General features: G+C 47.5%; 9 protein-coding genes and 7 long non-coding RNA genes across 48 annotated transcripts; 8 read left to right on the forward strand and 8 right to left on the reverse strand.

The window, feature by feature from the left end:
* Window positions 1–50,826: 50,826 nt before the first annotated feature.
* On the reverse strand, window positions 50,827–53,655 carry LOC139074914 (uncharacterized). Its single transcript, XR_011524902.1, has 3 exons — window positions 53,450–53,655; window positions 52,122–52,225; window positions 50,827–51,069 (listed from the first exon to the last, which is right to left on the reverse strand). It is a non-coding gene; the product is annotated as an uncharacterized lncRNA (long non-coding RNA).
* A 4,017-nt stretch (window positions 53,656–57,672) lies between these two features.
* Window positions 57,673–161,176, forward strand: CPPED1 (calcineurin like phosphoesterase domain containing 1). Of its 6 annotated transcripts, none has more exons than XR_011524903.1 (5): window positions 57,728–57,997; window positions 78,504–78,722; window positions 131,402–131,824; window positions 152,948–153,504; window positions 153,671–154,531. XR_011524903.1 is itself a non-coding variant. In XM_070568527.1 (5 exons), the coding sequence occupies exons 1-5, from the start codon at window positions 57,928–57,930 to the stop codon at window positions 159,165–159,167; spliced, it is 1,104 nt and encodes a 367-aa protein (XP_070424628.1). In that variant the 5' UTR covers window positions 57,732–57,927; the 3' UTR covers window positions 159,168–161,176. The 6 variants fall into 6 exon arrangements, 5 of the variants coding, with proteins under 5 accessions (XP_008516249.2, XP_070424630.1, XP_070424628.1 ...); XM_070568527.1 differs by lacking the exons at window positions 152,948–153,504; window positions 153,671–154,531 and adding exons at window positions 121,410–121,571; window positions 158,938–161,176 and having other exon boundaries at window positions 57,732–57,997; XM_070568528.1 differs by adding an exon at window positions 121,410–121,571 and having other exon boundaries at window positions 57,732–57,997; window positions 152,948–156,515.
* Window positions 146,294–736,378, reverse strand: SNX29 (sorting nexin 29). 9 transcript variants are annotated; one of them, XM_070568523.1, is made up of 22 exons: window positions 736,239–736,317; window positions 719,166–719,230; window positions 716,700–716,752; window positions 715,449–715,544; window positions 695,115–695,239; window positions 676,713–676,893; window positions 675,065–675,135; window positions 673,604–673,852; window positions 671,214–671,589; window positions 665,645–665,763; window positions 659,093–659,168; window positions 657,271–657,353; window positions 614,436–614,499; window positions 612,132–612,260; window positions 551,070–551,152; window positions 487,089–487,195; window positions 418,873–418,989; window positions 387,712–387,767; window positions 383,385–383,466; window positions 327,701–327,841; window positions 287,191–287,330; window positions 231,515–237,364 (listed from the first exon to the last, which is right to left on the reverse strand). In XM_070568523.1, exons 6-22 carry the CDS (start codon window positions 676,739–676,741, stop codon window positions 237,235–237,237), a joined length of 2,052 nt encoding a protein of 683 aa, XP_070424624.1. In that variant the 5' UTR covers window positions 676,742–676,893; window positions 695,115–695,239; window positions 715,449–715,544; window positions 716,700–716,752; window positions 719,166–719,230; window positions 736,239–736,317; the 3' UTR covers window positions 231,515–237,234. The 9 variants fall into 9 exon arrangements, with proteins under 9 accessions (XP_070424620.1, XP_070424619.1, XP_070424624.1 ...); XM_070568519.1 differs by lacking the exons at window positions 231,515–237,364; window positions 715,449–715,544 and adding an exon at window positions 146,294–146,515 and having other exon boundaries at window positions 736,239–736,366; XM_070568518.1 differs by lacking the exons at window positions 231,515–237,364; window positions 715,449–715,544 and adding an exon at window positions 176,834–177,121 and having other exon boundaries at window positions 736,239–736,366.
* On the forward strand, window positions 489,909–491,911 carry LOC139074915 (uncharacterized). Its single transcript, XR_011524904.1, has 2 exons — window positions 489,909–490,166; window positions 491,547–491,911. It is a non-coding gene; the product is annotated as an uncharacterized lncRNA (long non-coding RNA).
* A 3,353-nt stretch (window positions 736,379–739,731) lies between the features above and the next one.
* On the reverse strand, window positions 739,732–743,490 carry TNFRSF17 (TNF receptor superfamily member 17). The gene is made up of 3 exons (XM_070568532.1): window positions 742,729–743,490; window positions 742,237–742,368; window positions 739,732–740,508 (listed from the first exon to the last, which is right to left on the reverse strand). The coding sequence occupies exons 1-3, from the start codon at window positions 742,844–742,846 to the stop codon at window positions 740,231–740,233; spliced, it is 528 nt and encodes a 175-aa protein (XP_070424633.1). The 5' UTR covers window positions 742,847–743,490; the 3' UTR covers window positions 739,732–740,230.
* Window positions 743,491–765,181: 21,691 nt separating this feature from the next.
* Window positions 765,182–767,892, reverse strand: LOC139074916 (uncharacterized). The gene is made up of 2 exons (XR_011524905.1): window positions 766,746–767,892; window positions 765,182–765,593 (listed from the first exon to the last, which is right to left on the reverse strand). It is a non-coding gene; the product is annotated as an uncharacterized lncRNA (long non-coding RNA).
* Window positions 767,893–811,287: 43,395 nt separating this feature from the next.
* On the forward strand, window positions 811,288–845,314 carry GSPT1 (G1 to S phase transition 1). Of its 6 annotated transcripts, none has more exons than XM_008529522.2 (15): window positions 811,288–811,425; window positions 823,597–823,641; window positions 823,747–823,800; window positions 824,556–824,783; window positions 825,850–825,883; window positions 827,954–828,031; window positions 829,178–829,358; window positions 830,181–830,335; window positions 830,504–830,644; window positions 832,810–832,903; window positions 833,767–833,847; window positions 837,715–837,888; window positions 838,755–838,844; window positions 838,999–839,167; window positions 840,657–845,314. In XM_008529522.2, the coding sequence occupies exons 3-15, from the start codon at window positions 823,779–823,781 to the stop codon at window positions 840,707–840,709; spliced, it is 1,500 nt and encodes a 499-aa protein (XP_008527744.1). In that variant the 5' UTR covers window positions 811,288–811,425; window positions 823,597–823,641; window positions 823,747–823,778; the 3' UTR covers window positions 840,710–845,314. The 6 variants fall into 6 exon arrangements, with proteins under 6 accessions (XP_008527744.1, XP_008527745.1, XP_070422824.1 ...); XM_008529523.2 differs by having other exon boundaries at window positions 823,759–823,800; XM_070566723.1 differs by lacking the exon at window positions 811,288–811,425 and adding an exon at window positions 811,690–812,100.
* Window positions 814,672–853,422, reverse strand: LOC139074760 (uncharacterized). The gene is made up of 4 exons (XR_011524499.1): window positions 853,023–853,422; window positions 818,656–818,773; window positions 817,131–817,209; window positions 814,672–815,700 (listed from the first exon to the last, which is right to left on the reverse strand). It is a non-coding gene; the product is annotated as an uncharacterized lncRNA (long non-coding RNA).
* On the forward strand, window positions 852,698–866,232 carry RSL1D1 (ribosomal L1 domain containing 1). The gene is given in 10 exon segments (XM_008529521.2): window positions 852,698–853,668; window positions 854,364–854,503; window positions 856,102–856,240; window positions 856,760–856,908; window positions 856,999–857,100; window positions 859,460–859,553; window positions 859,638–859,763; window positions 861,633–861,932; window positions 864,017–864,310; window positions 864,312–866,232. Coding segments are annotated over 10 exon segments (1,632 nt in total). The 5' UTR covers window positions 852,698–853,569; the 3' UTR covers window positions 864,501–866,232.
* A 25,199-nt stretch (window positions 866,233–891,431) lies between these two features.
* Window positions 891,432–924,919, forward strand: ZC3H7A (zinc finger CCCH-type containing 7A). Of its 3 annotated transcripts, none has more exons than XM_070566728.1 (23): window positions 891,432–891,654; window positions 901,825–901,926; window positions 903,049–903,088; window positions 904,660–904,857; window positions 905,827–905,985; window positions 906,215–906,295; window positions 906,388–906,426; window positions 907,089–907,122; window positions 907,604–907,887; window positions 909,293–909,497; window positions 910,585–910,649; window positions 911,189–911,375; window positions 912,396–912,557; window positions 913,205–913,401; window positions 913,679–913,779; window positions 914,506–914,687; window positions 915,364–915,440; window positions 916,067–916,200; window positions 916,608–916,713; window positions 919,298–919,406; window positions 920,928–921,061; window positions 922,754–922,917; window positions 924,001–924,919. In XM_070566728.1, exons 2-23 carry the CDS (start codon window positions 901,859–901,861, stop codon window positions 924,188–924,190), a joined length of 2,916 nt encoding a protein of 971 aa, XP_070422829.1. In that variant the 5' UTR covers window positions 891,432–891,654; window positions 901,825–901,858; the 3' UTR covers window positions 924,191–924,919. The 3 variants fall into 3 exon arrangements, with proteins under 3 accessions (XP_070422829.1, XP_070422830.1, XP_070422831.1); XM_070566729.1 differs by lacking the exon at window positions 891,432–891,654 and adding an exon at window positions 891,736–892,094; XM_070566730.1 differs by lacking the exon at window positions 891,432–891,654 and adding an exon at window positions 891,877–892,028.
* LOC139074761 (uncharacterized) lies at window positions 924,612–928,082 on the reverse strand. The gene is made up of 2 exons (XR_011524501.1): window positions 927,727–928,082; window positions 924,612–926,872 (listed from the first exon to the last, which is right to left on the reverse strand). It is a non-coding gene; the product is annotated as an uncharacterized lncRNA (long non-coding RNA).
* Window positions 928,083–928,262: 180 nt separating this feature from the next.
* TXNDC11 (thioredoxin domain containing 11) lies at window positions 928,263–983,484 on the forward strand. Of its 5 annotated transcripts, XM_070566733.1 has the most exons (13): window positions 928,263–928,630; window positions 933,372–933,588; window positions 937,252–937,349; window positions 940,760–940,889; window positions 949,703–949,796; window positions 964,865–964,977; window positions 967,100–967,300; window positions 972,303–973,095; window positions 975,315–975,457; window positions 975,788–975,897; window positions 978,255–978,335; window positions 982,496–982,610; window positions 982,736–983,484. In XM_070566733.1, exons 1-12 carry the CDS (start codon window positions 928,383–928,385, stop codon window positions 982,602–982,604), a joined length of 2,337 nt encoding a protein of 778 aa, XP_070422834.1. In that variant the 5' UTR covers window positions 928,263–928,382; the 3' UTR covers window positions 982,605–982,610; window positions 982,736–983,484. The 5 variants fall into 5 exon arrangements, with proteins under 5 accessions (XP_070422834.1, XP_070422833.1, XP_070422835.1 ...); XM_070566732.1 differs by lacking the exon at window positions 982,496–982,610 and having other exon boundaries at window positions 928,265–928,630; XM_070566734.1 differs by lacking the exons at window positions 928,263–928,630; window positions 982,496–982,610 and adding an exon at window positions 931,068–931,405.
* Window positions 983,422–993,759, reverse strand: SNN (stannin). Its single transcript, XM_070566737.1, has 2 exons — window positions 993,620–993,759; window positions 983,422–986,571 (listed from the first exon to the last, which is right to left on the reverse strand). Exon 2 carries the CDS (start codon window positions 986,482–986,484, stop codon window positions 986,221–986,223), a length of 264 nt encoding a protein of 87 aa, XP_070422838.1. The 5' UTR covers window positions 986,485–986,571; window positions 993,620–993,759; the 3' UTR covers window positions 983,422–986,220.
* Window positions 993,760–1,031,404: 37,645 nt separating this feature from the next.
* Window positions 1,031,405–1,034,995, reverse strand: LOC139074762 (uncharacterized). Its single transcript, XR_011524503.1, has 2 exons — window positions 1,034,660–1,034,995; window positions 1,031,405–1,031,721 (listed from the first exon to the last, which is right to left on the reverse strand). It is a non-coding gene; the product is annotated as an uncharacterized lncRNA (long non-coding RNA).
* On the forward strand, window positions 1,033,627–1,050,043 carry LOC139074763 (uncharacterized). The gene is made up of 2 exons (XR_011524504.1): window positions 1,033,627–1,033,936; window positions 1,048,955–1,050,043. It is a non-coding gene; the product is annotated as an uncharacterized lncRNA (long non-coding RNA).
* A 5,684-nt stretch (window positions 1,050,044–1,055,727) lies between these two features.
* On the forward strand, window positions 1,055,728–1,091,546 carry LITAF (lipopolysaccharide induced TNF factor). 9 transcript variants are annotated; one of them, XM_070566744.1, is made up of 5 exons: window positions 1,080,073–1,080,245; window positions 1,080,871–1,080,976; window positions 1,083,994–1,084,218; window positions 1,086,720–1,086,876; window positions 1,089,950–1,091,546. In XM_070566744.1, exons 2-5 carry the CDS (start codon window positions 1,080,967–1,080,969, stop codon window positions 1,090,056–1,090,058), a joined length of 501 nt encoding a protein of 166 aa, XP_070422845.1. In that variant the 5' UTR covers window positions 1,080,073–1,080,245; window positions 1,080,871–1,080,966; the 3' UTR covers window positions 1,090,059–1,091,546. The 9 variants fall into 9 exon arrangements, with proteins under 9 accessions (XP_070422843.1, XP_070422840.1, XP_070422847.1 ...); XM_070566743.1 differs by having other exon boundaries at window positions 1,080,227–1,080,615; XM_070566742.1 differs by lacking the exons at window positions 1,080,073–1,080,245; window positions 1,080,871–1,080,976 and adding an exon at window positions 1,055,728–1,056,381.
* Window positions 1,091,547–1,108,266: the final 16,720 nt, after the last annotated feature.

The following is a 1,108,266-nucleotide window of genomic DNA, read 5'->3' on the forward strand; positions in this document are numbered from 1 at the left end:
AATGACAACTGAAAGGTCAAGGTATAGGGCGTTACTCCGGTCTCTGATGCATATCCAGTAAAACAAAAGACTATCAGGTACTAAGACCAGATGCCTCCCCCACTCGGAGACGAGCTCCCTATATAACTGGCCTGTAGTCTTTGTTCTGTAAGATGGTTCTTTCAGACATTAGTCAGCCATCTTCCCCCTTGCTAGCAAGCTGTAATAAAGCCCTTTCTCTCCTACCACCCTGCCTCTTGACTATTGGTGTGTCTTGCAGTGAGCAGACGACCTCCCATTGGGTGTAACAAAGTGGGTCTAAAGTATGGTTCCCCGAGACTGGAGGTAGTATGTGAGTGATTTTGGGGGGAACCTCAACAAGAATTTTTTAAAATAGTTTTATATTATTTTCAAAGTGTGTCAGAAAAAAATAATGACACATCAAACGCATGGCTTCATGGGCATGACTGTTGTAGGTGTTGTTAATTTTTTTACGTCCATTGATTTAAAGTCAATTTAAGAAAAATAAATAAATGAAAGCATTTGTAAGAAAAGACAAATAAAGAAAAGAATATGAAGTGACTGGTCCTGAAAACCAAAGTTTAGGAACGTGGGCTTTTCTATCAGAACAGGGTTTCCCAACTTCAGCCCGATGGATGTTTTGGAGTGGATAATTCTTTGTCGTGGGGCTGTCCTATGCACCGTAGGGCGTTTAGCAGCATCCCTGACTTCGACTCATTAGATGCCAGTAGTACCTCCCGGTTTTTACAACCGAAAACTCGACAGCCAGACATTGCCAAATGTCCCCTGGAGGGCAAAATTGATAGAAAATCACCGAGTCATGCCTATGTTTAAAGGCTGGCTCTTTCTCACAGGAGGTTTATGACCTCAGACAAGTCCCTTAACCTCTCTAAGCCTGAGTTTTCTCATCTGTAACATGGGGATAAGAGTGGTCGGTGGCTCTCCCCAGGAATGTTACAGACACTCCAGACCTTGTGTAGAGTGCTTAGCACAGTGAAGGGAACCATGGCAGTGTCACTCATAAAGGGTCACTCATTACAGTAAAACTGAAAAGCCTACAAATTGTCAGGCATTGCACTGAGTGCTGGGGAGACAGAGGAGTGGAATAAGATCCTTGCTCTCCAGGATCCTAAAATCTCCAGGAAGAGAGAGAATGTAGACACAAGGCAGGCCTCCTGGGCACACAATCTGCGTAGTCTTGTAGAACCTCATGCTCAGGAGGGCCCTTGCTTGGTTTTATGATCTGCAACTGCCTTCTTGAAATTCTAAATGATGTTTGAATCATGTAGCTGTTCCTGCAAATAGGAGATGCAACTCCAGCAGAAGTAGAGATCAAGCTTATGGGAACTTAGAAGAGGATGTGTAGCTCTGCCTACCCAAGTAAGGAGGGCTTCTGGGAGGTGGTGACGTTTTAGCAGTCCTGAGTTAAATGCATGTAAGCTTTCTCGGAAACATAACAGGAAGAATTTTGGTAGACTCCCTTTAAAAGTAGCTCTCAGGTGCTAGTCCACAGAACAATACTAATTTGTGTTGAAGTTTTTACTGGTCCGCAGAAAATGGAGGCAAAGTAAAGCTGATGAAATAAGTCTTCAATAAACACCTCTTTTAATTGTCCTATATTCTATTTGTATTACAACTCACTTTCTAAAGTAACGTTGGAGTTAGTAGATGTTAGTCTTAAATGTATCATGGCTTCTCGTGTGTGTGGTTCTTTTAAAATATTTCTTACTGGAGAAAAATTGGCAAACCTAGCCTCCCCAATTTGGGGTCATTTTACCAGGGATGAAATCCCAACGTTTAGGATGACCAATTTAAGCAGCTCACAGTAGCTTTTGTTCATGAGTAAAGTGGTAGGTTGAAGCAATTATCTGAATAATTTAAGTCCCTCCAACAGTACTGCAAAGCCAAGATAGGTTTTGGGGTCACATGTTTTCCAGCTAGGTACACTGGTTAAAATAACCATGTGCATCCCCAGGAATCAGCCAAGACTAGATGAAAACCCCACAGCTGTTTTCTCCCTGAACCCTGGCTCTTTGCTCAGACAAATGTCTGTAAATACAGATTGTATCAGCTAGTTTTGGCCATGCAACAAATCATCCCAAAATTTAGTGGCTTAAAACAACTATTTATTTAACTAGCTGTTCTGTGGGTTGACATCTTATGTGGCATCAACAGGATGGTTCTTCTGGTCTTGACTGGACTCACTCATGCATTTGCTGTTAACTGCCGGGTCACCAGGGTGCTGGTTGGTCTGGGCCAGCCTTCAGCTAGGACAGCTCCTCTCTACCCCATGAAATTTCTCAAATGCCATCAGGCTAGCCCAGGGTTCTTCACATAGTGCCTGGGCAGGGTTCCTAGAAATTGAGAGAAAGCATGCAAGCCCTCTTGAGACCCAGGATTAGAACAGACACATTGACTTCTGTTGGGGCAAAGCAGGCCATAAAGCCAGTCTGTATTCAAGGAGTAGCAATGTAGATGTCTTCTCTTGCTGGGAAGAGCTGCAAAATCACATTGAAAGGGGGCATGAAGACAGGGATGCGTGAATGACTGTAGCCATTTTTTATACCAACTGTCTCAGTCCTTTTGGGCTGCTATAACAGAATACCATAGACTGGGGGGTTTATAAACAACAGAAATTTATTTCTCACAGTTCTAGAGGCTGGGAAGTCCGAGACCAAGGCACGAGCATGGTCACACTCTGGTGACAGTCCTCTTCCTGGTTCATAGCCCGCGCCTTTTCATGTGTCCTCACATGGTGGAAGGGGCAAAGGAGCTCTCTGGGGTCTCTCTCATAAGAACGCTGATGCCATTCATGAGGGCTCCACCCTCACGACCTAAGCACCTCCCTCAGGCTCCACATTCTAACGCCATCACGTTGGGCATTAGAATGAAAATCTCCATATCACCAAGTCTGCCCAGCCAACAATGTTCAAGGAGAAACTTATACACATGAATTGTACTGCAACCAAAGAAGCAACAGCCATATCGACCTATAAAAGATGTGTTTTCACCTACATATTCAGAACAACCCTTGGGCATTTGAAAGTTCACTGCACCGATATCCAGCCACATGTCCAAACCAGTAAACTGGGTGGTCTCTGATGCCATCCTTGTCTCCACTTCCCTAGCCTATCAGACACCAAGTTCTGTCAATTGTCCGTCCAAATGAATATCAAATCCTTCTTTTCCTTTCCCCCCCATGTTACCGCTTCAGTTCAGCCCTCATCCTTTCTCACAGTGACAATCACACTTCCCCCTAGTTTCACATAACCCGCATGTCCTCAGCCTGAATCCAATTGCCTGTCATTCACTTAACAAGCCTTTACTGAAGGTTCACTTTGTGCCAAGTGCTGTACTATGGGTGCAGAATATAACAGGAAATAAGATAGAGCCTGTAGTTTGCTAAAGAAAAGAAACAAGAAAACAAATTTATTAGTCGGGATAGGTCACCTGCTATAATACACAACCCCGAAATCTCAGTGGTTGAGCACAGTAAGTGATGACTTAGGAATCCGAATCTCTCCCATCATGTAGCTCTGCCATCCTGAAATCATATCCTTCTAGCCGTATGGATACCATGTGGAGCCATGTACAGCCATGTGGATACCATGTGGAGCTAGGTGGAGCCATGTGGAAGCCATGTGGAGCCATGTGGAGCCATGTGGATACCATGTGGATACCATGTGGGCACCATGTGGAGCCATGTGGATACCATGTGGAGCCATGTGGAGCCATGTGGAAGCCATGTGGACACCATGTGGATACCATGTGGAGCCACGTGGAGCCATGTGGATACCATGTGGAGCCATGTGGATACCATGTGGAGCCATGTGGATACCATGTGGACACCATGTGGAGCCATGTGGAGCCATGTGGACACCATGTGGATACCATGTGGAGCCATGTGGATACCATGTGGAGCCATGTGGATACCATGTGGAGCCATGTGGAAGAAAGAGCAGAAGGATGGAATGAGGCAATTTATGGCCATGCCTAGAAGTGACATACATTACCCCCACCATGTTCCATTAGCTGATCTCAGTCACGTGGTCCCAACTTAAACACAAAGGAGGCTGGGAAATACGGTGTTCCGATGTGTTCAGAGGAGGAAAGAATCCGTGAGTCTGTAACCAGTCTTTGCCTCAACGGACAATTATAATACATGCAATGGATGCCATGATTGGAAAAGCACAGCCTCCTTTGGGAGCCACGGGAGGGTTTGATACATTTAATATATCTCGAGATTCAAGGAGGTAGGAGGGTGGGCTGAATAATGGCCCCAAAAGAGATCCGAGCCCTAATTTCTGGGACCTGAAACCTAGTGCCAGGCAAAAGGGACATTGCAGACGCGATTAAGTTAAGGATCTTGAGATGGGGAAATTACCCTGGATTATGCACATGGGCCCTAAATGTAATCACAAGCGTTGTTATAAGATGGAGGCAGAGGGAGATTTGACAACAGAAGAGGAAAAGGAGATGTGGTGACAGAAGCAGACATTGGAGTGACGCTCTTTGGAGATGGAGAAAGAGTCCACAAGCCCGCGAAGCTGAAAAAGGCAAGGAACAGATTCTCCCCTGGAGCCTCCAGAAGAAATCAGTCCTGCTGACACCTTGATTTTAGCCCATTAAGACCCAGTCTGGACTTCTGCCTTCCGGAAGTGTAAGAGAATAAACATTTTTTGTTTTAAGGCACCAAGTTGTGGTAATTTATTACAACAGCCAGGGGAAACTAACACAGGGAGTAATGCTTACATGGAGTTCCAGATAAGGATCACTCATGAGTGAGCTTGGCAAAAAGACAGGAGGGCAGGGAGGGGATGGAGGTTAAGGCTGAGAGGTAGCCAAGTCCAGATCAAACGGGAATTGGGAGGGAGTTTCAATTTTAACCTGAGGGCACTGGGGAGGCCTTGAAGCAAGGGTGAGCTGACCAAGATTTGCATTTTTGAAGGATGACCCTGCCTGCTCTGTGTAGAATGAACCAGGGCAATCAATGCTGGAGGTAGAACACAGTCAGTTGCTTTATTCCAGGAGATGGGTAAAAAGACAATAATCCGGGGTAGCGGCAGAGACTAATTCAATATGTCGGTGGACTCAACAGGACTTGGTAACGGACTGGCTGGGCTCCAACTGTTGGCCAAGGACAAAAGGAACATCCACTCCATCGTCAACATCAGCTGCACCAACTCTGATAGTCAGTGGTACCTACAGAGGCCACACCCAGCTTAGCCACCTATCCAGGACAGAGACACAACAGGGAGGCCAGAAGCAACAGGGAAGGTGCCTGTGAACCCGAGCTGCTACCCCTTGGATGTCCTCTTCCAAGCCCTGTAGTTTACCAGGGCCACCACGCCCTTTGTCATTTGAGTAAAATAGTTCCAACACCATCCCCATACAGTGAGAAACCCAGCATCAACCCCACCTCCACCCTACCCCATGATCAAGGGGTTTATATTTCTCCTAATTTCTTCTGACTTTGATTTCCTGCTTCTGCTTCTACAGATACACAGATGTGCATTCCGCAGGGGCGCCCAACCAATGGGTCAGCTGGGGCTGAAATCCAGCCTGCACTGTACCAGCCAAGTCGTGCAATCTTGGTGTACGTAGAAAATGATTAGATGTTTGGCATGGCCAGAACTTGGAGCATTTGAGCAGAAAAGACTGGAAATGAAGGTTAAGGAAGGAGTCGAAGAGTTTCACTGCCTGGCAAGGAGCTCAGACTGTCTCCTATAGTTGATGGTACCTTGTCAAAAAATGTTAAGTAAAGAGAGGTGCGTTCGGATTTACATCTTATGTTGATCACTTTGCCGCCTAATCTGGTCCTCATCACCCATCTGGGACAGAGAAAAAGCCAACCAATCTGGACTGAGAACCTATCTACTGGAGTCCTGTGGGAGATCCCCGTCTGCCTCCAAGCACAGGGAGGAGCAAGAAGAGCTGGGAAGCAGAAAGAGAAAATGGTCCAATTTCAGAGAGAAGCAGAACAGAGACACAAAGAGACGACTACATTGTTGATGGCTCGCTGGATCCTGAGATTTGTGGGTTCTGTGTGATACTCCTGAATCTCCCAATAAATTCCTTCTACCTTCCTCCTCTTTTTACCTAAGTTAGCTCAAGTTGACTCCTGTTGCAACTCTAACCAAGATATTCTGTCTCCAGTTTCTCCACTCAGGCCTCCATCACATCAGAACAAGATGTTACATTTTGGTTCTCTCCTCCATGATTCCAGGAGTCAGCCAGATAGAGGAGAGGGCAGGGAAGGGCAGGGGAGAGGAGAAGAGGGAAGGGCAGAAGAGAAGAGAGGAGGGGAGAGGAGGCAGGGTAGGAAGAGGCGTAAAGAGCAGAAGAGAGGAGAGGCATACCCCATACACACACAAAGACATATGTGTTCTTTGTGGCATTGTTTGTAATAGCAAAGGATTGAAAACAACCTCCATGGGTGAGAGACTGGCTCTGACCGATGATCTCACTGAGAGATCTCTCCATTAGTGAGATATCGGCTGAAAAAATAATTTTTTTTTAAAGATTGGCACCTGAGCTAACATCTGTTGCCAATCTTCCTTTTTCTTCTTCTTCTTCTCCCCAAAGCCCCCCAGTACACAGTTGTATATTCTAGTTACAGGTCCTTCTGGCTCTGCTATATGGGACGCTGCCTCAACATGGCTTGACAAGTGGTGATGGGTCTACACCCAGCATCCAAATCAGTGAAATCCCGGGCCGCCAAAGCAGAGCACGTGAACTTAACCACTCAGTCAGGGGGCCAGCCCTCTGGCTAAATAATTTAAGTACTTCCATATCAAAATACTATATAGCAGTTAAAAAGAATGAGCAGATAAAAAAAATCTGGAACTCAGTTTAATCATTACTGCCTTACTGATCCCCAAGCTGTATTTTATACATATATATCTGTCTATATGTATATGTAGACACACAGACACATACATCCTCTGTGTGTGTGTGTGTGTATCAAACAAGCTTTAAGATATAGCATAAAAAAAAAAAAAACCAGTGGTGTAATGGTTAAGTTCATGCACTCAGCTTTGGCAGCCCAGGGTTCACAGATTTGGATTCTGGGCTCGGACCTACACACCGCTCATCAAGCCATGCTGTGGCAGCAACCCACATACAAAATAGAGGAAGACTGGCACAGATGTTAGCTCAGGGCCAATCTTCCTCAAGCAAAAAGAGGAAGATTGGAAACAGATGTTAGCTCAAGGCCGATGGTCCTCACGAAAACAAAAACAAAAACAAAAACAAAACAAAGAAAACCACTTGTTAACAATAATATACAGACTGTTTTGGGATAGATCGACTAGAAGCAGTGGTGGCCCGTGGGGACAGTAACTAAAGAGGAGGGAGAATTACTTTTCTCTTCATACTTCTGTGTACTGTTTTTTTAACCATCTGTATGCTTTAATTATTCAAGGAAAGTAGTTGATTAAAGCATTGGAAAAGAAAAGAAAAAGAAGAGGAAGGGATGAAGGGTAGATGAAAAGGAAAAGGGAAAGAGACTTCAAACAGTTCAACAACCACCACCTGCTGAGTTCCACTCCCCACTCCTCTGTGATGGATCCTTGACCTTGACCAAATCATTTCCTGTCCTTAGGCTTTGGTTTTTTCATCTGGAAAAGAGGTCAGCAGAATTCGATGCTCTCTAAGGTCCCAACTCCAAAAACGCTCTGCACTATTCACTGACAGAGCTAATTGCTCAGGCAGAGCTTTCTTTCAAATTAAAGCAGCAATTCTCCTGGCTTCCCACAGCAGCACACGATGATACCATCATAATGGGAAATGGCTTTTTCTTTATTAGAGTCATCTTTGGAATCCAGCACATTAAAGGGCATAAAATGAATCCTAAATAACATATTTGCAAATCATGTAGAATAAGGATGATTTTTCATAAGAGGCACATTTGGGTGCCTGACCAGCCCTTGGTCCTCTTCAGAGAAAAGTCTCTGCTCTCCCATCCTCGATAGCCTGGCCAGAGATAGACCCAGATGCCTGACCCAAAAGGATCCAAGCAATTATAATACAGCCCAAAAGCCAATTGGATTTCCCCTCAAGAACTTGAACTCAAACACAAAGACTGGGGGAGGATGAAAGCGAAGAGCCCCATTATATTAATGCTTAGGAACTAGATTGAAAGTTGCACAAGGGCAGGGATTGTGAAAGTCTTGTTCATTGTTGCATGCCCGGTGCCGCCACCGTTCTGGCACATCATGGGTGCTCAATACGTCTTACCCATAAGAAAAAAATAATCACTAGAGGGAAGGTTCATAGACTCTTACGGCTGCACCCAGCTGTACACTGGTACCACCAGATCCTTTCCTTTTAGAAAACTCAATTTCCAGGTTTTCTTGGGATTTTGATCTTTCTTTAAAAATCCACTTACACCTAGGCTAATTTGAACAGCTTTTGGGTTCTTTCATCCAAAAGAGCCCTAAGAGAGGTATTTTTTTTTTCCTGGAAATACAAATCAATTTTTTCCCGAGATCACTTTCTTTTAATTAAATATTTTCAAAATTTATAGTAACATGTTCTGTGGTTCAATTTAATTCAGCAAACAATTGAGCAGGAACCATGGGACAGCTGAAAGATGACTAGGGCAATGTCGCAGCCATCAGAAAGTTCACATTCAGGTGGGAAAGATGGGCACGTGGTTAAGTCGTTCTGATGGGTCATCCGAGAAAGGAAATTCTAACAATGCGCTATGGGTATAAATGGGAGGAACAGATTAGTATCAGGGAAGACTTCAAAGAGGAGGTGATGCTGAAGATGGGCTTTGAAGAATGAGTAGTGTGTCCCAGGTAAAGGATATTCTGGTCAGAGAGAACACTTTGAATATAAGCCTGGAGCCAAGGACCATTGGTAGGTAGTGAGGCTGAGATGGGCTACATGGCAGAATGAAGTAGAAGACTAGGCTGGAAGGGTAAGAAGAGGGAACCGCATTGTCTTTACCAAGACCCCAGCACAGTTTTAAATTATCCAGACCAATAGGGATTCTTAAAAAGGAGTAGCACGTTTGGCAAGACTCTGGGTGTTTAAAAGAATATCTGAAGTCCTAAAAACTCTACAATACAAATGAAGAAAGATGATCAGAACTCTAATCTCAGTGATGTCACTTTTCCCACTCAAAATTTGTATCGTTCCTCCCAAAACATCCAATGAGCAGTGGAGGCTCACTTAGCACCATACAAAGGTAGTTAAATGATTATCTTCTTGAGGTGATGAAAATGTCCTGGAGCTAGACAGAGGGGATGGTTGCCCAATACTGTGAATGTTCTAAAAGGCAAGGAATTATGCACCTTAAAATGGCTGGGGGGGAAATAACTCAATCTTCACCTTGGGAAAGGTTATATTCTAAGACAGATTATACTGATAGGCATGAGTCTTGGTGGGTGAATGCTACGTTTTATGCATAGTGGCCAATTCAATAAATATGACAATATATATATAGACATCCATTTTTTTAAGATTAAAATAATTGAGGAAATGGGCCCTGAATCCCATTGGTGAGAGTATAATTAGTATCACCATTTAGAGGAGAGGTGGTGAGGTGAGAATTTGACTCCATCTTTTAAAATGTTTAATGCGTGAACCTTCGACTCAACCATCTTCCTTCAAGGGGCTATCCTTGTGCACAAGATACTTGTATCCTTGTGTACAATACGGCAGACAAGAAAGTCTGTTGTAACATTGTAATAGTGAAAAAGTGGAAACAAGTCAAACGTCCATCAATAGGGTAACTGGCTAAATAAATAGAAGAAGAAGAAATAAATAGGATAAACCACCGAACGCGGTCACCTCTAGACAGTGCTACTTAAGAGAGAGATTTTTCTATTTCGTTTTTTCGTGTCTCATTTGATGTCTTGTGACCTGCCTTACTTTTGTGATTTTAATAAATCCATAAGTTCTCTTTAATCAAACACGGCTTTAATGAGTCCGACGCAAAATTGGTGTATTCTTCCACTTAGAATGACTCACTTGATTGAATGGAACGATGTGAAGAAAAAAAACAAAGTCTGTGCCTATTTTACGTACATTTTGGGCACAAAAAATTATTCAGAGCTGGGCATGTTTGAAAGATGGCAATCTGAAGGATGCTTCCTAATCTTGCATTCTGAGATTAGATCAGGGCCGTGTCATAAAACCAATGTCTGTCATCCACTAGTTGTTCATTGGTGAATTCATAAAATGCGTTAAATTTATTACATTTGCAAGTGAGGAACAAAATCTGTGTTATTGGATCAGGCACCGTGGTGCTCCGCCCAGACTCCCTTGGGTTCCTTTGACTATGTTTTGTGTCCCTCTCCTGCTTTGATGGGCTTCTGCTTCTGTTGTCATGCACAAGGAAGTCTGTAGCGTAAGACGACTGTCTCAGGCTCCTGGAGCAAAGTTGCTTGGATGTTCCGAACCGGAAGTGCTCAGAGGTTATATCCCTCTGAAGAGCCTTTGTTCAATGACTTATGAGTGTAGGAGTATGAAATTCCAACTCTCTGGCTTCTGCTCAGAACAAGCTCTGAGGGATAGCTTACACTCCAGAGTCCCCTGCGGGATCAGGCTGGAGTCACCCTCTGTGGACCTTTGCCTGAAATCAAGCTTTTACTTGGCTTCTTTTCCTTCCCCTGTGGGTTTCTCCTGCAAGTGCTTCCTTAATAAATCATTTGCACGTGAATCCTCATCTCAGCGTCTTCTGCAGACTCAGTCTCAGGCAATCATTCTCATAAGCTCAAACTCAAAACCAGAAACAAAAAGCACAAACGTCATTGACCCAAGAGCAGCTTCAGAAAAGTCCAGTTCCAAGATTTCACCAAACAGAAGGATTCAAATCATGGCTGATGTAAGGACAGTCTCTCACATCTTCTACCCTAGCATTTACTGCTCAGACTCTGTAGCCAGCTAATGATTCTGTCTATTGAGAGATGCATTATCTTCTCTCGCCCACATATATAAGACCAGTAGGTTTCATTTAAGAAATTAAGTTCTCCTAATTACATGTGTCCTTGGAATTATTAACATCTGGAAAGTTAATGAAAACTTTGTGGATTCTTTCATTTCTTGCATCTTTCTGTCCTTGCCAAAAGAATGGAATTGCTGTTCTACTTCAATCCAAAGTCATTTTGCAAGTCTAAGAGGAGAGATCTTATTTCTCTTTTGGGGGAGGTCACCAGGTTGTTCTGGAGATTAAAGGAGGCAGGCACAGAACTAATCCAGGTTCTCATGGTAGGCACCTAATCAGTTAGTCACCTTCCCACATTCTGAAGCTGCAGCCTATGAAGATATTCTAATTCTGTGATTGCCAAAGTGTGGTCCTCTGTCAGAATCACCTGGAGTGCTGACCAGATGCAGATTTCTGGGCTCCATCCTTCTGAATCAGAATCTCGGGGCAAGACAGAGAAATCAGGATCTTGTAAAACCTTCTGTGTGAATTTTAAGCATTCTAATGTTTAGAAATCACTATCTCTGATTCAGTGATTTCCAACTAGAATGATCGTGAGAATACGAGTGTGTTAACAAGTATGGTTTTGTTTGAAAATGACAGAAACTCACGTGAAACTAACTTAAGCTAAAGAAAAAAAGAATTGGGAGGATTTATTCACAAAACTAAAAAGTCTAAGTTTAGGTTTAGGCCTGGCTAGATCCAGGGTCTCAAATGCTGCCTTCAAGATTCTCTCTTTCCTCCATCTCCCAGTTCTCTTATCTCTCCATTTGGCTTCATTCATGAGTTTCCCATGTGCTGAAATGATAGCCACCAGCAGCACTGTTCTTACCCTGTCTTTAGGTTAGTGATCCTCAAAGATAGGAGCATGTCTCTTTCCTGGTGGTTTCGGCAAAAGTCTCTGGGAAATAACTGATTGGTCTAGCTTTGGTCACATGCCCATCTTTTAACCAATCAGTAGACAGAAGGATATAGTGCTCTGACAGGTGAGATCTGAGTCATGTGTCCATCCCTCTGGTGGAGATGTCTTGTTGACTCCACCTAAGCCACACAAGCAGCTTCCCCCAAGAAAGAAATGTCCTGTTGCCAGAAGAGATCTCATGTTCACTAGAACCAGAATCTATGCTCTTTAAAGTCCTCCAGATGATTCTGCTGATCACCCACATTTGGGGACCGGAGTCTGGCTGGTCTCATGGATCAGCAGGAAAATGCCTCCTACCAATAGTGAGTGACTGTCATGTATGTCTGTTCTGTTTTCAGTGCCAATATGGCTAAATGTATGAATGTGTGTCTGTAAGAGTGTCTGCTTTTAAGGTAGCCTTTTTTTTTAACCTGTAACGAACCAGGGTAGTTGCAGTAAGCTCCAGAGGTGCACTTACCTTAAAATGACTCAGAAAATCTCAAAACCACTGATCTGGCATCACTGGAGAGTTCAAATCTTGCCTCTCCTGTCCAGGGAGACGCAGAAGTGATGGACTAAAATGGGACACTGGTCCCTCTGGTTCAGCTGGGGATAAATCTTCTATAAACCATGTTAGCCAGAGAATGTAGGTCTGAACTGTCACCACCTAACAGAGCAAAAACGTTGGCATTAGAAGGAGCTTCGGAAAAATGTGTTCTGCTTATCCTCCAGGGAGACAACAGGTTAGCGTAACATCTACCAAGCAGATGTCCTGACGGGAACAGGAACCGGATGGCAGACTTGTTGAAACGGGAAAATCCAATTGTAATATAGAGGATTTCTTGATGAAAAAGTGTTATACTTCAGTTGGCACAGTTAGAGTTCTCCCTTGATATTTGTCAATGAAGGAGAATCTTTTTCTTGAACTGGAAAAAAAAAATCCAATCCATCTGTAGGTGCTTGTTGATATCAACGCTGGGGAGGGCGGGAAGAAGAAATACCCATGAAATATACCTGGTGTCATCTTGTGCAACTAGCTTGCCCAGAATCGTGATGTTCCTGTGGCTGGAGGAAAAAAAAAAAAAATTGAGGCAAGATCCGAAAGGACTTGTAGTCTAATTTGGAAAGTTCATCAAGATGTTGGGAGAAGAAGTGGGGAAAATTGCTGAGAGAAGGTTCTGATGGTGTCGTTTGTGGCCAGTTCGCTTGCATCAGCACGTCATATGTAAAGAGCAGAGCACCATCTCATTTTAATAACATGCTTAACTGCCTTCACATACACAGGAGAGCATGGTGATAGCCAATTAAAAAAAATTTAATCTCAAATGCAGGGACAGCAAGCCAATCTTTTTTAGACCAGACGGCTAGAAGAAATCTGTAGTTCTTGACACAGTATCTGAGCCACCAAAATAGCGTTGTGACAAAGAGAACGATGGTTCGGTATCAAAACCATTTGGGGAGGGATGTGACAGGGGAGGATGCTTAAAAGAGGACAACTTGGCATCTTATGGGGAAGTGTGGGGGACAGCAGGAAATCAACGCGCGCGCGCGCGCGCGCGTGTGTGTGTGTGTGTGTGTGTGTATCAGCTCCACCCACACACTTCATTCACCTAACAGCAAACTGGCCTCTTTAGTGGTGGTTTTATGAATTTCATCTTGTGCAAGATTTAAACCCTCACCAGATGGGGTTGTTATCCTGACTCGCTTTGGTTTGCCCTTACTGCTTTTAAAGTTGCCCATGCCGTATAAGAATGCCATTCCTTGATGGATGTTAACGAAACCTGGTGTGGTGGTCATTTCACGATATAAGTATGTCAAGTCATTATGCTGTACACCTTAAACTCACAGTGTGGGAGGTCAAGTATATCTCAATAAAACTAGGGAAAAAAATGCCCTTCTTCTCTCTTACAAATAGAATTGGATATTCATTAATCGTTTATTTAAAAATATCTTTTAAGGGTCTAGTGTATGCTATGCACAGTATTAGGCACTGACGATACAGCAATATAAAAAACAGACAAAAATTCTTATCCCCATGAAGCTTATCTTCTCGAAGGACATGTCCAATATGGCAGCCATGAGCCACACGAGCTATTGAGAACTTGAAAAGTAGCTAGTCCAAATTGAGATGTGCCGTGAGTACAAATACAGGATTTTGAAGGCTTTGTATTGGAAAAAGAGTGTAAAGTATGTTGATTTTTCATATTGACTATATATTGAAATGATCTCTCGGATATTATTGGGTCAAGTAAAATATGTTATTAAAATTAATTTCACCTGTTTCTTTTTACTTTTCTGGCGTAGCTACTTATTTCTATCGAACAGCGCTGTTCTAGAGCAATGGTTCTCAAATGGGGGGTGATTTTGCCCCCTCTCCCAGGGGACATTAGGAAAACATAAACAAATTTTCCTTTTATAGCTCTGACTGTGTCATCACTTTAGAAGTCCGAACTTGCAGGACCAATCTTATGAGGTTCTCAGGTACCTCGCCTTGGAATTCTTGGAGCTGCCCCCAGGTGGTGTCTAGATTTCTCTGCACAGTTTAAACGGCTGAGATTGCTACACACCCAGACTTGAGTCGCATTATGGAGCCTACAGTTCTATGTGGGGTGTGTGCATGTGTGTGTTTTAAACAAATCTTCTTGAGGAAGAAAGTGCGACAGCAAAATAAATCACTGATTATAAACAAATGTGATACAACATTTTGAGCAAGACAGAGTTACAAAAATGCCTTGGCATGTAAATCAAACCATCATTCTGTTACACCTTGAACGTATACAATGATGTAAGTCAATTATTTCTCAATAAAACTGGGGAGAAAAATTGCCTTGGGATATGGTAGAATTTTCCTCTCCTGACATTTTGTCCTGTTCCTACTTTATTTCATCTAATGTGATCAAAATTTCTTTTTTTATCTTTTGATTATGGAATAGGTATATATAAGAATAGAGCAAAAATTATGAATATACTATGTAACAAATAGTAAGTAAATATCCATGTAACAATCACCTAGGTGAAGAATAGAAAATTTCCAACACTCCAGGAGCCCCCGAGCTTATTTCCCCATCACGCCCCCATCTCCCTGTTGGAGGAGGTCATCAAGCGGACGAGAGGATGTGACCGGTGGTTGACCCCGGGAGCCGGGCCCAGGCAATTGGAGATTTCTCACCCCCTCCACAGTCCTTGGAATGTACACTCTGCCCACTGTTCCCACAGTGGGAGCTGTTCCAAGGACACAGCCTTGAGAGAGGAAGGTGTTGTAGAGACCATCTGGATGGTACACGTGACTGAACCCCATTAAGGCATCTATACAAACTGTGAAGATTCTGGGGGGGAGGGAGGGGGGTGTGGAGATCCACTCGTCTTGCAGTCGCGCAAGTCAAGTCTTGTATGTCAGTTCCCTTGTTTGTTACACCTGCCACCTACCAATCTGGAATGGTCTGCCTCTTCCTTTGGTCTCTCCTTGCCCTCTGTGTACTGGGCCAGTTTTCGAACCAACACTTACCCTAGGATTTTGAGGTACACCTTTCTTGCCTTCCTTTGTAGTTTTACAATATAGATGTAACGCTCAACAATATAGTTCCGTTTTGCCTATTTTTGAACTTTATATAAACGAAGTCATACTGTATGTATTCTGTCGTATCTTGCTTCTGTTGCTCAGTATTAGGCTCTTTAGACTCATCCTCATAGTTGCCCATAGCTCCACTATGATCATTTTCACTGCTGTGTAGTATTCCATGAATGTACTATATTCATATTCCATACTATACTATATTCTATACTATATTCATATTCCTACTATATTCATATAGAATATATACTATATTCATGGAATATACTTCATGGAATAATTTCCTGTAATAATGTAGTATTACATGAATACAGAATGTATTTATCCAGTCTGTGGATGACTGTTTAGTCTTTTTCCACTTTGAGCCTATCTTCAGCAATGCTCCTATGAACATTCTAGAACATGAATGTTGAGCTCATGGGCACAGTTTTCTCTAGGGTACGTCCCCACCAAATTTTAATTGACAAATCCCTGCAGAATCTAACTCTGCATCTAAGTCTAAGGCTGAATAAAAGCAACTCTTCTGAATCTCTTATTAGAGCCACAAACCTTCCAGAATGCACCTAAACCTCCCTTCTAGTTCCAGGTTTTTGCATTCAGTGCTATTTGAGATCAAAGCCCCAGGGGCTCTCTCCTTAACGTTTCCCATTCTTCCCCCTCTCTTTGCATAAAGGAGGAGAGGAGCCTACTGTTTCACATAGATTCTTGCACTTCACATTGCTCACCAGAGTGATTTAGTTAAAAGGAAAATGTGACCCATGTTTGAAACCTTTCATTGATTCTCTGTTACCCTCAGGATAAAGTCCCAAATCCTTACTTAGCATCAGAGCCCTCTGTGAGCTCCCCAGTCTGATCTCCAGCCACACAGTCCTACACTTCCCTTTTTGAACAATGGCAAATGGCTTACAGTTCCCACTCCATCCATGATTTTTCATACTCCCATGCCTTCAGCCTTGCTGTTCCCTGCCTGGAACAACTTTCCCAAATCTTGTTTTTTGCATAAACTCCCACCCCTCCTTTAAGACACAATTCAAATATCATCTCCTTCAGGAAACCCTATTTCTCGCCACTCCCCCATCCTTGGCCAGGCTGGGTGTCCTTTGCTTGTACCCCCATGTCACCACCAGGCACTTTTCTCTGTACTAATGTGCATTACTCTGTATTATAATTGTCAGTCCCCCTCCCTGTTGTGTGGAGGGCTCCCTGAGATGAGGGACCCTTTCTCATTTATCTTTGTATTTTCGGCATTAAACACAATGCCAGACACTTGGTATAATAGTTAATATTATGGATCATCTTGGCTGGATCACAGGGTGCCCAGATAATAAACATTATTTCTGAGTGTGTCTGTGAGGGTGTTTCTGGATGAGATCAGATTCTGAATTCATAGACTGAGTAAAGCAGACTACCCTCCCCAGTGTGGGTGGGCCTCATCTAATCAGTTGAAGGCCTGAATAGAACAAAAAGGCAGAGGCAGGGAGAGTCACTCTCTCTCTCTCCCCGACTTCTACAGCTAAGATATTGGTCTTCTCCTGCCCTCAGACCAGGACTTAACCATAGGTGCTCTTCATTCTCAGGCCTTCAGGCTTGGACTGGAACTACATCAATGGCTTTCGTGGGGCTCCCCTTCTCAGCCTCCATGATAAAGTGAGTCAGTTTCTTTTCATAAATCTCTTTATATATATATATATATATATATATATATGTATATATGTATATGTATATATGTATATATATCGATCCTATTGGTTCTGTTTCTTTGGGGAACCCTGACTAATATACTTGGTAAGTGCTAACTAAATGTTCGTTGAGCTGAACTGAAATTGGCACTTGAACTTGAACTTGGCTTAGACTGGAAGAGCCTGCACGGTGCCACGCTCAGGGGTCCCATTCACTGTGTTGCAAGTGACTGTGTTACAAATGGCCTCTCCGAGGGTGTGCAGTATGGAAGCCCTACTAACCTCCGCCCCAGTCCTCTTGCTATTGCTGTTGTCTAATCAAGAAAAAATTTTCTCCATGTGACCCACTTCTCTTCCTGATTTTTATCCTCCAAAACCTAGAGTTACTATCTACAGTTAATCAAAATCAAACATTTTAGAACCACCTAATACCGCTCTGGTAAGTAACTATATCCTTAAATGAGTGTTTCCTTCTTAATGCAAATTGACTCCCAGCCAAGAACATATATTTTCAACAGACCATGGCTTGGTATCTATACAGATACACAGGTTATCCTTAATAATTCAGGACTTGTCTGTACCTCAGGGTCATCTTTCAGAAAATAAACGAATCAACTTACAACGCTCTAAATAAAGTGCAGGATGTCAGTTTAAAATTTAACTAGTTGAACAGAAACGTCCTAGAAGATTCTCTTTTCAAATATTTGCTGTGTTTAATTTTTCTTTTATGCCTGTGCCCTAAAAGTCAAAGGCAAGGTATGAAGTCGAGTTAGTTCAAGATTTCAGCTAGTTGGGTATATGAAAACAAAAATTTTCTTATAATCTGTAGAGAAAAATGCGGAAGGGAGAAGTCATATCTGTAGGATGTTCTTTGCTCCTCCCATGCCTGTGGCAGACATCACTAATTGATTCCAGCACTGATTTCCTCTGAGGCTGTCAGGGACTCAACAGCCCAATCAGAATTGATCCAACAGGTGAAATATATTTGCTATTTCAGATTGAAAAGTACCCGGGGCCAGCCCTGTGGTCCAGTGGTTAAATTTGCGCGCTCTGCTTCGGCAACCCAGAAGCAGAGGTTTCTTCGTTGGTTTGGATCCTGGGCACGGACACAGCACCGCTCATCAAGCCACGCTGAGGTGGCATCCCACATGCCACAACTAGAAGGACCCACAACTAAAAAATACATATACAACTGTGTACTGGGGGGCTTTGGGGAGAAAAAGGAAAAAAAAAAGAAGGTATCAAGACATTTTTAGGCAAAGGGTCATCTCTTGATTGTCTAAATTGGATAAGAGTATATTTTAGTCGATACTAAGGGTGGTCCTAACATCCTGACTGTCCATATGAAACTGAAATATTTTCCTCCCATGTTGGTCCCGACTTCTCCCTGAAGGTCTTCCTGGTTTCTCCAGCCTACGCTGGTTTTTCTCTTCTCTTGTTCTTAATGGTCCTTAGAATTTGTGCCAGATAGTCTAGCATCCAATGAGATTGCCAAGTTCCTTGAAAGCAGGGACAGCATCTCACCTTGTGGTAGACATGGCAGAATGCTGAGCACATGCAGCCTTCTTAGATGCTCGCTCAAGCATTCCCTCTTTGGACGGTTGATACACAAAGACAGGAAAGGGAAGGGCTTACCCTCTCAATAAGTTTCAACGACAAAATATCTAAATAAAAAATTTAGGTGAGAGATTAAACTAAGACCACAACAAAATATTTCCCCTCCCCTTCCAAGTCTAACATCTTCAAACTGTTTATAGTCAAATGGTGGAGGGAAATCAATTCAGAGACCACACACCGCCCAAAATTCAGAAGATGTTCTGTTAAAGCTGGGTTTAATAATTTAGGATTTCAAATAACCTTTCCACACCTCGTGTCCGACGAGATTATTAATGCTGGCTCTTTGTAATGCTCTGAATTTAAAATTCAGCTGCAGCCCTTTCCCGGAACACTCTCTTCTGTCAATGAAACTGCTTGCTCTTTTTGAGGTTTGCTTGTTCGCTCACCATTTGTTCAAGAGGTTCTCTCGTCTGAAATTCTTTTTCTCTTCTATCGCCACATGTCCTTTTCCTGCCTGGCCTTCAGGGACTCCCTTTGCCATAAGCCCTCTCCTGACTCCCCTATGGAATGGTGAGGCTCTCCCTCCAGATGTCCGTGGCACACTTTCTGCACCACACTTAGGGTCTGGACCCCACAGTGCACAAGAGCGTGGGCTTAGAGTCTGGCAGACACCTGATCAGAATCAAAGCTCCTATATTCTTTAGGGCTCAGTTTCTTCATCTATAAAATGGACATAAAAATAGAACCAACCTCCCAGAGTTCCTATGAGGACGAAGTAAAATACTGAGTGCAAAGCACTTCACAGCCAGGCACATAGTAAGTGCTTACTTAAATGTTACTTATCATTATGATCATGCAATCTGATATTGGTTTATAATGTCAATATCTGGCCTTACATATTACAGACTTTTATGTTTAAGAATATGTTATCTTCCCTAGTGAACGTGAAACATCTCAAGGACATTGGTGACTTAATCTTCCACACCCATATCAGTTAGCTTCTGCTGGGTAACAAACCACCCCAAAACTTAGTGGCTGAAAATAATGCCACGTATTTAGTTTAGCAGTTCTTAAACTTTAGCATGCATCACAGTTACATGAAGGGCTCGTTTAAAAAAGTCATTCAGCCTTGCTTCTAGAGTTTGTGATTCAGTAGTTCTAAGGTGAGCCTGAAAAGGTGCATTTCTAACAGGCTCCCAGGTGATGCTGATGCTGCTGGGCTGGAGAAAACACTGAGAATCACTGAGTTAGCTTGTGATTCTGTGGTTGGTATTTTGGGCTGGGCTCAGCTGGGCGGTTCTTCCGGTCTCGCCTGTGCTCACTCAGGCATCCGTGGTCGGCTGCCGGTCAGCCACACAGCTCTGTCTCTGGGGGTTGGCTGGCGGCCGGCTAAGCTCACATGTGTGTCTGGGCCACATGTCTCTTATGCCTTGGCTAAGCAGCATAGGACTGCTCCCATGAGGTTCGCAGTGTTCCAAGAGAAAGCAGACGCAGCAATGCCTCCTGAGGTCTTGACTGGCGCTCTGTCACTTTTGCCACATTCGATTGATTGCTCTAAGCACACCATAAGGCCAGCCCAGATTCAAGGGGCGGGGCCATAGCCTCCACCTCCAGATGGGAGAAGTACAAATTCACATTGCAAAGGGGTGTAGCTAAAGAGAATGGAGTAGTGTGAGGCCATGTTTGCAATCCACCACACCGCCGCTGAGTCTAATACCTAACTGGTGCATGGGAAACACTCTTGGAATGAGTAAATGATTCTCCCAGCCACTGAGTTTTAAAATTTTGCCAATGGTATCAATTTATTTGTGCATTGCAATCCAGCATAGCACGCTTAGGGGACTGCTGATGAGGGCTGATCTCCCACTTACTGCCTGTGTGATCTTTACCTCTGAGCCTCAAGGTTTTCATGAATAAAATGGAGGTTGTAATGCTCATCTCACAGAGTTGGGGTAATTCGAGAAGCAGAACAACTTAATTGCTCTACACCTCAAGTTTCCTCATCTCAAAAATGGGCGCAAATCATCTCCACCTCACACGGCTTGGGGGGGGACTCAAATGAGATGGTGTGTGCAAAGGGCTTGCCTTATAAAGAACTCACAATTATTCCTAATCGGATCACATTGCTTAGCACTCAGTAAATGCTGAGTCCATCATAGCACTCTGGCTGTAGAAATCCCAGCTTCTGTTCAATTTGCTACCCAAAGAGCTGCCCTGAATTCCTCCAGGTCAAGAACTCCAGGTACATGGATGCTGCCCAAGGTGCCAGGCAGCACTGAAAATCTATACCAGCAAGCAGCCCCGCCAGCCCCGCCAGATAACCTGTGGGGTCCCACAGTTCTCGGCAGCTGGACGCCTCTGCCCACTTCTCTCTCTCATCGAGCCCACAGCTCCATGGCCTCCACTTGCAAAGCGAAAGTAGGTCACCTGGCTATTTCAGATTTTAGAAGCAGGCGAGATACAAGAGAAAGGAATGGAGTGGGTGGAGCCAATAGCCAGGGATAAGAGGTGGAGAGCTGGAGAATTCAAAGATCTTTTGTAACTTTCTGAGATAAGGAAGGAAGAAGGGAGGGAGCGAGGGAAGGAGCAAGGAAAGAAGAAAGATGGAGAGAGGGTGGAAGGAGTCTGGCAGGCAGCTGGTGATTTGCAGGCAGCGGGGCAGACAGTCTCCGAGAACCTCTGAGACCGGAGGCTGGAGATGCTAAGTGAGCAATCTTATCTGCAGCCCATTTAATTGCCTGGGGAAGCCAGGGCAATGGAGGAGGCCACATGCCCTGCTAAAGCTTTCAGAGTGGTCCCTGGGGCTTACTCCCTCCAGGTGACTCCCATTTAGGCCAGTGTTAATGGGTCCCCTGCCGAGAAACCCTTGTCAGACAGTGCAGTTAAAAGGGCCTCATTCAAATAATCGTCATCAGAACCAAAAAGGCCCCCGGGCTGGGAAGGTGAGCTCAGGCTGCCCTTGCAGGCAAGCCTGGAGCGAGGCAGCTCGCAGCCGGCAGCCCCGGCTCTGCTTGCCTTTCTCCAGGGGACAGCAGGGCTGTGCAGATTCAGGGTTGCACTGTGCATAATGCTCACCTCGGAGCAGGGCGCCTAGTACAAACCCAAGATCAGATTTCAGATCATGATAGCAGGCAGGAGGGAGGAAATGTGAAGAATCTAGAATCTCCCCCCAGGGAGGCTGGAGGCATGTAAGCTTGGTTCACTTACTGTGTACCAGGGGCTACTGCAGGTGCTGGGGATGCTGTGCTGAGTGAAACGGGCAAGGCCCTGCCCTCAGGGAGCTGAGGTTCCAAGGAGGGGTGACAGAGCTCCGGAAACTGACAGGTAATTAACAGGATCTCAGAGAGGGAAGAGAATAAATAGGATGAAGTCCTAATGATTGGCTGGGAGTGGGGGCCACGAGGAAGAGCCGTGTCAGAATGATCAAGAAAGGCTTCCCTAAAGATAAGACCCGTGAGCCAAAACCTCAATGTTAGGAGGAAGCAAAGATCTGAGGAAAAGGGAGTCTGGGGTGGAGGGAAGAGCAGGCAAAAGGCCTGAGTTTGGAACCAGCTCAGCATGTTAGCAGGACAGAAAGAAGGTCAGTGTGATGAGCACACAGTGAGTTATAGGACATAAATCAGAGAAGTTGGTCCTTGTGGCGGTCAGCCTCCAAAATAGCCCCCAGCAAACTTAGGAGACTGAGTCAAGCTCCCCAGCTCACATGGGGGGTAAGGACTTGAGCCTGATCCCATGAACGGACCAGATTTCTCAAAACTGCAAGCAGCCCAACTGTCCGCACCACCCCACTGTTCCTGAATCTCCAGCCTCACTGCGCCTGCAAAGGGGACTCTGGTTCTTAATTTGTGTCCATGGAACGTGCTGATTTCCTCCAGGTGCAAGGACCTTCCGCATATTTCTGACTATTTAACCACATATTTTAATCCATGTCTTTCCCCCCCACCCAATTTATTTACTAATGAAACTGTTCAAATGAGTCCAACTTGCATCAGGTCTCGCCTTCAAGGCGCTTTACAACAAGCTTCGAGAAGGTCCCTAGGGAATGCTCTTTCTGGTGGGGCTCAGTTTGGGGGTGAATGGAGGATCATTTCCTCATACTCCCTAAAGAATGAGTCAGGCTGCCCCCAAAAGGATCAGGGCAAGGGCTCTGATTGAGTGGCAGGCAGGACTCAGGGTCCATGACCCCATGTGTGCCCGCACCACGACAGGCAGGAGGAGGGAGCATGGTGTAACAAACAGCCCAAAGAACCCAGCATAGAAGAAGACAGCCCAGGTTCTATAGCCAGCTGGGTCTTTCACAAGCTGTGCGACTGGGGGCAAGTTAGTTGACCTCTCAGAGCCTGTGACTCTTCAGTTGTGAAATTTGTTTCCTGAATTTCACTTTCTAAGGACTATGAAGGGGATTGGACGAGTTAATTAATGCATCTCAGAATACCAATGACAGTGCACAGTGGGTGCAGCGAGGGCGCTGACCACCTGGTTCACGTCCTGGGTCTTCTCTTTGCTACTTTGATGACTTTTCACCAAGGACGTAACTTCTCTGGGCCTCAGTTTTCTCATCTGTGTTACGAAGGAAATGACAGCACCTACCTCATGAGATTGCTCTCAAAATGCAATGAGATGGTAGAATGGTGTTTAGAACACATTAAGCGCACAAGAAATGCTAGCTATTGTTATTTTAATGTGCTAGAGTTCCTGAGACACAGTCAGCATGAGATAAATAGCAGGAGCCATTTGTAGAAACAGCCAATCAACACACAGCTAATGTCAACCTTAACGTTCCTGGGACAGATGCTGTCCCCTGAGTTCTCTTGAGGGCCACCTCCACTCTGAACCATTAGGCGTGGATTGAGTGCAGCCGTTCTTACACTTGAGCGTGCATTACCATCCCTTGATGCTTGTTAAAGCGCAGATTGCTGGGCCTCACTCCTAGGGTTTCTGATTCAGTGGGTCTAGAGTAGAGGCCTGATAACTCATGTTTGTAACAAGTCCCAGGTGAAGCTGATGCCGCTGTTCTGGAAGCACACTTTGAACCATCGATTTAATAGTGTAACTCTCCGGGAGCCATCTCCTTGTCAAGCTCTGGCCGCACGTGCCACCCATGAACCATGATCCCATCTCACTGCCCCATACAGCCCTTTCAATATGGCGGGCTAACTGGAAAGGGGCCACCAGAATTCCTTCTCGCATCCTCTCCTCTGATGCTGAATGCCACCCTCTCGCCTTGCAGTCACCAGACAGCCATGGAATTTATCTAAAAAGACCAAGCTCCTCCCTACATCCCTGATCTGAAAAACAGACTTTTCCAGCAATACTTTATCAGCTTCTCTGCCTCTGTCTAGTTCTGGTTCAGAAAGGGTTAAGGAGTTTTTTGTTTCGGTGGACCCCAAATGTGAAGGGGTAGCAGTTCTGCTGCTTCCAACCCTCAAATTAAATCAGTCTCTCTAGGGAAAGGTGCGACTAGAAAGATTCATTGAAAAAAAACTCCCTTGATTCTGAATTTCATTAGCTGTGTTAATATTGTGACCAAAATTAATTTTAGACCAAAGTCAAAACCAGTTTTGTCTATTTTCCTTAAAAATATATTTTACCTTCGGAAACTTGGCAAATAGGAAAATGCAATTCACTGCTAAATGAGCCTTGCTAATTTGCAGTGTTATCTTTAGAGAAGTGGTGAGGAAAAAAAGAAAGAACACACAGAGAATTATAGAGAAAAATTTGGAGAAGGAAAAAAATGAGACTGGCACAAACGAAAAAATAACACTGCAGACCTAAAGGAATGGTTGGAAAATATTTTTGGTAAAAGGCCAGATAGTAAATATTTTCAGTTTTGCGGGCCATGGAGTTTCTGTTGCAACTATTGAGCTCCTTCCTTGTTTTGTGAAAGCAGTCTGAGATGATATGCAAATGAGTGCATGTGAATAGGTCCCAATAAAACTTTACTTAAGGAATGTGAAATTTGAATTTCATATAATTTTTATGCACCACCCATGTTATTTGTCTTTGCGTTTTTTCCCAACTATTTAAAATGCAAAAACCACTCTTAGCTTATGGATTGTACAAAAAGAGATGGTAACTGAATTTGGTCCACAAGTCGTAGCTTGTGACCCCTGACCTCCAGAGAACAGTCACTTCTAAGCATCACGTCTGCTTTCAAAATGCTATCGCTACTTTAGGGAAATATTAGACAGGCGTGTTTTTCTCTTACCTGCATGATAGCGGTCATTAATTGGTTAAACAATCCCCTGGGCTGCTGGGGGAAAGAGATGGTTAAAGAGATGTGGGCGGCGGAAATATGACGGAATCTATCCGTCTGCCCAGTGCGAAATTTCTTTTCAGTCCCAATACCAGTTAGGTAATGGCAAATAAAGGATGTCTCAATCCCTTCTTCTGGCATTTTGTCATTTGACGTTTCAATGCCAAGTAAACGTCTCCTTAGTCCAAGTGATTTCATTTCTAGGACTTTCCCCCATAGATGTAAGCAAAAATATTTGTATGAGGATGTTCCTGGTGACATTGTCATACAGAAAAACTGGATGTAACCTAAATATCCACATTCAGCCACTACTTAAGAAATTCATGGAACATCCATACCACGGGGTAGTACGCAGCAGTTTAAAAGAATGAGGTCAGTTTTTATAAACTGATGTGGGTCAATGTCCAAGATGTATTGTTAAGGAAAAAAAAGTAAGATGCAGAGTAGTATGTTTGGTATTATCCCTATATTTACATATTTGAATATGTATAGTAAAAAATGCTAGGAGGGAAAAATCCCATAAATAGCAATTATCTTAGGGAAATGAAGCTAAAAGATGAAGACAGCGATGGGCTCTAACATTTTATCTTAAACATTTCTGTATTCCAAATTTTTTGCAACCAATTTTGGGTTTTTTTACGTTATATGATGGTTAATTATTTTATGCATCAACTTGACTTGGACGTGGGGGGTCCAGATGTCTGGTCAAACATAACTTCCGGATGTGTCCATGAGGATGCTTCCAGAGGATGTTAGCATTTGAATCGGTGGACTGAGTGAAGCGGCTCGCTCTCCCCAATGTGGGTGGCCATCATCCAATGGGTTGAGGGTCCGAAGAGAACAAAAGGGCAGGAGAAAGGGGACTCATTCTGCCTGACTGAGCTGGGATATCATCTCCTCCTGCCTTTGGGACTCCTGGTTCTCGGGCCCTCAGACTCAGAATGGATCCCTCACCACCGACTCTCCAGTTCTCAGGCCTTTGAACTACACCGCTGGCTTCCCTGGTCTCCAGCTCATAGACGGCAGATCGGGGGACTTCTCAGCCTCCATAATGGCGTGAGCCAATTCCTCCTTATCATAAACCCCATTCTAGATCAAGGTCTGGATTTATGTATCTAGAGAGAGAGGTGTCTAGATCTGTCTGTCTATATATCTCCTATTGGTTCTGCTTCTCTGGAGAACCCCTAATACACTTTGGTAATAAAAAATTAATTTAAAAAAATGTCCCTCTCTTCACAAGAGGGATGGAATCAGGGAAGGGCTAACCCAGAACCTGCATAATTTTGCTCAAAGTTATTTGTTGAAATAAAGAATGAAAGAATTGGAGTAGTTATTTTTTCTTTACTTTTCCATCCAGTCAATATACAGTTCTAGAATAGGGTTATTGGGTACACTGTACAAATGCATTTATTCTTTCAGTCCACATTTACTATACAAACACTCTGTGTTAAGCATTGGATTCTAATTTAATGAGATTTATGTGACTTTGAAGGACGTTTTTTAAAGAGTTGTTTTGAAAGCTGTTTGAAAGTTTTGGAAGTTATAGTATAACATGCACATATCAGGATTCAGAGTTTTATTATTTTATAGATATCCTTCATGGCAGTTAGGAAAGCAGGCCGTAATAACCATAAGAGCTAGGTGGTACCGTCTTAGTTTTAAGTTTTAAAATGGAGGTTTCATTGTGTCACTTTCACAAGGTCACACAATTAATAAGTGTTAGATTTGAATGTAGATGTGTGACTTCAAAGACTATGCTCCTTCTACTAACGGCAGAGACCAAGATCCTTTCTCCCTTTTTGACACGGTAATAAAATCCGCAATTTTCCCCTGGGCTCATAGCCACCCAGAATAAAGTTTAAACATCCTAACCTCCGCGGAAATTAGGTATGGCCATGAAACTGAATTCCAGGAGTGAGAGGAAGTAATCTATAGTGGCTTCTAGGAAACCTTCCTAGGACATAGTTACCACGGACCTTTTGCCTTTTCTTCCTTCCTTTCTTCTTCTTGCTGGCTGGAGCACCAGCAGCCATCTTGGACAATGAAGTAAAAGTCATGTATTGAGTATAGAAAGATCATAAGTTCCAGAGAACTATGGAGCTACCACACCAGCCTCAGTCTCCCTGCCTCTAGACTTCATTTATAAAAAAAAGAAATACATTTCTATTGTTTAAGTCAATGTCATTAGGGTTTTATTGCAGCTGACCTTAATCTTATTATGCTATTATAATACAATGCCTTCCAATCTGTCATCACTTTGGGGGAAGAAGTCCTGAACTACTATCAATAACAATTTCACCTCAAAAGATCTAGGGGGAATCAGGTCGCATAAGGCAACAGCCATGAATAGACAGCTTGTTCAAAGGGAAAGCATAATGGAATTCTTTCTGAAACAATTGGTGTTGATCTCTGTTTTGGGTAAACATTGAGATTCAGTGCTCACCAAAATCAATATTGACTTCGCCTTCACTTTGCTCAACATTCATGCCCAAGGCAATATACTAAGATGGAATGTGGGTGAGAGAGGTCAAGAGAACATTCTCCACCTCCTTCTGCATAAGCACAGTGCATGGGCTAGTTCTTAACAAACCTGTTAAGAAATACCAGAATTGAAGCCAAGTAAATAGTTTTGGATTATAAATGTACTGAGGACACACACAAAATGTCTTTTATGAACATTATTTTAAATGTATCATATTTATATAGTACTTGCTTAAAACCGTATTTTCTCAAGGACTATATTTCATCAAGGACATTTCGAAAAACATTGTTTTGTCCATTTTAGATAAACTTATACCCAGGAATTTTTAAAGTAAGACAAACTTAGAAAAACAAGAAAAAAGCTGAAGCTTAAAGCCTTTCTACCTCATTCAAAATACTAAAAAAGTACCCTACATGGCATTTAGAAAATAGAGATATAATACTCTAACGTAAATGGACAGTCCCTACTAAAATGTTTTAAAGGAAGAGACAGCATGTCATTATTATTGCTTTTGTGCTGATTTTTTAAATTATATTTTCATTACCATGTTTTTGTGCTACAAGAAATAGCAGTCTGAAATATGAAATTAACATTTAACTTTGAAATTTCCTTTTAAAAAATTAAATAAAAAGATTTATAAAAACCAATAACTATCTACTTTAAGCTCTACATTCATTTCTTAAGCACGAGTCTTCTAGCAATTCCTAATTAGTGATAGCCTCCAAATGGGCTATTTTGGCTTAATTTTATCTCAGGTTTTTTTCCTTTACGATACTTGTTAATTTGCAATGTATCTATGGGAAAGAAGAGTGATTTTTCACAAACAGCTGAAAGAATAGAACCGTGTTATGGGACTAGGTATTTCAATGTAACCTGAGACTAGATCTAAATACGAGATCACATTATAGCTGTTCAATCAATTTTTGTCATAACGGCTCTTGAAAAGTTATGCTGCTTTTGGATGATCACTTTTTTTTTTTGGATAGCAATGTTTTTGCCCCAAAACACATTAAATAAAAATGCTATAAGAACTGAGAGTTTGACACTGTGGTTTCAGGCAAAGACACACTCTCCAATTTACCCAACACGACTGTTTCAAGTTAGAAAGTATCAAGTGGAACAAATTTGAATTGCAAGATATGTTTGGATGAAGCCAAAAGATTTCGCGTGCGTATACACACCAAGAGAAAGGGACAAAGAGGCAGCGTCTTCTGTAGTGCTCCAGTGTGTTTTGTAATGTACTGTTTCCATGAGCACTCTCATTTTAGGCTTGTTCTGTCCTAAAGGTGTTTATCTGAGCACTGCTGTTCCATTTTTTGTGCGGTTTGAGTGCAAAATAGCCAACCCACCAGTCCCCAAATGGTTCAGAAATTACTGGAGAAAGTGATGCAGAAAGAAAAATGCACTGTTCAAAGAATGATTAACTTCTACTCCTCCACAGTTGTCTTACCTTTCTCCTTTGGCAAGTGCAATAAACCTTCTTTGCATTGTATCTTCTGTACAAACTATATTTACGTAATTTCCATCTTTTATTTATTACATATATATGTAAATTTCCTTACATTGATCTATTTTTCCTTTTGCAAATTGTGAGAACACTTTGGGTTCAGATGGAATGCATCATAATTTTCCCGTTAAAAGTAATGGATGGGGCTGGCTCCGTGGCCTAGCGGTTAAGTTCGCGCGCTCCGCTGCGGTGGCCCAGGGTTCAGATCCTGAGCACGGACATGGCACCGCTCATCAGGCCACGTTGAGGCAGTGTCCCACATCCCACAACTAGAAGGACCTGCAACTAAGATATACAACTGTGTACGGGGTGGGGGGGAGGTTGGGAAATAAAGCAGGAAAAAAAATACTTTTTTAAAAAGTAAAGGAAAATTTTTTTTCCATTTAATGGGATTTACTTAGCAGCAAAGTTTTCAGAAATGAATTAAAATCATTAAACAAGAGAAAGGTGGATAGATTCCTCCCCATGCAGAAATAGGACAACAAATAGTCTTTCTCACTCACTTTCTCTCTTTCTTACTTTCTCCCCATGTGTTTGACAGACTCTTAACATGCACCCCAAGATTTTCTGCCCTTCTGGTATAAATTTCCCTGTATAATCCCCAGGAGTACCAAGATGGTAGATATTATTGCTGTGATTACATTGTCACACGGCACAGTTGACCTTAGGATAAAGAGATTGCCCCAGTGGGACTGATCTAATCACACAAGTCTTTCAAAAGCAGAGAGTTTTCTCTGGCTGGTCATAGAAAGCAAAGTATGAGAAGGATTCAATTTGAGGGAGATTCTTGGTTGCTGAGAAGAAGCTGGCCACATGATAAGAACCTGAGGTGAGCCTTTAGAAGCTGAGAATGGTCCAAGGCCAACAACTACCAAGACAATAGGAACCTCAGTCCTACAACCACAAGGACATGAATTCTGCCAATGATCCAAGGGAGCTTGGAAGTGGAACTTTCCCTGGTCAAACCTCCAGATTAGGATGTGGCCCAATGGACACCTTGATTTCAACCTTATGGCTTCCTTAGCAGAGAATCCAGCTACACTGTGCCAGACTTCTGACCCACAGAACTGTGAACAAGTAAAAGAGCGTTGTATTAAGCTGCTAAGTTTACGGTAATTTGTTACACAGGAATAGAAAACTAAGATACCCCATATCAGTCAGGATAGACCAAGTTATATCACAGTTTAAGGAAACATTTTCAAAACCACAGAATCATAAAACAACCAAGGTTTGTTCACACAAATATCTGATGTGGGTCATTTGAAGGGTTCCTCTCAAAATAGTCCAAGGATGCTGGAAGCTCCTTTTTAGGAGGTGTTTCCATGATTGCTAAGAGAAGAGCACAGCAAGGGGGTTTTACAGCAGCTAGGCAGTGACTCATGTCCCTTCTGCCCGCAACCCATTGACCAGAACTAGTCATATGGCCTTGCTCAACGTTAAGAAGGCTGATAAATATGATTCCCTTATACTGGCAAACAATAGTCATTTCCACCACCACCTTCTGAGTCTGCTGTCCTCCTTTCTCCCCCTACTTCCACATGTTAGCAGATTCTACCAACATGTGGGGCTGGTTTGAAAAGCACATCCATTCAGAGGTCTCAGACAGGATGAGTCAAGCCCACACGCATATTCAGTCAAGCTTCACACTATTCTTTAACATTTTTAATTCGTTGCCAATATTTAAAAAATTAGAACTTTTCCCATAAAAATCTGAATCTAAGTCTTCTCTCAAAACATTGGGAAGATCTTGCACTGATCTATTTCAAAGAATGAAGTGGAGCTATATGGTCTGACCTCGAGTGTGTTCTAAACAGTGTTGTTACACGAGAAAAAATCAAATAAAACTTTTTTATAGTATGTCTCTACATACTTATGCATAAACGAAGTTCTAGAAGAATATATACACCTAACCATAAATTGTAGTTACCTGTTGGAAGTGGAGTGAGGTGGGGGTATTCCATGGCAGCCAGAATTTAAATGACGAGTTTTATCTGGCTATGAAAATTCACCAAGTTTGCTTTCCATCTTAGCAGAGATGAGAACAAGTTTATGCCCTAAACTGAGAGAAAGTCTCACTACCATTTATTTTTAAGATGTTTTATTTTCTTAAACACAGCAGAATAAAATGTCAATGCACTGGTGCCCTCACATAACCATTTTTATGAATTCTCCATTCTACTTTTACAAGAAAAGGGCAAACAACAAGAAAATGCTTAGGCAGGAATTAAAAAAAAAAAAACCTGAAGGTATTTTACAAGCCAATACAAATTCATTTTCACTTGTAGTCCCTGTTTAGCACTACATCCAATTGATGGTAGTCATAAGACTGATCTTGACACACTGAGAGAGCATGAATCATCAAAGAGAGATCTAACTGTGATTTGCTCTGTGGTGGATAGCTATGTGTTGTGTCTGCTTGGAATAAACTTCCATCCTCTGAAATGACTGATCTCCCTATCGGTCAAGGACTTTTGTCACTTTTGGCTACTCATAAGTTATCCCCTTCTTTCCAACACTCCAATTTCTTTTTGGAAATTTATTCCTCACCCATTGTATTCAGAATCAGTGGCTGCTAAATCCAGGTATATGCCCTCTTATGGAAGGTGGAACAATGACACCCCTCCCCCAAAAATGTCCACGCCCTGATCCTCAGAACCCGTGACTACGTTATGGAATATGGCAAAGGGAATTACAGTTTCAGACGGCATTAAGGTTGAGAATCAGCCAACTTTAAAATAGGGAGATTATCCTTGATCGTGGGAAAGGGAGACAGTGTCATCATAAGCGTGCTGCAGAATGGAAGAGGGAGGTAGAAGAGGAGAGTCAGAGGGAGATGTGGGAAGCAAAAGAACATTCAGAGAGAGATGCAGCATTGAAGACGGAGGCAGAGAGCCGTGAGCCAAGGAAAGCAGGTGGCCTCTAGAAATTGTGAAAACCAAGGAGACGGATTCTCCCTCAGAAAAGAATGCAGCCCTATTAACATCTTGATTTCAGCCCAGTGACACCTATGTCAGCCTTCAGATCTCCAGAACTATCCCATAACAGATTTGTGTGGTTTTAAGCTGCTAAGTTTGTTACAGCAGCAATGGACACTAACACACTCTGTTGCTGCTGGAGAAGCCAGGGCAGTCTTTCTGGCAGAACCTGCTTCTGTCCCCCTCGAATGGAAACTCAGCAGCATCTCCGCTTTCTCCCAGTTTGATTCAAATTTTCCTTCTTTTTGTGACTCTCCAGTTTCCTTTTAATAAATGTATCCTTTTGTTTAAGCTGATTGGAGTGGTGTTCCCGTCACTTGCAATGAAGGGTCCTGATCGTATTTGCTAAATCAGGGAGAAGACTACTTTTCAATAGATTTTTCATTTCCAAGGATTATGATAAAAGGAACTGAAGTATTTATTAACCTGTAGGTAACAGTTAATGATAGTAGTTACAATTCACTATAGGTAACCAAGAATTGAATGGATGAAACTTGTTTTTGTAGGATGGCCTTGTTAGCCCATTATTTCCCCAAAAAAGAGAAAGAATAAGGACAGGACAGTGGGGTGGAGAAGTCTGGGCTCTGGAGCCATGCAGATCAGAGTTCAAATCCCATTTATTCTGCTTGCACACTGTGTGACCTTGGATGTAAGATGTCCATCCACTTGGCCTCCAGTTTTCCACATGGTGTTTTGAGCTCTGTGTTTCTGACTCCCATCTCCTGTTTCTCAATTTGCTCCTGGGAACCTTATCTATTGCTCCCTTAAGACTATAAAAGTTTGAACATTTTCGAGTCTCAATTTCCTTCTCTGAGAAATATGGATGATGCCACACAGATTTGGAAGATTAAATGAAATAATCCATGTACACAAATGATACAGTTCCTGGCACATAGTAAGTACTCAATAAATGCTAGCTGACAACATAAAACCAAGGACAAATGAACCTCCTTGAGCTTCAGGTTTCTCATTTATAAAATGAGATAGGCATCTTTCTCATGCATACCGATAGAATTTTTAAAAATGGAGTATTTAAAGGGCTTGTCCGGCACAAAAATCGTCCCTTCAGCTTTCCTCTTCTCAGAGAAAGATGTTCAAAGCAGCGTCAACATGAGTTGGTTCTTTTCTTCCCTTTGGCCTAATAGCATTGTCATTCTGTTTCTGAGAAGATGGCAATCCCTGAGTTGGGGCTATGCTCCATTCTGATGCTGTGTGCTAAGTGCGTGATCAACTAGACCTGGTTAGCCCCATCTATAGCCGAGGGATCTGAGGCAATGAGCATTTTCTGATCTTTCCAGAACAGCAACTCCTCAGAACTGCTCTATTCCCACAGCCCTCAAAAAGTAGACCAGCCGCCTGTTCATATGTCTGGATTAACTGAGGGAGGAGTGAGGGAGGAGGTAAGTCCCCTGTTTACCAATCACTTTTTTGCTGAAATTCATTTAAGCCAGAAGTAGGCAATTAAGGGCAAGATGATTTAAAAGAAAAAACAAAAGATTCCCCGTTAAGATATACATATACTTTTAAAAAGCAGTTTTTCTGCGTTAATGCCATTTTTGCTGGCACATAAGCCATGCGGGTATATAAGACATTTATATCTCAATTCTACATTACATTTTTTGGGGAAAAATATAAATATGTTTTTCATTGTACATATGTACTGAAAGTGATTTTAAAGTAATTTTCGTTGGAGGGAACACATTCCTTTTGGGTGATTTCAGTACATTTTGCTCGGTATTAAAATCTAATAGAAAATTATGAGCTCTAGACGTGCAATAATATTGTGCTAACCCAGAAAAAAAGATATAAAATCAGCTAGAAGAAATATTTTGATATCAATGATTAATGTTCCATAGCAAAGTTAGAGTAATCATAAATTTAAATCTAATATATTAAGGAATTAACCTTACTTTACCTCTGATAAGCTGTGTGGTCTGTGGCTTATTGTTTGTGTTATGAAATCTCTCTTTAGGTCTACGTGTGCTGTGGTGCTTTGCAGTGTGGAGTTCTGCCACTAGGGGCAGCATCATCTATTATTTTACTTCCATTGCTGGGTAATTCAGGTGTACACTTTGCGTGTGTAGGAAAAATACGGTAGCTTGCTTTGCGACTCTGGGAAATCACTCCTCTTTGGGCCTCAGTTTTCTCAGGAAAGATCTGGACTAGATGAGCTCTGAGGTCCTGATGGTTAAAATTCCACGGCTCAAGGATTATTCTTTTTGCTGTTATTAAGATGGAGTTGTCGAGAGGAGAACTGAGTCATCGTTGCAGGTAGGACATTGCTTTCACTCTAGGACTTAGACCAAGTCAACTCTTTTCACTGGTTCTTAGTTTTCTTAATTTGAAGTGAGATGAAGTTCATGTTTCCCAAATGCTAGTTCCTCTTGCTGCACCCCAATACTAGCTTCTGGTCGAGTAGGTTTGGCAAGGCAGGGCAAAGAGAGTTGAATGGGCTTCTTTCTATAGAACTTCACAGTGTCTTTTAAGTAATAATGTGATTGACTACTGAGGTACTGGGAGTTCAAAGATTGATTAGATGATAACGACAATTGTATTAGTTTCCTACAAACGAGGTGGCTTTAAAACACAGAGATTTGTTGTCTCATGGTCCTAGAGGCTAGAAGTCCGAAATCAAGGTGTCAGCAAGACCATGCTCCCTCTGAATGCTCTAAGGAAGAATCCTTCCTTGCCTCTTTTAGTTTCTAGTGGTTTCTGGCAATCCTTGGTATTCCTTAGCTTGTGGCAACGTGATTCCAATCTCTGTCTTGCTCTTCACATGGCCTTCTTTCCCATGTTACTCCTCTGTGTCTCTATTTTCAAACCTCCCTCTTTCTCTTGTAAAGACACCAGTCAGTGGATTAGGGCCCAGCTTAATCAAGTAAGATCCCATTTTAACTTGATTAGATCTGCAAAGATCCTATTTCCAGATGAGATCACATTCAAAGGTACTGGGAGTTAGGACTTGAATATATCTTTTGGAGTGACACAATTCCACCCACCGCAGAGCATCTTCTAGCCTCTCAAAAATTTATGTCCTTCCCATGGGCAAAATATATTCACCCTGTCCCAATATCCCCAAAAGTCTTAACCTATTCCAGGATCAACTCTAAGTCAAAAATTTCAATACAAAGATCAACTCAAAAACTCCCAAATCTTATCATCCAAATCAGGTATGGGTGAGATCTAGCCTGAGGCAAAAGTCTTCTCCATATGTGGAGCTGTGAGCCTAGAAAACAAGTTGTCTGTATCTAACATACAATGGTGGGACTGACATAGGATAGACATTCTCAATCTCCTTCCCGTAGGAAGAAAGTAGAAGGAATAGCGCAGTCATTTGTCCCAAGCAAGTTTGAAACTCAACAGGAAAAATTCCATTAAGTTTTGAATCCTGAGAATATTCCTCAGTGGTTTGATGCTCTGTCTTCTGGGCCCTAAGAACCCTGATATCCTCAGGGCTACCTTTGGAGTCATTCTTCTTTTTTCTTGAAGGGTAACATATTTGCAACTGAGTACCTCTATCAGCTTGTGTCCCGCCTGTGGAATTTTGGAAGTGCAACAGCCTTCCTTCATTTCATGCTGTCCCTGTCCCTTTTAGTCCAGGCTGGGAAAGTTTGTGTTGGTAGAACATTCTCAAAAACCTCATCGGTCTCTTGTGCAATTTACAGGTCTCACACCATCAGACAAGAGGGCCTTCCACAGATCCCTTCTGGGTAATCCCATCTCTCTTCCTGACTTCTGCTGAGATGACTGATTATATCCATTAGTCAAACATCTAATCTCTTTAGCAAATGGGTAGCTGGCCACACTCTCTGGACATTGTCTCCAGAGCATGCTTTAGCATCTTTTGAAATACAGATGGGCTGAGAATTTTCTAAATCATCAAGTTATGGCTCCTTTTTGCTTAATAATTCCTTCCTTAATTTATCTCTTTCTTCTCACATTTTACTATAAACAGCAAGAAGAAACCAGGCCACGCCTTTAACACTTTGTTTGGAAATCTCCTCAGCTAAATTCCAAGCTCATCACTTACAACTTCTACTTTCCACCCAACGCTAGAACCAAATTCAGGTGAGTTTTCTGCCACTTTATGACAAGGATCACTTTTCCTCCAGTGTCCAATAATTTTCTTGGTTTCCTCACTACCTTTTGAGGCCCCACCAAAAGCACCTTTAATATTCATAGTTATACTACATACTGTTCATGATAATATATGGATTCTCTAAGACAATAGAAGCTTTCATTACCATCCTCTTCACTTCCTCCTGAGCCCTCACCACTATCTCCCTTAGTGTCCAGATTTTCTACCAGGAGGCTCTTCAAGTCAATCTAGGCTTTTTTTTATCAAGTATCTCAAAATTCTTCCAGCCTCTATCATTACTCCATTTCAAAGCCACTTCAACATTTTTAGGTTTTGTTGCAGCAGTACTCAGCTTTCCAGTATCAAATACAGTGTGAGTTTTCTAGGTTTGCCATAACAAATTACCACCAACCAAATGGCTTATAACAAGGGAAGTTTATTTTTGCACATTTCTGAGGCTAGAAGTCTGATATCAAGGTGTTGGCAGGGTGATACTCGCTCTGAAGGCTCTAAGAAGGAATTCTCCCTTGCCTCCTCCGGCTTCTAGTGGTTGCTGACGATCCTTGGCTTGTGACAGCGTAACTCCCATCTCTGCCTCCATCTTCAAATGGCCTTCTTCCCTCTGTATCTGCTCTGTGTCTCTGTCTCAAAATATCCCTCTTATAAAGACACAAATTAGTAGATCAGGGCCTACCCTAATCCAATATGACTTCATCTTAACTCAATTATCTCTGCAAGACCCCATTTCAAATAAGGTTACTATAGTCATAGGTACTAGGGGTTAAGACTTGAGCATATTATCTGGGGGGACACAATTCAACCCACCACGATGATGATGATTGGGAGAAGAAGGAGAATAAGAGAAAGAAGATGATAAAGAAGATAAGACAAAAAATGAGCACTTATTAAGTGCCATGTAGTATGCTAAGCGCGCTTTGCCTGAATTATTTCGTACAGTCCCTTAGAAGCCCCATAATAAAAGTACCATACTCTTATTATCCTTATTTTTCGACCAAACCAATGTGGGCTCTGAGAGGTTAAAACTGTTGCCCAAGATAGAATGAGTTTGAGATTCACCCCCGTTTTGATGGGACCCTGAGCCTATGCTCCTAACCACAATGCTATCTTGCTTCTTACAATACTACACTCCACCCTTGAGGATTTCAAAGTCTGGTGAAAGCATCTTCTTCTTAAATTTTACGTTCAGAAAATGATAAACCAATTTTTGCCCAAAGTGGGACATGTACCGCTGGTAGTACACGTGTTGATTTTAGGTGATACGCAGAATCAGGCCACATAGGGGAGACAGTATTCCCTTAAAAAACAAACAAACAAAACACCTTTTTATTTTGAAATAATTGTGGGCTCACAGGAAGTCGCTGCAAAAGCTCTTTATCCAGCTTCCCCCAATGGTGGCATCTTATGTAACTGCAGCGAGTTACCAGAATCAAGAAATTGACATTGGTACGATATTGTTATCTAGGCTACAAACCCTATTCTGACTTCACCAGTTTTCACTTGTATGTACATGTGTGTGTGTAGCTCTATGCAATTTTATCCCGTGCATAGCTTCGTGTAACCACCACCACGATCCTGATTCAGAACAGATCACCACAAAGGCACCCTCTTATGGGTATTCCCTTTTCAATTCACTTCATGACTTCAGGGAGAACGTCTCCACCTGCAGTCACTATTTCTTTAACACCTAACGCTTTCCTCTCTCCCTCTTGATCAGAGACATCACAGATCCCAGCCTTAGAGTCTTCAGCAGACAAAACTGTCAAACAAGCATTGTTATTATTTTATTTTCCCCTCTAATTTTACATGTCTATTTGTGGCAGGACATACTGGCTTCCTGGGACCATGAGGAGTGACATAAAATTGTTTTCTTTTAAACAAAGATATTTAAGTAACAAAAGTGAGTTACAGTAAAGAAAGCGAGGAAGTAAATAGTAATACAGGTGGCATGCAGACAGGGCAAAGAAAGTGAGAGAAGATGGTAGGCGTGTGCTTAAAGTTTGCAGAACATTGGGCTAAGAAAACTTTGACCCTAACTCAGATGCAGAGGTGTTTTATGACATCCAACAGGAAGAAGAAAACTCAGGCGTTGTCCCTGGAAATGCATAGCAGGCCCATTAAAACTGGAAATTAAAGGAGTGTGTTTTTTATTCTGGCATTTCAAGGCCTTTTTGTGAAAGGAGATTTCAATTTGGCTGGTCACTCACACGAGTGAGTCATCCAGCCAAGCTTTGTATTCTTCGTGTCATTAAATATTGCTGCCGCAGGGGTGGGTGGCACACGAGGGCTAGGACAAGGCAGCAGCTTTATTCGGAAAGTCTGGCAGTCCTCTGACAAAGGCTCCTGATCTGAAAGGAAGTGGTGTCACCAAAGGGCAGATCTGCAGTTTTCTTCAATGAGCTAGGAGGGAAATGGGGACGAAACTCATCGCATCTGTCCCCAGAAGAACCAAACGTGCATTGAAGCCATTGCTGCAGAGGTGAGGCTGAGAGGCAATCAACGCGAGGGGCTAATAGAGATGGTTCCGCTAAGTGTTTAGCTCATTATTTCAGCTTTCGTGTCTCTTATTGTTAGAGTAATTCACAGAATATATTACGGCGCTTTCAGATAAATGGTCTAAACCCACGCTAAGTGAATCAGAAAAATCAATTAATTTGTAAAACCGTACTGCTGGAAATAATGTTAGGTCCGTCCTTTTCTGGGCAGTGGATTTTTCAAGGTGATTTGGCTGGTGATCCTTGAAGTTGCAAGTTGTGTATCAAATAATAGAGTTGGTTTGTTTGCTTCCGTCATTCATTCCGTCAATATTTATTGAGCCCCCTACAATGTGTGAGACACAGTTCCAGGCACTAAAGATATAGGAATTGAATAATGCAAGTTCTTACCTTCTTAGAGCTTACATTTCTCGGAGGGGGGAGGCAGAGTAAACAGATGAACACATCAAGCCATGCCACATAGTGATATGTACTATGGAAACAAACACACGAAGATATGGCAGAAGAGGGCAGGGAAATGAAGGCCCCTCTGCGGGGAGAATAGTCTGAGTGATGACTCAGTAAGCACTTATTGAACACCTACTATGTGCTGGGCATTCTGTGGGTGGTGGGGGGAGGAGTAGAGGGAATAAAAAGATTTATTGGGCATCCACTTTCTGGGCAAGGTATAAATCATAAAAACAATGATTATAAAGGTTCAGATACAGCATTTTCCCCAATATCCCTCCAAGATGGGTGTTATTCCCATTTTACAGTGAAGATTTGGGGATTCAGAAAATTTTAATTACTCTTCGTAGCAGAAAAGTTCCAGCACTGAGAATCTAGCTCAGGTCTGTTTGGTTCTAAAGCTGTTTCACTCATACCATGTTCCCTTCTCTGTACAGACAGAATTGGAGAAGGGACCAATGAATTCAAGACTCTTGGTGCCACCATACATGCCCAGAAAGATCATCACCTGTCAAATATAGACTAAGACACAAGGTCCTCCTAACCTGATTTCATTTCACCAGTGAATCAGAAGGCATTTAGGGTCTTATGGGACTTGGGTCAGCATTCTGAACCTCAATTATTATTAATGATAGATACATGGAAGTATTGACAAACAAAAAGTGGTGAATATGCTTTTGAATAACAGAAATTTTGACTCATAAAAATAGAAAAAAGAAGTTGAGCACTTTGCAGATATCAACCCAGGCCTCTTTCCTGCATTCCAGATGCATCTATCCAACTGCCTACTAACATCTCCACGTGGATGTCCAGCAGGCATTGCAAACTCGACACGCCCCAAACTGAACTCCTTATCTTTTCCCAGTAGACTGCTTCTCCCCTGGTTGTTCCCATCTCATGTCCTAACACTGCCAGTAGCTCAGGACAAAATCTCAGAAGTATCCTTGCTTCTCTCGGCATCCAAGCTCTCAGAAAGTCCTGCTGACTTTATTCTCGACACACATTCAGAGTCCAACCACTTCTATCTATTTCCACCTTTCATGTGCTGTCCTGAGACATCATCGGCTCTCGCCTGGATTACTGCAATAGCCTCTAGACATGATTCAAGGCTTCTCTCCTCCCCTCTGGTCAATTCTCAGCACAGTAGACAGAATGATCCGTTAAAAGTGTAAGTCGGATCATGTCACAACTCTGCTCCATATCTGGCAGTGGTTCCCCATTTCACTCAAAGTAAAACCAAATCTCTTTCAATGGCATAAAAGGACTCGATGTGATGTTCTCCCCACAGCTCTCGGACTGCCTCTCCCACTGTTCTCCTCTTGTCCACCTGCTCTTGGAACGTTGGTCTCCTCGCTGCTCCTTAATGTTCCAGGCACCCCTTCCACCTCCTGGGAGCCATTGCCCTAGTTTTTCTCTCTACCGGGACACTCTTCCCACCAGACATCTTCTTGGCTAACTTCTTCACCTCCTTCAGATCTTTGCTGAAATTTTGCTTTCTCAATAAGAGCCATACCGACCACCTACGTAATAATGCAAACTGCCTTCTCTCTGCCCTGGCATGTTCAGTCCCTTTTGCCCTGTTCGACTTTGAGTTTTTTCCATAGCATAAATATCATCTTCTATCACACTATATCATCTACCTATTATATGTGTTGTCTGAATTCCCCTCCCAGGATGTAAGCTCCCTGAGGATAGATATCTTTGTTTTATTCATTCATGTATCCCAAGCACCCAAAGTGTAATGCCTGGCACAAAGCAGACAAGCAATAAATATTTGTGGAACAAATGAACGAGACACCTCCCCTGCCCATCAACCTGACTTCGAGTTCCCCATATTTATTTGTTGAACTGAGAAAGCCTGTAACAGTGCTGTATGCTGAGTGAAAGAATAGGATTTCATTCTTCCAGTTCATCTGCTCTGCTGATCACATGCATGCTAGGCATCCTGAATGTCACACCAACAACGCTGGGAGCTGGAAATAGAGTAAATCTGAGCAGTTAAAAATTCACAGCTTGTCTGGGGCATTCTGCAATGTGGGCAGCAGCTGGTTTGTCCCACAGGCAAACCCTCCAGGATAGGACAGCCGTAGCCCACATCATTTCAGAGGAGTTCTGATTTGGTTAGAAGACCTGACGACACGTCGCCTTTTGCATCTTTTTTTTATTCCCTTTCCAGAGAGGAAGACTGAGCACTTTAGTGTCTAAGCTCCTGTTATAACAGGGTCTATCCACCACTGCATGCTGGAGTGAACAACATAACAGTGAGAGAGAGAACTGCTACCTACCGTGCAGGTAAGAGGGAATAGGATGAGATGCACAAGGAAACAGGTCTCTTTTGTGGATATCACAGTCTGTCCCTACGTTATCATTGAGGGGGAGGGAGGCAGGGAAGTCGGACAGATGCAGAGATGGGGTAGAAATGGTAGTGGGAACCTGAGGGGAGAAGATATGAACCATTGTCTTGGAGAGAAGGAAAGAAACTCACAAGGGAAGCCCCATCGGTGTACCCTGCTGGGCTCCAGGCCAATTCAGGTGTGAAGTCACGTATGTAAAGTGTCCATTGTAACAACTTTGTTTCAAAACAAAGAAATACATCAATGCCTAGAAAATAAAACTAAAGAAAATAAAGCAAAATGCTAGCTACTAAAAGAAATAGTCTGTCCACCAGTGTTAACTGAGCTTTTTCATGCCTGGCTTGATTTTGCCTGGTTCCTCAGATGGCCTGGAGGAGGAATAGTTGGTGATGGGCGATTCAGATCCCCTTACTCCCTATGTGTCAAACAACCATTGATGCCAGGACAATCTATAGAAGAGAATCATGCCAACATGCCTCGACAGCCTTGAACATGCCCAAACTCAGATCCAATAATATTACTGTGGAGTCTCTATCTTGAAGAAATAATGCCTAACTACCCTAAAAGCTTCAAAAAAAATAGATGCTAACTATAAAACCATTGCATGGATAATAGCAAAAAATTGGAACTTGTTCCTGTGTCCAATCGTAGGAGAACAAAGTAAACCAGGGTGCATCTGCCAGTGCACCTGTGACACACAGGGCTCAAAATATACATATATTGACATTTATTATAGCCTTGTTTTTCAGCAAGAGACAAACTGGGAATAACCTAAATATTCATAAACAGAAGTATGGTTAAATAAATTGTGGTACGTCCATACAACACAATAATAGGCAACTGTTAGGAGTAGTGATGTCAACATATATGTACAAACATGGAAATATATCCATGTAAATAAACTCCATTGAGGTTAGGCTTTTCTTTTTCTGTTTTGTTCACTGATATAGCAGCAATACCTAGAAAAGTACTAAGACATAGTGAATGCTCAATATACAACTTTTAAATAATAAACATATTTCTTAGCAAAAGAAAAAGGCTATGAAAGAATATATGCCTTACAGTCAATTTGCGTATGTGTGTATGTGTATACGTGTTTGTACTTCTACGTATATACACACCCATATATTACTTTACTAGTAAGGATAGGATAGGTTATATTGCTGTAACAGACAATCCCTAAATGAAACAATCTGTGTTATTTCTCCCTTACTCTACTTGTCAATCATGAGTTGTCTGGGAGCTCTGCTCTGCGTCACTTCTCTCTGGCTGATGAAGCAGCTACTAACTGGAACATTCATTGTCAATTGTCATGGCAGAGGGAGCAAAAGCCCTGAATGGTCTTATAGAGATAACTAAATACCCACGACTCATTGGCCAGCACTAGTCACGTGGTCTAACCAAAACAGAAACTAGCCAGCGAGTGCAACCCTCCTATTCACCTGAAAGAAGGAGAACTAGAAATATTTGGCAAACAACACGAGTGACTGCTACAAACACCATACTGGAAGACACACATGGAATTGTTAAAAATAGTTACAACTGAGGAAGAATTTGAGGAGCAAGGGGTTAATTTTTAATTTTTATTTTGTATACTTCCATATCTTTGGACACTTTGTAATTAATTTATTCTATAGTGAAATATTTTTAGACGTGGGTATAAATTTTTAAAATAGACATTAATATAATGAAATATTCTGCAGTCCTAGAAAAGTTTAGGAATTATTTTTATAACATGGAGACATTTTTATGCTATGATGTTAAGTGGAAAAGGTAAGATAAAGCATCTTTATATAGTATCATTTCAATTGTCTGAAGAAATGCTTAGAGAAAGAACACTAGGAAGAAATATGCCAAAATATTATTAGTACTTTATTTAGGTATATTTGAGTGATGAGATTATGCCTGTTTTCTTCTTCTTCTTTTCCTTAATATTTCTTTAGACTCTGCAAATTTTCCACAATGATTAAATGTTGCTATTATAAAAAGAAAAAATATAAACTTAAAAAAAGGCTTATCTCCAGGGAAATCATGGCCTAATATGTCAACTTTAACTCTTAAAACATAAGTGGACAAGTATGCCCATAACCATAACTTTTCAGGAAAAAAAATCAGTAATAAGTGGACATTTTTCTTTCTCAGAAATTGAGTTTTATAAAGCCTCCCTTAAGTTTTATAAAACTCTTGGAAATAGGGATGGGTTTATAGCCCAAATAGTTCCTCTCTTTTAATATCAAATGGGGAAAAAAACTGGCTTTTATAGGGACTACTTTCCACTGTTGTTCTAAAGTAAGATTTCTACAAAACTTCAAATAACAACCCAAAAAATGAGTTTTCCATTTTGCCAAAATAGATTGCTGTTTTCAACTGGTCTTGATGAAAATACTCCGAAAGAATGTTCGTACCCTACTTCTTTCATACATGGAGTTGTAGCTCGGTTTCACATAATGTTGAATCAGAGAATTTTAAAGCTGGAAGGGCTCTGAGAAATACCACATAGATTGAAACGGAAGCTCAAAGAGACCGGAGATAATATCAGCTGGCGTTTATCAGGCACTAGGCCTTTGCGAAGCACCCACACAATAGGATTTAACGCTCCTGGAACTATTAGGATTTGAGGCCAGATAATTCTTTGCTGGGGGCACCGTCCTGTGCATTATAGGATGTTCAGCAGCATCCCCGGACTCTACCCACTGGATGCCAGGAGCATCTCCCCTCAGTTATGACAACCCAGATGTCTCCGGATATTGCCAAATATCTGTTTGATGATGTTTGGGAACTACCGCCATGTGACCTTTTAAAAATTCCCTCATGACAAAGGAGACATTATGACGCCCGTTTTCCAGAGGCGGAAGGACCTCGCTTCTAGTCACAGAGCCAATAAGTGACAGAACCAAGACTCGAGTCTGGCTCTCCATGCCTCGACGTGATAGGAATGTGAACTACCAAGGAGTAAACACTTATGCATAAGGTCAGGCATCGTGCTAAGCTTAGACTTTACTTGCATACCCGCGTGGCATCCTCATATCAACCCTACGAAGGGGAATCGCTCATTATTCCTGTTTTTCGCAGGAGCAAAGTGAGGCTTAGCAACGGTATATAACTTGGTCAAGGTCACATAGCTAGAAAGCTGCAAGGCTGAACCAGAATCTGGCTCTGTTTGACTTCACAATTCACACTCTTCACCTGCAGCCTGAGGCTTGATGATACCGCACTGGTTGCCAAGGGAAGCTGGGAGAGCTGAGGCCATATGATTTGCTCATACAATTAAAAGGAAGCCCTGCTGTAATTGAACTCATTGGACATTCATTCATTCATTCTTTCATTCACTGCAGATACCCAAACACTGGGGTGGCAGTATAGCATAGACTAAAGAGCACAGTCTCGAATCTTGTTCTGCTAATTACTAGATGTATGACCTTGGGCAGGTTGCTTAACTTCTCTGAGCCTCAAGCCTCCTTTCCCTCATCTGTAAAATTGGGATAAGTACCTATTTTTAGGATTATTATGAAGAGAGAATGACACCATGCAAGGGAAACGCAGAACATAGTCTAAAACGCGCTACGTGATCGATAAAGTTTTTTAATAAATGTGATTATTGCTGTTGTTACCTTCCAGAAGGAATTGAGCTGGCTAGGTTCTGAATGCATGCAGAGTTGAATAACATGAAAACAGCCAAAGAAAAATCATCATGCAAGGAAAATACAATTGGAATGCCAAAGCAATCCCGGAGCTGTCTAACATGCTAGCTTTTACCTGCTGTTCCGTAAGTTAGCTTTTGAAAAAAAAAATTCACATCAATCCATGTTCATCATTAAAATTTTTAAAAAAGATTTTGACGTTGTGTTGGCAAATGCAATGAGATATTCTTACAACGCAACTGTACTCAAAAGAAATTAAAATACATCTCCAATTTTCAAGATTTCTTATCATTTTGCCTGTTTCCACTTTGAGGATTTGGGGGCGAAAAAGAAAACAACTTCTGTTGCTAGGAACATTTCAATAAATGAAGCTATTTCTCTGCCCACAAAGATGCCCTCATGAACCAGTTCCCCTGTTCTCCCCCAAAACCAAATTACACACAGATGTATGGCTAAGTCTGAAGACGTTTATTAAGGCAAGTCATTTCAATTCTGAATTTAGTTACAGATTCAAGACACCAAATGTGAGGGAAAAAAGATTGGATGAATAATATAAATTCTTCCTCCCAGGAAAGCTTTGCTTTATCTGGTTTGAATCTAATCATCTGCCCAGTTTGTATTTATGCATATGCAAATTGGGCGGATATTCTAAAAATCATGAGAAGGCTAGATCTAATATCTAGGGGTCATGATTTAGCCTTGGACGTCTTGTGGTCATTAGTCAACTTTCTAAAGTTGCCTCTAAATAAAATCCATGGAACTAGTTAATTCACGCCCTGTGGATGGAGCTTTCAGCTTCCCACTTGGGAGACTAAATTTAAAAGGATAGTACCTTTGGAAAAATACTAGAGTCCATATTAGAATAACCAGATTAATCTTGCTGAGATGTAATCAGGTTAATCTGGCTGGGAAGGCAGCAGAGCATTGTGGTTAACTATGGGGAGCTTTAGAGTTTGAAAGGACTGACTTCAAGTCCTAGTTCTGCTTTTAATTGCTGTGGCAGGCAATTAAAAGATTCCCATGTCTAATGAATCTCCTGCAATAAATCCCCTCTGTTGTAGACACTTGGAGAGCCCTGTTTCCTGGTTGGACCCTGACTGACACAATGATGTTAGAAAGAAGAGGAGAACCAGTGGCACAAAACAAGTCACATAAATACTCAGATGACACAAAGATATTTTGAGATGGGATAATATCATTCATTGTCAATCAAAAAGGGGAGAAAAAGCTAGAGCCCTCAGAAATTACCCAAGGATCAGTCAGAAAGTCAATGTAAGGTCAATGACTGGTGACCCAAAAGCTTCCATCATGGGTTATCTTTCTCAGCTCTGTTACTCTACACGCACAATGTGCACCAGTTACTTCCCTGTTTTCTTTCACCCTCAACCCTTGGTGGTTTATGTTCTGTCCTTAAGGACTGCTCTTTCTTGAAAATGAATGATTTGTTCAAGTGGTTCTAGATTTCTAGGAATTGATGGGAAACACCTTACTCTATAGAACTTTGGAGAAGTTATTTAAACTTACAGAACCTCAATTCCCTCATTTGTGAAATGGGAAAATTATAGTTCCAACTTATTCGGTTGCTGTGAGGATGAAATGAGCACTTGTAGATGTTGAATCAGTCAGTTATTGCATTGTACCTATGCTCCCTGGAACCTATCTGACATCTACTCCTTCTATAGAATTCTTTTGTCTCCATCCCCAGGCACTATCTCCATCCATCTAAACTCTCCTTTTCCATCTCCTTTATTGACTTTCATCTTTCTCCTTGACCATCCTTAACCATGGATGAATATCCTTTGCCCTTGATTCTTTCTTTTATTTTTATTTTTTGCTGAGGAAGATTAGCCCTGAGCTAACATCTGTGCCCATCTTCCTCCGCTTTGTATGTGGGTCACCACCACAGCATGGCTGACGAGTGGTACAGGTCTGCGCCCAGGATCTAAACCTGTGAACCCAGGCCACTGAAACAGAGTGTACTAAACTTGACCACTACACCACAGGGCTGGCCCCTGCCCTTGATTGTTTACTCTTCTTTTTCTACATTTATACCCGTGATGAAGCTCAAGGGTTTAACCATCACCTCTACTCCCAAATCTATACCCCTAATTCTGACTTCTCACTGGACTTGTATTTCCAGCTGAATACGGAGGTAAAACACAGACTAACTGAACTGAAAGCGACTTTGGAGAATATCTAATCCAGGAGTCTCAAACTCAACTCCTAGAGGGGACCGGGCAGGTAACTGGAATGTGTGGAGCAGGCTGGGTATAGACGACAAATGGCAAGTGGTATTTGGCCCCAGTGTCAGGAAGACAATAGGGCATGGTGGAGGCTATGGGAAAACTGGGAAACATGTCCATGTCCAGTCTAAAGGACACAGCTGACACTTGGCTTTAGCCAACTGCTGGAAGCAGAAATCTGGGCCTTTGTGTGAAATCTCCCAATTGTGAAATATGGGTAGCTAATTGAAATGTAAAACCATTTGTCTAACAAACAAACCACATCTGCCACCAGTTTGCCTACTCTGGTCTAATGCAGTGCCCTCAGTTTTTAAAAGATCAAGTGACTGGGGCCCAGAAGGGTTATGTGATGGATGCATTGCTAACATCTGGCACAGCCATAGCCAGAATCCAGGTTTCCTTACTCCGAATTCCGCTTGTTCGAAAACTAACTCATTATCCTTTTCTTCTTCCCCAAACTGGCTCTCCCTGTTTCTAAGAGCAGACTCAATTTTCCTGCTATTTTCTCAGGCTAGAAACCCAAGCCTTTGATTCCTGTCTTAGAGTCCCCATGTTCATTCTGGCACCAGGTCCTCTCTTTCGTAGCATCTCTCTCTTTCATTTTTTCTTTTCCATTCTGACTGCCAGAACCTTACACCTAGCCAGGTCAGGTTTCAATTGCTCTCTTCATGTGCAGTTCCTTCCAACCAGAGCCTTGGTCTGTCTGTCTTAAAATGACTCCTCTGGCTGGCATTCAATGTCCTTCTTAATCTGTCCCCAGCTAACAAGTCTTTTTTCCCACCTACAGATGTATTTCCTCTCTTGTCTCTTCACATAGTTTGTTACCCACACTTACCTGTAGGGGGAGCTCAAAATCCTCCTCTCGTTCCTCCAGTTGCCTTTGTTTACCAAAGATAATTGGCCCACATCATGGGACGAAGCTTTAGCACAAAATCAGAAGTTCTGATTCCTTCTCTTGAAGGCGTCCTGGCCAGCTTCATCTATTATTAATACAAATAATAATGACAGTCATGACAGGTACCATAGTTGAGAGCTGACCATGAACAAGTCAAGGTGTTTTTCCTGCAATGCTTGACTTAATTCTCCCGAAAACTCTATGGAGTATTCTGCTTTGAAGACGAGGACACTGGCTCAGAGAGGCAGGGGACTTGCCTGAGGTCACAGGGCCAGGAAGCAGTGGAGCTGAGATGCTACCCAGGTCTGTCTTTCCAGAGCCCAAGTTCTCAATCCTCACGCGATGCTTTCCTGCAGCCCTGGTGTAAATTCTCGTGGCGGGACCCGTGTCTGACTTCTTTGCAGCCTTCAAACTGCCTCGGTTTTCTCATCTGTCAAATGGCAATGATACAAATCTGTACTGGTGTCCAGGGCTGGCACAACAAAGTACCGTGAACTCAGTGGCTTAAAACAGCAGAAATAGATCCTCTGTCAGCTCTGGAGGCCGGAAGTCCGAAATCAAGGTTTCAGCAGGGCCCTCCCCCTTAGAAGGCGCTGGGGAAGAACCCTTCCTCGCTGCTCTCCCAGCTTCCGGTGGGTGCCGGCCATCCTTAGTGTTCCTTGGCTTGTAGCTGTATCACTCTAATGTCTGCCTCTGTCACCACATGGCCTTCTTCTCTGCCTATCTCTGTCCTCTCCTCTTCTTATGGGGTCACCAGTCATTGGATTTAGGGCCCACCCTAATCTAGCGTGACCACATACTAACTTGATTACGTCAGCAAAGACCCTATTTCCAAATAAAGTCACACTCACAGGTCCCAGTGGACATAAATTTTGGGAGGACAGTATTCAACCCAGTGTACAACCTTTCAGGATTGTGGTGAAACTGAATGGGACCCCGTACTGAAAGGCACATCTCTCAGTGCCCAGTGACTTGGCAAATGTTACCGCACGTCTCTCATCACACCTGCAGCCAGAGGCTGTAATGTTCACTTGCTGATGCCCCGACGCAGGTCCTTGGCCTCATCGTAGAGTCTAGACAGGCAGTTCTGCACCCGAGCTGCAAGTCAGAATCACCTGGGGCATTTTTAAGACCAATGCTCAGGTCTCACCCAAGACTTATCCAATTGTAAACTCCTGGGTGAAGTCTGGGAATGGGAATGCTTGCAAAGCTCCCGGGGTGATTGATTGCAATGTGCAGCCAGGGTTGAGAACCACTCGTTGAGATTAATGTGGTCAGAGTCCCAAGAGAGAAAAGCCAGTATCGTGCAGTTGGAGTGCCTCTGGAAACAGCCCTTATTTCCAGAAGATTAGCTCAATAGAAAACCGGGCTTGTGCTTTGGGAAGATAGAAACCAGTGAGACTTGTCACATTCAGAGTTGTGTGTAGTCCTTCCATCTTGTGGGAAACAAAGCGTTGTTATGATGTTAGCAAACACAGGGTTGGCTTTCCATCAAACAGCGTCCAGCAGGGCAAGGAGAGAAAAACAAAACAAAAGCAGAGGAAGGACCACATGTGTCTACAGTGTTTTCCAATGAAATCAATGACTTTCAATTTGGTCCTGAGCCCCCCGTGGCAGAAATATCATGCAGAGAGGACCAGGAACCAACTGCCACTACTGTGCATGGACACGATGAACGAAAGAAGAGCACGATGCAAGAGGCAGGCTTCAAGGATGTAGAATTTTGTGGTTGTCGTCATTAACTGCGAACAGATCCAGTGCCGATGCACATGGAGAAACTGAATGGAATTTGAAATCTTCCCTCAGGACTCTCAACACTAGTAAGTTTAATTGAGAAGCAAATTCAATTCAATTCAACACATATTCAGTGAGGGCTTCCTATATGTCAGGTCCTATGGACGCCTGGCATATTCCAGTGGATATATTAGATAGAAGCCTTGGCGAATAAGCTTCTTGGAAGAAGCTTAAATTGTACACTCAATGCACAATTGAATTGGGAAGATTGAAGCTTTTTTTCTTTTTTTTTTTCCAGAAGATTAGCCTTGAGCTAACATCTGCCGCCAATCCTCCTCTTTTTTTTTTTTTTTTTTGCTGAGGAAGACTGGCCCTGAGCTAACATCCATGCCCATCTTCCTCTACTTTATATGTGGGACGCCTACCACAGCATGGCTTGCCAAGCGGTGCCATGTCCGCACCCGGGATCCGAACTGGCGAACCCCAGGCTGCTGAAGCAGAATGTGCACACCTAACTGCTGCACCACCGGGCCAGCCCCAGGATTGAAGCTTTAAGGAGAATCTTTAGCCTTGTTGAGAAAGGGAGAAAAGGATTTTTCAGAACCCAAAGTGAGTAACTGCAACATATTTAAATGCTTCGGGAGGCTGAGCTCACTCTTCAGATAAAGAAAATGAAGATTGGGGCTGGCCCAGAGGGGTAGTGGTTAAGTTTTCGTGTTCCGCTTTGGAGGCCCCAGGTTCGCAGGTTTGGATCCCAGGTGCGGCCCTAGCACCACTCTTCAAGCCATGCTGTGGCAGCATCCTGCATAAAACAGAGGAAGATTGGCAACAGACGTTAGCTCAAGGCCAATCTTCCTTGCAAAAAAGAAAGAAAGAAAAAGAAAACGAAGATTGGAAAGTAAGAATGAGCCCCTCCAATCATGCCAGAAGGTTTTTTACAAGGGGTGTTCAGCAATGTAGGGGAGATAGGAAAGAAAATAAATGGGGGAACAGAAGCCTAAGTGAGGAAATTAAATTCAAGTTTCGAGATGAAAAAGAATTGGCGTAATTAGTATTATCTGGTTCCAAGGCCAAGAACTTTATTATGGTAGTTAGGGGTACCTTGGCTGTTTGGCTCTGCCTGCCAATCACGTGCCACTGGGCAGAAGAACAGAAGTCACAGACGGGTCATCAGCTACCTGCTGCTGATTGAGTTTCTAAAGCAGTCCAGTAGAAATTTCCGCAACGATGGCAATGTTCCACATCTGTGCTGTCCAATATGGTAGCCACCAGCCGGATAAAATACGCACGTCCAGTTAAACTTGAATATTAGATAAACAGCAAATGGTTTTTTCGTATAAGTATGTTAGGATATACTTTATCTGAAATGCAAATTTAACTGTGTGTCCTGTATTTTTTTCTCCCTGACTCTGGTCCCCCGAGCCACACGTGGCTATTGAGCGCTTGAAAGGCGACTAGTGTGACTGAGAAACTGTCGTTTAAATTTTATTTCGTTTTGATTAATTGAAGTAGCACAGATGGCTAGTAGCAACTGTGCTGGTCAGCTTGATTGAACGAAATGGGGCTCGTGAACGGACGTCCCCCAGCGTGAGATTTCGTGGGGATGGTTTTGAACTCAAATTCTCCATTCCAGCTTTTGAATGTCAAGGAAGCCCTCCCTGCCTCAGTGTGCTGCCTCGCTGGGAGGTCTTAAGAGGCTTATCTGAAATAATGACAACCACAGGAACAACAAGCAATTTATTGAGCAATTATTATGTGCCGTGATACCCACTTTGAATATTCTATGTCACTGAGTCTTGCCACCAACTCTGGGTACGCATGATTATCCCCACCCTATGGGTGAGGGAAACAAAGCTCAGAGAGGTTAAGTAACTTGTCTAAGGGCACAGAGCTCGCAATTGGAATAAGCGAGCTTAAATTCAGGTCGCGTGACTGACCAGGCTAGCCTCTAAATGATTATGTGCTACGGGCCCAAGTTTTCAAAGTCAAGACTTGAGAAATTCTTAAAGCCAAATGGTAGGCAACATGAAGACTGACATAGGTCTAAAGAGTCCCAAATAGGCATGGAAACTGACCACGAGAGGCAGAAAGAGGGCGGAAAGAGGAACCCTGGCTTTGCCGCTTTGGGTAAACGGTGGGACGACTCCAGGCAAGTTACTTAGCTGCCTTGAGGCTCTATGATCTTGTTTGTAAAATGAGGTGAAACTTCACTGTGTTTTGGGCATAAAAGGAGAGAATGTGCCTGAAAGCCTTGGCAGACACTCATAAAGAATAATTATATATGCTAACATGCATAATAGTTATATTTTATTTCTAATAATGAAAGCAAAATTTGTAAGCCATACAACTCACCTAAGAGAGTGGCAGTGGTGTCTGAGAAGTCTCAAGGACATGCTTTAACTTTCGTGTTGGAGGACATAGGTGTACCTGGAACATTCCAGAAATTTCTCTAACATCTTGAAAAGGGAGAAAAAAATTGTGAAAGTCTTGTTAATACCAAGCCTGTGACAACAGCAGCAAAGTCAGTAAGTTTTTTCAAAAAACACTCATTTGGGGGGTCTGAAGTACGCATGGCATTTTGACCTGGTCAAAGCTATTTATTTTCAGTTTTTAAAAAATGATCAGGGGGCCGGCCCGGTGGTTCAGCAATTAAGTGCGCACATTCCGATTCTCAGTGGTCCAGGGTTTGCCGGTTTGGATCCCGGGTGCGGACATGGCACCACTTGTCAAGCCATGCTGTGGTAGGTGTCCCACATATAAAGTAGAGGAAGATGGGCACAGATGTTAGCTCAGGATCAGTCTTCCTCAGCAAAAAGAGGAGGATTGGCAGTAGATATTAGCTCAGAGCTAATCTTCCTCAAAAAGAAAAAACAAAGATCAAATGTGTAAAACTAATATCCTCAGGGACTTGACTTACCTCGACCACATCCCATCCCCTAGTCCACATTCCTGAGTCCCACCTAAAGAGGTTCAGGGCAGGACTGGCTCAGGGGAGGGGCAGCTGGTGCTCATATTGCTTAGGAATTAACTTGTGCTTTCATATTTCCATATACCACAAAGGTGCTGCGGCAGGATACCATTCTGCATTCCAGAGTAATATACCAATTTGAATTATGAGCTCAACCTTGGGACTCTAACACTTCCAAAGAAGACCTCTGATAGCCTATATTAGTCAGGTTTCTCCAAAGGAACAGCTACAATAGGATGTGTAGACAGCTAGAAAGAGATTTATTTTAAGGAACTGGCTCATGCAATTAGGAAGGCTGGCCAGTCCAAAATCTGCCAAGTGGACCAGCAGGCTGGAGACCCAGGAAGAGCCAATGCTGCAGTTCAAATCCAAAGGACACCTGCTGGCTGAATTCCCTCTTGCTTGGGGGAGGTCATCTTTGCGTCTATCAGACCTTCAACTGATTGGACGAGGCCCACCCACATTATGGACTTTCGTGAAAGTCCACTGATTTAAACGTAAATCTCATCCAAAAAAAAATCCTCACCGAAACATCCAGAGTGTTTGACCAAGTATCTGGGTGCCGGGGGCCAGCCAAGTTGACGCATAAAATTAACCATCACTCAGTCTAACTAGGAAGGACTATGCCCATTGAAGTCAAGTCCAAGCACTTTCTCTAAATGAGGCCTCAGGTGCTTGGGCCAAGTCTACTGGCTCCAATCTGTAAACTAACCTGGCTCTTAATCCGAACACCCTTTGTCGTCTGGTTTCACACAAAGCTGGGCAGACGGGAAATGAGGGAAGAGGTAGAGAAACGGGAGGACTTGCTGGAGGCAGACGCCAGAAACAGCGAGAAGGGCTGGCTCCCAGCCTGCTGGTGAGGAGGCAGAGATCCCTAAGGAGCAGCCGGAACTCTAAACGCTCCGCTGCCCAGGGCCTGTGAGCGTCAGCACAAATTGTTCTGCCTGCGTCGGGCGGGGGGGGGGGGGGGGGGGGGGGGGGAGGCGAGGCCATAATACCGCCCAGGGCAACGACCGATGTTCTTAAAAATACACCCACATCGCTAAATAAGAGCATGTTTGGATTAGTTGTTGCAAGGGGTAAGATGGAAGAAAAAGGGCTTTTTTATTATTATTATTATTGAGTTCATAATAGTTTACATTGATGTGAGATTTCAGTTGTACGTTATTTCTTATCTGTCACCACATAGGTGCTCCCCTTCAGCCCCTGTGCACCTCCCCCCAACCCGACCCCCTTCTCCTGGTAAACACTGAACTGTTTTCTTTGTCCATGTGTTTGTTTATATTCCACATATGAGTGAAATCATCTGGTGTTTGTCTTTCTCAGAGTGGCTTATTTCGTTTAGCATAATTCCCTCCAGGTCCTTCCATGTTATTGCAAATGGGATGAATTTGTCTCTTTTTCTGGCTGAGTAGTATTCCATTGTGTATATATACCACATCTTTGTTATCCAATCATCAGCCGAAGGGTACTTGGGTTGCTTCCATGTCTTGGCTATTGTGAATAGTGCTGAGAAAAAGGGCTTTTTTAAAGGAGGGGGAGGGGGCATGATAATCACTAGTCGAGATGCTCTCCCCTCCCATCCCTCACTTGTGCATGGGGAATGTAGAAGATTATCCATTGGCTCTTTTTTTTAAATTAGCCATTCTCCTTTTCTCAGGGCAATGGTGTCCAGATCTTGTTTTAAGAGCACTATGCTCTCCATCCTCAGGTGTGTGGTTGGATGACACCGATACGACTCCTTCTCCAGGGGCGGCCCTATAGCTTAAGTCAGTCTAAACATGCCATTTACCCTTCTGACTTTGCTTCAGAGAGGAGCATGTATCCAAACTGGCATGGCGGTGAGGCAAAGGGATGTTTGCTGGAGCTTCTGAGAAATACAGACTTCCTCCTTCTCCCCACTAGGTGGGGTCTTATGAGGGTGTGGTCTGGAACCGTTGTAGCCATTCTGCTTCCGTGAAGGGGGAGCCTGGAGCTTCTAAGTGATGAGAGGGAGTCCTCTCTGTGGAGACTGAAGATAAAGCCAAATACAAAAGGCAGGGAGGATAGGGGGAGAGAAGTTGGCTTCTTTAACATCCTATGGACAGCTGGATCAAACCTCACCTGAAGCTGCCTGAGAATTTTAATTTATATATGCCAATGGATTTCTTTTTTCTGATTAAACCAGTTTGAATTGACTTTTAGTTATTTGCTATGAAATGCCACCTGGCTGATATAATAGGTGACACCTGAACAGAATCTTGAAAGAGGAATAGAATTTTGACTAGAAAAGAATAAGTTGATGGGTATCCCAACAACAACAATATTAACAATATCAACTACAGCAAAAATGTATCAAGCACTTAGTATGATCCAGAAACTCTGTCTGGAGCTTCATCAACTCCTTACAAAAACCAGACAAGGTTGGTGCTATGATTATCTCATTTTAGATGAAGAAGCTGGAGCTCAGAAAGATCAAGTGACGTCCCGAAGTTCACACAGTTGGGAAGTGGACTGAACAGCTAAGCCTGCTGCCCAGGAAGATGCTCTTTTTGTGCTGCTTGTCTGCCAAGCAGAGAGCTGAAAAGAAGAGTATGTAGGTTGAAAGAGCCCAGTCAGTGGAGAGTGGAACACTGACCTGCACAGTGATGAGGAGAGGATGGGGCAGGCAATGAGGCGAAGAAGTTGCTGGACCAGTGGTAGACGGGGTGTAGTCACAGCCATTACTATCACCCAGTAGCACCCGTGTAGTTCTGAAGTTCCTATCATGGCCAATAGAGCTATGCCCAACCACTGCCCGGGTTCAAAATGGGGTTATCTTGCCAAAATAGTCATAATCCATTTATTTATTCATGCAACAGCCACTTGAGTCTATGCCTCAAACACCCTGCTTGATGAACAACACAGTCAAGGTAGCTGCCCTCATGGACCTCCCGGTTGCATTGAGAAAGATAACAGGAAACAAACAGTTACACATGTAAACATAATTACCAGCAGCACAAAGGGCGGTGCAGGTCAAGAACAGAGGCCTGTAAACAGAATGAGGGAGACCCAGTTCAGACCTGAAGAGTATGAGCAAGTGTGAGGGGAAGGCTCCTCCAGGGAAGTGTGATTTCAACAGAGGCCTTGAGATTTATTTATTTATTTATTTTTGAGGAAGATTAGCCCTGAGCTAACATCTGCTGCCAATCTTCCCTTTTTTGCTGAGGACGACTGGTTCTGAGCTAACATTTGTGCCCATCCTCCTCTACTTTATATGTGAGATGCCTACCACAGCGTGGCTTGACAAGCGGTGCCACGTCCACACCCAGATCCGAACCAGCGAACCCCAGGCAGCTGAAGTAGAACCTGTGAACTTAACTTAACGCTGCGCCACCGGGCTGGCCACTCAACAGGGGCCTTGATATTTAAATGAGCACAAACATTCTAAGCAGAAGGAACTGCACATACGAAGAGCGAAATGGATTGGCACATTTAAGGAACTGGAAAAAGACTGCGGCTGGAAAGTTAGTGGGTGAGAGGTCAGCGAGGCCTGGAACTTGCAGGGCCTTGAGGCCACCATCAGGACTTTGGATTCTCATTTACTGATTCCCTCCTCGAACGTTTCCTGATAGCCCTCTGCTGGGCCCTGCCTTATGCAGGCAATGGGGATAGAATGATCAGCAACAATGCTAATAATAACGGCTAATATTCCTTGAGAACTTACCATTTGCAGTAAGACCTATTGGTTTAAGCAATTTGATGCACCAACTCTTTTTTTTTTAAAATTTTTTTAATGTTTCCTTTTTCTCCCAAAGGCCCCCCAGGTACATGGTTGTGTATTTTTAGTTGTGGGTCCTTCTAGTTGTGGCATGTGGGACGCCGCCTCAGCGTGGCTTGACGAGCAGTGCCATGTCCACACCCAGGATTCGAACTGGCGAAACCCTGGGCCACCAAAGCAGAGTGCGAGAACTTAACCACTCGGCCAGGGCCCGGCCCCTGATGCACCAACTCATTTAAGCAACTCTATGACCTAGATACTGCTATTGTTCCCATTAAACAGATAGGAAACTGACACATGGAGAAATGAAGTCATTTTCAAGATCGTACCACCAGCAATTAGTAACAGGCAGTCTGACTCCAGAACTCCAAGGCACTTAGGTTCATAACCACTGTGATTTCCTGCCTCTTGCCTAAGATTAGAGGATAGCGATCCTGGTCATTTTAGCTACCCAAACAGGGTCCAGATGTAGGCAGCTAGTTAAAAAGAGAATTTCCCAAATTTGGCAGATCATAAGAACTCCTGGGGGAGTTAAAAACAGACCTGCAGATTTAGATTCAGTAGGTCCACCCTGAAATTTGTATTTTGAGCAAGCTAGACAAATGCCAGTTTAATAGTTCTGTGCAACAGCTTTTTGCTGGACAGATCCTAGATTGGGGGGGTTGCAGCTTCCCTCTAGAAGTGTGTCACCTTGTGCAAACTGCTCCACCTCTCTGAGCATCAGTTTCCCCATCTGACAAATGTGGCTGATGACGGCACCATCTTCTAGGGCTGTGGTGTGGATTAAGTGAGCTGCATGCAAAACTTAGAGGGGTGTGTGATGCTTAGTGAGGGATAATGATAATAATGGAATGACGGTGATTCTGGCTGGGAAGCTGCAAAGCCTGGGGATCAAGTGTCACAGATCACAGCTGTGGTTTAGAAGACTGTCCTGAGACAGGGTCTGGTCCTTTTGGCCTCAAGGTAGGGTTCCCAGCTAAAATCCAGGCCCCCAGTTAAAGTGGAATTTCAGATAACGAAAAAAAAAAAAATTTTTTTTAGCATAAGTATATCCCATATATTGCATGGGATATACTTATCTTAAACCATCAGACGTTGCCTATCTGAAATTCCTGTTTAACAGGGCATCCTGGACGCTCACTGGTAACCCTGGCAACCCCACTTTTAGGGGAGGGCTGCCCCAGCCCTGCACCCTCTGCGCGCGCACGTGGCTCCAGAGCGGGGCCTGCACTCGCCAGGCGTCCCAGTCGATCCCAGAGGGGCCGCTCCCGCGGCCGCCCCGGCCAGGCAGCACTAGCGGCGCCCCGAGCGGTCGACCCCACCCGCCCCACCCCGCCCCGAGCAGAGGGCGCCGCGCCGAGCGGGGTAGACCGGGCCGGACGGTTGGGCTGCGTGGACTCGCGCTCCTCCTTCCCACGCAGGGTCCCCTGGCGAGGCCAGACTCGCTCGCCATGTCGACTGCGGAGGCTAGGGGTGTTTTCCACAGAGCCCGGGGCAGGACCCTGGACGCGTTTCCCTCAGGTACCGCCGGCCCCGCGCCCGGGGAGGGGATGACTTCAGGGCTGCGGAACCTTCCTCCCGCCGGGGGAACCTGGGCTGCTTGCGCGCGCCTCCCGCCGGACCCCTTCAGGGCCTGCACCCGGGGCTGGGGACCACGATAGCGGCCGTACCGCCCGCGCGCGGGGCTCCCTGGGGGCGCCGTGGAGCGGAGTGTCCCGCGGGGCATCCCGCCCTGGAGCCTCGCCGGCTGGACCCAACTTCCCTGAGAGGAGAGAGGAAGGCAGCACAGCCTGGTTCATAGCAGCGTGGGCCCTGCAATTAGCCTCGGCTGCCACGTCCCCTCCCCCTCCGCCTTGGACACGTGGCTCTGCAAGGCTTGGCCTCAGTTTCCCCATCTGTAAAACGGGCATCTCAGCAGTGAGGTGCTGATGGCTCTCAATGCGCGGGCGGTGCGTGTTAGGGCGGTTGTTTGTATTGTGCTCATTCACCGCGATGTGTTATATACTCCATAATCACGGTTATTTACTACAATGAGTCATCCACCCTTTAGGACAAGAGAGGGAGGGCAGCCTGGAGGCAGGTGAGGGTTTAGCGCTTGGACTTTGGATTTAGATAATCGGCCTTGCTGTAAAAATGGGTTTGTTCATACTTACCTCATGGGGAAGCCTCAAGAGATTAAAAGGATTGCTGTAACCCAGCGTCCGGCCAAGGCCAGGTGCCGAGCGCGTGTTAGTCCTACAGCAGCGAGTCAAGAGGAAGTTTGTGCCTGGTTCTTTGACCCCGTCTGTGGCTCTCTGCTGCCTGGAGTCGAATTCCCTCCCAGGCTTTCACCAGCTTGGTCACCTCCGTGAGGTCGCCTCGGATGCCCTGCGGGATCTGGCCTGTGCTCACCTTTCTTGCTTCATGCTTGCCGTTCTTTCCCTTGCCCGGTTCTCCTGCCCCGGTGGTTTTCTGGAACTGCATTTGAGAGAGCCAGAGGCTTGCCCTCCCCAGGGCCTTGGCACTTCTCTGCTCCCGCAGCTGTTAGCCGTGCTGCTGGGTCTGGCTCTTTCCCGTCCTTCACACCTCACGTAAAGTTCAGTTCCCTCCTCGGACAGCTGCTCTCTCTGGCTGCCCTGTATCAAGTAGGTTTCTCCGGTCATTGTCTCTCCTAAAACCTCCTTCTTTTCCTTCTTTGCAGCTCTGAGTCAGTCGGGGAGTGGCAGGGTTCTGGAAGGGCATGTGGGGCCAGAAATAGAGCTAGCTATGGTGGATCTTGGAAAATGTGGTGCCATCCTCTGCACGTTTTTTTTTTTTGCCCAGCATGATATTTTTCGAGATTTATCCATATTGGTTTATGTAGTTGTAGTTCACTCCTTTTCCCGCAGGGCCATGTTCTGTTCTATGAGTATACATTTTAGATATTCCGTTGCTGGATACGCTGAATGTCTTCCATTTGCCTCTCCAGTCCACTCTCTCCCTTCTGCTCTGTGCTCCAGGAGGTTGACCTGTACGGGTTACAGCCGGTGCCCTCTGGCTTGCCGTTGGATTCAGCCAATGGGCGGTCCCAACCGAAATCAGAGGGAGAAGCAAAAGTCAGGGTATTTATGCCCCCAGTTTACTCCCTGTTGGGTTGCCTTGGGCTGGCTGAATTACTCCCTTGAAGGTCACTGCTTCTTCCAAGATGGCCTTTCTGCTGGGGCCAATCTTCCCAGATTTGGGTAATCACTTCCTCCTCCTTCCTTTCAGATCTAGAAGTGGCAACAGCTCTGCTCTTCTATCTTTGGGCTACTGAACTGGCCTTTATAGTTTCCGTACGCTCAACCCATCCCAAATAATCCCTTAAAGGGTTTTGATTAGTAATGAGTTATTATAATTATTAAATTATCCTAAGTTGAGCATGTCAGTTATGTCCTGCTAGGATCCTGATGGATGCGGTGGACCTTTAGTTGTTTCTGTTTTTCATTCTTGTGATGTGTTCAGTGCTGTTATGAAGATTCTTGGACAAGTCGTCTTGTGGACACGTGGGAAAGTTTCTCTGGGGCGTACACCCGGGAGCGGAGTTCTGGGTCGTGGGGTGTCATCATGCCCAGCTTTACTAGATCTTGTCAGATCACCTTCCAAAGTGCTCGCACCAACATGTGCTCGCACCAACGTACGCTCCCACCAGAAGTGTACGAGAGTTCCCTGTTACTTTACGATCTCTCCTCTCTTCAGTTTGAGAAGTTATTTATTCCGTTCCTGTTGCATTCTCTAGTGTCTTGTGGAGACTAGAAAAAGGAGAGGGGAAGGCAAGCTACACACCCTCCGGGGCTCATAATCCAGGCACAGAACTATGGCCCAGAAAATAATTCTTGGCAACGGGTGGGCTCTGAAGGCGACTAGTGGGAGGAGCCTGGATTTTTAGTATTAGTCCTGGACAGTGACGGGGCCGTTAACTGAAATCAGGTAGCAGGGAGTAGGACAGATTGATGGGGCTAATTTGGGAAGTATTGGCTTTGAGGTACCTTCAGGAAGTCTGAGGAAGTAGAAGGACGCAGAGCACAGCCTGTGTTGGAGGGGTGGGTGCCATCCACAGAGAAGGGAGTAGATGGCATTGCTATAGGAATAACGGCATTGTTAAGAGGAAATGTGTGGAGTAGTGGACACTGTGTGTAACCTTACGCTATGTCAGCGTTTACGGGGAGGCACAAGGAAAAGACACACTGAAGGGCTCAGAGCAGGAAACAGCCAGAAATTTTGGAAGATAAAATCAGGAGCCAACCTTGGCACCATAGCTGGGGAGGGGGGCTGAAGGCAGGGTGGGACACAGGGCCAGAGGTCACAGAGGTCTGCGTGAATCTTAGCACAGCAGAGGATGGCCTGTGATGGTTAGGTGACCTTCAGGAGCACAGTTTCAGTAGAGTTGTAGAGGGAAGCCTGGTGCGGGTGTTGAGCATGTGAAGTCAGCCAGGGTAGGGTTCTGTTTGGAGCCATTTGGTGCTGTGATAGTAGGATTTTCAGGGAGGAGCAATGCTGAAGGAAGGCTGAAGGGTTTGTACTAGTATGGATGATGAAAAGAACCACGGGAGCATCTGACATCCATCAGGAGTTTACAGTGTGCCAGGCGTTGTACTCTGCACTGTATGTGGATTATCTCATGTGACCTTCAAAACAGTCCTATTGAGATAGATACAATTATCTTATTTTTACAGTGGGAATAAAAATCAAGCTCACACAGGCTAGGCAACTTGCCCACGGTCACTGATTGGTCTGAGATTTTTAGGGTTGACAATAAAAAAGGCAGGATAGTTGTTGGAGAGCGATACCCAAGGAGATGGGAAAAGTTGAGATTACGGGGTCTGGAGAGGGGCTGGCCGTGGGAGCAAATGTGCTCTTCCGCCATCTGGTCCTCCTTTTATCCATGTGTCTGCCCAACTGTTTGTCCATCCATCTACCGGCCCACCCATCCACCAGTCTATCCATTGTGTGTCTGTCTCTTTATCTGTCTGTCCATCCATCCATCACTTCATCTGTTTGCCAACTCAGCAAATGTGCTGAGCACTTGCCTTGTCCCAGGCATTGTGCTAGATGCCACAGTGTAGTGATGAGTGAAACCAGGTGTGAGCCTCCACCTCTGGCACATACTCCTTGGAGAGCCTGGCATTAACCTGACAGTCACACAAACCAGTGTAAAGCACACTTACGGCATATGGCTGGGACGCAAGGAGTCGGGTGTCGTGAGAGCCTCTCTTTGGAGCATTTGACCTGATAAGAATTGAGGAGGGCTTCCCTGAGGGAGAGGTGTGTTGTCTGATTGTTGAAGGATGGGCTACAAAGGGAGGGAAGACCAGTGTGGACTGTGGGCAGAGCAAGTATGAAAATCTGTGGTGGGGGGGTTGGGAAAGGTAAGGATGGGGGATGTGGTGTGGGATGAGGCTAGAGAGTGGGAGCCGGGTAATTGAGGAGTTTTGTCTTTCCCTGATAGCATCCAAGGGTTGTAAGTTGCATATGTGAGAAAACAAGACGCATGATCAGATTTCCTTTTGGAAAAGAGTGGTCTGGCTGCAGCAGTGACAACAAAAGAATTTTTACTTAGGAGGAACGTGGGGTACAATCGGATTGGAAGCTGGAGCTCCAGAACTTGTCTTGAAGCAACATTTCCACTACACCATGTTGTTTACTTTGAATTTGTTTATTTGTAGCAGCTGGAGGTATATGTCGTGGTGGGGGGGGCTTCAGTGGGGATTATGGGGGTGCTGAGGTGTCAAAGCTTCCCAGCCCATTAGAACTGCCACAGGGCTGCCAGGGGGACCAGAGAAAAAGAGAGTGATTCCGCTGGACGAGAATGGGCGGGATGGGGAGAGACTTAGAAGATAAAACAGTAGGTTTTAACTGGGCTGAGACAGGAAGAGGGACGTTGACCCTGGACTTCTAGCTCCAACCAGATGTGGAAGTCGGCCCGTGATTGGCATCCTCTGTGGGCGAGCGGCCAGCGGGCCATGCTCCGTGTGGGTCATTAGTGCAGGGCTTTTAGAGGCCCAGCCTTGGAGGGTTGAGCAAAGAACCCATAGTATTGTGGGGTCACTTCTTTAGGTGCTGGACCCCTAGTCTACCCTCAGGCTGCCTCTGTCTCTGTCACTGACTTTACACTGGGTCCTAGTTCCCTCTTAGCGTTGCAGCCGACTTTCAGACATACTCCTGGAGGATCCAGTGCCAGTCCAGGGAAGGAACTGGCTTTTCCCCTTCTCTTGCCAAAATACACACCGCCTGTCAAAGAGGTTCGGTTAACTCAAGCGATCGAGCCTACAACCACAACCTGCTGACCAGCACACTCGCTACTAGAAGGCCCCCCAGCTGGTTGAAGTTTGTTTCTCAAGTGAAGGTGGCAAGAGAAGGAAAGAGGCCTCTCTTAGTCCATTCGGGCTGCTGTAACAAAGCATCACCACCCGGTGGCTTATGGACCACAGGAGTTTGTGTCTCACAGCCCTGGAGGCTGGAGGTCCGTGATCCAGGCACCGGCAGATGTGGTGTCTGGGAGGACCCCTTCCTGGGTCATAGACGGCCGTCTTCTTGCCGTGTCTTCACATGGCGGCAGAGGGAGTTGGCTCTCTGGAATCTGTTTTATAAGGGCACTAAGCCCTCGTAACGTCATCACCCCTCAAAGGCCTCGCCTCCGAATACCGTCACATGAGGAGTTGGGTTTCAACATAGGAATTTTGGGGAGACACAAACATTCAGTTGATGGCAAGAGCTTTAAGACTGTTCCCCGCCCCACCCCCCATGCCCCCGTGATTATATGAGTAACAGTGTTCTCATCCCCTTCTTCCACTGTTGTATGTGAAGCTTGGCTTCAGTCGGCCATTCCCTGTTAACGTAATCTGCCAGGCTCTGTTGACGGATGTTTATAAAGTAAATTGTCCGTGTCTCACTTGAGAAGACTTACATTCCTCAAGCATGTTCAAATATTCATTGTGATTAGGCAAATTGATAATTATATTTCCTTGACACATATCCTAATTAAGATTGCTTTCTCCTAAGAAATAATTGTCTTTCTGAAAAGTTTGCGACATCCATTTTGAAGAATTTCTCCAAGGGAGAAATATCAAGATAAAACATGTTTAAAAAATTTCCTATATTTAATTGTTTTCAGGTCCTAATCTATGTTTCCAGTTCATTTTACCAGTGGAAATTTTTCCCCCTTGGAGAACAGGGCTCTTCAATGGTTTTCTTAAAAAGATTGTTTCCCTAGACATTTTAAACCTCTGCAGCTGTTTCAGAGCAGCTGTCTGTACTTGCCGATGATGGCTATTTCTTGGTCCCTTCTGGAAACCCTCCCACGTGGCAGAGAATGAATGGCGTCTTCATAAAAAATAACTCACTATATCTCTTCCAGCTCTCACCTAAGAACTTTTCTGGAAATAGTAATGTTTATCCAAGTCTGAATGGGGTTGAAAATATTGTGGTTTAGAAAATTCTAACAGGTCAATGAAGAAAATGAAATGAATGCTTTTAATTGTGCCTACCTTTTTGTCCAAACCAGTTCTCTCTTAATTGAGAAGGCCTCCTATGGCTAAAAGAGGAATTTTGATGATTTCTCCCTTCCTCATTATTTATCATCAGTCAAAATTAGGGTGTAAAAAGTTCCCATTATAGCATTTCCGAGACAAATGAAATTTTACTTCGAATGCCTTTATATGTTTGCTTTTCTGTTTTTTAATAACTTCATTGAGATACCATAACATTCACTCATTGTAAGTTTACAATTCAATGGTTTTTAATAAATTTACAGAGTGCTGCAGCATCACAATTTTAGAACATCTCAGTCTCCCAAAAAAAGAAACTTTGTGTCCATTTGCAGTCTCTTCCTGTTTTCCACTCTCAGCACAGGCAACTACTAATTTACCTCCATAGCTTTGCCTTTTCTGGACGTTTTGTATAAATGGAATCATGTAATCTGTGTCTTTTTGTGACTAGCTTCTTTCTCTTAGCATAGTCTTTTCAAGAGTCACCCATGTTGTAGCGTGTATTGGCACTTGGTTGGGTTTTACTGAACAGTATTTACCCCATCGTGTGGATAACCACATTTGTTTACCCATTCATCCATTGATGAATATTTGGACAGTTTTTGGACATTGGTAGACATTCCCTCTTTGGTCACTGTCTATTACGAACCCAGCTGCTATGAACTTGCACGTACAGGTCCTTGTATGGACATAGGTCTTGTTTCTCTTAGGTAGATACGTAGGGGTGGAATTGCTGGGTCACAGAAGGAACTATGTTTAACATTTTAAGAAACCGCCAAACTGTTTTCCACAGCAGCCGCACCATTTTACAGCCCCAGCAGCAATGTATATGGGTTCAAATTTCCCCACATCCTGGACAACACTTGTTATTGTCTGTCTTTTTGATTGTAACCAACCAAATGGGTGTGAATTGGTATCTCATGTGGTTTAGATTTGCATGTCCCTAATGGCTGACGATGTTGAACATCTTTTCATGTGCTTATTAGCTATGTGTATGTCTTTGAAGAATATCTTTTCAGGTCCTTGGCTCTGTTTTTAATTGGATTATTTGTGTTTTTATTATTGAGTTGTAGGAATTCTTTATATATTCTGGGTATAAGTCCCTTGTCAAATATATGATTTGCAAATATTTTCTCTCATTCTGAGGATTGTCCTTTCCCTTCCTTGATGATATCATTTGCAGAACCAGAGTTTTTAGTTCTGAAATCCAAATTATCAAGTGTTTCTTTTATCGTTTGTACTTTTGATGTCATATCTAAAAAGTCTTTGCCTAACCCCAAATCACGAAGATTTACTCTTGTGTTTCCTTCTAAGAGTTTAAGTTTACTTAGTTTAAGCTCTTTCATTTAGGTCTAGGTCCAAATTCAGTTAATTTTTATGAATGATGTTGGGTAAGGGTCTAATTATTAGAAAATTTCCGTTGTCTTTTTTTCTTGTAGTAAAAGCCTGGTAGTTGGTCAGTGAATAGAAAAAAAGAGGAGAATCATAAAAAAAATTGTACATTCTTACTTTTAACATTTCTTTTTAATGCAAACTTAAATGTACATTTCACTTACCAGCCTTTGAGGTCAGGCCAAGGACGTGTCTTGCAGTATGGGTTTACAGATGGGCCTGCCGTGGGCCCTTTCTTGCATAAACAACATCCGTAATGAATCTTTTCCAGTTTGGGGTTTTTCCAGCGGAGTAGTCAGTTAAAAAATCACTTGGAAGGCACTCTGAAGAATTCTTCTAGGTTGATACTTTCCTTTTCTTCGGTTCTTTTGTACTTGTTTCCCCAACACCTAATTCAATAGTATTCGATTTTTACCGGCTTGCCTTTATTGTCTTCCCAAGGCATCCATCTGAGTTTTACTAGAAATGCCCCTTTTTACATTTATCCTTCTCTGGCTTACACATTTCACTAAATTAATGATTTAAAAGTAAGTGCTAGCATAAACAGATTTGGGGACAACTCCCGATGGACACACGGTGAGCAGGCTCCTGGAGAGGCAGGGGCTGAGGTGCACAGAGCATGGGGGCCATCAGCTTGCAGTAGTCGGCGCCTTTGTGGAGGGTGTGGTAAACCCTTCATGTCCATCTAGTGGAGGTCTGATGAGAGAGTGTCGTCTTCACGGAGCCGACTGACTGACAGCTTTGATATTTGTGCAGCATGCGATTTTTAACTTTGCCAAACCCTCCAACAAGGAAGGGGCAGTAACATGGGGCGGGGAACTGGAGAGTCCAGGAGGCCCAGGACTGCGCCAGCCGCTCTTAGAACCAAGTCAGATGTGTAGTCAGACACTCAGGAAATATTTGTTGAGTGAAAGAATGTCCAAACTCCCCATGTACTTTCGTTTAAAAGAAAAAGGGAAAAACCCCTAAGTCGTGCTGATGTCGCAGGCCCTCATTTATAGATGAAGGCAGGGTGTTGGCTAGATCTGTCTTGAGGTGCAGCTGCAATGACGTGTGTGCTTTGACTTCATCTACATGGGGGCACTGTGGCACTTTGGTGATTTCAGGTCCTAGACCAGTAAGTGGAAGGGCCAAGAAGAGAAGACGGCTCCTGGTTCCCGGCCCTTTGGCCTCGCCACCGTGAAGGCACTGGAATAGGGCAGAGCTCTTCATCTTTCCCCCAGTCTGCCCCCACTCGCCTGTTCAACCAGAAGCCTAGGAGTCGTTCCTGACCTCTGCTTCTCCCTCGGCTCTGCGTCCAGGCTGTCCACAGTCCTGTCCATTCAACCCCAGAGCGCACCTTGGTTTTGTCCACCTCTCTCCTTCCCGATTCCTGCCACTGTGACCCCAGCCACTCCATCTCCACCTGGACAGTTCCAGCAGCCTTCTGCATCCACTCTTGCCCCTCCGGTTCACTCCCTGTACAGCATTCAGAGTCACCTTTGAAACAAACATCGAGGCCAGCACCCCTTGACATAGCTTTTCTCTCCCCTCTCTTTTTCTCTCTGTGCTTGCTCATTCTTCGGGTCACAGTTCAAGGAAGCCCATGCTGATTCTCCCACTGTAATTAGGTCCCCTGTCATTCCCCTTCACCCATTCTTCTCCTTTTTGACACTTATTACAGCTTATAGGTGTGTATTTCTTCCAGTGGCTTTGATCTGTCTTCCTGCCTCTAGACAGTAAGTTCCTGGAGGGCAGGAAGCCTGAATCTAGGATGGTCTCTGGCAGTAGAGGACATTCAGTGGCCATTTGTTACGTGAATAAATGAATGAATACACTACCCCTGGATCACATGTGTATATCCACCGAACCCATTGCTTAACACACACTCTGTATTCTCTAGACAAAACAGAACAGAAAGCAAGCTATCGACCTCATCAGGAGGATCCCTTGCAAACCAGGCCGGGTGGCTCTGCAGTTTGCGCATCACTCACAGGCTCCACTGGAGGGATCCTTGTTACCAGGTGGGAGCCCCTCAGGGAGCTGCCTCTGCCCCCTCAAGGGTTGCCTTCTCCCCGCATGCAGGGCCTCTGTTCGCCCAGCCCTGGGCCTGCAGGGCTGCCTGTGCCCAGAGAGGGCGCCGCCTTCCGGTCCTCCCCGATGTGCTGCTTGGGCCAGCAGCCGCCCGCTCTCTGGGCGGGGGAACATGGGGGAAAACGTTGGAGCAAGCCTCCACCCCAAACAGGCAAGCCTCAAAGGGAGGCCTGCTTCTGAAAAGCGAGAGAGCTTCAGGAAATGTGCTTTTCGCCCTTTAGCTCCGGCCAAAGCCAGTGATGCTGAGAGCTGCCTGGCCGAGTTGCCCTGGCCCGTCCGCCTTCTTGCTTCTCTGAAGGGTTCAGATAAAGACTTTGGCAGGCCCTTCACCCCCGAGTGGCGAGTGTGGCAGCCAAACCCTAGCTCAGAAGCTTTGTGTTTCTCTGAAATGCCTTCTGGATGCGTCTAGGCCTAGAAAGGAGAGGATGGGTAAATTCACCTTGGTATTTAGGAAACGCAGTTTGGAGAGACTGAGGATATTGCTGTCACGGTTACTTCTTTTGGGGGAGGAAGGGGTCCTGAAGGACACTGTTTTTTTAACAGCTTCCCATTCCGTTCAATTCACCCTTTTAAAGTGTACAGTCCAGTGGCTTTTAGTCTGTTCCCAGAGTTGTGCAACCTTCACCACAGTTGATTTTAGAACATTTTAACCACCCCAGAAAGAAACCCCGCCCCGCTCAGCTGTCGCCGCCCCCCCCCCCGCCCCCACCCCTCGGCAGCCTCTGGTGAAGGACGCCGTTGACTGCTGTGTTGAGTTCTGGCAGTTTGACAGTTGGGACATTTGGGTTGTTAAACCAGAAAGAGTCCCAAAGTGGTGAAGATTGTTTTGCTACTGGTTTTTTTTAACCACTAAAATAAGCCTAGTCCCCAGAGATGGGGGTATTGCTGCAGACGTTTAGGCTGTGATTCTGTGCAGATTGCCACAGTGAGAAACTGCCAAAATTGCATTTCACTGGCATTTGCTCTTTAGCCAGAAGCCTCCAGGCAGCTGTAACGCTGCCCATCTTTGCCATCTTATAACCAAAGCAGGATCCACAGTAAGTGAAGGAAAAGATGTTCAGACCAAAGCAGGAAGATATATACATATGTGTGTGTGACCAAATATTTTCTGAGCCCCACTTTGTGCTGTGGGGAACCAAGAAATGAGTGAGATTTCGATTGCTCTGCCTCTGCTAAGACAAGGTAGGAGTTACCGTGAGTAACAGTCGTGGGAAGCGAAGCTCACACTTGAACGCTTACTGTGTACCATGTCCAAATGCCTTACGTGTATTAACTCAGTAATTTGTCACAACCACCCTTTTGAGATAGTGCATTATTCTTTTTTGGGCAGGAAGATTGGCCCTGAGCTAAGATCTGCTGCCAATCTTTCTCTTTTTTTCCTCTTCAAACCCCCAGTACATGGTTGTATATCCTAGTTGTCATCCTTCTAGTTTCTCTTTGTGAGCCGCTGCCAAGCATGGCTTGACGAGTGGTGGTAGGTCCGTGCCCAGGATCTAAACCAGTGAACGCCGGGCCACTGAAGTGGAGGATGTGAACCTAACCATTATGCCACTGGGCTGGGCCCAGGTGTGTTATTCTTAACAGATAAAGAAACTGAGGCCAGAGAAGTTAAGGAGCACACATCATGTCACATGTTTGATAAACTGTGGAATTTGAAGCTGGGCACTCAAGCCTTGGAGTCTGGGCTACGCTGGGACCAGGTTAGGGCTTCAGGAGATGGAGGCCCAAAGTGGTACAGGGGCTTCAAGCCCCTCCCCAAGCCCACCTGTCCCAGGATGATGCCTCGCTGCCTTGTATTCACATTTGTCCCTGGTCTCAGGGTGTGATACTTGCCGTGCCCTCTGCCTGGGTGTGTCCCCACAGCTCTCCCCATCCTTGGCTCTCATCCTTCAGATCTCAGCTCCCGTGTTGCCTCCCTGCTCCGTCCACCCAGAGCTCTTCCACGCACCAGCCACCCTGTCTGTGCTCACCCTGATTACTTCTATGATAGTAAGGAATACATTCTGTAATTGACTTAGCGTTGACCTGTCCATTGTCCATCTCCCCACTGTTCTGTAAGGTCTTAAGGAATGGGACCTGTGGCCTTGCTCACAGTTGAATGACCAGAGACCAGCCTGGCACCTGTCATGTAGTGGGTGCTCAGAACAAACATGCCAAATGAGGGATGGAGGCAGAGCCGCTTCTGCTTGCAGGGGAGGGAGGCAGTCTTTGTGGTGGACGTAGCGTTTGAGATGGGCTGGGAAGGATAGAAGGAATCTCAGCAGGAAGAGGTGGTAGAATGAAGAGCATCCCCTGGAGGAAGGGGTGGGAAAGCTTGGGGTGTGTTTGAGAAGCAGATAAGGGTCCATTGGAGGGATCCTGCGGTATTCTTTGTACAGGGTTTCCCAACTTCGGCATTGATATAATGGGCTGGATCATGCTTTGTTGCAGGGCTGCCCTGCATAATGTGGGATGTTTAGCACCATCTCTGACCTCTATCCATTGGATGCCAGAAGTACCCTCCCCCTCCCAGTGTGACATGCAAAAGTATCTCCAGACATTTTCCAAATGTCCCCTGCGGATCAAAATCGCCCCTGGTTTGGAGCCACTGGTCTAGAGGGAACAGTAATCAATATACCTGGAAAAGTTCTGGGCTACATTTTAGCCCCAAGTGCCAGAATGAGCAAGGATCCATTGACATCTTCATTTGTCCCTTCACCAAGTGTTTACTAAATGCCAGGGACCAAATGATACATGCTGACAATGTACTGGGCAAAGAAAGGAAACGTGGGCTCTTCCTCATGGAGATTAGAAGGTAGTGGCCCTTTAGCAAGGGGGTTTGATGATCAGGGTAAGGGTTGTAGGAAGAGTCACAGTGGCGGTGACAGCCTGAGGTGGATCAGAGCAGGGAGCACTGCGTGGTGCTGCCCTGGTGGGCCCGGGTGGCAATGGCGAACGCCTGACCCGACGTGGTGGCCCTGCGAAAGGGAAGGAGGGACTACTGCAGGAGGTGCTGCACACCTGGAAGCCACTCTCCCTGGGACCGAGGTGGCAAAATCAGGGCCATCAGGAGAAGGAGCCAGTCTTGAAGGAAAGACGGTGAATTTGTTTGTGGGAGTGTTGTAAGGTGCTAACAAGACCAGCTGGGAGCTTGGACGTATCCAGAAAAAAAAACATACTGTTTTCTACTCGCTTTTTAGTTGATTCTATGGCTTTCTAGTCAAATGGAGAAATGTGGCCCATGTAGTCCCAACTCGTGTTATTTTGAGTCAAATAAGTTAACAGGGGCCAAAACATTGAACTCTTAAATATCCTCACAGTGCGGTGATGTGGTGGTGTAGTGATGGGAGCCTCGTTAGTCAGACTGCTTAACCAGTATCTTACTGTTTTAACTCTCCTCCGAAAGGCAAAGTAGATTTAGAAAGTGAGACTTTGCTTTATAAGCATTAAATTAAGAAAGCTATCATTGTATTCCACCTTCACTCATTCTAGGTTGCCTTTGAAGTAGCAGGTTTAGCACGTCATGACAGCACAAATTATTACAGTATTAGGCATTAATTAGTGACAGGACTGACTCCCATAGGCCTTTTCCTAGTTGGGTGATGAAAATGATGGTTCGTCTGCTTTTGGGGGTGCATTAGTCGTTGATTAACTGGTCATAGCGAAAGGATCAATGAAATTTCTAATTCTTGTTATATATTAAAAAGTCAGCTTTCATTAACAATTGACAGGTATGCCCAAGAGGTGTAATAAAGATGAGTGAGAGGGAATATATCAGCGGAGACAAATCCGAGAAAACATTTAGTTTGTGATATTGAAAGTGCAAACTGTGAGAGCAGTTGCAGTTTGACATCTGTCTTTCGGGCAGGATATTGGCACGTAAACAGTCTCGTAGGAAGGATTAACGGTAAGGCATTGTGTGGATTTTTACAGGTTTTTAAGATTCTTTTGTGTATACTGTTGCTTTGCACCCAATAATGCTTAAAGAAGATTCACAGGTCTTTCCTGTAATACATGCAAAATCCTGTCTTTTTATCCCTCAATTTTGAAAGATGCTTTCTTTGATAATCTCCATTAGTTAGCTAAAATTTGGAGGTGGCCAGATCTTGTTACTGTCTACACGAGTGAATCAGATTTCTTTCTAGGACCAATATTTCCTGTACCAAAGAGTTTTAAATTAATTTAAAAACTTGATTTAGGCTGTGGTAATAAGTTATGGTAACTCATTGTGGTAACTCAGAGCTTGTTTTCTCTGGCTTGTCATCTGGACGGACTTTGGCACTCCTAGCTGGATAGGTCTTCCCAGTGATCGCACCTGTGTGATCACCTGCCTTGAAATCGGGATGCTGGGCATAATGGGCCTCGTTCTGCCCCTCACCCTTTGTTAGATCTCGATCAAGTTATTGACGATTGACCTTGCCGCGTGTCTCCTTCTGCACCTCTGAGCAAAGTGGGAGAGTTATCATAGATAAGGACTTGTCATCGCAGATGGCTACAGGGGCCAGGTGGTGAGTGGGGCCAGGTGTGGATAGTAGTAAATTGGAGAGCACACACCACTGTAGAGGGGCAGCCACTACTGAGCCCCAGCCAGTCATTGGCGCACTCCGTTTGGGCCTGGTGTGGCCGATTTTCCAAGAGCATCTAGAAATCCAGGTATATATGTGAAACTCATGAATTAAAAATGTTGGCAACAAATTCAAAATTTTATAAACACTGTGTGGGCCAAACAGAACGCAGCTGCTAGCCAGACCGCATCCAGAGACCTCAAGTTTGTAATCTCTGGAGAAGGTCACCAGTTAGCCTCCCACAGATGTTGGATGTTCTGGGACCCAGCCTGTACCGTTGGCAGGGGCTGTGAGCGCTCGGCCTTGCCAGCATTGTCTTTCTGTACGGTCTTCTTGTTTACCAAGATATTCCATTCAAAGGAGACTTTTTGGAGACAAAAACGTCTTTATGGAGGTGGACAACTTGTGGACAGCCCAGGGCACATTCCATCTGGGCTGCGGCTCTCTCCTCCCCAGGCCGGCCTGGCAGCACTGAGATTCCAAACAGTAGAAGCTGCTGCTCCTTCACTGTGTGACCTTGAACTTGAGCTGTGACTAAGGTCCCTAGCCAGGCCTCAGTATTCCCCCGTGGTTAAATGAAAGGGCTGGTTAAAGTAACTCTGAGCATCCCTCCAGCCCTGACCATTTCCACTTCTTCAGTGGGAAAAGGTGGGCTTCTTTAGATCAACTCTTGGCCTCTGTAGGATGGGCTGCAGTAAATGGGCTCTCTCAGCCTGGTATAGGAGGGTCAGATGTAACCTCTGGTTAACTGAGATTAGTGAGGCTAGCCCTGTTTAATGTTATCATCTGGCAGACAGACTTGCAGATGGGCGCGATGATCCTGGCCTCCTGCAATTCCTGGCCTGCCTGATCCCCTGCTCTTGAGTGTGGGCTGGCCTAGCGATTTGATTGTCATGAATAGACCACAGCAAAGAGATGGAATGTCACTGCCATCATTATGTTACATAAGTAACTTCTGTTTGTTAGCTGCCCCTCTGTCTTGCTGGCTCTGATGGAGCAAGTTTCCATGCTGTGAGCTGCCATGTTGGAGAGGCCTGCATGGCAAAGAAATGAGGGTGGCCTCTGGTCCACAGCCGGGAAGGAGCTGGTACCCCCAGTCCCACAGCCCCCAAGGAATCTTGTCAACAGTGCTGTAAGTGAGCTTGGAAGCAGTTCCTGCCCATTGTGAGTCTTCAGATGAGACCCCGGTCTTGGCTGACACTTTGCAGCTTATGAGAGACCCTGAGCAGAGGACCCGGCTGAGCTGTGCCCAGATCCCTTGACCTACAAAAACTGTGAGATAATTGTGGATTGTTTTGGGCCACTACATTTGTGGTAATTTGTTACATAGCAATAGGTAGCTAATACACCATGTCTCTGAATTTGTTAAAAACATGAACATTGAAAAATTCATTTCATGGTGGACATTCTTATTCATAGCCGATTTAGGTGTTTTAGTTAAATGTATGCTTTACGATGTGTTAACACTAAGTGCGCTTTAGGCATCATGCCGAGGTTTATGTCAAATGTTTAAAAGATTAAAGTCTTGTTTTGGTACCATCTGGATCAGAAATGAGATCTTAATTTAATCAATTCACCTTATTCTTTAATTCATTCATTCTACACGTGCTTAATTTATCTCAATTTGACCTTTGTCTTATCAGAGTTACCAATTAGAATCCCTAACTGCATTCTTTCATCCATTTTGGAAGAAAAATAACAGACCTCTCTGTTGTGTGTTTGAAAGCACACATGCTTGCTAATGGGTGCTTTCCTTGTAAGCTGCAAAGTCAGGTAAAATCTAAAGTGTTAGAACTCACGAATTGGTGATGAATTCCTTCATACCTTGTTCAAGTTCTTACCTTGAATCTTGGAATTGTTACCAAAAACCTTGACTTGGTTTTGAAAGGCAATTTAAAGGGTGATGGTTAGATAGTGGGTAAGATCAGGGACTGTTCAGACTCAAATACTTGAGCTGGACACAGACAGGGACCTAAAAGTGAATAGGAAAATGGGCAAAAAACACCACCTCTAGCGACAACCGCAAATCCTCCAAGACGTTATTTCAATTTAGGGAAAGAAAAGTCATTTTGCATCTGCTTCTTGGCAAACTTGCTTAAGCAGTTCTCTGATCAGTTGCAGGCCAGCCCTTCTTAAATTTGGATTTGCATACAGTTCACCTGAGGCTTCGTTACAATGTAGATTCTGACTCACTGTGTCTGCAGTGGGCTCGAGATTCTGCCTTTCCAGCAAGCTCTCAGGTGACGCTGCTGCTGGTCCTCCGGCCACACCTTGAGGACTGAGGTGTATGCCCAGCCCTGCCCTCTCGCAGCCTGCGTCTTGGCTCCTCTCTCGTCATCCTCGCCTTCTACCTCTCCCTCAGCCTCCGTTTCTAGGCAATTCTGTTCCTCAGTTTGGGTTTATCAGGCATTGACCCTTTAACTAAGCAGTTCTTTGACTGGGAAAATAAAAACAAAACCACTGGATTCTTAAGTGTCCTTTTTAATGCAGATTATGTATCTGGGTGCTTTGGGGATGAGCCTCAGTGTAGCCAAACTGCCAGAACAGTGCTTTCGGGGAGTCTAGAGAGAGAAGCTGGCCCATGCCTGGGGCGCAGACACTTGCTCCACCCTGGAAGGGATGGCGTCATAAGCTTTCCCAGGTCTCGTAGATGTCAGGTAACGAACACCTGTACCCTGTCCTCGGGGTCACTCTGGACTTGGATGAAATAATTTAATGCAAGTATTGTTAGGAAGTCACTTTCCTCCTGTAAAAACCTGCCCTGTTGAGGGATGGGGGACGTATATGTTTACGAAAGATTCCTCTCTCCAGAACCAAGCATTGTAAGCCTCAAATAGCTTTAATTCAGCCTTGATTAAAATTAAGACGAGACCAAAGACCACAAGCTTCTGTAGTGGGAACCTTAAGAGGATCCAGGTGCTTTTGAGAATGCAGAGCCCTGAGTCAACAAATTGCCTTTATTACATAGGTAAAGTAGATTGAATATTGATGTGTGAGCTGTCATTCATTTTAGGTCAAATCTATTTATTTTGTACCTTGTCATTATAAAATGGAGATTCTAAGTTTTTACTAAGTACACGTATAATAATGAAAGATTTATTTTAATACCTCCAAGGACTATTGGCTTTTCAAGACGATGACTATTTGTCATAGGAAACTGTATTTGTTAAATCGTTTGCCGTAGAAAACTGTTTAATAATTCTGTTTGTTGTGGAAGATTGATTTATGCTCTAACCTTGGGGTGACGATCACCTCCCTGATCGGCTTCTGATTAATTTATCCAGTTTAAATGGTTCTGCAAACCGCCTCAGAAACAGGGACGTAGCTACAAGCATTCATCAGGGTAAAAAGGTTATTATTCAGATAAATAAATGATGCTAACAACTTGACAACGCAAATCAGAACCTCAGTTTTTTTCGAGACACCAGCCTTCAGCTCTTGAGGAAATCTTGCTGCCTCCTTCCTGACCCTGATCTTTAGTGCCTGACCCATAAGTGTCTGTTACTGTGGAACAAATTACCCTGAAACTGGGCATCTTGAGACAAGAAGACAACAAGCCTCATCTCACAGCTTCTACCAGGGCTTTGCGTGCAGCGTGGCTGGGACCTTCTGCCGCAGGGTCTCACAGCGTTCAGTCAGGGGTCACCCAGGGCCGTGGGCTCATTTGGAAGCTCAACCAGGAAGGGTCCTCTTCGAGGTCACTCACGAGGTGGCCAGCAGGATTCGGCTCCTTTTGGGTTGTTGCATGGAGGGCCCCGGTTCTCCACAGGCTGTTGCCTCAGTTCCTTGCCACGTTGGCCTCTGCATAGGGCTAGTCACAACACGGCAGCCTTTCTCCTCCAGAGCCAGGGCTCCGAGACAGTGTGAGAGCAAGCAAGATGAAAGTCATGGTCTTTTTCTAGCCTAATCTCTCTCTTTTTTTTTAACCACTTTAGTGAGGTGTGATTGACATGTAAAAATTGTATTTATTTAATGTGTACAACTCATTGAGTTTGGGGATAAGTATATACCTGTGAAACATCACTACCGTCAAGGCCATAAGCATATCCATTGCCCCCCAAAGTTTCTTCCTGCCCCCTTTATTATTATTACTGATGTTGTTATTTTTCATGTGTATGGTAAGAACACTTAACATAAGATCTACCCTCGTAGCAAACTTTAAGCGTATAAAACAGCATTCTAACTATAGGTGTTAGGCTGTATGGTAGATCTCCAGAACTTCTTTATCTTGCATAACTGAAACTTGTACCCTTGACCAGCACCTCCAGCCCCTGGCAGCCACCATTCTACTCTGCTTCTATGAGTTTGGCTATTTTAGATTCCACATATAAGTGACATCATACAATATTTGTCTTTCTGTGACTGGCTTATTCCATTTAGCTTGATGCCCTCCAGGTCCCTCGATATTGTGCCAGTGGTGGGATTTCCTTCTTTTTTAAGGCAGAATAATATTCCACTGCAGGTGTCTACCACATTTTCTACATCCATTCATCCATCCATCGATGGACTTTTAGGTTGTTTCTGTATCTTGGTCCCGCCTCATCTCTGAAGGGACATCCCGTCACTATATTCTGCTTGTTAGAAGTAAGTCAGGAGATCCAGCCCACACTCCAGGGGAGGGGATTGCACAAGAAGGTGAGTATCACGATGCAGGATCTTTGGGGCCTCTTGAACTTTCTCTGCCACACGTAATCCGTTGTGGTGCTGAATGGCTGTTCTTAGCAATGAGATGCACACAGCAGGGTTTCGTGCAGTCCTTGTTGTGATTGAGTTCAGGTTGGTTGTGATGTGACTGAGCGGCTAATGTTCTGAGCTGTCAATCAAGAACGAGTGGATTAACATGCATGTACCGTTTGTTTTATCAAGTATATATAGGTAGTTTGTTTGCATGTGTGTCTTTTTCAATTCTGAAAAAGGAATTAAGAAGGAAGGGAGGCCGACAGCCAGAGGTCCACTCTAAGCTGATAGTCAGCTAGGTGTGGTGGGTGGGAGGGTGGCCATGGAATTGAAGAAGGTTACGACTGGCTCCTTCTGGCCAGTTAGATCTTAGCTTAAATGACGTCATCTCAGAGAGAGTCCCTGTGCGCCCAGTTAAAATCAGCCATTGTTCCAGAACGGGCTCGTGGCCCGTAGCACCCTCTGGCTCTGTTCGCCGCTTATTTCCTTGTTTGCGTCTACCCATGAGAGCTCAGCCCCGGGAGAGCAGGGACCTCACCTGTCTTGGTCCACTCGTGTTGTCAGCAGCTCGCCTGGGCCTGGCAAACAGTGGGCTCTCAGTAAATACCTACCAAATAAACGAATGAACCAAACACGTAGACACAATATGATTCCAAGGAGCTTTTTGGAAATTATAGTATTTTCATGACTTCCAAAGGAAGTGCCACTTATTTAGGTAACATGCAAATGCATTAATTTCTTAAAAAGAGGAAAATAGTCTCAAGATGGTGGGGTAGTTTTGTCCCTGCCACTGATGGCTGGTGGGCCATTAGGTAAGTCATGTCACCTCTCTGGGCCTCAGTTTCCTCAGAGGATACACGTGGGGGCTGTAGATTGGGGGTCTTCAGACTGCTTTGTCCCCAGATCCCGGTTGGGCAGAGTAGGCTCCGTGTTTTCAACATTGATCTGCCACATAAGGTTTTGTTTGAAGAAAGGATTCTGTGACCAAAAAAAAAAAAAGTTTGAAATGCGTGGGACTTCTGTGCCCATGTGGCCATTCCGGCTCTGCAGGAGCAGGCACTGGTTACAGTTCTTTTGGTGATGAGGGTAGAGACCTGTGGTCCCCGAAGCTTCGGGCCCGCAGAACCAACAAAAAGGGCAAGCCTGATAATTTTGGTGCATGCGACCTAGCGCCCTTTCTAAGCACCTGAAGAACCCCGTCTCCGTTCCCCTCTTCCCCCTGCCCCCAGCCTCACACCTCACTTATGCCCACATGGTGCTGCCTTTGAAATGTTAGCATCCATTTTTTTTTTCACATTGACTAACTCGTTTCAAGATTTCATTTTTGGCACTGCTTTTCCCACCAGATAGCCGGAGCTTCCAAGCTCCAAGTTTTATAATTAAAATTCTGTCACATCCCCGAAACAGTGCAAATTGTACCATTAAGCCTGGCATCAAAGATTTGGAAGCATTTCACTTAGTGATTTACATATAATACTTCTGGCAGCTTTCAATTTTGGGTATTTTTAATTCTAATTAAAAAACTATTATTGGCCATTAATATCCTCCATACAGCATGCGGTTGTGCCTGTGCGCTCCATTTAGGCCGTCAGGCTTTTAAACAAACAGCTTGGCTGCGTGGCTGCTGCAGCCCACATGGTTTTTCCTGGCCTTGGGGAATCACCAGGTCCCAGGCATAATTAGTATAAATCAAAATCCTCTAGACTATGACAGGAAAATGGTATGTTTGAACAGCAGCTTATTAAAATGACCTACTTAATTTAAGAAAAATATTGTATCCGCTCGCACGGTAACCTGGATGCTATCCCTGACAGATTTTGTAATATTTCTTTTCTCTCTCTCTTTTTTTTTTAAAAGGGAAAGAAAGGGAGTGGAAAGGCCCGTTCTACTTCATCCAAGGGGCAGACCCCCAGTTTGGACTGATGAAGGCCTGGTCCACTGGGGAGTGTGACAGTGGCGGTGATGAGTGGGGACAGGAGACGCGTCTAACTGAGCAAGCTGTCCGGGCCGTCAACAGGCTGAACCCCAAACCCAAATTCTTTGTTCTGTGTGGGGACCTCGTCCATGCCATGCCAGGTAAGACTTGGGGTATCGCTGTGACCTTTCCTCCTCCACCCAGTCATGACTGCATTTGGGCAGAAAAAAATGATTTCTCTTGAAAGATGTCTTTATTCAGTAACGGCTCATTCCTTCATGACTGTTGCAGTATCATCGAACATCAGAAAATGCACACTCATTTTATATTTAGAATTTGGCGAGATTAATCACAGTAATTAAGCAGAGCTACAGTTCTGATGATCTGAGCTTAGTATGAAAAATGGAACAGATTCCCACGTGTCACCTTTCTTCATTTCCAGGGACAAACTTGAACCGCTTGCAGATACTATATTCATAAATGTAATCTTCTCTTCTTGCTTCCCCCCTTCTTATGCTTTTATTTCTTGGGTATTTGTTAGTACGTTTTCAGTTTCAAGTGACAGAAATCTAACTTAAACTAGATTAATTTTTTTTAAAGGTATGTATTGTCTGTGGGACTGTAAAGTCCAGGGGCATATCTGGGCTTCAGGAATGGCTGGATCCAGGGGCACAGAGGTTATTATCAGGACTTGGTCTCTTCATCACTCCGCTGTGCTTTCCTCTGGGTTGAATTCATTCTCATGCAGACGCTCTCTGGGTACTGGCTCCTGGGAGCCCTCTAGGTTTATGTCCTTCTAACAGAGACCATAACAGAAAGAAAGTGCCTTGGTGGCCCAATCGGAGTCCTAGACTGACGTCCTTCCACCATCCAGCTCACATGGTCCCCTGGAGCCAGGTTGCAGGATCAGCTCCACTGCAAGCCGGTGATCAGAACAACAGAATGGTTCCCCTAAAGAAAAGTGGGATACTGGGAATACAAAAACAGATGCCTTCTAGAACTTACTTCCTCCCCATTCTTTTTTTTTTCCTACTCTGATATCCTTCTTTCTCAGGAAGGATAAAGTCCAGCGAGCAAGCATAAGCAAGTGGAAACTGCCCCTGCCCGTTGGGGAGGCAGAGCGGGCGCCCATGGCCACTCTTATCTGTGTCTCAGTCTCTGCGAAGTGGAACATAGATGACCAGAAGACCACTGCAGAAAGTGCTGCGACGGCCATGGGTATTTGTTTTTGGTGAACGTTTCCTTGTAAACCAAGACTGTCGAGTCCTGCTGTGATTTCTAACGCCTCTAGGTGCCGAGGCGCTCTGCAATAGCCCCAGGTGCATTGTCTCCTCCCCATCCAGGCTCGCTTGTCTGGCAGCCCAGCTATCCAGAACAATCCCCGAATGAAGATGTGGCACTTGGAAAAAGGGCTGCCCTGGAATTGCTCTCCCTGAAGTCCAGGCAGTGTAACCGGCAGGGAGAACCTCCGATGTCCCTCATTTTGTTTACTTGTGTTTTACACAAAGTCATGATTGTGGACATGTCCACGTCGTTGACCTCCCGCTGAGTAGAACCCAGTGATGTCGTCCCTGGAGAAGCAGCCTGTCCTGCTATTGGGCCTGCACAAAGGTGGCAAGATGGTGAAGCGGGGAAATAAGGCAGTGGACAAAGACCTGATCTAGGGCTCAGGTGTCCGGGCTGCCAGCCCCACATCTGCCACTGATGCACTGGGTAAACTTGGACAGACCCCTTACCTTCTTAGAGCCTCGGTTTCTGAGCCAAGAGCCCATTGAAGCAGCAACAATTGAAAACTTCGGCAGTCTGGGGTTACACAGCACAGGGACAGATGGCCCTCTACCTCTGTGCTGCTGGTGAGTGTCTGAGCAGGTCGCTGCAGAAACACATTCTCGAGGATGGTCCTGAGTTTCGTGTTGTAGAGAGGTAAAATTGTAGCGCCTGTGAACTTGGCCGCGCTTTGGTGACTCTCGGCCGAGGCTTCCTGGGTGCTGAGACCGTCCAGTGCTGAAGTGGCCAGGCAGTGTCCTGGTTTCCCAAGGAGCTGGGAATCTCAGCAGGACTTGGAGTCTTGGTTTCAAGTAAACCGAGGGAAGGTTCTTAGTTGACAAACAGACTCGTGCTCCTTCCAGATGGTCTGATTTGCAGTTCTCCGTGTCTTTGCAATCATTTGGCCCAAAATGCACTTGTAGCATCAGCTCAGGCTCTCACCCTGGTCCACACCGTGAGCAAACTTCTGCTTTTCTCGGACACTTGAAAATCAGATTCCGAGTTTAACGTTTTTCTGTCCAGTGGTTTCTTTTCTCTGAAAACAGAATAATTACGAGACTCACCAGAATTATATAACATGTTCTTGTAGAAGTTTACCGACTTGTTCTGAGTTATGTTAATGTATTCAGTCATATTTCAAAATAAGATTTAAAATAAAAGCTTTCCATGTGATTTTATTGCCTCTTAAAGTATACTGAACATAAGTAAATTAAAAGATACAGTTTTTATGGCCAACCCTACCAGTTGTTCAGAAGACCTCGTAAATGTGAACTGGCAAACTTTCGAATAGAGATTTTATATTCAGTGCAACCCGAGCAGAATTCCTGCCTGTTCTAAAGAGGGACTGTTGTATGAGGTTGTAACTGAGCCAGCGAAGGGACTGAAACTGTTTTGAATATTGTGGTCTGGGATTAAACAGAACATTTTAAAGCTAGTTACCTTTTTTTAATATGCAACTAGTGTCTATTTAGCCCTTATTTAGCTCATATGCGAAGGCAGACGCTAGAAAAGTAATTATTTGCTTTGACTGCTTAGTGCATGGTTAATTATCTAATGCATATATTAATAGGCAAATAAAATCAGAAAGCATACTTTTAATTCTACCGTAAATAATATCTCGGGCCAAGTAGTTTTAGTTTCAAACTGGAGAAAAAGAACTTTTAAGAGTAATGCTTCTTCTAGTGAAAGTCATAATACACTTTTCCATTATAAATATCCATCATAATATTTGTTCATCCACAAATATTTATTGTGTGCAAAGTAAGTGCTAGCTGCTGTGTATGTAATAGCTGGAAATGAGAGACCGGGGCCTTCCATGGAGCTTAGAGTCTGGGAAGGGAAGCCATTGGTGCCAAGACCTGCAGGAGAAGGCCCAAGAATTATAGGACAAAGTCCATTTAGTTTTGAGACACACGTTTTCATTCTGCATCTTTTTGCTTGCCTTGGTATTTTCTTATTTTATAAAGCGTCTCTATGGGATAAGCAACGTTATCAATAGCAGTTGAAGATTTGTACAAACATTGAGACCATTGATTTTCTTTTTAATTTTATTTTATTGAGGTCATATAGGCTCATAACATTGTGTAAATTTCAGGTGTACGTTACTATATGTCAGTTTCTGTATAGACTGCGTGTTCACCACCAATAGTCTAGTTTGCATCCGTCACCATACACGTGTGCCTCTTTACCCCTTCCACCTCCCCCCAACCTCCTTGTCCTCTGGTAACCACCAATCTGTTCTCCTTGTGTATCTGTTTATCTTCCACACGTAAGTGAAATCACGTGGTCCTTGTCTTTCTCTGTCCAACTTATTTCGGAGACCATTGATTTCCAGTCCTTCGCTGAGCCTAGGGTTGCTTTCTTCAGTCCTCCTGATGCTGAGGCATCAGCCCACTGATCTTGTCCCCAGGAGCCCTGTTAGATTTCAGCAATTATGTGAGAAGCTGACAGATTAGAACGTGATGATACAATTAGAGTGTAAGAGATTCCTTTCGGCCTTTAGAATGGTTTATTATTAACAAGCATCCTAACCAACTGAAACACGCAATGCCGGACTCATTCTCCCCTTGATATGCAGTCTCCTTGAAGAGTTCTTTGTGTGTGACCTCCACTTGGGCAACTGATACATGATTTAGTTTCAGTTGATAATTCAGCCTCAGGAAATCCTCTATTGTGTAAAGTGAGGCAAGCCTGCGTTCACATTAGCCCAATAGATAGGGTACGAGTTGCCTATCGCTGCTATAACAAAGTACTGCAAACTTAGTGGTCTCTTATGGTTCTGGAGGTCGGAAGTTTCAAATGGGTCTGCAGGGCTGCGTTGCTTGTAGAGGTTCCAGCTTCTGGGGGCCCCCCACATTTTTTGGGTGGTGGCCCCTTCCTCCATCTTCAAAGCCAGCAACATAGCATCTTCTCTCCTCTCTGAGCTTTGAGTTCATCCTGTCATATTATCTCTATTACTCTGACCCTCTCATAAACAGCATTTTGATTACATTGGCCTGTTCAGATAACCCAGGATCATCTCTCCATCTCAATATCCTTCAGTTTATCACATCTGCAGATTCCCCTTTTGCCCTGTAAGGTGACACATTCACAGGTTCTGGGGATTGAGATGTGGACATCTTTGGGGGGGCCATTATTCAGCTCACCACAGGTGGCATAGGATGGAATTCAGGGTCTGTTATCTGCCAGGAACTGTGCTGCTTGCTCACTTGCTCATTACAGTCTCGAAAAGGAGTTGTCACGATTATTTCCATTTTAACTGATGGTGGAAGCTGGCTCAGAGCAGTTAAGTTCTTTTCCCAGGGTCTCTCAGCCTGTAAGCGGTGGACTCAGGTCATGCACGCCCCCCTGCAGCCTCACTACTCAAAGGGTGGCTCCCAGAGCAGCAGCCAGGAGCTTGTTTGAAATGTGGGATCTGTGCCCCACCCTGACCCGATGAAACAGAGTCAGCATTTTAACAAGATCCCAGGTGAGTCCTGGGGACAATCAAGTTTGGGGAACACTTAATAGGCTAAAAGGCACAGGGCCCTGCGTTTTTTGCTTTTCCATGTATTATGTAGTTTTTGTGTGTTGGCAAGTAATTTGTGAAAATTCCCTTCAGCTGTTAAAGATAATGGTGTTGAGCAAGAGAGTTGTCATTGCTTTAGACTTAGGATGCTTAGCGTTCAAACGGGAATGCCTGAAGTTTGTAGGTTTTTGTTTTGCTCCCTAAACAACGGTTTGAATAACTAAAGCAGGGTGACCTCTGCTATGCAGGGTTCAAAATGGAACTTGACCGGAATATTCAGAAGAACAGCCACACATGTTTGCTCTGAAGGATTTTGTGTGGAGCGGTGGGGAGAGCTGGAACTGGTTCTTTGACTGGGGTCACGTGCATGCGCGTAATCCCTTCTCTGCCATTGCAAAGCTCCGAAAGCTCTGGAAACTCAGAGTTTTTTCTTAAGTTTGGAACTAACTGAGTTGGCAGCAAAACTGACCTGAGCTGACATGAGGCTATGTCATGTTTATAGTCTTTGTTTAGACTATTTAGCGAGGATATGTGTTTTGCTAGGGAAATATTACTGTGTTCTGTTATGGGGTGCTGCCTGAGACCCAACCTAAGGTGTTATTTGGTCTGTGCTCTATGCCCAGCATTGCTGTTTTAAAGTTTGAAAAACTCCAAATTTCAAACCAGAGCTGGACCAAAGGATTTGGGATATGAACCTATGAATCTGTAATATCGATACTTTTGGATTTACACCTGAAGAAACCTTTCATCACTAGAAGCAGAAGGCTTTTTCCTCTCTCTGATTTAATGTCATTCCCCAAGGTAACATCTACCCACCCATTGCACGGTCACACCATTTTAGTTTCAAAGTTAAAATGATCCCAGGTATCTCATATTTGAATTTTTGGGACCATTTCTGTTGGAACCTAAGTGACTGAATATGAAAATGGAATTGAATTCAGAAATGATTCTGACAAATTGAAGGAGAGGGTGTGTGCACAAAGGTGATGTTTGCCATAGATAAGCGCAGAGTAATCCGTTTAGGTGGAAAGGTAGAGAAGGACTGGGCCTCTGCAGATATGGCTGTAAAAGGGCTGCAGAGTAAAGGAATCAAGAGTGGAGGTTAGGAATGCAGGACGCGATGAGCCTGTAAAGAAGAATTGCTGATAAATGGGATCGCGGTTCTCTGCAAAGACCCAAGTGAGACCTGAAAAGTTCTGTTTCATCTAGTTTGGTAGCTGCTCCCCTTAAATTAGACGTGAAGGACTGTGCCAAGGTCCAGAGAAGGGTGGCTATGGTGAATGACCGTCCTGACTCCTTCCCCACTTGGAGATTTCCAATTCTGTGATGAATGGGTGGAATTGAGAAATAAAGCCATGGAGCGGAGATGGAATGCTTTGGTGTGCTGGGCTTCAGGCAAAGAATAAGCCATTTGTCCTTCGTCGTTCACACAATCCAAGAAGGTTGGTATTCATTTTCCCCCAGCTGGGCGGGCACAAACGCTTGAACATAATTCTGATATAAGACAGACTATGATAAGCAAAGCCTCAGAAGCATAATTTTGAAAATCAAAGCCGGGATTAAGGCTCTGGCCAGGAAAAGGCCTTATCGTGTCCTCCCAACCTCCATAGTTTCCCCTTCCCCCAAGCTTAATTTTAAGTTCCTAAAGCGCAGTGGGTGTGTCTCTGTATATTTTCATCTACAACTCAACACTTTTGGGCATGTGAAAGGAATTCAGTGAATGCAGGTCAAATAAATCACTGTATGTTTTCCATGATCTTTAGCAAGTAGCTAGCATGCGGTAGGCACCTGGTACAAATTTCTGGATTAAATGAATAATCAATTCATTTATTTAACAAATCTCCAATGAGTGTTTCTTCTGCCAGGCACTATTCTAGATGTTTGTGCTACATCAGTGAATAAAACAGACAAAAATCTGTGCTTGACCTAGAAATAAGGAATACGGACGCATGAAAACATGAAGTTCTTTTTTTTGTCATTATAATCTTTTGTAGGATTCAAACTTGGGTAGATAGAGATATTTAATTGTTATTTTATTAGATTTTTATTATACAAGTAATATGTGAATACATTCTCTTTGTAAAGGTTTAAAATCTCTATCTAGAATAAACTGTGTAACCTCCACCCGGGTCCTTCCCTTGGGGTCACTGTAGTTAAAAGTGTGTATGTCAGCAGCCTGGTCTTAGATAAATGTCATCATTCTGTGCACATTGTTCTGTGACTGACTTTTTCCCTCTCCATCTGCCTGGAAAATCCTTTCGTGTCGAGTCATAGGGGTTTATGTCAGATTTTTATAGCTGCACTGCGGTCCATGGATTGGAATCTCGTAACTGGTTTGTCCTCTCTGGTGGTCCTAGCCAGGAGTGACAGTCTCCTCATGTTGGAGATGATCTAAACGATGCTGCTGTTGGGTGTTCTCCAGGTGACTCAGATCGGTTTTTCTTTAGGCTTGAAGTCAAGACGGATCGGCTGGGTTTGGGATCACCTCGAGCCTTTGCCTTCAGTGAACCCCCACCGGTTGGCCACGGAGTTCCCTGGCGGACGTCTCTCAGGACTGACCCGCACCTTGCTTCCTTACCGGTAGTCTCTTTGGTGCAACCAGCCTCTCAGTCCCTGTCATACAGGTGATAAGTGCCAGGATGGCCTACCACACCATGGGTCCTCAGAAAGTTTCCGTTGGACAGAAACCCTTTTGTCCATATTACTGTAGGATTTATTGTTGTGGTTATTGTTGTTTTTAAAAGAAGCTGAGTTAACCCACGTTCATTTCCTCAGCTGTATAATTAGCCATGAGTTTTTATTTCTAAGTGCCTATTCCAAGCTCCAAGAAATGTGAAGGTTTAAAGACAATTTACCATCCAGCCTAACACACAGAAACAGAAAAGGGTGATTATATGTGTGCAAGACAGGGGCACACCTTGGTTGAAATATCGCCGGGCCCTGGAATGGGCCGGGGCTGTCCACCTCAGATCTTCCAGCGTGCCACGTGCCACCGGATGCTGAGCAGTGGTGACCCGGAGCAGTCAGCCAGCCCCGGGGCTCCTTGGCTCCTTCACATCCATTATAAGCCCTGAAAGCATCCAGGCAATCAGCGACAATGCCTCCCTTCTGCTGAGGCTGATTGAAAGTGGTTTGAGCTAATTTATCTAATATTACTAATTAGGGAACTTGGAGCATTACTTGAAAAGCTGTTTCTGATTAGGTGTGTCATCAGCAGCAGCGTGGTTGGGAGCGGTGATGTCTTCCCGCTCCGCCAGCGTTTGCCACCTGGTGTCGTGGCAGACGGGCTGTGCTGGCTGCTGGCTGTGTCAACTCTTTGTTCCAAGTTAGGGCGTCTTAACCTGTTTCGTGCCCCTTTGGCAGATTGGTGAAGCCTCTGACTCTATCTGAGAATAAGGTTTTTAAACGTGTAAAATAAAATGCATGGGATTTCCAAGGAAACCAATTATACTGAAATACAGTTATCAAAATATTTAAAAAATTATTTGATAGAGTAAAATATATGCTTCTTTGCTGAGCTGTTTGCTGATAACACAGTTTAATAAATAGCAGGACTAGTAACTGCCGTAATTTCGAAGTGATGCTCAGCTTAACGATACTGTGGGGGACCTGCAACCACTGTAATGGGATATGAAAAATCCTGGTGATTTCTGTTGGTGACAGAGTCACAGGAGCGTTAATACCTCCGTTTTCTGCCTAACTTCACAATGGAAGGAAATGCTGAATGTCAGAGGGAGGTTACTGGAAATGTAGTTTTCTCCCTCCCAGGTTCGCAGATCCCTGTGGACCCAGATTAAGAGCCCTTATCCACGGGCACATATGGACATACTCTTGTTTGATTAATTGGCGCTGTCTCTTCATAGTCAATATGTGGATATTATCATTGATCAAAGTATAAACTCGTGGCAGAAAGTCTACCTTTAATTAAAGGCCAAAAGGCTTCTTAATTGTAGCTCGGAAAACATTTATGCTTACGTTTGATTATTCAGTGAAAGGAAATGACTGGAACTGACTAACAGGAGCTAGAAAATAGTTGCCTTTTGATTAAGGGAAAAAAACTTCCATATTCCTTCGCTTTGGTTCCCACTGTTTGGATCAAAAGCTAAAAATTGAGAGAGGCTTTTCTTTTTTTTTTTTTTTTTAAAGATTGGCACCTGAGCTAACATCTGTTGCCAGTCTTCTTTTTTTTTCCTTCTTCTTCTTCTCCCCAAAGCCCCCCAGTACATACTTGTATGTTCTGGTTGTGCATGCCTCTGGTTGTGCCATGTGGGATGCTGCCTCAGCATGGCCTGATGAGCGGTGCCGTGTCTACGCCCAGGATCCGAACCGGCAAAACCCTGGGCCACTGAAGCAGAGCATGCGAACTTAACCACTCGGCCTTGGAGAGCCTTTTCTTATTTGTCTGTTTGTTCCCTGAAGCATTTGAGAAGACTTGAACAGAAACACACAATGGAAAAATATAAGTAAGAAGCAAACGATCAGGACCAAAGGAAATATAAGTTTACGTGGGAAGTCAAGACCAGAGGCAGGGGCAGAAGCAAATAGGCAGATCTTAAGGGCAATCGTGGTTGATAAGTTGGAAGTTTAGCCAGAGAGAAAAGAGTGTTATCACAGAAACAAAATCACACCCATATCTAGGAGAGAGACAGCTTTTTTCAAAAATCTCAGATTTGGAAGCAAATTTTTATGAGGATTCCCTTCTGGGCACTGAATAATAGAATGTCCCAAAGGGGGACTTCTAGAGGTAGGTTTCTCAACCGGGTGGGAGGTCCATGGATAGGGTTTGCCAGTGAGCGCCATCAGACTGGGCAGAATCCAGTGTGTTCACCTAGATGCTTTGGGGAGTGGAGTCGGGAGCATTTCTGTAGCTTTCATTAGATCGTTTAAGACTCCGGGACTTAAAAGAAGGATGAGGAACCAGGGAGCAAAAGTCTTTCATGATCTGAGTGCTCCCGTTTTCTCCTCCCATCTGAGGACGCCTTCCTCCATAGCAGACCGTGATTGTAGATGCCACTGGCAAAGAACCTGTGGCACTTTGCTCAGAGACGCTGGACCAGCCCTCTGGGCAGAACAGCTCTGGAGCCCACTTCCACCCTCTGCCCTTGCTTGGGGGTTTTCTGGAGATGGTGGACAGATGCTGCAGATGCTTGCAGAGTGCCCTGGCACACTGATACGGTATAGACAAAACGAGTGTCTTTCTAGCTTGTGCTTGGCTGGTCGGAATATTTACATCTTTCCTTTCATTGTTTTTGCTCTAAACACTCATTTCCTGGAATTGGGACATTTCACCTCCTTGATGGGCCTATTTTCTGCAACTAAATGAAATTCTAGAAAGGAGCATGATCCCCAATTAGTTGACTTATCAGGTAATTGGTCAAGTGATCAGAACGTGAAAGGAAAAAAATAACGAGAGGTTGGAAAACAGAGCACGTTTCATTGCCAAAACTGCTGAGGACACCTATTTTGTAACCACCAGAATTGAGAAACTCACCTGCATGTTTGGCGCTCTTTATTGTTCCCTCCAGTTCCTAAATAGGTATTGGAAAACCGTGGTTGGTTCTTTTCAATATATATTATTCGAGTTGTATAAAAATTTTACTACTCCTTCCTTTATTTGGGTGAAATACTGCTGTCGTAATCCGTAAATATTCTCGTGAAGAAATTTTGTATTGATGTGTAAGGGAGCAACTTTAGAAATTTCTCTTGGATAATATACCTTCCTTAATTTTTTTTTTCAAATACACATTAAAGGATGTTTCATATCATTCCAAAGGCGCCTTTTATGTCAAACAGTTTATTTTATTAATTGCCTCCTGACTAAATTGGCTCATAGTACAGATTCAACAGTGAGTTGCTATGAATGTCTGGGAGCAGACAATGTAATAAGCTCTAGCTGTTAGATGCAAAATTAAATGAATCTTGTCTAATAACATGTATAATTTAAAAACCCGGTAGAACCTGATTAAGCTTGATCTTTTAGCAATGCGGTGGATCAGTACATGAGTTATGTTTATGCTTGCAAAGTTTTAGATCAATGAATTTACATACCCCAATTAGGAAAAGATAATGGAGAGGATTTGAGATGGAAAGAATTACGGCTCCATAAATTCTTTGGGACTAGATGAAAGTAGATGTTTTTAATTGAAGGAATGAATCATTTTCTTAAGTTCCACTTGAGGCTGCTTGTGCCACCATGTCCCCAGTCCTGGTGCTTTCCTGCCCAGCGTCCTCCTGTTCCACTAGTCACTGCCTCTGCCCTTGATTGTTGGCGGCTCAAGTCAGGTAGTTCGACCTTAATTCATTTACTCAGTTGTTTGGCTGATCTGATAACAGCAAATAAGTATGGAGGGTCTGCTTCTGTGCGTGGTACAGCTTAGTGAGAAACAAGCCCAGTGTCTGTCCTCAGAAGCTTCCAGGCTCGTCGGGGGAGGGATGGCAAGCACAAAGCATACAAACGAGAGAAAATGGCAGCGTTGGTGAGGGAGACCATGGTGCGGTGCCCTGATCTGGTGTGGGGCTTAGAGAAGGCTGCCTGGAACCCGGGTGGTATTGGGTGGCCCCTGGGCTGCTCGTGGTCTAAAAGATCAATCCAATCCAGTACCAAAAGGAAGTCGGGAAAAAAAAGTCAGCGTTCCCGCCACCACTGACCTGCTTCTCCTCAGAAAGGAGCACGGCAGTTATTAGTCCTTCATGAAAAGTGACAGGAGATTGTCCGGCCTACGTACACTGGCACGTATAGCGTTTTGTAAAAAGCACAAAGAGGGCAAAAGAGACTTGGCATTTGCGTACGTTCTGTCGTCTTTCCAGAGCAGCACGTGCAGATGTGCGTCGCTCCTTTCAGGGGACGGGATTCCAGGATGCGTTTGAACTGTCCCCGACTGGTAGGCTCTCACGTCGTGTCGGTGTTCGGTCGTGGGCGGTGCTGCAGGCCTCTGCTGCAGCCGCTCCTCTGGGTACGTGTGCAGCTGTTAGGAGCAAGGCTGAGAAGTCAGCTTGCTCGGGTTCGAATCCTGGACCCCGTGTTTACTAGCCAGATAACCTGGGGCAGGGGACCTCCTGTCTCTCTAGCTGAGTTTCCTTATCTGTAAAATGCAGATGATAATGGTACCTGCGTCATAGGCTTCTTAGGAAACTTAAAAAAGTCCTGAGAACACTGTCTGGCATTCAGTGCCATCCAATAACTAGTTTTATTTATTTATTTATTTATTTATTTATTTATTTTTTGAGAAAGATTAGCCCTGCGCTAACATCTGCCGCCAATCCACCTCTTTTTGCTGAGGAAGACTGGCCCTGAGCTAACATCCGTGCCCATCTTCTTCTACTTTATACGTGGGACGCCTACCACAGCAGGGCTCTTGCCAAGCAGTGCCATGTCCTCACCCAGGATCCGAACCGGCGAACCCCAGGCAGCCAAGAAGCGGAACATGCGAACTTAACCGCTATGCCACCGGGGTGGTCCCTACTAGTTTTTTTTAAATAAAAGCTTTATTGAGATTTAATTCTCATCCCGTATAATTCATCCGTTTCAAGTGTACAACTTGATAGTTTTGAGTCTATTCACAGAGTCGTGCAACCAATACCACTATCAATTTTAGAACATTTTCATCAACCGAAAAAGAAGCCTTGGACCCCTCAGCAGCTGCCCCCCATTTCCCTCCAACCCGCTCCTCAGCCCCAGCCCCTGGCGACCACTCGTCCACTTTGTGTCCTTAGGGATTTGCTCGTTCTGGGCATTTCGTATAAAACAAATCGTGTGATACGCGGTCTTTTGTGTCTGGCTTCTTTCTCTGAGCACCGTGTCTTCAAGGTGCATCCGTGATGCAGCTTTCACAGTGCTTCCTTCTTCCTATGTCTGAATAATATTCCACGGTATGGATAGACCACATTTTATTTCTCCGCGTTTACTTTTTGTTGTTATTCTGTGACATGAATTCTTAGAAATAGGTTGTTGAATCAACTGGTAATATTAAGGAAAGTGGAAATTAGCCTTTGGTCCTAATTTATGTTACAAATAATACATTTTAATACTTGTACTCCTTTGCCAACCCCTAGTGGCCCCAAAGATCAAATTTACCAAATTCTTTGTATGCCCCCACCCCAAGAAAGTAAACATAAAAGGGAGGGTGTTTTTAATGTGGAAATTAAGGCCCCAGGGCGCTGAGGAGAAGGGAGGGGACCGGGTGGCCCATCTCCCTGCCTGCAGGCAGACCCATTTGCCATCTCAAGTAGCTGAGAACCTATTTTTTTTTAAGACTCGAACTCTTCATCTTCACAACTCTAATTAAGGATCTTTTGTCTGAAAATTAAGCCCAAATTTTTGGAAAATGAACAGCAGGTTTACTAAGTTTAATTGAGTTGCTGGTATCCGTAGCTGCCTTTTCTTTCTTTTTTAAGTAATTGCCTCAAAACACAGTCCTCCCTGATTCATTCCTTACCGTTAGGTAGACTCAAGTGGCCACCAGAAATGGGGACGAGCTCTTTACTATAAATAGTGGCACTCGTGTTAGGGTCGAGCCACCGAGGTAGCTGTGTTGTTATGAAATAATAGCGTTTTGATCCCTTTTTCCAGATGGGCAGACTGTCAGGTCAGACAGCTTGCCCAGCCCCTCCTGCTCGTGATTCGATGCTGTGGCTGGAGCCAGCTGACTAACTCAGAGCGTGGACCCCTTTTCTTGGACCCTCGGGGAGTTACAGCCGTGCTGGGGTGAATCCTTTTATCTGCTGCCTCCCACGGGCCAAGGCCGTAGGAGAAGTGGGGGAAGACAGTGCTGAAGTGGGAGGCGGTGTTCCCTACTCGAGTTTGCAGACAGCCAGCCCTAGATGCACTTTTGGGTCTAAACCTACAAAATACAAAATGAACTATCTCTCTGTCTGTCTGAGGGTGAAGCCATGCTTCTCTAAGTAGAGACAGGTGATGTTTAGTTGCAATCTGGGCCATCCTGCCAGCCCTGGGCCGCATCCGCATTATCAGGTTTAGGTTAATAGGATGATATTGGCATGGGAATTGCTTCTCTTTGTTTAACAGACCAGGGCAGTAATACTCAAAGATGTCACATTTTAGAATTTCACTTATCGGTAAATTAAAAATGGTCCCCAGAGTCCCTAATCCAGGGATCTCCAAACACTTGGCACACGCTGTGGGAGATTGGCAGCACTTCTGAATAGAAGACAGTTTTTTTATTCTCAATGACCAGGCCTGCAGACAGCCTGCCCAGGGACCACTGGGCCCCCAACAGCACAAAAAGTAGACCATATATTATAGCAGCCCCTAGACTCCACTGAGGATGAATGTGACCATCGTGTCTGAAGTCTTAGCATCCCCCTCTTTTTTTTTTTTGCTGAGGAAGATTTGCCTGAGCTAACATCTGTTGCCAATCTTCCTCTTTTCTTCCTTGAGGAAGATTCTCCTTGAGCTAACATCTGTGCCAATCTTCCTCTATCATTTTGTGTGTGGGTTGCCCCCACAGCATGGCTGCCAACAAGTGGTGCAGGTGTGAGCCCAGGAACTGAACCCAGGCTGCTGAAGCAGAGTGTGCCAAACTTAACCACTAGGCCACAGGGCTGGCCTCCAGCATTGCCATCTTAACCTCTTTGTTCATTCTGAGGCTTGTAAAAATTTCTCTAGCTGTGAAAGGCAAATTCAGCTATCAATTATTTATAAAAGACAGAACAAGTTACTTGCAGTGGACATTTATCCTTCTTCTTGACGTCCCAGTACGCTTGAACCCCACTGTCCCTGCCATGGTTGTGTCTTGGAGGGAGGCATAAACCACAGGCTGTGGCTGAAGCCAGATGCCCTGATGCTCTTTGCAGTTTCCCCCTTGCAGCTAGGATTCAGGCCTGTGACCCAGTCTCGACCACTCAGACCCACCTGAAGCAGATTTTGAATCTTCAGCTCTTGACACAGAGGACGCGGGATCTGTGCTGGTGAGGGGGTTGGCAGCCACATCCACTTTCTAGGGGCAACAGTGGGCAGGTTTCCAGAATTATTAGCATCCGCTATGGCCGTCAGCAGTGTCAGTGGGCAGGCTGGGGTGGGGTCTGTGCCCAGGCCAGTGTTTCTCCCTGGAAGTATATTTGCGTGTGATTTGAGGTGCTGCTTCTGCCCTCTTAGCCTCAAAACCTGGTTCTCCCGCTTTCTTTAAGACCCACAGCTCCCTGATATCCTTTAATGACCTGCTTCTCCGTTTAAACTAGCCAGAATCAGTTTGCAACAAAGAACCTGATCGATGGAAGCTTCCACAACCACTTCTAGCTGCTTCCCGAATTACTACCGCAGGGCCCGATTCCGCTCTGGACTTCTCCCTAGGTACATCTCCTGGTTGGTTGCTCACACCTCAGTTTCGTTGTGTAAAAACCAAACTCGCTCTCTTCTTAGAGCTTCCTTTTTGTTTGGTCTGTCACCGCCCCTCAGTCATAAGGATGTGAACTTTGTGGATTCGTTCTTGAGCCCTCTTTCCTCTCTGCCCAGTCTCCCTGTAGCCTGGACTCCCCTCTGCCATAAGAGGCCCAGACTCTTAGGCCAGGACTTTTGTAACTGTCTCCTGATTGCACTCTCTACCAACAGGGTGGCCCCTCATCCCATTGTCCCTTCCATTGCCCACCTGACCCACCTCCACTGTGTCCCGTGGTCAGCCCTGTCGCTCCTGTGGTGTTCTTATTACAAAATGGCCTCAGTCCTAGTCCCTTCCCTGCGTGTCACCCTGCAGCCTGACTTTGCAGCTCTTCCCATCGGGAGGGGGTGCATGTTTTGCCATGTTCTCTTACCCCTGCGTTTGCAGAGGGGCAGCATGAGGCCGTGATTAAGAGCATAGGCCACAGCGTCCATCTTCCCTGCCTGGTTCAGGTCCCAGCTCCATCCTGTGATGGCCGTGTGACCTTCAGCCGCCTCCTGTAGGAAATGAGGCTAATGATGGTACCTACTTCAGAGGCTTGTTGTGGGGATGAGGCAAGATAATGAACATAAAGGGCTGGCACAAAATAAGCATTGAGTAAGTGGAGGCTGAACCACCCTCCTGCTTCATCATCCTCCATCTTTGTTGTTGCTTTTGTCATTATCATCATTGTCATCATGTCTTCCTTTGAGATTCAGCACCGATTCCTTTCTTCATCTTGAAAACTTCTCCAGAAGTACCAGTTTTTAGTGATTCCTTCTGCTTGTAAACTCAGCGGTCAGTGTACTTATTAATGTGGTGCCGAGCACAGCTATCACCTGCTGCGTTTGTCTCATGCACTCAGTCTGGTTAAGAGTGTAGGTTTTGGAGTCAGAAGATGTGACTCATTAACCCTGTGACTTCGGGCTGGTTGCTTAACTTCTCTGGGCCTCAGACTCTATCAAACATGCGAAATAATAGCTGTGTCAGTGGCGGGTGGGAGGATTAACTGAAGTGGTGACTGGGAGACCTTTCGCGCAGTATCTGGCACCTGATAAGCAGTGAGTAATTGCGGTGACTGTTAGTGGTGCCGCTTCTTGTCTCCCCTCCCAGCTTGGGAACCTCTTGAAGTCAGTTTCTCTGCCATTTATCCTTTTGTATCCCAGAACCTACCGCAGTTTCCGACACATAGGAAGTGCTCAAAGCAGTTAAGCCTGTTGGAGACAGGCAGACCTGAGTTTAAAACTAAGTGTCATTTAGGAGCTGTTTGACGGTGGGCAAGGTCCTAGAGCTCGCTGAGCATCTGCCTCCTTATCCGGCAGCCAGGGGTGAGGGTATCCACGTTCCTGGGTTGTTTGGAGGTTTAAACAAGAGCGTAAATTCCAGGACCCGTGGCAGTCCTAGATAGTGGCCGTCATGGACTGACATCCTGGCTTGTTTCCCTTTATCATTTGACACCGTGCTGGACCGTGGAGTGGTACTGTGTTCCTCTCCCATAGGAAGCAGAAACGTGAGGAATAGAAAGGGGCTTTTCTTTCTTTCTCTGATTCTCCAGCTCTTATTCAGAATATTCCAAAAGGCTGCATGGAAAACAGGAGCAGCGGAAAGAGCCCTCCGAAGAAGAGTGGATATTTGATTCCGTGATTCGCCTGCACGACCCTCACCCTTTCATTGCCCTCTGTTTTGCTCTGTTGTAGAGCGGCTCTAGCTATCTACCAAGTTTATATGGAAACGTGGTCTTTTCAGCCAAATGCTCTGACACGCCACCACCTTGTAAATAATTACAGTGTTTAGTCTGGCACCTGACAGTATGCCGAGAAGACTCGTTATCCTTTTCCAAAAGATTGCCGTTAGGACTGGTTTGGTAGATCATCCAGAAGGAATGGAGCCCGTCGTGGATGTGAATTGTTACTCACTCTTGAGGCCCCTGCTCCCCAGACCCCCCTGTCAAAGAAAGTCAGCGCCTGGAGTGTGCGGCTCTGTCTGTAACATACGACACGCTCAAGGGAAGCCAGTCGGGGCGTTCAGTCATGTGGATTTCTGTTTTCGTTTCCCCTTTTTTTTATTTTTGAATTTGAATCTTTTATTGAGGTATAATTGACATACAACATTGTATTAGTTTCAGGTGTGCAATAATGATTCGATATTTATATACATTGCAAAATGATCACCACAATAACTCTGTCACCATAAACAGTTACGCATTTTTTTTTCTCATGATAAGAATTTTTAAGATCTACTCTCTTAACCACTTTCAAATATGCTGGTATTATTAACCATAATCACCATGCTGTACATTGCATCCCCGTGACTCATTTATGGGTTTTTCTTTTCAGGCGTATTAAGGTCCATCTGTACAGTTCATGCAGGCAGACCCTCCGGGTGGCACACTGTAGTATGTGGGACTCTTAGCATCTGTGGTAATGTTTGTACTTACACTTTGGAGTTCTGTATTACTCCACATTAGGGCAGCCAGCTGGTCTGGTTTGCTGGGAACTGGTTTCAGCACCAAAAATGCTGGCATCCTGGCAAACCCCTCGGTTAGGGGCAGACTGAGATGTTTGGTCACCCTCAATGGGCTATAATACATTTCTCCTATACTCAGATGGTAGTTCGTGAAGATAAACATTTTTCAGGGCCTTGTAACTAAAAATTTTAGAAGTGAGACATGGACAATTGTTGACACATGGATTTGATATAAATGTTCACCATTCTAGGGAAAAATAAACCCATTGGGGACATATTTTGGGAGAGCATCATCGTTGAAGTCTCTAACTTTGATCTCAAGGGTTAAAGCTATTCTGAAAGTTCCCTTAAACACCCTTTAATTGCCTGCTTTTGTCTGATTTCTTATTTTGTTGGCTGGCTTTCCTGGCATTTCTCAAGAGGGTCGCTAACTTGTTAAATACCTCTCTGTCGCTGCTTCCCCTGGAGCAGTTTGCATAGAGCTGCCCACGGGAGGTGTGCTCAGTGGCAGGTCGCACCTCTGACATGCAGCATTTGCCCTCGTGACTCTCCCGTTAGGGCTCTTACTTAAAACCATAGCTGTCTGTGTCCACGGTGTCAGGCAGTGTGGACAGCATGCCTTCCAGTCGCCTGTCCTGTGGACATACCATCGTACCTATTCTAGGTACTGGGCAGCTGAACCAACTTCCGCTTCTCAGAGGCCCCTCGCAGAGCCCCCCAGTGCGCGTTTCAGATATGCCACTTAACCTGGATTCTACCTCACCCTGTCCCAAACTTAGCTTCCAAATTTGCTGAATGTGTCTAGCCGTTTTCACATGATGAAGCAACAGAGAGTGAATTGATCTTATTATATGGATATGAACCTTCTCAAACGTATTTATATCTATTGCAAAAATGATTTAACATCACAGCCAGTAGATACGTGAAGATATATATTGAAAGGCTCGTAAGAGGGTCACCCTGAGAGAATTTCAGCAGTTAATCCGCGAGGTCACTGTGATAGTGGTCATAAAAATGGTGCAGTTCCACTGCCGAAAGACACCCTTCAGAGACGGTTTGACCCCGTTTTTGCCGTCTCACGCCTGAGAGAGAAAGCTGTTCATCTTAGCCTTGAACAGGCCGCCTGCCCTGCAATCCAGAGTGCAGGAGTTTTTCAGTGGGTCTGACCCCCCTCCCACCCTTTTCCTGCTGTACTTTCATATCCTCTTTAATTTGGTCGGCTGTAAGGTCAGAGAAGAGCTGGTGGTCTCCCTCTTGGCCTGTTGCTCTCAGCAATAGAGAAATTCCTGCGAAAATTGGATATTTATAAATAGAATTCAGCAGAAGATCTTAGAGGGTCTCTGTACTTTATCCTTTTGGGAGGCAAAGCCTCAGCTGGCACTGTGCGCTCGTCTCCTTCATCTGCTTAATCAGGTTTGTGTAGATCAGATTTAGAAGTTGTCTCCTCCTCTGCAGCGTGTTCAAGACAACTGCTGTTAGTGTGGAAGGCCCTTCTCCTACGAGGAGGAGTGACCCCCTGCATGCATATGTGTGTGTGCATGTGTGTGTGTGTGTATGTGCCACACAAGATCCAAAACCAACAGGCAGGTGCTTGCGAACGTTGCCTTGGCCTAGAGGGCTTCATTTGGTTTTGGTGGCTTGAAAACATCCTGTCAAGTGATCTAGAGACAGAGCTGGTGTTAAAACCCATATTTCTTATTTCCTTTGTCGTCAGAGTCTGAAACCTCAAATGGGTGGGTCCACAGGCCTCAGGGCACCTGAGTGTGGCTCTCCGTCATTGAGATGCAATTTGAAGACCAAATATCTCTGTTTTCTTCTACCTGGCAAAGCTGTGCCACACAAAGAAATAAAGAATCAGAGCCTAAAAGGACTGGCAGCCAGAGAGGAGAGCGGTAAAGAGCCCCAGTGAGGTCGCGTGCGTTGTAATGAAATCACCAGGATAAACTTCGGTAATGCAGAGCCTCATTCTTGGCTGTTTTGGCTTATTCTTGTCCAGGATCTCCACAGTCCACACTGGAGGAACAGCTGCATTTCCTCTTTTCCTGGATCAGTCGCCAAATAAGGTTCAATTTCTTTCTTTCTTTCTTTTTTTTTTAATAAAGATTGGTGCCTGGGCTAACAACTGTTGCCAATCTTTTTTTTTTTTTCCTGCTTTATCTCCCCAAACCCCCCTATACACAGTTGTATATCTTAGTTGCAGGTCCTTCTAGTTGTGGGATGTGGGACGCCACCTCAACGTGGCCTGACGAGCGGTGCCATATCCGCGCCCAGGATCCTAACCCTGGGCTGCCGCAGCGGAGCGTGCAAACTTAACCACTCGGCCAGGGAGCCGGCCCCAAGGTTGAATTTCTTGAAGGCTAGACTTAGTAGGAGTAACCCAAAAAAAGGGATGGGGGGCTCCCACGGGGAATATGATCCAGGGAAAGAAAGAAAGCACAAGCTTAATGGGGAAAATAGGATGTATGTTCAAATTAGCCCATATAGTTGGGCAGGAGTGCGAGGTGGGCATGGGGGATTCTGGAGAACGTGGGGATTTAGGAGGATCTGGAAGAAAGGTGATTCTGTTGTAAGAAAGAGAAGCCCACTCAAACTAGCTTAGGAAATAAAAAGAGTGACTGGGGGTCGGGGGTATTTGGGACTCAGGAGGATTTCACAGAATCCGGGGGCAGGAGTGCAGGGCGGGGACGTGTGGGGACAGACAGGAAAGGCAGCCGTAGTGACTTCTGCCATCCCCGGGCCCCCGTGGCCTCTCTTCATTGAAGACCAGCTTCCTTGGTTTTGGCGCACATACAGGGTGATCCCCTTCTGCCTTCACGTTATTTCACAGCTCAGCTCTTCAGTGAGATGGGTTGATATCAAAAGGTCCAATTTCAGATCTCAACAGAGACCATGCAGTTGGCTTAGCTGGGGTCAGGTGCCTCCTGACCAGTCAGCCTTTGCCAGGGGCCCGGGTCACATTGTGCCAGCGTGATGGCAGGTGCTCGTCCCCATAAATGTTGGGTTGGGGGTGGGAAGGGGCTTCTACCAGAAGGTATCTACTCAGTTTGTCTGGAGGAGAGAAGAGGGCATTTCAGTTTGTTGCTTAGGATTCTTTGGGTGCAAGCAACAGAAACCAAGTAGCCAATTTAAGGGGAAAAAAGGAATTAATTGAAAGGATAAGAGGTGGTTCACAGGATTAAAGGAAAAGCTGAAAAGGCATATGGAAAGTGGAAGGACCTGACCAGGTCTAGGGGGCTGGAAGCAGAGCTTAATGGGAGATCTTCCCCCAGAACTGCGTCCAGGAGCATCGGCTTCTGCTATTTTTCATCCTTGTGTGGCTCTATTCAAGAATCACTTCCAGGGAGAGGAAAGCTGATGGGCCCTGTACGTGCCCACCCCTTGGCCAGGAAGAGCACGTGATCCTGAGTGACAGTTCCAGTGGAGCCTGTGAACCATTGGGAAAGGTCCTTCTGCAAATCAGAATGGTGGCAGTTACCAGAAAAAGGAGAAGCGCGTGCAGGAGAGGTCAAATCTGCAGATTATGCCACAAAGAGAACCATGGGAAAGGAGAGGGAGGAAAGCCCTGAGGATCGGCAGGAGACAAGACCCGCTGGCTGGGTCAGAAGGGAGGGTCAGGTGGCAGAGGGAGGATGTGCGTGAAGCCAGCTGCCTTTGCTGTGAGGTGACACCCACACCTCCCGGAACCAGCTCCCCACCAACCAGCGTGAAGTCAGGGCTTGCATAAGGAATCCAGCAGCTCTGGAGGGCACTTTTAAGCTCAGCCTGTGTATTTGCTGGGTTCAAAGACTCGTTTTCGTTTAGTTGTTGACGTCCCAACCCCTGCTCCCCACATCTGCAGAGCTCACCTCTGTGCAAAGTACCTACACTGCCAGCCAAGGGCCTTTGTGCCCACGTGAGCTGGGAGCAGCAGTCCTGGTCCAACTAGATGGGTTGGTGGTAAGCAGAGACATGGGGGGAAAAAAACCCTGAAAAAATGGAAATAGAAGCTGTCCTACCAGGGATGAATTTTAATAGATAACTCCCACCGGATCCAAATGTTTTCCTTTGTATTTGCTTACTCCTACAATTTTTGAAAGCACGTCATTGTTAGTGTGTGTATCAGTCTGCTCAGGCTGCTGTAACAAATTACCAGGGACTGAGGGGCTTAAACCACAGAAATGTATTTCTCCCAGGCTGGAAAGTCCCAGATCAAGTGCTGGCAGGTCTGGTGTCTGGTGAGACCCTCTTCCTGCTTTGCAGACAGCCATTTTCTCGTTGTGTCCCCCCGTGGTGCAGAGCAGAGAGAGGAAGCAAGCTTCCTGGGTCTGTTCTTAGAAGGGCACTAAGCCCATTCATGAGGGCTCTACCCTTGTGATCTCATCACCTCGCAAAGAGCCCCCTCCTAATACCGTCTCAGTGGGCGTTAGGATTTCAACCTATGAATTGCAGGGGTCGAGCACAAATGTTCAATCCATAATGACGTGTTAAGAAATCCAGTAATTTTTCAAAGAAATGCTTTTGGTGGTAGATAGAGTAATTGAATAATAAGAAAAAAATTCACACAGTACTGAATTTATGATGGTTTCAGGGACAGGTTGAACCTGCTTAAAAAAATTCATTTTGCTGTCAGTCTTCAGCTTGTAAATCTGAAAGGCAAGAGAGTTGGTATTGCCGCAAAGAGAGAAGAAAAAATATATTTACTTTTCCATACCATTACATACAGTCTTTCCCTGTTTATTCATTTGTTTACTTGCCAGGATAGCCGCAAGTAACTGATTTTCAGAGTTTAATAAATGTGATCTACTCGAAACTGACACAAATTGATTTAGTCCCACCAATCTGAGGACGACTGTGGTTGAACAGAAGGCAGTTGGGGAGAATTAAGTGGGAGCTGTCAAGATTAAACAAAGCTCCCCGGTGTGTGGGGTAGAGTAATAGATAACTGAGGCTTCGGCATCCAGCGTAGCGGCTCACTGCAGCCCCGGCAGCGATTCAGGTACACGCTGATGCTATAAACCAACATCAAGTAGGCTTTTTAAGATCCGAGGGATGTTTCTCACCAAAATCCACTTCCAATCTGTGATGTTCTTTTAATGGACTTTCTTAAAGGAAGGACGGGCCTTTTCATTTTAAAATAGTGCTTTAACCTCTGCTCTATTCCTGTTGCATTTGATTTTATAAGCTAGAGCTGGTTTACTAGGAGAAACTTTTATCTTCAAGGCAAAGTTGTGTTTATCTACTCATTAATTTAGGGTGTAGTGGGAAACGCTTGGACCTGGAGGTCGGACAAAAATGGGTTTGAATTCTGGCACTTCTGTCGGCTAGCCAGGTGACCCTAGGAAGCTTTCTTTTTACTTCCGATTCAGTTTGTTTACTGAGTTGCCTACCAGAGTCATTTCTCATATCACTGAGTCTTCAAAATCTTACTGAGGATCAGGTAGTGGGCTACATTTTTTAAAAGTTTTAACTGTTTCAGCCTTTAAAAAAAATTGAAAAACTGAAGAGCATAAAGAACACCAAAAATATTCTAAAGATGAATATAGTGAATACATATTTATCTACCAGCCAGCATAAGAAGTAAAACATTAACAATACTGTTGAAGCTGCCTGCATGCCAGTTTCAGTTAGGGATTAAGGGTAACAGTGGCATATGTGTATTTTCCTCTCAGGTAATGAGAAGTTTGGAGGTAGGCATTCGTGGGACCCTGGTTTCTCGCTTTGTGCTCCTTCATCTTTAGAGTGTGGCCCTTGTTTCCATGCTTACAAAATGGCTGCTGGAGCTGCAGCCATCACATCTGAGTTCCAGGAAGAAAGAAAGGCCGATGGCGAAAGTGCTTTTCAGGAAGGTCCATCTGTTGACTCCCATTCCAGGGACCAGAATTGTACTGGAAAATGTAGTTATTAGCAGAGACCATTTTTCTGCCATCAAAATGTAGGTTCTGTTAATGAGGAAGAAAAGAAAGGTTATTAGGTAGGCAGCTAGCACTTCTCCCTGAGAGGTAAGCAGCATCCTAAATTACTGTATGTGCATGTATCCCTCAGAAATATATATGCTTATTTTACATGTTTCTAAACTTCGTGTAAATGGTAGATCCTGGAAGTGTTCTTCCACAAGTTGATTTTTTTCTCCTTCAGCTGCCCGTCAGAGTCACCTATGTTCATGTGTGGTGTTCTCGTTCATTTATTTTCCCAGTTGTAGAGTATTCCAGTGTGTGACTGTACCGTAGTCACTTATCCATTATGCTGCTGTTGGGCATAGAAGATGTTTTCAGGTGTTGCTACCGTATTTACTCTCTTCTGCTCCGCTGATCAGTCGATTGATTGATTTTCCTCCTCATTGTGGGTGTTATTTTCCTGCTTCCTTGTACGTCTGGTAATTTTGGTTGGATTCCAGACGTGTGAATTTCACCTGGCTGGATGCTGGTTTTGTCTTCCTGTACATGTCTGTGAGGGGACCTAGGACACGGTTCCTTGGAGACCGCCGGTCCTTTCAGTCTTGCTTTCGTCTGTTACGGAGGACCAGGGCAGAGTTGGGTTAGGACTCCTTTTGCCCCACCAGTAACGCAAACCTCTTCCAGTATTGTGCCCAGTGGCCCGTGGATTCTGAGGTTTCCCTCTCTGACGGTGGGAACAGGAATTATTCTCCGCCCTGTGTGAGCACCCGGGACCGTTCCCGCTAGTCCTTCCGAGGGTTTCTGTCCTTGGCCTCGGGTGGCTTCACTTCTCACTGAAGGGCCGGGGGCACACTCAGCAGATTTCTGGAGCTCCCTGCCCGTGCAGCTCTCCTCGCTCGGTCTCTGCCCTCCAGACTCTTGACATCTTGGTGCCTGGACTCCCAGCCCTGTTTTCTTGCCTCGGAGAGCCTGTGGGCTCTGCCTGGGCCTCCGCGCCCTGCAGCACGGCCTGGAGACTCACGGTGTCTGGCAGATGGAGGGCTCGCCTCCCGTATTTCCTCTCTCGTGTGGCCACTGACTGTCCTGGCCCCTGTTCAGTGTCATGAATGCCGTTGGTTCATGGAGATTGTCCAGCTTTTTAATGGTCCCAGGCAGGAGGGTCAATCCAGTGCGTGTTCCTGCTCCTTGGCTGGGAGCAGGAGTCCTCATTGTGGTCTTAACTTCCTTTTTCTAATTACTGGAGGAGTTCAGCATCTTCTCACATGTCTTCTGACCACGTGGACTTCCTCCTCTCTGAATTGTCTGTTCATCTCGGCCTGTTTTTTCCGTGGAGATATCTTTTTCTTAGTAACTTGGAATAGTTCCTTGTATACTTTACGGGTTAATCTTTTGTCAGCTTATATTGGTTGCTGCTGACTTCTTAGATTTAATTATTTTTTCATTTTTAAAGTTATGTTGTTTTTGATGAACAGAAATTTTAAGGTTTAATATAGTCCAATTTGTCAGTTTCCTTTCTGATCAGTGTATTTTTGTTCTGTTTAAGAAACCATTCTTTATCCTGAAGTCATTAAGATATTCTACTTATGTTTTCTTCTAAAAGCTTAAAAGCTCTTTTCTATTTAGGTCTTTAATTTGTTTGGAATTGATTTTTGTGTGTGGTGGGGATAAGGACCTAATTTTCTAATATTTTTTTCAGTTGGGGTTACCAGCTGCCTCAGCACCATTTAATGAATAGTCTGTGTGCAGAAGAGTTAGCGTAGCTGGCCTGAGACCCGCCTTCTGCAAGGCCACAAGGTGGCCCTTGGCTGGTGTCTGGGAACAGGATTTCGAGAGGGCTCCCGCCGCTCCCAGACCTGATGCGGGGCCTCGCTGCGCCCAGACTGCGTGAACAGTGTGGTTTGTGCTGCACGCCCTCCTTCTGCGGGTCTGGAAGGTTGTGTGCGCCAGGCAGAGGCTGCCTACGAGACCAGCCCCCAGAAAACCGTGGACTCTGGGTCTCCAGCAGGCTTCCTTGATAGACAGCATGTCACACGTGTCATCACAGCTCACTGCTGGAGGAGTTCAGCACGTCCTGTGGGACTTCCCTGGGAGGGGACTCTGGAGGTGGGCACCGGGTTCCAGCACACTTGGCCCCATGCCCATCCCTTTGCCCATCCTGCTCTGGATCATTTTGCTGGATAAATCACAGATGTGAGTACTAAGTTCTGGGTCCTCTGAGTCCTCCTAGCCAGTCATGAAACCTGGAGGTGGTCTTGGGGAACCCCACATGCTGTCCTTTCCTTGCTGATAGTAAATTAGTCCCGAGAAGCGGATATCGGGCAATGTGCTTAACTACTCTTAAACATTCATTTCTTCATCTAAACATCTAAGCCCTCCTCCCTTTCAGGTGCTTTATGTGATGCCTGGCACATACCCTGTATTTCACTCAATAAATGATCATTAATAACCGTAAGAAAGGAACAGGTGGGGCCCACTTGGTGGCGTAGTGGTTAAGTTCGCGCACTCCGCTTTGGTGGCCCAGGGTTCACAGGTTTGGATCCTGGGTGCAGACCTACCACCACTCATCAAGCCGTGCTGTGGCAGCGTCCCACATAAAATAGAGGGAGACTGGCACAGATGTTAGCTCAGCAACAATCTTCCTCAAACAAAAACAGGAAGGTTGGCAACAGATGTTAGCTCAGGACCAATCTTCCTCACAAAAAAAAAGAAGAAAAAGAAACAAACAGGTAAAGTGCTAGGTAGTTAAGAGGAAGATATTAAATATTCAACAGTAAATCTTTCAGGTGAGTATATTTGATGTTTTTGCAGTTAGTGAAATAAATTTTCCCATAACTATTTAAAGTTGGCAATCATAATTTTTTTTTATCATCTTGGAATATTTATAGCTCCTTTAATATCTTTAGTTAGGAATTTTCTACCTTCCTAATTTTGTCTGAGAATTAAAAATCCTGAGGTTATGGGGCTGGCCCTGTAGCTGAGTGGTTAAGTTCACGCGCTCCGCTGCAGGTGGCCCAGTGTTTCGTTGGTTCGAATCCTGGGCGCGGACATGGCACTGCTCATCAAACCACGCTGAGGCGGTGTCCCACATGCCGCAACTAGAAGGACCCACAACAAAGAATATACAACTATGTACTGGGGGGTTTTGGGGAGAAAAAGGGGAAAAAAAAATCTTTAAAGAAAAAAAATCCTGAGGTTATTTAACAGGCTTCACATTCCTGCCTTTGTGTCATGCTATGAACTGAATATCAGTGTTCCCCCAAGATTTGGATGTTGAAATTCTAACCCCCAATGTGATGGTATCAGGAGGGGGCCTTTGGAGGTGACCAGGTCAGGAGCGGGGAGCCCTCATGAATGAGATTAGTGCTCTTATAAAGTTAGTCATGTCTACAGTTATTTGAAATGTCTGTTCTACAAGTATTATGGTCGTTTCTGCATTGTTTCTCTATTCGTGTGTTTATAAGAATGTCTCTATTTTGTCACGTTTTAAATACTGTTGACATTGGCTGTAGATAGGAGGTCAGCACACACACAGTGGTTGGCATCATATACTAGAAATTGTAAGCTGCAGCACAGCTAACTGTGACCCCTCTCGTAAAATGCCAACAGATGTCTTATTTGTCCATTCAGTGCCTTTTATCCCATAGAAATTCACAAGCCCGACCTGCTTTTCGATAGTGATTTTTTCCTGGTGGCTTGTGCGCACAGATCAATAGTGTCCAGCTAATTTCTTCCCCTAATGAGGGGAAGCAAATAATCATGCCCGTTTCAGAAACTGCTCTGAATTGAGCTTAATGCCATAAATCCCATCCGCAGTGAGTGGAGCCCCTTTGTCACTCGTAATGACTGCCATCTCTCTCCACGCGCTTGGGTTCTCTGCAGCTCTTCATAAACAGTTCTGTCTCAATTCACTTATTCTATGAAAAAGCATCCAAAGGAGGATTTATTTTTTCTGCCCGTTTTTTAAAGTCTGGCATAAACCCATACGAAGTGTCTCTGATGCCATTTATGAGGCAGAACGGTTCTTTCTGGTGATTTACCCTCCCGCTGTCCTGCTCCCTGCATTGTAAGTACCATCCAGCTAGTTGGCCTGAAGTTATTGGCGTATTTGGTCCAGTTGAATCCCATTATATTGCTGTGTCAGGCAGTTTTCCTGGGTTAGAAATGGGAGTGTTACCTAGGATCCTGCTGCCTCCTTAGAGCTATTAAGCAAATTAGTTACTAAGCACGTTGAATTTGTGTAGACCCTGACCCTTGTCTACTTGGATCAGGTGAGGAAAGCTGGTGTGTCACTTAGGAAAGTGTTCGGCTGCAATTAACAGGCCCCCCAAGTCTTGGTAGCTTAAACAAACAGGGGTCCACAGTTCAGCAGCCTGGCAGTACCTTTAGGGACTGAGTCTTTCCTTCTTTAAGCACCATCACCCTTAGCATTCTGGCTTTCATCTTCCCGCTTGTTGCCTTGTGGTCTCAAGATGGTTGTGTTGGCCACATGGGTCCCCGTTTATCAGGAAAGCAAACACTTCCCTAGGATTGTGCCCTCTGCCCACACTTCCACCCTTAGCCCACCCCCACCACCAGTGGACTTCTGAGGTCCCATCCGTCAGATCTGGGTCACATGGCCATTCCTGGACTCCAAGGCGTCTTGGAAAACAAGGAAGAAGAATGTGCTTATTATCATAGTTCTTCAGCTGGGCACGGCACAGTGCTGTCCTGAAGAAAATTGGGTTTCTGTTGGAGAGGGAGAAGGGGAAATGGATGCTGGGTGCATGGTTGGCAGTGTTGGCCACAGATAGGTATTCTCAATCTCTCTCTTTCTCTCGTACACCACACCACACCCACAGAGAGATATCATATAACCACCAGAATCCTCTTTGCCAAACTCACTTACGTAGCTTATTTTTCTTACATAATAACAAATCTAAAAGTAGGCACCTCCTGGCATTGAATAAGTTTCTTAACACCTCGCCATCAGTGTCTCTGCCGTGTTCTTGTTACTTTCCTCGTGGTTGCAAGATGGTTGCTATAGCCCAGCCGTCTCCTCCTTGTTAAGAGAAGGAGAGTAGAGGGAGAGTGCCACTGACATCTGACCCTTTTGTCAAGAAAGCAAGTTTCCCTGGAATCCCCCCAGACAATTTCTGCTTGTGTCACTTTGTCGCTTGGTCACTTCTAGCAAGAAAGGAGCCTGGAAACCATGTGTGTAACTTCTCTGGCTTCTATACTAGGGGCGAACAAGGGAGAAAAAGGGAAGAAATGGGAGTTAGGCTAGCCCACCAGTAGTGGTCTGTCCCACCCCTCTTGCCCCAGCATTTATGTGAGCAAGTACTTTGTGTCACTGGACAAGTCGGGAAAGCTCACCTGCTTTGGTTATTTGTTGAGTCATTCATCCATGTCCAGTATGAGCCAGCCTCTGTACTAATAGTCACTCTACACACGTATTTTATTATTCATTCTCATGACAGTTCTGGCAAGGTAGACATTATTACACTTATTCTGCAGTTAGAAACGAAATCTCAGCAAGAGTAAATGACTTGCTTAAGGTTATGCGGCTCTGTAGGGGCAGAACCAAGACTCAGCCCACACTTACCTCCCTGCAGAGCCCCTCGCCTTCCACCACGCTACCCTGCCTCCCAGAACGGTTATAGCTGAGCCTGGGAAAACTCCTGCGTTTGACTTTTCTCTACCAGGGTGCAATGATTATTAGCCTGTGGGAGTTTAGCTTCTCCAGTAAACATATTTTGGCAAAAACAATTTGCTAATAATATTGCAACTGTAATTTGGGGTGATTTTATATTTGGGGTCTAATGAGGTGACGTTCATTTTGTGAGCAGGGTTATAATTCTTAGTACAGAGCCTTGTATGGTAGGCTAGTTAATAAGCATTTACCCAGCAGTTAGTCTGTACTCTTAAGACTAAATAATTTGCATAATCTTTTTCTGTATAAGTAGGTAAGGCCCTTTGCCAGAAGCTTTTGCCCTTTATTTTTGCTGAAAGTCCAGGCATTCTTGTTTCAGAATATATGAAACAATGATCATCTGTATTCATGTCCACAGCTTACAGTAATGCATTTGTGAACGAAAATATTCAGAGACATTTTCATCCCTGTGACATGTTTTTAATAATGCGTGTGGTTTTTTCTGATTATGAAAGTAATGGATGCTCGATTGAAAGAAATTTGGGAGGAGGAAGAAGAATGAGAAAACTCACTCATAATTCTGTACCACCCGGAGGCAATAACTATTAACACGTTGGGCATATTTCTTTCCTAATCTTTAAAAAAATTTTTTTGCATAGCTGAGCTCATACATTATTTGCAGTTTTGTGTGCTGCGATTTTTCTTGTAACAGAAACAAGCCTTGTTATTACAAGCAGCACCGTGAATGGCTGCATAATGTCCCTTCCTTAAGAACACACCATCTTTCATCCTTTTCAAATGCTCGCTAAAATAAAACAATGGTAGAGCACCTTTAAGACAGAAACATTTTCTTGATGGATATGCTTCACGATCTGCCTTTTTTACTCCACAACACTTAGTACCACTTAACATCCTACATGTTTTGCTTATAACTGTACTGGTCGTCTGTCTTTCTCCACTAGAGTAGAAGTGCCGTGAGGGCAAGAATGTTTGTTCCGCTCTCATCTGTGTTCTTATTGCCAGGGCAGAGTAGGTGTTTATACGTATTTGTTAAGCCAGTGGAAGAATACTAAGTGTAAGTCACTCCTCAGTTTTCTCGTGGTCTTCTCTCTGGGTTAGAATTTACTTTGATTCTTTTGAACACAATAGCTGGAAATTTCCGGACAACAAGAGCCCAAATCCAGAGGTTTCTGAGCCTCTTCCTCATCTGTGGACAGTGCTGGGCAATATGTGGATGTGCTGCACGTGGTTTTCAGCCCTCTGCTGATGGGGGTGGTTCTCTGAAGGTCCAAGCCGCCCCAGATGTAGGGACCCGTCACCCTCCCATGCCCAGCTCCCTGTGACAAAGTCAGAGCACAGAAGTCCAGGCAGCCAGCTCTGTCAGGCTCCAAGGGCCCAGGGGATCTTGTTTCTAAGGTGGGAGGTGGTCTGACCCATTTATACCTCCCCTAGGGCTGAAATGATGGCCCCTAATGATATCCAGGCCTAACTCTCTTCCACCCTTTGAGGCAGTTTAATCTAAATATAACTTCTTTCTCACTGGCGTGCGAGGGGACGGGCCCTTTTTAAGTCTCTTGTAGAAACGTGTCATGAGCATGTGAGCACAGCTTCTGGACAGAGAGAGACTTCTCTCAGCATCTTTGCAAACACACCATCTTCCCTTGGTTTGTTTTATTTATGTAACTAACATTTGTATAGGGCTTGCTGTGTGCCAGGCATTGTTCTAAGTGCTTCGCAAAGATGAACTCACTAATCTTCGGAACAATCCTATAAAGCAGGCAGTATAATTATACATATTGTTGCACTGTGTATAATTTATCTTTGGGGAAGAGGCACCTGGATCTTGGTACAAATTGCTTTATAGTCATGGCCTGCTCATCCCGTCATCTCTTTTCTCAAGAGATGAAAAGGGAAAAATAATAATCTTTTCATGGACCGTGTTGTAGGGGCAGATTTTCAGGCCCCTAAAAAGGAGTTGCGCCCAGGGTCTCCCGGACCTCTGCGTACTGGTGACAGCAGCGACTTTGGCCTTCTGGCTGACCCTCCAGACAGTACTCCCCACTTCTTCTTCTCTGCCTGTTGGCAGGGTTCACCCCATTTCCTGTCCTGCGTTTTCCTGCCTTGACTGGTCTCTGGAGTCTGGTGCTGGGCATGGGAGAGCCGTGGAGCAGGAGCTAAGATGGAGGAGCCCTTTGACCTTCGGCCCTGGCTGATCTCTGTTTGCCTTGAGGCTCCCTCTTGCGTTGTGCTCTTCACGGGGTACACGCCGTGATGCGTGACCCGCATTCAGCTTCCACCGCTTTCCTCGTCTGCTCTGTGAGGGGTCTCATGGGAACCCTGCAGACACTTGGGGCGCTTGAACTACATTCTGGGGTTAGACGTTTAAATACCTTCAGGGAGTAGAAAGTGGTTTTTTTAGTTACAAAAATTATTGTGTAATGGTTTATATGGGTTATAGAATTGCTATTTCATAATAAACAAAGATAGTGTTGTGATTTGGAGTTTTGCTTTTTGATTTAGTTATTCATCTTTGTCAGCATGATATACACATGTGGATTAAGGAGTCAAATTGTTGTACACGGAATGTTATGAGCAGCAGCAGCTCACAACCCCTCGCCTGCCTATTGCTCGCTTCCCAGAGGCCATGACCGTCCATGAGTCCACCTGAATTTGTTCATAATCACTTCCATAGTTCTAATTAACATGCTCGTGTTGTTATTTCTGGATCTGCTTACTGTTATTCATTGAATTTGCATCTCCATTAAATCTTTAATTGTGGTTATATCAGTATTCAATATTTATAATAGTTCATCTGTATATATGTTATTTTTAACGTTATTCATAGCTGAGCCATGTAATATGCCTTAAATATTTTTCCTGAAAATTTTGTTTTTTAAGTAAAATTTCTTAGGTTTTTAAATGTACTAATTCAGCCTCAATCTCTTCCAAACATATAAGTGTATAAATTTCCTGTCAAGAAACTTAAAAATATTAGGCATTCTATCAGTTTCAGCTTCTGGAGGAAATTTCTCCCATAGCCTCTTTTCTCTGACTGGTTACTCTAAGCCTACTGACTGCTGTCACCCCGGGATTGCCATTCCCATTCTGGGGACTGGCCTCCTTCACGTCTCTCTCACGTTGGATCCCTGCTTCCTTCCTTTTCAGATGGACCACATCCCGTCGTAGCTTCTGGAGAAGAATTTGTATCTGAAAATATCTCCATTCTGCCCCCACGTTGAAGTGATAGTTTGGTAGTTTGGCTGGGTATAGAATGTTAGGAGAGCCGGCCCTGACGGCCTAGTGGTGAAAGTTCAGCGCTCACCACTTCGGTGGTCTGGGTTCAGTTCCCGGTCATGGAACCACACCACCCGTCTGTCAGTAGCCATGCTGCGGTGGCGGCTCACACAGAAGAACTAGAAGGACTTACAGCTAGGATGTACAGCGATACGCTGGGGCTTTGGGAAGGAAAAAAGAAAAAGAGGAAGATTTGGCAACAGATGTTAGCTCAGAGTGAATCTTTCCCTGCAAAAAAAATAATATATATATCTATATATAAAGGCAGCAATTAATAGAAAAAAAAAGAAAAAGGAACATTGGGTAAGGAGTCATTTTTCTCTCAGGATTCAGAAAGCTTTGCTTCCTTGTCTTTGCTCATTCTGTATTTTAAGATGTTCCGTCCCATTCTGATTCTTGACCCTGGATTCTTGATCCAAAGGATTGTCTCTTTGTACCCAGGATTCTGAAATAACACTGAGGTACCTTGGCGTGAATCTGCTTAATCTGTTAACAGCCATGGCCTTGAGTTCTGAAATCTTTCTGAATTGTTTCATTTCTGATTCTCTCTGACTTTTTCTGTGCTCTCTGGTGGTCATATTCTTCAGGTGTTGGACTTCCTCTGCTGGTCCTCCAATATTCCTTTCTTTTTTCCCATTTTCTTCCTTATTCTACTTTCTGAGATATTTCCTCAACTTATCTTTTAAGCCTTCCACTGAGATTTTCACTTCTTCTACAGTAGTTCTAATTTCCAAGAGCTTTTTTGGTCGTGATTCCCTTAAAAATAGCATCCTGTAATTGTTCGATGGATGCAATATCTTCTTTTCCCTCTCTGAGAATATTCATGATGGTTTTTTTCTTCTCCAGATCGTCTCTGTTTCCTCCCATTTTGATTGTTTTGGTGTGTCTTTTGTGTTGGACACTTCCTCAGGTGTCTAATGATCCGTGGCCGCCTGCTCCAGTTTAAGAGTGCAGGACACGCAGACAGACAAACAGACACACCAACAGTGCAGCACTGGAAAGCTGGTTAGACCCTTTGCATGTGGGAAACTTGTGTCCTGTGGTCTTCACCGTAGGCTGGTGAGGGTTCCCCCTTCTCCAGTATCAGGGCCCTCAGGTCTTTTCCTTTAGGTTCTCAGATGCCCCAGAGTAGACTCTTCCCTCCTCCTGCTGGGGGCCTCCCCTGGCTGCTCTTCTGCTGAGGGCGGATGGAGGGAGAAGTCTGTTCTCAGAATCCGGGTAAAACCGTTCACTTCATCCGCCTGTCTTCACTACGCCCCGAGCTGTACCTGCTGGCTCTGAGAATCCCCGTTTACTCTTTACAAATCTGAAGCCCACTCTGCCAACGTGTGAAAGGCAGCGGTCTGGCTTCATGGAAGGTCAAGCCATCTTTCCCTTTTAGCTCTCTTTCACTCCCATTTCCAAGGATACCTGTCCCCACAAATTCCCGGGCCTTTGGGATATTTGTAATCTAAAGCAGATTTTTTTTTTCATTGGTTTTCTTTACTTTTTTTTAAATTGAGGTTTGACATAAATAAAGTGAAATGCAGTTGATCTGAAGTGAAGAGCTTGAACATGAGACGCCACCCTTACCCGCCACTCAAATCCAGATGTAGAGCATTTGCCACGTGCCGGAAGGCTCCCTCTTGCCTCTTCTCTCTCAGTAACCTTTCTATCGCTACCAGTTGAGTTTGCCTGTTCTTGAACCTCATAAAAATGCAGTCATGTAGTGTGTGCTCTTCTGGCTCATTTTCTTTCTGGCTTTCTGGCTCCGTAACGTCTGAGATTCATCCATGTCCTTGCACGTAGCAGCAGTTAGTTCTCTGTTACTGCTGTGTAGTATCCATCTAATGTTTGTATCACAACTTATTTACTCATCCCACTATTGATGGAGATCTGGGTCATTTCTCTTTTGGGGCTACTGTGAATCGAGCTGTGATAAACATTCTTCATGTCTTTTAATAGACCTGTGCCCTCGTTTCTCTGGGCGTATTCCTGGGAGTGGAGTTGTTGGGTCATTGTGAAGATATGGGTTTAACTTCGGTAAATACTGCCTGAGAGTTTTCCCAAGTGTGGTACCAAGCCAATTGCTTCTTGACTTTTCCACTGCCAGCCGAATATTTAGCTTTCTAAGTCGGCCAGGCCCATTACCACTTGTCCATCTGCTTTATGGTTTCCCAGTTTCTCTGGCTGTTTTCTCCTCTCCTATTTATCATTGTTCTTGAGAATTTACTGTCTTTGCGGTAGGGTTTGTGGACAGAGCAGAGCTAAGTGTGTGCTTTCAATCCACCATCTTTGACTGGAAGCCTCTATTAGGATTTCAGGATGGCTTTTAGCTGTCAGTCTCACCAAATATAATTACCCCGTGTTTTCTCTGAGTCATTTCTGCTTAATGGTTTTATAAAATCAAGGTTTTATTGCTCTCAGCCTTTCACAGCTGAGAATTGTTTTCAGGCATTGTTTTCCGCGTTCTGCATTGCCATCAGAGTGACAAGATAACTCTGATTCCACGTCTTTATCAGATAGAAAGATTAATAAAGAACACAGACTGAAGTGCAGTTTGTGGGATTCTTTCCCTTAAATATTTTTCCTGAGTTTGCAAAACCCTGAGTATACCATTATAGTTAGGATTTTCAAGTTGGTCAGATTATGTTCGAGTCTAGGCCAATCTGAATACCTCAACATTTAACCTTGTAATATCCCAACGTTTAACTCTGTATTATCCCAAGCACGTGTCCTGGGTGTTCCCCTCGCCCCTGGAACTTCCTCACCATTTTGGTTTGGGTACATTAGGACTAGGAGGCACAGTGAAAATCCTCGAGCCTTGAATTGCAAGTCAGATAATGTTTCCCCAGAGAACCAATGGTGTATGTTGACCCCCACCCATCCCCTGGACTCCCTCTGGGCCTTCTTCCCGTGCAGAGATGGTGACAGGCGGGGTGGGGATGGCAACAAGGAGTCCCAGATGCCTTCTTTGCTCACAGTGGTGGTGACCACCCCAGCAGACAAGGTGACAGGCACGCTCAGTGCCCGAGATGGTCCTGAGTTCTCAGCCTCTGGACAACTCATCCATTTACCACCCAGGCCCTTCCCCAGGAGAGCTGACCCTTTGTCCTTTCCTTAAATTCCTCTTTACCCATCCCTCCTGCATCACTGAACCGGCAAGACCGGTTTTCTTCTGCTCTGGTTACAGTTCACTTCATTTGATGTGGTTTTACTCATGAGAATAGTAGTAGCATCAGGAGGGGCCCCAGGCCCCCTGGTCAGCCAGGCGTGTAGTGTGTAAGAACACAGTAACAGGGTTGTCTGGATGCAGGAATGCAGGTGCTTAGCACGTGGTAAGAACTCCATGGATGACAGCTGACATCATATTTATGATTTCTTCTTACAGAGTGAGCTTCTGAGTAACCCAACAGACTTCTGTGCTTCACTTGGCCAAACTCAAACTGTGACCTTGGCTCACCTCACTCTTTCTTTGGGGTCTCAAGAATATAATCAACCTGCAGACCCTTCATCCTTATATCCTCTGCTTCTTCATATATCAGAGCTATGTTATCCTAAAACCACTAATTTAGTACATCTTACTTCTCTTAATGTAACAAATAATATTTCTCAGTTTAGATAGCCACATAATTATGTCTTTACTGACCCTCTAATCAGATGCATTTAATATACTTATTACTTTACATGATACATTTCTCTCTTCTATTAAATTCCCTTATGATTATTGTTACACATGGGTATAAATAGTGGTTAGGTTCCCATGCTAGTTGGCAAGAACATTTTTGAAAGGAAGAAAAGTTACAAAATCTGATAACAATAACAGAAATCTCAGGTGTTTTGCTGGGAGAGTAAAGAGTATGACTGGGGAGAGAAGCTTGGTTGTAACTCTCGTGTAGTTCAATCAGTCCGTTCATCTGGCTGGTGGACTAACGAGGTTTCTGTGAGTTCGCCTGAGACCGAACCACCAGTTACAATGTTATTTCTGTGACAAATCCCAGTTGCCTTCCAAGCAGCCAGGTGATGAACACACTTTTTGCAAAACCGCAAGAAATTCCTAAAGTGAAGACCATCTGAGAGGTTAAAACACTTTTATAATCCTAGTGTCTTTCCCTCTTTTAATAATGCTGGATGCTACAAGGAGGGTAATTTACAAATCAAGAGACCTTTGCAAGTTAATAAATCTGTATTATAATGTTCTTAAGTGCAGAATTATGATGAATTCAGAAACTATAGAGCCTCATCTTTGTTTGAGGAATTGATGTTACTTCATCAGAGTGGAGCGCTTAAGTAAAGGTGGCTTTGATATCCAGTATCTCCCCGACAACTCCAATGACCTCCTGGTACCCTTGGCAGACTTGACAGTTGGTCAGAGGATTTGCTGCTGCATCTTCCCTGTCACCACTATCGGGAGTGCAGGTCTGAAGGATTAAACTGGATACATTCAACAGTGTCCAGAACTCTCCTCTATTCAACACACATCTGGATGTACTTGCTGTAAACCCAGGGGTCAAGTAGTTTATTGTCAGAAGACTGGGGATTATTCGCTCTTTATTGTCACTTAGTGGATGGTTCCCTGAGGGGCGCTGCGAGAATGGTCCTTAGCATCCGGTGGAAGTGTCCTTCCTCCTGACAACTCCAGCATGAGCCTTGTGAGCTTCGCGGGGAAAGGGACCAGGTCCGTCTCATTCATCACACTGTCTGGGCCACCTCGCCCCGTCCACGTTATGTTGTTTCTTTGGTTTTTTTCCCATTAATTGAAAGTAGATCCAGCAAGTTTACTGTTGCTGCTTTATACCTGGGGAAGTTAAGGCGGCACGCAGTTAAGTAAGAGGTGGCGTCATGGTGACAGGACTGTTGTCCCTGTGAAATATGTGTGAAATGCTTGCCTTGGTGCCCTGGCAGATGGAAACACTCACTAATGAGAGACAGTGAGGGGCATGTGTATAACTGATGCCCCGTAAGATGCAGCTGCTTGGTCACAGAGTGGAATTAGAACACCAGGTCTCCCCACCTGGGAACTCCGGTAACTAGCCAGTCCCCACGCCAGTTCTCTGGGGCTGAACCCTGGGTCTCTGCTGCTCAGCTCCGAGCCCTCCTCCCCGTGCCCTCCCCTGTGACTGCCGTCAGCCGTGTTTTGCTCATCTGTAAGTGGCAGTAATGAACAATGGGACTGATGTATGTGAACCCAAAACAGTGTGATACCCCCCTCCCAAACCCTCTCTTTATGCTTTAGCTTTGAAGTAATACACATCCCTTCAAACTCAACATTTGTCAAGAATCGTTATTTTAGAGCTGGCGATGCTGGTGATGGGTAAATGCAGAACTCTATGCTGTTACAAAATGGCAGGGATGCTTCAGCTGGAAAACAAATACCGCCATTCTGTTTCAGGGGTAGTGTTGAAATATGCAAGTTTTGAACTGGGCAGGGTTTTCAGAAGGTGTCTCTTGCCTAAGATGCCACAAGGCCATCCATCGCACCATCCAAGGGGTGATGTGAGGGTCAGATGGGATAAAGTATAAGAAGATGAGATTAAGTTTCTGAAGTTTATGAAGTCTATGAAGATTAGTCTTTGAACTGTTTGTGATTGGGAGAGGTGAGCAGTGTGACAGGCTGGTGACATGCTGCAAAAGCTCATGGCGGTGCTGTGTGAACTGACTGTACAGGGGCACTCTGGAAGCCAGAAGCCATCGGGAGGTTATCACCATCCTCTGGGCATAGGCTGTAACCAAGGAGGGTGAGACTTGGTCTTGCCGGGTCAGTGATGCAGGAGGGATGGGTAAAGAGGAATTTAAGTAGAGGACAAATGGTTGGCTCTCCTGGGGAAAGGCCTGGGTGGTAAATGGACGGGACGTACAGAGCCTGGGGGCTCGGCAGCGTCTCAGGCACTGAGTGTGCCTGCCATCTTGTCCGTCAGTGCAGTTGCCACCACTTGGTGAGTCAAAAAGGTGTCTTTGACTCCTCACTGCCATCCTTGTCCCACCTGTAGCCATCTCTGGGCAGGAAGAAGGCCCCAGCGGGAGCCCGGGGTGTCAGTGGGGGAGGGTCAACATATACCATCCCATCTTTGGCAAGTGTCATTTGACTTGGGCTGCAGTGGCAGCAGGGGAGGCGACACGCACTTGGACGGGTTTGAGGAATGCTTGGGAGGTGGAACCTGCCAGACGTGGTCTTGGGCTGGACGTGGGCACTGAGGGGGAGGGCAGTGATCAGGCAGCACGCCTGGATTTCTGAGTCGGGCAGCTGCGTGGATGGGGGTGCCTTTTCCTCAGGGGCTGGGTGCTTTGCAGAGGAGGGGGCCTGGGCGGAAAAGCACTGAGGAGGAGCGAAGCATGCTGCCAGCCCATCTCCTATTCCCGCCGTAGCAGGCAGAGTTTTCCAGAAAACATTCCTTCTCCCAGAGCAGCAGAGGCTGTAGGTGAGGAAAGCGCAGCTGCTCAGGCCGCGTCCCCCTGTCCTGGCTCATGGGGAGTGCGTTCCTTTCCCGTCGGGCTGCAGTAACAGGATGCCATGCACTGGGTGACTTAAACAGCACAAGTGTGTTGTCTCACAATTTTGGAGGCTAGAAATCTGAGATCAAGTTGCCGGCAGGGTTGGTTTCTTCTGAGGCCTCTCTCCTTGGCTCGTCTTCTCCCTGTGTCCTCACGTGGTCCTCACCCTGTGCATGTCTGTGTCCTGATCTCCTCTTCCCATAAGGACACCAGTCATAGTGGATTAGGGCCCACTTTAAGCTAAAATTCAGACCTCATTTTAACCTAATTGCCTCATTAGAGACCTCTCTTCAAATACAGTTACATTCTGAGGTGCTGGGAGTTAAGGTTTCAATATGAATTTGGGGAAAACAATTCAGCCCATAGCAGGTGGATGCTGCTGCTCATGGCAGCTTCCCAGATTGCAGCAGACCGTAAGGCACACCTTCAATGGCCTACAGACTGGCCACAGCTCTGTTAGGGAAGGAGACTTTAGAAGACAGAGGAAAGATGTGGGGGGAGTGTGTGTGTGTGTAGCTGGATTGTGGCTGAGTGGATAAGCTGCTGCACCTTCTCTTCTTGTCGGAGAGCCTGGACTGACAAGGAAAGATTCTGAGGCTGCCCGGCTGAGAACCCACTACTGAGATCAGGGAAAGAAGGACGAGAGACGGGTGCTTGGCGCATATCCCAATGTCTTCTTGTTAGTTTCTGCACTCAGCTGATCCCACATTAGACCAAAGCCGCACGTATCAAGCATCCTCACTGTGCAAGGAAAATGCTGCTGGAAACTGCTCCTCAGTGCACAGCCCTGCCTCAGGGGGCCGTGGTGAAGGCAGCGTCGGTGTGAAATTCCAGGAACAAGGAAGCCCCTGAGAGCTGGGCAGGCCGTGAGGACTGTGCAGCTCTGAAAGGATCTGGAAAAGTCCGGCAGGAGTCTTGCTGGCAGGAAGTTCTTCCCCGTCGCAGATTGATCCCCCTGCCTCCCAGCACCGGCCTCCACTGGAGACATCATTTGGTTTGTAAGTAACTGCTCCTCGAAGGCCGTATTGATTTTGTTGTTCTTGTCACTGCCGCCTGTATTGAGTGGGAAGTCCACTCTGGATCCCCTGCATGAGTAGAAGCTCCGTTAACAGCCCGTTGCATCACCTGACTGTTTCTCTGCTTACTAAGGTCGTCCCGCTATTTAATTTACATTTGCCTGACAGTGGGTGAGTGTGTCATCATCACTTCTTAACTGAGTCCTTGTTCCTCTAGGAACCAGGGAATAGAGAGGTCTTACTGTCTTTAACTCAGCAACATCCTTTCTTGTCTGTTTGCTACAGAGACAAGAGTTTGCTTGTTTTTATTGAGGAAAAAAACAAGACGAAAAACTTCTTACTAAAATAGTAAATAGGTGCATAGCAGTGTTGAAATCCGTTCGAGGTGTCTGTTGTTTAGACAGCCTCCGCAGAGGAGAGAACATGTTCTGAAGGTCTCAGGTGGGTGGTGTTGATGTAGTTTGCTGGTGGGATTTTGCTGTCACTGTGTGTTGCTGGCTGGGATGGTGGTCACAGGGGAGAGGAGACACACGGGTCCACTGTTGGTTTCTTGTTCTGTCTTTTCTGTAACCAGGTTATCTTGTCCAGTACTTTACGGTAGCTTCCGTTCTCCTTTACCCCCAAAGGGGAAGAAGAAATGTGTATTATCGTGATATTTTGTGCTTGGCAGGTAAGCACTAATTTTCTGCGGTCTCAGCCTGCGCTTCTGGTTGAGGTATCCTTGAAGTGAAGACAGTGGTTATTTTCACTTCAGAAGATGGATCTCTAATCTGGAAAAAAAACCGACAGTAACGCAGACACCTGTGTTCTTGGAAATGAAGTAACCCACCTGGGTTCTCAATAAACAATAAATTGTAGTGCATTAAAAGCCTAAGAAAAGCTACATGGCCAAGAGCTCATCTCATCCTTCCGAGGGTTTTGCCATTGCTGCTGAAAGATTACGGAATATTCCGTGGAGAGCCACCCAGACACATTCTGATGTTTACTTTTAAGCCAGCACGCCCAAAAGAGTTGCACTGCAGAATGAACAAACTGGGCGTGACGTTTTTATCCTAATAACAACATGTCATTTTGTTTAATCGTGTTGAGCTGTGAACGAAGCTTTGCACAGAACGTGTATAAAATCGAAAACGCAAGTTAGTAGCAAAGGTACAGAAAAGAAGTTTCCTTAGGCGAAACAGAGATCCCTGGGAGAGAGTGCTGAGCACACAGAAGCAGAACACCGCTTTGAGGAAGGCTTACGGCATTGAAGCCGAGCCACAGTGGGTGTCTGATTTCAGGTATTGCTGAGAAGAATACGGAAGAGAATCTGACACTCTTGTTTTTTAGGGCAGAGGCTCCCTTCTCCACAGCGGGCAAAGCCACAATGAGAAAGGCCCGGTCCTGCACTGCTCTGATCAGTCTCTCTTGGGTGCCATCCTCTGGGGAGAAAAATGATGCCAGGTGCTCAGCAAACCTTCATCCCCTGAAGACAATGAGCTGTGTGAAGGCATCTGGGCTCTCGTCTGGGCTTGACTGGGATCCTCTTTTGTCCACGTCTAGTGGTGGTCTGATAAAAACATACGTGCGTGCGTGTGCACACAGTGTAATGTATGTGTAATGAACACACGTGTGGTTAGTTACATGTGTTTAATTTTTCAGGTAATATGTGCACATGGGGAAAGGTCAAATCCTGTATATGGGCAGGTGGTGGTAAGTCAGTCGTCTCCCCACCCCACATGCCTGTTTTCCTCCCAGGGACAACCATCAGTTTCTTGTGTATCTTTCCCAGATACATTTCTAAGCATATTTGCATATTTTTTCCTTAGATTTTATTTTCATAATTTTGTTTATGTTTTTAATGGAGAATCTATTTATATGGACCAACGTTCAAAAGTTACAAAAGAATGTATAAAATGTTCCCTCTTAGCCCAGTTTCTCTCCCTAGAGGCAGCACATAATACCAGTTTTTAAGACATCCTTCCAGAGATAGTGTATGCACATGTGCATGTATATTTCTTCTCTTTTCTACATAAAAGGTAACAAATGATGCACAATATATTGATCTTGCTTTTTCCCTTCCTAGAGACAGTCCACCTCACTTTTTGTGGCTGCATAGTGTTTCAGTGTATGGATAGATGATCATTTATTTACCCAGTCTCCTCTGTGTGTTCATTAGGTTGTCTGTCATGATATGCTACAGGACCAGGGGTAGGGTGAAGTGAGGGAGGCATCTAGGGGGCAGAATTTAAGGAGGCACTTGCTCTCAGGGTTGTACAAATGCAGAGCCAGCACTTGCACAAACCTGAGAGTGAGTGCCATCTTAAATTTTGCACTCACCCTCCTCATCCTACTCCCAACCCTGCCCTACTATGCTCTTACAAACAGACAGCAACAAAAAATTCTTGTTTCTACATTAGGCTTTTGCACGTATTGTTGGAAAAATTCCAACAATTGGGGTCAAAGTGTATGTGGGTTTTCAAATGTGAATAAAGGAAATCATTTACACTCCAGCCAACACTACAAGAGGGGACCCATTTCCCCATGCTGTCACCAACAAACTGTATTATCAACACTTCTTGATTGTTGCCAGTTGGATGGGAAACACATCAAGAAAAACATGGTCAAGCTGACTAATTGTTTAAAAGAGATTGAACCTGAAATCATAGTCTTGCATCTCAACGTAGAAACTCGTAATAGTACATAATAGACACTCCCCAAATCTAAGCTCTTTTCATTACTCTGGTACATACTCTCTTCCGGCCCCACTTCCCAAAAGGTGCCGGGTTCTCTTTCTGACCTCTCTGCCTTCCCCTGCCATTCCCTTTGCCTAGGAAAGCTCCTTTCTGTCTTCAGCAGGCCCTAGTTCTTCCTAAGCCTTTTGATGCTCAGTTGGAGGGTTGCTTCTTCTGGGAAAGCTCTCTCACCTCCTAGTAATACTGGGTTGGTTATTCCCACCTTGTGCTTCCGCAGGGCTAGTGCTGCCATCACATAACTTCATAACTCGTGCAATGCCATGTGGTCATCGCCTGTTTCCATGTCTGGGCCCCCTCTGGACTTTGAGCTCCATGAGAACAAAGATAACATCTTACTTATGCTGGTGTGGCCACGATCTGGCACACAGTAGGACAGCAGGTATGTGTTGATTAAATGCCTAGCTGAAGACAAATAATTTCTGTTCTTTTAACCCTGTGGTGACTGGGGCTTTTTAGATTTCGCCTCTGGCTTTGAAAGAGCAGTGACTGTATTTAGAGTTTAACTGTGAAACTCCCATTAACTTTTTATTAGGTTGTATATTTAAAATCTCAAATGGAACCAGAGATTTAGGGGCATAGCCGCTGGTGCCCAAGTTCAGATTTAAAATGGAATCTTAAAGTAAAAAGAGGCAATCATTCTAAATAAGACCTTTTCATGCATCTGACACCCTAGAAGCTCTAGACAGAAATGCATCGTGCTCATTCGTTCCTCTTAGGGGACTTGCCAGTATCAGAGGTGAATCTGCTTATAATTTCCCGGAACTTCTTTGTCCATGAACATTGCATTGTCTCTTGTCAGCATTAGCCTTGGGCAATGTCTTGCATGTACCCAGTGCCCAGTAGCATTTTGTTATTGAATATTCTATCATTATGTATGTGCACGCCTTATAGTAGTACCAAAGATGGCTCTAAAGAAGATAAATATCAGAGAGATGATCACTTTGGGGGGAAAATAATTTATGGAGGACTTTGGCCAACAGTAACAATTCAGACAATGACAAAGCATGTGCATATTTTTCTCTTCTCTGTTTTCTTATTCAAACAGGATAAAGTTTGCAAGTATTTAGATGGTCTCCTTCCTTTCCATTCCTATTATCACAGCCCTGTTCCAGTCCTTATTACCTCTTGGCTAAAAACTGTAAAATCGCCTCTCTGCCAGCGCCTGTCCCCTCATTCACCTCCCTCTAAGCCATCTCATCTTCCTTCGGCAGATGAATCCTCCTGAGGACGCAGTCCTCCTAACATGACATACTTCTCGGAACACGTGCGGGCTCCCACATCCTCACTGCCTCCCTTGCCTGTGCAGTGCTGGCACACAGGTGGTCAGGACATTATTTTCAGAAGTACACGTCACCTTCAGTCTCGGGACATGGGCCACCCCTGCTGGGTTACAGTCCAGTCGCAGAACAGCCAGCATGATTGTGAGTGTGTCTGCAGTGACAGAATCCCAAATAAGCTTTCCTAAAAAGCTATTAACTTCTTGAGTGGTAAACTGTGGTCTTAGTTCTCCTTGACTCCCACTTACCACAAGCTGTTCCTAAAATTTGTAGGGAAGTTCAGAGGACCCAGAACAGCCAGAACAACCTTGAAAAAGAAGAACAAAATTGGAGGACTCACACTTCCTGATTTTAAACTTACTAGAAAGCCACAGTAATCAAAACGGTATGGTACTGGCATAAGGATAGACATATAGATCAATGGAATAGAATTGAGAGTCCAGAATAAACCCTCACATTTATGGTCAGTTGATTTCTAACAAGGTTGCCAAGACAATTCAATGGGGAAAGGATAGTCTTTACAACAAATGGTACAGGAACCACTGGATATCCACTTGCAAAAGACTGGATTTGGCCCCCTACCTCACACCATATACAAAACTTATCTCAAAATGTATCAAAGACCAAATAAAAGCTAAAAGTATAAAACTCTTAGAAGAAAGCATAGGCACACATCTTGATGACCTTGGATTAGACACTGGTTTCTTAGATCTAATACTGAAAGCACAAGTGACAAAAGAGAAAGTAGATGAGTTAGACTTTATCAAACTTGAAAACTTCTGTGCTTCAAAGGACGTTACAAAGAAAGTGAGAAGACCACTCAGGGAACGGGAGAGAATATTTGCAAATCATATGTCTGATAAAGGACTAGTATCCATAATATATAAAGAGCTCTTACAACTCAGGAATGAAAAGCAAATAACCTAATTTGAAAGTGGGCAAAACATTTCTCTAAAGTAGGCAAATGGCCAATAAGCTCTTAAAGAGATGCTTAACATCCTTAGTCATTACGTACATGCAAATGAAAACCACAGCGAGATACCACTGTGTGTCCACTAGGATGGCTATAATCAAAAAGATGGAAAATGACAGGTATTGTCAAGGATGTGGAAACGTTGGGACCCTCATATGTTGCTGGTAGGAATGTAACATGGTGCCTTGGGAGACAGTCTGGCAGTTCCTTAAACAATTAAACATACAGTTACCATGTGACCCAGCAATTTCACTGCTAGGTACATACCCAGGAGAAATGAAAACATGCATCCGTACAAAACCTTGTATGTGGCTGTTTATAGCAGCGTTATTCATAATAGCCAAAAAGTAGACACGACCCGAATGCCCATCACCCAATGAATGGATAAAGAAAATGTGCTATATCTGTACAATAGAATACCATTCAGGAACAAAGGAGTGGAGTACTGATAGAGGCTGCCATATGGATGAACCTTGAAGTTACTCACAAAAGACCACATATTTATGATTCTAGTTATAGGAAATGATAAAAGAATTTTTTAAAAACGCCTTTCTGGTTCTATCTTTTCTTTTCTCCATTTTCTTTCTTTCTGAGAGTGGAGAACTTAACTTATGCATTGGCCTTGTCATTTGTTTTATATCTGTTCCTATTAAAATTATATGTATCCTTATTTACCTAACAAGATCTAATTTTAGTGCATTTTTGATTTCTTAAATGTCTTGTTTTCCTGATTATAAAAGTAATTCATACTCATTATAAAAATTCAAACTTGGCAGGAAATTGAAATGTTTTCTGTCATTCCATTCCTCCACAGATAATTACTATTACTAGTTTGTCCATAGTTTTCTGGAAATTTTATCTCTGAATATACTAACTTGCTGGTCTGTTTTCAACAGAACTATACATACTAGCTCTTATAACTTCTTGTTTTCACTTAGCTTGCCCCAGAAAACCCAGCTCCCCAAGCCTTAGCAGTAAATATTTACTTGCCTGTTTATTGTATATTTATAATACATATTTATACATAAATGTATATTTATATTATACATTCTTACCTGTTTTTTATTCCATAGTAAAGACACACCATCATTTCTCTAATGATGAACTTTTAAGCCATTTCAGATGGTCATATCTTCTCAATTAATGCTACAGTGAACAGCTATGTTTTACACATTTGTGTGTATTTCTTTAGGATAAATTCCTATAAATAGAATTGCCAGGCCACTCGATATAATGAGTTTATTAAATTTTAAATTGACCTTTCCTAATTGCCCCCTGAAAGGAGTTGTAATTTATGATCTTAACTGTTTAGGAGATGCCCTGACTTGACTGTTCTGTTTCCAACCTTCCAGTGAAAACACACACCACTGACTGTGTTTCCAGAGACCTCTTAGGGCTGGCATCGGAAATTCTTGTCTTTGGTGTGTTTTACCCTTAGTACTGGTGGCTTAGTGACGTTTCATCAGTTTGTCCATCTTTCTGCAGTGGATTGTGGCCTCCAAATATCACAAGCAAATTGCCAGGTAGAGGTGAGCTGGATATTCTCCCTACCCATGTGCTGGGGTGTCAGCACGCACGTCTGTGCTGTTTTTCCAGTACAGCCCAGGGCAGCAGCAGCACTGAGAGCCGAGCTCCCTGAGAATGAGGAGAATACAGGGAGATCTGAGATGGCCTACGGTCTAGCTGCTCCCTTCCTCTGCCTTTTCCCTGGGCGGAGTGGGGTGGGAGAGGGTTAGGGTGAAGGGAAAAGAAGCTGAGCACATGTTGCCCACTGGGCACCTAAATGCATGATCTCATTGATCTTACAGCATCTCCATCAAGGAGGTGAGACAGTTTCCATTTTAAGGGCTAGAGAACTGAGCCTCAGAGGGTAGTGTGCCCAAAGGACACCCCTCAAAAGGGCAATCTCACGTCCTCTGAATCAGAGCCCACCTGTGCTTCCACTTGAAGTGCCAACCCCAACACATAAGTAGAATCATATAGTATTTGTCTTTTTGTGACTGGCAAATTGTCCTTAGCATAGTGTCCTCAAGATTCCACATGTTGTAACATATGTTAGAATTTCCTTCCTTTTTAAAGTGGAGTAATATCCCATTGTGTGTATATACCACATTTTGCTTATCCATTCATTCATTGATGGACACTTCGGTTGCCTCCACATTTTAGCTATTGTGAATAATGCTGCTGTGAACATGGGTATACAGATATGTCTTCAAGACCCCACTTTCAGTTCTTTTGAGTATATACCCAAAGTGAAATTGCTGGATCATATGGTGATTCTATTTTTAATTTTTTGAGAAACCATTATACTGTTTTCCGCAGTAGGTGTACCATTTTATATGTCCACAAACAGTGCACGAGTTTTCCAGTTACTCCACAGCCTTCTCAACACCTATTAGTTTCTGCTTCTTTTTTTTTAAATTGTAGCCATTCTAATGAGTATGAGGTGGTATCTCATTGTGGTTTTAATTTGCATTTCCCTGCTGACTAGTGATGTTGAGAGTCTCTTCATGGGTTTTTTGGCCATTTGTATATCCTCTTTGGAGAAATGTCATTTCAAGTCCTCTGACCACTTTTGTATCGGGCTGTTTGTTGGTGTTGAATCTTAGGAGTTCTCTCTATATTCCAGGTATTAATGCCGTATCTGATACATGATCTGCAGATATTTTCTTCTGTTCTGTGGATTTGCCTTTTTACTCTGTTCGTAATGTCTTTTGATGGACAAAAGTTTTTAATTTGTCTATTTTTTCTTTTGTTGACTGTACCAATACATCAAATTTTATATTGAAAAAGAGCTTTTGATTTTTACCTCTAATCTATTTCTTCCCCATTCTTTTCCATGTCAATGAATGACATTACTAACCTCCCATTTGCTCAGATGTCTGGGAATTATATTTGAGTGCTTTTCCTTCTTGTAACCAATACAACAAGGATTCCTATTGTTCTGCCTCCTAAATATCTCTCAAGTCCTTCTATTTGCATCTCCAGTTCTTCACTGGTAGTATATAGAAATACAATTGATTTTTATATATTGACCTTGCATCCAGCAATTAAACCAGTCCCCTCATTAGATCTAGAAGCCTTTTTCCTTTATAGATTCTTTAGGGCTTTCTGTGGACAAAGTCATGTCTTCTGAGAATAGGCAGTTTTATTTCTTCTTTTCCAATCTATATGCTTTTTATTTCTTTTTTCTTGCTTTATTGCACTGGCCAGGACTTCCAGTGTGACGTTGAAGAGAAGTAGTAGAGAAAACATCCTTGCCTGTTCCCAGTCCTAGAGGGAAAGCATGCAGTCTTTCACCATTAAGTATGATGTTAGCTGTAGGCCTTTTGTAGATGGCCTTTGTCAGGTCAAAGATGTTTATTTCTCTTCCAAGTTTGCTAGGAGATTTTATTAATGTATTTTAAGGCTATTCTGAAAACAACAAGATAATAATCTCTGCCTTAATGAATATTGACAGTAATAAGTTACACATTTCATGGTATCACATCATGTTAAAAATTCAAAGTCCATGAATGATAGAAGTAAGTACTTTGTAATTATCCTTATAAAGTGTTTTACTTCCTGGTTTTATTTTAACTTATTGCAATTAAAAATTTTTTTTAAAAATTCTTTAAACACATCACAGCTTCCTATACTCCTGTGCGTCCCGTCCAGAGCTCTCCTCAGTAGGCGGCCTGCGTGTGCTGACATCGGGGTCCCTGTTCTCTTGGTACCCATCCTCAGCAGATGCCCCTCATCTGCCTTGAAGACCCACCCAGATCAATCCTTCTCTTTCCCTCCTTTGAGTCTTGTCTTGTAATTTTTCTTCCTTAGCCAAGGTCTGTTCCCTCCCTTCCTGCCTCCCTTCCTGTGAAGCACAAAGCCCGGCTTGATACATAAGAAGCTCTTGGAAGCTCCACCCTTGGCTAGGTTTCCATTGTTTCTATTCCTGATGCTAGTGAGGTTTGGCTTTGGGCTTTGAGTATTTGACAAAGTATTTGCTTCAGTATTATGACTTTTAGGAAGCTGTGCTAAGATGTGCTATGAGCTATGTTAACGCTAAGGTGTTATTGACATTCTGACCCTAAAGAAATTTTGATATACACAAATGAGAGCTTGTTGAACATAATGCGCATGTTTTTATTAAACTTGGCTTTTTGCAGAATTTACTCCTTCTCTTCTAAATTCTCACCTAAAAATTATTTATATCCCTGGGGAATGTTCTCATTCCTTGGGAAATGATTTATTGATTGCAATATGCATACTGTGGGTCACTGATAGAAAAGGAAGAATTGGTTACATTCGAGCATAGGGGTAGAGGGAAGACAGCTAACCTTTTTGCAGACTTACTTGTACCAAACTCTGGGAATCATTATCTTGGTATAAGTACTCACAGCCGCCCTCTGAGGTCTGGGGATTATCATCCACATTTCACACATGATGAGAGCAAGGCTCAGAGGAACCAAATGACTCGCCCCAGGCCACACGGCTTATAAGGGACAAGAGCCAAGGACCAAGCCCCGGGTGTCATGGACCCCACATCCACACCATGCCTCCACATGAGGAGAAAAGAAAGTTCTGGAAAAGCTGCATGAGAAAGGCTCATCTTTGATTGAGGGGATCCAGGGAAGATGGGCTTCGTGTTTTTTAACAGGTTATTAGAAGATATTGGTGATTTCCCCACAAGTAGCATCCCTCTGAAGCTTGGAAACAAACATGTCATTGCTCTGTGTAGTTCACAGCTCTTCACTGTAGATCGCTTTGTAGACAAAGTCTCCTTTGCAAGTTTTGACTGAACCTTTTTTGGAGGGGCTCATTTTTAACTTGTCTGTGTGTGGTCATCAGCTGCTCGAACATCCCCTAGGTCTGCCTCAGTATGTGAGGCTCGTGATGAAATGCCCTTTGAAAATACACTGCACCCCAGTGTGTTATAAAGTCCTCGTCCTGTGGATCAGCGTGGTTGAGAGGAGTCACCCCAGAAGCTAGGACCCTAGTTTTTGACCACGACATTGTAAGGAGAGGCAGCACTCTGGTTGGAACACCAAGTTCAAATCCCCGACTGGTTGTCAAACTGAGTTAAGACATGGCAGCGCTCAGAACGCTGCCTGGCCCCTAGTAAGTGCTGGGTGAAACTGGCCGTTACTGAGTATCAGAAAATCCCTAAGTCAGCATGAATGGGAAGAAGGGAATCCTGGGGGTGGCTTTGGGGTCTTTTAGAAAACTGGATAAGGGAAGTAGTGATGAATTAGCCTGGTTCACAGAGTGCCTTTGAGAAGGTTTATTGTGTTCAGGGCCATAAAGGATTCGTCCTAAACGCGCAGTCTATTTACAGGGAAAAGAATCGGCCAGCGGGGTCTTGGAGGGGATTATGTAAGTCAACACAGATGCCCACAGTCCGGGATCAGCTAAAGAAACAAGAGCCCCAGAGCCAGCCCAGCCCAGCGAGGGGCAGATGCTGCCTGTCGGCACACTCCTCGCACCGCAAGGCAGAGGCTCCTGTCCCTAGTGCCAGGCGGGCCCTGCTTCTCTCCCCACCTGAGCTCCTGTGGGGGTGCCAGCCTTTCCCAAGCAAATTCCGTGCATCCCAGAGATTGGGATCAGCTGGAAATGCAGCTGCCTGACTGCCTTCCCCTGACTCTTCTTTAAACTGTAGGATGTTGGGGCTAAAGGCACTTTTTTTAAAACTTTTTTTTTTTTGAAATGAAGGTAACAGATAAGCTTGGGAAAAGGGAGGAAGAAAGGAAGGAAGGAACTTTTAAAAAGTAGTTTTAAAGGGTTTTGAACCAAATATGGAAGTTTCCTTCACTTCCTACTCCTGCTTCCCAGATTTAACCAGAGTTAATGTTTTCTTTATATCTTTAGAGAAGTTTATCCATAACTATATGAATCTGTATAAGCCCTTTTTTAATTCATATGTGATTTTTTTACTCCTCCACCTCTTACCTTCTTAATATATATTAAAGATCTTTCCATAGCATCATTATAGAGTTCTCTCTTTCTATTTTTATTTTACTAGGATTAAATATAAAATATTTCAGTGAGATATGGAAATTCTGAACTCTTATGCATCTGACAATGTAGTTGAAGTGAACATGAAACTTGGCAGAATTACAAGGAGAAATGGATTGATCCACAGTTACAATGGCAACTTAACCAAGTCTTTCAGAAACTGATAGAGATCAGTAGGCCAAAAGCAAAGAATAATGACGTAGGAGATTGAATCATACCGTTAACAGGCTTGATTGAGTGGAAATATGAGGAACTCCATATTCAACAATCAGAGAACACGCATTCTTTACAAGCTCACATGGGATATTTAGAAAAACTGGCGTATACTTGGTTATAAAGGAAATCTCGCTCCTGCTAATTTGTAGTCGCAATTTCTGAAATGGTTTTGTCTTTTCCTTCTATTTCTTTCCTTAGTTCTAACAGTTCCTATTTCACATCTGCCTATTTTTAATGACCATCTAGACTGAATTCCTTTATTTCTGCTTCGTGGTCTTCTTTCTTAGCCGTAATTGCCTTGTAAAGACTTCTTTGCTTTCTTTTTAATTCATGATGGAAATGGAATGTCGGGTAGAATTGTCATCTGCTTATGGAAAGCTTTTTCAGGTGAGTTTTCCTTTTCCCGGGGGAAGTTGGCTGCTCTTTTTCTTAGGCTGTCTTTGCATGAAGCTGAGCATATTCCTCAGGACGGACATGGTGCAGGAATTATGTCCCTTCCCTGCTTTGCTTTTCTCAGTAACGCTTAAGAACATCTGATACAGATGGGTGTGCATCTATAATTTCCTTGGCAAATTATCTGACTCCCAAGTTTGGAGGGAAGGATCCGTGTCTCTGGCTCATAGTTCGCTGCAGTAACTAAATCAGTGCCTTACACATAGTTACTGCTTCAGTAAACATTTGATGAATAAATTAGCATAGAGGGGCTCAAAAAAACAGATCTGGAATTGAATTGGTCATTTCAAAATCTATTATTAATTACTGTTGTTAAAGATTGGCACCTGAGCTAACATCTGTTGCCAATCTTTTTTTCCCCCTTCCTCTTCTCCCCAAAGTCCCCCAGTACATGGTTGTATATTCTAGTTGTGAGTGTCTCTGGTTGTGCTATGTGGGACGCCGCCTCAGCATGGCCTGATGAGCGGTGCCATGTCCGCGGCCAGGATCCAAACCGGCAAAACCCTGGGCCAGAGCAGAGCGCGTGAACCCAACCACTGGGCCATGGGGCCAGCCCCCGATTTATGTTTTAGTACATTATTACAGAGAGTATGGAAGCCAGGAATCTGAAGGAAGAGAGTCCCCACATACTTTACAGCTCTTTGTCCAAATAATCATCTTCCTAGTAAATCCCTTGTGCCAGGGGGAACGCACTTAATGTTAAGACATTGGTGCCTGGTTCTCTTACACACTAGTGGAATATAAAATGCCTCTTCCCCCATATGGTGGGGATTTGGCAAGATGCACGTGCCAATTGATTTGGCCATGTGGGTTCTAAAAATTTTTCCTGTAAGGGTATTCGCGCAGTCTGCATGGCCATGTGTATGGTAAGAAAACCTTCAGTAGCCATCAGTTTGGGGCTAGTGTACAAAGCTAGGTCCACACACCACAGGGATGCTCATGATGACCCACTGAGATAGGGCAGAAAAGTTACAACTGTTTATATTTATTTTTCATCTAAATAAAAGATAGAATTAAGCTTCACTAATATTTAGTATTAGAATGACTCTACACCATTACTCAGTCAGCAGTGTTGGGTCACATGTCCACTTAGACATTAATTTCCAAGGCATCCTGAGGGAAAGACAGTTCAACTCAGAGGTTCCCACCTCACTTGTTGATTTGCTTTTAACATATGACTACTTTTTGCAGTTTCCATTGGCCTGGGTGAGTGGATTTCTAGATTATTCTTTCTTATTGTGTGTTGGTAAATGCATAAACAGTCTTGGCCATTTGAGGACATGACCCTTGCTTTTCCAGGGATGCCCTGGCGGAAGGAGCAGACGGAGGACCTGCAGCGGGTGCTCAGGGATGTGGACAGTGAGATCCCACTGGTCTTCGTCAGTGGCAACCACGATGTGGGCAACGTGCCCACCCCAGAGACCATCGAGGAGTTCCAGCAGACTTGGGGAGATGACTATTTCAGCTTCTGGGTCGGGGGCGTCCTGTTCCTTGTCCTCAACTCCCAGTTCTTGTACGATGCCTCCAGGTGCCCTGCCTTGAAGCAGGCCCAGGACCAGTGGCTGGACCAGCAGCTGAGCATCGCAGGGCAGCGGAAGTGCCAGCACGCCATCGTCTTCCAGCACATCCCACTGTTCCTTGAAAGCATCGATGAGGATGACGACTACTTCAACCTCAGCAAGCCTGTTCGGAAGGAGATGGTAGACAAGCTCTCCAAAGCAGGTAGTGGCCCGTGACCCCGGGTGTCTGGGTGGAAGGGTGGTCTGGAGAGGAGGTTTCTAGATCCTTCTGCCCCTTTTCAGCCTGGCAAAGGGGAGAGACAATGGGGCTTTGGACAGCCTGGGTTCTGATCCCAGCTCTGCCACTCACTGGCTGTGTGGCCTTGGCCAAGCTGCCTAGCCCTTCCAAGCCTCAGTTTCCTCATCTGTAGAGAAGGATTAGCTGAAGTAGCTCTTGTATAGGATGGTTGTGAGGATTAAATGAGACGACACCTGTAAGTCATTAAAACAGCCCCTAGGCTACCACACACCTCGTTTCTCCTCCTGGTAGCACCTGCAGTATTCCTTTCTTGAAAAAACGGTATGTTCTCAGCCAATTCCCTGAGTTACCAGTGCCTTGACAGGATTCCAATTTTGACAACTGTTGTGTCTCTTTTTTTGGTCCTAATGCCTCCCTCCAGATCTTTCCAGAGTGTACTTCATCACACTCTTCTAAAATTTAAATATATTCATTTATTTGTTAGGGGATAGGGAGAAGGGGGTGGCCTGATCCAGTAGCAAGCATTCATTTAAAAAAAAAATCCCAACACTCTTCTTTTCATTTTTGAGCATTAAATGTGTTCACATTTACTTGTGAAAAGTACAATAGGCCCTTCTGTGTTTTTGAGACATTTTACAAAAAGCTTGCATAATTGGAGACATTTTCCAACTGCTCCATGGAGATGTGGTTGGAAAACTTCTATTAAGGCCTTTGAAATTTTCTGCCATGCTTGAGTTGGTGCAGAAAACCGTTTTGATGACAAGGAAGTGAAGTGTCAAGATGGCATCAGCACCACCATGGAGACTGTTTTCTAACAGAGAATAATGCCAGAGAGAACATTTAATGCCACCGAAATGATTCTTTTCATATCAAATGTTAAATGATGCAAATGCCATCCCCATGGCTGCTCTTTGTTCCCTGTTCTTGTCAACCCCATTCTTGAGTGGCACGTGGTTCTGCATCTCCCATCATAGGATGGAGCACACGCAGCCCACAAGCACTCCCAGATATTAGACCTATGGATATTTATAAAAAGAGATGCCCTCAGCTCTAACAGGGCATCCTCGGGAGGAGCTTACTGCCCACCCACCAGGAACCCCAGAAGGTGACATTGTATCTGGGATGCACCAGCCACCTCCTGCATCAGGCCTGCAGCCCTGCAAGCTCAGGAAGGATTTGTTGGCACACCCAGAGCTGCTCCGTGTCTTGGAGGTGGGCTCCCCTTGCTCCGGCTCACAGAAAGTGGAATCTACCACCAGAATGCCAATTGGCCGATTTAGGGCAAGACTGAAGTCCTCCCCTCAGCCCCAGCAGCGCAGTCTCTCCCGTCGGCAGAGCACCGTGGGAAGCCAGATTATGATCGGGAGGTTGCTTGCTAAGCAGGAGACAGAAGAGGGGAGGCAGTTTGCTTATTCCACTCCTCATGGCATCAGGCGGTGGAACCCTGATGGATCTGTCTCCAGTAGGGCCTCCTTGCCCATGAAGCCTCGGATATTTCACGTGCCTCTAATTCTACCTCCTTAGTGTCTCTCCAGCCCACCCACCTCTTTAGGCTACCCTTGACTCTCATCAGGGTCGTAGCAACAGCTCTGAGTTGCTCCTGCTGCCCCACTCTTGCTCCATTTTAGTCCATTCTCCACCTAGCAGCCAGAGAGGCATGTGACTCCAGAGCCTCCAACCCTTCTGAGGCCCCCTTCACCCCCAGAATCAGGCCAGCTCCTTGCCCTTCCCCATCTTCTGTGCCTTTTCCATGTCACCTGGCCAACACCTACTCACCTTTGACACCTTGTGTCTGAGGTGCCCCCCGCAGCTCTGCCTCCCCCCGGGTTCTTCCTCAGCTTTCCGTGATCCCAGCGGATTTGTGAGTGTTGACTTGTCTGAGTTCCCCACTAGACTCCCAGCTCCTTGAGCACAGGGACGCTGTTCTAGTCATCTCTGCATTTGGGAGGCCTGGCTCAGGTCTTAGCTCATAGTAAACGCCGCATCGGCATTTGTGGGATGAATGCAGGACTCAAACTCTAACTCAGGCTCCTTCCCTCAGCAGCCGCCTGCCACAGCTCACTTCTTTGTTTAGCACCCGCTGTTTGCCAGGCACAGAGTAGACCAGGTCAGGCTCCCCAGGGAACTCCCGGGCACAGCCTTTCCCTGGTGTGTTCTGAGTGTCAGCACAAGCACACAGCCTCGAAGTCCTTCGGTCTTGGGTAAAGCCACTTGTGTGTCTCCCTGCTCTGATCCACGTGCTGGTTTTTCAGGTTCATGCAGTGGTTGATTTCTCTCTTCCCAAGTGGCCCCCCACTATTCCCACGAGGCACCAAGTTCACGGATAAAAAGGCGTCCTCTTCTTGGCCACTGGCCTTAGGATCTTGACCTAAACCTGTTTAACCAGGGAAAACCAGAGAGATGCATGCCCTTCCTGCAGTCACCTGTCAGTTTCAGTGTCTTGGCTAACCGGGCCCTCTGCTTAACGGCCTTTCAAACACACAACAGACTGCGGGCAACGTCAGGAAGAGCCCGGATCTGGGGTGGACACAGCTCAGGGCCCGGCTGAGTGAGCTGCTTGGTTTGGAAGCCCGGGTAGGTGGGCTCTCGTGGAGAGTGCGTGCGCCCGTGACTCAGTCGTGCAGAAGATTGCTTCCGGTCGTGCCAGTGTAATTTGAACTCCTTTTAGAAAGCCAGAAGTTCAAGTGACATTTTGTAAAATTCGTTAACTTAAAGACCGTGATAGAATTGGGGGTGACGGTGGCAGATGGTATTTAACACTGCCTCCAGCTTTCCCCCGTGGCAATGTTACTCCCTAATACTATTTCAGTCTCATTTATCTCCTTGTGCTAAAATGCCAGTGCTCAAAAATATGTCAAAAGCTCATCAGAATATCAGGGTAGCTTTTAATTATGATAATTGTGTTGTTATAAAATATCCTTTTAAAGAGCACATCCCTCCTTGAACCACCATGGAGGTAAAACCCAGCTTCCTTCCAGCAAGCTTAATGAATAATTCTGAATCATTGTGTGGGATGAATAAATGATTTGATAAAGAACATCAACAATCATCTCACATTGTTGCATTAATTTTTTAAATGGGATGAAGTAAGTGAGGAGGTGGGGTGTTACTATACAATGGGCCACGGTGTCTGCAGGGCTGAGTTCTGGGAATCAAAGCCTGCAGGTTTCCCTAGAAACGGATACATTCTGTTTCTACTTTTGAAGCTCAATAAAAAGCCTTCTTTGTATGACACAGAAATGTTGTCAATAGCCAGTACAAATACACAGTTACCGGGGCAGGACAGAGGCACAGATGTGAAGTGGCCCCGTCATTCTCTGTCTTCTTTTGCTCTGCCGGAGGATAATCAATTTCATCACATCCAAGGGATGTAGAAATTGGTTTTCCCTTAATTCACCTGATCGCTAGTTGGAGTTGCAAAGACAGATAATAGATAATGAAATCTTGGTTGAACCTGACCATCGTCTCCATCCCTCATGTCTTTTTCGGCAAAAAGTTAATATGTGACCTAGTTAATGTGGATTCTAATTTAAAAACTCAATCTTAAAAAACGAAAGTCTAGCTCTTTAACTGACCCTGTTTCTCTTGATGTCTCCATACCTTTTCTTTTTCCCATTCTCAACAGAGAGATTAGAACTGCGTAGTAGAGAGCCCAGAGCAAGTTTGGCAATTATGAAAAATTCCAGTAAGTTGATCTTTCCTGCAAAAGCTAATAAGTAATTTCACAGAATTATAGTTTCATCTCCAGTATTTATGCTTTTTTAATAAAACTGGAGAGAGAGATCTTAGTCCATGCTTTTATGGCTTTTGAATTTCAAAATGTAAAGAACAAAAAGGTTAGGTTTCCACTTTATAGGGAAATAAAACATCAGTTCCCACTCTAATATCTTACTTGCGTTGTATTGAAATTATTTGTTTACGTCCTGATTCCTTTAGGAAATGGGGTCCCACCTTTGTTCACCTCTGTAGGCCCAGCCGCTAGCCAAGACTGTCACAGAGTAGCCCCTAAGTAAATATTGGTTAAATGGAATTGAATTAAACTTGGTTCAAATCTCTTTATCAGTAGAATCATAGGTAATGTCTGTATTACCTATGGATTGGTGTTTACCAACTGACTTTGGGATGGGAAATGTATACATTTTGGGCTATAGTCTGTAGTGATGACTCAGTTCTGCCTTTGTAGCATGAAAGCAGCCACAGATGATACATAAGCGCATTGCACAGCTGTGTTCCAATAAAACTTTATTTACAAAAATATGGGTGGGCATGCAGGTCATGGTTTGCCCACCCTTGGCTTAGAGACGTATTCCCGTTACGGTGTGACACTCTTGCTCTCTACGCAGTGTACATACATCTAATTCCAGGATGCTTCTGGTGACCCCACTCTGACGCCTGCCTGACTCACTCGAGGGTCTCCCCAGATCGAGCCTCAGAGGCCTCATGGAGGGCGTGCCTGGCGAGGCGCATTCCACTGGAGGCCATTGATGTGATGGGGCAGGGTACATGGTGGCACTTAAAATCTAATCCCTGAGTGTTTACTTTAACGTGTGTTAGAAAGAATATAACTAGCTCATCACTTTAAAGAAAAATATTAGGCGAGTAATAGTGCGGCTAGTATGCAAGTGATGCAGAACTTGTGAGGTCGCTCAGGGGTGAAGCGTTCACACCAGTGGGATGGGTGAGGCCATATGACATCACGGGTGAGCAGACAGCCTTTTGGCTTTGGACACACCAGGTTCAAATCATTTGGTCCTCCTTCCCTAGTCAATGGCTTCATGTAAGCTGCGAACAGCTTTCTGCCTTCATGTCCTCACGTGTTGGATGTATTCATCCCAGCCTAATTGGGTTGGTGTGAGAATCAAATAAAGAGAGGCACGTATAAAAGCATGCCTGGCTCGTCATGTGTGCTTGATCAAGGGTTGTATGATGTCAGATGACCCTGGACCGTGTTGTGAGCCCACGGCGGGCAATCTGCTTTGGTTGGGGTCTGGTTTTACCCTGTAGCCACAACGGTGCTTCTCACCCTTGGGGTGCTGCCAGGAGAGGGGGAGGACCTGCTTGCCAGGCTGTACCTCAGAATCTCCAGGTCAGGAGAGGCATGTCGAATTTGGGGATATGCTTGCAGTTTGCTAGCATAACTTTACAAATGGAAAAAGGAAGCAATTAGCAACTCTTTTCACAATACGAACTATAGGAAGTGAAGGTAGACAAAAAACCTCTTGGCTCCTGGGATATGCAGGAAGATAGACTGTGTCTCGGGGAGTCTGAGATTTTTCAGAGTAGACGAGGAATGTTACTTTTAGTTTTATCAAAAGGGGGTATTAGTTTAAAAGATTAGGAAGCGCTAAACTGGATGGAAAATTCCTATGGCATTTAGTGATAGAATTTGACTCTAAATCTGTTTTTTTAAAGTGTATACCTCATCAATTAATGTGTTAAATAAACACACCTTTGAATGCATAATTTCATAGATTTTTCTGAATCTAGCAAATGTGTCCCCAAGACAATGGCAGTGATCTTCTGATGTCCTCTGTTTAAACAACTATCTTAGCGATTCTTTTTTTGACCAACTTTTAAGTGAGAACTCACAGTTTTTTTAAGCATCCGTAGAATCCAGAGTTTGTAGGGGCATAACAGCTTAAGGCATCTTCCTTAATAGATATTTGATCCTGAACTCATTTTTCCCAGGTTTGGTCTGTTTTATGTTTTGATTAATTCACCATAAAACATCACTTTAGTCATTGACGTCTGTGTTTCATTCACTATAAACCTAGAGAAAAGACCAACTGCGGAAGCTACATCTGGTGTGAAGTGATGGATTACGTTTCTCACTTTGGAGGTATCCTTAACAGTTGGGCTAATTAAAGTTAAAATCAAGTCCTGATGGTAAATATTTATAAATCGAGAACCTGGCGTGTTTAAATGTGTGTGCGGGTTCCCGAAGTTAAGTCAACATTTATTCACTCAACAAATAGCATGGGCCCTGTGCTAGGCACTGAGGACAGGAATGAACAAAACTGACTCAGTTCCTTCTCTGTTTTGGAGATCACTCTCAAACTAAAAGTTAAAAATCTTGTTGAAAAATCGCATTGCTCTCTTGCTCCCGAGCCCATTTTAAATTTGGATTATTGACACAAAAGAGGAAAGACAAGAGTTTTTCTTACACGTGTCCTTTACAGGAGGCACTGTCCTACACGCCGTTGAAGTCCGGGTGAGGAGCTCCCTGCAGTCCGGTTGCCCAGGGAGAAGGGCCAGGTCTGGGCTAGGTGCTGCCGCCTTAGCCACGAGCCTCCCACTGGGCCGCCCTGCCTGGGCGGGGCCTCAAGGTCTGCGCTTCTGTATCGCTCAGGGGACCGTAACCTCACTTCCTCCGTGGTACCACCCAAGGGAGATACCTAACAAAACAGTTTTGCTCCTGAAAAAGGCAAAAGATTGACAAGCTTCTGGAGAGCCGTGGCTCACGTTCAGTTTTGTTATTACTCACGTTCTTGTCAGTGGCTGCCTCATTGCCACCACAGCCGCCACAGCAGCCCTACATGGTCTTGGCGTTCTGTCCCTTTTACTGACGAGCAAACTAAGTCCTGGAGGCTGAATCTCCTGTTCAGGTCACAGAGGTGTGAGGCAGGATAGTAAGATGGCAGGGTTTTGTGGGGCTCAGAGGAGGATATCCAACACATTGACATGTGTCTGGCTCCTGGTGAGTGCTCACTAATGGTAGTGCTATTCATATCCATCTTACTGTCATTATTATCTTATAAAAATATTTTAAATGACTTCACATTAGATAAATTGATGTGTAAGGAACATATTTCCTCTTTTTCCATGAGTCCATACCTCTGACCCATTGCTGGGTTGCTGGAGTATTGCCAGAACTGGAACCCAAGTCTTTCTGACCATGTTCTTTTCTTCTACTCCTCTGCCCAGCATGCTGGGGTCCCATGTCCCGGAGAGAGCCCCCTGTTGTGCCACCAAAGGGTGCTAGAAGCCACAGGGTAACCAGCTTCTTCGAGTATCAGTTTTACTCCATAAGCCATTTAAAACACAATTAACATTACATTAATACAATAATAATTAACACATATTAAATACTTTACTACAGGTGCTATTGTCTCATGTTATAGACAAGGAAACCAAGGCACAGAGAGACCAGTCGGCTTGCTCAGCTTCACACAGCTGGGAAGTGGCAGAGCTGGGCTCGGTGCAAGGACTCTGGCCCTAGGGCCTGGCCTCTTACCACCTTGCCGTGCTGTCGGGATAATGAGTAGCGTGCGCAGTGGGCATGGGCGTTGACAGCAGGATGAGAGGAGCCAGGCCAGCTTGAGCTGCGGCAGGTCCCACCTGCTCACCCACCACGTCCACTTTCCACCTGCCCTTCTTAGGGGGCTGCCTCAGGGAAGGAGCTGGTCCAGCCCCCATGGAGGCTTAGAGTGGGGATGTCTGAGGGGGTCTGCTGAGTGAGGGTCCAGGGAGTCCAGTCAGGGCATGAAATTCCCTTCCGGCCTCAGCGAGCAGCAAGTTTTGTTTCGCTGTAGGCCTCTCAGCTCATCCTTTCATCTTGAGTGTGTGAATTGCGCATTCTGCGGACAAAGATGCTGTTTTTGGTGTTTTTCTTGAAACAAGGAAGAATATGTACCCACCCCTACAGACTCTTCAGTCAGCCCCCCAGGGGTACAAATTCAGGTGGGCTCTTATCTGGGGATTATGGGCACCAGAAAAACTCGCTTAAAAACTGAGGACTGTAGCTTGTAGAAAATAGTGATAAAATAAAAGTAAAGGTTGGTTTGAGACATTATCTTCAGAAAAGAGACAAATTATGGCAGTCATCTGTTTCAACTTGTATTTGAGAAAGTGTTCATTGTCATTGCAAATATGTACCAACTCTTAGAGTGAACAAAGAACGAATCAAGTGTCGGCTTGGTTTCCTTGCCCAAATTGTCTAAAATAATTGTTTGACGGCAGCATGTACTTTACATTTGACCCTGGCAGCAGCATCATTGAGGGTCATTTCTGTAAGAGAGAAAAATATTTTCAGGTTCATCAGTTTTCCTAAGGGTCTCTTTCCAAATCTGTCAGTAACCCACTTATTGCCCTTTGTGGAAACTAACGTGTGTGTGTTTACTCTGCCGGAACCTTATATGTTGCCGACTTCCCCAGTAATTCCAGCAGTCCCCCAGTGTCACTTTTGTCGGCTTTATGAAATCCTGCATCTTTAGTATGTTTTGTGATTTAACCCAGAGGTGGCTCTGCCTGGTTGCACCCATTGAGGGGTTTTGAGTTGGGCCTTGGTTTATAAGTAAGTGATTCATTGACGTTTTCTTGTTATTAGAAAGTTCCTTCTTTTCATACAGCTGGGATCATATCATACGAACGTGTTAGAAGCGTAAGATTATGTCATACACAGTATTATCTCCTGTCATTAAAAATGTTCCCCAAACCACAGGTATTTTGTGCTACATGGACACCATGTCCATTGAACTCTTTTGCCATTATTAGACATTTAAGTTGTTTCTACTTTTTCTCTGTAACAAATACTACTGTCATAAACTTCTTTGTGCACAAACAGGCCCAAATCTCTTACGATAAAAAATGCTTGCACATTTTAAACTTTGTGAAACGAGAGCCTGAAATCGGTCTTGATAAGGCCCAATGCGACTGAGGGTCATGTTTTGCTGAAGAGGTTCAGCCTTCTGCTGGAAGAGTGCTGGCGCTCTTGGCGCTGGGACTGGCCCTTTTGCTTCTTGTTACGTTCATCTGTGTATTTGTGAACACCTGTCGCACGTGTTTCCTGCATTTGGAAACCGGAGGAACAAAAATGAGGAAGCATCGGTCCTACCCTCAAAGCACAGGGTCTGGGGGAAAAGTTGGGGAAGGAACTAGAGTATTATAGTCAATGTAGAAATCTAGAGTGGGCACCCCATGAAACTTGAGAGAGTTTTTTTTACTGTTTAAATTCCTCCCTCCATAATTCATATTTGAAATGTGTAGGTATTTGCCGGCTCCTGTTTGATAGGGGTGTGCTTGCCCTTAAGAGCTTTTGAATTGCATGATACCTGTTGCCATGGATGGCCTCCATATCAGGGACATTTTATCCCTCCTACCTTTTTCCTTCCTTTCTTCTTCCTTCATTCTTTCTTTTGCTTCCTTTCTGTACTTTAATTCATAACATCCTGTCATTCAGGCTGTGTCTTCATGAAATCACTCCATCAAGTATTTGCTTTGGGGGCACCCATTCAATTAATTCAGTAGATTTGGGGGTTGCCTACTCTGTGGCAAGCCTAGGTATCATGGCAAAGACCGCTTTCAGAGAAAGAAATCCTTTTTTGGGTGATTGATCCATCAGCCCAGGGAAGCATTGTGGTCAGTGTCCCTGTTTCCTGTCTCGCTGAGGTCACTGACCCTCTGCAAAGGTGTCCATTCCTTATAAAGGTAAAGCCAAGTGCCTCTGATACCACAGGGGGTTGTCAAAGGAGACTTGGGCTATAATCGTATACAAATTACATAATTATATTTTTTGCTTTCTTAAAAACTGTGAAAGCAGATCTTACAAGATGTCAATATTTGTTATCTGTGGGTGGTACGAATATAATTGTTATACTACCTTTTGTACTCATCTAATCCTCTAAGTTTTTCAAAAAATGAAAAAAGAATAATAGAAAGAATCCCTACAAGGAAGTCCAGGTCAGGGGTTGGCAGACTGTTTGCGTAAAGGGCCAGGTAGTAAATATTTTAGGCTTTGTGAGCCAAGAGGCAAAATCCAGGCTATTATCTAGGTGCCTGCATAAACCTGAACATAGCCGTTTACACATGTGAGAAGCATTCTTAGCTCACACGCCTTATAAGCAAACAGACAGCAGGCTGTGGTTTGCCGACCCCTGGTCTAGGGACTCAAGATCGATGACTGCTGACAGTTGTATTTCAGGATAACAGTTACAGAGCCATCAATTCTTTTCAAAAAATTACGCCACTTGTCATTTTCCACACTTCATCTCTCCTAGCCGCAAATGAAAGGCTAAAATCGAGGCGAGGAAAAGATTTTATTTCTTTGTTTTCAGTTGACCACGTTTCAGGTGTTTTAGTAACTCACTCTGCCTTGTGCGTGTTGTCTATTTTTCACTTGAGTTGCCATACAGTCGTGGCCTAAGGTTCCCGAGCCCCCTGCCCCTCCTCTGGGCCGGCACTGCCCTGGATCCAAGCCTCGGGCCTGTTGATGCACGATGCCTGGAAAAGCAAGTTCACAAGCAGTAGGAAGGATGTCCACATCACTGACCAGAAACCCTCCCTTGGAGTCCTCCTGAGCCCCACCCTGTGAGGAACCTTCTGGGGACCTCTTGGAGGGAGGTGAACTCAATTATCCTGTAAGAGCTTCCAAAGGCGGACTTAGCCAGTGGTCAAAAATAGCTTATTGGTCATGCAAAAAAGAGAGTTTCTGTTTTAAAAAGTGTAGGGTAGTATTAGTTCCTTTTGGCTATGCATAACCAGAAACTCTGACCCGCCTGGCTCAGAGAACAAGGAGGTTTATCATTGTGTGCAAACAGAAGGCAGGGAGCAGTGGAGGCTCTCGGCCCGGTGACTCAGGGACCAGGGTCTTGCGTTGATCTTGATTCTGCTCCACGCACACCCTGCCCCGTGAGGCCCTTTCCTTAGGGTGGGCCTTCTCAGGTACACGTAGTTCTGGACATCACATTCAGACTGACAACCCCAGAGGCAGAAAATGAACTTTGTAAAAGAAAGAAAACCTTCCCCAGGACCCCTCAGCTGGGGTCCTCCCACAGCCCTGTTTCCAGACCTGGGCCACAGACCCTTTCCCAGCGTGTAGGTGGCGGTAGGAAGAGAATTGCCACAGCTGCCTCGGTCCTGTTTCTGGGGTAAAGAGCAGGACGTATCCCAGAACAAAATCGGGATTCTTTTAGCAAAGACAAAAAGGAAGGGCATGGATATTGGGAGCAACCAGCATTGTCTTCCAGGACAAGGAAGAAAAACCCCCACGATCACACGTTATTTCAAAAACAGGGCCAAAAAGCACTGTCTCCCGTGTGCAATCGTGCGCCTGTGTTGGGGGGTTAAAGGTTAAACACATCATCTCTGAAACTCACAACAACTTGATGAGGGATCTGTCGTCAACCCCTTTTTGAAATCGAGGAAATGGCTGTTCAGGGAGGTAAAGTTAGCTTGTCATGTGGCCTGTAAGTAACAGACAGGATTCAAAATCAGTGCTCATTCCACTGTCTCTGTCTTCCCCCCTCTTGTGAGTAACATCAGACCTCCTTTTATAAGGAACATGGTAATTCTTTTGTGATACCAGAAAACACCGGAATTATTCTTTTCCTTAGATAATATTGGCAAAGAGGGGAGGTTTGAGTTTCTCCTTCAGGACACCTACTAAAATACAGCTTATGAGTTGCCAGATATTCATGTATTCATTCACTATCCATCCATTTATCCAGCAGTCTTCTATTCTGTTCATTCTGGGCATGGATATTCAGTTAAATAGATTTGGTTTCTGTCCTCATAGACCAGTTGGGGACACCAAGGTGGGAACAGGAAATCACAGGACAAAAGTGGAGGAATGTGCAAAGAACAGGAAGAAGGAGAATCAACCTGGTCCAGCTTGTCCAGGGAGGTTTTCCCAGAGGAGAGGAGTGAGCAGGCTCCTGAAGGATGCAGAACAGAGCTCATCAGGCAGATGTGGGCAGGAAGGGCATTCAAGACGCAGGGCGGAGTACAGGCTGAGGCCAGAGCCACAGAACAGCCCGGCGTCGGGGCTAGAGCATCTTTTCCCTAGCAAATGTCATCTCAACACTGTAAAACATCTTGCTTCCGTGGCTTGCCACCACCTCTGTCTACCTCCCTTGAGTATTTTTGGATGGATTTCCAATTTGATACACGAACATGCCGTCAGTCAAAACAATCTTTTTAATGAACCTCTTGTCCTGACAGCTGTGTTTAAGATAGGGCATGGAAACCGGGTAATGGAAATCTAGAAAATTGTCCGTTCTGGATTGAAACCTTAATGTGTGCCCCGCACTCCATCTCACATGCAAGCCTGCCGTCTTCTTTTAAAATTAAAGGGGAAATTATGCATAGCGAAAAAGATGTCATTTGTGCAAATAAAAAAAGGATCTTCTGATCAGATACTTAGAAAAGGATGAGAGGAAGGTATAATTATTGAGCGCCGCCTGAGTGCGTCACAGGCAGCTTCCAGCCATGTGACTTTGGCTCTGAGTCTCACTTGATCTTCGAAGCCACCCTAGAGGTGGTTGATGTTAGTCCTACCTTCCAACTAGGGGAACTGAGGCTCAGAGAGGTTGAGGGCCTTGCCAGGCTCACACAGCTTGGCGGTGGCAGACTGAGGTTCAAGCCCCGTGTCCCCAGACCCCCACCCCAAACTGCCTTTCTGGCAACCAAATGGTAGGATTGATAAAATACAGCTCTCCCCTTGCATATTCCACACGGGGTTTGAATTTCCAAGTCATCAGGAAGGGAATATTAAAAAGTTGAGCATAGCCTCCCATATAGAAAAGACTAGGGGGCAATGAGTCTGAAGGTTGCAGGAGCATAATTAATGCTTGAGTCCGGGGTGGGCCGCGATGCTCTCCTGCAGCCGTGCTCCCTGGGCTTTGGGAGGACCGCCGGGTACCTCCAGGCCCTGGAGAGGAATGACTTCCTAGCAGCACCGCCCTTTCCCCAGGATCGTGTCCTTTATAACTCTTGGTGGGGTGCGGTGGGTGGGAGAGGAAACGTCCTGTTATAAACAGGAACCGGCCCCTCTCAACTGCCTCCAGGTCTGGGCTCATAACTGGCCAGTGAATCTCATCCCGTGCGCTCTTCTTTGGGGCTTTTGCCACAGAACCACTTCCATCCTGACCACGCTGAAAATGCACAGGCCCTTGGTGTTCTCTGAGCCACTTCTCTGCCATCGAGAATTGTGGTTTCGGCCCTCTCTTCCACCTTCTTGTAGTTTCCATTCAGAGCCTTGAAAAAGGAAGAATATAATTTTTGTTGATTGTTACTGAGGTGAGGCAAGAAAAGTGTAATTTACATGGCTTTTTTTTTTTTTTTTAGGGGAGGAAATTGGGGGGAAAAATCTTAAAAAGAAGAAATCTCTTCTGGTTATAGAGTATGAGTTGGCCTTGGGTGACGGTCATTTCAATTGGTTATTGGGCCATTACTTCCTACGCAAGCAAAACATGAAAAAAAAAAAAGAAAAAGAGAATCCCAAGAGGAGGGTGTGAAACCTTAAGACGAGCCAGGTGTTTCACATCGCGTGGACCAGACATCTGAACAAATGCCCGGGTGACCAGATGTTGGCGTGTTACATAGTGTCCACGAGAGAATGGGAGGCACAAAGCCAGTGTCCAGCAGTGGCCCAGCCCAGGAGCACCTGGTCCCATGGTAATGAGGATGTCAGCAGCATCCTGTGGCTGCTCACGCCCGTCAGTAGAGACTCAGCTCCTGTAGGAGATTCTGCGCCCCTCGCCCCAGGTCAGGTCCCGCCGAGGCAGGGCTGCTTGCGTGGGTGGGAGCTCTGTAACCTGGGACAGTCTCTTCTTGTGCTGATGCTCCTGCAGCGGACAGGGACAGATGGGCGCCTGCCCTGAGGCCCAGCCGCAGACCTGGGCAGAGACTCCTTCCTCCCAGGAGCGCTTGCTGCCCCAGGTCCCCAGGGCTCGAGAAGCTGCACTAACTCTGAGTGTCCCCATGTACCTGAGCAGTCCCTGGACGGCTGAAAGGCTCTGAAACCCACCTGACCTCCCAGTGAAAAGTACAGAATCATCTGACAGCCTAGATTTGATATGCCAGAAACATAGTTTTCAGGATTTTATAGGGTAGCTCTGAGATAGAGATTTCCTGAGTGGAACACGTAAAAGATACAGCGTTGAATGAATGAAAACAAGTTGCAGGCCCACGGATAGCATATTCCATGTTTGTGTAATTATATGTCTGTGTATATATGTGTGTTTCTCTGTTGCTGTCAGTGCCATTGAGTGGATTCCGAGTCCTACCGACCGTGTGACGGCAGAGCGGAACCCTGCCTGGTCTTTCTGCACCGTGCCCTCACCTAGTGCCACGTCAGACAATGCTCCACTGCAATTCACAGGGTTTTTCATGGCCAGTTTTTCTGGAAGTGGGGGGCTAGGTCCTTCTGTGTATTACTATAGACCTCTCTCTAATATCTGTATTATTAGTATACACATTCCAGTTATCTGGACAATACACACTGAACTCCTAAAATGGGAAGAGAGATTCCCCTCCCCCTCCTTTTTTTATGCTCTGTGTTTTTATAACATTTGATTTTATTTTTAGCAAGCATTCCTTTCTTTGTTCTTTTAACGTCTTATTCAGAAATATTGTCAAGCTTACAGAAAAGTTGTAAGTAAAAAGAATACCTGTATACCCTTTGCCCAGATTTAGCTGGCACTTTACCCCAGTTGCTTTATTTTTTTTATTATTTGTGGGAGATATTGCAAATATATATATTTTTCTGATTTGTTTGGGGGTAAGTTGCATGAATCCTGTATATGCGTTTTCGCACTTTGGTCCCGTGATTTTTCTTGGCATTCCTTCTGTATCAATTGATGGAGATCCTCCTCCTCCTTTACAGCTGCAGCGTGCGTACCACAGTTTGTTCAACTGCTCTCCTAGAGCATGCATTACCTTTGAAGGCAAAAGAACAATAAAGATAAGTAGTGGGGGAAAAATGTAGAAACGACTGAAAAGAACAGGCTGAAGCTCTGATAGAAAGTCTTTGTTGTTTTTAAAGTGGGCGGGGCTGTGGGAAGCCAGGTGGCCGCTGGGCCCTGGGGCTGCCCCTCGACTCACACAGGCATAACAGAGGTGTCAGGAGGTCCAGTCGACCTCCTTAGGCAGGGGTCCCTGGAAGCCGAGCCAGAAACGGGGGTTGGAGCACACATGAGGGAGGGTCTTGAGAACAGGGAAGTGAGAACGTAGGACAAGGCAAGGAGCAGAGCTGAGCAAGGTCACCTGCTGAGCTGGGGTCAGACTGCAGCCTGATCCAGCCAGAGCCCCAGAGCACGAATCGCACCATAGACGTGGTCCCGCCTGGAGGCAGGGGGCCAGCCCCTCCAACCCCCGAGGACAGTAATCCATTGTAGAAACGTTGAAGAATGAAAAATAATACATGGAATGCGGCGCGTTCACAGTGCCTGACCCACAGCAGATCTTGAGCAAATGATAGCTCTTGCTATTATGGCCGTTACTCCCTTTTTTCCTTTTTTGTTCTGTAACAGCTTTATTCTCATACCATATAATTCACTTATGGAAAGTATACGATTCAGCGGTGTTCAGTCGATTCACAGAGGTGTGTATCCATCCCCATAGTCGACTTTAGAACATTTTCATGACCCTACAAAGAAACCTTGTGCCCTTTAGCTGTCACTCCCCCATTTCCTTCCAACCCCTTCCTTCCCTCCCTGCCCTAGAAATCTACTTTCTGTCTCTGGATGTTTCTGTCTCTGGATATTCCATATAAATGGACTCATACGGTACATGGTCTGGGAGCTCACCTTTTGCACCCTCATGTTGTTAGGTCGTTGGCCATGCCCCACCAAGAGGAGGTACCCTCTGAGCCAGGCGGCTCTGGTTCAGTCATTCAGGACTCAGGAGAAGGGCAGCTGTGAGCCCTTAGCAGCCAGCCCTCCCAGCCACCGGAGGATGGACGCAGCAGCCTGTAAAGGGACCTGCCCAGGACACGGACGTCCATGGGGGGAATTGTGTGAAATGGCTCCTGTAAGAGTAAGATGATGGGGATTATCCAGCCTGATAAAAGAACAGGAAGGGTGGCCTTACTCAGAGTTTCTGGATAAACAGAAACATATTGTCTGTGGTCCTGGGCAGTCTCCCTTTTAATCTTTGCAAGGCTCCCCCTTGTAAGACCGCCAAGGAATGAAATCTCAGCAACCAAACTCTCACACGCTTGGTGGGAATTTAAATTGGTCATTTTCTGAAGGATAATTTGACAAAGTCTAAGCTATGGGAATATGAAAGACCAAACTTTTCCCCCAAGATCAGGAATAAGGAAAGAGCTGCTTTCACCACTCCTGTTTCACGGTATATTGGCGGTTCTAGCCTTTACAGAAAACGAGACAAAGCATAAAGGTCAGAAAAGAAGAAGTGAAACTGTTCCCGTTTCCAGATGATATGACTGTTTACTTAGAAAATCCCAGGAACCTGTAAAACAGTTACGAGAACTAACAAGTGAATTTAGCAAGGTCTCAGGGTATCAGGTTCATAGACAGAAATCAAGTGTATTCTTAGATACCAGCAGCAAACCACTGTCAAGTGAAATTATAAAAAGAATTCAATTTGTAGTAGCACCACAAAACATAAAATACCTAGGAATAACCAAGGACGTGAAGACCTCTGCCCTGAGAACTACAGAACATTGCTGAGAGTAATCAGAAAAGACCTAAGCGGGTGGGTGGGAAGGTAGACCATGTTCATGGACTGAAAGACTGTTGTTAAGTTGGCATTTTGCCCAAATGACCTATAGGTCAACGTAATACCAATCCATTTTAGAAAGGTTGAAGAGCTAAAAATAGTACCAATCAGAATTCCTGCAGTCTTCCTCTGGATAGAAATCTGCAAGCAGATTCTAAAATTTCTGTGGAAATGGAAGTTACCTATAATAGCCAAACAATTTTGCAAAAGAAGAACAAAATTGAAAGACCTACCTTATTGGACTTCAAGACTAACTGTAAACCTCCAGTGATCAAAACTTTCTGGCATTTGGTATTAAAAGAAACAAATAGATCGGTGGAAGAGAAATAGACCCAAACGTAAATGGTCAGTTTTCACCAAAATTGCTGAGCCAGTTCTGGAAACAACCCCAGTGTACTCAACACTTGATAAACAAATTACAGGCTATCTGTACAATGGAATATTACTTAGCAATAAAAAGGACGAACTGTTGATGCATCAACGTGGATGAATCTTTCAAAATTGTGCCTTCATGATCCTTCCATGAAATGTTTCAAAATCATGCTGAGTGAAAGAAGCCAGACCAAAAAAAGTGGGCACACTGTCTGATTCCGTTTCTGTGAAGTGCAAATTAATGCGTAGGAGCAGAAAGCGAGTCGGTGGCCGCCTGGGACAGGGATGGAGAGAGAGCGACTCTGAAGGAGCGCGAGGAAACTTTGGGGAGTGATAGACGTGTTCATGATCTTGACCTTGGTGATGGCTTCCAGGTTCGTACATATGTTAAAATCGATCAAATATGCTGCTTAGGGTCCTTCAATTATACTTTAAGCTGGACCAAAAGAGGGGAGGTATGCTCAGACTCAGCAGTTCATATTCCTCGTAAAATTTGAAAGCTGTGGACCCTGGCGCTAGCCTTTTTTTGTCTATTTGTATATGTGGGGTAGTTACCATTTTTGCTCTGCGAAAGTGCCTCATTGTATTTGTCATATGGTATTAATAATTCAGGCTTCTATGAAAGAAATATTCAATGCTTTAGTTAATTGATATAATAATAGCTTCCATTTATTAAGTGCCTACCATGTGCCAGGCACAATATAGCTGTTTCTCACAGCAGCAGCTTCACGAGGTAGCTCTTATCATCCCCACTCTACAGATGATGAAACTAAGGCTATTCAGTGAAAAAGTGCCAATGCTGGGACAGGATATCCACGTCTGCCCCACTGCAGAGCTGTGGTGGTCAGGATAGCAGCCGCCAGCCACATGTGGCTGGTCCAGACTGAGGGGAGCTCTACGTATAAAACACACTCTGGATTTTCCAGACTTACTGTGAAAATAAGATTGTAAGATTAGTAATATTTTATATATTGATTACATGTTGAAGTGATAAGATTTTAGATATTGGGTTAAATAAAATACATAACTAAAATTAATTTTACGTGTTACTTTTTATTTTTTTAATGTAGCTACTAGGAAATTTAAAACTACACAAGAGGCTCACATCATATTTCTCTTGAACTGCCTCTTCAGAGCTCTTTCCACTTTACATTGTCTTTAGAAAGGATAAGTAGGAAGTTAACAGCGTATGTTTATATTTATTGAGTGTAAACTGTATGCCGATTAAATTTCAGTTTCTTATTGGTACGTGTATTTACTCTATAAGCCCATTACCTACTTAATTTCAAGCAAAAATTGTCAGCAAACAATTTTTTTAATGTGTCAGATCTGAACGACTATTTTAGATGGAAGGATGTGGACACTCGCAGGTGGACGGAGAGGTCTCTCTGACCCTCAGCATAGATGCTCTTGTTTATCGAATAACTGAGTAATTATTTATGGAATAATTTTGTGTTCATTAAAGCAGTGTTCTCTAAATATACTTACCTCCCCTGGTCAAAATGGCATCCATAGTTTTATAAACTAAACTACAAATTACTCTTGCCTTTGTTCTTGTTTCCTTCATTTGTGAGAAGCTCAGAAACTTCCAGTTTTTGAAGCATTGAGAAATCGTGGCTGAACTTTGATCGCCTGAATGTATTTCTTAGATGTATGCTTTTCCCCCAGTTACTGGGGATGGCCCTCCTCCCGTTTTTGTAAATAAAGCTTTATTGGGTCACAGCCACACCCACGTATTTACATAACCGAACTATGGCTGCTTCCATGCTGCAAAGGAGGAGAATTGAGTTGTTGTGACAGAGACCGTATGGCCTCAAATATTTGCACTCTGGCCCTTTACGGGCAATGTTTGCAGACCCCAGGTTAATTAAGTTACAAGTGATCCTCAAAAGAAGTCCCATGAAGGCTGGCCCCGTGGCCGAGTGGTTAAGTTCGCGTGCTCCGCTGCAGGCGGCCCAGTGTTTAGTTGGTTCGAATCCTGGGCGCGGACATGGCACTGCTCATCAAACCACGCTGAGGCGGCGTCCCACTTGCCACAACTAGAAGGACCCACAACGAAGAATATACAACTATGTACCAGGGGGCTTTGGGGAGAAAAAGGAAAAAAATTAAATCTTTAAAAAAAATAAAGTCCCATGAAAATGTCTTTCACATCCCACTCAAGGTAACGGGAATTTGGTGATGGGAGGGTTTGTATCTGTGAAAGGCTGAAACTGGAAGTGGTGGGATGCTTTGCTGCTTCCCTCGAGAAGGAAGACACAAACCTGAGCCTGGCACTGAAGTCTGTTTCCACTGCAGCCAGGGTGTAGTCCAGCCCGCTGGCCTAGCCTGCCTGCCCTCCAGCTGAGCCAGGACCTGACCTGGAGTGCTGGTACTGCCATCCACTTCCTGGAAAATACACAAGAATTTCTCCCGTGTTGGATGTCATGAGGATTCAGAAGGCTAGAGAGGAAAGTTGGATGCCTGTAGGCGCCAGTCAGAAGGAGCCGATGTTGTCACTGCCTGCTGCTTCCCAGGCACACCTGAGTCCTGGTCTTGGCTCGTGTGCCCATGCCCAGTGGCCTTCATGTTACCTCCAATCTGCAGGTGTTTTGGTTAAGAGTGCTGCCTGAAACCAGACTCCTGCCTTCAGATCCCAGCCCAGCCAGGTACAGGCTGAGTCAGGCAAACCACTAAATGTCTCTATACCCCAATTTTCTCATCTGCAAATCTGGGATAATAACCATGCCTTCTTCAGAGGGAAATTGTGGGGATTAAGTGGCTTAAAAACATGTCAAGTGCTCAGAACAATGTCTGGCAGATAGTGAGCACTCCATCATTATTCCTTATTACTGTTATTATTACAACCACCATAATCACGATCCTGCTTCAGGTCCCAGGGCGGGTGCAAGCAAAGAACGGGAAGAAGCTGAGGATGTGTTTAGGTCAAAGCCTCTCCCTCCAGGAAGCCTTCGTCCTGAGCCTGCAGTGCCATGATCCTTGGAACTGTGTACCCCTTAGCTGGTGATCAGAGCATCCGCTTCTGAGCCAGCCTGATCCAGGTACTAATCCTAGCTGTGTGACCCCGGGCACATTACTTAACCTCTCTGTGTCTCATTCTGTCATCCTTGTAAAAAGGAGGATAATATCTTCCTCGTGGGGAAGCCTCCTTACGAGGCTTAACCGAAAGGATACATGTGGGAAGTGCTCAGCTCAGAGTGAGTGTTCAGTAAATAAGACACTGCTAACCCATTTCTGCGTTTTAGTAGGAAAGCTCTGCATCACTACTGAGCTGTAGACCTTAAGCTCTTGATTGCTGGGAATGGTCGATCTGGGGGCCCATGCCGCTCCAACAGGAGGGGGCTCTGCAAATGTTCGTTGCCTCAAACTGGCTGAAGAAGCAGCTACCTGCCTCGCCCAGAGAAGGTGGAGCCAGCCTTTTCCTTTCTACATGTTTCCTGGCAGTGGCATTGGGAAAGATGCGCGCCAGTGAAATTCCAACGAGACTGAGTCTGCTGGAATCCAGCGTTCCAAATTGGCAGCTCAGAACCCTAACTTAGTTGTGAAGAACAGCTTACTGAACGAGGCAGGTGGGCCTTACCCGCTCCCGTCAGCAGCTGCACCTCCCAGCCCTGCTCCAGAAACATCTGTCTCCCCCTTTGCCTCGGGGTAGGGCCATCCCAGCCTGGCCGCTGGCAGCGATCACGGCTCCAGGCTGCATCTTGGCTGCCTGCTGACTGACTTCTTTACCTGCAGGAGGCCTTATGTATTCCTGCTTTCTGTGTGTTCACACCAACCTCTCTTTTTTTTTTTACCTTCCTTTCCTTTTCTTTCTTTTTCTGTGAGTCACATTTTTTCCTCACCGCTGAGGCAGAATCAATGTGACTAATGATTTACGACACAATTTTCATTGTTATAGCCGGCAGTGTAAAGACGCATGGCATTTTCCTAAACGTATACTCAGCACGATACAAGTAAAAGCTATCCGATTCCAAATTGTTGACGCTTTCCAGGCCTAAGTAATCCTAGGCATTGTGGAAGCCAGGTTTTAATATGAAAATGTACTGGGGGTGCCTCCGGATTTCCTGACTGATTTGATGCAAGTTTCCGGTATTAGAATATTAAATTATAACGGAGATTGCATCCCAATGCTCTGACTGAGTTGAAATGAATTTGAATCAAGACAGCTTAAAAATAGCCTTTATAGTGTCTTGATGACTTGATACCTTAGAAAAATAAATAAGAAGCTAATGGCACGAATTCATCCTGTTGATGCAGGAGCTGTCTCTGCTGGGAATTCTTCTGGCGGTAATTCAAGAAGATGCTTGTCGTCTGCTTACAGCAGTTCATAATTCAAAAACAATCTATATGTAATACTCAATTAAGGAACCAGAGAGGCATGTCGGCCACAGATGACTGATGAGCAGCCCGAATGGCAATTCTGCACAGCTGTTGAAAACACCACCGAGATCAATCCCCCTCAGGGAAACCATGATCTATTAATGCATTCCTTACCTGCATTGAGTCGTGAATCGATGCATCCCCATCAAAAGCTCATAGAAAGCCGAGATGGGTGACGTTTCTTACAAGTCCTCGTGGCCTGTTGGCATGAAAGGGGCAGGATCGTAACTGGGACAAGAACCTGCACGTTGCAGGGCCAGCACATCGTGTGTGTGTGTGTGTGTGTATGTGTGTGTGTCCCACTCCAGCAGTGAGCTGTGGGCCCTGCTGGGAGGCACCCTTGGGCGGGGAGCACCTCCGTGTTCTGGGCGCTCACTACTGGCCTCCTTGCCCCGTTTCCAACCTCTCTGCAGCCATTTGACAGTGTTACCATCGTTCATCTTACAGATGAGGAAATGGAGGCTCACAAAGGGCAGTGCCCTGCCCGAGGTCCCAAAGAGCAGAACCCGAGTCTGCAAGGCCGGTTGAGAGCTCGGGCTCTGACGTCGGGTTTCCAGCTGTGTAACTTTGCCTTCGATCCTTAACTTCCCCAAGCCTCAGCTTCCTCATCTGTGAAATGGAGAGGATTCGAGTCCCCAGGATGTAAGCCCGGTGGGAGGATTTAGCGAGATGATGGCCGAGAAGTCCCCGGTGTCCTGCTGCTGCCCTCCTTCCAAGCCCGTCCCCGTTCCGCCCTGCCTCAGTGTTTGCACTTACTTGAGGCAGGACCAGGACAGCAGAACGAGGGTTCGGAGCTCCTGCACTGCCCACGGGCCGGCAAGTAGACGCGGCAACTCCTGCTGCCAAATACCAGGCGCTTCTGGTTCTGGTTCCAACCCGAGGAGAGGCTCCCTCACTTCGCAGCCCGAGTCTCGTCCCTCGTGTTCTGGTTTTCACTGGGCCAACCAGGACTATCCCAGAGCCTCGAACCTGCCACAGCGGGGAGTTCCTCACATCCGCCTACTTTTGAGACAGACTTCAGCCTCCTGCCCGACCGCCCGTCCCTTTGTAAACTTGCACTTGGTCTTTGCATAGTTTCTCGTTTAGGACTCCAGAATGTCAGGTTCCTAATTGTAACGGGGCAGGGGGATCCCTTTCACCAGAGGGGAGAAGGTTCTGAACACAGCGGCTCTGCTTGGTGACCGTCTCTCGTCTTTATCTCTAGCCCTCTTTAGGCGCCTCTGTTAACGTATGAATCCTCATCCGGACACGTATTTTGTGACTTGGGACATTGACAGTACATAGTGAGTCCTAAGGGACCTGGAACAGGGAGCTGGATGGGACACTCATGTTGCAGAGAAGCCTGGCTGTCCACGGTCCACTGGGATCCGCTCTGAAAATTCCCTGGTCACTCACACAGTCCCCATTAATGCTCCTGTCTCTGCAAATGCCAACAAATACGGTGTGAAATTCAAACATAAATGAGTTTTTACAGCTAATTACAGCTAATGTGAGCTGCTTTCAAAATTGCCACACGTTCCTTCCAGAATAGTAGTTTGCAACTATGAGTTAGGCATCAAGAGCCAACTTTCATAAACATAGTTTTGTACCAAACCAAATAATAATAATGCTATGTGCTTTCTGACGGCTGTTAGCAGCTCCCCGAGCGGCTCTAATAGCACGCACCCCCCTTGGGCTCCGCCGGCACAGGCCACACAGCTAGGAAACCCCAGGAAGGCAGCGGAGGAAGGTCGTTTCCAAGGCCCTCCAGTCAGAGGGTTCCGGAGCTCGTCATCTCCGTTTGTGGCGAGGACCCATCAGGCACCCCACCCTGGTTCCAGCTGCAGCTTTCTAACCACGCGGCTCGGGCCCTGCAGTGGCAGCACGTCCGTCCCTTGTCATCCTTTCCCCTGTCTGTCTGTCACGCCTTCTCTGTGCTGTTCAGGTCACCCTGACGTTTAGTTCGTGGTCACCAGATCGATTCACGGTCACTGATAACATTACTCTGCAGTAATAAGAAAGCAGAAAGCGATGCCCCCTCTCGAGTCCTAGCCCGGCACCCTCCTGGTGAAATCACCGGGGTGGCAGTTTAGTGAACGAGTCCCCCCGACTCAGCTGGGGGGTTCAAACGCGCGCACACCCTCTTCTGCGCATGCTGTCTTTATCTTACAAAAACAGGCTCGCACAACACTTTGTTCCATCTCGCTGTTCATACTTAATAATGTATTTGGTGCCTTTCAACGCCGGTACAAGTAAATCTATTTCTTGTTTTTAATGCACATACTATAATTTATCCAGTCTCCCGTCAACGAACGTTAGGAACAGTGCCTGGGTGAACACTGTGCTGTGTGTGTTTATGCCCACAGGCACAACACACCTACCTCTGCACACTCTTCGCTGGGTATGTCTGGAGGATAAATTTCTACAAAAATCGTGGAGTTGGGTCAAGGGGAATGCACAATAAAGTGTGAGAAGACAGCGCCAAATTACCCCGTGAACGGAGTTGAATCTGTTTGCATCCCAATAACAGTACCTGGAAATAGCTGTTTCTCCCCACCCTGGGCTGTTTGAAGTAGCAAAACCTGGGTCACCTTCCTTCCATCCCTGGCTGTGGACCGCAGCTGGCAGACGGCCATGTCTGCCCATGGGGGGCCTCAGTTCCTGCCCAAAGCATGGCTGTGGTCTGGAGAGCTCTGTTGGGTCTGCAAGTCCTGCTGACCAGAAGCAGCTGCTGTAAACGTCTCGAGCGCGTTTCCTTCACGCCTTTTTGAATCATTGTCAAATGCAGAACAGTTCCATCAGCACAATGATCCCTCCTGCTACCCTCCTATAGCCACACCCATCCTAGCATCCATAGCTACAATTTTGTCATTTTAAGAAAGTTATATAACTGGAATCATACAGTATGAAACTTTTGAGTTTGGCTTGTTTTAATCAGCATAATTTCCTTGATATCCATTCAGGTTGTTCCATGTATCAATAGTTCACTCCTTTTTTATTGCTGAGTAGTATTCCATGGTGTGAGTGTACCCCAGTTTAACCGTTCACCCATCGAAGGACATTTAGGTTGTTTCTGATTTCTTGCTATTTCAAGTAAAGCTGCTGTGCCATCTGTGTACAGATCTTTGAGTGAACATAAATTTTCATTTCTCTGGGATAAAAGTCCAAGACATTTAGGTCATATAGTAAGTGCATGTTACTTTTATAAGAAACTTCCAGACCCTTTTCCAGTGTGGCTACACCACTTTACGTTCCCACTAGCACTGTAAGAGTGATCCAGTTTCTCTGCACCAGAGCCTGCATTCCATTTTAGTAACATTTAAAAAATTTTTGTTTGATCATTTGTTTGTTAGGTTATTGTGATTTTTTTCTCTCTTTGCTGATTGAAAGCCATGTATTCCGTTTCTGTTCTTTTGGAAATTATCTATACTTTTTAAAATAAACTTTTTAATTTTACCACCATCAATACCTCTTAGTCCATCCTTTGGGCTCTTTGAGCTACTTGTTCATATTTCTTACGTCTCTGTGTTGTCATCTGGTTCATTTCCTCAATTCTCCCTTTTAATTCACTACTTTCCTCTCTGATTAGTATCCAGTTAGAATTTACCCCATTTATTTATTTATTTTTTATTTTTATTTTTTTTATTGAGTTAATGATAGGTTACAATCTTGTGAAATTTCAGTTGTACATTAATGTTTGTCATTCGTGTTGTAGGTGCACCACTTCACCCTTTGTGCCCACCCTCCACCCCACCTTTCCCCTGGTATCCACTAAACTGTTCTTAGTCCACATTTTTAAATTCCTCATGTGAGTGGAGTCATACAGAGCTTATCCTTCTCTAACTGGCTTATTTCACTTAACATAATTCCCTCAAGGTCCATCCATGTTATTGCAAATGGAATGATTTTGTTCTGTTTTGCAGCTGAGTAGTATTCCATTGTATATATGTACCACATCTTCTTTATCCAATCATCTGTTGATGGGCACTTAGGTTGCTTCCACGTCTTGGCTGTTGTACATAATGCTGCAATGAACATTGGGGTGCACAGGACTTTTGGGATTGCTGACTTCAAGCTCTTTGGATAAATAGCCAGTAGTGGGATGGCTGGATCGTATGGTAGTTCTATTTTTAATCTTTTGAGGAATCTCCATACTGTTTTCCATAGTGGCTGCACCAGTTTGCATTCCCACCAGCAGTGTATGAGGAGAATTTACCCCATTTATTGTGAGTTGTTTCATTTTCAACTTTGATGGTTATGTCTTTTATGTCCACCATTTCTAAATTTTCATTACCAACTATTCTCGTTCAATTCATGCCTGTTTTTTGTCATAATGTGTTGTTCTTTTCTATACATATTAGTCCTTATTAAAGGACTTTGATATCCTAAACATATGTCAAATATTTCTCAGTGTTCTGTCATGGATTTTGTCTGGAGTGGATTCGTGTTCCTGATTGAAGCGTTTGTAGACTGTCCACTTAGCATGAGATTTCTTCATGGGTGGTGGAATTTTTTATTTCAGGTTCAGTTTGAGTAAAAGGCATTTTTTCTTTTTCTTTTCCTTTCACCTTCTCTCTTGACTGACTTCTCCCTGTCCAGTGGTTCTGGTTACTTCCACCCAGGCGACCCGGCCCCCAGGCCCAGGCCCCGATGCTGTAGGGCCCTCATCCCACAGTCATACTGGGGAAACGTGTTTCATTTCCTGGGCTTGAGCCTGTGTCTCTGCTCCCTTCATAGACCTATCCGTTGCGATAAGCCCTCGCCCAGTGGTGTGCTGGAGACAGCTCCTCCCAGCTCACGAAAACCAATTATTAAATTTTAAGGAATTTTGTGAGCTCGTTATTAATAAACAGCTATTATTAAAAATTAAATTCTACAAAGTCACCATTGCGTTAAAAAGCAAAGGTAATAAATACTCAACTTACCATTTTCTAATTAGCTTGCTAGGTATTGCTATCATCTGTGCTCTTAGGTTGTTCACAGCTTCTGTATCTGTTTGGTGGAGACACCATATAATGGTGAGCTACTGGACAGCTCTTCCCACTTCTGGTTCAATGCCATACGTTGGTAATTTGAAATTGGCCATAAGGAGAATGTTTACACTGTGGAAATTAGTAAACCTTACAAATCAGGCCTCTTTTTTTCCTGAAATGCTTGTTCACACGAGGCCACCACTGCCCCAGCCCCAGGCAGCAGCCACAGTGGTTTTCGGCCGTGTCCTTCCATATTGAGGTACTCGTGTGAGCCCCTCTCAAATGGGGGCCAGGCTTTACTTTCTCATCTCAGAAAGTGCTTTCAGTCTCAGTTATCTGATAGGAGCTCAGGTCCCAGGAACGCTGTAACCCCACTCATTACTCTGCCTCCTGCTTTGTTGCTGGTCCACAGAGCTATTTAATTTGGTTTTGAGGCTCCCTCTGTCCCTTGCTTTCCTTTTTTCTGTTTTATCCATCATGGCTCTGAGTTTGGAGCCGAGGAGTTAGTTACATTACATGTTGAACATGCTGTGCTGTCTTGATTAGAACTCCACAAACGTCCTTTTTTGTAGACATACAACATCCATCATGTGGCTGTTTACGGAGGCCTCCAATGTTTCCTTCAGCCTTCTTCCCCTCTCCCAAAGTCATTCACCGTATCCTCCTCCTCTCTTCTTGTTCCCTAGTACTTTCCATGCTAGTTATGACAAACATGTTAATGATACATTGTATATATGAGTTATCCTTGAAAGGATTCTGGATGTCACATATGCTGCCTTCTTTTTTATCATAGCCTCAATAACATTACGCATTTAGTGTAACAGTGCACTGCTGTTCACGGAAGAAAACATTGGAGCCCCCAGGTTACCTAAATGGAAAGCCTTGGCCTCTGATGTTTTGTCCCCTTCCCTGCAGGTGTCAAAGCTGTGTTCTCGGGCCACTACCACAGGAACGCTGGGGGCATCTACCAGAACCTCGACATGGTGGTGTCGTCTGCCATCGGATGCCAGCTGGGCAAGGACACCCACGGGCTCCGAGTCGTGGTGGTCACCGCGGAGAAGATCGTCCATCGGTACTACAGTTTAGATGAGCTGAGTGAGAAGGGGGTGGAGGATGACCTGATGGATTTGCTGAAGGAAAAGTGATTGCCATTTATGATCTATTCACTTCCACTATTTTTTTATTTTGCCAGAAACAGCAGCTGCAGACAACCACTTATTGAATATAAAAGTGTACCAGGCAGATTTGTGAATTTATGTTCTTTTGCATAAATCAGAGAGCTGGGTCGTATCCTAAATTATATCCAAAATAGAACTGCCCTCCCTTTAAGAACGAGAAGGGGAGGAGTGGAGCCTGGGAATAAAAGAATAAATGATATTGAAACATCTCTGCATGGGTGTTTGAGTGAATTCTCCTAATGCTGTGTTTCTCAGCTCTGCTTTCAAATTGGATTATTCTCTGGTGGCAGATGTCTACCTGTGGACGCCACTCCCAACTTGATGTCCACGTGTGATCTTTGGTGATCCCTGAGCAAACTGCATCTGTTTGCATTAAACTCTGGTCACAGCTCCCACAGTGCTAGGCGAAACAAAGGGCATCTCCTTTCCTTCCGAACAAAACACATGGATGTCTCCCATTACCTGAGCCTGAAGACTGACTTGAACAAGGAGCTGAGGAGCCGTTTGCTGTTAGACTCTGAGACTTCTGCTACTGCTGACGATGCAGTTGACAGGAGTCACAGCTTGAGTTTGCCTTCGTGGTGGCTAGAAAAGTCACCTTTGCACATAAATTGGCCATATATAAAAACGTCATCCAAGAGACGAGAACTAAAGCCATAACGTGCCTCCTCGGCAGCCACTCGGCAGCACATTTTGAGTTTATTCACTTTCGATGCTGCAGTCACTCTGCAGGTTGGTGTTCTCAGGCAATCAGAACGACCCTCCGTTTATGAGACTCTTCACCGTGTCTGCTTTGACAGGAAAAGTGGGAATTGATGCAGAGTTCTCAAAAGAAACAAAGCAGAAATCCCGATGGGGCGAAAACAGTGCTTTCATCCGTGTCATCTAAACTGATGCCGACTTTGATTAAAGGCACAGTGCAGTGTCCCTTCGTGAAAGAGCAAGAGCGTGGATGGTCTGACGTGGGAACGGTGTTGTTCCCCGTAATCTACCTTGCCGCGTCTCCTCCGCAGCTCCCGACCACTGAGCGGTTTCATCCTCGTCGTCTGCAGCAGTTGTCCTGGTGGACAGAGAACCCAGGTGCCCCTCTCCCGCCAAGCAAATTTCACAGCGTAACGCAGGAGCGTTCAGTCATCCTAAAACAACTTTAAAAACAGACGGGTTACAAATGACCTGCAAAGTCCATTAAATTAAAAGACTTCTCTGTTAAAAAGTTTTAGTCAATGTAGCAAAACCATGAGAAATTAAATAGAAAGATAATTGGATATGTAAATTCATAAGGAACAAAAGACAAGAAGTTAATTATACTACAGATTGGTGACACACCATAGCTCATTGTTATGTGGCACAAGAAAATTAAAAATTTTCAAAATTAGAATGCCCTTGTTTCAGTGTTTTGCTGCATTCTTGCTTCGTATTTGTTTTTCTTTAAAACAGGTATGGCTATGAGATCAAAAAGAGGAATTCAGTAGGAGGTGGATCTCGTAAGCCAAGCGTTTGAGGCCTGGGATGTGGTAACGCTTTCAGAACTGGGTACCAGCATCCTGTGCCAGGCTCATGGATGAGATGCGAGGTTCCTCACAGTGGACGATGGAGCCCTCTGTCGTGGGACATGTGCAGCCGACCTGGCACTTGGGTTTGGGGCAAATACAGAGATAATTAAAAGTAATGAGAATGAAACTTACTAAGTCTCCTTGCCCCAAAACCCAGTAAGTAAAAGAATTGATTCAAGACAAGCAAGAGTATGCTAAGAATAGGGAATCATGAAATTCTCACCATGTTTTAAGTAACCAAACAGCAGTATCCCCCAATGGTGAGAGGTTCAGAGAGGTTAGGAAATGATTTGGTAGGTTCTGATAATAGCCAATTACCAATGCATTCACTTATGATTCCTTTTTCCTTAAAAGAAAAAAAGATATTAAAAATGCAAGTGCCTTATAAACCGTGAAAAACAATAAAATACTTGATGATCATAAGTGCTACGGTTTTGAGTGTCTATTATGTGTTAAGTGCTTTGGCTCAGAGAATTGGGGCGACATGGCCAGGGTCACACAGCTCATCAGCGGGGAAGGAAGGATTGAGATGCAAAGGGTCCTGCTGTCCAGCCCGTGCTCCTTAACACTGTCTTCTCTTTCCTGGAAAATGTTCGTCTCAGGTGAGGCTCAGGCCATGGCAACATCAGTGTCTTTGACCATCTTTCCTGGGCAAGAACCCAGTGTTGGCTGGAGGCCCTGGGACTTCATGCCGGGGTTTGCAAAGCCTCAACGAGGCCCAGAGGCCTCTGACTGCAGCAGGTTCCGGGTGGCACAGCCTGTCCAGGGAGCAGCTTGTTCAGACAAAGACACTGCAGGAGATTGGAAAACTGACCTGAGCCATAATGGGCCACAGGACACAGCTCTGCCCACGACAGTCAATGCTCCGTCAGCTGGTGCTTCACTCCTCGTTTTCAGTTCCCACCCCGGGGTGGGGGAAAGGAAACCCACAGCTCTCTCAAGGCAAGGAGTGCCACCTAATGCTTTGCCCTCACTTAGTCATTTTAATTGGGAAAAATAAGAAGCGGCTAAAGGAGGAAGGTTATTTAAAGTGACTTAAAATTGGATTGTCAAGACTCCAAAGAGTGAGTTTGTGGACGGGGGGCCATTGACCATTCACTGTTTACAAGAAATCAGTTTAACTCTAGTCTTCAGTCACATTTCTCCTGAGGTTGGAGAACATGGGGAAAAAAATCTAGTTAACTTGATGGAACCAGCAAACAGACACACCTTTCACAATGTCTTGTGATTTTCAGCATTATGAGATCGTCAGTCCCCAATAGAGAGTGACAAGGCAAGCGCTAGTTAAAGCGCTATTTAAGCCTGAATAATAACACTAGGACCAATTTACCTTATGTTCCCGCGAAAGATACAGATTATGTGTAACTGTTGGAACTATATACGCATAATACAGTTTCATATTATAGTCTATTCTCATGCGAAATCTTTTGAGAAAAGGTAGCAAAAACATCATTTGCATTTACTTGAACTCTTAATACTTATTCCCCAAGTGCTGTTGCCTAAAACAGGTTTGTGCAGCCAGGAAATTAAGTAGCAATATTGTACTGAGCTGGGGGGAAGAAAAGAAGATTTAGGAATAAATTGTCAAGGCAAGCTCTATTAAAAGCTTTCTGTAATAGACATCAGGGATTTCTTGTTCACATAACCTTAGCAGTTTGGGTTGCACATGCAAGAGATAGTACTTGACAGGTAATACTGATTTTCTTATAACTTCATAAAATGCTCTCTTACGCCATTGGAGAGCTCTTAGGAGTGTGCGTGTGTATATATGTATATAAAATAGAGGATTCTTGGAATAATGACTTCAGCATCTTTCTAGAAAAGATTTTACCGACTAAATTCTCTTTTTCCTGTAATGGATTTTTGTTTCCGTTATTTTTTTTAACAGTAGTGACTACTCAGACACACAAGGATATACAGATCGGATGTTCCCTTTAGGTTTTATCCACGTAAATAAAGTTGCTTGAATGTGAACAAGTATAAGATACTTTCCATGAATGTATTCTGATACTTGTCTTTCAAGCAGTAATTTTTCTCATTAAAGTGACTGCGCCTCACCTAGAAGAAAGTCCTCACTCCTTGCTGTAACTCTCCACGCCCTGCTCCCCGTTCCTCCCTCTCCGCCTCGGCTGTAGCACCGTGCCCTTGCGGGCCACTCCACTGCCCTTTGCTCTTGCTGTTTCCTCTAATGGGAACTGGCTTCTTGTCATCATTTTGATCTCAGCTCAAAAGTCACCCTTCAGAGTGGCTTTCCCTCCCCACCCCGTCTGTGGCCGTGCTGTGCATCCCCAGGCATCGCCTCCTCACTGTCTTCGTTATTTTCCTCATAGCACATCACCAAGAACTGTGCTTGTTTCACGCTCTTCATGTGTGTCCCTCACCAGATTGCGAGCTCCAGAACAGCGGTGACCTCATCCGTCTCATTGGCCACTCTGCCTAATGCCCAGCACTGTGCCTGGAGCACAGGGGAGCTGCTCAGTGAATACTTGGCAATGAATGTGGAATAAATACAGGAAGTAAAGATAGGCAGCAATACTAATTATCAATATTAATACTCCAGGCGGAGGAGGAAGGAAGGAAATGAGGCCATGTTCCTAAGCCTTGTGGTAGTTTATGGGGGATTGTCCTTAAAGTTAAGTATTGTCGGGGCCGACCCCATGGTTAAGTTTGTGCACTCTGCTTCGGCGGCCCAGGGTTTCACCAGTTTGGATCCTGGGCACGGACATGGCACTGCTCATCAGGCCACGCTGAGGCAGAGGCACTCACAACTAGAATGTACGACTGTACTGGGGGGCTTTGGGGAGAAGAAGAAGAAGAAAAAAACAAGAAGATTGGCAACAGATGTTAGCTCACGGCCAATCTTTAAAAAAAAAAAGGAAAGTGTTATCAACAGATCAATAAGTAACTAAAAGTTATCTTTGGTTCTTCACTCACACTGAAGAAATTGGGGATAATAACAGAAGTGTCCTTGACTCGTAGTAATTCTAAGCCCAACTCACTGGACAAATGCTGTCCCAGTAACCAAAGCAGGTGAGCCTGGCTAAGAGACTGATCCTAGACTAAAGGTTATAGGGGAATGTGTAAAGAGATGGCTGGAAATCCAAGGATGGAACTCAGAATAAGTGAAAATGCATCTTGGAAGTGCTGCCCGGAAAGGTTATGTGAATTAATGAGAGTCCTGAGAAAATTTAGCAGCCCTAAAAGAGACCTAAGGACATAATGTTAAAATAGACCCTTTAGGGAACATCTTTGTTTCAGCGCAAGAGAAAAGTGGAAGCTGCAAAAGCAGTAAAGGGGAATCTTCTTGAAGAGTTCAGGCTGGTGCACGCTGAACAAACAGGAAAAGGCATCAGCTCCACGTGGAGTTTAGTGGTTTAGGCCCCCACAGACCAGTCCTCCTGCCGAGTTCGAGTCCTGGGCGCGGACATGGCGCTGCTCATCAGACCGCGCTGGGGCGGCGTCCCACATGCCACAACTGGAGGGACCCACAGCTAAGAATATACAACTATGTACCTGGGGGGCTTTGGGGAGAAAAAGGAAAAAAGTAAAATCTTTAAAAAAAAAAGAAATGGGTTTGGAAGCACAGCCTTGGTCATGAGACAAGAATGAAGATGGTGGAAAGGGCGGTGGTGCTGACAGAGTGGATGGACCATGGGTTGATTGATTGTTGAGTGACAGGCATATTCCATTCCCTGCAACTGAGTTTCTCGGAGGTACTCTGTGCTTCCTTGTGGAGCAGGTAAGACTTTCTGGAATTGTGCACACTTCACCCTCGTATGGCCTTTCCCTCCCATTATACATCCATCCCAAAGACGTTTGCCAAGTAGGTACCACACCCTGTGCCAAGCTCCTGCAAACAGAAAGCAGCCTTCAAACTCAATGAGATAATTTAACTATTGATGTTTCCTATGTCCCAGGCAGCCTTCTCTACTCCCTGCTGTCATTCGGAAGTATCGACACCAATAGCATTAATTACCACTTTTGTGATGACAGTTCCCGTATCAACTATTTTTAAGAAGCAACGAACTTCTAAGCCTGCAAGTCCTATACTCCAAATGCCAACTGGACAGCATGACAGTGTCCCAACGACGACTCAGGCACACCATTTCCAAAATCTAATTCATCTCCTTCTAAAAACCCTTTCTCTTCTACTGTTCCCGGGCTTGACAAGCGGCATATCACCTGCTCATTTCCTTGAATCAGCCTCTTAACCCATCTCTCTCCCTCTAGTATGTCCACCCCTTCCAGGCCAATGAGAGAGGAAGGCGGGGAGGAAAAGTTGTCAATGGGACCGAGTCAGCCCATCTGGATTTGAGCCCTGGATCTGTCACTCAATAACTGTAGCCTTGGTCAGGTCATGTCCTGTTTGGGGGACTCAGTTTCCTTATCTATAAAATGGGTACAATATTGTACCTTCCCATAAGGTCTAAATGAGCTTATTCCTTAGTGCGTTAGCATACTGTTAGGTGCAGAATATGCACATGATAGATAATAATAACGATGCTGATCATCATTGAGCATCACCTGTTTGATTCCCTACCCCCACCCCAGCACAGAGCCCAGCAGTGCCTCCTGAGGGGCCCACTGCCCCTCGACTCATGTGTTGAGCCTCCAAATTGGCTCCTTAAAAATGGATTCACATTCTTGAGTTCCTAGGATAACGTCATTGGTGATAATTACAAAAGGCTGTGAGAATGGGCGTGGCAATGGGGGAAGGGAGGAGAGAAGGCAGAGGCAATGAATAGTACAGCAACAGTTGGTATTTTTATCGTTCAGCCTCAAAAAGAAAAAAGAAACTGCCCGCTGGTCAGTAAGGGAGGGGGCAGCTGAGACATGGGGGAAGTCAGCTAAACGGCCAGCCCCTCTTCTGATCACTTCATGTGGATGAGCTCACTGAATGCCAACCAAAAACCTAGCAAAAAAAAAAAAAAGTACTTGTACTACCTTCATCTTACAGATGAGGAAACTGAGGCACAGAGACATTAAGGAACTTGCCCAAGATCACCCAGCTCATAAGTGGCAGAGCTTGGATTCAAACCCAGCCATATGGTTCTGGAACCCGTAAGTCTTGCACTGTGCCAAAGCTCAAAGTAGCCTGCCGGGTCTGGCATGCGGGCAAGCCTCCAGCCTCCCACGGCGGAAGGGGTGGAAACAACACACATGGCCCCCTTAGCTGCACAGGGTCAACCGTGTTATCAAACAGGACCCCTGCCTGACCTCCATCCCCCATGGAGGTCCCTCTGTTCATCTTGGAGCCATAGACCAGAAGGCATCTTCTTTCCATCCTAAAATTTTGTCTCCTCTGACAAATGGAACCAAGTGTATCTATTTAATTATTTAACTATTTTATTTTTTTTCTCTCCAATAAATTCTAGCAATAAACTCGCACGTTCCCCAGAAGATGTCCAGCAGGGAGGTCTCTGGGCCAACCCTACTCACCTACAGAGACTCTGCAGCTCCTGGCACAGAGGAGAAGAAAGTTTCATCAACTTTATTTACTTCTCCCAACATAATTGGCCAGTGGAGTGTAAATGCTGATGTCATGTCTAATTAGCGGTGGCCTCTGGCCTCCCGGTCGAGGTTCCCTGTCTGCCTTGTTTGTGTGGATGGAGCAGTTTCATAGGGAGCGTCTTTATGAGCCAGCTCTCCCTGGGAGATGCTCTAATTATCATTGAAGAAAAGAAGCTTTTTGATGTTCTGTAGACAGTTCAGCAACATCTCCCCAACAAGGCTGATCATTGTGACGCCCTTTCGGTGCATGACGGGCTTTTCTGAAGGTGGTAACACTGGATCCTGAGAAACTAGGAATTAGCAAGTCATCTCTGCTTCTCCCTGTGCTGGAGACCTTGCCCATCTTGGCTCCAGTTCGGTTCTTCAAGAGCTCTAAAGTAATCGTTTGCATTGGGATGGATTTTACGAAGCATCAGAAATTCAGATTAAACTACCAATGCAATCATCGTGCCCCTGGGTACCCTTTATTGTCGTGAAATCAAACCCAGCAGAAAGGAAAACATTTCAACACCTGATGAATTAGAGCGGATACAAATATTAATTGATCATGATAAATTTCACAATACGCTTTTGTTTGAAAAGGAAAAGAGCAGGGCAATCATTTGACTCCCCAGTGGCAGGATTCCTTTGAGCTTTGGAGAGGTAAAGATTTTTAACAAAGTTAATTACGGTCTGAGAACGTGGTCTGGCAACCGTGCTGTCTTCTGGTTTCATGTCATTCAGCTCCAGGAAATCTGTAAGAGGGAAGCCATACGCTATCAGAGGAGCCAGGAGGCGCATTCCAAGTTTCTCAGTCTGTAATCACGTCGCCTTCTCGATCCTTGTCTTTGCCAGCTGCCCCTCCACAGCCCATCCCTGCTACATTCTCTCCACCTCTTCTCTGCCAAAATGTCCCATCGCAGCCCCTGAAGCTCTTTTTTTCTGTTGAACAAGCCCCCTATGTTTTCAGTCTCTTCTGTGAGCTCTGACTAGCCCCACTGCCTCTGACCTCGCTAACCAAGCAGGACCTGGCTTTGCCTACAGCATCTCTGAGTGTAACCTGTCCCCTCCCCAACACGCCACTTAACACAGATCCCGTAAGTGAGACAGTGGGCTCCCAGACAGTGTGTCTTCCAAACCATGCTTCTCCACTGCGTCCGCTCTTTTATGTGTCTGCAAAGGGTCCCTGGACACAATTCCAATGTGTATGTGCATGCGCGCACACTTCCCCACACCAACAAGCAGTTCTTGGACACCACCAGGTGTTGGAGAATTCGGCTTAATTCTGACACTGTCCACCCGGAGACAGAATCAGATTCCGCAAGGAAGGGGCTCAGCCCCACAAGACCGCCACTTCAGATGCCAGTTGCAAGCCCAGATTGTTACCTGTCCTTCTGACGTAATGGCTGTAAATCAGGGGTTCCCAGGACCCTACGTCAGGTTCCATTAATTTGCTAGAATGGCTACAGAACTCAAGAAAACTCATTTACTCACCAGATTACTGATTTATTACCAAAGATATGAAAGGGTACAAATCAACAGTCAGATGAAGAGCTCCACAGGGCGAGGTTCTGAATGAAGTTGCTCCTGTCCTCATGGAGCTTGGCGCCCAGCACCCTGGCACGTGGACACGTTCCGCTTCCCCAGTATGGAAGCTCTCTGAAAAGAGAGCTGTCCTTTTGGATTTATATGGAGGCTTCATTACATAGTCATGACTGACTAAGTCATTGGCCATTGGCGACTGATTCAACCTCAACCTCCCCCTTCTCTCCCCAGAAACCATTTCACCTTTATGGCCCCGAAGCGTTTTCAGGAACTGAGGACAAGAGACCAAATGTTATAACAAAAGATGCCCCCATTGCTCCTATCACTCAGGAAATGCCAAGAATTTGGGGAGCTGTGGGCCAGGCACTGTGGATGAAGGCCACATATATCTGAGAAATACATTTAGGTCCCCTGAATAACCAAATACACAGATTTCTTATAAATCACAATATTGTAGTATCCATTCCGCAAGCTCTTGGGTACCCCCTCTGTGCTGGGGACACACCTCATGGCTCATTCTCATTCGAATCATCTACTGATCTTCTGGCAACTCATCAGTCTTTCATGGAAGGCTTTGGGACCTTATTAACGGTCTTCCTGTCCACCACAAATCTAACCTTCATCCGGGGTGACTTAACGGCCGTCTGAACCACCCACATGCCACTGACATCTGTTGCTTATACCTACACAGCATCCATTGCCCCTTCTGGTTTTACTTTGGGGGGACTCCTCTCCCCAACTTTAGTCTATGTTGTTTAGATGGGGCTGGTCCCGTTCCTGGGCTTTGCCATGGTGGAAGCAGGAGTGCATGTGACATATCAGAGTGCCACGGTTCTGGTGCCAGGGTGCCAAAGAGGGCCACGTGACCCAGGTCAGACCAAGAAGACACAATCCCAGGACTCTTGCTGGAAGTATTGGGAGGAGAGGCTCTCTGTCTGCTGGGGGCCTCACCTAGAGGAGAACATACCTGGGAATAAAACATCATAAAGGAAACTAGAGCAGAGAAATGTTGGGAAGAGAGATAAAGAAATAAAAATAAGGAACCAACATGAGCCCCTGGGTCCAGCCCAACCTGAAGCCAGTGAATGTCTGGCTGCTCAATAAAATGAGCCAACAACTTTCCTTCTTGGCTTAAGACAGTTTTCTGTTTGCAAGCCAAAGGAGGGCTTACTAATGCCCCATCCCACATATTGATCTCAACTCTCATTATCTTCTCCATTCTACCTCTGCAACTTACTCCCCTAAGCCAGAGCAGGAGACTGGGTGAGAGGATTATAGGCACAACAAGGGAGTAATGGACCCTGACTGATCAGGAGACAGCAGAGACTCACGAGAGTTCATTTCTGGTCCAGAAATTCAGGACCAGCCTATTTGGGAGGGATGAGCCGATGCGTTATAGATGCACATTCATGAGGCTCAATTATTCTGCAAATATTTATTGAGCGCGTACTCTTTGCCAGGCCCTCTCCAGGTCCCAGGATACAGCAGTGAATGAGTGAGATGGACTGCCTGCCCTGAATGTCTCTTAAGTCAAGTCCCCTGGCTCGTGTGTCTGATCAAAACCCTCATGTGATTATGCAGCAGTTGGCAAGCAGCCTGCTGGCCCCACTTGAGTATTAAAAAGACAAAAATCCCTGAGTACTTTTATGATGTCATGAGGTGCCACTTCGGTGGCTTTTATTCTGCCAAATAGAAAAGACACTCATATTTTTCAAAACCTATTCCATTTACAGCTTATGAATTGATGCCCCAATTCACGATAGGCTATTTGATAGTGTAACAATATTCCTCTTTATTGACATCTTTCATCTGAAGGGAGCTGGATCAATTATCTGGCACTTGAGTTTCGAGAGATGTCTGGGCATGGAAAGGAAATCTCAGTGTTGTGCTATGAACTGAATGTTTGCGTCACCCCAAAATTCTTATGTTGAAGCCCTAAGCCTCAGTGAGATGGTGTTTGGAGGGGGGTCTTGGGAGGTGATTAGATTTAGATGAGCTCATGAGGGTGGGGCCCCCATGATGGGATTAGTGTCCTCATATGAAGAGGAAGAGACCAGATCACCGTCTCTGTCTCTGCTTCTCTCCCTGCCCTGTGAGGACAGTGAGAAGGCAGCCGTCTACAAACCAGGAAGAGAGCCCTCGCTGGGAAACCAACCCTTCTGGCAGCCTGATCTCAGACTTCCAGCCTCCAGAACTGTGAGGAAATAAATTTCAGTTGCTCTAAGCCAACCAGAACATGGTGTTTTGTTATGACACCCAAGCTGGCCAATACATGCTTGATAAAAAATCCTCCGTGAAAGTAATCCATGAGGTCTAACTGAGACAAAGGTGGGGATCAGGAACAGCACTCTGACGTGGCATCTAGGATGACAGAGGATGAGAGGGTAAGAGAGAGCACCCAGCTCATTCGTTCTCCATCTTGGCTGCTCATGGAGTCATCTGGGGAGATTTTAGAAATACTGATGCCTAGCCTGCATCCCCAAAGACTCTAATCTCAGGGTCAGGGGTGAAACCTGGGCATCAGGGTTTTGTTAAGCTTCCAAGGTGATTCTAATGTGCAGCCATGTTTGGGAACTGCTGTTCTAGGCTAGGGGAGCATTTGGTGCAAATGTCCTGTGACCACAGGGAGCATGGCATGTTTGAGGAGCTGAAAGGCTGGCATGGCTGGAGGACCGAGAGAGAGGGGAAATGCCATGAAGTAGGGATGAGAGGTGGGTAGACACTGGACCACATGGAGCCTTCAAGAACATGTTAGTTACGGATGTTGGTCTTGGAAGGTGTAGGGGGGTGAGTGAGAGTAATACAATCCAATTTACATTTGAAAAGATCACTCCAACTCAGGTTGGAGAATGGATTGGAGGGGAGCCAAGTGCCTGTGGGCCACCATTTTGGAATGGTAGGTCCATGGTCCCAACTATGACAGAGGATGAGGACTTGGACTATAGCAGTGACAACAGCAGGTGGCAGAAACATGGTGAGCCAAGTCAAGAGTTATATGTCACCAATTCCTTTGATCCAATCAAAATAGTTTATTTCACAAATGGGAAACTGAAGCCAGAGAGGTGAAGGGGCTTATTCAAGGTAATTCAATAATAGGAAAAAGCAGAAGGAGAGAGAAACCAAGCTGGCCCTGACCACCCAGGGTTGTGGTCTAAATACTCAAGAAGATCAGAGAAGAAGAGAAAAGAAAAATGATGATTAGGGTATGAAGCTAAGATAAAAGACACAGCTAAAACACACACGCTCCCAAAGGAGACGATCAAGAGGTCACTGCTAAGTGGAAAAATAGATAGTATAATTATAAAGCTGTCTAAAATGCCAGCCAGGGTCAGCCCTGTGACCCGTCCCTCCATGCCTGGCAGGGATGCTGGGGGAGGGCTGCCAGCCTCCCTGACATTCGCCTTCTCGGGAGAGGGTGCTGCCCCATGCCTGCCTCCCTTCTCCGCGGCGGAAGCTGTGGACTCCTCTCCAAGACAGCCGAAGCCTGTTGACAGCCTGTCCCACCTCTGCAGTCACATGGGAAAAGGTTATTTCCGGCATCCCACTTTTAGCCGCACATTAAACAGAAGGGGTCCTTCCCTTTTCCGTTGGTAATGACCCCCTGCCTCCAAAGAGGTGGCTTTTCAATGTCTTTCTCGAGAAAAAGAGACGGTGACTCACATCTCAGAAGCCTGAAATCACTAGTTTCGGGGCAAATGCATGTAGATATGGGTGAGTACTTTCAAGTTAATCCCTCCAGTCAATAGTCACTTGGTTTGTCAGGAAAGGAACAGATGGTAGGAGGTTTTAAAAGGAACCCAGAGACCAGAGACAAATATTTCCACCGCATCCTGGGTTGGACAGATCATTAAGTGGGTACTAAATTCTCCTGAAGGTTTAGGGAAGGACACGTAATTCTGGAAGGTTAGAAAGACTCTCTAAGAAGATCTAGTGTAGCAACGACCAATAAATGGCACGCTTATCATCACCTCCCCTCTCATACCCAAGCCAGACATTAATAATCTATCACAGCACTACTGCCTTCTGAATTCTCCTGGAGACCTGTTCCAGGCATTCCTTGTCAATCGTGGTTATCACCTTAGATCTGCATTGTCTTAAATAGTAAAATTTAAATTAAATTAAATTAAAAATACAGTTCCTCGGTCACACTAGCCACATTTCAGGTGCTCAGTAGCAACATGTGGCTAGTGACTACTGTTTTGGACAGCACAGAATAGAACATTTCAGAAGGTTCCCTTGGACAGTGCTGCCCGAGATCAATGTTTCCCAAATGTTGGGCATTCCTATATCTATGCTTTTTGTCACACTGATTCACTTTTTTAAAGGGTATTTATTTAATAAGGAAATTTTACATTACCAACCGAAACGGAAAGCCAGTATTGCTGGCCATAAAGAGAAGGTGACAGCAAACATAGCCACCCTGAGAGCCAAACAATGTAACTTAATTCTGCTGAGATGCTGCTGCTTCCAGAATTTTCTGGCCCACAAGACTGGAAGTATGGCAGTGTCTGGCTAATGGTTCACCAATATCAATGTTCTCTTTCTCCTTGGTTCGCTGTTAAGCCTTCCTGCCCAACCTCCTTGCTTCTAAGTGAGGCCCCATGGCCGTTTTGACCAATAGATTGCGGGAGGAAGTGACGCATGCCACGTCCGGGCCCAGCTCTAACACCCTCTCAAGCAGACCTCCATGCTGCCTTTGTTCCTCTGCCTGCCAGCTGGATGCAGGGGTATAAGGAAGACTCCAAGGCCTGAGGTTTGGCAGAGCCACTAGACGGATGAAGGTTGGGTGCCAGAGTGACTGAGTGGGGCAAGGAATAAGCCCTTATTGAGTTAAGACAGTAAGACTTTTGGAGTTGTTCGTTATAGCAGCTAGTCTTATCATCCTCATTACTCCACCACGTGTTGGAGGGTTAAAGACATACCAACACCCAGCTGTGGCTTTCTCCTTGGTGTGAGCAGAAAGACTGAAAAAGATCTTGAGATGAAGTAAGTTTCTCGCTAAGTGACTCAATGTTATTTAATGCCAGGTGAGTGTGCCTCCTGAAGTCACGTAACATGTCATGAGAGCTTCTTTTCTGCCCCTCTGGTGGTACCGGCCACTACTGTGGGAAACCTTGCCCGAGAAGAAACCGATTCCCACCCCTTATCCGCTCCCACCTTCTCATTTCCAGAGGGAAGGGAAGGTTTGGGCCCAGGGGAAGAGATGCCCCAAAGCGTTGGCTTCTTAATTGCCAAGTCGGGATCTTAAAGTACAACTCCTGACTCTTGCTCCAGTGGGTTCTTTCATGATCACTGCTGTGTCTCAAGGCCACCCCCCCCTCCCCAATAGAGAGGAGCATCAGTTGTTGAGTAAGGACCTTAGAGGTTGAGCCCTCCTAAGGAAAAGGCTAAATAATTATTTTAGTTGTCTTCCTACGCGATGTGGGCTTTTGGGGAACAGAACATTGTCTAGGGTTAGAAGAAATGTGGCTTTAGCTACTTATTCAGTTGCCTGAGTGTGTCTTGTGATGCCAATGAATTTAAAGGATTACCTTTTATCTCTTCTGGAAGCTACTGATGCTCTTTAGGTAGCTTGTTAAAATGATATGGTAGCCAGTCTTCAAAGATTGCTCCCGGTCCCATGCCTCTCAGTGTCCAGACCCTGCATAGACCCCTCCCCTTGACTTTGGGGTGGTCCTGGGACTCATTTTAACCCAGCGGAAGATGGCAGAAGTGACAGCATGCCAGCTCTGGGTCCAAGCCTTCAGAAGACCTGGCGTCTGCCACTTTTGTGCTTTTGGGATCCAGTCACCAAGGAAAGAAGGCCAAGTCATATGAAAAGACCACAGGAAGAGAGAGAGAAGTCCCAGCCTTCCTGCTGTCCCCTCCAAGGCACCAGGTGTGTGATGAAGCCATCTTGGTCACAAGTGCCATAACCGCCATCTGACAGCAACTGCATGGACCCCAAGTGAGACCAACTGAAGAACCGCCCAGCTGAGCACAGTGACCCCACAGAACTGTGAAAGGAAAATAATAAGTAAATAATGTGAATGCATTTCCTGAGGACAAAAGGGAGGCATAGAGAGGTTCAGTAAGTTCCTTTAAAAACTTAACCGAGATATGAAGGGTGCATTGGTACTAACAGGGAGACCACTCCAGACTGGGGACTAATACATGAAAAGGTCCTAAAGCAGGAAGGGGCATGTCATTCAAGGAATTGAAAGGGGCCACTGAGGGGAGAGTGGCATTTAATAGGCTGACCAGGGTGGCAGCACCCAGAGCTTGTAGAACCTTCTAGATCACATCTGTGATGGGTCTAGGCATGGGCATGTGATTCAGTTCTAGCCAATGAGAGTTAAAGGAAGTCTGGGGGGCTCTGGGGAAAGACGTTCCTCCCTGGTTAAAGGTGAGACGTTCCTCAGAGAAGCCCTTCCTGCCTTCCTGCTGTCAGGCATCAATGAGGTTGTGGTGCTCGTGCAACCTGAGCAGGAAGGTAAAAAAAAAATTGCAGAGAAGCTGTCCCAGAGCCCGTGCTGACATCATCAAGGGGTGAATTAAGCAACTTTGGGACCACCTTCCTCCAGGCTGCTCATCCAAGGGCATAAGAAACGTCCTTGTTGTTTGGGCCACTCTTAGCCAGGCCTTCTGTTATTTGCAGCCCAAAACTGTTGTCCCATTTTTCAGAAGAGAATTGGAGGATTGGCCAGGGGGAAGCTAGTGCCCACGCTCACCCAGGTGGGGTGCCCGACTACCCAGCCAGTGCATCAGCGACCCCTCAGCTCGGAGGAGCCCTGACCCGGAACTTGCTCCAGGGAGACAGAAGGCGCTACGGTGATCGCAGGCGCATGCGTATCTGGTCCCTAAGACTCCAGCATCTCTCGGCCTGCAAATGGGCTGTGTTCGTGATGCCACCCATCACCCATTGTTTCAGTTCTGTGAGCTGTTCCAGCAAATGATCGAATCCAAGGGGCGGGGCGGGGGGAGGAGGGGGGGTTGTGGGAACCTCCGATCTGTAGCCAAGTCGGACAGCAGTTTGGGTGACCTGGGGACCTACTGTTTGTGATTGGCGTCTGAGATGGGGGGCAGTCCCGTGGGACGCAGCCTTTAACCTGTGGGGTCTGCACCACCTCTGGTGGTGTCAGAACTGAACTGTAGGACACCCAGCTGGTGTCACAGAGAATTGCTTGGTGTGGAAGCCCCACACATCTGGCGGCAGAACTGAAGTGTAGTGGTGGAGAGGACAGAAGAAACATGGGAGTGTTTCCTAAGACAGCCCCCTTTTCATCCCAGCTCACTGCTCTGTTCCTCTCTGAACCTCGATTTCCTCATCTATAAAACATGAATCATAGTAGCTATCTCATAGGATTGTAATACAAATTAAAGAAGATAAATGTGGAAGCATTTTGAAAAAAACTATTAAATATTATATATTACCCTTCTCCTGTTAGACTGAGAATTACTTAAGAGCAAAGATCATTTCACCTTTAAAAAATTTTTTAATCCCCAGTTTGTAGCAAAGGATTTGGTGCATATCAGGGTGCTTGATAAATGCCGATGAAATAGCTGATACTTGATGAGCTCTTACTAGGGACTGTCTCATTTAATACTTACTACCCCTTGAGATAGACAGATATTATTATTAACTCATCTTACAGATGAGGAAAGGAAGTCTCAGAGAAGTTGGGTAAGTTTCCCAAGGCCACACAGTAAGTGGTGGAAGCAGGCCTTGAACCTGTTCTCTCTGCCCTCCGAGCTGACCCGCATAACCGTCACATTAGACTGGGATTCAAGGCACAGGAGCCACTTCATAAACCCAGGAGGGGGAGTCAACAGCGCTGTCAGAACAATTGGGCTACACGGAAGCACCGGGAAGAAATCTGGGAGCCGATTTTAAGACCTGTGGTTTGGACTTGAGCATCCCAACCCGCAGGGCGGGGCCTCCGCATTCCACCTGCTCTGCGCAGGAACCTCCACTGCAGTGGGGGCTGGTGACACATGCACCGGGGACCGGCTAGCCCACTCTAATCAGGAGGAGGTGTCAAGACCCATTAGGATCACCTGGAAAGACCATGCCCGGACATGCGTGACACCACACACGCTCCACATCTCTGCCTTCCCGCTCCAGCTAATGTTTCCTTAACATTTACTTATTTATTGGTAGTTTTTTAAAAATTAAAAGGATAATACACCCACATGGTAAACTTTTCAAACAGCACAAGAAGATATACAATAAAAACAGAGCTCTCTTTTGCCCCAGACTTCTGAGGCCAGCTCTCCGCAAGCCATGATTTAACAGTCTCTTGTGCGTCCTTCCAGAAACGTTTTACGCATACACAAACCTGCAAATGATCAGTTATCTCTCATTTTTTATTTATTTTGTTTTGTTTTGGTTTGGTTTTTGTTGTTTCGTGAGGAAGATTGGCCCTGAGCTAACATCTGTGCCAGTCTTCCTCTATTTTATGTGGGATGCTGCCACAGCGTAGCTTGACGTGTGGTGCTAGGTCCACACCCAGGATCCAAACCCACAAACCCCGGGCCGCCGAAGCGGAGCCCAGGAACTTAACCATGGCGCTACCAGGCTGGCCCCCTCTAACTTTTTAAAACACATACATGCAATTTTTTTTCAGTGAATAAGGCATTTTGGACATCTCTTAAAATCACAACATGTATAACTGCTACATTCTTCTCATGGCGGCCCAGTGCTCCAAGACGTGGTTTCCATATCATACTGATGGATATTTACGTTGTGTCCGGTCACCTGTTATTACAAGCAATGCTTCAGTGCGCTCTTTGGAGCATCCCTCTTTGCTCTATGTGCAGAATATCCATGGGAAACCATTTCCTAGTAGTGGAATTGCTGGGTCACTGGCTACACGTATTTTTAATTTCAATAGATATTGCCACCCAATGCAATATCATCAAGTCATTCCTCCCCCAAAATGTGTGAGTCTCTGGGGCTCACACAGTTCACTTCACTTCCTGGTGTATTGTCTGGCCACATGCCCAGCTGTGCAAGCAGTGCGGGTTAGCTAGCGAAGAGACTGAAGAAAAGATCTGGGGACAGCATACGAGACATATAGGTTTATTGGGACTTACATATAGGGAGTGTCCAGTGGCGGCTGGCTGGTTGGAGTTGAGTACCCACTACTGCGGGCAGAGAGGGCGTTGCTTATGTAGGTGGGGGAATAAAGGCTATGTGCATGCCAACAGGGACTGTCCTTCGTACAACCAGCATTCTCAGGAGCAGTAGCTCACATGGAGGGACTCTGTTCCTTCAAGACGTGATGTTCTTTGTGAGATGAGATCCGGGTTGGCCAGGCTCTGAATTGTCACAAATCCCAGATAGTTGGCATCCTGTCCAGAAGGGGGCCAAAAGGACACATGGTTGTTATAGGGCATGTAGGCTGGTGCCCCTACCTATGTGGAGCCACCTTGCCTCATTGAGATTCCACAAACGTCCCCTCGGCCTCTGCCACGTGTCTACCTCTAGGGAGAGCCTCTCATCAGTTAAAACACAAGTTATAAACCAGAACGATGAGGCTGCCTGGCCTTTAAAGATGTTTCCAAAAATGATTTGGACAATATAAATAACGCATACTCAGGTAAGTGATGGGAAAGACCTCCTAATGGGAAAGGGAAATGTTTATGACAATATTAAATGGCAAATGCAGACCGCAAAGAGTCATTCTTAAATTCGGGTCTGCATTCCTGGAAACTAGTTAAAAATACAGACGCCAGGACCCCAGCTCCAGAGATTCTGGCTCAGTACACTCAGGATAGGGCCAGGGCAAAAATCTACATTTTTAGCAAGCTCGCCAAGAGACGCCATGTGCCCATAACATGTTACATATTCACTATAATCTCAAATATGATCAAAGAACAAAAAAAGGCAATTCATCGAGGAGTGAACAGTGCTTGTCTCTGGGTGAGATGAATCTGAGATGAGTTTCTCCTCTGTGCTTTGCTGTGTTTCCCAAATTTTCCTCCTCAGAAAACAAAAGGATGCTCTCAAAATCTAGATGCTCCCCCTTCTCCCTTCCTTCTTTCCTTCCTTCCTAAACTCGGCCCAGATGGAAGGAGGCTAGAGGGAACCCTGGTTACAACACGTGGTCCTGGACCGGATGTTTTCCTCTAAAGAGCATCATCGGAGCAAGTATCAAAACTTGAATCAGGTCCCTGGGCGAGAGGCCTATGGGAGTTCTTTGTTATAATTTTGCAACTTTTCTGGGAATTGGAAACTTGAAAGCTTTCTGGGAGCGTCTCACCATCACCTTGGTGAGATAACAAGGCTTTTCTGCTGCTTGAGTCCTAAAGCATCATAATATGCCTCCGAGCCCTTTAAAAAAAAGCCTAATCTCCAAGGGAAAACAGGATTGAAACAAAAAAACAGCCCACTAATTGGGAAAAAATATTTACAAGCCACTTATCCAACAAAGGCTTAATCTCCATAATATATAAAGAACTCACACAGCTTAACAACAAAAAAACTAACAACCCAATCAAAAAATGGGCAGAGGACATGAACAGACATTTCTCCAAGAAGATATAAGTATGGCCAATAGACACATGAAAAAATGTTCATCATTGCTAATCATAAAGGAAATGCAAATCAAAACTACACTAAGATATCACCTTACACCCGTCAGATTGGCAAAAACATCCAAAACCAAGAGCGACAAATGTTGGAGAGGTTGTGGAGAAAAAGGAACCCTCATACACTGTTGGTGGGAATGCAAACTAGTACAGCCACTATGGAAAACAGTATGGAGATATCTCAAAAAGTTAAAAATAGAAATACCTTATGACCCAGCCATCCCACTACTGGGTATCTATCCTAAGAACCTGAAATAAGAAATCCCAAGAGTCCTTTGCACCCCTATGTTCATCGCAGCATTATTTACAATAGCCAAGACGTGGAACCAACCTAAATGCCCAGAAACTGATGATTGGATAAAGAAGATATGGTATATATACACAATGGAATACTACTCAGCCATAAAAAAGGACAAAATTGGTCCATTCGCAGCAACATGGATGGACCTTGAGGGTATTATGCTAAGTGAAATAAGCCAGACAGAGAAAGACAAACTATATATGACCCCACTCATAGGTGGAAGATGACATATAGACAAGGAGAACTGATCGGTGGTTACCAGGGAAAAGGCAGGGTGGGGGGAGGGCACAAAGGGGGAAGTGGTGTACCCACAACAAGACTAACAATAATGTACAACTGAAATCTCACAAGGCTGTAATCTATCATAATCTTAATAAAAAAAAATGTATGTTTCCAAAGTCAAATTTATATAAGGTAAATTTAAATAAATCTTGCTTCTAACTATGAAAAAAAAAAAAAAAAGCCTAATCTCGGATCGCCCTGGAATACCTTCTAGATAGAAGCCCACGCTGCTTCCGCCATAAAAAAATATTTATCAAAGTCAGGAAATTAACATCGATGTGGTACTATTATCTAATCTATGGATCGATTTCCCCAATAATGTCTTTTACATCAACAACTTTGTTTTTAATTGTATTTTCTCATCCAGGATCCAGTCCAGGATTATCCATTGCCTTTGGTGATCATGTCTCTTTAATCCCCTTTCATCTAGAATGTTCCTCAGCCTTTCGTTGCCTTTCATGACTTTGACATGTTTGCAGAGTACAAGCCAATTATCGTGTAGAATCTTCCTTAGTTTGGGTTCACCTGATGTCTTCTCATTATTAGATTCAGGCGATGCATCTTTGGCAGGAATGTCATGGACTTTCTTGTGGTTTTTCTTTGCATGGGAGACGAGGAGGCCCCGTGTTGATCTGTCCCGTTCTGATGTGATTAACTTTGATCACTCAGTTACGGGGGTGCCTGCCGGTTTTCTCCACTGTAAAGTGGCTACTCTTCCTCTGTAATCAATGAGGAAGATGCGGGGAGTTATTCTAGACCATGTGAATATCCTGTTTCTCATCAAACTTTCACTCTTCAGTTTCAGCTTCCATTGATGAGTCTCACTGAAACAAGCATTATGAAGGTTGCCAAATCTTACCGCATTCTTTGCAGGATTAAAAACAAGAATATATGTCAAGGGACCTTCATCCGCTAGTTATATTTCAAGGGAAACAATGTTATATGTCAGTTATATCTCAATACAGCTGGAAAGAAAGGGAAATATTCCAAGGAGACAATACAAGAGGTGAACAAAGATTTAAGTATAAAGATTATCATGGCAACATTGCTTATAACAGCAAAACATGGGAATAACCTAAGCAAAGCAGTAGCGTCAGTTGATATCAAGCTATATGAGGCAATCAATTAAAATGATGTTTTTGACGAGATTTTCACCATATAAAGCTAAATAATTAAAGGTAAGACGTAAAACTACATTTGGCTCAATGTAATGCAGGATCCTGAATTGGATCCTAGGAAAAAAAAAGACATCAGTGAAAAAGTTGGTGAAATTCAAATAAAGTCTGTAGTTGAGGTAACAGGAGTACACAAATAGTAGTTCTTGGTTTTAATAAATGTACCATGGTATGTAAGATATTAATATGACGGGAACTGGGTCTGGGGTGTCCCAGAACTCTCTATACTGTTTTTGCAACTTTTCTGTAAATCTAAAATTATTCCAAAATAAAAACGCCATTTAAAAAATTGACTTGAGAGTGACGGATATGTTCATTATCTTGATTGTGGCGATGGTTTCATGAGTATATACAAATGTCAAAACACATCAAATCATACACATTAAATATGTGCAATTTGTTGTATGGCAATTATACCTGAATAGAGCTTCCTTTTTTAAAAGAAAAACTGTGTTTGTTAAGCTCCCAATTATGTTAAAATCTATGCATAGAAAAAATACTGGATGGAAATATATCAAAATGTCAATGGGTGTTGGTATCTGTAGCTAGTGGGATTATGAGTGATTGCCATTTTTATTTTTATAATTTGCTGTAGTTTCCAAATTCCCTTATAATGGACGTGCAAGATTTGAGTAGACAGAGGAAACCACTTTTTTTTTTTTTTCTGAGGAAGATCGGGCTGAGCTAACATCTGTAGCCAATTTTGCTCTTTTTGCTTCAGGAAGAATGGCCCTGAGCTAACATCTGTGCCAGTCTTCCTCTATTTTGTATGTGGGATGCTGCCACAGCATGGCTTGATGAGCAGTGTGTAGGTCCATGCCCAGGATCCGAACCCTTGAACCCTGGGCCACCAAAACAGAGCACACAAACTTAACCACTAGACCACCGGGCCGGCCCCAAGGGAACCACTACTTTTAAATGAGATTTGTCATAATAAAACTTTTGCTTCCTTGTCCATAAAGTGGCTCACAGTGAGTAGGAGCTGAGGGCCATTCCCCTCCTTTGCTCATTAAGAGAATTTAAGTAAATAAAACCTGAAGAATGAAGAAAACCCCTCCCAGCCAAGGCCGCTCAGATCCCCAGTAATAGAGCCTGAAAATACACACATTACAATCTAAGATCCCGGAGCAGTGGTCCTCCAACCCTCCTGTGTGTGTGTTCTGGGGGGTTGCTTGTGAAATGCAGATCCCCAGGCCCCGCCAGCAGCAGCCATGACTCGGTGGGTCTGGGGAGGGTCCAGCGAATGTTTCCCGAGCATCTCGGGTGAATCCGACACAGGTGCCAGCGATACCGGCTCTGCCGTGGGGCCCGAGAAGCCCACGGTGAGTCTGCCTGGGGGGCTGGCGAGGCTCAGCCACGTGTGATCATGTTAATAAAGCCCAGGTGCCCCCAGCCCCTCCCAGCTAGGCCTTCCAGGTCTCCCACAGGCCCGGGAGGAGGTCGCTGGGTACCAGGAAGGTGCATGGCCTCCTCCCCTCCTTCCAGGGGAGACATGGGCAGGGCTGGGGCAGCCTCGTGGACCTCAGACAAGTGTCCATGTCCCTAATGACCAGCCTTGGGGCAGGCCTCCGAGGTGTCAGTCAACTCCAGGGGACTCAACTGAGTGGTGGAATTAGGAGAGGGGATCATCTGAGGGAAGCCAAGATGGTGAGGAGGGGCAGAGGCCGCATGGCTGGGGGGACGGAGGCTGGACTGTCTGGGTGACAGGGCAAGATGAGAACCGCTGGCATCTGCGAGGGCTGCAGGGAGAGACAGAATCACAGGAGAGGGCGGAGGGACCAGAAGCCAAGTCCCGGAGGAAAGCTTTGTAGACGGCAAGCGCCACGTTCTGGACACTACTCTTGGAGTGAGAGGATGGATGTGCAGAAAGGACAGCGACGCTCCCGTCCCTTCATCCCCTCCGCTGGCTGTGACCTGATTAGGAAGCGGCCCCAGCTGTGCTGGCAGCCGCCACCACCTCCCAGGTAATCACTCAACCGGAGAGACAGAGTCCTGTGTCGCAGCTCCTGCCACACCTGTCTCCACCTGGCTCCCCTCGTGAAAGGGAATCTTCAGAATGTCACCTTGACAGGGAGGTCCTCCTGGGAGGAACCTGGGGAGAGACTCGACCCCATCCGGGACAGTTTTCCATGGTCTGGTGGGGGCAGCTGATAAGTAACTGACCATTACAACACAGCCTGAATGAGAAGAAGCCTGAAGAAGGGGCCCCAAGCCCAGCCAGGGAGGTCAGGGAGGGCTTCTCAGAGGAGGTGGAAGGTCAAGGGTGTTTGCAGGCTGAGAGAACAGCTTTAGCTGCATGCAGGTGGGGAGTTAGGGGCAGGTGGAGGTAGCAAGAATGCTCGTAGAGCAGGGGTTCTCAAAGTGTGGTCCCCGGACCAGCAACATGAGCATCACCTGGGAGTTTGTTGGAAATGCACATTCTCAGGCCCCGCCCAGACTGGGTGACTCAAACTCTGAGGGTGGGGCACAGCCAGCTGGATTTTAATCAACCCTCCTGGTGATGTGGATGCATGAGCAAGTCTGAGAAGCCCGGTCATATGGTTCTTTGGTGACTGAAAGGTCAGAGCTTACGTTCTCTCACAGGCTCCTCCAGAACAGCAGCAAGTCCAGCTGTCCCAGGCCTGGAGCTGCCCCCATTTGGTGGGCCTCTTAGGGGGAAAAAAAAAATGCAGAGTGATGGATATAAAATCATTTACTGTAGGGTCTTGGAAGGGGCCTTGCAAGTGAGGGAGGCTGACGCTTCACTGGCTTCGTGTTACGTTTGCCTCCAGAGGGACAGCTCTCAGTGTCGGCAGAGGGAAGAAGGAAGCTGGCAGCAGAACATGCAGGACGAGCTGTCCCACTTCCTCCTGCCAAGGTGGCCCGTGGCTTTGCCCCCAGGGAGAAATCCTACACGGCTTCTGTAGACGGCTAGGAAGGTGTCACACTGCTTGCTTATCGTAGGCAGCGGGTCTCGGACTGTGGCGTGCATCACGCTTGTTAAACACAGCTGGCTGCCCACCCCCGACGCTAAGAGTTTTTGATTCTATCAGTCTGGAGTGGGGCCCATGAGTTTGCATCTCCAGCTCCCGGGCAGGCCTGTCTAGACAATTTTCAGGGCCCCTGGTCCAAGTTAAGAATTTCAAGATGGTGACAGCAGAGCAGGAGACAAAGCAGGGACCCTTCTGAGCGCAGGACCCAGCATGGCAACAGAGACTGCGTGGCTATGAAGCTGGTCCTGCCTCCCAGGTGATGCTGATGGGGCGGGGGGGAGGGTTCGCGCTTTGAGAACCACAGCCTTAGAGTGTCCAGAATAAGAGCAGTACCTTTGGAAATGGAGATAGATATTATGAGTTTATTACAACGTATGAAATATTACTTTACAGTTTGTAAAGCATCGTTACCTTTCATCCTCATAACAACTTTTATTAAGGGCCAGGTCTGATGCTAAGCATCGTTTGTGCTTCCCCTCATGAGGTGCGCTCATCAACCCTGAAAGTAGTTGCTGTTATTCCCGCTCTGCAGATGCGAAAACTGAGGTTTTACATAGGAGTGAGCTGGAGCACGTGGTTGGTGGGGTCAGGATCCTAATCCAGGTCTGCCTGATGGCACAGCTCTGGGGATGTCCCACCATAGTGCCGTGGCTCTTGCAACTCATAGGATTGGCTGGGGTCTGGTGGCCAAGGCCAGGACCCAACATGCAGGCCACAGCCTTCCAAGCCACTGCTCCCAGTGTGCACGTGTGGAGCAAGCGGCTTTGTGGCTGGGGATGGTCGCTGCCTAAACACCACCTCGTGACCCCAGCGAGGGTGCAGAGGAGGCCTGGGTCCACCTGAAGCCTCAAAGGCCCAGTGTAGCTGTCAGCACTCTATTTTCTTCCTTATATTACGCAAGCTCAGCTCTGACTCCCAGGTTCCGGGGCTGAGAGGGGACCCCCTCTCCTGACGTCTGTGCAGCCTCCCTGGGGGTCTCCCTGCTTCCCCTGATGGCCCCAAGTTCCCTTTCCCCATGGCAGCCAGATCATCCTTGGAAGATGTGATCAGCGGCTGCTGCTCCCCGCTTAGACTCGAATGGCAGCCGACCGCACTGGAGATGACCTAAACTCTTTGGTGCGGCCAGAGGACCCTCTGATTTTGCCCCCCTGACTGCCTGTCCAGGGCCCAGTCCCTCCTGTGCTCTCGCTCCAGCCACACGTTTTCCTGCAGCTCTGCAGACAGCCGTGCAGGTGCTGCCTCCGGGCCTCCGCGTCAGCAGTCCCTCTGCCGGCATGTTTTCACCCCAGATCTCGTGGCTGACGTTAGTGGTTCAGGTGTCAGCTTTTCAGAGAAGCTGCCTGACTAAGTAATCCGCTATTGAGTCATCCCTTTCTTTCCCTCAGAGGGCTTATTGTGATCTGAAATCACTATGTCATTAATTTGTTGGCTTATCTGTCGGTTTCCTTCCCACTCCAGTTTAAGTGCCAAGGGGGGCAGTGATTTATTTTTTCTTTTTATAGCTGTGTCCCTGGCACCTAAAACAGTGTCTGGCACATAGCAGGTACTCAACTAACATTTTTGGCTTGTAAATGCCTCTCTTTTCTTTCATTGCTCTGATCATAAACCTTGAGGTTGTCCTGGACGTCTCCCTTTCTCTCATATTCCACCGCCAGTCCTTCAGAAATCCTGTTGGCTGTTCCTTCAAAGGGCCTCCCCAGTCTGATCACTTCTCGCCGCCCTGGTCCGAACCACCACTGGGTCTTGCCTGGACTGGTCAGTAGCCTAACTGGGCCCCTTCTGCCTTCCCCTGCAGGCCGTTCTCTGCTGAGCCCTGACAACGTTCAGGACTGGATCATCCTCTGCTGTGGGGGTCGTCCAGTGCGTCCCTGGGCTTCTCCCAACAAGAAACCCCTGACTTGTGACAATGTGTCTTCAGACACTGCCGAATGTCCCCTGGGGGCCTGGTCACCCCTATCTGAGGACAGCAGCCCTTGGAAACATCCTCTTGAAACATGAAGTATGCGATGTCCCTCCTCTGCTCGGAACCCTCCAAAGGCTTCTCTCAGTAGCATCCAGAGCCCTGTGTCTCTGACTTCATCTTCCACCCTCATTCTCTCCCCTTCCAGCCACCATTGCCCTCCTGCTGCTTCTCAAACCCACCAGGCGTCCCCTTCCTCGGATCCTTTCCCCCCTAATTCCCTCTGGAATGTCCTTCTCAGATGTCCCCATGCCCACAGCTCCTCTCCGGCCCTCTGCTCTGTCGTCACCTCGGCAGAAAGACTTTCTTGAATGTTCCATCTCAACTAGCTCCCCTTTTCTTTCTTCCGGGGTGTGAAACCCCTGAAAGAAGAGGCTCTTCTTTCCCCGGCACGTAGTAGGTGCTCAGCGCCTGACTGATGGAGAAACCACACTCCTGGCCGCCCTCCTGGTCCCCCAAGCTTTAGGCATTTTCTGAGAATGGCCTTGTGGGGATGTTCGTAAAGCACTTAGCACGGTGCTGGTACTCATCCCAGGGCTCAGGGGATGGACCTGCATCCTCGTTGCCTGTCAGCTCTCAGCTCCGTCTTCCCGTACAACCCTTGCCTTCCCCCCAAGACAAAAATCAGCCTCTGTTAGAATCTCTCATTATGCCTTTATTTTGTACATAAGTTATAGCTATTTTTGTACAGTATTTGAGCGTCCGTCTCACTGTGTCAGTCAGGATGTGTTGGGCTCTGCTGCAGTGACAGACACTTCATCGCAGTGGCTTCACACACTGAAGCCTAGCCCTCATGGTGCATGAGGACACTCGCTGTCCTCCATGTGGTGGCCCAGGATCTGGGCTGGTTCCACCAGCTCAGTCCATGGCCTGCAAGGAGAGCGGAGGGTCGTGCCTCGGCTCCTAAGAGCTTCAAGAAGGAGAGGACACCCTCGCTGCCGCTTAGCGCTTAGAGGCTGGAACCAATCACAGGGTCCCACCTCACTGCAGAGGCGCTGGGAAATGGCAGGGGAGGAGGCAGCAGGTGGGAACCTGGCATCGGTAATTGTTGGCACTGTCACCCACTGGGCACTGAGCTCCTGGGACTCAGGGTCGTGTCTGTCCTGCTCATTTCTGTGTCCTGTGTGCCTAGCCAGTGCCTGACCCATAGGAGGTGGCCACTAAGTGGTGGTTGCCTGAAGGAATGAGCCTTTGGAGTGAACTCAAGCTTCAGGACGTGGCTTGGTCTCCCGACTCTGCCATTTTCTTTGTCACCTTAGACATGTCTCTGAGCCTCCGCAGTCTGTCTTGGGATCTGGGAAATGCAAATGATGCGCCTAGCCTGTGGGCTGTTAGGAGACTCGGCTGTGAAAATGCACGTGACTGCTTAGCGCAGTGCTGGCACACAGTGGGTGCTCAATAATCCACCCCAACATGCTGGCCTCTGAAGTGGGTCATCATACATAGAGCGCACACAGCAATGACAAGAATGCTTTTGTCTGATGCATTAAGGATTAGACTCAGTTGTGACCACAGACCCCTGAGATGGGCATCAGATATCTCGGAGGTGGAGGCTGAGGCGTGAGGGAACGTCCCCTCCTGGTGGTCTTGCCTTCCGTCACCAGTCACCGGGGGAGAGCACCGAACACAGACTCTACTGTGAAATCCCAGGTGTCCCCCTTCCTGGCTGTTCACTCTTGGGCGAGTGGGTGGTTCTCTGTAAAGTGGTGGGAATGGTAGTTCTTATTTCACGAGTTGCTCTGAGCATTAGTGAGAATGTCCATGCAAAGGGCTGAGCACAGTGCCTGACACACAGTAGGTTCTCACCGGGTGGTTCTCTTTTCCTTTGTACCTCTTGGCCTTGTGATATTCTGGGAAGTAGTGCCCCGGATGGGATCCCAATGCTCCCTCCCACAAGGAGAGTTGGGGGCCCCTGTTGGTGCCTGGGGGAGAGAAGAAAAGGCGTGGGGGAGGGGAGCTTTAACAAACAACAGGGAACAGCGTGGGAAGGGGAGAGAGCATGGGGCTTAACCAGTTAGCTCTGGTCCCAACAATGACATGGCTCTGCTTCTCACTAATAGCATGACCCTAATATGTTACTTTCCCTCTCGGTTTCCTGTCTGTAAACTGGAGGGGTACAGATAAGTGATAAAGAATGGAAGGCATTTGGTACCACGATCTGATCAATGGATGGAACCCATTACCTTTTATTATCATTCTTATTCCCTTGTTTACTATTTAGTACTCAATGTGCTGTTTAAGGACTGGGCTGTGGACATCATGGAAAAAGAGTCACAGAAAGAACAGAAAAGGATAATGGGATGGATCCGTAGGAGGATGGAAGGTACCGGTGTGGGAGGATGGGAGGCATAAGTCCTGAAATATTCATGAATATCGATCAGAGAGCTGCTGTGTCAGGTTTCAGGAGGCTGAGAGAAGGCTGTCTTTACCCGTGGCCAGAATATGGATCCAGACAGGCAGACTTAGTCTAGACCCACGGGGTCCAGGACCGTGGCCACCACCACACGTGGATTCAAACACGTGAAACGTGGCTAGTGGGACAGAGAAAGTGAGGTTTGAATTTTAATCTTAGATTAAATTTTAACACCTGATCCTTAGTGCAGTTCCTGGAAAACTTTTAAGTATGATTGGAACAACTTGGGTACATGAATCTCCTTTTTCAACTGAAAAGTTTATGAAATTTAAAATATAATTCCAAGAAAAATTTAGCATCTGGATTAAGATGCCGTAAGTATAAAATACATGCTGAATATCGAAGAATTAGTACCCCTCCAGAAAAAAGAACGTAAATATCTTGTTAATTTTGTAGCCAGTTAAAATAACACAATATATTGTATTAAATATATGAAGATTAATTTCACCTGTTTACTTTTACGCTAACATGGATCCTGGAAAGTGTTAAATTATGTATACGGTTTGCATATACGGTTTCCTTGCACAGCACTGTTCTAGAGGTTCCACTCTACTTTATTTTTGGCAACATTTAGTATTGCTCATATTTTAAATTTTGGCCAATTTGGTAGCCAAAGATGGTATCTTGTGTGTGTGTGGTTTTTTTCCACTTTTCTTAACTTTCACTGAGATCAGACATTTTCTTGGGCTTATTGGCTTATAATTCTGCAACTGCCTATTTTGCTATCAGAGAATTTGTGTTTTTCACATTGGTCTGTGGAAGCTCTTTCTATATTAAATGTGGTATCTTTTACTTTTGAGGTTTGTTGTTTACCTTTCAATTTTTGCTTACGTTATTCGATGTAAAACCGTTCAAAGTTTTTGCAATCTAGTCTTTTCTTTATGTTCAGGCACCATATTGTTTGGTTTGGGGTTTTTTATGGTTTATTTTTTACTATTCGAATGATTTCAACTGGGCTTTATTTTAGAATGAGGTATGAAGTGAGTACCCAACTGAGAAATTTTGGAGGAAAAACAGCTATTTTAAATGGGTTTTTAATTAATGAGTAGGGCATACTTCATTCTGGTGTGTGTGTTTTTGGTTTTTTTTTTGGGTGGAGACTTATGGTTTTATGTCTTTATAGTTCTTTACAGTTTTGGAGCACTTTTGCTTATATTATCTGCACAAGACTCAAAGGGGTCCAGGACGGTAGATAGGGCATGCCACATTATCACATTCGATGTATACAGAGTCCTAGACTCAGTGATGTCAAACGGCTTGCGCAAAGATCGCCAGTTTAGAAGTGGTGGGACTTGAATGTGAGAATTCTGATTTTGTGACTGGACACATGCTGTGTCACTGGGAACCAGAAGAAATGCTATTTGCTCAGGTGATTAAGTTGATCTCTAGGAACTTGAACAAGCAGAACACTTTACTCCAGAAACTGGTTTACTTGAGTAAAGCGAACACAACCTCACCCATCTCAGAGTCAGGTTCCCTGCGCACATCCATTGCCCTTTTTAGGATTCAAGCAGACATTTCTTAAGGTCCTTTTCAAAACTTTAAATATATTGACCAAGAGTGAGTTATTCTCAATCCTTTCAGAGAACTACATTCTTTACAAACTGGAAGTTTTTTTAAAAAAACTTTATTGAGGTCATAATACTTTATACCATTGTCAAATTTCAGTTGTACGTTATTATTTGTCTGTCACCATATATATGTGCCCCTTTACCCCTTATGCCCACCCCCAACCCCTTTTCCTTATGGTAACCACTAATCTCTTCTCTTTGTCCGTGTGTTTATCTTCCACATATGAGTGAAATTATACAGTGTTTGTCTTTCTCTGTTTGGTTCATTTCAGTTAGCATAATAACCTCAAGCTCCATCCATGTTGTTGCAAATGGGATGATTTTGGTTTTTTCTGGCTGAGCAGTCTTCCATTGTGTATATCTACCACATCTTTACCCAGTCATCAGTTGATGGGCACTTGGGTTGCTTCCACATCTTGCCTATTGTGAATAATGCTGCAGTGAACACAGGGGTGCATAAATCTCTTTGAATTGTTCAAGTTCTCTGGATAAATACCCAGTAGTGGTATAGCTGGGTCGTATGGTATTTCTATTTTTGATTTTTTGAGAAATCTCCATACTGTTTTCCATAGTGGCTGCACCAGTTTGCATTCCCATCAGCAGTGCATGAGGGTTCCCTTCTCTCCACATCCTCTCCAACATTTGCTCTTTTTTGTGTCGGTAATTATAGCCATTCTAACAGGTGTAAGATGATATCTCAATGTAGTTTTGCTTTGCATTTCCCTGATTAATGATGTTTTGAGCATCTTTTTATGTGCCTGTTGGCCATCTGTATATCTTCTTTGGAAAAATGTCTGTCCATATCCTCTGCCCATTTTTTGATTGGGTTGTTTTTTTGTTGTTGATTTGTATGAGTTCTTTATATATTTTGGAGATTAATCCCTTGTTGGATATATGATTTGCAAATATCTTATCCCAGTTGGTGGGTTGCCTTTTCATTTTGTTCCTGGTTTCCTTTGCCTTGCAGAAGCTCTTGAGTCTGATGAAGTCCCATTTGGCCTTTTTTTTTCCTTTGTTTCCCTTGCTCGAGTAAACATGGTATTCAAAAAGATCCTTCTAAGACCGTTGTCAAAAAGGGTACTGCCTATATTTTCCTCTAGGAGATTTATGGTTTCACATCTTACCTTCAAGTCTTTGATCCATTTTGAGTTAATTTTTGCGTATGGCGAAAGATAATGGTCTACTTTCATTCTTTTGCATGTGGCTGTCCAGTTTTCCCAATGCCATTTATTGAAGAGACTTTCCTTTCTCCATTGTATGTTCTTGGCTCCTTTGTCGAAGATTAGCTGTCCATAGATGTGTGGTTATATTTCTGGGCTTTCAATTCTGTTCCTTTGACCTGTGTGTCTGTTTTTGTACCAGTACCATGCTGTTTTGATTACTGTAGCTTTGTAGTACATTTTGAAGTCAGGAATTGTGATGCATCCAGCTTTGTTCTTTTTTTCTCAGGATTGCTTTAGCTGTTAGAGGTCTTTTCTTGCCCCAGATGAATTTTAGGATGCTTTGTTCTATTTCCATGAAGAATGTCATTGGGATTCTGACTGGGATTGCATTGAACCTGTAGTTTGCTTCAGGTAGTGTGGACATTTTAACTATGTTTATTCTTCCGATCCATGTGCATGGACTGTCTTTCCATTTCTTTGTGTCATCATCGATTTCTTTCAATAATGTCTTACAGTTTTCATTGTATAGGTCTTTTACCTCCTTGGTTACATTTATTCCTAGGTATTTTACTCTTTTTGTTGAGACTGTAAATGGGATTGTATTCTTGAGTTCTCTTTCTGTTAGTTCAATATTAGAGTATAGAAATGCAACTGATTTTTGTAAGTTGACTTTTTACCCTGCAACTTTGCTGTAGTTGTTGATTATTTCTAATAGTTTTCTGATGGATTCTTTAGGGTTTTCTACATATAAAGTCATGTCATCTGCAAACAGTCAGAGTTTTCCTTCTTCCTTGCCAGTTTGGATTCCTTTTGTTTCTTTTTCTTGCCTAATTGCTCTGGCCAAAACCTCCAGTAGTATGTTGAATAAGAGTGGCAAGAGTGGGCACAGTTGTCTTACTCCTGTTCTTAGAGGGATGGCTTTTAGTTTTCCATTGTTGAGTATGATGTTGGCTGTGGATTTGTCATATATGGCTTTATTATGTTGAGGTACTTTCCTTCTCTACCCATTTTATTGAGAGTTTTTATCATAAATGAATGTTGGATCTTATCAAATGCTTTCTCTGCATCTATTGAGATGATCATGTGATTTTTATTCCTCATTTTGTTAGTGTGGTGTATCATGTTGATTGATATGCAGATGTTGAACCATCCCTGTGTCCCTGGTATAAATCCCATTTGATCATGGTATATGATCCTTTTAATGTATTGCTGTATTCAGTTTGCCAATATTTTGTTGACAATTTTTGCCTCTATATTCATCAGCGATATTGGCCTGTAATTTTCCTTCTGTGTGTTATCCTCGTCTGGCTTTGGGATCAGGGTGATGTTGGCCTCATAAAATGTGTTAGGAAGTGTTCCATCTTCTTCAATTTTTTGGAATGTTTTGAGAAGGATAGGTATTAAATCTTCTTTTAATGTGTAGTAGAATTCTCCAGAGAAGCCATCTGGTCCTGGGCTTTTATTTTTTGGGAGGTTTTTGATGACTGTTTCAATCTATTTACCTGTGATTGGACTATTCAGATTGTCCATTTCTCTTTGAGCTTTGGGAGGTTGTTTACATCTAAGAATTTATCCATTTCTTCTAGACTGTCCAGTTTGTTGGCATATGATTTTTCACAGTATTCTCTTATACTCCCTTGTAATTCTGTGGCATCTGTTGTAATTTCTCCTCATTTATTTCTAATTTTATTTATTTGAGCCTTCTCTCTTTATTTCTTAGTGAGTCTGGCTAAGGGTTTTTCAATTTCATCTTAAAGGACCAGCTCTTAGTTTCACTGATCCTTTCTACTGTTTATTTTAGTCTCTATTTCCACTCTAATTTTTATTGTTTCCCTGCTTCTGCTGACTTTAGGCTTTTTTCTTCTTTTTCTAGTTCTGTTTGTTATAGTTTAAGACTACTTATTTGAAATTTTTTCTTGTTTGTTAAGGTGGGCCTGTATTGCTGTGAATTTCCCTCTTAGGACCACTTTTGCTGCATCCCATATGAGTTGGTATGGTGTATTTTCATTTTCATTTAGCTCCAGATATTTTTTAATTTCTGATCAATTTGTTGTTCAGTTTCCACATAAACATATTTGTCACTTTCCCAGCTTTTTTCTTGTAGTTGATTTCTAGTTTCATAGCATTATGGTCAGAAAAGATGCTTGATATGATGTCAATCTTAAATTTATTGAGACTTGCCTTGTTTCCCAACATATGGTCTATCTTTGAGAAGCTTCCATGTGCACTTGAGAAGAATTGATTCTTCTGTTTTTGGATGGAGTGTTCTATATGTATCTATTAAGTCCATTTGGTCTAGTTTTTCAGTTAATTCCACTATTTCCTTGTTGACTTTCTGTCTGGATGATCTCTCCATTGATGTACGTGGGGTGTTAAGGTCCCCCACTATTATTGTGTTGCTGTTAATATCTCCTTTTTGGTCTGTTAATAGTCGCTTTATGTACTTTGGTGCTCCTGTGTTAGGTGCATATATATTCATAAGTGTTATGTTCTCTTGGTGGAAAGTCCCTTTTATTATATACTGCCCCTCTTTGTCTCTCATTGCCTTTTTTATCTTGAAGTCTACTTTGTCTGATTCAAGTATGGCAACACCTGATTTCTTTTGTTTGCCATTAGCATAGAGTATCGTCTTCCATCCTTTCACTGTGAGGTTGTGTTTGTCTTTAGAGCTGAGATGTGTTTCCTGGAGGCAGCATATTGTTGGGCCTTGTTCTTTAATCCATCCTGCCACTCTGTCTTTTGATTGGAGAATTCAATCCATTTACATTTAGAGTGATCATTGATATATGAGGGCTTAATACTTCCATTTTCTCTCTTGTTTTCCAGTTGTTCTGTATTCCCCTTGTTTCTCATACTGTGTATTTCAGACTGCCGATTCAGTTTGATGGATCTCTCTGATGGTTTTCTCAGTTTTCTCTTTATCATTTGTGTCTCTGTTCTGATTTTTTGTTTAGTGGTCACTGTGAGGTTTGTTTAAAATATCTCATAGATAGTCCATTTTCTGATAGCCTCTTATCTCCTTAGTCTAAGCAGGTTCCATCCTTTTCCTCTTCCCCATCTAAGTTATTGTTGTCACAACTTATTCTATTTTGTGTTGTTAATCTGTGGTTAAAATGAGGTGATGGTAGTTATTTTTGATGCTTTCCTTTCCTTTATCCTTAACGTTATAATAGTGTTTGCTCACCTGTTCTGACGTACGGCTGCAATTGTCTGATTTTGCCTGCCTATTTATCTCCTTGCTCAAGGCTTTGTAAACCCTTTATCTTTTTTTTCCAGGTATGAGGGGCTTCTTGATCATTTCTTGTGTGCATGTGTGTGTGTGTGGGGGGGGGGGGTCTTGTGATGAACTCCCTCAGCTTTTGTTTACCTGGGAAAGTTGTTATTTCTCCATCATATCTGAAGGATACTTTCACTGGATAGAGTATTCTTGGCTTAAAGATTCATCTTTCAGAATTTTCAATATATCATTCCACTCTCTCCTAGCCTGTAAGGTTTCTGCTGAGAAATCTGCTGAAAGCCTGATGGGGGTTCCTTTGTAGCTTATTTTCTTCTGCCTTGCTGCCCTTAATATTTTTTCTTTGTCATTTATCTTTACCAGTTTTAACAATATATGCCTTGGAGAAGGTCTCTTTACATTGATGTAATTAGGGGTTATACCAGCTTCTTTTACTTGTAATTCCAGCTCCTTCCCCAGGTTTGAGAATTTCTCAGCTATTATTTCTTTCAACAAGCTCTCTGCTCCTTTCTGCCTCTCTTTTTCCTCTGGAATACCTACAATCCTTATGTTGCATTTCCTAATTGAGTTGGATAGTTCTCAGAGAATTTCTTGATTTCTTTTCAGTCTTAGTTTTCTCTCATCCCCTGTCTGAAGCATTTCTATATTTTTGTCTTCTAAATTGCTAACTTTGTCCTCCATATTATCAGCTCTCTTACTTAGGGACTCCAGATTTTTATTTATCTCATTCACTGTGTTTTTCATCTCCAACATCTCTGATTGGTTTTTCTTTATAGTTTCAATCTCTTTTGTGAAGAATTCTCTCTGTTCATTAATTTTATTCCTATTTCATTGAACTGTATTTTTGAGTTTTCTTGTAACTCGTTGAGTTTTTTTTATGATAGCTATTTTGAATTCTCTGTCATTTAGATTGTAAATTTCTGTGCCTTCAGGATTTATTTCTGGGCGCTTGTCATTTGTCTTTTGGTGTGGAGTATTAGTATATCTCCCCATACTACTTGGGGTAAATTTGTGCCTTTGCATAGTGATAGTATCTGGTTGCAGATTCCACCTGTCCCCTATGGGGTGGAGGGTTGGAACTCTGTATTCTGAGCCCCCCACAATCCAAGACAGCTGTGCCTGTCCTTTGGAAGCTATGCTGACAGAGCCCATCTACATTACCCTCTGGCCACGGCTGCTTTACAAACACTATGTGCAGGTGCTCTGGCAGGGGTCCCTTGCTCTGGCCGATTGGCTGACATGGTGTGCCAGGTGGGGGGAAGGGTGCTTTCTTTCACATGCGCAATCTTGGATGTGCTTGCTGTCTGCCTTCCTGGGCTGCTCAGCTTGGTGAATATGCCCCCATGATTGCTTAGCCTCCTCTGTGTGAGCTTTCCCATGAGTGGGGAGGCACTCCAAGAGCAAAGGCGTTCCTACAGAGGACTGCCCCTTCCCCTCTCCTCTCAGAGCTGTGTGCAGTCTCACACCCTAGGTCACTGCCATTGGGGAGGGAGAGGGCATCCCCTTACCTTCTTCCACTGCCTCCCAGAGGGTCCAGCACCTCCATCTTGGGTCCCTGGCTGTGTATGGCTGGGTGGGTCTCTCAAACATCTATTATGTTCTGTGAATGTCCTCTATTGATTTATAAGTGTATTTTTTGTTCTATCTTATGGGAGAGAGCCTAAGGGAAGAACTCACTCTGCCATGATGCTGATGTCACTCAGGACAACATTTTTTTTTTAAAGATTTTATTTTTTCCTTTTTCTCCCCAAAGCCCCCGGTACATAGTTGTATATTCTTCTTTGTGGATTCTTCTAGTTGTGGTATGTGGGACGCTGCCTCAGCGTGGTTTGATGAGCAGTGCCATGTCCACGCCCAGGATTCAAACCAACGAAACACTGGGCCGCCTGCAGTGGAGCGCGCGAACTTAACCACTTGGCCACGGGGCCAGCCCCTCAGGACAACATTTTTAAGAGGAGATTTAAATTACACACTATGGAAATCTCATTTCTAGGTCTCCTGGGTCCCCCTGAGTCCTTCCTAGGATTCCCACAGCCACTGCAGATCACAGCACCAGAGAGGCTGTGGTAGGGTCACCAGAGACTCTTAAGGGCAGGTGACCTGTGAACTGGAGCCCAACATGAATGTTTTTAAAAGGTTGTTAAGACTAAAGTCCTCTGACCACTAGACTAGCAGTGATCCCAGGACTGCCTTCCTTTCTCTCCTCTAGGTGCAGTCTCTGTCATCAGTTTTCAGTGTGACCTTCCAGACCTCTTCCTATGCATTAATGTCCATGCCCTTAGAAACCGTTGTGTGTTTTGATATAAAGAGTATCAAGTTGTAGGTATCATCCTTCAACTTGCTTTCATCACCTCATATCTCAGAGCTAGGTCAGTGTATGTAGATTTCCTTCTTTCTAATTGTCGCACAGTATGTTATAGCAGAGATACATCAAAGTTTTTCTAGCCATCCACCTATTGGTGGGCATTTGGATTTTCTGATCTTGCTGTTATGCACAATGCGAGGAACACTCTACTTCTGGCTTTCTTGGTGACACGGCAAACGCTTTTCCAGGGGAGATCCTGAAAAGTAGAATTGCCCCATCCCAGGGTATGTGCATATTTTGCCACCAAAACGTTCTCCAAAATGGGTACAGCAATTTACCACTGGCAACATGAGAGTACATTCTTAAGGTTTTGTCAGTTAATAGGTAGAAACATTATTTCATTATTTTAATTTGCATTTCCGATTGCTAATAGGACCACACATTTTTTTCATACGATCACTGCTTATTTGTATTTCCTCTTCTGTGAACTGCTTATTCATAACCAATGCCTGTTTTTGTAAAGACCAACATAAAAGAGGATTTTTTTTCTCCTAAAAACAATGTATATACTCTAGATAATAATTATTGTTATATACATTCCAAATACCTTCTGGAATGTTGCTTGCCTCAATTTTATTTGTATTATATTTTGTTATGCCAAACCTTAACATTTTAGTATAGTCAAATTGATTAGTCTATTCTTTAATGGCTTTTAAAACCTTTTATTTGTAAAGGGCTTTAAAACCACTAAGTCATAAACATCTGCTCTTGATACAATATCTTAACAGTTTTGGCTTTTACTAAAATTTATTTTTGTGTGTCATATGACATAGGGATCCAACTTATATTTTTCCTAAATGACAGCCAATTGTCTCAACACAAAGTATTGAAGAGACTTTCTTTTTCTGCTCATATGAAATGCCTCTTTTAATGTATATTAAACTCTTATCTCTTCTTGAGTCTGTATTGTCTTTCATAGATTTATTTGTGTATCCCTGCTCTAGTATCACACAGCTTTGTAATATATCTTTGATATTTGGTGGGACAAATGGACAAGTTTGCCCCTCCCTCTGCACAAAATTGTCCCTGGTTTGCCTTCTAAATTTCAGAATAATTTTGTCAAAATCTATGAATAACCTGTTGGGACTTTGGGACTACATTAAGTTTATACAATAATTTGGGAAGAATTGACTGACATTTTCGAGTCTTTTCATCCATGAGCATGGTATACCACCCCATTTATACAAATTTCTTTTTATTCAGTAAAGATTTGTCATCTCTGTAAAGATCTTATCTCTTATAAAGTTTATTTAAAGTTTTATTGCCATTGTTAATTCTCCTTATTTTTATGTTGGTCTACTATCTGGCCACTTTGCCTTCTTCATGAATGGTTTGTCAACTTGTTCTCTTAGAATTTTCTAACTTGGACTATTATAACATCTGTAAATAATTAGTTTTCTATCTCCCTTTCTAATGTTTATAGTTCTTATTCATTACATAGGCTATAACTTCCAGCACAGTTTTGAAAAGTAACAGCAATAGCATGAATCTTTGTGTTGTCCTTAACTTGAAAAAAAAAAAACAAACTATACTGGGTCCATTTTAAGGCTATTAATCCAGTTCCATTGATTGGAGGGTCAATTCTTATACTAATGTCATGCTGCTCTATTTATTGCAGCTTTATATTGTGTTTTACTATATAAATGGTTTTGTCACCACCAGTCAATATTCTTATTTTTTCTTTAATATTTCCTTCTTCTTCTGATAATATCTTTTTCTCAGCTTTAAGTATGAACAACAGGTTGAGCATAAAACTGTTAGGTCACGGCTTTTCTCTCAATCCTTTAAATTTTGTTCTATTATATTTAGAATCTTTTTTTTTTCCCCCAGAAAAATCTGGCCTGTTGTGGCTAACCTTTTATCTTCCTGGATATCTTTAGAATTTATTTCATCCTCATGATATAAAAACTTTAAGAGCAGTTTTCAGCACCAAATATTTTCCTCAACTGGGTCTTTGTTTGTTCTTTTTAATTTCTTGGGAAAACCATCAGTTTTAAGATTCACTCCCTTTTCTTATCCTCCACGTTCGTTATCTTCTGCTTTGCTATCTGGCCTCTGGCCCTTTCTTCTGCTTTGCAGGACAAATGAATTTTCTAACGTGTGGGTTCTGCTCATCACCTCCAATGTTGATTCCCGGAGCTCTTGAACTGAGGCGCCTCTGCTGTAACAAAGGACTCTTGGGCATGGCTCTATTTAGACAAAAATGGTTTCTTTAAGATCTTTTTTGATGGTAAGAATTTTTAAAAACTCCAATTGAGGACAGCAATGGACTGTATTTCCACCTCTTGTGATTTTGAGTGCTGTGACAGACGTCGTCTGATTTGACTGGCACAGTCCTGCACTGGAGGCATTAGGACCCCTTTTTACAGATGAGGTGAACTAGGCATGTTCTGTTGCTGCTCAAGATGTCACCACTCTTAGGGGAAGGCAGAGCCTGTGCTTCTGAACTCCTGGTCCTTGAATTGGCTGATCACTGAATGACCCAGCCACCTTTCTGAAAGTATTCTGGCCAGGAAACGATTCCACAGGTCTGCTTATAAGAAGCACACACTAGTCCCTGTGGAAGGCAGGATGGCCCAGTGGTACAGGCTCTGGACTCAGTGCCCACAGCGTACCTTGAGCCTCAGGTTCCATATCTGTAAAATGTAAAATGGATAATAGGCCACACCTGTAGGACAGTGGCGATGATCACGATAACCCATGTCCTATAGATTAAGCTGTCTCGCTTCTCCCCTAAATTCAGACGTGGAAGCCTAGCCCTCCATGTGACTGTATTTGGAGATGGAGCCCTAAAGGAGATAATTGAGGTTAAATGAAGTCACAAGTTTGGGACCTAATCTGGTAGAACTAGTGTCATTATAAGAAGAGGAAGAGACACCGGGAGCGTGCACACAAAGATAAGGTCACGTGAGCACAGCGAGAAGGTGGCCATCTACAAGCCAAGGAGAGAGGTCCCATCGGAAGTCACCCCTGCTGGCTCCTCGACCTTGGACTTCCAGCCTCCAGAACTGTGAGAAAATGAGTTTCTGTGGTTTAGGCCACTCAGTCTGTGGTACTTGGTTATGGCAGACACCGTGTAAATCACAATACCCAGCATGCTGTAGGCACTTCATACATTTTGGCAGCTTTTAGTTATTATTATCATAGGTATTGTCATTATTACTGTTGTTGTTCCATAATCTTTTAGGGCAAAAATAGACAAATCACGTTAAGACCATTTACCTCTTTTGCCACTTCTTTCCTTCCTTTCCACTGAGTTTCTCCCATTGAATAACATCCCACATAGATGCGTAAATTATTTTTGATTTTCTTACGTAACTTATATACATTGTTAGAGACTAAGATCATGGTCATGTATAGAGTTTTCTGCCCTGAATTAAGCGAAGTTGGCTGGCCATGAAATGTGAACTACGTTCCTGAGAAAGCTGGGTTTCACACATCACGAGATACGAGTCCACACGGTTAAACATTCGTTAGATTTCAGAATCGGGGTTCTTGCCGATTTCAAGTTGCAAACCGATATTGCACGACCTTGTCAAGCCAGCGTGCGCCCAGGAGGAGAAGCAAACGTGCATGATTGCATCTTCCAGCCCGAGGCACCGTGCTTGTTTTAAGTCTCTTCTTGGGTGGTTTACGCCAAACACAGTGGCTCTGGAGGGTTTCTTGTGAACCGAATGGTGATGCAGCGTGTGGAAAGGAAATGAGCAAGAATCCCGTCTCTCAGTCCTTGAGTTCAAGGGCAGAGGCATCCAGGTGTGTGTCGGGTTAATGAATGATTCACGTCTCCTGGTCTTTACCGTTCTCCCTGGGAGCACGACCAAGGTCTTTCTCTTTCCCTGTCTCTCTCTCTGGCTTGAGTGTGGTTTTCATCTAATGCACAGTTTGCATTGTAATGATCAAATCTCGAGGCTGAAAGAGACTTTAACCTCAAGCATCATCTAATCCGGTGATTTTTGAGAAGAAAGGGAACAGGCAGCAAGCAGCTGCCTGGGTCTGTCACCTCCCATTTCAACCAGAGCAGCCCCTCTTATCAATTTTACAGATTATGCTTTGCTGTGGAGCGCTTAAGTGAGCCGGGGGTCTCCCGGCCCTCTAAGCTCTAAGTAAAGTTGATTGAAACCCCCCTTCCAAAAATTTGGGGAAGTTCAAGCTGCCCTCCAAAATTTCTCCAAATCCCCAGAGCTTTCTTAGTCTCATCATAACCTCTCCTCTGATTTTATGCTTCTATCGAATTCTCGTTTGGGCTGAAGTGGTCAGCAGACAACTTGGGCTACCTGTGTCCCCATCCTGTGCTGGTGGGGCTGCTATCTCCCCGAGGAGCTTTTGTGTCTGCTGCATCCTGAACGCCCAGCAGCCACCTTGCAGGCTTGTCTCAATGGACATCATGAAGCCACTTTACAAACAGGGGAACAGAGGCCAGGACTGGATGAGAGCCAGCGTAGTGTAGTGGGAAGAGAATAGGCTTTTGTGTTCAAATCCTAACTTGACCCCTTCCTGGCTGTGTGATCTTTGGCAATTTCCTTAGCTACTCTGAGCCTCTTTTTTCCTCTTTTTTTTTTTTTTTGGTGAGGAAGATTTGCTCTAAGCTAACATCTGTTGCCAATCTTCCTCTTCTTTTTTGGCTTGAGGAAGATTAGCCCTGAGCTAACATCTGTGCCAACATTCCTCTATTTTGTACATGGGTTGCTGCGACAGCACGGCTTGACGCGTGGTGTAGGTCTGCACCCAGGATTGGAACCTGTGAACCCAGGCCGTCGAAGTGGAGCATGCTGGCCCCAACCACTGTGCCATGGGACTGGCTCTGAGCCTCTTTGTAAATCTGGGAAATGGGACTAAAACTTTCTTCCCTTGAGTTATTCTGAGGACCACGATTAGTAAATGTAAGGCACCTGACAGGAGGTGGACACCAAATTAAGGGTAAATATCATTCTCCTGGCTTCTGTGCAGAATTTGGTCATTTTTTATAGAGAGGAAGAAGAATATAGTCTTCCTATAAAACTAACCCCATTCTTTGGCATCTAATATTCACTCCTGTCCCCATAGCTGGCTTTGAGTAAATCCCTTATGTGGGGGGCGGGGTGTCAAATCCAGCCTGCCCACTGGTTGGTAAAGTTTGACTTGAACACAGCCATGCCCAGGGGTCAGAGGTGAGTAGTTGAAATGAAGATCTAATGTCCCACAATGCCTGAAATGCTTACCACCTGGCCCTTTACCGAGAAAGTTTGCCGACCCCTGCCTTACAGCAACAGTTTCCTCCCGAGCGAGGATTTATGTTGTCGTTGGCTTGTTCGGTCAAAGCTGGAAAATGTTCATGCAATTAACCAAATCAGCCAACAAGGATTCATTGCTATGGGCTCTGTTTGGGGAGGGGGCGTGTGTGGGGGTGGTCACAGACCCATAATGCACAGTCCTGCTCTCAGGAAGCCCTCAGTGCACGCGTGTGGCTAGACAACCCATGCATGAGCCACAGACCAGAACTGGAGTCCAGGCTTGTGCACTGACTAGCTCTGACCCTTTGATCTGTCTGGGCCTCAGTTTCCCCATTTATCAAATAGCCATAATAATAGGATTCATCCTCTTCCCCCATACGATTATTGTAAAGACTAACTGTTATAAAAAAAAAAAAAATGGGGGGGCCAGCCTGGTGGTGTAGCAGTTAAGTTCATGCACTCCGCTTCGGCAGCCTCAAGTTCGCCGGTTCAGATCCCGAGTGCGGACATGGCACTGCTTGGCAAGCCATGCTGTGGTAGGTGTCCCACAGAAAGTAGAGGAAGATGGGCATGGATGTTGGCTCAGGGCCAGTCTTCCTCAGCAAAAAGAGGAGGATTGGAAGTGCATATTAGCTCAGGGCTAAACTTCCTCAAAAAAAGTTAATTTTACAATGTTTGGGATATATGATGATCTCTTGCCTCATTTCTTCTCCCAATTTTGCCTAGAAAATGGTGTCCATCCTTCTTAGAATGATGGGAGGGACCCCTGCCCTGAATCCATTTGTCCTCCAGCCAGCTTCCCCACCTTCCTTCCTTTCCCCCATACATACCGTCTTCTCTAACCAACAGGCTCATTGTTCGATCGTGTCCCCTGCCTGTGCCCTTCCCTTCGCCTCCCAGTGTGGACAGACCACACCAGGCGACCCTGCTCTGTCTGAGAAGGCCCAGGGCTTCTCTCTAGGTGGGGACCACAGAAACTCTGCTAAGGACATTGCCAAGGACATCTGGGTCCCTTCAGCTCCGCCTTCAAGACTGGCCACACTTTTAACTAAATTGGGGTCACCAAGTCCACCTTCCCACCCCAGTCCCTCCCGTTCCCCAGAGCAGCAGAGCAGATGGTGGTCATTTTCTTTCCCTCTCCTGTCTCCCTCCTAATTAACATGCATCTTCGTCCGCTGGGGCGCCTCTCAGCAGATGGTAAATGACAACCGCTGTTCTGTGTCAAATGTCCCTCTGGGGACAGGGGAGGAGCTAGCTGAGGCTTCAAGGAGCACAGAGCAGCTTTTGGACATTTTGGGTAGGATGTGGTGGAGGAAATGTACTGGAAGGGATGTGCCAAGAACCTCAAACAAGACGCCCACATAACTCCTTCATCCCCCCGAGTCCAGGCGAGCAGCTGCCGTGGCTTCCCCTGGAATCACCCATGTGTCTTCTCCTCCGCCAGTGCCCTGGTCTGGGCCGCCATTCCCTCTGCTTGGAGGCTGCGGGAGCCTCTCAGCTGGTCTGCCTGCCTCCACTCTCACCCTCCCGTCACCCCTCCACAGGGCAGGCAGAGTGGGCTTTCAGATGGCAAATGTGAAGAGGCCACACAGTGCCCAACGAATGTCCCCTGCAGGCTCATCTCTGCGCGGGGAGTAGAGTCCAAGACTCTTAATGTGGCCACCACCTACGTCCCAGGCTTGGCGCCTCTCTGTTCTCCACCTGCAGAGCCGAGCGCCCTGTTCCAGCTCCCCTCTCCGTGGGGGTCTCGGTAAAAACCACAGCCCCTTCCTTCGGTGGCTTGAACCTCACGCTCTAGTTCAGCCCCTGCCTCCTCTAGAGAATCTCCTCAATTCCCTCCCTCCCTCCCCCAGGGTTTGGTGAGCCTGTGTTCCCATAGCACCCAGCACCTACCACGGGCCAGGAAAGGTACTGGGTGTGTTAGTTTGCTGTGGCTGTTGTGACAAATTTTGAACTTAGTGACTTAAAGCTACAACTTATCTTTTATTTCTGTAGTTCGGGGTCTGAAATGGGTCTCACTGGGCTAAAATCAAGGTGTTGGCTGGGCCACATTCCTCTGCGGAGGCTCACGGGAGAATCCATTCCTTTGCCTTTTTCTGCTTTTAGAAGCTGCCCGCATCCCTTGGCTTGTGGCCCCTTCCTCCTCCTCCAAAGCAGTAACGTCAAGTAGACTCCCTCTCAGGTGGCATCTCTGTCTCCTCCCACCCTGAAGGATCCTGTGATGACCCTGGGCCCACCCACATAATCCAGGGTAATCTCCCCAGCTCAGATCAGCCGGCTGGCTCCCTTAATTATTCCCCCTTGGCATGTGGCAGAGAATACTCATGCATTCCATGGGTTAGGACGTGGACGTCTTCCATGGCCATTATTCTGTCACAATTTATGGGCCTTCTTAACTTTTGCCAGCCTGGCACATGTAAAATGATGGATCATTATGAATTTAATCTGGATTCATTGGAGGCATATCTGGAGCTTAGAGGCAATGATACCATCCTCTTAAGTGCTATTAATATTGATATTTGGGGGTGTCTTCCTGGTTTGGACCCCAAGTAAGATGGACATATGGGAGGAACGCCAAATTTATGGTTGGTGGCCCTGGGTTTGAATTTGGCTCTGACACTATTAGCTGTGTGACTTTGGACACACCCTTACTCTCTGGGTCTCATTTCTCACCCTACAGAGTGGCTTAAAAAAAACCACCAGGGGCTGGCCAAGTGGCATAGTGGTTAGGTTCATGTGCTCCACTTCAGTGGCCTGGGGTTCGCGGGTTTGGATCCCAGGCACAGACCTAGCACTGCGAGTTAAGCCACACTGTGGCAGTGTCCCACATACAAACTAGAGGAAGATGGGCACAAATGTTAGCTCAGGGCCAATCTTCCTCACACAAAAAAACACAAATAATAAAAAAACAATGACTTTGACTTGACCCAGGGAAGATGGGCAGGATCAGGTTGGGATCTGTGGCGTGAGAATGAGGGCAGATGGCAGAGGGCCCCTGAGCTAAGGCAGCCAGGATCTGAGAACCCAACAAAACGTAGGGCCAGCCTGTCTCTCTCGGTTTGGCTTTACCTTGGTTGCTCTCATTGCAGAGGGATGGGGTTTTGTGATATCAGAGACTGAGCAGTTCGGCAAAACTCATATTACCCACCCAGCAGCCAGCCCTTAGCCGTCAGCCAAAGGTGCATGCCTCGTTGTCTATGCAGGGCGCTTGTTGGAGGTGCGGTTGCAAAGATGCTTGCTCACCACAGCCAAGCCCTGTGGGTGAGACACGGCAAACTGTTTTGGGATGGAAGGCAGTTCTGATTGCTTTCATTACCCCTCGGATGGAAATCCCAGCCCTCTGTAAGGGCTGCTGTGTGTAGTTGGGCAGGTGGCAGACAATTCCGGGATGCCCCTCCATGGGGCAACTGGGAGACGAAACCCAACCTGCCCCGCCTGCCAAGTCTGTGCACGTGCGCGTGGGGCTGCATCTGCCCAGGGAAGGAAACACTTCTTCCCCATGTGCACAAAGGCATGTGACGGCCATTAGGGGCATCACATGAAGGGGTGAGATTCCCCCAGTCTCCAACAGAAATGTAGAAAGCACTATATCTACACAAACAGGGACTCTGAAGCACTGGGGTTCTTCTCATTTTTGGCCACATGTAGCAAGGGACACACAGATATTGACGGGCTTAATGATAACGGGCTCCAATTATAATTCAGCTGTTTCCCTGAATTATAAATGGTATCAATTATAAACGTATAATTATAATTGTAAAATTAGAAATGTATAAATCGTAAATTTATACACTGATGTCCCGGGACTTTAGAGTTCTCCTGAATTCCTTCTATGACAGCCTGACAGGTCAGATTTGTGCCTCTAGAGAAGAATAGGGTTGTGTGAGGGATGGGAGCTTGCATGGGGGGACCCAGCATGACCTGAATGTGACCCCTAAAGTCCCCAGGCAGGACATAGCCTTCCTCACCAACCTCAGCATCCCAACCAGCCCCTCTCCTCCAGGGACCAGTGCAACATGTACTCCAGAAAGCCTGTATTTCAGTCTCGTCTTGATTAGCTTTGTCTACAACCTTCACACATGAACCTGACTTAATTAAATATAAAGTGTGACATCACCTTGCTAGTAGCAAAGCCGTGTCACCCTGGGAAGTGGTGTCGCCATCATTATTAACTGAAATGCATTTATAAGGAGCTCCCCAGTGAGGCCATCAGCGGGAATGTGTGCATCTGCCTTTTCCATCTGGAAAGCGAAAATGATGAATATCGCAAAGACCGCTTGTGAATGTTGGCGGTTACTCTGCATAAAGCATTTAGGAGAGTACCCAGTACACAGTAAGTGCTCAATAAACGTGGGCTGCCGAGATGGTCGGGAGGAGGAGGAGACTAGTCTCTGGCTTTCTCTGCACAAGAAGTGCAGCAGAAGACAACCTGCAACTTAGGACGGGCAGCAGTGTTGTTTTTCAACTTTTAAATCTTTTCAAGATTGAGATATTTACATACAGGAAAATGCATAGATCTTAAGTGTAGAGTTGAATGATAGATGCATACATCTGTATAACCCACACTCTTATCAAGACGCAGAGTGTTTTCACTCCCTGGAAAGATGGCTCACGTCCTTTCCCAGTCAGCCCCACCCGAGCGGCCACCCTTGTTCTGAATTCTTTCGCTGTGGATGGGTTTTGCCCTTTCTAGAACTTCATGTAACAGAACTATACAGTAAGTCTTGTTTTTGAGTCCAGCCTTTTTCATACAGCATGTTTCTGAGGTCCTTCCATGTTGTTATATTTATCCGTAGTCCATTCTTTTGTCGCTGAATAGTATCCCACTGCATGAAGACACCGTTCTCTATTCACCTAGTGTTGAATGTGGGTAGTTCTCAGGTTTGGGCTATTATGAATAAAGTTGCCGTGACCATTCTTGGAAAAGGTTTTTTTTTAAAAAAAATTTTCATGTATTTTGTGAGTGGAATGGCTGGGTCATAGAGAAGGTTTACGTTAAATGTTATGAGAAACTGTCAGACTGTTTGTACCATTTTACTCACTTCCGCTAAGTGTGAGTTGAGTTGCCCCGCATTCTTGCCAACGTGTGGTGTTGACAGCCTTCAATTTTAGCCATTCTGATGGGCGTGTCATTGATTGCAAATTGCATTTCCTTACAACTAATTATATTGAGTCCTTTTTCACGTGTTCATTGGGCATTTCTACATCTTCCTTTGTAAACGCGTCTTCAAGTCTTTCCTAATTTTATTTCATTATTTTTTATTGAGATATAAAACTTATTTATATATTCCAGATACAAATCCTTTGTCAGATATAGGTATTATGATTATTTTTCTCCTAGTCAGTGGCTTTTTATTTTCTTAATGGTGTCTTTTGATGTATAGAATTTTCTGATGAAGTATATTTTCAATATTTTTAAGTTTTTATGATTATTTCTGTGCCTTCTCTGAGAAATCTTTGCCTAGCCCAAGATGGGTAAGATATATTCCTATGTTTTCTAGACTCTTTGTTTTTAGCAGTAACATTAGGCCTTTGATCCATCTCGTTATAATGTCTGTGCATGAAGTAACGTATGGGTCAAAGTTCACTTTTTTCCTATATAGATATCTAGTTGTTCCAGCACCATTTGTTGAAAAGGTTTTCCTTCCCTCATTAAATTATTTTGGCACCTTTTTAAGAAAAGTAATGGATTTCATAACTGTGGATCTGCTGGAAGGCTCTCTCTTCTGTTTCATCGTTCTATTTTTCTGTCAAAGCCATACTTCCTTTCCAAAATTATTTTGGCTATGTTAGGACCTCTGCATCTCCATATAAATTTTACATTCAGCTTTTCAATGTCTACAAAAAAAAAATCTTGCTGAAATTTTTATTGAGATCGCATTAAATCTGTACGTGAATTTGAGAAGAATTGACATCTTAACATTGTATCTTCCAATCCATGAACATAATATATCTCTCCATTTATTTAGATTGTTTTCTCTCAGTGATGTTTTGTCATTTTCAGTGAGGTTTTATATATCTGTTGAAATTCATCCCTAAGTATTTTATAGTTTTAGATGCTATTGTAAATGTTACTTTTAAAATTTCATTTTCCAATTATTTATTGCTGATATAATAAACTGACTCTTTTTTTGTACACTGACCTCATATCTTGCAATGTTGCTAATTTTCTTATTTTAGTAGGGTTTTTTTTTTTTTGTAGGTTCCTTAGGATTTTCTACACATACAATTGCATAATTTATAAATAAATATAGTTTTAGCTCTTCCTTTCTTTTATGCCTTTTATCTTTTTCTTTTTTATTGCATTGGCTAGGACCTCAAGTAACATGTTAAATAGAAATGACCAGAGCAGACATCTTTTCTTTGTTCTCAATCTTAGGGGCAAGCTGTCTTTCACCACAAGTTTGGTATTAGCTATAGGTTTTTTTGTGAATACATTTTATCAGGTTTTCTGGAAGTTTTTATCATAAATACGTGTTGACTGTTTTCAGAGCTTTTTCTGCATCAGTTGAGATAACTATGGTTTTTCTCCTTTATCTTCATGTGGAGAATTGTACTGATTTTCAAATGTTAAACCAACATTGCATTATGGAATCAAACTTCCCATGATTTCTAGATTTGAGTTTTGAATATTTTAAGGATGTTTGTGTATATATCATGAGAGGTGGTGGTGTGTAGTTTCTTTTCCTTCTAAAGTCTTTGCTTAGTTTTGCATTAGAATTATGCTGGCCTCTTAAAATGAGTTGAAAATATTCTCTCCTCCTCTCTTTTGTGAAAGAGTGTGTAGCACTCATATTGTTTGATAAAATTCCTTAAATGTTTGATAAAATTCACCAGTGAAGCTGTTCTCTGGGCCTGGAGTTTTCTTTATGGGGTGCTTTTTCATAAAGAATTCAAATATTTTAATAGATATAAAACTATTCAGATTTTCTATTGGTTCCAGGTCAGTTTTGGTAATTTGTTTCATTCAAGGAATTTATGGATTTTTAAAAAAATTTAGGTTGTCAAATTTATTGAAATAATTGTTCATAAAATTCTCTTATCCTTTTAATGTCTGTAAGATTGTAGCAATGTCCTTTCTTTCATTCCTGGTGTCAAGAATTTATTTTTTCTGTTCCCTTTATATCTTAATCGATCTGGCTAGTGGCGTATCAATTTTATCAACTTTTTCAAAGAATCAACTGTCTTTTTAAATTTTCTCTGTTATGTTTTCTGTTTCACTGACTTACACTCTTTATTGTTTCTTTCTGTCTGCTAGCTTTGGGCTTAATTTACTCTCCTTTTTCTTACTTTTTAAGATAGAGACTTCAATCATTGATTTCACACATTTCTTTTAGAGCTATGCACTTCAATCTAAGCTCGGCTTTAGAATGGAAACCCTGCCCCAATCTTTCGTCTCCTCTGATGCTCCAACCCCACGTATATTAGACTGCGTGATATTCTCCCACATTCACTGAGGCTCTGTTTTCCCTCTCTCTGCTTCAGTTTGGATAATTTCTATTGCTCTGTTTTCAAGTTCATTAATCTTTTTCTATTTTTTAGTGCTGTGTCTAATCTTTTAATTCCATCCAGTGAAAAATCTTCCTTTTAGGTATTTTTCAGTTCCAAAGCTTCCAACTTTTATAGAATATTTCCACTTCTGTATTGAAATTCCCTATTCCCTCATTATGTTCTTGTTTTCCTTTAAATCCTTGAACATATTGATAATAGCCATTTTAAAGTTCTTGTCTGCTAATTCCATCCTCGCTCATTTCTGGATATGTTTCCATTGACTGACTATTCTTTGGCTTATGCTTACATCTTCCTGCTTTTTCATGTGTAGTATATGTTCCACTGTATATTGGACATTATGGATTCTAAGTTGTTGAATGTCTGGATTCTGTCTTAAGAGACTTTTGTTTCAGCAGGCAGTTATGCATTTGTGAATTGACACGATCCTTTAGAAATCCGTTAGCATATATCTAGAGTTGTCTGTATTTTAGGGCTCAGTTAGCCTAATCCTAAGTGTGGCCTCTCCCAGCTCTCTTCTCATGCCCTGTGTGTTCAGTGGGGCCTCTCCACTCTGGTTGGTTGGAACTCAGATGCTTCCCCACCCACGTAGCTCTGGTATTTGTTCAGCTCACAGCTCCCCACTAATTGTTCTTTCCCGGGTGGTTCTTTCCCGAGAAGCTGCTCACGGCCAGTATCATGGAGTATTGACCTTGGCATTGACAGCCTCATGCTCAGCCAAATACTCAAAGGGACCCAATGTGGATTTCTGTATCGCCTTCTCTACCCAGCTCCCTTCTCTCCAGGACCCTGCCCAACAAATTTCATCCACTTCATTTGCTCCAAACCCCGATCTCTACTCCTCCTTGTTCTCTCTGGACTCTCTATCCTTTGCTGTGGTCCACAGTGACTCTCCCGGCAGACAGCTGGGTTCCCCTCGTTTGTTCCCCTTGTCTGAGCCGTACAAAGTTCAAAGGCTGTACAAAGTCTAAGCACAATTATTCCCTATATTTTGCCAGTTTTATAGTTGTTTACTGCGGGAGGGTCACTCAGGTAACAGGTACGTCGTCATAGCTGGAAGTGGAAGAGACAGCAGTGTTTCTACCTCTGAACAAACTGATGAGATAAAGTGCTTGCTGATAAGAGAAATTAAGATAGAGCTGAAACGTTAGCTCACCTCTACTTTGAAGAAGCATGGTGAGGAGACAGGTCCACCTCAGACTGGCCTCCTGGGTCCACTTTTTCTGCTGTTCCCTTCTTGTCCCCATGAAAAAGGCAATGACGGAAAACTGGCTTGGCCACAATTCAGTCCTTATATTGCCCTCTTTTCCCTGAATTCTCTACCTTTCTAAATATATCTTTAACCCTCGAGATAGCCCTGAAAGCTAGGAATGGTATCCCTATTGTACGGATGGAACAACTGAGTTTTGGAGAGAGTGCCAAGCTGGCAGCGGTCACAGCTCCCTGCCCGAGAAGCCCGTGCTCTTTTGCTGCCTCGCATGGAGCTGGCACTGGATGGTTTCATTATCTTCACTGACCTCACGGCTGGAAGAGCCTTCACGGTTGGCCAGTACCACAAGCCCCTGCACAGGAATATTTTGCATGTTCCCGATGGATGACGTCTAACCTCCCCATGAAAACGGTTTGTTGACACAAAGAAAAACCACAGCCGTTAGCACAGCAAAAACGCAGAGGTGACCCTGAGGAGGAGTGACAGCAACTGCTAACATATGTTTAGGGCTAAGTATGTTCCCTAAGAGGTTCTAGACATCGAGGGATCCAGCGGGGAAGGAGACCACCGTCTCTACTCTCAAGGAGTTTAAATTTATTTAGGACCGAAGGCAGGACTTTCTCGTGAAGTCAGTGTCTCCACAGTGTTGGTACACCCTTCAGCTAGATGTCATTTGAGGCAGCTCATGGCTGCCACATGAAACAGTGTCAGATCACGTCATGGGAAGTTATTCCTCCTTCCTGTCCCTTTTAAGTCTGGTCACATCTAGGAGAAAATCTCGCATCTGGCTAATTTGCTTTTAAAACCCCTCTAACACTAATTCCTCCCCACCTCCTCTTTTTTTTTTTTTTTTTAAACAAAGTGAGAGCAGACTTCAGACAACAGATCTTAGGAGTTTGTGATGGGCTTTATTTATTTAAATTAAAAATGTTTAATGACAGGGGTGGCATGGACGCTGACCAATCAGAACAGATGTAGCTTGTCAATAGTTACCTTCTTTCTCTCAAGTGATACTAGCTTTTTCGTTAAAGAGAGTAATACAAAATTTAAAAATATATATATTTAGTAAAAAAATATTGAGTGGCTTTAAAGGAAAATATTACGTAAAAAATGGTGCACGTGGATATAGCATTAGGCAACAGAGGGCTGATAAGGATTTTCTAAAAATAGCTTTATGGAGATATAACTCAAGTACAATTCATTCATTTAAAGTGTATATTTCAATAGTTCTTTGCAGATTCACAAAGATGGTGCAACCATCATCACTATCTAATTTTAGGATATTTTCATCACCCCAAAAAGAAATCTGATGCCAGTTAGCCATCACGCCCCATTCTCCTCGTCCCCCCAGACCCTGCAACCCACCATCTACTTTCCGTCTCTGTGGCTGTGCCTATGCTGGACATTCCGTATAAGTGGAATCATACATTATTTGTCCTTTTGTGTCTGGCTTCTTTCACTTACCATAATGTTTTCAAGGTTCATCCATGTTGTACCATGTTCCTTCTTACGGCCAGCTATTAATCCATTGTATGGATAGACCCCATTTTGTTTATTCATTCCTCAGCTTATGGACATTTAGGTTGTTTCTACTTTTGGGCTCTTATGAATAATGCTGCTAAGTTCATTTGCACACAAATTTTTGTATGAACATATATTTTCAGTTCTCCTGGGTGTATACCTAGGAGTAGAATTGCTGGGTTATATGGTAACTATGTTTAGCCTTTTGAGGACCTGCCAGACTATTTTCCAAGCAGGTGTCCTCTTTCACATTCCCACCAGCAACACCTGAGCATTCCTGTTTCTCCAAATCGTTGCCAACACTTGTTATTGTCTGTCTTTTCTACAGCCATCCTAGTTAAGTGTACCATGGTGTATCATTGTGGTTTCAACTTGTGTTTCTCTGACTAATGATGTTGAGCGTCTTTTCACGTGCTTTTGACCATTTGTCTGTCTACTTTGGAGAAATGGAGAAGGACCTCGAGTTAAGGTATACACGGTGAATGAATTTGTAGTCTGGAAATTCACACTGGATGATAGAATAGAATGCGATGACATCACAAGCAGGATGCTGAGTGCGTCCCACCTTGCCTAGCATATAGTAGCTCCTCAGTTAAGCTTGACTGTCTTCCCTCTCTTCTCTATTAACCTCAGTTGTTTAAAAGGGATTTTCCTTTTTGGAACCAAAATATGCCTTCCTGAAACTTCCACACATCAAATCTCATTCACTCATTAACCAATTCAACAAATATTCTGCAGTTACCAGAGTAAGACCACCCTTTTCTGTCCCTGGGGACAAGCCTTTTGGGTGTCTGAAGCCAGTTGTCATGTTTCACCTTAAGCTTCTCTTCCTTGGGCTAAACACGTGTTAGGTGTCCAATGTTGATTTTAAGACACAAGCTCCAGATCCCACATTATCTGGTGGACCTTTCCTAGATTTTCTCTAGTTTGTCAATATTGGTGTTACTGACTAATTTCAGCTGTAAACAAGAGACTCAGAATAATATCGCCCTAAACAAAACACAGACGGTTCTGCTCTGCAAAGTTGTCAAGGGCCCCAGCTCTTTGTGTCTTGTTGCTCTGCCATCCCAAAGCTATTGCCCTTGTCCACACGCCCAAGATGGTGCCCCCTCATGGCCACAGTTTAGCCAGTAGGAAGGGCAAAAGGGGAGGGCAAGCATCTTTTAAAGAAACTGCACATTTCTCTTCTGCTTACATCCTCTTGGCCAGAACTTAGTCACATGGCTACACAACTGCCAAGAGGCTGGGAAATACAGTCTAAATCCTGGATGGCCATGTGTCCCATAAAAACTCAGACTATTCTGAGATAATAGAAGGAGAGGAGAATGGGTGTCGAGGGACTTCAACAGCGTCTGCCACAGTGGCCTCCAGGAACAAACTGGCTGGCCTTTGGGAAGAAGTCCTTCGACCTCATAATGTGCAAGTGGCCCAGGACACATTTCCTCAGCCCAGCTACATGGTCTAACCAAATTCAGCAGTTTTAGATAGAAAGTTCTAGAAGGGGGTGGAAGAAAAGGCCAAGAATGTACAGATGAAAAGGAAGGATGGGAATGGTCCCCCGATGCCTTTTGCCCTGTTCTCTTGTTCTTGTTTTCAAAGTCCCTCATCGTGATGAATGTGGCTGGTGACAACTGTGAGGGTAATGACGCTCTTAGGACAAAACTTCCTGCTGCTCGGGCTCTGGTTCATTTGCTACGATTGCTCTTCTGGAACCAGTTAGGGAGAATCTTAAAAACTTCAGCTAGCGCAGCAGTTGCCAAGATGGAGTCCACGTGCCAGAGGATGGTTAAGACAGTTCATAGGGAAGAAATACAAATCTAAAGAAAAGTTCTCTTTCTGCAAATCTCATTCTCTTAAGATGTTTCTTTCGGGGGGTCTGTATGAAAATATAAATAGCATATTATTTTAGAACACATCTCATAATTTCTAAGTGAAAAATGAGACCTGCGAGTTCATGCTCAGAAATTTGCAGACAAGAACATTCGGAAGCACTGTGGTGAAGAGAAGTTGGCGTCACATGGTGGCTGTCAACCTAGGGCCCCTTGGAGACCCAGCCTCCTCCTCCTGTCCCCCAGAGCCAGCGCAGCTTCTCACGGAGTCCCTTCCCTAAACTCTGGCCTCAGAGCGTGGAGACACGCTCGTCTGCACAGGGACGCGGGAGCGATGCTGAGTCAGCGGCTTCGGTTCAGGGGGTCAGGAGGAACGGCATCAGGAAGGAGAGCAATCGTCTGGTCTCATCGCGCCATCCAGCACGAATTTGCCTCTCGGCCATCGTAGGTTTTATATCTAAGGGCTATATGGTGTCCTGCTCTGCTTCCTGAGCACATGTGTTCTTGGCCTCTGCTTTTCCCACCTTCCTCAAGTTCGTTTTATTGACAATAATGGCAAGCTGCCTTGAACAAAAAGTCAAGTCTACTTTCAACAGCCAAACACTAGACCTTGGTAAGATGTAGGCAGATGTGAACCTTCCTTTCAAAGAGCCAGATGTAGTTACTGGTGTGTCCCCTACCTTTCAGTGTGATTTTCAATCAGTGCAGGAGGGCACATAAAGTCGCTGTGCACAATGGTCAAGTTCGGTTGTTTTTCCTCTTAGTCTGATAGCTATCTATCCATCCAACAAATGATGACTGAGCACCTGGTCTAGGGTCCAGGAATGGGGAGGATAAACCACTGCCTTGGACGAGTGTACATGCTATGGGTGGGGAGAGGCAGTAACAAATTAATAAGCAAAATATACGGTACGTTGGATGATAACTATGACGGAGCAACACAGGCAGGGCTGTGGGGAAGCAGTGTCCTGTGGAAGGTCATTTACAGTGTTAAATGGGGTGGTTTGGGAAGGCCTCAATGAGAGAGCGACATTCCAGCAAAGACTTCAAGGAAGCTGGGGGCCGAGCTGGGGGCATACGTAAGCTGGAGCTTCTACTGCCCTAGGACAAGAGAGTCTCATGCAGAGGGAACAGCAAGTGCAAAGGCCCCCCGAGAGAGGAGAGTTCCTGCTGTGTTCAAGAAATAGCAAGGAAGCCAGAATAAGCGAGGGGGTGAGTAGAAGGAGGTGAGAGACTTCGCAGGGCCAGGCCGTTGCCAGTCATCAGGAATAAAGCCTGTGGGAGCATTCTCGTGCACGTCTTGTACTGGACACGTGTAATAATTTCTGCTGGGCAGACACCCAGGAGCGGAATTGCTGGATCATGGGGTATACATGTGTTCAGCCTCAGTAGATACGTCATTCTTCCAAAGCGTTTGTACCAATTTGCTCTCCCACCGGCAGGGTATGAGAATTCTATCCTGGCCAATACCTCATATTTCCTGCCTTTTTCGTTCTTGGACTTTGGTGGCTGTGGATTGCTCTCTCCTTTCAGTTTTAATTTGCATTTTCTGATGACTAAGGACATTCAGTACTCTTTCATGTTTATTAGCCACCTGGCTATCCTCTTTATGAAGTGTCTATGCAGGTGTCTTGCTCATTTTTCTATTGGGTTGCCTGTCTTTTTTCTTATTGCCTTGTAGGAGTTCTTTATCTTCTGGATCTGAGTTGTTTGTGCGACATATGAATTGCAAATATCCTCTCCCCCTCTAGAGGTTTGAGGTGATTATTTGCATTAGTTTTCTATTGCTGCCTGAAAAATGATCACACACACTGCAGCCTAGAACAGCACACATGCGTTGGCTCCCTTCGGTAGACTGGGAGTCCAGCACAGTGTGGGTACGTTCTCTGCTCAGGGCATCACAAAGCTAAATCAGGGTGCCGGCAGGGTTGAGTTCTCATCTGGAAGACATGGGGAAAAATCCGCTTCCATGCTCCTTCTTGTCATTGGCAGAATTCAGTCCCTTGTGGCCATAAGACTGAGGTCCCCATTTCCTTGCTGGCTGTCAGTTGGGAGCTGCTCTGTGGTCCTGCCCACATGGCCCCCAGCATCTGCAAAGCCGGCAGCAGTGCATAAAGTCCTTCTCATGCTTTGAATTTCTGGCTGCTTCTGTCTCTCACCTCTAGAGCCAGATTTAAAGGGCTTGTGTGATGCGCTCAGGCCCCCCTGATGATCTCCCTTTTAAGTGATTCAGAGTCAACTGATTAGGAACCTTAATTACATTTCCAAAATCCCTTTTGTCCCCATGTAAGGTGATATAACCACAGGAGTGATATCTCATTACTTCAGAGGTTCCACCCACTCTAGAAGGTCACTGGGGTCATCTTAAATTTCTGCCCACCACATTATTTAAATAGACTGGTCAGAGTGGGCCTTACTGAGAAGGTGACATTTGAGCAAAGACCTGGGGGCAAAGTGTCCTGAGCAGGTATAGCAACTGCACAGGCCTTGAAGTGGGTGCTCGATGCCCCAGGAGGTCAGCGTGGCTGGAGGAATTGAGGCGGCTCGTGGGAGACAAGGCCGGGAGGCCACTAGGGGCTGGATGGTTAGTGCCTTTATAGGCCATTGTTAAGGATTTGGGATTTTACTCTGACAGAGATGAGGAGCAATTAGAGGGATTTAAGAAAAAAAGTAACATTTTCTGGGGGATTTGTTTTCTAAGCTGTTAGGTTGATCACTATCATTATGGGGGCAGGGGTCGGAAGATGGTCAGTTATGAGGCTAATGCAACAATCCAGGTGGGAGGCACAGGTGGCTTGGAACAGGGTGGTAGCCAAGGAGATGGTGAGAAGTAGCTGGATCCTGGATATATTTTGACAGGAATTGCTGATAAGTTGGATGTGTGAGGCATGAAAGAAAGGAAGGACTAAAAGAGAATTCCAGAGTTTCTGGCCTGCTCGTCATACTTACTTAGGGACCCTGAGTGGGGAAAGATTGGGGGGAGCACATTTGAGGGGAAGATCAGGACTTCCATTAGGACGTATTAAGTTTGAGATGTCAAAGAGATAGCAAGTTGGCCAGTGAGCAGGAGAAATCACAAGCCCAGAGTTCAGAGGAACAATATGAATTACACATTTAAATTTGAGAGTCATCAGCATGTGGCTGCTACTTAAAGCCAAGAGGCTGATGACGTCACTAGGAAGTGGAGAGAAGAGGTCTGGGACCCAAGCCCTGGGGAGCTCCACATGAAGAGGTCGGGGAGATGAGGAGGAACCAGAAAAAGAGATGGGACAGGAGAGTCCAGAAAGTAGGAAGGACTCCAGGAGAGCAGGGCGTCCTGTGACCCAAGTGGAGAAAGGGTTGCAAGAAGGAGAGAGTGAGCAGCCACATTGGATGCTGCTAATGGTCAAGTCACATGAGGACCCAGACTTGACCACTGGGTTTCACTGTGTTTAGAGGTCATTGGCCATCTTAACAAAGAGTGGTTTCAGGTCAGTGGCCAGGCAAATGCCAGATCAGAGGGGTTCAAGAGACAGGGGGAGGAGAGGAATGTGGAGAATGCCTATGAGAAGAAAACTGTACCAGTCAGGATAGAATAGGTTATGCTGCGGTAACAAACATCCCCCAAATGTCATTGTCTTCACACAGTAAGAGTTTGTTTCTTGTTCATAATATGTGTTCATTACAGGTCAGCAAGAGGCCTCTGGTCACTGGAGTCAGCCTGTTGCCCAGGCTGGTAGAGGGTCTCTCTCAAGGTGAACTTGCACGATCACCATGGCAGAGGGACGCGAAGGTGAGTCATAACCAGCCTTTTGAGCTTCCACCTGGAATAGACACACATCACTTCCTTTCAGATTTCACAGGCCAAGGCCAGTCACATGGCTATGCCCAACGTCAAAGAGTACCTAGAAGGAACCAGGCATCTCAGTCATCAGCACTAATGAGTACCACCAAAAGCATAGCCTGTAGCTGAACTTTCTTGCAAATCACTTCATTCATTCATTCATTCATTCAACAAACATTGTTGAGGATGCACCACTCAGATACAAGTAAACCGTAAGCTAATTCAGAATAAAGTAGAACATGGCAGTATGTGTGCGGTACTCTTTTGCACAAGATGGCCAGGGAAGGCTTCTCTGGGGAGACGACGTATGACTTGAGAACAGAGGAGGAGAAGGATTCAGAGATGCGAGCTTCTCACTAAGAGGCCAGGATGCGCTGGGCTTGTCTGAGGAAGAGGAGAGGAGGCCACAGTGCAGCGGCACCCCAGGAGCGGGCGGCAAGCGCGGGTCCTGCCAGGTCGTGGGGTCAAGGCCGTCGGCGGGATTCAGGGCCACAGTCGGAGATTGTATTTCAGTCTAAGCCCACAGAGAGAGTTTTAAGCACAGAGATGACATGATCTGATTGTATTTTTGAAACATTATTTGGTCCCATGGGATAACTCAGTGGAAAAAGAGAATGAATTACTGATATACACAACACCATGGATGAGTCTGGAAAAGATTATGCCGAGCAAAAGAAGCCAGATACGAGTCCATACATATGATTCAATTATCTGATGCCCAGGAACAGGCAGACGAATGTACGGGGATAGAAATCAGAGCGGTTGCCTGGCAGGGGTGGGGGTGGGAATTAACTAGAAAAGGGCAGCAGCGAACTTTCTGGGATGAAGGAAACGTTCTCCATCTTGTTTTGCGAGGTGGTTATACTAATGTACATTACACACACGCGACACATACAGATACACACCTACTGTATTTCTGTATAACTTATACGTGTATAGATATCTGCTTTGCGTGCATATATGTTGAAGGGCATGTGTGCTGGCAGGCTGTCAGGGCATCCCAGCGAGGGCTGACGGTGACCTGGAAGAGAGCGGCGGCAGAAGTCGATGGGTTTGGAGAGTGCGTTAGTTTCTTCCCGGAGCTACTGTTACAAATTACCGCAAACTCAGTGGCTGAAAGTAACGGAAATTTATTCTCCAACAATTCTGTAGGCTACAAGTCCTGACTCAAGGTGTTGGCAGGGCCACGCTCCCTCTGCGGGCTCTGGGGAGAGGGCTTCCTGGCCTTGTCCCAGCTCCCGGGGGTGGCCGGCAATGCTTGGCATTCCTTGGCGTGTAGCTTCGTCATCCAATTTCTGCCTCGTCTTCACATGCCTCCTCATCTGTGTGTCCTCTTCTCTTTTTTTTTTTATTGAGATCATAATAGTTTACATCGATGTGAGATTTCAGTTGTACATTATTTCTTGTCCATTACCACATAAGTGCTCCCCTTCACCCCCTGTGCCCACCCCCCTTCCCCTGGTAACCACTGAACTGTTTTCTTTGTCCGTGTATTTGTTTATATTCCACATATGAGTGAAATCATCTGGTGTTTGTCTTTCTCAGACTGGCTTATTTTGCTTAGCATAATTCCATCCACGTCCTTCCATGTTATTGCAAATGGGATGAATTTGTCTTTTTTCTGGCTGAGTAGTATTCCATTGTGTATATACCACATCTTCTTTATCCAATCATCAGTTGATGGGCACTTGGATTGTTTCCACATCTTGGCTATTGTGAATAGTGCTGCAATGAACATAGGGGTGCATATGTTACTTTGGATTGTTGATTTCAAATTGGTTGGGTAGATGCCCAGTAGTGGGATGGCTGGGTCGTATGGTAGTTCTATTTTTAGCTTTTTGAGGAATCTCCATACTGCTTTCCATGGTGGCTGCACCTCCTCTCCTCTTCTTGTAAGGACATTGGTCATTGGATTTAGGATGTGCTAATCCAGGACGACCTCATCTTAATTTAACTAGTTACACCTGCAAAGATCCTATTTCTAAATACGGCCACATTCTGAGGTTCAGGTGGATGTGAATTTTAGGGGGACGCTAATCAACCCAGTACAGATGGATTTCGGAGGGAGAGCAGAAGGGACTTGCTGATGTGTGGAATGTAGTGGGAAGAGGCTGATGGAAAAAGTCAAGTGTGACTCAAGTTTTAGCTTGAACATCTGAGGGGAGGTGCCCTTGACCATGACATGGAGCAAGTAAAGGAGGAGCGAAGCTAGGGGAGGTCTGGGCGTTTCTGTTGGGGGCCTGTTAAATTTGAGATGCCTATTAGACGTTCCCACGGGAGACTATGAATAAATAAACTGGGGTATCATGAGTGTATAGACAGTGTTCAAAGCAATGCATATGATTCTCTGGAGCGAGTGCAGACAGAAAAGAAGAGACCAGCACCCATCCTTGGGTCTCTAACCCTGAGAGGTTAGAATGGAGGAGGAGACACAGAAGAACCAGCACCATTTGTGAACCTTCGAGTACGCAGAAACGGAAATGCAAGTTACAGCAACAGCATTAAAGACAAAGGAGATTTTAAGAATGGCAAGTGCGTTGCAGAGATAAATTAGAATAATTTTCCACATGTTCATGGGACTTGACGAAGCAACCTCCTCAATTTCACCTAGTTCATTTCAAGCAGGACAGGGAAACACTTCCGTTTTGCACAGAATGAAAAAGCTATTGCAATATTCAGCATCAGACAATTTCCTGCCTCTGGTTGATGCAGGCGTCACTTTCCTCCACTTGGCCAGGGTCAGGGAACCACAGAAAGCACCTTCCAAGAGACCCACTCTGATCGGGCACAGAACACACGGAGCCCTCGAAAGATTTCTGCTTCCACGGGACCCCTGTCCTTGGAGACAGTCTCCAGAGCGCAAACTGAGGTCCCATGGTCCCAATGATGTGTTTGGGGCCCAGATGCACCCCGTTGCCTGGTTCAGAGTTCGTAGCTGCCTGGGCAGGGTGTTTAAAGATGAGTGAGCCTTAGAAGACCACCACGTCACCCCCCTTCACAGACCACCTACTTGGAGGCCAGGAATGAGTGGGATGCAGCGAAAAATAAGACTTAAGTCGGAGCCTTTACTCTCCAGGCCGTTACAGTTCAGGGCCAAGGCCTGATCAGCACCTTCCTGGCCAGCGTTTCAGAGCAATCGCATGAAGGACGGTAGATAATTGTGCCTTTTAACCAGGAGAGATGGAGAAGAGCAGTAAGGGTGCATGATCATTTATTCACTTAACTATTCATTTAACAAATATCCACTGAGTATCTACTATGTTCTGGCAATGGGGATGCCATGGGGCATAAAACCAACATGGTCAATTCCCTCTAGAGCTCAGTCTAGCCGTGGTGGCTGCCACTGTAAGTATGCAAAGTTGCAAATAAATATCAAAGTGTTGATACATGTTACAGGGTTTATGAGAGACTGATGGTGAGAGAAGGTAGATCAGGAAGTCGGGGAAGGCTTCTCTGGGAAAGCGATGTTATGTTGGACCCAAAGAATGAGTGAGCGGGGCAGAGAAGGCAGGAAGAGCAGCCTGGGGGGAGGCAGCATGTGCAAAGGGACTGGGGTAGGTGAGGGCTTGGCGCACATGAGTCATGAGAAGATGAGGAAGGTGGGTGCCAGGGGAGTAGTGGAAGGGAAAGGCTCAAGCGTATTTGGAAAAGTGGGCTTGGACCAGAGGATGAAAATAGGACGGAAGGGAGGAGAGGAGGGGGGACATGCAGCAGAGAGGATTCGTGGGGCCATCAGTCGGTCTAGGAACATGGATCACAGCCTTGGAGTGTCCCCAGACTGCAAGCAGGGGCTTTAGAGGCCCCAGGCCCAGGTTTCAGTCCTGGCCTCAGCCCTCACTATCTGGGTGACCTCAGCAAGGCCCCCACCTGTCTGATCACAGGGACTCTGCTGGGCGGACGTGAAGGGATTTGGAGATGATGGCGGTAAAGCACAAGCATGTGCCGGGCACAGTCACTGCTCCGTAACAGAAGCCATTGGCCTCGCCCTAGGCTAAGTTTCTGAAAGGGGTGGGGCAGAGGGCACTCGTCACCCAGGCACTAAAATCCCGACCTCAGTGGCTGCTGCCCCTGAAACTTCAGCGACATCTGACCCAGCCTTGCCATCACGTGCTAGAAAGCCGACAAACCTGAGTGGCAGACGCTTCCCCTCACTCCCCGGGGTCTGGGGCTCTTCCGGCTTTGGTCCTGATGCCCCTTGTTCCACCCTCCATGTAGCCCTGACCCTAGACTCCCTCGTCCGCTTCCCATCGCTCCCTGCATCGGTCCAGCCCATCCAGAGAGTGCTGACTGGACGCCTGCTCTTTGCCGGGTGATTTAACCTGTCTGCTGCACCCGGTGGGTTTCCGGCTTGCCTCTGGCATGCCCTCACCTACAGCCTCCCCTATCACTGGCCGCCCAAGTTCAGGTCCCTGAGACCATCTTCCCCCAGAGTAGGTGGGCATGGGGTGGAGGGTGGAGGTATTGTCTGTGACCACACGGGGAAGAAGTCTTTAATCCAGAGCCTTGTGATGACCGTACAAGGATGCACTGGGGACCCCTTACCCACACAGTGGTCGGACCACCTGGGATCAGAGGCCAGCTCACCCCCATGGCTGAATCTTTCTGGGCTTGATTCTATTTCTGTTAAAGAGAATGATGGTACCTACTGCATGGGGCTGTCGTGAGGGTTAAATGGGACGATGCAAAGAAAGCATTTGCCGGGTGCTGGGCATGGACCATGTGCCTGGAATGTGAATGGAGACCTTGCCCACTGACGAGGCAGTTTAGAGCTGGGGTACGGTGACACGGAATCGGGACGAAAAGGGCTGGAGTCCCTGACCCTCCACCAGCCTTGCTAGCTGTGTCGTCTTGGGCAAGGTGCTTAAACCAACAGAGCCTCGATTTGTTCATCTGTAAAACAGGATTGTTGTGCCCACCTCAGCTATTTGTTGGCAGATTGTATGAAATAATCCATACACGATGCCAAGAACGGTGTCTGGCACATAGTTAGCACCCAAATCTATTACAATTATTGGAGCGAGCTAGATGAATGCCAAGGTCTTTTGACGCCTTGAAGACAGTAAAGCTGGGAGGAAAGAGAGTGTTCGTTTCAAATCTGCAGGCAGACTCGGTTCTTGCTGAATTTTTTCCTACCTCAGATCATGTGCACATGCTGTTCCCTCTTCCTGAAGGCTGTTCCCTTCATTTTTACTAGATCAACTCCTGCTTCCCCTTTGGGTATCAGCTTAAATATTGCCACCTCAGAGAGCTGTTCTCTGTCCTGCTGGCAAAAATCCTCTCTGTGCCGCATCAGGTTAAAGCAAGCACACACTTATGGAGAAGCGTGCCTGGCTCAGGTCTCAGCTGTGTACTAATCCTGCCTCGAACTACAGTTGTCCTGTCCCGGGTCCTGGGGGGCCTCCCACCCAAGGAGCACAGCCTATGGGCATCAAGGCAGCACCTGGCTTTGGGGTGCTGTTCTCCGCCAGGGCACAGCCCTCTGATAAATGGGGCTGCAAGGGGGAGCTCAGGCTCAAGGCCAAATAGGGTCTCCCCACGTCCCCCTGCAAGGCCCCAAGCATCTTACAACCTGGCCCCTGAGCCTGAAGAAGGAATGGAAACACACAGGAACCTTTCCGAGGGCCCCGCTCTGGGAATTGGGGCGCGATGTCTGGGCACATCTGCCCTGTGAGAGGAGGAGGGGAGCGGTGCGCTCCTCCACCCAGTGGCTCCTCTCTGCTGGGCTGGGGAGTCTGAAGTCCCCGATGCAAACATTCTTAGACCCGGCAGCAATGCCACTTACTGCTGTGTAGTTAATTCCCCCCCCCCCCCCCCCCCCCCCGCCTTGGTTTGCTGCTCCATGTGATGATAGTGATCCGCCAGCCTGATAGGGTGTGGTGAGGACAGAATGAGTCATTTCTGCAAAGGACCCGAATCCTGCAGACATTTCAGTGGATGTTAGCCCCTAACACTTCACTTCCGTCAGCACTGCTGTTACCTCTACTGCGCACGTTCTCCAGGGGGGTCCCCAGGTCGGGAGCAGAGGCTGCCCCGGGAGCTTGCTAGAAATGCACATTCTCAGGCTCCATCCAGCCCTCCAGGAGCAGAAGCTGTGGGGGCGGGCCCAGCGGTCTGGGGTGTAACAAGCCCCCGAGGGATGGTATTGGATGCTAAAGTGGGAGGCTCACCCAGGACCCAGACGGAGGGTGGTGAGGTTTTGAGCATCGCTCACGGGAGCCGAGGGCTGACGCCAGCAGGACTGAAGGTGTGAGACCCTATGAAGCCGCTGCACGGAAACATCCCTCCCAGGGGCCAGGAGCAGGGCCCAGGGCTGCCAGGCCTTTGGGGGTCCTGTTCTCACCACCTTTGGTGCCTCTGTCCCCCACAGTAACAGGGAGGACATGGACGTTCCTGAGGCAGACAGTGGCCTCCCTGGACCACAGGCCCAGCTAGTGTCCTGGGTGACAGCTTGTCAGGTGACTCCGGGGGATTACAAATTCAAAAACCTGTGCAAATAGGACTTCCACTGGATTCATCGCTTTGTTCTCTCCCAGAACTCTGATTACATAAAGACAAGGAACACGGAGTGATGGATATCGTGCTTAGGAAGGAGCGAGAGAAAGGAAACAGAACAGGCAGACACGGTGGGCAGATGGATAATGTAGAAGTGAGGACGTTCGCAGAATAACAACGTGGAATGAAGTAAATTCTTCCTCTTTTTTTTTCTCGAAAGGGCACATCTCCGCTGAGCTGTTCATTTCCACATCTCCACAATACCTCGGGCAGAGAGTTGGGAGCAAAGGTGAGGCCCGGACACAGCAGCCCCCCTCCCCCACCTCCAGCATGCTGTGCTCCCATTTATGTCTGCCTTGCAGTGCTGTGTGGCCTTGGGCACATTCCAACACCTCTCTGGGCCTCAGTTTCCTCCTAGAGTTGCTGTGAGGCTCCCAGGAGAGGAAGCATGTGCAGGGGCTTAGCCCAGTGCCTGGCATACAGCAGGTGCTCAATAAATGAGTATAATCGTTGTCATTAGCACCACTGGGAGTCCCGAAACAACAGTCCGTGGGCCCCTGCCTGCCTCAGTCCAGGCCCCAGGCTGGCGCATCATTCATCAAGGCGCACAGAGGCCCAGAAGAACGCACGGCAATGCCTCAATTAAATGAACACACATTTGAAAGAATCCTCAGATCCCAGCTTCTCAAGTGAGGACATGAGGCCCCTTCCTGCCCAGCACTTTCATCATCAAGGACAAGCGTCCATGACAACCCACCTACCCTGCCCCTTCATAGCGGCTTAAGAAGTCCCGTGGAGGAAGGAGTGGGGTGGGAACTGCCACGCTCTGAAGACCTACGACGGACATTACTGCCCATTGTTCCTCCAGAGCGCTGGGCACGGAAGAGGGAATTATGTTCCGCTAGGAAACTCAGGCTCCGGGATGCTCTGAGCTCGTCCACATTCCCCCAGCTGGTGAAAGACAGGAAGAGGAGTCAAACTGGGTCCTTCCCTGGATCCTACCTCCAAACCATGAAAGGACAAGCCTAGCCCGATGGGTCTTTGCAGCCTGAACTCGTCCGTGATGTGTGTCTGCTGAAGAGATGAGAGGCTCAGAGAAGGATGGCAGTGATGCGACCTTTGCATAGTCCGCAGAGGGCCTGGCGCCTCGCTTGTCTGTCACAGCCGCCAGCAGATCAGTGTCCAGGTGTCCCTTCAATGAGTGAGAGGAGAGAGGCTTTGGGGCAGCCAAAGCGTAAGGCCCTACAGCTAGTGAGTGGCAGAGACGAGATGTGAACTCAAGTCCTTGTGGTTCTGAAGCCCTTGCTTTTTTATTTTCAATTTTTTTTTTTTTACTGTGATAAAGTCCACATAACAAAACTTACCATCTTAAGCGTTTTTTTTGAGGAAGATTAGCCCTGAGCTAACTGCTGCCAATCCTCCTCTTTTTGCTGAGGAAGACAGGCCCTGAGCTCACATCCGTGCCCATCTTCCTCTACTTTATATGTGGGATGCCTGCCACAGCATGGTGTGCCAAGCAGTGCCATGTCCACACCCGGGATCCGAACCGGCGAACCCCAGGCCGCTGAAGCTGAACGAGCGAGCTTAACCGCTGCACCACCAGGCCGGCCCCACCATCTTAACCATTTTTGAGTGTATGGTTCAGTGGTATTGAATACATTCACGTTGTTGTGCAACCATCACCTCCATCCATCTCCATTAACTCTTTCATCTTGCGATTAAACCATAACTCCTCGTTCCCCCTCCCCCAGCCCTTGGAAACCACCATTCCACTTTCTGTCTCTACGAATTTGACTACTCTAAGTACCTCAAAAGTGGACTCGTCCAGTCTTTGTCTTTCTGTATTTGGCTTATTTCACTTCGCATAATGTCCTCAAGGTTCGTCCACACTGTAACATATGTCAGAATTTCCTTCCTCTTTAAAGCTGAGTGACATCCACTGTGCGCATATACCACATTGGGCTTATCCCTTCATCTGTCAGTGGGTGCTGGGGTTGCCTCCACATTTTAGTTATCGCAAATAATGCTGCTTTGAACTTGGGTGTACTTATACCTCTTCAAGACCCTGCCATCAGTTCTGTTGGGTATATTCCCAGAAGTGGAATTGCTGGGTCCTATGGTAATTCTTTGTTTCATTTTCTGAGGAACCACCATAGTGGCGGCACCAATTTATAGTCCCAACAAGAGTGCACAAAGGTTCCAATTTCTCCACATCCTCATCAATACTTTGTTCTTTTTGATAGTAGCTACCCTAATGGGTATGAGGTGGTATCTCATTGTAGCTTTGATTTGCTTCTCCCTAGAAGTGATGGTGAGCATCTTTTCATGTCCTTATTGGCCACGTGTATATTTTCATGGGAGAAAAGTCTATTCAAGTCCTTTGCCCATGGTCAAAGAGAGATGATGGGTTTGTTGTTGAGTTTTAGGTGTTCTCTATATTTTCTGAATTTTACCCTCATCAGATATATGATCTGCAAATATTTTCACCCATTCTGTGGGTTACTTTTTTGCTCTGTTGATACTGTCTTGATGTATAGAATTTTTTACTTAAGTCCAATTTGTCTGTTTTTGCTTTTGTTGCCTGTGCCTTTGGTGTTATCTCCAAGAAATCACTGCCAAATTCAATGTCACGAAGGTTTTGCCCTGTTTTCTTCGAAGAGTTTTATAGTTTTAGGTCTTACATTTAGGTCTTTGATTTTTGTAGATGGTGTAAGGTAAGGGTCCAACTCACTCTCGCATATTTAGTTTTCCCACACCATTTGTTGAAAACACATCATTTCCCCACTGAATAGTCTTGGAACCCTTGTCAAAAATCATTTGACCATAACTGTGAGGGTTTATTTCCAGGTCCTCCATTCTGTTCCGTTTGTATGTCTGTCTTTATGCCAGTACCACACTGCTGTGAGGACTGTAGCTTTATAGTAAGTTTTGAAACCAGGAAGGGTGAGTCCTCCAGCTTTGTTCTTATTTTCAAGATTATTTTAGCTATTCAGGTTCCCTTGAGATTCCATATGAATTTCAGGATGGCTTTTTCTAATCCTACAAAAAAAGTCATTGGGATTTTGATAAGGATTGCATTGAATTGGTACGTTGCTTCAGGTAGTATTGACATCTTAACGATATTAAGCCTTCCAATCCATGAACATGGTATGTGTTCCCATTTATTTGTCGTCTTTAATTACTCTCAACAATGTTTTGTAGGTTTCATTGTAAAAGTCTTTCACCTCTTTGGTGAAGTTAATTCCTAAGCATTTTACTCTTTTTGATGCTTTTGTAAGTGGAATTGATTTCATAATTTCCCTTTCAGATTGTTCATTGTTAGTGTATAGAAATGCAACTGACTTTTGTGTGTGGAGTTGGTATCCTGCTACTTATCTGAAATCCTTATATTATCTCTAACAGGTTTCTTGTGGAATCTTTAGGGTTTTCCATATGTAAGTTCCTATCATGTGAACAGAGATAATTTGACTTCTTCCTTTACAATTGGATGCCTTTTCTTTCTTTTTCTTGCCTTAATTGCTCTAGCTAGGACTTCCAGTCCTATGTTGAATAGAAGTGGCAGAAGTGTGGGCATCCTTGTCTTGTTCCTGATCGTAGAGGAAAAACTTTCAGTCTTTCACCATTGAGTATATATGATGTTTGCTGTGGATGTTTCATATATGGCTTTTATTATAGGGAGGTTGTTTCCTTTTTTCCTAGTTTGTTGAGTGTTTTTTTATCATGAAAGGATATTAAATTTTGTCAAATGGTTTTTCTGCATCTTCTAAGGTGTTCAAATTTTTTTTTCCCCTTCATTCTGTTGATGTGGTATATTACATTGCTCAATTTTCATATGTTGAACCATCCTTACGTTTCAGGAATAAATCCCACTTGGTCATGGTATATAAGCCTTTTAATATGCTGCTGAATTGTCTGCTAGTAATTTGTTGAGGAAATGTGCATCAATGTTCATAAGAGATATTGGTCTGTAGATTTCTTTTCTTACAGTGTCTTTGTCTGGCTTTGTATTAGGGCAATGCTGGCCTCATAGAATGAATTAGGAAGTGTTCCCTTCTCTTCAATTTTCTGGAAAAGTTTGAGAATTGGTATTAGTTCTTTTTTTTTTTTAAGATTGACCCTGAGCTAACATCTGTTGCCAATCTTCCATTTTTCTTCTTCTCCCCAAAGCCCTCAGCACATAGTTGTATATTCTAGTTGTAGGTCCTTCTGGTTGTGCTGTGTGGAACGCCGCCTCAGCATGGCTTGATGAGCAGTGCTAGGTGCATGCCCAGGATCTGAACTGGCGAAACCCAGGGCCACCGAAGTGGAGCATGCAAACTTAACGGGGTTAAGTTTAACTTAACTTAACTGGCGGGCCCCAGTATTTGTTCTTTAAATGTTCAACAGAATTCACCAGTGAAGCCATCAGGTCCAGGTCTTTCCTTTGCTGGGAGATTTTTGAGTACTGATTCATTCCCCTTACTAGGTCTAGGTCTGTTCGGATTTTCTATTTCTTTGATTCATTCAGTTTGTAGGCTTTGTGTTTCTAGGAATTTGTCCATTTCATGTAGGTTATCCAATTTGTTGGCATACAATTGTTCACAGCACTCTCCTAATCCTTTTTATTTCTGTAGAATCAGTAACATCCCCATTTTCATTTCTGATTTTAGTAATTTGAGTATTTTCTCTTAGTCTGTCTCACTAAAGGTTTGTTAAATTTTGTTAATCTTTTAAAAGAACCAACTTTGGCGTCCTTAATTTTTTCTATCATTTTTCTATTCTCTATTTTGTTTCTCTCTGCTTTAACTTTTATTATTTTTACCTTCTGCTAACTTAGGGTTTAGTTTCTTCTTCTTTTTCTAGTTCCTTAAGGTATAAGTCTAGGTTGTTGATTTTAGATCTTTGAGTTTTTTAACATAAGCATCTATAGCTATAAATTTCCCCCTTAGCCCTGCTTTTGCTCATCCTATTAAGTATTGGTATGCTGTGTTTCCATTTTCATTTGTCTTAAAGTATGTTCTAATTTCCCTTGTGATTTCTTCTTTCATCCATTGGTTGGTTGAGTGTGTTGTTTAATTTCCATAACAGTTTGTGAATTTTCCAGTTTTCCTTCTGTTATTGATTTCTAACTTCATCCTATTGTGGTTGGAGAAGACACTTTGTATGACATCTCTTTTAAAACCTGTTGAGACTTAACTTGTGGCCCAACAAATGATCTATGCTGGGGAATGTCCCAGTTCCCTCAAGAAGCGTGTTTATGCCACTGTGGGGTGGGGTGTTCTGTGTGTGTCTGTTAAATCTAGTGGGTTTACTGTGTCGTTCGAGTCCTCTGTTCCCTTACTTTTCTCCGTCTGGTGGCTCCATCAATTACTGACGGTGGGGTATTGAAGTCATCAGATAATGCAGAATTGTCTCTTCCTCCTTTCAATTTGGTCAGTTTTTGCTTCCTATGTTTTGATGGTCTAGTGTTAGGTGCGTAAATATTTATAATTGCTATGTCTTCTTGTTGTATTGAATCTTTTATTAACATATAATGTCTATGTCTCTTGTAACCTTTTTAGATCTAAAGTCGAACCTGTCTGATATTGGTATAGCCACTCCTGCTCTCTCTAGGTTACTGTTGGCCTGGAATGTCTTTTTCCGTGCTTTCACCTTCAATCTGTGTCTTTGGACCTAAAGTGAGTCTCCTGTGGAGAGAATATATTTGGGTCATGTGTTTTTTATCCATTCTATCAATCTCTGTCTTGACTGGAGAGTTTAATCCATTTACATTTAAAGTAATTACTGATAAGGAGGGACTTTTGTCATTTGCTCTTTGTTTTCTATATGCCTTAGAGCTCTTCTGCTTAACCTCATTTCCTGCATTCCTGTCGTCTTTTGTGTTTAGCTGATTTTTTTTTCATAGTGAAATGTTTACATTCCTTTCTCATTTCCTTTTGTGTATATTCTATACCTATTTTTTTTTGTGGTTACCGTGGGGGTTACATTTAGCACCCAAAGTTATATAACACTCTGATTTGACTTTACAGCAGCTTAACTTCAGTAACATCCCCAAACCCTGCCCCTTCACAGCTATGACCCCACTCCTCTCAGCTGTTGATGTTACAAAATTATATCTTTATACATTGTGTGCCCCCAAACAAAAACTAATAATTCTTTTCAATGCATTAGTCTTTTCAATTATGTAGAAAACAAAATGTGGAGTTACAAACCAAAGTTACAATAATACTAGCTTTTACAGTAGTTTCTTAGTTGGGCTTGACTAGGCCTGGGTTTTTGCCAAGCAAGTAAGAAAGAGGAGCGAGAGGGTCAAGGACGTCTGGAAGGGAGCGGTGGTCGCCGTGGCTCATGGAACCAATGCTGGGAAAGGGGGGGCTTGGCAAGAATATGTGAGGAGGACAGGGTCTTTACAGATGGCAGCTTGCAAGTCTTGAAGAATTTGAAGAGTTGTTGCAGTGGGGACACTAGAACAATGGGCTGCGAGGACAGCGTGATCAGAGCGGGAAATCTGCAGTCAGGATCCCACAGGTGGCATGCCTGCTGCTGCTTCTGCACTAGCCTAGAAGGGGCACGAGAGGCACAGAGGAAAAGCCTCTGAGGAGGGAGAAGCGAGACATGGGGAGTCAGCCCGAGTGGGGTGGGAGGAGGCTGGGAGCGGGGTGCTGATCACCACGAGTGAGGAGAGGCAGCTCAGAGGTCAGTGGATGGGGCCAAGCCTAGGAAGGTTGTTCGAGGTAGATGGCATGAGCTTCAAAGGAATTGATGTTTTTAAGGAGGCAAAGTGGTTTGAAATAGGGAAATGGAGAATTAGGAGGAATATTGGATTGAAGGAGTAGGCAGAGGAAAGACAGCGTCTACTTGGAGGAGCTCAAGGGAACACAGTCCTTGGGAGATAGCCGTGCGATGGCCGGGAAGCTGAGAGACCTCGCCGAGAAGAGGTTGAGGATATCGGGGAGTTTGTTCAATACATATTAGAGGTGAGGAGGGGAGACTGGGACAGACCAGAGTGTGTGGCCAAGACAGTCCGGGCTGTGCGCACCATGGAAACCATCCCCAGCCTCTCCTCTACCTGGGAGCAGGGGGCGCTCAGGCCAGCACCCCAGCTGCTTCGTTTTTTCCTCTGCTTCAGCCGGCAGGGCCTCCCACAGCACTGGGCTCGGGGTCTGCGGTGCACCCTCCGTGGGCCCGGGTCGGAATCTACTGGGAATCTGACGGTAGGAGTGGACCTCAGCCTGGGCTCTCTGCCATGCTGAGACCTTCCCTCCTCCTCAGTCATCATCCTTAGGTCAAAAGGTAAAGTACTTTGCTATACGGTATGGATTTTTAAACCAATGTAATTTTGGGGGGGTGGGGGGAGATGACAGTGTAGCATTTCTTTCTCCTTCAGGTCACAGCTTAAGCGTCACTTCTGCCAAGAGGACCCCTTGGCCTAGCCTGATTCTCAACGGAGACCACCCCTCATTTGGGGACATGTGGCCCTGTCTGGAGTCATTTCTGGTTGTCCCACTGAAAGGGTTCTCCTGGCCCCTAGTGGGCAGAGCCTCCCACAGGAGCAGCATGACCCAGCCCCGGGGTCAGCAGTGGCGAGGGCCAGGCCCCCCTGCCTACACTGCTTACAGTGGATCCCAGCCCATTACTCTCTCTCTGGGCCCTGCTTACTCCTTTGGGGCACTTACATGCAGATACTCTAAGTATCTGGATGGCTGACTTTAAAAAAAAAAAAACCTTTTTATTGTCCATCTGCCTCACCTGGAACGTGAGTCAAAGATGGCAGGGGTTTTTTCTGTCTTGTTCACTCCCACATGCCCAGCTCCTGGCATGAGGCCTGGTATACAGTAGGTGCTCAATAGCTATCTGTTTGAGTGAATGAATAGGAGCCTGTCATGAGGGGTTTTTTTCTGTATGGATTTTTGATTCTGCATCTCCAAATTATACAGATCTGCCTAACAACTCAAAATGGGATTTTGTTCCACTTCAATTCAAATAAAATCGATGTCGGCCCAATCAAATTCTCTTGTCCAGGATATAAGGGGAAATGGCGAAAGACCTTTCCGGAAGCTTTTATAACGTGAGCATTGAAAGTTCACCCCATCCCCAGCTGTGGCTGAAGAACTGAGACAAAGAGAAACCATGACCTGAGGATCTACTTTATAAAATGTCACCATTTTTATTTTGTCATTGTAAAGAGGTGTATCGCAACCAGAGTGTAACAAAATTACCACAGCTTATTCCAAAAGAAAAGTTTAATACAAGAGATTTTAGAAAATTAAACACATTTGTTTAAAAATCCTATCATGTAAACCTTAACGTAAGAGGGTAGTTAGGATAATACTACTCGTTTCAGAGCGACCCTGCAGACTCTAGGCCTCGTCATATAAGATAGTAGACTCTCGTCGCCTTGTCACCCCTGCTAGATGGCTCCTTGGGACCTAATCGCGGTGACCGGCAGGCCGACGGCCTCTGCGCTGGGATCAGCTCGGCTCCTGTTCAAGACCCCCTCCTCCAGAAGTCACTATCTGATGGGTTAAGCAAAGTGTTCTACCACGTGGCTACGCCAGGGCTGTGAGGCTAAGGCTACAGAGGTAAAGACATTCCTTCCAGGATAAATCCTAGATGATAATAAATCCTAATCAGCTCTCCCAGCCCCTTCCCTCCTGGAAATGCATGATCTCTGTTCTCCAGGCCATTCTGGAGCGGAGGGCAGCTCTGGCTGCAAATGTGCAACCCGCCATTTTGTACCCTTCCGCGGCCTCAATCCCGATTTTTGCAAGGGCATCCCCTGTACCATCTACACCGATGGTGAAAGGAACCGTCAAAGGTGCGTGGCCTCTCCCCTCGCAGTTCATGGAGGCAGGAAGGAGCCCTGATCGGATTCGAGTGGGCGGGGGGGGGGGGGAGATGGTGGTCTGGGCAGGCCGGCTAGTGGGTTTCCATTTGTGATGGGGAAACGTTCATGGGCCATTAGCTGAACCCCTGGACCTCAAAACACTAATGAATCCAGCATGTCCTGCTAGTGGGATGCTCATCCATGCTACAGGCTCAACGATCTTCTTGAAAAATCAGATTATTTTTTTACTTCTCTAAAGAAACTGATTGGGTAGGTAAGGAAGCCCACTCAACGTGGTGGTTAGGATTTAAAGCCAAAAGTAAGGGCTCCTTGACAGAATTTAGAGCTGCCAAGGTCAGGCCCATCTCTGGCGATGCTCGTGGCTGACGGGCAGGTGAGAAAGCCCCGTGATGAAGAGATGAGGTGCATGTCGGTACCTGCGGCATGAGCAGGCAGCTGCTTTGCTCTGAGCACCGAGATCGTCAGTGCTCCACCCTCATTCCTATTGATCCAGGAGCTGAAGATTTATTTTAGAAACATAATCAAGACCACATGTTACGGAAACATGAAAATGAACTTTTTGGCATGGAAATGTTAGATAAAATATACAGCGCTACAATTGTGCGAAATTAGCACAGAAGCCAATCTGAACAGCAAATATTTAATGTTAGCTTTAATGAAACAATGCACAATATTTTGAAAAATGATGTTTGCAAAAGACCTTGCTCAGAAGCAGATGCCTGCCTGCTGGAAGCGCCCTCTGCCTACCAAGTCCCGGCCTGCAGGCTGGGGAGGACGTCTAGCGTGGGCACTGTCCGGAGGGAAAGACCCAGGAAAGGCAAGACCATTGCTGCCTCGGGGTTGAAGCTCAAGCACGAGGTGCGCCCCTCGGCCTGATGCTCCCAGGCAGGGGCAGGTGGGGCCCTCGGCAGGGTCGTCCTCAGGCAGGTCCTGGGGGATACCCTCCCCAGCTCCAGGCTGAAAAGCCAGCCTGTTCTTCTCCAAGAGTTACACACTGAGGCAAGAAGACGCTTCTGGAATGGAGTGCCTCACTGTGCATGACAAAGGCCAGGCAGAGGGATGAAGGGTGGATTCTGGAGCTGCCTGGGAAGGAGGGTGCCTGCTGGGACCCCAGAGCACAGGGCCTGGTCTCCACGTGAGGGGGCCAGCTGACATCTCTGGGCTGTACCCCCATGTGAAGGTGAGCAGGTGGGGTGGGGGCTGAGGCCTGGAACCCTGTGACCTGCTTCTCAGGTGGGCAAATTGTACCGTGCAGAACCAAGAGAAAAAAGGAGGCCACTGGCTTGCCCTGCCACAGAGCCCAGCTTCAGGGTGTTAGGAAATAAGTGGTGTGGCTTTTGATCAACTGGGCTGGGGGGTCTTCATTCCTCTTTCCTGACAATGGGCCGGAAACCTGGGGATTAATGATGGGGCCTGCAGGGCCTGTTGCCTCTGGTGTTAGCTATAGCTGTTATCAATCCTATGGCTGTAAACAGCTTTGATTGCCTCTCTTTTTTAAAGGGACAACACACAACCTGTCACCATGGGAGAATTTCAGCGGTTATCAAAGAACTCATCTTAATAAGCTCTGCACACGGAGCAGAGCCAAGCGCCGTCATCAGACCTGTCCACAAACCCTAGCCCAGCTCCCTCTCCTCTGTTCCTGCCTCTAGCGAGGTCTCACAAGATGGCGTGTGCCTTTATGACTCAATCAGCTGCTCCCTTTGTAAGCAGGAAGCCCCTGCACGTGCCTGGTTACTGGGTGTTAAAGGCTGTCTTCACCGCAGCCCCGCTCTCCACTCTCCGTGATTGCTCACGGTAGCGCGCGCGGCGTGTGCCCAGGAATGGGATTTTCAGGAGCTGGAGCCAGAACTCCGGGCTGACTGCAGGAGCGGCTGGGAGGGCCCACTTCCAGGTGAGGCGTACACCAGCCTTGGACCGCCCTTCCTGGGAGCTCTCCTTTTTCCCTTTAAAGGAAAAGCATCTCTACCCAGCCCTCGTTTTCCTGGGTTTGGTTTCATCTGGGGGAAAAGAAGGAAGAAAGAAATGAGATGATGGCAGAGTGGGACCCTGCTGATGCTCTGTCCTGTTCTTGCTCCGGCAGGCCGTGAGCGGACAGCCTGCCTCTGTTGAGTGGCCTGAGATGGCCTCTTCCAGTACGGGTGTGGTCCTGGAGGCGCAAGGCCCTCGAGCGAGAGCCAGCCCCTTGGTTTCTCTCTGAAGGTGGAGTGCTTCCGTTCCCAGGTGCCAGCTTCGGAGGCAACAAAGAAGTGACTCTAAGGGTCTCTCCGCAGGGTTCTTTGCCTCTGGTGGGTCATGGGGGCCTGAGTGGGGACTCTGGAGGGAGGAGGACTGCCAGCCCTCTGAATTAGATCCGAGTGGAAAGGCAGATGATGACACGTCCTCAGGGGGTGACGTTTTGTGCACCAAATCTCAGCCTGGACCTCCCTGGGCCTGGGCGCTTTGTTCTCTTTTTCCAGGAAGTCTGCCCCAGCTACCAGAGAGCAGGGCAGGAGTATTTTAAGCAGCTGGATGGACTCCATCATTATAGAACATTCTACGTGATTCCAAAGTTAAGGCTTTGAGGAGTTGCCGTAATGTGCATGTCACGAGCGTATCTAACATCAGGGGGGTCGTCTCTTCATTCTGAAGATGATTCCAGGGTTTCTGCATGATCACAAAAAAAGGGAGTGCAAACAGCAACAGTCCTGATGGCTCCCATGTAGCACCCAGGAACGTGCCTTTCCAATCCACATTTGGGGAGAGCAGGACAAGTTTTCCATGAATAATTGGGCAGAGTTTCGCCTTTTTAAACAGGCTGAGTGCGTCCCTGGTTTTCTGAGCATCAGGCTGCTGTAGCTCTGGGTGCCATTTTCTTTGCTCTGTTTTTTTAACTCCGCGTGCAGAATGTCAAGGAAGCTTCCTGGTGGGGTGGTTGGAGAAGGCCAGGCCAGATTCACCCTCAGATGTGGTCAGGGGCCAGAAAAGCCTGGCTCATTGGACCCCTTGCCCCCCACCCCGGGGGCACATGGGAGGTGGGTGGTCCCATCCTGCATCTGATATAAACAAAGAGGAGACATCTCGGGTGCAGCTGCTGCTCTGGGGACGGACGGTGCTGGGCAGTCTGTCGGCTGCATCCCAGACCTCCTTCGAAATGACTGATGTGGAGTAAACCAAACCGGGGAGGCGGGACCCAGGCAGCTGGAGCTTTCAGGCGGTCCCTGATGATGGAGTCGAGGAGGACTGTGTGTCAAAAGCCGCCAGCCACGGTGGCCCAGTTGGCACTGTGGGACTTGGAATTCAGACAGAGCGGACATGTGGCCCCGCTGCCCTTCTGCGACACAGTGTCTCTCAGGTCCTCTAAAGCCCCCTAGCTGCCAGCAGAGCCCCCGGCCACACACAGCCCTGCTTCCATCTGCGGAGGACAGCTGGCTGGCTCTGCTCACCTGGCCGAATGTTCTCTCAGCAGCTCTGCAGGCCGCCTCTGTGTCTGTGCAGAGCTGTGCGTAAATTAAGTTTTTTTCTGGCCAATAGGGGAACACACAGCAGACACGTTCCAGGTGGTTCTTTCCAGAGTTTTCCTCTACATAGGGAGTGCTCACCAAGTTTTAGGCTGAGTTGAAACCGTTCCAGGAAGAGACACGGGTAGACTTCCACTGCCCATCTTCCACGCACACTTAGAGCATCAAACTCCCCGACATCTCTGTCTTCCTCAGCTCAGACTTATTCTTGCATAGGCTATTTCACAACCTCCTGTCTAGTTTCTTAATGATTCCCCCAGAAAATGCGAACTCTCCCTAACTATACTCAGCAGCTAAGGATGGCTCTGCCGGGGGGTGGGGGGTGGGAGACAATTTCATGATTCTGGATGTTAAAACTGGCTGAACGGCTCTGGTCCCACGAGGCGGTCTGACGTGAGAGCACTGGGGCAGGATCCCAGGGTGGCTATCTTCATCCTGCTTCTGCCTTCCCCGGGGCCTGCTCGGAGATGAGGAACGGAGGCGTCAATCTTGGGGGGCACAGGGTCCTGCTCCCAATGAAAGCATGTTGGTGGGCAGAGGGTGTACTGCAAACCTGGGCCTTTCGGGGACGATCATGATCTGTTCAGAGTGGACGCTGTCCGAGTTTGCAGAGAGCCACGCTGGGCTCCATGAGGCCTGGAGCCAGGATGAAAGCCTGACCGCCTGCAGAGCCTCTGCAGTGGCTCCAGAGCCGGGTCCTCCTCTCAACGGTGAGGCTCTTGGCTCGTGAGGCCAAGGCCACCACTTCCTGGACAGCCCAGGGCTCTCCAACACGGGTTACCAGGTTGGCCCGGATGGCTGAGGTCCCACCAAGCCTGACAAGCTGCATTTGGGCCTGGGTGACCTCAGGTTTCCTGCATGGACTGGTCCTTCTAGAAGCCAACCATGGGGAGGTAGGGGAGGGTCTCCCAGAACCACAGTTCAGCATTACGCATGGCTCCTTCACGTGAAGGCCACTGGACTGCCTCCCTGGGGGAGTGATGCCACAGAGCTCCTGCTGGCCACGGTGGTGATGAGCAGGATGTCTAATGACCACTGGTGGAGAATGAAATGGAAAAGAATGAGCGCCCCACCCCCACCCACATGTCTGTAGGTTGTAGCAGGCAATTACATTAAAAAGAAAAAAGAGGGTAACAGTCATTCTAATTCCCATGTGGGAAAGAGTCAAGAGGTGGTTTCTGAGGGAACCTTCTGACCAAATGGAGCATCGAAGCTGTGCATCTCACCCGGGGCTCTGAGCCTGACCCGCACCCACCCCTGGCTGCCGAAGGCAGACCCTGGGAGAGCAGTGCCTGAGTCTGTCCGGTGTGGAGCCACCTTGCTCTCTCAGACCGATAGTTTAATGAGGGTGTCATGTGACCGGCAGGGAAGGTGTGCTCTCCGGGGTTCACCAAGTGGATGTGGTTGTCACTCCAAGGTGTAAGTGGCCAGCTGCCATGGCCAGGTCCGACGCAGAGGGGCCAGGGTGGAGGCAGCTGGCATGGCACATAGGTCTGAGTCTGGGATTCTGTCGAGGTCAGAGGTCACCGCTCTGGGGCTCCACGTTGCGCGTCTCCCTGGGGTGACTGCGGGACAGCTTGGGGAAGCGGGAAGCCACTTTGGGCCGGCTGTTCTTGTTCAGTGGCTCTCCAGGAGGGGTAATGTCACTGCAAGACAGAGCAGGGGAGAATCTGATTAAGTCAGGGGGTCCAGATGGAAAGGGCTACAGGCAGGGAGGTGAGCCGGCTGGGAGAACGCCAGGAGGGGGCTCAGAGGGGACAGCTACTGCCCAGCTTTGACGGGTGAGTGCAGCACGGAGAAATGGGACATCCACCATCTTTCAAAAGCACCCGAGCATAGCCGTAGGCCCAAGCTAGCTTGTGGGGCCACGAGTGCTGGACCCAACTATAAGGCTATGAAACCAGTCATGGTTTTCTTCCCCCCATTTTCATTGATCTCCCAGCAAGGGCGCATTTTAAAGTCAAAGAAAAGTACTTTGGAGAACATTGCATTTAAGGTCATAAGAGCTGTGTAGCACAAATGCAAGATAGGGGTTTCCTGTGGAAGTCATCCCAAGAGAACCATCAAGATGTATGCCAACATCTCATCATAAGAATGTTCATCACAGTGCTGTACGAAAGAGCCACAGAAAGGAAACAACTTGCGAGTCTAACTGGGGGGGATTCCTCACAGTGGTTATAGAACATCCACATGACAGGAGCCGTGAAAGCCAGCGACGCAGGTGAGCATTACTGCCTGGTGAAGACACAGCAGAGAGGGTAGGACTCCCCCCCCCCCCCCCCCATTTATCGAAACCTAGAAGGGTATGTTCACTCGTATGCACCCACGTGTTCCAGGCACTAGGGACAAAACAGCAAAACAAACTCTCCCGGGGCCCATGGAGAGTCATAGTGCACAGAGAGTTCAGGAATGGGACATTCTCAAGATTCAGGGTGCAAAGGCTGCCAGAGCCTCACTGGGCATCAAGCCTGAGGCTGTGGCTAGAAGAGTGGAGGAAGCGCGCGAGGGGCTTTGGGGCCACGGGGCAGCCTGGGAGAAGGGCGCTCGCTGGAGGGCTCTCAGCCGGGGAGACCACGGTCTGGCCGCATTTTGTGAGCCCTGCCTGCCGTACGGAGAGTGGACTGGAGGGGCCAGTGCTCTGGGCCCAGGGAGCATGCACAGATGCCTGGACCGTGGTTGTGACTGCAGAGGCAGTGACCTTCGTCTTATGGCTGCTGGAACAAATCACCATGCCCTTAGTGGCTTAGTACAACAGAAGTAGACTGCCTTGAAGTTCTGGGGGTCAAAATGCGTCCACTGGGGCTCAAGTCAAGGTGTTGGCAGGGCCGGCTGCTCTGGAAGGCTCTTCCCCAGCTTCGAGAGGCTGTCTCCATTCCTTGGCTTGCAGCCCCTTCCTCCATCTTCAAAGCCAGCAATGTAGCATCTTCAAATCTCTCTCTCTTACAAGGACCCTTGTGACCACACTGGGCCCACTGGGATAATCTCCCTTTTTCGAGATCCTTAACTTCCTCACACCTGCAGACTCCCCTTTGCCATGGAAGGGGACACCTTCAAAGGTTCCAGGGTTTAGGCCGTGGACATTTTGGGGGGGTCCTTACTCTGTCTACCACAGACTGAGACTTGAATAGGAAGTAGAACCAACAAGACTTGGTAACTGAACGATAATTATCTCTAAATGGTGAGACTACAGCTGGCAGAAAATATAAAGGGGAAATAAGAAAAAATTTCTACCGTAAATATCTCCCTGGTTGAAAATGCTTTTAAAAATCAAACCTGACAAAGATTAAAGCTAGTTCTCGTGTTCTGAATGTCACTGTGGCATCAGGCTCAGTGCCAGGGCCCTTCCGGACTCTGACAGCACCCGTCTACAGCTGGGCGTGTAGGCTGGGGCCACCACGGCCACCCAGCGCGTGAGTGGCAGACCCAGGCTTGTCCACAGCCGGCTGTCCCGAGCCCGGTCTGGATGAGTTAGGGAATGAGCCAAGTTCAAAGAGAAATGCTCCCCTCCGAGGGGTCCCTGGATAGCCCCCTTCCTCCCCTCATCTCAGGAGTGGCTCCACTTACCGTGATCGATCATCATGCCTTTGCAGGGACGCGGCCACTGGGCTGCGCAGGGAGAGGTCCCTTGTTTCGAGTTCAGGGCGACATCTCAATAAGATAATAAAATGAAAAATTCCTTTACTTATTGCCTTCTCCCTTGGGAGTGAGGGTGCACTCTGCCGTGTGCACGGAGGGAAAGGGAACCCGGGACCCTGAACAGAGCCGGGGCTGCTCCTAGTCGTTTCTGGGCCGCTCTGCCTGCTTCACTGCGAGGCCCTCCTTCAGAACGGCGTTGGGCCGTGGGCCCGAAGCAGACACGTCCCTCTCTTCTGTCGAAACGCCAGCAGTGCCAACAGCCTTTGTCACTGACTCCCCCTTAGAGGATGGGTAGGAGATGCTGGAAAGAATCTTTGCTCTCACGGTGCAGGCGGACTTGGAGGTAAATGTCATTTTAAAGCAACGCCCTCACCGACTGCCTCCCCTCACCCTGGTCAGGATGCAGGGTCCCACTGGCCGCCCCTAAGCCTATGGCTGCTGCCATCACTGCGTATGACATTCGAGGCCAGGATGACCAGAGGCTGTTGGGCCCGGGAGGTTAGTGGCTCTTAGAGGGCGAGCTCAAGTCAGCAGGGCCAGGATGCGCCTCCTTCGTTTTGCTCATCAAACAGCACCTACCAGGTGGAGAGGCAGCGAGCTTGGGGTTTAGGACTGGGGCTCCAAGCCAGGATGCCCCGTTCAGTCCTGGTCCTGCCACCGTGCTGTGCCCCTTGCTGTCTCTGAGCCTCATTTCCTCATCTGCATGGGCGGACAATGCTCAAATGCCCTCACAGTGCTGTGCTCAGGACTCAGGAGCCAACCCCATGGAGAGCCACTAACCAGCTGCATTTCTTTAGGCGAGCCCTCTGTGACCCTTGGCTTCCAGGATAGAATAAAGGCAGGGTTGTTTTGAGCGTTATGTGGATAAAGTGCCTAGAACAATGGCTGGCTAGAATAACCACTCAAAAAAAATGTGAGCTATGTTGCCTGACATCATGCTAGGTATTGAGGGGTACAGGGGTTAATATGAGTTTGAGGATCCCACAGGGCAGACGATTACAGTGAAGTATGGGGGGTGCCCTGATGGGGTAAACACCAGGTGTTCTGAGCAGGGAGCCAGATTTGGTCATCAGGGTGGTCAGGGAGGGCTTCCTGCAGGAGGAGGAGACATGAAGGCTGAGCAGGAGTAAGTTGGATAGTTGGCTGTGAAAAGGGCCACATAGATTTGAAGACCAGCAAGTGTGAAGGCAGAGGGCCCTGTGGTGGAACTGGTGGCCTTGGAGCCTAGCAGACGTGACCCAGCTATGTCACCTTCCTAGTAGGCAGCATTTACCTTGGGGGTGTAGTGAGAAGTCAGTGAGATGATGTCTGTCAAATGCCCCTGCCTGGCACCTGGGGACTCTGTGAGAGGCGCTGCTGTGGCTGAGGTGAGTGCAGGTGGAACACCAGGGGCTTGGTGACAGTCCCTCAGAGCTGGAGCCGGCTTGGGTGTGCCAGGGTCAGGGACAGCTTCATCCTAAAGGCCACGGTGAGCTGTGGCAGTGAGCTGAGCCGTACTGGTGGTTGGGAGGACGTGCTGGGTGGGACTGGGGCCAAGGCTGCGGCAGTAATCCCTGTAAACCCAGGAGGGCGGCAGGTGGAGGCCACTGGGGATGAGGTTAGCTGGGGACAAGCCGAGCGGACGATGTCTGTAGCAGATCCAGCTGGAGCAGGAGGCTCCAGTCATTTGGATGGGGGAACGGATGCAAAGGCAGCCGGGTCAGCAGGTCTGGGTGCGCTGAAGAGCTCAGCTGGGAGTGACTGGCTTCTCTGTATGGCTGAACCACACAAAACTGTTATTTTTGCAGGTCAGAAACCATCTCGTTTCAGAGGCCTGCTGGCCATTTGCATGTCGTCTTTGGAGAGTGTCTATTCAAGACCTCAGTCCATTTTTTAATAGGAGAAATGCAAATCAAAACCATGATGAGACAGCACCTCCCACCTGTCAGGATGGCTGTTATCAAAAAACCCAGACACCCAGTGCTGGCGAGGAAGGGAAGAGCTTGGAGGCCATGCACGCTGTTGGTGGGAATGTAAAATGCCACAGCCGTTACGGAAAATAGTATGAAGGTTCCTCAAAAATGGAACTACCTGAAGATCTAGCCATCCCACTTCTGGCTACTTGTCCAAAAGAACTGAAATGAGGATCTGGAAGGGCGATCAGCAGCACTATTTCCAACAGACAAGTTGTGGAAATAACCTAAATCTTCAGGGATGGGTAAAGAAATATGGTATATACATACAGTGGAATACTGTTCAGCCTTAAAAAAGAAGGAAATTCTGACACAAGTGACAACATGGATGAACGGTGAGGACATTATGCTAAGTGAATTAAACCAGTAATGGAAGGGCAAATATTGGATGATTCCACTTATGTGAGGTATCTAAAATAGTCACACGCGTAGGATCAAAGACTGGAATGAAGATGGTTAGAGGCTGAGGGGAGGTGGGGTGGGGAGTTAGCAATCACCAGATAGAATGTTTCAGGTGAATAAGTCCTGCAGATCTGCACAACATTGTTCCCACGGTCAACGACACGGTAGGATGCACTTAACATGTGTTCAGAGGACAGAGGTAGGTTAAACAAATTAAGGAGTATAATATTGGCAATTTTGTACAGTTTAATAGTGGAATCTGAAGGCACGCCATTGGGGGTATGCGTCAACTGGGAGGAGAAGGGGCTGCGGTGGATGGAGAGAGGCGTGGGGCCTGCTCTGATAGGGAGCAGACCTGGGATGTTCCCTGGGCCTTCCTGCTAGGAGGGAGTGGGGCCCAGGCCATGTGTGCCCCAGGGCTGTGCACGGCAGTGTCCAGGGAAGCGGGAAGGCCTCCCATTGACGAGGACAGGCTTAAATAAGGGCCACTGACTTTTCCGTGAGCCAAGGCTCACTCGAGCCCCTGCTGCAGCCGCAGCCTCCTGTTCCCTCCCACATCTGTGTCCTCAGGATGGAGCGCTCACCTCTCTCAGCCCTCGTTAGCTGCCCACTCCCTGCCTAGAGCGCCAGAGCGACCTAAGGAGGGACAGTGCCGTTTCTCACCCGGCCCCGTTGAGAGAAACCAGGCCATTGAGAAACAAGTTCAGTCTCTTTTCCAGCATGTCTGTGTTTTTATGATAAAGTGGGCTTGGGGCTCTGGGCTGGGCACAAGCAAGGTACAACTACATTCCTGATCCTCCTGACTCTGTTGCAATGTGGGGGCTGTGTCCATCCCAGTTTTGCAGACAAGGAAATGGGAGTCTAGGTGGCAGGAAGAGGCCCATCTCCACCTTAAGAATGGACTTCCAAAGGCTGGGGGTGGTAATGGGCTCAACTCCACATTCAGAGTCAGAAAACGTGGGTTCCTTCATGACCTTGGAAGAAGATCCATAACTTCCCCAAGACTCAGTATTTGCGATCTGTGAAATGGGGATGATACTGGCTCATACATCATTCAACACACATCTACTGAGTCTGCTACAGTTAGGAATAGGTGGGGCTCTTTCAAGGCCCTGAGACAGCTCGAGGAAGAAGGTAAGTGGCAGAAAGTCTGGCACGCTAAATCTTAGGAACTGACTGCAGAGGCATCCGGTACACCAAACTACAACCATACAGTAACTTCCCGAACCTCCCATTCCTCCTGTTCCCAGCACAACTCCTCTGTCTGTCTGACCTGGGGGATGGGGCTGGGAGGCAGCGGAAGGAACCACCCTAGAGACCAGCCTAGTCCTTCTGGAGCAAGATCAGTGTCTTGGATTTGCAGACCAGAGCCCGCCTGGTCTTGATACGGCAGAGGGAGGTCTCGTGTCTTATCAGGGGCCCTAAAAAGCTCCAGAGAGAGGGGAGAGATGGGTATTTGGCAAGGATGTTTGCAGACAGCATGAAGAAAGAAAAGTCAGCGAGCAAACAGGTGGGCGTTCTGGCCTTAGGATTTGTCAGCGAAGAAGGCTGAGGAAATCCTGGACATTCTGGACTGAAGATCAAGCCTGTGAGTGACCTCTGGTTTCCATAGCTGGGGTCAGACCCTGTGCTAGGCTCTGGGGAGAGCAAAATGGGAGATTCAGCTTCTACCTCCCAGTTGCTCAGACCAGGGGTGTGGGTGGGGGTGGGAGGGGAAAACGAATGACCAACTAAAGCCATAGACACACTGGGGGACGTTGCAGGGAGGGGTGGGGGGCGGGGAGGGGCCTGAGCCGAGAAAAGCTCCAGGAGGAGAAAGATGAGTCTGCAGGGCAGTGAATGGGCTAGGAAGGCCACGAGATGATCAGACATGCGTGGTCCCTGAGTTCTACTAATCCACTTCCCAAAGGTGTAGACCCACTCAGCAGATGGTGGGATGATTCAACTTTTTGTTGGCAACAAAACTCGATGCTTTTCAGACTTGGGTAGTGCTCTCCCCATCACTGGGCCTGCTCCACGGACTGGTAATGTCACCAGCTGAAGTAGATTGCTACACCTGCCCAGTGACTCTTGACGTAATATATGTTCCACAATCCAGCCACCACCCGTTTGCACGTCACTGATGTTGACATAATAGTAACGACAAAGGACATGATCTCAGATTAAAAGCCACTTCTGTAAGTGTAGTGCCCTTAGGTTGGGGGAGATCTTGCTACATTTGTTATCCTTTTTCTCACTTGGAGAACATTCTGGAATGGGCTCCAGACCACAAACAGGACTTGGAAAGCCACTGGTCTGGATGACCTTGAAGCTCCTCTGGTGCCCAGGGTCAGTGACGAAGGAAGAGGCCAATTTGGCGGTATGATTCTCAGGATCACAGCATCTTTGTCACGGGAAGTAACCATTGCTGAGGCCCTGGGTTAACCCTGCCCAGAGCTGTGATGAGAACATACAGCAGTGTTTCCGTCTTTATCATCTTTTATGCTTTCGATATTTTTCTCCCATATCTGTATATTCCCCATATAATATTCAAGGTTTTTCTTTAAATACCTTTATTTTGAGGTTACTTTGGTCTATGTAAGACTCTCCATAAACATGGGTTTCATGCAAGTTAAAACATTTTAAAGACTCTTCCTATGTAGCCCCACAGGTTGCTTTGCTGCCCTACACACTGGGTGAACGCTCTCAGAATGCACATTCCTAGCACGTTGGACAAATCGCAAAGGCATCATGCCCCGTGGAAGAAGCCAGGCTCACGGGCTACACCCTGATGCCACTCATATGACGTTCCGGAAAAGGCAAAACTATAGGGACAGGAGACAGAGCAGTGGGTGCCAGGGGTTGACTACAGAGGGACACCAGGGAATTCTGGGGGGTGAAGGGCTTGTTCTGTACCTCGATGGTGGTGGCGGTTACACGACTCCATGCTTTTGTCAAACTCACAAAACTGTATAATAAAAAGGGCAACTTTCACCACATATAAATTATACCTCCATCTCAAGCTTGGCTGGAAAAGGCAGTCTTTTTAAATCTCTGCTTTTTTCAGCATGAATGAGCACCTCTCATCCATTCCGGGTCTCCCAGGAGACAGTGACACCGTCCCCTTCCCTTAGTAGAAACAGCAGGGGCCCTGGACAAAAATCTGCAACCCTATCATTGACCAGCTGGGCGCCCTGGACAGGTCACTGACACTCCTTGGGCTCCGACTCCTCACCCATAAGAGGGGAGCACAGTAAAAAGGCAAGTAACTCAGTTAAAAAAGTGAGCAAAGGATCTGAATAGACATTTTTCCAGGGACGATATACAAATGACCAGGAAGCACATGAAAAAAGATGCTCAACGTTATTAATTATCAGGGAACGCAAATGAAAAGCACCATGAGATAGCACTTCACGCCCACCAGGACGGCTGCTATCGAACACAGATAAGTGTTGGTGAGGACGTGGAGAAATGAGAACTCTCTTACACTGCCGGTGGGAACTTTAAATGGTGCAGCTGCTTTGGAAAACATCTGGCAGTCCCTCAAATGACTGAACAGTTACCATCTGACCCGGCATTCTACTTCTAGGTACATACCTAAGAGAAACGAAAACATAATGGCCAAAAAGTGTAAACACCTCAAATGTCTACCAGTGGAATGGATGAACAAAATGAAGTCTATCACACAAGGAGATATTATTTAGCCATAAAAGGAATAAAGCTCTGATACATGTGAGGGGTGGCAGAATACACCACCCCCAAAACTGCCACTCTGCCACACTATTTTGGGTTAAAGGCACTTGAAAACAGCAAACGTAAGGAAAACACTCTGATCTTCCTTCTTTTTCTTAAAAGCAGGGGATGAAATTCCCATGCGAAAGATGGCCTTCCTGTACCAGAGAGAAAGTAACATTCTTATCATCAAGGACGAGAAAATCCTGTACAAACAGATCTTACTAAAATAATGGTCTTCCTTCAGCCTCCCCACGTAGTTGAGTTACTTTCCCACAATTGCCTCTCTTTGTTCAACCTCATATAAAAGCAGACAGGTTTTGCCACCTCCTTATAGGATTCCTGTGCCACGTAACACTTAGCTAAGTCTGCGGGCTTTCTCCTGTGAATCTGTTTCATGTCAGTTTAATTCTCAGGCCCGGGCGGCAGAGGTAAGATGGTACCTCCTCCGTGCGCTACAGCATGGACGAACCTTGAAAATACTGTGCCGAGGGAAAGACACAGACTGAAAAGTCCACATGCTCCAGGAGTCCACTTGTGTGAAAGTCTCCAGAGAGACAGCGTAAATGTGTGGTTGCTGGGGGAGTAGGGCGAGGGATGGGTTGTTTTCTCTTTTTTTTTTTGAAGTGATGAAGATGAACTAAAATCGACTTTGGTTAGGGTTGTGCAGATGTATGAACGTACTGAAAACTGTTGGTTTGCATACACTTTAAATGGGCAAATTGTATCTCAATAAAGCTTTTTTAAAAAATGGTACCCAAAAAAAGGAGGCAGGATATCACAGGATCTCCTCTGGCAAGGTTTGTGACAAAGCCGAGGGATGGTGTGTCCCAGGCTGGGACAGAGCACGACACCAGAGGCAGGTTAGGAAATGTCCCTCCCCTTCCCCTGCGTCTGAGCTTTGGCTTTGGCCATCTCCAGCATGGCTCACTCTCCCACTGAGAAAACTGTCCCCAGTCCTGAGTCCTGTCCCTTGGATCTGGTGCTGTTGGAGCCATTTCTGGGTCTATGAGGGGCCGGTCTTAGGGACCCAGTCAAACCAATGCACAGGAAACAAGGGAGAAAATGAAGCAGCGGCTTCCTTCCCCAAACCCACGAGATGCCAGCCTCCCTGGGCTGGAGGAACTCCCTGTCACAAAGATGAGGAGCTCTCTGGGGACATGTCTTAACCATGGCTGACACTTTGCACCTGGCGCTCAGCTGGAACCTGGCCCAGGCCCTCAGCTGGGAGGCAGTGGGAGAAACAGCCTCCTGAGAACTGAACCAGGAGACAGTGCCAATGTCCCCATCTTTCCTCCTCCTTCCCTCTCCTGCAGGGACGAGGCAGGGAGCACCCCCACGTCGGGTCCCCCATTCCCGAGATGTCAGCTCGGCATTCCTTTCAGAAGCTCACTGGTCTCATCAATCTCTCCCCTGCTGGCTACCATCAAGGCGCAAAGGCGTCCGTGTCCGTGTAGGTGGGCCCTGCCTGGAGCCCCAGGGGTGGCTGTTCTTTTTAATGAGCTTCTGGGGCACAGCGCCTGGTATCTCGGGCCCCAGCATGTGTGAAATTGATCCGACGGGCTGCACCACTCCTCAGTGAAAATGGCCCCTGGGGGAGATCGGCTTTTCATTTCACTTATAAACTGGCCTTGGAGGGCTGGTCAGTATTCCACCCGCCGGCAGCTGCCTTCCAGATCTTGGAGGGTGGCTTCTCACGGGCCCTGCCTGCCGCTGGGCTGGACTCTGGAACACAGCTGGGACCGAGCCGTATTTTGCTGAAGTTGTGACCACTGTCCTCTGAGACCTGGCTCCCTGATGAACTCTGTGTCTGCAGGACTCTGGAGCACAGTTCCACCTTCAGGATGTACAAACCGTGGGGAAGTCCTGCCCCCTGCATCTCGTGCCCTCAGATCTGCGGGCTGGGAGGGGGTCGTGGGTCAAGGTGCACCAGGTTAAACAGCCTTTGAGTCTGCTGGTAGGCCTGCCTCAGGGCTCAGGCCCCCACGACGGGCCCTGTGGGGATGCACCCCTGCCATGCGCTGCCACTCTGCTAACGTCTGTAGGGTTTCTCTCTGCGAGCCGAGTCTCGAGGATTTGTGGAAAGGGGCGTCTGCAGCATTTCCTCTGCTCCTGTCCCTTGGTTTGTCCTGCCTCCCAAGAGTTTCACCTTCCACACCTGACCCAAAAATGGCTCTGGCAGTACCGAGGCTTCCCTGAATGTAGGACTGCGTCCAGTGCTTCTTTGGATCCCCACAGTTCCTGACCCCAAAAGGCACTCGTTGATTTAATTATGTTTGATGGATTAAAGAAAATCACTGCTTGTCAAATCTGGGCTCAAAATTACACCAATTCACATATAATCTATACTAGCCTTGTGAAGGAGTGCTGTGATGGCCATTTCAGTTTTACAGATGTGGACGTTAAAGGAAAGAGGGTCACTTGCCCGAGGCCCCACAGTGAAGTCAGGAGGGGCGACTGGGCTGGAATGTGCAGCCTGACCCCAGATCCCACAAGCAGACGACACGAGGAGACCTCGCAGTCAGCAAGGGGCCACAAGCGGGCCAGAGACGAGGCTGCTGGTGCTGCTTTCCGAGCAGTACGGGTGACAGCCAGCCAGAGCGACCTCTGGAGCGTGCTTTCAATAGTGCTCTGATAGGTTTGCTGGTAGGTTTCTAACATCTTAGCTTTAATCTTTTCTACTCCAAGCTCCCGACAGGTACTTACTGGTCCATAAGCACAAGTTCAATGGTGGTAAAAAGGGAAAGTAGAAGGCATGTAGAGAATGCTCTTTTCACTAAAAAAAAAAAGTTAAAAAGGAGTGATACAGGCTCATTAAAAAAAAAGGAACGAATACATAAATGTGTGAAGAAGGGACCAGAAATAGCTTCAATCCTGGGGCTGGCCCCGTGGCCGAGTGGTTGAGTTCGCGCGCTCCGCTGCAGGCGGCCCAGTGTTTCGTTAGTTCGAATCCTGGGCGCGGACATGGCACTGCTCATCAGACCACGCTGAGGCAGCGTCCCACATGCCACAACTAGAAGGACCCACAACGAAGAATACACAACTATGTACCGGGGGGCTTTGGGGAGAAAAAGGAAAAAATAAAATCTTAAAAAAAAAAAAAAAAAAAAAAAAAAGAAATAGCTTCAATCCTACCCTTCTTGGATGACCACTGTTAGCATGGCAGTATATATTTTTTCCGGTCATTTTCTATGTGTATTTCTTATAGTGAATCCTTCAAAATGAAAATGGTTACTTACTGGATAAACGTGCTGTGAAATCTGACATTCTTTTAAATCAAGGCATTCTGTTCTTGGGAATGCTACAGATGTTGGCAAGTTGGCCTGGAGAGAGGCTGTTGTGTCACTGGACCAGGTCCTGGTCAGTGGCACTTGCTGGGGGGCAGGGGCAGGGCCCAGCGCCATTATCTTGTCAGTTCTCCCTCCCATCAACCAGGGGACGTGAAAACTCAGTTTTACGTGCGCAAACGCAAGAAGGTACGGCCTAGTGTGGCTTCCAGAGGTGCAGGCACTTGTGTGGGATGTCACCTGCCTCCGATGTGATAGAGCAGGATGCAAGCCCAGGCCTGTCTGACTAGAGCAAGTCCTTCTCATCCTCTGGACGAAGCAGCAGACGATAGGCAGTATTTGCAACAACAACAAAAGGCCTAAAGGGTTCTGGGAAGACTCTGCAATTCTGTGAATGTACTTGCCTCGAGTGAGCCTTTTCATGCTTTCCCCTATCTGTGTGTCTCCTGTATAATCATCTATTTAAGAAATTTCTTGAATGGCTTTTGTGATTAGGTTAGCTTTGTCCTAAGCAAAGTCTCAATCTATTATCACTATCTGAAAAATGGGGCTATGAGATGAAACAAGACAATATGGGGCATGCTGGCTGTCAGTGAGGACTCTGACGGCCGCAGAGGCTGGCGGGGCCTGACGGTGGCCTGCGGGTGGGAGCCTCCTTCAGATGTACAGCTTCTAAAGCTTACCCAGCGGAGCCAGGAGCGATAGGGACAGAGACGAGCCCCAGAGACAAGGAACCTTGTTGTGGGGCTGATGTGGGCCCCCTGAAAGATCCTGAGGTCAGAACCAAGCCGGGGCAATGGGAATGGAGCAGGGATGGGGATAAGGGTACAAGCGTGCTGAAGAGAGCACGTCCCCAGGGCGCGATGACTAATTGGATGGAAAGTGAGAACCAGTTTCACTTGTGTTTGGAGATTAGATTGGGAGTGGCTGAGCTGGAGGGGAAGGTGTAGGAAGTGACAGGTGGCTGGGGGCACCAAAAGTGAAGGCACAGCTTGTGTATCCCTGGGGTAAATTACATTATTGAGAAAAGGAAAGATGCATTTGGTCTGGTTTGCCAGGAAGGATGGCATAAATCCATGAGAACAGTGTGCTGCCTGCTGGTGCACTGAGACATCAGCTCTAATTATTCCATGGCGACAAACCATGCTGGATGGGACTCCGATTGGTACAAATGGCCCTCATGCTGATGGGGCTGCACGGGCACCTGGCTGGGCGTCTCTTCAATTACAGCTCCTCGTTCCCCAAAGTGGGTGTCCCAGGGCTTCCCAAACTGACTCGGGCTGACATTTCAGAAGGTCTACACGTCAGCTAGGTTGGGACTGTCACCTGAAAGGCTCTTCTGAAAAGTGGCTGGATGATGCTTCTGCTCACTCTCTCTAATACCACCCTCCACCAGCTCATCAAGACCCCTACACCCTGAATCCTGCCACTGACCCACTCTCAGCCCTCTTTCCTTCTTACAGGTCAGACCTCATCCCATCTCCATGGTAACCACTGCCCACTCCCTTGAGGTGTTCCCCCCATCACATCACCCAGCCAACCCTGGTTAAACCAAGCAGTAGTTAAGGCCAATCCCTCAGCAGGCCCTGGGGCTGTTCCCTCGGGATTTTCTCAAGAATGTTGCTCTGCACCTGTCCTGCCCTCTCCTGCATACTTCCTTCACTGCAACCATGTTCTGGTATTTCTTATCTTAAAGTTCTCCCTTGGCCTCAAGCCTCTCTGGCCACGTCCATGTTGTCATGGCCACCTTGACCACTCAATAGCATCTGACATGGATGACGATCCTTCCTTTGGCTTCGATGACTCCACCTCTTCTCATGTTCCTCCTGACCTCTAAGTGCTTCTTTGCCACTAAATCACGGTGGGTCCAAGGGCTTGCTTCCCTACTCTTCCCTGTGGGCAGTCCCTAGGTGTAACCTCATCCAGTCAAATGGCTTCACGTATATCCAAATGCCAAAGATTCCCACACTGACAATTCAGCCCTGACTTCCTGCTGGAGCTCCAGAGTCAATGTACCCCACGGGCGTTTTCGCATTTCCGCTTGGATGTTTAGTAGGCATCTCTATCTTGAACGTATCCAAAACGGAAATTCTGATTTTCCCCAAACTTTTGTTCCTTCTCTGGTCTTCTCCACTTTAGTAAATGATGTGACTTCCCACCCCGTTGCTCAAACCAGAACCTGATGTATCATCTTGGTTTCTCCCCTTCCCTCACAATCCATAACTAGTCCATCAATATGCCCTTTGGGTTCCACCTCTAGATCTGTGCCCAGTTCTTCACTTCTCTCCATCCCCACTGTGACCATCTCAGGTCCAGCCGCCATCACTTCTTGCCTGGACTCACAATAGATTCCCAAGTGGGCTCCCTGCTTCCACTCGATTCCTCTACAACTCGCCCAAAGTTATCTCATCATTTCCCAACCTCGATGGCTTCCCACTGCACTCAGAATCAAATCTGCACCGAGGCTACGATTCCAGCCTCACCTCCTCCAGTGTACAGGGGCTGCCAGAATTGCTCCTAGGTCCTCCTTGTGCTGCAGGTCTCAAAAGTCACCTCCAGTCATGTGCTATCATGTCACTCTCTGAAGTGTCACCTTCCCCACTGTATTCCCAGTGCCCAGAAATATATCTGGTACACTCAACCATTTGAGTGAAGTCAAAGTGACCCGCAGATGCCAAGCTTGTCCACATTGGACCTTATCTTCCCGGTCTGCCAGTACCCTGGATGTGCCCAGCTAAGAGGGGGAGGCAGTGTGTTACGCCAGGACACAGGCCTTGGAATCAGAAAGCCCCGGGTGGGATTCCAGACTCTGCGACATACTGGCTGTGTGACTGTGAGAAAGCCATTTAAGGCCTCTAAGGTTGGCTTTGAGAAAACAAGTAATAGTCCATATTCACTCCTCTCCCAGAAAGTGGAGATAATAGTACTTTTATGAGATTGTTAACAAGAAAAGTAACCCCATCAAAGCATCACCCAGATCTGTCCCATCAGCTCAAAGCTACAGTGCTTGTGACAGGATGGGTGCAGTGAGCAAAAAGCAAAGAGAAGCAAAAAGGTGGGATTACGAGTTGGTGTAAAGTGAACAGACTTAACACCAAATGCAAAAATACGTAAAGGAAAAGACTGAGACGCGACTCCCTTGCCCAGGGACAGAGTGGGAGGAGCCGATAACGCAGGGGGTGTCCAGACTGTGTCAAGGGCTCCTGCAAAGCACCTAGGAAGGCTGACAGCCCAACAGACGCGCAGGGAAGGGACACGGTGAGCGCGGCACAGGAGAGATCCACAGGGCTTCCAGGAATTCTGGTGTTTATTGAGGCCTTACTTGGTGCCCAGGAGCAGACAGAGTTCTTGCTCTTAGCAGGTGACCTCCTGGCCCCAGACACCATCATCTCTGGCCTGAATTCCCCCCACCTGCTCTCCCCTGTCCAGGTCTCATCCAGCACTGAGCGATCCAGCTGAAAAAACAAGCCAGGTCGTGGCTCTCTTGCTCCAAACCCTGCAAGTTTCCCAGCCTGTTTTGGAGTAAAATCCTTATAGGACTCTACCCGGCCATCCCTCCTCCTGCCATCACCTCCTCCCACTCCTCCTCTTCCTCACTCCACTCCAGGCTTGAGGCTCCTCAGCAGGCGCTGGGCACACTCCTGCCCCCGGGCCTTTGCAGTTACTGCTCTCTTTGGCCCCAGATCAAGAAAGGCTGTCTGCCCAGTTCTCTCCCTCACCTCCTTCCGGCCTTTCCTCCTCTGTTCTCAGTGCGGCCTGCCTTGCTGCCCCTTCATCCCTACTTCTGTCTGCCCTACTCCGCACATCTGTCATTCCGGATGTTACAGTGAGGCCGGTCTTGTTCATGGCCGTAACCGCCAGCACCCAGAGAGCGTGTGCTCACTGAAGACTGATGGGATGAACGAACGAGCCTTAGAGGGTACACAGCACCTGCAGAGACAGTTATCCTCTCTAGTCGTCAGGACAATGCAAACTGGCAGAAGGTAAACGATGGCTGTTAGCAAGCACTGGTGGGGACGCTGAGGAACGAGCGGGCATGCAGTTGGTAGATGTACAAACTGGTGAAAGCTTCTAGGAAAACTGAGGGAGCTGTGTGTGTGCGCGCGTGTGTGTGCACACATAAATATACGTATCCCAACCCTTTGACTCAGGAACTCCACTTCTAGGCGTCCCTCGTGAACACCTGTGTGTGCAAGGATGTTCAAGGCTGCATAGGTTCTGATCAGGAAGCTTGGAAACAACCTACCTGCCCTGGATAGGAGAGTCAGCAAATACACAACAGCACATTTGTAAAAAGCAGCGCTGTCCTGCCATCACAGAAGATGAAACACACCAGTGTGCACTGACGCAGAAACTTCAAGACACAATTAAGTGGAAACAACAGTTTACAGAACAAACACAGGGTAGGATCCTCTTCTTATTAAAAACTAAACCGCAAATGTAGAGCGTGTGCATGTGCACATAAAAGCGTGTGTAAATGCGGAGACCAGGGGGATGGGGCGAGGGGCCACGGGCACGTTCTGTTCTGTATAATCGCATCGTTTGAACTCATCCACACATCACCCACTTAATAAAAAACAAATAAAGAACAAAACCTCGCACAAAAGAGCCCCTAAGCTGCTTCGTAGAGGTCCCCACGGATCTCTGAGCTCCGCCTGGTGTAAGCCATCCGCAGCGAGACTCAGCTGGCCCGCCGCAGGCTCAACCAGCAGGAGCTTGTCCGCTCTGTTCCTCGGCGACTCGAGCTGCTTATAACCTGTTCACTCTACCACCTTCTCCAGCGAGCTCTGGGGGGACTGTGGCACCCTCCCGGGCACTGAGTTTCCCAGCTGTGTCTGCCTGCTCTCTTGACTTCCCCTTCCTCCGCGGCCTGGGTGGGCTGCTCCAGGCAGCAGGGGTCGTGAAGAATCTCCCTCCGTATTCCCGAGTCCCCGTCCTCTAGCGTGGCCACTGGAAAGAACTGCAGTTGTGTACCAACTAAGGATTCGAAAACCCCCAGGAAGACCCCAGAGCTGTAAGCCAGATGTCCAAGGCCTCCCCAGCCTGCAGACTCAAGGCTGAGCCGGAACTAGGCAGCGGTTCTGAGGGAAGAGAGCTAACGCAGAGAATTATCACCTTGAAGCAGGGTGACGTGGCTTCTTAAGACAAAGTTGATCACATCCCACTCCCCTGATCACAGCCCTTCAGGGGCTGCCTGCTGAGTGAACTCCATTGCTCCTCACAGCCTGCTGACAAGGCCGTGCTCCCTCCACCAGGGAGGCTCCTCAGGCGATGACTAAATCCTTGCTTGCCATGAATTTACATCTTAACTTGGGGAGGTTCCCTCCAATGCGGTGATATAACCCCTCCCCTTGTAAATATCCTTTTTCGGTACATTCCTCCTTTGTAGTAATTTCATCTGTCTGTCTGGTTTTTGCTTTTCTTGTCTCCTCTATGAGACTGCAAGCCCCATGAGGGCAGGACCTGGGGCTGCCCGGTGTGCCCAGCACACACTTGAGGAATGAATGGCCACCTCACCGTCATTCTCCAGCAAGATCCCTGAGGCAAAATGGTGAGCCATCACTCGGATCAAGGCGTCTCGCCTCAACACTTGAATCGTAACAGCTGACAAATACATGGTGCTTGCTGTGTGCCAGCCCCGTCCTCGCCGCTATACATGTATTCACTCATTAAACCCACACAAATGCCAGAGGGGCGGTCCTGTTGGTACCCCCTTTTCCAGATGAGGAAGCTTAGGCACAGAGAGGTTAATTGGCCGAAGGTGAAGAGCCCATAGGTGGTGGAGCTGGTGTTGGGCTCCTGGCAGTCCAAATCCTCCTTAAGCACTCCACTCTCTTCCTCATCTTGGGGTTGCTCCCTTTCCATACAATTTGATCAACAAAAACATCCCCTTCCTGGCTTGCAGTGGCTGAAGCTAAACCATGGATCAGCTTGGAGCAGGGGTTGGCAAACCACGGGGTCTCCCTGTTTTTGTAAATAGTTTCATCGGAACACAGGCCCACCCATTCGGTTCTGTATTGTCTATTGTGCTTTCACGCTGCAATGGCGGAGTTGAGTAGCTACAGAAACCAGGGGCCCCGCAAAGCCGAAAATATTGATCCAATCCCTGACTCACAGCCCCCTCGAGAGAAACAGACCCGGGTCAGGACGTTAAGCAGAGCAGCAGGAGCTGCATTACTGAGCACTTACTCTGCCTGGAAGGGGGTCGACTTGTTGAATCCTCACAGAGGCTCTGTGCGTGTTGGGTATAATGAGCCCACCTTTCAGATGAGAGGCTCAGAAGAGTCAAATGGCTTGTCCCGTGTTGCCCAGCTGGGAATGAGGACCTAGAAGTGTGACTCCAAAGTCTGTGTGATATTCCATGGCACGCAAAGGAAGCCGGGGTCCCTGGTTAGGTGTAAGAGGTGGCAAGGACACAATTACCGAGTCGGCTGCCCTCTCAAAGGAGTTGTCTTACCCAGCCTTCATAATCCACCTGTGAGGTTGGCGGCGCACCCTCCTACTGTTCTGAAGCTCAGAGAGAAGGCAACGGGACCCAGGTGGCACCGTAGGTGGCTGAGTTGATGTTCAGACCCAAGTCTGACTCCAGCACTAGAAGATGTTCTAGCCTTTTTAAAGCACAGTTCTGAACCCTGGAGGTACTTTAGAATCATCTGTGAAACTCAAAAAAATATACCGATGCCCAGGCCCAGCTCCAGAGATCCATGCGACACTGCGCTAGGCAGGGCTTGGCCTCCATATTATTCAGCGGTGTGCCATGGGATCCGACGTGCAAGCTAGGGCTGGGAGCCACAAATTTAAAGCAGCCATACCGTTCGGGGGAAATCCTGCAAATTTAAAGATGATCTAAAAAGAGAACTACTCCATTTATCTCTGAGGCCAAAGGCAGGTTTCTGACAGCTTTGGTTGAATATTTAATAGTGTTGGAACTTTCTGGAGAAACGATTTTAAACCGTTCTTGGAAGAGGGCAGATCTGAGCACAGTCTGAAGGCTCGCTGGTGGGAGAGCCGCATGGATGGTACGGAGGGTTTTCCAATGTTTTCCAGCAGCTGCGTGCCCTTGCTGCATCATTCCAGACCAGCTCAGGCCTCATCCAGGGAGAGAGAAGATGACCACCAGCAGACGCAATGCTCCTCTCCCCTCACCGGGTTGGCCCCTTGCCTGGGAGCACCGATCATTCAGTCGAGAGGAAGAAACACATAAATCTTTCTCCACGGCGCCCCAAGCCTTTCTACCTCTCTGGTTCAGCTGACAATTTATTTCTATTTAAATATAATTGGCAATTCTGAGTTTCTTTCTTGGGAAGAAACCTGTAAGAGAGTGTTATGAAAATACCATTCAAATAAAAAGAAGGCCTGTGTAAAAAAAAAAAAAAAAAGCAGCTCTGTCTTCCCGAAAAAGTTAAAATAAGGCAAAAGATACTCCTTCCTCTGTCTTCCTTATCCAACTCTTCTGCCTCAATATACTTTTTGAGCTAAATTATTTCATTATTTCTTTGAATAGGTAACACAAAAGTGGTGCAAAATTAAAAAGCATGCAGAGGTAAATGTATAAAAAGAATCTCTCATCCCCATCCTCCAGGCAACCACGCTTGTCACTTTTTATTGTGTCTTTCCAGAGCTATCCAGTGCATGGAGAGCATATACACAGGTGTGCGTCTGTATATATATATAAAATATATATATATAGTTTGCTATTTCTAACAATGGAAATTGATGTACTGTGCTGCATCTTGCTTTTTCCCCTTAATGAGGTATCGTGGAGATTTTTCCACATGGCGACATAGAGATCAGCCCAACAGCCTAGGGACTGGCGAACTTCTTTGAAAGGTCCAACAGTAAACAAGTTAGGCTTCACGGCCCTTGGTCTGTCGCAACTACTCAGCTCCGCCCTTGTGGCAGGAGGGCACCCCAGACAGTGTGTGAATAAAGGGGAGCAGCTGTGTTCCAAGAACACTTTATTTACAGAAACAGGCGATGGGCAGGCCTCGGCCCCTGCTCTGCTGACCTTGGGTCTAGTCTAAACTCTCTTTGGCTGTCTCATCACAGTTGTATCCATCCCTGGCTGCACAATCCCAGGGAGGCCTGGCCTGCTGGCCCGACACACAGGGACAGGAACGGGCCCTCCTCCTTCCCCGGCACTTGAATACAAACAGAAGTCAGTCCTTGGTTTATCGCCCAACACATCTCAAGCTAAATGCTGTAACAGATTTTGCTTGGCGACTCCATGGGCCCCCTGAGTAACATCCATGACACCAGAACGCCAGGCCCTGGGACCGCCTGAAGCTGGTTTAAGCAGATTTGTTTTCTTTTCAGGGATGTGTGGGGGGAGTCAAGAGCTCTGAGGCTGCAGAAAGCGTAGGGTAGTGGACACATGGGCATTAGGGCCAGGGGCAGGGCTGAACCTGGCTCCAACCCTTACCAGCTGTGTGCAAGACTCAGAAGACACGCATGCAGAGCATCTTGAGGGGGCCTGGCATGTAGACACTCAACAAACAGTAAATAGCATGATGAATTCGTTACATAAAAGGTCAAAATTCACACACTGCTGTGCTGGGACCAGAAGGGCCCTGAGTTACTTCTTCCCTTGGGGGCCTGGGCTGAGCACGCTGGGCTGGCAAGTTCATGTGGCTCAAGGGAAGAGACTCCAAGCCACCTTTATCGAGAGCCTCCAGGAGCCACCAGACAGAGGTAACTCCCAGAGGGCTCACCCTCAAGGCACACGGGTCAGAGGAGACATCATCTGTCCCCACACTCCCATGTGAGCCAGACAGGGACAATGCTGTCTCACGTGCCACACAGACGCACGTGTTGAGGAGATGGGGCCCAGTCACAAAGAAGGTGACATCTGAATTGGGCCTTGGAAGGTGTGGGATTTCAAAAGGGGATGGCAGAAGGGCGTTCAGGCAGGGGAAAGAGTGGGGTGTTGGTTTCCTACACTACTGCAAGTTACCCAGACTTAGCACCTTAGAACACCACCGATGCATTATCCTAGGGTTCAGAGGTCAGAAGGCCCCAGATGGGTCTCACTGGGCTAAAATCACTATATCAACAGGGCTTCAGTCCTTCTGGAGGCTCTAGGGGAGAAGGTTTTCTTGCCTTTTCTAACTTCTGAAGCTGCCTGCATTCCTTGGCTCATGGCCTCTTCCATCTTCAAAGCCCGCGACGGCCAGGCAAGGCCTCCTCACGCTGCCTCTCTCCTCCACTTCCGAGGACCTCTGTGACTGCACTGGGCCCACCCAGTAAGCCAGGGTCACCTCCCTATCTTAAGGTCAGTTGATTAGCAACCTTAATTCTCCTTTGCCGCATACAGCTTCACAAATTCTGAGGATTAAGACGTGGTCATCTGTAGAGGGACATTCTCTCACCTGCCACAGGTGGGTGATTCAGTTTAGCAGGAACGACCACTCATTCGACACCTTAGCCACAGTCCCACGTGGAACCCTCCCAACGGCCTTGTGAGGCAGCTGTTATGACCCGCGTTTGGCGAGTCAGGGCAGGCTGAGAGAGGGTGAGCAGCCCGTCCAGGCCCCGGAGCTGGGATCTGGTGGAGCTGAGAGGGGGTGAAGGCAGTCTCACAGTGGGGGCTGCTCTCTCCACCACCGGCCGAGACGACCTCTGGGGCTGCCCACCTCGTCAGGACCAACCCTGCATGTTGAGTCTCCGATGGGCTTCCCCGGCTGGCTACATTTCACGTGTTGTCACAATTCAGTGCTGGGGGAATGCAGTGCATCTGTGTGACCCTACTGGGCGGGGACCCTCGGAAACTTGCACCTGGTCTCCCTGGACTTTGGCCCCTGTGCTGGACTGAGGCCCACAGAAGGAGGGCATCCAGCGAGGCTGGGGCAGAGTCAGGGTTAGAAGGCGGGCCCCCAGTTCTCCGGTGGCTCCTTGATCTCATGTTCCCCAAATCTCAGCGCATGTCAAATGGGGCAGTCTACACACCCCTTCCCCAACCCTCTCTCCTCCTCGGCGGAGCCATCACGCCCCAAACCTCCTTGCCACCTGGGAGAGAGAGGCCATTCTTCTAGAGGGTGCTAGGAATAGGAAAACCTAAGGCCAGAACATTCTCCTCAGAGGGAGAAGGGACCTCGGCAGGCAGAGGCTCAGGATGGCACCCACCTCAGGGACTTGGTTCAAGTCTGATGACATCTCGCTGGCACCCAGCCCTACTCTGCATTCCCACCCGCCCTGTCCTCCCTGGGGTAGCAGCTCAGCCCTCTCAGAAACCAAGTCTACCCCAACGTCCTCACTTTGCAGACACCTGCAGGCCATGCACGGCCCACAGTGGGCCTCGATCACCAAGAGAGGGCATGTCAGCCCCTGGTCATCACGTCGATGGGCGCGCTGCGGGAATGACCCTAGGCCTCACGGCTGCAGGTCCCGCCTGATGGTAGCCTGTGAGCACTCTGACCAGCCCGGCGTGGGAAAGCTGCCCGCAGAGCCACGGGGTGCTGGGCCTGAGGCCGTGGAGGAGGATGCTGTGGAAGGCAGCTTCTGCTGGAGAATTCAGGCCTGGCGAGGCGGCTGCCCGCTGCCTCACTCCCACTCACGGAGCTGTCAGCTGGCTGGCCTGGCCCGAGGCCTCAGAGGGACAGATGTGTCATGGGAATAAGACATCTGCTCGAGACAAACCTGGGCAATGGACAGGCCACCTAGTCCTCCCATGGTCGCCTGTAGGCGTTTCTTCAGAACACTCATTGAAGAGAAGAAAACTAACAAACATTGAGCACCTACTGTGTGCCTGGCCCCATGCCTGGCTCTCCACTCATCTTGTCTAACTGAGAAAGTAAGTCGATAGATAGCCAACGGCCTGGCTTCCCATCCCTGCTCTTCCATTTAGAGCCTGACGGACCTCAGCTCGTTGTGCCTTCAATTCTTAGGTGAAGACTGCACAGGTGACTGCCCCAAAGTTGTGGGGGTCAAATGATTGACACACGTTAGGTGCTGAGACCAGGCTCTAACAGGTGGAGGTTAAATGAGTTACCACCACTCCCACCTCCCTTCGAGGGAGGGTGATAAGAAGCCCGTTTTATAGATGAGGACACTGAGGGTCAGAGAGGCCCCCCGGCGAGCAGCAGTGGAACTGAGATTCACACCCAGGTCCATCTGGGTTTCGGGCCTGCACTCCCCTCACTCCTCCCGCCACCTGCCATCTCCCTCATGCTGACAGTTCTCTCCATGCACTGAGTACATGCAGCCAGCAGAACACGGCTCAAGGGAGAACGGCTGCCACCGTGGGTTCAAATCCCGGCCCCCACACCTGCCAAGTGACCTTGGGGGAGTTACTGCAGCAACCTGAGTCTCAGGTTCCTCACTTGAGAAATGAGGATAAAAATGGTAACTCCTTGCACACGCATTTTGAGCAGAAGAACGGAGATGGGAAGCAAGGAGCTGGCCCACACTCAGGGCACGGTGGCTGCTGCTGCTGCGGTCGCCACTCTGGCCAGCGAAGAGGCAGCTGCCACGCTTCAGCAGGGGAGCCCTGAGAACAGCGGGCTTTATGCGTCAGGCGTGAAAGGGGCAGAGTTCTCCCTGCTAGGGTTTCTCTGCCACCTTCCTCGTACATAGAGAGCAGGCATCACAGGCTGCAGCCACGATGCAACTTTTAGTCCTAATACAACACGGCAGCTCTCTTGTACTTCTGGGGGTGCCCCTGTTGCGAGGAGCTGCAGCAGGGGGCAGGGAGGCCTGGCCTCTGGAGCCAATCGATGAGCCTCGACTTGCTCCCCTGTGAAATGGCAAGAGCAGGAGCTACATCATAGGGTTGAGGACGAGAGGAGAAAAGGCACATAAAATGCTTCACCCGGTTTCAGAGGTAGGGGGCTGTCGATAACTGACAGCTACCGTTACGATTGTCCCTACTATTACTGTTTTACAAGAACCACAGATCAGTTTCAGACCCACCTGCTCACCCAGTAGTGGCTGCACAGAGCGCGGTCCTTGAAGAGCACGCTGACGTCACCGCCGGGCTCAGCCACAGAGGCAGCGCTGCATCAACGGCGTCAGCCACAGACAGAGGGAAAGGTCCGCCTGGGATGGCCACACAGCTCATGGCATTAAGTGCCACCTCCATATCACAACTGCTAAGATTCTCCTCCCGGCCCAGACTCTATCCGGAACTCCAGGCTCCCAAAGAGCCCCTCACCGGCTCCACTTGGATGTCTGACAAGCATCTCGGAGGTAACACCCCCATGGCCCCGGAGGTCCCCACTTTTTAAATGGCACCTCTCTTCTTCCAGTTCCTCACGCCAGCAAACTTGGCACCATCCTGCCACCTCTCTTTCCCTCACACCCACATGGACCCCTAGGCAAATCCTGGCCACCCTAAGAATACATCCCAAATCCGACCGCTGCTCCCCACCCCTCCCAGCCTGACCCAGCCATCTCTCCTCACCCGGGTGACCACATCATTCCCCTACCTGGCCTCCCCTGCTTCCTTTCTGGTCTCAATTTATCATTCACAATAGAGCTCTTCCTCTCTGATGGCTTCCGTCTCACTCCAAGTGGCAGCCAGAGTCCTCCCTGGCTATGAGGTCCTATGTGACCTGGCTGTCCTCTTTGCTTCCCTGACCTCATCTCCATGCTCTTCCACCTTGTTCACCTGCTCACGCTATGCTGGCTTCCTTGCTGTTTCTCAAGCAGGCTGAGCATGCTCTGCCTCAGGGCATTTGCACCTGCTGTTTCCTCTGCCTGCCTCAGTCCCTCAGGTCTCCACACTGTGTCAAACCATCCTGGTGGCCTTCCCCAACCATACACAACACATCTCCACCAGATCCCTTCCTTACACAGCCCCTATGATGTCCTTTCCTGTTTTATTTTTCTCCATAGCAACTGCCATCTGACATATATGCATTTACTTCTTCATTTAATCTCTCTCTCCCCCGCTAGCATGTCTATGAGGGCAGGGACTGTGTTTCATTCTGGTGAACTATCAGTATCTGAAATGGTGCCTAGCACACAGTAGGTATTTGTTGGGGGGGTGGAGGATTGGATAGACCAGGGAATTTTCTTCCACACCATCCCTGCTCAGCTCCTCTGTGCCTCCAGGCTGCTCTCCTGGCCCAGCCCTGGCTGAAGCAGCTGCGCTCGTCCCTGGAACTCCCACAGATCCTGGGGAGAACCAAGCCAGCCCGACCTCACCTTTCAGTGTTTAGACTAATTTTAATCTCTTTATTTTTACGTATTTTGAAAGCAACGCTAATCATTTATATTTAGTTTCCTTTAATAAATGTACATGCATAGGAGGTAGCTGCTTAGACATCTCTGTAATTTTCTCATCATGTTTTCCCAGTTTTCTAGTCAAAACAACAGCTTTAATCGCAGCAGTTCTATATGTATTAAGAAATGAAGATTTCTCCCCCTTTGTTCTTTCTAATCGTTTCTAATTATCAATTGATCAATCTAGTATTTATATCCCATTCGTATTCTCGGGGTGAACAAAGGATGGAGAAGGGAAACGAATTCGCAGTGTTGAGGACCTACTGCGCGCCTGGTTGCTTGACGTTTGATGTGGATTAAGGCTGCCCCAGCCAGAGAAGCCCAAGGTGACCTGGCCTACATGCCAAACTATGTGACCCAGTGGACTTTTTTTATGGTATGAATTAGGACTGCCCCAGGGAGAGAAGCCCAGGGCATCCTCACCTGCATGCCGATCTATATGACCAGATTCGTATCTAAAGTTATATGACCGCACAATAACCAGACCCCATCTGCACTGAAATCATTTAATGACTTTTTACATCATCTTTTCTTTTCTCCAGTAAAAATAAGTCACGTACCCATGCCTTATAAAATTAGCCCTAACCCTCAACTTGGGGCAGCAGCAGGAGCTCTGACTGCCTGTGGGTCTTGTCCCCATACACCAGCTCTGCCTGCCCATGGGTCCTGTCCCCATGCCAGCGGAGGCAGCAGCAGGAGCTCTGACCACCCGTGGGTCCTGTCCCCACGCACCAGCTCTGCCTGCCCATGGGTCCTGTCCCCATGCCAGTGGGGGAAGCAGCAAGAGCTCTGACTGCCCGTGGGTCCTGTCCCCACGCACCAGCTCTGCCTGCCCATGGGTCCTGTCCCCATGCCAATGGGGGCAGCAGCAGCTGCTCTGCCTGCCCATGGGCCCTGTCCCCATGCCAGCGGGGACAGCAGAAGGGGCTGCAGCAGGAGCTCTGACTGCCCATGGGCCCTGTCCCCATGCAGAGGCAGCAGCAGGAGCTCTGCCTGCCCATGGGTCCTGTCCCCATGCTATTCCACACTATTCTCTAAATAAAAGAGCACTACTGCCAGATATTGAGAGTCTAAGAAATCTTTCTTTCGACTCCTCGGCTCACCGACCCCGCATCAACGTTCACCACGTCAACACCCACCGCCACGCTGTGAATGCTGGGCTCTGAGCTCCATTTCAGGGATGAAGAAACTTGAGGTGCAGAGGAGAATCTATTGTCCAAGATCCTGCAGCTCAGTGACAGACTGGGAACCCGACCGCAGGACTGTCCCACTGTTTCTAGTCATGTACACTGAGATTGAATATTTGGATGTCAAAAAAAACCACAAAAAGAATACAGTCCCCACCAAAGCACAGGTCCTGCCCTTGTTGTCAAATAAACATCCCACTCCTTGGGCTGCTCAGGCTCCCCCGGGGCTCATCCCTTCCTGCTGTTGCTTCTCTCAGAAGGGACCTGCACCCAAAGGCAGTCACGCCCCCTCTTCTGCCCCCAGGCAGCCCAGGGGAGGTGCGGAGGCCCCTGTGATAAGGGAGGGCGTGCCTGGCACAGCACCACACTGATGGCTGAGCAGGGGCCCCTGCGTCCAGCTGAGGCTGGCAGAGTGGATTCTGGAAGCTGGACGAGGCAGCCAGGCATGGTGGGAGGAGACCTGGCCTCGTGTCTGCAGGACCTGGCTGGCTCGGCCAAGGATGGCCTCTCCCCTGCCCACTGCAGCCTGCACAGAGTGGGCACTCAGTGTCTGATGAGAAGACCAAGCAAAGAGCCCCCAAGCACTCTGTGAAGAAGAGAGAGTTGGTTTTCCAAGGCTGCCCCTGGGTCTCAGGCTAGAATCTGAAGGCCTCCCTGTGAGCCCCGAGGCCCTGCCACTCACCCGCCCTGGACCACAGCTCCCACCCTCCAGCTTCACCCCTCATGGCTCCTCTCCCTCCCTCCCACCCCGTCCTCTTTGGCTGGCTGACTCCCAATCATCCTGACCCCAGCCCAGGCGAGGCTCCTATGTCATGTCTTAGAGCACCTCGCATGGGTCCCTCGTGGCACTTAGAGGTATAACTGAAACCCTTCTCTCGTGAGGGGCTCGCTCTAATGGTGGCAGGGCCAACAGGCCACCCCAGAGTTATCAAGCGCTGGCAGACAGAGGCCTCCACTGACGGCATCTCCAGGGCCCCAGCGGAGCCCCCAGGCGGCCTGGAAGCCTGGAGGCCAGAGACTGCTGCTTTGTCTTTCTAAGGCCCAGCACCGTGCCTGGGGCCTGGGAGGGGCAGGGGAGGCTCAAAGTTTTTTTTTTTTAAATAAAGGAATGACCTCAAGCCAGGAGACTGCAAGTCCCCTTGTCACCCTTGCAACCTTGACAGGGCTGTACTAATATCCGGCAAAACAGACTTTAACCAAAAAAAGGTTACAAGAGACCAAGAAGGACATTATCTATTCACAAAGGTTTCAATAAAACAAGAGGTGGAATTATAAATATTTATGCGCCTAACACTAGACTGTCAAAATGTAGGAAGCAAAAACTGGCCGAATTGAGAGGAGGAGCAGACAGTTCTACAACGATAGCCACCCTCAGTGATGGATGGAGCCGCCAGACAGAAGATAAGAGAACAGAGGACTCAACGACACAGTAAACCCACTAGACCTAACAGACACACACAGAACACTCCACCCCACAGCGGCATAAACACGCTTCTCGAGGGCACTGGGACTTTCTCCAGGACAGATCGTCTGTTCCACAAGTTAAGCCTCAACAGATTAAAGAGATAGCAGACAAAGTGTCTTCTCCAACCACAATAGGATGGAGTTAGAAATCAATAACAGAAGGAAAACTGGGAAACTCATAAGTTGTTATGGAAATTAAATAACACACTCTAACAATGAATGGAGCAAATAAGAAATCAAGGAAAATTGGAAAATACTTCAAGACAAATGAAAATGAAAACACAACATATCAAAACTATGGGATGAGCAAAAGCAGGGCTAAGAGGGAAATTTATAGGTGTGAATCCTTACATTAAAAACTACAAATATCTAAAATCAACACTGTACTTTTACAACTTCAGGACCTAGAAAAAGAACAAACTAAACCCAAAGTCAGCAAGAAGAAGAAAATGATAAAGATTAGAGCAGAGATAAAGTAGAAAAGCAAGAGAGAAAATTAATGAAACAAAAAGGTGGTTCCTTGAAAGGATTAACAAAATTGACAAACTTACTGATTCCACAGAAATAAATAGGATTATAGAGTGCTATGAACAATTATACACCAACAAACTGGATAACCTAGATGAAATGGACAAATTCTTAGAAGCAAAAAACCGACGGAGACTGAATGATTCAAAGAAACAGAAAATCTTCAATCAGTAACCAAAAATCTCCAGACAAAGGAAAGGCCTGGACCTGATAGCTTCACAGACGAATTTTGCCAAACATTTAAAGAACTAGTGCCAATCCTTCTCAAACTTTTCCAAAAAACTGAAGGAGAAGGGAACGCTTCCTAACTCATTCTGTGAGGCCAGCATTACCCTGATACAAAGCCAGACAAAGACACTGAAAGAAAACTATAGACCCATATCCATGATGAACATCAATGCAAAAATCCTCAACAAAATACTAGCAAACCAAATTCAGCAGCCTATTAAAAGGATTACATACCACGACAAAGTGGGATTTATTCTTGGAATGCAAAGATGGTTCAACATATAAAAATTCATCAGCATAATATACCACATCAACAGAATGAAGGAAAAAAAAGATCATCTTCATTGATGCAGAAAAAGTATTTGAGAAAATTCAATCCTCTTTCATGATAAAAACACCGTTGCACCCGTGAATTCCAGAGCACAATCCTGTGCCTGGCCATGTGGCAAGGTCTTTAAATGCATTAGTCTCACTCAATCCTCTTAGCAACCCCATGGGGGAAGAACCACAATTGTGCCCATTTTATTGAGGAGGGAACTGAGGCCAAGTGAGGTTAAGTGACTCGCTCATGTTCACACAGCCATTAAGCAACAGAACTAAGACTTGGACCGTGCTTTGACGTTGTGCCCATGCTCCTGATAATAACTCTAGCAGCACAGGGATGGTGAAAGCATATTTATCACATTTACTGCGGGCCAGGCGCTGCTCTAGGTGCAGTCCTTGCTACAACCCAACAAGGCTTGAGCTACTATCAACTCCATTTCGCAGACAAGGAATCTGACACCAGGAGAGGTGGAGTGACTTGTTCAAGGTCTGACGGCCAGTGAGAGGCTGGGTGTAGGCTGGAACCCAGACCCGGCTCCCAGGCCCACGCTCTTGGCCACTGTCCTAAACTGTCTGCCAAGATGGGAACCAACCTCCCTCTTTAACTTACGGTCTGAATTATAAAGTTGTCCTTCCCTGTACTAACCACCCCCGGGGGCATCGTGGGGAACTGTTTAGTGCAGAGGTTGGCAAGCTTTCTTTAAAAGGCCAGATAGCAAATATTTTAGGCTATAAGAGTCATACAGTCTCTGCAACTACTCAGCTCTGCCACTGCAGTGGGAAAGCAGCTGTAGACAGTACGTAACAGATGGGCATGGCTGTGTTCCAATAAAACTTTATTTGTAAAAACAAGTGGCAAGCCGGATCTGGCCCCCAGGTTACAGTGTGTGGACCCCTAGTCTAGGCAACAGTGGGACCAGTTTTAAACCATCGACTCTCCTTTGTTTGGAGGCTACAGGCCAGGTAAGGGCCACAGTCTGACTCAGAGGATAGAAGAAAACAGCCTGACCTTTGCTTTCTGTATGTATGGATTCCAGAGGAAACAGGCTCCTCAGTCTGTTTCAGACTAGCTTCTCCAAAACTGGCCTGCTGGCAAAGGCCCTCATCGCCTGCTCCGACCGGGAGCGGAACACAGCTCTCTCAGGACACACCGTCAACAGGAGGGCAAGTCTCGCTCAAGGTCGCAGACATCAGAACCAGCAAGGCTGTGTCCTATCAGTCCATGAGCCCTGGCGGGAATAGCCCCGGGGGATGCAGCCAGGCGGAGGAGCTGGGAAGGTGACTGGGCGTCTGGTGTGTGGCAGTGGGTCGCGCCATCTGTGTGCACTGGGAGTCAATGTCAGCCCCTCCTGGGGGAGCTGCAGGTCAGCCATGTTTAAGTAGGTCCACATGGCAAGCCAGATACCCAACAAAACTCTATGGAGCTATTCGAGAGCAGGGCCCATCTCCTTGTCCCCCTCCTTTTTCTAATCATTTTTATTTCTCTGAGGGCTGGCAGAGTCTCTTCACTTAGTAATCCTGATAGGGGAGTGGGAAGAGCATGCCTGGGCCATGGAGTCTCACAGAGCTGGCCATTAAAGTCAGTTCTTCCTAGCTGTGTGAGCTTGGGCAAGTTGTTTAACTTCTCTGCGCCTCCGTTTCCTCACCTGTAAATAATGTGCACAAAGGGTGGGGATGATAATATCTAACTGGCCCACTCACCAGGGCCAAGGACTGTCTACACGCGGCTTGTGGGTTACCTTGTTGGCACTTCAGGATTATTCCCAGAAGAACTGTGTGTTGGGACCCTCCCCACTTCCTGGATTTCTGAGCCTGATCTCTATCCTTGCTGCAGCTACTCCATGGGACTCGTGCAGCTCTGAAATTCTTCAAAACGAATACAAACGGGTTAATTGTCACCTTCCCCTCAGAAGCTGCAGGCATCTCCCTGAGGAGCTCTTCCCAGATTCCCCTGGCATGGGGCCCTGGCATGGTTAAGAGCTTCAGCTCTGGAATGTCAGCTCTGCCGTTTACCGGCTGTGTGACCTGGGGCCAGTCACTTCACCTCTCTGGGCTTCAGCTATTGGAAGGAAGGTAAGTGGAGATAATTAGAGTAATAGCTCTCTCAAAGGCTGTAGTGAGAAATAAATGGGATCTCCCAGGAACGCACTGATCCCAGGGTCTGACACGGAATAATGAACGGTGACTGACGAACAATGCCTGCTGAGCAGATGAACCCCTTAAGGGAATGTCCTGGGACAATGTTGCTGTGCCATGTAATTCCCCACATAAAAGTTCCAAAAGGGCCCCAACCAGGGTATCAGCCTCTTCAGAACAAGCTGAGGCCCAGAAAGGAAGTTTAAAGTCCACCGATGACAGATCCTTCAAGTTGTACCAGACAAGCCCCACGACCCCTCTCCAACAGTCTTTTGACATTTGCTGCCTTGTGACTCTGGGGTCCACCTTCCCCGACCCTGCCTGAATGTCAGGGGACACCCGGCCCCACTGGCCTGGAGGCACTTCTCAGGGAGAGTCTCTGGTGTGTCTCTGCGTGACGCTGAGCCACGCCCTGGGTGTGTTAAGGAACTGGGGTGTCGTGGTTCTCAGCCCCTGGTCGATGTGCACCCTTCCCCTCCCTCCTGCTGTGTGATCTTATAAACGACAAAGCCTTATTTTAAAATCTAGGACTGCGGTCTATTTTCCACAACAGGCTTCAGCAGCCAAACCTGCCCAAAGACCTTTGCCCCTGCTGATGGCGCAACGGGAGTTCCCGTGGCTTTGGACTCTGACAGGTCAGAGTTGGGTCCGGGGGCCAGGGCCTCTGCAGGTAACTCACAGCGTGACCTTGGCGAAGCCCCTTCCCGCCGGTCCCCACCCCCTCACGCGATTGGTTCCTCATCTGTAACAAGAGGGCGCTGGATCCCACCTTTAGGAACCCAGGATGGAGGAACATGCGAGTCCCTGTGGGGTGGAGAGGGGACTCTCATCCTAGACTTCTCTCTCCCCAATATAAAGAGAAGCCTCGAGTCCCCACCCCAGAGGCTGGGAGAAAGCTCTGCAGCAGCACAGACACCCGGGAAATCTGCTCTACAAGGCCAGCCAAGCCCAGGCACCCCCAAGTTCATTAACTCATCCCGGTGGACTAAGACTGCCGTGCCAGACACGGGCTGGAAGCATGTCAAAGAGAGACGACGCCTGCCGGGGCGGGGTAAGGCACACTTCCCACTCCACTGGGAATGACGAGCTGGGACCTGCAGAAGACTCCTGCACGGAAGTGTGGTCTCATGGCTCAGTGGGCGTGGAAGGCTGGGCCGGGCGCATCACAAGGTTCTCGCACAAAAACTTGCCTCAGCAGTTGGCTGTGGCTTTACCGACAGCTGTACACAGAGCCACAGAATGGACATATGTTTGCCCACCCACCTCCTCCTCTTTCAGGGAGCCACCGCCCTCCTTCTAGAACAATCATGTTCAGTTCACGAGTTGAGGAGGCTGAATGCTCCTCCTCCTTGGCCCAGATTTGGCTGATCAAGGCACTTCTTTTCCTGGGCCACAGCCACTGGCTCGTAGAGGAGCTCAGCCTATCAGAATCTTCCCTAGACCGTCTGCTAGAGCTCCTGGGAGAGACTGATGAATGATCTTCCCCAGGACGCTGTCTGGAGCCGGCGAGAAGGATGCTGCTTCCTCAGGACCTGTGTCTACGGGGTCCATAGGGGCCTGCAGCTGCCAGGGGCCAGCTTCCGACCAGACAGAGAAAACCCGCTTGAAAATGAAGCCAGCATGGAGTCTCACTGACATTATCTGAAGCTCTGGATCCAGCAGTGAAGCTGCCACTGTCCTTGGGCTTTAGAGTGACATGAGCTAATAAGTACTTCTCAGCTTTAGGCTAATTCGAAGTGGGTTTCTGGAATTCTGCAAACCAGAGAGTCCCTCATGATACATACTATGCTTCTTGGGCCTTGAGAGGCTCAGATATTTAGCAGTTTGAGCGCCTACCATGGGTCCAGACACCTTGCTAGAGAGATGGCTGGACCTCATTTTACCATTTAGCAAATTTAGTTTTTTAGTTTTTGTTTTTGAGGAAGATTAGCCCTGCGCTAACATTTGCTGCCAATCCTCCTCTTTTTGCTGAGGAAGACTGGCTCTGAGCTAATGTCCGTGCCCATCTTCCTCGATTTTATGTGGGATGCCTACCACAGCATGGTTTGACAAGTAGTGCACAGGTCTACACCCAGGATCCGAACTAGTGAACTCCGGGCTGCCAAAGCAGAACACACAAACGTAACTGCTGTGCCACCGGGCTGGCCCCAAATTTAGTTTTTTAAAAAGGAGTGATGGTATGGTGCTTACATGCATGGGCTTTAGAGTCAGAGAGACCTGGGATGAAGACCTGTCTGGGCCCAAAGTCCACGCTCCCAACATTTAGCTTCAAACAGCACGAGTTTAGGAGTTAGACCCAAGTTCAAACGCCAGCTCGGAAACTTACCAGCTGTGCGATCTCGGGCAAGTCCTCCCATCACTCTAGGCCTCATCTAGAAAGTGGGAATAACCACAGGCCCCACCTCTCAGAGCTGCAGTGAGAGCCTGCAAGAAAATACTTCACCCCAGGCCTGACCCAGCAGGAGCACCAGGCTATGCGGCTGAATCTGAAATGGTGGCTCAATTTAGGGACTGGTCTGGGAGGAGACAATACTGTACGATTTGAGCTACCTGGTGAGTAGGTCTATCTTTGCTATACTAATTTAACAAAAAAAAAGAAACGAAATAGAGAGAAGCAGTGTCCCAAACACAAGCCCTTTTGGATTTACAGACAAGCCAAGTTTCCTTAAATGGATCAAACGTCTTCTCTGGAGAGTTCCCCACTGTGGGGAATCAATGGAAAATAGCTTTTGGTTCATTACAATCAACATCCACTGAGCATCTACCACCTCCCAGCTCTGTGCTTCACGAGGCGGGTGAAGGGGAAGAGGCAGGCTTCCCGCCTCCGGGCATTACAGCGGAGTGGGCGAGAAACACACATCCACAGCTCGAGGCACTGCCGCCGCATGAGATGACGGGAATCAAGACCCACATCGCCACCTGATGGCAGCAGTAATGGGTGTCGGGCCGGCTAAAGGAAGACTGGGTGAAGCCAAGCAGACGTGGCCAAGGTCTGAACTCGGGAGAGAGGGGGCCGTGGAGAGCAGTCTGACAGTCCCTGATGGGGGAGGTGGTTAAAAACTGCATGACAGAGTGGTTACGACCTGTGGCCCTGGAGTCACACAGATCTGGGTCCGAGATCCTGGCCCCACTCACCAAGTATAGATCCCCAGACAAGTTCATTAGCCTCTCTGAGCCTCAGTTTCTTCATCTGTAACATGGCCTAAACATGGTAACTGGTAGAAAGTACTCAGTAAATGCTGACCATCATAATACTCTCCTGTTACTGAGCATTCACTCCCCACCATAATACATGTTACAGAGCATATCCCTGCTTTGCAGGCACAACTATTTGCTGAAGAAGGGTTCCGGACCTGGGTAAGAAGGAGGAAGCTCACTCTGCCCAATGCATCTATAAAACCTGGAGAGAAGGCACGAAGCAGCCATTTGAGGACTCTGGAAAGTAGTGACAACAGGTGGACTGGGAAAGATGACCAGAATTTGAGGTACCATCACACATGGGGTGAGCCTACCATTTTGTCCCTCCAGTTTCCTCCAGCCTGGACTCAAGGCAGCCTGACACCTGAAAGGGGGCAGGGTGTGGACAGAGGGCTCCAGGACAGGCCCCTAGTTCCAGCTTGAAGAGCAGGGAAGGGGGCTCCTAGTGCTCAGAAAGAGTTGAGGACACCCCGTGTTTCTTTTCTCTGTCCTCTCATGCCTCATCTGCAGCAGTCCTCAAGGGCCTAAAACTCTGAGGAGGGTGTGGTAAGATGAATCAAGGGTCCATATCCTAATCCCTGTTACTGACATGACAAAAGGGACCTTGCAGAGGTGATTAATTTAAGGATTTGAGATGAGGAGATTATCCTGGATTACCTGGGCAGGCCCATGGTGATGATCACAACGGTCCTTATGAGGGAGGCAGGAGGTCCCAGTCTCAGAGCAGCTGATAGAAGCAGGGGTTGGAGTAATGCAAGGAAGGGGCCATAAGGTGGACAGCTTCTAGAAGCTACCAAATGGATTCCACCCTGGAGCCTCCAGAAGGAACCAGCCCTGTGGACACCTTGACTTTAGTCCAGTGAGACTAATTTTGGACTTTTCACCTCCAGAACTGTAAGAGAATAAATTCATGTTGTCTTAAGTCACTAAGTTTGGGGTGAGTTTGCTGTAGCAGCCACACAGGGGAAACTAACATAGGGGAAATACTCCTGCTCCATCAGAAGAGCTGTGGTCCCAAGAGGGTGGGACGAACCCTCAGTGCTTCATTCTCTCTGTGCCCCTAAACTTGGCCCTAGACTCGGAGAGAGTCATAGGCAACATGCTAAGCTTGACCCAATCTTCACATCTTACACAAAAGTTAACTCGAAATGAGTCAAAGATCCAAACATAAAATTATAAAACTTTAAGAAGAAAACCTAGGAGAAAATCCTTATGACCTTGGTTTAGGCAAAGAGTTCTTAGACATGACACCAAAAACATGATCCATTATAGAAAAAAATTGAGAAACTGGATTTCATCAAAATTAAAAAGTTTTGCTATGAAAATGAGAAGACAAGCTACAGACTGGGAGAAAATATTTGCCAATTACCCATGTAACAAACGACTTGCATACAGAATATATAAAGAACCATTGAAACTCAAGAGTAAAACAACAAACAACTCAATTTTTAAAAATGGGCACAAGACTTGAACAGACACTTCCCCAAAGAGGATACATTGAAGAAAAACAAGCACATGAAAAGATGCTCAATATCATTAGCCATTAGGGGAATACAGATTAAGACCATGATGAGATCTACTACACAACCTTTTGAAGGGCTAAAAGAAAAAACTGTGACAATACCAAATGCTGGCGAGGGTGCAGAGCGTCTGAAACTCCTGTATGTTGATTATGGCTTCTTGGGTGTTTATCCTAGTTCACACAAAAAGCTGCACATGAATGCTTGTACGAGCTCTATCCAAAACTGTCGACAACTGGAAACAACACAAACATCTTCTGTGAACGGATAAACTGCGGAATAGCCATATAAGGGAGTACTACTCAGCAGTAAATGCATCTCAGAGGAACTGTGCTGAGTGAAGGAGCAGCCTGAAGACGTACTTACGTGGGATTCCATTTAGATGGCGTTCTCGAAAAGACAAAACTATAGTGACAGAGAACAGATCAATGATTGCCAGAGCTTAGGGCCACAGGGAGCGTGTGACCATAAAGGGACAGTACGAGTGAGCTTTTGGGGTGATGGAACTGTTCTATGCCCTGATTGTGATGGTTACTCAAATCTAAATGTGTGTTAAAATTCATGGAACTGGACACCAAGAAAATAAAAAGTCAATTTTTAAAAAAGAAGCTGCTTTTTTTTTTTTTTTTTTTTTTTTACACAGAGTTAAGGCAAGTAGGACTCTGGTCAATATATTAAAGGCACCAGGCCCTTTCCCGGCATACAGTGGAAGGACACTCCTCAGACCCCCACTGTTCATCTATGACAGTTTGGGCTCTCTGCCCTGGTCTTCCTTCCACCTTCTTACTAGTCAAAATATCATTTGACTTAGAATTTCACAGCTATACCCCTCCCCGACTCCCCTTCTCCTTCTACTTAAAATGAGTTATTAATCTGTGGAAATTGCAAAAATGGCCCCAATTATTCACCCCTCCCTGTCTTGTCTTGTGCCTATGACTTTGCAGTGCCCTCCCACTCTGGTCTCTGCCTTAGGGCTTACCTTGGCCAGTAGGATGTTAGCACATATGACATAATCAGAGCTTGGAAAGTGTTGCCATGATTGGCCTTTTCCTGTTCTCACCCTCTGCCCTACATACCCAGGCTAACCTGCTGGTCCCCGTTGCCCCATTATTCCCAGTCAAGGCCATCCTGGACCAGCAGACAGCCAGCTGATCCCCTACATGGAAACAAACGCAGCCGAGAGCAGCTGAGCCTCCTAGCCCATCACCGGATGCACGAGCAATATGTTATTATTATTGAATGCCACCAAGGTGTCATGATTGTTTATTACACAGCATTAATGAGGCAGTAGATAACCAATACATAACCCAATAAAGCAACCATTCTCAGTTATCACCCAGTCATATCATTTAAAAAGTGCAGGGAGAAATATAGAAAGCCATGAAATTCTTTGACCCACTGAGAATAAAGTTATCACCAAGATTGACTACACTTTGGTGGGACAAAATAATTCGGTCTGCAAAGAGCAGTCAACTTCTCGTGTGTTGCAGCCTCGCCAGGATTAGAGAACTTTTATTACTATTAGTTTTTTACTAACTCAAAATTGGATGGAGGTTATTGTGCCAAAAATAACCTAATCTGCTTTCCTTGCTCCAAACTGAATTTTCAGAGCCTCCAATGTTTAAAAATAAAAGACATGAAGTAGGGCAAGAAATTGTAATAATATCGAAGCTGCCGACTCAAAGCATTTTGAGACTAAAGTGAGAGTCTGAATAAAGAAGTGAAATGCGACAGCAGCTAAAATAACTCCCCTTGGAGAAGCTCCTATGAAGTGACGTTTCATTCAAGCCTCTCCACAAGCTTATAAGATCTGTGCCACTGGCTCCATTTTACAGACGGGGACACCGAGGAACAGAGAAGTCAAGTTCACAGGCCCTTAAGCAGTAGAGTTGACACTTGAACCCAGGTCTGTCTGACTCAGTCTTGGTCTTGCAGTCAGATCCCAAACTGCTGCTTGAACCCTGTAAGAAGTTAATAACACAGCCTTGGCTTATCTATTATAATGAAGTCTGACTATCATCACACCAACAGTTACTGGGGTGAAAACAAGATCTGCTCTTTCAGGGGAACCTGGCACTTTGCAGCCTGGTCTCTGGGCTCAGCAATCCAGGGCGTGGCCACGGGGCTGCCATCTTTATGCTAACAAGATTACAGAGCCTCAGCCTCCCAGATCAACTTGACCGATACTGGGAAGAAAGGGGGTGACCATGGCCAGGAGACTCATGGAGAAATCCCTGCTGTCTCCCCGACATCCTTGATGCATGTGCTTGCTGTGTGTTCCTCTGGCCCACGTGCCCTGAGTCCCCGGAACCCAGAAATGAGCTGTGTGTACTCCTCCTAACAATGGAAGCAATCACCGTCATTCCTGCAGCCTCAGCTAAACCAGGCAGTGCTGACTGTGTGCCTGCTGTTAAGTGCTTTGGCACGGTCTTGTTAGATCTCTGAATCAGCCTTCTGAGGTAGTGCCTGTTATGAGTCTCATTTTACAGCTGGGGAAACCAAGGCACAAAGTCCTGAAAGGGTCTAATCCAAGATCACCAAGCTAATAAATGGCATGGCCTCAAGTGAAACCCAGGCCTGCGTGACTGCAGCCCTTTCTCTTAATGACAATGCTGCTCTGCTTGTACCTTTAACGCAGAAGTCATAAAACAGGCTGCATCCCACACATGGACAGAATGGCTTGTTTCCTGTTGCATTAGTAATTTCTCAACCTGCCTTCCCAGAACAAGCTAGTGAGAAAAACATCCACAACTCTGTCACAGCAAGTTCTCATGTGTGAAAAAGAAACACAACAACAAGGAATTCTCTTCTTACTTAGCAGTCCCTGACCAGCTTCACCTTCTGAGTGATGGTTGCCAAGCCAGCGGACTGTGTGCTCAAAGGGGTATGTTCCCAGGGCCAAGGCAGGGCTTCAGTTCTCCCTTCTGGTCCAGTTAAAATGTCCCGGGCACATTATATCAATGAAGGATGAAAGGGGCCATGGCTCATGAGTAAACCATCAAGGAGCGAGTGGATGAGAAGTGAGTGATGAGCAGGTATCTGTGACCACTTTTCTCAACTGGGTCAAAGCCTCGTAGGTTCCTTAACACCCCCCTCAGGCCCATTTCCCAGGCCTTTCTGCAACAATTACTTCGGGAGTTAACCCAAAAGAGGGGTAGATGGGTAGGACCTTGGACAGTACCAACCAGCAGCCCCATAATAGATGTGTGCAAGGAGAGGCCACAGCAGGGACGGGTTTAAAACCAATGGCTGTAGCCCACCCCAGAAGCCCTCCAGAGGAGAGGCAGGGTGGCCAAAGACAAGTGTGACGAAGCCCAGGCTTCCTTTCCTCAGGGCATGGAGAGTCCAACTAAAATCCAGAGCATAGAAAGAGCCAATCATGAAGATACTCAGGAAGGCTCTATTACATGCTTCATTTTGGCAATACGGTGACAAAGATTAGAGGCTGCTGGACCACATAAACTCAGCTTACACTCCCCGGTCCACCACATCCCCACTGCGAAACTATGGCTATGTCAATTCACTGTCAGAGGCTCAGTCTCCTTATGAGAAAAAAGGGAACAATGACACCCATCTCTAAGGTAGATGTGAGGAATTAATGAAAGAAAGGCTCCTGGCCTAATACCTCCTTCTCTCTTTCTTGGTCATGGGACCACAGGGGTTTGCAGCTGGTTATACAAGAGTCAATGACAGACCAGCTTCTTGGGCTGGATCAGGGTTTCTCAATCTTAGCACCAGGAATACCTCAGGTCAGACAATTCTTTGTCGTGGGAGGTTGTGATATGCGTTGTGGATGTTTAGTAGCATGCCTGGCTTCCACCCACTAGATTCTAGTAGCACTTCTGTCTAGCAATTTTGACAACCAAGTGCCTCTGTTCACTGCCCCATCCCTGGGGTTGTGGAGGAAGGCAACATCGCCTCCAGTGGCGCACCATGGGGTCGGAGGCACAAGGAAACCCAGTGGGGTTTAGAGGGGCAGGGGCAGTGAGAGAAAGTAGAAACACCAAAAATTCATAATAGAAAGTCTCGCGGCAGCTGCTCTGCACCAAACCCCTTCAGGTGCACTGTTCCTGTGAACAGAATCTGTTTCTTGAACTTCGCAGGTGAGAAGACCAGACTTCCTCTTCAACCCTAATAGCCTGTGATCAATTCCCCAGAACAACACTGCTGCCCTACAAGAAGCCACGCTCCTTGGTGAGCTGATAGAAAACGACATGATCACAGGCTGTGGTCTTATTTACCATAAACAGGCACTAAGGCCACACAGACAGGAGGCAAAGGAACTGCCACAGAGACGTGGGAAACTCAGGCAGGCGCTCTGCCCAGAAGAGTCAAACCTTTGGCTGGTCACGTGGGGCCCTCTGGGAACACAGTGCCTTGCACAGAGGGAGAGGGCAGGGTCGACGGGCTGCGCTTGCGTGTGGAGCAGAAGCCTACCGCCTGGGGATGGTTCCCATGGACCCGTCCCCCGCCAGGCCCAAACTGTGAAGGGGACCTCAGTCAGAATGCAGGGGCTGCACTGTCTTGAGGGCCTGGTGTCAGAGCTGCCCCGGCCAAGAGCTTGTCCTCATCGTCCCCTGGGACTGAGCAGGTTGCTGCCTGCTTCCACCCTGCACTTCTGTACGTGTTAAACAGGTTCATCGAAGGCAGTCCTCCTTACTCCAGCAGGCTTTGGATATACAATGGGCCATGTGAGGCCCACAGATGTTTTGTTTGGCCCACAAACAAGCTAGCTGCCAACTAATTTAAAAATCAGATTTTCTATCTACATATGGGTTTGTGCCATCTCTTGGAAAAGTCAAAGATCTGGCAACCTGCCGTCCTATATAACAATAATCAACTGGGGAGAGTAGTGGCTGACCCTCTCAGACAGGGTCTATGAGCTCCACTCCACACCCCTCCCTATTGTACACCTTAACTGCTTTATTCACTTCAATGACCTGCCTGGACCCACAGGCCCCTGAGTTGCCATCATCCCCCAGTTGATAGGGGTAAACTTGGGGTGTTTGTTCAGCCTGGAGGCTGGGAAGGTGCCAAGCATCAATAAATAAGATGCTGAAGGATCACCGAAATGAGTCAGGAAGTGACCTCCTACCAGGGCATATCTGTCCCAAGTAGGGGTCAGTCCTGGGGGAGAGCTGCCTCTGCCCCCAATAATACACTTGATTGATAATGACGGGGATAAGACAGGGGAGCTAAGGAACCAGGACAAAGCTGCAGTGGGAAGGAAGGGTTCCGCTGGAATGTACACAAGTCTGTTCACGGTGCCCTTCGAGCTGGGCTGAGACATTAATGCTTTGCCCACATCATGTCCAAATACAGCACCCACACGTCAGGAGAGGGCTGAAGGGTCGGCAAGCCCAAATGGCCTCTGTCTGATCTCCATCCTTCCAAAATCCAAAAGGTCACCGTTCCTGAAAAGGGGTCCACAAGCAGTCACTGCACTGAATCTCCAGGCCGAAGCTTTGGTTGATGCAGAGTCCTCCGCCTCAGAATAAATTGCCCCATTGTGCAAAGCGATGGCAAACAGCCCTCCATGGCCTCAGATGGCTGCCCGCTCCAGAATCCAGTCCCTGCAGGGAGAGGCCTGCCTGTCGGAGGAGGCGCCGGTTTCCAAGCAGGGCTGTGGAGCTGAGCCCTCCCATGGGAGGCCTGACGGGCGGGCTGGCGCTCACGAAGGCGCCGCTTCCCCTTCGCCGCCCTCGATGACTTGTTGGCAGCACTCTCCCCGCAATGAGGGTGACAGGGATGCCACTACAGTTGTGCTGCGCCACCTGCTCCGCGGGTCCTCAGCCAACTTGGCAGCGAAGGAGGAGGACAGCTTGCTATTCTTGGGGCTCTGGGACTAGGTGTTAACTCCGCAGCTCCTTCACGCAGAGGAAGGCTTCTTTAGGAAACAGTCTCCTCTCGCAGCCCTGCCCAGCCTCCTCCCACGTTCCTGCCTCCCGCTCCCTCTGCCCTGCGGCCCCCTCGCCTGCCCAGTCCTCGGCGTCCATCCCTGCCCTCACCCATTCCTGCTCTCCCCCATTTCCCTGGGCACCTTCCTCACCTCCGTGATCACCATTCCCAAGTTTGTATCAGGAAACTGTATCCCTGCGAGTGTTCCCAAGTTCCTGAAAGAGGCGACTCTTTGGGATTTAAGAGCAAGAAGTCAGAATGCCTAGGAGTTCTCGGTCCCCCAACCCTAAATTATTCTTAAAATATTCCCAGTACTATTTATGCATTATTGTGGAAATCTAAAATGATTTGCTTAATAAGAAATATCTAGTTCGGTGGTATTTACAAAGAATTGTAGTAGCCTAGAGTAAATAATCGAACCCTGGGAAACACCAGTTTGGGTACTATTTGGATAATCAGACTTGTGAATCTCCTACCAAGATTGACAGCACCAAACAGAATCAAATGTGGACATCGTCAACATAAGGACTCGTGCTTCAAAACTTATTTCTTGGAATTCCACTCACATCAAGTATACCATGCAGGTAAACTTATTAGTATTTATTTGATTTGCAAGAGTGACTCATTGCTTGAAGCAGATAGAGGCAGGAACATGCACTTCTAACACGGCATTAGCTAAGAGCAGGGCTGACTCATTAGATGGTGGCCCTTGGTCTCCTGTGAGCTCCTGTCCCAGCTCCTGGAAACTCGACCTTCTCCAACTGCGGGTGTCGGCTCTTCCTGCTCTTCCTTTAGCCTCGCTGGCCTGGGTTCCTTCAAACCACGAATGCTGATTGTCGCACTTTAATTTTCACAGGAGAATTAGAATACTTTTTCCCAATTTCTTGACTGATTTTTCTTGAGAATTGGAAAAACGTATGTTTCCTGAGAAATGCGAGGCAGAAATTCCCACTGATGCCAAGCTCAGGCCTGTAAGGGTTTCCCTTCCCGGAGACCAAGATGGAGACTGTCAAGATCTCCCACCCCTGGCCCAGCCGTCCCTTCCGGGCATCCTGACCATGGGGCCAGCGCCCTGTCCTCCGGCCACAGTGGATGACTTGGGGCTGCCTGAACGCAGCTGTTCTGCACACCTAGAAAGAACAGCTCCCCCTTTTATGCCCACCAAAATTCTGCATATCAAATTGGCACAAGACAGTGGGGTTCGTGATATGGGTCAAAATTTTAAAATGCACATGTCCTCTGAGCCAGAATCACCTCTGAAAATCAATCCTCCAGACGTACCTGCCAAAAGGCGTATCTACTGAAATGTTCCTGGCAATGCTGTTTGCGGGAGAAAAATCTGGAAACCTCTTAAATGTTCAAATAGAACAATGGTGAAATAAATTATGAAACAGCCGGGGCAGTGGATACTACGTAGTTTTCAAAAGGAATGAGCCAGCTTTATTAAATTAAAGAGGCAAACCACACACTGTGTCGAGTCTGGCTCTCAAGAATTGACAATTTCTGCAACATTACATAAAAGAACCTGACAGTGATCACAGGGGCGGGGGGAGCTGCACAGAGGGGTGGGGGTGACATTTACTTCATTTTACATCTTTCTGTAGTGTTTCAGTTTTTAAGACCATAAGTTTATCACTTCCTCCAAAACGTCTGCTCCCCAGACTCTGCCTCCCCCGTGCTCCCTTTCTGCTGGTAAAAATAGTTACACGCACCCAGAGCTTACTACGTGCAAGGTGCTGTTCTAACAGCTTGACATACACGTGCTCGCGTAACCCCCACAGCCACCCCGAGGCGGATGCTATTAATATCCCCATTGCACAGATGAAGACATTGAGGCCCGGGAGAGCTTAAGTGACTTGCTTCAGGCCACACAGCTAGTCAGTGGCAGAGCTGGGATGCAAACCAGCGGTCTGACATATAACCAGGCATCCCGCAAATTCCTATTATATGAACGAGAGAAACGCTGCCCTGTAATTTCATGATCTACACATATGGCAGCTCCTGAGGGCTGGGTCCGTGTGTCATCATCTATGTAATACGCCTACCAACCTCCCTGCTCGCCCGGGGCCTGTAAAGAATAGGTGCTCAATAAATATCTATAGTGAGCAACTTTGGACGTCACTATCTCTGCCCAGTCTGGCAGGAGGCCGCACTGTCATCAATGTTCTCTCACACCCGACAGCCAGTCCTCAAATATATCTGGGGTCCAATCGCTCCTCACACTGCCTTGGCCAAGCCACCAACTCTTCCAGCCCGGACCCTATAAAAGCCTCTGGACCTGCCCCTCTCCAGTTCCATTCCCTACCCCACATCCAGAGTGAGGTTTTAAAAACACACCCCAGGTCATGCCACACCCTGCTCCAAACTCTTCAGCGGCTTCCCAACCCACTTAGACTAAATCCCAAAGTCACTGTTCCAGCCTCCAAGGCCCTAGACGATCTGACCCTGGTGACCTCCTCTCCAGTCTTATTTCCCCTGCTCTCTCTGTTCTGGCCATACTGGCCTTATCAGAGATACCAAGCTTGCTCCTGCCTCGGGGCCTTTGCACCTACTACTCTCCCTATCTGAACATCCATCCCCCCAATTCACAGGATCTTCCCTGAGACCATTGGAGTGGAAACACCACCCACGTGACCCTCTAGCCTCTAACTCTGCATGAATTTTCTTCAAAGACCTTTTTCTTTGGCGGGATATGTTTCTTTGTCCATTTTCTATCTCCCCTACTCTGTAGAAGTGGAGGCTATCTTTTTTCTGTTTGGGTCTCTGTTATATCCCCAGTGCTTGCTGAGTACTTACTTAGTAGGTGCTCAATAAACAGTGACCAGATGAAAACGCTATTGCTGAATACAGGCCCCTTGCAGGGGGACCTTCCATGTGTCTACTCAGCAGAGTTTTTATCCCGGAGGTGCACCAGATTCCCCCACTTTTTCTGGAATTCGTAAAAGCCACACCATCCTCTTCTTCCTCTCTCAGTGGAACTGACCTCTCCGCCTTTACCACCAAACAGAAGTGGCGGAAACAGGACATAGTTACCGTGATGGGTGGGATGCCTAGGAGGCAGGAGGACATCTGAATACTAGAGAAGAGGAGCTGTGGTCCTCATCATCTTCAGGAGTGATTCATTATGACCCCTTGGGCGGGAGCCCTGCGGGAGTGGAGGGCCAGCACCCTGGGGACCGCACTTTTGCTGCATCCCTAACAGCAGCCCCAGAAATAGCCAGGCTGGTAGATGGAGGGGATTAAGTGGCATTTTACATGTCATCTCTCCAGGTGACAGGGCAGCGGGTCCCGGGGGAGGGGCCTCTGGGTCATCAGCTACGGAGGAATGGGGCATTTTCCTGCGGGAGAGGCCTGGTCCCTGGAGGGGAACACTGCCATCTGGGCCACAGTGACCTCTCGGGCTCTCTGAAAAGCCAGAGCTCCGCAGGGGCACCTGGTTTCCCCAGGGCAGGCCCTGAGTCACTTTATCTGGACCAGGAGATCCCTGTGGGGGCGGGAGGGAAGAGAAGGCTGACTTTGGGGATGAACAGTCCCGTTTCCTGAGCACCTACCAGGTCCGGAAGGCTCCGAGTCCTGTATCTCAGTGTAGCACGGGGGGTTCTTGCCCCGGCCTGCAGCCTTCTCTCAGAATGACCTTACACAAGTCACTTCAATGTCCTGCGACTCCAATCTTTCACCTGTAGAGCAGGACAGACGGACGGATGGATGGATGGAGGAATGGATGAATAGAAGAGAAATGTCCATGGAGTTTCTGTACGGATTTTCTCCTCCTTGTCTTTCTCACAGGCTCGGTATTAACAGTGGCAAACACAGAGAAGACGCTGTGTTGAGCTCTTGACGACCTCATACCCCCACAGACCAGAGATGCTGACACTTCTTTTCCCATTTTACACAGAAGGAGACTAAGACTCAGAGAGGCTGAATTCTTGCCCAAGATCCTGCCCCTCCTCGGGGGAGAGGGAGAAGAGAGTATCACCAACGCCCAAATCCCCATGCTCTCCATTTGGGTACCAGGGGTCTCAAACTCATCTGCCTTGGAGGGCCAGGCAGCTGATGGAAATCAGTGAAGCAGGCCAAGGGGGAATGCAAGGCGGAGTAGTCAGAAAGGTGAAGCCTGGGGCATCCTCATCTTATCAGAAGTCATTCACATTTATACTTTATCTCAAAACACTGCCCACACCTAACCAGTCTGCCAGTCCGGCCGCACTTGAGATGTCTTGCATAGGACCTGCGTTCCTTTCTGGCAACTGGGTGATGCTGAGGACTGTGGAGCCTGGAAGGTTCGGGCCGGTCCACGAAAGCAACGTGAGTTAACAGATCCTTGGAAGGAGCTGTGTAATTCCTCTTGGCAGTGACTCGCACGGCAAAAGGCGTCAGCTTAGGTTAGACGAGGCCTGGTGGAGCACAGGCTGGGGCATCTCGACCCCAGCGAAACCCCTACTCGCTGGGAGAACACGGCAGCTCTTATTTCAGCAAAAAATATATTTAGCAACTTTAAGAGTAAATGCAGCAGCAGATGGGGGTGGGGAGTGGGGAAATCGGCAACCGCATTTTCTGCTGAAAATCCAGTTGGGAATTTGTACTGTGACTTACATTACTCTAGCTGCCACCCCCGGAACTTTTTCTCTCCCCTCAAGGAGCCACGGAATATGATGCATTTCCCTAGGATCAATTACTCTGCAGAACAGCATTTTAATAACACGCTAAACAACTGCACAGCAAAGCATTTAAGCCTTCAGCGCTTTGCGGTCCAGTTCCGCAGAATGAATTCTTGGATCCAAGCCTCCCTTCATTAACGGCTTTCAGAAGACTACCTGACGTTTCTGTCGGATTCTGCCAACATCTGCCACGTGTCACGTCTCCGTGTCCACCTTTCCCCGAAACACCAAGAGGATGCAAACAACATGGGCTCCCAAAGGAAGCGGGTAGTGGGGGCTGTGGTTCATCTGCTCACCATTTCATGGGGCAGACCGGTCCTCACCTGGGCCGGATCGACACACAGAGCTCAAAATGGAAAAGAAATAGCCTACTTCCTATCGTCCTACTTTCTAATTCAGACTGCTGCTGGCATTAGCAAGGAAGGCAATGAGATGCAGAGAGATTTAGGGAAAAAATTCAACCTGCTGATTCTTCAACTCTCAGATTTGTGCAGATGGCAGAATACTTGGAAGTCATGATGCCCCTTGCAGAACACAGTGAAATACTGACACATTAAACAGAAAAAGCAGGTCCCATCGAATGCTGGACTCCAGGTTGCACAAGCCTGAAAGTTTTAAGGAATATTTATGCATAAAAACATGAGCTAGTTGTACCCTCTAGCTAACTCCCCTGCCTCCTTTCCCTCTCCCGCCCCACATCGGAATGGGACCTTTACTGAAGTCCAGCAGAGGTCTAGCTAGCAGAACATATGAGGGAGCACGGAGCGTGAGCCAAATGCGCCACAGGTAACCGGAGTGTCTGCTCAGCGCATCCGAAGCCTGTGTGGAGAGGCTGCGAGCAGTGGGCAAGAGCCAGGAATGAAAACTCAACTGTCTACCGGGGCCAGGCAGGCAATGCAGGTGGGTATATGAGAAAAACAGCCAAATGCAAACAGCGAATGGCTGGGAAGGTGCAGCTCGGGGTCCAGGAGACAACGGGAGTGGCGCTCAGTGGGGGCAGCGCAGCACTGTTCGTCTGTAGCCAGATGTGGTTGAGGGGAATGGGGGTGGGTATTCGTCTGCCCCAGCTGCGATAACAAAAGACCACAGACCGGGTGACTCAAGCAACAGACATTTATTTCTCACAGTTCTGGAGGCTGGAAGCCCAAGATCAAGGTGCTGGCAGATGCAGTTCCAGGCGAAAACTCTGTCCCTGGCTTGTGGATGGATGGCTGCCTCCTCGCTGTGCCCTCACATGGCAGAGCGTGAGCTCTGGTCTCTCTTCCTCTTCTTAGACGGGCACCAATCCCATCATGGGGGCCGCCCCCCATGACCACAGCTAAATCCAATCATCCCCCAAAGGCCCACCTCCAAACACCATCTCTCTGGGGGTTAGGGCTGCAACATATGAATTTTGAGGGGCACAAACATTCAGTCCATAATCGGGTGTGACCCATCTGATTTTTCAAGAGAAGCTTGATATCTGATTGTTTTTTTCAATCTGATCCCTTCTAATTTTTTGATGGTGGCAACATTTTAATCAAGAAAAACAAATAACAAAACCCCCCTGGACTTGTCAAATAAAACAGGTCAGAGGGTCAGGCTTAATCCACAGGCTGGGGGTTTGTCACACATGCTCCAAAGCATGGGCTATGGCACCAAACAGCCCAGGCTCTGGGGCACCAGGGGACCTCTCCGGGACCTGGAACTTCACGAAATCACCCTCTTGTTGGAAATTTCCACCTCGTGGGCTCCCAGGAAGCCTGGATGAGCTGAAGCAGGTGAAACACTAGCCCATGGCCTATAGCAAGTGCTCCACAAACAAGCAGGGGGACGGGGTGAAGCTGGCCTTTGGACACGAGTCCATTTGCGTTCAGTGGCAGAAAGGGATCTGTAGGGTCCTGAATCAGCATTGGAAAGAACCAAGGAGATCTGTCAAGGTTTATAAGAATGACTATGCTTTTCAGGGTTTATTTTCTTAGTCGAGAGAGACTTTTTTAAAGCTAGCATCTCTTAGGATGAGCTTCTGAGCTGGGATGCAGGCCCGCTGTTTTCTGTGGGCACAGAGACAGAAAGTCATCATGTGGAGGTCACCAGCATGGACCAACTCGGCGGCAGCTCACCTTCCACGAGCCCCAGGTGAAACAACCCACAAGTTCCAACCTGTAATCCCATCTCGCTCAAAAAAGACAACGGAGGAGAGGGCAGCGGAACTGCAACTGTGAGAAAAACCGAAGGAAAAGAGCTGTCTCCCTTCAGCTGGGGTCCAGGCTGACGTTTAGTCAGAAGACGGGTGTCAATATTGTGTCATTTGCAAAACCTCCTAGTGAAAGTCTTTGTACTTTTCAAAGCCCATGAAATTGAACCTTATGTTCTCCATGCTAATTAGGCACAAAGGTTTCTCTCTCAGCTCCAATGAACAGCAACCAGCGTGGCAGAGATGTCACAACACGCTGAGACGCTCGTGTTCACAGGCAATTTTCACAATTCCCATGTTTGGTAAACTCTTGACCAGAGACGCCTGGATGCCCGTGCCAGGCGGAAGGCACCCCAGCTCGTCTGTGTGGGGCAGTGTTTTCTCTTCTTAGACTTGCGGCCAGCAGCCTTTCTCAGCGTCGGGGTCTTAGGACCAACCCTCTAACTCCATTTTCATCAGAGAGTTTAGCCAAAATACACACGACTCGGTAGGAGGTTAATTTCTAACATGCATCACAGGGCAGGGGGCTGCCTTTACAAGAAGAACAGGAAGACTTCTCAGGAGCTATTTGTGGCACTTTCAAAACAGCATGATCAAGGCCCTGGTATCACAAATAGCTGAATAAAAGAAAAACAGTTTTCCATACTACGTATTCTATTTGGAAAAAAAAAAAGGCGTCTTTTGAACACAGGCAGCAAGGTACAATTATATCCTCTCATGAAAGCCCTGAAACAATTAGAAAAACATAAGCAAGCAGCCTGGCTACAATTTCAAAGGCCCTAAGCAGGTAAGTGGGGCAGCCTGTCGATGTCTGTCCGGTTGGAAGTTCATTCAACTTGGAGATGCCAGGAAGTGTGACGCCAAAGGTGTCCCCACGGACAGAAGCAGGAATGAGCCCCGTTCTGAGTCACAGCATCACTGCGCCAATGAAACGGATCTCCAAACCCTAGTGGACCATTTTAGGGAGCTACAGTGAAAGGACACTCATTTTCTCCCTGCAAATCAATGTTTCTCAAACGACGAGTCCCAACCCCATTTCCAGGGATCCACAGGGTTGCTGTGTGGATTTTTACATCTTGTGTTTCCATTATGGTGATGATATTTTAGAAATAGCAGAGTTATGTTCTATAGCATCTCAAGACTGTAAAACCAAGTCCTGCTTCATCATTTCGGTTCCCTAATTCCAAGGATGTAAATGTCTCAGGCTGATAAGAGACTCAGAAGAAGAGAGTGGACTAATCAGAGATTGATGGTGCCTGCCCTAGGGCGCCACGCAATGAGCCCTGAGAAAGGTGGGCGGATGGGCTCAGCAGGCAGACATGCTGGCGAGGCATGTGGCACACGCAAGAGAACCTGCCGCCCACCAATGTGAGCAAAGATCTGGTTTCAGAAAAATGACAGCGTCCACTGCATTGACAGTTTTGAATTGTAATGATTTTGTAAGTGCTTAACATGTAAATGTCTTTAATTTTTTTTACTTTTATAAGAGATATAAGAAGAAATTATACTTAGTTTTAAACTTGTTCATATTTCAGTAATATTAATATGAAAATAATTTAAGTCGGTATCAATGGAAGCCTGTGAGAATTTTTACCTGGGTACATTATCCAAGCTGAAGACACAGAGACCATTTTAGTTCTGGAACACTAATGTGTAGATGTATAGAAAATGCGTCTTTCCTCTGATCAAAATGCACGGAAGTGTGAAACCACGCCGCCCGGAATTTACTGCAAACCAGATCTACAATGCCTGTTTGCAGACCTGCTCTTTCATAAGCCCCGTAGGAACTCCACAACGCTGTGGCCCGAGCCTCCATGTCGGCGCCTCCTACGGCTCCTGAGCCCATGTGGTCCCAGGGTGTCGAGGACAGACGTGTCGTTGCATAATCTCGGAAGAGAGACAGGAGGGCGTGCTGGGCGGGGCACGCGCACGAGCGCGGTACTCACATGAAGAAGGGCACAAGCTGAACCAGCGTCTCTTTCTTGGGGCTGGCGGCAAACTCGGGGACCATCTGGATGACCTTGTTCATGACACTGCGTAGGTAGTTCTGGAGCAGCTTCCTCCGTTCCTCCACGAACTTGGCGTCCTGAGAAAACGGACAGAAAGGTGGGCTCAGGCGTGCTTTCCTCACCCATCCAGAAATGACCCCGGAGAACATATCAGCCATCACCACCCCGACAGCTTACGTTTACTGAGGGAGTGCCACGGGCTTGACACAGGGACGATGCTCACGATATTATCATTATTCAGTGGGGAAAGCAGGTCCATCAAACTACCTACATTGCCTTCCTATGAATGAATGAAGGCTTCGCAACCAGGGCTGCTATTTACTGAGCCCCTGCGATGTGCCACGTGCGGTCCACAGATAGAACAAGGAACACAAATGGTGGAGGTCACGGTCCAGTAGGGGAGACACAAATGGATCCAGTGACCCACAGGTCACCATAGAATTATTAACACACTAAATGCCACTCTTCAGAGAGCGGGCTTAATTTTGCCTTCACAGGAATTTTCTGAAATACAGATAAGTTGCCACTATTTAAGAAAGATTTTATTAACAGACAAAGCCCACCTTCTCTTGACAAACTCAGAGACATGGCAACACAGCCCTGCCCATAGGGCCACGCCAGGCACAGGGGCCCAGGTCTGCACAGTCTCCACCCCCCGTGCTTGGGGGCTCTGTGCTCCGGACCCTCCCCACTCCCACTCCCACCTGCCGGACCCCCGTGTTTGCTTGGGCCTGGGAGGCAGGGCTGGGTTCCCAGCTGTGCATCTTGTGCAGTCACACAGGGTCAGAACTTGGACCTGTGTGATGGTCTGCTGTCCCTATCTTGCAAGGCTTAATACTTCTGGAACAAGGGGCCCCACATGTTCAAGTGGTCCTGGGCCCCACAGATTCTGTAGCCTGTCCTGCTCATACACGTCTGCACTGGGGGCCTTGGCTTATAACAAAGAAGCCCTGGCCAGTGTAGGGGCCGGAAAGGCTTTCCTTGAGGAAGTGATGCTCCTTCTAGACTGAAGGCCAAGTCGGGTAAATAAGGGAACAGCAGAGAGAGGGTGGCAGGAGGAACAAGCCATTCATCCTCACAAGAACAGAAATTTCTCTGATGACTCTCACATGACAAAGGAGGAAATTGTGGCTTAGAGGGGGCTGGGCAGCTTGCCCACAAGGTCCCACAGATGGAACGGGACACTCACCTACATGCTGTCCCCCCGCCTGGTGCCAGCACATAGTCGGCCCCAGACATGGGCTCAGTAACAGTCAGAATGAGGCCACGTGCTCAGAGGCACCTGAGATCATGCCCAGTATGTTCCCTGGTCTCAGAGGACAAGTCTCCACAAGGTCCTGCTAAGGACCTGAGCATGGCAGGGAGGTTCTTTTATTTTCGAGGAAGATTAGCCCTGAGCTAACATCTGCCACCAATCCTCATTTTTGCTGAGGAAGACTGGCCCTGAGCTAACATCCGTGCCTATCTTCCTCTACTTTATATGTGGGATGCCTGCCACAGCACGGCTTAACAAGCGGTGCGTAGGTCCATGCCTGGGATCCAAACCAGGGAATCCTGGGCCACCAAAGCAGAGCATGCGAACTTAACAACTGCATCACTGGGCCGGCCCCTAGGGATTCTTTCTTAAATGTTGCCAGACTTAAAAAATAATAATGCAGGAGGCCTAATGAAATTTGAATTTCAGATAAACAATGAATAATTTTTCAGTAGTCCCAGCTCAATATTCAATAATTCATAATTTTTCAGAATTCAAGTATGTCCCATAGAATAAAACCTTTCCATGTAATATTTGGGACACACTTATACTAAGAAATTATTGTTAATCTGAAATTCAAATTTCACCGGGCAGCCTGCACTTTCTCAGGCAACCCTCCTGCGAGCACAAGGTGGGAGGAACACGGAGCGTGTGCTGCCAGCAGAGGTGCCCGGGACCACTTCAAGGTCACAGCAAGGTCTTCTCGCCCAAAGCCACCCCCTGATGAGCCGCCCCAGCGGGGACCTTCCTCCAGAGGGGTGGAGCACTCACACACTGCCACTGGCCACTCCAACTGCATGGCCAGTGCAGTCCCAGGCCGGTGGCTAAAAGCTCCTGCAGCCCGGCGGGAGGCGCACTGTGTGAAGAGTGGAGGCATCGGCCAGCAGAGCCATCGGGCTCCACTCAACGTCTGAACACCAGGTTCTCCTCTGAGGTCTCCAAGTTTCAGCCCGCCATCAAGCAGCCAGACACCCTCCCCTGGGTTGACACGCTGTCTGAAGTTAATCTGGCCTCGGTGGCCATTTGCAGGAGGAGCCCTCAAGGGCCGCCTGAGAGGCTCTGTGCAGGGCGACAAGGAAGGAGCTCATTGGCCCTGGAAGAACTCGGGGAGACGCCTTCTTTCTTGGAGGGGGGATGCTCAAAACGCTCTAGAGCAACAAGGAGAGACTGGAGATGGTCTCCATGCAGCTTGTGAGGTGGGGCTGGGCTACAGGGTCCTAGCAAGGTGAGGATGCCCAAAATGAAGGTCACAGGATCCCGCCCAGGAGTCAAATCCACCCATTTTCACTTGACTAGTGGCTCCTCTCACCCAGGTCCCAGGGCAACAGTGACTGGCAGAAAGGTTATCACCCTGGAGGAATCCCAAAGCTTTCCCACATACTCATTTCTCGAGATTGCCAGTCCCTGAATATCCTGGGCAGCTCCTGAGAAAATCCAGCACGGCAGCCATCTGAACTTGACATGGAGCAATTTTTCCTGAGCTACTCAGAACAAGCAAGGCTGCACTGGTGGAGACTTTATCCATGCTCTGTGCCCAGAGCTTTCCTTGCGCCACGTCCTTACAACACATCTGAGGACGCGAGCTGAAGCTCAGGAAGAGGAAGGAACTTGCCGGAGGGCGCAGAACCCCGAGGCAGCTGAGCAGGGCCCCAGGTCTTCGGCTGGCTGCAATTAGAGCCACTCTCCATACAGAGGCATTCTTCAATTTACAGAAGAAAAAGCCAGGGGTCCTCTAGACTGCAGGCTTCCCCAAACCAGATTCAGCAGCCAGAATTTCCACTCGCAGGACCGGAAGCCATTTACTGTGTAAAGAGGGGGCAGCCTGTCACCTTGTGCCTGACTGCTGACCTCTGCCCAGGACGCTGCTTCCCTCGGGTCTCAATCTGGTCCTAGAGGTGTCGACACCTCAAGTGGCCGCACGTGACCTGGCAGAATGCAGTGCAGCAGTAAAGATCTCAGAACAATTCATGGAGGGCTCTGGTCTTTCTGGTGACTGCCATTTCATTTTTGTCTTTTTATTATGAAAATTTCAAAATACGGCAAAAAGGAGAGCAAATGATATAATGAATCCCCATAACCCTTTTTATCTAATAAAAGTCTTAACCCTTTCATATTTGCTGCATCATTTTTAAAGTAGGCTTTTTTTTTTTGGTGAGGAAGATTGGCCCTGAGCTAACATCTGTTGCCAATCCTCCACTTTTTTTTCTTCCCCAAAGCCCCAGTACATAGTTGTATAGCCTAGTTGCAAGTCATTCTAGTTCTTCTATGTGGGATGCCACCACAGCATGGCTTCATGAGTGGTGTGTAGGTCCGCACCCAGGATCCGAACTGGCGAACCCAGGGCCACGGAAGTGGAGCACACAAACTTAACCACTTGGCCACAGGGCCGGCCCTGTGCTGCATCATTTTTGTTGTTTGCTAAGGTGTTTTAAACTGGATTACAGTCATCGCATTTCACCCCTACATACTTCAGTGTGTATTTCTAAAATACTAAGAACATTTTTCCTATTTAACCACAATACCATTATCACCTCCACTGAAATGAATGACAATTTGTTGGTGTTATCTCACACCTAGTCTGTATTCAAACCTTTGAGTTTTCAAATGTGCCTACTGCTTCTGGAATTTTTAAAAAGGGGTTGTAGTCCATCCCAGAAGGAAAGTGCAATTCTTCAGCTGGCTGAATGCAACCCCGTCCAGAGCGGATGCCCCTCGGGGATCAGTCTGATTCTGACCTTGTGGTGAGGATGGCGTTGCCTTTTCACCACAAGCCACTAACGGCTTGTATGGCCTAAAAATATTAAAATCAAGATATTTTTGCATAAAATCTAGATTCCTGGCCACCTTGAAAAATGGCCCTCATCAGCTGAAGCAGTGCCACCATCCCACCCCGCCTGCTCCCCTCGGTCCCATCCCCTGCCTGGCCTCTGCGGGACCCCTAATTTATACCACTTGTCCAGACAGTAGGATTGGCTGAGGCCCTACAAACCATCCAAGAGGCTGCCCTGGGAGATGATCACATTACGAGGCGACATTCCTCAGGCAGGCAGAGCGACCTGCACTGCCATTTAGCAGCCCTACGGTCACGTGACTGAACTGCTCGGAGCCTCGGGTTTCTCATGGGGATAGGGATGTTGCCTACCTCCTTCGTGTAACCTAGGCTAAGCACCCGGGAGCCAACATCGCCTGCCAGGCTCTGTGACAGAGGCTGATGGCTCATGCATGTTTAGCCAGGATGCTTCTCCTCAAGGAGTTCCTATGTGCTCAGGGTGAGGACAGGCAGGTGCACGGTGAAGGCCCAGGAGGGGGGCAAGTGCTGTGACGGTGCGATCACAGGTGCTCAGGGACGCCAGCAGGAAGTCTGCATGAGGAAGGCGGAGAGGGTTTCACTCCGAGGAAGCCACCGCTGAAGAGGCTGCTTCAGCATCTCCTGGAGGAAAGGCGTCTGTGCAGTGGTCTAGGTAGGTGTCCCCAGTGCGGGAAGGGCATGCCAGGTGGAGGGAATGGCAAATGCAAAGGCCATCAGCAGAAGGCAGGCCCGCATGGCTGGGCTCGGTGGTTCAAGAGAGACCAGACAGCAGCCGCCACAGGAGTCTCATCATCTACAGCCTTGTAGACTGCAGAAAGAAGGCGACGCGAGGTGGAACACAGGAGGTGCGGGATCTCATAAGCATTTAGAAAGACTGCCACGGGGGAAGTAGGCTGTAGGCAGCCTTAGGCAGAGAGAGCTTTCAAAGGTCTATCGTACTACTTTCCTGCTTGAAATTCTTCAATGGCTCCGCATGAACTCTGTCCACCTCCCAACACGCACAGCTAAACCCTCAGCGTGGTTGACAGGAAGCTTTGAGACGTGGCCCAGCGCGCCCTGACCCCCTCACTTCACATCACCGTACCCCCGACCTCCGCCCACCTCAACGCCATCACCATGTCAGCCCTGGACCTTTTTCTTGTGTCCTACACTGTCTCCTGCTGTCTTCAGACCTTTCCCAGGCTGTTCCCTTGGCTTGGAACGCCTTGCCATTTCGGTCTCTGCTCTTGAGGCCCCACCCTCGAGAGGCTCCTGGACATGCTGGCTAAGGCAGCCCAGGCACGCCCCGGTCCCAGCCCTAGCCCTACCCGTGCTCTCGTTTCTTTACAGCTTTTACTGCTGCCTGGAACGGTCCCACTGGTTTATCGTGCACCTCCTGCTTCCCCACCTCCCCAGTGGATTTTAAGTCCCAGGATGGCAGGGACCTGATCTGTCTGTTCACCCCTGTACCACCAGAGCGTAACACAGTGCTGGAGATCACCAGAGGCCACGTAAATGTCTGTTGCAAGAACGACTAAACGTGGGGGATGGATTCAGGGAGGCAAGGCAGGCCACCAGGGAGAGCGGTGTGGAAGCTGTTGCCAGGTTCAGAGGAGAGGTGGCAAAGACCCCTGACAGGGGAGTAGCATGGAGACAAGAAGGCTGGCCTCAAAACTGCTGCCTGGTTCCGAATTCCCTCTGGGCCGGGAGCAAAGAGCAGAAGACGGGGAAACAAGTGAACGAAGACAGGGAGCTGGTCCTTCAGAGACCCCATTTTGTCACACGGGAGTCCTGGGAGATCAGCATCTGTGTGGGGGCCTGCCCCACCACGTAGGCCCAGCGCCTAAAGGGCCATGGGGTATTTGTGAGTTTTTCAGTTGGGCTCCAGGGGCCACAGCCAAAATGCGGCATTAGAAGTGATGGGACTGGATGGAAGCCCAGCGCATGGCATCTGCCAGACCCCTCTGGTGGCCGCTTAATGAGTCCTCGCTGCCCGTGGCCCTGCTGTCATTTTGTGCGGCATTCCTATCATAATACCATTGTCAATTATGGCTTAGAACTAATAATAGAGAGCTCTGGGAGTTAGTCCTGCTTTAAAAAAGAACACTCAGAACTATTTTAATGGGAGTGTTTTTTTCCCCTCCAGAAAAGGTTAATTTTATTTTGAGCTTCAAGAAGATAAAGACACCATCAAATTAAGAATAGCTATTTTAGAAGCAATGGAATATTGTGAACAAGACGACAAGGTACGGTTCCTAGACCAAATGCGAGGACCCCCGCCCCTGCACTGTCTGACACTTTCTTTTCTGGGTCCTTCCTGATGAGGCACCTTCTCAACCACGTCCTACCTCTCCAAGAGGACCGTCCCCAGGAGGTGCCCCGGGTGTGGGCCACCCAGTGGGCAGAGGTGACTCTGTGTTCCAGAGTCCTTTTCATTTTCATCTAAGGATATCATGGCATTTTATAAAATAAATAGAAGGTCCGGTCCATCAGGAGCAGCAAGCAGCTCAGGGCCTGTCGAGGGACGGCTGCTTCAGAGGCAGCAGATCTGACAATGCGTCACTGGCTAGAGAATTCCAAAACATTGACTCGAGTCCCAAGGAGCCCAGCATTAAGGTCCTCCGGCTATGCCCTCCTGTGCCCCATTCTCATGAGACTGGCTCACCCACCCTGTTTCTTCTTCCTGGGCACAAAGGAAGACAGGATTTCCCAGCATCCCTGCAATGAGATGGGAGCCACGGACTAGGTCTGGCTGATGTGACGTGAGTGGGAGGCAGGCAGCCACGTCCAGGCCTAGCCAGGACAAGTGCCCTGCAACTCTCCCCATTCCCTCTCTTCCTTTCCTCCAGGAGTGGGGAGGCCACATGTGAACATGGCAGAACCAAGGAAGGAGGGCCACCAGAGGCACTCGATCTGCACTGGGCTGTGACATAAATGTGAAATCAACTTCATTGCTGAAAGCCAACGAGTTACCGATTTCTACTACACGCTGTTAGAGGCACTGGGGCTAATTCTGCTGATTCCCACATGGCTCACTCCATGGCTATCTGCGCATGCCTGCCCATGTCCAGGGCAGCGTATGCTGAGTGACTGTACACTGGCACAGAGACGGGGCCCCTGCACTTGGGGAGCTCAGAGTCTACACGGGAAGGAGACCAAAAGCAGGTACAGGAACACACAGTGATTAGCACTATGGCAGAGACGGTGTGGGATGGATGGGAGGAAAGAGGATGCACTCAGCCTGGGAGAAGATGTCTTCAAGGTAACACGTGAAGAATGAGAAGAGGGCAAAAGGAGGCAGGGACCAGTGAGGAGACCGCCGAGGTTACCCAGGCAAGAGATGCCGGTGGCATGCCCTAGGCCGGTGGCTGGGAAGAGAAGTGAATGGATTCGAGTTCTCTTTTAGAACCTAATCCCAGGCGGAACATGCTGATGGGTTGGAGTCGTTCATTCACTCATTCAATGATCCAGTCACATACTAGTTCACTCATTCATTCCAGATATTCCTCGGGGGCTTACCGTGAGCCAGGCGCCAGGAATAAAAAGATAAATAAGACTGGATCCTGCCTTCATAGAGCTTACAGTCGGTGGGGAAAGACGGACAAGTCAGTCATCACCAAACAGTGTGATAAAGCCATGAACACGCATGATTCAGCAGGCACAGGTCTGCTGCGGGGCATGTGGGGGCGCCTTCCCAGGTCATGCGATGTTTAATTATTGTGATTGTAGCAGCAACAGCAGGAGTCGTCGTCACCATCAACGTTTACCGAGCATCTTCTCTGCCACACACCGGGCGAAGCACTCACATGCCTGTTTGATTGAATTTATTTAGTATTCCTGTTTCAGAGAGAGGAAGCCAAGACAGAGAGGGTGAAGCACCAGTGCCCAGACACACAGGCACTGAGGGGCGGGGACAGGAACCGGCCCCGGGAAGCCCGTGCCCTGTATCCACTCTGCTCTAAGAGGGAGAGAAAGATGTCCTGGCCAGGGAAGAGCCTGGAGATGCCGAAGACCACAGCTGGAAGATAACCACAGGGTTTACGATCGGGGGGCACTGGCGGGGGCCTGGAGGGGAAGGCAGGGGCAGACTTGGGAGATCGGTCAGAGAATCTGGACTCTACCCTCAGGGTGACGGGTATTTTAAGCAAGAGAGTGACAATCAGCTATTCCTTCCTTGAGATTACAAAGAGGAGTCCGATGCTTCAGTTCCTCTGTCCAGTGTGGCTGAGCTGGGAGACGCGGAGGCAGCTCCTCTAACCGCAGGCCCCATCCCGTCACCCTCGGACGTGGGGATGAGCGCGCTCCACTGCAAATACTGCAAACCTGTGAACTCCGCTTCATTACAAGGGTAACGCCTGAGCAGCTGTTTCTGGGGAGCCCATTGTGCAATTGCTACTTGGGAGAGCGAGGAGAGAAAATTCCTGTTATGGCCATTCTAAACACTCTTGACAGGGACGTCTCAGAGCAATGAAGAGCAGGGCATGATGGACCCTCGCAGCAGCCTCCCCAACATCACTGAGCCCCCTTATAAGCTTCTGACCAGGCGTCTTCAGCAGAGCTGCACGGAGGGTCTTCACTTGATTAACTCAGGGAAATAATAAACACATGAACTGAGAAAAGGACACTGTTCTAATCTTTACACTGATGATGGGCTCCGAGTGGTCACAAGGGAGGTCCTGATGTTCACATCTGGGCCAAACAGCTGGGAGAGCAACCAGGCTGGTTTAAATAAGTTTCGTTTAACAAGCTTTTCGCTAGGTGGTCACCAGCTGGAAGCCACCGGATGTGAATGAAAGAGGGGAGGAGGGCTTTATTTGGAGTAGTTTGGTAAGCGGGGGGAGAAGAAGGCTGGGACGTCTCTAAGGCACCATTGGTGAGAATTCAGGCCATGAGCCTCTACAGACACCCACGCATTTAGAGCCCAGAGTCGCCGTCCCTCCTGAAGGGACAGGGAAGCAAAGTCCTGCTAAGTACTTTATGCCAGCAGCTCAAGGCCACCGCCATTTACCAAGCAAGCAGTTTGGTAATTGATTGGGAAGGACAGAGAAAGACAAGAAACAGCCCTCGCCCTACGGAGGTCACTGTCTCCTCCCTCTCTGAACAAGCACTGAGTCCACAGGATGTTGCTGAGTTACCCATTCAAGCAAAGATTTATTTGACACCTCCTCTGCCAGGCCCTGTTAGGAGAAGTGAAAAACACCCAGCTCTTGTCCTAAAGGTACTGATGGTCTGTCAGTCACTCACACATTCAAGCAGCCATCAGGCACCACAGATAGAGCTGGCGTGAGCTCTAGGGTGATGTATGCAGCAAACCCTACAAGCTAATGGGCATGAGAAACTGGTACCCAGACATCTCCAGTTATGCACAGAAACCAGGAAAGACCAATTCCTTCATTTCAAGCATGGAATGAAAATATATTCCTGCTCAGCCATCTATGGCCATCTGTGGTTTGACGTGGTTGTGGGGTCACAGGCTGGGAAGCGGGGGACCTGGGTCCTGGTCTCATGCTGCCCCCCACCCTGTGCATGTTCTGGGGAAAGCACGGTCCCCCCTGAGCTCAGTTTCCTGACTTGCTCATGGAGTGGGCAGGTCAAAGGATCCCTTAGCTTCCTTCCTGTGCAGACACATTATGATCCTTGATTTAGTTAAGCCTAATTTAGTTAGTGTAATTCCTCCTTCCATGCCAAGTTTTGAGACTAATTAAAGAAAAATGAGAGAATCCCCTAGGTATTCTCATCCCACATTCTTCTCACCAGCTACAGGGCTTCTTACAGCACAAGAGACAACGTAAATAACCCAGCCACAAAAAGGATGCGACGTAGCTAGTTTGTTAAGGAAAAACGCATAATGGCCTGATATGACCCCAAAATCAATAGAGCAAAGACCTGAAGAATCCTGAATGACCACGGGTCTTCCAATAACCCTGACCTCTGTAGCAGGACCCTCCCTTAGAGAGGAAAAAGCACAAACTCACCCATCAGCTCACTACCTTATTTAACCTTCCATCCGTCAGTGCCTTTTTATTACTTGGCATCCACTCTCCCAGGAGTTACTTTGACAACTTTAAGGTCCTTGCTGTTTTTCCCCGTTGACTTTTCTCCCCATCCTTGGCCCCTCTCCTATTGTGAAGTAAAAAACTGCTGCTATTGGCTTGTGGATAGGAAAAATATAAGGCCATGGGAGAGGAACAAGGAAACGAGCCATCCTCATGACAGCAGCTAACGCTGCGGAGCTCACGGGCAGCACCAGGGCCGCGCTCAGCCCTCCTGGGTGCTGGTGACGGGGTGATGCTGTGATTACCATCATCATCATCCCTTTCACAGCTAAGGACACTGCGGCTCAGAGGCCTTCCGTGCCATGCCCAAAGTCAACACCTAGAAAGTGACGGCGCTGGGGATGGAACCCAGGCTGTCCAACGCCAGAGCCCTTGCTGCTAATCACCCGGCAATATTTTCAATATTTACTTAAAGGAGAAAGAAGATCAACATTTCTTAAAGACACTGACCAGTTTACAGTTCGAGGCACATTTCCAGCTGGGCGCTCATGTAACCCCCCAAACCACCCAGCACCCTGGGCAGTCTCAGTCCCACTGCATGGGCGGGGGCCGGGGGATGGTATGGGACAGAGGACTGAAGAGGTTACTTACCCTTTCCAAGGCCACACAAAAAGTAGAAGGGCCAGAACTCAAATTCTGGACTTTTTGTTCCAGACTCTACCCATCTTTGCACTAAATTGCCCTAAATTGCTGCCCCCTATTTTGCATAGAACACTGTGTGTGGGGAAGGCAAAGAAAATCATGAACCCTGCCTTTCTAATGGGTAACAGGAACTCCCAAGAAACTAAAAACATCCTCACAATAGACGCATAAGGAACGACAGCAAGAATCACCATCATCACTAACATTTGAGTGCTTACTACAGAAAAGTCTAAGTCCTTTGCACCCGTTCCCTGGTTTCATCCTCTACACGACTTTCCCGGGTGGGTTGCTCTACCATTCCCATCTCACAGATGAGGAGTCAGAGGAGCAGGAACAGGAGGAAACTGCTCGAGCTCATGGATCTGCTAAATTACGGAGCTGGGATGTGAACCCGGGTCCTCTGACTCCGTCAACAGCATATGCTAAAGCCCCCACGGGGAATGGCAAGGGCCACCGGAGACTGGTGGCCTCCCCAACCGTGTCTGAATAGGACTTTCCACATGACACACAGGAAGAGTTATGAGTCTGTCAGCAGCCCCGAGGCTGGGTTCTGATGGCCTCTGGGTGAAACGTTGTGGGAAGACAAAGGGTAGACTCAAGAGGACATCACAGACCCAAAAGTCCTCTCCACGCTTCCTTCACGGAAAAGGCCACAGGGCTTAGTGCCAGTACCAAATTCAACCTTGTTCTCCTCCTTGGTCCGGGAGACCCTCCTTCTCCCACTCAAACCATCCCTACTGAGGTTGTGGGCAAGCCCAACAGCTTACAAGATCTTACTCTAAAAATGGGAGGAAGACAGACCAGACCCCCAGGGCTGGGGAGCTCGAGGAGGAGCACAACACATGACAGAGCTTGGAGACTGTGAAACCGCACTCATGTGCTATCAGTGAACTATGCTAAATGTCAAACAGAAAATAAATTCCCTCCCCCCACATCCCCCCCCCCCCCCAATCTCCCATAATGAAGGCATACCACACCAGGCCTTAACTCAAACAGGAAAGAAAGCAAGTCTCTATTTCAGAAAAGGAACAGAAGATCCACACAGGGCTCAAGGTACATTTATTTTCTCCTCCCACATGCTTCTCATAACAATGGTAACAATAATAATACCACGGCCCCCCACTTTATTTCGAGCTTACTATGTGCCAAGCACCATGTGAAGTGTTTACCCGCATTATTTCAACATTCCCCTGCAACAGCCTTATGAAGTAGACACTAACATCCCCATTTTGCAGATGAAGAAACTGAGGCTCCAAGAGATTAAGTGCCTTCTCTAAGAGGAACGGAACTGGGATTTACAGCCACGTCTATCTGAGTTCAGCTCATAATCACGATGCTGTCCTGCCTCTTAGGATCAATGTACTCACAACCATGGGAGACCTACAGCTTTGCTAAAAACAGAAATGAAAAACAAACTAGTCCTGCAGTTCACACAGGGTGAGCCAAATACCATTGTTCTAAAAACTCTCCTCTTGGCCCAGCAACAAGTATTTGTGGCTGGATGAATTCATGTCTTCATGTCAACAGAACCCCGTCTGTGGGAGGGTGGATTGAGTATAGAGGCTTCACAAAAGCCTCCTTTGCTCCAGATGAGTCAGATACGGAGCCTGACCCCCTGAGGGGGGAGCCAGCCTCCTCCGAGCCTGGCCCAGGCTGGCCCTCGGCAGGACACAACTAACGATCTCATGGCAGGAAAGCGGCACCTCTGCCGCAGTTAGAGCTTCTTTTTCCCTGTTAGTGACTTTGCAGCCAAGGGAAACTGCAGGCTGGACAGCTGCGGAGGGGGAGAAAGGTGAGTTCATGCACTTAATGGGAAGAACTCAGAGGGGAAAAAAGACACTGCCCATGTGCAAATATGTCTCTTCTTGGAGCTGTGATCTTCGGTGCCAGGAGGGGCCAGTACGGACAGGGCCAGCTGAGAGGGGGCAGCCACTACTTTAATCCTGGAAACTGTGGCCTTATGGGAAACGGCGTGCCACATCACCTCCATTTTTATGTGAAATCTCAGATTTTAAAATATTGAAAATTGACTATAAAATATTTAAAGACCAGGTGGATCAAACAAAACGCAGCGTGCAGGCCACACAAAGCCACCAATTGGAGACGCCTGATCCAACCAGATGCTCCTTAATCTAGAACACTTTCCCCAGACTCAGGGAAGCCAGGCCTGGGACCCGGGATTCCCTAGGAAAGCAGCATGGTGCGGCCACAAGAGTCACTCAGAGCCCGGCCCAGCTCCAGCGACCACTTAGCTGAGCGGCCGTGAGCAAGCTGCTCCACCTCTCCGGACCTCCATTTCTTCACCTGCGCACTGCGCCTGTTAAGAATGCCTGACTCAGGATTATTGTGTGATAATAATGAGACAATGTGTGCAAAGCACACACCGGGGCTGTCCTTAGCATAGCGGACACTCATACACAGTGACTTCCTTTGTAGAAGCAAGCACAATTCAGGTTCCTTCTGCCTTTAAAACGACCTTATTTTTGAGCAATCCTGCAGTATTTGGTCAAATTAAATACAGCAGACTACATGGCCCAGCAGTTCCGCCCTGAGTATCTAGCCCATAGAAGCTCTCACACTGACCACGGGGTCACACACAAGCAGACCGACTGCAGTGCTGTGGACTGGCGAAGACTCAGGAGCCACTTGGTGGCATTTCTAGGGGAACGGATAAGTGAGATGCGGCAGATGCCTGAAAATATAATAAAGAGTTACAGAAGCAAAGTATAGGTGTACACAGCCACACGAACGGAGCTCCAACAGGATGCTGAATAAGAAAAGTGAAAGAATGAAGACTACGGCACGACACCACGTAAGTAAATTAAAGATACACACAACGACGCAACATATTCCAGAAGGAAACATACAAATTTACAGCTATGAGCCAAACCCATTGGAGCAGCTGCTTGTGGTATCGAGACGAGCAGGAGGCTGACGGGATAAAGGGTGACAAACATAGGGTTTGAGGCTTCAGAGGGACCAGTGTGATCAGTGTATCAGGAGCTGAGGAACAGCATGAACTCACTTTTCTGTATCTGAGGTCCACAAAGGACAATCAGAAAGGGGAGAAGAACTAGTTTCCTGTTTCTACCTAGTGACTGCCAGGACCTCCTCCATGGGACCTAGAGACCCATGTGGGATCAGATGTGGTCTGCCTTGAAAAAGCTCCAAGTCCAACAATTCCAGAGGCCGAGACTGAGCTGCAAGATTCCAACGGGAAATTCAGAGTGCTCTCATGTATTCTACGTTCCAGTCTCCCCCGGGGGCTCCAGGGGGCCCCACCTCACTCCCCTTCCTACTCCTCTATGCAATTGCTTTGGCTGTGCTGGCCCCAGTTCAGCACGGTGATTGCTGGGCTGACAGATGGCACCCACACAGCCATCCCCTCATTATTCACAAGCGAGTTCCCTCATAATGCCCTGGATCATTTCACAGTCTACTGGAAGTGTGATGGTCATATGGGGTCTGGCTTAGAGAGTCCCAAAGGTTTTAACAGCAGCGGCAGCAGGGGCAGCATTATGTAGGACCATCTCTAACTGTCTAAATTGTAGCCTCTACAATCAGTATAAATTCTTAACTGCTGATGCCACAGGCTGAAATGGCTGGATGGGCAAAGAGAGGCATAACGGAGGCAAAGTGTTAACACCAGCCAGCGCGTGCCGAATGCCAGAAACTGAGTGGAGTCACTTAGGAATATTATCTCTAACCCTATGGACGTTCGTGAGATGAAGCTCAAAGAAGTTAAGTGTTGTGGCCAGGATCACACAGCTGAGGGGCAGCAGAGCCAGGACAGAACTGAGTCCAGAGCCCATCTTCCTTCCGCTCTGCCTGTCCATCACGCCCCCAAGGAGGCCCTGCAGGGCTGGACATGGCTGGGAGGAACGAGCAGCCTTCAAGCCAAGGAAGAGAAGGTGGCAAGGCATTTGCATCCCTCCCTAGAGCAAGTGGGGAGATGTAAACACCCCGAAGCCGTTCCCACACTGCCGGGGCCAGGGGCCAGGGGCCAGGGTAAAGGCGGAACGCACAAGACACAGAGCACAGGGATGCTGGCGAAGAAGAGGGTTCCAGCAGGCCACTGCGGTGGGAGAACAGGAGACCGCAGGGCCAGCTCCTCCAGCTCTTTAAGGGCAGCTGCAAATCCGGGTTGTTAGGTGAATCTCTCAGTTCTTAAATCAGTTGGCAGTTTATTCAAATGCTTGAATGTCATGGTGCAGAGCAAACAAAATGTATCTACAGGCCACCCAGAAGCAACAGAAAAAAATTGATAGGTCATCAAAAACAGCCTCTGTAAGACTGGTTCCACCCCACTGTTAGAGTTCATCAAGCTGTGCTACTGAAGCGGGGAGACGGTCCCATGCGGCTGAAGGCCAAGCACCTGTCTACAGGTACAATCCAGACACCCTGGGAAGGGGGGCGCAGCCAGCCCCCCAGAGCAGGGATGGGGCTATACTATGGGGCCATTGCTCTGGACGCCTGCCTTTGATCGTAACTGCTATCGACTTGAACCCCCACCACACCCACCCAGGGCTAGACAGTCACAATACGGCATTGTACTTACTTTAACCCTCAAAAGGATGCTTCTCAGGGAGGTAGGTGGTGTATCTCCCTTTTATAGAGAAGGACGCCGAGACTCAGAGAGGTGAATTCACTTGTCCACAGTCACACCAACTAGTGTCAGAGCTGGAACCTGAAAGCAGGTCCATCCAACTTCTGGGCCCAGCCACTCTGCTGTCTCACATTGTCTGCTTTTGGTTTTGTTTTTACAGGTAAACTTCACAAAACTTCCACTCAGTTCAAAAACCTTGACTGAGTCTCCACCCACGCTGTGCTGGGTACTGGAGGGACAGGCAAGGGACAGGAGCCCTATCTCTTAGGACATTTGAGTGTAACACAAACCGCAACTGTTTTGATGGACAATAATTCTGACATCAAATATTTGGAGTCTTTTTCCACACCAACAACCAATTCTCCAACTCTCCGGACACCAGCTGGGTGCCCACTTATTTAATTCAATCCTGATGCTAATTGTCTGGCGTTAGTGCAGACTGGCAGGTTAAGTGCTCAGTTCCACGAGACTGTCCCCACTTCACACAGCAATGGCAAGTCCCAGCTTGTCACCTGTACTTCTGACCAACTGGAGACAAATTAGGGGTTCCCATGACCCCCTTCTCAGATTCAATAATTCACTAGAATGGCTCACAGAACTCAGGAAAACAGTTTATTTAACTATTACAGGTTTATTATAGACGATACAACTCAGGAGCAGCCAAATGGAAGAGATGCATAGGGAGAGGTATGGATGGGGTGGGGACAACCACGGATCCACGTCCTCTCCGGGTGCACCATCCTCCCAGCACCTCTATGTGTTCACCAGCACAGAAGCTCCAAATCCCATCATTTGGGGTTTTTTTTGTAATAGATGATTCCACTGCACAGGCATGACTAATTAAACCACTGACCTGGGATGCTAACTCAGTCTCCAGCCCTTCTCCCCTCCCCAGAGGTCAGGGGGTAGGGCTGAAAGTTCCAACCCTCTAATCATGCCTTGGTCTTCCTAGAGACCAGGTCCCCCCATAAACCTATCTAGGGGGCCTGGCCATCAGTCATCTCATTAGCACACAAAAAAACACTCCTCACTCCAGAGCGTCTAATAGTCTTAGAAGCTCCTGTGTCTAATAGTCTTAGAAGCTCCTGTGTCACGATCTGGGACTAAGATCACCTACGATAACAAAAGATGCACTTATCACCCCTAACACTGGAAATTACAAGGGTTTTAGGAGCTCTGTACCAGGAACCAGAGACAAAACCAAATATATTTTTCTTCTTATATCACAATATCACAAAACCAAATGGATAAGATGAAGTAGGGTGGATAAATGGATTATTTTAAAGTTCTACTTGGGAACTTTATTTACCCTGGACAAGGTCTCTGGAATTTTCCCACAAGAAGGAAAGTAAAAATTAAACCAGAGTCAAATAAGGACACTTTAGCTATAGTCAAGATATGTCCTGATTAGGGTCTTAGCTTCTTTATCTGTAAAATGAGAGTGGGAGCTATCATCATCTATTTATTCAACCAGTATGATGTGCCAGGCATGTGCTAGGAGCCGGGATACAGTGGTGAGTAAGATGATAGCATAGAAAGGTGGTGCTCACAAAATATCTATATGCTCCACTCCACTTCCCAGTAACCTCTGTAGCGAGGTTGGGATCACATGACTAGCTCTGGCCAATGGGCAGCGAGCAGAAGTGGTACTTACCAGCTCCGGGTGGGGCAGTTCAGGGCCGGGGACTCCCTCCCGTCTCTCTCTGCAGGGGTTGCTGCAGAGACCTGGGAGCACTGCCTCCCCCTCCTCCTGCTTCTCTCAATGCTCCTTCAAATGTGCTCCACCCTTCTCCCCTCTGGCCTCCGAGGACCTGCTGATGGCAGGACAGCTCTTGCCAACCAACCCCACAGCATGGATGGGGCCACTGAGGCACAGACCTGCCTGGAGCCAAGATTGAATCCAGGCTCCCAGAATCCGTGTCCCTGAGAACCAAAGAGGACTTCCGAGCTCATGGAGTTGAGTAGTCTTTGAAGGAGGTTCCTGCAGGGCTCCCCGGACGTGTCTCGGGTGGGGCTGTGTCTGGGAGATAAGGGGAGGCTCTAAGTCAAAAAAGCAGCACCCTTTTGGTCTGTTTAAAGCATTGTGGAGGGTGACGCTGGTGACGATAGCTGCCATTTACTGAGAGCTTACTCAATGCTAGGCCAGGTGTTAAACAGTTTTCGTAAATTGTCTTGCTGACTTCTCACATCCTGGTTGGTGAGCACTATTACTAAACCCATTTTACAGATGAGGAAATTGAGGCACTGAGGTTAAGAACTTCTCCAAGGTCAAACATCCACTGAACAATGGGAACCAGAAGTCCAACCCTGGCCCATCTATTGAACGAAAATAGGCAAATTATATCTCCAACCTGGGCCCTGTGACATTCCCAGTCTACTCGGTGCAGCATGGGAAGGTGGCTCAAGGGCGTGTGGCAGAGACACCAGCTGGCTGACACCCAAATGCATGCTCCCCTTCAAAGGGGCAGACTTGTCTCTGAAAAGCAGTGGTCCAGCCAGAGGCTCCATTTCCCAGCCCCTCTCGCATCCAGGTGAGGCTGAGGGTCTAGTTCTTGCCAATCAAACATAAGGAAGAGTGATGCTTCACTTGCGGGCTGAGGCATTGCAGAAGAGGATGTGTCTTTTTCATACTCTCCCCTCCTCTCTCTGCTCCTGATGAAGAGAGTTCCAAAGTCCTATGAGTCAGCAAAGTAGGCCCAGGGGCCACATCTGGCCCACCATCTGTTTCTGTAGACAAAGTTTTACTGGAACGCGGCCAGACCCATTTGTTTCTGGGTTGCCTAGCTGCTTCTGTGCTACAAGAGAACTGAGTAGTTGCCACTGAGACCACATGGTGTGTAAAGCCAAAATTTTTACCATCAAGGCCTTTACAGAAAAAGTTTGCTGACCCCTGTGTCCCAGGGGATGGTGAAGGCTCAGGATAGAAAGAGCTTGGGCCCACGCATAAGCCACTTGCTGACCACAAACATCAGACAACAGCATTGACAAGGAACAAACCGAGAGTCTGGGGTTTAAATTTGTTGCTGCAGCTAGCTCTACCCCAACTAACACGTGTGGAGAGAGGGCTGAGGAGAGGACTCCATTCTACATGGGTCCCTGGTTGTCCAGACCTGGGACAACAGGGTCAACGCACAAATACCAGCAACTCCCCCCAGCAGTAAAGGTTCCCCTTCTCTGATTACCAATGGCAGCTAATGTGTATGGAGGGCTTGCTCTGTGCCAGGCACCGTGCCGATGTTTTGATCTGGTGCAAAGAACCTGAAGCGGGGAGTCAGACCATATGGGTGTGAATCCTGGCTCTACCGCTTACTAGATCTGTGGGCTTGGAAAAGTTCTTTCAGTCTTATCATCTCTGAAAGAGGGATAAGAGCAGCAGGGGTGGTGCCTGGCACAAAGAGAGCACTTGGTCTGTGTAGCTGCTGCTGTCATTATCATCATCTTTGTCAGATCACGTAATTCTCACAGTAACCTATGGGCATAGTATAGTGATTACCCCACTCACTGATAAGCACACAAAACGTGGTCTCCACTCCCTATTTCATAGCTTTGTCAGACAAACGAATGCAAAGCTGAGTGATGATTAGAAGGAAGATACGTGAGTTGTGTTAAGGATAAGCACCAGGAAAGGGACCTGAGGAATGAGAAGGTTTCAGCTGGGTCTGGTGGGTTGGCTGGGAGGGAGATGGGGTTAGTATAAGTTTTCCAGGCTGGAGATCCGCCCTCCCCAGCTGTCTTCGTTACCACCACTCGCTGAGCAGAGCTGATGTTCTTAACCTGCCCTGTCTCAAGCCCTAGAGGTGCTGCCTTTGCTGAACAAAAGACGCCAAAAAATCACCTCTGTACCCTAAGATGCTGGAGATCTCAGTGATTTCTTTTTATCTCTTCTCTTATGGGGTAATCAAGGGGACAATAGCCTTTTAAACCCTGGGCTATTGCTTCTATATCCCATTAGATGCCTTTACTGAAGCTTTCATTATGAGAATTTATAATAGACAGTTGTTCTTCTTTCTTACTTTTTGCCTGCCCAGCAACCATCCCCCCCATGCCTCTGTTGAGGACTATAATAATCCTTTCAAAGCTCTGCCATCGCCATTATCAGGCTGTGTAGTTAGGGAAAGGCTGCCCCGCCTCCAGCCGCAGGAGCAGACACGTGAGTCAGGTCCAGCTATTGGAATGCTCCATTTGGCCAGAGAGACTGGCTCAAGAATGGGCACGTGAACAAAAGAAGAACAAAACTTGGACTCCAAAATATTACTGAAAGAAATTACAGACAACCTAAATAAATGGGAAAACATCCCACGTTCATAAACGGGAAGACAATATCGTGAAGATGACAATATTCCCCAAATTGATCTAGAGATCCAATGTAATCCCTTATCAAAATCCCAGTTGTTGTTTTTTACATAATTGACAAGCTTATCCTAAAATTCTGATGGAAATTTAAGGGACCTGGAGCAGCCAAACTAATCCTGAAAAATAAAAACAGAGTTGGAGGACTTACACTTTCCAATTCCAAAACTTAATACAAAACCAGTGATCAAGACAGTATGGTACTGGCATAAGAACAGATATTTAGATCAATAGAAAAGAACTGAAAGTCCAAAAATAAGCTCTCACATTTATGGTCGATTGATTTTCCACAAAGATGCTAAGACAATGCAACAGGGAAAGAACAGTCTTTTCAACAAATGGTGCTGGAACGGCTGCACATCCACATGTGAAAGAGTGAACTGACACCTCTTCTTTATACCATACCCAAAATTACCTCCAAGTGAACCACAGAACAAACTGTAAGCACTAAAACTATAAAACTGTTTGGAAAAAACAGGAATAAATCTTTGTGACCCTGTGTTAGGCAAAGCTTTTTTATGTATGACATCAAAAAGCATAAGGAAAAAAAGAAAAAAACAAATACATTGGACTTTATTGATATTAAAAACTTTTGTTCTGCAAAGGACATCATCAAGAAAGTGAAAAGACAACTCACAGAATGAGAGAAAATATTTGTAAATCCTGTATCTGATAAGGGACCTGTATCTAGAATATATAAAGAGCTATTACAACTCAACAACAAAAAGATAAATAACTCAACTTTAAAAGGGGCAAAGGATCTGACTAGGTATTTCTCCAAAGAAGATCTACAAACTGCCAACAAGGACATGAAAAGATGCTCAATATCATTAGTCCCTAGGGAAACACAAATCAAAACCATAATGTGATACCACTTTACACCCAGTAGGGAGGCTGCAATTAAAAAAAACAAACAGATAATAAAAAGTGTTGATAAGAACATGGAGAGGGCTGGCCCTGTGTCCTAGTGGTTACGTTGGCACATTTCGCTTTAGTGGCCTGGGCTTCATGGGTTTGGATCCTGGGCGTGGACCTACACATGGCTCGTCAAGCCATGCTGTGGCAGCATCCCACAGAGAAGAACTAGAATGACTTACAATTAGGATATACAACTATGTTCTGGGGCTTTTGGGAGAAAAAAAAGAATGTGGAAAAGTTATAATCCTTATACGTGGCAGATGGCAATATAAAATGGTGCAGCTTCTTTGAAAAACAGTGCTTCAAAACATTAAACATAGTTACCACATGACCCAGCAATTCCACGCCTAAGTGAAATGAAATGAAACAAAAGGATGAAACGGAAAGGAAAACACGCCCACACAAAAACTTGCACAGAAATGCCCACAGCAGCATTATTCATAACAGCCAAAAAGTGGAAACAACCCAAATGTCCATCAACTGATGAAGTGATAGACAAATATGATACAGCCATACAATGGAACAGTACTTGGCAATAAGAAGGAATGAAGTCTGATATATTCTCCAACACGGCATGAAAACATTATACTTTTGTGAAATCACAGAAGACTACACAGTGTATGATCCCATTTATATGACATGTGCACAACAGGCAAATCTGTAGATATAAAACGTAGATTAAAGCTGTTAAAAAAAAAAAAAAAAAGAATGAGCACATAACCCAGGCTGACCAATGAAATCTAATCCCAGGACTGCTGCTGGAACTTCTGGGAAAAGAAGCTCTCTTTCTTCTGGGGTTGTTTTCTGTATGATATAAGCCCGGAGCTGCCAGAGGCTCTACCTTGGAGAAAGCCTGTCTGAGAAGGAAGCCTGCAGAGCAGAAGGCCAAGGAGAAGAGGAAAAAGGGAAGGTGAGATCCAGTTCTATGGGATCAGGTGAGCCCTGGAGCCAGCTATGCCTGAAGCTGCAATGCATTCCTGCTCTTTGCAACCACATAAATCAAATTCCTCTCATGCCTTTGTCAATGTGGGGGGATTTTTGCTCAGTTCCTCATGGAAATTTTGATTCTTCCTTGGCATCTTCCACTCACTGTTCAGGTCACAGACCCCTCCTTCACTGGGCTTCCCACCCCGGAGCCCCACCCTGCCCTCTCCCAATGCACAGGCTTATCTAAAAATCCTCTCCCTCCTGCTCGCAGCAGACTCCATCAACTCACAGCACTCCTTTTAGCCAAAGACACCTTCCCCACCTGGCCTGCACCTGGAGCAGAGCTCTATAACTCAGCTGCTTAAAAATAAACATGAGCTGTGTTATTTCCAACACGTTTTCCCACCCTATTAATTATTTATCTAGCACCTGCTTCACAAGAAAGCAACTCGGCAGGAAAGGACAAGGGAGAAGATCCGGAAAGAGCGAGGCGGCTGAAAACAGTGGTGGTGGGTGGTGGCCCCCAGCCAGGGCGGGAAGCCTTGCGCTGTGGGGAGAGAAGACCCTGGGATGCAAGAAAGGGGCACAGGCAGGGTCCTCTGTGTGGTTCTGGTGAAGCCTACCACCCCCTTATCAGAATTGTGATTTTAAATTCATGAAACAAGGATCAGAAAGAAAAGCACTTGTATTTCAGCATGTTATCGAAACCATGATAAAGCAATGCGAGTGCTCCATTTCTGAGGCATTAAACAACAAGATGCCGTGGCAGGTCTAAGCACTACTGCAATTCAAAGTAGTGAGGAGATTTAAGGCTCTTTGGAGCCATCTGCAGCAACTGTCACGTGACATGAAAAGCCACATGACTGAATTCTATGGGGTACAAAGCCACAGATACCATGACGACTGTTATGGTTTATGGCTTAAGTTTATGCTTCCATGAACTTCATGGAAAGTGCCATATTTCAGTCTAAATGTCTCTGCCCAGACTCCTCGACTAAGTCCGGTCCTCTCTGTTACAGCTCCCTGCACTGTTCCTACAGAAAAACCTGGCACTATTTGAAAGTATCTTTATTTATGGGTTTATTTGTTTAATGTCTGTCTCTGCTAAACCCTAAGTTCCACAAGGGCAGAGACCACGTCTGTCTTTTCCCACCATCTTCAACACAATCGTTGAGTAACCCTGGATGAATATCACAGAGGAAGAAGAGAAAGCAGCGAGAGGCTGAGCCGGCCTGCTTCTGGGGAGTTCCCTGTTTCAGCCTGCAGGTCGAAACTGGACACAGGCACATCCTGACGTACCAATTTAGCACACAGTGACTCTGCCCACAAACAGATGTGACTCGGAGCCCGACCATCTGACATACTGTGCAGCAATCTTTCCTCCTGGAGGGGAGCAAGGTGAGGACAGGAAGGAGAGGGGAAGAGCCCTGTGGGAAAGGTCCCGCCAGACAGTGAACACAAAAATAACATGCAAGAGTGCTTCTCGAACTTTCCTGAGTACACAACTCACCTGGGGAGCCTGTTAAACATGCAGATTCTGATTCACTAGGACAGGGGTGGGGCCTAAGATTCTGCATTTCTAACAAGCTCTCAGGTAAAGATGATGCTGATGGTCCACAGACCATTATTCAGGTGGCAAGAATAGACATGAGATAGAATTCTAAATCATTCTTTGAGGTCTTATTTGATATCGTTAATATCAAGCTAGATTTTGGCTGGAAAGCCTGGCACCAACTCATGAAAACATTCGCCACTGCCTTCTTGGCTCCTCTGTCTAATAGCACAAAGTTGAGGGCAAAAGAGCCTGCTGAGGTCATAAAGGAGAAGTGGGCTCATCAGACATTCCAGTCTTGACTCTCTAAATACCTCACCATGTAACCTCAAGCAAGTTATTTCCTCTTTCTGGGCCTTTCGTTAGCAGCACCCAATCACTGGTCTGTACATTATCTATGTCAGCATTACCCAAAATTTTTTAAAAACACAGATTGTAGGGCTTCACCACTAGACATTCTAACTCACTAAGTCTGGGGTGGTCTGAGGATGTGAATTTGTTTAAACCCAATGATTCAGATACACATCCAGAGTGGGAACCATCAGACAAATGTCAGCCGAGGTGGAACTGTCCATGGTACTGATCAGTGAGGTGCTAAGTGGCCTAAATACGGACTTAGGGGATCCCTGGGAAGAATAATTTACCACTTTGTTTGAGAATCTGGAAAATATGCAAACATCTGTAGCCCTGTTTGGATACCGGCATTATGGGCCACCCGGTGGTTACCTGGAAGTGAAGCCTAACCCATCGGAAAGGGGGAAATGCTTATGTCCAATTATTTCCAAAATTAATGCACTTGAGGCATCTGCAACAGTCCCCAAAGACATGGTGAAAGGCATGATTTACGGTTCTTCAGACCTGCCTGAAAACGAGTGGTATCACTGAGGGCGAGGCCCCAGATAGCAAAACCATTTCTTATTTGTTGCTCTAGTTTGAAGAATGGCCGCGTGAAACTCCAGTGTGTGCTTTCTGCGGGGATTTCCTGCAGTAAGAGAGAGCAATGAACAGAGGGGAGAAGACAAAAGGTGGAAATGAGGATTAAGCAGAATGCCAGCTCTGCCTGGCGGGCTCATTTTTCTAGCTTCCCAAAAAGATCTATGCACCTGTCCAAAACAAACTACAGATCCATTACCCTGCACACAGAGCCACTGCGAGCACTAAGCAACGAAGGGCAAGCCCAAATGATAGTTCGCCGCTGGCTGAAAACTTACCACCTCTCTATTTTTACCCTTGTTGTTCAAAGGGAGCTGAATAATTTTACTTTGGTTGGGAGTAGTGGGCAGAATTTTTTTAGTTTGCAGGTCAAAGAAATTCCATACCGTTCAGTTCATAACACATCCTACGACCTGGGTAACCTTTCCAGCACAGTTCGAGTTAAGCCTCTTTTACCCAGTTCATGTTATTCAGAGATTCTTAGAAATTACCTATATGTTTGTTTAAGTGTACGTTATCTGTCCTCCCTCCCCCTCCCCAGATTGTCAGCCCTTCTCTGTTTAGCTCCTGCTGTATTCTCAGTGGCTGGCACATAGTAGGAGCTCAAGAAAGATGTATTGAATGGATGGATGAGTGAGTGAATATGTCCCTCTTGATGTGTTTGTAGCCCTCTGGATATTTCTCTGGGCCAGTCTCTCCTACTGCTATTTATCTTTCACACTGCTTCCCCAGGGAGCCGTTTTGTTTTTTTTTAATGCAAAACCATGCTATTTTCTTTGCTTTCAGGATAAACATCCAAACTCCTCAGCTAAGCATGCAAGGTAACTTGTCCCTGCCTGGCTCTTCTGAGTCATCCCCTCACATGCCACATGCCCTGTCACATGCGCCCAGTGTGTGTGTGACATGCCGTTTGCTCAGCAGGCATCGCGGTCCTGAGGAAGTCAAGCTGCTCCATGAACCCGGCCTTCCAAAGTGCCGGTTCCTTTGCCTATAATTCCCCATCTCACTCCACAGCTGGCTCCTGCTCACCCTTCAAGGCTTAGGTCAGGTGTCACGTCTGTTCTGAAGCTTCCCTGATCTCTCTCCCTTGTCCCTGCAGGCTGGTTCCCCTTGTTTTGCGTACTCGCTACCTACGTCCTTTTCTCCTGGTGACAGTGCTATAATCTTCCCCTGGGAAATCAACCTTTTCCCACTCTCAGATCAGGGGGCTGGGATAGGACTGACTTTGCCCCTTGACTCAGGGCTGAGCACATGACCTGGCCAATCACAGTCATTATTATTATTGACCCTGGGGATAGGCACAGGACTCAAGCTGGGCCAGTGAGCATCATCACTGAGACTGGAACTACTGGGGAAGAGACTCATTCTTTCTGCCTGAGCTGCTAAGGTGATAAAGAGAAAACCTAGAGATGTGTGACCATCATTTGCCATGACAGGGGAGCATGCCTGAAAATGCAGCCAGCTCAAGAAAAAAAGCAGGTGGAGACAGAAACAGATAGGCAGACAGACAAGAAGCAAGAGAGTGAGTAAGCAAAGGAGAAAGAGGTTGACAAAGATACTGATGTCTGATGATGTCATTGAGCTCCTGGATCCAGCCATTCCTGAAGTCGGACCTAAACTTCTCAGTTACACAAGCCAATCAATCTTCTTTTTTAATTTAAAAAAATAAAAATTTTCAAAATTTTCAAAATAGTTTGCTTTTGGTTTTGTCACTTGCAGCAGAAAGCATCCTAGATGAAATACTCTCCCCACAGCTCCCACAGAACCCTGATTTAACCTCCCCCATAGCACCTACTGGGGGGTGATTTGCCAATTGCCCTACTAGATTGTGAGCTCCCTGAGGGCAAGAAACACATCTCATTCCCCTCAGTAGCCTGAAGACCTCGTGTGCCATAGATACCGCATAAAGATTTGTGAAACGAAAAATGAAGGCGTATCTATCCAGGAATTAATGAAGCTTTCCATTTACTTTGTTGTACTTCAAGGACCTTTCTGACAAGCACTCTGAGTCTCCTCCGGATCATGGCTGTGGCCAGTCTGCTCCACTCCCTGAATGCTTGTTTGTCAGTTCTCTGTAGTCAGAGGCCCTGGAGATAATGGGAAGGGGCAGGTCCAAGTGTGGTGAAAGCACATGGCCTGGAGTCCTACTACGGTTGTGCTTCTTGCTCACCTGGACTTCACCCAAGGCCAAGGCATCACTGGCCCCCTGTGCTGCCCAGGGGAGGGGGTGGAGCACTGGGACAAAGAATCCTACACATGCAGGGACCCACTAATTTTTCATGCTTCTGAACCTCTGCTGGTGCTTTCCTCCTGACTGAAGGCCCCTCTCTTCCTTCTCGACTTGATTCCTCAAAGCTCAGATGAAAAATCCCCTCCAAGGAGTCTGCCCTGAACTCCCAAGGTGACAAATTCAAAGGCTTTCAGGCACCAGGAAGCGAGAGAAGTAGGTTAGGCTGGCGGCCTGTGGAGCACACGCCCCATCTAAGGGGCAGGCTCCATTCAGCTCCTGCCAACCGCTGCCACAAGAAAGTCCGAGATGGAGAAAGACCAGCCTCCCCTCACTGAGGAGTCTGTGGGCTCGGAGCTGCAAACATGGGCTTATTGTTATTGTCGTCATTATTATCATCATCATTAAACACAAACCATGTCTCGTGTGGCCCTGGAATGTGGCCTATGGGTCACCTGCGGCTTTGCCCACAGCAGTTACAGGACCAGCACACCAGAGTCTAGTCGCCTAGGAGTATGTCTGTCTTTTCTGCAAGACGCCATCTCTGCAGGCTGGACCCACATCTCCAGGTCTGCTAATCACGCTCTCAGTGCTCAACGGCTCTGCACCGACCCGGACCTTAACGGCCCCAGGGGCAGACATTCTGCCCACGCCCTGGCATGGATCTCCCTGCTTACCCCATCAAGCCATCCTCCCCACGGCAGCAATGTCTCCAAAATACAAATCAGATCTTGCCATTCCTCTGCTTAAAATCCTTCAATGGCTCCCCCTACCAACACACACACACACACACCATGTTTAAAGGAGTAAGTAACTATAGTTACAAAATGTGCTAATGCTACAAATAGAAAAAACACAGGGCTAATAAGGCCCAGAATGGAGGGAGATCATTTATTCTGGGCAGGTGGGAAAGGGTTTTCTGAGGAGGGAGAATTTAAGCTGAGACCTGACAGATGAGAAAGATCCAGCCACAGAAGAGTGGGAGATGGCGCCTTCTAGAAAGAATTGTATGTGCAAAGGCCCTGAGGCATGAAAGAGTTTAAGGATTCAAGATCTAAGAGGGAAACACACACAGGTGAGGCAGGAATAACAATTCCTCAGCCACCAGGACACTGGAGGATTAAATGACAGTGTGTAGGCAAAGTCGTTGGCACTGTGCCTGGTAGTTAGTTAGCACTCAATGAACAGCTGCCATTCTTAGTAAGATGGCACTGCCGAAGTAAAGGAGGCCTGGTTTATTTCCTGCTGCTAGGAACGGGACTGCCCGGTTCATAGGGAGAGCTAACAGCCAGTCTCAAAGGTTCCTTTATGATACAAGACAGTTCCATTTCCACAGGCTTATGAGGACCAGGGACTTACCTCCAAAAAGCTTCTAAACTCATTATAAAAGAATTCTGCTTCCCCTCAGAAGGCATAAGAGCTGAGAAGTTGAATGATGAGAAAGTCCCAAGAGGGTAGCTAAGTTTAACGTAGACCTGGAACGGGTAAAGAAGACCGGCTCTCCAAAGAGGCCAGGGCAATGGTACCAGCACTGCCAGGATGCTCCAAGCTCTGGACCCCATCTTGGAGACAGGGGCTGTGTGGTGGGTTTGCTCTGGGTCCAGAGTAAGGGACACAATCTGGGGACTAATGTTCCTTCATGCAGACAACCACTGCTCCAGCCTCTACTGATCCCCGATATCTTGCATCATGCCAGTGTCTCGGGGTACACCGTCTAATGAGAAGCTGTGGCTTCTCTGGAAAGTCAGTCCAGGGAGGAGAGAGGACATTTAGCATATGAAGGAAACGAGGGCCAGGCATGCGGGAAGCTCAGGGAGGAAGCAGAAGTACTGGGTTCTACTGTGAGGGGAGCAAGAGGTTTCTTGGAGGAGGAGACCAGAGTTCTTTTTAAAGGAATGCACAGATGAAGCTTGGCATCCAGAAAACACAAAGAGATCCTAGAAACCAATAAGAAAAAGAGGAAGAGCCCAGTGGAAATATGACCAAAGGACACAAACAGGCAAGAAAGGGCAGAGGAAATCTGAACGACCAAAAATCACGACCAGATCCTCACCCTGGTCAGTGACCAGGCAAGGACGAATGAGAGTCATGATGAGACACCATTTTGTACCCATCGTGTTGGCGAAACATAAACAAACTGTAAGCCCACCGATGCCAAGTGTTGTTGAGAACGTGAAACAACGGGAGCTCTCATCCTCCTGGTTGAGAGTGAAGGATTGGTGCCGCCACCGGGGAGAGCAGTTCGGCGATAGCAGGAGAGGTGAAGACAAGCACGCCCTGAGAGCCAGCAACCCCGCTCACAGGTACGCAACCTGGAGAAACGGAGTCTCGAACACGTGTGCCAGGAGATACTGTCCGGGATGCTCACCGAAAGACGGTTTGAACAGGGGAAAATTACCAACAACCTGACTGCCCACCACAGGGAGAATAAATAGACACATCACTGAACATTCCCACGAGAGAGTATCAGTAAGGATAGCAGTTAAAGTTAATGAATGAGAATGCCATGCCTTCACACGTACAAATCTCAAAAAGGTAATATTGGTGAAAAATACAAGGTGTGAAAAGATCCAGAAAGACTGATATCATTTATGTGAAGTAATAAAAAGAAAATCCTCTCATGAGCATACATAATAAAAGTATAAAATCACAGACAGGAAGGATGCACAACAACTCCACAGAACGGCTCCCTCTGGGGGGGTACGAAGAGGATTCAGCTATAGCTACAATGTTTAATTTCTGACCATTAACATTTATTAAATCTGGATGATGATACTTGTGTGTTCATCATATTTTGCTGCGTATTCTGGGGCACGTTTGAAACATTTTGTAATAAATTTTTAAGAGATTAAAAGCAATATGACAAAATGTGAACAGCTGTTAATTCTCGGTGGCGGGAATACGAGTGCTTACCTTATTCCTTGTATTTTTTCCGCCCTTTAAGAAATCATCTCTGTATGACCACTCCGGGAAACTCTTTGGCAGTGTCTACTCAAGTGGAACACATGCCCAGCCCATGACCCAGCAATTCCATTCCTAAGTGTAGACCCACAGAAATCAGGGCTCATATCCACCAGAAGACATATATGAGAAAGTTAATTATAGCACCATGTGTAACTGAGCCAAATGGGAAGCCACCCAAACACCCACCAACAGTAAAATACAAAAAAATTGTGATATATTCATACAATGGAATCCTACAGAGCAATGGAAAGACAACTGCTACTTGCATAATCAGGGATAAATCTTACAGACGTGATGCTGAGAGAAAGAAGCCAGGTGCAAAGCAGTGCATGCTATATGATCCTAAAATGGGCAAAACCGATCTACGGCGTGAACTAGAAATCAGGAGAGTGGGCACCCTTGCTGAGAAAGTGACAAGAGGAGGCTGGTGTTCTGTTAATGGTATATTTCTTGGTCTCCATGCTGTTTGCACAGGTGTGTTCATTTTCTGAAAATTCATCAAGCTATACACTTAAGATTGGACGTATGTCATACCTCAAGTTGAAAAATAACAAGAAAGGAGGAAAAAAACCCACTGCCATAACAAAGAGGAAAATGAAGAGGGAGCAGAAGAAGAGAGCAGGGAGGAAAGAAGAATCAAGCACGCATATGTCTGAGTTATCACAAATTACGAAAGAATGGAAACCAAATTAGTGAGGCTTCTCCGCAGACTTATATGAAGCCACACGTGAGGGCTTGGGAAATGCGGACACTGCCCTAAGTAAATGACTGACTGCAGCGTCTTAGCGGATGGTCACAGGAGCCTGTGACGGAGGTGCCCTCGCCCCATGTGACAGCTGCGACAATCGAGCGTCACAGGGCCCGGTGAATTGCTGGAGGTCACGCAGCTAGTGCGTGCCAGAGAGAGAATCTGAATTGCGGCCAGTGAGACACCACGGGCAAAACCCTTAACCTCAGGATAGTGCGGCTTCTGAAACTGCAGACAGCCCGTGAAGCTTCGGAGAACAAGGGGAAGGGGTTGACTTCTGGACCCGAGAGACCTGGTAATGGGAGCACAACTAAAATGGCAGTAACTTGAAAATCCAGAAACGTTTTTCTCTAGCTTACAAAAGACGAACAAAGATTGCAATAGGCAGTTCTCAGAAAATGGCAGTACCCGAAGGGAAGGGAGCAACTATTCTGTTAGGCAAGAAGAGAGTAAGCGCAGAGTACTCTTCTAGGTTACGATTTTAATCAGTTGTCCAAAAACGTGAGGGAAAAAACCCAGATATAACATGGCATAAGTGTATTCAGAAGGCCTTTGAGCTAGGAGAAATTAAATAATGACATATAAGTAATTTAACAGCCCCAGAAACATTTTGGACAACTTCATGCCCAACAGAGTCAAGCATCTTATAATTCATGTCAATTTCCAAACCAGTGGGTTCACCGTGGCTGCACGACAGGCCTCAGGCTCAGCCTGAGATGGGGGAGCAGGGGGCGCTGGCCAAGTCTAGTTGGCGAACTGGGGAGGCCGGATCCCAGATGTGTCAAATAACTCATCTTTGTCACCAGGCATGGCTAACACAAAGTCTTTGTTGAGCCTGCTGCAAATGTTTGCAGTGTTGTGTCCACACCCAGTGGGCCGGGAAGGCCTGAGCATCTCTATGGACAATTACCAATGACCTGTAGGCTGAAGTAATGAAGGGAACTGGGGAGAAAGGGAGTTGGTGAGCGGACAACACTGGGGTCACACAACAATTTCTACACAGCTTGAGTCCATTTGTCCATCAAACATGTTTTACTCAGCATCTACTAGGCCCCAGGCACTGTATGAGATGCTGAGAAGACGACGACTCCACAGGCCGGGTTCTGCTGATTCCACCGGGTAAAGGGGGAGAGACAGCTGTGCATCAGGCAGCCGTGACTGAGTAGAAGAAAGGAACCCAGAGGAGGGGCAGCTAACACTTTGAGTTCGGGGAAATCTTCCTGGAGGACGGGGGTTCCTGCAAGGTCAGTGACCCAAGACCACCAAGATGCTTCTCTTGGATTCAACCTCTATGTGTGCTACACACAGAAAACATTCAGGTTGGGAACAGAGCAGCAAATACACTTCTGCTTGCGGGCTCTGGGTTATTTGTTTGTTTTTTTTTTTGCAGGGGAAGATTCACCCTTCGCTAACATCTGTTGCCAATCTTCCTCCTTTTCTCTCCCCATCAAAGCCCCAGTACATAGTTGTGCACAGTTGTAAGTTTTTCTGTTCTTCTATGTGAGCCACCGCCACAGCACCGCTGCTGACAGACCGGTGGTGTGATTTCACATGAGAGAACTGAACCTGGGCCACCAAAGCCTTTAACCACTAGGCCATCAGGGCTGGCTCTGGATTATTTGTTTACAAAGTGACCTTAATTTTTTAAATTGGATTTTAATTTGATATTATGGAAAAGTCCTCCCAAGAAAGCCCCACTTATTAAACACTACATATTTGCATATGTGCGCATATACATATTCCAAGTCTGAGGCTCATCAGCGTCTCTCTCTTGAGACGATTTTTCTGGCAAGATGACTTTAGCAACTGCTCTCCCGGAAAATATCTTAAAAGGCTTTTACTGTATTAAAGAGAAACACAAACGTGTGATGTATAATGAGCCCAATTTCTCTCCTCTTCTTATTTAATGCATTAAGCACCAGGACTATTTACACAGTGGTTGGCAGAGTGTCAAATGAGAAACAAGCTTGACTTTACGGCTTCATTCAGTTGGAGCTTCTTTGCTCTCCCAAATTCTCTCTGGAAAACCTTCACTTCAGGGGATGGTGTCTGAGCTCCCCGTGTCTCCGTTCCAATTTGGGGGGTGAGGGGGAATCCGCACTGTCTTCTGGATCCTCTTTCACACGAGGGTGTTTCTGGCAGGATCCCCCGAGATTCTGCATCTCCACACAGAAACCCGTAGTAGTGCGTGATTCGGTATCACCAGCTCCCAGATTTGGGTAAGGGTTTGTGGGGCTGCTTGACCAAGGGCAGACAGCACTGTGGCGTTAGCAGGAGTCTCACTCAATTCCTGACACCAGCTGCGGGGCCCTGGGCAGGATGCGCAAAGCCTCTGAGCCCAGTATCCTCATTTTTAAGACATTTTTTATGGGGCTTGACAAGAATTGCACGATGAGAAAATACAGAGCCTACGGTGTGCATGACAAGCCTAACACACGCTGGCTGGCATCACCGTACACAGAAACACAGAGTGTGGGGGTTCAGGGTGGACCACCTATGTCGGGCTCGTCCACCGCCCGGGCTCAGAGCCCCAGCATCCTCGATGATGAGGGCACGCTTATGCGTCGCCTTCCATCTCGCTACCAGCCCGCGTGCCCCTTTGTTCAACAAATTCATACACAGCACTTACCGTGTGCAGGCCCTGTTGGGACCACTTTATAGGCGTTACCACCTTAAGTCCTCATAACAACAACAACACTAGGAGGGAAGTGCTGTGACTATCCCTGGTATACAGAAGGGGAAGCTGAGGCACAGAGTGGTCAAATAACCTGCCCAAGGTCACACAGCAAGTGAAGCAGTAGAAACCTTCCTTTCTTTCTTTCTTTTCTTTTTACTCTCATGGTTGGCAAAGTCCTGCTGAATGAGTAAATGCATAAATGAACAAATGAATGACTCTCTCTCCATACACTTAGGTTTCTCAGGAAAGGGTATAAGCCTGGGATGCACTGTGAGGGCAGCAACCCCTAGCTCTAAATGTGGCCCCTAAGTGAGAGGGTGGGGGATGAGGGGTGGATGGTTTGGCAGAAGGGAGCGGCCATCAGAGCCCCCGGCTTCACATGCTCCCTGATTTCTAGACCCCCGAGACTGAGGAGTTGACTTCCGGAGTCAATGGAAGTATCCGCCCACTGGGCGACAGCTCAACGATCTCGGTTCCTCCGTGCTCCAGACTGCTCTGCGGCAGACCTGTGTGGGAGACAGTGAAGGCCAGCATTCTGCAGACCGTCTGCCCGAGCCCACGTATCGGTCAGACACCGCGCAGCGAGATGGCCTTGGACAAGTCACTTCACCTCCCTGTGCCCCATTTTCCTGCTTGCAAAGTGAGATGACAGTGACAGTTCTCTACCCCAGGCAAGGAAAGAGAGGGGAGGGGCAGGCAGAATAATGCCCCTCAAGGATGTCCACGCCCTAATCCCCGGACCTATGGATACGGTACCTTACGTGGCAAAGGGGACTCTGCAGAGGTGACTAAGTTGAGGACACTGAGGTGGGGAGAACAACCTGGGTCATCTGGGTGGGCCCAATCTCATCACACTCCTTGAAAGTCGAGAACCTTCCCCACTGTGGTGGGAGGAAGAATGGCCGGAGAGACGCAGCAGTGAAGACAGAGGAAGGGGCCACTGTAGGAAGCCTCTGGAAGCCAGAAAAAGCAAGGAAACGGATTCTCCCCTAGAGCCTCGAGGAAGAAACAGCCCTACCGACACGCTGACTTCAGCCCAGGGAGCCCCGGGCCGACTGCCGACCACCGAAGCATAAGATAATGAAGGCGTGCTGTGTAAAGCCACTAGGCTTGTGGTCATTTCTCACGGCAGCAATAGGAAGCCAACACAAGATGTGCAGAAGAAACAGGGTGCCAGAAGGAAGAGATACCCCCTGAAGGGACCCTGCCTTCCCACTTGCGGGATTTACCCCTGGGCTCCGGCGGGCCCTGCAAGAATCACCTCCTGCAGAAAGCGGCGCGCCTCCCCACCCCACTCTCCTCCAGAGAAGCTGCACAGGGGACCCTCCGCTAGCTCACAGGACTCCTCAGGGAGAACGGCCTGACTTGTGCTTCTCCCTACAAGACTGTGAACTTCGTGGAGGCAGAGACGGGACTTCAAACCATCTCCGTCCGCCTACACCTACCTGACACCCCTGCACTCTGGACGCGTTTGCCAAATGGAAGAACCGCTCGGCTTCAGCATCCTTCCCGGTGCCACTCACTCCCACCGCTGCATCTGCCCTCCACCAGGGTCCTGCCGACCCCAGGGCTGCCTGTAAATCTGCGCCGCTCAGGCAGCCACCGAGGTGCTTTCCACGGCTCAGTGCGTGCCAGGCAGCTCTTCCACCACACACTGGTGTATGTGTTTTTAATGAGGATTTTAATGCATAATTTCTCCAACAAGTTGAATTATCTGCGGCTCAGGGGAAAGCGATTTGCCTTGCCTTAATGCCAAATGAACTTTCAGAGACCGACTCCATTATCCTAAGCAGGGAAGATAGTCTCTCAATTCTCATTTGCTCACTGAGCAATAACGCAGACTTTTAGGAGCATCATCAAAAACGAATCTTTTACTTAAGCCCTCCTGCCAGCAAAGTCCACTTGGACAAGGAGCTGGTCAGGCCACTCCCTCAGGTCGTTCGAGAGCCATCTTTCCTGTCTCCAAAGACTTGCTGGCCTCTTGCCCATTCTGCAAAAATATTCACTCAAAGCGAAGTGAGAACAACCTTCCAAGTCACCCTGAAAGTTATTCCACTCACTTTTGGAATTTAGATTTTTTGAATTTGTGCCGAGATCTAGTGAAGTGAAGAAGAAAATAAAACGGAAAGTTTTCCCTTTAATTTCTGTTCATTTATTCATTAATTCAGGCCATGAGCATCTCTGGGGCGGCAGGTGCTATTCTAGGAGCTGGGGAGAGAGCAGTGGACAGAAGCAGACCCAGGCCCTGTTCCACGAGCTTCCACGCCAGTGCGGAGACAGATGATGCTCAAGCACACACATCAATCATTTCAGCCAGCGGTATGCGCTAGGAGGAAATTAGAACAGAGTCAGGGACCAGAGAGGGACTGAAGGGCGGCATTAACGAGGGCGGTCAGGAAAGGCCTGGCTCTGGGGAGGGGGAATTTCAGCTGAGACCTGATGAGTTGAAGGAGCTGTCCATGCAGAGACTGGGAAAAGCCATTCCAGGCAGAGGGACGAGCAGGCGCAAAGGCTATGAGGTGAGAACAGCGGGAAGTCTCAGGAGGTCCGTGTGGCTCGGCGTAGAGGGGGAGGGGTGGGGCACAAATAAGAGAGGGAAGGGAGTAGGGGACAGACTGGGGGACACCTCAAAGGCCATAGTAAAGGGCCCTGAATTTAACTGCCATAGGTGCCACTGGTGGGTTTTACGCAACAGTGACATCATCTGATTTATGTCGCACAAACCTCACTGCGGGTACAGTGTGGGAAACGGATTGTAGGCAGCAAGAGTAGACAGGGGCAGCCATTGTAGGTGCCCATGCCAGAGGTGACAGTGGCTTGGGTTAGGATAATCTAAGCAGGGATGGAGGGAAGCAGCTGACCTGGGACTATCTAGAAGGAGAGAGACCACAAGACTCAGCACGAAAAAGTTTCGGATTGGTGGAGCTATGCTCTCTTATTATCTCGATCCTGCTTAGTCGTGCGGCTCAAGAGAGGTGCTCCCCTGTGAGGGTCATGAGGGCTGCTCGTAAAGATGCCAGTCCTCCTCTGGGCACGTGGGAGGAGTGGCCTCCTCTGTCCCAAGGCCGCGTAACCCGCTTTGGCCAATGAAATGAGTGGAATTGACAAGCATCACTTCCGGGCAGAAGCTTAAGAGCCAGTGTCTGATTTGTCTCTGTCCCTTGCCCCTGCTGCCACAGTTGTGGCTACACACAGAGAGGAGCTCCCAGCAGCTGGACCCCTGATGCTACGATGAGCAGAGGTCCCAGCCAACCCATGACGGATGCGGAATATGAGCCCCAAATACATCTTGGTTGGCTGAGGCTGCCAAGATCATGGAGCTGTTTGTTACCTCAGCCTAACCAAGACTGCCTTGACTGATACAAGCAACGTGCCTGGGATATTTCAAAGTTAATGAGTAACTTTATATACAACCATTGTGGCTGCACTCGGCTACAAGGAATAAACTCCATCGAGTGCTGGACTGATATTCAGGAACCCATTTCATCGTGATTTAGACTCAATGTGGGATGTGAAGGCATGGATGTCTCTAGTGAGCTCTCTGCTTATCCCGTGCGTTTAAAATTAAACACACGCACAGCATCCTGAGGCAAAGAAATTCTTCAGTAAAGATAAATCTTGCACTCACAAACTATATGTATGCCAATTTTATCAATTAAAAAAAGTTCAAATTCAGGCTAAGATCACATTTTAATTCTAAAACTGCCAGATAACCAACAATGGTGGCATCACTGGGGAAATACATAGAAATTCAGGCTAGAAAAATACTTATCTGATGAATTTTAAAAAGCTAAATTATGTTTAATATTTCCTTGAATACTGTCCAGGTCCGTGGATTCTGGAGTCAGTCACTGAACAGGTCCAAGGCTTAGAGCAGCAAGGGACACGTACCTCAATCCACCCAAAGATGTCATGTCCGCGTGCCTTAACAGGGTAAGTGGCAAGCGACACGTTCTTGAAGCGATCCACTAAAGAAAACACTCTGACATGGTTCATTTTTCTGGGTCAATTTAGAATGAAGCTCTCTAGAAAAGGTGCCCTCGGGTATCAAAGCAGGCATCTTGAGCTGCTAGGCCCCATGAGGGCCAGTGCAAGCTTGGGCTCTTAAGAGAGTTCATCAGTAGCCTCAGCTGGCTGTTGAAGTCCTGCACGTGGCCCAATCTGCCCTTGAAAATCCGACGGACCCTCAGATCTGTCCTGGGCAGCAGCCAAAGTGTACTTCAGGGGAGTGGGTATGCCCTAGTCAGCCAAACGCGGGGCAGAGAGGGCATCGAAGGACAATCACCAGCCACGGGGAGCGGGGCCAACAATCTAGTAAAGACCCAGCCAACCAGGGCATTTGTACAAGTCAGTCACCACGGGGCCAGGCCCACCAAATGGTGCCTTTAATTCCCAAACTCGTTTATTTGCAAATATGGTTGCACTAGGGGAAGAGGGTGGGGGGAAACACTGTCCTACGGACACAGATGTCACAGGCAAAAGTCTACCGTCCCTGCAAGTCCGCCCCAGGGCTCAGGAGGAGGGGAGGATGCGCAGTCCCTGCTCCTGGCTCAGGAGAGTCTCAGGGCTGCTTCATGATCTTTCTGAACTACTTAACTCAGGAACCGCCCCCCTGCACTTCTCGGGCCGGAGCCCCACCTCACTAACCTGAGCCTCACAGTGTCTGTTCTTGGGATTGGCCGTGTTCTTGGCAGGTTCCTCTCATCTCAAATAAGTTTTGCAACACTCTAAGGCTTGAGGGGATACGACGTGGGGAGGGAGTTGCTTTGGGCTGCAGAGAGAGCATTTAGCAATGTGTGGTCCCCAAAGATGTCCACAACCTAATTCCAGAACCTGAGAGCATCCACCGTACACGGCAAAATGGACCTTGCAGACGTGATTAAGTTAAGGATCTTGCGATAGAAGATTATCGTGCATTACCCGCGTGGGCCCACCGTGATCACAAGGGTCCTCATGAGAGGAAAAGGAGTCAGAGAAGGAGATGGGACTATGTTGGCAGAAGCTGAGGTCACAGTCACATGATGGCTTGGCTCTGAAGACAGAGGAGGCCACAAGCTAAGGAATGCAGGCAGCCTCTAGAAGTTGGAAAAGGCAAGGAAAGGATTCTCCTCTGGAGCCCCCAGGAGGAACCAGCGCTCCCACACTTTGATTTTAGCCCAGTGAGACTGATTTTGGACTTCTGACCTCCAGAACTGTAGATAATAAGTTTGTGTAGTTTTAGATCACTACACATGTGGTGATTTGTCACAGCAGCCATAGGTAGCAGACACACAATGCAAGGCATTTCACAGGGGAATGTCCCCCGTTCAGGCTGGCACTCACTTCCCTTAGTGAGACACAGACAGGCCGAGCTGCCTGAGGACGCCGTCGTGCAGGGGCCGCTTCAGTGGAACGCTCCCTCCAAATGAGAATACCTCATAATAAGGACACGTTGGTTAGGCAGAATTTTGATTTATGACATTTTAAGACATTCTGGATGGAGCCCAAGATTTGTATGAGCCTGCAAGTCATCAGATTAAATCAGAATATAATTTTCCCCCTCTTTTCATAAGAATTATTGTACTCTTCACCATGAACAAATGTAGAATTTCTAAGTCTTCCTTTTTATGGGCTCAACTCCACTTTTCTTCAACAGGAAAAAATGGAACGACAGATTTATTCTGGCCCTGAGACAAACCTGCTTTGTAACTCTCTAAATTAAGATCCAACAGACCCCGACGTGATCAGATTTCTAACCTGGCTTAAACGCAGAAATCTATGACCACGTACACACAGCAGTCAGTCTAGTTTCCCTCTGGAATCCCCATGTGTTGGGAGCGGCTTATGGAAACTCCTGCTCTAGTTTTCCATGGTAAAGATCAAAGGAAATTCCAGCAAGGCGCCTCTGCAGGAGAGAGACTCAGAAATTCATCACCTGTGAAGTCTGCCCCAGGGCTCTGTGAGTATGACAGCGCCCGGTGCCACACTTCCTTGTGCACCAGCAGCCCCCTCCCCCCTAGAGAGCCTGTTGAACCCAGAGCGCTGGGCCCCAGCCCCAGAGCTGATCTTCCAGTGGGTCTGGGGTGGAGCCCGAGACTCTGTATTTCTAACAAGCTCCAGGTGACGCTGATGCTGCTGGTCAGAGGCCACACTTTGAGAAGCACACAGTTGAGGGATCCCTCTGACATAAGGTCGGATTTCTCCCCCATCCTGAAGGGTCATGACCTTACCTCACCTGATTGAACTGTCCCTCCCAAGATAGTTAGTATATTGCAATTGGCGAAGCATCTCCTACTTGACTCCAAGCCAGAGGTTCTCCGGCTTGGCTGCCACTGGCGTCACCTGGGGAGCTTTTAAACCCCTTGGTGCCCAGGCCTCACTCCAGGCCAATTAACTCAGAATCGGGGTGGGGGCGGGCCGGGCTCAGGAGTTTTTAAAGCTCCCCAAGCAATCCAAAGTGCAGCCAGGACGGAGGATTGCTGCTCTAAGCCAAGAGGATGGATGGCAAAATGATGCCACTGGCTGAAGGAGACAGTTCAACAGGGCCCTTCTCCGGGGCTGGGCTCCTGCCCCTGGCACCGTCACATATAACAGGGCTCATAAATGCTTCCTGAGTGAATGAACCCTAATCGAGCAGCAAGCTTACGGAGGGCTGGTGCCTCCTTTCTCAAGGGGACCTGCACGAATATACAGAAGTCAATTATGTCATCATAAATTATGAACCTTTGTGAGGGGAGTAGCTCTAGAACAAAAAAAGCTCCTGTGAGAATCTTCATGGGAAATAGCCCCACATTCATCAGTCCAAATCAATAACAAGACAACCATGAGTGAAAACTAGAAAACACTTATTTGGTCCAGAACAAGGGTCCACAAACTATGACCCATAGGCCAAATCCAGCTGCCACCTATTCTTATTTATTTATGTATTTATTTTTTAAAGATTGGCACTTGAGCTAACATCTGTTGCCAATCTTTTTTTTCCTTCTTACCCCCAAAACCCCCCAGTACATAGTTGTAGACTCTAGTTGTGAGTGCCTTTGGTTGTGCTATGTGGGACGCCACCTCAGCATGGCCTGATGAGTGGTGCCATGCCCACGCCCAGGATCCTAACCAGCGAAACCCCAGGCCGTCGAAGAGGAGGGCGCGAACCCAACCACTCAGCCATGGGGCCAGCCCCTGCTACCTAGTCTTCTTTTTTTTGAGGAAGATTAGCCCTGAGCTAACATCTGCCACCAATCCTCCTCTTTTTGCTGAGGAAGACTGGCCCTGAGCTAACATCCGTGCCCATCTTCCTCTATTTTATATGTGGGACGCCTGCCACAGCATGGTGTGTCAAGCGATGCCATGTCCGCACCCGGGATCCGAACTGGTGAACCCAGGGCCACTGAAGCAGAACGTGCGAACTTAACCGCTGCGCCACCAGGCCAGCCCCTGCCACCTATTCTTATAAATAAAGTTTTCCTGGCACACAGCCACACCCTTTTGTCTCCATACTGTCTGTGGCTGCTCACACTACAAAGGCAGAGTTGAGTATTGTCAACTGAGTATGGTCCACAAAGCCAAACATATTTACTCTCTGGCTCTTACATGACAAATCTGCCCACCCCTGCCCTCAAGAAATAAGAGGATGTACACAAGCAAAACCTAACGTGACTGTCTTTAGGAGGTGGAATCACGGGTGACTGTTTTCTTTTTTTCTGTTTTCTCTCCTATCAGCCAGCTTTTGAGCTGTGTGTTTAAACCCTGAACTGAAGAAGAGGAAGAAGCACCCGCCTCAATGGCGGCGCTAGTGAGCGAGGCGCCTGGCTCCCCGCCGGGACGGTACCTTGTTTCCGATGGCCTTTTTCGGGGGGAAGTTGTAGGCCCTCACTTGAGGGTATTTGTTCTGTAACTTGTGGTGCAAACTCCTGAACTCTGTGTACCGTCGATAGACATTCCACTCGTCATCTTTTATCCGGATGTAAACCTGTCAAGAAAAGGAAAGAGAAAGAAGATGTAAACTTCTCTTAAAACTCCCACTACAGGGCGGGCCCGGTGGTGCAGCGGTTAAGTTCGCACGTTCTGCTTCTCGGCGGCCTGGGGTTCAACGGTTCGGATCCCGGGTGCGGACATGGTACCGCTTGGCACGCCATGCTATAGTTGGCGTCCCACATATAAAGTAGAGGAAGATGGGCACGATGTTAGGTCAGGGCCAGGCTTCCTCAGCAAAAGGAGGAGGATTGGCAGCAGATGTTAGCTCAGGGCTAGTCATCCTCAAAAATAGATAAATAAATCAAAAAACCTCCTATTACAAAGGGGTGGGGTTTTGGCAACACTCCACCCATGAAAACCAGCTCTGTGAGAGCAGGGGCCACATCTGTCTCCCACACCGCTGCCCAGGGCCGAGCTCAGAGCAGGGACTCAGTGGGACTCAGTGAACAAATGGTATGGGAAACACTGGCTTAGTCGGGCAGGGTACAGCGACAACGTGCTGCACTCATTTTCCCAGCAGCAGCAGAGCTCAACAGTCCAGTTAATCCCAGAGATGCATTTCTCATACTTTCGTCACAGGCATGGCATAGCAATGACAGATGATGGTGGGAGTCCTCTCTGGCTATGCATCTCCCCATCTGGAAAATGGAGCTGATTAACAGCACCTCCTCCCAAGGTGGGGTGGAGAACATTCGGACACATAAGCGATGCAGCTGTGACTGGGCCATGCAGACCACCACACAGAGGAGGCGGCCGTCGATGTGGGGAAGGAGGGAGGGGGCCAGAGTCGAGAACAGCCCAAGTGGATGGAAGGTCACGTCCAGATGGGATAAACGCAGCTGAGGCATACAGCTTCTCCATTTTCATCCAGCTGTGCCTCTCAAGAGAACACTCTGGGGTACCAAGTGTAACGGCTGTTTCATGAGCTTTTCCCGGACCCTGACACCTTCCAGGGACACACAGCAACTACAGTGCAAAGGAAAGCAGAAGTGGGAGAGAGATCGATGCATTTTTAAAAATTATACGAGCTAAGAAGAGCCCAGAGAGTAAAGTCTCGGATGATAAATAGCTATTGTAATTGCAATCAGTAAACGTCAATACATATCTTAAAAACCTCTTTGACCATAAAAATAGGCATCTGTGGAGAGAAATTTCCAATGAAATGAGAAGGAGAAACAGAGGCCTATCGAGTTTGTGGGGAGCCCCAAAGCCAAGAGAGACGGCAAATATCTGGATGACAGATGTCACATGATCCCAACTGGCTTGAAGCATGAATCTAATCCAACACAATGAAATTCAAAAAGATCAATGTCGGGTCCCACCACAAAATCCAAAGACCAACACCGTAAGTATAAGATGGGGCAGACACGACACAGCGCAGCAGTGGCCTCTGGACAAAGACTCATGGGTTTTAGTAAATTCAAGCGAAGTGAATAATGTGGGAGAGCCTCCAAAAAAGCCCATGTAATCTCTAGACCTCATTAAAAGGTATATGATAACTTCTAGAATAAAGGAGTTGAAAGTCTTGCTCTATCCTAAATCGGCAGACCATCTTAGTTAGGTTTTGGTTGTCGCCTGTTAAAAGATGAACTGAACTATGTTCAGAAAGGTCCAGATCACTTGCTTCTCAAAGAGTGGTCTGTGGACCAGCAGCATGGGCATCACACGGGAAGATGTTAGAAATGCAGTGTCTCAGGCTCCCCCCAGAGGTGCTGACTCAGAATCTGCATTTTAACAAGAATCCCAATGTGTTCACACACACTTTAAAGTTTGAGAAGCTCTAGGCCCTAGCAGATGACTTACAACTGAATTATCAGAAGAAAGATGAAAGACGTTGGAGGACGGTAACCTGAGAAGCCTCAGGATGAAGTGGGTGGAGATCTCCGAATTCCTGGAAAGGCTGTATGAGGAGGAAAGACCAAGATGACGTGATCCGGGTGGTTCCAGGAAGCAGACTTCCAGCAGATAGAGCCCAGAGGAAGAGCGATTTCAGGAAGCCAAAGCTGCCCCAAGAGGAAAAGATATGTCTCCATAGGTTTCTTGGAGCTGGGTGTCCAAGCCATGGTGTGATGACTGACAGAACTGTTACCACACTTACGCAGGTATTAGATTTCTAGTGGGGAAGTGTTCATTAGACCCCAAAGCATCTGGAAGGGCCTGGCTGGTTACAGAGAAGTGGGAGCTCCGGCTTTCACAGTCTCACGGACTGAGACGTGGTCAATCAGCAAAGAAGTCCAGCAGAGCCCAGGGCACCTTAATGCAGCACGTTTGGGGCATTCTTTGAGTCCTCCCGAGGCACAGCATGTGCTACTTGTCTGCCTTAACATCCATTTCCCCCCAATATTTCTGGGGATAGTAATGTGCTCAGAAAGAAAAAAATTAAACTATATTTTCCTATCTCCCTTGCAGATAAGAGTGGCTAATGAGATGTAAGCAAAAAGCATTATTTGGGGAGTCTAAAGAAAGCTCTCAAGAGAGAGCTGACTTAGCCAACAAGTGCCTTTTTACTCTTCTTGCTGCCTTTTTCTCTTTCTCAAACATAGATGTGATGACTGGAGCTCCAGCAATCATTTTATGATCATGAGGTGACCTTGAGAATGGAAGCAGAAGGACAGAAGGACCATGGGTCTCTGATGACCTTATGAAGCTACCACACCAATTACCACACTATCTACTCAAAGCTTTTTTAACAAAAGAGAAATATTCATCTCTAATTTGTTCAAGATAATGTTTTAGAGGTCTTTGTACTAAAGTTGAATGCAATTCCAATCTGATTCTTCTCAAATGGCCTGTACCTGCTTGCAGTATATTCTTACACAAGCCCAGACACCCCTGGAGGTGGCACGTTCAATCGCTTGTCTGAGCATCATGCCCAAGGCTAATTATCTAGATCAGGGAGGCAAACCATGGCCCGTGGGCCAAATCCAGCCACATTATTCATTTACCTACTGTTTACAGCTGCTTTCACAATACAGTGCAGACTCGAGTGGCTGCAACAGAGACCATAAGGCCTGCAAAGCTGAAAATATTTACTTTCTGGCCCTCTGCAAAAAAACTTTGCCGACCTCTGACCTAGAGATTCACAAAGTCGTCACTATTGGTATTTTTCCACCGTCATATCCAGGCTCTTGCGTGGAGAAGGGCAGTGCTTTCCACATATTGCCAGCCTCCAGGTGGACTGCATGGACCATGTGGGCACAGGAATCCAGTGTTCCAAAGCTTCCCAGCTGATTCTGATGAGTGGGTGCTGTGGTCTGAATGTTTGTGCCCCTCCAAAATTCCCATGTAGAAATGCTAACCCCCAATGAGATGGTATTACAAGGTGGGGCCTCTGGGAGGTAATCAGGTCACGAGGGGGAGCCCTCATGAATGGGACTAGTGCCCTTATAAGAGAGACCCCAGAGGGATCCCTCGCCCCTTCTGCCATGTGAGGACAGTGAGAAGATGGTCGTCTATGAAATAGGTTCTCACTAGACACCTAATCTGCTGGCATCTTGATCTCGGGCTTCCCAGCCTGCAGAACTGAGAGAAATAAATGCTTGTTGTTGATAAGCTGCCCCATCTATAGCAGTTTGTTGCAGCAGCCCGAATGGACTGAGACAGTGGGCAATTTGGGGAACCCTGATGTTAAGCAGACTTCAGTGTCAGACAGACACGCCGCGCCTCCCCTCTGGCTGTGCCTTTCCCATCTGTAAAGTGGGGCTGGTTAACACGACCTCCTCCCAAGGCGGCGTGGAGAACATTCGGGCACACAGCACTGCGGCCGTGGCTGGGATCCTGCAGACCGCCATCTGGACGAGAGGGAAATCGACTTAGGACGGGAAGGAGGTGGCAGAGGTGAGAACAGCCCAGCCAGAGGGAAGGTCACGTCCAGATGGGACAAGCCCAACTGGGGCATAGAGCTTCTTTGTTTTAACCAAGTTGTGACTCCCAAGAGAACAATCCGGGGGTACAAAATATGAGGGCTGTTTCATCAACTTTTGACAGGCCCTAACACCTTCTGGGGACACACAGCAACTACCTCACAAGGCAAAACAGTAGGAGAGAGATCAATGCATTTAAAAAAAAAATTACATGCGTTAAGAACAGCCCAGAGAGTAAAATCTCCAAAGATAAATAGCTGTTGTAACCTGCATCAGTGAATGTCAATACGCATCTTAAAAACCTCTAACATAACAATACAAACAGGCATCAGCCTGATAAATTCTGATTCTACACTTTTCTACATTCTACTCTTCATAACACATTCAGAGGCAATAGCTTCACTCCGTGAAAGCGCTGAGTTCCCTCCTGCTTCTCCGCCAGCCCCTTCTTGGCCTTCCCTGTGGGCACCTCCTCTTCTACTCACACCCCAAAGGCGGGGGTTTCACCTGGGGTCCCCTCTCCCCTATACAGGCATCTACTCTCAGGCCTGCACATTTCATTTTTCGTCAGTGAGCTCCAAATCTGTATCTCTAGTCTGGACCTCTGATAGGAACTCCCGACCCAGACTTGATTTTCCCTAGGCCACCTAAAACTCATGGTGTCTAGATCTGAACCCATGAACCACAGTGCAAACCCGCTCCTCTTCCTCCTCCTCCTGGGACCTCGCTCTCGCAGTTGCCTGAGCCAGAGGTCTGGGCATCAACTTTGACCAGTCCTGTTCTTTACCCTCCACATCCAAGTACCGAAGAACAGGGCTTGCCAAGCCCACGTCCAAAACCTACCTCCAGAGCTACCCACCTTCTGCACGGACCACTACAACAGGCCTCCAGCACCTCTTCTGGCCTCCCGTTGCTCCCCATTCAATTCATTTTCATCTCCCCTATTCGAATCCTTCAATGAGTGCCCGGGAAGGATGCTCACGCCAACAGCTCGCTCTGGAGTAGGTACGTGGGCAGCCACTGTGGGCTCGGAAGGCTCTAGCATCATTGCCATCATCTTACTTCAGGCTCCACTCCTTGCTTTGGCAAACCAGAATGGTGCTAATTTGCCTGCATTTTCTTTAAAATTCTTCAATTTCTTAAATGTTCTTTAAAATTTTTTAAATTCTTTAATTTCTTAAATTCTTGAAAATTTCTTTACAACTAAGATGGTGCCAATTTGTCTGTGTGTCTTTAAAACATTCTAAAAAGTGTCCAGATCCAAGTAAACATCCTGTCCTAGGAACAGCGTCCCTCAGCCTTCCAGCTGTCTCCTAGTTGTCCCCTGCTGTGGGGACAGCAGGCATTCAAGGAGTCAGAACTTCAGAAGGAGGGGATCAGAAAGAACCCCAGAAACCATTAGTTCAACCCTTCCTTTTAGAAGTCACAGGATTGGTGTGACAGATACCCCCTCCCCATCTCATATTCTGCACCTTGAGAAGGTATACCCAGGGTCTGGCTTGGGGGAGCCACCTGGACTGAGGATGTGGGTAAACAGCCCAGAGAAAGGGAACATCGTGAGGACCAGGACAGGGAGGGGAGGAAGATCCCTGCGGTGGAGAGGAGGGGATGTGACAGCACAATAATGGGATCAGTAAGGAGACACAACGCATGGAAGTGGTCAAGAACACAGACTCTGCAGCCAGTCTCCCTGATTCAAATCCCGGCTGTGCTGCGCACGAGCTGTGTGCCCTGAGAAAGTCACTTAAGTTCTCTGTGCCTCCACTTCCTCCTTCGAGAAATGAGGATGACGTGACCTCCCTCGTAAAGTCTCGGGAGGATTAAATGAGTTCACACATGTAATAGGCTTACAACAGGGCCTGGCACCTAGAAGATGCCATAGGAGTGTTTGATAGACAAACAACTAGAAATGTATCCTTTCTGGTTAGGCTGCCACCGGGAAATGACAGATCTGGATTTGGAAGTTCTGATCTTGGTGACCAGCTTTAACGTTAATCCCCTCCAGCGGTTTGACTGATGGAGACTGGGCTGTCGTGAGACATCAAGACACTCACAGCTGCCTCGTGCACGGCAGCAGCATCCCAGAAGTTCGGCGCCTCCACCACCCACCAGTTACGTGATGTTGGGCAAACTGCTTCTTTCTGAGTCTCAGTTTACTCATCTGGGAAATGTTTTTAATCCAAAAAAAAGATGCTTGAAAGCATTCATAAAAATGCCTGGCACTCCAGAAGCGTTTGCTGCTGCTGCTGCTGTTATCATTGTTGTTGTTATCATCATCAAAAGCACTAAATTCTGCAAGTTTAAGCAGCATTGCCACTGAAGCACACACCTGTCTTAGCTTTACGATCTCTACCACAGGCTTTCTGCCCAGTAAAGAACAAGTATGCACTGAGTCACAGATCTGGGGCCTCGAACAAAGTATGCTGCGGGTCATGAAAATTTTTAAACAAAAATACAAATTATAATGCCCTTCCTCTTAAAAGCTCCACAAATACGAACCCCAAAACATATTTCTTTCCCAGGAGCACATGAGAGCAGCTCTGCCGCTGAGACTGGATGGCATGGCCCCTCCCGGCCACCGTGTGTACCCCTGGGAGTGTCCCAGCTTCTTCCAGGCCTCGCTTGCTCGTGTGTAAGATGCGGGGTGGGACTAGAGGGTCTGTGGGTCTGAGTCCTCAGATGATTTGTAAAGCCCAGGTCCTCCACTGGGCCTCCTCCCATCCACGCTCCCCTCCCATGTCACTGTGGAGACCCAGGCGCCCCCGAACTTCAGGCTTGATGTAGCAGCATTTAACACCCAAGGGGAAAGGCAACAGCAGACCCATCCTGCAGCCCTCCTTCTTCAAAGCCCAGTTGTCTGAGAGTCGCCCTGCCAAGCTGGGAGAGCAGCTTCCCGGGAACATCGGGTGGTGAGCACCAACGCTCATGGGGGATCTGGGGGCCGAGAGGGTTCTGGATGCTTCTGTCAAGTTTGGTGACTGGCCACACTCCCGCCTCCGCCAGCATCATTAGACTGAGGCCCTCTCAAAGGTGGAGAGTGGCCCAGGGGCATTTCAGACATCAGCTTCTCTTCTGTTTGGAGGCCATTTGATAATGAGGACAGGGGAGACAGTCCCAGGCCCATGTGGACCGAGCACAGACTCCAGGTCAAGCACCCCTGTTCTCAGTTTCTGCTGTTGTCTGGATGTTGATCAAATCCTATTCTCCCCGGTGAGCAGTCCACGTCATGGAGCTCTGGGAGAAATTCAACAAGAGTGGCGCTGCCCACTGCCAGGCCCAGGAGAGTAAGATGATATTTTTCAGAACTCCAATAAGATATATAAATACTAAACTCACCATTTACGAAGCACCCACTATGTGCTGGGTACCACACCAGGCACTCCACTGGCCTCTCTTTTCATCTTCATGTTCATCTGCAAGGCAGGTGGTATGAGCTGCCCTTCTACAGATGAAGGCACGGGTTCAGAGAGGGTATGTCACTTGCCCGGGGGAGGAGGGGAGATAAAGGATGTGAGCCCAGGTCTGCCTGAAGTCTAAGGCCTGGTGCTTTCTATTACAGCACGCTGCTGCAGTAGCTGAGGCCCCTGAAGTCCCAGGAACGCCAAGCCGGCGGTGCTGGCAGCTGGGAACAGGAGCTGCCACAGCAGGGCCCTTGCTCAACTCCTCTGAGGCCCAAATGCCCCCTTTCTAGGTAGATCACACGTCCTCAGAAGGGTCTCCTTGATACCACGATGCTCCAATTGCACCTTCTCATTTACGCCTCTCCCTTCCAGAATCTAATGCCAATAAAATCGCCCGGAGTCACCTGAACCGTCCATCCTCAACAGCAATGCTTTTAGCATCCAAAATTTGGAAACTTTCTATGCAAATTAAGTTGTCCTTGAATTATACTTAACCAAATTGTGCACTTATTTCACTGAAGAACTGAAAGAGCTTATGCCCAAAATTGTTGGGTTTTTTTTTTTTTTCACTTTAAAGGGCTCCCCCTTCTAAATTAAGTTTGATAGGCCCCAATTCCTTCTGCCTGAGCCATAAAGATAATAATTCCTTGGAGAAATAAAAAGAGTTGACCTCTTCCAGCAAAACCAAGTTCCCTTTTAAAACAAGCAATAAAAAGCCACTTTAAGTCCAATCTCCTTGACTCAGCAAAAGACAAATAAAATAGGAGGGTAATATCTGTAATCAGGAATCAGGGCAAACCTTCGTTTCTGTTTTAAGAGAAAGTTCGAATCTTGAGGTTTCTTTTCCACTGGGAAGAATTACCCCAGGAATGCCTGTAATAACACTGGGGTCAGGAGAGGTTAAGGGTGGGGGGAGGGCAAAAGCCTCAGCCCATCAACAAACTGAATCTAGAACAGACTGTTGTGTAGACAGGGCTCCTGGAAATGCTTTCATTTAGAAGATTAAGACCAGCTGCCAGAGGCTTCACATCTGCTCCCTGGAGCCCCTCCCGGGGCAACAGCACCCACCCGCTCTGCTGCACGCCCTCTCCGAGCCTTCTTTCACTTGCTTTTAAACTTCATCTAAACGGCCTCACACAGCATGTGCTCCTTGTGCCTGGTTTCTTTGGCCTCATATTCTGTTTGTCAGATGTCTCCATGTTGCTATGTATAGCACTCATTTGTTCTTGTTCTTTGCTGCATAGTATTCCACCATATGAATATGCCACAATTTATCTACCCATTCTGATGGGGAGGGCATTTTGGTTGTTTCCAGCTGGGGCTGTTACAGGTGAGGCAGCTATGGGCATTCATGTGCATGGTTTCTGCACTCAGTCCTTTTGGGATCATAGATCTAAATGTGAAAGGTCAAACCACAAAGCTACCAGGAGAAAATACAGGAGAATATCTTCATGCCCTTGGGGGTAGGCAAGGGTTCTTACACAGAGCACAAAAGGGCAAAGAGCCTTGTGGGTGCTGGAAATGCCCTTTCTCTCTCTCTGGGCAGTGGTTACATAGGTATATACAGAAGTAAAAAATTGACCTAGAAACTCAAGATGTATGCATCTGATGATGTTTATATTAAACCTAAATTTAAAAGCAAAAGCAAACAAAAGCCCTGCCTTCACTATCACCAGGAGAGTGAGCTTTGATCCTAATTTATGGTCTTAGGACATCTAACTAGACCACAGTGGGTGAGCATCCATGTGCACCTGACATGCAGTCAGAGGTTAGCATTGAGAGGGGTCCAGAGACTGGACTCTGGCCTCAAGCAGACGTGGGTGCAGGTTCCAGCTCCACCTGTGGCTAATCAAGTGATCCTGGGTAAGTTAATTCACCTCTTTAAGCCTCAACTCTCCACTTGGGAAATGAGGAGAGTACTGGTAGCCAATTCTTAAGGGGAGGATGAGAACAGAGTGATTCTGTGCAGGACAACACTCTTCATATCTGTTAACACAGCTAATCGTCAAGTGCTGGATGTTCCAGGTAAAATTTATCTTCAAAACATACATATCTATATAGATCTCTATGTCTATGTAATACATCTATCTATATGTACCTATATGCAGAGAGAGGGAGGCGAAGGGAGGGAGAGAGAGAGGAAAAGGGGAGAGGGAGAATGAAGATTTAAAAAGCTTGTCTTAAGTGGGCTCAAGCCCCAGATCTGCTGTAAGGGTCTGCCAAGTGCATGCACAGGCTTTCCAGCCAACAGCATGGGGGGTCTTGGGCACGCCTGAGACCTATCCTGCAAAAGGCAGAATGACACGGTGCAAGGGCATGGGTTGCGCAGGGAGGAAGCCTGGGTTCAAATCCCAGCTCGTCCCTTTGCTGGCTGTGACCCTGGGCGGGCGGCGGGGTGTACTCCACCTCAAGACTCAGCTTCTCAATCTGTAAAATGGGGACAATATCAGTCTTGTTGGGCGGTTGTGAGATGCCGTGCCTGGCAGGCAGTAAGCAATGGCAGCTGTTAATACTGTAACCCCATCACCTTCGTCATCATCTGCCTTTGTGTACATGAACTTCCCCATTACAGAATTAGGGGTAATTATAGGATGTGCAATCATGAAATTAAAGCAGGTAATTACCATGCCTAATTAATTGTCAAATGCTAGGCAGACGAGGAAACACAAACATAATGAACAGCCTGTGGGTTGGGCACTTAAGCATCCCCTTTGCTTCCAAAAACCTGTCAACAGAAACAGCAGAGTTCAGTCACTGACCTTCTGGGGTGGGGTTTTCAAGTACTAAAACAAAACCTGGGAAGCCTCATGGGCTTCTGACTGGGAACGAGCTGGGTACCCCTCTTCGCTGGCTGCAGGCCGGCCCAGCATCTATACAGCCTCTGCCACACAAGCACCATGTGTCCGGCCCGAGTGCTATTTTAGGAGGGGACATCACAGGAGATGCTTGATGGATGCTATAAACCTCGGTAAGGCTCAGACCCTACAGGGAGACCTGCTGATGTGAATGCAGCAAGAACTCTGAAATCAACGCTCATTACACACAGCTCGTTTGGAAACAAAACATCAGGCTGCCCCTGCTTTCCTTAGCATAGATCAAATGCACCCCTCTCCGCTTCAAACTTCAGGAGACTTTTTAATGATCGGGCTGCCTCCACCTCAGAGCCAGACACTTTTTTATGCCTGTTGCTACAAGTCAAGAGTGAAAGATACATCTTCACCAAAGCCCTGCCATTTTATACGCCTTAGAAGAGAGACTCGGAGCCCAAAATGAGTGAGGAGCAGAACCAGAACTGGGCCTTAAGTTGATGCGACACCCAAGGCCCACGCAGCAGTGTCTCCATCTCCGAGAAAAACAAGTGCTATAAACTCGAAACCCCGATGTCCTTTCTGTGGATTGTTAAACGCAGAGACAGCCAGATGACATTAGGATAACAAAGATTCCTTTAAAAATGGCTTTAGGTTCCTAATTCATTTTGCTTCCTAATATCCAAGGAGTGAAATGATTTGTGTTTTGGTTGGCGGCCTGTGTTAATGTATCCTCACAAAACTTTCCTTTTAATGAAATGGCTTCATGTGTTATTAACTATAAGTGTCCTCATTGCTAGAAGAAAATGCCTGAATTACTGTGCGACCACACTGATGGAGTGATATTATTGCAGCCAAATGCTGAGAATAAGATGGATAACTTAGCGGGAGAAAAACGACTTTTCAGTTCACTGGGTTATGCAAATGAGGCAGACTAGGAAAGGCAGAAACACGTTATTTACTAGGCAGTGCCAGCACGACGCCGCATTCTTTTTAAAGAAGGATACGGAATGAGCGGTGTAGACGTGGAATAGACCGCCTGGTCTCTGCTACACCCGAACGGCGACACCACAATTGACCCAGGCTGACAGCAGGCTCCTTGTTGCCGGGGGAGGGTCATGGGGCACGGCACACACTGTGTTCATGACACTCCAGCCAAGCCTCCTGTCTCGGGACATTTGATGCCAATTCCACACTTCTGAAGCACGTGGCCGGCAGCGCCCAAAGACCCACCTTCCCACCAGACTGCACCTGACTGGTTTCGGAGGCGACAGCTGCTGGACCCTGGGGTCAGGGAACTGCTCTTCCTTCAAGACCCTGCTCAGGCCAGGTCTCTTCTTTCTCCCATCTTTGCTGGTGCCCGAGCAGAACTGGGTGTTCCATCCTCTGGGAAACCATTGGGGCCTCCTACGCACCAAGCTCAGGGCTGGCCCTGTGGTACCATGGAGAACAAAACCAGGCGTAATCCCTGCCCTCCTGGAGCCCACAGGTGGAAGGGAAGAGAGCCGACCTTATGCAAATCACCACACACAGGAGAGTGTCATTCCACGTGGAGATGAGGCTACAAGGAAGAGGGCACAGTTCTCGCCGCTGTGCTCGGCCTGGAATGGGGTTAGGTTCGCCGAGCAGGGGTGTTGTGACCTGAGACAAAACAATGTGTCAGAGTGGACCAGTCATGGAGGGGACACAGCTCTGGGCAAAGGGCAGGGTGAATTCAGAGGCCAGCGGATGGCAAGAGAAGCGTGGAGCAGGAGGGAACCGAAAGGCGGCCAGGGCGGTGGCACAGGAGAACAAGAGGCATGCGAGAGGACGCTGGGGGGTGGGCAGAGCCGAGTGTCACATGTCATAGGATGATAAAAGGGGTGGAGTGTCAGGGCTTTTGCCATTGCTGTTGAATACTTGTCCCTTCACTCCCTTACGCTTCCGGATCAACTGTCGCTGCTGTCCCCCAGCACAACCACCATCTGGCCCCATAGGTATTCACTTCTCTACCTGCTAACTGTCTGGCCCTCTCAACCGGAGGATGAGCCCCACGAGATCTGGTTGGTTTCGTCCTCTGCCCCAGCACAAAGGAGGCACTCAATACGCATTCACTGACATACATTTTGTAAAAGAATGGAAGGAATGGATGGACGGATGGACAGGTCGGGGCGGACACAGGTGCTTTGCTTTGCTTTGCTTGTTGATGGGCCTCACCCCTCAGTCCCACAAAGGCAGGAGGTCCCCTTCGTGCCTGTGTGTATGCTTGACGGCTGCGTGTCTACCACATGACCCAGGGGCTCCCAGAACACCGGAGTGTCATCTGCCGTTGAGCCGGCATGGAGGGGGCATCACGAGAGCACGGACCTCTGCTTCAGGGGTACAAACGAGTGCTCTTTCACTCACTTCTGGGTTACCTGATGGGGAACACAGATGCGATGCTCTAGGGGAGAGGAAACTTTTTTTTTTAACACACCAGTCCAGGAAGCAGGGTTAGCCCGTTGACTTTTATCTGCCATCTATCCTACTGGGGCTGAGCCATGGGTCCAACACAGAGCTAGTCAGAAGGGAAGCAAAGACTGAAGCCCAGGCCCGCTGAGCCCAGGGCCCATGTCCTCCTGTCACCACACAATGCCTCCTCACCAAGACCATGGGAAGCTAGCAGTGAAGACAGGGACTCTGGTCCCCCTGACTCAAAGAGCTCCTGCCCTGGGGCCTAGCCTTTGCTAGTCTATGACTCGGTAAGTCAGGGCAGGAGCATTTCCGATGAAGGTCAGATGCAGATGGACTCTCACAGAAGACTCACGGGGAGTCTCCACTTCATGCCCACCTGCTAAATTAACGGACCTTGCAATCCCCTCAGGCCCACCAAGGACACCCCTGCTCTGCCAGACGCCCACTGCAGCCCCCTCAGTCCCAGCCACTGCTAATAGCTTTGGCCAGAGAATTAGGGAGGAGATCGGCGTGATATTGCCACGCTCTGGGATTCACGGTTGCTGACCCTGGGCTCCAGGTAGAACCCTTCCCTGGGGGGCTGCAGTCTGGCCCTTTCAAGGGAGTTGGAGACCAGAAGTAAGGCACGGAGCCACCCTTCAGAGACCCCTGAAGACAGCCTGATCTTGAGGGTCTCTGCATCTGAGTGCTGCCACAGAGTAGCCACAACTGAGAGCTTGCCCCCATATTGCATTTCTCTGCTAGGTTCCCTACGCTGTCGGCAGAGTTCTATTAAAAATCCTAGCCTGGTTTTGGTTGCACTGAGGGAACATGAGGAACAGGCCCAGCTGCCATATTTGGGTTTGAAAAGCAAAGCAAAGAAAGCACTGTATCCCCTTCCCCACCCCAAGCCAGAGCGACGAAGGTTACCAGTAGGCAGCTGTGCCCAGAAGCCCAGTGGCCTAACGAGGGTCATCTTTAGCATGGATAGCCACATCAGGGGCCACGGAGAAAGTCAGAAGGGGCAGGTCCCTGAGTGCACGTGAGACAGTCCCTGGAGCATTCAGAAATAGCTGGAGCCATTTTGATGGGAGCTAATTTCCGGCAATCAAGCTGCTGGGGGCACCAATGATCATATTTGGGAATTTTAGAAGGAAATATGACCTCATCCTGCAGTCGCATGTTGCAGAATGGACGCCTGAGTCATGCACATCATACCCCCTCAGCCGTGTGCATTGCAAAAGACATCCACCTGCCAAAAACTGGTCCCTCTTTTTTTTTTTTTGAGGAAGATTAGCCCTGAGCTAACATCTGCTGCCAATCCTCCTCTTTTTGCTGAGGAAGACTGGCCCTGAGCTCACATCCGTGCCCATCTTCCTCTACTTTATATGTGGGATGCCTACCACAGCATGGCTTGCCAAGCAATGTGTAGGTCCGCACCCTAGATCCGAATCGGTGAACCCTGGGCCACCGAAGTGGAACACGTGCACTTAACCACTGTGCCACCAGGCTGGCCCCTGGTTCCTCTCTTTGTAGCACTGAAACTACTACAGATAGTCTCAGATGGTCTGGGAAGTAGGCCAGTCTTCTGGGTCTTTCTTCACAGATAAATACCAGCCAAGTCTTCCTGGAGTAGGAGGGAGGGGGAAGCGGAAGCTGGACATTTGTTTATTCCAACATATTTAATTTAGGTTTATGAAATAATTTATGATCTATTGATAAGTAGGATTCCAATCACACGTGCATGCGTGTGCCATTACATCCCCCAAAATAAGACTCTGCAGGAGTCAAATCAAGACATTCACAGTGGTTATTTCTCAATGTGGGTAGATTTTTATTATCTTTATGGTTTCCTGGGTTTTCAAATTTCCATACTCTACTGAATACTGACTTTGGTGACAGAAAAATTAAACGATACTTTTCAGGTGAGACTTGTGGTGGGCTCTGTGAAGACAATGACTAGCTAACCTCCTCTTGTCTCTCCAGACACAATGGGACGTGTGTTAAGACAGAGATATGTGACATGCGTGGCCACAGATGAAAATGAAAGGAATATCTCTGTCATTTAGGAACAAAGAAACCTCCATGAGTGAATGGGGTGGGCAAGCAGAGCCGACCGGGGCCACAGGTTCAGGGATGAGAATCCCTGGGCCGGGGACATCACAGCCCTGCCCAAGGCAGGGGACCTAGCTGGGCAGCCTGTGCAAAGCCACAGCAGGGGCTGAGAATGTCTGCAGTGTTGATCTCCATACAGGCCTGAATTCTTTCAACATAACGAAATTTAAAGGCAAACCCTCTTGGAAGATCTGATGTTCCAAATAGTTTTTCAGCCCCTAAGAGCTGGGATGATGCTGTGATAGACGGGAAGTTACTTTTCCCTCTGCATCCTCAGAGCCAAGGCCTTTGAGGGAGCTGCTGGTGTGGGAGACAAGCTGTAGACACAGAGCAAGCTCCTCTGCCTCGGAGAGAAGGGCCGTGGTGGGAACTCGCTCTCTGACCGTAACATTCTACCTGAGTGGGAGCCCGAACCTGCCTCTAGATCTAATCACAGTAATAAAAGCAGCAAAACCACCTCTGACCACGTCCTTTGAGGCTGAGCTGCGCCTCTGCAGGGATCTGATCTACTTCAGTCCACCCAGTGTGTCCCGAGCACCTGCCAAGCCCCAGGACGTGTGCCAGCTGCAAGGATGCAGACAGAGGTGGAGTGACAGTGTGGGGCAGTGATTACAGCACAGTCTGGGGACAGGGGCTGCCTGGGTTCAGATCCTGGCTTCGCATCCTTATTAGCTGTGTAACCTTAAGTAATGTACTAAACCTCTCCGAGTGCGTTCATTTCTTAATGTAAAATGAGGGCAATTTTAGCACCTTCCAGGATTACGTTTAAGATCAACCACTTCGCTTGGCATGTAAATATTTAACAAAAGTTAGCTATTATTAGCAAAAGCTATATGCCTGCTCTAAAGAAGCTCACACATTGGTGAGGCAGACAGATAAACAGAGAAAAACTACAGTCCAGTGGAGTTAGCGTTATGACAGAGAGGAGCACGGGAGGCCAGGAGACAAGGAGAAGCATCCTGGAATGCAGTGTGGAAGCTATCGAGGAAGGCTTCCTGGAGGAGGTGATGTTTGAGCAAAGCCTTGAAAGATGAGGAGGAGCTGGCCCGAGCGAGAAGGGGAGGTGGGAGGAGAGCAGGCCAGGCCAAAGCTACAAGAGGAGTTTTCTTCTTTGCTTAATTACATCAAGACTTTTCCAAATCAAACGTTCTTGAGAATAGGAAATGAGTAAGAACAAAATGGTATGAAAAGCATTTGGCATCTGTACAAGTAGTACATTCAACTCTGAAGGCACCAAAGAAATGACTACCCCCCCAAAAGACGGTTTCAAGGCTTCCCCTTCTGAACAAAGAGTGTCAGACACACCAGGACTATTCAACTGCATTCGGCCTCTAGAGACGTGGGCTGTGCGAGCAAGTCTCACTCAGGCGAGCAGCTCTTGTGCAAACGAACGGGCAAGGAGGCAATAAGTCCACGAGGATGGCCATTAGCAGGCCGCTTTTGATTGATGAAGAATGGCCCTCTTCCTCCACAGCTGCTGACTGTGCTTTTGGGAACTGGTAGCTTCTCCCGATGTCTAGAATTCGATCCACGCCAGGCTCTGCTGCATCTCACCACGCTTCTGCCCTGGGCAGGTCAGGCCCCACTGGGAACCGGACGCCTCTCTCCTGGAGAGAAACCCTGTGGGCTAGCCTAATGCTGTCCCTGGTCCTTCTCTTCCTAGTCACGGACTCGCTGATCGCCAAGAAGAAAAACCACTTCATGCTGGCCTTGGGGAAATGGAGGCTTACAGAAGGACACGAGCATATCTCAGAGCACTACGGACGGGAAGGGCTGCTGGACCGGGAGCTGTGCAGAAGCAGGGCAGTTAGCCGTGCGTCCCTACACTCTGCTGCTCTTTTCACACGCCTACTTGTTTCTGCTCTCTCTCCACAGGCTTGCTTTCTCTACTTTTTAACTCAAGATCCAAACACGGCACCCTTCAAACCCAGCCCCACATACATTCAGACTGACCCAGATAATGCTCATCCAACCCCAAACGTTCCAGGAGGGCATCTCCGTGGTGAGTACTGGCTGCTTCCCTCTGCCCGGCATCCACGCCCCTCCTTCTGGCAGCAGCATCTCAGCTCTCCTCTGCGGACCCACTCTCGACCCAGCCCCAGTCTCTGTGCTCCCTGTGGATCCCACTACCTGCTCCGACCCTAGAGGCCAGCATGAGATCTCGGTCTGGCCGACCAAAGCCCTGCATGCACCATAGGAAGGGCACTGGGCCCAAGCCAGGCCAATCAGGAGCTTGGCTCCTGGGAAGAGGTGGGAAAGAGGTGAGGGGTTTTCTAGTTATACTGGCCTATGAGGACACAAACTCAGAGGTGCTGGTGACACGTCAAGGAGGAGAACCCAGAGAATAAAGTCACAACAGGGGAAGCAGGATGGAGAGAGAGAAGGAGGGGAAGACAGAGAAGAAGGATGAGGGGGAGGGAGAGAAGGGGAAGGAGGGAGAGTGACTGAGCCCCTGGATCAAGCCACACTTGAACGTTTTAGTTAGAGAAGCCAACAAATTCTATTTTGTTTAAGCCAGTTTAAGTTAACATTTTTGCCACTTGTAATCAAAAGAGCTTCGATCAGGGGAGGTCTGGTGGCATAGTGGTTAAGTTCACGAGCTCTGCTTGGGCAGACCAGGGTTTGCAGGTTCAGATCTCGGGTGTGGACATACCCACTGCTCATCAAGCCATCCTGTGGTAGCATCCCACATATGAAATAGAGGAAGATTGGCAACAACAGATGTTAACTCATGGCCAATCTTCCTCACCAAAAAAAAAAAAAAAAAAAAAGAACTCAGACCAAAAGAGAATGGGATTAAGCCAGTACCTGGATAGTTTTGCCCTGGGTGGGTGTTCACTCTGGGCCAATCAGCTATGGCAGGCAACTGCCTTTGTGCATCTGTGCAGTGTGTATATGGGAGGAGGGGCCAATTCTCAGAGAAGCAGGAGACTGAGAAAGCACTGCCAAGGATACCCCTCCTCAGGGCCCTTTAACTTATTCTACAACAAGGCAAAGCTTCTTCTGGAACCCTCAGCAGTGACTCTGGCAACTGTGGGCTCAGACAACCTTGGAGCCAACACCAAGAGTACAAGTACTTCCCTCCTCACCCTAGGAACAGGACAATGATGACTTTCTAACAGAAAAATGTGGATAATAAATAAAGGACTCTCCAATTAGAACTGATCCTTAATCAAAGAGCTACAAATTCCCAGGCAGTCACGAAACAAGACCACACAGTATTTCGATGGGCACGCCAAGACCAGACTTTTCTTCCTCCTGTGCATTCGTTCAAAGTCTCTGTCTGGGTTTCTTCAGAACGCCTCAGCGTCTTTGTCTTGGCATTATGGAAACCCATCCCCCACCGAAATGCATTTAGGAGGCTTTAGTTAAATAAAGCCAAAAAGATGGTGGCAAGCTTGGGCAGCCATGCTACAAGCTGCCGGCTTAGCTCCACGCAGGCTCATGGAGGCAGCTGGGCAGGTATGCCCCCCACAGGCCTGAAAGTTTCTTCACGTGTGATCGAGAGCCCCAGGTGACGCCTTGGAAGCTCTCCCAGGCGTCCAGGGCACCCCAGATGCATGCTCTTTCTCTGGAGCTGCGGACCTGTGCTTATGGTCTGTAATCTTTCTCTTTGAGAAGCATCCAATTTAAGAATCTTTGCAGTAATCTTTTCAGAGCCATGAAAACCACACAGAACAATGGAACATTTCAGCGTGAGAGGAGAACTCAGCACCTCTCTCCAACGTGCGCTTAAAGAGAGACCGGCCACGAGGAAGAGCCCCTGGAACTCCCCACACAACCGAATGCTGCCTGCCTGCAGACCACAAACACCGCAATGGGCTAATTTGCTCCGAGCACTCATCCCTCCCTCGATGACGCCCATAAGACACTTTTTTTTTTTAAGTTCCTGACGTTCAAGATGGGGCTGGGATGAACATTTGGGAATACCGGGACATACTGCCACTTGGCAAGGGGAAAAGGCCCTGCCTGGTGATGGCAGAGGAGTTGTCACAATCAACTCTGGCAGCCTGATTCAAACACTCCTGTGGTACCAAGACACACAAAGCATTTTCTCTAGGCCCGTGGCAGAGACGATGAAGGTCCCCGGCCTTCAGGAGCTCATACGCAGGGGGAACTCCTGAGCCACTCGTCTCCCTGCCATGTCCCCCTGGAGGCCACTACTGCTTGTGGAATCCTCCCACCTTTCTCGGGTCACAGACCCCCTGAAAAAACTCACAAAGCCTGTGGATTCTTCCCTAAGACAATTACAGTCCCCCCCCCCAACCAGGTGCACGCCCGCGCGCACACATACACAGGTGCACACGCTTTTACAGGTCATCTCACAGCATCCAAGCAGGTCCCGAGGCCCATCCCGCTGCACAGCGAGGAGGCCGTGACTGGCCAGGTCTGAGAACCGGAAGTCCCAAGGTTCCCAGCCTGAACACTCCGCGCCTCAGTGCCCCTGTGGGCCAGCGCTCAGCGGCACTCACACGTCCACCCTCATTCACTCCTTGTGTCACCCCTCAGGGTCAGTGTCACATCTTGGGGGGAGCAGCCTCCGAGAGCTGAGGGGGCGCTTCAGGCTCCAAAAGGGCTCAAGTAAGAACCCACAGCTGCATGAAGACACGTACAGCCCCGCTTCTAGGAAACTCACTCCCAGATCCTAGCTGCGCCCCCAGCCCTCCCGGCTTGTGGTGGCCGACAGGACGACAGAGGGTGAGGCGGACAGAAGGCCTGGGACCTAATCCCAGCTGGGCACTCGGCAGCCCGGGGCCATCTAGCAGCTGAACACTGTAGACGGCTCCTCACCAGCTCCTCCTGAGACTCAGCCAAGATCTGGGTCTGAGCCCACAGCAGCGGACCGACCAGCTTTCTCTGAAGGACAAGCTGTGCAACCCACAAATCTGGGACCTGCTGACCCAAGCCAATAGACGTGGGCAAAACAATGGCCTCAACGGCCCTGGGGGAGGGCCTGCTTTTAGGGCCCAGGGCCACTAGCCTGTGTGTCACTGGTGGCAATGCCAACAGCAGCAATGCTAATAGAGGCCCAATCCCTCATCTACCACCCGCCATCCACAGCTCCCAAATCCAAAAAGCTCTGAAAACCAGAAGGTTCTACGAAGGTTAAGTGCAAACTCATTTGGTGGCAAAACTTGACTGAGCCAAAATGAAGGTGGTTGTAGGCTTGACTCATCCCTCTTAGCGTGAATGCTCCTGTTTCACTGCAGAAATGTCCACGGGTTTGATTACAGGGGGCCGCCCCAAACACACTGACCACGACCTTATTCCTTCCTAAAATCCCAAAAGAAAGGAAATGTGAAAACATCTATCTTATATTGTGTTGACCTCAAGAGTTTTGAGTAAGGGGTTATGGACCCTTATAAAAGAGTCCATTTAGATGAAGTTGAACTTTATGTTTAAGATCAGCCTGGAGGCAAAAAACTAGCTTGGTCAAAATTACCACCCGGAAATCTCTTAAATTGCCCATAAAGTCCAGTAAACTTGGTTTGGTATATAACCCCAAACGGTAATTTGGCGACAGAAATGTACAATGCGCGCAGTATTGTATAATACATAAGGGCTACAGGCAAAATGTAATTTTATAAGATTTTTAATTATGGAAAAGAGGCCGATCTTTAAACACTGCACTCCGGGGGAAATTTTACAACCAAGACGGAGAAAAGGGCCAGCAGATAGTCTCCTCTCTCATGCTTCTTTGAGGGACCTGAGGAGAAATGGTAGGGTGGCAACATATTTAAATTTTTCTCTGCTTTTCCTTTGCCTACGGGGCTTCGTTGAACTCCCGGCCCCAGTTCACCCTCCACTCGCCCCCGTCAGTCACCCGCCATGTGGCTCTGCAGTCCCTCCTCCTGGAGGCAGACTGCTTCTTTGACTTTGGGCTTGGCCATGTCCCTTGCTCTGGCCAACAGAAAATTAGCAAGTAACTCAGGCAGAGGCTTGGAAAGCACCTGCATGGCTCTGCCTTCACCAGGAGGACGAGTCCCGGTTAATGTGCTGGTCCCAGAAGGATGAGATGTGGGGAGTGGACCGACTGCAGCTGGGAGCCAAGCCCAGCCTAGATCAAGCAAACCCCAAACAATCCGCAGACATATGAGCAAGGATGAAGAACTTCTCAGCCACTGAGTTTGGGGGTTGTTTGTTCCACCACATTACTGTGGCCATAGCTGACTGCCACACTTGGCTCGAATAGGTGAAACTGAGCAAGCCGAATGCACAGGGAACTCTCCACTGAGCACTTGCGATGTGGTCATTGTTTTTCACTGCACTGATTCCACACATCTTATTTAATCATCCCAAGCACTTTACAGACTGGGAAACTAAGGCTCAGAGGGGTTACACGACTTGCTCAAACTCACACAGCCAGAAAGTTGCAGAGCAGAGAGTCTGCCTCGTCTGTCTGACCTTCCGAGCCTGAGCCTTTTAGCTGCTGTCTTGCACTATCTTTCCTCCAGCCTCCATTGTGTTGGCTGTGAAAGAGGAACAAGGGGATGAGCTCTATTTGTCACCATGGGACTCTGGGCTGGAAGGAGGAGAAATGACAACTAACATTAATTTTGTGAGTTTCTGAGCTATGCTAATGACTAGAGAAAAGACGTGAGAACTAATGCTAATTATGATAACAGCTACTACCATGTACTGAGCAATGACCGTGGACCAGGCCTGGTGCTAAGCACTCTGCTGTGTACTGCATTTAGTCCTCATAAAAACGCCAAGAGGAAGGCACTACTGTTGTCCCTATTTTACAGATGAATAAACTGAGGCTCAGAGAGCCAGATGTGACGGCAAAAACCAAGATGGTTAAACAACTACAGTCAACTTAAAAATCTTCAAATGTCCCTCCCCACTCCCGCTCTTAGTTTTCAAGCATCCTTTTTAGCTACCAAACCTTTTTTCAAGCCAAATCCTATGTGTAGACCTGATGCACATAAGAGATGAAGGCAGAGCCGCTGTGGTTAAGCCTGGAGGGGTCAGGGCCCTGCCTCTCCCGTGCTACCCTGGGTGGAGCTGAGGCACCTCAGTGGAGCGCTCGGTCACCACAAACCCAAATCTGAAAGCCCCGGATGGGAAGATCAAGTCCACACTCCCTGACAAAGCACCTGAGGCCCCTCCCGCTCTCCACCCTGCCTGCCGGGCAGCACCCTCCCCTCTCACATTCTGCCCTGCAGCGCAGGCTGCATCCATGCGAGCTGTCCACGTGACCCCTGAGTGCTCCCTCACCTCCACTCCCTGTGGTCCTTGTCGGTGCCCCGCCCTCTGCCTGCAACACCTCTCCCTCTGCAGTCTGCCCAGCAAAACCTCATACATTTCTCTTGGCTCACTCAACTCCTGCTACCCCTCCCCGATCCCACCCCCAGGTAAAAGTGACCTGTTGGTGGCTACCTGACAGCAGGCAATGGATGATGCCTTTGACAGGCAGGACCGAGGTCTGCATATGTGCGTGAACCCCACCTCCCCGCCTCTGCACAAATAGACTTTGTAGGGAAGATACTCGACATTCACAGCACTGAAAACAGGCAAGTCAGAAGGGTAGCATATGAGAGAGAAAGAGGTAGGTACCTAGACCCAAAATCCAGGGAGGGAAGGGACAAGGAACACTGGCCACTGAGGAGGAAAGAGGACTTCTGGGTGCCAGGGCACTGAGAGCCAGAGAGGCGGCAGGCAGCCACAGCCACCCAGAGGTCCGTTACAGACACGGCCGGCCTTGGCCAAATCGGCTTCCATTGCTCGGCCTGTGGCTGACCAGGAATGGAGGAGGTTCCCAATTAAAAGGCCTTTGACAGGGGTAGACCCAGGGTCCAGGAGGCCCAGCCCAGAATATCAGAGCTGTGGGTGCTTTAGAAAACTCCAGATGGATGCCAATGTCTGACTGGCGCCCTCTGGTGTGGTCAAGGGGGCCTTGGAGCTGGCTGACAGGCACAGGTCTTCTAGAAGGGAGAAGGAACTCTTGTCAGCATGGATGAAGGCAGCTCTCTCCCTCCTCACCCCTTCTCCATGCCACAGCCAGAGCAACAGGGCCACAGCACAAATCAAAGTCCTATAATGGCTTTCTGTGGCACATGTGATGTACCCAGGGCCACACAGCCACTAAGGACTTAGAACAAGGATGGCAGATCTGCTAAGCTTAGAGCTGCCTGCCTACTCAGGTCCATTAGTAGCGGCTGCCTGGGACAGGTAGTGGCTGTGTGGAGGAGGACTCTGAGGATGGGTCAGAGCTCACAGCCTCAGAAAGACTGTGATCGATTAGTCATGTCTGCCATGGACAGGGTAATGGGGAGTGGTGGGGAGCACCATGGATTGAACTTTCCTGTTTCACAGACTCCTGGTGGCCAGTCTATTGGTGGAAATGCTGCATTTGTACCCTGGTATCCACGCCTGCAAAGAAGGTGGGAGATGGAGGCACACACACAGCCATGAGGTCAGAGAGCCCAGTCTTGCTGCTGGGAATCCTTTCTGCTTCTAGGGCCCCTGTGCCTTGAGAAAGTGGGTGCTCAGCAACTCACCAGAATGAAGGCCACCTCCAAGCCCTAAATCATGCCTCTCACTAACAAACAGCCTCAAAAGTAACAAAAGAAGAGACAGCCACAGTCAGAACAAGGGGGAATTTTATTTTAAAACCCAGCTTTAAAGGACAGAGCCACGATCTCGGATGGGAGCAGAGGTGGCAGCTCCTGTCCTGGAGCGCAGTGGCTGCCAACACCCTCACCACCTGGCCCCTTTCCTCACTCCCACAGGCCCATGTGACTGACACTCAGCGGGGTCCAGAAGTCACATGGCCAGGCCACCTCGTCCTTACACCCCAGTCCCCCAGCTGGTGCCCCTCCTCTCACACCATCCAGGCCAAACTCAGCTCAGGTGCCCTCTCCTCCTAGAAGCAGCCCCAGCCCCCCTCGACCTTTCCTGCCTCCCAGCTGGCTCAGGAGACTCTCCTCTGAGCTCTGGTACTTTCATCACCACCACCCAGGGGACACCTGCCTTTGGTCTCCGGCACACAGCGCCCACCACTTGATAGCTACCGTCTGAGAACATACTCAGAGCCAAGTGTTGCACTAAGTATTTTCACAGCTTCTCAGTCTCAGCCCTATTGACATTTTGGACCAGATCATTCTTTGTTGTGGAGGCTTCCTGTACACTGTAGGATGTTTAGCAGCGTCCCTGGCCTCTACTCACTAGATGCCAGTAGCGGCCCCCAGCTGTGACAACCAAAAATGCCTCCAGGCATGCCAAATGTCCCCTTCAGGGCAAAATCACTCCTGGTTGAGAATCCATGAAGGACATTATCTCAGAGAAGTCCACCAACTTGCCTAGAGTCACACAGCTAGTACTTGTGCTAAACACCTTACAGCTGTTTTTTTATCTCATTTAAGCTTCACAACAATCTGATGGAGTGGGTACAGCTGCCCCAATCTACAGATGACAAAACTGAAGTTCAGAGAGGCTCGATAACTTTCCCAAAGTCAAACAGCTGGGAACTGGGTAAAGCTGCTGGTGCACGGTCAGATACATTATTCCCTTATTTCAGGACAGGCAAAGTGCAAGGTGCCCAGCAACCCCATTGGCTTAAACCATCTGTTTCTTGAAGCAGTGCAACCCCTGCGTGGTGGCCTGCCATATTCACCTGAGTGCCGAAAGGCTGCTGCACGGGCATCTTCTGTTGGCAAATAAAACAGGGATGGTCATGAGCCAACCCGCACGCTGACCCACCACCAGATTGTTAAATAACGGGTTACAGGAGGTGGCTACCATTCAGTGATGAGTTACTAACACTCCTAACCTGAGCGTTCCTTTCACCCAGCACCGAGAAGACTGCTGTCAAAGGAAATGAAATCTATACCCCGTGGGGCTGGCGGGGAAGCTGAGTTTCTGTTCCATGCATCTCCATCCTCTCACAGAGCCCTGGAGCTGTGTTATCTCAAGTTTGGGGGCCATGGGGAGAGGATTGTTCAATAAATACAAATAGCAGTAAGTGCTTCTGGAGCTCTTCTATTCAAGGAGAAAAGTGCCTGCTGGCTGGGCAGTACATGGACCTTCTCCCTCGCTTCTGGAAGGGGACCATTCTGTTTTAGATCATGGGCCCAGCCCTGTTACTCCCAGGACTGGGCCCCGCCATGACTGCCAGTACGGTTCCACTCAGTTCTCTCACTGGGCAAATGAACGTACAGAGTCTGGCTGATTGTCCCTCCTCATGTTCTGGGTTTGTTCCCTCTTCATTCCTGGGCTCAGTCCTTCATCAACTCTTGCCGGAACCCCCAGATGGCCCATCAACCCCTCCTTCCCCACTGCCACAACGACTGGCCTAAACCACCAATTATACAGTGTCACTTCCTCTTGGAAACACTTCACAGGCTCCTCATCACATTCCGGGTAACAGCCAAGCTCCTCGGCACAGCAGACAAAGCCCACTTCGCCAGCCTGTACTGGACATGAGTTCCTTTGGGCCACCTGCTATAAATGGCGCCCTCTTTGGTTACTGTGGCATGCTTTGGATGACATCTATGACCCAGGCCTAAGCCAATCAGCTCATTCCCTCATTCCGTTGGCCACAACGATTGGTTCAAGAATGGGCACATGATTTCCTACGATTTGGTAAGACTTTTGCTGGGATTCATGGGAAAGAGATTCTTACTCTTTTCTCACTGACTTGACGTCAAGTTGATCATATTTAAAGCTGCCTCAGGTGACTTTCGCCAAAGAGAAGAAAGCCTGCCTGAGAATATGCCCAGAGAAAACAGAACAGGGAGATGGTGAGAGCAGGTGGATCTCATTTGAGCCCCTGATCAACCTGTGCCTGAAGCCAGTCCTACCCAGAGACTATTCACTGACAGAGAGTAATAAATGCCCCTTTTGCTTAAGCCAGTTTGGGCTGAATTTTCTGCTGTTTCTAAGTGAAAGTGCCAGATACAAACCTCATTATCCACTTTGCACTACATGATCTAACTGAACCCGCCAACTTCAAGCTCCCCACATGTGCCTTGTTCCCTGTCCTTGCTATGCCTTCCTTCAGCTTGTGCCCTCTACCTGTCCCCACCCTGCCTTCTTTGCCTGACAAAGTCCTACTCATTTTGCGAGGCTTGCCTCGAACATTTTCTCCTTGGAACACCCTTCCCTGGTCTCTCCTCCTGCGCCCAACTGTACCCAACTTCCACGTTCCCATGGTGCTCCACGCCAACCTCTATCACTGTCCGTCCCCTCGCCACCTGCTGCCGTGCCTGTCACCTCTGTCCTTCCAATGAGACTGAGTACTACCTGAGGGTAAGGAGGCGTGTCTCCTCATCTCTCTGCCTCCAGGTTGGGACACCACATCCAGCAGTAAGTGCGTCACTCGGAAAACGTTTTTTGAAACGGAACTGAGTCTTGCTCCATTGGAAACCTCCCAGGCAGCCAGCAACCACTCGAATGACCAATCACTGGGAGTCAAACTGGTCCCTCTGGGGACACTGAATGTGGAAACCAAAGCAAATCACTACTGTCTAAAAGGCAAAGGAAGACGCTTCATCAGAAGTGAGACACTGGATAGGGTTGGACGCAAGGGGTTACTATTCAAAGCACCCCATCAGAACGGCTCGTTGTGTTGGAAAAAGACAGAAAGACATGACTGTGAACCAGACACTTGATGGAAAGTCTCAGCTGTGTCTCGGGCCCTGGGCAACCACTTCTAGAATTAGCACTGTGGACCGAGGTCCGAATGAACGAGATGAGGTCCTAAGATGGGGTCAGGCTTTTCCAGGCAACAATGCAGGCTAGAGAATTATCTGGAAAAAATTACCTGCTCTCTTCCCATCATCAGCTCAGAACCTTGAGTATTTTGCCAGAGGCAGGGCTGCGCATAAATGCAAGATGTCACAGTGAAAGACCTTTACAAGTCAAATGGGATCACTGGCTGGTGGCTTAAAAAAAAAACTTCCCAATTGCCTTGAACAATTTAAATAATCTGCACTTTGAGAAACAGACATTCAGCAACAACTGCAGGTATATGTATATATCATGAGGATCATGTGAAAACAGTGTCAAACGCTCAGCTGGTGTCTGCTGCGGTCACCATCATCTCTGGCTGAGACGGGGATTTCAGCAAAAGGAATCGGGGCAGCTCGCTGGAGTTGGGGTGGGAGGGGGTACAGTCAGCAGGAAATGCACAGCCTTTGAAGTAGACACACTGGATTCAAGCCTTGGTTTGGTCACTCACAAGCTGTGTGGCCTTGATCAGCTTGCTCAATGTCTCTGAAGCTCAAGCTTATCTCTAAAATGGAGATGATGTTATTACTGCTGCTGCCCGACAGAACTGTTTTGAGGCAAAGGTATCAGATATTCACAGTGACCAGCACAACTCAGGAATACTGTCTTCCTCATTCTCATCTCTCCTGAGACCCGGTTTTTGGCTTCCTTGGGCTCCATGAGGGTGGTCTCAGCTAGCATCATCGGATTTGGGAAGGTTTTGATCTCTTAGGTGACCCGAGAGGGGCAGGATGCAGGGGAGGGGAGGGCGCTGTGAGCGGCAGGGCTATTTACACTTTTGTGCAGTAAAACGAAGCACTCTAATTAGTGACATCACAAAAACAACCTCAGGAATGAGCTCTGAAAAATAACGCACGAGCCGACAGTCTTGTCTGGTAACCTCCATTTCAGCTCAGGCCGGGGAATTTCCAAACTGCATCCAATTAGGCCTCCTGGCCAACTGGTTTCTATGACTCTGCCACAACAAGAAGGGAAAATTGATTTTGCTTTAAGAGTGAGGAGAGCAGCCTGCCAGTTTATACCGTTTCCTTCCCACTTACGACGTCTCTGCCTTGCCATGCGGTTCCTCTGGACTTCTGTTTTCACAGCTAAAAAATAAGGTTTGAGAGGAGGAAAAAATTGATCCATAAAGTATTGATTGAGAGCCTTCGGGGTATCAGGGACCGGGCTGGACACCAAGGAAATGTTCCTTTTTGATTTTTAGAATTCCACTAATGACAAATACCCACTAATGTGCACTTCTGTCCATTTAGAGGAAAAGGCAAAGTGGAAAGGTAGCTGACACGCATGCTGACATCTGTGGGCCTTCTTCAACTACCCGAACGCCTTCGGAATCACAGCTTTTATTTGAAGGGAAGGGCTGGTCTGCGATATTTATTTAGAATATTTATATCCTGCTCTATTAAAATAAAGACGGTAAGGTGGCTTGTAGGGATACACTTAATGAAGCAGGATTTAATAAATAGCAGGCATTTCATACTAAAAGCTTAGTACACTTCAGGACATATTCTAAGTGCTTTCCATAGGTTAACTCATGCAATGCTCACAACCCGAGTCACAGAGAGGTGAACTCACGTGTCCACAAAAATGGAAGCCGACACCAGCGGTGCCCCTCCCAGCATTGTCCCAGGCAGAGGGAGTTTCTGCCAGCAGATTTTAGGCCGTGCAGACTGCACTGCAAGCCCCTCCCCGCTGTGAGATGGAACATCCATCTTAGCCTGGTGCCCTCAATGTGGAACTCATCTAATGGTGCCTGGGTCTCGAATACACAGCATCCTTGTAACTAGAATCTAACTTCCTGGACGCTCTGCCAGATTTTCCATGAAGGCCAAGGATGGGAGTCTTTTGCTCATTAGCATATACTCAGCACCTAACAGTGATTAGCATATTTACTGAATGAAAGGAATGCACTGATTGCACACATGTGCACAAACATACACACACACACAAACTGCAGTGTTTCAGTTCCTGTGGCAATAATAGCAGGAGGCGTTTTACTTGTTCCTTATTTCATTTTTTTGATGTTTTACTTTTCTTCCCAATAAGCCTACTCTTCGTTCCTACGGTCACAGCAGCCTGATTTTGCTTTAACGGTCCCGTCCCTTAACCTTACTTTGAGCCACGCTACTACTATGTCTCCAGAAAGGGAAAAGCAGAGCTCTTTGAGAAGTCCCGGGAAGCTCCACTGCCATGAACCCTTGTAAGGAATCTCCTCCCAGGGCCAGCTTTCTCAAACGAAAACATTTACTGCTAGCTCCTATTTTGAGAAATGTTCTTGACAAGCTCTTCCGACTCTCTTCACCGCTCATCGAGCACACAATGGGTGCCTCTTGCAGTGCTAGATCAATCCTGAATTACCTATTCAATTAAAGGAGGTTAATGCACTAAATACGCCGCCAGATGATAAAGAACAATTACTGCCTGTGCTGTGCTTTTAAGATTTGAAGCGCAGAAGCTAAAGGAGCTTCTTTGTCTTAAAATGAATGGAACCAGAAGCTGCTGTTTCAACCGCACATCCCAGGGCTGCAGCAAGGCACACGCGTACGCTGGAGCTCAGCCGCGTGGGTGTGCACGCAGCCCTCCCCGACACATGCGTTTCCTAGCTGGGTATCCTGGGGAAGCCGCTTAGCTTAGCCTCTCAACGTTCCATTTCCCCATCTGTAGAATGGACATAGTGCCTCCCTTCCTCAGGGTGTCCTGACACTGGAATTGGTTAACATTCCTGAAGCACTTAGTACAAGGGCCTGGCACACGGTACGGGCCACACAGAGGGTCAGCCACTTTTATCAGTGACACCTACTCATCGTGAGGGTTGGGGGGGGCTGACGAACTGCAGAGAGAGTTTCTGGACCGCCTGTGTGCTGAGGCCACATCTCCGCAGTGAAAAAGCTGAGCTTAGGTTCAGCCAGGAAGAATTTCATCTTAGTCAACTATTTACTATGAATGAGTTTTTCACCCATTCGTTCAGCCAGGCAGTCATCTAACGTCTCCCAGGTACTCAGCACCTACTGTGTCTGTGCCACGAGAGAGATGGGGACCTCGGGTAAAAGAGCCACTGTCCTCAAGGAGCTCTCGTCTGATGGGGAGACATTCACAGCAACAGACCATGTGCACACAGCGTGAACAGCGCAAAACGGAGGAAGCCTCCGTGAATGAGAGTCCCGAAGAAACGTCTGGAACAGGGGCGGCAAACGCTTTTGGTAAAGGGCCAGACAGTAGATATTTTAGGCTTTGAGAATTCACAGGCTCTGTCGCAGACTCAGCTCCAGCACTGCAGAATAAGGCAGCATGGATGACACGTAAGCACCTCCCTTGGTCCAGAGCCCTCCCTGAGCCTAGCACACCCCTTTCACCCCGGCCCCTGGCTAACTCTGACTCAGCCATCAGGTCTCAGCTCCAGCGTTGCCTCTTCTGACTTTAATACGCTCTCACACATCTGCAGTCCTCGCTGCTCTGAATGGCCCTCTCGCTCTCTAACTGCACGTGCATTATGGCAACCACTTGTTCAGTGACTAACTCTTGCCTCTCATGAAAGTTCCAGAGTTCCATGAGAACAGGAACCGCCTTCCCTCTCCACTGTCACCTGTCACCTAGCACAGCACTGCCACATTCAGCAAGTCTGTGTTGAATGGAGGCCCGAATCTGTGCTGCCCCCTTCTCCTGGCAGCCCCGGGGTATTCTCAGGGGCTGCTTGGGCCTAGGTGGAGATCAGACGATCCTTTAAAAGACAGAGTTGGTCAGAGCAAAGGGGCCCTCAAGAGAGTGAGAGGGGTTAATAGAAGCAGAGAGGCAAACCGGGTGTAACGAGGAGGGGAGAGCCCAGAATCCACTGAGCTTATAAACCAGGGGAAAGGGTCCCAAAGACAGCGGATGCCTCAGCTGGAAACTGGGTAGGGACTGGCAGGTCCACTGTGAACTGCCTGCTCCCGAGGCCTCGCAGGCCCGGTGGCTGCCTGGATGTCCCCTGATGCCACTGAGCAGGTAAGAATGAGGACAGCCCGGAGGCCCCGGGAGCCAGCCCAAAAGGCAAATCCTGAAGCTGCTCGGAAAGGTCAACAGTAAACTCTTCATCACCCAGCAGCCTCGAGCTGAGTCTGTTGTGTGTCCATAAGGCCACGGCTCTGCACGTGCCCCCACGTGGGGGTGAGGAGGCCGTGCCAGGCAGAGCTGGGCCAGCAGTGAGCGAATCCACTGCCGGAGCCCTGGGCTTCAGAGAGCTGCGCTGAGCCCAGCGTGAATGTGCGAGTGGCAGCCCTGTGCCGGGAGAGGAGTGCCCCAAAGAGGCTCCGAGGCCAGCCCTGTTCACTGACGGTTTCAGTGAGAAACAAGGGCCGGCAGCCAAAGCACCTGTGTGGGCATCCTCCCACAAGGGGAAGGCAGAGGGAGACAAACGTCCCAGAGCCCTCGGGTCCTGGGGCCGGCAGGGAGGGGGCCAGGGAGACATGGAAGGAAGGGGATGAGCTAACCAGCAGTGCAGGGGTACGGAGACGTCGCCCGAACTGCCAGCCCCATCCTTCCCCTCAGTTCCTTTGCCAGTCTACTTCAGACATGTGGCCAAGGCTCAGCTCAGGGACAGCTGTCCTCCACGAAGGGCCGGCAGAGGCACCCACTTCTGCACTGCCACCGCCAGGGGCTGTTCCCTCTTCATACCTGACCCATCACATCACAACGGCCTGAAAATGTGACGCTCTCCCTACAAGACTGGGGACAGCGCGGCAGGGCCCGGGCCGCATCCACCCCATGCCTCACACAGAGTGCAGAACTGGCCCGTGCCGGTACTCGGAGGCTAAAGAGAACAAATGAATGAGTGAATAAATGGAGAGAGAGCAGGAAAGGAAGAAAAGAGAAAGGAAGACTAGCAGGGAGGGAGGAAGAAATATATCACATTTGTTTTGGCTACGGTGAAACAATACAGGACTCCAGTAACATATTACAAAAAATTAGCAAGTTTTTAAGGACAAGCTGTCTGTCTGTCTGTCTGTGTCCCATTCTAAGCTGGCACACAAACGGTCTTTCAGAATCTCAGGCCTAATACCTTCCTTCCATATACTCAGAGATGCCATCCTAGCCTAACCCTCAAGTTCACACACAAGGGAAGCGAAGCCCAGAGAAGTAAAGAGCACAGTCAAGGTCACCAAGGCAGAAAGCACCTTGGGGTGATGGCCAGGTCACCACAGGCCAGGGGCCAGGAACACCAGAGGGCTTCCAGGCACAAGGGCAGCTCAGAGAGGCCCCCTCAGCCATCCTGAATCCTGAGCCAGGACAGCACCTGAGCAGTCGGGGATGTGAACGCCTGTCTGAGCAACGCAAGCATCTTCCTGAAATGGCATCTGGCAAGGAGGCGAGCAGCCAGGTGCCTACTCCCCACTCTGCCAGGCAGCGGCACACCTCACACTCGGAGATGTCACGCGTAGTGCTGATGCCAAGCTGTCACGTCTCCTTGTACTAAAAACGGTAGTTTGTTCCTTCCCCTCTCTCCGAATAGCAACGTCTGTCTGGGAGCTCCTCAGCCCACTGCCTCCTGTTGACAGCCTGACACCCAGGTCCAGGCCGGAGGTGTGGCCCTCACCCGTGCCAGCACCACTCATGCTGGCTTGAGCAGAGCATGGTGGCACTCTTGGGCAGTTCCCAGAAAACAACTTCAAGCCCTCTGCAAAATCAACCTCGAGAGATGGCTGCCTCTCAACAGAAAACTCCTGGGGTGGCGTACGGACCTCAGTGAGTGCCATGGACCCCTCTCTCACCTGAGGCTAGCAGCCGCCCCACGAGCGGGGCAGATCTGAAACCCAGTGCCAGAGGCGATGACATGAGTGCCCTCACCATGTGGTGGCCGGTTCCATGCAGGAAGCCCCAGGATCAGGTGACAGGAGCAACCTGAGCTCCCTCCACTATTCCAGCCGGGGCCTCAGGGGAGCAAAGTAAGAGAAACCCACAGCTGAGGACCCAGACGGTGCTCCCGGACGCAGCCGCGAGGAAGAACTGTGCTCATGGAGGCCGGGTATGTGTCTAAGCTCGTGTTCTCTAACCTGCGTTCTGAAACAGCTGTGTCACAGGAGAGGCCTACAGGTACCCGTAAAAATGGAAGGACAAAGCCACACCCAGGTCTCTCCGGCAGGTTCCCAGAGCCTCTGCCAGGCTTCCTGCAGCAACAGTTTCCAAGAGGTGACGCGAGAAGGGCAGCTCCCTAATTTACTTCGTCAAGTAACTTACTTGACCGTCTCCTTGCTGGTCCTCAGTTTAATATATGGGATCTTTCCCTAAGCTAGAGAGAGTTCAGAATTTTAAGACACAGATGTAAGGCAGAACGCTTTCCTGCAAAGTCCCTTTGTTCTTGATACTGGGTGACACCAGGTGAGTCACACCAGGTGTTATCTGAGCTGATCCCTCATAGCAGAGAGGCCGGCGTGGGTGTGCTCTCTAACAGCCGCACAACTGCGAAAGTCCAAGCGCAGATCCGGTTCCTCTGACCCACCCTGGGCCCGAGGAAGGGCCGATGGGTCCCAAGTCACGCTCTGAAGAGAACCTGGTTGCAGCCTCTCCCCCTTAAAGGGACTGCCCCCCCGCCATCTGCTTCTTATACCTAAGAGGATTGACAGCACACACTGAGGGATGGCTCCTTCTCTTGGGGACCACAAGGAGCTGACTTTATTCTCCAACAGCGATGTCACAAAGCGACAGCAAGGAGGAATGTCCCCTGGCACAATGGCAATGTGAAGCTTGGAGAACATCCTGTGCCAGCTCTCCCTTCCAGGTTAATGCCACTGTTCTCATGGGACCAGAGCAAATGGAGCCCCCTACCCCCTGCCCCCTGCTTTCTTGGGTCAGGGCAGCAGGTTCTGTGATACAGACACAGGCAGCAAAGTCACCGGGTGAAGGGCCAAGAAAGCACCCTACACTCCAAGGGGCTGTTCAAGGTCCCCAGCACTTGGCAGGACTGGCTCCATGGGGGTCATCCCAAGGCTTGGCGTGGGGGGCACTTCTGGGCAGACTGCTCTAGCTCTGAGATGGGGCACGAAAGGAAGAAGGGACAAGAGCAGCAACGGTGCCCCTCCTGTCCCCGCTCCTACCTACCGCCTCCCGCCACCAAACACCCTGCCCACAGTTCTCAGGGGACGGGCTGTTCCAGCACCAGCACTCCGACCTTAGGGCTCACTGACCCCCTACTCCCTACTTTGGGCCAACAGAGAAACAAAAACAGTTCCTGAGAGTTCATTACGTTGCAGACGCTTGCTTAACACTTGATATTATCTTATGAAGTTGTTTCTCTTATCATCCCCATTTTACAGAGAGGGAAACCGAGGCCTGGAGAGGTCAAGGAAGCTGCCCAAGGCCACAGAGGAGAAGTCAGCGGGATAGGACTTGAAACCAAGTGTTTGACTCCAGGGCCCACACTCTTGCTGCTCAAGGATCTCAAAGGACGTGAGCTAACCGGCGCCTGGTAAACTCGTCCACCACCCTTGGCCTAGGGGAGGACGTCAGGAGGTGTTAAAAAGGATGCCAACGTGAGGACCTCAAAAGCGGGGAGTGGGCAGCGACTCTGGCCGGTGAGTCAAGCAGAGGAGACAAACATCAGTGATGAGGATGGCCACAGCTGGAATAAGAGTCCAGTGGGGGTGGGGTTGCTAAATTTCAGTCCTGGGATCTAGAAACGTTTCTACGCAAAGACCAGAAAGTTGAACAGGCCCTTTGATCTCTACAATTCTCATTATCTTCCTATTAGAAGACATTAAAGGGCATATTCCAATTAGTGGACATTAAAGCAGAGAAGGAGGCTCATTATGTAGACTATTATTTCCCCTCAAGACACCTCTCCCTTTTTTTTTAAACTGATAAAAGCTGCCCAGAATTGTGGCTAACCAAGATGTGACAACTGTAATTAGCCGTGGCGGGAGCAGACCTCCGCAGTGGTCCTAAAGGAGCGGGGTGAACACGCTTTGAAGAGCATGGTCGGTCCTGCCCGCTTGGCGCCTCCTCCCCTCAACCACCTCAGCCCATTCCACGGTGTCCTCGTCCACCGCCACAGAACCTGCCCCCACCCACACCCTTGCCCCAGGACACGGCCCCAAGTCTGGCCAATCCTACCACCCCGCGCCCTGTGTTCAGGGGCTGGCCAGGTCCATCCAAGGGGAGCGCCCCCAACGCCCTTCCCTAAGAGTAATGTGCAGTCACGACACTGGAGGGAGTTCCCTGCCCACAGGCCTTGCCCACTTGGAAGAACGCAGATCACGCAGGAAGCGCGAGGAGAGAGCCGCAGGGCGCCGAGGAGGCGGTGAGGCCGGGTTCCAGGCATGAAAGGGTCGGGCTCCGGCCCCCACTCCGCCCTGTGAACTTCCGGGGTACTCCTCCAGCTGCGGAGGCTAAGAGCTCTCTGGCCCACCTTGGTTTATTTTCTTTACACTTAAACTAACCAAGTTCCGGTCATTGGCAAGTGAAGGATCCACACTAAGACTGCCCTGTACTCGACTTCATAGTTAAGAGAGGGGCCGACCCTGGGCCTCTGACTGGTGAGCTGCAGCCGTGAGAACGCAACGCTGCTTCCGATGCGTGTTATTTCATGGCTGGCTCCTGCTTCGAGCCGGTCCCTCCACTCGGGTGCCCTGCCCACCTGTCGCTGCCTGATCTCCCTGCCACCAGCCCACGCGTATCTTCTCCAAAGGTGTGTTTTGACTGAACACCCCTCCCACCCCCACCCAGCCTGAGCTAAGTGCCCAAACCCTGGACTTCTGTAGTCTGGGTTTCACCCCTCACTCACCACAGGGCATTACAATGACAGCATTTACCTAAAAAATGCATCTCTCTCCTCCCCCAGACCATAAGGTTCCCTGAGGACAAGGGTCAGGCTCAGAAGACAAAGACGAACAAAGAGCTGTAAGTAACACAACCCTATCTGTTGAACTTGTGAATGGGGAGGAGATTCCCTCAGCTGTCAATAAGCCCATGGACTCACTCCCATGCTGGCGACCAATGAGGAAAGGCCTTCCGTAAGCCCCCTCTGATGCAGCCTCTCCCGGAAGATGCCCCAGGCCCCTCCACGGCAGCACCCAGTCTGCTCGCGGCCCAGCACTAACTGCTGAATCAAACCACGGGGCTTGCTGACGCGTTTATTAAGCCTCTGCCCTAGAAGGTTTGCTCCCTGTGACAGGGATCTCCCCCATTAGGCTCATTCGTATATCCCCAGGGCATAGAATAAAGTCTGGCAGAGAAGGTGTTCAATAAATATTTTGTTGGCGGGCTCCTTGGTTGGTTGAAATGAATGAATGAATGAACGAACAAACCACCCAACTTCCAGAAAGGAGCTTGTGAGCTCTCCCTACGCTGTGAGTATTACCTGATCTCAGGTTCTAGCTAAGGTTTAGGTAACAGCTCAGAAGACACTGGGGGCAAGAGCACCATCCCTTTATTCTCAACACTCTGAAGCGGAAAATGTTTACTTCGTTATTTCTTTGTTCGACTCAGGGAGAAAACAAGATGGTACTTTATATAACACAGATGCACCCATTTTCTAAAACTTCTTGCAAAAGGTCAAATTTTTTTAAGGGGAATGAGTATTTCACTTTCTGACATGTTCCATCAAAGCTGAGTTTTTTCGTTACACCACAGAGCTGGAGAGCATCATTCATATGCTGTGGATCAATAATGGCAACGCAAGAAGAGAAGACTCCAGCCCTCAAGAACGAAACAGCAAGAAGAATTTAACACTCTCCTCCTCCCCAGCCCCCAAGGCTCAGGGAGCTGGGGTGATGTCTCAGGGTCTGCACTGACATGAACTTGCATCGGGGGCCTGGCCATTCCTCCAGCACCCCCTTCTCCCAGCCATCCTCCAGTCTGCTGTCATCTCTGGGCCTGGGAGCACGCTGGACCCTCTGCCTCTCCCACCCAGCTGGCTCATCCCAACTCAGCATTAAAGACTGGATCCGGCATCACTTCCTCCTGGAGGCTTCTATGACCTCCCGCCACCACTTGCAAACAGAGTGAGGTGTCTCTCCTTATTCTCCCACAGCAGCTTCTGTAGGGCTCACTGATCACACTGGTAAGAATAATGAGAATGATAGAAGTAATAATAATAGCGGCCATCACGTACTTAGTAGGAACCAGGTACAGTCTGGCACTATATGAAGTGCATACATATAATCTCATCTTATTAATTTCAGTTAATCCTCATAACCCCTCTGTGAGCTTTGCACAAATGAATAAACTGAGGCTCAGAGGTGTTACAGAACTTGCCCAAGGTCACAGATCTCTCAGGGCAGAGCGGAGATGCAAACTCAGGAATGACCCGATTCCAAAGTCGGTGTGTCTGACTTCAAGTCATTGCCGATCAGGTCTCCCGTTCCTTGCAGCTGGCAGCACACCGAATTATGTGAGTGCCCCTTGAGGCCGGGTACTTCCCAGTCCTTGTCCTAAAGTTCACAGCGACCCTGCAAGCTGGGTGATGCTGCCCCCACTGTGCAGCTGGAGAACGTAAGGCGCGGGCAGTTTAATAAGTTGCCTGTGGTCACAGAGCAAGAAAACAGCAGGGTCAGGTTGGAACTTGCACCCATCTACTGCACAAGTCTACGCCCTTTCTACTATACCACACTGCCGCCCCTCCTCCACATGGACCTATTTGGAAAAAGAATCTGAAGTATAGAATAAGGCCTGAAAGATAACGTGGTTCTCTGCAATTCCTTAGGATAGTGAGAAATTGGAAAAAACCTAAATGTTGAACAACGGGGATTGTTAAATTAATCAAACAAGGAGGTCATTAGACCTAGGGCGTTCCACTGCCTTGGATAACCTAGAAAAGCAAACTACAACCTAAGCCAGATTCAATCCGTGGAAATGCCTCAAGGTTGAGAACAATCCATCACAAACAGCCAACCAGCCTTTCCCAAATAATGCAACTGCTTAAGCTACAGCCAGTCAAATCATTTCCTTGCTTTGTGTCCGTGTCTTCTCTATAAAAACTTTGCCCCTAGCTATTGTCAGTGGAGGGCTCCTAACCAGTTCTGTTTGGCATGACCCAATTCGAATCAATGTTTGCTCAAATAAACTTAAAATTTTAATATGTCTCTGTTTATCTCTTAACAGAACGATCAAAGAAATTTTATCACTATGGAAAAATATTACATAGCTGTGAAAGACGATTTTGACATAAAGTGTAGAGTAACACAGGAGAAAAATTATGTTAAATTAAAAAGAAAGACACAAAAGCTCATATATGGAATGATTCCATCTAGAGAAAAAACGCAGAGAAAAGACTAGAAGGAGATGTTAATTGCAATTGTATCTATGTAGTGGGACCATGATTCATTTGTTTTCCTTCTAACTTTCCTTTATTTTCCAAATTTTCTATAATGAGCATGTACTACTTTTAGTATTTTTGAAGTTTTTTTTTTTTTTTTTTTTTTTTTAAAGAAACTGGCTATTATCAACAAGGGCTGACTTGTAGCTTATTTTAATCCTTGCAATGGACGCCATTCTGAATTCTGATTAAGGGTAATTCAAGCTTTTCAAATGTCCAAATTGTCTCTGTTCATTTTTTGAGGCGAATAATTGCATTTTATACTAAACTTATTTGCGGCTCAAATACGGCTCAAAACCTTGTTTTGATTACTTGTTTAGGGAAAGAGTCACACTCGAAAATGCATAAGAATCACATTTGCATGATGGGTGATGAGGCAGGGAATTACAGTTGGGAGAAAAAAAGGAATGAAAAAAAAAAAACCGTGAATAATCAACGGCATGCACTGAATCTGAAGCCGCTGCCGCCTTCACGTCCATCCCATCCCGCATCCTTAAAGGCAAAGGCGCATCTGGTCCGTGGGGCTGCTGCAGGGAGCTGTACTTGACATAACTGCCAAATGGGAGGCCATTTCATCGGATTATCTTCAGCCACTGTTCTGGGAGTTTGTCCTCAGGACGGTTCTCCTTTCTCCCACTGAGACAGCAGGCTGCTTTCTGATCCTCCCCAGTCTCAACATCATTTTCAGAGAGACACATTGGGCTCTGCGTCAACAGAAGCCAGCATAGAGAACCCTGAGGCTTGAGGTCAGCAAGACACCACGGAGGACACGGCACTTGCACCCTCCTCCTGGGTTTGGACTTTCCTGATCACAGACGCGGGTCCTCGGCAGATTCATTAACGTGGAGCGGCTCCAAGGACGGTCTCTGCTTTGGGTCACTATCTTTTGATTAGCCACCAGCTATCAAGTGAACAGAGCGTTACAGAGTCAAGAGCAATCCCTGTAGCCAAAATATAATTGTCCTTTTATTTATCATTTTCTTGTTTGTTTCCCCCATTATTATTTGTCACAGAGAAATACCCAGTTTTGAAGTAAAGATAGAAAATAGGTAAGGAAAATAAAAACATATAAAATTTTGGAGCCAGCCCCGAGGCCTAGCAGTTAAGTCCAGCACGCTCCAATTCAACAACACAGGTTCAGCTCCCAGGCGCAGACCTACACCACTGATCAGCAGCCAGGCTGTGACGGAGACCCACGTACAAAATAGAGGGAGACTGGTACAGATGTTAGCTTAGGTCAGATCTTCCTCAAGCAAAAAGAGGAAGACTGGCAATAGAGATTAGCTCAGGGCAAATCTTCCTCAGCAAAAAACAAAAACCAACAAAGAAAACCCATACAAAAATCTCCTCATCTCACCATCCAGAGAAAACCATTTTTGGTTCATATCAGAGGCTGCAAAACTGGCAGTCCATTCAGGTTAAAAATTTTAATAACTTGCCAACATACAAAAGTAGGAGATTTTAACATGTAAATCCAGATTTCCATTTAAAATAAAAAGCCTTAAAGATTGGGGGACACACAGCCCCAATTCCTGCATAGTGACAATTGGTCAGTGCTGAGAAGTAGCTGATCTGAGTCACTTCCTGCCTGGACTCTGCAGACATCTGGGTTTGCTAGCTGGTTTAGACCTTTCCACTTTATTTTCCTATGCTAAGGTACACATTTTACAATTTTGTGGCTATTTTTTTAAATGGGACTAAACTATATATTCTATTTAGCTACCTATTTTTACCATATATAAGAAATAACCATCTGAGCTGACTTATTAGATCTACATTTCCTTTTTTTTTTCATTTTTCTTTGTTTTTTGAGGAAGAGTAGCCCTGAGCTAACATCTGCTGCCAACCCCCCTCTTTTTCCTGAGGAAGACTGGCCCTGAGCTAGCATCCATGTCCATCTTCCTCTACTTTATATGTGGGACGCCTACCACAGCATGGCTTGCCAAGCGGTGCCACGTCCACACCCTGGAACCAAACCGGTAAACCCTGGGCGCCAAAGTAGAACATGCAAACTTAACTGCTGTGCCACTGGGCCGGCCCCTACATTACCATTTTTAATGGCTACATGTTACTAATCTATCCTTTCTGATATTTCCATGATGAGCAAGCATTACTTTTTGAGGCATACTGTGTTACTACACTAGCAGATATTCCAGCTCCACTCTCCTCAGGGCCCCTCCCTGGGAGAGGATTATTCTTCCTGGTCTGTTACCATCAGGCTTCTTGTGGAAGTGAAACATGTCACTTCTGAGCAGAAGCTTTCAGAACCAACCATGGTCTGCCATCTTCTCTTATCCCTCTGCCATGAGAACAGGATGCCCTAGCTCAGGGCTGCTGCTTTGTTTTGGATCCTGGCATAGAGAACCTGGAGCATAACCACAGCTGACCCACGATGGATGTGTAGCAAAAAGGGGAAACAGATATGTAATAAACTTAATGTGGCAAGCTGCTGAGATTTGGGGATTGTTTGTTACAACAGCATAGCTTAGCCTCAGCTGACTGATATACTAAAGTACTAAAATATGTTTTAAAATGACTAAAAAACTAAATAAAACCATTTAAAAAGGTCTTGGCTAGTGCCCAAACCTGGCTCTGTAGGTCTTGGCAGGACGTGGCTGGGGACAGTGGCTCTATGCGCTTGCTGGCACCAGTACAGGATGGTGCAGATTGGCCTTGCAGAAAACACACCAAGTTCCCCAGTTATCTGCATCAGTGGTGCTCGGGGGTAGAAAAAAGCAGTAAAAAACCCACGTAGCTTTAAGCAGCAAGATGCTCACAATATGAAAGGAACTTAGAAATGAAGGTTGACTGGAGGGAGAACAGATCCCCGCACCTGTAGGGTCTGGGCACCCCAGGACACATGCTCTTTGAGGGGAAGAACCGGCCCGGGCCTCCCCAGGATCTACACAGGGCTAGTGTGACTGTCCCTCTGTCTCTGTCTCTCTCTCCTGTCTCTGTCTGCCTCTCTCTTCACGGCCCCATCCCTCTTCCATTTTCCATTTTTCTCTCCCCTTCTGTTAACCATTTGTGTCAACGAAATAGAGTGGACTTCATCTAACTGAAACTGTGCAAGGGGGCCGCCTGTGCAACTGAGGCTCCTGGTCCTGCTCCTCCTCCATGCACTCTGTGGTCTCAGAGCCAAAATGACTTGCTGCTCCCTTGACTAAATAGTAAATATATAGGTGATAATCTGGAGGCTGGAGTCCTCAAAGGGGACTCTGTGACCTTACGACATCCGCTGAGCCAATGAGGATCTACAGTTTCGATCTTTGGCGACACCCGGCTTTGATCCAGGTTACCCCTCTCTCCTGGCCCACCACTTCACCCTGAGCCCGCTAACCTAGGTGGCCCACATCAGCCATACCTCACCACCAGGCCCCCAGAGGACTGTTTCTTTCCTGTTTTGTTTGTTTTAATGGTAAAAACACTTATTTTCAGTCTTAGCCGGCTGGACTCAGTTTAGATGATCCCAATTTTCTTGGCAAAATCCAAGGCATCGTAGTCAGGAACAGTCGAACATGCGCCTTCTCTCTCCATCAGTCTGATCGGGGTGTTGACGTTGTCTACGTCAATGTCACAAAGCTCCTTCACCGCCTGTTTGTTCTGGTGCTGTTGGCCCTGACATCCACAACAAACACAGCGTGTTGCAGTCTCTACCTTCATGGCTGACTCTGTGGTCAGGGGGAACTTGATGACGGCACAGTGAACAAGCGTGTTCTCCTGTTAACCACCATCAGCATCTCCAACAGCACGGATTCGTCTTAGCTGCTTTTGTTTTTAGATAAGTGCAATCACCTGGTGAGTTGTGTTGTCTGTGCACCTAGCTTCTCTCATTCAACCCTGTTTGTGACATTCATCCACATTGGAGTATACAGTGACAGATCTTCATTCTCCTTGCTGTCCAGCGCTCTGCTGTGTGAATACACCACACTTTATCCAACCTTCTGTGGATGGGCATGTCATGGGTGTTATTTTGCACTTATTTACATGGTTGATTAATATTGTTTTTCCCTCACTAGACTATAACTCCACGATGACAAGAACCTGGTCTACACTTTCTCATTACTGTAACCCAACCTTTAACACAGTGCTTGATCCATAACAGAAGAGGGAAGGAGAAAGGCAGGGAGGGAGGGAGGGAGTGGGTGTTACAAGAACGCCCAAAGATAGCACTCCACTCCCAAATCCAAGGTCTGTTTCAACAATCAAGTTAAATAATTTGCCGATTCCTGCTTACTGCATATTTCACATGAAATTAAGCCCCTAGGTTCTTATATGATTCCGGCCGCTTATTGCCAATAAAGATATTCAGATGTAATTAGTAATAATTTGCAGGTACCAGAAGTCTGGCTCTCAAAATAGGCTGCTTACCAAGATTCTAACTGCCTGGAGAGGGGTCCTAAGACAGAATATTATCGTCTTCATGTTATCAGCACACTCGAGAGATGAAATCATTCACAACTCAATTCTCTCTTCAGTTTTCTTTATAAATTATGCACTGGCAGAAAAAAACAAGCCAACTCCTCCCCCTGAAGCAAAATGGTGGAACAAAACACGGTGGAGAAGACAAGCTGATGAGGGGCTGCCTGGCCGGGGCCTCCAGCCCTGGCGGTACCCACACCCTGACCCCCACACTCCGCTTTGAGGGGCTCTTCCTTTTACTTCTGACAGAGGTGGACAAGAGGAAGTCACTGCACGGCCACAAGGAAACAGCAATTGGCCTCTGGAACCTGAAATGTCCGTGTCGCGCGTATAAAAGTGAGTCTTTCAGTCACACTGTGAGGCTCTAACTGCGACACGTGCAGGGAGAGGCCACCTGTGGTCCTGCTTCTCTCTGACCGACCAGGTCAAAGACCATCTCAGAACTTCCCTTCATGAAGCTCCCATCCTACAGTGAAAAGCATGAACGGCCCGGTCACGAGGCCCTTGCCCACCTCAGTAGCTTCATCTTTGGCCCACAGGCCTTGAGTCTTCACGCAAATATTTTTTTCCCCACTGCATGTATACGTATGTTTGCCTGTTCATTCATTTAATAAATATTTATCAACAAGCACTGGCCTGGCGCCACGATACAGCAGAAAAATAAGACAGCGCCCGCGGAGAAAGTGTGTGAGACAATCAACAAGCAAGCACATAAACAAATTAAAGGTAAGCGCTGCAGTCTGACAAGATGCATGTCTATTAAGGAAGAGACATATGTCTATTAAGCATCTACCGCCTGCCAGGGGCTGTGCTTGGCACTTTCCTTCCATATCTCACTTAACTCTCAAGCCGACCCCAGACATGAGTGGTCAGGAGCTCCAGGTTACAGATGAGGAACACATCTGGTAAATACATACTGCTGGTAAATAACAGAGGTGGGCTTTGCATGCTCACCCCCAAGACTCCAAAGGCCAAGCTGTCTAAAAAACAGACAGAAGCCAAGCCAGCCACGCTATTTTTCATGAAAAGAGCTAGAAATCCACAGTGATGGTGCTACTGCTAAAGCCAAGGGGCTGGAGATTCAAAGTGGCCTCCCTTGCCATTTTAGGAAGTCCAGGCAGAGGTCTAGTCTGCAAGAGAGGACAAACCAAGGTCGCAAGGGAGGCCCGGGGACTAAATGGGGCTTTCAGTTCCCCAGGCTCTGCGAGGCCCTTGACCCTGCATTCTTGAAAACCAGCTGTAATGTGTAGAAAGTTTTCTCTCAACAGGGAAAAGATTCCTGGATCCTTCTTGATATGACTTCCCTTAACACAGACGGAGGATTCAAAGAAAACGTGGACCTTTTCTTATTCCTGCAGCCATAATCAGAACTTCCCCACCAGAGCGTTGTGTGAGTTTAAGGAGATAAAACAGAGAGAGAACTTGGCGCAATGTCCAGCACACGGAAAGCGCTCACAGCTGCTGCCATCATCAACCATCTCCATCAACCATCCCCATCCCCGTCAACGATCACCATCCTCCTCATTCCCATCCACCACCACCACCATCATCATCTTCATTTCACATTCTCTCTCTTTTCACTCTTAGGGAAACTCAGTTAAGAAAGATACCGAGGGGCCGGCCTGGTGGCGCAGCACTTAAGTGCCCACGTTCCACTTCTCGGCCACCCGGGGTTCGCCAGTTTGGATCCTGGGTGCAGACATGGCACCGCTTGGCAAAAACCATGCTGTGGTAGGCGTCCCACGTATAAAGGAGAGGAAGATGGGCATGGATGTGAGCTCAGGGCCAGTCTTCCTCAGGAAAAAGAGGAGGATTGGCAGTAGTTAGCTCAGGGCTAAATCGTCCTCAAAAAAAAAAAAAAAGAGGCCAAACTTTTCTGTTTAAGAACAGAGCTGGAAAGTCATCTAAACCTAAGTTTGCAGCTCATCCCTGCTTCTCACTAGCTGTGTTACCTTGGGCAGGGCACTGCACCTTTCTGACTTCAGTTTACCCATCTCTAAACAGATGAATATACCTCCCCCTCACAGGGTGGTGGCAGGAATCGGAACCACGTATATGAAAGGCTCTATAAATATCAGTGCTTACTATTCACAGGGGCCTGGTATATCCGTTTCCCACGTCCTTTCTTCATACATAGATTCATGCAAAAACGGGCAGGGTTGGGGCCAACTTTGTTACACAACTGAGAGACCTCCACAGTCCCGCATGTAGCTTCCTCTAAATCACATGCTGCAAAATGCAGCTTATTTCCCTTTCCACGGCTTCTGGTAACCGGGGTGTTAGAACTTGTTTCCCTCAGTCCGCCCTGGCTCTCTGCTCCCACCTGCCTGCTGTCGGCTGAGCCACGGCGGACAGCAGCATGGCACCCCGGAGGCGAGACCCCCTCCCCAGCTCCACTGCGCCTGTGACAGTCACCATGCCGTCCTTCAAGACTTCCTGAGGCCTCAGTCAGCACAGTCCACATTTTTCACGTCCTCCTCTCCATCGGCCCCTGGAAAGCAGCCTCCACACGGCCGCCAACCTGAGCTGCTCCCTCCGCTCTAGACAGCCAGAGCAGTCTGACAGCATTTCACTCTGTCGGCAAGTCTGGCAAGGAGCTGGAATTCACAGTCTCTAGGATGAGTCTGCCGGCGGCACAAGGAGATAACCTTTAAAGGTTGCACTCAAAATGCTTTTCTGAATCTGGAAGGGGTTGGAAAAAAGATCCAAAGCTTAAAGCACCAGCCCCACCCTTTCTATTCATTATGAGACCAAGCCTTCTCAAAGCCCAGCTCGGAGGGGAAAAAACCCTCTACAACAGCCCTGATGGTATAAGTGCATCAGTTCAGAGGAACGCTTACGAAGGGGATGCAAAAGCCCTGCCGACACCAGCACAATTCAAGTTCTGAAGGTCGTCAGAGAGCTCACCAAGATCGGAGAGGCACCTACTCACCAACGCCACAGAGTGGGTTTTTTAAACACAGAAATAAAATAATTATTCTTGTACCACAGGCCTTGGACAAACATTCATCATAATAGCTGACACCCGAGCATCTGCCTAAGCACTCACAAACTGTTTCTATATCCTGCCTCCCTTCCACCTCGGGGGGAACAGAGTGGGTGAGCAGCATCACCAGCATCAGATGAGGAAACTGCAGCCCAGCATCACCCAGTTCAGGTCTTCTCGTCTCAACTGAACCCACAGCAGGGGAGGGGTGGGGCGGGCAGGCACTGTGTCTGAGCACAAAATCAACCGGCATGAAGGATCCGGTAACATGGGCTCCGGTTCCCTGCGGGAGAGGAACAGATTTCTAAGGCTGTGGACTGCTGTCTATGAGTGCATACGTGTGGGTGTGAGACTCACATCACACATGTCTTTTAACTCTTGCGCACACATGCGTGCCCAAGGAGGCACATGTTTGTTTGGTTGAGCAAATGATGACAGTGGCTGCATTCCCAGGGTCTTCTCCGTCCAGCGAGTGGCCCAGGCACCGTGCTCAGAGCTTTAGAGATGTGCTTTCATTCAATGTTCACAGGAAGCCTATGAAGGAAGTAGTAGCCCCAGTTTACAGTGAGAAAACTGTGACCTTGACAGAACAGAGATTCTGTCATAAAAGGTCATCCAACTAGGAACTAAGTGGCAGATCTGGGACTTAAACTTGGATCGATCCGGAGTCCACATCTGAATCACCATCTCGGGTACCCACAAGTCCTGATAGACTTACACCTCAGATGCATCACCTGCTCGCCCCTCCAGGGCCACTTCGCGTGAGCAAACCACCGTTCTCTCTCCCTGGACTCCCACAATAGTGACTCAGTGGGTAGGTGGGCAGGCAGACAGGCTCCCCTAGAAGGCCTGAAGGATGCACCTGGCTGCAGCGCCCTGCGCTCTCTCCTGCTTCTCCCACCCCGGCTCCACCCCAGCCACACCGGCCTCCTAGTTTCTCTAGTGCACGAAGCTCTTTCCTACCTCGGGGCTCTGTACACGCCCTCCATTCCCTCTGCCTGCAACGCTCCTCTTCTGTTTACTTAGTCAAATCTGAATCATTTTCAGGAATGACATGTCCTCAAAGAACCCCTTTCTTACCCCCCACTGGAACTGGGCCCCTTCATAACCTCTGGAACCCTGCTTAGTATCTCTTCATAGAACAGACACAGTTTGTAACCATGTATTTATCTCAATATTATTTGCATATTAACATGTTTAAAGTCTCTCCTCTGATAGGACTGCCAGCTCCAATGTGGGGCGTGGATCATGTCTGTAACGTCCGCTGAGGTGCCCCCAGGACCCAGCACGGTGCCAGACTCATGGAGGAGCTCACTGAATCCTTATGGTCTGACCTTCATAAAGGCCCTCCTGCTGGAGCAGGTGCTGGGACGGGGGCCCGGAGTGTATAAAGGTGAATGTGGGAAAGTTTGGGGATTAAAGCTGGAGATCCGGGCCACCGTTGACCACCGAACTCCAGGGAAACTACAGCACTGCTGTACCATAAGACAGTGCAGTACCTGGGGCAGGTGAAACCCCAAGCCAGCGCCGGGATGGTTACAAGCAATGAGGAATGTCGTTTGAATGAGTGAGGAAACTGAGGCAGCGCTGAACCTGCATGACAAGCAGAAGGATCCAGGAGGACCCGGGAGCTTAGGGAAGAGCTTCGCAACAAACCCAAAGCAGGAGCTCTGATGAGTTGGAGGAGTGGAGTTAAGAGTAGGAATCAAGATGGCAGACCAGGGGCCTTCCACTAGAATGGTTCATTCACTCAGTCAGTCAGTCATCAAATATGTAATGAGCTTGCCTCCCCTGTTCTGGGCACTGGGAATACAGCAGTGAACGAAATGACACACAGCTGTGCCTTCATGGAGCTGAACTTCCACTGGGTAAGCAGTGGTGTCTGGGGGAACGGCACCTTAGGAGTTGCAGGTCATAGCCTGCAAGAGGTACCGCTGTGGGCCCGGGTCTAGACTGCAGGGGCCAGGTCCAGGCTGGGGATACAAACGGGGCAGCCATGGCCATGCTGACTGCGCGAGAACCTCGGCGAGAACCTAGGCCTCTGACTTTGCTGAGCCATCATGGTGTGGAAGGAGCAGCTGTGGCAGACCCCCCGGTCTGGGGCCCCCTGGTTTAGGAGCAAGTCTTTAGTCCGTGGCCCTAACTCTGCCGGCTGCAAAGAGCCCAGAGGGAGCTCACTCTGCGAAGTATAAGGCTTGGGGTCAGTCAGCATATTGGTGCTCCCTGCAGTTGGGTCTGCCTCAAGACAGATGGGTACCTGTGTATCCGCTTTTCACGCCGTGACAGTAAAATGAGCAATGACAGAAATGGGCTAAGGCTCCTGTTTGCCCACATAGACCAAGAAGATCTGAGAGTCAGCAAAGTTTTCACAAACTTATAAACTTAGAAAGAGGCCTCAGAGATCATCTGGTCTCTCCCGCAAGGGACAGGAGTCAAATGTGGCTGGGGGGTCAAGGTTAGTACCTGATAAGACCACCCTGCCTTTGAATAGCCCTCCACGTTCCATCTTTCTTACATCAAGTAGTTGATGATCAAGACTGTGTCTCTATCATTTACAACCATGTCCCCAGCACCTGGCCCACCGCGGGATGGCTGGTTAGACACACAACTCAACAGATGGTCGGAGAGATCAACAGATGAGCCAAACACACTTCTCGCCAACTTTCACCCACTGGTCTCCATTCTCTCCTCTGGAGGCGGCTGGGAGTCCAGGCGAAAACCCCAGTCTTGGGGTGGGGGGACCCGCAGTGAGTCTGGCTCTGGCCCGTTTGAGCTGTGTGACCTTGGACAAGTTACTAGCCATTCTAAGCATCTCTTTTTCCCTCTAAAATGGAAAGAAGGCCTACAAGATCTCAGGGCTGTTGCAACAACGCAATGAAATAAGGCAGAGTACTTCAGCAGATCAACCAAGAAGCTCCCGGCTTCCCAAGGTGTGGAGGCCAGGAGACAAAGGAACGAGCGCTCAGCAACTCTCAACGTTGACAGACAAGCCAGAAACTGCAGTGCAAAGGTTACTATGCAAAGGACACTTACAAACAGATAGGAGAGTGCTGAACAATAGCACAGAACGGAGGAAGGACACAAACAGGCAATTCACCAAAAAAAGAAAACATAAACGGCAAATTACAGCACAGACGTTTGCTCAACCTCACAAATAATATGGAAAATGCAAGTTCAAACATAACGAAATGTAATTTTTTCCTCTATCAGAAGGGTAACACGTAAAAGATTGCTAATACCCAATGTTGACAAGGACATGGGGACAAAGTATTCTTTTACCTTGGTGATGCGAGTGAAAATTGGTTGTCTTTTGGGAGAGCAATTTGGTTGGACCTATTAAAATGAAAAAATGTATATACTCTTGACCTCAGCAAATCCACTTCTAGCTATCTATCCCAAAGAAATACCCACAACGTGTATAAAGAGGTCTATACAAGGACAATCTGGCAGCTTTGTTTGCAACGGCCAGGAAATGAAAACAACCTAAATAGCCATCATCAGAATAGTTATATAAGGAGCGGCTCCCGCATACGAGGGAACACTGCAGCTTAAGAGAGTAAGGGAGAGAGAGGTCTCTGTACTGAGGAGAAAGGCATGTATCATATGGTCCCATTCACGTCCAAACAAAACCCTAAGAGCATTCAAGGGATGCCCGCAGAGAGGTAATGCTCAACCCGGAGCAGTTATGTCCCCAGGGATATCTGGCAATGCTCGGAGACATCTTGGGTTGCACAATCGAGGAGAGGGCGTGGGTGCTACCGGGTAGAGACCAGGAATGCTGCTCAACATCCTACAATGCACAGGTGAGCCCCCACAACAAAGAATTATCTGACCCAAAATGCCAGTTGTGCTGCAGTGGAGAAACCTTGGTATAGAGATACATAAATGTCACTCTGGGAAAACTCTCCCGGGAGGCAGAGAGGGTGGCGGTGCCGTGGGATCACGCGCAGGCACCCTGGAGAGGCTGGCGAACAATGCCACTGGTGCAATTCACCGCTTGGTAAGTAACAACAGTACTTACATTCAAAACAAGATTACCTCCAGTGCCAACTATGCCAGCCCCCGCTGCCACAGCTATAATGTACCGGGGCCTGGGTATGAACTCCTTCAGGCTTCAGGGAGTCTCATCTGGAAAGTTAACTCTGACACTAGATTTTATGTTCTGCGCACTGGACTCCCCATGGGGAGAGTGCGCCCCTCGGCACAGAGCCTCCATGGCCTTGCATGTCAGTTGCTTGAATGGGGTCCCACCCCCTCACCAGACCCAGACACCTTGAGGACAAAGGAATCTTGCTCCTTGCAGCCCCCAAGGCAGCTGAAGTGCAGGCCTTGATCCAGTAGATGCTGAAGGCAGGCTTTCTGAACACACGAACGTGCAGAAAGACCTTCAATGAAGTGGGGAAACTGTGTTTACGTTTACTTCCAGATTTAACTGCTGATCACAAGTCGAGCGCTTCTTGCGTCACTAAGGGCAGTATTCGCACAGCAGCTGTGTGCCAGGCACCGTGCTGAACACTTTACCCGTCATCATATGTTGTCACTCTGCAGGGCAAGTGGCGTTCCAGCCTCCCAGCCGCACCTCTCTCCAGCCGTTATCACAGGACCATGTTTCCTTGACAGCCTCTGTCTCCCCCACTAGACTGCCAGGTCCGGTTGTGCTCACCTCCGGCTCTGCAGGGTTTAGCACACACCTGGCATTTAGTAGGCCTTCAATAAACAGCTCTGGGATGAATAAAGGAATTAGACTGTGAGAGGGAAAAAAAAAGTTCTTCCTGTTTGGGAAGATAAATGCAGCAACAGAGAGTAATAGTGACACGCACGTCCGACGGGAGGGAAACGAGCTTTTTTATTTTCTGCTTTTTGTTTTTGCCTATATCAGGCTCTCCCAGAAGCCTTGAGTAACCCAAGAACAGCTGGAGGTTAATGTGCTGTAATCCTCAGAGGTGCAGAGGTGCTTGACTTTGTGGGATGGAAAGTTCTCGAGGAAGGAGAGAGCAAAAACAAAAGCAAATGCTCCCAGGGTTTCGCTTAGCATGCAGCACAGAAGCCAACACTGGCTGGAATGAAACTCAAACATCAAACAGTCCACAGCTGCCTCTGCCGCCCGCCTGGACACAACAGGAGTGGCCTGTTGTGTCTGGTGGAAGGACCAGACGTGAATAAAAGAGAGCCGCCAGCCCTACAACTCGTCCTTGCTTCCCCCCAATCTGAAACAGTACCTGCTAGGGTAGGGCCTTCCTAGAGCTCACCGCGGTTGCAGCTGCCCTTCCCACTTCTGCACTTGGCTCAAGCATTCCATCCTTCTCTACTTAATGAATTCCTCTCTCTCCGCAGAGCTACACACTAAGCAAGCATAAAGACAGAGCTGCAGGTGAAAGAACACTGGAGAGCCCGAGGGGTAAGCCATCTCAGGAAAGAGGATGAAAAGGAAGAGCTGAGAAGCCTCCAAACCACCCGCAGCCCCATGCAGCCCACCTAGACTCTGTGATCCATTATTCACAGGACACGTAACGGGTTTTCCCTGAGTCACACGTACAAATATGCTCCACCAGAATAAACCTTGAAAATAACTGCCGCAAGGGCGACAAGATTTCCTTTGGGGAGGGGACCTCAAATTCTGCACGAGTCTTCCTGGGGCACCACCCTTCCTCTAAGCCACAGCCTGTGGCCTCTAGGAAAGGGGACTTATTCCAGAAGGAAAATTCCTTGCTGAAACACAGCAGCCTTCTTTACCGAGGAGACCTAATTAGTTATGCTGTGCAAATGGAACATTGCATGGAAGCCAGTGTTTCTGGTGGCTAAATTCAAAGGCTGAAATTAATCCCACGTAGAGGGCTGATTCCAGCTGTACTTACCGTCACAGTACTTTTCAAAGGGAGAGACCTAAGGCTCAGAAAATAAGTGTATTGATGTAGTATTTCATACCAACTGACTGGCTGTACTATTTGCTTAAGAAAAAAAATAAGTAGGTTGTTTTAAGATCTAACATACCTTTGTAAACAACACAGTAGGAGAGTAAGATGGTGGACCTCAAACTTGTTTGGAAGTCTGGGTATTTGGGGAATAAGATCAAACATTTGCAAAGATATAAACCAGGAACCAATTGATTAACAGCAAATTTAACTATGTCATGTGGAAGTGACAGAAAATCAAACCCACAAACACTGCTGTGTATTAACAGAGAGAAAAATGAAGCAAGACCAGTTAGTGGATTGAGTTGTGGGTTTTTTTCCCCACTTTATTTGTTGCCATTTAATTATTTTGCCTTTGGCTAGTGTCTGCTGACAGCCAAGCATTAGCAGGGGCCAGAAGTATAAGAAACATTCATGGACAAAAAACCGAAATTGGGAAGGTTCTGGACATCACTTTGACTTTTGTTACCATTTCTTCCTTTGAGCGCTGGCACACACCTCAGCTCCCATCTCAGGACACGGGAGCACAGCGCGGCAACCACAGCGTTCTGAGGTCCACACTTCGTTCAATAACCTGCATTTAGCCCTGTCGGGGGACAGCACAGCTTCCCAGAATCCTCTGTGTGAAAGAGAACTCCAGACCTCTTCCACAGCGCAAGTGCCGAGCGCCCCGTAACCACGGGCAGCAGGTGGGTGCTGGGTGCCTGCGGCATTAGGCTCATTTCGAAGCCTCGGGGCAGGCTCTCGGGAGCCTGACATTGCCCAGACGAGAGGTTCTGAGGGAGCATCCTGAAACTCGCCTACGGCCAGAGCAGCCCCCGCAAACCTGCACCTAGGTTAACAATTCTACAAAGCAGACCCGCCTCAACCTGCCTCTTGGATTTGCAGGGCCCAGATGCTGTGTATTCAGAGCAGGGAGCCTGAGCAGCTCCACAGAAAATTCCTGGCTCGGCTGCAGGGGGCCCCTGGCCTACAGTCTCGGGGATGCAGGTGGCCGTCCACGCTGGCAAGATCTTGGTCAGGCTGGGCCGACCCTTCAGACTGAAGGCAACGGCCTCATGCGCCCCTTGGAATTTTAAAGAGCTGGACTCCACCCTCAGTCACGGAATCTCTGCAAACCGGTACCCCGTCAGAAAATGCTATTTGGGCTGAAAAATCACGTTACTGAATGAGAGGCTTCTCTGTGCCTTTGTCTTCTCATCTATAAAGTGGGGATTACATGAGTTTCTTACCTCACAGGGTTGGTGTGAGCACTGAAGGGGCTGTTTTCTGTAACGCAGACAGACCACTGAGAGGCGGCTAGTGTAACTATTATTACTGTTTGATCCCAATCTATCCATTCCTTCCGATCAGCGTTTGCCAAATATTATTCATTCACCCAGCACCATCCTAAGCTTCTTGCTGTTTTCACTATTGTGTATTCAGTATTTTTCTTTAAGCTGACTTTCTTTCTACTTAAATTTATTTTAAAGGGAACTGTATGTCACCGTGGTGAATGGAAAAACAGAATTCTGTGCCATAACTAGAAGGCAAATGTGAAAACAAAACAGCGTCATTAATTAAACTCAAGTCCGCTGCCTGCCCGAGGCGCTGATCCTGAGCCTTCCTCTGCCTCTGCTGAAGAGAAGGAGCAGAGGCATGAAGGGCACAGGGGCGACACACAGAGACTTTCTCCTCCAGGAAATCACAGGCGATGACAGAGCTGAGAAGGCAGTGCCTTCTTCCTGCAGAATTCGTTATTTAATGTCTAGCCTGTCTCTCCAAAACCTTCCTGAGTGCACACATCATTCTTCCGCCACTGGGAGAGACTGTGCTAGATCATTACTACCCACTAGAACTTTCTGTGACGGTGGAGATGTTCTCTATGTGCATTGTCCAATATGGGAGCCACTAGCAACACGGGGCTATTAAGCACTTGAAATGTGGCTAGTGTGCCAGAGGAACTGAATTTTTAATTTTATTCCATTTTAATTAATTTAAAATTGAGTGGCCACACGTGGCCAGTGCGTTTTTTTGGCCACGAAGGCTATTGAGAGAATTGCACGTGCTGATCCTTTCGTCCTGGCTCTCCAAAAGAACTCACGTTCACTTTGAGCTTATGCCCTTGGCTTCCTTTGAGGGAGATCTTATGAAACCTGACTGCGATTTGTCTTGGGATGTAATAGGGGGTTATCTACTATATCCTTCATTATTGCTTAATCCAAAGCCTTTGGTGGAAATTTCTTTGGAGCTCCCTTTGAGAAACGGACATATTTTCTTCTCATTAGCAATGGAATTATCCAAAATCACCAACTTCCATTCTCACATTGGCTGCCAGGAAGCCCAAAGGAAACTCACAAAGCACTAAGAGCAAACCACGTAGGAGCTCATGACAGATGAACATAATTTCCACTGTTTCCTTAATGAAACTCTCTCAGTTTACATTTTCTCTGACTCTGATGCTTTATTTTTTCTATTTCACCATTCTTTTCCATGAGTTTCTTTAGAAATCATCTATTTTGTGGAATTAGATAGAATGCATTTTCTTTAACTAAGAAAAATAATGTCCAATGGTACCAATATATTAACTGAGTCACCTTCTATCCAATGTCATTTATTATGACAGGCTCTATGAATTCGGGTCACATCCTCCATGCACTGGCTGGACTGTGCCTAGAAAAGCTCTGAAAACAATGAAGGATGGAGCGAGAGTAGCGTGAGTAGCGTGAATGCCGTTGTGCCCACTGTGGAAACAACCTCCCAGGCAATGGCATATTTGCTGTGTCCATCTCATTTCATAACTGACTTTCAGAAGCTAAAGTCTGCCAAGTTGCTTCCTGGGGTGAGGGGGGAAACAGTCAAAAATGAAAGGTCAGGGGAAGCTCTCACGTGAGATCACACTTCAATTTCGCTCTAAAATAAAGCTGTCTGCTTCACTTTCTTCATCCTCCAGGCAACAGCTCCCAGCTTTCTGATGACCGCAAGGCAGAACTTGAAGGACACTCAGATAAATAGGGTGTTTTTTTTTTTTTTTTTTTGGTTTGGGATAAAAAGAGAAAGAAAGAGAAGAGGATATTTGGAAATCTGTCATATCTAATTCTCTTTTCAAGCCAGAGCTGAGAGCATCATAACGCTCGGATTCTCTCTCACTTATGAAAGTGCCACTGTTGTCGCCCAGATGAGCAAGTAAACGGCAGTGACTTTCTGGAGGCAGCTTCCCAGCCAAACTCTAGCTCATCGGTCCCTAAGATTTTAGGTAAGATGCGTGTATCGTACAAACCCATTCCTCTGTGACACACGCCTGCCACCAGTCCTGCCATCAAAGACCAAACACAGTGATCATTTTGGAAGATGAGAAATGAATACTAAGTGTCTACTGGGCACCACATGTTTCTAATCCTGACAGCAGCTTTGCAAGGTAAGTATTATTATTATTATTTCCATTTTATTGATGGGGAAACTGAGATTTACCTAAGGTCACAAAATTCAAACCAGGCTTCTGTTTATAAGTTCAGGGTTGTTTTTTCAACACCCAGTTGCTGGCGGAAATTCCCCACTAAGAAAAATGGTGACAAAACTCAAGGCTGTCACAGAGCTCAAGGGGAATAAGAACAAAACCTAACGAAGCTGTCGTGATGCAAGAAGACAGCAAAATCAGGAAGCAGCCAAGAGTCAGAGTGGAAAACAAAGCAGGCCCAGCACCAGCGAACACCAAAGGGTCCAGGGCAAGAAACAGGAAGAGAAAGAAGAAAGACGAAAGGAGGATGAGTAGGCAGGGCTGGAAGAGGCATCAGGAAATCAGAGAAAAGATGGGAAACTGGGGTCGCAGCTGTTGGGGAAAAATCACCTTCAAGGCCAAGGTCCCACGGTCCCCAACACTCAGTCCCCAACCAGGGGGTGGCCAGCTCTGGAGCAGAGGAGTAGAGGAGACGTCTGCAGTTTTTGTTGGTCAACTATGTGCTGCTCTCTTTCGGGAAAAGAGTTGCCTGGTTTTTATTTGGGGAGCCACCTCTTCTTCTCTCTGACACATGGTTGGATGAGGTCAACTCCAACCCCTGTGCCAGCAGCGGTCACATGATCTGAACCTGGCCAATCACAGAAGTCCATCACCCAACGCTAAGGGTTAGGGATGGGCGCGTGATCCGAGGCAGACCAGTCAGAGATGCCCGGGACTTGGCTGAAGCCATCCAGACAGCCTGAGAGCCTGGTGCTGCTGAGAGCCACCGCATCAACCCACAGAGAGCGCCAGCCTGAAAAGGACACCTAAGCAGAGAAAGGGGGAGGTGGCAGCAGACTCCTCACCACAGGTCCAGTCACGCCTGAGACCAGACCCAAGCCTGGACTTCTCAGTTGCAACACGAGCCAACAAATCCCATTTCGGCTCAAGCAGTCGGAGCTGAGATTCTGCAGGCATCACACTAAGAGGCCTGACTGGCACGAGAAACTCACCCTGCTCCCTCACCTCTCCCCTCAGGGAGGCTGGGCAGCTGGAAGGCTGGCCTTGGGAGGCTGTGGCTGCCGAAGTACAACGCTCCATCAATAAGAGGCAGAAGTGCCATACTGTGACAAATGGGTGTCAGTTCCACCCCAGTGATGTTCTTCTAACTGAGAACCAGGCGCTTACCTGATACACATGGAATGCGTTCGTTGCTTTGCCCCGGAGAAACACTGATGGGATCCAGACGTTGATCAGTGCCCGGTTTGATCTGACCAAGAGAAAAATCAAAACTGGTCATTTCAACTTACCAAAAAAGTGAGGAAGCTATTTTCTCCTCTAAGAGGCACTACGCACAAACAATTTATGACAACATTCATTGTACTTAATGGTCAGCCAAAGGACCAGATTACTCTCATCACTGAGTTCCTCAAGTTTTTAAGGGACTTAGTTTAAAAGATATATATACATAGGGCCAGCCCTGGTGGCCTAGTGGTTAAGTTCAGCATGCTCCACTTTGGCACCCTGGGTCCGGTTCGTGGGCTTGGACCTACACCGCTCTGTTAGCAGCCATGCTGTGCTGGCAACCCACATACTAAAAAAGAGAGGAAGATTGGCATGGATGCGAGCTGAGGGCAAATCTTCCTCAGCAAAAAAAATACACATAAATATACATGTTTTACTTACATTAAGTTTGTGTTCTGGAACGAGAAAGAACTGCCCTTGGTGCTTGCTAACTGAGGGACTGGGGCCATGCTCCATCTGGACCTCTGTTTGCTCATCTGAACAAGGGGACAGTAAGTGGGAGCCCCTGATGAAGCTGGGGAGGGTCAAGTTCAGTGACACGCACAGGGTCTCTGGAGCACTCAGAGGAGTACCCCGCCTCCTCAGTGCCCCCACCTTAGACCCTGAGCCCACTTTAAGACTGGACTCCACCAAAGAGCTCACAGACCAATACCCATGGCTACTGGGGTTGGGGAGGGGAAGACAGGAAACGACAAGCTGGGACGCCAGGCAGCCAGCACAAATACGGCTTTCAACTTTTCCAAAAACACTGGGTGTACGGCTCTAATAAAGATTTACATTCGAATCCAAAATCACTTACTGAGTGATTTACCTACAACATGCTTCATGTTGCATTATCTCAGTTAATCCTCATATCAGCTACTCAGGGGTTTTTCAAGGGTTATTTGGGTTCTGTGACAGTTTCGCCTGATGTGATGACTTTAAACTTATGAGTCGCCCGGGATACACACCCACCACCACACTTCCAATCATGCTGAGCTGACAAGGTGACTGTCGCTGAAACTTCAACATTAGACGTAACAGCCATCAAAACAACACCGCACAGTTCTGGAAGGGCTGGGGATTCCGGCCCCTGCTTCTACTTAGAGGTGTTCCGGGGCTAAAGGCTTTTTCCAGAGCGCTCCTTCTCTCTAAGAGCAGCTCATAAAAATCTGCCAGCTTCCTATGCTTGGAACACAGTTTGAGACACTGAGGACAGAAGATTCCATGACTCAATAGTCTCGCAACCTCTAGAGTAAAGCACATTTTATTTTCACAGAGAAACGATTCTCTCCTGAAGCAATGTTCCTTCTAAGCTCCGAGCTGAGATGCTGACCTCCTCCATGGGGCAAAATAAGCCCTATTGATCACTTCCTCAGGGCTCCAAGTACAAATTGCAATTCTGAGCCACCAAATTGGTTTGTCTATCTAATGACATTCCTCCTTTAAAGGTTCCAAAACTGTACTAGCGCTGCCTAGGGTGCTTCCCTTTTATTTCTCTTGCGGGGGGTGGGGGGGGGGGGAGGCAGATGCAGAAGTGTAACCGACACTCCGGTTTTCGTAACCTTTCCAGATGGTGAGGGCTGAGCAGCCTCCCACAGCTACAGTGAGTTCACCCAGACTGGGGCAGGCGTTGCTCCCGTTCAGAGCATTTACCACACTGTATTGGAATTGAGTGTTTACACGACCATCTCCCTCCCAGCTATTAGCGCATTTGTTCATTCTTCTGTTTCTTCACTCAAGCATTAAGCAAGTATTTATCGAGAACCTACTATGTGCCAGACACCACTCTAGGTTCTGGAGACAGAGCAATGAAGAAAGCAGATGTGGTCCCTGCCCTCATGGAGTGTGCAGTTTAACATGGAAAGAGACAAATCCCCGTAAAATCATTCCACTGTGGCCGAAGAAGATACTTTGTATGAGTTCCATCTTTTCAAATTTACTGAGGCTTGTTTTGTGGCTTAATAAATGGCCCCTCCTGGAGAATGTTCCATGTGCGCTTGAGAAGAATGTGTGTGTCTTCTGCTACTGTTTGGTGGAGTGTTCTGTATGTCTCTTAGATCCATGGTGTTAGTGTTTATAACTGGTTTATAGCATTGTTCAAGTCTTCTTTTCCTTATTGATCTTCTCTCTAGTTGTTCTTTCCGTCACTGAAAGTGGGGCATTGAAGTCTCCAACTATTGTTATATAACTATTTTTCTATTCTATCCAGTTTTTACAATGTATATTTTGGAGCTCTGTCGTGGGGTACATGTATGTTTGTAATTATCACATAGGAATTATTTAATTACCACTGTTTTCAGCGCCACCAAAGAATACTGGCTCTAAGGAGAGTGACCGTGGGCTGAGGGGGGCGGGGGACTGCTTCTCTGAGGAAGCAATGTTTGAGCTGGGCTTTGAGGAATGCTGAGAGCTAGTCAAGTTGGGGAGGGGAGGTCGAGGCTGAGAAAGGGCTTCAGGCAGAGGGATTAGCGCTTGTGAAGGGCTCAGAGTCTAGATCAAGACTGCCAGGGTTTGAATCCTGGCTCGAACCTGTCATCTGTAGTTGATGAGCATGTCAGAGGGTTGTTGTAGGGACTGAGTGAGGTAGAACAAAGCCTGGCACAGAGAAATGCTGTATGAGGGTAGGTTAAAGCGATACAATAATGATCCTGAGGAGCGAGGACCAAGTGAGTTAGAGGAGCCGAATGGGCCAGGGTGGCTGGTGTGCAGGGAGGGGACACAGCGGGGCTGGGATGAAGCCAGAGGTCAGCAAGCGCCTTCTTTGTGAGCTACATGAAGGGTTTTGGTCTCCATCTCGAGCAAGGAAAGGGCGCTTCCTTCCGGCTTTAGCGGAGATGAGCAAACTGGTGGGAGGAGGCTGCGAATCTCTGGAGGAGAGTTGATGTGGTTGGACCAGGCAGAGGCTGTCCGAGGGCAGGGACTGTGGCTTATTCATCCCCGCATCAAGGACCTGACATGGCACCTCCCCCAGCAAGTGCTGGATAAATTCTTGCTTTAATAACGAGTCCCCTCCCCTCACACTGACTCGTCTCTGGCATCCTCTCCACTGCTTCCACCTCTCTTCCCAGCTGGTCCCTACGCTTGGCCTCCATCAGGTGGCCACTCCACCTTCCTCTTCGTGCTGGACTCCCCACTCACAGGCCCACGGAGGCAAACTCACTGTTGACTTTTATCCCTTCACCTCTTGCCCACCTGGACCTCCTCACCCTACCAACCCTACACCCGCCTCCCCCACAGCCACCAGGCACCAAGTGCCCTCTTGACCCCCTCCAAAGATTTCATAGTCCCACTCTAGTTGCCACCACAGCCTTGCAAGGCTGGTATTGTGACTTCACCTGAAGAATGAGGAAACTCAGGCCCAGTGAGGTTAAGTGGCTTGCCCAAGGTCACACCACTGCGAGTCCTGCAGCAGAGACGTCAACATAGGTCAGCCTGGTTCTGACAAAATTCTCTCTCTGACATCCTGCCCTCTCTTTCTAGAAGCAGGCTTTCCCTGGATGACACCTTCTCTTGGGGAGGCTGACATTCCTCCCTCACAACCAAATGAGAGAGGAGGGAGGTTCGGCCTGGCCTTAACACAGGACTCTGTCCACGCTCTCTACCAGCCCAAGAGGATTATCTGTCCTAAACCAAGGCAACTTGGGCAAAAATAACCAGTCTGCAGACCAACTAAATTCCTCCAGGGTTATCATCAGAGGCACCAGATAGAGTTAAATCCAATCAAAAACCAGACCAATGTACGGAACTATTGTTTCCAATAACCCAGGAGTTGTAAACCCAAATTCTAACAGGAGACACAGAGACAATGAAACGAGCGAGGTGGGCCAGAGTCAGGCGATAGGGAGAAGTGGGGACTGTGGTAAGCTGGAGAGCATTTGCCCTGCAAGAAGGAGGCAGCTGCTGCTGAGCTCCAGCTGACTGTGCTCTTGCAGGGATTTGAGTCTTGTTTTAAAGAAAATAGAGAAATTTACATTTTTATGTGATATCTTCCAACTCACAAATGTCAGCCAAAAAATAAATTGTTTTTCAATACCCAAGGCGGAAGATAAAACACACCTGAAGGCCAGACTCAGGCTGCGGGTGAACTCCCCACCTCTACAATAACCAAATCAGCCTGCGCAGATTTAAACAATGATTTCTGTCCCTTCCTGTGGTCTTCTGGGACACAAGCCAAATACCAGAGTCCTATTTCTAAAGGGCCCCTCAGGAGCAGACGCTGTGGACTTACATTTCAAAATCCGACAAACTCTGGTCTTCAGATGTTTGACTCAAATCTCCAGGCACCTGTCATGAGGAGAGGGAGGAGGGAGAGAGAGAAGATGCATCGTGGTTACCATGGTTTGCATAATCAGGGAAGGATTCTGCCTCTCGGTGATCTCTGAGCACTTCCTGTTCAGAATGAGGTGAAAAAGCAGTTACTGGAAAACAATAAGAGATTTTGTGGAAGGATGGCTAGAGATGGTGTTACGGTGATAAAAATATGCCACCACGAGAGATCTCAATTATCTTCAGGGAAGGACCGTTAATCCTATCAGATAATCATGGGCATGGATAAAAGCATGTAAATTGGGAGCTATAAAGACCTAATTAGGGTCTGAGACGCAAAGTATCAAATGTACAGTGGAAAAAATACCCATCGTCACCATGATGAACATCACACGCACAGACACACCTAGTATGTAAACACAAAAGGTCCATGTCTGCCCCCAAACGGCTCTATCCTTTTCCCTCATAAGGTACAAGTGATTTAAGGCAAGAGAACATGATTTCCTCTTCTGACTCAGAAGGGCAGATGAGAACAAGACAGGGTGAAAGAAATGAAACTGCCTGGCATGCTGGCAATTATTATGTAAAGCAAAGAGCAAAATGGCCAGCGCCAGTAGATGCTCGATAAATAGTGACATTGTCATGCCCAGAGAATGAGCTTCCTCTTGTAATCTGATCCAATACGAGCTGGCCAGAATCTAAGAGTGTGGATCAAAACTAAGAGGAACCAACTGGAACACAGAGGGTGGGGCGCAGTGAGGGAGAGAGAACATTATTTCACACTTGGCACCTGTCAGAGCTTCTATGCTATCCACTATCTTAACCAACCTTGGGAAGAACCCTGGGGGTGGGCATTAGCCCCCCACTTTATAGATGAGGAAACTGAGGCTCAAGGAGGCTGTAGAATTTGTCCCAGGTCATACATGTAGGAGACAAACCCAAGTCTGTCCAATTTCAAAGGCTTTTCTACCACAAACCCTTAACAAACAAGAAAAGCCAGCTGAAAGGTGAAAGGAGAGGGTGAGACTTGAAGAACTTCTGCCTTTGCAGAGGGATGGAAGACACTATTAGAAGGTCTTTGGAAGCAGATAAACGCAGTGGTTACAGAGCCCGTGTCCTTGGGCCATGCAGCTCAGGATCAGATCCCAGCTCCACTTCTTCCTGACTGTGTGGCCATGAGCAAATCATTGCCTTCTCTGTGTCGCATGGTCCGCCTCTGCAAAATGGGTGCACAGTAGTAACACTCTCAGGGTCGTTCTGAGGACAAAACGAGTTAACACCCGCAGAGTATGGGGGACCGTGCCTGGCAGGCGAAGGTTCTCAACACTTGACTGTGCCCTGGAATAACAATGTGACAATTACTGAGAAGAGCGGTATCTTCTGTTATCCTTGACACTGGCCATAAAATCTGTCCTGCCAACCCAAGGGGTGTCTGTCTCCCCATACACGGCAGCCCAGAGGGAGAATGACCCAACCTGAGCCCTTTACAGGCTGTGGAGCCCAGCAATTCAACTGGCCTCCAGGCAGCAGACTTTGCAAAGAAGCCGCTATTGAGAGATTCCTTCCAACCCAACCAGGAGAAAGCTGCCTAGCGGCTTGAGAGAGCCGCACTTTCAAAAGACCAGGAACTCACTGCCTGGGCTCGGTGCAGCTCTGCTGCTACCATGACCAACGCATTCCTGGGGGCTGCTGGGAGGAGAGGCGGCGTAATCTATTAGGGGAGCCAGGAGGCCGCGTGCACCAAGATCCCTCAAAACAGCCTCATCCTTTGACCCAGAAATCTCACTCCCAGAATCCACCCAGAGGAAACAAAGACACCGACCAAACTTCACATCAAAGATCACTTCTACTGCTTAGACAAGTGAAAACACAAACAAGCAAGTAAGCAAGCAAAAAGTCCAACTGTAGAGGAATGAGTCAAGAAATTATGGCATGTCCGTGTGAGATAGCCGGGTTAAAAAAAATGGGTCACACACACACTCGTGAGGGTGCAAGCACAAAAATAACGCTGGAAAACTATGTAAGAAAATAGTAACAGTGGCTATTATCGATAATAGATTAGGAGTGAGACTGGGGAGGAAAAGCAGCTTATTTTTCATTTGCTATCTGTCCATAAGATTTTTTTTAAAATGTATTTTTTGAAGGAATTGCTTTAAAAAAGTTTAAACGTGCTTTTGAAGAATGAGATCACTTTCCATGTGCTGTTCTAAAAAGATCCCCAAGACAGATCGTCAAGTGAAAGCAAAAGCTGGGTGCAGGTGGTGGGTCTCTACACTACCTTGTGCGCAAAAATGCAGAATTAAGTATATCAAATTGTATTTGTTTGCTGTTGCATCAAGAAGCCATGGCAGTGAAATGCAAGACACCAATAAAAAGGGGACTTTGTGGGAACTGGGGCCAGGGGCCCGGGCAGCTGGTGCATGGCATTGGGAGCAAGGCCATAGAGTGAACAGGCTTTTATATCATTTGAATTTTGAAATAACATACTACCAATTAGAAATTTAAATAAAATTTATTATCCCATCAAAAAGGGCACACCTCCTGCCAGCCCCTCTCTCCCCTTGGTGCTTCCGCTTGGAACCCACGGGAGCAGCCGGGACTCGAGCACCTTCTCTGGTGGGGCCGGAAGGTGGCTCTGGGCCCCTCTTCTGAGCTTCCTCCTCGACACCTGAGTCTGGGGAAGGTTCTTCAGACACGAGGTGACGATCAGGTAAGCAGATCGGAGGAGGGACTCAGCCGATGCAGAGACCAGCTGCACCATTCTGCCCATCTTTCCACGGCCTTTAAACGCAGCCTTATTTCAGACTGGAAGTGAACAGAGCTCATGCCCAGGGAACCTCATTCGCCAGAGAGAAGCTTCTGACTGTGTCCACCCCACAAAATGGAAGGGAAGGGTGAGCCCAGGACCCAAGTAAAAGACAAGGTAGGGGTTTTGAGGACAGGCATCACTTTATAATAAGAACAAAGAATTTCTTCAAAAACGATTGTTTCTTAGAAGAAGGCATTTTCTTGACAGATAGGTTTCCCCTCAGGGATGCTGATTTTTCGGGAACATTTTGGACAATGAATGTAAGTAGCTGTGATTTCTGAAATCCTTCCAGCTTTGGAGCTTTTCTTCTAATTCTGCGGCATTATTGGCATCAGCAAGCCAGGAGATACTTATGTGTCTGCACGAGTTCCGGGGAGGCTGGCTGAAACAAAGAATCTGTGAACTTCTGACCTCTGCGGAACGTATCTTGAAGGTCAGGCCAGGCTCTACAGCAAATGCACGATGATAATTGATGGCTAAACTTATCAGCAGCTTAAAATTTTGTCTTTTCAGGTTCTCTACCTAGACTGGTGCTGGATAGCATCTGAGGTTTACAGGAACCATCAAGCAAGCTGGTTTTACTTCATATTTAGAAGTAAAAAAACGTGAGGGGCAGATATTCTGTCAACTTTCTGATGATACTGGCCACCATCATCCCTCATGCCCTCTGGAAGCCCCAGGGAATCTTGGAGGACACATCTCTGGGATGTCGCCCTCTCTTTGGTTCACCCTCAACACGAGGCGTAAATAAGTGATGAGCAGCATGGCTGTCTTCCTGCTTCTCCCTGACCCTACAGAGAAGGCGGCTCCCCATCCGGCCTGTGGTCTGGGGGAGCAGGTGGCAGTGCTGGCTGCATGGAAAGGCAGAGCCCATCACCGGAGAAATAAAGCAGCTAAGGTTGCTGGGTCCTCCTGGAGCAAACCCCTGAGGTGCTGTGCACACAAGGACTGGAGTGACAGACGAAACCCACAGAGGATCAGCCTCTGGGCTACATAAGCAAAGAAGCTTCGACAAACTCTCCTGACCCAGGATTTCCTGGGTTGCTCAGGGGCTGGGGAGCAGGGACAGGCCAGCCAACAGCAGCCCCCTCGCAATGCCAACAGGCCAGCGTGGGACTCGGACACCGGCTCACCCAGCCACTCTGAGTGCAAATCCCTCAAATCTGGGAAAAGGGTTCAGATACCAGAGGTTCTGACAAAAAAGAATGACAAATGGGTTGAATAAATGGGTATTCAAATAGGGAGGAAGGGAGGGAGGGATGAAAGAAAGAGGAACGAAGGAAGGGAGGGAAACTATACTTCCACACTGAAACAGCAATCACTGTTTAAACTCTTTTGTAGCAAGTTGGAAGTCTTCGTGCATGACAAGGTAAGTTAGTTTGGAGATGAGGGGAACCAAAGGAGGAGAATCACGTTCTCTGTCTTCTAATTACAGGGCTCTCAGATTCACGGCTCAAATGGCAAAAAGGCAGACATTACAGCAAAACAAATGTCTGTCGCAGTCGTGAAATGACGCCCATAACTAATGTCCCAGAGTCACTTTCCCATTCACCCTCTTTTCAAATGGCCTTCCCTTAAGCAATTAGCCTCCACTTTGCACTGTCGAAAATGACAACTTCTTCCCATCCTACCAACACCTCTGCTTTCTCATCTCATTTTTAAATAAGGAACAAAATGTGACATGGCACAGCTCTGTCTTCCAGGTTGGTGGCCAAGCCAGAGGACAGACAGGCCCAGGCCTGCTGCTTTGAGCATAAAGCGGGGCTTTCCTCACCTCCAGGAGGCAGTTGGCCAGGTCTGGAGCACTTTCAGGGTTCTGGGTTTATCTGTTTGTTAGCTTGTTCTTTTGTTTCACATATATACAAGGAGAGGCATCATATCCACGTGTGGTTTCAGATCAGGAGGTCAAAGACTCTCTTTTGGGAGTAAAGAACTGGCAAATGGGAGCTTTAGTGAGTTTTCATTCTATCCCTTGGGTAGCCCTGAAGCCTACACATATGGATACGATCACACTTCTATGAATATGTTTTTGATGTATCTGTTTTTCCCAAGAGACTATGAAGGTCTCGAGGACAATATTCTCAGAGCCCAAGACAGTGTTCAGGCACACAGTGATTGCTCAATGAATGTCCCCATCGATGGACAGATGTATGGATGTACAAATGGATAGACAGGTGAATGGATGGCTGGAAGATGAAAGGGAAGGGGCCTGAGAAAATTATCTAATTTATTAAGAACAGACATCTAGTTTCTTTGCAAGTAATGAAAATACATGGACAACATATGTACTACCACGTATACAAGGACATTCACTGCAACACCATTTATGGCAATAAACGCCTGGAAACAAGTAATGAAATGGTTACATAAAATACTGGAACAGTCAGAGCCAGACTGTACAACTACTAAAAGAACAGCATAGATCACCTCTGCCCACAGGGAATGACCTCTGAGATACAATGTCAAACGACAAACGCAAGACACTAAACCACGTGTCAGGTAAGCTACCATTTTCATGAAGAAGTTGGGAGACAGAAGTACCTATATGCTTGGATCTGCATTAACCATTTCTAGAAAGACACAAGAAACTGCCAACTGTGGACGCCCTTGAGGGAAGGGCACTGAGAAACAAGGGTCAGACGCAAAAGGAAGATTTATTTTTACTGTAAAACTTTATACCTTATAAACCTTTACCATGCACATGAATTGTCACCCTTCCAGAAATAAACGTAACAACCTTGAAATCTTAAATTAAAAGAGAAAAGTATTATATCTATGATGGGGGGAAAAACAGGACAGAGACTGCCTCTGAGAGAGTGGTGAGGGGAGCGACTGGCAAGGGGCTTGAAGGAACATTCTGGCATGATGGTAAAGGTCTGTATCTTGATAGGCATTTGGGCTGCACGGGTATATGCACTTGCCAAAATTCACAGAGCATACAATTAAGATGTGGGCATTTCACTGTATGTAAACCTAATCACAAAAGAAAAAAAAAAAATTTTGAACTGCGGTCAATAACATGCACACTGAAGTATTTTGGAAGAAATAGGCACTAACACCTGGAATTTAGTTTGAAAGTCATCAAAAAAAAGGATGAATCGATGGGTATATAAAGGGAGGGATGAATGAGAAGATGATAAAGCAAGTATAGTAAAATGTTAAGGGTACACTCCAGGTGGTGGATATACAGGTGTTCACTGTGAAATTCTTTCATATAACTGTTTTAAAATGTTCCAATAGAATGTTGGAAAAAAGTTTTGATCAATCATGTAGAAGAACGACTGAATTATCTTTCCATTCTCTGCATAGAAAATATGATTATCACTGTCTTATAAAGAGGCTATCAGATTAGACAATTTAAAAATGTAGGAGAAAAAGTATTGTACTAGTGTGCCGGATGGTTAATTAATAAAACTATTGTGTTTTTCTGGATTCTGGGATACTGGCAGTATTATCAGCTCTTTAAAAATGACAACATGTCGTGATCTCTTTCCTCATTCTAAATACTTTAATTTTTAAGAAAGGACTGGATTGGGACTCAGGTGGGCTGGGATCGAGCTCTGACTTAGCTGTGTGGTCTGGAAAAGGCCACTGTACCTCTCTGGGCCTCCCCTTCCTCCTGTAAAATGGGGCAATAGAAGCAGCCCTGGTGGGGTTGTTGTGAGGCTTCAAGAGGATCCTGAGAGAGCCACCCCTGCCCAGAGCCTGGCAGAGAACAGGTGCTTGCTAACTGGCAGTGACTCATTACTCATGAAAGAGTTCAAGGGTGTTGGATACAACAGACAGGCAGTTTGGGGCTCAGCTGCCCTCATTCATGAGTGAAGGGCCAACCGCTCCATTGCACAGATGCACACACTCTCCAGTTATTCAGACGTTTAGTCCACAAATTCATGCTAAGTTCTTCCTATGGGCTAGACACTCTAGGTACCAGGGAGGCGGCAGTGAACAGAAGAGATGAAGCCCTGGGGCTCACAGAGCACACAACCCATCAGAGGAGACAGTCTTTAAACAACCGATCAACACAATTAATTACCCAATTACAGCGCAAAAGGTCCATGGAGAAGAACCAGGATAACCATGGCCTCTGGGAGGGGGATGAGGGAAAGCGGCTTGGAGGGAGGGTGGATGGAGCTGAGGCTGAAGCACGAAGGAAAACAGCAGGACTCTGGTCTTGGTTCAAATGGTGGGAAGCCACGGAAAGGAGTTAAGCAAGGGAGAGACGGCGCAAGCTCACATTTTACCAAGTCACTCTGGCTGCAGAGCAGAGATTGGGAGGCAGGCCAGAGGGAAGAGCCAGGAGGCTGCTGCACATGCGTGCATGCGCGCACGCATGCACACACACACACACACACACACACACACACACAGCCGCACGCATGCACCATCACAACTGTGCCCATCACCTTTTTATCAACAGATCTTTTTAAGGCTTACATGTAAGAAAAGTACAAATCAACAACTGTCTACAGTTTCTCTAGGCTTAAATTACTAATATAAAGCTATTCTTAAGAATTTTCAGCCAATCTCTAGCAAAAGACTTAGGCTTATAACAATAGCTGAAAGCATTCAACTAATGCAAACTTGCTGCTGCTACAGATGAGGAAACTGAGGCCTGAGGAGTGAAGTAACCACCTCACGGGGGCTGGGTCTGCTGGCTGCAGGCTTCTGCTGCCTTGCACCCCATCAGGGGTTCTGACCTGCTCCTGAAAGGTCCCCAGGGTTTCTGGTACTGCATCGAGAGCTTAGTGGCCAGAAGCCCCTTCCCCCCCCCGCCCCCCCCCCACGCCAGTGCCCTTCTCCAGCAAGAGCAGGCTCTACTTTGATCCATTTCCCATATGGAGTTTCCAAGGAAAAGCTCCTCTTAAAGAATGGTCATATGAGCACCATTTATTTAAAAAGAAAAATAGTTTAAAAAATACTGAATGAAATGCCTCAATCACTCTCATTTCATCCTTAACTCCCATTGAACAGCCAGAGAAACTGAGGCACAGAGCAACCAGAAGATACCAAAGAAAGGCCGGGTTGTGCAAACTCTAGAATCCAAAGCTGCTCTCGCTAGTACTGTAGCATAATTGGAGAGTGAATGCAGGATTTCCTTAGACACACTGCAAACACAACTAAAACTGTCACTGAGAAACCAGCCAGGGTGCATTTAATCACATTAAATGGCACCAGGATGTGTAAGCAGCAGGTCTGAGGATCTCATTGAAGACAGGAGCAGACCTGGGTACCTCCGGGTTGACCTGCTGGAGACATCAGAATGCAGGGACAACAGAAGGCACCTGCCACGTCTGTCACCCCAAATGCTGTCACCTTGCAAACGGAACACCCCACCTGAGCCTGCGAGGGTAGGCGTGTCACTGGGGAAAACCCCCCAGGGCAGACTATGCCTCATTCATTTTTGCGCTTCCAGTCCCTAAACCCAGCACCTCCCCATATTCTAAGTCAGGGGTTGGCAAGCTATGGCCCAAAGGCCAAATCCAGCCTGATTTTGTAACCAGTCTGTTTTGTTTTCGCTGGAACACAGTGAGTCTTGTATGACATTTGTGTATCATCTACAGCTGCTTTCACACTGTCTCAGTAAAGTTGACTAATTGTGACAGAGATAGTATGACCCACAACACGTAAAATGGGCATTTATGGAACAAGTTTGCCAACTCCTGCTCTAACTGATGGCTGAACAGATTGTAGAAAACTTATCAGTCACTTCAGGGAAACACTTCATTCTTCTTGGTGGGGAGGAATGAATGTTTGAGTTTCATGGCTTCAGGAAATGAGTTTCAGTGGCTTGAAAATAAAGTGAGGCCCCAGGTCATGATGGAGGGGAATAAGAAACACATTTACGGATCCAGGCATTTATTTACATTCATTCATGAAATCCTTGGAGCAACCTTTTAGTAGGAGTATTTACCTGTCCCCTCTTCTTATTATAAGAGGCTCAGAGAGGCTACGTGATGTGTCCACGGACCCAGCAAGAAGTCAAAGCCAGGTTTGGCTGAATCCCAAGCTGTGTTCTTTCTACTACACCTGGTGCCAAACACCCCAGGCTCATCTCTGAAGGAAGGAAGGAATCCGTAAAGATGGGCAGATGACTCCAAAAGGCAGCATCTCCGAAAAGCGGCTTCTTGTAACGGGAAATGAAGACACTGGGGCGATCGGAGGCTGTGTACGCCTGGGCCGTTTGCTGCTAACCACACGTCTGGGCTGTATTTTTGCCACTACAAGTGCAGTGATTACAGCTGCAGAGGAGCAGGCACTGCTAATGTGCCAACAGAGCGGGAGTCTGGAATGCTTCCCCCCTAGGACTCTTACCAGAGATTTAATTTCTACCACTTAACGAGCAAGAGAGCCACCTCCTGCAGGCTGCTGCCAGCGCCTGGGGTGGGTGGAGGGGTGTTTTTCTCAAGAAGCTCTTTATTGGTTAGTTTTGGCTGCTGACGTCCTAAGGTCAGGCAGACCCGGGCCTCACCACTTATCAGCCATGAAACCTTGCACCTCGGTTTCCTCGTCTATGAAATGGGGCCAGCGCCCGCCCACCATGACCTCTGCAAGGTCACGTTGGTAAACGCCAGCACACCCGCCCTGTTATTACGTCTCACCCTCTGGTCCCACACCCTTCCTCTCAGCTGCCTGCACCGAAAAGACAACAGGAAGGGGCACGCCGACGGCTCCCGACCTTCAGCAGTCTCCCTTCAGCTCACTTGTGATCAGAACCCATCTTCCACTACTGGGAATGCACCGTCTCTTGCAATCTCTCCCGGGGACCTCCCAAGGCCCGCTCGCCAGCTATTCAGAGCAGAGCCGCACTGGCCCCACCAGGGAGAATGGGACAGTAGAGTAAGCTGTCAGCTCTCTCCTGGCCCCCATGTTTTCTAGACCTGTTCAGTCGTGCCCAGAGGAACAAAGGGAACTGTCGTTGCCCAACCTCCCTCGCCATCGGGGCTAAGGCCCCGAGACTGAACCGCTGACTTGGCTTCTCGATGGTGGGAATAGAAACCCAGGTGTTACTTTCCACTCGCTCTGGCCTCCCCGCTGGAACAGAGGTCTTTTATTTTCTTCTCACCCTTCAACTCTTTTCTTGTTAACACTCAGCTCACATTTGCATCTGCCACGTGTTAGGAGGGATCTATCCCAGGCCGAAAATGGATCCCTGGATTTTCTGTTCCCTGTGTTTTCAAGGTTTTGTGTTTTTTTTAGCAGCCCAATTTTCTTGAATGACATTTTGCCAAGGACCCCAATGTCAGCAGCAGCACCACAGCTGCTTCAGGGAACAGCGATCTGGCGGCCGGTGGGCTGGGGACTGAGTCAGGGGCAGAGCAGAAGCCACGAAAGCACGGAGTGGAGAGCCAGCCACCCGGATTCAAGTCCCGGGTTTCCTCTTCCTAGCAGAGTGAGCTTGGCAAGAGTCTCAACTTCTCTGGGCCTCCACTTCCTTTTGTGTAAATGTAATTCCATCGTCTCCCTCATGGGTTGTTGCGAGGAGGAAATGAGACAGCTGTGGAAAGCGTGTAGAGGAGCACCTGAAACGCCAGGGCTCAGTGCAGCCACAGCTGATGATCCAGAGATGGCACGGGCATGCTAAGGCCCAGGGGGAGTCGTAGAGGTCCCAGGGGCTGATAAGAACGACCTTGGTCGTGGTTCTAGGATTCAGGAATATACATGGACCAGGAAGTACTAGCCTGGGGAGTCTGGGTGAGGAGTGAGGACTTGTTAATGCCCAGAGAGACCCACTGTGCAGCCCGTCCCACCGCAGAGCTCTGCCACTGATGAGTACACCTGGCCCAGCTGGGGTGGCCCCTGCATGGATGCAGCAAGGCCAGGTATGTTGGGCTGGGTTTGGAGACAGATCTTATGCTTCCAGAAGGTCTGGCGTACCTCTCACTCCTCATACCCACAGCTGGTGAGAGGCTGGCAAGGCTTGGATCCAGGAAACTGCACATCCATCAGTCCTGGAGAACATTGTCCATCTTGCTGCCATGCCTCCCAACACATGTGAGTTGCAGATCTGGGAGTGGAACCAGGCAGTGTGGGGTCCAGAGTCTATACTGGGCTATAACACCATCTCCAAAGAGCATGGCTGTGGGGTTAGCCAGGGCTGGGCTTGCACTGACTTTGCTACCCCAAAAGGCACTGGACTTCTCCAAGCCTCACGTCTCTCAGTTACAAAGTGGGCAAATAATTCTTCCCTGCTGTGCTTATTGCAGCCAGCCTGGTGGTCCAGTGGTTAAGATTCGGTGCTCTCACTGCCGCAGCCCCCGGTTTGTGACCCAGTGAGGGAACCACACCGCCCATCTGTGGGTTGTCATACTGTTTGCTGGGATGCTGAAAGCTATGCCACCAGTATTTCAAATACCTGCTGGGTCACCCACGGTGGATCGATTTCACTGGAACTTCCACACTAAGACAGACTAGCAAGAAGGACCTGGCCACCCACTTCTGAAGAAAATGGCCATGAAAACCCTGTAAATAGCGACAGAGCATTGTCTGATGTAGCGCCGGAAGGCGGCACAAAAAGACTGGGCAAGAGCCCACTCTGCTGTACACGGGGTCACGAGGAGTTGAAACCACCTCGACGGCACGAACAATAACAACAAGGCTTGGTAATGGATTAAGTGAAAGAATGAAAATACAGAGTCTGGTATATTGCATCCCAGCGCCTGGCCCAGGGGAGGACTCAGGAAGCACTTCCTGAAGGAATGAATGAGGTAGCTTCAGGGTGTTATTCACCGTAGGGAGGGCACGTCAGAAGCCTGGGGGTAGGGGATGGCTGGAAGAATGTTCTTCAATGATGACCGTGATGACTACAGGTACAAATCATTCCTAAATTCACTCAACAACCAGATCCACTCTGCTATCAACTCTTGGAAATGCAAGATGGGTGCGAGGATGGATGGGTAAATAAATTCCACAGAACAGTTCAGACAGTCGATTAGCCTGAGGAGTCCATTCTGTAAGAGTAGAAGATTATGGCACTGATAGCGGAGAGTAAGAAGGAAGTCTCAGAGCTGAGCTCTCTGTCCTCAAACACTAAAAAGGTACATTTTGGAACCTGTCCCCTGGACAACTTGCTCTGTGATTTTCAACACTGAAGACTAGCAGTAACCCCGAAACAGCGCCTTCCGGAAATACACGGAAAAGTTAACAGCCCTGCCCCACACACACCCCAGTGCCTCCCACAACCAGCTAAACAATGGCCTCATCACCACCAGGCAGCTCCCACTTGCTGGCATTGATGACTTAGGAAGCCAATCACCAAACCCCTCAATTAGAGCCCTGAACCGTTCCCCACAGAGATCACACACAAGAAGCAGTCCTGCCAGAGAGAAATGTGCCTAATTTCCAATCTGTCTTCTATCAATAAGCAATAAATGATGAAGTTTTGCTAATTAAAAATGCCAGGCACAGTGCATTTTACATCTGTTTTATAATCACAGCTCCCAAAGTACAATGTTCCCCAGACCCCCTTTGAAACGGATGACTTTTTGAGACAACGTTTCTGGAGTTGAGTCAAAGCAGTGAGGGGGCACAGTCCTAGACCCACAGCCTGGCTGTTTCCAACGTGCTGAGTGGCAGCAGGCAAGTCATTTCTCTGCTCTGAGCTTCTGTTTCTTCCCCAAGGAAAGGAGGAAGCAGGATAAAGGGGTGGACCGTGGCTGCTCGCTGCCCAACATCCAGTCCCCTCCTGGGAAATCGTCCCACAGGAGATCTGTGTGGAATGAGCCCCAGGCCTTGAGGCCAGAGTGAGCAGTAAACAACTTAGGTCAATCAGCATATCCTGCCCTCGAGGCCATGGTGACTGCTTCAAGACTGGTCAACAAACTGAGCTGGTTCCATGAGGGTGAACCTTGGGGATCCTGCTGGCCATGTTGGACAGTCTTCTTCTCTCTCTTAACCACAGCTGGGAGGAGCAGCAGCCTGGGACCACTGCTCACCTAGCTCTGAACTCCTGAGTTATTTAACGCAACAAATTCCCTGGATAGAAACTAGACTTTTGGTGGTGAACACGATGTACTGTACACAGAAGTTGAAACATAATGACATCCACCTGAAAATTTATATAATGCTATAAACCAATGTTACCTCAATTTAAAAAATTACTCAAAAGAAAATATCCCTGCTTTGCCAAGGCCAGTTTGGCTTGGGTTCTCTTTTTCTGTCACTGAAGTCATGCTAACTAATATGGGAACAGTGATCCCCTCCAGCTCGGGCATTTATTTTATTGGATTCGCTAAGTTTTCCTAGGAAGGCCAAGCTCTGAAAATGAAAACTCAAAGAAATCCCTCAACCCTTGCTGCCAAGGAGATTGTGAGCGATTTAAGGACACAGACCACATCAGTCGTGTCTTTGATCCCCAGGTCAAAGCACAGAACCTGGAACTCTGGAAGCTGAGAGACTCAACACACACAGACTGAATGAACAGATCGGTAAGACAAAGGTCTGTGAACTGTGGGCCCCTGGATAAGCTTTACTTCTCTAATCAGCATCGTGACCATGGCCACCACAGCCACCACCAGCACCACTGTGCAGGGAGCACTAACTGGGTGCCAGGCACTAGACGCTTCGCATGTGTCATCTGACTGAATCCATAACCACCCTGGAAGGCAAGTAAGGTACCATGTCTGGAAGTCATCAGGGCCACGCACAAAGAACTCTGCTCTTCCCAGGAGCCTGGTAAGACTGCACCTCCCGCCCTCCTGCAGTGAGTGTGTCCATGGGACTGGCTTTGCCAGTGAAACAGGAGCAGGGATGTGCATGTCTGGGTGGCCACTTTGAGAGTATGTGGGCCCTCCTGTCCCTCCACCACAGACTGGGTCTGGGTGTGAGGAGGATGACGAGATGCAGGAGGGGCCCAGCCAACCCATGAAAGGTAAGTAGCAGGAATGAGACAGAAACCTGTGTTTTCTGTAATAACATCTCTTATTTACAAAATATATTAAAAAGGGAAATCAATCTAGCAAATAGAAAACCAATTTCACTTGCTATATACAGAAAGCCAACTGAGTCCAATGAAAGCAAAAGTTTATTCAATTCGAAGTGTCCGTGCTCCTTGACCCAGCCGTGTCAGAACCACCTGAGGCAGCAGGCTCGGGAGAGATGCTCCTTCAGCTGGTGTGGGGTCAAGCCCTGGTGTCTGGACGTCTAGATGCCAAGGCTGACCAGCACCCTAAGCCTGAGGCCCACACTCGCTTTGTCAAGGAGTCTGAGAGCATCATAGACATGCTGGCACTGACCTGAGACCATATCAGCACTGCTGAAGGAAAATTGAGAAGAGAACAACTTTCCCTCCCAACAGGGTTCATGTTATTAACCCCTGACTCTTGGACCACCTGAAATCACCTGCCTATCAGCAGGGCTGGACACCTCAACGTCAGGAAACACGGATCCGAGGACTGGGCAGAGGCATCTCTCCAAGCAATCCTCCAAATACAGAGATTCTGAGCAACAGATACTTGTAGGTTACGGGCTCTGGCGAGGGCCTGGATTCCATCTCCATAGCTCAGCCCACCTGGGCATCTCCTCCACCACACTGCAGACTGTGAAGGCCCAGGGGACAGTCCAAGGCCTGTTGTCTGCATCGCCAGTGCCCAGGTCAACACCCAGAACACACAGGAAGCTGATATGCATTCAGTGAGTAAATAAACAAGATGTCATCCACATGGATCCTGGGGGATGGGCAAGATTCAGACCACCGTCCAGGGGGAGAAGAGATACTACAGATGGGGGCCCAGGGCAGAGGGGGCACGTCTTCTCCAGACAGTCCTTGCTCATTCACCTAGAGCTTCTCCAATTAAGCTCTGGCTTATTCCAATAGCCACGCTGACAGCACAGGTTCTCTCTGTGACTGATGGATAATTTCATACCCAAATTGGAAACCACTTACATTGAGACAGCAGGAAAATCAGGGGCAGGAGACATATGATAGCTCCTTATACATGACAGCAAATAAAAAATGAAAACAGCAAGGTTGATCATCTCATGACAAATAAATTCATGGTCTCATTGGTGTGTAGAATGTTTAGTGTAAGTCAAATTCACCAAGTATTTTCTGGACATCCATAGCCAGGATGCTATGTTGAGAAGTGGGAACTAATATTCATTCACCCCTTCAATAAATATTTAATACTCTCCACCAGGTACTGAGGACACAGCCAAGCATAAAATGAACAAAGGGGAAGACGGCAAATAGGCAACTCTTTGCCAAGGAGTGATAAGTGCTATGAAGGAAAATAAAGCGGGGCGGGGGGGGGGGGGTGCCATTTTACTCAGGGTTATGGTAGGTGATATGTGACCCTGACTTTAGATGAGTTAGAGGCATCGTCTCATTTAATTCATTCCTCATACCACTCTCTTTGGTGGTCACGACAAGTCCCATTTAAAGATGGGGACATGAGGACTCTGAAAAAGACAGACCTTCCAGCTCCACACTTACTAGTCATGAGGACTTGGGGATGTTGTCTAGCTTACTTGTGCCTTAGTTTCCTCATCTCTAAAATGGACACAGGAGCACCTCCACTGCGAGCTTGCTACTACATGTAAAACACTCGGGAAAGGATTTGGTGTATAAAAAGTGATCAATAAATGTTACCTGCTGTTGTAGGCAGGAGTGCAAATGCCAATCCTCAGTTTGAGGACTTCATTATCTGATGGAGAAGCCAACAGATACACCCATGAAACTAGTGGATGGTAACATCCATGAACAAACCATGTTGATTTATACCACCACTCCCCCTACCTGACAGGCCCATCTTCCTGACCAACTTCTACTCATCCTTCAAAACCCAAGTCAAACAGTTCCTATCTAGCAATTCCACTTCTGGGAATATATCCAAAGGAAATGAAAACATTAACCCAAAAAGATATGCGCATCCCCATGTTCACAGCAACATCATTTACAATAGCCAAGACATGGAAACAACCTAAGAATCCATCAATGAATGAATGGATAAGAAGTTGTGGTATATATATACAATGGAATATTATTCAGCCACAAAAGTGAGGAAATCCAACCATTTGTGATGATATGGATGGACCTTGAAGGCATTATGCTAAGTGGAGGAAGTCAGACAAAGAAAGACAAAGACTGTATGATCTCATTTATGTGTGGGATCTTAAAAAACAAAAACAAAAAACACCAACCTCATGGAAAAAGAGATCAGACTTGTGGTTATCAGAGGTGGTGGTCGGAGGTGAGGGGGGAATTAGAGGAAGGTAGTCAAAAGGCACAAACTTCCAGTTAGGAGATAAATAAGTGCTGGGGATGTAATATACAACACAATGACTATAGCTAGCACCGCTGGATGCTATACAGGGAAGCTGTTAAAAGAGCAAATCCTAAGAGTTCTCACCACAAGGAGAAAAAAATTTTTTTTCTTTTCTTTCTTCCTTTCTTTTTATTGTATCTATATGAGATGATAGATGTTAGCTGAACCTACTGTGGTAACCATTTATAATATATGTAAATCAAATTGTATCATGCTGTATGCCTTAAACTTATACAGTGAATGTATGTTAATAATTTCTCAATAAAACCAGGAAAAAAAACATTCCCTCTCTGAAGACTTCCATGACAATCCCAGCAGTTAATTAACCCACCATTGTGCCACCTTTACACCTGATTCTACACAATTCTATGTCTTATTTGTTTGTTCATTTATTCATTCAACAAATTTGCATCAAGAGTCTACCATCTGCCAGACCCTCATCTTACTCCATTGCAGTTACGTGCTAACATGTTTCTGTGTGTCTTCTACTGGACAACAAATTTCTGTCCAGCAGCAGAAAAATTTAACTGGGAGATGGGCAAGATAAACAAAATGAATTAATAAATAAATAAACTAAGGACAACATAAAAGTAGATAAATGGGTGGTCCAGAAAGCAAAAAGGATTACAGGAATTCAGAGGAAGTTACAAATAAAACCAACTCAGCATTGACAGGGCCACTAAGGGCTTTCTCGAAGAATGAGCTGGACTTGGAAAGATAAGGGAAGATCTGGAAGAGGGGGAGGGAAGGAGAAGCTAGCACGTACTCATGAATGGAGAACGCAAAGTCTCAGCCAGATGAATAGCATATTATGTTAAAAATAGGTAAGTGTATGCATATATGCCTTGCACATATCTGTATGCAAATGCATAAAAAAGGTCTGGAAGGGCACATGCCAAACTCTCCATGGTAAGGGTCTCTGGGGAAGGGACATTTGTATTTTGTACTCTATATGGTTGTATATTACTTAATTTCTTTCAAAAATACATTATTATATTGGATAACCTAGAGGAAATGGATAAATTCTTGGACTCCTACAATCTCCCAAAGCTCACTCAAGAAGAGGCAGACAATTTGAACAGACCAATCACAAGGAAAGAGATTGAAACAGCAATCAAAAACATCCCAAAGAATAAAACCCCAGGACCAGATGGCTTTCCTGGGGAATTCTACCAAACTTTCAGAGAGGATTTAATACCTATCCTTTTCAAGCTATTCCAAAAAATTAGGGAAGATGGAACACTTCCTAACACATTCTTTGAGGCCAACATCACGCTGATACCAAAAACTGACAAGGACACCACGAAAAAAGAGAACTACAGGCCAATATCACTGATGAACATAGATGCAAAAATTCTAAACAAAATTTTGGCAACCAGAATTCAGCAACTCATCAAAAGGATCATACATCCTGATCAGGTGGGATTCATACCAGGGACACAGGGATGGTTCAACATGCGCAAATCAATCAACGTGATACACCACATCAACAAACTGGGGAATAAAAACCACATGATCATCTCAATAGATGCAGAGAAGGCATTTGACAAGATCCAACAGCCATTTATGATAAAAACTCTGAACAAAATGGGCATAGAAGGAAACCACCTCAACATAATAAAGGCCATATACGACAAACCCATAGCCAACATCACACTCAATGGGCAAAAACTGAACGCCATCCCCCTGAAAACAGGAACGAGACAAGGCTGCCCTCTATCACCACTCCTATTTAACACAGTACTGGAGGCCCTGGCCAGAGCAATCAGGCAAGATAAAGGAATAAAAGGAATCCAAATAGGGAGGGAAGAAGTGAAACTCTCGCTGTTTGCAGACGACATGATCTAATATACAGAAAACCCCAAAGAATCCATTGGAAAACTCTTAGAAGTAATCAACAACTACAGCAAAGTTGCAGGGTACAAAATCAATTTGCATAAATCAGTAGCATTTCTATACTCCAACAACGAACTAACAGAAAAAGAACTCAAGAACACAATACCATTCACAATCACAACAAAAAGAATAAAATACCTTGGGGTAAATTTAACTAAGGAAGCGAAGGACCTATATAATGAAAATTACAAGGCCTTTCTGAGAGAATTGGATGACGACATAAGGAGATGGAAAGACATTCCATGTACATGGATTGGAAGAATAAACATAGTTAAAATGTCCATTCTACCTAAAGCAATCTACAGATTCAACACCACCCCAATCAGAATCCCAATGACATTCTTTACAGAATTAGAACAAAGAATCCTAAAATTCATATGGGGCAACAAAAGACCCTGAATTTCTAAAGCAATCCTGAGAAAAAAGAACAAAATGGGAGGCATCACAATCCCTGACTTCAAAACATACTACAAAGCTACAGTAATCAAAACAGCATGGTACTGGTACAAAAACAGGTGCACAGATCAATGGAACAAAATTGAAAGCCCAGAAATAAAACCACACATCTATGGACAGCTTATCTTCGACAAAGGAGCTGAGGGCATACAATGGAGAAAAGAAAGTCTTTTCAACAAATGGTCCTGGGAAAACTGGAAAGCCACATGTAAAAGAATGAAAATTAACCATTCTTTTTCACCATTCACCAAAATAAACTCAAAATGGATCAAAGACCTAAAGGTGAGACCTGAAACCATAAGGCTTCTGGAAGAAAACGTAGGCAGTACACTCTTTGACATCAGTATTAAAAGGATCTTTTCGGACATCATGCCTTCTCAGAGAAGGGAAACAATACAAAGAATAAACAAATGGGACTTCATCAGACTAAAGAGCTTCTTCAAGGCAAATGAAAACAGGACTGAAACGAAAAAACAACCCACTAACTGGGAAAAAATATTTGCAAGTCATATATCTGACAAAGGCTTAATATCCTTAATATATAAAGAACTCTCGCAACTCAACCACAAAACATCAAACAACCCAATCAAAAAATGGGCAGGAGACATGAACAGACATTTCTCCAAAGAAGATATACGGATGGCCAATAGGCACATGAAAAGATGCTCATCATCGCTGATCATCAGGGAAATGCAAATCAAAACTACACTAAGATATCTCCTTACACCCGTTAGAATGACAAAAATATATAAAACTAATAGCAACAAATGTTGGAGAGGTTGCAGAGAAAAAGGAACCCTCATACACTGCTGGTGGGAATGCAAACTGGTGCAGCCACTATGGAAAACAGTATGGAGATTCCTCAAAAAACTAAAAATAGAACTACCATACGATCCAGCCATCCCACTACTGGGTATTTATCCAAAGAGCCTGAAGTCAGCAATCCCAAAAGTCCTGTGCACCCCAATGTTTATTGCAGCACTGTTTACAATAGCCAAGACGTGGAAGCAACCTAAGTGCCCATCAACAGACGAATGGATAAAGAAGATGTGGTACATATATACAATGGAATACTACTCAGCTGCAAAACAGAACAAAATCATTCCATTTGCAATAACATGGATGGACCTTGAGAGAATTATGTTAAGTGAAATAAGCCAGCAAGAGAAGGATAATCTGTGTATGACTCCACTCATATGAGGAATTTAAAACTATGGACCAAGAACAGTTTAGTGGATACCAGGGGAAAGGTGGGGTGGAGGGTGGGCACAAAGGGTGAAGTGGTGCACCTACAACATGACTGACAAACACTAATGTACAATTGAAATTTCACAAGATTGTAACCTATCAATAACTCAATAAAAAAAAAAACAGCTCTTATTGTTACTGGAGGCTTATATAAACCCATTCACGGAAATGGGGAAAGCTTCCAGAACAAACTGCAGGATCCCTTTGATGCCCACATGCCACTTAATTAAAACTGCTCACTTCTCAACTCAGCGGCCCTAAGTTAATGATGGGCCAGGAGAGGAGGAAGCAGAGATGGGCCTTGACTTTTGAAAAAGATTATAAAAATTAGGAAGAAATCTGAAAGAATATAGAAAGTCACATGCAATTGGTGAAGAAGGTAGAACTAATCAGAAGGGAACTCTATGAGGGAGAAAGAAATTTATTAAATTAAGGAATAAGTACATATAATATATTTAGTTAGAGGGTTTGCACAAGTATAATCACGTAGTTATTGCATATCCTTGGAAACACTGTGTGTGTTAATTCAGCAGAAACAGAATAAATTAAATTAGGATTTGATGGATATGTCTTGGTCAGTAAGATGTACAAGGCATGACTAGGACAGGATGGAAGAGGCTGGCAGAGTCTTACGCTTTGAGGATGACCAAAATGAAATGAGTCAAGGACAGTGCTGCAGTCTGACCGCATGGGACAGGTCCTAGCCCAGTCCAGCCCATACAGGAACCGCTTTTCCATGCTAATGACATCCTATTGAGAAACCCACATGCCAGTAAAATACAGAATGATCAGCAGGAGCAAAGCAACCCAGGGTCTCGAGGTGGCCACCTGGTGGGGGAAGCGGGGGTGCAGTCTGAGAGCCGCAGGCGGCAGAGAGGGAGAGCTAACTGGTTACAGAAGAGCAGACCTCGCAGGCACCACTAAGGAGCGTGTGTCACGAGCTCGGGATTTGGATTCATCAAAATCTGAGCACCTGGGTCAGAGGAAAACAAAAGAGGGAAGGGCGAGCTCATTTCAGGAAGAACTTGGTGGCAAATGAAAGGGAAGCACAGGGCCTCAGGCGTTCACCATCCCACGCTGGAGGAGACAGAACAGGTAAAAGAGAGTCAAAAGGTGCCCCGTAATCCTGGCTTCTGTTTCTTCCGAATCCGTAGCAGGAAAGGTCTCAGAGTTCTGTCGCTTGGACCTCTGCCTCCCAGTCAAAATGAAATCAAACTGGAAAGACGCAAGTCACACAGAACATATTCTGTCCTTTGACCTCATCAAGGCGTAGCCCGTGTCTCCTACATCTGCCACATCCCCGTGGCGTCCCCGACACTCTGTATAAGACAGCCACACAAAACACGAGCGACGGACAGGCAGCAGAAGCCAGCGCAGAAAATCCCCCGCTCAACTCACAGCCGAAGTCATTATGTAGCACGAAGTGTGTACATCTTGATTCTTTTGTACCTTGCCAACGGTTCCTATTTGTAGCAATATGGGACCAGCTTCGGGGCGAAGCTTGCATACGCTGCATTTGCCAACAGACACAAAACTCTGATCTTAATGGAAATGCGCTTTCAAAGTCCACACTCATAAGCCCTGGGTAGCCAGGCTTTGCCCACCCAAACCCTAAACTGTAGCCCCTCAGGGCTCCCCGCTGGAACCCCACTACCCACGGTGATGGGCAAGGCAGGCAGAAACCAGGGGCAAGAGCTGAATGCGGGCACACGCAGGAAGAAAGGCCTGTGATTTCAGCATGAGCGTCAAGGAGCACGTGATCACTCAGTCTCTGCCCATCAACAGAAAAGGACAGCTGGGCTCAAAGAGGGGCATTTAGTCTCCGGCACTGAGAGGTTTAAAGTGGGTTCTGCAAGCATCTTTCCAGATGATTTTGTGTCAAAAACTAATATTTCTGAGCTAAGCCTCTATGTGAGACATATTTTTAGTAGCCTCTCTTAAATGGCACTTTTAAAAATAATCTCCTTCAAGACGGCAGACGATTAAAACACGGATGTCCAAGAGCTGAATTAAAAAGCCTCTTATAACTTGGAATGCGATGGTTAGAGCTGCTGTGGGACCGCAGACAATTTGGTACCTGATCGCTAGATATTCGGCAAGTGCCACCCAGCTGAAAAATATATTTCTTATTAAGCTTCTGTACTTAAATAGCATCAGCCCTCAAATGAGATCACTCCCTCTGAAGGTTTTAAAGATACCAAGAAGGTCCCAGGAAGCATTTTATTTCAAAGTAAACCTTATTACAAAACTCGGGATGAATTTTTCCATCTATCTCACCCCTGAATTTTAAATTACTCGTCTTTTTCTCCCACCAGCTCGGTCACTTCCACGGGGAGGGACGGGGCCTCGTAGAAACACCAAGCAGCTTACAGCGAGGATCAAGAGCAAGTCTCCGTCATGCGGCGGGATCCAGGAAGGCGCCTCTCCGGATAACCAAGGGTCGTGGTTAAGGGATTGTTACCCTGGATACTACAGGTTCACCCCTCTTATGCTCCGTAAGCGGCTGTGTGTGCCAGCCTCTGAGAAGGGGACATGAGCACACAGTCCCTGTCTCAGGGACGCTCTCAGTCCACAGGAGAAACAGGAAAGTCAACACGAGGTGATGACACAGAGCGACACATGCTGGGGCACAAAGTGCCACAGAAACACAGATTAGTGGCCAGCCCAGTGCTGGGGAGGGAGCGGGCAAGAGCTGAGGGTCTGCAAAAGCTTTCGTGGAAGTTGATGGAATGAAAGTCACTTCACAGGGACCCCCATGCAAAACACAAAAGCCTTGGACGATGATGAAGAAACAGAAAGGATGTGCAGTTTTTCAAGGCAATTGCAATGAAGAGGAATTACTGTCACACCATAGAGCAAGGTAAATGTTTATGAAACTAGAGACAGTGGGAGGGAGTGGGGGAGGGGAGAGACAGAGAGGGAGACAGCCACAGAGAAAGAGATTCGGGCATGGGGAGAGACAGAGAGGCAGATGGAGCCCAACAGGCATAGAGGAAGTGAGAGACAGACCGACCAAGATACAGACAGACAGAGGCAGACCAAGGAAGGAAGGAGCAGAGAGAAGCAGGGAGAGAGGGGAACGAAAAGAGTGAAACAGACAAAGAGACAAAAGGAGAAACAGAGAAAGTGAGAGAAACAGCGCAGAGGGAGAACAGAGAAGCAGGAGAAAGGCAGAAGCCGGCTCTTCGAGCGCCAATGTGCAAGAGGCCCAAGCGCCTGGGAACACAGTGCTGCTTAGATGACGGAGACTCGGGCCCGCGGGGGAGTCAGTGGCAGGCCAGTCGGACCCGGACAGAACACCTAGCCACCATTCACATGGGAACAGGCCCACGGCACCCCACGGCCATGCACTGTCACCTCCTCTCCTCCAGGCCCTGCAGACCCCATGCCAGGGCAGGCTCATGACACAAACCAGGCTTCTCCTCGCCTGCTGGTACATGGGTAAGTAACTTGATATGAAACTTGGCCCTAACTTTCCCAAACACAATCCTCAGAAAACATCTTAGAAAAGACACTCCTTAGGGGAATGACGCCTATAAAGCACGCTCTATCTACCCCGGTTGGAGAGGCACAAGGTGCCCTCTCGGGAAGTGCCTCAGCAAAGAAGCATATCGACTGTCTTTTAGCATTTTTTAAGCTTAGTCCATCACTGCACCCCCTTTTTGTATAGGGACCAATCACGTACATCCTCTGAATCACTATTCTGCTTTTGGGAAACTCTGCCTTCTCCAGATTCCACGTTTCCAAAAAGCCCTCTGATATCAAGATGAAGTGATCAGTAGGCTAAAAAATCCTTTGATGTACAAAGTGAGGGGGGGAGACAAGGAAGGAGAGACTTGTCTTGCAGGGAGTGGGTAGGAAGGTGTGCTCGCTTCACCATGGAGGGGTCTGAATCTTTAAAACCACAGAGGGCACTGTGCTTCCAACACAACAGACACTAAATTTGACTTGAAAGCAAAAAGAGCAAGCAGCATGGTGTTCAAGAGTGAGGCAGCCCTGGATTCGCATTCAAGGATGACCACAAAGCTGCCTGCCCAGGGGTGACTCGGGAGACGGCGCTGTACCTCAGTTTGCTCAGCTGAAAAATGGGCCTCATAAACTATATAGGGCTGTTCTCAGGGCGAGAGGGTACAAACGCATGCCAACACCACACAGAAAGCAGCTAACACAGAGGGGTGCCCTCACCAATCAGACAAGGCAGGGGACAGGTGAGAGCAGTGACGGGACAAACGAGCCACCAGGGCTGATGCTGTGAGTCAGGGTGGCCATGCCACAGGCCTCAAGTCACACCACACCGGGCCACCTTTTCTGCTTAAGTAGAGTGATCCACTTAAATGGGACTTGGGACAGAGAAACAGAGACCCACCAAAGGGGCAGGAAAAAAGAGGACTCCAACTTCAATTGTACAAAGCGAGGCCAAGTTTGCTTCCCCCGTGGGAACTTGCATTTAATGAGATGCTTTGCCTTCAGCCTTCCCTGAGCTGAGGCTTTAATTGACCTCTACATCTCTCAATCTCACAAGGTTCTATTTCCCTGTCTCCATTTATTATTCAAAATAGAAGCTCTTCTCCCAGAGAATTTCAGGGCTGTAATCAAATCCCACTAAAAGGTAAAAAACTCCGGCATTCATTCACATCTATACCAGAGGGGGAAAAAAATAATGAGAGAGGCCTAAAAATACTTACCTTCAAAAAAAGAAAAGGAAAAACTTCAACCCTTAATCCCAAACTCCTTCTCCTTAAAATAAGTGACTTAGCTTAAGAGTCTCTAATATTACAAAAAGATACCAGAGGAAACTGCCCCTGTGTCTATGTTTTAAAAAGTTATTTGGTCCATGCAGTCACCCTCCACTCTCTGAAGAGGAAGTTCTCCCTGAGCAAACATTAGTGAGTACCTACTGTGTGCCGGGCACGATGCGAGGCCCTGCGGAGTCAGAGACGGAAACAGTCGGGGCCCTGACCACGGCCCTCCACTGAGCTGCTTCACGGGCAGTGTCTCATGGAGCCCCGCCGTGCACCTGCTGCCATGTTACTCCCCACTCACAGAAGAGGGAGCGGGGTTTCCAAGTCCAGCACACAGGGTTCTGCCCTCTGGTGCTCTGGGAGGAGGTCTAACCCGGGGTCGGCAGAGAGTCAGGCCAAGCGGCAGGGAGGGGAGGAGAGGCTGCATCCCACAGCAGGTGCCTCTCGCTGTGAAAAGGAAAGGAAGCCTTCTCTTCCTTTGGCCCCGGCTGTCTGACTCTGGGGAGAGGACCAGAGCATCCTGAGGCAAGAACGACAAGGTCACAGTGTCCCCTTGGGGCTACTTCCCAAATGGCCAGCTCCTACCAACAGCCTTCAGGCCCTTAACAACTGCTTTATTCTCTCCTCCCTTCTGACCATCACAACTGCCCACAGGAAAGGATCCCAGGACACTCAGAGCTACCTCTGTGTGAACCATGTCACTGCCCTGAAGGGCATCAGACTCGAAGCAGAACGGAGTGCGGGATGGAGGAGAGAAGGTGGACTTGATGTCACAGGAGCCCAGGGAAAATGTGGACTCCACCGCTACCCACCAGTGACCTTCATTCACTCACTGAGTCAACTCATTTACCAGCACCTACCATGTGAATCACCGGGATCCAAAGGCAGCAGAAAGAGACATGGAACTTGCCCTCATGGAGCAGGGGGGACAGACACAGATCAATGATAAGGAAACTTAAAATTACGTTAAGAGAAGAAGGGAGAGATACACAAAGCAGAAAACAGCATGGAAAATCTGAGCCTGCCAGGGCATCAGGGAGGTTGCCCTGGCAAGCGATGAGTTGATGTTGAGGGTTGAGTTACCGGGGCCCAGAGCCTGAATCCAGCCAGAGCTCTTTGCACAGCAGGAGCAAAGGCCCTATAGAGGGAAGAGGCAAGGGGCCTGGAGCAGAAAGAGGCTGATGAGCTGGAGGCCTAGCACCGTGGTGGAGCATGACGAGAAGTCAGTGCGGCCTAAACCCTTCTGCATCTCAGCTGCCATATTTATAAATGAGGATAATAATCCCTCTTGATTCACAGGCTTGTCTTCAAAAGTAAATGAGAGAATGAAGGTAAAGACCCGGCGTGTGCCTGACACACGGTTGGAGCCTGGTAAACGCTGAGCTCCTGAGGGATAGGGCCCCCACAAGGGGCTTTCCTGCAACAGGTGGAGGACGATGGCCGATGGGATGGTGGTGGTCTTCCCCAATGCCCTGGAATCTCGCAAGGCAAGACCTGTGGTCTTCATCCAGCTGAGCTGAGCCCCACAAGATGCCAGACAACCTTCTGACCTAAATGTAGGATTTCACAAGAATTTTATACCAACATTGTTGTAAAAAAATAAAATGAGGGGCCAGCCCTGTGGCTGAGAGGTTAAGTTCACGCGCTCCGCTTCGGTGTCCCAGGGTTTTGCTGGTTTGGATCCTGGGTGCAGACATGGTACCGCTCATCGAGCCCTGTTGAGGCGGCATCCGACATGCCACAACTAGAAGGACCCACAACTAAAATACACAACTATGTACTGGGGGGATTTGGGGAGAAAAAGCAGAAAAAAATAAAAAGACTGGCAACATTTGTTAGCTCAGGTGCCTTTTAAATCTTTTAAAATAAATTAAAAAAAATAAAAATGGGAAACAACTCAATATCCATCAGTAGGAGCCTGGTTAAAAAATTATGCTATTGCCAGTTCAAGGGAACACAATGCAATTCTTTAAAAGAATGATTCAGATCGACATGTAAGGTATAATAAAAAGATCTCTAAAGTATATTGTTTAGTGGGGGGGAAGTAATATACAGAACAGTGACTATAGCAGGCTCCTAGTTATTAAGACGTGTAGGCGCGTACATGCAGCTTACTCAGGCATCGCTCATCTCTGGAAAGACAAATCCAAGACTCATAATTGTTATTGCCTCTGGTAGGAAAATCAGGGGGCCAGGGGTAGGAGGGAGATTTATTTTTCATGGAACACCTTTTATACTATTTGACTATTTAGCATGGGGGCAACAAGGTTTATTAAGAGGTCAAAAATTGTATAAGCTTCAATTGTTTAAAAAACAAGAAATCTAGGGGCTGGCCTGGTGGCGTAGGGGTTGAGTTCACGTGCTCTGCTTCAGCGGCCCAGGGTTCATGGGTTCAGATTCCAGGCATGGACCTACAGGCTCATCAAGCCATGCTGCGGTAGGCATCCCACATATAAAATAGAGGAGGATGGGCACAGATGTTGGCTCAAGCTAATCTTCCTCACCAAAAAAAGAAAAAATCCCAAAATCTAAACTTGCAAAGCAGACAGACCCAGATCTGCCACTTCTCATTGTGTGACGTTGCCTGAGTTACTTCATTTCTATGCCTCAGTTTCCTCTGCTGCAAAATGGGGATCCTAATAGTTATCACTGCTGGGGTCAGCGAGGATTAAACGTTAAATGAAGTATCGATACTTCAAAAGTATTTAGTCAAATTTTTGGCAGATAGCAACTACTCAATAAATGTTAGCCATTAGAATCCGGGGTCACTGATTTGTACTAGCTAGTTGACTGTTTTTATCAGTCACAGGAGAATAATGCACTAAGTCGCTCTCTGAAAATGCATCTGCAGTGACGGTCGTCACCTATCTTTCTTTCAGCATAAGGGACACACAAGGACTCCTACAGGGTTCACAGTGAACCTATCCTAAGGAATGGGGCCACTCCGTGGTCCCCTCCTGCCATTAGGTCCCTCTACAGTAAGGTGGGCCCTGGGATTGGCCAGGACCCTTGGAGCTTGGCAGGGATGGGGGAGAGCCTTGTCTGTCTTCCACACCAGCCCCGCCCACCCTGGGAAACAGAGGTCAGCACTGGGACTTCTCCATCCCCATAATTCCACTGTCCTTTCAGCTACAGGGCTACAGATGCAGTGAAGGGAGGGGCCACACTGAACACTGCCCAAGTTTTTCAGGTGGGGCATGGCTGGGAAGGCCACCGCAGAGGGACCCCTGGGACCTTGCTCAGAAGGGCAGTGTGTTACACAAGGGACCCACCCTCCCTACCTGGTCCCCTCAGCTCCCTAGAGTTAGAGCAGAATGGAGAAAGGAAACAGACCTTGTGATTCCATCTGAGTTAGAATCCAGCTCCACGACATACTCACTCAAAGCCTGGGGGCCTCTCTGAGCCTGAGTCAAGCAATAAGATGGAGATGAAAACACCTCCCTCAAAGGGTTCGCAGTGCACAGTAGGTGCTCTCCCTCTCACGGAAAGCTGTCTGTCCCCAATCACAGAAATCCACAGAGGCGGGGACTTGTCAGGAGTTAGGCAACAAACTCAGTCAGGGACTGCATGGCACGGCTTTCAACACAGGAGGTTACATTCACGTGCTGGCCTCACAGAAACAAAGGGGGTCTGGTGGGAATGGGCACCCCCGACAGCGCTCTTCCAGACCAATGTTCCTGAGCCTCACCTGCGCTTCCACCTGTGAAGCCGTCATGTCAAAAAACCAAACCTGAACTCCTCAGGCCTCCAGAGTTCACGACCGATTCAAAGGCAACGCAAGGGACAGAGGAACACGGTGAGCGTCATCAAAGGGGCACAGTCAGCAGGATCCTAAGCAGCAAGACTACTGTTCAAAGGGCCAAGCTTCTTCCGCAACAAACAAAAGACAAGGGGGAAAGGAGAGAGATGGAGGGCAATGTACAGCTTGAAAGAGACTTGAGAGACCTATCACCCCCAACTGTAATATATGCACTTCATTATGATCCTAATTAGAGCAAATAAATTGAAAAAATATTTGCGATAACTGGAGGAAATTGAACACTGACTGGACTTTTGATGATATTAAGGAACTACCGTTAATTTTTAGGTATGATAACAGTATTGTGAATATCTGTTAATGATAAATATTGAAATATTTGTGAATGAAATAATATGATGCCTTGGATATGCAGCCAAGTAATCTGAGTTGGGGAGGGGCTGAGTTGAAGATGAACGCAGAAAAAATGATCCTGAGTCAACAATTGTTAAAGCTGAGTGGATGGGGTTTCATTAAATGATTCTCTTTGCCTTTACATGTTTGAAATTCTCTATTTTTACTAAAAGTAAGTGATAAAATCATAGGCTTGGAGGTGATATTTACAACACACATAACTGAAAAAGATATATTAGGAACTACTACAAATCAGTAAGAAAAACACAATCCAATAGAAAATGGGCAAAGTCCACGAGAAGAAGTCACAGAAGTAGAAACCAAAATGGGCAACAAGCCAATAAAAAGATGGTCCACCTCACTTGTGATCAGAGAAATGCACACTAAGACCACCTCACACCTCTAAGTGTCAGCAGAAACTCTTGAACACTGACAGAGGGACCATAAATAGGTACTTTTACTTTCTAATAAGGCAAAATTCAGTAAAGTTTAAGGTACCACACTCTACAACTCAGCAATTTCACACTTAGGCATTGACTTTAAGGAAACACTTGTGTAATGGATGTAGGAAGTGATGATGAATGACTACTAATATCATAAAAAGAGACAAGCAGACACTATACATCTCCTTATAGAAAGTACCATGAAACCACACAGTTATGTTATCGGGAAAATTAAACCTGAATCCAAGCCTCTCGATCCAAATGCCATTACAAGGAAATACGGGGAAGAGAGGAGCATGTCAGACAGCACTGCAGAGCTGCCATCAGCAAATTGCAAAAACTCCATTAAGGCAAACGACCCAGTGTCTTCAGTAAATAAATCGTAAGCAAGAGAGATGAAGGAGGACTCTGCAGAAAAGAAACATCAGAGAGTAGTCAAATTCACAGACACGGAAGGTACAGTGGTGGTTTCCAGGGCTGGGGGGTGTTAGTGTTTAATGGGTACAAAATTTCAGTTGGGGAAGATGAAAAAGTTCAGGAGACGGATGGTGGTGATGGTTGCATACCATCTAAATGCACTCTTAATGCCACAGAACTGTACACTTACAAATAGTTAAAATGGTAAATTTTATGTTATGCATATTTTACTAGAATTTAAAGCAAGTTTTTGGAAAAGGAAAAAGAGATGTAAGCGACATAACCAATTATAGCACACGGCTCTCATGTGGATCTCAATTTAAAAAAAAAAACGATAAAAAATTATGAGACGATAAGAAATGTGAACAGTGGTATTTGATGGTACCAAAGAATTGTTGGTAATGGGGGCTGACAATGATATTATATTTATATTTTGTTCTTTAGAGATATATACTGAAATGTCTACAGCAGAAATAATACCCAGGATTGGACTCGAAACAATGCAGATGGGGGAGGCAGGTACAGGTAACTTGAAATAAGACAGACCGCGATTGGTAACAGTTCAACTTAACACGAGAGTGCATTACACTAATCTGCCGAGCTTTGGGCATTCAACATCTGACATAACAAAAAAGTTTTAACATGAGGAAGCAGCCATTATAACTGTGCACAAAGGACAAGATGTTCGTGGCAACACGGTTTGTAACAGCAAAATATTGGAAACGACCTAAATGCCCATGAGCACACGACCAGATTAAAATATTGTCGTATTTCATTCAGTAGAGAACTAGAGTCAGGAAAGTGAATGAACCAGATCAGGGTTCTCAACCAGGGATGTTTGTGCCCCCCAGGGGACAGGTGGCAATGTCTAGAGACATTCTGGTTGCCATGCCTGGGTGGGGTGCTACTGGCCTCTAGTGGGTAGACATCAGAGATGCTGCTCAACATCCTACGAGACACGGAATAGCCCCACAGCAAAGAATTACAGTCATGCACCCACGACGACGTTTCGGTCAATGACGGATCACATATACGACAGTGGTCCCATTAGATTAGTACCGAGGAGCCTAGGCGTTAGTAGGCGGTACCTTCTAGGTTTGTGTAAGTACACTCTGTGATGTTCGCACAATGACGAAATCATCTAAAAACACATTTCTCAGAATATATCCCCATCATTAAGTGATGTATGACTATGTACAGACCAAAATATCAAGTGCCACAGTTTAAAAACCCTATACTAGATCTATGTGGGATAGTCCTCAAACCATAATATTGAATTAAAAACAAATAAGAACAAGGGCAAAGAGATATGTACAAGTAATACTACATAGGTAAAAGTTACACAAAACCGAGACTGCTCATTGTTCATGGGAATTTACCTCTGTAATAAAGTATAAAAATATGGGAGGGGAAAGCTATATGCCAATGTCAGAGTATTGATTTCAGGGGGGCACGAACTGTTGCAAAGGGGGCTTCGATAGAATTTGTAGCATTTTATTTATTCTACCCCATCCCACCTAAAGAAAAGCAAATGCGGTAAAGGTTAACGTACATAAAATCTGGATGGTGGGTATACGGATGGCCTCTCTCAGTCTCTGTACCCTCGGCAAGGAACAAACTCATCAGTGGGGTTGAGGGCAGCAGAGGCCGAGCGGGCAGAATGGCAAGGCCGGGACCCGCCCCACCTCGGGAGCACTCACCGGCCCCCGCAGGTCAATGAGCTCCTGCCTCATCTGGGACACCAGGGCTTCCTTGGCCACCAGGGCCCTGTGCAGGCGCTCGTTGAACTCGATCAGCTCGCCGTGCATCTCCGCCACCTGCAACACACAAGCATCACACAGTGAGGCTCAGAGGGCAGACCCTCCCCAATGACTCGCCCCGCCTTCTCTGGGCATCAACAAGGCACTGGGAGAGTGTCTGGGCTGGAGACAGAACACCACTCACCTACAAGCTGTGCAAACCCACCCATGAGCTGAATACATTTTTGGCTTGATTTTAACACCGTGGAATCAACCGTCCACAGTTTACAGTCAGAACATGACTCTATCAGGTCATTTTTGGACCTTAGGCTTTTATTCCTAATTAACACTTTCCTAGCAAAGGTTTTCTTTCAAATCTGAGTTATGCCTGTCAAGAATGTCCCAATGGCACAGTTAGAATAACTGACCATCTCTGTTAATCAGGGCCTTGGTGCTGAAAACAGAGAAAATAGAACCAGAGGCTCGTCAGGATGGTGACAGTGATGGGGACAGACACAAGTGCAGCAGGGCAACCACTCTTCAGCCATCATTCTGCGCCAGGAAACACCTCTCTCGCACTCCTCGTGTGTTCACTGCACCAGCTCTACGAGGCGGGGACTACTATTCTTGCCTTAGAGAAAGAGAGGCAACGTCGTAGGAGTTGAAGGAGCTGGCGCGCGGTCACAGAGTTAATGAGGGACTGACGCTGGAGCCACTGCTCTGGACCTCTGGGCTACACACCACAGCCCTACTACTCCACGGTGCCCAGATGCAACACTCAGGCCTGCTGTGAGCCCTCGAATCTTTCAACATTCATTCAATATTCTTGGCTGATCCCAAATAAGTTAAGATGGAGGCGGCCAGAAGGTAGTCCCTGACTGATGTACACAATGAACAACAGATCTTTCCAGCTGTAACTTACAAAAAGCACAACGATATCCTATACGGTCAAGGCACTGATTATGTTCTACATAATGCACAAATAATATCCGATCATTTTCAATAAGTACTTTACACGAAATAGAAAATGGTGTCAGGATTAAGAAGGGATATAGGGAGCAGTTTTATGAAAAGAAAGGATCATTAACCTGAGTCTTGATGCCTCAGGAGGAATAAAGGGGAGCCCTCCTTTTTGGAGGGATACATTATATAAAGAGTAAAAGACAGAGAAGGAAATATACCAAGATACTAATATTAGTCAAAGTCCCCTCTTTCTACTTTTCCTTACTTCTCAGTTTCCTAATAATGAGCATTCTCTATTAGCCAGAATAACCACTTAGACTCCAGAAGAATTAAAATTCTTCACCTGAAACTAAAGGGAGCCACGGTGCAATCAACATGAAATTTACAGGCTTCTGATAATAATCCTGATGCTTCCATTAATTTGCGCTGTGAATTCCCACTCAGATGGCACCCCCTCTGTCCCTCAGGTGCCCACCTCTTTCAAACCGGTGTGAAATGCAAAGTGAAAATGGCACAAAAGACACTGTGTGAACCATGCAGCTAACAAAGGGAGAATAAGTCACCGAGCCTCTTCACCAGCTTTCTCATTGTTCAGCCCTAAAATTAATACTCCCCAGTTGCCTACTCCTTTTGTATAATAAAGCTTGAGATGATCTTCTTTTGGCCTTTCACAAACACACACATTATGGCTAATAACGGCTGTGCGGGGCCTCCACATGGTAATACATAAACCCTCCATGAGCTTCCTTCCACAGGGCTGAGAATCCAGTTAGCACACAGCAAGCAGGAAACACACCATGACTAATATCACCGCTAAATACCTGCTAATGGCCCCGTAAAATTCGAGCTTTAAATAAATGCCACTGTCATTTCCAAAGTAAAACAGGCTTTTGCTTTGTTTATGTTTTTATTTTGTTTTGCAGTGGGAGCCAGAGTGTTAAAATAATTTTCCATAAATGCATAAAACATCAAAACATCCCAGCTTCAAGTGGTGTTTATTGTGAGCTGTCAAAACCCTGGTTCTCTTTTGCAGCCAGAGGAATGACTTGACCACGTCAGACGAAGCTTTCATTTCACTAGGGAATGGGGGAAAAAAAACCGAAGGAACGGGGGAGACAAAATTTGATGGAATAATTTCCAGCAGCCATTAAAACTGCAATGTTCACTGTTACTAAGCTAAGCTCTAAAATTCCAAATTTTTATATTATAGATCCCTACATACAGCCATTCATATTAACAGCTTTCATCTTACATAAACCACACCGAGCTTACTGTTTCTCGAATAACTCTTTCCAAACTCTAGTACAACTAAAACTGAATTCAAGACTCAGAGAGAGCCTCAGAGGAGAAACCTGAGATCACAAAGAGTTCCCATTATGATAAAAATAAAAGCAGGCTGCACAACCCCTGCCTGCTGGAATTTCTATTAGGCTCTGAGGGCACCCACAGGTCTCATCTAACATTCATTCCCTATTTTCAAGAGCCACAGAGAATTGCAGGGGACAGGATAGGGAATAGGCACCCTCTGAGCCATTCTCCACCCAGCAGGCTGAGTGAGCTTCCCAAAGCAGCATCTGATACTGTCACCCGCTGTTTAAAACCTCCAGTGCTTCCCATTGCCCAAGGATAAACTCCAACTGCCTTCAAGATATGGTGTCAGTCTCTCTTTCTGACACCATCTCCTGCCCCCTCCTCCCTCTTGGCGTCTCACTGATGTCACAAGTCTTCTACGTTCCTTAAACATGCCAAGCTCTAGGAAATCACCCTTTAGACAAAGAGGAGAAAGGCACATCCAGCAGAGGGAACTGCAGGTGCAAAGGCCCAGAGGTTGGCAGGGAGGCAGTTGAGAGAGGCAGTAAGGGCTGAGACTCTGGTGCAAGATAGGCCTGGGCCTGATCACTCACCGACAGTGTGCTCTGGTGCAAGTCACTTAACCTCTGTGAGCCTGAGGCCATGCACCTACAAAACGGGGATCAAAAATCATTCTCACTTCCTGGGCCACTGTGTGGAGATTTTGAGCCCCTGCAATTCACAGGCTCAACACTGTGTCTGGGTATGGCAAACGTTCAGTGAATGAGAGCGGGTTTTATGTAATGGGCGAGCACATAAAAGGGACATGAAAGAAGAGGAGGAGGACAGGCAGGTCTCCAGAAGCCAGGTGGAAAAGGGCCACACGTGCCATAACAAGTAGTTCAGACAGCTGTGGAGAGAGACTCTGTCCCCCAAAGCGGGAATGTCACTGACAGAGTTGCTAACCATCTGCCAGGCTTTGTTCTAAGTGCTGGGGGACAGGAAAGCCACGGGTTCACATCCTAGAGGTCAGACAAACTATATAGAGCTCAGGGAGAGAGGAGGACTTGGAAGGAAGACGGGGTGTCAGGGAAGGCCGCCCCAGAGATCACACTCAGGAGTCACCTCTCTAATTGGCCGTGGCACATCCCAGGCAGCCTCCTATGCAATCCATGCCCTACATCACAGCCAGGTATGCACTGTATCCTGGCATCACCAATGCTCAGGGCCACTTTAAAAGTCTGCTGTATTTCTTTCTACTCTCAGCAGCTGTAGTTCCTTGAAAATTAATCTGAAGGCAATTGAGGAGGAGACGCCATTTGACAACGCTAATGACAGTGACAAACCAAAAGCAAATGCCAGGTGGAGGAACAGTGACCACAGCTGATGCAGCTTCAAACATAGCCCAATGTGCGCCAGAAGACTGGGAAAGGAGCCTTGATTCTCTGACAGATCCACAGAGAACACCTGGTAGAAGATGCAGTTCCTGAGCTGTGTTCGGAAAGTGCATAACTCATGTGCTAATAAGGTGTAAATCCCTATCAGCCACCATTTGGGTTTCATCCTTTAGGCTGGAGAGGAGATGGTAGAAGGACTTAGGAAGTTTAAGTCACAATGCTATTTGGCAACATCTCTCACACTTTTCAAACCACTCACCTGTGACTTGGCAAATCCCTGCCGGGGAATTATCCTGCCCCTCTACTTGCTCAGGGGCTTGAAGCAGGAGTTCAGCTCCAAATGGCTGGAACCCACCTGAACACCCAAGCACAGAGGGCTGGGAAAACATATGGGGTCCTGCTATTTTCTCCCATGGCCTGGTCCCTGGCAGACAGGACTAGTCAATTGCTACACTCCTTCCTCAAGAAGATACCTAGGCAGCCACAACCAATCGATCCATGTGTTGGCCTAGAGGAGGACATGCACTGGGTATCTCTGGCATTAGGGATGGGGGAAAGCGTCATCAAGAAGGTGACATTTGAGTCGCGCTTTGGAAAATGATGCCTTTGGAGCTTCAGGAGACTGAGCAATCCCTTCCAGCTGGAGCATCAGGGAAGATGATCTCCAAAAATAATGTGGCTGTGAAAAAGCTTTTAAGTCTGTGAAAATGCCAGGAATTAGCATAATTACCTGCCAAATCATGAAAGGATTTTAAATTAAAAAAAAGAAAAACACCTCTGGCATTTCCTTTCATATCACAATGTTCTATCTAATCACATTCGAGTAAATCATGCTTTGCCCTCCTTCAGCCACCTAATTAGACACTTCCTGATTAACTAGACCACAACACCCCCAAATTTTAGCAGCCACTAAGGCTCTTTTGGTCACATACCCAAACTCTCCCAGAATGTTCACTTAGATGCCTGAGAATCTACCTAGGTATTATAAAACACACAAGCTGGTTTTGGTCCCATTTGCACTGGCCATGGGGAGGGATCTGGAGCCTCCTCTGCGGTGATGACACTACGCCTGCCTGGGTAAACACAAAGACCTCACCAGTGCCCTTCTGCCTTAGCACACTTTTGAACACCAACCACGAGCCAGGCCTTTGCCTGGCATTATGCCCATTAGCTCCTGTGACCCCTGCAACCCCCCACAGAGTGGCATGCCTTCCTACGGATGGGGCCTTGAGGCTCAGAGAGGTCAGGCTATGAGCCTAAGGAGTCGGAGTCAGGAAGCGGCAGGGCCCCACTGTCTGTGCTCTTTGCCCGCCCCCTCGGGGTACTGTAGAAAGCTGAGCCCTTCGGGGGTTGAGGAGATGAGTCCGCCCTGCAGAGTGGAGGGATCACAGGCTCCCAAAGCAAGCTGATCATCAGCCACTTGGCGGGCTGCTGAGAAATGCACATTCCTGGGCCTCACTCCCAGAAATGCTGATTCGATGGGGGAAGAGAGTCCAAAGCAGTAGTTTTAAAGGTCCCAGGCCTGTGATGATGAGTCAGATTTGGGAAGCGCTGGCAGAGACAAAGGGGGAGCATTTCACACCCTTAGGTGTGAATTGCAGGTGGGCTAACCCCTAGCGGCAGAAAAGCTCATTTTTCAGGGCAGCATTTGTACAAGAGGGATGTCACGAAGCGCCTCCACTTGCCAGCTCTCAAGCTCCCAGTTCTCACTGGGGTGAACAAAGGCACAAGCCAAGGAAAAAGCGAGTCAAGCCTGGTGGCCAAGAACAGACGGCGGCGCCTGCCACGCGCAGGCTCGTCACTCTGGGCAACAGCATAGCAGTTAGTCTGCAGTGATGCTCCCAAAGCAGGCCCAGGTACAGGGGCTGGGACGCACACGGAAATTGACAGGCAGCATTTGGAAATGTCTTCAGCAATTTCATGTTACTAGGAAATCCAGGAATTCGATCGTTTTTCTAAATTTTTCTTTGTATTTTACAAAACTATCAGTCTGCAATGAATTGGAAATTTTCTTTTTAAAAAAGTGGTTCTTGGGCCTAGCCCTGTGGCCAAGTGGTTAAGTTCGCGTGCTCCACTGCAGGCGGCCCAGCATTTCGTTGGTTCGAATCCTGGGCGCGGACATGGCACTGCTCATCAAACCACATTGAGGCAACATCCCACGTGCCACAACTAGAAGGACCCACAATGAAGAATATACAACTATGTACCAGGGGGCTTTGGGGAGAAAAAGGAAAAAATAAAATCTCTAAAAAAAAAAAAAAAAAGTGGTTCTTTACAGCAGTAAGTTTGAGAAGCATCTATCTACAATGCATTTGCTATAGATAAAGCAGCATAGAAAACTAAAAAAATTATTAGATGAATAATAACGATGAAAAAAGAAAGCCAAAATAAGACAATTCTGGGACAAAATTTGTTACAAAAGTTAAAAAGGAAAATAAGATGGAACCAACCCTATTGGTTGAGCTGTCATTCTTTCAGATGCATAAACATGTTTCCTTGTAGAGCGACATTGCAGGTTTGCAGACCACGCCAATTAGGAATATTAACTGGAATAACGGGGTCCAGGCCCAGCCCAGGACACAGGTCATGAAGTCCTTGAAAAGCTACAGTTGCCCTCACTCTCTCTGATGCTGGCACATCGGGCCATTTGCACAGTCTCCTGATGGCCCTCATTTCCCAGAGGAGGAAGGTGAGGCTCAGGGACTGAGTGACAAACAGTCCCAGGTCACAAACTCATGAGTGACAGCTGAGATTTGAACCCCAGTTATTACGGCTCCAAAGTGTGTGTTCTTTCCATCACGTGACTCTTCCGGTGAAGGATAAATAATCCAGGAAGAGAAACAGTGTGTCCATTTGGGGGTGGAAGAAGCCTAGGCTCAGAGAGGCTAAATGACCTGTCTGAGGCCACACAGCTTATTCCCTAACAGGACCAGGACTGGAGACCCAGGTCTCCTGCTTTTAAATCCAATCTGCTCCTCCACTGGGGGCCATGAGACTCTCAAAGGAGGAGAGAAATGGGGAAGCATTCTGTGAACTGAGGTTCTCTCCCACGTGAGGAGGGATGGTGACGGGGGCGGGGGAGGTCAGGCTCACAGAGCGCTCGCTCTGCACCAGGGCTGCTCTCAGTTCTCTCAATGAAGCACCTCGCAGGAACCCTACAGCTCCCCTGGGAGGTGAGTGCCATACTGTCCATAATTTTATAGCTGAGGAAACTGAGGCACAGAAAGGGTAAGCACGTCACCCGAGGCCACACAGGAAGCAAGCAGCAGAACTGGGATTCAAATGTCTGAGTCCATGTTTTGGACTCTCTACCCTCCCTCTCAGTACACGCCATCAGCGGGATACTGAGCTGCTGTCTCGAGATACTAGTGGAAGGGCAGCGGACCTGGAAGGTGAGGAATCTGGGACCAAGGGCCGAGAGCATCGCCCAAGGCAAGGAGCACCAACACTCCGACACACAGACACAGACACACACACCCGGAAAAGGCACATCTCTGGCTGCTCGCACTGTGCTCTGAGCCACCTGAGGCCCAGGCTGGCTTGCCACAGACACGTGCAAACTTCTCTCTGGAGGGAGCCCTGGCAGTAAGGGGAGACACACACAGACTAAGCAAGAACCTCAGCGAAGGCAGACCCGACTGCAGATCCAGGGTCCAGAGAGAACCCAGTAACGATTCCAGGAGCTTGCCAGCAGCCAGGATGGGCCTCCTTCAAAGGGGTTTTTGCTTCCTGTGAGGGCATTTTGCAAATGAGCTTCCAAAGGACAATTCCAACACGACGCCATTCTGGGGACTGTGATGTGTCACTTCAGGAGGTTCAGCATCTGGAGCCCTCTCTGTGGGGACACCTCAGATGGGGATAGAAAAACGAGGGGCATGGAGGTCAAACCCAGGCCCAGTCTGCTCCCTGCTGTGTGACTTTGAGTAATTAACTTCACATCTCTGATCCTGGCATCTTCTTTGTAAAATGAGGATACTGTCCTCTATTGCACAGGTTTGTCAAGGGGAGCTAAGAAATAATAGAGTTGGGGAAGCACTCAGTGCCTGCCACAGTGAACAATCTTCAAGCGATGGCTGGGGTCGGGAATATCCTGGGTGCTTTACACATCAGCATACATCACAGCCCAGGAGCAAGAGCTTTAGCCCATGTGACAGATGAGGAAACCAAGGCTCAGAAAGGTACAGCAATGGTCCAGTCAGCAGTCTGCAAGAAGGGGTCGTCTGACCCCAGAGCTCACGGCCCACATCCCCCGTCACCCGAGTTTCTCCCATTCCTTCCTTCCTTACAGTCCACCTTTGGCTTTGACTCTGCTGTGCAGGGGGCTGGGCCCAGCAGTCGTCCCGGCCCGCCCTGATGAGGCAGGAGCTCTGGTATCTGGGGATTGGTCCTCCTCGGCATCACTTTGTAAAGCCACCAAGTGACATGCTCATTGGAAGCCTGTGAGACATCCATCCTCCAGTGACCCTGAGACAGTGCCGGGAGGGCTCTGCCTGCAGAGACGCTGAGATAAGTAGAGGCTTGTAAGGGAGCCCTGGTGATAAGCTCACATTTGAAAGAGACGCCCTTAATCTCCCCCGTAACAGCCTCTCTGTGCTCAGAACACCGAGCTCGAGAGAAGAGATGCTGAAAAACATTTGTCTGGGATTACGGTTTAATAGGGGGAAGGCAGACGCAGGACTAACAACAGCTCAATTAATAACGAGATGCCTCTGGGAAACAGACACAACAGCTCTGTCCCAGAGCTGCTGGGTCCCAGTCCCTATCGTTGGTCCTCACGGCTCCTGACGTGTGACCTTTCAGAGAACACACACGGCAAGTCGTGGAGAAAGGCTGCGCAGAGCAGCAGCTGCTAACAGCCCAGACGACACCTCTTCCTTCCTGCCTTCCGCTAATGGCCCTTAAAGAGCAAAGGCAGAGTCCGCGGAGATCGCAATAATGAAACAGCAGCCGACACCTTCCGGGCAGCCGTTTGAGACAAATGAGCAACGACAGGAGCAAAAGGCAAAAACAAAACCCCGCGTTCAGCCCTCCCCTGAAAGATGCAGTCACGGAAGACTAACACAAGAGACATCACGCAGCCGCGAGGGTTTTTAAACAGGTTCCATCAACTGTCACCTGTCCTGACGGAGCACCGCCAGGGGGGCCACAAGGCACGGCGTCTAAGGCGCCAACTCCGGAGCCAGGTGGCCTGGGACTAAAACGCACTGTCTCCCCTTCCTAGCGGTGACTTTGGGCAAGTTGCTTTCACCAATCTGGGCCTTAGCCTTTCACTCATAAAGTGAGGTTGATAGTAACGTAAGTCTCACAGGGCGCTTGTGAGATCTAAGTAAGTTAACATGTAAAGGGGTCCTTAGCTTAGGGCTGGGCATGCACAAAGTACTCCGTAGGTGTCAGCCATTAGTGTGCCACGAAACAGGCACCAATAAAAACAGTCAGTGCCGCTGGTCCCACAGAACCTACAGCCTTAATCTCTCTCCAATCTGTCCCCCCGCCTCCATCCCGGCCCAAGCTCTTGGTCCATGGCGCCCGCGTCCCCCACCTAGACAAACACGACAGCCTCCCCTGCTGCCATCCTGCTGGCCCTGTTGTCCTCCCTCCACCCCCAAGATGCTCAAGTGGCCCCCTGAGACCCAATCCAGATCACGACCCTCCTCTGCTTAAAACTTGTCACTGATACTGACGAGTAAAGTGATAGGACGTCCGCAATTTGTTTCAAAATGATATGCAGGTGAGGGTCCTGGAGGGTCGAGCACGGCCAGGATCGGCCTTGGGAGACGGAGCTCCGCGGGACAGTGTAACGGACACAGGGAGCTACATTCGACTATTCGGTCTCCATTAGGGTCTCTCCACAGTCCAAAGGGTGAAAACCTCTTCAACGGCCGCCCGCCTATTTCCTGGCATGGCCTATAAGCAGGGGAGGAGGGGCGAGGCTGGAAGCAGAGGGAGGGATGTTTCAGGGGAAAGACAGACGCTGACCAAGTGAGATTGCATCCAGCACCTCCACCTCCCTCCCGGGCCCACCTCCTAAAATCCTATCTACCCCTACAGCTTAACTCAAAGCTCAGTTCACCTCCCTCCCTGGCTCCTTTGATCCCTTCATCCGTCTTCTCCGTAAATGATTCCTCAGTCGTAGAAACGGCAGTTACTGTTTTGTGAGCACTTAGTACATGTCAAGCACTTTCAGGGCCAGATAAAGGCTCTTTTGTACAAATAAGGAAAAGGTTTGCCTTCTAGGTGGCCACAGCCCCATGGGGCCTAGGCTCAGTGAGTGGGGCACAGACTGGATACAGCTCCCACTGGTCCCCAGAGCCACATGCCTTAGTGCAGTGTACCACCTGCACAACTGCACACAGCGGCCTTAGACACTATGCTAGGTGCTAATGTTGCTCCCATTTCACAGGAGAGGAAACTGAGGTCCACAGGGGCTAGAACACTTGCCCCTGGTCACACAGAGACAATGGCAATAGTTGAGGCTCAGATCCAGGCTCTTTTTGCTACACAAAGCTCCCACAGGAGGAGGCACGACAGTGCTGTCTCCTGCACAGTCTGGCATGGAGCACAGGATCTCTCCCAACTCCACCTGTCACTTGGATGGCTGCCAAAGGCACTGACAAACCAGACACTTGCAGGGTTTATTTCTGCTGCATCAATTATGGAGGAGGGGCGATGGAGGAGAGGGCAAAGGCTCCTTTCTGTTAACCCAGCAGATAACGCAGTTTACCTGGCATCATACAATGGGTGTAATTACAACCCATTACAAGTACAATAAGCTGTGCTCCACTGGGCTTGTGAGAACGGTTCAAGAGTTATCGTGAAAGGCTCTGCTGGCCTCTCCTTTCAAAAGCGCTGCTGTGACAGGCTTGCTCACGGGGGATGACTATCGATTTCCAAGGATCCCAGAGTTGGAAGGCAGCTCAGCCTTGGCTTCATCTGCCTCCCCAGCCTGAAACTCCTTCTCCAGTCTGCTGGACAGGCAGGCGAGGAGGGGGGATGTGGGGGGAGGGGAGGGGAGGCCATCATCATCAGGAGCCAACATTCACTGGGCACAAGTGCCCAACCCAGTTCTAAGCACCATCCCTACATTAGCTCATCCTAGGCAACCTTACGAGGCCCAGCTGTGGCAGAGTCCCTTCTTCAGAAATTCATCTTCGATATTGGAAAATTGTCAGATTCATTCATCCACCAAATTTCTCTTGTGCATCTCCCAACTACCAAGCCCTGTTTTCAGCACCACGGATACAGCAGCAAAAGAGAGAAAAATCCCGGCCCTCACGGTGTCTACATCCTGGCTATCCACCCCATCCACCAGATGAGGAAATGGAGGCTCACAGAGGCTTAGTCCTCGTCAAGACTCATTAGCAGAGATTTGGGGTCTGAACTCAGAGCCGTGCTCATAACCATCACGCGGTACAGTCTCTTGGCTCTGGGGTCATTATTTGATAAAGCTCCTCCCATCTGTGGCCAGATGTGCCCCCTGCACACTTCTGGAACTACTTCTTCATTCACTCATTTGGTCATTCACCGGTGTGCCTGGCACTGTCCTGGCTGCTGGGCATCAGTGGTGACCGTCAGGGAGCTCCCTGTCTCCAGGGGATTCAGACGCAACAGCTCCCATAGAGTGTGGCTCGAGGCACAGCAGGAACACACTGAGGTCCTGGGAGCAGGGAGAGGCCTGGGGGTAGCAGGCCTACTTCTGAGAAGTTGCCCTAAGCTCAAGTTCGCCGGGTGGGAGGAGGTCAGCCAGCAGGAGGCGGGAGAACAAGTCCAAACCAGCCCAGCCGCTGCGAGGCTCCGGGGCCCACCTGCCCCGCCTCCTCCGCTGCAAAGTGGGACCCATCATGTCGAGCAGGCAGGGCTGGTGGGAGAGCCAAATGGTACAGGAGCGGACTTCAGAGCACCCAGGCTGGCACACAGTGGGCGCTCACCTCGGGCAACTTACTATTATTCCTGAGAACCAGCTGCCAGACCTAGAAAGTTATATAATACCACATATCTAATACTCGCTCCCCAATTGGGAGGTTTCTCCAGAAAATATTTCACCCTGAAGCGTTGCTTTTACATTTATTGTGCGAGGTGCTGGAAAGCAGAGAATTCCACATAAAGATGTAAATTCTGAAATTATGTGGCTCTTTGTCATATTCTAACATCTTCCAGAAATCAGGGGAGGCCAGCGTGCATTTTCAATCATGTTCCCTCAGAAGCGATAGAGAGACCTCCTGAATATTTCAAACACGGCTCAATAAATTATGCCCAAGTTTCAAAAGAAAGACAGTAAATGAAAAACATTAAATTTTATGAGCATCAAAAAATGTTTTTCTCCCGGGAGAGTCCCTTTCTCATACCAAACGGCACCTCTGAAAGCTGAGAACGGGCCTTCAGGTGCCCACCGCCCTGCTTCTCCCAGGGTGCAGTCCAGTCACTTATCCATGCCAAGCAGGAAACTGTGGACACAAACACCTGTACAGACGGAAGCCTTGCTCAGTGTAAGCGGGCAGGTAGGGGAGTGGTTTGGAGGATGAGCTTGGAGCCAGATGGCCAGAAGTGGGATCCTGATCTGCAGTGACTTGCTGGGTGACCTTGGGCAAGTCAATCAACCTCTCTGGGCCTCAGTTTCTGCATCTACAGAATGGTAGCTATAGAAGCACTTCTGTCACATGGTTGCTATGAAGATTAAATGAGCTGATACATAACTAGGGCTCCATAAAAATACTGTGATCATGATTCAGATTCTTACAGCGTCTACGAACACACGACAATGTGTGCATTTCTAAAATTTCTGTAAGCCCATGGCCTTCACAATGGAGAGACAAGATGAGATGGTTGAAAAAAAAAAGAAAAACATGAAAGTTCAAGGCCGACAGACCAGGTTTGCATCTGGGACCACACGTGGCCAGCTGCATCCCATGAATAGGAACGGCTGTTCTTTATCTATAGTTTTGAACATTTCTAAGCCTCACTGTTTCACCAGAAAAATGGAGATCGTAAGCTCTTCTCTCAAAGGGGTGCTGTGGGATGAAACCAAGATCACACGTGTTAAAGGACCAAGAGCATGCCCCGGCCCTTGGCAGGCACTCAGCTGACACTGGTTACCTTTCTTCCTTCCACGGAGGCCAGAGAACCTACAACTCTTCCTCTGGGTCACTCAAGCCCTCTTGACGTATTTAGTGAAGATAAACTCAACAATATCAGTGTTCCCCCACCCCCCGGCCCTCGACTGACCCCAACAGAGTGGCTCATCAAACGTGACTTTCCTCTGTTTTCTATTACTTGAGCAATGAGTTACCCAACAAGACTAGGCCCACCTCCCGGCATCTGGTGGAGGCTAAAGGGAGTTCCCATTTTCAGCAGCATCTATCAAGTTGGGGGGGGGGGGGGAGGGCAGGGCAGTTAGGCCTAAAGGTCTTTCCCTACTGGCAGAGAGCATTGGCCTGGAAGTGACCTGGCTGGCCGTGGTGTCAGGCCCACAGTTGGGAATGATGCTGAGACAACAAATGGGTCCTTGTGGCAGAGACGCTGGTGCTCACCAAGCATTCCATCTGCTCCCCCGTGTCTCCCAGCCCCTTTGCACACCTGGGCACAGACTTTTGACTATTCTGGCCAACAGGAAGAAGAGACACAGGTCGCTTCTGAGTCTCAGCATAGGGTTGCTGCTGTGTGACCCTGAAGCTGCCCCTCCCCCCAACACTAGGTGAGAAAGCCATGTTCTCCTGATGGTGGCGGCCAGATGAGGGAGCCTCTGTCGGCCCAGATTCTGAGGGACTACATGGAGCAGGACGCTCCCACCCTTGGCCCTGGACAGCCCACGCTAGACACACAGTATAAAAGGGAAAGGGGGAACTGTTATTCTGTCAAGCCACTGAGACTGGGGGCTGTTTGTCACTGCAGCAGAACCAAGCCTCTCCTGACTAACACAACCCTTCAGCTTGACGACTCTGTGTCTCCCGAGTCTCCAACAGCGGACATGAAAGTGTGCAGAATGGCACAGGGGCCAAAGAAGTTTGTGTAAAGCTGCCTGACAACAGCAGATGGAAGCAGGTATCATGTTCCCCCTTTCACCAAAAAGGAAACAGGACTCAGACAAGTTAAATCATTTGTTCAAGGTCATACAACTAACAAGTGGTAAAGCCACAAGTTGAATCCAGGTCCACCCATCCCAAGGGTTGTGTTCTGTCTACTACATGGGCCCAGCAAGTGCTTTCTAATGTATTTCCCACTCTGCAAGGGGCCCAAACACAATACAGATCTCTCATTGGGCTCCAACGATAACAGTAACCATAGGAGGGATGCATTCTATGTGCCACACACTGTCCCAGGTCCTTTACCAACACTCCTGCACTGTAATATTCACATCTCCTTAAGGTATTATTCCCATTTTATAGGTAAGGAAATAGAGGCTTAAGCAGACTATGAGCTGAGCTCTCATCATGTGATGGTGACATAAACAAAGGAAAGATGCTGACAGAGATGGCAGAGGTTACAGGTTCCTTTGATGGAGGTAAAGAATACTCCACATCAATGGCTACAAAACAGGAGACTGAGGAACAGTCTCTACTGGATGATCCCCAGCCTTTAAGAGCCCACACAGATGCTTCTGTGTCCAAGGCACCTCATGGTCAGGGTGATCTAAGTAGATCCTGGGCTGGGGTGGGGGGAGACAATTCCTTCTGGGCCCTCCCAACTGTTCTGAGGGTCCTAGCCTCTTGCCTACCTGGCCACCAGAAGCAAGTGACTGATAATAACTGCACAATGTCCCTCAGTGGTCACTCTGTACCAGGTGAATCAAAGATCAACTTCTCCAGAACTCCAGATTCACACCCAGGTCTGTCCAGCTCAAAACCATGCTCTTCCTACTCCACCTCCTTCAGCCAGCCAGCCATCCATCTGTCCATCCCCTCTGTCCTCCATCCATCCATCCATCTGTCCTCCATCCAGCCAGCCATCCATCCGTCCATCTGTCCATCCAGCCAGCCATCTGTCCAGCCATCTACCCAACAGGTAAGTATTTACTGAGCATCTGCTCTGTGCCAACACTCTCTAGACACTGGGGATACAGGAGTGAACAGACAAAAACCTCTGCTTCCCCTGAGCTCATATTCCAGTGCCCAAGGTTAGAGACGCTTATTGACCGAGGGACAGGGTATTCGTGCCCAGTTACAGAGAATGGAACTTCAAACAAAAGATTGGGCTTCAACTGAAATTCTGCTTCCTCTGCAGAGTCCTGATTCTGCATCTGGAAATTAACCAGGTTTCCATGAAGCTACTAGATTCTAGTTAGTTACCCCAGGAAAGAAGAAGGAGACCAAGACGAAAGAAGCAAAAGCAGCGGCAAACACTTTTGGGTAAGAATTTGAGCTGTTCATTATATTTAAATTAGCAAAACTTAAAAAAAAGCGATCTTCTCCAATTCCCCATCTGATGCTCCGAGACCCTGTACTAGAGACCCTCATGTTGAATAGGTCTTGTTTCTCTCTTTCCCTCTTCTTTAGCTAACGGAACCCTGCTTTTTCTTGGGGAAACACCCCTCTTCCACTCTTAGCTCAAGTGTTTTGGGGGGTGTGACCACACCCCCATGGCCTGGTGGGCATGTGCCTGGCCCTACCAATCACCATATGTCATCACCTTGGCCAGAGTGATTGGCTCAGGTACAGCAGGAGACTCAAGCGAAACCAATGAGACTCAGTTCCAAGAATCTTGTAGGAGCTAATGGAAAAGAAACCCTCTCATCATCAGAACTGCTAAGCTTATCGGATGTATGCCCGGAGCTGCTGGAAACCATCACAAAGAGAGAGCCTGCCTGAGAACAAAGACCACACAGAAGAAAGCAGAGACGAGCAACAGGAAAAGAGAGCAGCTACCTTATATCACTTGACCCCTGCATGCTGCCTGGCCCGAGGTGAGACGAACCCTTGGGTGGACTCCCAAGGTGTATGTGAACCAAGAGACTGCATTTTTCATTAAAACCCAGTTTGAGTTGGGTCTTCTGTCATTTGGCTTAGACAGTCCTGACGAACAGAGCCACCAAGTAACTGTCTAGTCGCTGCTTGAACACCTCCAATCACAAGACTTCACTACCACTCATCTTTACAGAGCTACGATGGTATGTTCCTCCTTTCACTGAGCTAGAAGTTGTCTGTATGGAGTCCTAGGACCAGTCCACGAGGATCAGAGCTAACAAGCTCAACCCCCCTTCCACGCAGCATGCCCTTATTTAAGGGGACTCTCTGAGCTGTAGGACAGCATCCTGAAGCCCCTGGGAAATGCTGTGTGGGCTTGGGTCATACATTGTTAAACCGATTTCTTTCAACCTCTTTTGTTGAACAGGTATTCCGTGTGGACCTCCCACGTGTAAGAAGAGGGGGAGTGGGCTGCGGAGAAGAATTAGATGTAGTCTCATCTCCCAGGCCCCTGCCATCCCATAAATCAAGACGTTTGGATGAAGTCCCTCAACAAGACACCCAGCCATTGCTGACTTGCCCGAGGTGGAATGGTATAGGCTGGGGGTTCAGGCAGACCTGGTGTGAATGCTCTGTGTGACCTGGTACAAATTACATCACCTCTCTGAGCCTCATGTTTCTCATCTGTAAAATGGAACATCAATGATACAGATTTCCCACGGCAGTTAAGAGAATGTGATATACCTGTGGGGCCCACTGCATGCCACCTGATACACAGTGAGTACAATTAGAGCAGATGAGTTTCACTGTCACTGGGGATGGATCACCGAGGGAAGGCAGCCAAGGGAGCAGGGCTCCTGTGCTGGCCCAGCCCCGAGGAGCTTCCTTATTTACAAGCAACGTTGTGAACAGGGCACGTCTCCTCTCTCCCTCTAACCTGGGGTCTCACGTGTCACCGCCACACTGGTTAAGGAAGTGGATAGCACTCCAAGTTTCCCTTTCAAAGAAAACAGAAGCCTTGCCTTCAGCAAGTTAAAAGAGCAATGTCTGGCCTAAACAATTGATCGACCTCCCACCTTCACAATGGCTCAGCCCTGGAAACCACCGACGAGACGTTTAGGCAGAAATCTACTTATGCCGAGAAGAAAAATTCATCACACACCATTCCACGACACACTGAATATTCTCCAACTGCAGATGCCTCACAGGCTCCTCGAGAAGTAGCTGCAGAGAAGACACGGCGCTGGCTCAAGATGCAGCACATTCCAGTTGAAGCGGCCGAGGGACGGCCACGGACGGGGTCGTCACCAGGCACTCAGCCCCAGAACTTCCACTTTGCCCCAGTTTGGTGGCAAAATGTGTTTGCTTCCTTGGGGCTGTTATTCCTAGGACCTGGGTGCTGAGGGAAGATGCTGAAGATGGCAGCCGATCAGCAAGGACTGGATCCCAGGGTTTCTCCGGGGGGCGGTTGTGCTCGGGTTGACAGGCCGACCACCCACTCAGGTCACAGGAGACAGCCCTTCACTTCTCCGCGAAACATCTGGGCACATGGGTTAGGAGATGTCTGCAAGCCGTCTTCTTCAGAGGGAGATTGTGAAACCCTTTCGATGACCTCAGCCAGTCCCGTGGTTTTAAATACCACCTGAACACTAATGACCAGTAAATTTATATCTCCCCTGGGACCCCCAGACTCAGGAATTCAGTGGCTGACTCAACAGCTCCACCTAGATGTTTAACAGGCATCTCAAACTTCAAAGCAAATGGCCTGGAAACCAAATTCGATTTTCTCCCACAAACCTGCTCCCATTGGAGCCTTCCCCACCACATCAAATGACAAATCACTGCCTTCCCTTTGCTCAGGCCAGAAACTCTGGAATTGTCCTGGACTCTTAGCCACACATGCAATCCAGAGCAAACTCTGACAGCTTTCCTTTTAAAGCAAATCCAGAATCCAGCCAGCTCCTCGCAGCTTCTGCTGTCAGCACGTGGCCCAAGCCACCATGCTGTCTCACCTAGACTCCTGCCCGAGCCCCCAAGAGGCCCCACGGCCTGCATCCTCCCCGCCGTGCACCTGCTTTCAACAGAATAGCCAGCACACTGGCTCTGTCACTGCTCAAAATCCGCCAGCGGCTCCCCACATCACTCAGTGTCAAAGCTTAGCCCCTACGACGGCCCAGGAGGCCCGACCCAAGCAGGCCCTCTCTGACCTTGTCTCCCGCCACCGCCCCTGCCATCTTTTGCAGCCCTACTGCCCCAATTTCTGTTCTTTAAATACAGGGCCTTTGCACTTGCTGTTCCCTTTACATAGGACTTTCCTCTCCCAGATAACCAACCACCTGGCTCGTCCTCTCCCCCAACCTCTGGCCTTGTATTTCTAAGATCATCTATCAGCATGGCCTTCCAAGTCCTCTCTGTATAAACCAGTTCTCCCGCTGCCCTTGCTCTGAGTTTTGCACAGCCCTTACTACCATGCGACCACCACTTATTCATCCTCACCACCCCCCAAGAGGTCAGCAGCAGGAGGGCAGTGACTTTGTCTGTGTGTCCACTGCTGTGCCCCCAGTGCCCGGAACAGGGCCTGACTCACAACAAGCACTGAGTAAACATATATAGCACGTGGGGAGAGAGGAACAGAAATGACCTATGAGCATTTTTTTACTGGCAAAAAACAAACATCCAACCACACTAGAACTCCAGGACTTATTTCCACAGTGAATGATCTACGTTCCCACAACCTCTGCCTGTAGTGTGAGCTAGTGCAATGGAGTGAACGTTTGTGTCCCCTGACCAAAATTCACATGCTGAAGCCTAAGCCCCAATGTGATCGTATAGGAGACGGGGCCTTTGGGAGGGGATCAGGTCATGAGGGCGAAGTCCTCATGAGTGGGAGTAGTACCTGCCTTGGTCCATTCCGGCTGCAACAACAAAATACAGGCAAACCTCACTGTATTGTGCTGTGCTTTATTTTTTTTTAAATAGTGATTTATTTACTTATTTATTTTTTGCAGGGAAAGATTTGCCCTGAGCTAATACCTATTGCCAATCTTCCTCTTCCACCCCCCAAAGCCCCAAAACAGTCGTATATTCTAGTTGTAAATTTTCCTAGTCCTTCTATGTGAGCCGCTGCCACAACACGGCTACTGACAGATGAGTGGTGTGGCTCCACGCCCAGGAACCAAACCTGGGCCACCGAAGTGGTGAGAGTGCCAAACTTTAACGACTAGACCATCGGGCTGGCTCTAATATTGCATTTCTTATAAGACCCTCCACCAGCAAAAAGATTACAACATGCTAAAGGCTCAGACGATGGTTAGCACTTTTAGCAAGAAAGTATTTTGTAATCAAGGTACATACATTGTTTTTTTAGACATAATGCTGTGGCACACTTCATAGACTATAGTATAGCGTGAACGTAACTTTTCTATGTACTGGGAAACCAAACGTGTGTGACTGGCTTTCTTGCGATATTCACTTTATTGCAGTGGTCTGGAACCACATCCACAGTCTCTCTGAGGTGTGCCTGTGCCGTAGACTGGGTGGCTTACTCACAACACAAGTTCATTTCTCACGGTTCAGGACGCAGGCGTGGTTGGCTGAAGGCCCCCATTTGGTTTGCAGATGGCCGACCTCTCCCTGTGTCCTCACATGGTGGAAGGAGCCAGGGAGCTCCCTAGGGCCTCTTTCCTAAGAGCATTAATCTCACTCCAGAGGGCTCTACCCTCATGACCTGACCACCTCCCTTAGTCCCCACCTTCCAATACCACCATCTTGGTCATTAGGTTTTCAACACGTGAATTTTCAGACCATAGCAGTGCCCTTACCAAGAAGAGACGAGAAAGCTTGATCTCTCTCTCCGCCATGTGAGGACACAAGGAGAAGACGGCCACCTGCCATGCAGGAAGTGGGCCCTCACCAAGAACTGGGTCTGCCGGCACCGTGATCTTGGACTTCCAAGCCTCCCAGAACTGTGAGAAACAAATGTCTGTTGTTTATAAGCCACCCAGCCTGTGGTACTGTGTTATCATAGCCCAAGTGGATTAAGACAGACACCTGGCGCAGGGACTCTCCTCTGCTCAAGGAAAGAGGGGTAAGGTGATGGAAGAGGGTCTGGTGGGACTGGGAACCACGAGCCACCGGCCACAGTCACAGGCCTGGTGATGATTCTCCAATGGTTGGCAGGGCCTCTCCTGCTGATCAAGCTCCCACTGGCCCTGCCGACGGCCCCGGGACTCCTGGGTCCTGCTCACAAACTGTCGGCTGGGCTGAGATCATCAAATCGCCAGCAGGAATGCAGACGGTGGCCTCATTCGCCCTTCCTGGATCGCAGCATTTAGCACACAACTTTAACTCTGTGCATCAGTGTCTCCCACTAGGCCAGAGTTGAGGCATTTTAGGCAGAGCCTGTGGCTTTGTCCACTGCTGTATCTGTGGGACAAAAACTAGTGCTTGGCACATAGTCCATGCTCAAAAATCACCAAGGAAGGGATTGCTCGGTCACTGCAGACAGCCAGAGGGGGCGACCATCAGGGAGAAGTGAGAGAAATACCCGCGCTCATTCCTATCTGCCTGCAGGAAGTTCTCCCACATAAAAACAAAGCCCTCTCGGGGCTGGCCCAGTGGCGCAGCAGTTGAGTTCGCATGTTTCGCTTCTCGGCGGCCCGGGGTTCGCCCGTTCGGATCCCGGGTGTGGACATCACGCCGCTTGGCACACCATGCTGTGGTAGGAGTCCCACGTATAAGGTGGAGGAAGATGGGCACAGATGTTAGCTCAGGGCCAGTCTTCCTCAGCAAAAAGAGGAGGATTGGCAGCAGATGTTAGCTCAGGGCTAATCTTCCTCAAAAAAAAAAACAAAAAAGCCCTCTCCATACCTGCTTGATGGATTTCCAGCAACTTCTTTTGGGGATTTTTGATGGATACCAGTGATGATTTCTGACCCAAGATGTTTGAAAAGAAAAAGACGAGAAAGCATGTGGCCAGCAGAAAGGGGACAGGCTTGGAGGCAGGGGGGCCTCAGGGTGGAGGCCCCCATTATTCCCACTGTGGGATGGGGCTGACTGAGATTCTGGACCTCAGGTCCCACACTAAAACAGGGCGATAATGCCCACATCTCCCCAGGGGGTGTGAAGAAATCAGTTAAACAAACCGTGCACATAAAGTTCCAGGGACACCGTCTAGAATGTAGCAAGTGTGCAACAAAGAGAGTGAGGAAGAAAGGAGAAGAATGTACAAGAGAGGACGCCTGGACCGCAGGCACCCGGCCCCTGACTTCCCCAAGCGCACATTGCGCTATCAAAGGCTGGTTCTGAAGCCAACAAATGCTCTGGGGCCTTTGCAGCAGAGTAAGCACCAATTTCCAAATACGACATCATCTCTGAGCCATTCCCCGTCTCTCAGAAATCTCCCCCCAATCCAGGTCGCCCACCTGGACCTGCACAGGCCTAAACCACCTTCTGGCCCCGTCGCCCTCTGTAACACGGCCAGCGCACTGCTTCTCTGAGCTCACAGGTTCTGCTCCTTTCACCAGGCAGGGTCCCTCTCCAGCACCCCCAAGTGCCAGACACCTTCAGCACTCTCTCCTCCAGAAACCTCTACCCAACTGGACATGATCAGTCTGCCTTCGACTCCCAGCAGGCCATGTGTCTCTTACAGATCACTCACCTTAGTACAAATCCCATGAAGCCCAGCCTATCACATTGCACCCAGGAGGCCACTGTGTTCGCTAAGTTTCATGACATCAAGTACAGAGAACTTGCACTGGCTACAGGTCTCTGTAGCCAGCACAAGATGACTAGTTCCAGTTCAACGTAAAAGCAAAACTCCCGAGAATGGACATTTAACCCTCAACACAATAGGCTGCTCTGTAAGGTGGTGAGCTCCCCGTCACCACAGGATCTAAGCAAAGGCTGGTGCTTGCCAACTTTTCCAGCCTAATTTCACTTTTTTTACTCACTAAGCCTAGAAATGATGGTCTCCTAGTTCCTCCGATGAGCCCTGCCCTGTTTTAGAGTCTCCATCTGCTGTTCTTTCTACTTGGACCACTCTTCCTTGCTCTTCCCTCTCATTGGTCAGAACTCAGCTCAAACGTCACCTCTGCAGAGTGGCGTTCCCTGGCCACCCTGTCTATGGAGGCTCTTCCCAGCACTGGTTTTATTCACCTCACACCTGCATGTAATCCCTTCCCTTTGAGTGTGGGCTGGACCCAGTGACAAGCTTCTAAAGAAATAAAATATGGCAAAAGCATTGAGACGCCACTGCCGTGATGAGGTTATGAAAGCCTGACTTCCCCTTGCTCTCACCCTCTCTGCTTCTTCTCCCTGGCTCCCTCTGATGAAGCCGGCTGCCCTGTGTCAGCTGTCCAAAGGAGAGGCCCCATGAACTGAGGGCTGTCTGTGGCCAACAGCCAGTGAGGACCCAAGGGCCAGCAGGGAACCGGCAAGTGATCAGGTATTGACAGACTGGTACATACATATGTTGGATGGGAAATTTAGCCACAAATCAACAATGAATAAAGTGTTGTTTTAACCCACTCCGTTTTGGAGTGATTTGTCACACAGAAATAGATAGCTAGTACACCTAGACTAAATTATGTGCTGATGACTCGTTTATAGTCTCTTCCCTTTGCTAAAATATAAGCTCTGCAAAGGCAGGCCCAAGTCTGTTTTGTGTGCTCACGGGCACATGTGCACACATCAGTGCCTGGTTAAGTATTTGTGAAATGAAAAACTAACATCAACAACATTTCTATGTGAGTGAGTAGGTCAGATCAGGAGGTCTCCGGGTCCCATGCTCCGGAGTTAGGATTCCGGGACGTCAGCCACACTCGGAAATTACTTCCCGGGATGGTCTCCCTGGGAGGCTCCACACGTCAGAGAGAACACTCCTAAAGCAGGGGCCAGTGAGAGGAGGTGACTGTGTGGAAATGTGCCGTTCACACGAGCTGTCTCACCAAGTCCTCTCCACCAGGCACAGGCAGCATTCGCCCTCACGTTGGAGAGGGGGAAACTCAGACCCAGAAGGCCGAAGCACCTGGCAAAACCACCCACTGGTCAAGTTCAAAGCTAGGTCTGCCTGATCCCCAAAGTGGGCAACTTCCCTCCACGCAGCCATGACTCCCAAACCACGGCTCGGGGAAAACGAGTCTGGAAGAGTCGGGCAACCCTGCCGGCGTCCCCTCTCTTTGAGCAGTTTGTTCCGGGGAACAAACTGCATGTGATTTCAGTATCGACAGACTAATATACACATACGTTGCTCTGTAATTTCAGCCAGAAATCAACAATAAAACAGGTCTTTAAAAACAACTTGCTGCTCTGCCAGGGGTGTTAACACACAAACATTCACTGGTTTCAGCCTGTTAAGAAAGAAACCATCCAGGGAAGAGATGGAGATGGGGTAGGGGATGGGGTGGGGTGGGGAGTGGCGGGAGGGATGTGGCTGGAGAAGCTCTCACGTTGTCCCCCACGCCCTGTGCTGGACGGACTGAGCAGGTGGGGGGGGGGGGGTGCGGACAGGACACACTGTTCTTCACTTTCCCTCAGGGTCTCCACCTGAAGGGGGGTGTTTTAGATGGGGAACATGCTGAGCCAGGCTGGCTGTCCATTTTCTCGGCTGCAAAGGGAGGTACGAGCTTCTCTCACCTGAAAGCATGGAGGCCTGGAAGGAGCTGACCACAGTCAAAGACAACACGGCATGTGCCAAGGACGGCGCCCTTGGGGGAATGTTGTTCAACCGGCACAGGCACGTCTGAGCTACTATGGTGGCAATAGGCTTACTACATCAAAAAACAGCTTGAAGGTCACCCCATAGCCCTGTGTCTCATCCAATGCTTGACAGCACCAACCAACCCACACACACACACACACACACACACACAGGCTCCAAGCTTCCATAAGAATCTCCTTGCAATGCACGTCTGTTATTTACTGCCCAGCATGTATTCCTCCTCCTTGCAATAGAACCTGGACTTGCCTTTGCAAAACCCAGAAACCAAAGTAAAAGACAAACATATTTAACTATATAAGAAGGTAAAACTTTAGTATGGAAATAACCATAAACAAAGTCAATAGTCTAGGCCAAGCTTCATGGGCAGATGACCAGTCAGCCACACAGGGCCCCGTGCTCTGAAGGGGCAGGCCCTGCCCTTGGGGCTTAATGCTCCGTGCTTGCCATCTTGAAATTCTCACTGATTTTACCTTTGAATTGGGGCTTTGGAAGTGAAGTGTCATGGGGCAATGGAGCCTGTGGATGAGCAGAGGACACGGGTTCTCGGCTGCCCGCTTCCCTGCCCCCACCCAGCAAGTGCTGCCACGCTTCACCTCCTGACACAGGCCTGGGCGGGGCACGTGCCCCCGCGTCAGGTCACGGGGCAGGGCCCGAGTGTCTGCACTTGCCCTGCAAGCAGCCCCAGCCCAAGGGAATACAACATTAAATAGCAAATAAAAGTTTTTTAAAAATCCTGATGGGTCAAGGGACAGACTACAGAAGGAAGCAAGATGTTTTTATCCTATTTTTGAACAAGACCAGAATTTTCCTTTCACACTGGGCCCTGCAAATTTTGTAGCTGGCCCTGCTATAGGCAAACGACAGATCTGAGGAAAATATTTCTATAATACAGATGACAAAGAGCTCTTACCAATTACCAGGTGAAAGGGTCCCCTCCCATTCTTCACCGTAGGCATTTGGTGGGATCGATCCCCCCCCTTCCAAGTGACTGGTTCAGGGATGGCCACATCCGAGTCTATAGGAAGTGAGGAAACGTTTGTGGAGGCTTCTAGAAAGAGAAGTTGGCTCTGTCTCCCTTTGAGTGGTGTGCCCAGAGGCCGGGAGCTCGGGAGCTGCTGAGAAAGCACTGTGCAGAGACAGAAGTGCCCACCGTGGAAGCTAGATGGAGAGGAGAGAGGAGTCTGGTTCTTCGTGACCACATCTGAGCTGCTGGACCATGCTCAGCTGCAGCTGCCTTTCTCTGGACATTCTGGAAAGGCAGCTCTGGGATTAAGACTGATGGTCAAACTGGGGCCTTGGGAAATGTGGAACCTCGGCAGATACTTTGAAAGATCTCCATCTAGCAGTTTTGGGGGCAACGTGGCACAGTGACATGGACAGGGCTGTTATGGGGAAGGCAAATCTAGATTTGCATCCAGCTCCATCACCTACCAGCTGGGTGACTTTGAACAGGTGACATAACTTATGCTCAGTGTCACGTACTCAGTGTCCTTGTCTGTAGAAGGAAGGGTCTACCACTACCTGCTGTCTAGGATGGTTAAGAAGATAAAATCACGAAAAACTTCTCCAGGGCCTGGCCAATGCTGGTGCTCATTAACGTTCACCCCTTTGCCTGCTACGGCTTCCTCTAGCGGCAGCCCCAGGGGACAGCTACAGGAAAGCACGGCTCCCCGTACCTCTGTCTTCCACCTCTAAAATGAAAGAACAAATGACCTGTCTCTTGCCACCCATTCAGAATACACAAAGAAGAGCAAACGTCACCAGTCTAAATGCAAACCCCGGACGAAGAAAAACACAGCATCCCAATGACTTTTCTCTAAGGGGGTAGAACTGTAAGGTATTAGAGTCACCACAACACAGAGAGCAGCCAGGGAAACGTGCCAGCAGGCCCCGGCCAATCTGGACAGCGCTGTGACAGATATAGGGCAGTGCGAACAGAGTCTCGTGTCACCTGCCACCAGCTTTTTTTTTTTTTTTAATTCCTGCCAAGAACTGCTCTGCAGTCAAATTTATTTATGGCTCTCATGCCACGCGATGCTGAGCAGAGGGACTCTATTCTGAATACCTCGGCTCTACCTGCATTACAGGGAGTTTCAAACGAAAACCTTCTCCCTGAGAGCTGAAAGGCCGCCACATTCAGTAATTCCAGCCTTCTGTGAGCTGCTCTGGGAACAATCAATGCCTCCAAGTCTCTGGCGATGGGCTAATTTAATTTGATTTAAAAAGTAAACATTACGGTTTTCTACCTCCCTAAACGCCAACTGGTTCTTCTTCAAATATGATAATGGTTTAACAAAGACATAAAGGGCCCTGGCCCTTGTTACAGACACAGACCCTGGCAGTATTCATGGATGTGCCTGGACCCAGGGGAGGCAGGAGAGGGTGGAGGTGGCGTGTCCGAATGCCGGCTTTAAATCCTGATCCTGCCAGTTGCGAGCTGTGGGAGCTTGAGCACATACTGGTCCTTGCTTGGCCTTACATCTTCATTAGTAGAAGAGGGATAATCGTGGTACCCATATGTTGGGGTACTGTAAGAAAAAACTGAAACGATCTGGGTAAGGCACTGAGCACGCTGTCCAGCACACAGCAAGGATGCAAACAGCATGAACCGCTTCTGTTATTATTACTACTGACCATCACGGCTCACAGTCTTTTTTGATTGATGATGTGAACTCTTAGACTCCAGGCAGCAACAGTTTCAGGTAAAATTCAAGATTCTTTTCTAAGTCTGGAAGACTCCTGCCCCTGCCCCCACCCTACCTGGAGCCCAAGGCCCTCAGAGATCCATAACCCAGCCATCTAAGACAACAGCAAAACACGACGACCGCGGAGATCCCCAAAGAAGCCATGCTGTCACGGGATGCCACTGCGGGGAGCTCTGCTGAGGGTCCCGTTGGCCTCTCGTCTGTTGCAATTTAGGTCATTTCACACAGAAAAAGTCGTGAAGCGATAGTCAACCTCCCCTCACACGCATCTTGGCAGATTTCATTTTCTGGCACATCTTTGCTTAACAAACGTTGAATGAATGACATGTCTGAAAGTTTGAATATGAAATCAAATTTGAGAAACTGTTGCTTTAAAAAGACCAAGGGGGACAGCCTGGTGGCACAGCGGTTAAGTTTGCACGTTCCACTTCAGCGGCACAGGGTTCACTGGTTTGGATCCTGGGTGTGGGCCTATGCAGTGCTTGTCAAACCATGCTGTGGCAGGCGTCCCACATATAAAGTAGAGGAAGATGGGCACAGATGTTAGCTCAGGGCCAGTCTTCCTCAGCAAAAAAAGAGGAAGATTGGTGACAGATGTTAGCTCAGGGCTAATCTTTCTCAAAAAAAAAAAAAAAGAAAGACCCAGAAGGCTGATAATTTAAAGCAGAGGGGGCCAATGCAAACACCTCCAGGGATCAGGCAGGTAAAATCACGTAGAGAAGCATCTAGGTGGGATGCAGTGATGTGGCCAGGACCACACTCCTGGAAACAGGGCAGCCACTACTCAGCCCTGGGCGAGCAGACTCACTGCCGCTGAATCTCTCCATCTTTTCAAGAGAAACTGGAAATCGAAGATTTCATGGGAAATGCTTGGGTTGTTCAACATTGTCAATAAATTCCATTTTAAAAACTGTATTGGCCAAATAAAACAGATCTACGGGCAAGATGTGGCCTAGTTTGCCAGATTCCAATCTCTGACTTAAAGGAGTCCCACAAAAGCTTTATAAATCAGGATTAAACGAGAGAGTCCACACAAAGTATACTACACAGCACCCAGCACACAGCAGCACTGAAAGGCGGCCTCGTGTTACTCTTCCCTGAAGCGAGACCATCTACAGCGGAAGATGGAGCCTCATGAAACCAGAGCCCCAGGCTGGGTCTCCAGTGTTCCTCCATTAAAAGGCACATCCGCACACGCTTGCTGCAAAAGCCGCCCCGAGCTCCAAGGGTGCTTCTGTGCTGTGCTTCATTTTAAAACATCCCATCCAAAAGCTCTCCGGACTGTTTAGGTTTTCAAATCAACGTTTATCATTTCATTGCACTTGTCCTCACTCAAAACTTTAAAATCTGGCGGGCACGGTTTCAGAGGGGACCCTGTCTTTGAAGTGTGATTTCTTACTTCTTTCCTTTTAGCTGAAAGGGATGATCCGTCTTTTTTCTTTCCCAAAAGGCCATCAAAAATTAAACATCTCAGATACTTAACCAACAGACCCGTCAGCTACAGAGGGAAACAACAAGCACCCCCATGAGGCTGCATTCGGGGCAGAGAAATGACGAAGGTAAACATGGGACACAGAGAGGCTCGATGCACGCGATGTGGCAGTTGCTCTTGTCGTTCTCAATCGGGTCTCCCAGGACACCCAGACTGGACGTGGCTAAACGCGCTCTTTCCCAAATCAGTCGTTCAGTGTTACGGGAGCTCCCTCGTCCCACCCAGCTCCCCACTGCAGGCTCTGTGAGGCATGTAGGACCTTAGCACCCACTTGGGAAGAAATCCTTCTCAGATGATGTGGTGACATGAAAAGAACAGAGATCCTGCAGTCAGATGGAGCTGGGTTTGAACCTGGACTGCGAGTCCCAGGGAGGAGAGAACCCATCCCTCTTGTTCACAGCTCCAAGCCCAGCACCTGGAACCGCGTCAGAGCCAGCAGGTGCAGTGGGGACGATTAAACGGTTCCCCGGCAGAAGGCCTGACTCAAAGACGCGCTGCATGAGGGCTCGCTCTAACTGCCTAGGACCGTCCAGCGCGTTTCACAGGTGAGGCAGCTGAGGCTCGGAGAGGTTGAGTCACTGGCTCAAGGCCATGAGGGGGCCATCATTTCCTGAGCATCACCTCTGTGCCAGGCCCTTCCTGAGCCTCCCAACACCACTGTGAGGCCAGCATTCCTGTGCCCATTCTACAGATGCAGACTGGAGCCTGAGAAGCTGAGCGACACAGGCCCAAGTTAGTAAACGACAGGACCAAAATTCACATGCTGATCATCTTGAAAACAAAATCTACCTTCCTCTAACTATTCGGCATGTTCTCTAGCAAGCAACCCAACAAATCAGAAACGCCGCACAAAACCACCCAGAACAGGGGCCAGCAAACCATGGCCTGTGGGCCAAATCCAGCCCGTGGCCAGCTTCTCTAAACACAGTTTTACTGGAACGCAGCCATGACTGTTCGTTTACATACTGTCTACAGCTGCTGTCCTATTACAGCGACAGAGACTGCAGGGCCCACAAAGCCCAAAACACCTACTACCCAGCCCCTTACAGAAGAAGCTTCCTAACCTCTGGCTGAGAGTAGAAGGTAACACTTGATTTGTGGTAGCCATTGTCATCACCATCCACATTGTTTTTACCATTACACACAGGACAGCACAGCGAGGAAGAGCAGAAACTCGGCCCCCTCTTTAGAGGGTTCCCAAGGGAAGGGATCGACAGCTCCTCTTTAAGAAAGGCTTGAATGTGGTGCGATAAAGGAGGGTGACTGATCAGTGAGACAGTTGGGTCCTCTGGGAATGGAGAACCACAAATGCCGGGCACACGCTCCAGGGAGCCTGGCATCTGCAGCCTCATGCTGGCCAAGAGCCAAGGGCTTTGGGGCCAAGGCCACAGCCTGTGTGTCTGTCTTCTAAGAGTTGTTGCCAGTACGAAAAACACCATCATCAGGGATGTGAGGCAGCTATGGGCTTCTGTTTAGCTCGTGGAAGCATTTTCTTTACTTTTGGCTAAGATACTTGAAAGCATCATTGAGTCCCTTTTAGAATCTGCTGTTTTAATAATCTGTATCTGAAAGACCAAGGGGTACCAACAAGCTAGAAGCATTTTTGGCTGAGGGTAGTTATACAGAGTAGTAGTACAACAATAAAAGGACTAATTATAATAAGAGAATCTGCGAACGTGTACTGAGGTGGACTCTGTGGGAGGCACTGAGCTAAACACCTTATATGCAGTCTCACCAAACCTTCTCAGTCCTATAAGGTGGGCACGTGTATCTCCATTTTATGCAAGAGGAAACTGAGACTCAGGAAAGTGGTGACTTGCCCATGAATGCACCACATGAACAGACAAACTGGCGCTGGAAACTCATGATGGTCTGACTCGCGCCACCAGGTGACACAGTCTGAATACGGCCCCTGAGGGAGTTGAGCTCCACAGGGAGGTCCTGTAGAAATCAAGAGGACGAGGTCATGAGCCAGGCTGGTGGCTGGAAGGCCCCCGTCCACCTGGCACTCAATAGAGTGTTGCTCAGGCCTAATGCACAATGGTCACCTCCCTGGAGTGAGCCCAGCAGGTGGCCCAATTTAGGACCCTTCCTGCCTCTCCTCCCTGCACACACCCACAGCCCCACATTGTCTTATTTCTGTGTGCTTTCTCTCACTTACACTCTCTGTTTCTATATGCAAGAGATTCCATCTGTTCTGGGATGAATTGTGTCACCCAACCCCCAAATTCATATATTGAAATCCTAACCTCCAGTACTTCAGAATGTGACCACATCTGAAGATAGGGTCTTTAAAGAGGGAATTAAGGTTAAATGAGGTCCTTAACTGCAAGAGGACTGGCACCCTTATCAGACAGGAGATTAGGACACAGGCAAGCACAGAGGGAAGACCATGTGGAGAAGACAGCTGTCTGCAAGCCAAGGAGAGAGGCTTCAGAGAAACCAGCTCTGCTGACACCCTTGATCTTGGGCTTCCAGCCTCCAGAATTGGTGGAACACAAACGTCTCTCGTTTAAGCCACCCGGTCTGCGGTACTTTGCTGCAGCAGCCCAAGTAAACTAATCCAGCATCCCGCCTCGTCACCCTGGGGGAGCCTCACCCTGCTGCGGAGGCTGACGGCTACTTCGAAGCTTCAAAAGACCCCAGTTGCCTACAAAGAAAGCTGCCCAGGGGTTGCTGTTTCCTCACACTGACCGAGAGGCTAATGTGACCGACACAGGGGACTTGCCATCCCAAGCGAGGGCAGCTGTTTGCTGATCTACGAGGGAAGGGATCCTGCAGGATCACCCTCCGCTTCTCTAACAGAGCAGCCCAGAGTCCCCTCAGCTCAGCAGGAAGCCTCAAGTGTTTCTCTGCCCCTGTAGCAGTGGCCCCCACTCATAGTCCCATGCATCCCAAAGGTCTTTGACAGTGGCCCCCAGTAATAAACACGCTGTGCTCCAGTCAAATGGGGCTGCCTCCACTGACTCGTGCCACCAGGCACCAGTGCCCGCGCACACCCTCCACACTGCGCCAGGCTTCGGCACCACATTCTCTGCTCCTCCTAGAGACTAGGTACTGTTATTAGCTGCATCTGACTCTGAGAAACCAAAGCACAGAGCCTCTTGCCCCAGGTTGCAGACTCAGAAGCAACCTAGATTCAAACCCAGGCCACCTGACTCCAGACACTAGCTGGGATTGGCAAACTCCGGCCTGTGGGCCAAACCCAGCCCCGCCCACCACCTGTTTTTATACATAAAGTTTTATTGGAATGCAGCCCCACCCATTCATTTCTGGGTTGTCTATGACTGGGTCCACAGAGTCAGGGAAATGTGACAGAGACCATATGTCCGTAAAGCTGAACCCATGTATTATCTGGCCGACCTGCCTCCAGACTCTGGACCCCACACTGCGCCCACCTAGTTCCATTCTTCTAGGCCTCTCCCCAGCCCTGACTGCCTCTCGTACTCGGATGGAAGAAAAAGAGAATTATATTTAAATATAATCCTACTGATAAAATAAAGAGCAAACCTAATTCTCTGCAGATTCCTTTGTTCTCAGAAATTGCCAAGATGTCAACCTCACACAAGATAATAAATAAGAAGAACCAGCAGAGGGCTTCCCAAATATTTAATTAACGCATTTGATCTGCTTCACCACCTGGGAACAATGGGCCACAGGTTGGAAGATCAAGTCTAAATCTTACTGTTGAATTCTCGGTTTTTGAAAGTGCTTGTCACAATCTTAATATTACTTAAATGTAGTTTTTTTCCTGTTATTATTAATTAGGTTTTCCCTAACAGTCAGTATCACAATTAACCTTCAAAGAAGAGCCGCCAGAATGCATTTAACTAATGCAAACCTTTTCCAACCCACCTCGTGTTGGCTTTCCAACCTTTCCTCTTAAGCAAAGTTTCCTCGTCAAATTAAAACCTCCTTCGATACCATGCAAATGGACGCCTTGGGACATTCTAACAATGCTGGTCATCCCGGCAAATGCCTTTCAGAGGCGGCAGACAGCGATGGCTACGGTCAGAATGTAGACATTTTAGATGATCATTCTCTCTTCCCATCAGGGAGGGGCCTGCGGGAACTGCAGAAATGGGATCAATTGCTAGTGAAGGGCAAAATTCTGCAAACGCAAGTCAGCTAAACGTTTGGAGTAGTTACGTCTCTCTTTCTCCTTTCCTAAGGCAGTCGTTCTGCAGTATTGCTGGAATATACCCACAGCATGGAGGATTATATAAAAGGCCAGAGGGAGGACAGTACCCTTGTGGGTGAAGTCACTGAGAGCTTGTATCCTGGTTAAAATGTGGCTGCTGTTGTTTCTGCTGCTCTAATTTCCCTCGATATCTTCCATTACCTGACGGAGGTACTGGGGCTTTAGAGACAGATGTCTAGGTAGTTTCAGTAACTTCCCAGAAATATGGATTGCCTGGTCAGGGGGACTAACGGTCGGCTCTGAGCGGTGTCCATGGCATTGGTTACCAAGGGGCTATGAGATGAGTGAAGAGCCAAGACTTGAGTTTCAAGGTCAGCAAGGTCAGGGCGAAAGAGGAGGATGGAATGAATTAGATGGGCTCAGGTCAGAGACTGCAAACAAGTTTTGCTCAATCAGTATAACTTAAAGAAGGAAAATGTTAGCCAGATGCCAACGTTTACATGCCAAAAGCATTCCTGCCACGCAAGAGTCAGCTAGAGCTGCATGAAGGCCATCATCTTTGGACACTCCTGTCTTCCACAGTCTTCCCAGGGCCTCCGTCCCTCACGAATGCCACCAGCCCGGACCTTGCTGGCACCTGCACTGGGGAGGCCTGCCTTAACAGCATCCGGGGACCAGCTTGTGCTGGGCTGCCCTATTTTCTGAGGCTCTGAGGATGTCATCCTCAAGGCAAACTAATGGCACCCCCAACAATGCACGGAATACCGAGAGAGGGACAGACTCATGAGAAAGTTCTTCTCACATGGGCTCAAAAGCCGAATATACCTGTGATGGCTCAGTTTGGGTCTCTGAGACCAGTATGACCTCAGGCCCCATGGAGAACCTGCGGAAGTTTGCTAGATTCTTTTGTGGAGTAAGTTTGCTCAAAAAAAAAAACAACAACAACAACAAACAAAACCAAAAAAAAACCCACTTAAAATCAATCTCTACGTTAATATTTTTAAACTAAAAACATCTCTTAAAAAGGTTAAGTCAGCTCAAATAACAACTCAAACCAACAATAATAAAAGCTTGCATTTATCAACCATGTATTACATAGGAGGAGATCTGAAAATACGATTCCAGTTCATCCTAACCACCCTGTGAGGCAGGCCCGTGTTACAAATGAAGAAACTGAGGCACAGGAGTGAAGTGCTCAAGTCAGAACTCAAACTCACGTCTACCCCACTTCAGAGCCTAAGCTCTTAACCATCCCACTAGTGTTTTCCCAAACAGAACTAGGAACCCAGGATCGTTTTCTGTGGTTCCTGGACACCACAGAGGGCAATGCTGAATCCCAAAGGCAAAGCTTTTCCCTTCTTAATCGTTCCCAGTCTCTCTGAAGATTCGAGAAGATGATTTTGGTTGGTGCTCATCTCCCTTTATCTTTGGGCAGGCAACGGTTTCTGGCTAGAAACTAAAAGTCGTTTTGTATTCATCATGGTATTTTTACAGCTATTTTCTTTTGATGGCAAATGATACTGGTTTTCTTTATAAATAAATTTACCTTAAGTAGAAAATGGGAACCAATTTAAAGAAAATATTAAATCAGTAGTGGTGGGCAGAGACAGCAAAAATCATGACAGTTAGACCAGGAATGACTCAACTGAAGGGAACGGCATTGCACGGCAGTGGCGTGGGAATGACTCAACCTTAGGTAACTGCATTACAGCCGGGCTCTCCAGAGAAGGCTGCTCCAAACAATCCACCGGGAAGCCAAGAAAAAATATTAGAATTCCAATTTAGGTTTATTTTTACTTGTCATCTTTAAGTTTCTGGTGTTTATTTTGTTAGAAATAATCTAAGTACGTATATTGCGAACAAACACGCACACTGCAGTGACTCAAGCTTCTTTTGATCAACTGGGATATCTGAGCAAAGAAGCTTGTCCACCCCAGCACTAGACACCCTGCACTTTCCCACGGGGAAGAATCCCAAGAGACCCAGAGCAACCACTTGGTGGCTCCCCAGCCTCCATTCCCTACCCTTCCTTCTGATGGCCTCTGATTCTCTACAGGGACCCCCCATGTAATTCTGGGCAAGTGACTCCTCTACCAGCTCCAGGGTGGAACAAATGATGAGGTTAAGCCAAACGGGGAAGTCTCCCTGAGTGCCACCAGCAGCATGACTGGCCTCACAGGTTCTATGTCAGGCCCTCTGTTGGGCATGTTGGGTCTGCCCCAGTATAAGGAAAGCTCTACCCACTGCTTTATTCACTGACCAATCCATAAACATTTCATTGAACAAAAGAACGGTTTCACCACCAACGAGCCAGCCTGGAGCCCTGCTTTTCCCCACTGTTGAGCCGGGGCCGTATCTACTGTGTTGGGGTTGGTTACTCAAAGGTGGCCACTCCTTTGAAACTCCTTTGGTTACTAAAAGGTGGAGAACAGGTGAGGCCAGTGAAGAGAGAGGCCACCCTGGGCTGGAGCTGGCAGGAAGGGCCATTTCAACACTATACTCTGATTTCCTCCCATGTGGGTGGGTTAAGGAAAACTGCTGTCAAGGAACGAATCACGGTTGAGCCCAAGCAGTCCCTGCCGCCCAGGAAATTTCCAAGAGAAAGAGTGTTCGTGCTTCCTCCCTCCTGATTCAACGCCTCCACAGCTCACAAAGCAAGCCTAACACCGACCTCACAGGCTTGTTGCGGGGACCGAGCCAACACATCAAAGTGCAGAGCAGACACTTCGTGTGGTGGCTGCCGATACTCTTCCCTCTCCTGATGGGGTAGCAGTTTCCTCATCTGTCAAACGGGCACTCAGAATCACTACCTTGCTCAGTTCATCACAGAGGAACCGTCGCTCGTACTCTCAGAACAGTGGCACTCAACAAATGGCAGCTGGAAACGTTGCTGTTACTTTGGTGAGGGTCCCTTTGGGAGAGGAGCCCTACGTTTTTAGACTTCCATGACGACAGCCCTGGGAGAAGCTACGCATCCTTGAACACCGGGCCCTGACTGCTGGGTCCCACACTCTCCTCTCACTAATGCAGACCACGAGTCAAGCTGCACAGCTCCGCCCTCCCAGCTCCACCCTCTCTCTGTGCCAGAAGCCGCTCTCCTCCCTCCACGCAGCGTACCCAAGTCACAGGTACGTCTCCCACCTGAGCAGAAAGCTGCCACTCTACCTGCTGGTCCCCGTCCACCTCGAGCAGATGACGCATCCATCATGGGGCAAAACACGGTGACCACAGGGCCTCCCGTCGCCCAGAGTAACAACGTCCAAGGAACCTCAAGGCAGAAAACCCAGCCCGATCCACAGCAGCTGCTTATGGCCCAACAAGGGCCTCCTGGCTGCTAATTAATTCTGGTACGAACGCGAAGGTTTCTAAGTGTGCGTGTGCTCTGAGTGAGATGTGAATTTCAATCCCAGCTTTGCCAGGCAGGACTGGCTTCCTGCCACACCCAGAGCACACTCTCTGGGAAAGCGCACTTTCCCCTCTCAGAGGCCCAGCAACTTGTCTGTAGAATGGGCCAGCGATGCCTCGATCACAGACTTGCTGAGATCCAAGAGTGTAACAACCAGTACGGGGCCTAACATAAGGTTGGAACCCCACACACAGTATGTCAGTTCTGTGATTCCTGCTGCTGCCCAGCTATTGCTACCACCTGAACCAAGTGTGAGTTCCCCGAGACAGCTAGAATACTGGGTGCCAATAAACATTAGCCGGTCCTGGGACGAATGCTTCACGTGCATGATCTCATTCCAACTTCCTGGCACCGGGAGGGTTGGATCATTATCAGCATCACTTTGCAGATGAAGCAACCAAGGCTTAGAGAGGATAAGGAACATGTCCAGGGTCACCCAGTTAATAATGTTCGATTCCTTTTACATTCATTCCACATTTATTAAGTGTCTGCTGTACGCAAGCCACCACGTATACAACGGTGCTTAGTCCCTGTCTTCATAGATAATGTCAGGTATTAAACATTAAATATACACCAGGGGCTGGCCTGGTGGCGCAGCAGTTAAGTGTGCACGTTCTGCTTCGGCGGCCCGGGGTTCGCCAGTTCGGGTCCCAGGTGCAGACATGGCACCGCTTGGCAAACCATGCTGTGGCAGGCGTCCCACATATAAAGTAGATAAGGTAAGCATGGATGTTAGCTCAGGGCCAGTCTTCCTCACGAAAAGAGGAGGACTGGCAGCAGTTAGCTCAGATCTAATCTTCCTCAAAATAAAAAAATATACACACACTGAATTGCTCACAAGGAAGAGAGAATGTCATATAGCAGGACATGGACATTTAAACCCTTTCATTTGTTCTCTGTGGCTTTACAAGCAGCGTGTTCGCCTCTTTAGGGGATGGGAAGCCGGCTGTTACTACGGGAAGGTACCTAGGAAAGGTTCTCACATGATCCTAGGGTGTGGGGCCCAGCTGCCCAAATTTCCCAGTGTCTCCAGATGAGTCACTACGCCTCATCATAAAAGAAGGGGGCAGGAAAAGAAAGGACGGATTACTTGTGAGGGCTACAGGCAACAGCTGAGACAGAAACCAGGAGAGGAGGAAGCACAGGCTGGGGCGCAGGACCTGGAGATGGGGAAGTGGGGGGAGCCTGTGCGTGATAAGGTCCCTGTGGCCAAGTGGCGCCCGGACGGAGTGGCAGCCCACAGCAGAGGCCCAGCCTGCAAATGGCCTGTGCACAGAGCACTGGGCGCAGCCGCCTCCACACCCTGCAGGTTAGAAGGCCGCCACTGCTCCCTCCCCTGGAGAAGCCCTGGGTCCCTGCAGAAGGCCAAGGTGAAAAGAGAAACTTCTGGGAGAAAAAACCCAACTATGATTGGATTTCCTCCAAACAGAGCAGGTAGGAAGCAAGCTGGGCAAGAAGAATACAGGCCAAATTTCATTAATAAAAAAGTCGAATGAGAAAATGGGATGTTTCTAACCCCCAGGGACATGCGGCTTCTGCCCTAGCCACCATTCCATGTCTATTTTCAACTCAGCAGCCAGAATGAGCCTTTTAAAACCTGCCTCTGCTCGAAACCCTCCAATTAGTTCTCACACGCCTCGGAAGACCTCACTTTCTGCCACCTTCCGAGCTCGCCACGCACCAGCTCTGCCCCCCGTCATTCTATCCATACGAGGGCTTCAGGAAAGGGCCAAAGGGAAAGGCATGCTGAGAATGCAGAGGAAGGAAGGAGGGGCTGGCAGAGAAGGGGATGAGCCAGCTCTAACGGCGCCCACAGAGGGCAGGACCTCGAGACGGGCGGGGGTACCGCAGTGAGGAACTCAGGATGTGGAGAGTGACCCAAGGTGGCAGGATGGCCCTGAGGTGATTCCAGTACAGGGGCCTTCTGCACATGACACTAGTGCAGACACAGGTCAGCCCCATCCCTGGGGACTCTACCCCACTTTCCGCCACCTGTGAGGCTACTGCCAGTCCCTCCGGCCCGAGGAGCCTGCTCCCTCCTCTGGCCTTCGACTTTGCTGCCTCTCTGCCTGGGACACTCCACTCCCAGACCTTTGACTGCAGGCCTCCCCTCTGCCGAGGACCCACCCCAGCAGTCCCCCATCCCGTCGGCCTGTTTTCTTCCGAGCACTTGGCTCTGTCTCGAAGCGGCTTGGCTGGACGTTGGTGCATTTGTTGACTGGCTGTCTCCCCCCCAGACTGTACCCTCCATTCCTGCAGGGAACTTGTGCCAAGTTCACCCCTCAGATCCCCAGCACCTGGCCTAGAACACGTACTCAAAGACCTCCTATTCCTTCCCTCGGTGTTGATGGTTACAGAGCAGGAGTGACAGACTACAGGCCATGGACCAAATCCAGCACACCATCTGTTTTTGTAAATAAAGTTTTATTGGAACTGTATTAGTCTCTTAGGGTTGCCAAACAAAATCCTACAGCCTAGGGGGCTTAAACAACAGAAATGTATTGCTCACACTTCTGGAGGCTGGAAGACTAAGACCCAGGTGGAGGAGGGTTGGTTTCTCCTGAGGCCTCTCCCCTGGGCTTGCAGTCACCTGCTCACTGTGTCCTCATGTGGCCTTTCCTCTGTGAGCACACAGGCCTGCTGTCTCTGTGTGTGTCCAAATTTCATCTTCTTATAAGGACACCAGTCCTATTCGCTTAGGGCCCCACTCTCATGACCTCATTTAACCTTACTTAACCTTAATTACCTCCTTAAAGGCCCTCTCTCCACACACAGTCACACTAGGGGTAAGTAAGGGCTTCAGCACAGGACTTCGACGGGGACACAATTCTGTCCATAACAGAGCAGAGCCACACTCATTTGTTCACACACGGTCTCCGGCTGCTTTCACGCCACCGTGGCAGAGTCGAGTAGTCCTGACAGATCTGTGAAGCACGAAAAATTTACTGGCTGGCCCTCTACAGAATTTGCTGACTCCTGGTCTAGAGCAAGGTTCCCACTATGTTTACCACGTCACAACACTCCTCATTTTCCCCGTGACTCTCGATCAGAGGACCCAGTGAAGCCCAGGCCAAGGCAGCCAGATACCTTCATGTCGCTTCACAACCACCAGTGTTATGTCACTCCCCGGAGTCAGCCACCGAGGCTCCCAAGATTCCAGAGTGTGAAACCAGAGATTAAAGGGCAGGCCCACAAAGTCATAATTAAGATATAGCCAGGAAATTAGGGAACAGAATTACCTGTCAAATGCCAGCCCAGAGCAATTTGGTAGACACATGGTTTTCTAACACCGCTTCCATTATAATTCAGAAACCTCCCAAGGAGTGTTCAGGAAACAGCAGACTTTGGTGTTCCAGGCCTTCTGCTATGAGACAGTGACACCATGTGTGTCACTTCTTATCCACCAGGATCTATCAAGGGCCATGGACATGACTGGCTTCCACACCTCTTGGGGCTTTTTTTCTTTCTGCTCAACCACAATTTCAATTAGAGTCAAGGTACCTCAGTTTCAAGAGCTCACAGGGGAGAAAATGCTGAAGATTCCATTTTAGTTTTTTTAAACAAAGACTTAAATAGTACCTCCTGCATACGAGGCACTGTTCTACCTTCTTCATCTCCATTAACTCAGTCAATCCCATGGCAAACCGATCAAGGGGCACCGTTAGGATCATCATTTTACAGAAGAGGAAACGGAGACTCAGAGAAGCTGAATAGCTGGGCCACATCCCACAGCTAGGAAGCCAAGGGCAGAGATTCCAACCCAGGCCGTCTGGCTCCAGAGTCTGTTCCCAATCATCACCCGGTGTTTCTTCTCTTTCAGATGTAAGCAATGCAGACAGGTCACGTTTGTGGCCCATTCATCCAGTAGATAGTTCTAGAATTAATAGCATAATGAGGTATAAAAGTAAAGGATTAGCTTGGGCATCAAAGAGCCAGGCTTGATCCCTGGGTCTGCCACTAAATAGCCAGATGGTCTTTGAGCCTCATCTGCTGTAAAACCAGATCCTAAATATTTCCTACGTTGTAGGAAGCCACTGTTGTGGGATTCAACTGAAGGGGCCCCAATTTACCAAGCATCTATCATATACAGGATCATTGTCTCAGCCAATATTAATGGAGCAATGACTCCACACCAGGCGCTAGGTGAGGTATAAGGGATACGGTGATCAAAACTGACACCATCCCTGCCCCAATGGAGCTTGCAGTCAGGTGGTGAAACAGACATAAAACAAATGCTCACGGAAATAACCACAGATTAAGACCTGAGATAATGCTGCAAAAGAAAAGAACAGGATGCCACAAGAGGTATGACGGGAAGTACCCTAGCTTATACTGGTGAGTCATAGAAGGGCCCTTCTCATCTGGTAGAAATTTGCCAGGTCATGGTGGCAGGGGCTTTCTCAGAAGTGAGAAGGGCATGTGCAAAGGTCCTGAGGTCAGCCTACGGTTGGTCACCACTCTTTTACCCTGGCAGCAACCCATGAGGCAGGTATAAATATCCCTATTTCACAGAGTCATCAACCAAGCTTCTGACAGGGTAAGAATCAGGGTCCCAAAGCTCTTATATGACAAAGCCAGGATCCAAAAAGCCAGACCTTCCTGACTCCAAAGGCCATTATGTCTCCAGTGGGCCACACGTCCTTCTGTCTGTGAAATGGCTTTCAAAGCTGACAGAAATATCAGGCATAACCGGTTTTCTTATTCTTTGGAAACCCACAAGAATGTCTCAGAGGAAACTCTGTAAAAGCTCTTCTGTCTCCATCTTCTAAGAGTGAATAACACATCTAGAAAATCATTTTCACCCTTAGTGTGGAAGCTGTTTGGCCTATAAATTTTTTTAAACAATAAAACCTGTATGGAAGTTCTCCCCCTCAGTCCGTAAGCCAAGCAGCAAAGGGGTTGCTGGGGAGGGGACGATAAAGTACCAGATCCTAAGAGGCCCTGGGCTCCCCTGCCCTGTGCACCCCGCTCTGCTTCTGGCTCCTGGGACTTGCCTCCTGCCAAGATCCTACATTTTCATCTGCATTTTCAAGGAAAGTTCTTTGTGCACACAAACAGCTTTCTCAAACATAAACCCCAACTCCCACCAAATGATGCAGAGCTAAGGGAAAGCCTCTACAATCCAAGTGCTGGCCGTTCGTTCAACCTCCGCTAGACATCTATTGTGCACCAGCACTGGCCAAGCACTGCGAATTCAGAGATGGATATGCCACAAATAAATTACAGTGTGGTAAGTGCCATGCTAGAAGAAAGCTCAAGGGGGCATTCATTCAACAAATACAGATCAAGTACTGTAACAGAGCCTGCTAACTGTCCCCCAATACCCCTTTTGCTTTAAAGTAATGAAAGCCACTAAGCTGTGCTTGACACATGGCTACCAGATAAGGACTACATTTCCCAGCATCCCTTGCGGCTCAGCATGGCCACATGACTAAGCTCTGACCAGTGGAATATGAATAGAAGTGATGTGGGCAACTTCTGGGTCACATACCCAAGCTGTTTGCTCTCCCTCCACTTTTCCCCTTCCTGTGGGCCAGCAAAGCAATGAGATAGAAGAAGCCTGGGTCCTAGGTCCCTAAATGATCTTGTGGAGAAGAGCTGCCCCCTTCCCTGACCGCTTACCAGCTCAGACTTCTATGTGAGAGAGAAATCAATGATCATCTCTTAACCTGAACCAAAGCCTCATTAAAACAAGCCCCACCTGTTCCAGGTGCCAGGGACACAGCAGTGACAGCCAAATATCCGCCTCTACAGAGCTCACATTCTAAAGGGAGACAGACAATTAACAAGGAAGCAGTGTAGACTGTGTTGTTCGGAGGGAAGCAGGGTCAAGGGTTTGAAACTATCTACATGAGCATGCGCGGTCAGCCACACCCTCTCAAGGGAGCAAGAGCTCAAACCTGAGGGCTGAAGAGCTGGCGGCCACGGGAAGAACATTCCAGGCTTAGGTAACTGATTACATCAGCCCCAAAGTCGTTCAGAAGAAATGGAAGGAGGCCAGCGCATTGCAGTCCAGCAAGCAAAGGGTAGAATGAGTATAGAAATGAGACGGAAGGCGGCACCTTACCTAGCCTGAGTGGTCTGGGAGGGGGCCTGGAGGCAATGACACCTGGGCAGGGTCTCAAAGACGTCTACGGCTGGGAGGATGTGTCAAGCAGGGGGAGCTGCACAAGTGAAGGTGCTCAGGAGCGAACCCCGCCCCCGCCCCCCGAATCTTCAGTTCCTGTCCCCTTCGTAATGGAACCTAGTGGAAGACACCTTCAAACATGTCCAGCAACCTCTGGGAAGAGAGGCACTGAAGGGGTGGGGAAAAAAGTCCCCTTGCCCAGGGGCATTTCAGAAATCTACAAAGCCACTCCTCCCAGTCGCGACAGGGTTTCAAATGAAGAGCTTGACTTTTTCAGCGATGCGTCCCTGCCTTGTAGAGTTGATCAGAAAGGCCAGCCCTCGCTCATAACTTTCCTTGTTTACTTTCTTTTTACTACAATTTATAACTAGGTTATGGTCCTCCCAGGGAAGCCTCATCTCATTACATACCTCCTTCTCTCCTTCCACAGCAGTTATTTAAGAAATAACAAACTTCCCTATGGGGAATGCACTACTTGCTCACAATTCCTCTTCCTTGAACAGACGGGTTTTTAGTAAGCCACTCCTGCAGTGGGGCACTGCTCCTAAACGTGCCAGGAAGCCCCAGGCAGTTCTGGCCTGGCCTTTTTTGTTTTTAAAGCAGCTTTACTGAGGTATAATTGACATACAAAAACTGCACCTATTTAAAGCGTGGAATGGGTAAGTTTTGACATGTTTACGTGCATGAAACCATCACCACAATCACGCTGGTGAACGTATCCATCACCCCCAAGTTTCCTCAGGCCCTTTGCTCATCCCTCTCAGCCACCCCGCCCCACGCCCCATCCTCAAGCAACCACTGATCTGCTTTCCGACTTTACAGATTAGTTTTCATTTTCTCGAGTTTCCTGCAAATAGAGTCACACGGCATATACTCTTCTTTGGTCTGATTCTTTTCACTCAGCAGAGCGACTGAGGTTCGTCCATGCCGACGTGTGTGCCAGTGGCCCTTCCTCTTTCTGGTATCCACATGCCACCATTTGCACACCTATTCACCGACAGTGCCATTTGACTGCTTCCAGTTTGGGGCTATCAGAATAAAGCTGCTCTGAACATCCACGCCCAGGTCTCTGTATGGACGTGTATTTCCTTTCCTCGCGGAGAAAACCTCAGAGTGGAATGACAACTGTGCCCTTGGAGGCGGAGTACTGCCCCTTTGGTGCAGCTCTTGTTTCGGGTTCAAATGCCAGGATTCGTGTTCAGAGGAGTCTCTCCAGATGCAGTGCGTGTCCGATCTTGGATATGAGAGAGAACGTGAAGTGGTGCGGAGGTAAACATTCTCACTTTATCATCACTGTTAACATTTTCAGCACTGAATGTCTATCTCAGGCTGTGAGAAGCACTTTCCAGTTATTTGCTGAATTAATCCTCTCACAGCCCTACAAAGGCAAGTATCGTTTATGATGAGGATTTTTAGGCTGCTTAATTTTAAAACGGTTTATGATGAGGATTTTTAGGCTGGTTACTTTTAAAACTGCAGATGAGAAGCAGGCTCCGAGGACTGGAATTTTGCTTGCCCTTTTGAGACATTTGCGTTTGTGAAGGAAGGGGGGATGACCTTGTAGGGACCTGAAATTGGCCACCCCAGGATATGTCTCTTTGGCATCAGGATTGTTTTGGGCTGATTGCTTTTGATAAACTGGGACAGGGAAGGAGGCTCTGGGGAATGGAACTTGCCCTTGTTGGGACACATTTACATTTGTAAGGTAAATCTCTACCTGTAGAACGTGCCTCCCTCTCTGTACCAGGAAGAAGAGGAGAGATGACCTTGTCCCTAGAAACTCTTAATGGGGAAGGCAAGAACTTAAGTTGGTTGCTGTCTGGCAATCTCATGTAACTGGTTTAGGGTGGTGGCGTCTAACCTTTCTAACCTTTACTTAATCCAATTTGATTCTTGTCTAAAAGTCATGGGATCACCCAATGACCAGACCCCACCTGCACTGATACCATTTTAACTTTTTTTCATGTTCTTTCCTTTGTCTTGTAAAGAGATGAATCACATACCTATGCCTTAAATTTAGCCCTAACCCTCAACTCGGGGCAGCAGCAGGAGCTCTGACTGCCCGTGGGTCCTGTCCCCACGCACCAGCTCTGCCTGCCCATGGGTCCTGTCCCCATGCCAGCGGGGGCAGCAGCAGCGGCTCTGCCTGCCCATGGGCCCTGTCCCCATGCTACACTATTCTCTAAATAAAAGAGCACTACTGCCAGATCTTAAGAGTCTAAGAAATCTTTCTTTCGACTCCTCGGCTCACCGACCCCACATCAATTTCCATCACCACTTTGCAGACAAGGCCACGAGGGCCAGACTGTGAAGTAAGCGGCCGCAGGTGACTGACATGCGAGCCCATGGTGGAGGCAGGCTCTGAACCAGGCCCTCTGGCTCCCGAGTCCACGTTCTTAACAAATACGCTAGGCCGCCTCTCAGGGCTTCATTTTAATAGCATGCATTTTGTGGTGGCTTTGCAACATGTCAACTTGGCTGGGCTGCACTACCTTTTCCAGAATTCTCTTTCCTGAATGCTTCCAGTCAGGGTGGCTCATGGAAGAGATTCCTGTGGGAGAGTTGGGGGTGGAAGCGAAGCCAGCAGCCCTTCTGTGGCTCCCACGCCTGCCTGCCGACCTGCTGACTCACCCCTCTGGCACGAAGCAACAGCAGGGCCTGCAAACACTCCACCTTCTGGGGTCCTCCTTCAGGGTAGTGCTCTCCTCTGTGGGGGGTGTGTTCACCTCCACGATGGAGGGCCCAGCTGCTCCAGGACACCCGCAGCACCAAGATGAAGGCAACAAGAACTGACGTGGGCTTCAGCTTGGGCGTGGCTTCCGGCCTCCTCTTGATCCCTCCCCGTCCATCCCTCTTCCCCTCCTGATGGGCTGCCCTGAGAACTTCAAGCCAGAGCACCAGATGCAAAAACACGGCCCTGCAAAGGCTTACCCTGCTCCCACAGTTGCGTAAGGCGAAGCTCCTATACCAAATCCTTTAACAGGTACACGTCCACGTCCTTTGGTGGCTCTGTTGCTCTCACAAACCCTGACGGCTGCAGATTTGCTCAAGACAAAATATGAACTAGCCCTGGGCTGGGACTTAAGCTGTAGTTGAAAGGGCTGCACAGAGGTTTCAGGCCAAGGGCAGGGACGATCAAAGGCACTGAGTGACACCTGTGTCGGAGCCTTCAACTCCACTGCTCTTAATAAGACAAACTTTTCCAGCTCCTCCAAACGCCTCGACACAGCCAGCCAGGTGACTACTGGCAAGAGTGATTTCAAGTTGTGAGTCAGCCCCTGCCTCACCATTGCTCCCAGAGCGAGAGCCATAAAGGAAGGACAATGAAACCCCTCTGGGAGCCGTGTGGGTGTTCATTCACCCACACACGTCTATGAAGGACCTACGACATGCTAGGACCCATGGTGGGCTCTGGGATGCCACTGTGAACAAAGCAGTCTCCACTCTCACGGAGCAGACGAGCTAGCTGACCAAGACAGACGGGACACAAACAAACGGACGTGCCAAGTGCTGTGAAGAAAAGGGGGGAGGTCAGGGCATAACGGGAAGCAGCCAACTATTTGGGAGACGAGCATCAGGGAAGGAGGACTTCCTGGGGGGCAGACATTTGGGCAGAGACTGGGTAATGCCTTTAGTGCAGCGAGCATGTCAGCTACTGTTACGTGATCAACCGGAAGCACGTGTAGGGGTGTGGCGACCGCTTGAGTTGAGTGAGTTGCATATCTGTGCACGTCCCCGACTCGAGCACCTGGGGGGGCGGGATGAGACTCTGCTCAGGGGCTGACATAGGGCTTTGTCCTTATCAAAGGTCTTGTGAGCTGAACACAACAGCACGAGACCCTGAACTCACGGGGGGAAGCCCACATCCTCACCCCCTTCTCCCGGGGTTCAGAGATTTCGCAGCACGGCCTCAGAAACCAAAATCACTCCCGAGCCCACGGAGAGATAACCTTATCTCAGAGCAGTTTCTGTTGATGCTAACGCCCCAGAGAGAGACAACCTTTCCATCGGAGCCAGGCTTCCTATCAAACAGCCTCTGCTGTCGCCATTCGCATTGCTCCCATTATCCCCAGCCCACCCTGACCTGCACTGTCCTGACGCACTCTTCTCCTTTCTCTACACAGCAGCTTTAATTGTTTTCTAATGCATCTCGACAGCAGCAGCGGCTTACAGAATCACACTTAACAATCGCTGTATCTTGTCGGCATTCTCACTGCTTTTGCTCATTAGACACAGAAATCCCCACATGTTGTCAAGACTCTCCAGCTGAGAAACTGATGAAACTGTCTTTAATTTGTACCCATCTAGAAGCATCATTTATGTGTAAACAGCAATAGTGAATATCATACACGCATTGCAACCATCTGCCAAAGTCAAGGAGTTTTTTCTGTTTTATTCACTGTTTATCGCTGGCACCCAGAACAGTGACTGACACGTAGTAGGTATTCAAGCAAGTATTTGCAGAATGAGTCAACAGATGTGGAGATGATGACAGTACCCACCTAGCAGGAGTGTCTGAAGATTAAGAACAGTATCTGTACAGGGCCCAGCGTAGTGCTGGCTGAAGCCCGGATCAAACCCAGGGCCACCCCAGGCCCTGTGGGGACTGCAGGTCCCAAGAGCCACCATGAAAGGTGACCAGGTGGAGTGCCAGCTGGTGGGGGACGGAGGAGCAGCAGGCATTTGTCTGCCAGGTGCCAGCACAGCCAGCATGCGGTGCCGCCTCTGCTGCTGGTTGTAAAGACACTCAGAGCAGGGGCGGCTGCTGGGTGGCAGTGGGGCGGGTCAAGGTCACCGGGGTAGTGAAGGACGACATGGGGAGTTGGTGGCAGCACTCTACCGATGGGTGGGGGTGTATTTCACCATGTTGACAACCAGCACAGCCATGTCAGGGCTAAACTGGAGCCCAGACAGAAGGCAGCTGGGCACTGGCCGCTGTGCAGACAGGCCTCAAGGATTCCCAGAGCCACTCTGGGCTCTGACACACGCGAGACCACTGCAGAGCCCCGGGGGCCTCCACGGAGTCTATCGCTGACGGCTTCTTGCCTCTTCTTGGCCCAGATGTGCACCCAGCAGACATCTACACCTACTAAGCTGCCCGACCCTGTGCCAGACACACAGGATAAAACAGTGAGAAAGACGGACCCAGACCAGCCCTCATGAGGCCGAGACTTCAAGCATCCGTTCCCCCATTCAACACCCATGAAACATGCGTGAGGCAGTATTTCCACATGCCCAGCTGTACTCCTCATGCCATTCATGACATCACCTCATCCAGTGACAGGCCTGCACCCCTGCTGCATGCCAGAGCAAAAGGTCCTCTCTGTCCCCTTGACAACGTAGCACACCACTGAGCCCACACCGTCTGTCTGCCAGGCGCCTGGGATACACAGTTGTTCATTCTCACGATGGTGCACAGCTGCATCACCATCCCATTTGACGGAAGAGAAAATTCAGTCTCAGAGTGGTTAAGAGTCCCCAGAATTTGTGTTTGCATCGTCCTGTTATCAGAGCCACTACGGTTTACAGAGCTGTCTTCTGAAATCCTTTCTCCGAACAGCCTGTTCATCAGCTATTCCAGGGCAAGGAAACAGGTGCAGAGAAGAGGAGGGGCCTGATCCTGTCACCCACCCAACCCTGAAAGGGCCAGAGCGGAGTCCAGCCTGGGTCCTCCTAACGTCTAGGGCACACTCCACTTCCCTCAGGCCCCACTTCACGGGCGCAGGCGGCCCACAGAGCCGTGTCCCCCCATCCCCAATGCTCTGTCTTAAGACGATGCTTTGAGACGCTGTGATTCCACCCACCCCTCGCGCAGACAGACAGACACTCCACCTCAACTGGACGCCGGCGCTCCCAGTGAGCTCACCAGGACGGCTCGGCTGACAGTCTGTCCTTTGCTGTCAGATCCCTAATAACCTTTTTGAAGAATTTCCAAAGTGCTGGGGAAGCAAAATCAAACATTTTGCCATTATCCCCGAAGACCAGGCCACGGCAGCGGGAGCCCTGCCATGAGCAGTGGGCTAACTGGGAGCAATCATCATTAAACGCAAAAGTGGCCTTCAATTTCAGCTGCAGGGAAGGTGGTTGTAAAGGCAGTGAAATATGCATTCAAAGACATCTACACGCTCAGCCTCGGCCAGAACAGGACAAAGATTTCAAAGGCTCTGTAATATTCTAATTCTCCAGCCAAGGATTCTGCTATTTCAACTAATCGCAAAATGTATTTAAAGGCCTGATATAAATTTGGACAGGTTACAGCTTGTCAGTACTCCGCCTTGCCACACAAAAAGGGCGAGTGATTTGACCAAATTCTAAGTGGAACACTGTCTTCCTATTCAAAGTCCAGAGAACTGTAATTAGGAGACCATAATCACACTGTGTCAGAGGTTTTCAGAGCCCCGATGGGCCCCAACATCAAGAGCATCAGCTTCCAGGGTGGGACTGGGGGGACTAGGGGTCACAGGCAAAATTTAAGGGGGCACTGAAAGACTCAGTTATCATTATAAACTCTATTTCCATGCAATATTTTGAAAAATCAAATCTAATGCAAAAAAATCGGTAATGAACAGAACATAAAAATTTTGAATACAGACAGGATCAGTAGCACTGATTTTGCTTTTGGCCTCAGACGGATACAGCTGGGCTCTGCACTGCTGCTCTTTCTGAAGATGCTAAAACACACCTAGCAAAGCAAAGTGACTTGCCACTGTCACACTGTCACTTGTCACTAAAATGTCCAGGTCTCCACGCTGTGCTCTCGGGACCGCTGTCACCTTGGGTGGGGTTAGTGTAGCACCCTCCCTCACCCCAGCCTGGCCCCACTCCAGTCCTGAGTCACGCCGCTGCTGGGGGACCTACACAAAGTGTAAACCTGACCTGGGCACACCTCTGTGTAGTATTGGCAGGGGCTTCTGGATCAACGGAAGGCAGCAAGTGGGCAGCTGGCAAGTTGAATTCAGAAAGCAAATATACTTTCTTTGACTCTCCATGTGTTTACAATTAAAATTAGTTGCCAACATTTTGAAATTAAGACTTCAGAAAAAACTCAGATGTGTGACATCCCTTATAACGAAGAAATGTTTTGGCGAGACTGGGCCCACTTTCCCACGAGGAGGTGGAGAAAGTGCAGGCACGCAGTCAGCCTCAGCCCCACCACGAGCTGGGCACTGTTCAAGGGGCTGGGGACACAGCAGTGAACGACAGTGACCAAAACCTGCCCTCATGGAGTCTACATTCCAGTGCGGACACACAATGAACAGAGGAGGTCAATAGAGACTAAATCAGAAGATAACTAATACAGGAAAAAGCAACACTGGGAGAAGAGATAGCATCAGTTGTCCATGGGGGAGAGGAGAGCAGTTTTCAATGGGTTGGGCAGAAAAAGAAGGAAATCCCGCCATTTGCCACCACATGAATAGAAGGACCTTGAGGGCATCATGTCAAGTGAAATGAGTCAGAGAGAGAAAGACAAACACCGCGTGGTCTCCCTTACATGTGGAATCTAAGAGCTGAACTTATAGAAACAGAGGGTGGAGTGGTGGTTAGCAGGGGCTGGGATGTGGGGGAAATGGGGAGACGCTGGTCAAAGGGTACCAACTTCCAGTGAGAAGAAGAGTAAGTTCTGGGGATCCAAGGTACAGCGTGGTGGCTATAATTAACAATACCGTATTATCTACTTGAAAGTTGAGAGAGCAGATCTTAAATGTTTTCACCTCACACACACACAAAATGGTCATTACATGGGGGATGGAGATGCTAACTAGCCTTATGGTGGTAATCATTTCACAATATATGCAGGATCTAATCATCACATCACACACTTCTTAAACTTACGTAAGTTATAAGTTAGTAATATCTCAATAAAGCTGGGGAAAAAATAGGGTGGTCAGGGAACGGCTAAGAACTGGATATGTGAGTAAAGAACTGAAGAGATGCGGGAATGGGCCCATATGCAGGCCTGGGGCACCTCTTCTCACTCCCACCCCCTGAGGAGCGTACTTCACTGCTTCATGCCTCAGCTTCCTCATCTATAAAACGGAAGCTACAAAGAAAGACCTATCCTCACAGGGCTGCTCTGAGGGTTGAAAGAGACAGTGTGTGTAAAGAGCTTAGCATAGTGCCTGCCACAGAAATGCTCAACCAATGCTGAAACCAGCATCACCAGGCCCCAGCCCACCTCCTCCACCTCCTCCATCACCTCCATCGATACCACCACCACCTCCTCCACCCATAGCATGTCTCCACCACCAGCACCTCTTCCATCAGTACCATCACCTTCTCCTCTATCACCTCCTCCTCTATCACCACGAGGATAAGAGTAAAAGAAGAAAGAGGTAAGCCCCTCTAACAAACCAGGCTGTTCTACGCCTTCTCAGATCTTCCACAGCCCAGTCCACCCACAGTCTGCCTCCCAGGGGACATGCTGCCTCTTGGCATAGTGACTCCTTCACTACCCCCTTCATACTGAGGTAAGAGACCAATCTATGCTGCCACGGCATTTACCACTTTTAAAAATATGTATCTATTTACAATCCTGTATTTTGCATCCAACCATAAGGCAAAGACTTTTCCAGCACTTGGCACATGACAGGCACTACCTGGTAAACGTCTGGAGAACTGAACTCTTTCCACCACCACCCACCTGCCTCCCCTCTTCTGACACTTGTCGGCTACGAAATCATGGATGAACTATTCATATGTCGGGGCTCAGGAGACCTATATATACACTGCACGCACAGACTCTCAATTCTAGTTCCTCCAGATTTCAACTAGTCAGAAAGCTGAAATAACCAGATTTTTTTATAGTGTCACACTATGGTAACTGATGTTTGTAATTATGGCCTTGAGGCACGGCAAGTTCCCTAACTGCCTTCTAAATTATTGAAGATCAAATTATGTTCAGTTGCATTTTCGCGTTAAGTGTATTTTAATTATATTCTCATTCTTGGAAAATTAGTAACCCACATGGCTGAAATAGATGATCAAGGCAGCCTTGTGAATAAAACATTCTGGATAAAGCTCAGATTTCCAGAACGTTCTCACAAAACCATATTCTGCCATCATTCAAAGTAAATGAGAGTTTATAATTTATATCCTCTCTTTTTCCAAAAAAGAATATGGTTACGTATAAACAGTTGTATCATGGAAGAGTATTTTAAAACTAAGGATGGAAATAAAGGAGGGAGGAGAGGCAGGAGAAAAGATGAAGCCAACAGTAAGGCCAGAATTGAAAACACATTTTGCTAAATATGAGCCCACATTGCCTCTGAGCTTCCTAGCAGCCAAGGCAAAGAAGGAAACATGATCAGTAAGAGCATTCACAGCATCCAAAAGACTTTAGTCAAGACAATCACTCCTAGTTCTTATACCTGAGAGAAATTTCTCTTGCACAGAAATTACATTACACACAACGTGAGCAATCAACAACATCCTTACCTACGCGCTTGCAGAAAATACAGCAATGATTTTCAGCAGGCTGTATCTCCTAACATCCCAAGACCAGAGGTTAAAAACTCAAATGCCACGGAAAATAGGGGAGATAGTCTGGGCCAGGGGAACAGTAGATGACAGTAGGTAGTTAAGGACTATAAGCTGGAAAATTTGTACAGCATCACAGGAGGCAGCTGTGATGGAATATAGGGCCAATGTTTCCAGGTAATCCAATTTTTTAAATTATGAAATATTTCAAGCATATAGGAGAATAAATAACACATACATACCTGTAGGAAATCAATAACAATAACAAACAAATACCTATGTACCAACCCATTGCCTGTATCACTTAAGACATAGAACCTTCTAGCATTTTTGAGAACCTCTGATTTTTATATTTATCATCCCTGTGGTTTTCTGTATAGTTTACCACATGTGTGAATCCCTAACCTATCTTCCGTTCCATTCTACATTTTTCTGATCCTCATATAAATATGTTCTGATGCATCATGCTTTCTTGGCACTACATAATATTCATGAGACCTGCCCACAGTGATGTGCATAGCTGGGGTTTGTCCATTGTCATTGCCGTATTGATTTCTAAGCTACGCCACATTTTTTTTTAATCTACTCTCTCGTTGATGGATATTTGAATTGCAATGAATGTTCTGCCACTATGGGCAATGCTATGAACATGGCTGCATGTCTCTTTTCTGGTGCATGTGGGCAAGCATTTCTGCAGAATGGGGCCAAAATCTAGACTTTAATATCAGCTAAACTAATTCCAATTTAAAAAGAACATTATGTGGACCAACTCCATATGTGCAAGGAAAACACCCCCGTAGGCTGGATATTGTCTATCGGCTGCCGGTCTGCAGCCTTCAACACAAGCCGACAGCTTCACGGTGAACTGCAAAAGAATCATTCTCTACGTAGTAAAACAATCCAGGCCACATTTGCTCCTGCCCATGGTCTGGCTTAAGGCAAGGACAAAAGGGTCTCCCACGGACAGACCATACGACCTTCAGGTAGGTGTTCGTGAATATCATTTCTTAAAAATGAGCTTCTGAAGACTTTCGGGTGGCAGCCAGTTTGACCTCACGCTCACCCATACAGATGCAGAGGGAAGACATACATGCTACCAACCCGGGGCAGACCCCACCCTTTCACAGCCTGCTGAGTTAGAGGGAAAGCTGACAACCTGTTAGGCGGTCACATTATGTGCTTAGAAATGGTGTCACCAAACCGCCAACCATGGACAAGGCCTCCAGAGTGGGAATCTGATTTCAATGATAAGTTCTAAAACTCTGCAGAGAGTATGAGCCCAAGTTCGAAAAATTCAATACATTCCAGGCAAAAGTAAGATTGTCACTGAGCTAACACCTGTGCCAATCTTCCTCTATTTTGTATGTGGGACATGACCACAGCATGGCTTAATGAGTGGTGTCAGGTCTGCACCTGGGATCTGAACCCATGAACCCCAGGCTGCCGAAGCGGAGCACGTGAACTTAACCACTATGCCACTGGGCTGACCAACAGAAATGCTTTTAGAAAATGGTGAGATTTCTTTTGAAATGCATTCACCCAAAAATGCGGCTCCAAGATAGTCCACTTTGTAAAGGATATTATCCAACAGACAGTTTCCAAAATGACAGAAGAACAGATAACACAATCAAAAAATAATAAACAGAAAATTATAGTGTCAGTGCAAAAAAGACATAGAAGTATGTCTTTTAACTGTAGAAGCTGATTTTTATTTTTTTGGAAATAAGTTTTCATAAATGAAGCTTTACTAGAACACAGCTGAGCCGCACTGCATTCCTCTGGAAAATGGCAATAGTCATACTCATCCTTCATCCGAGTGTTCACGAGCACGAAACACGCATACTGCCCGACGCACGACAGCCCTCCAGACAGCAGCTGACTCTGACAGCATGGCGATCCCATCACCATCATCATGAAATAGGACAACCATCTAGATTAGGGAGTGACCCCACCACCTGCTGGCCAAATCCGGCCAGCTGCCTGATTTAGTGAACAAAGTTTTATTGGCACACAGCCCCGCCCACTCATTCACAAATTGCCTTGGGCTGCTTTAGAGCTGCAATGGCAGCTCTCAGGAGCTGCAACAGAAACGATGCGGCCCACAATGCCTAAAATACATATCATTCGGCCCTTTATAGACAAAAGGTTGGCAGATCCATGATCTAGAAACTGTCAAGTGCTACCAAAAAAAAAAAAAAATTGTGATAATTCTGATGTGTTAAAAAAAATTGTAGGAAATTTGTGTTTCTTTCCCCACATACGCAAAGGCTGTTAGCACAAAGTTTCAGGTGCAAAATGGCATTTTAACTGCTGACAGCCAACTCAATCCACTTGGTTTTATCACTTTTCATCCAAATTGACCACCACTTTGCTTTAAAATATACACCATCAAAGCAGTTCAAACGTCAAACACCAGGAAGGCAGTTGTTACGTTATTTACAGAGAAACCGATATCTCGCTCTCCTCCTGAGGTACAGCAAAGAGATGGGGGAATTTTCCATTAATTCTAAAAGCTTTTACTACCAAAGGCAGAAAAGATTTTTCAAGAAGACAAAAAGGTAATACTTTAGCATTTAAATACAGTTTTCTTCACAAAGGGAAAATAATTTCTACATATTACATAGTAGAAATTGGGTCGTTACCACAGAACACATTTCATTCAGAGGAGAAGAAAATCTAAAAGACTCGTTTTTCTGAAAGCATTAATCTCAGGCACCTGGAAATGAAAGAGATGGTACACAGAAGTTGGTCTTTGTAGAAAAAAAAGTTTTTAAGTTTTTGTAAGACTGGTCTCTCTTCTCTATCTTTACACTGTTAAAAATGGATATTTTTTTTTAAACCACCTGGAGGGTGTGGGAAAAAAACGAACAGAACCCAATTTCCATCTCCTTTGCTAAAGAAGTAGCATTCTTTGCCCAAAGCAGGCCACAGAGTTACCTGCGTGACCCAGAGAAGGATGTGAATCGGGGCATTCTGAAGGTTCTGTGAAGGGGAAAAGAAACTTTGGAAAAGTACTTGTCACTGTATGAAAGAGGCTGACAGTTTGCCCTGGCAAAGCTGAATTTTCGCTCCTGAAAATGGAAGCTGTGAGTCACGTCGAGGAGCTGAGGAGGCAGAGTGTATTCAGCTCCCAGCTTCACCGGTCACAGGGGTAAAATTTACCTTCGGCAACAGAAGCTGCGGAAAAAGCAGCATGCTGATGCGCAAAAATTAGCCACAAAGGAAGCTGCGAGACAGAGTTATTTTCTGCAAAACAAAACTAAGAAAGCTGTGGGCAACTTGGCAAGCGCAAGTTCTCAGGTTGGCAGGAAGGGGGAGGAATGGTCAGGGATTCTGGCAGCCTCTCGGAACAAGACTGAGAGAGGCAGGCTCTTGGAAAGCAGGAACAGTGGGCTCCGAGGCAGGCGGATCTCACCGCCCGTGGTCCTCTTGGTAAAGTCAAGCCCCGAACAGGCAAGTGGAGAACCAAGGAGGCGGGGATAGAGAGACATCTTCTCCCTGGGCTCTGGCTGCACTGGCCTGGATTCCAAGACTCAGAGAGGTCCAGAGCACTTCTAGCGGTGGGACAAGCAGTCCGCAGCCAGGTGACAGCAAGCCAGGAGGGAGGCAGGTCCAGGCAGTGATTGAAAGGGCCTGAATCCACCCAGAGAGGAGCTGTGTCCTCGTTCCCTGGATGAGGATCAGGCCAAGGAGCCAGGACCAGCGCTCAGGAACCAGAAATGGTCCCTTCAGCTATAGTGGTGGCAGGAGCACGAGCCAAAAGCTGTCCAGATTCCTGCGCGGACTGCAGAGGGGCAATGACTGGACTTCCCTGGCCTCAGGTGGAAGGGTGCATCCTCAGACACAAGGAATGACTCAGGCTCCCCGAGTAAGGACAAGAGGACATTCTCAGCCCACCAGAGCCAGGAGGCCCAAGAGAAGACTAGACGTGTGGCTACTCTGTTCCTGGTGGGGCTCAGGGTTGTTCTACTCATGAGTGACACTATCTGTCCCCAGCAAGTAAATAAGACAGGAGAGTCCTTCTCCACAGCATGCACGCCGCGCAAGGACAAGAGGGGTGGCAGGAAGCGATCCATACAATTCCTCATTCTATCTGTAAACGCCACACCTCAGAAACCATGATTCCCCAGCTCTAGATGAGGACAACTGAGGCTCCCAGAGACTAGGGAACAGGGCCAGGGCACGGCCCTAAGACCAGGACTGAACCCTCACATTCCAGCCTACGTGGGGACAGACGCCATCTCCTATGGTTTAGATTCAAGGTTCTCTTCAACAGAGAGCAGTTAAGAGCTTCAGGTCTGGAACTGCACCACCAGCTCTGCCACCAATCATCTACGTGACCTCAAACATCGACAATCTCGCCAGGCCTCAGTTTCCTCGTCTATAAAATGGGGATAAGAGTGATACCACCACAATGAGCAACTGTAAGGACCCAATGAGATCAATAAAGCGCCCAGAAAAATGCCTGGCACAGTGTAAGCGCTCAACAAATGTAAGCCAGCCAGCCTGACACGGATCTTAACCACGACTGAGACAGACGCCTGACCAAAAGAACAGAATGGCTCAATATTCATTGATAAAAAGGATTCTTTGTGCTTTTTATTTTCCTAATCCACTCAAACATGCCCCCAAAGTGGATTAAATTAAAATGTTCAACTCGTTCTTTCTAGAGAGCCATTGGATCAAAGCAAGTTATTAGCTGAGCCACATAATTCATTTGATTAATTTACACTGTAATAAATCAGAGGAAGTGACAAAACCTCGAAGTCGCTCCAAGTCCAATTTCAAGTCTATTTCAAGCTTCAGAAGAGTATTCTGCCAGAAGACAGTCATAAAATGTGTCAGGAAACAGAAACGGGGAGCTTAACCTCCAACATGGGCCGTCAAACCTCATAGTGACACCTTTGTCAACAAAGGCACTATGTGAACAGCGAGGTGGCAGGACCACAGCCACTGCTATCATTGGAACTCAGTTAAAATGTCGGTTCTTCTGCTTTCCAGCTGTGTGACTCAGGATACTCTACTCAACCTTTCTGAGCCTCAGATTCCTGACCTGTTCTTGAGAGGATTAAATGAGAGGATGCATGTGATGCCCCAGTCCAGTTTTTGACACACAGCAGGTGCTTATTAAATGGTGTCAATTGTATTAATTTGTATTTAACAATTCATTCATCTATTCATTCATTTCTAGGCGAATGAGCCACTGTGGGGAAAATTCCTACTTATTCCACGTAAAGAAGTTGCACAGATGGATATCAGCAGCAATTCTTACAAAGTTAATCCAACCTCTGGCTGTTACGAACCGATCACCAGAGCCACTGAGCGCTTTGTGTCAGCCTCTCAGTGGAGAGAACAGGCAGGTGATGCAAGGTGTCAGATCCTTTAAAGAAAACAAACAGGAACATGGAGCTATTAGAAGTGAAGTCCCAAACCTGACTATCACATATCAAGGGCCGGTTCTAAAATGACAGGGCAGCCTCAGGCAACGCTTCTCACAATATGGTTCCCAACTACAGCCGAGCCAACTCTGCGAACCGCTCAGGAGGAGTCTTTGGGCGTCGTCCCTTAGGACCCGACTGCAGAGACTTTTTAAGGAACGGAAGTCTCTCAGCTCCACGGACTTGACCCACAAAACGGCATCTTCCTGAGCAGGTTAGAGACAGCCGGCGGGGCTTTAGAGGGAATTTCTATCAAATGGCCGAGAGTGGCGAAGGGTGGGGAGGCGTGGCAGTCCACGTGTGCCTGTGGCAGGGGGAATCAGAGAGGAAGAGGCAAGGAAAGAGAAAAGTTCCCAATCGGGACACTTTTAGAAAAATGAACATTAATTATTGCACCTGAAATTGAAAACACTCTAATAGGAATGACGAATAGTGCTAATAAAAAGAAACCCTGAAGACGTTATGCCTCTGTCTCACTCTCTCATATGTCAGTCAGTTGCCTCCCGACAACTGGGTCAAACCTTTTTTTTTTTGAGGAAGATTAGCCCTGAGCTAACATCTGCTGCCAATCCTCCTCTTTTTGCTGAGGAAGACTGGCCCTGAGCTCACATCCATGCCCATCTTCCTCTACTTTATATGTGGGCTCGACATATAAAGCATGGCTCAACAAGCGGTGCATAGGTCCGCACCCAGGACCCAAATCGGCAACCCCGGGCCGCTGAAGTGGAGCACGTGAACTCAAGGCTGCACCACCGGGCCGGCCCCTTGGTCAAACCTCTGTGCATGCTGTTCCTGCAACCCGGACTGCCCTCCCCCTCCCTGTCTCTGCAGCAAATTCCTACTCTACCTTCAAAACCCTGCTTGGAAATGAACAATGTTCTGTAATATGTTCTCTGAGACACCCCAAACCATGTGGCCTCCACAACGAGATCTCAGAGTTAATTCCCCTCTTCCCTGTCTTCCTTCTTTCGGTTCACTGACCGCTTGCTGCTATAAATTACTGTCTTATGAGGCTAACTCCTCTGGCAGCCTATGAGCCCCTCAAGGTGAGGGGGAGGGTTGATTCGTCAATGTACCCACTCATTCGTTCATTCACTCACGTGTTCACTCAAACATTTACAGAGCCCTAAAGCGGACCTTGGGGGTTTGTCTCCACGGCACCCACTTCCTGTCTAGCAAGTCTCAGCTTTCACTGGGGATCCACCCCTCTTCCCCAGCCTTCAGTCTCTACATCTGAATGGGGCTCGTCCCCCAGCCTTAGCCCATGAGCAGGATCCTGCAATTGGCTGCAAAGGGAGAGGGGAACCTAGCTGGGTCCATCAGTGTGAACTCAAGGCTTTTGCCAGGAATGGGGATATAGACTCTTGCTTTTTCCTCTGAATGTGAACCTGGAAGAAAAACTATTTGCTCAGGGGTTATGACAGCCATCTGTGACCAGGAGGGGAAAGCCCACCAAAAATGATGTCAACCCCTGAGGAATGGATAAAGAAGATGGTGTGTATATATACAATGGAATACTACTCAGCCATAAAAAGGACAAAATCATCCCATTTGCAACAACATGGATGCACCTTGAGGGTATTACATGAAGCGAGATAAGCCAGACAGAGAAAGACAAACACTGCATGATTTCACTCATATGTGGAAGATAAACACACAGACAAAGAGAATAGAAAAGTGGTTACAAGAGGGAAGAGGTTTTGAGGCTGGGCATAAGGGGTAAAGGGGCACATATGTATGGTGACTGACAAATAATGTGCAACAGAAATTTCACAATGTTGTAAACCATTAAGACTTCAATAAAAAAACAAAACTGATGTCAACCCAGAAATGGTAGAGGCAGGGGCCAGGGAGAGACAGGAGCTTAGTAACATACCCCATATCCTAAGATTCAACCACACCTAAGATGAGACTCCCCCTTCAGTCAGGAAATTCTCTTTCTGGGGATAATCAGGGGAGGCTATGCTCTGCTGCAACAACAAGCAAGCCCTGATGGCTGAGCAGCTGAACAGATCAAGGCCTCTTCCTGCCCTCACCACGTCTGCAGCAGGCCCAGCAGCATGGGAGGGCAGCTCCCCTCCAGGTGGTGACTCGGGGATCCAGGGGAGTGTCATCGTGTGGCTACGCTGCATGGAACACATGGCTGCCAGGGGCATCACCGCAGGGGGAACAAGAACAAAGTTTCACACTAACTCTTCTCTGCTTCAGCCTCGGACAATGCTCGCCACTTCCACTGACAGCCCATTGGCCAGAACCATAAATATCTACACACCCAACACAGGAGCACCAAAGTACGTGAGGGAGACTGGGAAAGGCACCAGTCCTCTTTGTCCAGGAAGAGAGAGATGAGACAGCCTTGACAAACACACAGCAAATTCTCTGCCACAGCCAGTCTCAGCCAAGTGTTCATCCATTTGCAACCCAAAGACTCCTAAATGATCTAAGCACCAGCCAGGTGCCAGGTTCATGGTAGACGCTGGGACGGTAACAGGGCACAGACAATGCAAGAGCTGCCATGGCGGGAGTTAGAGCACAGTGAGAGGCGGGGCAGAGAACGAGGGAAACGAGAACACAGACGAGGCACACAGGTATACGATAGATACCAGGCTGTCAGGTCTAGGAGAGGGGCCACAGAAGATGCAGTGAGACCCCTGGGGGTACCTGAACTCAGTCTTCAGGAATGTAGAGAGAAGGCTCCTGGGGTGAGATCTGAACAATCAGACGCAATTGACTGGGGAAAATAGGGAGGGGAGAAGACATGGAGAAAGAACAGGGTTCCAGGTGAAAAACCAACCTGTGTAAAGGTCCAGAGGTGAGTGAAAACATGTGCATTTGGAAACTGAGACAAGCTCAGAGATGAGAAATACGACTGAGGAGGAAGGCAAGAGCCATAACACACGGGGTCTCATGTTAACATATAAGTTTGTTATGTTTACATGAACCCAAGGGCAAGGTGAGCCATTGGAGAGTTTTAAGCAGAATGGCGCACGCAGCCCTGGCCCAGAGCAGCTGCTCATCATTCCACCCACGTGCGTGAAACTCAACACCTGCCTCCTCCCCGCCTTGGCCATCGGCCCCCACGCTCCAGGCTTCTACAGCTCCACGTTGCTGGTGACCACCCTCCGTATTACTGGCAGGCTGGGTTCCTCTGGCACGTGGGACAGCTCTGTCCCTTTACCAGGCGTAGTCTGAACACTGAGCCCAACCCTGACAGGATGGCACCTCCAGTAACCCCGTCCATCGAGACCTGACAATGCCTTCTGAGGACCCAGAAGTAGCTTCATGAAGCCCCTTTCCGCCTCACAGAGGAAAGCAAATATAAAACAGGCCCAAAATAGTGCAGGGCTGCAAAGCTGAAAACCAGCCGCCATAATTACAACTATTTTTATCTATCGCCCAAAAAGGAGTCCTAGATCGTTTTTCAAGTGTCTCTCTATGGAAGTTCATCTGTTCATTCTCAAGTACTCCAGACTCTCAGACCACAGACACACCGGAAGTGAGGCTCTGACAAAGTGAAGCCGAACAGAACACACGGGGTGGGGACACTGAGCAAACAGCAGGGTCAGTGGCACCATCACCACAGAGGGTGGCAACCCCACCGGGAAATGGGAAAAGAGATGCCCACAGATCTATAAGAGAAATCAGAAGATGGGCAGGGACAAACGCTAGCAGGTCTGGGAGTGTGGGCACGCCAGCCTAGGAGTGGGCTGTGACGCGCAGGCGAACACGCCCTGCCAGCGGTGCGGTGACGGAAGGCCCGGCCGGGAGACGCAGGAGGGAAAGAAGACCGGCCTGGCAAGAGAGGTGCCGCCAAAGGGGAACCGGGTCACCTAAGCACACAGATGGGGACACTCGATGAGCACACAGGACATGGGGAAAGCCCGCCATCTGAGCAAGCATTCGGGTTTGTTTACGTCGATAAGGCTTACATCAGGTATCGTCTGTCACTAGCATTTATTCCTCTTATCCCTCCTTATCCTTCAATAATTCCCCCGGGTTGACAAATTAATAGCTGGCATGCTTGTCCCTGCCTTCATTGCCCTGGCTCCCCTTAGGGTTAAGGGTCAAAGCTAGCCAGCCAGTAAGGCCTGACCCCTGTTTCTAGCGGGGCACAGAGAAGCGGGATGGACAGAGCGGCGACGCTGGAGTCAGACAGCCAGGGTCACGTCCTGGTTCTACACGTGCTAGCCCCGTGACCTTGGGCAGGTGACTTGTCATCTCCAAGCCTCAGTTTCCTCATCTGTAAGGATGCCGCAAGCATTAGACAATCCAATGTAACGTAACGAGCACAGGACCAAACAGAACAAACCCTCAATTTACGCTAACTGCTATTACTATCATTATCATCAATGTTTGGGGGTTGCTTTTCTTTAAATAAACGTCACCAAAAGCTTAACAGGTCACAGAGTACCAGGCACATAAGAGACCCTCAAAAAACACTGATGGGAGAAATTCTCCAGGATCAATGACCCAGTTTCTTCAACTAATAAATTGTAAGTGTGGAGGGAAGGGAAGAGACAGACGGGAAGACACGCGGATTAAGAGAGGCTTAAGAAATCTCAACGTGTGGATGGACCCCATTTGGAATCCTATTCAAAATTTATTTGAACACTCACCAGATATTTGATGATATTAAGGAATTATTGCTAACTTTTAGGAGTCATAATAACATGTCAGGAGTTTTTCTTTAAAAAAAAAAAAAAAGGGAGGGGGCTTTACGTTTTATTAGAGATCTAGTACAAAATACTTTGGGATGAAGTCAGTGCCATGCCTTGGATTTGCTCCAAAGTACTATGAGAAGCTGGGGTGGGAGGAAGAGGGAGTCTGGACAAAGCAAGACCGGCCACGAGTTGACAAGTGTTACAGTTGGGTCGTGGGCCCACAGAAGCTCGTTAAAGTCTTCTGTCTGCTCTTACATGGATTTGAAGTGTCCATAATAAAAATATTTTTTAAAAAACACTGATGGTGCCACCTGTGGGACACAGCCTGCCTCCTCCTCCTTCAGAAACCTTCACGAGGGCACTAGTTCAGCCAAGAAGAAGGGCACACGGGAGAACCGGAACCCTCAGCACTGGTGAAAACCTGCAAGCTGTGGTCACATTCCCTTGTTTCCAAATTCCCAAATTCCCAAGGGCCCGTGTAGCTGTGCTGGTGACACGGCTGTGGTTGATATTAACTGGAATCCAGGTACAAAGGCAACCAAAGGGCAAACTCAAGGCGCAGGAAAGACCTGGGCTTGGCCATGTACACAAATCAGACGCTGAAGTTCCTTCCTCAGGCCACTAAGGAGGGAGGACGATAAACAAGGGGCCCCTGAAAGGCACTCTCTCTGATATTCCAATCTGAGAGTCACTGGGACCAGCAGGAGCCTCCCTTACTAGGCTCTTTAATGGTATTTTGGTGTGTTTTTAAAGAGCTCTTAACTTTTACAGATATATTCTGAAATACTCAGGAGTGAAATGATATGAAATCTTGAGTTTGCTTCAAAATATCACGAGACCAGGGAGTAGGCTGGGCTAGAGATGAAGCAAGACGGGCCAGGAGCTACTAAATGTTAAAGCCGGGCGATGGGTACCTGGAGGCTCATTATATTCATCTATTTTTGTACATGTTTCAATGTTTCCATAATAAAAAGATTTTGAGAATTCCTTGGAGGTTTAGCCTAGTTAGTCCTTTATACTTTTGTGAGAATTACACCTATGGCTCTAGAAAAAGAGAACTCCTTACCAGTTTTCACTCATCCATAACAGCACTTAAATACTAAGTTTTGCATAGTGAGAAAACTTCTTTCCTCCTTACATGAGGTGAGAACCTGGTCTCAATCACTCAGCATCATGAGATTAAAAACATAAGAACAAACTCACATCATACTTTTCATTCTGAGCATCAGTTTAATGCAGATCTCAGCTCAGAGTTCTTTAACTTGAGTACTTACACAGAATCCAGTATTTTATTTAAAAGCCCATCCTTCTTTTGTATAAAAATGACTCTCAGATACATCAAGAGTGTTGGAACCCATTGGTGCCAATTTATGAAGCAGAGCTGGTGGGATAACTGCTCCCCAGGTCCCGGCTGCTTCGGGAACTCTTACATTTTATTAAAATGATGATCACATTCACAGTTAGCTACAGCGTGTGACTATGAATGTGTTTTTTACCAGCTTGACGCTTAAGCTTACTTTTCCATTAATAGTAACTCTGCCATTATAATGAGAATAAATGTTGCTAATATACCATTTATTTCACCCATGAGCAAAGACTCAGGGACTAACTACACTCATACAGTAAATGATAAGTATCCTATAATTTGAAAAATCAATCAACAGCTGGCTGAGTCCTGCCACGTGGGAGGAAGTAAAGATGTGTTTGCAGAGCGTGGACTGGCAGTATTGAATTACAGGGCACACAGGCGAGAAAACGGTGGGGTGTGGGGCTGAACATCAAGACGTGAGACAGTACAAACAAGGCAGAATAAAGGAGGCCTGGTGAGGAGACAGTGGAAGGGAAACGAGGGGCGATGACATCTACTGATCATATACCTATAAAGCTTCGTATGAGCTAGGGTACTTCGGTACTTTGGAGGAAAGTAGCAGAAATAGATTCTAACCTAAGCTAGAAAGGAAGTGCTGTAGACAGTCAGGAGAGAGGGAGAATCTGGCTCAGAAAAGGGCCTGGAGCCAGAATAGTCCCAGCAAGTTCAACACAGGAACAAGTGGAGAGTTATCAGGACCTGCGATTGGATAAACGGCCTCGTAGGCCTATTGGCCATTCTGTAGAACCAGGAGGCAAAGGCCCAAACAGCCATGGCTCAGGAAACACCCCAGACCTGGGTCACAGGAGGGCAGAGGACTCGGATTCACTCCCCACCAGGACAGCAAGCAACAGTGGAGAAGTCATTCCTCCAAAGGACATCAGAAGAGAAGGAGAAAAGAAGTCACAAAGATGCCTCCTGTCTACTACAGGCACCGGTTCTTCATTTAATCCTCAGAGCAAGCCTACTAGTATGGATGACTGCCTACATTTTACTGACAGGGAAACTGAGGCTTAGAGAGGTCAGGGAGCCCGCCCAGAACACACGGGAGCGACAGGTCTGAACTCGTCTGCCTGATGCGGGACACTGCGCTCTCCCAGCCACCAGACTGCAGAAGGTGGTGGCAAAGAGATGTAGGATAAAAGCCCAAATGCCACCGACATTCTACACTTTCCCTGAAGGCGACTGCTGGAAAAGTGGGAAATCTCCAGAGGTGAGTCTAAACCAAAGGAACTCTTCTTAAAAGAGGTAAAGCAGCAGGAATCCTAGAACGGATCTGCCCTGCATGTGTCCAACATCTTTTATCTTCAAAACCCTTGGTGAGATAGGGTTTTGACGTCAAGATGTTCAAGACGATGGGAAGTGTACAAAAGAAAATTCAGAGGGCCATCACTAACGATCACAAAGAAGAAGGAAGGAACCATCCAGAAGCTCCAGTTAGGTACCCAAGCTCTGTAGAGCCACTGTTAGAGACAGGGCTCCAGGACCCCATGAGGCGGAACTCCACGTGTGCACTTCAGCCCTCCTTCCTGATGGTCATAATGGATGCATGTGCCTCACCTTTAGACCGCGAGCTCCCTGGAGACGGGCACTGTGCCTTCTTCATCTGTGTATCCCACGACCAGCCGTGCTTACACAGACGCTATCCACAGATGAAATATCAATGACTTTACAACAAAAAAAGAAGGAAAGCTCAGTCTGGGGAAGTAAATGCCATTTTAAGAACATCTTGGCTTCAACCTCAGATCTTTCGTGGCTAGGCTCTTAGAATGCTCAACTCTACTGCTCCTGGGGTAGGGGAAGCCACTGGAGGTGGAGAAAGGAAGCTGAAGCCTGGACACTTAGAAGGTACTCAACAAATATGCGCTCCATGAGTTGGGACCATTCATCTGTCTGTGACTCAATGTCCTCTCCAGACTCTCCGAGCTAAAAGTCCCCCTGAAACTGAGTGCCAGAAAAAAGTCTGCCTCCTCTCAAGAACCCATGTTTCCTCTTATTAGATATCTAACCATTTCCACTAGGATGCTCTGAGCTATACGGTCCCTTGTAGAATGCACCTCAGTCTGGGGTTCCAGAGTTACATCTGTCACTCTTTAAGCATTACACTGTACAGCTGAACCCACTCAGCAGACCATCATTCCATTCAGCACCCATGGAGCGCCTGCTGTATGCTGGAGCCACGTTAGGCAGCGAGTACACAATTAAAAGGATACGGTCCACAATTCCCTCCAAGCCTGGCGTTCTGTTACAAGTCGCCTCGGAAGCAAGGAATTCCAAGCACAGATGGGACCGGCTCGCTCCCTTCTTCCGCAGTCACTAAGGGGTGGGAGGGCCCCTTCAAACAGCTGCCCTTGCTCCCACTCTGCTGCCTCCTGCTGGGTCCCTCCTAGCCTCCTCTCATTCCTTCTCTCAAACACGACTAGGAACTGGCTCCTCTCTTCTGTCAAGTTTACCCTTTTGTTTCCACAACGAGCTCAGCCTTCCAGAAAACAGCAGAAGGATCACGGGTTTGGGCTCCGGGTGATTTGAACCCAGCCCTGCTTCTTACCAGCTGAGAAATCTCGGGCAAGTTACTCAACTTCTTCAAACTCCATCTGTGAACAGCAGCCTCCTCAAGGAACTCTGCTGACGATTACATGAGTTCATCTACGCAAAAGCCTTTAGCAAAGTGCCCGAAAATAAAAGTCTGCACCTGACAGCTAGCTGCCAGCATGACCATGGCCGTTACATAATTCCTGTTTTTCTATTAGTGTTTCTTCCCTGCCAGATTAACCTACACCTGCCAGCATTCTCCTTTCCTTCTTGCTTTCAAAAGTTAACCATCATAGTGTGCAAGAGCAGTCTTTCTACCTCCAGTCCCTGGTCCCTGACCTACAGTGCTGACTTCGGGCTCTGAGCAGTCCACGAGGCCAGATCCCAGGTCCCCGAGCACGGAGGTGTAGAGTGCAGTGTGTGCGTGCAGGTGGGTGAGGTGGTTTTAATGCTTTGAGAGACACCTTGAGAAAGAATGTTCAGGAACTCCTTTCTCATTGGGATGAGTCACAAAGGAGTAATTCAACTGTTGTGGTACTTCAAATAGTCATATTCTTTAAAATGAAATGTTTCTTCTTCTTTTGACCTTCTGAAATGGAAAGAGAAGAGCATCAACTTTTCCCCCACATTCTTTTATTACTCCACTCCCACACGTGTTTACAACTCTTTCTTGGTAAAGCCAACCCATTGATAAAATCACAGATGAGCATCACAAAGACTATTGGAAAGGCTCGATTAATGCCAACATGAAGGGTTCAGCAGAAGTCTTGGTGTAATGAAATGCTAATGCTATTCACAGATGAAAGATCACTGACAGAAGCTCACTTGGCAACCAAAAGAAGAAAGAAAATCAATCTGGGGTAGTGAATGCCATTGGAGGACCGTCCCAGCTTCAATCCCACATCTCTCTCAGCTCACGATTACAGCCATCAACTCCACTGCTCCCGGAGTAAGGGAATCACAGAAGGATGAGACAGGAGGCTTAAGGCTGGAAGAGAAATCTTCACACCCCAACTACCGCTCCCTCTGATGGGCCAGGTCAACACTTAACTTTCTCGCAGCTAACAAGAGCAATGAGACAAGTGGACCCGACAATCACTCCACATCACACAATCTTCCCGGCACACACGGCTGGGGTCAGCGCAGTGAGATGGTGAGACTCTCTCACAGCCAAAGCGGGTGGTGACACAGCCACAACATGGCCTCCAAGATGCCATCTGGCTTGCCAACCTCTCCAGCCACAGTGCCACCTCTCTCCCCTCATCCGCTCTGTTCCAGACCCATGGGTCTCCTTTCTGGTCCTCCAAACTGCCAACTCTTCCCTGTGCAGGCCCTTTGTTCTTGCTCTTCCCTATGCAGAAAGGAGGTGCCCAATAGTCACCGAATGAACCAACCGACCAAGCACCCGGCCCACAAATGAACTACGGTGCTTTGTTCGGTGGGTTAAGAAGCCCGTCGCTGCCTTCACGAGCCCCTCTGAGCTGGAGCTACTGAAAGCATGTCAGGCTTCCAGCTGGAGGAGCCTACATTGAGGTGGCTGCCCCGGGCCCCTTGCTCAGCATGCAGATGAGCCCCAGTTTCTCACCTGTGCAGGTCTGATGCAGTCCTTACAACCCAATGCCTCGCCCTGGTTCCCCTGAAGGAACAGAAGCTTCACCCACTTCCACTCTACTAAGAACCCTTTTATCCACCTGGCTCATCAGCCTTCATTTATTCAACAAACCGGAGACATCCCTGTCCTCAGAGAACTTAAAAAATACTTGCGTTCAAGGGTTATTCAGCATTTACTGTTTGCCAATAAGCGGTAGCTGACGATACAGAGGTGAAAAGGACAGTCTCTGCCTTCCAGGGACTCGGAGTCCCAGGGGAGACACACACACAGGTTGTCACAATTCTGAGGGTAAGAGGCCTGTTCGCTCTCTGTTCCCCTCTCCACCCAGGCTTTCTGGGAATGGACTGACAGCCCAGCACCCTGGCACTGCCATCAGCCAACTCTGATCTCATGCCACACAACCCCCCATGAGGCTCCAAGGAGGGACACAGTTGTGGGGAGAGGCCCTTTGGGGACAGTCTCCCCAGTCCCTTCCATCCTGGATTTTAACCCTTCACTCACCAGCCTGTGTTGCCAAGACCCTGGCTTGCCTTCTCTTGAGCTCTCTGGAGTCAGAATTCAAGTTGTTTCTAAAGTCACCTCCCTTCTTTAGAGTTCAGTTAGAAACAGATGGAACAGACCACAGGGTTGTCAGCCTGAGCCAGGAATGAGCTCAGGGGTCCTCCTCAAAGGCCCTGCCTCTGAAACCCACCTCTAGATCGGGCATGTCTCCATGGCAATGGTGGGTGTTTCTCTGACTCCCAAAGTAAAACTTAGTCACCGTGGAAGATTTAGAACGTACTGAAAGTACAGTTGCATACTTATATGTATTTATGTATACAAACATCTGTGGCTTGTAATAAATACTACCACCACGTGACCACAACATATACACACACCCACATACACTTTATATATTAGTTACCTAATCGAAAAATTAGCCTCCCAGCTTTACCATTGAGTATGGTGATAATTAATGGATTCTGATAAAAAAGACTTTGTCCAAGAAGTACCTTTATTCTTAACTTATCAGGAATACCTTTATCAGATATCAATGATGAATGTCATCAAACTAACGTTTTTGTACCTATCAAGATCAATTTCTGGTTTTTCTCCTTTGATCTACTAATGAGCTGACTTGATGAATATCCTAACAATAAGCCATCCTTGAAAACCTAAATAAACCTACTTTTAGGTGGATTGTTCCTTTAACATGTGGCTGAAATTGATTAGGTAACATCTTTCTAAAATTTTTATACATCTATGCGCAAAGGAGACTAGTCTACGGTTTTGTTCTTTAGGCTCCCTTTGCCAGGTTTTTTTGTACCAGAGTAATGCACACTTGAACCAAGATAGAAAGATAGAGATACAGGTACAGCTCTAGACGTAATGTTTTAAGGAAATACAAACAGCAAAGGGCTTTCTGTGCATATGTTGAAGGGTTTCCTGGAAATCAGCCTGAGACCATCCAGGCTTACGAGCATCTAGGGAAGCAGCTCTTTAATTAGTTTTACAAGCTGCTCCTGCACGTTTCTGGGTGCCCTTCAGGCAGTCGGCCTCATCTTCAATTAACGTGGATAATAAACATTACCCTAGAAAACAGTCCATCTCATTCGTATTTTCACATTTACCAGCACAAAGTTGTACATGATAGTCTCTCCTGTTTTCAATCTGCTCCAAATCCAAGGGTACAGTTGCTTTCTCATTTTTAACATTACGTATTTATGTGTTCTCTCTTATTTCCTTGCCATCGATGCCCAAAGTTCTAATTAAATGATATTTTTCAAGAACCAGCTCTTACTTTTCTTTACCAAGTGCAGTGGTTTTCCCACTTTGTGTTTTGTTTGTTTGGGAGGGCAGAACATGTTTCATCGGCTGTTTTATTAACCTCTGTTTTAATAGGCTGGGCATGTTTCTGGAAAGTTCCGGAGTAGCCAACATCAGTAATAAACGCACAGACTCTGCCAGCCTTACCTCGATGAGCTTTCTTTCATAGGAGCTTGCTAGTTCCTCAGCGACTTCTCCCGGCTTCTGCTCAGTGACGGTAACTTCTCCATCAACATTCCAAAGATTCGGTACAACTTTAAGAAAAGAAAGACACTCCATAAATATTTTAACAGTGGTCAAAACTTATTCTCCCGGTAAAAAAAATATTTCTTCTTCTCCAAACGGCTTCTCTAGAGAGAAAGCTCTTTTAAAAGAATCACAATTACTAATTACTTCAACACTGCAACATTTTCACCCAAGTACAATAAAGTGAATGGTACGCTGTATTTAGAAATGGGAGAACTGCCATAGAGACAGACGCACATGAGTCTGGGGAATAATCTCGTCACTACCTTCTGTTCCAGGGGAAAACAGACAACACAGTGGCAAGACATAGAGCCTACACTCGCATCTTTTATATGTGTCAAACTTCTTTTTCTCCTACAAAAAGTTTTCCAGTGAGGTAGTGCCTGCCTACAGCCCAATGTGAAATGGCAGTGGGGCTCAGATTACAGGTAGAACCAGTAAGAATTGGCTTTTATAAACCATACTTAGAGTGAAAGCAAGGCAGCCTCTGGAAAAACTCTAAAACCAATGCACAACAATGCAATGACATCTTAAAAAGCAATTGGCTCCGGGATCAGCACAAGACTCTGCACAGCAGACATCAATAGGCACTGTTTCTACTTTTAGGTATATATCCATATATGCTCGCTTTGTAGAGAAGAGTAAATAAACAAAAACTGTTAATGAGCCAGAAAATTCCAAGAAAAGTAGAACGAGAGCAAGAAGGAACTCCTGCACCAGCGGTTAAGAATCCATATATGTATTAAGAATATGAATTAGCCCCAAGTCTGAAACAAGCATCAACTATGCAGATTCTGTTTCCTGTGTGTTTTGGAAGACACTTCAATCAACTGTGATGAGATGGTAATGAGGCTAAACAAGGAATGTGAGAGACAGGGGACAGGGTAAAAGGGAGTGACACTGAGGGAGAAAGTCAAAGTGGGGAAAGAATGAGCAAAACTGGGAGTCTCTAAGGGGCCAGCCTCATGGCGTAGGGGTTAAGTTCAGTACACTCTGCTTCAGTGGCCCGGGCTCAGGGGTTTGGATCCCGGGCGTGGACTTACACCACTCATCAGCCACACTGTGGCGGCAACCCACATATAAAGTACAGGAAGACTGGCATGGATGTTAGCTCAGGGCTAATCTTCCTCAGCAACAAAAAAAAAAAAAAAAAGAGAGAGAGAGAGAGAGTCGCTGAGCCTGAATGGACCCCATGGCTCCATCTTCAGCCCGTCGCTAGACCTCCTTCAGGCCACAACTGCTTAGAGCCTGCAGAGGCAGCAAGGTCCCTGAGTGACAAGACAGAACTTGCTGGAATGGAACTCTAAATTGTTTCCATCCCAGTGGTGACTACAGTTCCAGCCACTACATAGGGAGTGGTCCAATAACAATCTGTAACTTGAAATAGGGAATAGAAAAAATTTAAAGTACTTCCAGCTAAAGTTGACAGACTGAACACATTAATTTACAGTCACATCTTCTCAGAATCTGATTAAAATAACAATTTAAAGAAATTCTTTCTAAAGGCGTCACCCTTAAGGAAAAAGAGAAAATAAAACGACAAAATTTTAGAAGCTGAGAAGCAGGTAGATAAGTGGGAAGTAACTTGACAGACCTGAGAAAATTCCCTTCTTAGTGGCAAGTGGGCAACACCCAAATACATGAAAATGGAACAACTCACCAAAGGCTGAAAAATCGCTAGTTTAGAGGCACTTCTGGAAGTGGAAGTGAACATGGGGCTAAAAGTCACAAGAAGGGTCAAAGTGGGTTTTAAGAAGCAATTAGCAGAAGACTAGGGGTTTATTCTCTGGAAAAGGTAAAACAGCAGGTCTGGACTGAGTTGAAGGTGGGGGCATCTTACTGAAAATGGAGAGGGAGAGAAATAACGCATGCTGAACTTTTGAGGTTCTTCCATTCTTCTTCCCTCCCCTCCCTGCCCATTCCCAGAACAGGAGGCAGCCAACAGAGGCCTCTGAGCAAGGGAACAGAAAGCATCTTCCTGGGAGTCTAACCAGCTGGAGAGAAAAGACCTGAAGAGACCGACCTGGGGGCTCTCCAGTGAAATGGCATAGCCAGGTCACCCCATCAAGAAACAATCATAGGATTTTTAACCTGCTTTTTAGTACCCCACTCCTACATCTGAGTAGATAGCCAGAAATTACCTTACACTTGTGACAAGCTCCTAAAATGAAAGATAGAAACCAGAATAAACAGACAGAAAAACAACTCAGGAAACAGACACAACTTAGGGAAAAGAATACTTCAAAAGCAAACCATCGGTAATATTCCCAGAGAGAGAGAAGATGGTGTCATTGAGAAACAAGAATTGGAAGATAGTTAAAAGGAAGAAACAAGAACACAGAGAGCAAAAGAGCACTTTTGGAAAGTAAAACTATAACAGCAGAAATGGAACACTAGATATAAAGGATAGAAGGTAAGAAAATTTCCAGAAAATAGAGCCAAAGGATAACAAAATGGAAAACAGAAATAATATGGACAGTTACCAAATGAGAAGAGCTCAGGAAAGGGAAAAAAAGGATAATACAGAGGGGAAGAAATCAAAGATATAATTCAAGAAATGTCCCAGAATCAACAGACATGAGTATTAAGATAGAAGAGCTCAGTGAACACCGGGCACAAAGGATGGGACGAGAGTCATGCTCACGTACCTCACAGTGAAATGTTAGAACACAGGGGACAAAGAGAAGAAGCTACAAACTTCCACAGCGGAAGCAGAACTTTGATAAAGGATAGAAAATTAGTAATGGCATAGGATTTCTAAACAGTAACACCGTAAGCTAGAAAACAATGAAGTGATACCATCAACATCCTGAGGGGAATTATTTCCAACCTAGAATTATATAGCAAACCAAACCATGTGAGAAGTAGGTAAAGACGTTTTCAGACACGCAACCTCTCAAAAGTTTTACCTCCCATCAAAGAAAGAAATCTAGGAAGAGGAAAACAGAGATTCCAGGAAACAGGGGATCCAACACAAAAGTAAGTAAGAAAATTACTCATAATAACCAAAAAGTGAAAGAAACCCACGTGACCATCACAGATGAACGAATAAACAAAATGTGGTGTGTCCATACAATGGGATATTATTCAGCCATGAAAAGGAATGAAGTATTGAGACACACTCCAACATGGATGAACCTTGAAAACATCATGCTAAGTGAAACAAGCCAGATACAAAAGGCCCCATATTGCCTGATTCCCTGAAATGTCCAGAATACATACTGGCTTCAAGCGGGTAGCGGGTAGGAGGTAGGAGGTAGGAGGTAGGAGGTAGGAGGAAGGAGGGGTGGGAGTGAATGCAAATGGGTACAAGGTTTCTTTTTGGCGGCAATAAAAATGTCCTGTAATTAGATAGCAGTGATGGTTGCACAACTTTGTGAATGTGCCAAAACCACTGAATTGTGCACTATAATAGGGTGAATTGTACGGTATATGAATTATGTCTCAGTAAAGGAGGAGGAAGAGGGGAAGGAGTGACCTGGAAGGTGGAGGCCCCCCGAGCAGGCAGGCTTCTTCCCGTACAGCAGCTCAGAGGACTCCAGGAGAGACTGTCTCAGGGTGACACCGACAGCTAAAGCGTTTGAGCCTACTGACGAGATTTACATCACTGAGGGAGCATCTGGAGTTGAATGAGGATAAGTATACAGAAGACCAACACATTTTTTTTAAAAAAGATAAGCATTAACTCAAAAGAAATAAAAAAGTTGTGCAAAAATAATGATCATGTACTTCGAGGTTCAACTGCAGACAGCATTTTCAGAGTCATAATAACGTAATCTTGAACCACCGACCAAACCAAACTGACAATATGCTGTGCTAGATTATATGACAGATGGAGGGGTGTGTGTTTGCGCTTCACGGGGGTGGGGGGATCAAAGACAGCTGCTCTTCATCTTCCACGGTGAGAAATCAATAAATAACACCTACAACTGAGAAACCAACAAGTGGCAATAGACACATGTTACGCAGAGGTACCAAGGTAACTATGAAAAGAGTCGGTTAAAAAGTCTGAAGCACGTGCTTGTGGGGAGTAGGCAATGGGGGAGAGTGGTGGCTAGAATCATCAGGTCTTTTATAATAAGGTTATCTGCAAAATTTTCATTTAAAAAAAAACATTTGATTTTAAAAAAAGAAACAGAACTTGAGAGGAGGCTGCACTTAGAAACGAGACTTCGATAAGATAGTAGCCCCCATTAGAGCAGGGCAGGCGCCCCATCATGACGTAGGATGTAGCTGGTTGGTGAAGCCGGGAGCGGGTACACATCTCAGGTGTAACAGACAGGTAACCCACGTTCGCACTCTGTGCTTTCCCACACGACCTTCTGGTCTCTGCCTGACCTAAGCTGCTTCCCTCCACAGAGAGATCCCGCTGATCGGGAAGACATCCAACCTGCTTGATGTCTGCACATCCCATTAGAAATCAAGGGCTGGCCTTCTGTCCTCAGGCACCAGGCCCTCTGTAGGTATACTTAAGAGGAATCAGCAATCTTCTGCGCCGGGGGAAGCCGATGCATAAATAAGCTTTTCAACCTTCAAGACTGGGGAGACAGACCTTGGACAGTCATTTATTTATAGAAAGTCTCTTAGAAACGAGCCAGTCAACCTTCCCCTGGAACTATCTGACCTCCTGCTGTCCTGGTTCAGCTCCTGCAGCTTTAACAAGGACGCCAGAAACTTCGATCTCATGTATTAAATAATATAATAAACAACTAATCACAACTATATCATACTTATCTCGTTAGTAGACAGCATCTAAGATGGCCCGCAGTGATCCCTCCCTCCCGGTACTCACATTCTTATATAATCGCCACCCCTTGAGTGTGGGCTAGACTTACTGACTCACCTCTAAGGAACAGAATATGGCATTCTGTCACTTCCGCGATTACGTTATAAAAACACTGGCTTCTGTCTTGGGTGCCCTCTCTCACTCACTCTGAGGAAATCCAGCTGCCATCTTGTAAGCGGCCTTATGGAGAGACCCAGAAGACAAGGAAATGATATAGCCAATCAACAGGCAGTAAGGACCTGGGGTCTGCCACCAAGCCACGGGAGTGGACTCGGATCCTCCCCTAGTCAAGCCTTGAGAGGACAGCTGCAGCCGCATAAGAGACCCGAGCCAGAGCAATGGCTAAGCCACGCCTGGATTCCTATCCTACACAAACTGAAGGAAGTAAATGCTTACTGTTTTAAGCTGCTAAGTTTGGAGGTAATTTGTTACACAGCAATAGACAACCAATACAGCACCTTCAATCATTCAACAGGTACTTGTGCAGAGACTACTCTGAGTAAGACTGAGTTAGACCCTGGAGTTATGGGGATAGTGATATGGCTCCACATGGATGACATTTATAATAAGGGAAACTAAGACATGAATTTGGCCACTATATCTCTATAGCTCAGGGATTAATATTAGAAAAGTGAAGGGAGCCATTTAATTGATCAGACACTTTCCTCCTCTCTACTGGCAAGGTGAATATGCGGCAAGGCACAGGAAGTCAGTCATCCCATTAGACTAAGTTTATACAAGCACATATGATTTGTTCATTTTCAAGTCAAGAAGATTTCACCTGCCTTGGGAGCAAGAGAACATTTGGGTTTTCAAGGAAGGCAGCACAATAAAAGCCTGAGTAACATCAAGTCAATTGAGAGCCAAAAATAACAAGTTACACCCCGACTCCATACTCTCTGCACATGCCCCAATGAACAAATCAACTTGGAGATGATCAATTGTGATGGAATTCTGAAAGTCAAATATAAATAAATACTAACACTCACGATTGATCAAAGCAAAAGTTTGTTTTAAGGTACATATTTCCTGAGACTGATCTATTAGTTTTGGAATGGAAATAAAGACCTCTTTTTTTTCTTTTTTTGGAGGAAGATTGGCCCTGAGCTAACATCTGCTGCCAATCCTTCTCTCTTTGCCGAGGAAGACTGGCCCTGAGCTAACATCGTGCCCATCTTCCTCTATTTTATATGTGGGATGCCTGCCACAGCATGGCTTGGTAAGCACCTGGGATCCCAACCAGTGAACCCCAGGTCACCAAAGTGGAATGTGTGAGCTTAACCGCTGCGCCACTGGGCTGGCCGCTAAAGACAATTTAATAGCCCAGGAAAAAAGCATACTTCTCCTTTTAGTGTCAATAGCTCACTCTGAATTCAAGAACACAAGGCTTGAAAACATTGGTTAGCACTGCAATCTTAAACCTAAAATTTAATTATTAACCATTTCAATCCACATTTTGAGCTGCTTTGACCGTGTTCAGAACTTTACCTTCTGCCCTGCTCAAGGACTGCAAGAAGAGGGCAGCTGCTGGTACCCAACAAGACGGAAAGAAACGTTCATCTACATCGTTAGGTAAGTCTCTTCTCCAAAATTAAAATAAGCTGCACTGAAAAGCCAAAACATAAAGACAGGTCCAAAAGCACAAAAGAAGGAAGAGCTGTATTTAATGTGCTAACAAAATTTGAGAGCTGCATCCGTACACATGGGGTTCTCATAAAAATAAAATAATAATTTTGCTTCATCTTATGTAGCACTTCGCAGGTTACAAAGCATCTTCAAGTGCATCCTCTCACGGGAGCCCCCATCCAGAGCTCAGTCCAGCCACGTTAAGTTCATGCTGAAGGCGAAGACGTCTACATCCTTTGTCTAGCACAGGATGCCCCCTTAACCCATTCACCCTAGCTTATACCTGCATTATTCGTAGCAAAACCCACTCTGTTTACTTGCAGCAATTTTCCTTGTATTCTCACGATGGCATAACTACAGAAATTCAAATTCAACTCCAAATGGAAAAATTTGGCAAAAACAATAAGCCTTCTCTTTTTAAATCCAAATAGACACTGAAACGTGTTTGGTAGAAGCATGAAGATATTTGCTTTCAATCAGAATGATCTTTCATGTTCCAGGAAATCTGTGGGTTAGTCAGCGCCATTAGCAGGTCATTTAAACTCAGAGAACACGACAGTTTTCCACCTCCTTGCAGCCTGCCATTCCTTTCGGAGGTGTCTGTGATAAATCATCTAAAACAAGCAGACAATATGCAGGTCTCGCCAGCAGGCACCAGAGAACACATGGGGTTCTGCCCAAATTATTTTAAGCAAAACTTCAAATACCTTGGAGAGCAGCATGGCAAACAGTATGATAAGGTTACTGTGTTGCTTTGAATTTGAACAAGCTTAGCATGACCCCAGATGCAAACAATGTGAGATGCTGGCGGCGGAAGAGGATAAAGAACCATTTTAAATTCAGAGATGACTCCCTTGAACATTCTAATGGGCAAAAGGAGGTGTGCCAGGTCCTGGAACAGCAGGCCAGGTTTGGTGTGATGGGAAATCTGGGACACTTTAAGGTTCTGAAGGAGAAAGGTTCCTCCTGGGCTAGGTGACAAAGATCCCTGCAAGACAGCAGGTACTGACAGTTGTTCCAGCAAAGGAAGTGGTCTTTGTAATAACAGCATCCACTGTTTGCCAAGTGCTCGCTGTGGCAAGGGGAGAGCATGGGGAACAGGACACTGAGAGCTCTGCAATCAGAAAGATACCAGGTGCCAAAGTCTAGCCCCACCACTCACCAGTGAGTGACCCCAGGGCAAGTGTTTCATTTATTCATTCAACAACTAGCTACTGAAGATTCATTACATACCAGGCTAGAGATACAAGGACGTATTAAGGGGAAAAAAGGTGAATGCCAATATGAAGCTTACACTCAAGCAGGGGGATGGAGAAAATAAAGAAGTGACTAATATGTCAGCTGTGGGAAGTGCTAAGGGAGGGTTAAAGCATGAGAAAATGATGGTAGAAGAGTCCTAATTAAATACAGTGGGAGGAAGGGCCTCACTAGGGAGACATCATCTGAGCAGAGATTAGAACAAAGTGGGGGAGGGAGCCACGCAAGCCCTGGGGGAGAGCATTCCTGGGAACAGCAAGTGCAAAGGCCCTGATGTAGGCATAGGCCTAACGTGTTTCAGGAATGGCAAGGAAGCCAGTGTGGCTAAAGCATAATGGATGAGGGAGAGATCAACAGGAAATGAGACCACAGAGGAGATGGCAGGGGTTTGCAGGCTACAGTATTTTATTCTGAGCAAAATGAGAAGCCCCTGGAAGATTCTAAACAAAAGGTGGGATGATCAAGCTTATTTTTTTTTTTTTTGGAGGAAGATTAGCCCTGAGCTAACATCTGCTGCCAATCCTTCTCTTTTTACTGAGGAAGACTGGCCCTGAGCTCACATCCGTGCCCATCTTCCTCTACTTTATATGTGGGATGCCTGCCACAGCATGGGTTGCCGAGCAGTGCCATGTCCGCACCCGGGATTTGAACCGGCAAACCCCAGGTCACCAAAGTGGAATGTGTGCACTTAACCGCTGTGCCACCAGGCCAGCCCTGATCAGGCTTATTTTTCTAAAGCTCATTCTACCAGCTATATGAAGGGGTAAGTGAGGAGGCTCGGAGGGTAGGTGTAGCAGCCAGGGAGGTGACCTGCTCAGGCCTCCCTTCAAGGAAGAACGGGCCATTCTCTGCAAAGAGTGCAGTTAGCTGACAACCTCCAGCTCCAGCACTTTCCAAATGTGCTGCTCCTCCTGGGCAGCCCTAGCCAATGGCTGAGCACAGAGAGGGGTTTCTGCCCAATGCAGGAATCTTTACACCGAGCTCCCCGCTGGGTTGGGTGGGCGACACTTTGCCAGATCTGCATCCAGGTCTGAGGCTCTCGCTGCCCAATGCTGCTTGCCCATGCCCTTCACAGGCCTCCCCCCCAGCACACCTCCTGCACTCCCAACTTGGAACTAGCATCTTCTCCCCAGAGAACCCAATGGACATAGCTAGTTCAGATGCTACGTCCGTGGTCTAGGCAAGAGGTGATGATGCCAGCCTGGACCATGGTGACAACAATGAGTCTGACAAGGAGCAGAAGAAGACAAGGAAAAATGGTCAGTAAGACTTGCTGATAGATTTCATGTGGGGTTTGGATAAAAAGAGAAGTCAAGCTAACACTAAGATTTTTGGCCTGAGGAACCTGGAAGAATGGAGCTGTCACTTCACTGAGCAGGGGAAGACTGGGGAAGGAGCGGGTGCTGGGGGGAAGAGGTGAGTGACCACCAGGAGATTGGGGTTCAGACAAGTCAAGTCTGAGACAACCATTAGCCATCTGAGAAAAAATATCACAAACGCAGCAGCACACGAGTCTGGAGTTTAGGGGAGGGATGAAGGCTGCAGATATAAAATTAGGAGTCAATAGCATAAAGATGATAAAAACCAAAGGACTAGGAGAGAACATTCGAACTTTGAAAGCTCAGTTTCCTCTTGCTGTAAAATAGGCATAACAGCGGCCCCAACCCCAAAGAGCCACAGGTGAAACACCACGATGCAGGCCAGGCACTCGGCCCGGTGTGGCCAGGAGGACACAGGCCGTTACTGCCGGGGTCAGCGTTTAGCTGTGGTTCTTACTCGCCGGGCACACGATGAAGCACTTTATTATTTCCTGTTCTCACAATAAACGTGCAAGGCAGATATTATTAACCCCAGGAAAATAGTTTCCGAGGGGTTAAGCAATTTGCCCAAGGTCAGACAGCTATCAAATGACAGAATCAGGAATTAAACCCAGGCCCGGTTCCTTCCCCCACAAGGTGCTGCCTGCCCCAGCCCAGCCAGCCAAGCGCTGAGATGCGCCCCCTCCCTCGCTCAGGCCTTTGTCCAGCAGACATTCAGGAGGCCCAAAGCTAAGAACTGGCGAAAGAGGGAAGCGGTGCGAATCTCTCCCGCCCCGGTGACGACACAGACAGAGGAAACCACCACTGCCCCCTGCCCCGACATGGCTCCAGCCTCACGAAACCAGGGGTCACCAGGCCAGCAAGTCTCGGCATCTCTCAGGAGAGTTTCCGTCAGGGCTTTCTGATTTAATAATCAACATGTTATAGCTTTTTAGGGATGGGGCAACGGACGAACTCTGACTGCTGCTCAGCTAATTTCAACCTTGGGAAAGGGAGTCCCCCAAAACTGAGTGGTCTTTATTCAACCTAGAGTTTCCCATGAGAAGCCAGGACATAATACTTGAAGAAGGTGGCGTGAAACAGACAAGAGATCTTGGCATTGAAAAGGAATGGCTGCTCCCAACTGGTGTGGGAGAAGTTCCACCACCCGGCCACGGTTTCAGGCTCCACCCCATAACATCTCTAGGCAGCAATGAAGGGGCAAAGGAGCTCCTGTTTCCTGAGCCCCATTGGCACGGAGCTGCCATCCACTTGTGGCTCCAAATACCATCGCTCCACATCTCCACTGCAGAGATGAGAAAGAGAGGTCTGGGTTATTTTCAAAAACTGTAATGACGGACCCAGCAATACAAAGGGCAGCCTGCCTGATTTCAAGGCCCCACGCTCTTCCCAACTCACCACACGGCTTCCCTACCATCCGGAGCCTTCTCCCCACGTTGGGACCAGTTTCCACTTGCAACAGACTTCCCAGGCCATGTCCTACAACTCCAAAGGAAACCCACTTCCCTACATGAGTAAACATACACGCTTGTGTTTTGAGCTGCCTACGCATGGATACATGATAAATTTAAAACTCTGCAGAAAGGTGAAAGCAAATTCTTCACAAACTTGACAGAAACCCAACCACCACCTCACAGATAGATGATTCCCTGGTGAAAAGCAGGGGCCTCACATGACAGCCACGCTATGAAAACGTCACCCTGAGAGTGTCCTAGCGTTGATCTCCACACCAACGAAACCCATACAGAGAGTAGACTCATCTGCATCCCTCAAAACAGGACAGAAACCATGGGATTGAGGCGGATATTGTTTTTAATAACAGAGGAGGAATTGTATATGATCAGAATTGTGGGCTGTGACACAAGGTGTCCCTGGGTTCAAATCTTGGCTCTGTCATAACTAGAGAGTTCTTAGACATATTACTTCATTTCTCTGAGCCTCAGTTTCCTCATCTGTAAAATGGGATAACAATATCTCTTGTGAGGATTAAACAACCAAAGAATATGAACTACTTCATATTCTTACTCCAAGCATTAATGATTACCTTTTTTTTTCAGACAAATGCAAAGTGAGAGCCTGCCTTCTTTTTCAAATCAAAAAGGCTCTTCACTGGACAGCCACATGTAAAAGAATGAAAATCAACCATTCTTTTTCACCATTTACTAAAACAAACTCAAAATGGATCAAAGACCTAAAGATTAGGCCTGAAACAATAAGTCTTCTAGAAGAGAATATCGGCAGTACACTCTTCGACATCAGCTTCAAAAGAATCTTTTCGGACACCATAACCCCTCACATAAGGGAAACAATAGAAAGAATAAACAAATGGGACTTCATCAGACTAAAGAGCTTCTTCAAGGCAAGGGAAAACAGGATTGAAACAAAAAAAACAGCCCACTAATTGGGAAAAAATATTTACAAGTTATTTATCCGACAAAGGGTTAATCTCCATAATATACAAAGAAATCACACAACTCAACAATAAAAAATCAAACAACCCAATTACAAAATGGGCAGGGGACATGAACAGACATTTCTCCAAAGAAGATATACGGATGGCCAATAGACACATGAAAAGATGCTCATCATCACTAATCATCAGGGAAATGCAAATCAAAACTACACTAAGATATCACCTTACACCTGTTAGAATGGCAAAAATATCCAAAACCAAGAGTGACAAATGTTGGAGAGGCTGTGGAGAAAAAGGAACCCTCATACACTGTTGGTGGGAATGCAAACTGGTACAGCCACTATGGAAAACAGTATGGAGACTCCTCAAAAAGTTAAGAATAGAAATACCTTATGACCCAGCCATCCCACTACTGGGTATCTATCCTAAGAACCTGAAATCAGCAATTCCAGAAGTTCCATGCACCCCTACGTTCATCGCAGCATTATTCACAATAGCCAAGTCATGGAACCAACCTAAGTGCCCAGCAACTGATGACTGGATAAAGAAGATGTGGTATATATATACAATGGCAGTACACTCTTCGACATCAGCTTCAAAAGAATCTGACAAAGTTGTCCCATTCACAACAAGATGGATGGACCTTGAGGGTATTATGTTGAGTGAAATAAGCCAGACAGAGAAAGACGAACTCTGTATGACTCCACTCATAGGTGGTAGATAACATATGGACAAAGAGAATTGATCAGTGGTTGCCAGGGGAAAGGGGAGGTGGGGGGAGGGCACTAGGGGTGAAGTGGTGTACCTACAACTTGACTAATAATGATGTACAACTGTAATTTCACAAGGTTGTTAACTATTATAATCTTAATTAAAAAAAAGCCTCTTCACTAGAAGTTTCCATCTCCTATACGTCTTTCCAGAGAAGTCTGCTCACCTGTTTAGAGGCCACATCTCTCCTCCAAGAGATCATCTAAATATGTAACACACGCACAGGGGCAGCTGGGAATGACTGCAGCATCAGACCAGAAGTGTCATCGCACCCTCTGCCAGCCACATTTTCACCTGCTCGGTGATGCAGCCTAGCAGAGACTCTGCTGGAAACTCGAAAGCTGTGTCCCCCCCTGGGTGAAAAGCAGTTTGACAGTGAAAACCGCTTCCTTTGCTGGAAGGAAACATGCAGCTAGGCATGCCAGACTGGGTGATTCTCGCCCTGAGCCAAGCGGTGCCAGCATTTGCTGAACGGAATGCTGGGCCCAACTGCACCCCCACAGGTCCACGAAGGGTCAGCTTGTCAGCAACGCGACGAGGTGACATGGACGGCTCCAAATGTTATTTTTAAAACAACACTCCAAAACACAGATGCTTCTACAGAGCTGTGAGTCGCCTGGTTCTGTTTTGGTGGGAGGGGGGACAGGAAGGGGCAGGGAGGAAGGACAACATCTAGGGGTGTCCCTGATTGTCTGAGCAAGGACAAGGGCATGCCCAAGCTGTCGCCCTTGGTAACCTGGGGTGCAGAGAGCAGTAGACAAGCAGCAGTAGGTAACCATCATTTGGAACAACAAGTGTGTGCGTCCCTTTTGCAATTCATGCTGAAAGCAGCAAAGCTGTACACATCAGAGGCAGAAATTGCTCGCCTGTAATCCCTGGGCTACAGGAATCAAAACCTTCCTTGGGAAATCACTGCACTACCTGCCCTGAAGAAGAGACTCCTGGGATTTCAAAAGCCCCTGTGGAGGATTCCTCTGAACTGCCTCAAGCCCAGGACTCGGTGCCACACCACAGGCGGTTAGACATGGTGCAGTTAGAAAAGTAAACGTGTCCACGGAATGAGAGGGACACGACAGCGCAAAAGGCCCAGGAGCTGGAGTCAGATGGACCAGCTTCAAATCCAAGCTCGGTCACTTTCTGCCAGGCAGTCAGCTGCCCTCGCCCGGTCCCTGCTCAGTAAAGGAGAGGCCACCACACTGACCCTGGAGCGCAGCGCTGGAGGGTTCCACGAGGACGGAGATGAGGCAACCAGCAGAGGCCTGGGGCTGAAAGCATCCTCCATACATGGTGATGGTGGTGGCAGTTGTTGGGGTAATTAACAAGACATCTGACTGTGACCCCGACTGGCTACCTAGGCTCTGTCATGTTTCTCTGAACCCACAAAACACCCAGCACCAGACGGGGCACAGATGAGATTCTCCACACCTCCTGACTAGCAGACCGCCGCCTCTTGGAATCTAAATGTATCTACTTAATGTGAAAATCAGTCAACAAACATGTGCCACTCTTACTGGAATGCCATCTAAGTGATAAGCTTATTTTCTCAAATTATGAAAGACATATTCACTGCAGAAAAAAATCTGTTTTTACATTTTTATGCCCCTATTGTACACACACCAGACTTCTGCAAATCAAGGAATAGAAACAGGGTATAAATCCCACCCCAGCCAACAAGTCATAGGATAATCCATCATATTTCTAGACAGCTCATATTCTCTCCAGGGTGTGTGCACGCCCGCTCTCTCACTTGGCCCATACAGCTACTCAGGGATTGGGTGACTTTCCAAGAAGACAAGACACACAATAGTGATCGCTAATATTTACTGGATTCTTACTAAGTGCTCAGCACTACTGTAAGCACTTTACATGCACTGATACATTTCATCCTCCTTCCCATTCTGCAAGTGAGGGAGCCGCATCTCCGAGCCTAAACACCATACTACACTGCTCTACGGGAGCTCCAATCCCTCCCTTCGACCAGATCCATGTGGCCTGACTCAGATGAGAATCTTGACTCCAGAGGGAAAGCCTGCTTCAGACAGACTGGGCTGGCTATTCTCCAGGATGGTGGCTTTTTCCCACACGCAGTACCACATGCCAAAAAAGAAAAACCCACTAAGAGTCAGGAAACCTTGATATTACAGAAGTGACCACTTATTTTCTATGCCCCATTTAATTACAAATTCAAAAGTAACACATCAGTACAAGTTTGTTGTTAATAAAGTTAAACCCAAGAGAACTGAAAACATATGTCCATACAAAAACTTGTATTCAAATATTCATAGCAGTATTATTCCTAATAGCCAAAAAGTAGAAACAACTGAAATGTCTATTGATGAATGGATAAACGAAGTGTGGTATATCCATATAATGGAATATTATTTGGCCATGAAAAAGAATGAAGGAAATGCAAATCAAAACCACAATGAGATATCACCTTATATGCACTATGATGGGCTATTATCAAAAAAGCAGAAGAGCCAGCCCTGATGTCCTAGTGGTTAAAGTTCGGTGCTCTCACCTGCTTTGGCACAGCTTAAATCTGATAGCTGACAAATGCTCCCCACCCCTGATTCCCACAGAGTATTCTGGGACCTTTGACAGCCACCTCACTTCCACGGGCCTCAGCATCCTCATTGATGAAACCAAGCAGAAGACATTTCAGTTCTAACATTCATTTTGTAAACCACAAGATCCAGAGGAAGCATGACAAAGAGTCAGGCAGAGCTAGAATCCACGTGCAAACCCGAGCTCACAGCACAGCCACTGCACCCAGGCGGCCTGGTAGAGAAAGCCCAACCGAGCAAGCGAAGGGGAAAGACCCCAGAAGGCTGCAACAAGCCCTACAGCGGCCGGCCTGGCAAGCTGAGGGGCAGGGACACACATCCTGGATGTGAGGGACACAGGAGGGCTGGGCAGAGCGATTTGTCCAGCCCACAGGCACCACCAGCAAATCCCTCAAAGAGTGTGCAAGGACGCTCACGAACCTGAAGCCTGAAGTACAAAGCCAGTCAACGAAAGCCAGCCACACACAAGATTAAGGAAGAGGATTCTTCAAGAGGAGGGGTTAAAGAAAAAGCTCACACCATTAACGCTGAAAATTCGAAATCTGTCGCTGCTCCAGGAGCCCACAGGAAAGCAGAGTCAAGGCTGAAACAGGGATGCCAAGAACACAGGCAGCAAGAGAAAAATCCTCATCTCTGAAACTCAAGGTCACGGCGAAGGCTAACATTTCAAGCGGGCAAAAAAGATTCGTTTAGAAAAGAGATCACACTGAAAGCTCACATCCCTTATGAATTCTAAAGAATGCCACAGGGTCAGGTCACAATGGAAAGAAGAAAGAGGTCACAGAGGCACAGGAGAAGCTTCACGTGGCAGCTGCCTCCTAAGGGGACAGAGAGAAGAACAAGGAAAAGGGATGGTCTCGGGAGGAACAGAGGCCCCCGCAGCGGGCGCAGGGGAGAAGGCTGCTGGCATGGGGACAGAGGGCAGGGGCTGGAGGACGAGGCAGGCACCCTGGCAGGGAGTGCACTAGATTGGTGGGGCTCTAAGGCTGGACTGCAGGCCACCCTCATCAGAGTCACTTGGAGAGGGACAGCATGGGAGTGGGAAGCGTTCAAAGGCAGGTTCCCGGACCCTGGGTCCCAGACCTTCATTCAGTGGGTCTGAGGGGAGTGCCAGGAATCTGCATTTTAATAAAAACTCGAGGTAATTTCAACGCACACCCTAAGTTTGAGAACCACTGCATTGAGCAATGACAAAATGTCCTACAGACAAAGACACTAGGAAATAGGAGGACAACCACATCCAACAGCTCTTCTCCAGGAGCTACCTGCAATCCTCCAGGGCTGGCCCCATCCTGCTTCTTGGGTTCCAGGAGCCTTGCCAGATATGGCACCCTCCACCACAGCTCTTATCAAGGCTGCTGGGGGGACGAAGGCAGAGACATCCTGTGGCACTCCCCACCCCCAGCACCATTAGGGCTTGTTCAAGCTGAAAGAGGGCACACAGAGCTCCACGTCAGCCAGCGACCCCACCAACCCACTGAGCCCACGCTGCCTCCTCGCAAAGAAGGGGCAGAAGGACCTGGTGGCCCAGCCATGACAACTCCGTATTCTGAAAGACTCCCCCAGACACCTGGAAGCTGACTACACTTCCTTCCCACATGACAAAGAGACCTTGACATATTTAGAACAACATGATAATAGATGACAAACCAGAGGCTATTTCAAAAAGCCCACAGAGACGTTCTGCAGCCCTGACAACTTCCCAGAAGATCTCAATTATATCTAAGAACCCTAAGCAAGGAAGATCTGGAGGAAACAGGACAGAAGAGAGAGGAGGAGGAACCTGGGGAAGGAATGGAACGTTCCGAGCCGGAGGGCTGAATCCATCGCTCTGCCTCGTGGCTGATGGGATGTCTCTTGTCAGCTTACAAAGTCCCTTGACTATTACAGTCAGATCATGACAGGAGATAGAAGTCCTCCTCCTACTGAGATTCAAGGAAATTTCCCAAGGGAAGCTGGAAGTCCTCTAGGGTGTCTGACTGAGTATTAGATCAAAACCACCACTGTCTTCACACTGGGCATCTCCAACCCAGGAGATGTCGGATGTGTGAACTAACTCCCAAACCTTTACGAGTCCCACACAACACAGGCAGATGAAAAGCATTTCTTCCTCTCAGCTAATAAAATGGGAAGGCAGAGACATAGTGAAATAGGAAATACATACAGGTCTTCCTGACACCGAGCTCCTAAATTCCTCGGAACTGCTTAGGTAAGAGAAGTGTCTTTTCTTCTCGTGAGGTGACTCTTGGTGGCTCCTAGATAGGGGGTGGTCACCAGAAAGACCAAGCGGTGATCAGAAGCTTAGAACTGCCAGCCCCACTCCCAACCTCGGTGGAGGGGAGAGGGGCTGGAGATTAAGTTAATGATCCATCACGCCTACGTGATGAAGCCCCCATAGAAATCCCTAAACCATGGGGTTTGGAGGGCTTCTAGTTTGGTGAACACATCCCTGTGCCAAGAGGGTGGTGCACCTCAACTCCATGGGGACAGAACTCTGCACTCGGGACCCTTCCAGACCTTAGCCTATGTACTTCTTGATTGGTCTGTTCATCTCCTTCTTTTGTAATGTTCTTTATAATAAACTGGTAAACATAAGTAAATGCTTCCCTGAGTTCTGTGAGCCATTCTAGCAAATGATGGAATCTGAGGAGGGGTTGTGGCCACTCTCTGATTTATAACCAGTTCGTCAGAAGTACAGTGGTAACCAGGACTTGCGATTGGCATCTGAAATGGGGGCAGTCTTGTGGGACTGAGCCCTTAACCTATGGGGTCTGCACTAACTCTGGCTGTATCAGACTTGAACCAAACTGTAGGACACCAGGTTGGTGTCTGGAAAGTTGAAGATTTGGTTGGTGTGGGGGGGAAAAACCCCCACAAATTTGGTGTCAGAAGTGTGGCGAGCAGAGTTAAAGAAAGTGTTTTTTCTTTAGAAATACAACTCATTCTCCAAAAAAGAATTCTGATGCGGCAGTCTTGCTTTTTCACCCAGAAAATAAACAGTGAGTGGCTGCTTCGGGTCAGATGCTCTGGATCCCATGGGGAGCAGAACATGCTAGGCTGCTGCCTTCTGAGCACTTACATCTGGTCTGTGGCAAATGAGCAAATAAATAAAGGGGATAATTTCTGATGGTAACAAGTGCTCTGCACAATAGAAACCAGGAGAAAGGCCTTGGGGGGGCTCCCTATACAAGGGGGATCAGGCCCCTCCGAGGAGACGGGAAGATCAGACAGGGGAGAATGGTGAACGCTGTGAGAGGGAATCGAGGGGCCTTCCTCAAGGAACAGGAAGAAAGCAGTGTAGTTGAAGCCTAATAAACAAGGAAATGGCAAGGCAGGCGGCAGCCGGATCACACAGGGCCTTGCAGGCCGTGGGGAGACTCGTCCATATTCTTCTCATGAACAGGTAAAGCCAATGGAGGGTTTTCGGCAGGAAGTCGTGGGATGGGGTTTGCTTGCTTATTTTTACATCACTCTGGTTGCTGTGTGAAGTGTGGACTGCAGAGGAGCAGGACTGAAAGAGGAGACCAGCTGGGAGCTAGCACAGCATTCCAGGCAGGAGGCGGTGGAGGCCTGACCCAGCTTCGGAGCTGTGAGACGGCCAGAAATGGTCGGTGGTCTCCGAGATGCATTTGGGAGCTGACAGGACTTCCTGATGGACTGGAATGGGAACTGAAGTGTACAGAGAAACAAAGGATGACTCCCAGATTTCCGGCCTGAACAACCAGCTGGTGGCACTAACTGAGCTGGGTGTGGCAGGCAGGATGGCTCCTGAAATGACCTAGCCCCGGGAAGCTGTGAATATGTCACTGTACATAGAAAAAGGGACTTCAGCAGATATGATGAGGATTAGGGACCTTGAAATGGGGAAGATTATCTTGGACTACCTGAGCGGGCCCAATCTAATTACAAGAGCCCTTAAAAGAAGAGAACTTTCCCTGGCTGCAAACAGGAGAGAGAGGTGGCAGAAGAGATGCAGCAGAAGAGAGGGTCAGATCTCAAGCAGGAGGAGTGGATGGGCCACTGCTGGTTCTGAGATGTAGGTGCCATGTGCCAGGACTGGAGAGAGGCCTGTAGGAGATATGGGCAGCCCCCTACTGAGAGCCAGCACAGAAATGGGGACCTGAGTCCGACAACCACTCGGAACTGGGTTCCACAACAGCTGAATGAGCAAAGAAGTGGATTCTCCCCTCGAGCGTCCAGGAAGGAGCACAATCCTGCCAGAACCTCGATCTTAGCCCAGGATCCACATCAGACTTCTGACCTCCAGAACTGTAAGATGACAAATCTGTATTGCTTTAAACCACTCAGGTGCTGACCATTTGTTACTGCAGCAAGAGGAAACTAATACAGCTGTGGAGACGGGGAGAGACCGAAGGTCAGGTGGGAAGAGAAAGTGCTCTGTTTCAGGTACCATAAACCCAAGGGGAGCAGGCAAGAAGGTAGGCGTTACGCACATCTGGAACTAAGTGGAAAGCCCAGTGGTTACACCTGCCTCTTCCATCACGATCCCCAGCAGATTTAAGTCTCACGTACTCAGGAACCCTGTCTTTTTCCCCAGTGTAAGTCAGACGATAGCGCAAGACCTGGCAGGTAGCGGGTGCTTCATAAACAACTGTTGAGTGAATGCTGATTGTCCTGTCTTTAAAAAAATCTCTCACTCCATGTCCCTGCTGTTCATTGCCACATTTCCTTGCTCTCATTTGCAGGCATCTTCCTTGAAAGAGCTGTCTACACTTGCTGTCCCCAGCATCTCTTCTCCTAATCTCTCTTCAACGCCCTCCAATCAGGCCTTCACCCCACCAGTCTACTGACCTGCTCTTGTCAGCGTCACCAATGGTTGCCACTAGACTATCCAAAGGTCAGCTATCCTCATCTTGTTCGCTCCATCAGCAGCATTTGACACAGTTGCTCACTCTCTCCTCCTTCGAGCATGTTCTTCTCTTGGCTTCCCCCGTCCCCCACAGGCTCTCCTTCTCCATCTCCTTTGCTGTTACCTCCTCCTTCTTCCTACATCCTCTCAACGCAGGAGGCCCCGGGGCTCAGACCTGATCCATCTACACTCTTTCTCTCCCACTCACCGGGCTTTAAGTATCTTGGTATGTCCACACCTCCCGGGTCTGTATTTCCAGCCCTGGATACACACTTCTCCTTCCTGTCTCCTCTTAGATGTCATGATATCTCGAATTCAGCATGTCCACACCAGAACCTCCAATGGGCCCCCACAAAGCCTACGCTATCCAAAGCCAACCTCATCCCAGTTAACAGCAACCCCATCCTTCTAGCTCCTTGGGCCAAAGACCTTGCAGGCATCTTTTACTGATCTCACTCACACCTCACAACCCACGTTCCAGGACATTCTTTCAGCTCCAGCTTCAACATAAAGCCAGGGCCCGGCCGCTTCTCACCACTTTTACTGCCCCACCCCGGGTCTCGGCCATCATATCCCCCTGGATTCCTGTGACAACCTCTAACTCTCCTCCCTGCCTCCGCCCCTGCCCCTACACTCTAGTCTCCATGCACCAGCCAAAGCAAGCCTTGAAATCAAGTCAGGCAATAGCCCTTCTCTCTCAAAATCCCCCAGCGGCCTCCCCACTGCACACAGAAAAAACATCAGCCTCCTCACAGCAGCTCACAAGGCCCTGCAGGGTCTGACCCACCGGAAGCTTCTGTGATTTCACCTCCTCCTACTCTGCCCCTTGCTGCCTCCTTGATGTTCTTGGGACACGTCAGGCACACTCCCACTCTAGGCCATTGCCAGGCCACCCCCTCTGCCTGGAACATTCTCCCTTCCTCCAAATGCCACCTTCTCAATGAAGCTGGTCCTCACCCGTTTAAAGTCATAATCTCCCCACACCCCTGACCCCCCTTGGCCTGCTCTACTCGTACTTTTCTTCCATAGCAACTATCAGCTTCCAACATGCTATACATTATCTATGGTATTTGTGGATTATCATCAATCTCCCCCTAAATAGAATATAACTCCACAAGGGCAAGAATACTTATCTGTTCTGTTCACTGCTGGCCCGGATGCCTAGAAGGGTGTCTGGCCCATCATAGACACCTAGTGAATATTTATGAAAATAAAAAACAAATGAACAAATAAACGAATGGGCTACTACATCAAGGTAAATGCCCCGTTACTCATGGGTTATGGCCCAGATGACTGTGTCACGCCATCTTATCCCTCATCTCAAGATCTGCCTGGCACCTGGCAGGGGTTAGAGGATGTCTGATGAATGAGCCGAACAGCGACCATTCCTTTGGGATTGCCAGGCCCACAGAGATGACCTAGAGACCCAAACACTACCAGCTTTTCCATCTGAATCTGAAAATCCCTCAAACTCAACACACAAAGCTGCCCTACCCTGACTGCTAGGCTGGCTGTCCAGATCGTGAAAAAGATGGCTTGGGATGATGGAGTAAAATTTGTTAAGCTGGTGCTGGAGTGGATCTGATGAGCAATTAGACAGCTGGAAGAGGCAGCTGCTCCCTCACTGTGGGCACTGTGCCACTTGGAGAGGCAGCTGGTGGCCCAGTGAAGGCTCCGCGTGGCTGGGCGCCCAGAGCCCCTCAGATGGCTGCTGCCTCTTCAAGGTGTGAGCCAGAGAAGTGGAGCTTTCCCGTGACGCCTGGGGACTGAGGCACAGCTGCGGCGCCAGGAGGAGACAATTCTAAGGCAGATGAGGTGGAGGTGAGAAGCAAAAGGCACTGGAGGAGCCAGGAAGTGAGCAGGGTTCAGAGAGAGTTAACCATCATGAATAACGGCCTGATCATTACATTATTGTTTCAGCGAGCATTTACTGAGCACTTACTATGATCAAATCGCTGTACTTCAACCCATTTAATTCTCTCATTAATCCTATCAAGTACGCACATCCCCTCATTCTGGAGATAGGACCACTGAGTTCCCAAGAGGTCAAGAGGCCAGCTGGCGGTGAGGCGGGCCATGGCCCAGAGTTGCAGAGAAAATTCCATGAGGTCACCAGGCGTGCAGCCTGGACCAGACCCTCCTGGCAGCTCCCAGTGTTCCAGCTACACCAGGAGTTCAAAAGCTCTGGAACCTGGGGAGGGGAAGGAGTAAAACTTTCCTTTAAATCTGACACTTCGAGGTTTGAGGATGTGGCTCGCAGACAATTTTCTTTGTCATTTACTTCTGTTCCTGGAAATCTTTATGGGTTTGAGGAACATCTGGTAAGAGCTGGAAAAGAGATTACTTAAGGCCATAAGCAGCGCCAGGGGAAATGCTGCAATTTTCTTTCAAAGAAATAAGTTAATGGCTTCGGCATCATAAAGTTTAGGCCATTAAAAATCCTAAATAGCAGTCCATCGAGGCCTAGTAATATAACTGGCCAAAGTAGCAACTACACTTATTGAGTCCTTACTGCGGTTCTACATCCTTGCCACACATTATCTCATTTAAAAAGCTCCATGAGGCAGGAACTGTTATTGCCCCCACTTCACAGATGAGCAAACTGAGACAAAGGCAGGTTAGGCATTGTGCTCGAGGCCAGGAAGCCAGTAAACGGCAGAGCCAAGACTCCACCCCAGGCAGTCCGACTTCTGCCTCTGCTCCTGGCCCTGCGTGGTCTTGACCATGGCATGTGGCCCAGAGGGCAAGGCTCCAGAGATCCGGTAAGGGGCCTTCAGGGGGCTCAGAGAAGGGGAAACGGCAGCCCTTTATTGTGCCATTTTCCTCAGCACCCCACAGTGTCCTTGAGTAACTGCAGTCGCCCAGGTCAGTGGTCCATGCACCAACCCAGGCCAACTGTGAGGGACCCTGACTTTTTCTGGAAAAGAAGCAAACTGTCGGCAGTGTCGCCAGATGTAGACAAGACTCTTTCAGAAAACTCCTGTTTGTCTTACTGTACGAGCTCAGATATCACCTTCTCCAGGGAGCCTGCCCTGAGCCAGCCATCTCTCCGCCTGTTGCACGCCCACGTGCTGCAGATGGGTCAATTACCGTGCAATGCCCCAACTGTGCACAGACCTGCCTGCCTTTCATCTCTGACACACGAGTGAGGGCTTACAGAATGGAAATGATGACCTGTTCCCAAAACCCAACCCACGGACGTGTGTCAGGCTCTGTGTGGACGCTTCAGGAGCCTACGGCCAGCACAGCAAGTCAGCAGGCAGCACCTCAAAGACACAACCCAGTAGGCACCACAAGCCCACAGAATGAGCTCCCCAACCGCCCACTGGCTCAACCTCACTTCAGGCCAGCTCTTGGCCAACTGACACCTACTTTCATTCCTTCTGGAAACCCTCTTCTTTCTGCCAGGCCCTTCCAACTTGAGAACCAACAGGCCACCTGCCCAGCTCCCACCCGTGCCTTCTCTCCCGGGCCTCTCACCAACCTCTCTTCCTCTGGCACCTCACCTCTAGGGACTGAGAAGAACAAACCACTGGTCTGTCTCCCAGTGGGAGTGGGCATGGGTGTTCCCACAACCACTCTTTCAGTTTCTCCAGCCCCCGTGCGTTCTCTTGTCTCCAGGCCTTTGCACACGCTCTTCCATCTGCCTGGAACCTTTTGCCAACCTAGGGCCATCTTATCCTTCAAGGATTTTGTTATTTGCTGCAAGAAGCCTTCCCTGACCATCCCTGCCAGAGCCCCGACAAGGGGCTCCCACTTGGGGCTCCCCAACCCAGTTCACGTCCCACTTCACTGAGAATGCTCCTGGACCTCTTGCTTTGCCTTCTCCACCCTCAAGGGATTCTCCTGTATCCCAGACGACAGGGCTGGCACCCAGCAGGCATTTAATAAATATTTGATAAACAAAATGAATGAAGAGTGAGTGAAGAACGAAGTGGGAAAATGGATGACAGGACAGCTCCGCACACAGGTGGATGTTGGTCACTCAGCAGTTTATATGTGTTCACTGTGCACCAGAAGGCAGTCTAAGAACTTGTACATATATCGTTCTCCAAACTTAAGAACAACCCAATGAAGTAGCCTCTGCTCCATTTACAGGTTAGAAAAACAGAGGCACATAAAAACTAGGTGACTTTACCTAAAGTCATCCCACTGGAGAGCGGTTAAGCAGAGACTCTGACCCAGCAGGGTGGTCCTAAAATCCCGTCCCTTCAGGGTATTATACTGAATACAGTACACATTACACTGCCAGGGGCAGACTGTTACACCAGTGGCTCCAATGAACCACGCCTCCTGGAATCCCCGCCCTGGCACGGTCACTTCCCGCTGACTCTGACTTGGCCATGAGACTTGCTCCAGCCAATGGGGCACTAGCAAGTTTTCAAGAGAGGCACATGGAGATGTCGTGTGAAGGAGAACTGAGGAACTCGGCCATCAGACAGAATGGAGGCCCAGACGCACTGGCCTTAGCTGAGCTGGCCCAGACAGCCTCCAGTCCTTTGAGCCACTGGAACTGAGGCCTCAGATGACATGCAGCAGAGACACCATCCCTGCTGTGTCCTGCCTGAATTCCTGCCTCAGAGAGCTGTGAACAAATAAAACAGTGGCTGTTTGAAGCCACTAAGCTTTGGAGTGGTCTCTTGAGCAAAAACAGATGCTGGAAACATTGCTTTCCTTTCACAGACGGGATCACGCAGACCTCAACGTATTCATTCACTCCACAAATATTCACGGGGCGTACTGCGTACCAGTCACTGTCTGGGCTCAGGATTTGGCAGAGAACACAAGAGACACAGGCCTGGCCCTCGAAGAGCTTACATGTTCAGACAAGCCAACAAACAAATTTATTTTTATGTCAAGTACTGCTGTGAACTGCACGGAGAAATGAAGCTGTGTCGGGGTGCTATTCTAGACAGCCTCTTGATAAACTGATATGTCAGCAGAGACCTCAAGGAAGAGGGGAAGAAAGCCATCCAAAGATCTGGAAGCAGAACATTCCAAGCCAAAGGGACAGCAAGTGCAAGGGCCCTGAGACAGAAACATGCTGAGGAGGAAGAAGGGGAGGCATCTGGGCAGGATGGTGGTAGGAAACAAAGAGGAGGAGGAGGCCAGGGCCAGATCAGGTTGGGCACCGAGGGCCATGCAGTATCCTAAGTATGAAGGGAAGCCAAGAGGCCAGAGGCCGAAGGGTGACATGACCTGACTTCTACTTTCAAAGTCTCACCCTGGTGGCAGTGAACACTCAACAGAAGGGCAGGCGGGCACAGCCAGAGTGGAGGCAGGGAGCCCAGAAAGGAGGCTGCTGTGACAATCCAAGCACGTGACGATGAGGACTTGGCCTGGGGAGGCAGGAGGGCCGCGGTGGAGGGAGGATGCTGGTTTTATCCTCGCTCCCACGGTAATCCCACACTGGTAAACAACACACGGTGGATCACCGACCTTTCTCTGGGATGAAAATTAGATTGGCTATCACTCTTGCACAGCTGCAGGGCTGGAATAGGAAACGCATGTGGCTGCCGTCACAGCTGGTTTTCTTTTTTAAGACACATTCCTATAGCCCCTCCTGAGCATGCCACGGAAGGAACCCAGCCTAAAGAAAAGCAAACCTCGTCTGGAGACCACTTGGAAGTGGGACTTCTTCAACCTTAACTGAGGCTGAAAATAAACTAAACAACATTGCAATGCTCCACTGGGTGATGCCACTACAAAATGCGGGCCTGCTGTGCGTTTTGTAAATGGAACACAGAACCGACGGCTCTCTAGGAGGAAACGCTGCACCTGTGTCAATCACGGACCACTGGTTCCTTTCTCATTACAAATCACTGCTCATTTCAGTCACTCATTTATTTGCTTCATCTGGAAGAGAAGCTGGTCTAGGTTGGAAGATATTTATTTTTACCCACAGAATCATTTTCAGGGAAAAGGAGAAGGAAACAGACTGTGCAGGCCAAAGGAAAATTAAGTAAAGGCAAAAATACTAAAGAAAGAATACAGTCTGAGAAAGACAGACTTCTATCCCAAAATGCAAGACGTGAACTCCTGGTCCTGTCGCCACCTATCTCCCAAATCCTTTGATCGTCTTTTAATTCCCATTATCTCCATGCCCAGTGCCCACCACCTTCTCTGGCTTGGATAACCATGGCAGCAGCCAACTGGTCACCCCACACCGGCCTTTGCCTTCGTCAATTCTCTCTCTGTAGGGCAGAGAAGGTGACAAATTTAAGATGCGTATCTGATCCCTCAGTCCCTTGGTTACGGCTCTTCAGAGGCTATCCATTTTTCTTAGAATAAAGATCAGACCCTTTCCTGAGACCTCTGAGGTCCTCAGTGCCCTGGGCCCATCCCGTTCCCCTCACTCTCTGAGCTCCAGCAACCCCAGCCACTTCTCCATTCCTTTATCACCTTGTTCCCCGCTCCTGCCTCAGGCCTTCTCCACGTACCAGGCAACTAGATAACCTGGTGATGGAAGGCAAACGCCTTCCTCTTTCAGGTCTGAGCTCCAACATCTCTTCTTCTTTGGAGAAGCTGTCCCCAATCCTCAGCCCCAACCCCAGACCTGAGCAGATCCTTTGAAGCTGTTACTTTTGACAGTAACCTCTGTGGACCTCAGGTCATCTTCCTCAGAATACCACAAAATTGGCCCCTTCTGTGCTGGTCATACATAAAGGCTACCCTTTGACTCCAGGACTCAATCAATGATCAAGCTTAGCCCCGTTTTTGATCGAAAGATTCATCCCAGCTGTGACCCACCCAAAAAGGAGGAGGAGATTACTAGTAACTAATTATTAGTTTTGCCTCCCACCAGCATCCTCTCCCTTCCTCAGACCATTCAAGGTCATATGTCAAAACCTGTGCAAACTAGTTGTTCCTGGAAACACCGAGATATGCCCATCTCTGAAATAAGGGGGCCACCTGACTTCACCGTCAAACTTATTTCAGTTTTAATATATATCAGCCCAAATTACAGACTCCAAGAAAAGGAATGACAAGGTCAACACATGCAGACACCCTCTCAGTCATCATTAGCGCTTTACAAGGAAATTAATAACATAAATAAAAGCAGAACAACATTTGCAGAGTGCTTATTGCAGGCCAGGCTCTGTGTTAATTACATTTGTGGATTATTTAAACTGTACAAAAACTCTACAAAGGAACCGTTGTTAAGATCCCTGTTTCACAGAGGAGGAAACTGAGGCTTAAGGAAATCACTAGCTGGAGGTCAAATGACTGATAAGTGCAAACACATAACCCTTCTACTGTCCATCAAGACGGCCAGCTCCTGCAGCACAAACTCCGTGTCCCCCAACGGACCCACCTCCCTGGAACATTCCATCAAACCCAAACCAGCCTATGCCAGAACGGCCGACGCAGGTGTGCTTCCTGCCAAAGAGATAGACGCTGCTCCTGCCGGGAACAACTTTTGTTTCAGAATTCATCAGTCGAGGCCTGTGAGAATTGCCATAAACCAGGAGAAGGAGGGGCAGCAACGTAAGCCAAACGTCAACCACAGGTTTGAGTTTGGTCAAAAAGGGAAAAAAAAAAAAAAAAAAAAGACTCAAATTAAGTTTCTTTAAGCACTATACTTTTAAATATGTTTAGAGAATTTTTCCCCTTAAATATAACCAGGAAAAGTCAGCATCTCCTCTGCTAGAGGAAACAAGAAGTTGTCACTATAATTCAAATATAATTCAAAACCCAAGCAGATGTGAAGAAGTAAAACGAAGTAATCATAAGAGTCACTCAGATGGGGCAGTTTCTAGGGAGGGAGGGGCCACCCAACTAGGCGCATGACACACTGTCACAGCACATCACAGACGTGTAGGTATCCCACCAACCCGTGAGGAGCTCTTCTTACTACACCATGTGACAGACGGTGAAACTGAGGCTGGCCACGTGACACTACTTGGCCAAGGTCACACAGCTAATGTGGTGCAACACCAGGATTCGGCTTCTAGACTGGCCGATTCCAGAGCCCCAGCTCTCAACCACCACATGATGGGTCCAACAAAAAAGGGAAACATCATTTTTCAATTTAAGTTTACCATTCAGGAGCAATTTTTGTAGGAGAAAAACTCAATGTTCTCTATCATCATATGGAAAAACATGCTCTTTCGGACTTATTTTTAAAGCAGTGCTATTACGACTTAGGTGGGTCCTACCTGAGGCCTCATCGAACAAACATTGTAATTAGATCCACTAATAAACTGACACAACAAGTCTGGAAGGAGAAACGTGACTGCTCTTTTGAGAACACAAAACCGTCATTTCAAATTAAGCAACAACAACAAATGGTGACAATGTGACTGCGGGAGCAACGCACCTCTGTGTTTGAACACCAACCAGCGACCCTCCTTGTGAACCCATCCACACCATCCCCTCCAGCCGCAGACAGTTCTCAGCGACGTGGGACAGTTTCTCAAAGAGGGTAAACCATCGTCCACGTAGATAACACTGGGCCTGAACCAGTATTCAAAAGATGACTTTGCTTCCAGGAAGCACAAGAAACCCTCCCTTCAGCACATGGGGTATGCGATTATATGAAGGAACAAAAGAACTGCTTCTTCCATTCCCAGAATTCCAGACCCTACATCACCACCCTGAGAGGGCACGAGTCACAGTCAGGATCTAGTCAAAGTCCCCCCACAACCTGTCATCCCATGAGTCCCTCAGCCCACGTGTCCCCATGGCCCCATTAATAAACTCGTCACGAGGCATCAGACGACATCGCCAGGTGCAAAAGGAGACTCCAGGCATGTGACAGAGATGAAGAGCAGAAGGGGAGAGCGGGAGAAGCACGGGCTCAGGGCTCAGCAAGGGCCGCTCAGGAAACCCACTCTGGCGCTCTGTGCACAAGCCGCGGTGACAGCCCAGACGAGGGCCCTGGCCACGTGGGCACACGCCCTAGAGCGACATCAAATGCACGTTTAGCTTATCTCTGTTCACTATGTGCATAGGTCACTGCAAGCATGACAGACACTAGACCTGCATGGAAAGACAGAGAGAAATAAAGCCAGTACTCTGCGCCACCCCACAGTTCCGTTCATCGAGCCTGGGCACCAGGACGTGCTCCAGAGGGACGTGTGAACGGCTGCTCCCCAGCAGTCTTGACAGCCACAGGCGTCTCCCAGTATGAGGCTCCTGCCGAACTGAGAGGTTGTCGGGTTTAACGAAGACTGTATGTGTGTGTTAAAACAACCGAGCTCTTAAACACCCGCCAGCCACTTCCTCTGGTGTTCAGATTCAGAAACAACAATCTGTTCCATTGCTGGACAAAGGAGCATCTACACAATGGCACCTTCCTAAGGGATTTTCAAGATTAATTCCAACTATCGGTGATTCTCACCATCCATGCTGGTGAGAACCTAACCTCTACAAGGGCCACCAAGGACTCCGTGACATCCAATAACGGACACTGGTGCACTGAATGAATGTAGATAGTGATACAAAGTCTTAACAGATATTGTCCTATTCTATCCACATGACCCGCTGATGGAGGTGTGACCAGCAGCTCTTCTGTTTGAGCAGGGAACAACCTGGTACTTGTGGGTGCTGAAGATTCCACCAAGATCCCATGAGGGCAGAACGAGGCCCGCAATGAAGACCTTTGGAATCTTCTAAATGGATAGACCTGAAAACCAACAAAACAAGTATTCACCTCGATTACACACCCCACAGGAGTCTGGGCCAGGATGGAGGCCCAAATAGGGTATCAGATTCCTGAACAGACAAGAGGCATCTCTCGAGCCCACTCCACTACAGAGCCACTTACTTACTGAGAAGCTTGGCAAGACCTCCCACGGGAACACAAAATGCCACCCAAGGCCACAGAGGGCAGGATGGAGAAACACAAATGACAAGAAGAAACGTGAAGATTAAGTGTGCTTTTGACAACGGGACACACTTTCATTAGACCTACTGCTTTAACTGCTACTTCCTGCCTTCTTCAAAGCACCCATTTTTCCTCCTCTCTCACACATCCTTAACCTAAAAGGTTCTGATTTCTTGCGGACCAACCACCAGCATCTTGCTTTGCAGCAACATTCACATGATTAATGTCTGCTCTGCTTCACCCCTACGTGAAATCAGCCGTTAAAGAGGCAAAAATTGGCCAGAGGGTCTTCATTTTCTGGTGGGTTACCCATGCTTTGGGTTCTCTGGAGTAACGAACATCCACCAAAGCAGACATAACCGAACCCCCGGGATCGAAGCCCTCACCTGCGAGACGCAGAGGCCTAATGCTCCTCCAACCACCGACGAAGAAAGAGCTGCACCTCCAAGATGTAAGCATCAGTACCCACAGGATCCGAGATCAGGCCTGAGTGTAACTCCCTCTCCCGAAAAGTCTGGCACGGGTAGCTTCCCCCACCAGTCCCCCTGCCCCCATTCTCCCAGGGGGCGTTTCCTGGGAGTGCTCCAGCACGCGCCAGAACTCAGTGTAGACGCGCGCTCCATAGCGGAAGCTGGACTCTGCGCACTCAACCTCTGCAAAAGAGTACTCAACTTTCACTCGGGAAGCCGGTTTTCCCCAACTTTCACACACCACTGACTCGACCCCAGGATGGACTCCAGCCCAGCTCCAGAGGGGGCATGTGACCTGGCGCTGGCCAGTCAGGGCCTTGCAATCATTCTGGCCAGCTGCTGGTTTGGAGGAGAGCATGTCGGAGTCCGTGAAACTTCAGGAAACTTGTGCAGAGAGGCAGGAGTTCTTCCCTCTTCCACCCTGGACTCGAGTGAGAAAGGATCCAAGTCCTGGAGCTGCTACATCATCTTACAGTCACGCAGGGAGACTGCCCTGTCTGGTGATGCAGCCAACATGGAGGGCAGCAAAGGAAAGACAGACAAGGAGAGAAATAGAGACAAGGACAGATACAAACTGGGCCGGCCCGGTGGCGCAGTGGTTAAGTGTGAACATTCTACTTTGGCGGCGTGGGGTTCGCCAGTTCAGATCCCAGGTGAGGACATGGCACTGCTTGGCAAGCCATGCTGTGGCAGGCATCCCACATATAAAGTGGAGGAAGATGGGCACGATGTTAGCTCAGGGTCAGTCTTCCTCAGCAAAAAGAGGAGGATTGGCAGATGTTAGCTCAGGGCTAATCTTCCTCAGGGGAAAAAAAAGAAGGACAGATACAGACAGACATACAGGCACAGACAGGCAGAGACAGACAGATAGACACAGAGACAGACAGACTAGGTCCTGGTAACACCAACTCCTTGATCAAGCCTTGCCTGAAGCCAGAAACTTTTGTTACATAAATCAATAAGCTCCTTTTAATATAAAACAGTTGGTATTAGTATTGAGGAAAGAAACCTTGGAAATTACTAACTCAACTGTTTTCCTTTGTTTACAACAATGACTTCTAAGGGACCACCGGGCCAAGCCCAGACAAGAAGAATTTTACTCGATAATCATTAATCCTCTTAAAAGCCACCTAGGCATTCCACAAGATTACAATTGGAATCCTAGTTAATTATTTTTTTAATCTGACCAAATTTTAAAGCTTATCTAGAAAATGACCAAATAAAAAGTTAGGTTTTTTTGAGAACATTAAGTTGAGACTTGTTCCAACACTCACATGACGCACATGTACTACAGAGTCATAACGATGAACATAGACACTGCCAGCGTCCGCCAACAGAATCGATGCAACAGAAAAGCCAGTCAGATCCAGGCCCTGGAACTTTCTCTCATGTTATGAAAAAGACGGAAAGGTGGCGTCGCAAGTTATTGAGGGAGAAACATTGTTACTAAACGATGCAAAACTAAGTATCTGGTTAATGAGTGGAAGGAGGGGGGTACCGGGGACAAGCACAGACCCTCTCTTCACATCCTACACGGAAATAAACTCCAAATGTATTAAAGAGACGTAAAAGTTTAAAATAGGTCAAATAAGAAAACACTAGTGTAAGAAGTTTCCGAATCAAGGACGAAACCACAAACAAAAGTCAACAGACTTCATTAGGTGAAAATTTAAAACTTTGTAGGTCAAAAAACACAGTAAAATGAAAGGATAACAAATATTTGCCACAAAAATGGCCAAGTGTTGCTATTCTTATAAATAAGAAGCACAACCAAATCAAAAAGAGAAAATCTAAAAACCTGATTAAAAAAAATCAAGACGGATGATAAGTTGACTCTTCAAAGCAAAGAACAAATGGCCCATGCACTTGAAAAGATCCAACGGTTACAGAAATATAAAAACACAACTTGCGACCAAATTAGCACAGAGTTAAAATGCTAACCCTCAGCGCCAGGGAGGGCGAAGCAGATCGGACACACACGCACACCGCTGGCGTCAACACACTCTTTCTGGAAAGCATGTTGGCAATCCTCGTCAGGAGCCTGAAATAGCCTGTGATTCTCTTCACAGGAGCTGAGCCTGGAGAAGTCATTAGAATCACGTACTAACACGTGTGCACAAAGACCGTCCCCAGAGCAGGGGTAACGAGAGACAGCTCCACGCCCAGGCACAGGGAGCAGGAGGCCTCATGTGGCCATTAAGACTACTAAGAAAAAATATCTAACAACATGTAAAGGTGCTCATGATATAAGCCCAAGTGAAATGAGAGAATACACAATGATACACACAAAATGATCCAAATTTGTTTTACAAAAAACACATACACATACAAAGAAAAATAACTAAAAATAGGTACTGCAAAAATTTTACTGGCTATTTCTGGGTGAAGACATTAAAAGCGATTTTTTTTTTCCTTTCTTTGTCCTAGTCCCTGGTTTTTTTGTTTGTTTGGTTTTTTTGGTGAGGAAGATTGGCTCTGAGCTAACATCTGTTGCCAATCTTCCTCTTTTTGCTTGAGGAAGACTGTCACTCAGCTAATGACTGTGCCCATCTTCCTGTGGGATGCCACCACAGCATGGCTTGATGAGCAGTGCTAGGTCCACGCCTGGGATCTGAACCCGTGAACCCAGCACTGTCGAAGTGGAGCCCGCAAACCCAACCACTATGCCACCGGGATGGCCCCCTAGTCCCTGTTTTAAAAATTCTAGTAAATGACTACCTCTTTATAATCAGGAAATACACACACACATTCTTCAACAGCAACAGGCTTGCTTTAGTACATCAAAATTTGGTGGGCATTTCCCAGGTACACAGCACTGAGCTGGGAGCGTTGGGGCGCAGAAGCAAGCACTCCTGTCCTCAAGGAGCTTACAGGCCAGGGAGCTAGATACAACCCAGGAAATGATGCTGAACAATTTAAAAATCGACTAGCCAAGCAAATGATCAATGGTGTCTGGTTACCCACATGCCATCTCTAATACACGTAATGTGCTTAGAGTACTTCTTGGCACATAGTCATCACTCTGGCTACTGCCTGCACTACCTCTACAATCTGGGCAGGGAGACCTGCCTGGCACCCATCCCCTCCTTCCTCCTCCATGGCAGAAGCCCAGTTGTATTCACGAAGACCACGCGCCAGCCAAAAGATCACACTTCACGCCTCCCGTACATCTAAGAGATGCCACTAAGCCTGGCCAGTAAGACATAAATGCAAGTGTTAGATGGGACTTCCAAGAAAGCTCCTTAACGGAAGGACAGATGGCAGGCGTGAGCCCTTTTTGTCATCTGCTGCTCTCTCTCGCTTCCTCCCTAGAATGCAGACATGCGCTCAGATGAAGACTCTTAAGAGAAATACTCGAAGGCTAAACCTGACTGCCTCCCTTTCACTAATCCAGTCTTTCAGTTCAACCTACAGGATGTAGTAACAGTCGGAACACAGGTGATGGACATTTATTTAACAAGATTTGTGTCGGACTGATGTAGGGAAACCAGAGATATAAAATCAAAACCTACCGTCCTGGGAAATAAATATGTAAAGCAGTTCTGGGTTATCCGTGCAACCAGAGGCAGCAGATATTAGAGAGAGAGAGCAGGTTTTAAGTTGCATATATTCCCCTCCTCCAGGCAAAAACAACTCCTATGGAAACAGAAAATTGTGCTTTTCCAATAACACCTAAGTTGTTCTTTATTTCTGAATCTCACTTGTTACTGTTCAGTTCCCTACGGTTTCTACACACTGCCAAAAAGAACTGTGATTATAAATCAGAATCTATGGCCCAAACACATACATATACACACAGATCAAATTTACAACCTATGGTTTCATCCACCTCTTATTGTGTTTAAGTTTTCTGTTGAAAACACTGATTAATTTTCCTTTCAATAAAACAAGTGTGGAGTACTAATCTTTTTTACCCAGAGCTTTTTCCATTTCTCTCCTCTGTGTTATTTTGAGTCTTGCCACTGAATCAGGAGGCAAGAACCCTGAAGAATGTCTCAACATTGCGCAGGTGAAAATTTATCAATACAGGAGAGCAACCTGGGAAAAGGGAAAGGCAGAAATAGTGATTTCCATAATAAAGCTCCTGACAGACTCCAGCAGTAGTGCACAGGGAAAAATTTGCCTGCACTGCTCCCATCCGACACGCCAAAAACGTCTCTCAGAATGTGAAACATATGACTGCGGTTTCCTAACCAAACTCTAAATTAACTTCCGCGGGCTTGGGGGACAGGCTCTTATACAGCAACCCGACAACCTGAGTGGTGCAACATGTTCGGTGCCCGCTGACTTCTGGGTCACTTCTGCCAACTTGGGCACGTCAGTGAAGAGGCATCTAGCATTTTGTGTCTAACTTCCCTGAGCTCAGTAAACACCAAAGAGAATCAAAGAGAGACAGGAAAGAAAGAAAGAAATGGAGAGAGCAGGTCTGCTCCAATCACCTGCACAGATCATCCGATGGAGTAAACTGCTTAAAAGAAAAAGTTAGAGAAAGATGCAAAGAGCCAGAAAGAGAGCAGGGGAGAGATTCTGAGAGAGATAGAGAGACCAAGCTAAAGGACCACAGAGAGAAAAAGAAAGGGGGAGAGACAGAGGAAAGAGAACCAAAGGGAGAAAAGAGGTGATGTGAGAAAGAGAGAGAGAGAAAGAGACACATACATACACAAAGACACAGAGAGAGAGAGAAAGAAACAGGGAGAGAAAGACAGCAGTAGAGAGAAAGATAGTGGAAGAACCGGTGACGCATGTGTGGTGGGAAAACGAGACCAGAACAGGAAGATCGTCATCCCATCATCCCTTCAGCAGATATTTTCTGAGCACCTGCGATGATGCTCAGTAGGGAGAGAGCCACACCCCAAGTAATTTCCGTCCTGGGTGCTGGGGGTCAGTAACAAAGGTGCGTTAACGCAGCACAGCCGTGAGTCCAGCGAGAGAGTAAACAACTCTCCATCCAAAAGACCCCCAAAATCACCGAGCCAGAGCCAGAGGGCATTTAATCTCTAAATAGCAAATCACTTTGAGACACAAAAGTAATTGACAGAAACATTGATTTAAAAACAAACTCAAGGGGCTGGCCCCGTGGCCGAGTGGTTAAGTTCACGCGCTCCACTGCAGGTGGCCCAGTGTTTCGTTGGTTCAAATCCTGGGCGCGGACATGGCACTGCTCATCAAACCACGCTGAGGCAGCGTCCCACACGCCACAACTAGAAGGACCCACAACTGAGAATATACAACTATGTACTGGGGGGCTTTGGGGAGAAAAAGGAAAAAAATAAAATCTTTAAAAAAATAAAAAGATAAAAACAAACTCAATTAGGTATGACACCAAAAATACAAGTGACAAAAGAAAAAAAGAGATGAATTGAACTTCATCAAAATTAAAAACATATGTGCTTCAACGACATCATTGAGAAAATGAAAAGACAACCCACAGAATGGGAGAAAATACTTGCACATCATAAATCTAATATGGGTCAAAATGTCCAGAATATACAAAATAACTCTCACAAGTCAACAATTAAAAAGATGACCAAATTAAACAACGGGCAAAGGATTTGAAGAGACATCTCTCTAAAGAAGGTATACAAATGGCCAGGAAGCACATGAAAAGATGATCAACGTCATCAGCCTTCGGGGAAATGCAAATTAAAACCACAAAGAGCTACCATTTCACATCTACTAGGATGCCTATAACAAAAAAGACAGATGGCAACCAATGTTGACCAGGAGGTCGAATATCTGGAACCCTCATTCGCTGCTGGTGGGAGGTGCAGTCACTTTAGACAACAGTGTGGTAGTTCCTCAAACAGTTAAACACAGAGTTGCCATTTGACCCAGCAACGCCACCCCTATGTATATACCCAAGGAGAATGAAAAAACGCTCATACAACAATTTGCACATGAACGTTCATCACGACATTATTCACAACAGCCAAAAGAAGAAACGGCCCAAATGTCCATCAACTGACAAGTAGATAAACAGAATGTGGTCTATCCACACAATGGAATATTATTCCGTCATAAGAAGGAATGAAATACTGATCCATGCTACAGTATGGATGAATCTTGAAAACACGATGCTAAATGAAGGAAGTCAGATATAAAAAGTCACACATCATACCATTCTGTTTATGTGAAATGTCCAGAATAGGCAAATCCATAGAGACAGAGAGTAGATTAACATGTACCAGGGGCTAGAGCAAGCGGTAGGGAGTGGCTGCTTCCACTGGCAAAGACAGAACTTGAGCACAGAACGACATGGATGATGACACAACTACAGTTGGCTAAGGGTACCCAACAAACAACCCAAGCGCTAGAGAAATCATCTGCCCTGCCCTTCTGATGGGCCAGCCCCTGTGCTCCTTAGGTCTTGCACCCTCGGCTGAGGCCTCAAGTATACAAGCACTAGCTAGTCAGAAAGGGGAAGAAGTTGGCTGGTTTGGTATTTTTTCCTGGGGTGTTTGAGCAAAGAAAATGGTCAGTACAAAGGCCTAAGAGGAAGAGGGACATGGCTCCTGGAAAGTGGAGGAAGACTCAGAGCAGAGGGATGGGGTGTATGTCTCGGGGGCAGGGGGTTGGGAGCAGGGCATACGGCTGGGGAGACCAGGGCCAGGCCATGCTGAAGAGAGCTGTTACCAAGAGTAATGAGGGGCCGATGAAGCATTTCAAGCAGTGACACGATGGTCTAATTCGATTTGCATGTTCATAAGACCAGAACCCATATAGTTATTTTAGAGAGTCAAATAGGTAATAGATTTGAAAGCATTTTATAAACTCTGGGCACATCGATGTGACATGGAGAAGGAAGAAAACAGTTGACCGGAGTCAGTCCTGGGCCTGCCAGGCTTAGGCTGGCTCACCTCGTCTGATCTCCGCAAGGACAGCTCTCGGAACTATTACCACGCCCATCTTGCAGACAAAGAACATAAAGCTCAGAGAAGTGGCCTGCCCAAGGGACGAAGCTCATAAAGGGGTATGGCCAGGACTCACCCGGCAGCCAGTCTGATCCCAGAGGCTCTCTCTGCACCGCCTCCAGGGCTCGTGGAGAACAAGTGCTCACCAAACACTGTCAGTCATCAGCAGTCCTACACAGGCTGTCTCGAAACCCCTGCTTTGTTCTCGCAGTAATGAGCTCCACACAGTGACTCAGTGTCAGAGTCCTCGCAGCTTCCGGAGAATTACACTCTAGCGAGTAGCCAGATTTCCTGAAGTTTCAACTACCCCACTGTGAGGCTCACTGGGAGATTAAAAACCGAGCTATTCTTTTGTTTACTGAAGGAAAAGTAAGCCCAGGATTCAAGCTTTTAAACCACATCAACTTCGGCAGTAATTACACCATGGGAAAGACAGCAGGAGGATTTCAAGAGGGCTTACAGATGCTTTCTCCCCCTTAATGACCATAAGCCCTTATAAGTATCTTCAAACAAAGGCTTGAAGGTTTCATTCTCCAAATATGGACTGTGAAAGCGCCTAAACCAGGCCAATGGCTGAAAATCTAAACTGAGGGACACTCCAAATGGGGAGAACAATTTATGACTATTCCTAGACACTAGAACTGTGAACCCATTAAAACAGAGAGCCAGTTATTTGTGCTATCAGGGTAATTCATAAAAGAGGCATTGCTGGTTTAAAAAAAGAAAACAAAGCCAGCATCTTTATTGATACCAAGTCCTCATATAGCACATAGGAAAAATTCTTAAAACATACGTGTCAAGGAAATGAGCTGATAATTCACCAAAAGGAAAATCAATTTATAAATACAGAAAGAAGTATTCCATCTCCATAGCAACTCAGGAAATACAAAGACAACCAGCTCGATTTTTGCCTACTGGAATTTAAATGGTAACCACCCGTTAATGCTGGAGAGAGTGGCCAGCAGGCACTGTTTGCTGGTGACACTTTCAAATGGACACAATCCTTCTGGAAAACAATATGGAAACCCACAGCAAATGTCAGAAAAAGCAGCGCTTGATCCAGCAATTCATTTATGGTACCACGTCCCCCCACCAGATAACTGGAAACAGGAAAATTCTGAATAGTAAAGACATTCCCTGCAGCGTTTTTCAGTAAAATAACAATAAAAAAAAAAAAAAAAAGTCCAACAATAGGAAACGGACTAAATAAACTCTAGTCAATCCTCTAGAAGGAATATCACGCACTTGTTACAAACTGGAGTTTTGCCATCTACATAATGATAGAAAAAGCCTTGAAATAGACGATTGGGGGAAAAGATAACAAAACTGCACGTGCAGCATGAGTTCAACATTATTTTTTAAAAGTGTCTACAGAGGGGGTAAAATCTTTTGAAGGCTTTTCTCTGGTGAACTGGCGTAGTCTGGTGGAAAGAGGACAGGCTCTGAAGCTGAGAGTGAACTTCGCGCCCTGTTTAACCAGCCTGGTTCAATAGTTTCCTCATCAGCCAGTTTAACCTTTAAAAGGTTTGTTACCAAGGAAAGTAAATCCTTCTTCTTAAAAGCCACGACTGCGACTTGCAGCCCCAATCATTCCTACATGGTAGAGTAGTATTAATCCTGACTTCGGCTTTAGTTTTGAATTTTTTCCAACCTGACTCAGAGATAAGCGTTCGGCACATTCAAGGCCTACCAAAAAGCAACTGCTGAAACTGATCGGCCAGCTCTGACCGATCTCTCTCGCAGCATACTGGCATGTCCGCCAATGTTGAACGGGCCCTCCCAGCCTTTGGGCAAAAACCGTGAACTCTCAGGCAGCACAGCCCAGTTTCCAAAGAAGGGCTACCACCGAAGAAACAGGGGTAGTTTGCACTATGCAGTCCTGCTACTGTCTGTGAAGGAATCTTTCCTCGGCACTGCGGAGGGCCCAGCAGGTGGGTTACTAATGAGGAGAATGTGATTGTTTATTTGAGAAACACAAACTGTTTCCCGCAACTGATAAGTCACTGTTTGACTCTTTGCCCAAACAGGAAGCCAAAAAACAACGATGTTTCTCAAGTTTACAAACCAGTTCCTGAGCCCAAAGAACAGCTTCAGAGCCTCTTTCAGGGTACCTGGCAAGCAAATTTGGAAAATAAATGAAAGCTATCTAACTTTTAAAGTTACTTGGTCTTTAATTTGGATATCCTGGAACAGTCATCTGCAAATTATGGCTCTCAGGCCAAATATGGACTGACACTGGCTTTTGTAAATAAAGTTTTATTGGCACTCAGCCACGCCTGTGAGTTACATAATGTCTAGGGCTGCTTCTGTGCCACACCACCAGAGTTGAGTACTGATGACACAGACTCCTCTGGCCAGCAAAGCCAAAAATATTTATTATCTAGCCCTTGATAGACAAAGTTTGCTGAACCCTGTCCTGGAAAGAATGGAGGTGACTCATTTGAGTCAGCTCATGGGTCCAACCAGACCAGCATGGGACAGGACTGAGCCACCTTTAGGATCTTGGCAGGAGACGGGTGGGACTGCAGAGGTAACTCTGAGCCAGCACAGTTCAGCCCTCCTCATTTGGCTCAGGACACTACCCCGTGGAGACTGTCCACCCCAGAAAGGCGAACCCTCAAATGCTGGGTAAGTCCTTTGATGGAAGGTCTCTGCAGAACGCAGAAAGCACCTTACTTGATTGAGGGCAGCGTCACGTGACAGGCTAAGAAGACGCCATTCTTCAAAGGAATGGTATGGGGCTATCTGATGTGGCCTGCCCGGAGTAGGTAACCTAAAAATGCATCAGTGCATTTAAACAAAATCACTCTGGATCTGATTGCCACTTCACCTGAGGGAGGTCAAACCTCTCTGTTTCTTGATGTTACCATATGTACAGAGTCGAGACTGGGTTAGATGTGCTCTTGGGTCCAAACCAGGCTGAAAATGTGAGAACTGCCCTCCTACTCCCACCATTCATTCATGCATAGGTTCAAATTGTATTTATCGAACACCTACTATGTGCCAGGCACCATGCTGTTGCTTTGAGCGTAGGACCAAGAACACAAACAGGAATCCCATCACGGTGGACACTACAGACTCCTAGAGAAACTGAACAAGCCAAGCAACAAATAAATAAAACAAATCAGAAATTATGACCAGTTCTCCCGAGCACTGAGGGAGAGAATGGGGGTGCTGCTGGAGTAACACAGTCAGAGAAACCTGTCTGAGGACGGGACAGGCCCAAGGCGAGCCCTGAGGGCAGAGGAGTTAGCCACACAAGGCACTGGGGAGTCAGGGGAAGAGAGGCACGAGAAGGTTCTGACTGGTCTCGTGGCCTCTGTCAGATCAAACCTCCACGTTCCTCAGCTTTCTCACATGGACAATGGGGAGACTCGGGGAGACTCAGGGAGGCCTGAAGTGAGAAGAGTGAGGTGTGCTCCAGGAACTGATACAAGGCCAGAGGGGCAGAGAACAGCCAGCAAAGGGAGAAGGGAGGCACAAGACAGGGCCAGAAGGTGAGCAGTGCCCAGCCAGGCAGGGTATTGCGAAGTCATGGTTAGGAATTCAGATTTTATTTTAATGCAATAGGAAGGCACTAAAGGGCGTGAAGCAAGGACGTTCTGCACTTTTAAAAGATGACTCTGCGTTGTGGAGAACAGGGAAAGAGGGGGGCAAGAGTGGAAGCAGGGGACCAGGATGTCACTGTTGTTCCAGCAAGACATAATCGGGGACTGTGGTGGAGGTGGGGCAAAGCGGCCGAACCTGATCTCGGGTACCTGCTCGGAGCAATAGGAAGCGGCCACCTGGACCACTCTGTTGAGAAGGATGATGAAGCTTAGATAGGACTCATTGGGAAGAAGCATCCGGTTTGTTAGTGATGCCTGCCACAGGCACAGGATAGGAAATAACAACACGTGTCAATATCTGTCTTCCATCAGTCTACAGCAACTTCAAGCAATGCTTCTCATACTGTGATGTACATGCAACTAACCCGGGAATCTTTAGTTAAAGCCCAGATTCTAAAAGAGTGGGGCCTGAGAGTCTGCATTTCTAACATGCTCCCAGGTGATGATGCCAATACTGCTGGCCCAGAGACCTCACTGTGAATGGCAAGGATCCAGAGAACTTACTCTTTTTTCCCCCATAGATTTGCACAGGATGAGCACCAGCTTCCAGGGCTTGAGACAGAAGGACTTTCAACAAATGTTGATTGAATTGAGGTTTTTGTTTTGGGTTTTTTTGGGGGGTGGGGGGTGACTTTTAGCCCTCAACTGCTATTAAATAACTCCAAAAAATTCCAGGTAGTGACCAGAAAAAGCATCCCCCCAGAATATAAGCAATGTCGCATGTATGTATTGTACACCTTCTATGGAGCTGCACCTCATCCTTACTGAGTTGCAGATCATTTGGTGGGGGTAAGGGGCCCCAAAACAGGAGTGGTGAAAATGCAAAGCCTAGAAATCTGCTTAGCAGGGCTGATTCTAACCACGGGGCTATTATCTGAACTCCAAGCTCTGTGCAATGACCGGGGGAAACACAGCAAGGAAAGAAAAGAGGAGCTGCTGCTGGGGCCCCAGAAGAGCAGCGCTGCGCCCCCTGCTGGGCTCCCAGATGCACTGCACTATGACAGCAACGCTGGCTCTCACAAAAGCCCCAAAGGGAGTTTGCATCCCTGGTCTGGACTCCACCACACTCCTCGGCCATAATCCCAACGAATTCAAACATCAGCCGAGTCCAAATCTCCCCTGCAAAGACCGATCCCAATCAGCTCGGAATCAAGGACCATAGCCCGACCCTGCTGCCTGCAGATGGAATCAGCTGGCCAGTGGACTGGGAGTTAAATAAATGTTCCCAAAACCTGAAGGCTCAGTCCAAGGCATTCAGCTTCCCTGGAAACCAGAGCCCCTTTTCTAAATAAACAGAGACCGGACGGCTCCATGCAGGCCCAGTCAGCCCCAAGAGCTGCCTTTTATGAATACACAGTCTAGAGACTCCTTCCTCTCTCTCTCTCTCTCTCCCTTTTAAACTCACAGAAATACAAAAGCCTTAATTTTTAAAGAGTTTACCTTAACAGCGCACATTCATTTTCAGGGGGCCATTAAAAAATCATGAGAACATCTCCTGTCACGGGAGGTGATTCATGCTCTCTACCAGCGCATACCTCACTTTTGGTCCTCTGCTGGTTACCACATCCCAAACTCCCAGACAATATTAATGCAATCTATTCTGCACCTTTCCGAGCGGTTGCATTTTAACATTGAACACGTACAGCGCTTTTCAGGCATCGAGAATGTTGAACAAGACTGTTCTTTAGATAACATAACAGCAAAAAGATTAATCATCACCAGCATTAATTGTTAGGCAGGAGTGGGACAGCAACGAAGCCATTTGCATGCGAGGGATTTCATCCTTGGGATGAATTCGCCTCTGCTAGGATGTCAGAGGCTGAGGGCTGGACGCTGGCTAGCTGCCAAGTGTAGAACACAGACCTCGACTGCTTCATCTGTCTAACTGGTGTTAGTTAAAAGGCAGGAGGGCCTCTCCATTAACTCCAGTCTAGTACGGGAGAGTTAACTACAGTGAGGACGGCAAAGCAAATGTGGGGCTGGATGCTGGAAAGGCAATGCTTTTGCGTGTTTGTGAGGAAGAGTGGCCCTGAGCTAACATCCATTGCCAACATTCCTCTTTTTGCTGAGGAAGATTAGCTCTGAGCTAACATCTGAGCCCATCTTTCTCTATTTTGTATATGGGATGCCGCCATAGCAGGCTTGATGAGCAGTGCTAGCTCCATGCCCAGGATTCAAACCTGTGAACCCCGGGCTGCCAAAGCAGAGAGCACTAACTGAGACACTAGCCACTGGGCCGACCCCTCAATGCATTTTTTTTTAATAGATCAAAGAAGGCTTGCTGAGTTCAGAATTAAGAAAAAGCCTTGGGGCCAGCCCAGTGGCTGAGTGGTTAAAGTTCCATGCACTCTGCTTCAGTGGCCCAGGTTCACAGGTTGGGATCCCAGGCATGGACCTACTCCACTCATCAGACATGCTGGGGAAGTGTCCCACGTATAAAGTAGAGGAGGACTGGCACAGACGTTAGCTCAGGGCTAATCTTCCTCACCAAAAAAAGAAAAAAAGAAAAAGCCTTGTTTGGGCTTTGCTGAAATCTGATCAGACCCCCACATCGGCATCCCAAATCTTCAAACCATTCAGGAAAGAAACTTTCCACGCTGCCTCTATGCTGCATCCTGGGCCTGAGCTGACCCAGAGGCCTACTGCAAACTTCACCACACACCCAGAACCAAGAAGGAAAGAGGCCTTTAAAGATAGGCAGACGAAGACTTCACACCTTCATCTCTGATCCGCACCAAAGGCTCTGTGAATTAGAAGGATGGGTTCTAGGGCAGATTTTTCACTGAGGTGGAGGTCAAGATTCACAGATAGTAGAAATGCTGTGTCCACGCTCATCGCTGCTTGAGTAGAGTATAACACCCAGGAAGCCCAACAGCCTCCACCCCCTGGCAGGGGTCTGGGCTCGATTCCGGGGCCTCGTGCACGGCCACTGAGCTGAATCCGCAGTTAGCGTTCACCCGCCCTGCCCTTAGACATGGTCGCATTTGCCTAGGCTCTTTCATGAGGAACTGTGGAAGCATCCGAAAGAACACAGACCTGGCACTCTAGGATGGCTCATCCTGGGGGATTATCTGGTTTTGTGCCTGCTTGCCATCTAAAAAAAAACTTCTGACTAGAGAAAGATCAATTGGTGATTTCTATGACCCTCCCTGCTTTTGCACATACGGTTTTTTCAGAATTCTTCCAAAAGCTTTGGCCATCTCATCTTTCCTTTATTGACCCGGAGACTCCTACTCAACCTTCAACGCTCACAACAGAGGTCACTTTCTCCGAGAACACTTCCCCGATGCTCTCCGCAGACCTAGAACGGGTCGGGGCCATCCACCACGCTCTTGCTGCACCTGGATGGTCCTCAGCGCCACATCAGGGGACGTACATGCTGTACCGTAACTCCTCCCTACTCAGCTGTCTGCTCTACTCATCTGGGAGCTCCGAGGGCAGCTCCTGTGTCCTGAGTCTGCGTCCCAGCATCTGCACTGGGCCTGGTCTGTGACAGGCCCTCTATAAATGTGTCAGAGAAAGCAATGAAGCAAGGACAGGGAGGGAGATTGAAGCAGACGGAAGGGGGAATAGGGAGGAAGATGTATTATCTGCTACATCTACTCTGTTCTTGAAGTCTGAGTAACCTACTACTCAAGGGCATTAATACCCCACAGGCTGAGGAAAAATCTCAGCACAGCTCTCCCAGTGCAACACACTGAGTGGGGATGACAGACTACCGAGCGCAAAGCCCCTCCCCGGACAAGGGTAAAGAGCCCGGCTCCGGAGCCAGGAGACCTGGGCTTCCACGTCAGCTCTGCCCTCTATCGGCCACGTTGACTGTAAAGAAGCTGCTGAGCCTCTCAGACTCACTTTCTGCATCTGTAAAATAGGGGGAACTATGAGAATATGCTGGAAAGTACGAGGGTAAGGATTCCGTGAGATGCTCACCATGAAGTGTTCAGCCAGCAGCCCAGTGAAGCGTGAGCACTCAATAAATGGGAGCCGCTGTGAGGCCCCAGGCGGGGAGGTGTCCCTCTAAGTCCGAAGGCCTCATCACTGCCCAGAAGCGAGGGGCCCACCCACAGGGCAAAGCAGAAGCACCCACTGATTTCAGTGCAATGTTCAGTTCAATCAAGCGCACGGTGCTCTCATCTGAGATTTAAAAAAGCATAGTAAGGGGCTGGGGCAGGGGGTGGGGAGCTGTTGAACAGGTTCAGAGTTTCCTTTTTGCCAGACAAACAGAGTTCTGGAGATCTGCACAGCAATGTGAATGTACTTAACATGGCCAAAGTGCATGATTAAAAATGGCTAAGATGGTAAATTTTGTTATGTGTATTTTACTAAATTAAAATTTATAAAAAGGAAATAGCACTCCTAGTGAATGTTGATGAGCATTCTCTCATTGATTTCATTCTCTAGTCATTACAGCCCCATAAAGGCACTACTATTATCATCCTGACTTGACACATAAGAAAGCAGAGGCCCAGGGAGGGTTAGTAACTTGCCCAACGTCCCACAGCTGCCAAGTGGTAGAGCTGGGTTCACTCTCCCACAGTCTGACTTCAGAACCCCTACTCTCAACTACGACACACACTGAGGAAAAGCATTCCAGAATTACTCACATCTTAAGGAGGCAACAGCCAGAGTCCCAGATCTGGAATTCAAAGACCTAAACTCGATTTCCAGCTCTGCTGCTAGCAAGATGCCAGACCCTGGGCTGAGCCTCAGTTTTCTCACATAAAGAGTGCGAAGAATATCTATACCACGGGCCTCACAAGGCTGGCAGAGGACCAAGAAGAAGACAGCACTGCAAACCACGAAGCTTCACTTGGAAATGAAGGAGCCGCCCAACTCCTCCTCCTGCTTCCTCGGAAGCTCAGGGCGAAGCTGCCCCAAACGAATGTCCTCTGATGCTAACACACAAGCTGGTGGTTACCTTTCACCAAGGGGACTTTTCCTGATAGAACGTCATGCATGTCCCACCAGGGAAACTCTGGGAAGAAAAGCAGAAACACGCAAATAACCATCACCCTTAATACCACCAGCTCTGCATCTTTGAGAAACTCCCAGAGCACCAGTGTGGCTGGAGCGAAAACGATAACAGACAAGAGTGGCATGAAATAAAGGGGTAAAGGAAGAAAATATCAAAGTGGGTCCACAAGGTGAAGAAATAAGCAGACACAGTAAATGCGAGAAGAAGAAGCAGAACCAAAAATCAGACCCACAAGAACAGGATAGTTATTTACTTATTTTTTGGTGAGGAAGATTGGCCCTGAGCTAATATCTGTGCCAATCTTCATCTGTTTTATGTGGGACACCGCCACAGCACGGCTTGACAAGTGGTGCTAGGTCCATGCCCAGGATCCGAATCTACAAACTCCAGGCTGCCAAAGTGGAGCGTGCAAACTTAACCACTATGCCAGCCCCGAGACACTTAACTTTTTTAAAGGAGGCAGTTTAACATCAACAAATGTCTGTAACAGTTCTTGGTCAGCTACACCACACGGATGAAATCCAGCCTGCAGTCTATTTCATAGTAAAAACTGTATGTTTTAGGAGGAGAAGGAGGAAGGCAAAAAAGGGAAGGGGAAGAGGATGAGGAGACACAGACCAGCCACAATGCCTAAAATGTCGACTGTTGGGCATTTATAGAAAATGTCTGCCAAGCTCTGGTCTCTAAGATCTAACAGAAAATAAACATCGACTTCTCGTCATTTGAAAGCACAATGAGGTTTGTGCACATATTGGAAGAAAATCAAACAGCAAGGAGGGCTGCACAGGTACAAAGTAAGGAGGACACCATGCCACTCCAGACCACAGTGACACGCTGTTCCAGGAGTGGCCGAACGCACGGGATGTGGCCACAGAAGCGGGCAGCACGGTGGGTGCCCAGACCTAGATGGGAAACAGCATGAAGTCAAAACAGAAAGGAGAGGCCTGGAAGACACATCTGCATGAACACATCCAAGCTTCTTTGAGAACCTCTTGGGTGGGCAGATCAGGCGCTTCTCCCAGTGTCCCCGGCACCAATCAACAGAAATTTACCCGTGTTGCTTCATCTTCCTAATTTGCTGTGTGATCTTGGGGGAGTGAATCAAGTTCTCTATGTTCCCTTGTTTGCAGAATGAAGACCATAACAGCACCATATAAGATTGATGTGAGGATTAACTGAGTAAATGGACATTTCTTCAAATAATACCTGGCACAGGGTAAGCACTACTTAAATATTAGCCTTTCTTCTTATTTTTTTAATCAACCTCTCTCCCTAATGTTTTGCTGAATGGTCCAGTTCAAAGGCAGGGAGAGGGGGTAGGGCATTCCACTGAATTTACTTGTGAGTTGAACTGAGATTGTGTAGTCAGTGATGGTGCCTGTTAACCAACCCCTGTCTCCTGGAGGTCCCTTGGAGCCCCCAAGGAGGGATGGGACCACTTGAGTAAGAGGTAGAAAGGGGGCATTATCAACAGACACCCTGGAGAGGCAGGCAAGGCCAGGTCACGGAGGGTCCTGGGCGCTACGGTTTTTAACAAACGCAGTGGGCTGCTCAGTTCTTCTTGTCCCACTGTTTCCCCCACAGAGTGGCCAAGGTTAATCCCAAGGAGTGGTCGGCCCCTATAAGCCATGAACATCCCACTTGGCCAACCTTGAGCCACGAACGACAAGAGGCCCTGATTTCTCAGGCTCAGTCACCCGGAGAGCCACCCCCAGCCGCTGGACCCCGGCCGGCTGCCCCACCCTCTGATCCCTCCCCTCCTCACTCAACTTTCTCTGTATTAGTGACAAGCTTGCCATTCTTCAGAACTATCAGATACTACAACGTGCCTCGCAGAAAATGCTGAGTGGAATGAAGGAGGAGGGAAAAAAAAAAAATCCCCTTCATGCGATTCATATATGGGCAGGAGCTACAAATAACTCAGGGCGCTAAAATTAATTCGCTCCCTTGCCGATGAAGCGAGGCTGAGCATCGGGGCAGACTGTAATAAAAACGCACTTAATGTGTACAGCACATATTTATTCATTTTTAGAAAGTTTTCAATGCTGCCACCCTCCTCCCCTCATAAAGTCTGACCATCCCACTCAGTTGCTATTCTTATCCCTTGCTAATTTGCGTAATTTTAACACTGCAGAATATAGCTGGCCCAAGAATATGTTTTTTATAATTACACCCGTCACAGGAACTGTCAGTATCTAATGAAGGATAATTTCAGCTATTATAAGAAGCTTAAAAGATCATTTTCATGAATAATTCGTAATATGAATCATTAAATTCAAACAATGTCAGAAATTTCAAAAAAAAAAAAAGAAAGAAAAGAAAAATATTTCACGTGTCTAAAAGTAACCAACCCTCTAAAGGCAGAATGCAGTTTCTGACACACACAGAAACACCACAACACACAGGGAAGATCATCGTGTGAAGGGTGGAAACATGCAGATCGGCTCCCGTCACTTGTCATTTTAAATTTTTCCCCAGGTCGCTCCAGTCTGAGGATAAAGTGCAAGCCTCTCAGCAAGCCACATGGAAGGCCCCTTGCTCTGACCCCTGCCTGTCTCTCTAGCTCATCTCTCACCTCTTCCTCCCTCCAGGAAAGAGAACTTGTCTGAAAATGAAACAAACCTACACTGGAAGCAGAACCAAGGGGCAGAGAGATACATGTTCCTGGTAAACTGTTTGCATACTGGATCCAGCCATACCTGCACCCTAGGCTTCTTAGTTCTTTGAGAGAATCCACTTTCTTGTTGGTTTCATTGTTCGCCCAAAAGGAAACTGATTCTCTTAGTAAAAGAAGCCTGCAGGCCTCCACAGACCCCAAGGGAATAGCAGAATCGAGGTTCTGACAGCTCTCTAGGCCAAAGCCCACGGAACGCTGAGCAGGGGACACCGTGGGAGCTGAGGCTGGGGCAGCAGATGGTGATCACGTGTGTGTGAATGCTGGTGTCAGGGCTGATCAGGATCAATGTATGAGTGACTGGGCAAGACCCTAGAGGACAAATCACCTGTGAGGTGGCTTGGCTAACAGGTTTGTCCATACTGCACGGGGGCAAAGCTCTCCAGGGAAACATAAAGACCAAAGGACAGCTCCCATTTCCAAAGGAAACTGGCTCTGTTCCCACCTTGCAACTATAAAGACACTACGTATTAAAATATGCATGAATTTTCAGTAAGAGGAATAATGTTTAGAGCTTAAATAAGGGAAGGAGGGAGAAATGGCCTTGACTAACAGACAAAATACCAAACTTCTTAATTACCTAGATTACACGATTCCAGAACAGTTCTATAAAATGATGTTTCTCAAACTACAGGTTGAGTTCCTTTAGTAGGGGTAGGGTGGCAAAAATAATTCACTGAGTCACAAGTGATTTGTTAAAATGGAATAGAATAGGATATAAAACATAACGTCTTCCAGGAAGGTCAATAACATATATACATGAATGCGTGTGCTTAAAAGCATACTTCTTATTGTGAGCCAGAGAGGAAAAGGATTGAAAACCACTTTTATGAAAGATGTCAGAGCCCAAAAAAGATGTCAGATCAGACAGGCCATGTGATGACATGACATGCTGGTTTCAAACCAAAAGGCGGCTGATGGGCACAGAATCCACACTTTCAGTTAGTGACCGTGCTTCTCTAAATCTTTCCCACCAAAATGAAGCCCCCTGGACATAAGGATGTGGGGCTCCTTTAATCCTGTTTGTAGGGCAAAAACTCAGAAATAACCTAAATGCTGTCTACAGGGAAACAATAAAAATTATAGCACAGTCACATGATGGACTCTAATAAAAAGATATTAAAAGGAACGATTTTGATCTGTACCTATTGATCTGGAGGAAGATTCATGGCTGGTAAGTGATATACTGTCACCTGAGAAAGGCAAAGGAGGTCAGGGGTCAGCGAACTTTTTCTTGAAAGGGCCAGAAAGTATATATTTTCAGTTTTTCAGGCCATATGTTCTCTGTTGCATGACTCAACCCCTCTGTTGTACCAAGAAAGCACATACAGACAACATGTAACAAATGAGTGCAGCTGTGTTCCAATAAAACTTTATTTACAAAATCAGATGACATGCCCATGGGCCATAGTCTGCCAACCCCTGATAAAAGCTGTAATCCCATTTGGGGGCGTGGGGTCGTAGAACAGGTACATATGTTTGTGGAGAACAGATTTGCTTAAGTTTACATATGCCAGTCACCTCTGGTTGTCTAAAATGGGTAGCACTGGGGGAGATCAGTAACTTCTTTATACATCGCTGCATTGCTGGCTTGTTATAAATAGTACACATAATTCACTTTTTAAAATTCCAACAAAATATTCAATTATTAAAAAAATGTATGAAATACAAGCTTTCACTTGTATTTGAAAGTGATTGCTTTCAATAAAATCAATTCTATCTAATATATTTAACCAATTTTTTTATTACTGCAAATAATAGAAGGGACCTTTTATAATTCATATTTAATTGGGTGTCATACAAAGAACTCTCCAGCTAGAAATTATCTTAAAAAGATGGAAAGAGTAATAAATCATGAGAAAGTAAGAAGATAAATTTTATTCTCCTCTCCCAGTGGGAGCGCAAACGATATAGGAAGAGTGGTTGAAAACTTCAGGTTGTAAACGCAGGGCCCACTGTTAAGTGAGCCAGGTAGTTACTGTCCACATCTCACAGATGGAGCAGTGAGTTCCTCCCATCCCAAAACAAGACGGCACCAAGCATTAAGCCAAGATTTGGACCTGGGTTTGAATTCTAGTTTAATCAAACTCTCTTGGCACGGATGGAGCACATATGCCCATGGTAAATCCAATCCTGCACGTCACAAGGGCACTCTAGAGTCACAGGGGAAACAAGCCTGGGACAGAGCAACTGGCTACCCTACTTCTCAAACATAAAGAGAAGGATGACTCCTGTTTCACCCACACAGGGACAAAGTTTCAAAGTGTTGAGTGGAAACGACATTTCACATTTTATTTTCCCCATTTCTCCATTGAAACTGACCCCGTTAGTGCCACCACTGGCAAAGCCAGTACCACCATCTCCCTTCAGAAGTGTGGCAGAAATGGCTAACGTCCCCTAATGGCCATTCTTTCTTTTCTTTCTTTTCTTAGCAAGGAAAACATCAATTTTTTTTACTGGGCACTTGGCCATCTGGGCAGAAAACAAAGAGACTATCTTCTCCAGCATTGCTTGCAGTTAGGAGTGGCCACATGAAAGTGTCACAGGAAAATTGCAGAAGAAAAGATCAGTGCACTTTAAGACTTAGGAATAGAAACTATCCAAAATGAAACATACAGGGGCCAGACCCGTGGTGTAGTAGTGAACTACAGTTCATGGGTTCGGATCCCAGGCGCAGACCTACGCCACTCGTCAGCCATGCTGTGGCAGCATCCCACAGAAAAAATAGAAGAAGACTGGCACAGACGTTAGCTCAGAGAGAATCTTCCTCAGCCAAAAAAAAGAAAAGAAAGAGAAGAAGAAAAGAAAAGAAACAAATACTCAGAGAGACAGGCAACCTGCCCAAGGTCACACTGCTGGGAAAGCGCAGGGCTAGGACTTTCTGGGCCAAACCCATGGTCTACACCTTCATGCTCTAACACTTCCCTGTATGGGCTGCCTTCATGAATGCTGTCCCGTTTTCTTCTGGGAAAGGGGTGAGGAAGGAGGCAAGACAGCAGTAGCCAGCACGCATGCCCATCAAACCCCACTTCCTGTCATCTTGGCACATGCGTAACCGGTTGCTGACAGGCGCCTGACGTAATTTACAGCTCTACAGTACCACTGCCTGACTTTCCTATAAAAATCCCTACCAGTTATTTACTGTTGTTGTGTTTTTGCTGTCGTCAGCTTTCTTCCTAGCCCACAAAGTCCACGTGTCAAGGAGGGTGTGAGGGCTCTTGAAGACCTCCAGGCGGGGGGCGTTTATCCCCAGCATCCACAGCCACAGAGCAAAGTGCTGTACCCACCCAGAACACCACATTCCAAAATACCAATAACGCTTGAGAGTTTGCAGGTGATTTTTATGTGTCTCTATCTTCTTTGCCTGTCTCTATCTTTTTAAGTTCTCTACAACGAATATGTTTCATTTTTTAACAAGGGAAGAAAACAAACTGTTGTTCAACAATAAAGTTGCTGAAAAACAACGTTTAGGCAAGCCGTGACGAGTTCAGCGGGCTGCTTTTGGCCCACAGGTGTGTGTTTGCTGCCTGTCTGTGCCAAATCCTTCATTTCCCGCAGAAGGCAGCCAAAAGCACAGAAGCGAGGCTGCAAATCTGTGCCCGCACCATTCCTGGTTGCCCGGCAATGGGACCCCTGTACTCTCAATGGCATTATAATGAGATAAGCCAGATGCAAATGAAGGCAAAAGTAATTAAAGACAGAGCCGAGCCTGGCCTAATTGGCTCCACCTGGAGGAAGCGGAGGATGGGTGGAGGGACTGGGTCTCAGCAACGGTGAGACGATGAGTCAGAGCGAAACGGCAGGGTGACAGGGAGCCTGGCAGGGTGAGAAGTGTCGGGTACGCTCGCACTAGAATGCCGCCCAGGAACTCTGATCGAGTGCACCCAGGAGCGCGTCCCAGGGCTCACATCCACCTCCCCATCTGTTCTGCCCCCTGGCTCGGCCGCCTGAGAGAACTGGGAGACCGGAAAGACCAGGCTACTGTACGCACCCGGTCACCCAGTCACCCAGCCTGTGAGCTCCAGGCGGAGAGATACTGTGTGTTGTTCACTCCTGTGTCAGGGCCTCCACGATCCAGCCCACCACGCACGCACTCAGCTGTGCGCCTTGGGCAAAGCACTTGACTGTGACGATGACAACAACAACAATCTCTCACTCACACAGTGCATGGCAGGACTTTAATCCAGAGAGTTTGGCCCCACTATATGGTCTCTCTGACCTTTCTAAGCTTCCGTTCCCCCACCTGCAAAGTGGGGGCGATAACAGTACCCACCTCACAGGAAGGTTGCCTACTAAGCAGTTGGCGCAGGGCTTGGCATATGGTGCTTAATCCACATTAACTATTATAAGGTGCTCAATAAATCCATTCATTCACTCACTCAGTCATTCATCAAACATCTACTCATCACCTACCAGGAGTCAGGTATCTGTTTTAAAAACTGAGTACACAACAGTATCCAAACCAAGTCAGTCCCTACTCTCATGGAGCTTATATCCTGGTAAATGTCTACTGAATAGGTCACTAGGAAAGGAAGAAATAAAATTTCTAAAGTATAAAATAGGCAGCAACACCATAAATCTAGGAGTGACCAACCAGGGGAAATCATGGAGGGCTTCCTAGGGCAGTGACATCTGACTGAACAGGGGGTGTGCTGGGCAGTAGGAAGATTCCAGAGAGAGTGAACAGAAGGCACAGGGCGGGAAGGCATTCCACAGAGAGGGGTGAGGAGGCGTGTATTCCTCCTGAAGCGCAAAGAATGAGGTTGAGGCCACAAACCGGGGACACACCCCCGACCAAGAGACGGGCCTTCTCTCTTTATAGGACGTCTATTTTCCCATTCGGTCCAAGACAAAAGAAAACATTTAGACAAGTCGCTCTCAGCAGAGGTACAGGTACCGCTCCGCGCTCCAGCAAAGCAAAATGCCCAGCTGCCCTGGGAAAGCTGTAATTAGAAACTTAAAACGGAGCGGCTTTCAGAACCAAAGTGGCGTTTAACAAGACGAGCCCCCTGTCAGCTTCCAGGAAGCGGAGCTCAACACCGAGGGGCAGCAGAACAAACCGCAGGAAGGTGACCACAGCGCCAAGACGGCCCCAGAAACGGACGACGACGAGGATAAACACGCGTCTGGCCCCGGGCCTCCGAGGAGGGAGCTGAGCGCGCCGAGGGCTCCTGTGCCGATTCTGGACCTCTGTTTCCCACCGAACAATAAAAAGGAAACCAACAAGAATCACAAATCGACACTTGGTGTTCCCAGGCAATGGCCTTTGCAATGATTTAGGAGAGGAAAGCATCTGGCAGGGGACAAAACCAGCGTGAGCAAATAAAACATCATCCCTTCTGGAGGTCTCCAGAGAGACACGGCCGCTTCTAGAACCCAGGACTGGGGCCCCTTGCAATCATGACCCTGTATCTTTGGTGAAGCTTTTCCCAGTAGACACTACGGGCTGGCTTGGGGGGACTTCAGCAACAGCCCCCACTCCTCCCCACATACTTTCCATCAGCCTCACCCTCCCCAAAGTCACCTGCGGCAGGGACTGCTGGCCGCCTACCTAACAGCCACTGTCCCTTCTTCCTTGTGCACCAATTAAGCAACCACATTTCGCAGCTTTCCTTGCTGTTAGGGGAAGCCCAAGAGCTATAAGCAGCAGTCATGGGGGAAGGAGGATCCTGAAAAGCTCCTAAAAGAAAGATTATCCTTACAGCCTTAAATCCTTATAGAATTCAGCTGTGAAATGCACGCTCTGCCCTTCCCCACTTCCTGCTTCTATCTGCCTGAAATACAGATGTGGTGGCTGGAGCAACAGCCACCATCTAGGTACCATGAGGCAACCATCACAATAAAAAGCTACGTACTGAGGATAGTGGAGCAAAAAGAAAAAAGCAGCCTTCATTCCCAACAACTGTGAAACCATCACACTAGCCCTGGACAAAACTACTCACTCCCAGACTCGTGTTAGATAAGAGAAAAACCTCGTGGAAGTCACTGTTGTCTGGGTTTTCTTTTCTATGCAGCGAAACCTAGTTCCACTTGATACATTATCCCAAATAAACATACAAATTCAATAAAGACAGATGGCATGCTATGCAGATGCAGTCTCAAAAAGATGATGCCTCCAAACCCCTTCTCCTACAAAACCACCAAACCTCTCCTGTATAAAGATTCTGGAGTTAGTGCTGTTGCCTATGCCACTCCAGCGGTAGCGTCATCCGTTTCTGCTACCCAACATCCTCTCGTCTCTTACCAGAATCCATCTCTCACTTCTGGGGGCCTCTCCCTCTCCTGTTCTCATTCCAGTGTGTTTGGATGGGGCTGGCAGTCCTGGGAGTGGGCATGTGAGCCTGGCTTGGTCCATCAGAGTTCTAACGGCCCCCAAGTCCCCGGGATTAGCCTAAGCGAGGCACGCCACCCAAGCTGGGCCCATCAGAGTTAATCTGGAAACACCTGTGGGCGCAATCAGTAAGGACACTCTCAACTGCAGTTGTAACTTTTAATTCTTATTAATCTGAAATAAATAATAAATTGTCTGTTAAATCTGGGTGGTGAGTACATTGGGTGTTGGGCGCATTACACCGTGGACTTTTCTAGATATCAAATCACTGGCCACTGTGCCTGGAATGTCTTCCTGGGGCTGGCAGTACTGAGCACTTAGCAGGGGCCAGGTACTGGGGCTACCTGTTTAGATTCTTCCTTAAAGGTCAGGAAACCAGCCAATCACACAAATAGTGTTTTACCAAGATAATGGCCTGCAAAGCTTTCAAAGAGGTTTACTCTACAATTATCACCATAATTATTCCTCCACTTTCAGAAATTAATGTACAGGTGTTCTGCTAATGTGCGTTGACCTTCCACAGCCCGGACGCCCTTCAAAATGCATCTCCGATCCAAAATAATGCCAACAATTGCCAGTACTTTACACGCGTCATCCCTTTTAAACTTCAAGTAATTCTATAAGGTCAACATTATTATCTCTACTCCTCAAATGAAAATATTGAAGCTCTGAGATAAAAACTTATTCCAAGAACTCACAGCTAGTAAACGATGGGGCTGAGATTCAACCGAGATCCCCCAACTGGAAAACCTGTGCCTGCCTTTCGCCTCCATGCTCTACCATCACCCTCCCCATGCTCCTTCCCGAGGCCATGGCTTCCTCTGACCAGGGAAGGAGGGGCCTTCATGGAAGAAGAGAAAAACACCCACAGCAGGCCTTGTCTACACACACCACTGCTACCAAGAAGTGGGAAGTGAACAGTTCTGCTTTCTCCAGGTCTGACATCCAGTTCTGAGCCCCTCGTGCTCTGACCTGGCCCCCGATGTGGTTGATGGCACACGATCAGGTTTCAGTTATCCTAGGAGAAGAGGGGAATGGAGTGAATTGTTCCTAGGATCAAGTTAAGAAGTAGCCGCCCAGCCCCAGGCAGAGGCTGCCCCACAGCAGGCAGCGAGCCGTCACTCACCACCTCTGAGGCCCAGAGTGACACAGTAGATCTCATCACCTGGAGCGTTTCTGGGAGCATAAACTCGGAGGAGTGCTGGGGAAAGCGTGCACTTAGCTTACGTCTGGGTGGGAATCGGGGCTCGGCCGCTTTCTAGCTGGTTGACTGCAATGGTTAATTTCATGTGTCAACATGATTTGAGATGTCCACCACTGACCAAGAAGCAGAGAGTGCTGGCACAATTGGGGCACACTGGCTGACCTTGAACTTCACTAATTTGAAAGTGATATCCTCTAAGTCCTTGAGACTTTTCAAAGGTCCCCAGGTGACTTGTATGAAGCCAGGACTGAGAACCACTGTTCTAGGGAAGGGAAGACAGCGAGGGGTTATAAGGAAACTAGAGGGGACGAGTTCTCTCTTCAGCTGGGCTGCTGGGAAGATTGAACCTAGAGCTGCTGGCAGCCTTCTGCCAGCATGAGAACACCTGCCTGAAAACGGGGCCAGCACACAGAGGGGCGCCAGAGCTGGGGCACATCGGCTCACGGGAGCCCAATGAGCGCACCTGTTCCCAACTCGGCATTCAGTGACGTGGTGCTGGCAGCTTGAAATCAGTCACAGTGGGAGCATTTGCACCATGGAAATCAGTAAGAACTCTAAATGAGCACCTTTTATCCCCCAGAGGTCTGGTTGTTAAACATTTACCAGCACAACACTGCCAATACTGAAAACACAGAGCTGAGAAACAGAAAAAAAACTCCTGATATTGTTTGAGCCCCTGGATCAAGCCATCCCTGAAGTCAGGCACTCTTGGACTTCTCTTTTTCTTGTTTAAGCCAGATTAAACTGGATTTTATGACTCTTGTAATCCAAGGAGTTCTGAAAGATGAAACCATGGAACAGTCAGAGCCACATGCTAACTATAGTCACAAGGAGCAGAAACCATATGTGGTCAGAAGAATCTGGTTGGAGGCACAACTCAAAGCAGCAGATACCTGGGGATAGCACATTATTGGTGTGGCACCAGAATGAAGACCTGCGAACTCAGCCTCTGCTGAGCTCCCCACAGCCAACATGGGTCTTCAATCACCTACATGCCATCAGGTTTCTATTCTAATATTCTAATAGCAGATTTCTATTCACTTATGGAGCACATGCCATGGGTCATTTTTATAAATGTTATCAGTATTTACGGAGCACACACCATGGGTCAAGCACCGTTCAGGGCACTCTGAACACAGCAGAGAAAAAAAGAGGCAACATCGACATTTTTGTGGATTGTACGGTGCAAGGTAAAATACAGACAGTAAACAGGAAGGGAGTAAATAACCAAGATACCACGAGGTACTGATAAGTACTGTGATGAAGATAAAGGAAATAAGAGAACAAAGAATGAGGGAAAGGACACATCTGAATGGAGACCTGCCTCATCAGGTGGAATCAGCCATGCAGACATCCAGGAAGGAGCATTCCAGCAGAGGGACAAGTGCAAAGGCCCTGAGGTAGAAATTAGCCTGGCGGACTGTATGGCTGAGGTGGTGGGGGGGATGTAGGGAAGAGCTAGATCACAGCAAGCACTGAAAGCTGTCACCAAAAAGCCTGGACTGGGTTTTAAACAGTGGAGTGATGAGATCTATGTTTCCATGAGTTTCTGTGTTTATCCCACTGGAACCAGACACAAACACACACATCGTCATAAGCCAGTTTTCCTTGCAACCAAAGAAGCCTGCCTCAAACAAAGACATCTGTGCCTCTGTGCACCCTGGGGACAAGAACATGAGGCCCCCGAGTGGAGAGAGGCCAGGGGCTGCACGGTGGGATACAAGTCATCTCAAAATCCTTAATTCAATCACATCTGAAACATCCCTTTGGCCGTGTAAGGGTTCTGGGCATTTTCTAGATCCCAGACTCTGATCCAAGCATGTCATCTGAACTACATCATTGAATATTTAATTCTCATAACAACCACCTGGGAAGTACATACTATTTTAATCCCAGCTTATTATTTACAAAGAGACTATGAGAGGTAGAGTGAGATTATAAAAACACTAGTACTATTCATTGCTAACATTTATTGAGTGGCTACTACATATCGGACATCATTCTGAGTGCTTTCCATGTACTAATTTATCTCATCTTCCCCCAAAATGCAATGAGGAAGGTGGTATCACAATTCCTGCTTTACAGAGAAAGAAACTAAGGCACAGAGAGGTCACAAGGCCTCAAAGTCAGCTGCCCAGGGGAGTCCTCAGTATCTTTACCACAGAAGTCGTTCGTGCATTAACGTCCATCGTGACATGCAAGAAGAATGGACAAGGCACGGTGTTTCCCAAACGTTTTGGCCGTGACCGCCTTTTTCATGGGGGCACGTGCAAGGACTGAGATGAAGTGACACCCTTGGAGAAAGATGAACACCTACAGGTGGAACAAGCCGCCTTCTGTTGATGCAGCCTTTCCTCCAGGGGGTCAGATGCAATGGAGGCGGTGGCCACGCACTAAACCACGCTCCTGACCCAGCCTGCTGCCCCAGGATCTCCCGCAGGAGACATCTCAGCAGCTGCAGTCTCACAGCTCTCAGCGAAGGACGTCCACCCTGCGGCCATGCTTCCAGGTTGAGACTTCCAGCGTAACACCCCCAGCCTCCCTCCCCACCTCGTGCCTGACTGGTGAGATTCTCACGCAGGTGGAGTTACTGGATTAAAAAGTGAAAGACCCCCATGGACTCTCTTCCCTGTTGGTCCCCACAGGGTGAGAAGAAATTCTGCAGAGCCACGAATCCCTCCCAAGGGGGGTCCCCGGGCCCACACCTGGGAGGCAGCGCATTAGGGAGTGTGACTCTGGCTACAGGCCAAGCTGGAATTTCCAATCACTGTCAGTAATAACAGTGTTATTTGGATCAGTATTTCTCTGATTCCTGCATCTATTTCTTACAGAGAACTTGAAAGGAAAGGAGAAGAGCTGTGATTAACGATAATCTCTAAACTGAAACACAGTTATCTGCTGATCACTTGCTACGAGGTCTAAGCACAAAATATGTAAGAATCTCACGTAAGATCTGTGTCTGCACGCTCTCTCTCTCAACGCTAACTAACATCTGACAGAACCAGCACGCCTCAGAACTCTAATAAACCGCAGGCTGAACAAAGGAAAAAGACCATGTAAAAAGCCAGTAGCTAACAGCGTCCCTCCAAGCGAGGGCTTGCCCAGGCCTGGAGACCTTTTTCTCACCAGGTGTTGGACACATTGTGCCACTCAGCATCTGAACCACCCAACGAGTTCCCCCTTCTCTGAGTTCACCCCTAAGAGAAAGAGCCAGTCTTGTCAATACAACCTATCAGGTCTCTGAGACTGAGTGGGTTCATCTGCTTCCCAGGCCCCTCAGTGAGCTGCCAGAAGGCTCCTCCAGACAAGAAACCAACTTGCAGCATACTGTATTTCAACGTCAGCAATAAGCTGAGAGGAAAACAGGAGTCTGGAGAGTGATCTGCTCTCTCTCCACAAGCGAAACCGCCCTTCACTGGCTCCCTGGAGAGGAGAAAGGCTGTCCAAGTTCCTTAACCACAGAATTGGTCAAATATCCAATAAGAGTTACAGTGGAAGTTTAATTGCCCAGCCAGTCCCTCATGGACACAACAGTCCTTGCGCCACGGCTCTAAGGCTGGAGGGAGAGCACAAAGACCACAAGTTCCAGGATGAGAGAGATCCAAAAACAGAAATGAAGGCATAAGCTTTGGGGAACTCTTCTCATCTCACCAAGGAAAAACAGCACATCAGTGGTGAATAACCCAACCTCACTTCTGGACCACATTAGGAAAAAAAGTCTTTCAATCAGTTAATGAGGCAACCCACAATTCTACTCCATATTTTGCTGGGTATTAAATCATGATTTTCTTAGAGGGACTATATCTGTCTTTTAAAAAAGGAAGAGGGTGGGAATTTGAAATCTGATATATGTAAAATTAAGATCCATTTTAAGTTGTGGGGTTTTTTTTAAAATCCTGGAGGCATTCTTCTACAAGAACAATGTAACAAGGAGAGGATCCCAATATGGCCCTCAGCAATCTAATTCAACCCTGAAAGCATTTGAGGCTTAAATAATTTTCCACTCTTTTCCCTGATGAGCTAGCAGTTTCATAAACAATTTATTGCCAAAAGATAAAAAGAATCCTTATATCCTCAAACTAAAAGGCTTATATTATGGAAAACACATTCTGAATTCCCATTGAGAATTTGAGAAGCTAGTACACATCTCTATGTCCACCCCTCTAACATCAGGAGCCAAGGAAATCATAGATGAGAAAGGACTCTCTCCCTCTCCAACCTCTCCTTGCCTCTGCTCCTCCAACTCCCCAGACTCCCCAAGCCACCCAGCCTGGCCAGGCACCCCAAGCCACCCCAGCCTGGCCAGGTCCCATAATCAATAGCTTTCAACAAACTGAGTCAGCAACTAGCTGGGGTTGAGTAGTGAGCTCCAATTTCTTTGAGTAATAGATGACATCACTTTGAAAATTAGATAAATGTTCTTGAAAGCCCCAAGTACAATTTCCCAAAGAACGCCTTTTAATGAGGCTGCTTCACGGTGCCCAGCACAGAGCTGGTGCTCACCAGTATTTCTGAAGGGAGAGAAGTGGTGAACCGCAGGACTCACGTGAGCAACAATAGGGCATCGATCAGTACGTGCCCGCATTTGAGGGCTGTCACAAAAACCTCCCACTGAAGGACGACTCACAGGTAAGGCCCATGGCCCTAAATTAGACAGGAAGAAGCCAAGTAGTGAGGGACTGCTGCTGCACTCAGGACCAAAATATGCTTAATTGTCTCAGCTCTAACCCATTTAAGGGCCATTGCAACTGTGTCCTGAAAAGGCTCATCCCCAGCTTTGGCTCAGAGCATTCAAGCTCGGTCTTGGGAAGGGGAACTTTGGCTGCCATGAGAAGCCATTCTGTATATTGTAGGTTCCGTGTATCAATTTTAGGGGAAATCACTCCAAAATGGTTCCTAATCAGAAATATATTTTATAGTGTCGAGGTTTTTAAATCAAATGCAAGCCCAGTGGTGCTTCTTTTCTTGCTAGGTTTAATTTTCTTACTGCACCAAATTAAGTTCTGTGTAGGTAAAGTGTAGATTTCTCAAAAGGTGGGGGCACGGTCCAGTCTAGACATGCAAGTCTAGAGCCCCATCCTAGATCCACTGAAACACTCCTGAGAAGAGGAGTTCTCTCCCCCTCTAAGAAAAGGCATATCTAACAGGTTCGCCAGGCAATGCCTCTGCAAACTAAAGTTTAAGAACGTTATAATGCAAAGAACCAGGGATTTGGAGGAAAATGGCCCGAGTTCATTTCCATCCCAGATACATGTGTTAGCCCCTTAGGTCCTCCTGAGCCTCCACTAATGAATGTTTTAAAATAGAGGAAACACACCTACGCATCACAGGGTTACTGAGTCACATGAGAATAGACTCGAACTTGCTTGGAAAGGGTTAAGGGCTAGACTACCACTATTCATTCAAAATGTGTAATGAATGGAATGAATGACAAAAATAAAATATCTAGGAATAAATTTAACCAAGGAGGTGAAAGATCTACACTATAAAAACTATAAGACATTATTGAAAGAAATCAATGATGACATAAAGAAATGGAAAGATACTCCATGCACATGGATTGGAAGAATAAACATAGTTAAAATGTCCACACTACCTAAAGCAAACTACAGATTCAGTGCAGTCCCAATCAGAATCTCAATGATATTCTTCATGGAAATAGAACAAAAAATCCTAAAATTCATATGTGGCAACAAAAGACCCCGAATAGCTAAAGCAATCCTGAGAAAAACGAACACAGCTGGAGGCATCACAATCCCTGACTCCAAAATATACCACAAAGCTACAGTAATCAAAACAGCATGGTACTGGTACAAAAACAGGCACACAGATCAATGCAACAGAATTGAAAGCCCAGAAATAAAACCACACATCTACCGACAGCTAATCTTTGACCAACGAGCCAAGAACACATATAATGGAGAAAGGAGAGTCTCTTCAATAAATGGTGTTGGGAAAACTGGACAGCCACATGCAAAAGAATGGAAGTAGACCACTGTCTTTCATCATACACAAAAATCAACTCAACATGTATTAAAGACGTGAAAGTAAGACGTGAAACCATAAAATCCCTAGAAGAAAATACAGGCAGTACACTCTTTGACATGGGGCTTAGAAGCATCTTTTCGAATACCATGTCTAATTAGGCAAGGGAAACAAAAGAAAAAGAGAGCTTCTGCAAGGCAAAGGAAACAAGGAACAAAATGAAAAGACAACCCACCAACTGGGAGAAAATGTTTGCAAATCATATATCCAAAAGGGGTTAATCTCCAAAATATATAAAGAACTCATACAAATCAACAACAACAAAACAAACAACCCAATCAAATATGGGCAGAGGATATGAACAGACATTTTCCCAAAGATACTCAGATGGCCAATAGGCACAGGAAAAGATGCTCAACATCACAGTTATCAGGGAAATGCAAATCAAAACTACACTAAGATACCACCTTATACCCATAAGAATGGTTATAATTACCAAGACAAAAAATGACAAATGTTGGAGAGGATGTGGAGAAAAGGGGACCCTCATACACTGCTGGTGGGAATGCAAACTGGTGCAACCACTATAGAAACCAGTATGGAGATTTCTCAAAAAGTTAAAAATCGAAATATTATATGACCCAGCTATCCCACTACTGGGTATTTATCCAAAGAACATGAAATCAACAATTCAAAGAGACTTATGCACACCTATGTCCATTGAAGCATTATTCACAATAGCCAAGAAGTGGAAGCAACCCAAGTGCCCTTCGACTGATATTTGGATAAAGAAGATGTGGTAGATATATATAATGGAATACTACTCAGCCATAAAAAAAGATAAAATCATCTCACTTGCAACAACATAGATGGACCTTGAGGGTATGACGTTAAGTGAAATAAGCCAGATAGAGAAAGACAAACATGATTTCACTCATATGTGGGAAATAAACACATGGACAAAAAGAACAGATTAGTGGTTACCAGAGAAGAAGGGGGTTGGGGAGTGGGCATAAGGCGTAAAGGGGCGCATATATATGGTGACTGAAAACAATAATGTACACCTGAAAATTCACAGTTATAAACTATTATGCCCTCAATAAAAGAAAAATCACCAGCATGTTGAACCTCATCAAACTGAGACCATAATAAATACAAACACTTCAAAGAAAATTCATGCACTTGTGATATCACTATGCAAGCCATACCTGGATTCCAATCCTGTCTCCCTCCATCAAATGGAAAAATAACTACCATTTACTGAGCACCAGTTACACGCCAGGCGCCATACTGGAAGCTTGGCATTCACTGTTTCGGTAAATCCCCACAATGACATCATGTGATATTTCCTCTTACAGATGGACAGTAACTCCAAGAGGTCAGTTGTAGTGGTGAGCCTGAATTCAATCCAGGTCTGGCTGACTCACAAGACCTGTGAGCATGGTGTGTCCACCCTTTTGTTAAAATGTCCACATTCCAAGAGCTCAATTTTCTTTAAGAAAATCTGGTAATGGTCCATTGGCTGAAGGCTGCAAGATGGTTCAGCCAAAGTTGCATATCATTTCTTCAGGAAAACTTGAGAAATATTTTAGTAGATTCATGACAATTAACCTGTAGCCACACTGCAGACAGAGGAAGCATACAGCACCACCTCATTTAGAGAGATCTTGGTCAAGTGACCATTTTTCTGTCTACTTGTATTTCTGATTAATAATAATAATAGCTAAAATTTACTTAGTACTTACTCTGTGGTATTATGCCAAGATGTCTACATGGACTGCTTCATGAGGTAGGCACTGTTAACTAACCCCATTTTACAGAGGAGAAAACTGAAGTACAGAGAGATTAAGAAATTTAACCAGAGCTGGGGTTGGAACCTGGTCAGCCGAACTCTAGAGCTCTGACTCTCCACTCCTTTGACATTCTATTGCTTTCACCTCTAGCCTGATGGGACTCAAGTTTCACTACCTTGCAAGTGTCTCAAGACTCTAGACATAAAATTCCCTAAGCACACAAATTGATATGACCGCTGCTAATAATCTAGCAAGTAAATCTCACAATATTATTTATGCACTTAGCAAGAATACACAACAGGGTTTTCCATGTAATTAGTTTTCCAGAATCCTGACCAGCACTGTTCTTCCAATCTACCCGCATACACACTCATCACAAGTTGAGTGCCTACCTTGTGCCAGGTACAGGGGCTATGAAGATAGAAAGGTTTGCCCACCCACCCCCCCACCCCCACCCCACCCCACCCCACCCCAGGCTCAGTCTCCCCCTCACCTTCAGCCGGCTGACCTTCTCTTTTCAGCATCTGGACAGCTCCTACATACTTTTTCAGTTGGACTTTGAGCACCTCGTTTTCTCTGCAGGTACAAGAATGTTAAATATATATATATTAAAAATTGGCAATTTAGACCCAAGGCAGGGAGGAATCTTTGTAAAGAAAGACACACAATGCACATCTTACAAATATTAATATATTCTTTTAGAGATCACTGGAAGAGACTACTTTAGTGAGGGTATATTTGCAGAATGCCTCAAGAACTGTTGATTTGTGATGGAAATAAGCATTAACTGGTTCCAGTGCCCAGAAATTCAGGATGCTGACATGTGCTGTGCTTGGATTATTTGAATCTATCAATCAGCTAGGTGCCTATTCTGTGTCAGGCACTCTGTAATATTCTCTCCATTTACAGAAGCATGTGCTAAGTACTAGGTATTCAACCCGGGGAATACTCAATATTTTTATCAACTGTTATGTGAAGTCTTTATCTATCATCTCATTTAATCTTTCCACAGTGTTATCACAATACCCATTTTACAGAGGAGGAAACTGAGGCACAAAGAGGAGAAGCAGTTGACCAAGTCTGCATCTACCTCCACGTAAGACTGCTATGGAGCATGAACTCAGGCTATGACAAGATCCCACTCTACCAAATTCACTCCCCAGGCACACTGGCTGGAGGAAAGAACACGAGGATCAGGGAGAGAAAACTACCATTTGTTGAGTATTTACCACATAGCTTGGACTTTACATATGTGACCTCATTGAACCAAGCGTACATGCATTCATTCATCCATCCATTCTTCATTCAGTGGAAAATATTTAAGGGTCTATGACGTGTCAGGCACAATGACCCTGTAGTAGTCTCCTCATTTTACAGGAGAGGAATTGGGGTACAAATAAGGTCTGTGACCAAGGTCACATGGCCATGGTCAAGGTCATAAGTAAGGCACACTGCCAAGGCACAAACCCAGGTGTCTCTACCCCAAGGCCCAAGAGAGCTCTTCTCTGCCTCCTTTCGGATCTGGACTTGGTTTCTCACCAGCTACCCCAAAGAGAGGTGCCTCTTCCACATTTTCTGTTTCTGCTCTTCCCCCCAAGGTATTGGACGCTGTCTTTAAACATGGTGGAATATTTCCTCACAATGAAAAGAGTTTTAACAATGGGTTTCTTTTATGATTATAAAAATTAAACTGCTCATTGCAAAGATACTCAATCAGAACACATTTAAGAAAGAATGTAAAAACCAGCTGAAAACCCACCACCTTGAAATAAACCCCACTAACAGTTTATATCTATTCTAGCATCTCTCTAGGCATATGCACACACACACAACTAAATGCAATTTTTCATGGAAAAAATACCTTTCACACCCCTTCTTGTGTGTGAAGTCCCTGTTCCCTTGTTTACTGCTCCACTTACCCCTTCCCCATGGTAACCAAGGCTAAAAACCTGGCATGTACATTTCACGCCTTCCTCCAAGCTCATGCAATTACTACAAGCCCCATAGATACTAAGCTTCTAACTTGATTTATGGATGGAAATACCATTCCTCAGTATAGATAAGTCGTACATTTACTCAGTGGAAAAACTTGAAACTGTCCATCAGTTTCTGTCTGTTTTCAATGCATCTGAAGAGACCTCAGCCCACAAAGACAGCACTTTATACTCTGCTTCTGTGCTCTGTTTTGGCAGAAAGCACATCAGCACCAAGTGCAGACACGACCATAGACTTAGGTGTCGCCTGATAACTCCACATTCATCTCAGAAGCTTTAGAGAGAGTACACCGCAGAGAAGTCCCTTAATTATCCCGTTCCTCCTAGACAGCCTGTCATGGATGTTTCTATAGGTGTCTGCGCCTTCTCTTTCTGTGATATGAATAGCAAATGTCTGAAGCTAAACAACTAACAAGTCCTGAAAAGGTCTGTAGGAGGGAAATATTCCCCAATGTACATGGATTATACAGCTTGTTTTCTTGGATTCCCTCAGCCCGAGTCTTGTCACTCATCGCAGCCTGCTCCTAATCTCCACATGTGAATTCAAGTCACATATTATCTTAAAAGGAGGGGAGGAAAGCAATTTATATGCATTTCTATACGGCATAATTTAACAACAGTTCATGGCAGAACGTTTTCCAGGAGGCAGAACAGGCAGGTTAACTGAGGCAGACTGACAGCGGTGTGGCGCCAGCATCGGCTGCCACATCTCAGCTCGTTGCTCACACCACACAGGCTTCCTGATTCCTCTGCAACTCTGCAGCCAGCACTGAAACGTTTCAAGTGGCTGCTTGTCTTCAGCTTTGGATCAGTCTTTTAATACTGTAATAAGGCTCTATCTAAAAACCAGACCTAACAGATACAAAACAAGATTTTTTAATATAAATCTGACTTCCATCAAAATGATGATGAGAAGCCGTGGAGAATATATCAAACCACTGGGTTGGAACCTTTGGGAGCCATAAACTCATCCCAGACAACTTTGCACCAATGAACTTGTTTGAATTTTGTGAAAAATTAACACTTTCAGGTCACTGGAACTGCTGTGAATGAAACAAACACCTGGAGGGCACACTGACCCCTCCAAAGAGGCAAGTGGCTCCTGACCCCCAGACATGATGAGGTCCTTTTTATTTTTCAATTTGTATTTTGAAATAATTATAGATTCATACGAAGTTGCAAAGGTAACACCAACAGGTCCTGTATACCCTTGGCCCAGTTTCCCCCAAAGGTGACCTCTTACATAACTATTGTGCCACAGCAAAACCAGGACTCTGACGTGCGTGCGTGGTATGTGTGTGTGTAGTTCTGTCAAGCCCATTACTTTAGCTGATACTCATAACAATCCTGCCACAGCGTGTCTCTTAAGATGGAAAACAGAATGAAATGACCACAGTAGTCAGACACGTTAGACCAACGAGTAAAGCAGAGCAGGCGTGAGACAAGAGGGAGCAGGGGACAGGGGCTGTGGCAAACTAGAGAGTTCTCGTCCCACCGAAAGGTATTTTTATCACGTGACTGGTCCAAGAAAATAATGCCCAGACCCTGAACAACTGATTTGCAACCAGCCAACAGGACTTTAACTTGTAGGAGGAGAAGCCACATAGAATTTATCATTCTTATCATTACACAGGTCCGTTACAGTTATCAAAAAAATGCCTTTTTATTTGACACCTCACGAGGCAATGGGATGGATTAATTAAGTGCATGCTAACCATGAAAGGCCTCAGAAACCCTCCCAGAGTGTGTGAAACAGATGGAGATGACAGCTGAGGCTCACGCCAGCAGGGACCTTCAAGCTCAGCCCAGGTCACACCGCCAGGTGCCTGTCAGCCTAAACAGGTGAGAAGCAAGGTGGACAGAGAAGACCAAAAGCTGACCGGGGCTCCAGGGGCATCAGCACCCACCTCAGAGGGCAGGGGTGGGCTTGCTTCACCAAAAAACAAGACCAGGAAACAGAAAAAGCCAGAGAAGAAGGAAATTCATTAAAGCATAAGCAAGGGCCAGCTCCGTGGCTGGATGGTTAATTTGGCACACTCCACTTTGATGGCCCAGGTATGGTTCCCAGGCACGGACCCACACCAGTGGTCTGTCAGCGGCCATGCTGTGGCGGTGGCTCACATACAAAAAAAAAAGAGGAAGACTGGCAATGGATGTTAGCTCAGGGTGAATCTTCCTCAGCAAAAAAAAAAAAAAAAGCATATAAAAAACAGGCAAAATGAGATACAAATTAAACACCCAGAGTTAGGGGACTTATTATGATGGTACTAATAAAGTCAAATACTTTTCAGCCATTAAATATCATTTGGAGAAAAATATAATCATTCAATAACTATTTTTATAAGTCAGGTTACCACATGGTATGTTGCATATAAATCGATTCTGTAAAAATAAAATAGCCGACACTGGCACACAGGAACCAAGTGGTTTACCCATGCTAACTCATGGCACCCTCATAACAAACCCATGAGGTTGCTGCTATGACACCCATTCTACAGTGGGGTCTTTAGGATGCAGCAGAGCCCATGGTGGAACCCAGGCAGCCGGCATCAGAGCCTTGGTGCCCCTCCTCCACGCTACACACCGCCCCTCCAGTGTGTGAGCACATGTGAGAGACAGGGACGCTGCAGCGGGCGAGGGTGCAGAGCCCAGAGGCTATGCACACAGGTGGTGTTAATCAGACTCACCTCTGAGTGCTAAAGGCATAAGGCTTTGACTTTTAAAAGTTTTTTCTTTTGGTTTTTCAGCTATGCTGACCAATTTTGCATACGAAAGTAATGTTTGAAAACAGAAAACACTTTCATTGTCTAGTCTCCTAAATTTTTTTTTTTTGGTGAGAAAGATTGGCTCTGAGCCAACAGCTATCGCCAATCTTCCTCTTTTTGCTTGAGGAAGATTGTCACTGAGCTAATATCTGTGCCTATCTCCCTCTATTTTGTATGTGGGATGCTGCCACAGCATGGCTTGATGAGCAGTGTGTAGGTATGCACCTGGGATCTGAACCTGTGAACCCTGGGCCACTGAAGAAGAGCATGCAAACTTAACCACTACACCACCCAGCCAGCCCCCTAAAATTTTTTTTAACTTAAAGAAAATGCTAAGAGGTACAATGAAGCTGCTATGGAGCAGGTCCTCTCTTCATCTCCTCCCGTATGGGGTGGCCACCTCCACCTTGTCTGCACTGGCCACACATGACTGAGTGAGCCTGTGAGGATGAGACCTCTGAACAAGGACACACGGATGGCTGCAGCCCTGTCAGCTACATCCTAGAGCAACTCTCTCTTCTCCATCTCATGGGACTTTCCTCCTCTCTGGCTCCAGCGTGTCCACGGCTCAGGTGAAGATGTGACCACTACACCTGGCTCTTTTTGCAACCGACAAAGTGATTTAACCAAACCCTAACCCTCCACCTAGAAAAGCTGGGGGCGGGGCTGCTGTTGTCTCACAGGAACTGCACAGATCGCTCAGGAGTCCTGAGGGCTCGACCAGTTTCTCCATCTCCACCCCGAGTGCAGTCACATGTGCTCTAGGAGCCACTGGGGTACTTCTCCTCCCTTTCATGACCTGTTAGTGACCCAACGTCAACGGCTGGGCTCTCCCCAAGGATTTGGTCTTTCAGCTGCAACTCACACATCTTCCTGAGACAAGGAGATGCAGCTGGGGGTGCCCTCACAGCTCACCCCACAACAGTGATGAGGAGAAACGCTCAGGAGGAGGAGGAGCAGGGGTAGGGTTTTGGTGAGGCGGACCCTCTGTCGTGGCCCGAGCGGCTGCCGTGGGAATCCACCCTCCAAAGATAAACCCGCAGAAGGCCGCCTCTCCCCGCTGCCTCTTTAGCACTCGTCCAGCCTTTCCACTCTGACAGCTGGGGGAAGCCACCTCCTTCACAGGTCAGAGAACGGGAAAACGCGCAGAGAGAATGAGCGAAACGGAATCCCCACCACGTGGGACATTCCCAAGGTCGTTAGAGGGTTCAATCTTGTATTTTAACACTTAGGCATTTCTTCTAATACATTTTTTTAACAAACGATTTTCCATGCTTTGAAGTGATATAAAGAATAATTTGAAAAGAAATTTACAGGTTCTCAAAAGTGAATGTATTGAAAAAAAAAAATATTAAGGGAAGAGAAGAATAATGCAGGTGACACACAGGAATAGCAGAAACAATGAGAGGGGTTCAGTGACCGAAATTTGAGGAAGAGAATCTTTGCTTTAGATAAAATAAGGGTATAAGGAGAAGATTTTTTTAATAGAATTTATTTATTTATTTGCTGGGAAAGATTCACCCTGAGCTAACCTCTGTTGCCAATCTTCCTTTTTTTTCTTTTTACTCTCAAAGCCCCAGTACACAGTTGTTTATTCTAGTTGTAGGTCCTTCTAGTTCTTCTCTGTGAGCTGCTGCCACAGCGTGGCTACTGACAGACAAGTAGTGTGGTTCTGTGCCCAGGAACCAAACCCAGGCTGTGGAAGCAGAATGTACTGAACTTTCACCACTAGACCATCAGGGCTAGCTCTAATTTTTTATTTTTATTTTTTTGGTGAGGAAGATTGGCTCAGAGCTAACATCTGTTGCCAATCTTCCTCTTTTTTTTTTTCTTCTCCCCAAAGTCCCAGTACATTGTTGTATATCCTAGTTACAAGTCATTCTAGTTCTTCTGTGTGGGATGCTGCCACAGCATGGTTTGGTAAGTGGGGTGTAGGTGTGCTCCCATAATCCAAACCCGCGAACCCTGGGCCACTGAAGCAGAGCTTGTGAACTTAACCACTACACCACTGGCCGGCCCCAAGAGAAACTTTTTTTTTTTGAGGAAGATTAGCCCTGAGCTAACATCTGCTGCCAATCCTCCTCTTTTTGCTGAGGAAGACTGGCCCTGAGCTCACATCCATGCCCATCTTCCTCTACTTTACATGTGTGACACCTACCACAGCATGGCTTGCCAAGCGGTGCTATGTCCGCACCGGGATCTGAATGGGCAAACCCTGTGCCGCTGAAGTGGAACATGCACACTTGACTGCTGTGCCACTGGGCCAGCCCAGAAAATATTTTTTAAGCCTACTTCCCAAACTGTGTTCCAGGGGATGACAAAGGGCCCTGAGAAAAGGATGGAGGATTAGCATTAAGCACCCTTGGGAAAAGATGAGCTGAGCAACATCAGCACAGTCCTCCCCTCCTCCCACCTCAGAGCTTCTCAGAGCCTTCAATATACTTATGCACACTGACCACCTATTAACCTTTCAAACTCTACAGTTAATTCATTAAATTCTTCTTTTTCAGATTGGGGACAGCCCCTTAGGACTGAGAGAAAAAACTTCATGGAAAAGAATCAAGTCTCTATGGGAAAAGTGCTGCCCACGTGGCCTGTGGCAGAGGTGGGCACTCGAGATGTTACACGTGCCTTGAAAGCCCTCCAGGCTTGCTAAGAAGTGAAAAGTAGCTCCAAGCCAAGACCTCCTACAGGGGAAACCTGTGCATCATTTAAAAGATCCCCACGTATTTACTAGGAAATCCACTTATCTATCTACAACACGTGAGTATTTGCCTCTGAGTTGGGCACTTAATGTTCGTGGTGTTGCTGACATGCTCTTGTTCAATCCGCACCACAACCCTGCAAGAAGGGTCATTATCTTCATTTTTCATTCTTCTCATTTTACAGATAAAGAAACTGAGGTTCAGAGAGGTTAAGTGGCCCATCAAAAAAAAGAAAATCACACAGCTAGTCCAAGGCAGGGCCACAATTCACCTTAAGCCTCTCCGAGTCCAGGTCCTTTCTCCTCCCTGTCACAGACTAGGTCTCACCGGATCATCAACAACACTTCGTGAGGTTGGTTTTACGGTGCCCATTTTGCAAACAGGAAAACTGCAACTCAGAGAGCCAAATGACACACACACTCGAAACTGGGAGTCAAACCATCCTTTAACTCCAAAGTTGCACATTGCTTCATATAAATTTAGGGAATCAAGTGAAATGGACAAAGTTGAAAACGCAAAGCCTTAAAAGATTCCATTGGAAAACGAGGGCTGTTAAGCATGGGTCTGCAGCACCTCATGGTTGGTTAGACTCTGCGCAAATGTGAACACGATTCTCCTGACCAGCCAGCTTTGTTCAGAGGGAAGGAACTTTCCTAGGGTTACTAACGATCATCAGACATCTCCTAAAGGTAAGTTGGTGCTCACAGGTGAGCTTGAGGGAATAGGCACCACAGTACTGGAGGTGCTAACAGTGAAATAAGGCCAAAAAGGTGCATGCAGATTGCAAAGCAACAACTAAAATTGTCCCCATTGGCAGATGACACGATTTTCTATATAGAAAATCCCAAGAATGTATAAAAATCTCCTAGAACTAATAAGTGAGGTTTCAAAGTCAAATACAAAAATTAACTGTATTTCTACATACTGGCAGTAAACAAGTGGAAAGGAAAATTATACAAAGAATCATCTATAATGATTCCAAAAGATGAAACACATAGGAGTAAATCTAGTAAAACATGTCCAGCGTCTGTATGCTGAAAACGACAAAACACTGATGAAAGACATCAAAGCAGAACTTCATGGATTAGAAGACGAAATAGTTAAACGTCAATTAACAAATTGATCTACAGATTTAACGCAAGCCCAAGCAAAATCTCAGCAGGATTCTTTTATAGATACAGACTAGCTGATTCCGAAATTCATAGAGGAAGGCAAAGAAGCTAGAATAGCCAAAATCATTTGGAAAAAGCACAAATTTGGAGGACTCACATTACCTAATTTTAAGACTGACCATAAACCGACAGCACTCGAGGAATGCGGCAGAGGCACAACGACAGACGCAGACCCAGAGAACGGAACAGAGTCCACAGATAAACACACACACACAGCCAAGTAATTTTTGACAATGGTACAAAGCCAATTCAGGAGGAAAGACAGTCTTTTCAACACCTGGTTTCAAATAACTGGACATCTACATGCAAAAAAGTAAACTTCAACTAATACCGCACATCTTATATAAACTCAAATTGGATCACAGAGAAATGTAAAACATAAAACTAAAAAAATTTTGAGAAAATTTTCATGCCTAACCTGAGGTTAGGCAGAGTTCTTAGATTTATCGCCAAAAGCATGCTCCATAATAGAAAAAATTGTTAAATGGGACTTGCTCTGTGAAAGACATTTAGAGCATGAAAAGATGAGCTACAGATGGGAAAAAATATTTACAAATCACATAGCCATTAAAGGACTTCTATCCAAAATATATTTTAACAAACTTAAAACAAAAAAAATGCCCAATTAAAAAAAAAAACTTGAGGGCAAAATATTTGAGCAGACATTTTACCAGAGAGGATATACAGACAGTAAATAAGCACAAGAAAAGATGTTAAACACGACTAGTCTTTAGAGAAATACAAATTGAAACCACAACAAACCCATTAAAACGGCTAAAATGTTTCCTTAACGAATAATAAGGGCTGGGGAGAACGTGGAGCAAATGAAACTCTCATACTACCGGCAGGAACGCAAAATAGTTCATCAAAAACTGGTAAGAACTCAAATGTCCTTCAACGGGTAAACAGTTAAATGAACGGCGGTACATCCGTACAAAGGAACACCAGCCATCCTTAAAAATGAAGGCACTATTGGCACACGCACCAACTTGGAGGAATCTCAGAAACATGCCGCTAAATGAAAGAAACCTGTCTCAAAAGGCTACACGCTGCATGATTTCACATATATGACAGTATAGAAGGCACAGCTACAGGGATGGAGGGCAGCTCAGTGGTAGACAAAGGTTGGGGGGTGTGGGGAGGTTTGACCACAAAGGGGAAGCAGGAGAGAATTTTTGGAGGTGATGAAACTGTTCTGGATCATGATTGTGGTATCAGACTCACATTAATCTCTGCAAGTGTTAAAACTCATACAACTGTACATCTTTAAAAAGTGAATTTTACTGTATATAAATTAAAACCAAAAAGTTTAATAAAAAAGAAGTTAGAGAGGAGGGGAAGACAGGCCACAGTCACCACTGTGCCTGCCTAGAAGACAAGCCAGGAAGCATCTCCTGCTGACCAGGCTCCATTATACTGACACCTAAAAAACACCAAAAAGCCATATGCATGCCAACTGCGGGAGGTGAGGGGGGCGGGTTGGAAAACAATAACAGTAACAAAGTCAGCCTCTGACAGGGCAGACTTTTCAACATCTTTTTTTCTCTCGTCTCTCATTTTAAAATTTTTCTATTTTTAATTGTGATAAAATGTATAACAAAATTTACCATCTTAACCATTTTTAAGTGTATAATTCAGCGGCATTAAGTACATTCCCACTGTCATGCACCCATCACCACCATCCATCTGCAGAATTTTTTTCATCTTGCAAAACTGAGATTCCACACCCATTACACAACTCCCTTTTCCCCCACCTCCCCAGTCCCTGACAACCACCATCCTACTTTCTGTCTCTGTGATTAATATCCCTGTACTTTTAACAAAGATGATTAAGCAAATGTTACTATAAACAGTGGTGCAGCTTTGAACGCGGCTTTGGGGAAAGGGGAGGCGAATTCAAAACCCTGTTTGAACGTAGCTCCAAAGACTCAATGACGCATAAACAAGAATCATTTCCAGGCGTCTCAGCAAAGCGAGGCAGTCACGCCAGGCTCGCTCCGCTTCTCCCGGACAGAGCGCTGCACTCCAGCAGCCCCCACGCAGGTTCAGTGCTGTGAGAACTGATGGATTCCACAGAAGCTTGAGGTTTCTTTCCTGAGATTCTGACATGACTTCAGAACCAAGGACCAGCTTATGTTCAATTCCAGGTTCCACTATTTTATTACCTTTAATTCTCCCCAAATTGACTGCTCACATCCAGAGCGTAAGACAGCTTCAAATCCATATAGAACAAAGCAGAGCCATGAATATAGCCAGACAATTGGATTTAACCTCCACCAAACACTGCGTTAGCTTAACCACACATCGGCCAGTCCCCTCCTCCAAGCCAGAAGGGGCTGGAGAGTTTGCTACAAAAAGCTATCAGTTAGGGGCTGGTGGGTGGCATAGTAGTTAAGGCCGTGCATTCTGCTTCAGCAGCCTGGGATTCACAGGTTCAGATCCTCGGCGCCAACCTATACACCGCTTATCAAGTCGTGCTGTGGCAGCATCCCCATAGAAAATAGAGGAAGATGGGCACAGATGTTAGCTCAGGGCTGATCTTCCTCACCAATAAAAAAAAGAAAAGCCTCTTAGGGGCTGGCCCAGTGGGCACAGCAGTTAAGTTTGCAAATTCCACTTTGATGGCCCAGAGTTCACCAGTTCAGATCCCGGGTGTGGACACGGCACCATTTGGCAAGCCATGCTGTGGTAGGCGTCCCACATATAAAGTAGAGGGAGATGGGCACGGATGTTAGCTCAGGGCCAGCCTTCCTCAGCAAAAAGAGGAGGATTGGCAGCAGTTAGCTCAGGGCTAATCTTCCTCAAAAAAAAAAAAAAAGGTATCAGTGCATTCTCATAAGTTCAGGAGGTATCTGTGGAGTGCCAGCCGTGGATCTAGGTGCTGGGAATGCATCAATAAACGAAAAGGACAAAATTCCCTGGTCTTCTGGAGTTTCATTTATTTCCCAATTTTTAAATTTATTTCATCTTCCTGTTCGAATAGGTACAAAGCACAACACTTGAAAATTACAGCAAGATTCTATTCCACCCTTTCAGCCAACAAATCAGAACATCTCATGAGACTATCTCCCAGGAGGTAACTCTACTCCAGGCTCCTGGCTGTCAAAGAGTGAGGTCTGCCAGCAGCCACGTCCGTGAGCTTTAGAAGCACCTTCTCTGGCCCCAGGGGAGCCTTGAAATGACCGCAGCTCCACCCAACACTGTGACCACCACCCCATGAGAGACCCTGAGCCGGAGGCACGCAGCTAAGTCGTGTCCTGGTTCCTGACCCACAGAAACCGAGACAATTAATGTGTTGCTTTAATCTACTAAATTTGGGGGTGATTTGTTACACAGCTAACAACTAATACAGTTTTGCAGGAATTAATTCATTTAATCCTCACAGCAACCCTATAAGGTACTTCTACCCTCAATTTTATGCCAAGGAACAGAAAGGCAGGAACTACAGAGATGACAAAGAACTTGCCCAAGGCAACTGATTTCTCTGACCCTCAATTCCTCCATCTACCAAAGCGAGAGTCTGGCAGCTGGAGGAATTTCACATCTAGCCAAACGTGCACAAGGTAGATGTCCCTCTCTGTGCCTCAGTTCACCCAACAAAGTAATGGGAGAATACCGGGGGCCTCACAGATTGTTGCAGAAAGTACATAATTTATTCAAAGACTTTTCTTAGACCTACTACGCAGCAGGTATTGTTTAGACGACAGAAATGGAGGAAACGTGAAAGACTAGGTCTCTACTCTCACGGGAGTGACATTCACAAAGGGAGGTGGCCAAACCAGTCAACAAACAGGTTTCAGATAACAATGAGTACTATTAAAAGCTAAAGCAAGCCACACCTGTTGGAACAAAATCCAAAGTACTGACACCACCAAATGCTGGAGAGGATGTGGAGCAACAGGAACTCTCAGCCATTGCTGGCGGGAAGGCAAGATGGTGCAGCCACTTTGGACGATAGTTCGGTAATTTCCCCCAAAACTAAACATACTCTTACCACGTGACCCAGCAATCACGCTCCTTAGTATTTACCCAAAGGAGTTGAAACTTACATGTACACAAAAGCTTGCACTCAGTATTTCTAGCAGTTTTATTCATAATTGGCAAAACTTGGAGGCAATCAAGATGTCTTTCAACCGGTGAATGAATAAACAAACTGTGGTATATCCAGAATAGAATACTATTCAGTGATGAAAAGAAATGAGCCTCAAAGCTATGAGAAGACATAGAGGAAACTGAAGTGCATATTGCTAAGTGAAAGAAGTCAATTTGAAAAGGCTACAAACTCTGATTCCAACTACAGTATATGACATTCTGGAAAAGGTAAAAGTATGGAGACAGTAAAAAGACCAGTGGTGGCCAGGGGTTAGAGGGAGGGATAAACAGGCAGGGCACAGGGGATTTTTAGGGCAGTGAGACTTACCCAGTATGATTCTACATTGGTGGACGCATGTCGTATTTTGTCCAAACCCATAGAATGTGCAACACCAAGAGTGAGCTCTAACGTAAACTATGGACTGTAGCGAATAATAATTTATCAGCATCGGTTCATCAACTGTAACAAATGTACCACACCAATGCCAGATGCTAGCAGCAGGGAAGACTGGGGAGGAGGGCAATGAAGGGTGTGTGGGAACTCTCTGTACTTTCTGCTCATGTTTCTGTAAATCGACAACTGCTCCCAAAAAAGTGTCTGAATTTAAAAATAAATAAAGGGAAAGAGAGAGAGAGTAAGGGGGTATTTTTAGATAGGGCAGTCTGAGAATGCCTTTCGGAAAAGTGACAGTAAGACCTGCAGGAAGTGAAGAAGTGCACCATGTGAAAGCGGGGTGAGGGGTCACCTGGAGGTCTTGCTAAAATGCAGATTCTGACATGAGTGACTACAGTGGGGCCTGAGACTCAGCATTGCTACCAAGCCCTCTGCAGATGCCAGCACTGCCACACACTGGATCCACTTTGAGTAGTGAGGTTCTGAGCAGAGGAACGAGCCAGGGAGAAGATTTATTCCCAGAACTCAGGGAAGCCAACGAGGCTGGAGCAGGCAAGAAATCATGAGGACCCCCCAAGGGGGCGTGGTAAGAAGTGTGAGCATTATGAGGAGGGCAGCCAATAAAAGGTGTCAAGCAGGGGAAGGACACGCTATGTGGGGAAAGAAAGGGGCAGGGGTGGGGGTAGAAATGGGAAAAGTGTGCAGACCAGAAGCAAGCTACTGTGATCATCCACACAAGAAATGATGCCAGCCAGGACCGGCAGGACTGGGTGTTGGCGGTGGAGACAGAGAGAAGGACTCAGATACGCATCCGGAGGATTCCAAAAGGCCTAGCCAACTCCCTCCCAAGCCCCAAATACGCCTGCTGGCCACCCCGCAGTTTTCTTTAAAAGCATCAGGAAAGGAAGCAAATCATCTAGGAGGTGGCAAGTACCTCTCAAACAGCTTCCAGTGTCTGCGATAATTAATGTTTGTGAGTCAGAGCAATTATGCCTGCCCCAATGTCAGGATAAACAACCGGCAACCCCAGACAGCAGCACTCAAAGGCTAATTACTCAAAACAAAACCAGCAAACCTGTTAGGTGCATTTGGTGATGCACAGACATCACAACTGAACGGTAAGACGCACCTACAGGAACTCTGCTTTCCCCCGCCAGACTGGCATGAGGGCATCTCAGGGTACTGTCTCATGGGTACTGAGTAGGCGCTCCCATAACCATGCCTGACTACTGAAGGAATGTGGCTAAGGGACCAGTCCCAAGCAGCCACCGACAAAAGGCAGGAAGGGAGGCATAAACTGCCCAGCTTTGTTGTGTCTACAGCCACGCCTAAGCATTCAAGGTCAAGCTCACTGCAGAATAACACAGTCAAAGCTGAAGTCATTTTTCCCAAACTGTGTCTGCTCCCCGTTAGTCTCCCCCAACCCACAACTCCAGCCCCTTCCCCTTTATTGAGGCGTTAGAACCTCTCAGGCCTGCTGCTAGGATGAGCACATGTAGTTCTGCATTGTCTTTCTCAGAAGACTTCCTCGTTCACAGCCTCTTTAATCTTCACTGCGACCATGGCTAGTAGCTAACACTTGTCCAGCACTGACTAGGGAAGGGAGGGAGGGGAGTGAGGTCAGCCCGGTTGTTTCAATATCTATGGATTTGGATACCTAGAGGGAGACTCAGCAATTCTCCAGGCAAGTCACAAGCGAGCAAGGAGTAGAGCGAGGAGCCAGAAGCTGACCACTCCTCCATGCTCCCGTTGTAATACAGTGAACAGTCAAAAGAAGTTTGCAGCAATAAAAGCCAGCAAGCCAGCCAGCATCCGGGCAGTGAGGTGGGTGGGGTGGGAAGAAAAGGATACCTCTCAGAGCACCCGCCCCCAGGTGCATTGTGGGGAGCCCACTCCAGGCTTTCACAGAGGCTATTGCCCCCTCCAACACACAGTGCTCTTCAGGCTGGATTCGTCCCTCCCCCATCTTGCAGCTGCCCAGGGCTCCCAGAGTAGCTCAGAACCCCAGGCCCACTCTGGGATTTGACCATCAGCTCCTTGCTCTTACCCACACCAGCCAGGCCTTTCTAACCCCTGTGCCTTGCTAAGGCTGATCCGACCCCTGTCTGCAACTCCTCCATCTGCTCCAGCTCCCTGGAGAACACCTACAAATTTTGCAAGTCTCCTCAAAGGCCATCTTCTCTCTGAAGCCCTTGCTGCTAACCCCACCTCTACCACCGGGGTTTGTGACCACTCCCTCTGCCCCCACCACATCCCAGGCAAGCTTCTCTCTCAACAAGTCTAACTCTTTAATACCCTACCTGAGCTCATCTCCCCGTCTCTAGACTGTGAGACCTTGAGAAGAGGTGCTGGATCTTAGTTAGCTCATTTTAGCCCTCACAACCATAAAGTAATACCATTGTCTGCCCTTGACCAAATAGCAAACAGAGGCTCCTCGGGGTTGGTGACTGGACGAGGTCACCCAGGAGAGACATCAGGATTGGCATCTGGGCAACTCCAAAGTCCACACTCTTGAGCACTAGCCAGGGTTCCTCCCACGTGGTCAGAGGATGGAGGATCTCCTACAATGGAATCAGCTGCAGGAGCTCATTCAGAAAGCAGGTCTCTCCCAGCCCTGCCTTCCCTTCCTTAACAGTTCAATCCGAAGCCAGTGGAGATCAGTAACATATGGGGGAGTGATCAAATGACTAAATATGTTACAGACAACGGGAGGCAGGTTACTTGCTGTCAGAGACAGGAGTAACAAACATGTAAAGTGCAAAGACCAGATGGCACCACCGTGGTGTTGGACTGGAAGTCAAGGTGTCAGTGTCAACTCATGGGGTCATTTCAATAGGACATAGAAGCCAGCTCATAAGGATTCCTACCGGACAAATCTGGGACAACCTGAACATTAAATTAGTGATAGTAATGGATTATGAGCTACTGAATAATACAGAAATCTACGAATCCTTAAATAAATGGAAAATTTAATGCATAACGAGATATTTACATAGGCTCCAACTACCTCCCCAAAAATACTTATTAACTGCAAAGCAGAAAAGAGTAACTTCACAGTGGAGCAGAGTGGCAGACACGACCTTAAAATTGAGGAACATTCTGCAAAATTAACTGGCCTGTAATCTTCAAAAATGTCAAGGTCACAAAGGTCAAGAAGAGAAAGAAACTGTTCCAGACTGAGGAAAAATGTGCCGATGTTAATCTTCTGATTCTGATTGTCGTATGCAATTATGAAGGAGAATGTTTTGCTTGTAGGAAACACATGAACACACTTAGGAAAAAGTAAAAAGCAGATTCCCAGGCCTGCTGCAGAGCTCAGCAATCGCACACCCTGGGTTGGGCCTGGAATCTGCATCTTAACAAGCCTCCAGGATACTTCGGGGCCACATCAAGCCAGAGAACCACTCGTTGCCCTGTGCTCTCCTGCCACATCCTGATCAGAATGAGGACCCAGACAAGAACAATAATCCTTCTTCTAACACTGTTCAGAAAACAGTGGCTCTTCTCACAAACAAGATATCTCTGCCTATTTCTCCTCTTTCTAGATGTTTTCTCTAAGAAGACAGGGCAAGGGCTGCCAGGAGACTTAACTTCCAGGAAGCCTGCATTTCTCCTTGACTGTTCTCGACTTGAGCTCTGTGGCATCTCACGCGCCAGCTGGAGGGAGAGGGGAGCTGTGAAAAGCTTGTTTGATTTTTAGTGCTCGCTCCCTCGTTCCCATCAATTCACTATTTCTTTATAAACCCCATCTCATTAGCCACCTGGTAAATTCCACTCCGAACGGCATGCTGGCCCCCACATTTCATACCCAGAGCCCGGGAAACAGCCCAAACAACTCGAGCAACTCATGAAGGTAATTAATTGCAGATGACACACACCCAAAATATCCTGAGCACCACGGGAAAATCACAGGGTTCCAAACTTAATAGCCTGAATCATACTCGACTGTCATTTCACTCACTCAAAACTCTTTCAAGTTACTTCTTGGGACATTTATGTACTGAGAAGGCAGCTCACCGCCCACTTCAGCCCTTTGTGCCATGAAGTGTTTGCTTTGGGGTCAGACAGGCCTAATGCGAATGCTGGCTCTGCCTCTGTGTGACCTTGGGCAAGTCACTTGACCTCTCTGGGCCCTGGTTTTATCACCTGTAAAATGGGATGATAAAATGAACCTGCTTCAGAAGCTACAGGGAGAATTAAAATAAGTGTATGTATGCAAATGTAAATCTATATAAAGTGTGGCATATAATAAGTACTAAATAAACGTTAGTTGTTATTATGTATTATTATCACTGTTATTAGCATTATTTATAAGTTGTAAACCAGGGGTCCAGTGTCACTGTATTCACTCCCCGGAAGCGAAGGGCTCAGGAAGACCTGCAGTGACGCTCGAATCGTCCTGGAAGCATCTCCAGGTCAGGCATCAGTGTCGAGTCTTCTTCCCCTGGCCTCTCCCCCTCCTAACTTGATTCATCACAGATTCATCTCGTCTCCTCAGAAAACACCTGTCTGATCTCCCCAGGCTGGTGTGGGTCCCTCCAGGGATGGAGCATTTCCCACATTCACTGGGAGCTGAAGGAGCCACGCACTGCATGGGGCTTCCACTGGAGCCAGTCTCCTTCCACGAGAGCCTAAGGTCATCCATGCGACAATCCACCTTTGGGAAGAGCGAATGCAAACTGTACCACACAGAGGGCATAGGAATGGATATCCAACCTCCCAAAAGAGGGGAGAATAGGCAATAGGCGCAGATACAAAATGGCAAATCGTTTCCTGATGGGCCCCAAAGAAAAATGCATATGGCATATGGGAGCAGAACACAGGGAGCACACAACTGCAAGCCTGTCCCAGAGGCTTCAGGGTCAGGGACCTACAAGGGCCAGGCGAGTAAAAGAAGGAGGGAAGCAGACCCGGGAAATGCGCATTGGGCATTGTGCGGGGAGGTGGTGGGGGGAGGCGCCGGCGGCATTGTGAAGCGGACAGCGCATGCCCATCTGGAGGGGCATCAAAACACAACCCCAGGCACACAGGAATGTGGTCTCAGTGTTGCCAGATTTTCACTTCTTCAAAAGTAGCTGGAATACTGGATTTCTCTGTGAAGTTTCAAGGTCCTAAAACATTGATTCACAATTTTTTAAAAACGTCTCAGATGCCAAATGAAACACACCTGTGAGTTGAATTCTGCCAGGGGCCACCGAGTGCCACCTCTGCTCTTGACTTTCACCTCTTGATACCTACAGAGCTTTGCCATCTGTACAACCAGACGTCTACTTGCTAGTGTCCCTTTATCAGGCCAAGAGGAAATGGATTTAAAACCTTTGAGAACTTACCAAAAACATATAACCTGAGTCTCATCATGAGGGAACAGCTGACAAACCACAATTGAAGGGTGTTCCACAAAGCGACTGGCCAGAAGAGGAGTACAAAAAAGTCAAGGTCATGAAAAACAGAGAAGTTGCAAAAGTGTTCCAGATTACAAGAGGTTAAAGAGACAGGACAACACATACGATGCCTGATTCTGGGTCAGATCCTGGATCAGGCAAAGAAAACGGCCATCAAAGGCTCAACTGGCCCAATTGGTGAAATAGGAATATGGGCTGTACTTTACATAGTAATACTGTATCAATGTTACATTTCCTGAATTTTTTCATCACACTGTAGTTATGTAAGAAATTGTCCTTGTTCTTAAGAAATACAAGGACTTGTGGGCAAAAGGTCACGATGTTTGCAACTAACTCTTAAATGGATCTGGAAAGAAGTTTATATGGGTAATTATATAGATACAGATAGATAGGTAGACAGATCTCTCTCAAATACGCAAATACTAACTGAAGGATACACAAGAGTTCATCTACTATTCTTGCAATTCTTCAGCAAATTTAAGATTATTTCAAAATAAAAAGTTTTAAAAAACAAATCCTTAAGAAAGACTCCCAACCAACAAAACTATGGGTTTATAGTAACGGCGCACACAGCAGGGTTGAGAGGGTTAACCGAAGAGCTCATAACGGGCACTGAAAAGCCAGGAAAATGTGCTTGGTAAATGTAAACGCAGCGTATTAAATATTCAATAGTATCTGGGAATAACAAGACCCAGCTACTATTATTACTTTGATAAATATCACGGTTCAGAGTCAGGTAGTTCAGGAAATCCGCCCGCCTCCTTTGTGGCAATGCTGGCAGGACCCCTCAGACAGAACCCAGAGAACACTCAAGGGCGTCTGGGAATGAAGGGGGGCGAGCAGCACCGTTATCGTGCAACCTGCCTGTGAGGAAGTCGGGGAAGGCTAGAAGGGTCTCTCTCTTTCTAGGAGGCGGCGCGGTGTCTGGGGATGCTGACAGCCATGGAGGAGCTGTTGTTACTGATACAGCGATTGGAGAGACAGACGCCCCGCATCTGAATACCAGATTGAAAACTCAATTTGGCTCTTGAACAAATCACAATAGTCTCATCAAACCCCAGCCTCTTGAGACCATAGGCAGGAAATGTGGACTACGAATGAAGCAAAAATAAAAAGATAACAACAAAACACAGCATTGGAGGCCAAGGAGCAGAGAGAGAGAAAAAGACAGAGGTTACTGAAGGAGGGTGGATATTGCCAGCGTCCCAGCCCCAAGGTCTGGCTGGCTCACAGACATGCTTTGCTCATGCTCAGGGGGGTATGTGTGTCTGGTGTGATTTGTTAATTAGGTGCAAATAATTAAAAATCAAGTTATTTCCCTTAAAGGTCTAGGTTTTCAACTTCTCTTGAAAAAGCCAAGTGCCTGACCCCACGGGGCCCCCGTGCCCTCAGGCCACACTCATGGGTGGCACTGAGTAGTCGCTGCTCCTTCAGACTGGACAGGTGCCTTCCAGTTTCCCAAAGACTCCCCTACTCCCTATCCTCTCACACGTGATCTGCTGTACTCAATTCCATTACCCACCTGGCCCCCGGAGAATTCCAGTTTGAGTCCCTTTCTACACATCAATGCTGGCACTCCGACAAATTCTGGAAACAGCTGTAGATGGAAATTTCAGGGCCAAAGCAAGGATATAATATAAAAATTAAGCCACCAAAGAGTTTTAAGTTCTGGTTCACATCAATAGCCTTCCCTACAAGCTGGCTTATGGCTCAGCGAACATGGCAAAACTGTCATGGGCCTGCGCAAATGGGCATATTTGCCTTTATGCAAAATCAGTCCCAAAGGATCCAGCCGACTACAACACATTTCAAAGGAAACACAACTATTTTCCCCTCGATAGCTAATGACTAGGGGTTGACAAAGCAAAAAGAAAAGGAGGCTCCTTCAAGCTGTCACTGCTACTTGTCTTCACTTGATTAAGGCATTTTCTTCTCTGTTCAATTCCACCCCACACCTTGGGGGTGAATTATTGAAAAAATATAGACGTCACTACTAAATGTAAGAAGTGTCTGTTCTCTGGCCTCCAGGCTCCCAGGAGAAAATTCAAGAGGGCCAGGACCATGTGCCTGGAAGTTGGTTACCGTGGCTTTCTACAGGTCAGTGCCCAAGCAGGAGTGGATTCCTATGGATTCCAAGATGCCGACCAGGCATGGTGGGAACTGGATGCCATTTGTTAGAAAGGTGAATTGAAACTCTTTGGAATAAAGTGACCAGCAGGAACATCTGGGAAGTCCAAATCTTTATTGCTTTTATTTGTAACGGCTGCTTCTAGACCATGAGCTCGGTAAAAGCAGGAACGTGGCCCAGTCTGTACCTCCAACACCCAGCACAGCGCACGGCACAGAATTCAGGCTCAGGGACGGGCGGACGACATGACAACCAAGAGCAATGCACAAACCTTGCTTGGATCCTGAATCTAGGTGAGAAATGGCTAAAAAAAAAAGGACACTTTAGGAACTAATTAGGGAACTATACATTAGATACTACGGAATTATTATCAGTTTTCTCAGGCATGATAATAATATTGTGGCCATGCAGGAGACAGTACTCGCTCTTGGGAAATAAATGTAAAAGGATTTAGAGGCAAAGAATCACAATGTCTGAAACAACTTTCAAGCAGGTCAGAAAGCTATATACACACACATGTGTATGTGCTTATTCATTCGTTTATTTATTAAGAAAAAGAGTGTGGGAACAAAGCCAGATGTGCAAAACATTAACAACTGGTGAGTCTAGGGGTAGGGTATGTGTACCCCAGTTCGTCGTACTTTTCTGCAGGTTTGAAATCTTTCAAAATAAAAATTTAGGGAGTCTTGTAAAAATAAGGACTGTCTCATGAGTAAATAACCCCTTAAGCAAGGCTCACGATGACATTTCCATGTCCCGCTGTAGACGAACAGTGGGAGCCGCTCAGACTGGAGGAGACTGGCCGGGGTCTCCTGCCACCTTCATCCCTCCGAGAGATCCGAGGACAAGGATGGAGGGAATCACTCCCTCGGCCCCATGAGCCCTCTGCAGGACCCTGGGGGGAAGCTCCGCTCTGAATGAACGAATGTTGTTAGGAGCCATCAGAGTAACCACTTTTGTGAAGAAAAGTGAGCTCTGATCCCCTATAATCAATCCGTCGATTATCATTTGACTGCTCGCCTTCAATTTCACCCTCACTGGCAGCTTCCTTCTTTTGTGCTTTGTTTGGTGTGATTATTATTAAGAGGGGACTTATTAGTATTATTTAAAATGTCTATTTAGAAAGGGATTCTGGGAAGACAAGAGTGACAGCAGCAAAATTTTTTCTCTCTCTAAATCTCTAAATATACATATACACACACATATAGAAATAAAGCAACCACCAAATAGCAAAACTAAAAGTCTACGGATAATATAACAAAGTTAGTCGACAAGGTACCCCACAATATAAGCAGGTAAGGACAAACCAACAGCCACAAGCTCTGTGTGGCAGGGGCATCAGTATAGGAGAATGCGGAGGGAAACAACAGGACATCTGATGAGACACCTTGAGAAAAGAACCCCCAAATCACCAACAGGAATTCCCTGGAGAGGAAAGCATGCCAGGCCAAGAACTACAATAAAACTAGGCCGGGTTTGCCCTCTCCCAGTAGCAAGTGAGTGCAGGAGACCTCCAGTAAGGTTGATGCGGTTGATGCTGGCTGGCCTCCATGCATTCTCCAAAACTGGCCCACCAGGACTCTATTCCAGGACAGGGCCCCACAGCGAAAAGAAAATGACTAGAGTGGAATCATAATTGAGCAGTATAGAGACACTAGGGATGGAGGAAAGAGAAGATCTAGATAAACCTCAGGGAGAACAGAGGCAGGAAGTTTCCGAAAACAAGTTGCCATACACTTGACAGCTACATGAAAACAGAAGGGGGAGCTCTGTAAAGTTAGAAAAGCTGCCTCAACCTCACCTCCCTCCAAAAGCTGTTTCCTGACTAGCATAAAGAAGAGCAACAAAGTATCCAGATAAAATCCCATACAAAGTTACAAGAGAAAAGAAAATAAGTAGCAGAATGTATCTACAGATAACGCAGGCAGCCAGAAATACCCATGTAACTGTAAGCTTCTCTTTCAAATGAAGCTCAAAGACAATACGGAAGTGATACAAGACACGAAAGAACAACATGAAACAGAATTAGACACACGCAATAATGAGGTGACAAGACTCAGGAAATTCAAGAAAAAGTTCAGAAACAAAGACCAAGCTAGAGGGAACAGCTAGAAGGTGAAAAGAACAAGCTGTAAAAACAAAAACAAAACCTAAAAGGAATGAAGAAAGGGATAAAAAGACCTGAGAGAACGTGACAAATATTAAAGACAAGCAAATAAGATCCAACATACAGAAAACAGAAGGCCCCGGAGAAAAGGAAGGAACAGATACTAAACTATGATTCAAAAGAATTTTGTTGAAATAAAGAGATTGGAAATCACTTATTGAAAGAGCCCATCATGTCCCTGAGAATGCTAATTCTGAATGAGCAACACCAAGATCCAGTCTAGAAAAATTACTGAACTTTAAAGAGCATTCCTTCCGGAAGTCACTTCTAAGGGAAAGAAAATTAGTTTATCATCCAACTTTGACAGCAATGCTTCCACAAAATGTAGTAACATATTTAAGATTCTCAAGAAAATGTGATCTAAGGATTGGAGACCCACCAAATTGATTTTCAAATATAAAGAGCACAAACTGGTCCCAAGGTAAGAACTCTGGGAATGTTCTTCCCATAAGCCCTCCCTGCAGAATCTACCTGAGGATAAGCTTAAGGTAGCCAAAATGACCAGCAAGATACCAACAGAACTGGAGAGAAAACCTACAGGATGTATATAAACTTACAGAACTAAGACTACACAAAGATTGAAGGGAAAGAGTGAAGTATGTATCAGCTACATGCTCAGGTACTGCAGATACAGAATGAATATTTGTCAAGAATGGGGAAAGCGTATGTGAAAATTTTTATCTGTTCTCAGCTGTTACATTGTGGCAGTAGTATTAGTGTTGTCATCCTGAGACTTTACAGATTATCTACACATAGGAATATATACATAGACAGGTATACAAACATATTTATTTTTAAGATAAAATTCCTCACTATTCACACTGCTATTTCCAATTCAAATTCAATATTACAGAGGTTTTTTCACTTAACCCCTTTTACACTACATTTGTATATCCTCTTCTCGTCATACAAAGAATGTCAAGGATATACAGGATAGAATTAAGACAGACTGTAATAAGTCCTGTGCTTTATGCTACAACATACACACAACAGTCTTGGGATAAGAGTATTACTAGAGGAGAGACTCAGGAAGTCCACGTGGCCATTTAGCCTAATATGCTCCATCCAAGTTACACGTTTATACAACTGTACAAAGAAAACAAAACACCATTCGAGTTACTGTGAACATTATGAACTCTCTTGATCACTTGGCTGTTATTTCACGGTCCACAAAGACAGGTGACTACCGTTGCAATGTACAGGAGAGAGCAAGTAGGAGAGGACCCCATGAGAGCCCTATCTTGACTCCTTTCTGGTGAATCTGATTACCTACCATTCTCCTCCCCAAAGTAGAAAGACAAAAAGTGCCTATTGAACAAACTTCCTGATTGTTCAGGGTTCCATATTGTTTCTAGGACCATGAGGCCTTTTTCTTCAGGAGGTCTGGCCCTTTGTGGTCCTCAGTTGACTTAAAAGATGAATGCCAGGATGGTTTATGGAATCTTGGGACCTGGTTGATGTCCTGAATGAGGGCTGTGTTCCGTGGGACCAAGGGCAATGACTATCTCCAGCTTCACTCTCCAGCACAACGCAAGCCTGCCACCTCTTCCCACTGCAGTAAGAGCTCACGTCAGCCCCCTGCACGATAACCACCACAGATCACGGCAAATGGAAGGGAACGGGAACAGGATCAGAAGAGATCAGAGTCGTCAACCCACCACTGCGGCCACGCCCTGTATCCTGGAGATATTCATCCTGAGAGGTCCCCTCACGTCTTATCCTCTGGAGCTCGCAGAATTGTGTAACCTCCGGCCTCGTATTCCCTGCCCTTGGCCCCTTCCCCATGTCCAGTGAATACTGATCAGATGAAAACCACAATGACATAGAACATCTATTAGCAACTTGGGGAATGACAGGGACAATGAAGTCTAAGATAAAGTGGACCGTGGGTTATCAGTAGGTAGCTCTGATCAACAGCTAGAGAGAAGCTAGAAGAGAGAGGGAAGGCCAAACACTACCACATCTTGGCTGACATTATTCCCCTGACAAGAATGTGAGTTCCATGAAGGCAGAGGATTTCATCGGATTGGGATACTGTTGGATGCCCAGTGTTGAAACCAGCACCTTCCCTTGCACACAGCAGGCACTCAGCAATACTGATGGATTGAATGAATGAATGCTACACAGGAAGCAATAGATAAAGAATTCATTCATTCACTTTAAAAAATTGAGAAAAGAAAATATTTGAGTACTCAATATACTAAAAACCACTGAATTGCATTGTTTAGGCGGGTGAATCCCACAATGTGTGAACTGGATCTCAATAAAGCTATTGAAAAATAAAAATCATCAAGGATCTAATATGTACCAGGCACTGAGACAAGCAGTGGGGATGTGAGACAATGTAACCAACAAGATCTGCCTCTGAAGAAGATCAATATGTCTTTCATTTAAGACCCTACACAGACTAACACCCTCGCCAGGGAAGAAAAATCACAAGGACAGTCAGGAGGGACCTAGTCATATCTGGATTATTAAAATGGAGTCACAAAATCATCCAGTTTGTTTCACATACAAGAATGCTAGCGATCCAGCCCAGCTCCACTCCCAGCCCTTTACAACTGAGTCAGCTGAGGCTTTTAGTAGGAAAGCAGATGGCCAATGGCCACACACAACAAAGATGCAAAACTGAGATGGAAATCCACACAGCCTGACTCCAGAACCAACATATTTCCCCCCCACACCACACCACTTTGGTCATAAATCCTTGCGATGTGTTTTCCTCCAGCACCGACAAATCTGAGTCACTGGAAACAAGTAAGGATCACACAGGGACACGGAACATCAGCATGCGGATTACCATTAGACAGCAAGGCTCAGATGAAGCCAACGCCTTTCAGCATTCCCACATGTACACATATAATACGCAGACACAGAGAACAAAACTTCTGGCACATATGCTATCTCCAGTTTACAGAAAAGGAAACTGAGGCATGGAAAGATTAATCAGCTTGTCCCAAGTACTCACAGCTAGTAAGCCGTGGACCCAGGATTTGAACCTGCACCTGTCAAAAGCTGGGAGAGGAGACATCAGGTAATAGTGTATTTGTCTCTGAGAGCTAACAGAACCAAATACCACAGAGTGGAGGGCTGGAACAACAGAAGTTTCTTTCTCAGAGTTCTGGAGGCTGGTAGCCCAAGACCAAGGTGTGGGAGGGTTGGTTTCTCCTGAGGCCTCTCTCCTTGGCTAGAAGATGGCCACCTTCTCGCTGTGTCCTCAAGTGGTCTTTCCTCTGTGTGCACGCATTCTGGGCATCTCTTCCTCTTCTTACAAGAACATCCATCATATCGGATTAGGGCCCCACCCTTAGGACCTCATTTAACCTTTATTACCTCCTTAAAGGTCGTATCTCCAAATACAGCCACATTGGGGGGTTAGGGCTTCAACACAGGAATTTTGAGAGGACAAAATTTAGTCCATAACAGATAGTGACCCATTTCTGACAGGGTGCTAATGCCTGCTGCAAATTTATAATAGAGGCAGTGAGTAAACTGCAGCCTGGTAATAGATTAGTAACAATTTAGATAATCCTTGAACATCAACTCTACAAATAGAATAATCCTCAAATAATTATTCCCAACCAATCTCCCTTTAGAAGTTACCTAAACGGTAAACGAAACATAATTAACATTTACTCCTACCTCAAGGACGAAAGAATTGACATTTTCAAAATATTAACAATACTTTCAATTTATGGAACCATTTTCCTCCCCAAAAAATCCAAAAAGCAAAACCCCCAAACACAAAATCTCCTCAAACACGCTGTTCATTACTAAGAGGCAGGAGAACTCAGCGACTTTCAAACAAGCCAGCCAGCACAGGTTCCATTTTCCTATCATTTTGTAACCTCCTAATCTTTTTATTATTCATTCTTTATAAAGCACCAACAGCGTTATCATGTGGAAAATAAACCGATTCATTCGGTTTTTAAATGAGCTTCGGGAATTCTTTTGTGCTGGTTCAAACACTGCCTTGGAAGTTGGTGACTGCCACACGCGGTGGTTTGTCTGTCATCACTACGTCCTCTTCCAGCCCAGCTCGGGTCAACCAGAGCTAATGCTACTGCAGAGCTGGCTGAAATCCAGCGACAAATCTCTACCTCCCGTCTGCCCAGAGCGAACACTGGCAGCAATAACTGGATTCTGTCGCCCTTTCCTTTGAACAGAGGTCAAGGCTGACAATCTCAAATGCCAAGATAGGACCCTCTTCTTGAGTGGTCACAGGATAACTGGGGGCCACTTACTCTCCTGAGTTGGTGGTTTCGCTCCACCGTCCCTCCCCCATGATTGTTCCAGCAGCTCAGGAGTACAAAGCAGATGCCCCAGCTACCTCCCAGGAGATGCTGTCGGTGGCTGCTGTGCAGTAACCAACAGGCCACCAGGGAGGCTGCTGATCTGCTCTCTGCAGTCTGAGATGGGTGCCAGCAGGGGCCTGTCATTCCAGGTAAGGTCTTCTAAGCGAGTCAGACTCACGATGGCTGAACCATCAACAAGCAGCAGAGGGGCAGCGACACCCACCGGAGCATTGAGCAGAGAGAGAAGCAAAACACAGTAGGTCAGGAGAGAGGAAACACATCTGCAGGCATGTCAGCAGAGGACAGCAGAAGCCTTCCCTTCTCCCAAAGGCTTTAATAGGCTCCAGGTGCAAGTGTTTGGCTCCTGGCTGGCAAACAAGCTTTTCCTGATATGCACAAAGAGGAAGCTGCATAGCAGAGTGGGAAAGGGATAGAATTTGAAGCCAGAAGACCCAGACTCAAGACCTAACTCACACCTGGCCACTTAACAGCTATGTCAGAGGTTGGCAAACTGCAGCCCACAGGCCATATCCAGCCACCACCTGTTCTTATAAGTAAAGTTTTATTGAAACACAGCCACAACCATAAGTTGATGTACAGTCTGTGGCTGCTTTCACACCACAATGGCAGAGTTGAGCAGTTACAACAGAGACCACATGGCCCACAAAGCTGAAAATTTGTACTAGCTGGTCCTTGACAGAAAAGGTTTGCTAATCCCTGAGCCATGTGATATCTCACGTACGTTACTTCACACGTGTGAATCTCAGTGTCCATGGTCCTCAAAACGACCATCTGCCCTTCCTATCTCAAAGGGTTGCAAAAATCAAACCCATTCATTATGACATCATACAAATGCCAGTGAAAATTCTCTGAGCCCTCAGCATCTGCCAGGCAGGGTTCTAAGCACCTTGCCTGGATCATTTTATTTAATCCTTACAGAAACCCTATGAGGAAGGAATATTATGAATCCATTGTATAGACGAGGACACCGAGGCTCAGAGAGGTGAAGGATGTTGACCACGATGACACCTCCAGTCAACGGTTCCTAATCCATTCACCGCCCTCTTCTCCGTCAGGCCCTGGGACACAGGTGCTGGTGTTGAGCACTGAAGAGTGAAAGGGCAGATCTTAGCGCCACAGCCTCACAGTGACGCCTTCTGGCCTGGCTCCCCGCTTCCCCTCGAGCTTTGCCCCTCTCCTCCGTCATTCCATTCCCTCCCCCTTAAACTGCCAAGAAGAGTTTGCCATCTTTCCTTTATTTTAAGAAACACACAGCCTGCTTCTCCTCAGCTAGTAACAGGCAAAGCCAAACAATACGAGAGCCACCTCAGGTTCCAATCTGTATTTCATTCTTATGCAACACTTCACATTGTTAAGTAGGTTAAAATAAAATAAAATAAAAACATTTCTAAAACTGAGAGTAACACTTCCGGAAAAAAAGATTCAGAGTTTTTGTGTAATTTAGAAAAAAGCACATGTGCCCCAGAACACCACCATCAGTAAGCAGCAGCAGCAATGTCTGCTGAGAACTTCAGTTTACCAAGTCAGCATGCTCATTCGATCCTCCCCCAAACCCCTGTGACGTAGGCAGGCTTGGTGTTCATTGGAAACTGAGGCCCAGAGAGGTCAAGAGACTTGCCTAAAGGCACACAGCCAGCAAGGAGCAGAGGTGAGAATTAAAAGTCCTCAACCAAATTTAACAACTGGGCCGCCCACCATGCCATGAGCTGTGGCCACGGAAGACATTAGAGGCCGACGTCAAAAGAGAGCACCTATGACAATCATGAGAGAAACGGGAATCTGACCCAAAAGCTGTTTATGCCACAAGCAAGGCTCCCCACGCTTCTGCTCCAGAGAAACTCCTCTACTCTTCACTTCAAAGACCTGAAATCTGGAACTCCTGTGGCTGTTGGATGGCAGGAACTCTGCCCTTTTTTGCTCATCCCACATCTCTTCCTTCTGGAAACTGCCCTTCATGAGATGCTGTCAGTCACAGAGCCCCACCGTGCCTACCTGCGGTGATCACCTGACCCTGGCTGGCCCACCCTCTAGAATGGAGGGCTGAGCCAGGGGAGGCCCGATGACCCACACACAGCTAGTCAGGGTCCCTTCAGGGAGGAATGGCGGGGCTCACTTCGCTGAGATTCTGCCCCCTGAGAAGAATGGCAGTCTGGAGCCATGGCAGGCCGCGTGTGCCCCCTGAGAAAGCCTGCCAAAGCACGGAGTCAGCCCGGCAGAAAGCGCGGGGCACAGACTCAGAGGCCGCTAACTCCACTGCTGTCCTGGACCCAGGTCTCTGGGAAGCCGACACTGTCCCTCAGATTCCCGAGTTCCATAAGCCACAGTGTTTCTCTGTTTATTTCGTTTTGCTTTTTTTTTATTAAGTAATCGAGTTGGCATTCTTTTGCTTGCAACTCAAAGAATCTTCACACACGTTGCTCCCCCCTCACCCGTCACCATCCTTAGAGAAAACACCCAGAGCCAGCAGAGGCCAAGGCCTGAACTACGCTCCTCTTCTGCAGACACAGACAACTGCCTGGACGCCGGCACACAGCCACAGCAGGGCTGGGGGCTCCCACGCCCTTGGCAGTCTGCTCTAAACAGCACAGCCTCAGAAGAGAGAGGCGACCACCACCACCTAAAAACCCACACTCTGGGAAAGACGTATCAGAGCCAAGCACTACCGCCCCCTGCCTCAGGCTACGCACAAGATGGCAGTAACTGCGAGGGCGTTCTTCCCTCCCTCTGCATGAATTTCAGCCTCCCAGGAAAGCCTCAGTGACGCAACAGCAGCCCCAGAGCCGTTTCAATTCGGGGCTCTTAATTATCACGTGATGATGATGTGGGCAGCTTTTTGAGACCCCCCACTACTGGCAGCAAGAATACAATTCTGTAGGAATACTTCAGTTTGTCAGAGAGCCCCTGTCAACCAGGGAAGAGTGTCAGGGCTATCCTATGGGGTCCATCAGGAGCTAGAGAAGAAAATAAAGACTACCAACAGGCACTCTAGTCCTAGCGAAAGGCCTTCCCATCTCTCCTCCAAGCTGCCAGAGAAACCTAAGGCATGAAAATCACGTCACTTCCCCAGGACCCTAAAAGCACAAAGCCACAGTTTTTCTCCAGAGCAATAAGTAAATCCTATGACTATCTACCCGGTAATCATTGCCTCCTAGACGTCTCAGATGCACTGCTAACAGTTGAGTCCCCAGCTGGTGTCACCATCAACACACCCAAATGCTCCACACAGCTGCACATACATCCCACACACACACACGTACCCCTCCCACGAACCCCGGCCGTCGCCCTCCACAGCTCCCTCCTTGAAGCCCATCTGTTTCACGGAGCCCACCTCCCAAACTCCTCTCAGAGCGCCCTTCTCCACCCACTGCCCCCTGGAGAACAGCCCATCTGACCTCCCGGATCCCAGCCACTCTCTCCTCCTGGCCACCCTGCTCCACTCCGGTGCCTCTTCAGCCATTTCCCCCACACAGCAGGACAGTCCCACCCAAGGTCCAAGGCCCTCCTCACACACACTCACACTGAACCGTGAGCAGGTGCTAGAACACTCTTGCAGCAGTGCAGTGAGGCACCTTCTCACCTCCACTTTACAGCCGAGCAGACCAATGCCCGCAGAGATAAGTGACCACTCCAGTGTCACGGAGGGGACAAATGGAGCTAGACTCAGCCCTGTGTGCTTCACTCCAGCGTTCTCAAAGGCGATGTGTGACATGGCTTTCCCAGAAGCCATTGCACATGCCCATGTGTCAGAACTCCCCTTTACCACCTGCTGTCACCCTCGCTGGCCTTTCTCTCAGACCCACGTGATCGCCTCCATTCCTCCACCACGGGGATCTGGCACAGGCTGCCCCACCCTCTAGAGCTCTGGCTCTCAGTCAGGGGTAAGTCCAGCCCCAGGGGACACCTGGCAACACCTGGAGACGTGTCTGGTCATCATGACTGAGGGGAGGTGCTGCCGGCATCCAGTGGGTAGAGGTCAGGGATGCTGCCAACCAGCCTGCCATGCGCAGGACAGCCCCACAACAGAGGCTATGGCCCAAAGTGTCAGCCAGCTGAGGCTGAGCAGCCTGGCTCTGGACTGTGGGCTCCCAGGACAGATCCTGCCGACCCTGACCCTTCCCCCGCGCCTGTGCATGGCGGGTACGTGCATGTTAAAAAACAGAAGGAACGAACGCTTCCAAATGCTCAGGTGCCCTCCCAGTCACAAAGCACGTCCACATGTGCCCTGCCCAAGGTGAAGCAACTTCCCCCAGGGCCCTCAGGCAGGGGGCTGCAGAGACCCAACCCCAGCCCAGGCCCAGCCCTCCCAAGCCTGTGCCCACCGACAAGCCCCGCAGGCCTCCCGGGATCACTTCTGGGAAGAAATCCCATGAAGGGCTCTACACACGGCAGGCACGTTCTGGCACATTCGCTGTCAGAGTGGGGCCTGTGTACCGACCAGTGGGCCCTGCACTCTGAGCCTGCAGGGCGCCCCTCGAGCCCTCTCCAAGCCTGGGGCTCCATTGATGAACCACCCAACTATGGGCACAATTGACATCGCAGAATTAGAAACCTTTTAAAGCTTCTACCAAATCGCCGAGAGTGCCCCTCACACACCTCTTCTTTTTCCAGCCTGAATGAAGGGAGGTGAGTTTTTCCCTTCTATTCCCTTCTTTATAACAGTTTTATTAAGATACAATTCGTAACCACACAACCACCCATTTCAAGTGTACGAGAAGTGATTTTTAGCACCACAATGAGCACCACAATCCATCTGAGAGCACTTCATCACCCCAAAAGAAAATGCGGATGCCTGAACAGGGAGCCGGAGTCTGGAGGTCACCTCCAAAGTCACCCTTCACTTACGGCCATGCTCTCCAGGAGGGGCGGCCCTTTCTTGACTGTTCTCCCCAAGAGATGCTTTCAGAAATGGAACAGCACCCCCTCAACCCTCAGGTGCCATGCTCAGCCCTTTCTCAGGAGGATTTGGGGCCACAGGAAGCCAGCATGCAAGTAACTAACTCATTCACACTGTTTTCCTATGAATTTCTTTTATCTTCCTAAAGGATCTCTTCAGAGGGCAATCTACCAAAGGCGCTGACGTGAATTTATGTAACGATCTAATAATAACAAGATGCTACCATTAAGAAACTCCAGCAGCAAAGGTGAACTCGGTGATGTGCTCGAATCGCCTCGCTGTGAGGAGGGATGAAAAGCAGCCCGAGAAGTCGCTCTGGAGGAAGGAAGGAACGCAAAGCGGGTCAGGCTCCAACATGCACGCCAGTCCCTCAAGGTCCCAATTCACCACGCCACTGTCCGCTCCGTGTCCAGGCTTTGTCCCAGGGTCACTGGGACACCCACTGGCCTGTCCCATTACAAGAAGATCATTTCAGCTGGGACAAGGCACGTAAGGAGATGGAGGAACAACAGGAGGTTTAGAATCAAGGGAGGTTCAATTGTCTGCGTGACCACCTACCTTGCTGTGTGACCTTGGACAAGGGTCACTTCAGCTTCCGAGTCTCAGTTTGCTCATCTGGAAGGAGAACTGTCCTCTCTCTGTCTCCTGTTGCTCACTCCTGGGCCTTTGCACATCCTGTTGCTGCCCCCTGAGGGCTCCTCCCTCCAACTTCATCAGCTCAAATGTCACTTTTCCCTGACCCCCACCCTTGGCCATTTATATACAGGCACTAAGTGGCTCTTTACTGCTTTCACACAGCCCACACTTCCTTCAGGGCACTTCTTTTTGTAAATAATTTAAGGTGAGCCCTGATTACCATCTGCCTCCCCACTAGGATGTGAGACACGTCTGCTGGCTCATCACTGTCTCCCAGTGCCCGGCACAGCGCTTGGCACACTGTAGGAACTCAGTGGTTTTATTTTCCACTGAGAGGCAGCTCAGTGTGGTGGCTGAGAGCTTGGACTCTAGCACAGCACTCAATAAATGTGAGCTGCCATAATCATGGAAGTCATTATTAATGGTAGTGGTGATGACAGAATCAATGACTGCATATCCCAACCCTTGGCACTTAAGAAGTGGTGGCCACCATTATGGCGGCCATACTAATGACAAGGAGGAGGATGATGAAGCCAATCCTGACAAGGAGAGAGGCAGGCAACTAGGCCAGCCCAAGGAAGGCATGAGAGATTTCAAGAACGCTACTGAGGCACACAGAGGCTGCATTACATCTGACACCTGGGCAGTGTGGATGGCCAGAGAGGTGGCCCACCACAGTTACCCCTCTGCAACTGAGCCACCTGCTTCCCTGGCAGAGCTCAGACAAGGACCACCGGCTGACTCCAGCTCGGGGCCAGCCAACCAGCTGGCACAGTCACAGGCCACTGGAATCCGATTTCCCAAGAGGCAGAGAGACAGGGAAAAATGACATGGCATTTCCAGCCTCCAAATGAGAACAATGACCTCACCAGCTGAGAGCTGGCCAGGAAATCAGTTTTCCTGGTTCAGCCAGCAAAGCTAAGACTTCACCACACGGTTTCAACAAAGTCAAAAATTCCTTCAGATGCAAAAGAGACAGGCCTGGAGCTAATAGCCAGATGAGGAGTTGGAACAGCATGTCCTTGGTTTCCCTCCCTGACCACCAGCTGACCCCACATAAAGAGCGCTCCATGCAGCAACCCAAAGCAAGGCCAGAAGCATTTTCACTTTCAAAGGAGAGCTTGAGTTCTGTTCTGCAAAATAAATATATAAATAGCCCAAATAGACCAGGAGTTAGTTACAGTTATTAAATTCCCAGTGGTAAGCTGGACCAGGGATTCTCCGGAATCACTTAATGAAAGTATATCATGTACCTCGGGATTTTAAACACACACATACTCACATATGCACACAGCCCACACTCCACTGTTTGAAGCTATTGGTGGCAGTTCTCAAATAGAGGGCCTCCGAGGGAGGCCGGGCACGCTGGATTTTCAGACTTTCCTTGAGTTGCGGCTATACAACAATTTGCCCTCTCCTGGTCCCCAGAGGGCCTGGGAAGCAGGTGGGGAAAGGATGTGACGATAAAATGACCCAAATGACATCAACAGCTCCTACCAAACTGAGTGCCACACTCCTCTGCCCCTGGTGCCCGAGTCTTGCCTGCACACCACGAGATTGGCCCGTCAATGCCCCTGGACCTTTGCACACACTGTTTCTTCTGTGTGGAGAGCCGTTCCTTCACTGTCTTCACCCGGCTGGCTCCTCCGGCTTCAAGGCTCAGCTCAGAAGCCTTCTCGGACCCTCGCCCTGTGGGTAGGTTTCCTCCCCTCTGCTCCCACAGCACCCTCCTCTTAAGCCCCCCAAGCCCTCACCACTCTGCACTCCCATCGCAGCTTCCCCACTAGACTGGCTGCCCTCCAAGACCAAGAGTCCTGCCTCCTCACCTCCGCCTCCTGGGCACTCCACTCAGGGCCTGGCACACAGCAGATGCTCAATAAACATTTGCTCCATTAATGCATTAATGTGTCTACTTCACTGAACCTTCAAACCACATTTTTAACCACGAGCCATGTCTGTAACACCAGTACCACCATCAGCACTACTAGTACTCTTACTACTATCAACAGCAATAGCTGGTGTTGACTAAACACTTACCTGTGTCAGTGCACTAGGATAAGCACCTTATACAATTCTCCTGTAATCCTCCCAACCACCCTCCAAGGCAGCTCTACTTCATGGGGGAAATGGGGTCTAGAGAGGAGAGGCAAGGAGCCTGAGGTCACACAGCTAGTGGCTGACAGGACAGTCTGGCCCAAAGACCCATACTCCAAACCATCACTGTGCCAGGCTTGCGCACACATCAGTCACCCATGGGCCCCTCTCAAGCTTTTACCATATCCTACAGCACTTATGCTAAAACTTCTATGATATTTTCCTTTACATTGACCCACTTTTTTACTTTGCCTTGTCCTAAGCAATACAATCTGAAAAATCAGACATTTGATGGGTTATATTTTCTAAACCTCAGTCAAATAAGTATAACTATGGACATAAGATACATCCCTCTGTACAGCAAGCGAAACCACCCTGCTTCCCAAACTTGGGAACACGGCCCGGCACCACAGTGCCCCCTCTGGCCAGCCTGTGCACAGCCTAACCTGCAGCCTCTCGTGGGGCATGTCATTGGCTTCTGAGGACATATACGGAATCTAATCAGTACAGGTGGGACACTGTGCCAGGCACGGGCGGGGGGGGGGCGGGGGGGAGAGGTGCAATGAAGGAGGGATACACACATGAACAGGATGCATCCTAGGGGGCAGCTCCTGTTTTTGTCTCAGCCAGAACAGTACCAGTACCTCCACGCCTGTTTTCTCCCAGGGTGCTCACCTGGGCGCTGACCTCTCCACCCACCTCACCTCAAGTGATGGGTGTGTAATTCGAGGCTGATTAACCAGGATGTCACTCTCTCCAGCAACAGAGACTGACTCAGGAATGGGCACACATTTGGCCCGAAGGCAAGTCAAGCCAGAGCCTTTTATTTGACTACTGAGAGCTGAGCAGCTCTGTCTTGACCATTGGACATAAAACCGATAAGATGGCAGGGCTGGAACTACTGTGGCCATCTCATGCCTGCCAGTGGAAACTCTGTCTAGGAATGAGGCCCACACAGAGATGGGAACAGAGGTGGAGCCTGAATCCAGCCATGCCTGAAGCCAAAATCTCCCTGGATCATGGGATCTCATGAATCCCCTTTCTGCTTCAGTCAATTGGCACTAGATTTTCTGATGTTTACCATCAAGAGCCCTAAATGATATACAGCCCTTCCAGAAGTGCTTAGGGAATCAAAGTTTATTTTTAATATTTGAATGATAAAAATAAGCCTAGAAAAGTAGGCTTACAAAAAATGTTTAGCTGAGTAAGCATTCAGAAACTAAAGGACAGACAATTTTGACATCTATCACTCTTCCCCTTTCCTTAGGCATAAGTGAGCTGACGAGCAAGTTATCTTTTCATGCCACTGAATCGCTGAATGACTTGACAAGCCATAGATGCGCCACCTAATAAGCAGAAAGCACAGTGCGGTAAGGAAAAAGGTGTCTGCAGATGGGGTGTCATTCAAGCTACTCTCCACTTCAGCACGAATACCCAGAAAAACTGTGTTTGCAAGGTAGACCGAGTGATAATGGCTCAAAAGCAGAAACACAGGCCTACTCTATTTATACTCACTTCCAGGTGAAACCACGTATTTTCCTCTTAATAAAAAGGCAATGTCTCTCCAAGTTCTGAGAAGTGTTTCATTACCTATTCCTCAAAGGACCGAACAAGGCCAATTCTCGACTCTTTCACATGGTGGCTGTGCAAACTCAAGAACAGCCGTGGGAGAAGTGAGTCAAAAAAAGCCTGAATAAACACGCTCCACATGAATTTCACTGCCCCGAGTGAGAAAATCCCGTGATTAAAGACAAGCCAAATGCTCAGACGGCTCGTACAGCTTTCAAATGCCAGCCCACTCCAAAGTGAGAAGTTTAAAAAAACATTACCAACCAAAAAGGAACACACTCGTAAATAGTACTAAATCTTCTAAAGTTGTAACACCAGGCGGGAAGGAAGGACGTAGGGGCTCCACTTTGAAAAGCCTCAGACCCACACGATCACGGATTCCCAAGTACATCTTATAATCCCCGTTACATAGCCACCAGCTACAGCACAACAGTAAACTGGCACACCCAGCAGCCTATTAACCAGGAATCTCGATTAACTGGCAACTCTGTTTCCCGACCATGATGGGGCTCCGGGCAGCCTCGCCAGCCTCATCTTGTACCTCACTGCCCTTCACGCCCTCCTCCCCTGTCACACTAGCCTTCTTTACATTCCTTACACACCTCACACTCATTCTCACCCCGGGGTCTTTGCATAAGCCCTTCTCTACCTGGAACAGTCTGCCCCAGATCTTGGGAGAGCCGGCTCCTTCTTATCTTTCCAATCTCAGCTGCTCTGTGCCCTACCTGCCCCTCAAAGGGCTCTCCTTGCTAGAAAAGCAGCCACCCCATGTGTCCCCATCGGCTTCACCTCAACCATCTGTCACCGTGCCTTCAATCATTACACTAGCTGAAATCTTATTTTTCACTTATTTGTTACTGCCTCTCTCCTCCTCATCCCAGCCCGCTGGAACGTTCACATCTGAACACATCCTCTCCTCACCCACACCTGCTCAGCCTCCTGCACCACAGAATGCTACCACCGTCCATCAAGCCAGAAACGCAGTCCACGTGGGCCAACTGTGCATTCTCTCCCGCACCAAGTTCCAAGGCAGAGGGCAGGCCCCAGCCCTGGCTGAGCATAAAATTCAGCTTTGACAAATATGTATCCTCCTGAGACTAAGACCCACTCTTGGTGCGAAGCTTCTAAGCAGCCTCCCTGTCTCCTGCTGCTACAGCCCCCTCCAACCCATCTTCCATACTGCTCTCAATGAAAACGCTTCTTTCATCATGTCAGGTCTTCCGTTCAGCCTCTTCAGTAGCCCTGCACTTTCCACAAGACAACGACCACCAAACCACCAAGCACGGCACAGAGGACTCTCGCCATCTGGCCTCTGTCCAGTCACACTCTTCTCTGGTCACTCTGACCGTGGGCTGCAGAGGCAGTCCCTCAAACACACTATACCCACTCACCCTTCTCGAAAAGCCTTCCTCCCTGCCATCCCACCTTGCCCACCTGCCAAACTCCTACTCATCTTTCAAGATGCAGCTGGAGGCTTCCTCCCCGTGGAGGCCAGTACTCGACTCTCCCAGCAGGGTAAGCCAGTCCACCTGTGAGCTCGCCTGTGGCCACTTGCAACTCTCATCAGAACCAACAGCTGTGTTGTGCAATAAACACACACTTGCTCGTCTGTCTTCCAGGGCCCCCAAGGGCAAGGATGCTAACTTATTTTACCACTGTTGCTACTACACAGCACAACACCCTCCACACAGCAGGTCCTGCTGCCTATTTTTTTGTTGTTCTTTATTAGCTTTATTGAGATATAATTTACCTACCACAAATTCCTGCTCTGCCTGTTTTTGTAAGTCAAGCTTTATTGGAATGCAGACGTGCCCATTTGTTTGTTTATTCTCTGTGGCTGCTTTCTTGCTACCACGGCAGACTCCAGTAGTTGCAACCAAGACCATACAGCCTGCTAAGCTAAAAATATCTCCTCTCGGGCCCTTTGCAGAAACTGTTTGCCAAGCCCTGGTCTACTTAGGGGAGCAGGGACACCCTGGGCACTGCCAGCCAACCAAGTACAGGATGGTTTTGGGGATCAAAGTGCTATAAAGAAAATACGTCATGGTCCCAGGAGAGAATGAGGAGGAGGGTAGACAGACGAGGGCCCCCTGAGGTGGTGACATCTGCACCAGGTATCCTGAGGAGTAGACTACACCAAGATCTGGGGAAAGAGCATTCCAGGAGGGGAGCAATCAAGTGCAAAGCCATGGAGCTAGATCCAGCCTGGCGTTTCGGTCACAGCCCAGCAGAAAACAGACGGCACAAAGCGGGAGAACACTGGGTTTGATGAAGAGACTCTTCACAGAAGGGCAAGGTGAAGAGAAGCCAACAAGCCATGGTGACGGACTCAGGCTGACAATGGCAGAAAGCCCCCGGCCCCCCGCTCCTCCAGGTCTGAAAGGGGAAGAGAGGCAGCAGTTACCAGAACCCAGCATGACAGGGGTGGACACGTTGGGAGCTGTGGCCTCCAGGACAGGCACAGCCACCACCAACCTGGGAGGGAGCCAGAAAAATCAACACCCAACCTTGCCTTCCTCCTGCCAGCACCTCCCATTGACCTAACAGGCCAACCCCACCGGAAGCTGGGAGGAGGAGTCCATCAAGGTGCATTTCTTGGGGCATGAAGCAAGGTAGAGAAGAGTGGACAGTAAATCCAGAGGGGAAAACAGTCTCCTGTACATGTGGCATTGCTTGTACATCTGAAGGCCAGAAAGGAGATCAATGTGGCTTCAGGTGGGGCCAATAATACCAACCACAGAGAATGTGGTGAGGGGCCAGATATACATACCCTTTGGGAGGAAAAGTATTATGCAAACGAAAGATGAAATTATTATTACTGTGTCTCTGTCGAAAATGTAACCAGGTGTGTGCTTTATCAGTTATAACATATGGGCATTCCTGAGAGGAATTAGGAAGGTCAAAGGAGGATGATTTGCATATCTTAGAATCACACGTACATTAACTGCTCCCAGCATGAGGCCAGAAATGAAAGCAAGCAACTTTCTGGTACTTCAGACCCGAAGAGAAAGCCCATCATCGTCCCCACATTGATGTTCCAACGTCATCAAGAAACAGGGAATGGCGCTAACACTTGCCACCACGTTACTTTTTAAGTGCTCAATAAATAGTAGCTGTTATTAAAATTTGATTTTGCTTAAAATCCCCATGTACTTTTTTCTACTTTATTAAGCTCTCAATTCACTTTTTTTTGAACTCACAATTCACTCTTTTAAAGTATACAATTCAATAGCTTTTAGTACATGCCTAAGTATATGCAACCACTACCACTAATTCTAGAACATTTCATCACCCCAAAGAGAACCCTTACCCACCAGCAGTCATTCCCAAATGCTCCCACCCCACTCCCCGACAACCAGTAATCTACTTTCTGTCTCTATAAATCTGCCTATTCTGGACATTACCTATGCATGGACTCATAACAGCTCTGAGTTATATTTAATTGCTTTGTTCAGACCATTTCTCTGGCTGTGACCTTTCAAAGTTGGTGGGCTGCTCAGCAGACACATAAGCCCCTCTGCCCTGTAATGCGGGAGGCAGACCCAGAGGCCAAAACAGATCATGAATCCACACCAAACTCCACCCAGGCAATAGTTGCTTCCTGTGATAACCTCACATCCCTTCCTATGATGGCCACCTGTAGTGCGAACACAGTGAGGAAGGGGCGTGGAGGCAGTTCCTAGTCGCCAATTGTGGACATCCAGCCTCGCTCACATCAGCACAGCCTCAGTGTTCTTCCCAGGTGTGACAAAGCTCTTCATCCCCACATGGCCTCAGAACCATCTGTTTAAGACCTTTGGCTAGTCTGTCCTTTCTTAGGGTTCACAGAGAGAGGAAAGGTAAAGAACAGATTTTCTGATCAGAAGTGACTACCTACATACTGGACTAAGAAGGTTCTGGGGATACAGCAAAGAGTGCAGCACTTGATTAATAATGTCTGCCATGGGCATGGGATGCAGGAGTAGCAGCAAGTGGTCTTGTACTTTCATCCCTCCCTTAATTAATACACCGCCACGTCTCCAAGGAGACGTGACCCATGGGGCCTGGAGTCTCACCAACAGCTTTGGTGAAACTTCAGCATCATCTTTAGAGAGAAAAGTTTAGTCCAAGACATCTAACACCAAAGCCTAGCAAATGAAATGGCAAGAGTTCTCCAGATCCTCTTCTATCGGCTCCGTGCTGGGTGCTCTGATTACTAGGAACTGGGTCTCGCCTCTGTTCCAAGCAGCAGCCAAACCCACAGGGCACTGAGCCATGGTCTCTGAGAGAATGGACGGGTGGGGAATGCAGCCAGCTCCCTGTGCTACTCCGCAGGCTCTGCCTGGAACCAGGGATTAGGCAGAACCGGGGATTAGCTTGGCGGGGAATCGTCACACACTTGTAGAGGCGCCAGCCATTGCTGGGAGCCAAAAGAAGCCCTCTGTGGGACTGGTGTCCTCAACAGGGGTCCCTTGGAAGCTTCAGCTGGGCTAATTGCTAAGATGATGAACAAGATGTGCTCTCCACCAACACCCACACCATATTAATTCGAGAGCTTTCCTGACAGGAGGACAGATCTGTAACCAGCAGGCGGTTGCAAACCCCATTCTCCATCCACTCCCCATGATTAGAGAAACAGCTCAACCCCACAGACAAAGACAATTTTTGCTTTGATTTGGGAGCAAGTCAACAACAATTTACTGAGCACCAACTGGGGAAAGAGGGACAGAGGTCAACATTAATTGCCAATAACTCTGTGCTGAGCATGGCGCTAAGGGCTCCGTTTTGTTTCATCCTCACACCCCCATTTCACAAACGAACCAAACAAGCTCAAAGGTGCCCGAGGTCACACAGCAAGAAGTGAGGGAACAGGACTCCAGCCAGGTCAGCCTGACCCTCAAGTGCACACCACCCTGTGGCTTTTGGCATAGGTCCCCTCCTGCGACAGCATGACCAGCAGAACAGGGGAGGCCACAGGGCTCATGATCACTCCATGTCTTCACGCTGCCATGGCCATGCCGGCAGGACAAACTAGAGAAGGTGTTCGCAGACACCCAGCTCAGTCTATCCTTCTAGTCCCCATCTAAGCACAGCACCACCTCTACTCAAATGCCTCTCAGACCCCACAGTCTCTCCCCAAGAAGGAGAAAGCAAGACCACCTTTCACTGGAAAAGGGGGCTGCCAGCCAGGCCACCAGAGGGATCTGGGCTCCTTCAACCCAAGCCAGATCCTCTCCTCCCTTTCTGAGGACTCTATCATTGGCTCACCTCATCCTTGTGCTCTCAAGAAGATGAACGTTCGGGAGCTCTTAATGTTAGCTGTTCCTTCCAAAGGCTTGACAAATTGTACGTGTTCTTCTGAATCACCAACTGAACACAATATTTTTCTACTAACATAATGCATAGACTATTTCCAAGCACTCATAGCCACATAATCACAAACCTTCTACCCAAATACATGTCCTCCTGGGAAAGAGTCTTCTCTTCTGATCAGCGCAGGGGCAACAAGGAGCAGGGGGCCTGGGGAGGGGAATGGGCCATCAGACAGCATGTCAGGCCAGGGGTGGCCAGCAGGGAGAGCCATGGGTGGAAGGCGAGGGTGGAGCGTGGGAGGAGGAGGGCAAGTCTGGTTCAAGCTGCGTGCCTTCGTTCGTTCCTCAGATAGCAAAGATGCCAACCACCTGCCGTGTGTTAGGCATGGGGCTCAGGCCTACGGATGAAGAGCCAGAGCCGAGGGAGAGACGGGGTGCCCTCTCACAGGACTCCGAGTCTAGCAGAGGAGACAGACTCTAATCAGAGATGCACACAAACAGGTAATTATACACCAGAGGAAGTGCTGTGAAGATGAGACAGCCTGCCAGAGTCTCCACCAGAAAAGCTGGCTCCATCTCAGGGTCTCTGAGGGTACAGGGAAGCCAGCTCCCCCCAGGGTCTCAGAGGGGAGAGACGGCCTGCCCCATCTGGACCACTGAGGCCTGGAGGATTGGTTTCCACCTCCAAAAATATGTTTTTTCTCCCTCTCTGGGCAGTTACAATGAGCCTGCTGCCCAATTCCCCCCAAAATATATTTTAGTCCAGTGCTCTCAATTCTTTTAAGGAAGAGCAAAAGAAACAGCCAAATTTCCAATTATTTATATGTCAAAATCTGTGAAAATAAAAAAGGACTTTCCATCTAATTGTTCTTAATGCTATAATATAACTTTCCCCAATAAAACACCTCCCAGCAGTTTAACCTTCAAAGCGAAAGGAAATAATCTCCATAATTCAAACTCAAAGGTAGGAGAACAGAACTGGAACATACCAGATAAATTGCCTTCTGTTTTTCTTCAATTTAAAGCTCAACAATTTGTCTTCCTGTCACAATGTCTTGCTACATAAACTTTCTGGAAAAGGTGCATTCGAAACCTCCCCATCAAGATGCAGCCAAAGGCAAAACATGGGGACTGTCACAGGCTTTGGCCTGCGCTGGAACACGGCATGAGGCTGGTTGAGAACTTCTGAGAGGAACAAGGCAGAAGGTTCAGAAGCAGAGGGTGTTTTGGAAGATGAAACGCTGCCCCCATCCCCACCCCTTGCAGCTGAAAATGAAGGATGTGGCACCTTTCTAAAGAATCATTAACCCTGACTGAAAACAGCCAGGGCTGGGACCAAAAAAAACAACCCTACAGTGTATGCAGCAAAACTACAGTAACAGACATGACAGAGAGACACTCTGTGACAACCACACAGTGCACGAGCCATCCTGATGGCCACAAAGAGCGGGTGTCGAGGGCACTTGACAACAGAGTCTGGAGGCAGGCAGGGGTTCAAACCCCAACCCTGCCACTGTGTGCGTGACCGTGGGAGGGCTGCTTAACCTGTGAGCCTCCTGTAAACTGAGAAAAACCCTAGCGCCCAGCTCACGGGCACTGTGAGGAGTGACTGAGCTGCTGTGTGTGACAGCAATCCCTGGTACACAGAAAACGCTTTAGGAAAGAAAAGAAAAAGACAGCTATTAAAAAACCTTTGGCCCGTAATTAACGGGCGGCACCTGTTCCAGGGACCTTCGCCTCCCGGCCTGACACAGTCACCAACTGTGTTGCTGCTCACAAAAACAGGTCTCTGTGCAGGACACAGAAAGGACAGGGGCTGAGGAAGGCCTTGCCGCCCACTAGTTTGGTGATGTTGGCTGACCCCATTTTAGGCATGAGCCACTTGGGGCTCACGGAAGGGAAGTGCCGCACTCAAGGTTACGCAAGGAAGGGGCAGGGTTCCAAACGGCCCCGCTCTGAGGCCCGGGCACAATCCACGACGCCACACCGTCTCCTCTCCAGATGGCAATCCGAGGGAGAACCTGGGAATGACCACCTGTTAACAGGAAAGAATTACAGAAACGATGGGTTCTACAACATGGTGTCTACAGTGTGTTACTCCTGGACATAATAGCTATCCCTGCCAGAGCTTCTTCCAAGAGCCTGGACTGTGCCAACACCGCAACTATAAAAAAAGAGGAGAAAGGAAAAAGGAAGAGAAACTCCCTTCACAGCACTTTCTCCCCAAAGAGGTGAGTGCTCCGGGCTTCCAGGCCATGCACTGTCCATTCACCGGGAGCCAGGCTCTGGGGAAACAGCAGTGGCCAAGCAGGCCTGGCCCCGGCGCTCAGTGAACTGCCGTCCGGGAGTGGGAGGAGGTCCACATCAGCCACCACCAAGGAATGGACAAGCATGGGCAGGTGAGGAAGCGTAAAACCAGAACACGCAAGAGAAGATGGCTGGAGGAGAAGGGGGGCCCTGCTTCAGACAAAGCTGCCCTCTCTCCAGACAGCAGAAGGAGCAGCCATGCAAAGACCTGGGGGTTACGATGTTCCAGGCAGAGGAAAGAGCGAACACCCTCAGTGGCAAGGAGGTGGGCACAGGTCAGAGCGCGCAGGGCTTGCAGGCCACGGAAAGAAGCGTGGATTATTTTTCTGAGTGCAACAGATGGTGCTAAACATGAGAGTGACACAAGTTGACTCACACTTTAAGAAGTGAAATCAGGGGCCAGCCCCATGGCCAAGTGGTTAAGTTCGTGCACTCTGCTTCGGCGGCCCAGGGTTCACAGGTCCGAATCCTGGGCGCAGACCTACACACTGCTCATCAAGCCATGCTGTGGTGGTGTCCCACATAGAAGAACTAGAACAAACATTACTGGGGTTTTGAGGAGGAAAAAAAAGAAAAAAATGAAGATTGGCAACAGATATTAGCTCAGGGCCAATCTTTCTCACCAAAAAAAAAAAGTGAAATCAGAATTGTTTCAAAGGAGGTTACTGTAAAAATCTGAGACAACCAAGGATCTTTTAATTTAGAAACTAGATGATACCAAGGAATTGGTGCTATATTAAATGCATAACAGTGCTGCATGTGGTTATGGTTTTTAAGTTCTTGTCTGTTAGAGATTCCTCTACAACCAGTATTTACAGGAGATATGACATCTGGGATGTGTTTTAAGAACTCCAGCAAAAAACCAAGCAGTGAGTGGGAAGGGATGGTGAAACAAGAGTGATAAGATGCTATTAATTGCTAAGACTGGGTGATGGGTACACGGAAGTTTGTTCTACTAGTCTATCTACTCTTGTATGTATTTGGAAAACGCCATAATAAAAAAAAGTAGAAGGAGAAACACAAGCAAACAAATCTTAAAAGTTCCCGGAAGAGGGGGAAAAGCCACCTGGGCCTGGTCAAGGTCTTCTAAAAGCCAAGGACACAGCCTTATTAACAGTGAACCCGGGAGGAAGGCCCAGGTCACATGCTGCCTCACGCACAGCATCCCAGGGCATCCATCTGCTAAATGACCCCATCTCTTACCCAACTGAGCAATTTCCACTGCAGATAAAGGAGCCAACACAAATTAGCCCCAATCTGCACAAATGAACCAAAGTTGCACCTGTGACCTACTGGTGACCCATGGACAACCTCCTCATGAGCTTGGGGCCTGCTGACACTGTGACCATGGTGATTACAAAGGGATGCGGGCTCACACACATGATGAAGAGGCGATTACTGGGCACAATTAGCTCATCAGCTGACGTTCCAGCCCTAATAACCTGCCACAGGGCACAGGTTTTTAAAGTTGTGATGCTGACTCACTGTTCAAAAAATCTGCCACTTACGGGCTTCAGGTTAACAAAGGATGCACAGGCCCAGGAAAGAACTAACCATCCTCAGTGAAAATGCTGATGTCAGCAAGGACCGGGTTGGATCTGGTCTTCCACTTAGAGGAGCTTTGCAAGTACTCCATTCACATCTTGTTTACCTCCCCTCACTCCTCCTGGGAAGACAGACAGTAATCCAAGAAGAGAACAACTAGTGTCACACTCATCAGTGTTGATTCCACCCTCTGTCTCACCTGCCACATCTTCTCTCTGGAATTGGTGGCCCTGCTCAGATGTGACCAGTACCATCTCTGGCCTGAATGGCTCAAAGAACCTCTAGCCCAGACTCCCCCTCCAAGACTAGCCTCCTTCCACCCAATTCTCCCTAAGGGAAATGTCCACAGAACAGACCTGATCGATTACTCCCCTTCCTACAGGCCTTCACCAGCCCCAGTGTCACAGAACCGGGGCCAGACTCCCCACTGGGGCCTGTGGAATCTGTTCCCAGGTTATCCTTCCAGAACCTTCCTTAGTCATTCCCCAACATACCCTGGACTCCAGGACTCTGTGCTGCAGCCATTGTGAGCTACCTGCAGCTTCCTCGGCACATCATTCCCATTCATGCCTCTCTCCCTTTGCACAAAATGTTCTCTCTGCCTGGAACGCCCTTCTGTGAGCTTCTGGAACACAGAGACCATGTCTTCGTAATCTTTGGATGCTTAGCATCTAGAAACCATACTTGACTAAAGATGGTGATAAAGATCAGGGGATAATATATAGGCCTCCATTTATTAACATCCTAGGCCTCAGACCCCACGCCACATTCTGTAGTATCCCCATTTTATAGATTTTTAAAAATTGAGGCTTATGGAGGCAAGGTGGCTTGTCCAAAGTCCCCCAGCCAGCAAGGGCTTAACACACTTAATACACTCAAATCAAGGGATTTGAGCCAAGGTCTTGCTGACTCACAAGCCATTCTGTCAGTTGCCATGGGGACAATGTGATGTACTGATGAGCAAAGAACAGAACCTAAGCTACCTTGTCTCTCCATGTGAGTTTTTCTAATGACAGTTGACTATGTACGAGGCACTGAGCACAGGCCACTATACGCCTTCCAAAACACCTGTTCTTCCCTTCCTCAGTTTTATTTAGGGAGACAATGTACCCTACCAAAGAACAAAAGCCCAAGTCTCCGCATCCCTACCAGAGTAAGTCCAGGCCACTGAAAAATGTGACCAACTGTTTGGAGTGACATGCAGATAACCTCCTTAAAGGAAGTCGGCACACACTCTTTTTTTCCTTCCTCTGCTTCATCCTCCCTGCTGCTTAGAATGCAGACGTGATGGCTGGGGCTCTAGCAGCCAGCTTAGACCATGAAATGACCTTAGAAATAAAAGCCCAACAGAGCAGAGAAACAACACAGAATTGACAAATATTCAGCTGTTCATTCAGCAAATTTCTGAGCTCTCCTATGTGCCAGGCATTGTGCAGGCCCCTTGAGACAGATCCATCAGTGAACAAACGAGACGAAGGGCCCTGCCTTCACGAGGCTACAACATAAGAGAAAGAGGCAGTAATAAACAGTGATCATAAGGAGTAACACATTAGAAGATGATAAATGCTACAGAAAAAAAGAAGTTGGAGAACAAAATAGGGGGACCGAGAATGCACGGAAGGGGAGAGACTATACTATAAAATCTGAAGGGCAAATGAGTGAGTGAGGAGAGAAACAAGAAGATCTAATGAGACACGCTTAACTCCACGCCCAGGGAAACCCCCTTGGGAAAGGAAGCAGCCTCATGAGATGGAGAAGGGATGTGGAGACCATCGGTGGATTGAGTTCAGCCATAACACCTCTTTACTCCATGCTACCAGCAACAAGAGAGAACGGGACTCAAAGGAATTCTGTTCCATCCTAGATGATCATTTTGTAACGGCCTTTCTGGTGTGGCTCCCAAGGGGATTTTGTAGCGCAGTAGGTGGTTCTAGGACCCCAGCCTCTCCACTTCAACCCGTGCAGCTCAGCTCTCAACAAGGTTACATTTAGAGCTTCCCAGTAAGACTGCACTTGAAGAAACAGTCCTTCACTTAAAATAAAACACTTCTGTGACGGCTGGTTGGCGGCAGGAGCCACATGATGGAAGGAAGAGTGCCTCACATCTTTGCATTGTCTGTGTTTGGCACCCAGTACAAACTCGGTGAACTTTCGTTTGCTCGGTGAACAAATAAACTTTGCAAACTTCCCAAATCACTAGACTTGACAGTTGCCTCTCTTTAAACTGCCTTACTGTGCTTGCCAAGAATATCTCCCCTCCGCTGAGCTTCCTGTTGCTCCCCTCCTGGGCTCCAAAATAACAAGAAGTTGCTTGGCAGTGATGTCATTGCCACTGTCACCGCCTGCAGGGCATTCACATGCTGGCTATATTTAAGACCCAGGCTTCATGTTCGGTGACATGGAAATTGCCACCCTGTGAACCGTACCGGAAAGGCAAGGTTTGAAAAATTATTTTCTACAAATAACCAGGTTACAAATTCTACCTCTCCCAAGGAAAACAGGAAAAGCCAGGGCATGAAACTGAGCAATGGGCTCCAGCAACTTGGATCGGCTAGGTCCGCTGGTGAATTTCAACCATTTCTCTCAAGCAACACGAACACTGACACTCACTTACGAGCATCTCTCTTCCAACTGTTCTGCTTTTCTGGGCTCTTCGGTTATCCCTCAAAACCACTGTTATTTTTATTTACTCCTCTAGATTTCTCTACCTACTTCTCATTAGAACAGACAGCAAATGGAGCGTTAATGAATGGTAAACACATTTCCCTCCCCAGTGGATAATTATCATAGCCTTTTAATTAGAGTTCTATCGCATTTAAGGGTTTGGTAATTTTTTTATCTCCTCCTGCTTCTGTGCTTTGATAGGGAAAAGTGATGGGCTAAAGCGATGTTTCAGACGCAGTCTTCCTTTTCCCTTAGCAGCTGCATATTTTTTGCATCTTGATGAACCACCCAAGCCCGTGTTTGGTGCACATTTTGCGGAGAGCATCTGGCGCCAACTACTAATGGCTGTGACGTTTATCCATTCAACGTGGGCACGTGCTTCAAAATGCAGATGTTCATGCAAATATACCTTGCTGCTTACTCCCTGAAAATTTTAGTTCATCAACAAAACCTGAGTCTTTGATGGGATTCTAGAAGCAATAGAGAAAATAAACAAGCACATGGCTTTCTCCCTTACGAGATTGCTTTAAGAGATGCCACCATACCCCTGCTCTTCTCTATTTGTTCCTGTCCATGTTTACAGAGAAAAATATCTAGGAAAACTTACGTTGATCACAAAATTCTGAAAGAGTTGTGAAGGAATTTATACAGCTCTCCACTCTTCGGGGTGTTTGAGAAGGTGCTTCCATCATTCTAAGTTTGGACACTAACGCATTTGGCGTTTCCATTCTCCTACCTGTGGGAGATTCCCACGTCTCTACTCCCAAAAGAGAAATGGGCTGGGAGATCATTCATGCCAAGGATACCTTCACCTTCCACAGGCGCAAAAGGAGGAGATCATTCATGCCAAGATACCTTCACCTTCCACAGGCGCAAAAGGAGGAGCCAAGTGGTGATGAATGACGATTAAACAGGCTCAAGCCGCTAGTGGGTGGGTCCTCCTGCCTCACCCTGGAGCAAGGACACAGAACTTGTGCCATTAAAACACTCATATCCTTTGCCCTGTGATCTCATTCCTGGGAATACATACTGAGGAAAGAAACTGACAGAGGGAGAACAAGTTACAGATATGAGGATATCAACTCAGCCTTTACCTACAATCTCAGAAAACTAGCAGCAGCCAAAACACTAACCTACGAGGAAACCACTAAGCAAACTGTGGTGTGCCCTACAGCCATTAAAAATGACAATGAGGTGGGCCCTCCACACACTGCTGTGGGGGCATCCAGTGAAACCTCTTTCTTGGAAAGGATTTTGGCAACATGACTGAAGAGCCATTACAGAGGCTCATACTCTAGGTATCTAGATTAAGAAAATGATTTTTTTTTTAAAAAAGGAAGAGCTTTACAAAAAAATGTGCTCAAGTAAATACTACCCCTAAGAATGGGGAAGAATGGTTAAGAAAAAGAAATGATGTGACAAACAAGGGCATATCCAAACACAGCACTCCACACGGCCAGCAAAAGTGATATCCATGTAAGCGAGGAACACGAGGAAATGTTTACGATCAATGTTAACTGCTTTCAAAGCAGACCACTGACTTACAGATCCAAAATGATCAGAATTACGTAAAATGAATATATACATAAACTGGAATAAAATGCCTCATAAATAATAAATAAACCACATTAATGGTGATCGTGTCCAGGTGGATTTTCTTCTTTAAACTTTTCTATTCTTCCCAAACTTACGGATTGTAACTTGTACATTACTTTTATATTCTGGTGGGGAAAAAAAGAAAATCTCTATTTAAACATAATTTGAAATCTACATAGAAACACAAGAAAACGTTATAAAAAAACAGACTAAAACTTGCATGTACACACTAATGGTGGTATAACTATATAAAAATGGTGCTTAAATGGACTAAGAGCAGAAACAGTTGTCACGCTAGGATCATGAGACCTGGGACTCTTTTCTCCATTTGGGGTTGTTACGTTGCTCTTACAACTTAATTTTTTAAAGCGTGAAAACAAGAGCTTTCTCAAGAAACCTCAAGCTGGCCAGTCATGGCAGAATTCCACCCCAGAATCCCACTGGTGTGCATCTTAACCTGAAAGCATTTAACTCAACGTCAGGGGAGCAAAGCAAGTTGTAGGATGACCGGCTCCTGTTAAAAGCTCACATGCAGATCCTTCAGGACCCACCAGAAGCAACCCTCATGTTGTTTATAGTTCACTTAAAAATGAAACTGAAAGCAAAAATGACAAATGTTAATAGCGCTAATTCTTGTAGTGGCTCATAGCATTCTTTGTATTTTTCAAAGAAGCCAAGCAAAAGCTAACTCCCTAGCTTGGTTCTGAGATAAAAATCACAAAGTGCCTTCACCTTTCTAAGAGCACAGGTGATTGCAAATAACCCAGCTGACCCTTTCGAAATCATTACCAGCTTTCTGTCTGGGCCCTTGCTACGCAGCGTGGTCTAGGAACCAGCAACGTCGGCATCACCTGGGAGCTTGTTAGAAATACATGACGTCAGGCCCCGCCCAGAGCTGGGGAACCCGAGTTTGAATTCCACCCTGATCCCCAGGGCCTGGCCGGTGAGTTAAGGTTTGAGAAGCGCTGCTCTCAACCACCAGTTGTCACTCTGGGCCACCCAGTGGAATGCCCTGAGTGATGTGGGTCTCACCTCCTGAGAGTCAGACTCAACTGGCCTGGAGGGCGGCCTGGACACAGTTTCCAAAGCTCCCCTGGTGACTGTATTGTATGGCCACGTCTAAGCAAGGCATTTAGCTCTTCAACCTGGAGAATTCTTTATTAGAAAGTCAGCTATATCTGAGCAACAGCAGGCTGGATGAACTCCACAAAATGGCCCTCTGCAGCCTCGAATGGAGGATCATTTACTTCCACGAAACCAGTAAGAGGAATCGCGGCTGGCTTTTACCAAGTACTTACTCAGGGCACCCCCTGTGCTTAGCACTTTTCATGCATTATCTCTTGCGTAGTGTCTGTAAGGGAGAGACGATTATCCCAGCTTTCTAGAAGGGATGCATTAGGGGTAAAATGGCCGTCTGAAATCACACGTCTGCAAGTAGGAGAAGCACTTGCATGACCCTCAGAGCGAAGGCTTCCTGAAATTTTGCACCTGAAGCACCTCGCTCCCCTTACCCTGGTCCTGGTGAGAAGTAGGGCTCACATCCAAGGCTTGCCCACACCATTACACCACACTTCCCCCTAAGACCCGCCATCTCAATGGCAGCACAAGCAAATGTCAGCAAAAAGGATAAAATCTTTGTTTCTATCTCCCTCCGTCACTTTGAGCGTGCAGAGGGCAGAGTCAGCTGCATCTTGTTTATCTGACTGACGAAGCTTAACACAGAATAGATGTTTGATGAGCAAATGAACAAAAGAGTATTAACTACCCATCCACCCTTCACTGAATGTCACTAGCATTCAACTTCAGGAAAACCAGCTCCCCCTAAGCCATCTCATCTCCTGCTCTGACACGTGTGTCTTGTACTCATCCCGGTCCCACCCCATGCACTCAACTCTCCTTGGCTGCTCTGGTGCAAGTCATTAAAGACCTGTCAGCTGCTGACAAGGACATGCTAAAGAATGACATAAAGAATGACAAAGAGCACAACTCACTCAGCTAATGAGACCCAGCCAAGTGAAAGAGCCAGCAACCCTGGGGAAGCAAGCTTCATGCCCAAGGAGAAGTGAGGGCCAGGAGGGCCAGGGTGGGCCGGGACAGGCAGTAAGAGCTCAAAGGATAATTCAGTGTGGTCAGGGTTCAGTCCCTGGGCAAGGATGCTAAAAGAGTGAGGCAATTGCAAAGGGACCGGAAGGCTCCTGAACACAAAATTCTGATGGTACGTTTGCAAATAGTGTTGAAAGTGAGAACACTGGGGAAAGGGCTACAGCAAAAATTCTCACTGGGGACCGTCCTGCCTTCTGGAGGTGTGGGCACAGTGGTTTTAACAGCTCCCCTGGTGACTAATGGATAGCAAAGTCTAAGCAAAGCAAAAGTGTAGAGACACTTTTGATCATCACAGTGATGGGTGCTAGCAGCATTTAGAGAGGGGGCCAGGCAGACCAGCCGTCCTGAAAGGCAAGGCAGTCCCACAGCCAAGAGCAACGGACACCCTGCCACACTTTCAACTGTCCTGACGGCCTCCCTGTAGGTGGAAAACTTGTTAATGATCTGAGCCTGCAATCTAATTCATGTAATATACACTGAATATACTAGTTCTTATTATAGAATCCACCCATGCTCTGCTCTTTCATTTTCTGTGCCTCTTAAAAAGCATGCCTTGTGATCTTCTTACCACCGTTAAATCCAAACTTGTGCATTATAAGTAGGTTCAAGCGCTTACCCACATCATGTTTTCTAGCAATGCAGTGCCCGGCCAGTACATACAGAAATCTACTTTTTATTATGTTACTTTCCTTTTCTTTCTCCTTCAAATTAGAGTTAGGGTGTTATAATGACTTTTAAAAAATTAGTTAAGTAGATAGAGTCTATTAGCTATGAATTTCATTTCAGGATAGTAAAAAGGGCATTGCCAAATATTTGTATAAAAAAAGGAATACTGGGGCCAGCCTGGTGGCATACTGGTTAAGTTCGTGTGCTCTGCTTCAGCGGCCTGGGGTTCACAGGATCAGATCCCGGGCGCAGACCTACACACCACTCAGCAAGCCATGCTGTGATGGCGTCCCATATACAAAATAACAGAACTACAAATCTAAAGCAGCAAAGTAGCTGGATTCAGCACTTGCTAATGAGGTCAAATCATTATCTGACATTAAGATCCAATCACAGAAAGACACAAAAGAACACAGCACAGAGACATCGGACGACTTATCAGAATGGCTGAAGTCCAGATTTCATGGATCACACAGGAGGGTTGGCTCAAGAGCGACAGCACAGCACCTTTACTTTGAGAAGCCTAAGAATCCAAACGTCAGGAGGCCATGAGCCCACTGCAGGGGTGTCTCCTGTCTTTGTGTACCTAGCATTCACACCCCATCTGACAGGAAGAGCGCCCCAATTCTCCTTTTGAGGGAACGCAGAAAAAGGAAAAGTTTTCCTTTTTGTCACTCATTCCTACTCCATATATTCTGGGTGAGAAAAAGCTAGCTACCTCCTGGCTCCAGAGGGGCACGTCCCCCAGGCCTGGACTGTAAGAACAATGCATTCCACTGGGTAGCCCAGGACTTTCGGACTTTTGGAGGTTTCTGGAAGCAGTGCTCTCCTTCCACTAAGGATGCCAAGCTGACGGGATTTTGCTGGGAGCTGCTGGGGAACCTCTTGTCACAAGGGAAGAGCAGGTCTGAGAATGAAGCTGCAACCAAGGGAAAAAGATGGGACATGGAAAGACACAGGTCCTGCCTGACACCCCTGGAGGCTCTGGACCCAGCTAGGCAGAGAGCTCGCTCTTCTAAACTAGGAAGTTCACAACCCAATCAACCGCACTTTTCCATGAGCCAGTTTCCAGTGGGTTCCCATCACTTAATACTAAGCTCTCACGATCTACCTATCTTAAGCAGTAAGATTTCTGTGGATGGCTAAGGGATTTCCAGAAAGCCCCAATTCCCAAAAAGTGACCCGAATATCATCTCCAAGCTGAAGATGCCATTAGCAGGTCTGAAGCTAAGCTCAACGTGACTTTGTGCTGACAGGAGGTGCTACCCGCGGAGAGCCATCAGGTGTTGAAAGGTTGGCATTTCTCAATGAGACTAGGACCAAGTGGCACTGTCACTCATCCCATAGTCCCTTCACTCCCTTATTTAACCACTACAGAGCACCTACTGTGTGCTGGACATTGTGCTAGTTGCAAAGGAGAAGAGGTAAAAGCACAAAAGCATGGTCACTGCCCTCACAGAGCTTACAGATTCAAAGGGAGACCACACAGACTCATGACTGATACTAACACCATGGAGGGACACTGGTTCCTATGGACAGCACGGAGGGACGTGACCTAGCCCGTGGTCAGGCAGCAGACGGTAGGCAAAGCCTTCTGTATGAATGAATGTTCTTGATGTAGCAAGACACAGAAAACCCAACTCAAACTGGCATAAATAGAAAAGGGAATTTAGCGGCCCACATAAGTGGAAAATCTGGCTTCAAGAGAAGGTTGATTCAGCAGCCCACTGATGTCCTAAAACCCAGTTCCCTCACCTCTCCTCTCCATTCCAAACCGTAGCATAAGCCTCACCCCAAGGCTGTCTCCCCTTCATGGTGGTAAAATGGCTAAAGCAGTCTTTACACTCTCACAGCACATGGTCCAGAAGAAGGGAGTCATCCCAGCCACCCAGTGACCAAGGGACCATCTTCCTCCAAAGTCCTAGCAAACCTCCAACTATGTCTCCATGGCCAGAATGAGAGCGCGTGCCCATTTCCTGAACCAAGTCCCATCACCACACCCAACTGGGTCAAGCCGTGGTGACCCGCACCAGTCACTGTGGAAAGGAGATGGAATTATCTTGACCAGATTTGACGATCAGGGCTGAACCTTGGTGCTTGGAAGAGTTCAACCGCTACCACCAACCAAGGAAAAAAAAATCATGCCACGGCTGATATCCCAGTGTGGGAGAAACACAGGGGAGGGCTTCTAGGAGACAACACACTGTCCCCTGCGCCAACACTTCTTCCAGTGAAAAGAACCCCGCTCTTCCTCCCCAACTCTCAGTCCATAAACGTGGGCTTTTTGCATCAGACATGAAGCAAATATTAACTTTTTGAAAGATGCACAGACAAAAACTGGGCCTTATTTCTGGTCTCTGCTCAACATGAGAGCAAAGTTTTATTGTTTTGTTTTACATAACGGATTTGATATTCCTCCAGAGTATGTTTCTTTTACCAAACAGAATTGAACAATGGGGACTTCATAAAACAAGGACAAATTCTCCCTTTTTCCATCTCATGTGCAACACTGCCATCTTGGCTTTGGGACTTAATCCCAAGTAGTTTCCATGGCTCCACCAGCACTAACATAGGGATGGCAAGTTCTTGGCCTGCTTGCTACCACTTCCCCTTCCCAAGTCCACGGCAGACATTGCTAATCAATAACAGCACTTCCTCCTGTTGAGCCCAGATGAGACCCCAAATCCTTCTCAACCCAGAACCCCAGGCAGCCACCCCCAGAATTGGCAACAGGATGAAACTTACTGGTTTTCTCTGTAAGAGACTATTTCCCAACTGAGGATTGGTGATGAAAAGGCCCAGACCCTCAGTTCCAAAGGCCATCCCTAACCTAGGACAGGCTCAGAATTCAAACGAGTATCTTTTGTGTTTGAGCTTCTCAACTCTGTCCATTTGCCGCTTATGATTAAAAACAATCAATGGCTTTAGATGGACACTAAAGAAATTTACTATCCTTTTTCACAAAAGGCATAGTCTTCATATTTCTCCAATGATTTAAAAACAAAAAAAGGCAGAGACTGAGCCTCAGGGCAGAAACAGACTGAAAGCCTCACAGAAGGCCGTTAAAGGTCTCCTGGGGGACTAGCTGGAGTGATGCGAGCAGGGCTCCCAAGGCCCTTGGTCCAGCCTTCCCTCACAGATTGTACAGTACAATTCTGTCTCACACGCAAGATACTGTCATGGCAGATCAACGCTCTGCAGCCCAAAAGGGACATATGCTGGGCAGGCAGGGCTGGAAAAATAACACCAAGAGGAGCTGAAGGTCAAAGGAAGGCCTTCATTCAAAGGCTTCCAGACGCTTGCTGCAGGGGGAAGCTGGAACAGGGAGGATCCATGAGCTCTGGCCTAGCCTCAGCATCCCTGGCCACCCATGGCCAAGGCACCAAGTTGCCTTTCTTAAGAAGAAATCAGGGAACATCCACTGAGCATTTATGATGGGCCTGGAGCTGCGCCAAGCACTTTAGGAGCATTAGCTCATGTAAGCTCCACAATCCTATGAAGAAGGATAACAGACATGATTTGTGTGCCCGTTGCCTGCCCTGGGGACCCGGCAAGGATGTCAATCATGGCCTCTGCTCACTGCTGACTGCAACATGCCCAGCGAGGAGTCTTCCGGAAATGTTATATAGGGACATCAGGAGGAAGGGCCTGTCTTTGGATCCTGCATGAGGCTTGGGGCTACCAGAGCCCATCTTTGCTGCAGAGGCCCTACCTAAGAATGACACTAACACCCAGAGGACACAGAGCCGAGAGCAGGGGAGAGAGGGAACGCTGGCCTCACCCGAGCACCTGGGTCCCACGCTGCCTGAGGAGAGTGACCAGTTTCAGCAACACAAAATTCCTGTTAACCCAAGCTAATTTAGTTTGGGTTTATGCCACCAAAAGCAAATTATTATTATTATTATCATTATTATTATTGTGCCCCAGTTTACAGATGGGAAAACTGAAATTTAGAAAACTAAGCCAGGACCTGAGTCTCTGTGCTATTTCCCAAGCCAAGGATTAGACACAGCCCCACGAAGGCCAGCAGTAACCAGGGCACACCCGCACAGCATCCTGCTTACCGTCACCTCACGACAGGGACCGAGAGAGCCCCACACCACCCGCCCCCTTTTACATTTTTAAACAAATGAAGACCCAGAGGCTCAGGGGGTTAAGGCAATGGGCCCCAGTCACACAAGTAAGAACAACATGTTCCCATTAGTGCACCAGAACTCCTCAGTCGGAGAGAAAAGCTGTGCCAGAAGATCACTAGTAAGGCTGGTCCCGACATGAGATACAGGAAGAGAAGACCTTGGGCAGTGCTCTGAAACAACCAGCGGGTGCCCCTCAAGACATTGTCTGCACCCCCTCGGTGAATCAGCTGAACTGGAACTTCCTTCATGGACCTGGCAGGCTGACTGTTGAGAGAGCAACTGTTCTTAAGCACAGAAAACACAACTCGTCCCAATCCCCTCGTATCCGAACCAGGAAGCCTGGTTAGGCAGGACTCTTAGGATTGTAACTGAGAGAAAAGCAGTCACAAACTGGCTCAAGTAACAAAAGGAATTTATTGACTCACAAAACTGAGCAGTCCAGAGGAAAAAGAGCTTCAGGGAAGACTGGATCCAGGAGATGTAATTATGTAATTGGGGCCTATTGAATTCTCTCTCCCTCCATTTCTCTCATGTGTCATTTGGGGTCAAGATCTTCCTACACAGTGGTAAAAACAGCTGCCAACAACTCCTGGCTTACATTATAGCCTCTCAATAATGCTAAAATTGGCTCTTATCAGATCAGCTTGGCCACATTCCCTTCTGTGACCCAATCACAGAGGCCAAGGGATGGAACAAGCTGACTGTCCAGGCCTGAAGCATCTGCCTTGCTCTGGAGCCCAGGTGGGGCAGTGAAATGGTCAGTCCCACCAAACCACATGGACAGAACGGGGAGGATGAAGCACTCACCATGGAAGATTGGGGAAGTGTTTCCAGGGAGAAACAAGCCTGGTGGGCTTGGTAGGCAGCCTCCAAGATGGCCCCCAATGACCCCTGCATTCACGTCCACGTGTAGACCCCTCCCACACTGAAACAGGGTTGAACTGAGTGATAACAGAATATAGCAGAAATGATCATATATCACTTCCAAGATTAGGTGATAAAAACACAGTGGCTTCCAGTTTGGTGTGCTTTCTTGCTCTTGGGTTAGTCACTCTGGGAAGCCAGCTGCTGTGTTATGAGCAGCCCTATGGAGAAGCCTACGTGGTAAGCAACTGAAGCCTCCCACCAATACCCATATGAGTGAGCTTGAAAGTGGACCCTCCAGCCCCAGTCAAGCCTTCGGATGACTGTAGCTCTGGCCAACAGCTTGACTGAAAACTTATGAGAAACTCTGAGCCAGAACCACCAGCTGAGCCATTCTCAGATTCCTAACTCACAGAAATTGTGGAGGATCATAACCTTTCATTGCTTTAAGCTGCTAAGTTTGGAGATAATTTGTAACACAGCAAGAGGTAACCGATACAAGGAGCAGAAACAGAAAGTGTCCCCCCAACAACCAACAATTCTGTTCACTTGCTTCCCTTAACGGTGCTTCTCATGTAAAGGCGTGTCCTCTTTCTGTGAACACCTGTCTCACGGCTTGAGTTTTCGTAATTCAGTAGGAAATAAGGCAATCGATTATTTAGGGAATGAGACTTTCCTACCCTGAACTGCTACTGATTCTAACGCCTCCACCCAGGAAAGGGCAACTGCATGGGGCCACACAAGGGTTGGGCTGGTTACATGACCTTGTTCTTGGTTGAGCCACGATAGCACGAAAGGAAAGCCGTTAATTATGAGCAAAGGAATGTGTAATAAAATGCTTAATTTGTTCAGGGATGTTTCAGTCTTACAACTGTTCACTCAGAGCCAGTGAAACACACATCCCCACAAACACTTTCAGTAGTTCACATTTTGGGGTCTGAAAGAGCCTAGCACTTCATTCTTTCTGCACCATTGCTGTTAAAATATAACTTTTCATTAGGTGAGGTTTCTTAGTAACATAATTATTATGCTAAAGAAAAATGAGAATGATAGTCAACATTGATTGAGCCTTTGTAAAGCACAGCTGTCGAGCCAGCATATGGTCTCTCATTTCATCACGCACCACTCTATGCGGGGAGAGTTTTCTTATCCTCATTTTACAACTAAGGAAACTGAGACAGAGAAGTTAAGTAACTTGCTTCAGGTCACACAACTAAGAAGCAGCAGGGGCATGATCTGACCCCCACAGTCCAATGCCCGGATCCGTGCCACAAACCACGAGGCTAAACCAGCTGCATCGTGAAATCTGCCACCTGAACACACGTGGACCTGAGAACAGGCAGCCCAAAGGCACCCACACGGACCTTGGCCCCAGCCTGTGACCCTTTGCTGCCCCACCCTGCCTGCACCCCATCAGTGACGGTCCCCCAGCCTCCAAGCAACAACTGGCCACGCAGGTCCACCATCTGACAACACAGGCAGCTACTCCTTCTGTGGCCAGAAGCAGGAAGAAAGTTCTGACAGCTGGCAGAGGTGAACTCTGTCTGGAACATGTCAGCAGAAGAATTTTTCAAAACTTACTCATCCAGCTGCTCGGTTTGCTTTCCTTTTTTCTCCCTCTGAAGTATTTGCCTGTTTTATGGATGTTCCTTCTACCTGCAAACTGCAAACTTCCAGGCCTTAAACGCCTTCAACTCCCAGCTATCAATTGTTTAAATGGGGAGACTTCACATTATAAAATTGCTTGGTTAAGAAATTGGCTTTTTCTATCCCATTCATGGGCTAAAATTTTCCCAGGAATGATCATATACTAAAATGCAGTTATAACAGCTGACAGACATTCCTCTCGTTAGTCCTCTCTGGTGGATAAGACGACCCTCTCCATTTCATAAATGAGGAAATGCATGCTTGCGGAAGTTAAGCAATTCACCCAGAAACACACAATTTGCAAGCAATGGAGCAGGCACTGGAAGCTAAGCTGACTCCTAACAATTCAAAAATGACAGGGAATGTATCTCTCTCTCTTCGAGGATTCAGAACCAGTGACTCAACAGCCCTAAGTCTTTATTGTGAACAAACGCAATTAAGCCACAGAACCCTAGACTGGCCAGGTAAAACGGCGATCCAGGTGAGAAAACGCCAAATTTGGCACCTATTACTGTATTTATCACAGTCATATAGCTGTCTCTGATGCTGTTGAGATGCCATTTTAAAACGTGAAGAAAGAAGCTTGAATTGAAATTAAATATGGGATCCTGGTGCCAACTTCCAATTACATATATGTGACAATTAACATCAGTGCCACTCACATCACCTGGCAGCACGACGATGGGAAAAGATGCAGCTGTAAATTGACTTAACTCTGGACTCCCCTTGCACATCCACAAGACACATTCACCTCCTGTTCTTATTTAAAAGTAGTTTTAAAGAACCACCAATGAACTATTTATCTAACCTAAAACGGGAAAAAACTACAACTCAGATGTCCAATCAGAAACAGCTATTCTAATATGATGCATTAACTCAGTGCAATGCCACATCTAGGTCTACAAAAACACTTAACATGAAGCTTATACGGAAACAATAAAAACTGCTTAAGTGGTGGAGGGAGGCAGCCTAAGTAATGACATGCTATAGATTTTAAGTATAGTACATAAAAATATGTTCACATGTCAACAAATTCAGTAAAAATGCATGTTTTTATGGGAGCTGGGATTTTTTTTAGATTCCCTTTACAGTTTTCTTCAAGAAGATATAAACAAAGTCACAGAAAAGGAAATAAAGTGGCTCACAAAAAAAAGCAGGCTCAACCACACTCTTAACTAGCGAAATGCAAATGAAAAATATCCTGCCGGCACCGTTTTTCATCTGGGATATTATCAAGACCCGAAGCAGATCGGCCCCCTGTGGGCGGGGCTGTGCAGAATCAGGGCCCTCTAACCCGCCGCTGTGGAAAGCACGTTGGCTCGGCCCCCATGGAGGGCAGGCTGATGATCCGAATGCCCTCCAACTTAGAAAAGCACTACACACAGACCCTGCAATTCTACCTTCAGGAACTTTTCCAACAAATATACTTATATAGGAACAAAATAACAAGCGCAAAGGTTATTCGCTGTGGCATTAGAAGCAGCAAAAGACGAGAAACCTCAATGCCTGGCTGTTGGCTCACTGGTCAAATGAATTCTGTGCAGTCAGACAATGAAATATCATGAGCTATTTAAAAGATGGTGATCTAGTGGTTAAGATCCAGCACTTTCACCCTCCTACGTTAGTTTCCAGTCGGGGAACCACACCACCTGTCGGTGGCTTGTCATACTGTGGGGGCTTCATGTTGCTGTGATGCTGAAAGCTATGCCACCAGTATTTCAAATACCGGCAGGGTCACCCCGGGGGCACAGGTTTCGGTGAAGCTTCCAGACTAGACAGACTAGAAAGAAGGACCTAGTCACCACTTCCAAAAAAAACTGGCCATGAAAACCCTGTGAATAGCAGTGGAGCATTGACTGATAGCGCCGGAAGGGGAGAGGATGGTGCAAAAAGACAGGCAGGGTCGCTAGGAATAGGAATCGACTCGACGGCACTAACAACATTAAAAAGCTGAGAGCCCCATGTACACCAATACAGAACGATCTCTAAGATGTAGAGTGAGTGAGTGTAGGATACATGACCATTTTGCATTAAGGAAGGAAAGGACAACAGGAGGAGGGCAGGGAAATGAAAAGAAAAACAGTTACGTGCATACGTATCTGCCTGTGTATGCACACAGCATCTCTGCATCAGTAACACTGCCCACCTGCAGGGGGCAAACTGGGTGGCTGGGGACCAGAGAGGAGACTTCCATAGTTTAACCATTTGTACCTTTTGTATTTTGAACCATGTGCACACATATTATTCAATATTTAGCCAGTGAAATAAATTAAAATTTCAAATGCATGAATGCATAAATTTCATTTCCATCAGTCACTTTTTTTTAATGAAAATGTACCAGCAGACGGTGCGCTTGGGTTTTAACAAAGACCCCCATGACCACCTCTCAGTCCCTCTGCCCTCCCTACCTTGCCAACGCCTGGATCTTCGTGACGTGCCGCTCCTCCTGCTCAGCTACCTTCCTTTTCAAGGTGTCGACCTCTTGCCGGAGTGCAGCCGAGTGCTCCATCTCGCCATCAAGCAGGTTCCGCAGTGATCTGGGAAGAGGGGGCCCCATCTGTTCAGATGCTGTCCACCCAGAGTCCATGGAGCCAGAATACAGCGATTTACCTAAGTCCTAATTCATTCATTTTCCACAAGGCTCTGCATAAACCATAACTCAAGTCTAGCTCGTATAAACTGATTTAAGGAAATACTAAACTCTGCTCAAGAGCCTCAGAGTAATAATTAGGATGAACCTCTGGGGGACCATCTGTGGCCCAGGCTCTGTGTCCCGGAGAGCCCATGGGCAGCTTAAATCAAGGGGAAACAATGAGTTGAGCAAACCCTAGGCAAGCCCCTTTAAAGACATCCCCCTCGAAGGTGCAGCACATTAAACTGAGGCCATTTTGTCATAGCCACACTGGATAAGAGATTTAACAAAGGAGAGGATGCCAGGACAGCCCAAAAGAATAATCCAAGCCATAAAAATAGAACACAGGCTCCGATTAGCTGACAGATGTCTACTCTCATTTCCACTTCTACCCCCAAAAGACACTTGAATCCTGGTCCCTTGCCATCTCTAAGTTAAACAAGCATATATGGTGTTCTATAGAGCTATATAGTTTGACATGGCACGTCTTGTGTTTTATTTTATATTCGGAGTTCGTTTACCCTCCAAAACACATTCACTTGCATATCTGTCATCCTTGGCCTTAAATAGCAAAAAGACAGCAGGTTTTTCAGAAATAACCACAAGTTACCACCTATAAGTGAGCCAAATGGCTCTGTTGACCACGTACTTCACTGGACCTCAAATGGCTATTTCTAGAAAACATTTGCTGGGTTTGGTGCATCTACATCCTCAATCTAGAGGACACTTGCCATGAGACATCAGAATACAAGCAACGGTCTGACCTCCCCACCCCACTGCTCACTGCACTCTCCAAGACCTGTGTTTTGAGTTTGGAGAAAATTCCCCTCTTGGGGCCTGGAACCCCCTGATGCAAACATGGTATGATTTTTTTTCTTTTTCTGGGAAGGAGAAGAAATTAACAGACAGTGACTATTGTTCCTCAGAAGGTAAGACAAAACCTACGGCTTCTTCCAAGGTAACAGCTCCAGCTGGAGCAGGAAGAAGAATCCTGAATGTCTAGCAGCCCTTTGTTGAAAGTTTTAGTTGGGAAATTGTGCTGTCTAAAGATTCCTTTTTGAAAAAGATTCTCTTTTGTTTTAGTATTCTTGCTTGTTTGCTTTATATGTTTCCATAAAGGATGAGGGAGAAGCTTTGTCAAGCAGGGCCCAAAATAAGGTTTAAAAAAGAGAATCACAGTTGCCTGTCACTGTGGACACTTAATTCCCGCTCTGAATAAAACAATAAGAGGACGACATGAACACACACACGCACCCAGCACCACTCCTCAGCCCAGGGAGGCAGCCTCACCACGCTGGCAGAAGCTTAGCAGATAATTGAGGAAAATCCCTCTACTGACCACCCCGTAGCCAAGACAAGGTCCTGGCAGGTGAGCAGCTCACCTTCGGGCAACTGGATGGCAGCAACACAGCTAAGACCTCGCTAGTATCTGGCGTGGTTACACAAGGGAAAAGACGAATAAAATCCTTTGCCCTCAGCATCTGCAATTGGGCTTTGGAGGACGTCAAAAGACTCCAAATACCATCTTGCCCTAGGTATCCCTGACCTGAGCAAACTTTAAGACCAATATTCGAATGCCTGGAACACAGTAGGCCCTCAACTGAAGATTATGCAAAACCTTTCATTTTGGGGGGGTCAGGAGGTTGGAGGGCAATAGCTAAAGGGTACGAGTTTTCTTTTTGAGGTGGTGAAAATGTTCTGAAGTGGCCTACGGTGATGGTTGCACATATCTGTGAATATACGAAAAACCACCGAACTGTACGCGGTCAATGGGTGAATTGTACGGTATCTGAATTACATCTCAATGAAGGCTATTTTCAAAAAAAAGAATTTAAAAAAAAGATGTTACCAAATTAGTTTGTTCTAAGGTGGTGCCATGATGGTCAGGTTTTCATTCCTTGCTAACGTTGAGCCACAATATATATATACATACACTAACGTGGTACATCCCAGACAAGAGGTAAGAAATCATTGGTCACAAGGGTGCCATAAAGCCAACTTTCCCTCCTCTGTGGTCCTCTCGGTCCCAGAGGCACAAGGTCAAAGGAAGAGGCTGCTCCCAGCCTGCAGACCGCAGTACCTGTTCTCTTCTTCCAGCTCGTCCTTCCTATTCATCATGGCCACGATCGCCTGTCGCAGTTCACCTGAGGGAAGGAAGCGAAGTCAACAACCATCAGCAGATGTCACCTATTACACTGTCCCCTCACTGATCTGGATGATGTGCTATCACGGGCCGACTTGTCAAAGCAGGTCCCCTCTTCCCTTCACAACCAATTCCGATACAGTCTGACAGACCCCACGGGCTCAGTCGATCGCTCTTATTAGCCACACACAACAGAAGCGCAGGGCAGGATGAGAATAAATGTGGAGCTGTTTCCTTGGTGAAAATATACTCAGTCGCTATGGAAAAAGCACAGGCTTGCAATTTCTAAGTGCTCTTCCAAGTCCCCGCTACTGGACAACATCTGTCTTGAACAACGATATAGTCCCAGTTAACGCTGTTTATCAACAGCGGATCAGACAGATTAAGTGACACATGGCTTCATGCTGACAGGGAAATACTTACGTTTACTAAGAGATGTGGTCTTCCTACACTGACTTCCACAGTTAGTATACAAGTGACGTTATGGAGGGGGGGGGGTCTCTCCAGTACACAGTCCATAGTTACTTATGGGAGCTACTCTTCTGGATGTCTTCAATGTAAGGAAGCGTTTGTTGATAGAAGCCACACCTTTAAATTAAATGAGCACCTAAGTTTCCTATCCTATCAAGCTTAGCTGTTGTCACTGCCCATCCCCATAGCAAAGACATGGTTTACCACATCACTCAGTCAGATCTCAGGACCAGGAACGTCTGAATTTCTCCTGGAGAGCCAGTTTCGCTTTGTTTTTTCCCCCTAATGAACCCTGTCAACTATATTTCCCTCTTGGGATTGGCTGCTAGGAAGCTCACAGCCAGAATCACGCATCTAGTAAGTGTATGTGACCATGTGGTGACCACTCCATGTGCTAACTCTCCCTCTGATCTTCTTTTCAAACCTACATTTCCACCTTGTGCCAATTTACCAACAACCCGTCTTATTTTTACCTGTTTTGATATGCTACTTCAAATCCTCTTTTAGAAAAAGGTATGGTTTGTTGGTTTCTTCCTTTTAGCTAAAATTTGAACCCTTACTTGTCAAGCTCTGTTCGAAGCCATTACTGGCACCTGAACTTTTTAAATTCTTTATATACTCCTAAGAAACGCAGGTCACTGTCCCATCCATTGGGGCAGGAATAAACTGCACAGAAGGAGTAAATGAGGGAGGGAGAAGACACAGATAAAGAGGTGCATCCCTCCGTCACCTCCTACTCAGGATGCCCGGGAGAAAGAGGGCCACCAAAGACCCTGGGGCAAGAAATGAGGCCACAGGACCAATGCTGTCCTCAGACGGCACCGGAGGAGCGGAAAGCCCACAGCCCAGTCTCAGGGAAGAAAGGGCAGGAACGGGCCTAGGGGCCCTCTCCAGCCTCTAGGCCAGACACGAGGGGCCACTCTGTTCTGACGAGGTGGGACAAAGAACAGACCCCCCGTCTTTTCCAGCCCAGAGCAGCCACATCAGCGTCAAGAGGACTTGCTGGAGGTCTTCGCCCTGGCCCCTCTCGTGCGCTCCACAGTGAGAAACCTGTGGGTTATACCGTGAGACACCGGGCCTCCTGAGGTGCCTGTGAGGAGGCTATGGCTCAGGTGTCCCCTTCCTCGTGTCACCAAGGAAGACAAAAAATTCATTGGGTCAACACGGGTTCACTGAGCATCTACAAGGCACAAGCACTGTCCTTGACACTGTGGTAGAGTGAACACAACAGACTGGAGTCTCTGCCTGCAGGAGGCCTCCCCTCCAGTAGGGGGGACAAAACAAGCACGTAACACTTGGGGCAATGAGACGAGCCAAGACAAGAACGCACGCGAAGTGAGGTGACAGAGACTGACGGTGGGGAGTGGTGCCGGTTCCCATGGGGTGCTCTGGAGAGGGCTCTCTGAGATGACATGTCAGCAGAGGCCTGATGAGGAGAAGGAGCCAGCCCCACTGCCATAAAGAGGAAACACACTCCACACAGCAAAAAGCACATGCAAAGGCCCTGAGACAGGCTTGAGCTTGGTCACACGAGGAAGGCAGAGTGAACCAAGGAAGGTGGGAGTGGCATGCAATGAGGGCAGAATCCAGCAGACACAGACTCTGCCAGAGTCAGGGGCATGGTGGGGAGCCACAGCACATGGCCCTGCCCTCTGAAAGCTCTGAGTCTTGAGGACTTGATGACAGTTCTAGCACTCCCCAGCAAAGCGTTTCATGTACACTGTCCCAATGGTGTCGCAGAACTAATCTACGGGACGCTATCTTCTAATCCCTTTTAGAGGATTGAATGTAAACGCAGGCTGGAATTTGCATCCACGTCTGTCCACTTCCGAACTCTGCACTCAACCCCAGGCAGCAAGGATAATTGCTACCACTTACATGCAGGGAGGTACAAGCTATTATCTTACCGACACTGCACAGGAACAGTAATCCATTTGACAGATGAAGAACAAACCTGGAGAGGTTATTAAATAAGTTGCACAACCGCACACCTTTGAATGTCAGAGCCAGGATGGACACCGAGGCCTCCGACTCCAAGCTGACGCCGCCATAAAGATGCAGAGCACTGACAGAAGGCAGCAGGCGGGAGACGAGACCCACATCACCTGTGTGCTACGCCCAGAGCCAAGGCGCTCTGAACAACATGGGTCCAGGTAACGAGGCCACAGCCGGGACCTGAGGGGCTCAGTTCCCAGCACATACTGTAAAACCTGAGCCACACATGGTCCTTTCAACTGTTGTCAAGGTTTACCAATTTCTAAAGAGAAAAAGCAGGCAGAAAAAGCATGTCCGGAGAAGATGCTGATAAAGATCAGAAAGAGCAGGGCGACGGCAGGACTGAGAGGAGAAGAGGGGAGGAAGGTTAGGCCGACGGCAGAGCTAACCAGCCTAGGGAGACGGAGAGGGGGCCGCACTGCCGCCCCGCAGCCCCTGGGAGACGGGAAGCGGCACGTGAAACAGACGAAGCCGAAAGAGAGTGAGCCCCCTGCCTGGACCATGCCCTGCCTGCAGTTCACTCATTCCTCAGTCAACATCTACGGAGCACCTGCTGGATACCTTCGCAACGAGAGAGCCAGGCTCCCAACTTATCCAAGGAAGGAACATCCTTAACGGAGGACAACAGTACAGGTTCACATATGCCTATGAAGAAACAGTCTGTATGGCTTCTCATTCTGAACCTGACCAGGTAACTGGAGTCCTGGCTCCTGGCCTTGAACCAGTGTCTCAGCCTCTCAGAGCCTTTCTCTCAAGTGCCAGGGGCCAACAGCACCCACCTCCAACCTCCCTGGGTGCGGTAAGGTTCGGAGGAGAGATTAGATGGGACGGTGCTATGTCAAGGCACTGCCTCTTACAGACGGCAACAGCGAGCATTAATAATTTAGAAGAATTCATCATAGCTAGAGTTACAATTCCTTTAAAGCTGAAAACACAAATCTGTAAAAAACAAAAACAAAAAAGCTAGTAATTTATTCCCATGAACCCACAGCCATGGAAAAAAAAGTCAAGACTTCATATATTATTGAAGACAGAGGACGCTATCTCTACAGCTCTCATCTCCAAGAAACCCGGAGCAGGCGGTAAGGCTGCGCCCGGGGACTACAGACACAGACTGGGGAAACGGCTCATCTACTCCAAGGCCTGTTTGAACTCTGAGTCTTCTTATGAGGGCTTCTTCCCCGCTGGAGTTCTCAACTGGCCCGAACTTCTTTTGGGAGCAAAGGAACAGGACATTCATAATTGTAACATGAGGCTGGAAACGGTAAACACTTTTTTAAAAAAATACACTATTACAGTAAAATTGGGAGGAAGGTACAGAGATTTTTCAATAGACCCTCCACCCCCACACATGCACACCTCCTCCATTATCATCACCTACCGGAGTGGTACATCTGGTACAAGTGATGTGCACACACTGACGTATCATAATCACCCAAAGTTAACGCCAGGGTTCACTCTTGGTGTTGTATATTCTATGAGTTTGGAAAGTTGTATAATGACACGTATCCACTGTTACAGTATCATACAGAGTGCTGTCACCACCCTAAAAATCCTCCGTGCACCACCTGTTCATCCCTCCCCAACACAACCCCTGTGAAATCTCCTCTCAACCAAAGCAACTACACTCCACTCGCCAGCCCTCTCTCTGTCCAACCGTGGCACGTCACACGCACGTCTGATTTACGCTAATGAACCATCTGCGCTGGATCTAAGCAGGAGAGAGCTCAGCAAAACACGTGTGCACGGCGCGGACACCCCCACAGCCGGAGCACTCGGCACGGGTGCCCTGCACGCTCAGGACAGGAGCATTGTGCCAAAAGGGGCGTCTGCTGAGCCTCTCCCGGAGGGAGCAGTTCACCACCCGTGAAACACGATCCTTATGTGGGGATGTTTGTGTCCTGCCCTATCCAGGTGTCACCGGGCATCACCAACCCCTTTACCTGGACTCTGCGGAGACAGCGATCAGTCTGGGCCCGCAGCCTCTGACCCGAGGCCTTCCTGAGGAACTCTCCTGGGTGATTTTGCCTGGACTCTTTCGGCCCTCCCCACAAACTATTTCATGGATCTCCTGGTCAGAACCCATCTCAGCTTGTGTCCACCCCTCCCCCACTGCCAATCTGATAAAACCCAACTCCGCTGTTCGGGCCCAGATGAAAAGGCAGCTCATCTGGGAAGGCCTCCCTGATGCCCTTACCCCTCAGCAAGCTGCCGAGTGTGTAATAATTAACCACCTCTGCCTCTGCAATTAACTCGCAACTCCTTCAAGGTACATAGCATGTCGGGCATCCTGGGTCCCCAGAGCTCCTGCACATCAGGTGCTTGGCCAAGGTTTACGAAAAGTGAGTGACCCAGAGAGGTTATTCCTATCTAACTACAATACTACTGAAACAGAAAAATAGCAGCTGCCATGCGGTGAGCGCTCTCTTTATGTCCAGCGATCTGTCAGCACCTGACAAGCCTTGTTTCCATTCTCACAACCACCTGACGAGGGCGCTCGGGAATACAGAGCAGGAAACTGCACTGGGACAAGTTGACTGTAGGGTCCCAAGTCACCTTCCAAAACCTCAAAGGCCAAAAATTGTCCTGGGCAGGACCATGAACTGGAGAGAAATAAAGAGCTTTAGCAGGAGGGTGGACAAGGGATGAGAAGGTGGTCAGGTGGGGGTTCCAGGAGCTTCCATTCCAATGACGAGCACGATCCATGGAAAGCTGCTATCAACAGGCTCCTGGGTTGGCAGATCGAGCTCAAACCCGAGCTCAGCCACTTACTACCTGGTAACCTCGAACAGGCTTCCGCACAAGATGTGGACAATGCCACACTCCCTGCAGGATGGTTGAAAGAGCAAAGTTCCCTGCAATGAGTGCAGAGAAGTGATTCAGGATCCTGGATTTTAGAGGACAATCTTTAGAGTCAGGTCCTGGGTTCAAATCCTGACTCTGCCGCTGAGCAACTCTGGGCAAGTGACTCACCCTCTCTGAGCACCCAATCCTTCATCTATAACATGGAATCTTAACAGTCACTATCTCATACAAGTGTTACAAGGATTCAATAAGGCAACACGTAAATGAGATGCTTAGAACAACGCCCAGCACATAGAAAGCATTCAACGCGTTACTGATCATTGTAATTGTGCCTTTTCCCTTCAGGGTAGGGGACAGAAAGATGAGGACAAGGCCACAATGGCCACCTGAGTACGGCTGGGTTCAGTTGGGCACGTTTTCAGAAGTTATAAGGTTTCCTGAGCTCCTGTGTACCTTGACCTTGGTAAGTAAAAGAGAATTTTTTTTTTTTAAAGATTTTATTTTTTCCTTTTCCTCCCCAAAGCCCCCCAGTACATAGTTGTGTATTCTTCGTTGTGGGTTCTTCTAGTTGTGGCATGTGGGACGCTGCCTCAGCGTGGTCTGATGAGCAGTGCCATGTCCGCGCCCAGGATTCGAACTAACGAAACACTGGGCCGCCTGCAGCAGAGCGCGCGAACTTAACCACTCGGCCACGGGGCCAGCCCCAATAAAAGAGAATTTTTAAGTGGTCTATGCCTGGGGCAGCGGGCTAGACAACAGAATTTTCTGAAGTGTCGAACAAGATCACCATGGGCAACGTGGGAACTCAGACGCAGAGAGAGGGGTCACCTGGAGGAGACGGAGCAAGTGTCTGGGTTCTGGGCTTTCAGGCATGGCGGGAGGGGTCCCAAATGCTGCCGTTCAGACTTCACAGCTGGAAACTGTATATTCCATGGAGAAAAGAAAACTCACAAGGGGAACTTTTCCCCAGGAAGTCCAGAAAACACAGGAATGCTCTTCTGGCAAAGAACGGCCGCAGGAGCCACAGCGAGAGGCGCCAGCCGCGGGCTCGCCAGCAAGGGCGCCGACTCACACTGCACAGAAGCCGCCCGTGAGAAACAGTGGGAAGACGGCGCTGGCCCGACCCCCGCCATCGTCCTAGCGTGACCCTCCCCTTCCACCTGTCCTATACGCCACGCGCGTCCAGCCTCTCGGACCATGCCCCAGTATTTGCACCAGCATCAGAATGACTGGGGCCACAAACACAGGCAAAGCAGGACTCTGATACTGAGAATCTCGACAACAACAAAAAAATCCATGACGGAAAGAGGGCTGTCAGACTCTTCCACCGTCCCCACACTGCCATCGCAGAACATTCGTGGTAACAGTGGAAAAAGAAACGGAAAAGGATACTGAGAGCTGGTATCCCCCCAAAAAATGATCTTTCCACAGGCTTTAACTTTAGATACATTCATTTTGCTGATTTTTCTCAGGCGGTAAAGCCAGAAGGTTACATCGGGGTCGATTTCCATATGTCACGTAAACATTGTATTTCTCCAAGCACCAGTGACACACACTGGCAGAGGCACTCTCCACCTTGTAATTTTCTCTCTTCTCCCCAGTGCTGCTCATCCCATTATTTGTTTAGTCTCTATCATTGTGATTTCTTTCCTCTTTATTACCTGCCACAGCACACAATTCAAGTGAAAACAGAGCAGTGTTTCTGCGCTGCAGCCTCTGCTGAGCCTGGCTGAGCTGGGCTCTCCCTCTCCTAAGGCTAAAAGGCACACAACCATCCACCTCAAAATCAGTTCCTTGCTTGGCTTCAGAGAACTGAACAGCAAATGCAGTCAAGAACACAGGAGAACATTAACTTCAACCATAAGAAATCAATCCGGGATAAAGAGCGGCATTTCGAATCACTGTGGGAAGGATGGATTCATCCATAAATGTTGCTAGGGCAAGGAACCATTTTGGGAGCAAGAAACAAGACTTAAATCTCTGCTTCTGCTATGCATCCAAATAAATTTCAGATAGAATAATTTAAATGTGGGAAATGCAGCAATTAAAACTATATTTTATGTGAATAAACATCAATGTGAACAAACATTGATGCCATCTGGCAGCAGCAGAGGCCTTTCCTAACACGAAGGCAAACAGCAAGTCCGTTAAGGGAGTGACAGTTCTCGCTTTCTAAACTTCTGCACAGTGAGGGCCAATCTAACAAAAACCCACCCACTGTGGAAATTTCAAGCTCTTCAGGGCAGTGAACAGGCAGAACAGAAAGAACACAGGTTTTCTAATCAAATCCCAGATCCCCCAGGTCCCAGCTCTGGGACCCTGGACAAATGACAAGCCCGTTGCCTCTCAGTCCCCTCGGCTGGAAAAATGTGGCTGATTGCTGACCTCATAGGATTGGCAGGGTGGCAAAAGTCTTGCTGGAACCCAGCCACACTCGTCTGTTTTCATATTACCTATGGCTGCTTTCACACGACAACAGCAGAGCTGAGTTTTGTGACAAACTGAGGGGCCCACACAGCCTAAAATATTTATCCTCTGGCCCTTTACAGAAAAGGTTTGCCGACCCCTGTCTCAAGAGAACATGCAGAAGCTCCTCCCTCCACCCCCCACTGCCAGCCTTCTCCAGTTCAGGGCTGGAAGTGGCTCTCTGTGGTTAGGTATGTGGCCTGCCAGGCACTTGTGCCAATCGGTGGGGCCCACTTGCTAGACCCCAACAAGAGACTGTAGACCAGGCTTTAATAGGCGTGAAACAGTGGTCAAGCAGTTGCTGCCTCAGATACTGTGGATCCCTCCCTGCCTCTTCAAAGGTCTCCTCAGCTTTGCTCTGGCCCCTCCGGCTGTCTCTGCTCCGCCTCCTGCCCTGAATGTTCTTCCTCCACTCTCACAGGTTCCCCAGAGGCGGCTGCATCTACACCTGGGGCTCAGCCACCGCCTCCACCCTGCAGATGCCCGGAGCCCCAGCCCATGCATTCCACAGCCTCTGGGCCAGCTGGCACCTCGGCCCACCTCCTCCGTTCCTCTGTGCTTTGTCTCCCACCACGTCAACCCCAGCCTGTTTCTCTCCCGCCTGTGTCTTGGCACCGGCTGTTCTGAGGGCCTGGAAGGCCTGGATGCCTCCCTGACTGGGAGCCCCCTTAAGTTTCAGCTTGGGACCACCTCTCCTGCGACGCCTTCACCTACCGGCTGTGGCAGACGTGAGCCAGCAGGCCTGCCCTGTCTTATTCGTGCCCCTCCTGGGGACTCTGCCCCCACACGTCTCCAGTTCCCAGCCACCCGCAACGGCAGCTGTTGAGACCTAGGGTAGCTGGTTGACTCAAACTGAGCCAATCACGCAGATTCCTCCAGAAGTTTGGGATGGGCCACAGTCTCTGACTAGAGAGAAAGGAGGATGGGAGCAGATGCATCTGGCCCAAGAGCAAACACATCTAAGTCGCTCCACCAAGATGCATCTGCTGGAAGCTGAGCCGAGGACAATTTGCCATCATGCGCAGAGGCCTGGCCAGGGACAAATAAGATGCAGGCATGTGGCAGAAGTCCACCAAAGAGAGAAGCCAGTAAAACCCTTCCAGGCAAGCCCACTCAGCTCAGAGAAAATGCTGAGCTGGACAAAGTGGCTGGCGTCTGAACCGTCAAACGGGAGCCACAGAGGCCTGCAGCCCAACACCGGGACAAAGCCACAGAGGAACCCAAACTCTGGGAAGAATCCTTATTGATTCCGTAAACTCCCCATTGGCTGACTTGCTCTCTTGCTGTACAAGCGCAGCCAAGACAGCTCTCTGAGGTCGATTGGCAGAGACCGTGAGGCCACAGGAATAAGGCAGGCACAGAGGAATGGCCACCCAGCTCCCGCCCAACTCCCTCCCAGCACCCAGGCCCTCTGAGCCCCTACAACACTCTGCCTCTGTGTTCTGCACCCGAGGAGGTTCTGAGTCCTCACAGCCAAACAGGTCAAGGAGCGGTCACTGGACCCCTCCTTCCCTAGGCCCCGGCCATACCACAGATACACCTCCCCGGAAGCACTGTCTGCTGGGGTGGAGCTGTTCACCCACAGGCTCCCCTTGGGAACAGGGGCCACAGTACACACCAGGGACCTGTCCAGTGAGTCAAGGACCGGATGAGTAAGTGATTACACAAACGAGTGAATGACTGTCACCCACTGCTTCAATCTGCCCCTCAACCCAGGAACTGAGCACGGGATGGGCCAGGCGGAAATGTCAACCACATTTAATAACAAATTTAAGGCCTCACCAGGAAACACCAGCCACCAGGTTCACAGCTGTAATTCCCTGCCCCGGCGACAGGGATTCAGGCTCCAACTGAGCTTTTCCAATAGGTGTCTCGGGAACGGATCCACATGGAAGGGAGGGGACAAATTCTTATATGTCATTACCATGACCCAAAACAGGACGAGCCTGCAAAACCATTCCCCTCCCTCCTCCGCACAAGACTCCAACGGCATCGACACCCAGTTCAAATAGATCAGGCGAGCAGGGGCCGACCCCACCGCCCAGGGACCCAACACACACACCAGATAATGCTCCATTCACAGTGATCGTGGGCGTCAGAGATGCTGTACAAAGTACTGAACCAGCGACGCTGAGGGAGGGGGGAGAGCCTTGCCATCTTCAGCCATTAAAGGCCCTCCAGGGGGGAAATTATCTCAAAGATAATTCATCTTCAACTCCCTTTTCAAAACTAAAAAGGAAGACAACTCGATGACTCGGTATGGTACATCTGGACTAACACACACACACACACACACTCTCTCTCTCTCCCACATATCAACAGATCTGTGTAATAATTCTTTGGCTTTATATAGCATCTTTTTCCAAAGACCTCAAAGAGCCTTTACAAATACTTCCCCAGGGCCCACACTCAGTTATATTTAAAGAGAGGGCTCATGAGGGCACATGCACAGAAATAAAAAATGTTCTTCTGTGCATATATACTTAACCTACACCGTCACTTTTCAAACTTAACATACTGCTTTTTGTATCTTTTTCTGCCTACCCACTGCCTTTCCTTTTATCTCCAAGAGAAAGGATCAACCATATTGAGCTCTAATACGTAAGTTTTAAAATCGATCAATCAATCTTGGGCCCATTCTAGCTTTTTGTTCTGTTTCTCTCTTCTGCCTCCCCTTGTCCCCTGTCTACCAGGGTTTCTACATCATAATTTACAATGAAGAAAAAAGCCCCAAGATATGGCCAGTGGCTACCGTGCTTTGATTTCTATATGCCCAGCAAAGTGACAAGCACTTTAAATACACAGTCTCATTTGATTTTCAGGACATCCTGGAGAAGCAAGGGTTACTACACCCATCATATGAGTGGGACACGAAGGCCCAGAGAAAGGAAGTGACTCGCCCCATGCCGCACAGCCAGGAGGTGGCAGGGCAAGGACTCACACCCAGTCAGGCACCCTCGGAAGCCTGTCCCTGGCTGCGCTGGCAGCAGCAGGCCTGCCTGTTCCCTGGATGGAGCACACGCCCTCCAGACACACCAGCTCCCAGCAGAAGGCCTCCAGCAACTCTCCCGACCTCTCTCTGCTCTCTAGGGAAATCAGGAATCAGATTAAATTCTGCCCCCCCGCCACCCTCCACTGTAAAACTAGTGTTTCTATATGATCTGTAAAGGCGAAGAAGAGATTTGAGGAACCCATGGGAACAGAATGAGAAATATAAGAAAATCACAAGGGACAGAGAAAAACTCCTTATAGTATCCTGATAGTTCTAGATCTTCATTAACTTTCCCACGTGTAATTTTGGGGTTCTCTCACTCGTGTGTGAATGAGAAACACAGTGTTCATTCGTACTGACACAGTACCAACCTTAAGGCAGGTGTCCCAAAGGCAAATGCGGACAGGCCACACAGGTAAGGACAGTGAATGCAACAAAGTCCTCAGAGGGACGTGGGGACAGTGGGCAGAGGGGAGGACACGCCTGGCTGAGGCAGCAGCCCCTGCCCCCAGTCCACTGTCCCACGCAGGGACGCAGTCCAGGCTGCCGCCAGGTCTGATTTGTCAAGAGAAGCCAGCATCCACGTTTTTACACAAATCTGATTTTAAACGTTGTAAACAAATGTTCTTTCCAGGCAGGCCCAAGAGATCACGGCCATGGACCACCACTTTGAGCCCCCCTGCCCTTTTTTTTTTTTTTTAAAAAGATTGGCACCTGGGCTAACAGCTGTTGCCAATCTTTTTTTTTTTTCTGCTTTATCTCCCCAACCCCCCCCCCCCCGTACACAGTTGTATATCTTAGTTGCAGGTCCTTCTAGTTGTGGCATGTGGGACGCCACCTCAGCGTGGCCTGACGAGCAGGGCCATGTCCACACCCAGGATCCGAACCCTGGGCTGCCGCAGTGGAGCGTGCGAACTTAACCACTCAGCCATGCAGCCGGCCCCCAGCCCTACCTCTTAGTTCCTGACCACCAGTCACCTTGGAAAGGTCAAGATAAGGAGCGCACATTTAATTTCATACTTTGCCACACATACTTTTTCATATCAAGGAGTCAAGAAGTAGTGTCTACATTTACTCTCTAGAGTCAAAAAGAAAAAAAGGCATCAGACCCCATTTAGTTTTAAAGAGGTATCCTCCAGAACTACAAAGAGAAACAGTTTCCAAGGCTGCCTGGAGGAGGAGAGAGAGAACTGCGGGACTGATCCGCCAGTAAGAAGAGGGAAGGGGTGGGGGGCTGGCAGAGCAGTGGGTTTTTTAAATTACATAGTGAGGGGAAATTCACGGAACACGGAATTCACCATTTTAAAGCGAACAATCCAGGGGTATCTACTACATTCACAACGTTGTGCAACCACCACCTCCACCTAGTTCCAAAGCAAACCCCGCACCCATGAAGCCGTTTCTCCCGTTTCCCCCACCCCAGCAACCACTGATCTGCTTTCCGGCTATATGGGATCTCCTGTTCTAGATGTTTCACATAAAGCAAATCCTACAAGAGGTAACCTTTCATGTCTGGTGTCTTTCATTTAGCATTGTGTTTTCAAGAGTCACCCACATTGTAGCAGGTATCACTACTTCACCCTTTTTCGTGGCTGAATAATATTCCACTGTATGGACAGCCCACATCTTGAACATCCACCCAGCCCCTGATGGACATCGGGGCTGTTTCTGCCTTTTGGCTCCTGTGATCAGTGCTGCCATGAACATGTGTGTACACGTACTAGTTTGAGTCCCTGTTTTGAATTCCTTTGGGCATACTCCTAGGAGCGGAACTGTGGGGGCATATGGTAACTATTTCACATTTTGAAGAACCACCAAATGGTTTTCTGCAGTGAGGACGGATAGCTGTTTAAGATCATGGATCTCACAGAGGAGCTCAGACATCCATATGGTAGGCATCGACGTCCTCACCACCCAGCAGGGTCAGTTCTTATGATTTTGCTGTATTCACTTCAAATCTTTCTGAACAATAAATCATTACAGATAAATTATGGAGAAGGAGACAGGGGCCGAGAGGAAAGGAGCAGAAGACAGCTGCTCACCTAAGAGGGATGCTGTCATGGGGCGTGGCAGGGCGGTTCAGCTCGCCATCATGTATCACCGAGCTGCCCTCTCCTTCACCAGTGCATGGGGTAGTGCTAGTCATGTGCAAAAGTGTTTTATAAAGAAAGGCCCGGTGAGAAACGTGTAACAGAAACCAGTGAAATGTCTGGGTTGAGGTAACAAGTGGAATACAGGTGTTAACTAGATAGTGTTGGATAAACATGAAGCTATGGAAGCAGAGCCTATCTGCTCTTCACTGCAAAACAGCTAAACCAGCAGGTACCCTAAAGAGAGGGGACATTCTACAAAGGTGTTCACGTGGGCACCACTGAGTAACTCAGGCCATCCTACTGCTGTTACAGCGCAATTCTACTTAGTAACTGCCTCCCACCCAAGCCCCAGCACAAGGCCTGTGCTGTGCAACAGAGGCCAGCAAAAACTAACCTGAATCTCTGTGGACAGAGCACGACCTAGCCTGCTGGGCACAGCGCCTGCCTGAGCTCCTGAAGCCACACAGATCCGCAACCCCTGGGTAAACTGAGGAGCCACTTTCTTCCTCTGGGCTCAAGGAGGAGAATCCAACCCCCACCACAGGAAAGGATTCCCAACTGAGAGGAAAACAACGCTGCCAGCACCGCTCCCTCCCCACTAGCCCAAAGATTCCACTGCCAGAATTCTCTGGCCCCACAATTGCACAGATAGATAAAAATGAATTGGAAGTAGGGGCCAGCCTAGTAGCGCAGCAGTTAAGTGCACACGTTCCGCTTTGGCGGCCCGGGGCTTGCCGGTTCGGATCCCGGGTGCAGACATGTCACCGCTTGGCAAAAGCCATGCCGTGGTAGGCGTCCCACATATAAAGTAGAGGAAGATGGGCACGGATGTTAGCTCAGGGCCAGTCTTCCTCAGCAAAAAGAGGAGGAGTGGCAGATGTTAGCTCAGGGCCAGTCCTCCTCAAAAAAATAAACAAATTGGAAGTAGACCCTCCCTGGAAGGTGGCCTCTCAGGCTGACCAGATCCTGTCAGCATGCCCGCCATTCACATACCGCCTCAGCCAAGAGACAAGAGGACATGCCCACCCGCTTCTGGCTGGCGCATCTCTCTGATGGGTGCAGGAGCTTTGCCCACAGTGCTGGATCACGGGTGTAGACAGAGAACGAAGTCTCTGCGAAAAGAGGGGACTTTCCAGGTGTCAGTGCCCGGGAAAAGGAGGGCCTCCCTCTCCCCAAATCTCATTCTCCAGGGTCTGGACCTGGCAGAGCCTAGACAGGGTGAGGGAGCACCCATTTGGTGGAGGAAGGTGGCCCTGGCCACGTGGGAACGGGGCAGATGGTGGCAGACATTAGTAGGGTAAAGGTTCTCCAGCCAGGCTGGGCTGCATGTTAGAATCACCTAGGACGCTATTAACGAAAGAGTTACCACTGCCGATGCTCAAACTGCAGCACGGCCCAGCTAACCCAGAGCCTCCAGGGGTGGGACCCAGGCATCGGGCACTTGTGTAAAGCTCCTCATCTGATTCCAACATGCAGCCAAGGTTGGGAAGCAGGGCCATAGGAGTCCCAGGGCTCAAGATGACTCGGCACAGCACCAATGGCAGCAGCTAATGTTCAAAAGCTCCTACGGCAGGCCAGCCACTGTCCAAAGAATGTCACAGACATCACCCTGTCAGTCTTCCCAACACCCCCAAGGCACATGCTGTCACCGTTCCTATTTTTCAGATGAGCAAATGAAGGTTCAGAGAGGTTAAATAATTTGCTCAGGGTCACACAGCTGGGAAACTAAGATGCCTGCTGAGCCTGGAGCCTGTCTTCTTCACCACCTGGCCGCACAGCCAGATGGAGGCTTCTTGGTCCTGAAAGATCACAGCAGTTTCTCTGGGGAAGTTTGCAGGTGTTTTCCTCCTTCAGGGGAGGGGACTGACACACATACTCCAATACTCAGACGCGCCTATTGACTCTTCCAGCCTGGTCTCCGCTGTGTGCACAAAGAGCAGAGTCCGCGTCAGGGCTAGAGCAGTAAAGAGGACCCAGCGCCCCCATAAGCGGTGCAGTGGAGAGAGGACAGGCAGGGCCTCGGGTTCCAGCTGGCCAGCACATGTGGCAAGTTTTCAGCCACTGCCAACCCCAAAGGCCAGGTCTGGGCTTGGCTGGATCAAAGGAACCAACGAGTTCCTTATTTCATGGAACTGGTGCTGTCAGCCCCATTTTACAAGTGGAAAAATCAAGAAGTTAAATGAGTTTCCTAATAACAGCTGCTGGTGGGGCACATGCCACGTGCCAGACACAAGGTGAAACTGTGAGTAAACTACCTCATTAAGCTCTCCAAACAACCCCACGAAGCAGGTGCCAGAATCAACCCTTTTTTTATTTTTTTTCTTGAGGAAGATTAGCCCTGAGCTAACATCTGCTACCAATCCTCCTCTTTTTGCTGAGAAGACTGGCCCTGAGCTAACATCCATGCCCATCTTCCTCTACTTTATATGTGGGACGCCTGCCACAGCATGGCTTGCCAAGCAGTGGCATGTCCACACCAGGGATCTGAACCGCGAACCCCAGTCTGCCAAAGTGGAATGTGCGCACTTAACTGCTGCACCACCAGGCCGGCCCACAAACCCATTTTGTAAGTAAGGAAACTGAGGCTCGGAGATCCGAGCACAGGCCGTTTGACACTGGGACCTACAACCCAAACTATCTGCGCTATTTCCTGTCTCACCGACCCCAGGGAGGCATCTCAGAAAGAGGAGGCCAGAGCTCCATGCTGGCTATTTTACCCGAAAAACGAACATTCAAGATTGTCATTCCAGGGACAAAGCCTCAGCAGGTGCTGGGCAGAGTGGGCGGGGCCAGAGGTGTGGCTGTGCCTTCACCCGGCTCCTCCTCAGTCCTCCCCTACTACAGGGCCCCCAGGAGAGGAGCCGAGACCACCTGACCTGGGATCCCACGCTGCCTAAACACAACAGAGCCCCTGGGTGCGGGAGGTGTGGGAATAGTAACGTCCCCTCACTTTACGTGAGCTGGTTCAAGCTGGCTTCTGTCACCTGCAACCAGTCAAACCCCATATGCTGCAACTGGGAACCCACATTGAGTCAGCCCTGGAGTCAATGTGGCCAGCAAGCTGGGAGAGACACAGGCCGAGAAAATGATGGTAGAAGCAAAGGTGTGTGATGTGATGAGTAACAGGTTCGGGTCTGTGGGCGGCTCAGCCACTACCTGAGGTAAGGGATCTCACTTTGGGGCTCAGATGCTCAATCTATAAAACAGAGAGTTAGACAAGCTGATCCTCTGGAACCCTCTAGCTCTCAGAAGCTGCGATTCAGCCGGGGTCCAGAGGTGCCTTTCCAGTTTCTGGCCCTGCAAGCAAGCATGGAACATCGGGCATGCCCGTCCTCTGCTCCTATCCACTAGCTGGCTGCACTCGGCCGGACTGCCAAACGCGACAGCAGAAACGAGACCCTGACCTGTCTCAAAACGACACCAGAAAGAGCAGAAACGAGACTGAATCTGCCCTGGCCCCAAGGGCTGCGACACCAGCATCTGCTGCAAATGGCCTGGTGCACAGCGGAGTGTGGGGTTAACTGATGGCAAAGAAGATTAATTGCGTGTGAAACACCCGTAAATAATTAGGACATCAGCCGCACAGCTTCCTTCCACCCTCAGGCTGTAGAATCATACGTACAGACAATTCTCAAACAGAACTGCATGCATAATCTGCAATTAATTAGAAGCCCACACGGTGACTGCGAGGGCACAGGCAGATCTCACACTAGACCAAGCCACACCAACTCTGTGCTGTCCTGCTCGACACGTTGTTGACTGTTACACAGAACACCAGCCCCATGTCACTGAGATGGACCGGGTTCTAGTCCCAGCTCTGCTCTTTATCTCCTGTGCAGACGTGGGTGTGTTACTTGCCCTCTCTGAGTCTCGGTGTCCCTACCTCTGCATTGGGCATGATGGCACCTACAGTCCACCTCCAAAGGTAGTAAATGAAGGATGCGATGCTAATGTCTGAACAGTCACCCCTCAAGCCACCTCCTCAGGCATGGACAGCCGGGAAGGGAAGCAGAACGATGCTCCCGAGTCTTAGAGTCAAGGCAAGGAAGGCCCAGAAAGGTGGAGTGACAATGAAAAGATACCCAGAACACAAGTGGCCAAGAAACAATGGGAATCGTTGGGCTCTCCCGACACCGAGTCCAGCACGCTGTCCCTGAGCACCGTGGTTTTCCATCACTGCTGCCCAATGCCACAGGGACTCCCTGCAAGTGCCCCGATGATTCAAGAGTCGAGGCATCTCTACCACCAGGCAGAAGACAGGGGATTCCCTTCATCTGGCAGCAAGGAGACAGGACTACGTGTCAAGCTGCCCCCAGCGCAGGTGACAGAGACCCCTAAGCTAAGAAGAGGAGGACAGTCAGGACCAGCCATATTGGAGGAAGAATGGAATAGGAAGCTGAACAATCAGTGGCCTTTAACATTCACGGATTTGGTACTCTTTCAGTCCTATTTCCGCTTTAAAGCCCAGCCCAGACATGCTCTCCCCTTGGAAGCCTTCTGGACTCTACAAGAGGAAGCCAATTCTTCTCCTCCTCCGGGCGGCCCGAGGACCTCAGCTTCAGCTTTTACAACCTCCCCTCTAACTGGGGAGTTCTGTGTCTGTCACCTCTGAACATCTCGCCCGTGTCCAGCCCAGCACATTGCCTGACAGTTCTCCTTGCAGGGAGGGGACTACGTGACTCGGTTCTGATCACTGAGATGTGGAGGGAAGTCTGCGAGGTGGACTTGTGGGACGGCTTGTATTTTCCTGATAAAGGACAGAAACAGCAGGTGCCACCCCTTCTCCCTTGATTCCTGCTTGAAAATGGATAAGGTACCGGAACACCTTGCAAACGTGAGGCGACAAACATCAGAATGAAAACTAACAACTGAAGAAGCTGAGGCAGAAAGAACCTGCACCCTCGGTGGCACCGAGCTGCTGAGCCATATCAGCAAGCACTGGCCTCCAGACTTCCTGTCGGACGAGAAAAATGAACCGTTGTCTGAGCCACCGTTCAGTGGGCTTCCATCACTTGCAGCTGACAGCATTCCTGACTGACCCCCTGCACACAGCAGCCCTCGCGGGCTCACCAGGAGCTGAACGGCGACACTGACCCTCTTTGCCTCTGAAGCACTCTCTGGGATGAGCCACACTGAGCCCAGAGCCCACTCAGAACCCAGTCACCTGTCTTCTCCGGGCCTCAGAGTCCCCACCTACTACAGTGGGGATCACACTACCTACCCACAGGGAGGCCTTGGGGACTAAATGAGATACAACACTTGACAGGGTGTGACAGCCTCTCACACACAGCAGGTCCTCCCCATTCCCTGATTCCCCTGGGAGGCAGCGCATCCAGCCAAAAAGACTCCAGCTCGGTGGTCACACGCCTTAGGCTTGAAACATCCGGCTCTGACACCTACCAGGTGTTTTACCTCAGGCAAATGATTTAACCTCTCTGAACCCATTTCTTCGCCTGTAAAATGGGGAGCTCAATATTCACCTCCTATGGCTCTTATGGGGATTCAGTGAGAAAGAATGGAAAGCACCAGGCACCAGTGGGAACTGGAAGGCCAGGCCCCCCTCGCTCCTCCCCAGGCCCCCAGCCCTGGGCAGAACCACCCACATCCAACCCTCCACAGGCAGCGTGCAGAGACAGCTGCCTCCCCTTGGTGCAGCCAATTCCCCGTGGCCCCCTTCTCCGACAGGAGCAGAGGGGAGGAGGGAACAGCACCGCGCAGAGCTCACAAGCTGAGAACCTGCTCCTCGAGAAAGGTCACCCTACGGGCTGCGGGTCTGCACCTAACACAAAACGCAGCCCAAGAACCATCTCCTTTCTCCCGTGCTGAACCCCGTTCCCAAGACTTGACAAGCTGCGGAGGAAGGCCACCCTCCTTTCAGAGGGGCAGCCTGAGACCTCGTCCCCAGAGGCCAGCAGGGAGGGGGCCTGAGGATGACAGCCCCCATCCCCCACTCCTCCAGCTCGAGGAGCCAGCAGGGGCCCTTGCCCAGTGAACCCGCAATTCAGGTGTTCTTCGTACTGAGAGCTACAGATCCTGGGAGACTCCGAACCACCCACGAAACCTGAAGGAGAGAGGAGGGTGAGAGACGGAGGGCGACGGAGCACTCAGGCCACGGACTTGAAAGCTGGTGCGCCGCCCCGCACAAGAACCTGCAAGGAACGGACGGGTGTAGGAGGCCCAGCAGGCATGAGGCCCAGCGCTCACCAATCCCACCTGCGCAGCACCCCTCGAGGAGCTGGTGCCGCCCCAACGCACACAGGCCCCAGGGCTCGCGTGGTGACCGCTGAGTGACCGCCACACAAGAACAGAACTCGGGCCTGAGCCCAAACCCAGGCTCTTCCTCACAGCCGGCCACATGTCCATTGTGCCCCAGGCTGATTCTAAAGTGGAGGGAGGGGAGCGGTGGGAGAAGAAACCCATCTCTCGTGGGCAGGCACACAGGTCCCCCCTCCCAGGCCTGCCCCTCCTCCCCGCACAAGCTCACCACTACTAAGCGGGACAGCTCCTCCGGGACCTGGATGGCTCCAGGTTCTCTCACCTCTGCCTGCCCCAGGCAGCTCGCAGTGTCACACACCCTGTGCAGGGCCGCCCCTCCCGGGAACACGCATGCATGCATTCATTCATTCATTCACTCAGTCGCCAACTATTCCCGAGCGCCTGCCCTGTGCGACACATGGTACCGCCAGCAGTGATTCGGGGTCCTGCTCACAGAGCCTCAGACCAGCGGGGGAGACAGATCCCAAACAAATGCAGAAAGCAAGCATCGCCAACTGAGAGGAACTGCAGGCCACGGCAGGAACGTGGATTTGGCCCTGAGCATAGGAAAAGGCCACTGCGGGCTTCTGAGGGGGACGTGAGGGAGGGGGAGGGGGAGGGGGAGGGGGAGGGGTACCTGTGCCCCACCTGCCCAGACAAACCACCGTCTCACTGACGAGAACGGGCGTGGCGGATCCTTCAGCACCTGTCTTTCTAGGAGTCCTTGTGCAAGCTCCTCTCTATTAAAACCTTGGGTCCCCTAGCGAAAATACCATGTTCTATTGATACTCGGGCTTGCTCTCTTAGCCCACCAGCCCGTCTTAAAGGGGCTCGAGCCTGCAGACCTCAGAGAGTTGGCTGAGGCTCCTGACTGACAGCAGAGAGGCTGGTTTAGACACCAGCGCCTCATCTGAAGTGTCGGTGATCAACCTGGGGCCATGTGTTTTTAAAACCTGGGCCTTCGCCTTGCTGGGAAGCCCAGCCCCTAAGCGTTCTAGAAACCACGGGATTTAAGCAGCAGCACCCCTCACACATGTTGCCCCAGGGAGACCGACCCCTTGTCCGCATTGCTGGGCTCAGGCAACCGGGAGGCGGCTCTGAAAGCTCGCTTCTGTGTTCCTCACAGGCTATGGTCTGAGGCATCTGCATAAAACCACTCCTCTGGAGAGAAGAAAATCAGTGCCAAGTTCCACCTTGAGAGCTAGAAAATTTGCCTGTTGGCAGACTAATGCATGGGCACCATGGTGGCAAGAGATATCAAATGGGGGAGGGCTGGCTGCTGAAGCCCACGAGGGCCAGGACTGGTGACCAGAAGCAAACCAGTAATAGTTCCACCTCTATCCTGCCAGGAACCTCTGGGGAGAATGTGCCCAAGCAGAGACATGGGAAGAGAGTCATCCAAGACTCGCTGCAGGGTGAGACACGTGAGCTGCGACTCTGGGACACTCCCGCCAGCTTGGCACCCACTGCCAACCCAGCTCAGGGAGGGGCAGCCCCACAAACTCCGCACTCATCTCGCCCTGTGGGGAGCAGGTGGGTGAGATGGCTCCCACCTAGAGATGAGGAAAGTGGAAGCTAACAAGGTTAACCCTGGGGCTGGGAGAGTGTCCCCGCCCTTCCCATGGGCACTTTCTCGAGTCTGCGGTGCTGGGCTTCTCGGCTAGTGCAGCTCCCACCTGCCTTGTCCTCTCTGCGCTCCAGCGGGCAGCGCTCAGCGGCGCATGCACAGGGCGCCATGAGTGACAGTCAGGACAGGCGCAGCAGTGAGGCCACCACCAGAGTACAGAGCAGAGGCTTCGGGGTTAGGCCTGGGTTCAAACCCTCACTCCAGCAAGCCCCAGCTGTGTGACTGAGTAACAAGGTGAGCCTCCCCGGTCCCCAGTTTTGGCCTCTGGGCACAAGGATATGATCATCTAACTCCAGGGCTCCCAGGGGACTTGAGGAAGTACAGGCTATATAGTCACGTGCTCCTGCCAGCATGGGGACATAGCAGACACAGCAGCTCCCCAACAAGCTCGGACGCCTGTTTCCCTCTCCCGAAAGAAGAGACAGCACACCACTTTCAAGAGCCAAGGGTTAAGGGTGGAGCCAGAACTCGCATCCAGGTGCTTCCAGCGCACCTGCTGCCTGGTCTCCCCTGGTCGAGTCCAGGCACCTCTTACGAAGTCACTCAGCAAGCTACCCATGGCCTAGCAAGGCCCTTCCCTTAGAGAGGGCATCAGGACGGCATTCTCCCCCAGCCTCACCCCGAACCCTTCCTCACTTCCATCAGGGCTTCTCAAGGAGGTCAGGCAAGGTTAGTAAAAGTCAGTTATCCCCGCCGTCAAGAGGCCTTCTCATGCCCTAACAATTGCCCCAGAAGATCCTGGCCTTCGGATGCCAAGCCCATCTGCCATCTCAGCTGGAGTGGCGTAACTATCCTCTTCAGGACAGCAAACAGCAATTGATATATAAACAGGAAAATCTCTCTGGTTTAATACTCATCTTTCCTTTTTTTCTGTGTTTTCCTAACAATTCATAATACGTTTCTGCCTCTCATTCCTGGGCTGTTAATCAAGCCTCAGCCTCAAAAAAATAATGCCCATGGCTGAAGTGATTTCATAGCTTCATCAGGACCTAATTCTCCCACCGAAAACACGCTCTTTAATGTCTCCAGGTGCAGTTTCCTTATTTGTAAGGTGGACAAAAGAACCCCTTCCTGCTGAGTCACGGGGAGCAGGAGCAAGGACGAAGCTCAGGGCCAAGCTGGCCCCCGGCATACGATGGGCAGTCAAGACACTGGTATCTACTGATCACCTTGATTCTGCTCTGTTCACTCAGCCAACGATCACTCATCACTCCCAAGGTGCCAGGCACCCGCAAGATGATGGCGACACACAGGTGGATGAAAGAAGAGAGACAAGACACGAACCCTGATCCCAGCCGCTGCCCTCAAAGAGCTTGCCTTCAAAGGTCCTTGGGGGAGGGCCAGGAAGTGCTTTCTTAGAGGAAAAACGCCTGCACAAAGGCATGAAGGGTGAGTAGCTGGCCCCCCAAAACTGAGCAACAGAGAAAACTGCTTATGTCAGGAATTGCACAGGCAACTCCCTAGCAGGCCAGGCAGAAGCATGCATGGACAGAGCCAGCAGGTGGGACCAGGAGAACAGGGAATGGCCTTTGGAAGTGGGCAGCCGTCACTTGTCTACAGTTGGATGTTGCTGTGCAAAAAGGCCCAGGGGTCACTAGATGCTCTGATTTTTCTACAGAGGTCAAATGGATTGGTGTGTTGCTATTGCTTTTTAACATGAAAATTCCCCAATGACGAAATATAGCAGTTAAGTCAAAAAAATGTTTTTGGCACTGAAATGAAGCCCCTCCATGGACCGCCAGTTTGAAACCTCTGGGCATGAGCAGATGCAGCACATGAAGGAACCACACGGTAAACACAAGAGAACCGCCAGCTGCTTATGGTTTGTTTCCAGATCAAAGAACGGCAGGAGATGAGGCTGAACCGTGAGCAGGGGCCGCCTGTGGGATGTTCTGGACTTGATCCCAGAGGGGATGGGCAACCTCTGGTGGTAGCTATATAAATCTATATACGTGATAGAATTTCTCACTGCTATACACATACATACACACATACACATACACATACATACACACACACACACACACACACACCAGCTCATGTAAAAACTGGTGAAATCCAGACAAGGTCTGTAGCAATGTCATTTTCCTGGTTGACAATGTCTTATGGTTCTATAAGATGTCATCAAGGGGGAGGCCACGGGGACGGGTACATGGAAATTCTCTGCTGGCTTTTTACAACTTCTTGTGAGGTTTAAACTCTTTCAAAACCAAAAGTTTAAAAGAAAATATGCCACAAAAAAAAAGTGTCACAGTCAGATTGACAGTGTTGTCTTCCACCCGAAGCAGGTGGTGGCTGTCCCACGTACTCATTTCCCTCTTCCTCTCTAGCTGGCCACGTGACCGCTCAGAACAACATTCCCCACCTTCTCTTGCGGGTAGCTAAGGCCATATGATTGATTCCAGCCAAGGGAGGTGAGTGGGAAGTGATGCTGGAAGTTTGGGGTTCTACCCTTAAAATGAGGGGTCACGCCTCCTCTCTGGCAGAAACGTGAGTGTGATGGACACATGGACAAGGGCAACACCTGAGAAACAATGGAGCAACCAGATAACAGGAGACTGGGTCCCAAGCTGTTACATGGGAAGAAGTAAAATTCTCTTTGTTTAAACCAGTGCTATTCCAGCTCTTTGTTACAGTAGCGACTTCCTACCCAATACGCTCCCACAGGCATTTCTTGACAAAGGACCAACGCATTAGCAAGGTGACTTTTCAGTCCCATCCCTCAGCCCACATGAGCCAGGATGAGCAAATGAAATTTACAGGAGCCTGACTTCTCGGGTCCCCGGTGAAAGCGCCTCGTATCAAGCTGTGACAGTCCTGCTTCAGCACCTCGCCCTCCTCCCCAAGTGACTTAGATAGAGATGGACATGCCACCCCTCTAGAGGAGCCATCTTCAGGAAGGTGGATGATGGAGGGACTCCTCCAGAAAGCGAACATTCCTTATCTCCTCCCACACAAGACCAAACAGCACACCCACTGCTGAGCTCTCTGCTAAATATGGTTAGGGTCCCTCGGTCCCAACTTCCCCACCCAATCACCTGAACTTAATGTCTACACAGCAGGAACTCTGTGAAACTCTCCTCTCAGAGTCATCTCTCCACTTCAGGGAAGGTAGCTCAGCTGTGTGACAGGCCCACACTGATGACTCTGAAGGCTTCTGGGAAGACAGGGGAGAAAGGAGGGGAGTCCCCAGAAACACAGACAGCACCTGTCAGCATTTTTTGAGATTACCTGAAAAAAGACATGAGCTACTCTAAGTCATCAGTGCTACTCAGAAGAGAAAAACTCCTAATTTAGGCTAAGGGGCCAAACTTCACTAAAGACATGTTGGGGGGGGTTTTTTCCCCCAAAAGCTCTTTTCAAATTGGATTCTTAGTACAGTCCAGCTTCACATTTGAGAAGAAAACTGCTCACTGTGTTGTCTCACACTCTGAGGACGGAGGCTGCCTTCCAGGAAAATCCCAAAGTGAGCCTCCATCCCCTTGCTGCATTCACTAGCCAGGGAACTTGCAAAAAGAGGCGTTGATAAGATGCAAGTAGGTCCTTGACACACTTTCAGAGAGTCGGACCAAACCAACACTCCCGGCAGATGCTCGAATGCAGCGGTAGAAGGCAAGTCTCCAGCATTCTTTCCACTTCATTTTCCTCAGTATAATTTGTCTTTTGGACCTAGCTCTGGAAGGCAAAGACCGCTCTGAATACAACATGCACCGATAAAGACAGGGTCACCAACTATTTTTAACAAATATTTGCACAGAAAAATGGAGATTTCCAGATTTCATGGTGATCAGGGCATCAACCATTGTGTGTGTGATGCAGTCCATTTCAACTACAGTGCATGAAAACGATGGCCCCAACCCAGAGATCACCTGGAGCAATTCTGGACGAAGCCACGCCACCAGGTGACATGGGCGGTGAGAACTGTGTCAAAAAGCTGTGGCCTCAGAGAACTCTAGCGATGGGGATCTTTGTGCCTGGTTTCCCTTGAGCAGATCTAAGGGCCCACAAGCATCTAACTCTACACCTTGACTTTCAAACAAGGCACATAACTGTCAGGCGGTCAGGGACCAAGTCGTGGCTACAGTTCCAAGGAACCGAATTCCGACTTTTTGCTGCCTCCTGTCGAATGAGCCTTAGACGTGGGTTTCCCATTCCAGGAAACTGAAGTGAGTAGAGGCCATTATTGTCAAGTGTAGTTCATCTCTTTATCCGTGAATTTGAAAGGGCCCTAATCACACAGTTAGGCCTCTAGGAATGAATGAAAAAGTAATGACTACAAGAACACTGTGGAGAGATGACAAGTGGAAACAAAGACACATTAAGAAGATACTTCTTTTTTCATTATTATCAAGGGATATCTGTGACTAACTGAAGTTGTCAATATAAAATGATTAAAATTAAACAGTGGTCAATAAATTGTGATTCTTAGAGGGAGGAACACAGAGGGAAACTACAGGTTTTGAAAAGAAAAACGGGGCAAAAAGCTACCTTAGGACATCTGGATTTAGATGAGAAAAAACTAACAGAGAGCCTTGAGAAAGGAGAACAAAACAGGCTACTCGTTCAGCCCGGTAGGGTGCTCAAACCAGGAAACACAGTCCCTCCTCATTCCAGCAGAAAGCTGATGATTCCTAAAAAGTGCTCATTCAAGAAAGGGTCATGAAAGAAGAGTACTGAGCTGCGGAAGTCACAGCTCAAAGATGGAGAGGCACGCCTAGTCCTGGGAGGAACAGGGCTGGGAGCGAGAAGCAGCAGGCCAGGGCCAGGGCCAGGTCTTCTAACCGTGGCACGTACTGCACTGACCATTTAAATTTCAAAAAAGCCTCCCAGGTCATCCTCTTAAGCCAAGAGTCCCAGACCCTCCTCCAAGCGGCTGGCATCTGCTGCCGGGAGCATGACAGTCACCTACCAGCTGCTCTCCCGTGCCCCCCAGGTCAGCCTGCACCAACCCCTGCTTGAAAGTCCCCGGCAGTTTCCCACCTCACTCAGAGGAAAAGCTAAATCCACCCTCACCTGCCCTGCCTGCCACCTCTCTGCCCTCATCCCTACCGCCCCAGCTCATTCTGCTTAACTCACACCCAGTACCCTCCCATCCCAGGGCCCTTGCACTGGCTGTCCCCTCTGCTGGGAACACTCTTCCTCTAATATCCCCATGGCTCCCTTCCTCTCTCCATTCAGGCCTCTACTCAAAAGTCCCCTTCGCACAGGGGCCTTCACAGACAGCAGGCCACAGCAGGCCCTCTGGCCACCTCCACCTATGCTCATTTGGCTTCATTTTGCTTCCAAAGACAGAGAATCACGGATGGACTTACGTATATCTGTGGTCTCCTCACTCCCACACTAGAACGGAAGCTGTTTTCCTGCTACACCCTGGAGTAGTGGCTTTCACCTGCGGGGACTGTGCCCCCACCCCACCCCAGAATATTTGGTAACGTCTGATAATTTCCAGTTGTCAGAACTGGAGTGGAGGTGCCCCTGGCATCAAGTAGGGAGAGGCCAGGAATGCTGGTAAACATCCCACAGGGCACAGGACGCACCCCCACCTCGAACAGAGGAGGACGTGACCCAAATGCCCACAGTGCCGAGGCTAGGCCACCCTGTCCTAGAGCCCAGCGCAGTGCCCAGCACAGAGTAGCTTCTCAGTGTTTGTTGAATGAATGCCTAACTGAACAATGAACAGCCAGGAAGAGAAGGGCACAAGGCTCAGGCACCTGGGCCATGAGGTCCCACACGCTAAGGTCAGGCACTGCCTGTGTGACGTTGGGCAAGCCCCTGAATCGCTGAGCAGTTCAATAAGACAGGGACAACCACAGACCTGCCAGTGGAGCTGTTGTGAAGGTTGGACGAGGGACATGAATGTCCGTGCTCAGAACAGCACCTGGTGCATGGAGCCTACCAAGTGTGTACTCCTCGCTCACACGGAGTCCCTGACACCCACCGTGCATGTTCCTAATGCAGTCCAGAGAAACGGACTGGTGTCCAGGGCCCTGCGGTCAAAGTCCATGGCAGAACCAGCCAGGTGCAAGGGCATGAAGTCCCAGAGAAGGCGTGCACCGCGGGGACAGCCGGGACAGCCAGGCCAGCGTCCTGGAGGCACAGCGCCACTGGGCCCTCGGCTTTCTCCCCCCGGAAAGCCCAGGGACCAGCAGCCCTGCATCGGATGCGCACAGAAGGCAGTCACAAGCCCTCCCACTGCTGGTGGATGTCTGGGGACAGGAGGGCGGTGGGACCGTCAGAAGCGGGCTTCCTTCTCCAGGCTGGCAGGACTCCACTGCACCGGGAGCTGAGGCCAGCAGAACACTGTAGAAGGAACCCAGAGGCAAGGAAAAGCCGCCCTAAGACAGGCTGCAGCTGCTCCTGTTCCCTGGGGCCTCCTTGTTTCCACTCACTTCTGAATTCTTGGCCAAATAAGTCAGAAAACTCAGCTGGAGAGCGTACGTGTGTGGCTAGGGGAGAGGTCAAAACCCATGCAGGCCATGGCATTCTCTGCCCCTTCTCAACTGCTGGCTCCCCCAGACAGCCACGTGCCTGCACCTGGACACAGCAGGCCCAGAGGCAAGGGTCACTAAATACTGAGCCACAGGCTGTCCCCTAATGCCCCAGTACCACATGGCACCAACTCGCTGGCCCTTCCTTAACCAAACCCAACCCCCCCATAGATCTGCAACCATTCAGCAGCTGCACTTCCAGTCTCCTCGCGTCAGGGAGAAGAGGAGGAGATGTGGGCTTGGAGGAAGATCGGGGAGAAGGTTGGCAAGATAAGAGGAAACCCGGCTATCCCTGACAAGGGACACGGGTTCACGGCCGCTCTTTATTTCATCAAATCTTCCCAGCAAAGCTGTGAGGGAGAGGCTGTTGATCCCCTTTTGCAGAAGGGAAAACAGAGCCTCAGGAAAGTCACCACGCATGATCATAGATCTGAAAACAGCCTGAAATCTAAATGTCTCTTCCCAAGCAAGGCGCTCTGTGTTGGAGGAAAACGGCCCAGGGTGTGACTCTCCATTTCCACAGGGCACGGGAGCCCACACCCCCACGCTCTCTGCCCCGCACTCACCGCTCGGGGAGGAGCCTGGGAGGAGGAATGGAGCATGCTCAGCTCAGCCCCTCGTGGGTTCTCTCTCGAGGCCCAGCCAGTGCTCACCCACCCATGGGGTATGCTGGGGACGTTTTTGTAAGCCCGCCTGCCCACGGGTTTAATGTTCTGTTTTCCAACCAGCTTCATTGATAACAAAGCTCCCATTTTGATCTGCATCTCTCTGTCTGGCAGAGATGAAACCTAAGCTGAGTCTTAAAGGATGAATAAGCACTACCCTGGCCAGAGCAGGGGAGAGGAAAGGCTGGTCCAGGCAGGAGGACTAGCAAGGACAGCATCATGAGCACACGAAACCTGACAGTGTGTGCAAAGACCTGGAGTAGCCTAGAGCGGCTGAAATGCGACGTGACAGCCTAGCAAAGGGCGTGGGGAGGTCAGATGCAAGTGCCAGCACTGTGTGTCTGACCCCCTATTCAGCCTGGCAGCTGTGCTCTTCCAGATGTTGAGTCCTCCTGGGAGAGGGGTGGGGAGGCTAGGTGGCTGAGTAAAAAGGGAAAGAAACTCTTTACTGTGTCTCATTAGTGTCTCGAGTTTTTTCATGTAAGTATTAATATACAAAACACAAAATTTTAATAGGAACTTTTAACATTAATATTGAAGATCCAGGGGAGGAGGGGAGGAGGAGTGGAAGCGGGGAGAGGAACGGAAGCAGGAGGAGGAGGAACCGGGCCAGAAGGACCCCTCCTAAGCACGGCCCCACTCACTGATCAGGCCCCTGTGCCGAGGGCGCACAGCACTTCCCAGCGAGTTGTTACTCATCTCCTTTCAAAAATAAGGGAACAGCGGTCCAGAGTGGGGAATTAAGGAGCAAAGCCGACACAGGGCCAGGATGTGAGCCCATGTCAGATGCAGGAGCTGGGGGTTCTCCAGCTCTCCTCTAACGACACAGCACAGGGCAGTTCACCAAGTTCCACCGGATGTCCAGCCCAGCTCGGCCATCCCCGCCCCCGAATCCAAGCCCAGTCCCTGCGTCCTGATGTAATTTACAAACTGAGCGGCCCCAGCTCTTCTGGTGGCACATTTCAAACAATGCTGACATTTCAAACAAGTCTGACGGGTGCCTCATCTTCCGAGCAAGGAGCCTGTTTTGGATCAACGCTGAAACGCATCAGACCGTTACATAAGCTGCTGCGGGGCCGGCTGAGAGAGCGAGCTGCTAGAAGGCTCCAGAACAAAAGTCTATTCTGGCTTCAGGTTCAGAGAGCGCCCTCACCTGAGCGCTTGTAAACAAATTAGGAGTCTGAGTTGTTAGGGGTCAGCAGGAAAGTCACAGACCTCGACTAGAGAAATGAAATTCCAAAAAGGGGGAAAAGTCACATTTGGCTCAAAAGAATCAAGAGCACAGAAATGATGCTGAGACCTGGGGAGCTCACAGTGGCCCCACAGTCAGCTACAGTCAGGGGAAAGTGTCGCAAGGACAGTGACACAACCTAAAAGTAAGATGCCACCTTCAAAGAGAGACTCACAGAAATGCCCTGGGTACAGGCTGGGCCAGGGTCTCCCGGGGACGCTAAACTCAGCCTTCCTCAGCCAAGCGCCGCCGGGAGTCCCAGCTCTGCCTGCCACCAGCGGCACACCTCTCTGTAACATGGGGTAACAGCAGCCCCTCCCCTCAGGCGATTGCTGTGAAGAGCCAGCAAAGGCAGCAAGAGGACCCCGGACATGGCAGCAGCATCACCATCTCTTCCTAGAGCACTTCCTGACGGTGAGAAGAGCCCTGCCAAAGCGGCGAGGTGTCCAGCAGCGCTGCGCAGTAGACTACTTCCATGCGGCCCTTGCACACTGCTGCCCCCTCCTGAGGGCCCTTCCTGCTTGTCAAGGCTTCCTTAACCCCCCAGCACCCTACACTGCGGCCCCCCATCCTCATTACACCCACCCCCTTGACTCACCACGTCCCCCTCCCACTCCCAGCAGCGAGGAAACAAACATTGTTAGTTACAGGCGGCCCCAGCCCTGGGTTCGAGGCCTCTGTGGTTCCAGGTAAGGACCTGAAGCTGTACTGTGATCTGAAGCTCTGATTAGGATTTCCTGAGTTAGGAGGACTCAGTCAAGGTGAGGGGTGGGGAAGATGACTGTGGTGGTCCCTCAGGGCCTGCAGGTAACAAAGAACACATGGCTGCCATGGGACCCAACAGTCTTCCTTTTCCCCCAGCCAATTGTTCTTCATTCATTTCTGTATTTTATCACCGTCATTATTCCCACTAGATTTGTAACTCCTTGTGGGCAGGGGCCACATAATAAGAGTCACATCTACTGAGTACTGAGTGCATTGGCATAAGCACTTTGTACATATTAACTCATTTAATCCTCACAACAACCTATGATGCTGGTACTCTTATAGTCTGCATTTTAGTGATCAGGAAACTGAGGCACAGAGCTTCTGAGTGGCAAAGCTGGATCTCCTTCACCTTGACTCCCCAGCACTTAGACCAGTGCCTGGCATGTGACAGATGCTTGGTAAATGTTTGTGGACTGAATAAATCAATTAAGAAATGAGGTATGTCTCAATTCCATCTGGAACGTTCCAGGATAGTCGCGGACGGTCTAGTAGATAAAATTCAGTGGGAAGTTTCCCTTTAAAAAAACTTGCCCAACTTGAGGACTTGTGTTGGCTGCATCAACCAGATTCACTCTTCAGTCATGGGGGGTGGGGGAGCTCAGAGTGCAACCAACGTAACGGCGGCTGCCCCACCGCCTCCTCCCAGAACCGCAGCAGCAAATCCTCAGCCAAGCAACCGGCTGGCTGTGGGGCCTCGCCATCTCCTTCTGCAGCATTACTCCAGCACTCCTCAAGCTGCCAAATGTTTGGAACTGCGTTGCCAGGCGACGAGCCAGCCCTCCTCACTAGTATTGAGAATCCCTTCCAATAATAGCCGGGAAGAAAAGGACCCGCTCAACAAGGCCTATTGACAACCAAGGATGTTTTTCTTGCCCTCTCTGACCTGGCTCAAGATCAAAAGTGAGGAGAAATCAAAAAGGAAACAATTGGGTTGATTATCTGGGCTCACGTCTCCACTACCTGTCACTCCCCATCCCCAAAAAAGAGGAAAAAGAAGGCAATAATTGGGATTCGAGTGCTGCATAAACATCCATGGATAATTAACTATATCTCATGAAAAGCAATGACAAAGGAGAAACATCTACTAATTAGTTGTAGATTCCTTTTCAAACAGGACCAGGTACCTGTACCTCCCCTCTGGAAAGCCCTTGGCAACCTAATGACTATGGTTATGCTAACGGCGAATAGAATGTTCCATGCATGCTTGATGTTTTGCAACTAGAAAAGACCATTGCTCCCATCACCAGCACCCCAGCTCACTGCTAAAATAGGGCACCAGCGCTGGACTTGGAAAACGAGAGCGCAGCAACGCACAGCTGCAGCAGGAAAGCCGCAAGGAGGGAGGCAGGGAAAGGGCTGGGGCGCCCCCTGGTGGCTCCAGCGCTGCTCGTCCTGTAATCAGCGGGAATAAGCATGGAGCTGCTTTCTTGTAACTTGCAGCTCCCAAATAATCATACATTCGAACAAAGAAATTAATTCAACAGTAAAATTCATTTTTAAAGAGGAAGTGAAGGAACATAAGGCTGACGTGAATACTAATAAATATCAGCTGAAGGAATTTTGAATAAGTTCCTGTGAAACAGCACCAACGAGCTAACAGGCTGAATGTGAATGTGTCTGCAGCTATAGGGTTGGCATCATTTGTTCTAGTTCATTCTCCAGGTTTTTATCCTTATGCACCTACAGTCTCCCTAAATCATCTTTATTGCGAGAGTGATGAAACTAAATAGCTCTTAAAGACACACACAAGAACAAATGCTTTCTCGGATCTATCATTTCATTTTGGTTCATTTTTCATTTCATGGATTGGGAAACTGAGGTCAGAGAAGGTAAGGCATTTGCCCAAGGTTGCATAGCTCTTGAACAGCAGTGCTGTGGTCTGCTTGACCCCAGCGTTCTTTCCACTCCAAGCGGCTGCCTCTCAACTCAATTCGTCCACAACCACCCACACCAGGCACTATGAAAATAAAGCCTGTACAAAGCACAGAAAGGATTTACACATCTAATCTTCTAGCGCACTGATAAAAACTTGGCCATGACAATGTAAGGGCTCCTAGCCACTCAGAATTAAAACCTAAAGGTGACATCTCCCTTTCACCAAGGTTGACTCGCTTTTACAAACTCTATAAGACAGTGTCCTTTTGGAACAGTCCACAGGGTTCTGGGCCCTCACACAAATACCATCCTGCCTCTTTCCAACCAGTCACGCTTCCTACGTGGGCCAACATCTGGCCTAGAGACGAGACAGTTATGGGCCCAATGTCAAAGCCAGTGCATTTATAGACTCGAGCTCACCTAGCCCAAGGCCATTCAAAATCAGCTCAATCAACACATTTGCAGAAGAGACATGAGCAAGGGGAAAACGAAGATGCTTGCCTTTGACATCAGAGCAACCAGCAAGACCAGGACAATGCTAGAACATCCAGACTTCGGCAACGTGGCTCTGTGATGTTGCAAAGAGGTGAAATCACTTGTCCTTTCCCAGAACAGATGGTTAGAGGTGCAAGGAGTCCTTGAGGGCAGCCTCCTCCACTTTACGGGGGGGAAACTGAGGCCCAGAGCGATCAGGGGGCCCACTACTATCAGAGCTGAATCAGAACCAAGTTTTCCTGATTCCCAAGTTTGTGCTCCCTCTACTCGCACCAGCTGCTCCCTCCTGATGCAACAGGGAGTGGAACTTCACTCAGTCACTGCCTCATGCAACTCACAGGTCCAGGCTCCCACTGCGGACCAAGCCGGAGATGCAACAGTGATTAAAACAGACGTGCGCCCACCCTTGGGGAGCTCACTTTCAATTCATCCCACAGAAGCCTTTCTAAGTTTTTCGTGTCTGTTAGAACTAGAACGCACGTTAGTGCACTCCTTCCTTCCCCATTCTTTCACCTAAGGCTTCTTGAGCAACAAGTCCAGGTCAGACGGGATTGGGGCACTGGGGATAGGGCAGTGAACACGCAAAGACCTGCCCTCAAGGAGCCGACACTCCGGTGGGGGAGACGGAAATACAGCAACAGCATACTCAGGCATGAGGGGTTCCGAAACCCACGTCAGCAGACCCAAGCAAGCGGGCCACGTGACGAGGGTGAGGGAAGAGAGCGCTCTCAGACCTTGGTCTGGAAAGGAAAGCCTCTTGGAAGAGGGACATTTCAACTGCCCGAATGCTTCCCTCTGAGGGCGGAGCATTCCAGAAGCTTGTGGGTTTCCAGGAACTGCAAGGAGGTAGCAAGGGACGTGAATCTGGCTCTGCCACATCCTAGCAGGCCCTTCGCCACAGCCTCTCAGCCTCCGTTTCTCCACCTGTGACACGAGGCCACGAGGTGTGACCTAGGGAAGGAGGTGCTCTCTGACTGGAGAGGTCAGCTCTCAAGGACCAGGCGGTTTAACCGTGAGACCAGCTCTGGAATTCAGAGCCCAGAGCCCGAGAGCTGGGGCTGGGACCCTCGGGGCTAATGAATGAGCTCAAACATGGATCCCCAGAGAGGGTCTCCAGGAATGACTTCAGAAAGAACTGGCCACCCTGGAGTGATGCCACCGCCCGATACCAAACACGGCGACACAACACAGGACATTCGTACCGATTCTCTCACTGTCCTCAGCCTGGTGCGCAGCCTCCCAGGCAAAGACCCGACTCTGAAGAACTAGGAGCAGCGATGCTCAGCCCCATGGAAGCTTCTAGATACTTGAGAAGGCTCCAGTCCTATGGAGCGCCTGGTTCAACACTCAGGTTTTGTGCCCTCATAGGTTACTGCATTTAACCCCCAGAACAGTTAAGTGTCTTCACTTCACAAATGAGGAGATAAGGCCCAGAGTCTGCGGAAAAACAGAAACCCAGCTAGGAAGTGCTGGAGCCAGGGCTTGACCCCAGGATGGGGGTCGGGGGTCCAGGCTCCAGATCACCCCCCAGGTAACCCCCATCCACCCTCGGCTCTCCCACAGCACTTGGCACGTCTCTGAAGGATGGGCATCAGCGCAGCGTACTCAGGGCTCTGACGGGACTGCCAGCAGCTTGAAGAGTGTGGACGCCCACGTCAGCTCAGGACATCCCCACCCTGCTAGGCACAGGGAGGCCTTCAAGAACCACTCGTGCGAGGAGGGGCCGCCAGGGAGGGGGACGGAAGGGCTGAAGCCACACTCCCGAACAGCCTGCCCTTTGCAAGAGGAAGTGGGAAAAATCGCATCCCTTCTGCTTCAGACCCTGCGGGCTTCCCACTGCTCTCGGGGCACAACCCAAACTGACAGCCTCTCCAGCACCTCCCGCTAGCTCTGCCCTCTCCCCTCAGCCGCACTTCCACCGTCTCCACCGGCCCCCAAACCCAGCCCCGTGCCCCCATCCTCAGGCCTCAGCTCTGTTGTCACCCGAGAGAGACTCTCCTCATAACCCACCTTACAACAGTCCCTCTCAACTCGGGCTTCACTTTTCTAGCACTTGTCGATTCACAAGGACAAGTGCCCGTGTCTGCTCGCCTCGCTGCTGTCCGCCTCCCCACTGGTCTGGCGACTCCTCGGGGCGGGGCCCTGGCTCCTTGGTGACCAACATACAGGCCAAGATTAGCACGGTCTCTATTACACGGTAAGCACTGGGCAGAAATAGTTTTTGAATGGAAGAAAGGATCTAGCAAATAGTGAAAGAAAGAAAGAATGGGGGGAGAGAATAAAAAGAAACAAAATGCACTTTTCTTCTTCGTCAAAAAAGGCGCTCGCCAAAACTTTGCTAAGAGGATGGATCATATGTTAAGTGTTCTTATCAGTCAGTCAGTCAGGTGGGAGGAAACTCTTGGAGGTGATGGATACGCTTACGGCAGAGACTGCAGAGATGGTTTTGGAGGTGATGGATATGCTTACGGCATCGACTGTGGTGATGGTTTCACGGTGTCTGCTTACCTCCAAACTCATCAGGTTGTACACATTAAATATGCACAGCTTTTGTAGGTCAACCATACCTCAATCAAGTGGTTTTTGCTCCCCTGAGAATTCTAAATGCCTTTTCCCCTCTACAGCTGTCGCCCTGTGTGGCCACAGACCACGGGCATTGAAGCTCTGATCAAGCCTTTCCACGCCCATCAAGGCCACCGGGAGTGATGACTGACATCCCTTCTAAGTCTCAGGACAAGTGGGACAGCATCTATGGCTGTCAAATACACAAGGAGCACCCATGCCCTCAGAGCACCCTGTGGACCTCAGAGGGGACACCCCACAATGTGGTACCTCCCCCTGGTGATGTGTAAACGCTCACCAAACCCACTCCCTGCTCGGACCCTGCAAACCCCACCTGCGGCAGCCCTCCTGCAGGCACTCTCTCAGCTTACAAGATATGCTCTTGCCTCTTCCCAGCTCGAGTGTTCTGACTGAACCAGAAGGTGACATTGTCACGTCTGCTGAAGAGACCGAGCGGATGCCCTGCAGACCAGGACGTCCTCATCAAAACCGGTGTGGTTGGCGCCTGCCCTTCCTGGGCACGTGGCCTCGAGAGACGAGCAAAGTCAGAGCAGGACAGGACAACGTTCACAGCTCCAAAGGGATGGTGGCCCCTGGGGCACTGGTCCTGGACATCAGAGCCCAGCTGCCGGAGAGCTCTGCCTCCACAAGCGCTTTTCAAAGGCAGGAGTCAGGTTGCTGGGTTAGCCTGTGAAAGGCACAAACCGCTGCTTCCCAACCACATCAGCACCAGCAAGAGGAGGGACAGAGGACGAGGTGGATCTGGGAGTTTGGCTGTGTGAGCTTGAGCCCTGTGTCCAGCCTCTGCTCAGGGATTTTCCCAGCTGTCCAATGGGCTAGTGATGCTGGCACCCTGTGGGTTGGCGTGAAGTCAGGTTGCCTTCAGGGAGGCATCTAGCCTGATGCCTCTGCCTTACCATCCAGTGAGTACTAATGAGTACGGACCCCCAAGAACCCCTCTATGCCATCCCATGAACCCCATCTGTCTATCAGTCTGAAGTATTAGCTGCCCTGCTGTTATTCAAGCCTATGGATCAGAAAGACTCCCACTCTGGGTCCGGGTTGGCCTCCCTCACGATGGGAACCATCGCTTCTCTCTTGTCCCCAAGCCCACTCTGCACCCTCTTGGACCCCAGGCCAGGACCCACAGGGCTATTTAATCCAGAACTTTGTAGCCACGAATTAAGTTTAAAAGATGCCAAGTCAAATGGAACTGGAAAATAAAAAACAAAATTTGATATTCATCATAAAATTTAGTGTTTGGAGTAAGTCAGCTTAAGCAGCAAATGATGACTAGGTGGAAAGCTATTTTGTGCCAATTCCAAAAGAGTTTAAGAAGGACTGTGAGGTTCTTTTAAAGGCATGAGAGGTTAACAACATGGATTTCTTATTATGTCGAATCTCATTTCAAAAACATATGACTTTGGCTTCAATTCCAGTATATTATCCAAACCACCTTTCTACTTATCCATTAAAATTACGGTCATATTGTGCTTCCTTAAAAGAAAGACAAAGATTTTTGAGATAAAAGAGGACGAAAAAGAAAAGGAAAGGGAGTTAAAAGGATTTGAATAATAATAATCACCACTTATTATTTAATGTAGATATGAAAGAGACAACCTAAGGTGAAATTCCCTAAGCCATCTATAATGAAATATACGCCAAGAAAGAGCTGCACACATCACATGTGCAGAGGGGGAAAGGGGGTGACAGGGAGAAGATCCACGGGCTGGTTCCTGAACCGTCCACCAGGTGGCACAGTAACCTGGCACAGCATGGTTCTAAGAGGGGCATCTCCCAGCTCCATGGAAGCGGGTGAATGGGGAGGCGGAGAGGCAGCAACGTGCAAAGAGTGGATGGTATGGATAAGAGGTCAGCAGGTCCAGTGTTCACGGCCCCACTAAGCTGCAGTGTCTCAGTCAGTTCAGGCTGCTGTAACAAAACACCACGGCCTGGGTGGTTTATAAACAACAGAAATTTATGGCTCGCAGTTCTGGAGGCTGGAAGCCTGAGATCAGGTGCCAGCACGGTTGGGGGAGGGCCGTCTGCCAGGTCCAGACTTCTTGTGTCCTCACATGGCGGAAGGGGCAGAGGAGCTCTCCAGTCTCTTCTATAAGGGCACTGATCCTATCCACAAGGACCCTGCCCTCGTGACCTAGTCACAACTCAGAGGCCCCACGTCCTAATGCCATCACCTTGGGCATTAGGATTTCAACAGGTGAATTTGGGGAGGGGACGCAAACATTCAGACCATAGCACTCAGAACCAAAACAAGCCCTGAAATTAAGCCAGTTTGGTACGCTCACCCTGCAAACCTGGCATCCTCGCTCAGGAATTCCTTGCTTTATTCGAGAAATGATAATAAGTTTAAGGCTCTCAGAGCTGGACGCCCACCATTATGAGCGCGATGCTTACGCCCCGGCTGGGTGACGGGGGAACGTGTCTCCTGAGGCGATCTAGAAGGGTGAAGAACTGAGAAGTCTGCAGTCAGAAACCCTGCGCTTGTCGCCCGAATCACCACTTACTCTACCCGGGAACCACGCCTGGCACACAGTGGGTGCTCAATAAGAGCGTCTGCAGAACGATATCCTCACTGTGGGGCTTGGAGAAGGTACTTAACCTCACGAAGCCTCTGCTTTCTTATGCAAAGAGAGAACAATATTAGCTGCGCCCCAGAAGGTTGCTGGGGGATTAACCGAGAAAATGTGAATTACAACGCTTCTGCACACAGCAAGCTCTGCCGAAGCACGGTATGACCTGTGCTGGTTATTGTGTTAGCCCCTCCCTTTAGCCCCTCCCCCAGCCACTCAGCACCCTGAGCAGCAGACAGCGTCTGTCTGAGTCCGTCCCTCCTATTCTCACCTTCCTTTCCCGATCAGGCAGAACACCTGAGGGGAGGACCAGACCCCCGAAACTAAAGGCTACAAACAACTCACACCAGGGATAAAATGTCGAAGGAAAGCGTGGATGGCAGCTGCCCCTGGACCCAAATGCAAAGTATCATTTTCCAGCTCTTGAAGCAGCAAAAATGCATTAAAATGTTAGCAGCTGATGTTGGTGAAGTGTAAAGAAACTGGCAGCTGTTGCACTACTGGCAACACGACAACTCAGAACACAAACAGCTCTGCATAACAAGCCCACACACACAGGCCTAACCTTCGGCCCACGAAGCCCGCGACCAGGAATTTACCACCAAGGAACGCATCAGCAGAAAAAATGGCCGGGTCAGCCCCAGTGACCTAGTGGTTAAAGTTCAGCGCACTCCGCTTTGGCGGCCCAGGTTCAGTTCCCAGGTGTGGAACCACGCCAGTCATCTGTCAGTAGCCATGCTGTGGCAGCGGCTTACATTTAAAAATTTAAAAAAAAGAGGATGATTGACAACAGATGTTAGCTCAGGGTGAATCTTCCCCAGCAAAAAAAAAAGACAAAGTCTTATTAAAAAAATAATAATACGGGGCTGGCCTGGTGGCGCAGCAGTTAAGTGCACACATTCTGCTTTGGCAGCCCAGGGTTCACCAGTTCGGATCCTGGGTGCAGACATGGCAGCGCTTGGCAAGCCATACTGTGGTAGGCGTCCCACATATAAAGTAGAGGAAGATGGGCACGGATGTTAGCTCAGGGCCAGTCTTCCTCAGCAAAAAAGAGGAGGATTGGCAGCAGATGTTAGCTCAGGGCTAATCTTCCTGAAATGCTAATAATAATGATGATGATGATGATGATGATGGTGATGGCAAATATTCTTAGAACGCACTTACTACAAGCCTAGTACTTCTCTTTTCTTCCCCTTACAATGAATGAAGAAACCCACTGCCAAAAAAACAAAAATCTGGCTGGTAACCCCTCACCAAATAATCTAGTAAATTCTAACAAATCAGATGACAGAATATTATGCAGCCATTCAACAGGATGACTGGGGAAATTAAAAAGAAAAGGATGACTATGATATAATGCTAAGAAAGCAGAATACAGGGGCCGGCCCCATGGTCTAGTGGTTAAGTTCCTGCGCTCTGCTTCAGTGGCCCAGGGTTTCGCCGGTTCAGATCCTGGGCGCAGACATGGCACTGCTCATCAGGCCATGCTGAGGGGGCGTTCCACATGGCACGACCAGAAGGACCAAGAACTAGAAGATACAACTAGGTACTGGGGGGTTTTGGGGAGAAGAAGGAAAAAAAATTAGGTAGATCGACAACAGATGTTAGGTCAGGGCCGATCTTAAAAATAATAAAATAAAATAAATGGCTCTCAATTTAAAAAGAAAGAAAGAAAGCAGAATACAAAATAAGCCCACAGATAACAGCTAACATTTACGGACTTTTGACTCTGATCCAAATACTTCTCCAAGCACATCATGGTTCATCTCCACACGGACCATACGAGATGGGTAGTCATCCCGTCCTTACTTGAGATGAGGAAACAGGCGCTGTGAGCTTTAAGACCAGCCGGCAGCCTGGCCGTGGAACGCACCCTCCTGGCCATGAGAACACACTGCCTTCCTCCAGCACCAGGCACTTCACACCAGGAACAACTCTGCACACCCACAACACGAACTGCACACTCGCTGCAGAAATGGAGAGCTCGGAGGCAGAAGGGCAGGTGCTTTGCTTTGCTCACAACTGTCTTTACTACTTCACTGAAAAATTAATTTTTCATAACAGGCTTTTGTGTTTTCTTAAGTACCAAAGGGCCTTGGAGTGAGAGAGCAGGAACGTGGGTCTGGTCATGTGCTAAAAAATGACAACAATAAATACCCAAAAAGCCCAGGACAAAACCCTTTGCCATTTCAGAGACGTCCTGGGGGAAGGCTGCTTGTAGGGGTCTTGTCAACTCCCGCAGGCACGGAGGATGACACACCCGAGCTCGAGCCGAGTTACGGGGCCAAGGCACCACCTACACCAATTATTCAATCGGCACGATGTGAGGGAAACAGTGGCTGCTTCAGAGAGCAAGAGCGCGGGGCCCTTGGCCAGGCTCTCCTGGGTCTGTGAGGTCAAGCACCTCTCTGGAGTGGACCCCTGCGGGTTCATGTGCTGGGATGCGATTCTTGATCTGAAGCTGACAGCTCTTAGGCACCTGCTCCTGAAACACCCCGTGATACGGACTGAATCAACATCCCTCCAAAATCCATGTGTTTTGACTGTATTTGGAGATAGGGCCTACAAAGAGGTCATTGAGGTTAAATGAGGTCACATGGTGGGGCCCTAATCCAATAGGGACGCTGAGGGACCCACAGACCACGGGCTCTGTCAACCGCAGAGAGCAGCTGGCAGAGTGAACCACCTTGACCCGCGACGGCGGGACCTCGCCGGGGAGCAGGACACCTCCTTGGGAGCAGAAGGCTGGGTACCCGCTGGGGTGTGTGAAGACGCCCAAACTCAACAAACGGTGCCCAGCACAAGGCGCCTGTGAAGCCCAGCACTCACATCCGCAATCTCAGGGTCACCGTCCTTTTCAAAACACATAAGGCAAAAACCGGTGTTCTTTAGGGCAGATGAGCCTGAGAGGCAGAGTCAAGGCTGAGCCCTCCACATGGAGGTGCAACCCACACAGAGACTGCAGGGGCCAGAGAGCAAGGCGGCAAACAACGGCGCCTTCCCCGCCCCCATCCTTCCCATCGCTTCCGGAAAAGCAGCCGGCACAGCACCAGGACATCCTCTGACGTCCTCACTGACTCACGTCTCTTTCCAACAGGGGCAGCAGGCCTCAGTCAGAAGCCAGGACAGACGACGACGTCCGGGCTGCTGAACAACACTGTTCACTTTCCAGTGTCTTTATTTTCATCTTTACCCGCTATTTAAGCCAACCAGTAGTGGCTCTCCATTTACAGGAATCATATAAAGTTCCTGCTTTAAATACAGGCATTCAGGCTTTTTTGAGTGCATTTTTTTAAAAAAGAAAAAATGACAGGTTAAATACGGTACAGTGGTAAATAAAGGACTGAAATTTGAAAACCAGCAACCGTGGTGTTCTCGAGTCCACGTGTCCCACGTGCCGGGGGATCTGTAAACACCCACTCAGCTGAATTCAGAGCTGAGAAGGGCCATCATCAACTGCACACTCTCATCCCGCAGTGAGGCGTCATCTCCATCACGCCCGCCTCACAGGGTCCGCTCAGTTCCTCTTCATCCTTGAATCAGCCCAAGCCGGCTGTCTCCCAAACTCCACGCTGCCTTCTTTAGCAAGGAAAACCCTAATTATTGGGGGGGGGGGGCGGGAGGGGTACAATGGCTCCTTAACAGCCAGGAGAGCCCCCGGGACTGATGGTGGCCACATGAGTGGGACACAGTGCACCTTCTAAGAGGGTCCTTGCAGCTTGGAAGTCGGGGGGGGGGGTGGTGCTTCACCTTTTTTGTGCCAAGGACCCATTCTGCAGTCTTGTGAATCCCATGGGCCCCTTCTCAGAAAAAGGTTTTAAAATGCACAAAGCAGGGGCCGGCCCAGTGGCGCAGCGGTTAAGTGCCCACATTCTGCTTTGGCGGCCTGGGGTTTGCTGGTTCGGATCCTGGGTGCGGACATGGCACCACTTGGCAAGCCATGCTGTGGCAGGCATCCCACATATAAAGTAGAGGAAGATGGGCACGGATGTTAGCTTAGGGCCAGTCTTCCTCAGCAAAAAGAGGAGGATTGGCAGCAGATGTTAGCTGAGGGTTAATCTTCCTCAAAAAAAAAAAAAAAAGCATAAAGCCCACAAAATCACAAAGGAAACTGATTATACTGAAATAGAATTACCAAAATGTAAAACATAAAAGTGACAAAGTAGGAGCCAGCCCCGTGGCTGAGTGGTTGGGTTCGCCTGCTCTGCTTGGGCAGCCCAGGGTTTCTCTGGTTCGGATCCTGGGCGTGGACATGGCACCACTCATCAAGCCACGCTGCGGCGGCGGCCCACATGCCACAACTAGAAGGGCCCACAACTGAAAATATACAACTACGAACCAGGGGGCTTTGGGAGAAAAAGGAAATATAAAATCTTTGAAGGAAAAAAAAAAAAGTGACAAAGTAATACACGAGATTCTTCATTATCACATTGAAAACCACCATATTTTTCAGCAGAAACAACGTTCTGAGATTTTCTCCTGTCCCAGTTGCTGTGGGCGCCTGGGACTTCTACCAGTGACAAAGTCACCCATTTTGCTGACAGGACTATGGTTTCTACAGTTTGCTGCTACTTTCATAATTGAAAGAAAGGCTAAATTTCAGTTAGAGGCTAGAGAAAAAAGTTGTAGTTTCTTTCCCTGTGCAAGTTCAGACCCCTGAATCCTACCTAAGAAAATGAAGGAAGTCTCTCCTTTGTCTCCTTCTTCCTTTTCCTTATTCCTGGAATAAGTATGGGATTGCTGGAGCTAAAGCAGTCTTTCTGGACTATGAGGAAAGATAGAAGGAATCCTGGTCTCTGATGACCAGGGAGCTACATACCAGCCCCAGCCCGCTTGCCTCTGGACAGAGAGATGAATTTCTATCTTGTTAAGCCACAGTTGGTTTATTCTTTATTATATAAAGCCACTCAAACCTAATCTTAATTGCTACATCTTGAACACTTTTTCTGAGCAGTAAGGTTGGAAACAGTTTGAACCTGGTCATTAGCAACCTCCATTCATTTTTGAGAGAGACACTCTTCCTTACTTACAAAAATGATTCCTCCAGGGCTACAAAGCAAACCCAACTAGAACGGTTTCTCTGTAGCTGACAGCTTTACAAGAGGCAAACCCCGAAACCTGGAACACACGTTCCCCTTCCAACTCGATGCCGCTCCACTGCTAAAGCATGTCCTTTAGAGCGTGCACACGCCCAAGCATCACGAGTCAACCACAGCTCAGGAAGCCTACATCCACGAACCACACCAAGTCCACACCCAGATGCACACACACCTGACTTCACCCCACATCTCACAGAGTCCGCACCGTGCAGGAGCAAGCACAAAGGCACTGCGGTGACGCACAGGCCCAGAAGTCATCCCAGAATTGGGGGAGGCGGCTAAGAAAGTACTTACTGATCGTCATCGACTCTGGCACCGAGGCAGGCGGTAACAGGCTGCTCAGAGGACTTCCCGGGCCTGGAGGACTGGCTTCCACACTGGAGAGAGGCAGGCAGAAGGGAGTTACTCCTGGCCACTCAACACCACAACCCCGCCATTCAAACCCTCGCAGGGGCTAAGTTTACTCAGGGTCACCTACCAGAGGGAACGGAAGGCAGCCCTTGGAAAAGACAGTCGATCCTCATTATTTGCCGATTCCATATTTACAAATTCACCAACTCACCTAGGTCTATTTGTAACTCCAAAATCAGTGCTCGTGCACTCTCATGGTCACTAGTAAACACGTGCAGCGTGGCAAAAACTGAGTCACTGAATGCACAAGCACGGCTGACATCAAACAAGGTGAGCGGTGCCTCTTCTGCCAACTATCGTACTGCACCCGTGTCCTTTTGCGGGCTACTGGGCGCCACATTGCTCACATCCTGGTGCTTTGTGTTGGTGATTTTGCTGTCTAAAAAGGCCCCAAGCATAGAGCTGAAGTGCTGTCTGGTCTCTCTAAGCATGAGAAAGCTGTGATGCGCCTGATGGAGAAATCGTGTGTGAGGTGACCTGAGTCCAAGCGCGAGTTACAGTGCTGTCAGCTGTGGGTTCGCGGTTAAGGAATCAACCACAGGTGTGAAGTAAGGTGTCTGTAAACAAGGACAGACATCAAACCAAGTTCTGTGTTCACTGGCTGACAAAAACGTGAGCAGAGGCTCACGGGCCCCAGACCCTGTATGTCCCCTGGTCACTGGCTCAGTCTTCACGGCGACTTTATAGAACATATCTACCCCCAATAATGAGGGTCGATGGTGTATTTGCAACATGGAAAAATAACACTTAGCATCTTTCATGAAAACAGCAGGGCCATAACATGGTTACAACACACACACACACATGCAGGCACGTGTGCACATGCACACGCACACACACGAGACTAGGAGGAAAAGAACCAAAACGTCAACAGCGAAATGCACTTGGGGACTCAGAGTGACATTTTTTCATTTACCGCTGCATTTTCCAAATTCTCTAAAATAAACAGCAAAAAGGACTCCGAGTCCTGGATGGGTCTGCTGACACCAGTCCTTCCTGACCGTGCACTAACTGGCACAAGCATCCTGCAGCTGGTGTCATCTTCAAAGAGCCCAACCCCGTCTATTCAGGGCGAGACCGTAACTCTGCCCTTGCCAAGAAGTGTTCAGGGCAGTCAGCGGCTCCCACCCTAGAGCTCAAGCTGAAAATGCACACTCGAGACAGCCCTGGGACACCAAGCTGAAACCAGGAAGAGGACGGAGGAAAAAGCTAAGAGTGACAAGGCTCGTGCAGCAGTGAGACTGGAGTGTCCATCTTAGCTCTGCCACCAAACACCCAAGGACTCTGAGACACCTTTATTTGGAAAAATCACTTAGTACTACAGGCCAGACTAAGACTTCACAAATGTATGGTGGCTAAGCGGCTTAGGTATTACAGAATATCAAAGCCATTGAATACTATTATCAAATATTAACATGAAGCAAATAATGATAGAGGAGGGACCCAGACATGGCCCCAAAAGCAAAAAAAGTAAAGGTGGTAAGCAGTTGAAGTGTGATAAATAGTTTCTTGACAGTCTCTCATTCTCTGAGACCCTCAGCAACTTCACATTCTGGAACGTTAGGCTAACTCTGAACTGAAATGTGAGGTAAGGCCTTGCATTTTAATCCTAGCAGGTGCCCTCCTAAACTTAAAAAAGAATAAAATGCAGAGTCGTGACTAGGACAATCCGGTCCCAGAGGCAACCTGGTCTCTGAACACTAACCTGTATCGTGGCCCAGGCTCCGGGAGAAGGTGGTCCTCTGGCCCGGTCCCGTTCTCCAGGCTTCCAAGGGGGGCATCTGCGCACAGAGCAATCGCAGGAGAAAGTCAGGCTTCTGTTTTCATTGCATTTTCTCCACGAGACAAAGACACAAGGCAGACGTGGGCTCATCTGCTAAGCAGTTGACTCAGAAATTCTCCCTCCTGTGTACACTGGATTTTAACCGGCTCCCCATTTCATTTTTCCGGCCATAATCTCAGATCTGGCGTCAGTCCCTAGTAGAAGGCCTTATGCTCTCACTTAGCCTTTCTGACCTTGAGCCACCTGGAACTACCCATGAAGTCTATCTTCAGAGCCAAGTCAGAATCAGGGGAGAATAAATCAGCCTTCTGCTGGACAAAACGGCTCCCGCCTGTAGCGGCCTGAGACCGACACTAGAGGGCAGCACGGTCCAAGCGCTGACGGCACCGCCAGCCAAGACCAAGTGACGGCCCCTCTCTAAAAAGCTGCTTGCCCCGTGTTAAGTGGCACGTGGGGAAGGCGTATGGAAGAAGGCCACAGAGCATCTCCAGAAACAAGCACTCAAGATCTCCATAAATGTATCAGCTGCTGTTCAAGTCATTCTCTCTCCCACGGAAAACTGCAAATCCGTGCCCCTTGGCTACATGGTGACACTCAAGCCAGTTATCACCCAGAACATCTGCTCCCTGGAGAAAATGCTGGCTTGTCCATGCCACTACACAACCAGGCCTGCGTCGGGGAGCCGGGATGCGGGGGCGGCAGGAGCATGTCTCGTTGCCCTAAGCTAGCCCTCGCCACCTCCTGCAGGTTCTTCCTTCTGTTTATTCTGGTTTCGTCCTGCTCGAGATTCCCCAGCTCTTAAGGGCTTGAACTACGGGAACCCTAAGGGAAAAACGTTTTTGCACCTTTTCTTCTACCTTGCTGCCCCCACCAAGCTAGTCCACTCTCTCCTGCCTCTTTCAAGAAGTTCGAAGGGACAGGCTGGCCCCGTTGCCAAGTGGTTAAGTTCACGCGCTCTGCTGCAGGCGGCCCAGTGTTTCATTGGTTTGAATCCTGGGTGCGGACATGACACTGCTCATCAAGCCACACTGAGGCAGCGTCCCACATGCCACAACTAGAAGGACCCACAACGAAGAATATACAGCTATGTACCGGGGGACTTCGGGGAGAAAAAGGAAAAAAATCAAATATTAAAAAAAAAAAAGAAGAAGAAGTTTGAAGGGAAACAAAGTGTCTTTTCTCTACCTCCCCTTCCTCGCTCCCTAGCATTGGGGTTAAAGGGTGCCCAACGGCCTGGGTTCAAATCCTTGCTCCCCAACTTTTACCTAGGCCCTTTGTGTCTCAGTTTCCTCATCTATGAAAAGGGATGACACTAGTGCCACCACGCAATATTTTAATAATGCCTGCCACACAATTACGTTGTAATACACGTACAACTCAGTGGGAACACTCGGTGGGTGGTGGCGGGCATCAAGTCACTCTATAACCGAGCCTGCCTGTCACAGCTCTCATCCTCCCAGTCAACTGGAATCACTCTCTAAGGACCCCAAGGAACTCTTCCTGCCATCCCCCTCCTTGCCTTCTTGCAGCCATGACAAGGCTGAGCATGCCCCCTCCTCAGAGCTCTCCTCTCCCAGCTTCCTAACACTACTCTCGGGCCCTCCTTTTTCTGACTCCTGTGGGAAGGTGTCTCTGAGGCAGGGCTCATGGCCCTCTGTCCCCCTTGGCAAATCCGGGTAGGTCTTGGCTCAGCTCTCACCTCTGGGACAATGACAACTCTCAAGCCCTCACCTCCGGCTAGGACCTCAATTTTGAATCCTAGTGTCACACTTCGAACTGCCTGTCAGAAAACTCTACTGGGATACCCTACGGGGCCTACCTTCAAAACCTCTGCCCTCCGTCACCACTTCCCTCTGGGCTGTAACCTCAGAAGAGTGTGGCACCCACCCCCCCTCCCACCGCAGCGCTGGGCCGTGTCCAAGACCTTCCAGTTCCATCTAGTTAGCTTCCCCCTTTGCTCACAGCCATTTCCGCTGCCCCTGGTTCAAAGGCTCAATACCTTCTAAAGGGTCTTCCGCAGCAGAGCCCCTCAGCTCTGTCTCACCCTCTCTAATCCAACTCACACACTGCGGCCAGAAGCAGAGACGGGGATTCCAACACAAACCACAGAAATCCACAGCAGGAGGAAAGGCCAACCTTACCTACTGGCATCCCAGACACGACGGCTACTCGGCCCGAGGGGGTTTCCCGTCACAATGCACGACCACGATAGGCTGACAGCTGTAGTGGGCCTGAGGCACCAGGGCCACAGAGCAAATGCAGAGACACGGACTCTCACCCAGGCTCGAGGCCCCTCTCGATAACAGTACCACTATTATCTTAATTTTACAGATGAAGAAACGGACCTTGAGGATTTAAGTGACTTGTTCAACATCACCAGGTCAGCATGCGAGGATTTGAACCGGCGTCTGCCCAATGGCACAGCTGAGCCCTCGCCCACTTCAGTCTCACTCAGTCACCTGAGATACTTGCTCTTCCCTCTACACATCCCTGGAGTTCATTTTTCCCAACTGCCAGGTGTCCATCCCTGCTGCATCAATCCACTCACCCCCTCAGCAAAGGCTTCCTGAGCCCCAGCCATCGGCCTGGCTCTGGCCAAGGTTAGAGTCACACTGGAATCGAGACGGACATTGTCCTGTCCTTATGGACCTCAAAGACTAGTAGAGGGGACAGGCGTCATCAAGCAATTAGACACATACAAGATCACAAACTGAGGCCCAAGCAATGGAGACACATGAGGTTTACGACAGCGTGAAACATGAGGCCTGGCCTGTCTGGTCTTCCATGAGACAGCAACACTCAGGCTGCAACCCGAAGGGTGTGCACTGGATTGGAAGGCAGGAGGAGCGTGTGGCTCGGTGTAAGGAAGAAGCAGCAGGCTGGTGTGGCTGGGGGCACTGAGCAAATGGGACAGGAGGAGATGCAGCTGCTGGGTGCGCTGGGGCCTGGATGGCCACTGAGGATTCTGGATTTTATCCTGAGTATGGTAAAAGGGTTTGGGGGATGCTGGCACAGAGCAGGAAGGCCACTGACTCAGTAAAGAAAACCATAAGCCCTAAAGCCTTACAACCCTCCAAAGTGGGGTGGGAACCACGCACAACGCAGGACCTGTGGCCACCACAGTATCTTGACATTTCACACTGTAAAGTTCCCGTCTGGGAGCCCAGCTCTAACATCACCAGATCAGAGCAGGGCTACCACAGAACCCCCCTCACCCACAACAAACAACTCCAAAGACCCAAGGGCAGGAGGAGGAGAAGTTACAGAACGTGACACCTGATAGGAAACGCAGGGGCTGAGGTTTCAAAGGGACTGCAGCACGGCCTCAGAAAGTGACTGCGCTGGCTAAGCCCCAACAGTAAACACAGCCCCTCCAAGAGGAGACGAGCAATGCCAGCTTCACACGTGCAGTGCATAGAGAGGGGTGTTTTTCACCTCAGTTTAGCATTCTCAGTTGGAAAAAAACTTTGGGGGCTCACTCTCCCTTGCAGCTTCGAAGAGATGCTGGTAAACGTGCTTTGCTCTGTTGTGTGTAATATACACGCCTGGAAGAATGACTGTATCTAATCCTCCATCTGCTGTCAGGGACTCATGTGACCCTGGGCTGGTGTCTCCCTTCTCAGTCCCTCCAGAAACCAGAAATGCAGCCCAAAGCAGGGTCCCCCTAAACCACAGAGCTGCATCTTCCGAGGTTCAGAAGGATAATTCTGTGCTTGGGGTCCCCTCTCCGCCGCTTTCTCCCTCCCGAGACTTAGCTAGGAAAACATCCATCCTTCCCCACCACGAGCCTCTCTCCTTTTTTATCCTCCTCCCTGCCTCTCCCTTTCTCTAAATACCAGCAAGGGCAGTGACTGCAGATGCACCAACGTTTTCAAAGATGCTGGAAAGGTCTCCTAAGGGAGGAGTGCTCTGTGTGCAAAGTCACCATTAAAGACACCAAATGGCCCGCAGGCCAGAATGCGAGAGAATATGCTAATATTGCTCAAGTAGGGGACTGTCAATCAGAAGGGGTGCCAGTCAGAAATGGAAGGAAAGAAAATGACATGTTGGCAGCGTGCGCCCAGGGCTGCCAAGGGAAGGAACGCTCCGGCAGACAGGCCAGTCCCAGGAACACCTGGCCCACGTGGCTCCCATGGAAGTGGGGCAGCAGGCCAGGAGGAACCAGACGTAATTTGGCCTTCCACTCAGGTAGCGGGTTCCCCGGCTCTGATTCCAGTGTCTTCCCATGCAATGCTTCCGCCCCCAAAGAGTCTGCCCCTCAGGCTGTCACAATCTTCCAAGGCTCCTGATAGCCTTGTTACTGTAGGAAATTAAAAAGTTGGCAGGCCAGCTCATACACAGCCTCTCTGGTGAGGATAATCCAGATAAGCTGGAGCTTGGGGTCCCATCAACAGTGATCAGATGGAGCCTCTGGGTCTGTGAGGCTGAGAGCCAGAGGTGGGACCGTGGGAAATCTGCCAGCGGGATGTCTCCTCACGGGAATCCTGGAGCCTGGCCGGCAGCTACTTTCCCTGGAAACTCTGGTCTACAGAAGGCCCAGAGAGGTAGGAAGAACGCTGGCTTCTGTGACTAAACCCCAGTGTAAACAGCAATGCCCCAGAGCAGCCAGCCATCAGCCCCCGAGGTCTGATGGGTAGAGGAGCCCAGTGAAGAAATGCAGGAGCCGCTGGAAACAAAACAGACTGTACCTACTGGCGCAGCAACGATGCACGACCCAACAAACAAGTCCCTCGGTGGGGAGGGCAAGACAAGCAGAGCTGGATCGCGACCTGGAAGCCATGAACAGACACTGGAAACTCTCCAGTGGTCCTAGACACAGTTAGGACCACCTGCTGTCTGCAAAACCCCACCCTTGGCTGCTTGGACCCAGGATGGTGCCCTTGGAAAGAAGCTAGCCTGGCCTACAGACGCGAGCTAGGCCCACAGACTCTCCCTCTCTGCAGATTTCAGCTGAGACCCAGAGAGAGGCTCCCGTAGCGAGGCAATGGTGATGCACCGCAGCCAAGTACAGGCCAAAAGGAGAGGGGGCGAGAAGGATGAGGGAGCAAAGGCAGACTAGAAGAGAGAAGAGATGGGGGGCAGAGCCCCATAAGGAAGCCTGGGGGCGCAGAATGAGAAAGACAGCAGGACCATCTCCAGATGGGGGGTCTGGGGGTCATTTTTATCTTTGGTATACTACCCATCCATTCCAAGGCCCAGCGCCCAGGCCCATGACGCCCACAAGATGTCCTATCCTGTCACTACTGCAACATTAGCAGTAAGCTTTCACGGGGCCCCAGCACGTGTCTGGCACCTTTTCTGAGATTAACTCAGGGACTCATCAGCACAAATCTGAGAGGAGGGTGATGTGATAGCAACCACACCCTCTTCCCAGGCTGTGCTCACGAGTGGAAGAGTTAACCCAGTCGATCACTTTACAGTCCCGGACTCACATCAAGGGTCTGATAAGTGTTGGCTGTCGTTATCACCATCATCCACACTTTCCAGAAGAGCAGATCAGCCTGGCAGACAGAAGTCCCTCAGCCATGCATTCTCACTAGCCTCAATTTCCGCCGGGAACACTGTGGTTCAGAGAGGTGATCTGCCCAGCTCGTATCCGACCCCACTCTAGACTGCTGCCAATCAACGTCCCCGCCTTGCCCTGTGCTCCAGCTAGTTTAAGTTTCTGTTCCCCAGACAGTGACAAGAACAACAGTCTATCATCCGGTTCAGAATGTCAAGAGCTTCCTGAGCAGTGGGTGGGCCCCATCACAGCTTCCTACACCTGGCCTTACAAAGATGAGACGGATACCCACACTGGGGCCCGAGGTCTTGGTAGTGCTGTTGGGGCAGTGATGACGACCGAGCGCTTGACTGTGCCAGGCACTGTATTGGCTGTACTGCACAGCCACCCCTCTGGGTGAGCAGGGCTGATCCACACCTCCTCCCACACCCCCCACACCCCGTAGCCTGCTCTAGCTAAAGAAAACAACAACGAACCACACATGAGCGTGCTCAAGCACATGGAACAGGTCAGAAACGCTTACCCACTCCAAAGGCAGGTTTTAAGCAAGCTCCTCCCTGACCTCCAAGCCCTTTGCTATAAAGGGTGCCAGGGCCTCTACCACTATGAATTCTGTGAACTTCTCTCTTCTGCTAAGAGGCAAAAATAATGGTCACCACCATTTTTGATACTATTTGTATCAGCTTGTACATGATCAAGTTCAACAAGTCACTGGCAAGAAAAAAGCAGGCTTGGGCTCCTGGTGACTTGCCAGCTGGTTCAGCCCGACCCCCACTCAGGGCAGAGCACCCAAACACCCAGGTTCAGCAAGAAGAGGAGCCAAACCCTCTGCCACTTCCAATCTCAACAAGCCCCTCCTGGCCTGAGCCCCATGCCTCCTGGCTCCCACTCCCACCTGCGCAGATGACCCAGATATGCCTGCAGGTTCTCTGAGCCAAAGCTCGTGCTGGAGGAAAAGAGGCATCACTCACCTGCGGGGCTGTAGGAGCCAACTCCACTGACCGGAAAGAGGACGTCGGTGTCACCATGCAGCACCTGCAGTGGAGCCCAGCTGTGCATCTTGGAAAGGCAGGTGCTCCCATCCACGGGCCTAAGGTGAGAGAACACAGCTGTGAGACAGGGCGAAGAGCCCCATGGGCTCAGACCACCACAAGCATCCGCTGGGCCTCCCACATTTCCTCTTGGGAACTAACCAGGCCATGATGGGCTGAAAATAGAAGGGGGCTGGGCTGGGAGTCAGAGCATGTGGTCCGGATGCAGCATTCAAGCGTTCACACCTTCAACCAGTGTTTACTGAGCACCTACTATATGCCAGGCACTGTGTCACATATACTTGTGCTGCAAAAGAGCCAGCCAATAGTGTTTATCCTGCCCTCGTGGAGCTTACAGTCTGGTGGGGGACACAGACACGAATCAAATAATCCTGCAAGAAGGTGTAACGGCAGCTTAGATTCATGGAGCTGGTCAGGAAGATCATGGAAGGCTTCCTTGGAGAAGAGAGGTTGGAGGTGAGAGCAAAAGGAAGCACAGGGGTCAGCGGCGGGGAGGGGAGGGACCAGAGGAAGGAGGGAGGGACGAGCATGTGCAAAGTGCTGCCGCAGGAGGAAGCAAGTGTTCCAGGTTCTGAAATGATGGCAGCCACGTGACTTTGGGCCGGTGTCCCTTTGCCTTGCTGGTTCTTAAACCCTCGTGAGGAAAAGGACAAAATCAGACCAATCATGTCTGGGTCCCTTCCAAGAAAGGGGGTCAGCTCAAATATTAACCAGGTTCATATGATCTGTTACATTGTCACCTTCTCCACAAAGTACAAAACCAACCTGGACGATCTTTGTAACGCCAGGCGGGTTCAGTTAAACCCGACGGAGAAAGGATTTGCCCACCGCAGCGTTTGCCTCTGCGCAATTAGGAAACACTAATAAATACCAGGATGTGTTTGTGTAGTACCTTAAAGTTTATAAAAATCACCTTGTAACTTAGTTGTAAAGCAGACCAAAGCTGATCATAATCACACCTACTTAATAGAAGAGGCAGGCGGAGAGGGAGAGAAGGGGACGGGGCACGGGGAGAAAGAGGGAAGAGGGGAGAGAGAGGGAAAAACTCAACCAGAATATGTGACGTGTGCAAGCTCATCCTCTTGGACAGAACCATGGCTTGCAGGATCAGAGCCCAGGTCTTCCAAACCCAACTACGATGGGTCTCTGGCTGCTGCCCACCAGGTGACAGGATGTCTATAGCTTTTCTTTCGTTTAGGGTAGTGATCAACAAACTTTTTCTGTAAAGGACCAGAGTAAATATTTTAGGCTTTGTGGCCGTAAGTATCCTTCTTTGTTGGTTTCCCTTTTTAAACAACGCTGTAGGAACGTAAGGCCCACTCGGGGCGTGGGGGCGGACCGGGCCTGCAGGCCAGCTGGCCGCCTCCCGGTCTAGAGGCCTGTCGTGCAGAGGGAGTCCTCTCAGCCCTCTCCAGCGTTCAGTCGGACACCGGCACTGGGCACGGAACACAGCGGGAAATGGTCCTAATGGAGTCTAATCCTGCAGGTCCCACACACACTGACACTCTGGGACAGCAGACTGGGGCACAGAAGAGGAAGTGCTCCCACCTGTGTGGCCAGCCGCAGAACCAAACTGGGGCCGAGCTCTGAGGTGAACTTGGCAGTGCCTCTACAATCTGTCAAGAGCAGCCCTCCTGGGGCTCTGACCCAGCAGCTGGTGAGAAGGGGACTCCTGGAGACCCAGAGGTGGTCGGGGGTGCCCCCCAGGAGAAGGCGCCAAAACCTCTAGTCCTTTCCCCGGCCATCACGCTGGCTCCTGGAGGGGGGTTTCTGCTGTTGACAAGCAGAAATCTTGCCACTTCTCAGCAACATATGCAGAGTGCAAGGTGAAGCCAGGCCCTCAGCTGAGGTTTGGAACCCAAGTAAAAGTGGCCAGTGGGCCACGCCCTCAAAAATGAGTTGCCCTGAAGTGATTCCGGAGGCAGAGACCGACTGGGAATATAGTGCCACAGACGGCCTAAAAACAGAGTAACGGGGGTTGCTCTTCAGCAGGAAAGTCAGACACTTCTTTTAAAAGCTGGAAAATGCCAAAAGGAGAAAGGAAAAAACAATACACCCAAAGCCACATTACCCAAAACACAGCTGAGTTAGACGCTATTTCTTTAGCGTCTTTTTTCTTTCCTTCTGCACCTACTTTCCTTTATGAGGTCGTAATGAGGCAGAATGTAGGATTTTATATTTTGCTCTTCTCACGGAACATGAAGTCATAAGTTCATCTTCACTCTGCTCAGATGCTCTTAAAAGTTGTTTAAGATGTCTCAGGTCCTAACCGTTGAGATGTTAAGGTTTAAACTACGAGACAGTGCACTGTCAACCATTCCGCGGCAGGTGCACATTGAGGTCAGCGCCAGTGTTCCCCTTCTTTGAAGAAGGACTTTGGTGCCTAGACGCAGCAACTTTTCCTGAGACTGTGCTCAGGGTAGAATCCCAGCAGTGGGATTGCTCCAGCGGGTGGGAAACACTCCCAGCTCTCTGAGGAGGTCCCTGGGCACCAGCCTGGCCACAGCATCCCTTTCTACCACGAGCCTGGAAGACACCAAGCCCTCCCCGCAGGGCGCGAACCCAGGGCTGCCTTTCCCCAGCTCTCCATTTAAGTCTTGGCAAATGTGACGGGCAAAGTATGGCGTCTGGTCTCACTCTGCCTTAGCTTAATCACCAGTAAGGTGCGACATTTCTCCATATGCTTGTAATTCTCTTTGAGTCGTGTTTTCATCCCACTTCCCCACTGGTGTCATAGGACACATATGAAGCGACAGAAAAACTCCTTTCTATAATAAAGATATTATCCCCTTAAAAAAAAAAAAAAGGAGCAAAGCCAACACTTATGAATATTGAGGCGGGAGGCACAAGATTTGTCCTCAGCCATCAAAGAAGTGGTTTAATTGCCAGCAAACAGAGGCATCAAGCCAACTTTTGGCCAACAGAGCATCTTAAAGACAATCGGAGCACTGGCTTTGCCAGAGGCGATGGCAATCCACAGTGCGCTGCTCCTGGCCTGCCACATTCCCCTCGCACACCTGGCTGTACTAAGAAACTGCTAAAGTTCTGGCCCCTCCAGGCTCCCAGACCTTTCACGCAAACATTAGGTTAGAATCAAAATGAAAGTATTACTCAGTAGGCCATCTCATCACTCCTCTGCTCTTTCCCCAAGACGCTCTGTGGAATGTTCGATCAAGAGCCCCACTTTCGGCCAGGGAGAGGCTGTCCATAATCTGCAGGAGGCATGATGGCCTCAAAGGGCCCGGGCCCCTGTAAAGGTCACCCTGCACTGTTTTGTGTTTACACATCACAATGCTGGCGGCTACCTTGGCTCAAATTGGCCTCCCCCTCCAGACTCCCCTCAATGGTACCAGTCTGCTAGGAGGAGAAATGACCGTGTTTGAGGCCAAAAAACCCATGGAGTGAATCAACTCAGAGATGTGCTCACCTAGAGACCTAGAATGCAGATGGTACTTCCTAAAATGCCCAGATTAAGAACTAAAGGCAGATGTGATGGTTAATTTTATGTGCCAACTTGGCTAGGCCACAGTAGCTAGTTGATCAAACATTATTCTAGATGTTTCTGTGAAGGTATTTTTTTTATGAGATTAACGTTCAAATCAGTAGACTAAGTAAGAGAGATCACCTTCCATAATTTGGGTGGGCCTCATCCAATCAGTTGAAGGTCTGAATAGTAAAAGACTGAGGTTGCCCCAAAGAAGAAGAAATTCTTCCAGCAGACTGCCTTCGGACTCGAACTGCAATTCTTCCTGGGGTCTCCAGCCTGCTGGCCCACTCTGCAGATTTTGGACTTGTCAAGCTTCCACAACAGATGAGCCAATTCCTTAAAATGAATCTCTCTTGATAGATACATACACAGATACATACATACATAGATAGACACACATATACACACACACACACACACACACACACACACACACCCTATTGGTTCTGTTTCTCTGGAGAAGCCTGACTAATACAGCAGGTCGCAAGACCTGGAGCCCAGGCACAAAAACATTCATTCTCTGTAAGCAAGAACAACGCTGCAGAGAAGTCACCCTAACACTTCAGGAGGAGAAAAAGCCTTTTCGGGAAAATGTTCCCTTAAGAATGGCTGATAACAAAAAGAAAAAAAATAAAATAAAAATGCCAACAACCTAAATACTCAACAATGGGGCCACCTTTAGCAAATCCTGACATATCGATTTGACTGAAGATCAACCAACTGATATTCTTAGTTACGTAGAAACAGAAAATATTTGACAGTGTAAGCTTTGGAGCGCAGCGTCACTAACCTTAATCCCAGCTCTGCCCACCGCTTTGACAAATCTCAACTCTGTATGGAATCCTGTGCTTTCACCCATCAAGTGGGGGTGACGCCCACTGACCTCCCAACAGCTCTAAGTGTTGGGACAAGGTAGATACAGAGCTGGCGTATCACAGCGGATCAATAAGGTAATACTACTAATACAGATGTCCATGCGAATGAGGACGAGAGGAAAAATCAAAAACAAAAACACACATGGTCTCATGAGAAAGACAAAACCTCATATTAAATCAACATGAAAATGAAAGGCTTAGGGCTAGTGACACACTGCGCCCCTCAATCACACCGCGGCGTCTCCACATCTCCGTTTCATACTCTCGCAGGCTGGTTCTGACGTCAGCCGTGATTAGGACGGCACTGCGCACGGTGAAGCCCAGGCGAAGAGGGACCTCGTTTATTGGGCATGAAGAGTACGACCAAGCACAGGGACTATTCCAAGAGCAGCACAGCAGCGGGAGCTCACCTGTGCTGTGTCTCCTGATGCGCCAGCCCCGTGCCAAAGGTCCCACATGCAGTCTCCCACTAACCGGACAAGAACGCGACAAAGCAGGTGCCGTTTTTCCCCCAGGTCTCAGATGAGGCCCGAGCCTCTGGGAGGTGAAGTAACTCATCTAACTGATCCAACCTGAGCCACACAGCTAGTAAACAAGAGCCCGGGTTGTCTTGACTCCAAGATCCAAGCTCCAAGCTCCTCACTATGCTTTTCTGCCTTACGCCTTCACGGGCACCAAGCCCCTTCCATAGGTATAAACCTACTGCGACTCCAGGGTGAAGGCCGCAAGTGCAGGCAAACACTGCTGTCCACACCCCTGGAGATAACAGAAATTCCCAGCCTGCCACCATTCTCTAGAATAACCCTGCCTTTTTCCTGAGCTTCCTGCGCTAGTGGCAAGTTAGAGATGTGAGGAAATCCAAGCAATAAAAATGAAAGACGTGTATATAAAGCAAAAATTTCAAGGCACACATCTTGACAGCAACTTTGACTAAGTACCTTCAAATATACTCCCTTCCCCTTACTTCGCAGGAGAATAGCAAGCTAACACTCCTTCCTCCTAAATCAAGATCCGAAAAATGAATGATGTCCTAAACACACATAAAACTTGCACTGTTATTTCACCCAATACTGCAGAAAGAGGAGTTAATGTACCACCCTTCATGCAGAGCCAAAGTGGAACTTACTTCTCAGGCGACTCTGAGCGGCCCATGCATTTCCTTCCTGACGTGTTCCTGTACACGTCGTCCTCGTTTTCATCCACGTCTTCATCATCAATGCTTTTCACATCAAGCTTCTGGTACCCAAACTCCCCATTCAAAGACACAGAGTCAATTTTCCATGAGTTGCTGCTCTGACTTCCATTGGAATTTGGTCCAAAGGGGCTTTCAAAAGCCGACATGATATTGACTGAGGAGCGATCGGAGTTCTCCTCCGAGCTCTCCCCAGCCCCAGGTATCTTTTTAAAAACATCACCAGGGATCTGCTCGTCTTCCTCATCATCAAAGGAGATGATGTTAGTCACCTTCTTTTTCTTCTTCCGCTCCTTTTTACATTTGGCATCTGGCAAAAGAAAAGATATGGTATAAGAAAAAGTAGGCAACATAAAGGTATGATCGAGCCATCTTGCCTCTAAATTGTGGGGGAAAATCCTCTACTATTCTACTGAAAAATAAATTTAAGATCGAAAAAGAATGTGAATTTAAGTCCTGGGGAAAAAAACCTGTCTACAGGAGACTGAGCAAAATGGATGCGGGCCTGTACTTCCAATTTAAACAAAGATGCCACAGAGCACACATTAAAATGGTTCCTTCTAAGCACTTTGAGTCAAAGGATGAGAGCATCGCTGAAATGGTTTTTCACTGTTTCACTTTGGAAATACTCTCAATAGCTGGTAGATGAGACCAAGAAAGCCAGTTTGGGGATGCGGTCAATTGTTTCACGGCCACGCTTCCTCTCATCACTGCACAACGCTCCTTACAATGGGAGTCTGCTGCTCCTCCCATGGAGGGTGTGTCTATTTCTCCACCCCCTTGAACCTGGGCTGGCTGAGTGCTCTGCTTTTACCAACAGAATGTGGCAGAAATAACTAGGCATGTGCGTTCTGGAGCCTAGGCATCAAGAGGTCTTGTGCCCTCATGAAACACTGCCCTGACTCTACCATGGAAGGAAGCCAGTCTAGCTTATTGGAGCATGTGAGGCCCAGTGGAAGAAGAGTGAGATGCCCCAGCCAAGAGGCAGCACCAACTCCAGATGATGAGTGCGGCCATCTTGGATCTTCCAGCTCTGCCACCAGCTGAATATAGCCCCATGAATGAGCCCATGAAACTAGCAGAAGAATCATCCTGCCAACCCATATAACCATAAAAAAATAATAAACCATGGTTATTTTAAGCCGCTACATTTTGGAGCTGTTTGTTACACAGCAAAGGCTAACAAGCACAAGTCAAGACTGCCTTGGTGATCAGTGCTCGGGTTAGCCAGTCTGTTCACCCATCTTAATCATCAAACTTGAGGGTAAGACACTTCGAGCCAATTCTAAAAAATCCAGTCCATCTAAACCAAGGTGTGACAGGGTGATGCTTCACCAGTGTATCACAACTCCGAGACAACATCAAAGCAGAGCCCCCAAAATGGACGGACAGGATACTCTTTGGGTGTATAAATTCCAGCATCCCTGTTACACAAAGTCCCAAACAGTCCTGTTTGCTATGTCATTCACATGGAGTCTCTGTTCGAGAAGGAGAGGGTAAGACAGATAAAGCCAGCGTGTACCAAAGACTCCATGGGAGTCTGTTTTCACCACTAATAATTCCAAAGGGATGAGCATGATTACCACCTTGTTTAAGGGATTTGAGAATGTTAGGACAAAGCACTTAGACCCAAAATTTCCTAGTTTGTTGTAGCAACATTCTGGATGTCCCTGAAAGCTCAAGGTGTATTGTAAACTTCTCACAAAATTAACTCAACCAATTCTCTTTTGCCTCCCCACAGCCTAGGGTCAAAGCAGACCAACCCCTTCCTCCCCTCGGGCTCTACCTAAATATCACCCCCAACAGTAAACATCCTCCATAGCATCCTATGCTTGGCTTTCATCCCATTTATCAGAAGGATAACTAATTATTTATAGAATTTGTCCTTAAATGTCTACCCCCACCCATCCCAAAGGAGACTGAAGGCTAAATGCTGGCAATCTGTCTTCCTTGGCTCACTGCCCAGCACACAGAATGCAGTAAGTCAACCAAGGAATGGACGCATGAAGGAATAAACAAATGGAGATCAACTTCATCGGGCTTCGTGTGACCATCACACCTTCACTTTTAGTTCACTCTGACTGAGCTGTTGGCCTTTCTACACTCTCATCTTGACATCTCAGTAAGGCTCTCAGGTCCCTTTCGGAGTGAATAAGAGTGAAAAAGGGTAAGAAAAACAGACACAAACGTAAAGTGAAAATGCAGGTGCATCAGATTTCATTCCCCTTGGCACTTTCAGATGACAAGGCGTGTCCACCGCAGCCACAGTCTGCTGCCCTGTCCGCGACCCGCTCTGTTCTACCTCGCATGCGCCTTCTCCTCACCGGCACTGACGTGCTTGGACACGACGGGCAGGGGGTCGGTCTCCTGCTCAGGCTTGATGAGGATGGAGACAGCAGAGGACGCCGTGATCTCCCTGAACAGGCTGCTCACTCCCTGTGTGGATTCCTTCAGCAAGGAGGTCACATTCTGCGTTGACTCCTTTAAGAGATCCGAGACGGTAGGAGCGAACTTACTCTGCCCATTTAAATCCTTGTTGTCGATGTTAATTGCAAAGAGTATGGAGTTCAGACCTGCCCGAAAAAGGGAACAGTCTGGAGCGTCTGCTGTTGAACAGTTACCCTCCAACAGGATAAGCAAGCTGCAGACATTATAGGGCACAAGAGGGAAAACGTTTGATAAAAACCTCCCAAAAACTGGGGTCAGTAGGCACCAGTTATTATAGGAGTTGAGTCTTTCCAAATTCTCTCGCTGTCAGGAAGATAAATGCAAGTGAGAAGTCATGGAGTGGGGGTGGTTAAGTCCTAAATTCTGGGGTCAGACTGCCTGGGTTGAACCCCAGCACTGGCACTTCCTAGCTATGAGACCTTGGTCAAGCCATGTACAACCTCTCTGAGCTTCCGTTACCTTATCTGTAAACTGGGGATGATAGCATCTCTCTCACAGGGTTTTTAAGTATTAAAGACCATGACCCAGCAAAAACACTCAACTCAGTGAGGAACACAAAATGTGCACCAATTTCATTATTATTATTACTTTAGGCAAAAACCTGCACTGGTATCCTATGGCCTACAGAGGAAAGTATGGTCAATCCTGACTTTCTCATCCATGGACTAGACTAACATAACTCTCAATATGTGGGACTTAGTGTCAAGTTTCAGGAAAGAAAAAAAGGAGGCAACAAAGGATTTGGAAGGAAAAAAGCAAGTTGCCCTCTTCTGTTGGGTGGTTCCCATCTTTCGCTCTGAGAGTCAAATGATGAACAATTTAACAACCACCCACTAACATCAATCCAGGGCTTTCGAGTTGGCAGATCACGTAAATGACTCGACCACATTTGATCTCTCACAGCCCTATAAAGGGGACTGCTGAGCTAGCCCTATAAAGGAGACTACAGGGGTATTCCCAGCCCGCAGAGGAGGAAAGTAAAGTAAAGAGGAAAAAGCTCTCAGGATCTAACCCTGGTCACCAGCCAATGAGGGGCGGAGCCAGGCTTCAAGGGCAGGTCTCCTGCCTCCAATTTCCTGGATCTTCACATTACACCTGCAAAGCCATAGCCCAAAACCCTCAACCCCATGCTTTTTCTGCCAGGGTATCAAATTCTAGATAAATGGACTCAATACTCAACTGCCACTAAAGGAAGGACAGTGGAGAGTGATTCATTAAGTGGGTGAGGGGCAGGGAAAATCATAGCATCACTCGGAGTTATAAATTCACCCCCAGCCAGCCTCCTCTGCTCACCAACCTTCACAGGACCCAGCACCCCTGGCCTTGGCCAGGCTTACCAGCTGCCATGGTGGGGAGCATGCTAGACCTTTCTTCATCCATCACAAAAGACCAGTCTTCATAAAAAGTGCTGCAAATTGAAAGAGAAAAGGGAAAAGCTCTGGATAGTGGTTCTCCGCATCCATTCGCCAGACAATTCTGCTATACGGCTCCCTGGAAAATCCATGCCTGGTCATCTCAGAGTGGAGATATGAGGTCTGCTGGGCTGAAGCTTCTGGTTACAAACACAGGATTGCACACATATATCCTATGACTTCCTCTTCGGTCCCCTGAGGTTTTGAGCTTCCCCTGTGCTTGAGAGCACTGAAATAGGCATGAGATGTAAACGCGGCATTTGTGAAGCAGCAATGGAGGACAAGACCCACAGAAGGGTGACTTCCACTCAGGCAATGTCTCCAGGAGACAGAAGGAAATCCAAGCCTGCCCACCAGCCCCCTGACTGGGCTAACATAAGAAGGAACCATTTCAGATAGAAATGACAGCATTCCAGGCCTCCACCAACCAGGGCATTTACATATAAAACCTGCTTGGGCTGTAGCCCCAAAAGCCCTAGTTAGCCCTGGAAAGGGCTGGGAAGCTAAAAAGATCTCACAAATTCTAACAGCAGAAAGGGGTAGGAGCAAGGGGTCAGAGGGGCCTACTTGGTCTGCCCAAGGTCATCCAGCAATAAACAGTACAGCCAGGGTTCAAAAGCAGGTCTCTCAATCCAATTCCTCAGCTCTTGATCCAACCCCCAGCTAAGCAACAACAAGCAAATATGCTCAACCTCCTGACTTCGCCACCAGGTCAGAGAACTCTAAATTAACGGAGTCCAAGCCAAATTTCGCTAAAGCACAGTCAGTGATGAGCGACCTGCAGGTCAGCAAGAGCCTGGACACATCAGCTGCTGAAGTGACTGCAAACAACTAACAGAAAGAGAAAAGACATGCATCATTTTCAGTAAACTTACCCAGCAGGAGTCGGTGGAAGCAGAAACCACATGGGCAAGCTGGCATTGCAACAGCACCCTCTGATTCCCAAAATTGTGATTCTTTAAAAATCTGGCCCAGTTCTCATGCATGTGAAAGAATTTGTTTTTCCCACATCGAGTTAGATAAGTAGTAGTTCAGGTAAGTCCAACTGTGATTGTTAACAGCTGGATTCACTTCGACTGCTCGCTGTTAAAGTCACCCTTGATATTGGGCGTGCAACGCTGAACTACTTGCAAATGATCTGCCAGAGAGAGCTTCACGAAAAGGCCTTGTGAGAAGCGCAAGCTTGTTCTCCTTAGCTAAAGCTCGTCAATGCTTGGGAGGTGCATGCATACCTTTGCAGCCCCCCACTCAGATCCTAAACAGAAGCCCACATTGAAATGCCACCAAGAGAAGAGCAGGCTTTGTCCTAAGACAGCAGCTCTCTCCACACTCCAAGCCTTAATAAGAAGCATCTACTGAGTGCTTGCTACATGCAGGAGCCACGCTGAGCCCTTTACAGGCATTCTCATGTATTCTCTGACCAACTGTGCCCACAGCACAGCTGAACAATCTGGGACTGTAAGAACCCAGTTGTCCCAGATGGAGGGACCGGGATGCGAATCCAGGCAGCCTGAATCCAGACGCCGTGAGTTTAGCCGCTCGCCGCACCCCCTCCCACACCCGCTCGCGGTACCTGAGCCGGCTGCGGTCGGCCAGGAGCATGTGCAGGTAGCGCTCCAAGGAGTGCTCGTTGAGGGCGCAGCGCAGCCAGGCGCGGCCGCGGCCCACGTCGGAGGCGATGTGGCGCAGGGAGCAGAAGCGCTGCAGCTCGTGCTTGTTGAGGACCTCCTTCACGTAGAACCAGAACACGGGCTCTGCGGAGAGAGCGCACGCGCCTCGCAACTCGGCCGGGACGCTCGTCATGTTTAGAGGAACGCCCCCTGGGCATTATGTGAGGAGCGTAAAACGGTTACTTCCTTAGCACAGAAAAGGAAAACACAGGAGAGCAGTATACCAAAAATAAAGATGACCCCCAAATCTACCATCCAGAAAGGATGACCACTCCAAACATTTTCAAGGACTTTCTTCCAGTCTTTTTTCCTATACTTTTCTTTTTACACAAAATTGACATCTGTGATAGGCTGAATTATGACCCCCAAAGATAACCATATCCTAATCATACGGCAAAAGGGACTGTGCAGATGTGATTAAGTCAAGGGTCATGAGATGGGGAGATTATCCTGGGTAGTCTCGGTGGGCCCAAAGAGGGCAATCTGACGCAGAGGAGGAGAAGGCGACGTGACCAGGGAAGCAGAAACCGAGACTGGAGTGATGTGGCACAGCCACGGAATGCTAGAAGCCACCAGAAGCTGGAAGAGGCAAGGAAGAGGTCCTGCCCGGGAGCCTCCAGAAGGAATCAGCCCGCCATCATCTTGACTTAAGTCCAGTGAAACTGACTTTGGACCTCTGCCCTTCATAACTGTAAGAAAGTAAATTTGTGTTATTTTAAGACACCAAGTTGGTGGTAATTTGTTACAGCAGCTATAAGAAACTAACATGACATCATATTGTATATGATACGTGATATATGTATACACATAGATATGTATATACATATACACAATATAATATACACACATAACATATATATATAAAATATTGTATCCTGGTTTGTTTCTTTTCTCGTCTAGATCATGAAAATTTTCCTATAACATTTAAAGATCTTTGGAAAACACGACTTTTGATGGCTTCCCAGTTAAACATAATTTAACTATTTCTCTACTGCTGGAAACATGATATATTGGCAATTTTCCCTATATACAGTAAGGAACATCCTTGTACGTAATTGTCCTCATTTCCAGTTCCTCAGGAGAGATCTCCATATGCTGAATTACTAGGTCTGAGAAGAGGAACAGATTTAAGATTTTAAGGGAAAGCTAAGAAAGAGTGTTTTTATCCATACAATAGTCAACGTATCTCCTCACATCCCACCTTTCTTATCCACACACACCTAGAACTTTCATAGTTATAATTTCAGTGCATACCTAATTTTGTGATCAATTTCTTCACTTAACATTGGCACATCAAAACTTCTTCACGCTGCCAACCACGTACCAGCCATTGCATTGAACACTTTACATCTGACCGCAGTCTGCTCAACGACCACGGCCACCTCCATGTCAAGACAAGGTCCGAGGCCTGGACGAGTGGCATAACTCACCCAGTGATACACAGTTAGCACGCGGTACAGCAGAAGGGGATCTTGAAAATTTCTAACTGCAAACCACTAAACCACACTGCCTTGAGAAGTGAGGGCGGGCTCTACCTTCTTCAAAATGATCATGCTCACGACTGCTTCAGATCCCAAGAGAGAAAATGCTGAGTCTCCGCTGCCAGACGGGGATTCTACTCCAGGAGCTAAACAGGCTCACAGGCCCCTCTGAGAATGTGACAAGATCTTCAAACCTTCCCTTCCAGAGGATGCACATATACCCACCTCCGTAAAACGGACACCAGGTTAATAAGCTCACTCAAATATTTCTGTTCAGCTCAACCAGCATCGACTGCATTCTTACTGGAAGCCATGAACTGGGCAAGGCCATGGGATACCAGGTAGAGACAGGAAGGGCTCACCCCCACCGAGCTTCCAGTCCAGTGGGCAGTGAAGGGATCACTCAACAGAATGACCCTGGGCAGGTCACTCAGCCGTGCTAAGCTTCACATCCCCCTCCCTTAAAATAATCCCCAAAGTGCAGAATCACCCAGGGTTATTGGGGTAACTGCAGAAAACGGAGGAAAAGTGCTGAGCATGACGCCCAGCCCATGATGGCCAACCAGTTTGCTTAATAATTACCTTCTCATATGAGAGCATTTGTTATTTCCTCTTTTCCTTTTTCTGTTAACAGCATTTAAATGTATATGTACGTATGAGTGTGTGTACGTATTTGTGGATCAAGCTGACCTCTGGGATCATTTCAAATAAATGTCTCAAGAATGACTGGAAAAACCAGCAACAGGGCAGTTTACTCAGGAATACCTTCCGTCTCAATCCCTAAATGCCAGACTAATCCCCTTCCAAAACTCATTAGGTCAGCCCAAACCACACGAGTGCACAACAGCCTTCTTTCCACTCGCAGCCTCGCTCAGAAACCAGAACGGAGAATTTGGTGAGAGTGATACCCTGGGCCAGCAGGCCGGCCAATAACTTGTTTTGAAACACACCAGACAACCATCTGTACATCCATCACAGTTCAAATCAAGCGACCCTCAGCTGCATCCTTTCTTGGAAGCTGCAGTCACCTCCCTCTGACCTTGAATACACGTGAAACACCTTAAGGCGTGTTTTCACCTTTCAATTTCACAAATTGCTTACTGCTACAGAATCCTTCCAAAGCTTGCCAGAGCGATGCTGAGGATGATAAGAATTATCCCAGTAGGGCTCTGCTTCCACTGCCAGAATTAATGTGGTCTATTTAAAGTGCAGCTCACCTGCCACTTAACGCTTGCAGTGTCCATAATTTAATTTGGGAATATACACCAATCTCTTATTGCTTTGAAACGAGGGGCTAATTCCAAAAGTGGGCAAGGGCTTCTGGTTCTCCAAATTCCTGAAAGCCATCTGCCAACAAGAACAGGAGCCAGGAGGAGGGTGTTGGGGGAGCTACCTGGGCGCCTTGTTAATGAGGATGACTAACAGCACAGGGCCTGTGGCTAAATTTCCAACAGGCTTCAACTTTAATCGGTGCCAAGAATTCATACTTTGGAGGCCAAGGAGAATCCAAACCTTGGCTCGAATTCTGGTTCAGACATTGTGTGACCTTGGGCAACTTATCTCGTCCTTCGTTTTCTTCATCTGTAAAATGGGGCTAACAGTACCAGCCTTTAAGCTTTGCTATGAAGGAAAAAAATGAGAAAATAAAGCACACATGTGAAGTGCTTGGTGCCCAGGCACGAAGGCAAGCAAACAACATCCCTTCCCCTTTTTTCTAGTCGCAGCGCCCCTCTTTCCTAGGGGAACAACCATGTTCCATTTGGTTCCCTGTGAAGTTGCCTTCAGCACTGCCGACCTCTCCCTCCCACGGGCTGGGCAGGTAACCCAGGCTGGGCAATCACCTGGTGACAGCAGGGCATGTGCCTCGACTCGCCTCACACACCCCACCCTCATGCTGGCACTGTTTGATATTTTGTGAATCACGAATTGTTTTCCACACATACTTTGATTTTTTTTAATTATCTCGACTGCCGAGGGGGTTTTTCGGCACCCCCTTAAATTCTGTGGCTGAAGTGAGTGCTCACTGGCTCAGCCTAGTCCCAGCCCTGGACCACAGGTCCCACCCCACAACTTCTACCTGAACCTCTAGAAGACAGGCCTTGTCTCCTTCGAGGACTGAAGTCAGCAAACAACAGCCCGAGGGCCAAATTCAGCCACCACCTGTTTTTGTAAGTAAAGTTTTATTGGAACACAGACATGCCCATTGTCTATGTGTCTGGGACTGCTTTCCTGCTACAGCAACAACAGAGCTGTGACCTATGGGCCACAAAGCCTAAAATACTTACTCTCTGATCCCTGAAGGAAGAAATTTGCTGACCATTGTTCTAGAAGTAGGAGTTCTAATAATCGTGCAAATCTAGAACCACGTGGGGCCATTTTTCCCCCCTATCATGCAGAGCGAGCCCACCTGGGAAAGACGCCAGCCCTGAGAGAAGCAGGGCTGAGAAAGAGACAGATGTGGGGGATACTGAGCCCCTGAATCCAGCTCCACCCTCAGATTTCTTAGTTCCTTGTGTCAATAACTGCCCTTTTTCACTTACATCTGTCTAAGCAGCTTGCTTCACTTGCAACAAGAAGAAGCCTAACACAGTGAGATAAGGTATGTTCTTCAGTCATGTGACAATCATTTACAGAGGCCTGACAACACGCCAGGCACTGAGCAATGCCTGCGTGCATTAAAGGGGCGAATGCATCACTCAAAAATAAACAAAAAAAACATTGCTTAACAAGAAACAAAAAACCCAACCACAAGAAGCTAGGCTCCTTGTAAACAAAGAAAGACTTCTTTTTCTCTCATAACTAGTCCTAGAGGTAGACAGCTGGTTCAAAGGCTCTGTCACAGGCAGATCTCCAATCTCTTGACCTTCACCTCACTGTCTCGGGATTGTCACCACCTGGGAATCACATCCACAAGCAGAGCAGGAAGAAAGAGAACAAGATAAAGCCAGTTCTATCACTCCTTTTTTCAGGCAATGATAAGTAATCCCAGAAAACCGCAAGGGAGTGGAGAACAGGATGTCAAGACTGGCTTAATCACTCATGATCCGTTACCTAGAGAAGGCTATCCCACAACCCCAAGCACAAGCAGGGTTCTATCAACCAAAGAAGAAAAGACAAATGGGTTTTAAGTAGGAAACAGAATCAGCCGTACGTGGTATCAAGCGTTCCAGGAACAAAAGGCAGACCAAGTGTTCCCATACTCCAGCCTGAGCCCTGGGCAGGCACAGGGGCTCCGAGATCCCAGTCACATCCCAGTGTGGATGAGCCCAACGACAAGACACAGGGGACTGGCAAAGCCGAGTTTCCAATAAGGGGCTGTAGCTTTGTCACTCGGCCATTTTCCAACCGGCCACAAAACTGCCGCCTGGAATTAGAACCCAGTGACTGCGGTTTAAACATGTACTAAGTATGTAAACTTGATACTTTTTGCTTTTCTTAAATTGCGGTAAAATATACATAATAGAATTCACCATTTTAACCATTTTTAAGTGTATAATTCAGTGGCATTAAGTACATTCACAATGTTGTGCGACTATCACCACTATCCATTTCCAGAATTTTCTCATCTTCCCAAATAGAAACTCCATAGCCATTAAACAATAACTCTCCCATTTTCCCCTCCCCTCAGCCCTTGGTAACCTCTATTCTACTGTCTGTCTTCTGTCTCTGTGAATTTGACTATTCTAGATACTGTATATAAGTGGAATAATATAATATGTGTCCCTTTGTGTCTGACTACTTTCACTTAGCATAAGGTTTTCGAGGTTCATCTGTGTTAGAGTATGCATCAGTACTTCATTTCTTTTTAGGGTTTAATAATACTCCATTCTATGTACACACCACATTTTGTGTATCCATTCATCTGATGATGGACATTTAGGTTGCTTCCACCTTTTGGCTCTTGTGAATAATGCTGCTATGAACATGGATGTACAAGCACCTGTTTGAGTGCCCGCTTTCAATTCTTTTAGGTATCTATCTAGAAGTGGAAGTGCTGTATCACATGGTAATTCTGTTTAACTGTTTGAGAAACCAGCAAACTATTTTCCACAGCAGCTGCACCATTTTGCATTGATACTTTCTGAGTTAGAATTGCCTTTATTTCACTGCAACTGAAATTAACTCTGCTATTAAATTCCATTTTAGTTAGTTCTTAAACTCCTTTGCAGTTAGAAAAAACTTAAACTTGGCAATTAATGGTAACTTAGCCACTTTTTTTTTTAATTGTGGTAAAATTCACTTAACATAAAATTCACCATCTTAACCATTTGAAAGCACATAATTCAAAATTTGATACATTTTTAAAGAATGGATAAAGGCACAATAATCTGAGATACTAGATTACTTTTGAAGATTTCAATAGGTTTAAATTTAAAAACTAAACATTCCTACTGACTCCACAGACCAAACAGAAATTATCTTGATGGGGTGGAGGGAGATCACAAAAATAAAGCCAGAAAAGGCAGCTCAGTTTGCTGCTTCCCTAGCTCCTCCACCCCTCTCTGCTTCACCTTGTCCCACTGTCCCTGCCCCTCCCCTGCTCCAGCCACCTGGTCCCCAGGGCCTACTCAGCCATGCAAACAGAAACCACACCAGGGAGTCCACCGAAGGAATTTAATACAGGACATCTGTGACCAAGATTCTGGAAGAATCTCTAACAAGCTGAATAGGAGATAATGAAGCAACCTAGAGATTACCGATGTCAGAAAACCAACCCATCCCTAGAACCAGAGGAACAAAAGGAAGAGGTGGTGTTACCAGGGCTGCCGGGCAACAGCTGGGCTGTGGCAGATGCACCAAGGAGCAATGTGGGATGAGGAGACAAAGGCCTAACCAGCAGACCACATGGGACCTCCGTGGACCACTGCTGCTGCTGGAAACACCATGGAAAGCAGGGCTGAGAGGAAGAAATACTCTAGCTGCCTTCTTCCTCCACCTTCCCAACTCATCACCACCTCCCATGGCCAAACCAAGCGGGAAGAGGATGGGCAAAGGAGCCTGGGAAATAGAGTTTTCACGGGAAGGGCAGAGAATAACTTGGAGAGCAAAAAGGCAAGTGACTGGTACACACTTTGAAACTTGCTGAACCAGCTGGAATTCCTCCCCCAGTATCTAAGCTAATTCCCTCATTTCTTTAGGTCCCTATTCAACTGTCCCCGTAAAGAGGCTGTCTGACCCCTCTACACAGAAGAGTCAAACCTCTACCCAGGGCAGACTGCTAGCTGCTCCTCAAAATCGATTCCTCTCTTCTTCCTGAACCCCCACACACTATACTTCCCAGCCTGCTCTGCAGTGGCCAAGGGACTCACAGCTTCCTACTCCCGGACACCTTTCACCGCCTGATTCACTCATTTCTGTCACCTGTCTGGCCCCTGAGCATCTGAGTCCCGAGCTTGAACACCTCTGCATAGCACCCTTGGCATTCACCCACATTATACAAGACTCTACAGCGCCTCCTTTACTGAAAAGTGGGGACCTTCTCTAGCACCAAAGAAACAGGGACTTCTAAAGCTTGGATCTTGTTTCCTTTTAGGGGTGCACCCCACCCTCTGCTGAAGAGCCATTTTCATGTTAACAGGAGCAAAGCAAAGGACCCATGGAACCAACAGGCCAATAATAATGGACTAAAAACTGACAACTCTGAGGCCAAATCTGAGTCTTAATTTACAAGACATCAGGATCAAATGCCTTTGAAACAGCAGGGGTCACCTTTGGCCAAGAGGCACTGGTCCAGCTATACCAGATCTTAACATGCTGGGACAGTTTCGTGCCCCTTAGTAAACAGCTATTGGCCTAAGCCCTCAGCCACCTCAGCTGTCAAGGACCCTCCCAGGACCCTACGGACATCCCAATAATCTAAAGACTCACAAGTTAACACCTCGTAGGAGACGGCACTCCAGCTCCGGCTCCCTCCCTGAGGGCAGCAGTTCCCTACCAGCTGTTAAGCATTTTTATCACCACCCCTGGACAGAGCTCAGTAATTTCTTTACACCTTCCGCAGCCATCCTTCCAAGGTCTCTTTCACCACAAGTAGCTGATTTCAAGCTCGTGAATACGAGAGACACACACAAAGAGGGAACCGAAAACATTGCAGGGATGAGAGGGTAGGGGAGCGGACTTCCCCTCACAATCAAAAGGCCCAGGCTTCTCCTGGCACATGCAGCTTCCTCCAAAATTAATTTTCTGCAGAAATGAAATTGTGACCCAAGGTGACCCAGTGAAGCAAAATACAAATCCTGCTTTGAGTTAAATGCAATCAACCATTTTCAAAAATCCCCACTGAGGACCAGGGAAGTTGGCTTCTCTAATTTTACAGTTGGGGGTATACTCATACCATCTGCTCTCAACTGACTGTGAAGATGTACAGACAGCAGAGGGTGGGTTTCACTTCCCAGGAGAATGGACGGCATGTCCTCAAGTCTGAGTCCTCAAGTCATTCTTCTGAATGTAGTTTTTTGGTGGCCAGGCATCTGGCAATACACTGGAGCTACAAGGATGACCAAGGATGGACCCAGTCCTTGACCATCGAGAGAGACAGTCAAGAAAACAGGCAGCGCCATATATAAGCTTGATGAGAGAAGGACTCAGGACTACAGGAGGGGCTCCTGCAGGAGGGGCACAGGCCAGCTGAACTGAGTGGGGCGCTCAGGAACGACTTTTTGAGAGAAACCTAAAACTTCAAGAAAGAATAGATCAAAACCACACAATGAGATACCACTTCACACCCATTTGAATGGCTATTATCAAAAACACACACAAAAAAGCAAGTGTTGGTGAGGATGTGGAGAAATTGGAATTCTTGTGCATTGCTGGTGGGAATGTACAAGGGAGCAGCCAGTATGGAAAACAGTATGGTGCATCTTCAAAAACTTAAACAATCACCATATGATCCAACAATTCCACTTCTGGATACACACCCAAAAGAACTGAAAGCAGGAACTTGAACAGTTCTTTGTACGTCCACATTCGTGACAGCACTATTCATAATAGTCAATAAGAGGAAGCAACCCGGAGTTCCATAAACAGATGAGTGGATAAACAAAGTGTGGTACACATATACAATGAAATACTATTCAGCCTTAAAAAGGAAGGAAATTCTGACACACGCTACACATGCACGAACCTAGAAGACATTATGATAATGAAATAAGTTAGACAGAAAAGGATAAATATTGTATGATTCAACTTATACGAAGTACCTAAAGTAGTCAAATTCATAGAGACAGAAAGTAGAATGGTGCCAGGGGGTTGGTGGGAAGCAGAAATGGGGGGGTTATTGTTTAATGAGGATAGAATTGCAATATGTGAAGGTGAAAAGGTTCTGGAGATGGATGGTGTGATGGTTGTACAATGTGAATGTAGTTAATGCTTCACAACAGTACACTTTAAAGTGGTTAAAATTATCATTTTTATGTTACGAATATTTTACCACAATTCTAAAAAGAGAGAGAAAATAGAAGTTTGAGCAGTTGACATTTCAGTGACGGTCGGGGAGGAAAGCAGACAATGGAAGAGAAAGAACAAAGAATACTTCCAGACTTGAAGAGTTGGGTAGAAACCAGCAATGCTGTTCAAAATTTATGATTTAGCCATCTAAACTGGTCAGAGGCACTGAGCAATGAAAACACAGTGGCACTGAAGACCCCAGAGAGTCTAGCATCAGCGCTGTGGTTGCTGAATTGTGGGGAGGTCCCAGGGGTCCCCAGGCAGGGGCTGTGGCAGCAGGGGCACTTGTGGGGCTCAGGTCGTGGGTTTTTTATCAGCTGGATAGAAGTGGTGCAACGTCTTACCTGTTGGCTGCATATGAGCCCTGAGTGTGTGGTATTCTTTAGAGGAAGGGCAGAGACAGACAAAGCTGGAAGGAGACAGATCTTGGAAGCCATGTCAAGGAGTGTGCCCTCTGTCCCAACTCAGAGGACCATGAGAGAGCTTTAAGTAGGGGGTGCAGGTGGGGAGCAGGTTGGTCATTTAAGACCCCTCTGGCTGTAATGTGCAGAGTGGATTAGAGCTGATCAAGACTGGAGGCAGAAAGACATAATTGGGGAGAGAGAAGAAAATTCATTAAGGATGGAGGAAAGGTGAGTGGATTAGGGGACCATGTGAGAAACAGAAAACACAGGGCTTTGGGAAGGACTGGTTTAGGGGCAGAGGGGAAGGAGGAGGAGGAGGCTGGGAGGAAGCCTGAGTGCTCTCCAGGAGGCCTGGGTGAAGGGCGGAGCCATTCACTAAGCAAGAACACAGGAGCAAACGTGGGGAAGGGGCTGAGGACTCAATCTCGGAGACTTTGACAAGCCTGTGGTACACCCAAATAGAGACACTGAGAAAGACAGAGCTCAAGGGAGTGGTCGGCTGGAGGTACAACAGAGAAACCAACGCACAGACAGCAATTTCCACCAAGGTCTTCAGACAGCGTGTGCAGAAACAGTCAACAACAGAATCTGAGGAGGCATAACATCTAACACTTGAGGGTGCAGAAGTGATATGCCAAGACGGATGAGCCAAGAAGTAGAAAGTATGCCAGGAGGTTGTGGCCTTGCAGAAGAGAGGGGAAGACAGTTTCATGGGCAGAGAGTCCTTGGTGCCAAAGGCTGCTGAACAGATAAGGAAGACTAAACTTAAATTTTACAGGACAGGCAGCTCAATAACAGCAAGTGTGTCTCTGGTATGAAGCAAGCCAATCACCTTGTACTAGACTGCCAACACATAACCTAATGATGATATACTGATGATTAACAAGAACGTCAAATTCCAAGGTTATGCCACGAAATGCCACTGCTATCGTCTCAATGTGTCCCCCCAGAATTCACTTGTTGAAATCCTAACCCCCAAAGATGATGGTATTAGGAAGTGGGGCCTTGGGAGGACCTGTTGGTCATGACGTAGAGCCCTCCTGAATGAGAATAGTGTCCTATTTACAAATGAGGCTCCAGAGGGATCCCTTGCTCTCTCCACCATGTGAGGACGCAGCAAGGAGGCACCAGCTGTGAACCAGGAACAGGGCCCTACCCAACCGTGCTGGCACCTTGATCTTGCACTTTCCAGCCTCGAGAACCATGAGAAATAAATGTCTGTGGTTTATAAGCCACTCAGTCGGTGGTATTTTGTTATAGCAGCCCAAATGGACCAGGACAGCCACTAACTGCAGTGGTGTCTTCAAATTTCTCCAGTAGAATGGAAAATAATTCATTTTTCCACAATGCCTTCTGCATTGGCTACTTGGGCTTCCAATGGCTGCAAAATCTACTAATTCCTAGACAATGCAGAGCTCTCAGTCACTTGATTTTTATTTAATTTAAAAATTAATTTTTGCTCTTTTCCTCAAAAATTAATCACTTCCTTTGTAGCCCTCTGGAGTGGTCCTGGTATAAGGTACCTCAGGAATCCTGATATACACTACTATGCACATTGAATAAGGCCCTTCCTTCCAGCCAATATGTATTTGTTGAACCTATTTTTATTGAAGAACTTACATATTTCCAGACACTGTGCTAGGCACTGGGAAGTCAAGAGGAAGGAAAACAGACATGGTGCCCTGCCCTCCCAAAGCTTGCCATCTAGTGGATTATACAGACAACAGACACCCGAATATGGTGTGACAATAAGGCAAAGTGGAATCCCCTGTCCTTTGTTCTCTAAGGCAGCAGTTGGCAAACTTTATCTGTAAAGCGCCAAGTAGTAAACACTTTAGACCTTACAGGCCAGATGGTCTCAGTCCCAACTCTGCCTAAAAGCAGCCATAGACAGTAGATAGATGGATACATGTGGCGGCGTTCCAATAAGACTTTATTTAAAAAATAGGTGGTGGGACATAGTTTGCTGACCTCTGCTCTGAGTGATCATAGCTTACATAATAATGGCTGCTTAACTTACTCATGATCAAATTGGGGGGATCACGATCTTTCAGAGAGCCCTCTTTCTGGAAACAATAGGCCATTATGAATAAAATCAAAAGCTTCAGAATCACAATCATGCAGACCTGAGAAGAAATCCCAGCTCTGCCGCTTAGCTCTGGAACAGTAAGCAAAGTATTATATTTCTCTGGGCCTTATTTTCTTCATCTGTAAAATGGGGATGCTCTCGTTCACTATGCATCACCACCTCAGGAATGAAATGGGATAATGATCATGAAGGGTCTAAGAAACCCCCTGGGTCACAGCAGCTGCACGATACGAGTCACTAGCAACAAATAAAGCCAGGCCTGTGGTCAGCCAATTAAACAGAAAGAGCAGAAAATATCCAGGTGTCATTTCCAAGATTAATGTGCTAATCACATTTTTCCTCCCATTTCTGGAGCACAGGTCTTCGACCTTTTCTTTAAGTTGCCTTGTTTTTCTCTATGGTTTTAGTTAGGATGTTTTGGGATGCAAGTAAAAGGAGATCCAACTCAAAATGGCTTAAAGCATTAAGGAATTTATTATCTCATGTAACATTAAGTCCAGAGGAAGGACAGGTTCAGAGTTGGTTAATTCAGTAGCTCAGTGACATCATCAAGGATCCAGGTACTTTCCATCTTTCTGAGCTGCCATCCATGGTGTACTGGCTTTTGTCCCCAGATTTGTCCCCCTTCATGGTCACAAGATCATTGCCACAGCTCCAAACATCACCGTCTCATGCAACAACCCAAGGCCATAAAATAAGCCTTCTCTTGAGTCTCCATTTAAATAGCAAGGAACTTTCTCGGAAGCCCCTCAGCGGACTTCTCCTTCCTTCCCTTTGGTCAGAACCGTGTCCCATGCCTCTACCTAAACCAACTACTACAGGCTGAGAATTATTACAGCTGGCCTGATCTGATCCTGATTCACTCCCCCTGGGGCTAGCATGAGGCCTGAAGCTCTTGGCCACCCAACTTCTGAACAAAATCCGAGTTCTATTAGAGAGAAAGAAGAGACAGAACTGCTGGGTGGGGAGCAAGCAACGCCCGCTGTAATTATTCGTGCTACCCTGCACGGCTAGAAGGGAAAGTTAACCAAACTGCAGGACCAGACTCTGCCCATGCAGACTCCCATCTCATCCCCAGATCAATCACTCACGCAGACAAACCCTGTCACTTGTGAGAGTAAGAGAAAATGGCTCCACCAGACACAGCCGACTCTCACTTCTGGGGTCTGAATCCTGAAGGAGACACGCGGGTGACCTCGTCCCGAGCCTCTCTGGGTCCTGCGTAATCTATCTGCATGATCTACTTGAGGGGATCGAGTTTGGGATGGACACTGCTTCCCACGCGCGCCAACAATGCTTCACAAGGCAAAGCTGAGTTGGCGGCATAACTGCTCGTAATCATGTCCACCTCACCAACATTGCTCAAGTCAGGGATGTCTGGGTAAAAACTCCCCAAGGCAAAAACAAGAAACCTGAATGCGAGGCCAAAAACAAAAACACTTGACAGTAAGCTAGGGCATGGGAGAGGCTTGCAGGCACTGATTAAAATCATCCCAGAACTTGCAAACCCCCTTTCCAGGCGATGGTCTATCTTGGGGAGCAGCAAAGTGGAAAAGTAACTGAGGATGGTCCCACACAAAGGTGGCACATCTGGCAACAGGAAAAGGGCCACGCTAAAGTGTCACTTCAAGGGGCCACTTTCAGCTCTGGGAGATTAGCCTGGACCAGACAACTCTCCCACAAAAACAAGAGCAACTAAAAAAAGCAGACAATTTTTTAATTAAAACAAACTGAAGGCCCAGGAGCTCTGCAAAGGTGGGAAAGATCTGAGGAAGTCGGATCCAGAGAGAAGGGAGTTCCACAGACAGGGGTCCTACCCTCAGAGCCTTAGTTCGCCCCGAGGCTCTTTCCAGCTACAGGCTTCCCTGAGGAGAAGGTGAGCAGAGCGTCCAGAATTCCCTCAGGCTTGGAAAGGAACAAAATTAGAGTTCAGGGCCTGCTGAGGAAGAAGGGTACAGCAATCGCCTCAGGGACTCAGCTGCGTACTGACCAAATAGTGTCCCGTGTCCCCTCACATTCATGTCCACCTGGAAGCCCAGAAGGTGACTTTATTTGGAAAAAGCCTCTTTGCAGATGTAGTTAGCTGAGATGAGATCATACTGGAGTAGGGGGCGCCCTAAGAACTGCTGTTCCTCTAAGGAGAGGAGAGGACACAGAGATACAGACCCAGAGGAAAGGCCGGCTGAAGACAGAGGCCAAGCCTGGAGGGACGAAGCTACAAGCCTGGGGACGCCCAGGACTGCTGACAGGCAGCAGGAAGGCACTCTCCCGCAGAGCCTCCGGAACTGAGAGAGAATAAATTTCTCTCTGTTGTTTGAAGCCACCTAGAGTGTGGAAATCCATTATGGCAGCTCTAGGAAGCTGGAAACCTCAAAGAACTACACCCTAGAAATAAGGCAGAAGCAGAAACACATCCGCTTAAGCGCTGACGCCCAGGTGGGAACTGGCTCCATCCTTGACGGGATTAAGTGGATCGTCCTCACCCTAATAGCCTGAGAAGCATCAGTAAATCCTCCCTCAAGAAAGATAACATCATCCCACACTTCAAAGTGCCTCTGATTCTTCACACACAACATCTGGCATTCAGTGGAAAATACGAGGCACGTGCAGGGACAAGAGTGTATTCAAAAGCAAGACAAAAACAAAAACTAAGGGACTTCTAGCTACAGCCAAGTGAGAAGGTGAACAAATCCTCTCCCCAAAAACCAACTATAAAACTAGACAAAATTGACAAAAACAACTGTTTTAGTACTCTAGAAACCGACTTCAAAGGCTTATAATCTGAGAGGTATTTACACTTGAAAACTGCTGAGTTTAAGGGAACGATAGCAACAGTGCAACAATAAATGAAAACCAACACTCTGTCTCAAGCGTCAGGGGCGAGAGGGAGAGGTGGAGACTGTGGTGAGCTAGGGCACTCCTCCCCATTTACAGAGGGCAGGGGCACCCGGCTCCAAACAAAGTCAACAGAAAATGTGGGCCCAGAGTCAGAGGTCCCCAAGTTTAAGACAAGTTAGAAATCCGTATTTCAACACGAAATCTTCTAATTGTTAAATGTTGGCAACTTAAAAAAAAATTTAAGTACACTGTACAAGGGTACCAGTTTCCAAACTCAGTCCTACATGCACCGTCACCCAGAGGACCCCATGCAGTCACGCCTCTGGCAGACTCTCAGTATTACCTGCTGTATTGTGATTCTCAACAATGCCATTTTGTTCAGTCATTACTCTGAAGTTTCAGCTTTTCTCTCTTCATCTGTCAACAGAGCTAATGCAAGAGCACTGTGGATTAATTCATGTTATTTATTCTCTCTTGTCACTGTGAATTCAGCTAACTGAGCTGGAGAGGTCTACAGAGGAGCAGCAATGGGCATCAGGCCTGCTGCCAGAGGCGGCAGGAGGCGGGAGCCAGGAAGAGGCAGGAATTTGACATCAATCTGACCTGGGCTGGAATCCTCAGCTCTGCCATTTACCAGCTGTGGGAACTTGGGCAACTTATCAACTTATTTGAGCCTCAGTGTCATCTTCCAAAAAATAAGGACACCATCATCTATCCTAGAAAGTTACTGCCACATTATCATCAAGAAGCACCCTCTCCAGCAGCTCGGTACCAAGGCCTGGGCTTTGCAGGCACTTTCCCCTCAAGCCCCACCACAACCCTACAAGGCAAGTCCTTTATCAACCTTATTTTACACATGAGGAAATGGAAGCTCAGAGAAGGAATGTCCCAGAGAGCTCACGTGTGACAAGTCACTGAGCAGGGATTTCAACCTTGTCGTCGACTCCTGAGCCTGATATTAACCCCTAAGCTACATAAAGGGCCTCACTCAGCAGCCAGCAGGGATGAGGCAGCAGAGAGATGCTCATTTCCATCCACTCCTTCTCTTCAGATTTCCTCTTCTTCCCTCAGCCTGAAAGGGCCATTCCAATGGCTTTAAGAAAGCCACAAGAAGCCACTGATCTGCTCTTTCCCAACTCTCAGCAGCTGAACCTAGCCACCCCCGTGTCTCTCACGAGGTTTCTAATCAAATGTTCAATAGCAGGAAAGAGGTTTTAATCAGCCAAGGACCATCCTGCACCTGTGAATGGTTAATTAACACTGCTGACAATGACAACAGAAGCCCTTTGCTGCCACTCAAGGGCTGAGCTACTTTGGTCTTTCCTTTGCTTCTAATTGGCTAGGAGGCCACCCAGCACATCCTCCTCAACAGAAAACAAAGCCAGAGCCTCCGCTCGCTTGTCAGTCTCTTCGGGATGCAGGATGCAGTGCAGAAACGATGCTAAGACCCGGGGCAGTGGGAGAATGTCAATGCGGAGACGTCTTGCAAATGTGCTGGTGCTTCTCTGGTTATCAAGGCCAAGGAATGAAAAGACACAGATTCTAGTCTAGGTGAGAACAGAAGGAACCGTTCTTCACGGCCAAAGGTCAGATCCTCGGGGACGACGAGCTGGAGGAAGAGGCTAAAAGTTCAAAGGGTGCTGGGGAGAGGAGGTAGCTGGTTCAACATTTCTGAGGGGCTATGAAGTGAGGCAGGTGCTTCTCAGGAGGCCTCCTGACAAGCTCCCGGGCAGACGAGATGATCCACCTCTACAGGTGGAAACAACTAAGGCTCCAGGGGCCCTTCCCAGGTCATACCAGACCTACCCTCACAGCCTGACGCCAAAGCCAGGGTGGCCTCTGCCATGCCCAGCAGCTGCCCTCACCTCGGCGGAAGCAGACCCAGAGCCTCACGGTCTACTCCACACCAGTTTCTCTAAGATAGCTCCCCCAGAGACAGGTAAGATAGAAACGGGAAGAAATACAAGGGCCTGGCAAGCCGAAGGGGACTCTGGGAAAGCCACGTCCTCGAACAGCTCATCAACCAGCTATAGCCTAAGCCCTCCCCCACGCAGAGGCTCAGGAGAGCATCATGGCCATGAGAAGCCACCAAGACAACTGAGGCTGGCACCCAAGGTGGCCAAGGCAGCTGGCAGTAGTCTCTTCGAGGACTGAGGCCCTTGATGCTGACTCACCTCTGAACTGGCCCCCTACACTTCCAACTTCTGAAGAAGGGACTCGGCACAGAAGAAAAAGCAGTGACAGGAATCCCTCTCGCAGCTGTGCCCTGACCCCAACAGGAACCACATTCATTTCTGAAAGTTAGCAACTAGTGAGATGAACAGGAATCAAAGATTTGTGTAAGGGCTGAGAGGAGAAAGGAGGGAGATACACCAACACGAGGGAGAGGGCGGGGCGAGGGCTTCAGTGGGCAGAGAATTCCCAGACCCCTCCACCAGACACGGCGAGGGCTGATTTCAGCCATGAAAGGAGGGCAACTAGCAAAAGATGGCACATTTTACTCAGCAGTGACACTGACATTACCACAGTAGCTAGAAAGATTCAGGAATTTGGGGGCGGCAGCCACAAGCAGGGTCTGGAAGAAGCTGCTCTTGCAGATGTGGGGGAGGGGAAGGACATAGGATGTTTTCAGGCGACGCACTACACTTCAGGGTTCCCATCCAAAGCAAACCATTTCGAACAGTTTCCTCATCTGGAGAGCAGAGAAATAGAGGTCGCTACTACTGTAGGGGAGGAGGACATTTCCTCTCCCCAAATGGGGGTTCGTCTAGCTGGAGAACAAATTAAATTCACATGAGACAGAATAGCAAGAGAAAATTAAACAAAGCTTTATGAGGAACCATGGCCCGGGACCTTTCTTCCCGAAGGAAGAAAGGGCACCTAAGAAGTGGGGTGCACAGAGTGGTTATATAGCCCCAAACAGGGTGTTTCACATGTGATTGAAATGTGCCTCCCACAATAGTCACAAGATTGCCCTGTCGGCACAGTGCTTGATGGACACAGCAGGTAATGGTCTGCTATCTCGGTGGGCGTAGCAGGAGGCAAGTTGATTGTCTGGAGCTGGGCGGTCACAGGTGAGCTCAGCAATCAGTTCCTAGCCTAAGAAAAGATGCTTAATCCTTAAAGAAATGCCAGCGTTGGGAGGGGGAGGGAAGTTAGTTACAGGAGGTTACCAGACTAGCACAATAAAATGCAGATTTAAGTCCTTGCCTTTGGTATTGATTAAGAGTTTTTAGAGAGAAGGTCATCTCCTTTCTTCTTCCTGGTACAGAGAGGGAGGCACCTTTTACAGACAGAGATTTACCTTACAAATGTAAACGTGTCCTAACAAAGGGCAAGTTCCATTCCTCAGAGCCTCCTTCCCTGTCCCAGTTTATGAAAAGCAATCAGCCTCAAATAATCCTGATGCCAAAGAGACATATCTTGGGGTGGCCAATTTCAGGTCCCCACACTACTCACAGGGCTGTTGTGAGAACTAAACAAGTTAACTCACATAAAAGACTAACAAAGTGCCAGGCTGCACCAAGCACCCGTATGTGTTAAGGGTTATTAGCGTTATCCCCGTCATTCAGAGACAGAGGAGCAGAGCACCCGGGAACCGCTTTAATGACTTTGAAATGGATGGAAGCAGAACGATAAACTCAGACCTGCGTGGTTTCTGCTGCTGCTGTTGGAGACAGATTTAATTACGAAATGTCACATATCCCCATGCATAAAATTAAAACAGATTATTAATTTCCCAGCAATTGCCACACCACGTTGGGAAAATAAGCACCTTGGCTGCAGGCCCCAAGCCCCTCAGAGACTGCAACACATGGCTCTGAGAATCCTGCACAAAGGATGTCCTCATTTAAATTACGATGCCAGACAACACCATTACTGACTACAAGTAAGACATCCTTACACATGGATCTCTGCACCGCCACACCACGTCCCCGCAACACGTCCCACACAATGACCGCCTTGCCCACTATTAAATAATAAAAATTAAAAGAGAGAGCCAGAGACCAGACAACGTCCTCCAGGCCGCAACTGGCCCCACGGTACCTGTTTCAGTTTTGCTGGCGAAGCCTGCTGCCTGTTTGAGGGCAGCCGCTGTTAGTGCTAATCCTCGACTCCTCTTCAAGCCATGCTGCAGGACAGCCTCAAACTGGGCGCACAGACAGGTTACCCTGCGAGAGAAGCAATGATTTATCAATTCACCCCGAGAAGGGCGGGAAACCACCAGGATGGCCCCAGCATCTCCAGGGAGGGGGTGAGTTGCCAGGTGTGAACCTCAGCGTGAAGGTACACACTAGACACCTGGATCTACAGGCAAGTAATTGACATGTAATTGACCTGGGTCGCTCCACACACCTCTCTCCATTTATATTTGTTTCTCATAACTCAGGGAAGCCCCACACAGTCTAGCCATATTCATCAGACTGGTGAAAGCACAGTAACAATTCGCAAGCAACAAGGGAAAATGGAATTGGTGCCAGCCAGCAGAGGAGAGGGAAAAAAAAGCCAATTTAAAAACAAATCAGTTTGGCGTGGGGAGGGGTTGGGTGTTAATTGCATCCAATTCACAAGTTTCAACTCTAATTCTTATCACGTGTAGTTTAAGGAACAAGATTATCTTTTTAAGAGATTGAATTCACCAGCCTGCCAAATTGGAAACATTGTGTAATTTCATGGCCTGTTACATACACTAAAACAATAATATGAATTCTGATTCTTGTTCTTTATTTTGCTGTAAGAGATTACATTGTGAAGTCAGATCCAGAGTTGATGGAATTTTCAATTAAGTTACAATTACTGTGCATTTAATTGAATTTATTTCCCAATAATCAAAGAAATAGGAGATTCAAGAACATCTTTGCAAAGAGATAAGGTCACAGCAACTACACTCGATTCTCAGCAATCCTCCCAGGGCTCCTGGGCGCCCAGCCCAACTGGGTCAGTGGACTTCAGAGACCCTTCCATTCACTCACACAACAAATGTTAAGAAATCCTGAACTCCTATCTGCCAGGCACAGTTCTAGGCTCTGAGAATACAAAGAGACAGGTAAGGTCTCTGCCTCACCACATTTGCACAGTTCTAGCAGATACACAAACAAATAAGCTAACCAGACCATTTCAGTTAATGAGAACTTTGAAGAAAATAAAACAGGACGAGTTGGTAGGTGGAGACAGGGCAGGGACAGCCTTGGATTTTATGGCCTGAATGGAAGTAACTTTGGAGTTATGACCTGGATATGACAAGAAGCAAAGGGCTGGGCAGAGGGGCCCAGTGCAAAGGCCCTGGGGCCACCACCATCTGGCTCAACCTTGCCTAACTGCAGGCATTTCCTGCTCCACCCACCAGCACACTTGTAGTAATAATACTCCAAAGGCTTATCACTCTGTGGGTGGTAAAATATTTTCATGTCCATTACTTCATTAGCTCCTCCCATCAACATTATGATATAGGTGAGGCAGGTGTTATCTCCATTTTACACTTGAGGAAACAGGCTTACAGACATTTAAGAGATACTACGTAATAAGAACATAGTAAACAGCAACATAAGACGCACCTAATTAGCAGCAACATCTCTACTCCAACCCTCCCACCCCCATGCTGATCCAAGGTGGGTTCCACTCCACTCCACACCACCAAAACAAGCACGCTTATTCTAAGACAAAAAGTCCTCTCCCTCCCATACCCCACCTTTACTCAAGTCATCTGTCTACACCAGAACACCTTAACACGGCATCAGCAAATACACAGCACTTGCACGTTTACTCTCCATTCTGTGCCCGTGACAGACATCACTAACCCATCCCAGCATTCAGGGCTACCACTGCCAACAATCAAAGTTGGCCCTCCAAGGAAGGGAGCCTATTTGGCATCCCAAACCTAACGCCTGTCCTAAACTACATTATTTGGTTTCCAACTCCTACCTTGTCTTCCTGGCTCCCCTGCACCTAGTCAGTGCCTGGTACATAATGTGTGCTCCATGAACATGAGTGAGTAATCTTCAACCATGGGTCCCAGAATAGTCCTCCGTTGAAACAACCCTCTTTGCTGGGCAGATGTCACTCCTAAATGTTACATGTGCATATGCTAGTCTCTCTACATATCCATGCAGGCGCATATCTGAGGGCTTCCTGAAAGCTGGGACACTCACCAAAACGATCTAAATTCCATAGGAACCGAAACAGAGGCATAGCGAAATGGAGCAAGACCAGGGCCCTATCTCAGGGGGAAAAAATGAAAACCCTGGGCTGTGTTTAGAGTTCTCCACAATAAACCACAGCCTGTCCCTTTAAATGAGCCATCTGCAAATACAAGTAACTGAACAATCCCTCTTAGTTTGCTTGGCTCTAATGCAGTCAGTGACTGCCCCGCCTACTCCGGATCACACCTGGCCCCTAAGGGGAATGGAATGCAGGTGAACAGTACAAAGCCAGTCCCCAAGGTTCGGGTTACATCAGCAGTATCACCATCCAGACGCAGACAGGTCACAATCAATCTAAGACAGCAGAAAACCCAGATGCCTGCTAGCCCTCTAGCTAATTCACTAGGACGCCTGCCTTTCTGAAGGCCGTTCTAATTAACACCCTCCAGGGGTCCCCTTTTCACCTCCCCATTCCACCTGACTTTACACCTGCTGGTCATTCTGACTTAGCTCAAGGGACTCCTCCTACAGGAAGCCTTCCTGAGTGCTTCCTCATTCCGAGCTTCTTCCTACTGCAGGACTTGGCCAGTCTCTCTGTGAATGATGCGCTCCGCACTGGTGTCTCCTCTTGCTCACGAGCTCCTTACAGCAAGGATCGCACCTCATTCATCTTAGTTGCCCCAGCACTTAGCACGATGCCCCGCTACTGTGGGAAATATGACCCAAATGGTCCCTCCCCTCAGAGAACTCAGAATACGGACTTGATGTACATTGAGGTGAGGGACGCATCTCAGGAGATCTTGTATAATTTTTAATCCAAATCCAGGTCAGCTAAGACTAGTGAATGAAGGAGAACACACTTGTCCAACCCCGTGAATCTATACCCCTTGGCTTGTGGCGGGCACTCTGGAGGCACTGACTTATAACCATGTCACCCTAAGGTTTTCCATTTCTTCCCATCTTTACTCAGTTCCATGATAATTCCTGCAAAATGAAAGCGGCTCCTGCTCTAGTGGAGTTCTTTATTTTCTCAGCTCAGTCTCTCCTATATCCCAGAATGCTCTCTGCTAAATGCTCTCTGGAATCACCGTGGTAGGTTGGCTGCCCCCCACTGCATTTTATCACAGCCAACTTCTATGACAAGTTAATGAGTTGAGCATGCTTTTAATTAACTGGGGCACTTAGTGAATGTTTTAACTTTTTTCAAAAACATCAGTCAAGAAAATCAACTTCTTATGCACACAGCTGCTTACCAGATAAATGGATAAATAAAATGTGGTGTATCGATACAACGGAATACTATTCAGCAATGAGGAAGGGAGTGGAATCAGGGACTAACTGTAAATGGGCACAAGGGAACATTTTGGGATAATGAAAATATTCTAAAACTGGATTATGGTGATGGTTGGACAACTCTATAAATTTACTAAAAAAAATCACTGCATTGTACAAGGGGTAGATTTTTGTGGTATATAAATTAGACTTAATAAAGCTCTTTAAAAAAAAAAAAAAAGCTGCCTTCAAGGTGCCCAGTAAAAGCTTGATGAAGGGGTGAAGGAGCTAATGAATGGAAAACGAAATAACTTCCTCCTGCTGAATTTCAAACTGTCTACCAACACCAGCACAGCTGGACGCCGCATGAGCTTAACTAGGTTACTGCTAAAATTCTGCAAGCAGAGGTTTTTCTGAGCTTTGTCCTATATTTCAAGACTGCTTAACCTGTCACATTCATCTATCATAAGATTCCTAAGAATCCTGTACTTTTTTATGGCAAATGTTAGAACAAAAGACAGGACCAGCAATAAAGGCTGCATTTTTACGACCTGCATCAAATTAACGTTGTGACTGAAGAGCATATTTCAAATTGATCCTTTACTATGTTACAGCTTTACTGGAACCTTTTGGGGAAAACCAAGTACAATCACGAACAAGGACTGGATGATCCTCGTGAGGACAGCCCCAGTGTCAGCTGGAGTCCATTGTACCCATAAAAATCAGCCAAGTAACAGCATTAGCCATAACATTTAAGACAGTGCAGTCATCAAGCAGCCTGCTAAAGCAAGGCCATTACCAGACAAGCATTTGAAATGGGCCATGCCCTATATTTACATTTTACAAATTAAGTTTTCAAAAAGGTTCACATCCTCTAACTCATGAATTTTACTGACAGAAACCAATCCTCAGCTGCAATCTACAAGTCAGATAAAGATTTAAGAATGAAAATATTCAAAATAACATGATTTACACCAGTGGAAAGTTAAAAAACACTTGAAGATTTAACACCTGAGCAACTGGTTAAACAAATGCTAACACAGCATATAACTGAATGCTATTCAGCCCTTAAAAATATTTACCCAGAGCTCATAATGATAAGCCAACAGGTTTACAATATAACATAAAATGAAAAAGAAGCAGGGTACGAAAGTGTATATTAAGTATGCTCTCAAGTATGCTAAAAAAAAAACCAAAATCATAAGGGAATTATGTGAAAAAATTAAGAACCACTTGGTAAAAGAATTACTAGTGATATCTTTCTCGCCCCTATGCTTGTCTGAACTTAGCTTTTTTCTAAAACAAGCGTTAAAGAAGTATTCATGTCTCAAGAACCAGAAATATTGCTACCCTGAGCTACAAAGAATGAAAAAATACGGCTTCAAAGGTATGGTGAGGAAAAATCACACAACTATATAAAATGCCTACAAAAAACTTTAAATAGTATTTTTTAAAAGCTTAGATTATAATGTTAAGTGAAAAAAAGCAGATCTACAAAAAGATCTAAAAATGTTCCTAACCCACAAAAATAAAAAATATTACAATAAAAGAAACTATAACATTAAAAGTTTGGGGGTTTTTTCCTCCCCAAAGCCCCAGTACATAGTCGTACATTCTAGTTGTAAGTCCTTCCAGTTGTTCTGTGTGAGCCACCACCACAGCATGGCTACCGACAGATGATGGATGGTGTGGTTCCACATCCAGGAACCAAACCCGGCCTGCTGAAGCGGAACGTGCCAAACTTTAACCACTAGGCCATCAGGCCTGCCTCAAAAGTTGATTTTTTTTTTTTAAGCAGACAAAATGGGGAGGGGAGTTCCATTCACAATAGTAACAAAATTAAAATAAATCATATTTTTTACAAGTAAGATATAAGGCCTATATGAAGAAAACCATAATATTTTCTTAAAAGATATACAGATTAGCACTTTCCTGGGTGGGAAGATTTGTCAAAATAAAAATGTCAATTTTTCCCAAATTAATTTTTGTATAAATTTAATAAATTCCAATAATCATCACAGGAAGGACTTGGCACAGTGTGGTTTGGGGTACAGGGATAAACAAATTGATGGAGCAGTATAGAGAACCCCCCAGAAAATCCAAACAAATATGTAACCATTTTATACATAATAATGTTAGCACTTCAATTCAGACAGGCAGGAGTGGGCTGTTTAACCAGTGGCACTGACACAAGAAGCTACAGGGCTGAAATACGAATAAACTTCTATCTCAAACCACAGAACTAAATTCCAGATGGATCAAGATCAAAGAAAAATATATGTGTAAAAAAAAATAAAACTGTAAAAATAATAGAGAAAAATACAGAAGAACCTCAGGATAAGATACTCTATCACTAACATTTTAAATAAATGAATACAGTCAAGTTGCAGGATACAAAATCAACATAGAAAAATCAGTTGCATTTCTATACCCTAACAACAAAGTAGCAGAAAAAGAAATTAAGAACACAATCCCATTTACAATTGCAACAAAAAGAATAAAATACCTAGGAATAAACTTAACCAAAGAGGTGAAAGACCTGTACACTGAAAACTATAAAATATTGTTGAAAGAAAGTGAAGAAGACACAAAGAAATGGAAGGATATTCTGTGCTCTTGGATTGAAAGAATTAACACAGTTAAAATGTCCATACTACCTAAAGCAATCTATAGATTCAATGCTATCCCTATCAAAGTTCCAACGACATTTTTCACAGAAATAGAACAAAGAATCCTAAAATTTATATGGAACAACAAAAGACCTCAAATAGCCAAAGGAATCCTAAGAAAAAAGAACCAAAGCTGGAGGTATCACACTCCCTGATTTCAAAATATACTACAAAGCTACAGTAACCAAAACAGCATGGTACTGGCACAAAAACAGAACACAGATACATGGAACAGAATCGAGAGCCCTGAAATAAACCCACACATCGATGGACAGCTAATTTTTGACCAGGGAGCCAAGAACACACGATGGAGAAAGGAAAGTCTCTTCAATAAATGGTGCTGGGAAAACTGGACAGCCATAGGCAAAAGAACGAAAATAGACCATTATCTTACACCACACACAAAAATTAACTCAAAATGGGTTAAAGACTTGAATGTAAGAAGCTAAAACCATGAAACTTCTAGAAGAAAACATAGGCAGTAGGTGCTTTGACATCGGTCTTAGCAGCATATTTTCAAGTACCGTCTCTGACCAGGCAAGGGAAACAAAAGACAAAATAAACAAATGGGACTACCTCAAACTAAAAAGCTTCTGCACAGCAAAGGAAACCATAAACAAACTGAAAATACAACCTAACAACTGGGAAAAGATATTTGCAAGCCATATATCTGATAAGGGGTTAATATGCTAAATATATAAAGAACTCATAGACCTCAGCAATAAATAAACTAGCAAACCAATTTAAAAATGGGCAAAAGATCTGAGCAGACATTTCTCCAAAGAAAATATATGGATGGCCAACAGGCACATGAAAGGATGCTCAAGATCATTAGCTTTCAGGGAAATGCAAATCAAAACTACAAGGAGGGGCCGGCCTGGTGGCACAGTGGTTAAGTGCGCACGTTCTGCTTTGGCAGCCCAGGGTCCACCAGTTCGGATCCCAGGTATGGACATGGCACCGCTTGGCAAGCCATGCTCTGTAGGCGTCCCACATACAAAGCAGACGAAGATGAGCATGGATGTGAGCTCAGGGCCCGTCTTCCTCAGCAAAAAGAGGAGGATTGGCAGCAGATGTTAGCTCAGGGCTAATCCTCCTCCAAAAAAAAAAATTACGATAAGATATCACCTCACTCCGGTCAGAATGGCTATAATTAACAAGACAGGAAACAACAGTATTGGAGAGGATGTGGGGAGAAGGGGACCCTCATACACTGCTGGTGGGAGTGTAAACTGGTGCAGCCACTATGGAAAACAGTATGGTGATTCCTCAAAAAATTAAGACTAGATCTACCATATGATCCAGCTATTCCCCTGCTGGGTATCTATCCAAAGAACATGAGAAGACGAATGCGTAAAGATACACGCACCCCTATGTTCACTGCAGCATTACTGACAATAGCCAAGACTTGGAAGCAACCTAGGTGCCCATCAAAGGATGAATGGATAAAGAGGATGTGGTGTATATACACAATGGAGTACTACTCAGCCACAAGGAATTATGAAATCCAGCCATTTGTGACAATATGGATGGACCTTGAGGGTATTATGCTAAGTGAAATAAATCAGAGGGAGAAGAAAGTCAAATACTGTATGATCTCACTCATAAATAGAAGATAAAAACAACAACAAACAAACATACATAGAGACTGAGATTGGGTTGGTGGTTACCAGAGGGGAAGCAGAGAGGGAGGAGGGCAAAAGGGATGACTGGGCACACGTGTGTGGTGATGGATGGTAATTAGTCTTTGGGTGGTGGACACGATGCAGTCTACACACAAATCAAAGTACAATGATGTATACCTGAAATTTATATAATGTTATAAACCAATGTTACAACTAAAAAAAATAAATAAAACAAATTTTAAAGGTTCACAGAATTAACCACATAAAATTTTTAAATTTCTACATGGCAAAAGATATCATAGATATAGTAAAACAATAAATGATAGACTGGAGAAAATATTTACAGCACATATAACTGAAAAATGATTAATAGTCATAGGACATGAAGAGCTTCTACAAATGGGTAAGAAAAAGAAAAGCAACTCAAAAAATTTTTTAAAATTATTAAAGAAGGTGAACAAAAGAAAACCATGAAAGGAGGAAATATAGTTAGCCAATAAACATATGAAAAGATATTCAATGTCACTAGGGGCAAGGTAAATGTTGCAATACTAAGATACCAATTTAGGACTATCAAGTTTAAAGCAATCACAGATCTAGCAAGAATACATGTAAATGGGTACTGTTGATATGAATATGATTGCTTCATCTTTCTGCAAAGAGATAAGGCAGTACAATTTTTTTTAAATGCCTATACCCTTTGAGCAAGTAATCCTGCTTCTAGAAATTTATCGTGTAAAAACAAAAGCACTACTAATTAGAAAATGAACAAAAACCACGAACAGACATTTCACCAAAGGGAACATAAACATACAAGCACATGGAAATACGTTCAACATCATTTGCCATCAGGGAAATGCAAACTAAAACTACAAAGAGATATGCCCACATGCCTATAAGAATGGCTAAAATAGAAAGTCGTGACAATACCAAATGCTGACAAGAATGCAGACAAACTATCACTCACACACTGCTGGTGGGACCATAAATGGTACAGCCAGTCTGGAAAACAGTTTGGCAGTTTCTTATAAAACTAAATACACAAATATCATACAATCTAGCAATGGCACTCTTGGGAACTTATCTCAGAAAAATGAAAACTTATGTTCACCAAAAAATCTGTACATGAATGTTTATAGCAACATTATTTGCAATAGCCAAAAATTGAAGACAACCCAGATGTCCTTCAATGAGTTATGAATAAACAGGCTGTGGTATATCCATATCATGGAATACCACTCAGCAATAAAAAGGAACATTATTGATACAAGCAACAACCCAGATGAATCTCATGGGAATTATGCTGAGTGAAAAAATGCCAATCCCAAAAGATTACACATTGCATAATTCCATTTATATAACACTCTTGGAATGACAAAATTGCAGATACAGAGAACAGACTGGTGGTTGCCAGGAGTCAGGGATGGGGAGGGAGGGAACAGGAGGGAGATGGGCATGGCTATAAAAGGACAACAGGAGGGATCCCTTGGTGATAAAACTACTCTTGGTGATAAAGATACTCTGTCTCTTGACTGTGGTGGTGGACACATGAACCTACATAGTGATAAGACTGCACAGAATACACATATACATACATACACACACACACACACACACACACCCACCCACCCACCCACCCTAAGTAAAACTACAGAAATTTGAAATACCCGTCCTAGAGTTTTGCAAGATATTACCATTGGAGGAAACTGGGTGAAGGGTAAATGGGATCTTTCTAAATTATTTCTTACAACTGTATGTGAATCTACAATTATCTCAAAATTAAAAGTTTAAATAAACAACATAAAAGCACTAGTAGGCAAAGATACACAAAACTATAAGCAACCTGAACTTCCATTAACAGGAGAGCAGTAAAATACATTATAACACCTCCATACTACAAAATATTAGAGAAGTTTAAAAAGAACGAGATGCCATATCTAATCAATCCTAAGAAGCACCTTTGTCCACATTTTCACATCTCTGAAATCCAGGTGTGCCGCGTAATTGATGAAATTATATAACTGAAATTAGCAACAGTTTTTCTTTCTTAATTACACATAAAGATGCCATTGATGGTAAGCTGCATCACTATGTTACCTATTGACCTGGAACAATGTCCATAATATATGGCCAGGTTTATGGGGGAAAAAAAAAGGAAACTATAGAGTAATATAAATGGTATGATGCCCATTTGAGGGAGGAGGAGGAGGAAGAGGAAGAGGAGTGGACTTCGATAAGAATGTCTTCTCCTCGATCTCTATATGACTCCACTCATAGGTGGAAATTAGTATATTGAGAAGGAGATCTGATCGGTGGTTACCAGGGAAAAGGGGGGGTGGGGGGAGGGTACGAAGGGGGAAGTGGTGTACCCACAACATGACTAACAAAAATGTACAACTGAAATCTCACAAGCTTGTAATCTATCATAACATTAATTAAAAAAATATATAAATTAAAAAAAAAAAAAAAAAAAGAATGTCTTCTCCTATTTGCACCACCTACCGTCATTTCGGTGGACTTAAGCATCCTTGAAAAATCGGGCAAACTTGTCTAGAGCAAGGATAATGACAGCTGAGGGCTGAAGCTGGACACCTCATCATCAGCATGACAGCACCAGTGTGCAAGGGCCTCCCACACTCCTTGCTCTGCCAGGGGTCCCAGCCCCAGAAAATCAAATCAGCACACTCTTCTCAATTACTCCTACGTGCTTTGGCCCACAGCATCCTCTCTGTCTGCTAAGTAAATGGAACGACAGGAAATTGCAGCCCAGGCACAAAGAGCAAAAAAGATCTGTGAGAAAGCTGGCAACCATCTAGAAGAAACTAAAATTGGTTTTAGCTTTATCCCATAGACCATATAAAAATAAATTCCAGATAAATTAAAGGCTTAACTGTAAACAATAAAAATCTTACAAGAAAATTAAAAAGAACACATGCACGCTCTTATGTTAGGGAAGATCTTAAAACACCAAAAAACCAGAAACTGGTAGATAGGTATATGGATCAGTAAAAAGACATTTAACCATCTAAAAATTTTTTAATGTGGTATTATAATTAATTACTACAATATACAAAGAACTCTCACAAATTGACAAGGGGACAAATAATCCCATTAAAAAATGGACAAATAAAAGGAATAAGCTTTGCACAAAAGAGTAAAGCTATAAGCCAACAAAGATAAAGACAAAAAAGATACTGAAATTCACTAGCAATCAAGGAAATGCAAATAAAACTGACAGTAAGCCACCACTTTTCACCCATCAGACTGACGAAACTTCACAAAACACTCAAAACTATTGTTAGCAAAAAGGAAAAGGGCAGTCACACGCATCGCTTGTAGAAACTTTTAGAAAGATACCGGACCACAACTATTAAAAATAAACACATATTCTCTTTGACTTGGCCACCCAACTCCTGAAAATCTATGCAAAAGAAATAAAATCCTCAGGATATAAGAAAAGATGCTCAAGGATGTCTTTTGTTTCATTGTCCATAATAGTAAAAACTAGACACAAAGTATTACTTCATAGGCAATTGTTTGCACGTCTGCATCATGCAAGATAATGCAGCCTTTTAAAAAAGCATTATTAGAACTATAACTTGGAAAGGTTTTGACAGGGTAGTGCCAAGAGGGAAAATACAGATGCAGAACATTACATATAATTCAATTTTTATAAAACAGTGTCAATAAAACGTGTGTGTGGGTATATACATGGATATTTTATTTGCAAAAGACTATATAAATGTGGAGAAAAACACAGAATAAATAATTCTTGATCATTAACATAAGTTACCCAGATGGAGGAAGAAAAGGATATGGTAGAGAAAAAAGAGGCCAAAAAAAAAAAAAAAAAAAAGCAGTTGACAACCAGAAAAAAATGCAAGCTTGGAAACAGTGAAAACTCACAACGCAGTAGTTTTTCAAGATACTGTAAGTGTGAGGGTTTGAGGATGGCAGACAGACATGTAAAAAGAAATCAAACGAATGTTCTACCAGAGGAAGAAGAAATTTAAATAACCGATTTTTAAATGGGTTAAATCATAATTTCTGGCCATTTTCAAAATTCTCTGGGATACACAGAACTCCAGCTCTTGGTCTAGACACAAATACTGCTCGGGATGCTCTTGGCAGATGAGACGCTTCAAAATCAAGAACAGGAGATGCCAGCTGACAAGGAATTGGCTGAAGAAGCTGGTAACTCAAAGGGAAAAAGAGAACGGAGAAAAACAAGAGCCCCCAGATGCAGAAGGAACGAATGAATGTGAAAGGAGGAAACAGAAGTGACGTTAAGTCAGTGGCCAGTGGGATCTCCAAGTCTGGTTGGAGCCCACAGCCTGGGAGAAAGAAATCTCCACACCAAAACTTTGCTTTAAAAAAAAGAAATTAAAAACAACACACATTTGTTCTGATTTCTGGTCACACCTCAGAGCCAGAATATGCATGTCTCATGCCCCACATCCAGTCAGTGACTCAATCTTATCAAGCTCAGCCCTAAAGCTTCTCAATCCGTCCTTCTCTTCTCCCAACACCACCACCTCCACTCAGCCCTCTTGTCCACCGCACAGAGCCACCTCACTGCTCTCTCAGCCCCCATCTCACCCTGTCCATCCTCCTGGCATCCTGAACAGAAGTTACCCTCCTGAAACACAAATCTATGTCACTATCTTTCTTTCCTTCTTTCTTATTATCCATACCACAGTTTGCTATGGCTATACAGTACATGAGATGATTTTAAGGGGAAGGCAGATGAACATTTCTATGTTAATCATTTTAATGTGTCAAGAAAAAAACAGAACCAGCCATCAATCTTTGATTTCACTGATGGTATTACTTACAAGAGCAGAGCAGACAGGTCCTTGAAATTCCACCTAAAGTCAATCTCTGGCTCAGATAGTATACAGAAATGGCAAAAATTGTGAAAATGGTATACAAATAGTTCATAGTTTAAGAAATAATACCCTAATGGATAAAGTTCAAGCACTTCCCCATGACAGCAAGAGAAGAAATCTAGGACTTTCCAGCCCATCTTCCAACACATCATCCATGATCTGACCATTTTCTTGCACATCCCTGCACCATCGCATTTGCTATCTCCCCTGCCTGGAAGTCCCCTCCTGCCCATTTGACTACTAAAGACCCTGCACTCACGTCTCACGTCTGCATCATGTAATTATTACTACAGGCCACCATGACTGCTCACAATTTACATCTCCATCTCCGCGACTCAGTTTTGAGTTCCTTGAGGACAGCAACCATCTCATCTAGCTTGCATCTCCAATGCCAACATAGGGATCTATAAATAAATACCTGTTAAACGGAGGAATTAATCATTCTAGCCTTTAGTTTCCAAAGTAGCCAAAACACTGGTATGTCTAGTCATAGAAAGAAAAAATAGTGAGTTTATTCAGTTCTTACTGAGTATGCCAAGCAACCATTATTACATCTAATCCTCACTACAACCCTGCGAAGTGGATACCATGATCATCATCTGATTTTCCAGATGGTGCAACAGAGGCCTAGAGAAGCTAAGTCCAAAATTACACAACCGGCAGTTGGTGATTTGTGGCCAAGGTGAGCAGAAAGATAAGTACGTCTGACCCCAAAGCTCATACTTCATGCTCACGGCCTCTCTCCACCACCAGGATGGAGAGGAGGAGGAAGTGGATGATAGGACTCACACAGAGTTTCCTATGGGCCACGCACTGCTCTCAACAACTATCGATACAAACAATATAAATATTTGTTAAAATTCAGACATGGAAATGTGCTCAGATTTGCTAAATGCCCTAGAGCTCCCCAGTTGCTAAAAATAATCTTTTTCCAAAAAAAAAATCAATGCTTTTGATCAATATAGTAAAATAAAAGAATATGCAATGTGGAACTATCTACTACAGATCCACAAAGTGGAAATAAAGTGCTCAGGGTAGGGGGATAAGGAATCCAATTAATGGACCCCAGGATTTTTTGCCAGGATGACGAGAATTAGAACATCCCGTCAAAACCTCAAACTAATAAGAGGTTGGTCAAACACCTGTGACAAACTGGAGATTAAAAACCACATGATGAACATCGAGAGACACGTAAAAGAGGAAAAGGATGCCTGAAAAGGCCATTTGGTTTCATACGTGTCCAAAGGAATTCATATGGCAGTCTTCATCTACACTAAGAATAACATTAGGGAACAGGAAAGGGCGGCTGGTTTGTTTTCAGCTTCCTTTCTAATTCCTCAACAGGTAAAGAAAAATCACCAAAACAAACCCCTCTTCCCTGGTGTGCTCTGGAAGGAGAAGAAATGCTCCCTTCTGATTTCTTCTGCCATAGTCACCTGGAAGGGTCACAAAAATTTACGATTTCCAAATGTTCTTGGATGAACACCTTACCCAAAGCCAACTCACTGTCACGCCCAATGGCAAAGAGACCCAGTGCACAGAGAATATTTACCAAGCGTCCAGACACTTCACCTAAAATCATGGCAGTAACAATAGCCAACAATTACTGGACACTTACCAGCGCCAGGCTCTGTTCTAAGGGCTGCACGTGGACTAACTCGCAACAACTCTGTGAAGTGAATATTATTACTACTACCCCTATTTTACAGATGAGGACACTGAGGCACAAGAAAGTCAGAGACTTGCCTACAGTCACAACATGACCTGGAACTGGCAAAGCCGCGATTCAAACTCCAGGCTCAAATCCCACACTCATTTTCCTGCCCCTCAGTTTGGGCTGCTATTTAAAATTCCGCAGGAAAACTTCCAGATTACGTTCTGTAATTCCACAGGGGGAGGAAGATGCTTCTGTGAAACAGTAACGTATCTAGTCTTTGAGGTAACTTGCAGTGTCTGCTGAGTTCTTGGGCCATTATTTCCAGAAGGCAAAACATTCAAAAGCTATGATACGGCCTCTTCCCAGGCCAGTGTGATTGACAGAAAGTGGAATAGTTTTAACGAAGCACAAGAATGGGTCTTTGTTCTTAGGGGAAAACGGGAGAACAACCAACAAAAAGGGACGAGGAGAAACACAAATGTTACGGAGCCTGGTGACTGCCGCCACTTCCTCCTGGGGAGGACTCTAAGGACAAAAAGGGAAAAGACATGTCCTGCCTGTAACTTCCTTTCATGTACACGTTGTTTTACGCTTCACATGAGGACTGCGGCATCTGTGTCAATCTCACAAAATCAGACTAATCTCTCTCCCACACACTCATACACACGCGTGCACGCACTCTTTGCACACACACACTTTGCGTCTTTGGTTTCAGGAGAACAATGCTGTGGCTCATGCGGGCCCCTAAAGCCCACAGCTTCAGTCCTAGCCGCGTTCTCTTTCCCACACTTCAGTCCTTCACAAACACCTCGGCAACTTTCGTCACGTCTGAGGATACGTACTATTACTTATTTGTCTTGAGTTTCACTCACTTTTTCATTTAAATATGCCCATTTTAAAAGGAAAAACTCTACTGCTATTGCAAATGGAGAGCCAGCATCACGGGCACTAAACAGAGCAGCCCTAAAAGTTAAGGCAATTAAAATAAAGTACTAAATTCTCCCTGTCACCACCAGAGGAAGACAGCCTGAAACTGGCACATTCTGGCTAACAAGGAGGGGGAGCAGTGCAAGACATGTTATTTTGAGCTATATGATACTGTCATTTTTCTAGGTCAAAAATGATCAAATATTGGCAATTTCATTTAATTCAACTTAATATTAATACCAAACCAAGTGTTTCCCTGTGATACTTAAAAAGAATTGAAAGGAGGGGCTGGCCCCGTGGCCGAGTGGTTAAGTTCGTGCACTCCGCTGCAGGTGGCCCAGTGTTTCGTTGGTTCGAATCCTGGGCACGGACATGGCACTGCTCATCAGACCACGCTGAGGCAGCGTCCCACATGCCACAACTAGAAGGACCCACAACGAAGAATATACAACTATGTACCGGGGAGCTTTGGGGAGAAAAAGGAAAAAAATAAAATCTTTAAAAAATAAATAAATAAAAAGAATTGAAAGGAGAAGAACTGAGCCGTTAGGCAATTGAAAGGAATTTAATGCCATGACATTTAACACTTAAAACAATGTTAAGTACTTGCAGTGAGACAGATCTCTCACTCTGGGAAACTGCTAGAAAAACAAGAAGGGATGTGGTGTTAGAGAATGAGGACCATGCTGGGAATTGGAAGTCTGTGCTCCAGTGCCGTTCCACTACCTACAAACCACGCGACCCACCCAATGGAAGCCCCCGCCCCAGCGCCGACACCCAGGGGATGATGATAGATCAACGCTGCATGGATGACTAGCTCCAAGCTTCCACTCCTGTAAAAGGAGGGAAGTTATCCCCCTCTTGCTCGCCCACACTCCAGGGTCACTGCAAGGATCAAATGAGACTGATGACATAGAGGTAAACATTTTCAAACCTCACAGTGCTGTCACAAGAAAGATCATCATTACAATGTGGCAACGACAGGGGATCACTGATGGGCATTCTGGCCACCCTGTCTTCACTCCACCTTCCTAACAGCACCCAGGTTTCATTCTGATGCTCTATTTCTTCCTCCCTGGATACTGTCTTGGTGGGATGGTGAACCCAAGTAGCCATCTTTGCACTCCACAGGCAGTGGGGTCCCAGGAAGATCCCTCAGCCAAATCCTTCTGCTGGTGGCCAGGAGGCGGCCATGTGACCTGAGACTGACCGATGAGGTGCTCCCTCGCTGGAACGTCAATCTTGAGCAGAATGAGAATCAGAAAACAGCCGGTGTTCACTCCAGCAGCAGAGCCTTACCGGGACCACCATTCCTGCTGGGAGAGTATTTCTGGGCCTGTTTCCAGCTTAGGAACCTTCCAAAGCTGCCTCGACTCCTTCCTGTTTCCAAACCCGGGCTGCCATTGACTCTGTGGGCTCCCAATGTCCTCAGCTGGAGTAAATTTCTGCTGCTTGTTACCAGAGAGCCTTGGCAGATACACCGGTGCATCATCCTCTCTAAGTTCCTCCTGATGTTTGTCCAACCAGCTGGACTCTCTAGCTGCCACCACAAGCCGACAGCTCACAGTCCTGCCTAGAATTTTTCCTAAGAGAGTAAACTAAAAATGGCATCCAAAGAGAACACTTGGCCTTTTAAGAAAAATTTCTTCCAATTATCCGTTATTTCTTAAGAGACACTGGTTCTTAGATTCCTGGAGGAGACTGATGTGGGAAGAGACACACATAAGAAGCTCCATGTTCCAAATGGGACTGAGAACCATGCCTAGAGTTACAGGGAAAGAAATCCTCCACCTTCAATTGTTGCTCTGAGAGCAAGAGAACATCGACAAGGCTCACTAATTCACATCTACCCCTTCATTCTGTTTACAGTCGACCACCTGCCCCAATAGGCAGCACGGATAGGTGCCACAAGCGGAGTATGAGTGTCCCAGCCAGACTTCTTCACTCCCTGAGGGTATGGTATGGAATGTGCGGAATGAAACTAACACCCCTACATGTGTGGCACTTTTGCACATAGTATCGGACTTAATCCTCACAACTGGTTAGGTAGGTACGATTCTCGTCACCTTTTCTGATGGATGGGTTTCCCCACACCACCAAGCAATTCTCTGACTCCAGCTGGGTGTCCTACAATTCAACTCAATTCTGACACTATCCACCCGGAGACAGCATCAGGTTAAGCATCAGACTAAGGTCTCAGTCCTACAGGACAGCACTCCCCTACCCTTCAAATACTAGTCACAAGCCCAGGTTGCCACTTGTGTTTCTGACTGACCAGCTATATATCTCGGAGGTTCCCATGACCTCCTCCTCAAGTTCAATTAATTTGTCAGAGTGGCTCACAGAACTCGGTGAAACATTTTACTTACTAGATCACTAGTTTATTATAGTAAATATAATATGGTTTATTATAAGATGACATAAGTCAGGAACAGCCAAATGGAAGAGGTGCTTAGGGCAAGGGATAAGAGCACGGAGCTTCCATTCTCTCTCCAAGTGGGCCACTCTCCCCAAACCTCAAGTGTTCACCAACCCGGAAGCTCTCCAAACCTTGTCCTTTTGGGTTTTATTGAGGCTACGTTACACAGGCATGACTGATTAAAACATTGGCCACTGGCAACTTAATCTTGAGCCCCTCGTCCCTCCTGCGTGGTACAGGGAGGGACTGAAAGTTCCAACCCTCTAATCACATGGTTGGTTCTCCTGGCAACCAGCCCCTACTCTTTGGTACTTTCCAAAAGTCACTATATTAACGTAACAAGACACCTTTCCGGCTATCAGCACTTTGGAAATTCTAGGAGTTCTGAAGCTCTGTGCTGGTGCCAGGAATGTGGCGAAGAACACACACATATATTTCTTATAAGTCACAATAACACAGCGGACCTAATTCTAGGGCTCAGAGAAGTCAGGCAGGTGACACAGCTGGAAAGGGGAAGAGCCAGATTCCAAGCCAGGCCTTGCGAGCCTAGCACTCCCACTCCAGCCTGCCCAGCCCCCTGGACCAGCCCTCAGCGTCGCATTCTGCAATCACTGCTCCCCTGGACTATCTTCCCCAGTGCACACAAAGCCACCTGAGGGGTAGAAACCTGTCTGAAATATCTGGGAAGCCCCAGTGTCCAGCACGGAACCCGACACCAAGTAGGCATTCGGTAACTAACTGCTGGACGAATGAGGCTCCAATAAACATGTATGGGCACTTGCCATGGGTCAGCGCTGTGGACACGGTGGGCAAAACAGGCTCATTTCCAGCTTGCTAGCTAGTTGAGGGACAGGTGTAATCAATTCTTCATACGAACGTTTAGTTTGTGGAAGAAACATATAGACTATAACGGTATAGAGCAGGAAGCAGCAGAGTATAGCCCACAGGCCAAACCCGGCCCTTTACAGTTTGCCAATCCATGGTATAGAGCAAGGAAAACAGGTCCAGATGACCAGGCCGGGGGAGGGGGCAGGATTGGATCGGGGGTCTGGAAGATTTCCCCGAAAAATTACTGAAAGGCTTTAGAATTAAAAATAAAAAAACAGAAAAGGCCAGGCCAGGGTGTTTGGAGCAAAGAGCCGGAGGAAAAGTGTGAGGCCTCCAGGCTGTGTTAAGGATGTGGGTCTTTTTCCCCAGAGCAAAGAGAAGCCAGTGGAGGGCTTCCACGGGGCAGTGATGTGAGGGAATCTGCATTCTGCAGAACTCTCAACACAGAGGAGGCAGGATAAGAGGAAGATGGGGAGCTGGCCTACGGCAGCCGTCCTGTGAGAGACGTGACTGGGCCAGGGTGACGGCAGGGGTGCTGGAGAAAGGAAATGCATTTGAGATCAATTCCGGGGCTGGGCCATTTGTCAGGGGTGAGGAGGAGAGGTGACATCTATTTTTTTCAGACCTCACAACAGTTATTTTTAAAAGTTCACTGACTTTCCCTCTTGAGGTTACACTTTTTCACAGACTAAGGACACTGACGTGGCCTTTCCCATATGAAGGTGGTGCCACCTTCAGCCAAACACATTTCAAAGACAAGACCATGACTCTGATATTGAGAAGGACCCCTCTAGGGGGGGAAAAACAAATTTTTTTTTTAAACCCAGCTTCAAAACCAATGTAATCACTAAATGTCATATGACAGAGAAAGAATAGACTTGGGAGCCCAAGAAACCAGGGTCCAACTTCCAACTCTAACATTTCCCAGATGCCTAACCTGGGCTGGATTATGTCAGCTCTCTTTGTCTCTGTCTTCTCATCCATAAAGAAAGAACAACACGCCACTCCTCCTGAGATTGGCCTGAAGATCAAGAGTCGACAGGAACAAAGAGTGGCACGAACAGTAAGAAGCAGTAACTATTATTACTAATATGGAGCAGGATACTCCTTTGAGCCATAAACCACAGTTACTATGGAAGGAATTAACTTTTTTAATTCTACTATGAAACATAATATTTTACAGAATAAAAGTTACAGTCATAAATTACTGTGTAAGAACATGGTATTTTTGTTTTTCTGTTTTTTTAATTGTCTTTTTTTTTTTCTACTCTTTCTCCCCAAATCTCCCCAGTACATAGTTGTATATTTTACTTGTGGGGCCTTCTAGTTGTGGCATGTGGGAGGCCGCCTCAACGTGGCCTGATGAGCCGTGCCATGTCCCGTACCCAGGCTCTGAACCAGCGAAACCCTTGGCTGCCGAAGCGGAGCGTGCCAACTTAACCACTCGGCCACGGGGCTGGCCTCATAAGAACATGTTAACCTAACATTTAGAAACGCTTTTTCTCTCTCAGGAAATCAACAGCACAATCATAAAAAAAAGTGATAAAGTAAAGCAGTCCTGAATACATACACACACACGCATGCACGCATGCCTGTACACACAGCTGGAGTCAGTAAATCTAGGATGGGATGCAGAATTGCATTATTAATTAATAAGCCTCCCAGGTGATTCTGGTGCGGGTGGACCTTGGGTCCCAAAGTGAGGGACCCTGTGCCGACCGAGGCCAGGCCCCATAGGAGGCCCTCCGGCAGAACTGAAACGATAAATCAGTCTGACAATCTAATGCTGCAGACATCTACTGAGAACCTAACGTGTGACAGGCACAATATGTTTGTGCAAAACACCGAGAAGTGAAAAAACAGAGAAGTTGCCCCCTCTGCCTTAAAGCTCACAAGCCTTGTGGTGGCACAGATATTCAAACACTCGACTACGGGACAACGCAGTGCGCACTTACCCAGACAATGAATCTTTGCTGAGCACCTTCTACATGCTTCTAGGCACTGGGGATCCCCAGTGAAAAAGACAGCAAGACATCCCTGCCCACACAGCGCTGACGTTATGGGATGAGAGACAGAAATAAACAAAACAAAAAAGCATAATGTACAGTCTGCTCGTTGGAGGTGTTATGGAGAAACTAAGCAAAGAGGACAGAGTGTAAGGGAGGCGTACGATTTTAACTCTGCACCAGTTTTGAATAGTCCCTAGGCTCTATTAAAACGTAGCACCACAGGCTTTGTTCGTGGCTGATAAAGTGTCACCAAAGATCAAGGGTCTGAAAGGCCAGAGAAGGGAACTGGCTCTGCTGGGCGGGTTAGGTTAAGAGGGTGGGGACGTGGACAGTCTCCAGGATGAGATAAATGCTGAGCAAGTGGTTCCCTCCCCTTCTTTGCAGGAATGGTCCTCCTGCCCCTCCAAGGCTGCAGCGCATGAATCAGCTCCGAATGACTTCACAAAGTATTTCCAGCAAATGCTACTGTGCCTCTTACCTCTGCCAAAACATTTGCGTCTCCTCCTCGTCAACGTTATAAGCTTATGCAATTATGTCAGCCTTTCCTGGGTCATGAAGGTGAGTGGCAATTTTTAAGACTTTTTTTAAACTATAAAAGGACCACATGATCACCGTATAAAATACGAAAAAGATCAGAAGGTATAAATATTCCCAATATTCTTGACCCCAATATTACGTCTGTTCACATTTTGGTAGAGCACATTTTTCACAATTGTTATGTACCATAGCTAGGATCACTCCACAGCCATACCGTTTTGTATCCTGCTCTTTTTATTTTTACTGAATATATAATTTGTAAATTACCATATATGCATCTTTCTGCTTAAAACAAATTCTGTATGGACATTAATTTAATGGCTATGTAATATTGTTAAATATACTGATGCACTACACTTTATTAACCATTTCCCAATTGTTGAGCGTTAAGGTTTCTGAGTTTTCATCACTATAAGTTACCCTGAAAATAACTTTATAGAGAAAGGTATTTCAAGTGATTCCCTCAGAACAGACGACTAGAAGGAGAATTAGGGGAAGCTGGAAAGGCTTTAGACAAGCAGTCACTGCCTTGATGGTCTACAGATCGCCCACATTTACTCACTGGACCGCTTGGCTGCAGAGGCAGAAGACAGAAGCTGCTCATCTCTGGCCACTTTTGAGATCTTGATGGCAAATGGTTTGTAGAAGTGACATATTTACCTGCTGTCAGAATCCGAGGCGATCTCTTTTCTCCCTCCAAAGCGGATCTGGCACTGCACGGAAAAAGAAGCCGCTGAGACAAACTGTTGGGATGGGACACTTAAACATCACGAAACAGCCCAAACAGGTCTTCTGGGTCACAGGGGACACGGGGCCAGAAACTCCGGGCGCCGAGTCAGAGCATTCCCATGCCCTGGGTGTCAGCCCAAGATGTAAGATGGTGGACACCCCAGCCTTCCGGTCGCCACTTAAAGGAAGCCCTTATCTCACACTTGTACACAAGTGAGCCTTGTGGGAAAACAATACGAAGAAGACAAGTAAAGCACACGGCAGGTTATCTAGGAAGCGTCTTCCATCTGTCAGCAGCTGACTGTCTACAACACAGAGCTCTTCACAGGCAATAATTAAAACTGCCAGCCCCAAAGTTGTTATGACTGGCCATAAAATTATGGCAGCATAAATCAAGCTTCAAACAAGTCATTCAGTTGTACTGAATGACCATTTACCCAGGTTGGGTACAAATGGAAGCAAACTAGTCTCTTATTTATTTATTTATTTATTTATTTATTGCCAAGTTTTTAAATATCTTTTAAAGATTGGCACCTACACTAACATCTGTTGCCAATCTTCTTTTTTTTTTTTTCCTTCTCCCCAAAGCCCCCCAGTACATAGTTGTATATTCTAGTTGTAGGTCCCTCTGGCTGTGCTACATGGGATGCCACCTCAGCATGGCTTGATGAGCGGTGCCATATCTGCACCCAGGATCCAAACCGGCAAAACCCTGGGCCACCAAAGCGGAGCGCGTGAACTTAACCACTCGGCCACGGGGCCGGCCCCTTTATTTATTTATTTATTTTTAATTGTGGTAAACTATAGATGACATAGAATTTACCATTTTAACCATTTTTAGTTACACAAATCAATTTCCATGTTATGCAGCCATCACCACTATCCACTAATCTCTTTTAAAGGCATAGAACCTATGCTGTGGGTATCAGGCTTGCAAGACTCCTGAACTTATTATCCAAAAAAAAAAAAATTACATATATATGTGTATATGTGTGTGTGTGTGTGTGATATTATATATATAATATATATATTATGTACATATATTACATATATAATATACACAATTTGCATACAATGAAATACACCGGTTTTAAGTGTGCAGTTCCATGAGTTTTGACAAATTTATCATTTAAAGTTATATATGTGTATATGCATAAATAAAGTTGATATTTTAAAAGACATATAGATATATCTATAACACTTTCATCCCCCAAAATAGTAACAACAATAGCAGCACTAGGCATAAGCTCCAATTTATTTGTTTAACTGCTACATTTAAAGCGGCTCAACTTGCCTCCTCACCTTCTTGTTATATTTTCCATTTCTGGTGCAAAGAAAGAAGAAAGTAATAACGTGGGCTCTGTATTTCCCGTGGACCAGTCAGGCCCTTTACCTGCTTTAACAAACACAGTTCCCTCAGCGAGCCCATAACAGAGAAGAGGGATGCTCAGAGAGGCTAGATGAGTTGCCCCAGCACACACAGCCATGAAGACATGAAGCTGGCATCCAACCCCAGCTACACCCAGGCCAAAAGCCTGTGTCCTTTCCACCACAGCAGGATGCCTTAAGGCCTGGGCAGATACCAAATTCTCTGGGCTCACTCAACACTCACCACACACCTTTATTAAACTATTTATCTCCCCATATTGTGATTACATGCATATAACTGTCAGTTGCTTCTTCCAAAATGTGGGCTACCTAGAATTCCAAGGGCTGGATTCTGGCTCTGCTACATATTTACTATGACACCTTAAGCAAGTTATTGACCTTCCCAAGCTTCAGTGTCTTCATCTATCTCACGGGGTGGCTGGAAAAATTAAATGTAAAGCACTTAGCAGAGGGCCTGGCACACAGAGAACGTGCAGTAAACCATGCAAGTCTGGTACATGCAGGGAAGCAAACCGATGCCAGCCTCCTGTCCAAGCTCGCTTCCATACCCAGCCAAAAGCCAGGCATCAAAAATAGCATCAACCAATCAGAACAGAGCCCACCTGGGGGATCCACAGATCCTGGGCATGGCCTCATGCCACCTGGCCTCTGTTCTTGTGCTCCTGGGGTCCTAACTCCAACCACCACCTCGGCCCCCACAAGAGCCGCCCTAAAATGAAACTGCTTGGAAATGAGACTTTGAAACCCACAGCAATGCCCTTTTCAAAGGGACATCACTGAAGGATGGGGTCCTCCAGAGGACTTTAGGAAGTCAGGACACAGGAGGTCCTCTGTCCCTACCTCTGATGGCCTTCATCGCTCTATCATTTCCTGGGGAAACTACTAGCCTCACTGTTCCCAGACACCAAATGGGAGTAAGTCTGTGTATGCAGAAGGGCAGAGATGACTTCTATTAATTCTCTGACATTATTACTTAACCTCAGAGTCAAAGGTGAGCTTTCTTCTTACCTGTTTCACTGCGTCCAGCAGTCGCTCCAGCAGAAATTGTCTTTTCGTGTCATTGTTCTGTGATCCTAAAATGCAACGAGGCTTAATTAGTTCTGTTTGACATTAGCCTTCTACTAAGACTTTCTGACATACAGTATATGGCTGTCCCCACCTACCTTCAGCTTTCTCTTTAGTAAAGTCAATAACAAGACCGGGTACCAATAATCTACATTACAATGAAGTTTGACCATTGGCCTGTTACTGCATCACAGGAAAGCAGCTAAACTAATGTTTCCCAAATTTGAAGAATGTGTCTGAATGGTCTAACTTAGGGTTTCTCAACTTTGGCGCTATTAATATTTGGGCCAGATAATTCTCTGTGTGTGTGTGGGGGGGGGGGGGGGGGGCTGCCCTGTGAATTGTAGCATGTCTAGCAGCATCTCTGGCCTTTACCCACTAGGTACCATTAGGGCACACACACATACACACACCCTAGTTGTGGCAACAAAAATGTCTCCAGAAGCTGCCAAATGTCCTCCAGGGGAAAAATTTCCCCCAGTTGAGAACCAATAGTCTAACTTAAAATACAGGTTTCCTAGTATGGCAGGCAATGCTCATGGGCTGACCTCACAATCATCTCCAACATCCTTTTCCCATGCCACCTTCTGCAATACAAGCTGAAAAACCTAATTACTCCTTTTCTCCACCTCTCTTGTAAGGCTGACATTAAGAAGTGCTAGCTAATGAGATACAAGCAGAAGCGCACTGGGAGGACTCTGGGAAAATCATGCCATCCTAATAAAAGAACAGATGTTAATGGCTTCATTCCTTCTTCCATCCTTCACGCCTTAATCATAAACACATTGAGTGAAACCAGAGCAGCATCTTGCTACCATGAAGCAACAAACCTGGAGCGAAGGCCAAGAGAACCCCAAAGACAACAGCCCTGATGTCATTTTGCTGCTGAACCAATATTAGAAATCTCCTACTTCTCACACAACAAACAACCCCATTTTTTCAGACCACTGTATGTTGGGCTGTTACTTGCAGCCGAAAGCATTCCCAACTGATACACATGACACATGACATACAACAAACTTCCACTTAAAGAGGGTCTGAGGCAAGGACACTTCAAAGCACCAGGGAGATCATTGTCAGAGCTATATCCAATGCTCCACAAGAGACCCAGTGCACCAATCAAGAGAGACACAGCTACATATTATGATGCACCCGACCCAGAACACAGTTGTTTCAAAGGAGACTCAAATTCAGTTATAAGAGCAGATGCTCCCACTGCAGGCCTTGAATTACCACCAACCTGCTTCTCTTGAACAGCTCAACATGGGCTTCACAGGGGGCATCGCCTCAGAGATGGCCAGTGATTCACCCAAGTCATGCCAGGGCCACTCGATTGATAACATCTGTGACCGTGTGTTGAGCACTGCTCGCATGCCAGGCACTAAACTGAGTACTCCACGTACATCATGTCCTGTAATTTTCACAAGCACCCTGTAAACCAGGCATTAGGACCCATGCCACAGATGCAGAAACTAAAGCTCAGAGGGGACAAGCCATTGTGTGCATTGACCCACTCAGTATTTATTCAACTTCTACTGTGTGCCAGACAATGTTCTAAGTGCTGGGGACACAGGAGCTAAATGGTATAAACGAGCTATCTTCTCCTGGAGAGAAAATTCTATTAGGAAGAAACAAATACACAGTATCTAAGTGAACTAATAAATGAGATGACATCAGAGTCATACTCGGAAGAAAAGGCAAATGCGGTGATGAGACAGGAAGGAAGCAAGAGGGCCATGTTAGCCACGGCAATCACGGAAGGCCTCTCTGCACATTGAGTCGAGCCCTTTATAAAGAGAAGGAGCAGCCATGGGAAGATGAGAGGCCAGCATTCCAGGCAGAGCATGCAGCCAGGGTACAGGCCCGGAGGCAGGAACAAGTTTGGCTTCTGCTCTTCCAGGACCAAAACGAAGTCTGCTGCGACTTGAGAAAACCTGAAAAGGGGAAGTAAAGATCAGACAGGCAGGAAGGGCCAGTCACAAAGGGCTTAGTGGACCATGAGAACGGTTTAGGTTTTGTTCTAATTTGAATACTAATTGGTGGACCTGTGACCCTGACACAAGACCATGCTCCTCGAAAGCCTGTATTAGGACTACTACATAAGGCTATTGCCTCACTCCAGACCTGCAGATAAAATCAGCCGCTCTGCAGACACACAGTAACATAAGTGACTTCCCACTGTTATTCTTTCTGGAAGAGGTTTTAAGAAAGGGTGGCCTACACATCATTCCCACCAGGCAAGAGGCCACCTTGAAGTGTCATTCAGGATGGTTGGGGACCCCACCCACCCCAGGCTCTCAAACATCTCTCCTGACACCTGTGCCTCTCAACAAACCCTGCTCTTTGTCTAGCAGAAGGTTTAGCTTCTGCTCTTCTCTAACACCAGAACAGAGAAGTCAGGCTTGCCTTCTTCCTTTTTCCAAGTACTGCACCCAGCAACCCTACTTGCCCTTGGGCAATGCCACTTGGAAACTTGACAAGGTTTTCCCCTGAAATGCCTTTGCTATTTTTCCTGATCATAAAAGTAATTCATGTGATAGAATTAGCAAATGATCCAGCAATTCCACTTTGGGTATATACCCAAAAGAACTGAAAGCAGGGTCTCGAAGAGATATCTGTATACCCACGTTCACAGCAGCATTACTCACAGTAGCTAAAATGTGGAAGCAATCCAAGTGTCCATTGATAGAGGAATGGATGAGCAAACTGTGGTGTATGAATGTGTGTGTATAATATATATACATATGTGTATAGACATATATATAAAAATAAAATTGACTATTATTCAGCCTTAACAAGGAAGGAAATTCTGCAATATGCTACAACACAGACAATCTTTAAGGACAGTATACTAAGTGAAATAAGCCAGCCACAGAAAGATAAATACTGTATAATTCCACTTATATGAGATAGTAAAAGTAATCAAAATCAGAGAGACAGAAAGTATAATGGTGGTTGCCAGTGGCTGAGTGGAGGGGAGAATGGAGAGTGATTGTTTAATGGGTATAGATTTGCAGTTTTACAAGATGAAAGAGATGGTGGTGATGGATGTATGACAATGTGAATGTATTTAATGCCACTGGACTGTACACTTAAAAATGGTTAAGATGGTAAATGCTATGTATATTTTACCACAATTTTTTAAAAAGTAATTTATGTGGAAAAATACAATAACAAATTAGGAAAAAATGTACAAAGAAAATAAAAATCTCCATCATCTCACTACTGATCATTTTTAGTGCAGTAATTCTCAAGCTTTCAGAAGCACACGAATCTCCTGGGGTCTTGTTAAAAGGCAGGTTCTAATTCAGCAGGTCTAAGGTGGGGCGGGGATTCTGTAGTTCTCTCAAGCTCCAAGGTGATGCTGATGCTGCTGGCTCCTGACCCACACTTGAATAGCAAGATTTAGCACCTACCCTTAATGATATGCACGATGATCCTAGGTCTTTCCTACAGTATCTTGTGCCACTGCTTTTTCCGGATGAGATGTCAGCAGCCTCCTCTGCCTTACCTTGCAAAGCTTCTCTTCAGGTGGGAAGAAAAGCCTCTTATCTCCAGAGAAACCACCTGAGGTCGGGCAGATCTCAGCCCACCCCTCACCCTTCCTGGTTGCAATCTCTCTACAGGTGGGAAGTGCACTTGAGTGAGACAATCCTCACCTCCGAAGGGGCACCTATGGCCATCCTGGCCCTGAACCGGATTAAAAGAAGGGGTCTCATAAGGTGGTGGGAGCACAGGCGGCCTTGGGAGCACTCACTGACTGCAGGAGGTACCCAGGAGGCCCATGGCCATGAGGAGTAGAGCAAGGAGCACTCGCGGGAAATCACAAGACATGAGTTCTCATCCCGGCCGGGCTGCTTGCTGGCCATGTGACAGGGACAGTCACTTCCCTTCTCTGGGCACTGGTTTCTGCATGAGATCATGCCTTCTAGCTCTGCAGTCTGCGAACACAGGGCCTCTGTGGACACAGGCAGGCAGAGCAAGCAATGCTACCAGTCTCTTTCCTACCTTCTCCCATGACAAAGGGAACACAGCGCCCCTGCCAGGGCTGAAAGAATCCTCCAGTCTCAAAGGCTGTGACCACCCAAGAGGAGCAGGAAGCCGATGCCCACCTACTGAGCCTCGACTTGGGCTAAGCGAGTTCAGGGACTGGCAGAGAATCCATGACAGAGAAGGAAAGGTGGCACTGAGCCTCAGGGAGGAGACCTTCACCCAGGGCTTCCCCCAGCCCCACAGGAAGTGCTCAAGGAGGGGGTCAGTTCCAAGTCCACTGGCCCCTGGCTCGGCCATCTGCTGAACCTTGCTCATTCTCAAACCCTGTAACAAACCTGAAGGTCCAGCCCCACTGCAGTTCCGTTCAGGAATGATCTCTTGTGAACCCCCAGCCTTCCTGCTTCCTTCCTTCTCCAGGGACAGCCTTCAGTCAACACCATCAACCAGATAAGGCCAGAACAGGCTTCTTTTTAATTTCTTGTTAGATAACCATCAAAATGACAATAGAAAATGCAAAGACACCCCAGGGAATATACCCCCAGGGGTCCGCAAACCTCTCAGAGAAATGCAGTCACTCCCAGTCTCTAATTGGGAAATACCACATGTGGCGAAAATCAGCCACCTGGTCTGGGGGCATTCCCCATTGTCTTTCTTTGTCTTTAATGTTAGAACCTTTAAGATCTCACATTAATTTTCACCACAAACTTCCAGCTTCCAGTGACCTCTTGAGGAGACAGAACAGAGGTTAAGAACAGGACAGCCAGGGTTCAAATCCTACACCCCCAGCTCTGTGACTCTGGGCCAGTCACTTAGCCTCTCTGCACCTCCTAGGGCTGTTAAATGAGTGAATGTGTCTCCCGCACCCAGAACAGGGTCTGGTATACACCAAGCACTTTATACACGTTAGCTATTATTATTGCTGTTGATGGCAAGCCTGTACCCCAGAGGTGTCAAGACCTCTGGCTCTAAGAAGTAGTTTCAACTGGCCACCTTCTCTCCAAAGCACCGGCAAAGCAATCTAATCTAGGCCTCTGTGTTTGCTGCCTCAGGGGGAGGGTTGCGGGGGAGGTTTTGAAAAAGGGTCCCTGACATTTGGGGAGGGGAAAAGGAGCAAGATGCACCAGGCACTCTCAGTATATTCCTTCTCTAATTCTTGCAACAACCCTGGAGGTCAAGGTAAATATGGTTGCCATCCGCAGAGGAGTGAGGTCACTTGACCAAGGCTGTGCACACACTGAAAGAGTGGTCTTTCCCTGCCCCACCACACAGTGGCAGAAGCCAAGTGATGCCAGGCATTTCTCTGGTCTAAGGTTAATTCTTGCAGTACACTAAGCAGGTATACGGGAGGAAAAAAAAAGGTGGTGACATTCTTCGGGTGCCCACTGCGTGCCAGAAATTCTGCCCAAGGTCACAGCACAGCAAATGCTGCATCGGAGGCTGCAACCTGGGCAGCCCGACTCTTAGGCCAGTGCTCCTTCCACCATGCCACACTGCCACTCTGTTGGGGGGGCCAGGGGAGGCTTACTGAAAAAGCAGGAACTTGAATTATGCTTTAAAAAATGGGGAAGATTAGATTAGGAAAATCCACACCGACAGAATACAACTGCTTAGTGGGTACAGGGTTTCCTCTTGGGGTGATACCAATGTTTTGGAGCTAGAAAGAGATACTGGTTGCACGACATTATGAATGTACTAAACACCGCTGAATTGTTCACTTCAAAATGGTTAACGATATGTGAATTTCACCTCAATAAAAAATATTTTTATGGGATGGACTGCAACAGGTTAATAAACAGGTTAATATTAGCCAAGAGCACATTCCAAGCCAAAGGCACAACTACAGCAGGATTCCCCTAAGGCTGGGATAAAACGACTCCAGACAGCACCCCGCCCCCATGTTGATCACAAGGTGAAAAAGCCACTCCACACTCACTTCTCTTTCATGTTTCTGATTATACCAAGCAGAGTGTCTGTCTGAGGCTCAGAGGTCCCTAACTTCTGCATCAGCAGGCTCCTGGCAGGAAACAGACACACTCAAATAAGAAGAGGTCAAGGTTTTCTTACATGGGACCCTAACGAGGAGTGGGTATAGATAAGTGATTCTCAGCCAGGGTGATTTCCCCATATCAGGGGACACTGGGCAAATCTGGAGACATTTTTGACACAACTGGCATCTAGTGGGTAGAGGCCAGGGATGCTGCTAAACATCCCACAGTGCACAGGACAGCCCCACAACAGAGAATTATTTAGCCCCAATGTCAACAGTGCCACAATTAGGAAATTCTGCCCTAAACTGAGTTTGATTATCCCATTTCACAGATGATAAAACTGAGGCTCCAAGAGGCCAAGTGACTCAAACCTCCACTTGTGCTCTGAATCCCATTTCCTCTCACCTGCTCAAAGATATACTCTACCAACTGTCCATCTTTCTTCCACATCATCAATTTTTTTCTTCTCATCTACACAAATTGCTACAGTATATGAGGATGTAACATCCCCTCAAGTCAAATAAAATTCATGCCTCGCTCGCACATGCCCTTCCAGCTGCAACCCCACTTCTCTGCTGCCCTGTCCAGCACAGCTCTTCCTTCACAAGAGCAGCCAGGCTCTCCATGAGAGCCACCCCTGCCTCAACTGCTCTTCCAAGCTCTGGACCCTCGCCCTGGTGCTCCCATCTCCTTCCCCCTGCACTGAATTATCCACACGGTGGCCTCAACATCTGGAAGCACAGGTGAATGCACAGTGCATGACTTACTGATATAACAAACACACGATACACTCAATGATACTACGTGATTTGTTTCATGTACCTTGCAAAACTGCATTTAACACGGCATTTCTATCAAGCCCTGCATAAGCATGTGGTGCATTGTCTTGGATGATTTGCATTTCTAATTTTCACTGAATCAACCTGAGGCCTTTAATGTACCATAGAACAGGAGTCAGCAAACTTTTTCTGTAAAGAGCCAGACAGTAAATATTTTATGCTTTGTGGGTCATACAGTCATGACCACTCAACTCTCCCCTCGTAACTCAAAAGCAGCCATAGATGGTACATTAGCAAGTCAGCGGGGCTGCTTTCAAAAACAGGCCTCAGGCTGGATGTAGCCCACAGACCAGTTTGCCAACCACTGCCCTAGCAGAATTAATCAGAGCGGGATTTAAAAATTAAAACAGTAGTGTCTATGTTTCCAGGCTTTATGGCCACCCTGCAGTAAGATGGCTACATGTTACGGGTCCCCAGCAAGCTGTAGACCAGACCCACAACTTAATCATGCTCCCATCTTCCCTCACCCTATAACCAACACCGCACATCAGAGCCTTGCAGGGGACAGGTCCATCATCAATTTGTGGTCACCAGTAGAACGTGTACTCAGTCACATTTGCAAGCATCTGGGATGCTTGGTGCTCTCGGCCCAAAGATGAGTTCAGTGCTGTTTTCGTTGGTTAAGCTCCATGCCCCCCAAATCCACCACCTCTCCAAATAAAGAAATGGAAGAAAGCAGAAGTGAAGGCAGAGAGGGGCAGAAAGTGCAGCCCAGTGTAGGCCAGAGGCAGGTATGAGACCAACATCAGACCCCTCTGATCCTACTGGGTCAGGGAGAGAATGGAAGTGAGAGAAGTGGGCGGGGAAGGCAGAAAAGAGGGTGACATAGAGACCGCGGGAACCAAGGCAGGTGCTCCTTTAGAGATGACAGCTGCTACTCAGCTCCAGCTGACAGCACCTCACAGCAATACTAGCATGGGGGTGCCCCATCTCCTGGTTTTGCAAGAGAAGCTGGAAATTCAGATTTTCATGTCAATGGGTTCGCACCTAATTATACTCTTTTTAGAGCAGTGTTTCAGCCAACTCTGCATGAACCGAACACAATACCCCTAAGGGCCAGGTCTGCTACCAATTTTCCATTCTGAGATATACATTAAACCCTTACATGCATCTGTAAGGGGGTGCCGGCAGCCCCAATGTAACAGATAAAGGAACCGAGGCTTGGAGACATTGATCACTTGCCCAAGGAACAGCTCAGAGCTGATGGACCCAACATTTTACCCCAAAGCCCATGCCTTCCAACCTCCACGAGACCAGGCTAACCTCCTGGGCAGCTCAAATTCAGCGCAGGAAAAGGGCTCCCTCTGCAAAGGGCCATCAATGACAAACCAACCTCCTGATAGCTGGCTCAAATGTCCCTTTCTCCAAGAAACCTTCCTGCCAAGAGTCCTCCATGGGCACAATAAGCTGCTCTCCAAATTGTGCTCCCTCAGCTCTCCAGACACACCACACTCCTGGTAGAATCCTGACCACAGAACGGACTACGGAGAATCATAAGCCTGCTCTTTGTGCCTACCCTGGTGGTGAGCCTTCTTGGGGATGGAACCCAGCCTTAATGCACCCCTGCTCATTGAAGGAACTCAACAATTGTTAAACCAAGACTCTGGGGTTCAGTTCCGCGGTTCCCCAAGTGGCCGCTTTATAGGCAAGAACCAGAATGAGCGAGAACACAGCAGCGGCCTCCTGTGTGTAACCCACAGTGTGAAGCAGCAGTTTTGTCTGCTCAAGCATTAGCTCATGAACAGATAAAATGGACGATCATTTCTCCCCAAAGTCAGGGCGCTGGTTCCCAGTACTGTGGGGTAAAGTGGCACAGCTGGGCCAGGACAAAAGGACAGACTGTCCGCCACCACACAATGAAAAGAGGGAGGCTCTGCTTCGAGGCAGATGGGGTCAGGCCATCCAAGTAGACATGTGATGTCTAAGATCAAAGACTGAGTCAACAGCAGATTCATAAGCAGACAAAGAATTTACTCGAAAGCAGGGGTCAGCAAACATTTTCTGTAAAGAGCAAAATGGTAAATGTTTTAGGCTTTGCAAGCCATACGATTTCTGACACGGCTTACTCAATTCTGCTATCATAGTGCAAAAGCAGCCATAGACAATAGTCAATGAATGGGTGTGTCTGTGTTCCAATACAACTTTATTTACAACACAGGTGGCTGTCCCAGCTTGCCATTCCTGGCTGCAGAAAAAAACACTAAAATGGCAGTGTGCAAACACTTTGAAGAGAAAGCATATCTTCCCCCATGGTGGGAGGGATACAAATTATATACTTACTAAATTAACCACCCCATGTTACCATTATATAACTACTAAATTCACCAAGAAACATTTAAAATGAAATTCCCCAAAGCTGGTAAAACAGGCACACATCACTGGTAACAATATATTGGTGTGGCAATGTATACCAAATGTAAATGCAATGTAGCGATGTACACCAAAAGATACAAAGTATCAAAGTACTTTCTTGACACCTTGGAAAGCAAGCCAAGTAGGAATGGGGGAAATGAGAGAAGGAACAAGTAGCTTTCACCACTCCCTCTATCTTCCAGGTACTGAGTGCAGCACTGTACGTTCATCACTCTGCTTTCATTTCCACTTTCTAGTGAGAGAATTAAGAGTCAGAGTTCAATAACTTGCCCAACATCTTCCATAGGGAGTTAAACGCAGGATTGCCTGAGTCCAAAGTTTTTTCCACTACAACACAATGAATGCCTAAACATAGTGTCACGGGTACACAGATCTTTTCTGTAATGTTCTAGAACAGGGGTCAGCAAACTACAGCCCCAAACAAATCGAGTTGCTGCCTGTTCTTCTAAATAAAGTTTTATTGGAACACAGCCACGTCCTTTCATTTACTTATTGCCCGTGCTGCTTCTGTACAACAACAGGGATGAGTAGTTGGGACAGGGACCAGATGGTCTGAAAAGCAGAAAATATTTACTATCTGGCCCTTTACAGAAAACGTTTGCCAATTCCATCCTAGAACATAATAAACGGAATTTACTTTCTTTTTCTACAATGGGAGAAAGATTAAATAACTGTGGTACATCAATTTGGTGGAATGTTCTGCAGCCTTTTGTAACAATTGTGAAGAGAAGGAACAAGGATAAATGCTATAACATAAGTAGAGACGTTAATTCTAATGTAGACTCAATGCAATTATGTAAAATGCATATGCTTTGAACAAAGACAGAAGTGGGATATCCAAAAATCTAAACGTTTACTGTCCTAGGAAGGTATATTTATAGGTATATTCTACATTTTCACAATAGTCCTTAATGTTATTTTGGGTTTTTGCTTTTTTTTTTTTTAAGGTGAAGGAGAGAGCAGATTCCAAAACATAGAGATGCAGGAAGGAAAAAGGGAACAAGAGTGATCCCCTCCTGGTAGGAAGCGGGGGAGCACAGGCCCCACAGGGAGCTGCCAGGTGGACAGAGGAAACACTGCCACAAGGCCAGGGCCACCAGGCCTCTGGAGGGCTCCTGGGTGGACAAGCAGAAGTCAGGGCCAGGGAAGGGTCCTTACTCGCCCTGGAGGCTTCAAACTGCTCCACCCACATCCAGAATGCTCCTCCCACAGCCTTTCCCACCTCAGTAAAAGGCAATTCTTGCCCCTTCCAGCTGCTCAGGAACAACACCCAGGAGTCGCTCTCCCCTTCCTCAGGTCTCTGCTCAGATACCGCCTTCCCTGCAAGGTCTTCCTTGACCATCCCATTCAAAATGACAGCAGTCCTCCCACTTCAGTTCATCCTCTATCCACACAAGTAGGACAGACGCCACCCTTGGGCTCTGGACTGGGCATATGATCCAGACCTGGTCAACCAGAGCCACAGTGACAGCTTCCAAGATGACCGCATGGCCAGCCAGACTGCTGTGAGTCAGCCCCAGGACCTTTGCCGGAGCAACTGGGAAAGAGGCCCCTTCTTTGCTCGAGTGTTGCTACGTAGTACAATGTGACCCAAGAGTTGCTCATGGCCATCTTGCCTCCATGGAGGAGAGGCTGCCTGAGGATGAAGCCAAAAGAGAGGAAAGCAGAGGTGTGAGCTAGACAGAAAGGGAGTTCGGATGACTCTCTAAGTACCTGAGTCCAGCTGAGCCTGAAGCCAGCTCTATCGGTAGACTCACGCTGCTTTAAATCACCACTGTGCTGAAATCAGCTTCTGACACATGCAATTGAAAAGAATCCTGGTTAACACACTTATCACTCTAACAGAACAGTTTTTGGGACATTCATTCAATTCATGTCAACAGATACCAATGGTATAGCCCTTTGCTAAGAGATAGAAGATGCACAAAATTGTCATCCAATAAATGTCTGCTGAATGTTGAACCCTGAATTTCTGGCCAGGCTCTGCTGCCACTCGAGCCCTCGCTCTTACTGGCAGCATTTTAAACTAGTACAACGGCTTTGGCAGAAAGAGCAATCAAGAGGGAAATCATTCTAAAGACATAATCGAAAGGAAGGAAAACTACCTTGAACAAAAATGTTCACTGCACCATCACTTATCATAGGGACAACAAAAAGTAGAAGCAGAAGGAAGAAAGGAAGGAAGATAAGCTACATTTTCATAAGTAGGGTCAATAGGTAAAAAATTATGCTACATGGAAAATGATGGACTAATGATAGACTATTAAGTCCATAAAAGTGATCAATATGAAGACCACATAGCAATTTGGTAAAGTTTTATCCAGAAATGTTAATAGTAAAATCAAAATGCAAATTTATATAATAATGATAAAATTACTCCAGCCTATAGCAGCGTTTCTCAACCTTTTTTCATTACCTTCCCTCCTAGGATCCCTTTTAGACATTTTTTTCTTAGTCACCCCCTCCATGAAGTTTTAATACCACAGACATATTGTACATCATGCATATCAGTGCTTTTTACATAAGGGAAAAGTTTTTATCCCCGTGGAGGCAACGTCACCCCTGTTGAGAACGCGTGGCCTATGTACAGACAAGATGGCGGCAGCATGGAAGGTGCTTCCTCTGGGATTATGTCCACATTGCCAGAATTCAGAGAAGTCCATAAAATCTTGGATTTCAGCTCCAAATTTTAAGAGCTCTAAGAACTTGACTTCCTATTGGTTACCCAGGAAGAGCCGTGTAACCGTGTAACCATGTAGCCATGTAACATAAAAGAGCAGAAGAGTCAAAGTTGATGGGGTTCAGTCCACTGCCCCTGCTGGCATAGGAAGTGGTCAAATGTCTCCTCATGGCGGAACACTTACTTCTCACAATCTGCCATAATGGATCAACCCAGCACCTTCATGGGGCTGGTGGGGGGTGGGGGAGGTAGATGTCATCACTCTTTCTGTTTTGAATGAAAACCACAAATACTCTTTTTTCCATTCACTCATTTCAGCTGATTCTTTATTCCAAACACAACCCACTGCTGGAAATGGCCCAGTCAATGCCAAGGAGGAAATCATGACCTTCAACACTCCAGAAAAGTAAGGAAAAGCTGCCAAAATGTACATAAACATCAGGCAAGAAACAACAGCAAATTACCCACTGAGCCCCAAACTCTGGTGTATCGGGCCGTTAGAGCTTGCTTGCTCCACGAATTATTTGACTTCTCTGGGTCTGGCTTTCTCCACCCTTGAAATGAGGATTTCGGTGTCTTTCTAACTTAAGAAGGATTCTTGACAGAATAATTACTGAGGAAATGAGCATCAGAGACCTTCGAACATAAAGTCTTACAAAACATAATGCTTGAGAATAATAATGGCTTTCTGGCCCTACATGTTCTATTTTCCCAGTAAGAGCAAAAGCACTATCTGAAAATCAGAGCTCCTTAGCTTGTAGAGGCTGATAAGCAAGTATTCCTACCTACTGGACTCTTTAAAGAAAAACAAATCAATCATGACCACTACCACCTTAAGACAACCAACCGCATGCGGCAGGTGTCCTTTCTCCTGAAATATGTTTATTTCTAGAGACATACATGAATCCATAAACACTATTTTAAGTGCATGCTTCGATTTGCATCAAGGTATATATTTTAGGTATAATTTTGCGCCTTACTTTTTTTAGAGAACATTAATGTTGAGACATAGCTACGGTGATGTGTATAAATCCATTTCATTCCTTTTAATGTCTTTGAGGTTTTCTACCATGTGACCATACCACATATATTTATCCACTCCCCTATTAATGGTCATCTTAGATGTTTCTGCCCTCATGATACCCATTCATCTTGTGTATGGATTACCTAGCCATTCCATTTCCTGGTTATTTGCACTTAATGTATTCAGCCTTGACCCCATTTGACCTGTGACTCCACTCATTTTCAACTCAAAAATACAGTGGACTCTAATTGCCAATTTACAGGATATACAAGACACTGAGAACCATGTCAAACCATATCAAAAGGATGCAATCAGCAAAATCCTGCAAAAAAAAAAAAAAGAAAAACCTTACAGGATAAACTATTTCCATCAGCAAAAATTGCCAGGGGGAAAAAAGAGAGAGATGAAAAGGGAACCTATAGTTTAAAAAAAGACTTTGCGTTTCAAAGAATACCATCAATAAAGTGAAAAAACAACCCACAGAATGAGAGAAAATGTTTATAAATAATATATCTGATAAGGGACTTGTATCCAGAACAACCCAATTAAAAATGAACAGACATTTCTCCAAAGAAGGTATACAAATGGCCAATAAGCACATGAAAAGGTGCTCAACATCATTAGGCATTAAGAAAATGCAAATCAAAACCACAAAGAGGCACCACTTCACACTCACTAGAATGGCGATTATCAAAAAAGATGGTGGGCGAGGATGTGGAGAAACCAGAATCTTCATACAGTGCTGGTAGGAATGGAAAATTGTGTAGCCACTTTGGAAGACAGTCTGGCAGCTCCGCCAATGGACCCAGCAATTCTACTCTTAGATATACACCCAAGAGAATGAAAACATACCTCCACACAAAAACTTGTATGTGAATGTTCACAGCAGCATTATGCACAATAGCCAAAAAGTAGAAACAAGTCAAATGTCCATCAACTAACAAATGGATAAACAAAATGTGGAATATCCATTCAATGGAATATTATTCAGCCACAAAAAGGAATGAAGTACAGACACATGCTACAACATGAACCCTGGAAACATTATACTTAAAGAGCTAGATACAAAAGGCCACATATTTTATGATTTATTTTATATAAAATGTTCAGAATAGGCAACTCCATAGAGCGAGAAAGTAGATTAGTAGTTGCCCGGGGCTGAGGAGAGGAAGAATGAGGAATGGCTGTCAATGGGCACCGGGTTTCTTTTTGGAGTAATGAAAATGTTCTAAAATTGATGATAGTGAAGTTTTCCCAACTCTATGAATGTACTAAAAACTAAAAAAAATAACAATTAAACTAAAAAAAAGAGAGAGACCTAAAAGACTTAAAAGACAAACCAATTTGCCTCGCTTAAATCTTATTAGATCTTGAATTTTAAAAATACACTATAAAATAAAATTATAAGGCAACCATGGAAATTTGAACATTGAATATCTGATGATATTAAGGAATTATTGCTAATTTCTTATGGGTATGATAATGGAATTGAGTTATGTCTTTAAAAAAGGAGACCCTAGGGCCAGCCTGGTGGATAGTGGCTAAGTTCACTTGCTCCACTTCGGCAGCCCAGGGTTCTCTGGTTTGGATCCTGGACATGGACCTATGCACTGCTTATCAAGACATGCTGTGGCAGGTATCCCACATATAAAGTAGAGGAAGATGGGCATGGCTGTTAGCTCAGGGCCAATCTTCCTCAGAAAAGGAAAAAGGAGTCCCTATGCTTTAGAGATACATATTAAAATATTTACCAATGAAATGATATAGTGTCTGGGATTTGCTTAAAAATAAACTGGAGAGAGAGGTAAAAAGTAGAATGGGATACAGGTGAAATGGTCATGAGTTGGTAATTGTTCACTAGACTATTCTCTCCATTTATGTGATGTTTGAAGTTTTCTATTTAAACAAAAAAAAAAAAAGAAAGAAGGAAGAGGAAATACTTCCATGCCACATTATTTTATTGTGTGGCAACTATCAATCCTACAGGTGGGAAAACCCCATTTCAACTGTAGTCTCAAGGACCAAAAATATCTTGGGCTTCCCCTTCCATCCTCAGCAACCACTTTTTCTGCCTCAATTACAATCTTTTCAAAAGGCCTTCCACCTTAATACTTCTTCCTAAAAAAGCCATCCATTGATTTCCTTTTATAATTCGTTTGGCCTTACACCTAATGACCTTTTTAATCAAATTTTCAAATTTCCTTATCTTTGGAATTAAGTTGCTCCTTGAAGGATATATTGATCAATTTGCCTTGCTTGTCAATTTCACATGCTCCTGCGATGACAGCAGGAGAAAGAAAGGTCCAGACCTGTGAGACCGAGACAGAGACTCCTTGGTCACATTAAAAGGAAGAGATTTTTAGGGGGTGCTTAGCCCCGGCCCTTGTCCCAGAGCTGAGCCAGAAAACACCACCACCTGAACCCCACCCAGATCCTTATGGAAACAACAACAACAACGCTCTAAGTTCCTGACTACATACCACGTGAGAGGCACGGTAACAATCGCTTTACCTGAGTAAAGTTATTTAGTCATTGCAGTAAGCCCAGGAGACAGGTGTAAATTATTTATCCCCATTTTGCTGGGACTTCCAGAATGGTCAAGTAACTTGCTTTAAATCACACAGCTTTATGTGGCAGAGCCAGGATTTGAACTCAGGCTATCTGGCCCAGGACCTGCACTTATACCTCCTGGCTTTACCTCCTGGGTGGAAACTACTAGCTCATCACATCTTTATTACAGTATCACTAACGTTCAAGGACCAGAAACTTTAATCAGGCCAAAAATCATTCACTTTGGCAACAGAAGCTGGACTATCTCCCAGGAAATCCCCCTCCCCAGCTCCCTCATTAGAACCACCAATTTCACAAATCTTCCTCCTGAAGAGCGAAAACAAAAGGCACATAACTTGTAAAAAGTGATGCAGAGATATCTTAAAAGTTAAAAATGAAGAGAGACACATCCCCTTTGCCTTGCCCCCGCTCGACCCCCAGAAACGCCTGGCTGAAAGGCTAGCGCCAAGGGGGCTGGATGCAGGGACTCTGGGAGGCGATTCCACAGTGAGGGGACAACAGGCAGGGTGAGGGTAGGCGGGTCCTCTTCACTAAATCCGGATCCCAGCCAGGCAGCTCGGAGGCTTCCCTGAGTCACTCCCCATCTCCACACACAACAGCCAGGAATGACTTAGCACCAACACCAGTAGCTCTCTCCTTAGAGGAAAGGCTGAGAATACGCGTCCAAGTCTAGGGACTCAAAACTTCAGAAACACCGAGGACCAGCTGTCCACACCCACCCCTCTCCCCCGCCCAGCCTCCCCACCCAAACCACCACCCTCCCTGGCGGGAGGGAGAGGGGTGGCCGGGAAGGGCCAAGCGATGGTCCCCAGATGGGCTCAGTATTGGACAAGAAGGGGAGGGATGCGGGACAAGACAAGGGAGACCTCCCACGAGCTAGGAAAAGCAATGGAAGGAGCTAGAGTATGAAAAAATAACCAAAATGAAAGAAGCAAGGACCAGAGAGGGAAACTGAGAGAGTAACTGGGAACAGCTGGTGCCTGGACCAGCAAAGCACTAGGGGACAGGGGACGAGGGAATAGGAGGGACGGGGAAGATGAACAGGCTGGAGAACTCACAGTCTTGGGGGCTGGGGGACACGTGGTTCAGGGGTCAGCACACGAAGAGTGTGCAGACTGGAGCGGCTGCAGACAAGGGGCCTGGGGAGCGGGAATGACTGGGGAGACGGGGGTCCCGGACCTGGAACTGGGACTCGGGGGGCCTCGGGGTTAGGAGGGACCGAGACACGGGGGGTCTGAGAACTGGGGGTCTGGGAACTGGGCAACGGCGTCGGAGGACTGGGAGGGACTGGGGCACCGCGCACAGGTGTCTCGGAGCAGGTCGTTAGTGATGGACAGGAGTCAGGGGACCAGGAGGGCGCGGACTCGGGACGCCAGAGAACTGCAGGCGACCAAGGGCGAGGAACGGAGCGTCCACGGGGTCAGGAGACCCGGAGCGCTGGGACGGGGGGCTGCGGGCGGGCGGGACGCGGGGACTCAAGGGGCGACGGGAGCGGCGGCGGGAGCTGGGGCGGCCGGACCGGGTGACAGCGGCGAGGCCGCCACTCACCGCTCATGATGCCGCTCCCGGGGCTGGTGCTGCGCCGCGCCGCCGCCACCGCCGCCGCTGCCGCCGCGGAGCTCCAGACAGGCCGGGAGACAGCGCGCCCCGCCCCGGCCGCCCCGCCCCGGAAGTAGAGCGCCGCCGCCGCCGAGGCCCCGCCCCCCGACCCGGAAGGTAAACACGGGCAGCGCCGGCCGAGCGGCGACCCCAGCGGGGGCACGCAGCAGTCCGTGAGTCCCCGGGCGCCTCCGCGCCCTCCTGGATCCCTCCTTCGGGGAGTTAGATAGTGAACGCGGCCAGAGACGGGACATGCATTGTTTCAGAGAGCGCTAGATGCTGAGAAACGAACTTTTTGAAAAGTAATGGGCCAGAGCGTGGGGACACGGGAGCTAGGCAGTCCCGGAGGGCGTAAGGAGACGACTTTAGAGCTGAGACCTGGATGGTAAGAGGGGGACGGCCCGGGAAGACCCGCAGGAAAGGTGTTCCAGAAGGAACCTGCCTGGAGGGGGAGGAGGAGTGAGGAACGCGTGGTGGGAGAGAGGAGGTTGGAGAGGCGGTGGCCTGGCGGGCCTTGGTAAGCAGTGTGGACGATTCTACCCGACTCTGAGTAGGTAAGGGAATGGGAAGCCCTTGCGAGAAGTTCAGTAGAGCGGCACGATCTGAATTAGGTTTTAAGACGATTACCCATCTTCCTGGGTTGAGAGTGAACTGTAGTGGGGCAGGGTAAAGAAAGGGCAGGTGGTTAGGGGGCCCTTGCAGTTGTCCAGCAAGAGATAATAGTGCCTGGGGTAGGGTGGTGGCAGTGGAGGTGAAGTTGGCTGGATCCTGGGCGAACAGGCGTTCACAACAATCGTATGAAGTACAGTTTACTGCCCCATTTTACAGATGAGGGGAAAGGGGGACCCAGAAAGGTTAAAAAGAGCATTTTCCCAATTTGTTTCACCTGCAACCCAGAGTCAAAAAATGTATTTACATCACAACCCAGGACACACAGGCATAAGTTGAAGGAGATGTTAAAACGGTTCTGTAGGTAATATATTCTCTTCTACTTTTCTTTTTTTGTTATTGTTCTGAATGCTGACTGAGTCTTGATCCACAGTTGAAAACACTGAGTTGAGGACCAGGCCACACTGGGAAATGGAGCCAGAATTCCAGCCCAGTTCTGAGAGACCCACAGCCTCATGATCTTCCGACTTCCTTGCCTCTCTCAACATGTAGTCTCCATTCCCCGGGAATTTACCTTTTGGACTCAGCAGAGGCCAAGGGCTCTTTGGAGGAGGATGCTCTGCCTCATTATTCCTAGTAGTGAAAAAGTGGGAAGCACTGAAGCCTGACTACAGAAGAAAAACTAAGTAGATCATGGCCCCCCTCACGGGGAATTTCTTGCAATAGTTGAAAATGCTAATTATATAGATTATGGAAATACAGGGAAAAGCCAATGATAAGACGTTAAGTTTTTTGTTTTTTTTTTTTAAAGATTTTATTTTTTCCTTTTTCTCCCCAAAGCCCCCCAGTACATAGTTGTGTATTCTTCGTTGTGGGTTCTTCTAGTTGTGGCATGTGGGATGCTGCCTCAGCGTGGTCTGATGAGCAGGGCCATGTCCGCGCCCAGGATTCGAACTAACGAAACACTGGGCCACCTGCAGCGGAGCGCGCGAACGTAACCACTCGGCCACGGAGCCAGCCCCAATAAGACGTTAAGTTTTAAAAAGCCCCATGCAAAATGGTCTGTACACCACGATTACAACTGTGTCAAAATACAACCATGCGGGGCTGGCCCTGTGGCCGAGTGGTTAAGTTCGCGCGCTCCGCTTCAGTGGCCCAGGATTTCGCCAGTTTGGATCCTGGGCACAGACATGGCACTGCTCATCAGGCCATGCTGAGGCGGCATCCCACATGCCACAACCAGAGGCACTCAAAAACTAGAAGATACAACTATGTACTGGGGGGCTTTGGGGAGAAGAATAAAAAAAAAGAAAATTGGCAACAGTTGTTAGCTCAGGTGCCAATCTTTAAAAAAAAAATACGACCATGTGAAGGGACCATGAGAGAACGTAAAAATGAGAATACTTGTGTGTTTGGTTGGTGGGGCTGTTTTTCCCATTTTCAAAATTATCCGTTACAGGTGTTAATTATTCTGGTTAAAGTGTGTCTGAGTCCAAACCCCGCCCCTGCACCCTCGATTTAGGTCAGCTACCGCTGTAACCTTTAGTAAGGCATCACAGACCTGCTCCATGGAGTTATTACGAGGATAATGTTTTATACCTTCTCGTAGCATCCTCTGCCTTTTCTTCATGGAACTTGAGGCAGGATAAGTTACTGAAATTGTAGTTTGTGTTTTAGGTTTTCTACCACCAGGCACCCCCTTTAAGTATTGTAATTCTTCCTGGAATTTTAGCCCGGAGGACCAAGAATCAAAAGTCTAACGTCAACAGCTCTTCTGGGCTTTTGAAAAATCTGAAGTCTTTGAGGAGATTGTACCAGAGGGTGAGGCGAGAAGAAGGGGGCCTGTGAGAAGCTAGGAGCAATATTCTCAGGCCGTGTAACAGGAAAGACGCGTGTGCCTGTCCTCAGAGAGCCTAGCCCTCAAACGGACTAATAAAAATCATTACCACAATGTAACTGACACACAGTACTTGTCATGAACCAGATACTTTTAGAGTAAAAAGTATATATAGGGTTGTAAATGTGCATATATGCACATACTCTTAATCCTTAAAATAACCTTTTAAGTAGATACTGTTATTATCCCCATTTTATAGATGGGGAAACTGAGGCATAGAGTAGTTAAGTAACTTTCTCACAGTCACCCAAGGGCTGTACTTCCTAGAGGCAGGGCCAGGATTCAAACCCAGGCAGTCTGGCTGCAAGAGCCAATACCTTAACCACTATACTGTGTTGTCTCCTGTGGCCCTTAAGGACCTGGAATGGAGCCATGATGGGCCCCAAATGGGTAAAAAGATTCCACCAAGGTTCTCCATATCCCAAACCTGACACAAAAGCCACCGAGCACCAGGACCCCGAGGGTCTGTGCTGTGGTGCCAGTGGGCATCTTAACAATGATCAAAGTCAGCAGATTACCAGAGGGCATCACCTGTTGCAAAGCCTTTTCATAGCACCCCAGGACCTTTGCATAACCCCAGGAAGGGAACCCTCCCCAATAATGAGAAAGATTGGAGCCCAAAGAGATTGGGGAACTCAGAAATGGAATTAAATTGATGTGAAGAGAAAAAAAGAATAGATCAGGATGTCTGGGTTTATATCCTGGCTCTGTTATCTTGCTATGACTAGTTTCTGTCATCATCCGTAAAGTGGAGATAATAATGGTCTGCTTACCTTGTGGTTTGTTGTATGCATTAAATGAGTTAGTGCACGTAAAGCACTTAGAATAATCCCTGGCTCATTAGTAAGGCTACATAAGTGTCAGCTATCGTTATTATTACCTGCATTGGGGTCTGAAAATGATACCTAGCTCACCTTTATCACAGTTGGCATTTGCACATTTATTTGTATGATTATAGTAATGCCTGATGCCTCTGTTAAGCTGGACGCTAGCTCACAAGGTCAGGAACCACCCATGCATTGCACACTGAATTAGTGTGGCTGACTCCAGGCTTGTCCTAGCTATGGAAGTACATAGGATAACCTTGCTTTCCTTTAAAGATAAAGAGAAAAATCCAGTCTATCCTGAAATGCATATATGCGTGTATAGGAGAGAAGGGGTCTAGCCATAGAAATATGTGACTGTGGGATCTACACATTGCAGTGCCTTTTTTCAGTGAGTCAAGAATTTAATCATGAAACCAAGGAAGTTTCCATAGTCAAGCTCCCAACAATAAGACCAAGAAATAAAGCTAACATAAAGATTTTCCAGAATTAGAGGATAAAAAGCTATACCAGCAACTGGGGAGTATAGTCATCCTAAAGAGATCTAATGCATCATCCTTTCCTCTGACAAAAGATTTTCAAAGTAGCTCTACACCAGTCGAAAAGGTGAATTATCTAGTATAAATTGATTTCTCCATCTCTGTGACGCTAACAGCAACTGGCAGGCTATTGCAGTAGTCACTGGTTTTCGTGGTGACAAGAATGGTCGCGCCTTCCTCCATGGCCGGCAGTGGAAAGAAATGGTCAGAATCGACCTTTGGTTTGCTCTTGACGCAGTCTTCACAGGTACATTCTTCCACCGTGTACTCCAGGCCTCTCGGAAGAAGAACTTGAGCATCGGTCCTGCTATCCTCCACGTCAGCCTCTGCCTCATTCTGCAGAGCCGACCCTGATGATGCAGAAACAGAAACGTCAACCTAAATTCCCCAGGGGGTGCGATTTGACAGTCTAGCAGTCCACCCCAGGACTCACAGCAGTGCAAGACAGATCTCTTCCTACAAGAGAAATGACGACGTCCTGCACCAGAAGTCACGCACCGATGGCCCGCAAGCCACATGGGGTTTGGAGACGTGCTTTGTCTAGGGCGTACGGTGTTTGTAGGTGCTTCTTTGTTTTATGTTGGCCCAAATTTAAAAATCAAGTGATTTCACAGACAAATCTAGATGACTGGCCTCTTTTTAAAAACAAAAAAGAAAAAAAATGTGGTCACACGGAGCTGACATTGCTACATGGAAACAGTTGGCTGGAGTTGACAGCACCTGTCTCCAGGTGGGGCGCGGGCTCCTCTGTCGCCGGAGCCTCCACCTGGCCCACCCCAATCATTTGTTACCTGCTTGGCCCTTGTAGGCATTGAGGTATTGGCCCTATTTTACACATGTGAAATGACAAATTGGCATATGTTACAGCACACCGAGATCAGCCCGTGAGTGACACTTTAGAATTCAAAGTAAAGAGCCTTCTCTTACACAGCATTTTGTGGCAGATTAAATTTTTTTCAATGAATCTCTTGTGATCACATAAGGAAGGACTCTCCATTGTATCCCCATTGTACACTTGTAAGTTTTACTACTTCCCAGGCCCTTCCACAGAGTAACTCCATCTTCCAAAATGTCACGCTTAAAGTCACTCCCCACCTGTCTCTCAGACCCCAGGTAAAAGACTAAATTATATGGTTCAGCCATCTGCCTCTCCTTACTTCACTAGAAAGCAAATGAGGTGGATGCTTGACAGATTATACACAGAAAATACATGCATAAAGAAATGGGACGATGGCTGCAGAGTGTTTGGGAATCGGATCATGGGCAAAAGTGATGCAGAAATATTTTTATCTTGAGAAGCCCTTAAGTAGAACATTTACTTCCCTGGCACTGGTTCTCTACTGCTTAATAAAAATAACATTTGAGGGGCCGGCCCTGTAGCGCAGCGCTTAAGTGTGCACGTTCTGCTTCGGCGGCCCGGGGTTCACAGGTTCAGATCCTGGATGCAGACGTGGCACCACTTGGCAAGCCATTCTGTTGTAGGCATCCCAGATAGAAAGTAGAGGAAGATGAGCACGGATGTTAGCTCAGGGCCAGTCTTCCTCAGCAAAAAGAGGAGGATTGGCAGCAGATGTTAGCTCAGGGCTAGTCTTCCTCAAAAAAATAAAAATAATATTTGAGGTGCTTGCTCAAATAATCCAGGAGCAACTGGTTATTCGTTTCTAACATTTTTCTGCAGTAAAATATTCACCCAAGCAAACAACACTTATGTTTGTATTAAAAATGTGGCTGTGGATCTTGACCTGGTTAGCAGTTTCTGATACCGTGACATTTAATCAATGTGCCAACTTTGGTCAAAGAGATGGATGTTTCCGGAGGAAGCCTCAGTACTTCAAAAGAATAATTACCAAAGGAAGAATGTGAGGGCAGGCTGAACTTGCAGGACACCTGCAAAGAAGGTGTCACCACCAGAAAGAAGACAGCTCGCTTCTTCCAAGTTCGTTTAACCTAACTGTCCTCTAATGCTCCCGAAAGGGCTCTAGCGGAATGAAATATGCAGTGTGAAAAAGGAAAAGGAAGTGAAACTCACAATAGCCACCCCTCGGAAATAGATTTCAAAGATGGACCTTCAAACCAACCTGTGTCTTTAAATTCGTCCTTTAATGGTTCTGAGTTCATCTTCCTTAGCAAGAACATCAACACGAAAACTGTCAAAGAAACTATCAAGCTCAGGCCCAAGCAGGTCCAGAGAATCGCGTTTGTTCCTTTCACTGAATTAAGAGAACATCAGAGAGATAATGAACTGATAACATCATATCCACATTAAGTAAAGATTGTTTGTCATCCAATTCCCCTAATCCAACCACATTGACTTTTAAATTCTAAATAACACTTAATTAGAAGAGTTGATAAAGTCTGTGTTGCTAACAGTGCTGCATAAAACTGAGTTCAATTCTGAATAACTACTTTTGTTCCTGTTGGCATTTAAATAATTGCCTTGTTTCCTTTCTCTTTTTGATTTAGGAAATCTCACCATCTTCCCCGTAATGTCTGTTCTTTAAATAAACAAATCGTCAATACAGAGAGCACACTTCACACTAATGAGTAATTGTTCAAGCAGTATTACTTACTTGCATCACAGTAACGCTCACACACTAGAGGAGGGGTGTTAGGACATCGAAGGAGACACGGTTTGCAAGCATTAAGCAATCTGTCAAAATACTCATTTGGGACGCACTGCTGAGCCATCTGGAACTCGATCACAAAAAGAAACAAGGAAACCACAGACAGCACAGCATGGAAGGACAAGTAGAATCTCGTCAAGAATTCCCCAGCAAATGTAGTGACAGCCGCTAGAATGTCGAGGAAAAAAAACCTTTACATGGATGACTTGGTTCTTATGGGGGCTGTCTTCCTGACCTGTGGCTAAGGATTTGAATACCAAATCTAATTCCAGTTTCTAAGTTTGAGGCTTGGGTAGGGTAAGAGATAGAGTGTAAATATCAATGGCAAACCATACACGAAACAGAAACTGCTTATTTATAGAGGAAATTTCTCAGCCAGGTGACAGTTGCAAGATGTAGACAAGCCTGAGGCCTCAAGGAGAAGGTTCAGCGGTTGATTCTGGAGCATCTATTTATGAGCTGTGCTGTGTGATAGGCCTGAGGGAAATAGATAAGACAAGATCTGTGCTCTTTAAGAACTTAAAATCTGACAGGGGAGATAGATGTGCACTCAAATAACCATAGCATATAGTAGGAACTGATAGAATGTGAGAGAGGGTAAGGGATGTCAGACACGCCTACCAGGTTTTGAACCTAGGAAGAATTCCAGAATTCTGACGGAAATAGGGAAGTCTAGGGAAAAGCCAGATTGGCAAGAGGGTTGTGGAAAAGATAGGTTTGGGGGATTATCATTATTATTATTATTATTATTATTATTATTATTATTATTATTAAAGTAATCCGAGTTCCATTGTTGGAAATTTAGAAAACACAGATAAGTAGATAAAAAAAACTATCCATAGTCCTAGCATCCAGAAGTAATCGCTGTTAACATTTTGTTGTATCACAGAGGTTGCAAACAGGCCTGATGTGTTCTGTTTGGCCAACCCCTGATACAGATCTTTCTGGAAGGGCTTCTGTAGGTAGATGGATGGATAGATACATAGATTTCTATAGTGCATTTTCCTTTTCACATAAATGGAATCACTTGCATTCACTTTTAACAATACTGAGTGAGATATAGAGAGATCGAGTCAGAATTGCAGGACTCAATTAAAATGCAAAGAAATGACGAAGTCCAAATTCAGTATAGTGGTTACCTCTCATGGGCAGGGAGAGTACAGAAGAGGCTTCCCCTGTATTGGTCACATTTTATTAAGCTGAATGGTGGAAACATTGGTATTTGGTGCGTTATTCTTTTATTGTATTTTTTGTTATTATTTCTGCCTTTTTGTATTTTTTAAATAGTACATAATAAATATTAAAATAATGATAATAAAATAAAAAGTGGGGATTAAAAACTTCTTTTGTTTAATGAAGAACTTGAGCCTAGAAGAGAGTTTGAACTTAGATATCCATCTAAACCTCACATTCCTCTGGGGTCCAGGCAGGGAGGTAAATGGGTGTGACTGCCTGGGTGAGACAGCCAGGAGCTCAAAGGGCTGGTCCAGCAGGTTCACCTCAGGCTCCTGCCAGATGGTGACCTTTGGAAGACAGGCAAAGGACACAGGAAGAGCATGATTAGGAAAATAGGAGGACAAAGATTGTCTCCCATAACAGCCAAGCAAGGAGAGAGTTTCAGCATGGGATGGGCAGTGGGGTCAAATTCTACAGAGAGGTCAGAGGTGATGCACTAAGGAAGAAGGTTGTTGGTGGCCTTCGAGTATGTCCGTGGGCAGATGCCATATTGCAGGTTTTTAAGGAGTGGAGAAAAAGTAGAGGCAGCCACTGTGGGCTGTGCCTGGGAAATCTGGTGGAAACCAGAAGAACAAAGCTTTGATAACTCTTGGAAGACAAAACACTATTGTTTCTTTGTTTGTTTCTTTTTTTTTCTTTTGGTGAGGAAGATTGGCCCTGAGCTAATATCTGTGCCCATCCTCCTCTGTTTTGTATGTGGGTCACTGCCACAGCATAGCTTAATGAGTGGTGTAGGTCCATGCTCGAGATCCAAATCTGCAAACCCCAGACCGCCAAAGCAGAACGCTCAAGCTTAACCACTACGCCACTGGGAAGCCCCTTGTTGTTTCTGACAGATGCACTTGCTCAGGTGCCTGAAGTCACATGTGCAGGGTGTTCACTGCTGCATTGTTTGTGTTCATAAAAGCCTTTCTGTCCGTGGGGGCTCACAGCCGGCAAAAAGAATGAGACAGATGTGTTCCAGTATGGATGATATGTCGCTAAGTGGAAAATGCAAGGTACTGGAGAGTGTATAATCTGCTCTGCTGTGTTAGAGACATACATGTAGGCTACACTGGAAAGAATCACAGGAGACCAGTAGTGTTACTATCCCTGGCTAGAGACAGGAAGTCTAGGGCAGGAAGAAGACTTACTTTTCATGAAAAGTCTTTGGTAGTTTGAATAATTTTTTTTAATACTTATTATTTTGAAATAAGAATCGTTTTTTTAAAGGGCGATGTCTTAGTCCATTCAGGCTGCTATACAAAATGCCATAGACTGGGTGGCTTCTGAACAACAGAAATTGATTTCTCACGGTTCCGGGGGCTGGGAAATCCAAGGTGAAGGCGCCGGCAGATTCAGCATCTGGTGAGAGCCCACTTCCTCGTTCAGAGACAGCTGTCCTCTCACTATAACCTCCCGTGGCAGAAGGGGCAAGAGAGCTCCCTGGGGTCTCTTTTATAAGGACACTAATCCCCCCTCATGACCTAATCACCTCCCAAATGCCCCACTTCCAGATACCATCACGTTAGGGGTTAGGTTTCCACATAGGAATTTTGGGGGACACAAACATTCAGTCTATAGGAGGAGGGGGGCTTGGAAGAGGAAAGAGAATCAAAGGAGGGTTTCCCAAGATGCACAGCGTAGACTAAGGGAAAAAGAGTAAAGGTTAAAGATGTCAGAGAGCCCACGGTGTGCGTGTGTCCTGAAAGCCAAGAGCACCGAGGCCGTAAGAGCAGCGAAGGCCTGCAGAGCTCGTTCTTAATCAGCTGGCATTCTCGGTGACTTGGGGAAGTCCAGGGGTGGCTCCATGCTCAGAGTGGTCAAGCAGACCCTTCTCGGGGGGTCGCCCAGCCTCTCAGGCTTGCAGGGTGGGCTCCCAGGGACCAGGGCTGAGGGACCTCATCTTGCCTCACCACCTCTTCCCACAAAGCACATTCTCTCTCCTGGTCACGTCAGGCTTGAGCACAGAGAGCGCAGGCCTGGAGCTGCAGCCCGTCGGCAGTCAGCCCAGCGAGGGTTTCGATGAAAGCCCTGGTTCCTCTCCTTCCCCAGGTGTGGTGCTCAGCTTGTTCAGCTCTGTCTCTGATTCTGTGGGGGAGCCCTGTAATCCTTCTAATAAAGTCCCTTTTTGGTGTAAGTTAGCCAGAGTCAGTTTTGGTTGGTTGCTAGCAATCGAAAAATAAAAATAAAATCCTTAACCACATTAACCAATTCTTAACCGATTCCTCCACTCATACCTGAAATGCTGACAACAGACACTGCTCGGGGTAAGCCATCCCTTCCCCTTTGCGCCTCGAGATGGGGGTGACTGGTGAATCCTGACCTCTGAGGGTCAATTGATTCTCCTCCATGACAGGTGAGGAGAGGGGAAAACACAGACTAGGAGGAGACAGCAATACATGTGCGAAAGATGTTGGGAGATGTCATACTAATCAGGACTCTTTCTCTAAGAAATGACGTAAAAAACTTGAGGAATTTCCTGGCTTTACAGTTGAGCAGTCCAATGGTAGAATCGGCTTTAGTGGATCAAACTTTGTCCAGGAGTGTCCTGGTTTCTCTCTGTCGCTTGGCTCAGCAATGCCGTCTTCTGGGTCTTAGCTCTATTCTCAGCTCCTCTTCTCATGGTCACAAGAGAGCTGCAGCACCTCCAGACCTCACACACTCATTCCTTTTAAACTCTCTCCTAAGTAATCCTTTCCCATAGTTTTAAACGTATTAACTTCCAAACCTATATATCCACTTCCAGCCTTGCCCCTGATATCCAGCCCTATCTACCAACTGCCTGCTTGATATCTCCACTTCAAAGTCTAGGAGGTGTCTCAAACTTCATTAAAGTGCAGTTGGGTTCTCCAAACGGGAGAGAGTGTGTTACTGAACCAGAGTGTGTTACTGGGCGTTTTTGCCGGCCGCCCAGAAAGCCAAACACCGAGACAATGAGATTGCAGCAGAGAGAGTTTACTCACAAGGCAGCCACGTGAGGAAGTGAGAGCATGAGCCTCAAATTTCGTTTCCCTGAAAGTAGGGACTTAGGGATATTTATGGGGTAGGTGGGCAAGGTGGTCTGAAATGGTGGAGAGAGGTGATTGGAGGTGAGGAGGGGTGAGGTAATTGATGATGTGCGCAAGCGTAGTCTGACTCCATGCCTCTTCATAGGACCCATGTTCACAAAATGGCAGCATTAGCATGATCTGAGGGTGGAGTTTTTAGCCTCTTGACGTCAAAAGGTCGCCTATTGGACATCTGCACGGGCCCAGTTGATGAGTTGGTGGTCTCAACAGGCCTGAAGTGGACAAGGGGCTCTAATTCCTGAAAAACAGCTCACACACCCATCACCATGGGGACCCAGGCTCCAGGGAGATGTTATCTAAGGAACCTAGTGGGAGTCTGATAGTGTATTGCCTAAACAGCACAGTTAACAATGCGTGAGTTAACAGCTAAAAGCTATAATCACTAATTGCAAAAAGGAAAAACGTTAGTTCCTAGCTACTTAATTATCAATGGCTAACTCCTTGCCCGTTTCAAGTGTATGCCACCTTGATCAAACCTACTTGGTCATACAATCCCTTTTTTCAAGGACCACCTATGAACATTTAGGAATGTGTGTTTTGTGGAACACGGTTTGAGAAAACTCAGGTGAGATTGTCTCCACGATTCCTTCCAGTTCTCAAAGACTGGTTTGGGGATTTAGCAGAACAATAAAACAGACGTAGCATTTAAAATAAGGATTTTTTAAAGTTTCATGATAGAGTTTGTTGATAGAATAACATCCCCCAAAAGACTGCTGGGTCTGACCTCACTCTACACAGACAGAGGAGCAAGGAAAACCAATCCCCCAGTCATTCTCCAGCTTCAGCCCTCACTCACAACTCTAAGGAAGCAAAGAGACGCACCTCAAGCTTCCAAAGCCATTAGCATGTCCTTCAAAGAAAACTCCATCGAACTCAAAGATTCTTTTCCCGAAATTGCTAGACTACAATCAAGTTTTCACAGCAGAACACTTTGACCTTTAATACATCTTGACTGCAAACCAAAAGTACACCATTTCTTCAGCGGACTTTAGTAGATTTTTCACTTGCAAAGGGAGCCCTAGCTCTGTATTAGTCAGAGTTCTCCAGAGAAACACAAGGAACAGGATGTATGTAAAGAGAGACAGAGTTCTAATAAGAAATTGACTCACACAGTGATGAAGTCTTAAGATCTGCAGTTGGCAAGCTGGAGACCCAGGAAAGTCAACAGTGAGGTTCTAGTCAGAGTCTGAAGGCCCGAGAACCAGAGAGCGATTGGCCTAAGTTCCAGTCCAAGACCCGGCAGGCTTGTGACCCAAGAAGAGCCAGTGTTCCCTCTTGACCGATGTCCCAGCTCAAGCAATCAGGCAGGAGGAGCTCTCTCTTACTAGAGGGAGGGTCAGCCTTTTTGTTCTATTCAGGTCTTCAACTTACTGGCTGAGGGCCACCACATTGGGGAGGGCCATCTCTACTCAGTCTGCCTGTTCAAATGTTAATCTCATCCAAAAACACCCTTATGGACACACCCAGAATAGTGTTTGACCACATATCCGGACACCACATGGCGCAGTCAAGTGGACATGTGAATTTAACCATCGCAAGGCACTTGAGTACACAGCCAATCCTTGCCTTCTCCTGACTTCCTTGAATAACCTCTGTGCTGCATTGTGCCACGTCCACTTCGTTACTCTGGAGCAGTGTCTCCCAGAATCCCTACCCCTACATGGTTCAAGGATAGAGTTGGCCAACAAAGGGACGTGCGTGAGACTTGGAAAGCAGAAGGGAAGCAGCAGCCACTGTTCTCTGAAGGACATGATTGTCGCATCAAGTGATGGATGGTCGCAAAGATACCTAATGGGCTCAGGTATATCCTCATTCTCCTTTGCTCCATGTCCAGCTCTTCTTCCCCACTGTTGGCCTTGCTGACCAATAGCAGCCCCAGCCCCACCACTGAATGCTTGGCTGCTGATTCGCAGAGGTGGGGTCTACACAGGCAACCTGGACAGCTCCACAAGCTCCCCTTTATGGCCCCACTTCAGCAACTGGATGTTCCTGTCTTCTCGGATCACTAGTCAGTGACTCTTGTGGTCCTCACCTCCCCAGCTCCTCCTGTAATTGAGGAAGGTATGAGTTCTATAATGTGTCCTTCAGGATGTAACCCTCAGGATGGCTCAGCTTCCCCGGCTGACCCTGATCCATGCCACCTCTTTAACCTTGTTGTTTTAAACCTACAGTTTAAATGTTCGTGCAGAGTTATAAACGAATTAAGGCAAGGGGTTAGTACTAAGGTAAGAAGTGGCAGGCAAATGCTAAAACTCCCTCATTAGAGGATAGCTGAAGTGTAGCACAGAGCAGGCCCAGTGGCCTATAGAAAACCTACAAGTCCAGACCAAAACCCTCACCTTACCTTCTCTCAAAGTACAGAAATATCTTCAAGAAATTCAAATATCATTGCAGTACTGCCCCTACAGCTAGATGCTTTCAATATCCTTTACTTTGGTGGGTGTACATGTGTCATTATTATGACACATTATTTTGGTGGTTATTATTTAGTGCTTTCTTTAATGCTCCCAGCTTATTTGAATAAATGTTCATAAGCATGCACTTTCCATATGCTCTCATATATATTATATAAAAGCTCATTTCTCACGTGTTTTTGGATAATTTCTCTTTACCTCAGACACAAGCAATCAGGTATAGGTAGCAAATTTCAACAAGGAATGTAGCATGTCCATATATGCATATAGAGCCATCTAATAATGAATATTATACAACTGATCTATATTATGTTTTTGAAGACTTCATAATATTAAAAGATCAGTACAGGATAGAAAAAAAGTATATATATATATATATATATATATATATATATATATATATATATTTAAAGAGGGAGAAAAAACATGTTCTCCCTTAAGTAAGAGATATGTGTACATAAAATATTGGAAGGAAATTCTGTAAATGCCTTCCGGCCAAAGACCACCAGAAACACACGTGTCGTTGAACACTGACTTGTTGCACAACCACGGGGAAACGTGAGATGTCTCCAGGGCCCCCAGCATGAGCGTGCGACCTGTAAGTGCTGGGCCATGTACAACTGCACAGGTTACACACCGTGTACTTGGTTTAATACTCTGCTGTTGCCATCTTGAAATTCTTAGTAATTTCTTGACAAGGGCCCTACGTTTTCATTTTGCACTAGGCCCCACAAGTTATGTAGCCAGTCCCACGTGACTCTATTAGAGAAGGTTAGAAGGTTCTTCTTGTAGGATTTGGACTTGTGTTAGGTGATTTGGGAGAAGGTTCAAGGAAACAAGGCTTAGCTCTGGACTGGATATTGGCGGGATGTGGAGGTAATTCTGTAATCGGGGTAACTATGTGTTAGTCAAGGTTCTGCAGAGAAGCAGAGCCAATGGGAGATAGATTAGATAGATTAGATAGATAGATAGATAGATAGATAGACAGATAGACAGATGATAGATAGATGGTTTTTGGTTTTGGGGGGTTTTGTTGAGGAAGATTAGCCCTGAGCTAACATCTGCTGCCAATCCTCCTCCTTTTGCTGAGGAAGACTGGCCCTGAGCTAACATCCATGCCCATCTTCCTCTACTTTATATGTGGGACGCCTGCCACAGCATGGTGTGCCAAGTGGTTCCAAGTCCACACCCGGGATCCGAACCAGTGAACCCCAGGCTGCCGAAGCGGAACGTGTGCACTTAACCGCTATGCCACCAGGCCGGCCCTAGATAGATGTTTTAAGGAATTGGCCCATGCATTTGTGGGGACTGGCAAGTCCACAATCATTGGCCAGTGGATGTTGATGGAAAATTCAGGAAAAAGTTGATGTTGCACTCTTAAGTCCAAAATCCACAGAGCAAGCCAGGCAGTCTGGAAACTCAAGTAGGTTTCTATGTTGCAGTCTTGAGGCTAAATTCCTTCTTCTCTGGTAAGCCTCAGTCTTTGTTCTTGAGGCCTTCAACTGACTGGATGAGGCCCACCCACCTTATGGAGGGTAATCTGCTTTCTTCAAAGACAGCTGATTTAAATGTTAGTCACATCTAGAAAATACCTTCACAGCAACATCTAGACTGTGGACTGATGATCTGGGAGCTGTTCCCAATAATACACTTCTCTCCTGAGCACAAGGCAAGATTGTGCTTTGCATGCCCCTCTTTGAAGTGATGTGCAGAAGTGTAACTTGCTTTTGATCAAGGAAATGTGAGCAGCAGGGATGTCTGTCACTTGAAGGCAGAAGCTTTCAGAGCCAGTGTTTAATGCCCCACATTCTCTCTGACATGGTGAATGGCAGTGCCCCAGATGGTGACGGCTCTGTGGGCCTCAGTTGCAATGGAAAGATGTTGGGAGCACAGCCCCAGATGACACAGAAGGGACACCATTATGAGCTTAATGTTTGTGTCTCCCCCGCATGTTGAAGCGCTCGCTCTCGATGTGATGGTGTTTGGAGATGAGGCCTCTGGGAAGGGATTAGGTTTCAATTAGGTCCTAAGGGTGAGGCCCTCGTGATGGGATTAGTGCTCTTATGAGAGAAGACATCAGAGAGCTTGCTCTCTTGAGCACTGTCATGCTGTGGGAGGACACAGTGAAAAGGCAATAGGCTGCAAGCCAGGAAGAGTACCCTCACTGAACACCACCTCTGCCAGCACCTTGGTCTTGGGCTTCCCATCCTCCAGAACAGGGAGAAATAAATGTCTCTTGTTTAAGCCCCCCAGACTATGATATTTTGTTGTATCAGCCCGAGAAGCCTGAGACAGACCCATGGCATGAATAAGATTTGGGTGATGTTTGTTACTGCAACATGAGCTCGTCTATCCTGACTGACACAGAGTCCAAAGCCATGGTATTAACCACTGTGCCGTACTGCCTCTTCACTGCCACTCGGAACTTCTTCATGAGACTAATATTACTGAGCGAGCCCATTCTAGGGTACTGCAGTCCAGAATGAAGGAAAGCTCAACAGAACACAAAACTAACAGGAGCACAAAGGGACAGCAAACACGAAGCCGGAAACGTCAGCCCTCTAGCGTACCCATAAACTGCAGATGGTTTCGTTTCTTCAACTTGAAGCCGAGCCTTGGGGACGTGGGCCTTGTGCTAAGGGGAGTTGGAGGAGATGAAACAGCACAGAGCCAGGATCTAATGAAGCGCAGAGCCCAGAAGCCCTGCTGAGCGAGTCCTGCAACGTCAGATTCCAATGCAAAGATCTTCTTCCTCCCTTCTCTCCCTCCTCTTAGATCTCTGCACAGCCCTCAGAAGCCTCGTTTGCTTTCTGGCTAATTTGATTTGGGGCCAAGTCTCGAGGCCCTCTGCTGGGTTTCCGTGAAGATTCCCTTTGAAGACGAGCTCCTTTGAACTCCTGCTTTCTCTCAGCACTATCAGAAGTGCCACATTCCGTCGGCTCTTTAGAATTTTTCAAAGCGGATTCACTCTGATTTCCAGGGTGTCCTGACTGTTTGCGATTGAAAGGCTCACTGTGTCAGGGGCGTCTGAGTTCTTGTTTTTCAAATCACTGACTTCTCTCTGTGACACTTTTTGTCTCCACTTTAAACACCAACAACCACAAGACACAGAACGCGCTGACAGTGGTGTCAGCATCATTAGATGATTTGGGAGGCAGAGAAAAATCCTCCCATTCAATAAGTCTTGATGCCTACTACATCCTAGGCACCGTGCCAGGCACCAAGGTACAACAGTGAGTTCATTTTAGATATGGTTCCTCCCCTCGTGGAGTTTACAGTCTGGTAGGGAAAAAAATAAAAAGAAAAGAAAAAAATTTAAAGAAATAAATAAGTACATCCAACTGTGAAAGTGCCTTTAAGGAAAAAACACGTTGCTAAGACAGAGACTTAAAAGAGATGAGTGGGGGTGGAGGAGGGAGGGGGAAGAAACGCCACAGTTAGTGGGAGGTCTTCCGAGATCAGTCACCAAGATGGAATTAGACTGTGACAGATTTTTGGGGAGGAAAACACTCGTAAAGAATGGAGGGAGGAAGCCAGAGAAGGAGGAAGAACTTTCAGACCACACTGCAGGCCTAACACCACTGAGGGAGAAGGGTAAAGAAGGAACATTGAGTAGGAAGAAGAACAGTCTTGGACTACAGTGGAAGTGCCAGAAAACTTTGGCCAGACTCATGGGGAGTTCTTTTTTTTTTTTTCTTTTCTGGTGAGGAAGACTGACCCTGAGCTAACATCCGTTACCAATATTCCTCTTTTTTGCTGGAGGAAGATTGACCCTGAGCTAACATCTGTGCCAATCTTCCTCTATTTTGTATGTGGGATGCCACCACGGCATGGCTTGATGAGTGGTGTGTAGGTCTGTGCCCTGGATCTGAACCTGCGAACCCCAGGCCGCTGAAGCACGGTGTGCGAACTTAAACACTGCACCACTGGACGGGCCCCTCATGGGGAGTTGTTGAGCCAAAGTTTCCCCTCCGAGGAATGCTGTATCTCGCAGGAATGGGCCTGATGTGTTGATACCCTTGCCGTGCTGGGCCATGCTGGGAGCAGCTGCAGGAAGCTTGGTGTCCGTATCAAAGCAGTGGTGAGTGGCAGCAGCTGGAGGGGTCAGTCAAGAGTACTCCCTGCGGCACATCTCAGAGGTCACTGTCATGGCTGTCACTTCTACTTCTCCATGCATGTTTGGGGAGCAGCCCTCCGTGATTTCCATGGCCTTTCTTCCTGGGGAGAAACTCGAGAGAGGGAAGTCAGTGGTTCAGACTAAGGCCTTTGTCGCTACAGTTGGTCTTGGGGCTGCAACAGGTACTCACACTTTCCTCCACTACTCATTCTAAATCTCCTCCCCCTTGACTGTCACCTTAGTGGGACTTGATGGCTTGCTTGGTGACGTGGCCCAAACCTTCACTCCTGAGAAGTCTGAACTCTTGGCAAATCATACCTTCCTCAGGCTAGGGTTACTGCACATGTCCGTTCACAGTTTCAGTGGGCAAGGGACTGCCAGGAGGCCCCCCAAGCACATCACTTGGGTTTCACACACATTCTTCCCCATCCCCATTGGGTAAAAGCAGCCCCACCCCTTCCTGCTGACCAGGGTCAGCTACCCCTATAAGGGTGGTGATTCCCTTTCTCTCCTGCTCGCCTGGGCACAGGTGTCCAAAGGGTCCTGGCACAGCTGGTACTTCAACGGGACCCTCGCTGTGTCATCAGTCAAGAGTGTGCCCCCTATGGGGACCAGGACCTACAACTTGATAGAGCCTAGACTTGCAGAGACAGGAAGCAGAGAATCCCCCAGAGGATCGTTGCAAGTGACGGGGAGTGGAGGCCCTCCTGCTTCTGTCCCTTGCTTCCCAGACCCATGTACTCTCCTGCTGGGGACATGGCACCATCGGGAGGTCTCTGATTTAATACATGTGTCGCATCCTGAAGGATGACGGCCCTTGTTTCACAGTGTTGCATATGAGCTGGCGTTCCAGCTACACCCTTAGACGGCCATTCCAATAGTCTTTGTGACCAGCTGCTTCTGGATGGTACAGAATATAATCTGACCATGGGTCCACTCCTGTGCCTCCTTCATTGTGAAGCAGGTCCCTGCTCGAATGCTCTGTTGTATGGGATTCTGTGCCCATGGATCGGGCATTCCATAAGCCTCCAGATGGTGGTACTGACAGAATCTCCCAGCTGGAAAGGCCAAGCCACATCCAGACTAACCCAGGATAGACAGGAATCCCTGTGAGGATACACCACTGGCAGCAGCTGGAGCCATTCAGCCCCACTCCCTGCAGCGGGAGCTCTGAGCAGCGCGTGTTCATGACTGTGCAACTCCTTTAAATAGGGTGGAAGGAAGAAGATGCTGCGGGACTTGTGCTCAGAGGAGTTGTGGGTTGAACTGCTTACCCTGAAAAGATACATGGACGTCCTAACCTCTTCTACCTATGAGCGTGACCTTATTTGGAAATAGGGTCTTTGCAGATGTTATCAATTAAAATGAGGTCATCCTGGATTAGGGTGGGCACTAACCCATTGGCTGGTGTCCTTCTAAGAAGAGGGAAATTTGCACATAGACAGACAGAAAGAAGAATGCCACGTGAAGACAGAGGCGAGGTTGGAGTGATGCATCTGCAAGGCAAGGAATGCCAAGGATGGCTGGCAGCCTCCAGAAGCTAGAAGAAGCAAGGAAGGATTCTCCTGAAGGTTGGCTCCTCCAGAAGGAGCCAACCCTGCCAACACCTTGATTTCAGACATCTAGAACTGTGAAAGGATAAATTTGTGTTGTTTTAAGCCACCAAGTTTGTGGCGCATTGTGATGGCAGCCCTGGGACATGAACACAAAAGGTGATATTTAGCCTGAGACCCACCAGATCGAGAGAAGGCAGCTGTGCAGGCCCCCTGGAAATAGTGTGCCTGGCAAAGGAAGACCAAAGGTAATGCCCCTCAGGCCAGGAGGGATGCAAGCAGGCTGGAGGACCTGAAAGAGGACCTGTGTGACTGGAGCCTGTTGGAGCTGAGAATGGAGACGTGAGCAGGCCACAGACCAGGTAGGACCCAGGTAGGGGACTGGGACTGAGGATTTTAGACCCAGTGCATTGGGAAGCCATCAGTGTTGGGTTTTTTTTAAGATTTTATTTTTTCCTTTTTCTCCCCAAAGCCCCCTGGTACATAGTTGTCTATTCTTCATTGTGGGTCCTTCTAGTTGTGGCATGTGGGACGCTGCCTCAGCGTGGTTTGATGAGCAGTGCCATGTCTGCGCCCTGGATTCGAACCAACGAAACACTGGGCCGCCTGCAGCGGAGCACGTGAACTTAACCACTTGGCCACGGGGCCAGCCCCGCCATCAGTGTATTTTAAGCAGGGGAGCATTATGACCCAATTTAGCATAAAAACTATTTCACTTAACTCCATTGTGACGTGGAACATAGATTTGGTGCTAAACTGTGAAATTTTGGGTTTTTTTCCTAATGACACCATATTAGCCTAAATTCCTTGGAAAACAGAATCTTAGCCCAGCATGAAAGTGCTAATGCTTTATTTGGAACGTGGAAACAGGGCAGCAAGGTGAAAAACGGGAGTGAAGCGATGGAGGAGGAGAAGTAATGGAACTAGTGAGTGGTATGAGCTGAACTGTGTCCCCCAAAATTCATATGTTCGAGTCCTAAACTGCCCCCCCACCTCAGTACCTCGGATTGTGACTGTATATGGAGATTGGCTGTTTAAAGAGGTAATTAAGTTAAAATGAGGTCATTAGGGTGGGGCCCTAATCCAGTCTGAATGACGTCCCTACAAGAAGAGACACCAGGGATGCACACGCACAGAGGAAAGGCACTGTGAAGACAAAGTGAGAAGGCGCTGTCTGCAAGCCGAAGAGATGCCTTGGGAGAAACCCAACCTGTGACACCTTGGTCTTGGACTTCCAGCCTACAGACCTGTGAGAAAGCAAGTTTCTCTTGTTTAAGGCCTCCAGTCTATAGTATTTTATCATGGCAGCCCCAGCAGACTAAGACGATGAGTTCCCTCAGCAACTCGGTGTTCTTCACTGGGAGTTTACCCTGAACTGGTTTGCCTCCTGCTGCTGCATTGGCAGCCACATGAGATAGCGGTATTTCATCCAGGTCTGAAAATGACAGGAGGAGCCAGAAACCCCACACTTCCAATCGGTTGACCTGACTTCAGGGATGGGTCCAGGACTCCCAAGGCAAGTGACTAGTCAGATCCAGGTCGAGCGAGTGACTGAGGTTCCAGGAGAAGGACACTGAGGTCATCTGAGCAGGTACATACTGTGTGTCACTATAGATGCCTGTCTCTCGGGGTGGTTGTGAGAATTAAATAGAAGAGTGTCTGCAATGGGTAAACAAAATGTGGGCTATCCACGCAATGGAATGTTATTTAGCCTTAAGAAGGAAGGAAACTCTGACACATGCTACAACGTGGAACCTTGAGGACGTTATGCTAAGTGAAAGAAGCCAGTCGCAAAGAGAGAAATACTGTGTGATTCCACTTACGTTCAGCGCCTAGAGTAGTCAACTTCATAGATTCAGAAAGCAGAATGGTGTTTGTTAGGGGCTGGGTGAGGGGAGAATGGGGAGTTATTGTTTAAAGAGTACAGAGTTTCAGTTTGGGAAGATAAAAAGAGTTTGGAGATGGATGGTGGTGATGGTTGCACAACAATGTGAATGTTCTCAATGCCACTGAACTATACATTTAAAAATGGTTAAGATGGTAAATTTTACATTGTTTTCCTTTTACCACAATTTTTAAAAATTAATGTCTGCAAAGCATTTAGACAATGTCTGACTTACAGTAAACACTGGAAAAATGGTAGCCTTTGTTTTTCTTATTTTTATGAAAGTACCTCACAGTATCTGGTACATGGTAGGCATGCAATAAATACTTGTTGAATTGAATTAAAGAATATCAGGTACTAAACAAGTAGAATATACTATTCTTCTTTGTTCCAAGTTAGAACACAGCATCCCTTTGTTTAGATGGCTGGTGCCTTCTGGGAAAGAAATTGACCATTATTCATCTTTGTACCGTCTTCTCCATCACCTAGCAAATGCTTCGAACATGGTGGGCTTCTGAAAGGTGCTTGTTGAGTAAGTATATATTCTGTTGTAGAGTACTAGTCTGAAACTCTGCTATACAGTTGCCATTCCAGCTGGGTCTTCTCCTGCCCTCACCTTCCCCCAGCATCCATGCATCTTCCCCCAGTAGTGGCTGTTTGGAATCCATCCCTGCCTCGTTCCGTTTGATCCATTCAATATCTCATCATCAAATTTCTATTGAGTGCCAGCTGTTTGTTGGACCCTGTGCAAGGCTCTGGAGACAGAGCAGTGAAGAGAATGTTTGTAGTCTTTGCCCTCATGGAGCTCAGCATTGCGGAGAAGAAAGGCAATGACCAAGTCGTTAATTACAAATGGTTCTCTACAAGTGATGGGGTATTCTGCAGAGATGTCATAGGAGACTTTTTCGTCTACCGTCCACCCAGCAGGAAGAGACACATTAGCATTCTCTTTATATTAGAAACACTAATGTTTTCACTCCAGAACTTTTAGGTACTTTTAATCAACCACAATCCCTTTTAGTCTAAATTAGATTGAACAAGTTCTCATTAAAATGTGATTTGGAGACATAAAGTTCATTAGGAAGATGATTATACATCAGAATGCCAAGAGGAATGATTTAATCTCTTCTCCAGATCATCCCATTTAGGATTTTTTTTTTAATTCAATGAAATCAGTATTTGACACAACAGTTCGAAAAATGAAAAGTGGAGGATGTGTCTGAATACAAACTGACGCTCAGATTTAAGATCTTCAAAATGTTCTCTAAAACTACACGAGGGGGTCGAGTTTCCAGGCAAGATGAAGGAAGCACTCTCCCCCTTATCTCTCCCACGGGGGCAGAATGCGAGGGCACACACACAGACATGGGAGAGAAGGATGGATGGGCAGAGTGTGCTGCTTGGCAGGCTGGCTGCCTGAGGCATCCTTTCTACGCTCCCAGGTTGTAGCACTTTGGCCAAAAGCCTCTCTGTTTCTCCTACTAACTTTTAGGAGAATTTCCAATTTTAATAAATCATAAAAACCAGCACGCCCATTCTGCTGGGAGCTCCCCGGGGCTAGCTACTATCAAGGCAGGCATGTGCATATTTTCGTTTTCAATCATTTACTCTCTCCCCTCCTGGCACTATTTTTAAAACTCTCCAAATCAAACAAAAGCAGCTTCAGAAAAGCAGCTGACCACATCACAGTTTGGTTCAATTCTACAGAAGCCTGACTTTTTGAAAGAAAACTTTTTTAAAAAAAAGGTTCTTACTAATTTAGCCTTTCAAATCAATGAGAACTTCCAGTCTTATTAAATAGCTAGTGTTTTAGTGAGAGTTCAGAGTCAATGGGAAGATAGTTACAACATTTAAATTCATTTCACTGATGGGCCTTGTTTTAGCAGCTAATAGATATTCCATTTACCCTGTGCTTGATTCCCCAAATCTGATGAGCTATAATAAAATTATGAATATATGAATAATTTGCACACATTAAATTTTGGAATTGCTCTGTGTTACCATGCATTTTAAACTTCTTTTTGGAGGTTTCCTGATTGAGAGTTTTTCACAAATGGAGAGCATCATTTCTGAGCCATGATTAAAATGAATTCCTTTTTTTCTATATTTAAGCTTATGTCTTTGGTGCAAATGATACGATTTTAATATAACTGTGAGCCTACTTTAAGTTTTTCACTTAATGTATTTTCATTGTGTATATAATGATATGCAAACTCAGGCTTCCAAAATAGATGTCTTTTCCAAACTTCATCAGGCCCAAATGCTAGGCAAACTCTGCTTTTTCATCACTTTAACAGTTATTGGGCAAGCCAGCTTTGAACATGTGATTTTTCAAACGCCTTTTCCCATCTTAACAAAGGACTCATTTTATATAGTCTTGGGTCTCTAGCCTCACTCCTGGACAAACGCCGACCGTAAGAGTGAAAGCTGGCATTCCCAGGGCTCTTGTGATGTGCTGGGGGTTGTGCTACGAGATTTGCATCGATTCTCAGTTAATCTTCACAGCAACCTGGTAAGGGAGGTGCGGTTGTTGCTCCATTCCACAGAAGAGGAGACTGAGGCTGCGCAGGAAACTTTACAGAGCATGCCCAAGGCCCGACAGCGAGGATAGGGCAGGGGGGAAAGAATAAAGAGATCAGATTGGTATTAAAAAAAAAAAAAGGAGAAAAAGTTAAACAGCAAGGAGATCAGGTGGAAGGATCTTGCAATAACTCAGAGGGAGATGATGAGCTAAAGAAGTGGGAGCAGTAAACGCGATGCAGACGAGGAACACAGGCCCAGCTGAAGCTGGCAAGATGCTGTGGCTGATTGCGTGGGGCGATGAATCATCCAAAAATATTTGCATGCTTTCTATGTGTGAGACACACAGCTTGGCACTAGGGACACAAATGAGAATAAAGACGTAAAAGTCTTCTCGATTGGAAGAAAAATCGTAAACAAATAAGCAAACAAAATCATTACCAACTGTGTTAGTTTCCCAGGTAACAAATTACCACAACTCAGTGGCTTAAAACAACAGAGATTGATTTTCTCACAGTTCTGGAGCACAGAAGCCTGAAATCAAGGTGTTGGCAGGGTTGGCTCCTTCTGGGGGCTCAGGGCAGAATCCTTCCTTGCTTCTACTTTCTGGAGGCTGCCAGCAATCCTTGGTGTTCTTTGGTTTATAGATGCGTCACTCCAAACTCTGCCTCTGTCTTCACGCGGCGTTCTTTCTTGTGTCTGTCTATATGCAAATTTCCCTCTTCTTATAAGGACACCAGCCAATGGATGAGTGCCCACCCTAATTCAAGATGACCTCATCTTAACTTGATTGTGTGTACAAAGACCCTGTTTCCAAATAAGGCCACATTCACAGGTACCTGTGGTTACAACTTGGACTTATCTTTTTAGGGGACATAATTCAACCCAGTGATAAATTATAGGAAGGAAATGAAAAAGACGCTATTACTTTAAAAGAAAGGGACATCTGCTTAGATGATCAGGAAAGGCTTCCCTGAGGGACTAACACTCCAGCAGAGTCCCAAAAGGTCAGGACCAGGCTCATAGAAGTCCCCACAGAAGAAGGCGGAAGTACAAATGCCAGGGGGCTGGATGGAGGTGGCAACTAAAAGAAAGCCAGTGAGCCTGCAACAAAGTCCAGCAAAGAGAGGTGGGCAGGCAGGGACCGGTTCACTGGGGGACTTGGAGTCCAAGAAATGGAGTTTGGATTCCTCCTGTGTGCAATGGGAAGAAAGCCATGGATAGATTTTAAGCAAATAGTGACACGGTCTGATTTGTGTTTTTAAAAGCTCACTCTGCCTGTGTTGTGAGAACCAACTGCAGTGGGGAAAGAGGGGAAGCTGCAGACAGTTAAGAGGGGATTTCTGGGGGCTGGGCCCGTGACCGAGTGGGTAAAGCTCAGTGTGCTCTGCTTCAGCAGCCTGGGCTCGCAGATCTTGGATGTGGACCTACTCCACTCATCAGCCATGCTGTGGAGGCACCCCACATATGAAGTAGAGGAGGATTGGCACAGATGTTAGCTCAGGGCTATCAGATGAAGGGTGAGGTCACAGACTCACTGAAGGGACTGGGGTTGGGGTGCGGGGTGGGGTCTCAGTGCAAAATGATGACTGAGCCTTGACACATGTCAAAACTCACATGTGGAAATCTCCCTGTCATGCGCTTTTATTTAATGGGGCTGAGTGGTGTAGGGAAGGAAAAATAATTTTCTCTCCACCTTCTAGGTTCTTGGCTGAGACCTCCTGTAATAAAAGACAGATTAACTGGAGAAAAACAAATTTAATTATGCACATATGCAGGTATGGGAGCCCCACAAAGATGTGTGACTCCAAGACGCGCCCAGAGCAGGAAGCTTTGATACCTTTTAGACAAGTAAACAATAAATTTGTGAAGAAATAATGTGGCAGAGGGGTGTGGGCTAGGGGTAGTAAATGGTGAAAAATTAACAAGGTTTGTTTGTGCAGCCGTCTTGGCCCTGAGTTCCCCGTCTCTGGTGATGAAGATGCCTTTTATCCTCCTGGTACAGGGAGAGTCCCTCTCACATGGGCGGTTTATCTCCTGCTTTCAGGGGGACAAAGGAATGTCTTTCTTCCACTGGCTGCTTCTCGGGTAATTTTAACTCAAAATAATCAATATGCCAAAGTGGCATGTTTGGGATGACATAGTCTGAATGCCTACAGTGGGAACAATGAAATCCTGTCCCTGGTCATTATCTAACACAACACTCAGCAGGGCAAATCCCTTTCTTTCCCATTGGCATTCGGTAGTTCCCCTGGGGCTCAGAGTCCTGGTGATGCGGCCAGAGCAGGCCCCAGCCCAGCATCCCCACTTGGGCAAAGTACTTGACTTTGCATGGATGCCCAGGGCTGTCCATTCAGCATGATGTAAGAATGTTCCAAACGCCGCAACACTGCCCATGACTAAGCTAGAAAGTCCCCCAGCGGAGATCCAGGCCTCTCATCTCTAGATAGAACCCCAAAGAGGCCAGAAGTCATTGCTCACAGACGGCTCCATTACCCGGACCTCATCTATACCTGGAGAAGTGCCATTGGCCAATATTCACGCCATCTCCTACCTGACCTTGTTTCTCTTGTTTTCCCCACGTTGGGCCTCAGAGGTGGGTTTCATTGGACAGTTTCTCTGCTATGACCTCTGTCTGATTAATTAGTTCTAAAAAAAAAAAACAAGTCAAAAGGTACGAACTAGGGCCTAAGGGTCAAAATTCCAGCTTGAGCTCCTGGATTCAAAATCTCAGTTGCATGTCTTGTTCAAGTTGATGCGGGGTCGGTGAGCCGAGGAGTCGAAAGAAAGATTTCTTAGACTCTCAAGATCTGGCAGTAGTGCTCTTTTATTTAGAGAGTAGAATAGCATGGGGACAGGACCCATGGGCAGGCAGAGCCGCTGCTGCTGCTGCCCCCGCTGGCATGGGGACAGGACCCATGGGCAGGCAGAGCTGGTGCGTGGGGACAGGACCCACCGGCAGTCAGAGCTCCTGCTGCTGCCACGAGTTGAGGGTTAGGGCTAAATTTAAGGCATAGGTATGTGAGTTATCTCTTTACAAGACAAAGAATACGTAGAAAAGTTAAAATGGTATCAGTGCCCGTATGGCCTGGCCATTTGGCGGTCCCACAACTTTTAGATAAGAATTAAACCAGATTGAGTAAATGGAAGAAGTCACCACTTGAATTTTATCCTTGGCTAAAGACAAAGGAGGATTTGGGGGGAGGGGGGGGTCTGTTACATGAGGTTGCCAGACAGTAACCAACTTAAGTTCTTGCCTCTGGCATTGATTAAGAGCTTCTAGAGATAAGACCATCCCCCCTTCTTCCTGGCACAGAGAGGGAGGCATCTTCACAGATAGAGGTTTCCCTTAGAAATGTAAATGTTTCCCAACAAAGGGGCAAACAAATTCCACTCCTTGGAGCCTGAATCTCATCTGTAGTTTTAAAACTAACCAGCCTAAAAATCCTCATCATAAGCCATTTTAAAATTAAGCAGCCTAAAAATCCTCATCAAAGTTATTCAACTTTCCGTGAGCTCCGTAATCTGAGAGCCTCCTCTTTCTCTTAATTAATCAAGTGCCCATCTGTAGGGTCGCGGAGGCTTCAGTGGGCTAGTGTGGCTAAGGCCCTGGCACCACAGCGGTGGGCGCAGGGTCAGCGATCCAGGCTTGGGTTCATGTCATTCCTGTAGAGTCAGGCTGCCGGCTACGTTTCTAGGCAGACAGCTGCTGTGATCTCCAGGCTGAGGAACAGCCACTCTGGATGTTGTTGCACCCCTGTGGGTTCCTGGTGTGGGGAATGGAATTGGCCACCCCAAGATATGTCTCTTTGGCATGATGATTATTTGAGGCTAGTTACTTTGCAGACAGGAAAGCAACTGAGAAGTAGAATTTACTTACCCTTTGTAAGAGACATTTACATTGTAAAGGAACTCTCCATCTGTAAAGATATCTCCGTCTGTACCAGGAAGAAGGGGAGATGACCTTGTCTCTAGAAACTCTTAATCAATGCCAAAGGCAAGGACTTAAATCTGCATTTTGTTTACTGTACTTGTGCGGTAATCGCCCATGATCGACTCCCCCTCCACCCGCAACATTCTCCTTTGTCTTTAGATATTTAAGTGGTGGTTTCGGCATTTTGGCGAGTTGCTCAGCTTGCCTGACCTCTCCCATGTAGACATGTTATAAAGCTTTGTTTAATTTTCCCCTGCTATTCTGTATCATGTGAATTTAATTCGTTCTCCGGCCAGACGAACCCACATTAGGTAGAGGAGAAGTCTTCCTCCCCGACACCGGCTTCTCAGCTCCTGAGGATTAGCAGCCATCTTGGCAAGAATTGGTACTGTGTGAGTGAGGAGGAGAGCCGGCTGTGAAGCCCAGGGTGGCTGCCCCACCCCATCAGTGCCCGGGACCCCTGGGGTGAAGCCAGCTAAGGATGGAGACTGGGAGCCTGTCAGGAGCAGGAGGATTTTTCAGAAACTGGCCTGGGAGATTTCCGGGGCAGGCCCTGAACACCAATATGAGGTCCATTACTCAGCCATTTACCCTCCTGAGGACTGTGCTTGAGATCATTTTCCATCCTGATGGCTACTGAGAGCAGTTCCCCAGGGAGTAACCATTTTTGAGAGGCAACGTGGGTTAGTGGAAAGAGCCCACAAAGCGGGACTCACACCCTGGTTCTCCCACTTACGGGCTGAGAGACCTTGAGCAATTCTCTTTCCCTCCCTGAGTCTCAGGGGCTCTGCTGTGAAATAGATGGAGCTCCCCACCAGCCAGATGAGCCCATCAGGATGAGATTGTGGGGGGGAAATGCCCATCAACTTGGGTATTGTTCAAGGAAGCAACATCCAAATGGGAGAGGGCAGAGGAAAGATTCCTGCATGATTCACAGACTGACAACAATTTCCTGCCTGCCTTTGGGATGAATAAAAAATAAGTGAAAAGTGATGGGCGAAGCAAAGTTTTCGGGTCTGTGGGGATCCTGCAGTGGACAAAAGAGCCCTGGGGCTGGCTGAGTCATCCATGTGGTTTTTTCCTGTCTGCAAAACAAGAATAGAGCTCCAGAGAAGGGGCACATGGATTCTGATTAGATATTTGCCCCTGAGCGGCCTCCAAGAGGAATGCTTCCCAACAGCATTGGTGGGTAACTTTCCATTGCCGCTATCTAGAAGAACCGAGAGGAGATATGGTGAATTTCTTGTCCAAAGAGAGCCTCTCTTTAAATCCTGAAATCTTTACGGATGAAAAGATTTACATCAAAATAACACAGAAGAAGTGGAAGTGGGTGGGAGGTAGAATAGACTAGTTGGTCTGAGGGGATGGGTGATTGGTTCATGGGAGATTTTTTTTTTTAATCAATAAATGTTTGTTGTTTTTAAATAATAAAAAGTTTAAAAAAATAATATCCAATACCCAAAAGGTATCAAAAGACTTTTTAAAGTTAATATTCCGTAACTGACCTATTCCACTTTTAGAAAATTAGCATAAAGAGATGCAATGCAGGTTAGTGGGAAGAGCGGTGTCGTTTATAATAGTAAAAAATTGGAAACAACCAAAATGTCTAGCAATAAGAGACTGCTTAAAAATTATGGTAGGCCCATTCAGTAGAATCTAGGCAGCCGTTAAAAAAATGATGTAAAAACAATTGTTGGTGCATCAATAACCAATCTATAGATAAGAAAGATATTTAATGAGCTAATGTTGAGGACAAGCCCGGAAGTGCCATCGCCACCAGGGCAGAAAGCACCCCAGAGAAGTGTGGTTGACAGCATGGTTATATACCATTTCAGAACGAAGAAGATATGTCAGGCATGACAGGAATGCAATTATTTTCCCCAAGTCACAAGGAGATGTTTTGCCGAAGTTTAGCACATACACAGCAGGTCAACTTGACCTTGGTTCTCTGAGAAGAAAACTCATCTTCAAAGAAGTGATGGTATTGGCGTCAGAGAAAAGGAGACACCCATCCCTCTCTTTAAAGAGGGCATTCTTTGCTTCGGGAAAATGTTTGAAGCGGATGCACAGTGCATGTTCGCTGGGCCAGAAGTCAGGCTGCTCTGGAAAAAATAAGTTTTAGGCCAAATCAGAGTTAAACCAGAATACTTCCTCCATATGCCTCAATATGTGAAAACATTATTATTTTTATCACAAATAATAAACTACGAAAAGATATTTGCATTTCAAATTATAAAGGGATAATTTCCATAACATAAAAGGCGCTTTCAGGTCAACAGGTCACAAGAAAGAAAAGACAAAGAATATCAAAAAGAAATGTGTGTGAATGCACTGATAAGCAAAGATCACAATTTGATAACACATTACACTGGGAATGAAAATTAGCAAAACCTCTGAGGAGAGAATTTAGCAATATCCACTGATATTGCTATATCTGTATCTATAGCAATATCTATTGCTAAATTGGCCCGGTAATGCCACCTCTAGCAATTTCTTCAATATGCATAAAACAAAGGATGAACAAGGTTATTCATTGCGGCATTGTTTGTGACAGCAAAAGACTGGAAACAACCTAAATGTCCATCAGTAGGAGATGGTTAAATAAATTGGGGTGGAACAAAGTCAGCAGAAGCATGAACAGGGACCGGAAGTGACCATGAGAACATGGGAACCCAGCCATTCCTAATCCTAACCTGGCCCTAAGAATTTACACACAATGGATTTGGGGTTCAAGCCTGTCTTTTCTAGATTCCAAGGGGCAGAGAGACCCTAAATAGCATTTAGGGGCATGTAAACGCTAAAGTAGATTTTTGTGTTCTAACATGGAAAGATGGCCCCCAATACATAACTAAGTGGGTGTGGGGCGGGGGGAGTCAAAGAACAGTATTAAGGTGTGATCTCATTTCCATCTAAAATTTAAATATCATGTATATATGTTAGTATATGCATAGAAAAAACTGGAAGGGGAGGAGTATACAGCAAGCCATGAAAGCAGTTATTAAGCACCTAGTATATGCTTGATGCTGAGAACATACAGATAAATAAGAATTTAGAATGTGAATTCCATGAAGGAAAAGAAATTTGCTGTTTTGTCCCAGGGCCTGGTACATAATATATACTCTGCAAATATACATGGGATGGAAAGAAGGGAAGAAAGGAGAGGGGAGGGAGTGAGGGATGGAGTCCCTGCCCCCTAGTAGCTCACAGATGCTCACAGCCTAGTGTGGACACAGATGTGTGAGCAGATGACTTACCTGAGAAGGGACAGCGCAGAGAATCTGGGAGAGAAGAGCCGTAAGTTGTAGCGGCTTTGCATAAACTCTCTCATCCTTATGTCCTCACCCACTTTTGAAGAGAAGTCAGTTCCCGAGTCACGGCCATGGAGCCCATTTTCAAACCCCAAACTGAATCAGCTGCAAGGAGCCCTCTTCTTGCAGGACCACGCTGGCCCCGCAAATGAGAACCAGATTATCCAGGCTGAGTTGGGAGCTGAATACCTCCAAACTGGATCTCAGAGAACCAGAAACTCTTGGAAAACGACACATTTTGTCAATTTCCAGGGGAGATTGGCTTCAGACAACTCAAAGGTGACACCCAATGTCGCTATGGGGAACTACACAGAACTCCCAAGTAGTGGTTCCAGAAGAGGGAGCGATGATGGATGCTTGCCTTTCACTGTTTCCCAGCTAGCCCCGTGAGGTTCTTAGAGAGGCCATACTAAACAGGGAGAGCAGGCCAGGACTATGTGAAAAGATCCTCTGACTCAAAAGCCAGCCCCAAACGAGAGAAACACATGCTTCTTGGGGTTGCTCTAGCTTTTCTCTGCCTGAATAAGCTGTTGATGATTTCGTTACTGGGTTCTTCTCTGATTCCTTTCTGACAGCATTTGCTTAATGACCGTTGCATTTGAATAGCAGAAGCTGCAAGAGGAGATGCCGATTCAAGCTAAAAACTTTGCCAAGAGTAACATTTGCAGAGGGCCCTGGAGTGGTCCAGAGCTGGGCAGGAACCTCTGCTCTGCCTCTTCCCAGCTATGGAGCCCTGGACTCCCCCCTTCACCTCCCTGAGCTTTGTTTTCTCACTTGCAAAATGCAGTTGGTGATACCTATTTTGCAAGATTGCCAGGTAGATTAAATGAGAACGCCTATGTGCATATAGTAAAATAGAAAGAGCTTACTAAGTATTGACGACGCTGCTATTATGGGTAATATTTTCTGAGCCCTGATTAAGCTTTACCAAGCCTTTGACACACACTGCCTTTTTTAATCCTCACAACAACCCTATGAAGCAGCTAATATTTCTGTCCCCCATTGTGTAGGTGGAAAAAACTGAGGTCCGGAGAGAATGTTCAAGTTATCTACTGTCAAGTGGCCAAGCTGGGATTCAAATCCAGGCCATTGACTTCAGAGCGCCCACCGTGAATCAATTCTATAGTGGTTCCAATGTGTAATTGTTAAGGAGACCATTCAAAATTAAATGTACCCAATTATAAAATGGGCAAAGGATCTGAATAGCCACTTCTCCAAGGAAGACATGCGAATGGCCAATAAGCACGTGAAAAGATGCTCACCATCATTAGCCATCAGAGAACTGCAAATCAAAACCACTCCAGTTCCACCAGGATGGCCATCAAAACAGCCTAACTAGTAACAACAGCAACAGCAATGGAAAATGACAAGCCTTGGGGAGGATCTGGAGAAATGGGAACCCTCGTACATTGCTGGTGGGAATGTCAAATGGTGCAGCTGCTTCGGAAGACAAACTGGCCGTTCCTCAAAAGAGTTACTATATGACCCAGCAATTCCACTCCTAGGCATGTACCCAAAAGAAGTGAAACATGTCCACACAAAAACCTGTACACGAATGTTCATAGCAGCAGTACTGTCTATACTCACATTACTCTCTGTTCATAGCCAAAAGTATCAGTAACCCAAATGTCCATCCTTTGATGAACGGGTAAAGAAGATGTGGTCTATCCGTACAATGGAATATTAGTCAGCTGTAAAAAGGAATGAACTATGATGCATACTATAGCATGGATGGGCCATGAAAACATCATGCTCAGTGAAAGAAGCCAGTGACAAAGGACTGCATATCATTAGATTCTATTTATATGAAACGTCCAGAACAAGCAAATCCATAGAGATAGAAAGTAAGATTAGTGGCTACCAGTGGCTGGGGAGTAGATATTGGGAGGAAATGGGGAGTGAGTATAGGGTGTCTTTTGGCGATGATGAAAATGTTCTAAAATTGAGTGCAGTGATGGTTGCTCAATTCTGAATATACAAAAGAATTCTTCACTTGTTCACTTTAAATGTGGAAATTTATGGTATGTGAATTATATCTAAATAAAGTTTTTTTGTAAAAAAAATTCAATGTAGAAGTAAATTTTGAGACTTTTCTATTTGTCACATAGCTCACACACATCAGGTAATCCTTACTGAGACACACATCACAATTTTTACTCTAGAAAAGCAGAGTTGCACGGACCAGGTCCCAGAACAGATACCAGTTGAAAAACCCAGGATTCACCAGTGAATGACCCAATTCATTCCAGCCACGTGCCAGACCCAGAGTCAGTTACCTGAGGGCTGGGGGGCTGGGCCAAGCCTATTTGGACATGTAGTGCTGGTCTCCCTTCCGGCTACTTCAGTTAAATCGCTCACAGCCTGTCTTTATCGGTCTTGACAGTGGTGTTCTACTGTCTCAATGACAGATCTGCCAGGTTCATGCTTTTGCAGAACTCACGTGGGGTGTCACATGGCATATGATGTAGTAGCTGATTTCTTGTTCTTTGGACCATCCCGCCCCGTTTCTAACTGATATGATACAATTTCTTCTGGGCTCTGGGAAGTTGGAGGAGGGGAACATGCCTTTACCCTGACCCTCACCCCTCTTTATCATCAATTAACCTTCCAGATGCTTAGCCCCACTTAACACTGAGAACCTCCTCCCCAGAGTCCAAATGAAACTTACCAAGCATCAATGTCTAGTCCGTTCAGCCTGCTATAACCAAATACCACAAACTGGGTAGTTTGTAAATAACAGAAATTTGTTGCTCACGGTTCTGGAGGCTGGAAGTCTGAGGTCAGGGTGCCAGCGTGTTCAGATGAGGGTCGCAGACTTCTTGTTGTGTCCTCACATGGCAGAAGGAGAAGGGGTCTCTCTGGGATCTCTTTTATAAGGGCACTAATCCCATTCACAAGGGTTTACCCTCACGACGTAAGCACCTCCCAAACGCCCCACCACCTCCTACCATCACCTTTAGGGGTTAAGATTTCAACATGTGAATTTGGGGGGAACACAAACATTCAGACCAGAGCACTCAATAAAACTAGAAAGCAAAGGCTTCTGCTGATCTAGTGAAGAGGTTCCATCTTGCCTTTCCCAGAGCCTCCCACTTCCTACGAGGAGAAGGCAGGGACACTGTGTCACACACCTCCAGGGGACAGCATTCACATCCTAGCGCCTGGGAAGGTGGCCCCCCTGGATTTGGGTGGGCGTGGCCTACAAGGCTGTAGGCTGCAGCTCTGGGGACAGGAGAGGCCTGGGGGGAAGGCTCCCTGCTTCATCTTCATCTTCTCAACACATCACCTCCACCTCCCACCACAGCAGGGACCACACTGCCTGGGTCTTTGTGGACTGTGGAAATGTTTTGTCTCCCCAACAGGATTATAAGCAATTTGAAGGCAGGAAAGATAGCTTATTTTTCCTGGAAGCTTTAAACCAAAACTTGGGACACATGGGGTGGTAGGCTGAGTAAGAGCCCTCCAAAGATATCTACATCCTCATCCCCGGATCCTGTGACTCTATTACCTTCCATGGCAAAAGGGACTTTGCAGGTGAGTTTGCAGATGGAGCGAAGGATCTTGAGATGGGGAGAAGATCATGGGTTATCTGGATGGGCCCAATGCAGTCACAAGGGTCCTTAGAGGGAGAATCAGAGGAGAGGCGAAACCAGAACAGAGGTTGGAGTGATGTGGGGCCCTGAACCAAGGACTGCCAGCAGCCTTTAGAAGCTAGAAAAGGCCAGGAAACAGATTCTCCTCTGGAGCCTCCGGAAGGAACAAGCCCTGCTGATCCGCTTTGGACTTTTGATCTCCAGAGCTGTAAGGAAAAGAAATTTAGTTATTTCCAGCCACAAAGTTTGTGGGAATTTGTTACAGCAGCAATAGGAAATACACATGATACCATCTTCCTCTTCCTCCTCATCCTCATCATGGTGAACGTTGAATGAAATCACGGATGTAATCCTTATTAAAATGAATAAATGGAAGGCGCTGTTATTATCCCCTTTTTACAGATAAGGAAACTGAGGCCCAGAGAGTTTACATAATGGAAAGGTGGTTTGGTTGCAAACAGCAGAAACTGACTCTGGCTTAGGCAAGCCAGAAAAGGAGAATGGCTCCGAGCAGGATAAATCGTGGAAGTACCATCCGGGCAACACGGTGGGGGAGAATGTGAGTCTTCCTCGAGATGCTCTGACCTCCCAGTCCACCCGTCTTTTGAACTTCTAGCCTTTCACTCATGAAATATTTGTCGAGAGCCTACTATGTGCCGGCCCTGGGCTAAGTGCTGGGGATATAATGTTGAACCAAAAACCAGGCATGGTTCCTGCTCACGGGATGCTGTGATGCTTACGGCCAAGTGAGAAAACATATTAATCAGCTCATCACCCTGAAAGGTGATCCGCTGCAACTGTATGAAATGCTGTGAGGGCAAAATGCAGGGACTGCAAAGGTTAAGGCAGCAGCAGGTGATCTGACGTGTGAGAAATGAGTTAGGGGTTACTAAGCGCTGAGGGTTCAAAGGGGAGGGCCACCTGCCCTCTCACTGGTGTCTTAGAGGACCGTAGAACTTTTTAAAAGTTTTGATCCCCTTTCTCCATATTTATTTATTATTTTTTTAAATTTATTTAAATGTCTCTATGTATGCTTTTTTTTTCTTTTTTTTGGTGAGGAAGATTGGCTCTGAGCTAACATCTGTTGCCAATCTTCCTCTTTTTTTTTCTCCCCAAAGCCCCAGTACATAGTTGTATATCCTCGTTGTGGGTCCTAGCTCTTCTATGTGGGATGCTGACTCAGCATGGCTTGACGAGCAGTGTGTAGGTCTGTGCCAGGATCTGAGCTAGCAAACTCTGGGCCGCCAACGCGGAGCCTGTGAACTTAACTGCTACACCACCAGATTGGCCCTCCCTTTCTCCGTATTTAGTACCACTACTGGAGAAGAGAGGTGCAGCAATACCACACAGAACTTTCAATTGATGATAACATTTTTTTTATTATTTCTTTTGTTGTGGTAAAAAATATAATGTAAAATGTACCATTTTAACCATTTTTCTTTTCTTTTCTTTTCTGTTTTTTTGGTGAGGGAGATTGGCCTGAGCTAACACCTGTTGCCAATCTTCTTTTTTTTTTTGCTTGAGGAAGATTGTCCCTGAGCTAACATTTGTGCCAATCGTCCTTCACTTTATATGTGGGATGCTGCCACAGCATGGCCTGATGAGAAGTACATAGGTCTGCACCCAGGATCCGAACCTGTGAACCCTGGGCTGCCAAAGCAGAGCACACGAACTCAACAACCACACCACCAGGCTGGCCCCTAACCATTTTTAAATGTACAGTTCAGTGGCATTATGTTCACAATGTTTTGCAGTCATCATCATGATCTATTTCCAAAGTTTTCCGTCACCCCCAACAGAAACTCTATACTCCTGAAACACTAACTCCCATCCCCCTCTCCCCCAGCTCTTGGCACTCATCACTCTACTTTCTGTCTCTATGAATTTGCTTCTTCTAGGTACCTTATATAAGGCAAGTCATACAAAACGTGTCCTTTTGTGTCTGGCTCCTTTCACTTAGCATCATGTTTTCAAGGTTCACCCATCTTGTGGCATGTGTCAGAACTTTATTCCTTTTTATGGCTGAATAATATTCCATTGTACGGATACACCACTCTAAGCCCACATCCACTCAGACACGATGCTAGGCCAGCCTGGAAGTGAGTTTCTTCTTTGACTATGTCCCTATGTTTGTTTCTCCTATAGTTTCCCCATCTGTAAAATGGAAACATTTCTCTTCCTTTTTTTTTTTTTGTTTTGCTGAGGAAGATTCACCCTGAACTAACATCCATGCTAATTTGCCTCTATTTTTTAGTATGTGGGCCTCCAGCACAACACAGCCACTAACAGAGCAGTGTAGGTCCATGCCCAGGAACCAAACCCACGCCACCAAAGCAGAGAGCGCTGAACTTAACCACTAGCCCACCAAGGCTGGCCCAGGAACATTTCTTAAAGGCAAGGCATTGCAGAGAAGCAAATTCTCCAGCTAAAGCTAGCCCACGGTATCTTGGGGCCACAGTGTAGGTGGAACAGAAAAGGATGAGATACCCAGAGCTCCAGGGGTGTGCCCTGCACCATCTGTACTTTCCCCAGCAGCCATATGCCGCCTAGGATAAACACTCAGAGACCCACAGTCCTGCAGCACAGGGCTAAAACAGGGATGCCAATCCCCCCACATCCCCAAGGTAAACAGACAGTAGAAATGAGGAGGGCAGGCTGAGCATTAAAAGAACAGTGCAGGCCTGTGGATAAACAGGAGACAGTGGGGAGCAGTGAGGACTGCGGAGTACTGGAGAGAACATGCTCCTATCAGTTCCCAGTGCCGCCATACAGGAAAGTGGGCCCAATGCCGCCAGAGCTTTCTGTTTGTTCAAAGAGGCTGGAAATCTGGATTTTTGTGTGAATTTGCCAGATTTTAAATGCTGGCAATTAATTTTAGGATATTAAACACAGTGCTGCCAAACAAAACATGTCTGCTGGCTGCATGCAATCCAAGGATGGCCAGATCTGAGAGCCCACTGCTGTGAAAAGAGGCAGACCAGTGCCTCTCCCTCATCAGGACCAAAAGCGCACGGTAGAGGGTGGAATTCAACAGGTGGAGTCCAACCCCACCTCTGCCCATTCTGCGCATCGCTTCCCCACCACGGAGCTCAGGACCCTCATCTATAAAATGAGGGGTGGACCAGATGTCCCCCAAGATCTCGTTCATCCCTGATATTCCAATATTTGACCTCTTTTAGGATGCTGCCCCAAAGAGAACCCAGGAGACAGTCTACTTTTTCAATTGTGGTAAAATACATGTAACATATAATTTACCACTAGGGGTGTTTACTACATTCATAACATTGCGCGATCATCACCAATATCTAGTTCCCGAACATTTTCATCACCCCAAACGATCTGTCTTTCATGTCCCTGAGTTTTGGGGGAAAAGCAGTTCATATCTGATCCTGAAATGTGTTGCCTTAAGAAAAAAATGAAAACCTCTTGGAAGGAGGGTTGCAGGAGAGAGGAGGAAAGGAGGGAGAGAGGAGCATATGAGATGGCAGCTGCAGGTCTCAAGGGCATGCCCACGTGGCCGATTGATGCCAACAGCAAGACTGGCTCGGCTCTCCTGCGGCCTCAAAGGGGCCCTCACTGTCAGCTGAGTACAGACAGAGGCCCTCGCTGCATCGGGCCCAGCTGTTATTTTCCACTTCGGTGAAAAGCATTTCATCCTAATATCCCACAGTGAGAGCTCCCAGCAGGAAAGTGCTCCCTGAGGTTCAACGCTCCTCCCTCCCACATACACAAAAGTAGGATTAGATCGAAAGAGAAGTGTGTCCATGAGTTCCAGGGGACCTGATCTGGGGGACCCCCGCCTGTACCCCTTGAGCAGCTTACGGTTTTAAGGCCCTGCGGCATCCACGTCCTGCCCTCGTTAGCAAGCAGGGAAGTGAGAGCAGCCAGCCCTCCAACCTCCCTTCCTCTCCCCGGGGCATTTGTGTAGCCAGTTTCAGGGCAAACGAAGAAAATAGAGACACCCAAGCGAGTTTGTCCTTAAGGCAAACTGTGCCCAGTTGAAAGGCCAGCCCTTTTCTGAAAAGATATTATTGGTGTTTGCCTTTCCTTTCTTTTAGGAAATGATGCTGAAAGTAGATGGGAGTTTTTTGTTTTGTCTTGTTTCGATTTGGCAAAATGAAAAGTTGACTTTGTCCTTCAGAATTTTGGAAAATTTGCAGATCTGTGAAATTCTAAATTCTGTTGACACACTGGCCTGCCGTGACTAAGGGTAGCCGCGCCACCCCCCCACGTCAAGATTTCAAAAAGTCAAGAGAATAGTGTAATAAACTCTCATACACCATCACTTGGCTTCAAAAATTATTAACTAAAGGCCAGCTTTGCTTAATCTTTACTCCCACCAGCATCCCCCTGGATTATTTTGAAGCAAAACCTAGACATCACATTATTTCTACCATAAATATTTCAGTATGTGTCTCTAAAAAGTAAGGACTCTTTTTTTTTTTTTTAATTTTATTTTATTTTTTCCTTTTTCTCCCCAAAGCCCCCCAGTGCACAGTTGTACATTCTTTGCTGTGGGTCCCTCTAGTTGTGGCATGTGGGACGCTGCCCCAGCGTGGTTTGATGAGCAGTGCCATGTCCGTGCCCAGGACCCGAACCAACGAAACACTGGGCCGCCCGCAGCGGAGCGTGCGAACACAACCACTCGGCCACGGGGCCAGCCCCAAAGTAAGGACTCTTTTTAAGAAGATATTACCGAGGCATTATATTATACCAATAATTTCTTAATATCATCAAAGCTCCTGTTAGGGTTCAAATTTCCCTGTCTCTCTTTTTTTTTTCAGTTTGTTCCAATCAGGATCCAAATAAGATCCATGCATTGCAATTGGCTGGTATTTTTCTTAAAAGTCTTTTAATCTTTGAATTCTCCCTCCATCTCTGTTTTTTCCCTCTTCCAATTGGCTCGTTGAAGAACTAGGTCATTTGTCCTGTAGAATGTCCCACGTGGAGTCATGTCACATCCTCATGGTCCTCTGTATTTCCTATGAATTGGTAGTTAGATCTACAGGCTTGTTTTTATTTAGGTTCAACTGTTTTGCCAAAAAATATTTCAAAAGTGGTGTCGAGTGTGCTTTCACGAGAGGCACACAAGACTGACTGTCTTTCTGTGGCGTTAGCAGCCATTGGGGCCAAGATCCACCAGTTCATCAGGAGTGTGTCTATATCTCTATTTATTGAGGTCATTGGGTGACCAGCCCCTCCCTGTTTGCCTGGGACTTCCCCAGTGTTAGCACCTCGTGTCCTACGTCCCAGGTAACCACTCCATCCCAAGCAAACCAGGTCCATCGGTCGCCCTAGTCGAGGTTCTGTGTTTTCAAGGCGTGATTCTTCCTGTGACCCCTCTCTCCCTGTGCCCTACTGGGCAGAGAACTCAGACAAAACGTGGGGAACAGATCAGAGAACGTGGGGCTAGAGCTGCAGCATTGAGCACCCAGTCTTGGGGGTAGCCGACACCTTAGATGTTGCCTACCCAGCTTCCGTTTCCGCCTTCCTTGCAATACCCTGATTTTTGTCCAGTTAGTGATCCCTTCCCACAGCCTATGCACATCAGAGGAGCTGGCCACAGCCCCAGCTCCAGAGATGGGCTTTCCCTTTCCAGAACCGAGGCCCAGGCCAGCCAGCACATGCCATTCCCCAAGCCACAGCTCGGGCCAATGAGTCACAAGGGGTGCTTTGTGAGGGGCATCTGGGAAACTTCTTCATTCCTGTTTTTTTTTCTCTTAACATACCATGAAGCATTTCAAGCATACGATTCAACTATTTCTAGTAAATTGACTTGTTTGTGCAACCATCACTATAATATAGTTTTAGAACATTTTCATCACTCCACTAAGAACCCTCATGCCCATTTATAGTCAACTCTGTTTCCACTCCAAGCCACAGACAACTACTAACCTACTTTCTGTCTGAACAGATTTTCTTTTCTGAATATTTCATATATAGCTGGAAGCAGGCAATACACGGTCTTTTGTGACTGGCTTTTTTTCGCTTAGCATGTTTTCAAGGTTCACCCATTTTCTAGCCTGTGTCAGCACTTTATTCCTTTTTATCGCTCAGTAGTATTACATTGACCACTCTCTACAATTTCCCCGAAAATCTCCACCTGATTGGCTGTTATGGAAACTGAAGAAGCAGGTGAATTCACCTTGGGTTTGACGTGGTGTGGGAAAGAGACAGCACATAAACAAACCAGAACGCCAGAGGCAGGGAATGCCAGGAAAATAGAAACCTCCTGGGAAGAAGCAGAAATTAAGGGGAGGACCCTAGATTTCCATAGGCCCTGTGGTGTAGGCTGGAGGGTGTTTCTAGGACAATTTCATATTTTGCCTAGATCTATTGTTGCAGGAAGTTCCCAGCTGGCATCTGAGTTACACACACAAATCCGGACTAAACGAACTCTTATTCAACCATTACAATGAATGGCTTGGGAAATAAATGAATTCCTAGGAATAGCCATGAAAAAGGAATGGAGTGCTGAAATAAACTGATGAGTATTGAGGAAACTGAAGAGTCACAAAGACCTGCATCCCCCCAAAATCTCATGTCCAGATGGTTTTATAAGTGGATTCCTCCAAACTTTCAAGAAACAGTTTGAGATACAGAGACAGAGAAGGCTGCCAAGATAACATGAGAGTGGTGTATTCTTTTTTTTTTTTTGGATTCTCTCAAGATTATAACTAATAATTTATTTATTTATTTATTTATTTGAAGTTGAATTTTATTTTATTTTTTTTTGTTGGGTTAATGATAGGTTACAATCTCATGAAATTTCAGTTGTGCATTAGTGTTTGTCATTCGTGTTGTAGGTGCACCACTTCACCCTTTGTGCCCACCCCCCACCCCGCCTTTGCCCTGGTATCCACTAAACTGTTCTTAGTCCATAATTTTAAATTCCTCATATGAGTGGAGTCATACACAGATTATCCTTCTCTCGCTGGCTTATTTCACTTAACACAATTCCCTCAAGGTCCATCCATGTTATTGCAAATGGGATGATTTTGTTCTGTTTTGCAGCTGAGCAGTATTCCATTGTATATATGTACCACATCTTCTTTATCCAATCATCTGTTGATGGGCACTTAGGTTGCTTCCATGTCTTGGCTATTGTAAATAATGCTGCAATGAACACTGGGGTGCATAGGACTTTTGGGATTGCTGACTTCAAGCTCTTTGGATAAATACCCAGTAGTGGGATGGCTGGATCATATGGTAGTTCTATTTTTAATTTTTTGAGGAATCTCCATACTGTTTTCCATAGTGGCTGCACCAGTTTGCATTCCCACCAGCAGTGTATGAGGGTTCCTTTTTCTCCACAACTTCTCCAATATTTGTTACTATTAGTTTTAGATATTTTTGTCATTCTAATGGGTGTAAGGTGATATCTTAGTGTAGTTTTGATTTGCATTTCGAGACTGGTATATTCTTGATTCCAAAACCAGAGGAGATCAACACAAGAAAATTACAGGTGCATTTCACTTATGAATGTAGATGCCAAAATCCTACATGGTGTTGAACCATCCTTGCATCCCAAGGATAAATCCCACTTGGTCATGATATATGATCCTTTTAATGTGCTGTTGAATTCAGTTTGCTAGTATTTTATTGAGTATTTTTGCACCTATGTTCATCAGGGATATTAGCCTGTCGTTTTCTTTTTTTGCAGTGTCTTTGGTTTTGGTACTAGGTCATGCTGGCCTCATAAAATGATTTTGGAGGTGTTCCCTCTTCTTCTAATTTTTGGAAGAGTTTAAGGATTTGTAATAGTTCTTCTATGAATGTTTGGTAGAATTCAGCAATAAGGCCATCTGGTCCAGCGCTTTTCTTTCTTGGGAAGTTTTTTATTATGGACTCAATCTCCCTACTTGTTATTGGTCTGTTCAGGCTTTCTATTTCTTCTTGATTCAGAAAATGTGGTATATATCTATACAATAGAATATTACTCAGCCTTAAAAATGAAGGAATTCCTGGCATTTGGAACAAGACGAATAAACCTGGAGGACATTATGTGAAGTGAAATTAGCCAGATGCAGAAAGACAAACACTGCATGATCTCACTTATATGTGGGATCTAAAATAATCAAGTTCAAAGAAGCGGAGAATAGAATGGTGGTTGACAGGGGCAAGGGAGAGAGAGAAACGGGGAGATATTGGCTGAGGTGTACAAAGTTTCACTGATGCAGGATGAATGAGTTCTGGAGATCTAATGTACAACAGTGTGGCTGTCATTAACAATACTGTATTGCATACTTGAAATTGCTAAGAGGGTAGATCTTAAGTGTCCTCACCCCAAAAAAAAGAAAAAGAAGAAGATGGGAAATATGTGAGGTGATGAGTATGTTAATTAACTTGATTGTCGTGATGATTTCACAATGTATACATAAATCAAATCATCAAGTTGTATACCTTAAGTATATAAAATTTATAATCATACCTTAATGTAGCTAGAAAAAAGAGAGAAAAAAATTACACATAGAAAATTAGCTAACTGAATCCAACAATGTATTAAGAAAATAGTTTATCATGATAAGTAGAGTTTATCTCAGGAATGCAAGGATAGCTCAACATAAGAAAATCTATCCTTGTAATTCATCACTTTGGTAGGCTACAGGGGTGAATAATATGATTATCACAATTCACGTCGAGAAAGCGTTTTATATCAATCAATCAAGAATGTTACACAGAGGGGGCAAAATAACAAAGTAGTGCCCCTTCTAGGATTATATCATGAGGCATTTTCATTCAATAAAAACACTTATTGAGCAACTACTGTGTACCAAGCACTGTGCTAGATTTGCTTTTTTGTGGTACCCTTTAGCCGTCATTACAGCCTTATGTAGCAGGTTCTCTTATGATCCCCCTTTTAAAGATGCATGTCATAAAGTATGCTTCCCCACTGAGCCATGTGGCCCTAAAGCCAGTCTCTCCCTCTCTGAAAAACAAGAGCCCCAGCTTTACTACGGGCTGCAGGCACAACGAGTTTGCTGATCTATGTTGGAGGCCCCCTGGAGGGCATCATTCCCATTCAGCGTGCCAAGATACATGGATCAGCAGAAATCAGGCCTGGAAGTCAGCAAAGAGGAAGATTAACAGACCTTGGGCATCACCAGCGTCCTCTCTCCCGTGAGAATCTGGTTCCAGGTGGAACCTCCATTTTATTATTTATGGCTCTCCTTTCCCCAGCTGGAGGGAGAGCTCTGTCTGTGTGTGTAGCTGACGGATGACTCAGCCAGAAACTGAAAAGCTGACTGAGCCCTAGTGAAGTGTCAGGAAGAACTGAAACTGGTGACCGCAGCTGCTCTAGAAGCCAGCGAAGCCCACGCATCCGTACACTGGGGAGACATCCCAGAAAACTCTGGTCCCCACTCTTGGAGGGACCTATTCCTGGGGGTTCTGCCCTTTTCAGAGCAACTCTACACAGCCTCCTCACTCTCACTGCAAGACCACAGCTGTTTCCTGGCTTTCGGGCTATACCAAGCCATCGCAGAGACCTAAGTTCAAATCCCAGCTCTGACAGTCACTAGTTGTGTGACCTCCAGCAAGTTACTGAACCTCTTTCTAAGCTTCAGTTTACTCATCCATAAAATGGAGTCAGTAAAAGTAGCTACCTCACAGGGTTGTTATAAGGAATATATAAGGTGATACATTATATAACACGCACCCATTACATGTTAATTACATGTTAGTAGTTATGGTGGTGGTGATTGTCATGATTACTATTACTGTTGTCCCATCTAAAGATAAAAGCAGAAGGGCAGCTGGTGGCAGCAGCTTTCACAGAATCATTTAATCTCTTAAAGTCCTTGATAAGGACGTTAATGGTCACATGGTCCAATCTCCCAGCTGATGTCTGATCCTACTGGGTTGTCTATAAATGGCATTCTCTTCCATCATGAGGCCCATTCCATCCTTTGGACTGCTGGAAAGTTCCACCTTGTAGCCGAGGACATTTGGAGTTGCTTCCTGTGCTGATTGTTTTCTCCTGACCCACCCAGACTCCCCCCTACCTCCGCCTCCTTGCCTTCTGCCCCAGGAGGCTGACTAGTATGATGACATCAACCACAGTCGATCCTCGCCCTCTTGCTTGTAGCTGGGTTCAGCAATGGGAGACACTGGCAGGAGAGTGGAAAGAGGCTGGGGTATTAATACCCCAGCCCCCTCCCTGCCAAGACACAGCATGTTGGCTGCATTCCTCCACCAGAGGCCACAGCTCCTGCCAGGCAGCCCTCTCTACACCTATAGTTACTCTCTGGGTTCTGGTAGCTGGGCTCTGCCCTTGCTCCTTCAGACCTAGGTTCTCTGGTAACTAGTCTTGGCAAATTCAAACAGGAAAATAAGTGCTATGATCAGAGAAGTAGAGAGTTTGATGGGAGCAAAGAGAGGAGGCATCCAACCCAGACTGGGAGGGGAGGGGGGATAAAGAGCATCAGGAAATGTTTCCCCACAGGCTCCTGAAATCACAAGCCTTCTGTTTGTGATCAAAACTAGTAATTTTCCTTAGGTTTAGGCTAGACATATCTGGAGCCGGTGAATGGTCTGGTTTCTGGCACTTTGCAACAGGTCAGGGTGAGCTCCTGAGGGTAGGAAGTGGTCAGTTTTGCTCACTGCCGTGAACCCAGCACACGCCCGTGCTCCAGGGGCACCACATACGCTGTATGCTCTGTGAATTGTGCCCCACCCCCAGGAAGTATACAATGCTGGGGCACCGTATCAGCAGGCATTCAATCAATACATATCTGTTGAATAAATGGATGAATGAACCAGCTCCACGCCCCAAACCAAGCCAGCCACAGACTCATTTCATTTGGAAGATTTCTCTATGGGTCATGACGGGGAGAAAGGAAAACACTCTCAAGTACGGGAAAGTGGTTGCATTAGTCAGGGTTCTCCAGAGAAACAGAACCCATAGGAGACAGCCATAAAAAGAGACTGATTATGATGAATGGGCTCACATGACGATGGAGTCTGAGAAGCCCAAAGTCTGCAGTCGGTGAGGTTCAGACCCAGGAGAGCCGATGGTGTAAGTTCCCGTGCGAGGCGGAGTCTGAAGGCAGGAAAGCACGGATGTCCCAGCTCGAGAACAGGCGGGCAGAGAGAGCGCGTTCTTCCTCACTTCTCCTTTTAGTTCTACTCAGTTCTGCAACGGATAGGATGAGACCCACACACCTCGGGGTTTACTCAGTTTAATCCAGTTTACTCAGTCTACTCATTCAAATGTTCATCTCCTCCACCGACACACTCAGGATACGTTTAACCAAACGTCTGGGCACCCCGTGCCCTCTCAAGTTGACGCATGTAATTAACCAGCCCAGTGATGAAGCTTGCAAGGGCGTTACAGCCAAGAGCACCTGATGACCGGAAAGCATTTAGCCCAGCTTCCTCTCGTCTTTGCGGTGGGGCCTTGGTGTTCCTCCCCTCACACCTCGGAGTCCCCCTTGGTGACAGAAGACGCGTGTGCGCACACACACAGCTGCAATCACAGCCCAGGAGCCATTAGGAGTAATTGGGGGTGCATCCTGCCATCCAACCATCTTCCCCACCTAAGAAGTGTCGGTTGTTCATCCGCCCATGGCGGTCAGAGCTGCCAGGACCACGGCCAGTTCCCTAGGAGACCCAGTCAAGCAGCTGGGAACTGCTAAGAGATCCCCCATCAGCCTCTGCCCAAGGATGCCAGGTCCCCATGGTTGTACCTAAATGCCTCTCAGGGGGGAGCAGCTGGGAGACAGCTTCCCTCCAATCAGGGGCCTGGGAGGCTGATGAATCCTCCACCGTTGGGCTGGGGGGTAGGGTGTGAAGAGGAGAGGGCAGAGGACCATAAGAACTGGCTTTTAGTAAGCACCTGTTGTGAGCCAGACACAGCATCTTACTTAGTCCTCATGACTGCCCCCACCCCGTGGTAGTTCATTTTCCAGAGCAGAAACTGAGGCCCAGAGAAATTAAGGGACTTTCCTCACAGCTGAGGAAACAGGTCCAGAGAGGCTGGGTGACTTAATCATGATCACAGTGCTGGGGAGTGGGGTTACTTGAAAAGATGATGCCAGACTTCCAAGAGGGAAAGGAAAACAGAAAGCACCATGGTTAGGGGAAGACAGAGGAGGGGAGCCACCTCATTGCACATTTTGACTGGTCCTTTATTTTTATTCCATTCACCAACCAAAACCTACTCTGGGATGCCTTCCCTGATGTCCACCCCTCCTCCAGCTCCATCCTGCAAACTGACAGCCTCAAATGAATTTTTTTTTAATGTGAATTCATTATTGGCTTTTAAAAATTGGGAGATTTCACATTTTAAGAGTCTAGATTTCTGGCCTCTCTTTAAAAAGTTGGTAAAGCTTTGGTAGTCCTGGGCCCGCACTGCCCTGTGGCAGGAATGGGGTGTAGGGGAAAGGGTCTACACCATCAGAGGAGCCTGAAACCCCACCGTCTGGGTCCCTCACCCCACAACCTATTTGAGCTCGGCTCCTTCTCGAACTCTGTTCCAGCCACACAGTCCTCCTGGCTGTTCCTCAGACACGCCCAGCTCCTTCCCACCACTGGACACCAGCCATGTCCTCTACCCAAACTGTGCTTCCTAGGGGTCAGCTCGGAACTGGAGCCCTCCTTCCCTGGTTTCTGTCAATCGTCACCCCCATGGAGCACCCCACTCAAAACAACACGTCCCCCCTCATTATAGGTTGAATTGTGTTTCCCCAGAATAGGACAGGTTGAATCTCTAACCTCTAGGACCTATGATGTGACCTTATTTGGAATTAAGGTGTTTTCAGATGTAATCAGGTTAAGATGAGGTATTGGGGTGGGCCCCAACCCAATAATGATATCCTTAGAAGAAGAGCGGAATTCGGACACGGACACAGACCCACGGGGAGAAGTCCATGCGAAAACAGAGGCAGACACTGGAGCGATGCTTCTGCAAGCCAAGGAATGTCAAGATTTGTCATCTGTCACCAGAAATCAGCAGAGTCAAGGAAGGATTCTTGCCTAGAAGAATGGCAGTTTCTGGGCTGGGTGCTCACCTTATTCCAATCATCTGTGGCAAGTAGGTGGAGTGAACGAGTACACACACGACCATTTAGGGCCACCACTTCAGAAAGCCTAGTGGGGGTACTTCCAAACAAAGGGGAAATCACCCACGACAGAGGAGAGAGGAATCTACGAAATGCTAAGGGTGTGCCCTAAACCACCAACGGCTAAGTCCCTGGACAACATTCAACAGGTCTTCCTTGAGCCCCGACTCCAAGAATGCACCAGAGTGCACTCAGTGCCACCTGTTAGCTATTCTTCTGCTTGACCCACGCGAAGACTGTGAGTTGATAAGGGACAGTCTTTCTAGGAATTGGAAGCCCTGATTATGTTCAAAACAAATTCAATTGTCCCCGGACTAGGGACGCTGGAACCCGTAATAGCATTAACAGACCAGAAACAAATTTTCTCACCGTGAATATAGTTCTTGTTATACTTCTTCATTCTCAATGAAGTTCTACGGCAATGAACTTCATTGCAATGCAAGAAATTTCTACAATGAAGTGTCCTACCGCAAATTTCCACAGGAAGACCCTGAAGACAATGACAACAATGATGATAATAATGGCAGCAATAATAATAGTTAATATTTGCTGAGGGACTATTCTTATATTCTAGATGCATGCTAAGGCTTTTTACGTTCATTTTCTTATTTAGAGGGAAGCTATTATTTTTATTATGCCTCTTTCTAGATGAACCTGATGCACAGAGAGATTCAATTACTTGTCCAAGTCACACACTGGTACATGGTGGAAACAAATCTCTGTGTGTCTAGGGCTTTAGATCACTATTTTTATGCTCTCTTCCTAGAACTGGACCATCCGTTCATGACAGGTGATGCAATGGAATAAAGTAAATGTCATGTATGCACTGTGCACTGTATCAAAGTCATTGTCATTTAAACATCATTGCCAGGGTTGGCCCTGTGGCCGAGTGGTTAAGTTCGCACGCTCCGCTGCAGGCAGCCCAGTGTTTCCTTGGTTCGAATCCTGGGCACGGACATGGCACTGCTCATCAAACCACGCTGAGGCAGCGTCCCACATGCCACAACTAGAAGACCCACAACGAAGAATATACAACTACGCACCAGGGGGCTTTGGGGAGAAAAAGGAAAAAATAAAATCTTTAAAAAAAAAAAAATCATTGCCCAGATCTATAGTCTTCTGTGTCGTTACCACGTCTAACACTTCAAAGCTGAAAGACTGTGGGCAAGTGACAGCAAAAACCAAAGGCATCTTCAGAAACAGTTATTAAATAACAAGGGAGCACATTTATCCAGGAAGCATCAGAAAACAGCAGGCAAATGATCATTCTCTGACTTTACGTTTAATTGGAAATTGAATTATGAAAACACTGAATTTATTGTACACAAACAAAAATTTCGAATGAATACTATTAGTTTGGCTTGCTAATTGGAAATCAGCCAGCCTTTCCACTGAGCAGTTATAAACAGAGTCTAACCATCTGGAAATAGAAGGCAAGCCTGCCCTGAGTCTCAGGCTGCTGCTGTTAATAGCTTAGTAACATTAGTGGTGTTCAGTAACAGTGCGAGGATTAGCACCCTCCAGCCAGGCTAATCTGACAAAGGCAATTTAAACTCCAAAGAAACAGGACCTAATTATAATTTAGAAGGGATATAGGCTTAAAATGCATTTCTGAACACTAAACTAATGCAACATATCTCTCTCTTCCACTGTGGGCAGAAGTGTAGGCAATTCTTCAGCTCTGACAGGCGTTAGGCAATGTGGATTGAAAGGCTCTAAAATATATATATACATATTCTTTGATCCAGTAGGTTACAACCAGGAATTTATTTTATGGAATTAAGGAAGCCTTCAAAAATTTTGTTATAAGAATGTTCATCATCATGTTTAAAATAGTGAAAAATGGTCTACCATGAGAAGTTGGTTTAATCAAAGGTAGAACATCTATACAATGGAGTACTATGCAGCTATGAAAAAGATGCCACAGAACTAGATACCCTGACATGTAAAGATGTTCCGGGCAGGGGAGCATTTAGAATCAGGACTTGAACAGACTTTTTCTAAAGATATTCAAATGACCAACAAGCACATGAAAAGATGCTCCATATCAGTAATCATTAGGGAAATACAAATCAAAACCACAATAAGATACCACTTCACACCCATTAGGATGGCTACCATTAAAAAGCAACAACAGAAAATAACAAGTGTTGACAAAGATGTGGAGAAATTGGAACCCTTGTGCACTATTGGTGAGAATGTAAAATGGTACACCCACTATAGAAAATAGTACGGTGATTCCTCAAAAAATTAAACTTGGGGGCTGGCCCTGTGGCCCAGTGGTTGAGTTCAGTGTGCTCTGCTTTGGCAGCCTGGGTTCACTGGTTCGGATCCTGGGGGTAGACCTGTACCACTTGTCAGCCATGCTGTGGCAGCAACCCACATATAAAAAAAGAGAAAGATTGGCACAGATGTTAGCTCGGGGCCAATCTTCCTCCAGCAAAAAAAGAGGAAGATTGGCAACAGCTGTTAGCTCAGAGCTAATCTTCCTCAGCAAAGAGAAAACAGATTAAACCTGGAATTACTGTATGATTCAGCAATTCCACTTCTGGGTATATACAGAAAAGAATTGAAAACAGGGACTTGAATAGATATTTGCACACCAGTATTTCTAGCAATAGCCAAATATTCATTTGCAATAGCCAAAAGGTGGAAACAACCCAAATGTCCAACAATGGCTGAATAGACAAACAAAATGCGGTATGTACCTACAATGGAATATTATTCAGCCTTAAAAAGGAAGGACATTCTGACACGTGCTACAACATGGACAAACACTGAAGATATTATACTAAGTGAAATAAGCCAGATACCAAAAGGACAAATACTGTATGATTCTACTTATCTGAGGTTCCTAGAGTCAAAATCAGAGACAGAAAGTAGAATGGTGGTTACCAGAAACAGCAGGGAGGGGGCATGGGGAGTTGTGTCTAGTGGATACAAAGTTTCAGGTTGGGATGATGAAAAAGCTCTGGAGATGGGTGGCGGTGACGGTTGCACAACAACGTGAAGGGACTTAATACCATTGAACCACACACTTAAATATGGTTAAAATGGTAAATTTGTGTGTGTGTTTGTGAGGAAGACTGGCCCTGAGCTGACATCTGTTGCCAATCTTCCTCTTTTTGCTTAAGGAAGATTGTCGCTGAGCTAACATCTGTGCTAAGCTTCCTCTATTTGGTGTGGGATCCTGCCACAGTGTGGCTTGACGAGCCATGCTAGGTCCACGCCCAGGATCCGAACCTGCAAACCTCGGGCCACCAGAGTAGACTGCACGAACTTAACCACTACACCGCCGGGCCAGCCCCTAAAACAGTAAATTTTATGTTGTGTATATTTTACTGCAATTTTTTTTAAATGTGAGACTTTTGCTTTCTATTTGCTCTGTAATGAACACATACTTGCGTAACTTTTAACATTTTAAAAATACAGGTATAACAAATGAAATTAGCCAGATATAAAACAAAATCTCAAAAGATAGTTTGGAGGCCGGCCCAGTGGCATAGAGGGTAAGTTCGTGCACTCCGCTTCGGTGGCCCGGAGTTCATGGGGTTTGGATCCTGGGCGCAGACATACGCCACTCAACAACCATGCTGTGGTGGTGACCCACATACAAAATAGAGGATGATTGGCACAGACATTAGCTCAGGGCCAATCTTCCTCCCCAAGGAAAAAAAAAAGATAGTTTGTAAACGTGTTACTAACAAAGACTTGAGGAATACCAAGTTCAATCAAAGTGATTGGGGAATATCATCTACCTGAGAATAAAGAAACCTATTTATCCATCTAGTATTTATGGAGCGTCTGCTGTGTGCTAGGCACAATTCAGATCCTGAGGATACAGCTTGAAAATGACAGAAACAGTGCCTGCTCTCGGGGATTAGTGGGGAGAGCTATCCCAAGAAATAAAGTGGTGATAATTTCAGACGGGAAAGTGCTATAAAAAATAAAAGAATAATTAGATAGAGAGCATCTTAGGGGAGAGACAAGGCCTCTTTACCTATGTGTTCAGGGAAGGCCTCTCTGAGGAGGTGATATTTGAGCTGAGACTCAAGTGATAAGAAACAGCCAAAGCTGCTGAGGCAAGAGGATTCCAGGCATTGAGAAGAGTGAGTGTGAAACCAGCCTCATTCAAACAGTGGTTCCCAATCCTGGCTCCATTTCAGAACCATTTGCTCTAAAATCCCATCAATGTCAAGTCTCACCTAGAACAAGAGAATCAGAATCTCTAGGGGGTGGGCCTGGAGACCAAGACATTAGTATTTTTTTCAAAAGCCTTTTCTGTATTACTGAACTTGTGGATACCAAAATTTTAAATACAATTCCGTTTACAATAGCTTTAAAAAAATGAAAGACAAATCCAACAAAACATGTCCAGGGCTTATATACTGAAAACTAAAAAACACTGATGAGAGAAATCAAAGAAAATCTAAGTAAATGGTGAGATACACTGTGTTCACGGATTGGAAGACTCCACGTAATAAACGTGTTGATTCTCCCAAACTGATGAACAATTCAATTCCTATCAAAATCCAAGTAAGATTTTTTTTTATAGGTGTCGATAAGATAATTCTAAACTCCATATGGAAGTAAGATAGATGAAGTAATTTTCAAAAAGAAGAATAAAGAAGGAGGAATCAGTTATCTACACTTGTTATGCAGCCGCAGTAATCAAGACGGTGAGGTATTAGTGAAGGGAGAGAAAAACAGCCATGGAACAGAATAGAGGACCCAGAAACAGACCCATGCAAACACGTCCAATCGATTTTTTATAAAGCTGCAAAAGCAATTCAATGGAAGAAGCTTTGGTGCTGGAACAATTGGATAGACAAAAGCAAAATAAAACAAAACAAGAACGTCAACGAAAAGGTAACATGAGGGATCCTTGTGATGATGGAATTGTTTGACTGTGTTGAAGTTAGTATCCTGGTTGTGATACTGTGTGGTAGTTTTGCCTGTATTCTTAAAAAATATCAACGACTTTAAACACACAGAGAGACTACTGAGCTGCTCAGGATTACAAGAGGCTAAAGAGATATGCAACCAAAGGCAACATGACCTGGAATTTTCTTTGCTGTGGAGGATATTGTGGGACAATTAGTGAAACTGAATGAGATCTGTATTTTAGACAGTAATATAGTATTAATGTTAATTTCCTGATCTTGACATGTCCTTGCTCTTAGGAATCACACATTAGAGTATTTACAGGTAGTGCCACATTCTCTAAAACAATTCAGAAAAAAATATACAGCAATAACAGAGAATGATAAAGCAAATGCAGTAAAAAATGTAGTAAAATAAAAAAGCAAATTTTAACATTTGAGGAATCTGGGTAAAGAGTTTCCAGGAACTTTTCATAATACCCTTATAGCTTCCCCATAAGTCTAAAAGGTAAAAAAGAAAAAAGAATATGAGTCTGGGGTCTATAGTGAATGCTGCCCCTGCCACTTCCTAGTTGCGATGTTGTGCAAGTTGTTTGCTATCCCTGTGCCCAGCTTCCTTGTCTGTAAGGATGAATAATAGGACTTATCTCATAGGGTCCTTGTAAACCTTAAGTAAGTAGACAATTGGAAAATGATCAGGATAGTGTCTAGCATGTAATAAGTGCTCAATAAATGTGAGTCTATTTGACATGGATGGATATGCATGGATGGATATATGCGTAGATGGATGTATGCATGATGAATACATGGATGCATGCATGCACGCAATCAGGTAACCATAGTTTAAAGATTCTCACCAAACAACTACTTTTTAGTAACACGACTCCCACGTCCACTTTCCTGTGTAGCAGAGAATTGCTGATCAAGCCAGCACACCATTCCAGTCTACTTAGCAGTGACATTTCTCTAAGTACATGAACGAACTGACATTTTTCTTTCTATATCAGGCTCTTAAGATTTTCATGATTACGAATCAGTCCTTGAATCTGATAACCTCTAAGAGATTTGACAAAAATACACAAAGCCGGCTCAGCGGACCCGGAACCACTAGGATGGTAGGACGGCACAGCTACTCTTTGAGGCTCCGTCTCTGCTGGCGGCGCCCTGGAATTCAACGGCGATAGTGAAAGGTGTGTTGTGACAAAGGCGAACAGCGTCTGCAGCACTGTCCCTTGAGTGCCACTGTACCTTGCTTACCCATAAATAATGTTGAGATGAAATGTGGCGAATAATTTTAAATTAGTAATTTAAAATGTATGGCGAGGAGAGAGGACGCCACAATTTAAAGAGAGCCTGCAGGGACTACGTCTCCTGTGGTCACACACACACTACAATTAAATCCTGATTGACAATTTTTTTTTCAATTAAAGTTTCTATTGTCTTCGCCCAATCAGCTCAGGGTCACATGGGACAAATCTGTAGTCCCATAAAGTCAGGATTATTGACTTGTCGCAACAAAGGAGACCACACACCAGAGGAACCATGGGGCGTCTCACCAAACAAAGGGAAAAATAGCATTACTATAGAATTGAGGGGAAGAGTAGAGCTTGGGTGAGATTTAAATGAAGCGTGGTTTTGAAAGGCTCAGAGCAAAGCAGGGCTGTGAGTAAAGAGGCCAAGATCAGGTCTGGACGGCAGAGTGCACCCAGGTCCTGTCACCTTGGAAAGTGCTGCTACAATTGATGTGGACCGTCCCGTTGAGAAACCTCTTATCTGATGCTCTGCCCTGAGTCACAAATTGAGGCAGCTTCCGTGTGTCAAAGTGACAGATCCCCCATTTAAGAGTGGGATGGTCTTACTGGTATAGTTTCAAACAACAAGCTTTCTGGTTGTCAACAATGTCATAGAACAACTTTTCTCAATGAGTAAAAAGGCAGAATTCACTCAAAGAAGGGGGTTGTTATCACACTTGGCAATGGCTCCATCTACCTCTGTTACTCCAGGCTGATCAATGGCCAGGCAGATTTTCACTTCCTCAGTCCAAGCTAATTTTTTCTTTCTTACCTACTATGTATGGATATACTTTTTGTAAAAATAGGATATTTCGTATTACACTCCTTATAGTTACTATAAGCACTATGAAACTGTTAGGCTCAGAAAAAATCTGGCAAAACCAGAGTATGGCATAGGACCAAACAAAGGTGGTTGTAGTCACCAAAGAGATCAAATTTTCAGCCTAACTGTAGAGCTGGATGATAATAGTGTCTATTGAGGTTATTGCCGCAAGAATGACTTGATTCATCGAAGTATTTATAAGGCGATTACACTGCAGTTGTGAGCTCCACTTCAAGATTCACATATATTATTTATGTAGGAAGCAGCTTATCAGTAGCGTCAACAATAACCGCTCTAAGCAGTGTTATTTTCAAGGAGTTTCATCTTCAGTAATGCATCCCATCTGCCTGAGAAGTAAGTCAATAATGTCCGCCCTCGGCAGAGACTAGAAGAGGCGAACTGTATGGACATCCAGTTGGAGGAATTCTTAGATTAGGATTCCTCCCCGCTTCCTACTGGCTTTCCTCCGCCACCTCGGAGAAGATGGCCACAAAGATTTTTTTTTCCTCTAGGGTCCACTCCCAGGACCTTATCTTTCAGAATAGCGCGGGAACTACCTGGCTAAAAAAGGTGGGGAGGCAGTGCCAAGAGCTTCCTGCCTTTCTTTCTTTTTTTTTTTTTTTTTTGATTGTAGTAAAATATACATAACATAGAATTCACCATTTTAACCATTTTGAAGTACACGGTTCAGTGGCATTAAGCTCATTCACGTTGTTGTGCAGCCGTCACTACCGTCCATCTTCACATTCTCATCTTCTCCAGTGGAAACTCCATCCCCATGAAACAATAGCTCCGCATCCCTCCCCTCCCCCAGCCCCTGGCAGGTACCACCATTCTACTTTCTGCCTCTGACCTCTCTAGGAATCTGACTCTAGGAATCTATGGAATCTGACCCCTCTAGGTACCTCAAATAAGTGGAATCGTACAGCGTTTGTCCTTTTGTCACTGGCTTATTTCCCTTAGCATAATGTCTTCAAGATTCATCCATGTTGTAGGATGGGTCAGAATTTCCTCCCTTTTTAAGGCTCGTAGTACTCCATTGTGTGTGTGTGTGTGTGTGTACACACCACATTTTGTTTATCCGTTCATCCATCAATAAACACTTGGGTTGCTTCTGCCATTTGGCTGTTGTGAATAATGCCACTATGGATGTGAGTATACAAATATCTGTTTGCGTTCCTGCTTTCCCTTCTTTTGGGTGTATACCCAGAAGTGGAATTGCTGGATCATGTGGTAATTCTACGCTTAATTTTGAGGGATCGCCATACCACTTTCCACAGCCACTGCACCATTTGACATCCCCACCAGCAATGCACAAGGGTTTCAGTCTCTCCATATGCTCACCAACACTTGTTATTTTCTGGGTTTTTTTTTTTTATAATAGCCGTGAGTGTGTGGTAGTTTCTCCTTGTGGTTTTGATTTTGCATTTCCCTAACGATTAGTGATGTTGAGCCATTTCTTTGGAGAAATGTCTATTCAAATCCTTTGCCTATCTTTAATCAGATTGTTTTTTGTTGTTATTCTTGAGTTATAGGAGTTCTTTATATATTGGATGTAATCCCTTATTAGATACATGATTGCTAATATTTTCTCCCATTCTGTGGGGTTATTAAATTTTTTATGTCTCAGAAAAACCAGTCAAGAGGGGATACTTTGAAAAGCTATGACAGTAGAGTCATATTATACGTGTATTTGAGCTGGTAAATCCAACTATATATATGCAAGAGAGAGGACAAAAGTTATCATTTAAATAATGCAGATGTTTCTGCTTTCCACTCTCTTCAAAGGGTGCAGAACCCAGAGGGTGAGCCCAGGAGGATGGACACACACCTGTTGGTCCCCGAGGCTGTCTCGGTCCCCGAGTCTTTCGCCGTGTGAGTGCTGTCTGTGCTCAGTATGGGGCCAGTGTTAGAACCCAGCCATTCTAACTAGCACTAGCCACATGTGACTATTTAAATTAATTTAAATAAAATGTTCAGTTCTTCAGTCTCTCTAGCCACATTTCAAGCACTCAATAACCAAAGTATAGATATAGAACATTTCCATCATCACAGAAAGTTCTAGTGGACATTGCTGGCTCAGAAATATGTAATTTTTTGTACATCATGGGCCCCTAACATAAGCCAAGTACAGAAGTAAAGAAATAGCAAGCACTTCCAATGCTGAAGGAGAAACGGGCTAAGAGTTAGACCTGGTGTGTGGATTTTCAAAGGGATGGTTCTCAATAGACAGTCAAAGCCAGTCAGTTTTCCTCCATTTTCTCCTCACCCACGGACTCCGCTGTCATCTCCATCTCCATGATAGAGCCAGAAGAGTGTTTCTCAAATTGAGAGCTGGAACTCTAGAATAGAGTTTCTCAAAGTGTGGGCGGTGGACCTCTGGCAACAGAGTGACTTAAGATGCGTATTGGAAAAGCAGAATCCTGGGCCTCACACCAGCTCTGCTGAGCCGGACTCTCTGGGATGGGAGCCCAGGCACCTGCATTATTCATTAATTCCTCGAGCGATTCTCCTGTAAGCTGACACTTGAGAACACTGCTTAGAAACTGGGAGCTGTGGGAGTTGAAATTATATGCTTCCACAGCGCTGTAATTATGAAAAATGGCAGGTTATATGAACCAATCTAAACAACCTACTTCACGTCGCTGGTTCACTACTTTTTGTGCTCTTACTGGCCTCTTATAAGGGAGTGTGCGTGTGCGTGTGCACGCTGCACCATCCGCCCTGCAGTACTTCTAGTCATTCTTTAAAGCTCAACTTAGAAACCATCACCTCCTCCAGGAAGCCTTCTCAGCTGCCCATATGGTCATTCCCTTCTCTGTGCTACTTCACCTTTTACTTCTCTGAAATATCCATCGCAATAGTTTTGAGTTATGGAGCTCTTATCGGATCCCAGGCTGTGTGCCATGTGCTCTCCTTGGATTAATTCAGCTAAACCTCACAAATAACCCCGTGGAACAGGTACCATTGATTTCCCCCAGTAACTTGCACAACTAGAAAGAAGTTGAGCAGGAACCAAACTCAGGCAGGTCTGCTTATTCCAAAGCTCGTTGGTCTTCACTATTACCCTGTCATTTCTGCTCTAGCAGCCTCTGCCCTCAACCATCCAGGCTACGTGCCAGTTCTGAGATGCCACAAGACGTCCTTGAGTTAAAGCCCCGGCTTTCTCATGTATATTACAACAAGTGCATCTTAGCCTCCGATATCGCTCTCACAAGCACACTCTGTAACTTAAGGCTCCACGAGGAATCCTATAGCTTCTCCAGCTTCACATCCCCTTCGCTCCGCTTTGGCTCATTTGGGCGTGTCTTCGCTTCCTCTTTGCACATCAGCTAGTTGACTTGTTTTCTAGAAGGCCTGCAGAGGAAGACAGAGAGAGGAGAGAGACAGAGAGATTATGTCGATCTTCTGAATTGGCTCTCCACCATTACAAACCGTGTGCCACCCCACCGTTACCAGTGCCCCGATGCTCTTAGTTTGAATTTTGATTTCCTCCAGTGTCCCTTATCAGCATTCTCAAAACCAGACATCATGGCTTCGATGTATCCCCAGAAGGTAAACGCGGCAGAGTGCTCGTCGTCTGGGGCCACTGAACCCTTGGCCTGTTTTCTCTGCAACCGGATCAGATGTCAGCTCAAGGAGTTGCATTTCTAGCTCCTTAAATTCCCTCTACAACTTTCCATAACGTAGACCTTGCCGCCTCATGCTCTTCAGAGGTACAGCTCATCGGGCCATCAGGCCACAAAGATCTGCGGCTGTTTCCTGAAGCCCGGGGTGGCACATGAATTGGTTTTAGGAGGAATATATGATCGTGTGTGGCAAAGAGGCACGGTTTTAAATAACACTGAGTCACAAGGTGAGACAATTATTCTCTGTTCGATTACCCTTCGATTGGTCTAGACGACAGTCTCAGATGAATTCTACTCCGTCTTTAACACAGCTCCACGGCTTGCTCATCTCCATCCTGAACAAGGAGAGAGTGGGGCCTCAAGCAAAGAACAGTATCTGGCCAAAATGTAATAATATTTTGTTCCTTTGCGTATATCTTCAAAATTATCTTCTTTTCATGCCAAGGGACACTTGTTTTCCATTTATTGCAGCAATAAAGTTCCCTCTGAAAATGAATTCGGTGGAAAAGGGTGTCAGTTGAAAGAAGAAGATGAAGGAAATCCGAGCACAGATGGTAAGAGCAGAGGGCAAAAATGTGAGGACTGAACCTTGAGAAGTACGGCCGGGGTCGTGAAGGGGCCTCGTTTGGGATCAGACTGGCCTGGGTTTGAATTTTGACTCTGCCGCTGGGAAGCTCTGTGATCGCTTGTTTGAGGGGATAATCCGAACCCCATGCAGCAGTTGCGTGGATTAAAAGAGGTTAAGTAAGTGACAGGCCAAGCACGGCCTCTGACTCACAGAAGCCCCTCAATGGACGCTACTGATATGACGATTGTCCCGCTTACCTCTGGACCACGCTCTGGGCATCTTGGTAAACACTCAGAAGTCTGCCCCGCCCTGGGGCTGGCCCGGTGGCCGAGTGGTTAAGTTCACATGCTCCGCTGCAGGAGGCCCAGTGTTTCGTTGGTTCGAATCCTGGGCGCGGACATGGCACTGCTCATCAAACCACGCTGAGGCTGCGTCCCACATGCCACAACTAGAAGGACCCACAACGAAGAATATACAACTATGTACCGGGGGGCTTTGGGGAGAAAAAGGAAAAAATTTTTAAAAATCTGAAAAAAAAAAAAAGAAGTCTGCCCCCGGAAGGGTCCATCCCGGTCCACGCGAGCAACACGGAGAAGGACAGGCCCACACTGCGCATGCCTGGATTCTCCTGGCCTGTGCCTTCCCATCCTCGCTTCATCTCTTCCACTCCTGTCTACTCACACTGCCCAGTGTCACCGGTGATCCGGTCAATGGGTTCTCCCAGAGCTTGACCCTCCCTCTTGACAGCCAGGCATTTTCATTCATTGTGTTCAAGGTTGTGACAAATCCTTATTAGGTGCCTGCTAGGCACAGAGGAGATAGAATGGAAGGTGGAAGCCACGCTGCTCTCAGAGCACTTACACTTCTGAAGTACAGACATGAGCAACAATAAACTCCCGAAAGCATGGGACAATTTCAGCTAGTCTGTGCGTGATCTCCTGAAAAACACGTTTGCTCACGATATGAGAGCAGAAACAAGAAGGCAGAACGTGGCCTTGCTCCAACTCAGCCGGGAACATGCATATTGAGTGACTGAAATTTTTTGCGGCCCTGTGCACATCTGTGAATGACGGCCAGAGCGTTGCGAGTTTTGATCTGGGTGTTATAAACAAATTCTAGTGAATAGGCAAATTCGCAAACGTAGAATCTGCAAATAATGAAGAGTGACTGTTGACCAGTGTGATGCGATAGAAAGTGAGGAAAAGGCGAGTCAGTTTTGTTTTGTTTGGGTTTTTCTGAGGAAGATTAGCCCTTGAGCTAACATCTGTTGCCAATCCTCCTCTTTTTTGCTGAGGAAGGCTGGCCCTGAGCTAACATCCGTGCCTATCTTCCTCTACTTTATACATGGGATACCTACCACAGCATGGTGTGCCAGGCGGTGCCATGTCCGCACCTGAGATCCGAACCGGCGAACCCCAGGCTACCAAAGCAGAATGTGCACACTTAACCGCTGCGCCACCACGGCCGGCCCCAAGGCAGGTCAGTTTTTAATTGGGACTCTCTCTGAGGAGGAGGTCACATCTCCACTGAAACTGGAATGCTGAGAAGTAGCCAGCCGTGGGATCCTGTTCAGGGATCCCAGCATGCCAGGCAGAGGGAGCCACAAGAGTACAGGACTGGAGGAAGGAACAGCTTGGTGAGTTGGGGAATCAGAAAGGAGTTTGGAGGTTGGAGTGTAGAGTAGAGAGTAATGGGGAGAGAGGCAGGAGATGAGTTGGAGACATGGGGCTGGGGGCACGTTGGTCCTGGAAGCCCACACAGACCCTGGCCCATCACCTAGAAAACCTGGATCTTCCTCTAGGCAAGGGGTCTCCTTCAGACCACTCCCATGGTCCCACCTCAACCCCTACCTTCCATGGGCCCTCCCAAGTAGCCCTAGCAGCCCTCTCTCTAACCTGGGCTCCAGAGCTTAGGTCCCACACATTTACAATGCTAACAAGTAGAAAGTTTTCTCATACTAATCTAAATCAGTCTTGCAACAATTCAAATCCACTTTCTGTTGTCTTGACTTAAGCAATAATATAGGGGCGTTACCATCACGATCATGTTCCTTAACCTATTATAATTACCACTTTCTGAGCACAAACTGTATGCCAAGCAATTTAAGGGAAAAGGCTCAGAGAGGTTAAGTAACTTCTCAAAAGTCACACAGCTAGACAGTGTGGGAGGATTCAGACCCAGGACTATCTGACCCCAAGTTGGGCTCTTTCTATTATGTTCTACTTGCCTCTCCTGGTTCTTCTCAAACTTATAGACTTTCAAAACGTCTCTTTTTTAATGGTCATAATAATCTGAATCACCTGTATAAAAATGACTGGGTGCTGGGGCCGGCCCAGTGGCGCAGTGGTTAAGTGCACACGTTCTGCTTCAGCAGCCCGGGGTTCACTGGTTTGGATCCCAGGTGCGGATGTGGCACTGCTTGGAAAGCCATGCTGTGGTAGGCATCCCACATATAAAGTAGAGGAAGATGGGCACCGATGTTAGCTCAGGGCCAGTCTTCCTCAGCAAAAAAAGAGGAGGATTGGCAGCAGATGTTAGCTCAGGGCTAATCTTCCTCAAAAAAAAAAAAAAAAATGACTAGATGGTTTTTCTTGTCCCCCATACCTTGCCCTACTTAGAGTGAGTCAAGAGTCAGTCTCTATGGCTTATTGTTATTTGAAAGGTTTGTAATCAGCAAGAGTGGATTTAGTGTATGACTGAAGGCACATTAATAACATTTAAATCTTGAATATGGTTGATATGAGATAAACATTTGTTAAATGAATGACTAAGTAGGGAAGATCACATTCTGCTAGCTTGGTTGAGGGGGCAAATGTCCCGGCATTGGCCACGCAGTATCCATGCTCTGGCGTCTGTCGTGCAGTGTCCATGTCATACAGCGTCTGTCCTAGTGTTTGTTATTTTTGCTTATCCCGCATCCCTTCTCTCTTTCTAATAACATCCATTTCCGGTTGGGGAAATAATTGGTGGGTAATTTCTCTCCTGCCTGGAAACAAGCCCGCATGAGCGCCTTCCACAGTCCGTTTCAGCTGGGGGAAGAATGGGACAAGAGCTTGGCCAACAGGCAGCTCTCTCCCTGGACTCTGAGTTGAGCAGAGGTGGGAGGGAAGTTGGCGAGCCGACCAGACTGTGCTAGCGGCCGGTGACCGCGCTCGGCGTTTCCCAGGTCTCAGCCCTCGAGCATCCTCCTTCCCAAACTGGGTCTCCAGGCTCCCCTCAACTCAGCGACCACCGCAGAGCCTTCCACACAATGTCCTCGCGCATAAGTCAGGCAGAGGTGGTTATTGCAGCTCTCGGACCAGATCAAGAACGCCAACCACTGCACCTGTCCTGGAAGAAACGGTGTGGTCCTACCTCAAGAAATCGACAAACGGGGGACAGCCTGGACTGGCCGGTGGCGTAGTGGTTAAATTCGTGTGCTCTGCTTTGGCGGCCCAGGGGTCGCAGGTCCAGATCCTGGGCATGGACCTAAAACCACGCATCAAGCCACGCTGTTTCAGCATCCCACATAAAATAGAGGAAGATTGGCACAGATGTTAGCTCAGTGACAATCTTCCACACACACACACACAAAAATCGACAAACGAATGCACATTTATAGATTTTAAGTACATGGGTGTCGTTTTTAAAAAACAATTCCTTGTTTTAACCTGCTTTTTCAAGGAAGCGCTCTGTTATATCATACAACGGGGACATGATGCAAAGTCTCTGTCTTCACAGAGTAGACAATGAACAAATAAACTGGGAAATAAGTTGCCTGTTAGGTGGCAATAAATACTACAGAGAAGGCCTTTTTGCTAAATCACCATTTACATTGAGATCTGTAGGAGGGGAATGTGTAACCCCTCTGAGCAAAGGAAATAGCAAGTGCAAAGGCCCTGAGGTAGATGTTCTCTTGGCATATTTAAGAACAAGCAAGGTCAGTGTGGCTGCACAGAGTGATCAGAGAGGTGGCCGGAAGCTAAGTAATGTAAGACCCTTATAGGCCACGATGAAGACTTTGGCCTTTATCTCTGAGAGATGGAAAATCAGCTCACACAGCATTTTGAACAAGGGAATAGCTGTGATGACAACAGCTTCTGTGCAAAGAGCAGACAGTGGGAGCCAAGGCAGAGTAGGGAGCTCGGCTGCACAGCCACTGCCACCATTGAGGCTCTGTAGGATTTGACTTTGCCTGTTGCTCTCATTTTGTTCCATGCCCCACCCTTCTCCTGCCCCACTCCCTTCCTAGCATTCTCTCTGCTCCCAGAACGTGTCTTTGGAGGCATGAGTCTGCATTCCTAACAAGCCTGCAGGTAAGTCGGATAGCATTAAAATCGGAGGACCACTGCCCTCAGGTATGTTGAGAACACAGTCCTTGAGCACCAATGCAACAGAGACAGCACTCGCTCCAAGAGCTGCAAGAGTGAGGGATCACAAACCTAAGAGGATTAAACCGGCACCGTCTATTCATAGGATTAGTCCCTCCTTTTCTTGCAGCCTCCACCTTTACCACGTCATCACCCTAGACCTTGTGATGGGTCTGAATTGGCTGCTGCTTGATAATATAGGGGAAGGAAAGGAATCTTTTCTACCTCTCCCCATCTTACTTCTCTGGCCAGGGCCCTGTAAATTAGGCAGACAAAAGACAGATTGAAAGAGAAAAACAGAAGTTTATGAGCACGTGCATCCAGCGTGGACGTGGGAGCCCTCAGAGACGAGCAACTCAAAGGGGTGGTTAGACCAGGGGCTTACGTAGCATCTTAACAAAAGAACAACATGGTTTTAGAGAAGCGACAAGACAAAGGAAAGGACTTTGAGGCTCCAGGGGCAGTAAACTGTGTGGGAAGATAAATAAGTGGGGAACCAGGTAGAGAAGGGTGGTTTTCAGCAGGGTTTGCCATGTAGATTCCTCTGGTGCCCATAAGGGTCTAGAATTGTCTCCAGTCATTAACTCTGTCCCTCCTGGTAGAGAGAGAAGGGGGGACCTCCTTACAAATTTAGGTCCTGCTTTTAGGCACATAGGGGAGCACGGAGAGCTTCTCCTGTATCTACGGCTGCTCAGTTGCCTTCAGCTCAAAATAATCCTTATGCCCAAGTGGCATATTTTGGGGTCACATATTCTGCTACCCTTCAATAATTAGGTCATTTTAAATAAAAACATTCTGCTATAAGAATTATGGCCATATACTTCCCCAAATTCTGTAGTAGTTGCATTATGCATATCATGCAGAGTTCATATTAAGCATCATTTCCTCTGGTGAACTCCTATCCATCTTTCAGAATCCAGCTAAGGGGTCACCTCCTTGGAGAAGCCTTCTGGATATTCCTCTAATGAAGGTAATTATTCCCTGCTCTGCCTTACACCTCCCATAAAGCATTCTCACCCGCACACAAAAAGGTAACTATGTGAGGTGACAGATGTTAATTGACATGATTGTGGTAATCATTTCACAATGTATATATGTATCAAATCATCGCACTGTGCATTTTAAATATATTACAGCTTTATTCGTTAATTATGTCTCAACAAAGCTAAAAAAATAAAATGAAATAACCATAAGCAGCTAAAAAAAAACCCCACCTTGCCTCGATTTGTATTGTTACACAAGTCAGACTTTTAAAGATTATGACACATTTCAAACACAAAGGGCTACAGAGAAATAACTTAGCAGACATCTGCATACTGAGCACTTAGAGTTTACAGACGAAAACATTTTGCGGTATTTGCATCCGACTTCTGTTTTTAAAATAACTAAGTAAATAAATAAAGTGTTGCGGATATGGCTCAAATCATGCCCTCATTTCAGGTCTCTTCCTTCTTCCTGGAGGATAAAGAATAAAGAAGAGAACAGAGTGAGAGGCAAGCTCAGAAACACAATCAGCAATTCTCGGTGCAAGCTCCTCTTCCATCTTTCGCTGGGTCTCAGAGTGCTGACGCTACCCGGAAGAGGAAGTGCCACCGCAGAAGGTGTGAGAGCAGGAGAGGGCTGCTGATGAGTCAGTGAGGCAGGAGTACCTACAGTGAAATGAACTGAGGATGTCACTTTTGGCCTGACAGCTGCCTGTGAGGCTCATGTGGAATCACACCCTGGTAAATGTCTATCGGCTTTCCTGGGCCCACTCCAAAGTGTGTCATGGGGGCCGGCCCAGTGGCGTAGTGGTCAAGTTTGCACGCTCCACTTTGGCAGCCTGGGTTCGAAGGTTCAGATCCCCGGCACGGACCTATGCCGTGCTCATCAAGCCACGCTGTGACAGCATCACACACACGAAATAGAGGAAGGCTGGCCCAGATGTTAGCTTAGGGCTAATCTTCCTCAGCAAAAGGAGGAAGATTGGCATCAGATGTTAGCTCAGGGCCAATCTTCCTCACAAAAAAAAGAAAAGAAAAGAAAAGAAAAAAGAAACAGACCGGAAGAGTAAATTAAAAATTTTTTTTTTTGAAGTGTGTCATGTATCAACAAAAGTGACATCAATAATGGAATCCAGTCACATCTGGGGAGGTCAGAATTCCAAGAGGGAAGGTGGAATCCCAACATTGTAGGTGGTGTTGTGTTGGTTACGCTAAAGTCAATTTCCAGAAAATGACTTCAGGATCAGGAAGAAGCTTGTTGGCCCTCCGTAGGCTCCCAATGAATTGAAATAAAATGAATAAATGAAGTGTTGTGTACTCAGCTACCAAAGAGAGGTACATAATCGTCTTTCCCTGCGTCCCAAGGAGTTTGGAGCTAAATATTGTGGTGAGTTCATGCAGCTTCCTTGGATCCACAAATCTTGCTGTCCTTTCCTCTTCTGCTCCCCTTTTTATATCTTGGTTTCTGACTTTTCTCTTGTTTTGCACTTTTTGGCATTATTGTCTCCCCAGTTTTTATATAAAATGCTTCCAATCTTCTTTGGAAGTTGATAGAGGTTTGAATCAGTGACATTTTTACAGTGCTCGGCCATCCGAATGGAATCAGCAACATTTTTAAGCCAGAGATTTGTTTTTAATCCAGCTGCTCAGGAAACAGTTGACTTGTTAAAGTAAAGCTTTGAAAGACGTTCTTTACAGGAGCCGGCTTGTGCAGTTTCTGACGGGGGCCCTATGCAAGACAAGACACATCAGTGACCTTAGGATGACGAGCGAGGACACGGAGAATGAGTCCTAGCTTTGCAGTCTGACACACTTGCGTTCAAGTCATTCAATGTCTCCAAACTTCCGTTTTCCATGGAGATAATACATGCAGACCTCCAGGGCTGCTGTGACATTAAAGATAAATAAATTTTGAAGTTACATTAAAGATAATAACCATATGGCCCAGCAATTCAACGTAAGGACTCAAACAGATATTTGTACATCAGTGTTCATAGCAGCATGATTCGCAATAGCCGAAAGGTGGAAACCATCAAAATTTCCATCAACATGTGAGTGGATAACAAAGTGTGATATACACACACATTGGAATATTATTCAGCCTTACAAAGTAGTGAGATTCTGACATAGGCTATGGATGAACCTTGAAGACACTAAATGAGATCAGCCAGACACAAAGGGGCAAATACTATGATCCCGCTTGTGGGAGGTACCTAAATAGGCAAATCCATAGAGACAGAAAATAAAATAGAGGTTACCAGGGGCCAAGGGAGGGAGAATGGGGAGTGACCGTTTACCAAGTTTCTGTTGGGGAAGATGAAAAAGTTCAGGCGCTGGGCGGTGGTGGTGGTTGCAGAATGACTTGGATGTGCTTAACACCATTGAACTGTGTCATGAAAAATGGTGAAAATGGGAAATTTTGTTCGGTATATTTTACCACAATTTTTAAAAAGAAAAAAATTAGAGATAATAAGAAAGATAGTAGTTTGTTAATGAATTATAATTGCTATTGTTATGTATTATAATAATATATACATTATTTGTTAGGCTGGCTGTGCAGCTTAAAACTACTGAATCTAGTTGGAGTTTTCCTCTCTCCATCTATAATGCACCCTCCCCGGCAAAGGATCTGGACAAATGTGCCAGGACCGGAAGGAAGGGTGCCAGGCTCCTAGGTGTGAAACATTATAAGCACTATGTTATGTTAATACCTCAGGAATAAGGAAGCCTGATTTCTGCAGAATGAATCAACTTCTCATCTGACTCAACCGATAATTGTCACACTTTCTCTGCGTTCTCATTATGGGTCTTCACAAAGGGGATGTAATGAGATAATCGCTAGCCAGGAGACAGCTATTGCAAATGTAAATCAACGAGCCGGTTGAAGCTGGGGACTGCTGCTATCTACACTCCTTTAAACGGCCAAACTCTGCTAACACAGGGAGGAAGCTGGCAGCTTTTAGGGTGGTCCCGGGAGCTTCATTCTATTTCAGGGGGACAAATCCATTTCCAGGGCAACCCAGCAAGTCAGTGATTGTTAAACCTCCTGGATGTTAGTCACAGAGGGCTCCCAGGATTACAGTGACTAAGATCTCGGAATACAAGCATTTCCTCCAGATGAATGGTCTTGGAAAATGAGGCCAGTGAAGTGACGTAGAAGCTTTACTCTCGGAAGCATCTCTGATTCCTGAGGAAACCAGAACGCCTGGTTTCCGTAGCGGTTCACTGAAAAGGCGATGAACCCACAGGAGCTAGTGAGGAAGCCAATTTTGGCACAAGAACTGGTCGACTGACTCCTTAAAATGGCTCTCAGCTCATTGTCGTTGGGACCACGTTGTCATTACCAAGTTCCAACAGCACCATCATCACCTGCTATCGAGTCCATCTTTCCTTATCTTTTTTATCCCGCACAGAGCGGCCTTCTCTGTAAAGAATGGTTTGTGTAATCTGTGACTCATCGAGACCCTTTTTCCTGCATCTTTTCTGCTTGATGTCAGCCCTTGGCTCTTTCCGTTTCAAACTGCATTTTCATTCATCTAGATTTAAAAAACAGGCAAATACCATGAAATTTGGTGATAGCTCCACAACTGCGACGATACTAGAAACCATTCAGCGGGACAGTTTAAATGGGTGAATTGTAATGGGCGCGTGAATTAAATCTCAATAAGCTGTTAAAAACAAACAAACCACATGAATCGGGAAAGTCTAGCCAAAGCGCGGAACCTGTCAGTTTACCACAGCATTTGTTGCCAATTCCGACAAAATGTTTGCTGAGTGAGGAAATTAAGCAGCAAACAGCGTATTTTCTGTCTATTATAGTTTTCTGGCTGAATCGCTACTCTGGTTCTAAATTTCTATGAATAATTCAGCGCTGGCTATACAGTCGGCTCTCCATACCGGTGGGTTCCGTATCGGTGGGTTCAACCATCCTTGGATGGTCGTGTCTGTATTGAACGTGTACAGACTTTTTTTTCTTGTCATTATTCCCTATAGAATACAGTATAACGATGCTGTATAATTAATGCAGCATAATTTACATAGCATTTATGTTGCTTTAGGTACTATAAGTCATCTGGAGATGATTTAAGGTATATGGGAGGATGTACATAGGTTATATAGAAATACTATGCCGTTTTATACACGGGACTTGAGCATCCTTGGACTTTGGAATCTGCAGGGGTCCTGGACCCAATGCCCTGAGGACAATCAAGGACAACCGTACTTAGCAAGAACAAAAACCCTACTGAGGACTCAGTAGTTTCCCTTCTGAAGAGTATTGAACGTTGTAATTGATTCCCCAGCATCCATTTTTTGCTTTGGATAGATGATTTGTCTCTGGACCAGTGGTTCTGAAGCTTGGCCTCATATAGATGCCTCACGTGGGACGTATTTAAAATGTGTCAAAGCCCAGGTCCTACCCAAGATCAACTAAATCTGAGTCTAGAAATGGGTTAGGTTTAAAACTCCTCCAGGTGATTTTAATGTGTAACCGACAGTGCAAACCACCAGTTTAAGAGATCCCTTTTCCACAATGAGATACCACTTCACACCCATTAGGATGGCCATAAAAACAAAACAAAACAAAAAAACCCAGAAAATTACAGAAGTGCTGAGGATGTGGAGAAACTGGAATTCTTGTGCACTGCTCGTGAGAATGTAAAATGGTACAGCCAACTGTGGAAAACAGTGTGATGGCTCCTCAAAAAATTAAGTATAGAATTGCCATGTGATTCAGCAATTTCACTTCTAGGTATATGCCTAAAAGAATGGAAAGCAAGGACTTGAACGGATATTTGTACACTTATATTCCTAATAGCATTACTCACAATAGCCAAAAGGTGGAAGCAACCCAATGTCTACGACTGATGAATGGATAAACAAAATGTAGTATATATAGACAATGGAATATTATTCAGCCTTGAAAAGGAAGGCTGGTTGCCAGGGCTGGGGGAGGAGAGGGGATGGGGAGTTGAGGTTTAATGGGTACAGAGTTTCAGGTTGAGAAGATGAAAAGTTCTGGAGGCGGATGGTGGGGATGGTTGCACAACAATGTGAACGTACTTGATTCCACTGAACTGGATGCTTAAAAATGGTTGAAGTGGTAAATTTTATGTTATGTATATTTTATGACAATAAAAAGAGATCTCCTTTTCAAGAATGGTTATGTGACCCAATTCAGCCCAATGATGTGGCAGGAGATGTCTCCTAGAGGGCTTCAGGAAAACGTTTCCTCATTCCTAGAAGAAATGCTCTCTTTTGTTTCTCTGGACTTGGCATCTGGAACTCTCTTTCATCTGGGACTCTGCAGCCATCCTGGGACCAGCCCGAGGATGAAGCCAACACACATGGCAGCACTCACAGGGAAAGATTTTGGTCCTTAATGATGTCATGAAGCCACTGAGCCAATGAACTAAGAAGTCAGTGCTATGCTAGGGTTTCTAGTTATGTAAGATAATACATTCCTTATGGCAAAACCCAGTTTGAATTGGAAACTTGCTTCCAAGAGGATCCTGACACTTGTACAAGTACTGTTGGTATAATAAAAAAAAATTGGAAATAACCTAAAAGCCTATTAGTGGGGAAATGGGTAAATAAGAGGAGGCATAAACTTAGGGGCCGGCCCTGTGACCTAGTGGTTAAGTTTGGTGCTCTCTGCTTTGGCAGACTGGGTTCAGATCCTGGGCATGGACCTACACCATTAGTTGGCGGCCATGCTGTGGTGGCAACCCACATACAAAATAGAGGAAGAGTGGCACAGGCCTTAGATCAGGGTGAATCTTCCTCAAGCAAAAAGAGGAAGATTGGCAATAGATGTTGGCTCAGGGTGAATCTTCCTCAGCCAAAAAAAAAAAAAAAGAGAGAGAGAGATAAACATAGATTGAGTTACTCTACAGTAGTTAAAAGACAAATACATGAAGTGAAAGACAGATTTTGTATATTATATGTAAATTTTAAAAGAGTACAGTGTACATTTCATTGATTTATATGTTACATATGTAAATATATTTTGAAATAGATTAGATGGGTCACATTAAATATATGATCATGGTTGCCTTTTTTGAGGGGGTAGAATGGGACTGGGATGAGGGTAAAAGTGGTGACATGTATTGGAGTTGTTTTATTAAATCTGATCTTAAAACATGAAACAAGGTGATGAGATGTTCACTACTGACAGTCTGGGGATTCCATGTAGGTAGGTGAGTGTTCATGATTCTTTGACTATTCTATATTTATAAAATTCTCAAAGGTGAAAAAAAATGCCCCTTCCCGAATGCCACCCCCGGCCCAAACAAGTTTAATTAAGGCACAAAAAAATCTTTCAGTAAGACTTGGAAACCGAGGCCGAAGTCCGTATAATTACAGGTGGGGATTAAGAGTTCAGAAAACATGACTTTTTGTCAGTATGAGAGTTTTTAACCTTTTAACTTTTTATCTTGAAATAATTATAGACTCACAAGAAATTGCAAACATATCACAAGAGGTCCCATGTACCCATCACCGAGCTTCCCCCAATGGTGACATCTTACATAACTACAGCACACTGTCAGCACCAGGAAACTGACATTGCCACAATACAATTCAGTAGACTCTACACCTTACTGGGATTTCGCCTGTGTAATCTTTCTTTCATTTGAATGTCTTCAAGTTACAAAAGCAATTTGCTCATCAACGAATGAATGGATAAACAAGAAATGGTACACCCATACAATGGAATATTATTTCGGCATAAAAAAGAATGAAGTACTGATGCACAGCCAGCCCTGGGGTCTGGTGGTTAAGATTCCGTGCTTTCACCTCCATGGCCCCAGTTCAAGTCTTCGTCAGGAAACGCCCCCTCATCCCACCCTCCCACCCCCATCTGTCGGTTGTCATACTGTGGCAACTATATGTCGCTGTGATGCTGAAAGCTACGCCACCGGTATTTCTAATACCAGCAGGGTCACCCATGGTGGACAGGCTTCAGTGAAGTCCTCCAAACTAGACAGACTAGGAAGAAGGACCTGGCCATCCACTCCTGAAAAAATTGGCCATGAAAACCCTGTGAATAGCAGTGGAGCATTGACTGATAGAGCAACAGAGGCTGAGAGGATGGCGCAAAAAGACCAGGCAGGGTTCCGCTCTGCTGTCCACAGGGTCGCTAGGAGTCAGAATCCACTCTACAGGCACTAATGAACTGATACATGGTACAACATGGAGGAACCTTGAAAATATTATGCTAAGTGGAAGAAGTCAGACATAGAAGGTTATATATTGTATGATTCCATTTCTACGAAACAACAGAATAGGTAAATCCTAGAGACAGAAAGGAGACTGGTGGTTACCAGGGGCAGGGGGAGAGAAGAATGAAGAGCACGTTCCCATGGAAATGGAAATGCTTCGCACAACTGTTGTGAGTTTCCTCACGTCACAATGAAAAGGTTTTGGAACTAGATAAAGGTGGTGGTTGCACAACATGGTGAATGCACTGAATGCCAGTGAATTGTTCACTTTAAAATGGTTAATTTTATGTTATGTGAATTTCATCTCAATAAAAAAATTTTTTTAAGCAATTTGCATGTTGTGGGAAAATACAAACATAAAAGTATAAAGTAAAAGATTAGAATTTCTTCTTCTCCTGGCAGCTCTCCTCTCCACATCCAATCGCATCCCACAAAGAGAACTTCCATTAACTGTTTAATATGTATCTGTCCACACTTTTAAAAGTTTTACAACATACAAAGAGATACATATGTTTCTATCTTTCCCAAATGTTTACCGAGCAGTTTATCCACGCCAGCCCATGTTGTAGGTGATCAGAACAAATTTTATCAGCGAACAAAACAAACGAATGGAATTAATTTTCTAGCAGGACGAGATGGGCAGTAAGCATGGGAGTGAATAAGAATTTCAGATCATGATAAGTGCTGTGAAAAAATAAAACAGGGTGAGAGGGTAGAGAAGGATGTGGGTTGGTGGTGGGCCGGGATGGCCAGGAAAGTCCTCTGAGCTGAGGACACAAAATCTGAACTGAGTGACAACAAGCTACAGAGGTAAAGATATAGGGAAAGAGCATTCCAGAGAGAGGAAAAAGCTAGATACTTTTAAAGAAACAGGACTGGACTAGATAAATTGACCCACTATATATTTACACATCCTAGAGACATTGCTTCCCCTACTTTACCATATATTATAAATGCATTCCCATGTCAGCACCTACTGTTTGGCTCTTTCCGATCACTGCCTATTATTTCATAATATTGATATACCATCACTTACTTAACCATTTCCCTGGTGATGGACATTTAGGTTGTTTCCAGTTTGGAGCTACTGCAAAAATGCTGGAAAGGACAGCTTTTCACACTTGTGCTCGTATTTCTGTAGAAAACATACCAGGAGACTGCTACATCAGTGTCCATTTGTGTGCATGCATTTTCACCCAGTAAAACCCTGGAACAGCCATGAGTATTCATATCAACCTCATATTTGAAAGCATAAAAGATAAACTCTTACATTTAAAAAAAACAGAACTAAGTACTGTGTAGTTGATTAAAAGGTGCAAATGCTGAGATCCTGATTCAGTTTCAAGGCAGAATAACTAAGGGAGGATAGGAAGATGCAGAGAACAAGAGAGAGACTACTAGGAATGCCAGCTGGTAGAATTTGCAGTGGAAGATGCGAATGTTCTGTCGTGAAATGGCTCAGAGCTTGAACAAGCACAGCTTTTCAAAGTAAAGCTGTTGTCAGGCTAACCCTGTGTGGATCGCAGTGAATAGCAGGGTGTCCTTGGAAAAACTCTTCCTTAAAGTTGACAATCCTGTCTCTCAACAGCCCTAAAGGAGTATAAAAGGGCAGTATGGTCCCAAACTCCCCATTCATTCACCGAATCACCCGTTAAACATTTATTAAGCACGTTTTCTATGCCAGGCATTATTATACCAGGCACTGGGAATATAAAGAAGATGAGAAAAGACCTTGACCTTCAGTTGCTCAGTCTTAGTACAACAGTAATTATCAAGAAGAGCTTCTCACTTTCCTGCTGGAAATTGCCTCACCCCTGGCAGGTCAAGGCTTTTGAAAACCAATGAAGTGGATTCTTTCCTGAATATCCATAATTATCCTATTCAGAGACTTGGAAGTTAATGACATCAAACTCCTTTTCTAAGTCACAGTCTTAGCGGTTTCTGTCTTTGTCCCCAGAAAAAGCACCAGGCACAAAGCAACTCTGCTAATTTAATTAGACGTGAAGAACTAACCTATCCGAGTGTGATCATCCAGTGCCCTACGGGTGACCCAGCTTGAAGTATGGAATGCAGTGACAAAATGGTTGGAGAAGGACAGTGTGGTTCACTATTTGAGTCAGGTGCTCGTGTGGACACTTCTTTTTTGAAGAAGAAGATTAGTCCTGAGCTAACTGCTGCCAATCCTCCTCTCTTTGCTGAGGAAGACTGGCCCTGAGCTAACAGTCGTGCCCATCTTCCTCTACTTTATACGTGGCACGCCTGCCACACCGTGGTGTGTCACGCGGTGCCATGCCTGCACCCGGGACCCGAACTGGCGAACTCCTGGCCACCGAAGCAGAATGTGTGAAGTTAACGGCTGCACCAGCAGGCCGGCCCCTTGTGGGGACATTTTCTTAGGAGCAGGTTGGGGAGTACAAATCTTGAGTGAGAAGATTCTTTATTTCGGACACATTGTATTTTCTTCTTGTTGTGAATATAAGATAAAAATATTTATCTCATTTAATAGCAATGCAGCTCTCCTAAATATGAAAGAAGGTCTGATTGTTATATCAATTGTTGATAAGTTGTCTCTAAATCTGAGAGCAATCAACACCAACTTTAAAGTGGGACACTCTTAAGAAAGATTCACTTGGGTCTTCAGAAAACTATATTAACATGTTGCAACCAGAACTTTGTATTAATCAGAGGAATACATCATCTACCCTGGAAAAAAAGTAAATGTCCAGAAGATTTCGGGGAGCATGGCCCACAGACCTGATAAGAAACTGAAAGCCAGCCTTGTTATAATGGAGGTTTCTGGTTTCTCTATATTTACAGTGCTCAATATCCCAAGCATTATGTGCTAAAGAGAAAAAGCATATATGATATTTGCTAGTTTAATATCAAACACAATTTCAAATCACTTTAGTGTAGGACTTGTTTTAAAAGGTAACTGACAGCCTTGTTTTTGACCTGTCTCATTAGGCTGAGTTCTCTTTCATTTTTAAAACACAAATGTTTAAAATTAAAAATCCTATCTAGGTGTAGATTTTAGACAGTAACATAAGGCTGTTCAGAAACATCTACTCTCTGTGTGTTCACGCCTTTACCCTGTAATTTCTAGCAGGTTAGCTCTTCTGTCTAGACTCCTTGCAGAAAAAATATCAGCACTATGTTTTTTTCTGTCTTCGGCTCCATATGGGTCAATTACAGGAAAACTTAACCGGTGCTCAGCACAATGGTATTCTCCTACCTCATGCAGTTGGGTCTAAGTATTTATCTTTTGCTCTGTTTCTTTTCCCATCTTTACCTAAACGCAACCTGTCAGCGTGAGATGCAGTCCATAAAGTACGTACTACGGGAATACTGGGAACACTGGAGCAAATCCGACCATTCAAAAAAACCCCACTTCATTTAATAGTGCCTAAAGAAGCTGGACGCAGCAAAACAAGCCTATGAGTTGGGTACAGCTGGATACATCACAGCCTATGGCAATCCTCTGTGCAATTTGCAAAGCCCTTGGCAGGGAGGAGGAAGGGATGGAAAAGTTTGGGAGAAGGCTCTAAAATGACTAGTCAAACAGTGAGTCATTGCAAGTTTCCAGTTAATAACCCCCTCTGTCGGGGCAGAGCCTGGGCCCGAGCGGTTTACGAGCCACGCTGCAGTTCCAGTTGTCATGTCTCAGGGTTTTATTCCCTTCCACCAAATGAATACAGAACATGAAAGACGCTCCGCGTCGGCTTTGAAATGTAGGGCAAAATCTGGCTGGGGGCGGGGAGAAGGAAGGTGCAGAGAGAGAGAGAGAACGAGATGGGGAGGCTGCGAGGCGCACAACGCAGAGAGGCTGGTGGAAAGAGAAGGAAGGAACTCGCAGGAGGGGAGAGCTTTTTGTCCTCCGTTTTCCCGCATCCTGTGCATAACGGGACGGAGTGGACCACCCCACGCGCTGAGAGACTCGCGGGCCGCAGCCCGCCGCCCAGTCCTGCCAGGGCTTGCCCCCTCCCTGCCCCCACCCGGTGACAGGTGGGGCCGCCGAGCGGCGATTAGACCTCCGCCTCCTCGCGCTGCCTGCCGGGAGCAGGAGCCGCTTCCGGTTGCTCCCCGCCCCCGAACTCCGACTCCCGTCGGCCCCCGGGAAAACCGCAGCGGAGTGGCGCGAGAGCTGCCGGGACTCGTAGTTCCGTCTTCGGCCGCGCTTCATAGCCGGAAGCCGGGACGGACAGGACCGAGAACTACCGAGGCGACGGTACGGGTGGCGCCGAGGGGTCAATCCACGCAGGGCGTGGGGTTGGCGCTGAGGCAGTCGGAGGTGGTTGGGGTTGGGTGGGAGGAGATCCGCTCGCACACACGAGGAGGGTTGAGTCGCCGCCGCCGCCGTCGTCGTCGCGAGTGCGGAGTCGGGACTGGAGCTGCCGCCGCGTCGACGCCGGGGATTGTGTCGCGAGCCCCCGGGCCTTCTGCCTCGCCGCCTTCCTCGGGTCAGCGCGGCCTGCTCCTCCCCGGCCCGTCGCCCCCGCCTCCATTTCCCGCCCTCTCTTCACCACACACACGGCCCCCCCGATCATGGATCCCGGCAGTGGCGGCGGCGGCGGCGGCGGCGGCGGCGGCGGGAGCAGTAGCGGCAGCAGCAGCAGCGACTCGGCGCCCGACTGCTGGGACCAGGCGGACCTGGACGCCCCCGGGCCGGGCCCGTGCGGCGGCGCCGGCGGCTCCTTGGCGGCGGCGGCGGCGGCCGAGGCCCAGCGTGAGCAGCTCAGCGCGGCCTTCAGCCGGCAACTCAACGTCAACGCCAAACCCTTCGTGCCCAACGTCCACGCCGCCGAGTTCGTGCCGTCCTTCCTGCGGGGCCCGGCGCAGCCGCCGCCAGCTGGCGCCGCCGCCACCAACCACGGAGCCGGCAGCGGCGCGGGAGGCCCCCCGGGTAAAGGGTCGGGGTCGGGGACGCCCCGGGACGCGAGGGACGGCGGGGCTGCGGGGGCGGAGCCCGCCGGGGTGGGGGCGGGGGCCGCGCGACCCGGGGCCCGGCGGCACGTGGGGCGCTGACAGCGGCGCCGGCAGGCCTGGGTGGGGCGGGCCGCGGCCGGCGTGCTGGGGGCCGGGCGGGGCGGGAGCGGCGGGCTGGCGACCCGGGGGGACCTGGGGGCCGCCCTTCCCCGGGGACCACAGTCGCCCCCTGGAATCGGGACCGTATGTGACGGAGCGGGGGCCGCGGCGGCTCAGCGCCACGAGGCCTGGAAGTGGGGACAGCTGGAGCCAGGAGCCGGCCGGGTGGGCGTTGAGAGATGCGAGGAGTCGGGGGGGACGGATGGCCGGGTTTCCCTTCACCTGCGGCCTAGACCGGAGAGCAGCTCTCGCTGCAATCCTGATACTGAAGCTGTAATTACGTTTTAGACATCAATGGCCCCGAACCGTCCTGAAGGAATCCCGAGATGCATTGCAGTCTTGTGATCGGGCAGAAACTGTTGGCTATCAATACAAAGATCTTTTTCACCCTTAGCATATTGTAAAGTTCCCAAAGTGTCACAAAGTTAGAGCTTCTCACTTAATATGAACGTGTGTAGGAAACGACATTGATTCGTGTGTCCTCTTTCTTAAGTGGGACTTGGTCTTTCCTCCTTAGTGACACGTTTAAAATTTTTATGGCGTTAAAATTGTTTACCTTATTCAGGTTGCTTGGCATAACTCGCTCTTTTTCTGCGTTCGTGTGTCAGTCATTAGTCTGTTCAGACACTTGGGCATTTGTTATAACCTAATAGTTGTCACGTGTCATTCTGACCAGAGCTAGTAGACAGGCTTTCTGTGGTTTCAAGTTCGGTCTTTAAAAATCTTCCTGTATTTAGGGACTGCTTAAGTCATAGCGTGCTTTCAGGTGCTGATTTTGTAGGAATGCCAAATGAGTGAACGTTTTTGTTCACTCATTTGTTCTCTAGGATCCAAGTAAAGTATTCTCCCCATATAAACAGGCTTATTTTAGGAGCTGTCAGTATTAGCTTAAAGAGAAAAAGAAAAGAAAAGGCTGAGGCTCCTTATTATTTCACCAGGGTATTGCTGGAGTGGATCATAGACGTTCCCAGCAGTTTATAAGGGAGAGCAGATTGTTGATTTCTCTTTTAAGCTCTGTGTTGTATTTCTTAGATAAGTGGACATCGTGAGTGTGCCCTAAGAGTTTGATTTCTTCAGAAACTTTTGCTACAGTTTTCTCTATAGAGGCAAAAAGAGTTTGGAGAAATAGTTTGCGAAGTATGTGGGCACACGGTTTGGGTTTGGTGGTTTTATTGACCGGTATTTCTTTTACTTGTGTGGGCAGTTGACGTTTTCCCTTTGAACAAGGTAGCTTGGCTTTTCTTTCTTTGTTTTGATCCAGCCATTTTGACTTCCTAAACTAGTTCACTTACCAGCTCCTAAAAGTGCCTGTTTCCCCATATCTTATCCCACAGATTCCTCTTACCCAGCCGTTTTCTTTTTGGGGCCCCTTCCTTACTCTGACCCACCAGTACCGCTCTGGCTAGATCTCACACTCCATTTCCAGCCCAGGTAGCCATCAGCCAAACAGTCATCAGGGGACAGCCATCCGAGAGCGGTGGTCTGGAATGGTGCTCATTGTCACCTCTTATGCGGGAGGGCTGTCCTCTCTCTTCCTGCTACTTGCCGTTCTGCACTTTTACTCTTAGTCCTTTTCTCTGTGCCTCTACTAGAAGTTGGAGATGTAAAAATGTGTAGGGAAGTGCTTGTCAGTAAAAAAAAAGTCCCTACATTATGGTCAACTTTTTCTTTTTTATTGGAAACCTATTTTGGGGTTTCTGACTTTACCAGCTGCTTCTACAAAATGCCAGCTAATGTTAAAAAAAAAATTATCCCCTGTAGGATGTCTATTTGGAAAAGAATGGATTTTCTAAATTGAGATCCAGAGTTATGTGGGACTGTTGGATTTGCATGTTCCAGCCCATTCAGGTCCATAAAATAGCGCCGTCAGAGCAGAGAACTGCGCTTGGGAGAAGCAGGGGAGAATTAGAAAGAGGCTTGCATTGAAATTTACAAAGGAGGAACCATGAAGTTTGCACCTTTTTTTTTAGAGCAAGGAAATGGACAGAAGGGCCAGTGCGTTTTCTTTCGTTAAGCCATCTGAAATTTGTGATGGGTGTTTTTAAATTAGATACCAGCAGAGCTCTTGAAGGAGCCTAGAGAGAGAGCGCTAGAATGAATGACTTTTAAAATGGGTCTGTCTAGGATGAACGTCTGTCATTTCTTCTGAAAACACACTAGTTTGTTTTCTTCTCCTTCCTTTCTTTTTTGGGGGGAAATACTTTCAGGGGTGCCTTGAACACCCAGTAGAGGAGGATGCTTTTGCACAGGGTGGCACTCACCTTCACTGGGAGGCTGCTGGTTGTGCCTGTGTCCAGCCACCCAAGTCACAACTCAGGATTCAGTGTTGACCTTGGATCTCTTTGGCAATTCAATGTAGGTTTCCAAAGAAATGATTAAGTAGAACCCATTTAAGTGTAATTAAGTGTAATTCATTTAAGTGCAGTTCTCTAGGATCCAAGTAAATTGGCTAAGTGATGCTCTTTAAGGTAGAGGTCCTGAAATGAATGAAATGTAGAAGACAAGGGTTATATGTACTAGAACAAACATTTTCTGCCATAAGATGTTCTTATTTTAAGTGCAAACTTGCACCTAGTTCAGTCTTTTTTATTACTAGATGAGAAACAGGTTTAGTGATGTTAATCAGGGTGACTTGGTGTCTTAGTCCTTTTGGTCTCCTATAGCAAAATACTACAGACTGAGTGGCTTATAAACAACAGAAGTTTATTGCTCACAGTTCTGGAGGCTGGAAGTGTGAGATGAGGGTGCCAGCCTGGTCAGGTGAGGGCCCTCTTCCCTGTTCGGGATGGCAGGCTGCTGACTTCTCGTGTCCTCACATGGGGCAAGGGGAGCTCTCTGGGGCCCCTTTATAAAGGCAGTAATCCCATTCAGGAGGGCTCCGCCTCCTAAAGGCCCCCCCAGTACCCTCACATTGGGCATTAAGATTCAACATAGGAATTTGGGGGGACACAAACGTTCAGACCATCGCACTTGACTTTTAGAACTGCTGGAGCTTCTAAAGTAATGGTGCAGTGTCCTTTCCACCAGCCAGCCCCAGTACCTCAAAACTCGGCCGGTAAAGAATGTGAGTATAGGGTAAAAGCAGCAGGCCTCAGTAGGCCCTCAGGAGGAGTTGTCTCCAAAAAGGAGCACATTGTATTGTGGACCCTGAATTTTAAAGAGGAATGTTCTGTTTTGTAGTGTTTAGCTTTTGCTGAATGCCTTGTTGTGGGGAGGGGGTTTTCTTAAGTGTACAGGTTGGTGGTTTTAAGTATATTCACAAAGTTAGGCAACGGTCACCGCTTGGTGGATGCATGTGAATCACTGAATAGTCTCAAAGGTGACCTCTTCGGGGCCGCAGAGGCGAGAAGATCCAGAATTAACGTCATGGTGGTTTTGCCCAGAAGGGCTCACACACTATTATTACAGTAAGTGATACCTGTTGACAGATAGATAAGTTTAGGTAGACGATAGGTAGGTTTCTGGGCTTGAGATTTGTGTTTCTTTTCCTTTAAGACTGAAGTGCCTGCAGTAACAATTCTAATGTGAAGGATGTTCAGGCTTCGGTGGGTCAGTACAGGGAAGAGAGCAGGGAGAGGAGGTCAGGGAAAGGTTCTGTTCCTGGAGTGGTACTTCTTTCCCTACCTAACTTCCTACCTGGGTCTTTCTTCTCTGATTTCTTTCTAATCATTTCTTACCGATTATTAGATTGGGCTCTTGTTTCATGATTTTACTTGCTTGAGTGGCTCATGCGGGACACTGTAGGGAGAAGGGAAGCAGCGACTCGTGCTGGGCCGTGTTGAGCAGCTGGTGAAACTTAGAGATTTTGATTGGGACTAAACTTTGGAGCAGGTTTTATTTAGTGTAGTTAGTACCTAGCTTTTTGCATTCTTTTGACATTCGTTTATTTTTCACCTTTTCTGGAATGGTACTGCTTGAAAGGACGGCTGTTAAAATTTATCAGGCTAAGTGAGGGAAATATTGGAGAGGGCAGATTTTAAGCCTTGTTTTGCTTGCTTTTGTTTGCTGGGGAGGAAATGTCTTAAAGTATTAAAGTAGTACTGTTTTTCTGGTTGAAGAGAAAGGAATGAAAAAGATGTGATAACCTTTTGGGGTGAGTTAGCAGTATTAGAATGGAATTTTTTGAGATGTGGATCGCTGGTTTTGCTCAGATATATGTCTAGCAGTTAAGGAACAAACATTAGCCTGCCTGCAGAAGGCAGGATGCTGTGCTAGGCACTTGAAACGACACCACCAAGATGAATAAATGGTGGTCCTCATGGAGCCTAGAAAGGGATCCGTTTCCTCCGGGGGAAGACACGGCATGGTACGGCATGGTAAGAGGGCCGCACAGAGGGTATAGAGGGCTCCCAAAGCCCAGAAGAGAATTGCTCACAGGTGCCCTTGTGGACATCCTTTCAATCTTGTCACCCTAATCATAAAACTAAAGATCTACCTATTTTCTTAAAAAGTGGCCTTTGTGACTACCTAAAGTGTTTTTTTAATTGAGATAAAATTCACCCTTCTTGTATTTCTGTATTTTATTTAAGTTTGGTAGGAATTTGCTAGAGAAGAGTATTGGTTATCATTTTACACTGCTTGTCTCTTTCATATCAAACAGCAGTGAGCTACTGTGAGTCTGGCTAGCGTGTCTGTTGGGCATGTTCATTTAGAATTTCATCATTCTAGTCACAGTTCTTAAAAAGCTTTGGATAGCACAATCAGAAGGACCTGCAACTAGAACATACAACTAGGTATTGGGGGGCTTTGGGGAGAAGAAGAAGAAGAAGAAGAAGAAGAAGAAAAGATTGGTAATAGATGTTAGCTGTAGATATTAGGGTGCCAATCTTTAAAAAAAAAAAAACAAACCTTTGGGAAGCAAGAATTTGGTCACTAGTTGAAAGCAGCACTCCGAGTTGTACCAGTTCTCCATCATAATTCTGCTTTTCTAGGTGAGAGAAACACTTAGTAAAGACTTTTTGAGCGTCTTTCACTAGCCTAGCCTAAGAGCAGTAACACCAAATTCCAAACCACATTCCGACTAGGTAATTGTATGTCACTTCCCTTGGAACAAACAAAAAGTGCATGCCTTAGAACATCGTTGTGTCGACCAGAATTCCTGCTGGACTGTGTGGAACTCCAGTGGGTTGCCATACTACCAGGCAGTCTTTGTCCATCTCCTTTGGGTGGTTGCCTTTGGGCGCAGAGGGGTGTTTTGCTCCTATCTTTGCACCTCCTTGGGGCTATCTGAAATGGTTCTGGTTTATGTGTTTTAATACCCCTCAACTTGTTTTTGAAGTAGATGGGATATAAATCATAAATAAGACTATCTTTTTTAGGGTTATTTGAAAAATAAAGTGGAATTTTAGTTATCTACAGAAAGTCTAATCAGGTTGGTATTGGCGTATATAGGTTCTTAGAATGTTAGGGCTGGAGATGACCCTAGCAGTAATGCAGTCTCCTGGTTTTCGGATAAAGAAACTGAAGCCTAGAGATGCTAAGTGAATGCCTATGGTCACTCACAGATTTAATGACACAGTTGAGTCTAGAATCCAAATTTGCCAACTGCTAGTTCAGTGCTCTCTCCGCCGCACCGTGCTGCTTAATAACAGAAAGCAGGGCACGCCAAGACCTGATTGCTACAACCAGTGTGCTTCTCTGAGACAGGGGCCCTGGAGTTTGCCATAAATTTTATTCTTAAAAGTTTGTGTAATTATTATGGGGCTTTGAAATGCTTGTTGTAATAATAAATTTATTGAGCATTTACCATGCGCTTAACATGCCCTTATCTTCACAACAATCTCTCGAGGTATAGATGCTGTTGACCTGTTTTACTGAAAAGAAAATTAAGGCTTAGAGAAGCTGAATAACGTAATGCAGTGACTTGCCTGAATAAATGGAGGAGCGGGGATTAGAATCTAGGTCTGATTTCAAAGCTTATGCTAGTCATAGTAACTCTGCTAGTCCTTTCCTTGTGACTTGATATTAAAAGATCTTTTTGGCTGAGACATTTTTTCAGAAACTGGGCCCATGAGTTTGTGGGCTGTGGCACCATCTCCGTGTTCTGTCTCAGTAGCAGGGTAACGCTGTCATTAGCAGGCAATGCTCTAATTTAAAGTAATATTTTGAAATTGCTTCTTCCTACGTTATGGGCAATGGTGATATAAAATACAGCTCTGATCACCACAGTCTGCAACATTGTGCCTTTCACCTTTAGGCTGTTAGGTAGTTAAGGCAAAACCACGGACATCTGTGTGTTCTGTAGGCTCTTCTTTCTGGTGTCTGCCTTTATTATTTTCTAGTGTTGTCTATGAGAGAAAACTACTTCAGTGTGCAATTTCGGTGAGACTACGTGGTCACTTGAGTGCTAGCAAATTTTTAGTTCTTTACTCACCCGTACTTTAACATCTCTTGCAGATTGTTTCTCTGATCCCTTCTTGGAAATTGACACGCATCCAGTTGTTTTTACTGAATGGAACCCTAATGAAAACGTAGTAAACGTGTAGACAGACCTAGGGATTAGTGAGAAAAGTAAAGTGGTTAAGACCGCAAGGATCTAGTGATCTATGAAAATCAAAAGAAAACTGCTGAAGTTAATTCAGTAAAAATCATTCGTACGTTTATTCTATATAGTGCACTGTGCCAACCTGGGGAGATACAGGCGTAGAGGAAAAAAGTCTCCATATTTGAGAAAAGCAGCCATTCTGGCAGTCTTTAATCTCCCAGGGGACAAGAACTAAGATATGTGTGGGTGTACTTACAGTTGAATACTAGAGTCTTAGCCTAGAGGAGTTCAGAAGAGAGATCATTAGCCCTTCAGGGTGGTGGGGTGGATGGGGAGTGGGAAAAAAGTGGAAAATCGGGTAAGGCAAGTTTACTACAATGGAGGAGAATCCTTAGGAGGAGCATGAACTGTGCACATGTGGCTATTTAAATTAATTAAAATTAAATGCAATTTAAAATTCATTTCCTCCGTTTCAGTAGCCACCTTTCAAGTGGCCACATGTGGCTAATGGCTGTCACATCACAGCATGGACACAGAACGTTTCCACCAGTGCAGATGCTTGTATTGGACAGAATTTTGTCACACTGTTTCTCACTTCTGTGCAGCATAAGACACTTGTGATTTCTGTGACCGCACTGAAGTTTTTATTTTTTCTTTAATGAACATAGCATTGAGCTAACAGGACTAACAAATTTCAGTTAGTATGGCTATTTTGAATATTGCTGTTTAGTATGTAAAGAGGATTAAAGATTAGTTTTATATCTAAAGCAGTACAAATTTAAATTGTTGCTTTATGAAATATATGAATTAAGCACTTTTCAAAAATTGGCCAGACATTTGTGTTTACAACATGTAGCTTGAATTAAGCGCGGCTTTCACTGCCTACCACGTGTGGCCTTGACTGACTTGTGCTGCACTGACGAACTGGCAAAGTGGGAGTCTCCATGTTGAAGGCCTTTGATACGTGATCAAATCTTTTAAAAAATTTTTATATTCTTTTTGAACATTGAGGTGAAATCCATATAACATAAAAGTAACCATTTTAAGGTGAACGATTCAGTGGCATTTAGTGCATTCACAGTGTTCTGCAATCACCACCTCTGTCTAGTTCCAAAACATTTTCATCACCCCAAATGGAAGCCCGCGCCCATTAAGCAGTCACGTCCCATTCCCCTGTCCTCCTAGCTGCTGGCAGCCCCAGTCTGCTTTCTGTCTCTGTGGAGTTACCCAGTCTGAATATTTGATGCAAGTGGAATCGTACAACATGTGACCTTTTGTCTCTTTCTTATTTCACCGTGATCAAATTTTAGCTAACTGCTTTAAGATTCAGATTATCATCTGTGTTAAACCAAAGGCAGCGCTGTTGCCTAACTTTCTTCTAGTAAAATGTCTTTTCACTTCTTGTTTTACAGTTTGTGGTAATATGCCTAGTATCCCAGCCAGTTCATCAGTCTTCCTTTATCATAACCTAGAGGATTCGTTTGTCCTTTTAATTTGGGGTATGGCAGTTTTATTCCCTGGTGCGCTCCGATAGCTTTCTCATTTAATTAGAATTGTTCCTTTTTTGAATACTTGATAAGGGAGTGTTGCTGAACATGGAGAGGCCATTGGAAAATAGGAAGCTGTAGTTGCATTCCTCCGGAGGTTTACTAACTTTTTCACTAGCAGATGTGAACTCTGCAGGACTGGAGAAATCAAGCCCTCTCATAGTCGTCTATTTGCTAACCATGAACAATGGCTTTGGGTTTAGGAGAATTCTAGGCCCAGGCTCCTTAGCAGCCAGTAAGATGTGGCTGTGATGAGCATTATGAATAAGACCAGAGTAGAATGAACGAGAGAGGGTTGCATGTGCGTTTGTGAAGACTAGGTACAACTATATTGACAAGTTTAATTAAAGAACATCTTGCTGTATCTGTGATTTTCCTGGCTCATTATTTCAAAACATCAGTTCAGAAATGTTGCTGGCATTGCCATGAGGTTTATAATGAGATGTGTGGTCTGAAAGCACGGAAAGCTTCGTTCCACCATGGGGAAACGATGGGCAGCTTCTTCTTTTGGGCCCTGTAGTATCATGACGTGTATATTAAGCACTTAGTTGGTTTTGGTACTTGACTCTATCTCTGCATCTGTAAGCTTTACAGACTTAAGACAAACATAAATGTAGGCTCTTTTGAAAAATAAAACTGAACAGGTTTTCATTATGCTGCCTTATGCAGCCTGGAGGTGGTCTCATGACTGATGTCACTGTCCTGAGAAGTGCCTTACAGCCTTTTGCATGTATTGTATATTTGTAAATCTAAGAGGTGGTTCGAGAACTAGGTGGTCAGGTGTATGTGCTATTTGGCTTTGACAAACTCAGTTGCAGTTTGGGATATCTTATTAAGTGACGGGAGAGCCCACCGTCCCAGCCGTCTCAATCTTTTTCCTGCCTTAAAATACTCGTATGTCATTGCTTACTCAGCTTACTTTCACTGAGGGATTTTCAACAGGGGTCATTGAGGACGGCCAAGATGGCACTGTATAACTTGGAAAAGCCCAGTGAGTCTGATATGTCTGAATGTTAGATGGTAGTGATTACAGTCAACTCTTTCACAGGGTTTGGGGGATTAAATGAGACAGCAGTCAGCACATAGGGCTCAATCAAAATGAGTTGGAGTTGGGGTAATGGGCCACCACCTCCACCCCCACCCCCACCCCCATCTCCAGCACGGTATGGATTTGTGAGTGCTTCATATCGCTGTCTGGCCCATAATAGATACGCAGTACACATTAGATGATCGAACTGAGTTGGTACTCAGTACGTGTTAGGGGGTGGGGTAGGGATCCATTTGTTGACTATCTGCTGGGTGCCAGGAGTTACTTAATTGACACTAAACAAATGTATTCTCTCATTTAATCCTCTCAGCAATCCTGATGGGCAATGGCATGTCATTTCCGTGATTGCGGTGAAATAATTGCATCTCACAACTTGTGACAAGCCAGGATTTAAAGGCAGGAGTTAGCTCAGTTCTAGCCGTGTGCTGCCTCTTCCATCTGTAGGGTGGCATATGAACTTGACTCACTTAGAACTGCCTGACTGTCTCTGAAAATTGAATGATTTTTCCTTACCTTACCTATAAATTTTTCTTGGAAATAGGAAAAGGAGAAAAAGTTAATCTGTCTTACGTCTGAAGTACAACTCCTGTTCCCTTCCAAACCTAGTTCAAATGATTTTTCCCGTTTCTGTTAATATCCTGCCGATCACATAGGTTGGGTCATCTTAGACCTTCATTCTTCCTTCCTAGGAACGCCTGGCAGGTGTCGCCTCTGTTCTCTGCACATCACCTTCCTCTCTAGTTGTACTGCTCAGTTGTCCTAATGGAGGAGTAATGCTGGTCTTTCTGTCTTTAGTGTCTGTCCCTCTCTGGTCATCTAGATACTACCATAGAATCATCCTCCTGAGTGACACCCGGCTTGTCACTTCTCCTGAAAAACCTTGGTTGCCCTTTACCTTTCAGGGACAGGAAATTACTTTCTTCAGCTTTTCATGTTATTGAAGATTGGGTCCAAAACTTTTTCTTGACTTATTATAAGTGTTAATACTTCTGGGCAGTGATTTTAAATATGAGTTTTTTCAGGTGATTAGCTCAATATTCTTTATTACTTAGTGTGCAGAATTCATGTGACTTCAAATTCTTTGTCTTTTTGCATCTTGGAGGTTCTTTAAAGCAAGGGCACTTTCCTATTGGAGTATCATTTAGGTTTATCAGACATAAGAAAGAAACTTACATGTTTGGGAATCAGTAAATATTTCTCATACATCTCTTCCAGTGATGTCATAAGTACATTTGCAGTGTGACAACTGTGCAAAGTGGGTTGTTGATTGGCCTTAGAATTCTAGTACAGGACAGCACTGGCCTCACTGTAGTCACCTTTGCTGAGCTGTTGTAAGGGCCTCCGTGCATTTCAGGGATTTTATATGAATGTCTTTCTATTTTATTGGTATCAAATACAATTTATTCAAGGATCTTGATAACGTGTGTGATTAGAGACTCTTACAAGGGGCTAATCCTAGCCTTCAGCTAGAGTTACCGAGGGAGACTAGAGAAGTACAGACTGTATTTGTTGAGCAAAATCTTCCTAATTTGATCTGCACTGGGCTGTGGATTACTTTTATAATGTCTGTGAAGGAAAAATCTATGAAGCAAATTAAGAGACTAAGCATGCTTTTATGAATACATTTCAATACTGAAAATGTTTTGAAATTGGCTATAATTGATAGTTTGGGGTTTTTTTTTGAGGACGATTGGCCCTGAGCTAACATCTCTGCCAATCTTCCTCTATTTTATGTGGGATGCCACCACAGTGTGACCTGGCGAGTGGTGCGAAGTCTGTGCCCAGGATCTGAACCTGTGAACCCTGGGCCGCTGAAGTGGAGTGCGCAAACTTAACCACTGCACCACTGGGCCAGCCCCAATAGATTTTTAAAATAGGTTAAACAGAGACTTTTTTTGCTGAGGAAGATTTGCCCTGAGCTAACATCCGTTGCCAATCTTCTTCTTTTTTGTATGTGAACTGCCACCATAGCATGACCACTGACAGAGTTGTGTGGGTCTGCACCCAGGAACTGAACCCAGGCCACCAAAGTGGAGCTGCCGAACTTAACCACTAGGCCACCAGGGCTGGCCCAAACAGAGACTTCTAATTTGAAAACCTGAGTTAGTTGCCATTGCTCTGAATTATTGAGGTTTTTGTTATGTTATGGAACTTCTGTTTTTACTGTATTTTAAAAGATAAGTAAAATGGATATATAGGTCTCAATTTTTAATGGAACTTATTTCTGTTAAACAGCACCTGTGGACCCTTCTCAAGAGGAACAGCCATTGTTGTGTGAAGGTAATTTCTGTGATGTGTCTCTTTGAATATCTAATTGAGAAAACATTAAGTTGTCTGTGGTGTGTAAAGCTGGATATTGTTTTGTAAATTTATATTATATCTCAGTTTCTTGTCTAGGTTCGAATTCAGCTGTTAGCATGGAACTTTCAGAACCTGTTGGTAAGAAAATTTCTGACCCTATTAATACAGTAATATGAAACGCTTTCACTCTCAAGATTTAAGGTGCGAATGTAAGTGTTATGATTATTGTAATGCCTCCATTTAAAACTGCCGTTGGGTCTTTGCTATTAGGACGTAGAAAGCAGAACTGACAGGGCATTCACACTGCCGTGGTAAATGTAGTGACTGTAAATGTAGAAGAATTGAGTGGAGGAAAGCTGAAGTCACTTCAGGTAGTTGTATTTGTTCCGTTTACTTGGTGAAAAATTTCCTTCCTTTTTGTAACTTTCTTACTCTTCAGGGTTTCATATTCCCAAGGTGATTAATAAAGTTGATGCCAAAGTTACAGTACCTACAGAGGAAGAAGAAAAGATCTAAATCCTTTCACACTTATCCTGTGTTCTGATTTTAAACTTTCCCTTTTTTCCACTGTCAGAGCATCCTGACGTTGGAATAACTGGGCCGTTAGGAATGTAGCTCTCCTGTCCACGTGTTGTTGGTCCTTATGGAGATGGAGCTTTGTTAAAATAGCCATCTCTCGTAGTCTCGGAGTCAGAGCTCTCATGTCAGCAGCGAGGCCAGCTTGAAAGCTATTATCCATTTCTGTTATGAAGGAGATTTTCTTAGGTGTCACCAGACATTAGGAAATGGAACTAAACATGCAAAAGTTCTGTTTGTTGTTTGAAAGCATCTGTGTTTTAAAGTATAGATTATAAATCTTTTTCAGAATACTAAGTTGAAATGTCTTATTTCAGTAGAAAATGGGGAGACAGAAATGTCCCCAGAAGAATCATGGGAGCACAAAGAAGAAATAAGTGACGCAGAGCCAGGGGGTGGTTCCTTGGGAGATGGAAGGCACCCAGAGGAAAGTGCCCAAGAAATGATGGAGGAGGAAGAGGAGATGCCAAAACCTAAATCTGTGGTTGCACCGCCAGGCGCACCTAAAAAAGAACATGTAAATGTAGTATTCATTGGGCACGTAGGTAAGTGGCGCCCATAGCAACGATAAGAAATGACCAGAGGTACTGCATGCATCACACGTAGAACATCTTATTTAGCTGCTTGGAGGGGTTAGTGAAACTGAACTGAATTAATCTAAAATGTCTTGATTTTTAACTCAGATATTTTAGCTGGCAAAAAATTGCCAACACTTTATTCTAGAAGGTTGGCTAGACTAACAATTTTGTCATGGCATGGAAGCTGGAAGAAAATAAGCTTCAGTATGTTTGTATGTAATGCACAATTGGTCTCGAGACCACTGATGATGGGCTCAGCATATTATGACATCTGTTAATATCCTATGGAAAGTGCCTGTTTTTTTGTATGAACTGCATTTGTTATCTTTACGGCATTAACCTTACTAGGTTAATTTGGTGTGAAGTAAGAAATTAATAATTTGGAGTAACTTCTGGTTGCCTGTCAGGTTGCTGGTTTAACACACACAAAAAACCAAAACAGAACCCTGTTTAATTTACTCAGATACTCTCTGACCATCTGACTTATCCCCAAAATGGTGAGAAGAGAATATGGAGTAGCATGTCCTTTTTTCCTTCCCTTTCTCTCTGCCTTCCCCTGAATATGGTGACACACCATGCTGCTTTTGTGGTAGCAGGAACTCCTTTGAAATTTCTAAAGGAACCGCCTATATTTGTTAAAAGAAAGGCAGCCTCCCTCAATGGAGCTGACAGCTCTTTGGCTACTTTCACCCTCCTCTGAGGCTCCCCTTGGGTAATGTACGTTCTGTTGCTGTGCTCTTAGCTGTAGGTCAGGGAGCAATCTGTTCAAAAATATTTTCTTCTTCATCTGTAAAGTAATTCTAAGTCATTATTGAGCTGCAAGGGGTCTTCACAGCTTCATTTTCTCAGGGGACAGGGTAACTAACCAGGGCTTAGGCCCTAAATTCCTGTCCTTTCAGTTGCTTTTGTAAGATGTAATATATGCTGGGTGGTACCTTAAGTTGTGTTAGTGTATATAGCAGTTGGTGTTTGGGGTTTTTTTTTTTTTTTGCACTTATGGTTTGCATATTGTTGACAATGTTGTTACTTTTAGATGCTGGCAAGTCAACCATTGGAGGACAAATAATGTAAGTCTGTATTTTTTGTTAAATAATAGAGTTAAGTTGATTGATTGAATTTGGGGAAAAACAAGTCACCCCAAGTTAAGAAAAATTAATAATAAAATGACATTACCTGTAGGGAAGGCATATGTTAAGAAGTAAATTTTTTTTTTTTCCTGAGGAAGATTTGCCCTGAGCTAACATCTGTGCCAGTCTTCCTCTATTTTGTATCTGGGTTGCTGCCACAGCATGGCTGCCAATGAGTGGTGTAGGTCCGCCCCCAGGTTCCACTGAAGTGGAGCACACCAAACTTAACCACTAGGCCATGGGGCTGGCCCTAGTGGTTTAAAAAAAAGTAGTTTTTGCAATGTGATCATTGTTAGTATTTTCTAATGGATTTTAGGCTTTCCCTAAAATCCCTTTGTTATCACTGTCAGACTCTCATGGAGCATTAAATGTATTTCTGAAAGCTGTGTTTTAGATTTTTAAAAAATAAAAACTAATATAGGGCCCTCGATTATAGGAAATCTTAGTCTGTTTGAATATAGTTTTCTTGGGAATAATTAAACCAGATCTTGAATCTGGTGCATGGGCGGAGCTGGTTTTTCCTCATTCGTCAACTCCTTACGTTTATGTGGATTCAATCAAAGACAAGTAATCTGGCTAACATGCTAAGATAATTTTTTTAATCATATATAGAAGCTATTTAGGTATGAAAACACCATGGTTGAACTTTAGTGATGTATTCTAGTATTGAGAAATCTTTTTAATTAAAAGGTCTTAAATTTTTAATCTGTCCTAAATTAGACCCATTTCTTTGAACTATATCATCAGAGGATCTAGAAGGCATATCTCCATTGTCTTGCCTTGTTAAGTAATCTTAGTCGGTAATCTTGCCAGTTATTTCTGAAAATTTCCAGAACAGACCCTGAAACAGGCTGTTGAACAGGAATCCTTAACTAAGGCTTTATGGATGGACATGGCAGGCCCGTTTGATGTTGTGTTTTAGGGAAATGTGTGTTTTTTGCTTACTTCGCTGTAATTGGCATTGGCGTTGTGCTGGGATTCTGTGGTCAAGCTGTTAGAAGCGTGCCCTGTAGATGGCCCTACAGAGAACGCAGACGGGAGCTGGGACGGGAGGGCTGCCATTTGAATCGAGTCAAAGGAAGCAGTTAGGGGTGGCTAAGGGATTATTTTTCAATTATCATCTCACTTTGACAGATAGTATTTTCAAAATATTAAATATTGAATTGTATTAGACTTAATTCCTTAGATAACATTGTTGGAATTATTTTCTTTTATGTAGTATTTACATTTGCTTCTTTAAACAAGTTTTATTCTGAAATAATTTCAGACTTAGAGAAAGGTTGCAAAGACAGTACAGAGTTTCCATATACATTTCATTCAGCCTACCCCAGTGTTAACATATTAAATAAGCATAGTACGGTCATCAAAACAAGGCAGTTAACAGGGGTACGCTACCGTTAACTAAGCCATAGGTCCTGTGTGAATTCCACCAGTTTTTCCACTAATGTCATTTTTCTGTTCTAGAATTCCACGTCACACTTAGTTGTTACATCTCCTTAGTCTCCTTCTACTTGTGACATTTCCTCAGTCCTGTCTTTTACGATCTTCATAATTTGAAGAGGGCTATTGAGTTATTTTATAGGATGTTCTTTAATTTGAGTTTGATGTTTTTCACAATTAAATTGAGGTTATGCATTTGGGGCAAGAATATCACAGGATATTTTGTGCTCTTACCAGAGCATCCTGTCAGGGAGTACGTGATGTCAATATTCGATATGTTTTATTTATTACTGGTGATAGCAGTCATGATTACTTGGTTAGGGTGCTGTCTGGCAGGATTCTCCACTGTAAAGTTAGTATTTTTTCCATTTTCTTGGGGGAGATAATTGGAGACTATGTAACTATCTTTTCCACTGAAACTTTCCAGGATTTCTGCATCCTTTTCCTTTACTTGAAAATAGCTGTTTTATGGAGTTGAATTCTCCTCAAGAGCTTTAAAAGTTTCCCAACTTCACTGAATAGTTTGTGAGTAATTAAGTGTTTACTTCTTTTTTCTTTCAATGTTTTCAGGTATTTGACCGGAATGGTTGACAAAAGGACTCTTGAGAAATATGAAAGAGAAGCTAAAGAAAAAAACAGAGAAACTTGGTATAGTAACCTTTCATGACGCTATCCATTACTTTTAAGGAAATGCTGCCTACTTAATGCTTTTGTAGTCCACTAAGATAGAAGTTCATGAGGTCTAATGTTATAAAAAGGGCAAAGTTTCCCTTCCCCTCATACTACACAGTAGATCAGTTCCTGATGCCTTCATAACTTACAGAGGGAGAATCTGGAAACAGCCAGTAATACAAGACTTGATGAGTAAACTGTAGACCGTCCATTTAATTGGGCCATTACCTAACCACTAAAAAATTGCATTTGTAGAGTTTATAGTAACCAGGAATAGAATTTGTTACAGTGGAATTTGAGGAGAGAGCAGGTAACGTAATAGTACTTAGGATATGATTATTAACTATGTAAATAAACACTGGAAAGAAAAAAGAATGTCCGGAATTATTGACAGTGGTTGCCTTTGAGTGGTGAAAGGTCAACTCTTTTCTTCTTTCTAATCTTATCTATTACTTTGATTTTTCAAAAGTTAACAAGCTTTATCTGAATGGGATGTTGACGGTTTTTTTTTTTAATTGTATTCCTTTGTATTAAGGGAAAAAATTCTAATCAGTGTTATACTAAAAAATGGATTACATATTATGAAATACAGATGATGAAGTAATCTAAATTAATGCTTACTATTATGGATGATTTGAACTTACATAAATAATTTTTATATGGCAAAGAAATATTGAAATAATTTTTAGCAAGTTACCATTGCTCCCACATGGCAGGTTAGTGGCATTCACTTTGTAAAAATGTCCTTAGACAGCTATTTATATTTTGTGCTAAATGATTACAAAAATGAAATACAAAGAAACTTAGTCCCTAAGTTACGGTGATATTGGCATCGGTACTAAGCAGTCTTTCTGTGTATGCTGTCAGCTTGTTTTCATGAATAATGTTTGCTTATAGGATATATAGTTGACTGTGGATATATGTAAAAACTGCAAGTGTTTGAATCACATTAATACAGTTTTATCCTCTTAATTTTCATTTCCACCCAGTCCTGCTCATGACTTAAATGTGGCATGCTGGACATGAAGCCAGATGCCATCAATTACACCTTTACTGGAAGAAGAAAGTCTTAAAAACTCTCATGTTCTTATCAGTATTATTCTTATTTTAACATTATTTCAGGTACTTGTCTTGGGCCTTAGACACAAATCAGGAAGAACGAGACAAGGGTAAAACAGTAGAAGTGGGTCGTGCCTATTTTGAAACAGAAAAGAAGCATTTCACAATTCTAGATGCCCCTGGCCACAAGAGTTTTGTCCCAAATATGATTGGTGGTGCTTCTCAAGCTGATTTGGCTGTGTTGGTAAGAAAGACATTTCCAATTCACCTGTGTATTTTTTAGCAGCCCCACTTACATTGTAAATATTTGACTTTACCTTCTAAAAGTTCAACTTAGGTTTCAGTGAGCTATAATATACGTAGTCACAATTTTTACTTTTGTCTCACTCATCTGCTCAAGAAATATTTGTAATTTGATTCACTTATGGAAATATGTTTCAGCTTTTCTCTGCCATTGCTGTTATCTATTACTGTGTCAGAACTTAGTGTCCACTAAATGCCAAGCTTAATCCATTTTGTACCCACTAAATGTGGGTACTCTGGGTACAAAAATGAGTAAGAAGTGATCTGTTTTCTTACGGCCTTCAGTCATTTTGCTTTTCTTTGGTCAGTGTACTGGCACTCAATCACATACCTGTTTGAATTGTAATATATGAAGGTATACTAGAGTTCAGAAAATGGGAGATCAGAAGAAACATTTACCAAAATCTTAAACCATTTAAACATTGTGATGTTCAAAAGCATGTATGTTGGGCTTGACCCTGTGGCCTAGTGGTTAAGTTTGGTGCACTCCGCTTCAGCAGCCTGGCTTCAGTTGCTGGGTATGGACCTACACTACTCGTAGGTGGCCATGCTGTGGTGGTGACCCACATACAAAATAGAGGAAGATTGGCACAGATGTTGGCTCAGGGCAAATCTTACTCAGGAAAAAAACAAAAACGTGTGATATAACTCATTTGCTTCTGTTTTCTTGCAAAAAGCTGGTAAAACTGAAAGGAAAGATGTTTTACTGCTAGAAGGGTATCCCTGAATGTGTTAGAATAAGCTGTTTGATTTCTTGGAATAGGTAATCTCTGCCAGGAAAGGAGAGTTTGAAACTGGATTTGAAAAAGGAGGACAGACAAGAGAACATGCAATGTTGGCAAAGACAGCAGGGGTAAAACACTTAATTGTGCTGATCAATAAGATGGATGATCCAACAGTAAATTGGAGCAATGAGAGGTAAGCTTAGATGTCTTACTGTATTTTATAGACATGATAGTGGAATAAAGGATGGTTTTGTTACTGTATTCTCTTTTCCCCTGTGGTTTTTCTAAACCTTAATTTGTTTAATGAAACTAGAGTTCAATTGCTTTACATTATAATTGAGTTATTTATAAATATTCATAGATATGAAGAATGTAAAGAGAAACTAGTGCCATTTTTGAAAAAAGTTGGCTTCAATCCCAAAAAGGACATTCACTTTATGCCCTGCTCAGGACTGACTGGAGCAAATCTTAAAGAGCAGTCAGACTTCTGTCCTTGGTACATGTAAGTAACCTTTTCTTTCTTTGAAAAAAAGTGATGTTTTAATAAGTAATTTAAGAAATATTGACTTTGACCTTGGTTTTAGAAATACCATGGCTATTGCCCATGTTTTAATTGGCTTATCTTTCGATCATTGAGTTCTAAGAGTTCTTTATGCACTGGACACAACAAGTTCCTTGTCAGATATGTGATGTGCAAATATTTTCTCCCATTCTATGCGTTATCTTTCCACTTTCTTGATGGTGTCCTTTGAAGCACAAAAGGTTTTAATTTTGATGAAATCCAGTTTATTTTTTCTTTTGTTGGTTGTGTTTTTGGTGTCATACCAATGAAAACATTGCCTGGTCTGGTCATGAAGAGTTAGCCCTGTTCCTTTCTTCTAAGCCTGTTGTAGTTTTAGCTCTTACATTTAGGTGTGTGTTTCATTTTGTGTTAATTTTTTTTTTATTTTGTCTTTTTTTTAAAGATTGGCACCTGAGCTTACAACTGTTGCCAATCTTCTTTTTTTGTTTTATTTTTCTTCTTCTTCTCCCCAAACCACCCCCCACCCCCACCCCCCACTGCCCAGCACATAGTTGTATATTCTAGTTGTGAGTGCCTCTGGTTGTGCTGTGTGGGATGCCGCCTCAGCATGGCCTGATAAGTGGTGCCATGTCCGCCCCCAGAATCTGAACCAGTGAAACCCTGGGCCACCAAAGCGGAGCGCGTGAACTTAACCACTCTGCCACAGGGCCGGCCCGCCCGATTTTGGGTTAATTTTTTTTGTAAGGTAGTCTTGATTACCGTAGCTTTACAAGTTTTCAAATTGGGAAGTGTGAGTCTTTGAATTTTGTTGTTTTTTTCCCCCAAGATTGTTTTGGCTGTTCTGGATCTCTTGAATTTCCGTATGAACATTAGGATCCGCATGTCAATTTCTGCAAAAAGGCAGCTGGGAATTTTAATAGGGATTGCATGGAATTTGTAGATCAATTTGGGGGGAGCACTGCTATCTTGACAATATTAGTCTCGCAATCCTGATACTGTAGTTTTAAAGGGGAAATTATTTTATAGAATCCTGATTTCAGAGCTAGAAAAGTCCATAAAAATTAGGTAATAGAATGTAGTCATTTTATTACAGCATGTGGGCTATTTGCTATAAAATATTTTTCTGAATTTTAATATAGTAAGTTTATGAGGAAGCTTTTTCATTATATTGAGCTATTTTATATTTTTAGTTTTCTAAGGAATAAATGTGATGAACTGGATAATAAAGTGGTCGAATGAGAAGAGTACATGGGTAGAATGAAAATATTGTTACAAGCACTTTTTTTTTAACCTTGTTAACACACTTTTTTTTTAGTTTTTTATTGAGATTATGATAGTTTACAACCTTGTGAAATTTCACTTGTACGTTATTGTTTGTCAGTCGTGTTGTAGGTGCACCACTTCACCCTTTGTGCCCACCCCCCACCCCCCTTCCCCCTGGTAGCAACTAATCTGTTCTCTTTGTCTACATGTTTAACTTCCACATATGAGTAGAGTCATTACAGAGATTGTCTTTCTTCATCTGGCTTATTTCACTTAACATAATACCCTCATGGTCCATCCACGTTGTTGTGAATGGGACAATTTTATCCTTTTTTATGGCTGAGTAGTATTCCATCGTGTGTGTGTGTGATATATATACACCACATCATCTTTATCCAGTCATCAGTTGACAGGCACTTAGGTTGCTTCCGCGTCTTGGCTATTGTGCATAATGCTGCAATGAACATAGGGGTGCATGGGACTTTTGGAATTGCTAATTTCAGGTTCTTTGGATAGATACCTAGTAGTTGGATGGCTAGGTCATATGGTATTTCTATTTTTAATTTTTTGAGGAATCTCCATACTGTTTTCCATAGTGGCTGTACCAGTTTGCATTCCCACCAGCAGTGTATGAGGGTTCCTTTTTCTCCACAACCTCGCCAACATTTCTTACTTTTTGTTTTGGTTATTTTTGCCATTCTAATGGGTGTAAGGTGATATCTTGGTGTAGTTTTGCTTTGCATTTCCATGATGATCAGAGATGATGAGCATCTTTTCATGTGCCTACAAGCACATTTTTTGTATAAAATTAGTCATGTAACTTCTTAAAATTTCTCTATTTATGTTGGCTCTCTTTAATGGATATATTTTTATGTTCTCAGTGGATTACCATTTATTCCATATCTGGATAATTTGCCAAACTTCAATAGATCAGTTGATGGACCAATCAGGCTGCCAATTGTGGATAAATACAAGGTATCCAAAATAGTCAAGAAATTGGGTTTTATGGGAGATGAAATAATTGTTTTTTTGTTTTAAATTGTCAAACAGCTTTAATAATTAACAACATAACATAGATGTCTCTCTTTTAATGGCTATACACCATTTAGCAGTATAGATAGACCACAATTTAATCAGCCAGCTTAGCTTATTCCAGCTGTCTCCCAATGAGCCAGTGATCATTTTTCAGAAACAAACTCATACAAGTAAAACTGCTGGACTCAAAGGATTTGCACGTTAAGGTTGGTGGGTATTGACGGACGGCCTTCCCACAGACCGTGCGCACTGTTAGCGCCAGCAGCATAGCAGTGCTAGCGCTACCAGAGCCTCAGCAGCTCTGGGTGGGAGCCTTGAAAAAAGGAAGCTGCATTCTTTTTACCTAGATTTTCACCTTGATTTTTCAGTTTTGTAGTATCAGTATGTAATGTTTTGCCCTCCTTAAATATTTTATTCTTTCGTTAGCTCCATGCTAAATTTCTTGAACAAGTATTGTTTTTCCAGAGTTGTACATGAGGAAGCAGGCTCAGATTTCTGAGAGAACATGCATTTGAACAAATAATTCAGATTTTCACACGTAAAATTCTGTGCTGTCTCCTGTACCATGCTTTCTTTTTGAATCTTAACCATACTTATTATCAATTGTACATATGCTTATGACACACATACTCTAGAGTCTTTGTTCCCTGTTCTATGTTTAAGATTAATCTGGAGCATTCTACCACTTGGGCTAAAGATTTTCTTTATGAGTAAGCCGTGAAGGATTTTACTTTGGGTCATTGAACTGCTGTAGAGTAGTAATAAAGGTCTGACACTTACCTTTTTCTCTTACATTTACGCAGGATATGGGCACCGTGGTCCTGGGAAAGCTGGAGTCAGGATCTATTTGTAAAGGCCAGCAGCTTGTGATGATGCCAAACAAGGTGAGAGTTAAAAATGCTCTTTCTCATTCAGATTTTCTCTTGAAAACATTAGCAAACGGCTAGAACTTTTCAAAAGCTCTAGAGATTTCCATTAAAAGAAACTTCACTTTTTAAGTCCAGGAAAACATTTTATTAATGTCAGGTACAAAATTTAATAAAGCATATGTGGTGTTATAGTTATTCAGTGACAAATGGGAAAGGGTCAGTATTAGCACCACGTTAGAGCTAAAAGATGCGTCATCAAGAGAGCTTCAGCTCCTTCATTTTACAGGAAGTAAACAGAGGTCCGGAGCGGTTAAGTGACTTGCTTCCGTTAACACACGGGGCTTAGTGAGAAAGGCAGGGATGAAAACTGAGGTTTAATCATGATGTAATTAGCTTGCTTTTTTTTTTTTGTATGTAGTTACATTGGATACTATAAAATAATGTGTCCAAGCTGTGCTCCTAATTTGTTTTGAGAGAAGAGGATTTGCCTTTATCATAAATAGGTCTTAACTCTTTCTTCCTCACCTTATTATAATTTCTTCATCTTTGGAGAGGATTTCGTTAAAACATGCAAAATCATCCTTCGTGTTATTTCTGATTGCTCAATTGCTGATAATTGCAGATGACATGTTCCTAAGAAACTGTTCCCTGTTTTCCAGAGAGGGTTTCTCTAACAGCTCCAAAGATGTTGCTTTTGTAGGTAAACGGACTTGAATCTTTAGAACCTCCAAAAAGAGACTTTGTTAGATTTAAGTGAGAATTTCTTTACCCTGCTCATTTCAGGCACAGTGATTTAGAAAAAGTACCCATTGTCAATGTAATGTGTAGGTATAATTGGCGCCTTCAAATTATACTTTGGGATTTCTTGATGCTTTGTGCATTGGAGATCAGAGTATCTATCATGGTACGTTTTTTCTAAGGTACTTGTCTCTGCAGCGTGAAGGTAGTCAGAACGGCACGGAAATAATGGTCAGTTTGAATCCTTGCTCAGTTTTGTCTGTAGAGCAGTCGCAGAAGGAGAGTTTGCTCCTGGAGATAGAAGGTGGCGTCGTGGTTCTAAGGGGCTGGGAGAGGAAGAAGGGGCAGTGACTGCTTAATGGGTACAGGGTTCCCTTTTGGGGTGATAAAGATGTTTTGGAACTAGATACTGGCGATGGTTGTACAACATTGTGAATGTGCTAGATGCCACTGAACTGTACAGTGTAAAATGGTTTAAAAGGGTAAATTTTATGACTATTTTACCACAATAGAAAGACAAATACAGTTCATTCTGGGCAAGTGAACTTACTGCCAAGCTACAGCAGTAGGCGAGGGGCCTTCTCTGTGGAAGCTGTCGCTCCATACTAATTACTGGGCAGGTCGGTGTAACGTATCGTATAATAATTGTTAAGCAAGCCTTATAAACGCACTTCACTTGAGTCCTGCTGAGTCTCAGTGGAACAAAGTTAAATACTTTAAAAGACTTAGATGTCAGACTATTTTACATTAAAAAATTAATGGGTAGGCAACCTAGGGAACGGGAGAAAAATAACTGTATATCATAAATCTGATAGGGGGTAATGTCCAGATTATATCAAGAACTTCTGCAGGTCAACAACAACAAAATAAACAACCCAACTGAAAAACGAGCAAAGGACTTAAATAGACATTCACCAAAGACGTGCAGATGGCCAACAAGCACGTGAAAAGATGTCAACATCACTAATCATTAGGGAAATGCAAATCAAAATCACAATGACATAACACTTCACACCCATCAGGATGAGAACTATCAAAAAAACAGAAAGTAGCAAATGTTGGCAGGGATGTGGAGAAGTTGAAACCCTTGTGTACCGTGGCCGAGAATATCAATTGCACAGCTGCTGTGGAAAACATAATGGCATTTCCTCAAAAAGATTTTACAAATTAAAAATAGAATAATCATATGATTTAGCACTTCCACTTCTGGGTAAATACCCAAAAGAACTGAAAGCAGACCTTGAAGAACCAATGTTCATAGCAGCATTATTCACAGTAGCTAAAGCATGGAAACAACCTATAGTGTACATTGATGGATGAATGGATAAACAGAATGCGGTACATACATACAATGGAATATTACAGTCATGTCGCTTAACGATGGGGATGTGTTCTGAGAAATGTGTGGTTAGGCAATTTCGTCGCTGTGCGAACATCATAGAGTGTACTTACACAAACCCAGATGGTATAGCCTACTGCAGACCTGGGCTCTGGTACTAATCATATGTGACCACCATTGTATATGACCACCATCGTTGACCAAGATGTCGTTATGTGGCGCATGACTGTATTTAGCTTAAAAAGGAAGGAAATTTCTGACAGACTGCAACATGGATAAACCTTGACAGTGTTATGCTAAGTGAAATATGCCAGTCACAAAAAGACAAATAATGTATGATTCCACTTATATGAAGTACTTAGAGTAGGCAAAATCCTTAATACCTTTTATAAACTAAGAGAATTTGTTGGTCTCAACTTTAATATTTGATAACTATAGATTAATTTAAAGACTAGACTAAATATTATGTTTAGCCATAAAAGGCTATATTTGGGGAGAGCAATTGTTATGCTGGATCATTTGGGCAAAAAGTAGTAAACACTACTTGTTTAGTTTAGTTTGTATATGGTGGAACTGCTAGTTTCTATCTCTTTATCCCGATACATAAGGAATTTAGCTAACAAGTATGGCTCTATTTCAGTTCTCGGAATAAATTTTAACAGACAGGTATCAAGGTATAAGATCTCACTAGATCTCAGCAAGCGACAGTTTGTAGACTTCTGGTGTGGAATGTGATTGTTGATTCTCCACTGTTTATCTACCGTCAGGAGATAATTCATATTTTTAAAACGCATTCCTTCCAAAACAAAACAAAATAACAGCCTTCAAGACAAAGTGAACTGTCTCCAAGGGCAGAAATGGAGTAAAATAAGGGAGTACTTGTGGGGTTTTTGTTTTTTTTTTTTTTTTGTAGTGAAGAAGATTGGCCCTGAGCTAACATCTGTTGCCGATCTTCCCCCCCTTTTTTTTTCCCTGCCGAAAGCTCCAGTACATAGTTGTGTGTCCTAGTTGTAGGTCATTCTAGTTCTTCTGTGTGGGATGCTGCCACAGCATGGCTTGTGCATAGGTCCACATCTAAGATCTGAACCAGTGAAACCCAGACCGCCGAAACAGAGTGTGCGAACTTAACCACTTGGCCAGGGGGCCCGCCCAGTGGGTATTGCTGTTAACAATGGGCTATTTTTCCCCATCTGTGTGCTCTTTTGAAAAAAATTATTGTGGTAAGATAGGTAAAATTTACCATCAGTGACATGGTACATTCAGAATACTGTGCAGTCATCACCAGTATCTAGTTTGAGAACATTTTCATCACCCCCAAAAGGAAACTACCTGTTAAACAGTCAGTATGCTTTTAAAGCTTAATTGTTCAAATAAATTTTGAGAAGTATACTCTTCAGATACGTGGGGATTGATAGGTAATGGAAGCTATGTCTGTTAAATCCTAGAATTTAATAATAATAAAAATCACATCCATAAAATAAAAATAGAAATGTGAGATTTAATATTTTAATTTTGAAACAGTAAAAAAGGCAAATGCTAGTTTATACTATATTATTCTATGTGGAAATTATTAGGATGTGATATTAAAAAGACAAATTAGTATTTTAATTGACTGTACCTCTAGGATATGATTTTCATTGAGTTCATGTCATACAAATAAAGTTTTATTTTCAACTAAGTATTTTGGCTAATCCGCAACCACAGAAAAATGTGGCTTGCAAGTCTTCAGTGAGCAGTCAGATCACTGTATGTTCTGTAATGCAGTGTATGTGTCAGAAAACCACTAGTCTTGGTTTCTTTTTAAGCACAACGTGGAAGTTCTTGGAATCCTTTCCGACGATGTAGAAACTGATTCTGTAGCCCCAGGTGAAAACCTCAAAATCAGACTGAAAGGAATTGAAGAGGAGGAGATTCTTCCAGGATTCATACTTTGTGATCCTAATAATCTTTGTCATTCTGGACGTACATTTGATGCCCAGGTAAACAGTTATTGTAGTTGTCTGAGTGATCTTTAGTGTCTGAATGAAATTGGAATTTAAATGCCCTTTGTCCTGATTTTTGGTGGCATGCCCTTGTGTACAGAAGGGGAACTGAAATACAATAAACCACATATGTATCACAACCACCGTGATGTCTGTGTCTCACACGTGAGGTCTTCAAGATGGTCAGGTTCTAACTGGGTAGGCAGTATTCTTTGTAAGTTCCTTTGTATTTCTGATCTCCTCTTGGTAATGTATCACATTTTGCTCCAAGTGTCTTTCACCTTAAGTGGAGCACATTTGCCTTGGAAGTCATGGTTTGTCTGCTCATTTAGAACAAGTAACTTTCCAGACAGGAAGACGCACACAATTTCTCCACGTTAATAGCTACCTGAACTCCCCAGGAGAATGACACGGTAAATGCCTGGTGTAGCTCACCGAACTTTTGAGTTCTGTCACAAGGTCTTAGATTTTGACGCCAGATACCAGGTTGTTTACTTTCACTGGATCTTGGATATGGAGAAATGGATGAAACCCTAAGATCACATCTGGGGGGATGGGGGCGGGGGAAAGCATGTGAGCAGCAATGATTCACTTCCCTCCTTGGGGAGTACAGAGGAAAGGCTTACCAGAGAAGAAAGCTGCCTGCTGTGTTTGTAAAGTTTGAGCACTTGCCAAGATCAGGGTACAGATCTCAAAGTTCATGCTTGGAGGTCAGGCGACCTAACCCATCACTTCTGACATGACAATAACAAGTTGGTGTCCTGCTGAGATGGTGAGGTACAATTCTTGTGGTACTATGTAGCACTTTAGAACATTCCGTTCTTTTCTACTCTAGGATAAACATGTGACTTTTTCCTTGGCAGATAGTGATTATAGAGCACAAATCCATCATCTGCCCAGGCTATAACGCGGTGCTGCACATTCACACCTGTATTGAGGAAGTCGAAATAACAGTGAGTTTCAAGATAATTGGGGTTTTTGTTTGTGTTTTCAGACCATTTCATCTCGGTAATTTCTAGTTGGCACAGTGATGTACTCTTATTTGCAATCCTGTTAAAGATTCTTTTATTTGGCATTATTCTGATCTCACCTTTTTTTCTTGGCTAGGCCTTAATCTGCTTGGTAGACAAAAAATCAGGAGAAAAAAGTAAGACTCGGCCCCGTTTTGTGAAACAAGATCAAGTATGCATTGCTCGCTTAAGGACAGCGGGAACCATCTGCCTTGAGACCTTTAAAGACTTCCCTCAGATGGGTCGTTTTACCTTAAGAGATGAGGGTAAGCCTTTAAATTGATGTCTAGTAGTCGATCTAAGATGCTTAGCTTTGGGGATCTTCATCTGAGTACAGTGCGCATTCACAGAAAACGTGGAAAGGGGTTCTATGATATACCCACATCATAAGTACTTTATGAGCTGAATGAATGCAACAGCAGACAGAACTGACCATGCGTGTTAGCAGTAAGGCTCCAGATGAAGAATCTTAATTTTGATATTTTGCAAGTAATGGGGTTTGAGTCATTTTATGTACTAAATAAGACATTTTTATGATGAAATCCTTTGTAATATGTGTGATTAAAGCCCATCTTGAAGGGCTTAATCCTGTAGGACAAGTTTTTGCTAAGCAAGCCTCTGAAGTAGACATCTTGTCATTTTTGTGGTCAGGAGAAATCGTTTTAAAATCAATTATGATAAACATTCACTACGCTGACATTGGGCGGGATAAAAGAGATACATAGATTGATAGTCTTCTAACACCTAATTTTTTCAGAGGTTTACTATTCATGTTCTTGTGTGTGTGCATTCATTTCTGCCTGCCTCTGAGTGAACTGGAACACCTGTCATTTCCTATCTCGTGTCCATGAAATTCTTCGGTATCATGAAAACAAAATGACTTTTATTAAACATTTCTCTGTGGATTGTTAATATTTCTAACTTAAATAACTATTTTAAGAATGTGGAAAACTTATATAAAACTTTGTGGTTCAGTTGAAATATAGGAACCTGATAAAATCAGGCAGACAGAAGAAATTCATGTAGCAGAAATTTTTAACCCCAGAATTATTTTTTCCTAAAGAGAAGACTGGCTTTTACGTTTTCACAGGACCTAATGTGTTTTGTAGCTCTTATAATAGGACAACTGAGCCTTTTCTAACAGCTTTATTGAGATAATTTACAGACTAGGAAACTGACCTGTATTAATTGTACAATTCAGTGAATTTTAGTGTGTTCACAGAGTCGTACAGTCATACCACATTCTAACGTAGAACATCTAAGAAGAAACCCTTAGACCCGTTTACAGTCACCTCCTGTTTCTACCCCCAGCCCTAGGCAACCACAGGTCTACCTTTTCTATTTTCTTTTTTTGGACATGCCATATAAACAGATTCATACAATTTTTGGCCTTGAGTGTCTGGCTATTTCAGCATGTTTTTGAGTTTCAACCGTGTTGTATCACGTATTGTATGTACTGCATTCCTTTCTATTGCAAATAGTAATTGCATTGTGTGGATATTCCACACTTTACTTGTCCAAGCATAGGTTTTTGATATAGGAAATCCTGTCTTTTCACCTCCCCCCAGAAGACCCACTTGTTAAGACTACCGAATCAGAAATCATGCCTTTAGTGGTAAAGCCAGTTGATCAGTAATTTACATTGTAAAAATATTTTTATGATTGAAATTAACAAGCTTTAATACCTTACATAGCCTTGCTGTTAACTACTGAAAAGGTTGCTTTTGTTTTGTTTTGTTTTAACTTTATTTCTAGGTAAGACCATTGCAATTGGAAAAGTTCTGAAACTGGTTCCAGAGAAAGACTAAGCATTTTCTTGATGACCCTGCACAATACTGTGAGGAAAATTGACTGCAAAAGCCTACTTCACACCGCCTTCTCTTATTTTCTGCCCATTGACAAACCTCTCCCTGTATTTTGCAAAGACAAAATTCACAGCAAAAGTCCACATTATGTCAGCTTTCTCATATTGAGAGCTCTGCTATGCCACTGTTGAATTTTTCCTGAGATTTTTTTCTTCCCCTCTCAAACTCGGCTTCCCTGGACAGATTTGGCAATAGCTTTGTAAGTGATGTGGACATAATTGCCTACAATAATGAAAACCTACAGGAATTTTTTTATTTTTCATTTTCCCCTTAGGTATACTTAGTCTTTTTTTTCCCCCAGGCAGATCATTCTGAGTGTGCGAGTGTGTGTGCACATGTTACAAAACAACTACCATGTTAATAAAATATTCAATTTGAAACCCTTTTCGGTATTTGAATTGCTTTTGAATAATGTTTTTTATCTGGATGTAACATTGTTGCATTAGCTTTTTAACTTTCCCAAGTAATTGAATACATTTTATTACTTGGACTTTTCTAAACTCTCCCTATCCACTACTTTAAATGAGGCATTTACAAACAAACAATGTTCCAGTTTGTATTAAGGGACAGAGTCAGTGTGGCCCCTCTTCTAGCGGTTAATGCATACATACATCAAACACCTTTCTGCAGCTGCGGCACTGCTGTATGAGGTCTATCAGTTATTTTCCGCCAATTTATATTTTAACGTGATTTCTTAAACGCAGTAAGTTGTTTTAAAATAAAAGAACAGCATACTGTAGTTTTATCAGTAAAGCATAATGAAATTGTACCCCTACAGAAAATTCCATTAACTTGTTAAATTAGTGGAACTCACAATAAAGTAAGCATGTTGAGACCTGGCAAAAACGCCTCCTTTAGTATTTATAAGAGCTGCATGCATCTAGTATGAAAAGCGTACCCATTGCAAGTGCCCGTTCTACAAATTACTCCGTTTACTGTTCGTATCAGTTGTTTTAAAGGTTGGATGACCCTTGCTGGGTAAAGCTGAAGTTCATCCAGCAACTAAATGAACACGTATTTACAACCATCGGAATCTGCACAGACTAACGTTAACGGTGATGCGTAGATCAAGCACAGTAGAAGTTTTTCTCAATTATTTGAAATTGACTGTTTTCTTAAATATAAAGCTGAATTTGCTGAACTGTGTTTTGGATGAACCACAGTATAGCATTGTGGTGTTTTTTAGATTGAAGGCTGACTTTCTGCTATAACTGTCATGACTTTGAAATTGTTAATGAGAATAAGTGGGAAACAGAAGAGAGAATTTCTGGGTTTATTGGAAGCCTCCCCCATTGATTTTGAGTGCTGCCATTTATCGAAGACTTGGCCTCTTGCAGATTGCGGTTTCTCTCTAAATAAGATACTTTGTATATTTAATGACAAGGCCCTTCCCTGTAATCTTCCTCCTCAGAAAAGAAAAGCCTAGTCAGACTGTATTTCCAGTTAAAAAACATACAACTTAATCTAATCCTGTTTTCTTAATTATAGAATTCCCATCCATGTCGTGAATGAGGCTACATTTAGGACAGAGCAAAGTTATGTCCTGCAGCTTCCTATAACTATCCTCCTGGCTATTAAATTGCTTGAAATTTAAATAAATTTGATGATGTCTGCAAACCTCTGGGCTTTTATTTTTCTGGGAAATATGGGGGCTTTAATCAGTACGTAACAACTCTTCTGTACTTCCAAGTTACTAAGAACAAAATACTAGCAATTGCCTGGATTTAAGGAATCTTTAAGAGTCACTGAAATTATTTCCAAAGATAGATTTCCATTTTTAAATTGAACACATTTTTTAAGAACCACTTATGTTTGCTATTAAAACATGCACACTTTTAGAATATTATGTGCTTGTTGCCAAGACACTTAAGCAAAAGGACAGAGAGGAATCAATGGTGAAGGGCTTCCCTCTGAAAAACAAAAGGTAATAAATATAAATCTAATTATGAAATAAAAATTTCATTGGATTCTTGCACATTTGTGCAGATAATTAATTATTTAAAAGAAACCTCGTTCAATTAGCCAGCACCAGGCGTTTTGTGGGCTTTGAGGTTGTTTGGCCGAGGAGGTAAAATGGCTGAAGTCAACCGGCCGTGTTCGGAGATGCTGGACCTTTAGAAAGCAAGACAGAGTCCCATGCTGTCATTTTGTCTTTTGCAGGTGCAAGTGTGTTTTTTTTGGTTGACATTGCAAAAATAGGGTAATTGACTGCAGATTTAGAATGTTACAGACCTAAACATTTTTTCTCTATCTTTAGCATAGATGTGTTTTAGAATCATAATTTTCTTTGCATCTTTTTATATTAATGATGTTCTTTACACAGCTTTTGTGCTAGATTATTTAATTATAGTTTTTTAAATTAATGAACCGAGTTTGAGAAGAAAGCTATCATTGAAGTCAACATCTAAGTAACTGCCATTTAAACCCTTATTTCTTGCTGTGGGAGAGGGGAAGATACAGTATCTATTTCTTGTTTTTAATTTGCAAAAAGGACTTAGCCAGTGAAAATTTATGTAAAATCAGACCAAAAGAGTTGGACTGTGTATTGCCATGAAATTAAGTGACAAGTAGTAAACTATTCTAGAATAATTAAGCCCATGTATATTTGTTTTGAATTGAAAGTCTTGAACTATGTGATGCCTGAATGTACAAACTTTGCAAATTGTCAGAGTACAGATCGCTCGCTGTGACAGGTCCTCCTGCCTCGTGCGCTAGTTGCGTAAGCTCCAGGAACTGCTTGTACGGCACGGATGGACTTGGACCGTGATGCAGCTGAGCCGTCACTGGCACCCTCTCTGCTGAGGGCTGCAGAGGTCTCAGGCCAGAGTGTCAGCCAGATCCAGGTGTGTAAGCCAAGGAAAAGGTGGACTATGGTCAAACACTGCTTCCCTGAGGAGCTTGTGACAGAACTCGGCTGAAGTCGCTGGCACTCTTCAGGAACACTAGTGATGCCTGTCATGACTCCACGGCCTTTGATTATCTTTCCCCCCGACAGTGCGCCAGCACCTTTCCTCACGGGCCTGGACTGCCGCTTCGGGGAGGACAGCCTCACTGCTTTGCGGAGGGACTGACGGGAGTTGAAGGACAGTTTTTATTCCAGCTCTTAAGATGAGGCAACTTTCAACCTTTAGAAACCCTTTGTGAAAATTCTGGTTACAGCACTGTAGTCTGGTTGTAGGATGACTAAATGTTATGTTCAGTGTTGGCCTACCTTATTAGAATAAACTGTGCCATGAATCCTCTCACAGACATGCAAGGTAGATAGCAGTCAACAGAATTTAGGGGACGATTTTGTGTCTCCAAATAATATGGCTTAAATTTCCTCCAGCTAATTTTTCAGTGATTTTAGCAGATGTCATCTAATATATTCATGATCTTGTTTCTTTCTTTAGAGATCTTGCCATGGCAACAACTTGTTAAATAAATGTAATTACACATGCACAACACAAAAGACTTAGTGGGTTTACATTTAGCGGTCAGTTGTATTAGATTTCATAGTAAATGGAATAGGAAGTATTTGTTTTCCTGTAGTAGTTCAGTGGATTCCATTGGAACCAGTTTACTGCCAGAATTCAGATAGAGTAGATCTGGTTTCACCTTGTGATGGTGTTGGCTCCAGGATATTTTTGTCTTTCAGTGTCCTAGAACACGCGTCTTCCCTTCAGTAACTGTGCTCTCACGTACCTCTAATCCTGTGCTTCCTGGAAACGGTAACATGCCAGCCAGATTGTTTACTAAGGAGTGTTCAGAGGGCCTGGCGGTGCGGGCGTGGACGGCCAAAGCTTCATGCTCGCCAACATAAGGGAAAAGCAGACAGGCACCAGGTCTGATTAGGCGGGATTTCTTAAGCAACCCTTTGAATGGTAATTGTCCTTTCTGCCTTGTCACACATGCCACTGTGCCCTTTAAAGTTTAACATGGCAACCTCAGGTTTGTGGACAGCAAAGGCAGAGTGACATCTTGTGCTTCCTGAGGCTCCCGTCTGCCCAGCACACTAGCTTAGTGCTTCAGATGTCAGCCCAAGTCCCTGCTGCCTCCTCTCCTGCCCGGGAGGAGGGCTGGTGCTGGGCGGGGCCCGCACTCCTCAGGTGACCGAGCACGCGCAGCAGTGGATGGTGGGCCGACCTGCAAGCTCTGCACTTCAAGGACTCACCCTGGGCTCAGAGAGTGACGCAGCTCTTCGTCAACTAGTCTCTTCTGTTTGTTCGAAAGGAAATGTGGATCTCTCTGAGGCCAGGATTTAGTGGCTATTTTCACTAGACGGCAGGTTAATACCTAGCTCTCATTTTTAAAAAAGAATAAAGGGAACTGATTAGGTTTGCTGGGTCTTTTAATCTAATTCCAAAGCAAGGCAGAATGCTCGAGGTAGGAATAATGGGAATCCAAGGTAAAGAACCCTTTTTCTTATGATTTGTAGCTACCTACTGTGCCTGACTTGGTGCCTGTGTGAGGATTAAGCCCTTAGTCTGCTCTTGCAATTATTCAAATGACTGGTTAAAAAAATTTGCTTTTGTAATAACAATAAAAATTGTCATCTTCCCTTTTGAAGGATTTGTCTGTCTGTTTATAAACACCTGTATTATATCCACACCCTGAGTGTATCTGGCTGTCTTCTGTGCAGTCCTCTGTATCAAGTACTGGAACCATCTACCAGCAGATTTGTTGGATGGACCTAATAAGCTCCATCTCGTAAGCAATTTACAAACACGTCTGCTTGCATATGGTACGCAGGGCCTTTGCACAGTGTATACGCCTGAATCTTAACACAGCAAAGCAACTCTATAGTAAGACGCTTCATAATAAATCTAGTGCAGTATGTGGTCTTAGGGGAACAGCTGGGGAAGCATCAATGACTGTCAGCACTACGAACCTCTACAGTCAGGATTTTTAAAAATGAGCAAGAGACCAAGAGTACTTACCCTTCTTTACTGTGCAAGGGCAAGAAGCAATTAATGATAAAACAGGGCGGTGTACACAGTGGTTAAGGGCATGGCAGCAGTACGTTCCTGTGTACTCATCTTTTATTCCGTGAGTTAGGATGAGTTCTTGCTTAAACCAGCTTTAGGTGAAAGCAATCACTGCAAGGCTTTGGTAATCAGTCTCTAGTGTGGGCGTCTGGCATTAGGTGAGTTTTAGCTTAAAACTCACGAGCAAACAAAGCAGGGGTTCATATTATAAAAGCCGTAAATAAATGGCTTCTGACCTTTCCCAGTAATCACGTTTTCTACTCTAAATGACTAGGTCTCCAACCCTGCCTGTCAGACACGGTTCTAAACGCTGTGTTTGGGTGTCAAACCACACAGGCAGGCACTGTACTGCGGCGGGCGGAAGCAGCAGCAGCTTACACCTCGTGGCCCAGGGAGCCAGTTTCAGAGCCACACATTCTATCAGTGCATCTTCAAGCGGAAAAGCAGCACCAATACTTGGCATGCTGCAGCTTTGTAATGAAGAGCCATGCATCTCCCAGTCGAGGGTGAACGATGGCCAAGTTACAATAAAAGAGAATCACAGTTTTCCAGATTTAAAAGAACCTTAAAAAACAAAAAGCTAGTCTCTCTGCCCATGTGAAAAACGGGTTCTGGAAAGCATTTTTATTTAACCTCTTAAGTGACGAGGTTATCTACTTTAAGCCTTCACAGCTATTTTGATGCTATCTCTAGGAAGAATTTGAAGTCATGTCCTGTCGTGGCATCTCTGTTTCCTTATATTTAATTTGTCCTCTAAATTCCACGTTAGTCTTAGAAGTGTAATTTTACTTGTTACCTGTAAATATATCTTTCCTTTAAATTCTTTCTCAATGCTCTGTGCACCCCAATTACTTGCACGAAATATTTTTCTATGTTTTCTGCCAGAAATAAGAGATTACCAAAAACAAGGAAACAAACGTCCTGAGGCCGACAAGTACACTTTCTGTTCCCCCATTACTATTATTTGTGATACGATCCTTCTGTTCAAAATTAGGTGAAAATTTTTTCCTCTTAATGTGCATTTGGTCACATTTAATGTTAACTGCACATTTTCTTAGCTCATCTCATTGCCCATATTTGATCTCTTAAACGCCTCCCTTCAATGGAAACGATGATCATACGCAAACACATGAATAAGCAGTAAAAGTAGTTAAAATATTATGATTCATATGAGCTTACTTTGTATGTTTAAGGCATTTTCACAAAAAAAAGTCCTGTTCTTTGAGTTTAGTGAAGAGGCAGGCTACTGGGAACGTAAGTCTGCTGTTAAATAGTTTAGCTACAGACGGCATAATGGAAAAGTTACATATCTAACTTGTTTTGCAGCCTTCGTTGTGTGATATTTAGGTTGAGATTTAATATGGTGATTTCACCCCTTAATTGAGCAAGAGTACAGGACTCCTAAAGGACTGTTTGCTTATAACCTACACAAGTTACTCGGGACAAAAGCAATCTCCACCATCTTCATTACTGCCCAGGCAAATACAGTAAGTTTTAGAATACGAAAGAAATTTTGAAAGAATTAGATCCTTAGGAATAATTACTATCTGTAAAGAAGTTCCAGCAGCCAGAACTTGTGTACAAAGGAGATTTTTTTTATTAAGGTAAGATTTGCATACAGTGAAATGCACGGATCTTAAATTTACAATGAGCTTGTCAAGGGTATCCAATTATGTAAACACCTCCATCAACACACAGAACGTGTCTATTGCCCCAGAAAGTTCCTTTCTGCCCCTTTCCAATCCATCCCTTCCTCCTGCCAAGGCAATCACTGCTCCTCCAGAGAGGAATTTTGCCTGTTCTTGAACTCCAAATAAATGGAATTACTATGATTCCATCAACTGTCTTCTTTCAAGCAACGTGTCTTAGAGATTAATTTTCTTTATTGCCTAGTAATACTCTATTTTATGAATATCCCACTTTTTTTTTTATCCCTCCTTGAAGGGAGATTTAATTTTGTTTTCCAATTAGGATTCTTTGTCATTCATTGCAAATACAAACAGCCTTCTTTGAATTATCATTAGAAATGCAAATAAGGAAATAAACCAGAGAGGAAAGTTTCAGCTCGTTTCCCTTTACCTGCTTTTACAAAGCTCTTACCAAACAGAGACAGATCGTTGAGTACTCCCAAACGCGGTGAGATCCCATGAGCCCCCCTGCAGGCTGTCAGCCCTGAATGCTTTCTGCACTGTGTCCCTCTGACGTGCCATGCCAATGCTACAATGGACGCTCCCTATCACACTGGCATTGCTGGGGCGAATGCACCTGACCTGTACCCTTCTAATTAACTCTTTTAAACCTCAAGGCTAAGTCCTTTTCTTCTTTTTCTTTTTTGGTAGATTTACTGAATTATGTGCATGAATAGCTTTTAGAAGTTTTTTTATTGATCCCTTATTGATGACCTAGCAGAATACTTTACAGGAGCCACTGAACCTTCCTAATTTGAGTGAAGACGCACTTTGAACTGTCATAACTTACTTGACCAGTTACCGACCGGTACTGGTTAAAAGTCCTCCAAGAAGTCGTCAGCTGCTTCTCTTCAGTGATAAATGAGACCAACGGTATTGGTAACCCGTGTTTTAAAAGCCTGGAAATCACTTTTAAGAACGGCCTTAATATGACATTCCTCAAGGAAGAGAACTCCTCTAAACTGAGGTTGGATTAAAAAGCTGTCTTCCTAAATCGTGTACAAGTGGGGGTTGCTGTGCACTGTGAACTGAGCAACATCATGTGCCATGGTACCCACACAGCTGACAGGTACAGAGTTAAAGCGAAACAGCAAACGGGCTGAGAAAGTTTCTCTACTGAAAACTCCTGTATTTTCTTCTCTCCTTTCTGGTGATCTCACTGTTCTCTTGCTTCTCTTGCCTTGGGCCCTTCCAAAATTTTTCCTTTAAAAATCAGGAGCTCAGACCAATTTATTGACCATCAGCCATTTCTTCGCTGCGTGAGTGCAGGTGCACTGCCTCCTTCCCTGCTTCAGCCGCTAAGAGGCGCGTCTCATGCTCCAGTCCATTTAATCACGGCCACATTATTCTCAGCAGAGGGCTAACCTTGTGCTGGCGCGTATGGGCCAGGCACGATGGAGATACAGGTTACCTCATTTAATTCTCTTAACGATTCCCATGGGAACTAGCTTCATTTTACAGATAAAGAAATTCAGGTTTGGGAGATTCGCTAATTTGTCCAAAGCTAATAACTAACTAGTAAATCATGGAATTGGGATTCAGACTCAGATCCTTCTGACCAAAAAGACCACATTCTTCATACCGTCCTTACAATGTCACATTCTCTATTTGAGCAATATTGTCTCACCTCTTAATTCCATTATGTCTGGGTTAATGCTCCCTAGCAGATTTCAGTACCAGGACGAGAATCTTGAGGACACTAACACAAGATTTTTTAAATTGCTTTTACATAATCCAGCACGGATAATTGACTATGTGGCTTTTTTTGTTGTTGCTTTGCCATTTGTAACTATTCTAAATTGGTAGGGCTTTCTAAAAACGATTTCTAATAGTTTTCTAGATTTACTAGTTGATTCTAGCAAATATTTATTTTGAAGTAACTAGAATTTGAACTCCATTAGTAAGTCTAGTTTCTTAAACTTTATCTTTATACCATCCAGCAACATGTTCATACATTCTTTGCAAGTAATTGCATTATGATTATTAAATCCTTAATAAAATTATATACTACTTTGCATATAGTTAATGCCATTTTAAGCAGGCACATTTTGCAACTAATAAAAATATTCAAGAAGTTCAAAGAGAAACATCTCAGTACCTTCAGAGAAGCAACTTAATAGGATTCACAGTATTCAATGAGACCTGGGCACTCAAATGTTGAAATGAATTTAAAGTCTGTCACATAATCTACATTTACTATAAAAGGAGGGCACGCAGATCTCTGAATAAGAGAGTCAGGAGTAAAGCCGGAAGAAGGCAGGCCGGGTGTGTGCCACGTAACTAAGCCCCAGTCCTGGTCCTCAGAGAACTCACTCTAGGAGAGGAAAGGCAGGAATGAGCCGTCATTATCACAGCAGGGTAAAGCGCCAATTTTAGAGAAGAACTCCTCCTACTGTGGCTGTCCTTTCGGTTTTTAAGGCATCTGAGTACACGGCTTTTGTCACGTCCTGCCTCCTATGCCTCGTTCTGCCCTGCTAAGCTGTAACTCACTGCTGGTAGGCATCTATGCCTGAGCTGGGCGTTATGGACTGAAAGTGAGTAAGCTGAGGCCGCAGAGGTTCAATGAGCGGGGAAACCAAAAACGCTAACGAGTAATTCAATAAATGCCATATAGAGAGATGAGTAAGTGCTATTATATATGTTATTCTTGATCATAAAAAGAACTGGTAATATAATAAATTCCCTTGAATGCAAAAATATTTTCATTTATTTCATTGGCCTTAATGGTAAAATAAAAAATACCAGTGTTCTCTTTTTCTTCATTCACTCACATTCCTCATAATCCTTTCACTGAAATTGCTTTCCAGAAGGTCACCATGACCTAATTGCCCAAGAAAATGGCCTTTTATCATGTATTCTCCCCAACTTCTTCAGCATTTGGTGTGAACACAGCTTCATATCTCCACTCCTCAAGGGGGAACAAAGCACTCTTGTGATTTTCTTTTGCATCCTCAACTATTTCTCTTTCACTGGCTCTTTTTCCTCCTGTGCCCTAACTGAGGGTTTCCCCACAGCCCACTCTTCCTCTGTACTTCTTTTTGCCATCTCATCTGTTTCTACAGCTTTAACCATCACCTCACAACTTCCAAATTACCTTTAGTTCAGGAACCTTCTCTTCCATGTCCCAGATCCACTTAGACGTAGCCCTAAGCGTCAGACTCAAATACTGAAAAAGAATCTCGTATTATTCCTCCCAAATCTACTGCTCCTCCTGCCTTCTTCCCAGTTTCTATTACCACCACCACCCATTTGCCCAGTTATTCACAACTTGGGAGTAATCTGAATTTCCCTCCTTGTATATCCAATTTTCTGTCAAATCTTACACTTTGTCCTCGCTGCTATCACCCTAATACCAGACCTCAATACCTAGAAAACCACACTAATTTCCTATGCTTGTCAACCTAAGCCCTGTCTCAGGCCATTCCAATGCACTCTTTGTTCTTTCAGGAAATACTAATAATGTCCTATATGGGCTAGGTGCTAAGGATACAATGGGAAGATAGCAGTTATAATTCTCCTACCACTAACTGGCTGTCTTCTGCCCTCTCAGAGCTTATCCTCAAACGGGAGAGCCGGTTATGGTAGAACAACCATGAAGGCGGCAGAGTTCCAGGAAGAAGTCACAGTATGCTGGAAGGTGTGAAAACGAGGGGAAACTGCAGAGCTGAAACCAGGATCTAAGGACCGACGGGGTGAGTGGCACTGTATGCAGGCAGGGAGGCACCACATGAAGAGTGCCTGACGTGCTGAGGACGATCATATAATTTGTTTTTCACACTGGGACACTTTTTTCCCAAGACAAATGCTAAACCAGATAGGACACCAGACAACAGATGCAAACTCGGATATACAGAAGGCAAATCAAGGAATGTGTACCTCATCCTAACGACAGCAATAACAAAATGAAGGTGGTTAAGTACGACCAGGTGTGACATGGTCAGATCTGCACTTGGCAAAGATCACTCCAGCTGCAGGGCAGAGAACTGACTACAAGACGCCAACCCAGAGGAAGGAAGACAACTTAGGAGGCTGCTGCAGTAGGGTAGGGAAAAAATGATGGCCTGCACTACGAGGTGGAAGGGATAAAAAGAACTGGATAAATACAAGAGAGACGTCAGAGCAATAAATAACAAGACTTTGTTATTGACTATATTTGAAGGATGAGGAGAAGAGTTAAGGATGACTCCCATATTCGGGCTTCGGCAACTAGGCAGTTGGTGCCAACGACTGAGACAGAAAACAAGGAGGAGGCGGCTTGAGGGAAGAGGATGAGTTCATGGCGGGACGTGTTGGGTGTGAGGTCCTAACAGCACTTGTGTCAACACAGTCGACGGGTCTGAAGAGGGGAGGTCTACAAATTTCTATTAGTTACCTACGGATGCTGAACAAATCACCCCAAATTGATGGCTTAAAATAACAAACATTTATTATCTCTCAGTTTTTGTGAGTCAGGAATCTGGAAGCAGCACAGCTACATGGTTCTGGCTCTGGGTCCTTCAAGAGTTTGCAGTCATCTCAAGGTTCAACAGGGGTTGGGGAGCGGGGACCACTTCCAAGCTCACTCATGTGGTGGCTGGCAGGCCGCCTGAGTGGCCTCAGGACATGATAGCTAGCTTCGCCCAGAGCAAGCAAAGGAAAGAGGGAGGGAGGGAGAGATGGAGGGAAAAAGAACAGTCAAGGTGGAAACTATAGTCTCTTTATAACCTAATCTCAGAAGTGACATCTTATCACTTCCGCTATCTTCCATCTGATAGAAGCAAGTCACTAAGTCCAGGCCACGCTCAAGGGGAGGGGAAGGAAGCTCCGTAACTTAAGCATCAAAGAATTTGTGGGGCTGACACATTTTTTTAAACCAACACAATACCACAGCCAGATTATGAACTTTCCTAAAGCATAATTCCTCACCACCTCCTCATCTTCCCTACCAGCACTTCAAAACCCTTGTATCTGTCCGATTTCTCCAAAGGAAGCATGAACTCTCAGCTTGACAATGAATTCCTTCCTGAATCTACCATCCTAGCCTCATCTCCCAGCCCTCCCCTTGCACATCCCTGCTCCAGCCACTTACTACTTCCAAACACCATGGTGCTCTTTCACCTGGATTCATGCCCCTCCTGGGCCTGGAAGTCTGGTTCTCAAACCTTCATTCAGGTGACACGACCCCTGACAGCCCTCATACTCTTCAGAATACTGGAAAACACTGATACATGAAACCTAACGTCACAATTCGTAATACCGTGCAAAAACTAATTCCATCTTACACTAGATTCTAGAATAGACAAGTGGGAGTAGCTGCCACAGATTTAGGAACATTTCTTCTCCAAGTCGCTTAAAGACGAAGTCATTAGAGAGCAGCAGCAGCACGTCCCTTCCTCCAGCTTTGGCAACTATGAAAAGGGCATTTTTTTTGCAACAACGGACCTGGAAAGCCTCCTACTCCCATTCTTCAATCTCTCAAAATTTTCCATAGCTAAACATGTGCATAACATCCCCGGAAGGTTGCAGGAGAAAGAGGGAACAGCGGCCACCCCTGGGGACGCGGGGAGGGCGGCTTCCCAGCCTGTCGGCACCCGGCCTGCACGCCTGTGTCCGAGCTCTTACCTCCCGCCTCTGTAGGACCCCAGGCTCCCGGGACTGGCTCCGGGTCACCGTTCGGGCCCCACAGCGCTTAACGACGTGTCTGGTGGGTCCCGCGCATGAGTCCACGGAATCCTCGCTAGCGGGGGCAGGTCCCCGTCACCCTGGCGTCCGAGGAGGCTGTGGCCGGGACCCCGCTCGCCCCACGCCCCCCGCGGCCTGCCCAAAGTCCTCTCCCGCCTCCGGGCGCTTGCTCGATTTCCTTCGTGGAAGAGCGAGAGCAAGGGGTCGTCAGGCTGCTCCCCGCGCCCCGCGAACACTGGGAGCCGCAGGGAAGGAGAGACACTGCCTCCGGGTACATACTCAGACGCAGAGACAGCGACAAAACTATTCCCGCGCGCCCGCCAAACCCCTGCGGCGCGACGCCCTGAGATGACCCCGCGTTCCCGGAAGTGACGCAAAGCGTCCGGTCCCCGCCCCCTGACTTCCGGATACGCGCCGGAGCTCGCGCGTGCGCACGAGGAGCCAGCTCCGAGCTTCCGTTCGCGCATCTGCACGAGGTGGGAGCGACATGGACAACTCGGCTGCGACCCAGCCGTCCTCCTCAACCGCGGCCTCAGCCACGACTCCAGCGACCCCGGCCGCCCTGGAGCAGCTGGACACAGAGCAGGTGAGTGGCCCCTGGGGAGGGCGGTTCGGAAGCGGGGAGGCCGTGGCCTTGTGAGGCCCGGTGTGGGCTCCGCGCCCCCGGGGGAGGCCGCGGTCGGCCGTGCGCTCCGCCTGCCCGCCCGTTTAGACGCGCGGTGGGCGCCCGCTTCCCGCAGCCCTGCGGCCTGGGCCTCTTGAATCGGATTGCAGGTCGAACTTGGGGTTCTGGGGTGAGATCCACCCAGCCCTGCTTCCTCACCGTTTGGTTTGAGCCAAGTCGCTTAATTTCGCCAGCCTGGTATTTAAAGGGGGCTCCGCTACCCTCCGCTTTCCAGGATCGGGGGAGGTAATGCATGCAACGCGCTGTGGCCGGGGGCCGGCACATAGTAGGTGCGCGGTGAATGCTAGTGGCAGCGTGTATGGCGCTTTTACTGGGATCGCTGCCTTCATCATTGAGGGCAGAGGGAGCGTGTTCCATCTCGCAGCGTTTTATGTAAAAGAGACGCTTTGCTGTATTCGAGTGCTAGAAGCGGGTACGAAGGCGGTCTCTGATGGATCTTACATTCCTTTGAGCGCAGTTTGCGCGATCCTAATAGATACGATTGTGGAGGTTGCCTATTAGAGTGGACTTAGAGCAGAAAAAGAAAAAGGTATAGGGAGGGGGCAAATGCTAAATTAGATGGACATTTAATTCATTTGTGTATCTCCACCTTGCAGATTAAAAAGGCAGTGGACGCTCTGTTGGCGCATTCCAGGTCCAGGAAAAACACGAATGGATTGCTTTTGAATGAAAATGAAAATTTCTTTTTAATGGTGGTGGTATGGAAGATTCCAAGTAAAGAACTCAGGGTCAAATTGTAAGTTCTGATTTTCTGCCTTTGCTGATCTTATCTGCTTGGCCGGTCTTTGTAACTTTAACAGTTACAACTTAGTTTCTGATGGGAACTTTGCAAACTCAAAATAAAAATCTGAGCTGAAATAAATAATTGTGCCGTTGAAAACCACAGGAATTCAGGCATGCTTAAATTTTCTAGAAATTTTCACGAGTTTTCTGGGCGGTTAGTGGACAACTAACCTAAGCAGTTCTTTTGAAACCAAAGGCTGGTTTTTGAGAGAACACAGGTAGAATAAATTGAACAGCTTTTATGTTTTCCTAGAATCTGTTATCTTTCCAAGTCAAGCTCTTTCCAAGCTAAAATTCCTGAGGCCCCAGGCTTGCTCCTTTATACAGAGATTGTTGAAAACTTGGCCGTGAACTCCTTGTGGAAAAGAAACTTGTGGCAATTACACATTCTTACTGTTAGGAGCCTTAGGTTAGAAATGCCGTCTTTGTAGAGTTGCCAGTTTAGCGAATAAAAATAAGAGTAATTTTTTAGTATAAGTAGGTCCCATGTAATATTTGAGACATGGTTATACAAAAAAAAAAAAAGATTCAGATTTACCTAGGCGTCCTGTATTCTATCTGGCAATCCTGCTTCTCTGTGGCGTCCTTCGTTTCCTAAGTGTCAAAAAGCCAGCTCTGCTAGAGAAAGCAGTGTGTGGGATAGCTGTTTCTGTTCTTTTCCCCCATAAAAGGGCAAGGGGGCAGAATGTTACAAGTTGGAAAGACCCTTTGGACCGTCCGACTCTCTCTTAACCAATCTTTGCAAAGCTCCCCCAGCCAGATTGCCTTCATCACTGCTTTAATGTATCCCGCATACACCCTATATTCCACACCATTATGCACCCAGTTTCTCCCTTCTGGAAAGCCCTCTCACTTTCTCCAGGATGCTTTCCCAACTGCCCTCCTCTTGGTGATTTCTTCCACTTGGCATCTTCGCAGCACTTAAACCTTCTCATCTGGCAAGTCACGCTGCTGTATGTTGCTCACTCTCCTTAAACTAAGAAAGTGTTTCCTCAGAATGTGTGGGCCTAGGAAATGAGTTAAACCTTTTTTTAAGACTCAACAATAATCAGCGCATGTTTGCTGCTCGGTCCTTCTGGTTTGCTCCATGTTTTCTGTTTCAGCTCTAGAGAGTTATGTTGTTGATGGAGCCCAGTTTTCTGCCAGGTACAGTTCTGAATTGGAACTGCCCTGACGGAGCTAGATTATTCTAGCGCATTATAGTATGCATGCGTATGTAGCAATGTATAAAATAATAATAATTACATACACACTATTTTGGGTGTCTTTGATTATATTTTAACTCTTCTTATATCCCAAATAATTGATGTTTTGGTCTGTGGATATTTTCGGTGATTTACTTGAATCTTAAATCTCTTCTCGGTGCCATCGAAAAGTAGATATATTTTTAAATGTTCCCGGTAGAGTATTTGCTTAAACAGCGCAAATGAAGTTTATTGAAATAATAGTGAGTTTATTGTTTTCTGTGTCTTTTTGTGTCCTCTGAATATAAATATTCATTTTGACCATTATATCGCTTTAATCCTTGTCTGCTTCTCATGTATTTTGCAGGGCCTTGCCCCATGGTATTCGATCAGATTTAGCAGACATCTGTTTATTTACCAAGGACGAACCCAATGTAACTCCTGAAAAGACAGAAAATTTTTATAAAAAGCTTTTGAACAAGCATGGAATTAAAACCATTTCTCAGGTAGGAAACAAGTTAATACTTTTGAGACAATTAAAAGACTGGATTCAGTTAACGTGATAAGTAATACATTCCTATGTTACTGAGTATTTTTCTCCCGGGAATTTAATTTTCTCTGTTTAGCTTTAGGTAGGGTGTATTTCATCTTCCCCGTGATGGATGAGCCCTCAAGTTTTGTTGACCTAAAGGATCAATGTGTGTGTCCGTAACTTTTGTATCTTGAAGATTTGATACAAGGTTGCTCCATCCGGTCGTTCCTCTGTATCCGGAGCTCCTGTGTTTGCCTCTGACTCCACTTCTCGCCCTGTTCTGTAGTTGTTGGGGTAGTTTCTTTAGCTGAACTCCCCACCTGTTGGCTCTGTCCCCCAGCGTTTAGCCTAGTCCCTGGCACACCGTAGATACTCAACATGGCTCAAGGACATGTTAAAGTCTGAACACAAATTGTTGCCCAAGTATCTCTTCTTCTCTCTCTTGTTCAGGTTCTTAGCTTTTTGTGCGTTTACTCTTTCTTATGTTTTCTAGATTATCCCCCTCCGGACTTTAAAAAAGGAATATAAAGCCTACGAAGCCAAGCTGCGCCTCCTGGGCAGCTTCGACCTGTTCCTCACTGACGCGCGAATCAGGCGGCTGCTGCCCTCCCACCTAGGGAGACATTTCTATAACAGGAAGAAGTGAGTTTCAGGGCAGCGACTGGCCTTCAGCAGCATGACACTTAACCGGTGTACGTGCATTGTGCCCTAAGTGCCTGTGTGTTGTTACAGAGTTCCAATCCCTGTGAATCTTCTGGCCAAGAATTTATCCAGAGAGATCAACGCGTCTGTAGGTGGCACTGTCCTAAACATCTCCAAGAGTGGTTCTTGCAGGTAGGGAAAAGGCATTAATGTGCACCTGTGTTTAATCTTGTGTTTCTTTTTTTTTTTTTTAAGATTTTATTTTTCCTTTTTCTCCCTAAAGCCTCCCGGTACATAGTGGCATATTTTTAGTTGTGGGTCCTTCTAGTTGTGGCGTGTGCGATGCCACCTCAGCATGGCTTGATGAGCGGTGCCATGTCCGCGCCCAGGATTCGGACCAGTGAAACCCTGGGCCACCGAAGTGGAGTGCGTGAACTTAACCACTCGGCCACTGGGCCGGCCCCTGATCTTGTGTTTCATAGTGATTGCATAAAGTCTTTTTCACAAGATGGGGCTAATAAAACTAGATCCTTCTGTTAAAACTTAATCCGTTCTTTAGAGGGATCCAGTTCTCCAGAACAGTGCTGTCCCATAGAACTTGCCGCAGTGGTGGGAATGCTCTGTATCTGCTCTGTTTCAGACGGGAGTCGTTTGCCATAAGTGGCTGTTGAGCATTTGAAACTTGGGTCCAGTGGCTGAGAAGCTGAATTTCTAATTTTGCTTGATTTTAATTAATGTAAATATAAATAGGCCCCTGTGGCTAGTGGCTAATGGACAGGGCGCCTCTAGATAGTAGGAAAAGCGAGGAGAGTAGAAAGAGGCTTAGAGAACATTGGCAGTTCTGGGCTTTCGTGTTGACTGACCTTGTATCATCCTTTCCTGTGAAGACTGCTGCCTCGGGCGTGGTTTACCTCTTGTTAAGGAATTCTGCGTCCACCCTGTCTCATCGGCCTGTCTGGGCTCTTTGCATTGTCGCATTGATTGCATCTCACCCAGGATACTGAGCGAGTGGAGCCGCACCCCTGGCCTTAGATACCAGATAAGACTTTTGGGGGCAGCAGTTGCTTCCCAGCTTCCAGGGAACAGAGAGTGCAGCCCAGCCTTGTTTATTAGGCTGAGAGGCGGGTGAAGTGTGAGCACATGGCAGTGTAGAGGGGAGAGGGGTAGTTGTAAACATATTCAAAATCATGTTATAAAATACTTAATCTGGTGACTGGGATGGACAGCTGCCAGTAGGGCAGAGCTCTAGGGTACAGCCCTTAGAAACCTCTCATAGAAACCCTTGGAGCCCATGTGTTCCCAGTAGTCACGCACACCATAAAACAGGACTAGCAAGATGTGTTGGCTCTGCTCGCCAGGGAGGCCAGCCCTCAGCAGAGTGTCTTCAGGTAGGCCAGAGCAGGGGATGGCTGGGCGGGACAGGTGGGTTCTGGTGTTGCCTTCTCCCTGCAGGTGGGAAGACCCTGCATTGGGTATAATTAAGCAGCTGAGAAGAGTGGGCGGTGAGACCTGGACCCCCCACTCTTTGGTTATAGGCTGACATCAAAGTCTTGGCTCATGGGATCAGTGAGTAGCCGGGAGGAGGGGGCAGCACCATGAAGGCAGATAAAGGAGTAGCAGTCTCCCGCCCCTGGGCTTTTTCCAAGCCCAAACCCACAGTTTAAGGAAAATTGTGGACAATGGATAAAAAACAATACAAAACCTATACCATTCCTTCATCTCCTTTCCCACCCTTTTCCAACACGGTGGTTTTCTATCCTCCTCCTCCTCTCCCTCCCTGGCCCCAGTTCTTGCTGTCTTTCCACTGGGAAGCCAAGGGTGCGCTTGCAGGTAGGTGGCAGGGGGCACACAGTGGGTACAGCCCCCGTCTTTGGCTGGAGGGAGGTAGGAGCACCAGCTTCTGTCATCCTCATTCTACAGATGCCCAGCCAACAGTGAGCCTGCCGTTTGGTTCCCAGGGTGGGGAGGTTGGGGGCCGGCAGGGACAGACGGACCCCGTGGCTGAGCTGTGGGCATTTCTGGGCTTCCCCCTTGGCTTATGTCTGCACTCTGCTTCAGCTGAAGGGACGGTCTTGCTCTTGGCCGCAAGACGCTATTACACGAGCGATGAGAACTGCTTTAGAGGTGGCAGCTGGCTCAGAGCAGTGGAACTGTGAAGATGGCAGGGGGACCTTCCGGGGGTAGTTCTTTCAGAACAGCCACTCCTGGGGTAACTGCCCTCAGAGAAGCTGAGGGCCGACTCCCTGCCCTGTGGTTTCTAGACTGAGGGTAGAGCTCCTGGCCCTGCCCACTGACCCTCCCAGCCTCGCGCATTAGGTGGCACCTTCTCGATCACCAGCTTGTATGACACATTTCAGGAGAGAGTGTTTTTAGAACACAAAAGATGATAACCTTCCTTCAAAATATATTTAGAACCTGAAGATTTTAAGGTTTCTACCTTTAAAAAAATTTTTAAGATTGTGCATTTACGTTTTTCACATACCTGCCTGTGCTTTATTTTGAAAACAAATGATTTTTTAGTCTTTTTCTCTAATATTTGATTCAATTTCAGTACTATCCGCGTCGGTCACACTGGAATGGAGGTTCAGCACATCGTGGAAAACATTGTTGCTGTCACGAAACGGCTTTCACAGAAATTGCCAGAGGTACAGTCCTGCAGACGCATCAACTCATCGTTCATTTAAAAGAAATGAAACGTGGAGTTGATGTTGCTCTTTTCTGTGTTTCAGAAGTGGGAGAGTGTGAAACTCTTGTACGTGAAAACTGAGAAATCGGTCGCCCTTCCCATCTTCTCTTCATTTGTCAGCAGTCAGGATGAAGCCAAAGGCGTGTGCACTCCTAGTCAGAAGAAAAAAGTTAGTAGGATTTTAAATACTGGACAGGCTTAATGGAGGATAGAAATGGCCCCAAGAAGAGGGAAGTGGCACCCTCCTGCCTGCCTTTCAGTGTTTTCCCAGCGCTGTGCCTCTGGTCACTGTTCCCGCTTTACACATGAGACTAGTAGTGTTGGAGCGAGTCAAGTACGCTAAGATGTTGATATCTGGTATTTAGAGATAAGTGCATACTTACTTTTTAATTTCTCCTAAAAGGGCTAATTAGGTTTTGGAGAGGGCTGTGCAGTGGCAAGAGGAGCTAAGAGAGGAAAACCACAATCTAGTTTATTAAGTACTTTGTTACTTACGGGCCAAACTTAAGGCTGTGTTAGGCTAACAGAGACCTCTTGGTTTTGGTTTGAGGTTTCAGTGCTGCTGGTGCTGTTGCAGAAGAAGCCAGAAGGGGAGAAAATCACATTTTTTGCTATTGGTCGGACCGGTCTGCTAGCTTCCTAATTCTTTCTTCAGCCATGTTAATTGTGTCCACTGAGTTTTCAAATTTATTCTTTATTTTTTAATTCTAGAAGTTCCCTGCTTTGTCCTTTTTCAGGTTGGCTTTACTTTTTTTGGTTTCCCGTTGTCTGTAAATAGTCTCCCAGTTTTTCTGATTTCTTGGAATGTGTTGAGCATCGTTGTTGGATGGCTGTCTGATAACTCACGTAGGAGAAGCCTTGGTGGTTGGCTCTGCCTGCAGCTTCCTTAGGTCCTTGGTAATCTTTGTGTCATGGTCATTGCACTTGGAAAATTATTTGTAGAAATAATTTGAGGTGTCAGATGAAGACCCTTTCTCTGGAGGATTCACATCTACGTTGGCCAGGCCCCCTGGGCCGCTCTGCCCGGGACCACCTGAGAGCACGTTCAAGGCTTTGAGTTCCCCTGCATGACTCAGAGCCAGCCTTGGCAGTACCCTCACAGCCCCCCTCCTGTTGTCTTGCCCCTGCGGGTGTGACTCTCTGGAGGTCCAGCTTACTGAGGGGGGGGTGGGAGGGGTTCCTCTTGGAATCCCTGCCTGGTGTGGGCTGTGGCCACTGGGTTTGATTTCTCGCCGTTTTCCCGCCCCCAGTACCACGTGGCTGTTGGAACAGAAGTTAGGGATCAGCACACACACTCGGGGCAAAAATGGCTTCTGGCTCACCTACCCCACTGGGTCTTTGATTTGAATTTCTTATAGTTTGTTCAACTCATCAGTGCTTTTATGGAAAAAAAATTGCTTTTTTACTGTTTTATCCCACTTTCTTACTTGTTTTCTTTGGGAGGCTGACCCAACATAAGACAGACTGCTGTTATTGGAAGCAGGAAGTCGGAGTTTTTTGCCATTTGTCAGCTGATTTGGTGGAGGACCTTGCGAGGATTTTGGAGTTGCTAAAATGGAATTGGGGCCCTGTTGTAGATGCTGTTTCACAGGACTCTGGTGAGGATGCTGGGCCTCTAGCTGCGTAAACTTTGTACAGTTTTAACTCCAACCACAACCTGAGGCAGGGAAAAAGTCAGGTTTGGGGGTGAGACGGGAGAGTATAACAGCTTTATTGAGCTGTAATCCACATCACATACTATACAGTTCAGGATCATTCTTAACTCACCTATAAGTGAGACTCACTGCGTCCTTAGATGCCTGGATTCTGCACAGTGACACGTAATTGAGCGCGTAAAGTACGTGTTTGGCCATGACTCACAGGCACAGGGGAGTTGGGGTTCAAATGCTGGTAGTGGGGTTTGTTTGCTCGGAGCTCGTTCAGGTCAAGGCCCCTTCAGGGAGCTCATGAGCCCCCAGAACTGCAGGTGCTAAGTCTGTGCCATCTATTTACCAACAAAAGGATCTCCTACTAAAATTATGCTGGGTTTTTTTGGTAGGAAGCAAAGAAAAAACAAAAAAGAAGAGAATATTTTGACAAACAAACGGCGAAGAAAAGAAACAAGGGGCCCACGAGATGGGCTGAGAAGAAGGCTAAAGCCGTCCCAGCTACAGAGCAGGCGGCCCCTGCCACCGGTGTTCCAGCAAAGGGTCCTGCACTCCAGAAGGCGGAGACCCCAGAGCATGAGAAGACAGAGGCCAGCGGAGGAAGAGCCCAAGTTAAAGTGCAGGACGAGTCTGAAGATGAAATTCCAGTGCTGGTACCACTGGGGAAAACTCCCGCGAAAGAAAACGTGGAGGTATCTGTATTAACGTTTAATGGTCGTGACGATTGAGTCCGCGGCCCTCGGGGTCAGCTGAGCACTGCTGAGTGAAGGAGGTCGGAGTGTTACACAGGTGGGGGCCATCGTTTGTAGAAATCTATTTCAGGTGAAACCTCTTCTACCACACATTTTGAAGTCATAGATGAAAAGTCCCGAGAACCCTGGAGATAGTTTCCATGACTCACTTTACCCTTCTTTTAAATATTGGAGTGATGTGTAGTAAACACAACCTTTTACGTACCTTGGAATCCAGGGAGACTTGACGTGTTAATAATTGTGAGAAACGTTGCCCGTGGTGTGAGGAAGCAGGCCTGGGCGGACCCTTGGACAGTGGTTCGGTTTCTGGAGGTGAGGTGAGTCCTGGATCAGCGCAGAGTTAGTCGTGGGAAGCAAAGCTGGCGACTGGAGCCGGCCTCTGAACGCTTCGGACACCCGCCCCCCAGGGTCCTCAACAGAGATCTGACTTCATGGGTTTCAGAGGGGATCATTTCAAAGAACTGAGTTTTTATTTTTTGATTCTTTGATGTTTTTACTCATTCGTATAGTATCCATCCAGCTGTTGGTGCAGACCTCTTGAAAAATAAGTGGGGAGTAGGTCCCTAAGAGACTAACAGGCGGCCCTCACAGGGGTGCAGAGGAGACTCATCGTAGCTCAGGGCACAGCCTGCGCCAGGTGTCCCAAGGCTGTTACAGCACTTAACCTATTCTTGTGTTTTGTCCTAACAGTGAGCCTTAAAATCTCCAATGGTAGTAAAATTTTCATCTGCTAGTGAAAGTGCCCCCAAAGTGCTACTGAGTTGTTTTGGGGGGTTTTTTTTTTCGCTGAGGAAGATTGGCCCTAAGCTAACATCTGCTGCCAATCTTCCTCCTCTTGTATGTGGGTTGCTGCCACAGCATGGCCACTGAGAGACAAGCAGTGTAGGTCTGTCCGTGCTCAGGAACCCATCCTGGGCCACCAAAGCAGAGCACGCTGAACTTAACCCCTAGGCCACCAGGGCTGGTGTTGAGTTTTATAATAGACTTGAAATTAACAGAAATGATCCGTATATTAACTGTAAGCAAGTATAATTGTTTTTAGAAAAAGTAAGCTGTTATAATTTCTTCTAAAGGGACTGGCTATCATATGTTGGAAATTGAAGATTGGAGAGCATAGCTGACTGGGGGTGTGTGTCACGAGCTGTCGAGGCGTTCATGTCCTTGAACCCAAGTGGGAAACATGATCAGGGTAGTAATATACTGAAGTTTCATCTTCATTCACCCTAGAGGCAAAAACGAGAAAATGTCATGTGCCCTCGCAGTAGTGTTTGTAAAGGTATTTGAGCTAACGTTTAGTAAGAGTTTATAGTGCTTAGGAAATATAGAAGAAATATTTGGGAAAAGGGCATAATGCTTGGCTTTAAAATACACGCATACTCATGGGGGAAGGTTGTAAATAATAGTTTGCTCTGTGATAGAGTTATTAGGGAGTTTTATGTTTTTGATGTTTTTCAAATTTTCCATAATCTGTTGATTTGTATTTACTCAAAAACAGAGTGTTGTTTGGTTGGTTGTTGTGGTCTATATGAGCTACATCTGCATGTGACAGAGTCCCCTGCTAGGAGGTTGGGTCAGCAGCAGTCATCTGGGCACTTGGAAAATCCACGATTCCTGGCCTGTAACAGTCCCTCGGAGACCTCTGAATCTGACTTTGGGAAATGAGGTTTACGTCCACAGTTTGGGAACCCCCTGCCCTAAGCTGTGTGCAAGGGAAGAAGAATCAGGATTAGCTCATAGGTCCCCCTGCTCTGCTCCCAGGGGCGCTTCCGGGAGTCCCTACCCTCGGCCAAGGGGAAAGATGGTTTTCCTTTGGGACCAGGGAGACCCCCAGAGTCCTTTGTACAGTCATTGATAATGGAATACAGCTGCCTTTCAGAATGTCTGCGAGACAAAAAGAAAAGTCATTCCTCATTTCGTCATGCTGCAGTGTACCTGTTGGGTGTTAATAATAAAAACAGTAACTCTTAGAATCACATTGTCAATTGGGTTTTTCCCCCCGGATTTAACTTTCCTCTCTTTCTTAGATACAAAAGCATGCCACAGGAAAGAAGTCTCCAAAACAGAGTCCTGGCCCCAAAACACCTCGTGGGAAGAAGAGAAAGGCCGTCCCAGCTTCGGAGCCCCCGAAAGCTGCAGAGCCCGAGACCCCAGGTAAAGGCCCAGGGAAGAAGCCAAGAGTCAAAGAAGAGCTGGAGAAAGAAAGGAATTCCTCACTGGGGAAGAAAGACCCAAGGCAGACTCCCAAAAAGCCAGAGGCCAAGTTCTTCACGACTGCTGGTAAATCTGCCAGAAAAGCTTCCCACACCCCCAAACAGTGGCCCAAAAAAACCCAGGGTGCCCCAGTCGACCGAAATCAGTGACTCAGCCGGAAGGAAGCCTCGGAGATCCCGAAGAGCTGTTGGCCCCCGTTGCAGCCTTCTCCAAGAGCGAGGCCTAGACTTAAAGATTTTGAGAACCCCCACAAGTAATTCTGGTCTATGTTCATGGGCGTCAGAAACAGTCGCTTGAAGTCAATCCACTTTTTTTTATTGCTCTTCTGTGTATCTGCTAATGTAATAGCGGGAAAATACCGTGCTTCTCTGTGGTGGTGTTTTTATTATTAAAGTGTGACCTTTGCTCTCAGTGTGCTATAGGCATTCCATGTCTCGTTGGTTTTACTCCAATGCCTGTGATGTGGCCCTTTTCCTCCCCTGCTTTATGCCATGTATTCACAGACTCCATTACAGGAGTTTGTGCAGACGCTTCCAGAGCTGGTCTGCAGGCCACTGATGGGCCCGCTGCATGTGAATCAGCCGTGGAACTTAGGAGAAACTTGGGCTTCTTGGCATTCCTGCTGAGATGGTGTATCTCGGTGGGTCTTGGAAAAGACCCTGGAATCAAAATCAAAATAATTGATTCCAGGGCCCAGGTGGTGGTCGGCCAAGGTTGTCAGTCACTGAGTTAGCGCACGTTTGGTGAGGGGATTCCCATGGAGTCGTTTATAGAGGCGCCGCAAAGAACCCTGCGTGCTAGGGGCAAGTAAGCATTATCTTCCCGAAGGCTTCCACCTTCCAGCTCCCTCCTCACCCCAAACAGCTTTCCTCTAGGAAGGAGAGCTCGGAGGGCAGACCGTTAAACTTCGGGTGATTGTCAGATATTTCTGAGGCAGTAAATGATTTCCCAGATCCTAGGCTTTTCACTGGATCTGAGTTGGGGTACACATCTCTAGCAGGAAGTGATGGATTCACTGTAATACAGGAAAGGCCAAAGTGAGGCGTGCTTGCAGAGATCACGTGGTCCAGAAGCATCGTGACGACAGGAATAAAAGATTGAGGTGGTTCTCCAGCAAGTCCTGGGGTCACTTCGGCATTGAGACAGCTTTTGCTTTTTAGCAGCACAAACTAATGTTAACTGTTATATCATGAAAGCCGCTCAAGTGCAAAATAATTTGCATTTCCACTGTCTTTTTAGGCTTAATTGACTTGTTTTCCATAGAACCCAGGTTCCACGGGAAGGTGGGCTGAGAGACTTGCTTCACTTTGTTCCAAGGTGAACATTCACGTCTCCTGTCTTGCGTGGGGCCGACTGCTGTACAGAGTCATGTGCTCTGTTCTTAACACGACGAGTTCCTGGGGACCGAATGGCTTTTTAATCCCGCCCTCTAGCCAGATAAAGATTTTGCAACGCCAAGTGATTCTTTGAGCTGTTGCATACGGTGCGGATGTCTACCTTCCTGTTCTAATTCTCAGTGTTCTCTACTTTGCAAAAACGTTTAAGTTTCTTGAGAAGAATGGTAGTTTTTTGACAATGGAAGGCCACACTTGAGGAATTGGTGATTCTTATGAATCGCAATGGAAAAGTCCAAATCATGGTGCTAGATTTCCAAGGCTAACGAGTATAGGGGACAGCTGAGTGGTGGCAGAAGGGCCGTGAGCCAGTAGTGGTCCACCCAGGGCCCGGAGGGGCACTGGGAATCTGCAGTAGATGACACTCTTGTGGGTGAAGAGGTCTAGAACGCGGCTGATGTTTCGTTGGAAGTCAGAGCTGGGCTTCTGGATCCATCCTCCATACTATCGAGATTTAGTGGAGAAAACCAGGTCTGGTGGGAGAAGTCTGTGACGTTTTTGTTTTGAAGAAATGTTTGAATATTAGTTAATTTGTTTTTTAGGAACTGTAATGAGCATGAAAATTTTAATGTCTTTAAATGCCTTGAATGTATTTAAGACAGTTCAGTGTTTAATAAAGGTCACGTTGTATTTCATAGCCTCCTTGAGAAATATTTAAATGAAGATGCAAAGAAATTGCTGTCGTACCCGTATCCCCAGACTAAAAACCCTTTGTCTGCTTTCAGTTCATGGGTGTTCAAGGGTTTAAATAGCAAAGAAGTTTTTTTTGTCATTTAATTAAATATTTGAAGGTTCTGCACTACCTACATTTTTTTTTTCTTAAGTTGCTACTGTTTTTCCTGCCTACAATTAGTGTGTTAATAGTCACACCACCAAGATTTCCAATTAGGACCATGAACCATAAGAAGCCCTCATTAACCCTTGGGTCTTAAAGGAATTAATGCATGTGATGAAAGACTGCAAATAAAATTTTGATTATAGTGATCATTGCCGTGTAATGGTCCTGGGAGAGAAAATGGCAAATTATTTGGGTGTTTATATTTAACTCCAGATTCTGTGTCTTGGTTCAACATTGTCTTAAAAGGATTAATGTGTTCCATTTGCTTAACTCAGGGAGTTTTCTGTACTTGAAGTTCCAGGAAATAACCAGGGCACATGTATAATTTTGACTTACCTGAAAAATGTCTGTTAGCTTTCCAAAAGACATTGGCTGATAATGTGAATTTGACACAACTTTTCATTATAGGTTTCCCTCAAAATCTGTTCCTCGGGTGTGACTCAACCTTACAATGACACAGTCTCAGAAACTTCATTGAACTCAGCCAGCGAGCCACCAGGTTAACATCAGTTTTCATTCACTCGGGCATCCACGTATCCACACATCCTTTAACCATTTAACCTACAAACTGCCGAGTACAGTACTGGGCTTGGCAGGCTAACAGGTTTTTTTTTTTAAAGATTGGCACTTGAGCTAACAACTGTTGCCAATCTTTTTTTTTTTTCTTTTTTCTGCTTTTTCTCCTCAAATCACCCCAGTACATAGTTTTGTATTTTCAGTTGTGGGTCCTTCTAGTTGTGGCATGTGGGACGCCACTTCAGCATGGCCTGATGAGCAGCGCCAAGTCCGTGCCTAGGATCCGAACCGGCGAAACCCTGGGCCGCCAAAGTGGAGCGCACGAACTTAACCACTGGGCCACGGGGCCGGCCCCAGACTAACAGTTTGGAACTTCAAGACAGTCCGGGTCCAGTGAGCAGCATCCTCAGAATTCTGCTTTGGGGCAGTATTTTGGCTGCAAGGAGGTGGACCCAGAGTCTGGGGAACTTCTCTTAATGTCTGTCAATAACTGGTATAAGCTTAGAATGTATGTTTCTGGAGGGAAGTGCTGATGGGGATTATGGGAAGGAACTAGAAAAAGAAGAACGAGACATATAGACAGACCAGTGGAATAGAATAGAGAGTCCAGAAATACGCCCTTATATTTATGCTGAACTGATTTTTGAAGAGGGTGTCAAGACAATTCAATGAGAAAAAGTCCTTCCAGGAACGGCACTAGGATATCTGTTAGCCATACACCAAAGAATGAAGTTGGACCCTTAACAAACACCATATACACAAAAATTCAAAATGATCATAGGCCTAAATAGAAGAGCTTAAACGGTTAGAAGGAAACACAGGAGTAAATCTTCAGGACCTTGGATAAAACAGTTTCTTAGCTATGACGCCTCAAACAGAAGCGACAGAAGAAAAATTCAAACATTGGACTTCATCTAAATTTAAAATTTCTGTGCTTTAAAGGACGCCATCAAAAAAGTGAAAAGACTACTGACAGACGGAAATAGAGCAAATCATGACTTCATAAGAGAGTTGTATTTAAAATATACAAAGAACACTTACAACTCAATAATAAAAAGAAAATCCAATTTTTTAAATGAGCCAAGGCTCTGAATGGACACCTGGCCGAGGAAGCTCTGCGAATGGCCAACAAGCAAACGAAAGGATGGTCAGCATCATTACTCATCAGGAAGAAGTGGATGAACCACGGTGAGATCCTGCTTCACACCACTAGGATGGCTGTAAGCCAGAGGACGGACAATAACGAGACGCGGGTGGAGAAATTGGAACCTTTGTTACCTTGCGGGTGGGGATAGAAAATGGTGCAGCTGCTTTGGAAAACAGTCTGGCGTTTCCTGGAAGAGTTTAGCATGGAGTTACTGTATCTATTTGTGGGTGTATACCCTAGAGAATTAGGAACGTATGTGCACAAAAAGACTTGTACGTGAATATTTAGAGTAGCGTTGTACATAATAGACAAGAAGTGAAAACAACCCAAAGTCCATCCACTGGGGAATGGATAAAGAACACGTGATACAGATATCAGTTCAATGGAATATTATTCAGCCATAAAAAGGAATGACTTGGGGCCTGCCTGGTGGCATAGTGCTTGGGTTCGCATGATGCACTTCAGCAGCCCGGGGTTCGTGGGTTTGGATCCCAGGCACAGACCTACACACTGCTCATCAAGCCATGCTGTGGCAGCAACCCATGTGCGAAATAGAGGAAGACTGGCACAAATATTAACTCAAGGCCAATCTTCCTCACCAAAAGAAAAAACAAAAGGAATGACTGGGGCCAGCCCGGTGGCACAGCGGTTAAGTTTGTGTGCTCTGCTTTAGCAGCCTGGAGTTTGCTAGTTCAGATCCCTGGTGTGGACCTATGCACCACTTACCAAGCCATGCTGAGGTGGCGTCCCACATATAAAGTAGAGGAAGATGGGTGCAGATGTTAGCTCAGGGCTAATCTTCCTCAAAAAAAAAAAAAAAAAAAAAAAGGAATGACCTACTGATACATGCTGCAACATGGATGAACCTTGAAAACACTATAGTAAGGAAAAAGGAGCCAGACACAAAAACCATGTATTCTATGGGTTTGGACAAATGTATCACGACATGTATCCACCATGATAGTATCATACAGAGAGTAATTTCACTGCCCTAAAAAGTCTTTGGCAACTATGGATAAAGCTGCGGTAAACATCTGTGTGCAGGCTTTTGTGTAGACACAAGTTTTTGACTCCTTTAGAGAAATACCAAGGAGTACAATTGCTGGATCATATGATAAAAGTATGTTTAGTTTTGTAAGAAGCTGCCAAACTGTCTTTGAAAGTGGCTACACTGTTTTGCATTCCCACCGGCAACAGATGAGAGTTCCTGTCACTCCACGTCCTCAGGAGCACGTGGTGTTGTCAGTGGTCCAGACGTTGGCCATTCTGACAGGTATGTAGTGGGATCTCATTGTCGTTTTAACTTGCTTTTCCCTGATGACGTGATGGGGAATATACTTATTTGTTATTGAGGTATCTTCTTTGGTGAGGTGTCTGTTAAGATCTTTGGCTCATTTTTTAGTCAGGTTGTTTGTTTCCTTATTGCTGACTTTTCAGAATTCTTTGTATACTTTGGATAGCAGTCGTTTATCAGATGTGTCTTTTGCAAATATTTTCTCCCAGCCTGTGGCTTGCCTTCCCATTCTTTTCAGGTATTCTCTTTTGAAACCACCATAAATAAACTTTTGTGCTTGTTTTTTCCATTTCTGAAATGGGAAGACTGCCACGAAATATTTTTCATGTGCTCTGCACTCTTTAGTCTGAAAATCTGTGAATGATATCCATAGTCCCACCTCCCAAACATAAGCACAGTTAACATTTTCATATTTTGATATATTTTCTTACAATACTTTTTCCTATGCATAAGTATTTTTTTTTCTTCTAGTCTATATTTTCCAAGATTTCGTTAGTGAAATTATTTTGCAATGGACAAATGCCAGCACTCCTTCACTTTACTCCCTCAAATGTCTGTCATTAAGACCACAGAGAAATTGTTAAGAAATCCTTGTGGGTGGGGTCTTCTGAATAGTGCCAGCTTCTGAATAGTGCACGCTGCAGACCTGCTTAATTGGAATTATGCTTGGTGGGACCTAGGAATCTGTGTTTTTTAACAAGAGGCCAGGTGATTCTTATGCTCAGGGCACGTTGACAAACACTGGTATCAAGTACATGGTAGCTAGAAGTTGCCTCTACTTAGAAGTAATATCTTGGGGCTGGCCCTGTGGCTGAGTGGTAAAGGTCACGTGCTGTGCTTTGGCAGCCCAGGGTTTGCCAGTTTGGATCCTGGTCACGGACCTAGCACCACTCATCAGGCGATGCTGTAGAGCGTCCGACATCGAAGAGCTAGAATCACCTACAGGTAGGATATACAACCACGTACTGGGGCTTTGGGGAGAAACAAAAAAAAGAGGAAGATTGGCAACAGATGTTAGCTCAGGGCCAATCTTCCTCACCAAGCAAAAAAAAAAAAAAAAAAAGAGGTAATATCTTTACCAAATCCTTTGCAGGTGAAGCCAAATGAAACAGTCAACTAAAAGACAACCAGGGTAAAATAGATCTTTTATTTCCTCTTTTTATTACCATTTTTTTCATAAGACATTCAAGTGAACCACTATGTGCATTTGCCCCAGCCTCTTGTTAGGAATTTCTTCCAAATCTTTAGAATCAAGGCATTTGCATTATTGGATTAATTAAAGTAAAAAAACTAACCTGACGTGTGAAAATTGCTCCCTTTGAGACCCCATGTTATTTCAATTAGCCAATCAAGGGTCATTCATATGAAAAACACAGAGCGAAGGTTGGTTCTCTTTTTAGCTAAGGACCTTTCGGCTTGAAGTGTCTCTGGCTGTTTTGGGGAAATTATTTCTGATTTTTTTTTTTTTTTTTACTAAAAAGCTGCCCATTGGACCAGGTGAGAGAAACTACCATTTCTTTTATAAAATTAGTAGCTCGCTTTTGTGTGGTGTGTTTGGAAGTCACTTAAAAATGCTTTCAAAGATATTCTTGTTAGCTGAGCTGATATTCCTAATACTTCCGTTAGCTTTTGTGTATTAGCTCACGGTCTGGGTTTCTGCAGAGCTGCGTCTCCTGTTCTTATCCCTTGACTGTTTTTCTCTAGGCTGTTGGACTTCTGTCCTTAATTCGTAGAAGTTCTTTGTACTTCAGAGATGTTAGCTCTTTGTCCCTTGGTCATATATAGCATATATATTTAAATATAAACATATGTCCTAATTAACAAACTCTTCAATTCTAAACTATATTGTTCCTTTACGGTTCTAGGTTCATTTTTCTAAGTAAACTTGCAATCCTTTTTTGAACAAAAGCTGAAATTATATATACATTCAACCTAAGAAATTGGGAAAAGAATTAATAAAATGCAGGAAAGGCTTTAAAAGAAGAAAACTAAAAATCATAAATTAGGGAACAGACCCTACAAGTAAACCAGGTGAAACCAGAAGCTGGTTCTTGAAAAAGATGATGGATCTATAAACCTCTGGAAAGAAAACCAAGACATGCATTTACCATTTAATAACCAAGATAGCAAAGATAGCCAAGGTTAAAAAAAGATCAAAGGGAATAATGCTCAACTTCATACCAACATACTCAAAAATCTAGCTGGAATGAATGTACTGGAAACACATTAGTTATCAAAATTGAATGAAGAGACAGAAACCTAAAAATTGGAAGAAAAAAGGCAGTGAGATCTAACATTTTCATATCATGCGTACAAATCTTTTGTTGCCATTGTAATCCAAAGCTTCCCAATTCTTAGTACTCAAACAAATAATTTTCTCACCCCTTCAAAAAAAAAAAAAGAAAAAAAAGCCAAACCCTATAACCTGCTCTGGCTTGAGATAAGTGTAAATTGCCATGTACTGCTTTATAAGGATGATAAACAAGAGTCTAGGAGAGCTCATGGAGGAATGCAAGGATGGTTAAACATCAGGGAATTAGTAACAAAATTCAATGTCAACAATTAAAGGAAAAAAACCATAGGTTAACAACAAATGCTAAAAACACAGCTACAAAACTGACCAGCAATATCTGATAAAAATTGTTAAAGAAAGAACCTGCAAAGGGAAATCCTAAAGCTACCAAAATCGCATGAAATGCTGAATTAATAAAATTCTGCCATGTGAGTTAGGAAGGAGTCTGAAAAGCCAAAACCATTAGTATGTGCCACTGTTTTCATCTTCAATCTTTTGTACCTACATATCCTAAAATGTTATGAAGAACTCTGTATCACCTAGCATATAACCCAACACCTAAAACTTTCAGTGTATACAGTTGTAGACATAATTACTGGCCATTGTGTAAATAGTTGTCTTTTAAAGTAAAAGTGTTACTTCACTCTCAAATGTGTCTATTAGACGCTAAATGTCGAAGGGATTTGATGACAGGCTTCATCCACTTAAGGAAACACATGGACAAGCTCGTAATACTTTTTCTCCTTGAATTTTTCCATTCTATTCCCCCCCACCCCCAGAATTTTATACTACTGTGGCATTTTTATGCTTATCTCTCTTAGTGACCACTTTATCCTTTCACTCTGCCACGAAAATATATATCAATTTAAAATTTAATTTCCTGTGACTATAGGGCTCTAATGATTAACTCTGGTCTAAGAAAGACATAGTTATAATTATTGGTATACAATTGATCAAATGGTGTATATTATATATTTTAATAAGATTTTATTTTTCATGATTTGTAGTTATTAGAAATGTCTCTCTTAATGAGCTTGATTTTTTCCCTTGTGCATGTTTCCGTGAATGACTATTCTTTTTTTTTCTTCTTCTCCCCAAAGCCCCCTAGTATGTAGTTGTATATTCTAGTTGTAGGTCCTTCTAGTTGTGCTGTTGACTATTCCTTACTGTTACAATGAGACACGGTTCAGCCTTCATTTGCCTCCTGTGTTTCTTTTGAATTAAGGCTTCAGGACACTAGAGAGAGTGCACACAGTTCTGATGGACAGCTCAGACAGGTGCGATTCACGACCACATCTTCGGCAAAGAAGAAAGGTCTCTCCTCAACCTTTTGATATTTCTGACTTGTAATTTTTTTTTCCTTCCTTTAACCCCTGCAGCAGAAAAATCGTGATGCTGCAGCCGGTACAAGGATGTAATCAGAGGACCAGACTGCTAAGAAGAAGGCAGGAGGAGTCCCAGTGCATGTCTTGCTCAGAATACACACTCATGACCTGCACAGGGTTACTGACAGGGGCCCTGGGAAGAGCTGTCATTGGGTACCACTCCTCTGACCACGTGGCTTTCTCCATTGGAGTAACGGTGATCACCACGGGCATTTTGGTTATTGTCCTAACTGGAGTGCTGGCCGTGTGTGCCGTGAGCCAGAACTCACAGAGAACCACGAGGCTAAGACTGGAAGCAGGAAGCAGGGGCGGAAGCACGCGAGACGGTACGGAGTCTTTGGGGACCGAGGGACTGATGGCCAGCGCCTGGCTATAACTGGACACTAACTAGACTGATACCCCTGGGCCTTTGAAACTTTGATTTTAAGTCTCTTGAGCATTGATTTTTACATCCAAATAAAATCTGTCTTCTTAAAAACATGCTTCCTGATTTTCATAATGGTTTTGTTCCCCATTGCCTAGATGAGTCTCCTCTGCTGAAGTCTTCACGTGCTCGTGTCCATGTCCTCTGGTCCATCACTTTGCTCCTGGTTGCCGTACCTAACAACCTCCTTCCTTGCTTCCTACCATCATTGAAGAGCTAGATACTGCCTGTCACTCTGGCTTTTCAGCTCACCTGCTGCACATTTTAATGTGCACAGAGGTGACCCATGCTAGACTGCAGATGCCCGGCTCATGGCCCTCCTCATCTGCGGTGTCCTGATCTTTCCTCTGATAGCAGTTACTCACTGCCCTAGTCATCTCCTGGAGCTTGGCATTGCTGCTACTGTGAGACCCCAAAACTTGACTTCAGATGCCACATTCTCTTCCCACACAGCCCTCTTGTCCTCATTAACTTTCTCTTGAACCTGTCACCTGACAATTCTTCAATACGGTAGAGTTCTCTAACCCTTCTATGCTGTGGTTTCCTAACTCTCCCACAGAGTCCTGACTTTCTTCTTGTCCCTTTTGGAACAGAGTGGGCAATACCCCCAACTTTGAGTTAGTTGCCTTCTGACTCTACATGCTGGGTAACATACGAGCCTGGTGTAGCTGATCTTTGCACCATGGACACCAATCCACAGAGGCACACATCTTGGAGCAAATCACTCAGAAAAGGTTGACTGGCCTCCTTGAAAATCGTGATCACCAACCTCAGAAGCCACACCCTGCAGCTGTCCCACCTCTCTGATGTGTTCCCCACGCCTTCAGCTCAGGCCAGAGATTGCCAGACTCTGTTGGGATAACTAGCAAAATAAGAGTCCTTCCTTCTCCCTCAGCTGACATCTGTGGGCCCCACAATGAAAACGGTGACTGACCATGCCGCCCACTCACCCTAAGACACCCAGCAGTCCACAAGCCCCACGGAACAGCCCCTGAACATTTCCCTTCACTCTCCAACATGGAGGGAGAACCCAGAAACTAGGACCTCTTAGGAGTCCCTCCATCGTGATCAGCAAACTCAGAGGACTTGAGAGGACCCAGAGACTGGGGGGAGCAGTAAACAGAAAAAGTATCTTTCGGTGGTAATTGATATTTTCCATATGCAGAGAAATCGTACAAATGAAATGAGAATAGGGTGTTGTAAAGAATCAGTGAGAAAGAGCAAGAACTCTTAGACATGAAAAATGAGGCAGAAATTAAAATTCCCAAGATTTTTGTATGATAAAGGTGAGGGGATATATGAAAGAGAAGCATTTACAACAGGAAAAAACTGAAAACAGTGTCCAATAACAGGGAGCTTTAAAAATATACACGCATCCATGAATAAGACAGAGTATTTTACTGTCCTCAAAACTGATGTCAAAAAGAAGCAAATACACGAGCCGGTCCTGATGGCCTAGCAGTTAAAGTTCAGCACACTCCGCTTTGGTGACGCGGGTTCAGTTCCCAGGTGCAGAACCACACCACTTGTCTGTCGTAGCCATGCTGTGGTGGTGGCTCACATAGAAGAACTTACAACTATTCACAACTATGTACTGGGGCTTTGTCGGAGGGGTGGGGGAGAAGGAAGAAAAAAGGAGGAAGATTGGCAACAGATGTTAGCTTTGGACGAATCTTCCCCTGCAAAAAAAAAAAAAGCAGCAAATACAACAGGAAACCATTAACTGGTCATTTATAGGGGATGGGGTAAATAATAACCTTTATTTCTACTTGAATTGCTATATTTTCCAAAATTTCCCCAAGTTACATGTATTCGTAATTCAAAAAAAATTTTTTTAACAAAATAAAATTGCCTTTAACTGTGTCAATATCCCAGTGACTTGGCCAAAGTTTACAGGAAATAAAAATACATTTCCAGAAGGAGAGAAGGTCCCCGTGCCCTCCTGTGACAAGGAGCTGGAAGTTAGCATGTGGGTACCCAGCGGTTCTGCCAATTGGTCATAAGGGCGATTCCCTGGTATTATTTTAACATCTATAAATGCTTTGCCTCGGCTTCTCCATCACTGAAATAGGGATACAGGTTTTTGAAGTGACTGAAATCTGTAAGAAAAAAATATCCTAAGCCCCATTTTCCAAACATAAGGATGATTTATTTTCTGTCTTTTTCCCACATGTATAGTTTTTCATTTTCTTTCTTTTTTGCTATTTATATTTTTCAAGTTTTTCTTAACGAAATTTCTTTTCTATTGAAAAAAGAAAAGTTGTCTCTCCTTAATTGTACCTCTTTAATTACCTACAATATTTGTCATGGTTTCAAAGTGAAAACAACATAAATATCCATCTGTGGGGGAATGGATAAGCTATAACATACTACACCGAATAGTGGAATACCACACAAACAGAACAAGCTATTGATACTCAAAACAAATGGAAGAATCTCAAAAGAATTATCCTAAATGAAAGAAGCAAGACATAGAATACATACTCTGTGATGCCGTATGTATTTATAAAATGTGAAGTAATTTATAGAAACAAAAAGCAGATCGCTGATTGCCTGGGGATGGAAGGGAGAGAAGCGTGGCTTACCAAGGGGCACAAGGCCACTTTCGGGGGGGCCATGATTATGCTTTTTATCTTGTTTGTGCTGACGCTTCCGTTGGTATACACGTACGCCAAAATTCACCTAATTAGATACTTTAAATATGCGCTGTTTTTTGTGCCTCATTTGTTCCTCCACGGAGCAGTGAATAAAGAAACAGAGCGGATGACTTTAAGTAGTGTTTCCTCCGTCTTTGCTGATGTTAAGAAGCCCCCGGGTGCCGTGGAAAGTCCACACTCTTGGTCCTGCTCCTGGGTCCTCCATGAATCGTGCTTCAGTAAGGGACCTGGGGATTCTCGTGCTCAGGGAAATTGGGAAATAGGGGTATAAAGTGGGTGGCAGCTGAGAAGGAGCCTTCCCTCATCTTGACCAAACCACCATCAGGTGAAGACATCAACAGGCAGGGGACAGCCAATCTCTCATGTCCTGGTGTTTTACACAGGTGCGTGCTCCTTAACTCCCACATCACAAGCGTCCCACCAGGCTCTCCTTTAAGGAGCTTTCTCAGCCCCTGAGCATCTTATATTATCGGGTTAATTGGAAGAAAGCTAAGCTGATAGGTGAAAACGGCTCTCCGTGAGAATTCCTGTTATTGCAATTATGTCATCAGGATCCTACCTCATATGAGTGAAACAGAAAAAGGTAGCTGTGTTTGACATTTCATCTTGGAGGGTTTTGGCTGTTTGTTGTTAAGGAGATTCATTTAATCAGGTCAAAAGCTACATTTTTAAAAGTCTAAGTTGTGGTGTCTTTGGAAGTCATTAAAGATTTTTTTTTTCTTGTTACTAGGTGAGGTCAGGTATGTCTAAAAAGATTCTCTGACCATTGCATTTCCTTTTGTTTTTCATAGAAGCAAAAGCAGTCTTGCTCATATAAATTAAAATATGGGAATAGAAAGAGTCTGATTAGAGCTGTGTCACTGAATTCTTGAATTTTTTCAAGGTTGCATGCAAAAATCACGTAATGATCTTTTATCGAGTTATTTTTACTGAGCTGGCAACTCCATTAATCCCTCCATTTTTTTTTTAATTTTATTTTTTCCTTTTTCTCCCCAAAGCCCCCCAGTACATAGTTGTATATTCTTCATTGTGGGTCCTTCTAGTTGTGGCATGTGGGACGCTGCCTCAGCGTGGTTTGATGAGCAGTGCCATGTCCACGCCCAGGATTCGAACCAACGAAACAGTGGGCCACCTGCAGCAGAGTGCACAGACTTAACCACTCGGCCACGGGGCCAGCCCCAATCCCTCCATTTTCTATCACTAAAGAAGAGAGACATCTGCTCGCAAAAGTATTTGGTACCCAGGCATTAGTCATTCACTTTCCTAATATAAACACCTATTCATTTCAGAGAAAGTATAGATTCCCATTTGAGTAATATACGAAAATTCCCCATGGATTCAAATGAATAAGGTAGATATCAAAACATAAGACTTCATAATCTTGAGGTGGTGCATTGCCTCTTAAATATTTCTTGAAATGTAATAAAACGTGCTCAGCACCAGGATTTGTTGGTCAATGGGTTGTATGTCTGAAAAACAAAAGATAAGCAAGAATAATAAAGGGAGAAGTAACTCCCTTGATTCAGGTGAGGTTGTAGCTATTAACAGCATTAATTGGAAACCACGCCCACCCTCAGACGGGTCCTTCATGGTCCTGAGTCAGCAGGCAGCCCGTCTGTCTGTTAGTCTGTCTGTGAAAATGCCAACAGAGCAAGAGCTCCCTCGTGCCTCTCTCCTCCACCCTGCCCCTCACCAGTGGCCCCTTTGAAGTCTGGTGAACTCAAGACGCCCCCTTCAGTTCACTCAGGCAAGGACAAGGGCATCAGAGGGAACCCCCTGGAAGCTTTCTTCCCTCTTACAGGTCAAGCTGCACCCAGGTCCTCCCCCTGGCAGAGGGAGGGAAGCAGGACCCTGTGCTGGTCCAAGTTCCCTGTCCTGCCTCGTCCAAAGTGCATGTTGCTCTTGGCATGGATTCCGTTATGTCTGCGTCTCAATCAAATAACGAGCTCTTGCTCTGTGTCCCATTTCATCCATATCAATTAGTACAACAATCTTAAGTGTACAACCAAGGAATGCTGATAGTTGAGTAAATGCAGGAATACCCAACTGAATAGTCTTCTCTCGGTATGTAATCTGGAAGTCTGAGATAGACAGCTTCAGGAAGGTTATTGAAAGAAATAGTTAGAGGAAATAGAGAACATATACTCATCCTCCTGGATTTTCTGGCCATCTTCTTTGGAAGTCAACTCCTAGGTTTTCCAGAAGGTAGCCCTCTGTATTACACCGTGAGGACACTCGATAACTCAGAGCGAATATAATTAAAACTTGACGGCCCGGCCCCGTGGCTGAGTGGTTAAATTCACGCGCTCCGCTTCTGCAGCCCAGGGTTTCGCCGGTTTGGATCCTGGGTGCGGACATGGCACCGCTCATCAGGCCATGCAGAAGGGTATATCTGATCCCTGTTTCCATCCTGACTGAGGCAGAAGTCTTGATTTTATTTCATTTTAATTACAATTTAAATAGTCACACGTGACAGGTGGCTTCACACCTGACAGCACAGGTCCAGACTCATCAGCATGTTGGACATATTCGTTTACACGTGTGTCTCCCCACACTAGGCTGCAAGCTCCTTGAAGAAAAATATTATTCATCAGTCTATTGTTAGCACCAAACTTAGATATTCAAATAATTGTTGAATGAAACACTGAAGAATATATTTTTAATCATTGGCTCTGAAGAAATATTGCAAATCAACTAGTCCAATGCCCCCATTTTACAGATGATGAAAATAAGCCCGGGAGATGACACGACCTGCCCAAGGTCGTTCACCCATCTTGAGTCAAACCAAGGACTAAAACCTGACCTTCCTGGTTCTCAGTCCAGTGTTTATTTTACTAGATCACACTTTTTGCAATATTTTACTCGATAAAATTGTGAGTTTCAGAGTGTGAGATTAATTTTACTTTGTTACAGCGTTAAGATAGAATTTCCAGCTGGTCATTGAATTTATTATTTAACCACCAAAATAAGAGAATTTTGTAGGAGGCTTTTCTGAAAGAAATGGATGACAACATAAAGAGATGGATTGGAAGAATAAACATAGTTAAAATGTCCGTTCTACCTAAAGCAATCTACAGATTCAACGCTATCCCAATCAGAATCCCAATGACATTCTTTACAGAATTAGAACAAAGAATCCTAAAATTCATATGGGGCAACAAAAGACCCCGAATTGCTAATGCAATCCTGAGAAAAAAGAACAAAACGGGAGGCATCACAATCCCTGACTTCAAAACATACTACAAAGCTACAGCAATCAAAACAGCATGGTACTGGTACAAAAACAGGTGCACAGATCAATGGAACAGAATTGAAAGCCCAGAAATAAAACCACACATAGATGGACAGCTGATCTTTGACAAAGGAGCTGAGGGCATACAATGGAGAAAAGAAAGTCTCTTCAACAAATGGTCCTGGGAAAACTGGAGAGCCACATGTAGAAGAATGAAAATTGACCATTCTTTTTCACCATTCACCAAAATACACTCAAAATGGATCAAAGACCTGAAGCTGAGACCTAAAACCATAAGGCTTCTAGAAGAATATGTAGGCAGTACACTCTTTGACATCAGTATTAAAATCATCTTTTCAGACACCATGTCTTCTCAGAGAAGGGAAACAATAGAAAGAATAAACAAATGGGACTTCATCAGACTAAAGAGCTTCTTCAAGGCAAATGAAAACAGGATTGAAACAAAAAAACAACCCACTAACTGGGAAAAAATATTTGCAAGTAATGCATCCGACAAAGGCTTAACATACATAACATATAAAGAACTCACACAGGGGCTGGCTCCGTGGCCGAGTGGTTAAGTTCGCGTGCTCCGCTGCAGGCGGCCCAGTGTTTCGTTGGTTCGAATCCTGGGCGCGGACATGGCACTGCTCATCAAACCACGCTGAGGCAGCGTCCCACATGCCACAACTAGAAGGACCCACAACCAAGAATATACAACTATGTACCGGGGGGCTTTGGGGAGAAAAAGGGGAAAAAATAAAATCTTAGAAAGAAAAAAAAAGAACTCACACAACTCAGCAACAAAACATCAAACAACCCAGTCAAAAAATGGGCTGGAGACATGGACAGACATTTCTCCCAAGAAGATATACGGATGGCCAATAGGCACATGAAAAGATGCTCATCACCACTGATCATCAGGGAAATGCAAATCAAAACTACACTACGATATCACCTTACACCCATTAGAATGACAAAAATAACTAAAACAAATAGTAACAAATGTTGGAGAGGTTGTGGAGAAAAAGGAACCCTCATACACTGCTGGTGGGAATGCAAACTGGTGCAGCCACAATGGAAAACAATACGGAGATTTCTAAAAAAATTAAAAATATAACTACCATATGATCCAGCCATTCCACTACTGGGTATCTATCCAGAGAGCTTGAAGTCAGCAATCCCAAAAGTCCCATGCACCCCAATGTTCATTGCAGCATTATTTACAGTGGCCAAGATATGGAAGCAACCTAAATGCCCATCAACAGATGATTGGATAAAGAAGATGAGGTATATATATATATATATATATATATATATATATATATATATATACACAATGGAATATTACTCAGCCATAAAAAAGAACAAAATCGTCCCATTTGCAACAACATGGAGGGACCTTGAGGGAATTATGTTAAGTGAAATAAGCCAGATAGAGAAAGACAATCTCTGTATGACTCCACTCACATGAGGAATTTAAAAATGTAGACGAAGAGAACAGGTTAGTGGCTACCAGGCGGAAGGAGGGATGGGGCGTGGGCACAGAGGGTGAAGGGGTGCACCTACAACACGACTGACAGACGATAATGTACAACCGAAATTTCACAAGATTGTAAGCTATCATTAACTCAATAAAAAATAATAAAAGAAAAAAATTTTTTAAAAAGAAAAAAAAATCTTGTAGGTCTTTTGTGGTCCCCTTGACATGTCAAAATGCCGTTGTCACAAATGAGTCATTGTCGAACTGGTGGAATCTGAGAAACATCAGTTTCTTGGTTTCGACAGTGTGATGTGTTCACATTGGGAGAGGCTGGAGGAAGAGCGCCTGGGGCTTCCCTAAACATTTCTTAGAAACCTCCTGTGACTCTCCTGTGACTCCTGTGATAATTATTTCAAAATGAAAAGTTAAAAAAATTAAATAGTATTTAAACACAGACTATTGAAATGAAAAAAAAAATCAATGTCAGTTTTTCTAATTTTACATTTAAAAAGGGCCCCCCTCCCACCCTACCCGGCAAAGCTATTGTAATTATAAGAACTGACCACAGGGTGTCACTAGCGGTCTGCTATAACCCTCTGAAAACTTTTTTTTTCCCCCTAAACGAGAGTTGTCATTCATGAAGAAAGGACTTAGTCATCTTAAAGAATAAAGAATTTAAAACTGCCATATTCAAACATAGTTTTTTTCTGATTGGGAGCACTGTAAAATCCCAATATCCTACTCTTTTTTAGGTGAAAACACAGAAAAGCCCTGAGAAAAGGAGTAGAGTTTAAAGAAGGCAAACAGGACATTCTCTACGGGAACCTTGCTTCTCGAAGAGTGGTCCAAGGACCAATAGTGCTGGCGTGGCCTAAAAATTTGTAAGAAGTGCAAAACCTCAGGCCCTACCCCGGATCTGCTCAATTGATTCCTAACACTCTCAAAGAGCCGATGCTGCTGCTCCACGGACCACACTTTGAGTAGTAAGAATCTAAAAGAGACCAAAGAAAAAGGACAGAGGGCTGGAAAATATCAGCTGATGCCAGTACAGTAAAACCTTCCTAATTTGGAGCTCACTAAATCAGAATTATAATTTTAACCTGGATTGGATTTCCAAGCGGATAGTTTATACAACAGGCATAATTATACTCACACAATAATGTTTGCATATAGATGTGATACACACAAAATATATGCATTGTATTAAATGTTTATTCTACAACAAACTTTGGTTCTGATCTTACAAAAAAACTTTTAGTGAGAACTCATTTTAGAAACTTAGACCAACACTGATCTGTGGATTTTTTTGATGAAATAATATATTCCTCTTATATATTATATTATATATTACATATTATATTACATATATTATATAAATTATCATTTAATAATTACCGAATTCCAGGAATATGTTAGACGTTACCTCCTTTCTTTAGACTGGGGTTGTTAAGACGCATAAATGTCTCCAGGCTACTCTCAGAATATTCTGAAATAAAGCTTTCAGAGTTTCATGGGAAACATTTTACTTCTCCTCCCCTAGAACTTTTGCTTTTTTAATCTTTTGGTCCGGAGGTTGATCAGATCCACATCGTTTTCTTCTTGGAGTTCATAAATGCAGCTCACTTTTTCCGTACCCCACCTCCCAACTTTTGTATTTGATGTGGAATAGTCCAGTATTCCTTTGGGGTCTTTTGTCTTCAAAAGTGGGTTATCAGGATGAATGGCTTTTGTCTATGACATTAACTCTTCCTCACTATTTGAAAGATGTTTTCCTTCACAGACTTTTAAGAAATTACTTAATTGTCTCCATGAGGCAAATAATTTCCAGAGCTGCTATTTGCGTTTTTTCAATGTGGTAAAAAGCACGTAACACAAAATTTACCCCCAGAACTGCTACTTTGGTTTGTAAACACACTGAACTTTGTCCGACTTTGGCTTCTTTTAAGGACACTTTGCTCCCGGGTGGAGCACATCTTACTGTTTGCTTTTCCTTCCTTGTCTTGCATTTTGCCCCCTGACCTTCTCTGATCTTATCAGCCCCTGCTTTATCTCTTCCTGGGCTGATCACGTCTATGACGCTGACATCTCACCCATGAGGGACATAATGTTATGTAATGATTGCTTGATTTTTGTAACTAAATATAAAATGTTACATGCATCCTTTTTGACTTGCATATCTTCCAAGAGCCTTCATGCTACGTGGAAATCTTTTGGGATGGGCTTTGAAATTCCCCTCACATTGGGGCTAGCCCCTTGGCCGAGTGGTTAAGTTCGCACGCTCCGCTGCAGGCGGCCCAGTGTTTCGTTGGTTCGAATCCTGGGCGCAGATATGGCACTGCTCATCAAACCATGCTGAGGCAGCATCCCACATGCCACAACTAGAAGGACCCACAACGAAGAAGATACAACTATGTACTTGGGGGTTTGGGGGAGAAAAAGGAAACAAAATTTTTTTTAAATCTTTAAAAAAAAATGAAATTCCCCTCACGATCTCTGTGTTGCAGATCAGTGGTCATCAAGGAGGACATATTCATAACCAACTTCTTTCCATCCACCAACCGTTTTGTCTGCTATACTTTGGATTAATTTCTCCTTAGTGAACTTTCTTTTTTAGAGAGTATTTATATAGTAGTGGAAAATGTTTCTCAGTAAATAGCTATACATCAGTAAACACTAGTGTAGTCAGCAAAATATGTATTGAACACCTATGTTTCAGTTGTCATGGGAGACAATGTTGAGAAAAAAAGATACAGTTCCTGCCTTCATTGGGCTTACCATCTAATGAGGGAGACAAACAACAACCAAATAATATACAAACCAATGTAACCTTGCATTTGTGTCCAGTGCCAAGAGGAAGGTACACAAGACACTGAACGCCTCTGCTGGGCAGACTTGACCTACTCAGGAAAATTAGAGAAAGTCTCTCTAAGAAAGTGTCACATAGGGACAGGGGAAGCCATGAGTTCAATTTGTGACATGCTATGTTGGAAATGCTCCTGGCATGTCCAAGAAGAAATGCTAAGTAGGCAGTTGAACATATAGGTTTGGGATCAGAGGACTGATGTGGGCTAGAGAAATACATGTAGGAGCCATCAGTGTACAGATGACAGCCGAAGCCAGAAACGTGAATGAGATTCCCTGGAGAGCAGAGAATTGGAACAGGAGAGGACATATAAGAGTTTGTCGTTTTCTTTTACTAGAGTCCCTGTTGTGGACATACTTGTGTTCAGTCATAACCTTCTTCAGGTACTAGCACTTTTCCTTTGAGAAACTATCCTTGCCTGTTTCTTGGCGGGATTGACACCATCCCCAGCTCCAGGGTGAGTCCATAATTTTGGTCCAAGTCATCATTGTTGAACATGACTGTGTACAACATAATTGTACAACCACGCAATTGCCTAACATCCCCGGGGCCTCAGTGATTGGTTCAGGATGGGCACAGGACCCAGTCCTGGCCAATGAGAGTCAGGCCTGGGATATTTGTGGGGGATTTTCTAAGAGCAAGTCTTTGTAGGGGTTGTTGAAAAGATGTCACATAAGCCTGGAACTGCTGGCAGCTCTCTTACCCCCACCAGGGTAAGATTTATTTGAGAATGGAAAGCACAGTTGACAGATGGAGAAAGACTGGGTTTTGATACATCGAAGCCAACTTGACCCGGATGATTAAGTTACATGAGCTCATAAATTTGCTTTCTGCCTTAACCTAATTTAAGTAGGGTTCACTACTTAAAGATTGCTTGCAACTAAAAAATTCTTGATAGACACATTCATGAAATCCTTCAAAGAAAACACCAGTAAGGTGCTTCAGAAGGAACTGGCCCCCAGAAGCCATCTGAAGCACTAAGACCTTAGTTCCCCCTTGTTAGCGGGACTTCATTGCTGGATTTTGATGTCCTTATATTTAAAAAAAGGTGCCAAACCCTGTAATGTGCACTGTGGACAGACTAGCAGACTTGAAACCAATTCTCCTGATCAAAGCTGAAGAAAAGCCATGTGGGCTTCACTGGTGCATAGATGAGGTGGGGAAAATTAACAGTTGAATGGAGAAGTGTAGAAAGGCCTTACAAAGCCACAGCGAACCCAAGAATGTCTAAAACCTAGTTAGATACATATATTCTAGAAAAGACACAGGAGATTTCAGTCAAAGTTATGTGAAATATAAGAAAAGTTTGGTTGGATATTTTTTTCTTCCAAAAGAACACACACACACAGACACACTCCCGCCCCTCGCCCCCATATTTGGTTTTCTGTACATATGCACCTGTAGTGTGCATGCTCCCAGAAACATCTCTTTGAATGAAGACATGTGCCTTAAACATCAAGGACAGAAGATGAATGTTAGGGAGAAGAGCTGGCTGGGGCTTTTTAAAAAATTAATATTTAAAATTTATAGCACAATGAGATTACCATAATTTAGATTTAGAATTTATTCACATTTATTCCTTTTTGCAAATGTCTTTAAAATACATTGACTTAAGAGTTCACTGTAAATCGGTCCAGAGCCGCAGACGTAGGTTTGTGCTGAGTACATTTTATAGCAACTTCACAGAAGGGAAAAATGGCTTTGGACCTGTTTTTGGAAACATTAGTGTGGTTACTCAAGAGAGAACTTGTGCATTTTTTATATTTATGGTTCCTGAGAATTGCCTAATAAGCCTTGGCACCCTCCCAAAAGATATAAAAAACTGAGTAAAATTTATGATCCTTGAATATGTTAAAAGAAGACAAGGTTAGCGCTCCAATTTTGACGCGTTGGATTAAAGGAGCCTGTGAATAGTTTCTTTTAATTGAGGCAGTAAATATCTTTTAACGTGCAGTGGTGGTGGTGAGTTTTCTTCGGATTTCATGTTAATTCTCCCTATTTACAGTGTCCGACAATCTCATCGGTTAAAAGGCAGAGATCTTGGACCCTACATCCCAACAGATCAAGTTTCCTTAATCTGTGTTTTTTGCTTCATCACAGGGGGCGCTGTGCTCCTGCCTGTTCTCTAGTCCATTTCCCAAACCCACGTCTTGGAGGATTTTCAAAGAGCATGTTTAAGTATGTTGAGTGTAGGAATCGTGACTGGTAGATTTTGAGATCCAGCAAATTGCCCTGAGTGTAGTTGGCACCTGTATTTGTTGAACCCATGAATGGAGCTCCCTAGATTCTATCCACTATCCTGGAAGATCCAATTCCAGGTGGAGAGGTTTCCAGAGGCTGGAGGCAGTAGAAACAATGGGCAGGATTTAGTCCACAATCAGAGGGTAGCGGGGAGGAAAAATCAGCTGGGAATAGGAATGGAGGGGGGAGACAGAACTCATGGAAAAGAGACCCTGTATTCCCAACTTTGGGGCAGAAAGAAGCAGGGGGAAGAATGGGACCTGGTCTGGGAAGGGAACACTCCTTATTCCTCATGCTCCTCTATTCCTGGATGCTCCTGGGAACTGGATTAATTCGTTTTCTGAATATGAAATGTGTCATCTCCCCAAATACAAGCAGGGAACTGTGTTACACTTTGGCATTAAACCTAGCATCAAATCCAGGCTGAGAACCAAAGGAAGTCACTTTAGAAGCAAAGGTCTGCTCTCCTACCAGCACGCAGAGCATCCTTCAGGAGAGCTCCTACGAAATACTGGAAAAAATGCTGAAAGGAAAATACAAAGTCTGGCTTATTATCCCCCAAATTATTTATGTATCTGCTCCTTTTTTTTTTTCTTGGATAATTAGGGCTCTCTTGCCTTATACAACGTTTAGGAGCTAGCTTGCAGTTAGTGACACATTTAAATCGATGTCCAGGCAACCAGCCCATGGGCAAAGTTTTTAGCAAGCCATTTTTTCAAAGCTGGAGAGCATGCAATAAATACCAAGAGAAAGTGGAAAGGAAGCAAATCGATTCTACTCCAGATAGAATCTACAAAGCCAAACAAAGGAATCCAGACAAGATTTTTGGTATACTTTATTTTGTATGCTTTACTTTTCTGTATATAATATTTTTCTCATACTTTAGAATTTCCTCAAAGCCTAATTTGCAAGAAGCATAGTCCAGGTGATTCACAGTGATCATCCAATTCACTTGATTATTCAAGAAGGAATGGAATAATATTAAAGTTTTTTATGCTACACACTTAGGTTCTAGTACAGATTCCCGTATGAGGACTGACAAAATTCAACGCGGGTGGCTTGTCAAAGTATCATGTAGTCATTTGGCAAACATTTAGCATGTGTCTTTCACGTTCTGAGTGCTATGAAATTGAAGGCTTTCCTTTTCTTGTATGTACGTGTGTAACATTTGCAAACAGATCATTTTTATTATTCTTTCTTATTTGAGGTTGTCCTTGTTGTCCATCCATTTCCGTAGACAATACAGTGATGATGGCCCCAAGACTGAGGGTTTATCTCTTAGGCTCCATTTCTAAGCCTACTGACTCTCAAGTATTTTTCCACCTTGGCGCACAAAGAGATGTCACTCTACCATCATGCCCCTCAGGGACAGTCTCTCTGAAGGCAGTAATTCCCAGGGGGACTGGGGAGCATGCCTCACAGTATGGGGTGGGGCAAAAGTGCCCCTAGCCACCCCAAAGACTATGCTGGGGAGCTTATTCCATTCATTAGTCTACACCTCTGGGGAAAGGTAACTGTTAGTTATTGAACACACTCTGTGTGCCTTACACACACATGGTTTAATCCTCACCATGCCAGAGGGATCACTGTCCACATTTAAAGATCATGAACTCAAGAGTCTGAGATGGAAGGACGTGGCCCAGGGCCATCCAGACGGGTAAGGAGCGAGTTGGGATGTAACCTATGTCTCTCAGCCTTCAAAGTCCTTCTGCTTCCACCATGGTGCCACCTCCTGCCTACCAGCTTACTTATGTCTTAGATGTTTGCTGTCTTAGCCTGTTTGGGCTGTTCTAACAGACTACCATGGACTGCATGGCTTAAACAAATATTTATTTCTCAGTTCTGGAGGCTGGGAGGTCCCAGATCAAGGTGACGGCCAATCTGATGTCTGGTGAGACCCTCTTCCTGGCTTACAAATGGCTGTCTTCTCATTGTGTCCTCACATGGTGGAGAGAGAAGTCCTCTCTCTCTCTCTCATTTCTCTTTTATAAAGGCACTAATCCCATTCATAAGGGCTCCACCCTCAGGACCCAATCACCTCCCAAAGGTCCACTTCCTAATATCATCACACTGGGGGTTAGGATTTCACCATATGAATCTTAGAGACAGTCTCTAACATTCACCTTATATTTATGTGGAGGAGCTCGAGTGAGAGTGTGTGGTATTTATCACAATACAGAACACCTTTTTCCTTTGGAGGGAACTTAGGATGTGAGCATACAAACCAAACCCAAAAAACCACTTTTGTCATGTGTGCATGCCAGCTTCAGCTGAGAATCTTGGGGAATCTTTATACATAAAACAGAACAACCTCTGCTATTACTGCCCAGGTGCAGGAGCTGCTGTCCAGAGACCTCATGGCCCGAGGAGAAGTCACTCCCAAATTTCCAGATGGATGCTAGGAGATGGGGTCCTCTCGCCAAGATACCTAATCTGGCGCCCGGCTAAAAGGAAAACCAAGGCAGCCAGAAATAGTCTTCTTTTTTTTTTTGAGAAAGATTAGCCCTGAGCTAACTGCTGCCAATCCTCCTCTTTTTGCCAAGGAAGCCTGGCCCTGAGCTAACATCCGTGCCCATCTTCCTCTACTTTATATGTGGGACGCCTACCACAGCATGGCTTTTGCCAAGCGGTGCCATGTCTGCACCCGGGATCTGAACCGGCGAACCTGGGCCACTGAGAAGTGGAACGTGCGAACTTAACCGCTGCGCCACTGGGCCGGCCCCAGAAATAGTCTTATAGACCAAGTCCTCATACAGCTGGAAAACAACAGGACAGTATGCAGAGGAGTGGAGCATCCAAGGTGAGGTAGGAGACTGAAATCACAAACTAATACAACGTCCCTTAGGAAAAACAAAACCTGTATAAAAGGAACAGGCCTCGCTTGCCTTCTCTTCTTTAGAATACAAACGTGCTGGTCATAAGAACTCTGTTATGTATCTAAGGAGATAGTCTTGGATTATCTGAATGGGCTCGATTCAATCACCAGGGTACTGATAACGGAAGGAAGATAGCAGGAGAGTCAGAGATGTGACAACAGAAGCAGAATCAGAGTGATGCATCGTGAGAAAGGTTGGACTGACCACTGCTGGCTTTGAAGATGGAGGAAGGGACTATGAGCCAAGAAGTCAGGCAGCCTCTAGAAGCTGGAAAAAGCAAGAGAATAAATCCTTTCCTAGAATCTCCAGAAGGTTCTGGACTTTAGCCCAGTGAAGCCCGTTTCAGATTCCAGACCTCCAGTACTGGATGATAACTATATGTCGTCTTAAGCCACTAAGTTTGTGGTGATTTGTTACCGCAGCTATAAGAAACTCATAGAACCCCATGGACTTTTTCCTTGTGCCGGCAGAATAAAGCTTGGCTTCGTGTGGCTTTACTCCTCTGCAGTCTCACCTCCGATACCCCACCTACATCTCTGCGGTCCAGCCACCCTGGCCTTTCACAATCTTCTGACTTGGTTTTTTCCTCTCTCTCCATGCACCCCTGCAGCTAGTTACCTCTTGATCATCCTGCAGATCTTAGCGACAAGGTTCCTGGGGACATCTATTCAAGAAGCGTTTACGGAGTGCTAGGCTCTATTCTAGAGGCTGGGAATACAGGACAAAACAAGAAGGGCCTCTGCTGTCCTATGGGGGTGGAGGCAGACCAGAAATAAGTACCCAAATGATTAAACAGGGTCATTCCGGACAGTGCTGACTGCCGTAAAGAAGACCAAATAAGGTGCTGTGTTTACGAGCAATTTTAGACGGGCCATCAGTGAGGGCATCTCCAAGACAAGCCATTGGAGCTGAGACGTGAACGATGAGCAGCCTCTGGCCATGAGAAGAACCCCTTCCTCAGAGGGGACTTTACCAAAGCCACAGGCCCTGTCAGCCCTCCTTGAATGTCTCTGTCACAGCACTCACCTGGTGTTATGGACTGAACGGTGTCTCCTCCAAATTCCCATGGTGAAGCGCTAACCCTGACATGAATGTCTTTGGAAAGAGGGCCTTTACAGAGAGAATTAAGGTTAAAGGAGATCCTAAGCGTGGGGCCCTAATCCAACAGGACTGGTGTCCTAGAGAAGGGGAAGAGACATCAGGGACGTGTGTCCCCAGAGAAGGCCATCTGTGAGGACAGAGAGAAGGTGGCCACCTGCAAACCAAGGAGAGAGGCCTCACCAGAAACCAACCCTGACGACACCTTGGTCTTGGGCTGCCGGCCTCCAGACTGTGAGGAAATTAATCCTTGTTTAAGCCACTGAGTCTGTGCTATTTCTTTATGACGGCCCCAGCAGACTGACACCTGGTTTGTAAATCTACGTCCCCCCGACCACTACAGGGGCCACCAGTTACTCTCCCTGCTTCCCCTCTTGTCCCTTGTATGGCCCAGGCTATACACAGTAGCCTGAGAGAAGTTTCTAGAAGGTAAATCAGATCACGGCACTCCCAATTCAGATGCATTGATGAGTGACACCTGTGCCACACAAAACGAACTCCGAATTCCGAGATGTGGCCCCTCTCTGCCACTCAGTCCGTCCTCCCCTTGCACACACCAGCCACAGAGGCCTTTCCTGTTCCCCAGACACCTAGCTCCAGCCTCAGGACCTTTGTACTGGCTCTTTTCTCTGCCTGGGGCCCATTCCCCATCTCTGCATGGCTGTCACCCTCCCAGAGGCTGTCCCTGACTCAGCCCCTCATCTTGAGTGTAGCCCACAATTCACCGTCACATCACCCTGCTTCTGTCTCTCTGATTTTCACTGTCCAAAACGGTCTTCCTTGTTTCCTTGCTGGTCGACCCCGCCCCTCCGCCGCCCTCTCCTCCCGCCGCCCCCCATCCCCATCCCATTATGGGGCAGGGACTCTGCCTTGCCCACTGTTGAGCCACAAAGCGCAGCGCTGGGCCTTGCCCACAGGGGCACCGGCTGTTACAAAATAACAGGTCGACGAGGTGACACTTGGGCGGGACCCGAAGGACAGGGAGCCAGGCGTCTAGAGGTCCGAGGCTGTGTTTCCACCGCAGACCTGCCACTGAGCTCCACGCCCCCTTTCCTCTGCAAGAACGGGGACAATAATGGGTGTTCTGAGGTTCCCAAGAGTTTCTATTTGCAGAGTAGGAAGCGCTGCATAAGGAAGTGCCAAACTCCCCGGCCTCTCAGGGGAGGCCTCCTGCAGCCCGAAACTAGGTCAGGTCCTGCTTAGCCGCGGGCCCGACTTCCCGCTGCCCAGAAAACACACACGGGCAGCCCCGAGTTTGAGTCACACGGCAGCCTGCCATCGGTCATCCGGACAAGGGAGACTCCGGGCATCCCTGGGTCCCTCTAACGGCTGCAGCGGCGGCCCCAGGCCAGCGAGGCCCGCGCGCTCGACCCCGGGGCTGCAAGAGCGCCGGCAGGGCCGAGAGCCCGAGCCGCTCGTGCCCGCGCCCGCCGCTCGTGCCCGCGCCCGCCGCCGGCCCGACGTGGCGCCGCCGCCCCCCCCCCCGCCCCCCGCGCCGACGCTCGCGGGTGCAGCCAATGGCGGCGGCTCCCGGGCGGCGGGCGCGGCCTCCCACCAGCAGAGGGCGCCGCGCGGGCGCGGGGAGCCGCCACCGCCGCCGGTCGCCGAGCGAAGCTGCGAGCGAGCGCCCGGGCCGCCGCCGCCGCCGCCGCCTCCGCTGCTCCTCGCCGCGCGCCGCTGTCCGCCCCGGCCGGCGCGGCGTCCCCGCAGGTAGGTGGGCCCGCGCGCCGCCGCCGCCCCCTCGTGCTCGCGCGCGGCCGGTAACGGACGTGGGGGGCAGGGGCGCCCCCCAGCGCGCGGGCCGGGCGGGCCGGGGGTCCCCACCCGTCCCCTCCCCTGCGGGGCGGCGGGCCCGGTCTGGGGCGCGTCTACGCCGAGCGGGACGAAGCGGGTTGTTGCTGCCGCGCCCGCCCCGCGCCGGCGCGCATTTCCGCTCCAGGATCCCTCCCCGCTGGGCATTTCGCTCCAAAGATGGTGTTTTCATTATTCGCGTCCGTCCCGGCGATCGCGGGCCCCCGGGTCCCGGCTCTTGGGCTTGGGGGCCGGGAAGGATGCGCGCGGGGTGCCCTGCTCCTTGATTTCGGGTGCGTCCCTCTCTCTCGGGCGCGCGGCGAGGGGCTTCCTGGCTGGTGGATGCGGAGGCGGCCGGGGTAGGTCTCTCCTCCCCTCCCCCTCCGCCCCGTAAGGAATGGAGACCTGTCAGTTCCCATTAGCGTGGATTTCCTGTTGGGGATGGTCATCGCAGGGGTGTGGTCAGGCCGGACAGCGCCGCCTTGCCCTCGAGGCTGCGCCTGCGCCCTGATTGGGGCACTTTATCCGAAGTGGGGGGATTTCCCCGTCCCCCACCCCTCCCCGCCCCCGACGTCGAGGAAGGAAAGGAGGCGCCCATGGTGGGGATTTGAAGACCAAGGATGTGCTTGTGCTAGGCCTGCGCTGCCCGGGAAGGTGGCCGCGGGCCACATGGGACTGTTGGGCACTTGGAATGTGGTTAGACCGAACTGAGATGTGCTTCCGGTGTGAAAGGGGCACGCCCGAGCTTAGACACTTAGTATGGAAAGAAAAGAGTAAAATGTCCCGTTCATACGTTTTTATGCTTAAAGGGTCCACGTTGAGATGATAATATTTTGAACATATTGAGTCAACTAAAATATATTCATACGGGGGCTGGCCCTGTAGTCGAGTGGTTAGGTTCGCGCTCTCTGCTGCATGCGGCCCAGTGTTTCGTTGGTTCGAATCCTGGGCGCGGACATGGCACTGCTCCTCGAGCCACGCTGGGGCGGCATCCCACGTGCCACGGCTGGAAGGACCCGCGACGAAGAATATCCTACTGTGTACCGGGGGGTTTTGGGGAGAAAAAGGAAAAAAAATAAAATTAAAAAAAAATGTATATATATATTCATACAATTACGCTCACTTTTTTTTTTTTTTTTACTTTTGTTGATGTGGCTACTTGAAAATTTAAAATTAGGTGTGGGGTTCGAATTTTATTTCTATTGGACAGGGCTGAGGTAGAGCATCGAATTGAATGGGGGCGGGGTGGCTGGGAGCCTGTGCCATCTGCTTATCTTTTCCTGCTTATCTGATGGCATGTGGCCGCCTGTCCCCTAGGCTCTCAAGGAACCCCGGCCTCTTCCTTCTCACGCTCAGCTGAGCTGAACTCTTGAGCTGATTGCACAGTGAGGATCTTGCCCTAATTTGCAGAGTAATTCAAGTTAGTGGACAGGATTTTCTCTCCCTGCTGTGTACCGGAGTCTGGAAATACAGTTATGAGGTCCAGCTCAGAATCAGATCATGAGTTACTGAGGCCGAATATTTTCAGTATTTGGTGTGCGTTTCTGCAAAGAGCCTGTTGATTTTCAGGGCCTCTGCCACCCAAGTGAGCTGGAGAGTTGGTGCCTTCATCAGAGTTACTGTGACTTTTGCTTATGGGCTCATCATACCCTGAGCCACACCCTTTTCTCTTCCCATTCCTCAGAGACTGTCAGTTTATGCCAGTAAAAATGGTGGTTGTCAACCATATTGTCCCATAATTCTTAATTTTGATTGATTTTAAAACCTGCCAATTTGAGTGGTTTAAATTGATGTTAGAAGTGGGAAAGGATCAATTATGAAAGAATCTCAACTCTAGGAATGGTGAGGTGACTGCTGGATAGTTTTGAGCATTTTAATAAAGGATGAGACAGAAAAAAATCGGTCTGGAGAAAGTGTGATGTGTGGAAAGTTGTTTTCTAGAGCCTATCTTGAAGTGTTTTGTTTTAGTGAAAATGCTTTTTCTCCAGAATCTTAGGTTTGAAAGTGAAATTTGTTTTCTCTAAAGCATGAGGTGTTTATAAACCAAGAAAAAACTTTAGCTAATATTTTTAGAGTGGAGAAATATTACAATATTAATCCAGAAGTTTAAAAATTAATGCTTGTGATAATACATGTTTAAATTCGCCAAAAAAAAAAAAAAAGAGGCTCATTAAGTGAGGTGATTTTCTGTAATGTAAAAAACCAGACTACTTACCAGGTTTTGTCCCCACAAGAAATTTGCGTTTTTATTTTATTATGAGTTTAGCAATGCATTGTTTAGTTAATTAATGTTAATTGGTTAGTTAATGTCACGTACCTTGTGAAGCCACAGGAACCAGGTAATGGAACCAGCAAGAGAGAGGCAGAAATTTTCTATTTCACAAATAAAAAAATGGAACCTTTGTATTTTATTAGAATACCTGAATTTGGAGCAAGATATTAATCTGCCACTTTAAAAGACCTCGCCTGCAGTCTTGGGCATGTCAGTGACCATCTGGGTGACCCTGGGCAAGCTGTTTGTCTTGGAGATTTCTCATCTTGTTGATTTGTCCCGTACAGAATTGGGGTGTAGGGTGAGATGTTCCCCGGGCCTTAATAGCGCTGGGCAATGTAGGAGGCATCCAGCGCATGTTGAATCTGACAGTCGTTTCAAAATGAACTGCTCTTGGCGCGAAGGTGGGTCGGGTGGGGATGGGGGACCTGGAAAAAGTATGAAATAACCTTCCTGATGGTTATTTAGCACAGCCTCCATTATGAAGTTTTCATTTTCAGTAAAGGGGAAAAACTGTCTCGTAAAGTATCCAGTACGAGATTCATTGTTTCAAGAAGTTGGTCAAACATCTGTAATAATGTTGCACTACCTGGGTTTGTAGTCTCTGAGTGTCGTGTTTATCCACACACTTTTATAAGTGTTACCAGAGTGAGCTCGCTCAAGATAGGGTTGACAGTAATGTTCCTTTAACTACTTTTTGTTTGTTTATTTACTTATGCCTTGGCACAGAGAGGCTTGAGTGAGGATAGAATTTAATGCAGGCTGGTAACTATAATTTTTCACTTGAAACTTAGGAATACCTTTTTAGGCAAAAATCCAAGCACCGTCCAGCATGCCCTGGGGTACTTTCTCTGGTCCTGTGTCCGTAAGTCTTGTAAGTAAGGCTGTTTGATATTTATTCCCTGTACCTAGACACATTATGTTAGGGGCCGAGGTATCTCCATGTGAAGCTGTTCCCTGCCGTCGTACCCTAACTCCGTGTCCCCTGCATTCCTGTGAAACCCTATGCTTTGTCTAAGTTGCTTTAAATGATGGCTCTTGAACAGTCACTGTGCGCATGCGTGCGTGTGGGGGTGTGTGTTTATTCGGTTCCTCTCGAGTGGCTTTCAAGTGCCCACCTGTCTGTCAGAGCTGCACTCGGCTTAGGGAGCCGGGCCCAGGGCCAGCTTCCACATCCTCGCCCTCTCCCAGGCGTCAGCGGCACTTACGGAGCAGAATAGCACTGTGGCTGAGAGTTTAGGCTCGGATCCACCTGTCTGGCTCTGGAATCTGGCTCGGCGGCTTCCTGGCTGTGTGATCCTGGGCTGCTGGCGTCACTTCTCTGCTTCAGTTCCTCATAGTGCCTATCTCTTAAGGTTATTATGAGGATTAAATGACTTATTCCGTGTAAAGCCCTGAGAACAATGCCTGGCATCTAGTAAGAGTGTTAAGGGTTAGATATTATTTCTGTCTCTATAGTATGTCGCACTTACCTTGGTGTCTTCTGCTGCTGGGAGCTGGGTTCTAAAGTTACGGTGGGAGGCCAGCCTCTCGCCGATTGAAATACATTGTCTAGGTACCGGCACTGTTCCAGACTTCAGGGCAGTGAGTTTCACCGGCAGGCGCTGAGCGTGTACTTAAGGAATTCTCATGAAGATCCGGGGTGCCTCTGTCCTTACGTCAAACTTCAGAATTAGCAAATTTACGATCAGCTGATTCCAGAAAGACGATGTCCCAGCTTGCAAGGGTTTAATTTAATGAAATTTAATTTAATGAAATTCACATATAATTGAATTTCTTGCTTTAAAGTGTGCTTTTGAAAGCTCCTCCCCCTCCCCATTTCCTTTTCGTTTTGGAAGAAGGGGGAGGGGGGGTCTTGCTTTTCAGCTGTTGGCGGTGAATGAAGCCCATCACTGCATGGCTTCGGGGGTCATGGCGGTTTCAGGTTCCTCTCTGTCGCTGTCACCAGCTGATTCCCATGGTGCGGATTCACTCCCCTCCTTGTTCCCTGAAGGGTCACGGGGGGAGTCCACCACAGCCAGCTCGCTGTGTCCAGTCCTTTCCTCTCGGACACCCTCCTTTGTCGTGCCTGCCTTTGTGAACAGTTGTACCAGGTAACTCTCGGGCCTGTGAACATTGTGTGCAGCATTCTCTTTGCTTATTCATTCATTCACTCACTCATTTCATTCAGGTGTTTGTTGACCTGGACCCAGATATTGTAATACAATCAGTACTAAGAAAGACAAGGTACCTCTTGAAGTGAATAATGGGGTGAGGATGGGATGTGGTGACAATTGAGGGTCAAGGAAGGCCTCTGACAGTGACATTTAAGCCAAGACTCCAGGATGAAAGGAGCCAGCTCTGTGCAGATCTGGGAAGTGTGTTATGGGCAGAGGGAACAGCAAGCACAATGGCCCAGAGGCACCGAGCCCTTGGCTGGTTCTGGGAACCCACAGAGGGCCAGTGTGACAGGGGCTGAGTGAGTGAATCTGGGTGAGGGTGGCGTCACAGTAAAGAATCTAGATTTTATTCAAGCTCCTGGGCAGCCATTGAAATAATTTAAGCCAGAGTGTAATGATCAATTTATGTCTTTAAGAAAGCATTCCTTTTGGTTTGTGTGGGAAATGGGTGGAGGAGGGGTCGTGGCGAGGACAGGGAGCTGAGAGCAGAGGCAGGAGAGAGGGGGTTGTGACATCCACGGAAGAGATGGTGTGACTCTGGCCGCCGGGCCAGGGGTGGCCAAGGAGCACTTGGGAGTGATCAGGTTTGGGGGGTCCTGCGCACATTTTGACGGCATCACCAGTTGGCTTTGTCTGTGGATGACTGGATGTGGAGTGTGAGAGAAGAAAAGAGGGTGACGCCAGGTGTCTGGTCTGATCAACTGGCCACGTGGTGATTTCGTTGTTGCAAAGGTAAGACTGGGCAAAGGGTTAGGACTGCGAGGTGGGCCCAGGATCAGGGGCATTCAAGTTAGGAATGCTGATGAAATTCACAAACAGGCCCAGAATTGCGTGTGTGATAAAAGTGGCCTTACACGGATCAGTGTAGATAGATGACCTTTCTGTGAATGATGTGTGGGCAACTGGGAGCTATTTGGGAGGGACATATATATATATATCCTTACGTCACTCCTTACAGTAAACGAGTGGATTCGATTAAAAAAAATTTTTTTAATGAAACAGTGAGAGTGCTAGAAGAAAACGTGGAGAATGATTTTATAATCTCAGTGGGGTGAAGATATTTCTGAGGATGTCAAAATCCAGAAGGCATAAAAGAAAATATTGAGAAATTCAGCTACTTGAAGATAAAACTTCTGCTGTCAAAAAGTACCATAACTCAAGTCAAAGGATTGACGTCAAATTGAGGGAAATAATAATACCACCACAAAGGACTACTTTCCTCAGCATATAAAGAGCTTTTCCCATAAATAAGAAAAGCTCACCCTGGAAGAAAAATGGGCAAAAGGTATGAGCAAATCATTCACAGAGAAGGATGTCCATCCAGATGGCTCTTAAATCTGGAGAGATGTTCCGCCTTGCTCATGACAGAAAGACAGAAACAAAACCCACCACTTTGTCACACTTCTTTCTCCTGCCCTTGGTTGACAGAGCTGAAAACGTTTGAGAATTCTTTGGTGAAGGAGTGAAATGGGATCCTCGTGCCCTGTGGGTGGTAGGGCTGTTTGGTGTAACTTGGCAACTGCTGGCAAAAGAAACCAATGTGTATACCCTTTATGCTGCAGAAATTCTTTAAAGGTATACATATCTGAAATGTCCTGTGTACCTGGTGAGCTTTAAAGATTGGAAACGACCAAAATGTCCATCACTAGGGGCCTGGGGAAGTTAGGGTGTAACCACATCGTGGGACATGCTACGTGGCTGTTAAGGATAAAGCAGTAGCTTTGTGTGTATCGATAGGGAGGGACTTCTAAGGTCAGGTACTGGGTGAAAAAAGCAAGGTACGGAACATGTTAGGAGCCCCAGTTTGTATAAAAAATAACATATGCACAGGATATTTTTAACTTGTTACTTTCGAATAATTATAGATTCCTGGGATGTTGCAAAAGTAGTGTATGGAGTGTGTATGAGTCCCATGAACCCTTGATCCGATTCCCGAGGGGTGCGGTGTTATATAACTGTCGAGCATTATCAAAGCCGGGAAATTGACATTAGTGTCGTACTGTCCGCCAAACTACAGACCTTATTCAGTTTCCACCAGCTTGTACACGCACTCGCGTGTGTGTGTGTATCCATGTAGATTTATCCCGTGTGTGGTTTCATGTAACCACCACTGCAATCAAGATGCAGAATTGTTCCACAGAATATCTTTGTCGGGACACATAAGAGCCTGGTGACAATGGCTGGTTGGCCTGAGGAAGGGCAGATGGGTGGCTGAGTGACAGGGTTAGGAAGGAGACATTCCTTCTCACTGTCAATACTGAAATACTACTTTAAAACAGTTTGCGATGCATACCAGCATGCCAGTAGAACAGTCACATAAGCGGAGGGTGTGCAGCTCTGCTGGGGGTGGACGTGGGCGTTGTCGGGGGCCCCAGGTGAGGATGGCTAAGGTCCGGGCAGTGTGGGAGGTCCTGGAGGGGCGAGTGTGGTCAGGCTTGAGAAGGGGGCCTGATGAAACCCCAGGCTCTCCCGGTTAGAGGTCAGCAGGAGAGGGAGCCCCATTTTCAAGAAGGGAGTGGACACCTGTCACGTGCTGCTCAGTTTGAGTAAGAAAAGTGGCTGTTGGATTAACTTTATTGAGTTCTTCTTCATTTTAAAATTGAGGCGGATTTAACTGGATCCAGAAATAAAATGGTGTGTAAAGCATGTATCTTTTTCTTTCTTTCTTTCAAAACTGGGGTAGGGGAGGTTTATTTCCCAGATAAAACCAATCTGTGGTGGAAAAAAAATCAGAACAGTGGTTGCCTGAGGTGGGGGTGGGGAAGGGACATTGAGAGAACTTTCTGGAGTGACAGTAATGCTCTGTATCTCATTTGGGATCTGGGGTTACATGAGCGTACCATTTGTCAAAACTTGCCTTAAAATTTGCACATTTTACCTTAAAAGAGTGTAAACAAATATTGAACTCTACTTAATGATATGTATGCTAAAGTGTTTACTTGTGAGTTAGAATTGATGTCTGCAACTCGCTTTGCAGCTTACCAAAGTAATGTGGATGGATGGAAGGACAGGAGGATAGGCAGAGGGCTAAAGACGGGCAGATGTGATAAATACAGCAAAATGTTAATTGTAGAAGGTACAAAAGGCATGTGTAGGTATATGGTGTTCATTGTGAAAATTTTAACTTTACTGTGTGTGTAAAAATTTTCATAATAAAACTTTGGGGAGAAAACTCCAGAAGATGAAATGTTCTGTAATGTTACATTTAAATATCGCCTGATATTATGTCCCCAAATGTTTAAACACGTGAAGGAGGCGGGTATTTCATGATGTTAAAGGAGTTTGCGTCGTCGTATTTCCTCCTAATCATTTACTTGAGTTGTCAGCCCTTTGCCACCCGCCGTTTGTCCGCTAGAGGTCAAGGTTCAAGGTTTTCCGTAACTTGGTGGATTATCATTACCCAGCAGCCCACAGATTGACACCACCGGGGAACCTCAAACTAATTCCACACCTGAGGACAGAGGTAGGGAGAAAGGTGTGGCATTCAACAGAAAAAGGGACTAGTTCCTGCTATTGGGTTTTCTTCCTTTGTCCCCTCCTTCCGGCCCAACTGCCGTTGCCCCACTGCTTCTCTGGGGGCCTTTGAGCTCTGAGGTTCTGACTCGGAGTCAGCCCTGCTTTAAATAAACTGGGAAAAGGCTTGGTGGTCCCTGAAGTCATCTTTCCAAGGAAGGGCTCAGAGCCTGCGTAGACTTTTTTTAATACTTTAATTGTTTTCCCCCAGAGATAATTCATTTACAAGGGTAAAAAAAAAAGCTTTAAACGCATGCAGTGAAAGGCACCGTCCTACTCCTGTCCCAGCCCCCAGTTTTGTGTCACTGCTGGAGTTTTCCACGTTTCCCTCTGGAGCTCTTTCGTGTGTATACAAGCAAATGTGAATATATAGTCCCCTCTCCCTTTTTTTTTTTTTTTTAACGCAACAGGATCATATCGTGGACGCTTGTTCCTCAGCTTTTTTTTTTTTTGCACAGTTTACTCAGCCATTTCCTTTTTGATAGACGTCAAATTAATTTTCAATCTTTTTTCTCTCACAATAGTGCCTCCCTAAAGAACTTTGTACATACAAGTATGAATTTAAAAAATTTTTATTATGGAAATGGTCAGAGATGTCGAGTAGAGGAGCATAATGTACCCCTATATGGCTCCCCATTGTCCGGCTGGGACAGTTACCCTATTTTGAGTGTTCTTGTTGCGTTCCCACCCATTCGTCCCCCTTTAAGCTAAACTGTCTTAAAAGCAAATTCCAGAAATAACGCCATTTTATTTCAGTGTCATGGGCGTTTTAAACTTTACTTTGGAAAATTTCAAACATGTACAAGGTGGAAAGAAACCCTGTGCTTATCACCTCCCCCCCTTTTTTTTAGTTGCTGGAGTATTTTAAAGCAAACCCCAGATATCATATCCTTTCACACGCAGACGCTTCAGTAAAGTACCAACTTTTAGGTATAAGATCAAAATATTTAGAACTGACAGTATTTAAAAGACAAATTAGCACCCGTCACCAGCCTTTGGGGCATTCCAGCCTCCACCCGCACCCCTACACTTTTAAAAAGGTGGATTTAAAAATAAAACTTCAGGTGGTAAGCAATAACGAAACTAAAACATTTCAGCTATGTACTTGAAACATGGGTGTGCTTTCCCTATTTGTCACGTGGGCCCAAATACACGGTTTATGTGACAAGATGTCTTCTTAGGTTTAGATCTCAGTAGTTCTCATCCAGGAGTGGTTGTGTGTCGTCATCCCCCCCCCCCCCCCAACCCTGCCAGGGGACATTTAACGCCGTGTGGAGACATTTTTGTTTGTCACATCTGAGGGGAGCGGATGCTACTTGCTTCTAGTGGGTGGGGGCTGCTAATATCATGCAATGCACAGGGCAGCCCCATAATAAAGAATTATCTGGCCCAAACTGCTGAGGTTGTGAAACCCTAGTTTAGGACGCTGGGAGGTGATGTTTTATCACAGATCTCTTCCCTGGGTCTCCTGTGGCTTGCTGGGAACTGCTAAATGAACATGAAAAGTGGGGGAAGATACCAACAGCACTGACACATGTTGACATTTGCCAGTGATGCATTGAAGGTAAACCCTTACCTTCCAGAAAGTTCCAACAGAAGTAACTTCATTGAGATGACTTATTCTATCAGTTGTGTCAACAAGGATTATTTCAGAAGTCTGTGTAACAAAATACGTGTAAGGTTTTAGCCTCCGCTCGCGAGGAAGTCAGACGCCTGCGGAGGCAAGTGGGTAGGAGCCCTTTCTTCTTCTGGAGAGCTTCCAGAAGCAAACAAGGCCGAGACTGTTCCAGTGGCAGCTTACGCGTGCGTGCAGACAGGGAAGCAACAAGACCTGTGGTTGAAGGAGGGAAGAGACGAGGGGGAGGCGAGAAGGGACTTTTCATGGAGATTATTGAGGACGAGCCCCACAGTCTCAGGGCCGGGCAGCCTAGGGGAGCGTGGAAGCCATCTGCTGCTGTGTGCTGGGCGACAGGGACCTCCCAGGGCACTCAGGCTGGGTTCCTGGTGTCCGGGACCCAGGAGTCAAGTCGGCAGCATGGACGTGTCCACAGCTGAGTGTGTGACGGGACCGCCAACGATGGGCGTTTTAGCTGAGGTCCAGGGGCCCCAGCGCCTTGTGTGACTCTGTGCCTTGCTTCTTTCCAGATTGCTCGTTTAGAAAGTGGATGTGCGGGGTAACATGTCCAGTGTGTCCGAGGAGAGGAGAAAAAGGCAGCAGAACATTAAGGAAGGCCTGCAGTTTATACAGTAAGAGTTCAGTTCATACCTCGTGCTCTCGTCACCCAGGGATTCTTGTTTATATGCTGTACATTTTGCAGAGGTTGAGATCTTTAGTTTGTGTAATAAGTCCTGTTAACTCAGGTTAGAAACTAGATATTTTTTGTTCCAGTAGTGTTTTCTGCTCTTCTGCACTGGATTCTTTGTGTCCTGAAGTGGGTCTTACTGAGGCTGATTTTTAGGGCTAAAGTCCTTTCATAGCCCTGAAAATGTTAGATGGAGAAATTTGAACCTAATCTCCTAAGAACACTTCTGATGAGTGAAAACCGACTGAAAATGAACATCTTGTCAGCACATGGGGCTTTTCTGATCAAACATTTCTGTTAAGAAGCTTGGTCTCTAACTGGCCGCCTTTCTTTTTAGTTGAAGTATTATTGACATATAACATTGTCAGTTTCAGGTGTACAGCGTAGCAGCTGGATAATTACAAACATTAGGAAGTGACCATCACGATGAGTCGAGTTACCATCCGTCTCCCATAAAGTTGTTCAGTATTACTCACTATATTCCCTGTGCTGTGTATTATAGCCCCATGTCTTGTGTATTTTATAACGGGAAGTTTATACTCTTAATCCCCTCCACCTATTTTGCCCCCCGCCCCGCACCCCTGCCCCTCTGGCAACCACCAGCTGGTTCTCTGTATCCATGAGTCTGTTTCTGTCTGACTGGCCTCCTTGAAGCATTTCAGGGTCTGGAAGCCATGGCTTCAGTGGACGTGACTGGGCAGGAGGCCTCTTTGTTCCTCCCAGGAAGGAGGCGCTCTTCTCTGTGCTACAGTAAATTGGATCGAGTAGTGTTAGTGGTTCTATACTGTTTTTAAACTTTTTTGGCATATGAAGAACCAGACCTTCTTTTAGTAGCAGGAGATTTGAAAGGAACATGTACTTACTCAAGAAAGGACCAAAGAATCATTTTAGATTTTTTTTCATGACTGCAGTTGTATGTGAATAATGATAGTAAAGGAGAAGTGAGTCTTTAAAATGTGCTTTGAACCAGTGAAAAGGTAATAGAACCCCACCCTTAAGATGACTTCTGGATAAACAAATCCTGATAGAGCCTGATAATTAACACTAATGTGTTTCTTCTCCGTAGGTCACCGCTGTCGTATCCAGGAACACAGGAACAATATGCGGTAATGACGCTGGGAGGGTCTGCTCGCGAGCCCCGCACGTAGCTTGTGAACTATAATCTATAGCAGGGTCGGCAAACTGCAGCCCCGTGGGCCAAATCCGGCCCCTCTTCTGTTTTTGTAAATAAAGTTTTATTGGAATACAGCCACGACCATTTGTTGATGTATTATGTGTGGCTGCGTTCACAACATATGGTTGTTGAGACAGGGACCATATGGCCCACAAAGCCTAAAATACTTCCTTTCTGGGCATTTACAGTAAAAGTTTGCTGCCCCTTATATATAGGACAGCATTGTTTTTTTTGATATATCTGGACAGTTGTCCTGTATTTTCTTTCCTGTATTAATTTAACTTAGAGAAGAGAAGTTCTAACAGTCATAAAGAGTGGATAGTAAGAGGGAAGAGCTAGTGATGAATCTGTTAGACGCTAACTGGTTAGAAAGCCCGGGTCTCTGGGTCTTACACTCCAGGCCCTCGTCTGTACAGACTGTTAGTTCACTGTGGCTTTGTCCCTGAGGGTTTTGATGCTCCTAAATGCCGCTTCTTTGACTCTACCTCTCTCTCTCCCTCTCCTTCACTCCTCGGTTCCCTCTTCCTTCACCCCCTCTCTCTAGAAAGATGGAGAATCATAGAGTATTAAGCTAGAAATGACTTGGATTGGTCTTTTCACTTTACAGTCCTTTCTTTTTACAATTGGGGAACGAGGGTCCAAAGGGGTTCAGTGGCGTGTCACAGGTCACCTCAACTATTGAACGTTGATCTGGCCAGTTTTCTTTAATACTTTCGTCTGCTTAGATATGAATTCATAAAAGGAAACCAAGAAGAGTTGAATATTTATCTCATCTTGTGATAGGAAAAGACTTTTAAAATATTAAAGCAATGGTAGAAATTGTGGAGGAAACTTAAGAACCTTTGTGTATACCAAAAAAATGTGTATACTTATTTGGTTACAAAAAGGTTTAACCTTCCTTCCCCTTAAATCAGTAAATGACTTGAGCAAACATTTGCAGAAGAAGAAATACAAATGGTCTGTAAAAATGTGGGAAAGTTCAGCCTCACTGGTAATCAGACACGCAAATAAAAAGGACAATTTTTCACCTTGAAATTGGTAGAGATTTTATGTGCACGCACACACACGTGTGCACATAATCCACCGTGTCGGTGGCGTGCTGTGAAGCAAAGCCTGAGAAGTATTTGTTGTTTCTGCCTTTTTTGGAAGGCCATTTAGAAATGCTAGTCAAAAGCCTTAAAATATTCATTCTCTTTGCCCTAGAGTTCCACTGGTAGAGATTTATCCTAGGCACAGAGTTGGAGATGAGAACAAATATTTACAAGGTGCTTTTGCTGCATGCCTCTTCATAATGAGATACTGAATTTTCTCTTGAAAAAGCAGTAAGGTGAAAACCCGAGGCGAGATGGCAGTGGCTTGGCCTGGGTCGCACAGTTTCTTCCAACAGTGCTTGTCACCCTGTCGAAGAATTTCCTCTGAAGTTGCAAATACAGAGATTACAATTTACTCATACCCCAGCTTGTTCCATAAGGTCTTCAAGTGGTAACTTGCTTTTTCTTTTAGGTATATTTGCGGGCTCTGGTGAGAAATCTTTTTAATGAAGGAAACGATGTGTATCGGGAACGTGATTGGAACAGCTCGCTGAGCCAATACACGGAAGCTTTGAACATAGCTGATTATGCAAAGTCTGAAGAAATTTTAATCCCTAAAGAAATAATTGAAAAACTACATATAAACCGTATTGCTTGCTATTCTAATATGGTGAGTTGTGATTTTTAGAACAATGCTTCTAGAAAGAAAAAGCGTTTTCACAACATAGTACATTAATAAAAGTCAGTTTCCTGATTGCAGTTTTTAAGAAAGATGTATTAACTGCTCTCAGCATGGCCTGAAGCTTTCAAAAATCAGCTTTGGACAAATATTTAGGGATTTTAAAAATAATTTACTTCTTAGTTACTGGTCCTTGGAGATTCCCATTTGATTATGGCTTTTGGGAGTGTGTCTGCTTCTAAAAGAAATCAGCCTTGGAAGAAACAGGTGTTCGCAGATCAGCACATATATCAGGTGTCTGTCTGCGTTGGCTCCACTTCCCCTTAGTCAAGCTTTACTTACTTCTCTTAGGACCTTTTAAAATTAGCCTTCAAAACAGTAATTAACCTTCAAAAGAATTAACATGTGCTTTTCACATTTCCAAGCTTAAAAAGCGATGTTGTCATGTGCTTCTAATTTCCACTGTGGACCTCCAGTAGCATTTACCCATGCATTTTAGAAAGGTGACCTTGTTGTCTCCTAGGTCTTTGTTAAGGAGCATTCATTGATGACGTGTTTTCTATAGTGTATTCCTCATTGACTAGCTGTCAAATGGGAGTTCCGTTTCCGTTTGACACTTTAATGAGCTCCACAAAGCGGTAACTATGGCAAGGAGGACAGGAGCGTGACACCTGGAGACATCAGCTATGGCAGGAGAGTTTTATTTCTTGATCTGGGGCCTTTATGGCCAAATGTTAACATCGTCTGATCGGAGTGGTGGGGGCATGAGTACTCATGATTTTCTTTCTACTTTGGTGTATTTGAAATTTCATAACGAAAATAATTTTAAAAAGAAAACTAATACTGCTAACTTGGAGTTTAAAAGGAGGATAATAGACTGGGGTTTGCTTGCATTTGCGGGAAGGCACCATGCAAGAAATGAATTGTTTGGTTGCTAACTTTGTATTTTGTTCTTACCAGGGTTTCCACGATAAAGTTTTAGAAGATTGCGATACAGTCCTCAGTTTAAATGCCACTAACTGCAAAGCTCTGTATCGGAAGTCGAAGGCTCTGAGTGACTTAGGAAGATACAAAGAGGCTTATGACGCTGTGGCCAAGTGCTCCTTAGCCGTGCCTCAGGTGTGGGATTCCTATCTCAGTTCGTTTGTTTACATCCTAGCCATTTTATTGGTTCCATGTGGAGGAATGTTAAAGCGTTACATTTTCCAGCCATCAACCAGCCTCAGCTGGGACTAATTGCTCATGACGCAAGTGTCTTGACAGAATCCAAGTTGGAACATTTTTCCTATTCGTCTTCACATTTAGTAAATACAACCCTCCATTAATCATATATTCTCACTTTTTTCAGGATGAACATGTAATAAAACTAACTCAAGAACTAGCTCAGAAATTGGGATTCAAAATAAGAAAAGCATATGTTAGAGCCGAGGTAAGCCGAGTTCTCTCCATGAGGCATTTTCCTCTTGTTTTGTGATGTGGAGTCAGTTCTATTTTTAAGTTTGTGTCTGTTTTTGCTTTCAGCTCTCCTTAAAATCAGCTCCTGGAGATGGCGCTCCCAAGGTAAAGTTACTCCTCCTGTAAGAATCAGAATTTTTTAAAAAAGAAGAAGAAAATATAGAAGCATTAGCAGTTCTGCTTTTAATTTTTTTGGTTTGTCTCTATTTTGGAGACTTTTTTATTCCTGAAACATGTAATTGGCCAGAGCTTCCTCTCCTGTAAAAAGAAAGCAAATAACTCGAGGAGTATCTTCTCACCAGCATTTCCTGCAGTTCAGTGGGGCATTTTACAAGATGTAAGAGATGTGAGGTTTATTAGAAAGAGTGGCTCAGGGCCAGATACTAATTTGGGAAGTCATTGGTATAAACACAGTTCACAAGGTGTTTTTTTTTAAAGACAAGTCTTGGAGCTGTTAGGGTGCCGTTGTGAGATGGAGAGTGAGTGGTGGCTAGCCTAGTCCCTCCGGAACTCACATGCTCCTGAATGTCCTTTGGGAAGTCCTGGTCCACAAGAAATAAGTGGTGGGAGTAAGGATAGACCAGCACCGTGTAACACCACGTATTACAAAGGTTTCCATATTCCATTTATTTCTTGGATGTTATTAATTAGAAGGGAGTCACGTTTCTGTGAGGACCCGCCTTGCTCTCTTAGAGTGACTTTTACAGATTGCTTCATAGTTTAGAATCTTGAAAATACTATGATCCATTATTTGGTTTAATTTCTAGGCTTTGAACTGTTCTGTGGAAGATATTGAGCCAGGTATGTTTTCACGTGTCATCTTAATCTGAAAAGTGCCAACTTTAGACATTGCATACATTATAGTGTCGTCAGATAGGATTGCTATGTGGTTATTAGTATTAAAGCAAGAATAATTTCGAAGACCACCTTTGTGCTTCTGGATCTGCTGGCAAGTGATTGACAGTACTGAATGTCAGTAAGCAGTCATTGAACGCTCTTTATGACCCTCCCACTATCTAGTATCTGCTCAAAAGGGGTTCAGGCATTTTGAGAAAGAAGGAAAAGTTTTCACAAGTGAATATGTCAGTTCCTGGGTAAAACAGATTATTTTTAGAATTCCTTTTATCCTTTTATTTGAATTGCTTTTACTGTTATATGTATCTATTTTTATAATTGCTTTCATATTTTTACCTAGCTCTTCATTTTCTCTTTGTTGGCTATTGACACTAGTATCATGTAAGTGCACTGAAAATGAATGAATACGTTTCCGTCCGTGTTACAGATTTATTAACTCCAAGGCAAGAAGCAGTTCCTGTTGTTTCTATACCTGCATCCAGTTTTTCTCACCAAGTTGGAAGTGAGCTGGCCTCAGTTCCTATTATGTCCTTAAGTTCTATTTTGCCACTGCAAGTGGACGAGAGCTCTCTGCCATCTACAGTGTTGGCAAACGGAGGAAAGATCCCCTTCACTATGCCAGAAGCTTTTTTAGATGATGGAGATATGGTCCTTGGAGATGAAATAGATGACCTCCTTGATTCTGCACCTGAAACTAATGAAGCCGTTATGGTAAATTTCAGTGTTACTCTTTTCTTCTGAAGGCAGGCTTAATTTGTTTTAAATTGTAATATAACTTGCTAGCTATTTTCAGTATTGCCTATAAACTAAACTTTGAGTTATTTATGTTGAAAATTACCTTTGTCCTTCTCTGCTGGCAACTGGCTAATTTGGTCATCTTTGAAATAAGAAACATATTGTCTAGTAATTAGGCAATTTTTCTTCAAGTCATGTTGGGACCGTGTATTATGGAAAGGGTGAATTCAACATTCTGACGGAGAATAGCCCTGTGATGTTTAAGGAAAAGAAGTTTTGTGGACTAAAGACTTCTCACTCCTTAAGGATAATTCTCTAGTAACCATATACCGTAAAGCGCGGGTCAGCACACTATAGCCCACAGGCCAACTCTGGCCTGCCGCCTGTTTCCGTATGCCTGGCAAACCTAGAATGACGTTTACGTTTTTACATGGTTGGAAGAAGGAAAAGAGGAGAATGATATTTTATGACACGTGAAAATATTTTATGACACTGCAGTAACAGAATCGAGCAGTTGCAACAGAAACCATGTGACTTGCAAAGCCTGAAATATTTAATGTGTAGCCCTTTACAGAAAATGTTTACTGACCCCTGCCACAAAGTATATTAAAATAGCAGCAGCAGTAATAATCATATGATGGATGGTGATGAGGGGGAGATTCAGAGCTGGTTTCCAGGGTGGTGAAGTCGGTGGTGTGCTCATGGAGTTGACTGAGGGAAGGAGAATGTGTGAAAGGCAGGCAGACCGGGTTTGATCTTTCCGGCTCTGTGCTCTGGGGCAAGTTACTTCACCTCTCCGTCCCTCAGTTTCCTCATCTGTACCGTGGCGATCGCAGTAGGATATATCTCAGAGTTATAAGAATTAAATAGGTAGTGTATCACATAGGATGAGGCACATGGGAGCTCTCAGTAAACTGTTGCTTTGATTTGGGAGGGGAAGGTAGTCTTCTGTGCTTGTGAGACTGTAAGGTCACAGCTCCAGAAAGATGCTGCCAATCCTCCAGGCTTCTCCAGCTCCCTTCTCTTGAGCACCTTCCTTCTGCCCCAGCCCCCACACACATCCTCACAATTCCTCCTTAAAGAAGCCGGTTCTCATGAGCCTTGTGGTCAGTGAGGGTGGGGAGTCACAAGGAAGTTTGAAAATGAAACATGAATGTCACATTTGGATTACAACAATAATAGACATTGCGTCTTGATCCTTTTTAAAAACCGAGGTTGAGAAAAGAAACTCTGTAGCTTAGATCTCTCTACAGAGTCTTGATTTTGATTTCAACTTTGTGACAGAGCATAATTACCCAATGTAATCATTTGTTTTTATGTGCTGATGTTAAAACAGTTCAGGCAACTTGGAACTGAGTTTCAATCTTGTTTTCTTCTCTAGCCATCCGCTTTAGTGAGAGGACCCCTTCCGACAGCCAGTGTCGCCCCTAGCATACCCTTTTCGGCGTCTCTGTTGGGCACCTTGCCCATTGGTGCGAGGTATGCTCCGCCACCCTCCTTCTCAGAGCTGTATCCACCTTTGACTTCATCCTTAGAAGATTTCTGTTCTTCTTTAAATTCATTTTCGATGAGTGAATCCAAACGAGGTAAGAATCAAGCCGTTTATGTAAACAATTGCAGTTTCGTTGTCTAAAAAAGTCAATTTGTGTTTGACAATTATTTAACCAATTCTAGGTAGTTGGTCCTTGAATTATTTTCATTGTGGCTGGAAATAGAAAAACTAAACCTTCAGTTTTAAATTCAGCTGGACTTAACTGTGCCATTGTGGATATCAAGAAGCAGAGGCGTGAGATAGTCATGGATGTGGCACTGTTTTTTTTATCAGATGGTTTAAGCTGGGTGTCTGTTGTTTGGGGAGGTGAAATGACTTTCAATGTTCTCTCCAAGAAGTGTACCCATCTTAATGGGTCTTAATGACAGATTAGCTTTTTAAATTCTGAACTAGGCAAATATTTAGTTGAGACTAATTTAAGATCAGTGTTCAGAATGATAACAAGCAGAGCCATGTGTTTCAGGCTTCATTCGTTCAGCTCAGCGAACTATGCCTGAAGCCTGCGTTTTACAAGGGATTGCTGGGGTTTTGGTCTGACTCCTGTTTCTGTAATCCTAGGTTTAATATATTCTTTTCAACAATAATGATAAAAACCTTCATATTTTTCTGAGGCATAGTTACATGGTTAAAGGGACAAAAATCAAAATAATTGATTTAAAGATTGACAGCTGAAGTGACTCCAATTTACGGGAGACAGAAGAGCAGAGAGGAAATAATTGAGCGGTAGACTAAGAAAGAAAGTAGCTGAACCTCACTGATTTCCTTAATGTCATGGTGAGCTCCTGCTTCATATTTTCAAAAGAAGAGGCTCTTTTCCCATTTTGAATATGAACTATTCTTTAGTCATTTTTAGTAGTCCCACTTTGTAGGCCCTGCCTTAGCTTCTATCTTTGAAAATAGCTTTTTATTTAAATTTGTTCATCTAAGGGTTATTTATGCCCTTGGTTCCTAGAGGAACGGAAAGAGTCTGTAGTCCTCTGTGAGTGTCAGGAGTGAGCGAGAAAGCTCCCAGGAGCTGGGCTGGGAAGGCAGCGTGGGGGCCACGGTCAGCTACGAAGGCCTGGTGTTCTTGTTCCATGATTAGAGTGAAAAGGTCTGTTGAAGTCTTTTTATTATTTTAGATCTGTCCACCTCAACTTCTAGAGAGGGAACATCGCTTAACAGCAGTAACTCTGCCCTTTTACTTGTAAGTGCCACTTCCTCTTTTGTAAATACATCGCTTAAATTGAAAATAGGTCTTTTACTTAAGTAACGTAGTTATCTGAACGGACATGACGTTCTCCCTTGAATTTCGTGTGTGCCGGGGGAAATAGCGTTAAATAAGACTGCCGGGACGTCCAGTAGTGAATTCTCTGTTTAAGCCTGGCTCCGTCATAGCAGATTAATCGCCATAGCAGACAGCGTAAGAGGCTTTAGTGCAGGAGAAACACAGCCAGGAGACACGGCATCAGGGCGTGCGAAGGGTGTTTGCTGTTGGAGCAGAACAATCACCTATCACTTTAACGACTCCTGGAGGAGCCCAGAGTGTGGGGGAGGGGCCTCGAGACCCAAAGAGGAAGATGTAGGAAGAAGGAGTTTTTAAGTAGAAGCCCATTAAGGACAGAATAGGACCAACTTCAGTCGGTGAAGAATGTCTCATTTGTCAGATGAATTCGTTTCCTGCTCTGGCGATAGTGCAATACTTGTTGGCTGTCTTTTGTGTTTTTCTCCTTGTTCTTCTTGCAGATGAATGGACCAGGCAGTCTGTTTGCTCCTGAGAGTTTCTTGGGGATTTCAAGTCACCCTAGAAACGACTTTGGCAACTTCTTTGGAAGTGCAGTTTCCAAACCACCTTCATCAGTGACCCCCAGACACCCCCTTGAAGCAACCCACGAACTGAGACAAGCTTGCCAGATCTGTTTTGTAAAATCAGGTCAGGACCAAACAAAGGAGCAGACAGTGTTAAACTCATCAATAATGTGGGAGTTCTGGGGCCCGCCCGGTGGCGCAGCAGTTAGGTTCGCACGTTCTGCTTTGGCGGCCCAGGGTTCGCCAGTTTGGATCCCGGGTGTGGACATGGCACTGCTTGGCTCGCCATGCTGTGGCAGGCGTCCCACGTAGAAAGTAGAGGAAGATGGGCATGGATGTTAGCTCAGGGCCAGTCTTCCTCAGCAAAAAAAAAGAGGAGGATTGGCAGCAGTTAGCTCAGGGCTAATCTTCCTCAAAAAAAAAAAAAAGAAAAAATCTGGGAGTTCTTAGCAGTTTGTAAATATGTGTGGAAGACACCAGCTAGTGTGACTCTTCAGTCCCTACTTGAGTTCTTTCTCAAGAAGCAGCAGTGACTGATTTGGGCTCTTTGGAGTCTAATAGGATAAGTCTCTGCTCTCCTTTGATGTAATTTTGTTTATAGAATCATATGGCATAGAATATTTACCTGCTTTTGAAATCTTAAGGAAAGTTTCATGCAATTTGTCATGTTCTAAGTATATGTTTAAGAACGTGATCATTTTCAAATAGAGCACCCTAAGACCAGTGTATGATATTGTGTCTGAAAATTAAAGTACTTCCTCTGGGTTTGTTTCATATCTTTACTCCTAAGTCAAGTGATATAAACACAAGTTTTTCTAAACTGGACCCAAATTCATTTTTTTCTTAGTTGTCTATTTCACAATGTTCCTTACCTTTGGAAGCCATCAGAATTCCCATCCTAATAGCTAAATAAGGGCATGTTTGGGGAGGACTGATGTTGAATAGAACTGTGTGTTGTCTGACAAACAGCAGAAAAGGCAAAAATTCCTTCAGCAGCTTGTTTACATTTGGGGGTCATGAAAATGGGATTTTTCTGGGAATTTACTAATCCATATCCATCTGCTCACATCTGCCTGTAAATGTGCCTGTAAAGTGAAATGATGCCTTTTGTGCATATGAGCAATCCTTTTTTTGTCTTTTTCAGGCCCTAAGTTAATGGATTTCACTTACCACGCTAATCTAGATCATAAATGTAAGAAAGATATTTTAATTGGTAGAATAAAGAATGTTGAAGATAAATCATGGAAAAAAATACGTCCAAGACCAACAAAAACAAATTATGAAGGACCTTATTATATATGCAAAGGTATGTACCGTAATTACTTAATTGGTGTATGTTACGTAGTGGTAAATGATTTGCTGCATTTATTATAATGGTTCCAGTATTACTTTACTAAAAATATTTCGATAGGGTTAATAGCAAGTCCCTTGGATTGAGAGATTAGTATTTTTTATATTATTTTTACCTTTGTTTTTAACTTCTTATTTAGTGTATGTCTTATTGTTGTTTATGGAAACAGGGCTTTGCCCAGATTTTAAACAAAACTGTCCCAAACTTTAAGTTTTCTGACTTAGTCTAAACAGGGTCGGAACACTGAACTGAGGCTTTGAAAATATCGCTCGTTTAAGTTGCTTTTGAGAGAACTGAGTATTTTCATTTTCGTCAAGACCACCTCATCTGAACGAGCTTCGAATGTCCCGAGATGGTTTTTTAAACTTGGGTGGAGTCCATGGGAGTATCAAGGCTTTTCCCTGTCTGAATGAAAAATAATTTAGATTTGTGGTTGCAGTCTTTTTTAAAGAGTTAATACCATCCCTAAATAGTAAAATACATCCTTGTTTGAGGCTATCCATGAATCCTTATAAAAATTCAAATGATGCCCTAAATGGGCTTAATATTCATTGGCTTCGAAAAGCTCACGTTTTAAGTGTCTTAATTCCCTGCCTTCGTAGATGTGGCTGCTGAGGAGGAATGTAGGTATTCAGGCCACTGCACGTTTGCTTACTGCCAAGAAGAGATAGATGTCTGGACGCTGGAGCGGAAAGGGGCCTTCAGTCGAGAGGCCTTCTTTGGTGGCAATGGAAAGGTCCACCTCACCGTGTTCAAACTTCTCCAAGACCATCTGGGAGAATTCATGTTCCTCTGTGAGGTACTTTCTCCAAACCTTGTTCTCTGCTGTAAAATTGGTCATGATTTCTGACTTGCAAGCCCAGAAGTATGAAGTCCTTAGCACAGGGCCTGCCATATGATAAACATTCTCTCAGCAAGCGTAGCTACTACTTTTGTCCAAAAGAATAATAGGAAGACTTCATATTGACTATCGATTGGTATGAGTATGTAATGTATAAGTGTGTACGTTAGTGTGGTACAAAAGTGCTATTTTGTATTATGTTTTTGTGATAATTCTTCTTCTCTGTCTATTCCAGAAATGTTTTGATCATAAGCCTAGAATGATAAGTAAAAGAAATAAAGATAATTCTACTTCTTGTTCTCACCCGGTTACAAAGCATGAGTTTGAAGACAATAAGTATGTTGGTAGTTTCTAATTTTTATAGTGACAAAATAGATTCTTTTTTAGATTCAAATAAAACCAGGGTACTGTCTGCCCAGGCACCTCGCCTCCCCTTTTGTTGTTGTTTTGAAAGATGATGAGTATTATAAAATGTCTCTTAGTAGATTTTGCTGGGAATTAAAAAATGAACTATTAAATTGATATTTAATACAGAAAAGCATGATTTATGTATAGCTTCTCATGACATGGATTTAGGTATTTTGTGACTTACCATATAATTATCCTCCTTTCTCCCCAGTTAACCCAATAATTGCATACAGTGATTTACTTTTTCTAATAAAGATTTAAAATGGGGGTCGGCCCCGTGGCCGAGTGGTTAAGTTCATGTGCTCCACTTCGGCAGCCCAGGGTTTCCCTGGTTTGGATCCTGGGCGTGGACATGACACCACTCATCAGGCCACGCTGAGGCGGTGTCCACATAGCACAACCCGAAGGACCCACAACTAAAAATATGCAACTGTGTACCGGGGGTCTTTGGGCAGAAAAAGGAAAAGTAAAAATCCTTTAAAAAAAAAAAAAAAGAAGTGTGGATTAGGAATTGTAGGGAGTTTAAAGAAAAGAAGATTTAAAATGTATTTTCAGTCTAGTACTTGACATTTATATGTATACATATATATATTATTTTTTTCTGAAAAAGCTATGGCAGAACACTATTAATATGTTATTCCATTTTCCTCGTAGGTGCCTTGTCCACATTTTGCGAGAGACAACAGTAAAATACTCCAAAATACGTTCTTTTCATGGTCAGTGTCAGCTTGATTTATGTCGCCATGAGGTTCGATACGGCTGTTTGAGGGAAGATGAGTGTTTTTATGCGCATAGTCTCGTAGAGTTGAAGGTCTGGATACTGCAGAACGAAACAGGTAGGTTTGTGCACGGTTGAGAAATAGGTCCTCCAGTGCAGCTGGGGTTTGATGAGACAGTTCCGAGCCCTTCTCCATCAGCCTGCTGTGACGACACTGTTGATTTTAGCCCAAGCTTTTTTTTTTGTTTTTTTTTTGAGGAAGATTAGCCCTGAGCTTAACATCTACTGCCAATCCTCCTCTTTTTTTTTGCTGAGGAAGACTGGCCCTGAGCTAACATCCATGCCCATCTTCCTCTACTTTCTATGTGGGACGCCTGCCACAGCATGGCAAGCCAAGCGGTGCCATGTCCACACCTGGGATCCGAACCGGTGAACCCCGGGCCGCCAAAGCAGAACGTGCGCACTTAACTGCTGCGCCACCGGGCCGGCCCCACTGAGCTTTAAACTATGTATCCCTTTTCATTTTTAGAGTGGCCTCTTTTGAGTACGTTCTCGTGTAATTAATTGCCGATGCAAGTTCATGCATGTAGGATGGAATCGTGAGGAAGAAAGATTCCTCAGAGGCCACCGAGACCTGTACTTGTAAATATTTCATCTTGAAAAAGAGTAATGCGCTCATCCTTGGAGATAGATGACCCTGCCTGGGGATAATTGGGGAGGCGAGTCTGGCCGGGACCAGACTGGTGGAATGTTGTTACACGGAGAACCTACAGGGAGGCTTGTGCATTTCCCAGGTATCTCGCATGATGCTATCGCTCAAGAATCTAAACGGTATTGGCAGAATTTGGAAGGAAACGCTCCTGGAGCTCAGGTATCTTCTCTTGTGTCCTTTTTGCATTTGGCCTCCTTTCTCGAACGGCCTCGTGGATATTAGTTGTTGGCAGTGGCAGTTTACACTTACAGTCCAGTTACTTTCTTAAGGTTTATTGAGTCGAGTAATTTTTAAGGTGAAAACAAAATTCTGAATTTTAGTTGATCATCATCAAGAAACCCTAGGCCTCCCATGATATCCGCCAAGAGTGTAGGATACAGTTTTCTTATTCAGCTTAATTGACAAGACACTTGGGGTCTTGGGCTGTGGGATTCTTGCAGTAGGGGAGGTGGCTTGTGGTGGTTTTGCTTCCCACCTGGCAAAACGGCTTTATCCATGAACCACCTCCCCCTGCCCCCCCCCCCCCAAATTCCATTCCTCCCCGCCAAAGCTGGCTTTCATAAATGGAGGTTTGGTGCCTGTACTCTGCTCTTATCATATTCTCTTGCATTTGGGCAGAGAATTGGAGATTTAGCTATCAGATCATGATATAACAGTCAAATCATCATACTGGGCAAAAACAGAAGTTGTATGCTATGATGAAAAAAAGGCATGGCGATTCAGTATTTTGTTCTCAGAAAACTGGTTTTCTGTTAAAATTTAAACTGATCTTTTAATTGTTGAAGGTACTTGGCAGTCAAATAATGCCTGGATCTCTTAATATGAAGATAAAATTTGTGTGTGCTCAGTGTCTGAGAAATGGTCAAGTCATCGAGCCGGACAAAAACAGAAAATATTGCAGTGCAAAAGCAAGACATTCGTAAGTGGTGTGTGTGTGAAAACAATGCCGACTTCATAATTATCTGCTTCATTGGTGTGAAATCATATATATGAGGAAAAAGATTAAGACTGGAGAGAGCAGAGGAAAGTAAATAATTTAGGAGTAATTACAAAGCGTAAAGGAAGACATGTTTAGGATTTAGTAGCTAAGAATTCAGCAAAATTCAATAGTGTTTTTTCTGTATTTTATCAATTCTTTGTTTAGGATTTGTAGGGAATGTTTATTTACAAAGATCAACAGGAAGTGAAATGACAGAATCATGAGGCGTTTCTTTAGAAGGGTTGAGAACAAAACCTCTGGTCCTTGGGTACAAGCTTTGTACCTGTCCCTTTGTATGATGCCTTTGCCCGTGTGTCTTTGTTTTTTCTGAACTCCATTTTCCTTAGGTGGACCAAAGATCGTCGTGCGATGAGAGTGATGTCTATTGAACGTAAGAAGTGGATGAACATCCGTCCTCTCCCCACAAAGAAACAAATGCCTTTACAGTTTGATGTACATACGTAATTTTTAAGCCACTTTTCTTTATTAGGCATTTCGAATCCTTAGAAAGTAGTCGTAACTCAGATTGAAACTGGAGTCCTTGAGTAATGCTCATGTAATGAAATTTAAATGATCCTCTCTTGTTTTCCTTCCCTTTAGTATGTGCGTGTGGCTCTGTGACAGTTTGCAGATAGGTTGGAATTTTACGAGTTGCTTGGAAAGAGTAAACACATTATCAAGAAGTAGAGGGTGGAGAAACAGTTATGGGCGTGATTTAACTTATTTTTCAGGTGAATTACTTTGGGGAAGGAATGGAAGAGACTTTCATTTAAGTTTGATTCCTCAGCTTTGATTCCAAGCCTAGGGCCTTCCGTGTTATGACGCGTGCTATGCTGAGTTGTTTCTGTCATGCCTGTCTCTTTCACTGAAGCGTGGATGCCAGCTGAAACATACCCAACTTTATAGGACCTTCTAAAAGTAACCCAGAGGAAGAATGTTCAGTGTTAGAGGAAGATGTTCCTCGAAACCCTTAGAATGAAAATACTAGACCAACGTAGAGTTAGGATCGCATCTCACTCCTGTGGCGGCACGTTTCCTCTTGGTCCCCCCCGGTGCCCTCCGGGGTCTTGAAGGTGACTGTCTGAGCAAACTCCCCAGGCTGGCCCGGGACTTTCCTCTTCGCCAGGGAGAGGACCTAGAGAGTCTGCAGATTTCACCGAGTGAGTTAATGGACAGGGTCCCTCCGGGTGGAGACAGGTAGTAACCTCTCTGCCCCGGGCGGAGGAGGACGAAATAGAGAGAGAATTTCCTGCCCAGAGAAGCAGTACAGAGGGATTGCAGTGGCGCCCCGTAAAGGAGGCCTCCCTCCCTGAATTGCCAGAAAGAGTTGAGGAAGAGGCGGATTGCCTTCCCGTCACCCAGAGCACTTTGCAGTTTTGTAAAACGTACGCAGGTGACAAGGTCAGTCTTTGAAGGAGGTGGCGTGCTCATGTGTCACCCACAGTGCTTTAGGCTCATAGATGTGGGTGAGTTACTCAGTGGGGCCTGCAGGAGGAAGAAGGTTTATCGGAACCATTGATACCTTGTGCTTTAAAAGATAATGGAGATTATGGGGTATTCCTCAATATTTTGTTAAAACGAAGACGACTGAGAACATTCTAGTTCGTGAGGCAGCTGCCTAGGGACTGCCGTCTCGAATGTGGTGTACTGCGTACAATGTTACAGTAGCTTATTTCTTCTTTTTTTCCTGCTATACTAGGTATTGCTAAGGGATCCTTTTTCTAAAAGAAGAAATAAAACTGTGTGTGTGTATGTGTGTAGACAATGTATGAGGTGGAAAGAGAGTGGGCTTCAGAGGGTCCTGATTGAGTTCCTGAGCCCCAGTTTGCTTGTCTGTAAATGGGAGTAATTCCGTCCGAGGGAAGATTACATGAGATGGTGTTTTGTAAAAACCCAGCACGGTAGCCGGCCTTCTCGATCTTCTCTTCTCCCTGCTCCTTCCCACTGAGCTTTGAAAGACTATAGTAAATGTTTCCCTGGTAATGTGTGATAAGTACTTCTTAGGGTCTCACTGGGAAAAGGACATAATCAAGTCAGTCACAAGAATGTTTTCTCGACTCCTGACTTTATGCGGAAGATTGTGAGGGTGGGGTCACTGGGAGGAGGTGGACAGTGTTCACGGCTGCCTGCTGTTAGATTTTTAGCAAAAACTGATGCTCAGCATCTAATATTATGTGAACTAAGTAATATATAGGGCCAGCTCCTGTTGAAACACAAGTGAAGTAAGATAAGCTAACAGTTAACTGTGCTAAGATTTATGCTCTATGAAGACAAGTAGCTTGATGATATTTAAGAATGGGCTCTCAGTGATGGAGATTTTCTTAGTTCTTCATAGTCACAGTTCTTAGGGAAGTCTGTGTTCTGATTGCTGTCACTTTATTTTCTTACCAGTACCACTGTATTTACCATGTAAAATAAAAGTGCAAAGAAGAGGTATTATTCGAATGCTCTGTAACTGGCTGGCTGGTTAGGGTGATACTTGTTTTCAGACAATGCGTATCTAGTAACTTGCGGCTGAGGTTAGCTGCCAGTACGGGTTATAAGTCAGCGAAATGTCGAGATGTTTTTTCTGACACTGTTTAGTACCTGTGGCGTCATGTGCAGTTTCTTTACTCCTTCCCCAGTGCTGACGAGGAGGCGTCCGGGGTGTAGGGCAGGGCAGAGCAGGGCCTGAGAGGCTGAGGGAGCCAGATTAGCATTGCGGAGATCAAACGTTCTGCTCTGTTCAAAGCAGATACTCTGAATAAGTGAGTTTGTAGAGACTTCTTGTAAGAAAATGTTTCATATTCCAGTTCCATACCTTCTTTCTTTTGGAAATTTCCTGTGGAAAAATTTTGAGACAGAAAGCTTATATTAATACCATCTCATGTATTTTGGGCTTATAGTCGTTTTGAATAGAACCAAATTAATCTTATTTTAAAATTATATCGCTCAGCAATAGCATGGATAATAATGTTTATTTTGCTTAAATGTGAAAACTAGGCAGTTTTACTAAGCGTACTCTGTCTTAAAGCGTATTCATATTTTTTTCATACAGCTGTGCAATCATATTGCTTCTGGGAAAAAGTGTCAGTATGTTGGAAACTGTTCCTTTGCTCATAGTCCTGAGGAGCGTGAAGTGTGGACTTACATGAAAGAGAATGGGAGTAAGTTGATGTTTACCTGTGGCCTTGACGTCCATGAAATCTGGCTTGCCTGAAAGTTCCTTTCCTCTCTGTAAATAGGCCAGCTCCCGTGAACACAGAAAGCAGTTTGCCTTCTGAACAATTGCACCGTTTTATCCGTGGAGCAGAACCTGACATCTGAGCTGTGTCTGCTTAGATACAGATGTCTAGGTCTGTGTCCCTTAACATCATAGATGTGTTCCCGGAAAATGGCCTGGGAAAGTTGGGTCCTTCTGTGACTGCTTCACTCGCTTCACCTGCTCCCCTTGTGGATAGTACCCCTGAGTCAGTTGGCTTAGAGCTGAAACCTTCTTCAAGGAGCCCCTCCTGGGAGAACAGGCCCAGATTCAAAGGCCTGAGGAGAGAATGTTTATCTTGGTCATGCTTCAAGTTTGCTGTGGGAGTCTTTGAGAGGCGTCTCAGGCAGCCTCTCACTTTTGATCAAAAAATGTTTGACTGCAAGGATCGTTGTTCTTTAATCTTAACTGATGGAAATTTACCCCCTGCTTGTGGTCTGCAGTCTCTAGATTAGAAGAACCAGTCGGATTGAAGCATGTCACCTGCTGTGTTTCAACCATGTGAAAATTCAGTGCCTTGTGGGATGGGACTCCTTCTCACTGTCATGCTTAGAATAAGGACATGCAGCACTGGGGATAAATTTGGCCACACACACGCCTCTCTCCCTGGGGACATTTGGCAATGTCTGGAGACATTTTATTGTCATGACTTGCAGGGATGTGCTCCTGGCATCTATTGGGTAGAGGCCAGGGATGCTGTTAAACATCCTACAGTGCACAGGACAGCCCTGCACAGCAAAGAATTATCTGGCTCAGAGTGTCGGCAGTGCTGAGGTTGAGAAGCCTCGACTGTAGCCCTTGACAGTACTGTGGAAGACACTTGTTCTCACCATGGGGAGAGCTTACGGCCGCTGTCCAGGACCTGATCACAGTTGTGTTGTAAATTGCACCCCAGCCTGTCAGTCGTCCTCTGGGAGGGAGCGTGGCTTGACGGATGGACTCCCATCAGGGTCAGAATCTCATTCCCAGTAGTGTGTGTTTCTCATCTTTCTCAGTAAAGAGCGAGGAGCGTATCAGCTCCAGGCCCCCCGAGCCGTGGTAGTAGCCTCGTGTGGTTATGACAGTGATGACGAGTGTTAAACGCGGGACAACATGAAGCCTGCCGAGGCTTGCCTTTTAGCAGTACGCTTAAATGGTTCTGAGCATTACACACCCCCAAGTGTCTTGCAAGTGCAGGGAGGAGTTAATCAATCTTGAAAACTATTGTTTGCGGTCTGACAGTCCTGACTTTGCCGCTTGCCCGTGAGCGTTTACCTGCTGCGTGGCCCTGGACCATCTCCATGTCTAATGGAATCAGTTCCATTCAGCCCTCTCACTTTTCTTTTGAAAATCTACTTCCGCTGTTAGAAAAAGTGTGCATGATCTTGCCTGTATCAAAGTGGTCTATTTAAATCTTTGCTGCTGAAAGTGATTCATTTTTCTTTAGTACAAGATATGGAGCAGTTTTATGAACTCTGGCTCAAGAGTCAAAAAAATGAAAAAAGTGATGATGTAGCTAGTCAGTCAAACAAGGAAAACGGAAAACAGATTCACATGCCGACAGATTACGCCGAGGTCACCGTGAGTACTGTTGACTGCGGCCTCTCCTTTCCTTCCGAGCCGCTGCTGGAGCCTGTCTCTCCTTTCCCTCTTTCTCCGGAACCTGGTTCCCTCCCTCATGCCCCCCTCCCCCTGTATCTTCATCTTCTCTCTCCACTGGGTCCCTGCCATTAGCTTAAGTCTCCTCATTCTAAAAAATCCTTTCTTTGATCCTTTTTCTGACTTTGGAGCCAGAGAATTGTGAGTGTAGGTCCTGGTTCCTCTCCTTACCAGCCTGTGACCCTGGGCAGATTATTGAACGTCTCCGAGTGGCGATGTGACGGGAAGTGAAGTATACTGAGTCTGTGACACTTATCCCAGTGCCGGGCCACAGGAGGTGCCCAGGACGTCCTCCTTTCTCTCCTGACCGGCCCGCGCTCTGGCCTCTGTGTCCAGGGTTCTATGTGGACGTTAAGTCACCTGTGGCCTTTTACTGTTTTTGTTGTCTTTTAAATTTTTCAAAAAAGTAAAGAGGATAATATAATGAATATCTTGAGCCCTCTGTCCCAGGTGAACTGATGTTAACGGTTGTTTTTGCTTTTGTAAAATAAATAAAATGTTGCAGATAAAGTTGGCACCCCATTTGTCCCCCTTCCCAGAGGGACCAGATCCAGTGTGTGTTTTTCCAGGCCATGTTTACCCATCTTTGGCATATTTATTCTTAATCTCCAATTCTGCCTGGCATGTTTTTTTAAAATGACATAGGCACATGTGTCCACTATGCTGCTGCTCGTTTCTCATTTTGTTTTTTGGCACCTCTCCATGTTGATGCATTCGGGTCCAGGTCACGTCCATGGCCTGGCCTTGCCCCATTTCTCTACTCGTGACCGGCCCTGGGAACTCCTCCCTCTCTGCTGAAGCTCCATGCAGGTTCCCTTGCCACATTTTCTTACGGGCTCCTCTGGTTCCCGGAGCAGGGTCACCAGAATTGCTGGGTCATGAGATTTACCTGGGGTGTTTAATAAGCCAGACTCTTCATCTGCACCCCAGACATACTGAGTCTGAGTCTCAGGGGCAGTCTCCAGCTATCTGTTCTTATCCCGTGTTGCAGAGGATTCTGACCCAAGGCATTTGGGAAATGCTACTACACTGGGAGCTTGCGTCTGTGGCCACGCTTACACCCCCATACCCGAGCTCCTTCTGGGCAGGTGTGGGCCCCGGGCAGTGTCCTCCCAGCATGTGTACTTCCCTGGCGCCTGGCCAAAGGCCTGGCCCACAGTGGCAACTCAGGTCCTGTGTCCTGAAGGGAGTTGCTGCCTGTCCCTCTGCAGTTGGCGAGCCCTGGGCTTCCCCATCCTCTCTGCTTTTCCTCGTGGGGTTCCTCCTTCCCACAATCCTTGTGTGAGCCTGCCCCTTGTCCTTCCCACAGACGTCCTTTTTGCACACCAGTTCTGACCACCTGCTTGCCCAGGACGTCCTGGACACCTGCTCGGATCCTTGGCCCCTGCTCTCTGCTTCCAGTGTTCTGGCACGCCTCCCAGTGTTGGGGTCCTTTCCTTGGTCCCAGTTCTGACTGAGTTTTATATTCTTGCCTGACTCCCCACCTACACGGGCTCCCGAGAATACGGTCTGGGGCGAGTGGTTTCTAGTCCCCCTGGTGCCCTGAACAGCGTGTGACACCTCGAGGGACACAGCCAGCACCCACTGACGGACGCGTGTCTCTGTGCACCTTAGGTGGACTTTCACTGCTGGATGTGTGGGAAGAACTGTAACAGCGAGAAGCAGTGGCAAGGCCACATCTCCTCGGAGAAGCACAAAGAGAAGGTTTTCCACACCGAAGACGACCAGTACTGCTGGCAGCACCGCTTTCCAACAGGATATTTTAGTATTTGTGATAGGTGCGTAGCTTTCCTAAACCTCCCCCTGAAAACTGCTGACCCCGTGTGACCCTCACGCTCGTTATGTCAGTAGACAGAGACCATCTGGGTGACAAAGTCTCGTAATACTGGAGGCTTCGATTTGGGCTCAAGGTTTTAGTTCCTTTTGAACATTTCTTCAGTCTCCTGTGGTTACATGAAAAGATTTCCCGGTCTGCCGACACTGGTGAGAAATGTCTGAAGGTAACTGAAGAGAGAAGCGTGTTCATTCAGATTTGCCCAAATGATCTGCGAGTTCTCAGTGGGGATCACCTCACCCTTCACCACGACCTTTCTCGTGGCAGATGCTCATCAGCTTTGACACTGCCTTTAAATTCAATTTCAAGTGTAAATTTGGAACTTACTCAGGTCAGAGGAGAATGTTAGTGTCACTCCTTTAAGTTTACTTAGAAAAGTTTTCAGTGAAAAACTAGATAATTTTGAATTGTTCTTCATTTTGTTAAATCACTGTTTATATTTAATTTCCATATTTAGACCCATATGATACTTAAAACCATTGAAGACATCTTTTGTTTTGTTTTTTGTTTTTAAAGATTGGCACCTGAGCTAACATCTGTTGTGAATCTTTTTTTTTCCTTCTCCCCAAAGCCCCCAGTACATAGTTGTACATTCTAGTTGTACGTTCTTCTGGCTCTGCTATGTGGGACACCACCTCAGCATGGCTTGTTGAGTGGTGCCATGTCCACACCCAGGATCCAAACCGGCAAAACCCTGGGCCGCCAAAGCCGAGCACATGAACTTAACCACTCGGCCACGGGGCCGGCCCCGAAGACGTCTTTTACTTAATGCCACTTCTGATTTCTTTCTACTGCAACAGGAAGGACTGTAGTCTTTTTTTCCCCATCAGTCAGCGTTTTTCATTAAATACATTTAAATAGTTGACGAATTTCTCTATTGTGGATGTCCAGACTGTAAAATATTCTTTTTTTTTTTTTTTAGGCCTAAGACTTTGAACTAAAAGTTTTATGCAAATCATAAAGCTAGTGAAGTGCAGATTTTTATGAACAACTTGTGGGTGTTCACCGAGCTGACTTGTCTTAACAGGTATATGAATGGTACCTGCACGGAAGGAAGCAGCTGTAAATTTGCACACGGAAATGCTGAACTTCACGAGTGGGAGGAAAGAAGAGATGCCCTAAAGATGAAGCTCAACAAAGCAAGAAAAGATCACTTAATTGCCCCAAACGATAATGACTTTGGAAAATATAGTTTTTTGTTTAAAGATTTAAACTAATATGCTGGCTTTTATGTATGTTACCTAATCAGAGCATTGACCAGAAAAATTGAAAGTGTTCTAAGGCACGTAGCAGAGGAGCTGCAGACTTTCTGCTTGTATTGGCGTCTATCGTCCCTCCTGAGCAGCAACCCACAGTAGGTAGGAAAACGGGCTGTTTGACGGGTCTGGCCATGCTCTCACAGCACCGTTGACATGAAGTGGCGAAGTGACCGCCACCCAGTTGCCATCTGTTGAACAGACTTTTGGATGAAGTGTGTTGGGTAAGAGGATAAGGTTATGTCTAGGACGACTCCTTGAGTTGGTCCTTCAGATAAGAACCATGATGATGAGAGAATAAACACTGTATTAGGATCAGAACACATGATGGATGAAATTCCTTACACATTTTAAGTGGAACGAATTTGTTTAATATAATAAAGTTTGCTACTTATCTGTACGTAGGTTGCTAAAAAGGATTTTCTTAACTCAGATTTTAAGCCAAATAACCATTTAACACTAGTATACGTTAAATGGGGTATTTTTCTGTATTTGTATGTTTCACTATAATAAGGGAACTGAGGATAATGTGCATTGAGAATATTTTGAAAAATAATCAGTTGACTCAAATTTTATTTCTTGGTCTTTTGCTGTTTAAATGATGATTTTGAAAGATTACACTTGTACTGTTGGTATTGTGTAGTGTATGGACCAATATTGCCTGTAATAAAGATTTTATATATAGATGTCTTTCATTTTCTCACGTGGTCCTTTCCCGACAAAGAATCGAGACCGGGTGCTAAATTCACAAGGTTTGGGGTTTTTTAAAAAACATTTGTATTTAAGCATTTAGTGGCAGAATGCAAATGAGAGGGCCACGAAAGCACCTTTTGTCTCTGTGCCGCTCCCTTCTGGATTTGGCTGAATAAGAGGCTTCTCTGAACAACCGACACGCTGACTCCTCTGGGAGCTCCTCTGCGCTTCACGCTGATGACTGGCCGAGGGGCGGTCAGCTGAGACGTGGGCTGTGGCCTCCACAGAGGCAGCCGTTTAGCACAACGCCCTTGGTAGAGCCACTTTGGTTGTTGAAAGACCACTGAAGACCTGGTCGGGAGGAGGAGAAAGTGGTAGAGGGGAGAGGAAAGGAAAAAAAAAAGAGGAAAATGCCAACCCTGTATTAATAGCTGAGGAAACAGTACTAATGGGTGTGTCTACTCGGACACGTTTGTCTCCACAGGGTGGTTTTTTTCAACAAATAAGAAATGGAGATACAATTCACATAACAAACTTTACTTTTTAAAGTGTGTACAATTCAGGGGCCGGCTCCATGGCTGAGTGGTTAAGTTCACACACTCTGCTGCAGCGGCCCAGGGTTTCGTGGGTTTGAATCCTGGGCGTGGACGTGGCATAGCTTATCAAACCACGCTGAGGCGGCATCCCACATGCCACAACCAGAAGGACCCACAAGTAAGAATATACAACTATGTACCAGGGGGCTTTGGGGAGAAAAAGGAAAAAAAAATCAAGTGTACACAATTCAGTGCTTTTTAGTATATTCAAAAATGTGCTAAATCACAATGAATTTGAGAATATTTTCTTTACCTAAACCTCCCCCCCCCACCCCAATCTGCCTACTCCCCCTGCCTCTCAAGCTGTAGACAACCACTGGTCTGCTTTCTGTATGGATTTGCTTGTTCTGGACATCTCATACAAGTGGAATCAAAATATGTGGCAATCTGTGGCCTTTTGAGACTGGCTTCTTTCACTTAGTATGTTTTCAAAATCCATCCATGTTGTAGCATGTATCAGTACTTCATTCCTTTTCATTGCCAAATAATACTCCGTTTTACCGATACACCACGTTTTGTTTATCCATTTCTCCGTTGATGGGCGTTTGGGTGGTTTCCCTTTTGGCTCTTCTCAATAGGAACACTCACATGCAAGTTTCGTTGGTTGCAACAAGCTCCCCCATCAGCCCGTGAGAGGCCGCAGGTGGATGCTTCCCCTGCCCAGCCCCCTGTGATGGAGGCGCCCCGGGCAGGCAGGCCAGTGCTGCAGGTCCTCGCCCCTCTCCATCACCCTGATCCTGAGGACTGTTTGCATCGAGTCCTCAATGTCTGTTTCCACTTAGTTCCAGGAACCCGCATCCAATGGGAAACTGAAGGAGAGCACATTCTCTGGGTAGTTGGTGCAGGTTTCAAACCCTCTTTAGTTGGCCTGGAGAGATTAGAATACAGGCTTCTTGTGAGTATTTGTTGCAAGCGATGAATGCCAATTTCCGGAAAGCCAATTCTGGGGTCTTCATACAAAGTCTCTAAGAAACAACCACCATTGGTCTAGAGTACTCAGGCTCAGGGCGTGGGCTTCGTTCCCACGTTACCCGCCATCCTGTACCTTGTTAGGCATGTCCCATTTTGTAAGTAAATGCTTGGAAGCTTTAGAAATTAAGGAGCATTATTTCTCTCTGGTTCTAAGAAAGGATTAATATCTGGGAGATATATATATAACCTTTCCCCTGCCCTCTACTCAAACTCCAACTTGGCCATAGTATAAAAAGTGGCCACGAAAGCTCAGGTACTGGTTGATGTGGGCAAGTTAGGGCTGACTTAGCCTTGAAGAGAAGTGCAGTCTGACTCGGGTGTATTCTGAAATGAACTGATCATTGTTTCAGAACATCCTGGTGCCAGCACAGCAGCCAGATGTCTAGAAAGAGAAGAGGAAAGGAACTAAGCTTTTATTAATCCGGGGTGGTTTCCTGGCCTGTAGGATACTGCCCTATATTGCCGCAAGGTATTGTGGGTCTCATGAGATAACCCACAGGAAGTAAAAGTACTTTGAACCTTATAAAGCCCTGTGCAAACGACAGGTGTCTTATGGAGGCGTAGGACAGATTCTGTCCTGGCAACCTACAGTGAATGGAGACGGGTGACTTTTGACCATATTTGTTTTCATTAGTAACATATCGTATAACTCAAATCTACGTAAAGAATTCAAGAGAACCAGAAATGGTAAATAAGGAAGTTAATATAAAAAAACCAAATATATTTTTTCTCTGCTTAACTTCTTTAAACCAGATTGTATAAAACAATGTAACACTTTATTATTGTTTGTAATATAATAGATTTTAAAAAAGTAATAGCACAAAAAAGGGAGGGAACAGAGCTATATTGGAGCAGTTTCTATATCTTACTGGAATTAAGTTAGTATAAATCCAAAGTAGAAATTCCGAAATTCTCAAAAAATGTATATCGTAATCCCTAGAGGAACCATGAAGAAGATAACTAGAAACAAAGTTTAAAATCATTAAAGGAATTAATGGTACACTAGAAAATATCCACTTAATACAAAAGGAACTAAAGAAGGAACAAAAAAGATGACAGAGAAAACAAATAGGAAAATGCAGGGTGTAAATGAGCTAGCAACATTCCGGGGCTCGGTGGTGGACACACTGAACGCTCCGTCCATCCACAAGGCAGCCACCGGTGGATGCATCTTCCATCCCTGGAAACCTGGCTCCAGGCTCACACAGCTGACCTGTGGCAGAGGTGGGGGCTCACCGTAGCTCTCAGCCTTGCTTCTCGTTTGTTCTGCACCCGGCATCACAGAGCCTCAGTTCCCCCGGTTTGATTCGCCTGGTTTCTAGTTCCTGACAGTGGAAGTCCCGTTTTGCTCCGCAGCCCCAGCAGCTGGGGAATTATGGACACTCCCTTCGCCCCAGCTGCACGTGTCCCTCTGTCTCACGGAAAACAATTCCTTCGTGTCACCCTCGAATCACATTTCATCCCTCACCGACCTGTCCTTTTTAATCACAAAAGTTATTTATAAAGGACTCCACATTTAGAGTCAGAGAAGACTGAGAGTCAGCAGCCCGTCACTGGAGCAGCTCCTGCGCCCCGCGCCCGCGCAGACTCCCTAGACGGTGGGCGTGGCCTGTGGGGGCGGGGGCGGGGCCGAGGGCGGGGCGGGGTCCGCGCAGGCTCGGTGGGCCGGAGGGCGGGGCCGCCGGCGCCGTCGGCGTCCGCGCAGGCTCCGTGGGCGCAGGGGGGCGGGGCCGGCCGCGCGGGGGCGGGGCCGCGGCGGCGGCGGGGCTGACGTGGAGGGTCCGGGTTAGCGGGCGCGTCACGCTGCGGGATTGGGGAACAGCGGGCCGGGCCGGGCCCTCGGGCCGAGGCGGCGGCGGCGGCGGTATAAAGCCGGCGACGGGGAGCATGTAATGTCGGAATGCGGAGGCCGCGGCGGCGGCAGCAGCGACGACGCCGAGGACGAGGGCGGCGGCGGCGGCGGCGGCGGCCCGGCGGGCTCCGGCTCCCTGAGCGCGGCCGCGGCCGGGGCGTCCTCGGCGGGCCGGCTCCGCCGCGGGCTGCGCGGCGCCTCGCTCATGGCGCGCCGGCGGCCCGAGCTGCTGTGCGGGGCCGTGGCGCTCGGCTGCGCGCTGCTGCTCGCCCTCAAGTTCACCTGCAGGTGAGCGGCCCGGGGCTCCCCGCCTGCGGCCAGGCCCGCCCTGTCCCCTCTCCCCGGCCGGCCGGCCACGTGCGGGCTTCGGGTGCCGCTCGGAGGTGGGCCGGGGTCCGGGCTGCCCATCCCCTGCCGGGGGGATCGGGGTGCACCTGTCGCGGCTGCCCGGGCGGTGCGACCCTCCCTGATCACCCGTTTCGTGGTCCTCCTGCCTCGAATGTGGGATTCAGAGCCCCAGACTCTGAACGATGATCTCTCGGCTCCTGCTATCCAGCCGAGCAGCGAAGATCCGTAACAGTCCCCGCTCTCCCTTCCCGCGGGTGGCACGGGCGGTCAGTAGGTAAACAAGCGGTTTTTTAAAAGGGCTTCGGTGAGTGCTATGCGGGGACGAGGAGCGAGGCGGGTGGGGCAGAAAGGCCTTCCTAAAGGAGGCGACATGGAAGCTCACGCAGGAAAGGGAGAGGACCAGCCCTGGGAAGATCTGGGGGAAGTGTGTCCAAGGTGGAGGGCACAGCGAGTGCAAAGGTCCTGAGGCTGGCTAAGCTGGGGTTTTTCCTGCAACCAGAAAGGCCTGGAGCATAGTGAGCAGGAAAAATGAGAGCTAATGTGCCTCTCTTTGGGAGAGCACACAAATGCAAAATTTGCTTTAAATTTCAGGAGTCCTTTATGGCCTCCTAAATCCCCAGTGTGTCTCCTGGGACTCCAATTGATAAGTCTCTGTTGCCACGGACAGGCATATTGGCCAAGAGGAAGATTGCAACTCGAAACATTTTCGTTGAGTATGTTAGGCGTGATACGTAGCCAGTGTTGTCAAGGACATGTCAAAGGATTCGAGATTTTAGTGGAAAGAGAACAAATTACAATAACTACCGTTGAGCATTTGTCATGTGCCGGATGCCATACTTCCAGCAGGGTTTCTCAGCACTGGCACTGTTGGGGGCTGTCCTGGTCGTTGTAGGATGTTTGGCAGCATCCCTGGCTTGTACCTACTGGATGCCAGTAGCACACACTTCGAGATGAGGCAATCAAAGATGTCTCTAGGCTGTGCTCACTGTCCCCTGGGGAACAAAATTGCCTGTTTGAGAACTGCAGCTTGCCTGAATGCATTTGTTCATTTAACACATAACTGAGAGCCTAGCACAAATCATTTAAATCTCAGTCCTGTAAAGTCTGGATCTGCTTTTATCCCTCCTAATTTACAGACGGAGGGGTTGAACTTTGGTCCTGTTACAAAACTTGCCCAGATCACACCCACCTGTTAAGTGATGGAGCTTGAATTTGCATCCTATAGTGTCAGGTTCTAGGCTCTTAATCTTGCTCTTTATCATGTGCTGCCCAAGGGAAATATACGAAGTGTTGTACAACGTAGACTATTGCAAGGTGGTATTTGGGTTCAAATTAGGAAGAGAGGTTTCCCCCCTCCAAGGGTGGGGAACTTACTTATATTAGTTTGTCTGTCCATCTATACAAATAATGCTTAGAGTTCATTCTGAGAGAACGTGACCTCGTAGATATGAAAGGCCTTCGAGATTTCGGGAAGAAGGAAGAGTGTCAATCCAGTTACTAGAGCCCGCAGCACAGGATCCCCACCTGCTTCAGGCGAGGAGTGAGCCAGTGAGCGGCTGCCTGCCTGTCCGGCTCCTTTCTGCGTCCCTGGCAAACTTGACAGTCTTTTAATAGACTCAGGTTGATTTTTTTTAGTCTTGCTTGATTGAATGGTGTCATGATACTATTTTATCGCTGTGCCACTGCCTCTAACGTTTCTGGTGCCCTGTTCTTATTTTACTTTTAAGATCTTCACGTTAATGAGCACAGAGGCTTAAGGGAGAGTAGGATTTTTTTTTTTTTTGTAATTTAATTTGTATTCATAGCTTCAGGCCTGAAATAAGTGACAGCCCACTTCAGTGTCTGTTGCTTACCTGGATTCAAACCAGAGAGTATAAGACAGGTTGATTTGGGGTTGAAACACAATAATTGTGCATGTCCGGGCATTTAATTTCTATCCTACCTGCCTTTCTGTGCATTGAAGCTCCATGCTTCAATGACTCCATCCTGATCACTTGCCTTTTACCCTGGTTTGGAGGGAAAAAGTTGTGTGTTTGTGGATCTATATATGTACGTGTATGTGTATTCATTTTGCCGTATTGCGTTTTGTAATTTCAAAGCTGCCTCAGAGCCTGTTCAGGAGGAGGGGTAGGGTCTGAATCTCGTGTAAAAATTGGGAGTTGCAGCAGGCCTGTCTTGTTTGCAGCCAGCTCTCACAGTTCTTTGTACCCGAGACTTCGACTTCAAAGCTGCAGGAAATCTTTGATCTAGCTATAGTTCCCCACAAACGGTTAGCAAATGTAAGAGTTAAATGGAAGCTTGGGAGTGTTTCTGGTGGAGCAGAGGCATGTGTTTCTCTTCCTGGGCTGCTGTTTGCTTCTGGGTAGGCCACGTGTTTGATCTGGCTGTTTACTTTAGGAGCTGCTCTGAACACGCAGAACAGCAGTGCCAAGCTGACGATCACCTTTCGGGGCTGTCACACACCTGTGTTTTCCCTCGGAGTCGTGCTTTGACGCTTCCCACGCAGGTTCAATAGTAGGAAAACAGCACCGCCAAAGCGCAGAATTTTGGAGCTTGTGAACGTGTGTCCCTTATTCCTTCCTCACCGCTGCATGGCTGCCTTCTTGTCCTTCAGGTCTCAGTTCCAAAGATACCCCTCTGACTGCCACCGCATCCGAGGAGCTTCCGTGTCCCCTGTCACCGCTGTTGAAGTCTCCACATCGCAGCAATCACTTTGTGCGTTTTTGTCGTCGTTGTTTACCTGTCTTCTTCCCCGAGACAGTAAGCCTTTGAGCATATCGTGCTCGCTGCCGTAGCCGCGGTCCCTATGGTTCGGTGCCTGAAACACGGTAACATTGGCTCAGTGGACATTTTTTGAATTAGTGTGTTAAGTGACTGAGTTTTTCAGGTATTGTAGGTATTTTACATAGACAAAGCTCCCTGAGTGAGGGATTAAAATGTTAGTTTGACTGAATAAATAGGAGATTTGTTCCAGCTTTTAATACCACTACTTTGTGATGTTAATGGCTTTTGGTTAAAGTAGGAAAGTGATATTTTTAAAACTGTCTTCTTAATTCTTGAAGCCAGCACCTAGATGCAGGGGAGAGTGTGGGCCTCTGTCCCCCGTACTAAATGACCCAAGGCTCTTAGAGTAGCTTAGTTCTTGGGTGTTTTTTTCTTTGCTTGTTTTTGAGGAAGATTAGCCCTGAGCTAACATCTGCTGCCAAGCCTCCTCTTTTTGCTGAGGAAGACTTGCCCTGAGCTAACATCGGTGCCCATCTGCCTCTACTTTATATGTAGGACACCTGCCACAGCATGGCTGGACAAACAGTGTGTAGGTCCGCACCCAGGATCCGAACCAGCGAACCCTGGGCTGCTGAAGTAGAACGTGCGAACTTAACCACTGCGCCACCAGGCTGGTCCCAGGTCTTGGGTGTTTTTATGTTTTCTTTTTGATTCTAATATTTGGCTGACTGCTGCATGTCTCAGAGCTGGCAGCACCTTCCTTCGTGTTCCTCCTTCCTGCTCCTTTGCTATTTTCTGAGAAACCAGATTATCAAGTTCAGTTGAACACACGTAGAGTTAGGATGTGATTAGGTGGCCTTCAGAGTCATCCCTCATAAAGGAATGGGCCTTCTGACGTGTGGATTCTTTCAGAGTGTCCTTGATAATATACGTCTGTGTGTTTATATTTAATTTGCTTTCACATATGTTCAGATGAAGTAAGCAGGGTGGGTTTGTTCATTTCACAAGTTATTGAACTTCAGAGTACCTGGAACTGCTAGACAGTGAGGATCTAGCTGAAAAAGATCGCCAGGCTCCTTGCCCCCATGGCGTTAGTGATGTGGTAGAGTAGATAGATAATGAACAGGTAAAATAAGTAAGTTACAGATTGTGGTTGAGGGCCACGAAGGTAACTGACAGGGAGATGAGGGGAAGAATGAGGGGCTGCCTGCTTCGGGGAGAGTCATCAGAGCGAGCCTCGCCTGGGAGCTCACGCTGGGCAGGCTTGATTCTCGTCAGCTTCACCGGGGTGTAATTTACCGTCAGGAAAATTCTCACATTGTACACGTACAGATCGATGACTTGACAAAGGTGACCACTTCTCCATTTGCTCAATCAAGATATGGAACGTTGCCTCTTTCCAGACAATTTCCCCAGTTCCCCTCTGCAGTCAGTCCCCCTGCCCACTCCCCGCTCTAGGCAATCAGATGTGACTGACTGCATTATAGGTTTAGTTTTGCCTGTTTTGGACTTTCATGTAAATGCATTCATGTTATATGTATTCTTTAGTGTCCGCCTTCCTTCCCTCAGTCTGAGCGAGCTCCCGGGTGGCTCTGGAGCCTGGGCATCAGTGGCTCCTGTGGAGAGCATGGCCGCAGAGAGAAGGGTGGGGTCTTTTGGGTGTGGAGGAAGAATATGGATTTTTCAGACATCCTCCTCGGCTCCCCGCTGCCCTGCCACCCACGCCTGAGAGAGGAGATTAGAGAATCATTGTCCAGGAGCTGTCCGTGTCTTGCGTCCTCAGCCAAATGTTGCCTTAGCACAGGATGTTACTTTTTTACTCTAGCACGGCGTTTGAGGAGCTCCATTTTCTTATTCAAGAGAAGACTCCTCTTTTAAACTTTGTTCTCCTTCCACACAGAGCTGTTGTCAGAAGAGGATAAACTAAGCAATCTTGTTTGTGTTCGCTCTCTTTTAGTCGAGCAAAAGATGTGATCATCCCAGCAAAGCCGCCCGTCAGCTTTTTCTCCTCGAGGTCTCCGGTTCTCGACCTCTTCCAGGGGCAGCTGGACTACGCGGAGCGCGTGCGCCGGGACTCGGAGGTGGTGCTGCTGTTCTTCTATGCCCCGTGGTGCGGGCAGTCCATCGCGGCCAGGGCGGAAGTGGAGCAAGCAGCGAGGCAGCTTTCAGACCAGGTAATGCTGACGGTCGCCGAAGAATCAGGTGGCTGGCAGTCCCTGTGTGCGGGGCCCGTTCCCCAGAGAGACGGCTTCCCCAGCTGGCTGATTTTGCCAAGGTGGAGGCCAGGAGCCTTGCTTTGTAAATTGTAAAGCCTTCTATAAAGAAACAAAGGATTGCTGGTTGTCGTGGTCATAGTCGCTGAGAGGCCGGAACAGGAGCAGATTCTGTGTCTGGCCACGCGGGCCGTGCTCGTCTCCGAGTGCCGCTCTGTTTGGTTTCAACGCTGAAGGAGGAGGGGTGCTGAAAATCCCGGCTGAATATCCATTTGATATTTGCTGATAATTATTTTATGTAAGCGAAATTGATGTATCATGACTATAGTGTAACAGGCTGACCTTTGAAATACTTGGACCAGAACTAGATTCAACTAATGTTTTTTTTTTATAAGATTGGCGCCTGAGCTAACATCTGTTGCCAATCTGTTTTTTTTTTCCTGCTTTATCTTCCCAAATCCCCCCAGTACATAGTTGCACGTCTTAGTTGTGGGTCCTTCTAGTTGTGGCACTTGGGACGCTGCCTCAGCGTGGCCTGATGAGCGGTGCCATGTCCGCGCCCAGGATCCAAACCAGTGAAACCCCGGGCCGCCGACGCGGAGCACGTGAACTTAACCACTTGGCCACGGGGCCGGTCCTAGATTCAACTAATATTTAATGACTGCCACTTTTGTGCTAAATAAGAGGGATATATCGGCAAATGAGTCATCTGTATGGCAGTGTTTCTCAACCCAGTGGATCCCAGTCGCCCTTTATAAAACAAGTATTCTATGATGTCCCTCTTTCTGTCCTGAAAAGGAATTCGTAGGTGATGAAACTTTCCTACGCATATAATTTCAAATAGTCAATCTAATGCACTAATTATAACATAAGGGTAGGAAAAAAAAGAAAACAACGTATACTTCAATCCCATGTGTTTCAGTTTATAAATGCTTGGGCAGAATAGGTCCTTGTACATTTATATAGAAATAGTGTGAATGGGCCGGTTCCAAATGCAGACCAATAAAGGTGTGATGTCTTGGTGACTCAGATGCCACTGGGGCATTGCTGTCAGTGATTTGATTTTTCTAAATGGTGAACAGCTCTTGGTAAAGTTCTGAACCAAAGAAAGTACTTTCTGCCCTCAGTTTACACAGAAGTTGCCTTCCTGAGAAATTGAGTGAATGTGAAAGCCATGCTCTGGATTCACGTATAAAATGGAGTCAGATTCTGGGCTTGGATAATAGCAAACAAGTTTTCCCTAACATCCGTGCCGGGCAGGACATTTAACACTGCTCTGGGAGGAGACGATGCCTTGTCCCTGGGCAGAGCTGTCTGGGCATTGCAGGGCATCTGCCTCAGCGCCTGCCCACAGCGTGCCCTGCCGCTTCCCCCGCCCCCCGTCATTGCAGCCAGCAGAAGGCACCCCACAGATTTCTGAGAGGCTGCTGAGAACCACTGATGAGAGGTAACTGCACGCAGCTGAGTTCCAGAAGTTCTTTTAGAGCTCCCACTTGGTTTTTCTTAGAAACAAAGTTATAAATGGTGGCTAGGCTTCCTGCCCAGCCTAGCATGGCCTTTTTAACTGTTGTATATCCCTGAACTATAACTTTGTTCCTACAACACTGATTCTGAGGGGGTTGTGATTTTGTGTTCCAACTTTGGACCCATGGAATTGATCTGTTCCCTGTCTTCCCTTTGCCCTGCCCGCTCTGCCCTGGACAATGACTCATAGTAGCAAACTGGCACGTGCTCCAAGGAGGAAACAGGAACTCAAGTGGAGCAATGGGAGGCAAAAGCTATGGTAGCGTAAAAGCAGTCACCACCGTGAGAGTCAGTCGCCAAGTTTTCTGAGTTCAGATTACAGGTGGGGAGCAAGGGGAGAATCTGCTGTGTTTTACGGTGTTCAGTAGTTATTGACTGTCCACTTAAGCGTGCGTCCTTCAGCGTGATTACGCGGTATTTTGGTGTCCTCTGCACGCCGATGCTGGTGTCACTGTTCTTCTGAAGAGGATCTGGGGCTTCGAGGGGCGAGGCAGCTTGTTAAAGATCATACGAGAAGTGGTGGAGGAGTTTACAGTACCATCCACAACTGACGGGCGCTTTTCAGATTATTTTTCCGGCTCGTTCCGAGTCGAGAGCTTACTCTTCTGTGTTCTCAGTAGGGAAAGGGGTGGGTTTACTTTTGGAAACAGGCAAAGATCTTTTTAGCCACAATGCTAAGTAAAATTAGCAAACATGGTAGATTGTGCCCTATTTTTGAGTAAAAAATAAGATGTCAACCTTAAGTAAAGATATTGTTGCTTCTCTTTCTTGTAAGTAGACTGTAAAAGGAGCTCCATCGAGTTTCCAGTAAGTTTCGAGCACTATTGCTGTCTAATAAGTGTAAGTCGTCTGAAAGTGACTTTCCCTTTGTAGTCTTCATATTTTTTCTATATTTTATTATAAGACATTTTAAACATAGAGCAAAGGTGAAGGAATTTTACGTATATCCACCACTTAAGTTTTACTCACATTTTATTACGCTTGTTTTATTGTTTTTATTCATCTTACCATCCCTCTAATCAGTGCTTCTCACCTGGAGGCGGTGTTGTCCCCCGGGGGACCTTTGGTACTGTCTGGAGACGTTTTTAGTCGTGGCTGCTTGAGAGGCGGGTGCTTCTGGCATCTAGTGGATAGAGGCCAGGGATACGGCTAATATCCTACGTCTAGCGTGTGGGATGGCCTTCCCTGACAAAACTAAGCAGAACGAAAAGAACCCATAACAGTTCCAGACCAAAATGTCAATAGTGCGAAAGCTGAGAAGCTCTGCTTCTGTCTTACTATTAACCCGGCTTATTTTTGGTGCATTTCAAAGTGAATGTAGACATAGGGACACTTCTTAAATACCTGAGCATCCACCTGTAAGTGTATCTTCAGTCCCTACTTCCGCTGTTCAATACTACATTTTAGAGCATAGCTTTGATCATCTGTTATCTTTATTAGTTTTTAATAGTCGTTAAAAATGGTCCTTTGACATTTGTGATGTTTTATTTGTAGGTAACATTTTTTTCATTCTCAGATGCTCAGTTTGACTATCAAAGACAGATTTTTTTTTTTAAAGATTTTATTTTTTCTGCTTTTTCTCCCAAAACCCCCTGGGTACATAGTTGTGTATTTTTAGTTGTGGTTCCTTCTAGTTGTGGCATATGGGATGCCGCCTCAGCACGGCCTGATGAGCAGTGCCGTATCCGCGCCCAGGATCCAAACCGGTGAAACCCTGGGCCGCCGAAGCAGAGCACATGAACCCAGCCACTCGGCCACGGGGCCGGCCCCGACACAAGACAGATCTTTTTACTAGGTTTTAGTGTAATCATGCTTAGAAAAAGCTCCTTGGTGCTCATTCACTTTAGAATTGAGAGCAAATCGTTTTCATCTTGGGTCAGACTCCAAGATGTTCAGAGTCCTAGCTGGACGCTGCAGAGGAGAGTCTTTCTTTTTTATTGCAGTGGTAAGTGATGACCGTCTTTGAAAACTTGAAACGATTCTTTTTCATACTTTCTGTTTCAGAGAGGAATAGTTCCATTTCTAAATTTTATCTTTGAAGTCTTGGTAATTTTTCAGTTGTTATTCATAGTCATTTGAAATCTTTTTTTGGCTCTGCAGGTGTTGTTTGTGGCAATTAACTGTTGGTGGAACCAGGGGAAATGCAGAAAACAGAAACACTTCTTTTATTTTCCTGTAATATATCTGTATCATCGGAGGTAAGAAATTTTAAGTACTGTTTCTAATTGCCATTAAGTCTGTCAGTTCCAGAGTGAAGTATTCGATATTCACTGTACAGAATTGAGGAAATACAGGTAAGTGGAAATAAAGAAATAAAAAGGATCTGGATATTTTTATTGGCCGTACATAATTACTGTGTGTTTTGATTTATATCCACCTGTGACTATACATCCATCCCCCTTTTTTAAAATAAAGAAATAGGATCATGTGACAATACTGTTGCCTAAACTGCTTTTTCTTTCTTTCGTGAACATCTTTTCATGTCATTACATATTCTACAACATTGCTTTTCATAGTACCAGTTACTCCATTGTGTGGCTGTACATTTCAGATATTCTAAAAGTACTTTATGGTATAAGAATACACAGGAGTCCTTATCGTGTTACCTGGCAGCATAGCATAGTCAAGAGGGAATCGTACAATCTTTTCAATTGGGAAGAAAATTACTGCAAGTCTGCAATCCTGTATTCGTAATTCTGAAATCCAGAGAGCTCTGAAAACCCAAAAGACTTTCATAAATTTTGTCCTCAAATACATTCATCTGGCCTGAAGTCACAAGAGGCTTCCTGTATAGTCTTCGTCCCATTTAAGGAGCCGCTTTATTCATTTTGCTGCGGAAATATTGGTGTTTGATTTTGGAGTACTGCCCAGAACTTGCTGTGGGTGTTAATGTCTGAAATCTGACTTGAAAGGTTTTGGAGATAGGAGATGGGATTTTGGACTTTGTTTGATGTAATTGGCTTAAAGTTTGTTAATGGAGGTAAATTGGGTAAAGAAGATTTGATTAGTAAGAGCTTTAGTTTTTAGGCTGTATTTTTTTCCCTTCCTCTAAACTTCCTGGGTCTTAGTCAATGGAGATTTATAACACACATCAACAAACTAGCATTTCTGGATTATCGGTCACCTTCCATCACACTTCTGTGTCTCCAGCATAAAATGTTGTGTGACGCATAGTGTTGTCTCTCAAGAGGTATTAAATAGCATTTGGGCAAAAACATACTTTCTTACCCCATCTCCACCCTCAAATTCTTCTCTAGATCTAAGAGTACTTTCTCAGAGTAACTTTCTCGTGATCACTTCTTTTTTTTTTTAAGGTAAGTGCAAGCTGTTATGCTTGAAGGTTCTGAAACGCTGCCCTCTGTAATGGGGTGATGAGCTTGCCCCACTGAGGTCCCCTGCCTTTCGTTTTTTGGAAATAGGACATAGGGCACAGATGCCCAGCAGGGAGTATAGGCCTTGCAACTCTGTAAGCAAGCCAGCTGCCCCGAGGGGGGCTTAGCTTGATGTGACGTTAAGGTCAGAAGAGCTACGTTGAATTGAGTACACAGTGTCATTTTGGGATATGTGTGTGTACTGTGTTGTCTTACACTGTTTGCTTTCTTAGTTTTATAGAGAGATTGAAAGGAACTTTAGAAATATCTAGTCCAACCCTCTCGTTTTACAAATGAGGAACTTCAGCTTGGTCCTCCCCTTGAAATGCCTGCCGCGCATCTTTGCCTGTTAAAGTTTTCCTTGTTTCAGTCAGTTCAGGCCAGTTAATAGCCATTTCAATATTTATCATTCCCAGTGTGCCTAAAATAGAAGGAGGCACTGAAATACGTAGAAGGAAGCTTTTTCATATTCTATTGAAGAATCTTCCAGCTTTCTATTTTATACATGCACATGTGAACGAACGTGTTCCTTCAGCTGACCTCTCTCGTGAGCGTGCTGTAGCCTTGCGGCTCTTTTGGTTAATAGTGCCTTTAAACGTGGCCCTTGAGTCTCAGCCCTGGGCAGACCACTGCCGCCTGTGTGTTGCTGCTGCTGCTGCTGCTGTTGTTTGTGTAATGGCTTATCTGGTAGTAGTAGCTGCTTCAAGAAGTTAACAGGCTTTTCTGTTTTGTGAAAGTAGATTCCATTTTTGGCTTATATTGACACCAGTCACAAAGAAAGTTTATAAAAGGCTCTGAAGCAGAGAATAGTTTCTCAAAACTCTCTGCGAAGCTCAGCAGCCCGACATCGGCCTGTCCTCTGGCGATGGCTGTAGTGTGTTGGTGAAGCATGTTCCACGTCCTGCGTTCTGGGGTCTTCTCAGCTTTTATGACAAGTCCCTGCGACCCGTGTAACATCACACCAGGAAAGCTCAGCAGAGCCCATGTGCTCAAGCAGATGAGGTTTCCAGATCGGTCACCTCCTTTTTGCTGAACAAAATACGTTATCAGATGACTATTTGATTTCTTCCTTTAAGTTAGAATTTGTTGGTGGTCGATGGTTTTGGTGGCGGTGGTAATTTTTAAACTGGAATTAGTTAACAGACTAGTTGTATCAAGTCTTCACTTGACAGAATTGTTAACTCTGTTTCCCAATTGTGAATCCAGATGCTATTTTTCCTTTTTTCATGCTAACGTTCCTTTGTCTGGCATCATATTCTTCAGTGCACACTGAAGAGTTGCGTTTATCTCATCACGTTATATGTGTTTGTGTGTTAATTTCTGTAACCATATGTTACAGTATTGTGATCACAGCATTTGTGTGATTCTTTGCTGTGCTGTCTATTGTTGTATTAACAGTGAGCTTACTGTCACTTTCCACTTAGAGAGAAGAATGGTTATGAAGTTGTTGAGTTTCATCATACTCCCCACCCTGCGTCATACTATCCAAACATATTTGAGCAATGTATTGTGCAAGAATTTTAGAAAGCCACGTAAAGATTCTGGTTAGCTCAGGAGGATAACTGAATGTTGCTAGTATTGCTTTGCAATATTAAATCCAATTCCTGTGCATCCCCAAGCACAACTGGAGGGGAGAATAAGGAAGCTCGCTTATACAGGTTCCTGAACACCTTTACGTAATTTTTTTTGTTGCAATAAAACTTTAAATAGGTGTAAGGTTCGTTTAATGATCCTCTGGGAATATTTAATAACTGCTTCTTAGTAGACCAGGCCAGCTACTCAGTTTGTCCCTTGTTTCGGAGTGAGGTGTGAGAGGAAGGTCTGTCCCCTTCCGTGGAATCGTGTCGTTAAGCTCCTGGAGTCCTTTAGCATCTGGTCAGCTTCCAGGGTCACCTTTCCATTTTGTTTTGCTTTGTTTTTTAGAGAAATACTATTGCAGGAATTAATTTTTTTTTTTTCAGACCAGAATGAATATTCCTTGTTTTGAAATTCAGTTTGCGGTTGAATTCAGCTCCTAAAAGGGCAACGGCCACTTGTGCCTCCCTCACATAAAATGCTTCTTCATTGGCCCTCCAGTCCCCTCCTGAGACAAAGGAGGCTGCTTACCTGTGGCCCAGTCGGGAGCCTGAAGCAGGACGTTGTTTTTTCATTTTGTGGTGGTGATGATTTCGGTTGCACGTTACAGCTTTAATGCATGGTATGTTATTTTTATTTTATTTTTATGTTTTTGGCACTAGTTTTGGACCCATCGAGTACAAAGGCCCCGTGAGCGCTGTTTACATTGAGAAGTTTGTCCGCCGGGTGATGACACCACTGGTCTACGTCCCATCTCAATCAGAATTACTAGATTTTCTCTCGAACTATGAGGTACCTGTCTTTCCTATCTCCCCCTGTTCCCAGGGCTTCACTGGGCTGCGTTGCACCGTTTGTATCGCAAGGGTTTTTTTATACCTCTTGATTTGTAGCAATTAATTAAAGGTCATGTTGTAGATAAGCCCCAATTAAGCGCTTTTTGAGATACTCAATTATAGGGATGGTTTGGCCAAATGAGTTTTAAGACAATAGAATACTTGCAAAATCTTGTCTGTTATTTATTTGGGAATTTTCAACAAACTTTCAGTTTGTCTCCCTGTTAACTTAGAGTATGTAAGAATTAACTTACAATTTATATGCAGCTGCAAATTTCTAAAAATTTCACTTGACGCTTTATGGCATTTTACTATGAGATACCTGGTTTTTCTTGTCAGTTGTAGTTTAGCCTTTTTTAAAAAAAAAACAACTGGGAATATGTCCTATCTATTTTTACAGTGCGTAACTATTTCAAGGTCTTATTAACAGAAAGTTTCCTAACATGGTTTCTCCACTGCTTTCCTGTCGCCAGCCAGCTTCAACCCCTGATAAATTATTTTTATAGGATATTCAATGCGTGTTTAGGACAGCTTCTTACTGAGAGGCCAGTATAAAGCTTAAAATAAGTTCCATAAACTATAAAAATAGTTCTACAAAAAAATTCATTGGAGCAAGCATAAAATCATACTTAGGCACAAGTAAAAATGATGCTTAGGTGCAACAAAATCAGACCATAAGTACCTAATAGAGACTAATTGAGAATTGAGTAGTGTGACTGGGTTGAATTTTATCTTTTGCAGTGTGTAGATTTGACGTAGATTGGATATGAATTTCTGTCGCCAGAACATCATTTACAGCTTTTTCAGTCATGTTAGAAACTATTTATGTGTCAACTATGAGCAGATTCCCCAAGCAGCAGTGTTAGTGTCTACTTCTTGTGCTTACGGTCAGTAGATGCGCGTTAGACTGAATGCCTCCTTCCTCCTATGTGGATGAAGGTGGATTTTCGTACCCTTCGTGGACTTGTCTCCCATTCTGCCTGGACAGGCTGGTGGGTGGGAGCTACCCTGGAGGCAGGGCACCTGGGTGTACACCCTTTGGCAGCACTGAGTCTGTGACTTGGGGCAGGTCCCTCACCTGCCAGGCATCAAGGGTCTGGACCAGGGTATTCTGGAGCCTCCTTTTAACTCTTAGGTGCAGTCATTGTGTGATGAGTGGGTTTTCACGTAGATTGGCAGTAGGTGACAGGCAGAGTCACTGGAGGTGGTACAGCAAAATGGTGAGGAACCAGGACTCGGGCAGGCACGAGTCCACGCTCAGCTCCATCACTTGTTAGCTGTATGGCCTTGGGCTAGTTAACCTCTTTAAGCATCCGTTTCCTCATCTGTAAAGCAGGGGTAAACGAGGTAAGACATGAAAGTGCCTAGGATGTAGTCCCTGTAAACGACAACTTAACAGTGGAAATGACATCATGGAAACATCTTGGCTACTTAGCACTATGGAGAGAACTTAAAATGTGCGTAATACCTGCCAGGATCCTCTGCTTCTGTAGAAAACTTTCTGTGTGTTTTGCAGTTAAGATGATTAAAAATGACCTACAAAGGCCAAGGGATCTGCCTTCGCTTACGCTCTGTTGGGACTTTGTAGCACACCGTGCTCAATTTTGATTGATACTCTCTGTTTTTTTCTTTAAATTTTCACTCAGTCTCTTCTAAAAAGTGAAGAGAGAAATGGGGACATTACCAAATACCATCCAATATGTGTCTGCCCTTCCTAAAAATGGGGAAGAAATTGAGATCGTTTAGCCTAATGATAAGAGCGCTGAGATGCAGCTTATTATTTTCAGCTCTGTCAGAGATTTGTGTCCAGAGGGTTCTGAGCCAGTTTTTCTGCTTCAGTTCTTGGCAGAGGTCATATGATAAGGAAAGGACTCAGCTAGGATTGTAGAGACCTGGGTTTTAGCCCTGACATTAGCAAGTCTCTGGTTTCTGAGTTTCATGCAGATTTCTCATCTGTAAAGTGTGGGAGTTGGTTCAGATAATTCCTCCTGACTGTTTTGGCTTTGGTGGAGTTTGCAGGTTGGGAAGAGGCAGACAGAAGAAGGCTCATCAGTTTTTGGTTGGGGAAATATGTTTGAGACAATGCCGTTGAACATCTCTGTCAGAGATCTTGGTAGTCCTTTTCTGTGTATTCCCTCTGCGATGTCCATGGTGTCTCTCCAGTTGGATCTGCAGGAGAGAGAAGTGCACGTTCGTGACTGAGCAGCAAGGATGAGTCCTTCCCTTCCACCTCTGCCTTCCTGGAACCTGCTTGTCAGCAGTGCCTTCAGAGCGTATGCTCCCTGTTGGACTTTGAGTTCACATGAAGCTCACTGATGTGCCAGTGGCGTTACTGAAGCCCCCTTAACTATAGTGATGTACCACTATGATTAGACCGCGTTTAAAACGGGAACCGGAAGAATGGTACCTACATGGGACCCCTGTATAGCTTCTGTCGGCCTTTCAAAGGGCTTCCTCCCAAAAGCTGTAGAAAGCATTTGCTCTGGGAGTATCAGCTTTCAATGGGCTTCTCACTGAGATGAAATTGTCTAGTGGGCAAGAGACAGTTGATTGTGAAAGAACTCAAGAACCAAACCCAGCACGGCACTTGCGAAACCATTTATCTTGTGAAACATACCAAATTCTGCCTAGAAAAAAGCGAAGTCAAATGGCATGCACACTCTCTAAGGTAACGTAAAGACAAAATTCTGCATCCAGAAATGGAACCACTGTCACGGTTTTGACAGCTGAATAAATAGGAAAGTTAAAGGAATTTTTACAGGCCCCACTCTAGAACATGATGTACTTTTGGACATTCCTCCAAATTAAGGTTTCACAACCTCAGCAATATTGACATTTGGAGTCAGATAATACCGTGTCATGGGGGCTGTTCTGTGTTTAGCAGCATCCTTTGCCTGCACTTACTACGTACCAGTAGCACCTCTTCTCTCCCTTAGATGTGACAACCAGAAGTATCCAGGCGTTGCCACATGTCCCTTAGGCCAAGGGCACAGTTGCCCCAGTTGAGAACCACTGCTCTAAATGATTCCATTTCCTCAAATACGGCCTTGAGATGGTGCCTCACAAGGCAAACACGTCTTTTTTTCATGTAGCGCACAGAATGCCACAATCTACGTTGCAAGTTTATCTACGTATAACAGTGGCAGTAGAGAGAAGATGAAAATTAAGCAATTCCTTGACTAGAAAATTCTGGAGTGTTGTCTGTGGGGTACTAGAGCCAGGGGTGAGTTCTGTTGTCGTCAGTAGAGCTGTCCCTGATAATCAGCTTTTTGCTCAAATTGTTCATCTGTACCAAAGAAAGCATGCTTCTTAAATATTTTAAGGATCTTGCTAATTTAAAGAAATCTTACTATGAAAGATGCTTGTTTTGATCAAGAGCCTTATTTCCTAATTTATATTTTTTATAAATATGGGTTTCAATATCAAGTGTGTTTAAGCTTAGTTACACCAAAATTAGAGTGAAATAATGTTTTTGTGGCACTTCTGAGGTTTGTTAGAATGGCATTGTTTTTTGCTTCTATCTCTAGATGTGTTTGTGACATTGTGTAGGAGTGCATTTGATAGTTTTCCCCTCATTAAAAAAGCTATATTGATTAATTATAAGTTTATTCATCTCTAATCCAGATATTTGTGAGCAGTTTAGATCATCATAAATTGTGCAGTTAGTGTTCGTTACTTGGGAAGTGATGATATCCTGAAATGAACAACTTTCTCTACTGACGTAAACTTTTACCATATGTGTACTGAGTTCTATTCATATCTGCTTATATTGCTGTTATAAAGAGGAATGCTCTAATTGTATCTTGGTTTGAATTTTTATAAGTCCTACAGGTGAATCCTTTCAAAAGCCTATTTGAGATGATTTGATATTGAATTACCCAGAAGAGCAGAAGTTTTTAACTTTAATTTTAATGGAAAATATTAACTTTAATGGAAAATATTTTATTTGACTAATATATCTCAAACCTACCCAAATCAGGTTGCCTATCATTAACCGTAGTTTTCTGTTTGGAAAATATGACTTGGAGCCCAGATGCGAGTTTTAGAAGAAAACGATGTGCCTTACTTTACTGAACATTGCAGAAAGACGATAAAGGGTGAATATTATAAATACTTGACTCTGTAAATTCCAAAATACTTTAGTCATTATTAGCAAGCAAATAATGAGTCAACTCTACATTGGTCAGTGCCCTCTAGTTTTCAAGTGCTTTTACTTGTGATCTTCCCAGCGGCCATGTGAGATAGATGGAAGTTGTAGGTCCTTTGCGCAGATGAAGATGGTACAGAGAGTATGATTTACCCTGCGTGGACACTGGACTGGAGCCCAGGTCTTCTGGCTCCCAGAATTCTTCCTTTTGAAGGAATGTTTAAAGTCTCTGAGTTGAAACTTCACCGTCTATCTAGAGGTTAAAATGGTGAATATTTCACTATTTTACGTCATTTTTGAACCCCTCTTTCGTGATGGAAAAATTTTGACAGTATTGGCTTTTTAATTTAACTAACTTTTTTCCTTCGTTTTTACAAGTGGTTCCAAGAATGAATAGTGGTAAAGGGTGGGGCTGTGGCTGTTGGCTGACTGTTGAAGCAGCAGAGCTGTACCGTCTCCCATTATTAATTCACTCGTTAGCATTTAATGCAGGGCTAGGAGTGTCCTGTGTACGATAATCACAGTATCGAGGTATGGTCTAGAATTTTCTTCCCAGATATGCCTTAAAATAGTAACTTGCCTTATAAATAATGAATATGGCTAGAAACTGAAGTGAACTTGCCAATAGACGTACTACAAAGGAACATCAAGAGCTTTAAGTCATTTCGTTGCAAACCATGGTAAGAAATCCTATTTTCTTCATTTGCTCCAATTGTAGAGTCCCTCTTCCTCAAGGGTTCTTCCTGCCTGTTGAAGATGCAGACGGGAGGTGCAGTTCATTACTCGTGGACCACGTAGTCAGACAGAACCTGCGCCCTTTTTATTTTGGTGGACATTGAGTTGGTTGGAAAGGGAATAGGCCCGAGTATTGGTAATGTCACTTTCAAAGTGACTAGTTTTATGGCTCTTCTAATTTTGATATTTTTAAGGCATCATTTGGTAACTTCTACATCAATAGTGCTTTTATTAAAATTTTTTAAAACACATGATAGAATCATCTGATTTTTACCTTATAATCTACCCACCAAATACCAACAGTATTATTTAGAACTCTTACTTATGACTGTATCTGCAGCCAAAATCTTTTTTAAATGTTTTCACAAATTTCTGTAATTTATCCATTTAAGAGCAGTGATTTAGCATACATCCATTCGTTTATTCTTAGGAGTTTTGGTAAACCAAATTGTTTTAAATTTAAGTGGAATGGGAAAAGGCTTGGGAATCTTTTGGAGGGAGAAAGAGGGTGTTAGGTAAATTACCAGGTGGCAGAAAACCTGAGTATCTTGGAGAAAAAGCTAGTAGAACGCCTGGCGCCTGGTATTATCCAGCTGTTTGTTAGTGAACTCTACTCTGAATGTTGAGCAAAGAAGTAGATACTGTTTCTGTCCATTCGTAGTTTTATAGCACTGGAAATGAAATAGTTTTACATTTTCTAGATGTGAGTTAGCATTAGTGCAGAAATACTTCAAGTGCCGTTGAGTAAAAACACACCAAGGTAACTATTCTCACGGCCACTAGAGGGTGGTGCACCATCTGCTGAGAGGTACGCTGCGCTGCAGATGGGGCTCCCTTAGGAGGGACTTCATGCTCTTGAGGATTTGCTGGCCTCCTGTAGAGATCCTGTGTTCCTCCTCCTCATTAGAGCAGGTCCTGAATGTACTGTACATCGTGGAATGTAGTTAAAACACACAAACTGGGTCAAGTCAGAATCAGCACTCGTCGTATTTTGTTCTTCGCTAAATTGTAAACTTGCTGGGGGAGCTTTGTCTTATTTATCTTTTTATTCCCATTCGTTCATTCACAAATGTTTATTTTGTGCCTGCTCTGAGCTGGAAATGTGGTGATGAGCAAGAGAGAGCCTCTGTTTCAGGGACTTCTGACGTGGGGCTAGACGGCCAACAGGAAATAAATAAACAAGGTGTAGGGGCCTGAGTGGTGTCCTCCCGAGATTCCTGTCCGCCCGGACCCTCAGATCGTGGCCTTGTTTGGAGATAGGGTCTTTACGGATGTCCTTAGGTGAGGATCTCGAGATGAAATCGTTCTAGATTTCGAGTGGGTCCTAATCCCACTACTGGTGTCTCTAAGAAGAGGAGAGGACACGGAGAAGGCCGCTTGCCTTGGGACTCCTGGTCTCCAGAGCTGTGAGAATAAATTCTGTTGTTTTCAGCCACCAAGTCGGTGGTAATTTGTTATGGCAGCTCTAGGAAACAAATGCACAAGCTAATTTCAGATAATAAGTGCTACAAAGAAAAATAAAGAAGGGTTCTGTAGATTTGAGGACAGGGAGGGAGGTAATGTAACTGTTCGAAGAAGACCTCTGAGAAACCAACATTTGACCAGAAATTTGAAGCCTATGTGATGCAACTCAGCCCTTAGGAAATTTGAAGAAAATGCTCCAGGAGGTGGGAACAGTAAGTGCAAAGATCCTGAGGAAGGAACAGGATTGGTAGGGCCAGAGCAGAGAGGAGAGTGGTAGGAGATAAGGTCACAGAGGTGTCTTGCTACCGTCATGTGTCCCGATTAAAGCTTTGATTAGTTGGGTGAATGAAGGAAGGAGGAACACTGGCAGTTGAGTTCCTGTGACCGTTCACCTGGTGGCCGTCTAAGCATCTGGGGTGGACTAATAGGAAGACTGCGGTTAGAACCTGGGGTTGGGTGGTCTTTATACACTGGTGAGCATCAGAGTGAGGAGGGGCGATCTGTGTGTCAGTAGGTCTTGCTTCCCGACTTCAACCCAGTGTCAGGCTGTCTTCTGTGCTTGGCTAGCTCATCTGAAAGAGAGCCGCAGAGTTACAGCTGTCTGCTTTGAGCCAGCCCCTGGGTTTATTTTCAGCTGAGCAAAGGGGCCTAGACCTAGAAAGGCCCATGTATGTCAGTATGCATGCATTTTTCCCCCAATGCCCCTTTTCCCAGATCTAAGAAAGAACTGTGAAAGAAACTCTGAAATATATAATCATTTCTTGAATACAGCTTCTGTTAAGGAGACATTGAAACTTTGGGGAAACGGATGCGAAATTTGTCTTACCTAAAGCATAAACCAGAGCCAGTTTAGTAACTTTTAAGTGATACTTTGCAATAGAAATAAGCAAGTAACTATCACTTCCCTTTATTTCCTCTTTTTATTATTTTGAAATACTGATTTTAAGTTATATTGTCCAACATGCCAGTTTTCAAAATTTAGTACAGACCATCACAGTATTGTGAATATTTGAAAAATAGCACTTAAATGTTTTTAAGTGCCTTGTTTTTTTTTTTTTTTGAGGAAGATTAGCCCTGAGCTAACTACTGCCAATCCTCTTTTTGCTGAGGAAGACTGGCCCTGAGCTAACATCCATGCCCATCTTCCTCTACTTTATATGTGGGACATCTACCACAGCATGGCGTGCCAAGCGGTGCCATGTCTGCACCCGGGATCCAAACTGGCGAACCCTGGGCCGCCAAGAAGCGGAACGTGCAAACTTAACCGCTGTGCCACTGGCCTGCCCCCTAAGTGTCTTGTATTTTAAATAGCTGGTATTTTTCAATTTATACAGCCGTTAATCATCTCATAGAGGTGTTGAATCTTGTGACCTTCATTTCTTTGACAATGAAAAGTGAAAGTAGTTTTGCTTGTGGGGTTGTTTGCTTTGTGTTGTTTATGAAATTTCTTTGGTCAAACTACTTGGAAGTTTCAGCCCCAGTGATGAATCTTCTCCATTTGCCAGACAAGGAAACTGAGGCTTCTCATCGAAGGGCTCACCCAAGATCGTTCCACTTTGGGCTTGACCTTAGGTCTTCTGACTCTAAGCTTAGCACTGATTCCTCAGGGATCTCACAGTTTGGCCTTTAAGACAGATGCGATTATTACAAAACAAAACCGGACAGAGTGAGTGCCACAGGGCCTTCAAAGAAGGAAGGAATTATTCTGAACAGGAAGGCAGACTGTACCGGTAGGGGACAGCTGGTGGGTTTGGCAGAGTGGAGGGGCATTCTGTGCTAAACTTAGAGACGTGGAACGAGCTGGTGGAAAGAAGTTTGTCGGGGTGGAGGGACAAGAGGGCAAGATGTAGGGTCTCCGCAGACTGACCTGAGAGAGAGGAGGGTTGCCACTGTGGGTGCTGGTTTCTGGGTGTCAGGGGAGGAAAGAGCCCCTGGAAGGGCGACTTGGGAGCCAATCAGATTTAACCTGATTTCCAGTAAATGTGAGGGTATGTTTGGAGTAAGAGGAAGCTATTGAGGAAGAAATCTAAGAAAGGTTACAAAGACGTTACTGATAGAGCTTGCCTGGAGTTGCTAAAGAAAGTGAGTGCTGGAACTTGATGGTGAGGTTTCGAACCGGGGACTCAGGGGAGCTCTCAGCAGAGGATGGAAGGACCCCCTTAGGGAGAGAGGAGGAAGTTTCAGCTCGGAATCGTCCCTGTAAAACCCGCTGCAGCTCTATCCTTTACCCCGTTTCTTGTCTGAGTGGAGGGAAAGGTCAGCCCTAAGCTGCAACTGTTTTCATGAAGTTAGGCTTTTTAAAAAAGTGAAATGCAACAAATTGCAATTGTCAGATTATAATGACATGTCTTTTTTGTTTTAAAATATCCCCTGCTATACCGTGACCAACAATGCCTCCGTCACCCCTTCTGCTCTTGTCCCTGCAGCCTGGAGTACTTGGCTACTTCGAGTTCAGTGGCTCGCCCCAGCCTCCTGGGTACTTGACCTTCTTCTCTTCAGCGCTGCATTCATTAAAGAAAGGTAAAAATGCTCCGCTTTAAGACATTCACACTTGAACACAAATGTATGTCAGTATCTTCTTTTGCATATGTTATCTTTATGATTATATATTTTAATTTTCTTGATTCCTTTTCTCTGTATTTGTATTAAATAATTACAGTGTTCTTTTGGCAAGCAGAAAATACTATGCTATTTCAAATATAGTCTCTTAAATGTTTAGCTTTTTAAAAATGTAGCTTGATCATCATATTGTGTCTGCAGTTATGTATCTTGCATTTTAAAATTTATCATGATCTCTTTTTTTGTGTGTAGTTATAAGTTTTGGTCAAAGTTTTTGGTGGTTGTGTTCTCAGTTGGATGTACCACAATTTAGGAATCCACTTCCTTCAAGAAGTAGTGTTAGAGGGTATTAAAGTCAACATTGCAGCATAAGCCTACTGCCAGTTTCACTATTCCCAAAGCCATTTTTTTCCTTAGCTGAATCATATATTATTTGAGGTCTTACATTTTAAATTAAACATATATCCTGCCCATTTTTCCGTTTGCTGCATGTTCTTTCCTCATGTCAGTCATGACCTCCTGTCAGTTTTCTGTCGGACACACTTTCCTCTGCTCACTTGTCTCCATCTCCTTTGTTACTGCTTTGGTCTGAGCCCATTCCCCCACCCTGGACTAAACCAGTGGCTGCTTAGCTGGTATCTGCTCTCGCCCCTTCTTCCGCACACTAGGGCCTTTGCATGTCCTGGGCCTTCTGCCTGAAATGTGCCCTTTGCCTCCCCAGCCGCTAGGGCTCCACTCTTCACCTGTCAAACCCCTGCTCTCCTTCAGGGTCCAGTTCAGATATCGCTTCCACCGTCTCCCCCAGTCTCAATTGGGTAGCCTGTTGTTTCTTGCATAGCACTTAACATAGTTTGTATTTATGTATGTAGTTATGAGATGGTTTGCTTAATATCTATCTTCTTCCCCAGACTGAGATTTCTGAGGGTAGGGCCCATGTGTCTTCAGTTGAGTGTTCTTTCTCCAGCATCTGGCGCATAACAGGGGCTCAGTCGGTATTTGCAAGTGAGTGATCAGATTGACGGCCATATCATCTTTACCCCAGTAGATCAACCAGAAATATGTACCCTTCCTTTTATTACTGGGTATTAGACTGCTTCAGTATACGTATATGTTTATACTGTAACAGTATAGTATTAAGACATCAAACAATTGTATGACTGGCCATTTTATGTATATATTGTTTTATGCATAGAGAATCTATCGTAGTCAAATTTTTCATCCAGGGGACATTGGGAGTGGAAATCAAGCTGTCACATAGTATGTCTTCCGTCCACTTGAAAGACTTTGAGCTGTGCAGCCTCAGATGCCTAAGACGACTTAGTGAGTCAAAGTTTGAATTTTGAAAACAAAATACTACCAACTGCAATAAGCTTAAGAAGCAGATATTCAACTTTTCTTGGAAAACTAAGTAGCGCCCTTTGAAGAAGACCCCAACTGAAGATTATATATAAATTGGTAACCTAGAGTCATTTGCTGACATAATGGTAGCATTCAAGTTCTTGAGTGAGGAAGATATTTCCAGAGCATGGGAGTATGTTTTGGTATCTATTAGATTATATTGTGTGCTAATAATTTATCCTAAATTCCTTTTTCATTCAGAAGTTTCCAAAATATTTCTTCTTTTTGGAAAAATCTGTCCAAGTACAAGATAGTAGCCTTTTTCCCTGTTTTTCCTTTTTTTATTTTTAAGCAAAGGAAGGTGATAAATGGGTGAAAACTACTTGAAGATACAAAACGAACCTCTTTTGTCAAATTGCTAATTTTGACAAATGATTATGTAAAATTACTTCTCAGAATAAATCCCATCCAGTCTACCTTTACCACGTTTCTTCCCTACCTTGTGATTCTAGCTAGATCTTGTCAAAATCCTGTTGCAGATGAACTTTGCAAAGGCCGAGATTCATCCTCATTAATCCTGTTTCACCCTATTTTTGTGGATAAGCTCCCACTTAAGCTTCATGAATCATTTTTAGAAGAAAGAGACAAATTTGGAATGATGATTTTCCATAATGTGTGCACTCTGAAGGATTACCTAAAATAAGTCTTGCCTTGGGCATTTGAGGTTTTTCCCCTTTTCTTTCTCCTCCCCTGAAGTCAACAGTATTTTATTTCTTATTAATAGCAGATGTTCTGTAAGAGAAACGTGTGCACACTTTTTTTTTTAATGGTACAGTTTGGAATGTAAATTCCAGGTCAATGTTATGTTTAGCTTGTGTACACAAACTGAGGCCTGAGAAACATTTGACACACTTAACATTCGGTTATACAGAGCTTAACTGAAGACGTGTTTAGACTGCTGTGGTAGAAAGCAGATATCCTGATTCAACAAGCCACAGTGTTTATAAACGCACATGTCTTTCCATTGCCGTAATGATTTTTTCTGTGATTGTCTTAGAAATAGCCGTGACGCTCTCTGACATCTGTTTCTTGAGGCTAGCTGGCCATCCGTCTACAGAGATTTTGAGAATGTACCATATATGAAGCATCAAGCCAGGTGCTGGGGTGTGCTAAGAGGGGAGCGCATTCCCACCATCAGCAGTGTGAGAGTTTAGTTTTAAGATCTGCTTCTCTGGTACTTTGCCACTCCCTTCAGACTTTCTAATGTTTGATATTTTTAAACATTATAATAAAGGAGATTAAGGAGAATTCACTTACCACCTGAGCACTTATTAACTGCTTTCTCTTTTTGTTGTTTTAACTGTTTCCTTTCCTCTCAGTTACCCATGTCCTTTACCTGTTGGTCTCAGTCTTGGGGTTGGTTTGTCAGTTGACGCAGGCCCCCCGTTAGGTGGTGTGGACACTAACCCTTTGTTATATCTCAGTCCATTATTTTCCTAGCTGTTTTACTTTTATCATTATTTTTTATATTGCAGTTCTATATGTTCATGTCGTTAAATCGGTGGTTCTTTTTCTTGATTTATTTTTTTCTAAAACTCCGATGACTAATTAGTTGACTTCTTTTTAAATTTAAACATTATTTGGCCCTTTTTATGCTGCCTGGGTTTACTTTGGCTTAAAATACAAAGCACAGTTGATTTTTCCCTGTCTTATTGGCTTAGCAGATAGCAGCTCCTACAAAGCAATGCTTCCTTTCTCCCTCACCTGATGATGCTTGCTTTATCATAAGATATATTGTTTTTTTTTTTTTTTTTTGAGGAAGATTAGCTCTGAGCTAACTGCTGCCAATCCTCCTCTTTTTGCTGAGGAAGACTGGCCCTGAGCTAACATCCATGCCCATCTTCCTCTACTTTCTATGTGAGACGCCTGCCACAGCATGGCCTGCCAAGCGGTGCCATGTCCGCACCTGGGATCCGAACCGGTGAACCCTGGGCCACCAAAGTGAAAGGTGCGAACTTAACCGCTGCGTCACCAGGCCGGTCCCCATCAGATAGATTCTTATGTGTAATTGGGTCTGTTTCTGTGTTTTTTCTCTTGGTCTAGAAACCTCTTTTTGTATGAGTAAATCTAATTTTATTTCTTGCTTTGTAAGTTATTACTTGGTAAAGTCTGAACTCCACTTCCTCTAGTTCTTGTGTTTTAAGGGAGGTTCTTTGCATCCATCCGTGCACTTGGCTGGATTTTGGGTGTTGTATTAAATGTATAAGCGGACCGAGAGGTAATTGACGTGTTCCTAGCATTTAGCTTCCCTTTCTAGGATCACAGTGTGATTATTCATTTATTCAAACCTTCCTTTTAATTTTTTATAATAGGTCTTACACATCTCTCGTTAATGTTTCATCTTTTCAAAGTGCTGAGTGATTAATTGGGCGGGCAGTCTGTGACTGTTTCAAGATCCTGAGGGAAACCAGCTCCTCTGCACTTCTCCACTCTTCCCAGGCTGCAAAGCCTATTTCTCTTTGAATCTTTTCACGTTTGAATCTTGACAGACAGGCTTCTTTCTTCTTTTGCCTAAAGAAAATTTGGCAGAAGGGTCAATGTTTTTAAGTTGCTTGCTTGGTTTTTTGCATCTCATGGTTATTTCGTTATTTGCCTAAAAATGTGTTCTGGTAAAATGTTATATTCTGCTGTGATTCAATGACTTTTTTAAAAGAGAAAATTTACAGCAGATTTTGATCCTGTTTTTTATTTGACCTACAAAAGGGAAGCAGCGCTGTGTAGGGCTGAGAACCGTGGCCTGGGGGCCAGCAGTATCTGGTCCTTATCCTTTGTCTGCCCCTGACGGGATCTATAAACTTAAGCAAAACATTTAACTTTTCTGTATCTGAGTGTGTCTGTCTGTAAAGTTGGAGAGGGTGGAGACAAGAGTCAATGCTTGTTTTATAAGGCCACATCATGTGTGAAATGCTTTGTGTGTGAATAAAGCAATGGCCTTAAAGTCTGTAGTAGCTTAATTAGAAAGCAAGCTGCCTGGCTGCAGGCCCTTAAAATAGTGTTGTGTGTGTATTCTTAAAAGCAGCCGCACCAGATAGTCTGTGAGTCCACTGATGGGCGGACACGGCTCTTCCTCTTCCCTTTCCTGTAGCACCGTGTACCCGCTTCTGTTTGTGCTGTGCGCTGTCCTCACTGCAGAACTGACCACGTCTCTCCGCCGCCGGAACGTGAGCTGGTCTCTTCAGAGAATGTTTGTTGAGTTCCTTGAGGCCAAGGTTTTGTCTTCTTGCTCCTACGACTCCAACACCCTGCTTGACCAATGTTGGAGCTAAAAGGTTGAATAAGTGACCAATAAGGGACACTTTTCCTTGAAACTGCTCGAGTGAGAATGGTTTTAGCAGTGGGGTGTTGTCCTTCCGGACCCCCTCCCACTTCTCCTCCTGCCCGGCCTCTCGGGGTCCACGGACCCGTCCGCAGGGGTCACTCACAGCAGGACTGGATAGAGCCCCTGTTGGCTTCTCACGGTCCCCTGACGCTAGAATCCTAATGAATTGAACTGAAATTCACGTGATACTTAAATGTCACCTTGAGAATACTCTAAACTGTTGACCGAAGATATTGTTTCCGCTCCCTTCTACCACCTTTAGAAATTCCTAAACTTAACTGACGAGGGAACGTTGGGGCATTAGTTTTCTAAGGAACACCCTTTGGGAAATACTATGTAATGAATTTCTTTAAGAGGAGTATTTTAGAGGAAGAACTTCTGACTCCAGTGTAGGGTCCCTCTGCTCCACCAGATGGCCTCTGATGATGCTGTGATTTACTGGTAGAATTGAGTCAGAACACATAAAAAGCGCCCTCCTCCATATCTTTACTCATGAATAAAGCTTTTTTTGGAGCGCTTTTCTGTTAGATTGTGAAATTTTATATAACATCAAGAAGTCTGAAAGGTAGGGTTTTCTTACCTTGTAGGTGACATTCTTAAAGGTGTTGAACAAACAAGGGGCTGGCTTCTTGGGCACGGTTGACTCTGAGATTGCTTTCTTTTCTCGGCTTTCTGGGCTTAACTCTCCGTAATTTGGACCAGGTGTCAGCTTTAAACAATTCTTCGTGAATGAAACAGGTTCCAGGATCACTTGGTTTTCCCCAATAATCTAATTCATTGTCACTCTACTCACTCCAAGGAAAATCTTTTTCTAATGATCTGCCTGTGTTCTGAGTCCCCCGGGTACTGATTGATACACATTGGAATAAGCGTACTAGAAATTCCATGCATTTCCCCCCATACATACACTGACTTTTTTTTTTTTTTTTTTAAAGATTTTATTTTTTCCTTTTTCTCCCCAAAGCCCCCCCGGTACATAGTTGTATATTCTTCGCTGTGGGTCCTTCTAGTTGTGGCATGTGGGACGCTGCCTCAGCCTGGTTTGATGAGCAGTGCCATGTCTGCACCCAGGATTCAAACCAATGAAACACTGGGCCGCCTGCAGCGGAGCGCGTGAACTTAACCACTCGGCCACGGGGCCAGCCCCTACATACACTGACTTTTTAATTATGTTGCTGTTATTTTAGCAAGGGTGTCATCATTTTTCGTAGGAGACGCCTTTATTCCCGTTATGCCTTATCTCTTGAGCCTTGTAAATGCTGCTAGATAAGAACTAAAGCCAAAAGGGGCGTCTCCGCACTTTGTTAGATTCAGAAGCATGACTTATTAATTCAGCAAGCGTTTGAGGTCCAGTGTGTGCTACAGCTATAAAGATGAATAAGCTTGTTCCCCACCATTAATAGTGCCACCAGCTTGTGTGGCCAGTAGATAGGCTTGCCCACGACGCGAGTGCGCTGACAGGTCTGTTAACAGGCTTTGCTGGAGCGTGGAGGCAGGACGCTCGCATGAGCTCAGGGAAGGTTGCTTAGAGGAGGTGGGGTGGGGCGGGTTTCCCAGGAGGATGAGGGGTCAGCCTTCAGGTGAGTGTGTAGGGAACTAGGGAGTGGAGGATAGACGGGGTCGGGGAAAGCAAAGGTGTGAAGGAAGTTCAGAACCAGACGTAGTGGTTGTTTGTCGATATTTTGATTCCTTGAACCCATATATTTGAAAAATTCTATCATCTTCACTTTCTAGTTGTTTTGTAATATTTTCTATCTTTTTAAAGTTGTCCTGTTTTGGGGTCTGTGTGTGTGTGTGTGTTCATCCGATTTCTTCAAGGTTTTGTTTTTTTTTTTTTAAAGCTGGAATAAGCCTCCTAGACAAAGAGCCAAAAACATTAAAATCTTGAAAAACTCAGAGATCACCTTCTATAATAAAGTCCCAGCTTATAGTAAAATAATTGAATGCAGACAAACCCAGTTCTGGTCTCTGCTTGACCACTTTCTCTGTAAAGCTGAGCACGATAACTGATACTGGGCTGAGCACTGAGCGCGTGGTCGGGCGCTTCACCTGGATGATCTGGTCTTCACTGCCGCTCTTTGAAGGAGGAGCTGTTACTGTCTCAGGTGAGGAAACTGGGGCTCTGAGGAGGTTGTTAACTGACTCGAGGTCGTTGTGGTAGGCAGAATAATGGCTCCCCAGAGATGCCCACATTCTCATCACCAGAGCCTGTGAATAGGAGACGTTATGTAGCCGGGGAATTGAGGTTGCATATGGAGTTGGGTTGCTACTCAGCTGACCGTGAGAAAGAGAGATTATCCTGGGTTGTCTGAGCGGGCCCAGTGTAGTCAGAAGGGCACTTAAAAATGGAATTGAGAGGTGAAGAATAGTGTCACAGTGATGAGTGTGAGAAGGACTTGTCCGGCCACTGCTGGCTTTGGAGGTGAAGGGGCCACAAGCCAAGGGACGCACGCAGCCTCTAGAAGCTGGAAAAGGCACGGAGATGGATTCTCGTCTAGAGCCTCCAGAAGGAACATGCCCTGCTGACCCCTTGACTTTAGCCCCGTGAGGCCGTAATGGACTTCTGACCTCTCCATCTATAAGATAAATTGATTTCGTTTTAGCGGCTAAGTTTGTGGTAATTTGTTGCAGCAGAAATAGCAAACTAACGCAGTCACACACCAGTAGAAGAGGAGCTGAGGTAGGAAGCTGGGACTGCTTTTCTCCATTTGCTTCTCTCCTTTCCTGGGCTGAGGCAGGTGGCACAATATGGCAATTCCTGCCTCCTGGGCCTTGCCCGTGTTACTGCTTTCAATATAGTGCCTTTGCCCACTTAATATCCACCTTCCTAAGTCTTCAAGGCCTAGCTGAAGTCGTGTGGCATTTATAAACATTGCCTAGCCAGCATGACGCCTGGCACGTTGTGGACATCAAATGGAGATTTCCACGCCGCTGGCTGCCCTCTCAGAACTCACTCCTGTTGCACCAGCTGGTGTGGCTCCTCCTTAGCAGCCAGCATGATTTCCTCATTTTCTCTTGGACTTTAATGGTATCTTCCTAACAGGAAGCTCCTGTAAGCAGGGACTAAGTCTCCTGGTAAGTCACACTAGCGGCAGGTGTCGCGTGTGACTCTGGCCCACCTAGTCGCCCCTTCTTGCTGGTCTTCAGCTTCCCCATCTAGGGATAAGGGACCTTTGCCCTGGTCGTCTCTCAGGGACACTTGGGCTTGAAAATACATTGGCCCTTGGCCTGTGTTTTATGCCTGGGAGCTAAGAATTGTTTTTATATTTGTAAAGGGTTGTCTGGGGAAAAAAATGAAAACATGTGTCCCCTGTACTAAACCCTCAGAGCAGCCTAAAAGGAAGTGGAGGAGGGGTTTCTAAGGGGGTAGGTTTCTTTTGTGAAGTCCTTCCTTCCCTAATGGGTTTTTAAAAAAGGAATTGAATTGAAATGCAAGGGAAGTATTTGAATTGGTGATTGTAATTTTATGCTTTGGTTAAATGGGAGCAGATGGTGTGAGGGTAGTTTACTGTCACGTTAGTCTATCTGGCAGTGCGTGTTTAGCTGTATACTTTACATGCCCCTAAAGTAACATATTTGGAACTACTTCTCTGTTTCCCTACTCTGTAACTCACAAGAAAGAGAAAATCACAGCTCAGCAGTTACATGTTCACTTAGACTTTGGCAGTATCTTGGCAAGCACCAGAATGTGCATGTTGTATCTTTGGTGCCCAAATGCCAACTTTTTTCCTAGATAATTGCTTTGTGCTTTATATTGAGAATTTTGTAATTATACAAATCTCAATGTCACATTTCCAGGGAAAAAAATGCAAGTAATAGTCATAGTTCAGACGTTGAAAACAAACATTTCTGTAATATTTTACATTTCTCGAAGGTTTTTTCATTTTGGTGAGTGTATTTACCATTGGAAATGTGTGAAGTCATCACCCAGTGAATGCTTATGAATCACTCTGTAGGTGCTAAGTAACGCTGGAGGGGTTGTTGTTATCCCTTTTTATATAATCCTATTGTTTTCCTTTCTTCCTTGTCCAAAACCTTGGAAAGAAGGGTGGGAAAGTAGAAGTTAATAAAAATGGCTGAGTGTAGATAGAGTGAGGAATATTTCTGGGATGGGAGGTACCGAGGTCCAGGTTTGCCTTTTGGAATGTCACTGCTTCCCGGAGGAGAAAGAGAAATTTTCCCCAGGAGTCAATGAGTGCTTAGCTGGGCTGATCGGAAGCCGTGTAACTTAAGCCAGCTCTGTTTAGTTTTGAAGTGTGTCATGGTTTATTCGTTAGCAGTTATCTTTATGAGTATTTTCCTTGACCTGATGCTCCGTTTGTCCCATGATCCCTGAGAGATTAACTCACACAGAGGTCTCCCGGTGAGCAGACGGCCAGTCCTGCTGTCAGGTTTCCACGGTGTTCAGCTGTGGCGTTTCTGTTCGTTCTTTGAGCGCATCCTTGGCCGCCTCGCTTGTAGTACAGCTAGTGCTGTTTGCGCCGGGACTCGGAGAGAGAACTGTGTCAGAAGCTCAGCAGTTTACGCCTAGAGTCACAAGGCCTCGAGACCCCCCAGTTCCTTTCTAAAGGAGAGAGGGGGCACCTTCTTAAAAATAATCATTCTCTGCTGTTGGAAGAGTTTTCACGAAAAAAATGCAAGAAATGTTGTCCTATGTATCCTCAGATAATTGCCCATTATCAAGACTTACTGGTTACTGGAGTTACTGTCTCAGCCTAATTTTCTGCCTGAGTTAAATGAATCTTGCTTTTTTGTCGTTATCACCGTGGCACAGTCCAAAGAAATACAACATGAACCATGTAGGCATTTTAAAATTTTCTGGTGGCTGCATTAAAATTTAAGAAGAAATAGGTGAAATTAATTTAATATATTTTATTTAACCCAGTGTATCCAAAGTGTTATCATTTCAACACGTAATCAGTCTGAAAACTTTTGAGATATTTTACATTCTTTTTTTGAACCAAGTCTTATACTTTTACACTTAATAGCACATCTCAATTCAGATGCTAAATTTTCATTGGAAATACTTGATCAGTATTTAGAGGTCATAAAATTTACAGTTTAAAAAGTGATTTACGTCCCCAAGTTGTTTTAAACACACTTAAGAGTTTTCTAATAACTGAATTGATTATCACTTTATAATTAAATTAATTAAAATCAAATAGACTTAAAAATTTAGTCCCTCAATTGCTCATATTTCACGCGCTCCTCAGCCACGTGTGGCTGGTGTGTACCGTAAAGGACAGTGCAACCCTGGACGTAGACCTCATTGTCCCAGTGTCCCAGGGAAGAGAGACTGTTTCCTAAGACAGTGGGTGTCCTGCAGGCACTTGAGTTACCATTGCAGAGTGTGCTCCTGGGGGTCTGGGCTGGTGCGTATGAGTTGTATAGCTTTGCTTCTGGCAGGACCTTTTATTATCAATTGTGAAGCAAATTAAAAATCTCTTTCCTAACAAAAGAAACTATTCTTATTCTTTCTGGAATGTTTGAGAATGTTGACATCTTGCCTCACTGAGGCAGTTCTTGCCTCAGAATGTGTGTGCTTTACCCTGATACTAAACCAAAGTTTTAATATTAAAAATTGAATTTAAGGCAGATGGTTTTAAGCAAAACCAAGCAGTCTGATATTAAAACGTTATGCAAAAGGAAAAAACAAAAAAAAACTTCCGATGCAAACCAGGGAGATCACAAGTGAGCCGGATGAATCTGAGTGGAAACCGGATGGAATTTCAGATCCTGTCCCTCTTGATGAGACCTTGGTGGTGGCCAAGAGGGCAGTGGTGGCCGTGGTGTCTGGGAGGCCCAAGAAGGCTGCTGGAAGTGTACCTGGGGTGTGGGGAGCAGAGGTGGGGCTCTGTTAGTGGCAGAGAAGAGCCTCAGCCTCACACAAGACAGCGGGGGTGAACCTGCGGAAGTGCCCAGAGTAGACGAGAGTTCCTGGACCCAGCAAGGCCGTTTATTACTCAAAGCACACAACGGCGAATCAGCGTTATAGCTTGGTTCCCTCACCGCAGTCCCGTGGGGGACGTGATGCAGTGGGCCTACGTGGTGGCCATGTGCCCAGTGGGTGGCCTTGTAGCTGAGGGACACAGGATCAAGGGTTCAGCACCTTTTCTTTGTAGGAAGCAGCAGGCAAGCTAGTCTTCGTGCTGTGGTCACCTTGACCTGCTTAGTTGCCTGTATGACCAGCTGCAGAAACTGATCTCTGAAGATCCCGTTACATCTCGAGGTGGTCTTTCTGACGCCTTTCACTGGATGGTTAATAGAGACTAAGCTGGCCAGTTACCTGGCTAACAGAACTTATTGAGGCTTTTGTTTTTGTTTTTGTTTTTAAACAATTTTTTTTTTTAAAGATTGGCACCTGGGCTAACAATTGTTGCCAATCTTCCTCTTTTTTTTTTTTTTAAAGGATTGGCACCTGGGCTGACAACTGTTGCCAATCTTTTTTTTTCTGCTTTATTTCCCCAAACTCCCCCTGTACACAGTTGTATATCTTAGTTGCCGGTCCTTCTAGTTGTGGGATGTGGGATGCCGCCTCAACGTGGCCTGACGAGCAGTGCCATGTCCGCGCCCAGGATCCGAACCCTGGGCCGCCGCAGTGGAGCGCGCGAACTTAATCACTCGGCCACGGAGCTGGCCCCTGTTTTTGTTTTTAATTGAATAGGATCATGCCATTGTTGGACCTTTTTTTGGTAGGGCAGGGGAGAACATTATTCTGAATTTATTTTTAATTTTTCAACAAATTCAAAGTCCTTAATTACAGTATTGAAGCTTCATTACTTTTAGGACAAAATTATTCATTTTATAAATGACAAAGACTCTATTGTAGAAAGCCCTGGAGCCCTGCTTAGCACAGAATGTTCTGGATATGGCGATGAGAAATGTTATTTTCCTACATCATTCTTACACTATAAACGTCATCTGCTAAATCAAGTGCTCCTTGTACACGTGGGATTGCAAATTTAAGCTGCTTCTCCAGGAAGGTTTCCACTGTATGCAGGAGCTTAAAAAGATGTGTGATTTTTGTAAATTTCTCTGTGTGCGAAAAGTACAGTTTTGAAATTGTAGTATGTTTTGGGCATGTTAGAATCTGTTCTGTGCAGGCAACCTGTCCATGATTATTAACGCAGTTAAACAAGTTTTTGAATGGCCCCTTTCAGCTTTTGGGTCAGGCTGTCACTTCTTATTCCTCTGCTCCAATAAATCATGTTGGTGACTCTGGCAGGCTAGCAAATGAATTTCCTCACTGGCTGCCTTACCTTCTCTTCTTCTCTTTTGAGCTGTGGCTGTCCACCGAGGTTCAGCCCTCTCCTGGACCGAGGTATCTTTTGGTTCTACCAGTTCATATCCTCTCTCAGGTCTTGCTTTTCCTTCTGGCGGCTTGGGGATCTGAACTTATATGTTACGCCATTTTTTTTTTTAAAGCTAAATTTTGAACTAATTTTATACTTGCAGAAAAGTTGCAGAAATAGAGCAGAGAGCTCCCTAATTCCCTACCTTCCCTTAGCTTCCCCTAGTGTTGACATATTATATAACCATTCATAATGCTACTTTTGTCAAAACTAAGAAATTAACCTCGGTACAGTGTTATTAACTCGGTGTAGACCTCATTTGAATTTTGCCAGTGTTTTCACTAATGTCTGTTTTCTGTTCCAGGATCCGATCTGGGACCCCACATCAGATTTAGTTATTTTTTTCTCCTTAGTCTCCTCCAACCTAGGACAACTCCTCAGTCTTCCCTTGTCTTTCATGACCTTAATTAACACTTTTGAAGAATATGGTCACTGTTCATTCTGCTGCTCAGACTGCTCCATCTTTGGCCATGAGGAGCATCTTGGGTTGGCTTCTATGTCCTTTGAACAAGTCCCCATCCTTTTATGAGCATTCTTTCCTTCTGACACAACAGAGGTTTCAAGGCTCGTCTTGTACTCTCCTTCCTCCAGCTCTAGAATCAGCCTCTTCTCCAAGGAGCCCTGGTTCCTTTTACTGGAGAATGGCGTTTAGAAACTAAGATCTGGGTGCTAGGTTTGTTCTCTGGTATCAAGTGTCATTACTTCTAGGCCTTTTGAGCAGATAGAGCTAGGACACATATGTGTTTATACCCACACATGCACACATCTGTAGTTCTCTATCCTTATCAGAGTGTGTGTTTCTGTGTGTATGTATTAAAAGCTGTAAGTTTATGCTAATTCCTTCTGATTCCTCAGAGTTCATTTTAGTCTTTCCCTCTTAATATATTACTTCTTCCTCCCACTCCCAGAATCCAGGCTCTCATTGTCTTTAGTTTTATAGTATCCAGTCAAGATACTGTTTCCAGTTACCGGGCTCTTTCCCCCGACCCCTGCCCCCCTTTGCTCTGGTCTGATACGTTGGCGATACAGTTAGGTGTGTTTGTTAGTGCTTGTATTCCGCCTTGGGTCCCCCCACATCTTGGTGGGTTTAATGACTCCAGGGTGTGAGATGTTGCCATAGTTCCGAGAGTCCGACCTAGACAGGTCTGCTCAGAGGAGGAGGGTCGGGCGCCTCATCCCTGTTCTTTGGTTCCCACTTCCCCTCCCTCCCCCTTTCTGCTCACCCTGTGAGTAACCAATCTCTGTGTTGCTGGTCTGTTCTTCCTGTGTTTCTTTGGTTCTGTGCCGTTTTAGAGTGATCAGGGTTGTGTTAAAGCTCGTCCAGCGGTCACTCCCACCCCACCCTCGGCAGGCGGTCCTCTGAGGCAGAGAGGGGGCCACGGCAGGAAGGTGGGCTCCTGTGACTCAGCTGGAGACCGTGTGTTTAGTACTTTAATATTCTTATATTTCAGCTACTTGGATATAACTTGGTAATATTTCAAGTTTAACGTCTGATAATAAAGCAGAAAGGGGAGAGGAAAGAATGTAGAGACCTTTTCCTACACCATCTTAGCCACCTTCTTTTAATACTAGATATTTCAGTCAGGTTTTAGTCACATGAATCTTATATTATATATACTCCTTTGGGAATAAAGAAGGCTTCACACATAAGGATAAAGTCCCCTTTGATCTCCATCCCCAACACAGAACTACTTTTATTCTCCTTGCAGATTCTTTATACATATGTAAACAAATGTGCCTATAGAAAAAAATACATTGTTTTATGAGTGTGAGGTGGTTGCTTTTTTTTTAACATAAAAAGTATATTTTATCTTTCTTCAGCTTGCCTTTTCACTCAACGTGTCTTAAAAATCTATTCATGTCATAGAGATGGCCCTGCCCCGTTGTTCTTAACATCTGCAGAGTATTCCTCGGTGCCTGTCCTTGAGTGTGACTCTGAGCACACATACTTGGACACTAACAAGTGGAATTGCAGGGCTGCGGCTGCGTCCGTGTTGCATTGTAATCTGTACAGCAAACTGCTCTCCCAAGAGGCTGCCCGTTACCTTTTCCACCAGCGTTTTGTCAGAGTGCTCGTTTCTCTACCGATTATCAATACTTGATATTTCCTGTGTCTCAAATTTTGGGCAATTTAAGAGTGAAAAGTAATGGGGTTTTTTAAATTTGCTTTCCTCTTGAAATAGTGAGGTTGAGTATATTTTCATGTAATTATTAGCCTTTTACATTTCCTTTTCTGTGATTTGCCCATTTTAAGTACTTTTTCTTACTAACTTGTATGAGTTCTTTTTATATGCTAGATTCATTCATTTAACCCATATTTATTGATCTCTGACCATATGCCTAGGCACTGCTGTAGGTACTGGGGTAACAGCAATAAACAAGGTTTCTAATTTCACAGAATTCAAGAGGAAGTTGGACCAAAGAAAATCTGAATAAGTCATCAGATTATGTAGATGCTAGTAAATGCTGTAAAAACATAGGGTGATGGTAGAGGGAGTGCCTGAGTGGGGAAGGAGCCCCAGTTTCCCCTTAGAGACTTCATCCTCTGAGTATTTGCCCAGAGGTGGTGCGGTCACGGAAGGCTTCTCGGAAAAGGAGGGGTCGGAGCTGAGATCTGAATGATGAGGGGGAGCTGGCCAGGAAGTGTCCAGACAGAGAGAGAACAGCATGTGCCTGGGCTCTGAGGTGGGGCTAGTGAGCGAGGGGGATGGAGGAGCAAGAGATGAGGCCAGATTGTCCCAGACAGACAAGCCAGCAGGTGATTGTCAGAGACGGCGCTTGGGAGTAGACTGAGGGCCGTTTCAGGAGGTGCCTTCAGCTCCTCCTCCTCTCCTGTCTAGGCCAGGTGACCAAAAGGGCTTTGCTCTGGGGAATTTGCGCATCAAGACTTGACCGATGGGTGTTGTGGTTGTTTCAAGGCATAGGCTCTTTCTTTAATAAAGGAAAATTTTCTGTTTCAGATTACCTAGGAACAGTACGATTTGGGGTTATCACAAATAAACATCTTGCGAAACTGGTATCCTTAGTACACTCTGGAAGTGTGTATTTACATAGACATTTCAACACATCACTTGTAAGTATTTTGAAATCACGTTTATATTAGCGCAGTGGTTCTTAACCTTGTTTAGGTCAGAGGCTTCTTTGAGAATTAGATAAATCTATGGACACCCTCCCTAGGAAAGTGCGCATGATTTTATATGTAAATTGAGAGTTCCTACAACCCATTGAGAGCCCCCAGTTGTCCCTGGTTCAGAGCCCGTGCATTCTAACGTGGGCTCTTGAGTTTAACATCTAGAAATTCTTTGTTTATAGTCTCCGATTCGGATGCAGCCTGGTTAGTTTTCCTTCTTGGATGAAGTTGCAGAATTATTCTGTTGGAGAATTGTTACTCTAGGCCCCTGTTCTCAGGGTAAGCTTCCACTAGGCAACGTTCTTTGTTCATTTGTTCCATTTATCGAGAATAGTAACGTGACATGGCTTTCTCCTTAGCTGATGTCATGGACTTTGAAGTTCTTGTCAAGTCACAGTGAGAAGTCGATAGCTTCTCACCCCGAGAGCCCTGATTTTTCTTTCCATTGTCGTCTTTGTTACCTGATTTCATTTGCTTTTTGGTGGACCAGCCCCAGCTCGGCTATTTCTGAGCTTCTGACCTGTATTCTGCTTAGTCCTGTGCTTCTGCTCTGTTTACTGCTGCTTCCTCAGTCCTATCACTGAGAGTTTATTTTTCGTAAGTGTTTTCTGTGTCTGACTGCATCGACAGTGTCAGCGGCTCACAGGTCGTTCCTGTCAGTTCCCCGTGCTCAGTGTAGCAGCCCTTCAGGCCTGTGCTCCCCTCGCTCAGCGTGCGGGGCTCGTGCCTGCCGAGGTACCCGCAGGCCCTCTCCGGGGGCTCCCTCAGTGGCCGGTCGCCCTGGCTTGTGCACACCTCCAGTGTCCCAGATGTTATGCTTTACTTCTTGCAGTTTGTATTCCAAAAATCAAGTATATTTTTGTGTTTTCCAAATAGAAATGTTTGTTATGATGTCAAATTCCCCCCATCCCACTCTGAGAACCACTGCTGTGGTGGTTTCTCTGCCGCCCTCCCACTTCCCTGTGCCTCTGTCTAAGCTGCTCTTGACCTCATCTGCTTTTGCTGTCTGTCATTTTCCTTCATCCTTCTTTCACGGCATGCTGTACAGCCCACATATGTCATATTTGTTTATAGTAAAGAGTACTGAGAAAGAAATCTAAAATAGGTGGAGAAAAGAAGGTGGGATGATGGGACTGACACTGGAAAACGTGTTGGGTGCAGTGCGTCCGCCCACGGTCTCCAAGGTTGGCTGGTTGCTTTAGCAGCAGAATTTCTTTTGTCAAGTGGATATTATTGGGATACCAGTATTTTAAAAAATAAAAGCAGTGGACATCTTTGTTATGAGACAATTTAAATCTCTATTTTGGGGGGGTATAAAATATCTCATTTTGTGGAACCCTCCAAAGCACTTTTTTGGGAGTTTTGTTTGAAACTTAGTGATTTCCATCATTGGAATTTCAAAAGTAATTTTATGTTGACATACTTTGGAAAAACAAAGCAAAGCAATCAGTGTTTCTTCCCTTCATTCCGCACACGTACAGTGTGGTCCGTGGCCTTGTACAGGTTCTGGGTCATTCATGGATTCATTCAAATATTTACTGAGTTCCTGCTCTGTGCCAGGGGTTCTTCTTGTCACTGGGGATACAGGTGAGCAAAACAGACACAAACTCCCACCCTTTGGAGCCAGCTTTTGAAGGACCAAGGTAAAAATGGAAATGATCCTTGACTCCGTAATTTCTGTTCCCCTAGATATTCATTGATCCTTTTATGAAGACCCGCTGCCGTTTAATAGCTCCCCTTGGACAGGGCGGTGGAGGTCATTGTTGCCAGAGCAGGCAGGGAGAATTATATGTTGATAGATGAGTCTGTCTGAAGGGGAAAAGATGAATCACGTGATGTGAAAGTCACCTCTCGCAGCCTCTTTTGCTTTTTCCAACCACTGGTGAGGAAATGCTGTGTCTGGAGAAGGAGAGCCAGGCCTTAGCAGCACCAGCAAGGGCAGGTCGTGCCGCGGCTCTGAGCCTCCCTTTCTTCAGCTGTGGAGTGGCAGGGCTGGTGGGGGCCTCTCGAGGACAGCGCTGATGCACTTCGATCCTTTTGTCCTCTGTGCGTTTGTCCTTCGCAGGTCTTTCCCAGGGAGGTCATCAACTACACAGCTGAGAACATCTACAAGTGGGCCTTGGAAAACCGAGAGACGCTCCTTCGATGGCTGCGGCCCCATGGCGGCAAGAGTCTCCTGCTGAATAATGAGCTGAAGAAAGGACCAGCACTTTTTTTATTTATCCCTTTTAATCCCTTAGCTGAAAGTCACCCTTTAATCGATGAGGTAAGAGGCATAGTCGTAAAGGTGTCTCATGGGGAGTCGGGAGACTGCGTTCACTTGGGCTGCTCTCCTCACACGTTCAGAGTGATGACACTAGTAGCTGAGTGGCCGCCAGGAATGGCAGGTGCGTTTCGGTGGCATTACTGCTTCCTCCTAGAGATGGGCAGGAGGGCCCATGCCTAGAATAGCATCCGCTGCAGCCTCCCTGGCCGCGTGTCCTGACAGCTGCTCGGGTCCGGGTGAGGTGGAGGAGACAGGGACCCAAATGCCCAGATGTCGCTCCTCCTGCAGTGACTGATGCTGGGGAGAGGGACAGAGGGAACGGTCAGCAACACAGGCGGGGTTTATATGGCCTAGGAGATGCGGTTGTCGTGGGGGTTTGGCTGGAGTGCTGGCCCTGGCCGTCCTCAGCCCAGCAGCCAGGAGCAGCAGGGGTGACATTGGGACCCCTTGTTTTTCTGAACCTTTCCTGTTGCACCGATGGCCAGCGTGGTTTTCAGAGACAGCTGCCGCCAGGAGTCATCCCCTTCCTCCTGCCTTTCTGCTCCATCTGGTGCGCTCCCTCTCTCCGGGTGTGAGTTTATTTTACACACGGACCACTCGGAGGCTCTTAGAGAGAGCAATAACAGTCAGCAGAGAGTGCCTGGGATTGCGAAATTGGATTTACTGGGGGTTTTATCTCTTCTTTCCCTCAGGGACCCCTTCATTGGCCAAGACCACTCTCAGACAGTGTTCCCCTGGCCAGGCTCAGCAGCCCCGCCTCCCCAGCCATCCGCGCGCCTGGTGGTCTGCCTTCAGGGAACCGGGAGGCACGGCTCTTGCCCAGCCAGACCCCTCACTTTGCTGCCCTGGAGCCTCTCTGTTAAAGTTATTATCCCCGCCAGGGGCACGGAATGAAGAAGAGAGAGATGAAATCGCTTTGTTTCTTCTCTGCTGATTAGGGAGCGCTTGAAGTAATAAGACTTAATTTCTTTAGCAAATCTTCACTACACAGAGATTTTATGAACTAAGACACTCTTTCAAATTACTAGGCCTTTTCTGCCTCTGATGTTAAGAGCCTTAAAGCTCTTTGTATGCAAAGTGGGGTTTTCAACCAAGGTCTTTGCTCTGGTCGTAGATTTTTACTTTAACTTTTAAAGTTTCCTTCCTGAGAATTCTGCCTTGTGTGCTTAGGGTGCGACGGGGTCCCGGGGGCGGTGGGTTGTGACTGGAGCCCCGGTCCCCTATTCAGGGGTCATGGTCAGATGTAGGCATCTGGTGGGCGGACACTTGCTTCCCAGCCCTTCGTTCCCGGCTGAGCTCACTCCTCCGCCCGTGGCCCGGCCTTTTCTTCACAGTTTGCCTGTGGCTGCTCTCCTCGGGGCTGGCTCGTAGTGTCCCTGGGAGGTGACTGGGCCCCCTTAACCTCAGCGTGTGGTGGAGGTTGCTGAAGACGAGGCAGCGTCTCAGCACGACCGTGGACCCCTTGGCCCCACCCGCTGTCCTGTGCGCCACGTTTCCCTCTTCACCGCAGCTCGCTTTAGCAAATGTTTATTAAGCACCGTGCCAGGGAGGCGTCGGGGAGAAGGATGGAGAAGACACAGCCTTGGTCTCCTGGTCTCAGAGCCTTGTCCAATAGGGGAGCAAGAACCTGCTCATAGTCAGGGTGGAGGAAGGGCAGCCCCAGGCCAGGTCAGGAGGACCGGGAGGAGGGAGGGCTCTGTCCCGGGAAGCTGGGCTGGGCCGAGGAGAGGTTAGGAGAGGCGGCGGGAGGGGCGGGTCTTTGAGACTGACCCGCGGGGGTGTGTGCTGAGGGGGGCTCCGGGGGGGACCGCCGGAGCAGAGGCAAAGGGATGGAAGTTGCGGCGGCTCTGGGTATCAGGTGGTAGTACGGGTTGTGTGGTCCCCATAGAGGGTGGATTGGAGAAGACCCTGGAAAGACCTGTGGAGGAGAGGCCCTGGGGCTTCTTTGAAGACTTCAGGATTGATTAGAGCCCTCAAGTCTCGATGACAGTGACGGGATGTCAGCAGATGGCAATGCAACGTTACTGTTGTTAGAGTTTTTCTGGCAGCGTGTTCTAGAAAAGTGAGAAGTGGTAAGATCCAAGCTTGATGGTGGCGGTGGGGATAGGAAGTGACCAGGGAAGTCGTGACGCAGGACCAGAGACAAGGAAGTCGCCAGGGCCTCGCTTAGCAGGGTGAGTTCTAGACTCATCGGCTCCCGGACCGGGAAGGAGTTTAGGCCTTCAGCTTTATTTTTCCATTCCCACCTGGAGGCCTGACTTTGGACAGACAGTCGAGGCAGCTTCACTGCTGTGAAGAGAGAGGTCGTCACGGAGTGAGTTTGTAGAGTGGGTGCTTGCCAGCAAGGAGCTTCGGGGCAGCTGTTGTGGGGGACATGAGGGTCAGCAAGAGAGGGCCATGTAGTGGCCGCACCGCGAGCCCCAGCCAGGACCGGCAGCTGCTCTTACACACGTCCACACTCCCCCACCGGAGAGCACAGCCTGCACTGCACGCCGTGTTGGCCTGCTGACCCCGGCGTCTCTGCAGAGCTCTGAGAGGTCATGCGCCATCTCGGTGTGCGTGTCAGAGTGCTTCCCACAGCCGGCAGAGAGTCTGTGCAGCTGGTGTCAGTGTCGCCTGCACGGCTCTGAGGCCTTCGCAGTGTGTGTCTGCTCAGCAAAGGCGTGACCAGACTTACGGATTTCTCTGATTGCAGAAAATGGAAGGAAGCACTTACCTTGCAAACGCTGGAAGTTATTTGGGAAATTTTCCTTATTAGTTCACATGAAATTAAATATGACATCAAGGGAGTCACGTGTGGGATGTAGCTGGAGTTATATTTTCAAAACTGCCTGTTATGAAAAAGATACAAAAGTCAAAACCAGTTCAATTTATAGGAGAAAAATAAGAATTCCTCACTCTTCAGGAGGCTTGCTCTATACAAAATGTTTTCTTCAACTAAAAATATCCTTTGCATGGCTGCTTTGTGAGCGATAAAAAGACTGAGAGAGAGAAGGAAGAGAGACTCTTTAAGGAATTTTGCTGTCCCGAGTATACTCCTACTTGGACTTTTTGTGAAAGACTACAGTAAATGCCTTCCTCTGTGGGGTTTTCGGCGGAGTGGGTGGGAGTGGTCGTCTCCTATTGTGTCTTTGAACGTAAAGCATGCCACGATGGGGCCAGAGTGCGCTGGGCTCTTGATGGGTTATATAGGCTTGACCTGGTGGTTACCACGTGCTGTCAGAGCCTATCCCAAAAGGGCCGAGAGGTGTTTGTGTAGGGGGAAGAACAAAACGCTGCTTTGTCATCTCAAGTGACCTTTTTTAGACCCAAGAACTACTCAAACAACTTATTTTTCTGTACAAATATATGTCTTGAATTAACTCTCTCTATAAAATATCACGTTGTAAAACTTGGGGTTTTTTTGAAATTGGAAAAACACTCGTTAAATGGTTTTTACACACATACACACACGCACACTCTTTAACGAAGCAAAATCCTGAGTGACTTAACATCTTTTAAATGTGTCGAGATTTGATCCAACTTAGCACAGGATTCTATTTTAGACAGTAAGTGCCTTTGGATTATAGTGACTTGCTTGTCTTTCTCATGAAGCTGGGGTGGGTGGTGGGTGGTGGGTGGTGGAAGGTACTCGGTTTGAATATCTTGGAATGCAGCGTGAATCTAAATGGCTAATACCACTCTGAGGGTAAAGCGGTTGGTCTCACCGAGTAGTGGGAGCGTGTCTGTCACTCTGAGGTGCGTTCGTTTCCCAAGTGTTTGTTGAGCGTTTGCTGCATGCCTGGCTCTGTGCTAGGCCCAGGGACAGCGGGACAAATCAAACGTGGCCCCTGCCGAGACAGATCTATGAGCTCGTGGGGAAGAGGGCTGTCTCAGCAGACTCTGCGAGACCCCGGGAGGGGCTCTGGGCCCCTGCAGATGCAGTGCCTGGCTCTTCCTGGGGCAGGATGGGTCAGCTCTACGGAGCAGCCACCCTGGGGCCGCACCTTGGGGATGGGCTGAGGTTTGTCAGATGGAGAAGCCTTGGCCGGCCGGGCCTCTGAAGGGGTGGCCTTGTGAGAGGGCCTGTCCTGGTCTAGAAAGGGGACACCAGAAAGGCAGCCTTGGGCCAGAGTGGGTTAGGTTTTATCCTCTGGGTAATAGGGAGCCATTGAATGTCATTTGGTAGAGCAGTTTCATGCTTAGGGTGTGTTTTTAAAAAGAAGTGGTGGCAGTCTGGAGGCTCAGTAAAGGTCGGGGAGAGGAAATGGTGGTGGCCAGTGGCGGCTGAGGGCCTGAATTGAGGCAGTGACAATGGGTGTGCAAAAGAGGGGCCTGCTTCTCCATGCTGGAGTCCGAGCAGGCTGGGTTTGAGACTTGTGGCGGCGCAGAGGGGAAACTGAGGATTAACTGGTTTTCCAGTTTGGTGATGCCCTTTTCCTGGGGAGGCTGCTATAGGCGGGGAAGAGCTTATGGGGGAAGGCGAGACGGATGAGTATGGTTTGGAGCAGGTTGAGTTCATAGCCTGCTGTGAGGCCTGAGTTTATTGGAAACATGGGTGCTGTGAAATACTCTGATCCCCTCATGTGGTGTTTAGGAAGTTTTTAGACTATTAGTTAAGATGAAGAAAGGAGACATCATATGAAGGAGTCTTAAAGATGTAAAGGAAAGTGCACTCAGCTGGAGATCTGTTTCCGGTTCTCCTCCCTGGCTGTGTGTGTGGGGTGAGCTGCCTCCCCTCCCCGGCTTTCTGCTTGTCGCATGGTAGACTGAGACGTCCACCGCTAAGACCCTGCTGGCTCTCAGCTACCGGTTCACTGTTGGTAACAGAGTGACATGTCCTGAAAAGTAACCCACGCCTCTTTATTAATCGCTTTTGCTGTGATGGCCTCCTGTGGGACGCAGTGCTTCCAGCCGGGGTTCCTTCTTGTGGATCAGGCTAGGATGCTTTCCAGGCCTCAAGCTACGGGGTCTCTCCCTCAGTCATCTCCACGCCTCTCACGAGCTCCACCCTGTGTTTCAGATCACCGAAGTGGCCTTGGAGTACAACAACTGTCACAGGGACCAGGTGGTGGAGCGGCTCCTTCAGCACCTGCGGCGGGTGGATGCCCCGGTGTTCAGCTCCCTGGCACCTGAGTCCCCAGTCGGGCTGCCGGAGCCACCACTGATCGCAGCGTCCCCCTGCTGTAACACCGTGGTGCTGCCCCAGTGGCGCTCGCTCTCCAGGACCCGCAATGTCTGTGAACTGTGTGTCAACCAGACGGCTCGGGTCATCAGGCCGGGCTCCATCAGCACGCCGCGGTGCAGCTTCTTCGAGATGGCAGCCGCGCTGGATTCCTTCTACCTCAAGGAGCAGACCTTCCATCAGGTGGCGTCGGGCAGCACGGAGTGCAGCAACTTCCTCAGTTCCTACAGCCCTTTCAGGTACTACACTGCGTGTTGCAGGACCGTAAGCAGGGCCATGACGGGCCTCCTTGGGTCTGAGCGCGATGCCTCTGAGAGCCCGGCCACTGCGTTTTCTTCCCTGGAGGAGAGCTGTGAGGTGGGCCCCGCGAGCTCCGTTCCTCACATTGAGGAGAACAGGGACCTCTTTCCTGAAGCAGACGTGCGTAGCACGGACTTCACGGGCCTGAGCTGCAGGACCAACAAGACCCTGAACATCTACCTGCTGGATTCGAATTTGTTCTGGTTGTACGCAGAGAGGCTGGGCGCGCCGAGCGCCGCTCGGGTGAAGGAGTTCGCCACGATCGTCGACGTGAAAGAAGAGTCTCACTATATCTTGGATCCCAAACAGGCTCTCATGAAGCTCACCCTAGGTACTGCGGGCTCTCCCCACGCATGCTCCGCACCGCTTAACTTCTGGGTAGGCTCCTTAGCGTGGGCTGATGCAGCTCTCTAGCTCCTGTGAAATCTTTAGGCTGTGCTTGGTCGTAATTTTAAAAGAAGCTAATTTTGTCTATTAAATGGAACAGAAGCCTCCTAACTCCAAACTTTGGATAGTTAGCCGCTGGACGGTAAGACCAGTCCACCGGTCCAGATCGGCCGCTTCTGTCACGCTTCTAAGGTGGAGCGAGCTGCAGGTGGTGGGGGGACAGGCGGGGTGGTGCAGAGCTGCAGGGGTGTTCCGGGGTGATGCACGGGAGCCCCTACACAGCTTCCCTGGAGCCTGAGACGATAGAGCCTGGCCTCCCTTTTTGTTTCGCAGGTGTAAATGTCTAAGTTTCAAGGCCACCAGGCCTCATTTGCTCTGCTGTTGCATGACGCTTTGAGCAGGGATGCTGTGACCTCGACGCCTAGATCGTAAGAAACGAGTGTCAAGTGCAGTAAACAAGCGTCAGGTTGCAAACCAGCGAAAACCACTTTGGGGGTCAGACCCCATTGTGGGAACGTCCCCCAGAGCTTGCGCCTGGGGCTGGCAGCAGCGGTGAACTAACCCACACTGTCCTGTTCCCAGGCCTCGATGTGCACACAAGGAGGTGCGAATGCAAAGGCCCTGTTAATTCTGCCTCGCTGGGAACACGGGGGCAAGGCAGTGTCTGCCGCCTGGAGGCAGGAGGAATGCGGTGGGAGGGGAGCCTTTGATTGTCAGGTTTCAGAGTGTGTGAAAGCAAGAACTCAAAGCCTCTAGATAGAGTCGTCTTACGATGGCTTTAAGGCCAGGTGAAGCTTGTTTGTTACCGTGGACACATTGGAAGGGGCTTATGTAAATGGTGATTTTTTTTTTCTATGTGGAATTATATATTATAATTAAACACTCCTGAGTGTTTAAAGGAAGCTGTGACCAGTCATTTTATGAAGTGCATACTCTACTGGTGCTACCACTTGCTTCCAGTTCACATTTTCTAAAGTGACATTTTGGTGTACTGAGTTTTCTTACAATGAAACAAGCCTGTGCTTTTTAAGTTAGTGTTTAGTGGATTTTCCAGAATTCTGTTCGGTAATACTCCATCACTGAGCTGATAACATGTTCACTTTGAACGTAAGGGTCATCTGAAGGAAGCTTCTTCAGATTTCTTTCCATCTTCTGTGCCTGCTCTGGAACATCTAGCTCAGTTGTTCTTTGTCCTGTAGTTGGTGACAAAATTTGTAAGGGTCCTTGTAAAAGAAAAAAAAAGTCTACGATGTGTCCTTGATGGTTTGGAGAATCGACTCTTAAGTCGGCTGTATCGGAGGCAGTTTGAGAATTTAGGGTTCGTTCAGATTAGGAAAGAATTCTTGGTTTTATGTTTCAAAAACATAGCCAACTAAGTGTTATTCAGATGGTGATAATGAATTCTCTTTAGTATTCACATGACAGTCTTCACTTCCTCCTCCCTCAGCAGAACATTTCATTATTCATTAGGACCTCAAAATGGAGCGAGAAGAAAGAGAAAGAAGTGAAACTCAGATTAGTGCTGCTTCAGATGATGCAGAGGGATCTGAAGACAGCGGAGCTTGTGGGGAGGCTCAAACTGTCGGTTCAAGTTAGGTTTTTGGATTTATTATGAGTTTTATTTATGTGTTTTTCTGCTAAATATAATTGAGTTTATTTTTCTTAACTTCTTAAGAAAGAAACTTGAAGAACTTTAATAAAGGAAACAAAAACTGTAGCTCCTTGTCCTTGAATTAATGTGTTAAACACGTCCCACGTCACCGCAGCTTGTGCAGTTACTGCCTTTGTAGTTCTGCTTGAAGCTCTCGGAGGTTGAAATCTCTTAAAGATTGTGGCATGTTGATGATTTCTACAGTCCCAGGTGTCTCTCTGTGCACCAGTCCTCTTAGAAAACAATAGGATAGAATTCCTAGTGGGTCTCAGAGCCTCTGGCCCTGCGTCGCGTTGGTTATCTCCTTACTGTCTGCTGACTTCTGCTGCCAGAGGGAGCTAACCCTGCCACCACCCGGGGTGGCTTGGTGCCGGGCTTTGCCTGGAGGGGAAGTGTTAAAAATGTGAGCCTGTGAAGCCATCCCATTTTTTTTTAAACGTAGAGAGTAAAGTAGGCCAGCTCCTCTCCGTGTACTCAGAGAAGGGTTGATCTCATTTTCTCTTTATTTTTAGAGTCTTTTATTCAAAACTTCAGCGTTCTCCACAGCCCCTTGAAAAGGCATCTCATTGGAAGTGGCTCTGCCCAGTTCCCTTCTCAGCATTTAATCACCGAAGTGACGACTGATACGTTTTGGGAAGTAGTCCTTCAGAAGCAGGTATGGAGCCACGAGAGGGCCAAGCATCCCGCATCTGCCCCTGTTGAAACACTGTCCTAAGCTGCAGCTGGTGGGGAGTGTCTAGTTTGAAGTATAGAAGATGAACCACGCAGTCTCATTGCAGAGCGTGCGTGAATTACGTGGGGGGTTTTCTGATTGCAGAAAGTCCTTAAGAAAGCACATAATTGGAAAGATCTAAAGATTCCGTTTTTTCGCTGTAATTTGCACCTAAGCGACGTATATCCACTGCCTGCTGGGTTGTAAGCACAGCGAGGACGTGCGGAGCCCGTTGTCCCGGCTCCGGTCCCAGCCGTGTCCCCCTGCCCGCAGGACGTTCTGCTGCTTTACTATGCACAGTGGTGCGGCTTCTGTCCGGCCCTCAATCACGTCTTCATCCAGCTAGCTCGGCTCCTGCCAGCGGACACGTTCACTGTGGCGAGGTAAGGAGGCTCGCTCGGCTGCGCTTCGGGCCGCGTGCCTGTCTTCGCTCTGCCTTGCAGCTCGGCCGTGTGGTTTGCCAGGGTCTGCCCATTTCTCATTAACCTCGGATAAGACTTGGTTGAATTGTCAGCTTAAAGTGTGAGCAAAACGTCATTGAAACCGAAGTTTTCCTGATGAGTGCTGAGCGTTCCTTCCGTGGTGCTGAGTGCCTTTACCCTCATTGACTTCAGAGGGGGGAGTGCGGTCCTGTGGGGGTACTGCTGACCTGGTTGCTGGGACAGCCCGAAGTGGCCAGCATCCTGGAACACCACAGGAAGGGCGCCCCCAGAGTTGCACGGCCCCGGGCCTCGGCCCAGCAAAAGGGGGCCGGTCCCTGAGATGCTGCCAGCCGGCCCTGGGACCTGCCACAGGTCTCTCCCCCAGGCCGTGTCTCCCCCTCATTCCGAAAATGAAGAGGTAAGATTGGTTCCTATCAGCGTGTTCAATAAGACACGAAAGGACAAATACTCTAGGACTCTGCTTATGTGCAGCACCTGGGGTGTTCAGAGTCACAGAGACAGAAAGTGGATGGTGGCTGCCAGGGCCTGGGGGAGGGGAGCCGGGGTTGTTGTTCAGTGGGGACAGTTTCGGTTTTGCAAGATGAAAGAGTTCTGGAGCTGGAGGGTGGTGATGCTGCACAGCAGTGTGAAGGTGCTTATTCCCGCTGAACCGAATGCTCAGAAATGGTGAAGATGGTAAATTTTATGTTATGTATGTTTTTCCGCAATAAAAAAAAATTTGCGGGGAGAGAAAGAAACATGTGAGAGAGACTCCAGTGTGAAGAAGGGACATGAACAGGTTTTTCATGTGAGAGGAGAGAGTAAAGAAACAAGTGGAGAGATTATAATCTGATGAATGTAAAACAACAGCAAAGTGTCACTTGCACTTATTAAATTAACAGATGCTTTTAAGTGACAGAATCTTGATAAAGTAAAATTGGTACAGTCACATGTAGCTAATAGAATAAGTAAATTGGCATAACCTTTTTAGAAAGCGTTTTAGCCACATTTATAAGAAATTACAGATTTTGACCCAGTTAATTTTGCTTTGGGGAATTAAGGAAATAAGACTTCCAGAGGAGCGTGAGCTAGTGGTAGTATTATTTATGTCCAACAGTAGAGGAATGGGTAAGTAAATTATGGTTGGGCGTTTGATGAGAATTTTACCCGTTGATTACAACAATGCTTTTCATGTAATTAATTGAAAAGAGTAGAGTATGAAATATATGATTACTTTCTCAACAGTATGTAGGCCTATACCCCAGGCCTGAAAGAGAACCCCAGAAAGAAGGTCCCAGTCAGCACCGTGGAATTCTGAGTGGATGTTTACAAATGTTGTTCTTTTAATTTTTCGGTTTGGTTTTCAAAGTAAAAATCAGAGAGAAAAGCATTTGATTCTAGAATGAAGTGTCCGGCACCACTTGTTTAAAAAATGGAGCTCTCCTGTCTTAGGGAGGCTGTCACAGGCAGAGGCGGGAGTGCCGTTTCGTTAATAAAGCTGTTTAAAAACCACTATGATTTGGTTACATCATTTTTTTTTAAAGTGAATTTCATCCTTGTGGACACATACATGGCATGGATCCCCCCTTCCCCGCCATTATACTTTCTGAAAATTTCCATCAAGTTAATAATTCAAAACATTTCCATCTTTTGTATGTGCTATTGGTGAGTATCGACGTTGGTGCCACCTGACTGAGCCGCCCTTCTCAGGCTGCTCCCTCCTTCTAGCATATTCTTTTGCTCCCTCTGAGCAGCCCCTGGGGGCAGGGGAACTTGCTGCATGCCCAGCTCGGTGTCAGCTGCAGGAGAGGCCACCGCCGCATTCATCAGTAATTAAGCACAGGTTGGGTAATTTAGCACAGATGTCATCTTCTGTATTAGAAAATTAATCTGAAATCTAAGAAAATACACCCTTTCTGCCCTCCGACCAGATTTACAAAGTGTAAAATAGAGTGTAATCTTTCTTTCCCAGTTTGCTTTCGTCTTCAGAGAGGCTGGATGTGTTTTGTGCAGTGATTGCCTCTCTCTTCCCAGAGCTGATCCAAAATTGAAGGCCTTGCCGAGCCCTGTGAGGTGCGCCGGCTGCTTCTAAGGCCCCACAGAGGCCTTTCTTCTGGAAGTCCATCTTTGCTTTCAGGACGTGGCGTTCCCACTCAGACGTGGAGCGGAGACGTGCACGTGCTCGAGGCATCCGTGCTGCCTCCACTGGGCAGTGCGGCCGCAGACGTGCTCCAGGCGCTTCGGTTGCTGAGGAAGTTCCTTTGGCCTGGAGTTTCTTGTGCTAATCTTTTACTTTTTCTGTTCTTTCCCTTTGCCAGGATTGATGTATCTCAGAATGATCTGCCTTGGGAATTTATGGTTGACCGTCTTCCTACTGTCTTATTTTTTCCTTGCAAAAGGTAACGCTGAATTTTTTCAGTATTTGGGCAAATGGGAGTCTTTTGCTGAAAATTAAAGGGGTTTAAGATACTTCACAGAAGTAAAATATAAATCATTAGTTATTACCAAACCATTTTGAATAAAATGTATTGTTCACAAAATGCACCGTTATGAGAGACAAGGGTCGGAGGGCTTCGGTGTCCCCATGTCGGGTGTGGTGGTCGTTTGCAAGAAGTTTGCCTCTCCCAGAGTGTGTTTGACAGGAGCCTGAATGTGCCATCGGCGCTCATTCGCTTTCCGGGCCTTAGGGGCGTGCAGTGGATGCAAAGATGGACAGCACAGAGCCCCACAAAACAACAGCTTGTCTGCTGAGCCTCACGGGCGTCAGGCCCGCCCCAGGCTTTCGCGTGTGTCGTTTCTCCTTGAGCCCTCCCAAGGAGCACCTCGTCCCCCTTGTGCAAGGAGGAAACGGAGGTTCCTACCCCCCACACCCCCTCCCTGGGATTCAAGGAGCCTTCTCCCCACGTGTGCAGCCTTCTGGGAACGTCGGCCATGGGTTGTCACCTTGATCTCTTCCCGCGTGTCTACGCCAGACTCCAGGTTCGGTGATTACAGCACCTACCCTGAAAGGCCAGCCAGCAGGGCTGGGGCGTTAGCACTGGGCACGCAGACTTGGCAGTTAGAGACTGTGGATGCGGATGTTTTGGTAGAAAGGGAAATTAACTCTTGGCCTTTAAAGCCTGATAAACCAGATGTTCTCTCCCTTTTTACAGATGCTCTTTTGTTGTTTTGGTTTATTAATTATTTTATTGGGCCACAGTGGCTTATAGCATTATGTAAATTTCAGGTGTACCCCTTTTGTTTTTAAAAGGCTGCGTCCTTGGGGACCCAGTCATGTGGCTTTGATAGTATCTCTACAGGGAAAGGCTTTTGTAGGATTACTGTAGTGGGGTCCCTAACTCACACATGGGACGTTTACTGTTTTAATTTCCTGTGCTCTCTTTTCCCCTTTATTACAGCCACTGCCATGCTTTTTGTGTTTCTCTAGGAGAGCACTTCCTTCATATCTATTGAGTCATTTCCTTGGTTTTTCCTCTTTGTCTCAAAGAATTCCTGCTGGAATGCTTCCTGTGGTAGTAGGGTCTTGTCAAATCATGCACTAAAAACAGAGCCCGACTCACCCCGTTCTGCTGCTGACTGTGTCCTGTCGAGCCTTCTTTCTAAGAAGCGTTTGGAGTGCTGCACAGTCAAGGTCGTGGACAGTAACGCTAGCAATTTCATCTCTGTGCAACAGAGGTTGGGCATGAAGTTCAATGAAGCGTAATTTTCGAGTTCCAAACATAGTTTGGAAAAGTATCACACCCCACCCGTGCCTTCGCATGAAGAAGTTCTCAGCAGCTAGAATACGTGAATGTGTATTGGGAGACACACACAGGATTGGTGGCGGGGGGTGTGTGTTTGGGGGCCCGAGTCTGGATTGAGAGCCTTGCCTTCCCGAGCTGCCCGGTGTGGTCAGCATGGAGATGAGCTCGTTGTCCAGGCCCCGCGCTGCTGCTCACTGTGCCCCTTACCATTTTCCTTGAGTTGACAGGTCAGAAATGTCAGTACTGAGTGTGAGCGGACTGTCAAGTTCTGTTTCGGTGGAAAGCTTGGCGAACCACATTCTGGCTGCTCTGGAGCAGCCTTGTTCTTTCCTGCAGGTCAGTGGCAGTCACAAGTGAACTCGGCTCCTCGTGAGCTGGTCCACACTGAAGGTTCAGCCTGCTCAGAGGGTCAATGGGCAAGGAGATGAGCTGACAGCTGGCAGAAGAGGAAATGAAAAAGGCCGTTTGGATTACACGTGATAAGACTTTTTTCACGTGCGGGTGCTTATGTTATTTTTACTGGAAAGTACATATGTGTTTTGATAAAATACAAATTTGCGTATGCACTGGGTTACAACGTGTGCAGAAGGGAAGATGTCAGGATGTGGACGTGATAATTTTGGAGGAGTGAGGTCTACAGGTGACCCGGGGGAAGCATCTCGTATGCTTTTTACATGCTTTGCAAATTGTCCACAGCAAGCCCATCTGACTTTATAACCTTGAAAGAGAGAAACCACATGAAAGAGCTTGTCCTCTGCCACAGTGTGCGGCCTGGGCCTCCTCTTGCTCCTGGCGGGGCCGACTTCATGTGCCGGGGCATCTTAGAGCGGCTGTTCCTTCCACACTCTCTGTGTGACTTTGCTCTGGCCCTGCCCTGGGCTGGGAGCTTGAAGAGGGGTTTGTTGTCATGTGTCCCCGGGGGAGAACCTAACTCCTGTAGAGAGGCTGCCCCGCCTGTGCAGTAGACCCTTAGACCCGATTTGTCATTGTTACACTTGACCCTATGCTTCAAAGATTTAAATGTGCGCGTAGTGGATTTAGAGGAGAGTCCGGTAGACAGGGGGACCTTCTGCCACCACACTTGAAATGAGCACTGTTTTGGAAGCATGTGTTGACACTGTCCTTGCTACTTCTAAAAAGCTTGGAAACACTTTAGCATCCCCATTAGGTAGATTCACGGAGACTGCTCGAGGAAGTCTGAAATAGCACGCTTACAAATATCATTTTCTGTCCAGATACACACTGAGGCGTCTGGGCAGCTCATTCCTGGGGGCGATTACATGTACTCTCTGTCCTATTAAGGCCAGCTCTTAATAGAACAGAACTTGGTGGCAGGTCCAGCCTCTGCTTGTCCTTCCTCCCACACACTGTACAGTGGCCAGGAGCTTTTTTGTCTTTAACTATATTATTTATTTATTGAAAAAAAATTTTTTTGAGGAAGATTAGCCCTGAGCTAACTGCTGCCAATCCTCCTTTTTTTTTGCTGAGGAAGACTGGCCCTGAGCTCACATCTGTGCCCATCTTCTTCTACTTTATATGTGGGATGCCTACCACAGCATGGCTTGACAAGCGGTGCCATGTCCACACCCGGGATCCGAACTGACGAACCCCAGGCTGCCGAAGCAGAACGTGCACAGTTAACTGCAGTGCCACTGGGCTGGCCTGCAGGCTCCAGGAGCTTTTTAGTTGTCGGTTGAATGGCTGGGAGGCCCCCCTTGAAGAAAGCTCACTCGTTAAGAAAACTTTGGTGCTTAAAGGAGGGCATGGTTCTACACTTACCCCAGAAATGTTTGCAATTATTCCCTGTACTGAGAGTCTCCGTGAGTGTTGGATAAAATGGGACATGTCTGACTTTAATCGCCCCGTGACTCTTAGCTCGTAAGGGAGGCTGACCCGTTAATAATAGCACACCTTCTGCCTTGTCTTAGGCATTTGGCCGCTGGCTCTGTGTGCAGAGGGCGGCAGCTTTGATGAGTGGTTTCTGGCTGGTTTTTAAAAAACAACGTGGTTTTCCTGAGCTGACATTCACTGAGCACGCAGGTGGCTCCCCTCATCCTGAGGGCAGGCTGCAAGGCCAGGATGCTCCTGCCACCCCCTTGGCAGGCGACGCTGTGCGGGGCAGGGGTGCCACTCGTCTGGGGGCTCCCAACCCTGAGCCGCAGCCCCGGAGTCTCTCGCCCTGCACTCCTTCTGTGTTCCGAGGCAGCCATACGTCGTTTGCCCACCTCGTCCATAAAGCCAGTGGTTTTGATGTATTGCAGCTGGATTGTGTATGCGGGGGTAGATGTGTCTGTGGTAGAAATTTTGGTCGTCAGACAAATGACAAGTTCTAAAAAGGAATCTTCCAGTCAGGACTTGGCAACAAAGCTCTGGAGATACCCCGCCTCATGTCACCCTCCCTCCTGATTCTGTGCGAGCAGCCTGAATTCAAGTCCCTCGGCTGGTCTGTTTATCAAGGCAGGGGCTCCAGTAACACCTTCCTCCTCATGGCAATAAAAATGTCTCCAGGTGTTGCAAAATGGCCGTGGGGGCGCAGTCACCCCCAGTGAAGAACTCCTGCTTTGGATAATGTGTAATAAATGCTTGCCGAGTATTTCAAGTTTTTCCTAATTCACCAAGCACTGTGGGTGGCCACAAGTGACGTGGGTGACAGTCCTGCCCCAGGACGCCCTTCCTGACACACCCCGGGCCTCTCGGCACACAGGCCGTCTGCCCCCGTGCTCCCCGCGCCCTGCGTCCCTGGCTTTAGGCTTGGGCCTGGGAGCGCTTGTCTTTCCTGGAAGGTTGTGAACAGAAACTGAATTCTTTGTCCTCAGGAACAGACACACATTTGAGATAAGCCACCTTAATTACAGAACGCGCATATGGGACATCCTCAGCTTTGTAGAAAACTTTTTGCTCTGTTATTTACATTTTCCTCGCTGACTTTCAGTAAGTAAAATCCTCGGGATGTCTTTTGGGAGGAAATAAGTGGCCTGACCTTCAGTCGCAGTCCAGTTTGGGGCCAGCGGTGTCTGCGAGGCTCTCGTCTCTGACTCCTTCCCCTTTCTCTCCAGAAAGGACCTCAGCGTGAAATACCCGGAAGACCTGCCCATCACCCTCCCAGACCTGCTGCGGTTCGTCCTGCGCCACTCAGACCCCGCCCCTGCCCCCCCGAGCTCGGCGACCCCTCCCACGGGAGAGTGTCTCCAGAGCGAGGCGGTCCTACAGCAGGGCCACATCTCCCACCTGGAGAGAGAGATCCGGAAGCTGAGGGCAGAGATCAGCGCCCTGCAGCGGGCGCAGGGGCAGGTGGAGGCGCGGCTCTCCAGCGCGCGCAGGGACGAGCACCGGCTGCTGCGGCAGAAGCAGACCCTGGAGAGGCAGCACGGCCTGCTCCAGCTGCACAGCGAGCAGCTGCAGGCCCTGTACGAGCAGAAGACGCAGGAGCTCGAGGAGGTGGCCCGCAAGCTCCAGGAGCTGGCCGACGCCTCGGAAAGCCTCCTCACCGAGAACACGTGGCTCAAGATCCTGGTGGCGACCATGGAGCGGAAACTGGAGGGCAAGGACAGAGCTGAAAGCCCCACTCCCCCGGAAGAGGCGCGCGCTGTCCCCCCGGAACCTCCAGGTGCCCCCCGCCTACCTGGCAGCACCCCGCCTTCCAACGGCAGCGCCACGCTGGCGTCCGACAGGAGCAACGAGAACAGGACGGACTGACATTTAACATGACATGAAATCAGAGGTGAAAACTGTACATTGGGAATATATTTATGCAAATTTTATTGAAATTTATTGTAAATAAAGATTTTCTCAGTGGTCTAGAAAATCAGTTTGAATGTCACTCAGTTTTTATTGAACAGGGATGACATCCCTTGCACTTATTGCACGGAGTTGATAGCTTTGAGACAAAACAGTAGCACAGGCCACTTGAAGATCTGTCTGAAAAATCGGTCCCTGTTTTGGTGGCTCAGTGTCAGTGTGTCTCCCCGTTCCCCCTCCTGGCGCTTCTGCGATGACACGGAGGATGAAAGATTAATTTTGCCTGACTAGTCAGAAAACTTAAACGCAACAGTCAGGCTATTCAGAGCGAATTCAATGAGAGGCCATAACTTGACTAAGCCATTTGAGTGTGCGGCTCTGGTGTCGATGCTATAAAAAGTAGCTATTGATAAACAGGAACAGTGAAACCGATTATGTGGCCATTCACCAGTTCTACAGGCAGTTTCACGACCACTCCCGGAGACCCCGTGAGTGCCCCTCCACGCCTGTGACCCAGCACTGCCACCACACCCACGGGCCTGCTGCAAGCTGCAGAGGCGTCGTCCCGACAACCGCGCAGGGGGAGAAGGGACCTGGAGAAGAGAAACGGAGGAGAAAGTGACGTTTCATCATTTCAAAACCAAAACCTCACTGGCCCAGTAAAGACCTCAGGGCAAGCGTGACGGCCAAGCCATGGTCCTTTCCCGGGCCAGGCTCAGAGACAGAAAATGCAAGTCCCAGGGGCTCCTCAGGTACTGGGTGGGCACACATCCTAGGGGGTGCTGCTGCCTGCGGAAAGTAGAGGTAGAAGGCTCGGAAGTTCTGGAAGGCGAGGGGAATGGGTCCAAGACCCTAGAGCTCCCACGTGCCTCTTGAGCCGCCTTCATTAAAGAGCAGAGCTGCTCCCCATCTTCCAGTCGGCACCTCTGGGACTCCTGCCGCCCTGCCCCACCCGCACCCCGTCCCCCACTCCAGCCCGCAGGCCTCTGTTGGTCTCGCGCTTGCCCATGCCCAGTTAGGGGCCAAAGACCTTTCCTCTCCTGTCTTGATGCCAGCTGCCCCCTAAGGGCCCCTCTAGCCCATCGTGGTCCCTCGCTCCTGCCCTCAGCTCAGATTCCTCCCTAGCAGCCCCTCCCCTCCCCAAGCTGTTACTTCCTGTTTGACCCCCACTTTAGGTGGATGCTGCTAAATAAGTGGTCCCTAAGACCCCTCCTCGGGGTTCTAGAAAGGACATTAGTTCAACATGCTTTTTAGAGGAGACCCGGATGAGGCCAGAGGAGTGGGCTTCAGCCGGACCCGGAGGCTGGAGCTTGGAGGGGGAGGGGGGCGGGGTAGCCACGAGCCACCCTGGGGCTCCCTGGCCGTGCTGAGAGCCGGCGCTCCTAGGCCAAGCCGGGGCTGGTCCCCGTTTGTCACCAAGGATGCCCACACAAGTCCCGTTGGGTCAGGGTAGCTCAGGATGTGCCTCCAGTGGTGGGGCTAATCCAGGCGAGGGCACTGAAGCACACAAAGGGTCCCCCTGGAGATGCAGGCTGTGGGACACTGGCCCGGCCTAGAGCCACCAACTCCTCGTCTGGGCGAAAACCAAGTCCCGGGCCTGAAACCCACTCTCCTCCTGCATCCCCGGAGCCCACCAAGCGCGGCTGTCAGAGCCACCTGGGGCCCCCCGCGTGCACGGGCACAGGCTCGGTGCTCCTAGAGCGGGGTCAGGGGACTCTCCTCCAGGTGACCCGCTGAGGAAAGCGAAATCCAGCAGGTGGGTGGCAATCTGAGAAGGAAGGAAGCTAATTTGTGAGAAAGGGAAGGGGGGCGGAAAACCCTCAGAGTCCCTCCCCCTGCCCTCCAGTGCAGAAAATGTTAAATACAACAACAACCAAAAAGCACAATTTTCTCTTTCCTGGGCCAACTGGGTTTCAGAGAAAGGTCGCCTCCACGGGCTTTGGGGTTTGTAGCGGAGCCTGCACTCTGTAACGCCCGGTGGGGGCAGCGGGTGGGGACTGGGCCGGGGGAGTGCTCAGCATGCTCAAGACCAAAGGGGCAAGAAACTGCTCTGCCACTAGGACGCCTGGCAGCCATCGGGACTCGTGCCCTGACTCGTCCTTCACCGGCTCCCAGGCAGCCGCAGCAGCTTCCTTGCAATAACTCCACTATCAACAGGAACTGGAATCCACCGACCAACCGAGTCTACCTAGAGAACGAGGGGGCGTGGTTCTTCTTTCATCCATTGCTAACCAAGCAGAAATCCCCAGAGCACCCCCTCTGGGCGGCCGTGAGACCTGACACTGATACTCACGTCCTCTGCATGCACACGCACGTGTTATATACATTAGAGGCCCCGCCAAGTGTCTGAGACCCTCCCCCACAGCCATCGTGAGTCCGGTCGGTCAGTCCCATGTGCTCTATACAATGTTTTAAAAAATCAGCAAAAAAGGCTTAAGGACGTGCTTCGGGGGCCTATTTACAGTTCACAGGTTTGTGAGTTCACACCTTACAGTAGTAGCTCCATCAAAAACAGGCTCAGCTAAACATTCAAGTAACGAAAGCGCTATGGGGCCGTGAGCCCCCGCAAGGTCAGGCCTGCCCACTGCCTGCAATGGGCAGCCCCAGCAGGAGGCTGAGGGCACGCCCAGGGCCACCGAGTCCCGGCTGGGGACAGCTGGGAGCCCGAGAGTCAGTGCATGCGATGAAGAAGCCTGCAAGGCCATGCCAGCAGTGTCAAGCCTTGCTCTCAAACGGCGGCATGTCCGTGGTTTCGCGCCTCCTGGCTGGCTGCAAACAGGCCCAGGAGCCCCCGCGTCCCAGCTCAGCCGTGGACTTCCGGGCCATTGGGGGTCAGCTTGGCCTTCCTCTCCACACACGGTCCCCTGGCCGAGTACTGCACCAGCAGGAAGGGCTCCTTGGTCTCGCCATCCCCGACGATGCTCTCCTCGTCCTCCGACTGGCTGATGCGCTGCAGCCGCAGGTAACACCAGCAGCCCAGGATCAGGGCCCCCAGGGCGGCGATGGCGATGAGGATGACGATGACCGTGACCACGCCCGTGGTGGGGCTGTGGTCCATAATAGACATGGTCAGTGCTCGGGGAGGCTGGCACGGCAGGAAGCTCTTGGGGGCACCGGCTCAGCGAGGCTGGAACTCAGGCGGGACACCAGAGCCCTGGAAGAGAAAGCAAGACGAGGCTACATCGGAGACTCTGCTGGGGACCCTGCCAGCTTGCGAGCTGGCTGGGCTCCTCCACGGGGTCTATTTTTAATCTGTTCTTAAGCCTGACCGTCCCGCCCTCATCCCAGGGGAAAAGCCTCTGGTTGGCCTTCGCTGTTTCTCTGTTCATGATGCCACCAGCGTCCTTGCTGCTCACGCCAGTCCCCTTCTTTCACTACCTTTCATACCCTCAGTCACCCCCGCTCAGCCCCGGAGCCTGAGATGCAGGGAACGGGGGCACCCAAGACCTGCAACCCCCCTGCAGCAGAGGCTGAGAGAGAGTCTGCTTCAGCTGAATGTTCCGGAACACCACTAGGTGTTCAGTAACGGCTCAGCAACTACAAGGAGGCAGTGCTTCATTGATGGCCAGACATGAGGGACTCAAAAGCAGGGAAATGACATCAGCCCCTTTTGCAAACAGGCAACACATCTAGCTGAACCGAGTCTTCCGGAACACCTGTGAAAGGCTGGGGTGGGGGCGGGGGGGCGGTGACAGGCTTTGCCCACAAGGGAACTGCAGCCACCGGGGGGAGAGCCCCGATCCACCACATACCATCTGAGAGGAAGCCAGGCAGCAGGGTCCTGGAAGATGGCAGCCCGAGGGAGGGCAGGAGTGGGACAGCCCGGCCCTGCCCTCACCAAGCTCAGCGCCTGGTGCAGAGCCAGACCGCAGAGGGGTCAACACACCCAACGCCTCTCACTACGAATGCCATGCCACGAACACAGGGCACCGGGTGCCACGATGCTAAGCCAGTGGGGCAGGGGATACTCAGGGAGGCAATCTGACACTGGGACGTGCAGGAAGACCTAGCCCTGGGGGAAGCGTGTTCCTGGCAGGGGAAGGGCATCTGCTAAGGCTCTGAAGGCAGGAGAGGGCCTGCTGGCGAGTGTGAGGAGCTGAGGGCCCCGGTAGCCAGACTTGGAACATCAGCTTGTTCAGTGGGGGCAGCGAGGGGGTATACATGCTGGACCGCCACCTCCTCATCCCGTAACCTCAGACAACAGCTTCCACCTCTCTGAACCCCGAATCCTCCTGTTAATGGAGCTGGTCGGGGGCTAAGGAGAGCACAGCTGCAGGAAGCACAGAAGACAAGAACCCCCACTCGAGGTCTGACTCTAGGTGGCACCCACAGGCCCAGCCAGTGACGCCCACTGAGGCTGGAGGTGCTGGAGCTGGCAGGCTCGCCGGGGCCCCAGGACCCTGTACTTGTTTATTTCTCCTGCATTGCTGTAAACGGAGCAAAGCACAGTAACCAACAACCAGGTGGTTCTGAGGCTGAGGTGACGCCCTGGGCACAGGGCCGGCCCGAAGCAGAAGCCGGCGCCCAGGCAGAGCTGGCTGTCCGAGTTCAGCGTTTTGAGCAGACTGACCTCAACACAGGTGGACAGCGCTGGCCAGGGAAGGTTGCCCTCCAAACAGGATGGAACCCGCCGTCCCTGAGCGGTCACAGCCTTGATTAGAAATGACTCTTCTCCACACCAGGAGTCTCCCGACCCGCCCCCAAGGCCAGATTTGCCTGAGGGTCAAAGGCAGCCAAGTCAAAGCCCAAGTCCATCTGGGGACCAGGCCCTGGGAAAACGCCGCAGACCCTGGAGTGCGGCCCTGAACCGCGCCCGCGTTTGCAGAGGGGTCCTGGGCAGGAGTCGGGGCGACATCCTGGAGTCGGCCCCCTTCTGACCACCTCCAGCGTCAAGTCGCTGCCAGCGCTCACGGTGGCTCCCTGGTCCACATGTGCGGGCCCACTGCAGCCAGCGCCCCGTCTCGGAGGGAAGGCACCAAGTCCTCACAGTGACGTACAGGACCGGACACGATGCGTTCCCACCCCTTGCACCCCTCCCCGCTGCCCCCAGCCAAAATGACCCCGCGCTCCCTCCTGCCTCCAGGCCTTTGCCCAGGCAGGTCCCTCTGCCCAAATACTCTGCTCTCCTACCCTTGTTCAGTGGTTCTCAACTGGGGGCGGCTGTGCCCTTCAGGGGACGTTTAGCAATGTGCAGAGACATTTTTGGTTGTCACAACTGGCAGTGGGAGTGTTGCTGGTATCGAGTGGATAGGGTCCAGGGATGCTGCTAAACATCCCACAGCGCACGGGATGGCCCCCCACCGGCAAAGATCTGGCCCCAAGACTCCACAGTGTGGAGGCAGAGAAACCCGCACCTAGTTAACTCCAGTTCAGGTGGGGAAGCCCTCCAGAGCCACGGTCCAGGAGGGTCTCTTCATCCTGCGACTGCACTTGCTCCCTCCCTCCGGGCACCAGCCTCAGTCTGCAACCCTGGCTTCTGTAGCTCCGCCATCTGGTTAGCACCCGCCTCCACCATCGGGCTGTGCACTCCAGGAGTGCCCTTGCACACTTCTGTGCCCTCCAGTGCACAGATCATCCTGGCCCCTCTGCCGCCATCAGGGCTGCTATCAGCTCCCACAGCTCTGCTCTGTCCTCTCAGGCCTCCAGACAGGACAAGTGACCCCCTCCCCCCCAGAGAGCCTGCTGGCTGCAGCTGAGTGAACACCCACCGCCTCGGCCCTCCCCGCCGCCCTCTCTCCACTGGACCTCTCGGGTCCAGCGCCTGCCAGGGCACCTGCCCTCGCCCCAGGCTCCTGGACAGGAAGCCCAGTCAGTATCAATTCGGAAGGGGAAGTGTGTGTGTGTTTGGGGAGTGGGGGTGATTTGGGGGCAGGAAGCGGGAAATCAATCAACGGCAGCAAGACCTGGGATGGTGGTGGCGGGGAGCCCAGGAGGCGCCCACAGTCCAGGGGAATGCCAGCGGTCCGAGGACTAACGAGGAGACTGAGGCAGAGGCAGCCCCAGCTCAGAGAGACCCTCTGAGGGGAGTGGTGGCCTCAGAGCCCTGTCTGCTGCCCCCGCCCCAGGCCAGGAGGGGTGGGCAGAGCCAGGTGACCAGGCCATACTCATGCCAGGTCCCGGGCCCTTGCCTGAACGTGTGTGTGCGCGCGTGTGTGTGTGTTCCTTCACTCGCTCGGCAAGTATTTCCTGAGAACCGATCTTGTAAAAGATCTGATCACATCATGCCCTGCACAGAACCCTCCCCGGCACTGGCAGAGGACCCGAACCCCCTGCCTCCCCGAGCTTCCTACCACCTCCCCCGCCTCGACCTCAAGCCCTCCACATTTTCTGTTCCTTCTGCCTGCAATGTTTTTCCCCGACTGTCCCGTGACTGGCTCCTTCCTATTATTCGGGACTTTCTCAGCAGGTGCCTCTTGGGGGATGTGTTCCCAGACCCCCATGACTGCAGATGCCCCCCGGCCCCACACTTGCCATCTCCTTGCACGACTTCATTTGACTTCCCCGAGCTCTTGGCTGCTTGGAAGTCCCCTGGGTCAGGGAATGTCTTCCCTGGCTGCTGGCTCCTTCCCGCAGTGGACTCGGAGCCTGGAAGAAGAGGGCACTGTCCGTTGTGCCCGCTGCTGGGTCCCCAGCCCTATGATCGGCACACAGCAGGTGCTGGAGAAATGTCTGCTGAGGGTTCCAAGCCCGGGGACAGAGTGATGAGTTAGAGGAGACGCTGATCAAGGCTGGCACCCCTCCCTCCCTGCCCCCCTCAGCCAGCTCCCTAACCTTGAAGCCACTTACGGGACCCTGGGCACAGGTCCCCATGCCTGTCCCAACAGACTCCAGGAAGCTGGCAGCCTGCGTGGGAGGTCAGGCTGCAGCCTGAGTGCGGGGGCAGGAGCGACATGTGCAAGTAGATGCCGGGCAGGCCTGAGCTGGGGAGGGCAGCTGTTTCCACGAGTGCTGGGGCTGGGCCAGGGGTGGGGGGCCGCCAAGAAACACAGCCCAGGGGAGACCTGAAGCCTGAGGGTACTGGCCGCTTCCCCCAGACCCTCTTGGCCTGCACTGGACCCCACCTGCTTGCTTCGCCCCTCCCAGGCCTTCCTGATGCCCGTCTGAGCCAAGGGGGCTCCTGTGAGTCAGCTGACCTCTCCCCAGATCCAGGAAAGCCCACGGGGTGGGACAGGGTGGGCCGCAGCATAGGCTGGGGAGATGCCCAGACGGCGCATGGGAAGCCTGGACCCCCTCGGGACCATCGTCGAAGCAGTTAGCATTTATCCTCTGCAGTCATGAACCCGGCGGCTGAGGCGGCTCACCGTTATCACGCCCATTTTACAGACGAGGAAACTGAGGCCCAGAGAGTCGGAGTGGACCGCCCAGGATGTGAGCCCAGAAGTGCGGCCCATTAGAGCACAGGTAGGGGTCTTCCCAGCACCAAGGACCGGCCAGCCTGCCATCTCCGGGCACTCTGGGGTGGGTGACAGACCACTCTCCCCCACCACCTCTGGAGCATCTCCTTGCCTGCTCCCTCAGTCAGGACAAAGGCTGGCACTGGAGGCCAAGGCCATTTGGACCCCCAAACATCCAGGGCCAGTCCTCCCCCATCGCTGCCCCCTCCTGCTCTGAGGGCCCTCGGTCCTGCCTCCCTGGGCCAAAAGTGGCCCAACCCTCGGGCCTCAACCACTGCTCCTGGAAAAACCAGCTCTGAAGCCCAGCCTCGCCATCTGCAGAGGCCACCCCTTTGAACTGCCCAGCAATGTGTTCCAAAGGCCAGTCCCAGTCCCAGCCACCAGCCAGCTGAGAGCAGGCATCTCCCACCATCCTGCTGTCCCTGAGGCCCACAGCTTAGGTCTTCCCTAATGTAAGACGGGGTTCCAGTCACCCCTGCCTCTTCATGGGACCCCCAAACTAAGCCTTAACCCCCCTTCACAGGTCACACCACACACTCAAGGCCCAAGGGGGCCACCGTTCGCAGCAGGGCACATCTGGGTCCCCCTCTTCGCCCAGCCCACCCCTCCACCAGCTCCTGTGAGCTGCTGTGACCCAGCCAAGCAAGCGGCCTCGATTTCCCAGTGTGCAAAATGGGAATGAGGCCCTGATCTCCCCAGCCAGGCCGTGGGAAGGAGGAGAAGTGATAAGAAACGTGAAAATGGAAGGGCCACAGGGCCACCAGGTTTGCCTGTCACCAGGCACCATGGCCTGCTGGGTGCCACAGGGAGGACAGTGAGCCCTCGGGATCCCCTCACCCCCACCAGGGACCTGCCTCCCAGGAGGGCACCGAGCCTGGGCAGGGACACGCTGCCACCTTCTTCTCGCTTAACTGGGCATATCACGAGTGTCACCTGGCCCAGCTGGACGCCAGCTCGCCACTGCTGCCCTGCAGCCTCCACCTTCTGGGGCTGCCCCGCTTACCAGGCCAGGGACTTCCAGCACTGCCCTTAGGGGTTAAGCCAGGCCCCCTCCCCCAACAAGGCCATCTGCAGAGTGTGCCAACGAACCAGGGTCCGCCTCTTTCGGGGACCCCAGTTCACAAACGAAAACATGCACTGCCCGGTCTCTGATTAGGAACGTAAGATTGTAGGCACGACGGGGCACTACTGGGCACGACCAGGGCACAGACGAATGTCTGCTCTGGGCCAGGTCCAAGCAGACACTGGGACCGAGGACGCATCACCCAAGGTCCCTGCCATCCAAAAGCCAGGACCAGGCACAGCGGGGATGCCGAGGGCTGACGAACAATCACGGGGCTGTGCCCAGCTCTGCGGCCAATGTCACCTCCTCCTCCAGCCCCCACCCATCTCACCCCCCCCCTCCTGAAGAGGAAACTCGCCCCAGAACCCCCTAGGTTCCCCTGTGCACAAGAGGAAGCTGGCTCGGGCTTGCCCGGGGAATGCCCCAAGGTCAGTGCAGCTCTCCTGGGGCCCAGGCCTGAGGCTCATGCCCCTACCCTGTGAATCAGCCACTGGGCATTCACACAGGCTGCCCCAGGGTCAGCCCACTTGGCCAAACAAGTTTGGTAATAACAGGAGATGCCTGACGAAAGTTGGCGATGATTACTATGTGCCAGCCTCTGAGCTAAACACTTCACACACATCAGCTCCTTTCGGCCTCAAAACACCCTCGAGTTGAGTTATTACCACGCCCACTCTGCAGACACAGAATCTGGGGCTCAGAGAAGTTAAGTCAATTACCCAAGGTCACACAGCTCAAGAGTAGTTGCGCAGGGATTCAAACCCAGGCAGCCTGGATCCAGAATCCCAGATTTCAACCTCGACACTAAAATGTCATATTCTTGACTCCCACCTCCCCACTCCCGTGCCTGAGGGACCAGATGAATTGCACTCTGTCCCCCCCGCCCCCCCCCCACCCAGGGCAGGCTGGGTGGCCGGGGCCGAGGACTCGATGCTGGGGACACAGGGATGACAAGCGCCCGGGCAGCTCCCGCGTGCTGAGCGCGGGCGACGTGCAGGCGCGGTGCCAGGCGCGCTCCACGCACCGTCTCATTTCACCCCGCCAGGCGACGCTGTCGTCTCCCCCACGCTGCTCAGGAGCTAAGCGAGCCTGGAGGGAGGAGGGGGCTTGGCCCGGGGGTCGACAGCTGGACGGGGAGCGACAGCTGGAGAGGCAACTCCAGTCGCCTGCCCAGGGCGGGAGGACGGGGGACCACGAGACCCAGTCATGCCCATGCCGCGCAGTCACCGCCGACGGAACCCAGCACCGAACGCTGCGGCTCGTCCTCAGTTTCCCCACCTGCGAAAGGGGCGCCAGACGTTGCCAGGACTCCCACCCCTACCGCCCGGGCGCCCTCCTGATCACCCGGGGCCTGCCAGGACCCCCGCCCCCTCCATTATTTTTAAAAATCCCGAAGTGTCCCCACGAGCCCGGCGGCCGGCCCGGGGCGCGGAACCGCGGGCCGCGGTGGGAGCATCATCGGCTGGGGGGACACCCCCCTCTCCGCGCAGCGGCCGCCGCCCCCCGCCGCCTCCTTTGTCCCGATCTCGCCGCAGCGCAGCGGACAAAGAACCCCCGCCCGCGGGCGCGGCCCCCCGGAACAGACCCTCCCCCCGAAGCCGCGCCCCCGCCCCGGCGGCCCCTCCCCCGCCGCGGAGACCCCCGCCCGCGGCCGAGCAGCCCCGCGCGCCCCCCGCATCCGGGGCCGCCCCTTCCCGTCCCGCGGCCCCGGCCGCCCGAGCGCCCGGCCGCCCGCCCCCGCTCACCATGGCGCCGCCCGCAGCCCGGCCCGATCGCCCGCAGCAGCCCCGCGGGCCCGGCTCCGCCCGCGCGCCAGCCCGGTCCGGCCGCCGCGCACCGTCGGGACGCAGGAGCCCCGCTCTGCGGCGGGCGGGGCGGCCCCGGCTCCGCCCCTGCGGGGGCGGGGCCTCGGGCGAGGCCAGTGGGAGCCCGCGCCGGGGCGGCGGGGCGGGGCGCGCGGCGGGTCACGTGCGCGCGGGCCCGGGGAGCCGGGTGGGAGGGGGCTGGCGCGGCCGGCGGCGCCGGGGGCGGGGGGCGGGCCGGGCTGGCGCGCGCGGATTGGGCGCCGTGGGTGCGGGGCCCGCGCCCGGAGCCCTGCCTCCCACCCCCGGAGGCCGCCCGCCTTGCCGTCCTCAGTGCAGAGGGGGAAACTGAGGCACGCGGCAGGGAAGAGTGCTGCCTGGAAGCGGGGAGCGGCGGAATCCCCTGCAGAGGCAGGAGAGGGGCGGGCCCCCCGAGTTGGAGGTCCTTGCTCGGGGAGCGAGCCGGTCCTTCACTCGTTCCTTCCTTCCTTCCTTCATTCATTCAGCGTTGATGGAGCAACACCACGTGCGCGGACGCCCACCGCTGCGGGAACGGCCGCGAAAGGACAAACGGGGCGCCGCGATCACGGAGCGCTCACCGCTGCGGGCTGCGGGCTGCGGCTGCGGGGAGTCTGCAGCCCCTCGGTCGCTTGTCATCACGGTTATTCAACGTAATAACCCCGTGAATGGGCGCCCATCGACTGCCACGCCCCGTTCCAACGTCTCGACACCTTTTCTCCAGGCGACCTGGAAAGGAAGAACCATCCCATTTTAGAGAGGAGGGACCCGTGGCTCCAAAGGGCTGATGTTCCACAGCCGGCTTGTGATGCAGGCAGGATTTGGGGCCAGACCTGCCTGTCTGGGGACACCGAGGAGGCTGTTGGTACAGCAGTCTCCACTGGTCCACCCAAGAAGGCAGTCCAGCCAGAGGACACCTCCTTGTGGCCAGCTGGGGCCCCCAAGACGGGGCCAGGGTGGGTCCTTCAAGGCCTCTATGGCCCAAGTACCCTGGCCCACCTCCTCTGGCTTGGAAGGCAGGAGGGGGCAGTGGAGCCCCTCATCCTGGGAGCTGGGGGGCTTGTCGGCTGGAAACGTCTTTCCAGCCTCAAGCAGACCCTCTGGGAGAAGATGGAAGCCCAGCTCACAGGGCGGTGTGGCCAGGCTCTGCTCACTCCTCCGCTCCAGCCTGGCTGGTGTCTTTGCTGCCTCAGATGCACCAAGCTGTTTCCCACCCCTGGGCCTCTGCCCGGGCTGTTCCAGCCGAAACATTCTTGCACTTCATCCTTCCCATCTCGCCTTCAGTGTCCTTCCTGGGGAGGGCCCTGCCTGACCTCCACCCAGGAGCGGTCCCCTCTGTCATTCTCCCTCCTGGGCATTGTGGAATTGCACATTTGTGGAATTGCACATTTTCGGGGTGCGTGGTTAACTTTTGGTCTGTCTCTCTCAGGACTTGGTCTGTTCTGTTCATTGCCGTGTCTGCAGAAAAGCACCTGGCACGCAGTAGATGCTATGGGCATGTATGTTGAATGAAGGAATGAGTGAGTGATCACACTGCAGGGCTCCAGGCCTGGCCCCGCTGCAGCCCAGCCAAGAGGCCAGACTCTGCAGTGAACAAGGGGTCAAGCAAGAATGGGGGACACAGAGGCAGAGGGAAGCCCAGCTTCAGGCCAGCTGCCCTGGACGCCAGAGCCGAGGGACTCAGAATGGCTCCTGCTCCTGAGTCTGCCCAGCACTGCCCTCAAAGGCTCCTGCCCCGTCAGCTGCACCTGGGACCCCGGAGCCCGAGGAAGCAGCTTCGTCCCACAGAGCCAGTTCCAGTGGCCTCTGCGGTCCCAGCCTCAAGTTCCACAAAGACCTCATTAATGGGGAGGACGTAGGGGGAGCATGCTCGGAGCCCCAGGGCCAGGGCTGGCCAAGCAGTGACAGGCGAGGCAGGGACACTCTGGGGAAAAGATTCTGGGAGAAAGAAATGGTGCTGGAGAATGCAGCACGATATAGAAGTTGAGAGTCAGGTTGCAGAGTTAAAATGCAGCCTTTGCTGCTGGGTAGCTTCAGAAAAGCAGCCTAACTTCTCTGTCCCTCAGTTTTGTCATGTGAAAAATGGGGGTGACAGTAAGGTCAACCTCACCGGCTGGTTGTGACCCCATCAAGTGCTCGGTGCAGAGAAAGCCCTCCCACCCACTCACTGTTCACGTTAGTAATCGGGTCGGACAGGTATAGGAGTGAACTTGGCCTTCCGCATTTGGATCTTGGGCAAGTCACTGCACCTCTCTGTGCACAGGCTCCTCATCTTCCTAGTGGGTCCCATGAAACCCACCTCCGGGTGCTGAGAGGTGGGGGGCTGGGTGTAGCCCTGCTGGGTCCGACCATCATCCTGCCCAGAGTGAACTGCTTCAATAATAACAATAACAATAACAGTAACAGCAGTGAGCAGTGTTTTAAGCAGTACATATGCATAAACTCATTTTACTCCCCATTTTCCAGGTGGGTAAACGGAGGCACAGAGCGGGACATGTGCACAGAAATCACCTGGGGGTCTTGTTAAAATGCAGATTCCGTCTCAGTAGGTCTAGGCTTGAGAGTCTGCATTTCTCACACGCTACGGGGTGGTGCCGGTGGTTTCGCGCCCACGCTTTGAGCACTGAGGAGCTGAGGCACTTGCTGAAGGTCACACAGGTGGTGGGCACCGAGCCCGGATCTGAGCCACATGGAAGGCTGCAGACTGCTGTGCTTTACCTCGACCCTAGGTGCCTGCCCTCGCCCCGGCTTTCTCCCCTACAAAGAAGAGGCAGGAAGTATGGCTCCCCTCCCCAAGCCCATTTCCTCTCTCAGGCTCCTGCCACCTCCCTCCATGGTAACATCTGGCCTGTAGAAGCTCCCTGCCCCCTACTGTCCCCGGGGTCCTCCCTGTCCATGGCATGGAGCTTCTCAGATGCTCATTAGTCACGAAGATAATTAAGGGTGAGGGATGAGCTCACCCTGGCTCCCTGGGGCTTGCCGGGGCCCAGCTGGGCCTGCCCTGTGCCAGGCTGGCCCCGTGCCTGCTTCCTTTGGGGTGCTGGAGGCGCTGGGACAAGGGAGGGGCTTGCTGGGGAGTAGAGAAGCCTCAGGGGAGACTCCAGCTGGGCCTCCCTGCCCAGCTCACGGCCACCAGGCTGGGCAAGCGTCGGCTCCTGGAGCATCCCCGTAAGGGTTCCAGGCCTGAAAAGGAAATGAAAACTGCTTGGCCAGATGAGGGTTCCCCAAAGGATGAGAGGTGACCCACCAGTGAGTTCTGCAGGGTGTGGTTAAGGGGGGAACACAGAGAGGGCGTCACCCAGCAATGAATCACACAGCAATTCTCCTTCAAGGGCAGAAAGCCTCACTTGCTGTTATGCAGCGTTAACACTGGCTCAGCACCCTTACAACCAGGAGCGAGCCAACCTCGGGCTCAGAATCTTGAGCAACCCACACTTGAGCTAGAATTGAACAGCATGTGGTTTTCTGTGTATTTATGTTTACAATTATCTTCTATTTGGGGCACACGTCTTGCTTTTCCATTTATGGTAGTGACATATCCATTCCTTTTTAAGTCAATCTATTTAGGGGGGAAAAAAGTGAGTTAACTTAAAGCAAAGTATAATGGACGTAACTGCAGAGGTGGTATGGGGAGAGGGAAGCAGTGGGGCAGTGGCAGACAGGTGGCTGAAGTGGGGCACCTGCTGGACGTGAGCCAGACAGCTGCTCGCAGCCCAGCACCGCGCAGTCCTCTTGCTGCAGGGCCCAGCAGAGCCCCCAGCCAGGAGATGAGACATCCCACGGGCTCCATCTGGGTTGTCATGGGTTGAGTGGGGCCTGGGTCGGCTCTGGTCTTTATTGCTGGGGTCCGCGGGGTCAGTGTGATGAGGAGCAGACTAAGGGAGGGGGGACGGCTGGCCTAGCCTGAGGTGCTCCCCACCCCCAGTCTGCCCTGCATTTCTGTCTGCAATATCCCCACTCCCAAACACACACTGAGCCCTGGAGCCCGTCAATCATCCATTCACTAAATCCGTCATTCATTCACTCAGTTTTTCATTCATTCAACCAGTCTTTACTGAGCACCTACTCTGTGCCAAGTAGTGTGCTTGGGGCTGGAGAACAGACAGGCAAAACTCAGCCCTCACAGGGGTTACATTCTCCTGGAGGAAGACGGACCCTAAACACAGAAGCAAGTGCGAGATGTGGCATGTCGGACGGTGTACGTGCTATGGAAAAGGGAAAGAGAAGAAAAGGGGAGTGTGGGATCCCGGGGCGGGGGCCTCTCTGAGAAGGGGTGCCAGCCGTGGGGACAGATGCTGCCCAGTCCTGGCGCCAGAGAACCTCACAGGCGTGGAAGCCGGCAGGCGATGAGCCGGCGCTGGCCAGGGAACTCTTTTATTTGTGTTTTTCAGTGTCAGTTCCGGAGGCTGGAAGTCCAAAACCAAGCGTCGGTGGAGCCGTGTTCCGTCTGAAGGCTCTAGGACGGGATCCGGTCCGGGCCTCCCACCAAGCTTCGGGTGGTCGCCAGCAATCCTTGGCTTGTAGGTGCATCTCTCCAATCTCTGTCGCTGTCTTCACGTGCTGTGTGTCATCGCCTCTTCTTTTTTTCTTTTCTCCCAACATTTTTTGCTACACGCGGTCAAGTCGACACCCAACTCCTGGCGACCCTGTGAAAGAGTGACGTCCACAGTGTCCTGTCCTCAGCTCCCGTGGACTCATGCCCGTGGCTTCCTTTAAGGAGTCCATCCATCACATAATGGGGCTTCCTTTTTTCCCGCTGCCTTCTCCTTTTCCCAGCCTGACTGTCTTTTCCAGAGAATCCTGCCTTCTCATGCTGTGCCCAAAGTGGGACAGCCTCTGTTTTCTTATTTTTGCCTCCAGCCATAGTTCAGGCTTAATTTGCTGTGGGACCCACTTGTCATCTTTCTGGCGGTCCGGGGCATCCGCAGAGCTTTCTCACAACACCAGCGGTCAGAGGAGTCGCTTTGTCCCATCAGTCCTCTTCACTGTCCAGCTTTTGCACCTGTACCTAGTAACTGGGCAGACGAGGATGTGGACAATCTTGGCCTTAGTCTGTAACGAGACTTCCTTACGCTTGAGGATGTTTCCTAATTCTGTCCTTGCTGCCCTTCCTACTCTCGGTCTTCTCTTGATGTCTTGGCTGCAGTCTCCGTTTAAATTGATGACTGAACCAAGGTCGACAAAATCTTTAACTATTTCAGTGTCTTTGCTGTCCACGTTAAAGTGATGCCTTTCTTCTCTAGTCATGATTTTTCTCTTCTCGGCATTCAAATGCAGGCTGCTTTGCCACTTTCTTCTTTCACTTTCGTCAGAAGTCGTTGTTTCAAGTCGCTGCTGCTTTCTGCCGCTAAGATGGTGTCATCTGCGTATCTCAGATTGTTGATATTTCTTCCACCGGTTTTTGCTCCTCCTTGCTCTGAGTCTAGCCCAGTTTTTTGCATGACATGTTCTGCGTACAGATTAAACGGATGGGGAGATGAAATGCACCCTTGTCTGGCACCTTTGCCTGTAGGAAACCATTCTGTCTCCATTTTCCATCCCGACAGTGGCTTCTTGTCCACAACACAGGTTACGCGTCAGGACAGTCAAGCGCTGCGCACGCCCATTTCTTTCAGAGCAGCCCAGAGCTTTTCATGGTCCACGCAGTCCGTGGCTTTACTGTCGTCTATAAAACACAGATGAACCTTCTGAAATGCTTTGAAGTAGCCAAGGAATCGTCGCGGTTAGATCTCATGTGCCTCTCCCTTTTCAAAATCCGGCTCGGACATCAGGCATTTCTTGCTCCATGTGAGGTCAACGCCTTTGTGGCGGCACCTTGAGCATCACTTTACTTGCTGGGAAATGAGAGCAACGGCCCTGGAGTTACTGCGCTCCTTGCTTCTCCTTTCTTGGGGCTTGGGATGTATATGGAGCGTTTCCGGGCATTCCCAACATTGTTGAGGAATCCACTGAGGAAGACGTTATTCCCAACATTATGGAGGAATAATTGACAATATGATTGCATATGTTTAAAGCGTCCAACATGATGATTTGATATACATACATGTTATGGGATGATTACCCACATCAAGGTGATTAACACCTCCCTCACCTCACATAGCTTTGTGTGTGTGTGTGTGTGTGTGTCGCGCGCGTGGTGAGAATGCTTAAGATCTACTCTCAGCAACTTTCAAGTATACAATACCAAATTATTCTCTACAGTCACCATGCTGCGTGTTAGATCCCCGGAACTGATTCTTCCTATAACTGGAAGTTTGTACCTTTGACCTACATTTCCTCATTTCCTGCCCCTCCCAGCCCCTGGGAACCACCACTCCATTTTCTGTTTCTATGATGTCAACTCGCTCGCTTGCTTCGTTTCTCTCTCTCTCTCTCTTTCCACGTATGAGTGATAACCATACAGTATTTGTCTGGCTTATTCCACTTAGCACAGTGCCCTCCATGTTTATTCATGTTGTCGCAAATGTCAGGATTTCCATTTTTTTTTTTTTGGCTGGATAATATTCCGTTGTTATACCTATTGGCCATTTGAATGTCTTCTTTGGAAAAAATGTCTATTCAGGTCCTTTGCCCATTTTTAATTGGATTATTTGCTTTTTTGCCATTGCGTTGTGTGAGTCCTTTATATATTTTGGATATTGGCCCCATATCAGGTACATTGTTTGTGGATATTTTCTCCCATTCTGTAGCTTGCCTTTTCAATTTGTAGAGTGTTGCCTCTGCTGTGCAGAAGCTCTTTCGTTTGATATAGTCCCATTGCTTATTTTAGCTTTTGTTGCCTGTGCTTTTGGTGTCTTATCCAAGAAATCATTGCCAAGACCAATGTCAAGGATCTTTTCCCCTGTTTTCTTCTGGGAGCTTTATAGTTTCAGGTCTCATATTTAAGTCTTTGATCCATTTCCAGTTAATTTTTGTGAGTGGTGTAAGACAAGGGTCCAGTTTCATCCTTTTGCGTGTGGCTGTCTAGTTTTCCCGACACCATCTATTGAAGGGACTGTCCTTTACCCATTGTGTGTTCTTGTCACCCTCGTCAGAAATTGGTTGACCACATATGTGTGGGTTTGTGTCTGGGCTCTCTATTCTGTTCCACTGGTCTATGCACCTGTTTTTATGCCAGTACCATACTATTTTGATTACTATAGTTTTGTAATATAGCTTGAAATCAGGAAGTGTGATACCTCCAGCTTTGTTCTTCTTTCTCAAGATTGCTTTGGCTATTTGGGGTCACTTGTAGTTCCATGCAAATTTTAGGATAGTTTTTTTCTCTCTCTCTGAAAAATGCCGTTGGAATCTTGATAGGGATTGCATTGAATCTGTGGATTGCTTTGGGTAGTATGGACATTTTCACAATATTAATTCTTCCAATCCAAGAACACAGGATAGCCTCCCATTTATTTGTGTCTTCTTCAGTTTCTTTCATCAATGTCGTCGAGTTTTCAGTATACAGGGCTTTCAGCTCTTTGGTTAAGTTTATTCCTAAGTAGTTTATCGTTTAGGTGCTGTTGTAAATGGGATTGCTTTCCTACTTTCTCTTTCAAATAGTTTGTTATTGGTGGATAGAAACACAAATGATTTTTGTATGTTGATTTTGTATCCTGCAACTTTACTGAATTCATTTATTAGTTCTAACAGCTTTTTGATGTAGTCTTTAGGGTTTTCTATTCTAAACTCATGTCATCTGCAAACAGAGAGAATTTGACTTCTTCCTTTCTGATTTGGATGCTTTTTATTTCTTTTTCTTACCTAATTGCTATGGCTAGGATTTCTTCCTCTTCTCGTAATGATACTAGTCATTGGATTTAGTGCCCACCCTAACCCAATATGATCTCACTTAAACTTTACTGATGCATCTGCAAAGACCCTATTTCCAAATAAGGTCACATTTACAGGTCCTGGGGATGAGGACTTCAGTATATCTCTTTGGAGACACAATTCAACCCAAAGCAAAGGGAGTCCAGACAATGAAAAAAGGGCATCATGCTGCATGAATCTTCTGGGGCTTAATTTCCTCGTGTAATAGTATATGGCTAAGATTAACCCATCTTGTAGTTCACTCATTTTTACCTGCTGTGTCATCTTCCACCAGGTCAGGGTGCCACCACTGATCCATCTGCTCTGCTGGGGCTGGCCTTTTGGTGGTCTCTAGGCGTCTGCTAGTTGGAAGTGCTGTTTGAACATTCTCATAACTGGTTCTTGGTGCACGCTTGCAGGAGTTTCTCTAGGACGATTACCTAGAAGAGGAGTCACTGGGACTCAGACTATGCAAATATTCAACCTTAGGAGATGATCGCCAGCTGCTTTTGAAAGTGACTGACCTAATTGCCTCCCACCATGCCCTCTCTGTGCGATCCACACCCTCTCTGTGCGACCCACACCCTTTCTGTATGATCCATGTCCTCTCTGCCATTTGGTGTTCTTAGATTTTAAAATGTTTGCCAATCGACTGTAAAATTGTTGCCAGTTGACATCTTAATTTGTATTTCCTTGATCACTAATGGTGCTGAACATCTTTCTCAACCCTAAGGTCTAAAATATAGTCACCTATATTTTCCACTAAGGTTCTGAAGCTTTGTTTTTGACATTGAAGTTCACAATCTATCATCTTCCCCAACACTCAGGTATAAAAGATATTTACCTATAACCTCCACTCAGGATTTTAAAGTGGTTTTGTTTGTTTGGGGCACTTAAATCCTGATTCTGGAGTTGATTTTTGTGTGAGGAGGGGTTGATCTTATCATCTTAGGGGCTTTTGTAGGGTGACAAGTGTTTTTGGGGGACAGTGGGACGGGATATTTGACTGGGACTCTGGAGTGTCCTGGGAATTGCTCACTGGACTTTGAGTTCAAATTCTGCTCCTCCCATGGACTGCCTGTGAGCTCTTACCTTTCATCTCTGTGAGCCTCAGTTTCCTCACCTGTAAAATGGGGATTATAGTGGATATTGCCCTTGGTTGCCATGAAGAGTATGTAGAATATGTCCCACCTTGTCCAGCACACAGTGTAAGAACACTAACTAGCATTTCTTCTTCTTCTTTTTTGTTTGTGGAAGATTAGCCCTGAGCTAACATCTGCTGCCAATCCTCCTCTTTTTTTTTTGCTGAGGAAGACTGGCTCTGAGCTAACATCCTTGCCCATCTTCCTCTACTTTATATGTGGGACACCTGCCACAGCATGGCTTGCCAAGTGGTGCCATGTCCGCACCCGGGATCCGAACTGACGAACCCCAGGCCGCTGAAGCAGAGCATGCAAACTTAACCACTGCGCCACAGGGCTGGCCCTACTCACTGGCGTTTCTTGACCACTTACTGCTTGCCGGGTAACTCACCAAGCACTTTCCATGTGTTATGAACTCACTGAAGCCCTGGAAACTCCATGAGGTAGATGGTATTTTCCACACTTTCCAGATGAGGAAACTGAGTCTCCAGAGGATGAGTAAGTCCTCCCAGGCACAGAGCTAGCAAGCATCAGAGGACTTGAGCCCTGGCTCTCTGGCTGCACAGCCCTCATCCGTCACCACCACACATCAGAGCCATTTCCCTTCCCTCCCTGCATCCTCCATGCTCCAGAATCCAGTCCCTGGGCCCCAGGAGAGACATGGCTGCTTCTCCGGGAGGAAGGGTCTAGAGGTTGAAATGGGGGAGTGGTAGGCAGTGGGGTTGATCCCCAATTCCCCTGTGGCCCCTGCCTTTGACTCTGAGGCTGGTGAGAGGCTGGGAAGGGAGGGAGTGCAGGGCCCCTGGTGGGGAAGCCCATCCATTGTCCCCTCTGCAGGCAGCTGGCGGCTACGGTGGAGATGAAGCACTGGCCACAGTGTCCCCCAGCGTCATTCATTATTCACAGCCACCATCCCGGGCCCGGGGTCGCTCAGGGGTCAGGCAGGAATTATTCCCAAGGCCCGGCTCTTAGGGACTTTTATCCACAGTTGAGCCTGAGCACAAACAACCCTGTTGTCTAGACCTGAGGGCTGGGGGCTTTCCGCCGAGGGGGACGGAGCCTCCAGCTCGAGCCGCCTCTGAGCCCAGCTCTGCCACTTCCCAGTTACCTCCGCAGAGCCTCATTGTCCTGATCTGGAAAATGGGAATACGGTTTAGAAACGATCTACACAGGAGGCCCGGGTAGCGCACAGCTGGGCTTGATCCCCAGAGTCACTGATTGTAGATTTGCTCTTCAGCGACGGTCCCCCAGGCCCTGCCGAGATGTGGAGATGGTACGACTCCTGAGGGAGTTCACAGCCTCCTGGGGGACACAGGGCCCCAGTGTATTAGAAGCCCTGCAAAAAGGGCTTCTAATAAGCCAACGTGTCCCCCCAGAAAAGCTGGTTAAAGGTGATTATTCACGGAACAGCTGTTGATTGAACCCCAGCAAGCTGCAGTTGTGAGCAGGACAGTCATGTCCCCACAGCCATGGTGCCTACAGTCTAGTCTCCCAGCAAGACTGGGGGCTGCTGGGCCCTGCCAGGAGGAGACCTCCCAGGGTCAGTCTGCGGCCAGGCTGGGGCTCAGCTGAGGGGCAGACGGCTCCCAGGTCTGCCCATGGGTGGGGTGGGGGCTTAAGCACACCCATTCCCAAAACCATACAAAGCTCATGTCTCCTTGCCTGTTGGGAGGCCCTGACTGAGGGGCGGGGATAAGACTGGAGCCCCTGGAATCACCCAGACCCGAGTTTGACTTATGGGGTGTATTGGTCATCTATCACTGAGTAACAAATGACCGCAACACTTAGCATGATTTTCTCATAGAGTCTGTGGGCCAGGAATATAGCAGCAGCCCAGCTGGGTCCCTCCTGCAGTTGCAGATAAGATGCCAGCCAGAGGTACAGTCCCAGGAGGGCGGGACAGGCTGGAGGACACCTGCCCCGTGGCTCGCTCACGTGGCTGTAGGCAGGAGGCCTCAGCCCCTCACTGTGAGGGCTTCTCTGCAGGGCTGCTTGAGCGCCCTCACAACGTGGCGGCTGGCTTCCCCAGCATGAGTGACACCAGATGGAGAGCAAGAAGGGTGCCTTTTATGACCTAGTCCCAGAGGTCAGCCTCTATCACTCCTATCACATTCTATTCATTAGAAGTGGGTCACTGAGTCCAGCCCACACTCAAGGTGAGGCCCCACTTTTTGAAGGGAAGAGGGTCAAAGAATTACATGGATGGATTTGAGAATCACCACACTGGGTGACCTCGGGCAAGTCCCTTCTGGCTGAGCCTCAGTTTCCTCATCTGTGAGATGGGGGTCATGAGTCGTGGCACCTACCTCACAGGGCCGTTGTGAACTGAGATGAGAAGATACACATGGAGCATTTAGTGCAGGGTGTGTCACGTTAGTTCCCCCTCCAATAAACACCAGTTGCCGCTCTCAGTGTGGTTAATTAGAGGGACTTACCCAGGGCCAGTCCCCGCCCTCCTGGCCCAGGGGTTCTCAACCCTGGCTGCACGTGGGAACCACAGGAACAGCTGTAAAACCACAGCTCCAGAAACCCCCACCCCATTTTCGGATTCATTAGGTCTTAAAGGGGCCTCTAGGCATGTGGATTTTTAAAGCTCGTCAAGTCATTCTTAATTTGCAGCCAGGGTTGAAGATCAGTGTCCTAACCTGGGAATTCTTAACCATGACCCATCAACAGATAAAATGCAATGAAGAAATAAAAAATGGAGAGGGGTCCCCTCTAATTCAGGAGTTCTCAATGTGGGGTCCCTGGCGTCACCCGGGAGCTTGTTAGAAATGCGTCTTCTTGGGCCCACCCCAAACCCACTGAATCAGGAACTCTGCAGGTGGAGCCCAGTGAGTTGCTGTGTTTCCGCAGCAACACACACGAGTGAGACTCAGAGGTCATTCTCTTGCTCTCTCCCTTTGGCTCGCTCTGATGAAATAAGCTGCCACGTTGTGAGCTGCCATGTTGGAGGGGCCCCCACGGCAGGGAACTGAAGGCTGCCAACACCTACTGAGCGAGCCTGGAAGCAGACCTTTCCCCACTCAAGCCTGCAGGTGAGACCACAGCCCTGCTGACACCTGGACTGCAGCCTGTGAGAGACCCCGAGCTGGAGGAAGTCACTCCCAGATCTCTGTCCCATGAAAACTGTGGAATAATCAATGTTTGTCGTTTTAAGCCACAAAGTTTTGTGGCAATTCACTATGCAGCAAATAGATAACTCACACAGTGGATCGTGGCAGGAGGGAGAGAGATGGGCGGGGCGGGGGGGCGGGTAGAGGAACCTACTAGAGTGGAGTCTACATTCAAAGAGATTTAAGAAACTTATAACCCCTTTCAATGTGTAGACGTTGTTTGGATCCTGATTTGAACATATTAAATGTTTTGTTTTTAAGTTGATATTTGGGAAACGTGAACACGAGGACATCCTAGACGATATTATGCTATGATCGTTCACGTTTATTTCGTGTGATAGTGGTATTGTTTTGAAAAAGAGGCTTTATCTTTTAGAGAAACATATTGAGCTATTTACAGATGAAAGGATATGCTGTTGCGGATTTGCTTTAAAATAATGGGGGGGGGGGGCGGTGCTTGTGAGACAAAATGACTGGCCGTGAACTGATGGTTGTTGAGGGGAGCGGGCGGTGTGTGGAAGCTCCCTTTACTATTCTCTGTGTTTTTGTGTCTGTTTGAAATTTTGCATAGCAAAAAGTTAAAAAATAAATGGAGTGTGCCCCGTGTGCCCATTTTACAGATGGACAAAGCAAACCCCAGAAGCAGGCAGGAGAATCAGGAAAAAGGTGGGGGGGGACTTAGGTCATTGTCACTGAGGGATGTGCCTGAGCCCAGCTCCGTGTCTGTGTCACCCTGGGGAGGGGGCTGCTCCCTCTGAGCCTGGAGGTGGGGGCGAGCCTCCCCTGTGATCCGAGACTCAGAGGTTTCTGGCTGTTCCTGGCCGACACGCTCCTCCATCTGACGGCCCTGGTGGCTGGCTATTATGTCCATCCCTGTGGATGGTGTCTTTTAAGTATGGAGCGTGACCCTCATTTTGTCTTCATATATTACGTTATCACAATGGATGGGTTTTATTGAATTTTATTTTAGACTTCCTTTTTTCTTTTTAAGAAGACACTTGCTCCTGGTAAAATCAAAGGAACACAGGGAAAAGCCAGTCTTCCTCTCTCTCCTGTCCTCCAGTCACTTGCCGGAGACAACTATTTATGTCATTTATTCCACAGAAGTTTGTTGAGCACCTGCCACGTGTCATGGACCGTGCTGGGCTCCGAGTCCAACAGGAACACAATGCGAGCCACAGATGAGAGCCGCATGTGAAATTGTGAATTTTCCGGAAGCCACATTAAAAATGTAGGAAGGAGCAGGTGATGTTCATTTTCATAATATATTTCTAACAATTATTAGTGAGATATTTTACATTTTGCTCATACCCTATCAGTCTGCATTAGTCTGCGTTAGTTGTCGTGAAAGCTCGGGCTGCCATAAGACCACAGCCCAGGCGGCTGAAAAGATAGAAATTGATTTTCTCATGGTTCCGGAGGCCAGGAGCCCGAGGTTGAGGTGCTGGCAGGGCTGGCTTCTTCCGAGGCCTCTCTCCGTGGCTCTCCGACGGCCGCCTTCTCGCCGTGTCCGCACATCGTCTTTCTCTGTGTGCCACCCCCAGTTTCTCTCCATGTGTCCTGTTCTCTTCTTATAAGGACACCGGTAGGATTGGGTTAAGGCCACCCGAAGGGTCTCATTTCACCTCAGTCACCTCTTTTAAGGCTCTGTCCCCAAATACAGTCACATCCTGAGGAAATGGGGGTTAGGGCCTCACCAGATGGACTTGGCGGGGGAGACACGATTCAGTCCATAACACCCCTAAGTCTTCCACACCCCACGTGTGTTTGACCCTCATGTCATATCTCCGTTCTGACCAGCCCCACTTCAAGGGCTCAGCTGCCACACGTGACTGGTGGTGGCCGCGTTGGACGGTGCAGCTCTGGGGGCGGGAGTCACAGTGCAAACACAGCAAACGTCCCTGCCCTCGTGGGGCTTCCATTCTGCTGAAGGAGATGGACAATTGATAAAGAACTAAAATGCATCGTATGCCGCGTGTGTGCTAGGGAGGAAAACAAAGGAGAGGGGAGGGGGAGGGGGTGACAATCCAGGAGGACATCCTCTCAGAGAGATCCTGTGGGAACACAGGAAAGAGGTGGGTGGGTGGAGGGACGGAAGGATGGAGCGATGGGTATAGATCTATCCCCCTTTATTTATTTATTTTTCCCCTGAGGAAGATTAGCCCGGAGCTAACATCTGCTGCCAATTCTCCTCTTTTTGCTGAGGAAGACTGGCCCTGAGCTAACATCCGTGCCCATCTTCCTCTACTTTATATGTGGGACACCTACCACAGCATGGCTTTTGCCAAGCAGTGCCGTGTCCACCCCCGGGATCTGGACCGGTGAACGCCAGGCCACCAATGCGGAACGTGCAAATTTAACTGCTGCGCCACTGGGCCAGCCCCTCTCCCCGTTTTTAAAAACACAGATGGTAATATTCCATACATGCTGTCTCTTCTTATTTTAAAATATATCTCAAAACTCACTCCCTATCACCACACATGGATATGCCTTATTCTTTTTGATCTCTTGATTTTAAGGAATAATTTGAAACACATAGAGACACAGTGCTGCTGAGCCAGAATAACAGAGCCCGGTGTGTGTTGGGAGCCGACCATCTCGGGTACCAGGTGCCTCATCCGACCCTCCCCATGACCTGTCGCGTGGGCGCTGTTCCCAAAACAACTCAAGCTCAGAGGCAGCCTTTACAAATGGGTGGAAACCAAAACTTCTGACTTCAGAGAACGTCAAGCCCTGGATGGCGGTACCACCGAATGCTAGGGTCTAAGAGACTCTCCTGTCGAGGTTAACAGAATAACAAAATCCTAATTATAGTATTACCATATCACATTAAATGCAGTAATACTATAACATAGAGCAACAGATTAACATACTATTGTATTAATATATAATAAATATAAAATCTGTTATAAATCTGTTTAATATATATGAATATATAAATATTATAAAGTATATAAAATATTAATGAGGAAAATAAATAATTGAGAGAAAATCCTGGGAAAAGAGCAAACCCAGGATGAGCAGGTTCATTCCTCACGCAAGACCGGAGACCTTGGCCAGCGTCCCCAGGGCTGGCTCTGAGACTGTGTCTGGGGATGGGGCCGCGGATGGAGCACTGGGTCCAGGGGTCCGGGTAGGACTCTGCCCCCTCGGACCTCACTCCAGGCAGGGAGAAGCTTCCAGAAAGGAAAGCAGAAGCTTCTAGAAGGGAAAGAAGTGCCAGGAATTAAGCTGGAACCTGCCTGCTGGCCTCCCCATGTGGGAGGAGGGATGGGCAAAGGACACGTTCCTGCCACAGCCCAAGCTCAGAGCCCCAGGCCCCTCTGTGCCTCTGCCAGCTGCTCCCTCCCATCTGTGGGGATCCCGAGCCACGAGCTGGTGTCCTGGGGGCTAGTGCTGGAGTTCCAGGCAGAGACCCCTGTAACTCTGGACAGGCTGATGGGGTGACCGGAGCTGATGTGTCCGAGGCCGTGGTGAGATGACGCACTCCTCGTGCCGAGTGCCTGGAGCTGATGCCCTGGTGGTCGCCCTGAGCCCTGACAGGCCCTGCGCTGCTCCGGGAGGGGCCCTTGCCCCGAACCCGACTTCCTCGCCTGGAACAGGCTCCACGTCACACGGGCTGTGTGTTCAAGTGTGGCTCTGCCTCATCCCAGCTCGGAGGCCTCGCCTCTCCCAGCCTCAGTTTCTCCATCTGTAGCGTGGGCTTGGTGCACGGGCAGACTGAGGACTTCGTGAGAACTCTGGCCGAGAGGGATGTGCAAGAAAACAAGAATCGTTTCAGAACAGACTGGTGCCTCCTGGGGCTCCTGGACTCCTGGTGCACTCAGGAAGATCACCCCCACGGCCCTGAGCCCCTGCCACGCCTTCTAGCCCCTGAGGGAAGGGCTTGGAACTGGTGAGCGTGTCCCCAGCAGGCCCTGACCTGTCCTGGCTGGGAGACCAGAGGGGAGAGAGCAGCTGGGGCAGGAAGGCAGCTGTAGGTCCTGCGTTCCTGCTCAGACCCTTGGGGCCTCAGCATCTCCATCTGCCTTGTGTTCTCTGCCTCCTGCCTCCCTCCTTGAGTTGCAGCCATGTCAGCCACAGCAGTTCCCTGACGCCTCCCATCTTCTCCCGTCCCCGGGCCTTTGCACAGGCTGTTCCCACGGCCTGGGGTACTCTGCCCCAGGAAGCCCTCCCTGATATCCTACTCTGTGCGCCCCAGCCCAGCCCAGGTCTCACTGTAGGGTCTCTGGTCCCCAACAGGCTGTGAGACCGCTGAGGGCCGGGAATGGGTCTGTGTCAGCTTTGCAGCCCGCGAGAGCAGATTCTCAGTAAATGCTTATTACAGGCAAACGTGTGAATGCGCAAAGGAATGAGCAGATCTCCCCGGCCCGGACTCTGAGAAGCAGACATTAAACAAATCATGATCTAATGACCCCATCATGTACCTGGAGATGGTGCCATGAGAGTGTGTCACAGGGGGATGCCACCTGGCCAGGGGCCTGAGATTTCCTGGAAGAAATGATAGTTGAGGCCCGATCAGAAAGCTGAGAAAGAACAACTGTCAGGGCAGAGAGAGGCAGAAAGATCTTTTCAGGCAGATGGAACTGCATGTGCAAAGGCCCAGTGGTCAAGGCAGGCCCAGAGGGGAGCACATGAGAGATCCCGCAGGCTGGAGAGGTCAGGCAGTGATCCAGGGGAGATGGGACTCCAATTTTAAGCGGGGCTGTGTCTGCCTTGTGGGAAACAGATCGGAGGGGCTGAGGAGCAAAGAAGAGGCTCCTGCAGCCTCTGAGCCACGTGCGCTGAGGCAGGGATGGAGAGCTGTGGACAGGCTGGAGGACTTCTAGCAAAGAGCCAACAGGCCTAGCCATGGCCTGGGTCTGCAGAGGGAAAGGCAGGGCCCAGGCGCAGATCTGGTGGCTTGCCTGAGCAGAGGCAGGCCCGCTGGGAGAAGCCTGTGCTCAGGGTCCCTGGGCACCCCTTGGCCACCAGCCAGCCGAGAGTCCCCTGGCCAGAGCCGTGGACCTGGGGACAGGAAGGGTGCTGACTCTGCCCCATGGAAAGCACATTCCAGGAGCCAAGACCCTTGTCCTTCCTTTGAGCCCCACCCTGGAGCTGCTGAGGGACCGTCTCTGGGCCAGGAGCCTCGCCTGCCTTCTGGGCTGGGAGCCCGAGGGCCGGCCCCGGGTCCCCAAGGAGCCCTCCTCACAGGAAGCCCCTGCCCCACTCAGTCCAGCCCCACCCGGGCATGTCCACTGGCCATTCAGGATGCACAAAGCCAGGTCCTGGGGACAGAGTGTGAACCAGAAGACAGGATCCTTGCCTCCCACGCAGGCTGACATTCTAGACGGGGAGGCGGGGAAAACGAAAATACGTTAATAGATGGTGTAATATAATTTCTGAGAGGGGTCAATGCTCTCGCGAGTGATGCGATGGAGACTAAGTGGGAGGGCAGGCGGGGGCTGCATTAGAGAGGGGTCAGGATGCAAAGAAGCCAGTGGTGGAAAAGCATTGCGGGGGGCGGAGGAACAGCCAGGGCAAAGGCTTGAGCTGGGAACCAAGAGGCCAGGGGGGCTGCGAGGGGCAGAGGTGGTGGGAGGAGGGCCCGAGGGGTGGAGCAGGCCGGGTGAGCTCCATGCTGGGCAGGCCTGGTGGGTTTTAGGCAGGGGGGAGCGGTGTGTTCCAGAATCTCCCTTCTCCCTCAGCCTGGAAACCCCCACACGCTGAGTTCCCTGTTTGAGCCCTTTCCCAGGGTCTTTCCGGGGTCTCTGCCTCCCTCACCCCCACGACAGGTACTCCCCCACAGGAATTTCCCCAGGACCTGCAGCCGAGAGGGGAACTAAGTTTCCTCATTGTAAAGGCCACATGCATGGACGTCCTACTGTGTGCCCGGCCTCATGCCGGGTGCACTGTGGCCTCAGCCCCTCCAACCCTCACAACCAACCGTCAGGTTTTATGGCCCCATCTTACAGACCAGGAGGCCCAGATGGCCGTGTGACTTGCTCAAGGCCATGTGGCCCTGAAGGCAGGAGTGAGGATTTGAGCCCAGCTCAGCCTCATCCCAAAGGTTTGCGAAATTTCGTTCGAGTCTGGCGACAATTCGGTGAAAGTGGGATTTACAGGTTCTCCCCCTTTCCTACCTGCACCCCCTCCTTCCCCCCGTTTTGGTAAATGGCACCACCAGCTCCCCAGTTGCTGAACCAGACACGCCCAAGCCATCTGGATTCCTCTCCCTCACTGCCCGCTCTGCCAGGGGCCCGTCATTAAATGCCCCTTGCTGGGCCTCGTAGCAGCTGTCACACCCACCGTGTAGGGAGTGGTTCTCTCTCCCTCCCTCTTGAGAAAAAAGGAGGAAATTAAACTGTGGCAGGTTATCGTTGATCTAGAGAAGCTGCGCTGAGGTCTGCGGGCACCTTTCTCTAAAGATTTATTTCCCATCACTGCAGTAAGGGCAGGGCGTCTGGAAGCCGGGCCAGCCGCTGTGCCCTGGTCCCTGAAGAACACACAGGACCTGCCGGTTGGCCCCACCCAGAGGAGCTGGTGGGAGAGGGTGCCCCCCGTGCCCCGCACACCCCTTCTGCCGTAAGAGGGCTCAGAGTCACCCCCTAACCTTCCTTGCAGAGGTGCCCTGTTTGGGGGTAATGTTCTAAAATTGATGGTGGTGATGGATGCATAACTCCATGAATACACTAAAACCCATGGAACTCTACACTTTAAAGGGGTGGATTGCATGCTATGTGAAGTCTCTCTAAAAAAATCTGTTAAAAAAAAATCAGGTGTCCTGTGTCTTCCTCCACAAAAGTGGGGGGTCCAGATCTGCTCAGACAAATGAAAAGTAAAAAAATCGTGAGAACTCTCAACTATTACCTAATAGCAATAATCTGAGCTGGTGTTTCTTCAGGGCTGGGGACATGCTGGGCCCGAACCCTCACTCCCCCCACTCCCCCCCGCCATATACACAAAAGTAAAGAAGATAATACTATAATAATCAACAAGGTCACTGCCCTACAGAGAGCCAACTGGCAGGTCCCGCCATGTTCTGATCAGCACCAGTAAACCACGGGCTGGCCCAGTTTCCAGACGCACTGCTTTTACTGTGATCGTGTGAAGTATAGTGATGCGCCACATGCCTACGTTTCCGTCAACGATGGACCTCAGAGACGACGGTGGTCCCGTAAGATGAGTACCACAGAGCCGAGGCGGGCAGTGGGCTGTGCCATCTGGGTTTGTGTCAGTGCGCTCTGGGATGTTCGCACAACGACGAAATCGCCCAACGACGCATTTCTCAGAACGCATCCCGGTCGTTAAGCAGCGCCTGACTGTCTCTCTTTTGAGAAAGGGGCAGCTTCCTCTGAAGATCTCATTTCGGCTCTGCCCCAACCCGCTTCCCCGCCTGCCCCCTGCTGGATTGTTCTGTTGTGAATCATACCCTTGTGGCACTTTATCCGTAAATGCTTCAGAGTGTAGCTCTGTGATAAGAACTCTTTCTTAAATAACCACATTTTCACTTAATCGCCATTTCCACACCTACAAGAAGTGAACGACCCGTAATATACTCTAAGACCCCATGTTTCCCCCGTTGTCTCCCACATGTATTTTGATGGGTGGTTGGTTCAGATCAAGGGACAAAGTCCATACATTGCATCTGGTTGGCGTCTCCCTTAAATACCTTTTGAGCTACAATGACTCTCTTTTTTATTTCCTTGCTTTTTAGTCGTTGCAGAAAGTGTGGAATCTTTGCTCGTAATTGCTGATTTGCTGCCTCTTAAACGGCCTCCAGAGGCAACCGGAGGGGTAGGGGGGCTTGGCCCAGCCTCCAGGCCCTTGTGCACCAGGAGCCTGGCATTCACACCTAACTGGTTATGTGAAAAGACGTAAAACTGGGCTCAGGTAGGAAAGGGAGGCACGTCCATGTTGGCAGCAGCTAAATATATTCATTTGTCCATTTCATCACAAGTGCCGTCAATCCCACCTTCAAAGCGTGTCTGGAAGCTACCCGCTTCTCTCCTGCAGAAGGTGGATGGAGGGGAAGCGGGGAAACCGGCGAGAGGCCCCCACAGTCCAGGCAGGAATTGATGGTGGCCTGGGCCAGGGTGGCGGCCCTGGTGAAGAAGAAACGTGTTCCAGGAATATCCTGGAGGTAGGACTGGTCAGGTGCGGCAGCTGTGTGGATGCAGAAGGCAGGAGTCGCCCAAAGCCTCCTTTCTCGCTGGGGAAAGCACCGTTCTTGCCTCAAGCTCGTGTACACAGACCTCCTCCTCCCAGCTCCCAGCTGCAGCTGGGGAGATGACACACACACAAAGTGAGAGTGACTCACTGCTCAGCATGGGCCACCAGCACCCCACGCTCAGCCTCCCAAAGAGGATGAGCCAACAAGAGGAAAGAGAGAGAGTGGGACAAGGACATGGATGCCAGAATCAGGCACTCCCCAGCACCATGAGCACACACAGCTCGATACCTCTCCGAGCCTCACTCTCCCCATCAGGGCAGTGGGAATGCCCATTCCTACCTTGCTAGGCATCGTGAGGAATTAACTGGTGAGGCTTGCTCTTAAGTGGTGGTCTTGAGGAAGAGAGACTTGGTGGCCCCAGGCAGGTCAGGAGGATGTGAGGAGCGGCCGTAGGGAGGCTGGGCGTGATGGGAGCTTGGTCTGCAGCTGACCAGGACGTGGAGCTTAGCGCATGCCCACTGACCCTCCATCCCTGCCCGAGCACCCTGGTTGCGGGCAGAGCTGAACTAACGAGGGGGAAGCGATTGGGGGTGCTGTCCATGGTTCTAAACACGCCCCCAGACTGGCCTCTGCCAAGCCTCGGGCTGTTTTCTTTCCTTTCCTTTTCTCCTTTGATGCTGAAAATCCTATGTTAATGAAGAGGCAGCTGAGAAGATGGCTAAGAGCTTGGAAACTCTAGAGTCTGACGGCCTGGATTCAAATCCTCCTTCAGCCGCCTGAGTGATCGTGGGCTAATTTACTTCATCTCCCTGGGACTCAATTTCCTCATTAATAAAATGAGCATAATCATACAACCCTCCTACTAGGCTTGTTGTGAGGATTAAAGGAGGTTAAGTAATTTTCCTAAGGGTGCGTTAATACTTGTAAAGTCCTTAGGATCGTGCCTGGCACAAGTAAATAGAGAGCTCCTTCACGCTGCCTCCTGCATCCTTTTGACATGACCTCAGTGGTCTTTGATGGGTTCTTTGATTTCTGCATGACAACATGTCCCAGGATCATCTGATACACTTTCTACCTGGAACCAGCCGCTTCTCACAGGACCCCTGCTCCTTTTGGTGATAAACGGAAGTTAGAGACCATAGTCTGGACTTGAGGGCGCTCATTGCTCCTGGCTTGTCGTCACGTCCAGACTCAAAGCTGGAGAAACTGAGCATTCTCATTCACATAGAAGATGACGAGGTTTTCATTTAACTTCTTTGGTTTGGTTTTGTTTCTCTTTTTTATTACACAGAAAATCTTGGTTCCTAACAACATCAACACAATTTCTTTTCTTCTTTATCCTATATTACAAGGCTAATCATCTCAGCACAACAACACTGATATAATTACTGCCTCCAAGAGGACTGAGTGCAGGTGAAGATCTCGTCATGGTTCTCTTTCTTTGTGGTTCTGTGGTCCTTCGGAAAAAGCCCATTAGGAACATACAATCAAGATGCCGTTTTAAAGTCACTTCCAATAACCCTTTTTAGAGTGGTCACCAAGTTGACATTCAGTCAAGTTTATTGATTTCTGTTGGTTTTTTTTAATTTAAGGGATTACCTTTTTTTGGTCTTTGCTTTATAATTTTGTAAACTGTTTGCATTTACAAAAGAAACACTCTAACACAAGAGACGCTCAGAGAAGTCTGGCTTCCTTGCCTGTCCCCTTCGCTCTTTGCCTCCCTCCCTCCCCGGTCGGTAACCTTTTTGGTTAGTTTCTGCTTCAGCCTTCCATTGTTTCTTTTTGAAAACATAAACAGCTGCAGACTCACCCCATTCATATTCAGAAGACAGCATGCATTGTAGGCACAGTTCTCCTCCCTGGATTTTGTTCTCTTTTTTTCACTTAATCAGACATCCTGGGGATCACTCCAGGGCAGGATGCGGAGAGCTCCCTCGTGCCTTTTCACTGCTGCGTAGCACTCTCCTGTGTGGCCATTCACAGTCACTCAACAAGTCCCCTCTTGGTGGATGCTTGGATTGTCTCCAGGCTTCTGCTATTCCTGGTAGCACTGTCACAAAAAACTTTGTGCGCACATGGTTTCACATTTTGGTCAGTGTATTTTGGGGATAGATTCCTAGATGCCCTCATGGGATATATTTTTTTTTAACTTTCTTTTAAGACTTTATTTTTTTAGAGCAGTTTTCGGTTCACAGCAAAATGGAGAGGACCTCATGGGATTTTAAATCCTAACAGTGATATATATTACACAGGAGTTCATGATGCTATGGGGGTGCCTAACAGGGACTCTGCCTTAATCAGGCCAGTCACTGAGGGCTTCCCGGAAGAGGTGGTGGTCATGCTGAGATCTGAAGGAAAAGCAGGAGGTGAGCAGATGAAAAGAGGAGGAAAAAGTATTCCAGGCGCCAGCACGTGTTAAGGTCCTGTGGCAGGAGTGAGCATGATACGTTCAAGTAACTGACAGAAGGCTGGAGCTCAGAAAGTGAGGGGAGTGACGGGAGGACATGCCTTCATCTGGGGTGAGGTTGGTGGAGATTTGAAAGAAGCAGATGAATTTGGGTGATAATTAAGAAGTAAAATGCACAGAACCTGACGATTCTGTTAGTTGGGATTTAGATTCCTGCTGCCACTTCAGAGACCCAGAGTCACCGGTTTGAATAAGAAAGGACTGTATTTTCCCTTTTACATACAGTCCTAGTGCACGTGTTCTGGTTCTGGTTTGGCTGCTCCAGAGCATTAGGGACCCAGGCTCCTTCTACCTTGTTGCTCTGCCATTCCTAAGCTATTGCCCTTATTTTTATGGTCCAGGTAGGTCACACCACATCCTGCACCCCCATTAGTAGGAAGGGGAAAGAAGAAGGGAAGGTAATGAAGGAGGAGGACCCACTCTTGCCCTTAAAGGCACAACCAGGAAGTTGCAGGCATCACTTTTGCTCGCATCCCATTTGCCGGAATTTAATCACCTGACCATGCTTAGCTGCAAGGGAAGCTGGGAAATGTAGTCTTAATTCTGGGAGGCCACGTCCAGCTAGATATGGGAGGTTCTATTACTGTGGAAGGAGGGGAGGGCGGCGATTAGGAGCCATCAGCCATCTGTGTCACTGTGAGGGTTTGGAGGTGGCAGGCAGGGGTGGGCGAGTGGTAAGGAGGCCTCCTCGCTCTCGGGCTTGTGCACGTACGTGGGGGGAGGTGCGACTGGCTGAGACAGGAAGCACCAAGGGGCTGGCTCTTTTCAACCTTGTAGCGCGTGGTTTAAGAAGCGAGCTGAACTTTGTGCATGATGGAGGGAGAGGATTCAGGGCACGGGGGAAACCGAGGCTGAGGCGTGGAGGACTATGCCTACGGCATCAGTGCTCCAATTTCAGCTGATTAGGAAGACAGGGTGACCCCAGACTGCTCCTGGAGAAGGAGGCAAGGGTGGGTCTGGCAGCCTGGGCACTCCCGGCTCCAGCTCCCCATGAAGGCACTGCCTGTATCCCCAGGCAGGAAGCAGGTGGGGGCAGGGGGTTAACGTCCATTCCTGTTCGCTGGTTGCGGTCCCCACGGAGCCCCGGCTGGGACAAGATTGACCCCCCTGCAGGCCTGGGGAAGGCAGCCTGAACCTGGCCCGGACCTGGGAGACATGCTGAGCTGGCTTCCAATCCCAGCTCTGCCCTGTGACCTTGGGCCAGTTGCTTAACCTCTCTGAGCCTCGGACTCCTTCTGTGTCCAGACAGGACCTGCCTCACTCTGGTGAGGACGCTGTGGGAGGGAGCACGGGAAGTGCCTGGCACACAGTAGTTACCCAGGGTTGCCTCCTCTTTGACCACCCTGCCACAACCCGCTGCTCTGTGCCAGTGCTAGGGCTCAGCTGTTGGGAGCCCCGGTTCTGCCCTTCTCTGAGCTGGACTTTTTCACCTCTCCGATCCTCAGTTTCCCCATCTGTCAAATGGGGGTGATGAGACGATCCATCTCACAGGAGGATGAGGAGCTCAGACATTTAAATTGCTCAGTCCGATGCTGGGCATGGTACAAGTGTTGACTGATGTCACGTGAACCGTGATGATCTGGGCCTCCTGCCCGAGGGGGCTGCTATCTGTGGTCAGCTGGACTGGCTAGAGACTGAGGGGCATGAGGACAGGGGGTTGTGCTGTGCAGCCCCTGGGAGGGCAGTCACGTGGGCCCTCTTAAAGGATCTTTTTTTTTTTTTAAAGTAAACTGTGGCTATCTTACAAATATGAAATCTTTGAACGCGTGTCAGGGATTTTATTTGGCTCATGAATTAATGAGGGGACTAATGAGATGTTACAGTCAAGTCAAAGGAACATAAACATCACACACACGGGCAGCTAATTAGAAATACTGAAATGAATTTACAAATAGGTGCAAAGCTGGTCAATAGGCAAAGGGCAATAATCAATTGTATCTCCACCGGATGCAATCATTTGCATTTCTATGCAGGAGACTAATTTGCATTACAATCCATTTTCTACAACTTGTAAAAGAGCTTGAAGGCGATGAAAGGCCAAGATAACCCAGACAGGTGCACTAGGCACCATTTTTGCCCATTTCAAAACCTTTCATAATTTTCCGCGCGCGCACACACACACACACACACGCACACACACAGAGTCTTGATCACTAAGGAATGCAGCCATTCGCACATGCCCACACACGCATACATGACTCCCGCTGCGTGCGTGTGTCTGTGTGTCTCTCTGTCTCTCTGACTCCCGCTCTTTCAGACTCTGATTCAGGGCCCCCCCTCCTCGCCTTTGCAGGCTGTCCCCCTGCTCAGCACGCGCCCCCATCGCTTCTCTGCCCACTGACATCTTGCCCCGCTCTCAAAGCTCCCTCGAATGTGTCTCTGAGCAGGGCTCCCTCCTACCCCTCGGTCCTTCCTTCCCTCGGTCTTCTACATGCCTGCACTTGGGGGCCCGCGGCGGGTGGAAGGAATGTGGCTCCAGAGTCCTTCATCCCAGGTTTGAGTCCCAGCCCTGGCACTTCCCAGCCGTGAGGCCGTGAGCAGGTCACAGTATCTCTCTGAGCCTCAGTCCCCCCACCTATAAAGTGGGGTACTAACAGAACCAAACTCATGGGGTTCCTGTAGTTTTTTTTTTTTTTTTAAAGATTGGCACCTGGGCTAACAACTGTTGCCAATATTTTTTTTTTTCTGCTTTATCTCCCCAACCCCCCGCCCCATACACAGTTGTATATCTTAGTTGCAGGTCCTTCTGGTTGTGGGATGTGGAATGCCGCCTCAATGTGGCCTGATGAGCGGTGCCATGTCCGCACCCAGGATCCAAACCCTGGGCCGCCACAGCAGAGCGTGGGAACTCAACCACTCGGCCATGGAGCCGGCCCCTCTGTTGTTTTTTAAGATTAAATTAGCAGAGGCACTTGGCAAAGGTCTGACACATAGTCAGAGCTCAATAGATGTCAGGGGTCAACGCTGTTGTGAAGATAGGGCTTGTAATTCCCACTGACGGGGTAGCTCTGGGGCCCTGCGAAGGCAACTCCTACAAAAGGCTCTGTCAGCAATGTCCGTGTGGGGAGGGGGGGCCTGTAACAGCTGGGGGTCTCCTGGGCTCTGAGGACCCGCCCCACCCAGCTGCTGTGGGGAAGGGCCGGCTTCAAAGCTGGTTTTAAGTGGAGGGGCTGCCCGGAACCCCAGCCCCTGGAGAGGGTGCTGGGGCCAGATGGCCGCAGCTGGGCTGAAGTCCCAGGGGCTGCGGTGATGGATGGGGGGCCGGCCAGTGGAGGAAGTGGCTGCTCTGGATGACAGCTGGCCAGACACTGATGGATGCCATGGGGAGCAGGGATGCAGGCTGAGGACCAGAGAGTCAGAGGGGCTGAGGAAGGCTAAAGCCTGGATCCTAGAAAAATCGGCCTGGAGCTCGGCTAGAGGAGCAGGCTGGTGGCCCATGTCAGGCACAGAGGGCGTGGGGCGGGGGGCATTGGAGACCTTGGGTGCTTTGTGTCCTGGACACCCCCTGCTCGCACCCCATCATGACAGCAACCCTTAGCTCCGAGATCCGGTGCTCGGGGACCCTGGGCTAGTAATGCCAGTAATAATGTGATGCCTTTCCATCCTCATAACCCCTGGGGAATGTATTCTATTTTCCCAGGTTTGCATATGGAGAAACTGAGGCCATGAACTGTGTCACAGCAAAGTCTTGTCTACTTCCCCTGAGCCAAGAGGGGCTCTGAGTACCACTGAGGAGTCCTGTCTGGGGATGGCCAGCTCTAACTTGTGTGTGTAAATTCATTCATTCATTCATTCGTTCACTCATCCATCCAGCAAACCCCAGCTGCCTTCTTCCTCTGTGCCGGGCCCTGGCTAGGTGCGGGGGGTCCCTGAGGCCTCAGACACAGTCCTGGACCTCACAGAGCTCACAGTCCCCAAGGGCAGACAGACCCAAGGCAGACTGTCCCAACCCAGGACCCTGGGGGCGTGGGCATGTCAGGGACAGCTTCCTGGAGGAGGCGGAGCCTGGGTAGAGAGCTGAGGACAAGAGGAAGGAGGGACCCACTCTTCTCTGGGCAGGGCGGGGAGTGACATAGAAGGCTTTTCAGCGCTGGGGACATCTGAGCTGCATCTTGAAAGACAAGTAGTGGACAGAGGTCCAGGCAGGCTCTTCCAGGGGCAGGAACAGCGTATGCAAAGGCCTGGGAGCAAGAATCATTGTAGGGGTAGGGTGAGGGGTGCAGAGGGCTCCAGGGAATTTAGTGGGCAGGAGCCAGGGAGGGAGTAGGAAATGGGAAATGATTGGATCAGAGACAAGACAGGGCCCAGGTCTAGAAGCTATTTCTTTTTTCCAGTGTTTTTGAGATATAATTGGCATCCAACATGGGGTTAGTTTTAGGTACAACATAATGATTTGATGTTGTCTATATTGTGAAATGAGCACCACAATTTAACATCCACAATCTCACAGAGTTACAATTTTTTTTTTCTTGTGATGAGAACTTTAAAGTTCTCCCTCTTAGCAACTTTCCAGGACACAGCACATTGTCGTGGACTATAATCACCACACTGTACGGCGCGTCCCAGGACTTACTATCTTGTATCTGGAACTTTGTGCCGTTTCACCACCTTCACCCTTGGCCTCTGGCAGCTGCCAATCTGTTCTCTGTGTCTATGAGTTTGGCTTTTGTAAGATTCCACACATAAGTGAGATCATACAGCATTTGTGTTTCTCTGTCTGACTTATTTCCCTTAGCATAATGCCCTCAAGGTCCAGCTATGTTGTTGCAAATGGCAGGATTTCCTTCTCTTTTATGACTGAGTAATAGTCCATTGTCTATATACACCACTTTTATTATTATTATTTTTTTGAATAAGATTAGCCCTGAGCTAACATCTGCTGCCAATCCTCCTCTTTTTGCTGAGGAAGACTGGCCCTGAGCTAACATCCGTGCCCATCTTCCTCCACTTTATATATGGGACGCCTACCACAGCATGGCTTGCCAAGCGGTGCCATGTCCACACCTTGGATTCAAAGTGGCGAACCCCGGGTCGCTGAAGTGGAATGTGTGAACTTAACCACTGCACCACCGGGCCGGTCCTATATACACCACTTTTTAAAAGCCTGTTCATCTGTTGTTGGACTCTTAGGTTGTTTCCATGTCTTGGCTCTTGTGAATAATGCTGCAATGAACATGGAGTGCCAACATCTCTTTGAGATCCTGATTTCATTTCCTTTGGATACATACTCAGAAGTGGGATAGCTGGCTCATATGATATTTCTATTTTTCATTTTTTGAGGACCCTCCATCTTGTTTTCCATAGTGGCTGCAGCAGTTTGTATTCCCACCAAGAGCGCACAAGGGTTCCCTTTTCTCTGCATTCTCACCAAGCTTGTTATTGCTTATTTTTCTTTATAATAGCCACTCTGAGAGGTACGGGGTGAAAGATTTCGAATGCTGTGAAGGATGTGACTTTATCCGGAGAGCAATAGGGAGCCACTGATTGTTGCAAGCAGGAGAGTGACCTATGAGATCTGCGTTTTACAGAAAGAGAACCCTGGCTGTGGTTTGGAGGGTGGTTTGGGAGTGGAGACCGGGGGCCATCTGAAGCACCAGGCCGTGATTCGAGAGAGAGGCTGAGGGCAGGGAGGGGTGGAGGAAAATGACAGTGTTGAGGATGCAGAATGGACAAGGCTGGGGGGCAATAATTTCCCAGGCAAATGTTACCACAGAGAGGCATAGAGGTCCTGATCACCTGTTATGTGGCCGGTTGTTCTATCCCACACGGTGTGGGCTGCAAATACAGCTCGGAGGAAAGGCGTCTGTGCTACTGATGGCCAGCATGGGAGAGCGGAAGGGAAAGGACACCAGAGTCCACGGACGGACCCCTTTCCTAGGTGCCATGTGGTTTGTTGCTCGCATTACCCGCTCGGATCCTCATCACAGTCCTATGAGGAAGGCATTAGTGTTACACCCCTGGCCTGAGTGTTAGAATTCAGGTTAGTGCCTACACTGGGGCCGCGGGCAGGGTGGGGGTGGGGGGGGGGCGGCAGTGACAAGGGGTGAACAGCTCCGTGTTTTCTGGGATGCCGATCGTGCTTGAGTTCTTGCCCTGGGTATTTCACAAGTGTGTTTTCTTCCTGAGGATTCGGCGAGCTGTGCCCTGAAGATGTGCACCTGCTTTTTTTTTTTTTCTGTAAGGGTTTTATGTCTCAACCAAAAATTAAAATATAAAAAAATGTTATAGGCATTTTACAAATGACAAAGCATTGGGCTAAGTTTCGAGGGGCTCAGCGGGACACTTCCGGTCCCATGAGTACGGGGGTGGTTCCGAGATGGGAACCCAGGAGCGCTCAAGTCTGCAAACCTGGTTCTGGTCCCCCTCGTGGTGGCTTTCGACCGAGCGGCCCTTCCCCGAATGACCTGCAGGGGGAGGCAGAGAGCAGGGGAGGCGGCACAGAGCGGGAGGCCCCCGGCCAGCAGGGGGCGCTGCTGCCGCAGGAGGCTGGGCCGGCGGAGCCGGGGAGGCAGGATGGGGCAGCCCCAGGGAGTCAGCTCTTCCCCCGCTTTACAGAGCGGGACCCCGAGGCCCAGGGAGCAGGAGGGGCTCTCCCAAGGGGTGAACCAGCATCTCAGGATCCCCCCAGTCCAGTGTTCCTGCCCGGGAACCTGACCTGCAATTTCCCAGGGCTGAGGGCACCAGAGAGACCCTAAAGGTCAAAGTGGGGGTCAGGACCCCCAGATCTCCCCTTAAGAGTAGGCCCCCCTGCTTCCACCGGTGCCCAGACAGCCCTGCTATGAGGCAGGTGGGTGATGGAGCTGAGCCTGGGTGCGGTCCAGGGGTGAGGAGCTCTCTGAGTGAACGTCCTGGCTGCTCCCTGTGGCCGGGCGCCCACCTCGCCCTGTATAAAGTTGGGGGGGGTGGCAGGGGGCGAGGCCAGGTGGTGCCCTTCATGCTGGGGCATCCTGCAGCGAGTCTCCTGACGTTTTGAATTTCTAACTCGAGGTTTCAGGAGCAGCTGCCGAGCCCTCTGAGGTTGCCGGGTGATGGTGCCCATAGGCAGAGGGTGGTGGGGCCAGGCTGGTATAATTCCCCCTTTCTGTGGCCTGGGTTTCGTCCTGCGCACCAGCAGCCAGCTTTCGGGAGCACAGCTTAGGGGTGGCGTGGGGAGGTAGGTGGGAAGTAGGTGGGTGGGTTCAAACTCTGCAGCTGCCTCTCACACTGTGTGACCTGGGGCTCATCACTCCCCCTCTCTGAGCCTCCTCTGTAAACTGGGGAGGCTGAGCGCCGTTGCCAGAAAGTGGGCTCTTGTATGCAGTGAAATGCCCAGGGGGCTCTCTCCCCTCTGGCCGACCCCATTCGGCCAGCTGGCGTGTGCTGTGGTGACAGCCAGAATTAAGGGCTTTGAGGACAGTAAAATTTTAATTGGGGGAGGGGTAAGACTTCCAGACGGAAGAATTGCAAATAATTCCCCTTGGTCAGCCAGTGATCGAGTCAACACCCACAGTGATGGGTCCTCTTGAGAGCTTACACCCTTGATATGATCGTGATGAAAATGACCCTTCACCTGTGTGGTCTGCCTCCCAAAACAGAGCCCCCAGTCTACTTTTGAGAAGAACATCAGAGAAATCCCAGTGGAGGGACGTTCTTCAAAACACATGACGAATACTCCTCAAAACGGTCCAGGTGATCGAAGACGGGGAGAGTGTGAGAAATGTCACAGCCCAGGGGCGCCTCAGGTGACATGGGGATTAAATGTGATGTGGGATCCTCGGACAGAGAAAGGACATTAGGGAAAAACTAAGGGCATCCGAATAAAGCCAAGACTTTAGTTCCTAACAATGTATCAGGGTTGGTTCATTAACTGTGACAAATGTACCAATAGCATGTTAATAACAGGGGAAGCTGGACGGGAGTGCATGGAACTCTGTGCCACTTGCACGATTTCTCTCTAAAACTATTCTAAAATTTAAAGGAGATTAGAAACATGTCGAGGGTGGACGTGAGAGGGCTGACTTTTTATTTTGACTAATGAAGACGTGAAAGCTCTCCCAAGCCACCTCCCCTCCCCGTTGTTTCGTGAAAGAAAGGATGCTCGTGACAGCAGGAAGGCGTCCATCTCCAGATCAAGGAGGAGAGCTGAAATGGAGTAAGTCCCAGAGAACGGGAAATGCAGACTCTTCTTTTTCTCATCTCGCCAAGGCCCCACGAGAAGTGGGGGGCGGCGTTCGCCCTGGAGAACGAGGGCAGAGCGAGAGATGCTCAAGGAGGACCACGGCCGAGAACACAAGCCGTTCTCCCCAAGCCGGGGTGGGATGCTGGCGTGTGAGGGGCTGGGGGCAGGGATGCTGGGCGGGGTGGCAGGCCATGAGGCTTCAGGGCCAGGTGGGTGACCAACTGCCCCGCTTTGCTGGGACCAAAGGGTTTCCTGGGCAGTGGATCTTCAGTTTTTAGACTAGGACAGTCCTGGGCAAGCTGGGATGGTCCATCACCCTAACCAAGCTGGTGGGCGGGGGGATGGGAGAGAGCACAGGCCTGTCGTAAGGGGACAGCGCCAGCCCTCAGCAGCCGTCCCTCTGAAAAGGGAAAGGCAGGCCTTGTGTGGCCACATCTGGTGATTTTTATTATTTTTTTCAAGGGAAGCTGGAAGTATGTTTTTTTTAGGAAGATTAGCCCTGAGCTAACATCTGCCACCAATCCTCCTCTTTTTTGCTGAGGAAGACTGGCCCTGAGCTAACATCTGTGCCCATCTTCCTCTACTTTATATGTGGGATGCCTACCACAGCATGGCTTGCCAAGCAGTGCCATGTCCACACCTGGGATCCGAACCCCGAGCCGCCGAAGTGGAATGTGCACACCTAACCGCTGAACCACCGGGCCGGCCCCATGGGGATGGTTTTTTGGGAAGGGTAATGAAAATGTTCTAAAATCGACTGTGGTGATGGTTGCACAACTCTGTCAACAGACAAAAAGCGGCTTAATTATACACTGTAAGTGGGTGAATTGTATGGTATGTGAATTATATGTCAATAAAGTCGCTAAAAAAAGAAGCACAAATAAGCTAGTTCTGCTTCGTTGTGTCCCAGCTCCTGTGCAGCTTCGAGCAAGGCGCTCCGCCTCTCTGGGCCTCAGTTTCCCACTTGGAGAACACAAGTGTTGAATCAGGTACATTCTGAGGGAGCACCCAGCCCCGAGAGCTTATGGTTTTATTATGACAGATGGTCATGTCTGTGCCAGGGTCGCCTGCCCACTGAGACCCGGGATAATATGGGTCAAGAGTGGCCCATAAACTCAGAAGCTGTAATCCCGCCCACGACTAACAGACCGCAGGGGCTGGAAGGAGTCAAGTGGACCCCAGCGGAAACGCACAGATGCCTGCCGTTGACAATAGACATGTCAAAAGATGCAATTAATGAATTTGCCCGCGTTTGTTGCCTTTTTACCAAAAATCTCTCGGTGAAGGTCACCTTCAGCTCACAGAGGGCGCCTCTTGGGCCCGCACACAGTCAGAGATGCCTGGCTCCGATCCATTTACTTGCTGTGTGGCCCGAGGCAAGTGCCTTGATCTCTCTGAGTTGCAGATTCCGCATGTTTGAAAGGGAAGTGGTAATGAAGATTCAATGATAACTTGAAACTCCCCGGGTTGGTGCCAGCGCGAGACAGGCGCCCATCAATGGCAGCCATTCTGATTCCTCGGCCTCAGTTTCCCCATCTGCAATCCGACAGGGTTTATCTACACCAGTGGTTCTCATCTGGGGGCAATTTCACCCCCAGAAGACGTTTACGGTTGTCACAACTTCCTTCAGGGCAGACAGGGCTCCTGGCATCTAGCGGGCGAGGCCAGGGATGCTGCTAAATATCCTACGATGCACGGGACGCCCCCACAGCACGGCATGGCCCAGCCCCACCGGTCAGGACGGCCCAGCCGAGAAACCCGGACCAGTGAGCTGAGGTCCCCTCTGGCTGTGGGAGTATCCGAGGCCGATCTGCGTCACCTTGTGCCGGGAAAGGCCGTCTTACGACCCCTGCTTGGCCGCATGAGGGTGGCCTTGGGCCTGGAACGCATCCTCAGCAGAGATAAGAGCCAGCTCATGGCCTTGTACGGGGGTCTCCTTCCCTGTGTCAGACCCGACATGTGCTCCGTGTTCCGCTTCAGCGTGTGAGTGCGTGCGTGCGTCCTGTGGCACCCGGCCAGCCCCACTGCTGTGTCTGTCCCCGGTGGGCAGGGGACGAGGTCCTTCGTTCTGCCCCACAGGAGGGGTGCGTGCAGGCCAATGGTCCTGCGTCAGCTGCCAGGAGGGACCCGCTCATCATGGGGGAGCCGGATATTTTCATTATTTGTGTGGTGTATTGTCTGTTTCTCCCCCACCAAAATATCAGCTCCATGGACAGTGTCTGTTTGGCTGCTGGTGGATCTTCAGTGTGCAGCACAGGCCTGGCACACAGTCAGTGCTCAATAAATACTTGTGGCCTGAGTACTTGCCCGGCTGTCCTGCTGTGGGGGGTGAGGAAGGAAAGAAGAGGTCAGACTCCCTGCTGGCCGGGAAGAGCTCTCCCCCTCTCACCCCCGCCCTCCTCCAAAAGGCTCAGGGCAGGATGGAGCTGGTGGGAGACCTGGGCACACACAGCAGGCTCCACCCTGTGGGATGTTGTCCCCTGGGGGTCCCCAGGGTGGGGAGGGGAAGCCGCTGCTTCAGGTCCTCGGGGCTGAGGCCCAGCTCCACCACTGACTCCCAGGTGCCCTGAGTCTTGTTCTTTCTAGAATGTTCTCAGCCTGGTTTCAGTCTAATGTTAAGAGCAGGGACTCTGGAGACAGGCAGGGGGCTCGCTTCCTGGGCAAGCGTCCTCTTTGTGCCTCAGTTTCCTTGTCTGTACAATTCGGATAATATCAGTGCCTCTCCAATAGGGGGTTGTGCAGGTGAAACGAGATCATCTAGCACAGGGCCTGGCCTGGAGGAAGCCTGTACGAGATGTGCCAGGACGCTCTGCAGAGCTGGCCGTGTGTTTGCTGAGGGCGCCCGAGCATGGATGGAGGCCCAGGGGTCTTTCCTGTGCGACCCAGCACTTCCGCTCCAAGGTGGGTGCCCAGGAGTGATGGAGGCACACCCAGAAACTCGTTCACGGATGTCCACAGCAGCATTGCTCAGGACACCAAAAGGTGGAAGCAGCCCGAGTGTCGGTCACCTGGCTGAACAGAGAGACAGAATGTGGCCTAGCCATACAACGAAATGGTATTTGTTAGTTAAAAGAATGAGGTCCCGAACGTGCTCCCACAGGGATGAGCCTGGAGAGCATCCTGCCCGGTGAAAGACACGAGAGGCCCCAAATCGCGTGATTCCGCTGACGTGAAATGTCCCAAACAGGCAAATCTAGGGGCACAGAAAGGTAGACCAGTGGGTGCTTGAGGCCGTGGGGAGCGGGGATGGTGGGAGGTGACAGGGGAGGGAGCACGGTTTCTTTTGGAGGTGATGGAAATGCTCTCAAATTGTGGCCATGGTCACACACATCTGTGAATATACTAAAAATCATGGAAATGTGCACTTCAAATGGGCGAATTGTATGGCATTATATCTTGATAATGCTGTTTAAAAAAAAAAAAAAAAGATTTCAAAGCTCTCAGCTGAGCCAGGCCCAGTTTTCTGGGCATTTCTTTAAAAGTCACGCACGCGGCCTCCAGGGGGCCGTGTCCGGCTGGTGAGATGTCGGCATTTTTATTTCTGCTGTCAGCTACACAGACTCCTTCATCCGCCTTCCCCACGTCCGCTGCCAACCCCTCACCTGCTTTCTCCTGCTCTGCGTCGTTGCCCGGGTCCCCCGGCTGCGCCCCCACCTCCCTCCAGTCTGTCTGTGTGTCTGTCCATCCCTCAGCGTCACTCCCTCGTTCCAGCTCCATCTGCTCATTACTTGGGGCTCCCTCCGTGGCTGGGGATCAGGGGGGCCACGGCAGGGGGCTGTGCATGGGAACAGAGGGGCTTGAACTTGGGGACGGGTTGACCAGGGAAGGCGGCCCGGGGGGCCAGAGGGGGCTGCAGCCCCGTGCCCTTGGCTGGGAGGTCACGGTGTGGTCGCCTCGCCTGGCCCTGCCCAGCTGTGCAGGAAGCCAAGAGCCTCCTGACCAATTGGAGATGACGAATGAGGCAGCTGGGCGCAGAGGGAAGTGCGTGGGCCCTGGCCATGCACTGGATTCGAATCCTGCCTCTGCCAGCCCCCGATGGTAGCCTCTGGGTGGGTGGTCTCCCTTATCCCAGCCTCAGTTTCTTCATCTGTAAAAGGGGGCTGATAATGGCACATAGGCCGTAAGTTTGTTGCAAAAAATGAAAGACAGTGACGTGTTCTAAGCATTTGGCGTGTGGCGGAGGATGGTTTATGATGAGTTGGAAGGCTGCGGGTGACGCTCTGGAGTTCCAGCCCCACAGTAATTCTGGTCGGCTGTGTGACCCTGAGCAAAGCCCTCAACCTCTCTGAGCTCTGTTTCTACATCTGTGAAACGGAGAAAACAGTTCCACCCGTTTCACAGGGGGGCAAGTGAGGATTAAGGGGGGCCCAGCACAATGCGGTCATGACTCAGTTCTCTCCCCCTCCACTCTCGGGACGTTAGCCCAGGCCGCCCACCACAAACCAGCCCTCTCCTCTCTCTGGGCTCACCTGCTCCCTTCCTCCCAGGCAGCGTCTGCCAAAGAGCGGACTTGAGCACAGCTCAGCTGCGTGGAGCGGACGAACGGCTGGAACTGAGTTTGGAACGGACGTCGCGGTGCCGCGGTCGTGAACAAAGCCGTCCACCCCTTCGCCGTGACTCAGCAGTTAGGATGCAATGTCCCATCGCGTGGGGGTCCTGGTGACCTGCCAGAGGGGCCGTCGTGACCCCCCATCCCGGCATCGAGCGAAGAGACCTGGCAGCCAGTCCCTCCTCCCAGCGCACAGGGTGCCCGTGGCGGTGACGCAGGGTCCTGATTCCCGGGGCCTTGGCTGCCTGCCACCTGGGGCTGGTGGCGGATCAAAGAGGAGGTCTCCTGGAGCGCCACCTGCGTCACCTGTGTCCCTTTGCACTTATAGAAATTTCATCACAATGACCTGGGTCATGTAGGTGGCTCTGGCTCTGCCACCCACCAAGTCTGTGACCTGGGAGTCGCCTCATCTCAGCTTTGGTGTCCCAGGCTGCAGAACGAGCATCGGCACGAGACCCCATCGGCTCACTGGCTCATTCACGGATTGGAGCATTCAGTCGCCCCACAAGCGTTTGTTGAGCGCCTACTGGCTGTCCCTGCAGAGTGCTGTGCTGAGTCTGGGTATCCAGCTGCGAGCACCTGATGAGGTCCTGGCCCTCATGGAGCAGACATACCAGCGGGGGGCAGTCAACACACAAGCAAATCTAAGTCGACAGATTGTGGTGCGTGCCACCAGGGAGAAGAGCCGCGTGCTGGGACCCGGGGAGGCCTCCGCGGGGAGTTGCCATGGGCTGAGGCCTGGAGCATGAGAAGGAGCCGGCTGTGCAGGAAGCACATTCTGGGCAGGGGAGCAGCATGTGCAAAGATCCTGAGGCAGGATGAGGCTAATGGTGTTGTCAGAGCTCACTGGAGGGTGAGGGGGCCTAGGGGGCAGGAGGAGGGGGTCAGGGAGACCGGCTCGGGGTTAGGACAGCCTGAGGAGTTGGGGCTTCACCCTCGGCTCAGGGGGAAGCCATCACAGGAACTTTGGCTGGGGAGGGACGTGACTGGATCTCGTGAAACCACCCCTGGACTCCCAGACGTTTGCCGAGGGGCCTCCGGCATCCCGCCCACCGTGCTGGGCTCTGGAACCGGATGATAATTATGAGAGTTAAATAGCGCTGAACACTCACTCTGTGTCAGGGACCATGATAAGCCCTGATATATATTAATACGTGTGTGTGTGTATTTTAATTAAAAACTTCCTCCAACCTCATAGTGACTCTATGAGACAGGCCGATCACGATCCCCATTTTACAGATGGGGAAACTGAGGCACGGAGACGTCCAGTGACTTGCCACAGGTCACTCAGATGGTAGTAAGAGGAGGGGTTGGAGAGAACCGGTCTGAGGCAGGAGGAAGGGTTGTCAGGCTTGGGGTGTCTGGCTGGGTGACTGACGGGCAGTGGTGCCCTCAGGATGGGGGCCCCAGGGAAGGAGCAGCTCTCTTGGGTAGAGGAGCTGGCGAGCGGCACAGGGCACTCCCTGTGTTTGTTTATTGGGGTGGAGCAGGATCCGTTTGTTGTACCTGGGTTTCTGACCCTTCCTCACAGAGGCGGCATGGGGTGGTTGTCAAGAAGACGGGCCCTGAGCTGTGTGACTTTGGGCCAGTCACTTAACCTCTCTGTGCTTCAGTGTCCTTATCTGTGAAATAGGGAAAGTGATGGTAGCTCCTCCCTCGAAGGTGTGTAGGGATGAAACAAGATAAGGTTTGTGTGGTGTCAGCGCCCAGAACATGCTCAAAATATGTTAATAAGGAAGAAAAAGGTTCAGGCCCGGGGAAGTGGACAGCAAAAGGGTCCCGATCCAGGAGATGCCCCCCAGTAAGATGCTGAAGATAGTGACAGCTGGCCCCACCTCCCAGAGCTCAGGAATCCCCGCTGCCCCGGGCTCCCTTCGGGGTAAATAGCCAGGGTCCCGGGCCCTGACTGAGCGGCCTGCCAGGCTTGGGCGGGAGGATGGAGCGAGTGGCACTGCGGTCAGAGTCCTCCCAGGTCCCCTTCCTCTGTGGCCGGGAGCAGACGGGGCAGACCTGGTGCCCGCCCCAGTCAGGGCGAGGGCGCTGCCCACGCAGAAGGGTCAGGAGACTGTCACACGGCGCCTCGTGTGTTCACAATGCCCATCTTTTTGTGGCAGAGTCATCTGAAAAGAGGGAAACCCCGGGCAGAAGTCGCATGACTCTCAAAGGGCAGGCGGGCAGGGGCCCCAGCGGGGACACCCCGATCCCCCGGGGAGCCTGGCCCAGCCTAGGCACCCCTTCCAAAATTACATTTTGTTTTGTTTATTCAAGATGTACCTAGATTTTATTTCTGTTGATTTAAGACTGGATATTTCTTTTCCAAAATATTTTCATCATATACAAAGATTTGACTTTATTTCCAGATATCTCCAGCGCTAGTTCGAAAGTGTGTGTCTCAGAGGTACTGATCGCAAGAAAAATGGGAACAGCGTGTGCCTCCGGAGGTGAGCAGAGGGCAGCAATTACGCCCTGCCTGGCGCATCCCCGCCGGGCCGGCCGCTGACGGGACAGGAGCAACTTTAGAAGCACAAGGAGAACGCACGCGTCTCGGTAACCTTCTGAGAATGTTCACAGCGGGCACTTCCTTGACGCCGGTCTCCCCCAGCAGAAAGATAATTCATGTGAGCCATGAGTGTCATTGTAATTTTCTTGTAGCTGCATTAAAAAAAGTAAAAAGAAGCGGGAGAAATTAATTTTAACAATATATTTTATGTAATCCAAAATACTGACATTTCGACATGTAATCAATGAGATGTTTTCCATTCTTTTTTTTTTGGTACCCTGGGCCCTCCCACCCCCACCCCAGAGCCAGCCTTTGCTCCTTCCCTGGGGCCGGGAGAAGGGCCACCGTGGAAATCCTGTGGCATTCTAGGCATTCGGCCTTTTGGGGGCGGCCAGGCGCATGGGACACTCCAACCCTGCGGGGCTGAGGGCACAGCGGGGTCACCACGTGGAGGCTGGCTCTGTCCTCTGGGAGGAGGTCTGGTGGCGTCTGCAGGACTGATAGCAGGGCCCGGGGGGCGTCTCCCTGGGCCTGGAGTCCAGCCAGCAGCCCCGGTCTGGCTCTGCACGCCTCCCCCGGGCTGGGTCCGGCCAAGGACTGCGTGCGCCGGGACGTGGGCCCGAGGCCCCGGGGAGCAGGTGGGACTGCGAGAGGCTGGGGGGCCCGGAGTCCATGAGCTGTCCGTCTGGAGCTGGGACTTGGGGGGCCTTGTGTCCTCCCTGGCCGCTCCCCACTCTGTAAGTGAGGTCTCCAGTGGGGAAGGGAGCCTGGGGGCCCTCTCTGTCTCTGTCCCTCTCTGTGCCCCCCTCACCTCCTCTCCCGGCTCCGGCCATCCTCTCACCTCTCTTAGCCCCCGTGGAGGGGCCGCTGATTGCTTAATTCTGCTCTCTCCCTGCACCTGTAGCGGGGACCCCCAAAAGATACGTCCAGGTCCTACCCACCGGTGCCTGTGACTGTGACCCCATTTGGAAAGAGGGTCTTTGCAGGTGTCATCAAGTTAAGGATCTGGATGGACGGTGGGCCCTGTGTCCAGTGATCGCTGTCTTTATCAGAGAAAGGTGGGGGAGATCTGAGACCCAGAGATGCCGCGAGAGGCCACAAGCCACGGAACGAGGAGCCACTGGAGGCCGGCAGAGGCGAGAAGAACTGACCTGTGAGGCCTCCCGGGGCAGCGCGACCCTGCCGACCCCTTGATCTCAAACTTCTGGCCCCCAGAAACTGCGAGGGAGTCCATTTCTATTGTTTGAAGCCCCCCGGTTGGTGGCAGGTGATGACAGCAACCCCAGGAGTCCGACACACCCCCCACAGCCACCTGCCCTACTGTGCGCTCAGCCCACTGTGGCCCGCCTACTCATCTCTGCCCCCGGGGCCACATCCCTGTGCCACCACCTGCTGTGAGCCACGACTTTAACCACGTTAGGCCTCAGTTTCTGCAAATGTGCAGCAGAGACAATAATATAAAAAAAAACACGCAGCCAGTGCCTAGCCGAGCCGGAAACATCGAGAGCGGCCACGACCTGTTATCACAGCTGTTGCTACTTGGGGGGGCGGCACCTGTCATCCTCGAGGCAGAGGCGACGGCAAATTCTAATTGGATGGGGAGGTGTACGTCATCAATAAAGATACCCCTGGATGTTTGGCCGTCACAAACCGTGCTCAAAATCAGCTTGGAGGACCGTGTCACTGGTGTAGCATGCTGCCTGGCGCCGTGTAAGTGGATGTAATTAGTGGTGGGACCCGCTCAGCCCGCTGGCAGAGGGGGCCGCCCACCCCGCTCATCGGCTTTCATTCGTTCATGCCACACCCGTTTCTTGAGCAACTGCAGTGTCTGGCACAGCCGACAGCAAGTCAGTCAAGCTCCAGGGCCACCCCCTGGGGCGCTCAGTCTTCTTGGGGAGGCAAGTGATCAAGGAGAGAGGTAGCACAGAGTGGGGAGGTGGGGGGGGGTGTGGGGAACAGGAAGGAGGGTCCCACCCAGAGGGGCTGGGGTCAGGGAAGGCTTCCTGGAGTGAGAGGAGGCCAGAGGCCAGAGCAGAAGGACAAGTAGGCAGGGAGGAGGTAGGGGAAGGCATTCCAGCCAGAGAGAATAGCACGTGCAAAGGCCCAGGGGCAGGAGCACGTGGAACAATAGGGACTCATCAGCGTTTTGAGAAGCCAGGGCACAAGGAGGAGGGTCACCGTGAGCAATGAGGCCCAAGAGATCTCCCCGAAGAGCATGGCCTGCGAGAAGGTGGGGCTTGTCCTCGGGGCCCTAGGGGTGATTGGAGGGTTTGAAGCAATTCTGGTTCAAGGCCAGGAGTGGGCTTCCTGCATCTCTGACGAGTCACCCCTCTTTGTGCTCCAGACCTGAATCTCACGCCCATCGAGGTAGGTTTTCATCCAGAGGGACTCAGAGTGCGAGGGGATTTGGGGAGCCAGGACTGTCCTCAGAGGCCAGGGGTCTGGGAGCGCCTGCGCCCGTGGAGGGTCGTCCGTGGCTGCGGGTGCCGGGAAGGCTCCAGAAGCCCCGCCCACAGCTGGTGACTGACACCCACACTTCCTCACGGCCCCCGGCCCGGGGCAGCGGGAGGTGGGTGCCAAACCGAGACTCTTGGGGGCGCCTCCCACGCAGCCGGCTCCGGAGGGAGGAGCGTGAGCGCACTGTCGCGTGTCCCCTGCATATGGTCTTGCACGCCGCGCAACCCCGCAGCTCCGGGTGGGGCGGCCGCACCCCGAGCAGGAGGCGAAGCCGGAGTCCCGGCGTCCGGCCCTGAGCCCCCCCGCCAGCCGCCGCCGGACCCGTCGCCGAGGCCCTGCCCCCCCGAGGCCGGTGTGTGGTCCCCAGGAGGAAAGAGGGGCCGCCCTGACCCTCTTAACCCGGCTGCTGGGAGCCTCGGCTGCCACCAGCGGACGGCCGTCTCCCACCCTGACCCGCCCCGCTGCAGCCCAGAAGGAATGACACCCCTCTTGCTGGGAACCGCCCCCCCAAAAGCCACGTGTACCCACATCGCATCTCAGGCTGTCTCTAGGGGGCCTCAGCCCAGAGGAGGTGGTGCCTCAGTTCCCCCTTTAGCATCTCCCCGCGTGCCCTCCATCCTTCCAGAGTCTCACCTCCTCGGCCCAACCTTTGAAGCCTTTCCTCATCTATCCCCGGCTGACCCCTCCTTGATGCTGAGGTCCTGTGCTAGCCCGCTGCTCAGTAAGAAGCGGCCAGGCCAGCTTCTCTGGACCTCTCTGCAGGGGCGAGGTTTCCAGAGGCTCCCTGTGCATCCCTGCGTTTTGTTAGGGGTTGACTTGGCTGGACCCTGGAGCTCCAGACAGCCCAGCTCCCAGGAGGATGAGCCGGAGGAGAAGGAGCCACGACGCACACGCTTTTCACACGAGCGTGGAAAATCTGGGGAGGCTCTGAGCACGGCAGGCTCCCTGGGCCAGGGCCACGCCAACCTCGGGCTGGTCGGGGCTGGGATGAGTAATAGCGGTTGGGCAGGATAACCCGCTTGAGAAATGAACCAGGTCTTATTTTGGCTCCTGATTCATCGCAAGAGAATGCAAAGTATTTTCCCCTCCCTCCGTCTCTTTCAAAGAGCAGCTGTGTTTTTGTGTTCTGAAGGGCTGTGTTTGCCGTGGGCCCCTGGAGAATCAACAGGCCCTGGTTGTTTAAAGCCTCGTCCTTCAGGCAGGGCTCATCCAACTGCAAATAACAGAATCCCGCTGGAATTAGCTTATGCCAAAGCAGAACGTATTGTTTTGTGTCGCTGGAAAGTCAGGAGCGCTACAGCTTCAGGCACGGCTGGATCCAGGGGCTCAGGCAGTGTTGTCCGGGATCTGTCTCCATCTCTCAGCCCTGGTTTGCTTTCTGTTGGCTTCACTCTCAGGTGGACACTCTCCACCTGCTGGCAAAGATGGTGCCTCATGGCCCCAGGCTTCTATCGCACCAGCCGAGTGGAGATTTCCTCTTGCGGAACAGCTTCTGCAAGAGTCCTAGGGCTGAGTCTCATCGACCCAGCCAGGGTCACAGGCCGGTTTCTGAAGCAATCGCCACAACCCGCCTTAGTCAGGTGATGACTCAGCCCCCAGAGCCCGGGGTGGGGCTGGGAGAAGGCAAGCTTTGGGAGCAGAGGTGAGAGATGCTGTGGACACCTGGGGTCTGAGGGGGTGGAGCCAGGCTGTCTGGGAGCGGCTTGTGGGGACTCTCTGGGGAGGCGGCTTTTGAGTGGCAAAGGCCTGGCCCCTGGCAAGGGGGCTCCGATCCCAATTTCCTCAGACTCAGAAAAGTAAAAGAATAAGATCATTCCTACAAGTATTATGGAACAGATTCAGACCATCTGCGGGAGCAAGTCCTAAATTCTGGGACTTTCCTCAGTCAGCCCAGATGCCGGAACTCCTGAGGAAACGGCTAAGAACACAGGATCTGACTGGGTTCCAATCCTGGCTCTGCCAGTGCCTAGCTGTGTGGCCTTGGGCAAGTCACTCAACCTCTCTGTGCCTCTGTTTCCTTATCTGACAAATGGGGACCATGACATCGCCTGCTTATCTTATAGGACTACTGTGGGGATTAAATGAAGTCTGAGAGGCCGGGTGACATGCCCATGTCTCAGGGCTGATGCCAGGTTCTGGGCTCTTTCCATCCCCGGTGCTGGCATGTAGCCGGAGGCTGTTGACTGTTTGTTGAATGAATGAATGAAAGATTATAAGAAAAGGTTTATCTCTTTCTGCTCAGAGCTCCGTCCCTGGGTTCCTTCAGCCCACAGCACAGGGGCACTCGGGGTCTCCTGAGAAGCCTGTCTCAGCCTCGGTTCCCCCAGAAGCAGCCTCGGAGGCGAGGATGTGGGTGCAGGCAGTTTATTTAGGGGGTTATCCCCGGGGACACTGTCATCACCTCTGACCCATTGACCCCCGGGGAGTCCCCCCCTTCCACCCCCAGGTCTCACGCATGGTCCGTGCGCCTCCTGCCGTGCTGGCCTGGACAGCCTTCCGAGAGGGGACAGTGGCGACCCGGCCTCCCGCGGCCCAGCTCGGCCCCTGCAGCGCCCCTCCCACTGCATTCTGTGGTCACAGCAGGTCACGGGTGGCCCAGCTTCTGGGAGAGAGGAAGCAGCTGCCACCTACTGTGGCCACGGTTTTCAATTAATTTTTTCGATCATAAGACGCTTAACTGCCATTGTTGGAAATCTGTTACGATGCACGTGGAAGTAAATGTACGACGGCAGGGGATGTAACTGGAGCCCCCTAGAGATGTGCAGTGCGCAACCTGCACCACGGTCGCGACAGCCCTGCTGATGTCACGGGGTTCCTCTCTTCTTCTCACACGCCTCGCTGGGGCAGGCGTCTGTTACTTTTGAGCGCCCAGTGTCCAGCACCCTTTCTGGGGACAGTGACTCCCCGTCGCCACCGGTATTTTAGTGGGGCTGACCCTCTCCTCCTCCAGGGGTGGGCGTGTGATCAGAAAAGTCTATCACCCTAACCAGAGCGATCGGTCCGATGATGGCACCTGACCCAAGCTGGGCCCGTGGAACTCAGGCACGGGACTTCTGCCGACACCTCTGGGAAAGAGCTGTTCTTTTTCAATTGGGGTTGCTTGACTGTTTGGAAGCCTGGAGCTTCTACTGGGGACTGTCTTTGCCACTGTAAGAGAAGGGCCTGCCCGAGGGTGAAACAGTCACAGAGCAGAGCAGAGCCGAGAGAGGAATAAAGAGAGATTCCTGATGACAGCATTTGAGCTCCTGGATCCAGCCATGCCTGAAGTCCTCACCACAGACTTTCCAGTTATGTAAGCCAACAAATTCCCTTTGATGTAGGTTTCTAAAAAGATATCTTAAGGAGACAAAGCTTTATAGCTATTTGGGTCATGATGAGGATTAAATGAGCTAACAGTATATGAAATATGTGGCTTCTGGGGGGGCACATGAAAGGTCAGCTCTCAGGAGTTTCCATTCTCCTCCCCCACCCCCGAGCGAAAATAGTCCCAGCTTAAAATCTACGAAATGTATTAAATGATTTCGAACAGGCCTGGACGGGTTTGGCTGCCTGTAGACCAGCACACACTGAAAATTTGACATCATCCGCCTGTACTCTTGACACCCGTATTCTTAATTTAAATCCTGAAAAGGCGGCAGAAAAGCTTTAAATAACCACGGGAAATGGTGCCAAGACAATCCCGAGACGCCCTTTTTGGTTCCCCTGCAAGAGGAGAGCAGGGGGCGGGGTGGGGGCTGGAATCTGTAAAGCGTTTGCTCCATCTGCACAGAATTAACAGGAGTTCCCGAGTGTGGAGTCTGGACCCGGCTCTTGTGGGCTGCCTCCTCCTGGGGGCTCCGGCCTGAGCTCGGCTGTCGCGCTGGAGGGGTCCTCGGGGGTCTCCCTCCTGGAGCCCAGGGGTCACCACGGCTCGGGGTCTGCGTGTTGGCAAAAGGATCCTGTTGCTTGTTTACTCTGGGGCCACGGCCGCCCGAGCTGAGCCTTCCAGATGCTTCCAGCTGGGTCCCCTAAACAGGCCAGGCTGCATGGCCCCCCTGGGGCCTTGCTCGCAGTCCCCACCCAGGCCGCCGCGGTGGGTTGCTGGAGCCCCTCCTGCGCGCCCCCTGCAGCTTTGCGCTGCAGGCGGGCCGAGGCCCAAAGCGCCCACAGACGTGGTTGGTGGTGTTCCGTTTTATTTTGCTTTGCTGTGTTTAGTTGGAGCTGGCCATGCAACCTCTGAAGGTTTCACAGGAAACCATGGATGCTGGTTTCTTTGCAAAAACTGGAAGGTCTCGCAATGCTGGGCCTGCCTGCCCACCCGGCAAAAACCAGGTGCCACTGGTCCCTTCTCTTTGGTTGGGGCCCCCAGAAGCAGGCTCTGGGACCCGCATCTCGTGGCCAGTCATTTAGGAGGCGGGGGGATCCAGGAAGCACCCGTGGGGGATGGGAAGAGAGGCCGGGAAGGGAAGGGACCCGCGCACCAGACTCACGCAGAACACGCCCTGTGTGCGAGAGAGCTGGGTGTCTCCCTCCAGCTTCTGTCTGGCGTTGGTGGAGCTGCATCTGGGGTATTAATGCCTCGGCCCTGCCAGTTTGCCCAACAGAAAGACCTCCTGTAGAAACTCACAGATGGCGAGTTGCTGGACACGCTGTTGCCACGTCCTGGAAGGGCAGCTGCCAGAGATGCCCTTGAGATGCGGCCTTGCTCCACTTTGCCACAGACCCCACCACTCCCTGTTGTCTGTCTCCCCGACAGAAGGCTGTGGATTCATGCTCATGTTGTCATCCTTGTGCTACCGATTTTCTTACGGAACGGAAATGTCCAGCTTTGCCCCTGTCGCCTTCAAAAGCGGGGAAGGTAACTATTGGCTGAGGAGGCCATGGGTTATAGCTACACGCTGCTCGCTTTGCCCGTTTCTGTTGCTGGTCTGGCCCCTGAAAGGGGCTGAGCTGGCAGCCTCTCGCCCACAGAGTCAAGTGCCCACCCGTTCACGGGACATTCAGGGGCCTTGAGGTGCTGCCTGTTACCTGCTAACACCACGGGGGGCTTCCTCCTCTGACCCCACTGGGGGGCCGGGCTCTCAGCCTGCATCCTCTCAGCTCTCCTTGCGACAGCCCCGTGTAGCCCCCCAGAAACACCCCACCCCTCGGAAGCAAGGCCATCCCCTGGATCTATCGCCAGGAAGAAAAGCATCCTGCTGTCAGCCCGTCCCCCGTGACGAAAGCCCGGAGGAGCCCAGCGACCCCACTCGCTGAGCCTCCCACCCCCCTGGTGTCCACAGTTCAGTTCAGGTCTGACTCACGGAGTTGGCGCAGACCCCACGGGTCGAGGGCTCCGTCCCACGAGACTGTCCCCGACTTCAGCCACCAGCCATGAAGGGGTCCCCAGGCTGCCTGTGCTTCTGCCCGGCCGGCCACAAATTCGGGGGTCCCACACCCGACTTCAGCTTCGATGATTTGCTAGAAGGACTCAGAGACCCGGGAGAAGTGCCATCCTCACTCCTACAGTTTCTCAGAAAAGATCCAGGTGAACAGCCGGGTGGTGAGGGACGTAGGGCAGCGTCTAGAAGGGTCCCGAACACGGGGGGCTCTGTCCCCTGGAGTTGGGGCGTGCTACCCTTGTGGCACGTGGTGTGTTGGCCAAGCTGGAAGCCGCGATCCCCGTCATTTGGGGATTTGTGTCGCAGTTTCTTGCCCGGAGGCGTGATCGGCCATCCTTAGCCACAGGTGGTGGCGCTCGCTCTCGGGCCCCTCGCCCTCCCTGAGCTCGGGGGTGGAGAGGGGGCGCTCAAGGTCTCACCCCAAAGCACGAGGTGGGTTTTCCGTGATCAGCCCCCATCCTGAGGGTGTCTCTGTTCCTCCACCCCGACCCTGAGTCATCACATCTGCCCACCAAACCCACTCTGGCCGCTCAGGAAATTCCGAGGGTGTCGGGGGCCCTGCGCCAGGAACCCGAGGCAAAGGCCAAGTGTTTGTTTCCGTTAACACACATGCACACACACGCACACACAAACACACACAGCTTCACTTTTTGCTGAGTTGCCACCTGGACCACTCAGACCGCAGGGCACGGGGTCCAGGATTCGCTTCTCCTTCTGGGGCCCCCTGCTCTCCTGCCCCACTGTCCTGTCCCCGTGGGTTTTCCTGCCTCCCTTTCCCCAGACCACACTGTGTGCCTGCCTGCCTTCCTCCCTCCCTCCCTTCCTTCCTTCCCTTTTCCAGTGTATGTGTTTGCCAAGCATCCATCAGCTAGGGGCTGAGCTGGGTGATCTGTGCTGGGTAGTCTGAGCTGGGTGCCCTGTGCTGGGTGCCCTGAGATAGGTACTTGTGCTGGGTGTCCTGAGATAGGTACTCTGTGCTGGGTGCCCTGAGTTGGGTGCACTGCGCTGAGTAGTCTGAGCTGGGTGCCCTGAGATAGGTGCTCTGTGCTGGGTGCTCGGTGCTGAGTGCAGCTCGGCTTGGTGCCCTGAGCTGGATACTCTGAACTGGGTACCCTGAGCTGGGTGCCCTTAGATGGGTACTCTGCACTCAGTACCCTGAACTGGGTGCTCTGTGCTGGGCGCCCTGCCCTGGGTGCCCTGCCCTGGGTGCTGGAGGAACAGCTGTGAGTGAAGCGCACAGACCGGGCTCCAGTGGGCGTGTGCCCGGCCCCACCTGGCAGGCCTCCCCGGGATCTTGGAGCAGAGAGGCCACTGACCTCCCCGCTGCCGTCCGGGGTTGCGCTGATCCGACTGAAGCGTGGTGCGTGCACAGAGGCACTTGGCGGTTCTCTAGCAGACACACCTGAAAATAAGGCGCTCACAGAGCCAAAGGTGGAAACAGCCCGGCGTGCACCCGCGACCAGTGGAGGCAGAACATGTGGTCCACCCACGGGACACACAGCACTCAGCCACAGACAGGAGCGAATGTCTTGTATATGAGACCACGGGGATGGACCCCATGCTGAGCGAAGGGAGCCAGACCCAGAAGGACAAATGCTGTGGGACTCCACTCACAGGAAATGGCCAGAATCGGCGAAGCCACAGACGCGGAAGGCAGATCCGTGGCGGCCGGGGGCCGGGGGGAGGGGAGGGCCAGCTGAGGGGCACGGGTCTCCCTCTGGGGTGACGGAATATCTTGCAACTAAACAGAGGTGATGTTTGCACAACATTGTGAACGGACTAAATGCCACTGAATCGTTCACTTTCAAATGGTGAATTTTATGTGATGTGAATTTTACTGCAATTAAGAAAATAATAAATTGGGGCCAGTCCTGCGGCCTAGTGGTTAAGTTCGGCGTACTCCGCTTTGGTGGCCTGGGTTTTGTTCCCAGGTGTGGACCTAAGCCACTGTCAGCCACGCTGAGGTGGTGACCCACATACAAAATAGAGGAAGATTGGCACGGATGTTAGCTCAGGGCCAATCTTCCTCTCCAAATAAAATAAAATACAATAAAATTTGTGAAGAATTGACAAGACAAAGGGAGCAGCTTGAGGCGTTCCACATGCCAAGGTGCAGTATTTCGGGGTAGGGTGTCCCAAACCCCATCAGCCCAAAGCCCCCGGAAGCTGACAGAGGGGCGTGGAACAGATTCTCCCCTGAGTCTCCCAAGGGAGCCAGCCCCACCAGTGCCTTCATTCTGAACTTCTGCTCTCAAGAGCCGTGAGGGAACACAGTGCTGGTTTCCTGAAGCCGCCCGGCCTGTGCTAATGTGTCGTGGCAGCCAGAGGGAGGAGAAGGGACAGAGGGGGACCACTGCATCTGCGTCCCGAGGAGCATCACCCGCGAGAAGCGGGGCCTCGTGCCACTGGACCGGGTTCCAGCCCTGCTCGCCCCGGGACCTGCGTGAGCCTCAGCAGCCCCGTCTGTGCCGTGGGGAGGGCAGCGCCTCCTGCCTCCTGGTGGTGGCGTGGGAAGGCGCGAGGTGTGCTGGGAGGCGGGTAAGCGTGCGAGTCCCAGGGCCCGGCCCAGACCCCGCCGAGCAGCGACATCCACCTCCATCTTTGTCCCCATCTTAGAGTTGAGGAAACCGAGGCGCAGGGAGTGACGTGGCTTGGCCCAGAGTCACGGGCAGCATGTGGCAGGGCGAGGCCGGCTCTCGATTCCAGGTCCCGAGTCCAGGACGCTCCTTCTGGTCGGCCTTTTCTCTAGCCACCCCGTCTTCCCAGCTACCTGCCCAGGGCCTCCCTGCCTGCTGAGCCCGCGAGCGCGCGCACACACACACACACACACACCGCACCCCTTCCATCTCGCTGTCTCCCCGTGACAACGCCCTTCCCGCCCCTCCCTCAGTCAACCCCGGCTTCCTCCAGAGCTGCTTCCTCCTGGAAGCCTTCCCTGACTGCCTCCTCCCTCTGGGGCTCTCCCAGGAGCCCAGGCTGAGGCAGCAGGGTCCCTGCCCTCCAGGACTTGGCCGTCCCAGAGGAGAATGTGAATTACTGATGCCTTGGCGGTGGGGCAGGTCTAAACAGGCAGAACAGGGTCTGCCACCCCGAATTACCTAGATAATTAGGAGAAAGCAGCCCCGGGGACGTGATGGCCGGGGACCTGATGGCTGGCCGCATTGCACGTCCCCCCAGGGGACGCAGCTCTGGTCTCTTTGGCTCCGTGAGCGTCCTTTGTCCTCTCCACCCACGGGGATCCGAAGAGGAAACAAAAACTCGAGTCAGGAAGCGGATGGGCTGGCCGTCTCGTGGGAAGGGGGCATCTCAGGCCCCGGTGATGCCCCCACAAGGGACAGCTTCTGCAGGGACAAGGGCCGCTGTGCATCTCCAGGGACAGGACGCCGGGGTGCTGGGGAGGGGCCCACGAGTCTCTGGGAGCCACAGGGCGGCTGAGATGGGGCCCATCCCTCCGCTCTGGTGGGGGGGCTGTTCCCCCAGAGCTGACTCATCGCCTAGGCACGTCCCTTCGGTCCCTCCTCCACCCCTCCCCCCCCCCTTCCCGGGGCCGGATGAGCAGAGAAGTGGGGAGCCGGGCTGGGGAGTGAGGCAGGTCCAGGCCCTGAGGTACGTTCTGTCCCGCTTCCCTGTGCCTGAGTGTCCTGCTCCCCTGCCCACCAGCCACACGCAGTTGGCTCCAGCCACAGGTGGCCCCACAAGAGGTCAGCCAGCCACTCCCATGGAAACGGCGCGGCAGCTACCTAAGGCCCTTCCTTCTTCGTTCTCTACCTGCCTTCCAGGAAGCCCAGGACCGCCCACCCCGCTGGCTGACCCCGTCTCGGATGACTGAGAGGACACTGGAGCCTGAGGCCACCATGGCTCCCAGTGTCCCTGGCCTGGAAACCACCTGGTCTGGCTTCCTGGAGAGGCCCCGTGGTAAAACCTGGGCTGGGCAGGCCTTGCGCAGGGTTCCCTCCTCCAGTTTCGGGGGGCCGTGGGCAGGGTCCTGAGGTCCCCAGGCTCCGAGGCTGGCTTTCTCCATCCTCCCCACGGCCCCGCGGCCATGCGGGCACCCACGCTCAGACGAACCTCGTGGCCAGGCCAGGTGGCAATTTCTGAGCCCCAGGGGAGGCAGGAGGCCGCGGGGGTGACATCTGTGTGTGTGGATACGAGACAGTCACACTCATATCCCGCCCACAGCCCGGCTCCGGGGAACTTGCTCCTGCTTTGTGGCTGGTTCACCAGCTATTTCCAGGCCCTGGTGGGTGGCACAGAGCTTTACAGGGTTGTCCTCTGTGGGGAAGGAGGCTGGGTTTAGGGAATAAAAATGGAGAACGCCTCGTTCGATTTGAATGTCAGATAAACAACAGATACTTTTTTAGCATAAGTATATCCCGCATAATATTGGGGACATACTTATGCTAAGAAATGATTCATTGTTCATCTGACATTCAAATTTCACTGGGCGTCCTCTGTTTTTTTCTGGCAACCTCCAGATTTGGAGGTTCTACTCCCTTGACTTTTCCTTCCTCTCTCGTGGCGGGGGTGTCTAAATATTTCAAACAGGATTGACATTCCTGTTGAGGTCTTGATCTATCCCCCACATACACCCTGGCCGCCACTGATTCACACCTGCCCAGCTCCACCCAAGAGTGAGGCCCTGGCCGCAGGAGCCAGCTGGTCTTCCTTCTGATACATTATGGGCCACCTCGAAGGGTTGTATAGGTTGCCCACAGTACGACTCTGTATTTGAGAAGACCACCCTTTGCAGTTGTGCAGTGCACAACCCTATACAGCAACTGTGCTCCCACTTCTAGATTTTGACCAGCAGGAATTTTCTTTCTCTTGTTTGCTCCTCAAACTGGGCTGCCCAAGGACACCATCCCAATCCCCGCCCCTCCCCCCCGCCCCCAACTCCCTTGATCCAAGGAAAACTCAAGCAATCAGGGAAGGCACTGAAGCGATGTTGAAAAGCAGCTGAGTGCCCAGGCTTTGCACAGAAGGGCTTTTGAGGCTCAGGGCCGACCTGGCATCTGCTGGAGGGGCGCTCCGCTCCCGCTGCCTGGCGTGCAGGCTGGGGTGCAAGGGGCCGGATTAAAGATTTCCTGCCCGCCCGCCACATCCTCTCCCGCTTCTCCCTCTGCTCAAGGCCTGAACCCAGGCATCATTTTAGAAACGTAATAGATCCTGGGCCGCACATTCTTGGCCTGGCGCCCGAGGGGGCAGGCCCTGCAAGAACACAGACATTTCTTTCTTAGGCCACGTCGAGAGAGTGCCTCTGTGTTCCCCGGGGACGGGCTTCTGAGGGGCCATTGTGCGCAGACAAACCCCTCGCACACTCGCTTCTTTGTGGGGTCCCCCCGCCACCCCAGCCCACCCGGGCTGCACTATTTTGCAGGGTCAGCGCCAACTTCTCTGCCTTTCCTGGGCCTCCCCCCGAAAGCCACCAGGAGCAGAGGGGCCATGGATTCGAGGGCCCCAGACGGTGGTGGCCGCGAGGGCCCCTCTGCCGATCGCCGGGGTCACTTGGGGCCTGGGGAAAGAGGGCGGGTGTGACTTCAGGATCTGGAGCTCGGACAGCAGTGAAGGCTTTTGTCTCCTCCCCAGGCCTCACAAGGCTGCGCCGTCTTTTCAGATTTCACGGACTCGCCGCGTCCCCGGGACGGGCGTTCTCGAGGCTTCTGCAGTGAGAGGGAGAAGCGGGGGAGAGCCTGCTCCTCTGCCTTGGAGTACCCCCACCCCCAGCTTTTTCTTTTTAAACAGCTTTGTTGAGATGTCATCGCACACCATACGGTCCCCGTTTGAAGGGCACCGTCCCATCAATGGCTCTTAGCAGACGGAGTCGTGCGGCCATCACCACCGTCCACTTTAGACCATGGTCATTGTCTTGAGAAGACACCCTGTGCGTTTCCCTTATTACCCCCCACCCCGCCCAGCCCCCGAGCGGCCGCTCCTCTCCTTTCTGTCCCTGCGGATGCGCCTGTTCTGGGCGTTTCTGGTCAATGGAATCGGACAAAGTGTGGCCTCCGTGTCGGGCCTCTTTCCCTGAGCATCGCGTCCTCCAGGCTGGTCCCCACGCCGTGTCAGACTTCACTCCTTTTATGATGAGAATATTCCATGGTGTGGACAGACCACGTTTTGTCCATCCGTTCATCTGCTGAGGGGCATCCGGGTTGTTCCCTGCCGGTTACTGTCCATCATGCTGCTGTGAACGTTCCTGTCCTCATTTTCAGTTCTCGTGGGAGTCCCCCAGGCTGAGGGTCACACGCCCACCGACGGCCTTTCTCAGGCCGGGACTTCCTTCCCTGGGGTCCCCCCTGCCCGACTCACTCCACAGGACCCAGCTTCCATCCTTTTCTAACAGAGACCACTCCCTGTTCCTCTCGGCCACTGCGTCCTTCGCCCTGTTGCCCACTTGCTGTGTGATCTGGGGCCACTCGCTCAGCCTCTCTGGACCCCAGCGCCTTTATCTGGGAAGCGAGGATTTAATGCTGACCCCACGGGGCTTCTGTGAGGCTTGAGGGGGCAAGAGCTCATGGGCTGGATGCCTGGAGAGGGGTGATGCGGGAGGGGGGCACGCGTTTGTTCCTCTCTCCCACCAGCCACTCTCCCTCTGCCAAGTTCCAGCCCCAAACTAGGCCCTGGTTACATCAGGGACCTCCCTCCTCCTGCCTTCAAGGGGCTCGAGCCAGAGCAGAGAGTCCTAATCAAGTGTGCCCCTGGGGACATTTGGCAACAGACATCTTTGATTGTCATGAGGGGGGTTTGCTGGTGGCATCTGGTGGGTAGAGACCAGGGATGTTGCTAAACATCCTGCAATGCACAGGACAGCTCCTTCCCCCAACAATGAATGCTGCAGCCCTAAGTATCAATAGCACCAAGGCGAGAATCCCTGGTCTAATGATATTATTTTTCCGTGTGTATATTTGCAACTCGGCCTCTTGCCAAAATGGGTTAGAAGTAACTAATAAAGATACGAGGGGATTTTTTTTTAAACGAGGAAACTGTGATTAAAAAAATAACAGAAGGGAAGGGAAATAAAACAACACCCACGTTAAAGCACAGTACTGCTTCTAGACTGGGATGTATGTTTGGTCTGAGCTTCCTAGTGGCCAGAGCAAAAAGGGAAACAATGAATTTCAAGATTCTTACCATTCCAAAGTTGAAACAAATAAGAGCTCGAGGGAAGTCTGGCTTTCCTGGTCCTGAAGAACTCAAGGCTTTTCTCTGACAGGCCCTTATCCAGGGGCCACAGGGACGTGCTGGAGCCAACAGCACTGTCCTCAACCACAGCCCTACAGGGAACACAATGGCGGGTGTCACATTTTCAGAGATAGTGTGTACTCAAGGCTGACCCCCAGGCGGGCAGAAGCAAGTACTCCAGCTGTGGCTTCTGGGCCGCGGCGGGCGCGTGGGAAGGGCTTCTGGAACCAGCATTGTTTACAAGTAACAAAAGATTCAGCCTTTGGTGGCGGGTTATGTGTTTGGGCTCCAGTCCCGCTCTTGGAGGCCACGAAGGGGTGCGGGTTGGCGGCTGGGGACCCTGCAGCCAGGCCTGGTCCGATCTGACCCCACCGTGCTGCTCAAAACCTTCTCAGACTCCTCATCACGTAGGGCAGCGTCCAAACGCTTCCTCCGGGACCCGGGGGCACGTCCCTGACTTACCAGTGGCCTTTCTTCTCTCCACCCACCTCCCTCCCACGCGCCAGCAATGCCGAGCTCCAGCTGTCAACCCCCCGGCCTTAGCCGCGCAGTGTCCTCTGCCTGGAATGCTCTCTCTCCCTCTCCGCCTGGCTCATGTATTAAGACTTGATTGCGGGCCGGCTCTGGTGGCCCAGGGGTGAAGTTCAGCGCCCTCTGCTTTGGTGGCCCAGGTTCAGTTGCCAAGCGAGGAGCTACATTACTGGCGGCCCACATGCTAGAAAACAGAGGAAGACTGGCATGGATGTTAGCTCACGGCGAATCTTCCTCAGCACAAAAAAAAAAAAAAGGACTTGACTTGAGCATCAGTCTCTTAAAAAGCCTTGGTTGAATTTCCTGTGGTTTCTTTTGCGTCTCTCTCTCCTTCCCACCTACTCCACCATGATTGCTGTCAGAACGCCTGTTTACTCACTCATTCAGTCACTCATTGTTTCTTCTGTCTGGAATGCCCATGGTCGGTCCTCCTGTCACCTCCCCTTTCCAGGGACACAGGCAGTGGCTCAGAGAAGTTGCAGAGCCTGCCTTGGGTCACACAGCTAGGGTACCTCGGAGCCAGCATCAAACTCGGGTCCTCTGGCTGGAGAGCCTGTGCCCGGCAGGCCGGTCGTGCAGGGCCGGTGGCTCCGAAGGCCCGTCCCATCCCCGACCCCTTGTGGCAGACGAGGGTGCAAGGTCAGAGAAGGGAGAAGACCTCGAAGGATGGCAGGAGCCCCAGGCCGGGTCCGGGGAGCCGCCGAGCAGGATGCAGGTCCTCTCAGCTGCGAGGAAAGGCCGCAGGCAGCGCCTGCATCCCGCGAGCCCGGCGGCCCGGTTCACACGGGCTCACACCCAGTGCTGAGGCTTGGCGGTTCCTGCCCCTCCCTGAGCCTCAGTCCCCTCACCCATCAAATGGGGTTTAGAACAGTCGCTACCCGTTGGGTTGTTGTAACGATGAAAGGAGATGCCGTCTGTAAAAATCCAGAACAACGTCATCCCACCGTCGTTAGCCACGGGATCATCCTTCCGAATTATTACTGTTAGTAGGACTTTACTAATTAGAGTTGTTGCAAATAAATCGTAAGAGGACTCAGCCGCTCACTTCAGGAGTGTACGTTCCTCCGCCTCCGCCTCACCTCCTCCGGGAAGCCCTCCGTGACTGCCCCACCCAGATGCACTAGAGCCTCCACATCCTGCCCTGTGTCCTTTCCCCAGTTTGATGGTTATAAACGCATTTGGGGGTCCCCCCTAAGGCCTGTCTTCTCCCCACCGGATTCAAACTCGGTCGTGGCCATCACGTCTCCTGCACCGTGGGAAGCGCCTGCCTTCCCGTGCCTGTGGCTGGTGCCTAGTACCGATCAATAAATACTTGTGCGTGACTGAACAGGGACGGGGTGGCCTGATGTCCCTCTGCTCCTCCCTCTGGGGCCCGGAGGAGGGAGAGCAGGCCACGAGTTCCTCCGCAGGGCCCAGATGCGGCCGGGGGCGCCCACGTGGGTGACTGCGGGGAGGGGAAGAACCCCAGCCCTGGAGACTGTGCCGTGTGCTCGGCCGTCTGCACGCTGCTGGGGCGCCTCTGGGAGTGGCTGAGGCCGGCCCAGCTCAGCCTGCTGGCGTGTGTGGCCCAGTGTCTCACCCTCAGACTGAAGGCTGCTGTGAGGTCAAGTGCACACCTGGCCCCGTGAGCTAGTTCCCCACGCTCTCCTCGCCTGTTCATTCAGGCGTCACCCCCCTCGCTGTGTGGCCTCGGGCAAGTTGCTTCACCTCTCTGTGCCTCTGTTGTGTCCTCTGTAAAATGCAGGCCACAGAAGGTGTTACCTCTCTGCACGGCCGTCAGGATTAGAGCTTGAGAAGTACTCCGAAAATGTGATACAGTGTTTTTATCATTCTTTACTCTTCTTTGTTCCCCCAGCGAGTATTTATGGAGTACCTACTGTGTGCCAAACGAGCTGCGTGCCAGGTGCTGGAGCCACAGCGACCTATTCCGAACCAGCCAGCTTCTTTCAAGAATGTTTATGAGCGCGTCGGGAAAACGTAAACCCAGACCGGACGACAGTGGATGAAACTCAGAAATGGTTCTCTCTTTTTTTCCGGCACCTCGTGGTTTCGTGGTTACGGTTTTTCAAAAGAGCCCTGATCTCGTAGAGACTCACGCCGAAGTGTTTACAGAGGAGGTCAGGGACTCGCTTAAAATAATCCAGTCTGTGAAATTAAAACTATTCGCCCCAAGAAAGTTTATTAAAAAAAAACCTGGCTGCCGAAGGTGGGGCGTGGGGCACAGAGACGGACCACAAGTCGTTGAGCTGAAGGTGTCGGGACGGGCCGTAATGACTTTAACAAAAGGGCGATCGATTAACTAATGTCCTTGAGGAAAGGAGGGAGCTGGAGGTGGCGACGGGATGCTTCTGGGGTCCAGGTCAAAGGCCTGGTCTTGATCCTAAGTGGGCGGCCGGGACGGTGGCTCCTGTGTCGGACGTGGTTGTGACAATTCATGAGTCGTGTTGAAGGGCTCACAGGACACGGACACTCCGAGGGGGGCTCTGCTCTCCCTTCCTCATCTCTGTCTCCTCTGTCTCGCTCCATGTCCTGTCTCCTTTCCTTTTTTAAATTTTTTTGAGGAAGATTAGCCCTGAGCTAACATCTGCTTCCAATCCTCCTCTTTTTGCTGAGGAAGACTGGCCCTGAGCTAACATCCGTGCCCATCTTCCTCTGCTGTATATGTGGGACGGCTGCCACAGCATGGCTTGACAAGCGGTGCCATGTCCGCACCCGGGATCCGAACCGGCGAACCCCGGGCCTCCAGAGTGGAACATGCCAACTTAACTGCTGTGCCACAGGGCTGGCCCCTCCTTTCCTTTTCTTTCCCTTCCGTCTTCGGCCCCCTCCCTCTTTCTCTCTCCCTCCTCCCTGCTCTGGGCAGCAGACACTCGCAGTGGGGAGGCGCCCACACTCTGGAAAGGGGTGGGGGCCGCCGAAAGCGCTTGCCAGCCTCCTTACTTCTTGCCCACCCTCAGGGAAGTGTGTGGGGTCTTGCCTGGAAGCAGAAGCCGCAGCTTTCTGGCTACGAGGAGCCCCAGGCCTCGTGGGGGGCCGTGGGGGCTCCTGACACCGAGCTGGGTCCCCACCCTTCCATCCGCCCCGGCTGGACAGATGGCCCTTGTCGTCTCTGCTTAGCACTTGCCCAGGGCTGCGGCCTGAGTGGGCCCCTCCTCCAGTTCCTATGCTGAATCCTAACCCCCAAGGGAGTGGTGTCAGGAGGTGGGCCTCTGGGAGATGGTCCGGTGGTGAGAGCAGAGCCCCTGTGAAGGGGGTGAGTGCCCTCACAGAAGAGACCCCAGGGAGCACAGGGAAGATGGGCGTCTGTGAACCAAGAAAGGGCCCTCACCGGACACCGAACCTGCCTATGCCTCGATCTTGGACTCCCCAGCTTCCAGAACTGCGAGAAATAAATGCTTGTTGTTTACAAGCCACCTTGTCTGTGGGAGTCTGTTAGCAGCCCCAGCCAAGTGAGACGCCCAGCAGAGCGTGCTCTGGACTACACTCCTCCTCACACCCCCTGATGAAGCCCGCCAGGAAAACTGCCCATCCTCCCAGGCCTGGCTTCGAGACGCCGAGGGCCCCGGCCGCAGGTTCCCACGTGGAAGGAGATCCGGAGGGACGCCCTCCTGGCCCAGGAGACCCTGAGGCCCGCTCAGGCCGAGTCCGCTCTGCTGTGTCTCCCGCCCCGGCTGCTCCCTGGAGGAGGAGAGGAAGTCTCCCTCTTGCTTGCATTGCTCTTGCTTCCTGCCGCGGGCACCGGGGTCACGGATGTCTCATGGCAGCAGACGGAGGTGGCAGTGACTTAGCCGTCCCAGGCGGCAGTTCCCTAAAAAGGCCTGGGTCCCAGCCGTGCAGGAGAGCAGCTGGCAGCGATTCAAGGGGCCCGGAATGGTCTAAGCTTTCATTTGCAGCAATCACACTTCTGGGAATTTGCCCAAAGGACCTAGTCCTGAAAAAAGGAAAGGCCAAGTGCCGGGTGCGATGTCAGGCCGTGACGTCTACAACAGGAGATCATTGGTGCAACACGTATGTCGTAACCCTGGGTGGCTTCGTTGGAAGGCGTTTGCACAAAGGAGTCATGAAACCTCTTCGTCAACACGGAAAATACTTAGGATCGCGCTAAATTTACAACACAACGTGCGCTCGCGGGGATGGCGGGCTGCGCTGGGGGGCCACGGATTTTCCCAAAGCGATATTGTCAAATGGGTCTAAATGGCAGGAAAGCCAGCGTGCGTGTGGCGAGGGGCTTCCAGCCGCCTCCCCAGGGCTCCGCCAGCCAATTTGGCGCTCAGACTGCGGCTCCCGTTCCATTTGGGAAAATGAAGACTGACAACTTAAGGCGTGTTTCCTTTTTGGAAGATCTTGTGGCTTTCTGGAAGGGAAGAGAAGGATGTGTGGAAAAAAACCCAGGGAGGGCCCCCGAAGCCCCCTGGGAGGCAGGGCCCCTCAGGGTGGGGATTCCATCTTTTTCACATCAGAAGCTTGTTGACAGCTCAGACAGCCCAGCCTCCTTCCTGGAGACTGAGGCAGGGATGTTTATTTTTTCTAAAAGGTTTAAAAAGGGCTTTGTTTTATTGCAAAAGCAACGCATGCCCAGGCACCCTCTCCTCTTCAGAGGGAGCCACCCTTGGCTGTTTGCATCCTTTCTTTCTTTGAGATGTTTCCATATCAAGGGTTTTCCAATTTTTTTTTTTTTTTTTTTTTTTAGCTACGAGCCACAGTGAAAAAATAGACTCTGGGCCGGCCTGGTGGCACAGTTGTTAAGTGCGTACGTTCCGTTTCTCAGCAGCCTGGGGTTCGCCGGTTCAGATCCCGGGTGCGGACATGGCACCGCTTGGCACGCTATGCTGTGGCAGGCATCCCACATAGAAAGTAGAGGAAGATGGGCATGGATGTTAGCTCAGGGCCAGTCTTCCTCAGCAAAAAGAGGAGGACTGGCAGTAGTTAGCTCAGGGCTAAGCTTCCTCAAAGAGAAAAAAAAAATTATAAAAAAAAATAGACTCTCCACTGTAACCCAGTGCACACAGACACTGGCCTATGACTAAGACAGATTTATGTGGCCATCCTTAACAGGAATAACGCCGTCTGGGGTGTCCATCCCGTTTGTGATCAGGGAACCAGGCAAAGAAAGGGTTAGTGAGTAGCTGATCAACAACTGACACGGCCTATCAAATGTTTCTCAGACAAGAAGAAACTGTGTGTTCTGTTTTGCAGAAGTCGCTGTCCCCATCTTGCCGATGTTGCTGTTTTGCAGAAAAACTGACACATTTGCAGCAAGGCCCCTGCAAAATGTTCTAGCACCATCGTCCTAAAGTTACCTTAACTCATTAACGTCTTAAATTCTCCTCCCCTGGGAGGGTCCAAACAGCGCTTTTTAGATCATGCGACGGATGTCACAGCATGTTCACCTGCAGTGCATGGCCCTGAATGAACACAGTTGTTACAAAGAAACTGTCCCCCTCTGCTCTCTTGGGTACAAGGTCTCCACCAGCACCCCGCTCGCAGACGCTGCACTGGGAGCGCTCGCTGGTGCTCTCCGTTGCTTGCGCGAGCAATAAACCCTTTCTTCACTGACCTCTGCCTTGGGTGTGCTTTTCCACTTCACACTCATAAGAAACAAACCCATTGAGTTTGGTTTGTCGACTCGAAATAACCAATAACCGATCAATGGATGAAAGAAATAAGGTGACCTTTACATGAGCCAAAGAGACGATCATAATCTGGGAAGGCAGTCTTCACAAAGCAAGAAAGCGTTCCGGAGAAACACGGTTTTCATTAAGTCTTAGGTCCTTTTTAGAATAAAGAATGTGCATTAAACACACCCAGGATACATTTCATCAGAGTTTCAAAAAGGTGTTTCGTTGCAACTTAGCAGGTCAACATGACCCCAATGTCAGGAAAGGGAATTTATTTGAGGAGTACAAATACAGGTGTTACCCACAGGGCTTGAGAAAGGGAACTTATTTTAGGAGTGCAAACATGGGCATTACCAAAAGGGTATAACAGGCTGTGTAGGAGGGGAAGTATACATTCTCTCTCTCTCTCTCTCTCTCTCTCTCTTTTTTTTTTTTTGCTGAGGAAGATTGGCCCTGAGCTAACATCTGTGCCAATCTTCCTCTATTTTGTATGTGGGTCACTGCCACAGTACGGCTTGATGAGTGGTGTGTAGGTCCATACACGGGATGGAACCCACAAACCCAGGCAGCTGAAGCAGAGCCGGCTGAACTTAACCACTACGCCACGGGGCTGGCCCCTGCATTCTCATTTTAATGGCTAAAGCAGATGTACAATGTATGTTCGATAGGTCTTACATTAGGCTTTTTTGTTTAGTTTAAGCCAAATCAGTTCTGAATAGTCACACCATATACCCCAATATGTGAAGATCCCTTGTCATTGTTACATGTTCTGCTCTGTTCTATCCCATCTCATTTAAAAAGAAAGATCGGGGGCCGGCCCAGTGGTGCAGAAGTGAAGTTCGCACGTTCTGCTTTGGCAGCCCAGGGTTCATCGGTTTGGATCCTGGGTGTGGACATGGCACTGCTTGGCACACCATGCTGTGGTAGGCGTCCCACATATAAAGTAGAGGAAGATGGACATGGATGTTAGCTCAGGGCCAGTCTTCCTCAGCAAAAAAAGAGGAGGATTGGCAGCAGATGTTAGCTCAGGGCTAATCTTCCTCAAAACAACAAAATAAATAAATAAAATAAATAAAAAGAAAGATGGGTGGTCATAACCCAGTCAGATGTTTTCTCGTCCCACTTCTTGGCGTGACTTTCAGTGAAACAACAGCTGTCGATATAACACAACGTGAGTTGTCGGTGCTCCCTGTTCTGCAGCTCGCCTTTCCCCCTCCAGAATTTCGCAGCTCACTTTACGGAACTGGACAGACAGGGCCGCTTCCTCCTCCCTCACATGGCAGCGGAGCTCACGGGATGGCTTTTCACGACGCATTTATTTGTCCGGCTCCTTTTTAATAGCTGTTCGCGTTGCCTCCACTTTGGGCGGTCCCCAGCGAGGGTCTGGGGACATCCCATCCCCGCACAGCCACGGGGACGTTGTGCGGGGAATTCCCAGTGTGGACTCCCCAGGGCACCTCTGAGACCCTCTGTCGGCGGCTGGGGACGCCCGGGGAGGGGGCTCATTGAGGTGTCCCTCCGGGGGCGCAGAGGGACCCGTTGCTCCACCCGGGCGCCCCACAGCTGATGACCACACAGGACCTCGTTTCTCTTATGTGTCACAACCTGCATGTGACACTGGGAAATACCTGTGCAGCTTCCAGAAATGAGTGGGGCCCGAGTCACTTCTCCTTTCGCCTCCCTCGCTTCCTCTTTTGTCGCTCGAGGGCCCCTCCTCAGCCCTGATTCCCCAGGGCGTCCGTGCTGCTGGCCTTTCTGTCCTGGGGCCTTGATATTGTGCGGGGGGTGAAGTCCCCAGGTGGTAACAGCCGGCTCCACACGTCCAAGCACACGAGGTGGCAGGACCTCACGGCCACAGAGAGTCACAGTGACTTTTTATTTTCAGTTCTGTCTTAGGTTCAAATCCTGGTTCTGACCCTCACAAGTGGCACAACCTTAAGTCTTATGACTTCATCATTTATAAAATGGGGATTATAATTCCTACTCGGGGGAAAAAGGCTCGAATAACGGGTGAGCACACAGACTTAGAAAGGGCCTGTCTGCGTTCTGATCTTGGTGTCGCACTGACTAGCTGTGTGACCTTGGGTAAGCTACTTCACCTCTCTGTGTCTCAGTTTCCTCATCTGTGAAATGGGAGAATAATAGTGCTACCTCATAGCGTTCTTGTGAGGACTGAGTGAGTTAATATTCATGCTAGATTGGCGCCAGGCTAGGTGTTCATTATTGTTTATTATTAGGAAGGATAGGAGCTGGCCTGGTGGCACAGTGGTTAAGTGCGCACATTCTGGTTCGGTGGCCTGAGGTTCACTGATTCAGATCCCGGGTGCGGACATGGCACCACTTGGCATGCCATGCTGTGGCAGGCATCCCACATATAAAGTGGAGGAAGATGGGCATGGATGTTAGCTCAGGGCCAGTCTTCCTCAGCAAAAAAAAAAAAAAAAAAAAAAGAGGAGGATTGGCAGCAGATGTTAGCTCAGGGCTAATCTTCCTCAAAAAAAAAAAACAACAACAGCAACACAACAATAATAGTAACAGCTCTGAACGACTGAAGCGTTGCTGGGAGCCAGGCGTGATGGCCTCCTGCTTCCCTTCGTGAGCTCCTCTCACTGTCACGGCCACATGGGGAGATGTGGGACAGCCGGGGAGTCTGCAAGGAGGAGCTGGCGAGGTCCTGCTGCTGGGAAGGGGCCAAGAAGTGACTTTGATGAAGTCCTCAGGCCTCGTGACAGCCTGGAAGTCATCAGTTCTGCTCAGACCGTTTCCTCAAACCCGGGGGGCCCGGCCGCCCACCCCCCACCCGCGGTCCGGTCACCCCCTGGAGGTTGGGCAACCCCGGGCTTCGCTGGAGCTCGCCCACAGCCCGCCCGCGCTTCTCCTTCAGGCTGGAGGAGAAGCCGCCTTGAACCCTGGGGTTCAGATCCTCATTCCGGGAAACGCCCAGCCAGCTCGGCCGGGGCGCCCGGGAGGAAACCTCAGACAAGGAAGTGCGTTTGAAAGCCGGCTGGGAAGGTGCATAGGGGTCTGGGCCGCCTGGACAGGCAGGGGTGAAGGGCCCAGAGGACCCCGTGGGTGCCCCGAGCGAGGGGAGGAACCTGCCCAGAGACCCCGGCAGGACTGGGGGAAGCTGGCAGACCGTCCACATCCAGACAAGGAGGGCAGGAGCTTGCTCCAACTCACGCAGAACCGCTTATTCCTGTTCTGTAGAGATGGCGTCGGAGGGAAGGGCTCTGAGGCTCAACAGCTTGAAACACCCAGGCCTGGGTGTTCTAGAAGGCTCTCAGCGCCAAGAAGCTCTCTACAACCTGGTGGCTAAACACGGACTTGGAGCCAGACAGCCGGAGTTCAAATACCCCTGCTATCAGTCCAGCTGTGTGACCTTTGGCAAGTTGCTTAACCTCTCTGGGCCTCAGTTGCTCCATCTATCAAGTGGAGATGAGAAGACTTCCCTCACAGGGTTGTTGGGGGAGCGGCACCTGGTGCACCATGTGACTGTTGGTTAAATAAATGTGATTCCGGGATCCGTGTTCCACCCACCCCACCCCCGTCCCGCCCAGGGCTGTGGAATGGATCTGAGAATGAAGCTCCTCTGTGCCATGAAGACATGTGCTTCCTGGAGGCTGCAACCCTGGGAAGGAGCCAGCGATGATTGCAGAGTCACAGGGTACTCACTTACTATTGACTTAGGATCGCTCTCCTGTGCACCCATTCCGGGGGAGTTGGGACCTTGTCGTTTATTTAGGTATCCTGGTCCTCGCCCCCGAACAATCCTAGCACCCAGGACCTGTCAGCTGAGGCAGTGAAAAGGCCGTATGGCAGCCTCCGGAGTCAGCCAGACACCGTTTCAATCCCATCTCCAGTTGCCTTCCTGCTGTGTGACTTGGGGCTTGTTACTTAACCTCTCTGGGCCTCAGTTTCCTCATCTGTAAAACAGGAGGGTTTTTGTAAGAAGAAAATGAGATAAGGAATGGAAAAGTGCTTTGTCCAGGGTGTCATTACTCAGGGGGTCAGGCCTCGCCTCCTGAGGACACATTTTTCTCTGCGGTTTATGGGGCCCCCAAGGCAGGTAACCAGGTCCTCACTCTGGGCAGGCCAGGAAAGGCCCACCTGCTGCTCTGGGGCTGCTTCTCAGGGCCAGGTGGAGATGGAGGCAGGGCCAGTTCCGGGACGGCCTCCTGCCTCCGGGAGCCAGGCTGACCCTGGTCATTCTGGAGCCAGGAAGCTCTCCGAGGCCTCCCCTGGCCCTGGTTGCCGTGCCGTCCCCCCTACCCGGGCTGAGACCAGGGACTGCACCACCTTGGGCCTCCTGCTCTGGCCGGAAGCGGACCAGGCAGGAGACATTGTCGGACGGAATGTGCATTTTAGACAATGCAGTCTGCAGTGTTCGGGGCAGACGTCTACTAAGCAGTCCTTTGCTGTGCATGTGAGATTCAGATTTAACCGGGCATCTCTGTTTTTATCTGCTGCCTCTGGCAAGTCCATCAAGGCCTCTCTCCGCCCCCAGCTCATGGCATTTCGGCTCCATCTTGGCAGCAGCAGATCAAAGGTCTCCCCAAGGCCGGGGCCCCCCCCGAGGACAGGGAGCCGGGATCTGGGCACGGGGTGGGGGTGCCACCTCCGGCCGGCTTCTTGTCCTGGGGCCTCAGTTTCCCCATCTGCATAACTCCGCTGTGAGACTGTGGGCTGTGCGGGGCTCTGGGGAGGACGAAGCGTGTGACGTGTGTGGGAAGCGTGTTTGGGAAATGGAAAAGGTGTTATGGCAACAATTCGGGACCCGAGTCCCTTGTGAGTAACACGGGCCAGTCCGGGGAGGCCGCTTCTGGTAACTGGGTTCCTTTTTGGAAAATCTGTTTCTTTCAACAACAATTTGTGTTTGTTCTTAAAACATTGGAATATGGAGAATAGCGAATGGAAAAAAAAAAATCCCTGGTTATCATTACTCAGAAACAACTATTTAGAGCGTCCTTCATCCCTGAAAAAGCACGAAGACTTTTTTCCAGGTGTGTGTGTGTGTATATATTTTTTCTTGTAAACAAAAAACGAGGTCATATTCTGCATTCTTTTAGGAAACCTGTTCTTCCTCCCTGGCTGCTGTCATTTCTGAAGTGTTAGAATATTCCAGAGGGAGGCTCCCCCTTCCCACTTGGTCCGTGGAATTGAGCGCTATTGATGGAAGCGTGTCCACCTCCCAGAGCTCCTTCTAGGTGCTTCTGGGGGAGAACACGGCCGCAAAGTCTGCAGGGGGAAGAGATGCTGCCACGGACGTCGTGTAAGGCTGTGCGGCCCCCCCTCCCGCTGTGTGCTAACAGGGCACACGTAAATTACCCGGTTTACTTTTTTTTTTTTAATTGAGACAAAATTCACATAATATAAAATTTAATATTTATCCATTTTCAACTCTACAATTCAGCGGCACTGAGTCCATCCAAAATGTCACGCAACCATCACGATGATCGACTTCCAGAACATTTTTAGCGCTCTCATGAAGAGACCCCATACCCACGAGCGGTCACTTCCCGTTTCTGCCCCCCTTCCAGGCCCTGGCCACCACTAACCAGCTTTCTGTTTCTATGGATTGGCCCATTCTCCAAATTTCACATAAATAGAATCATATGATATGTGACCTCTGTGCCCGGTTCTCTCACTGAGCATCATGTTTTCAAGGTTCCTCCAGGTGGTAGCAGGTGTCAGAACTTCATTCCTTTTTACGACCAAATAATATTCCATTGTACGGATGACCCCATTTTGTGTATGAATTCATCACCTGATGGGCATTGGGGCTATTGCCATCTCTTGACTGTTGTGAATGATGCTGCTGTCAACATTCCTGTACCAATTTTTCTTCGAATCCCTCTTTCCAATTCTTTTGTGCATACACGTAGGGCTGGAACAGCGGCTGCACCATTTTACACTCCCACCAGCAATGCGTGAAGCTTTCAATCTCTTTGCATCCGTCCCGGGACTTGTTATTTCCCACTCTTGCGACCCCATAGTGTGTATGATGTCATGTCTCATCGTGGGTTTTGATTTGCATTTCCCTGACGACTAATGATGTCGAGCGTCTTTTCCTGTGCTTGTTGGCTATTTGTACACCTTCTTGGCAGAAATGTTTCTTCAGGCCCTTTGCTTGTTTTTAACTCCATTTTATTTTTTTTCTGGTAAAATACATGTAACATGAAATTTACCATTTTAACCATTTTTAAGTGCACAGTTCAGTGGCATTAAGTACACTCACAATGTTGTGCGGGTGTCACCATTATCCACCTCCAGAACTTTTGGAAAAAAAGCTATTTTCTTTAAAGCAGTTTTGGGTTCACAAGAAACTTAAGAGGAAGATACAGAATTCCCATAGGCCCTCGGCCCCACATACAGAACCCCCCGTTATCAACATCCCCCAGCACAGTGGTGCCCTTGTTACAATCAGTGAGGCTGCGCTGGCACATCATATCACCCAAACCCACAGCTTGCATTAGGGTTCACTCTCGGTGTGGTCCATTCCATGGCTTTGGACAAATGTATAATGACACGTGTCCACCATAATATTATACAGCCTATTTTCACTGCCAGAAAATTCCTCTGTGTTCTGTCCATTCATTGTGCCCTGACCCCTCCCCCATCCCTGGCATCCACTGAACTTTTTTTTTCCTTGAGGAAGATTAGCCCTGAGCTAACATCTGCTGCCAATCCTCCTCTTTTTGCTGAGGAAGACTGGCCCTGAGCTAACATCTGTGCCCATCTTCCTCTACTTTATATGTGGGACGCCTGCCACAGCATGGCTTGGCAAGCGCTGCCATGTCTGCACCCGAGATCCGAACCGGCGAACCCCAGGCCGCTGAAAGGGAACGTGCGCACTTAACCCCTGCACCACCAGGCTGGCCCCTCTGCTGACCTTTTTACCATCTCCCTAGTTTTGCCTTTCTCCAGAAGTTTTTCATCATCTCAATGCTCATTTTAAAAATTGGGTTGTTTATCTTTTTGTTGTTGAATTGTAAGAGTTCGTTATAAAATCCAGATACTAGACCTTGAACAAATACATGATTTGCAAATATTTCTTCCGTTCTATGGGTTGTCTTTTCACTCTGTTGATAGTGTCCTTTGATGCATAATGGTTTTTGATTTTGATGAAGTTTAATTTACCCATTTTTTCTTTTGCTGCTTGTGTTTTGGGGGTCATATTTAAGAAACCATCACCTAATAAACGTCACAAAGATTTACACTTTTGTTTCCTTCTGAGAGTTTTATAGTTTGTCCATTTTGAGTTAATTTTTGCGTATGGCGTGAGGTAGGGATCCAACTTCATTCTCTTGCACGTGGATATCCAGTTCTTCCAGCATCACTTGTTGTAAAGACTCTTTCCCCGTGATGCCCTTCTCAACAGTCCATTGGCCACAGACGTACGGGTTCATATCCGGACTCTCGATTTTATTTCATGGATTTATATGTCTACTCTTAGGCCAATACCACATGCTTTGATTACTGTCGCTTTGTAGTAACTTTTGAAATCGAGAAGCCCGAGTCCTCCAACTTTGTTCTTTTTCAAGACAGTTTTGGTTATTCAGGGTTCCTTGCAATTCCGTATGAATTTTGGTATCAGCTTGTCTATTTCTGCCAAAAAGACAGGTGGGGTTTTGGTAGAGATTACACTGGAACCGTACATCAGTTTGGAGAGTATTGGCAGCAGTGATGGATAGTTTCATGTCTCGACATGGCTAGGCTGTAGTACCCAGTAATTCAAGAAAACACTAGTCTAGGTGTTGCTGTGAAGGTGGCAGATGTGGTCAACTTCTACAAGTTGATTTAAGTAAAGGAGATTATTTTGGTAATTTGGGCCTCACCCAATCAGTTGAAGGGCCTTAAGAGCAAAATTGAGATTTCCTGGAGGAAGACATCCACCTGTGGACTAGAGCTTCAGTTCCTGCCCAAGGGTTTCATGCCTATCTATCTATCCATCTATCTATCTATCTGTCTGTCTGCCTATCTATCATCTATCTATCTATCTATCTATCATCTGTTTATCTGTCTCTTTCTGGTTCCAAATCTGGACTGGTACCATATGAATGTCTTTCCATTTACTTAGGTCTCCTTTAACTTCTTTCAGCAATGACTTTAGTGTACAAGTCTTAAACTTCCTTACTTAAATTGCCTTCTGAATTTCTTTTTCTTTTTTTTGCTGAGGAAGACTGGCCCTGAGCTAACATCTGTACCAATCTTTCTCTATTTTGTATGTGGGATGCCGCCACAGCATGGCTTGATGAGCAGTGTGTAGGTCCACACCCAGGATCCAAACCTGTGAATCCTGAACCACTGGAGCAGAGTGCACAAACTTAACCACTATGCCATCTGGCTGGCCCCTGAAGTTCCTTTTTGTATTGCTCTTTGCTGGCGTATAGAGATGCAACTGATTTTTGTATGTCAATCTAGTATCCTGCCACCTGGCTGAGCTCGTTCATTAGCACTAATAGTTTTTTTGTGGATTCTTTAGGGTTTTTCTATATATAAGATCATGTCACCTGCCAATAGAGATGGCTTTACTTCTGCCTTTCCAATCGGGATGCTTTTTTTTTCTTTTTCTTGCCGGATTGCCCTGGCTAGGACTTCCAATACGATGTTGAACAGAAGTGGCAAAAGCAGACACTGTTGCTCGTTTCTCATCTCAGGAGGGAAGCATCCAGGCTCTCACCATGGATGATGATGTTAGCTGTGGGCATTTTGTAGATGCTCTTTATCAGGTTGAGGATGTTTCCTTCTCTTCCTAGTCTGTTGAGCGTTTTTATCATTAAAAGGTGTTGTATTTTGTCAAATGCTTTTTCTGCACCGATTGAGATGATCACGGGGCCTGTTTATTTTTCTTCTCTTCTTGGAAGTCTTGGGTCGGAAATTCAATCTCTGTGGTTTTTCGGGGATTAAAAAAGAGTGAGAGTTTTATGGCTTTCCCCATAAAAAATGGCAAGCTCCCAGCTACAAGTAAGTGTTTAGGACAGATGGAAAACAAAGCCAGCTCCTGTTGTGGTCCACAGCTGCGTGGAGAAAAACGAAGGAGGACGTGGTAGTACGGACTAAAAGACAGACGGAAATTCAGGTGTGTGACCACTTTCCCTTCTGTAGAAAGGAAGAAGGAGAGAAAGGAAGGGGAGATTGGAAGGAAAGGAGGAAGGAAGAAAAGCATCCACACAGGGCTGCTTCTTGAACATCTTGCTCTGTCAGATTTTCTGCTGGGCGTGCGTCCTGCTCTCGATGATGGTCTGCGATATTCTGGTTCAATGTCAGGCCCATAGGTCTTTTTGCCCACCTTGAGAATGGAGAATGGCAGAGGTTGGCCATGATCCTGCTTCCTCTATAGTTTTAAAACCATAACAGCTTGGCCTCGTTACTAACAGCTACCTGGCCACTCCCATGCTTGAGAAGATTTTGAAATCCCCTCCACCCGTTGAGTAATACATCCACGGCGGACGGGAGCTAGGTCCCCACGGTGAAAGGTGGTGAGAGCTTTGCACAGGGACCGAGGGGCCAGATTGCTGTGGGACCTCGGGCAAGTCACTCTCCCTGTCTGGGTCTCAGTGCCTCTAGGCTCTCAGTGCTAAGGCACGGGATTCCACCACTGGAGTTCTGGCATTCAGATCCATGCATCCACCGCAGGGCTCCTAGGCTCCCCGCCTAAGTGGCATCTCTGTAGATGGCCACATTAGGGAACTACCCATCTCCAGGACTCTACTCTCAAAGCCACACAAGCTCCTTAATGCCCTGTAATGACTCCCCAGGGGGCCCCGCTGGATCACTGCTGCTGTTATCACAATGGCAGGCAGACCCGGCTTTTATCAGACAGGCAGGCAGCACCCACTTAGGGGCAGACGGTTGAGTGGATGTTGAAACAGCAATTATTAATTCCCCGAGCTTTCAGTGATGGAGTGAGACAGCGCCTAGGGGCCACAGGCCACCCTGGGGGCACACAAGGTACCAAGACAGCACGTCGGTTTTCCTAACACTTAATCTGCGCTAACCCCTTTGCTTGCATTATCTCAGTAGATTTTACGAGATATGTACCGTTAAGCCCATTTTACAGACAGAAAACGGAGGCCCAGAGAGAGTGGGTGATTTACCCACAGGCACACAGAGTGTCTTGGGCTGTCTGGATGCATCTGAACGTACAGAACTGGGTTATGGGGAGAGAAGGGCCGCCCTCCGGAGGACAGGGAGCGCGGGCCGGGACTCGAGGGTGGTGGGCCGGGGACGGAGGGCGGGCAAGAAGAAGGAATGCAGAGATGGAGGACCTGGGGCAGCGGGGCGAGCAAGGCCGGGATCAGGAGGGGAGCGTCCGGGGTGTCCGGGGCACGCGTCGGGCATCCACGTGCAGGGGCAGCCTCCGAAAGGGGAGACCCCGGGATGGGGCGCGAGGGGCCTGGGCTGAAAGTGGGGGTGCCAGGAGGTGAGCGGGGTCGGGGGTGGACCCTGGGGGCCGTGAAGACCGGAGGGGTGGAGGGGAAGGGCGGGATAGGGAAGTCGGTAGGGGGTGGGTCTCGGGGCGGGGGGGGGCCGGGCGCGGGTCCCGGGCGCGCGCGGAGGCGGGAGAGGCCGGAAGCCCGGCGCGCCCCGCCCCGGCCGGTCCAGCCCCCGCCCCCGGCGCCGGGCCCTCCTCCACCCGCCGCCCGCCCGGCTCAGACCTCCCGGCTCGGCTGGCGCGCGGGCGGCGGTGAGTCGGGGCGCTGATGGGGGGCGCGGCGGCCCGGAGCGGGGGCCCCGCGGCGCCAGCACCTGCCCGGGGCTCGGGGCAGCCGAGGCCGGGAGACCCGGGACATCGTGCCCGGGGGGTCGGCCGGGGACGCCGGCGGGTCGCGGGGGTGGAGGGTGGAGGGGTCCGGCCGAGATCGTCCGCGCGGGGCCGCCCGGGCTTGGGTCTCGTCCCGGCCAGGGGACAGCTGGGCTCCGATCCTGCTTCCCCCAGGGCGCTGATCGCCCGCGGGTCGTGGGGGTCCCAAGGTGCAAGTGCGCCCCTCCCGTCCTGCGGTGCCCCCCTCCCCGGAGGGGACGCCCCGGGGCTTTTCAGGAATGTCCCGATTCGCTCTGGTGGCTGCCATCTCAGAGTTGAGATCTTCAGAGTCGTCAGCCGTGAGGATTCAGAAACAAAAACAACACAGACAAAAAAAAAAAAATAACAAATTTCTGGACGCTGGTCCCAGAAATTCGGCTCCTAGGGGCCACGGCGCCTGCGTTTTTGCCCCTGCCCCCGGGGTTCCACGCGGGATCCAGGGCCGCGCTCGGCGGGTGCCTGTGTGGACACCCCAGGGCCTAGGGAGCCCCCGAGAGGTGGACACCCCGGATTCGGGGCGCGAAGGGAGCCTTGGCCCTGGCCAGACCCCCTCCCCGCGGGGTAAGGTGGGCACCCTGTGGGCGCCGGCGTTGGCCCAGATCCCCTCTGCTGGTGCATATGGATGCCTCGGGGAACCAGGGGCGGAGTGGACATCGCCCTTCCCCGTCGAGCTGAGCAGGTGCCCTCTTCCCCTTTGCTTTTCCGATCATTATCGATCTGGACCGTGGGGTTGGTGTTGCGCAAGCGGATCCTGGCCAGGGTCACGGGAGCGCAGGTGTGGGGGAAATGGGCCTATTCTGGGAGGGCCGTGCATTCCAGGGATCAGGCCAGCTGGACCTTCACTAGTTTTCTGGTCGCTTTTGTGCTTGCAGATAGTGAGGCTGATGTCATTGCCTGTTCGACTGAGCTTTGGCGTTTGGGAAATCCGCAGTTTCTGGAAACCACAGGGCCTTCCCGTCTGAGCCCTCAGATTTGACTCCCCCCTCACAGCCTTCCCAGAGGGAATAAATCCTCTCCTTGGGCCAGCGAGCTGGTGCTGGTTCAGGGGCTGCGTGGAAGGCGGGTCAGCCCTGCAGTTCCCCCGGGGCCCTTTAAGGAAAGGCATGGCCTGCCTTAGAGTGTGTTGACTGCCTTGTTTACCTTCCTTCTCCCACCCCCAAGCTTTGCAGGGTGACTCTGTTAAAATAGGACTAACCTGCACGCCTGTAAAGAGAGGCCTGAGCTGGTATCTGGGGCTCTATCATTGTGCTGGGTTTTATCATAGTTCAGAGAGCAGGTGACTTGCCGTGCCTAGCACCGAATGACAACCATGTTGCACTGGCTTTGGTCTCAGCCAACCCTTGCTCTGGGAGTTAAACGTACACCAGAGTCTCTAAGAAACATTTATTTCAGATCTACTATGGGAGAGGCCCCCCTTCCCTTTTTCCTGTTCCTTTAAGGCATTAATAATAGATGCTTTTATTCACATTTGAAAAAAATACCCTTGTAATGTTTTCATGGATTAAGTGACTCGCTGACTGCTCTGAGGCCAGGATCAATTTCTTAAGTCTCTCAAATTCTAGATTGAAGTAATTGTCTGTCTTTGAAGTTAGTTTCCCTTTGTTCCATCAGTCTCTTTTATGAGCTGGCTGTGGGGAAATAAAGTGCCACCCTTACCCTTTATAGGACACAGAAGAAATGGCTCTGGGTCCTGAGGGTTTTACGCTGTGGGTGGAAAGCAGGAAACACACACACACAGGTGAAAAAGTCAGCGCTTGCTAATGCCTGGAAGGGCTTGAGAGAGTGGAAGGGAGGAAGCTGGGAGCCTGGGGCCAGGTCAGTCAGGGAAAGGTTAACAGAAGAGCAGAGGCCTCAGTACATGTGGCAGAAGGAACATGTGGTCATGGCAGCATTCCAGACGAGCAGAAGGCCTCAGCAAAGCTCAGTAGGAGGCAAAGACAAGCCCGGGGCTGGCGGCAGTGAAAGGGGAAGCAGGGAGAGGGAAGCAGCCGGAAGGTGTTTCCAGCCCAAGTTAATTTTCAAGGGGATCAACGTGTGTATCCTTTGCTGCCGTTAACCATCCCTGCTGATCGGAGGTGTGTATCGTGCTGCTCTGGGGCTGGGCTGGTGGCCTGCAGGAACTTAGAATTCACCCCCCAAAGATGACTCAAACCAAAGCTCCCATGACAGTGGAAAAAAGGGGTCTGTTAGAGAAAGTCCTAGAGTCTTGGCACCATGACTCGTCCTCTTCCATTTTTGCTTTTACTGCAGTGGAAACAGCCCAGTGGGCGCGGTGGTCCATCCCGTCAGGCACACAGACCTGACTCTGTCTGTCTCTTCTTTAGTACAGACGTGTTGGTGTCTTTGGTGCCCCTTTGGCTGCCCCTGGCTTGTTCTGAACTTAAGTGGTGTTTACTTCTCTTAAAATGGTTATTTGAGCTCAAAGCAGTTCTTTCCTGGGTCTCCACAATTTCATCTTTTTGTTGGAAGCTGAGTTGGCACCCCGGGCAGCTGTGATAACACGTCTGTGGCTGATGAAGTGGTCCCCAGGCTGCAGGCTATTTCAGTGAAGAACTGTGTGTGTGTGTGTCATTTCATAGGGCTTAAGTATGGATAGAAGAAAGACAATCTCGAGGGTGGGTGGGGTGATTCCCTGCTCATTTCGTAGCAGGTAGGAGGTTAATTCACGATCCTAAAAGCCGGACGCACTTTCTTCCTTATCGGTGTTAACTTCAGAGAAAATGATGGAGAATTTAAGCTACTTAGGTTACGGAGCTTTAGAATTGACGGGGTTCCTGGGGTAAATTTTAAGAGCCCAGGCTTGATTTGCCTTAACCTTGAGTCCAGGGACATTCGTTATTCATAGACGATGGGTTGATATTTTTTAAAGTTATATGAAAAAATAACAACCTGACAGAAAACGTGGAGGATCAAGAAGAGAATCAGGCATGATCTTACTCTGTGAACGAAACAGCCAGCCTTCGTTTTCCTTAGTGGGCGTCTTGATCTTTTGTCAGGGTGCCTGTTTTTGTGCAAAGTTGATAATCAGGGTCCATCCAATTTCGTCTCCTGGTACTGTCCTCTTAATGTTCTCCTTGTGTGGTTTCATCAGAAACCATCATTCATGGGGGCTGGCTTGGTGGCGCAGTGGTTAAGTTTGCCCGTTCCGCTTCAGCGGCCTGGGGTTCGCTGGTTCAGATTCTGGGTGTGGACATGGCACCAGTTGGCATGCCATGCTGTGGTAGGTGTCCCACATAGAAAGTAGAGGAAGATGGGCACGGATGTTAGCTCAGGGCCAGTCTTTCTCAGCAAAAAGAGGAGGGTTGGCGGCAGATGTTAGCTCAGGGCTAGTCTTCCTCAAAAAAAAAAAAAAAAAAAAAAAGAAGAAGAAGAAAAAGAAACCATCATTCATGTGGAAACGGGGGATGTGGTTTCACCAGGCATCCGGAGTGAAATTGCCTCTCTGATTCTGGGGGAGCAGCCCAGCTCCCCAGTGGAAGCATTTTCCATTCCACAAATCACTGTAATTTGTAGTTAGGCCGTGTTGGAACCCGGCTTTCGGATTGTGGTAACTATATGTGACTTGTGGAGCATGTTGCCCCACATGACAGAATTCAGAAGATGGAATTTGAAAACATTTCTCTGAAATATTTGTCTATGAGCTTCCATATTTTTAGGGAGGTATACTGAATTTGAATTTCTTTGGGGGTCAAATAATCTAAGAACGGTAGTGCAATTTCTCACTTCCTTTCCAGAAGAGGGCTGGAGACGCCAATTTTCCCTTGTGTCTAAATTCTTCCTCCTTAGAGTTAAAGAAGCACCATGTGCCCTGGATGTATTCTGGAGCCATGTGTAGGTGAAATTCCATCATGACAAAAACATTGCGGAATCTGTATTTTGAAGGTTGCCAGCCATTGGTCCTCAGTCTAAGGATTTTGAGCAGTATTCCATTTAATAAATGTACAAGTTGGATAGTTTTCTTAGGGTTTATTGAAATCAGCTTTCACTATGCTCGCATTCTTGAAAAGAACACTTTTCTCCAGAGATCCTAAAAGACTATATCTTTTTGGCCTGCCCAGCTGGTTCTCCACCTTGTGTCCCAGCGAGGCTGTTTTCTTAGGGGACCTGACAAAGGGGCATGCATGCCCTTCTTTTACCCAAGGAGTGCCTTTTTCCACTGGGTCGTTTCTGTGATTCACAGATTCTCGTCTGGGAAACCCTGCTCTGGGTTTCTTTCCTGGGGCCAGAGGATGGGGGTGGGGATTGGAATTGAATAATCTTCCTTTTTCTTCCTGAAAGAACTGATTTTAGGGGATTAAGTTGGTGGTTAAAAAGCTGCTTTATCTTCCCGCTGAAGGCCCTGCCTTTTGTGTGTCGATCTGATACCTAAATCAAGAAAGCAGTTCTGTGGCAGCTTGAGGATGTATTTTTAGAAGGTTTTATCACACGCATGTGGTGGAAACCACTTTGTGAGTTCGGAAATTTACATCTTTAGGGAGAGGAGGTTTGGGGCTGGGCATCCATGAGTGGTCAGCTGGGAGGAGTTTGGGAGTTTCTGTAAACTTGAAGGCTGACCCGTTTGCTTAAATTTTGAGATCACTTTCTCTCTCTCTCTCTCTCTCTCTTTTTTTTTTATCTCCCTGATTAGACATCTTAGAAACCGTGATCATCACCCCCGCCTCCGCTTAATCTTTGGCATTTAACCAAAACACACTTAAAAAAAAATACTTCCTTAAAAAAAGCTCGCCTTTTAAAAAATGTTGGGTTTTTTAAATTGAACTGGAATGCCTTTGGGTGAGGCCAGCCTATTCCAGTTCACCTTATAGTTTAATTTTAGATTTGCAAGAAAGTTGCAAAGTTAGTAGAGCTGGGGGGGGGGGGGCCTGTAAATCCCTCCGCCCGCTGCTAAAATATTACACCATCAACACAGAACATTTGTCAAACTGAGAAACTGCTGTTGGACCTCACTATTAACCAAACTCCAGACTTTATTTGGAGTTCATCATTTTTTCCACTAATGTCCTTTTTTCTGTTCCAAGACCCCATCCTGGGTACCACGTGGCATTTAATCGCCCCATCTCCCAGGCTTCTTTGGTTGGTCCCTGTTTCTCAGTCTTTTCTTGTTTTTCAAGACCATTTTTGAGGAGTACCTGTCAGAGATTTTGTAGAATTTCCCTCAAATTGGGTTTGTCTGATGTTTTTCTCATGATGACGCAGGGGTTATGGTTCTGGGGCAGAAGCCCACAGAGGAGAGGTTCCCTTCTCATCACATCCCACCGGGGGCAGATGAAATCCCCATGGCATCGCGAATGACATCAGCCTTCTTCTCTAGATTACTGGTGGTGGTTGCTAGGTTTTTCCATTGTAGAGTTACTGTTTCTTTTTTCATAGCCTGTTCTTTAAAAGCAAGACGCTAAATCCAGCCCAGAGCCAGGAGAGGGAGGGTGGAGGTTAACTCCTCCTCCTGCAGGCGGGAGAATCTACGCCTGTCCTTTGGAATTCTTCTGTAAGGAAGATTTGTCTTTTCTTCCTTACTTAAAAAAATACGCACTTTTAAAGAGCTCGTGCTGTGGTGATCCCCCTTGGATAGGAGATAGATATGTCAGCTTTGTGCACGAAACCTGTGCTCTGCAAGGAGATGCTGTGTGCGTAGCTTTCCCAAAGCCCTGTGGGGAATCCAGAGAGACGGAGAGCTCAGCGCTTCCTGGAGGAGGATGATGTGGTCCAGTTAGGGAGTCAGAATCAGACTTGCAGACAGGAAGCAATCAGGATGCACCAGGACAGCGTCTGTCCTCGAGGGCTGGAAGGTGTGGGATGGGTCAGAGGACCTGGGGCGGGCTTTAAATGAACGCTGTAGGTAGTGTTTACCACCCTTTTCTCACTTTATCCCTAAGTCTTGCTAAAGGCCAGACTGTCGTTTTCTGTAGTTTTCAAAGACGTGACAGTTACAATACCTGCAGTGATCTGGAATAGAGCCAGGACTGAGGAGAGGGAGGAACTCCTACTTTACACGGAGCTCTTACATACCGGACGCTGGTTTCCGCGTCCTCGGAAGCTGTGACGCAGCCAGTGATGGGTGAGTGGGGGCTTCCAGCAGCCCCAGGTCGGACTGTCGGCAGCCGGGGATAGCACGGAACCACAAGAAGCCGACACAAGCATTTTCCGATTTATTTATTTTTTTTTTAGACTTTAAGAAGGTGGAGAGAAATATGGGACTGATTTTAGAAAATGGTTAAGATACTTTTTGGGGAGGGATGTTGAAAGAGACCATCGATTGGAGTGAAGAAACACCAGAAGTCGTGAGACTGGAGTTTTCCTTGTGTTCAGACGTGGTCTGGGGAGAGGACCCCCTCGGCTGTGGGCCGGGGGCCTTTCATGAGTGTTTGTATTCATGGGGAGCTGTCGTGGCTTCTGCGGTGGTCGGTTTCGCCTGGTATTCTAGATTTTGGGCTTATTTTTAGAATGTGAACTCTTCCTTCTTGGCAGGAGTTGAATGCTTTTGGGGGTTTCCCAGTCGCTCTTGGGCTGCTGGTTAATTGAACAGAACCCTTGTGTGGGGTCTGTCCCCAAAAGGTCCAGCCTGGTGCCCACCCCAGGCCCAGGCTCTTGGTGCTGTGATGGGTCCTGTAACCCGACCCCACTCTTCTGGCCAGCCGCCGTTGGTCTCCCCACAGGACACAGGTGAGCCTGCTTCTGAGTGCTTGGTCACGCTATCCCCCTGCATGTCCTGTTCTGCCCTCGCCTGTGTCCCCGAGACCCTCCAGTGGCCTTAGAACCTGGACTCAGTTTCCTGTTTGTGTCTGCTCCCATGTCTCCCCACATTGCTTCACTTTGCCTCCCCAAATGGGTTCCTTAAGGTGGGTGAGGGAGGGTCCATGTCCCCCCAAACCTCCGTCCACCATCAGCCTTCGGAACCTCCCGGGTGAAAAATGGATCATAGCACAAAATGCGAAGAGAGCTTGATGTCGGTAAACAGGGTGTTGTTGGTATGAATTCGGGGATGACATAGCGGGAATGGTGGAGTGCCCTGTCTTCTCACCAAACGGAAGTAATTAGAAACTTTAGTCACTCTGCAAACACTCAGGGAGGGGCCGAGGGCCAGGTGCTGGGCAGGATGGGAGACACAGTTCAGGGGACAAAGGGCGATGACGATGTCATTTCACCCAGAGGCGGGAGGACGTGGGAGGCCACCCTGGGGAGGGTTTGTAGAGAAGGTTTTTTTTTCCCATGAAAAATAAGAGATTTATTTTATTTTACATTAAATTAAATTTTAAATTGATTTTAATTTACTTAATTATAAAGATGTTATAATTAATTATAGTAAGTTATAATTAGTTAATTATAAAATTATAAATTTAGTAAATATAATTCATAAGTATAGTTTATTTAATTTATGAGATTTTTTCCCCCGCCATCCAAAAGTAGGGCGTTCCTTTGAAACTTTGTGAGGTGAAATGGCATAAAGGAAAGAAGGAATTATATATGGGAAAAATTTTTGAGGATTCCCGGACCCAAAACATAGCCTACCAAATCATACAAATAAAACAGGACACCTAAAATCACACTAACAGACAGTGAAGGCAGGAGTGATGTGATAAATACACAGCCTACAGAAAGTAGAAATAATGTGGGGCCGGCCCAGTGGCGCAGCGGTTAAGTGCGCACGTTCCGCTTCCGCGGCCCAGGGTTCGCTGGTTCGGATCCCGGGTGTGAACATGGAACCGCTTGGCAAGCCATGCTGTGGTAGGTGTCCCACATATAAAGTAGAGGAAGATGGGCACGAATGTTAGCTCAGGGCCAATCTTCCTCAGCAAAAAGAGGAGGATTGGCAGCAGATGTTAGTTCAGGGCTAATCTTCCCCAATAAAAAAAAAAGAAAAGCAAAGGAAAGAAATAATGTGTGCACAGTGTAGTTTTGCTTACCAGAATGGGGAAGCCAGCGAGCATGCTGGAAGGCAAGAGGTGGTGCTCGTGGTGGTGGCGCCCTAGGCTGAGTCATCAGAGGTGGGGGTGGTGGGAGGTAGAGGAGATTGTGGTGCAAGAGAGAGAGGAAGGGGGTCATCTGTTAACGTCTCATCAGGGCAGACAGGTCACTAGCGTCAACCCCTTCTGTGTCTGCTGCCTCCAAGTCAAAGGTCAGGGTTCGTCATCAGCCGTGGCTGATGTGTGGGTGACGTGGAAAGCTTGAAATACAGCCGCGCGCTCGACTGCTCAGGTCGCCGCAAAGCAAAGGCTGAATGCTATTTTTGCCTTTTTTCATGAAAGTGAAAATCCTCTTGGGATTGCTTTTGGTGATCCAAAACAGATACTATTGTAGGTCTTTGGTGAAAGAGGTGCAGCGTAAAGTGAAATTTCAGAGAGTGGTGGAAGCCTGTATTTAATTTTCCTAATCTAATTTTTTGATCGTGTCTTATTGCTATGGCTCAACCTACGAAAGACCAGCAAGGATGTAAGAGTGGAAAGTGTTGGTTCACTGCAGGCCCCAGCCCACCTTCCTCCCCCGTTTACAGGCAGCCACTGTTGCCAGTTTCTTGTGTATCCTTTTGGAGACACTTTATGCATATTATATAAGAAAATATGTCTCTCCGCCTTCTTTATCCACAGATGATGGCCTGCTATAAATACTGTTTGGGCCTTTTCCTGGCAGTTATATCTCAGAGATAATTGCGCTTCTGCCCATAAAACTCTTCCTTCTTCTGTTTTGATGGTTGCCTGCCTTTCCCTTGTTTGGACACGGCATAAGTGGTGGCCCAGTTCCCTGCCGATGGATGATTAGGTGGTTTCTAGCAGCATCGAGGTGAATAACCCTGTGCCTCATCATGGGTCACGTCACCTATGCACAGGGTCATCTCTCGATTCCTAGACGTGGACTTGCTGGGTCCAAGGACTCATGCATGTTAAAGTTTGGTACGTGCTTCCATTTCGTGAGCCTCAGTTTACCTTCCCGCCAGCTCTGGGTGACATCCACACCCAGGCCAGCTGCATGTGCTACCGAACATTTTCTTCTTTGCCAGGGTGGAAAATGGCAAATCTAACGATGGGTGAAAAATATCTTGGTATCAGTTGTGGGTTTTTTAAAAACACAAACCTTTGACTTTAGAATAGTTTCAGATTTACAGAAAAGTTGTAAAGTTAGTAGGGAAGTCCTGTATACTCTGTCCAGCTTCCCCCGCTGTTAACATCTTACATGGTCAGGAGCTAGGAAACTGGAAACTGACATTGGTACCTTACAACTAGGAAACTGACGTTGGTACCTTACTGTTAACCAAACTCCAGACTTTATTTGGGTGTCACCAGTTTTTCCCCCGGATTCTGTTCCAACATCCAGTCCAGGATCCTACCTTGTATTTGGTTGTTAACGTCTCATTCGCTTCTGCTCTGTGACGGTTTCTTGGACTTTCCTTGTTTTCCGTGATGTTGGCAGTTTTGAGGAGAACTGGCTTGGTCCCCCGTAGAAAGTCGTCCATTCTGGGTTTGTCTGATGTTTTCTCATGATGAGCCTGAGGTCGGGGGTTTTGGGGAACAAAAAAGTAGCCTTTTCACACAATCGTGTCAGCAAGGGTGTGGTGTCCACATGACTTGTCGCTGATGATATCAAACTTCGCTGTCCGTCTGTGCGTCGTCTTAGTTGCATCTCCCTGCTTCCGAGAGAGATGAGCATCCTTTCGGATGTGAAGACCCGGGGGAGCAGTCCAGGGGTGGGCCGTGGTCAGCTTGACAGGTGTGGGGGCACCACGGGGACTAAGTGCACACCCGCGAGTCCCTGAGGACCTGGCGTGGAAGGGCTGATGGGGAGGAAGCAGCCCCTGAAGGACAGGGAGGTGCAGGGCCGGGCCGAACGAGGAAGTCCTTCCCGAGGAGAGGAGGACGGGAAACAGGAAGTGGGCTTGGAGGGGTCATGGCTGGGGGAGGAAGGAGGCCGGCCCTGGGGGGTGATCTCTGGACGTGAGAGAGAAGCAGGGAGCTGGAGGGGCTGAGGACCGGGGCTGAGGGAAGAGGGGTGCTTTGTTTTTATACCTTATCAAGGGAAGACATGAACCCCCTTAGAGATCTCAGGAGAGGGGCCGGTCGAGAGGCAGGATTGGTGGGGAGGGACCTGGTTGGAGCAGAGTCCCCTGGAGACTGCAGGGCGTGCCGGGATGGCCACACTCATGGGGTTAAAATGAAAGTAGAGCCAGAGAAGGGCTCCTTCTGAGCCAAGGGCAGGCAGAGAGATGCCTGGGGACTAGGGTGGGAGGCTGAAGGGCTCAGGTCTCTGCTGGGGGGCCGCAGTGCAGGGACTGGGGCCCCCCGTGGGAATGGGGAGAGCCCCCTGGAGAATCTGCACGGCCAGTTGGGGTCTGGGCCGTCACAAGGTGCGAGGTGTTGGTTCCCTGTGGCTGCCGTAACAAGCTACCACAGACTCAGTGGCTAAAATAACCCAAACTGATTATTTTACGGTTCTGGAGGTCAAAGTCCAGCACGGGCATCACTGGGTTAAAGTTAAGGTGCTGCGTTCCTCCGGGCGTCCAGGGGCCAGTCCCTTTGCTCGCCTTTTCCACCTGCAGTTCTTGGCTCACAGCCTCTTCCCCCATCTTCAAAGCCAGTATCGTAGCATGTTCTCTCTTCTCGGGCCCTCCTGCCTCCCTCTTACAAGGACCCCTGTGCTTAGATGGGGCCCACCTGGATAACCCAGGATCACCTCCCCATCTGCAGGGCCTTAACTTAATCACAGCTGCGAAGTCCCTTTTGCCGTTTAAGGTCACATATTCACAGGTCCTGGGGATTAGGACCAGTTTAGGGGGCATTATTCTGTCTTCCACACGGGGTAGGAGTGGGAGCGTCAGACTGCAGGGGATTTAGACAAAGATGTGAATGTCTACCTGTGAAGCTATGGGGGTAGTGGCCCCAGAACGGGAGCCCAAGGTGTGATGGCGTCCTCCTGCCTCTTGGCAATGAAACCTGTGTCACTCTGGTCAAGTGACTCTCTTCTGGGCCTTACACTGCTTCTCTGGAAGTACAACAATTCATGCTTTTCGAGGAACCCAGTGTTCTGAGCGCATCTACTCGCTTTATTATCACACAAGCCTCTGAGGTATAGGTACTGTTATTAGCCCATTTTCCAGATGAGGAAACCAAGAGAAGTGAAGCAACTCACCCAAGTTCACACAGCCTAGAAGTGGCAGAGTCGGGCTTTGAACTGAGGAAGCTTGGTCCCAGAGTTTCTGCTCTTAGACATTCGACTTGCCTTAAAATTCCATCATCTTAGTTTTCTCTCCAGTCCCTGCTCCGTGCCCCGCCTGCTCGCTTTCTTCCGTGTCTTCTCGTTTGTCGGAATAACTGTTGGGTATTCAGCAGGCCAGGCCGAGGGCCACGCCATTCCTGCTGTCCCGAGAGATGAGCCGTGCTCACCCACTCTTGTAAATGGCAGGGGAACTCAAGTGGGTGTTGCTGAAAATCCCACGTGTGGTAGCATCTTGGGCACCAGGCAGAGACGTCCCACCTGTGACGTCTCTGAGCTCAGAGGCTGTGGCATCAGTTTCCCCACCAGGTCACTTCCTCATTGGATTCTGCTGTGAAGCCCTTCGTGTCTCGTACAGTTGTTCAAGGAGAATTTGCAGCGTTGGGCATTCTGTCTCTGTGCCCTTCCTCTCTTTTCCCTTTGGGCCCTGCCTGCCTGCCTGTTGGTCATTTCACCAGAAGGGGATGGGGTGGGAAGGAAAAACGACCCGAGGCTCCTAAGGCCCCCATCTGCCTTGCTGGTTGTAAACAAGCCTGAGGATGGCAGAGGTGTGAACTCTCCCGCTTTCCTGTGCACACGGGTCAGTGGGAGTTGCTGACCTTTCTGGCATCTCGGGGTACAAGCTAGTTAGAGCCTGTGAATTTTCTTGACACCCGTGAAAAAAGACAGTGGGTCATTTCTGGAGGACAGATGGCACACCCTCCATATTGAGCAAGTGGCTTTAGAGCCACCCCAAGGACCGGCTAACGAACGTGGAGTGACAGGTGTGTCTGAGTTTGGGGTGGAGGCAGCGAGGAGCACGTGTGGAATGATGACGTGGTCTCCGAAAGTGCCTCTCTCCTTAACTCTCCTCCGAAACCCCGACCAGAACCGGGAGCGGATGTCAACCAAACCTGGGGTGCCTTCTGCAGTGTAGGGGTGCAGGCAGCATCAGAAACTTGCATTCCGGAGGAAAAATGGACCCATCATGGGGTTTGGAGATGGGGGCTTTCTTTTTTTTCTGGTTTTATCTTGTTTGTGTCTGCACACCTCCACACTTCCCTTTTCAAGTTCTTTCTACCCGCATCTTCGCTTGCTGTCCTGCTGCAGGGTCATCCCAGGGTGCCCTGTTGAGAAACACCGCTCCCCGCAGGAATCCCGCAGGAAACGAGGGGTCCAGACCCAATTAAGTGATTCCAATTCTGGAGCACGTTTGGCCACGCTTTGGTCAAACCCTCGTGTTACCTCGAGCTGAACTGCGAGACCGTGTGTTACTGCGGCTTATCCTTGCATAAACATCTTCCTTTAAAGACTTAGTTTTCTCACGTCTGCTTCCTAACGTCGATGCCATCCAAGCTGGCCTTGGCATGTCCTCTTTACACCTGAGTCTTGTTTTCTACAAACAGCTGTTGAAGGATCTGGGTGACCAGCCTGTCCCGGTTTGCCTGGGACTTTTCCTGGTGGAAGCTCCAAAATCCTGCATCTGGGGAAACCCCTCCATCCCGGACAGACCGGAACACTGGGTCACCCTGAGAAGCGCCTGTGAGGTTTTGAGCCTAGTTCTAGGTTCTGTGGATGCAAATTTTCATAGATTTCAACCCTCGCCCTTGTAGGGCTCACAGACTGACCAGGAAGACAGATAAAGAAAGAAAAGTGACAAGTTTGGCAGAGAAACACGTATGAAGAACAGCTAACACGTACTGAGAGCTCCTGTGTCCCTCGTTGCTTTGGTTCCTTTTCACAAGGGGGTTCATTTAATCCTCCCTCATTTGAACCCTAAGAAACTACCCTTGTGTCCCTTTTACAGATGGGAAAACCGAGGCACCAGATTGATGCCATGGGGCGTGGGGGAGCCTGGATGTGACCACAGGCGGTCTGGCTCCAGACCCTGCACCGTTGATTTCTGAGCTGTGTAGAGAGGTTTGGGGGGATTAATTCTCCCTGGGAAAGGCCAGGGAGAGCTTCTTGGAGGAGGTGACCTGCACGCTGGGATATGGTAGGTGAGAGGGCAAAGAGGAAAGAGCATGCCCGGGGGGCATGTTTGGGACTTCTAAGCAGAACTACAGACACAGGGAAGATTTGCGATGGTGCTGGGAGGTGAAGTGAGAGGGCGGGGAGTTGGGGGGTCCACTGGGTCCTGGGAGCCCCCTCCATCCTGGGCAACCCAGGACCTTCGGTCACTCTAGTGGGGTGCAGGTTGGAGGGGTGTCAGACCGACCCCCGTGGTCTTGATTTTAGGTAAATGGGGGTGGGTTGAGCTCTGACTGGCCTCGGCTTGTGACATGGAGACTAGAGATTTCCAGGAATGCCTGTGTTTTTCTTTTTATTGAGGTAAAGCTCACAGATCTTGAATGAACCATGTTCAAGCCGCGTGTAGGATATTCACAGTGTGGTGCAACCATTGCCTCTGTCTAGTTCCTAAACGTTTTCATCACCCCAAAGGGAAACCCCGTCCCCGTTAATCCTCACTCTCCCCCCAACCCCTGGCCACCACTAATTTGCTTTCTGTCTCTGTGGATTGACCTGTTCTGGACCTTTCGTATAAAGGAATCGTTCTACGTTTGGCCTTTTCTGTCTGGCTTCTGTCGCTTAGTGTATTTTTGAGGTTCATCCTGGGGTGTCTGGGAGCCCACCTAGCAGTGATAGGTCAGGTCGGCCGGCCATCTCCGGACGTCCTCTAGCCTCAGACCCTGCCCGTCGAACTTGGGATTCTGGGCAGCACGCGAGGGAACGCCGGTGCGGACCCAGAAGGAGCGAGCGCCTGGAACGGCGGCTCCCCCCGGGGTGTTTCAGGGAATTCTAAGCCTATTGAGGCTGCATTTTTTAGGAGCACACCTGTTGCTGAAATCAAGGTCCCTGGGGTGGTTTACTCCCACGTCTCGAGGTTTCAGGACCAGTTCGCTAATACCGGTTCAGGGCGCGAAGATCGCTGGACCCGAGGGTATGACTTCTCTTCAGGACTTCGAGGGCTCTTTCCTCCTCTTTCCACAGGGACGCAAAAAAGCGGAGGTTGAGCTGCTCTGAGACTCGCTTGGCCAGAGAAGCTGCCATTGCTCCCAGAATGTCGTAGCAGGTGCCGAGACATCGCGCACCACACTGTCGCTTTAAATCTGCAACTTTGGACACAGTTGCATTTGAGAGATTCTGAGGTCTCCCACCTCATCGTTTGTTTCCCCAAAAATGAGAAAGAAGAGCTTCGTGGAAATCTACCTTTGGTTGATCATTAAGATCCTGGCCCCTGATCCTTACTGAAGAAGCAGCTCATTTTGAATTGCAAAACAAAATTAGTTGGACAAAATTAGCTGGAATCCGTAAGAGGCTGGGACTTCTCCATCTTGTCTTGGGCGTGTGGTGTGAAAGTCGGCAGTAAATGCGTCTTTTTATGCGCGTTTGGCGGGCAAAGAGAAAGAGGTGACTTCTTGCGAGGCGTTCAATTATATTGCTTCCACTGAGAGTCTATTTTCTTTTCGCACTTTGTTTGGGGGCAAGGTGTGCAACTGCTGACTGCATCTGAATCTCCCAGCCTGGGAGGGCTTTTGGTGAGTTCTCAAGAGCTCCGGAGTCCGATGGGCGTGGCTTCCAACCCCAGCCCTGCCACTGCATCTGTGTGACTTTGGACAAGTGGCTTAACCTCTCTGGGTGCCCCGGTTTTTTTGTTGGTACATTGGGAAAATGATGACAATAATTCCTGACTCGGGGGTGTGGGCATTCCACGGGATGATGCGTGTAAGGGGTGAATTACAGAGCCCGTGGCAGTAAATAGGAGCCCGCCTGTTACGGTTCATTCTAATGCAGTTGTGATCTGGGATGGGGGTGCAGAGTAGAGAGAAGAAGATTCGCTCAGGCCAAAACTGCTGGCCTCGAAGATGCCAAAGTCAGGTTTGAAGAGCCTAGTGATCTGGTGCCCCTTACCCTTCACTTTCTTCCCGGGGTGAGGACACGGGAGTGACTGGTGCAGGAGGAAGTGGACGCCAGCCGGCCCAGCCCTGCTCAGCCCCAGTACAGCGGGGGGAGTGACCCTGACTGGTGACCCTCACCCTGCCCACATCCCTCGGTTGTGGCTCATGAGGTTAAGGCGTGAGAGGGCTGGTCGTGCCTGGAAAAGAATACACGGATGTCGGGGGCACCAGGACGTGGTCAGTAAAAGGTTCAAGTGCGTTGGGTTGCTTTGCCTTTATGACGGCGAGAAAAGAGGGATGCATCTTAGAAATACTGAATGACCAAATGCTGGCGATTTGGAAAGCTCGCTGTGCCCGAATACCTCCGTCCACACCGCATTCTCACTGGGGACCCGAGGGAGCGAAAATCAGTTCTCAGGGGAGGAGAGAGATGCAAAAAAAAGTCTGAGATATTACAGTGATGTGCGGCCCTCCCAAACTTGAGCCAACCTAATGAAGTCTTATTTCTTAGTATTTAATTTCTCTCGCTAGGCAGAAATCAAATTATATTTAAATGAATTAAATTTAGATGTAATTTAATTTTTCTCCTTGGCAGGTGGGGGGGGGTGGTTGGGAAGATGATGGGGAGGCAGCGGTAATGAAAACAAGACTGAGAAATCCTGTTGTGTACCCGGGTTGGGTGAATGCGCCTCGCCCAGACTCATTCCTGTAGCCTAGGAAGAAATCTCCGTACACCCCTCCCCGCCCATGTGAGAGAATTTCTTGGGACGTGGAAGATGGGAAATTTTCAGCTGGGGGCCCCCAAAATTCCAAGTGGCCTGTTTAGAGCTGAGAAAGTGGGGGCCAGGCTCATGCAGTTGGTCATGAGCCAGTTTCCAAGCCCAAGCCGAGTTGTTGCATCAGAAATGCATCTCCATGTGCCAGGTTTTCCTTTTCTCCATGTGTTTCCTTTTCTGTGAGCAGCGGTCCCATTCGGCTACATATTTGACCCCAAAGCAGCATAGGAAAGGGGGGCCCTTGTTCCTGAAGGGTTCAGAATTTCAAGATGGCGGCACGGAGCATTCCAGTGAGCAGGGCACCCCTGGGTGCAGGGCCCTGGGGGGTGGCTCAGCTCCCACGCCCACGAGGCCAGCCCTGGTCCCATTTTCCACGTTTGAAAAAGGCGTTTGGAAGGCCTCTCTGGGTTTGGAAGTAGCTAACGAGAGAGTCCTTCCAAGATGGTGGAGACAGCACTCGGCAGTCTTAGCGTTTTCTTGATTTCTGTGGGGGGTGGAAGGTGGGTCGAGAATCGCCTTCAATACGTTCTTTTAAATGGACAGTCGAGAAGAGCCACCCTCAGGGCCTTAATAACAAAGTTAAACAGTGCGGGAGGGAGGCAGGAGGCCCCCTTGTTTGTTCTTTTATTTCCCCCCACAAAGCTCCCTGTCACCACGGCAACCTGGGCTCCCCGAGACCGCCCGGCCCCCAGGCCCCCAGAGGGGTTCTCAAGGCTGTGCTTTCACGGGGCGAAGCCGTGGTTTGCTGTTCTGTTAGACTCGGAGATGCTTTCCAGTTTGTTCCAGAAGATGTGATTGTGCTGGCACCTTAGCACCCAGGGCCTGATCTGGGGTGACGGAGAGCTCTCTGGTGGCGGCGGAGCGGGTGTCTGTGTGTGACTGTGTTTGTATGTTTCTCTGTCTGTGTGTGTGTGGATGTGTGTGATGTCTGTGTGTGTGAATATGTGTGAATGTGTGTGTGTGTGAGTATGTCTGTGTGAATGGGGGTGTGTGTTGTCTGTATGTGAATGTGTCTGTGTGTGCCTGTGTGTATGTTTGTGTATAGTGTCTGTGTGTGTGTGTATGAATATGTTTGTGTGAATGTGTGTGTGTGTTGTCTGTATGTGAATGTGTCTTTGTGCGCCTGTGTATATGATGTCTCTGTGTGTGTGTGTGAATATGTCTGTGTGTGTGTGTGTTGGAGTGAGAGACTGGTTGTTGCTCATAAGCGTTTCACGTTGAGGTGATGAGGATGGGTGCAGGCAAGTTGAGCGAATCCTTTCTGGAAGGGTGGGTGGCTGGGTGGCTGGGTGGGCCCCTGCCCCCCGGGCGGGGAAGCCAAATTAAAGAGAAGTGGGGTCGGGGGCGAAACAGAACCGGGCCTGGCTGGAGTGGCATTTCCTGGCCTGGGGCCTGGGGAAAGGAAGGCGGTGGAATTTATTTAGAAAGCTTGCAGACCAGCTGGTTATTTATTTATTTTTTTTACGATTCTGGCCTGTTGCTCTTGCTCTTTTCAGAATTAGAAGCATGTTTCTGTGTCTGTTGGATCCAAAGGTGGCGTTCCCCAGAGGCGGGCCTGAGGTTCCGGAAAGTGGGCTGTGACCATAAGAAAGATGGTGTCTGGTCAGTGCACGGGGCCCCAGGCTGTAATTTCCAGACCGGGAACTCAGGCCCTCCCTTCCTCTAGAGGTCAGGGAGAGAAGGCCACCCCACCCGCACACCTGCACGGTCCCGCTTGGTGACGCCACGGCCGGGGCGCGTTTCTTCACTCCTGGAGGAGGGAGGCGATGGTTGTGCAGGAGAGAAGTTGCGCTCCTCCGTTGCATCATTGCCTCCCAGCGGTTTGGCCCAAACTCTTTGCACAATGTGGGGCACCCTGAGACCTTTTCCCCCCGGCAAGCAGTGCTCTTTTAGGCTTTCGGGTGTTTTCTGCTCTTGTGGGTTTTTCTGTGACTCAGTTTGATAAATAAATTTTGTGGGCGGCCCCGGGTCTGCCTTCCCTGAGATGGGAAGGAATGGCGCATCCTTGACGGTCAACCTGGATGTCCTGACTGCCCGGCACCGAGGCCGTGCTCCCCGGGCTGGAGTCTCCGTGAGCCAGACCCCGCCAGGAGCAGCCGGGAGGCTGCCGGGAGGGAACATCAGCCGACTCGGGCTGAGCCTGGTGAAGCAGAGTCCGGGGGCTGGCGTTTGTGCTGTGTCTTCCCTCCTCCGTCTGTGCTTCTGTTCCTGTGTGTCAGAGGAAACTGGCAACACACCCTGACCGCTTTTCACAGTCGTTCTCATTTTTAAACCCTGAACTTGTTTTCGCAGAGATGTCCTGTGGTCTTGTTAACCCTCCTCTGGAGTCTTGTGTGAAGGCCCCTGTCCCCTCCACCTTCTTGCTTCTCTTCCAGACTTTCTGCTTCATCTGCCCTTTCTAGGGTTGGACTTTTCCTCTCTCTATAACCTTCCATGGCTCCCATTGCTCCATAGCATTGCTGTAGAACCAGAAAGCAAGCCACATAGGTAATTTGAAGTTTTTTAGCAGCTGTGTTTTAAAAAGTAAAGAGAAACAGGTGAAATGGATTTTAACAATATGTTTTATTTAACTCTATCTAAAATTTTCTCGTTTCAACATACAGTCAATATAACAAAATTATGAAGGAGATATTTCACGTTAGTCTCTTAAATAGTTTTTGAGGGCCAGCCCTGGTGGCCTAGTGGTTAAGTTGAGCGTGCTCTGCTTCTGTGGCCCACCTTTGGTTCCTGGGTGTGGACCTACACTACTTATCTGTTAGCTGCCATGCTGTGCTGGCAGCCCACATACTAAAAAAAAGAAAAAAGAGGAAGATTGGCATGGATAGAAGCTCAGGGTGAATATCTTCCTCAGCCAAAAAAAAAAAAAAAAAGAAGAAGAAGAAGAAGAAGAAAAATTTTTGAAAGCCAGGGTATATTTTACATTGCCGTCATATTACAAATTGGATGCTAAAATTTTATCAAAAACATTTGCTCTCGATTCAGAGTTCATTAAATTTGCTGTTGAAAAAGTGGATTCACATACCCGAGATGTCCCAGACTTACAGAAAAGTTTTCTAATAATTAAGTTGGGGATTCAATTTTAAATTTAAATTTCTTAAACTTAAATAATGACTTCAAAATTCAGTTCCTCAGCCACACTAGCCGCTTTTCAAGTGTTCAGCAGCCTTGTGTGGCTGCTGGCGACCGTATTAGGCAGCCCAGATAGAGGACATTTCCGTCCTTCCAGAAAGTTCCATCAGACAGCCACAGGCTTCTAGAGTAAAGTCCAGACACCTCCAGAGGAGTTTCAGAATTTTCTAGAAACTGGCCGCAACCTGCCTCGCTTTCTTTATTGACTTTGTTTTACACGTGTCCACTTTCCCATGCCTCTTTTTCCACTTCGAAATGCCTTTTTATCTCTTCCCCTGGGGAAATCTCCTTTCAGGCTCGGCTTAAAGGCGGAGCTTCCTGGAAGGGTCCCCCCTTCTCCCCGAAGCAGAGTTCATGGCTGCCTCTGCCTCCCACGGGTTCTAGAAGACGGGGCCGAATGCGTGGGAAGGGGCGCAGGCTGGTCGGAGCCCCCGGACCGTGGCACGCTGCCCTCCCGGCTCATTTCCTCCTTTCTCCTGGGACCGATTTGAATGGCTCTTCTAACGCAGCCTGAGCCCTGCCCCATTGGAAAAACACAGCCGCACAAAGGACGGACTGTGTCCTCTGCAGCTGCCCTGGGGCTGCTGCGCGCAGGACTTCAGACAGGAACGCAGCCCGGGCGCAGGAGGTGTAATTCTAGGCGGGCATCAGCTCCGTCGGGGTGGGGCGGGGACGCTTTCTCTGCCCTCACGAAAGGAAATGTGTGCCTGGCTGCCTGGTACTCAGTTTTCAGAATGGGAACTGATGCGTGTGTTTACTTTTTAAAAAAACTATAACATAACGTCCAGAACAGGGCGCACGTCTTCATTGTGCAGCTCGAGTTGTCACAGAGTGAATGTACCCATGTCACCAGCCCCCAGATGAAGAAAGAGGACGTGAGCAGCCCCCCCAGAAGACCCCCTCCCGCCCCCTCCCAGACTCTGCTCCGCCTCCCAGGGGGACCACTTTCCGACTTGGGGCCCGTGATTCGTTTTGCCTGTTTCTGAACTTTATGTAAATGGCGTGGTTGACGGGGAGCTTTTTTAGGCGTCTGGCTTGTTTTGCTGTTAATTCTGATAGTTTGTGGTTGCGTTTTGAAAGCCATTGTCTTTTCTGTCCCCTGAAACACCATTAGTGAGACCAGCAGTTAGAAAGAAACGAGCAAGAACGCTGGGTGTGAAAGACGCGTTTGGGCGTTGGATTCAAATGCAAAGACTTCTGCTTAAATTTGGCGGATGTGCACCCTTTGAGATTTTCTCAGCTTTGGCGCTTTTTCGGTCGCTGTTATTTACCTTTTCTCTCCATCTAGGGAATCCCTCGTTAAGGTGACAATTCTTGCACCTCGAAGGGACGTTAACTCCCCTTCCGGCTTTTGGACAAGGCTGGACGCGACTCATTTCCTCAGGTTTTCTGGTTGTCAGGTGGAGAATTAAAGATCAGAGTGGAAAAGAGAGAGAGAGAGAGAGATGTCCACTGAGTTTCTGATCTGGTCTCTTCTGGTTTTGCTTTAGGTAAAATGTCTGCTCCAGGATCCTACCAGGCGTCCGCTGGGCCTTCCTCGGTGCCAACGGCGCCCCCGTCGTATGAAGAGACAGTGGGCGTTCACAGCTACTTCCCCACGCCCCCGGCCCCGGTGCCTGGGCCCACCACGGGGCTGGTGACGGGCCCGGATGGGAAGGGCATGAATCCGCCTGCCTACTACACCCAGCCAGTGCCGGTCCCTAACGCCAATGCAAGTACGTGCGACTCCCCCCCCCCGCAGGTCCCCCTTAGCGCCCTGGCCTTGGGGACCCCAGGAGAATGAAGAGAGGGACCACGGTGGCTCTGCCTGAAGTCCAGCTTTCCCCTTTATCCTGAAATTTCACGTGCAGTCTTAGGTTCCACATTGGCGAGGCCCATGGCTTTTCCTAATAAAGTACAGCTGTGGGCTTTTCCACGCCCGCCATAAACCCATCCTTTGGCACTTATCACAGAGGTACAGCCAACTATCCCAGAGGAATTTGGGAAGGAGAATTGGCTTTTAAGGGCCCCCACCCTTCCTGCTGAGGTCTGGCGGGAGAGCCCGTGCCCGAGGCCGGGGCTGGAGAAGAAGAGGGAGAGGAGACAGCCCCTTGGGAGGACCGGGTGAGCCCCAGCCCACCGTTCGCACAGGTGGCCCCCTACCCCCCAGCAGCTTCTTCGTGACCTCGCCCTTTGGGATTTCCTGCTGCCCAGGTGTGCCCAGGTGTGCAGTGGCTTCACCATCACCAGCAGCTCAGGAGGAAACCACGGCTCAGTGAGTGGGCCGGGAGTCAGACGGCCTGGGTCCACCCACCCTCCTGGTGCCTCAGTTTCCCCGTCTGTAAACCGGTGCTCGTCAGGTCCCTCAGTGGGTTGTGAAGGTTGCAGAAAGGCCTCTGAGTCATCACTTGATAAATGGGCACTAATGTCGTCACTGTGCTCTAGTAACTTTGACCCTTGAGATGGGAGAAGACCAGATGATGATTTTAGACTATTTCAGAGCACGCTCTGATCCATAAATAACTCATTCTCGTACCAAAAAAAACACAATAAAATTTACGCGTAAGTGCTAAAGCATGCTTCACTACTGCGTTTCTAGAAGGTCTTTCTAGGAGTATTAGGTTCAGTTAGCTCTGGGCAATAGTTAATTTCTCCTAATTCGTGGATGATAGAAATGGCATTCCAACACCCCTAAAAAAGGAACAGAAGGAAGTCGCATTGACAGAAATATGAGCTTAAACAACTTTGCCAAAAAACAGAAAGAGCATGCTGGACTGTGAGGGCTTTGTGACCTGAATCATGATGATTGACGTCTGATGATTGTGAATGCCTGTGCATGTTTTCACATAGTTTTCTGTTTTTAGCATGATTTTATGTGCTCATTTCGTGTATCGACACGGCCGCCCGACTTGTCTTAAAGAGCCGGGTCCATGTTCCTCAGCTCGGTAAACTGCAGCCTCGTCCCCGGGTGTAAGAGTTTCTAAGGAGCCCCCTGTGAACAGAGGGAATTGTCGCTCGCGGTTCACTCTGTACCAGGCCCGCTGTGAGGTTCTTTGCCATCCTTATCTCATTTAATCCTAGCAACGACTCCGTTCCTTCCATTTTTTAACCAACAGCTTTTTTGAGCTATAATTCCCTTACCATCAAGTTCACTCTTTTAAAGGATATACGATTCAGTGGTTTTACTATATTCACAGAGTTGTGCAGCCATGAGCTCTAATTCCAGAACGTCTCCATCCCCCCAGAAAGAAACCCCGGACCCGTTAGTGTCATTCCCCATTTCCCCCTCCCCCAGCCCCTGCAACCGCTAACGTGCGGAGGAAGAGAATTGAGGCGGAAAGCCATCACATTGCTGTTTCTGAAATTGCTGTCGGTGGACCCCCTTTGAAGAAGCACTCAGGGAGCTTAAAAAGCAGCTTGAGGACCCCTCCCCAGACTTGCTGAATGAGACTGCCTTGGGGGCAGGGCCTGGGAATCTGCATTCCCACTAAGCTCCCCACGTGAGTCCAGGGTCAGTCGAGATTGAAATGCTGGCGTGGCTGAGCCACACGCCTCCTCCAGGAACACGCGGTCTCTCCCCATCTCGGGTGTGGAGCTTTTGAGGGCCCCTGAAGCCATAGTTCTGGAAATCTGCCACTGCTTTCTCTTTTTCCCTTTGTGTCATTTTTCTCCCCACCCCAACTTGTTTTTATTTTTTATAAAATACACGTAACATGAAACTTCTCCTCTTAAAGCGTTTTGGAGTGTACATTCTCATTGTCACACAGCCGTCGCCACCATCCATTGCCAGAACTTGTTCATCTGGCGAAACTAAAGCTCCGTCCCCATTAGACAGTAACTCCGCCACCCCCTCCCCAGCCCCTGGCAGCCACCCGTCTACTCTGTCTCTGTGAATGTGACTGTTCTGGGTGCCTCGTATATGTGGACTCGTACACGAGCTGTCCTTTTGTGCCCGGCGCATTTCACTTACACCGCGTCCCCCAGGTTCATCCACATGGTGGCGGGTGTTTGTAAGGCTGGATAATATTCCATTTTCGTATGTAAGGATAGACCACATTGGGCTCCTCCGTCGATGGACACTTGAATAGCTCCCACCTGTTGGATCTCAGGAGGAGGGTTCCTAGGAACACGGGTGTGCAAATACCTGTCGAGACCCCCGCTTGTGCCTTTTTGTCGTCTCATGGATGTTTTCCTCGTTTACTGATCCGCCTGTCCTTGGTCCTCTCGCTCCCCTCAGTTGCCGTGCAGACGGTCTACGTCCAGCAGCCCGTCTCGTTTTTCGACCGCCCCGTCCAGATGTGTTGTCCTTCCTGCAACAAGATGATCGTGACGCAGCTGTCCTATACCGCCGGTGCCCTCACCTGGCTTTCCTGCGGGAGCCTGTGCCTGCTCGGGTAAGTCTGGGGTCCACTCGGGCCCCGGGCTCTCTTACTGTCCTCTCCTGTGGGATTTCTCAACGGCAGCACGAGCTTCTGTGTTGCGGGGGGCCGTCCTGTGCCCTGTAGGATGTTGAGCGGCATCCTTGGCCTCTATTTACTGGATCCCTCCCACATTGTTCTAACCAGAAATCATCCTCAGTTGAGAACCGCTGCTCCTGAGCGTATCCGGGCCTGGAAGCCACTGTCCCACGCGTCCTTTCTTCTTGCTCGTCTGCTCAAACCGCTCCCTGCCTGTGGAGACCAGCAGAGCAGCTGCTCGTCTCTCTGTGGGCTGAGCCTCCCAAGGATTTCTTTTTCTTCTAGAATTTCATGACCTCAATAATAATGTTTGCCTGCCTCTGAGAGAAGCTTTGCACAGTCCGTACATTAAAATACTTCATAGTCATCTCTTCAGAACTTCTCATCTTTTTATGACCTCGGGTATTTTCCCTGTTGCCCTCATGAGGAGAGCGTGTCAATATTTATGTCTGCGCCAAGGGTGTTATATTGCCAGAGATAAGAGTTTTTCTGTTCTGGGAGGAAGTTGAGGAAAGACACAGTTTAATTTCTTTTCCCCGAATGGACAGAGGCGGCCTCCTTCACGGCCGTGGAGCCTCTCGGAAACCACAGGGCCTCCGTTTTCTTCCTTGAAGGAGACGGTGTTTCTGTGTTTCTTTTCGAGAGCGCTTGCTTCTTGTGCAGTGGGCTCGCTCCTCATCATCTGCTGGTGACTCAGGTTGAGAAGGAACGACCTTTCTCTTCCTGATTTTGAAGAGAGGCTCCGAGCCTCCTTGAGGACACGGTTCCTTGGGGAAGAAAGGAGATCGAACACGTTTCTTAGCTTCTGGTTCCCTGACCTCCTCTTGGGACCCCCTTGATGGCTGTCATTTTCACTCCCCAGACAGAAAATGCTAAACAAAGCTCATTGCCTTCGGACATTCATATTAAAACTAATTTTTCTCTTTGAAATCAGGGAAAGACAGAAGGGAAACTTCTGTCGAGGGTTGGCCTCTGCTGATCTGGCTTTCAAATTGAGGCAGCTTTTCTGTTCCCTCTTCCCTTTTTCTTCCTTAAATGTAGTCCTGTGGGTTCAAATTCTGCCTCCCTTGGCTGTGTGACTATGGGCGAGTGACTTCACCTCTCTGTGCTCCAGTTTCCTCATCTGTAAACTGGGGGTAATAATGCCCACCTCGGGGGGTTGTTGAGGATAGGGGAAGTCGTGGGTGTGTGGTGCTGTTTGGAGCGGCGCCTGCGCGCGTCAGCTGCAGGTCAGGAATCTTTCTTGATGGACCGGCTGCCCCTTTGAACTCGTGGACGCTTAGGCAGCAGGAGGAAATTTCTTTCACAAGGTCACTTCTGCAGCGGCGTGTTTCCCAATTCCGCTTTAGCAAACCAATGTCTTCCTGTAAAATGTTGATTTTTAACTACATTTTTGGCAAACATTGCTTGTAAGGCTGTGGGGTCTCCTCTGACACCAGTCAGAGAACACCGGCTGGGCGTCCAGTGGCTCAGTTCAGTGCTGACATTAACTCCCAAGAGTTAGCACGTCCCGCACAGTTAAGAGCTCAGGCCCCCTCTTTAGACACCGGTTGCACGTCTTGGGCCACCTGTATTTCTGCCCGACCGGCTATAAATTGGGGGTCCCCCTCCCCCCTCTTCTGGTCTGGTTATTTGCTAGAACAGCTCATAGAACTCAGAAGGGCATTTTACTTACATTGACTGGATGCAAATGAACAGCTAGATGCAGGGGTCCCCTGGGCGAGGTCCAGAAGGGTCTCAAGGGCAGGAGCTTCTGTTCCGGTGGAGTTGGGGTGCACCCCGCTCCTGGCACGTGGATGCCTTCACCCCCCCAGCAGCCCTCCAGGGGTGGTCGTTCAAGAGTTTTCATAACGCACTCCCCAGCCGCCTTCCGCTCCCCAGAGGTCTGCAGTTGGGGCTGGAAGTTCTAACCCTCCCATCACTTGGTCTTTCTGGTGAGCAGCCCCATCCTGGAAGCTACCTGGTTGCCTCATTAGCATAAACCCAGGTGTGGTTGAAAGGGGTTTGTTAGGAATACCGGAAGACACTCCCGTCTCTCAGGAAATTCCAAGGGTTTCCGAGCTCCGTGCCAGGGACCAGGAACAAAGACCAAATGTTCTTTCTTATTATACCAGGGGCTGTAGGAAGGTCGTGCCTGTGTGTGCTGAGGATGATGACGGAGATTAAGAGATGCTATTTGGGGAGCTTTCTTTGGCTGTTGCTGGAGGAAGCAACCTCCATATGGAAAGGCGATCCTTTTAAGATAGAGATCAGCAGACAACAGCCCAGGCGCCGAATGAGCCCATCTTAAGTTTTACGGGAACACATCGCACCATTTGCTTCCGGATTTGCTGTGGCCGCTCTCCTGCTCCAACGGCAGAACACGGCCCGTGGAGCCCAAAATATGTCCTCTGTGGCCCTTTACAAAAGGACTTCACCAGCCCCAATCTCAGACTTTTGAAAGATGCCCAGATGACCCAAGATTTGAAAATACACCCAGGATAGTCCGTCTGTGGGAGCAGCCTTGGCGTTGGTTGGAGTACCAGTTTCTTACAGTTGCCGTAGCAAATTGCCACCAACCTGGTGGCGTAAGACAATAGAAATTTATTCTTTTGAAATTCTGGGGGCAAGAAGTCCAAAACAAAAGTCCACGCGCCCTCCGAAGGCTCTAAGGCAGAATCCTTCCTCGCTCTTGCAGCGTCTTGTGGTCCAAGCCGTCCTTGGCTTGTGGCTGCATCTCTGCAGTCTCTGCCTCCATCTTCCCATGGCCTTTGTCCCTCCCTGTCTCTCTGTGTGTCCCCTCCTCTTCTTACGAGGACATCAGTCATCAGGTTTAGGGAGCCCACCGGGATCGTCCAGTACGATCTCATCTTGAGATCCTTAGTCACGTCTGCAAAGACTCTTTTTCCAAATAAGGTCACAGGCATAGGTTCTGGGGGTCAGGATGTCCGCCACCCTCTTTTGGGCGGCCACCATCCAGACGGCTGCGGTCAGTGACGTGCTCCGTGTGGGGCTGTTTTTTTCCTTGCAGGTGCATAGCGGGCTGCTGCTTCATCCCCTTTTGTGTGGACGCCCTGCAGGACGTGGATCACTACTGTCCCAACTGCAAAGCTCTCCTGGGCACCTACAAGCGTTTGTAAGACTCGGCCAGACCCGGAGGGAGCCGTGTGCTGCGGAACGTCCTTCCCGACTCTCACCCAGCCCCGGCCCTGGCGGAGGGGTCCACCTTGGTGGTCTCATCTCCCGCCAGGCTCCACCTTCATGTCTTCTTTTGGGGGGAAAATACTGCAAGAGTAACACCCCTCCGAACCCCAGAAATTGCTGCTTGGAGCCATCCACAGGCCATGCAAAGACGTTCACCTCGAGGGCTGGTTCAGGGGTTTCCTGCCCACCCGTGACCCCCCGTCATCCCGTCTCACTGTGATTGTTGCCCCTTCTCAGTATCCTCTGGTGATTGGCCATTGGCTGGCTTCTTTTCTTGCCTCACGGGGCCTTTCCGGGGGTGGTCTCAAACTGAGAAGCCACGGGTTGCCTTATTTTAGAGACTGTTCTGGCCCGAATATGGCTGAACCAGCCCTTAGTGCCTACTTTTGTATCTATCTGTTCCCACTTCTGATGACAGAAATCTTGCCTTATAGACTAAGGGCTGGGTTCTCGGATTCTGTAATTGCAGACTTTTCCTTAGCACACAAATTCACTTTAATTTCTTAATTCATTTTTGAGTACAAGGAGGGGCTATTCACACCCACCGGATACACATCCACAAGGTCGTGAAGGCATGCTGGAAGTACCGGGCTGGCTCTTATCATGGGTCGGCTTTCCCTCGGTTCTTTGTACCAGATCCTCAGCCGCTTTCGTGAATGGCTATTTTCTCCTAGAGGAATTGTTTGTATTAACAGTTTTATGACCTCCTTTTGGTCTTAACCACCTTCGGACATAATTTTGAAAGGAAGGTTTATAGAACAATCTTCCTTAACCATATGACTGGTATCATTTTCCTGTCTGCTGATGCGTTCTCACATTTTTATTTTTCTTAACAGAAAAAGTAATGGATCCTTTCATCCACTGCCTTTATTTGGGTTTAGCATGTTTCTTAAAATCTCTAGATGGAACTCTTAAAGCGGGGCCCCTTTGGGGTTCCCGGTGGCATGTTTGAGAAGACGAGGGAAGGCGTGATGGGGCATGTCTGGGTACCATGGTGCTGAAAAGCTTGGGGAACCTGGACTTTTCCAAGGAATCTGGAGTCGTATTTTTCCAAAATGCAATTTGTCATATAACATCGGAAGACCTGATTCCTAGGACTCAGAAACAGCAAACCAGAGTTCTCGGTTAGCTGCTGTGTCATCTTTGAAACCAGGACAAAACCGGGTTCGACTTTCAGGAGTCCCCGTTCTGATAATAAAGAGGCACAGAGATTGCATGTGAATAATATTATATGGAAATCAGACCTAGAGCTGGAATGAAAATCTGTATATTGGTTGAAAACTATAGTCATAACCGTTGATTTTGCTTATTCATTTGATGTTTTGAAGGTTCCAGTAATTATTTTTGCAATGAATATGGATTACTACATAGTCCTTTGGTGTTATCCTGCTTTTAAAAAAATAAACTCTGGTTCGCTCAGTGAATTATCGATCAATTCTTACCGTGTGAAGAAAGGTCTCATGTTGTGTTTTCAGCTCTTGCTACAAAGAGCCTTTATTTGCTCCATGATGGTAGAAAAGCCTTCGTGATAAAAACTTCCGACTTGCTGAATATCCCGCCACGTCAAGATGACCCATGTTGAGTTGGGTGGATTATGGCTAGTGAGGCAGATTCGAACGCTGGGCGATTGGAACCCAATAGGCGTCATCGATGGCAGCAAGCCATCGCTTTCAAGTTTTAATAACATGCAGAGAAGAAAGGCGTCCTCATTCATCCTCCGAACAAAACGGGCTTTGTTAATTGATCCGGGTGATGGTGAGATGCTGGAGGAGGGCCTTGTGACTCGCCAGGAATGTGAATATCATTCTCCCTTTTCCTACCTGGCCATATAGCTTCATTTTGGAAAGTGCAAGAACATAGTGTCCTCTTGGTGTGGCTCACATGGTCAATGAAACCCCCACTTAGGGTCTGGAAAAATTGCTCGTCACCGTACCTTGATCATGTGTCTTTCTTGCATTTGACAAAATTGAAGGCCGTGCATATTTAGTATTTGGGCTCAGACGGTGGTATATAAATGGTTTCAAGCTGTTATTAATTACATATGCAGAGTCTTCAGAACAAGAGCCCTATTTCAAGGACTGTAAACTGTGTCTACTTTGGAACTTTAAAAATAGCTCAGATGCCGAGAGTAGGAAGGATTCGTCGGACATTCCGTTTTTTTGTTCACGGCACAGGCTTATTCATATATTTTTACAAATTAAAAGGCTCTTCTGTTCTGCCACTCTTTTTTTGGAGATTTTGGAGTTTGTTTGTTGCAAACCCTGGATCACATACGATTAATGGAAGAGCTTTGTATCTACTTGGACCTAAAAGAAGAATTTTGCCAATTTCAAACCCCAAGCGGCGATATCTCTTGTATCCTGTTAGCCCGCCTCGGCGAGGTGGCCTTAAACATAAGTGTTCGTTTGTGTCTTGTTAACAAAAGTATTCAGATATCACATCTATTTATGCCAACTCGAAGCACGTGATAGCTCCCTGGCTGACCACAATCTTACCCATGAAAATGTTTTCTCTTGGACAACTGGCTTCCCAGTTGCTACCGACAACACTTTCTTGGGCACTGAACTATTTATAAATGTGGCTTCGTGCGCTCACACAGAGTTTGGCCTCGATTTTCTCCCCAGGGACAGCCTCTCATGTCCGGGATGTTAAAATCCTTCTCTGACTTTCTGGGCTCGAAGATTTCTGCTAGGAGTAAATGTAGACGTTGGAATTTTACTGACAAAATTCTGATTTGCATGTTGCATCCTATTGAAGTTATTTCCTGCATTTATGACTCAAATGTTTACAATGAGGAGTCTGTTTTTTATAGACACACGAGTGAATTGAAAGTAGATCCAGCAAGGATGATGAAAGAGAAACCAAGAGGGGTTTTTTTTTCAGTCTAAAAGAATTTTAAAGAAATGAGATTCTGAGGTTAAGAAAGACTAAAAAGAAAAAAAGCAAACAGTTCGTGGCCACGTATATAATCTGGTGCATTTAACTGTTTTGTGACTGATCTTTGCAGTATTAGGAAAATGTTTCCACGTTGAGGTACCTTTTTTCTCCTTTTAAATAAGCTATCTTTCAGAGCAGTTTTAGGTTCGCAGCAAAACTGAGCAAAAAGTACAGAGATCTCCCACATATCCTGCACGTGCACCGCCTCCCCCATTATCAACAGCCCCCACCAGACGGTACATTTGTTACCACCGATGAGCCTACATTGACACATGGTCACCCAAAGATCATAGTGTACATCAGGGCTCACTCTTGGTGGCGTCCATTCTGCGGGTTTGGACAAATGTGTAATGATGTGTCTCGAACACTTTAGGATACTAAAGTGTCTGTATGATAATACAGAGTAGTTTCATTGCCCTAAAAATCTGGGGTGCTCTGCCTGTTTGTTCCTCTGTCCCCCCAACCCTTTGCCACCCCCTGATCTTGCTGTCTCCATGGTTTTGCCTTTTCCAGACTGTCATACAGTTGGAATCTCACAGTATGGAGCCTTTTCAGACTGGCTTCTTTCACTTAACAGTATGCCTCTACTGCTCCTCCATGGCTTCTCATGGCCTCATGGCTTGTTGCATTTTATCCCTGAAGAATATTCTATCGTCTGCATGCACCGCACATGCAAGTCCCCTTAAAGCTCTTAGCGTTGCAGTGTCTCGGGTGATCTTGGATCTGGCTCCCAAAAGGGCGAAATCAACTTAGCGGGTGTATCTAACAGCACCGGGTCATCATGGCGCACAGCGGTGTTTGTGAAGCCTGTGGTTGTATAGTTGTGTGTGTGTGTGTGGGGGGGGGGTCACAGTGCAAAGTGAGTTCCAGGGCGACACCCGACCGCCTCTGGTCTGGCTCGCCTGTGGTTTTCCTATTGTTTATTGTTGATTGACTCCTGTTGCGTTCAAGCTGTTGTGCAGCATGGGTACCAAACACAGCCCTGCCTGGGGACAGTGAGCAGTGGGCCCAGCACTGCCCTGCCCACATTTCCTGGTGGCTGCTTTTTTTTTTTTTAAGCTAAAATTCAGCTAACATTAAAGTGAACAATTCAGTGACATTTGGTATATTCACAGTGCTGTACAACCATCACCTCTATCGAATTCCAGAACATTCTCATCAGCCCAACATAGAGCTCCAGACCCATTAAGCCGTCACTCCCCATTCCCTCCTCCCTCGGCACCTGGGAGTCACAAATTTGCCTCTGTTTATTTGGGTTTAGCTATTCTGGACATTTCATAGAAATGGAATCATATGGTATGTGACCTTTGTGTCTGGCTTCTTTCACTGAGCATTGTGTTCTTAAGGTTCATCCACATTGTAGCCTGTATCCATGTTTTACTCCTTTTACTGGCTGAGTAATATTCCACTATATGTTTATTCCCTAGTTTGTTTCTCCATTCATCCATTGATGGACATTTGGGTTGTTTCCGCCTTTTGGTGATTGTGAATAGTGTGGGTGTAGACATTTGTTTACAGCTTTTGCTGTGGATGTGTGTTTTCGGTTCTCTCGGGTGTAGACCTGGGAGTGGAATGGCTGGGTCATATGGTAATTCAGGTTAACTTTTTGAGGCGCCACCTGGTGGCTGCTTAAAGAAATAGTTCTGATTGCAAAGCCACGTCTGGCAGGGGCTGCCCGCTTGGAACTGCCCTGGCATGGAGAGAACGTCCTCATGTTCTGCAGCAAAGCCGCTTGGAGCAGCCTGGTGGCGACAGAGGTGGGTTCGGAGCAAGAAGACCTGCTTCCTGGGCTGGTCGGCCTCAGCTCCTTGACTGACCGGAACCCCACTCGATCCTTCTAGGCTCCCACTGAGCCTGAAGAATGACGAGGGGTGGGTACTGCTTCTCAGCCTCTCCAGTGGACCCTCTGTGTGGAAGATGCTACGCACTCTAAGATGGGGTCCTCAGGTGTTCGACTGTTGGTCCTTTGTTTCCTGAACCCCCAGCTTGGGATACAGCAGTAAGAGGGGGACGCTGTCCCCCACCTTGTGGAACTGATGGTGGAGGGAGAGAGAGACGTGAGATAAGAAACCCTAATGTTAGACTGGTACAAACCAGGATGGAGAGGGCGGGAAAACAGCGTGTTAGAGAGACCGTGTTATGGGGCCAGAGGCACCTCATTCTCTACAATGATCGAGTCACTGCTCCTGGTTAGGAGGCAGCCTTGAGGCTTCAGTGCCACCCGTGTCTGCACGCTGCCTTGGGAAAGCTCGTTTCTGCTCTGGGTCTTTGCGTGACTTCCTTTGCTGTTTCTCCCTATCCAGGGCATCTCTGGACGCCTTCCATTTTCTTTGGGGGCCTGGCCGCCCTTCAGACACAATCCTTTTCTCCAGCTCGCTGTCTCCTGACTTCCTGTTGATAAACAGGAAGGGCAAGGCTGGCTTCCAGGAAGGGAGTGGATTCTGGCCGGGTGTGGCTCTGTGTACCTGCCCGGGTCGGAGGAAGATGTCACATCTGCCCATGAGGGTGAGGACCCCCTGTTGACCCTGGGCTCATCTGAGCAGACCTTGCCATCCCCGGTAAGGTCATTGTGGAAAAAGGGAAAGTGCAGAGACGTTGGCCAATCACGTTCGACTTTCCTCGAGATGTTTCTGTTGCTTGGTTCTCAGGGGGTCATGGGCTGAGGGAGGCGGGAAGGCAGATGGTAAGGAGGCAGACGGCTCCTTGGGATAGTTTTCTAAGCTGTAATTTGCATTTCTTGTTCATGTCTGAAATTAAAGTGGTGGAAAAATAAATGCTTAACATGAGGCTACTAGGGAGGTGATGGGTTGGGGTCTTGCCTTCCTGGGTGTGCTCAGACCTACAACTGTGCACAGCACTGAGCTCCCCCAGCAGCTGGGGGCTTGGGGGTGTCTCCGCTGGTCGGGCGTTCATCAGACTCCATCAGCTGACATCTGATCTCTGCGGCTGCGACCCTGTGATTACGGGATTCTTGCCGTGTTTCACTGAGAGCCTTTCTTTTTTTCTAACTAGGCATCTTCTGCTCGTTTTATTTTTGCCTGCCCTCTGTCTTAAAGTCTTAGATCGGCTCAGGCCTTTATCAGTGACCAGATCGCATGTGTGCACACGTGCATGAGTGTGCACCTCTGTGAGGGTTCATGGGGGTCTGGGTGTGTGTGTGTGTGCCTCTGGGTGTAGCAGGGGAAAGTGAAGCTACACAGCTGCTCAGAGCTGCTCCCTCCTGGAAGCCACCGCCTGCCTGTCCCCTCCAGGGCTTCCTGAATGCACCTCCAGTCCTCCAGCTTGGGATCCCTGCTGGGACTGTCCAAGCCCCCAGCCCCAGGGGGGGAATGGCTGTCACCTTGCTGATCTCGGGACGAAAGGGCAAGAATGATTGTTATTCCTGACATTTTTTTTTTTTTTTGAGGAAGATTAGCCCTGAGCTAACTGCTGCCTCTCCTCCTCGTTTTTTTTTTTTTTTTTTTTTTTTTTTTTGCTGAGGAAGACTGGCCCTGAGCTAACATCCGTGCCCATCTTCCTCTACTTTATATGTGGGATGCCTACCACAGCATGGCTTGCCAAGCCGTGCCATGTCCGCACCTGGGAACTGAACCAGCAAACCCCAGGCCACTGAAGCGGAATGTGGGCACTTAACTGCTGTGCCACTGGGCCGGCCCCATTATTCCTGACATTTAAGCCGTTTGGAATCCAACGACGTGCACGTGGACGTGCCTGGCCTCGCTGACCTTGTCGATTGCTTCCCTTGTTAGGTTTCAGGCAGGTGACTCCAGTTGGGAAAGACTCTCGCTGAGCCCTCCGCAGTAGGACCAGGGCAACTGCGCTCAGCCTGGGCTGTACGTCAGAATCCCCTGGGGGAGCATTTACAAACCTCCGTGCCCGGCCACACCCCAGACTGATGGAATCAGAATTTCCGGGGGTGTCGCTGGGCCATAAACCCATCTCTCCACTGGGCACCGCGGGCACCATGCCTGGGGCCCATGATTCTTTTAGGGGCTCAAGGAAGTGCTTTTATCTGATTTTTGTTAATCAGAAGGGAAAAGCCTGAATATAATAAATGAACACATAATGATGAATCCAACGTGGATTATATTTCTCTTTCTACAAATCAGAATGGGTATTTAAATGAAGTCAGAACTATTAACAAGTGTAATAGGAGTATAACATACAATGAAATAATATGTAGAAGCAAGGGTGGAAATTGAGGCCAGGACCCCCTGTGGCCGACCATCTTTGACACTAGTGCCATCCCTGGCCGGAGTCTGGGGCAGTGGATGCTTGTTGGATTTGAGAAGCAAAAGAACTGACAACAGTTCCATCAAGCGCTGTGATGCCCCACCTGCAACCTGCTGTGCGGCTGGGGCAAGACATGGAAACTTCCCAGGCTGAGCTCCTCTACTCTCTAAAAAGAGGCAGGCTGATCCCTCCAGCTCTAAAAGTCTGTGCTGGAGAAAGGGCAGGTCCAAGGGCAGGTGACTGAATGTACTGGAACATGCTGGAACATGCCAGAACATGCCGGAACATGCCAGGGGCTGGCTCTCTTGGGTGAGCTCAGAGGCTCCTAGGTGAGCTAGGAAGCCCCTCAAGACACAAGCGTGGCACCTAAGGGCAAGTCTCCATTAGGACCAGGTGGAGCTCTGCTTTGAGAAGCGTGAGAATAAGCCAAGAAGGGGACACTGAACTGCAAGAACCAGCCACGTGTGTTCCCTCCCGGCCGTCTCCTGCCAGGTGTGAGCGTCTGCATCAGCACACCTGGCTCAGGTGAGGATGGAGCCAGGGCCCCCTCTGCAGGTCGTCGGAACGCCCCTACGTTCCTTTCTCAGGTGGGTCACGGGGCTGCCTCCCGCCCTGCCTGGCCCGGGAACGCCACATCAGAGTGACTTTTGCATTCGCTGACCTCGGGCGTGGTGTCTCTTCCTTGGGCCACGGTTAGCAGAGCCCGTCCCTGGAAGCGTGGGTTCCAAGACAGGTGTCCTTCTGGTTGGGGAGATGGGGCTTGGAAGCAGGTGTTGATTACAGAGCTGAGGCCCAGGGGAGGTGGCCCCCGGGTCTCCGAGGAGCTAGGAGGTGGCGGAGAAGGTGCCGGGAGAGGCAGGCCTCCGAACCTGGGAGAAGCATTCAGCCTCCACTGTAGAATCTCCTTTATCCACGGCCGCTGACACAGGGCTCTGGCTAAGAACGTTGTGGGGTTTTTTTTCCTAATAGCTTTATTGAGATATAATTCACGTGCCGGACAATTCATCCATTTAGTGCACAATTCAGTAGTTTTTTAGTCTATTCACAGAATTTTGCGACTATCACCACAATCAATTTTACAATAGTTTCGTCACCCCCAAAAGAAGCCTCATACATTTCTGTTGTCATTCCCCAGTGTCCCCGCCACGCCGCCACCCCCAGACCCAGGCACCCACACATCTGCTTTCTGTGGATTTGCCCGTTCCGGACATTTCATAGAGATGGAGTCCTCTGGTGTGTGGTGGCTCGTGTCCGGCTTCTTCGACTTGGTGTAATGTTTTCAAGGTTCCTCCATGTGGGAGTGTGTGTCAGTGCTCCGTTCCTTTCTCTGGTCAGGTGGCGTTCCACCGTGTGGCTAGACCGCGTCGTGTGTTCCTCCATTCACTGTCCACGTCATCTTTTCATCTTTCAGAAGTTCACGGTTCCATAATTGCTGCTCGCTGTATGAGCCATTCTGCAGAGGGTTAGCTGTGTGTCGTGTGTCAGTAAAAGTTATTTTTTTCTATATTCCTTTAAAAATATTATCATGGTAAATCGAAGGGGGAAATTTGAGGGTGAACAGGGCTGCTGTTTATGATGAGGCCAGACCACAGCTGTGCATCGGCGCCATCCTGGGCGAAGCTGAGGTGTGGACGCCCCGCTCCTGGGCCACGTGAGGGCAACGCTCCGGCTGGTTCCAGCAGGCCCTGGTGAGAGAGCCGAGGAGTCCTGTCCTCATTAAGAACATAGACGTGATTTCCCAGGCCTGACCACAGGCCACTAGAAAGGCTCCACCTGGGGGCCGGCCTGGTGGCCTAGTGGTTAAGTTCCGAGTGCTCCACTTTGGTGGCCTGGGGTTTGCAGGTTTGGATCCCAGGTATGGACCTATGCACCACTCGTCAAGCCATGCGATGGCAGCATCCCACATAAAATAGAGGGAGATTGGCACAGATGTTAGCTCGGGGCCAATCCTCCTCACAAAAAAAGAAAAAAAAAAGGCTCTACCTGGGGAAAGCCGCCCTCCCACCCCCACCCCCAGACTTGGTGACAGCCAGCTCTGCTGTCTTGGGGGAGCTGCAGTTAAGGGCCCTGCTCTGTGCGTGTCTGCATTCCTGCCTCTCTTTATCGGAGGCCTGGGGGGGGGGTCTCCTTCAGGTGCCTCTGCTGTGGCCTCCTTATGAGGGGCTGCGAGAGGGGACACCTTGGAGACACTCCTCCCACCCCGCTCCAACTGAAGGGGCATCAAACTGCCGGAGCCCTTTGTTTCCGGGCACCCCTGACAGTGAGAAGCCCCCCACGTCTGGCTCATCCACCTGACCCTCCACAGGTGCCCCCTTCCCGGGGGGCTGTGACTTTCTCTGGTTTAGCATCTTGCTTACAACACCCCGTCTCAGGAAGTGGTTAAAGGCTGACTAACCCTTTCATTGTGGGCTTGTTGCTGCCATCGGCAGCTCTGACCCCTGGCAGCCCAGCTCGCTCGCTCCCCACCGAGCACCTGACGGCAGCCGGAATGGGTGCTTGATCTTGGTGGGAGGGTCTGTGGGTGCAGGGAGTGACCACTGTCGCAGAGCAGTCGCTAGTGTCCCGCTGAAGACCCGCGGTGGGCAGGACGTGTTCTGTCATCCGTGTGGCAGGGGTCTCCCCTGATGCTTTAGGACCTGTGGCTGCCCGCTGGGTCCTCCATCTGAGGGGAGGACACCTGAGCTCAGCTGCCGATGACTTCAAAGGGTGCACAGCCTCACCTGGAGCTTTCTCTTGCTGTCCCAGTGCCCTAGGGAGCAATGAGAATTTTCACTTGGTCCCCCAAATATTTCGCTTCGAAGCAATGCAAGGATGCATATTGGATCATTGGGAACCCCAGTGTGCCTCTTGGTTCCCATGCTCCCTACTCCATTTACGTGTCCCTTCTGCGTAGATTACATTCGTTTAACATTAACCAAATGCTTTGAGCACCTGCCTGTGTGAGAAGACCTGCAGGGTTAATTTCTAGAAGCAGAACAGATGGGACAAGGAAAATGTGCTCCCCCGCCCCCAGCAAGTGTTTATTATGGATGCAACATGCAGGGGTTTAGAGGAATTCAAGAGGAAGGGATGGGCTTTGCTCTTGACAACATTATACTGTCTTTTCAAGAGTTTCACATCCATGGCCTTTATCTGCCTTCCATCTTTCACCCCCAAAACGTCCAAATGTATTTTCACCTTTCTTTTCCCTCCTAGCACTGTCTCCTCATTCTGCACCAGCTGCCAGTGTTACATCTGGGCTATTTGGCCCTCTCACTCATAAATAGTTTATTTTCGAATAAGCATTATATGCCCAGAACAACAGACAAATGGTGCAGTGAAAATGGACTCTTCCTCACACCTCTGGCCTCCTCATCTAGGTTTTTCCCCAGACAAAACCACTGTTACCAGTTCCTGGTGGTCCTTCTAGAGAGTTCTACACATTAACAAGCAAATACATGTATTTTTTTCTCTTGCTTCTGTCTTTTCTTTGCACATGTAATGGTGGCATAAAGCATGCAACTTTACATGTTCGTTTTTTCATTTGAAGTAAATAATTATCACAATCTGGGTCGTCCTTTTCTACAGCTGCATACTATTCCACTGTGTGGGTCTATGCATTGTTTATGTAACCCGCCCGTCCTTTATTGAAGGACAGGGGGATGGTCTCCAGTCCTTGGCTGTTACAGGCAATGACATTCGGAATAATCTTGTGGGTTCACAGCTCTGTGCATGAACAAGTATGAGGGTGGGGGTATGTGGTGGGCAGAATGGCCCCTGAGGTCCACACCCCAATCCCCAACCCTGTGACTAGGTTACGACTCAAGGCCAGAGGGGACTTTGCAGATGTGGTTAAGCCCGCAGACCTTAAGATGGGGTGGGCCCACTGTGGCCAGCTGAGGAATGGCCCCTCAAATACATTCATGTTCTTATCCCAGAACCTGTGAATACCGCCTTTTATGGCAAAATGGACTTTGCAGCTGTGATTAAGGTAAGGATTTTGAGATGGGGAGAGTATTCTGGATTATTCTGGTGGACCAACGTCATCCCAGTGGTCCTTAAAAGAGGGAGATGGAAGAAGCCAGAATCAGAGAAGGCGGTATGACCAAAGCAGAGACTGGAGTGATGCTGTTCAAGATGGAGGAAGGGGCCATGCACCAATGAGTGCAGGAAGCCTCCAGAAGCTGGGAACAACAAGGAAACGGATTCTTTCCGCTCAGAGCCTCCGGAAGGAATCAGCCCTGCCAGCCCGTTGATTTCAGTCCAGAGAGGCCTGTGTCAGACTTCTGACCTCCAGAACTGGAAGAGAGTAAATCTGTGGTTTCAAGTCACTAAGTTTGCGGTAATTTATTATGGCAGCTATAGGAAAATGATACTGCCAATCTGTCACTCGAGCCGTTAAAAGCAGAGAATTTTCTCCGGCTGGAGGCAGAGAGATGAGACAGAAGGAAATGCTCGAAGCATCAGAGGGGCCACGAGGAGTACCTGAGAAGGAGTGTTGGCCTCTAGGAGCAAAACCAGGCTTCCAGCTGGAAACGGGGACCTCAGTCCTACAGTCACGAGGAACCGAGTTCAGCCAACAACCTGAGTGAGCTTGGGAGCAGATGCATCCCCAGCACCTCTGGAAAGGGATGCGGCCCTTGGTGGGTCACATAAACGACATGCATATCCACACGGTGGAGTAGTACGCAGCCGTAGAAAACAAGTCAGACCTGTGATAGATAATTAAATGAAGAAAGCAGGATGCTGAGTGTTGTGTGTTTTATACCACCACTGTGTGTGAAAAAGACAGACAGAAGAGAGAAAAGACATGTGTTTGCTGGTTAATGTGTAGAACTCTCTGGAAAGATCTTCCAGGAAGGAGCGGCAGCTTGATCTCAGCCCGAGAGGCTCTGAGCAGAGGACTCAGCTGGGCCGTGTTGGACCTGGGCTTCTCACCTGCAGACTTTGAGATCATAAATGGGTCTGGTTTTAAGCCACTCAATTTGTGCTAATGTGTCATGATGGCGATAGAAAACTAATATAGGCGAATTCCTAAAAATGATAACTCTTCTAGAAGTGGGTCCTGAGTAAGTGCATGTTAAAGTTTAGCAGCTGCTAAATTTCCCGCTCAAAGCTTGTGCCCATTTCCGTCCCTCTGTGGTGTATGGAATGGTTGTTCCCCACGGTGTGGCCAGAAGACCATTTGTCACGATGTTTTTATCTTTGTCAGTGCAGTAGAAGAACAGGATATCACACGGCCAGTTTTAAAAAAAAACATATGCAACAGTTTTATTAAGATATCATTGACCTTCGGTGAACCACATCTATTTAAAGAAGCTAGTGTGATGCATTTTGACGCATGTTTATATCTGTGAAACCATCGCCACAGTCAAGATAGGGAACACACTTATTACCCACAAAAGTTTCCTCGCTCCCCTTTGTAGTGTGAATTCTCCGTTCCATACCTCCCCAGGCAACCGCTGATCTGCTTTTCAGAATTTGCAGTTTCTAGAATTCTATATAAATGGGGACGTCCAGGATGTACTCTTCCCCCCCCCCCCCTTACTCCTTTTGGAATAATTATTTTGAGGTTCCTCCATGTCGTTGTGTGTCCTACTAGCTTGTTTCTCTTTCTTGCTGAGTAGTATTCCACTGTGTGGACGTGCCACAATGTATCTTTCACCTGTTGATGGACGTTTGGGTCGTTTCCAGTTTTGAGCTTTATGAACAAAGCTGCTGTGCATGTTTGTGTCCAAGTCTTTGTTTGGACATATGTTTTCTTTGGGGTAAGTGTCTCAGAGTGGAGTGGCTGGGTCGTATGGTAGGTGCGTGTGACTTTTGAAGAAACACACTTGGTATCTCCATTTTGTGTTTCTTTTATGTCTGAGGCTGAGCCTATTTGAGTTTGATGAAAATCTACTATGTGTCTTTTTCTGTGAACAAGGTGCTCATATACTTTCTTCACTTATTGAATAATCTGTCTTTCTCTCCAACCATATGTGATGCTATTTTTATCATGTGATAACCCTCGTGTGTCCGTGGTTCCTTTCTGGCCCTTTTGTTCTCCACTTGAACACAATATGGAACCTGAAGACATTTGACCAGTAATTTCCAACGTCTTCATTTTGCCAATGAAGTAATGAGTCCAGAGAAGTCAAGTGACTTTCTGTAAGATCACACAACTAATTGAATGAATAAGTAAAGAGAGGAGCTACCACTCCCTGCCCACACTCTGGCTTTTCCAACATCACTAATAATCACCAGGGCAGATTTGTTTCAAAAGATAAAAGATATGGTAAAAAAATAGAAATATACAATGTCTGCTCTCAGAACACAATGGAATTAAACTGAAAACCAATGATAGAAGACAGCAGGAAAATCCCAAAATACTTGGAGATTAAACAACACACTTCTAAATAACACATTGATAAAAAATCTCAAGTGAAGTTTTAAAATATTTTGAACTAAATGAGAATGAAAACACAACTTATCAAAATTTGTGGGATTCAGTGAAAGCAGTGGTTAGAGGGAAATTTTTAGCGTTGAATGAATATATTAGACAAGAAGAAAGATCTAAAATCAACCATCCAAGTGTCCACCTTAGGAAACTAGAAAAAGAAGAACAAATGAAATCCAAAGAAAGTAGAAGAAGAGAAATAACAAAAATTAGAGCAGAAACCAATGAAACTGAAAACAGGAAATCAGAGAATGAAAGAAACCAAAAACTGGCTTTTTGAAAAGATGAAATCGACAAGCCTCTAGCCAGGCTAAGAAAAAAGAGAAAGGACACAAATTACTAGTATTAGAAACAAAGGAGAAGACATCACTATGGATCCCATGGACATTAAAAGGGTAATAAAAGAACAGGAACAACTCGATGCCCACAAATCTGAAAATCTCCATGAAATGGACCAATTCTTTAAAAGACAAATTCTGCCAAAACTCACACAAGAAGAAATACACATCTGAATAGGCCTATATCTATTAAAGAATTGAACTGGTAATTAATAACCTCCTAAAACAGAAAATACCATGCCCGGATGGGTTTACTGGTGAATTCTACCAAGCATTTAAGGAAGAAATTATACCAATTCTATACAGTCTCTTTCAGAAGAGAGAAGCAGGGGGAATACTTCCCAGCTCATTCTGTGAGGCCGGCATCACCCTAATACCAAAATCAAAGATATTATGAGAAAAGAAAACTACAGACCAATATCTTTCATGAACATAGATGCAAAAATCCTCAACAAAATATTAGCAAATCGAATCTGACAATGTCTAGAAAGAATTATACACTGTAAGTGGGATTTATCCCAGATAAGGAAGCCTGATTTGACGTTTGAAAAAAAATTAATGTAATGCATCACATTAACAGGCTAAAGGAGGAAAATCACATGATCATATCAATACATGCAGGAAAAAAGCACTAGACAAACTCATTTATGACAAAAGCTCTCAGTAAACTAAGAATAAAGAGGAACTTGCTCAACATGATAAAGAATATCTACAAAAAACCCACAGCTAGCATCATACTTAGTGATGAGAACCTAGAAGCTTTCCCACTAAGATCAGGCACAAGGCAAACACATCCCCTCTCACTGGTCCGTCTCAACATTGTCCTGGGAGTCCAAGCCAATGTAACGGGACAAGAAAAGGAAATATAAGGTCTACTGATTGGGGAGGAAGAAATAAAACTGTCTTTGTTTGTAGAAGACAGGCTAGTCTAGTAGGAAATCCCAAAGAATTGACAAGAAACCCCCTTGGAAGTGATTAAGCGATTACAGCGAGGTTGCAGGATACAAGGTTAATATACAACAGTCAATCACATTCCTATAAACCAGCAATGAACAAGCGAATTTGAAATTAAAAATACAACACCATTTACATTAACACCCCAAAATGAAATACTTAGGTATAGATCTAACAAAATATGTACCAGATCTATATGAGGGAAACTGTCAAACTCTGATGAAAGAAATCAAAGAACTAAATAAATGGAGCTCGTTTCCACGTTCATGGCTAGGAAGACTCAAGGTTATCAAGATGTCTCTTCTTGCCAACTTGATCTATAGATTCAATGCCATGCCAATCAAAATCCCAGGAAGTTATTTTGTGGACGTCAACAAACTGATTCTAAAGTTTATATGGAGAGGCGAAAGACCCAGAATAGCCAATCCAATATTGGAGGAGAAAAACCAAATTAGGACTGACGCTATCTGACTTCAAGATTTTCTATAAAGGGACAGTAATCAAGACAGTGTGGTATTGGTGAGACAACAAATAGATCAATGGAAAGAACGGAGAGCCCAGACATAGACCCACGTAAATATAGTCAACTGACCTTTGACAAAGGAGCAAGGCGATATGATGGAGCGAAGATTATCTTTCCAACAAATGGTGCTGGAACAGCTGGACGTCCACATGTAAAAACATAAATCGAGACACAGACCTTATACCTTTCACAAAAATTAACTCAAAATGGATCATAGACTTAAACGTAAAATACAACTATACAATTCCTAGAAGATGACATAGGACAAAGTCTAGAGACCTTGGGTATGGTGATGATGTTTTAGGTATGACACCAAAGGCATAATCCACGAAAGAAAGAATTGATAAGCTGGGCTTCATTCAAATGAAAAATGTCTGCTCTGCAAAAGACACCACCAAGAGAATGAAAAGATAAGCCACAGACTGGGACAAAATATTTGCAAAAGACATATTTGATAAAGAACTGTTATCCAAAATGTACCAAGAACTCTTAAAGCTCAACATGTAAGAAAACAAACAACCTGATGAAAAAATGGGCCAAAAGACGTTAATAGACACCCCACCAGAGAAGAGATACAGATGGCAAATAAGCGTATGAAAAGACGTTCCGTATAATATGTCATCAGGGAAAAGCAAATGGAAACGAGATGCCACTACACACCTATTAGAGTGGCCAAAATCTGGAACACTGACAACACCAGGTGGTGGTGAGGGTGTGCAGCTAGAGGCACTCTGATTCACTGATGCTGGGAACGCAAAATGGTACAGCTACTTTGCCAGACAGTTTGGTGGTTTCTTACAAAACGAAACACACTCCCACCGTACGATCCGGCGATCACGCTCCTTGGTATTTACCCACAGGAGTCGAAAACTTATGTCCCCGCAGAAACCTACACACGGATGCAGCAGATTTATTCACCAGTGCCAAAATTTGGAAGCGACCAGGATGTCCTCCGGCAGGCGAACGGGTCAATAAACTGGATGTGGTCTATCCAGACGATGGAATATTATTTAGCCCTGTGGAGAAATGCGCTATCCGGCCACGAAAAGACATAGAGGAAACTGAAGTGCATATTAGGAAGTGAAAGAAGCCAGTCTGAGACAGCTGCCTGCTGTGTGATTTCAAATACGACATTCTGGAAAAGGCAAAACTAAGGAGACGATAAAAAGATGGGTGGTCGCCAGGCACTGGAGGGAGGGGGGTGAGTTGATGGACGAAACTACTCTGTGGATACATGTGATAAATTTGTCCGAACCCCTAGAAGGTAGAACTCCAAGAGTGCCCTGCAGTGCGAACCGTGGGCTCTGGCTGATGCATCAACGTAGGTTCATCAATGGTAGCAAATGTACCACTGTGGCGGGGATGCTGATGACCGGGGAGGCTGTGCATGAGCGGGCAGGGGGTGTACGGGAAATCTCTGTGCCTTCCTTTCAATTTTGCTGTGAACCAAAAAATGCTCTAAAAAAACACAAAGTCTTGAGAAAAAAATATATGACAGCAGCGGTTCCCAAAGGCCGAGATCTTCCACCCCGGCAAGAAGAGCTCACCGCGCCCCCTACCGGTCAGTTCTTCTCTACCGTCTCTCGCTGCAGAAGCACACCGTCTTTTGACGGTTTGCAAAGAAGCCTCCTCCACCACTTAGCAAGGCTGCTAGAGTTAAAAGAAAGGAGACTCTGGAGCCACATCGGGTTAAACTCATGAGCTGTGTGACCTTGCACAAGTGACTTAACCTCTCTGTGTCTCTGCTTCCTCATCTGTACAGTGGGTTGATGCTAGTTCCACCTTGCAGGCTGTTGGTGGTGGGGGGAGATTTGATTGAATGAATTAATATTCAATGAGTGTTTTGCCCAGCGCCTCGTACACTTTTCTTTTTTTTTGTATTGAGATGTATTTGACATAAAACCTTGTCTAAGATGAGGCTGTACAACCTGCCGATTTGATACGTTTATAGTGCAATATGGTTGCCATTGTAGCGTCACATTGTCATCTCTACATAGTTAGTGACAGCCAGTCCCTCTGTCCCGTCGCATAATGATCGTTTCTTTTAGTGTTGGGAACAATTAAGATCGAGTCTCTCAGCGCCTTTAAAGCTTATGATAGTTTTGTTGTCTGTAATCGCTGTACTGTGTCTTAGGTCCCCAGGACTTGCCTCCTGGTCGCAAGTACACAGTTTTCTCATAACATTCTTATTATCTAGTCTTTGAGGTCCCGAGGAAATCTCTGCTTCATGAACTGCTCCGCCCACCGCCTGGCGCAGCAGCCCCTTCCTTTCTGGGAACCGGAGCTCTCGTCGGTGCGTTTCCCATCTTCTCAACGAGCATCTCCGTCCCCTACTGGGCTTTGAGGCCGACGCTGTCACCTGTCGTTTTCTTCTCGTCCTCACAGCATCTGGCACCACCCCAGAACGCATCGTGGGTCCCAGGCAGCTGTAAGCTGAGGGACCTTTGAAATCGTCAGCCCTGTGGGCTGGGGGCTTCTGAGCTCGGCCCGTGAGAATGTTCGAGCCGGAGGCGGGGAGGGCAGAGCGATTGGCTTCCAAACATGTGAAGACAGCAGCCCAGGTCTAAACGCGTAATTGATTGTCTCCATAAAGCATGGTGTGTCGAGCGTCAGCTGTGTCTTAATTTAACTCTAAGAAGGTTCTGTTTAAAGCACATTCACCTGCCCGTCAGGGGATGAATGATTAAGCAAACTGTGGTTTACCCACTGAGCAGAATAGGATTCAGCCACAAAAAGGAACC

This window comes from Equus przewalskii, chromosome 12, assembly GCF_037783145.1.
Source record: "Equus przewalskii isolate Varuska chromosome 12, EquPr2, whole genome shotgun sequence".
Classification (NCBI taxonomy): domain Eukaryota; kingdom Metazoa; phylum Chordata; class Mammalia; order Perissodactyla; family Equidae; genus Equus; species Equus przewalskii.

What these genes read in the sequence shown, in the direction of transcription:
- CPPED1 (XM_070568527.1), top strand. Translation starts at nt 57,928, where the DNA reads ATGTCGACTGCGGAGGCTAGGGGTGTTTTCCACAGAGCCCGGGGCAGG. An exon ending in GGCACACAGTAGGACAGCAG is followed by an intron (nt 121,572 to 131,401) that starts GTATGTGTTGAT and finishes TTGCTTTTCCAG; the next exon opens with GGATGCCCTGGCGGAAGGAG. An exon ending in AGACAAGCTCTCCAAAGCAG is followed by an intron (nt 131,825 to 158,937) that starts GTAGTGGCCCGT and finishes CCTTCCCTGCAG; the next exon opens with GTGTCAAAGCTGTGTTCTCG.
- SNX29 (XM_070568517.1), bottom strand. An exon ending in GAGCCTGGGCCACGATACAG is followed by an intron (nt 657,354 to 659,092) that starts GTTAGTGTTCAG and finishes GCCTCTCTCCAG; the next exon opens with TGTGGAAGCCAGTCCTCCAG. An exon ending in ATGAAAGAAAGCTCATCGAG is followed by an intron (nt 418,990 to 487,088) that starts GTAAGGCTGGCA and finishes TGTGTGTTGCAG; the next exon opens with GTGGCGGAGATGCACGGCGA.
- TNFRSF17 (XM_070568532.1), bottom strand. Translation starts at nt 742,846, where the DNA reads ATGGCTCAGCAGTGCGTCCCAAATGAGTATTTTGACAGATTGCTTAAT. An exon ending in TGAGCGTTACTGTGATGCAA is followed by an intron (nt 742,369 to 742,728) that starts GTAAGTAATACT and finishes CTCTTAATTCAG; the next exon opens with TGAAAGGAACAAACGCGATT. An exon ending in GGACGAATTTAAAGACACAG is followed by an intron (nt 740,509 to 742,236) that starts GTTGGTTTGAAG and finishes CTGCATCATCAG; the next exon opens with GGTCGGCTCTGCAGAATGAG.
- GSPT1 (XM_070566723.1), top strand. Translation starts at nt 811,743, where the DNA reads ATGGATCCCGGCAGTGGCGGCGGCGGCGGCGGCGGCGGCGGCGGCGGG. An exon ending in GAAAAAAACAGAGAAACTTG is followed by an intron (nt 828,032 to 829,177) that starts GTATAGTAACCT and finishes ACATTATTTCAG; the next exon opens with GTACTTGTCTTGGGCCTTAG. An exon ending in TTGTGATGATGCCAAACAAG is followed by an intron (nt 833,848 to 837,714) that starts GTGAGAGTTAAA and finishes TTTCTTTTTAAG; the next exon opens with CACAACGTGGAAGTTCTTGG.
- ZC3H7A (XM_070566728.1), top strand. Translation starts at nt 901,859, where the DNA reads ATGTCCAGTGTGTCCGAGGAGAGGAGAAAAAGGCAGCAGAACATTAAG. An exon ending in CTGGAGATGGCGCTCCCAAG is followed by an intron (nt 906,427 to 907,088) that starts GTAAAGTTACTC and finishes TTTAATTTCTAG; the next exon opens with GCTTTGAACTGTTCTGTGGA. An exon ending in AAATGCCTTTACAGTTTGAT is followed by an intron (nt 916,714 to 919,297) that starts GTACATACGTAA and finishes TTTTTCATACAG; the next exon opens with CTGTGCAATCATATTGCTTC.
- TXNDC11 (XM_070566732.1), top strand. Translation starts at nt 928,383, where the DNA reads ATGTCGGAATGCGGAGGCCGCGGCGGCGGCAGCAGCGACGACGCCGAG. An exon ending in GACATTTCAACACATCACTT is followed by an intron (nt 964,978 to 967,099) that starts GTAAGTATTTTG and finishes TGTCCTTCGCAG; the next exon opens with GTCTTTCCCAGGGAGGTCAT. An exon ending in TTATTTTTTCCTTGCAAAAG is followed by an intron (nt 978,336 to 982,735) that starts GTAACGCTGAAT and finishes CTTTCTCTCCAG; the next exon opens with AAAGGACCTCAGCGTGAAAT.
- SNN (XM_070566737.1), bottom strand. Translation starts at nt 986,484, where the DNA reads ATGTCTATTATGGACCACAGCCCCACCACGGGCGTGGTCACGGTCATC.
- LITAF (XM_070566739.1), top strand. Translation starts at nt 1,062,578, where the DNA reads ATGTTGAAACAGCAATTATTAATTCCCCGAGCTTTCAGTGATGGAGTG. An exon ending in CCACCCTGGGGGCACACAAG is followed by an intron (nt 1,062,669 to 1,083,993) that starts GTACCAAGACAG and finishes GTTTTGCTTTAG; the next exon opens with GTAAAATGTCTGCTCCAGGA. An exon ending in GGGAGCCTGTGCCTGCTCGG is followed by an intron (nt 1,086,877 to 1,089,949) that starts GTAAGTCTGGGG and finishes TTTTCCTTGCAG; the next exon opens with GTGCATAGCGGGCTGCTGCT.